Source organism: Lineus longissimus, chromosome 16 (genome assembly GCF_910592395.1).
Source record: "Lineus longissimus chromosome 16, tnLinLong1.2, whole genome shotgun sequence".
Classification (NCBI taxonomy): Eukaryota; Metazoa; Nemertea; class Pilidiophora; order Heteronemertea; family Lineidae; genus Lineus; species Lineus longissimus.
The window spans coordinates 10,634,743-11,608,123 of NC_088323.1; the positions used below are offsets into that span (position 1 = coordinate 10,634,743).

At 41.1% G+C, this 973,381-nt stretch overlaps 13 protein-coding genes, 1 long non-coding RNA gene and 2 pseudogenes across 23 annotated transcripts; 9 read left to right on the forward strand and 7 right to left on the reverse strand.

Moving 5' to 3' along the window:
• Nucleotides 1-803: 803 nt before the first annotated feature.
• Nucleotides 804-19,804, reverse strand: LOC135500327 (uncharacterized). 4 transcript variants are annotated; one of them, XR_010449417.1, is made up of 7 exons: nucleotides 19,718-19,804; nucleotides 17,461-17,529; nucleotides 15,888-16,567; nucleotides 15,166-15,326; nucleotides 14,360-14,485; nucleotides 9,915-10,262; nucleotides 6,468-8,209 (listed from the first exon to the last, which is right to left on the reverse strand). XR_010449417.1 is itself a non-coding variant. In XM_064791722.1 (5 exons), exons 2-5 carry the CDS (start codon nucleotides 17,465-17,467, stop codon nucleotides 1,277-1,279), a joined length of 264 nt encoding a protein of 87 aa, XP_064647792.1. In that variant the 5' UTR covers nucleotides 17,468-17,529; nucleotides 19,718-19,804; the 3' UTR covers nucleotides 804-1,276. The 4 variants fall into 4 exon arrangements, 2 of the variants coding, with proteins under 2 accessions (XP_064647792.1, XP_064647793.1); XR_010449418.1 differs by having other exon boundaries at nucleotides 19,682-19,775; XM_064791722.1 differs by lacking the exons at nucleotides 6,468-8,209; nucleotides 9,915-10,262; nucleotides 14,360-14,485; nucleotides 15,166-15,326; nucleotides 15,888-16,567 and adding exons at nucleotides 804-1,280; nucleotides 1,428-1,533; nucleotides 1,965-2,111.
• Nucleotides 19,805-22,307: 2,503 nt separating this feature from the next.
• On the forward strand, nucleotides 22,308-43,898 carry LOC135500900 (jerky protein homolog-like; annotated as a pseudogene).
• On the forward strand, nucleotides 39,184-155,967 carry LOC135500901 (ubiquitin-fold modifier-conjugating enzyme 1-like). The gene is made up of 4 exons (XM_064792620.1): nucleotides 39,184-39,319; nucleotides 53,212-53,343; nucleotides 118,486-118,653; nucleotides 145,940-155,967. The coding sequence occupies exons 1-4, from the start codon at nucleotides 39,197-39,199 to the stop codon at nucleotides 146,021-146,023; spliced, it is 507 nt and encodes a 168-aa protein (XP_064648690.1). The 5' UTR covers nucleotides 39,184-39,196; the 3' UTR covers nucleotides 146,024-155,967.
• LOC135500647 (uncharacterized) lies at nucleotides 116,236-117,308 on the reverse strand. The gene is made up of 3 exons (XR_010449498.1): nucleotides 117,219-117,308; nucleotides 116,581-116,692; nucleotides 116,236-116,327 (listed from the first exon to the last, which is right to left on the reverse strand). It is a non-coding gene; the product is annotated as an uncharacterized LOC135500647 (long non-coding RNA).
• A 5,090-nt stretch (nucleotides 155,968-161,057) lies between the features above and the next one.
• On the reverse strand, nucleotides 161,058-162,369 carry LOC135500147 (piggyBac transposable element-derived protein 4-like; annotated as a pseudogene).
• Nucleotides 162,370-166,675: 4,306 nt separating this feature from the next.
• LOC135500148 (uncharacterized) lies at nucleotides 166,676-175,942 on the reverse strand. The gene is made up of 2 exons (XM_064791394.1): nucleotides 171,107-175,942; nucleotides 166,676-166,846 (listed from the first exon to the last, which is right to left on the reverse strand). Exons 1-2 carry the CDS (start codon nucleotides 175,940-175,942, stop codon nucleotides 166,676-166,678), a joined length of 5,007 nt encoding a protein of 1,668 aa, XP_064647464.1.
• A 1,638-nt stretch (nucleotides 175,943-177,580) lies between these two features.
• LOC135500674 (uncharacterized) lies at nucleotides 177,581-179,008 on the forward strand. Its single transcript, XM_064792278.1, has 3 exons — nucleotides 177,581-178,213; nucleotides 178,556-178,641; nucleotides 178,852-179,008. Exons 1-3 carry the CDS (start codon nucleotides 177,781-177,783, stop codon nucleotides 178,927-178,929), a joined length of 597 nt encoding a protein of 198 aa, XP_064648348.1. The 5' UTR covers nucleotides 177,581-177,780; the 3' UTR covers nucleotides 178,930-179,008.
• A 5,461-nt stretch (nucleotides 179,009-184,469) lies between these two features.
• On the reverse strand, nucleotides 184,470-186,941 carry LOC135500149 (uncharacterized). Its single transcript, XM_064791395.1, has 3 exons — nucleotides 186,899-186,941; nucleotides 185,755-186,174; nucleotides 184,470-185,078 (listed from the first exon to the last, which is right to left on the reverse strand). Exons 2-3 carry the CDS (start codon nucleotides 186,172-186,174, stop codon nucleotides 184,470-184,472), a joined length of 1,029 nt encoding a protein of 342 aa, XP_064647465.1. The 5' UTR covers nucleotides 186,899-186,941.
• Nucleotides 186,942-204,482: 17,541 nt separating this feature from the next.
• Nucleotides 204,483-205,391, reverse strand: LOC135500150 (uncharacterized). Its single transcript, XM_064791396.1, has one exon. The coding sequence runs from the start codon at nucleotides 205,389-205,391 to the stop codon at nucleotides 204,483-204,485; it is 909 nt and encodes a 302-aa protein (XP_064647466.1).
• Nucleotides 205,392-210,583: 5,192 nt separating this feature from the next.
• Nucleotides 210,584-211,786, forward strand: LOC135500152 (uncharacterized). The gene has a single exon (XM_064791397.1). It carries the CDS (start codon nucleotides 210,584-210,586, stop codon nucleotides 211,784-211,786), a length of 1,203 nt encoding a protein of 400 aa, XP_064647467.1.
• A 45-nt stretch (nucleotides 211,787-211,831) lies between these two features.
• Nucleotides 211,832-212,503, forward strand: LOC135500153 (uncharacterized). Its single transcript, XM_064791398.1, has one exon. The coding sequence runs from the start codon at nucleotides 211,832-211,834 to the stop codon at nucleotides 212,501-212,503; it is 672 nt and encodes a 223-aa protein (XP_064647468.1).
• Nucleotides 212,504-212,741: 238 nt separating this feature from the next.
• On the forward strand, nucleotides 212,742-213,884 carry LOC135500154 (uncharacterized). The gene has a single exon (XM_064791399.1). The coding sequence runs from the start codon at nucleotides 212,742-212,744 to the stop codon at nucleotides 213,882-213,884; it is 1,143 nt and encodes a 380-aa protein (XP_064647469.1).
• A 9,878-nt stretch (nucleotides 213,885-223,762) lies between these two features.
• On the forward strand, nucleotides 223,763-226,309 carry LOC135500523 (putative nuclease HARBI1). Its single transcript, XM_064792044.1, has 3 exons — nucleotides 223,763-224,847; nucleotides 224,970-225,169; nucleotides 225,357-226,309. The coding sequence occupies exons 1-3, from the start codon at nucleotides 223,912-223,914 to the stop codon at nucleotides 225,358-225,360; spliced, it is 1,140 nt and encodes a 379-aa protein (XP_064648114.1). The 5' UTR covers nucleotides 223,763-223,911; the 3' UTR covers nucleotides 225,361-226,309.
• On the reverse strand, nucleotides 225,929-226,432 carry LOC135500155 (fibrinogen silencer-binding protein-like). Its single transcript, XM_064791401.1, has one exon. It carries the CDS (start codon nucleotides 226,430-226,432, stop codon nucleotides 225,929-225,931), a length of 504 nt encoding a protein of 167 aa, XP_064647471.1.
• A 32,676-nt stretch (nucleotides 226,433-259,108) lies between these two features.
• LOC135500896 (potassium voltage-gated channel subfamily H member 6-like) lies at nucleotides 259,109-859,278 on the forward strand. 7 transcript variants are annotated; one of them, XM_064792608.1, is made up of 21 exons: nucleotides 259,109-259,302; nucleotides 344,361-344,591; nucleotides 380,190-380,354; nucleotides 436,179-436,226; nucleotides 459,956-460,303; nucleotides 504,301-504,351; nucleotides 528,484-528,704; nucleotides 554,580-554,603; nucleotides 612,858-613,313; nucleotides 621,251-621,653; nucleotides 624,804-625,003; nucleotides 625,841-625,928; nucleotides 642,989-643,153; nucleotides 684,559-684,752; nucleotides 697,996-698,143; nucleotides 728,531-728,758; nucleotides 749,236-749,370; nucleotides 754,480-754,675; nucleotides 777,600-777,745; nucleotides 833,935-834,137; nucleotides 858,109-859,278. In XM_064792608.1, the coding sequence occupies exons 1-21, from the start codon at nucleotides 259,227-259,229 to the stop codon at nucleotides 858,373-858,375; spliced, it is 3,993 nt and encodes a 1,330-aa protein (XP_064648678.1). In that variant the 5' UTR covers nucleotides 259,109-259,226; the 3' UTR covers nucleotides 858,376-859,278. The 7 variants fall into 7 exon arrangements, with proteins under 7 accessions (XP_064648678.1, XP_064648679.1, XP_064648683.1 ...); XM_064792609.1 differs by having other exon boundaries at nucleotides 749,236-749,358; XM_064792613.1 differs by lacking the exon at nucleotides 858,109-859,278 and adding an exon at nucleotides 835,991-836,052.
• LOC135500897 (bromodomain-containing protein 7-like) lies at nucleotides 532,127-537,130 on the forward strand. The gene is made up of 5 exons (XM_064792615.1): nucleotides 532,127-532,240; nucleotides 532,636-532,715; nucleotides 533,115-533,285; nucleotides 533,719-533,889; nucleotides 534,293-537,130. Exons 1-4 carry the CDS (start codon nucleotides 532,135-532,137, stop codon nucleotides 533,863-533,865), a joined length of 504 nt encoding a protein of 167 aa, XP_064648685.1. The 5' UTR covers nucleotides 532,127-532,134; the 3' UTR covers nucleotides 533,866-533,889; nucleotides 534,293-537,130.
• Nucleotides 859,279-973,381: the final 114,103 nt, after the last annotated feature.

Below are 973,381 nucleotides of genomic sequence, written 5' to 3' on the forward strand. Positions count from 1 at the left end.
ATTAATCAAATTTAATTAAAGAATGATCTTTTATAAACATTGGAAGGAAGTAGGGATAAATTATACATTATTGTTATCAGTGATTCAAGAGGTATCACTGTTTTGTTCTGGTCTTAGTAAATCCGAAATCTAGTTTTAAACTTAAAGATAATCCTTCTCAAAGAACATATTTATGGAACAATAAATTAATCAAAATTAATCAAAGAATGAAAAGCAACCGAATGGTAGATAACATCACACATCTTTTTGGGACTGTCGGGGTATTCAGGAGTTTTGGGGAAATATTAAGGGCTGGCTTCAGCCATTATCAAACCAAATTAGAAAAATAAATATTTTTTTGGGGTGAGGGATGAACTATTGTGCACAGTCATTTTTTCGGCCAATATTCACAACAGAAGATTAGAAAATTCTCTTAAACATATAGAATTCACAATAGCATGTAAAAATAACAAAAGTAGATTTATTCAATGAGAAATGGGAACCAATTCAATACTTACTGTTAAATTTGGGGGGTGGGGTGGGGGGGGGGGAGTTGTTTTGTTTCAATACCAAAAATATCATCAAATGTTTGTGATGTATTAATATTATAGGCCAATTAATTGTAAAGGAACATGGTGGTGTAATTTGCCAGCATGTTCCTAGCGAAAGTTCTATGTAATGATGTTTGATTAAAAAAAAAAAAAAGAAGACTTTTGAACACCCACTTGTCTAGTGTTCCCGATAGGGCGCAACTGTCTAATCGCCAAAGTGGAATAAATGCAAGACTTGAAAATTTAATACAACATTTTGAAATATACAGGCAAGACTTGAAAATTTAATACAACATTTTGAAATATACAGGCAACACTTGAAAAAAACATGGCAACATTTTGAATAAAATCTCGCAACATTCACGTGACCGAACAATACCACGTGATCTTCCTTTTCCACTGAGAAACGTGATTTATTTTTTACACACCAGGCAACGCCATTTTGCTTCCCATATTTGGCACATGCGTCATAATTTATTCATACGAATTCTGTATCCATGGTAATCGAGATTGAAGAACTAGTTTTTCTGCCGACCTGATCACCACTGGCTTATCCGCGAATAGAGTAACAATAGGGAAACACTGAAATACGGGAGACACTGACCGATGACACACTGAAACACTGAAATACCGATCCACTGTCGTTGTGCGTATATCCATAAGGAGGAGACTTTAGGATTGACATTCACTGCTGGCTTTGGACATTGGCTGATGTCAGGGAGAGGATGGAACAGCAATAATCGTATTCATCTGAAAGAACAAGGAATTAAGATATGTTTACACCTATGACCTATTACACCTATTCTCTAAATCTACTATGAACCGTCCTTTCATGGCAGCCTGGATGACATGATTAGACCCCCGAATGGACACGCCATTTGGGCTCAAAGTACGAACCTTTCGTTCTGGCGAAGACGTGGCATGTTCAAAAGTTCTGTGGATTTAACTCTTGTGTTTTTTGCAGTCCACACAACATTTTGCCTTGCGTTCTCAAAGGCGTCTCCTGGTGAAAGGAGTAAAAAATGTGCAGAAAAACTAATTGTCTGATTGAATAATCCGGTTATATGCATGGGGCACAAAAAGACCCTGATCCCTACATAGCTTGGGTCTAACATGATCACACCCAAGCAAAATAGGGATCAAGGTCTGTTTCTGCCCGTTATGCATATAACAGGATTATTTAATGAGACAATTAGTTTTCCTGTACATATATATTATCATCCTAAGAAAATCAGGGGTTAATGTTAATGTTAATGTCCCCCCCCCCCCCCACGAGATATTCAATTTATATAAAAACGATATCCAAACTCGCATTCACTCTCCGACATGTATGATTAACAAATAATTGGCGGGCAAGAAATCTTTTGGAGGATGACATCAATAGACCTCGAATGGACAAGCTATTCTTCATGTTTATAAATTATCAAGACCTACCCTCACAAGCCCTTGTCTGACAACAAACTATCTTCTTGCAGAGAAGCCCATGTCCCAACACAGGTGCCTTCAGAAAGACTGCAATGAGACTGTCCTCCCATATTAGGTCTTCGCAACTCTTTGGCTGTAGACATTCTGTTGTCTTGGCTGATGGATGGATGGATGGATGGCATGAAAAAAAAAAAGAATATGTCTAAAAGTGTAAAACAGGCCACATTGTTAACCATGGCCATAGAAGCCCGGGCAGAAAAATTGGGGGCCCGAACACCTATGGCCACAATCAACAATCCTGGGCACTCAAGCAATACTCAAAACAAAACAACATATTCCTACCCCAATCCCATATCTTTGGTGTGTAATCAATCCATCAAGAAAGTTAAAGAATATCGAAACATGGCAGTGATGCTAGTCTCGGACAATGCTCGAATCTGCAACGCACTGATTGGGAGGTGTGGTTAGAGCAAGACTACCTATCTATTAATAGCTGGCAGCACAGTCATGCTGGTACTAGTATTACTGTAAAATCGGTAAGGAAACGTCGTGACTTTGGCATGTATCTACATGTAATAAGATTGACTGTTCTTCTTTCCATTGTTCAAGAGCAATAAACCCATTAAAGAAATTATCAAAATTATATATATTTGACTGTAAACCTATTCCCAGAGGCTTGATATAGGAGGCCTTCCTTGTACCCTTCAACGAAATATAGGCCTAGGTGCGGCAACTGATATTCAATTTTGATTAACAACCTCCAAGGCTATTGTTATTTAGCGGTCCATACTCAATTGCATTGCAAATTTGCTTGGGCGACGATGGGCCAAATGGTATTTGGCTAGCACTTGTAAATTAAAATTTGTGTCACGTGCTTTTGTTTACAAATAAGCCACCCATCGGTGACCTGAGACACCGATTGTCTTTGGTGGTGTGTAAACAAAGTGACATTTTCCGCAAATAATTTAGTTTTTCTGCGTAATTCAATCCGTCCAAGATGTCACAAGGAGATAGTTATCATCTTAAGTTTGACCTTGTTGAAAGGTTACTGTAAATCAGTCAGGAGCTATACTAGTCAGTTTCACTGAGACAAGTCATACTGTAAAACAGATCAAAATAATTTTTTTCTTTTTTTCTTTCGCTGACCCATTAAAAAGATTATAATGCATAATATACTGCAATTTCTTTTAAATATATTGAAAGACAAAGAAATGCCAGCCCACTAAACTTAGAGGGCCGCTGTCCACACTTTCGTCCAAAGTTTACACCTTCCCTTCAGTGGTGCCGCCATCTTGGATCAACGAAAGGGCCAACTATTTTTGCCTAAAAATGAATGATATTGTCATTGATTTCAAATAAAAGTAGTTTTTGTGAAAGAATATTATTTGGACTAGTTAGAAATATCCCAGTTTCAACAAATTCTTTGATAATTAGTCCACATTTGGACACTAGACCTCGCATTTCCCCGTCCACAAAGTCAAAGGCCACTTCGAAAATTTAAAAAAAGTGGCAAAGGACATTACCAGGCAGAAAATTACAAAGAAACACTTCAACACTAAGCAAAACCGAGGGGGTATTCCTACTGAATAAAATACTCAAAACAAAACAACATATTCCTACCCCAATCCCATATCTTTGGTGTGTAATCAATCCATCAAGAAACTTAAAGAATATCGAAACGTGGTAGTGATGCTAGTCTCGGACAATGCTCGAATCCGCAACGCACTGATTGGGAAGTGTGGTTAGAGCAAGACTACCTATCTATTAATAGCTGGCAGCACAGTCATGCTGGTACTATTACTGTAAAATCGGTAAGGAAACGTCGTGACTTTGGCATGTATCTACATGTAATAAGATTGACTGTTCTTCTTTCCATTGTTCAAGAGCAATAAACCCATTTAAGAAATTATCAAAATTATATATATCTGACTGTAAACCTATTCCCAGATGCTTGATATAGGAGGCCTTCCTTGTACCCTTTAACGAAATATAGGTGCTGCAACTGATATTCAATTTAGATTGACAACGTCCAAGGCTATTGTTATTTAGCGGTCCATACTCAATTGCATTGCAAATTTGCTTGGGCGACGGTGGGCCAAATGGTATTTGGCTAGCACATAATAAATTAAAATTTGTGTCACGTGCTTTTGTTTACAAATAAGCCACCCATCGGTGACCTGAGACACCGGTTGTCGGTGTATAAACAAAGTGACATTTTCCGCAAATAATTTAGTTTTTCTGCGTAATTCAATCCGTCCAAGATGAAGATGTCACAAGGAGATAGTTATCATCTTAAGTTTGGCCCAGTTGAGAGGTTACTGTAAATCAGTCAGGAGCTATACTAGTCAGTTTCACTGTCATACTGTAAAACAGATCAAAATATTTTTTTCTTTTTTCTTTCGCTGACCCATTAAAAAGATTATAATGCATAATATACTGCAATTTCTTTTAAATATATTGAAAGACAAAGAAATGTCAGCCCACCAAACTTAGAGGGCCGCTGTCCACACTTTCGTCCACAGTTTACACCTTCCCTACAGTGGTGCCGCCATCTTGGATCAGCGAAAGTTGGCCTGAGAGAGGGCCAACTATTTTTGCCTACAACTGAATGATATTGTCATTGTCATTCAAATAAAAGTAGTTTTTGTGAAAGAATATTATTTGGACTAGTTAGAAATATCCCAGTTTCAACAAATTCTTTGATAATTAGTCCACATTTGGACACTAGACCTCGCATTTCCCCGTCCACAAAGTCAAAGGTCACTTCGAAAACCTTCAAAAAAGTGGCAAAGGACATAACCAGGCAGAGAATTACAAAGAAACACTTCAACACTAAGCAAAACCGAGGGGGTATTCCTACTGAATAAAATACTCAAAACAAAACAACATATTCCTACCCCAATCCCATATCTTTGGTGTGTAATCAATCCATCAAGAAAGTTAAAGAATATCGAAACGTGGTAGTGATGCTAGTCTCAGACAATGCTCGAATCCGCAACGCACTGATTGCGAAGTGTGGTTAGAGCAAGACTACCTCTCTATTAATAGCTGGCAGCACAGTCATACTGGTACTATTGTTACTGTAAAATCGGTAAGGAAACGTCGTGACTTTGGCATGTATCTACATGTAATAAGATTGACTGTTCTTCTTTCCATTGTTCAAGAGCAATAAACCCATTTAAGAAATTATCAAAATTATATATATCTGACTGTAAACCTATTCCCAGATGCTTGATATAGGAGGCCTTCTTTGTACCCTTTAACGAAATATAGGTGCGGCAACTGATATTCAATTTTGCTTGGGCGACGGTGGGCCAAATGGTATTTGGCTAGCACGTCGTAAATTAAAATTTGTGTCACGTGCTTTTGTTTACAAATAAGCCACACATCGGTGACCTGAGACACCGGTTGTCTTTGGTGGTGTTTAAACAAAGTGACATTTTCCGCAAATAATTTAGTTTTTCTGCGAAAAAAAAGCCCGTCCACTCATTGATCAAAATCATCCAACAAAATAGTTATTTTCCTTTTTTTCTTTTGCTGACCCATTAAAACGATTTTAATGTATAATATACTGCAATTTCTTTTAAATATATTGAAAGACAAAGAAATGCCCACCAAACTTAGAGGGCCGCTGTCCACACTTTCGTCCACAGTTTACACCTACCCGATTTGTTACATACTCGATGTGCACATCGTGTCGAGGGATGTCGTAGTTTTATCTAGTAAATAACAGGTGGCGCCACAATTAGTACATAACGCGGGAAATACAAATGTAGGTGTGGCGAATGGCAGTCCTCGAGGTTTTTAAAAAGGATGCCCCTCCATAGGTTCTGTCACTTTTAAAGAAGGGGGGGGGGGTGTTGTTCCTAGCAGCCATGGGCTTCTGTTCAGGATTCTTACTTGTGATAAACCATTCAATAAGAACTCCAGTTAATGTGGTCATCTGAATGATTCATACTGGAGATAAACCATTAAATGTGATCGGGGGGGGGGGGGGGGGGGGTCCTAGCAGCCGCCCTTGGGCTTCAGTTGGCAAGGATTCATACTTGTGATCATCTGAGAGATATGGAATTATACAGGAACAGACGACGACGATGGATGACAGACACTGCATGCGCAGAATTCATACTGGAAATAAACCATTCAATGTGAACTCAAATGATTCCAACAATGAGCCAGCCACAATGAGCTAGCAAGCACCCTACATGCACTCATCATGCTACATGCTATTTGTTGCATTTGCATATCAGTCTACTCAATTACATGTTCCTCACAAAATTTTCATATCAAATTTCAAATTTCAAATTTTCAACAGACTGCGTAGGCCTTCGATTTGGTGTGATTAAGGCAACAATGTCAGCAGGCAATGCATTAGACAATACATGTACTGACCTGCTGTATAGAGAAATTATGACCAATATATAATTTCCCCGTTCAGGTCGCCAGGTTGTTGGTGTAAGTGAACCACTACACCACCAAACCCGGAGGGTAAAGAAAAATAAATTCAAATCATTATCTTTTGAAAATCTTTTTTATTGTTGTACATCCCAAGAATTATCGTAATGGCAATTTGGAATGTCGTGCAGGAGGAAACCCGTCCCCGGGAGAAAACCTACGCGATCGGAGGGAGCTGCCGACTCCATCACACAGGTGACAGGCTTCAAGGACTGAGTTTTTTAAATGACATCAGACGTGTACATTTAAGTACTGTGCCACTCCGAAAGCCCATAACAGGAGAAAACCAGAAGATAGTAATACTATCACACATCGTCTACTCCTTTACAAGATGTAATGTTCAAGAAAGACATTGCTAAATAGAGATCTTACACTAGTCAGACTCTACAACTTCAACTCTGCATGCTAATAATATGTTCATTTACTATTCATGCATGCATTAAACCTATTGTGTATGACTGCAGTTGAGCCATTTCAACCAACAGTCAAGGCTGTCATCACACCATGACTAAACAGCTTAAGGGCCCAATTTAAATAACAAAAGGACCACATTTCTCATGGCCACTCCACCTTGAGGCTGCCGCTTTGCATCACAAAAGGTTGAGAGGTGACATGTTATTTGCATGACAAAAGACGTAGCTTTCGACATGGCAAGACTAGACAGAAGTGGGTATGCCAGTTTTTTGGCAAGTTGGAGTCTAAGATCTCTTTATTTTACTAACAAGGTCTACATTTATTACATGCAGGACAAAATGAAACGTCTTACAAAGTTGACGTTTTAATTACACTTTTCTCAAACCATTCAGTACCATGTCTAATCCAATTCTCAGTGGGGCAAAAGACCGTCTTCATAATCTGCAGAGCATGATAAATATGCCCTGGCAAGATCTCGAAGCAGTCGATTCTGTCGTCAGGAAATCTTTTGATATTCTCACAAATATCAATAAAATAATGGGAGTGTTTTCAACTATATAAATTGAATGTGTCTTTTCATCAATACCTGGTTCCCAGGTATTTGGTAGAAGTGATTGAGGGAATGCAACTTCTTTAACTTCTTTGTGTAGTTGGTCAGTTGTCTCTGGTATTATATGATACCAAGCAACTGAGCCAGCCAATGTTAGAAGGTCTCAGCTTAACTGCTCAGACCAATGCCCGTGGATTCTATGGTGCTGGGGAGATCGAGAAACAGTAAAAAAGGCCTACGTTCCATCGCAGACACATATGTTCCTTTTTTGCTTGGGGTTTAAGCAAGAAAGAAATCATATGAACCCCATGTCTCAAGTGATGGAGATATAATAATGAAATATCTGATGAAGTTGGTGATTATTTCAGGAGAAAACCATTTCAAGCAGTAGGGTCCTGATGTGCCCTAGGCTATTAGCTTCTGCCTTCATAAGCTAAAAATCAATTTTGCTTAAGACTTATTTGTTTGGGTACTGACATGCCCTATTGGCTCTCCATAAACGCCCACTCCACATTTCGCTTTCTTTCAAAAGATTTTGCCAGAAAATTGTTGATCTCTTGGATCATGGTGCCCCTGGTAACAAAAGAAACCCTCCTCTAAAATGTTATTCCTTCTTTATACGTGCATTATTTTAAACCATGACAACATATTGTCATTGCCCTAAGAAGGTAAATATATGCCTTCTCCCATCATAAAATTTTAGGATTTTTATCAATAAAATCACCTTTCAATCAGATATTTCAATAAAAACAATAGGTCTACGGTGACAAAAATACATCGTTGGGATGTGCTGGTCAGCAACATCCATCTTCCTCCTGTCGGATGCTTCTCCATGCTGAAAAGAAACAAATTACATACAGTAAGGTTTATTGGTGCAAAATATCATCAGTGAAATATTCATTGTCCAGGAACATGTTCGTCTTGACCCGCAATGTTTTGAGATCGCTCCATCACTCACAAGCTCGATGTTGGTGATGCAAACACATGAGAGTCAAGATGGAACATGTTAAGTTCCTGCAATAATGAGGTTAAGATTTGATCAGAAACAAAAAACAACAACTGAACAGCTCTATCAATGTCAATATCATAACAGTTAGACATTTAACCTTACAAGAATGCCAACACAGAACTTATGCAGGGACTTGAGGATTGGGGAAGTTTATGCCATCTCAGCCGCCTGCGTGGTTTCATTAGTAAAGTTGTTGTTGCCATTAAATTAATTGATGTTGGTTGTAGTGTTGGTGAGGGGGGGGGGGTCCAATTGCGTATTTTGCATCACCAGTGAGGTCACCAAGTGCCACAAGGACCCTACTTTATAATACAGTGGAACCTCCCTTAGCATACACCTCTCTAAAAGGACCTTCTCTCTTTTAGGACACTAACTTTGATTGTCTCCATTCAATTTGAACTCTCTAATCAGTACACCTCTCTTGTAAGCACAGCACTTATCAGTCTTGAGGATGTCCTTAATAGAGTAGTTCTACTGTGATCACATCACCCCCCCCCCCCCCCCAAGTTGCTACCCAATAACTTTTTCCTTTGCTACTCTCTTCTCTTCTTGGCCCAATGTCATTGAAATGGCCTGTCCTGGAAAGCTGATACTCCATGCAAATGCACCAGCATTGACCAACAGAGTTATTTTACAGCTGTTAACAGTTGAGTTGAGCTCCCACATTAATCAACGTCAAACGCACTTAGGGCTTCGAGGAACAACGACGTGAATTAACGTCACATTTTTCAACTCGGGGTAATGGTTTTCCATTTGAATTTCATTCAATCGGGTGGGTGCTGACAGAAAGACTTTTGAGGAATCTTCTGTACCCAGGCGGCTGCAATCACATGTCAATAAAGTTGTTGTTTTTTGTAACCATTCAAAGCTCAACCTCACTGATATCTCAAACCTAAAACAATCATGCTGTACCACTTTCAACTACAACTTTTTCACAGTACTGTCTGAAATTCCGAAGGGGGAAAAGTTGGTTATCTTTCTAGATATTGATTTGAAACCTGCACCCTACGGTGTTTTGAGCATTTCCAGACCTCTGGTATCAGGGAACCCCCGAGGCTTGACACGTTAAAGGTTGTGTTAGGCCTCTGTATGTTTGGCCAGACTTCATGAAATCACAATACTGGCAATGGCCATGTTCAACTACTGCTCATTAAGCAGTTCGGGATTGTTTCTTAGTGTTACATAAAGCTCCAGTTGATAAAAATGCTTTGCTTTTGATATTCATGCAACCAGCATAACCAAGTTGTTTATGAGAGTGAGATATCAGTGGGTTACGAAGTGATTTTCTGTGATGGCATATTCAGAATCAATTAGTTCAATAGAGCATTTAAAGAGGCAAACGTGAGAGGTCATCATCACCGTGGGTTTGATGAAAATGGCACTGTAATTGGTGACGCTAAAACAACGTTGGAAAATTATTCCTCAACAGAGAGCTCACCATCTCTAGAGAGCTCACCATCTCTTAATCAGGCCAATGGCTAACACCTTATTAAGGTCATCTGAAAAACTGAAATTGATTTGTTTACATTACCGTGTGATGGCACCCTTCCGAAGGTATGAGATAGGCTGTCCTCATGGTGGCTGCAGGATATCATGTCTGGGCTCTATGTCCGTAGCTTTCCCTAAGTCCAGAGAGTCCCTTTGGAGTTGGATTGTCATTATAGTTTATTAGAATGACAGACATTTTGGTGTCCAATCCATCCCCACAGCAAACAAGTTCCCTTTCTGATCTCAGCGAATGTTCTCCTTGAATTGTTCTGTCAAGGAATCGTTTGCTGAGCTGTGGTTCGTCACTCCTGCACATGGCTATCCCTCTGCACAACCATTCGATCCACTGAATCCACTCGACTCTCGGTCGTCTGCCCGTATCTGTGAGCGACTGGAAAACAAAATTTAAGGTTACTCTCAGTGTCAATTTGTCCTTACGGTCATCTCGATTCTGTATAACTAAAATGAGCGCGATCGGTCGTAACGAGCGCCATCGCCGACGGACTATCATCGCCAGCCAGCAGGCTACATTGCATCACCATGATTAATGCACTTGTGCAATAGGGTCTTTCATTCAGTTTCATCAAATTCACCGAAGTAGTTTATGACAAAATCAGAACCCTTAAATTCTACACCGTTTAAAAACGAGATTTTTGTAATTGAATTTGAAATTCCCAATTGCACAAATATGTACTAAATATAGATTTCAGCACTGGCACTGCCGTTGCATAGAAATACAAATACCAGAAGCACCCAGTTTCAGCAAACACGTATGCATAATATCTGTTCTACAGCATTATGTATAACTGCAATTCTATTTTCCTGGACCACCAGTAATTATGAACAGCGTACCCCTTAAGTTCAAGCCCTCACTCGGCCCCTTATCTCATCACGTCTTGATATCTTGTCTGTTCCAAAAGTATAACTTGCAAGTTTCGGGTTTCTAGTCTTGACATCAACAACGGTTGAAATTGTCACCCTACTTTTAACTCTTACCCCAGTCTATGCTGAGAGCTTTCAGTGGAACTGGAATTCAGATTAGCTGCTCAATCAGTACCACAACCTGAGCATTTTCAACTGGTGAGCCTGGGAGCTCATGACCACTTGTCAGAGACCCAAACAACTGCACAACTGCGGCTCTTTCACTTTTATTTTTGACACAGTTTGTGTTTAGTAAGGAGCAATGCAGTGACAAAACCATCGATGGAAAATCTAATAGCCTGTCTATTTTCAGTCCAGCCACAGAACATATGGAATATTTATTGGCACACACTGTAAATACACTTTAGGGATGAGTTCATTCGGTTTCACGAGTATGGCATATGCAGGTCCAAGGTTTCCCAATCAACGTGCGAAATCTCCCTGAAGTTGCTGAAGTCTTCAAGCAATATATGGGGGTATCGTCAACATAGCGCATCTCTGCCCGAATAATCGGGTCGATCAAAACAAGGCGGCTGAAGTGGTTTTTCAACAAGAGGCCCAAGGGCCTGGCGCTCAGCTGAAATGGATAGGTGAAGGCAAGGGCCAAGTGTGTGTCGGTACCGTTATTATGAGGCAACGTGAAGCTATAACGTCTAGCACGCAGAAGTGCTGATGCGAAAGACCTTCTTGCTATATCAGTGCATGCTGAAGTACTGAGTTGACGTCACCCTGGTATTATGACGTAAAGTCATTTCTATTGCCGTTGCAGTAGTGGGGTGTGTGATGACGTCAAGGAGTTGTGTGGTGACGTCAAAGAGTGGAGTCCTTGTCTTCATGCAGCGTAGGTGGAACTAATAACATGCACATGGACACAAGGTACATAATTATTACAGTGTATTTTGTGAGGTGGGGCCTGGTGCTTTACGATGGTCAAATGAACCGACTGTTGTCTGGACATTGATGAAGTGAATGCAGCCAAATGTTTGGGACGGTCTTTTTTTTGTATGTGAAGAAAAGAAGATAAAGAGTTGGTTAATAAAATGAACTTTATTGGTGCGGCAGATATTTGATGCCTTTCGGCAGATATTTGAAGCGCCTTGCGGCAGTTATTTGTTGCCTTGCGGCAGATATTTGATAACGCTCTCCAGGAATGGAAAGCAGTAAAACGAGTAAGCACACCTTACTCTGAATGTGGGAACAGCAAGTGCTTTCCTGGACTTGAAATGTGCCAACGACTCCTCTTGCAATAACCAACAACAGTTAATCTGTAAAAAAAGAGAAGAGAAATTAACACTGACTGAATAAAAAAGGGTGACATAGACGGGGAAATGTACACCACCGGATACAGTCTGTGCTTGATCAGGCATCGGTCAGATGATATCCTGAACAAGGCATCTATGGAAGCAAATCCAGAAAGAGACTTAACCTTCGAAGGGCACACTTATCACTCAGTGAAAAGTCAGTCCTGGGGGTTGTTTTCCAATTCAAAATAAAAGTGTAACCTCTTTAAATTAGTCTCACAGACTGAACCATAACACTCAACAGCTAACCGTGCCCACATGATGTGAGCCAAGTTGGGCTTAAAGATGAGCGAGTGGTGTACTACATTTTGAAAATTGTCTATCGTCTACGACATGTGACAGAACAGGATCTAGTGGACTTAATGATGAGGTACTATCAAATAAGGTGTCCATCAAATGAATCATGAGGGCCTGTTGAGTTATACTCTAAGCCTGTCCTATATAGGCTATCGTTTTTGTCTTTTTGACAGCCTACAGTACAGCCATGCATGCACAGCGCAGTGTACAGACAGTACAGGACATGAGCATTGCTGCGTAACGAAACTGCAGTGGAATTCATACTACGATGTCATAATGTGACTTTCAAAATAATTGTAAACAAACGTAAATGGCGAGATTTGTTGCAAAATAAATTGCCAACCACAACAACTCAGGGACCGTCCCAAAATGGCCGACGGCGAATTCTCCGGTCGCTAGCGCAGTCCATAAACAAGCATCAATTTTACCAACTTTGGGTGCAAGCTTGGTCATCAAAGTTACAGAACTGTTAGAAATACATCTAAACAACATATATATACAGTTAAAAGTGCATAAAAATCCCGTTTCAACCTCCGGGCGCTACCTTTTTTTCTCCGCCACACGCCGGGCCCTACCGGTCGTTATTTAGTGCGACCACCACCAGAGTGTTTATCACGATCTTTCGCCGTTTTAATTGCGCGTTTTAGGCAGATTAATCAATTATTACATGCATGCATTATATATCACCGAAATGATAATTGCGTAGGCTATTTGAAACTAAGTTCAGATATCATTTTCGATCTTTGAATTGAATTTAGGTGAGTGATTTTGACACCCGGTCGACATATCAGGACTTGCAAAATTCACGCGAGATCGCTTGCATCATCGGCACGTTTGAAAACCGAATTTCACAAATTCCACAAATATTTATCACATACCATATGTATCACCACAAAGGTAACTCTCTAGACTATTTGAAACCAAGTTCAGATACTTATTTTCACAAAAATTCGAAGCTATGCAAGGGATTTTTCAGTGGTAGAGATCGACGGAAACAAATTTCTCGCTCTAAAATGACATGAGACGAGCACCAACTTTCGCTAATTTGTGCACAAAATTTCCTCAATATTATAAAAAACTATTGATAAATCTGAATTATATAGACTCTTTTCAGTACCTAAACAAATTTCAGGTACATGGTCATGTTGATTAAAAGAGTATCAACCGATTGAACATGAGAAAGTTCACTCATCTTCATTGAAGCAGCGACTACCGCCATTTTTAAATGGTGGCATCTCTTCTATCGATCGGCCAATCAGCGGCACTGCTTGCAAAAAAGTTAAGCCACCGCCAAATTTGAAATCGCCAAAATTCAGGCAATGTGCCTGCAGCGCCAACTGGCGGTGAAAACTATATTAATTCCATTAAAAGTAAAAAATGAAAAAATATTTAAAAATATTCAGCCACATTTGAAAACAATATTTGCTCTGTGGACCGAGGTAAAAAGGGAAAGAAATCTGAACGCGAAATGACCTCATTCTCTTAATACAGGTCGGATCGCGCTGATTTTTCGTTTTTTGAGTTCACCTTGGGCAACTCCTAATTTACCACCATCAACGAAGTGGCTAGGCCTTCCCGGTCAGAAATGTCCAATTTTGTCCACAGATGGGTCCCTAGATGGATGGATGGATGGATTGCAGGACGGACACCATTTGAACAGCTATACTACTAGCTCCGCTGACTTTGTCAGCTGAGCTAAAAATCATCGCTAGTTTCTGGAAGGGGTTGGATATTATTTAAGAAATGTGTTCTTGTCTTAATTTTCTAAAAGCCTTAATACCGACGACCACAACGCTTTACTAATTGACACTTGATCTGCAATTCAATTCCAAACTGAGGTTGCTTGTACAGTTTGAGGATAAAATCCACCATTTTGCGACTCTACTTTACTCCGGAAATGAAACGAACTCAGCCCATGGCGTGTTCACCCATTTCATGATATACTGTCTTGTCATCTGTTTATATTTACCATATATGTATTGGATTCCTTCGTCATCCAAAATCTTTTGAGAGTCACATCTAACATAGCACGAATTGTAGATCTTGGTTGAGTGGTTGGGTCTTCTCGACAGCAATCATCTCAATCTGCAGAGGGCTAGATAACAGGAAAAATACATTCAATGACCTATCTCAAAATGAATAGATTGAAACCAAAAGATTATTTGTTTTCATTTGAGTGAGATGGTTGTTTCTCGCTTTAAGAATTCGATTCCAAATGTGGCCACCAGGGGGCAAAGGTTAAAAAATGATCAATGAAGTCAAAAGCACCCATCATGTCCAAGTCCATTTTTTTCCCATGTTGACAGGCGAGCACAATGGCCCTGGCTGTTTCATTTTATAAAGTGGCACTGTTGGAAAGATGCTCACGGGCCATTTTCTGGATCAAGTGAAGTGAAGATGTCTTTGGTTGGCAGCATTTTCTTGTGGAAAAATGTTAATCGGCCACACTCTTTGCTCGATTCACTGCTTCAATCCCTGCCCAAGTGGCATTATTTTTATATCCATCCTTACGTCTGATATTACTAATAACCATATATAAAATGTAACTCATGATTTGTCCAACTAATCAAGATCATCGAGGTCATGTTGCCCATTTGGCTGTTAACTTGAGCACTCTCGGTCAGGTGGTCTCAATTGGGGATAAAAGTTCATAACTTGGCCACCAGGGTGCAGGTTCGGAGACATGAAATATGATTTTTTTCCCTCCTGGTTGGACAGTTATGAAGTTTGTTTCATGAGTAGATATAATATCAACCATGACTATGTGATGCTCACCCCGCAGATTGCAACATCGTCTTTTGTGTCCCTTGTCCTTGTGTCCCTTGTTCTTGTGTCCCTTGTCCTTGTGTCCCTTGTCCTTGTGTCCCTTGTCCTTGTGTCCCTTGTCCTTGAGGTCCTGGACCTTGTGGCCCTTGTACAATGTTGGCTCGGGCTGCCTAAAAATAATCAAACTTTTGGTTGAGGGTTTTTTTTTTCTGTGCGTTTCTGCAGCATGCTACTTTCACACTGGATCCAATTAAAAACTTTTCCAGAGAGCACTCTCCGGAATACGAATTGGCTACACCACACTTGGTCTAATCAGCATGCAATTTGATTTGAAAAGTGCAACTCTTGCTGCGTATTGTAGTAACGTGCCTTTCGCGTATGAATGTCTTGTCCCTGCCCTTTGTGGTAATTAGAAGATAATCAAGACAGGAACAAGCTAGTGACCTGGAAGCCCCCTGCCAATGAATAGACTGTTTTAATACGTATTAACGCCAACACTGCACGTTTCAATGAGAATCAGTTAATGCGAATTCAATAAAGCACATTCAATTGTATTCTGGAACCATATTGGTTGAAGCGGTTTCAAATCTGTATGATCAGAATTGAGTGTGGCACCCCAATATGTATAAAAATTGAAATCGCACGTCAGATTGATACTTTTTAACATCATTTTAACATCTTTGTAATGTTTCTTTTAATCCAGACGTAACTGACGACAAAGTGATGCTTACCCTGTATGGCTCCAACATTGGCAGCAACATATTCTTCAGGTCCATCCAGTGTCTTCTCGGCTCTCGAGCTGGAGGCCGGCTCTCCTTCTTCATCGCCATCTTGTCGATTTCAGCGGGTATATACGTTAGCTTTGAGAGGCACAAGGAGGTTGAGAACACTGTTGTTATTCAAAGGACCCAAGGTCTTCGTCATTAGTACTAAACTGGTTTAGCACAAGTCCCACACGGACACGCCTGACATTTCGTCCGACGAAATTCCGCAGGTTAACAACAGGCCTCTAACCCCAGTCATTCCATCCCCCTCGAGATCAGGTAGGGGATCGCTGGCCAGCTATTGCTTACTATTGTTAACAGTCGTAAGACTTATCCCGCCAACACTCTTCAACAGGGGATATTGTGAATGACTAGCGACACGCAATCGTTAATTTCCCCCATCAATCAACCACAATGACTCAAGGGGAACACGTACTTTGAACCTAAGTCCATGTCATCACCGTCGAAACTTAGATGAGGACCGCAGAACAAAGTGGCAAGCATGCCTGGGACCCAGCCACCGTGCTTTGGACGTGAGTTAGACTCAGTCGCCAGACACGATAACCGAATACACCAAGCGTATAGCTTGAATCGAACCCGATCTATCATCGTAATTGGTCACCTGGCCTGGCCTGGACAACTGAAAGCTGAATAGGTTAAATAGATGATAAGCAGGAACCAAAAGAATTAATTACAACTATTATAGCTAGATAACTCGGATAGCTAGATAACTACGATAACTACTCTAACAACTAGAATAACAACAAGATCTACAAAATGAGCAAGACAGTGATCAGACACACTTCCAACTCTCACAACGGTCACCATACTCCATAGGCCCCCCCCCCCCACATGACCTCCCGCACCCTTTTCCTATCCCGTCTCAAACACACACACACACACGCACACGCACAGACACCATATACTGTGGATACGACTTTTGAACATCCACTGGCATGAATTGCTGATGGAGGCGTCACTGTCAATCTATATAAAATGTTCAAACTTCATGTAAATTGTAGCAGTGGCTTTCTTTGTGCATTTTATAAAAATATAGTTTTGAATCCTTGTTCTCTCAGAAAAGTGCACATGAAAATGTCCTTGCAATTGGGATAAAAGTTGTATGTGATTTGCGATATTTTTTAAATTTCAGTATTAGTTCATATACTTCATTGACAAGGCTTGGTCTTTGACAAGTGTTTGACTTGCTTATTGGTTTGTTAAATCTTTCACTGGTCATACTTACAATATTCAACTGTCAGTGTATGGCTTCTATCAGTTTTCAACACGTGATATTGCTTTGAAACCAAAGCACTGAATGCAGGCAAATCTGCCATTAGCATTGTCATTTAATGCTTTAGCTTGCTGGCAGATTGCTGTAACTTAGAGTGACACATTTCGGGATTGACTTTTCACTTGAGGCCTTCAATAGCTTTGTTTTACTATTTCACTGTTGAATATTTTATTCTAATAACGGTTAAAGAAAATTGACAGTGGCAACCCAATCAACAATTTGGGCAAGTTGTTACTTGATGCATACCCTTCATCTGATCGTCTTGCGGTTCATCCAAAAATCTTCGTTTGCAATTGCGGTCAAGGTTTGTGGCATCTGTAATGATAAATTGGAACAAATGCATTATGCACGATTACTGCAATTCTAGTGTTTTCAGTCATGAAATTACTGCCTAAATATGATGTTGAAATACATCATTTTTTGTCATGAATTACGTTTCCTTCATGAAATTGATGGACTTTATTCCTTTTATTTCATACAAGTTTGCCATTCTTACGACTAGTTATAACAAGGATTTATGCAATTTTGGGAATTAGGGAGTTGAGACTGGTGTTGGGGAAGGGTTAGGGTTTGGGTTAGTGCTAGGAGGAAGGGTTAGAGTCTGGGTTTGGTTTAGTGAATATGACTGTCGTAAGAATAGCCAGTAGATTGAATGTAAAATACAATGAAACCATCATAACAAGTATCATAAGTATTTTCCCGCGAATATTCAAAACTGCTTGGCTCCTTGCCAGTTAAATAACATGTGTTTATACACAAAATAGAAAACTTTGATGGAAATTGTAAATCATTTTTTTATCTATCAGGGGAAACAAGCTGATGATGATCAAATAATAAATCATTCATGAGAAATCGTTTTGTTGCTGAAGCTTGCATGACGAAGTTAATGCTAAACCTTTTCTTGTGCTCTACTGCGCCACGGTAGTTTTCTATTAGACCAGCGATGACGTCATTTCTGGTGATTCCCTACGTTGTCCAACGAGCGCTTTTACCAAATGTGCCATTTGGTATTGTACAGTATGCAATGTATTTTTTCAGCGCTGCCAGTTGCCGAAGAGAATGCCGTAGCTCCCTCAATTTCCAATCAATTTTTATGGGAGTGACATTATTGTATTGCTTAGAATGTCTACTTTTTACTCATGAAAGAATCGTAGAACTAAAACATAATACTGGCGAACAGAATCATGCCGATTCACTGCACATACTGTGGGAATTCTCCACTTCAAAATACATCGGCGATGTCATCGCGAACAGAGCATGCACTTCCGATATCGTTTTCACAGAAATGTGGCCAAATTTTCAAGAACTAATTTCTGAATTTAGTCCCTAAAGACCTTATGACTACCACTGAAACGAACTAGTGATAATATCGCCTACCAGACTACTTTTTAAGCAGAAAATTGGGTACTTGAGTGTCATTGAGCTCCAAGATTATTGCACATGGCGTAAACAACATGCCGCCATTTTGTCTCCGCTTCGGTATTTCGTACGCCGCTTATAATGCACCTTCTCAATTAAAACCAACATAAATAAGGCCTTACATCGTTGATTGAATAGGAACACCACACAAAACACAATAAAGTGGGGGTACAATCGATTACGAAGCTGAAGTGAACAGTGATTTATTCCTGGAGCTACTGCTTTTGTTGTGTAGCTGCCATGTTTTGAGAACTGGCAATGATGGCTGACGTCATCGGGCGGGAATTTGAATCGGCAGAAATAATTAAAAGGCAGGTAGCGCCCTCTCCTGTTAAAATTTTGAACTTTTTCTCAATAAAATAGATTTTCAAGAATTTTATCTTAATATTAGAGCATATTTCGACTAATTCTGCTGCTCCTAGGCCGATATAGGCCAGTTTCCTTCATGCACTCTCGCTCGCAGGAAGTAGGTCGAATGGCGACAAGTTTTGTTTTGAAAGTAGAGTTTGACCAGAAGTATCCAGAAATGCAAAATTGAAGTCTCTAGGTCTTAGTCGTCGGTTACAAAATGTGCACCATGGGTTTAACGGACGGACTGATGGATGGATGGATGGACAGACGGACGCCACTGAACAACTTATTTGACAAGCTCGGCTGACTTAGTCAGCTGAGCTAAAAACCAAAAGGAAAAATGGTGCAAACATCCCCGAGATGATCACATTAACTTGAGATTTGACTGAAAATAATAAATCACATGTTGTCACTCATTTCGGTCTCATTTTTAAGAACCATTGATTTTATCCCTGACCGGGTATCATTTTGCATTGCCCCCCTTCCCCCCCTCCCGAATGTTCATAAATTTCTCATGGTCATAATTTTACCCCCAATCAAGAATGAAACTGTGTTGTAGTTCAACTTCCGAACAATAGACGGCAGCAGTGCATTGCCCATGTTTCTCGGCAAAACCCACCTACGTTAGAAACAGCCCACATTGAACTGACAAATAGTTCAGCTATAACACAATGCCTACTCATTTAACAACTATTACCAGTTTCTATACATTCTTCTTTATTCCTTAACGTACCAGTCTGCCCATATCATATGTTTAACATTGTTTTATCATTGATTTCTTTCCAAACACACCCGTCGTCCAACGGGCGTTTCCTTAGCAAATCGGAAAAAGCGCAAGTTACACATCTCACAGCGCGACACCGCTGACGTCATCTTGGGACGCGGGAAATTTAAACTAAAACAAGCCAGGGATAGCAACCACCACCGGAAGATCGCGGAGAAATCGTAAAGTAAATGGAGTTAATTCAGTGCCATTTTGAAAAACCAAAAAAAATTGTTTGTAGCCTATACAAGTTACTCTCGTTATTTCTCGTCATTATACTCCCGCACACGCGTGTATCTTAAGAGCCCCTCCTAAGAAGGGGGGCTTAATATGTAAAGTCAAGGACTTAGTGAGCCCCCCTTTAGGTCGGGGGAGCACCCCCGAACCCCCTACGATAGCGTAACGTTTTTACCCACACTCCAAAAATTAAATAGTAAATCATTTACCATTTGAAGTTGTTAACGATACGTTTACCAATAAGTAGTTATAACTATTTTCATAGTTAGAGTAACTACTTGAAATCCAAACAGCATGCATACTTTTTTACCATTTCAAGTAGTAAAATCAGCCAACCAATCAGAATCACTGATTTGGTGAATTAACCACTTGAAGTAGTAAGCTTCGACCAATTAGAATGCGCCCCCAGACAGCAGACGTCCAGCGTCGATCGCCGCCATTTTTAACCCGCTTCAAAAGCCAAACTTCGTTTTCGCTGATCTTTGAAATGGACGTCGAGGAAACGTTGGCCTCATGGGGGATGGGAGAACTGGTTAAAGTGTTCAAGGGTAAGATATAGCTTTTGTAGATATTCTTTTTTTCATGTTTCCGACAGCACAAAAGACATTTTTTTGACAATTTTGTAAAGTAACTGTAAAGGCCTAAGGCAAAAAAGAAAACGCGCACCATTCGAAACCTGTTTTTAGTTCTCTTTTTTCTTCAGTTCTCACGACGCATGCACAAAACATTTTTATCACCAGTTCGATAGGCCTGTAGGCTACTCTATTAATGAAGAATGCACTAAACTGGAAAAAGAAGAAGTTTGTAGGCGATGTGATAAGTAAAAGACAACTCAAAAAGGCCCGCGAAAGTGCGCCCCCGTCAGCGCTCTTGTGTCAATGCGATGCGCGCCATGAAGCAAAGTTTCGCACTCTCGATTTAAGAACAGTTTCAAACAGTTTTATTCGATTTTAGTGCTAAATTTTATATGAACATTATTGAAAATTTGTTCCGAAGTATTAGTAGAGCATTCGCGCATTACATGCATTTAATGAGATACTCGTTAGTTTGAATATTCCCGCCGAAAAAGTTGACGCAAGTGTGAAGTATTTCCGAGAGGGTGCACTCGGATCGAGCTCAAAATCGATGGCGGAAGTCGCCGGAACTGTTGACGTTTTATACTGATCTAAAATGCGATCGATTTCGACCCCATTCTGCCAAATGTTCCTTGCAAGTATTTGCGAGCAGAAATTGTTGTCTCATTATAGCAGAGTGTCAAATTCACGCATATTGCGTGAAATGTCTTGCTGAAAAATGCTTCGGACACGCGCTTCATTCAGAATAGATGATGATTCATTCATTCATGATGATTTGCATGCACTGACCCACCACCTAGACCTAGGCTACAGTGTATCTAGGCTACAATACATGTACATATGTACATGGGCCTAGCATGCTAGGCCCTACATGCAATGTACATTATAGCCCTGTGGGTGGTGAACTAGCCTGGCCACCATAGGCCTAAAGGCTTTGAAATGTCCACACTGAATTCAGTCGAAATCCACTGCCGAGACCAGAAGGCCTACTGGTGGTCTGACTGGTCACTCGTCGTGAGACTGTTCATTCAATCTGGACGTTTTGATCTGGCAGTCTGGATGGGTCAGTGTCTGAATTGTCTGCAGTCTTATTGATAGTTGTAAGTTTTGCAGTGCAGTTTGCCTGAGACATATGATCATCCAGGACCACCAGGTCCAGTCAGTGTTCAGTAGTGTAGCTTATTTAATTTTATGTATTTGGAAAGAGAAGTTCGTTCAGTGGATGCTTTCTTGGATCCTTCCTGTCCTCTACTAAATGTCTTTATGATTATCTACCAACTCTGTATTTTTAACTGGTTATTATCGAATGAAATGGCCGGGTCGAAATTGAGTACTCTTGTAGATTACAGTGAATAACAGTACCTGGTACATTATCGAATTATATCGGATCTCAGTAGGGTCTCCCAGTCCCGGCCATGATCCTTTCCTTTTGCAACACAATGCTTGCCTGCATTAACAAGAGTGGTAGGCCTAGATAGATGGAAATTCTATAATGCATAGGGTTAGGGTTAGGGTTAATTCTATAATTTGACGAAAGTAGGGGGAGTCATAATTGGTAGTATTGATAGTATTGAAAAGTCTCACAACAGGGTGTACCAAGATTAATGGCTAGCGATAGTGTGCAGCAGTGGTTGTTGAATGATTGTGGTTGATGAATCTATTTGTTCCAAAATTTGTTTTATTGATTCTAAATTGGCTGCTAGTGCTACAATTAAATTTGCACAGGATGTTGAAAATACTCCAAAAACTGCAAACCATTCCATTACATGTATGTCTGTGACACTGTGACAGACAAGCCGCTGAGAAGGGGTGGTGCTTTTAGACTACAACGTTTTTTGTGTCCATTTTGTGGGAGTTGATGGTGACCTAGGTTTTTTTCTTGTTTTTGTAGAATTGAATCCTGATCAAACCAAGAATTACTCTATGGAAGCATGTCAGTATTGACTGGCTGGCCTGTTGTCATTAATTACTAGTACTTAGTATACGTAATACCACCTGATTAAGCTTAAAGTATGGCAACCTTCATTTTTGCATGATTTTCATTTAGGACTACATCTATTTTCAGATGAAGGCATTGATGAGGAGGCATTTTGTATGTTGGACGATGAAATAATAAAGGAGCTGATTCCAAAAATTGGTACCAGAATGAAGTTTGCAAGGAAGTACTGCAATCTACTACTATGTAATAGTCATGATAGTAGTCTTGGGGTAAGGATCTGATTTGATTATAGAAAATCATACTCGGAAAGTGTGGATTTGCTTTGAAAAGTGATTCTTTGTGTTGTTGTAATCGTCAAGTATGGACCTACCTTTAACTTGTTTCGTTTGTTCACAGAATGTGACAGGAGGATTAAAAACATTATTTATCCACCTGCGGATGTCGCATACACTAACCTATGCTGGTAAGTATTTTTTGTGTGTGCAAAATGGATGCCAGAGAACATTTAGTGGTGTTTGGCCATATAAAAGACATATCGCGACGCACATTGTGAATGAGGACAGAGGTAATGGATCCCAAGATGACTGCACTGGTAATGCAAATGTTGACGCACTTGATGACATGGTCATGGATGATGTCATGGACGTAGATGATGAAGTGGGGACACATGAAACAGTTCCAAATGCAAATGAAACCATTCTAGAGCAACTTGACCTGTTTGCCATATCATCAAAATTTATAAGTAGACTGAGAGCAAAGCCTAATGTTCCAGCTGCAGCTCTCCAAACTGTTCTTGAGTGCACAACAGAGATGTTCTCTGAAATTTCTTATCATTGAGGTGAACGCTTTAGAATATCTGACATGAGTGTAACTGTGCAGCCTTAATGTTGGCTCTTGGTGATAGAGCCTCTCCAACTCAGGCATTTCTTATCATTGAGGTGAACGCTTTAGAATATCTGACACTGCTGAAGGCCATTGAGGCCTGTTTTAGGCTTTGTATGTTCTTGACATAGAATATCCTACTGACTGCCTTATTGTGTGATATTCTCATGAGTGTAACTGTGCAGCCTTAATGTTGGCTCTTGGTGATAGAACCTCTCCAACTCAGGCATTTCTTGCCCCGTTTTGAAAAGCCGTCCACTGCCAGTTGGTGCGTTTTTCGCTGATTTGTGCAAAATTCAACATATCTCAAAAGTTCAATGGTTGACCTGCGGTTTTTTTGATTGTTGTGTAGCATAAGCAACTGTCTTTCATGGGGGTATGGTCACTGTAAGAATTATTCAGGAAGATATGTATAATATTTGGGGTTTTTCGTGATTGTCCGGCCCAATTGGCAACATTGCCATTTGGGATGGTGAACAGAGCTAGGAGCAAATGCGACGCTTATGATTTATTTAAAGAAATAAAATGCCCGATTTAACATCCTGCAGAATCAGGGGAATCGGGCGTTTCCAGTGACATACGACACAAATGGGTTGTCCTCATGCAATCACTTTGGAAACGCATTTTAAAATAGATGTTACGTCCTGTTAATGGGGCACGTCATCATCGCGTACAATTGGGATAAACTCCCTAACGAGACTCCCTTAAGACGTAATGACGACATTTTCATGAGCTCGGAAACTATTAATTTCAATTTAACCACATAGCCATAAATAATTTGAATAATTTTCAACAGAAATCTATATGAAATATGCAATATTGGTGAACAGAGTGCCGTTTGAAACAACAGCGCGTCATCGTTTTCTTCAACGCATTTCCAGTAGGCACGAAGTGAAACGCTGCCCTTTTCATCAAATTTGGTATCTCATGACAACGGAGGTGTCCTCTTAGAGAATCCAGTCAGACCTTTTGCACATATTACAAAGAAATGCCTTGACTACCTGAAAATACAATCTGTTCGGCATTCCCAAGGTCAGTTTTGGTTGCAGCGCGAATGCAAAATGACCAGTTGAGCTTAAAGGGGTACCTGTTTTGAGTGCAGTTTCCGCCAAATGTGAACACTGCAGTGGCACAAGGCATGAATTGCCTTGCCCAAGGACTAAACAAATATGCTTCTATATGATATATATGTTGAATATATGAATAGCTTGATGCTTTCCGGATAAGAATATGCATGATTTGCAGTATGTGATTGACGCTGAACGTGATTATTTTGCACAATTGAGGCGTTCTATATATTTCGACGTATGGTATGCTAAGTATGACACAATTTGAGGTGATTGTCATAGTACCTATGATATTTCTAGATGGTCGTTCCAGCCTTTCCTTTTGAGGAAACCTGTTTTGTCGGGTATCAGGAGACTTGTAGGAGGCTGCAGTTTTATCATATGTTAAAAAAAGGCTGTCGGGGTAATGTCAACCTTACTTTAAGGTCTCATTAGGGAGGTTTTTTTTGTATTCATGCGCGGCCAAGCCCTAACCGTAGTTCCTAAAATCATTGATTTCTCGGTCCTCACAGTATGTCAGTGTTGATTCAGCAGTTGTTATGGCAAAGACATGTTTTTTTTGAGTTTCTGAAACCTAGAGCACTACTCAATAGGCGGCTAACAAGAAACTGCGCATTTACTATTGTTGCCGACGTATGTGTACACTTCACTTGGATGTGCGTCGGCCCCGTGTTGAAATGCCGTCCAGTGCCAGTTGGTGCGTTTTTTCGCTGATTTGTGCAAAATTCAACATATCTCAAAAGTTCAATGGTTGACCTGCGATTTTTTTTTATTTTTGTGTAGCGTAAGCAACTGTCTTTCATTGGGGAATGGTCACTGTAAGAATTATTCAGGAAGAAATGTATAGTATTTGGGGTTTTTCGTGATTGTTCGGCCCAATTGGCAACATTGCCATACATTGACTGCATGTATGTCAAAACGACGTTGAAACTTTGCCAGATGTATTCTACAAGAGACAAGCTATTCAGAAATGTATAGGTTTGTGTGAGAGTAAGGTACTGCCAAGTCTACAGCCACTCGAACAGGGGTATGCATGAAATGACGCCGCATCATTTTTGGCTCACCGTCAGGGGAGTCTATACCATAGCCCTGTGTCCGTCGTCCGTCGTCGTCCATATCATGTGTGGCATGTTTCTTAACCGCTTGTGCTATGAACTTGAAACTTTGTACACATTATGATCTAGGTCACATGACCTCTGGCAGCCAATTTCAGTCCGGTCTGATTCTTCACCTGGCCACCAGGGGGCTAAAACCAAAAACTTAAAAAGTGCGATAACTCGTTTATAACTGATTTGTTTTTGCTAAAATTTTTATGGTGGGTACCCCTAGCAAGGATACATCACATATCATACGGGTTTTTGATTTGACCTACTTGTCAAGGTCACAAAGTTCAAATTCTAAAATTTCACCGATAGTGGCACGTTTTTGGCTCACCTGTGAGCCTTTACCATCACGCAGCGTCCGTCGTCGTCCGTCGTTGTTAGACATGGGTGGCACGATTGTTACCGCTAAAGCCACTGAACTGAAACTTAGTACACATGTACCCCTTGGTGACCACTACTCAGAGACCAAAACGCGGTCTCATATGTTTCACGGTTTGGCCACCAGGGGGCCAAAGATAAAAAATGAAGAAATGCGTTTTCTCCCTTATTACTGCCATACTGGTCCGAAAAATTTGAAAAAAATATGGTAGGTTCTTCTACTAATGGGACATCACATATCCTCCGGGTTTTTGATTTGACCTAATTTTCAAGGTAAGATAGGCCAAAGTTCGCCGACGGCACCGCTGTTCGTCAATGGTGGCACGTTTTGTAACCGCTGAGGCTATTGAACTCAAACTTGGTACATATATACCCTTGGGTGACCTTTACTCAGAGACTGAATCGTGGCATCATACGATTTACGGTTTGGCCAATAGGGGGCCAAAGGTCAACAACTGATTACCACACCAAATTAGACCTTGTATTTACAAATGCACATCATGTGCACCATACAGGGATCATTGACAATTGCTGGTCTGACCATAAAATGATATATGCAGCTTTACCAATGTCAGAATCACTGACTCCATAGCCTCCCCTTCGACACAGGTGAGCACATGGTCCCTGGACCATTTCATGTCTTTATTCGTCCTATAGTCTTTAAATTTGGTATATAGACACCTGTTACGTAGCTCTACATGTTGACAAAAAATCAGGTCGATGTGGCGTACTTTTCAAGGTCACAGAGGTCAAATGGTGTGAATTGGCCGTTTGTGTGTAAATATGGACGGTTCTTAACCACTAAAGCTATGAACTTTAAACTTTGTACACATGACCTCCTAGGTCAGATGACCTGTGACACTGATTTTCGGTCCGGTCTGTTTCTTAACTTGGCCACCAGGGGTTGAATAGTGCCATATCTCGCTTATAATATTACTGATTAGCTTTTGGTAAAAATTTTATGGTAGATACTCCTAGCAAGGATACACCACATATGATACGAGACTTTGTACAAAGGACCCCCTAGGTCAGCTGACCTCTGACCCTGATTTCAGTCCGGTCTGATTCTCGACTTGGCCACCAGGTGGCCAAAAGTGAAAACCTGGAAAGTGTGATATCTCGCTTATTAGTGATTCGTTTTCAATAACATTTTTATGGTAGGTTCTCCTAGCAAGGATACATCATATATGTCATAGGAGTTCTTGATTTGACCTGCTTTTCAAGGTCACAGAGGTCAAATGTCGTAAATTGGTCGTTTGATTGTAACTATGGCCCGTTTCTTAACCACTAAAGCTATGAACTTGAAATTTGGTACACATGACTCCCTACGTCATGTTACCTCGGACAGCGAATTTCGATCTGATCTGGTCCTCAACTTGGCCACCAGGAGGCCAAACCTAAAATAGGCAAAAACTGCAATATCTCGTTTATAAGTGACTTGTTTTTGATGATAATCTTATGGTACTTACTTCAAGCAACGATACATCACATGTCATACCGACTTTGGTTTGACCTATATACTACACATGTACAATGTTTCTTAACCAACGCTCCAAATATCTATACGGTGAGCACAATGGCCCCTGGCCATTTCATTGGAGGCAGGTAGGCCTGGCCTCCGCACCGGCTAGTGAGACCTGAGGGTAGCGCGTGCGTTTGAGTTAGTGCGCATGCGCTTTCTACGGAAAATTTAAATGTTTTGTGTTGTGGAGCTTTCACGATAGGATTTTGTGATGGAAACGGGCAAATAAACATAGAGACCAATGTACTTTCAAGATTATTGCATTATGAATGGGACCAGACCGTCGATATCCTCCAACACAGCATGACATTGACGAAATCGTCATCGAAACGGGCAGCCCCGGGCCGATCGTGTTGGTGCGCATGCGTACTACGGAAAAGTCAGCAGACTCGAAATCTTTTGCGCACTTGCACGATTTCTTCGCGGAAAGAGAAACATATTCTCTGGCAGCGATGTAGTCCGGGGGGCTGAGGGGGATCCTGTGTGCAATCATATGTCCCCTAAATTTGACACTTGATCCTGGTAGGGGACCCCTTGGAGAGTAAAAAAACTTGGTTAGACATCGATTATTTTTGGGTATTACCTAGGTTTTAAGGGTCAAGGAATCCATTGAAACCATTTTTAACCCCGCGATATTATTACATAATAGCGAAATCCAATATGGCCGTCGCATCACTATTCTCTTGTAACTTTTTACATAATTCAGCTTAATTACTAATTTTGGTGTCCTTACCTATGTTTTTTGGTTCAAGGAATCCATTGAAACCACTATATGTCTCGAGAAGCGAAGAGATAACTGAGAAGTACAATATGTTTCTCTGGATGGATATGAAATGAATTCAGAATCAATCATCAAAGTACCGTAACTATAATGTCTTTTTACACATTATTTGCAATTATCTAGGTATATTAATTCAATGCAGTATTATTTGTTGGGATCGCCCTATTCGGGTTTTTACATTGATTCCTTTCATCCGATTGGCATTTGCAGAAAATACAACAGCGAAGTATTTCCTTCCTGCATGGGCAAGTCTGTAGCGCATTTCAAGCAATTGCACTTTATTGCCATGTTTTCTGGCAGCGAGCGGTGACATTTGGTAGGGACAAGGTTTCCATTAACCATTTCAAATCCTATAATCTAAGGGATCTAGCAAACAGTTATCTACAGCTGACTTTCACTCTTGTGGCGATACTTAATGATGGTAGATCAACAACAGTGGTGGATTGTCTGTGTTGGTACAATGTGCATCGAAGATGGTCCATTGTTTCTATATCATGATTCCCGTGGTACACCACTTGAACCAGATATTACTCCGCATTTTTAAGGCAGTCCTCTTGAATAGCTCCTCCATTCTTTCCAAAGTTCTCGAGATGGGCAGATGGTTTCGCCTTGAGACCTGCTGCTTTCGTTCCAAATTTGTTTGTTACATCACAGTAAGTGCATGTGTTCGGCGCTATCGACCGGTTTGCGCTATCGATTGATCGCGCAGCGCCATCTATGGCTCTGTCGTTTGTGCAAGCATCGGTCGATGCGATTTATTTTTTCACACCAGGTGACGCCATTTTGTTTCCTATATTTGGCATAATTTATGCCGCAGCGTCATTGCATGTAGAATGTACGTAGATCGTCATACCTGTGCTTGATGCAGCGGGTGGACAAGGTTACTTTCCTTATCTTCATTAAGCACCTTGTTCCCAGGTATTTTACGGGCGACGCCGGGTGTGAAAAAAAATAAATAAATAAATCGCTCGGTCGATGGCTCAGCGCGATCTATCGATGGTTGTATAATGGATACTGGGATTGGACAGGAGTGCGTGATGAGGGCCGTGCGTGGGTCTGCATGCGTGATGTGCTCGAGGGGTCGGGGTAGGGGGTTGGGCGGAGTGGGGGTGGGGTTAAAGGCTAGGGTAGGCCTAAGGGTTTAACAAGGATTAGGATTAGGGTTTGGTGAGCTAGGGATAGGGGTTAGGGTTTTGGCAAGGAGGTAAGGCCTAAATGCATGTTTTTTCCTTCCTAACCTCAGTTTTAAATAAAAAGGTATAAATAAGACACGCTTCAGCTGTAACCTTGTTTCGGCTTTCTTGCATTATGATTCTATGAATCTTTTATAATGGCCCACCCTTGAAGATTCTTGAAATTTTACTTTTTTTTAATTTTTAAAATGCAGCTATATATATTTATTTTAATCAATCAGAATCTAGACTGAAAAGGCCTCACATACAATGTAGAATAGGAAGCATGCCATGCAGTTCCGTCTTGTCTTTTTGCATCCGGAAGGTAGGCCAGATCAATACCTCCATCCATGGCCGTAGGGGGAGTTAAGTTGCCAAAATACTCATGCAATGTACTCGTCAGGAGGACCATTCGTCGTTCGCGCAGCGCCATCGATCGATGCTTGCGCTTCTATCGATGACTATGCTAATTACCGATCCGTAGAAAGCGCAGCGATATCACTCGATGGCGCAGATCCACTGATAGCGCATAACACATGCACTGCTGGTAAGACATCGCACAGGGATTGCCCGATCTGATTAGACAAGATTATGAATCGGAATGTATCTCGTCTACTCTTAGCCACAGTTCCACAAGTCCTTTTGAGGTAAACAGATGCATATGATACATCTGCCGATAGCACTTTTTGTAGCATGAAGGGCATGAGGAATGATACGAATGTCTGCTTCCTCAAGATCAGAATCTAAATTGGTATGTTCCTGCTGTAATCCATTGGAAACTGAGAGAGTGTTTAGGGAAATACCCTCTCCTGCAAGTTTACTCAACACAATTTGTACATCCATCAGCTTCAGTGGGACGTGTTCTTTCAGCCATCTCCTAGTTCTTCAAATTCCATTTTGTTACAAGCAGACGGTCAGAATGTGTCCATATCCTTGGGTAATTTGGTTTCGTTAGCAATATGGCTGAGCGGCATCGTAGTGCGTCTTTGTCTCTCACTGTCGTTCATTGATCCTTCAATATAGGAATAAAGTTCTCCAAACGTGCTGATAGACGTGGTTGGTACTTTCCTCACGCGCATCGTGGCCCTGACAATATCAAACTGTTTCTGAGAAATGCCGATTTCTTTTTTATATTGCATTCGCTTTTTTTTCTTCGGCAATGGCTTCTTTACATCAATGCTGGCGAATGTCTTCAATTTGGTCCTTGAGATTACATCACAAATGCGTTTAGTTTTCTCCACCAGACGCTCCTTTCGCAATGTACCATACAAGGTGGCACCCATCTCTTTTACTGACAATAGGCCCTTTCGAACCTCATCAGGCATTATTGCCCTGGTGAGGAAACTATGAAGTGTCAGTTCTGTTGAGCCACTGATCTCGAAGGGATTCTCTTACTTAAGAATGTAAGAGATAATCTTGTTTACTTTTGTGTCACCCTCCTTGGCCTCCTGTTAAATGCATGCTTGACAGTGAGCTCAGAGTTAGCAAATGGGACACCTGCTACTTTTCGAAATGTATGGTTTACAGCCATCAGTTCATGGCGGATGATGTTTTCATCGTGCCACAAATTTCTTGCGTTCAGTGTTGCCAATTATGCCCCCACTGGTCTTGGAAAATAGACACATGTCTGCTCCCACAGCACTGAATAGAATAGATGGACGTTTTACAACAAAACGTCCTACTTGAAAATTGTCATGGATCACAGGTGCGGTCTCGGTCAACTTTTTCAAGTGCTCTAGATACAGGGAGCACCATCGTAGGTAGTTGCTGGATTCAAAGGCAGCAGAACCTCTTCAACTGACCCAGATGAAGATTCAAGTGTCCTTCCCGGTCGGCTCTAACCAGATCCATTCTCAATAAACCTATCCCAATACAGGAATGTTTCACTTTCTGCCCTCCTCTCCGTTCTGAATTCCTCAAAACCCTTACTGTTTCTTCTATTCTAAGCTTTCGACTGCAGTCTCCATTGCCGCTGAAAGCAAGGTCATGCCTTCCAGAGCTCTCACGTAATGTGATCCTGCAAAATCTGCTTCCGTCGTATTAGAACCAAAAATATCAGATATTATCACCGACATCATTGTCATCAACTCTCTATACAAAATGCTCATTGCCTCCTCGCTCATTTCTGAGTTCATCTTTATAGAACAGTTGAGAGGTGCACATAAAAATCTTTAATGGTTCATCTGGGATATTGTTATTGCAATCCGAGCCATGATTGGCCATGATTTGCTCTTGCATCCATTTTCTGCTGTAAGACGATTTCAAAAGTGTACCTAACACTTTATACAATACAGAAAACCCAATGCAATTAGCTCCATCCATTTTGAAGATATAGCCATTTATGTGTTTGACAACTTGATTGCCTAATCAGGCTAGCAACTGGCTTGTTAGAGCCAGGCGGCGGGTTCAGCAAAAGTTGTGATGTAGATCAGGCTATTGCCCTACTTGGGAGGACAAATATCAATGAATGCTCTTAAAATTGATATATGAAGTCTGTTTTTCATTGACATTCGATATACCCTATAATAAGGTAAGGTAATACAGACAAATTTATACCATTATAGTAAGAAATCAAACATCAGTCTGATCTATGTCAGTAAACTTGCCGCCTGACTTCACTTATGCTGCGTTCACACTAGATGCGGATTTAAACCGTATTCCGTAGTCCGCACTTCGGAATGCGGATTAAGCCCTCATTCCGAACTAGCCGTGTTCAGACACGAATCTCACTAGTCCGTATTTACCACAGCGCCATCTACAAAAGACGAATCAAACTGCTCTAGTTAGCGGTCAAGGTCATTCATTCCAAGATAGCTGTGCCCATAAATGATAATCTGAGACAAGACCACAATTGATTTTTTAAGCCTTTTAGCAGTTAAATTGTCAATGTTTGACCGCGACGCATCAAAGAACGCGTGGTGTTGTGAATCTGAAATTTAGATTATGTTATTCCAGACAGTCGGGCAAGTAAATGGTGAAAAATAAACTGGTGATTGACCACGGAAATTTTTTGAAAATCGACAAATTAGACAGACTTTGATATTTCCACTCTTTTCAGCCAACTGGCAGAAAAAACTCAAAACACGCCCCCTATTACCCAATTAGCAAAATTCGAAATTATTTTTTTCATCAAATAATTTCTTTATATCTGTAGACTTGCCACAACAAATATTTTTTCAATACCTCTCCAAATATGTACTTGAGAGTTAAAAACATGCACTCGTCTAATCGATAGGCCTCGAACCTATGAATATTCATTAGTGGTCTTGTCTCAATGAAGGTACATTTCAGGGGTTAACATTTTGAGATTTTTTTCAAACTAATGTAGATGACATCCCACAACTCTCCAACAAAGGAAAGTCATATCTGGACATTTTTGGAGAAATGAGAGACATTTCAAAAAGTGGTACAACTGTGCCAAAGCGACGAAAGAGGACAAAATCGACAAAAAGTCATGATTTTGCAGCCAACAGCACCAAATTCAAAGACCTGCCCTGGCCAGAATAAGCAAGCTATGGAGCTGAAAATTTAGGATGTGATTTAGGAATATCTTTGCTGCTTAGGGCACAACTTTCAGAATCAAGGCCTAAGTAGTTTCATAGAAATTACAAAATGAATGGCAACACAACAAGACTTGTAAAAACGAAACCGAACTTAGACCGGGGTTAGGTTGACTCTTATTTGGGTCAAATTAAGTTTTTTCTCTCATTATTTTAGCTTGTTTTGACCTTAAATCATCAGCAATACAATATTCTAAATGAATTAGAGTGATTTGAGCACATTCAAATTTTTCACTATATTGACCCAAAATGTAGTGTAAATAGAGACAAGACCACAATTGATTTTTTAAGCCTTTTAGCAGTTAAATTGTCAATGTTTGACCGCGACGCATCAAAGAACGCGTGGTGTTGTGAATCTGAAATTTAGATTATGTTATTCCGGACAGTCGGGCAAGTAAATGGTGAAAAATAAACTGGTGATTGACCACGGAAATTTTTTGAAAATCGACAAATTAGACAGACTTTGATATTTCCACTCTTTTCAGCCAACTGGCAGAAAAAACTCAAAACCCGTCGAGGCCTATCAATTAGACGAGTGCATGTTTTTAACTCTCAAGTACATATTTGGAGAGGTATTGAAAAAATATTTGTTGTGGCAAGTCTACAGATATAAAGAAATTATTTGATGAAAAAAATAATTTCGAATTTTGCTAATTGGGTAATAGGGGGCGTGTTTTGAGTTTTTTCTGCCAGTTGGCTGAAAAGAGTGGAAATATCAAAGTCTGTCTAATTTGTCGATTATCAAAAAATTTCCGTGGTCAATCACCATTTTATTTTTCACCATTTACTTGCCCGACTGTCCGGAATAACATAATCTAAATTTCAGATTCACAACACCACGCGTTCTTTGATGCAAACATTGACAATTTAACTGCTAAAAGGCTTAAAAAATCAATTGTGGTCTTGTCTCTGCTGAATGAGTTAAACGCAAATAATCGTGAAAATGAAGGGTTCGCTATGGTTTTTGCGTCCATGATCACCTGTTATCACTCATCATGTAAATCGGGGCAGAAATTTTGGAATTGACTGATGAAACCTCGTGCTGATCTCCAGTGGAAAAAACGGAAGGAAGTGATCTAGTTAGCAATGCGCATGCCCGTACGCTGTACTACCCGGTAAATCACGTTAATGCGCACTACGGCGTTCATACCGCAAATGTTGATGCGGATTAAGCAAGTGCGAATTAATTAATACGCATTTAAAACCGTATTTGTTAATTCGCATATAATCCGCATTAAGGGGCCTCTAGTCTGAACGCTTAATCCGGATTAAGCAATAAATTCGGTTTAAATGCGAATTAAAACGCTAGTGTGAACGCGGCATTAGAAACCTAACCAACTTGCTTTATCTCTGGACTGGGTGCTTCAATTTTGATCAAACTTGATTTAATGCGGAGCTTTAAGTCTACTCTTTGAGGATCTGTACATGTCATGCAATCATAAAAGCATGAGTCGTGGCCTTTAATGTTCATTCTCTGCAACGGATATATGTCATAAAGCCAGGAAGGCAGTTTTCAAATTAAAGCATGATCTACCTGTATCACTCTCGCAAGATGTGCATTTATCCATGAAGCTATTTGATGCAATGGTTCTCCCAGTGTTATCTTATAGATGCGAGATATAAATCAAATAACAGTATTGATTCTCTGCAATTATAATTTTGCAAAGAGGTTTTAGTTGTCTCTAAATACGCTCCCAATGCTGCTGTATTGCGGAACTTGGGAGATATCCTTTGAAGGTTGTTATTCTTACTCGAATTTTACGTTTTTGTAAACATGTAACTGACGTTAGTAACAACAATAATCTTCTCCTAAAACTCGCCTTCAAATCTCAGTTAGATAATGTCAAATGGTATCCTAAAGCTTTGCGATTTTCTCGTTAATAATGTCTAAATATGACTTTATTTCTTAGTTGATTTCGGATTTGGTGCATATAAACACTGTACAGCTTCATAAAGAATACATTAATTTGGTAGATTCTGTATACATGTTCACTTTTTATAAAATTTGCACATAGTCGTAGCGTTTTTCCGGGGTCTTTGATATGCAAATGTACATTTCCACGTGCTTTCATCTACGCGGTATTTCTTATATCCTTGCATCGAGGTATATATGGCATAAATCCGATTGTCTCAGCCAATATACGTCTGTGGTTCATTCGACTACAATAATCCCAATTCAACTATTCTAAGCCGTTTGAACCTGGTTCACCATCTCAATGAGATTTGCAAAAAAACACGTTTCAGTTGTGGGAGTGAGACCCTGGTACAATGGGTGATTTCAAAGTCAGTTTTTAGATTTAGTTTTAAAACTAAATGGAACACAAAAACCCTTGATTAAGCCAGCATTGAAATGAAGCGGGTTTTAGTTTCATCCTATGTCAAAGTCGGTGTTTGTTGGTTTAGCATTATGTCCGGTTTTAGCTTAAAACTAAGGGATGGTTTTAGTGTCAAAAACTAACACCGGGACTAAAACTAAAACTCTCCACAACACCAGAAATGAAATCAGTTCTGGTGTTAGTTTTGACACTCAGATTTAGCATTATCCTATTTCAAATTAGGTTTTAGTTTCACACTGAAACCAATTGGAACACCAAGGTCTGATCTTAATCCCAGCTCAGTGTTATATTTGGAAGATTTGTAGTGCATTTTGTATTACCAATAAAACTAACACCTTAGGCATTAACACCAAGTGGATTTCAAAGTTGGTGTTGGTGTTAAGAAAAAAAAATCATGTTGTTCATACCATTTCAAGAACTAGTTGCTGGTATTTTGAACGCTGATGGGAATGATGATGGACGGGAAAGAAGACGACCAAATTTATATAGATCGGAAGCGGTTACAATACTGGGAAACAACAGTAACAACGACAACAACATGCATGTAATGTTTGGTTTTTCCAAGGTTTTATCTCTGTCCATCTTGGTGTTAGTTTTACCTGCAGAATAAAACTTCTTCTTAGTTTCAGCCCAGGTTTTAGGTGTTTAGATAAAACCAGTTACCAGGTGTTGGTGTTAAACTAAAACCTCGAATTGGTCTTATCCAGACATAGGTTTTTAGGAGTAGAAATTAAGAATAAAACGGACACTAACACCTGTGTCGTGTCTACTTGCTCAGCTATGTCACAACCGGTCCTCCTGGAATTGGTCCTGGAGGAGACAACTTTATGTAACAACGACAACAACAGACACACATTTATCGGAAAGCCAAGGGGTTTTCCTTTTTTCTGATGCTGTACAAGACAGCTTAATTTGAGGCTCCTGCATGAAAGGCATGCATTGTTTATTAGCGGGTTGAGGAGCAAAGTGATGTAAGTCATTTTGGCGGTATTGTTAAATGTATATTTACACCTCGGATGAGGTGTTTTTGCCTGCCAAAGGGGCAGCGGTTTCATGTAAAAATGGTGTTCGTCTGTGTTGTTCCCGGGTTTTAGTCACGTGCTTCGTGCGAACTGATTTGTCATCTATTCGGCCTTTTTTTGTCTAAATACCTCCGTTAGTACATTGATTAACATAAGTTAAACCATAGATCTTGTAATTGGAGGAAGTTCCTCTTGTTTTTAGGCTCAAGTTAGGGCACAACCCCTGTCCAATTTCTATCCTGTGTTGCATGTGCACAGTACAGTGTACATTGTTATAGTGCGTTGTGTTTCTCGCAGGTGGCAGCACCGTATGGTGTCTTCAAGACGTCCTGTCTTCAGGTTGTGACTTGATGAGATTTGTTTTTTAGTTGTAGTTCAGAGATGTATTGACACTGTCATGTTATTTGTCTTTACAGTTTCACCTCAGGCAATAGAGGTAAAATACAAGAGTTTACCAAATGAGAGTTATCTTCCTTTATAATCCTACGAGACTCGCAATGACGTCGTGAGCGGACGTTACAACACCCAACACTAAAACCAAAACCAACTTTGAAATCACCCATTGTATTTTATAAACAAAGAACCAAAATATCTCGCCTGAAAACTTGGGTTAGCCTTGTGTTTCAAATCAGAGAGGTATAGTGAAACTCCCTGATCAAATGCACTGAAAATATTAAGAAAAACAAAGTATAAAATAGATTTACACGATGTTCAAAGACAATCTGAAATGTTCACAAAAAAACCATAAGAAAGCAAGAAAATTCTCCGATGAATCACTCCAAAAAGACACCAAAAACACTCTTTTAAATGGAGAAATTCAAAACTGCTAAAGGGATTTAAAAAAGTTTAATGGGTATTCAGCATTTCGTACATTTAATTTCACCACTTCGCATGCTAACGCCAACTGCCACACTGCCCCAAGGCGCGTGTATCTCCGATTACCAACCAGATTGACCCGGTTAGCGTAGAGTCATGTGACCCAAGCTTTGTTAAAATCAACTTTTTATTGGCTGATCTGGCCGTCGAGAAAGTCAGCTATTGTCAGAGTAATTATTACCATAACGTTCAAGGAACAACATCACAAAGGAAGAATGGCCCATTCAATATATAGGGGATTAAACTCTGATGGGCAGGGTATGATCACTTTTCATTGGGACATTTATTAACATTTATTATTTTTTTACATTTATTTTGTACATTGTACATTCGCGAAGCAAACGCCGACTCCTATGTAGTCCATTCATGCCATTTGCTAGGTCACCCTTATCGCCCTTCCTCCGACGACAGGATGAGGCCCTTCCACTGCGTCAGGAGTGTTGGCAAGTGAGGAATTCGGGGGGGGGGGCATCTCAAAAGCCATAGGAGAGAGTATTTATGATATCAAGAATTCATTAAGACTACGAGTGCTTTATTGAAGTACAAGTTTAGTGTAGAAGTAGAAAATTTCCCTTGGAAAAAGTATCCGTCCCTAGTGTATTCTGACAGGTTTTTGATACTCCTACCTCTTATACAAAAAAGTTTGAAATATCGAGATGCGGAGTATATATTGAAAATCACTGGTTATGTCCGGAAGTATTATGGCAAGATTACAGCTACTAAGGCCGTTACCGTCAATAGCACAGGGAGAATTTTGTTCCCAGGAATTTTCAGCTACACAATGCCTCCGGAGTGTACTCCGGAGGCATTGAACCGACCTGGTCCTGTCGCTGCCCGGTGTAACATCTGTGGTTGTTTCCCATGTGTCAGTGTTTCAAAACAATAGGCAGCTAGAGAGACCATGACTTTTCAATAGGGGGAAACACAGAAAAACTTGTCAATCTATCTTTTAGCGTTCCCAAACAATGAGGGGAAACACTCAAAAATAGAAACACTCAAAAACATTACACCTGTACTACATAAGGAGATCCAATTAGGATGACGCAATGAACTGACCGGGAGGCGAATTTTTTCCTGACCCTTTCAGCAAAGCATTGTGTACATTCGGCCAATCAGAATTCGACAAGTCTGTGACGTCAGTTGAACTTTAGAAGATTTCCACTATTTCCATTAAGATTTGTTTTGAAATAATAGTGAAAGGGTTAAATGTTTTAAAATACTGAAGCTTGTCAAGTGCGTATGTGGTGTATACTAGTACATGGTCTATGTTTTGGTGATATTTTAAAACTAAATAACTTTCGACAAGCAATACTTGTACTTTCGACAAGCAATACCTCTGGTGAAGTATCAATTCCTTAAACAAAAACACTGCAAAATTGCAGTCAGAAATGTAAACAAAGGCACGTGTGAAAGATACCTATATAAGGACAGTGATGTCACTCGAAATCTGATTGGTTAAGAATGTACAGAATGCTTTTCTGAAAGGGTCGGGAAAAAAAATTCGCCTCCGGGCACAAGTACCTATCCTTCTCCTATTGTGTTTAGTTTCCTCCCCACATTCTCCCACCTATTTTCTATACTGCGCCAGCGTCTATTGGGTCAACTGTCATGATGGCATCATCCTAACTATATCCCCCCCCCCTCTCCTCATGCACCACCATTCACCAACATCATTGACATTTTGTGCTAGCCAACTGCTTCTTCGTCAACTGCCATGATCATGATGGCAGCATCCTAACTATTATACCCCCACCACCACCACCACCACCACCACCACCCGAGTCTTCTCGCTCGATAACCAGCCCAATTAACGAAGAGCTCCCTATCAAGATATGTGAAGATAAGTATATAAGCCCTGGCTTCGATGTATGTGGGATGGCTCAGTATTGATCGAAAACGTCACGCGAAATACGTCATGCATAGATTATTCAAATGAGTTAACCTCCCTCATGTATTTTCTTTCGCATTTCCCGTGAATGGCTCAAATTGCACCGCTAACATGGTTGACGAAGTCACGAAGAAGGCGCTTGCCAAAATACCTCTTTTGAGAACTAAGGCTGGGCCAAGAGATGACGATCTTTGGGTGGCTAGATTAAAGGAAGAACTCAATACACTGATCACGGTAAACGTGCATGATGAAGATTGGCTGAGTATTCACGAATATAGCCTATAGTGAAAAATATGGCCTCGTCTTTCGAATCGACTTTTTACCATACATCACACTTTTCTATGGCACGCCGTTGCTTCAAAAATTCAAAAAAATAAAAATAATCGAAAAGAAAAAAACACACGATAGCTTCAAATCACAATAATAGTACTACTTCGTTTTAAGAAATATTATCAGTCCAAAGAAAAATATAAAGAGAGTGAAAAAATGTCATCAAACTAAAAATGTAATCGAACATTTAGAAATGTCATCCCACAAAACGAGCCGGTTAGGCCTAGGGTAGCGTCGGCAGTATTCGTTCGGAGGCAGAGTTCGCCGACCATGTGATTAGAACCGATTTTGCATAAATTAGCAACCCAGAAATCCCGCAAAATTTCCACCAATCGTAGCCTACGACAAAAATTCTTTATTTGTCAATACGATTTGAAGGTAGCATTGGTAAATATCCCATAAAAAACACATTTTGACAGCATTGACGGTGACACTGCATGCAAAATCCGCCATCTTGGAACCTTGTGCAAGCCATCATCATCACAAACTGAACCCTATTACCTTAAAAGCAGTCAAAATATGATGATTGAAGCCGGTTTATTCCCCGCCATGACAGTTATTTGACAGTTCAGCGGTAGGCAATCTCATCCCTAGTGGTTGGGAAAAGACTGGGCAAGGCGTCGAATACTGCCTCCATGTACATAACCTCGTCGGCAGTATTCGACGCCTTGCCCAATCACAGCATTCGTATTAAAATGGATGGAATATTACGGCCAATATTGGCCATCGTTTCAAATCGAGTTGACCTTTGACCCTATATTAAATGTAGCAACGCTAATTTATTACTGAGGGGAGCATTAATTGTATGCAGTTTGGCAATTTTGCCTGGTTTTGACAGATTTTGTCATGCAGATGGGTACCTCGGCCTATGTAGGATTTAAATTTGTTTGTGTTACTTTTCGTTGTTTGTTTCTAAATAAACTCGGGTATTATGATAAACTATTTCCATTGTTAACTTGTTGCTTTATTTTAGTATAAATTTTGATAACTTATTCAGGCATTTAAGGGTAAGCATACTTTTGATACTTTGTTTCCAGTTATTTTATTATGTCCATGGAATAATAGTAATTGGTGTCCATGGGTGGTCTAATTTAAGCAATATGTACCTTTAAAGGAATCGAGTTCGTCCAAAGGCCTTCCCCTACTCTGCTTTTAAGCAGACTTAATGGAGGGGGGGGGGGGTTGTTATTGGAATACTTGTGTTGAGGGGTGGGGGGGGGTCTTAATATACCTTAACCCTTTCGCTGCGGATGTACGCATTTTTGCGACCAAAAAAAATTTCCGATCTGTGCGGATGTACGCAGAACTGCGACTTGGGAGAGACCTGAATCAGACGATGTTTTCAATAGCAAATTAGTACAGTAACTTGTCGCTAGGTGTCCTGCCATGTTGTTTACCGCTAGAACTTCCGATTTCTTGGTGAAAACTTCGGTGTTTTTATTCAAAGTTTAGGCGATATTTTGAGTCCAAAGTTTTGTAAACAAATTTAAATGCCTCAGTCACGTGTTCGACGAACTGCAGAATCAATAATTGATGAAATAGTGAATTCGAGGCGTTAGAAGACGAGTCTGATTAGTGATTATGATTCTGAACATAATGCCGATGTACACAGCGTGCATGGGGATTGAAAGTGTGCATGATTCAGGGTCCGAGGTGGATGATAGTGATAGCCTGGGTCAAGATGCAAAATGGTGTTTTTCTCCTCGTTGATTATTACTAATTAGCGTTATTTAGTTAATTAACATAATTTCAGGTGATTGACAAATGCATAATTTGAAAGTCAATGCTGTCCCCAACAACCTTTTCCAATAGTCCAAAGCTCTATCTCTTCTCCTTCAGGCTGTATATTGGCCTCAAAGTTACCTATGTTAAAATTGGCTTTTACAGTATTTTGGGGGCAGCAAGGAATCAATATTGAAATAATTTTGAGCGGCGCAGCGAAAGGGTTAATGATGAAAATAAATTATTGACACAAGGTTTGGAAGTTGATTTTCTTGATTTTCTTCTTTTCAGGAGCAAGTTTTACAATGCCTGGCAAAGACAAGGTTAAGAAGTACAAGACGTACACCCAGCTCTCCATCGACAATGCCTTGGCAGCCATCAGAGATGATGGAATTGCATTTGGTGCCGCTAGTCGACGCTTTGGAGTACCTGCCTCCACGTAAGGACAAGTTTTTCGGTACGTGCCTTGAGGAATGGACAGCTGTCATGCCTGTATTGAAAAGAAAAGAGAATAGGTTCAACTGTTGTTCTATCCTTACTGGAATTATACTTGGCAAGTAGATAGCTAAAGTAAAAATCTGTAACAATATGGTTTCCTATTTCATTTAAATCTTTCAGGTCGAACCCCAGTGAAGGCCAGACAAGGTCTAGCCACAATCCTCTCATATGATGAAGAAGAACTGGTTTCTTGGATCCTAAAGATGGCGAACATTGGCTATGGGCGTACAAGGGAAAATGTCATTGACATTGTGGCCAACATTGTCAACTCTGATGGAAGGAAGACACCTTTCACCAATGGTTGACCAGGGAAAGACTGGTGGTACGCCTTCAGGAAGAGGTGGCCTCAAATGAGCATCCGTGAAGCAGAAGGCTTAGGCAGGGAAAGGGCTGTCTTCACCGTGGAGAAGTTATACCACTGGTTCGATGAGGCGGATAACTATTTCACAAATGAAATTGAAAATGGACTTGACATCCTGAAGGACTCATCTAGGGTCTTTAATGCAGATGAATCTGGTTTCCCTCTTTGCAACACCTCTGGCCGTGTTTTGGCGGAGACAGGTAGTAGACATGTCTACTTGTTCACCCCGTCCAACAAGATTCAGATAACTGTGTTGGGAGCTTTCTCTGCTGGTGGTCTCCTTTTGCCCCCATTGATAGTATTTCCCGGTGTCCGTTTTCTCTACAACCCCATAGCGGGTGCCCCTGATAATTCTTTCTTGGGTAGAAGCAAATCAGGGTGGATGGACTCTAAGATATTTTATGAGTGGACTGCCAATCATTTCTATCCTAAGGTAAAAGAGGCTGGGGTGAAATTTCCGATAGTGCTTTTTGTAGATGGGCATACAAGCCACATCAACATTAATACAGCTAGATTCTGCGCAGCCAATGGCATCATCCTATACTGCCTACCTCCCCATGCCTCGCACATTATGCAGCCGTGTGATGTGACCTTCTACAAGCCGCTGAAAGGTGCCTGGAAGACTGCTGTGGCAGATTGGCAGGTAGAAAACCCTGGGGAGTACGTTCAGAAGGCGACGTTCTCATGAGTATTTTGCAAAGCCTGGACCAAAGTAGCCAGCAACATCAAGCCGCTAGCGACCAATGGCTTTAGGAAGTCTGGCCTGGTACCATTCAGCCGCCATGCAGTTGACCAGTTGAAGTTAGCGCCCTCGGACATCTTTAGGCAACAACCTCAGGCACAACCAGATGAGCCCATACAACCTGCTGATCCTGGCTCCCATTGCCCAGCCGACTGAGAAGCCAGTAACAGCAGCTCCCATGACAGCTGAAGCAGCACCCCCTGCCCAGCCCGATGAGCCAGCACCAACAGCCGCTGCAACTGCGCTCTAGTACTTGGAAGCTTCCCTAGATGAAGACACCCTGAAGCGATATGAGAGACGGAATGAAGAGGGAGTCAACTTGGAGAATGATGCTCTCTACAACACTTGGAAAAAGATGAAGACAGACAGCCAAAACTTACCCCTACCAGCTCCAACAACTAGACAACAACAACCTCAAACTAGGCCTACATCACCCCTCCCTTCAACTAGTTCCTCATATCAACCTGTCCCCTCCACCAGTCAAAGCAAATCAACACAATATCTCCCTACCATATCCCATGTTTTTAAAAATTTCCTCCGATTTCCAATAGCCGCACCAAACCCAAAGACGTCCATCCAACCTACTAAGAAGAAAGAAGTCCTCCCCAAAGCCATCTCAAGCACACAATACATTTCATACTTGGAGGAGAAGCACGAGAAGAAGAGGCAGGAAGAAGAAGCCAAGGCCAGAAGGAAGAGAGAGAGGCGAAGCGTAACGAAAAGAAAGAACAAGAACTAAAACGAAAGCATTCTGAGACAAAACATCAGGAAGAGCAAAGAAGAAGCCGACGAGGTATGTGGTGACAGAATTCGACTCAGATGATGAGGACCAGGAGGACCAGGAGTGCTGTGCTTCGTGTGACGGAGTCTATGACAAGTGCCCTAAGGACTGGATGGGGTGCGACTGTTATGGGAGGTGGGTTCACAGAAAGTGCCAAGACCGGTATGATGTAACCGCCATGGCTGCAATGTCATAAGCCGCGTTTGAGAATTTGGACTTCAAGTGTGAATACTGTTGAATAGTCATGAGATCAAGTAGTGGTGTTTTCAGTGGCTTGGAGGGACACATGTAAGTGGTGAGTTGTTGTACTTTGAAATGTTATGCAAATGAAAAGCTAACAAAGTTAGTTTCTAGATAAAAGCAGCAGTGTGTGCCTTGTCATAAATAATATGTGTCTCATTTACTCCTTAGTCCCCATTGCATGCAGTGTCAATAGCCACAAAGACAAATATCCTAGGCAAAAAGTAAGAAAGTTACCACTTTTGTAAGAAAAACGCTTGAACCCTGGCATTTTTAGCTCACCTCTTAGCAGAGGTGAGCTTATCCCATACCGTAGCGTCCGTCGTTCGTCGTCGTCGTCGTCGTCGTCGTCGTCGTCGTCGTCGTCGTCGTCCGTCGTCCGTTAGCAGGGCACGTTTCGTAACTGTTAGAGCTATTGAGTTGAAACTTGGTACACATGTACCCTTATGTAATGACACCTGGGAGACCAAGTTTCGGTCCGATTCATTTCATGGTTTGGCCACCAGGGGGCCAAACGTTAAAAGTGAAAATATGCAATATCTCCCTTAATAGTAGTCGGGAAATTTTGAAAAAAATATGGTAGGTACTTCTAGCAAAGGTGCATCATATGTCCTCCGGGTTTTTGATTTGACCTCCTTTTCAAGGTCACAGAGGTCAAATGGTGTAAATTAGCCGTTAGGATGTAACGATGGCACGTTTCTAAACTGCAATGACTATTGATACCAAATTTGGTACACATTTACCCCTTAGTCAGGTGATCTCAGGGACCAAAGTTTGGTCCAATATGATTCACCACTTGACCACCAGGGGGCAAAATCCAAAAACCTTAAAAATGTGATTATTCCTTAACTTCTTGCCCGATTGCCACCAATTTGATATCATGGGTACATCTAACCACCATACAGTATATGTCACACAGGTTTTTAATTTGACCTTCTTGTCAAGGTCACAGAGGTCAAATGGCGTAAATTCGCCGTCAGGCCGTAACTATGGCATGTTTCTTAACTGCAATGACTATTGATCACAAATTAAGTACACATGTACCCCTTGGTCAGGTGATCTCAGGTACCGAAGTTTGGTGCGATCTGATTTGCCGTTTGGCCTCCAGGGAGGGGGCCAAATCCTAAATTCTTCAAAATGCCATTATTCCTAGTAATGACTTGCACGATTGGCACCAATTTTATATCATAGGTACATCTAATTCTAACATCCATTCAATGTGTCACCCGGGTCTTCTTTGATTTGACCTACTTTTCAAGGTCACAGAGGTCGAATGTACTGTAAATTGGCCATTTTGGGGAAATTGTAATTGCTTGGACCTACATCAAACCTAACACTACATGACACAAGACCATGCTCTTTATCCATCTTTCCTCCACATGAGGTGAGCACAATGGCCCTGGCCATTTCATTTAAAGTTTACAACTCAGTAAATGTCATAATATGATGGTAAGTATTCCTAATATCGCGGTAAAACAAAAAGCCAAGGCCACGGATACTCCAGAATGCGCCATCGTGACAATGTATACCCTTACATACCTCCCGTCGAAAACTGCCGATCCCATTGACGAATACCACCGATGACCGCCGAATTTTGCCGATTGCGCCTGGGGGTCGAAAATAATGCATGGTCCTGATGCAATTCTCTGAAACGTTGTTTCTCTTACCAGGAAATTGAGAAAGATTGCATGTAGTCTCAGAATACGCGTAGGTAATTTACGGGGAGTGATTTATGGAGAAATAATCTGGGTCCAAATCTTAGGTCGGCAAAAACTGCCGACGCTACCCTATGACTTTTGAACACCCACTTGCCCAGTTTTCCCGATTTTAGAGGTGCCACTTCTGAGCGTGATAAACATGACAAGTCCAACAGTCGTTGTAGTATGCACCAAGCATTATCCATGAGTTAGATGAAAAAAATATTGAGATAAAAAGATATATTTTGGCATAAAGAATACAACAATACAATACATGCAAGATATGAATAAGTAAACATTAAAAAAAGCATTGCTCTATTGGAGAGCGTACATAATGAAATCCTTAATACAACAGGGATAAAAGTTGGATGTTTTGTGAATTGTATTCTTTATGCCAAAATACATCTTTTTTATTTGAAAACTTTTTTCATATAACTCACGGATAATGCTCGGTGCATACTACAGCGGCTGTTGGACTGGTCATGTTTTTCACGATTAGACAGTGGCACCACTATCGGTAAAAACCAGGCAAACGGGTGTTCAAAAGTTATAATCAAACAAGAAATCGAACAAAAAAAGTTAACGAACATCGAATAAATGTCATCCAACAAAAAGAGCAATCAAACAAAGATTTAAGCCAACATCAAAAATCAAACATTATGACATCATCAGTTCTTGTGCACTGTTTTCTCGTGGTATATGAGGTTAGTTAAATATAATGGCAGAGGAACACAATCGCGAGTCTGCAGCAGCAGTCAATATGATTAATTTGATCTAAAGCCATTCCACACAACTTCATTTCCAGGTTCAGTGTTGATACACAATGAACCCGGTGCATTTTTTGCCACCAGTTTCCTGGATTCGAGGTTGACAAGTTTATCCGCCAACAACGTTGTTGTCGTCGTCTCGGTAAAACTCGGGAGAAAAATTTCGGAGGGGCCACAAAGAAAAGTTTGAGTTAAACCGATCAAGAATTTTCAATATTTTGAGTGATTTGTACTTATCATTTGTAATAAAACATTTTTATCCCAAGAATTTTTTTATTCATCTCACCAATAAAGTAGGTACTAGCACAACACTTTCGGACTTGGCCAGAATACTCTAAGTTCAAACAGTAAATGAGTACACGTGCGTCGAATTTCTTAAGTGTCTGGCAGACTCCGGAGCCCAAGGCCAAGGTCTGGGATTGTATGCAAGAAATGATGTAGTCAAAATGTTCGATTTTTTTTCTTCGTATTCAATGATTTTTTCTTTTCGATGAGATTTAAAATTTTTTTTGATTTCTTTTTCTCTCCCGTAGGGGAATCTAAAAGTGCAGTATCCGTCGTCCGTCGTTCGTTGCCATTGCCGCCGCCGCTGCCCCCGGCGTCGTTTAAGTTGTGAATTTGAAGTTTCATACACATGACTCCCTATGTCATATAACCGCTGACACCTAATTTCGGTCTAATGCAATTCTCGACTTGGCCACCAGGGGGCCAAAACTAAGAAAGCGAAAAAGTGCAATATCTCGCTTATTAGTGACTTGTTTTTGATGATATTTTTTGGTAGGTAGCAAGGATACATCATGTATCCTTCATTTGACCTAATTATCAAGGTTGCAGAGGTCAAATGGTGTAAATTGGTCGTTTGAGTGTAACTGTGGCACGTTTCTTAACTGCTAAGACTGTGTGCTTGAAACTTTGTATGTATGACCAAAGGGTTCAAAGGTTACCTGACCTAGTGGTACAAGCATACTATGTTTCAGGCAAAAAGCCCAAGCGGTTAAGAAACGTCCCTTATACAGCCAAACTGCTGATTTATGCCATTTGACCTCTGTGACCTTAAAAAGTATGTCAAATTGAAAACCTGTACAATATGTGATGAATCCTTGCTAGCAGTACCTACCATAAAAATTGTATTGAAAATAAATCATTATTTAGAGAGATTATCACATATTGTAAATTGGCCATCGGGCCGTAACTATGGCACGTTTCTTGGCCGCAATGACTATTGATCTTAAATTAAGTACACATGTACCCCTTGGTCAGGTGATCTCAGGTACCGAAGTTTGGTCCGATCTGATTTGCCGTTTGGCCTCCAGGGAGGGGGCCAAATTCAAAATTTTTCAAAATGCTATTATTCCTTAATTACTTGCTCGATTGATACCAATTTTATATCATAGGTACATCTAATTCTAACAACCATTCAATGTGTCACCCGGGTCTTTTTTGATTTGACCTACTTTTCAAGGTCACAGAGGTCAAGTGTACTGTAAATTGGCCATTTTGGGGAAATTGTAATTTCTTGGACCTACATCAAACCTAACACTACATGACACAATACCATGCTCTTCATCCATCTTTCCTCCACATGAGGTGAGCACAATGGCCCTGGCCATTTCATTGGATTAAGGCTCTAAAGATTTTTGAATCAGACTTTTTTTTAAATGCCACAAAATTGGTCTACAAAAGCCCCATAAGTAAGTAGATAGACCAATCATTTATTGCTACTGTTAATTCAAGTCAATCGCGGACCGCGGCCATATCTTTGTTGAAGAACAGTTTTCATATTTCTACCTAGACTCCTTGGGCAGTCCCTTTCATCGGTCATATCGTCTCTCTTCATGGACTGCCGCACATTGTGGGGTTGTTGGTGGCTGGATGATTAGCCAAAGAGCATTGAGGATACCAAACTCTCGGTGTTTCTGTCACCGAATCAAAGGCGTCAAATGGTCGGTCATGACAGGTCACGACTAATTAGCATACAACGCACATGTTTTCGTCTTTGTGTTTTAAATCATGTTCCCGCAGAATGGTTTGGATGAATTTACAATGAAAATAGCACTCAATACTTCTCGAAATCCATACTGTTTGTGTCGTACCAGACGTAGATGCAGGTTATCTATCGATATAATTAAGGCACAGTTTGTAACCGCGAGCTCAAACGCGTTCATGTTCTGCCTCACCGTGCCAATTGGCAATCATTCCCGTATTCCAAAATTTAGGATACTCCATTAGTATTTTTTAGAAGCATCGCGTTGCCAAGTGTGCGACCATATGATTGGTTGGCATCCTGCCTAATTTGTTGTGGTTGTCGGTGTCATAATAGTGATGTGATGGTCACGAGATATAACATGTGATGGGGCAAACCTCTCGATAACTAAGAACTAATCGCAGTGGTAAGAACACATATGTAGGACAAGTTTGGTCCACTGCGTCCGGAGTGCAATTTTTACCCAGATGCACTAATAATGAATAAGGGTTTTGATTGTATTGGGTAAAAACAAAATGATATAAGGGTGACCGACTACTTGTGGATGGCCAACTGCTGTCTGGTTCTCCCTACATTTAATTGCAATACCCATTATATACATTCTCTACACGTAGGTTCATCAAGCAAGTACCGTACTAATGCTTTCCAGCGGAGCTTATGGTTTGTACTGGAGCTGGCCGAAAGTAGTTCAAGCAAAATAGTTGTATTTTCATCCGAATTTGCAGTAGCTTTGCCAGAAAATGTGCCAGGATACCAATATTTTGAACTCTTGTTTCGATAGGATCATAGCTATTCACAGCAGAAAGACTAAACGCCCCGTAATTGGCAGTAATTGGCAGATTTTAAGCTGGAAATTGTCGTCTGGTCAAAAGTGGCAAAACGGCCTCAATCCTACCTGTCTCTGTAATGTACTGAACGCGCTACACATAAGGCATTGCCCTAAGGCATTGCCCTAAGGCATTGCAGCCGAATGTATATTGAGTGTGTACGTTCACTTCAAAACATAGTTCCAATCTAAATTTTTCATAATGAGCAGTTAGAAAGTGGTATTTTCCTATATTTTGATTCTCAATTTCAACATGTCGTTTTGTGGGGTTATTTTGTCTAATTCTTATTAATATTGCCGATAAAAGACACGTAGTGAAACCCAGATTCATGCGCTCAGTTCATGTACGTACGGTAGACGTTTTGGCAGAAAACCAGGGTGAGTTTTCTCCGTATTTTCTCTTGATTTTCTAGGTACAATTGATCATGACAACTGTTATTTGAAAAGTCGTAGTATAGAATGACTCCCGTAGCTTGTTTACATAGGCAGTGTTACCGTTTTTGGCTTTCTGTCTCGTTTAATTTGCTCAGTCATTGAGTCGAAGTCAAAGATCAAAACACACATGAATGCCATAGTACATTTTATACACAAAACGGTGTTTGCAAAAAATTCTTCCCGATCATCAGAATGAAAATAATCGTAATACTTCACAATTATGTATTACACATGAATATAACAACTACAGGAGAATGACTTTGAAATCCAGACAAAACGTTGTTATAAGAATAGCCTCTTTGTATTTATAAACATCATGGACGTAATCAAAACAAACCCGAACGCTAGATGAACAAACATGGCGGACCGCTTCACAAGAAGTTGACGTTTTCTCATGTTTCTTGGCAAAATAACAATGATATCATAGACATTTGATAGTGACACTGGTCAGAGTACACAAATAATAGCGACGAAGTAGTCTGCTGGAATTGCGAGGTATTTTTAACGAACAATAAAACTGCCATTGATACGGAAACCGTGAGGAGCTGCATGAACTGGGCCTACATTATTTACCATACATTACAGTTAGCCTACATAGGCCTACCCGATACCGGTACATGAACAAATGCAATACATTGCAACATATGTGCAGGGAAGTATGCATTGCAAGCCATGTGTCCAAACTCTACCACGGTGAACGTTTGTAAATAAGGGTGAACTTTTTCAAATCTAACTTTATTTTATCCCCCCCCCACCAGTTCACTAGTTTTTCACAAAAGTTTTGATATTTTTTTGTACATTTATGTTTTACCTTACCACCAACATGAACAGCAAGCCATACATTGTTGTATATCCTCTCACGGTTTTCGCGTATCAGCACAGACTACTCATTGGTTTTGTAACATATTCGGGAATGATGATAATAAATATCTTATTTTGATGGTGTTTTTTTTACAAAGTGCTATTTTTTCTCATGTTTACAGGGTGATGCAGTCTATAATCTACGATACATTTCGGTGGTCTCCACTGGTAAAGTGGTGTTGCTGTGCATGCTGTGGAACTGGTGACACGAAACCAATCAACCAGTCAGCCATGAGATTGAAAGGATCGGGAAAGAAGACGCTGTATCTTAGCTGATTTGTCCTTCACGTTTTGGTCTTGTTTTATTAAAGAAGCCTTGAAATTGAATAGGCATCTCTGAATTTTTATCTATTATAATATCAAATAAAGCTTGCCTATTAAACCTAAACTCTTGAACATGCAACCTTTAACCCTTTTACTGCTCGACCATAGGTCGAGTTAAAATTCCTACCCCTTTACTGTCGCACTCGACTCTGGGTCGAGAGAGAGGGAAATGCCTCAGAAAATAAATTATCCACGGCGCAGTTGGAGTCCTTTATGTTTAGTTTATCTGCCAGTGTCAAAACGGCACTGCGTCTGATCATTTGATACCAGGAAACCAAATTGTTTCTACATGAAAATTTCCAGCAACTTGCAACTGAAAGTCGAGCACCTTTTTAGAAGAGGTCAGGCAAGGGTGATGTAAGAGACGTCATCATGCCTGATGTCACAATCAAGTAAGAGACCGCATTGTCGCCTGACTGATATGAAACAAGAGGGTGATGTCACAATCAAGAAAGTGACCACATTGTAGCCTGATCGATATAAGTGAAGAGCGTGATGTATGAGACGTTATCATGTTGGAGACGGCATCATGCCTCATGTCACAATCTAGAGACTGCATTGTAGCCTTATGGGAGAGAATAGGGCAGTGTCACAAGAACTAATCTAAATTCAAGGTAATGAAGGAAAGATTTGCACTGACCTACTTTTATGACCTTCTGCCCTACTTTAAGACTGTTATAGCTAAAGTAGTCGTGTTTAGTATCGAACTAAAGATAATGACCATTAGGTTTGTGCTAACCCATTTTCAATACCAACTGACCTACTTGGAGACGGTTACAGCGAAAGGTGTCATCCGTGTTTGATATCAAAGTTAAAGTGTTTAAGAGTAGATTTACCCTGATATACTTTTATGACTCACTAAACAACTTGAACACTGTTAGAGGAAGGCAGTCTCGTTAATGGTATCAAACTAAAGGTATTGAAAGAGCAGTTTTGCGCTGTCCTGCTTGAACACAGTTGCAGCAAATGCACTGAAGGTATTGAAGAGCGGATGTGACAAAAGAACCCCTCAACTACTTCATTCGCTGCAGTTCAAATAAAACCCTCACAACTGTCATCCACCCTAGGTGCGAAATTCATTAGACGTGTGTAACTTCTCCCTGATTAGTTATAGGGCCTATTCATATTCTGTGAAGATTTACATGAAGGACCTGAATCTGTCTATTCAGTAGTTAAACGCTGTTTTAAGCTGAACGCCCTTCATGAATTTGGCCCCATTTGTCTAAGCTTGATTCCATCTAGTCTGTCCACATCTCCCTATCTACCATAAACCTACATTCTGGTACTCGCATATAGTACTTGCTACATTTTCTTGTCATTCATCTCATCTCATTCTTTGCTATTAAATTCCGCCAGCTTAGCTATTCAGGCCGCCTGGCCTCTGGTCTCCATTTTTAGCTCACCGTGGAGGAGTCTAGACAACACCGCTGTGTCCGTCATCCGTCTTCGTTGTCTGTATCCTGTTTTAAAAACATTGGCACGTTTCTTAACCGCTAGAGCTATGGGCTTGAAACTTTCTACACAGGACCCCCAGGTCAGGTGACCTCTGACAATGAATTTCTGTCTGATATGATTCTTGACTTGGCCACCAGGGGCCAGAAGTGGAAACCTAAGAAGTGTGATATCTCTCTTATGAGTGACTCGTTAGGTTCTCCTAGCAAGGATACATCACATATGATACAGATTTTCGATTTGACCTAATTTTTAAGGTAACAGAGGTCAAATGGTGGAAATTGTCCGTTTGAGTGTAACTATAGCACGTTTCTTAACCAATAAAGGTATGAACTTGAAATTTGGTACTCATGACTCCCTACATCATATCACCTATGACCGTCATTATATCGTCCCTATACTAATGCAGTAGTATAGAACTCGCGGGACACGTGAGACACTATAGTACAGTGTATTCGTGTCCCTGGTGATCTGCAGAAGACTATATTTAGTGTCATTCTTAGTTTGCAGATGGCGCTGCAGTTTGATTGGCACTTATGCAGCATCACAGTACATGAACTGATTAGCATATAAATTAATATTATGTTGTATTGTTCGATCAATCAGTAATAGATAATGGCCAAAGGTTATCAATCAAGTTACGTTGATTAGGAATTACGTAATTACGTTGGTTACGAATTTCGATCTGATCTGATGCTCGACTTGGCCACCAGGATGCCAAAACTAAAAAAGGGAAAAATTGCAATATCTCCCTTATTAGTGACTTGTTTTCAATGATATTTTTATGGTAGGTACTCCAAGCAACGATGCATCACATGTCATACCGACTTTGGTTTGACCTATATACTATACATGGAGAAAGTTTTTTAACCAGGATGAATTCCTTACCACAGAATGTATATACGGTGAGCACAGTGGCTCCTGACCATTTCTTTTTGTTGGATCACATTTTTTTTCTTGATGATATTATTTTAAATAAAGTGTTTAGAGCGGGATAACTGCCTGGAAGAGGGGTTTTGGTCCACATAGATCTGCTCTGTTCCATCATTTAAGTACATGTATAATGTTCATGTGTGATGTCCTACAAGTGTCTGTATTTATTTCAGTATGTGAAGAACAACAAAGAAGCAGACAATGACTGGTTTCGTTTAGAGACGAATGAGAAGGGGACGAGATGGTTTGGGAAATGCTGGTACATCCATGAGTTGCTCAAATATGAATTTGATGTCGAGTTTGATGTAAGTCCAAATGTCTACATGTTTACAATGAGAGTAGCCCCTAACGAATGTCTCAAGGAATGCTGGGCTAAACAATGATAAAGAAAATAGTTCCTTTTTGGAGGGCGTTACAGATTTATATTCACAGCTGTGAACGAACATTTGATAGTCATTTTCATGCTCGTGTGAATCCAACAAGCTCAACCTGAACAAACGCAGCCTTTCGCAAAGCAATATTTAAGATTCAAGAGGCTACAATGAAGAAATCACAGAGGAAGGGAGAGCGTGCTTTTTGTAGGGTGATTCTACCGATAATGTGAGAGCAAAAGCTGACTCCTCTCTTTGTACCGTACCTGTTGGCCTATTTGACTGAAATCAAGATGCTGTTTAGCAAGTTGTTTTTAATGGGAAACTAAAGTGACTTGACCATTAGAATCGACTGGTGCTGCATTTCAAAAAGTGCATCATTTCTAAGCTAAATTCATGCAGCACAGCACAAAAATATTATTCAAAACTTTGTACTAAGATGCACCAGAACTCAAGTTGGCCATGCTTGATACATTCAAAAGTGGGTGCTTTAGGTAAACAACAGCATTATATGAAGATCCTCCCAGGCATAAAGGGGCCGAGTGCTTAAGGATTCATCCCTTGAATTGTGATTGCAGCAAAAACTACCAGGGTGATTTTTCTGAAACTCGCATGGATGACACCATGTCCAAAACATTAATTATGGTAAAACAATGAATTGAAATTGGCCTAATTAATTTTCTTTTGTCTTGCTTCAAATCGAAAAAAGGAGGGTAAATAGTGGGAGCTTTCCACTTTTAGACATTCCACAAGAATCACCATGATAATCTGCTGAAGATAGTGAAAAAAATATTTAACATTTTCTTTAGAAACAGTCTGAAAAAGCATCATTAAAACTCCATATTCTGCAATTTTTGGCCAAAAAGTCTGACCTATTCTTGAGTAAAATTACTCTTCTACAACAATTGATCTGCTGATGAGCAAGGTTTAGGGATCTATTTCATTATAAAGGTACCTGAGGACTTCTTTTGGACGGTACCGCTTTGGCAGTAGCAGAGAAGTTTCAAATTTGAAAACATTTTCAAAATTAAAAACCTATGTTAACATTTTTAAACTGTTGCCAGGGCCACCTATTGGTGCTAGTTTTGCCATTCTGAGAGTTGTCAAATTTGTAAACTACACAGTTGTCAAATTTGAATAGTCTTCAAAAATAATCAGATTCAAAAGGTGATTCTTCAAAAACAAGTAATTTTACACACACAGTAATATATTCTATTCTCATGGCTACTGACTAAATGGCATGATGGGCCATGTGGGAACACTGTGAATTCACCATCTGGATCAGGCACCCAGAGTAGAGAAAAATTGAAGATTGAACCCCAACCTTGTTCCACAAGTGAAAGCCATATTCTATACTATGGTCTCACTAGCCAGTGCAGAGGCCAGGCCTACCTGCCTCCAAGAATGATGCGACATCATTTCATGCATACCCCTGTTCCAGCGGCTGTAGACTTGGCAGTACCTTACTCTCACACATACCTATACATTTCTGAACAGCTTGTTACCACTAGAATACATCTGGCCAAGTTTCAACGTCGTCTAGACATGCAGTCAGGCATAGACTGATGCGCCACAATGCATGAGAAACTCTGTATGTTAACGCAAATTTGAAAAATTTCACCTTTATGCCTTAGAACTCCAAGATTAACAAGGATAGTGAAAAAAAATCTCATACACATCTACTCAACACCTATAGAAAGCCAACTGATAACTACTGCAATCTTTTATATAAAAATAGGGTGTCGTTGCGGCTTTTGTTTGAGTTTTTGCCCTCGAAATTTTACCTTGAGAACATTTGCAATGTCACAGGAACCAGTCTATGTCAACTTCCTGTTGAGCTATAAATAGCATGCAGGGCCTGCTCACCGCATAAGTGCACAGCACAGCCCTCAAATAATCGTCCAAGCTACCCCTTCACAAAATACCTTGGAGATTTACATTTGAACAAGTAGTAATAGGGATAGAGTAGGCCCATCTGTATGCATGGTAATCACTCGAGATTGAAGAACTAGTTTTTTGTGAGGGTACAATCCGGACCTGATCACCACTGGCTAGTGAGACCTTAATGCACATATGCTATCCTATATGTCCCCTTTTTACCTCAAAATCTAAAAATATGGATTCATACAAACAGTTTGGTGCGCTACATGACAGGTTGAACAAGGATAGCTTCCAGTTATGATTCAATAGAAATCATAGGCAAAAGCACCACTCCACCCACCCATTCTCAAATGTGTTCAGAAAGTGGATTTTGTGACACCAGCCAATCGACCTATGTGCCCATCCAGTAATGATCAGTGCTGAAAGTAATTCCAAAACAAAAATCAGTAGTTATAAGGTGGATTTGGGTTATGAGCTTCATCTTCATCTGTCCGCTGAAATAGCAAGCTGGAATCTATTATTTTCAGTCTAAAAACAGATATGTTGGCTGTTTGAGGGGCTTGGCTGCCCAGGGTGAACAGCAGACCTGAATACATCAACTGGTGCCTCTAACAGTTTGATTTAATGGTACCTTATAGTACAGACATATATCAAAATATATTATTGAAGTGTTTCAGACACCCTGGCAATGACGTCATCATGACTTCACATGGCATCATTCACAGGGTGTGATGATGACGTCATTGTGACATCATGATGACATCAATGCCAGTGAAAGCAACAGTAGTGTCAGCAGGACTGTTTGGGAGAGAAAGTAAATGAACCATGCACTATACAGAACACAACTCAAGAGAAACAAAGTAACTCAATGCAGCAACGAGGTAGAAAACGAAAAGTATGGGCGTTTATTTCTGTATAAATAGAGGTTGTCTCAAAAAGACATTTTATGTTGTGTTATGACTCGAATAGACGTTTGGTGGCGCTCGTTTTAACGGAGACGTACCTGAAATAAACATATTGTGTCGTATCTCAAATAGACATACACTCAAATAGACGTTTGGTGGCGCTCGTATCTCAAATAAACATATATTGTCGTGTTTTCAGCTTTTTGTGTATAACTCAAATAGACGTTTGGTGTCGCTTTTCCGCAAAAATGGAAGTTCCTCAAATAGACGTTGTGTATGTTGAGTGTATGTCTATTTGAGATACGACACAATATGTTTATTTCAGGTCCGTCTCCTTTAAAAAGAGCGCCACCAAACGTCTATTCGAGTCATAACACAACATAAAATGTCTATTTGAGAGAACCTCTATTTATGTGGAAATAACCGCCCATAGAAAAGGGCTGGGGATGGAAGATTTGGCCATTCGATCAAACACAAATTCAAGCTAAATTCTTTACCATGGAACAAAGACCTCAATCTTGCTGAACCAAGTACAAATTTAGAGCCGATCAGTCGAGTTGATGAGGAAACGCTACCGGCATCAAGGTGGTTTAATTTCAGTGTAAATCAGAGGCTGCGTCCTGCAAATGAAAGCAAAAGAATATCAGAATACAGGGAGAATGTCGTCATTTCAATGGAAAACAAGAGCTACGCAGAGCGAGCACATTCTACGCCCGCCATAAGAGTAAAGGGTGGTTGGTCAGGGTGAAAAGTGTGTTTGCAATTGTACCGGGGAAATGCACCGCAGTACATGCAAAAGAAAAGAAAATGAGTTATCACACTCGAAACTTAATGAAGAGGCTTTTTGGGCCCATATTAGTGACCTGCAAACGAGTTGGGTGGAAACAGTGACTATACATGATATAGAATTTCAGTAATCGCGCGGACAATGAAAGGTAAGCAGAAAATGGAAACAGGTCTTCGTGATCTTGACCTTTGACCTTTTGACCTCCAAATCAATAGGCTTCTTCGAGCCTATACTAGTGCCCTGCAAACCAGGTTTGGTGAATATACATGATGTAGAATTTCAGTAATCGTGTGGACAATGAAAAGTTAACGGACCGACGGACGGACAGACGGACACCGAGCGCCATACCATAATACGCTCCGGAGCGGGCGTATAAAGAAAAGACTGCTGCAAGTATTACATGAGCACACAAAGAATTGCAGCAGAAAGATGCCGTCAGAATTGACCATTGAGAGAAGGCGACGCCTACTGGATTACTTTTTACCCCTCAGCCCAAATGGGCTAGAGGGGTATTGTCGTCCCGTGCGCCGTCTGTCCAGGCTGGCGTCTGCTACTTGGTTTCCGTCGATTTCTAGAAGAACAGCTTTGACAATCAATTAAATTTTTGGTATGTACATTGGGGGTGACTAGAGGAAGGTTCCTTTCGAAAACGGGCTTGTTCCGATTATCAATATGGCCACCAGGGCAGCGTGTTTGAAATTGGTTTCCGTCAATTTCGAGGAGAACTGTTAGTCCGATCAAATTCATTTTTAGCTCACCTCTTAGCAGAGGTGAGCTTATCCCATACCGTGGCGTCCGTCGTCGTCGTCGTCCGTCGTCCGTTAGCAGGGCACGTTTTGTAACTGTTAGAGATATTGAGTTGAAACTTGGTACACATGTACCCTTATGTAATGACACCTTGGAGACCAAGTTTCGGTCCGATTCGTTTCATGGTTTGGCCACCAGGGGGCCAAACGTTAAAAGTGAAAATATGCAATATCTCCCTTAATAGTAGTCGGGAAATTTTGAAAAAAATATGGTAGGTACTTCTAGCAAAGGTTCATCATATATCCTCCGGGTTTTTGATTTGACCTCCTTTTCAAGGTCACAGAGGTCAAATGGTGTAAATTGGCCGTTAGGATGTAACGATGGCACGTTTCTAAACTACAATGACTATTGATACCAAATTTGGTACACATTTACCCCTTAGTCAGGTGATCTCAGGGACCGAAGTTTGGTCCAATATGATTCACCACTTGACCACCAGGGGGCAAAATCCAAAAACCTTAAAAATGTGATTATTCCTTAACTTCTTGCCCGATTGCCACCAATTTGATATCATGGGTACATCTAACCACCATACAGTATATGTCACACAGGTTTTTAATTTGACCTTCTTGTCAAGGTCACAGAGGTCAAATGGCGTAAATTCGCCGTCAGGCCTTAACTATGGCACGTTTCTTAACTGCAATGACTATTGATCACAAATTAAGTACACATGTACCCCTTGGTCAGGTGATCTCAGGTACCGAAGTTTGGTGCGATCTGATTTGCCGTTTGGCCTCCAGGAAGGGGGCCAAATCCTAAATTCTTCAAATTCCAAGTAATGACTTGCCCGATTGGCACCAATTTTATATCATAGGTACATCTAATTCTAACAACCATTCAATGTGTCACCCGGGTCTTCTTTGATTTGACCTACTTTTTAAGGTCACAGAGGTCGAATGTACTGTAAATTGGCCATTTTGGGGAAATTGTAATTGCTTGGACCTACATCAAACCTAACACTACATGACACAATACCATGCTCTTTATCCATCTTTCCTCCACATGAGGTGAGCACAATGGCCCTGGCCATTTCATTTGTATGTACGTTGGGGTGACAAGAGGAAGGTTCCTTTCGAAAACCAGCTCGTTCTGATTCTCAATATGGTTGCCAGGGCGGCGTGCTTGAAATCGGTTTCCGTCAATTTCGACGAGAACCGTTTGTCCGATTAAATTCATTTTTAGTATGTACGTTGAGGGTGACTAGAGCAAGATTCCTTTCGAAAACGGGCTTGTTCCGATTATCAATATGGCCAATAGGGCGGCGGGCTTGAAATCGGTTTCCGTCAATTTCGAGGAGAACCGTTCGTCCGATCAAATTCATTTTTGGTATGTACGTTTGGGGTGACTAGAGGAAAGTTCCTTTTGAAAACCGGCTCGTTCTGATTTTCAATATGGTCAACAGGGCAACGTGCTTGAAATCGGTTTCCGTCAATTTCGAGGAGAACGGCTTGAAGGCTGGAATCAATTTTTAGTGGGCGTAGGCCTAATGCAGTTATGTAAGGGGAAGGTTCCTTTCGAAAATCAGTGCGATTCGAAATTCAATATGGCCGCCACGCTCACATCCTCAAAATAGGTTTCCACAATTTTGATTTCCATATGCAAATTAGCCACTCCACTAAGTCAACTTCACCATTATCTCACCTTCAACCTTAATAGGCTGAGGGGTTATGCTCGCTTTGCGATGGTATTTTCTCTCAACTGTAAGAGGTGCCACGGAAAGCTGCCCAAGTCTATGGCGATGACTGATGAAATTGAGAGTTGCTCTGGACCTGCTGGGTTGCAATTAAATAAGCAGCTAACTCTTGCCTGCTTGAAAAGTAGTGCTGGCATTCAGGATCTTCGACTGGCAGTGTCTGCTCTGAACGTAACTCTCCCATGTGCGACTACACCTTTACAGAAAGCTGAATAAGAATTCTTAAAAGGTCATCGAAATCAATCAGGCGGCAATGAGGGGAAAACCTGTGCCGGTAGGATGTCCTGGACTTGGGCCAAATGCCAGTGGTTGAAGGTCACACTGACACTGCTTTCAATAACCGATCTGGCTACGAGGCCGCCACACAGTCCTTCTGTGGACTTATTGAAGAGCAACACGGTCTAGTCCTTGCAGTCTGCACAGCTAATAAATTTTGCCGAAAACGAAACTGCCAGCACGAAGGAGGGTGTCAGAAAACTTACGATTTCAGCAAGACAATATCCTCATCAGAGCGAGCCTTGGCAGCGGCAAACCTGTAAAAGATAACAGACAATGGAGTGGTGTCACTTGGATCCCTAACAAGCGATGCAAGTAGTCAACTTGACAAACTTGTCAACAGCGTAAATGCCAGCCAGAAGAATCCCCAAGCTCTAAAGTTGAAGCACTTTTATTGTCTTGTACATAGGATGCGCACTTTCCAAAAGGTAGTAAAAACGCAGGTCAAGTTCAAGTCCCTGACGGATATGAAGCAAAAAGGGAAATTCCTTGCTGCCCTGAGACGTCGCATCTTCTGGGAAATCAAATGGGGGACAGGAAAAAGACGGCCAACAGAAATGATATACAGGGCAGTTGCGAATGCTCTCCTGTGTTTCAGAGAAGACCACACACAATGCAGGAAACACTCCTTTGTTTGCAATGGGTGTCCACGAAAACCCCCATGCTATCTTCCACATGGGAAGTACTTCTGTCTTATAACTCAAGAAGCCCTGAACGTCTTGGCAATCATCAATAAGTACTTTGCCCCTGCAAAGTTGGAGACGCTTCACTGTAGCAAGACGATGAACCAGTGAGAATCTACATTCGTTGGTGTTTACGTATGCCCCCAAAGGAACAACATATTCAAGAAACTTTCAAGGACTGAGCCACTCAGCCGTCCATACGAAGATTTTTGGACCTGGACGTTCAACCAAGATCATCGCCAAACAACTCGACTTAGTTACTGACAAGAGAACGCTCTTCACTGTTCTACTGGCACAAAAGGACAAGAAGGCAAACTACAGTGCTTCGCGCCAGGTCAGCAAGCGGTACAAGCTGATGCGGTATGTAAACAAAAGAAGATAAGTCAACAGAGCAGAAGCAAGCGGTTCAGCATATGAGCATGGTGATATCAACATAAATACTGGCCACACATACGCTTTCAGTGGGTAGTAATATGTAAATTAGCAATGATAGCTCACAGTGTTTAAAAATAGAATCTACTTTGAGTAGTTTCCTTTTGTACTTCTCAACAACAAGGTTACAAGTAATACATGTGAAAACTTTGTAGTGTGTGCATGTAATATTCGGTGGATAAGACCCCTTTGATGCAGGGGTGTCAGTTTGTGAATGGTCATGACCGTGATCTATCTGTCATCCCGTAATCATTTCAGGCCAATAAACCATTGAAACGGGATGTTGGTTGGAACAGTGACAAAACATTCCTTTCTATTGTATTGTTAGAACTGTTCAAAGTCTATCGAAACCTGAAATATGAAATTAAAAAAAGAATGCTGTTTGCTAACTTATCAAAGATATATCTGGGGTCAGTAACAAATATTAAATAAATGAAACAGTCTTTCAGGTTGACAAAGCCTCCTAATTATGAGAAACAAAAGAATATTTTGGTGCAAGGAATAAGCAAACCTGTTGGCTTTTACTGCCCAAAACCTTAGGGTCATTGCTAGGACAAGCTGGCATTTTGCAGAAAAAATTCCCTACATGTAGATAGTAAATGAGTAAATGGTGATTTCTTTTTCAGCTTTTAAATTTTTTTCCGATGGACTTTATCATGAGGTTTTGAAAGGAACCAGTTCTGGACCCACCTTGCACTGAAGGCCAATGTACAGACATCGGCATAGGCCTACAAATTCTTATGTTAAAGCATATGACTAATCTGTGGCCTTTCCAGGAATCTTATTAGATAATCCTGAAGTATGGTGACTGAACAGCCAGCAGGGCCACGAACAGCGATGTAAGAGCTTGGTGAAATGACATGTTATTCATATTACATTACTTTTCCATTCATCGATAGTTTGCAAGGCTTTATGCAACTTGTATAGCTAATTAGGCGTGGCAATGTATGTGTAGAGTACATACTAGTCTAGGACATTGAGTCCCAACGGAGCTACAGTGTGCAATCTATGGATCCATCTGATTTCGATGGTGTTCCTAGGTAGAGCACTTTGGGGCGATTCTGGGTGGGCGTGGATGAAGGACAGGATTGATATGGACACATCATCAATACCTGCGTGGTTATGGCTGGTGAAGTGCCGGCCGATAGTGTCATCTATGTTGCCCTTGGAGATATTGTAAAAGTGTTTTACAAATCTGTCCATGAGGGGGAGCTTGGTTTGACCAACGTATTGTTGGTTGCATCTTTTGCATGTGATGCAGTAAATGAGGTTACTGCTTTTGCATGTGATGTGCTTCATGGCCGTGTATGAGCGCGTGGTAGTTGTGCTGCCGATCCTTCCCGTCAGGTTGAGTTTAGGGCAGTAACGACAAGAGGTATTGGCTCTTGGGCATGCGTTGCGGGTACCCTGAGGCAAACGGATTGCGCCGGCAGTGAGGATTGTAGGTCCCCCTGATTGTGTTGCGGTGTCGGTGAATTTGGCTCTGACCAGAAGATCCTGGAGATTAGGAGGTTTTCTGTGGCCAAATGTGATGCAAGAGTCATGTAGCTGACGCGTTGCAATGGATTTCAGGAGCACGGGCCAGTTGTGGCTAACAATGTGCTGTAGTGCTTGGAAGCCCGGGATAAAGGTCGATATGAGGAAGAAATTGTCCTCAGTCGTCCCTGGTTGATGTCTGGCGTCAGGCCCGCTCCTGTCTCTCCAATCCAAAGAAAGCATCCTTGAGATCAGTGCACTTCCATAAGCTCATAGACATGGACACCATACCCGAGTGGGCCTTCGGAATGGAGAAAACCCCTTCGTACCTACACCCAGTCCCACAGGATTTAGTCTCTCTCAAACGCAAACATGCAAAAGAGACTCTGGCTTTCAGCGCCAACTTTCTTTTGGCGAAATCGAACCGAGACCACCTCAAAGGCAATGCCCTGTTGGATACGGTAGGCTCGATCTACGGTTAAAACTCGGGTTTCGCCAAAGCCAAGGAACTACTACAGAACCATGTTGAGCGGGACCGTGCCACCCTTCATGCCTCTCTGCAGCGAAGGGAGGTAGACCAGCTTCACACAACGCACGACTCCGGTATCCGGACGCACATCACCACGGGGAAGGCGGCCGCTCCCACGGTCACCCCCTCAAGGCAAACTCCAACAGCGAGCACCTCCCGACAAGCCACCACAGCCACCACCTCCAGGTCCGCTGCTAGGGAGGCAAGTCAGGATTTTCCTCTCCAGCGACCAGGCCGTGGGCAATCCACCCAGTCTCGCCGCCGCCCATCCAGAAATTAGTCAGGACCGAGGCAAGCCACCCAAGGGAACCGCTCCAGGTCCCCAATACCAAGGAACAACAACACAGAGTGCTCCAGCTCCCAAATCCAAGGCCGCAGGCGCTCACCCAGGCCTCAGCAAAGTTGTCGGCAGAACCCAAACCAGCAACTCCAACTTTCACCAAGAGAGTTAGCAATTATCAAGGCACTGAGACAATCTTAATCAAGTCACCCAATAGCAACAACAGCGCCCTCACTCAGGAGGGCACTTTTCCCACTGGAAATAATGTAAATATTGTAAATAATAACACTATTACCAATGACACCAGTCTCTCTGTCGTCAATCTCTCAAAGCACAACCTGACCCCAGCACAGCTATCTTTGCTCTCCAAGGGCCTTAACTTCTGTCCCACTCCGTGTGAACCCGACATAGCGGAAGCCCGAGCTGACATGGACAAATTTCATGTCAGCCTCCGTCGGAAGTGTTTCTTCTCTGAATACCAACCGAACACAGACCCTACAAACCACACTATCACTGATGACACTGCCACTGCTACTTTCGGCCTTACACCAATCCAGCAGAGGACTTTTAAGAACAAATCCTCGTTCAACCCCCCTGGACCTAAAAATCTAGAGACATTCATCTCCATGAATGAGCTGGACTTGGCTACGTCACGCAGCTTTGCACCAAAATCCCAAAATCTCACCAGGGAAGAAAAACAGGCACTGACAGAACTCAAACGCCTACCGAACATTGTCATCAAACCTGCAGACAAGGGGTCAGCTGTGGTAGTCATGAACTCTTCAGATTACAAAAAGGAAGCCCTCCGTCAATTAGCTGAGATCCGTTTCTATTCGAAACAGGACACCAACCTCACTGAGCGCCACCAATCGGAGGTCTCACTGCTTGTTAATAACCTTCATATCTGGAAGGAAATTAGCGAGAAATGCGAGGACTATCTCATTCAGAGAAAACCACGCACACCACAATTCTACCTCTTGCCCAAGATACACAAGGGAGTCCTCCCACCTCCGGGACGACCCATCATGTCAGCAAATGGATGCCCCACAGAATGAATATCTTTGTTTGTAGACAGCTTCCTGCAACCACTGGTCAAAACAACGAGATCCTTCATCAAGGACACAACACACTTTTTACGTGTATTACGACATAGGCCAACTCCCTGACGACGCACTGCTGGTGACCCTGGACGTTACCTCTCTGTACACCAACATCCCACATTTAGAAGGGAAAATGGCTGTGGAACGCATTTTAGCACTCCACCGCGACACCAATACAATACCCACCAACTTCTCACTCGTCCTGCTCCTAGATGCAGTCCTCAATAAGAACAACTTCGAGTTCAATGGGGAAAACTACCTCCCGACCGAAGGTGTTGCCATGGGTACCAAAGTCGCCCCTAACCTAGCCAACATCTTCATGGCACATTTTGAGGAGACGCACGTCTACACATACCACCTACAACCCCTCACCTGGGTTAGGTTCATCGGTGATGTGTTCCAAATATGGACATACGGCCGCAGGGAATTGGATCTCTTCATCCAACATCTCAATGATTGCCACCTGACAATCAAATTCACGGCGGAAATCTCCAGCCAATCAGTGAATTTTCTAGACACAGTAGTCAGCATCAATGAAGACCGTAATATCATTACGTCCCTATACTGCAAACCTACTGACGCGCACAACTACCTGCTGTTCTCCTCAGCACACCCGATACATTGCCTCAAAAGCACACCCTACAGTCAATTTCTCAGGATCTGCCGGATCTGTAGCCTGGACACAGATTTTGAAGAAAATGCGGTCATGATCGGCCGCCACTTCATGCGACGTGGCTACCCTTCATCGCTTGTAGAGACAGCCCTTATCCGGGCCTACCGCACCTCAAGACCTGATCTCCTCAGAGATGAGGCCCCACTGGACACGGATGATCAACCATGGACGACTGAGGACAATTTCTTCCTCATATCGACCTTTATCCGGGGCTTCCAAGCACTACAGCGCATTGTTAGCCACAACTGGCCCGTGCACCTGAGGCTGAAATACATTGCAACACGTCAGCTACATGACTCTCGCATCACATTTGGCCACAGAAAACCTCCCAATCTCCGGGATCTTCTGGTCAGTGCCAAGTACAATACATGCACGTGGACAATCGAAACAGGCAAATACCTCCGAAAACCTCGCTATCATGATCTGTAAAAGCACACCAATTCACAGAAAGATTACTAACCTAAATTCCATCGTGGATTATCCGCTGAAAACTAGTGTAAATACAGAGAACTCCTACTATTCCTTTCTGAAAGCCTCCTCACCAGATTCCGTGCCGCCATGTTTTTCTTCCACGTAGGCCTACTCACGACCTTCTTTGATCAACATGACGTAAGCGTGGTTTGAGGTTGATCAAATGTTATTCGCAATCCCTCATCTAGTGGATTGTCAGATTGGCCTTGCGGCCTGGACGTCACGCTCAGAATCCAATGGCCGAGAGATCGAATATTATTGATACCATTTTCTGGTGGGGGCATTATGTACTTGGGTAGTTTCCGGCCGCCGCGGCCGCGTCCGCTGCTGCCGCCGCACTGAATTCCGGACTATAACTCAAGAACCCCTTGTTCGGCTGTCTTGAAATTTTTAGGGGGTGTAGGCCTAGTGTGTCAGAAGGGTCCCTTTTGATTTTGGGCGCGTTCCGAAATCCAATATGGCCACCAGCCGCCACCCTAGGTTTTTGCATTCCGCTCGTTAACTGATGAACTAGAGGTCCAACAGACTTCAAACTTTTGTGGTGTAATGGTCTTCAGTGGGGGAGGTTCCCTATTGATTTTGGGGGCGTTCAAAAATCCAATATGGCCACCAGCCGCCATCTTAGATTTTTGCATTCCGCTCGTAATAGTTTTTGAAAAGATGGAAATTTTTTGGCAAGATTTGCCCCTGAATACTGACATCTCGTCTGTGTTCCGTCATTCATTGCAGGTATTTCATAAGAATACACTCATCTTTGATAGCATTTTTTATTCAACAGTACGAAAATTCACTTGTTCATTTTGTTGTTGCCCAATACTGTCATCTCGCCTGTGTCCCGTCTTTTGCTGACGCCATTATGCCTATTATCGCAATTGCTTAGCCCATTTGTGCTAATCTTGGAAGATAACAAGAATAGGTCCTTGTCGGAGGTTGCAAACAGCAACCCGGCTCAGCAGTTTGTGTCCCCTCTAAGTCTATATGGCTCTCCGTGTGCTTATAAAGGCTAATATCCAAAGTCAGTGTTCTGTGCTAGAGGAAAGGTTGACTGCAATCTATGAGTGGTTCCACGACAATTTCCTTAAGGAAAACCCTGACAAGACAGAAGCATCATTGTTTGGTACGCGTCAGTTGCTTAACCCTTTCGCTGCGCCGCTCAGAATTATTTCAATATTGACTCCTTGCTGCCCCCAAAATACTGTAAAAGCCAATTTTAACATAGGTAAATTTGAGGCCAAAATACAGCCTGAAGAAGAAGAGATAGAGCTTTGGACTATTGGAAAAGGTTGTTGGGGACAGCATGGACTTTCCAATTATGCATTTGTTAATTACCTTAAATTATGTTAATTAACTAATTAACGCTAATTAATATTAATTAACGAGGAAAAAAACACGATTTTTCAAGATAATGATGTTTTTTTCCAATGAAATTGTGAAAAAATGAGTTGTTACTTACCAAAACCAGCTGGAGATATTTCTTTTCTATAAATCCAAGTTGATATCCATGTAAAAGTCACTTTTTAACCCTTTGTATGCCATTGTATCAAATAACGAATTATGTCAAAAATCATGTAAATCCGCTTGTACTAAAATATCAAGATATGTCACTGTCTCTGTACCTTGCAAAATTTGTATTTGTAATCCAAGTGTCTATGTCACTAAATAAGTGCAGTTCTGCTGCAAATAAGTTCATAACTTGGTTAGTTGTACTTTACTTTGTAGGAGAAAAGAGTGTGGAACCTTTTGAAACATCCAATTGCACACATTGGAAGTTCACATTGTTCACAATAATGGTATGTCTGATGGCGATGGCCAGGCCTGTGGCTGCATACAGCACATTCTGGTCTATGCTTCTTATCTGCATATTCAGCAGGGAAGTGGCGTTCTTGCAGTCTTTTGGCCCTTCTCTCCTCTACAGTATTTGCTACTGCCTGAGCCCTTTCCCTCACGGCTTCTGGAATGAGACTGTCCACAACTTTCTGTCGAAATTTCAACTGATCAATATTCTCCCCTGGGTGAGTGGACTTGTATGCAATGAAACCATTCACAAGGGCAGTCTCTCTAGCAAAGTTGAAGACCACTTGATACCATTTCTGTGCTTTGCTAATATTCTTAGGCAAACCTTTCCTGTTTGCCCTAACAGTCCCACATGCTCCAATGCCTTTGTCCTTCAGAACTGAGTAAAGATCAGGGGATGAAAAATAATTGTCCATGAAAATCTGATGACCACTATCATCCAGACCCCGAAGGAGGGACAAAACAACTTTTGACCCCAGCGCCATCTTCCGCCCGGCTGCTTCATCCTTTCCAGTGTAAATGTTCCATCGTAAATTGTATCCACTCACAGAATCACACAATGACCAGATTTTTATTCCCCATTTATTAGGTTTGTTTGGGATATACTGTTTGAAACTGAGTCGCCCTTTAAATTTTTTCATAATCTCATCAGCTGAAATCTGTTGATGTGGTTGATAAATGTTCATGTATGTGTCTTTCACCAAGTTGATCACTGGCCTGACTTTATACAATGGATCATAGTTGGGCTGCCCTTTTTCAGGTTGCATAGTATTGTCATTGAAATGCAAGAAAGTTCTCAATAGTAAATATCTATCTCTACCAATGATGCCTTTGAACGATGGCGTTCGGGTAAGCCAGTATGTGTCCCAATAGTCTTGGATCCTGTTCTTACTGCAGAAACCCATGGCAATTTCCAGAGCCACTAGGATTTTCATTTCATTCTCATCAGTTTCCTTCCAGTCCCTGAATCTACTATATTCAGGTAATTCTTCATCAAGTGCGGGATTATCAAAAAATTGCAAGGCGTAGCGGTTGGTTTCTTCAACCATGAGAGCAAAAATTCCCCTTGGGAAAAATGCATGAAAATAGTCACAGGGCTCTCAAGGGTTCAATGGCACTGGCACCCCTGGCTGGGTATTCCATGCTGGCACAAAAGGAGGATCCACCTGAGTATTAGGGCCTAATTTTGTCCATCTGTAGTTTAGCTGAGGGACACCAGGAAGTGGATCAGGCCTATCATCATCATCTGACATGTCATTGTCATCTTGACCCCTATCACTATCACCCACCTCAGACCCTGAATCATGCACACTATCATCTCCATGCATGCTGTTTACATCAGCATTATGTTCAGAATCATTATCATAATCATCTTCTAACACCTCAAATTCACTGTCACTGTCAGCAAATATTTCATCAATAATAGATTCTGCAGTTCGTCGAACACGTGACTGAGCCATTTAAATTTGTTTACAAAACTTTTGAATCAAAATATCACCTAAACTTTGAATAAAAACACCGAAGTTTTAACTCAGAAATCGGAAGTTCAAGCGGTAAAGTACATGGCAGGACATCTAGCGACAAGTTTCTGTACTAATTTTCTATTGAAAACATCGTCTGCTTCAGGTCTCTCCCAAGTCGCAGTTCTGCGTACATCCGCACAGATCGGAAATTTTTTTTGGTCGCAAAAATGCGTACATCCGCAGCGAAAGGGTTAAGAAATTGGACTTACAGTCCATTAATGTCGCTGGAAACGTCATTAAACTGTCAAAAGTGCCAATACGAAATCTTGGCGTTCTATTCGACTCTGCCTTGGCTATGGATGTCACATTAGGAGTGTTGTTAGTTCAGCCTCCTTCCACCTCCGCAACATTGGGATCGTGAGAAAGCAGCTCACAAAGGATGCAACAAAACTACTAACCCAAGCCCTGGTTCTAACCAGACTCGACTATTGCAATAGTACCCTTGCGGGAATTGCCGAATGGTCACTGGATAGATTGCAACTTATCCAGAACCGTGCTGTGCGTATGGTCACCATGACCAAACCATGGGAACATATTACCCCGATCCTGATGCAATTACACTGGTTGCCAGTTCGGAAACGGATTGAGTTTGATGGTGTTCACATTCAAGGCTGTGAACAGCCTGGCGCCTCTCTACATCAACAAACTTATTTGTCAGCACACTACCGCCCGATCACTCCGTTCTGAGGCACAGCATCTTCTTATCGAGCGTCCATTCGGGCTGGTAACATTCGGGGCAAGGGCATTCTCAGTGCATGCCCCTCGAATGTGGAACTCGCTAGGCCATGACCTGAGGAAAGAAACTGACTCCATCACCTTCCAAAAAAACTTGAAAACTTTCCTCTTCCGCAAGCATTTTGGAGTGTGAGCGCTTTTGAACATTGTTTTCAGTGGGAAAGGCGCTATACAAAAGATAATTTCATTCATTCATTCATAGGAATGGGACAGGGATAATAACTCCTTGCATTGTAGAAAAATATCCGGAATGAATCTATTGTATGGCCAACTGACAAGCAAATCTCTGTGCCACAAGGGTCATGAATTCGGGGGATTTGGGGGTACACCCTCGACCTAAATCTGAAGCCCTTCGTGAGATAACAAAAAATAGCTGAATGTTCCAATTGTTTTACCGTTGGCGTTTATTCCGGATCTTGGTCATTCTACTTGGAGGGATCATCCCTGTCTTGTTCCTAGAGGCAACACGAACTGCGGTCTTTTTTAAAACATGGACGTAGCAACTCCAAAGCAAATTATGAAATTCCACTATGTTGTATTTTGACAACAGATGTGAACAGGCCTAAGTGTACAGATCACAGTACTTTTTGAATTTTCAAATTTGGTCAAGCGGTTTTGATTTGATGGCATGGTCAATATAAGGAAAGTTGTCCATTTCGGGAAAGATTTAGTGAATATAACACAATCAAATGAAATGAAAATACCTGTTTCAGTAACTTTTTTTCAGTTCATGTCTTGGCTTATCGATTCTTGGGGTTGTAGGTCTTATCTTAGATACATAGGGGGCACTACCAGTCAGTACAAGTCAAATGGGGGGGGGGCGCCACCAGTCAAAATCAGGTAATAATACACTTTCAGCCTATCAGTGGTTGCAGTATTAAGTTCCGATCCTCAAATGTCAGGATTTTGCTTATTATTGTTTCCAGGACTCATTTCAGCCACATAGTGGAACAACCAGTCTATTCAAGTCATTTAAGTTGAAAAGGGGGCGCTGCCAGTGTAAATCCACATTCCACAAACACCAGGGGTTGATCGGGTACTGTGATTATATGGCTTGTCATATATCAAAACCCAGCAAATAGCATAAGGCTCCTTTCATTTCAAGGAGGGACTTCTGTAAGAAACCAGAGGGTTAAGATGTGTAACACTACAATGTATAAAAATAACACAATTGAATTACCATCATTCCAGGGGTTTTTGCATCTTATTCTGACATTAACCCAAGAAATTCCTGTCTGGAAGTTCGTTACCTGGCATGAAACTGATGTTATATCATATATGCGGCTCAAAAAGTTATCTAAAACCGCATAGAATTCATCTAAAATGATTTGTTTTGAAAAACTTCCTGGAAAAAACAAAAGTCAGCTGGGACAACCTGCTACCCCTCCATGGACGATCCAGTAATATATTAACCAATCAGATCGCGAGGTCGCGAACAAAAGAGCAACGCGCAGGGTTACTTCCGCTAACATCAATTATGAACTCGCCCAACGTCATCGATAATGTATTCACGCAGTTCAAAACAGAGTAGGAAAATGGGATAGGTGGTGTTCAAATGCTTCGTGTGAGTAAGTTTACGATCAAAATTTCTTACGGGGTCGATGATTTGAGGCAGAAAGACTTACTTTTCATGGTGATTCCGTCCAATCTGGAAAATATTGTGCGGTTTGATGATATTTTGCGGCCGATTTTGGCGAATTTCAGCGGCTTACAACTTTGTTGTTTTTCCTCGAAATGACTCCGTGTTTCGTCACACATATATTGTAACAAGCCTGCTGATTGGTCAGAAACTTGCATGGGATTCCCATGCCGCGATGACCCGCGGAATTTGAGTTGAAGAGGGGGGTTTCCCGGCGCTGTGCGGGCCCTATCGGGAAAAATTGCCTCGCACACGTTCTACGTTTTTGACGCGCTGTACATGCGGTGCTTTGGAGTTGCTAATGGACGCTTATGTTTTTGTTCATGCCATTCAGCTTTAAGTTACACAACATAAGGGTAGCCTACGAGCTTATGATTTGACCATGGCCCCTTAGAAATGTAGCTATTGCCTTCATGAGTTTGACCGACACTTGCATCTTCTGATGCACAAGTCGGTGTACAATGCAGAAGGTAGAGGATGGCCCATTTTGTGTCCAGGGCCAAGTCTCAGTTCTAGAACAGGCGACTAACTATAGACTTGCAGGAAGCAATGACAAAAGTTCTACCACCGGTGATGCATTTTTCACTGGTCAAACCGTAGTGGTATCTGTCATTGGCAAGCAATGTTATACGCGGTGGTGAGACATCAAGGAATACAAGGTTCCATGTTACTAGAAAAGCTAATGAATTATCACACTCTTCTGCGTGTTTCTTTCAATTTGGTTTCATATTTGTGATCGATATATTACAACTTATGTGATCAATGCGCGTTTCTTGCAATTTGGTGAGTTTTGCCTTTTCTGCTCACCGTAGGGGTCTATACAACACCGCAGTGTCCGGTAAAGGTAAAAAGTGCAATATTCGCTTAATAGTGACTTGTTTTCAATGTTATTTTTAATGGTAGGTACTCAGAGCAAGAATACATCACATATCCTACCGGTTTTTGATTTGACCTAATTGTCAAGGTCACAGAGGTCAAATGGTGTGAATTGGCAGTTTGTGTGTTACTATGATAGGTTTTTTAACCACTAAAGTTATGAACTTTAAACTTGGTACACATGACCCCCTAGGTCAGAACGCCTGTGACACTGATTTTCCATCCGGTCTGACTCTTAACTTGGGCACCAGGGGGCCAAAACCTAAAATTTGAATAGTGCCATATCTTGCTTATCACTGATTTGTTTTTGATAAAATTTTTATGGTTGGTTCTCCTAGCAGGGATACATCACATGTCGTACAGGTTTTGGATTTGACTTACTTTTCAAGGTGACTGAGGTCAAAATTCAAAATTTCACCGTTGAGTGGCACGGTTCTTCACTATTTGGTATAGACAGGGTAAAATCTTTTTTCCAGGTTCGGTCAAGCATGGGGGTATTATTAAGATATTATGATCTTAATAATACATCCATGCAGGAATTGGGTCAAGTATGGAATTTTGACCACTGCTATCAAAAGTCTTGGAAAGTTTTGAATTTTACATTTTCTGTACTAAAAATAATGAATACTCCAAAATAATATGATTATAACTTTAATAAAATTTGAAAAAATATGGTATGTACTCCAAGTCCAAGCAAGGGTACATCATTGAGCACATGGTATGTGCCATTTGAAGTGGGTCTCAAACCCCAGTTGGGCTTCAATATATGACATACCTTCCATCTGCCACGCGAGGTTGGGCTTAGTCGTGCGTGTGTCAAGGGTCAGCACTAGTAATTCAGACCCTATACATCCTACATGTGTAAGAAACTAGCTAAGCACAAGCCATAGTAGAGAGCTGGACTACTTCAATTCATAATTGACCACAAACGGTGGCTGTTCCAACAAGTGTTTTCCCCTGTTCACATAGCTGCTTTCTGGCCAAGTTAATTAATTTTCCCTAATTTTACATGCTTTTTGGCTCACCGTAAGGGGAGTCTATACGATAGCGCTGTGTCCGTCGGCAGCGGCGGCGTCGTCGTCGTCCGTCGTATCCTGTTTCAGAAACAGTGGCACGTTTCTTAACCGCTAGGGCTATGAACTTGAAACTTTGTACACAGCACCCCCTAGGTCATGTGACCTCTGACACTGAATTTCGGTCCGATTTGATTCTCAACTTGGTCACCAGGGGGCCAAATGTTGATATCTAAAGTGTGATATCTCGCTTATTAGTGACTTGTTTTCGATGAAACTTTCGTTGTAGGTACTCATAGCAAATATACATCTTATATCATACGGGTTTTTAATTTGACTTACTTTTGAAGGTCACAGAGGTCATATGGCGTAAATTGGCCGTTAGAGTGTAAACTATGGCACGTTTCTTAACCACTAAAGCTATGACCTTGAAACTTGGTACATATAACCCTCTATATCACATAGCCTCTGGTGCTGAATTTCAGTTTGATCTGATTCTCAACTTTGCCACCAAGGGGCCAAAAACGGAAATCTAAAAAGTGTGATATCTTGCTTACAAGTGACTTATTTTCGATAAAATTTTTATGGTAGGTACTCTCAGGAAGAATACATCACATATCTTACGGGTTTTCAATTTGACCTACTTTTCAAGGTCACAGAGGTCATATGGCGTAAATTGGCCGTTAGAGTGTAAACTATGGCACGTTTCTTAACCAGTAATGTATGAACTTGAAACTTGGTGCATATAACCCCCTACATCAGATAACCCCTGATGCCGAATTTTGCCCCGATCTGATTCTTTATTCGGCCACCAGGGGGCCATAATGTAAAAGGTAAGAAGTGCAATATCTTGCTTATTTTTAGTGATTCGTTTTCAATAACATTTTTATGGTAGGTTCTCCTAGCAAGAATACATCAGATATCATATGAGTTTTTGATCTGACCTGCTTTTCAAGGTCACAGAGGTCAAATGGCGTAAAATGGTCGTTTGATTGTAACTATGGCACGTTTCTTAACCACTAAAGCTTTGAACTTGAAATTTGATACACATGACTCCCTACGTCATTTTACCTCGGACACCGAATTTCGATCTGATCTGGTACTCAACTCGGCCACCAGGAGGCCAAAACTAAAATAGGTAAAAAGTGCAATATTTCGTTTATTAGTGACTTGTTTTTGATGAACAAATATAGTGACTCAAGCAAGATATGCCAGAGTACATCGACGATCTTTTCAATGAATTGTGGTGTGTTTAGGAGTTGTTAGACGGCGCTGCAATCAGTTACAATCGTATGCTGATTTGACATGTTTTGAGAGATGGCAAAAGACAAAATAAGTCAAAACACTCTTGTAAATAAGTTACTGTTTTATTAGGTGTTCACATTCAATTTACACACAGTTATGGGGTATCAGAATAACATTTGGACAGTATTTCCAAGTATTTTATTCAAGTTTGTGGATGTAAATACATTCCGCCAGTTCTTCGGAAAAAAATTGAGGACCGAAAACATGACATTTGTCAGTGTTTAGTGAAATTTTTGTATGGTGGATAGAAGGACTTTATACACACCATTTTGTTGCTGAAGGGAAGAGCTATCAGTGGTACCAAGTTTGTTGAGGTAGGGTAAGTAGTTTTTGTTTTAACAACTTTTTGAAAAACTCTAATTTTCAGAAATTTGCCTCGGTTTTCGGATTAAATGGCGCGAAACAGGTTACGGGCTGAAAGAGTTAACTATATAATTTTTGTACCAAATGGTATTTCCAACTGTGTAAAATGCAATTTAGTGATTTGCGGAGTTTGTGTGGGTATCATAGACGAGTTCATGACGAGGTTGCCAAGAGTTCATGCGGATATCATGAAAGTGTTCATGGTGATTTGCAGAGTTCGTGCGGATAGCATAGATGAGTTTATGACGAGGTTGCCAAGACTTCATGCGGATATCATGAAAGTGTTCATGGTGATTGGCAGAGTTCATGCGGATATCATAGATGAGTTCATGATGAGGTTGCCAAGAGTTCATGCGGATATCATGAACGTGTTCATGGTGATTTGCAAAATTCGTGTGGATATCATAGATGAGTTCATGACGAGGTTGCCAAGAGTTTTTATATATATATATCTATATATATACACATATGCGTATAATCTGTATAGCACAAAAGTGTTCATCATCCAGCCTCATCCAAAGGTTCAACATAACAAATGGAATTAATTAGAGCTCAAAGAGATGGGTGGATGAAACATGATGGCCGAGAATAGGAAACAGTAATTACGAGAAATTTGATCTGAATTTGAGCAACGTTTGATAAATTTTTCTGGCCATTTTGATTCCGTCTGTACACTCCCTTCGAGCATGCAAACCGTCATCGCAGCTCTGGCGTAGCTATTATCCGCAGTCTTCACTTTCACCGTTGGAATGATTACATAGTCGTCAGGGAATACATCCACCACTCTAGCAAGGGTCCAGGAACCTTGGGGTTGTTTCTAATTGACGAGTATGACAAGATCGCCCACAGTGACAGTTTTACCATTTCATCGCCATTTGGATCTTAACGTCAAGTTTGGTAGATACCTCTTTAACCATCTCTGATTGACTCGGTTGGCTACTACTAGGACACGTTTCCATTGCTGCCGGCTGTTGTTTTCATTAGGTGTTTTCTTCTCACAGAGGCAGGACATCGGCATGACCATGTAAGAAGTTATTTGGTGTAAGAGTGTTGAAATTGTTGACGTCTTCTCTGACATAGGTCAGAGGCCTATTATTTACGTTGGCCTCAACCTCCACCAGCGCCGGTCTCAGGACTGTCTCACTAACATGGACACTAGCGAGCACAGTAGTCAGCACTTCTTCACCGTCTAGACGAGGCTTTCCCAAGCGCCGCCGAAATGTGGGGCTGCTGGCGGGTTGAAAAACCATCTAATCCTCAGCGGAGTGACGAATCAGCTTATTTGTTCTTGGTCAAATTCTTCTAGACAACTTCTGAGATCTGCATCAGACATTTTCTATCAGCTTCGTATGCTCCTTCAGTGCACTGAGATCTTACCAAGGCAAAGACTGATTATCTGTATGACTCGTTTCAAGAGATTCTGAACTCCACAATCTCTCCACACTCTCCTGGAATTGATTGTTCTTTCTTTAAGGTGTAAAACATCCTCTGGATGATGCGATCCAAGTTTGATTTCCCCTCCATCCCAATGATGGACCATCCCAGTTGAGTCCTTATTCCATATGGTTGGTGTTTACCTCCTTTGACAACTTCCTTCCTGATATGAGCCTCGGGTACATCAACGCCAATGAGTAGTTCGAACTCGGAAGCATCGACATCGCACATCGGAAGTTTAGATAAGAAAGCGATTCGTGAAGTCGAGGTTTGATCTGACGTTAAGGTCCTCAAGGTGAGTGGAGCAGAACGCCAGTTTAGGCTAAGACGATCTGCCAGGGAGTACCGAATCACTGTGATTTCGCTAGCTGAGTCTAGTAAGGCCACTGTCTTGACCGTAATCCCCTTGTTCGGGACAAATACTGGTACTGATTGCATAGGGATTGTACTCTGTTGCAACACACTGTCCCAACCAATCCCTGAAACCTATAAGGTTTATATAGGTTGTCGCTGTTGAGATACTCTGCCAATATATTTATTCCAATGATTCACCCTGTCTCCGGGAATTCGGTTGGCCATTCTCATCAAAACATCAGTGCCTGTGATATATGAAAGGTATTCAAGCGACTCAACATGATTATACAGTCCCGCACACCAGTATATAAATTCCTTAATGATGACGCGTAAGTTTCTCCAGATAGGTTGAGGCGACTCTGTGTCTATGTCCAAAGTGTACATTGCGTTCCTTCAGGGCTTGGGCATATTATCTCCCTGAATGCCCAATTCCTCTGATGAGTCGCTTTGCATCTCCCTCGAAATGGCTGATGAGCAAACTTCTCCGATTATCTGTGATTCCGTGTTTACCATCTACCTGATCAAAGAAGAGCTCAATAAACTTATTGTGGCTTAAGTTTTGGCAGGAAATTCGTAGATGTATTCTCGGATACTGGCATTTTTAGGCTTATGTCACTCTTCCATAATGGATCAGCAGAAGCCACTTTGATATCTGTCTGTCCTCCTCTCAAATCAAATCAAATCTCAGTTCTGGCGTCACACCAACATGAGCTTTGGTGATATGACGTTTCATTCATCTCGCTGCAACATGTACTCCTGATTTATTTGTGTTGCTTGGTTGGACGGTATCGAGTCCGGAAGCTGGAATTGTTGCAGGGTTCTTCTGAATGTCAGTATTAACCATCGAACGTACATGGGCCTCGACCTAAACTTTAACTGACTGCCCTGTCACTTGATCCTTTCCATCATTCAATGGTTTATTCTCGGCAAGATCATCAGCTTCGTCTGATCCTGATCTCCTGATTGACGACGTCGCGATTCATTCCGTCCCTGTTTCCCTCCGGTTGATCCTCAATCTCCCAGTAACCAATGTCCGTGCCTTTATTTACTTCACCACCATGATGCATGTCACTGGTTGCCAAGTCCTCAGAGACACCAGCAGCCCCCCTGGGATATCCAGATCAGCTTCTTCTTTGGGAGGCTCATCGTCATCTTCACTACCACCCGGCTGAGAGCCACTTCCTTCGAGAGATTAGAAATCGGAAAAGTCATATGATGATTCAGTCACTGATGGGATTGCATTCCTCAGCTTGTATGTTTTGATGTCATTCAGAAACTGTGATGCTAACTCTGCTTGAGCTTTGAACCAATCATCTATGATCAGATTGATCCGGCAACTGCATAGTATAAAGTTCATTTGTCTGATGTAGTGCTTCCAAAGATGACAAAATACTTTCCTCTGTTTAAGCGAGATGAGATGACTTTTAGACCGGCTCTGTGACATCGCAGCTAGAGCAGCACCAATCCTCCTGGTAAGCCATCCTGCCTGGGAGGCCCTCATGCTCTTAACTTTCTCAGTTAAGCTAGGTCTATCCACTGTCTGCTCATTGGCGTAAGAAAGTTCAATAAATTCCAATGAAATTCAACAGCGCCCCAAGTACTTTCTGATGACTGGAAAACCAAAGGCCGACGGTTCTGTAGATCTGCTTGATGAGGTGTTGGCTGCTGAAGACGTCTTACGTAAGGCGATTCGTGAAATGAAGCTTTCCGCAATCCGCAAAAGGACTTGAAGAGTTGAAGAGTGCCTTGCCTCCGAAATTTCAGGGTGCGTCGGATGAAAAAGTTCAAGCCAGCTGGCTGACCTAGTCACTGGGTGCTCCATATAGGTGTATACCAAACAATAGGTTCAATGTTCCATCAACAGCGTCCCCTAGTAATGGAAAGATGAATATGCATGTACTTCCACTTTAAGCCTAAGAGTAATGTCCAAAGAAGTTGGTCTACAAAGTTCCTATAATTCCAAAGTTGAACACCTTCAAAGTTCAATGTCCCATGGATAATACAGAAAATGTGCAATCATTCAATGAAAGTATGTAGGCAGGGTCTCTACACAACAGTTTAGTTGTACTCACATGTATATACCAATCAGTAGATTCAATGTTCCATTCACAGCATGTAAATGATCCAACATGTTGACAGAAAACATCATTTTCACCACAGATCACTAATCTGAGAACTAAGAACTACTAATCCACATTAAATTCCAGTGCACGGCCTCAGCTGATAAAGCCACCGAATAATTGAGCAGAATGTTCCTCAGTGTGTTGAACTGTAGTGTGTATAACCCGCATAGATGCAATGTAGAAAACGTCAATTCAAAACGTCTCTAAAACAGCCGATTCCATTTGTGGCTTCGCACCAGGGATATGACAGAAGTACCAAGCATTTGATTATTCCGTGACACCAACTGGAGAGGTCAAAGTTCACAATAAGTTCATAGTAAAGATTGTCGATTCCTGATGTTCAATCCGAGATAATGTGTCAAAATACATGTATGTAAATGCTATAGGGTGTTCAGGTCAAAATAAACCATTGCATATATAATTATTATTGCAGGCTATAATTCAAGTATCAGCTATTATAAGCATTATGGCATTTTCAGAATGGAAAAATTCCTATCCAGTCCAAATTTATAGACATTTGAACTTCGCAAGTTTGGGACATTTTGACCAAGGGCTCCAAAGGGAAAATGCCTTTCAGGGTCAAAGGTCAAATGGTTTCCAACATGGCTGCCGTGATGAGAAAATGATCAGTATTTTAGCTGTAGGAATCTTATTTATGAATATTTGTCAGCAAAATTTATAGAATGGAGTCATATTATGATGTCCGTCCTAACAAAATCCAAAATGGCCACCAAAATCCAAGATGGCTACCAATAATCCAAGATGGCCACCAAAACTATGCAACTTGGCAACCTTTTCTGCAGCTCTGACTCAGATTGCCAACCAAAGGAGTAGTAAAACTTGATTATTATGGATCTCGGGTTGGAATTCAATATGGCGGCATTCCAAGATGGCCACCAATGACAAATATTGAAATATGGCCGCTAATAAGGACATTGGCAGAAATCATTTCAGTCTCTTTAAACTTAGAGACTGGTATAATATGCAGCTCGAGGTCCGTCTATCTTTATCCACTTTGATGCCACCGCCATCAGGCGGCCATGTTGAAACCAATATGGCCACCATAAGCGGCCAAACTCTGCCAACACCATTAATATTCGAACCAGACTTGTAATATATCAAAATGATCGGTTGAGAGTAAGGATGTCAGTCGACTGTTTGAAATGTGGCTATTAACAGACACAGAAAGACTAGAAGCGTTATAAATCAAGTTCATACATTATTATTCAACTCATTTGCATATTACAGATGAAATCAACAGATAATACGTCTCAAGTACCATCGAATGTATTCGCTGCTTGATGACCACAACCCCTCACTGCTGAATCTGCCTCAATTCTCTTCATAAAGCAAGATCTGAAGATAAAGAATAATTCCTCAAAATAAAGAATAATATCTCAGACGGTATTGGTACTTTCAATTATATCATTTATGTCAATGAGGCTTTTCCCCCCAAGGCTTTATTGGTTCAGTGTTACAGATAGTGCTATAGCACACACAGCTATAGCCAAACATGACCTGGTCACTCACAGAACACTGTCACACTGTCAGTAAAGCCATGCAATGCTGAATGCATGAACCAGGAAATGAAAAGAAAAACATTGATATTTTCACCAAACTACCCAACAAAACCTTTGCATACAGAGCATTCGAGTCTCAGGACTATCAAAAACAGCATTAGTCAGATGTCACGGGATAACAAAAATTAAAAAATATACAATAAACCTACCCAAACTGACTGAAATCAGCTGATATTCTAATACTAATTTAATTGGAAAAGTGCCCGGATGTTACGAAAATTGGACATGCGCCACCATCGGCCAAGTTGGAACTACAAAATAAATTATAAATTCTTGATTCCGCTGGAGATGTCATCTTATTTTCATCAAAACGGAGGTTTATACTTACAATTGCCACTAGATCCGTATAAATGACATATCTATAAGATTTCCGAAGGGATAGTTAGGTGTTGTTTACAGTGTCAAATCTTGAAAATGCCTAAAATCAGTAAATATTGACGGAATTTCATCCGGTTTTTCACGAACAGCAAGAGTTGCAGCAGTAGAGTTCACTTCCGGCTAGATAATTTACATAGGTCACATGCCCTTTTGTGGAAAAGGCGCCAAAGATTTGACGAGCAAGTGACAGCTGGCCACGCCTGCCGCCGTCATTAGCATAACGTTATGGTGGACGTGATGATCGCTGTGGCGGCCCAAGTTGTGCGTAATTTCTAATTTCTCCCCAAATACTCGATGAATTTCATTGAAATTTGAGAGAATAAAAGATTAGATACCTGTTTACCTTAGGTCTTCCTGGTTTCTTCATACATCATTGATAAGAAACCGAAACTAACCGATCTTCAAGAGGTGTGAAAAGTTTTTTTCGTCATTTTTTGTGTGTGACGCGAAAATGCGATGACGGAACGTCAAAAGTCACGTGATCTGAACACCCTATACTATATAGCAGCAGCCCTGTTCGTTAATGTTCTGCTTAGTATAATATGAGCTTCCCACATGGGTGACCGTGAGACTCCGGTCAAAAGTTAGTGAATGCTAACACAGTAACACAGCCATGGCCTCGCTCTGGATTCCGCTATCCCTTGACGTAATTCCTTGTTGGCACTTGCCCGCTTATTTAATTAGGTAAATTACAAGTGAACATAGCAATGTCCTAAAGTGAGATTGAGATCCCAGAAATCATCCAGCTTAAGGTCCAAGAAATCCTCGGTTTGTAACTTAGATAGAGCGGGCCATGGCCGGGGTGCGATGCGCAGGCCCAAACCAAACATGGTTATAAGTGACGAGGAAACATGGGTCAGCGAGCAAATTAAAGCAGACAAGCATCGAACCCAAACAACAGGCATGTAAATGCATAGAAATGCACTAGAGAAATTTAGGTGTTTTCAGGGTTTCCACCTGGACTACAGCAGACACACTACTAAGCATTATGATTGCAATGTTGCAATAGTCTGACATGATCACAATGGTCCCAATGAGCAAATGGTACCTAATATCAGGCACTCCAGCAGTACAAACTATAAAGCAGTGAAACAGCACAGGAAATGCTGCTGACAGAAAAAAATAGCGCGGTGGGACTCAAATTCAGCTCACCAGTGGGCAAAAGCGTAAATTACAAAACAAATAACTCAACTCTATAATAACTCAAATATTGTTGCTTTATTCCAGCAGATAGAACATTGAAATAAATTGAAGATGTCTGCATGATATAGAGGTTTTGATATGAAATATATTGGTTTCGATTTATATCACCAGTTGGCGGTACTGAGCAAAAATGTCATTTGACCTCACTTGACCCTAATTTGAATTTCCCTTCCTGAACTGACATACATTTGCATCCCTTCTAGAATTGGCCGCCATAATGGCCGAGCGCGTGCTGGATTGTTCCAACGAGACAAGACCACTAATGAATATTCATAGGTTGGAGGGGCGAGGCCTATCAATTAGACGAGGGCATGTTTTTAACTCTCAAGTACATATTTGGAGAGGTATTGAAAAAATATTTGTTGTGGCAAGTCTACAGATATAAAAAAATTATTTGATGAAAAAATTAATTTCGAATTTTGCTAATTGGGTAATAGGGAGCGTGTTTTGAGTTTTTTCTGCCAGTTGGCTGAAAAAAGTGGAAATATCAAAGTCTGTCTAATTTGTCGATTATCAAAAAATTTCCGTGGTCAACTACCAGTTTATTTTTCACCATTTACTTGCCCGACTGTCCGGAATAACATAATCTAAATTTCAGATTCACAACCGCACGCAGTATTTGATGCGTCGCGGTCAAACATTTACAATTTAACTGCTAAAAGGCTTAAAAAATCAGTTGTGGTCTTGTCTCCATTTACACTACATTTTGGGTCAATTTAGTGAAAAATTTTAATGTGCTCAAATCACTCTAATTCATTTAGAATATTGTATTGCTGATGATTTAAGGTCAAAACAAACTAAAATAATGAGAAAAAAACTTAATTTGACCCAAATATGAGTCAACCTAGCCCCGGTCCGAGTTCGGTTTCATTTTTACAAGTCTTGTGTTGCCATTCATTTTGTGTATTTTCTTTGAAACTACTTAGGCCTTGATTCTGAAAGTTGTGCCCTAAGTAGCGAAGATATTCCTAAATCACATCCTAAATTTTCAGCTCCATAGCTTGCTTATTCTGGTCAGGGCTGGTCTTTGAATTTGGTGCTGTTGGCTGCAAAATCATGACTTTTTGTCGATTTTGTCCTCTTTCGTCGCTTTTGACACAGTTTACCACACTTGGAAATGTCTCTCATTTCTCAAAAAATGTCCAGATATCACTTTCCTTTGTTGGAGAGTTGTGGGATGTCATCTACATTAGTTTGAAAAATTTCTCAAAATGTTAACCCCTGAAATGTACCTTCATTGAGACAAGACCACTGATGAATATTCATAGGTTGGAGGGTCGAGGCCTATCAATTAGATGAGTGCATGTTTTTAACTCTCAAGTACATATTTGGAGAGGTATTGAAAAAATATTTGTTGTGGCAAGTCTACAGATATAAAGAAATTATTTGATGAAAAAATTAATTTCGAATTTTGCTAATTGGGTAATAGGGGGCGTGTTTTGAGTTTTTTCTGCCAGTTGGCTGAAAAGAGTGGAAGTATCAAAGTGTGTCTAAATGTCGATTATCAAAAAATTTCTGTTGTGAACTACCAGTTTATTTTTCACCATTTACTTGCCCGACTATCCGGAATAACATAATCTAAATTTCAGATTCACAACCGCACGCGGTATTTGATGCGTCGCGGTCAAACTTTGACAATTTAACTGCTGAAAGGCTTAAAAAATCAATTGTGGTCTTGTCTCCAACACAATGTATGATGTACAGTGACTTTCGAACATGGAAGCTGATAGTGGCAGAAAGGATAAGGCTGGAGATGCACTGTGTGTGTGAGTTTGCTTGCCCGCTGATATCATGCGCTGAAAAAAATGGCAACCTTTTTATTTCGACCAGATTGATTATAGGTAAGTGAAAAACTTTATATTTTAAGCCATTTCTAAAATTAATTATGGTACGAAACTTCACACATTCTTAGAAAAGATTCGGCACAATTTGTTCATAAGCTCTGTTAACGACGGGTTCAGTGCAATTTGGTAAAAATAACCTTCAAATCGAGTCGACCTTCTTTCTTTTCGAAGTGACGATGCAGTGTCTCTTTAGAAATGTACAGTAAAAACAACATTATGAAAATGACAAATTTTGCCTCTTTTCACAGCTTGTTTTTCTAGTTCAAGCTCTTGCTGTCCATCATTGATGATTCGGCAGTCAATATATTTAATTTTTTTACATTTTCACCTACAAATTGGACGCAGAAAACACTAGTCGCGGCACATATCAACTTAAAATATGCGATCAAAACTCGCCAGAAAAGCTTAATAGAAGCACACTAGTTTAACCATCATCCAGGTGAAGGCGCGTCAGTTGATATATCGGCTGTTTACGAAGAGATGCCGACGTCGCAGAAAACACTGGTCTCGGCACATATCAACTTATAATATGCGATCAAAACTCGAGAGAAAAGCTTGCGATGTCAGTGTGTATTTGGCAGTATCGTATGAATGTCAAATTTGTCACACAAAACGACACACTTTTGGCTTATTATATAAATACTGCCTGCCACGGAGTATAACATGCCGAACTTCATCCCACCGGGAGACATGGCAAAATGTCGACCGGCTTGAGCGGACAACATTGCGAATACAACAAGGTCACGTGACGTGTATCAGCCAATCATATTCATGGAATCTCACTTGAGGTATGAGATAAGCACTTCCTCAGTAGTACCTTTACCTTCATCAATAATCATAGCGCCTTATCAGTTGTTGTTGGTCTGGTACTATAAAACTTGGCTAGCAAAATTCAAATTTGTTCTCATCATGTTTTACAGGGATGATCGACAGCTGCATTTCAAGATTTTTGGTGACCACATCACAGATCACCAGGAGAGAGGAGCTGAGCTACACTCATACCCACAGAACCAAATGAACACCTTGCACCTCCCATCCAACTTCAGTGCTCAGCCGTGCAGTCATCAGAAGAACCAGTCAATTCTGGTATTTCATTCTTTTTCACTGTAATACTTACCTAAAAATTGATTGAATAAAGAAAACCGTATGTGGCTGTTGAAAAAATGTGTGTCTGTTGATTTTTTGCTCGCTATCAATGCGGGCTATGAAAATCATACCCCTTGATCCTCGCCTTGCATGTTGAAACTATTGGTTGTCCCAGATGTAATGCCGATGGCAATTACTGCATGGCTATCCCGGCTTAGGCTGGACCATGTTTTTTTGGACTAGTTTGTCGCAATCAACCTACACTTCGAATGAATTATGTAAAGGTCCAAACTGTTTCTGGTTATGACCACGCATCGAATGGACTGCTTTTTCACAACCTGCACTTCGAAGGAATTGATACAAAGGTCCAGACCACACACTATTCCATGATGTAGTTGTCCTAGGTTGTGACCATGCATCTAATGGACTGGACTTCAATGAATTGATGTAAAGGTCAAGACTTTAGTTACTTGTTGTCTACTGGGTTGTGACTCTTGAAGGAACCATCGCAACTAGTAAGATTAATCTCTGTAACAAACTTCAACTGTTAATCATACTCATTATATGAAGCTGTGTGAACAGCAATCAGATGGATCGAGCAAAGCTCCTCGTGTTTTTAGCTACGCTGGCTTCCAGCGGAGCTCATGGTTTGTACTGGAGCTGGCCGAAAGTAGTTCCAGCAAAATAGTTGCATTTTCATCTGAATTTGCTGTAGCTGGGCTAGAAAATGTGTCAGGATATCAATACTTTGAACTCTTGTTTCGATAGAATTATAGCTATTCACAGCAGAAAGACTAAACGCCCCGTAATTGGCAGTAATTGGCAGATTTAAGCTGTTGTCTGGTCAAAAGTGGCGAAATGGCCTCGATCCTACCTGTCTCTGTAATGTACTGAACGCTCTACACATAAGGCATTGCCCTAAGGCATTGCAGCCGAGGCTGATAAAGTGATGGCCATTTTGCGAATGTATATTGAGTGTGTACGTTCACTTCAAAACATAGTTCTAATCTAAATTTTTCATACCGAGCAGTTAGAAAGTGGTGTTTCCCTATATTTTGATACTCAATGTTAACATGTCGTTTTGTGGGGTTATTTTGTCTAATTCTTATTAATATAGCCGATAAAAGACGCATAGAGAAACCCAGATTCATGCGCTCAGTTCATCTACGTACGGTAGACGTTTTGAGAGAAACCAGGGTGAGTTTTCTCTGTATTTTCTCTTGATTTGCTAGGTACAATTGGCCATGATAACTGTTATTTGAAAAGTCGTAGTATAGAATGACTCCCGTAGCTTGTTTACATAGGAAGTGTTACCATTTTTGGCTTTCTGTCTCGTTAAATTTGCTCAGTCATTGAGTCGAAGTCGAAGATCAAAACACACATGAACGCCATAGTACATTTTATACACAAAACGGTGTTGCAAAAAATTCTTTCCGATCATCAGAATGAAATAATCGTAATATAATACTTCACAATTATCTATTACACATAAATATAACAACTACAGGAGAATGACTTTGAAATCCAGACAAAACTTTGTTATAAGAATAGCCTCTTTGTATTTATAAACATCATCGACGTAATCAAAACAAACCTGAACGCTAGATGAACAAACATGGCGGACCGCTACACAGGAAGTTGACCTTTTCTCATCTTTCTTGTCAAAATAACAATGATATCGTATGCCTTTGATAGTGACACTGGTCAGAGTACACAAATAATAGCGACAAAGAAGTCTGCTAGAATTGTGAGGTATTTTTGACGAACAATAACACTGCCATTCTCAGTCTATGCTGATACGGAAAACCGTGAGGAGCTGCATGAAATTGGCCTACATTATTTACCATACAGTACAGTTACATACCCGATACCAGTACATGAACAAATGCAAAACACTGCAACATATGTGCAGGGAAGTAAAGTATCCATTGCAAGCCATGTGTCCAAACTCTACCAAGGTGAACGTTAGTAAATAAGGGTGGACTTTTTCAAATTTAACTTTATTTTACCCCCCCCCCCCCCACCAGTTCACTAGTTTTTCACAAAAGTTTTGATCTTTTTTTGTACATTTATGTTTTACCTTACCACCAACATGAACAGCAAGTCATACAGGGTTGTATATCCTCTCAAGGTTTTCACGTATCAGCACAGACTACTCATTGTTTTTCTAACATAATCGGGAATGTTAATAATAAATATCTTATTTTGATGGTGTTTTTTTACAAAGTGCTATTTTTTCTCATGTTTACAGGATGATGCAGTCTATAATCTACGAGTCATTCCGGTGCTCTCCACTGGCAAAGTGGTGTTGCTGTGCATGCTGTGGAACTGGTGACACGAAACCAAACAACCAGTCAGCCATGAGATTGATAGGATCGGGAAAGAAGACGCTGCATCTTAGCTGATTTGTCCTTCACGTTTTGGTCTTGTTTTACTGTATTATACAAGTTGATTGAATAAAGAAGCCTTGGAATTAAATAGGCATCTCTGAATTTTTTTAATTTTTAATTTATTATAATATTAGAAAATAAAGCTTGCCTATTAAACCTAAACTCTTGAACATGCAACCTTTAACCCTTATACTAGTGTCATGCTCGACGTTAGGTCGAGTAAAAATTCCTACCCCTTCACTGTCGCGCTCGGCCCTGGGTCGAGAGAGAGGGTAATGCCTCAGAAAATAAATCATCCACGGCGCAATTGGAGTCCTTTATGTTTAGTTTATCTGCCAGTGTAAAGACGGCACTGCGTCTGATCATTTGATACCAGGAAACCAAATTGTTTCTACATAAAAATTTCCTGCAACTTGCAACTGAAAGTCAAGCACCTTTTTGGAAGAGGTCAGGCAAGGGTATGGTGATGTAAGGGACGTCATCATGCCTCATGTCACTATCAAGTAAGAGACCGCATTGTCGCCTGAATGATATGAGACAAGAGGGTGATGTCACAATCAAGTAAGTGACTGCATTGTAGCCTGATCGATATAAGAGTAGAGCGTGATGTAAGAGACGTTATCGTGCATGAAGTCACAATCAAGGAGGACTTCGTTGTAGCCTGATTGATATAAGAGAAGTGGGTGATGAAAGAGACGGCATCATGCCTCATTTCACAATCAAGTAAGAGGCTGCATTGTAGCCTGATTGATATGAGAGTAGAGAGGGTGATGTTAGAGACGGCATCATGCCTCATATCACAATCTAGAGACTGTATTGTAGCCTTATGGGAGGGAATAGGGCAGTGTCACACGAACTAATCTAAACTCAAGGTAATGAAGGAGAGATTTGCACTGACCTATTTTTATGACCTTCTGCCCTACTTTAACTAGTTTAAGACTGTTATAGCTAAAGTAGTCATGTTTGGTATCGAACTAAAGATAATGAATAGTAGGTTTGTGCTAACCCATTTTCATTACCAACTGACCTGCTTGGAGACGGTTACAGCGAAAGGTGTCATCCGTGTTTGATATCAAACTAAAAGTGTTTAAGAGTAGATTTACCCTGATATACTTTTATGACTCACTAAACAACTTGAACACCGTTAGAGGAAGGCAGTCACTTTAATGGTATCATACTAAGTGATCACGTCCAAAGTCCGCACGCGAATATTCGCTGCGCAAATCCGGGCGAAAATTCGCCTAGTCGAATATCGCCACACTCATGTGCCTTGAAATCGCTCCCTGCTTCGGCGATTCTATTATGATGAGGTGAAAATTCAGACTGAATGAAAATCGCAGGCAAAAAAAATTATTGCATCTAATTCGCTCTCACCAACCATCGTAACGAGGCGAATATTACATGTGTTGTAGTATGCGAATTCCGACATCAGCTGATAGCAGACTGAACAAAAACACTAACTGGAATTCCCGGTCAACCTGACTCCAGTAATCAAATACATCACATCTATCCATGAGTAGCTACACAAATTTGGCACAGAGGTTTGAGGTTCTTAGTATTATGGTATGCATTCTGAAGGACTGTGGCAGAATGTACCGAATCATACAGCTAATCTCAGTTAGGCTTATGTTTCCGAGTCTCAGCCAACCAATCAAGATCGTTGTAGTATCCGGTCATCCTAAACAGCGTCCACCAGCGTCCACCAGCGTTCACCAGGTTTAAAGTCGGGTATAAAGTCATCAAAATAAAATTTAGTGGCCATAAACGTAATAAGTACACAATAAAAAAAACATTTCCTGAAAATTTCATGACTTTTGGGCGTAAGATAAGGGAGATGTTGTCTAAAATCACAGGGCTCCTGTTTTATTGGGAAGCCCTATCATTTCCTCCAAGTCAAACCCAACTTGGCTGCCGACTGAGTGGTGGACGCTGGTACATTTTAGACAACAACTCGCTATTTAATCTAGCACACAAATGTCACGAAACGATCAGGAAATGTCCTGCTTAATTCGTTTATGACTACTAGCATATACCCATGGAGCGGGCAAAGTTGAAATGTAATATACATTAGTTAAATGGGCACGATGATTGAACTACATTAAATTTCTAACGTTACTGAAGTTTTATTAAAGGTTAAACACGAAATGAACTGCATTTAGGGACATATTGCTGCTATCTACATGCAACCCCCAATAGATTGATTGGAGTACGCTATTTTGCACAATGCATTGAGACCAGTGACAGCAGGTCCTGTTCCAAATAAGGGCCTCACATATTAGGCATATCACCTTCCCACTCCCGTACCCAATGCCACTGTCGGACCAAAGCCAGGCGCATGGAGAGATGCAGAACGCAATTCAAACTGACAACATCAATCAGTAAAGAATAAATCAAAGAGCAAGCGCTGGCCACTGTACATATTTTGTCCATCCTGGCATAACTGTTTATTGATACCCTGACTGCATGTTCCGGTAGGCCACCCTGCAGAATTTGCCTTATCACTCCGGTCAGTGTTTCTCGAATAGAACTAAAATAGAATAGGCTATTCATTAATCTCCCTGCTAATACCCTGCACCATGGACCAGGTTGTATAGCACTACATACGTGCTGGAAGCTAATACTGATGTGGCAGGGAGAATATGCGTGAAGTTTGTGTATGCTTTTGAGAATGAGCGGAGCTCTCCAGTCGACGTGCTCTCTGAAAAGTTGTTATTTATTCCAAAACCACCAAGATATTCGACGTATGACACCCTCAGTGACACTCTTACTTATGATCCACACCTACGAAGCCAAAAGTTGCAAGAATTCGACGCATTTCCGAGGCCCAATTTTGAAACAAAAATCGCCTCCTATTTAGCGGCCACAACGCGCATTATAGTATAGACTAGCATATACCCATGGAGCGGGCAAAGTTGAAATGTAATATACATTAGTTAAATGGGCACGATGATTGAGCTGCATTAAATTTCTAACGTTACTGAAGTTTTATTAAAGGTTAAACATGAAATTAACTGCATTTAGGGACTTATTGCTGCTATCTACATGCAACCCCCAATAGATTGATTGGAGTACGCTATTTTTCACAATGCATTGAGACCAGTGACAGCAGGTCCTGTTCCAAATAAGGCCCTCACATATTAGGTACCTACCCACTCCCGTACCCAATGCCACTGTCGGACCAAAGCCAGGCGCATGGAGAGATACAGAACGCAATTCAAACTGACAACATCAGTCAGTAAAGAATAAAACAAAGAGCAAGCGCTGGCCACTGTACATATTTTGTCCATCCTGGCATAACTGTTTATTGATACCCTGACTGCATGTTCCGGTAGGCCACTCTGCAGAATTTGCCTTATCACTCAGGTCAGTGTTTCTCGAATAGAACTAAAATAGAAGAGGCTAATCATTAATCTCCCTGCTAATACCCTGCACCATGGACCAGGTTGTATAGCACTACATACGTGCTGGAAGCTAATACTGATGTGGCAGGGAGAATATGCGTGAAGTTTGTGTATGCTTTTGAGAATGAGCGGAGCTCTCCAGTCGACATGCTCTCTGAAAAGTTGTTATTTATTCTAAAACCACGAAGATATTCGACGTATGACACCCTCAGTGACACTCTTACTTATGATCCACACCTACGAAACCAAAAGTTGCAAGAATTCGACGCATTTTCGAGGCCCAATTTTGAAACAAAAATCGCCTCCTATTTAGCGGCCACAACGCGCATTATAGTATAGATTAGATTTTACCTTGATGGCTTTAAGTATGTGTTTAAAGTTGGTGGACGCTGGTGGACGCTGTTTAGTATGACCCGATTTGTTTACATCACGTGACTGCACTATTCCACCGATAAAACAAGGCGAAAGTCGTTATCAAATCGTTCCGAATATCGGACAAGCAAGCAAGAGCCACCAATTTCGTAAAATCGCTCCACTATCGCCTAGAGCGATTTTTGGGGTGAAATCGAAGAATAGGCGTGATTGTTGGCGAATTTCGCATATGACATATCGGCAATTTCATATTATTGCCTCACATTCACTGGTCGATTTTCGGACAGATTTCGCAGGCGAAATACTCTAGGTGAATTTCGCCGTCGAATATCGCGTGCGGACTTTGGACGTGATCCCTAAAGGTATTGAAAGAGCAGTTTTGCGCTGGCCTGCTTTATAAACACAGTTGGAGCAAAGGCACTGAAGGTATTGAAGAGTGGATGTGACAAAAGTACCCCTCAACTACTTCATTTACTGCAGTTCAAATAAAACCTTCACAACTGTCATCCACCCTAGGGGCCAAATTCATTAGACGTGTGTAACTTCTCACTGATTAGTTATAGGGCCTATTCATATTCTGTGAAGATTTACATGAAGGACCTGAATCTGTCTATTCAGTAGTTAAACGCTGTTTTAAGCTGAACGCCCTTCATGAATTTGGCCCCATTTGTCTAAGCTTGATTCCATCTAGTCTGTCCACATCGCCCTATCTACCATAAACCTACATTCTGGTTCTCGCATATACTACTTGCTACATTTTCTTGTCATTCATCTCATTCCTTGCTATTAAATTCTGCCAGCGTAGCTATTCAGGCCGTCAGGCCTCTAGTTTTAATTTGGCACGCGGCCATCTTGGAAACCATTTATAGCTCAGTTTTGTGACGGAATATTTATGTAAAGTGACCCAGGAAACAAAAGCGAGCATCTTTACATTCAGCTGAGCGCCAGGCTCATTGGCTTCTTGTTATGAAATATAGTTTTTATGATACTCGCATTACATTGCGCTGAAAATAGGAACAATAGATTTCAAAACACAGGCACAGGATGATGATTTTTTAAAGGAAAAGGAAGGAAATATAGCCCTTTTTGCAGAGGAGCAAAAACGGCGGCTTTTAAAGCGTTGAAAATGGTGGGGAAAAGCTGCGAGCCTCGTTCTCGAACAATGATGCAGTCAAAATAATCAGCCCGTTTGCAGTGGTGACAGTAAAAAGCAAATGGATGTGAAAGGAGCTAATTTAAAGCGAAAGTATTTTAAAAGATCTAAAGATAAGCCACCGCTGTAAGAGGGAAAAAAGCGCCGACATACTCCCCCTTAGGGAGAGCTCTGGGCTGCTCCATAAGAAAAGGGAAGGCGCTTAACATTGAGCACAAGGTCCGGAGAAAAACCATGGCGGGCAAAATTCCCACTGAGCAGTAAATAGCAAAATTTTAGAAATATTGATTTTTGGCTCACCATAGGGGAGTCTACGCAACACCGCAGTGTCCGTCGTCCATAGTTTTCGTCATCATTGTCTGTATCCTGTTTCGAAAAACAGTGGCACGTTTCTTAACCGCAGGGGCTAGGCTCTAGAAACTTTGTATACCTAACTCCCCAGATCAGGTGACCTCTAACTCTTTCTTTCGGTGCGACTTGGTCAAAAGGGGTCCAAAAGTTAAAACGTAAAAACAGTGATGTTAGCTTTGAGCAATATGCCTGGTAAAAATATTTTCCTTTTTCGAAGTATGACCTACTTTCTGGCCTGCAGGCGGCCATCTTTGAAATTGTTTTCTTGCCTTTTTGAAGCTAATGGCTCTACGTATAGTGACGAAATTATTATGGTGGGTGTGTCTATTAAGGTTAAATGACATATCACCCGGGTTTTTGATTTGACCTACTTTTCAAGGTCACCGAGGTCAAAGTTCACTAAATCAGTGATAGGTGGCACGTTTCATTTCTATTTGAGCTAGAAGGTTCTAAACTTGAGGACATGTATCTAGGGACCCTCTATTCTATCCCCAAAATTCGTCCCGGTCGGAATTGTAATATGGCGGCCAGGCGGGCATCTTGAAGAATTAAACAAACTTGGATTGCAACCATATTTCATGCGATTGTATATCTATGTACTCTCTACAACATCCCTGATTTTCAGTCAAATCCATCTACCAATATGGCCGCCAGGTGGCCATCTTGAAAATTAAACAAAATCCTATTACTCCGAAACTAATGATCGGATTGTAACCAAACTTCATGCTGTGATTATGTATCTATTTACTCTAATCATTATTCCTAATTTTCAGTCAAATCCCATGACAAATATGGCCGCCAGGCCGCCATCTTGAAAATCCAACAAAGTCCTCAACCGATTTCCATGTGACATGTACACTCTTCAATAACCCTGAAATTCAGTCAAGTTTATAACCAAAATGCTATACTGAGATGGTACCGGTAATTTTCTTTTGTGCCATTGAGCCGAGAAGAATAGTATTATTCAATGGAATCAGAACTGGGGAAACTAGCTAGAAACTGTTCTCCCGATATCCACTGCAAATGACATGAATTACATTACCCGAGATGAGAATACTCTTTCCAATGAAATATAGTAGGGGAATTAATTCCTTCCCACTAAGGAGATATTTATTTAAATATCAGGAATATTTGGTAACTTTTCCATATGACACCGACAATATCCCTGAGGAAATGTTCCACAATATGGTTATCCATAGGATTAATGACATTACCATGCAAGAAGACGTGGATCGGGCTTACGAAGCATTTGTTAAAAAATGTTATAGCGATGATATTTTACTGATCATGGACAGTAAAGTGTACTTTGGCAAAACAATTTGCAAGTGTCAGCAGACGCCATGGTGGAATAACGATTTGCAGGATAGGTGGGATGAGAGTAAGATAGCTGAAAAGAACTGTTTGTGAATCTGCTGCCTAAGTGACCTTTTGAAAAATGACATCACAATAAAACTGGGCCCTGCGGAAATATGTCCTTGGGTACGCTGCTTGTTCAAATGGCTAATCAGTGGTCACTGGCTGCACATTTCGTCAAGATGGCATCTGTGAAGCCAGTAAAAGATGTTTTTGAAGAAATAATGATGATTCTGTCGATGTTTTCTGTGAGTCTCTGATGTTGATATTTGGATATTTATGCCATGTATACAATATACATGTACAAGGTCTACCTGATCAGGTGAGGAGGAACAATGTTGGGGGTCTGAGACAAAATTCACCAAGTAACGAAATCTTGGTATTTTGAAAAACTTAAGGGAAAATGCTACAAAAATGCTTTTGACCAAGGGAATTGCATTGGTCATTCTCCTTCCAAAATGTGTTGGAAGTTTTGTGATTGCTATGTATTACGGTATCAAAAATACCTTTAGGTCCGAAAGGAGGTATCATAAAAAGACCTTCTGTGCCCAAAGGGTGAATGGTGGAATGGTGGGACAGGTCTCAGCATACTACCTCATGCTCTAGCTATCCGGAATGCTATCTGGTCTGCGGTCTGTTTGAAATCTAGGCTGACTGTCTCAAACGGACTGTAGTTGTCGGGAATGCGCGGATGATACGGTCGCAAGTTGTCAACTTTACCCTTTATCTGCTGACAACGGGAGCATGACTTGATATATTGTGCTATCCGCTCAAACATGTTGTCGAAGTGGAATGACCGACGAAGAGTCAGGTATGTTCTGACCACGCCTGAATGGGAACTGAGAAGACCGTCATGGTACTTGCTGATTATGGTATCGTTGTATTGCTCAGGAATTGCCAACTGAAACTGGAAATGCTCATCATTGCTATGAAAGAAGAGGCGAAACAATACGTCATTTACAAATATGAACTGTTCAGAACGTAGCATTACTGACCTCGCTGCACGCTTATCGCTAGGAAGAATAGTGTGAGCAATATAATCGTACACGCTTTTGAAAGAAGGTGATGCTTGTTGCGCCATGCGCAGAGCATTGACTTCAACTGGAAGATTATAATCCCTGATTACCTTCCGCTTGATTATCTCTAGCACGCGGTCAAGCTCATACTGTTGCGGGATGTGCTTAGCTACTATTGCGTCAATGTTAGAAATAATCGGCGCAGTTGGTCTAGTCTGGTCAGCTGATGGTTCCTGGTACACTTCTTCACTTTGATGCTGCGGGTTGTCTTGGGTGATTGGCGTCTTGGGTTGGCTGGGCGGAGCTTGGGGCTTATCCGCAAGCCTTGGTTCTTTCGAATTAGCATGAGTGGGTGTGCTCCTCCTAATCCTGGCGTTATGTTCTGCTGCAAGACCAATGCTGGTTGGCTGGACCGTCGGCATGGGTGGAGGAACCTGTGGTGCTGGCGCACGTGGTGCGTCATGCTGCTGGTCTGCTGCGATATTATCACGTGGTGCGGGCGCTTTCCTCGCTGGTCTCACCTGTGGTTTAAAGAGAGGGTCAGGCGTGAATCCTATCTTCTTTGCATAATTACGTGTTACTATGCGCTCTGACTGCTGGGCAGGGTGAACACCGTCCGTCTCGGCTATGTCAAAATCGGGAGTTAGTTGGGTTACTAAGGCAACTGATAAAATCTTATCGAAATCTTCGTCATCATCACGCGGATTTCCAGAAAGAAAGTCACTCAATTGCATGTCAATACCCTTGCGGTAACCTAGCTTAAAAGAGTAAGGCGACAACCTTTCTAACAACTTCTGAAGTCCAGGCGTGCTTGGTGCTGATTTTGATTTCACAATCTGAACCAATGCTGAGTGGTCGACGAATGCGTCGAAATCGTGACTTTTTATAACATGATCAAACGCTTTGATGTTAATGAACAGACCGAATAACTCAAGTTCAGAAACTGAGTATGACTTGGCTGCTTTGGGTAACCGTTTTGAGTGATACGCTATCAATCGTTCGACACCGTCGTCACCTACTTGCATGAGATGACTTCCTGTGGCCAAACGTGACGTATCAGAATACAACACAAAGCGACCGAGACGTCTCGGTGCATGCAGAAGGGCTGGGGACACCAACAGCTCCTTCACCTTATCATAAGCAACCTGATGCTTCTCTTCCCAATGAAAAGTGTAACTCTTTCGGGTTAGCTCGTGTAATGGTTTCAAATGTTCTTGCAGCCTCGGCAGATACATCGCAAGATAATTGACTGCCCCAATGAATCGCCGTACCTGACGACTTGAGTTAGGAATGGGCATCTTACGAATGGCTGTGCACTTATCACTCATGGCTTCTATTCTTACGTAACCATTCTCATCTATCCTAATGATATGGCCTAAGGACACTACACGCTTCCTAAACAGTTTCACCTTCCGTGGGCATATTCTTAACCCGTTATTAGCTAAGGTATCCAAAACCTGTTGGATGTGACGTTTATGTTCTGCCTTTGATTTTGAGAACAAGATTATGTCATCATGAATGTTGATCAAGAAATCATGCACATTAGGAATCTCTTCAAGTATTTCTGACAACGCCGCCTGGAATTTGCTTGGCGAAACAGTACAACCCATGGGAACCTTCTTGTAGAAATATGAAGACCCCCCACTGTAAGAACTGATGCCAGCAAACTTCTGTGCTCTCTCACTCAATGATAATGAATAAAAGGCACTCTTGATGTTGAGTACACTAAGAACCTTGCAACCAGATTTACCTATCCGTGATATACTCCCAAAGAGCAATGGGAATGGATGGTTAATCTTCCTAATCTTGGAGTTCAAGTGGCGTAGGTAGGCCACCAGACGCTTTTCAGATGTGTCCTTTTTGGCAATGAGGAACACTGGAGACGTATATGAGGTGTGACCTTTTTCCAATACTCCCAACTTAACCAAATTATTCAACTCAGCATCAATAACTCGCTTATTTTCTTCCGTAACCGGATACGGCCGAATGTACAACGGAGTTGGGTCAGTAAGCTCAAAATCTACCTCTATGTCTGGACAAGAACCTATTTCACCATACAAACTGAAAGCTTGGCGATTATCCTTAATGAGATTAATGATTTCCTGTTTCTCGGCTGGGTTCAAGACACTCTCAGAAAGATCAATATACTTGCGGATTACCTCAGCTTCAGTTAACCTAGAGATTGCATCATACTCTGTAAGATGCGGATAACGGTGGAGATTCTCACACTGTACGTTGTTTATCTGAGGTTGATTAGTCATGTCTGAGACTCCCGGGGCTGAAATCTCTGCTGGAGTTTGCAGACTTTCACTGGCCATCACCAGGTGGGCTGTATCTAGGGATGCAATTGGCCTATGTCTCTGCAAACGAATCGTTTCCGGTGTGTTATTTTTCACACGGATTGTTGTTCTCCCCTTTTTTAATCTAACACACAAGCGATTTGGACAAATCTTTGCCAGGTGTGGTCCGGACTCAAGAATCACTTCTGAATTACGTAATACCCCTGGCAAACGCTTTGATGTTAATGAAGAGACCGAATAACTCAAGTTCAGAAACTGAGTACGACTTGGCTGCTTTGGGTAACCGTTTCGAGTGATACGCTATCAATCGTTCGACACCGTTTTCACCTACTTGCATGAGATGACTTCCTGTGGCCAAACGTGATACCGATAAATTTGGTCTGGTTGGGCTTAATGTAAACCTGGTCGACCGGACCAAACCAAATCTTTTTAGGTCTTACCCGAAATCTGTTAGTTGTGCAATCCAAGATGCCCTCAAGTTCGCGAAGTGTCGATGCACCCAGTAACATGTCTGGACCAACCAAATTCTTGTATGTATCCGAAACTTTTTACCTTGAAACGATACGTCAATATTTAGAGCAGTGTTTGCTACAAGAAATTCCCCATTACCTATGCGTTATCTGATTGGTTCAATCTCTTCTGGTTTCAAAGATGCCAGATACTTGGACGCATTGACGCATGTCTGACTAATCAATGACTGCGTCGCACCGCTATCAACTAACGTTACCACTGGTTTACCATCCGGTAAATGACCCTTGATGAAATTCTTGCTGTTAAGTCTTAACCCTATTGTTTCAGCACCCAAATACCTTGATTTGTTAGGGAATGGATCTTCCAGGTCTAACAAATCATGACTACCACTTTCGTCGACTTCATGCGGGGTTAATGTCGTCTGGCCTCGTGACGCATCAACCCGTTGTGAAAAGACTGTGGCATTGCCATGCTTGCCTGTGCACCGTTCTCATCTAACTTCTGGCTCAGCGTACTCCCTGAGACAGCGGCGAACGTAACTTCTCTCGCACCAGCGGCCTTCTCCGGACCTAAGTCGAAATACCGTTGCGCATGTGCAGCTAACGCATCTGCGTTCGCGTCGTCGGGCGCGGCCATCAGAACGTATATAGACACATCATGTTAGTTAGCTGTGCAATCACTAGGTACTTGATTTGCGTCCCACTGAAGACAATATATGCTGAGACAGTTTGTGAAGCATTTCTACAGAAGGTCGTAACAATGTTCGGCACGCCCTCTGTAGTCGTCACAGATTCTGGCACGTCACTGACGGGTAAACTCTTCTCTCTGCTATGTTCGTCTCTTGGTATTGATAGACGTTGCATTAGTGTGCAGAATCATGGCTCAATGATGGTGGAACGACATATGCGAACAGTAGGTGACATGATCAAGTCTCACCTAAGCCCATACGGCAATGATTGGGTGCGCTACGTAACAGTTGCGCAATTCAGCTACAACTCGTTTGCTTCACCACAGTTGGGTGGATACTCGCCCCATTACCTCATGTTTCTACGCGACCCGCCTGACATCAGCGGAATTCGATTGATGGTGGATTTGGGGTTGTCTCGATCCTATAGGGAATATGTTGAAGATTTGAATCTCAGGTTACAGCACGTTGGGAAAAGCATGATTGAGTTGCAACGACACCAACAGACAGCGCAAAACGCGAAAATTAGCGACAAGCTAAAGAAATGTCCGTTATATGCAGTTGGTCAGCTGGTTTATCTACATAAACCCAGCAGTGCAAGTACCCAAGTAGCGTCGCGAAAGTTCAAAACAGTATGGTGTGGTCCATTTGCGATCCACCAGGTATTAGACAGAATGCACTACGTTCTGTGCACACTTGAAGGTAAAGTGTTGCAGGATGTTTTTGTATTCAATCGCCTAAAACCGGCATTCATACATTCAGACTCCGGTCAAATCGCCAGCCTACAGCAGCTCCGAAAGGCTATGGATGAGAGCGAAAATGTGACAGCGAACCTTCATTGTACTGGCCAAAATGGAATAGACAGAAGTGCAGTGGACAGCATTGACCAGTGGACAATGTTGGCATCTGAGTGTGAACCAGTTGACATGAACCGACATATGAAATTGGCCGAAACCAACGATGGGTTCGCATGCCAAGCGTGTTGTCTGATTTTCAGAAAGAGAATCTGATACAGGCACTTGAAGATGCTCCGGCATCAGGTTCCAATTGGGTATTGCACAAAGCAAGATACAAACGTGGTAACTTGCAAATTCTTGTGTCACCTGAAGGACAGCAGGATGACCATAGCGCAAAATTCTGGTGGAAATCAGAGTTTTACCCCGAATGCAAGGACGCAGTTGAAGACGTTCTCCTCCATGGTTTGCGATGCAAAGGGTCTGAAGCAAAATATGAACGAAGCCTCTCCAGCTAAATGTTGTGATTGAGTTGCTTGTTCATTAGCATATTCCAGTTCTGGATATTTAGTCTCGTGCAAGACCAGTGTACATTGACATTATTAATTTTTGATACTTCTCTGTGTAAATAAACGCATGTGTTGTAATTTGCTATTCACTTCGGTATATTTAGTTTGTTTGCCTGTTTTGATTTGCATTTCTGCATTCCATGTGGATAATCATCAGGTATCATAGTTCACCCGGTCTGCAGTAGAGGTTAATCCTAGCTCATCAGCGTTTATCCGTGGTTTGTGTTCCATATGGGAAATTTACATTCCATTTGAGTTGCTAATCTTGTTGTATTTTAGTCAAGCACACTTCCATTAGGATGGAACGTGGTATTATGTTTGAGGTTTGTGGATTGTTTTGTTATCACCTAAGATTGCAAGGTTTGATGCTGATTCAGAATTGGCATGTCCTTCTTACTCGTACGTTTGTACTTTGCGTTAGCGGTTTTATTATGACATTTTGGAAACGTGATTGTATTATGTGCATACGTTCTTCTTCTTGACTCAATACTTCAACTCAATTTGCTGATTTTGTTTTCGAGTAATTCCTATGCGTAGGTAACCGGTAGTTTCTGAATCAAATTCATGGTTTTCTTGTTCTTTGTCGACGGGACTCTTCGTATTCATGATATTTCAAGGCCTGTTCAGTTCTATTTGGTTTGCTCGATTGTAGTTTTTAACCAGGTTTTCGAAGAAATACCTGGTTATTAAATTACCGAAAGTGCCTGGCGGTCGGGCGGTCGCTGTTCTCTTGTGACACTGATTACTTTAAAATGACTGGAGATTTTCTGTTGAATCTTTTTTTGTATACTGCTGGTAAGTAGACGTTGGTTCCTTTCGAAATCCAACTCGATTTGATTCATGGTTTAGCCACCAGAGGGCGCTTTGTGAAAAAACAAAATCTACCATAAGTCCCTTTGTAAGGGTGGGTTTCTCACCAGATTTTTATGGTAGGCTTTACAGGTGATGGCACACGATATATCACACAATTTTTTTTATTTCATCAATTTTTTAGTCCTATAGGTGGTGTGTTATGAAAAACTCGTATTGATTCTCGTCACACTGATAACTTTGAAACGACTGGAGATTTTCTTTTGATTTTCCCTTTTAGCCATTGACACCCTTTAGAACTCCTGAACAGACCAAGTGTGGGTTCCGCAGGATGAACGGTTTGGCCACTAGGTGGCACAGAGCGAAATTTTCCAAAAACTGTTCCAGAAGCTGATTTCTCCCAATTCTTTAAGTTGGGGATCATGAAACAAATCTGATCATAGAGAGCAAAGCTTTCTCTTTCATTATCAAAGCGTAGTTCATGAATTTTGCACCAGGTTGTGTTACTAGCGCAATTTAGTGAGCACCCCATCGGGGGGCATTTTAAAGTTTGCGCGAGTTATCCCACGTGCAGTCCCACGTGAAGCCAACGTCACGTCTCGGAGTCTGCGCAGTTCAGAAGCAAGGAGACAGTGCCGGAGAACGCTTCGTGTCTAGCTATTATACGCAGATACAAGAGGTAAGTTCTCATCGAATTCACAACTTCATGGGCGATTTTGGCTGCCTGTGGTATTGCAGGTATTGATGAAACATTAGGGAAGGCTTGGATTGTTCAATTGATTGAGATTGATTTGAGAAATAGTTTGTCGACGATCGTTGAAAGATGATCCAAAATGCAGCTTGGTCTAACGACGTATGGTAACTCAATTGCGTAGTTGCATTCCGGCTTTTTAGGTGGTCAAACTTGGGTCCTGAGACTTGTGCAGATCTGCAATTTAAAATCTAGGGGGTGGGGGGAGGTGGGGGCGAGATGGGTCTTAAGTTCATCTCTTCTCAGTTCCCAGAAGTGTCAGATTTCATAGAAATCGCGGCTTAAATTGACGCCGCCGATCCAGAGTTGTAGAACGCTTTTCACGGGTCTCGATGAATAATTTATGCATCATACTTCTTTAAACCAATGAAATAAAAGCCCGCGTAAAAATGTTGTCAATGGGATTCCTTATTTGGTCACGCTACTCATTCATGTAGGAAGACAGTTGCCGGCTTGAACCGAGATCGAATGGTAGGCCTACCCGTTCTTTGTTTTTACTGTTCCGTTAGCACCTATTTTCACACGAATAAAAGTAAGATATGGATTAAATCTGGACATCATATAAAGGCCATACCAATGACTTTTTTCAATGTTTCTTGTCACAGTCAGTTACAAGGCCATACCAATGATATTTTTTAGCTCAGCTGACAAAGTCAGCGAAGCTGGTAATATTACTAAGGGAATGGTGTCCGTCCTTCCTGCCATCCTTCCATGTCAATTTTGGGCATTTTGTAACCGTAAGACCTAGGCACTTTGTTTGTATGCTAAATTAGGAGTAGCCCAAGGGGAACTCAGAAACCAAAAATCAGCGCGATCCGACCTACATTCGGCGAATGAGGTCATCGGGAAGTTTAAACTTCTTTCCTTTATACCTCGGGCCACAGAGGAAATATTGTTTTCAAATCTGGCCGAATATTTTTTAATAATTTTTCATTTTGACTTGTAATGGAATTAGTTTAGTTTTCACCGCCAGTTGGCGCAACAGGCACATTTGACAGATTTTTTGACGATTCAAAAGCCCGGGTTATGACGTATAGTTGCGCAGTTGTATTCTGCGCATTGAATTGGCCAGGGAACCAGGCTATATTTCAGCATAGCCACTGTGACCAGTGTAAAGATGGAAGATTGATTTTGCAACAAGTAACCAATTTTCTGCTAAAAAGTAGTCAAGTAGGCGATATTATCACTAGTTCCTTTCAGTGGGTAGTCATAAGGTCTTAAGGGAATACTTTCAGAAATTAGTTCTTGAAAATTTGGCCACAATTCTGTGAAAACGATATCGGAAGTGCACGCTCTGTTCGCGATGTATTTTGAAGTGGAGAATTCCCACAGTATGTGCAGTGAATCGGCATGATTCTGTTTGCATATTAGTTTTTAGTACTACGATTCTTACATGAGTAAAAAGTAGACGTTTTAAGCAACACAATAATGTTACTCCCATAAAAATTGATTGCAAATTGACGGAGCTACGGCATTCTGTTCGGCAATTGTCAGCGCTGATAAAATACATTGCATGCTAATGCATGCCAAATGGCACACTTTAAAAAGCGTTCATTGGACAACGTAGGGAATCACCAGAAATGACGTCATCGCTGGTCTAAATCTTCTATATAATAATATTAGAAGGGGGACGAATAAAGTCACACTTAGAGGCGTTGGATCGCCTTGAAATTTTGCATGAATGGTGGTGACACCTTACCCTGATGCAACGTCTTGGTTTTATTCAAAAATTTACTTCAGCGGAGCAGAAATGAGGGATTTTTAATCGGACACTGTCAATTCTCCTTACCACTCACAGAAGCCAAGCCATTGCTGTTAAGTTATGCAGGGGCTTAATCAATTACCTGCACTCCCTGTGGGGTGAATAACATTACCTTTTGAACAGCTCGCTGTAGGGGGATGATTGGAACAGCCGGTATACCTGCTGACCTGCTGAACCCAGATAAATGTTATTTTCAATCCATGATTGCAGGTCACCTTATTTTCGAGATTTCGCGGGAAATTGTAAACAAACACATGTGTGCAGTTCAAATGTAAACAAAAATGTATTTTTGGTACTTTTGGTTGCTGGACTTGGGTTTTCCCGCAGTTAGGAGCTGGGGTCAAATTGGTGGTCTATTGTTTATGGATGCTGTTTTAGTCAGAGGTAGCCCTTGATTATGAAGGGATTTTCAAATATGAAAACGACCCTTTGTATAATGTAAATTCCAATCACCTGCAGGACAGGTCAATTTCTCTCAATAAAATTAATTTTGTTGACTCCTGTAATCTCTACCTTATCAAAAAAAAGACAGTGGTGTTAGTCCCAAACTGGTCATTTCTATTTATTTTGACCTCTGTTAAATCAGGATACCTCTCAATTACAGACAGCATTTTGTATCCTTGTGCTGTACAACCAAGCCTGGACATACCACAGTTGTCCATGGAGAAGTCTCATCCTCTCTGACACTTCTTTTCTGTAAAGCTACCGATACAACATACTGAACTGGGGATATCTTCCGTTGCCTCCTGTAATATTTGCATACCATGGCTGATTAGTTTAATCATATTTCATCCAGCTGGCAGCTCTGCATTGGAAATCTTAGTAGTATAACGTGTTCTCTTGACCTTCAAACAGTAGTATAAAGCTGATATTTACTACTTTACACCCTCAGTCCTATGTTATTAGGTCATCCAGCTGAGCACCAGGCCCTTGGGCCTCTTGTTATTATTTCTTGTCCCAGTCATGTAAGAATCCATGGCCCTTGGGCACAGCAATAGATGTTGGTGTCTTGTTCTTACCATTGCACATAAGGCCATACCAATGAATGTGTTTTATTGTTTCTTGTCCCAGTCAGTTAGAATCCATTAGTCCTTTGGTCACATCAATGGATATTGGTTTCTTGTCCCTACCATAGCAGATAAGGCCATACCAATGATATTTTTTATTGTTTCTTGTCCCAGTCATGTTAGAATCCATGGCCCTTGGGCACAGCAATAGATATTGGTGTCTTGTCCTTACCATTGCACATAAGGCCATACCAATGAATGTTTTTTATTGTTTCTTATTCCAGTCAGTTAGAATCCATTAGTCCTTTGGTCACATCAATGGATATTGGTTTCTCGTCCCTACCATAGCAGATAAGGCCATACCAATGATATTTTTTATTGTTTCTTGTCCCAGTCATGTTAGAATCCATGGCCCTTGGGCACAGCAATAGATATTGGTGTCTTGTCCTTACCATTGCACATAAGGCCATACCAATGAATGTGTTTTATTGTTTCTTGTCCCAGTCAGTTAGAATCCATTAGTCCTTTGGTCACATAAATGGATATTGGTTTCTTGTCCCCACCATAGCAGATAAGGCCATGCCAATGATATTTTTTATTGTTTCTTGTCCCAGTCATATTAGAATCCATGGCCCTTGGGCACAGCAATGATCAGATGGATCTCAACTGAGTTCTAACATTGTGATTCAAAATCGCCTCTCAGACGTAGAGTACCTGAACTTACTAAGAGCACTAAATTCAGAACAAAAGGATTTCCTGCACCACATACTAAACTGTACAAAGGTTTCTCCACAACCTTTTTACATCTTCTTGTCAGGTGGAGCTGGAGTTGGTAAAAGCCACCTGTTGAAGGCAACCTACCAAGCACTCAGTCGCTACTTTGACACTCTTCCTGGTGAAAACCCTGATGAAAAGAAAGTTTTCATTGCAGCACCAACTGGGAAAGCAGCTTTCCAAGTTAATGGCTCAACACTTCATTCTCTACTACATATCCCTGCAAACCATGGACTTGAGTTATGCAACACCTTAGATCAGAGTACTCTCAACAGTCTACGGTGCTTATTCACTAAACTTCAGGTACTAATAATTGACGAAATTTCGATGGTCGGAAGAATGATGTTCAATCTGATCGACTGCCGCCTACGTCAAATCTTTGGAAGTCCACAACCATTTGCAGGAATAAGCCTTCTGTTAGTTGGTGATCTGTATCAACTACAGCCCATCCTAGATCAGTGGATATTTCTACAAACCAACAAACTCTATGGGCAGCTGCAAACAAATCACTGGCAAAACCTCATCCAGCTCTACGAACTTAAAACAATCATGCGACAAAAAGAAGATGCTGACTATGCACAAACTTTAAATCGTCTTCGAGAAAATCTCCATACAAAGAGTGATTTGTCACTTATCTCAAAAAGAATAGTCACCTCAGAACAAAAAGACATCCATGAGGTCATTCACCTTTACAGTTCTAATGCCCTTGTCGATCAACACAACAACTTGGCTCTTTCTCGTATCACTGAAACATTTTCAACAGAATCTCAAGCTGTGGACTACACGATCGGTGATGTGTCACAAAAGGTCAATGAGAAAATCATTGATATTGCCAAGGAATATCCACCACAAAAAACTCAGAATCTCCAGACAAATCTACTTCTCAAAGTTTCAGCAAAGTACATGATCATACAGAATGTTGATACTGAAGACGGTTTGACCAACGGTGCCACATGTACACTTGAGTACATAACCACAAATCAGGATAAACCTCAAATTGTGTGGCTCACTTTCCCTGACCCAAACATGGGTAAAGCTGCCAGGCAAGAAAATCAACATTTGTATGCTTCAGATACTAACATCAATCGAAGCTGGACTCCAATATTTCAAGTCACTCGACAGTTTCAAGTTGGAAAGTACAAAAATGTAAGAGTAATGCGCAGACAATTTCCAATCAAACCAGCCGCAGCAATTACCATTCACAAATCCGAAGGTATGTCTCTAGCAGAAGCTGCCATCTCATTTCAAGGTAGAATACAGAGACAGATGATATATGTTGCTCTCAGTAGGCTCACCTCACTCCAAGGCCTGCATCTTCTTGATTTTCCCCCATCGAAAATTCAAGTTGATGAAAGAGTACAAAAGGAAATGAAGCGCCTTCGAACAGACAAACAACTCACAATTGCCCACTTTCCTCCAAGAACAGATGACACAATGCTTATCGTGTGTCATAATGCACGATCACTGCATAAACATATTGGAGACTTAAACTCTGATCACAGAATCCACACTACAGATGTCCTCATCATTCAGGAAACGTGGGCACTTCACACTGATTCACTGCACTATTACACCATTCCATCATTCTTGCCCCTTCTCACACTTTACCACTCAACCCAAGTGGATCATCGGCCACACTGCGGAATCTTCATCTACCTCAAGCCACATGTGTCAGTCGCCTCATCTCACCAATATACTTCAACAGGTGTTGAAGCCATCAGCCTGACAGTCACTCGTCCACAACAGGACTTGGAACTTCGAACAATTTATTGCCACCCTCCTGGCAGTCTTACCAAAGTCAAGGAAACAATGGCAAACCTTCCACACTCAACACCCAATATGACACTATTAGGAGACTTAAACATAGACCACTTAAAAAATACTAATATAAAGCCTCTTCAACAGTACCTACATACAAACTTCAATGCAAAATCCACAGGCTTGCAAGAAACAACTGATCACCACTCTGGACTAGATCATATTTATACTTCAATAAAAGAATTTCAGTCAGGAGTCCTGGAAACATATTGGAGTGACCACAAAATGGTATGGCTACAAATCTAAACTGTTACTAATGCCAACCATGTACATGTACACTACATACTTGACTTAGAATAGCAAATGTTTATTCCTCATGTCCATGCAGTGACCAGATTATTACTCATCGGGCAAATAACGAAATGACTAATACAAGGACTAACAGTCGTTCATTCACGGGATGCCACCTCCAAGCACTAATCACCACTGTTTCCATAAACATGAAGATGTCCACCCCCTCGGATTTATACTGAAATCTTCACTGGCTGAAATCAGCATCACAGTACAACAATTCATCACTAGTTAGTTCAGGTATATACTAGTACTCTCAAGAGAGTCTTGCTACTTATACAGCCATACATATGCAATGAAGACTACAGCCATCTTCATCATGTACCATTTACTTACAGTAAGGTACTTGCTGTTACACTTCAGTTCAGTTCATTCTCAATGTTTTCAGACTCGATGAATAATTGAGAAATGACACACATTCTAATATACTAGTACACAAAATGCATCAATGATTAAATACAGATGCTTGTAGTCTTCATCACATATCTATGCCTGTATAACTTCAGTTATGCTAACTCCATGAAGGTACTGTAATTTCTAAATAAAAACTTCTCATATACAACTTTGAAATTATCTTCTTCTTCTTGACTGCATAAAAATCATTCCCACAACCATTTTCAACCTGAACACTTCTTACTTCACATTGCACATCTTTTCAACTCTCCCAACCCTTCATATTCCATATTGCAAACTAAACAAACATATAATTTTCGAAAACCTGGTTATTTGCCACGCCCAGCGTGCATCTTGTATAGGATTTGGCATACACACAATGAGTTTTTTGTTTGTTTGTGTAGTGATGTGAGAATGAATGATATTCTACTACGCCTACATTAGTAAGATTTATACATAAGAGTTTAAATGAGTACTTTGAAGGTTAAAATTACTTTATGATGATTACATGAACGTTTGTTTATTTTAACGAGGTTGCAGCCGCAGATTTTAAATGTCATGTTATAAGTTTTGGATTAAGTATAGAGTTAATTGGGGAAAACTTGATTGCATTTGGTTTTAATTGATAAAATTTTGATAAAATTTCCTTAAAACGGGGGGATGTTGTGTAATGATATGTAAATTAAAATGAGATGTCTAGAGCACCCATGCGCTGACCAATAAGTGATGAGCCTGGCTTGCCCATGCCAGTAGCTGTTACGTAATAGCCATGAGGTTGCTAGAGGTAGCCCGCACAGTTTCCCGTGAGGGAGTTGGATTGAGATACTGGCAGTGTGTGTATCGGATCTGGAGTACAATACATGATTTATAATTGATATATACAGTGAGTACTTAGTTAACTGGTGCTGGTCTAAAATTTTCTAAGTCCATAATAGGTCATTATAATATGCATTTTAGGCCCAGATGGGTTGTGCAGGGCCTACATTCCTTTTGAGAAGCATGAATGGGCTAATAATGACAACTTGAGCCTACTGCACATGTCGGCATTGATACCTATTGACTATGATCACTTTCATCAAGTACTCAGAAAGTTTTAATAGCTTGAAATCCGACATGCAGAAAGTCCATCCAAGACTACGATCACTGGCCAGTGCTTTTCATGGAAAATGAATGTCGTTACAAGCTTTTTACAGGGTAAACCCTAAAAAAAGTGGCATTTGAATCAGGGAGGGGATGTGAGATTTTTGCCCAAAAGTTTAACTTGGGGGGTAAAGTAACTAACACTTACATAACCGATGCCATTAACAACATTTACTTATTCACTACTTTGCACTACAACTGTTTTACAATTCCAAGTTGTCGTCAAAATTTAAGTTATCATCATCATTATCGGAGTCTGACAATTCGTTTTCACCAAGCAATAAATCATCTGCAACATCATCACGATAATGACCATCTGGTTGAGGTGTTTAGCCAGCCACTTGAAATGACTTAGCCGCAGACTCAGGAGCTACATCATTCCATGCTCTACTTATAATGCCGAGTACATCCTGTAATGTAATTTTGCGGCAATTTCCGTCAGCCTCAGTTGCATCACATTTCCATAACTTCCAATACTTTCGCATTATAGCTTTAAATCCCCTCATAATAGTGAGATCTAACGGCTGAGCCAGCGATGCACACCTAGCAGGAATATTGTCTAACAGTATGCCTGCTTCAACCATTGGGTAACAGAAATCCTCTGCTTGATGCGGTCGGAATCTGTCCAAAAGCAAAGGATGTCATTAAAGTCAAAATCGGCAATGTAAGGGAAAAGAACATTGTCCAACCAATGTTGCAGTGTCTCTCCATTCTCCCAACCAGACCTCGAGGATGTGACCCGTACGTTATCTGGAATGTTGTTCAAATCTCTAATCTGACGCACGAAGCCCGGCTGCCTGAAAACAACATGAGCAGGCGGTTTTTCTCCGTTGGAGCCAACTGTCAATCCAACGGTGCACCCGAGTTTGGCATTTCCTCGCGATGTTTTCACATTTACATCTACTGTACCTCTGGTCTCAGCTGTATACATCGGAGGGAAGTCCAACTGAGCAAACGTTTCGTTAAAGTTCAAGAGCGTGTGGACATGGTTGTCAGCTACAGTTTGCCTAACGCCAGTCTGAAATTCTCTCACTCTCTGTGGTGCATCAGCCGGTACAGTGGTGGAATCTTTCGTTTTACGGCGGAAAACAATCTTTTTCCGTTTCATAAAATTTGTAACCCAACCCACTGATGCAGAAAACTGGGACCTTTCGGGGCGACGTGCTGCAATGTCCTCAAGTTCATTGTGTGGGAGTTGGCCCCACCAGTTCTGAAATTCAATCGTTGCATCATTAACAATGTCCGACCGAGAAACGGGCAGGGCACTATTCCTCCGTTCTTGAAAATGCTGGTGCACGATATTCTCAACTTCCGGCCAACAACCATCATGGTCGGTTCTGACTCGCCGGCGTTCTGCATTTTCCTCCACTTGATCCGTCATTTCATCGATGTTCTGTATCCATCTCCTGAGCGTTGTTGGGGATAGTCGATAGCGCCTAGCATACTCATTGACATTTAGAATGCGGCCATGTTCAATTGCTGTTTGGCAATCCAAGGCATGTCGCAGCCTGGCTTCAACAGTGTAACTGTTACATCGTCGAGGGAGACCAACTGCTGCAGCACCATTCTGCTGATCGGCATCATCATCATCATCATCGTCATCATTGCCAGCATCCATCATTGACTGACACATGACAAAGAGCGAAAGCATCAGCAGTAACAACAACGTTGTGTTCCTCATGATTTGAACTTTCTACAGGAATGACCAATATGATTGTTAGGGTAAAGGGCCTAGGAAATTACACAACTGCAATTGCCTTTCATACCAACCATTGATTGATAAAATTGGCCACAGAAGACCAGATCAAGAAATGAACATGTAATCAAAACTCTGTCATTTTCTTCATTGAAATGTGATTAGTATAGGCCCTACATGGTCGTAAATCGACAATATCCCATTCTGGGCCTCTATTAGTGACTTAGAAAATTTTAGACCAAGCACCAGTTAACTAAGTAGTCACTGTATATTCGTTCCTTGAACTATGTTTTATGACTCGTTCGTGAGCACAAAGAGCCTAGAATAACCTTGGAGGAACAACCCAATATTACAATACATATGACACTCAAATAAACAAATAAATGTAACTTGAAACTTGTTATGACATATCACAGGAGGTTTTGACTTAACCTACTTTTCAAGGTCACATAAGTCAAATAGGTACATACTATGTTCCCCTGTGTAATCAACTTCGGTCCGGTTCGATTCCTGATTTTGCCACAAAGTGGCTGAAACCGAAAACACAAAAACTGCTATATCTCTGTAAGTGAGGTTTATTAAAGTCGTATATCAGACCAAAACCCGACTACCATCTATCTTCCACACACAGGAAAGTGATGATATTGCATTTTATCAGATGGTATTGTTCATTTATGATTCTAAGGCGATTTTTCGGAAATGGTTGATTTATCTGATGGAAATTCCTTCTCCCCGAGAAATCTCAATGCTGCCCTAGAAATAGCATGAATATAGGTCAATATGTAAATGAGAGCCGTGATGCGTTGCAGGGAATCAGGTTTTCAAAATGGCGTCGATGTTTAGTGAAATCAGTTGGAGCTCGGACGAATATAACGAATTTGACGAGTTAGACAGTGCAGAATTGGATGAGAACCAACAAGTTGCTGAGCTTGGGATATCTCCGTACCAGTATGAGCCAGAGACAGATGAAAGTGGAGAGGAATCTGCTGACAAGTCGGAAATGGATCAGGATGAGGATGACGAGCCCCCGTTAGAATTGGATAATTGGCAAGTAAAGTAGGCCCTAAACACTCTGCCTCTGTGGCTCTGGACAGCTCACGATCACACACTGATCCTTCAGATTCCCTCACATCGCGACATCCCATACATAGCTGCTGGCCAGCTATATTGTACCCTTTTGTGGAATCATTTATTTCCTTTGTTGTCGATATGACGGTGTAGGCCTAGCCTAATACTAAATGTACACCATGTACACATGCATTGCATCTGTGCATGCATGCCATTGCATGCACGCAACGAACAGCCAACACATCATGACATGTCATCTCATGATCGTGATGGTAGGCCCCATAAATCATGTTTAGGCTACACACTGGTTAAAGGACCCCTGCAAATGAATTCAATAAAGAAAGTTGATTGTTTTTAATCATGTCAGAACTTGTTTTTATTTACATTAATTACCAAAATTAAACCAGCTGCCTTCTTAGCCCAATAGGCTATGCATGCGCATAGAGATGACATGTTTGCTTACATCAGAAACATTGTCTATCATTCCAGGTGCTCCTGTGGCAAATGCCAGATTCTGCCTTCGAGGACAGAGTGTGTATGCTGTAGAGAGGCTATACGGGTAAAGGATATGGTTGACGTTGGTTGTGTCACAGATCATACAGACTTCGATGCTATTTGCCTGCACACTGGCGTGTTGAATGTTGCTCGGTTGGCATACAAACAACAGTATGGACGTAACGCCTATGAAGGACCTGAACACAAGAAGTTGCGACATATAGCATATCGGCAGTTTGTGCGATGGTCTCACGGATATCTCGGCAAGGACATTAGAGTTGTAGTGCCAGCATGTGTAGTGTGCAAGATACGTGCTTTCTATCCACCACCTGGTATCGAGGAGAACATGAACATCGAGGGTTTTCATCATGTTGATGAGTGATGTTAGTCCGATCGTCATCGCGGTGGAAGTAGTTACAGCACCTAACAAAAGGACATCACATGACCACTTGGCATTGTGCCCAAAAGTCTAACTCCTGGTATGATATGAACGCTAATTTGGCCCAGTGACATTATCTTTAGTAGCGTTTATGCGACTTCATCTGCTGTATTGCTTCTGCTTTTGTAGGGCGTTCAAATCTTGAGCACACTGGGGCTGGGTCCTCGGAGATGATGTTGTCCTTTCCGCTGATGACCAACCTTTTCACCTCCACAGAAAGTTTGTGTGCATAACCTACATACAGAAGTTGAAATTATGTATTGATGATAATGCAATAATTTAATCATACATGTACATTATACGAGTTGCTATTGCTTGTTTATTTATTTACATAGTAATTGAAGCCATCATGGCATAGTGTAAGGCCTTTGGTGGACACTATGCTGTATGGCAAGGATGAGATCAGGCCTCTCCACTGCACAGATACCTTTACACCCTTTCTTTTTGAAGCCTATTTTGGGCACCCCATTTCAGCATAATTTGGGCACATTTTGCTGCTTTTTAGCTCACCTCTTAGCAGAGGTGAGCTTATCCCATACCGTGGCGTCCGTCGTCCGTCGTCGTCGTCGTCGTCGTCGTCGTCGTCGTCGTCGTCGTCGTCGTCGTCGTCGTCGTCGTCGTCGTCGTCGTCGTCGTCGTCGTCGTCGTCGTCGTCGTCGTCGTCGTCGTCGTCGTCGTCGTCGTCCGTCGTCCGTTAGCAGGGCACGTTTCGTAACTGTTAGAGCTATTGAGTTGAAACTTGGTACACATGTACCCTTATGTAATGACACCTGGGAGACCAAGTTTCGGTCCGATTCGTTTCATGGTTTGGCCACTAGGGGGACAAACGTTAAAAGTGAAAATATGCAATATCTCCCTTAATAGTAGTCGGGAAATTTTGAAAAAAATATGGTAGGTACTTCTAGCAAAGGTGCATCATATATCCTCCGGGTTTTTGATTTGACCTCCTTTTCAAGGTCACAGAGGTCAAATGGTGTAAATTAGCCGTTAGGATGTAACGATGGCACGTTTCTAAACTGCAATGACTATTGATACCAAATTTGGTACACATTTACCCCTTAGTCAGGTGATCTCAGGGACCAAAGGTTGGTCCAATATGATTCACCACTTGACCACCAGGGGGCAAAATCCAAAAACCTTAAAAATGTGATTATTCCTTAACTTCTTGCCCGATTGCCACCAATTTGATATCATGGGTACATCTAACCACCATACAGTATATGTCACACAGGTTTTTAATTTGACCTTCTTGTCAAGGTCACAGAGGTCAAATGGCGTAAATTCGCCGTCAGGCCGTAACTATGGCACGTTTCTTAACTGCAATGACTATTGATCACAAATTAAGTACACATGTACCCCTTGGTCAGGTGATCTCAGGTACCGAAGTTTGGTGCGATCTGATTTGCCGTTTGGCCTCCAGGGAGGGGGCCAAATCCTAAATTCTTCAAAATGCCATTATTCCTAGTAATGACTTGCCCGATTGGCACCAATTTTATATCATAGGTACATCTAATTCTAACAACCATTCAATGTGTCACCCGGGTCTTCTTTGATTTGACCTACTTTTCAAGGTCACAGAGGTCGAATGTACTGTAAATTTTCCATTTTGGGGAAATTGTAATTGCTTGGACCTACATCAAACCTAACACTACATGACACAAGACCATGCTCTTTATCCATCTTTCCTCCACATGAGGTGAGCACAATGGCCCTGGCCATTTCATTGGCACAGTCATGCATAACCTGAAGGATAATGCCTCCATGGTCATAGCCCTTAAGCGCCGACCGCGCTTTGTCGGCGCAGTTTTTACAGCAGTTCCATGTATTGCTATCAGATGGCTGCTTGTTTATATGATGTTAATTGTTATAACCTTGGCAATGTCAAAGGGACTTACCAAATGTTGGAACCTTCTTCACAGGCACCACAATGGAACATCTCTCTCTACTCCTTGGATTCGTCATGTTGAAGTAAGGTTTTCCGTCTTTGGTGATGCGTTAGTCTCTGCCTGCGTTTTCGTTGAAGTGCAATGCGGCTATCTGTAACCTAAAAAAATGATTTGAATTGACATGCCAATTGGAATTGCAGAGGTTTTCTCAGTATTGACCCAGGTTGTCCTTTGTTATACCATAGACTTGTCATGATCTTCAGAACCTGAAATCAAATGGAGGAAGTTATCTTAACCTTGAAATTGAAATCAAGAATGCATAAAGTGATATCACATGTCAATCCCATTTACGGTAGAAACCTAGCACAATCCAAGTTGTCAACCCAATACTTAATGTGTACTCACTGATGCACAGGATGACAGGGTTGTATTATTATCATAATTGTACTTCTCTCACTTACCTGCTTCGAACCATTTCTTTTTTCTACCACGTTTGCACACACGGCGACTATGGAGGCATTTGGGGAATAGTTTGCTCTCGTGTTTATGGATGTTGGCTATGTGGTTAGCAACCGACTTCCACTTTTCAATCCTTTCATCAACATTGTCTCCACTTGTTTTCACGCACCAGTAGAGATGGTTGACAATGCTTCCCTGCCACTGATCCACCAAAGGACACTTCTTCAACTTTTTTAGCTTCTTCTTTATGCCTAAAAGGAATAATATATCAGCAATCAATGCCATCACTAAGCATACTATTAGTAGTAACGGCCTAGTGAGAATTCAGGAAATGTACCTTAAACACACTTCATCAAGAAAACTAAAGTATTTTGAGTACGTAGTTAGTACAACAATATATTTACCTTTAGCAACATGCCAAATGTCTAGGTAGTGAGTGATTGTTTCTGATTTATCCTCTCGAAGCCACTTGGCAATGGACTTGTGCCCGTCAGTTGTCAGCTTGATCTGGACATGGGGAAGTGCTTGCTCCACATATGTCAACGCCCTGTCAAGTCCCTCAAGCTCCATGTGGTAGCTATTTTTCACTTCCGAGACCTGAAAAATACAACATGCATAAAGTTTTGCTTTTTATTGCTTTAAATTGTAGCTTCTAAATGAGACAAACATTTGTTGTCACAGGAGCAAAGTCTTATGAAGAAAATCATGAACTCACCTGCACCAACTCCATTGCTACTATCTTGTTCAAGTCAGTGTCATGTAGAGAGTATGACCCATACTTTGCGCAATGGCCCATGCTGTCACATCGGGCGTCTCCTGAAAACTGGACTGAATCCTCCAATTTCGCAAGGCAGTCGATACTCTCGTCTTCCCACAGATTCCTCACTGCTTGATGTATAAATCGTCTCTGGTGATTAAAGTATGTCGACGGGTTGATGCCATACAATCCCCAAAAATCCAAAGTTCTGAGAAATCGTATGGGAATTGCCCCAGTGGATATCATGGCCGTTGATAACTGTATATTCCCCAAAGGAATTGAATTCGATGCAATCAGTTCCTGACTGTACCATCTCGTGGTTGTGGCGCAGTCAATACACAGCTGCTCCACTGTTATCATCGTTCCATTGCGGCTGCAAATGTCTGCTTCAGTAGCACCGCTTCCACAGGCCAGGCAGCGCCTAAAAAGTCGCATCAGGTTTGTTTCCTGCACAACAAAAAGTTTCACCGTTTCAAGGACTGATTGCTGCGGTGAATCCACGGATGCATTCCTGCAAAATAGTAATTTGTGGAATGGTCATTAAATCATCAGACAATAAAGCAGGTGCAAGGCTTGAGACTGAAACAGTGAAACCAGCTATAGCATATTTTTTTATGGACAGTTAAGATTCTCCAGGTCCATAGACAGAGAGTTATCAATCAAAATACTTACACATCATCATCCTCCATATCAATATTCCATGTCGGATCCTTCTTTTCGTTGTCGGCATAGGACATCGAAGCGTCAAACGGGACGGAGCTGTCGAGGTTTTCAACCAATGGCACGGGTGGCTCTGACTTCTTTTTCGGCGTCGAACTTATAATTGGCTGCGGCTCCTCAGTGATATTCATAGGACGAGGTGGGTCATGATCCATTTCATACTGCGTTGCCTTGGACCGTTTTGGAACACGGATTCTCACCTGGGTGCCTTTATTTGAGACAACTGCGGGTGGATATTCCACACAAACAACTGGAGTACTTGACAACGTGGGAGAAATCGGGAGAATATCTTCATGCCAAACTGCAATAGAAATAGAATTTAAAAAATTATCATACGATATACTACATTCACAATAATTGCCCAACCAACATAGAAAAAAAGGATGGATTATTCAGCCTATGCCCAAGGATGGTGTCAAGACAATTTGAATACTGTAGATCTACAATTGCAATACATGGTACTTACTGATACTTCTCGCCAAATGGCCCTCTTTTACAATTTTGGATGGGACTGGTGGAATGTCGAGTTCGGTTGGGATTGCATAGACTTGGCTGGGCATGTCAGCCACATGAGTGTACAAAGCATCATATTCTAACAATGCATCTGCAACCAGCTGTGAAAGAAAATGGAAGGATGTTTCATTTTTCTAATGGCAATGCTCCAACTCTAAGTACATGATAAAGTAAGCTTCATGTAAGAATTATGTATGTTACTGTCAGTTGCTCTGATGTAGTACGCTATATTTTCATGTAAAATTGCACTTTAGAAACTAGTCAAAAAGACGTCTTTCTGACATCTTTATTGCCACTTTGTGACCAGATGACGAGTGACCAGTTTCCAACGTGATTAATGGGTTGTGAACTTACACGCTTTCGCTCTCTCTTTTTGACAACATTGCTTGGTTCAGCCTCCAAATGACGTGGCTGGTTAGGAAAGAGGATCTTCGGAATAGCATCTTTCTTCTTGCGCCATGGACCACTGGAAATCGAGAGGGAAATGGAAATATATCAAAGACTGAGAGGTTTATATTTTCAAAATGCCCTCCTATACTGCATGGCCCCGCACGCAGCCAGCCCTGTCCCTGCACGCTGTACCTGCATGGCCTCGACTGACTGGCATTGAGTGAGCAGGGCCGGGGTAGGCCGAGGCATCAACATGATCAAATAGGCCTAGCCCTAGGGAAGGCTAGAGGCCTATACCATGCCTCATCATGCTCATGGTGTGCTCAGCATGAACAGTGACCCTACCCTGGTGACAGTGCAGGCCTCCTACATAGTCCTACAGTGCCAGCCTAGTCAGTAGACCGGTCACATCTACACTGTCAGTAGGCCTAGTCATCGTATGCATGTGCATACCACCATGTACATGTACACACATCATGCACATGCACTGACAATGCCAATGACCAGCATCAGTGATCAGATCCATAGATTGGGCCAAATTTATTCCACTCAAGGACAGACAATTATTGACAATTACTAAATTAGGATGCACCACAAATTACCTTTTCTTATCTCCGAATACCATAGGTGGAGGAATTAAATTACTGTCACAGAAATGCCTTGAGCAAATCACCGATGATCTGTTCCCAGCTGCAGGTTCGACGAATCCAAGGCGAGAACGCTGCACGAATTTCACCCACGCACGCCTGATTACTTGATCAGCAGGGAATGCAAACGTTGATATCCCGAGCTGTGCATCCGATACGTTCTTGCACCCCCCGACAACACAAAAGTTCGGCATTTTTCATTGAATAAATGTCATCAAATCGGGTCAATTGCTCACTCGATCAATGCATCTTGTACACAATGGCGTACAATAGCCCCTTTCTGGTTCGAAGGGATCTCCCTGCAATGACGTCACGGCCGAATACTTCCGAAGATTTCCGAGTGCTTCCTTGGGAATTTCTTTTTCTGCTAGACCGGAATTTTATGCGAATAAAGTTTCCGAAATATTGACAACGACGGAACAAAATGTATTATCAAATGTCATTAATTGATGTTTGATATACAAACTTCCCATTGACAAATTGCACTATTGGTATGTTATACGACTTTAATAGGTTCATGTAGTGACAATACATGACATATCACAGGTTTTGATTTGACTTACTTTTCAAGGTCACAGAAGTCAAATAGCTGGAGCTGTTGAGTTGAAACTTGTTACATATGTAGCCCTATGTTATGAAACCTTGTAGACAAAATTTTGGTCTGGTTCATTTCCTGGTTTTACCACCAGGTTGCTATAATCGAAAACTAAGGGCTTGCTTATTGGTAAACTCTTTTTATCATATGTAATAATTTGTCTGTGAGGAAGGTGATCCAATGGCATGGCCAGGTAGCCATTTCATTAACTTACGAAGTCATTATAGCACTGTCATTAGAGACTAGTGACCCCCAGGCTCTCTCACTTTCTTCAAGCCTATTGGGTGATGTCGTGTGCATGGGACTGCTTGGCAATGCCGACCTCATGATGTGTAGCCAAGCCACACCTGTGCTGCCCCCTTTGCTGACATGAGTGGAAAGAGCATTGCAAGGCAGGAACTTGGTTGGCAAAAATATGCTCTTTAATATTTCTGCTGTTTTGTGGAAAATACTTAATCTGAAAAATTATGATCTATTGTGGAGACATTATGTGTGATCTGTTAAAAAAAAAATAGATGGAATCAGTTAGCATTGCCATCCTTAGTGCAAATTTGGCAACAGGCTCATTACAATTTTTGTAGTTTCCCTTCCTGTATTCCTATGATAGTTGTCTCATTTTTGCTTCAGATCCCAGTGACATATCCCACGACAGCTCCAGAAATAGCCTTGCCAGAACTTGATGGGAAAACTGCTAAAATGTACAGAGGTGGAAAAATCTGTCTGACTGACCACTTTAAGCCACTTTGGGCAAGAAATGTGCCGAAGTTTGGTATAGCTCATGCAATGGCCTTAGGAGTGAGTATAAATCAAAGTTAAGCGTGAGATATAGTTTGCTTATTAACACCAGAGTCTAGCAAATAATGAGTCTGGTCACGGCAAGTTTCCTTTGATCCCACCGCTCTCAGGCAATTTGAAGCCAATTTTAATTCAGCTACCAACTGAGCTGAGGTGCAAAACAATAATAAAACCACCAAAATTTGAAGAAAAAATATACTCTGGAGTCTGCACATGCGGTAAACATGATTTATCAAGTAACAATTATTGATGTGAATGATCTAACAGTTTAGGCAGATGTGTTAGTAAATTTTGATCAGCTACTAATTGCCATACAAGGCAATGATCAAACCACAATTAAGCTGCATGTACTCACTGATCGGTTTGCAATTTGTTATGAAAAGTCCAGTATTAGATTGTAATCAATGGCAAAATTGTGACAGGCACATATACTGTTGTGAGATATTTGTGAAAATGATTGCTGCCCTACACGTCATTTATAGTTCTCCATAAAGTCATCTGCAAATACACAAAAAGTGTCAGGTTTTATTTACAAAGAAAACACTTTGTTAATTATTTTTGAAATAAACCATTTTATGAAAGAATCTGGCACTTAATAGGGCTGAATAAGTCCGAACTGGTGACGCAGTAGATGACGCAGGATTAATAAAAACCTGAATGTCAGGATGCTGACATCCAAGATGGTGGCAATTGATGTATTTTAAAGTGTCTCGAAGCGTAAATTAGAAATAAATAAAATAACTTCAAATCAACGGTATAAGTCGACCATCCGCTCAACACACCAGATAAGATGTCTAGATTGTTTTGAGGTGAGTATTTCTAGCTCAGCTGACAAAGTCAGCGGAACTAGTCCTATACTATAGCTATTTGATTGGTGCCTGTCCTTCCATCCATCCTTCCATCCATCTGTAGACAAAGTTGGGCATTTTGTAACCGTAGGATCTAGGCATTTTAAATTTTGCTGGGTGGTAAAACTAGACCACCTAATCAGTTTGCAAAAAAATCAGTGCGATTCGACTCAAATTCAGCCCACCAGGGAGGAAAAGGTGTAAAGTACAAAGCATTTTTTCGTCACTTTATTCAAGCAGATAAAAGCTTGAAAAAAAGTTGAAGAGGTCCGCATGATATAGAAGTTTTGATATAAATAGATTAGTTTCGATTTATATCACCAGTTGGCGGTAGTGAGCAAAATGTCGTTTGACCACGTTTTTTTCCCGATTTGAATTTCCCGCCCCAAAATAAACATACATTTACACCCCTGCTAGAATTGGCCGCCATTAGTGCAGAGTGTGCTCCAACGTAATGTATAATGTAGGGTGACTTTCTAACATCGGAGCTAGTGGCAGAGGATTTGACAGGAGATCTTGTGTTGGTGAGTGTGCTTGCCCGCTGACCCGTATGATCACATGATAGAAAAATGGCGACTGTTTTATTTCGACTGCATCTTCTATATTATAAGAGAGAAGACTGTTTCTTGCGCACACTCCTTTGAGACTCTGGGATCATGTACTGTACCAATGTCGGTACATATGTAATGGATTAGTATCAATCTGGGTTCTTAGCACAAAAAAGCTGAAATATGTGTAGTGAATGGATGTTTTTGGAGGCATTTCATATGTGTGGGTGCTCCAATCTATTTTTAGATGCAATGGGATTTCCTGCTGTAATGTCATCATCAAGGGATTTCCTGTGAGATTCCAAGGAGGCTCTTTCTTCTCTGATCTTGGAGGGCCTTTGGAATCTGGGGGAAATTCTGGTGTTTTATGGTAGCCTTACAGTCGTGATTGCCTTTTTTTGCCGTTTAGAAGATTATCACTATTAGTGTTAGAAGATTATGGTCGGTAGACACTGAAATAACTGGGGTGAGTTGGCTTTTTTAGGTACTAACCCGTTGTGTGCCCCAATCTTTTTGTGTGCCCCAATCTTTCTGGATTTGCTTCCATAGATGCCTTGTTCAGGATCCCCGTCTATGTCACCCTTTTCTATTCAGTTGGTGTTAATTTCTCATCTCTTTTTTTACAGATTAACTGTTGTTGGTTATTGCAGGAGGAGTCGTTGGCACATTTTAAGTCTAGGAAAGCACTTGCTGCTCCCACATCAGAGTAAGGTGTGCTTACTCGTTTTACTGCTTTCCATTCCCGGAGAGCGTTATCAAATATCTGCCGCAAGGCAACAAATATCTGCCGCAAGGCATCAAATATCTGCTGAAAGGCTTCAAATATCTTTGAAAGGCATCAAATATCCGCCGCACTAATAAAGTTCATTTTGTTAACCAACTCTTTATCTTCTTTTCTTCACATACAAAAAATACCATCCCAAACATTTGGCTGCATCCACTTCATCAATGTCCAGACAACAGTTGGTTCATTTGACCATTGTAAAGCACCAGGCCCCACCTCACAAAATACACTCTAATAATTATGTACCTTGTGTCCATGTGCATGTTATTAGTTCCACCTACGCTGCATGAAGACAAGGACTCCACTCTTTGACGTCACCACACAACTCCTTGACGTCATCACACACCCCACTACTGCAACGGCAAAAGAAATGACGTTAGGTCATAGTAGCAGGGTGACGTCAACTCAGTACTTCAGCATGCACTGATATAAGAAGGTCTTTCGCACCAGCACTTCTGTGTGCTAGACGTTACAGCTTCACGTTGCCTCATAACAACAGGGTACCAACACACACTTGGCCCTTGCCTTCACCTATCCATTTCAGCTGAGCGCCAGGCTCTTGGGCCTCTTGTTTTTCTCATTGCCGATAGTTTCACAAATTTTTGATATTTGATTTGAATGTAAAAAATTCAAAAGTCTCTCACTTCTCGGTCTCACTCCGAAAATCTGTCCAGTCTGTTTTGATTATACAAAACAGTAAATGCAAATGTTTTCTTTAGAAAAAAATAGAATGTTGAATGTTGATTGTGTCTTTTATGCCGTTTTTAGCTCACCTGTCGGGTGAGTTGATACGATACTGCGGCTTCTGGCGTCCATCGTCGTCCATCGTCATCGTCGTCGTCGTCCGTCGTTAACTTTTGACAAAATAGTGGCATGTTTCTTAACCGCTTGACCCAGAAAGTTCATACTTGGTGTGTGGGTACCCCTAGGCAATTGTAATTTTGAAGCTTATGGTTAAAGCTAGAGCGATGAAAATTTTATGTTGGGTGTATCTAATAAAGGTACATCACATATCATACGGGTTTTTGATTTGACCTTCATTTCAAGGTCACAGTGTTCGAACTCTAAAATTTCTTTGATGGTGGCACGTTTCTTTACTATTGGTCATAGACTCTTTAAATTCAATATTTAGACACCTATTATGCATCTCTACATGCTGACACAGATTTAGGTCAGTGTGACCTACAGTTCAGTTATAAGTAGGTCAAGGTTAAAAAAGCCCATTTGCTTTATTCCAGCAGATTGAAGTTTGAAATAAAGTTTTAGAGGTCTGCATGATATAGAGGTTTTGATATCAAATAGATTTTATAAGTTTGAAGCGAGACGAACAACAAATTAAATCACCTTCAATCATTGGTATAAGTTGATCATCCGCTCTTCAGACCAGGTGGTATGTGTTGATAACATTCTTGTGATTGTTTTAAAATTATTTGTTTGTTCTCATTGCCGATTTTTTCAGAAAATTTTGACTATGATTGGAAGGTAAAATGACAAACTTGTCGGATTGTCCTTCGGTTTGGAATGGGGAATATTGGTAAATGCAAAGCGCAGTTGTGTTCAAGCTGCCATGCCAATACGGGTGGCGTAATAATACTGCTGAAGAACAATAAAATGATGAATTGTAGCAGTGTGTGTCAGAAATTATGTGATGTCCATTCCAATTGACGATCCCGAAGTTTCGATAATACGTCAAAATGCCGGATGCCGTCATCGGAGATTAGCGTCAAGCCTGACCCTTTCGTTACACTATGCGCTTTTAACCCTTTAGCTACTACGGATCCTACAATTTTCTACCTGCTGCTCACTGAAGTTTTAAAGCCAAATCATGATTTTGACTAGGTAAAGAACTTTTGAAAAAAGAGATACAAAAAGTTGTATTTCATGCACTACAAGTGTTATTTATTTGGTAGAATACATTCATATTTACACGATTTTAGGCCATTTTAGTTGAATTAACCCTTTAACCGGTGAATTTATTTGGCTGATCACAGATTGAAATTATGACATGCAGTATATTGGCTGTAACTCAATAAATTGAAGTATTAACTGTGTATAACTTTACATTTTTATAAAGGTCTTTGTACAGGCTATCTGTTGCTAGAATTTTTTTTCAATTTCCTGAAGGTCAAAAATAGGTTGTGACCTTGACCGTGACCTATTTGACCATGCGCGAGATTTAGTAATTATCTCACTTCCGGTGAGAATGGGGCTGAGGATTCAAAAAAATTCAAACATGGTCCTCTTTCCTTTTTTTTGATAGTCTGAATTGGTAGTGAGATGATACAAAACAAAATTCCATTCAGGGAGCAAATTGGGGTTCCAGGTTAGGGGGTCTTTGATTCCAGGGGGGGAGAATCTGAAAAATCTGAAAATTTGGTACAGGTTCGGAAAAGTGGCTGTAACTCAATAAGTTTGAACTAATAACTCTACAAAAGTATACATTTTCATGAAGGTCTTTGTACAAGCTATCAGGTGTTACAACAACAAAAAATTCTGAAGGTCAAAAAAAGGTCATGACCTTGACTTTGACATTTTTGAACTGTGCGCGAGATTTAGCAGTTATCTCACATCCGGTCAGAATTGGTTTGAGGATTCAAAACGATTTTAAAACTTTTTTCAATATTCCTTCTTTGATACTCTGTGTTGGTAGTGAAGTGCTACAGATCCAATAACTACAATGAAATTCCATTCAGAGAGCAATACATGGAATAGGGAACAAGTGTCCAGACTGAAATCTTCATCTGTCAAGGGACGGCACCTTACACACACGTGTACATACCGGTACTGTAATCGCTCCTGTAAGCCAGCTATTCGGACAGCATGTCATTCCTGGCTACAATGACATTTTGCCCCACAACTGAATGGTCTCAAATAATGTGTTCCCTCAGTACCCAGGAATATATTGGAATAGGTCTGTGCTACGACCCAAATAAAAGCAGCGGCCTGGATCATAGGATTCTGACATGTCTGATGCCTATTCTATGTACAGTTTAAAAGAGTAATTACAGTATGTATGACATCATGAAGATGAGGTGAGTAAACATGCTGTTAGTCATAATCATATTTCCACTCGCCCAAAGTTCACACCAAGAAATCCACTAGTTCTAAACTAATGCCAGTACTGTCTCCGAGAGTGCCAATCATGGAAACAGTTTCTTTTATCAGTGATACAAAGGGGAATGCGATTGCATGTAACACAACATGTTACTGCTTTGTTTCTGTAATTACGATGCAAGCCTTGCCTTTTCACTTTCTCAGCACATACATGACAGTCTAACCTCTTCCCCAGGTGCCCAACCTCATGATACAGTCCATTCAGTCTCAGTTCCTCAACATCAGTCAGTGGCAAAGAGGGTGGGCGTCCTGCCTTCTTGCGAAAGGAGAGGTTGCGGATGAGACCATGAATGAGATCCATTTTGAATTCCATATAGTCTCTATCGTTACCATTATTTCTCCTGTGTGGCTGAAAGTGATCTTCCATGATGAAGGCATTGAACACAGCCATCTCTAGGCCATATGAGAATAGCTTTTTCCATACTTTTCGTGATTTACGGGCAGCATTGTACAGTTTGATCATTTGATCGCCATGGTCAACACCGTTCATGTTTTCCTGATACGCAAGCATGCCTGGTGGACAAGGGATGATGATCTCTGTGCCATCTGGTCTATGGCGCCTAACTTCCTGAACTGGTATAGGTGGGTGAATAGTAGAAAGCAGATAAACAGGTCTATTGTCATACCATGACAGAGCACAAAGATTGCCATTCACCCGCCATAAGAGGTCACCTCTCTGCTTTCTTCTTTCATCTGCCTTAGCAATTTTGATTGCATCAGGAAGACCATGCCGATTTGATCGTACAGTTCCACAAGAGTACACACCTCTCTCATAAAGAGTGACACACATCTGGGGATTGGTGTAGAAATTGTCCGTATAAAGATGGTGATATACACCACCAAGGTCCTCTGTCAGATCTGTCACCACTCGATCACCAAGACCAAGTTCAGGATTTCCATCCACCCTACCAAGATAAACCTGGAATTTATAAATGTAGCCAGTGTCAGATTCGGCTAACACCCATAGCTTTATCCCCCATTTAGTGGGTTTTGATTTGATGTACTGTTTATATGCAACTCTCCCTTTGAATGCTACCATCGATTCATCAATCACAATGTCACGACGAAGCCTGTACTTCTGTGCAAATGAATTTGACAAAGCATTCAGAAATGTACGGACACGAAAGATCTTGTCAAAGTTGGGTTCACCTCTTGCTGGCATCTGTGTATTGTCTGCTAGATGAAAGTACCTCCATATCTGCTCAAACCTTACAATGGGGAAAATGTCCGCTATTCCTTTATGATACAGAAATTTGTCAGTCTCAGCCCAATAGTTCTCCAATCGTGGCTCATGCACAATGCCCATCAGCAAAAGAACGCCTACGAATGCCTCCATTTCTTCCCTGGTGACAGGAGTCCATGGCCTTTTATGTTTATTTGGTTCAGCCTGGGCCCGTTGGTCATGATACCTGTTAGTTTCCACTACCATCATATCCCATACAGCGTCTGTGAAGAAAACGTCGAAGTATGATTTTGCTCTGTTATTGGCTGGGTCTGCAAATCGAACATTTGGCCCCGGATTGGGCACAGTAAAATCATGTCGAACCTAGTCCCTTGCATCAAAGTGATCATCCCATTGTTCATTACGGAATTGGTCATTATTTTGACGCCCACGTTGACCACCCCTGCCAGCCCTACCTCTACCTCTCACTGGTGCACGGCCTCTGTTCTGACCTCTGCCTCTACCACGCACTGGTGCATGTCCACGACCTCTGTCCTGACATCTGCCATGACCAGGCCTCTGACGTGGCCTGCCTCTATTTCTTCGATCACCTTCGGGGGAATTCGAACAGCCAGGCTGTGGGGACGCTGTCCTTGTCCTTAGGCCTTGATGATCTACTGGACTTGGACTACGGCTGGAATTTTGACTACCAGAGGCAGAGTAAACCGAGCCCTCATCGCCTGAAAAAAAGATAGGAGTGATGAAGGACAAAGGGATATGAAGTGTATGAATTACACAATTCATTTGCAATGTTTTCAATAAAAGCATACAATCATACTTTTTTTGCTGTTTCTTTTGATTATCATACTAAAATCACCCCCATAAACCTACAAAACATGAATCAAAGAAAGGTAAACAATGCCAGATGCACCTTGTACTTCTGTTTACAAAACAGTAGGCCCTATGCGCATACAATGTGTACTCATCAGCATATCGTATACAGTACACTACTATACACTAGCGCTCATGGAGTGTATAGAACTCGGAGCCGTTGAAAACTTATCATGAAATTCAATTGTTTGTCTGTTTACCTGATGGAATGAAATCATCATCCCCTTCTGCATTATCGGCCTCACTTTCTGAGGCCTCCTGGTCACTGTAAGGGTATACATTGTCTGCATTCCCATCATCACTCACATCGTCAGGCCAGCCATCATCATCTGAATCACCTGGAGCCCCAGCTTCATCCTCAGAATCTGACAAACCACCATCTCTATTGTTCATAACATCCACCAACACATCAACCAGACTTAGTCTGTTTCGATATCTTGAAGACATTGGCCGAAAATCACTGAAAACGACCAAACAATTCACCAAATTCCACACTTCCACAACTGAAGCAGGACGCCGCCATTTGCATTCTTAGATCATAGCAACGGCCTTAGCAACAGCATTGGCAGAGCACGACCACGCCATCTATGAATAGACAGTAGTACCTGGCCAGCAGACGATCTAATTGTATTCAATTAGCATGACTTGTGAGTGATTAGTAAAAGGGTTATGCAATTCGTACGAATTCGTACGATCACCGGTTAAAGGGTTAACCCTCCACGAACCAGAATTAACCCACCATCTTCAAATCTAAAATTTCAGCACAAACACCTCTTTTTATGGATAGAAATGAGCAAAAATGTCAATGTATCACCACAGAATGTCATATATTGATAGGTTACTGGCAAAACATATCGATCTTCCACTAATAACTTTCTATTTATGCACTTTTACTGACTTTTTTAGGTGATAAACACGCACAGTGTATAAGCATGTACATTTACATGTAAGACTACTGTAGTGACCAAGCGGTATCATGCATCGGCTTTCGGCCTATATTACTCCCTGTGTTCGTACTTCATGAATGTCCAAACCATCATATGCCAATTGTCCAGTCTCCTAACAATCTTTTGAAAGTAGTTAGATGAAAATCTGTCCAGTTTTGGTTCCACAATGACCCAATTTGTGTCACGAAATTTTCGATCATAATCCAACATGGCGGCATTTTCACCAAAGTTCAAGATGTTCATTCAAAGCTATTTTTCTCTATGAAAATACATTGTAGCACACCTAGAAACGAGTTTTAAATGAATTATAAGGTAGGCAACCATGTCCCCATGGTGTTATTAATGAATTATGTGCATTGGTACAGGCGCAGTGGTAGATTTAAACAGGGGCGGCTACGGGCGGATCAGTGAGGAGCCGGGCGGGCGGCTACGGGCGGATCAGTAGCTAAAGGGTTAAACTCATGTTGACGGCATATAATGACCCAGACGCTACTCATTGGGTAAACATCCACTACAAATAGTTGCTTTAACTTTTGTAAACATGTCACGAGTGCTCAAACAACCATTTTTGTGAGTGATGGTTTTTCCATGCTCCGTTCTGCGTTCACCGCTGTATAAATTAATGTAACAGGACTATACAGCAAATGCATGCAGGAGACGCATGCACTGAGCGTGCAGTGAACGAGTAAATCTTGGGAGTATCATACAGTATGTATACTCCAAGGGTAAATAAATTAACACATGATGTCAACTGGTCAACAATATGATATTGCTAACGGTCATCCAAGCTATTTGAATGTAATATTCATAGGTAATCTTGTGATTGTAAGCAGATCTTTTGTAATAAGTAATTAGGCCCCACAACCCAATTTTCACTTCGAGTACTGAGCTGAGTAGGCCTAGGCCTATGCCATGCCATGGATATTTTCGCTATCTGCTAGTGGGTAGGGCCGATGCTTGACCGGGAGTATGAGTTGACTAAATTGATGATCTTACTCTTCTTATAGTCTTATATTTATTACCATATTTAGTAGCCTTGGCCAGGGCAGGCTTTATTGTTGACGTGTCCATTGATTGTGCCTGCATGACTGCAGCTGAATGAAAAACATTCAGGGACTGTCTTGACAGCTGTGTTCAAGACAAACCACGCCATCTCACAACTATTGCATGATTAAACCCTAACAATGACAAGTTCTTCCTCAAACTCTCCCTTTCATATCGACAGGTGAGCACAATGGCCCTGGCCATTTCATTTATTGTGTCACCATCAAACAAGTTCTATCTGTGAAGTTATGAGAGGTGTACATTTTCAATAGAGCGCATGGGCAGTTGGTCTTAAAATTAGATAGTATTTGATCAGGGGAGCATCCATCATCCTGAGATCAGGCTTTACGTCGTTTGAATTATCAAGACAGAGGCGGCGTATATTGCAAACAACTGGTGTCAACTGGTGTCAACTACTCCTTCTCAAATGCCGGCGAGGCTGTGGGCAGTATGACTTTGAGATAACTCTTCTTGAGACTTGACTGGCCTATAGCCAGATAGATAGCCTATCTGAGGCATTCAGTAGCCTTAAATGTTGCTGTGCTTCCTCAGAATCCTGAAGAAAAAATGGCTGTGATTAGATGAGTGAGCAGCATACCATTATCAGGATAAAAAAAAAGGTAGGTGGGTTTATATATATATATATATGCATGATGAGTGTTCTATTCCCTCTGACGGCGCTGAATCTGCTGCGTCCAGAAATCAAAACCGTAATGTCATTTTGTAGGGGAGGTGCTGTCAAATTTTCGGACGAGTTTGCAATTGTGTCACAGTTGGTGGCATTGGGCAAGAATGTAAGTTGGCTCATTCTCAGCAGTGAATTTCGCGGTTCAAGACATTCCCTCGGAATTGTGAGCAATGTCATAGTTGCGCAGTTATGTTCTGTACGCCTGAAGCTACATGTAGACATCAGCCATTTTCGTTGGAGAGAAATGATGATAAATTTAAAAATAGGAAGGAATAAAATCACTTCAAGCCAATGGTATATAAGTCAATCATCCGCTCAACACACCAGGTGGGATGTCTAGATTGATTCTTGTGATTGGTTTTTCTCAATGCCAATACTAGTTTCACAACGAATCTCTGTGTGGGGTTCGATTATAGCTGAAGAATATTAAAATGATGATTTTTAACAGAGTTTGTCAGAAGTTATGCGATGTCCATTCCATTTGACGATCCAAAAGTTTCAAGGATCTTACAAAATGGCAAAATGTCATCAGATTAGCGATTTCAGGCAGGAATCTTTCATCCCAATGTGGATTCTTAATGCATGTTAATAGCTCAAAATCACCCAGACTCTTCTTATGGGGTAAACCTCCACTGAGAATAATTGCTTTAACCTCGGTAAACATAGGTAATGAGTGCTGAAATCAACCTTCGAATGTAAACAAACTGCTGCCATTAGGCATTATTGTCATCAGAGTTGTTGAATATTTTCTCCTCATCTTTTTCAGCTCATCAGGGGGATGCTTAGCCTGCATTTTGCAGTAACTGTGAATGTGGATTGAAGAATTGCAGACGTTTCAGCTTGTTTTTTACTCACTCGTTTATTTTCCCAAGGCGAGAGGTTCAAGCAACAATAGAAACAAGGACAGACATTAAGAACAATGAAGAAGACTTTGTAAACACATAAAAACAGAAGAAATGGTGTGACATGACAAATATTCACACTGATCTATTTTCGGACAAAAAGGAAAAATGGACAGCACCTGTCCTTACAGGATTTGCTTATACCGAATTATCGGATGCCCAGGTCAACCTTTCATGACAGGACCATCCACTTAAAATGCTGATTTATTACAATTACTCAATAAAGTTTCTTATCTATTTACACGATGCTGACTCCTTTGTCTACTGCCGCCCACAAACACAGATGGTGACGTGCGGCCACAGCAGCCAAAAATTGCCGATTTGTAAAATATGAACTGGAAAACGCAGTCTCCGCGACCATGCCGTGTTTGATGTCCTGCCCTAAACCTAGGCGGTGCCACCAATCAGAGAAGACGTTGTGACAATGTCAATAGGACAACTGAAAGGATGTCCACAACAGTAACCACATCACAAGAGACCCAGCATGCAGTATTGACAGAGAAGAGTGGTGGCACACTCGTAGAACTGGCTAATGACCTTGCACCATCCAATGGCTATTCAACATCAGTGCTCACTCAGCCACCAGAAAGAAGAATCAATAGAGTCCATCCAGTATTTCATTGATTCTCACTGTAATTATTACTAGTAGGACTAACCTCAAAATGGAGTGAATTATGAAAACAGCATGTCGCAGTTGATTTGAAAAGATATCATTGCTTTTGTAAATCTTTTACTCTCTTTTAGTGCTGAGTAGCAATCGTACCCCAGGGTTTCCGCCAGGATTAAATTTGAGGGGAGGAAAAAAAAAAAAATTTCTAAAAATATTTTTGTAAAATTTTTTTTTCTTAAAAGGTTGTATGACCCCTCCTGAGACATTTTTTTGCCCCAAAACCGCTACAATGGGCTCCCAAATGCTCTTATTTTACATATCAAAACATTAAAATTACTCATTTGACAGTTAAACAAACTTTAGTGCTCAAAATTAAGGGGGGGATATCCCCCTTGAAATATTTTAGGGGGGATGAATCCCCCCATCCCCCCTCTGGCGGGAACCCTCTACCCCTCGACTAAGTTCTGACATTGCATACTGGTTGTCTCTATGCTGTATGATGTGACTATGTGGGCTGCTTTGTCACAGCATATTGGAGGAATTGATGTAAACATCAAGACTGCAGTTACTGTATATACTCGAGTACAGGTCGATCTCATGTACAGATGACCCCCTAACTGGAACCATCTAATCTATTAATTTTTGGCTCACCGTAGGGGAGTCTACAACAATGCTGTGTCCGTCTTCTGTATCGCAAGCGTGTGATAGGTTAAAACGTAGCCCTCCATGGCGGTTGAGAGAGGGGGACTCCCGTCTCTCGTAGATAGCTTCCTTCACCCCTCTCTCGAACCAATGTTCCTTCTTGTCGAAATGACAACATTCTTGCACATTATTATTGCCTCAACTACCCCCTTACTTATTCACAATTCGACTAGTTAGAGGAAGTACAATCAACTCATCTTTTGGAAACTCATAAAGTGATACCTCTGCTATGTATTTCAATAATAAATTTGTCAAAAATAGGTTGAAAAAATATTTTTTAAGAGTGAACTTCTAAAAAACAACATATTCCATGGACAGTTCGGCTGAATAAAGCCATCATGTTGCAAAGATACTTATCAAAATACAAAATCTGAAGTAGGAATAGGTTCACTATTAAACCTAGGTCATGAACTATATGAAATATTGTTAAAATTTTTGAAGAATTACAGGATATACACCACTTTGAAATTTAGCCGAAATCAGTTAAAAAATTACCTATTGCTCAGTGTATTTTTAAAAATTCTCAAACGGTGGGGAAATTAGAAAATTGGCAACACTGGTCTCTCATTTCATGCTATTGGCTATAACTGAAAAGAGTTTCACAAAAAACATGTGCGAGGGAAAAGTCCTTTAGAATTGATGATTTTATTAGACAAATCATGTGAAAAAATAAAGTTTCTTAAAAAGGCAAGAAAAATGATGCCACAGCGAAACAAAAGGCAGTCAGTGATAGGATCAACCATATGATAACATTAACATGATAAAAAGCAGCGTTATTTACCAACATCAATGTGCTGTCCAAATTGGTTTCTTAGGCAAGTGCCGTATTAAATGCGTTCTCTTATAGTCTCTTCGTCTTGATGTTCTTAGTGGTATACGTCGTCTCATGCACGGGCGACCTCGTACGGATCCTTGAGAAACAATAATGTCATCAACGACTCAGTCTCTGTTAACGTCAGCATTTATTTCTCGACTTGATTACCTTGGTTACATCAGCTTGATTAGAATCGTGAACGTAGTGAACGATTATACGATACTTTTAGACCTAACCGTCCTTATACAACGTACTTAAGCTTAGTCTTCTTTACTGGTACCAGCAATTTTGGCAGTTTAAAATCGACAAGGTTACGGCCTACGCCTAATGTCTGCGCGTGGCAAAACCGGCATTCTTTCTTGAAGCGCCGACAAGTCTTTCTAACAATTACATGCGCATGCGCGCGAACATCCCCGCCCCCCAATTGCAGAGATAGTCCTTGAACGAAGTAATTACTCAACAAATTAATTAACACTAAAATGTCCTAATGATTGCAGACACAAATATCTACTTATCTCGATCCTCTAAGAATGCGCAAGCTCTGGTGTCTCCTGAAGTCTACTTAGCTACTGGCAACAGGTATGCCCTCAGAGTGTCCATCACTTATCAAAAACGTCTCAGCTGATTCTAGCAGAAGGCACAACTTCGCAATCGGGCATGTGAGAGAAGAGAACCTTGTCTTAACGTCAGCGGAACGTACCAGCCCTTTACCGTCCTCTCTTATGGATTCTACCTTGGCCATAAGCCACGAATTTCTTGGTGCTGAGTTATCTATTATCAACACAATGTCTCCTGGTTCCAAATTTCGCGATGGCCTGAGCCATTTACGGCGTTCCTGTAACGTCTGCAAGTACTCCGTGTACCATCTTCTCCAGAAGTTGTCAGCTAAGAATTGGATTCGTCTCCAACGTTTTCTCGAGTAACAATCCCGAGATTCGAAGATACCTGGGTGAAGCGGAGTTTCCAAGCGAAGTGTGAGCAGAGCATTTGGAGTTAGAGGAGTTAGATCCTGTGGGTCATCTGATGCCTGAGTAAGGGGACGATTATTTACGATACACTCTTCTTCACAGAAGAGCGTTCTGAGTCCCTCGTCGTCGAGCTTGATAGTTTGTTCGTGCAGAAGTGAGTACATGACCTTGCAAATAGTTCTGATCGGGCGTTCCCATAGTCCTCCGAAATGGGAAGCGGACGGATGTTTGAACTCCCATGTGATGTTCTTGTTCCGCATATAGTCTACTATTTGATCCTTATTCCAAGTCTTGATGGCCTCCCGAAGCTCGGCTTTAGCAACTACCAGGTTCGTCCCATTGTCCGAGTGCATTACCGTAGGGGCTCCTCTCCTGCACACGAATCTTCTAATGGCTTGTATGCAGGCGCTAGTATCTAGAGAGTGAGCAACTTCAATATGTATAGCTCTTATGGCATAGCATGTGAACACAACACCATAGTGTTTATGCTCGCTCCTCCCTATCTTGATGATGAATGGGCCTAAGTAGTCCATGCCAGTACGTGTAAAGGGTGGTTCACCTACCGTGACACGGTCCACATGCAGATCGGCCATCTTCTGCTGCATGGCTTTAGCCTGCTACCTCCGACAAATTACGCATCTATATACTATTTTCTTGATGAGGTTGATTGCTCCTGGTATCCAGTACATGTACTTGGCTCTGAGGTGAGACAGAACTACATTTCTGCCCAAGTGTCCCACCTTTCTATGGAGATCCTCCAAGATTCTAGTTGCCACCGGTGACTTCCTTGGTATCAGTATCTGGTGCTTCTGCTCCTTGGTCAAGGAGGCTGCCTTTCCTAATCTCTCGCCTACGCGCAGGAGTCCATCCTCTATGTATGGGTCAAGCCTTTGGATTGACTGGTTCCTTTGACTCCACTAGAGTTCAATGCCATTATTTCACTCCTATAGAACCTTTCCTGCTCATGCTTGATAATGCACTTCTCTGCATTTTCTAGATCCTCAACAGTGAGTGTTCCATCTTGAGCTTGTCTTGTTCTCCATTTTAACATACGGGCGACAGCTCCTTTCATGATTTGCCACCTTGAGATTCTCTCGAAAAGCCCTTCTAGCCCTGTAGGTTGATCCTCCAGTTCCACTGCTGCATTTACGACGTCTTCAGTCCCTTTTCGTACCTCAGGGTGTCGTCACCAATTCTCTTGGGAATATCTTGCTCTTGCCATTCGTCCTCCTCCTTGACGAGAAACTCCGGACCGTTTAGCCAGAAGGCTGTATCCACTGGATTCCTAAGTTTCAGACCTCTAGACACCAAATCGGCCGGATTTGTCTTGTTATTAACGTAGTGCCATTGGCTCGGCTTGCTCCCCTCTTGGATGCTGGTCAGACGATTGGCTACAAATGTATGGAATCTACTGATGGTATCATTGATGTACCTCAACACTGACATACTGTCAGTCCAATATTCGACTCGCTCAGATTCATAATCCAACTCCCTCAAGACAACAGCGGCACTCTTCACAGCAATGGTTGCAGCTGTGAGTTCCATTCTAGGTATGGTCACTTTCTTCAAAGGAGCCACCCTTGCCCTTCCAAATAGTAGACTACTATGAAGCTGAGAGCTATCTCTGTCTTTGATCCGCACGTAAGCTGCTACACCATAAGCCTTCTCGCTCACATCAGCAAGCACATGCAGCTGGTATGAAACGTCTGTGAATTCTGCAGGTGTAAGAGATCGAGGAATCTCTAAGTTCTCAAGTAGCATGATGTCCTTGAGCCATTGGTTCCATTGACTTAAATCCATCTCGTCTATGATATCATCCCAGCTGATTCCCTGCTTAGTCAGTTTCTGAAGTAGCATCTTGGCTGGTAGGACATACGGTGCAGCCAAACCTATTGGGTCGTAGACGGTACTAACAAGCGATAAGATTCCTCTCCTTGTCGGTGGTTTGTGGTTGAGTGAAAGCTGAAAACCCAGAGTGTCCTTTGCAGGATTCCACATCACTCCTAAAATCCTCTCCTCTGGGATTGTGTCACTGTTTTCAAAGTTTTTTTGTAACTCCTTAGAGCAGTCCTCTGTCGGTATTGATTCAATGATCTCTATGTCATTACTAGACCGACCCGTGAGGTTAAAACCTCCCTTTTCTAATATCCTTTTGGTGCCTTTGTCTTCTCTATTCCATCAGCTGGCTTCGTGACAGAGTCGAGGTAGTCATCCACATAGAAACTACGTAGTAGGTGATCAGCAGTGCCATACTCCAAGTTGGTACTGATGGTCTTCTGTAGCGCCACATTTGTGCACGCCCGTGAGGATGCCGCCCCGAATAGATGCACGGTCATTCGGTATTCCTTTGGCTTCAGCATCATGTCTCCTCCCGGCCACCATAGGAATCGTAGAAAGTCTCTCTGATTAGCAGGAACATTAACCTGGAAAAACATCTTCTCTATATCTGCCATTATTGCCACCGGTTGTTGTCGAAAACTCAATAACACTCCAAGGAGGTCGTTGGTCAGATTTGGCCCTTGCAAAAGTACATCGTTCAGTGACGATGTTTGCCGAGCAATCAAATACTATTCTAATCTTCTGGGGCTTTCTTGGCGGATAAACTCTGTGGTGCGGAATAAACCAAACTCTACCGTCACTTCTGCTAAGCACGTCTTGCGGGACCTCCTTCGCATACCCTTTGTCTATAATCTTGGTCATGAAGTCCTTGTAGTCACTGCTGAACTTCTCATTGCCCAGTAGCTTTGCTCTTAATGACTGTAGCCTTTTCTCAGCTTGTTTCCTGTTATCTGGAAGCATCGGGTTATCATCACGAAAAGGCAGTCCTATTTCATAGTGCCCATCTACAAGTTTGATTGACTTGTTGGCCTTTTCCATGAACACCTTGTCTTCAACAGACGGCTGCTTCTTCATGTCGATACCCTTCTCTGGGAAGTCAATCTCAATGCTTGCCCTTACAAGGTGCTCCAGTCTTTCATCACTTTCCAATCCTTCTAGTGTCACTAACTCTGCCCGATTTACTGAGTGTGGTTCTTCGCCTTCAGTTCCTTCGCGTACCATGTTCCAAACAACCTAACCCAACGTAGTCTTGGTGGCATGCGGACTCCCTCGTGGGCCAGTTAGAACTTTCATCGGGCTGTAGGCATCAGCTACTGCATTCCAAATCAGGAGGCCTACTTCACTGTCGATCGATGGAAGTGTCACAGATTGAAGATGTGGCCAACTTGCAATATCGTCCTGGGTCGGCACATGACATCCTCCTACAGGCATCTTGTCCTTCGTGTAGGTGCATGGTAGATCCACGGGTGCATTCTGTCCTTGGAGATCTTCTATCTCCAGGCAATCCTTAAGTATGGTAGTCATGAAGTTGTGGCGCTCTCCCATTGTGTCCAAGGTCAATCTTGCACTTTTCCCTGTAGCTTCTAGCTGTCTTGCCAGTTTCTCTGAACAGAATGTTACGCTGCTCCCGGGATCTAAAAATGCATAGGTCTCCACAGCTACTCCACTCATCTTGGATCTTACAACGACAGGAATAATCGCCAATGTACACTCCCGGGTCTTGTTTCCCATAAAGAACGAGCTGCCTACTTCAGGTGGTTCTTCTCTATGTAATGCTGTTGGGTGCCTTTTTTGACAGTTTCTGCAGGTCAACCGGGTTCTACAGCCCTTGCTTCTATGCCCAGTCTTAAAACAGCAAAAACAGGCTCCTTTGGCTCTTAAAATCTTCATCCTATCGTCCATTGGCTGAGTCATAAACTTGTCACAAAGAATTAAGATATGCTGGTCACTGTCACAGCATAGGCAAGGCCTGCGGGGAACTGTGCTTGCCGGCTGAGGTTTTGGAGTCATAACTGTAGTACTACCACTAGTCTTGGGTTTTGAGATATCGTTCTTCTCATTCTTCTTCGCTCCATCTACCGTTGCGAACGTCCCTTTAGCTCGGACCTGTCTCTGCCCAACTGATCTGTCATCCTTGTGACGGCCCTTGTTCCCAATCTCCTCTCGTTCAAGTGCTGCTCTACCGTACAATGGGTCCGTGATCTTCTTAGCTTCTTTCTTCACAAAGCTAGTCAGGTCACCGAACTTAACAGCTTTATCGTTGTCCTTAAGTCTATGATATACACCACGCCATCTATCATGTAGATGATACAGGAGCTTTTTTACCAACTTAGTCAGGTTGTCTTGATATTCAGGGATCTTCATCGCTTCTATGCCCTTCACCGTATTCTCTCACTCTACGAGGAAGATACTAAATTCATCCAAAGCCTTGGGGTTGTCTGCTTTGATGAGTGGCCAGTCGAGTGCCCTTCTTACATAGGCATTTGCAATTTTGTCTGAGTCCTCATATCTTTCTTTCAACTCATTCAAGGCAGCAGGGTAGCCAACATCGGCTTCCAGACAGCTAAACCCAGTCACAATTCGATGGACCTCCTCTGTGGTAAACTGTTCGAGGTAATTTAATCTTTCTTCTGAGGTACTTGTATATGCAACAATCCTGGAATTAAATTGACGCATGAACCTGGTGTATTGCAGCGGGGTCCCCACTAAATTTCTTAATTTCTGTGGCGGGCTTCTTCATTTGGTTAACCGTAGTGCGAACCATCTGTTCTTGTTGCTGTGGGCCTACCGAACTGGCATTCATCTCCTCGTTGGGAATGGTTCCTGGATCGAAAACCATTGCTTGGTTGGGCGTCATTGCTGGATAGGGCATTGGTGTTGGATAAGGCATCATGGCTGGATAGGGCATCATCGTTGGGCTATAGGTAGCTGTATGCCCGTTACCAATTGATGAGTTTTGATGTGAACCGATCTGGTGTGGAGTTCTTTCCTCAGGGCGATGTTGGTGGAATTCTGGTAAAGCGAAGTTGGTTCCTGGTTTTATTCTTGATAGCTGAGGGTTAAGTAAATCACCATGGGCCAGGGAAGCTGGTCCTTCCTTCTCCAGGCATGCAGTTTCCATCCGCGGAGCCTCATTTTCCTATTTTCCTCCTCCATGATAATGTCCTTTTCTTCTAGTGATTTCTCACCATTGTCTTTAACCCTTCCACATTCAACTGTCAAATGCGCAAGATCTTTAAAACTATCTGTTGCATTAGTCGGCCTGTGCTGTGAACTTGTATCTCCTTCCTTCCCAGACTCCTTATTACATGTAGATGTAGCTCCATTTACTATATCCCATGACTTGACCTTCTCCCTAGTACTTTCACGCCGAAGTACCCCAAGTGATCTTCGGCCTAGAGATGATGGTGCCCTGATACTATCTGACTCAAATTGTTCAAGTGCTTTAGCCTTAGCACCTGAAATAGCTAATTTAGTTTGAAGTTCTAACTCTTCTGCATCCATCTTAAGTTTGGCCTCCTGCATAGCAAGTCTTAGTTTAGCCTGATCTTAAGTGCAGATGCTTCAGCAGCCAACCCGGCCCATCGCGATTCCTCTTTAGCCCTGGCCATCGAAATTGAGCTAACCTTCGATGAACCCGAGCTAGCCTTTGAACTACGTGACCCTGATTGTGACACACTATCCACTGGCCTGATATCGTCTAAATCTGGGTCGGGAGCCGAGTCCTTAAACCATATGACCATTTCTGACTTAAAAGTATGCAGTGGTTTTGCAGCAAATGTCTCAAAGTCAGCCTTATCTGCATCTCTTTCTGCTTCTGTTGATAAGAGTTTATTGTAGGAGCTATGCGTTGTCATGCATTTTCCATAGACGTCCCCCCAAAGCTGGAACTCTTATTGAATGAGCTTTGGGGATGCCCCCTTATTCCTAAGTTCATGAATGCGATTAGCGAACTTGTCAGCCTTTGCTAACAGCCAATTTAGCTCAATTGTCAGCTTATTCTTCTCGTATTCTAAAGCACGCTCTGTAGGTTTTCTACTTTGCTTTGACTTACCCTTGTCGAAGTCTGCCATATTATTGTTTACAAAAGGCATCCTTTTACAATAAGCATCTGTGTACAATAAGTACCTGCTAGCTTAAAATAAGTACAAATGTATCTAATATCTGAATAAGTACAAATGTATCTGTTTACAATAAGTACCGGTATCTGCTTACAATAAGTATCGTATAATGAATGTGCTGTCCAAATTGGTTTCTTAGGCAAGTGCCGTATTAAATGCGTTCTCTTATAGTCTCTTCGTCTTGATGTTCTTAGTGGTATACGTCGTCTCATGCACGGGCCACCTCGTACGGATCCTTGGGAAACAATAATTCCATCAACGACTCAGTCTCTGTTAACGTCAGCGTTTATTTCTCGACTTGATTACCGTGGTTACATCAGCTTGATTAGAATCATGAACGTAGTGAACGATTATACGATACTTTTAGACCTAACCGTCCTTATACAACGTACTTCAGCTTAGTCTTCCTTACCGGTACTAGCAATTTTGGCAGTTTAAAATCGACAAGGTTACGGCCTACGCCTAATGTCTGCGCGTGGCAAAACCGGCATTCTTTCTTGAAGCGCCGACAAGTCTTTCTAACAGTTACATGCGCATGCGCGGGAACATCCAATGTAAAAATTAGGGAGAATTAATTAACTTGGACAGAAAGCAGCTATGTGAACAGGGGAAAACCCTTGTTGGAACAGCCACCGTTTGTGGTCAATTATGAATTGAAGTTGTCCAGCTCTCTATTATGACTCATGCTTGGCTAGTTTCTTAAAAATGTGGTTATGTCCATGTAGAATAAATAGGGTCTGAATAACTTTAGAATTGGTCACCTTCTTGATGTCTATGGTGCGCCTTTTTCCAAATATTGCATAAACTGAGATTATGAAGTTATAGGCTGATCGCGGATAAAAGTCCTTTTAAGGTTACATGGTTGAACTGAGCACAATTGATAATTATTGCTTCTCAAATGAATATCTATTTCATCTGAGGAAAGCTATTTGCCGGAGGTATCAAATTATGCAAATTATATCGTAAGGGAAGCCATTGTATGTGTGGTAGATGATGGGTCCAATTCAAATAAAAGTCAAAACTCACCAAATTGCAAGAAACACGCATTAATCACATGTCTCTCATAAGTTGTAATATATCGATCAAAAATATGAAACCAAATTGCAAGAAACACGCATAACTCTTATAAGTAGTAATATATCCATCACAAATATGAAATTTGTGTAATCCACAATAGTGCGATTATTCATTAGCTTCTCCATGTAACATGGTACCTTGTATTCCATGATGACTTACCACCGTGTATCACATCGCTGGCCAATGACAGATGACAACTACTACGGTTTGACTAGGAAAAAATTCATCACTGGGGGTAGAACTTTTGTCATTGCCATCTGCAAATATACAGTCAGTCGTCTGATCAAGAACTGAGACTTACCCCTGGACACAAAATTGGCTACCCTCTACCTTCTGCATGGTACACTGACTTGTACATCAAAATGCAATGACTTTTATGATCCAAATAAGTAACATAAACGTTGTACCATACACCTCGGTCTTTGTTTGGAATAATATAAGGTTCTTACTTAGGATTTCAGCACTTAAGAAATCATATCAAATTGCCTTTATAAAAGCGCTCAAATGAAAAAATTAATATTTTCAGATGCCCATATGATACTAGGAGCTATAATCCACCATACCAAGGGAATTTTTCTTTCAAAAGTAAATTCCAACTGTGTAAAATTTGACTTGGTAAAACATATGTAAACCAACTTGCTAAGTGACCATCCCCTTTGGGGCACGAGACTCGTTATGTCATGTTACCTCTGACAACGAATTTCGGGTTGATCTGATTCTTGACTTGGCCACCAGGGGGCTAGAAGTGGAAACATAAAAAGTGTGATATCTCTCTTTCGACTATGAGTGACTCGTTTTTTCGATAAAATAATTATGGTAGGTTCTCCTAGCAAGGATACATCACATATCATACAGGTTATTGATTTGGCCTAATTTTCAAGGTCACATAGGTCAAATGGCGTAAATTGGCCGTCTGAGTGTAACTATGGCAGATTTCTTAACTGCTAAACTTGAAATTTGGTACAAATGACTCCCAACGTCATGTAACCATGTAAACCGAATTTCGATCTGATCTGATTCTCGACTTGGCCAGAACTAAAAAAGGTAAAAAGTGCAATGATACATCACATGTCATACCGACTTTTGTTTGACCTATATACTATACATGTAGCATGTTTCTTAACCAGGATGAATTCCTAACCACCAAATATCTATACGGTGAGCATAATGGCCCTTGGCGGTCAGTCCTATTTCAATGGCTACTCAGACATCGGCAAATGCCCTGAACAATATCAGCTGTGAAGCGAATCGTGAAGTCATCTTGAGATTAGGGAACAATTGCCGGTCAATTAGCCATTCACCAAAGCCAAGCTTATTAAAACTGACGGCCATACCATTATGTTGTGGATGTTGTTGGTATCAATTCTGTGAAGTGTGAAACTTGTCTCAACTCGCTAAGACATTCGTGCTAGTAATGGTACAACCTTATTCGGCCTAAACACATTCAGTACATACATTACCTGTACATGTATTACGATATTGTAAGATGCAAATTATGCAGTAAAAGTTCAATAAAACTTACAAAATGTATTACTGACAAACTTTCATCATGAATGATCTAGAATTCGAAAAGAAATACCAGTTATGAGGATCATAATCACTGCAGCAATATAGCTTATACCAAGCATCAAAGTCGCAATACAACGGATTATGATTGATCTACAATGAAGAGATGTGATCAAATATGTTCTGGCGACCTGTAGGAGGCATCTCGCGCTCCGACACTGGTACTACTTTCTGCAATTCCGTGTACCTGGAACCTCCGTCAGATTTTTCTTGATGAAGAAGGACAAGTGTTTCAAGTAGAGTGGCGATCCTTGATGTATCCCGGGCCCGATTCCTGTCAAGCTCGAGTCGTTCTTTATCAATCTCAAGCCGTTCCTGCTCGACTTTGAGAAGTTGGTCTTGCACAGACAAGCTGGTGGAAGAAAGCAAGGGCGAGACTCTGCTAACGGGGTCGATCCAGGGGAAGTTGCAGTGGCCTGCAGTGATGACGATCTACTGTCATGACTGGTCGCGCATGTTGATGGGGATGGTGACAGCTTTCGCTTTCGAGGCGGTACCCTGGGTTGGTGAGAGGATAGGGATGCACTGGTATCCAACGAAGATCCAACATCGTCAAACCGGTTCCTTCATCATATAAAGAGAAAGTCTTCGTGTGATCGTCATCAATAGTGGAGTTCATGTATTCATCATCGATCGGATAGTCAACGTCGTTAGCAGTGGCAGATGCTTCTCTTGCGGTAGGTCTCGTGGTTGCCATTGTCTGCAAAGCATCATAGGAGTTTGATCATAATCACATACAGTCAAGTTCAACTTTAGTTTAAAGTTGAATATGCATCAACATTATAGCCACTGGTATAGGCGAAACAATATTTATTGTGATCTGGAGAGTCGCCCCACCAAGACATGCCACGGCTTTGCTTTCCCATTATAAGAATTCATTTTCCAAGTCAAAAGACCCCGGCTCATTTTGGTGAAACTCTTAGTGAAATCGATTAAAAAAACAACTCCACAAAATATGCTGCATAACGCTGTTGTACAATAGAAAAGGCCCGGGATTCTCAAAGCTGGTATATCGGCTTCTGGCCGGGGTTCAAAGGGTTAATATAACAGAGTAAAACATAACGCATGCGTAGGCCTACCTTCAGCTGGTTAGGTCTCGGTTGATCATGATATACAGCTGTGTCAGCCGTGTCTATCCCCCCTTCTATACCATGGATCCTGATATTGCCCAGGATGCCGATGATGGGGTTGTCGGCATCCGTCATCGCCGGTGTCTGGGTGGTTTCGGTTTCAAGCGGCACGTTTCCAGTTTTCTCGGCTTGTATCCGCTCTTGGCAAGCCTTTTTCTTTGTTCTTGTCTTGAGGTCTTCCCACTTTTTTTTAATTTCCTCGGTAGTGCGTTAACACGGCGAGATTGAATTGATCCGGAAAAAGATATTTTTCCAGATACCATTCTTCCTCTGCATGGTCACCAAATCATTGAACTTTGAGCTGAGGATGGTCCAATTTTGTTCAAATGATTCTACCAACTTCTCCACCTCTTTGGGAGTGAAATTTGGCTTTCGTGTCTTCTTCCGATCATCCATCATGCGTGTGTAATAGACAAATGCAGAATGATTACATGGAATGCATTCCTCCATACGAGATGCGCTACACAGGTGCAGGACGCAATTTGCGCTAGCGTTGTGACATGGTTGCGTTAGCTTTATGAATATCACGCAACGCAAACTAAAAGTTCCCGCAACCTCCACGCAAACGCAGATTGAGTTGACGCTTCTGCGCGGGCTTAGTGAATTGGCTCCCTGGCTCTGATTCTGAACACCAGCAAAATGGTGATTTTGATGGTGAAACTGCAGCTAAGCGTATGAAAGTTTGCGGGCCTACTGATTACCACTTTGTTTTGAATGACATGGTGGCTGTCGTTTGAGGACAATTGGTACCCTGGAATTGTTAATAAAGTGATAAGTGATAATATTGGTGAGGTAAAATACATGTGTCGTGCTGGGCAGTCGCAAGATGGATTCATTTGGCCATCCAAAACTGATATGGGGAAACAGAAAATCAGTTTGTCATTGCTTCCAGTTTGCAATTGTCAACTACATCGTCTGGAAGACAATGGAAGGTAGAAAATGTGGCTTCATTTAATAAAAAATACAGTCTCTATTACAATCAATATTTCAAGGTTTGAAATGGGGTTGCCGCAGAACTGTTGGATAAATTTGGAACTAAATTTCTGCGCCCAACCCATTGCAATGGTAGAGCAGGTTGGGGGTGTTACTGTTCTGATTTATTTCTTACATGTTGTATTGTTTTAAAATTTTATGATGATGTGAAGTGATCTATTTTCATGCTTACCTGTTAGTCATGCAATAACCGACTTTCGTCCATTTGTCAGATTTTGCTGTCCTACTGTGTTGAGAATAGGTTGAAATGAATTGAAAATAGGCTGTTTTGTGAATAAATTTTCCATTTATTGACTTTTTAATGCAGTATTTGTCATTAGCATGCCTGTTTGACTGTGATTTGATGTATCACACTTGGTATTTCTTTGAAAATGTACTTCCGCCAAATTTATATTGCCGCCGAAAATCCAATATGGCTGCCATGTAACCAATATGGCTGTCATATGACCAATATGGCCGTCAAATGACCAATATGCCCGCCACGTATGATTTTCATACTTTATCTATGTGTATTTGCCGTTGAATAATTGACAAGATTCATTTTTAAAGCAGTTTCAATGAAAACTAATCCAAATTCAAGATGGCCACCAGCATGCGCGCCATTTGACCTTTTCTAGAGGTCGAAGGTCAAATCTGATGTCGCGATGTTGTCGGGCACCCCTGAAACCTGTAAGGTGTGGCATTTCATTGATTTTGATGGTTATTAAAGGAATTATTCAGAATTTAAACTTTCTAGCCAGAGTAAATATTTGGACTTTGAAAATACTAGAACTAGAATACTAGACTAGAACAGCAATTAGCGATACCTAATTGACCTTAACCATTAGAAACAATTGCAAAAATCTCTCAATGACAAGCGTGGGTTTTGGTTATTTTCTCCATAACTGGTTGGTCGATTTTGAAAATCAAAAACTGCTGTGTTCCTTTCTTCAAGCTCAAGCCAATACACTCAAATTCAGATAGATATTGACATGTCTTAATTTTTCTGTGACCCCCTAGTACAATGTTCCGAGGACATATTTGGCTCACCGGTATGGTGAATCTATACAACACTGCAGTGTCTGTAGTCCGTCGTCGTCGTCTGTCGTATCCTATTTCAAAAGCAGTGGCACGTTTCTTAACTGCTGGGGCTATGGACTCAAAACTTTGTATGCTTGACCCCTTAGGTCAGATGACCTTTAGCACTGAATTTTTAGTCCGGTCTGATTATTGACTTGGCCACCAGGGGGCCATAAATTTGCCGTTTGAGTGTAACTGTGGGACGTTTCTTAACTGGTAGGGCTTTGAACTTGGAATTTTTTACGCATGACTCCCTAGGTCAGATGACCTCTGACAGCCAATTTTGGTCTAATCTGATGCTTGACTTGGCCACCAGGGGGCCAAAGCTGAAAACACAAAAAGTGTGATGTCTCACTTGTTAGTGATTTGTTTTTGATGATGGTAGGTACTCCCAGCAAGGTACATCACATATCGTAGAGGTTTTCGATTTGACCTATTTTTCAAGGACATAGAGGTCAAATGGCATAAATTGGCTGTTTGAGCGTAACTGTGGCACGTTTCGTAACTGCTAGGGCTATGGGCTTGAAACTTTGTACACAAGGCCCCCCCCCCCCCCCCCAGGTCAGTTTACCTTTGACACTGAATTTTGGTCTGATCTGTTTCTCGACTTGGACACCAGGTGGCAAAAAGTGAAAACCTAGAAAGTGTGATATCTCGCTCATTAGTGATTGGAATTCGATAAAGTTGTTGTGGTTGGTACTCCCAGCAAGGATACATTACATATTATACAGGTTTTTGATTTGACCTACTTTCCAAGGTCATAGAGGTCAAATGCCGTGAATTTGCTGTTTGGCGGCCTAACTATGGCATTGACAATTGGCAATGACTATTAAGTTCATATTTGTTGAACATTATCCCAAATATAAAGTTGGTCTACGTTCAGGATTTCCACATATCAAGTGCCCTATGATTAGGATACAGATACTAGAAGTACCTCAGAGTCTTCCTCTGTCATATCTACATACATACATACATACAAATAGCATATATATAGCGCAAAATCCAATTAGAAAAATTGCTCAGCTGCGCTTAACAAAAACACTGTTCAAATAGTTTGGTTTTTAATCTTCTTTTGAACTCGCTGACGGTGGAGCTGTTGCGGGTGTTAGTGTCCAGCGAGTTCCATAATTTGCTGGCATAAACTGTAAAGCTTCTGCCACCAAAAGTCTCAAGGCGATACCTGGGAGTCACCAACAACTCTTGGTTATCCGATCTCAGGGATCGCCCTGGGACATACGATGGCAGGATGTCCGAGATATATGATGGAGCCATGTTGTTTTTGGCTTTGAACACCATGAGTAAAACCTTGAAATCGATGCGATATGGTATCGGAAGCCAGTGGAGAGTTCATCTCAAGGAACATTCATTGTCAATAAAGTCGTTACCTAAATACCGGTGAGCGCAGTGGCCCCTGGCCTTTTCATTTTACTTTGCCAGCTATATTTCTTCATTTCTATTCAAGTTTCTTTTTTCTTTCAGTTGGGACCATGGTTAGCAGTAGAGATTCCAGATTTAATAAGTAAAGGAATAGTTCATCATAAAGAAACAGGAGCAAGTAATTAGGATGATTTCTGAAATGGTCTTTTGAGCTTCGTCACATCTGTATGGACTTCGGAGAAAGCACAGACCTTCCAGAGGGGGCACACGTCAGGTATTATGTTCACAAAGGGGATTGTGGATCTTTTTGAGGCAATGAACCACCAGTAACCAGACATCAAGTCTGCATCAACCAATTAGAAAGTAGCATTGAGAGGAGACTTTTGACATAGCTGTGTGACTGGAGTATCCAGATGCCATGTTCACAAAGTTTTGAAAAAACAGGATGTTAAAAAAATCAAACAGTATTGTCACAATTTTGTAAAAACATCTGATAGTGTGTAGTACGAAGTTTCACATCTATTTCTCGAGGATGAACACATCAGGGGGAAATAACTTAGGAGGAAGATTCTCAAAGACACCATTCAAATGCATCATTCAAATGCAGTTTTAGTAGTCTAATTGCTATTTGAGTGTTGTTCATTCTATCTATCCATCCATCTGTTGACACACTTGGCATTTTTTAACCATATGGCCCTGGCTTTTCAAGTCAGAATAGCAAGGAAATCATTGTTAGGATTCATACTGTGTCAACAAGGCATTGTTCACTGAAGTGGCCATAGCACTAGCAGACGACAAAAACAAGTTTAAAAAGGGTGTCAGATTCAACAGGGATTTTCTCCTGTTCTGTGGCCACTTGGCATGGATTGCTACTCTCTAAAAAGTATAGAGTGAAACTTCGCGGAGCGACTTGAATATCCCCACATTTACATACGGCAAATAGGCCGATCGGAACCTAATAACATTGATCGGGATTAATACGCAGTTCAACTAACAACGGAGTGTTAGCTCTGCTACCTCCACCCTCCATCTACCCTTCACCGACCCTTCACTGGCCGCCGACCCTTCACCGATCACTGGCCTTTCACCGACCGCTGTCTTTCACAGACCACCGGTGCTTCACCGACCACCGTCTTCCACAGACCACCGGCACTTCACCGACCACCGTCTTTCACAGACCACCGGCCCTGCACCGGCCACCGACCCTTTAACCGATCACCGGCCCTTCACTAACAATCGGCACTTACGACCATGGGTAATAAGTAGGGAGAATAGGTTGAAATGGATTTAATTATGTCATAATAAGAGTACCGGTACGTTAGAGTACGTTTTGATCAAACATTATTGCCAATCCAATGTAAAGATGTGTCGATGTTTTGGCGTGCTCCGCAACAATGGTTATTAGGGCTACCGCGGATGCAACTGTACGTTTGGTTTGGTTAACAAGCGTAGAAGGCGTAAGACAATTTAACACTTTTTTTTGTTGTAATTTGTGTGAGGTTATATATTTATAATAACATTTACATTGGTATTTTACACATAACTCGCATCGTAAAAAAATGCAATGTAAAAAAATGTTCATAGTTACAAGAATTTGCCAATGGCAATAATGAATAATGAATAATAGGCCTATAGCCTAATTTTAGACAATGTTCGATCATTGTGACGCACGTGTGCATGGCTGGGTGTGCTAGAGTATTGGATAACATTGTCTGCCGCGACGTCGACAATGTCCATTATGAGATCTTCTTGGGGGTGGTGTTCCGCGATCATCATGTCCATGGTGTTCCTCTCCCGCTCATCCTCTGGCATTTGACGAAATGATTCCTGGTACTTAAGCTCTGTGTGTCCACTTTCTCTGATGAGTTTTTTAGCTCAGCTGACTAAGTCAGCCGAGCTTGTCAAATAAGTTGTTCAGTGGCGTCCGTCTGTCCATCCATCCATCCATCCATCCATCCATCCATCCGTCCATCCGTTAAACCCATGGTGCACATTTTGTAACCGTAAGACCTAGAGACTTCAATTTTGCATTTCTGGATACTTCTGGTCAAACTCTACTTTCAAAACAAAATTTGTCGCCATTCGACCTACTTCCTGCGAGCGAGAGTGCATGAAGGAAACTGGCCTATATCGGCCTAGGAGCAGCAGAATTAGTCGAAATATGCTCTAATATTAAGATAAAATTCTTGAAAATCTATTTTATTGAGAAAAAGTTCAAAATTTTAACAGGAGAGGGCGCTACCTGCCTTTTAGTTATTTCTGCCGATTCAAATTCCCGCCCGATGACGTCAGCCATCAATGAAGTCTCCTATTTGCCAGTTCTCAAAACATGGCAGCTACACAACAAAAGCAGTAGGCCTAGCTCCAGGAACAAATCACTGTTCACTTCAGCTTCGTAATCGATTGTAACCCCACTTTATTGTGTTTTGTGTGGTGTTCCTATTCAATCAACGATGTAAGGCCTTATTATGTTGGTTTTAATTGAGAAGGTGCATTATAAGCGGCGTACGAAATACCGAAGCGGAGACAAAATGGCGGCATGTTGTTTACGCCTGGAGCTCAATGACACTCAAGTACCCAATTTTCTGCTTAAAAAGTAGTCTGGTAGGCGATATTATCACTACTTCGTTTCAGTGGTAGTCATAAGGTCTTTAGGGACTACTTTCAGAAATTAGTTCTTGAAAATTTGGCCACATTTCTGTGAAAACGATATCGGAAGTGCATGCTCTGTTCGCGATGACATCGCCGATGTATTTTGAAGTGGAGAATTCCCACAGTATGTGCAGTGAATCGGCATGATTCTGTTCGCCTATTAAGTTTTAGTTCTACGATTCTTTCATGAGTAAAAAGTAGACATTCTAAGCAATACAATAATGTCACTCCCATAAAAATTGATTGGAAATTGAGGGAGCTACGGCATTCTGTTCGGCAACTGGCAGCGCTGAAAAAATACATTGCATACTGTACAATACCAAATGGCACATTTTAAAAAGCGCTCATTGGACAACGTAGGGAATCACCAGAAATGACGTCATCGCTGGTATAAATAGAAAACTACGGTGGCGCAGTAGAGCACAAGAAAAGGTTTAGCATTAACTTCGTCATGCAAGCTTCAGCAACAAAACGATTTCTCATGAATGATTTATTTGATCATCATCAGCTTGTTTCCCCTGATAGATAAAAAAATGATTTACAATTTCCATCAAAGTTTTCTATTTTGTGTATAGTCACATGTTATTTAACTGACAGTTTTGAATATTCGCGGGAAAATACTTCGTACTTGTAAACGAGGCTATGACAATGAGTGTCCTCATTCATGGCATAAACTTAATGTTTCGGTATATATTTTCATACGATGATTTCACCCGAATTATGGTCAGAATTGAGGAATGAACAGTGGCATAATTATGTCAACCAAAAACATTGGTACCGTAGTGAACGCAAAAGGATATCAAATACCATGGAGCATGCCATTTTCATGCATAATGAACTGAACACCGGGAAGATATTAATGATATCAACTCAGCTGAGCGCCAGGCCCTTGGGCCTCTTGTTGGCATCTTCGTTGTCGTGAACAAATTTGATGAATATTGAGCGTTTCTTGCCATTGCGGCCGACAATCTCCTTCAGAGTACCCATTTTGTCCCTTGTAAGATCTTCAAGAATGCCCAAAAAAGAGAATGACGACGAACACATTATACATGGTACATTTTAAATTTTGAAAAAAAAGATATTGAACACTTCATTATTTTAGTTAGCCTTACTCATCAATGATAGTTTGCGTACCAATCTTGTTCAATTTCTTTCCAATTTGTTTAGGAGTAATTATTGGCCCCGAGCCGCTGACAACTGCCCTGCAGATTCGATGTCTTAGTGTTACTATATTTGGAATAGCAATTGTCGCTTCCCCAACAGAGGTCTGTGCAGCCTGAAAAAAACATGTTATTTTGTTTAAAATAGGAATATATATATATAGGGCCTATTTACGAACTAGCGTTTTAGTGCCCATGGAATATCCCCCGTTGCTAAGGGCGTTACGCTTACTTGTGACGTCAAACAGAAGCCGACCTATCTAAACAGAGGTTATGTTGCCATGCGACGTGCTAGCAATGAATGACGTCACAGGTGGAATGAGGAGATGACGTTGACACTATCCGAGGACATAGGTCATAGGTCAGCACATGGAGATTGCCCGCAATCCTGAGAACGGGCAATGCGTCCTTGGACCAACACAGATTTTCTGTGCAGGAAGCTGCATCACCCGCACCATCATGACTTGATGGAGGTTGTTCTATATGTTCTGAAGAAAAGATTATTTCAAATTATAAAATTTTTATTGCATAATGGAGTTGCCGCAATGCTTGTAGTTAGGCTAGTTAAGAAGCAGAAAAAGGAAGTGTCCAACCTACCCAATTTTCACCTTGGCTGCTGTTCCATCTTGCAATATAGTCGATGAATTCGTCAGCGTAGGCATGGTACATCTTTTTAGCGTCCTCGGACAGGATGTAGTTTGTGGTTGTGTTTCTGTGGGCCATTTCAATATCATTGAAAACCGGAGTGAAGTTCTTGAGGGTCTCATGTTCTAGGGCCTCCATATTGGCTAGTTGCATGACGGTCTTGTAGAGCTGTGGCTTGTTAATAAAGAAGAGTAGTTTGTCCAAGAAACTGTCCTCCATGTTTACCATGGAGCAGAGCTCATTTAGGAATGGTGCCGGTTGTTCGAAGCAGCACATGGACATACTGGTGTTTCCGAATGTCCGTTCTCCTGTGGCTAATATGGTTTTGTCCCCAACACCACCCCAAAGCTTGCACAACATAGCACGCTCGGCCTCTCCTTTGCTTTGTTTGAGGTTAATAGCTGATATGAGTCGCATGCCCTCGTCTGAGGTATGGATGCCGTAACCGTTGTTCTCTTGTATTCCTGTGCTTGTGTAGTTCTCGATGTGAATTGTCTGCCCTTGATTATGCTTCTGGTACTCATCCATCACTGGTGTGATGATGCGCCCATACACGTTAGATTTGCCACTCATCGGGCGCGCTGATGGACACCGAGAAGAGGTTTAAAGGGGAGCAGTACATACCGCTTGTAGTAGATGATACTCTTGTCGACGGTCCACAGAGGGTACTCGTTAAGGAAAGTACCGATGGCATAATAAGATCCAACGTGCAGTTGGTTGCCTTCGAAAAAGTTGTGATCCAGTTGTACGTTTTCTCTGGCAGAATCTCGCTCCATGGTATGGCAACTTCGCTTGCCTGGCAGTAAACTCTGTCAACATCGCTACTCTTTAGTCTTGACCTCTTATTCATTTTGGAAACAGGAAAAGTATGAAGGCCGAAGAAGATACTGATGCTGAGACTGTGCGCGCTGCGAGTGTGATTCAAAGTGACTGTCTTTTTGACGTCACTGTGAAACAGTTTGGGCTGCTGCGACAGTGATGATGTAACATTCGCGGTGACGTTAGCAGACGCGATACTGATTTGGCGGGCTCCGCAGTGTTACCAATGGTTACCGCGTATGCCACTCGGCGTTGAATTGTATTTGCAACGTTTGGCTGGTAAGATCTTATTTTTCCACAAAGTAGAAGACGGGGGACAAGTTAAGACGCGTATCAAATATATGTAAAGCGTTATATTTGTAATGAAATGCACATAGATATTTTACACTAAACTTGTAAAAACATGCAACATCAAAGAGCATTGACAGTTACAAGAGTTTTCCGAGGATATTTAACATATACGATAATTGTGAAGCACGTAGCATATAAGCGTGCCTAACAAGCAAATGTTTGTAAGCGATGAAGTCCAATGGATAACTTTACTGCGTGTCGTCGTGATTAGTACAGGACATCCCATTCGTCTGGACGATGGCTAGACTTGATGGCACCCAGCATTGCTACGAACAGATCCTGCTCTTGTCTTTACCATCCTCCGCCACAGGTACGTGCCAAGGTACCCCTCCATGAAGGCTTTCTTGGTTCCATATCGGGGGAGGCTGCGTTTGGCATACAACCATGCACCCTCGATTGTGTTGGCGTGTGCTCCTGTCTCCGGGTCTTTGAAGTTTACGCTGTGATTGACCTTTAGATGCTGGTAACCCTCGTCATCTAGGCAGTCGTATGCCTTCCAGTAATCACTAATGATGGTGGTACCAGGCAGAATCCATTCCTTGATAATCGGTATCAATGTTAAGATATCACGTTTTTCAACAGGAACCATGAAGATATTACCCGATTCTCTTTCTATTCCTCCAAAAACCCATTGTCCTTCCACGTGGTGACCGCGATGGTATTTTCTTTTTCCGAATTTCGATCGTTGATTTCGACAGTCTTCCCGGGGCCGCCAAGCATACCGCTGCTGTTGAGTGCAAAGTGAGTTGTTACCTCTCGACAGAAATTGCACCAGTCGACGATCGTCCTGTCGTAAAGGCCAGTCTCATTGCGCATCAGTTGTTCGTCCAGCCATGCGCAAAGCCGTTTGTTAAGTGCAGAACCTCCGCTAGGTTTAGGTTAGACCCGACAAACCAACTTCCTTTCTTTATGGACAGGCTCCTGTCATGTTTGGGAACTCCAGCCATTGTCCGACGACATCTCCACAGCAGCATGTGTGAAGACGATTTCTTGGCCCGGTCCAGCTGCAGCGTCATTCTCATGTTACAGGTTACATGTTACAGGTTACACCATTTTAGGGTTGTCTTCTTGTCCAGAATGATGGTTGAAAGGAGTTGTCCATGGGTAATGATATCGGTGGATGATCTAGATGACTGATAGCTGGGTTCCCATGGAATTACCGTGTCTGACGAAAGGATATTATCGATACTTTTTGAGAAATGTTCGGAGGCCATACTAATATGTTGTTGAGTTGTTGAATGATGGAGGTTTTGAATCAAAATGACGTAATTCCGTCGGTGACCAGAAGATGCTGGTGACGTAAAGCATATTTGATGTGAACGTGGATGTGATGGAACAATGTATCAATGATGTCAGTGACGGGAGGGAGGGCCGGTGGGCCGGTGGTGACATGAGCCATAAAAAAAAACCGCGTAAAAGCATCCTTGACGTGAACGTAGATGTGACGAAATAATGTGTCACTGACGGCATGGAGGGAGGGCCGGTGGGCCGGTGGGCTGGTGGTACAAGAGCAATAAAAAAAAGAAACCAAATACTTATTTTTGTTCATACACCTGGAACTATGTTTTCAATGTGGGGGATATTCAAGTCAGGCCAACTTCGCTCGAATTGTTTGAAAATTCACTCTTTTTCTGAGTGGGCCAGTAACCATTCCAAAAAGAGTGAAATTCACTCTTTAGAAGGAGTGAAACATAATCACTCTTTTAAGAGTGAACTTTTTCACTCAATAGGAGTAAAAAAAAACCACTCTTTTAGAGGAGTGAACATGACTCTTTTCAGAGTGAATATCACTCCATTAGACGACAATATCTTTGCACTCTCTTGGAGTGAGTTTTCACTCTACATCTAGTGAGTTTCCACTCTATAATATGACCACTTTTTTCACTCTCTTGGAGTGAGTTTTCACTCAATATCTAGTGTGTTACAACTCCATAAGATGTCCACTTTTTCACTCTCCTGGAGTGAGTTTTCACTCAATATCTAGTGCGTTTCCTCTCCATAAGATGTCCATTATTTTCACTCTCTTGTAGTGATTTTTCACTCCATATCTAGTGGGTTTCCACTCAAAAGGACAACCTCATTCCTAGCTCTGTTGGAGTTGCTTTTTACGCCATGTCTAGTCAGTTTGCACTCCATAATTCTATCCTGAATGGTCTTGTATTTAATCCACATGAAAACAATGTGACTCATACAATTCTTGAACTAAAAAAACACAAACACCAGGCAGAAGCAAACAACTCGGAAAACACAAGAACAATGAGCAGTTATGTACAAAATAAAGCAATTTTTCATTGGAGAATCATTTTGGCTGTCAAATCATTTGGAGATCTACATTAAGCATTGAGAAAGGTCCTCACATGCCAATCAATCCATGGAAAAGTACATGTCTTCAGATATAGGTAAACATGGTATTCACAAATTCACATCATATAGGAGGTTCTATTTAGTTAAAAAAGTTCAAAAATTTGACTGACTCACCATCTAATTTCATAACTGACTGACCATGCAAACGAAGTACAAATACCAAATAATACACATTTCATATAATTGAGTTCCCTTCAAAAAATTGAATTGCCTTCAAATACAGCTAGATTTTGCAAGAAATGCATATCATGCACAATTGCCTGGATATGTAATAATAATAATTCATCAAATACCCAAATGATACATATTCATCACGAACGAATCCTTCTAAAACAAATAAAAATATGGTACCTTCTTCCGGCATCTTACAAAGAAATTTCACGCAAATGTCAATGCAGAATTATCACAAAATTTTCACAGTGTTTGCCAAAAGAAATTTACAACTTGTTTCCACATGAAAAGTTATGCTGTATGACTGTACTCAGTGTTTAACAATGTACAAAGAAATAAATGGGATCATTCAAACGATAGCCTGTACAAACAATGCACAAAACGACCAATATTCTTTAACTCTTTGGCTACGTAATACTTTTTCATGATTAGGTCACGCCCAGACGGAATACTTTTTACGGAAATTACCGAAATATTAGGTATTAGAAAAAACCCTCTGTTATCGATAGAAATCTAGTAAAGTATATAAACCTATAAATGTTCTGAATCCTTGGAACCTATCCCATCTATTTATGCAATGATTTGGGTTCTAATATGCAGTAGGTAGATGTTCCAAGGCTTTGAACTTTGAAAACACTCTGAAAATTGAAAAACGCTATTTTGTAACATCTATTTATAACTTTTATAACTGCAAATATGACAAAAAGTTGAACTCACCATTCTCAACTGTGTGTTTCTGATCTGTTTTCCATATCATAAGTGAATAAAGTGCATATCCTAACTCAAGAAGTGTCATAGTCCTTATAGCTTGACCACTGTTCTTGTCTCAGTCCAAGGTTTTCGAATGACGGGTAATCCAAAAAGTGAAAACAGAACTAAACAACATCTTATTTACAAATACCAGTCAGAAAATCACATGTGTAATAATAATGATAATAATAATAATAATAATAATAATAATAATAATAATAATAATAATAATAATAATAATAATTTATTTACCTCCTTTGAAGAAGAAAACAACACAAGAAAACAATACAAACTATTGATACAAAGACCGGATAAGACATTATATACAGCTAAACTTACTAATAACATACAGCCGTTTCAAACACGTTTCATACGCCCAGCAGTAAACACGGCAATAGTATATATATGGATTAAAATGATTTCAATAAGAGATTTGCCAGTTGCTTTTCCCTGGAAGTGCAGTGATTAAAATTCTCTGAGTGTAGTAGGGCCCTCAAGCTATCTACAACACCGTCCGCAGGGACGCTCACTTTCTGTAGTTGTAGGGCAGTTTTATTAAAAGCCAGGGCTGTGTGTGTCGGGGAGAAACCCCCTCTAATAATACTGCTAATCAGCATGCTGGGGCTAAAACTGCTGGTTGTTATGTAACGATTAAGGAACACCATATTCAAATTCCTAATCAAATTTAAAAATGCGATCATATAAAAGGACCTTTTGCTTGTTGATAAAATCAGACACTTTGCCAATATTTAGGGCTGAAAGTAACTTAGAGTGTCGGCACCTCTTAGAAAAACCAAAAATATGTTTGATATTATCACTTTGGCACTTTTCTAGTAAACGGATATCTTTAGCACTAAGGTTTTGACAATTCATACCAAAGGTAAGTGTGGCGGCCACGCCAAATCGTATCGTAGATCGAAAGAATTCAATTAACTGCTTTGTTTGGCGTCGCCTCAAATCCTTTATTCATAATTGTCCACAGAGCTTGTAAAGACTGTAAAAAGAATACAGTGTCCTAAGTAAACCATCAAAATATCCATATTGGCTATTACAATTATCATATACCTCATTCTACAGTTACAGCAGATCAGGGCGCAGTGAAACTTTAGGGTAAATCGGTATAATACACAATGTTCCCGAATGCTAAGTTCAAAGGTTGTCCAAGTCAACCCAGTTTACGGAAATCAGCAATAAAGATAATCTCAATTCGTGGTCTTACAGAGTTGTTCATTACAGTTACTTTCTAGTCACGAAACTCCTCTATTTAGACGTAAACATCATTCTAAAACAGCGCTGCATTATCATTTCCTGGTTTACATCTGGGCAGCATGGACAGTGGCGCCGTCATGGCCGGACCGGCCATTTACAAACTAGCTGCAGAGTCCTGACTGCGTGTTGAATCACTTCGTTTTGAAACTAAATAAGGCAATATTCAGGCCTCGTTATTTATCAAATAAGCATTCTGCACGATCTATACATATTCTATCATAATTACCTCTGTTGCTACAGACCACTGCCTGTTAGACAGCCCGAAACACACGAAAAACAAAGAGGAGGCGAACCTCACGAAGTTCTCTCACAACTTAGAAAATGGCAAAAGCATGGACCAGCCTTGTTTTGAACCCACGCTAGCAAATTCGGACGGGAAAAACACAAGATTTGGCGGCAAATTTAAACACCACTAAAAATGAGATTTTAATTACTTACGGCTTTCACAGTAAGGTTAGGACGTACAGCAGACTTCCACAGGTAAGTTTTCACATCAGTATCGAGACCAGGGTAAGACAGCCCAGCATTCATAAGACCAAACGCCCTACGCCTCGCAGAGGAAATTTTATGTTCAACAAGACTCATTGACTTCAGATCGTTCCTCATTAACACCCCGAGAACATTGACTTCCACAGAATTTTCAATGACAACATTTCCTAGAGACCATTTAGGGCTTTTCGAAAAGGGGCAAGTGCCAAAGATAGTGCAGCGGGATTTACAAAAGCCAAAAACAAATCGCCACTTCTTAGCGTACTGCTCACATATATTAATTAAACCTTGAAGTCCAGGCACAGTGGCTGCTAAGAGGTTAACATCATCGGCATATGCAGTTATTGAACAAGAATTCACATATTCTGAGACCATAGCTAGACTGGGATAGAGAGCATAGTAAATCATCAATAAAAATAGTAAACATGACAGGAGAGAGGATGCTCCCCTGTCATATACCTCTCGTTATCATAAAGTGATCGCTAAGCGTACCTTTCCACTTGACGTGTGCCTTTAGGTGTGCGTACCACTCGTACAGTAAAAGCCACTTTTCGAACCCAATACGAGGTAAAAGCTTAAAAAAGAGCCCGTCGTGCCATACCCGGTCAAAACATTTGGACGCGTCTAGACTGCACAAATACACCGAACTACTCTTGGAGTTAAAATAAGAAATTGTATCATTGGCGAAGGAGCAGGCTTGGTCGATCCCAAGGCCTTCTCTAAAGTCAAATTGGGTGTTACCCTTTAAAGTACCCAGGGGCAGAAGCATTAGCTCGAGTAACTTAGAATACACAGTACAAAGCGTGATCGGTCGGTAATTAACAGGGTCATTATGATCTGCTGATGTTTTTTTCAAAACCGGTATAATGGTGCCAACTGCCATGTCATCCCTGACCACATGCCAACTCATCATGACAGTGAAGATATTACTCAAAACACGGCATAATTCATCACACAATCCATACCTAAGATGCTCCGCCATAATGTTATCTATGCCGGGCGCCTTGCTACACTTCAATTTTGGGATTTCACCCCAGATATCAGCGGGGGAGACGTCACATTTAGTAAAGTTGTTGCAATTTTCCCTAAATACTTTTTTCACAAAGTTGCCAATTTCATGCTGATCATCATCAAGGTTATTATCATCCTGCATAGTGTCACTAAAACATTTCTTGAAGCTTTCCTCTGACAGTTTAGAGTCGGAATCGGAGCCCTTTTTCTTCAGGGCCTTCCAAAACGCGGAGCTATTGTTCAGACGGAAAAGTTTATTCAGATTACTAACAGGTTGAGAAACAGTATAATGCACCAGCTTCCGGGTTTCCTGACGGAATCGCCTTTTGGTAAATTTCCAACATTCAAAGACAGCCCCTGACCGGGGTCTACCATTTTCAACCCACATATCACATATGCCACCAAAACTTCTTTACATCACTTAACCGACTCAATTCATTACACCAATACGACTTAGGCTCAAACACTTTCTTAAAGAAACTTCTTTTAGGCGCAAAAGAGTGAAGAACTGTATTAAGGTATGAGAACCGATCATTAACATATGCTTGGGCCTCAGCACGGTGTACGAAATTTTCGGCCTGCCTCAGCGTGAAGGTGTTAAGATTAGAACCAACATCCGCACAATATGCTGCACAGCGAACACGATTGGCCCATTCGTAGGAAGGAGACACGCGGGCATCTCTCACATCAGGGCTACTAGTACAAGGTGACAGCGATGACATACTTATCTTAAGGGTTGTTCTGATAGGAAGGTGGTCACTCAAATAAGTGTCATCGAGACTAATAATCCTGCAGTCTTAATATGTTACCTGCAGTCGCGCTGGACATCATAACATGATCAATCCAACAGTTACGCTTAATACAGAAAAACGTGTAGTCAACCGGCTGCTGAAACAGGAAGTCAGCAACAATTAGGTCATTTGAGGTTAAGAAGTCATACAGAGCCTTAGAGAGTGGCGAGTAACCTTTATCTTTATACCAGAATATCCCAATCTTCTCCTCCCTCGGTAGCTGTGCGTTAAAATCACCACAGAGCAGGACCGGGGTACCATGATGATCTATACAACTTTGCAGGTGATCTAGACATTCTATAAATTCTTCAAGACAGTTACTCTCAGCACTACTCGAATTGTATGGCATGTAAACATTCAAGATAACCTGGCGCACTGCACCACTATTGTCAGTCACAGTTACACCAATAAGCCAATCGCAATCCATTTCAATAGAATGAAAATTCAGTTCTGCGTGACGCTTGCAAATAATTGCGACTCCCCCAATGGGGCGGCCCGAATACTCTGGATCTAAGTCAGACATTGCAGACTTTGTGAAAAATTAGTATGTACCTATGTCGAGGTTTGGGTTTGCACCAGCAAGTATCATAGGAAGGCTTTGCAGTTCGTGTGGTCTTAGCCACGTTTCCGTGAGACATAAAACGTCACAGTCGCCTAACCTACGTGCGACATGAAAGGCATTCGATTTCAAGCTATGACAGTTATACGTATCACTAAGCAACATAATACTATTGCCAAGGTTCTTACCACTTTTGATTCGACCATTCGTAGCCGGGTTGGTTCCGGTCTGATTTTTGGTAGTACCAGACAGAGTCCCGGTGGTACCGGTCAGAGTCCCGATGGAACCGGTCAAAGTCCCGGTGGTACCGGTCAGAGTCTTGGTGGTACTGGTCAGAGTCCCGGTGGAACCGGTCAGAGTCCCGTTGGTCCCAGTACTGCTGTGTATTGTCCCAGTGTCTGCCGGGATTGGTGGCACTAGCGTTCCACCGCTTGTACGGACGCGAGTGTCCCTGTGCCGCGCGCCGACCTTGACCATACCTCGTCCTCTTGAATGATGGCTTAGTACTCTGCCCACTCGTGTGGTGCGTACTAAACTCGGACTGCACCTTCGCTGCACGGAGTTGTTTGCCCACACGAAAGGGCCGCACAATTACACTAGATGGCCACATATGGGAGTCCATGATTCAATCACACAATGACGTCGGAGTATCCAGGCGAAACGACTTATAGTGCGGTTTCGATGCCAACTGCACAACGGTAATTTCACTACTCCAGGGACCAAGAGAGTTGAGATACTCCCTGATATCATTAACAGAATAATTAGGATCAACACGACCGACATAAATGGGCTGGGTCTTCTGCACTGATGCAGAGCGGAGATCTAGAGGCCTTTTAACGATGTTCACAACACTCTGAAGCCTAGGTGCAGGTTGGGTGACAGCACCAGTGGCCTCACGTTTTGCGGACCTTGCTGCTTTCTTTTCACGCTTACGTAACTTCCGCACCTGGCTATGCGGTAGCTCAAAGACATCAGCATTATCCTCCCCCAGAATTTGGGCATCTCCGTTATCTGAGTCACTATCCGTAGAATTTGAGCTAGAGCTGGCAGCATCGTCAGCGACGGGGATGTACGTCGTGGCACCCCCATCGCTGGATGTTGGTGGGTCTGTGCGATCAGCCTGATTGGATAGAATAGCGTTGTCTATAGGCAGCGCACCAGTCTTACTTCTTGAATCCCGTAACTCAGCTTTCAGTTCCATGTTCTCAGATTTCAGCTTACTAACGTCATGTTCCAATGCGCATAACCTCTTCTGCAAATCGAGAACAGTTTGCAGAATTTCCCGCATCTCTGCCTCGTTCTCAATGTCACCTTGGGTTGTGGCAACTGAATTGTCCAGAGGGTCACCACTTTTTTTAAATATCTTTTCAAAATCTTTTGCTTCTATACCATTTATAACACTGGAACCAAGATGCAGAATGTCCAAAATAATCTTATGCTTTGCCTGCCTACTAATAAGTTTTCTGTCCCGTAGGGCTGGAAACAACTCATAACACCTTTCAGCCAGTTTTTTACGCACCTCTTGCAGGACAGGGCTATCGATATTCGCAAGAGTGACCTTAATATCACCCCACGCGTATTGGAAGATTCTGTCCGGTGAATCTATGAATAGCTGGCAGAAGTTTACATCTACAGCCGCGTTCGCAATGTCCACAAGAATATTCCCAGAGTCTTTGGTTTTGGCAGCTTCTTTAGTGCCCGTTGCATCCGGGAATCGCGCACAGTTACATTTTGTGCATAGAAATAGGTCCCCTTGCCTTAGCACAATCTCTGTGGGGGCCGGCGTGTGTGGACACGGCCCAGTGGGTAAGCCCGCACACTTCATAGTCTATAACACCTGACGGGTCGAGCGTGACGAGTCCTCGAGTCCTCGAGAGGTTACGTAAGATGTCTGACCTTTACTATAGCGGCGTCGATGTACAGCTCGATGTACGAACACGGGCCTATAGAATCCTGCACACTGAAACTTCTTTGGATTTGTGCCACAGGAATAAAACCTGTTCTATCACTACAGATATCGACAGAGTTTATAAAAGTTTATAAAAATTACTTTTCCTCCGGTTACTTGGTTGCAACGGTTCGCTGTGGGGAAAACGGGAATTTGAACGAATATTTCAGCAGAAATCTTTCCACCTTCTTTCCACCGGCATGCGCAGTATTACGATAGGTGTGACTCTCCATCAAAGCAATCACTGAGTTGTGTGATACCTCTGGAAGCAGTTCTTTGGGTGCAGGTGTGGATTTCCAGTACATCCTGAACAAACAAAGTTTGTACATTTGCGATTTCCCGGTATACTACAACTATACAGTTTCTGTCATCCTTCACATATTTCACAAGATGCTTGTTTCCTTGGTACCTTTCTGATACACTTGGTCTACCAGGACCTTGCCTTGCCAGAGCAAGGTCAGGAGGAGCAATAGATGCAGCATCATTTTTAAGTTGAATTAGTAATTGCTGTTTGAATTTCTTGAGGCTCAGCTTGGGACTGCCATCCGGACGTGTTAGAGAATGCAAAATGTATGCATTGATTTGACAGACTTCAAGCAACCAGAGAAAGATGCGTCTCCACCATTTAACAGTTTTCCTGAGGAACTGGCCATAGAATGAAACACACTGGTCCATACGGTCACACCCATTCATGCTTTTGTTGTAGTCAAATATAACAGTTAGCATCGGAAACACATCACCACGTTTTCTTGTCACCTGAGTTGTTCCCACTGTGGCCTTTGTTGACACCATCATGACAGGTTTCTTTTCTTTTTTGGCTTTGCCTTTCTTATCCTTCCAGGTTACACAAAGAACATTGTCATCGTCACGTCTAAACCACTTTGCTTCGCAGTGCTCTGGTCTCAAAGTTTTCAGCTGAGCAGGAAACCCTCTCCTGTTTGCCATCAGGGTGTCAGTGTAGTGGGTGCCTTTTCCACTCAGATACTCTTATCAGTTTGAGAGTTGTAATACCTATCAGCATACACATGGTGTCCTTTACCTAGAGGTCTTAGCAAATATTCAAATACTTTCTCGGACTGGCCACTGTCAGGATCTAGATCTGGGTGATATGAAGTCTCTCTCCCAAAGTACACAAGCAGATTGTACACATATACACTCAAACTGTCACATAACCCAAAGGTTTTTATATGATACTTCTTTGGTTTAGCTGCATTGTATTGTTTGTACTTCCATCGACCTTTGTAACGTATTACCATCTCAATTCTCATCGCTTGCGAGATCCTCGAACGGGTCGACGTTGCTTGGAATTTTTCAAGAACCCTGTTCAAGAATGGTTAAATTTTTTCTTTCGACTTGGCACCGACATCTGATGCATGCAGCATTGTATGGTAGATTACTTCGAACCTTTCTCTGCTCATGATCTTGTGATACCAAGGAGTATGCATCGATTGAAATTCTGTCCAGTAATCCTTTACTCTTGGCCGCTTATCGATACCCATCGCAATCAAAATGGACGAAAATTTCACAAGTTCATACCGATCGACTGGTTTCCATGAAGCGTACACAGATCTGCGCCTTGGAGGGTTATTCTTCTGCATTTTTTGTACAGCCTGGTCATTTATATGTTGAATCAAAAGTTACAAAATATCAGCTGATAAAAAAACAGTCCATTTCACGAGAGTTTTCGTCCAGGTCAGCGAGTACCCCTGGAGTTTTGGCTGGCTCAAATGGTAATGTCAAACCAGCAGTGTCATTCTGAGCCCCAGTAACATCATTCCAGTTGTTATTCACTACAGCAGGCTGAGCATTACGCCTACCTCCACGGCCACGTGCTCTAGCACCACGATTGTTTACATTCCTGACCCTAGCACGCCCCTGCCTCTTATAGGAGAATGTAGGCCATCACTGTCGTGACTGTCAGACTCGGAGTCCACGGCCTGTTCACCACCATAATCGCTTTCATCCCAACTATCACCACTTACACTGGCATCAGGATCATCATCCGAATCATCAAGTCATTATCATCATCAGAAAGCCAATTATCGACTCGCTGAGCGACCTGTTCCACCGTCAATCTGTGCGCCCTCGTTGTGCGTGTTGAGCCAGTCGCCATTTTTAATGCCAAGATGGTCATAGTTGGAAAAACCCGTCTCCTAGTGTCCTTTTCAAGTTTACATCTAATTATGATAAATAAATAAATACCCTCACCGAAACGCAGTGTGATATCAGTCAGGATTCAGTCAGGTTGCAGTGTTACCTCACATTTTTATGGCAGTGTTGAAATCAGTGGAAAGCAGTCATAGGGAGTGTTTTTCAGTCACGCAATACCAAAGCATACAGTTATACAGCAATCAAAAATAGAGGTTAGGGAGTCATAAGCAGTGGTAAGACAGTCAAAATCAGTGGTAAGGCAGTCAAAAGCAGTGCTCATTTAAATATTTAGGCTGACTGATTTCCACTGCTTTTGACACTGAAAATGACTCCCCACTGTGCATCATGCACAGGGCTGGCAGTGGGGTTCAGTGTTAATTTAAATATTTCGCAGCACACTGAATCCACACTGAAACATTACTGATTTTGACTGCCATTTCCAAAACCTCTTGGAGGGAGCAGTCATTTTCAGTGTTAATATGAATAATTTATTTAATGGCATGCAGGCATGGATGCCGAGAGAGGTTTGGGGGACGTGACCCCCCTGTGCTGATGACAACCAAAGAAATTGTTCGAAAAAGCAAAAACTTCTAGCGAACTGTTACTTTTGCTGTCCTATTTTAGACGGTGTGTTTGCGTCCAATATGGCAGTGATGACGTCATCTGCACAAATAGAGGACATCGCCATTGCATGATGTCGTGACACAGTAAAAAGATGACAAATTCACGTCCTTGACCTACGTCATTGCAAACTTTGTCATAATGACAGTGGTCAGATGGGTTACTAGACAATTGAAACGACACATGGCACATAGCTACTGTCAGTGATGTCAGGGATTGAAGCTAGATCAAATTGACGTCCAAATAAAGTAACTGCACGCGGCCTGTAGAATAATGATCTACTGATTGATGTGTATTGAGCTCCCATGCGGATAATTTGCAGTGTATGCATACATTACAATTAACACCTATAGGGCCTACAGTAGATGCATGAAGATACATGCAGATATCTTGCAGTGTATGCATGCATTACAACACCTATAGGGCCTACAGCCTTCTTGATTTGCTGAAAATACAACTTCAGTGTCTGTCTAGATTACCCTTTTTGCATTCATTTGGCTCCTTATGTGTTCCAATTCAAACTGACTAAAACTCCCCTCTTCTCATATTGAAATTCGGGTAAATATCGAGAAATATGAAGAGCTACCATGATTTCTTGAATGTTTGACTATCAAATTCAAACTTACTAGCTTCCTGTCTCAGGTTGCATTATGGGTGATATTTAACACTGAATTTGACTGCAATTACCACTGCTTTACACTGCCATCAAGTCTTAATCTCACCAGTCATAAAGCAGTGGTTTTCAGTCATGTTGAAAATGCCACGGGTTTCGATCAGAGTTGGAGAAGTGGAAATCAGTGGTCTTTCAGTCATAGGCAGTGTTTTTGAAATACGTCGTTCATAATGATATGCAGGTGGCAGTGCTTTGCAGTGGTCTTTCAGTCAAAATCAGTGGTTTTAAAACATTAAGAAAAAATGATATGCCTAAGACAGTCATATGCAGTGGGGGTTTCAGTCAAAAGCAGTGTGATGCAGTCATTTTCAGTGCACTGCCTTTCGGTGAGGGTATGGTCAGTATGATGTCATCATTGATTCTGATTGTTCGGATTCACGTGTTCACATAAATTATGGGGGTTCCCTTGGATATTCCTAGTGACGTCACGAAAGCCGCTGACACCGGCTTGCCGTAATGAATGGTAAAATATTGTGTTCCGCTGACAGCGGCTCGTCGTAGTGAAAGAGTTAAGATGTCATGATATGGGTTGCAAATAATTGGACATTCTATGGTATAATGATTTCAAAATATCATTCAAAGTACATATAAAATTATATAAACTTTAAAAAACCTTAGTTTTCCAATGATAAGATTACAAATGGCCAGGATATTTTATGGTGTGAAGGCTACTTGCCAGAGAGGGTTATGTGCTCTTTTGGTCAAAATCCCTTCTTATCATATAAAGAGTGTCATTACAAAATCTGAGATATTCTAAGATGATGTAGTAAACATGTAATTTATTATAATTGCTTGTGATTTCTTTTAGCAATAGGGGCATTCGTTTACATACTAAAACTAAGTGAATAGCTCGTTTTTGCTGCAAAATAAATAGCCCACTGCATGAAGAACTGGAGAACCAGCAGGGAGTAAATGTATTGAGTAAGGCCCACCTTTTATTCGAGTACCTGAAATGCAAATTTCATTTAAAAAAACTTCATACAATAAACGAGATGGACTTCTCTACAAGGGCACTCTTGGGACTGACAAATGCTGTCCATAATCCAGAGGTGTCCTCATTACAACGATCAAATTTAATGTGAAATACCAATTTTAGATCAAAAGTACTCTCTTTTCTTTGACAGTATTGTGAAGGTTCATGCCCATTTCGCCTTGTCTTTTTTCGCCTTTTCCCATTTTGCCTTTAAAAAATATACATTTCGCCTTCTCCTATTTCGCCTTTTCCAATTTTGCCTCTTCCCAATCCGCCTTATTCTATCTCGCCTTTGTCTTTTTTCGCCTTTTCATTTTTCGCCTTATGCTATTTTGCCTCTGTTTTATCTTGCCTTATCACAAGTTGCCTTATCCATTCTTGCCTTCGTCTCAGTTTGCCATTGTCTTAATCTGCCTTCTCCTATTTCACCTTGTCCTAATTTACCTTTGTCCTAATTCGCCTTCATCCTATCTCGCCTTTACCCGCCCCGCCTTTGTATTATTTCGCCTTCTTCCCATTTCGCCTTCTTCCTACTTTGCAACAAACCTGGTGTCTTTACCCATGTTTGTTGAGTCAATCTTTCATGTGAAAGTGTCTTCAACAGTGTTGAAGGGCTTGTAGGGTCCATTCGGGGGTACCCGCAACCAAAACCCGGTGGACATTGCCAAAATTACAAGTGTAGATAACTTCTCAGCCATTATAGTCATATTACATTACATACCATATTACAGAAGACTTTTGTCTCTTTTACCCATGTTTTACCCATGTTTGTGGGGCCAATCTTTCATATAAGAGTGTTTCCACGAATTATGTTTTGGTACCCTACCCAAGGCTGTTGCTTATTTACCAATATTTTCAAATCTTCATAACTTCTGAACCATCTACATGTAAGCTTACATGTATCTCCAAAACCAACTTTTGGATTGATAAAAGGCAAGGGGAGATATGGCGAAACGGGAGAAGGCAAAATGGGAAGAAGGCGAATTGACATAAAGGTCAATCAAGAAAAGGCAAGATGAGATAAGGCAGGATGGAACCAAGGCAGAATAGGACAAAGGCGAAATAAGAAAAGGCAAACTAGGATGAGGCAAGATGAGAGGAAGGCGAGTTAGGAAGAAGGCCAATTGGAACAAAGGCGAGATAAGACGATGGCGAAATCGTAGAAGGCGAATTGAGAAAAGGCAAGTTAGGAGAAGGCTAAATGGGAGAAGGCAAAATTGGATAAGGCGAATAAGGTTAAGGCGGAATGGGCAGATACCATTGTGAATGCTGGAGTCTCTGGTTTTCTCTTGAGTACATTGCCTGACAAATCACTAAAAACTAACAATGGCTAAAAATGACCTACATGTATAGCTTACGCTAAGTTCTCAACTAAATATTCTATAAATTTCCAGGCGAAAATTTTAGCAATATCGACATAAGTTTTAATACAATAGTTAGCTTAGTAACCTTGGGCATCTACTGTCTTTTCAAACCTGCTGATCAAAGAGTTGATTATATTGCTCTCCTTGGCCTTGGCAACTTTCATCAGCTTGAACTTGAAATCGGCAGTAAAATTTGAAAACAAGATCACACCTTTTTCAGAATGAAGCTCCTCAAAATCGGTGTTTATCTGGAATAAGAGAGAGGAATTTTTGATACCAAGCTGGTAGTTAGTTTTCTTATCTAGACAGACCGAAAATGCAGAACCCATATCTGAGGCTTCAATTCTAAAGTAACAAAGTAAGAGTTAACTACACATAATTCTACATGTATGAGATTTAGACACAAACTATGCGAATTGAAAGATATTTGGCGAATTTCAGGTTTGATGACATTCTCTTTGTTAGACCTAACAACACCCATGGTAAAATATTGCGTGCTATCGTCATCGTGAAGTACCTTGAATGTAATATTCAAATCATGATGTTATATTATCCTGTCCAGTTTCCATGACAATAATAAGGTCAGTGATCCTATATATGATATTTATTGATACACACAATCTGTTAAATGCTTATATCTTGGAGCCAGGTTGAAGAAGCGATAGCGTGGGGGAGTTGGCCTACAAATACTAATTATACAGTAGTGTTAGCTGATGATATTAGATGGCTGCACTGATCTCGAGTGTTACTAAGGTAAACTTATGAACTAGATCATACAACACATGAAGAAGAACAATTATGGACAGGAATGATATCGCATAACTGTTTAGTATGCCTGTGAGTTCACATCCTCCTAGCGTAATCAGGTGTTCATTTCTCCATGATGAATAAAAGAATCAAGTCATTGACACAAGATTATCATCCTGGCATGAAACAGTCTTCTACCAGGCAGCTGTCCATAGAGATATTGATAAGAGTGTGTGACATGGTGGAAAGTTCCGATGATGTGGGAAGAACTGCAAGCGATCACTGGATCTTCGTTGATGACTGAAGTTTATTCACATATGATAAAGAAATAAGGCCCATAAGGCTTAATACCAATACAAAGGCTAATACAAAGGCTAATACAAAGGGGCAATAGCTGCTCTATTGGTGGTTACCACAAACCATACTCTGAAATGATCAAATGGCTGGTATTACTATATATTGTGACAAGGGAAACGTCTGTTAAACTTCTAATTGTGGACCATCCACACGGATACATAACATATACCTGACATAGGTTCCAATATTCCATTTCCTAAATGGACAACATCAAAATCACAAAGTCGAAGTCACAAAGACAAAGTTACAAAGACAGAGTCACAGAGACAATCTATAAGCAGGTCTCAGCATCATTTAGTATCAATTGTTGTCAAGATGACATTGACAAATTCAACCTATAAATACTAGTTAATTATAGTCACAAAGACAATTTCAATTTCCCAATACTAACCATCACCATAAATAGTCACGATAGTGTGTTCCACGGTGTTTACCTTAGCCACTGGTAACGACCTTAAACCACCATTAACAACGAATCTGTTTGACTATCATGGCTGGTTATGCCAGACGCTCCTTACATGCCTGGCACTATTTACTGAAATATTACAAATTTACAAAGGTGTCACTGAGAGTGTGTCTAACATTTATTCTCATGAGGTTGCCCTCAATTCAAGCGATCTGTAATTCCACCAAATCACAAGAATTGTGACAACGGTGCATGACTAGGTCACGGCACCAAATTCTACCACTGGCCAAGAGTATCCTCACACTTGCGGTGTGAAAAAGACAAAATTTGTACAGCTACAAGGTTGTTTCCGGGTTTTTCCCGGTTTCCCTAATCTAACTACATGTAACCAGGGAAAGGACTCTAGTTTACACTATTAACAAAATTATTTTAACACTTCCATTGCTTTTTGGCTCACCGTTAGGGGAGTCTATACGATAGCCCTGTGTCCGTCGTTTTCGTCGTCGTCCGTACCCTGTGTGGCACGTTTCTTAACCGCTTGTGCAATGAACTTGAAACTTTGTACACATGACCTAGGTCAGAGGTACTCTGACACTGAATTTCGGTCCGGTCTGGTTCATGACTTGGCCAGCAGGGGGCCAAAACTGAAAACATTAAAAGTGTGATATGTCTCCTATTAATGATCCGTTTTCAATAAAACTTTTATGGTAGGTACTCCTAGCAAGTATACATCACATATCATACGGGTTTTTTATTTGACGTACTTTTCAAGGTCAGAGAGGTCAAATGGCGTAAATTGGCCGTTAAGATGTAACTATGGCACGTTTCTAAACTGCAATGACTATTGATCCCAAATTTGGTACTCATGTACCCCTTAGTCAGGTGATCTCAGGGACCGAAGTTTGGTCCAATATGATTCACCACTTGACCACCAGGGGGCAAAATCCAAAAACCTTAAAAATGTGATTATTCCTTAACTTCTTGCCCGATTGCCACCAATTTGATATCATGGGTACATCTAACGACCATACAGTATAGGTCACACAGGTTTTTAATTTGACCTACTTTTTAAGGTCACGGAGATCAAATGGCGTAAATTGGCCGTGAGGCCGTAACTATGGCACGTTTCTTAACCGCAATGACTATTGATCACAAATTAAGTACATATGTACCCATTAGTCAGGTGATCTCAGGTACCGAAGTTTGGTGCGATCTGATTTGCCGTTTGGCCTCCAGGGAGGGGGCCAAATCCAAAATTCTTCAAAATGCTATTATTCCTTAATTACTTGTCCGATTGGCACCCATTTTATATCATAGGTACATCTAATTCTAACAACCATTCAATGTGTCACCTGGGTCTTTTTTGATTTGACCTACTTTTCAAGGTCACAGAGGTCAAATGTACTGTAAATTGGCCATTTTGGGGAAATTGTAATTGCTTGGACCTACATCAAACCTAACACTACATGACACAATACCATGCTCTTCATCCTTCTTTCCTCTACATGAGGTGAGCACAATGGCCCTGGCCATTTCATTCTTATCCATGGCATAGGCACCAGGTGCAAGGAAAGTCAGTACATTTTACTCGGCCTCTTTCATCGTCGCCAGCACCATCAAGTCGTCATCGTTTTCTGAAATAAAATCACAAATGTGGATGTTGTGGATTTTAGATAAAATTGTTTAGCCCGCTTGGTGGTTGACAAATAGGGCTAACGCTGTGCTCGGGGTGGTTAGTGGTGGTCTGTTGAGCATCCGTTCGTCCGTCCGTCGGTCTTTCCGTCCGTTCATCCGTTAACTCTTTGCCTTGTCAGCGCTCTACTGTCTTTTTGACAGATCATTTTCGTCTTCCATGAGTGCATATATGGGCCCAAGATCTTGGCCAAGTTTGATTTTGAGCGCAATTCAATTCCTAATTTGGCAACCAGGGGGCATTTTGTAAAATATCTAAAAATGGCTGTTTGTTACTCATGCTTGAGCTAGGGGGCTCCATTTTTTATCACAGGTACTCTATTAAGGATAAATCATATATTCATATATAATACGGGTTTTCGATTTGGCCTCGTTTTAAGGGCAAACTAGGTCAAATGGACGAAAATGGCTGATTGCTTATTGATGCCCTTGTCAGCAGCGCTCTAGCGTCTTTAGTTTGTGACGGATCCTTTTCATTTTTCATATGTATGAATATACCCCTAAAAATCTAGGTCGAATTCGTTTTTGGGTGCGGTGTGATTCTTAGTTTGCTCGCTAGGTGGCTTTTTCTGAAAAACTTAAAACTGGTCTAGCTCCCATATCCTTTGAGCTAAGATGCTCATATTTCTAGTGTAGGTGCAGAGACCAAAGTTACATCATATATGATACAAGGTGAGGCTGGCCTTGAGGTTCTATGTATCAGGATCATTTCTTCAGATAGTGGGCGATTTGCAAGGATTTGATAAAGGACCGCAGGTCATATTGTCGTGAAGGAGTCAGATGCCTTGTTTGTAAACATCAATACTAAAACACCAGATTCCTGTTAGAGCCCACAGGGACAAACGCAAGAGGAACTACGTGCTTCTTGGGACTCCACATGCGAAGTGATCTTTATTACAACATTATTATAAGGGTGAACATATAAACCACGTGACTCCATAAATGCATGTCATATTTCACTACAGTGAATTTGTCTACGGTGGCCTGTAAACCTAGTTTACACATCCTCCACCCCGGCCAACTGTGCTGCAATTTTGCTTCTCGTCGCTGCCACCGAAGGGCGCTTGCTACATCTTAGCTCAGGTTCCCCGGACTTTAATTCACTTAACACAGTTTGTCTAACAGATTCTGATCTGACTTCTAACGGATATAACTTCGAAATTGCTCTGCTAGTAAAACAATTCCCACTTTTTACTTTGGCTGCTCTGACTCTACTGTCAGAGCCGAACAATAGCTCAGTTACAAGGCCTAGTTTCCAACGTGTACGGGGTATATTGTCCTCATGAACCTGTACTACGTCACCTACACTAATGATATCATCACTTGGACAATGTTTACGCACTTGGTAAGCGTGTCTCTCACGTAAGCAGCTTAGGTATTCATTCTTGAACCTTGTCACAAAATGAGTGTGTAATTGAGCGCGCCTACGTTCTGCCCTCGTAATGAAGTCAGCAGTCCCAACTTGTGACCAATCAGGGTCAGTTTCATCAAACAACTCGTGTGGCAACTCATCAGTCTCGTAGCCAAACAATAGCATTGACGGTGTCAGAGGTTTGGGATCTTCTATTGATCCACTTGCATACGTCAATGGCCTATTGTTTAGGACGGACTGAACCTCTTTGATCAATGTGTACATTTCTTCAAAACTAATCAATGCCCGGCCTAACACTTTCCTAAGTACTGACTTCATTACGCCTATGAGACGTTCCCAGGAACCTCCCCACCAGGGGGACTGTACCGGTATGAAATCAAATCTAATGCGCTTTGCAATAAAATGCTCTTGCACTTCTGAACTCGCCACACGCCTTAGTAACTTTTCGATTTCACTACTTCCCGACTTGAAATTGGTTGCGTTGTCGGAGAAACACCTATCTGGAACAACATAAGTGCCACAATGCCTTCTGAATGCTTTGATGAACGAATCGGCGCTCAAATCATTGACCAGTTCAAGGTTTACACCTCTAGTGCCTAAACATGTAAATAAACACACGTAAACTTTGAACACATGTCCATCGCGATCTTTCACTAGAAGATGTCCCGTGAAGTCCATACCAATGTTACTAAACGCTTTGGTCGCATCAATACGGTATTCGGGTAGATCAGGGCTCTGTGGTAACCGGTACGCAGTGCCGGTAACACGTTTACAGATTACACATGATTTCAACACTGACCTAACCTCTGCCCGCGTTGCAGTAATCCAATACCGTTTTCGCACAGCAACTACGGTTGAACCTAATCCAGCATGAAGAACGCGCGCATGCGCTCTTTTGATCACAAGTCTAGTAAAGTGGCATTTCCGAGGTAACAACACAGGTTTACGCGCATTACTGTCTAGTGACACAGCATTACCTAATCTCCCCGCGCCACGAAGAACACCTTTTGTGTCTAACACAACATTCAACTGTTGCACAATACACGGAATCCGTCCGCTTGGTTTGTCCTGATTTAAGTAATCCAAGGCCTCAGAAAAATATGAAGATTGAACTGCTTTCACCCAAAGAGTTTCGGCCTGTTCCATTTCTCCTACGGTTATGTGTTGTGTCTCCCGGCTAATGCGTGCGAATCTTAGAACGTAGACAGTAACATGTAGTAGTTGCTCGAGATTATTGAATCTACTGATGTCGATCACTTTACTTATATCCATTGTGATGTGAGGTGGGTCAGACGTGTCAATTTCAATAGCAGCGGCAAGCAATTTTTCTGAATTAAATCCAGACTTCCACAGGTCCCATTGTTCCTGGGTCGCAAGCCAATCTGGACCCGAGTTCCATAGACTAGAAGCTATCAAATGCTTAACGTCACAACCGCGTGATATCAAATCCGCAGGATTATCGCCACTTGCGACATGTCGCCAATCACTGACGTCACTCAACTTACGAATTGTATCAACTTTCATGGCAATCGTACGTTTCAATGTCTTATCAGAGTTTACCCAATGCAGCGCTATTTCTGAGTCTGACCAGAAATGCACCGCCACCTGCTGGTAACAAGGTTCCAACACCGCCATCAAATTACGAGTATACTTCGCACCAAGTACCATTGCGCTTAATTCCAACTGAGGAATGGTCATCTTCGACTTTGGGCCAACAATCTTGCCCTTGGAGCCAAGTAATGTGACAGTTGACCCCTGTTTTATGAAAGCTACAGTCCCAATAGCTGCAGGTGTCGCATCCGAAAAGCTATGTATTTGCACTGGTAGATATTTGTCCATGCCGTAATAACGAGGTTGTTCAATCTCATGAACCTGTTCTAAGTCTCTCAAGATCGGAAACCACACTTTAGTTTCCTCGATCGGTAAAGCAGTGTCCCAATCATACTTCTGACGCCAGAGCTGAGCTATGAACTGTCTGGCTCTAATTATCACCGGAGTTACAAGTCCCAACGGATCAAAATGTGAAGCAGCCACTGACAATACGCGACGTTTTGTGACGTCACGGCAAGTGTTTATCAGTCCCTTTTTGGGAAATCCCAGACGATCAGTCACTGAATTCCAAACGAGTCCCAAAACACTGACGGTTTTCTCCTTCATTTGTGTACCTTCAAGTTCAAGAATTCTATTCAGTTCTGGCAAATTGCTTAACCACTGGCGAAGATTGAAACCTCCCTGTTTCATTATTGCGCGTGCGTTGTAGTAGTAATTGACTGCCTCGTTATCTTGATCAACACTGGTCAATAGATTATCCATGTATAACTTCCTTGTCAGATCGATTGCAACATCACACTCATACTTCGCTAAATGTTTTTCTAATACAATGCCCAAAGAGAAAGGCGATGAAGTATGACCGAACACTACGGTGGTGTAGCGGTACGCAATAATGTCCTTGGTTGGATCGTTGTCGCGAAACCACAAGAATTTCACATAATTCCTGTCCTGTTCCAATAGACCAATGGATAAGAAGGCACGAGCAATGTCAGCCACCAGTGCAATGCGCGACACCCGAAACAACAACAGTAGATCGTGTAAGTTCTGAATCATACATGGACCGGTAATCAAACAGTCATTCAAGCTCACGCGCCCTGTATTCGCCGCGAATACAATGCGAACAGGCGTGGTTTCCGAGTTTTTGAGCACAAAAAAATGTGGCATGTAATGTGAATGTTCTTCGTCCCAGGGATTACCCTTGACTTCCTCTACGTAGCATTTATCCATGTGTTCTTTTATGACCTTGCAATAAGCGTTCATTAACCCTGTTTTCTGCAAACGTTCAACAATCTGATCCAAACGACGTCTGCACAATCGTAGATTGGATGGCAATTCCCCATGGTCCTCTTTCCACGGTAGAGGCACCGAGTATTTCCCATCCTGAAATTCGATCTTTTCACTATATGCTGCCTTAAAGTTCTCATCTACGCCACCTACGTCATCAGTGACGTCATTGACACCCACTTCACTACACCGAAAATATGTCAACAACCGATTGTCTAAATCCGTGTTGGACAACGCTCCACAAAGGTCCACATCTCCCGGTTGAGTTCCGCAGAAACACATTATGGGTCTGATATCAGCTGCCACAATCGGCCTATCCTTATGAACTGGTCCTAACAACAATGCACCGAGATTTGACTTATACACTGTTGGGCCATTGCCATCAATGGTCTCACCGTTCATAAACTGCCAAGAATTGTCAGCACCGATCAGCACATCCACAACAAATGGCTCTCCACGAAAGTCATCTGCTAACTCCAAACCTCGAATGTGTGGTAGTGACTTAGCCTCACACCAACCTCGTTGGCTGATGGGTGCAACTATCTCCCGTGAGATCAACAATGGAACACGTGTCATTCCATCAGACGTCATTATCCCTACTGTTGCCAAACCATAGCGATCCTTCGTATAACACTGAAATCCGTGAATTCCGAGATCAATATAACCCCTAGGCTGGATGCCAAGTAATAACGCGACATCCTGACGCATGTAACTTAACATTGAACCCTCGTCAATGAAGATTCGAACCTCTACCTGCGTACCATTGTAGTCCATTTTAGCCCTGGCCGTTTTCACCAACACTGGGTTATCAGCTATGATCGATGACGTAACAATATCCGCGTATGAATCACTTTCCACCAACGTATCCATACCGGCACTCGTAGATTTATTCTGAACCAAACTGCAGCACGACGTCGGTCCTGGCGTTTCCTGGGCCGATTGCGTAATCTCCGTGATCGAATTTCTATTCCCACGATTATACCGTTTTCTTGACTGAGCACGATACCGTGAACGATTTCCGAAATCGATTCCATGCAGTGACGTATGATGTAGTCCACAGCAAGATGAACACTGTAGTGAACTTGTACATTTCCTAGAAAAGTGTCCTGGCAACAAACACAATCGGCATAGACCTTTTGCAAACACCAAATCACGTTTCTGTTTTGCAGAAAGATTACATTTTTCTGGTTGGTGTTTCGGTGAACCACAAATTTCGCAGTTACTAGTGTGTGCCATAAATGCACCTACAGATGAATTTGATAGCTTTTGACAGATTTCAACAGTTCTCCTCTCTGTAATATCAATATCCTCAGTCTGTGTTTCATAACGTTCGACCTGGCGCTTTAACCCGTCTGTGAATGTCTTAAGATTGTACACATCTGTCCTGTCAAGATCAGCCATGTTTCCCCGAATAACAGCAGGTAGTTTTTCCTCGAGAATAGGTACAATTATTCCAGCTGCTCTATCAACGTCAATGTTTAGTGCTTCCAAACTCCGCAGGTCCGTCATTACTTGATTATAAAACGAACGAAGTGCAGCTCCGGACATGTTTGGGTTCCTCAAATGAAACAGTCGCAACACGTGCGCACGAATGATTTTTCGGTCTTTTCCGAAGGTTTCTAGCAATGTTTTCTTGAGAATCACGTAATTCGCTGCTGAGGGTATGAGTGATCGAACAGAGTCCAAAGCTTCACCTTCTAACAAACCGTATAGGTAATCAAAACGATTTATATCAGAAATGTTCGAATTTTTGTCGATTTCCGCTGTGTATCGTTCCCAGAATGGCAGCCAATCAGTGAGGTTACCATTGAAAGTCGGAAGCGTTAATTTTGGTAACTTTGAAGTAGTCACTGGACCTTTTGGCACTGGTACTACTGGGTTATCCCTTGTTGACTTGAATTTAGCTAAAAAGTTCTTGGCTTTAACGATATTCATCTGATTATCGACGGACTTTTCACAAGCGTCCTCGGCATCTCTAGCAGCATCACCGTGTGAAGTTGCGTCGTTTGTTCGTCCTCTGTTGTTTCATTGTCTGCACGAGTTCTTTTGGTTCGACTCCTGGTTCTCCCTTGGGTTTGCTCATGTTGAAAGGCTAACGAGAAATCCTGGTCACGGCACCATTTGTAAACATCAATACTAAAACACCAGATTCCTGTTAGAGCCCACAGGGACAAACGCAAGAGGAACTACGTGCTTCTTGTGACTCCACATGCGAAGTGATCTTTATTACAACATTATTATAAGGGTGAACATATAAACCACGTGACTCCATAAATGCATGTCATATTTCACTACAGTGAATTTGTCTACGGTGGCCTGTAAACCTAGTTTACACACCTTGGCTGCCTTGCAGGATACTTTCATTAAATGACCATTAATTGTTGAAGAGAGGAACCGAATCCACACTGGGTTTTACGAAATGGCAGGATTTCCAAATGTTATTGGCTGCGTTGACAGGTCACATGTGAAGATTCAGGGCCCCTCTGCTCCACAAAGGTACAGAGACTTGAATGAGGATGGACAGCAAAGGCCAACATATGAGTCTGCCTTCATCTGTAGAAAACAGTACCACAGCACCAATACTAGGTACAACCACTTAATTTCCAACTTCCCTGAAAATGTTGAAAACCATATTGAGGAGATAGAGCATGTAAAAACTAAGAATTTTGGTCAGTTAATGTTATCAAACTAAAGGTATTGAAAGAGCAGTTTTGCGCAGGCCTGCTTAAACACAGTTGAAGCAAAGGCACTGAAGGTATTGAAGAGCGGATGTGACAAAAGAACCCCTTAACTACTTCATTCGCTGCAGTTCAAATAAAACCTTCACAACTGTCATCCACCCTAGGGGCCAAATTCATTAGATGTCTGTAACTTCTCCCTGATTAGTTATAGGGCCTATTCATATATTCTGTGAAGATTTACATGAAGGACCTGAATCTGTCTATTCAGTAGTTAAGTGTCAGTCCATGATACCACCATGCAGGATCATGCAAATGGTGGCAAGGTGGGGGGTCAACAGATCTAGTTGTAATTTCTACCACAGACCTGTCCGAGGGTACTATGAAGGCTGGTGGATTGGTTTCGAAAATAACCCCACAGTTTTGGGGTACGGCTGTTAACCATTTCCTACTCATTTTCCTTTTAAAAAAACATGCATTATCCCTCAAAATAGGCTAAGTCTTTTGTCAATTTTCGTGCATCAAACAGAATTATCACTAAACACCGCCTATTGAAATTGAAAGTACATGATCTGAGCTACCTTTTTATGCCTTTTGTTTTGCCCCAGGTACATTTTAATGACAGGTACAGTTCGTCCCAAAAACAATGCAATCTCAAATTTCAGTAAAAAGGTAATGTTAACTCTCCTTTAGCTCCAACACTGCAGTTTTTTAGGTGATGCCACTTCCAGGTAAGGAAGTCAGAATGCTGTTTTTTAATTTGCAAAGGAAAAAAATCCGGCCGCCCTTACGGTTTTCCAGTGAGGGGGTCGAGTCGCGCCCTTCTCACTGGTGCCCATTTTTTGCCCATTCCCTCAGATAACTGACGAAATACACATGCTTTCGAAATAAAATTACATTTTTAGATGTTAGTGAACCCCCCTCTCCCTTGCCCCTCCCACACACTCCCTCAAACAACCTAGAGGCCTTTATTACCCCTGTGGAGGCTTAGCGGTCTAGGCGGAAACGAACACCAGCAACGACAACAACAACAGCAGTTACAGTTACAATGCATTGTGTACATGCACGTGTACATTGTGTGATAGTCTATTGAAAATGGAACCTGAAAAATCACAGTTGAAATGTGGATTTGCTGTCATATCCAAGGATATCGAGTGTGGTACTGACGCTTCATACCCCAATGACAAGAGTGTGATCCCCTTGAAACAATGTAAGAAGGACGTGCACTCCCATTTGATGCGTTGGATGTCCTCCAGGAAAGCCAGTCAAGTCCAAAGTGAATGGGAGCTCATAGCACTTCGTGCTGGCGTGTTTGATATGAGTTCTCCAGTTCTGGACACCACAATATGCCCGAACCACCGATACAAGTTGAGTTTATTATCATGGAATCAGCAAAGGAGATGCCAGCACCCACTTCATCAACCCTCTAAAACAAGTCGGAAGCCCAGAAAAGATGGTGGTTCAGTTCATCGAGTGATGTCTCGGGAAATATACATCAAGTGGGGAGTTTTTGTCCCAGTTGGCTCAGGTAAGGGATCAGTCTCAAAATCACTGAAGTAGAAAAGAAGCAGTAGGCCTGTAATGATACCCACTCTGACTAAACCTAACTTTGGTGCAAAACCAACTGAGTGATAACGATTTACCACTTCACTTGTGTTCTTCCTAGAAAGTTGATTGGAGCCTTGGCTTGATGATCAGGAAGTCCCAGTTATGACTCCCTGCCAGTGCCACTGGAGGTGATGCTTCACTGCCGTACAAAATCAGCATGGCCGGTCGCATTATCAAAACAAGTCTATCATCATCATCATGTCCTCACACTATTATATTGCACATCATATTATCATTACCCCATAATCTGGTGCCTTTTCAGCTCTGTGTAAAGGATGTGAGGCTAAACATCGAGTATCTGTGGTAAATGTAGAACCAGAAGTAGAACCAGCACCCATGGCTACAGAGGTGAGTTGAATGAAAAAAAGGGGAAAGATTCGGGGCAAGCCAAAGTGAATATCGGTTAATTCTGCCTGCAGCGACTGACTTACATGTAAGAAGGTCACTGATGAGAGAGGAGGGACTAAGCTGAAAACCTTGATGCCATTCTGGCTCCCATCTCCTTGGCAATGAGGGATTCTAAGCCAAACCTGATTCTCCATCAATATCTTTTTTCAGTCCGCTGTTGCCTCTTCCTCTGTTCAACCAGCCGACGCCTTAGAAAACCCAGCAGACGGGACAGAAGGGCAAATTTGATGGGTAATGTTGTTGCAACAGTATCATAAGGACTGCTGGTCAAGCACTCTTGAGCTGGGAGAGAGAAATGATAACAGGGTGGAGATTTTCTGAAATGTTGGTCTTTGAGTCATGACTGGGCAGAATTAGCCCAGTGAAAGTTGTCAGCTACACATCAAGAATTCTTGATTTAGAATGAAAGGGTACGACTTTATTGGATGTACATTCATCAGGCTTGACCTGAGATTTTCCACGCCATTGATTGCAAATGCATTGTTCGCATTCTACAATACATCTCTCTTTTTCTAAAATAAATACATGGTGAATTTCCTAAAACTGTTACATGCTGTGTTTTTGTCTCCCTTGACTAACATAACCTGCAATATGAAGGACATCCAGATTTGATGTTCTAGTATATCTAGCGGATGGTTCATCAGGTAAAATGCGGGGCTTGGTTAAAAAATGATTTTATAGCGATATCTTGGGATAAATTTGAACTTTGGCTTTCAGTAAACAATTGTAAATGCCAAGATAGATTTTTAATGTCAGTATACTTAGTAGCGCTAATGTCAGTTTTGAACAACCAAGCCTGCTACTGGAAAGTGGGACTCTCTCCTGATACTATCCTGCACTTGGGCCTGACATGTAGTACCGTAAATGAGGTGTTACTAGTATTGGTCCCTCCCTAGTAGTGGTTAGTAGTGGTTTGGCTATTGTCTGCAAAATAGCCTTTTTTCTATGTATCATTATATTAGATTGTAAATAAATCACCCATTTGTAAAAAAAAAGTGTCCCTGCTTCTTAGGTGGCAGCACTGTCCTCTGCAGACAGGTACAAGTGTAGCATGTGGAAAGTTGTGATCTCTCCTAAGGGACTGGACAGTACCGTAACTCAGTTCATGAAAAACTTCTCCATTCCAGTACATGTATATGTACAATTTAGCCAATGCTAGAGCAACTCCAGGAGAACATTTCACCGCCAACCAAGGAGCTAAAAACTTCCAATAGCAGTACTCTGACGGTGCAGCCAACTGCAGGGTTGTCCTCATCAAACAGTAATTACAGTAGGAACTGCACCTTTGGTCAATTGGCTCCTTAGCAATGGAAGGTGTTACTAGTATGTGAAATGAGCACTTCTGCAAGGTTCTTAGGAATAGGATGATCCCTGCATGGGTTGATAAAGATGTATTAGTAGGTCATACCACATGCCCTTCAGGTGCCTTAGCCATGGGGGGGGGTCCAACCCTTACAACATGCTCTGGCAGCATGACACAGGCTAATGAATGGGTCAACATTAGCATCCTCACCAACAGGGGGGTTTCTTTAGGTTTTCGAACTGTAAGAAGGCTACATGTATCTTATTCAATTACGTTGCCATCAGGTAGGCCAAGGCCGAAATGTTATTTGAAATTCAAATCAGCATTTCAGGACCTATGGGGCCCAATTCCCCAAAGGGCTTTCATCAAGGGCAAATTTGTAGTGATGAGCTTGTTCTTTTTTTGGGGGAAAAATGCAAGTGGAGTTATTTACCGGTAGGCCTACTTAAAGTAGGTTAGTAGGCCTAGGCATGGGGGGGGGGGGTGATCATGGTTGTTGACAGTAACGACTAATCCTCATGGCCAGCACCAAGCATGAATTATGTGTTCATTATGCATTTATTTTATAATTCATCAAGTGTACACAAGGTGGCAGCACTAGCCAATGAGTGTCATTTTGGTGGAAAATAGCACTTTTTCCTTGGTTTATCCTGGGAAAACAGTTAAAGCGGCCGGAAATTTTATTTCTGATTTTGAAAGTAGGTATCATTGCCTTTATCATGTGCAAGCCACAGCATTCAAAGACCTGCAGTGTTGGAGATACGAGCGTCGATAGAGAGATCTTCCTAAGCACTGCCCCTAGGTATGCATAATTACTAGGCCTAGCACGACCAAAGTATGAAGTGTTACTCAATGACCTGTTGCAGAATGGAAGATCTCATCAAATACTTCCATCATACAAAGGGGGAAAATCCAGCTACTTTTTTAGTCTCTGCAGGAGTGCCCAACATTGACCCAAAAATACACAAAAAATAGGGGGAAAAAAGCTAAAACAAGCCCCCTAACTAGGCCTGCCCCTAACTCGGTTGCTAGTGATATTTGAGAGTCATCAATTGCTGTGTAATGATGTCTTAGTGGAAGGATCTTGCATACCTAATCTCGTTAAAAACGGTTGACCCCCACCTTGCCACCCTCTGCATGGTGGTATCATGGACTGACACTTAAACGCTGTTTTAAGCTGAACGCCCTTCATGAATTTGGCCCCATTTGTCTAAGCTTGATTTCATCTAGTCTGTCCACATCTCCCTATCTACCATAAACCTTCATTCTGGTACTCGCATATACTACTTGCTACATTTTCTTGTCATTCATCTCATTCCTTGCTATTAAATTCTGCCAGCATAGCTATTCAGGCCGCCAGGCCTCTAGTATAAAGAAATCTAACACAACGGCAATGTCACAACCTTGAAGACAACCGCACAGTGCTGCCACCTGCAAATGCAAGCTATCACTAAATTCTTGGTCTAAACCTTCATTGACAGCTCCACCAACAGCACAAATCCTACCAAATTAGCTATTACTTGTTACATTTTATGCTTATACCTAAATGGGGTTCCTTTAGAGACATTACAAAGGCATAAACTCATTTTAAGAGATTCGGACAACCACGTGACCCACGTGGCGGGAAGAAAGGACAACGGGCTATGCCGAGCTTACTAAAAGTGCCTACTGTGAGCAAGCTATTGAAATATATAAGAATATAAGACATTCTCCAAGGGCACTAGACTTACATCTGTATCGACGTCCCTCCTGAGTAGACGGTACATATACAAGTAGCATTATATCTAGGCATTATTACAAAGATTCCGGGACAAATAAGTTTTACATGAGAGAAAAATGGCATAAGCGTTGTTACCAGCTCCGTCTTCGCCGGAGGTGCACAAGTAAACTGTCTTCGGCCTAGAAGTGGAAACTGGACACGACAAATATCACGTGCCATTTCACGGGTAGAGTAGTTTTCAGATGACCATGGAGCACTTGCCTTTTCTGTCAAGCGGTGCAGTTCATCTTCTGTAATGAAATTTATAATAATAATCAGTACTGGTATATAGCTAGTAATAGTATCACATATACTTCATAAGGATATCAAACATCATGTGTCAGCTTTTTTCAAAGTCTCTACTCTGCCCAAGGACACAAACATTTGCATATTAGGTTAATGATTTCACAGCATCACATACAATGGTACCCTGTATATGGCCTATGGGTTTCTCTACATCATGTACATAATGCATTGTGAAAGAAGAGATCATGATGATTGCAATCTCCAGAAAACTGCTTAAGTTCATGAAAAGATTCATTGAAACAATGTGAAAATGCATTTTAGCTATAATAGGCTATCAGCATCGATACAGTATTAGACCCCGGGCCTAATAGCCTACTGAAAGACCGAACCTGTATCTAATAGCATACCAAGAATTATTGTGGCTCCTCTATGTGTGTTTCGTGTGGTTGACGATCAAAGGTTGTCACAACCACTGCATCTGAGCAGTCGACATCAACATCTGCAGCTTGATTTACTGAAAAATTAAATAAAATCATCATAAAAAATAATTTTACTATTTCTAAATTAAAGACGCATGATGTCTAACCGGGTCACTACAGTCGCTTTCTGTGATATTTTTTGCTGGCTCAGTAGGCCTACTTGTATTTCTTCCATTGTATACCGGTACCAATGTAATGTATCATAGTCTCAGAAATACTCGGCTCTTAATTGACCTGGGCATATTTATCATCGAGCTTCCAGCACCTTTAAATTGAACTTACCAGGAGTCCAACCAGCCAGATCAGGTAATGTAGCAGGGAGGGAGACTGCTGCTGTAGCCTTTATAGGTGTGGTTACTGAAAATATTAACAAATGAAAGTTTTATAGTTAAAGGGAATGAATCACAGAAGTTGGCGGGAAAAATCAATAAATTCTAAATCCATTGAAAATCCAAATTTCTATGATATTCCATTAAAACAGGGTGATGTCAGCTTAACAATAGGCCTTATGTGTACAATTGCGATTTGTTATCATTTTGTTAATTCTTTGAGGTAATTCTCATGACTTATTGAATAAATAATAATAAAGTATTAACAAATATTTATATTGGAACTTATTTCTGATTCACCCTGTACAGTACTATTTGCAAACTTTGCGTTCCATACAATTACTGGGCATGCTCAGTGCGCTTAGAAATATGGAGTCGGGAAGTTTGGAAGCGCGTATTTGGAGCAGCGAATAACCACATTTTCTGTACTTTTGTGTAGTTGAACTGCCTTATCTGCTGATGAATTTGATTTACAGAGCTATGAAGTCAACTACTATGGTACTATTTCTAAGTGACGGTCATGAAAAGCTGTACTTTCGGCCCTTGAAAAATGCATGCATGCACTGTCATGTCAGCATGTACACATGGTCGCTATACACACAGGAAGTCCAACAGATATGGCTGGCAGAGTGCCAATATCGATGCAGGCACCAGACGACGTACTTTGAACTTAGCCAGGGTAGGGTCGAGTTGAGCCTAATTCAACCAATGTTTTTGAAGATTGACATCAGGCTATGAAATCTAGACCTATATGTAAGGCTTAGGCCTATGTTCAGAAATATATGCTGGTAGAAGTAGATAGCGTTTTAGGGCCTAATTAGGCTAAATCGGAGCCTGGTGTACCTACCTGCAGACTCAAATCCACCAGTGATGCCTCTGAATGCTGCATCTTTTTCAAATGTTTCTATTATTCTCTGCAGTGTAGGGTTGGCCTGTGGCATCTTTCCCCCTCCGCCAGTCCCTCTCTGATGTTTCTGCTGCAGGGAATGGATTGAACACATCCTAAGCGTCTTCCATTATCTCGCTGAAAGTATTGGGAGGAAAACCTGAATATCAACCTGATACTCAGGGGCGAGAAAATAAAAGACCGCAAAGGGGGGGTGGGGTGGGCAAAAGGATCCTCCGATCCCCACAGCCCAAAGTTCCAAAAGACAACGTAAGCTAATAAAATTGGGGCCGAGGCGACCAACATGGCACCCAACGGCCATACGCTCAATCCCCGTAGAATACGGGGCAAAAGCTTCTGCCCAGAGATCCTAGAAAGCGAAATACGAAGTGGTCTCTCCTTGGCCCGGGAGCTCAATTTATACTACGCTCGACAATAGAAGACGCTTATGGTGTGAACACATCCTAAGCGTCTTCCATTATCTCGCTGAAAGTATTGGGAGGAAAACCTGAATATCAACCTGATATGGATTCCCGAAAACATTCCATATCACCATTCCAGCTTTTTCCCCCAATACCCCATCACCCCATCACCCATCACCCCACAACACCCAAAACCATGAACAGCAAATGGATGTCCACAGGCAAAGCTCATGGTATCATGGGATGGCAGGAACGACAACTTACATAGACTGAAGAAGAAACTTTTATAATATCTGCTTTAATTACAGAAAATATAAACCTTCAACCCATTTGACAAGAGTTTATCAATTACAAACGCTACCTCGGTTGTCTATGCAAAGCCGTGGTTTTGTAGGCTCGACAGTAAGCGGCATGATGATGGATGGCAATTGACACTCGCCCACCCGACCAACTAATTCCATTGCCCCCGTTTTAACACGCTGCTGAAGCTCCGAGGCTATAAACTCCCCAAACTGCTGACAACTGTTGGAATTCGGGTAGTATCGAGAAGGCGGGGTATCCGAGTCAAACGATTCACCTTTAAAGTTGCCCTTAAATGGCCTGAAAAAATCATCCACATTAACACCGTCTGTTAGCCATGATAATACTTGGCTAGAAACAGGACAAGTATCAGAAACATGGCCAATGACTTCCCGCCATTGATCTAAATTTTGATGAACTTGACCTGCTACAAAATGATCAGGGTTTCGTAGTGGCAGCTCGTTCAAATCAAAACATACACCGTCATTTATAACGCTTTCAAAATCCGGGCATTGGTGGGTGGAAAGCCGAGGTTCACGCCCATCCAGAGTTGTCCACTGCGGCGACAGATGCTTGGATGCTACTGCTCTCTGCGGATCAAACGGAATCTGGAATTCCCAATCCTGGATTTCGTAACCCAAAATGTCCATACCCTAAAACAAAGAGAGCAGTAGCTTTAAAAGTCGCAGCAGACAAATCCGACGGACGCGAAGCCCGGCCCCCCACCCACGTGAAGATGTAAATCTCCACTAGAGCAGAATGCTCCGGGAGGGGACCTACTTCGTTTTTGCCATCTTCGATGCCTCTTTCATTTTATCGCAATCACGATAAAAATGATCTGGTGAGTTACAAAAATAACATTGATAATTATTTGGAGGAGAGGAATCCGTTCCCCTACCCCTGCCGCGCCGGGCACCTCTTGACGCCCCACCCCTATAGGAAATCAAAGAGCGGATTCATCATCTGCTGCAAAGATGCAACCGCAGCAACCTGGCTATACAAATCCGTTAAAGGTGACCTATGTTGAATGGACGGGCTTGGGTTTGGGCTCTCTTCAGGTTTCACGGTTTCAATCGGCTTCGGTTCGACTACCTTTTTTAGCGACTTACTAATGGCCTTGGTGATAAGCTCACCCGTACCACCACCCAACACCGTCAAGATAACATTAGCCATGTCCACCTTTCCTTGGTAACGCCTTGCCTGACGATATAAATCGTCGAACAACTCCATGTCCTTATGCGAAACAGAAGTAGCAGCCGCCGCTAAATCCTCCAGGTACAGCAACATCAACGACTCATTGGGCTCTTCATGTAATGCCAAGGACCTCACCTTCGCCTTTGCCTTCTGCACTGGATCAGCTACGGTCGCCTGGCACGCTATCCTCTGCACCTTCCTCGGTGGCTCACTTACATCATCCGAAACACCCGGTGGAGTGATGGGCGGGTCCCTAAGGGGCTGCCCTACTGGCTGGCCGATTTCGTTCGCTAGCACAATTGCATGGTGCAATAAAGCCACTCCAGCTCCACTTTGTTTGCCGAGGGCGGCAAGGACGTCTCCGATGTTTTCTCCGGTGAGTTTCTTGAAGGCTGTGGCGATACCATCGGAATCCAGATTCTCCAAAGGTTGATCCTTGTCCATCCTAGCCAACTCTCTGGGCTCATCAGGGCTACCATTGAACCGTGCGAACAGCGGCAGCAAACTTTTCCCCACCAGGGAATGCTTTTTCTTTAGGGTAGTCGGCTGAACCATCTGCAACACAAGAAATAATACATTACAAAACAAACCCCTGATATTTGAGCACTCAACAACCGCACTCTGCTATACTGGAGCCGCATATGGCTTGACACAAACTTTGACACGTTTATACCCCACGCGCCGATAGAGCATCCACGAACTATACTTCCATACATGGCACCCCCATGGGCAACAACTATGCAAGCCACACTGCACCCCCACGGGCCTGCCGATACCTACGGAACTACAATTTGAGCTTTACACAGCGTACCCCAACAGGCCCGTTGATACCAACGGACCAACAACTCAAGCTTACACATTGCACCCCTACGGGCTTGCTGGTACCCACGGACCAACAATTTAAGCTTTACACATTGCACCCCTACGGGCTTGTTGATACCCACGGACCAACAATTTAAGCTTTACACATTGCACCCCTACGGGCTTGTTGATACCCACGGACCAACAATTTAAGCTTTACACATTGCACCCCTACGGGCTTGTTGATACCCACGGACCAACAATTTAAGCAGAGACAAACAGAACATATAAAACATAGACATAAACGAGAAATACGGGAAAAGACGAACACCAAATCCAAGAGAAGCAAGATCCGAAAGCACAGAAGCATAGTAGAGGCCAGAGCACGTAGGCCACAAAGCGGAGACTACACAGTAGGCGTAGCCGAAATACGGACAAAGGAAATCGAGAGCACAAAAGCGGCAGAAATTCTACTTACACCGAAGAATACCAAAGGAATAAAGCCCGGTCCGAGTGCGACGAAAGCGAAATACGAAGTGGTCTCTCCTTGGCCCGGGAGCTCAATTTATACTACGCTCAACAATAGAAGACGCTTATGGTGCTCTTTCGCCTTTGAAAGCTGCTGGTTCCATTTTTCCCTGCAGTTATCCCCGGTCCTGGTGGCCACTCCCAAGGAACTAACCATTAGGGCAATTTCATCCCATTTGTTTTTTTTCGTTTTGTTTGTCACATCTGACGAAAACTTGGATCGCAAGATCCCAAGTTCATTTATAACAACATCGACTAAAACTTGGGCTTCTGAGTGTAAAAAATTTGGTTTTCTCTCCCTTTTTGTCTTTTGAGATGAATGATTCTCTTTGGAGGCAGCCATCTTGCATGTCTTGCTTTCAATATGAGGACCAAATGCACTATGGGAAATGTCCCTAGCAACTAACACTGATTTACTTAAAAGTAGCGTTAGTTAACATTGGGTCTAACATTGATTTGTGAAACTCAATTTTAGCGTTATGTTAGCTAACTTTAACATAAAAAGATAAACTAACATACTTTTATCACCATAACTTTTGTGCAACCGGCCCCAGGGGGCTAAAACTAAAATAGGTAAAAAGTGCATTATCTCGTTTATTAGTGACTTGTTTTTGATAATATTTTATGGTGTACTTTTCATCAAAAGTATAAATTAACCAGTTATCTTTTCTCATAATGTTTTAGGTGAATCTATAATATTTCAAACAGGTCAAAACACAAAACTGGTCAGCCATTTCTGAAAACAATGGTTACTGATGGTTTAACTCTTTCACTATAAGGTGTCATTGTTTTAATCAATGGCTGTTCATACAAGTTGGAGACGCTATGTCTGGAATGCCATTCATCATTTCTTGCGTTCTCTGGCTTATTTGATTTGTTCATTGTTGTAGTTAGGATAATCTAACTCAGCCTAGATTTAAATTAGTTCTTTATTGTTTTGCTGCTAGTAGGTAATATTTGATGTGGTTACCTCATGTATATTTGGTAAACAACAACGGCTTCCTGGGACACGACCTATCATGGTCAGATGATACGGCATTTCTGATTGGCTTGACCTATATCGCATAAGTTTCCAAGGTTGGTTAAGGCCCTTTCTTATTGGTCAGGATCCTCCATATAAGTTAAATGCTTTGGGTTTTGAAGCACTTTAACTTGGGAGTGCTGATCAATAATAAATGGAATTATCTAACTTGGATCTTTATTCACATATTTGCAGGTAAGCCAAACTTATTATATTTTCTACATGTATCTCATGTTTAGTAGGTTTTAACTTAGTTCTAATATTTGTGTATTTAGACAACTCAATTTGTTGGATAATTTGGGAACATTGCTTAATATCATTCACTGAACATTACTGTTTGATTTAAATGTTGATACAGCACATGCTGCTACAGAAATTACTTAGTTTCAGTCAGGTTGTCTGGTAACCTGACAGACTATGAGTAATCATGACTTGATATTGAATCTGAGATTTGTGATGCAATTGTAATTATTTGTGTTTCATAAACTTATACTTGTGTAACGCTTAGATGACTTTAACTTGGAGTGCTGATCAATAATAAATGGAATTATCTAACTTGGATCTTTATTCACATATTTGCAGATTTTGCTAGTCCCCTCCCTTATAAAAATTGGTGGAGACCCAAAGCGATTCCATGTATGAGCGGAAACAACCAGAAAACCGCTTAGTATGACGACAAGAGGTACCTGCAGAACCTGCAAAGCAACACATGCACCAAGAACCTTTGCCAGCACAACAACCCGAGAACCAAGGTCAGCCCAGGAAGAACGAGGCCAACCACCAGAAGACCTTATACCTGCAGCAGATCCAGAGTCAGAAGAATCAGAAGCAGAAGAACCAGACGCAGAAGTCGAAATGGCAACAATGATGGCGCCAGTATCGCTGACAAAATTCGATGGTCAGCAGAATGCAGAATTGTGGATATCGCTGTGGGAGCGCCTTAAAGCGGCGATGAAATGGGATGGCCCAGCAGCAGTGAACTGGTTTCCTCTCTACTTGGAGAAGTCGGCCGCAATGTGGTATGGCAGCTTGCCAGAGGCCACACGGACAGATTGTGCTCTACTCGAAGCAGCCTTCAAGGCTCGTTTCACGAAAAAGACCTTAAATATGTCCATACTTTCGAATACCCAAGGAGTTACGGAGGCTGTCGGCACCTACGTAGATCGGATGCGCGTTTCAATGGAGGGCCACAATATTCCAGAGACGGTGCTGCTGATGGTGGTGTTAAAGGGGATGAAACCAAACTTTTGAGGATCTCCTCAAGAAAGCCAGGATGGCTGAAGAGGTTTTGAAGGAGACTGAATGTGCAACAGTGGCAGCAATCAATATGCCTGACTTGAACTTAATAAACAATCGAATAGATCAGCTGACACAGGCTATTCTTGAGATTCGTGCTCCGAACCGACACAACGACAGTGATCAACACGGAAGAGATGGTGCTAGGATTGTGAGAGGGCGTGCGGCGGACCAGAACACGATGGACGATGGCCAACGAAAGTGTCAAGGATGTGGTAAGTCTTGCCCTTCTCGATCTGTTTGTCCTGCTCAGAACCGTCTATGTTATCACTGTGGTAAACCCAATCATTATTCCAGGGTATGTCAGACCAAACACAATTCTTCACAAAGCCAGTCAGGTAACCAGTCTAGACCATGGACTGACAACAGGTCTCACTCCAGACAGCATAATCGGTCAGGGTATAACAATAGTGCTCCCCAATACCATCAGTCTCAAAATGTGCCAAACAATCCTCCTCAACAATTCAATTCACATAAGAATGGTCAAAATTGGTCACATCCTCAATAGGGGTGCGCGCCTGTCCCAAGGAACCAGACACCTACGGTCAGGCAGGTTGCCCAGATACCATGTTTTAATGAAACATCCACAGCACTTAATGAAAACATCATCCTCACAACAGTATTTGGAAATAAAGCCAGGTGTCTTGTTGACACAGGGGCACAAATCAGCTGCATTTCAGAAACTTTCTTTCAAAAACTCAAAATGTCAAATGATAGCATTTTACCATCAAAGATAACAGCCATAGTTGGTGTAGGTGGGGCTGAGCACTTAATCAAAGGTAAAGTTCCAATACCACTCCGCTTTGGTCAAGGCACAGTCCCATATCCATTTCATATCTTACCAGCAATGAGTGTTCCAATAATCATGGGAGTCGATTTTCTTCAACAGCACAAAGCATCCATTGACTACGGCAGTAATAAGTTGTCACTTCTAGGTGGTGAAGTTAACGTTTGTTTCTCAGCTCCTCATACTGCATTAGTTAAGACAGTCAAAAGGATAACAATTCCTTCAAAGACTGAAACTATCTTTCAGGCTAAAGTCTCCAAAGTTCACTCAAACTCAATTATGCTAATTGAGCCCATTGCTTGTGTACAACAGATAGGCTTACTTGTAGCTAAAGCAGTGACAAATGTCAACAACCATCAAACTGTAGTAACTGTTATGAATCCAACAGACCATCCAATTACACTAAAAACAAATCAGGCTATTGCTAGTGTTTCATGTATTGACCTCAACAGCATTGAGAAAGTACAGGAACAAGGTGTGACAAACAAATCTGATCCTAATGTGTGTAGGCCTACAGTCAACCAAACACAAGCTACTAATCCCAATCCACAGGACAATGATGAGGAATTTGAGGCTCATTTGCCCCATCCAACTGATTACAACACTGGGACTTCTAAATTGGAGTTTGACTTGTCAAAATCTGAGATTAATGACTCTCAGAAGGAACAACTCCTTCAACTGCTTCACAAATATGATTCTGTCTTTGCAACTGATCTGTCAACTCTGGGAAAAGCAACAGGTTATCAACACACAATCCACACATATCCTGATGCAAAACCAACAAGTTTGCCATTCTACAGAAATGGTCCCATCGCAAAAGGTGAAATTGAGCGTCAGACTGGTGAATTACTTGATCATGGTTTGGTTTATCCATCTCTCTCCTCTTGGCATTCACCCATTGTTTTGTGCCGTAAGAAGAATGGAGAGTACAGATTTGCAATCGACTACCGAGATCTCAACCAAAAGACAATCCCGCAAAATTTTCCATTGCCGAGATTGAGTGATGTGAGTGATATGATTGGGCAAAATAAGGCCAAGATATTCTCTTCTCTAGATTTAGGTAACGCTTATTGGCAAATTCCGCTTGATCCAGAAACAGCTTATAAGAGTTCGTTCATTTCTCACCAGGGGGTGTTCACTTGGAAGGTTTTACCATTTGGTCTCATGAATTCGCCAGCGTCATTTCAGTCTATAATGTCAGATGTCTTCCGTCACTTGAATTGGAAGTGTTTACTCATCTATGTTGACGATTTGTTGGTAATGTCCAAAGATTTTGAGGAACATCTGGAACATTTGGAAGAGGTTTTCAAAACATTGCAGAAAGCAGGGTTGACAGCGAAGCCCAAGAAGTGTCATTTTGCATTGACATCTGTCAAGTATCTTGGTAACATATTCTCAGATGAAGGTGTAAAGGTTGATCCTGATAAAGTTGAGGTAGTCAGATCTTATCCACAGCCTAAAACGCAGTCTGAATTGAGGTCATTTCTAGGTTTGACTAACTATCTGCGAAAGTTTATCAAAGGTTATGTCCACATCATTGCTCCATTGAATGAGTTACTTCACCATGACGCACCATATGTTTGGACAGATCGGCATGAAACCGCTTTTTGTCGCATCAGACAAAAACTCATTGAGTCACCAGTCTTAGCATATCCAGATTTTGAGAAACCTTTCCGTCTCACAACTGATGCATCAGGCCAGGCAATAGGCTATGTATTGAGTCAATTGGATGACAAAGGTCAAGATCATCCAATAGCTTATTCAGGTAGAGCACTCAGAGGGGGTGAGAAGCGTTGGACAGTGTCAGAACAAGAATGTCTTGGGGTTCTGGAAGGTATCAGACATTTCAAGGAATATTTGTCTCATCGTCGTTTCGATATTTTTACGGATCATAAATCGCTCACCTGGTTGTTTAAATGTAAACACAAATCGCCTAGGTTACATAGGTGGGTCCTTGAAATTCAGCAGTATGACTGCTCCATAACTCATACTCCAGGTCGTTACAACCTAGTGGCTGATGCTTTGAGCCGTAGGCCTTATGATGTAACACCTGTCCATTCAGAAGTCGCATCATCTACAACTGTTAGTCAAACCCAAAGCTCAGTAGACTCAGAACAGCGATGCATCTCCCAGGAAACACTTTGTGATGTGGCTACTGTTGAAGTAACTTTTGAATACGAGTCCCAGCAACATCAGAAGGTTAACGTTGTGTCCACTGAATCTGAGTCCAGTTCTGTGCCAGAGGCACCTGATAGTTCTGACATTGGCAAATTTCAGAGGTTGTGTCCAGACTCCGCGCCTATCATTGAGTTTCTGGAAAGCGGTTTTCTTCCTGATGACCCACAAGCAGCAAAGCGCATTTCAGTTACATCTAATCAGTACGAGATGCTGAATGGTGTCTTATACCACTTCTATCAGCCACGTCGCAAGCATGCTAACCCAGATGAGCGGTTGTTGAAGCAATTGGTTATCCCCACTGATATGAGAACATCAGTACTTCGTTCTTTTCATGATTCAATAGCGGGCGGCGCCCATCTTGGCATACAACGCACATATGCAGCTATCAGACTCAGGTACTACTTTCCTCATATGTATCAGTTCATTCATGATTATATCGAGGCGTGTCTTGAATGTCAGCAGGCAAAGTCATCCCGCCACAAACATCCGGCACCACTCACGTCTATGCCAGTACAAGATGTTTTTCAAAGATGGCACATTGACTTCATTGGCCCTGTTCATGAAACACCAGAAGGTTACAAGCACCTCCTCTTAGTGGTGGATAGCTACTCTAAATGGCCAGAATGTTTTGCTCTCAAAACACAAGAAGCTACTGAGGTTGCTCATGTTTTGTTTCGGGAAATCTTTTCGCGTTATGGTGCTCCAAAGACTCTGATATCTGATAGAGGTAGGAATTTCATGTCACAAGTTGTCAATGCTTTGTGTGAATTGTTCAAAGTAAAGCATCACTACACCAGTGCCTACCATCCTCAGACAAATTCAGCGTGTGAACGCACTAACTCAACTATTGAACAGGCAGTTAGAGCGTACATTGATGATCAGCAAAACAATTGGCCTAGTCTCTTACCAGGTATCATGATGGCATTTCGCATGTCCCCATCAACTCAGTCCAGTCAGCTGTCTCCTTACTTCATGGTTTTTGGTCGGGAAATGTCATTGCCTTTCGATGCAGCAATGATTCCTCAAGATAACTTGCAGCCTAAAGTTAAACGCCACATGGAGGAAGTTCTCAAGAATCTGAAGATGTCAAAGGACATTGCAACAGACAACATAAAACGGGCACAATCACAAAGCAAAACTCGTCACGACAAAAAGGCAGTCGATCCGCAGTATGCAGTAGGTGACTTAGTGTGGTTATTCAGTCCAAAGGTACCAGTAGGTTTGTCTCCTAAATTCTACAATAAATGGAGAGGACCCTATAACATTACTCAACTTGGTCCAAACTTTACTTACAAGTTGAGGGAATGTGATAACAATAAACTCATGAAGTCACTTGTGCATGCCAATAGATTGAAACGCTTCTTTGATCCCAAAGATAGGCCTAGTATAACTCAAATGCCAAACACGCAACAGCCAACACAACCAATTGGCTCAGATGTAACAAATATCGTCAACGATCCAGAGGTTACGCCTGCCTCTTCAACTCAAAAGTGCGTAGAGGATAGTGCTCCTCAACTCGAACCAAGTCAACCTGACCACACCCTCCCACAGAACACACAAACTGATGGACGAGAGGTCGAACGCTTGATCAAAGTATCAAGAGTTCAAGGGAAGAAATGGTACAGAGTAAAATGGAAAGACAAATCTCCATCACAGTGGGTGGTTGAAGATAACATAAGCGACACCCTCAAACGGGAATTTCACATAAAACACACCTATTCAGGTAAAAGGCGCAAGCGGCCTCACAAATTCTTTAAGTAAACAAGTAAATGTACATTAAAACACGATTCACATTCATATGGGATTGTTACCATGGTTGGATATGCTCCCAGCTATGTCAGAAACTCTCATGACAGTTCGGAAAATCCTCTACACTTTCTTTGTGCTATAAGAGGAGACATCCTGTCAAGTAAATTTCTGACATACTGTGTTTTTTTTATCCTAGGTATCCGCTGGGAACCCATTTTGACCATGCTGATGCTCTTATTGATGTGTGGACCTGTGTCTTCAGACTCAACGCAGTCAACAATGATCGATGGAGAAGTAGTAAATAGACTGAACTACGGAGTACTGTTCAAAGAAATGAACTCGATTTTCATCACATCAGAGTACTGGTTACACACATTCGAGGTGCAACTTCCGAGTATTGATCGCATAAAGTTCCAACACTTTACATGTCCACTTAGCACCACATCATGCTCACGTTTGATGAACATGATAGATTACATTCGAAGCATGACTGAGGTTACAGCCACCAAAGTTTTAGCCCGCGTAAATCTAATCCATGCTTTGGTACCCCACACTTCTCAGCCAACATTCCAGATGGGCAGAACTAAACTCGCCATTCGCTCATTTGTCGGCGACATTTCGAAAAGTTTGTTTGGGACCGCAACAATGAGTGACCTGGAGGTCTTAGCAAAGCATATTACAGCCATTGAGGTCAGGAATAACAAAGCCCTAAATGCTATGAGTGAACATGAATCTGGACTTTCTTCTTTTATCTCACACTCAGACCATCGTTTTCACGATATTGTTACACAACTGGCCTCAAACAACCAGGCTATCTCTTATCTAGCTAGCAAATGGAAGAGTTCTGCTTCCGACACACAGGTCATGTCGACATCGTCAATCATGTATTTGGCTGAAGTCTTACGCACAGTACAAATCGTGTCGGATCAGACTAATTCCTTGCTACAAGCTATAATCCAATTGTCTCAAGGTAAATTATCACCAACTCTGTTACAACCCAATATATTGCTTTCAACATTGAATCACATCAATATCATTTTCCGTCGGAGTTTTCCACACTTCAAACTGACTAAAACGCACCCTTCAGATTACTTCAAGAAGGCAGACTTTCTCTTTGCACGCAAAGCCAACATGCTGTATATCACTATTAAGTTCCCTTTCTCAACTCAAAACAAAATGCGACTGTTCCGTATTATCTCTCTACCACTTCCAATCAATGCTACGTCAAACCAGGCTACTCAACTCATGAACTTACCAAATTACTTGGCCATAAATGGAGAAGAGGGTAGGTATTTACCTCTAAACTCAGATAAACTAGCCTCATGTAGCGAGGGCTACCCCATGTACTGCCGTGAAAACCTGGCACTCAATCCAATCACTAGTATGTCTTGTGCGTTGGCATTATATCAGGATAGTAAACCTGACATTGACACTACATGTGACTTCTGCTTTCGCAAAGACCTGCTCACACCCAAACTCATTGAGATGTCCCCAGGATCTGTATTAGTTTATAACACACCCTCGCTCACAGTCAGTTGTCCAAATGACACGTACACAACTAGTGGATGGTCGTTATGTATGATGAACGTCTCTTGTCAATGTTCCATTTCATCTAAATTTCACTATCTACCCCCTAGGATACAAAGTTGTTCTACAGAATTAGACAATGGATCTTCCATTCAATATCCAGTCAATTTAGCATTATTACAATCTTTCTTCTCAGACTCTATGACTGACAAAATCTTCGGAAACTCAACCTTCACACAACCAATTGACATCACAGTGCCTCCCTTTAAACTGTTTCAAACAAACTTCTCTGATTTATTGGCTCAAGACCAACAACGTCACCTGAGCTTTAAGAAAATGGCCGATCGTGCAAAAGGTTGCGAAGTCATATATCAAAGTCTGGCAGAACCAATGATGGAGGGTCAACTACCCATGGCAGATAGCTGGTTTAAGCCCAAGTCCATCATTACCATAGCTTCCTTAGCCATTGCATCCATAGCTTTCATTGGTTTCGTATGGATGTATCTCAAACTCAAAAGAATAGCTGCCATGCTACTCATTCTAAGCCAAGGCAATTCAGCTAAAGCTAATCCACTTTTAGTCCTCTATCATTTCATTATGACTCAATCAACAGTCCAACAGCGCCAAGTGAGCCTATATCATCACTCTTCACACTGGAGGTCATTTTGGCAACAGCAATTGTGTTTCTACAAGCTCTATTGTTCGTGTCATTTATCTGTCTTTTGGTCATACTTTACAAAAGATATAATAACTGCGCTACTTACTTAGCCATGGAAATAACCAACGGTTATCAAGCGATTATTCTCAAAATTGCTCAACTACCAGTATGTCCAGGTAGTTTAAACATAACATTTCCAACGGAAATTGCGGACATTCAAATCATAGGCTGTGTGGCTCCACAGCTTGGTTATCAGTTAATGAACTTAAAAGTAATGAACACATTAAATGAACAACAAATAACCATTCCTGCAACAATTCAACTCTGGCCTCACCAAGCAAAAACAATAAACACAATTACAAATAAACCATTCACAGTTCATCTCTTAATTCAACACTGTGGGATGTATCAGTACATCCCTTCCAGCACAAAGTCAGGACAAATTAAAAGTGTCTGGCCTAATCTCAGTGGTTTCTTCAAAGGACAGTAGTCCTCAATACTTCATACAAACTTTTCAGGCGAAAAGTACTTTATCAAGAGTATTAGCATTTAGCATTTAGCAAGAGTATTTTGGTGTATCAAAAGTACCACATTTGACCACATTGTGTCCATTTTTCCGTTCTTCAATTCAAATTTTCTCTTTCTCACGTGTCAGGTAGTGAGCAAGAATTTTCAAATGAGCAGCACATTCAGTTCTTGAGGCAAGACTAACCACATGTATCTTTTGTTACTAACAAATTTTGACATTGTTGTATTGAAATTGATCATATTGTATTTTGTAAACAAAGTCTATGAATGAAACCTTCTTGCTAGGGGCAAATAAGATCTCTCAGAAGAACTTGTAACCCAGCTTTTCAAGAGTACAGGAACGTCCATAGTCTTTGGTATTTTGTTTCTCTCAAATTTTTTTGAACATTTGAGATTTGTGTAAATAGTGTGTAGTGTGCATTGTATATCAATTTTATCATGCTTATGACTGATCGGAACACCAATCTGGTTAGCAACTTTTATGTCACTAGTATCATGTGTATATCCATGTGTAGGTAATTGTCCTTATGACTCGAGACTCCGATCAAGTGAAGTTATATTCACTGGCTCCAGCAGCAAGCAAACTTTATAAAATCTATCTTCATTTTAAAATTGGAAATCCAAGTTTAAATAAGCACTCATTATTCCTCTGTATTATCACTTGTGTACCTAGCGATGCGTATCAGTAATTCGCAGGAGCGAATTTGATTTTTAAAACAAGTGGAGTCTTTTATGGCGTACTTTTCATCAAAAGTATAAATTAACAAGTTATCTTTTCTCATAATGTTTTAGGTGAATCTATAATATTTCAAACAGGTCAAAACACAAAACTGGTCAGCCATTTCTGAAAACAATGGTTACTGAGGGTTTAACTCTTTCACTGTAAGGTGTCATTGTTTTAATCAATGGCTGTTCATACAAGTTGGAGACGCTATTTCTGGAAGACCATTCATCATTTCTTGTGTTCTCTGGCTTATTTGATTTGTTCATTGTTGTAGTTAGGATAATCTAACTCAGCCTAGATTTAAATTAGTTCTTTATTGTTTTGCTGCTAGTAGGTAATATTTGATGTGGTTACCTCATGCATATTTGGTAAACAACAACGGCTTCCTGGGACACGACCTATCATGGTCAGATGATACGGCATTTCTGATTGGCTTGACCTATATCGCATAAGTTTCCAAGGTTGGTTAAGGCCCTTTCTTATTGGTCAGGATCCTCCATATAAGTTAAATGCTTTGGGTTTTGAAGCACTTTAACTTGGAGTGCTGATCAATAATAAATGGAATTATCTAACTTGGATCTTTATTCACATATTTGCAGGTAAGCCAAACTTATTATATTTTCTACATGTATCTCATGTTTAGTAGGTTTTAACTTAGTTCTAATATTTGTGTATTTAGACAACTCAATTTGTTGGATAATTTGGGAACATCCCTCACCGAAAAGCAGTGTGATATCAGTCAGGATTCAGTCAGGTTGCAGTCTTACCTCACATTTTTATGGCAGTGTTGAAATCAGTGGAAAGCAGTCATAGGGAGTGTTTTTCAGTCACGCAATACCAAAGCATACAGTTATACAGCAATCAAAAATAGAGGTTAGGGAGTCATAAGCAGTGGTAAGACAGTCAAAATCAGTGGTAAGGCAGTCAAAAGCAGTGCTCATTTAAATATTTAGGCTGACTGATTTTCCACTGCTTTTGACACTGAAAATGACTCCCCACTATGCATCATGCACAGGGCTGGCAGTGGGGTTCAGTGTTGATTTAAATATTTCGCAGCACACTGAATCCACACTGAAACACCACTGATTTTGACTGCCATTTCCAAAACCTCTTGGAGGAAGCAGTCATTTTTAGTGTTAATATGAATAATTTATTTAATGGCATGCAGGCATGGATGCCGAGAGAGGTTTGGGGGACGTGACCCCCCTGTGCTGATGACAACCAAAGAAATTGTTCGAAAAAGCAAAAACTTCTAGCGAACTGTTACTTTTGCTGGCCTATTTTAGACGGTGTGTTTGCGTCCAATATGGCAGTGATCACAAATAGAGGACATCGCCATTGCATGATGACGTGACACAGTAAAAAGATGAAAAATTCACGTCCTTGACCTACGTCATTGCAAACTTTGTCATAATGACAGTGGTCACATGGGTTACTAGACAATTGAAATGACACATGGCACATAGCTACTGTCAGTGATGTCAGGGATTGAAGCTAGATCAAATTGACGTCCAAATAAAGTAACTGCACGCGGCCTGTAGAATAATGATCTACTGATTGATGTGTATTGAGCTCCCATGCAGATAATTTGCAGTGTATGCATACATTACAATTAACACCTATAGGGCCTACAGTAGATGCATGAAGATACATGCAGATATCTTGCAGTGTATGCATGCATTACAACACCTATAGGGCCTACAGCCGTCTTGATTTGCTGAAAATACAACTTCAGTGTCTGTCTAGATTACCCTTTTTGCATTCATTTGTCTCCTTATGTGTTCCAATTCAAACTGACTAAAACTCCCCTCTTCTCATATTGAAATTCGGGTAAATATCGAGAAATATGAAGAGCTACCATGATTTCTTGAATGTTTGACTATCAAATTCAAACTTACTAGCTTCCTGTCTCAGGTTGCATTATGGGTGATATTTAACACTGAATTTGACTGCAATTACCACTGCTTTACACTGCCATCAAGTCTTAATCTCACCAGTCATAAAGCAGTGGTTTTCAGTCATGTTGAAAATGCCACGGGTTTCGATCAGAGTTGGAGAAGTGGAAATCAGTGGTCTTTCAGTCATAGGCAGTGTTTTTGAAATACGTCGTTCATAATGATATGCAAGTGGCAGTGCTTTGCAGTGGTCTTTCAGTCAAAATCAGTGGTTTTAAAACATTAAGAAAAAATGATATGCCTAAGACAGTCATATGCAGTGGGGGTTTCAGTCAAAAGCAGTGTGATGCAGTCATTTTCAGTGCACTGCCTTTCGGTGAGGGATTGCTTAATATCATTCACTGAACATTACTGTTTAATTTAAATGTTGATACAGCACATGCTGCTACAGAAATTACTTAGTTTCAGTCAGGTTGTCTGGTAACCTGACAGACTATGAGTAATCATGACTTGATATTGAATCTGAGATTTGTGATGCAATTGTAATTATTTGTATTTCATAAACTTATACTTGTGTAACACTTAGATGACTTTAACTTGGAGTGCTGATCAATAATAAATGGAATTATCTAACTTGGATCTTTATTCACATATTTGCAGATTTTGCTAGTCCCCTCCCTTATAAAAATATTCTTATGGTAAATACTCGTAGCAATTATAACGGCAGACCAACGACAACGACAGCTCATCAAGTTGACCTCAGCTCTTCTTTATTGTCCCTCTGTCTCTTTAGGTCTCATTAGGGAGTTGTTTTTTTATTCATGCGCGGCCCCCCCCCCTCACCGTAGTTCCTAAAATCATTGATTTCTGGGGCCTCACAGTATGTCAGTGTTGAGTCAGCAGTTGTTTTGGCAAAGACATGTTTTTTTGGAGTTTCTGAAACCTAGAGCGCTACTCAATAGGCAGTTAACAAGAAACTATGCATTTACTGTTGTTGCCGACATATGTGTACACTGAACTTGGGATGTGCGTCGGCCCCGTGTTGAAATGCCGTCCAGTGCCAGTTGGTGCGTTTTTCGCTGATTTGTGCAAAATTCAACATATCTCAAAAGTTCAATGGTTGACCCTCGATTTTTTTTTGGATTTTTGTGTAGCGTAAGCAACTGTCTTTCATGGGAGAATGGTCACTGTAAGAATTATTCAGGAAGAAATGTATAATATTTGGGGTTTTTCGTGATTGTCCGGCCCAATTGGCAATATTGCCATTTGGGATGGTGAACAGAGCTCGGAGCAAATGCGACGCTCATGATTTATTTAAAGAAATAAAATGCCCAATTTAACAACCTGCAGAATCAGGGGAATCGGGTGTTTCCAGTGATATACGACACAAATGGGTTGTCCTCATGCATTCACTTTGGAAACGCATTTTAAAATAGATGTTATGTCCTGTTAATGGGGCACGTCATCATCGTGTACATTTGGGAAAAACTCCCTAACGAGACCTTAGTCATGTAAACTGAAAATACAAACGTTACAACGTGTACTACTAGGGCAATAGGGAAAGGTTATGAAAATAAATTGTCACATTCAAGTCACATCCACTGTCTTCAGATGTTTTCGTTTTGACCAGATGGTGCTGCCATCTACACCTAGCTGGGCGAGTTACAGGTATGACAGGTATTATTTCAAATTATAGGCCTCCAACACACTTACAAGTTAACCAACACATTCAGTACTGAGAATATGGTATAATGATACAAAATAGGCCTGTCTTACAAGGTTTAGGTATAAATAGAGGATGAAAATGATCAAAACTTCAACCCTTATAGAATGATTTAACTTAACTCTTACCTCCTATATATGGACCCTAAGTAGCAGTTAGCTGTCCAAAATTACAAGCTTTGTCCATACAAAAACTATTCTGTGTCAATTTCTCCAAGAAGCTAATGGTTGGTGACACCAAAACCAGTGACGTCATAAACAACCCCTAAAACAAAAGAGCACTCAAGGCGCGAAATATAAAAAACGACCGCTGGTCGTTACAACAGCCCCCTAATTACGCAAAATAATTATTTGTAGTAATTAGCATTAAACACTTAAAACCAATCTCTCTCTAAAATGAAACACACATGTAGTGTAAATTTACTACTCTCTTCGGACAAATTCTAGTCTAACTCCTCGGTTTCCATGTTAATTCTTCTCTTTAATTACTTCGTTCTTATCTTACAAGGTTCCCAAGGGTCAAAAACTGATTTTACATTTGCTTAATGATTGTGAAATTTGTGTGCGAGTGCTTGACTCGCCATGCTCGGAACAATTCTCAGCCTCCAGATTATGAAGAGCCAAGTTACTGAAGGCGCCAAATTTGAAATTGATGCAACATTAAAAGGTTGACGCGCAGCCTCCAAAAACTTACATGTAGAACTACATGAAAATACAAAGTACCTATTCTAGTAACTGCAAGAAATAGCATTGAAGTGCACAAACATGAATCAGAGTAAATTTCAACTGGTACCAGAACTAGACCTGAAGTAGTACTGAATAGTACTGAAGCAAATGTCAGATACAGAAAACCCTAACATGAATCAGAAATTCTAGAAAAAGGTGCCTAAATAATGCATTGTACATGATACAGTAAAGTCTTACTAGTTCCACTAGAACAATATTCATCTATCCATCAGCTTCTAGAAGCATGACCATTTTGGTCACTGGTCTCCGGTAGACACCAGTCTGAGTTTTAATCCTCGCTGTGCGAACAAGATCCTGGGTGTCAACTTCAACAACTCTACCCATAGGCCAGTGGTTTCTTGGTGCATCATTATCCACAAGCAACACAATGTCCCCGACAGCGACATTTCGTTCCGGGTTTAACCATTTTTAGCTCACCTCTTAGCAGAGGTGAGCTTATCCCATACCGTGGCGTCCGTCGTCCGTCGTCGTCGTCGTCGTCGTCGTCGTCGTCCGTCGTCCGTTAGCAGGGCACGTTTCGTAACTGTTAGAGCTATTGAGTTGAAACTTGGTACACATGTACCCTTATGTAATGACACCTGGGAGACTAAGTTTCGGTCCGATTCGTTTCATGGTTTGGCCACCAGGGGGCCAAACGTTAAAAGTGAAAATATGCAATATCTCCCTTAATGGTAGTCGGGAAATTTTGAAAAAAATATGGTAGGTACTTCTAGCAAAGGTGCATCATATATCCTCCGGGTTTTTGATTTGACCTCCTTTTCAAGGTCACAGAGGTCAAATGGTGTAAATTGGCCGTTAGGATGTAACGATGGCACGTTTCTAAACTGCAATGACTATTGATACCAAATTTGGTACACATTTACCCCTTAGTCAGGTGATCTCAGGGACCGAAGTTTGGTCCAATATGATTCACCACTTGACCACCAGGGGGCAAAATCCAAAAACCTTAAAAATGTGGTTATTCCTTAACTTCTTGCCCGATTGCCACCAATTTGATATCATGGGTACATCTAACCACCATACAGTATATGTCACACAGGTTTTTAATTTGACCTTCTTGTCAAGGTCACAGAGGTCAAATGGCGTAAATTCGCCGTCGGGCCGTAACTATGGCACGTTTCTTAACTGCAATGACTATTGATCACAAATTAAGAACACATGTACCCCTTGGTCAGGTGATCTCAGGTACCGAAGTTTGGTGCGATCTGATTTGCCGTTTGGCCTCCAAGGAGGGGGCCAAATCCTAAATTCTTCAAAATGCCATTATTCCTAGTAATGACTTGCCCGATTGGCACCAATTTTATATCATAGGTACATCTAATTCTAACAACCATTCAATGTGTCACCCGGGTCTTCTTTGATTTGACCTACTTTTCAAGGTCACAGAGGTCGAATGTACTGTAAATTGGCCATTTTGGGGAAATTGTAATTGCTTGGACCTACATCAAACCTAACACTACATGACACAAGACCATGCTCTTTATCCATCTTTCCTCCACATGAGGTGAGCACAATGGCCCTGGCCATTTCATTGACGCTGCTGGAGTGATGCCAAATATTCTTAATGCCATCTTTTCCAGAACAAGTTGGTCAAAAACTGAATTTGTCTCCATCGATTGCGCACATATAAGTCTTGTTTTACAAACTGACCAGGTGGTGGTTGCGGCTCAGTTTGCAGAATGAGTAGGTGGTTGGGGGTTAATGCCTCTGGCTCGTTTGGATCGTTAGAAGCCATGGTGATGGGTCTCCCATTTATAATGGCTTCAGCCTCACAAAATAAAGTTTGTAGACCCTCATCATCCATTCTGATCGTTTGCTCTTTCATAAGCCCATACAACACTTTCCTCACGTTTCGGATCATACGTTCCCAAACACCTGATGAATGAGAGGCCTTTGGACAAGCAAATTCCCATTCAATGCCCTCCTGTTGCAAAGCTGTCCTAATTTTGTCCTGATTCCATTCTGCAATAGATCTACCAAGTTCCAACTTACACCCAACCAGGTTAGACCCATTATCTGATCTAAGCACCCAAACAGCACCCCTGCGTGCCACGAACCTACGGATAGCATGCATGCATGAGTTCAAATCCATAGAATGAGCAACTTCTGAATGCACAGCCCGGATGGAGAAACAAGTGAAATGAACTCCGTAACTCTTGTACGTAGTGCGGCCTTGCCTTATTTCAAACGGGCCAAAATAGTCACAGCCAGTATTTTGAAAAGCCTTTTCTCCACCAAGAAGACGCGTGACTGGTAAGTCGGCCATCTTTTGCTCACAGGCCTTTGCTCTTTATCTACGGCAATTGACACACTTTGATATAACACTACCAGTAAGCTTAGTAGCCCTGATTACCCAATATCTTTTTCTCAGTCTGCTGAGCACAGCATTTCGACCTACATGACCCAACATTCTATGAATTTCATCTAACATCAATCTAGTGACAACAGCGTTGTTGGATGACAAGAGAGGGTGTCTTGTTTCAACTGGTAGAGAACTTCGGGCCAGACGGCTTCCAACCCTTATCATCCCATTTTCATTTCTGAATGGATCAAGCATGTGAATGCTGGCTTCCTTCGTATTCATGTCCTTGTTCAGATACTTGGCTTGCTCATATCGGACTATAGCAGTTTCTGCTCTCCTCAGTTCCATGAAGGTAAGACCTTTCAACTTTGTATCCCCTTGATCTACCGCTACCTTGCCCTTAAGACGTTGTCGCAGATTGTCCTTTGCCCTTGAGAATCCATGCAACAATTCTCTTCAATTTGCTCCAAGACGAGAAGCGCTTGAACAATGTATCCACTGTTGTCTCACTGGCCAGTCTGTCCTCAACTACCGCTGCGGCACTGGTCTTCTTGATCTCTGGGTCATCCTCTGTTATGTTGTTAGTGACATCTGTATGTGGCCAAGCAGACTCCTCCTTTTGTAGAAACTCTGGCCCTTTCAACCACATCTTGGTATCTCCTTGGTTCTTGAAAATAAGTCCCCTGGATGCCATGTCTGCTGGGTTGTGATTTGTACGGACATAACTCCACTGCTCTGGGATGCTAGCCTCATGAATTGTCGTCAATCTATTTGCCACAAACGTGTGAAATCTACTCGATGTATTCTGAATGTATCTTAAAACAGACATACTCTCGGTCCAGTACCGTATCTGGTCAAACTTGTAATCCATCTCTTGAATGATGATGTATCCGAATTTTACAGCAATGGTAGCTACCGTGAGCTCCATTCTTGGAATAGTAACCTTCTTCAAGGGTGCCACCCTTGCCTTCCCCATGAGAAGTTCCACATTGGCAACAGCATCAGTGTTCACTGATCTAACATATGCGGCTATCCCGTATCCCTGTGCGCAAGCATCGGAAAATACATGTAGCTGGCATGAAACTACGTCGACAAAGGTTATTGGCTTGAGACATCTGGGCACAGACAGTATATCCGGCAACTTTAAATCCTCCAACCACTGTTGCCATCTCGGAGTGTTCTCTTCACCAATCTGGTCGTCCCATCCTATTTCCTTCTTGCACAATGATTGTAGCAGTATTCTTGCTGGCAGGACAAATGGTGATGCTATACCCAAAGGATCAAACACGGAGCTGATGACAGATAGCATTCCTCTCCGGGTTGCTGGTTTCTCCCCACATCTAGTCTGAAAGCTCAGAGTATCATCTTTTACTGACCACACAACTTCTCAACTGTTGTGTCCCCACTATCAGTATCAATATCCAACTGCAAGATTTTCGCCCTCTCTGAGGTTGGAATATAGTTGTTGATTTCTGCATGGTTACTCAACCACTTTGTGAGCCTGAAACCCCCTTTGCCAAAGAGTTCTGTAATAACCTTGGCAGTGGATACTCCTTGTGTCACATTAACAACTGATTTAATGAAGTCATCAACATAAAATGACCACAGTAAGCCATCAACCACTTCGTCAGTTCTGTGTAGTGCTACGTTTGCACATGCGGGACTGGAAACAGCTCCAAAAGGCATTCTAACCATCTTGTAAATTTCAGGTTCCATTGAACAATCACCCCCTGGCCACCACAAGAACCACAAGAAATCAGTGCAACCCTCCGATACCCCAACGTGCTAGAACATACTTTCTATGTCTGCAGCAAGTGCAATGTTCTCTGTAGCAGCCACTGAGACAATTAGTATTTTCACGATCTGCTATATAGCAAGTACCTTTTTTGGGCCTTCTTTTTTACTCCTTTACAAAAGGTAGGTTAAAAGCTTTACCTATAATTCTCCTTTTCGTCAGTAAAATGTAGTTATTAGTATGTTTTAGATAATTGGAGGTTTATTTAGAGTTTATAGACTTTATGAACAGTCTTTCTAACATTTTATCATGTAAACATGAACCTTTTATATCCTTACGCCTAAGAAGCTCATACTCCAGACAAGAAAGATCATTTTATTTTCTCAATTTAAATCCGGTCAAATCCATAAGTTCACAGGATCTCTATCAAGTGAGACAATGGTATGTACAAGTATACTAGTCATAGCACCTACTGAATATGTTATTTTGATATGAGATACAAAAATGCAGACTTTATTAAGGGTTAAAACTTTGTACCCTCACACATGTGGGCCATTTCTTTGTTCAATCCAGTCATATGTTTAGTGTCAGATGAAACTGCTGTATATGTAAACTGTCTGTACTTTCTATAAAGGAGTTGTGCCTCCTGTACTTATATTTGATCCATAAAGACTGGTGTGTAGTTCATGTATGTTTTGTAGGAGTATTTCTGCCCAAGCTGCAGTATTAGACCATGCCATATACATGCATATAGAATGCATGTGTACATGTAATTTGTATAGCATACTTAAATATCCAGAAAGGATGTGATTAGTATTAATTACTGTGTTGTTATATGCGTGTGCACTGAACCTTAACAAAACATTGTTACTTAGAAATTGTATTTTTTGTATTTTACAGTCTTTTACGGTGTATAAACAGTAACTGCTGAAGAAAAAGAATAAAAGAGATGCACCCGTACAATTAAAGACATATTCGTTATTGATCCTTCCTGATGGACTTAACAGTAAAAGACATTCTCATATCGAATGAAAGTCCAGAGCCGAGATGCCGCTAGTGACAGTCTAACGATCCAGAATAAATGTACTTGTACTAAAAGTATGTGCCATGCAACATGTGGACATTGCCAAGTAAGATTTAAAATACACGTCGTACAACATATAAACATTTAATGCATTCCAATCAGTACCTCACGAGTAAAAGGCCTACGCCTGTGTGAACACGATGATAGAACTGCAAGTGAATATTCCAGATCATCCATCGACATGACCGTCCCTCATCAAGCCACAAGAGAGTGACAACACCACATCGAGTGAGACGAGAGGACTTCACGCAGAGACACGAAGAAGTGATTGCTACAGAGACACTCTATTGAAATTGTATTGATTATTGTATGCTAATCTCCATTACCTTTGAGGTCTTGTGTTTATAGATTGAAATATTTCATGGTTGAATTGGTCGCCTATATGTATTACAATCTACATGAATGCCTTTTGTATCAGCTCAGTTACGCAATAGGCCCGATGTTGTTCAAAACAGTGATACCTCGGATAAATGTTCAGGTTTAGTTAATGACCCACTGCTGACACTACTACCTTCCATGCTTTGATTTGACCACGTTATAGGACATTTCTTAGTGGCTGCATCACTTCCTTTCTCAAATTGCCCTGTGGTCATGCTTGTGAAATTGCAGATAAAATAGGTTTTTAGATGAACCGCAGAGAACCGACCTCTTAGCTTGGGTCACTAGAGATTACTGATTAGAGAATTTGATTAAACTACAGGTTCAGTCTAATTGCCAGGTTATCTTGCGTCTTGCACCGCCATGGATCAGCAGGAGCCAGAGCTCGCAGAAACCACGAGAGATGAAGATAAAGAGAGCAGGATGCAGTCAGAAGAACAAAGCCAGGTTGAGAAGAGAAATGAAGGTAAGGGTGAGAAGCCAGCTGAGGTCAATGAGCCTTCAGGAACACCCGAATCCGAGAAACCCCCTGAAACGATTGAGGTAGTGGAACCCTTCCGGAGATCTTCCAGAGAGAGGAAGCCCACCGAGAAGGCCAGAGAAAGTCAAAGACAAGAAGTACTGGAACGATTTTGGAAGTCAGCAAAGGACTGCAAGGCTTCTGCCAAGAACGTCAAGGAGACCACGGGTCAAGCTACTGCCCTGGAGCTGCAAAGAAGTCTTCTAGAAGAGCTGGAAAAGAGTAACGCAGGACTAAATGAAGCCTATGCTGAGGTAAGGAAATCTTACAGTCTTCCCCTCTCAGAAGTGCGTAGGATTGCAGATTCCATCAGTGCCCTCACTGCAGAGGCAGCTGGTTTACTCAGGGGTAGCCGGTCAGAGGATTCTCGATCCCATCGATCACCTCGATCTAGCCGAGCATCTAGCCGATCATCACTTAGGAGAGAAGCGGCTGCTCAGGCTGCAGCATTGCAGGCAGAGCTCAAGGCGAAGAAAAAAGAAGCAGAGAAAGAAGAAGAATTGGTGCAAATGGAGCTCGAAGAAGCCAGAAGACGTGCTCAGGATGAGGCTGAGCAAGCAGCAGAGGCCGCTAGAAAAGCTGCCCTCGAAAAAACAAGAAGAGCTGAGGCAGATGCTGTCCTAGCCAGGAAGAAGAAAGAGATAGAGAACCAAAGACTCGCCACGCGACTAATGGTGGAAGAAGCCAAATTGCGGGCTCTGGATGAAGAAGAAACATCTTCAGAACTGAGACGTTTCCCCATCCTTACAGAGCACGAGGAAATACTTAAAAAACCGAATCCGGAACCACGTCCCACAATGATCGTTCCATCTCCACAATCGGTCCAGCCTGCTAGACTTCAAGATGCCAAATCAGACCTGACGCCACTTCCAGAGAACAAAGCTACCACCACCCAGTCCTGTCTAAGACCAGAAGCCGCAGTGTGGCAACCACAACCTAGTCATCAAAGTGAGATGCCCACCCATTCCCAAGCCAGCTGTGTTCAGCGGAGATGCACTTCAGTACCCCGCCTGGACTGCGTCATTCACTGCCTTGATTGAAAACAAAGGAGTACCCCCAAGTGAAAGAATTCACTACTTAAAAAGATATCTAGGTGGTCCAGCAGGAGAAGCAGTCGGAGGCTGTTTCCTTCTCCGGAGTGATCAGGCATATGAGAAAGCCAAATCCATATTAGAAGAGAGATACGGGAGTGACTTTGCAATCCCTGAAGCTGCTTTCAGAAACAAGCTTGATTCATGGCCGAAAATCCAGCCAAGGGACAGCATCGGCCTTAGGAAACTGTCGGATTTCCTGCAGCAGTGCCTAACCGCGATGGATGCTATCCCTGACCTACAGATCCTTAATGACAGCAGAGAAAATCGGAAGATACTTTTCAAGCTTCCAGATTGGCTGGTAAACAGATGGAGCCGTATTGTTGCGAATACTAAGAAGAGGACAGGCCGCCACCCACAGTTTGCCGATTTTGCCAAGTTTCTGTATGATGAAGCAGATATTGCATGTGACCCTATCGCCTCTTTAGGGTCCCTAAAGATAGATGGAGACAAAAGAGAGAAACAAGGCACACCCCTGAAGCGTAGGAAGGGTGCAAATACTTTGGCCACTGGTGGCAAGAGTGAACCAAAGCCAAATACAAAGAAACCAGAAACAAAGACTTCATGCGACTTCTGTCAAAGGCCTGGCCACTCTGTTCAGGAGTGTAGAACACTTCAACATAAACCCAAGTCTGAACAACAAGACTTTATAAGAAAGAATGGGTACTGTTATGGTTGTCTGAAACGGGGTCACCTCTCAAAGGAATGTCCAGCAAAGGCTACGTGCACAAAGTGCCAGAAGCGTCATCCGACCTCCCTGCATGAAGACAGGCCGAAGACAGAAACTACACCAAGGAATGACCCGGCAACTACATGGCCCCATCAAGCAAAGGAAACTGAGGAAAAAAGCGCCACCGACACAGATAAAGCCAAGGAGGCAATCTGCAGAAATGCCGCCTCGGGAGCCAACTCGATGTCATCCATGGTGGTCCCAGTGTGGATTTCCAGCTTGGAGCAGCCAAGCCAGGAGCTCGTCGTATACGCTCTCATTGATACCCAGTCGGACACTACCTTTGTGGCAAGACAGACTGTGGAGTCGCTAGAGACTTGTGGCGAACCAACACAGCTGAAACTAACGACAATGACAGCCAAAGATAAGATGATCCACTGCAGCAAATTCAAAAATCTGCAAGTTAGAGGATTCAAGTCCAACTCCAGAATAAAATTGCCTTTAACATATTCAAGAGAATATATTCCTGTGGAAGAATCCCACATCGGAGACAGCCAACAGATGGCCCCATCTTGCCAAGATTGCTCATCACATGCAACCCCTCCTAAACTGTGAAATTGGCCTTCTTATAGGATACAACTGCCCCAGAGCCCTAGCACCTCGAAATTGTGTCAAGGGGAGGGTAATCAGCCATTCGCAATTGAAACAGACTTAGGATGGAGTATTGTTGGGGGCGGGGAACAAGAGGAAGATTCCGGAGATGCGATCGGCCTTACACATTCCATAGTCGCCAAGGCGGTTTCCGAGGATGTTTGTTCACCAGAGAACCAGATCAGTGAAGTAAGGTTCGTCTTGAAGACATCGATCAAAGAAGAACCCTTGACCCCACAAGATCTTGGCAACATCCTCGCCTCTGATTTCCACGAGTGAGAGCCAAAAGAGCAAACTTGGTCACAGGAAGACACAAGATTCATGAAAATATTAGGAAACCGGACCTACCAGCAGGAGGATGGGTTTGTCACCATGCCCTTGCCGTTTAGACAAGAGAAACCAGACCTTCCTAACAACAAAGCCACTGCACTAGTGCGACTAGGACACCTTCGGAGATGTTTCAAGAAAGACCCAATATACTTCTCTGACTATAAGGCCTTCATGCTCGACATTATAGAAAACGGAGAGGCAGAACGGGTATCTGAGGGTCACCATCAAAGCCAAGGACCAGTCTGGTACATTCCTCATCACGGAGTGTACCACCCAAAAAAACCCGGAAAAATCAGGGTGGTGTTCGACTGTGCAGCCAAGTTTAAAGGCACCTGCCTTAATGATCATCTCCTCCAAGGTCCCGATCAAATGAACACCCTCGTGGGAGTACTCTGCCGCTTCCGAATGGAAAGCATCGCACTGATGTGCGACATAGAGAGGATGTTCCACCGGTTTCTGGTGCACAAGGAAGACCGTGACTATCTTCGCTTCCTGTGGTGGAGTGATGGCAATATTGAAGAAGAACCGGTAGAATATCGGATGAAAGTTCACCTATTTGGGGCAGCGTCTTCTCCCGGATGTGCCATTTATGGCCTTCGGTATGTTGCTAACAAATACAAAGACTTAAGCCCTGATGCCGCCTCCTTTATCCTTGGTGGATTTTACATGGACGACGGTTTGATAAGTGAAGAAAGCGCAGAGAAGTCCTGCAGTCTTATTAAAGGCTCCACGGAAATATGCCGCAAAGGGAATATTCGAGTCCACAAGTTTGCCTCCAATAGTCGCGAGGTACTGGAATCTGTCCTTGCTTCAGAGCGTGCCAAGGATATTATGAACCTTAATCTTGCGTTAGACGACCTGCCTATCGAAAGGGCACTTGGGATTGAGTGGTGCGTGGAGTCGGATGAATTCTGCTTCAGGGTGATCCTGAAGGAACAACCCCTGACAAGGCGAGGTATTCTCTCCATGATTTCTTCAGTCTTTGATCCTCTAGGATTCTTGGCACCTTTCATCCTCAAGGGTAAACAGATCTTACAAGAACTTTGCACGAATGGCGCTGACTGGGACCAACCCCTACCTGAAGAACTGCACCCTAAATGGGAAAGCTGGAGACGCAACTTGCATGATTTAGCGAAGATCAAAATTCCTAGATGTTACAAGCCAGAGAACTTCGGTACAGCTGTACAGGCAGAGCTTCATCACTTCTCAGATGCGTCCCTCAGTGGATATGGCCAGTGCAGCTAAATTCGCTTGATAAATGCTGAAGACCACGTGCATAATACCCTCGTCATGGCAAAGGCAAGAGTTGTACCGCTAAAACCAGTGACCATCCCTCGGCTAGAGCTCCAAGCTGCCGTTGTGTCGATCAGAATCAGCGACCTTTTGAATAGAGAGCTTGACATCCCGAATATCACGAATGTATACTGGACAGACTCCAAGGTAGTTCTTGGTTATTTACAGGACGAAGCACGCAAATTTCACATTTACGTCGCTAACAGAGTGCAAAGGATCAAAGAATCATCAGACTCAAGCCAGTGGAACTACGTTCGAACAGAAGAGAATCCAGCCGATTTCACATCAAGAGGTCTTGCAGCACAAGAACTTCAGATCACCAACTGGTTCAGAGGTCCGACATTCCTCTTGGAAAAGGAGATCCCCAACACTGCAGATGTCACAGCACCAATAACTCTGTCACCTTCTGACCCCGAAGTCAAAAGGGTCAAGACTCTACAGACGAAGAGCCAAGCAGTGACCTCACTCCTAGACAGATTCGGCAAATTCTCCAGTTGGTCTAAACTGCTAGCAGCTATTGAGGCACTCCAAGCCAAGTGCATAAGGAAACTGGGTGAACCCTCATTATCACTGCAGGAGTCCAGGAGCAGGGCCGAAAGGCTGGTCGTTAGAAATATGCAATGCCAGTACTTTGAAGATGAGATTAAGGATCTGAAGGGGAAAAGGTAACTAAGAAAGGGGAGCAGCCTCTTCAACCTTGACCCATTCTTAGACGAATACGGGATCCTACGGGTGGGAGGAAGATTGAGGAGATCATCAGAGGTTTTCGAGGTGAAACACCCAGTGATCATGCCAAAAGGAACTCATCTAACATAATTATTCATCCGATACATTCATGAACTGGTTGCACACCAAGGACGCGCCATGACTCTCAAGAGACTAAGGTCCAGTTGATTTTGGATCTTGAATGCCAGAGCCCAAGTGGCATCTTACATATTCAAGTGTGGTGTGCCGCAAGTTACGTGGAGAAGCCGCATCCCAGAAGATGTGTGACTTGCCAGGTGATCGATTAGAACCAGCCCCGCCATTCACCTTTTGTGGTCTGGATTGCTTTGGGCCATTCCACACCCAAGACGGACGGAAGCAACACAAACGCTATGGACTGCTATTTACCTGCCCAGCCCTTAGAGCCGTCCATATCGAGCTACTGGATGACATGTCAACCGATGCCATGCTTAACGCCCTTCGCCGCTTCATAGCTATCAGAGGGAACGTCTCTAAGATTCGCTGTGATCATGGGACGAATTTCGTTGGAGCGCAGCGGGAGTTGGCTGATGCATTAAAGGAAATTGACAGCGAAGAAATTAGAAGACAACTAGCTGACCAGTGCGACTTTCAGATGAACACCCCACATTCGAGTCACATGGGTGGTGTCTGGGAGAGACAAATACGATCAATTCGTAGTGTTCTCACAGTAACAATCAACCAAGCTCAGGGAAGACTAGATATATCTTCAATGAGGACCCTTCTGTACGAAGCCATGGCAATTGTTAACAGCCGACCTCTTGCCACAGACACTATCAACGACCCTACCGAACCTGAGCCAATCACCCCCAACCACCTCTTGACAATGAAATCAAGTGTCCTTCTACCACCACCTGGTAACTTCGTCAAAGAGGATGTATACGCCAGAAAAAGATGGAAAAGAGTCCAGTATTTGGCCAATCAATTCTGGACTCGTTGGAAAGCTGAATATCTGTCAAATCTCCAATCGAGACAGAAATGGCAGAAGACCAAGCGAGAGATTGAAGTTGGTGATGTGGTCATTCTGCATGATCAAGAGCTTCCACGTGGAAACTGGGAAATGGCAATAGTAGAAGAAGCCTTCAAGAGCAGTGATGGGCTGATCCGCAAACTCAAGCTTAGGATGCCCTCAGAACTAACGAGACAAGGAAAGCGTGTTAGCGAGAACCCACGATTTTTGGAAAGACCCATACATAAGGTCACAGTTTTGATAGAAAGGCAGAATCAGCAGTTGGGCCCGGCCCAGCCTTGGTTGCTGAGCATCATCGGATGTCCGTGCTGGATGCGTGGTATTTTTGGCATTTAGACTGATTCCGCTTTGACCAAAAATGTTTTAGTTCGGCGATTTTCCTTCTCGTTATCCTTGTTCAAAAAAAAATCACAGGGATTTTGGGTGGGAGTGAAGCAGCCACTGAGACAATTAGTATTTTCAGGATCTGCTATATAGCAAGTACCTTTTTTGGGCCTTCTTTTTTACTCCCTTACAAAAGGTAGTTCCTTGCTAAGAGGTTAAAAGCTTTACCTATAATTCTCATCTTCGTCAGTAAAATGTAGTTATTAGTATGTTTTAGATAATTGGAGGTTTATTTAGAGTTTATAGACTTTATGAACAGTCTTTCTAACATTTTATCATGTAAACATGAACCTTTTATATCCTTACGCCTAAGAAGCTCATACTCCAGACAAGAAAGATCATTTTATTTTTAACCAGGTTTTCGAAGAAATACCTGGTTATTAAATTACCGAAAGTGCCGGGCGGTCGGGCGATCGGGCGGTCGGACGGTCGGGCGGTCGGGCGGTCGGGCGGTCGGGCGGTCGCTGTTCTCTTGTGACACTGATTACTTTAAAACGACTGAAGATTTTCTGTTGAATCTTTTTTTGTATACTGCTGGTAAGTAGACGTTGGTTCCTTTCGAAATCCAACTCGATTTGATTCATTGTTTAGCCACCAGAGGGCGCTTTGTGAAAAACAAAATCTACCATAAGTCCCTTTGTAAGGGTGGGTTTCTCACCAGATTTTTATGGTAGGCTTTACAGGTGATGGCACACGATATATCACACGATTTTTTTATTTCATCAATTTTTTAGTCCTATAGGTGGCGTGTTATGAAAAACTCGTATTGATTCTCGTCACACTGATAACTTTGAAACGACTGGAGATTTTTTTTTGATTTTCCCTTTTAGCCATTGACACCCTTTAGAACTCCTGAACAGACCAAGTGTGGGTTCCGCAGGATGAGCGGTTTGGCCACTAGGTGGCACAGAGCGAAATTTTCCAAAAACTGTTCCAGAAGCTGATTTCTCCCAATTCTTTAAGTTGGGGATCATGAAACAAATCTGATCATAGAGAGCAAAGCTTTCTCTTTCATTATCAATAAGCGTAGTTCATGAATTTTGCACCAGGTGGTGTTACTAGCGCAATTTAGTGAGCACCCCATCGGGGGGGCAATTTAAATTTTGCGCGAGTTATCCCACGTGCAGTCCCACGTGAAGCCAACGTCACGTCTCGGAGTCTGCGCAGTTCAGAAGCAAGGAGACAGTGCCGGAGAACGCTTCGTGTCTAGCTATTATACGCAGATACAAGAGGTAAGTTCTCATCGAATTCACAACTTCATGGGCGATTTTGGCTGCCTGTGTTATTGCAGGTATTGATGAAACATTAGGGAAGGCTTGGATTGTTCAATTGATTGAGATTGATTTGAGAAATAGTTTGTCGACGATCGTTGAAAGATGATCCAAAATGCAGCTTGGTCTAACAACGTACGGTAACTCAACTGCGTAGTTGCATTCTGGCTTTTTAGGTGGTCAAAACTTGGGTCCTGAGACTTGTGCAGATCTGCAATTTAAAATCTAGGGGGTGGGGGGAGGTGGGGGCGAGATGGGTCTTAAGTTCATGTCTTCTCAGTTCCCAGAAGTGTCAGATTTCATAGAAATCGCGGCTTAAATTGACGCCGCCGATCCAGAGTTGTAGAACGCTTTTCACGGGTCTCGATGAATAATTTATGCGTCATACTTCTTTAAACCAATGAAATAAAAGCCCGCGTAAAAATGTTGTCAATGGGATTCCTTATTTGGTCACGCTACTCATTCATGTAGGAAGACAGTTGCCGGCTTGAACCGAGATCGAATGGTAGGCCTACCCGTTCTTTGTTTTTACTGTTCCGTTAGCACCTATTTTCACACGAATAAAAGTAAGATATGGATTAAATCTGGACATCATATAAAGGCCATACCAATGACTTTTTTCAATGTTTCTTGTCACAGTCAGTTACAAGGCCATACCAATGATATTTTTTATTATGTCTTGTCCCAGTCATGTTAGAATCCATGGCCCTTGGGCACAGCAATAGATATTGGTGTCTTGTTCTTACCATTGCACAGAAGGCCATACCAATGAATGTGTTTTATTGTTTCTTGTCCCAGTCAGTTAGAATCCATTAGTCCTTTGGTCACATCAATGGATATTGGTTTCTTGTCCCTACCATATCAGATAAGGCCATACCAATGATATTTTTTTATTGTTTCTTGTCCCAGTCATGTTAGAATCCATGGCCCTTGGGCACAGCAATAGATATTGGTGTCTTGTCCTTACCATTGCACATAAGGCCATACCAATGAATGTGTTTTATTGTTTCTTGTTCCAGTCAGTTAGAATCCATTAGTCCTTTGGTCACATCAATGGATATTGGTTTCTCGTCCCTAGCATAGCAGATAAGGCCATACCAATGATATTTTTTATTGTTTCTTGTCACAGTCATGTTAGAATCCATGGCCCTTGGGCACAGCAATAGATATTGGTACACCCTAACTCCTTTCTTTAGATATATAATCATGCCAAAACTGAAGAAAACATCAAATACTATGAAAGCACACCGTCATGCCATTTATATAGCTGAAAAGAGACAGGTCAGTTCATTCATTTCAAATCATAACTATGACATGACTCATCCTTACAATATTTCATTCTCAACTTTATCTTTAAACACAAAAATGAGATGATGATATAAATGACAGCTTAAAGTCCTTTTTTTCCAACCATCCACTTCCTCAACTCCTCTTCCACCAATAGCACTGTCAACCATTTTTTCCAAGACAATTCACTATCATCCCTGACCTCGCACACACCTTCATCAAATCCATTGTACAATTTCTTTTTTCTTTCCAGAACTACTAGAAAGTTGAATATTTTGTAGGCAACACTGATATCACTGATGATGTCATCATGGCAGCCATGAACCTTATGCATCTTTATGCAAATCGCCTCAAATACGAAGGACATATCGGTTACTATTCTCCAGCAGAGTTGCACTTTCTATCTCAAAGTGAAGATTCAAACAAACGTCCACCACCAATACCAGCAGACAAGGACTCAATATTAATCCATCCTCTAAAAAACCATTGGAGTACATCATACTATCATTCTACGTCTAAAAGAATTTACATCTACGATTCTTTAATGTCCTCGGAACATTTGCAACAAACATTCCTCCAGTTATGCCTTGTCTACAACCAGATAAACAATGATAATGTGGAATATGTTGATGTGACGCAACAATCAAGTGACCCTATTTGTGGCATCATGGCCATAGCCTTTGCATTCTCATGTCTACTTGGATTGAACCCGAAAAAAATAACTTATGATATTGGAAATACTAACAGTCGTTCATTCACGGGATGCCACCTCCAAGCACTAATCACCACTGTTTCCATAAACATGAAGATGTCCACCCCCTCGGATTTATACTGAAATCTTCACTGGCTGAAATCAGCATCACGGTACAACAATTCATCACTAGTTAGTTCAGGTATATACTAGTACTCTCAAGAGAGTCTTGCTACTTATACAGCCATACATATGCAATGAAGACTACAGCCATCTTCATCATGCACCATTTACTTACAGTAAGGTACTTGCTGTTACACTTCAGTTCAGTTCATTCTCAATGTTTTCAGACTCGATGAATAATTGAGAAATGACACACATTCTAATATACTAGTACACAAAATGCATCAATGATTAAATACAGATGCTTGTAGTCTTCATCACATATCTATGCCTGTATAACTTCAGTTATGCTAACTCCATGAAGGTACTGTAACTTCTAAATAAAAACTTCTCATATACAACTTTGAAATTAACTTCTTCTTCTTGACTGCATAAAAATCATTCCCAGAACCATTTTCAACCTGAACACTTCTTACTTCATATTGCACATCTTTTCAACTCTCCCAACCCTTCCTATTCCATATTGCAATCTAAACAAACATATAATTTTCGAAAACCTGGTTATTTGCGACGCCCAGCGTGCATCTTGTCTCAATTTAAAATCCGGTCAAATCCATAAGTTCACAGGATCTCTATCAAGTGAGACAATGGTATGTACAAGTATACTAGTCATAGCACCTACTGAATATGTTATTTTGATATGAGATACAAAAATGCAGACTTTATTAAGGGTTAAAACGTTGTACCCTCACACATGTGGGCCATTTCTTTGTTAAATCCAGTCATATGTTTAGTGTCAGATGAAACTGCTGTATATGTAAACTGTCTGTACTTTCTATAAAGGAGTTGTGCCTCCTGTACTTATATTTGATCCTGAAAGACTGGTGTGCAGTTCATGTATGTTTTGTAGGAGTATTTCTCCCCAAGCTGCAGTATTAGACCATGCCATATACATGCATATAGAATGCATGTGTACATGTAATTTGTATAGCATACTTAAATATCCAGAAAGGATGTGATTAGTATTAATTACTGTGTTGTTATATGCGTGTGCACTGAACCTTAACAAAACAGTGTTACTTAGAAATTGTATTTTTTGTATTTTACAGTCTTTTACGGTGTATTAACAGTAACTGCTGAAGAAAAAGAATAAAAGAGATGCACCCGTACAATTAAAGACATATTCGTTATTGATCCTTCCTGATGGACTTAACATTCTCTTGTCGAAATCTTATCAAAATGTCGAAGATATTCCTGGTCAAGTTTGGTCCCTGTAACAATATCTCGTTTAGTGATGTCCCCTGAAACTTTGCCGAACAATCAGACACCACTCGTAGCTTCTGTTTCTGGGGTGGTACACCCCATGATGGGGAACGTACCATTGACGACCTGGTTCTGTTTCAGTTTCATCAGGCGGGACCTTAACAGCATGACCCCTACCGAACAAATTTGTCATGAACTCCATATATTCCCCCTTGTACCTGGGATCCCTGTCCATTCTCCTTCGAAGTGCCATCAATCTCTGGGTAGCTTGGACCTTGTTATTAGGCAACGTTGGTTCTTTATCCTTGAACATCAAGTCCATAGTGTAGCGCCCATTTACCAATTTCAAACTTTTACCCACCCTGTCATCAAAGACCTTGTCCTGTCATGACGGTTCCATCCTAGTGTCGATCAATCACTCCGGGAAGTCGAGATTGATTGCAGTCCTCACCAGTGTTTCTAAATTCTCTATCTCCTCAAAGTGGGTCACCGCTACAACATCCACTCGATTACTAGTATGTTCAATGCCCTTATCCTTCATCAAACTCCATACCACCCATCCTAACCAAGTCTTTGTAGCATGGGGACTGCCCCGTCGCCCCGTAATTGTCCTCAATGGTGAGTAGGCGTCGGGTATCCCATTCCCAATCAAAATACCCACATCAGCTGCTATGTTAGGAACATCAACTTCCTCCAGGTGTGGCCATTTTCTGATGTAATCATATGGGATATGAACAACCTCGTTCCCATTGAGCCCAGTAATTTCCAAGTCCTTGATTATGTTAGTGTACATGGTAAGGGGTTTACCCATTGTGTCCATTGTAATCTGAGCTCTCTTCCCACTGGCTTCTAGGGACGTCATCAATTTATCTGTACCAAAGTTTACACTTGACCCTGTATCAAGGAAAGCTTATGTTTCAACAGTTATCCCACTTTTGGGATTGAGGACGCGAACTGGTATGATGGCTAAGGTACAATCCCCTGTATCAGCCCCCATAGCAACTGGTACCCCTTCATCCTGGTTAACGGTACAGCACCAGCTGTGTTTTCCTTGACCTTTTTAACCTCGCTGACCTTTGCACTATCATGCAATACTGTAGGATGCTTACGATTACATGTGTCACAGGTCATTCTATTCTTACAAAACTTACTGATGTGAGCCCCACTAACCAAACACCCAAAACACAACCTTTTCTCCTTGACATATGTATATCTTTCACCAGCAGGCTTTTTCATAAACTCTTTGCATGAAACAAATGCATGTGAACATGTACAGGCTGACCACTGGACTTGTTTTCACACCTGCCCCCCTTGGATTCAGCCTCAACTTCTGCAGCATTAGTAGCGAATGCTTTCCTTGTTGGCCAGCTTGAATCTTGTCTCGTCTGCGTCTTACTGGCTGTGTTCTTAAATGCGTCACCCTTGCTAGAATGGCCTGTGTTCATGGCTGCTCGCCCATATACCTGATCCTTGCCTTCCTCGCTTCCTTTCGGCCAAATTCTACAAACAGTGAAAACCTCACCGTGTTACCCTGTTCCCTTGTTCTGTCTACAATGTTCCTAAACTTGTCATGCAAATAAAACGGTAGCTTGGCTAACAATTTCCTAACGTTGTCAGGGTACTCCAGCGCCTTGGCCGGCACACTCCACTGCAAACTGACATTCACTCAGAAAAATACCAAAGTTGTCCAGGGCCTTTACATTATCTGGCTTGATAATTTCCCAGTTCAACGCTCTTTCAACATAGGCATTGGCGACAACGTCAGCATCCCCATACCGCTCTTTTAGCTCTGCCATTGCTGCTTGATAACCCATATGAGCGGGTAAATGAGAGTAGCCCCTGACCACATCATGTGCATCGCCCTCCGTGAACTGAAGGAGGTAATTGAAATGCTCATCACTTGAAAGTGTGTTAGTACAAATACGCGACTCAAATTGACGCATAAAAGAAAGATAAGCAAGAGGTTTACCACTGAACTTTGCAACTTCAACTATTGGCTTTTTCATTTTGCGTGTAACAGCCCATAACCCATCATTGAACTGTGGACCCTGATAACCAGCACCATTTCCTGCTAAAGGGTCTCACCTATAGGCCTACCACTATCAGTGTCAACATCAATATCAATATTACATGCATTACTATTGGCACGATCAACAACAGTCTTGACACCAGTTGAATGTCCTTTGCTTGGCACATCCCGGATATTGCTTGCACTGTCCTTGACCTTTTCGACATGTCCCGTGACGTAGATGTTTGTGTAACTGCTCACTTCCTTTGCCGACTTCTTGTCGTCGCTGCCTTCATCCTGAAACATCTCATTCAGAACCCTTTCTCTTTCTTCTAAAACTCGGATCTCAGTCTTGATATTCAGCTGTTCCTCTTTCAGTCTCAACTCGAGCTTCTACTTTTCTAATTTCTCCTTCTGAGCCAATGCAGTAGCTCTAGTCAAAAGTTCAACTCGCTTTTGAGCCTCACGCGCTCTCGCCAGTGAAATGCTTGAGCTCACCCGTTAACTCACACTGCTGGATTTATGCGATAATGATTTCACACTTGCAGGGTGTGAAATCCAGCCCTTGTCCATTTCACCGTCTTCACTGTATTTCACCAGTTGTTCATACACACTAGTCATGTATGTTTCCAAATGTTCTTTGAACTGTCCTGCTATAACATTTCTTTCCGTAAAACAGTTCTGATCATCCTGCCTTTCTGCAGGATTTCTGCAATTTTGACATTGTCATTTGCGTTCAAAATGGCCTCGTACAGACCAAACCACTGGCTATGCTCATGTTTTATTTCATCAACAATACCATGATCAGGAGGACTCTGCATTAACTTTTCTAGTCTACTTTCACATACAGCTAAGTCGCTCCATCCTTCTTTTCTTTTGTTCTTTTCGATACCAAGCTGGTAATCTCGACTCTTTTCTGTTAACTTCATGGTACGTTTTGGCCGTTCCTCCGCTGCTGGCATTCTTGAATCCTTTGCTCGTAAGTGCTAGATCATTACCTTTCAGCAACCGCTGCCATATAGGAGTTTACTATAACGACAGACCAACGATAACGACAGCTCATCAAGTTGATCTCAGCTCTTGTTTATTGTCTCTCTCAGCTCTTGTTTATTGTCTCTCTCAGCTCTTGTTTATTGTCTCTCTGTCTCTTTAGTCATGTCCACTGAAAATACAAACGTTACAACGTGTACTACTAGTGCAATAGGGAAAGGTTATAAAAATAAATTGTCACATTCAAGTCTCATCCACTGTCTTCAGACGTTTTCGTTTTTGACCAGATGGTACTGCCATCTACACTAAGCTGGCCGAGTTACAGGTATAACAGGTATTTCTTCAAATTATAGGCCTCCAACACACTTACAAGTTAACCAACACATTCAGTACTGAGAATACGGTATAATGATACAAAATAGGCCTGTCTTACAAGGTTTAGGTATAAACAGAGGATGAAAACGATCAAGACCTCAACCCTGTACATCACGTGACCATGCCAAACTGAGACCTGGACCACGCCTTACTTTCAAAGTAATTATTTATAATACTACATGAATCAATAGGTTTTCTAAACCACACTTATAGAATGATTTAACTTAACTCTTACCTCCTTTATATGGACCCTAAGTAGCAGTTAGCTGTCCAAAATTACCAGCTTTGTCCATACAAAAATTATTCTGTGTCAATTTCTCTAAGAAGCTAATGGTTGGTGACCACTAAAACCAGTGACGTCATAAACAACCCCTAAAACAAAAGTTCACTCAAGGCGCCAAATATAAAAACGACCGCTGGTCGTTACAGCAATGATACATTACATGTGATACGGGTTTTTGAATTGACGTACTTGTTAAGGTCACAGAGGTCAAGTCGCGTAAATTGGCGATTTGAGCGTGACTGTGGCACGTTTCTTAACCCCTAAGACAATGAACTTGAGACTGTACAAAGGACCCCCTAGGTCAGGTGACCTCTAACCCATGATTCCTGTATCTACTTCGGCAATACTGGACCATCTTGAAAAGCTGTACCGGAGATACAGAAACGGAATGCTGCCCAATGCTGCGTTTATAGTTCTCCATGAAATCATTTTAAAACCCTACAAGTAAGTGTTACATTATATCTTTAAAGATCACCTTTTGTAATTAATTAATAAAATAAAACGTTTTATCAGAAAAAGTGGCACTAATTCGGCCTGAATAAGATTTACAGTCCGAACTGGTGACGCATAATGTGACGTAGGATTGCCGATATCCAGGATGGCGGCAATTGAATTCTTAGGCGGCACTACACTGTGCGGAGGGCACCGTCAAATAGGCCCCTGGCAATCGACACGAGGTAGTCTTTCAGTTCCTAATCATACATCACCATGCAGCATACAGGCACCATGATATCACACTTTAAAGGTTTCCACTTCTTGCCCCCTGGTGGCAAGGTCAAGGATCAACTTGGACCGAAATTCATTGTCAGAGGTCACCAGACCTGGGGGTCATGTATACAAAGTTTCAATGTCATAGCTTTAGCGGTTAGGAAAGGTGCCACTGTTTTTGAAACAGGATACATACGATGGGTGTAAAGTAATGAAGTTAAGTCTTGTGTAGCGTGGTCGGAAGTACTTTATTTGTGAACAGTGCGCATGATCAATATGCAGATGACATAGTAAAAGCAGTCATCACAAGGTGTGATTCACAAGTGACTCTAATAATCTAACATCCCCCTTTTGAGGTAGCTCTGTTGACTAATAATGACTTATGATACTTGACTTAGTTTTTTTTAAATACTCAAATGATTATGCAACAACTACAACAGGTATTCATACAAAACGGATTATGTTGATATTGATAAAGATTATAATTGAATATATTGTCGAATGTTAGTATACCCTTGTGTAGCGTGGTCGGAAGTACTTTATTTGTGAACAGTGCGCATGATCAATATGCAGATGACATAGTAAAAGCAGTCATCACAAGGTGTGATTCACAAGTGACTCTAATAATCTAACATCCCCCTTTTGAGGTAGCTCTGTTGACTAATAATGACTTATGATTGACTTAGTTTTTTTTAAATACTCAAATGATTATGCAACAACTACAACCCTTATTCACCGGATATGGTTTCTAGCGCGAGTTGTGAAAGGGTTGATTGTCCTTGGCGCATTTCAGACAAAGTCGTAGGGCCGTATTCAATATGGTGTTTTAGCGACTGTTTAAGGGTTACGCGCGTACAAATTTCTTGATCGCCCGATCATCGCCTGTCTAAAGTTATACGCCAATTCAGAATAAGCTATTATCCAACATGCGGTTAGCCGACGTCTAAGCAACAAAAGAAAATTTAATCGCCGGGCTGGGCATGTTTATGTCCGCGTTTAGGTGGAACGCAAGTACATGCAGCACAGGTTTAGACATCATGGAGGCGGTTTTACAAATTCTTGAGTTTGCACAAGAGGAGGAGGAGGAGGAGGTACTGTTGGGCCGTCCTCGTGTCGAAAGAGTATTTGAGGTCCGAGTGGATGCGCTCCGAAAGTATAGCGACAGTAAATTTATCCGCAGATTCCGGGTTTCCAAGGACACATTTCGTTGGCTAGTAGATTTCTTAGCCCCGGATTTGATGCCACTAAAGGAGAGTAATCATGCTCTGAACCCGGAGCAGCAGGTGCTGGTTGCCATGCGCTTTTATGCCAGGGCATCATTCCAAATGGACATTGGTGATATGTGTGGCGTATCCCAGGCAACTGTCTGCAGGGTGGTTCATCGCGTTTCCTCTGCTATTTGTGCCAGACGTCAGCAATTCATTCACTTTCCAACCACACCGGAAGAAAGGAGAACTATTGCCGAAGGCTTCTATGAGATTGCCCAATTCCCTGGGGTCGTTGGTGCTATAGACGGTTCCCATGTTGCTATAGTTAATCCTGGTGGGGAGCGTGCGGCCCATTTTATCAATCGTAAAGGTTGGTATAGTATCAACTGCCAGGGTGTTGTGGACCATCAACTTCTTTTCACTAACATTGTTGCCAGATGGTACGGTTCGGCACATGACTCGCGGATATTTCAAGAATCACAACTATTCCGTAAATTTCAAGCAGGGGAATACAGAGGCATTTTGCTAGGGGATCCGGCCTACACTTGCAGCACGTTCATGCTTACCCCGGTTCGCAACCCAACAACACCAGAGGAGAACCGTTACAACAATGCCCAACGACGTACCCGGGGAGTGGTTGAACGAGCATTCGGGATTTGGAAAAAGAGATTTCCCTGCGTCTCCAAGGGAATGCATCTGAGGTGTTCAGTGAGTATCATAAACGGTTCACTGGTGATGGAAACGGTTTACTCCCCCTTGTGTTGTACGCTTTGCCAAAAAAACACGTTAACACAGATAAACTGACTCTGATATTAAATTTCATTTTTCAGTTGGATCACAACATGGCAATAATAGTTGCGACCACCTGCTTACATAATCTCGCCACACGAATGAATGATCCTGTACCGGAGCCAGAAGCTGACCTTCCTCGACGTGAAATCGGTGAACCAGAACGACCCATCAACCCGGCTGAAGTAAATTTCAGAGGAAACTTATTCCGACAACGATTCATCATGCAGCATTTTAATCAGTAAGAGCAACATAAATGGATGAATTAATAAGTGGATTTGTCCCTTCAGAATTCAAAGGTCGATTCGCTTCTGTTTAAGTTTTTCTTTGTAATATTCAGTTTTTGCTTCATAGGCCTTTCGTTTACATATAGCTGCCTGTTTCTGAAGTTCCAATAATTCCATCTTCATGTCGTGTTCCTCTTTCAGATAAGACAAGGCTTCGGTCGTCTTCTGTAATGCTGAACTTGTCGGCTGTCTCGGAGCGACGGCTCTCTGCTGATGTGTGGCAACGAGTGTCTGCTGACGTGAACTGGTGTGGGTTGTCTGCTCACGGCAGACTGTCGAGGACGGCGACAGCCTTCCACGAGTTGAGGACTTGTTATTCCCGCTGAAAAAGGAGTGGCATTTTAACAAATCAGAAAGTACAGGACTATCGTGTTCAAAAGATGAAATGAAATTTTTCATTTTAATGACTGTTGAAAGGAAAATTAGGGCAACAATTTTCATCCACCATTTTCAACGATTCTCTTACCAAACTGACAATTGATCCTCGTTGCTTCTCACTTCTTCTAACTCGACATCTGGTTCGGTGTCATCATCGTATTCAGTGGGCAAATGATATGCACTGTAAAAGAACATTGGTTAATCAAGTGCTTGTAAATTTTCGTAACTTGCTTTGCAGTTCATTACATCACGAGAACCATCCCAGATATTTTTGTTTTATACTGATGCCACTCTGTATCTTGTAATGACAGTAAAATACACGCACTTCCTGCAACTCAGAAATGTGTATTTTTCATAATAATCATCAGAAGGCATACTTGCCTCTTATTTGTATTTCCGCTTGAACTGGTGCCTGCAGTAACATCCTCATCGCGAGTGTCGGTGACCGCTCCAGTGCAATCATCGTCGTAAGTGTTCTTAATCTGCTCCAAATCTTTTGCTATAATGGACAAAATTGCGACTGTTTCTTCGTCGAGGTCGTCAACTTCCGGTGCTCCACCGCCAGTCTTGGCCATATCTATTTTCTTATCCCGTGCGACCGTTTTGGTCTTCCCTTTCATCCTTCTCCATAATTCCTTGAGGTCCTTTGCAGAGGCCCTCGCCCTCTCGGGAAAATTCGCCGCCATTTGTTTCTCGATTTCGTCCCACGCCTTCTGTTTCTTTCTGTTGGAGGAGGTATCCGATCGTTTGTCTTCTATCACCTTCACCTGCAGTCTAATGAGCTGGATGAGGCCCATCCTTTGCTCGTGCGTAAAATTTTCCGCTCTTTTCGGTCCCATAGTTGCAACTACCATACAAAGTGTGCAAGGCCTGATCGAGCCCATTTAAATATCCCTACCCGTCTCGAATTACGTCAATTCATTAAACTTGGTCTGGTGTCGACAATGAAAGTTACGCGATGATCGGGGATTTGACCGCGTACAGCTAAATGTCCGATGATCGCGACTTTTGAAAGGCCGTTTAGGCCTCCGTTTATACGCCCGCGTACAACATCTATTTAAACGGCGCTTAAGAGGTAATCACCGTTTAACTAAACAGTCGCTAAAACAGCATATTGAATACGGCCCATTGTATTTGGGATTAGGCTTTACTACACGGCCTGATCTGGTGGTGACAACATTGTCAGTTGACTGATTGTTTTTGTTTGTCACTGTCCCTGCGGGTGGGGCAGCAATTGGTAGTGGTGCGTCGTTCACTATATTGTCCTCGTTTGAATAGTCTGGTTTTGGGAGTTCTTTCTCGCTATTATGCGGAATGTTTTGGATATGAGAGCGGTTTCGCCTGAGGATTTTTCCGTCCTCAGTGTGCACTTGGTAAGATCGGTGCGGTGTTGTGCTGAGGATTTCCCCTGGTATCCAGGATTTACTGTCATGCATCCTGACAGTCGTTCCTGTCGGGAGCTGCGGCAATGGATGTTTGCGAGCATGTCATGTCATGATGGTACTTGGCAATATTTTGTCGCGTTGTTAGCTTTGCAGCGACCCCATCAGGAATCTGTGGCTGCAATGTGGCAGAGGCGGCAGGCAATTGTGTACGCAATTTTCTGCCAAATAAGAGTTGTGCTGGCGACTCTAGTCCATCTCCCCGTGGTGAATCCCGATAAGCTAACAATGCAAGGTACGGGTCGGGTCCTTGCCGGATTCTTTGGCTTTTTTCAAGAGTTTTTTAGCTGTCTGTACCGTCCGTTCGGCTAATCCGTTTGAACGCGGATAGCGAGGACTCGATGTCTTATGGGTGAAACCCCATTTGTCCGCAAACTCCTTGAATTTGTGGCTTGAATATTGAGGTCCATTGTCACTGAGAAGATTTTCCGGTATCCCATGACGCGCAAATATTTTCTTTAGGTGAGCTATAACGGTGTCTGACGTAGTGTTCTCAAGGAGTTCGACCTCAAAGAATCCTGAGTATGCATCCACTACTGGGAGATAGTCTTTGCAGTGAAAGAAGAAAATATCACTCGCTGTGTTTTGCCATGGACGTGACGGAATAGCGTGAGGTTTTAGCGGCTCTTTCTGTAGTTTGCGTGCATGGCGCTGGCATGTGGCGCATCGTGATACTTTATTGGCTATTTGTCCCAGCATCCCTGGCCAGAACAAAGTTTCTTTGGCTCTGCGTTTGCAAAGTTCTGCTCCGAGGTGTCCTTCGTGGATCACTGTGAGCATGTCAGCCCTCATAGCCTTTGGGACAACTATGCGGCTTGCTTTGAGTATGACGCCTTCGGCTACGTGATACTCTTCTTTATCTTCCCAATACGGACCTAAGGCGTTGTTTAGGTCACGGCGATGGGTTGGCCATCCCGATTGTATGACATTGGCTAGAAGCTTAAGTTCATTGTCCTGGGCTGTCGCTGCTTGGAGCTCATCTAGCTTAGACTTTGACACGGCCAGTGATTGTACCAGAGAATGCACCTGTACCTCAACTTCTTTCTCCATGTCTGAGTGTGTCTGTCCGGGCAGGTTTGCGCGCGACAGTGCATCTGCGACTAACATCTGTTTCCCAGGTACATGAATGAGTGTGAAGGAGTATTTTTGCAATCTCAGCAAGAATCTCTGGATCCTAGGTGGCGCTTTATAGAGTGGTTTGTTGACGATTGCTTCCAGTGGCTTATGGTCCGACTCGATCGTGAATTCTCGGCCATAGACAAATTGATAAAACCGTTCACAAGCGTACGTTGCTGCTAGCGTTTCCTTCTGAATTTGAGCATAATTCTGCTCAGCGCTTGTTAGGGCGCGCGACGCGAAAGCTATTGGGTGTCCCTCTTGGATAATGGCGGCTCCAATACCATCTTTGGATGCGTCTGCGGTAACAGTTACTTCCTTCTTTGGGTCGTAGTAACCCAGCACAGGAGCTTCGGTGAGCCTGCGCTTTAGTGTTTCAGTGGCATTTCTTTGGGGTTCGTCCCAATGCCAGTGAGTGTCCTTTTGTAAGAGTTCACGCAGAGGCGCAGTGATTACGGACAGGTTCGGAATGAATTTTGCGAAATAGGTCACCATGCCTATGAATCTTTGGAGCGAGGTTTTGTCGTGTGGGTGAGGCATTTTGATAATGGCTTCGACCTTTGCTGGATTGGGTTTGACACCGTGTTGTGTCAGTAACAGTCCTACATATATTATTTGTCTCACGCCTACAATACACTTGCTGCGTTTGAGTCGTAAACCAGCCTCACGTAGTCGGTTCAGTACTTTCCGTAATCGTATATCATGCTCCTGTTTCGTGTCAGCGTATATAAGAATGTCATCTACTGAGTTGCATACGCCATCTTGTCCTTCTAGAATTTGTGCGAGTGTTTTCTGAAACACCTCGCTTGCACTGGAGATGCCAAACGGAAGCCTTTTGAATCTAAACCTACCAAAGCACGTGTTAAACGTTGTCAGTTTCGAGCTTTCTAGGTCCAGCTTTATCTGCCAGAAAGATGAAGATGCGTCAAGCACTGAGAAGTACTTGGCCCCAGCCAGTTTTGCTGCGATTTCATCTGCTGTTGGTAGCTCGTAGTGCTCCCTACGAATTGATCTGTTTAACTCCTTGGGATCGAGACATATCCTTATGCTTCCATCGGGTTTCTCGACACAAACTATGGGATTGACCCAGTCGGTGGGCTCATCCACCCCGGCTACAATGTCAATCTCCTGTAAGCGCTGGAGTTCAGTTTTTAGCTTCGGTTTGATTGACTCCGGCATTTTCCTTTGAGGGTACACTCTTGGGGTTGCGTCACTTTTCAAACTTATGTGGTGGTCCGGCACCTTTAGACAACCCACACCCTCGAACAGGTCCTCGAATTCGCCTAGCATAGCCTTAGATACGGCATCCTGTACGGTAGGATCCGTCTCACCTGACGTCTTAGTTAGGATGTGTTCAGAGTTCAAGCTGTATATGCGTTTTATCAGTCCTAACCTGATGCTTGCTCTGGAGCCTATGATTGGCTCGGAGTGTACGTCAGCAATCATGAATTCAATGTCATAGTCACGGTTCTTGTATGAACATGTTAGCACACATTTTCCCCGTAATCCTATCTGTGAGCCATCATACCCACTGAGTCTTTGCCTTCGATAGCTTAGGGACATGGCGTAGTTTCCTAAACAGCCGGTAGGGAATGACATTGGCTTGTGCCCCAGTGTCAATCTTGAATTTAAGTTTGTCCTGCTTGGGACCTAGCGGCAGCGTGATGTGCCACTGTGTGTCATCAGTGGTAGGCACTGCATCTACGGCACCAATGAAAAGTTCCTCAAATGAGTCAGTATATCCACAGGCATAGTCGTCGTTATTCTGTTGTTCCACTGCATACACAGAGCGACGACCTCCTGACGTGTTTGATCTGGGGCCATGATAATGTCTCTTGCTATTACTGCCACCACGGCTTCTGTTTTGCGACTTTCTGCATAGTTTCTCGAAGTGGTTCTTTACACCACAAGACCGACATGTTTTGCCGAATGCCGGGCACTGTTTTGGTGGGTGATTTCGCCCACAGTTCTGGCAGCTAGGGCCTGAACTTTCCGAAGCGGCAGAAGTGTAGAAGTTTGTTTGTTTACCTTGTCTATAATTGGCATTTCCGCCCAGCCTCGATTTCGATCCTGACGACACGGCGTGTACCTCCCTTGGAGGGGGTGTGCTTACTAGATCTGCCACTGCGTTTTCGATTGTTCAGTTGCCTGGCATATCTGCACTGCCTTCGTCAAAGTGAGGTCGGTAACTCTCAAGAGGCGTTCGTGTAACTTATTGTCCAATATTCCGTATACAATCCTGTCTTTTATCAGCGATTCGGCAAGGCCGCCGAACTCACATGACTTGGCTTTGTTTCGTAAATCCATGACGAAGGCATCAATGCCCTCGCCTGCCAACTGTATTCGAGAATTGAACCGGTGTCTCTCATACGTTAAGTTCTTTTTGGGGTGTGAAATATTCCGCGAATTTAGCTTTCAAAGGCACGATCTTGTCCTTTTCACCCTCCTCAAATGTAAACGTGCTATATACCTCCACGGCGTCCTCGCCGATGCAATGGAGTAGTGTAGCACATTGTAAAGCTTCGGCTTTCGTCGCCGTCCCTGTCGCCGTGGCGTACCATTCGTAATTTCGTATCCACCGTTTCCAGTTCTCTGACAGGTTACCCTCAAGGATCATCTCCTTAGGCTGCTTGAGACCTTCCATTTTCGCGATAATTTCAACAATTCTGACACCATGTAAAGTAATGAAGTTAAGTCTTGTGTAGCGTGGTCGGAAGTACTTTATTCGTGAACAGTGCGCATGATCAATATGCAGATGACATAGTAAAAGCAGTCATCACAAGGTGTGATTCACAGGTGACTCTAATAATCTAACAATGGGGACGGACGACGGACACAGCTGTGTTGTATACTGTGTTGTAGTTCATGTCGTAGGCCATGTGCTTTTCTATTCATAAGCCAACCTCCTTGAAACACTAAAAAGACTACCTCGTGTCATTTGCCAGGGGCCTATTTGACGGTGCCCTCCGCACTGTTTAGTGCCGCCTAAGAATGCATTTGGTGCCAGACAAACTCGCACTATTGCTATATTTGCAGCGAACTACGGGTGAGTCTAGATCATCAACGATCCAATTGATGTTATGGCGAAATTCTAGAAGCACTCCTACATTATTGGCGGGTAAAAGTAAACTTGACCGACATGGCGTGAGTTGTCGAAGTCAGAAAAGAATGGTGGGTTCTCCGTAATGGTAAGGCTAGATCTGGAGTGGTTCAAGGAGGTTGGCTTATAAATAGAAAAGCACATGGCCTACGTTTCGCAAGTGACAGTTATGTGACTGAAGCTGAAGGCGGCGCCAAATTCAGATTGGGAGAACTACTTTATTGAAAAGAAAAGTGACTTTTGTTACTTTATCCAGTCTTCTGGTGATGGATTTCCTATCAAGTCGTAAACATTTACTGGAAAATAATCTCCTTGAAACACTCCTAATCGTGAATGATTTATTGACTGTTGAGAATATGATAATAAAGAAGCTACGAGATAGATACCACCACAGAGTATGTTGAGTACGCAAAGTATATACAGTTGAGGTCAGAAGTTTACGTACACCTGGGTCGAAAACATTCAACTCAAATTTTCAGAAGGTTTCATGGTACTTACAAAAACGATTTTGATGTGATAATATACCTCAGAGGTTTTCTTACTGCATTAATTTATTTCAGTTTCTTTATTTCAGAATTATTTGACATAGTTCGATATCTCTATTAAAGCCAGTGGGTCAAAAGTTTACATACACCAAGTGAAACTCTAAAAACACAACCTTGAATCATCAAGAAATTGACATCTATGGCCTCATAGATGATTTCACAGGCCATTGGCCACTACAGAAATTATGTAATAACCCAAGCATTCTTTAGGGGCTATATAAAAAGGCGTTTCTATAGTGTATAGCCCATTCCAGTGTTCACAAGCATTGAGACAAGATGGGTAAATCCAAAGAGCACAGCCAAGACCTTAGAAGACGTGTGGTTGATCTTCACAAGGCAGGGTCCTCACTAGGCCACATTGCTAGGCAGTTGAATCTACCCAGGTCTTCCGTTCAGACCATCGTCAAGAAGTACAGGGACCTCGGGACCACATTAACCAAGCCAAGGAGCGGAAGAAAACGGAAACTGACCCTCAAAGATTAACAGACCGTGGTGCGCAAGGTGAAGATCAACCCCAGGTCAACAAAAAAGCAGATTTGCAAACATCTGCACGATGCAGGAGTGAGTGTCTCAGGATCCACAGTGAAGCGCATTCTTCATCGAGCTGGACTGAAGGGATATCGCCCCAGGAAGAAGCAACTGCTTAAAGATCGGCACGGAAAAGCAAGACAGGAGTTTGCAAAGAAACATCAATACAAACCGACAGCATTTTTAGCTCACCTCTTAGCAGAGGTGAGCTTATCCCATACCGTGGCGTCCGTCGTCCGTCGTCCGTCGTCGTCGTCGTCGTCGTCGTCCGTCGTCCGTTAGCAGGGCACGTTTCGTAACTGTTAGAGCTATTGAGTTTAAACTTGGTACACATGTACCCTTATGTAATGACACCTTGGAGACCAAGTTTCGGTCCGATTCGTTTCGTGGTTTGGCCACCAGGGGGCAAAACGTTAAAAGTGAAAATATGCAATATCTCCCTTAATAGTAGTCGGGAAATTTTGAAAAAAATATGGTAGGTACTTCTAGCAAAGGTGCATCATATATCCTCCGGGTTTTTGATTTGACCTCCTTTTCAAGGTCACAGAGGTCAAAGTTTGCTGATTCACTGAACAGTAGCATGTTTCCTATCTATTTTAGCTGGAAGGTTTTAAACCAGTGTGGACATGTATCTGGGGATTCTCTATTCCACCCCTAAAATTTCGGCTGTTCGGACATAAATATGGCCGCCAGGCAGCCATCTTGAAAAATAAACACAGTACTATCACTCCGAAACTAATGATCGGATTGCAACCAAATTTGATCTGGATGTATATCTATGTACTCTCTACTAAATCCTTGATTTTTTTAAAAATGTGATAGCCAATATGGGTGCCAGGCGGGCATCTTGAAAAATTCTTAGTTTGGCCACCCGGGGGCCAAATTTAATGTCCAAAGTTAAAATGTTTGATTGCTCGTTTAATAGTGGTCTGATTTTCATAATATTTTTATGGTAGGTACTCCTAGCAAGGATACATTTCATAAATGTGGGTTTTTGATTTGACCTACTTCTCAAGGTCACAGAGGTCAAAGTTTTCCTATGGCACCACCATTTTACAATGACGGCACGTTTACCAAACCACCAACTGCTGCGTAATGACCAAACAACTACAAAAGACCTCAGACCTCCACATGGACTGATGATGTACATTAGTACAAAATACAAAATAATGGAAGTAAAAAATCATAACCATGGAAATTCCTTTGAAGCGCTTTCAGTTTGCATTCATCCCCCAAATCATCACTCAGTCATCCATATCATTGCAATATATGCAGCGCCATCATCAACGTTCCAAAATCTTGTGTATGGTCTACAAGACTGCCTTTCATCTTATGAACCGAATGAACAATACATTGTTATGGGTGATTTTAACATGAAATCAATAGGTGAAGGTGAAAACTATAATGCAAAGTTAGAAACCTTTATGTTTCAAGCATATAACTTCAGACAAAACGTGTCCAAAAACACCACCAGCTATCAGTCCAAATTGGACCTTGTATGTACCAATCCTACTCCATCTGCCACTATTGACTTGGTCGATATAATAGACAATTACTGGTCAGATCACAAAATTGTCTACTCTGCTTTGTCATACCTGTAGTCACCTCAATTAAATTCAACTTACGCATTATTTTATCTCTCATGTAATTTCATTGTAAAACATTACTTCATTTCTTTCTTACATTTAAAACCATGCTAATGCTTCATCCATCTTCCCTTCACAAGAGGTGAGCACAATGGCCCTGGCCATTTCATTGAGGAATGTTATGTGGTCTGATGAGACGAAAATGGAGCTGTTTGGTCATAATGACCAGCGGTACATATGGCGTGAACAGGGTGAAGCCTTCAACCCTAAAAACACCGTCCCAACCGTAAAGCATGGTGGTGGCAGCATCATGCTTTGGGGTTGCTTTGCTGCATCAGGAATGGGAAGACTCCAGAAAATAGATGGTACCATGAAAAACGAACACTACATCCAGATTCTTGATGACAATGTCAAGGCCTCTGCCCAAATGTTGAAGCTTGGTCGGGGTTGGAGTTTTCAGCAAGACAATGATACCAAGCATACGGCGAAAGTAGTCACCAAATGGTTTAAGGACAACAAGGTGAAGGTTTTAGAGTGGCCTTCACAAAGCCCAGATTTAAATCCAATCGAAAATCTTTAGACTGAACTTAAGAAGCGGGTCAGAGCAAGGAAGCCAACAAATTTGACTGAATTACATAACTTCTGCCAGGAGGAATGGCCCAAAATTCCCCAAGAGTATTGTATGAAACTTGTAGATGGCTATCCCAAACGTCTGAGTCAGGTGATTGCTGTAAAAGGCAATGCTACCAAGTATTGAAGTATTACTGTATGTAAACTTTTGACCCACTGGTTTTAATAGAGATATCAAATTATGTCAAATAATTCTGAAATAAAGAAACTGAAATAAACGAATGCAGTAAGAAAATAAAGTAGACCTCTGAGGTATATTATCACATCAAAATCGTTTTTAGCTCAGCTGACATAGTCAGCGGAGCTAGTCAAATAGCTATTCGATTGGTGTCCGTCCTTCCACCCATCCTGCCATCCTTCCATCCATCCAGCCATCTGTAGGCAAAGTTGGGCATTTTGTAATCATACAACCGAGGCACTTCAAATCTAGTCTTGCTTATAAACACCGCAGAAAATGTTGCTTTCGGAAAAAAATTTGGGCGATTCGACTCAAATTCAGCTCCCCAGGGGGCAAAATGCGTAAATGAAAAAACAATTTTTTGACGCTCTATTCCAGCAGATAAAAGCTCGAAATAAAGTTGAAAAGGTCTTCATGATACAGAAGTTTTGATATAAAATAGATTAGTGTGGATTTATATCACCAGTTGGCGGTAGTGAGCAAAACTGTTGTTTGACCCCGGATGACCCCGCTTTAAATTTCCCGCCGGTTACCTGGAGTACTATCATCAAGAAAATGGCGGTGACCTTTTTATTTCTACCGGAGCGATGATTTTGTGAGTGACAAATTTTCTTTTTAAGCCTTTACGGAAACGTATTTTGGTACGAAACTTTACACCTTTTTTAGAAAAGATCAACGAGAATGTGTTCAAATGCCCTCACAACGATGAGTTCAACAGAATTTGGTCAAAACAACCTTCGAATGGAGTCAACTTTCTTTGCAAAATTGAAGTGACGACTTCATTATTTATCGTAATTTATGCAGATCTGAGTCCAGCTGATGGGCGATGTTTTGATTTGTGTTCAAACTATTGGAAACTTCGGAAATTAGTTCTATTAGTTCTACTATTCTGTAGGAGTATATTATAGCCATTGATGTTGACAGCTAAAAGTTTCTCGTCCAATCACGTGACCTCTCCAACACTCGATAATGCTCTCTTTTCGTCCACGTTTTAGGCCAATCTTCGGCCTGAACATGAAATCTAATAAGCGCAGTACTTAAATCAGATGTTTCTCTCGCCTTGAAAACATTCCTGGGTAAAATCCATTGAGATTAGCCGAGTTAATCCACTTTTTCCGTGCCTAAAACTCTGCCGCTGAATTCTATAAATAGAAACTATTAACATCGCGGCAGTGTGGTTCCCATTGTGCGCCCTCCCACTTCACACCATGTCAGGAACTTTTACGGAGAGAGAGGGCGTGCGGTAAGAAGAATGGCCAAAATGACGTCACGTTTTCCTGGCAATGCCTCTTGCCAGACCAGTCAAGCATTGGGAAAGCATCTTTAATTCAGACAACGTTAGAACTAGAAAAACGAATTTGTTAATTTGCAAAATTAAAAGCAGATTTCACCACTAACCAGCCAAATCGGAATACTACGGCGCAAAATGTTCTCGCTTTCCTCCTGCTAAAAAACCTTGTTCCCGCACTCCTATTTTAATTTATCCCAAGGAATATGATATGATCTGTTTTCACTTTTTGGCTCACCGTAGGGGAGTCTATGCAATACTGCAGTGTCCGTCGTCCGTCGTCGTCGTTGTCCGTCGTATCCTAGTTCAAAAACAGTGGCACGTTTTTTAACCGCTAGGCCTATGAACTTAAAACTTTGTACACATGACCCCCTAGGTCAGATGACCCGTGACACTAAATTTCTGTCCGATCTGATTCTCTACTTGGACACCAGGGGGCCAAATGTGGATATCTAAAGTGTGATATCTCGCTTATTAGTGACTTGTTTTCGATAAAACTTTTGTGGTAGGTACTCATAGCAAGGATACATCATATATCTTACGGGTTTTTAATTTGATCTACTTTTCAAGGTCGCAGAGGTCAAATGGCGTGAATTGGCCGTTTGAGTGTAACTATGGCACGTTTCTCAACCACCAAAGCTGTGAGCTTGAAACTTGGTACATATAACCCCCTATATCAGATAACCTCTGGTGCTGAATTTCAGCCTGATCTGATTCTTGACTTTGCCACCAGGGGGCCAAAACAGAAAAAGTAAGAAGTGCAATAGCCTGCTTATTAGCAAATTGTTTTTGATGAAATTTTTATGGCAGGGGCCCCTAGCAAGGTTACCTCAGATGTTGCACGATTTTTCGGATTTGACCTACTTTTTAAGGTCGCAGAGGTCAAATGGCGTAAATTTGCCGTTTGAGTGTAACTATGGCACGTTTCTCAACCGCAACAGTTATGAACTTGAAACTTTGAACAAATGACCCCCTAGGTCAGTTGACCTTTTACACTGAATTTTGGTTCGGTCTGATTATTGACTTGGCCACCAGGGGGCCCAAACTCAAAACTCAAAAAGTGTGATTTCTCGCTTATCACTGATTTGTTTTTGATAAAAGTTTCATGGTAGGTACTCCTAGCAAGGATACATCACATATCGTACGTGTTTTTGATTTGACCCACCGTTCAAGTTCACAGAGGTCAAAGTTGAAAACTTTACCGTTCTTGGTACGTTTTGTCGTTGTTCAATGTAAAGAGTTTTAATTTTGTGTAATGATGCATCTAAGAAGCTACTATTTGTATGCCAAGTTTCAGCCAGATCGGAATTCAAATATGGCCGAAATTGCATGTTTTGTGGGTTTTTCCTCGTATTGTGGCAATCCAAAGGTCGTGAGTTCAAACCCCGGTCAAGGACAGCCAAAAATATTTTTATTTTTCATCTTTTCCTTTTTTCTTTTCTGAGTTCTATCTTACATTTTCTTCATTTTTTGATTTATTTGGTGCCATAGTTTTAATTAGGCGGCCATCTTGGAAATCGTTTTTGCCGATTGCTGTAGTGTAACGAGTGATGGAATTGTTATGGTCGGGTGGATGTGTCTACATCACATATCACCCTGGTTTGTTATTTGACCTACCTGTCAGGGTCACTGAGGTCAAAGTTAAAAATATATTCACCATTGTCATGGAGTGGCACATTTCTTCACTATCATTTTAACCTAGACTCTACAAGCTTGGAACCACAAGTCTCGGATTCACCACTTGGCCAGGGCCGGCTCTTAACTGGTCACAGATGCATGTATAAATTATGAGAGGCCTACATACTGTAGCACTTTCTGTAACTGTCTACTAAAAATTCTTATGGTGAGCACAATGGCCCCTGGCCGTTTCATTTGTAATTAAATGGTATTCATATAATGAGATCAATAGTAGTGTCCGTGTCAGATCCCATCATGGAGGTATAAATAATTATTTATACCTCCATGATCACATCGTTCAACTAGTCTTCTCTCCCCAGGTGCCTCACACGGACCTTCACGTCCCCATACTCAAGACCAACTCTGACAATATCGCCCTCAAAACAACCCTGGAGACTGGAGTCATGAATTCACAGGTGCTCCTGTGAAATCTCAGTTCTAGTTTATTTATCAAACTTTATCGAGGTTTACCCGGTTATCGAATCTAATGGATGTGTCGATCGTCGGGGCGGATTGATATGTGGTTAGGTTGTGCGTCCAAGGCGATTACTAATAGGTCATTCAGTTAGTTTGAGAAAGATCATCATCATGAATATGCGTGTTGTGTTATCATAACTGGAAAATAAGTTGAAGTTATTATTAGTACTACGATTCTTACATGAGTAAAAAGTAGACGTTTTAAGCAAATTTTAGTGGTATAACGTGTTCTCTTGACCTTCAAAAAGTAGTATAAAGCCGATATTTACAACTTTATACCCTCAGTCCTATGTTATTAGGTCATCCAGCTAAGCGCCAGGCCCTTGGGCCTCTTGTTGTAAGTACAATGAAACCTTTTGAAAATTTGAGTTGAATGTTTTCGACCCAGGTGTATGTAAACTTCTGACCTCAACTGTACAAAGGATTTGAAGGAATGTGGCCGTAACAGGACTGACACAAAACCAGCTAGAAGTTGACAAGGATCAGCGAATGAGAGATAAATGGTGTTGCCGTTCTACCCTCTGCGGATGGGTTACCTCCAGACAGAAGTTAGGAAGAAAGTAAACCTTCAAGATATAGCCAAGACAAAATGTACTTTTTCGTGAGAATACAACTAGACTGGAACACTGGGAGTTCAGTGGGACTCACACCCCCCCTCAGGAATCCCCTACCGCCTTGACGTACCAATCAAGATTATGATATACTAGCACACATCATTTACTTGATCCTAATGTCATTTGATGAATGAAAATGATTAGACACTCCGTAATGAATGCATCTGCCAAGAAATAGCACGTGGTTATGTTTAATGCAGCTTAAATATAGAAAAAGACAATGACACGTGGTATTTCAACGCATGTGCAATCGATGGTAAACACTGACATTATATTAATTCAGCGCATGCTCAATACATAGACTCGGATCGTTGATGATCTAGCCTCTCCCGTGGAACTACACGTTCGCTATTCCGGCTGATTCCGGCTATTTCCGACTCACATTTTAGAATAAGCGATGCAGCCTTGAAGGGTGGCGTATCCCATGACGTAGTAGTTAAAGGGTAATGATGCTGTGAATTCCCTGCTATAGGTGACGCTTGACTAGGCTGAGGTGAGCCTAGTCAAGCGCCACCTATAGCAGGAACTTCACAGCTCCATTACCCTTTATCAGCAACTTTAAGCAAGATACCCCTTTAAATGATATTGCGCGAAGTCAGCCTAGTCAAGCGCCACCTATAGCAGAAAGTTCACACCACCATTGAACAGCAAGAGACCCCTTTTAATGATAAACTTTAGTTGGAGGTGACCACAGTCAAGCGTCACGTTGGAGGAAGTTCCCTCCAACGTAAGCACTCACACAGCACATTCAGTTCGCACACACCCCAGCCAGACTGACTTTTCTCCAATCCAGGTTTTATACCTAACTTAGTTACGTTTTACAAATTGAATAAAAAAAAAAAAAATTAATTGCACTATTTGCGCAAGGCTACACGATTCGCTTCAGGCGAAAAGAGTGAAGCGGCTATATGGAACTACTAGCATCGTACCCGTGGCGCAGGCAGGTTCAAATGGGCTATGCCTTGAATAGATTGAATTGCAATGAAAATCTAATGCAATATCAAAGGAGCCATATCGAAGAGACAAATTAAACCAACCATTTGTCCACAGACTCGGACCTAGCTGTGGCGTGCTGTATGCGTGCATATAAAAGTATATCAGTTGGTCCGATAGAGATGATGAGGCAATGCCTTTTTATACGGAGAAGAAGGAGTACCCAGATAGGCCTTCACATGTCGGCCTCCAAATGGCTCGAACCAATTGCACTATCACTACTATAACTTTAAAATGCGTGCTCCTCCTACATGTAGCCAGGTCTCGGGCAAGGCAGCTCCTTGATAAGGCCATTTCAGGTTCAGCGCGCCTCTTCAGATCAATTATTGAAAGCTGTGGTGAGCACATAAACAGACCATGGTAACCTTCATTTGAAAATCCCTTCATAAGGGCTAGCTCTGGCTAACACAGCACCCATAAACAATAGACCACCAATTTGAGCCCAGTTCCTTTCTGCGGGAAAACCCAAGTCCAGCAACCGAAAGTACCAAAAATACATTTTTGTTTACATTTGAACTGCACACATACGTTTGTTTACAATTTCTTTCCCCGCGAACTCTCGAACATCAGGTGACCTGTAATCGTGGATTGAAAATAACATTAACCTTAGTTCAGCAGGTCAACAGGTACAGGCTGTTCCAATCATCCCCCTACAGCCAGCTGTTCAACAGGTAATGTTAGCCACCCCATAGGAGTGCACGTAATTGATTAAGCCCCTGCATAACTAAACAGCTATGACTTGGCTTCTGGGAGTGGTAAGGAGAATTGACAGTGTCCGATTAAAAATCCCTCATTACTGCTCCGCTGAAGTAAATTTCCGAAAATAAACATAACGTTGCATCAGGATAACATATCACCTGCAAACGTGCAAAATTTCGAGCCGAAACACTACCCCCAAATGGCACTTTATCGAGCCGCCTTATGATATAGATACACAAAAGGTTATTTCATGACTCTTTTCCCGGGATTTCTTAGTTGGCCGCAGCCGTCGATTTGCACTTTGTAAATCTAGTGTGTATCAACTATTTGATCACATGTATGTCATGTGACGTCCTTCTTCTCGCGGGAATTTTGACGTTTATGCTCTTGCTTTAGACAAATTCGCGAAACTTATTATTTCATAGTCTGCTGATCAGCTGCAAGTACTATTGCGTACAAGAATAACCATGAGTGGTAATATTATCCTATTTATCACTGTCGACACTTCCATTGCAGAAGAGGCAAGCATTCATCATAATACAATGAAATTGAAAAGATTCTGCAAGGGGAGGAGCATGTGACTGACTCTGTCTTGAGGATAGGATTTTAAGACTCCTGAACAAGTAAAAATATATAGGAAAAATCTCATGTAAAGGAATGCAAAAAACTTTCTGCACCCCTGCTACAGCCCCCCCCCCTTAAAGTGTACCTATTGGCTTAGCCTTTAAATTTGCTTGCCTGCTACAGCCCCCCCCCCCCCCCGTTCACCTCGGGAAAAGTCAGAATTCGGACAGGTTTAGCAAACTGTCCAAATGTCGTGCCTATCTGTCCTGACGTCAATCAATGCTCGCATAAATTATAGGTTACGTCACGGAGACTGTCTTGGAGGATTCAAGTAATGAGGTCTGAACATGTATTTACTTTAATTCAATGGCGATGCCTTTTATATTCTTGCACTATTTTGTTTGAGTCCCAGAACTATTCAATTTAAGAGCTACTCGGCCACGTTCACCTGAGTTCGCATATCCTCAGATACCTCCCTGGCGAGCAGTCTATGGCTAAACAGGAGCTGCGGGGGAAGGGCGCACCGAAGGAGAAAGAGTCCTAAAAGGGACCAAGGATGATACTGCGGTGACGTCACATCACGTGATCCCGACCCATATTAGTGATCGCTATGGCCAATCAGATTCAGTCTACTGACAGCACCAGTACTGAACACATCTCCACGTCTCACTGTCTGGTGCGCTTTTGTACACAAAAACACCAATAGACATGAAATATTGCGATACCTAGTATGGATTCTTCCTGTGTAAAATAAAATTTACAGAGCAGATTAACTTCCACGAATAAAAAAGACGTTTGGCGTGGCCAAAGTGCGGAAATAATGTCTCCGCTAAAATACACTACGAAATACACTAGGCAATGCACTACGCAATATACAGTAGAGATGCAGTTGAGTTTGTTATTGTTTTGACTTAGAAGCCCGCCCATATCATAATATATTCATGTATTCATGAAGTATGAACTCATTTCTGTCCCATACAACTCTAAGAACAGTCAATTTCTCCTAAAAACATCACCGAAACCGCGATATCCGCAGGAAGATTTCGTTCTAGTGTCCGAAAATGCATGATCTTACAGGGGCGCTAACTCGACAAATAGAGGGGATCTATCGGGATCTATGCGAGTTTTAGGTATTACAGGTCTCGAACTTGTAAAATCTGTAAACATGCCTCCAAATCCCATTATGATAATGAAGAAATTGCCCCATATCTGGGAGACTGTTTTGAAACCATCGCTAATTTTGGAAGATCGGTGCCCGGCTATTTGGTTTAAAAAACCCTATTTTTCCCCATCAAAACAGCACTTTTCATTATTCTAATGATAGCTTATTGTCTGAAGACTTATTTCATAGCAGAAAAGAACTAATAACTCTGATTTGATGCGAAAAATCTAACTTTTTTGATGACTTGATTTTCCCTTGGCCGTGGATCGAGTTTGTTTACAATATGCAGCGCCATCTTGGAAAAGCCGTGACGTCACCGCGGTATCCTCCTTGAAAAGGGACTATACTTGGGGGACCAATAATATATTATAACTGTAAAGGGGTTAAATCAACGGGAAAGTTCCCTAATCTGATACACATATATTTACTGCCAAAGCAACGTACTAACTACTTGATGCAAGTATCCTCGGTGTGAAAGTGTGCCCAAAGTACTGTCATGAAAGTCTTGGACAAGTGTTCACCCTTAGGAAGTGTGCACCCTTATAATTAAATATATACCCTGGCATCTATATAGTTGCAAATTTAGTTTAGTATGGCATTCAAAAGGAGAGGAAAAGTAGCGAGACCGTTCACAGTGCTGTGTGAAACCCGTCTGCCGTCCCGCGCTCCCAACCGTCAACAACGGACGTCATGACGTCGGTTGTACCCCTCCCCCCCCCCGCTGCTGAGTGACAGATTTGTTCACAAGATAACATCAAACATTATTAATTCTAGTAACAATTAATCATAAAAATCGCCTTACGCGGCTCTAATTAACATAAGACATGTAGCACAATGGGTGATATGAATAAAGACTAGCAAATGCTTTTACTTCAATTTTGTACAGAAAGGCCTAGTGTAAATGTACATGGAGTTATCACCCAATATTAGCTTCTGTCTGGTAAGTCACACATTAAGTTTCAGTACATTCTTCGAGTATTTACAATGACCACTCAAGCGGTGACGGAAACAGCTAAACAACAGCCAGCCCGTCTGCTTTGATCAACATCACGTGACCATCTTGATGACGTCATCTCACGAGAGGCGATGAGGCGCATGGCGGCTTCGAAGAAAACGTGTACCAAAGAAACGTGAAACATCGGCAATTACGGACGGAATAATTATGTTAACTACCTCATATTTACAACGAACGAACCTAGCAATATGCTGGACGGACTGACATTAAACTTAACACATGGTAACAAGGTAAAACAAAGTTGGAAGCTATTTAAATGTCCAAAAATGGTCCAATCAATACTTGCCGCTTACATCAACAATAACACTAACATTGTAAAATCCTCACACAAATTTTGACACTTAAACTGTCCAAATGTTAGGTGTCCGAATTTGGAGTGCCAAAGGTAGTCCATATTTGGACAGGCAACTTTCGAAACGGGATCGGGATGTGAAGACTTGCGATCGGGAGTCTTTTTTTGCTACCGCTAGATGGCAGGACAATAGATAAAGATTTCCATCTCGGCTCAAGGAGGATACCGCGTTGACGTCACATCACGTGATCACATCCCATATTACTGATCGCTATGGCCAATGAGATTCAGTTTACTGACAGCACCAGCGCTGAAGACATCTCCACGTCTCACTGTCTGGTGCGCTCCTGTACACAAAAACACCAATAGACATGAAATATTGTAATACCTAGTATGGATTCTTCCTGTGTAAAATAAAATTTACAGAGCAGATTAATCTTGATCTCGGCTTTTTGGCTCACCATAAGGGGAGTCTATACGATAGCGCTGTGTCCGTCGTCGTCCGTCGTATCCTGTTTCAGAAACAGTGGCACGTTTCTTAACCGCTAGGGCTATGAACTTGAAACTTTGTACACGGCACCCCCTGACACTGAATTTCGGTCCGATCTGATTCTCAACTTGGCCACCAGGGGGCCAAATGTCGATATCTAAAAAGTGTGATATCGTGCTTATTAGTGACTTGTTTTCGATGAAACTTTTGTTGTACTCATAGCAAATATACATCTTATATCATACGGGTTTTTAATTTGACGTACTTTTCAAGGTCACAGAGGTCATATGGCGTAAATTGGCCGTTAGAGTGTAAACTATGGCACGTTTCCTAACCACTAAAGCTATGAACTTGGAACTTGGTACATATAACCCCCTTTATCACATAGCCTCTGGTGCTGAATTTCAGTTTGATCTGATTCTCAACTTTGCCACCAGGGGGCCAAAAGTGGAAATCTAAAAAGTGTGATATCTCGCTTGTTTTCGATAACATTTTTATGGTAGGTACTCTTAGGAAGAATACATCACATATCTTACGGGTTTTCAATTTGACCTACTTTTCAAGGTCACAGAGGTCATATGGCGTAAATTGGCCGTTAGAGTGTAAACTATGGCACGTTTCTTAACCAGTAAAGCTATGAACTTGAAACTTGGTGCATATAACCCCTACATCAGATAACCTGTGATGCCGAATTTTGGCCCGATCTGATTCTTTATTCGGCCACCAGGGGGCCATAATGGAAAAAGTAAGAAGTGCAATATCTTGCTTATTTTTAGTGATTCGTTTTCAATAACATTTTTATGGTAGGTTCTCCTTGCGAGGATACATCACATATTATATGAGTTTTTGATCTGACCTGCTTTTCAAGGTCACAGAGGTCAAATGGCGTAAATTGGTCGTTTGATTGTAACTATGGCACGTTTCTTAACCACTAAAGCTTTGAACTTGAAATTTGATACACATGACTCCCTACGTCATGTAACCTCGAACACCGAATTTCGATTTGATCTGGTACTCAACTCGGCCACCAGGAGGCCAAAACTAAAATAGGTAAAAAGTGCAATATCTCGTTTATTAGTGACTTGTTTTTGATGATATTCTTATGGTACTTACTCCAAGCAACGATACATCACATGTCATACCGACTTTGGTTTGACCTATATACTATACATGTACAATGACCTGCCTCGGCTTTTGTGAGTTACGATCGTTTTTCGCACATTTGGGCCAATAAATCGATGACTGCAGCGTATTATGATTTGAATAAAGACTTACCAGAGGTTACATATCGGTCAAGTCATACAATGGATCTCCAGAGTTGAATTTCAGATCGATTTTATGTCATAATTGTCAAGTGTAATCCCATTAATTTATTCTAAGGGGTCGTCTCAGCATTCATTATTTCATATTTTGGCGCCATTTTGGTGTAGTCACTTTTTTGAATAAGGTCATGATTTTCCGACCCAATAACGATATCACATTTTTACATCATGCTTTAACTATGTTTTAAGTCACAGGTCATGGTTTTCTTTCTAGATATTAATCATACAGTGCAAAAAGAAGATAGCCTGATTAAGCTGGAAGACCTACAAGTTATTAAAACACATATATTACAAGAACCTAGAAGAATCTGTGAACAAGGAAAAGGAGGATAACAAGTGGAGGACAGCCAAGAAGGATCTTGGTTACAAGGCCTCAGCAGCTGCTAGGCAGTCCATGTACTCGAAGAGGAGTTGATCAATCATTTAAGCCATTAGTGAATGGGTGGTTTCTACGGTGGCTCCTAAGTGCCAGAACAAATATTTAGCCACAAAATTAAAAAGAGATGCTGAAAATAAAATAACATAGGTCGAAAAATATTTTCATACAATCGAAATATTTTTATCGAAAAAAAATTACACAAAGTAGCAAAAGTAAACAAAATCCGCACGTAAAATATATCCTAGCCCACTGAAACAAAATTAGGGCACACACAAGTAATCTACGGCAAACAGATACATAAAGTAGAACACGAAACAAAATAAGAGCACGCACGCACGAAATTAACTCACAACGAAACAAAATAAAAGCATGCACGAACGAAATTAACTCACAACGGAAGTCAAGGCTACACGAAATTAACTCGCAACGAAACAAAATAAGAGCACGCGCGCACCAAATTAACTCACAACGAAACAGAATAAGAGCACGGACGCACGGAATTAACTCACAACAAAACAAAATAAGAGCATGCACGCACGAAATTAACTCACAACGGAAGTCAATGCTACACGAAATTAACTCACAACGAAACAAAATAAGAGCATGCACGCACGAAATTAACTCACAACGGAAGTCAATGCTACACGAAATTAACTCACAACGAAACACAATTTGAGCACGCACGCACGAAATTAACTCACAACGGAAGTCAAGGCAACACGAAATTAACTCACAACGGAAGTCAAACACAGAACGGAAGTATAACTCGAAAACGGATATGCGCGTGGGACATGCGCAGTTCGGTTGTAACGTCAGGGGCTGTATATGTGAGGGAACAATCTTGACACTAGAGGCGCTGATGTCGTACCCAACGCACTTTAATTCAATTTCAACGAGCAAGAAATTTTGTTTATACACATATTTTGACGAAAGTTCGTGGACATCTGAGACAAACCAACGCACGAGTACTCTATACTGTGCTTTTTTGCATCAATAAAGAAACTGTAGCCTACTATTCGTATCAACCAAATCAATCCATGACTCATCCTTATATAACATTACATGGACAGGAAGTATCAGGGTTGGGGTAGATTTAATTAAATATAAACAGCCGCAAGCAGTATGCGTGGGTTTGTTGATACAGATTAGTCACCCTCAAAAAAGGAACCCTCGAAGCCCTTTGTTGGCTGATCTTCAGCTCTGATTTCGACCCATTCCGACGGCCTGTATAAACTGTAATTAAAGTTTTGTTTCGCCAGACATAGGTCACTGGTCTTTGAGAGAAGAATTCTCTCGAGCATACATTGTGTGATGCTTGTAATCTTCGACTGACCTATTTTTTTCGCACATCTGCCAGATTGCGTAACTTGAGTCTGGCTATGCACATCACTATTCCACGATCATTTGTCATGTTGGTAGTGGCAGACAATAATGTACTGCAACTACTGTGCTTAAGCGTCTTTCAATGTCCGAAGCGACGTGTTAACATTATGGAATTTATTCAGGTACCCTACATCAAAATATAATCGTATTGAAAGCCCGCACTAAAATATGCCCGTAACGCACCATCAAAATCTCGAATATTCCGCAGTGGTGCTGACAAAGAAGCCATGATAGATCACATGACGAGAACCCAACTGCGCATATCCCATGCGCATATCCGTTTTTGGGTTCTACTTCCGTTCTGTGTTTGACTTCCGTTGTGAGTTAATTTCGTGCGTGCGTGCTCAAATTGTGTTTCGTTGGGAGTTAATTTCGTGTAGCATTGACTTCCGTTGTGAGTTAATTTCGTGCGTGCATGCTCTTATTTTGTTTCGTTGTGAGTTAATTTCGTGCGTGCGTGCTCAAATTGTGTTTCGTTGTGAGTTAATTTCGTGTAGCATTGACTTCCGTTGTGAGTTAATTTCGTGCGCGCATGCTCTTATTTTGTTTCGTTGTGAGTTAATTTCGTGCGTCCGTGCTCTTATTTTGTTTCGTGTTCTACTTTATGTATTTGTTTGCCGTAGATTACTTGTGTGTGCCCTAATTTTGTTTCAGTGGGCTAGGATATATTTTACGTGCGGATTTTGTTTACTTTTGCTACTTTGTGTAATTTTTTTTCGATAAAAATATTTCTCGATTGTATGAAAATATTTTTCGACCTAAGTTATTTTATTTTCAGCATCTCTTTTTAATTTTGTGGCTAAATATTTGTTCTGGCACTTAGGAGCCACCGTAGGTTTCTCCCATTCATGCATTGGAGTGGACCAGTTCATTCTTGTTATTTGTGTTATTTCAATTTCATTGTAGCATACTGGTTATATGTAAGTATATGTAAAATAAAATTGTTTGTTCTTTCATGATGCATTGTTCTTTTCGTTATGTTTATGGTTTTTTCTTGAAAACTGTTAAAATCTTGACAACACCATTACTGCAAGGTAAGTAATTATTGGTACTCGACATTTCTCAAAAGACCTTCTTAAATTGAAGTAAACATGAACATGAAGTAACGGTGTCAGGAACACCGTAATCTAAGGCTGATACAGCGAGCAATTGGGATTGACGGAAGCGGCAAGGCGTATCTTTTCTTAAAGATGATTTATTCTCGCACTGCACTCGGCTTCGTAAAATCTACAAAATATAACGGAATCGAATATTCAAACAGATTTCTAAACAACAAAATTAATAACATGATCAAAAACACACTTAGTTTTGACTTGAAGAAATAATCAGAATTCAGCCTAACATGAATACAGTTAGTACAGGTTTAACTAAAAAGGTGTCAGCAGTGTACGGCCAGCTAGGCAATGCATTGAGCTCACTCCTGCATGAAATTGTCTACAATCTAATAACAACACCCACAAAGGTGGTGGTGAATCACCGTAAGACAGGTTTATCAAGTATCTGCCTGTATTTTGGCAATGACTGAAAATGCTAAGATAATAGGCCTACATCAAGAAAGGCAGCTACAAACACGGTAAACCCCAGAAGAGGGGTAAATCCAATATGGAAGCCACAGTAGAAAACGGGCTTTGATTGACAAGTTTTTAAGAAGGAATTTCTCCTAACTAAGATCACTCAAAAGCATGGGAAATATACTCAAGGGGAACTATACAACAAGGTCTATAAATTACCTCTTTGATCCCACTGAATCAGCTATTTCTTACATCAAAAAAGGGTGAATTCGCAGAGGGCCCAACCAGGGCTGCTTTGGGAAAAAACAGTTTCTTGTCTCAGGACATGTGTTACTTCTTGACCTTAACCCTAGGTGGCAGCACATGATTTATGGAAATTATTAATTATAGTGACTGACTTTACAAACGGTTTCAATTTATTCAGAATATATTTTACCGAAATTCCCTTGGTGGTGGTCATGCAAGTCGCCCATAAAATACCGGTATTCTATTTGTGCTTCTGGGGAAAGAATTGGCGATAGGGACTCATTCCAGAGTTAACATCAAGATCAAACCTGCCATTGGCCTTCAATCCAATGCCAAAACCTGGCGCTATGAGTCGTCACCTCCAGACATGCCGACCGACGTCTCTGAACCTGCTGCTGCCCTTGAGTTGCCGGCCCCAACTGCCATGATGCCTGGTCCAATGATGCCTGGTCCCATGATGCCTGATCCCATGATGCCTGGTCCATCGGCTCCGAGTCCCAGCAAGAGGTACAGGACGGCTGTAGAGGAAGACTTGCCCTCGGATTCGAATACGGCTAAGTGCCGCGTTTGCCATAAAGATGAGAAGGACACCCCAGCAGAGATGTGGTTGGGTTGTGGGTATGTAAATCCAGGGACCAAGCGCCAAAATTGCTGTTACTGGATTCACCAGAAGTGTATTGGGCTGCACTATGAAACCAAGGAGGAACTCAATGTGGTACCTTTCTTTTGTATGAGGCACCCTCCTCCACCACCAAAACGAAGGTCAAGTGGTAAGGGGAACGGGAAGGGGTAAGAAGAGCAAGTCTGCGTAAGGGTGGGGGCACAATGTCAATGCGTGTACAAATCATGTTGTAATACATGTACATGTAAACTCATAAAATAAAATGAATTTGCATTTGTAAAATTTGAAATTCTCTTTTTTACATTTCTTTTGATATCATATTACTATTGGTGTCAACCAAGCATACTTAGTAATCTCAAGAATAGTTTTCACACTTCTTAAATCGTCTGAAATAATCATGTCTGATCCCCTAATTCCAAGATAGCACTGAAGACCACACGAAGATACGACTTGGCCTAACAGCGGAGAAACTACATAAAATGAAATGTGAGTTCTTATATAGCGCTTTATACTGTATAACAGTCTCAAAGCGCTTCACAATCATTCCCCGGTCTCTCCTGAAACTTTTCAGTAGAACTCAGAAAGACTGCCGTCAATTCAGCGCTCTAACTGCTCATTTCAACCGGTACCCATTTATACACCTGGGTGGGGAGAAGCAACTGCAGGGTTAAGTGTCTTGCCCAGAGACAGTGAATCAGTTTTGTGGTTCTACCCGGAGTCGAACCCACAACCTTTCGGTTCTGAGCCCGGCGCTCTAACCATAGTCATGATGTAGGAAGCCTACGATGGCACATCATTGCTGTCAAGTCTGAGGCTCAATCAAGTGCCTCGTCCAAGACATCGGCACTTGATTGAGCCTCTAGCTCTGCTTTAATTTCATTTCAATGTAAAATGAGATGTGATCCTTCTTCGTACGGCCCTTCAGCTCGGCAAACAAGTTCTTATAGGATTCTGCAGTGTCCCCGTCTGGGAAAGAACGAATCAGCTTCGAAGTCTCCTCATCAATCTTTTTAATGGACCAATTTTGGACATGTGTTACCCGAATATTTCCAAATTTGGAAACCTTTCAAAATTTGGAGATTCATTCAAATATGACCGTCTGTCATGTTGTCCAAACCTTTCCGATTTCTGACAGCTTTGAAGTTTAAATACCAGGATGTTTCCAAATTTGGAAAGATTTCCAATTATAGACAGATATTTTTGCGGCCTTTCCAAATTTGGACAGTTTCTCAATATCCAAATTTGGACACCTGTCCAAATTCTGACTTTTCCCGAGGTGAAGTGACATAAACAAAACTCGATCAATCATAAAACGTTCAAAAACGGGTGATTTCAAAAGAACACAAACCTTAATGACTAGGAATTTAATTTTGTCTTGTTTCTAAGCCTGAACATTCAACACGTTTTTAACGATTTAACTGGTTCTATTCAGTAGCGTTTCATAAGCAAAATCATAATCATAATCATTAACAAACATCGCTTGCGCGAGCAAATTGGCTAGAGTTCGATGAATGACCGAACTCCTGCAACCTAACGGACAACGGACAAACTATGCTCTTGATTTGAAATGCAACAACAAGGATTTGACTCCCTTAAATCACCTCAGTCTAAAATCCCAACCATGGCATAAGAGATCCATAGCGGTGAATTTCATTTCTAGGCCTGGTATTGGCTTGTAGCATCATTGAACCTATTTGCCATGATTGGAAACAAATATGAACTACTTTTAAGAACTGGAGGGAAGGAACGGTGTCCGAGGTGAACAATCTGCTTTGCCGCGAGGCCAAAATGGGGGGGGGGAGGGGGTTTCCCCGCCATTGTACTGGGTAAAAACGTTACGCTATTGTAGGGGGGTTCGGGTGCTCCTCCGACCTAAATGAGGGCGCACTAAGTCCTTGACTTTTCATATTACTTTTACTGGATTATTTCACAATAATCCAATAATTGCTTCAAAATTATCCAGTGCACTTTCATAAAAAGGTGGCCATGTCGAGAATCAAATCGGATCAAAATTCGGTGTCAACACTCAAATGGCTAAATCAAAAACCCATATGACATGTGATGTATCCTTGCTTGGAGTACCTACCATAAAAATATTATCGAAAACGAGTCACTAAGAAGAGAGATATTGCACTTTTTTACCTTATCAGTTTTGGCTCCCTGGAGGCCAAGTCGAGAATCAGTTTGGACAAGAATTTGGCGTCAGGATCTGACGTAGGGGATCATATGTACCAAGTTTCAAATTCATAGCTTTAGCGGTTAAGAAACGTGCCACAGTTACATTCTAACAGCCAATTTGCGCCATTTGACCTCTGTGACCTTGAAAAGCAGGTGAAATCAGTAACCCGTAGGATAGGTGATGTATCCCTGTTTGGAATATAATGGAAATTTTAACGAAAAATAGTCACTAATATGCGAGATATTGCTATTTTTATCTTTTCAGTTTTAGCCCTGCTACGGTTGGCCAATTCAAGAGTCAGATCGTACCGAAATTCGGCGTAAGAGGTAATATGACGTAGGGGTCATGTGTACAAATTTTCAAGTTCATAGCTTTGTGCCACAATTACACTCAAACGGCCAATTTACGCCGTTTGACCTCCCAAACCTTGAAAAAGTTGGCCAAATCAAAAACCGGTATCATATGTGACCCGTATGGTATGTGAAACGCTTGTGAGTGAGATATCGCACTTTTTTGGCCCCTGGTGGCCAAGTTGAGAATAAGATCGGACCGAAAGTCATTGTCTGAGGTCACCTGACCTTGGGGGTCCTGTGTACAGTGTTTCAAATTCATAGGCCTAGCGGTTAGGAAACGTGCCACTGTTTTTGTAACAGACGCCGGGCGACGACGGACCCCGGACACTGCGGTATCTAAACTAAAATGTCTAAAATGTCTTAGATAATTATCGTGGTATCTCTTTAAGCAGCATCATCGGAAAAATTATGGACAACATTTTCTTTAAAAAGTATGAGAAGGTTTTACAGACCACGGATGCTCAATTTGGTTTTAAGACTGGTATTTCTACGGCGCCGTGCAGTTCAATTGTAAATGAGGTCATTAATTATTATGAAAGCTGTAACACTGCAGTATATTGTGTCATGCTGGACGCTAGCCGGGCTTTTGATTGCGTGCATTTTGTCAAGTTATTCCGTCTTTTGACTAAAAAAGGGTTGTGCCCGTTTGCGGCAAGGTTTCTGGCATCTTTATACACCCAACAACGGGTGAGAGTTCAATGGGGGGGGGGGGGGGGGGGGGATGTGTCTCAGCAGAATTTGCTGTCTCTAATGGTGTGAAACAAGGTGGCGTATTGTCTCCTGTACTCTTTGGTATTTACATAGATGAGCTAGTGGCGAATTAAAAAAAGGCTGGTTTTGGGTGCCATGTTGGTAACCTCTTTTGTGGCGTCTTTGCCTACGCAGACGACCTAATCCTGCTTGCACCCTCATTACGTGGGTTGAAGAAAATGTTGAGTACAGCAAGTTGTTTTTCAATTGACTTTAATATTTCGTTCAATGCATCAAAAAGTAGATTTTTAGTTTTTGGGTTAGATGATCCACCAAGGGCATTGTTTTTTGAGGGCACACATATACTCATATCTATGGAGGAAGAACACCTCGGTATTGTTTTGGGTCCTCGTGTTGATCGGAGAAGAGTAGAGCTTTTAATAAACTAGCATATACCCGTGGCGCGGGCTGTTCGAGGTATAAAAATCGGATTGTGTGGGTGCTGGTATGTTGTGGGTTTGGTGTAAATGGGGTGCTGGTTTGTGAGTAAAATCTCCGGGCGCTATCTATATTTACGTCAATGGCGACAGTGGTATATTGATATTGATAGATGATATGTTACTCAGAGTCATAAAATTTCCACTGTTTTTCTGTGTAAAATATCTCCAGTGTTGTTGTTGTTGCTAACAGTAAACTATGATGCGGCCTTACTGGAATCCCCTACTTATTTATACTTCTAACAACAACAACAAACAACTACTGCAACTACCAATCACTGTACATGATGTGATCATGAAAACTGGACTACAAAATGCATGATATTGTCGCAATGACTTCATTCAAAGTACTCAAACATACCTATTAACCTCCCTTGTGTAAAACTACATCATGTCAGTTGATAATGGATGACAGTAGAGGTAAAACCAGGCTTATTAAGGTGTTCAACGCTAAGTGCAACTCGTCAATTATAATAGTGATGACTTGTACAAAAGAACTAACATGTTAATGGCACAGTTCAGATTTGCCCATGCGCATGTAAGGTACGCACTTTTCAAAAGTTTTTGTATGTCTTTATGGTTACGTATGTATAAAGTGTAAACAAAATTCATATATCCATCATGTCCATCGAATCTGAAAATATTTGTGCAGACCCATGACAATTCTGGTTCCGGTACAGTTTGTCGCATTCCATACGGGCCGCGCGCTGGCCGATCCTGCATTCACGACGCACCGCACCCACAGTTACCATGATTCCCATTGTTTCCTTCCTCGTGACGCAATTATTTCATGACGTCATGAGCAATTGACCATTCATACAAGTAGATTTATTCACACCGGCGCCACTGAAGTGCGGGTGTGGGACATCATGTATTTAAAAATCGTCTGCTAGAACATACAGGACAACGTCGACGGAGACAGTTGTGACATTTCATTGCAGACAAAGCAAACGTCCTCTTCTTCTCGATTTACGTACTTTACTTCAAAAAAGTCAGTTTTAACACTACTAAATCCAGATCCAGTCACGTGATTTCTAGTAACTGCCAAACTCGACCCAGTGCCGGAACTGTGAAGTAATGATGTAGGTCACGTGGTCAGAGTGCAGGAGTTCCCGTACCGCCTGGCTATCCGATTTAGCATCTACCGTTCCGGAACGACATCAGCGCCTCTAGTGTCAAGATCGTAAATTTGCCATTGTTGATTTTGGCGCCAAACGAATCCAAAAAAACGCGTTCAAACAATGTACTGACTAAAACCTGTCACTTTCAGAGAACGGGGGAGGGGGTTTGGGGGACTCATCCCCCAATGTACTGGATAAATATGTCAGAAGGACGGGGGTTTGGGGGGCTCCCCCATGTCAAACAGTTGTGTGAGTTCACTAGAGCTTGCTCTTTACATATTATGGTTCCCAGCTTCTGGACTTGTCTAAGCCTTATATGGAGGAATTGTTTGTTGCGTGGCGGAAGTGTCTGCGACGGGTTTTAAATCTACCATACAGGACTCATGATTTACTACCGTGCATTGTTCACGACTTTTGTTTTGAAATTGAATTAGAAAAACGGTTAATGAATTTTATGGGTAGTATGTCTTCATCTAAGAATGTATTTGTCAGCTTGTGTTTTAAACTTGTGTGTCAGGGGAGTGAATCTCACTGGGGAGAAGTGTCAACATGTTGTATGCAAAATATGGGTTAGATAGGAACAATGTGGACAGCTGGGGAGATATGTTGAGGGTTTTTTATATAGTGAATGATAAGAACGGGCAAAATAGGTTAGCGGAACAGATTAGCGAATTGATGGTCATGCGAGACGTAGGGGATGCGGCGTTTAATCATAGGGAATTAACAGAAATGATTGATTTTCTGTGCACTAGTTAAATTCGTTGAACCTTGATTTTTCACGGATATGTAAATAGATCGTTGTAAACAAGCACCTAGCACCCAGCACAACTCTGTAAATGCACCACATGTGTCAGAACTATTTCTCGACGCATAAACACACATATAAACTCCCCTTTGGTAAGCCAAAAGCACAATGGCGACACAATATCGTACGACGTTATACTTTAGAGTAGGCTCTGTTATGGCGATCCGAAGCGGTCATAATTGTCCTATTTATGTTCAACTCAAACTAGAACTGGCAAAGCCAGATGGACGGTTTTCGTTTGGGGAAACTGGTATTGGCACCTGGAGGTCACATGATGTAACATGTCAGAGGAGAATGGAGAGATTGATGTTCACACCAGAACCCAATGGGCTATTGCTCAATAAATTTGGCTTTCGGAGCTCAGTGCGACACAGACCAGTATGTTTTGTGCGCCTTCTTATTTCTGCATCCTCCATGATGAAACCAATCCCATTTCAATCGGATGTAGCATATAGGAGAAAAAGCGATCTACGTAGTGTTGTAAACACGTGCGTTTTGTCTGCATGTCAAAATATGAAATGTCATTTAAAGGGGCACTGTATTCAATCGCGAATCGGTTTCAGCACGACCACCGTAGAGGGAGGTGCCCATCGGTAAAACGATGGAACTACAGGAAACGTATCTAAAATACCCAGCAATGCAGTTTGTTCAGTGATGTATTGCCGTCAACGCTTCCACACAGCTTCTTCAAACATTCTAATGGGATATTATGCTTTCCTGAAGAAAGTTTAATAGACTTAATACAGGTAACAATGGCAATTTAGATAACGTGTTTCTTAGTTTCATTCCTAGCCGATAGGCGCCTCCCTCTATGGTGGTCGTGCTGAAACCGATTCGCGATTGAATGCAGTGCCCCTTTAAACCGTCATTTTGTTGTGCTTGAGGTCAATTAACAGGATTTCGAATGAGCAGAGTGAATTCTGACTGTGCTAAGAGTAAAAAGTTGGCGAAAGAACAGTTGGGATGATGCGTCTAATGTATTACGTCTAGGCAACTGTCACATACCCACAGTATTTATGTATAATTATCTCATGAATAAAACCATGAATCTCTTGATGCTTTCGATTTGACTTGTTGACTTTTTATTTTGAAGAAGATGTTCTTGGTGCATTCATCAATTCTGGTTTAATACAGTAGGTTTGACTGTATGATCCCGCACAGTGCAGTGCAATGCACGCAGCACGCCGCTACAACACACACACACACACGACCACGTGCACAAGTGACGAAGACGCTGTCCGACGCTGCCCGGCCACGCGACATCGTTGGAGAGCCTGCGGTTTACCTACCTAACCTAGGGTAACCGCTAAAAAAGCGACGAAGTTAACTTTGCTGGTCAATACTACAAAAGTAAAATCAGTAGCCTGTGCCTCTTTGCACTTTCACAATTGCTGATTTCTTTCGAGAAAAAACTTAATTACCTACCGACCCAGTCGAAATCGAATGTCGAATGCAAAATGGCGAATTGTTAATGACAGCCTACTAAATTGCGACAGTAACCGACAACATGGCTCTCGATTCAAATCACTATCTAAACTATCAATAAATGCCACAAAATGTATACAATTTATTAAAATCCAGTTTGTAGATTATTAAAAAATTAATAAGGATTACCCGTTGCAATAAAAAACTGTTGTGGAAAGTTGTCTTAGAGTGTCGAATAGGGTCGCAAATTAGTAAGACCCAATGTGATTCGCGTCATTAGTTTGGTTTCAGAACCCACCGCTAGGGCTAGAAGGGTAGGTATCTAGGCTTGCTCAGGATCTACCATTCGCCGAAACCAAACGCCACCTGGCGTTAAAGGAGTAAGCTCCACAAACGCTCGCAGTGCCGTTATTTTACCCTTTTGGCCTTTGTCGCTTTTTCAGTCAGCGCCATCTATCGTCAAAACTACTGACAAATTTTGCGTTGCCACTTAATATATATTGTTTCATGCTAAAATTGCATTTTCTCCCTTACGCCAACCCCGATTTGCATGAAACTTTCTTTATCCGAAGCGGAACTCTAATACGCACAAAACATCAGGAGACACGTCACCCCGATTTTGTCAACGGTTTCGACGATAGAGGGCGGTTAGTGAAAAAAAGTAAAAAAATGCATTAAATGCCACCTATTATCAAAACCTGTAACTATAACGTGACTTCGTCGGTAACATCTGGTGGGTAATGAGATTCTGCATCAGATGAAATTAATCTGATTCAATTCGGAGTTCGCATTCGGAAGTTATAGCTCTTGTAAGAAAAACAAGATGGCTGGTCTGGAGGCCATATTGAATATCCGATCGCAACCAAAACCTATATATTCCCTGGGCATCATAGGGAGGCATTGTTCTATGCCACTAGAATAAACTCAAAGGCTCGCAGTGCCGATATTTTACCATTTTGGTGTTTGCCCCCTTTTTTCAGTCGGCGCCATCTATCGTCAAAACTGTTGACAAATTTGGGGTCGCCACCATATATATTTTATGTGCAACAAGATTCTGCATCAGTTGAAAGTAGTTTCGTTCAAATCGGAGTGCGCATTATGGAGAAAAAGCCATTATTAGATTTTCACTTAGCGCCCCCTAGCGGCCGACCCCCTCAATGAATTTCGTAATTAGGGCAAGGAGGATCAACTTCAGACTTGGGCCTATCATATGAAATAAGTTCCACATCTACAGCTATCACCATCTCTGAGATTTGCTCTGCACAAAAATCCGTAGAAAAAGAAAGAAAGAAAGAAAGAAAAAACACAAGCAAAGCAATAGGTTTTCGTTTTTTGAGAAAAACGAAAACCTAATTAATATGCGTTTATCTTAATTAATATGCGTTTATGTCTTCCACCGTTGGAGAGCATGATTTCTATATATAGGCCTATACCGCAGTGCATGATTACTATTCTCACTATTATATTTGAGTGTTTTGCGGAGAAATCAGAACATAACAAGTACATGTATCGCTGACTTTTGGCGGGAAGTTTAGCAGTGCGCAGTTATACCCAAATTAATTTAGGTTTAGTCATATTAATTACAGTTGAACTAAAAACAATATCAGTTAAACTTAGATAGGACAATTATGATCGCATTGGATTAGACGAATACTTCGTCCCCAAAAGGGACGAAGTGCGAGGTGCCTATTGCGAAAATGATTGGTTAAGGAAACAATGGCCTGATTAGTTGGCTAGCCTTGTGACGTCAAACTATTTTTACCCTGTGTGGATTTCCTGTTTCATCATTGCTTAAGCTTAAATGCGTTTGGGCTGGAATTCCTGGCTTTTTTCGAGATAGCGCATAGGCTCGATGTATTGACGTAGCGGATCGAGGCTATATTTCTACCTTATACCTGCAAGTATAAACTTCTGTTATAGGGGAAGTCTTTCGACATTTCGACTAGTCTTTCCAACATAAGGTAGGCTACTCCTGTTAAAGGAGAATCTGTCGATAGTCGAATCCTAGAGAACGCCAACGTCGCTTTGTGCTGTTAAGGGAAATCCAAAATATTCCCATTTGGCAGAGTACCACATCCGGTGGAAATATCGACAAATTTCCCCTTTAACAATAGACTTCCCCTTTAACATAAGTTGCTGGCGGTGGCGACCTTTAAGTTCGAAAGCTCGACAGATTTTCCTTTAACAATAGTTGTGAAGAAAAAGCCTCAACCGTCATTGGATTTCCCCACCTGGAAAAAATTGACATGTGGGTATGGGGTATGTAGTATGTGGTTTTAGATACCGCCCATGGTGAAGTGCCAATACGACCAGTGGCCGTCTTATCTGGCCTTTGCTACACCTCGATCCCAGTGGACCAGCCTCGTTCTTCACATAAGCAGACCTTATTAGGATACGCAATGGGGTGCCCAGGGAGTCTGGCCTTTGCACATTGATACACGATGAGCACCACGCTAATCGAAAACTCCGTTTGCCATTCGCCATTCGCCTATTCGCCACGTTTTGTATTCACCAAACAAAATCGATAGTGCGAGTTGCGCAGTGGGGTTGTACTAGCATGATTAGAAGAGCCCGTTATCACTAGTTATGACATGTATGATACAGTAAAGTCATAGCATAATGATAGAGCGTTTTCACTGTAGATTGTGAAATCTTGTGGAATTATTGTATTTGTTGTGCCTGTTTCTATGTGATTATTGTCATCATGCCGGTAAGAAGGGGACATGTTGCGCCCCAGAACACGTTCATTGATACAATTATAAGGAAATTCGACGGACAAAGTGAGTACTGTTGGTATTTTTTTCTTTTAGTGGTGACGACGTAGCATCTCCGCTGATGAGGTGAAACTATAGATGCATGCACTTGATTGGGTTGGGAAAACGTTTACAAAGTGTTGGCCGCATGGCTGTCGTCACGTCACGATGCGTTGCACCTCTGTCGGTTTTATGTTACTTACATGTGACGTGACGATAAATATTCGAAAACAATGGTAAACGTTCCCCCAATCAAGTGCAATAATAGTAGGGTGTTCAGGTCAAAATAAACCATTGCACATATAATTATTATTGCAGGCTATAATTCAAGTATCAGCTATTATGAGCATTATGGCTTTTACAGAATGGAAAAATTCCTAAGTTATAGGCATTTGAACTTCGCAAGATTGGGACATTTTGACCAAGGGCTCCAAAGGGAAAATGCCTTACAGGGTCAAAGGTCAAATGGCTTCCAACATGGCTGCCAGGGTGAGAAAATGATCAGTATTTTAGCTGTAGGAATCTTATTTATGAATATTTTTCAGCAAAATTTATAGAACGGAGTCATATTATGATGTCCGTCCTAACAAATCCAAAATGGCCGCCAAAATCCAAGATGGCTACCAATAATCCAAGATGGCCACCAAAACTATGCAACTTGGCAACCTTTTCTGCAGCTCTGACTCCGATTGCAAGCCAAAGGAGTAGTAAAACTTGATGATTATGGATCTTCGGGTTGTAATTCAATATGGCGGCATTCCAAGATGGCCACCAAGGACAAATATTGAAATATGGCCGCTGGTAATAAGGATGTTGGCAGATATCATTTCAGTCTCTTAAACTAAGACACTGGTATGATATGCAGCTCGAGGTCAGTCTATCTTTATCCACTTTGATGCAACCGCCATCAGGCAGCCATGTTGAAACCAATATGGCCACCATATTGAAACCAAGATGGCTGTCAAATTCTGCCAACACCATTAATATTCTAACCATGCTTGTAATACATGTATATCAAAATGATCGGATGAGAGTAAGGACGCCAGTCGACTGTTTGAAATGTGGCTATTAACAGACATAGAAAGACTAGAAGCGTTATAAATCAAGTTCACACATTATTATTCAACTCATTTGCAAATTACAGATGAAAGTAACGGATAATACATCTCAAGTACCATCGAATGTATTCGCTGTTTGACGACCACAATCCCTCACTGTGCTGAATCTGCCTCAATTCTCTCTTTCCAGCCAGATCTGAAAATAAAGAATAATACCTCAAAATAAAGAATAATAATACCTTAAATCAGTCGGTATTGGTACTTTCGATTATATCATTTATGTCAATGAGACATCTCCCCAAGGCTTTATTGGTTCAGAGTTACAGATGGTACTATAGCACACACAGCTATAGCCAAACATGGCCTGGTCACTCACAGAACACTGTCACACTGTCACTAAAACCATGCAATGCTGAATGCATGAACCAGGAAATGAAAAGAAAAATATTGATATTTTCACCAAACTACCCAACAAAACCTTTACATTCAGAGCATTCGTGTCTCAGGACTGTCAAGAACAACATTAGTCAACTGTCACGAGATAACGAGAATGAAAACATTGTCAAAATATACAATAAACCTACCCAAACTGATTTTCTAACAATAATAATAATGAGTCTTTTATATAGCGCAATTCCGTGACACTATAGTTCTCGCTCAAAGCGCTTTGGGATATCATATTATTTTATTATATATATTATTCTAATGCTTATTTAATTGGAAAAGTGCCCGGATGTTACGAAAATTGGGCATGCGCCACCATCGGCCAAGTTGGAACTACAAAATAAATTATAAATTCTTGATTCCGCTGGAGATGTCATATTATTTTCATCAAAACAGAGGTTTATACTTACAATTACCACTAGATACGTATAAATGACATTTCTATAAGATTTCAGAAGTTAGGTGTTGTTTAGGAGTGTCAAATCTTGAAAATGCCTAAAATCGGTAAATATTGACGGAATTTCATCCGGTTTTTGACGAACAGCAAGAGTTTTAGCAGTAGGGTTCATTTCCGGCTAGATAATTTCCATAGGTCACATGCCCTTTTGCGGAAAAGGCGCCAAAGGTTTGACGAGCAAGTGACAGCTGGCCACGCCTCCCGCCGTCCTCATTAGCATAACGTTATGGCGGACGTGATGATCGCCACTGCAGCTCAAGTTGTGCGTAATTTCTAATTTCTCCCCAAATACTCGATGAATTTCATTGAAATTTGAGAGAATGAAAGATTAAGATACCTGTTTACCTTGGGTCTTCCTGGTTTCTTCATGCATCATCATTAAGACACCGAAATTAACCGATCTTCAAGAGGTGTGAAAAGTTTTTTTCGTCATTTTTTTGTGCGTGACGCGAAAATGCGCTTACGGAACCTCGAAAGTCACGTGACCTGAACACCCTAATAAAAGATGCTGGTCTAAACAAGATAAATCAGGACTCTTCGCCTGGGGCAATATATCCTGAAGGGGATGCGGTTTTTGCTGCCAGAGGAGAAGCAGCTGCAGCATCCAGATCGGGAAGTACTAAATCTTAAAATAGATTTGAGCATTGATTGGGGGATTTTCTCATGCTCAGTTGATCAAGAAACAAAGGGAAGAGTGTCAAGTTTCTATATAAATAAAACCCGCTTCTAACAAGAAAAATTAAATCATTTTTTTATACATAGCCAATCTTCAGTCATGGCACATGTAAAGCACATGATGTTTTCAAGTGTGTGGTTGTGTATAAAACTGATGTTGTCTTATTTATTTGATTTAGCAATAAATAATAGAAAAAATCTCATCACAAACATACAAGCCGGTCTTTCATTTTGTCTTTCATGAATGTTGTTCAGTCAAGCACGCATCACCATTGTGCTCAGATAAATCTATACTGTGTACATGTAGATGGCAGCACTGGTGCTCGTCTCGTGATGCACCGATTTCCTATCCCGATCAGGCGATTTGAAGGGCAGTACGCGCGATCAAGCTATCATCAGTTTTGTTAACTTCCCCTTTGGGCTGTAGGTACTCCCTATCGGGCGATTTGGGCTCCATTGGGCAAAAAGTCCTGACTGTACATAGGCTATACATGCTATAGGGGCCTAGACATAATCTAAACAATCGATGGTTGCAACCACCAACAATTATTATCTGTACATCTTTTGTTCATCACATGCACCGCGCCATGGCTACATACGATGTTCCAATTTGCATGGCCAGAAATAGCAGTTATTGGAAAACTATGGATTACAAAACACTGGACTGGACTGGGAATGTATGGACTGAGAGTCATCACTCTTCACCGCCTGGGCCCTGTCCCAGCTCATTTCCCAACACCCCATCTGTTCTCAAAGTCAGCATGTCTCCGTAACTATTGATTCTTGAATTTTCATCATGAGTTGGGATGCTCTATCAGCCAAATGGTACCTTTTTGGCTCACCGGTACGGTGAGTCTATACAACACCGCAGTGTCTGTCGTCTGTCGTCGTTGTTGTCGTCGTTGTCCGTCATTTCCGTCATCGTCCGTCATATCCTATTTAAAAAACAGTGGCACCTTTCTTAACCGCTAGGGCTATGGACTCAAAACTTTGTATGCATGATCCCCTAGGTCAGATCACCTTTGACACTGAATTTTGGTCGGTCTGATTCTTAACTTGGCCACCAGGGGGCCAAAACCAAAAATTTGAATAGTGCCATACATATCTCGCTTATTACTGATTCGTTTTTGGTAAAGATTTTATGGTAGATACTCTTAGCAAGGATACATCACACATGATGAGTGTAACTATGGTACGTTTCTTAACCGCTAAAGCTATGAAGTTGAAATTTGGTACACATGACTCCCTACGTCTTGTACTCAACTTGGCCACCAGGAGGCTAAAACTGAAATAGGTAAAAAGTGCATTATCTCGTTTATTAGTGACTTGTTTTTATTTTAGCTTCGCTAGCAATTTTTAATTGCCAGCGAAGCTTATCGCATACTGTCTTTCTATCGTTGAAACCATTAGGAAAGTAGTATGCCGAAAATCTGATCACCCCGAAGACGGAGTTTACATACAGCTGCATGTACATAGAATAGATGACGCGTAGTATCTTTTTCTCTATCAACGTACGAACCTGCAATAAAATTTGTTCATGCGCACGGATATATAGTGCTTGATCCTGCGTAAGTTAAAACTTAATGATTACAAAGTTAAATACTTCTCATATGCAGGTCTAAAGTCTCGAATCGATTATCCTAACCTGTCCAATTTGGTAATAAAATTCCTTCCGAGCGAAAAATGAAATCGAGAAAAAATGGCGGATGCCGGAAAAGTGCATTGGTGGTTCATCCGCTTATCACCGGAAAGCCCTCGATCTTTACTTTTAGGGCGCTAAATTACAAAATACATGACGTCATTCGAGGTATTCCCCAAAAAACATGCGGTGTTTGCGTGCATGAATGAAACTTCTGCCGCGTTCACCTCTGCTGCTGGCCTTTCCACTACACACTTTGCACTATATCGTTATATAGAAGGCGGACGTACAGAGAATAGAAGAGCTGTTGTAGTCACCGTTTATTCCGTTCCTTCCCACGTGTATACATTGTGAGTTGCACTAATGTTAGTCTCATGCGTTACGCACGAGACTAACACTGAACGCCCGGCTGGTTTGATTATAAATGACCTAAATAACCTGCAGGTGACATGGCTCATTCAAGACCATGCTGACCTGAGACAAGTGCACTTGTTGCTTATGGTATTATGTATCAAAGAACCACAACCTGATCATGAAGTCAAATCAGGACGTCAATTGAATAAGTTTGTATGTAGCAAGCAATCTGATTGACATGTCTGACACACTGTATCTGTCCACCAAGCGAAGCTATCATAGCCGCCAGGCTCTAGTTGATAATATTCTTATGGTACTTGCTCCAAGCAACGATACATCACATGTCATACTGACTTTGGTTTGACCTATATACTATACATGTACAATGTTTCTTAACCAGAATGAATTCCAAAGCACCAAATTTCTATACAGTGAGCACAATGGCCCCTGGCCGTTCCATTCAGAAACTACTTTCAGCTATCTCATGTGCGTTGTCCACTTAACGAACTTTACTATCATGTCACATTCAACATGTGTGTGCTGAGGGGTAATGCTCGCTTTGCGATGGTATTTTTGTGGGTTCCTTTTTAGCTCACCTCTTAGCAGAGGTGAGCTTATCCCATACCGTGGCGTCCGTCGTCCGTCGTCGTCGTCGTCGTCGTCGTCGTCCGTCGTCCGTTAGCAGGGCACGTTTCGTAACTGTTAGAGCTATTGAGTTGAAACTTGGTACACATGTACCCTTATGTAATGACACCTTGGAGACCAAGTTTCGGTCCCATTCGTTTCATGGTTTGGCCACCAGGGGGCCAAACGTTAAAAGTGAAAATATGCAATATCTCCTTTAATAGTAGTCGGGAAATTTTGAAAAAAATATGGAAGGTACTTCTAGCAAAGATGCATCATATATCCTCCGGGTTTTTGATTTGACCTCCTTTTCAAGGTCACAGAGGTCAAATGGTGTAAATTGGCCGTTAGGATGTAACGATGGCACGTTTCTAAACTGCAATGACTATTGATACCAAATTTGGTACACATTTACCCCTTAGTCAGGTGATCTCAGGGACCGAAGTTTGGTCCAGTATGATTCACCACTTGACCACCAGGGGGCAAAATCCAAAAACCTTAAAAATGTGATTATTCCTTAACTTCTTGCCCGATTGCCACCAATTTGATATCATGGGTACATCTAACCACCATACAGTATATGTCACACAGGTTTTTAATTTGACCTTCTTGTCAAGGTCACAGAGGTCAAATGGCGTAAATTCGCCGTCAGGCCGTAACTATGGCACGTTTCTTAACTGCAATGACTATTGATCACAAATTAAGTACACATGTACCCCTTGGTCAGGTGATCTCAGGTACCGAAGTTTGGTGCGATCTGATTTGCCGTTTGGCCTCCAGGGAGGGGGCCAAATCCTAAATTCTTCAAAATGCCATTATTCCTAGTAATGACTTGCCCGATTGGCACCAATTTTATATCATAGGTACATCTAATTCTAACAACCATTCAATGTGTCACCCGGGTCTTCTTTGATTTGACCTACTTTTCAAGGTCACAGAGGTCGAATGTACTGTAAATTAGCCATTTTGGGGAAATTGTAATTGCTTGGACCTACATCAAACCTAACACTACATGACACAATACCATGCTCTTTATCCATCTTTCCACCACATGAGGTGAGCACAATGGCCCTGGCCATTTTTTAAGGTGTTATCCCAATGTTCCCCGGGTACCAATCTGAATGGCAGGGTGCTGTATGGGTGAACTTGCCATGTGTTGGATGTGCATCATTTGAAGACATACTGAAAACTGAGTGACCGAGTGACTAGCTGGGCTCAACATTATACTTGCAGAACACTGGCCTTTCAATTGGGGGAACAAGAACTCTGTGAACAAAGATACGCACGCCCTTAATAGCACAATCCATTATGCCTGAGAAATAATTGATTACGTAATGCCAATTTGCCCCCTAGGCAAATGCCAATCCACGCCTTGGCACATTTCGTGACCTTTCTGCCAAATTCCTTGCCCAAAGACCTACACCTCACACTTTGTGACCATTCTGCATACCAAGTGCCTTACCCAACGACCAATTCCTCAACTACCAACATTAGCACATGTTCTCAGCTCCCAATTCCCACTTGGATATCATATATGTTGAGAGCACACCGGGGTGGATAGCGATGACGAGTCGGTTCAAAACCTGGCGCTGGCACTGGCGCCGAATCGGTAGATGTCGTCCTGGGTATACCTAAACATTACCCAGGACGAACCTGGGTAGTTACCTAGAATCGTCCTGGGTAACTTTTAGGACAGTTAACATTACCCAGTTTGAAATCCGTGCATTTTTCAACCTGCGGGCGAGGTTCTTGAAAACGGTACTTTAGCTTTTTGCAGTCGAAATGGCTGTCAAAGTTTCTGTTGATGGTTGAAAAGCGTATTAAGCATCAATCCCGTCGTTTAGATCGTAAAAAGGCAGAGAAATTAAAAAGAAATTGATTGAAGTCATGAATGGTGAAGTTAAACTCCGCGAGGGGGCAAAACAAGACTCTAGTCTAAGCTGCAGTGGTTGGCTAAGGATGAATTTATTTGCAATGGGGCGGGAAATTGCCGGTGGCATACTTTGAGATTGTAAGTTTGTTTTTCAAAAGTTCAACACCTGGCAAAGTCTTTGCGAGAAGTCCTTCTAGGCCACCTACAGCACACTGCTTTCGTATCTCAAGCAGGTCAGGGTGGCGTGGCTCTTCTTTATCGTCATCATCATAATGCCGTATTAAATCCATTTCATTCCGTTTGTGTGAGAAATGAATACGACATCAACAGATCAATGTCATGAATGTCGCCAGAGCACATGTTTAGTGTCCTAAACATTACCCAGGACCATCCATGGTAACTTTTAGGATTACCCAAGTTGGTCCTGGGTAATGTTTAAGTATACTCAGGACGACATCTACCGATTCGGCGGCACTGGCACTGGCCCCAAGGTGATTTCTGGTCTGCAGACTAGATTTTGCTAACAACACAGCAGCACCAATATACCCTTGTGGTCGGTAGTTGATAAAGCTTGGAATCGGTGAAACCTTGGAACCAGTGATAAACCTTGGAATTGTCAGTACTAAGCCGTGGTATCACTGTGCAAGTACCGCGTGAAATCGGGTGCGTTCCTTCCACGATTTATACCCTTCCAACTGCCAATCTCGTCCCAGCTGACTTTATTGATAGCAATTTGTCAGTAGTTCCAGAAACCACCTTTTTTGGCGGATGACATCATCATGGAATGCATTTGAAATGCGTTGTTGTCGTTAAAATATAAACTTATATTCATGACGGGCCGCAATTGCAAATATCTAATGATTTCTTTTCAATCAAAGCAAAAGAAAGGTTTTGTGATTGTTTTGTATTCCATATACTGAAATAAAACGTTTTATTAGAAGAATCATTTTGTATATATAATGCTCTGATTAAGCTTGGTAGATTGGACAAACATGCACACGGAAATCACTAAAAAATGTGTTTGCTTAGAACTGGTGACATCACGAAAAGATATCTACATCCCTCGATGTGTACATGAAGATGTACGAAATGGCTCACAGCGAAGGAATTTGTTCACATTTTTCATCTCCAAACCCGGCTAAAACCTTCGGTAATAAAACCTTCATCTACGATTCTTGTCATGTTTAAGATGATGTACGGATAAGTGCCAGCCGGTACTGCATGATGTAGTCAGTCTTCTCTGTATCACCCTGTATGATCACACCGCTCCGTAATTCAAATAGGCCCCCTGTGATGGGGTAGTAAGCGGAGCGCTGATTGGTCTATATTATGGTTGTGTGGTGGGCGTGTCGTGACGTGCATGCCCATATTTTGGGAGATCAGTAATGTACACTGGAGGCGAGGTATGACTGGGTTGTTCTGAAATATAGATTGTTGAATCGGATATGCGACTGATTTCTAAACTACTGTCAAATTCCGATCTGATCATGTAAAAATAATCTCCAAATAGTGATTCGTAACCACCTTAGGTTCCAATCGCATTATTTCATGTTTTTATGCATTTTTAGGACCTATTCCAAGGTTTATCACTGGTTCCAAGGTTTCACTGATTCCAAGCTTTATCAACTACCCTTGTGGTCAAGTGTTGTGAAGTACAGAAAACTTATACAGTAATCATTTTATTCTCAAAGGGTTGCAAGCAGGGACCCTGGGGCTGGGCCTGGCCGACACTGGTGTGTACTCGGTGTATGCCTCCGTGTAGGCCTATTATGATCGTGTACATCCATGTACAAATCATCATACGATTATCGGATGACGATGATTATATGTTTTCGGACATAAAAACACATTGATAGTAGGCATAAATCTGAATCATAGTGATCGTAATCCATGCCTGATCACAGTAGGCCTAGTTCTGACACAAATATTGGCCCAAGTATATACCGGTTGTCCTCTTCCAGTTGAAACAACATGATCTCCAGAGCTAGAGATCCATGCATGCACACTCCTTTGTAAAATGTCAGGCTATGCACATGGCATAAGGGATTGTCTGCAGCCGGCAGCCACTTTTGCATTGGGGGCTTGAGAAAGGAATTTGGTTAAGTTTTAAAAATCAATGGCTTTTACAGACACAATAAGCTGCAATCCTCATCAGTTTTCACCAATTGCACTTTATAGGACGTAAAACCTATATATTTTGTTGTATTTTCTTGCAAAAACGCTGCCAGTGCCAGTGCCAGTGCCAGTGCCAGTGCCAGAGTGCCAGTGCCTGGTTATGAACAGACCCAGTGATGACTGTGAGTCCAGACTTTCCCTGTTCAGTCCAGTCTTTTGTAATCAATAGTTTTCCAATACCAAGAAGTAGCATGAAGCTGAAGCAGGCTCTTACATTTGAAAAACCCAGGAGAGCAATTGTCAGCGCCCTTGAAATACGTGCCTTAGCAGCGGTGTTATGTGAATGTAGGTAAAAATCCCCGCCGGTAAAAATCCCCCAAGGTAAAGATCCCCCCGGTAAATATCCCCCCAGTAAAAATCCCCCTACAGTTAAAACATGTGTATTGTGCATTAGGCCTATAGCTTAGGCTCAGGCTTGTTTTCCATGATTACGTATATTCCCCCGATTCTAATGTTGGGTAAGCGTTTTCTTTGCCGCCTAAGTAATGCCGTGGTCACACTGGGGTTTTAACACGAATTGAATTCGAATTAAAACGTTGATACGTATTGGGGCGTCACACTCAATTCGGTTCATACCGATCTCAATCCGCTTTAACCAACACGGTTCTTAAACCGAATTGAATGCGAATCAGTTAATCCGAATCAACGAAACCGTATTGAGATTTCAAGTGTGACGCGCTTGATACGAATTAAGGTTTTCGATCGCACTGCGCATGCGCCCGGCGCATGGAAAGTGACCTTTGACCGCGGGAACTAGTGATCCGAACTAGTTAACTGATGTATTTAAATGATCTCATTAACTCAAATCGTTTTTCGTTATGCCATAGAATAGGGAAATATCAACTCCCTTGCACGTGACTTGCATTGCCATTTCCTGGCAAGGTATGTTGCCGCCGGTTCGTTGGTCAAAGGTACGCTGGTCAGCAACATTGTCGCGGCGGGGTTTTCCCCGGTTTTGGCCTCGTTTTCGAGGGCGAGGCCGGGATTCTCCGCATTTAGCGACGGTGGTGTTGACTCGCTGAGGACACTCCTCTTTGACCCGAACTTTGGCAATAGGCATGGCCAGGAGATGGAAATGGTCAAGCACCTTACGCGATTTTAACTTGTTAATAATGACTGTGTGTTACTGTGATATTATACTTATATGTTTTGTACTTGTAAATTTTATTCTCCCTTAAGGGAGGTTAATAAATAATAATAATAATGATAATAGATGGCGCGTCGTTAGTATGCATTGAGTGTGGCGCGTTTTAAACCGATTTGAATGCGTATTCGGGCCAGTGTGACGCGACCGTTCTGAAACTGGATTAACCAATTCGTATTCCGGAGAGCGCTCTACGGAATTCGGTTTCAATTCGCATCCAGTGTGAACACACCATATAAGAAGTGAACAAGTAAATTTGTATCTATACTATAATGCGCGTTGTGGCCGCTATTTAGGAGGTAATTTTTGGCTCACCGTAAGGGGAGTCTATATGATAGCGCTGTGTCCGTCGTCGTCGTCGTCGTTGTCGTCGTCGTCGTATCCTAACAGTGGCACGTTTTTTAACTGCTAGGGCTATGAACTTGAAACTTTGTACACAGAATGCCCTAGGTCAGCTGACCTCTGACACTGATTTTCGGTCCGATCTGATTCTCTGTTTGGCCACCAGGGGGCCAAATGTCGATATCTAAATAGTGTGATATCTCGCTTTAGTGACTTGTTTTCGATAAAACTTTTGTTGTAGGTACTCATAGCAAATATACATTTTATATTATACGGGTTTTTAATTTGACCTTGTTTTCAAGGTCACAGAGGTCATATGGCGTAAATTGGCCATTAGAGTGTAAACTATGGCACGTTTCTTAACCACTAAAGCTATGAACTTGAAACTTGGTACATATAACCCCCTATATCACATAGCCTCTGGTGCTGAATTTTGGTTCGATCTGATTCCTAGCTTTGCCACCAGGGGGCCAAAAGTGGAAATCTAAAAAGTGTGATATCTCGCTTATAAGTGATTTGTTTTCGATAAAACTTTTGTTGTAGGTACTCATAGCAAATATACATTTTATATTATACGGGTTTTTAATTTGACCTCGCTTTCAAGGTCACAGAGGTCATATGGCGTAAATTGGCCATTAGACTGTTAACTATGGCACGTTTCTTAACCACTAAAGCTATGAACTTGAAACTTGGTACATATAACCCCCTATATCACATAGCCTCTGGTGCTGAATTTCAGTTTGATCTGATTCTCAACTTTGCCACCAGGTGGCCAAAAGTGGACATCTAAAAAGTGTTATATCTTGCTTATAAGTGACTTGTTGTCGATAAAATTTTTATGGTAGGTACTTTTAGGAAGAATACATCACATATCTTAAGGGTTTTCAATTTGACCTACTTTTCCAGGTCACAGAGGTCATATGGCGTAAATTGGCCGTTAGAGGGTAAACTATGGCACGTTTCTTATAATCTTAACCAGTAAAGCTATGAACTTGAAACTTGGTGCATATAATCCCCTACATCAGATAACCTCTGATGCCAAATTTTGGCCCGATCTGATTCTTTATTCGGCCACCAGGGGGCCATAATGGAAAAAGTAAGAAGTGCAATATCTTGCTTATTTTTAGTGATTCGTTTTCAATAGCATTTTTATGGTAGGTTCTCCTAGCAAGGATACATCACATATCATATGAGTTTTTGATCTGACCTGCTTTTCAAGGTCACAGAGGTCAAATGGCATTAATTGGTCATTTGATTGTAACTATGGCACATTTCTTAACCACTAAAGCTTTGAAATTGAAATTTGATACACATGACTCCCTACGTCATGTAACACCGAATTTCGATCTGATCTGGTACTCAACTCGGCCACCAGGAGGCCAAAACTAAAATAGGTAAAAAGTGCAATATCTCGTTTATTAGAGACTTGTTTTTGATGATATTCTTATGGTACTTACTCCAAGCAACGATACATCACATGTGTCATATCGACTTTGGTTTGACCTATGTACTATACATGTACAATGTTTCTTAATCTGGATGAATTCCAAAGCACCAAATCTCTATACGGTGAGCACAATGGCCCCTGGCCGTTTCATTGTTTCAAAATTGGGCCTTGGAAATGCGTCGAATTCTTGCAACCTTTGGCTTCGTAGGTCTGGATCATACGTAAGAGTGTCACTGAGGGTGTCATATGTCGAATATCTTCGTGGTTTTAGAATAAATAACAACTTTTCAGAGAGCACGTCGACTGGAGAGCTCCGCTCATTCTCAAAAGCATACGCAAACTTCACGCATATTCTCCCTGCCACATCATTATTAGCTTACAGCACGTATGTAGTGCTACACAACCTGGTCCATGGTGCAGGGTATTAGCAGGGAGATTAATGATAAGCCTATTCTATTTTAGTTCTATTCGAGAAACACTGACCTGAGTGATTAGGCAAATTCTGCAGAGTGGCCTACCGGAACATGCAGTCAGGGTATCAATAAACAGTTATGCCAGGATGGACAAAATATGTACAGTGGCCAGCGCTTGCTCTTTGATTTATTCTTTACTGACTGATGTTGTCAGTTTGAATTGCGTTCTGCATCTCTCCATGCACCTGGCTTTGGTCCGACAGTGGCATTGGGTACGGGCGAGGGGGTGGGTGATATGCCTAATATGTGCGGGCCTTATTTGGAACAGGACCTGCTGTCACTGGTCTCAATGCATTGTGTAAAATAGCGTACTCCAATCAATCTATTGGGGGTTGCATGTAGATAGCAGCAATAAGTCCCTAAATGCAGTTCATTGCGTGTTTAACCTTTAATAAAACTTCAGTAACGTTAGAAATTTAATGTAGTTCAATCATCGTGCCCATTTAACTAATGTATATTACATTTCAACTTTGCCCGCCCCATGGGTATATGCTAGTAAAAAAAATGGTGTAATTTATTTCATAATGATTCTGCTATAGCCTACAACAGGCCTACTGTAGGGGATATTTACCAAGGAGATTTTTACCTGGGGGATTTTTACCAGGGGGATTTTTACCTGGGGGGGGGGATATTTACCGGGGGGATTTTTACCTGGTACCGTGTTATGTATCTACCATATGACAGTCACTCATCACCATCTATGATTCCTGGCCTGTAAATTGGACAATGGAGCGCCGTTTCAACCAAAATTTTGGAGTGCAATCTTTCCAATTTCACGCCCCTCAAAAGCGAGAGCCTGCTGAAGACTATTTTCCTACTGCCACATCAGACATGCTCAGACATGGCCTTTTGTTCAGCAGGCAGAATATACATGCTGATCTGATTTTCTCAAGAGTCCGTGCTTTAAAGGAATCCTTCAACTCTGCCGATTAAAACCGTGCATCGGCAGGAGAACAAGTAGGCCTAGCTCCCTATGCGTTTGAGTACACACCCGAAGTGCTGGCTGAACGTGATCTTGATGGTGGTGTGGCTGCTGTGGAGCTTGAAGATGATGTACCACTCGATGACGAAGGCCACGAGGATCGCACCCAGATGCCTGTGGAGGAATGGTGCATGTGCCATGGCTGCATGGTGATGCCCACAAACTTTGAATGTGACTGCTGCCAGGATATCAATGCCATCACCGCAAAAATGGAAGAGACTAATGGTGACCTTGATCATTGTGTTGATCTGGAGTGCATCCCCATTGCATGTGTGACGTCATCGGAGAGAGACATTTGAATCAAAATGGATGTCTTCATAGGCAGTAATAAAAGCATGATTTTTCGCTGTTTCTAACTCTGTATTAACTTAAATTTTCAGCAGGTCGTTTCTAATGCCCATGGATCACCGAAAGGTGGAAATGTTGTAGTTATTGCAATTGCGGAATTTAGATGACACCTATCATTTAAGGGTTGACCATTGGCACCACCATTTTGGCTAGAACATGAAATCCTTAAGCAATAAGAGCCTTTTCAAAACAAAGTGAATGTCAATTTAAAGGATGGGAGTCTGCTCTTCATTTTCCAGAGAACAGCCGCTGAGATTTTAAGATTTTGGAGGACTTGTTCTTATTGCTTTAGGATTTCACGTTCCAACCAAAATGGTAACCTCGGCATCAGGAATGATTTCTATCCCAGCTTACACTTTTGCTAGATTTGGTCTCACAAGCCAGTCTGGAGAATGCCTCCAGCTGAGGGTAGTATGTAAACACTGAAACGTTTCAAAAGAAACAGGTCAAACGAAACGAGTCAAATAAATGGTCAAAACGTGAAATTGAAAATGCACTGTGGATGTGTCGTTTTTCAAGGCTCTGTTTTGTAATTTTACCGCATAAAAGCCACAGCAATTCAAACAGAAAGCGATTAATCATAAATAGATTTCCACGGTCCATTCAGCTCTTTCACAATTTAGATAAATCGGTATTTCCCCATGTAACCTCGTACCCTCCCCAATATTTAGCGCTATCGTATACTTTAACGACAATAACAACGATTTATTGGAACACGTTGAATTGAACATGTCCAATTTTGCCTTGAACTCTTTGAACGTAGCACTCAGACACGGAGCATCAGCAGATCAGAGGTCATAGCATTATTCATGTTATTCCGCATTTCATTTGGCATTTCCCTGCCCTAATTGGCCGCCATTATTGCCGAATGTGCTGGATCCACTCATTTCAATATTACAAGATGTTCAAAGCATATATTGATGCGAAACTTAAAAGACATGATAAGGGTGGTTCATTCAAACATTTCAATTGTAATTGTTTAATTTTAAACGCCATAACCTTTTATTATTTCGTCCCCAAAGTGAGTACGAATCTGTGGCCGTGGCCATTTTCAGTTCAATTACACTGTGCGATCGCAATGCATAATGTACAGTAATTCGCCAACATGGAAGCCAATTCGGGCAGAGATAATATTTTAAATATTAACTCTGCTTTTGGAGATTGGCACGGGGACGAGGCTGATTTACTTATTGCACTGAAAATGTGGAATGCCAAGGCGGGTCGCCGTGTTGCAAACAATTTACCAAATTCATCGCCTAAAAATCGATCCAGACTATCAAAGTCAAAGTACGTAAACAGAATTATTGTAATCATTATAACAGATCATGAGTATAATTATTCAGTAATGTTCATTTTTATGCCATATTTTTATTTTTGACTCGTTTCGTTTGACCTGTTTCTTTTGAAATGTTTCAGTGTTTACATACTTCCCCAGCTGAGGGTCAACGAGGAGGCCCGGGTCTAGGATGCGAGGCATGTTCTGGAATCCATCTGAGGTCAATCCTTTGTCAATCCATAATCACTACAACCTATTCATTTTTAGATTTGCAGAGATCCAGGGGAGACGGTTAGAGCACTTTCAATGGATTTTTGATAGTTGCCTCTAAGTGGCCCCACAGTTTGTACCACATGGGTCCTAGAAAAAGGTGTGAGATTGGTTCAAAATAGACCTAATGTGTGTCAAGTTTGCCAAGTCATAGATTGGTGAAATGATATTTATATCTTCGTAAAGCAACAACCATATTGTTGCATATTGTGTGGGCGAGATATTGTTATAACAGCCACACCCTACACCTTTTTAAATTAGACTCAGCGACACATTTTAGAGCAATTTGGACGGATTTGATGTGATACGAAACCAATAGGTGGCGCCACCTTTGATACACCCAAATCCTACAAACGAAAGTTCCCGCTGTGATGCTGAAGTGTGTCCGGTCAAAGACATAACATGAAAAAATATTTATTTTCACCTGAAATACTTTTTCTAAATCCGATAAAAAAATGCTGGGTCGGTGCGGCTCTTCCTCATTCAAGTAGAGCTTGATTTAGTGAACAGCTGTATAAAAACAGCAAAATGATGAAATGGCGAAATGACAAAACGAAATGATCGATTAGTTGTGCTTGTATCCACAAAGGCCTAGGCACTTCGTTGACGCTGCTAAATTAGGCGTAACCCAAGATGAATTCAGAAACCAAAAATCGGCACGATCCGACCTACATTAAGCGAATGAGGTCATCGGGAAGTTTAGACTTCATTCCTTTATACCTTGGTCCACAGAAGAAATATTGTTTTCACAACTGGCCGAATATTTTTTGATAATTTTTCATTTTTAGCTCAGCTGACAAAGTCAGCGGAGCTAGTCAAATAGCTATTCGATTGGTGTCCGTCCTTCCATCCATCCTGCCATCCTTCCATCCATCCAGCCATCTGTAGACAAAGTTGGGCATTTTGTAATCATACAACCGAGGCACTTCAAATCTAGTCTTGCTTATAAACACCACAGAAAATGTTGCTTACGGAAAAAAATGTGGGCGATTCGACTCAAATTCAGCTCCCCAGGGGGCAAAATGCGTAAAAGAAAAAACAATTTTTTGACGCTCTATTCCAGCAGATAAAAGCTTGAAATAAAGTTGAAAAGGTCTTCATGATACAGAAGTTTTGATATAAAATAGATTAGTGTCGATTTATATCACCAGTTGGCGGTAGTGAGCAAAACTGTTGTTTGACCCCGGATGACCCCGCTTTAAATTTCCCGCTGAGGTTACCTGGAGAACTATCATCAAGAAAATGGCGGCGACCTTTTTATTTCTACCGGAGCGATGATTTGTAAGTGACAAATTTTCTTATTTAAGCCTTTACGGAAATGTATTTTGGTACGAAACTTCACACGTTTATAGAAAAGATCAACGAGAATGTGTTCAAATGCCCTCATAACGATGACTTCAACGGAATTTGGTCAAAACAACCTTCGAATGGAGTCAACTTTCTTTGCGAACTCATTATTTATCGTAATTTATGCAGATCTGAGTCCAGCTGATGGGTGATGTTCTGATTTGTGTTCAAACTATTGGAAACTTTGGAAATTAGTTCTATTAATTCTACTATTCTGCAGGAGTATATTATAGCCATTGATGTTGACAGCTAAAAGCACGAAAACTTTGTTGTTGATCGTCAGGGCGGATTGATATGTGGTTGTGCGTCCAAGGCGATTAGGTCATTCAGTTAGTTTGAGAAAGATCATGATCATAAAGATGCGTGTTGTGTTATCATAACCGGAAAATAAGTTGAAGTTATTATTAGTACTACGATTCTTACATGAGTAAAAAGTAGACGTTTTAAGCAACACAATAATGTTACTTCCGTAAAAAAACTGTCAATTCTCCTTACCACAGAACCCAAGCCATTGCTGTTATAGTGTTAAGTTATGCAGGGGCTTAATCAATTACCTGCACTCCCTGTGGGGTGAATAACATTATCTTTGAACAGCTGGCTGTAGGGGGATGATTGGAACAGCCGGTATACCTGCTGACCTGCTGAACCCAGGATAATGTTATTTTCAATCCACGATTGCAGGTCACCTGATTTTCGAGATTTCGCGGGAAATGAAATTGTAAACAAACGCATGTGTGCAGTTCAAATGTGAAAAAAATGTATTTTTGGTACTTTTGGTTGCTGGACTTGGGTTTTCCCGCAGTTAGGAGCTGGGGTCAAATTGGTGGTCAATTGTTTATGGGTGCTGTTTTAGTCAGAGGTAGCCCTTGATTATGAAGGGATTTTCAAATTAAGGTGACCATGGTCTTTTTATGTGCTCACCACAGCTTTCAATACTTGATGTATATGAAGAGGCGTGCGGAACCTGACATGGCCTTACCAAGGAGCTCCTCACGGTGCTGAACTTCTAGCTTGCCTGTCGACTAAGTGCCCTTTTGGCCGAGACATTGCTACATGTAGGAGGAGCACGCATTTTAAATTTATAATAAATAGTACAGTTGGTTCGAGCCATTTGAAAGCCGACATGTGAAGGCATATCTGGGTTCTCCTTCTTCTCCGTATAAAAAGGGGCATATTGCTGACTAAGGAACAAGGCATATTGACATTGCCTCATCATCTCTATCGGACCAATTGATATACTTTTATATGCACGCATACATCACGCCATTTCAGGGTCTGAGTCTGTGGACAATTGGTTTGATTAATTTGTCTCTTCGATATTGCTCCTTTATTGCATTAGATTTTCATCGCAATTCAATCCATTCAAGATGTAGCCAATTTGAACCTGTCTGCGCCAAGGATAGATCGACTCACTAGGGATACGCAGTAGAGCACAATGTCATGACCCTTTGTATTGTAAATTCCAACCACCTGCAGGACAGGTCAATTTCTCTCAATAAAATTAATTTTGTTGACTCCTGTAATCTTTACCTTATTAAAAAAAAGACAGTGGTGTTAGTCCCAAACTGGTCATTTCTATTTATTTTGACCTCTGTTAAATCAGGATACCTCTCAATTACAGACAGCATTTTGTATCCTTGTGCTGTACAACCCAGCCTGGACATACCACAGTTGTCCATGGAGAAGTCTCATCCCCTCTGACACTTCTTTTCTGTAAAGCTACCGATACAACATACTGAACTAGGGATATATTCCGTTGCCTCCTGTAATATTTACATACCATGGCTGATTAGTTCAATCATATTTCATCCAGCTGGCAGCTCTGCATTGGAAATTTTAGTGGTATAACGTGTTCTCTTGACCTTCAAACAGTAGTATAAAGCCGATATTTACTACTTTACACCCTCAGTCCTATGTTATGAGGTCATCCAGCTGAGCGCCAGGCCCTTGGGCCTCTTGTTACTTGTAAGTTGTAATGGAATTAGTTTAGTTTTCACCGCCAGTTGGCGCTACAGGCGCATTTAACTGAATTTTTGACGATTCAAAAGCCCGGGCTATGACGTATAGTTGCGCAGTTGTATTCTGCACATGGAATTGGCCGAGGAACCAGGCTATATTTCAGCATACCCACTGTGACCAGTCTAATTAAGATGGAAGATTGATTTTGCAACACGGTAACCAATTTTCTGCTAAAAAGAAGTCAAGTAGGCGATATTATCACTAGTTCCTTTCAGTTGGTAGTCATAAGGTCTTTAGGGACTACTTTCAGAAATTAGTTCTTGAAAATTTGGCCACAATTCTGTGAAAACGGTATTAGAAGTGCATGCTCTGTTCGGGAATTATTTTGAAGTGGAGAATTCCCACAGTATGTGCAGTGAATCGGCATGATTCTGTTGGCATTTTATGTTTTTAGTACTACGATTCTGACATGAGTAAAAAGTAGACATTCCAAGCAACACAATATTGTTACTCCCATAAAGATTGATTCAAAATTGACGGAGTTACGGCATTCTGTTTGGCAATTGGCAGCGCTGATGAAATACATTGCACACTTTGAAAAGCGCTCATTGGACAACGTAGGGAATCACCAGAAATGACGTCATCGCTGGTCTAAGTGAAAAATAGATGGGTTTCCGATCGACTCACTAGGGATACGCAGTAGAGCACAATGTCATGAAAAAACGACCCTTTGTTAATTCCAATCACCTGCAGGACAGGTCAATTTCTCTCAATAATGTTAATTTTGTTGACTCCTGTAATCTCTACTTTATTAAAAAAAAAGACAGTGGTGTTAGTCCCAAACTGGTCATTTCTATTTATTTTGACCTCTGTTATCAGGATACCTCTCAATTACAGACAGCATTTTGTATCCTTGTGCTGTACAACCTAGCCTGGACATACTACAGTTATCCATGGAGAAGTCACATCCTCTCTGACACTTCTTTTCTGTAAAGCTACCGATACAACATACTGAACTAGGGATATCTTGCGTTGCCTCCTGTAATATTTACATACCATGGATGATTAGTTCAGTCATATTTCATCCAGCTGGCATCTCTGCATTGGACATTTTAGTGGTATAACGTGTTCTCTTGACCTTCAAACAGTAGTATAAAGCCAATATTTACTACTTTACACCCACAGTCCAGTGCTATTAGGTCATCCAGCTGAGCACCAGGCCCTTGGGCCTCTTGTTCAGTTATGTAACTAATTTGCATAATAATGAGCTCCATAGTGTTTTACTAGATTTACCCAATGACGACGTCATTTTTCTAATGGGAAAACCCGTCATCGGCAGTCGGCCAAGCAGAGCCATTGAATATAATTGCTAAGTAAACATTTCCGTGTCCGTAAATGTTTTGAAAAAAAATGTATCTTATTGCCGCTGAAATAAACTTTTTATTGATGTGACTTATGAGTAACTTCTTTATTCATAAAAACCTGAAAAAGCGAGTTTAAAACAACATACGGCGCCAGTTTGACGCCTCTCGCAAAAAGCTGAAATAACGTTGCGAATGTGACGTTCTTCCACGAAGCGCGCTCAGAGTTGAAGGGTGACCTCTACTAGATTATTAATAGCAAGAAATCCCCGGGTCATACGTCATTAAGATTTTAGAACCAATCAGAGTGGACCACCCGCAAGCAGCCGCGACTTACCCGGTCAATCTAGGTCAAGTGTGGGCTATCCTACGATCATGTGAACTTTTGGTGACGACTTTTTTCCAAACTTCGTTCCGCGGATACAAATTTAGCACAGTGAGTACTTTTTTGAATATATATAGATCTGAGTTACATGGTTTGTTTGGAAAAAGAAAATTGTTTTGATAGCGCATTCAGCTGGCAAACTTGGGAGTGCCCGGTGACATTCGCGTCAATGGAGAAACTCAACACAGTGACGCGATAATTGGGCCGTTCCATTTTGCGATTGTCGTCTCCCTCTCCGTGACGTCATCCGTAGTTGGTCACGTGATGGTGATTCTCTATTCTGATTGAATGTATCGGTTCAGAGATTATTTTAATGGGGGTTGGAGCTTGCAATTTTGAAATATTGATTTTTTAGGGGGTTTTCCTCTGTCAAATCATGGCTGGGATTCCCAATTAGATTACAGCTAGCGATGTCCTTTTTGCAACAACTAATGACAGATTTCTGGGTCCAAACCAGATATGTCTTCTTTATTATTCTTAGTGTTTGTCACTTGTTTTAAAGAGCTGCAGAATGAAATTATTGTTGTTTGCTGCCTTGGCATGACATGACACACTAAAGGTCTAGTCCCTTATCAGTTAGTGAGTTACATCTGTTAGTGTTAGCCTGATGGGCCTACTCAGAATTTCTTTAGGTTGGTTTGTCCCAACATTGAGTAGTAGCCTAGGCCTATCACATATTATGCATAGTATCACATATTATGCATAGTATTCCTTTCTCCACTTGGGTTATGACTAAAGAATCTCAACATGCCTATGGTAATTAGTGGTTAAATCTCTAATGTTTTCTGTTAAGTGTACTCTTAGTCACCATAGGCATAGGCACAGGCATACAAAATTACCTTAGCCAGGAAGTTCATAATAATCATATTGATTCAATGATTGATGGAGGCGGAACAATAAAGAACTACTATAGTAAATTTAGATTGAGGAATTAACAAAATCTTGTTTTCCTTCAGGTACTGATGTCAGCATTAAGGAAGAAAAAGAAACAGCCTCCCAGCTGCTGAAATATAAGGATATAAAGCTGCCAATTAATACACGTGTGCAATGACACTTTATGGCTCTTTTCAATGACTAACATTGAATTCCTGAACTGTGAAATTGGAAGATTTGTAGATTTTCTCTCTGGAATGTAAACAAATGACTGAATTAATGCAATATTCTTAATCTACTCTGTCATACCTTTCCATAGATATGTTACACGGCATGGTTCGTGTATCAAAAATATTTCCTCTCTTAGGATGGGCGGCGGCCATCTTGAATTTCAAAATGGCTGCCAATCTGCTGAAAATAGCAACAGAAGTGTCAATTATTGTCCTTGAACCTATATAGAATAAGATTAAGATTATTTTTATTGATTATATCCGCAAAAATTAGTTGTATATAGGTTGTAAGAGGTTTTTATACAATTTTCAATGGGAATCCAAGATGGCCGCCATTTAATGGATACAAACGCGTCGGACGCCATTTTTGATGTTAAAAATGGTTTCAGCACACACGTTTTGTCTAGGGACTGACTTTTTAAGTAATTGCAGCCGCTGGTATTTCCCTAGTAAATTGGTAATGATATGATGCATTCTGACCTCAAAGGTCCCTTTATTGTGGCGTAAAATCCTTTCATTGTTTTCCAGTTGATTGATTAGAAAAGGGCGTCAAATTTCAGGCACAGAAATCGTAATATCTTCAAAAGTTGTTGACCGATTTTGAAAATTCAAACAGCTTTGTAATCCTTGTCGTACTGGTTTGCCTAAGAAACCATAAAAACAACATATTTCAATATTTCATTTTTTAAGTGGGTAAAGCTAGTTTTACCTCGTTAGCTCTAATTATTAATGCTATCGTCATGCAATTTTCAGGGAAGATGGATCTGATGATTTGCAACAATAAATATCAAATATTGTGGGGAAGCTTCCTTGTTTGCCCTGCAAACTCCAAACACCTCTACTTTATACTGATCCCTGAAAGCTTTCGCTGCAGAAAAGCCTCGCTTTTGTGTTGTACACAGGGAGAATGGGTATATTCATTAGAAGATCCAAATACATATCACAAACATTCCAGAGTGCTCTCCACATATCCAACGGTTTTTGATTTGACCTAGTTTTCAAGGTAACAGAGGTCAAATGATGTAAATTGGCCGTTTTATTATAACTATGGCACGTTTCTTAACCGCTCAAGCTATGAACTTGAAATGTGGTACACATGAATCTCTGTGTCATGTGGCCGATTGACACAGAATTTCTATCCGATCTTATTCTGAATAAACTAAATGAAATGGCCAAGGGCCATTATGCTCTTTATATAGATATCTGGTGATTAGGAATTCATCCTTGTCAAGAAACATAGGTCAAACTTAAGTCGGTATGACATATGATGTATCGTTGCTTGGAGTACCTGCCATAAAAATATCATTGAAAACAAGTCACTAATTCACAAATTTTGACAAAGTGTAAAAAATAACTATAATGCAATTTTCGTTTGCATCTAAGCTGTATTCTACGGCGGCCCGGAGGGGACATCGAGAAAAAAATAATAAACTCGCACTGCGACTTTTTAAACACGCACTGCGACTTTTTAAACTCGCAATGCTACTTTTTAAACTCGTACTGCGACTTTTTAAACACGCACTGCGACTTTTTAAACTCGCACTGCGACTTATTAACTCGCAGTGCGACTTTTTAAACACGCACTGCGACTTTTTTAACTCGCACTGCGACTTTTCCAACTGGCACTGCGACTTTTTAAACTCGCACTGCACGTTTCAAAACTCACCCTGCGACTTTTTCTAATCCAATCACAGCCGTGCTTACAACGATACCCGTGTTGTTGAACTCCAACAAGGCATACTAAACCACTTCCTTCGCCACGGCTTTGAAGCTATAGGAAGCTATGCAGGACCTTGTCCGTGGCTGTTCACATCGTTTTTTGATATAAAATTGCACTACACTGCGACGTAGCCTATTCGCATCTATAGGGCCTCCTTTTCACATTTTATCCCATGGATGACGTCACACAGTTATATTTCCATCTCGGCTGGAATTATGCTGAAATTCAAGGCCTACTTTGGTATCGATATAACACCAGGATAAGTCTCCGCCACCTAAAACGGATACTCAAAAAGTTGGACCTTGGCAGGCGGAAAGGGTATTCTGATATATTGGAAGTTGCTGAATACGTAGAAGCACAGATCCGGGGCTCTGGTAGACAGCATGGGTACCGATGGATGCATCTGAAGTGCATACAAAACGGACTTCGCACCAATAGAGAAACTGTTCGGTTGTTATTGCTATTGCTGGACCCTATGGGAGTCGCTTCGAGAAGATGTGGTAAACTCGTTCGAAGAAGTTACTTCAGCAAGGGTCCAAACTATATATGGCATTTAGACTCGTACGATAAACTGAAACCCTACGGGTTCTGTATAAATGGGTGTGTGGATGGTTTTTCCAGAAATATTATGTGGTTAAACGTTTATACTACTAACAATGACCCGAGAGTTATAGCTGGATACTTCCTTGAAACTGTTGACAAGGTAGGGGGATGCCCTTGCCGTATTCGTTCAGATCTAGGCACGGAAAACGGACACGTCGAAGCAATGCAGACATTCCTTCAACCAAACGACAACGAACTTCCCTTTGTGACTGGGACCAGCAAGCTAAACCAGCAGATCGAATCATGGTGGGGTGTCCTACGCAAAGAATGTGGTCAATTCTGGATGGACATCTTCCAACAGTTGTCATCTGACGGCTTATACGACGGAGACTTCATTGAAAAAAATATTCTCCAGTTCTGCTTTATGGATGTTATCCAGGTGAGTGCAGCGTTTTTAAGCGACAAGCGTAAAATAGAAACGATCCTATACTGCGGGGACCAAAGTTATATCAGGGAATGGGTGGTTCTTAACACGATTATCTAATGCTCTTGGAGAAGTCAAGTCATGTTTAGTACTCATCAGCTACCTTAACTGCAAATTTAGTATAGGCAGTGGTACATTGGCATTGTTGTAATACTTCAATCTGCTTCAATCTTTTCTAGACGGAGCTTGATGAAGTGGTAGATGTGTGGAACAACCACCTTATTCGACCAAGTCGGAACGCACACGTGCCGTCTGGACGTCCTCTTGTTATGTACAGTGTCCCAGAGATGTATGACGTGGATGATTACTTGCAGGAAGTCGGCCAAAATTAGTTAAACGTGTGCATTCCTGATTGCATCTTTAAGGACCACAATGCGCCTTGCGATAGTGACATCTCTGAAATATGTAGCATTTTGATGGAGGAGAACAACCTTAATATGGACGATACCGACGCATACGAGAGATTAAATCTGTACACATGTTTGCGACGGCTTCTTCGAAATGAATTGCGACTTTAGGGAAGTAGGACCCACACCATTATGTGTTCACAATGCGAACACCATTTTTCCCTTTATTGGACAATGTAATTTGAAAACTGTAACTGCAACTCGAAATCGGCGGCAATTTTCGTCCCTAGTTCGATGAGGAAATCAGTAATGAATAGGGAAGTTTAATAAATGTATAGTTACAATGTATACAATACATGTATTCGAATAAGTTCTGCTCAAATATGTTAGACTAAAGGACTCGACACCAATGTTTACACAATATATATTGTATTAAAGAAATTGAGAATTACTCCAGTAATTAATTTACTCTATATTTCCTATATACCATGTATACAGGCGCAGGAAAAATATGGACTGAATCAATCCTGTCCTTGTACATGTTCTATTGGTTTCAATTTTCAAGAACACAAACACGGCCATATTTGCTGAATAACAGCCACAAACAAATGGTGAATGTTGGCATGGGATAGCCCGTCGGATGTCGCCAGGAGATGACATTGGCAAATGAAAAGGGCTATATACCCGTTATCCTTTATTGTTGCCGAGGCGTCCTCTTCTGAGAATACCACAACGGCTACAATAGGAGTATAATGCTTTGAACTGTTTTCCCGAAAGCCGACGGTTTATCCCGTGCACACAAAATATCATCAACGCTTTACGGCCAACAACTTTTGACCCTGTTTACATCTTGGGTACACTCTAGTAAGTTAACGTATATTCTAAAAAAATCACTTAACGGCCACCAACTCTGCGACCATATAGTTCCTGGATTACAATCTCTGATTAAGTATAAAAAACGTTTAACGGCCACCAACTCTGCGACCATATAGTTCCTGGATTACAATCTCTGATTAAGTATAAAAAACGTTTAACGACCACCAACTTTGCGACCATCTGGTTCTGGATTATAGTAAAATATCAAAAAAACGCCGAAAGGCCACCAACATACTTTGCGACTCTATAGTTTGTTGGACTTCAAGACCACATTGAATTAGACAATGTCCATAACCCAAATCCCACTTTTAAATATGTTGGTAAAATCAGACCTGAAGTCTGGGAAGCTGTCGTAGTCTGTCTGCAATTTCAGAACACAGCCGCAGGTGTGGGCAACTGGGCAACGCGTATACCCCCCATTGCCGCTCATATCGACAATTACAGCGTCTGTAATTAGAAGGTCACATCCTGTGCAGAATCTGAGAAAATTCCCCATGTCCTGTGGGGATAACTCCCGAATGAACCGTTTGAGATGATTCCCAACAGCCGCTTTGTCGCGAGAATGGCCTTTGGCGTAGGCACCAGTTTCTTACAGATTTTCTTGTAGTTGATGTTACATATAAATGCCAGAACGGGCTTCCAGCATTCAATGATGAAGCAGGGCTGCTGTACAAGCTCCTTCAATGCTATTTCTCTTACGATTCGTTCAATGCTGGCGGCACATGGCATTCGGCGACACTCGTGTGCATCGAGTATGTCTATCAACTCCTCCTGGTCCACTGAATCAAAATTATCTAGCGCTTTGCGAAGTGTTTCACTCTCGCTGTCACCCACAAAATTCAGAAATACAGACACTACATCTGTTTCACTCTCGTTCCCGGATAGCGCAGCCTCCATGAATGTGGGAGCAATCGATGTTGGGAAGTAGCTGGCACTTCTATACCCCTTTACGAGGATTCTCGCTACTGCTCTCCATTCGTCCTCTTGGAAGTCATGCCTCAGAAAAGGCACTTTATACTTGGTTCCCAGCGTGCACTTGTCATAGAATTCCTTCCAGAACTCCGTTAAGGTGTCTCTTAGGACACCGACACCAACTGCAGACTCTTCTTCCCCATTCAGAAGAATTCTTTTGCATGTAATATCCTGCTCCATGATGCTACCATCTTTAAAGATGGTAATTAAGTCCGTCAAAACCAAGCCCTGGTGCACTTTGATTGTTGTCAGGCCATTAGAAGAGATCATCTTGCCTGAATTATGAACTCTTACAACTCAAGCGCAGCAACACATGTCGTTGTAAACACGGCTGTGATTGGATAAAAAAAAGTCGCAGTGCGAGTTTGCAAAGTCGCAGTGCGTGTTTGAAAAGTCGCAGTGCGAGTTTGAAAAGTCGCAGTGCGAGTTTGAAAAGTCGCAGTGCGTGTTTGAAAAATCGCAGTACGACTTTAAAAAGTAGCAATGCGAGTTTAAAAAGTCGCAGTACGAGTTTAAAAAGTAGTATTGCGAGTTTAAAAAGTCGCAGTGCGTGTTTAAAAAGTTGCAGTGCGAGTTTATTATTTTTTTCTCGATGTCCCCTCCGGGCCGCCGTAGTATTCTGATTGTATTTGAATGATAGAAAATGCAATCAGTTGCTAAAAAATTGGAAACATGAACAAAATGTTAATATTATCCCCAGGACACCCACCCCGTGCCCCAACACACCGCCTCCCGAATATGATTTTTAGCTCAGTTGACAAAGTCAGCGGAGCTAGTCAAATAGCTATTCGATTGGTGTCCGTCCTTCCTTCCATCCATCCTGCCATCCTTCCATCCAGCCATCTTTAGACAAAGTTGGGCATTTTGTAATCATACAACCGAGGCACTTCAAATCTAGTCTTGCTTATAAACACCGCCGAAAATGTTGCTTTCGGAAAAAAATTTGGGCGATTCGACTCAAATTCAGCTCCCCAGGGGGCAAAATGCGTAAATGAAAAAAACATTTTTTGACGCTCTATTCCAGCAGATAAAAGCTTGAAATAAAGTTGAAAAGGTCTTCATGATACAGAAGTTTTGATATAAAATAGATTAGTGTCGATTTATATCACCAGTTGGCGGTAGTGAGCAAAACTGTTGTTTGACCCCGGATGATTCCGCTTTAAATTTCCCGCCGAAGTTACCTGGAGTACTATCAAGAAAATGGCGGTGACCTTTTTACCCCTCAGCCCCAATTGGGCAGAGGGGTATTGTCGTCCCCTTGGCGGGTGGGTGGGCGGGCGGGCGGCTGCCAAGTTTGTCCGGGGCTGTTCTCAGTAACAGCTTGGGCTAGGAAGTTCATATTTCATATGTAGACTCCCCCTGGTGGGTAGGCGTGCCACGTCAAGGTTTCGTCCCATTTTGACTTACGGACTGGCCACTAGGGGGCGATATGTGAAGACACAAAAAATGCAATAACTCCGCAAATTTTGATCGCATCTTGCTGAAATTTTTATTGTAGATACCTATTGAGGGGGGACATAATATATTGTACGGGTTTTGACCTTGACCTTCTTTTCAAGGTCACAGAGGTCAAAGTTCGTGTAAAGTGACGAAATGTTCACATTTCGTAACCACTGAAGCTATTCATACCAGTCTTGGTATGTGTGTACCCCTAGGTGACAGTAACTTGTAAACCAAGTTGCAACCTTATATCATTAGTGGTTTGGCCACCAGGGGGCGTTATGTGAAAACATAAAAAGTGTGATATCTCAGTTAATATTGGTCGCAGCCTGCTGAAATTTTTATTGAAGATACCTCTTGAGAGGAGACATAATACGTCTTACAGGTTTTGACCTTGACTTTCTTTTCAAGGTTACAGAGGTCAAAGTTTGTGTAAAATGACGAAATGTTCACATTTCGTAACCATGGAAGCTATTGATACCAGTGTCTGTACGTGTGTACCCCTAGGGGACAGTAACTCATAAACCAACTTTCAACCTCATATCATTACTGGTTTGGCAACCAGGGGGCGTTAGGGAAAACACAAAAAGTGTGATATCTCGCATCTCGCTTAATATTGGTCACAGCTCACTGAAATTTTTTTGGTTGTATGAACAGGGGATTTGCAAATTTGAATTCAATATCTGGCGTTATCTCACTCATGGTTTGGCCACCAGGGGGCATTATGTGAAAACACAAAAATGCAATAATTCCAACAATTTTGATCGCAGCTTGCTGAAATTTTTACGGCACATACCTCTTGAGAGAGGAGATAATATGTTGTACGGGTTATGACCTTGACCTTCTCTTCCAGGTCACAGAGGTCAAAGTTCGTGTAAAATGACGAATTGTTCACATTCCGTAACCACTGAAGGTATTGATCCCAGTCTCTGTATGTGTGTACCCTAGGTGACAGTAACTCATGAACCGACATTCAGCCTTGTAACGTTACTGGTTTGGCCACCAGCGAAAACACAAAAAGTGCGATATCTCACTTATTATTTATTGGTCACAGCGTGCTGAATTTTTTTGGTAGTAAGAACAGATGACTGGTAATTTTGAATTCAAAATCTAGCATGTTCTCATTTACAGTTTGGCCACCAGGGGGCACTATGTGAAAACACAAAAAATGCAATAACTCCACCAATTTCGATTGCAGCTTCCTGAAATTTTTATGGCAGATACCTCTACCATAAAAATGCCAATGTTTCTTATGGGTTTTGACCTTGACCTTCTTTTTGTCACAGAGGTCAAGATGTAATGTTCACATTTTATTACCACTGAAGCTATTGATCCCATTCTCTGTATATGTGTACCCTAAGTGACAGTAACTCATAAACTGACATTCAACCTTGAAACGTTACTGGTTTGGCCACCAGAGGGCATCATGCGAAAACACAGAAAGTGTGATATCTCACTAATGCACCCGTCAAAAAGTATCTTGACCCCACTCCCCTCAGGCATCGACGTTGATTCGACGTCGAGTCGACGCCGAATCTTTGCCGAACAGGTCGGGGAAAAAAGTGAATCTCAAACGAAATAAGAACAGCTGATGGTGAATCCTGGACGAATAACTGCATTATGAGTGTGAATAAGCGTCGAATCTTTGACGAACAAAATAATGTGCGAGGTGAATAAGCGTCGAATCTTTTCAAGAAGAAAATCTAAGAATCTTAACGCGCCGCTGTCTTCGATATACGGGATCGTCATTCGTCTTTCACTTTTCAACTCTGCGCACCACACGAATCGCGCTATTAAAATTATACAGATTACAAAATTTTCCAATTTATTGTCATTATTCAGTAATAAATAGCACTTGCAAATTGAAATTTGTTTTGATGAAAAATAATTGGACTATCTGTGCTAAAAAATGTACTTTGTGCGTCGAATCGGTTATTGTCAGGAATCTGTACAAAATGGTGGTGTCTGTATTGCAGAGAGGTAAACGCCAACTCTCCTCACGCATGCGCAGCAACTATCTTAGAATCGACCTCGGCTCCCATCCCTGTTCCCTATTCATTTGTACACTTATACACACTATGGCTTTATCTTCGTCCCGAGAATGGATTGAGCACCATTACAAGTTTTTAAAACTTCGATTTGCGATTGTCGTTCGTCACGAAATAGGTAAATATTCGCACTTATCAAAGAGAAATGTCCATTGATAAATGACAGATTTGTAGATGATACAGTGTAGAACACAAAGAGAGCATTTTGGTGGGTATGTCAATTGTGACTGGGACTGTAGCATGAAATGAAATGATGTGGTTCGTTTGCACTTGTGCATACTGAGGTACACATGACAGCTTATCTGAATGTTGGGACGACTTCAGCTCAGACTTGGAGTCCTTTGCATCACAAACTCGACTTGGTTGTGCAAGCCCGGTACATGTATGGAGGACAGTTCACTTACAGGCCAGTATGTCATAGAAAATGAGCATCAGGCAAAGGTTGGCCATCACCATGAGATTACCCCTCCTGGCATAGCAGCAATACCAATGATGTGGCTTCGGATCATCCCAATAGGAGCTGGGTACCCAGCATTTACGGTACCATACTTTATGCTGTTGTCTGGACACTGGACAAGCGATAATTGGAGGGATGACTGTCTTTGACCAACAAGACCATCCTTGCTTTCATTTTGGTCATCAATTTCCCATACAAAGAAAGCAACCTGAAATATAAATAATTGGATAGGGTGGTGTTCCCTCTCCTTTTCCAGAGGCATGGGACTCTCTGACAATCCAATAGCTTGCACACACCACCCTTCCACACTGTGCCAGGCGGCACTTGGATAGCCTTCATGGCTGCCTTGATTGTGACTACATGTAATCTACTGACGAGACAGCTCCTCTGCTGAGTGTTCATCTGATTTTGTCTTCAAATATTCCCATTTGGATTGACTGTACCTACCATCCTGACAGCACCATCACGCCGATGCTGTCTTTCAATATTGTCTGATCACTGGGATTGATTGTGACAAAACATTACTAGTCCCAATACAGGGCAACAATAGCTCCATCTCTGTTGAATGCTCCTCTGATTTTGTCTTCAAATATTCCCATTCGGATTGACTGTACCTACTGTCCTGACGCCCTGACAGCACCACCACGATGCTGTCTTTCAATATTGTCTGAATCACTGGCCGGTGATTGTGATAAGACGCTACTAGTCCCAACAGGGCAACTATAGCTGATTACACCCAATTATTGGTTGCCCTTTTACCAGTTTTACTGTTTTGCTGGTGACAACAGATTTGCCTATAACAAAACTGATTCAGGTGTCTGTACAGTCTTAAGGTGTAACATTTCAACATGATATTGTGTACAATTGGGTTTTTGAGAATACTGCATGATTAGGTTGATACAATGTCATCCAATTTCACCACGACAGTGCAATAGAAACAGCGTACTATTGGGACATTGTGTGGAGGATTTCCACAGTACGTATATGTGAAAGACACAAAGATGATAAACAGGGATGGTACAACCTACTGGTCCCCATGACTTGCAACTTTCCTCGCTCAGTCCGGGGGGGGGGGGGGCAGTAGGTTATGCTTTTTGGAATGGGACGCGGACACCTGTCCAGTCCACCTTCCCCAGGAAGGCCTATCTGTTTACCAGCAATGTATGATGATCCTCCCCAACTCCAACGTGGGGCGCCGGTCTTGTGTACGCAAAAGTAGAAAATGTCCGCCTGGAAAAAGTGTCTGGTCCTATTGTGTTCTGACGTATTCGGTATGGCCGGATGGCAAATGGGTCAGTCTGGAGGCCATTACCGCCAACAATAGCTCAGAGATTTTAAAAGCACATGGTAGAGAATCATCCCTAGACATTCTATCCTAGGACACTTAAAACTTCTACACGGCCTATACCAGTTCTTTGGGTCGACTGCTCATGGCAAGACATTGGTTTTGAACATACCATCAGTGCTGTACAAAAACATAAGGCATGTACATTCTTCAGAAACAGGCTACAATGTATTTCATGCATCATATCACGGATTTTCCTTTAGAATGTATGATAGAAATTCAAGTCAATAAGACACTTTTTTATAGGAGAAATAATTTCAACTTGAAGGATTCGCATTAGCTGCCGAGGCAGAAGGGTTATTACAACAAGCTGTGAAATTTTCAAAGCCACAGCTTAAAATATGAAGTGGCTGGAGCCCTCGAGTTTTTGTAAAAAAAACCTCTTCAAAGTCAACATTTTGAGTTCTGATGCACACCACACTTCAAACTAAACCAAATTTATTACTGATCTCAGTATAAGAAGACAAGGAATTCAAGGCGCAAAGCACACACTAGCGCATGTAATAAGGTTTCAACCTGTGAATAGGCCTCTGTTATCACAACCAGTTATATAACTGGCTATGGAATAACTTCCTTACTACAAAACAGCTATTATAAACCAGCCCATTATAGTCAAAAGCGAGGCGGTGTTCTCTATACAAAAAGTTGTGCTTATAGCACCCAATTAGCTGTTGCCATGACTACACAGACCTCCTGGTTGCGCCCCCGCTTGACGAGGTTGTACCATAGTGCCGTGCCACCTAGCTGGCAATGGCTAAACTAGGCCTAATTGATGATTCAACTTGCTGTCTGCTTTATAAATAAATCCCAGGAAAATGCTACTGCTAGTGCTATAATAGAGAAGACAATGCGTACCATACTGACAACTGATTTGATGACGAATGCAAGTGGCTTGATAAGGGCACTATTGGCACTATTAGGTGAATCTTACATGATGAGGTGAATCTTCACACCAGGTGAATCTCGGTCCCTTATAAGTGAATAAAAACATTGGGTGAATCCCGACTAAAGATGTTTTTTAGATGAATGAATCCTGACCTAATCTAAAAAGAAATGGTGTGAATCAATGGTGAATCCTGACCTAATTTTACATGTTTTGTTGTGAATCAAAGGTGAATCTTGACCCAATTATTTTGCTGCAAAAGTGAATAGAGGGTGAACGCTTGAGGGGGGTGGGGTCAAGATACTTTTTGACGGGTGCATAAATATTGATCAAAGCTCACTGAGATTTTTAAGGTGGTTACTTCTTATGAGGGGACATAATATATCGTACAGGTTTTGGCCTTGACCTATTTTCAGTGTCACAGAGGTAAAAAGTTTGTGTTAGATTATGAAATTTGAACCTTTTTAGCTCACCTCTTAGCAGAGGTGAGCTTATCCCATACCGTGGCGTCCGTCGTCCGTCGTCGTCGTCGTCGTCCGTCGTCCGTTAGCAGGGCACGTTTCGTAACTGTTAGAGCTATTGAGTTGAAACTTGGTACACATGTACCCTTATGTAATGACACCTGGGAGACCAAGTTTCAGTCCGATTCATTTCATGGTTTGGCCACCAGGGGGCCAAACGTTAAAAGTGAAAATATGCAATATCTCCCTTAATAGTAGTCGGGAAATTTTGAAAAAAATATGGTAGGTACTTCTAGCAAAGGTGCATCATATATCCTCCGGGTTTTTGATTTGACCTCCTTTTCAAGGTCACAGAGGTCAAATGGTGTAAATTAGCCGTTAGGATGTAACGATGGCACGTTTCTAAACTGCAATGACTATTGATACCAAATTTGGTACACATTTACCCCTTAGTCAGGTGATCTCAGGGACCAAAGTTTGGTCCAATATGATTCACCACTTGACCACCAGGGGGCAAAATCCAAAAACCTTAAAAATGTGATTTTTCCTTAACTTCTTGCCCGATTGCCACCAATTTGATATCATGGGTACATCTAATTCTAACAACCATTCAATGTGTCACCCGGGTCTTCTTTGATTTGACCTACTTTTCAAGGTCACAGAGGTCGAATGTACTGTAAATTGGCCATTTTGGGGAAATTGTAATTGCTTGGACCTACATCAAACCTAACACTACATGACACAAGACCATGATCTTTATCCATCTTTCCTCCACATGAGGTGAGCACAATGGCCCTGGCCATTTCATTTTTTGTGTTGACATAAATTGGGAACATCCAAGCTGAAGCGCTCTTAAAAGTGGGCGTGGCAGGTGATTTTCAGATTTTGGGCATTTTTAGCTCAGCTGACAAAGTCAGCGGAGCTAGTAGAATAGCTGTTCAAATGGTGTCCGTCCTGCAATCCATCCATCCATCCATCCATCTAGGGACCCATCTGTGGACAAAATTGGACATTTCTGATTGGGAAGGCCTAGCCACTTCGTTGACGGTGCTAAATTAGGAGTTGCCCAAGGTGAACTCAAAACACGAAAAATCAGCGCGATCCGACCTGTATTAAGAGAATGAGGTCATTTCGCGTTTAGATTTCTTTCCCTTTTTACCTCGGTCCACAGAGCAAATATTGTTTTCAAATGTGGCTGAATATTTTTTAATATTTTTTCATTTTTTACTTTTAATGGAATTGATATAGTTTTCACCGCCAGTTGGCACTGCAGGCACATTGACTGAATTTTGGCGATTTCAAATTTGGCGGTGGCTCAACTTTTTGCAAGCAGTGCCGCTGATTGGCCGATCGATAGAAGAGATGCCACCATATAAAAATGGCGGTAGTCGCTGCTTCAATGAAGATGAGTGAACTTTCTCATGTTCAATCGGTTGATACTCTTTTAATCAACATGACCATGTACCTGAAATTTGTTTAGGTACTAAAAAGAGTCTATATAATTCAGATTTATCGATAGTTTTTTATAATATTGCGGAAATTTTGTGCACAAATTAGCGAAAGTTGGTGCTCGTCTCATGTCATTTTAGAGCGAGAAATTTGTTTCCGTCGATCTCTACCACTGAAAAATCGCTTGCATAGCTTCGAATTTTTGTGAAAATAAGTATCTGAACTTGGTTTGAAATAGTTTAGAGAGTTACCTTTGTGGTGATACATATGGTATGTGATAAATATTTGTAGAATTTGTGAAATTCGGTTTTCAAACGTGCCGATGAAGCAAGCGATCTCGCGTGAATTTTGCAAGTCCTGATATGTCGACCGGGTGTCAAAAATCACTCGCCTAAATTCAATTCAAAGATCAAAAATAATATCTGAACTTAGTTTCAAATAGCCTACGCAATTATCATTTCGGTGATATATAATGCATGCATGTAATAATTGATTAATCTGCCTAAAACGCGCAATTAAAACGGCGAAAGATCGTGATAAACACTCTGGTGGCGGTCGCACTAAATAACGACCGGTAGGGCCCGGCGTCTGGCGGAGAAAAAAAGGTAGCGCCCGGAGGTTGAAACGGGATTTTTATGCACTTTTAACTGTATATATATGTTGTTTGGATGTATTTCTATCAGTTCTGTAACTTTGATGACCAAGCTTGCGCCCAAAGTTGGTAAAATTGATGCTTGTTTATGGACTGCGCTAGCGACCGGAGAATTCGCCGTCGGCCATTTTGGCTACGGTCCCTGAGTTGTTGTGGATGGCAATTTTGCAACAAATTTCGCCATTTACGTTTGTTTACAATTATTTTGAAAGTCACATTATGACATCGTAGTATGAATCCCACTGCAGTTTCGTTACGCAGCAATGCTCATGTTTTTGTTTTGCAATCCTGTACTGTCTGTACACTGCGCTGTGCATGGCTGTACTGTAGCTGTAAAAAAGACAAAAACCATAGCCAAGCCCTATAGGACAGGCTTAGAGTATAACTCAACAGGCCCTCATGATTCATTTGATGGACACCTTATTTGATAGTACCTCATCATTAAGTCCACTAGATCCTGTTCTGTCACATGTCGTAGACGATAGACAATTTTCAAAATGTAGTACACCACTCGCTCATCTTTAAGCCCAGCTCTCGGCTCACATCATGTGGGCACGGTTGGCTGTTGAGTGTTATGGTTCAGTCTGTGAGACTAATTTAAAGAGGTTACACTTTTATTTTGAATTGGAAAACAGCCCACAGGACTGACTTTTCACTGAGTAATAAGTGTGCCCTTCGAAGGTTAAGTCTCTTTCTGGATTTGCTTCCATAGATGCCTTGTTCAGGATATCATCTGACCGATGCCTGATCAAGCACAGACTGTATCCGGTGGTGTACATTTCCCCGTCTCTGTCACCCTTTTTTATTCAGTCAGTGTTAATTTCTCTTCTCTTTTTTTACAGATCAACTGTTGTTGGTTATTGCAAGAGGAGTCGTTGGCACATTTCAAGTCCAGGAAAGCACTTGCTGTTCCCACATTCAGAGTAAGGTGTGCTTACTCGTTTTACTGCTTTCCATTCCCGGAGAGCGTTATCAAATATCGGCCGCAAGGCAACAAATATCTGCCGCAAGGCGCTTCAAATATCTGCCGAAAGGCATCAAATATCTGCCGCACCAATAAAGTTCATTTTGTTAACCAACTCTTTATCTTCTTTTGTTCACATACAAAAAAGACCGTCCCAAACATTTGGCTGCATCCACTTCATCAATGTCCAGACAACAGTCGGTTCATTTGACCATTGTAAAGCACCAGGCCCCACCTCACAAAATACACTGTAATAATTATGTACCTTGTGTCCATGTGCATGTTATTAGTTCCACCTACGCTGCATGAAGACAAGGACTCCACTCTTTGACGTCACCACACAACTCCTTGACGTCATCACACACCCCACTACTGCAACGGCAATAGAAATGACTTTACGTCATAATACCAGGGTGACGTCAACTCAGTACTTCAGCATGCACTGATATAGCAAGAAGGTCTTTCGCATCAGCACCTCTGCGTGCTAGACGTTATAGCTTCACGTTGCCTCATAATAACGGTACCGACACACACTTGGCCCTTGCCTTCACTTATCCATTTCAGCTGAGCGCCAGGCCCTTGGGCCTCTTGTTACATTAACAGCTGGATGGATTTGTCTCAAACTAAGTGCGTATGTACGTTGACCAGACGTTGGCGACGACCTCATTATTTATCGTAATTTATGCAGAGCTGAGTCCAGCTGATGGGTGATGTTCTGATTTGTGTTGAAACTATTGGAAACTTCGGAAATTAGGTTTCTCGTCCAATCACGTGACCTCTCCAACACTCGATAATGCACTCTTTTCGTCCACGTTTTAGGCCAATCTTCGGCATGAACATGAAATCTAATAAGCGCAGTACTTAAATCAGATGTTTCTCTCGCCTTGAAAACATTCCTGGGTAAAATCCATTGAGATTAGCCGAGTTAATCTACTTTTTCCGTGCTTAAAATCTCTGTCGCTGAATTCTATAAATAGAAACTATTAACATCGCGGCAGTGTGGTTCCCATTGTGCGCCCTCCCACTTCACACCAAGTCAGGAAGTTTTACGGAGAGGGAGGGCGTGCGGTAAGAAGAATGGCCAAAATGACGTCACGTTTTCCTGGCAATGCCTCTTGCCAGACCAGTCAAGCATTGGGAAGGCATCTTTAATTCAGACAACGTTAGAACTAGAAAACCAATATGTTAATTTGCAAAATTAAAAGCAGATTTCACCACTAACCAGTCAAATCGGCATACAACGGCGCAAAATGTTCTCGCTTTCCTCCTGCTAAAAAACCTTGTTCCCGCACTCCTATTTTAATTTATGCCAAGGAATATGATATGATCTGTTTTCACTTGTTTGTAATTAAATGGTATTCATATAATGAGATCAATAGTAGTGTCCGTGTAAGATCCCATCGTTCAACTAGTCTTCTCCCCAGGTGCCTCACACGGACCTTCAGGTCCCCATACTCAAGGCCAACTCTTACAATATCGCCCTCAAAACAACCCTGGAGTCATGAATTGCTGTTAAGTTATGCAGGGGCTTAATCAATTACCTGCACTCCCTGTGGGGTGAATAACATTACCTTTTGAACAGCTGGCTGTAGGGGGATGATTTGAACAGCCGGTATACCTGCTGACCTGCTGAATCTTTTTATGTGCTCAGCTCACCACAGTACTTGATGTATCTGAAGAGGCGCGCGGAACCTGACATGGCCTTACCAAGGAGCTGCTCACGGTGCTGAACTTCTAGCTTGCCTGTCGACTAAGTGCCTTTTTGGCCGAGACATTGCTATATGTAGGAGGAGGACGCATTTTAAATTTATAATAGTGATAGTACAGTTGGTTCGAGACATTTGGAAGCCGACATGTGAAGGCATATCTGGGTTCTCCTTCTTCTCCGTATAAAAAGGGGCATATTGCTGACTGAGGAACAAGGCATATTGACATTGCCTCATCATCTCTATGGGACCAATTGATATACATGTACTTTTATATGCACGCATACATCGTGACATTTCAGGGTCCGAGTCTGTGGACAATTGATTTGATTAATTTGTCTCTTCGATATTTCTCCTTTATTGCATTAGATTTTCATCGCAATTCAATCTATTCAAGATATAACCAATTTGAACCTGTCTGCGCCAAGGATAGATTGGTTCTAGATCGACTCACTATGACTAGGAATACGCAGTAGAGCACAATGTCATGAAAAACGACCCTTTCTATTGTGAATTCCAATCTCCTGCAGGACAGGTCAATTTCTCTCAATAAAATCAATTTTGTTGACTCCTGTAATCTCTACCTTATTAAAAAAAAGACAGTGGTGTTAGTCCCAAACTGGTCATTTCTATTTATTTTGACCTCTGTTAAATCAGGATACCTCTCAATTACAGACAGCATTTTGTATCCTTGTGCTGTACAACCCAGCCTGGACATACCACAGTTGTCCATGGAGAAGTCTCATCCTCTCTGACACTTCTTTTCTGTAAAGCTACCGATACAACATACTGAACTAGGGATATCTTCCGTTGCCTCCTGTAATATTTACATACCATGGCTGATTAGTTCAATCATATTTCATCCAGCTGGCAGCTCTGCATTGGAAATTTTAGTGGTATAACGTGTTCTCTTGACCTTCAAACAGTAGTATAAAGCCGATATTTACTACTTTATACCGTCAGTCCTATGTTATTAGGTCATCCAGCTGAGCGCCAGGCCCTTGGGCCTCTTGTTAGCAGAATAAAATTGTTCCTAGTAAACCAAAGGTATCCCACACAGGTTATTGTCTTGTGACATGCATCCGGGCTCATTATATAGCCTATATAGCTGATAAATTACTATAGACTACCCCCAAGAACACCCCACACTTGCGCAGTTTTGCCCTTTTTCAATCGAGCGGAAGACCCCTCAAAATTGGCCGAGCCCCTAAGGAAAGCTACGAAGCGATTTGTCATGATTTCGATTTCAGTTCCATATGGTATTCAAAGATGGCAGCACCGTATATTTTAAGAAATCAATGCTTTACTGCATCTACCCTCTGCTGCCTACCAGTACACCCTGTGGGGTGTCGATCAACTGCTCCCAATTGGCCAGTAACGAAAAGGTTAAAAGACCAGAGGTTGAAGATTAGAACCAGGTCAAAAGTTGTTGATGTTGTTACCTAGTCAGGGGCATTGTCTGCAAGCCATATATTCTGAACCCTGTTGATCAAAGGGTTGGGGCTGTAGACTACGTTGTTATGAACACCTTTGATCAGAAAAAGAAAAAATGGTTATGTCACATATACGTGTTGAAGCAATATCACCATACTTGTGCAGATGATAAACTGGATGTGAAACCTGTTTCTACTTCAACTGAATTTCTTAACCCAAACATCTCTGAGCAAGTTGAGACTGAAACAGATCTAATGATCAGTTTAGTCCAGAACTAGCATAAACTGTGATGTTTTTGAGGTTCATTCAGTGACAAAAACAAATCCAGTGGTTCAGGACATTAAAAAGAGCATGATATACCCTTCATGTGGTCAATAAAAGTATAGAAAATCATAACCCTTAGTTCTGCACAATCTTTCTGATGTTTGATGCAGGTCTCACAGTTTCTCACAAGATCGTTAACTTCGGTACTTAGTCCTGGCCACCAAATAGAGGTTTTTGCGCGTGCTCGACATTTGGATATGCCGAGGTGGCCCTCATGGATTCTCTATAACATTTCACCCTGCACTTCTCGAGGAATAACCAACCTGGCTCCTTTCAACAATAGCCCATCAAAAATGTTCAGTTTTCCTCTTTCACACCAGTACGGTTTTGTGATAGAAGCAACTTTTGCCCGCTCTAGCCATCCATTCTTGATGCAGTGGGTGATATGAATAAAGACTAGCAAATGCTTTTATCTAAATCTCCATGTACATTTACACTAGGCCTTCCTGTACAAAACCGGAGTAAAAGCATTTGCTGGTCTTTATTCATATCACCCATTGTCTAATAACCTGGCAGACTGGATCATTTGATTGACACCTTTGAATTTGTTGGAGTCGCGATGGGGAAGCTGGTATGCCCTGGTACACTGCATTTACGTATGCCGCAGTTTCATCCCGCAGTATGCATTCACTTGCCTGTGATTACGATTCCACAGGGGCACACGAGAGAGCATCCGCAGTTACTAAGTTTTTCCCAGGAACATGAGAAATGCTGTATGAATACCACATGAGTCGGAGTCGGGAACGCTGAACACTGGGGAGTGAATCCTCCAAGCCCTTGGTTCCAAGCCATGGTACCAAAGGTTTGTGATCAGTCTCGATATGGAACTGAAGTCCTAGGATACAATAATTGAATCTCTCACACGCCCACGTATTGGCCAGTGCTTCTTTTTCAATTTTCGCATATCTTTGTTCTGTTTCTGACATAGCACGCGATGCATAAGCAACGGGTCTCAAATGCCCATCAGGTTGCTTTTGCGCCTACGCCATATGATGATGCGTCTGATGATAGAACAGTTCTTGCATGCGGAGTGTACATAGCTAGCACAGGAGTAGAACTAAGAAGCGATTTCACTTTTGCAACTGCATTTTCTTGCACATCTGACCAATACCACACAGTTTTCTTTGCAAGAAGGTTTCTGAGAGGCTTAGTAGTCTCTGCTAAGTCTAGCATGAATTTACTCAGTTGGTTGACTATGCCCAAGAATCTACGCAGTTCTGTTATGTTAGTTGGTTTGTTCATATCAACAATTGCTTTCACCTTCGTTGGATCAGCACTGATGCCATTTTCACCGACAATATGGCCTACAAATTTTACAGAACGGACTGAGAACACACACTTCTCAGTGTTGAGGGTTACCCCAGCTTTTTCTAACCTTTGTAAAACGTCCATCAACCGTTTATCATGTTGCTTTTGATCCTCTCCAAAAACTAGAGTGTCATCCATCTCACAGACAACACCGTCTAGCCCTTCGAGTATTCTCTGCATGCGTTTCTGGAAATATTCAGGTCCGGACGAAATCCAAAATGGTAGCCTACAAAAACAGAATCAACCAAATGGAGTCATAAAAGTTGTGAGGAGCTGCGATTCCTCATCAAGTTCAATCTGCCAGAATCCTGAATTGGCATCGAGTTTAGAAAAAACTTAAGCTCTGCGCAGTTGTGCCAAATTTTGATCAACAGACGGTAGAGGGTGTTGCTCACGACGCACTGCCTCATTCAATCGTTGCATATCAACACATATGCCCATGCGTTCTGAGTTGGCTTTAGGTACGACCACCATACCTGCGCACCAATCAGTGGCTTGATCAACTGGTCTAGTTACACCAAGTTTTTGCATACGCATTAACTCATCCTTGACCTTTGCCAAGAGCGGTAGCGGAGCGTTTCTGTGAGTGTTAATTGCAAAAGGCTCCACACCTTCTTTCAGATCGATTTTGTAAGCTCCCTCAAGCAAACCCAATCCTGAGAAGGGCTTTGGGAACAGTTTTTTACCCCTCAGCCTAAACAGGCTAGAGGACAGATCAATGTCTCAGAGTCCATTTGTAGCTTTTCTGAGAGTTTATCATCTCGTAGACCTACGACAATCCGATTACGTATCATCTCCTCTTCGAGTGTACCGTATTTACAGTGCTCAGCAAGATTATACAAAGCCGTGATGAAAGCGTTAACCGTTTCTCCGGGTTGCTGTTTACGTGCATTAAACTTGGCGCATTCGTAAATGACGTTGTAACGCACAATGAAATGTGCCTGAAACTTGTCCTTGACTGGCTTCAGTTTCTTAGAATCAGCAGCAGATAGCCGAAAGGTACCCAATATCTCTTCAGTTTTCGGTCCCATACAGTATATTAGAGTGTTCACCTGCACATCCTCACCTTTGTCAGTAAGTCCAGAGGCTGAAGCAAACCTTTCATACCTCTGCAGCCATTTAGGCCAGTCAACAGGCTTCATGAAGTCGAAGTTTTCGGGTGGAGGGACATGGAAAGTCGCCATTTCGATACACTATGCACTGCCGTGTACATCGCTGTGCATCAAACGCACATACAGTTCTGTATTTACCACTTCCCGTATGCTTTCCCGCACTTCCAACTCGACTTTTCACCCTTATTTTCGTTTATGCTGCAACTTTAGCGTAGTGACAGCGTTCCTTGGTCTCTTATGCACACTCGCCGCTTCTTGACACCATGCTTTGTTAGGATGAGGACGAATAATGAGGGTAAACTAGAACTGGCAAAGCCAGATCGACGGTTTTGTTTGGGGAAACTGGTATTGGCACCTGGAGGTCACATGATGTAACATGTCAGAGGAGAATGGAGAGATTGATGTTCACACCAGAACCCAGTGGGCTATTGCTCAATAAATTTGGCTTTCGGAGCTCAGTGTGACACAGACCAGTATGTTTTGTGCGCCTTCTTATTTCTGCATCCTCCATGATGAAACCAATCCCATTTCAATCGGATGTAGCATATAGGAGAAAAAGCGATCTACGTAGTGTTGTAAACACGTGTGTTTTGTCTGCATGTCAAAATATGAAATGTCATTTAAAGGGGCACTGTATTCAATCGCGAATAGGTTTCAGCACGACCACCGTAGAGGGAGGTGCCCATCGGTAAAACGATGGAACTACATCGATTCGCGATTGAATGCAGTGCCCCTTTAAACCGTCATTTTGTTGTGCTTGAGGTCAATTAACAGGATTTCGAATGAGCAGAGTGAATTCTGACTGTGCTAAGAGTAAAAAGTTGGCGAAAGAACAGTTGGGATGATGCGTCTAATGTATTACGTCTAAAAAGGTAACTGTCACATACCCACAGTATTTATGTATAATTATCTCATGAATAAAACCATGAATCTCTTGATGCTTTCGATTTGACTTGTTGACTTTTTATTTTGAAGAAGATGTTCTTGGTGCATTCATCAATTCTGGTTTAATACAGTAGGTTTGACTGTATGATCCCGCACAGTGCAGTGCAATGCACGCAGCACGCCGCCACAACACACACACACACACGACCACGTGCACAAGTGACGAAGACGCTGTCCGACGCTGCCCGGCCACGCGACATCGTTGGAGAGCCTGCGGTTTACCTACCTAACCTAGGGTAACCGCTAAAAAAGCGACGAAGTTAACTTTGCTGGTCAATACTACAAAAGTAAAATCAGTAGCCTGTGCCTCTTTGCACTTCCACAATTGCTGATTTCTTTCGAGAAAAAACTTAATTACCTACCGACCCAGTCGAAATCGAATGTCGAATGCAAAATGGCGAATTGTTAATGACAGCCTACTAAATTGCGACAGTAACCGACAACATGGCTCTCGATTCAAATCACTATCTAAACTATCAATAAATGCCACAAAATGTATACAATTTATTAAAATCCAGTTTGAAGATTATTAAAAAATTAATAAGGATTACCTGTTGCAATAAAAAACTGTTGTGGAAAGTTGTCTTAGAGTGTCGAATAGGGTCGCAAATTAGTAAGACCCAATGTGATTCGCGTCATTAGTTTGGTTTCAGAACCCACCGCTAGGGCTAGAAGGGTAGGTATCTAGGCTTGCTCAGGATCTACCATTCGCCGAAACCAAACGCCACCTGGCGTTAAAGGAGTAAGCTCCACAAACGCTCGCAGTGCCGTTATTTTACCCTTTTGGCGTTTGTCGCTTTTTCAGTCAGCGCCATCTATCGTCAAAACTACTGACAAATTTTGCGTTGCCACTTAATATATATTGTTTCATGCTAAAATTGCATTTTCTCCCTTACGCCAACCCCGATTTGCATGAAACTTTCTTTATCCGAAGCGGAACTCTAATACGCACAAAACATCAGGAGACACGTCACCCCGATTTTGTCAACGGTTTCGACGATAGAGGGCGGTTAGCGAAAAAAAGTAAAAAAATGCATTAAATGCCACCTATTATCAAAACCTGTAACTATAACGTGACTTCGTCGGTAACATCTGGTGGGTAATGAGATTCTGCATCAGATGAAATTAATCTGATTCAATTCGGAGTTCGCATTCGGAAGTTATAGCTCTTGTAAGAAAAACAAGATGGCTGGTCTGGAGGCCATATTGAATATCCGATCGCAACCAAAACCTATATATTCCCTGGGCATCATAGGGAGGCATTGTTCTATGCCACTAGAATAAACTCAAAGGCTCGCAGTGCCGATATTTTACCATTTTGGTGTTTGCCCCCTTTTTTCAGTCAGCGCCATCTATCGTCAATTGGGTCGCCACCATATATATTTTATGCGCAACAAGATTCTGCATCAGTTGAAAGTAGTTTCGTTCAAATCGGAGTGCGCATTATGGAGAAAAAGCCATTATTAGATTTTCACTTAGCGCCCCCTAGCGGCCGACCCCCTCAATGAATTTCGTAATTAGGGCAAGGAGGATCAACTTCAGACTTGGGCCTATCATATGAAATAAGTTCCACATCTACAGCTATCACCATCTCTGAGATTTGCTCTGCACAAAAATCCATAGAAAAAAGAAAGTAAGAAAGAAAGAAAAAACACAAGCAAAGCAATAGGTTTTCGTTTTTTGAGAAAAACGAAAACCTAATGAGTGTGTAACATAAGAACATCAAATCGAGTTTATTCAGCCATTTGTACAGTGACGAACCTGTCTCGTTCTACAAGCTTATGATAGATGGCGACACTGGCGATATTACTACAACCAGGTGGCGTCACTTTTATAAAAAATACTTCATTTCGAAGATAATTTCATTCTAAGACCTATGAAGGAAACTTGTAATCATTATGTTTAACAATTTTCACTTCAGATAATATTTTACATCCAAATTTATGCCCATTTCCAGACCATGAATAGATCGGAAAGCTAGGTTTTTGTTTCCACCATTACAATAAAAGTATATATCACATCTAGATGATTGTGGTAGCATTTTGAAGCTAAAGGCTTGCGCTGTCAGATAAATACAAACAATCTATATGTCATCACTGACTTTCACTGTGAAAAAATGGTTTGAATCTTCAAGGCGCAGGTTACTTTCACCAAATTCCAACTTAATCCTCACCGTACGCATCACCAGGTGGCGCCACCTATATGAACAAAATATCATTTCTGAGATAATTTAATTCTAAGACATATAAATAAAACTTTGTGGTACATTATTTCCAATGGTTTTCGCTTTAGATCATTTTTACTGAAACTCATTAATTTCTGGGCTAAAACAATGGTAATAAGGTAAAATGCCGGGATTTCAATACAGGCTATGGAAATACTGGTTGGGTGATAAAGGGTTGAGCAGCTCAAAATACAACTGATAAAACAGCGAAAAAATTCTTTGATGTAGCAGAAGAAAAGACATGTACAATGCAGATGATACATGTCCAATGAAGATGATATCCACATGCTAGTCATTGTTGATTTTAATGATAAGCTGGGGAATCTGGAAACCCCTGTTGCTACAAGTCTGTCACAGCCAACATTACATGATTACTCAATGTCATGAAAAGTTAGGATGAATCTGGAAGACAGGGAAATCCATGGTAACTAGAGAAGGAGGGAGCTGTCGCCATGGTAACAACAAATGGACCTATAACCTGTCTGTGGTAGAATCTGCCTGTACAAAATTATAACTGGTTAGATCATGTCCACAGTACCTCTGCTGGCAATGCCTTGCGGTCTTGATGGTTAGATTATGTTAACCATTTCGGTGCTGAGGCCAAAATTGAGGGCATTTCCCAAAGTGGCTAAGCTTAAAATGATCGTGAACCAGATAATATCATATTCAACATCATTGTCAATTTACAACCACAAAGAGCGAGACTTGGAGCTAATTGAAAACTTTGTGGGATATTACTTATTATTGGCTCACTGTCCCATAGTGACCATTATTTTTATGTCAGATTTTCAACCTCATTTTGCGTTTACACCATTTGTCTATATGCGTTGACCGATGTGGGCGCAATTGGTATCAGTGTCTGCGTTCAGCTTCGTAGTTGTGTCTCATGAAGTGATTTTGGACCATAAACCACCGAATATATCCGTTTTTGTCGATTTGCCATGTAATTTAGGAACGCCCCTTGTCCAGGGGTGAGTTATATGGATTTATTATGGTCTTATGTACGTAAGCTCGTGCATGGGGACGAGCGTTCTATGTTTCAACGAATCCATTACCTTCGCAATTTCGAATATTTTTTGAAAGACCTGAGCAGTGCAAATCCACGAGTGTTGGCGTCATCGCCACAAACTAGCTATTTCATATTTATACAAACGGCTGACAAACATATGCAGAGAAAGGAATGAATTTCGTGCCAGTTTATGCATGGCACGAGCAAAGCGGTCAAATCGTCCTTGGTACAATCCGACCCCTTGACAGTTCGTCTCCTCGGCCATGCTTTAAATTGATGTAATGTTTATGTGCTCAAAATTGGCTGTTTCAATGCGGTTTTATTTGGGTTTATGGTGTTTAGAACATATATAATACGTCTTATTTCTACAGAAATGTACGATATTGCAAATCAAATGTAGAGAAATTAAATTGGAACGTCATGATGTGGGGACGATTTATCTGATCAACCTGGGATCGATGAAGTATTGCACATGTATGACTGTATGAAAAGAAGGTTGTTGTGAGCATTCCGAACGAGGTAACTACGCTTTCGGCATCTCATGATATTGCCTCCGCACCACTAATTCCACCACCCAGAGCGAATCGCACACGAAAGAAGTACTTAAAACATCTAGTACGTCATTTCAACAAAGACATAAAACCTGTTGCATATTTCTATTCTATAATTGTTCTCATAAACATTCAAAGAAAAATGGCAATTTCAGGTTTCTTCAATTGTCGTCTGTGGGGTAAAGCGCGCGGGAAATCAGACAAGATAGTGCCGTTCTTTGGCGCGAATGACGTCACATAGAATTCCGTGTCCGTATCTTTTTAAAGATCATAAGCACGTGTTGTTGTTTACGTTTTGGACTTAGAACTTTTTTCGTTCATGAGAAGGCTTGGGCTTGTCAATTAAAAATTTGTATCAATTCCCGTTACTTTTACAGATGCTCATGTTTCAGCATATATGTTAAAAGATGATGCAGGATGCATCTGATCACAGGAACTTCATGCAAAAAAATAGTAATTATAAGAGAATATCTTATATGATTACATATTTCTTTTTTTTCTTCTTTTGCGTCAAGTTCCTGTGCATCTGATGCCTTCACAATGTCTTGTAATTGGGTGGGCCTTATCATCTTGACCTACAGATTATCGATTGCTCGGCCGTTTATGGCAAGCCGTTGTTCATCAGTTTCAAATAAACCAGGTTTCTTTTAAATTAACTTGGTTTCTTTTCAACGAAACTTCGTTTCTTTGATCATGTTTATAAAAAACAAGTTTATTTGTAAAGAAACCTGGTTTTTGAAACGAAACTAAGTTTTTGAAAAGTTTTTTAAAAAGAAACCTTTTTGAAAAGACACTTGGACCTTATAAACTAAAGTTTAGTTCATAGGTCCATGAAGACACTACGTTTCTTTGAAAAGAAACCATTAAAAGAACCTGCTTTATTTGAGATATGAAGAAACGGGCTTGCCATAGACATTTATCTCCGACTTCTTCACTCACTAGAATGAACAGGAGGTTATTTGGACAATTTCCGTTCTTGCATAAACATGCCCCCCCCCCCCCAACCTTCACTAATTACCCCTGTGACGGTTTATAAAAAGTCAGTGAAGTTACTTGCCCTATAAATTGGTACCAGTGATGGTTACTCTAAGTCCTAATGAAGTAATAATTACTGGTACCTAATAAAGATGTAATATAACTGTAATTGACAGTGATTGCCCCCCCCCCCCCCGGCATGGCACTTTATAACCTGGCAGTTAACTTTGTCAATAGGGCCTTAGGCTTGAGTGGGGTACCTTACAATAGCAGTTTCGAGTTCCCCTCGCCCACAACCAAACTGCACATTTCTCATATTGGCCCTCACACCTCCTAATGCTGACAGGCCCCTGTCCCTACCACACCCCAACAATTGAACTCCCTCACCTCAAATGAATTCCACGCATCGAAAACAAGCGCACATCCAGAAAGTGATCAGTGCACCACCTAAACCATCATTAAACCAGTGAGCCTATGTCGCCGAAGGGCTTGTTATTACTTATTACTTATTATTACTAGAATAATACCCATGGCGCGGGTCGTTTTAGGGTGTTGGCTTACTGTGGGGTTGGGGCAATTTGGGTGAAATGAAATGATATGTCTGGAGGTTGTGATGTTGTCTTGATTTTGATGATTGGGACAATCTGGGTGCTCCACCTCTCTTCAAAGTGGTCTCGAGTTATTTTGATCAACTATTTCGCGAATGGTGAAGTTACGAAGTTAGTACAACAAATGCCGTGAGCATAGTGGGTGGCAGCACCAGACGGAGGAAGTAGTTCGCCTAGGGTTTTTTCGACACCCTCCGCACGGACTTCACTCGTTCCGGAACACTCACTTACTTGTTAATCTGCAGTGGTTAGCCTGTTTTTATTGCAAGTAAAGAAATGTTAATTGGGATTTTATATTATATTTCCCCCGGGTATTCATATAGGGAGCTGTGCGCTACTTTGCACCCAGTGCTTGGGTCGGGTGAGGCGGTTTTGTTATTATGTGACGTGTATCATGTGATTAATTCCCATACGGTACTTTGAAAATTTAAGAGCGATTAACAACGTAAGGTGAAAGAGTACGACCAAAATAAAGGGGGAAAATTGCGGAGATGGATGAATGTTTTAAACATATAGTGGCCCCAATACTTTCCCGGCTTATTTTCGTGTAATCCCACACTTTTGATTTAATAGATGGCCCCATATGCAAATTCAGACCTGCTGAAATGGCCTCTTATGTTAATGAGAATGCCCATATATAGAAAAAACTAAAATTGCTATTTCTTCGAGATCGCTGCAAAGTTTACCCATTTAACCCGGTGAGGACCATCTCCATATCAACCACGACTTTCACTTTCAGGAAAAGTTTCGAGGTCATCCGATCTGAACTGACAAACTATTTCAGCTCTACTATTATTATAGTAGTGATTATGTTTTCCAATTTTTGGCTCACCTGTGAGCCTTTACCATCACGCAGCGTCCGTCGTCGTCCGTCGTCGTTAGACATGGGTGGCACGTTTTGTTACCGCTAAACCACTGAACTGAAACTTAGTACACATGTACCCCTTGGTGACCACTACTCAGAGACCAAAACGCGGTCTCATATGTTTCACGGTTTGGCCACCAGGGGGCCAAAGGTAAAAAATGAAGAAATGCGTTTTCTCCCTTATTACTGGTCCGAAAAATTGGAAAAAAATATGGTAGGTACTTCTACTAATAAGACATCACATATCCTCCGGGTTTTTGATTTGACCTAATTTTCAAGGTAAGATAGGTCAAAGTTCGCCGACGGCACCGCTGTTAGTCAATGGTGGCACGTTTTGTAACCGCTGAGGCTATTGAACTCAAACTTGATACATATATACCATTGGGTGACCTTTACTCAGAGACTGAATCGTGGTGTCATACGATTTACGGTTTGGCCAATAGGGGGCCAAAGGTCAACAACTGATTACCACACCAAATTAGACCTTGTATTTACAAATGCACATCATGTGCACCGTACAGGGATCATTGACAATTGCTGGTCTGACCATAAAATGATATATACAGCTTTACCAATGTCAGAATCACTGACTCCATAGCCTCCCCTTCGACACAGGTGAGCACATGGTCCCTGGACCATTTCATTTTCCAATTATGCCAATTTATGCTAATGAGCTAATAAGCATAGTTATAGTTAAAAATCAGTCTCATTTTCTTTTCAAAAACGGAAAATACCTGAATAAAACATTTCTTGCTGATCTTTAACTCACCTCTGCGATTATACAATACCATGGCATCTGTCGTCCTTCGTCTTCGTTAGCTATGCAGTTTTCGACACTGCTAGGGCTAGATGGCTAAAAACTTGGTGTGATGGTAGCTTTAAGCAAAATATGCCCTGACTTACTTTTCTTTTTTGCGATATGACCTACTTTCTGGCCTCCAGGCGGCCATCTTGAAAATTGGTTTTTTGCCTTTTTGAAGCTTATGGTTGTACGTGGAGTGACAAAATTTTTATGGTGGGTGTATCTAATAAGGTTATATGACATATCACCCAGGTTTTTTATTTAACCTACTTTTCAAGGTCACAAAGGTTGAAGTTTAAATCTTGCCAGGCGGCCATCTGTGAAATTGGTCTTTTGCCTTTTTGAAGCTAATGGTTGGTTGTACATAAAGGGACGAAATTTTTATGTTGGTTGTATCTAATAAGGTTAAATGACATATCACCCGGGTTTTTGATTTGACCTACTTTTCAAGGTCACAAAGGTCAAAGTAAAAAATTTTGCCGTCGGTCGATACATGTTGTTGTTGATTGATGTTGAGATTTGGTGTGTTTGGTGAATCTTGATGCCCACTTTGTGTACACGAAATTTCGGCATGATCGAACTTTTAATATGGCTGTAATGGCCCTTAAATTGAGATGATCCCTTGGTAATGGCAATTATAAAGACACTCTTTAGGTTTGTATCACATTTACAATGATGTAAGGTGAATGGTAAAAACATTTATGAGAATAAAGGGTTAGGCTAGACATGAGCGATACAGAAAATCCGTAAATGCAGTGCCCCGTAAAAAATTCCTTCATTTCTTTGTTTTGTAAAATCCGGTCAGCCCATGAAATCGTTGCCCACACTGCCAATGCCAATGAAACCAAAAACTTTAAGTTGACCCTTCTCAGGATACCACCATTTTGTGAATCTGCTTGAAAAGGGAAGCGTTATAATCTTCACGAAAATACTATTTCTAGCATTATTAAAGGTAGTTTACCTCGAATTCATGAAAAGTTTGTAAGTACATTGGGTTCTTTATTGTTCTTGGTAGATTGTTTATTTAAAAATCATGTAGCTAGCCACATATCAGGCAGTTTGCACTGCTACTGTACATCGACGTGCATAACACTGAAGAAGAGATACTTTGAGTTCCGAGCCATGCTAGTTGTCTTATCTCTGCTGTGAAGACTGCAATATAAAATGCGAACCACCTGTGTGTCTTGTCAGAACTACATATGTATGAGATATTATGCAAAACGTTGACAGGCACAGTTAAACCTTCATACGCTCTTCCATCATACCAACCCAGAAGTATTAAGATAGCAGGAAGGGGTGGGCATTTGTGGTTTCTGAGTGTGAGGGGGTATAGTGGTGTCTGTTGACTGTGCTTTAAGAAAGACTAGGCATGATGCCAGTCTCTCTTAAAGCACAGTCAACAGACATGTGGTTTCAGTATTAGGTCTTTCATTGTAGCAATGCGAAAATGTAAGCAATTTTGGTTAGGGCCGTCATAACATAGAGTGACTCAACCACTACGCGGGGCCTATGATATTAGGCTAAGTAGCTTCGCGCGATATGCACCATTCTGGGAAAACTCAATGGGGAAGTATGCTCATTAGCATAATCTATTCTTAGCTCCAGCTCGAGGTAATCTTGCGCAGTGTTTCTTCGGCCCATAAATACATTGTGGACGAAAACGTCTAGGTCTAGTGCAATGAACGCCTGGCTTGCGCCAGACCGTAAATGAAGAAGTCTGGCTGTGCGAGACTACTGAGATAAAAATGACCATTGCAGAGACTCTGTGACATTGGCATATACTTTTTATGCCCCCGCCAATGCATAAAGCTTTGCGGAGGCATTATGTTTTACCGATGTCCGTCGGGCATCAGGCGTCAGGCGTCTGAAAACTTTTTGTTTCCGCTCATTTTAAGGAGAACGCTTTCAGCAATAACCACGAAACGTTTTTTGTCGTTTGACCTTACTAAAGAAAGGTTCCTCGGGCTCGTTCTGATTCTCATTATGGCCTCCAGGGTTGCGTGCTTGAAATCAGTTTTGGTCATTTTCGAGGAGAACCGTTTGTCCGATCAAATTTATTTTTGGTATGTACGTTGGGGGTGACTAGAGGAAGGTTCCTTTTGAGAACAGAAAACAGGCTCGTTCCGATTGTCAATATGGCCACCAGGGCGGTGTGCTTGAAATCAGTTTCCATCAATATCGAGGAGAACCGTTCGTCCGATCAAATTTATTTTTGGTAGTTGCATTGGGGGTGACTGGAAGAAGTTTCCTTTCGAAAACTGCCTTGTTCCGATTGTCAGTATGGCCACCAGGGCGGCGTGCTTGAAATCGGTTTCCGTCAATTGTGAGGAGAACCATTTCTCTGATCAAATTCATTTTTATGCCCCCGCCAATTCGTATTGCATTGCGGAAGCATTATGTTTTACCGATGTCCGTTCGTCCCGTTCGTGCGTCTGTGCATCCATTAGCCATCTGTGAAGTTTTCGTTTCCGCTCATTTTAACGAGAACGCTTTGAGTAAAAACAATGTAACTTTTTATGTTGGTAGAAAAAGATAAAGTGTACAGCAGGCAGACCAATAACTCTTTCATGATATCAACTAAACCCAGTCAGCTATGACACCAGCTGCCCGGGGTTGTCTGAAAAACACTTCACTTTCCTAATACAACACCTCAGTGTGCCAAAGGGGGCATATGCCATGCCTTGCGTTGCTCTTGTTGCAATGGAAAATGCTCTCAAAAGACGATAAGGAATGATTATTAATTAACAATTCCTGAACTATATACCTTTTAATTAGCACGTTACATAAATTGGTTGGCGTTTGGTCGCGTGCTTTTCTTTCCTCATGACAATAAACAGCAAAATAGTTACATCCCAATAATTGTGCTATAAGTCCATGATGAGATCACGGTGACCTGTTATAAATGTTTCACCAGCTTCGCTATTTTGCCGCTACGTGGCGCGTTGGGTCCTTGCGTCAAGCTGGTGTGAATCGTGGACCCGATTTTTACCCACAAACACTCGTCTCACACAATTTCAAACACCCATTCAAAGCTGTCTGCTTCATTTTCTATGATATTTTTATGATAGGTTCTCCTAGCAAGGAACCATCACATATCCGACGGGTCCGATCCAGAGATTAGGATACTAATATTGAGCGTAGTACTGATACGAGGTTGCTGTTTGGCTGCCATGATGACAGATTCTACCGCTCATATAAATAGTTCGTAGCACTTACATTAACTATTATTTGTGACCATGCAACTAATGGACTGCTTTGTCTCATGCTGAACTTCAAAGGATTTCATGTGAAGCTCCAGACTGCAGTTGCTGGTTGTCCATGGGTTCTGTGGCTGGCCTGTCCAGCACACGTAGTTTAGGGGAATAAAGTTGCTTGGCGATTCCAATAAAATGAGAACTGCGACAATGTCAACAACAAATTATAGCTCTATTTCGTCTCATAAAATTTTGTCAAAACACCAGTTCCTTACAACCTTACAACGATTAAGCTCCTCAGTTGACTATCGCGTCACATATTTGTTCGGAATTAACTTCCCCTTTCCTTTAAAGTCCTATAAAATTCGCCAAATCGTCGCCAAAACTAAATATTGTCCTCGTCGTTTTCATCAAAAAATATCCTCGTGCCAATTGAGAGTTCATCGAAAAGTCCAGACTCCGCCACATAGCGGATGGCGCCAAATTTAAACGCATGCAGTTACACCCCGGCCCCTTAAATTCTTCCAAAGAATTTACCAAACCCAACACAATAAACTCTTATGATTCACCTCCAAAACTGAAACAGTCCTTTCTGCACATTTGCGCAATATCCTTAACTCGCGAAAACTTACAAGGTGAAACTGCCACGTGAACTTCTAAAGGAAACGTATATATATACTGATGCTTCAACTATATTGCGGTATGGTTGATTCTAACCAATAACAGTCCAAACTCTAAAGATAACGAGTTGTGATGTGAACTTCAACAAACTAACGATTAGAAACTCAATAACTAAATCTTCACGAATGTTCGCGCGCTTCGGAAAGATTGTCCTTAAAACTTAAAGATAGTGTTTATGCTCGATCAAACCACTGGTTCTCTTAACGGAATGTCCTGAAAATCAAACTCATGTCCTTAGACAGAACTGATCAAAGTTCGAATGTCCTTGCATTCTATAAACTGAACTCGGTAACGTATATTGACCCATCTCTGTCAATGGTTTATGCAAACTAGTCGCTCTCAACTAACATCACAAGTTTTTGTATCGGCCTCTGATATGTACCCTTTGCAGTGCGAATCCTTACGTTGCGGACCATGTTATCTGCCCCTTGGTTAACATCCGTGACGACTGCGAGCGGCCAATCTCCTGTATAAGTATTGACGTCCTTAGCAAGTACAATATCTCCAACCTTGATGTTGCGCTTTGCGTTTCGCCATTTACTGCGATTTAACAGCTGCACTAGATATTCTGACTTTAACCTATTCCAGAACATGTTAGAAATGTTTGCGATTTGCTTCCATCGTCTATTTCCGTAGTCCTTTCCATCAACTTGTAACAGCGTGTTGTCTCCCGTTTTAGATGTAAGGAGTACATTAGGACTTATAGGTAGTAGATCCTCTGGTGAGCCTTGAACTATATTGAGCGGGCAACTGTTTATGATGTATTCGGCTTCTGCAAATGCTGTCTGTAAACCTTCATCGGTTGTGACTTGACCCTTTAGAATTCCATAGAGAGATTTCCGCACCGACCTTATCATCCGCTCCCACATCCCACGTTGGTGACTGGCAGTGGGTGTATTGAACCTCCAGTCGATACCTAATTTTGCCATACTGTTTTCGATTATCTCCGCATTCAGCTCCTTGATGCTGTTTCTAATATCTGCCTCTGCACCAACAATGTTACTGCCATTGTCTGAAATTATCCCTTTTACATGTCCTCGCCTAGCTAGAAATCTCTGAATGGCCATCACACATGTCACACAAGCATCGGTTGTGAGACTGTGTACTATCTCGAGGTGGACGGCCCGACTAGTTGGACAACTGAAAATGACGCCATAACGTTTCTCCTTGACACACTTGTTTCTTCTTTTGATCTTTACCCACGGGTCCAAAGTAATCCATCCCTGCTTTAGGAAACGGCGGCTGATCGGTCTCAACTCTATCTGCTGGCAACTCTGCCATCTCCTGTTCAATATTCTGACCTCGATATCTCCTGCAGACTGTACATTTACTGTTAATCCTCCTAACTGCCCATGAAGCTCTGATTATCCAGTATTCTTTCTGTAGCTCAGCCATGACCTGATTCCTGCCTGCATGTCCCAATAGGTTGTGAGTGTTGCTGATAAGACTCTGTACCATAGGTGATTGTCCAGGAAGTACTATAGGTTCCTTGGTGCTCTGAGATAGCGATGATCGTCCAAGTCGACCTTGAACTCTGAGCAGCCCATCCTCTGACATGACAAGCTTCAAATCCCTAAGAGGACTGTTCCTAGCAAGTGCCTGGTGATTGCTAAGCCTCTGTATTTCATCCTTGTAGTAGGCTTTCTGGATGGCTCTAAAGATTGCCAACTTAGATTCCTGAACCTGTTTGACTCTAGACTCCTTCTGCTCAGCAGCCTTAGCTCTTGTTCCACCTGATGGTCCTTTATCACTCTTAAGCTTAACGTTCCTCACTGTAACAGCGAACCTGATGATGGACCACCAGTCTGACATTCTTTCAAGCACTTCGATGGTTGAAGATTCGTTTGTCGCGATGCTTGACACTATGATCTCTGGATCTCCTTCCAAATTCTTCTGCATTTGGTGCAAATCAAAGGTCGGCCATGTTTCCTCCTCCTCCTGTAGAAATCCTGGCCCATGAAGCCAAAGACTGGATTTGAGACCTCGAATGTTCGTACCGCGCGAAGCTATATCTGCTGGGTTGCTTGTTCCTGGTACAAAACCCCATTGACTAGTTTCTGTCAATCTCTGTATGGTAGCTATTCTGTTGGCAACAAACACCTTGAAGTTCTTCATCTCATTGTTGAGGTAATTGTCCACAGCCTAACTTTATCGATCTCTCCCTTGAGTTCTCCAATTATGAGTCTCACAACCTTCGCTGCCGTGACGGCTGCTTGAATCTCCATTCTTGGAATACTGTAAGCCTTGATGGGTGTCACCCTACTGCGCCCGTAAATCAAGTTAACACCAACTTGACCCTCTTCATCCTGCTCTCGTAAGTATGCGGCCACGCCATATCCTAATCCACTGGCGTCGCTGAAGACGTGCAACTGGCGGCTCTTCACTGTTCCTAAGAGTCGATTTGTACATCGGTCTATTTCCCAGCTACTGACATTATCCACTTCTTGCTTCCATTCCTTCCAACGCTTTAGCAGACTCTGTGGAAGTTGGGTGTCCCATTCAAGTTTCTCCTTCACCATTTCTTGTATCAGCATCTTGCCTCTTAGAACTATCGGTGAGATAAGTCCGAGGGGATTGACGATTGAGCAAACTACAGCCAACGCTCCCCTTCTTGTGTTCAGTTTGTTCAGATCTGGGTTTCTGTAACTGATTGTATCCTCTTTGTGATTCCAAACCATCCCGAGAGTTGACTCTGTGTCTCTAACTGCTGTGCCTTGACTCAAATTCACCGTGGACTTTACTTCAGCTGATTCTGGCAGAGACTTCAAAATTTCTGGTTCTGAGCTGTGCCATCCTACAAGTTGGAATCCTCCTCGTTCTGTCAGCTCCATCAGACCAACTGCAACCTCCTTCGCCTTCTCTAAAGTATCTTGGGAGTCAATATTGTCGTCCACATATGACGAGTTCTTGGCTGCCTCAATCACTAAAGTCACCAGCATTATCCTCTGCATTCCTTAGCAGTGCATAGTTGTTAATAGCAGGGCTTGACGTGGATCCAAATACATGTATGGTCAACCGGTAATCCCTGATCTTGCCATCTCGGTACCAAAGAAATCTGTAGAGATCTCGACAGTTCTCCGTGACCTGGATCTGATAAAAACATTTCCTGATGTCTGATTTTATCCCTATTTTGCCTTGACGAAATCGTAAGAGAACTCCATCCAACCTGTTGGTCAGGTCAGGGCCCTTCAGCAAGCACTTGTTGAGGGACTGTCCTTGGTAAGTCGCTGATCCATCAAACACGATTCGAATCTTTCCGGGTTTGTGTTTACTGTAAACTCCGTGGTGGGGGAGATACCAAATTCTGCCCTCTTCTCCACTGGTTTCCTCTACTTCTTCCACGTAGCGTTTTCTATGCATTTCATTCATAAAAGCTTGATAATCCTCCGCGAACTGCGCATTTCTTTGCATTTTGCGTTCCACAGACTTAAGCCTTTGCACGGCTTGTTCCCTTTTGTTTGGAAGTCCTGCTTCTGGAGATGTCTTGAGGGGTAACCCAACTTGGTATCGCTCTCCGTTATACTCCATGTTTTCCTAATCATAAGACATAATCCATGAACTTCTGTTCCTCCCTTGACATAGCTTCATCCTCCTGATTGATAGTTTCTGCAAAGTCCATATTGATGTACTGCTGAAGCAGTCCATGTAAAGATGGGACTACTCCAGTAGCGTTTACCGACTTGCGATCTTGACCTCCAACTCCAAGCGGTCCACTAACTGACCAACCAAGCCTAGTCCTCACTGCATACGATGCATTTCCTTCTCCGGCAATAACGGTTATGGGCTGTATGGCTTGTGGTAGATCATTTCCGATAAGCAGTCCAACTTGTAAGTCTGTATTTGGGACTGGAATATCTTTAAGATGCTCCCACTCGTTGACTTCATGTTGTGTGACTATATCCTCCTTACAAATGGGCACCTCCGGGTATACATACAAGCTTCGGATATGAATCTGGCTTTGACGCTCCAATCCACTGATTTCCAGGTTTCTCACCAATTTCAGCTGGACTAACTGGTCCTTAGATGCCATGGTTGAAAGATTTACTCTAGCTAGTTTTTTTCTGTTAAGCCAAGTGAACTACAAATATCATCTGTACAGAAAGAAGCTCCTGATCCGTTGTCTAAAAATGCCAAGGTTTTGACTTCCTTTCCAGTTTCCTGAGATTTTATTCTAACTGGTACAACTGACATGCTGATTTTACTGCCGGCCCCTATACGTCCATTTCTGACAGACTTTGCCTCCTTTCCTTCCTCATCGTTCCTATACTTAACACTAGTCTCTCGCTCCTTTCGATCATCAGTCTTCTTCATACTGCCTGTCTGCGCCGTGGCTCGCCTTGATGAGTCCTGATTTGCTCCAGACCCTTTGTCCTGCCTTTTGTCGAAATCAGTTTTGTTCCTACGCAGGATGGTAGGATGTTTACCACTGCATTCTCGACATGTTGCCTTATCTAGACAATTTTCGCTCCTATGGTTTTTACGAATACACGAGAAGCAATAACGGTTTGTCTTCAACCATGCGAGTTTGTCTTGATGTGGTTTGCTGCCTAAAGTTCTACAAGCCCTTGTGTCATGATTTCCACGATTGCAAAATCCACACACTCTGTTTGACGTCTGGTTATCAGCTCCTTCAGAATTCTTCACATTAGTAGCGAATGTAGGCCTTCTCGGCTTTGGGAGTTCTTTGCCTTGATTGCCTGTGTTGTCATCTGGCCTCTCTGCTTTGTACCTCGGATTATTCAGAACTCTGGCCTGCCTCTCAATGAAGTTTACAAGAGCCTCAAATGTCGCTGGGACACCATGTTTTCGCTGTGTCTCCGTATCCTCCAAGATCCAATTTCTCTGCAGGTGCAATGGTAGTCTTTGCACAATCTGTTTCATGCTGCTATAGTGTTCTAATTCCGACAACCTGCCTAAACCTAGCATGGCGTTTGCACATTTACGAAGGTAAATGGCATATTGCTCCAATTCGCTGGATTGATGCGCCTTCATTGGTTTCCAAGTTAAGGCTTTGTTTAGATAAGCCTGTCCTATCTCATACTTGTCTCCAAACTTTTCCCCTAACAGCGTTCTAGCCCGTAGATATCCTGCTGCTGGTCCTAGGTGGGCACATCCTCTGACTATTCCTTTGGCCTTGTCTGTTGTCAGTTGCATTAAATAATTGAGCTTCTCCCTGTCATCTGGGGCCCTACTCGCCACTCTTGTCTCAAACAGCTCAATAAACTCGCGGTATCTCGTGAAGTCTCCATCAAATGTCGGGATGTCGGTCGGAGGTAACAGAATTAGCTGTGCCATTCTCTCCAGGACGTGCTGGCTGCCTGACTGAGAGTAACTGCTATAATCTGATAGGGTGTAACTGCCGTTAGTTGCTCCATGTGGGTGGGAAGAGACCTGGTTGTTCTCTGGGTGTGAGGTCATATCATGTGTGCCTTGCCTGGCATGTGACGAGATTGGTGTACTATATGCGGGACTGCAAGTAGTATGAGGCGACAAGGACATAGCTGCTCCCATGGGTGGCCCTTGTCTCTCAGTTGTCCTAGCTTGTGATGAAGGAGTCCCTACATTACTAGCTGTCGGCTGCTTCATCTGTCTCTGCTGCAATTGTGCAGGCGAATGTCCTGGTGTCGACCCAGTTGACGTGGTCGTAGTGAACTCCTGCCCCTGTTATATCCTGCCAGGCCTGGATTCTTCTTCCTCCTCTTCTTTCATGGCCTCAAGCCAACCTGAAACTTCGGATGTCAGGTCCTCATACTCTGATATCTTTGGCTGATACCATTCAGAATCATCCTTGCGTCTCTCCTGGAGAGGTAGCAGATCTTGGTACTTCTTGTGTGCCCTTTCCAGCTTCTCTCCTGACTCTGCAGTCTCCTCCATTAGCTTCTCCACTAATGCTGTATCGCAATTACCCATTGCGTCCTTAAGCCTTTTACAATATGCACTGACTTTACCCTGGTAAACTGACCTAGACCTTTTGGCATGCAGTCTCTCACGCTGCACAATCCAATTCTCCTGCTCCTCTTCCTCTTCCTGATCTTGAAGGTTAGCTGCTGCATTTCCTTCTGCTTCCTCATTTGTGTCCTCAGACTCCTCGGGCCTTTGCTCGCCCATGTTTTCCTGTAACGGCTCCTCTTCCGACATGACTATTTCAAAGACTCTCTTCTGGTTCCTATCTTTCGGTTTATTTGAGAGTGTCCAGAGTTATTTTTGACACTTCAAGTCTTTATTTCCTGTATTCACCCTTTTTAGACCTTTATTTTTTTTATACACAAAGCATATGTTGAATGACGCACTGGTACAGTTCCTAGAACTAGCTCCTGTGATTTCCTATTTGCCTGTGGACGAGGTTGACTACAGGTCCAAGCGTAGCGTAGAGAGAGTCCAACAATAGTGCGACGGAGGCCTGTGTTTTTTCTAGCTTCCGGGGACAAGGTTTGATACAAACGGCGAACAAACTACATGTATGCCTTTAAATGCTTCCAAATGTTCCAAATATGTGACTGTGTGGCTGGCCTGTCCAGCACACGTAGGTTAGGGGAATAAAGTTGCTTGGCGATTCCAATAAAATGAGAACTGTGACAATGTCAACAACAAATTATAGCTCTATTTCGTCTCATAAAATTTTGTCAAAACACCAGTTCCTTACAACCTTACAACGATTAAGCTCCTCAGTTGACTATCGCGTCACATATTTGTTCGGAATTAACTTCCCCTTTCCTTTAAAGTCCTATAAAATTCGCCAAATCGTCGCCAAAACTAAATATTGTCCTCGTCGTTTTCATCAAAAAATATCCTCGTGCCAATTGAGAGTTCATCGAAAAGTCCAGACTCCGCCACATAGCGGATGGCGCCAAATTTAAACGCATGCAGTAACAGGTTCTGACCATGTATCTACTGGGTTGTGATAGTCCAAGGAACGCCATCCCAAAATATCCTAACCTTGTCCATCATTTCCAAATCGCATCTAAAAATTGTCCATCTGTCAGTTCCCTGGAGACGAATCTATGCCATCACCTGATGGCTCTAGTTTTATGGTAGGTACTCCTAGCAAGGATACATCACTTGTCATATCGACTTTGGTTTGACCTATATACTTTTCATGTAGCATGTTTCTTGACCAGGATGAATTCCTAACCACCAAATATCTATACGGTGAGCACAATGGCCCCTGGCCATTTCATTTTACACTAATGCTCTTGGGGACAGAGAAGGCATCGTATAAAGCAATGCAAACAGCAGTATTTATGAGTAGGCTAATTGGACCATGTAATTAGTCCTGGGGCTTTCACCCCAAAATTCAGCAATATCATAAATTCCTCCCGATCTCGGAGCCAAAGTCCATTCGTCGCTATAGAAAGAAGCAAGTTGCGATCTTGCTTCACAATAACATAAGGCCCGCATTTCGGGGATTCCCCATGGTGATTTCTCTCTGTGATTCCCCGAAATCAAGATTGGAAACCCGCATATTTTGTTATTAAGTTATTGATTGGATATTTAGAAAATTAATTGAATGGTTGATGAGAAAGAATTGTGAGAAGAAAATGCTTGTAACTCCTAAACCGTTGGACTTATGGAAAAGCTTGTAGGTTTGATTATAATGTATGATTTAATCTATTGATGCTTGAACAAGGTATGTATGGTAACCGGAAAAACGCCGATCGGCGACCCATGCAGTGAGTGCTCTCACATGGGACAAACAGACCGGTCGAAATGGAAGGATTTCATTCGCCAACCCGAAAGTAAACAAAATTTATTCTTGACACTTGACGTCACACATCATAATTCGCGTTTTGATTGAACATGTGCTCTTCACTAAAAATAGCACCCGGATTCCATGTGTATGCTCCGACTAGCTATCCTTAGATAAAGCTCCACTCACCGGCAATGAATGTAGGTAAAAATCCTCCCGGTAAATATCCCCCTACAGTTCAAGAATGTGTATTGTGCATTAGGCCTATAGCTTAGGCTCAGGCTTGTTTTCCATGATTACGTATATTACCCGATTCTAATCGGCAGTTATAAAACGCGGATTTCCGCGGAAATCCTCGGAAAAATCACAAAGCCGCCAGTAAATACGCGCATGATATTTATTGATAATTATATTATACAAATAACAACATAAATCATATATCGGAGGCAAGAACTACCAGTTATCTGCACATTTCATCGGTCAGATTTGAATCCTGTGGAGCGCCATTCATGCCATTCTGATTGATTCTTCCCTGGTGATTTTTTTCTTGGTGTTGATAAACTTTGCATGTTATCTTCGACACTACCGTGGTTCCTTCCCTAACGGAACATTACGAGGCTGCTTTCAAGTGTGATTGATGCCCGGATTGATGTACGAACTACGGTATGCCTCCTTCCAATAAAAATCGATGACGAACAGAACTCTGGTTCTACGAAACATTTTTTAGGACAATCTCATTGCAGCTCGAACCTAACCATATATATATATATATATATATATATAACCATATGCGACTGCACATTAGAGTCTATTTTTAGCAATCACAAAAACTTACTTTGCGGCCTGTCTGGAGTATAAGTTTATTTCTAACTACGAGGTGCTTGTGATTTACGGCGCATACAGCATACCATATAACGGAGATTCTCAAAGACCTTGTCACCAGGAGTACTTCATGCGCACAACAATGCACACTACTAATATAAAAAACTCTCACATGTGGTTCAGGTAGCCACCCTGTAGCCAAGTTAGATTTTTCCGCGGAAATCCACGTTTTATAACAGCCGGATTCTAATGTTGGGTAAACGTTTTCTTTGCCGCCTAAGTAAAAGAAGTGAACTAGTAAATTTGTATAAAAACAATGGGATAATTTATTTCATAATGATTCTGCTATAGCCTACAACAGACCTACTGTAGGGGATATTTACCAAGGAGATTTTTACCTTGGGGATTGTTACCAGGGGGATTATTACGTGGGGAAATATTTACCTGGTACCACCGGCAATACCCTGGATAATACATTACAGAGCCTTGTCTTCGGCTCGCGCAGTAGGCTAGATTGTGATTACTGTGGGACTCTCCCCCGGATTCTCCTCAGTTTTCGGAGGCCGCACATAGGCGTAATATTTGGAGGACTTCAGCTATTTCAATGGGCAATATGTAGTTAATACAGTTAATAATTTCTGTGAATGGTGTCACGTGACATGCATCTGAGCCAGGTGACGTTGCCTAGTGGTGTTATATGGATTGGGTTAGTTCATAACCTGGCATTGGCATTGGCATTGGCAAAGAGCAAAGTGGCAATTCGGTATGCTGCAGCCAAAGGCATGGTTTGGGTTTGGGAACACTACCGGATGTCCCAAAAGCATGTCAGAGGGTGATTTGTCAGTGTAGATCTTACTCGTAGGATGACTCAAAGTGGAGAAGATATCAATTCAATCTAACGTTATTCAAGTGCCATGACATGAGAGCAAGCCTCGATTTGGAGCACAATCATATGCATATTAGTGTACACCAGATGTTTTAGATGGAGACACTGTACGGTCTAAGTAGCACCTAGCCTGCATTAAAGCCCCAGTCGCAACACATAGCTGTTTCAGCTAGAATTGATGTGCAAGTTTTACAAGATTACGCTCTACAGGGAGGTGCGACACCAAAGTTTTAATTGCCATCCCAATAAACAGCCCAGTTCCTCACCCCAGACAGCTTTCAGAACGTGCGAAGATTACATAATAGGCCTGAATTCACCCATGTATGCCCTCAGTTTTGCTGTAGTAATTAGGATTATATGTATTGATTAGAATCAACTTGGCGTGAACCAAGTTTTGTGTATTATATTTCGTCTGCCATCTTGATTGAACAGTAGGCCTTGGCCAGCATTTCAAAGTTAGCTAAAGGATGACTTTGATGGCATTTTTCTGTGCAAACGTTGATGATTGTTTACACTCCACTAAATCTTCAGAAAATGACAATTATATCCATGACATCTGACTTAGCTATGTATTTTTAGCTCAGCTGACTAAGTCAGCCGAGCTTGTCAAATAAGTTGTTCAGTGGCGTCCGTCTGTCCATCCATCCATCCGTCCGTTAAACCCATGGTGCACATTTTGTAACCGTAAGACCTGGAGACTTCAATTTTGCATTTCTGGATACTTCTGGTCAAACTCTACTTTCAAAACAAAATTTGTCGCCATTCGACCTACTTCCTGCGAGCGAGAGTGCATGAAGGAACCTGGCCTATATCAGCCTAGGAGCAGCAGAATTAGTCGAAATATGCTCTAATATTAAGATAAAATTCTTGAAAATCTATTTTATTGAGAAAAAGTTCAAAATTTTAACAGGAGAGGGCGCTACCTGCCTTTTAATTATTTCTGCCAATTCGAATTCACGCCCGATGACGTCAGCCATCAATGAAGTCTCCTATTTGCCAGTTCTCAAAACATGGCAGCTACACAACAAAAGCAGCAGCTCCAGGAATAAATCACTGTTCACTTCAGCTTTGTAATCGATTGTACCCCCACTTTATTGTGCTTTGTGTGGTGTTCCTATTCAATCAACGATGTAAGGCCTTATTATGTTGGTTTTAATTGAGAAGGTGCATTATAAGCGGCGTACGAAATACCGAAGCGGAGACAAAATGGCGGCATGTTGTTTACGCTATGTGCAATAATCTTGGAGCTCAATGACACTCAAGTACCCAATTTTCTGCTTAAAAAGTAGTCTGGTAGGCGATATTATCACTAGTTCGTTTCAGTGGTAGTCATAAGGTCTTTAGGGACTAAATTCAGAAATTAGTTCTTGAAAATTTGGCCACATTTCTGTGAAAACGATATCGGAAGTGCATGCTCTGTTTGCGATGACATCGCCGATGTATTTTGAAGTGGGGAATTCCCACAGTATGTGCAGTGAATCGGCATGATTCTGTTCGCCTATTATGTTTTAGTTCTACGATTCTTTCATGAGTAAAAAGTAGACATTCTAAGCAATACAATAATGTCACTCCCATAAAAATTGATTGGAAATTGAGGGAGCTACGGCATTCTGTTCGGCAACTGGCAGCGCTGAAAAAATACATTGCATACTGTACAATACCAAATGGCACATCTTAAAAAGCGCTCATTGGACAACGTAGGGAATCACCAGAAATGACGTCATCGCTGGTCTATCTAAATAGAAAACTACGGTGGCGCAGTAGAGCACAAGAAAAGGTTTAGCATTAACTTCGTCATGCAAGCTTCAGCAACAAAACGATTTCTCATGAATGATTTATTTGATCATCATCAGCTTGTTTCCCCTGATAGATAAAAAAATGATTTACAATTTCCATCAAAGTTTTCTATTTTGTGTATAGTCACATGTTATTTAACTGGCAAGGAGCCAAGCAGTTTTGAATATTCGCGGGAAAATACTTCATACTTGTAAACGAGGCTATGACAATGAGTATCCTCATTCATGGCATAAACTTCATGTTTCGGTAAATATTTTCATACGATGATTTCACCCGAATTATGGTCAGGATTGAGGAATGAACAGTGGCATAATTATGTCAACCAAAAACATTGGTACCGTAGTGAACGCAAAAGGATATCAAATACCATGGAGCATGCCATTTTCAGGCATAATGAACTAAACACTGGGAAGATATTAATGATATTAACTCAGCTGAGCGTCAGGCCCTTGGGCCTCTTGTTATAATAAAATTGAGTTTTCCTTGAAAAAAAGTAAATTCACTGGTCCTTTTTAGCTCACCTCTTAGCAGAGGTGAGCTTATCCCATACCGTGGCGTCCGTCGTCCGTCGTCGTCGTCGTCGTCGTCGTCCGTCGTCCGTTAGCAGGGCACGTTTCGTAACTGTTAGAGCTATTGAGTTGAAACTTGGTACACATGTACCCTTATGTAATGACACCTTGGAGACCAAGTTTCGGTCCGATTCGTTTCATGGTTTGGCCACCAGGGGGCCAAACGTTAAAAGTGAAAATATGCAATATCTCCCTTAATAGTAGTCGGGAAATTTTGAAAAAAATATGGTAGGTACTTCTGGCAAAGGTGCATCATATATCCTCCGGGTTTTTGATTTGACCTCCTTTTCAAGGTCACAGAGGTCAAATGGTGTAAATTGGCCGTTAGGATGTAACGATGGCACGTTTCTAAACTGCAATGACTATTGATACCAAATTTGGTACACATTTACCCCTTAGTCAGGTGATCTCAGGGACCGAAGTTTGGTCCAATATGATTCACCACTTGACCACCAGGGGGCAAAATCCAAAAACCTTAAAAATGTGATTATTCCTTAACTTCTTGCCCGATTGCCACCAATTTGATATCATGGGTACATCTAACCACCATACAGTATATGTCACACAGGTTTTTAATTTGACCTTCTTGTCAAGGTCACAGAGGTCAAATGGCGTAAATTCGCCGTCAGGCCGTAACTATGGCACGTTTCTTAACTGCAATGACTATCGATCAAAAATTAAGTACACATGTACCCCTTGGTCAGGTGATCTCAGGTACCGAAGTTTGGTGCGATCTGATTTGCCGTTTGGCCTCCAGGGAGGGGGCCAAATCCTAAATTCTTCAAAATGCCATTATTCCTAGTAATGACTTGCCCGATTGGCACCAATTTTATATCATAGGTACATCTAATTCTAACAACCATTCAATGTGTCACCCGGGTCTTCTTTGATTTGACCTACTTTTCAAGGTCACAGAGGTCGAATGTTATGTAAATTTGCCATTTTGGGGAAATTGTAATTGCTTGGACCTACATCAAATCTAACACTACATGACACAATACCATGCTCTTTATCCATCTTTCCTCCACATGAGGTGAGCACAATGGCCCTGGCCATTTCATTTTAGCTCAGCTGACAAAGTCAGCGGAGCTAGTCAAATAGCTATTCGATTGGTGTCCGTCCTTCCACCCATCCTGCCATCCTTCCATCATGCCATCTGTAGACAAAGTTGGGCATTTTGTAATCATACAACCGAGGCACTTCAAATCTAGTCTTGCTTATAAACACCGCAGAAAATGTTGCTTACAGAAAAAAATTTGGGCGATTCGACTCAAATTCAGCTCCCCAGGGGGCAAAATGCGTAAATGAAAAAACAATTTTTTGACGCTCTATTCCAGCAGATAAAAGCTTAAAATAAAGTTGAAAAGGTCTTCATGATACAGAAGTTTTGATATAAAATAGATTAGTGTCGATTTATATCACCAGTTGGCGGTAGTGAGCAAAACTGTTGTTTGACCCCGGATGACCCCGCTTTAAATTTCCGCCGAGGTTACCTGGAGTACTATCGTCAAAAAATGGCGGTGACATTTTTATTTCCACCGGAGCGATGATTTTGTAAGTGACGAATTTTCTTTTTTAAGCCTTTACGGAAACGTATTTTGGTACGAAACTTCACACGTTTATAGAAAAGATCAACGAGAATGTGTTCAAATGCCCTCATAACGATGAGTTCAACAAAATTTGGTCAAAACAACCTTCGAATGGAGTCAACTTTCTTTGCGAAATTGAAGCGACGACCTCATTATTTATCGTAATTTATGCAGATCCGAGTCCAGCTGATGGGTGATGTTCTGATTTGTGTTCAAACTATTGGAAACTTCGGAAATTAGTTCTATTAGTTCTCCTATTCTGCAGGAGTATATTATAGCCATTGATGTTGACAGCTAAAAGCACGAAAACTTTGTTCAGGTTGCTCGTCCAATCACGTGACCTCTCCAACACTCGATAATGCACTCTTTTCGTCCACGTTTTAGGCCAATCTTCGGCCTGAACATGAAATCTAATAAGCGCAGTACTTAAATCAGATGTTTCTCTCGCCTTGAAAACATTCCTGGGTAAAATCCATTGAGATTAGCCGAGTTAATCCACTTTTTCCGTGCCTAAAATCTCTGCCGCTGAATTCTATAAATAGAAACTATTAACATCGCGGCAGTGTGGTTCCCATTGTGCGCCCTCCCACTTCACACCATGTCAGGAACTTTTACGGAGAGAGAGGGCGTGCGGTAAGAAGAATGGCCAAAATGACGTCACGTTTTCCTGGCAATGTCTCTTGCCAGCATCTTTACAGACAACGTTAGAACTAGAAAACGAATATGTTAATTTGCAAAATTAAAAGCAGATTTCACCACTAACCAGCCAAATCGGAATACGACGGCGCAAAATGTTCTCGCTTTCCTCCTGCTAAAAAACCTTGTTCCCGCACTCCTATTTTACTTTATGCCAAGGAATATGCTATGATCTGTTTTCACTTTTTTGTAATTAAATGGTATTCATATAATGAGATCAATAGTAGTGTCCGTGTCAGATCCCATCATGATCACATCGTTCAACTAGTCTTCTCTCCCCAGCCCAGGTGCCTCACACGGACCTTCACGTCCCCATACTCTAGACCAACTCTTACAATATCGCCCTCAAAACAACCCTGGAGTCATGAATTCACAGGTGCTCCTGTGAAATCTCAGTTCTAGTTTATTTATCAAACTTTATCGAGGGTTATCGAATCGAATGGATGTGTCGATCGTCGGGGCGGATTGATATGTGGTTAGGTTGTGCGTCCAAGGCGATTAGGTCATTCAGTTAGTTTGAGAAAGATCATGATCATGAAGATGCGTGTTGTGTTATCATAACTGGAAAATAAGTTGAAGTTACTATTAGTACTACGATTCTTACATGAGTAAAAAGTAGACGTTTTAAGCAACACAATAATGTTACTCCCATAAAAAAACTGTCAATTCTCCTTACCACTCACAGAAGCCAAGCGATTGCTGTTAAGTTATGCAGGGGCTTAATCAATTACTTGCACTCCACGTGGGGTGAATAACATTACCTTTTGAACAGCTGGCTGTAGGGGGATGATTGGAACAGCCGGTATACCTGCTGACCTGCTGAACCGAGGTTAATGTTATTTTCAATCCACGATTGCAGGTCACCTGATTTTCGAGATTTCGCGGGAAATGAAATTGTAAACAAACGCATGTGTGCAGTTCAAATGTAAACAAAAATGTATTTTTGGTACCTTTGGTTGCTTTGGGTTTTCCCGCAGTTAGGAGCTGGATCAAATTGGTGGTCTATTGTGCTGTTTTAGTCAGAGGTAGCCCTTGATTATGAAGGGATTTTCAAATTAAGGTGACCATAGTCTTTTATGTGCTCAGCTCACCACAGCTTTCAATACTTGGTGTATCTGAAGAGGCGCGCGGAACCTGACATGGCCTTACCAAGGAGCTGCTAACTTTGCCTTTTTGGCTGAGACATTGCTTCATGTAGGACTAGGAGGAGCACGCATTTTAAAGTTCTAGTAGTGATAGTTGGTTCGAGCCATTTGGAAGCCGACATGTGAAGGCCTATCTAGGTTCTCCTTCTTCTCCGTATAAAAAGGGGCATATTGCTGACTAAGGAACAAGGCATATTGACATTGCCTCATCATCTCTATGGGACCAATTGATATACTTTTATATGCACGCATACATCGTGCCATTTCAGGGTCCGAGTCTGTGGACAATTGGTTTGATTAATTTGTCTCTTCGATATTGCTCCTTTATTGCATTAGATTTTCATCGCAATTCGATCTATTCAAGATATAGCCAATTTGAACCTGTCTGCGCCAAGGATAGATTGGTTCCAGATCGACTCACTATGACTAGGAATACGCAGTAGAGCACAATGTCATGAAAAACGACCCTTTGTATTGTAAATTCCAATCACCTGCAGGACAGGTCAATTTCTCTCAATAAAATTAATTTTGTTGACTCCTGTAATCTCTACCTTATTAAAAAAAAAAGAAAGTGGTGCTAGTCCCAAACTGGTAATTTCTATTTATTTTGACCTCTGTTAAATCATGATACCTCTCAATTACAGACAGCATTTTGTATCCTTGTGCTGTACAACCCAGCCTGGACATACCACAGTTGTCCATGGAGAAGTCTCATCCTCTCTGACACTTTTTTTCTGTAAAGCTACTGATACAACATGCTGAACTAGGGATATCTTCCGTTGCCTCCTGTAATATTTACATACCATGGCTGATTAGTTCAATCATATTTCATCCACCTGGCAGCTCTGCATTGGAAATTTTAGTGGTATAACGTGTTCTCTTGACCTTCAAACAGTAGTATAAAGCCGATATTTACTACTTTATACCCTCAGTCCTATGTTATTAGGTCATCCAGCTGAGCGCCAGGCCCTTGGGCCTCTTGTTACTGATTCCTCATGACACTTTTTTCATGTGCTTTTGAAAGATATATTATTCTCTCATAAGATATGGTACCTGTAAAGTGTTATAAATCTGATGCAATTCTTTAGCCAAAAAAGGTTTAACCTGATATTGATATATGTGTGGGGGTTAAAATGATGATTGGCTATACCTGCTGTTCAAAATCACAACTAAACCTGCCTTCTTTATACTACACTGAAGACCAGATCCATATGGAAGTTATGATGCAGACTGTACTGGAATGTCAGATTAGTATAGAAGTTATGATGCAAACTGAAGACATAGTCACACATGCAAATAGTCACCTTATGATGCAAATAGTCCTGTTGAACCGATGCGAAAAGTAGTATAGGACATGTCATAACCAACATATAGGCGAGGGATGTGACCGTCACACACCCAGCTTGGTCTCCCTGAACCAAGATGAGACATGCAGTATAGGACTCTGTATGTCATAACCTATATCATGGGCAAGGGATGTGACCATCTCGCTCGTCTTGGTGTCCTGAACCTCGATGGGACAAGCATAGGACACCCAATAACCTATATCATGGGCAAGGGATATAACTTGCTTCCCGGCTTGGTGTCCCTGAACCAAGATGGGACTATAGGACACCTCATAACCAATATCGTGGGCAAGAAATGTGACTGTCTCACCCGGCTTGGTGTCCCCGAACCACGATGGGACTGTAGGACACCTCATAACCAATATCATGGGCAAGAGATGTGACTGTCTTTACCCGGCTTGGTGTCCCTGAACCACGATGGGACTGTAGGACACCTCATAACTAAGATCATGGGCAAGAGATGTGACTGTCTTACCCGGCTTGGTGTCCCTGAACCACGATGGGACTATTGGACACCTCATAACCAAGATCATGGGCAAGAGATGTGATTGTCTTACCCGGCTTGGTGTCCCTGAACCACGACGGGACTATAGGACACCTCATAACCAATATCATGGGCAAGGGATGTGACTGTCTTACCCGGCTTGGTGTCCCTGAACCACGATGGGACTGAAGGACACCTCATAACCAATATCATGGGCAAGAGATGTCCCTGAACCAAGATGGGACTATAGGACACCTCATAACCAATATCATGGGCAAGAGATGTGACTATCTTACCCGGTTTGGTGTCACTGAACCACGATGGGACTATAGGACACCTCATAACCGATATCGTGGGCAAGGGATGTGACTGTCTCATCCAGCTTGGTTATAGTGTCCCTGAACCAAGATGGGACTATGGGACACCTCATAACCAATATCATGGGCAAGGGATGTGATCGTCTCATCCAGCTTGGTTATAGTGTCCCTGAAACAAGATGGGACTAGTATAGGACATGTCATGAATGTAACATCATCAATTATCATGGGCAAGGGATGTGACCCTCTCATCTGGCTTGGTGTCCCTTATGTAAGCAGTCCTGTTTAAGCAAGATGGGACAAGTGGTTCCAGATCCCTCACCAGGTCTCCTTCACAACCAGGTTAGTTGTGTTGAGTGCCAATGCTTGACAAGAAGATAGTATTCCATATGTTACCGACGTGGCAGTTCACAATGAAATGGCCAGGGCCATTGTGCTCACCTCATGTGGAGGAAAGATGGATAAAGAGCATGGTATTGTGTCATGTAGTGTTAGGTTTGATGTAGGTCCAAGCAATTACAATTTCCCCAAAATGGCCAATTTACAGTACATTCGACCTCTGTGACCTTGAAAAGTAGGTCAAATCAAAGAAGACCCGGGTGACACATTGAATGGTTGTTAGAATTAGATGTACCTATGATATAAAATTGGTGCCAATCGGGCAAGTCATTACTAGGAATAATGGCATTTTGAAGAATTTAGGATTTGGCCCCTCCCTGGAGGCCAAATGGCAAATCAGATCGCACCAAACATCGGTACCTGAGATCACCTGACCAAGGGGTACATGTGTGGTTAATTCGTGATCAATAGTCATTGCAGTTAAGAAACGTGCCATAGTTACGGCCTGACGGCCAATTTACGCCATTTGACCTCTGTGACCTTGACAAGAAGGTCAAATTAAAAACCTGTGTGACATATACTGTATGGCGGTTAGATGTACCCATGATATCAAATTGGTGGCAATCAGGCAAGAAGTTAAGGAATAATCACATTTTTAAGGTTTTTGGATTTTGCCCCCTGGTGGTCAAGTGGTGAATCATATTGGACCAAACTTCGGTCCCTGAGATCACCTGACTAAGGGGTAAATGTGTACCAAATTTGGTATCAATAGTCATTGCAGTTTAGAAACGTGCCATCGTTGCATCCTAACGGCCAATTTACACCATTTGACCTCTGTGACCTTGAAAAGGAGGTCAAATCAAAAACCCGGAGGATATATGATGCACCTTTGCTAGAAGTTCCTACCATATTTTTTTCAAAATTTCCCGACTACTATTAAGGGAGATATTGCATATTTTCACTTTTAAGGTTTGGCCCCCTGGTGGCCAAACCAGGAAACGAATCGGACCGAAACTTGGTCTCCAAGGTGTCATTACATAAGGGTACATGTGTACCAAGTTTCAACTCAATAGCTTTAACAGTTACGAAACGTGCCCTGCTAACGGACGACGGACGACGACGGACGACGACGACGACGACGACGATGGACGACGAATGCCACGGTATGGGATAAGCTCACCTCTGCTAAGAGGTGAGCTAAAAATGAAAAAGTCAAGATATCAATTGAATGCTGATATTCACAATTTATAATAACCCTTAAAGTATATACAATCTTAGTTCACAAGTCCATCAATGCTCTAAAACATGTGAAGTTTCAACTTTGATTTACAGTGGATGCCAAGGATAGATAGAAGCAAGGCACCATAAGACTGACACAGACAGAACTAAATCAGGCTATTAAAGAAATGCAGCAAAGTGTTAAATTTGGAGCAAAAATACAGGTGTACTGTCCGCCCCATGGAAGAAAGAACCTGTACTTTTGACCCTTTATTGACAACTTGCTAGTATCGGAAACAACCTTCAGTGCCTTGCAAAAAAAACGATATGTACATTCACTTCACTAGAACTACAGGCCAAGTCACAAATGTCACCCCTCTCGCGTCGCGTCAGGGACGCAGGACATTCAGGCGAGTTTTGCGCCGAATGACGCGCGACCTACGCACTTTGTAGCGTGTCATTTGTGCAACAGTGACGCGATTTTAGCAATGACATTTGTGACTTGGACTGTATCAATGGCATATTGTTTTCAAACTTTGGAACTCTTGACAACGTAATCTTTGTAACTAAGAGGGACACTGACAGAACTATGCAGATTATTACTGAAATGGAGCCAAGTGCCATATTTAGAGAAAAAAACCCAGGTGTACTATCCACCCCATGGAAGACATAACCTGTGATTTAACCCTTTCTTGACAACTTAGTATCGTAAACAACCTGGCTTCAGTGACTTGAAAAAAAACATTCTGTACAATCCTAATACTATACTACCGGTCGGTCATGCCGGTACATTTTTAGCTCAGCTGACTAAGTCAGCCGAGCTTGTCAAATAAGTTGTTCAGTGGCGTCCGTCTGTCCATCCATCCATCCATCCATCCATCCATCCATCCATCCATCCATCCGTCCGTTAAACCCATGGTGCACATTTTGTAACCGTAAGACCTAGAGACTTCAATTTTGCATTTCTGGATACTTCTGGTCAAACTCTACTTTCAAAACAAAATTTGTCGCCATTCGACCTACTTCCTGCGAGCGAGAGTGCATGAAGGAAACTGGCCTATATCGGCCTAGGAGCAGCAGAATTAGTCGAAATATGCTCTAATATTAAGATAAAATTCTTGAAAATCTATTTTATTGAGAAAAAGTTCAAAATTTTAACAGGAGAGGGCGCTACCTGCCTTTTAATTATTTCTGCCGATTCAAATTCCCGCCCGATGACGTCAGCCATCAATGAAGTCTCCTTTTTGCCAGTTCTCAAAACATGGCAGCTACACAACAAAAGCAGTAGCTCCAGGAATAAATCACTGTTCACTTCAGCTTCGTAATCGATTGTACCCCCACTTTATTGTGTTTTGTGTGGTGTTCCTATTCAATCAACGATGTAAGGCCTTATTATGTTGGTTTTAATTGAGAAGGTGCATTATAAGCGGCGTACGAAATACCGAAGCGGAGACAAAATGGCGGCATGTTGTTTACGCTATGTGCAATAATCTTGGAGCTCAATGACACTCAAGTACCCAATTTTCTGCTTAAAAAGTAGTCTGGTAGGCGATATTATCACTAGTTCGTTTCAGTGGTAGTCATAATGTCTTTAGGGACTAAATTCAGAAATTAGTTCTTGAATATTTGGCGACATTTCTGTGAAAACGATATCGGAAGTGCATGCTCTGTTCGCGATGACATCGCCGATGTATTTTGAAGTGGAGAATTCCCACAGTATGTGCAGTGAATCGGCATGATTCTGTTCGCCTATCTATGTTTTAGTTCTACGATTCTTTCATGAGTAAAAAGTAGACATTCTAAGCAATACAATAATGTCACTCCCATAAAAATTGATTGGAAATTGAGGGAGCTACGGCATTCTCTTCGGCAACTGGCAGCGCTGAAAAAATACATTGCATACTGTACAATACCAAATGGCACATTTTAAAAAGCGCTCATTGGACAACGTAGGGAATCACCAGAAATGACGTCATCGCTGGTCTAAATAGAAAACTACGGTGGCGCAGTAGAGCACAAGAAAAGGTTGAGCATTAACTTCGTCATGCAAGCTTCAGCAACAAAACGATTTCTCATGAATGATTTATTTGATCATCATCAGCTTGTTTCCCCTGATAGATAAAAAAATGATTTTTCCATCAAAGTTTTCTATTTTGTGTATAGTCACATGTTATTTAACTGGCAAGGAGCCAAGCAGTTTTGAATATTCGCGGGAAAATACTTCGTACTTGTAAACGAGGCTATGACAATGAGTATCCTCATTCATGGCATAAACTTCATGTTTCGGTAAATATTTTCATACGATGATTTCACCCGAATTATGGTCAGGATTGAGGAATGAACAGTGGCATAATTATGTCAACCAAAAACATTGGTACCGTAGTGAACGCAAAAGGATATCAAATACCATGGAGCATGCCATTTTCATGCATAGTGAACTAAACACCGGGAAGATATTAATGATATTAACTCAGCTGAGCGCCAGGCCCTTGGGCCTCTTGTTACAGTGAATAATCACAGATTAACTCTTTCCATGCGGAATATTTTTCTTCCAGAACATCCCTATCTTGCGGAATTATTTTGGGGTATTTAGCCATATCTTGTTTATCATGCAGTAAAATATTTATTTTTTTGTAGATATTATCAAAAATGCACCTAGGTATAGAGGATGGTCTACTGATTCTAAAAATAATGAGTTTCAAATTTGTTGGGTGGTCAAGGTCACCATAGGGGTCAAATCAACCCTTTTTGTCCGATTTTTGCCTGAAAAATGTGTGTAAATTTATAAATCAACTTGTCAGAAAAAATAGAAGCAACCACTATACATGGTTGCAATGTACAAAGGGGTTGAAGTATAGATGATTATCTATCTGTAGGAGGTAGTTTGAAACAAATCTGACAAGGGGTCAAATTTTGGGGCCTAAATGAAAAAACGGGCCCTTTTTCGGTTTTTGGGGGTCGCGAGTGTTTTTTAGTTTTTGACTCATTTTGCTTGTCAAATGGGTATCTTCCAATGGATTTTTTTGTTTCGATTCATATTGTATAGACCTCCTAAGTCATTATGAAACTCATTACCTTTAGACAATCGGATGTACATTTAGACCCTTTTACATGTAGGTCCTTTTTGGACCATTCAGAGCTAATTTTCAAGGTCACAGAGGTCAAATGGTGTAAATTGGCCATTTGAGTCGAACTATGGCACGTTTCTTTACCGCTAAAGCTAAGAATTACGGTCTGATCTGATTCTTGACTTGGCTTCCAGGAGGCCAGGAGTGGAAACCTATAAAGTGTGATATCTCTCTCATTAGCAACTCCTTTTCGATGAAATTTTTTATGGTAGGGTCTCCTAAACAAGGATACATCACACATTCTACAGTTTTTTGATTTGACCTACTTTTCAAGGTTGCATAGGTCAAATGGCTTAAATTGGTCATTTGAATGTAACTATGGCACGTTTCTTAACGGCTAAGGCTATGATCTTGATTTTTGGTAAACATGACTCCCTAGGTCATGTTACCTTGGCCACCGAATTTCGATCTGATCTGATTCTCGACTATGCCACCCGGAGGCCAAAACTTAAAAAGGTAAAATGTGCAATATCTCGCTTATAAGTGACTTGTTTTTTCGATGATATTTTTATGGTAGGTACTCCAAACAACGATACACCACATGACAAACTGACTTTGGTTTCACCTATATACTATACATGTAGAATGTTTCTTAACCAGGATGAATTCCTAACCACTAAATATGTATACGGTGAGCACAATTGCTCCTGGCCATTTCATTTTGTATTACTTTAATGGAAGGCTTGCATGATGTTTTGGCGAGCTTGAAGGCCTATTAAATATGTGTTTTTGCAAGTGATCTCGTCATGCGTAAATTAGGTTCCGTCAAGACCAGTGCATTCCTGCAGCCGGTGTGGCTCGCTTCGCTCTTCTGCACATGATATGTGTATCATTGCTCTGGTGCCATGGGTGGTAATCAAGGAGCGCATTTGGTCGGTTTATACGATGCTATATACCGCATAAATACAACGCTATTTTCGACATTATATTTGCTCAAATACACTTATATTTCATCAAGATTTTGATTTTTGTCGACTGCGAAAAATGGCGGGAAAATAATTGCGACTGGAAAAGTGAAATGCGACCACGTTTTCGAGATGTGATCGCACGGTGTGCCTTGGTAAAAAAGTTAACTTTGATCCCTGTTGCATATCGTGCCATATCTAGGCCTTTACTTTCTCATTGGTTACCTATAGCTAATCTAGGCCATTACTTTCGCATTTGTTACCCATAAAATTCAACTGTCACATTCTTCTTCTTCTTCTCGTTTGCTCTAGACAGTCAAGTCTGATCTTCTGATGTATTCTATGGTGTTTCGCAGCTGTTGGAGGTCTCCATAGAGCTGGTCTTGTAGGCTGGTACCTTCTGGCCAGATGTCTTTTCTCAGAGCTGCCAATCTCGCACATCTTGTCAGGATGTGTGCCACGGTCATCGGTTCCGTGGCACATGGGCACAAGTCGTTGTCTCCGATCCGTAACTTTGTAAACAGGTGATGGCGTAACCTGCTGTGGCCGGTTCACAGTCGGAATATGATGACTTGGCCCCTTCTGGTGAGTTTGTTGTAATTGTCATTAGCATCATATCCCTCGTGCTCTTCCTTCCACTTGGTCCAGTAGGCAGCTTTGATATTGGTTTTTGCCTCCTTATATGTTAGGGACAGGTCGCTCTGGTGTAGTTGGCTTCCTTCCTTGGCCAGATGGTCGGCCTTCTCGTTCCCCTTGATGTTGCAGTGGGCTGGTATCCACTGGAGAACGACTTTCTTCCTGCATGAACATAGGGCTTTTAGAGATGTGGTGAGGTTCTGCATTTCCTCCTTCTTCGGATCTTGCATGGCTTTCAGGACAGAAAGGGCATCAGTGAATATGACTATTCGATGTCTGGTCTTGTTCCTCTTCTGCTTCAGCCTCTTGGTTGCCTCTTCAATTGCGACGGCTTCAGCTCTGTAGTTGCTGTAGTATCTATCTGTAGATATCGCGATTGTCTCTTCCTCGTCTTTATACTTGATAAGGATGCCTCCTCCTCCATCTCTGGTTGCGTCGGTTGCTGACCCATCAGTATACACATGGGTCCACTTCTGGTCTGGGTACTGCATTTGGATATGCTCCATTGTCAGAGCTTTCCGTGCCTCATCAGTTTGGAGGTGTTTGCTGAGGATACCAGGGACTGTCTCCTTGATCTCCGGTGACATTCGGGGGTCGAGTGTTGGCTTGGGTCTGCTAGATGGTATATCCCTTGGAGTGCTGACTTTCAGTTCAGGGTGATTCCTTTCCAGTGCCTTGCTTTGACTGATGAAGCTGCCTCGCTTCAGTCTTTTCCGAGCTCCTTTTTGGACTCTCTGGTGCATTGGGTGGGTTTTCATCCTTTTGAACTTCTCTGCCAGTGTGATCACCTTCACTTCCCTCCGGTCTTCTTGTGGTTGGAGCTTGGTTATGGTCTCCATTGCAGTGATTGGCGTAGATTTCATGGCCCCGGTGATGATGCGCTTGGCTTGGTTCTGCACACGGTTGAGTTTTGTAGTGTTGGACTTGGCTGCATTGGCCATTGCAGTTGTCCCGTACTCCATCACTGGCCTTATTCTTCCGACATAGAGTTTCTTCAGTACACTGGTGTCTGCCCCCCACTGGCTGCATGTCAGCTTTTTCATGAGTGAGAGTCGCCGTTTTGCCCGGAGAGTGGTTAGCTCTATGTGGTTCCTCCATGTCATTCGACGGTCAAAGGTCACTCCGAGGTATTTGGGGGTCTGTTCTTGTTGAAGAGGTTTCCCGTTTAGAGTGAGGCGGGTTTTCTGTTGCTTGGTTGAGAGTGAGAAGATCGTGTAGGCTGTCTTGGCGGAGTTCACAGTAACAAGCCAGGTTTCGGCCCACTTCTGCAGTGTGTTCAGAGCTGCCTGGATGCGTGATATTGCCACATCTAGTTTCTCTTCAGAGCACCACAGAACTAGGTCATCAGCGTAGATAGCTCCCTTGACTTTCTTGGGCATTCCGGCTAGTATGTCATTGATGAATACCAGGAAGAGTGTGGGGGACAGTACTCCTCCCTGGGGTACACCTTGTCTCAGCAGCTTCTTCCTGCTGTGTTGTCCCTGCACCTTGACTCTAGCCTTTCTGTTGTGTAGATACTGTGAGATCCATGCGTACATGTTCCCTCTGATCCCACACTGGTGTAGTTTGAGTTTGAGTCCGGCCTTCCAGACTTTGTCGAATGCTTTCTCCATGTCGACAAAGACAGCTAGCGTGACCTCTTTGTCCTGGAAGGCGTCTTCGATCTCCTGGGCTATGTAGGTTACTTGGTCCTCTGTAGATCGGTTGCTTCGGAAGCCTGCTTGCTCTGGACGGAGGACTTGTTTCTCTTCTAGGTGCCATGTCAGCCGGTTTGTTAATCAGCCGTTCCATAACCTTTCCGACATTACTCGTGAGGCTGATTGGTCTGTAGCTCTGGACTTTAGCTTTGTCCTTGCCGGGCTTGTGTAATGGGATCATAACCGCTTCCCTCCATATTTGTGGAACCTTTCCTGTTTTCCAGCTGGTATTGTAGATGTGTAGCAACCTATCTTCTGCTACCGTTCCTAGATGTAGAAGCATCTCGTTCGTGATGTCGTCTGGTCCAGGCGATTTCTTCAATATCAGCGTGGATAGGGCTTCTTTCAGTTCCTTCTTGGTGAAGTTCTTGGTCATCTTCTCATCCTCACTCTTCTGTTGGTTACGAAACGACTTCTGGGCTCCCAGAACTTCTCTGTTCCTCTCTGGTGGTATTTTGATGTCACTGATTTGTTGGTATTCGTTGATCACTACCTCCTAGTTGTTTCAGAACTGATCTTGTTGTTCTTCCATACAGGTCATTGGTTGCATAGGCGAGGTCCGGGTTCGATGTTGTGTGCCACCTTCTTGAGTAGAAGGTTGGTGGATCCTCGGCATCGTTTAGGAGGAGCAGGTTGTTGTCGATCTGCCAGTCCTCCACTTCATCCCCTCTCTCGTCTGAATCTGTGTATCCCCAGCTTTCAGAGTGGCTGTTGAAATCTCCGAGTACCAGGCAGTTGGATTCCGGCACTTCAAGCTTCTCTAGGGATAGTTCTTTGTCATTGGGACAGTAGATGTTATAGATATTGATGTCCTCCTCTTGGATATTTGTCCTGATTCCATTGATCTCTGCTTCTCTGTTGGTGTTCACCTCAAAGTCTTGAACTGGGATGGAGTTGTGTACTAAGACTAGAACACCGCCCTTTGATCTTTCAATGCGATCCTTCCTGATGGTTTGGTACCCCCTCACCGTGAATCTTCGATTCTCAGTAAGATGAGTCTCTTGGATGCATGCGATGTCTATTTTCTCTGTATGCAGGCGCTCTGTGAGAGCGACTTTCTTGTTGTACACGCCTTCTGCATTCCATTGGAGGATGTTGAGGGCTCTGATCTCTACATTGGTCTGGCCAGTAGCTTTCCCTGCCCGTCTCCTGGCTCCTCGAGACGGGGTCACGGGACCACCAGTCGCGTTGGGTGGACCCCTTCGAGGCCTGGGGCCCGGTGCTCTTCCAGCCTGGCGGGTCTCCACAGGTCGAGCACCATCTCGTATCATTGATTGGTTGTCTGTCATAGCGTTTTGGATGCGTTGCACTGTGGTTAGGCGCCAGCACCGCTGGTTAGGCGCCAGGGCGCTGGCCCAGTGCATCCGACTTCAGCATGCTATTTAACCCATAGCTGGGGATTGGATTAGTGAGTGCCAGGGCGTGTCCACATGCCAGTGGGCCTGCACACTGCACTTCTGGGGCTCCAATCTGCTCCGAGATCCCCAGCAGATTCTACCTGGAGCCGCAAGGTGTCCAGTTACCGCAGGCCACCACGAGGAGGTACTGCTGGAGTCTTGATAGAGGAGAGGCTGTGTACTGGCAGGAGGAGACTTACGTACATCTGCTCCTCTTTTCACCCGAGGGCTAGCCAGCGGCTGTAGCTGAAAGCGAGAAACGTATCTACACTACGCTAAAGCACTAGACGCGTCACTCCACCCTGTGGTTAAACCACATGGCCCACGACTGTCACATGCAATATTGAAATAAAATGGGATTGATATGCTTTTCTCCCTTCCTGTGGAATTGGGTGTCCAAGTTAAAAATTTTTAGATGAAGTTTTTTGATCAGCTCTACTTTTGCCATTAGTCTGGAGTCAATATCCTCATTATCTAGCTATGTTTGGATATCTACAAAATCAAATTTAAAATGATAGAATGTAAGTGGTGAATGTGACCCACTCTGACAAAAGGAGGCTGTTGAGTAAAATTCTTGAAAATGAGTTATTGGTACTGGCTTATTCTGCATAAAGTTGTTTTTAAAATGATGTCTGATACATGATGATCTCTTGATGATGGGCTGAGATATGAACTTCAGAATATGTGGCCTCTTAACTAAAAAGTTGAGAAAGTCTTGTCTGAAAATAGGTTATTTATGGATAAGCATTTGAAGGAACAACTTATTTTGCTGTATTTCATGGCTTAATTGGCTATAGGTCGGTCCATAGATCCAAGAAATTTGTCACTGCTCTCTTATTGAAGCCCTGGACCCTCCCGATACTTACTTGTAGCCTCAGGAGTCCTCGGCGAAATATTCGGAAGCCACTTCATAAAACCATACGCCCAGTCTACCCAAAGGCATTATGTCTCCCGCTACAGGGATGTTTTTCTCTCTCTTTGTGGCAAATTCGAATTCAAGTTGTCTGACTTGGTTGTATCCTAATCCATGAAATATGAGTGAACAGGTCAGTACATACTCTTCTAAGGCATCTTCCTCCTCATCTGTGAAGACCTGAAAGAGTAAGATAAAGATTTTCAGTTAAACTGTGTGTACGAACCAAATGTTAATTTCAGAAAAAAAGGGGGTTGTATCAACAGGTGTTTGGGCGTTTATGAGATATGAGAACGTCCAGGCCAAATGAATGACAAAGATAAAGGCTGTTAGCTCTCGCCATAGTACATCTTGTTCTTCGTAATGCATCCTGATGCACATTCAAATCGATTCCGAACTGGTTCCTAAAGCAGTTAGCAATGTGCCAGACCACTTGCAATGAGATCACTCAATACGGATTATGCTATTGATATGGCTTCAATACCTATTGAAAGGCTATGAACACGCCTGAGGACAAGTATGGAAACTGCTGCACATATTTACCTGTCTCGTCTTAACTCTTTCAGGCCCTGGTGCCTTTTTTCCAGCGCAGTCAGTTATTCCCGGGCGAGTTTCTGAAAAAGTGCTGATATTCAACAAAACATTAAAAACATTCTGCTCTCCTTATCCAATAAAACTTTACACCATTGTAATCAGCAATCCAAGCTCTTTCTGTTGATGTATGATAATTATATATATCCTTCATTGTCACCATGTATGTTTTGTCCAAATTTCCTGTGAAATTGTGTAATTTGAATGTTTGCGAAAGTTATCAAAAACTGTTTTTAGCCAATAAAGTTACCAGATTGTGAAAATAGTTGCATTTTGTAACTCATAACACAACTCGAAGGGAAGAGAAACAATGTTCAAACATATATACAAAGTTTATTGTGGTTCTGGCCCCCAAATTGTCCTCCAACATCAAATGGTAGTGTTCGACTGTATGATACACAGGATTTTGATATGTGTCATGGAGGCCCTTACGGCCGCCACAGAACTAAATGTCGTCTGCTACGGCTGGCAACTTATTGGAAGTCATCGTTAGTTTCATCAGTAATGTACAGGAGGCGATACTGAAAGCCAGGAGATTGTCAGGACAGATTGAAAATAGGCTAATATGCTATCACGAGTATGTCCGTGACTGGGCATTTAGCCATGTTTGGCCATCACGGACAAGTCCGTACCTGGGCTTCAAAGTGTTTAAGTTCAGAACAAGTAGACCATCTGTCCCATTCTCTCCCAACTAGCATTTCTTGACATATCTTAATAAGGTGATTCTTTCAATCTTTAAATCACGTGCAACTTGACAAACTGACTTCCCTGCTTCAACCTCATTCACAGCTCTTCTTATGACATCACCATTGGTCTTTACCCTGTTCGTCTGTGGTTTGTAGTTATGGACCATTTTCTGCAAAGGAAGAGTGTACATTGTAGTTCCTTTTGAGCTTTTGCAAAAACAGGGGCAGTTGATCCTTGCCGGGGCACTTTGAACCATGGTTCAACCTACCCAAGTGCATCCCTAGTGAAAAAAATGTTGACATACATTCTGTGACATTCCGTATTGGTCTATTAGTTTTGAACCAAAGAATCAATTGCAGGCCCGGCCAATGTATCCTAATTCCTACCGAAGCTACCCCACATTAGGCCAAATTGAACATTGAAGAATTACGGTGTGCGTAACAGTCACCGTTCACTGGTCCAAGGTGCCCCAATGGTTTATTTACATTGAAAGTGCATGCACAGCATCTTGTATGCTACAACAATGAAGAATTGTTTATATCATATGCAGCAAAACTCAGCTGACAAGATCGAGGTTTACTGGTCTAGGAATGTCTATACTTATAGAAGAATAAGAAATATACCTTACCTCCGAAAATTAACTTTTGTGGTCCTATATCGAAGAAATTGATAGAACTTTTTAAAAACCACACGGACATGCCCAATAATTTGTGGGCTATTTAACCTCCACCAGGTGATCATACAGTAGAGACATCAATGTGGAAGGATTCGTACTAAATGAGAAAGGCCCATGGTCCAAGGTGCCCCTATGTTCAAGTTGCCCCACTCTCCTCTACTAGGTCTGGTGGAAACACCTGGTTGGAATCAAGGCGATGGTTCAGATTCAATACAGTTTAAACTCCAGTAGAGCACAACATAATACGCATAGAATGAAAACAAAGAGAGTTCAGATAGAACTGCCCATTCCTTGAACATACAACCTTCAAATCGCAAGTACTCTAGACTCAGCTCTAAACCACCATGTCAGCAAAAACAAGTAAACCTACCCACATTATATTTATTCATGGAGACATATATTGTAATTCCTTTGTTAGGTTTCATCGTAGGCCTCGATTGGCTTGAATTCACGAGTGTTCATGGGGATTCTCTGAATGACTGGCCATGTTGTTGAACATTATGAAATCTCGTGCCTTGTCGATGGTGGTTATAAACTGTTACGCACACCGTAATTCTTCAATGTTCAATTTGGCCTAATTTGGGGTAGCTTCGGTAGGAATTAGGATACAGTGACCGGGCCTGCAATTGATTCTTTGGTTCAAAACTAATAGACCAATACAGAATGTCACAGAATGTATGTCTCCATTTTCTTCACTGGGGATGCTCTTCAGTACTGCCTCAGCTCACTGCCAAATCAACACTGCAAATAGTGCCAAAAGGAAACATTTTAAAGCCTGTCTACGACATAACTCTTGTCTTGTCTCGTCCTATCAGAACGAATAAATTTCAATGACCAATGTTTAAAAAGGGCCTATGTGGTATTCATCCCTTACTGTCATGCAATATATGTTACTATCTACAATTCTGATTAAAAAAACTGGTTATCATTTTTCGTGGATCTGGGCTTTGCTACTAATCAATGTAAGAGACATGGCTTCCCAGACCATGGCACATTAACCCGACCATTGCTCCCCTGCCATTTCACAGATTGTTGCCTTCCATTGGTTCCTATGGCACAAAAGAGGTTATGAATAATTATATTATGGGCAGGTTTAGGGGCCTGCTAGTTTTTGCTGGCATGGTGGTTTAGAGCCGCGTCCAGAGTAAGACACTCAGACCAATTTTCATGATATAACAACTGGTTGAATTGAGGCAAGTTTTAGGTCATTGCGGCCATGACTAATTGCAACTTCTTCGAAGATTTGCTTTTTCGTTTTTGTTTCAGAATCTGTTGGACTGAGATCAAGGGCAAGTTCTCTATAAAGTGCTGCTCAAAACTTATGTTCAACTGAAAATGTGTTGTTGTTGTTGTTTAAATGACACACCTGATATCGATCACTAATGATGCCTATGGTGTTTATCAATTGATTACTAACAATGCTTATCTTTCCTTCTGTGTTTCAGACCGAAAGTTTGTGATAGCAAATGCTCAGGTGGACCACAGACCAATTATATTCTGTAACGATGGATTTTGTGAACTTGGCGGATACTCACGTGCAGAAGTCATGCAGAAGCCATGTGCCTGTGACTTTTTACATGGACCCCTCACATCTGCATCGTCGATACGGCAGATTAAAGAAGCTTTATGTGGAATTGAGGAAAAGCAGGTGGAAATTTTATATTATAAGAAAGATGGTGAGTAGCTTATTATTCCTCTCATCACCATCATTATTACCGGTGTTGTAACCCTTTGGGATTGTGGCTTGAGGTATGGAGTCGACTACAGGCTACTGTCCCCTGTACATGTATGTGATTTTTTACTTGCTATGGGAAAGATACTCAGAAACAAGGGACCACCATTTTTATTTCCATTTGGCAGACCCTCAAATATTAATATGTAGTGTTGCAAAGAACCAGGAATTCTAGTACTTTGCAAGCTAGTTCATGCAGACATACAATCCAGGGTTCTCCCTGGGATGAAGGAGGGCCCATTGGTCTTATATTACTTTAAAATCAAGGCACTAAATTTCAGTCTGATCAGATTCTCGACTTTGACACCAGGAGCCAAAGGTGAAACCTAAAAACTGTAATATCTCGCTTATGATTAACTCGTTTTTGATAAAAGGGGCTGTTTTGTTAACCCTTTGGAGCCCCCTTAAGGTTTGATGCCAAAGTCCTTTGGTATTCTCCGCTTAGTTCATTTCCTTACGGATAGCTGGCCCTGCAAATGATGGATTGAAGTAATTTCATAGGGTTGTCTCAGTTAATATTGGCACAATTTTGAGTTGTAGTTTACAGATCAAATCACTGATGTTGAAAATTTCCGAAAAATGGTTTTTTAACCCAAAACACTATTAATTTGACCAAAATCATTATGTTTCTTCTGCAATGTTTCTGTGTTACAATTAATACTGTAGAATAGAAAAACTTTTCATGCAGGATATTTTCGAGTAGGTCTTGCTCGCAAAAATATTCTGCTGCAAGCATCTCTTGTTTTTCAGCAAGAATATCATGTCACTGTTACGTTGTTTCTACAGGGGCATTGCATCCAGCTGGGCCCAAGTATGTTAATCTCAGATTAGTAGACCATATACTGTTAAGAGGTGATAAAAGAGACCATGTATACACTGGGAAATTATCACATATCATATTTACACCAAACAGACACTAATTTCACACCTGTTCATAAACTTCTCTAATTAATGCTCATCTTTGTGTGCTATATAGGCTTACTGTAGTAGAGAAAAATTTTGCGTGCAGGATATTTTTGCAAATTTCATGAGTAGGTCATGCTTGTGAAAAATGTTATGCCGGGAAAATTGTCATGTTGGCATTGCATCCAGCTACATGTATAGGCCCTATTTCGTCCAATTTGACCTACATTCAGCATGCAACAGGGCTTTGTTTATAAAAGCTTATCTCACTGACTGGAGGAAGAATAGCGTTCAATTTAGGTCTATGGCATAGCTAAAATGATAATTATAATTTACTACAAAACCAGGCTGATGGGTCAAAATTTGAAAGCTGAGGTTATGAGCTAATGTGAATGTATATTAAATAAGCTTTCCAACAATGTATATATTATGAAAATCGGACTTTGTTTGACGAAGTTATAGACGTTTGAAGCTTTAAGCTTTAAGATGACTGGCCTCTAAACTGTAGTAAAAGAGGAGAAACTTGCCTTTAAACATGGTCAAATAAAATCCTTAGCAATAAACATTGTTTTCCACCTTTTGAACTGTAAATTTCAGCATAACAACAAGATATACTTTGTGTACACCAACTTTTATTTGAAAACTCCAATACATGTAGTTAGAAGGGACTACGGCTTCTATCCCTTGTGCTTCCCCTGCGCGGTGCCCACACCCACACCCGCGCCCGCGCCGTCTGCGTTCATCGCCGAAACCGAAACAAGGACTCATCCTCAACCGAAACAAGGACTATGCCTTCACCATTGTCCTGAATGGGGATGTGCTGAGCATTGAGGTCTCCGCCCCCGCCCACGCCCATGCCCTCGATAATGCCCGTGTCCATTTTCACCAGCAACTTCCTCTCCGATTACATTTTGAACACCTTCATCATCTGAATCCTCAACAGGCATTACCTCTGGCCTCGGGCATACAATGTCTTTGAATGGGTCGTTAACAAACTCTCGAATACTCTTGTAAAGGTACTGTTGCCTTTGAAGTGGCAGGCCAGGTGGAGTGATCACAGTTGGTTCACCCTGTGGGAATGCAGCACCAGGCAGAAGAACTTGGAATTCCACTTCATCACTTTCGGAGGTTTTCTTTGCGTAAACTGTCCCAGGACGCTCTGCATCAAACCAAAAAATGAAATTTTTGACACTTTAACTACTGGGATGACATTGTGAGAACAGGAATTGTAACCATTCTAAGACTTAAGTAAGTTTTTAAAAAAAGAATGTTTGTATACTAGTACTGTTTCAATGCCTGTTCCATCTATAAATTGGACGTGAAGTCAGACGTAGAATAATCGGCATGTTTATTAGAACTCAATCTTTACAGTAACCACGCCACCTGGCGTTACAGTACAGGACTACAATGAGACACTTAAAGTGATAGTACACACAATATTGTAACATCCCTTTCCTTTAGTTTGGAACAAACTATAATTAAGTTTCATATTAGAGTAACACACTATTCAGACTCTAAGCAAATTATCCCAAATATCTTTACCTAGTATGAACTGTAGTAGTGTAGGTTTTAACTACTGACCAAAACTCAATACAGGTCTCCTTTCAATTTAACCAAGTGAGGGGAAGCAACAATTTAAATTCTGCTGGTATTTTGGACATTAACTACCCAGAAACAAGTTACACATACAGTATACACCTACACATGAAATTGAAATACAGAATAAGTAACACCAAATTATTTTGGAACAGATAATGAATCACGAAAAATGCCAAATTTTAACTCATGCAAAATATTGTCTCATTTACACAATAAACTTCTTCTGTCTTTCAGTCACTTTCCAAAACATACATCAAATCAAAATACCCTTTAGAGCTTTGTCTTCACAGTCTTACACACAATCTAGGTCACATATTCACTCATCTTATTAACAATCGAGTCAGTCAAGAAATCCTTGAACCTTTCTGGCATTTTACCCTTGGTTGTACGACTGGATCGTCTCAACTCAGTTTGGTGATTGTTAACCCTTTGTGATCTAGGGCCAGGGCTTGATACAGGTTCAGGTACAGGAGAGCTGGGCAAACCAACATCTCCAGGATCAACATTTTCAACGTTGCAAAGGAGCCAGGGTCTTATCTGGTAGACCATAGAGTATGGCATTGTTAGTGTCTAGTCGGGAGACAACCAATGCGTGCACCAGACTTACTACTGAGTGACGATCTAGGTATTTCCTTATCCTCCCAATTTTGTAGAGGCTGGCATAGGCAGCTTTGCATGTCATTTTCACTTGAGTCTGCATAGTCATTCCCTCATCGAGCCACACTCCCAGGTCCTTAACGCATTCAGATTTTGGAATCTGAACTCCGCTGATACTGATACTGGGAATGGATCCCTGTCGACGCGTTGACACAAAATTGACCATGTCCGTTTTTGGGGCATTAAGACAGAGCCAATTTGTTGACAGCCAAGACTGGATATGGCCTATTCCACCCTCCGTGGAGGCAACCATGGCGCTACACTGGGCGTTGTCACCACATCGAGCAGAAGTCAACAACTGATTATCATCAGCCTACAATTGATATGGAATGCATGCTCTATTCATGACGTCGCCCAATGGAATTGTATATATCGTGAAAAGTACTGGACACAACACAGACCCTTGCGGCACTCCATACTCCAGTGACACAGCAGCTGATGTAAAACCCTGTATACACACAGAAAGTTGTCTGTCCTCGAGATATGAGCTGAACCAGTGCAGGGCAGTGTCCGAGAGTCCTATCCTCTCCTGGAGTCTGCCAAGCAGAATGGTGTGGTCAACCGTATCAAAGGCCGCAGAAAGATCGAGTAACACCAAGAGACCCTCATGTCCTACATCCAAGGATGTGAGTATGTCATTGGTAACTTTAAGAAGTGTAGTCTCGGTGCTGTGGCCTTTTCGATCGGCCGACAGATTCGGGTCATACAACTCGTTCACTGTCATATGCTCTCGTAGACGAACAGCTACAACCCTTTCGATTAGCTTGGATAAATAGGTCAGGTTTGAAACTGGCCTATAGTTGGCAAGTTCATCACAGTCCAAGGTTGGCTTTTTCAACAAAGGCTTCACTAAGGCAAATTTGAGGTCTTTAGATACATGCCCTTGCTGCATTGATTTGTTGATTATAGATGTGAGCACTGGCACAAGGGGGGTGACACATTTTTTCAGTAGGACAGTCGAGATCGGATCCAGAGTGCAACTCTTGGCGGGTATTGACAACACCAGCTTCCTTATTTCATCCTCAGTTGCATGGGTGAAACTTGACAGGCCTGGAACACAGCCTTCAACAGAGTCCTCTGAAATTGGTGTCGACACAGCATTGCTCGAAACGAGTTTTTCCCGAATCTTACTGATCTTACTTGTGAAAAAACTGCAGAACTTCTCAGCCAACTCCTTTGGGTCATCGTGGTCTCATAAGGGAGATGTTTTCCTCTTACCCAGGAGCTCATTTACTGCGGAAAATAGGTCTTTACAGTTGCTAGATTCAATCCTCGACTTATGGTACTGTAACTTGGCATTGTCAATGAGATCAGTCACAAGTTGACTCTGTGCACGAAAAAGCTGTCGACTGATTTCCGTGCGCTCCTTTCGCCACTTGCGCTCCAGCTTTCGCCTGTCTGAACGGGCTTCACGAATCTCTGCACTGAACCATGGTGCCTTTGGCTTCACAATAACCGATCTTGTGATCACAGGCGTATGTTTATCAAGAGTATCCCGGAGATCGTTGTTATACTGGTCCACAAGTGCATCAAGATCATGCGAAGGATTCAAGACCAAACTTGATTGTTCAATGTCTCTGCAGAAGGCTTCGATGTCGATGTCCTTGATCCGCCTGAAAGTAGACGACTTTTTCAGCTGGGGTGGTTTTGCCATCTGAAGTCCACCATGCACGGCAAAGTGGTCTGGTGGGGTCCACAATGAGGGGTCTACGATGAGGTACCTGACCAAAGCATCGTCCTTTCGAGTGATAACGAGGTCGAGCCAATGACCTTTTATGTGCGTTGGTTCCCGCACATGCTGAATCAAGCCGAAGGAATCCAGCAGTTCATTGAAATTGCGCACATGAGTATCAGACTCTTTGTCCATGTGAACATTGAAATCCCCCATTATCATGATATGTTTGGTTTCTGGCGTGACACGTTCCAGAAGTGAGGCAAACTCCTGAGTGAACTCCTGCACCAATCGTGGGTAAGGGTCGGGCCTATAGACAGCGATAACCCGGAACGAGTCCGAACCTGACGTCACAGAGATGTCCAAACCTTCAAAATGTCGAGCTGGAGGGAGTTTATTTCGTTTAAAACTCAGGCCACCTTTGAGAAAAATCCCAACTCCGCCACCAGTTTTTGACAAACGGGGTTGGTGCACAAAGTTGTATCCGATCAGCTGATCTGTAACACTGGATATGGTAATGTTATCTGAATCGTCACCTTTCAACCAAGTTTCAGTCAAAACCACAAAATCAGTTCTGTTTCTGAGGACTGATTCAGACAGGGCTGTCGTTTTTCCAGGAATTGATCGCGCATTCCAGAGACTGAATTTCATGAATGCCTGGCCCATAGAGATATGTTTGCCAGCCCTTTTTCCACGTCTGGTTAAACACTGTCTATATATACCATGTTCTTTTAAAGTAACCACAAGATTAGGTGAAACTGATTCCTTCCTTGCACTTGATCTGAGATCACAAAGGACAGCCTTGGTGTACATACTGTGTACAATACCTTTGTTCCCTATACATCCACTGTACATGAGATTAAAATGGCCAGTCCTCAAATGTGTGTCCAGAAGAAGTAAAAAAGTCAATGCCAGAAAAGACATGAAAAATGTCTTTTTTCTCCAAACGAAATGCAACAACATGGTCACACAGCACTCATAGTCACAACTGGTGATACTAAGCCTGAATGAAGAATGTATCCATGGAAAATTTGTAGACTTTGTGGAGAGGCCCAAGGAGCGGCTGCAAAGCGCTCACTTGGCAAAATTAAAAGCATTACGATTGTAAAAGGATCTGCAGTGTTTTAAGATTCTTACTTGCCATGATTCTGTCAGTAATTTTGATGTAAGTCAGCCTAATGAAAATTATGTTAAATTGATATCATGTATTTATTTGAAGAAGACTGTCAGGCCAGTTTTCTACAAACTACGGTGAGTGTGAGTTTCCGTGATAGTAATTGCCCTCAAATCATGTTAAAACACTGCATCAGACAAAATCAACTCATCAGAGGCCAGGAAAAAGGGTCTAAAGAATACATTTTGGGTATCAGTTTGGGTGATTATGGGGAGAACGTGCACTTGTTGCGGTGTCGCAGGTTTTGTGTTTCTAGATTTGCCGAATCCTCAGTTTAAAATATTCATGCAAAGTGTGGTTGTGTCAAAACCACCCAACGAATCTCTGACTGGAGTTAATTACAGTTGAACAACATAATAATGATAATCTTTAGCAGAGTTTGTCCGAATTTATGCGATATCCATCCCAAATGATGATCCGAAAATTCCGAAAAATCGGCAATGGCGGATTGCCATTCAACAGAATAGCGAATTCAGGCCAGAAACTTTCATCACAATGTGCGTTCAAAACACCTATGAATGACTCAGAATCACCCAGACTCCACTCATGGGATATACCTCCACTGAAAATAATTGCTGAAACCTCTGTTAACATGTCATGAGTGCTGAAATCAACTCTTTTAAAGATCGTTTTCGTCTCCCTCAATCACCCCTGTAGTGTAGCTGTAGAAATGTACTGTATAGCATCAGAAGTGTATGACTGGTAAATGTACCCACAAATGTATACAAATCTGCGCAATTATTATTAAAGGTATTGAATCTATATTCTCAATCATATCAATGTACTTTCTTGATCATTGGCTGTCACTGATGTAAAGGTTAAGACTGCATTTACTGGTCGCCCCTGCCTAGGCTGGACCATGTTCACTGGACTAGTTTCTCACAACGTACTCTTCAAAGGAATTGGTGTGAAGGCCCAGACTATCAATGGTTATCCTATGTTGTGACCATGCATCTACTGAGCTGCTTTGTCTCAACCTGCACTTTATAAGGGATTGGATGTAAAGTTCAGAGGATTTGATGTAAATGTCCAGACTGCCTTTACTGCTTGCCTGGAGGTGGTGACCATGCATTGACTGGACTTGTTTTTCACAACCTCAATTTCAAAGGAATTGATATAAAGGTCCAGACTGTATTTACTGGCTTTCCCTAGGTTGTGACTATACTGGTTTGTCTCCGGCTGGACTTCAACGGATTTGGTGTAATAATTGTCCAGACTGCAGTGAATAGTTGTGACCATGTATCTACTGGGTTGTGACAGTCCAAGGATCACCATTGCTACTAGTAAGATTTACCTGCTGTTACAACCTTCAAATCGTAATCGTGCTCATTTGATGCATTCATATGTATTCATATGTACAACCAATTGGACTGAGTGCAAGTGAAGCTCTCTGGCCGATAGGCCTCTAGTATACTTATGGTACCTCAGCGGATTCTTTCTCCTTCTTCTTCGGTAACACTTCATGGACATTTTACAGTCTTTTAAACCCATACAGACCCTTGATTCAGTGGCCTGTGGTTGGAACCTACATCAAGGTGTAGCAGTTGATGTTGATTTGGTCCGCTGTGTGACGTCATGCCTTGGATACGGGCATGACTTCATGCTCTGACGGAGCACTGGGGCAAAGTTGCGTGGAACGGTGGGAAAGTGCACCATGAGCGTTTTGCCAGGGGTGGTATGAACGGTTCAGCAGGATTTGCTAATAAGACACTCGGATACATTATTGATCAAGACGGGTGGCCCTGATAGGTGGGCCGGGGACTGTCAATAGGGAAAATGTTCACATCCTAGAAGTGCGGCTGTGGGGAGTGAAAGGCCTTGCATCTAGTTGACCTGCAAGTGTTATGCACGTCAGACAGTGTGGGGCCGAATTGGTTGCCTCCATGTGGGTTAAATGATGTGGCAATGTATATGTACATTACACTAATCAAGGATGTCGAGTCCCAAAGAAGCTGTAGTGCGCAATCTGTTGATCAATTTTATTTCAATGGTATCTCTGAGTTTGGCACCTTGTGGCGATTCTGGTTGGGCATTGATGAAAGACAGAATTGATATGGACACATAATCAATGCCTGCGTGGTTTTAGCGGGTGAAATGTTGGCCAAAAGTGTTATCTTTGTTGCCCTTGTAAAAATGTTTTAAAAATTTGTCCACGAAACTGAGCTTGGTTTGACCAACGTATTGTTTGCTGCATCTTGTACATGTAATGCAGTATGTGTACTTGTTGCATTTTCATGTGATGTGTTTCATGGCCGTGTATGTGCCCGTTGTTGTTATACTGTACTGCCAATCTTCCCTGTGAGGTTGAGTTTAGGGCAGTAGCGACAAGAGGTGTTGGCTCTGGCGTACACATTGCAGTGGCAAACAGGTTTTTCCAGCAGTTGAGGTTAGAGGTCCCCCTGACTGTTGTGCGGTGTCAGTAAATTTGGCTCTGGCCAGAATGTCCTGTAGGTCATCGGATCTAGTCTAATAGCTATTCAAATGGCATGTGTATGTCAGTCAGTCAGTCGGTCAGACGGTCCATCTGTGCAACTTTTTGGTTTTATGCCCAACGTTTTGTCATGAAACTTGGTGATCGAGTGACTCTGGTCGACCTCTGATCAGAAACCGGAAATCATTGTGATAAGACCTACATTTAGCTCATCAGGTGGCGTCGACCAAATCTCGATGAATCTCTGTATGTCTGTGACCTGCGGTCAAATCAGTTTGAAATCAGTTTCTACGTGTTCAGTGATTAATGAAAAAAATGTTTTGTACAAAATAGTTCAAATTTTTATTACGAGATGGCGCTAAAAGCATAAAATAAAAGCTATAACTGCGACCAATCATTTAGCCAAGTTCAGCCCTTCTTCAAAATGGTGATCATGTTTTGCTAATCATTAGAGGTGAATGGCAACCTACTTTCAATCCGCCCAAATCCCACCTTATTGATGCCATTGGTATTATTTTATCCCCTCAGGGTGAAGAAAACATTTTTGAAAAGAGGTAATATTTGTTATCCTTGAGAAAAGATTCATGCATGTATGTCAAAAAGATGTTTTTCTGAAGCCATCTACGGTATCATTTTCGAATCGATGAAACAGCAGGCGTAATAAATTTCTATTCAAGGCTTCTACAATAAAAAAATTGCCACGAAATGAATGGATTCCTCTAAAAAATTGGCAAAATTTGAAGGAAAGGATTTAGAATTTCCTATTACTTTATTTGTGCATTTCATACTTCAAACGCTGTTTTAAATTCATTATTATCTCGCGTCTTTTGTTGACATATCGTAATACACAGGGGATACTCAGTGACATAGCATTAACGATTAAGCACTGCTTAAAAATCGGTCTCAATTAATCCTAGCATTGTTTCAACCCCAAAATCAGCCTTAACCAACGAGGGTAGTAATGGAATAATCCTCACTGAGTAAAATGTAAAATGTATATTTCTCATTTTTCGAGATATTGGGTTTGATTGAAGCCTCTTGAATGGTGTATCGCCATTTCGCCTACAATCATTTCGCCTACAGCCATTTCGTCTACAATCATTTCGCCTATAACCATTTCGCCCACAGCCATTTCGCCTATAACTATTTCGCCTATTACCCATTTCGCCTACTAGCCATTTCGCCTACTTTTACTGCTATTTTTAGCTCAGCTGACAAAGTCAGCGGAGCTAGTAGTATAGCTGTTCAAATGGTGTCCGTCCTGCAATCCATCCATCTAGGGACCCATCTGTGGACAAAATTGGACATTTCTGACCAGGAAGGCCTAGCCACTTCGTTGACGGTGCTAAATTAGGAGTTGCCCAAGGTGAACTCAAAAAACGAAAAATCGGCGCGATCCGACCTGTATTAAGAGAATGAGGTCATTTCGCGTTTACTAGGTTTAGATTTCTTTCCCTTTTTACCTCGGTCCACAGAGCAAATTATATTGTTTTCAAATGTGGCTGAATATTTTTAAATATTTTTTCATTTTTTACTTTTAATGGAATTAATATAGTTTTCACCGCCAGTTGGCGCTGCAGGCACATTGCCTGAATTTTGGCGATTTCAAATTTGGCGGTGGCTTAACTTTTTTGCAAGCAGTGCCGCTGATTGGCCGATCGATAGAAGAGATGCCACCATTTAAAAATGGCGGTAGTCGCTGCTTCAATGAAGGTGAGTGAACTTTCTCATGTTCAATCGGTTGATACTCTTTTAATCAACATGACCATGTACCTGAAATTTGTTTAGGTACTGAAAAGAGTCTATATAATTCAGATTTATCAATAGTTTTTTAGCTCAGCTGACAAGCTGAGCTATTCATATGAGTAAATGGTAGAATGAATGTCCGTCTGTCTGTCTGTCTGTCTGTCTGTCTGTCTGTCCGTTAAACAGGCACGTTTCAAAACTATGGCGGATAGGCGATAGATTTTCCCTATAAGCCATTTAGACCCTTCAGGACTCCTGAATAGACCAAGTGTGGGTCCGGCAGGATTAACAGTTTGGCCACCAGGGGGCAAAAAGCCTAAATCACAAAACAATTTTTTGGCGCTTTATTCAAGCAGATAGAAGCTTGAAACAAAGTTGAAAAGGACCGCATGCATGTAGGTCTTGAAACTACTAAGAGTAGTTTTGATTGATACTACCAGTTGGCGTTACTGAGGCAAAATCTGTGTTGACCTAGTTTAAGCTTGATTTGAATTTCCCGCTCTTGTATGACTCTGAAGGTTGTGGGTTCCAATCCCACTTCGGGTCAATTTTTTTTTTTTTTAATTTTTACTTTTTTCACTTGTAAATACATTTTCTTTACTTTTTTGAATAATTTGGTGGGCGGCCATCTTGGTTTTTTTTTCTATTTTAAAGCCTTTGCTGTATCCAGAGTGACATGAATTTTATGGTTGGTGTACAATAAGTCTCCTTTACATGATATCACATGGGCTTTCTATTTGACCTACTTTTCAAGGTCAGCCTGGCTCAGGCACTTAGATTTGACTAATAAGTGGCATATTTGTCACCATTTAAAAGTCTTTTTACTTTGGTATGTTTGCCTGATATATTGACAAAACTGAGGTTGAAAGAGATCTATCGGGTACTTTCCATGTTCATATATTTCAGCTGAGCGCCAGGCCCTTGGGCCTCTTGTTATAATATTCCGGAAATTTTGTGCACAAATCAGCGGAAGTTGGTGCTCGTCTCATGTCATTTTAGAGCGAGAAATTTGTTTCCGTCGATCTCTACCACTGAAAAATCGCTTGCATAGCTTAGAATTTTTGTGAAAATAAGTATCTGAACTTGGTTTCAAATAGTCTAGAGAGTTACCTTTGTGGTGATACATATGGTATGTGATAAATATTTGTGGAATTTGTGAAATTCGGTTTTCAAACGTGCCGATGATGCAAGCGATCTCGCGTGAATTTTGCAAGTCCTGATATGTCGACCGGGTGTCAAAAATCACTCGCCTAAATTCAATTCAAAGATCGAAAATGACATCTGAACTTAGTTTAAAATAGCCTACGCAATCATCATTTCGGTGATATATAATGCATGCATGTAATAATTGATTAATCTACCTAAAACGCGCAATTAAAACGGCGAAAGATCGTGATAAACACTCTGGTGGCGGTCGCACTAAATAACGACCGGTAGGGCCCGGCGTGTGGCGGAGAAAAAAAGGTAGCGCCCGGAGGTTGAAACGGGATTTTTATGCACTTTTAACTGTATATATATGTTGTTTAGATGTATTTCTAACAGTTCTGTAACTTTTATGACCAAGCTTGCACCCAAAGTTGGTAAAATTGATGCTTGTTTATGGACTGCGCTAGCGACCGGAGAATTCGCCGTCGGCCATTTTGGGACGGTCAACAAATCTCGCCATTTACGTTTGTTTACAATTATTTTGAAAGTCACATTAGGCCTATGACATCGTAGTATGAATTCCACTGCAGTTTCCTTACGCAGCAATGCTCATGTTTTTGGTTGGCAATCCTGTACTGTCTGTACACTGCGCTGTGCAGGCTTAGAGTATAACTCAACAGGCCCTCATGATTCATTTGATGGACACCTTATTTGATAGTACCTCATCATTAAGTCCACTAGATCCTGTTCTGTTACATGATAGACAATTTTCAAAATGTAGTACACCACTCGCTCACGGCTCACATCATGTGGGCACGGTTGGCTGTTGAGTGTTATGGTTCAGTCTGTGAGACTAATTTAAAGAGGTTACACTTTTATTTTGAATTGGAAAACAACCCCCAGGACTGACTTTTCACTGAGTGATAAGTGTGCCCTTCGAAGGTTAAGTCTCTTTCTGGATTTGCTTCCATAGATGCCTTGTTCAGGATATCATCTGACCGATGCCTGATCAAGCACAGACTGTATCCGGTGGTGTACATTTCCCCGTCTATGTCACCCTTTTTTATTCAGTCAGTGTTAATTTCTCTTCTCTTTTTTTACAGATTAACTGTTGTTGGTTTTTGCAAGAGGAGTCGTTGGCACATTTCAAGTCCAGGAAAGCACTTGCTGTTCCCACATTTAGAGTAAGGTGTGCTTACTCGTTTTACTGCTTTCCATTCCTGGAGAGCGTTATCAAATATCTGCCGCAAGGCAACAAATATCTGCCGCAAGGCGCTTCAATATCTGCCGAAAGGCATCAAATATCTGCCGCACCAATAAAGTTCATTTTGTTAACCAACTCTTTATCTTCTTCGTTGCCTCATAATAACGGTACCGACACACAGTTGACCCTTGCCTTCACCTATCCATTTCAGCTGAGCGCCAGGCCCTTGGGCCTCTTGTTGTTTTTATGCCCCCCCCCCCGCTAAAGTGGGGGCATTATGTTCTTAGGTGGTTTCCGGCCGCGTCCGCCGCACTGAATTCCGGACTATAACTCAAGAACCTCTTGCTCGGCTGACTTGAAATTTTTAGGGGGTGTAGGCCTAGTGTGTCAAAGGGTCCCTATTGTTTTTTGTCGCGTTCCAAAATCCAATATGGCCGCCAGCCACCATCTTAGATTTTCGCATTCCGCTCGTTTACTAGAGAACCAGAGGTCCAACAGTCTTCAAACTTTTGTTGTGTGATGGTCAATGGTAGGGGAGGTTCCCTATCGATTTTGGGCCCGAACCGAAATCAAAGATGGCCGCCAGCCACCATCTTAGATTTTCGCATTCCGCTCGTTAACTAGAGAACCGGAGGTCCAACAGTCTTCAAACTTTTGTGGCGTAATGGTCTATGGTAGAGGAGGTTCCCTATCGATTTTGGGCCCGACCCGAAGTTAAAGATGGCCGCCAGCCACCATCTTAGATTTTGGCATTCCACTCTTTAACTGGAGAACCGGAGGTCCAACAGTCTTCAAACTTTTGTGGCGTAATGGTCTATGGTAGGGGAGGTTCCCTATCGATTTTGGGCCCGACCCGAAATCAAAGATGGCCGCCAGCCACCATCTTAGATTTTGGCATTCCGCTCGTTAAGTGGAGAACCGGAGGTCCAACAGTCTTCAAACTTTTGTGGTGTAATGGTCTATGGTAGGGGAGGTTCCCTATCCATTTTGGGCCAGACCCGAAATCAAAGATGGCCACCAGGTCCCCGACTTGGTGATTTGTATTCCGCCCCGTAAATTAAAAACCGAGTGAGTGACAGACCTGAAAATTATGTGGTGTTATTACCTAGTGTAGGAGAGGTTCCCTATCGATTTTGGGCCCGATCTGAAATCCAAGATGGCTGCCAGGCCCGACTTGGTTTTTCGCATTCCGACCTGTAACTCAAGAACCAAGTGAGTGACAGACCTGAAACTTATGTGGTGTGATGAGGTTGTGTAGGGGAGGTTCCCTGTCGATTTTGGGCCTGACCCAAAATTCAATATGGCTGCCAGCAGCCAACTTAGATTTTGGTATTCCGATTGTTAATTGAAGAACTAGAGGTTTGACACACTTCAAACTTTTGTGGTGCAATGGTCATTCAGGGGATGCTCTCTATCAATTTTGGGCGTGTTCCAAAATCCAATATGGCTGCCAGCAGCCAACTTAGATTTTGGTATTTCGATTGTTAACTGAAGAACTAGAGGTTTGACACACTTCAAACTTTTGTGGTGTAATGGTCTTCAGTAGGGGAGTTTCTCTATCGATTTTGGGCGCATTCCAGAATCCAAAATGGCCTCCAGCCGCCATCTTAGATTTTTGCTGAGATGAGATAAGATAAGAGATGAGATAAATAGCCACGCATGTCTACACGCAATTCCTATTCATTGATATCCGAGCATTGGATATTCTTTGACTGACACCAGGAGAAGGGATAAATAGCCTGACAGTTGTTATTCATTAGCATGTAAGCAATGGATATTCTGTGACTGATTCTAGCAGATTGCACTAGCTACCCGGCAGTGACTAGTCTTTAACTTCCTGAGTACCAGATATTCTGTCACTGATTCCAGGCGATCGCATAATTGATGCTGTTCCAGTAACAGCGTCAACACCTTGCCCACTGATCTTCTGTGTAAATTGCTAGCAGGCAATCGCCTTGGAAACGGCAAAAACTTAAAAGATCAAGGAGATGACAACGGCGAAAATAGTATAGACCACGCTTCACCTCTGTAGTGAGTAAATGGGAAAACCAACCTCTGCTGTTCACGTGCATGTCTATTGTCAGACCAACTAGCCCAGTCAACAGCCATATTATTGTGGATGTTATTTGAGAGCCTCCGCAAAATTTCATAAACAGCCACAGAGAAGATATTATCGTATTTATGCGCTTATAATCGCACTGCGCTTATATTCGAGGTGCGCTTATAGCCACAATTTCATATTTATAGGCTAAATAACGCGCGCAATGAACATATTAACACACCGAACACACCAGAGCGGGGGCATACATTCGCAATTTGCCCCAATTGCGTTATATATTTCTAGTTTTATGAATTGGAAGGAAAGTAGGACTTTCTGGATATTTGTATTGAACAGAGGTGGTTTGAGGCGAATTTTTAGCTGGCAGATAGGAGTACGGTCACTATACATTAGCAGAAAATTAGTTAGTTTGCTTATATTGTGTGACACTCTTTATAGTGATCCAATTAATCCAGTAATTAATCCAGTAACCAAATTAGAGCTTCAACAACAACAGATTAGTGTATGATGATTGGGACTCTAAAAGGGAAATGGGATACAATCCTCTGCTACAGTAGGCCTACATAGGGCCAAACATATATTTTTGACAGATACCAAATAAATGTGGTGGATTTGCAAATCCTCTGCAACAGTAGGTATTTTTTACTGATACTGATATCAATATGTAGGATTTAAAACAAATATATTCAGAATTATGTGAAATGGCATTTTCTGTATGTAGGCGAAATGGCGAGTAGGCGAAATGGCTGGTAGGCGAAATGGCAGGTAGGCGAAATGGCAAGTAGGTGAAATGAGAAATAGGCAAAATGGCAGGTAGGCAAAATGGCTGTAGGCAAAATGGCTGTAGGCAAAATGACTGTAGGCAAAATGGCATTTTTTGGTAGGCGAAATGGCTGTAGGCGAAATGATTGTAGGCGAAATGGCGATAAACCGAATGTCTCTCAGATCAATTCCAGACAGTGCTGAGCACAGCTAAACCGTGTGTAGAAAGTAATGTATGCAAACGGCATAGGTCGTTCAACGTTACTGGTGCCTGATTTACCCAAACGACCTATGCAGTTCAACAGTCTCAAAGAATTAAGAATCAGATCGGACCGAAATTCATTGTCAGAGGTCACCTGTCCTGGGGGTCCTGTGTGCAAAGTTTCAAATTCATAGCTATAGCAGTTAAGAAATGTGCCACTGTTTTTGAAATAGGATACAGATAACGATGACGATGACAGACACAGAAGTGAGCCAAAAAACTGGAATAGGTAGCTCCAAAGTGAACTGTACTGTATTCATCCATCCTCCTCCTTTTAGATAGAATAAAGCTTGATTAGTTAATATCATGGCATTTATTTTTTCCATAGGATCTTTTTCAGCACCCACAGGTACCCCTGCAGGGCACCTACCCCCGCAGGGCACCTTTTTTGAAACAAATAAAAAATATAACTACCTATAGGGCAGAGACATGTATTCATCGACGACCGGAAGTGTGGCACAGTCACATAGAGCTCATTGGCAACATTCAAACGCCAGTCTTATCTCATTCCGAATAGTAGAGTAGTAACTTCTATTTGACATCTTGCCTCCCCTTATAGTTTTTGTAAGTGTATGACAAAAACTCATTCCCGAATTATCGTCCAAGCGCTTCACTTCCTGAGTGGGAATGGATGAGAGATCTGATGCCCTATCACCAGCAAAAAACTGGATTTTTAGGAATGCCTGATCTCTCATCAACACAAATCTTTGTCTAGGAGAGAGATCTGGCCTGCTCAACTGATTATCAATGTATTTGAATATACGTCGGAGTTTCTCAACAAATACTGGTTTCGCCTGTTTTGGAATTACATGAGATTTAGCCTGTTCATAGGAAACCGGCTTACTATAGTTTTTTATAATTGGGGAACATGCTGGATTACCACTATTCCTTTTGACATCCCATACTCGCCCTCTTCCTGCTTGGTTAAAATATCCACTAATTTCTGAATCATGTTATTTACTGTAGTAGCAGCTAATCGCATTGGACATGAACATTCTAGAGCTAACTTATCACCTAAATATGGACAGGAAATCTTATGCACTTTCGTTTTCCCAAACGAGTCTTTCCAAACCAAATATCGAAGAAGATCTCCAGGATCACATGATGATATTTGACGGACGATGAAGTAACTGACAGTAAAATCCTTCCAAACTGTTTTGTATATTATCCTGCCACTTCTTCTTATCCGAATTATTCCACACATCATTGAGATACGATATTCTGGAGTCAATAGCATCTATGTCTACCCTGGGATCCTTTCCATTCCTGGTCTGCTGGAAAACAGAAAAATACCCTTTACTTAAAACACAACCTATGAGCAATCCATGGCACACAAAGGCCTCCTTTATCAAGGACAAAACCCTTCTTTGATGGTATCTTAACAATATCACGCTGATTGCGTCTTCCTAAACACACAGACTGTCTCGAGTATAACGACAACGTTGGCTGCCATACTGAATTTGCTGCCATCATTGGTACAACCATAGTACAATACTTGACATCACTCTGAACTAAAAAGTTCAATACTGGAAAAACCATGGTCCGTGGCGGGAACACATACGGGTTCTGTTCATCTGCAATACTCTGGGCAAATACGTTCACACCTGAACTTTTCGGGCTAGGTGCAGGAGTAGAGTGCCTACTCGTCATAGTATTACTGTCTAGCGCCATTAGATCCACCGTATGGGGGCCAAAGTGTGCTTCAACCACAGACCACGACTCCTCGGACAACATCATATCTGACCTACTCAATGACCGTGACGGGCTATCTGCCGGATTCTGCTTGGATGGGATATGAAAAAGGGCCAGATCAACATTCAACGAAAAAACCACTGTGAAAATCTGCTTTATCAAATCATTCAACGCCTGATCCTTGCCACCTTGATTTTTCCAGGTATCAACCAATATCATGCTGTCAGTTAATACATCCACCCTACTATTCTCAATCTGAGATGTGACGGACTGTAATGAACGTAAAAGTGCCTCAGTTTCCTTCAAATGTATTGCCCTCTGATCATTGGTATCCCAGAAATCAGAGAACTGATGGCCAGTTTGTTCCCCCGACAATACCACGGCGCCATACTTGTACACTGAAGCATCAGTGGCAAGGATAAGCTGTTTGTGAGACTCTTTCCTCCACGACATGTAGCCATCCCATTCATCTAGTAATTCCCAGTGTTTGATTTCTGCGATTAGCTTGGGGTACATTGTAATTTTGTTATTCCTACTTGTACACAATGAAATAGCTCTCGCTACTTCCCTAGCTTATAGTTTCGCAGCAGGCACTGCCAATGCCATGAAAACACACTTCCCCAGAAACCGTTGAAGAGTTTTCAAATGGATTTCGTGCAACTGGAGAATAGTTACCCTCAACTCTTTAAATTTGTCTCTTTTCTCATTTGGGAGAATGAAAGCCTGTTTACTCGAGTCAACAATGAATCCTAAATACCTCAAGGATGTGACACCACTGAAGGTACTCTTATGCAAAGCAAAGAAATAACCCAATCTAGTGAGGAGTTCAAGGAGAGCATAACTGGTCATATCACTATCACACACAATTTGGCCAGTGATCTGATTGATGTTTTCAGCACCAAACCTGTCGTCAATGTACTGTGTTGTACAAATCCCATTCTGCCTTAGGTACACTGTCGGCACCATTCCAATCGTCTGGTACACATAGGGAGATGCGCGCCAACCAAACGGTAGGGTATTGTACTGCATGACATAACCCCCAAACTGAATGCCAAAATAGGGCCTACAATCATTGGACAGCCTCACATGGTTGTAACCCGATTTCTCATCAAGCACAATCATCTTGGCATCCTTATACCCACAATTCTATGCACATCCCGCAATGTTTCCATTTTAAAGGGGCTGTCTTTTATCCATAAATTGAGGTATCTCTCATCATGGCAAAGACGCAGCTTCGTTGGCTCTACTGTCAAGGGCATTATAATATGGGGCATGGTACATTCCCCTACTTTTCCCACCAAACTAATGGCACCATTTCTAATATTTTCTTCAAGCTTTTCTGCAATAAATTCCTCAAAACCCACACAAGTGGAAGCATTCGGAAAGAATTGTTTTGGCGGCTCAGGAGAATCATATTTCTCCCCTCTGAACTTACCCTTAAAGGACTTGAAGAATTCCTTGGCATTCACTCCATCTTATAACAATTTTCTTATGTCATCGGTTGGAAGATCCGAATCTTCTATCTGATTTGATACAGCATCCCATTCTTCATAATGGCGATGTAACTCACCAGCAACAAATTTATCAGGATCACGTACTGGCAGGGTTTCAACACTATCACGTCTCAGCATCTTATCTCCCAACACTCGTTCAAATGGGACTGCGCGGGTTGGCGATTGAAGGCTACTTCCCTGACTTAGCGTCGTCTACTGTACTTCTTGGCTCACCTCTGACATAGCCATTACCGGGTCAAAAGAGCACCTTAATTCCCAATCGGGTATTTCAAAACCTAACACATTTTTACTCTGAAAAGTAAATTCAGAGTAAGAAGGAAGTACAGGGAAGAAACCTTCAATCCCAACCCACGTGAGATAAATCTCACCAGGGACATAGTATCCCTGGGTTTGGATTGACAAATCAATCTTGAACATAACTACCCCCTTATACTAATCGTTGCAAACATGATTCAAATCCATATACATTTCAATTACTACTGTTGTTTCTGTTTGGCTTCTCTCATTTTATCACAATCGACGACGAAGTGATCCGGTGCATTGCAAAAATAACATCCAGATGTTGCCTGGGCTCCTGCTCTACCTCTTCCTCTTCCTCTATAGTAAGGCCTCGAATATCCCCTATTATACCCCCGGCCGCCATAAGGGTTATACGGAGGGTAAGGATACGGTTGAAAATTCCGAGGAGGATACAAATCTTGTAAAGACGATTTCGCTTTCTTCCTGGGTGGACTTGCCTCAGAGTCCGAATCATTTTTCACCTTTGAAACTTTGAGTGACTTGGACAAAGCCTTCGCAACTATATCCTGACCCCCGCCTAAAACATTCAATACAAATTTCGGGAGATCTATTTTCTCTTGATTATAACGCGCCTGTCGCGACAACTCCTGATACGTTTGTGCGTCCTTTACACCACTCGACAACGATACATTTTCAAGACCATGTAGTAGCAATAACAGCAATGATTCATTCGGGTCAATCTGCGTAGCTAGAGATCTAGCCTTCTGTTTTATCTCCTCAACATCGTTCAGCTTTGGAGCATCAGGTGTCGGTACCGGCTTTTCTTTCGGCACTGCTACTGCATCTCCTCTCGGTCTTTTAGCGGGAGGCTCATCCAATCACCAATGGATCCTTAAACATAAAATAACCAAATTAGCCAGCAGATCAAAACCAATACTACTGATCCATCATTTACCACTCTAATACAATACTGAGTCCATAACATAGCACCATGAAATAAATAAAACACGCGCCACTACTTACTTTCAACTGTTGTCCTTTTGGGTGTCCAATCTCATTCGCATATATGACTGCCAAATGTACGAGTAGTCTGTAATTCGAGATATTCGGCTCTACGTCTGCCAATTCAAACACATCTTCTGGCGGCGACTCCATTATACCATTGAGAAATTCTTCCATCTCTTCTACTGTGCGCTTTTCTGTGGGAACGTCTAGATCCCACCTGGCAAACTGCCTGACATCATCCACTTTAACCTCCTTCAACTTCTTTACTAGAGGCACCAAGTTTTCCCCTTTCAAGGTGTGTCGCCTTCTCAACACTGTTGGGAGAACCATTTCTGAAAACACGAAAACATATTCATGATACCCACACATAATGAAAAAACTGACCCAAGGAACACATTCCCGGCTTTCCTAACAAACCACCAACGTACACAAAATGTACTCGAGCTGCAACTGCCTACGCTAGACGTCCACTTTAACCAAAAACATACGGGAAGAGAAAATTCCACAAGTTCCTTCACTAACAACATACAAGGCCCCTTCGGAAAACGTATTCCAACAAACAAACCGCTTGCATGTTACCCTACACTACAGATAACCTCACTATAGGGGAAAACAAATCTACCACTATACAACCTATCGCCCTAAACAATGCACCTACATGTGTACGTGCCTGAAACAAAAACCAACATGGCGTACCCACGTTGCACACTACCGCCTTGTCCAAAATCTCCATTCTCGGAGTTTTGGCATTATCGCCACTCATTTTCAATCCTCGGCTTTGCCCCCCGGGCATTTTTCTCATTGCCATCCTCGGCTTTGCCCCCTGGGCATATCTTATTGCCATCCTCGGCTTTGCCCCCTGGGCCTATCTCATTGCCATCCTCGGCTTGACCCCCGGGCATTTATTTCATTGCCATACTCGGCTTGCCCCCCGGGCATTCATCTCATTGCCATCCTCGGCATTGCCCCCCGGGCTTTTACCATACTCGGTATATAAATCGAGAAATTTCAGAAATCCACAGAGCTACTCTACTTACCGTCCGATCCGGTGGACGTCTAACACACAAGTGACTGAGCAATGGTTTCCGCGCATGCGTCACTTGTGATGTGGATGCCTTAGACAATGTTTTATTATGCAGTTTGTTGATGGGGAGGTCTAGGAATATTTTCTGTGTTGTTTGTATGACTTTTTGTGGCTTTTAGAAGAATCATATTGAAATGTCTACTTCTGCCAAAATACTGTAAGTCAGGGGTTGTACATCAATTGGAATGTTATGAAACAAAGAAAAGTACTCAGAAAGACCTTTCAGGAGATATATAATGCAAGTAGCTTTGATGATTGGTTTAATTTTTTTATTAGCTACACTGGTTTTGCTGCGTAGCTTATGGTTCGTAATTGAGCTGGCTGAAAGTAGTTCCAGCAAAATAGTTGCAATTTCATCAGAATTGGCTGTAGCTGGTCCAGGAAATGTGCCAGGATACCAATATTTTAAACTCTTGTTTCGATAGGATTATAGCTATTCACAGCAGAAAGACTAAACGCCCCGTAATTGGCAGTAATTGGCAGATTTTAAGCTGGAAATTATCATCTGTTAAAAACTGGCAAAACGGCCTCGATCCTACCTGTCTCTGTAATGTACTGAATGCGGTACACATAAGGCATTGCCCTAAGTCATTGCAGTCGAGGCTGATAATGTGATGGCCATTTTGCGAATGTATATAGAGTGTATACGTTCATTTCAAAACATAGTTCCAATCTAAATTTTTCATAACGAGCAGTTAGAAAGTGGTATTTCCCTATATTTTGATTCTCAATGTCAACATGTCGTTTTGTTGGGTTATTTTGTCTAATTCTTATTAATATTGCCGATAAAAGACACGTAGAGAAACCCAGATTCATGCGCTCAGTTCATCTACATACGGTAGACGTTTTGACAGAAGACCAGGGTGAGTTTTTAGCTCAGCTGACATAAGTCAGCTAAGCTTTACACATAACTAAGAAATGTCTGTCCGTCTGTCTGTCTGTCTGTCTGTCACACTATTGTTTTGGTGGCACGTTTTTTTATTTTGAGAGGCAGCACTTTTTTAACGAGCTATGCTGAAAGGCCTATTGGTGTACTACAAAAAACACCGAAAGTTTCCGCCATTTGACCTATATTCAAATTACGAGATCCTTTTTTTAAAAATGGCTATTTCTTTTTACAGCAAACCTTGGCTAAATTTAATGAGTAAATTTTTCTTATTGAAATTTTGTGAATAATAGTTCTAAAATCTGTCACTAGAGGGAGCTCTTGGCCAAAAATGGTTTTAAATTATTTGAATTTCCCGCTGTATGACGTCATCATTAACTCTGTTGGTTCTTCAAGTGGCTTCAGATTTCATCCTCCAAAAACCACATTCTGCAGCTTATTTTTCAAATGTAGCAATGTGATTCAATAGAAACGCAATGAAAACCTGTAAATATCAGGTTGTGGTGATTATGGTTATAAAATAATCGTTTGGTAGGCTCTCAAAGTTCCGAAGTGGACCAAATTCTTTGCGTCATGACATTAAATCAATATGTGCTAGTGGGGTCATGCAATTGCAGTTCGCGGAATCAACTGGTTTCAAGCTCCCCACTAGCGTGGTTGTAGTGGTGCCCATGAAACTCGATTGTATATCAAAAATTTAAGTGTTGAAGATCATTAATTTTCGTGGTTTAATCGATGATGTATGGAAAAACCAAGAAGACCCAAGGTAAGTAGTAACCTCATCTGTCATTCTCGGAAATTTGAAAGAAATCCATCGAGTATTTGACGAGAAATTAGAAATTACGCACACTTTTGACGCGGTTACGTTGATCGCGTCGGTGCCATTCTAAACATAGAGGGCGATATCGTAGGGACGAATAGTATGCAAATGAGGTTGCCAGAAAAGCCTCTGCGCATGACTGATTGCTGTAATATTATGGGATGGCAAACAGCATGGTGCGCGTGTCACTGGAGAGAAGCACGATTTCAGTTACGGTGAGTGCTTACATGTAGATCGTCAATATTTGCAAAAAATACTGTGGCTTTTTCACAGAGAATCGGTCTAATAAAACCAGTAGTGTCTGGTGCTTGGCACTGGTAGGCCTAGATAAGTTTTGAGTGGTGTGTTAGCCAATATTAGTTGAGCCTCGGCTAGGCCTATCCGGATCCCTCTGTCATGTCGATGATAGATTGCTTCCACTTCCCGATGATCTGATCGTCCGACCTGCCGAATATTTATGTTTGCAAACATAACACGGTCTGTCAATGATTGCTAACACGATCTATGCTAACATGGTCGTAGGACAATGGTCGTAGGACTACCTCCATTGAGCCATCCACCATTGACAAATGTAAACCAACGTCTTCAATGAGCAAGGTACCTTCTTCCAAAACAAAAGTCAAAGGTAATTGAAACACAACTAGGCCTACATAACTTTCATTTCTACTAGTAAAAAAGATTCAGCTAAATATAATATTTTCATTCAAAACTTTCATGTGTCTCTTCTGTATATTAATTTCATAAATTTAAAATTTGCTTTCTACTAATTGTCATTTTCAAATTTGTACTTCTATATTCTCAAACACCATTTAACAATTCTGTTTTAGGGGCAGGCACAGAAACATGACATTAAATCAATATGTGCTGGTGGGGTCATGCAATTGCAATTCGCGGAATCAACTGGTTTCAAGCTCCCCACTAGCGTGGTTGTAGTGGTGCCCGTGAAACTCGATTGTATATCAAAAATTTAAGTGTTGAAGATCATTAATTTTCGTGGTTTAATCGATGATGTATGGAAAAACCAAGAAGACCCAAGGTAAGTAGTAACCTCATCTGTCATTCTCGGAAATTTGAAAGAAATCCATTGAGTATTTGACGAGAAATTAGAAATTACGCACACTTTTGACGCGGTTACGTTGATCGCGTCGGTGCCATTCTAAACATAGAGGGCGATATCGTAGGGACGAATAGTATGCAAATGAGGTTGCCAGAAAAGCCTCAGCGCATGACTGATTGCTGTAATATTATGGGATGGCAAACAGAATGGCGCGCGTGTCACTGGAGAGAAGCACGATTTCAGTTACGGTGAGTGCTTACATGTAGATCGTCAATATTTGCAAAAAATACTGTGGCTTTTTCACAGAGAATCGGTCTATTAAAACCAGTAGTGTCTGGTGCTTGGCACTGGTAGGCCTAGATAAGTTTTGAGTGGTGTGTTAGCCAATATTAGTTGGGCCTCGGCTAGGCCTATCCGGATCCCTCTGTCATGTCGATGATAGATTGCTTCCACTTCCCGATGATCTGATCATCCGACCTGCCGAATATTTATGTTTGCAAACATAACACGGTCTGTCAATGATTGCTAACACGATCTATGCTAACATGGTCGTAGGACAATGGTCGTAGGACTACCTCCATTGAGCCATCCACCATTGACAAATGTAAACCAACGTCTTCAATGAGCAAGGTACCTTCTTCCAATACAAAAGTCAAAGGTAATTCAAACACAACTAGGCCTACATAACTTTCATTTCTACTAGTAAAAAAAGATTCAGCTAAATAGAATATTTCCATTCAAAACTTTCATGTGTCTCTTCTGTATATTAATTTCATGAATTTAAAATTTGCTTTCTACTAATTGTCATTTTCAAATTTGTACTTCTATATTCTCAAACACCATTTAACAATTCTGTTTTAGGGGCAGGCACAGAAACATGACATTAAATCAATATGTGCTGGTAGGGTCATGCAATTGCAATTCACGGAATCAACTGGTTTCAAGCTCCCCACTAGCGTGGTTGTAGTGGTGCCTGTGAAACTCGATTGTATATCAAAAATTTAAGTGTTGAAGATCATTAATTTTCGTGGTTTAATCGATGATGTATGGAAAAACCAAGAAGACCCAAGGTAAGTAGTAACCTCATCTGTCATTCTCGGAAATTTAAAAGAAATCCATTGAGTATTTGACGAGAAATTAGAAATTAGGCACACTTTTGACGCGGTTACTTTGATCGCGTCGGTGCCATTCTAAACATAGAGGGCGATATCGTAGGGACAAATAGTATGCAAATGAGGTTGCCAGAAAAGCCTCTGCGCATGACTGATTGCTGTAATATTATGGGATGGCAAACAGCATGGCGCGCGTGTCACTGGAGAGAAGCACGATTTCAGTTACGGTGAGTGCTTACATGTAGATCGTCAATATTTGCAAAAAATACTGTGGCTTTTTCACAGAGAATCGGTCTATTAAAACCAGTAGTGTCTGGTGCTTGGCACTGGTAGGCCTAGATAAGTTTTGAGTGGTGTGTTAGCCAATAGTAGTTGGGCCTCGGCTAGGCCTATCCGGATCCCTCTGTCATGTCGATGATAGATTGCTTCCACTTCCCGATGATCTGATCGTCCGACCTGCCGAATATTTATGTTTGCAAACATAACACGGTCTGTCAATGATTGCTAACACGATCTATGCTAACATGGTCGTAGGACAATGGTCGTAGGACTACCTCCATTGAGCCATCCACCATTGACAAATGTAAACCAACGTCTTCAATGAGCAAGGTACCTTCTTCCAAAACAAAAGTCAAAGGTAATTCAAACACAACTAGGCCTACATAACTTTCATTTCTACTAGTAAAAAAGATTCAGCTAAATAGAATATTTCCATTCAAAACTTTCATGTGTCTCTTCTGTATATTAATTTCATAAATTTAAAATTTGCTTTCTACTAATTGTCATTTTCAAATTTGTACTTCTATATTCTCAATTCTGTTTTAGGGGCAGGCGCAGAAACATCCATTCCATCCACCTCCATTCCATGCATTCCATCCAAACCCACCATTCTATCTAAACCAACTGTCTCTGATGCAAAGAGGAAAATTGTCTTCACTCCAGAAAAAATGAAGAAAAGATTAGGTAATATACAGTACATTCTATCAGTTGTTTTCTACAACCTAGTGTTTCAGCCAAAATGTAAATCCTTCAAAAACGACTGAGGGAGGGCTCAAACAGTGTGCACTGTGCACTGCTAAATAAAACAGGGTCATATTTCCTGTATGCCATATGACATGAATTGCACAAAGATTCATATTTTTACAAAACTTCTTTTTCCTTTCAGCTACGCCAACGAAGACATGTTCAACATTGGATGCTACCACAGCATCACCTTCAACATCAACCATCACACTAACTGGTTATGTGCATGATGTAGTGACCCAGTCCAAACACCTCACATTCAAATTACAAACTGCTGAAAATACATACCAGCATGTCATCACATTCGTACCTGAACAATTCAAAGCCACATTGATCAATAACATGGAAAACACATTTCCTATTGAAATCCAAAACCATGGATTCATTCAGTCCAAAAACTCAAAACAAATGGATGTGAAACTAACATCTAAAACAAAAATCACTTCACTTCCTAAGCAACTCACATTCTGCCACAAACCGCCATCAACTGTAATTACTGCAGTCAACAGCATTCACCACTTGCCAGCGTTTCAAAAGATAAACATAGAGGTCATTGTTCTTGCCCAAGAGGATAATACTGAAACAAAGAACACAACATCAGGGCCCATGACACTAATGAACAAGTATGTTTCTGATGCTAGCGGACTGATCAAATTGACATCATGGGGTGACCACATTCATTCTCTTGAGGTTGGAAACAGCTTCAAACTCACCAATGTTTCTGTCAAAGAATTCAATGAGGAAAAAAGTTTGTCAACAACTGCACAAACAATCATCACTCCAGTTACACAATTAACCAAGTACATAAAAATGGAGACTGCTACTATCAATGCAGAACTTGTGGGAGTTGACATTTCAAAGCATTACAGATGCAACATGTGCTCCACCCTCAACAATCATGTCGATTCACCATATGACCGTTGTCAAAACTGTAACTGCCAACAAAAACTGACCAAAGTCGAAAACCTTTACAAAGGTAAAGGGACATTCCTACAAGGAAAACAATGCTTCAAATTGAACTTCAGTGAGAATTGTGTCTCGGAGATAGTAGATGCTATCAAAGCAGCTCAACAGGCAAATAACCAACTATCAGCACAGGACGTTGAATCCTTCTTACTGGATTACAACTGCAATTTTGAGGTTGTTTTCTACAAAACCACTGCAACGATTATCTCTTGTACTCCCTGTGAGTAAGCCCTATCCACACAAAAATGTTCAAAGTGTCATATCCACAATATTTGAGATTTGGTATTTGCTTAATGCCCAACATGTATTCAACCTACTGGAGAGTAAGATTCCTCTTTCTGTAATTATGTTATGCTGTTAAGTTTAGGTTTCTCTGATTTTAGATATGAATCAAACAAATTATTGTGTTCTCTGTATTTTGATTTACCAATCATGTTATTATTTTGTAGTCATTCTTTGTTATTGACATGTAAACCTCATGTATCTATGCAGAACTATCAATGCAAAACTTATAGCAGTTGACATTTCAAAGCATTAGGCCGGGTTCGCATCAAGCTACACCGTATATAGACACGCCAAAAAACAATGGCTGAACACAGTGACGTGTTCACCACCATCAAGCCATTGTTTGTCAGCTTGTCTATATACCATGTAGCTTGATATGAACCCAGCCTTACCTATGCAACACCTGCTCCACTCGCAACAATCATGTTGATTCACCATATGACTGTTGTCAAAACTGTAACTGACAAAAGTCAAAAACCTTTACAAAGGTAAAGGTACATTCCTACAAGGAAAACAATGCTTCAAATTGAACTTCAGTGAGAATTGTGTCTCGGAAATAGTAGATGCTATCAAAGCAGCTCAACAGGCAAATAACCAACTATCAGCACAGGACATTGAATCCTTCTTACTGGATTACAACAGCAATTTTGAGGTTGTTTTCTACAAAACCACTGCAACGATTATTTCTTGTACTCCCTGTGAGTAAGCCCTATCCTCACAGATATGTTCAAAGTGTCATATCCACAAGATTTGAGATTTGCTATTTGCTTAATGCCCAACATGTATTCAACTTACTGGAGAGTAAGATTCCTCTTTCTGTAATTATGTTATGCTGTTAAGTTAAGGTTTCTTCGATTTTAGATACGACTCAAACAAATTATTGTGTTCTGTATATTTTGATTTACCAATCATGTTATTATTTTGTAGTCATTCTTTGTTATTGATGTTATACCTCATGTATGTACAGCAGGGTGTTTCAGAAAACATCTCACCTACAAAATATTCCCCAACACTAAAACTAGGAAATATTTTGGTCTACAAATTGTACACTAGTAGATGTGAAAGACTACTCTTCAAATGTTTACTCTAATGGCTTATTGCATGATTGCACAAAACGCCTTTACCTGAATAGATTCTAAACAATGCAACAACCAACCTCACACTGTGGACAAATGGTACAATGCCCAATACCTTGCCTATTACATAATACTAGTAGTTATTAAACTATCAATGCAGAACTTGTGGCAGTTGACATTTCAAACATTACAGATATGTATTGCTTTAACGTAATACATGTATATATCTTAACCATTATGAAATTGCTAAGACATTGTCCATTCTACCTTTTATTCCAGTGCTAAGTTAATATTCAAGCCATTTTCAACCCATTCACATAAAGGCCTATTGTGCTTAATGCATTTTGCAATCAGAACAAACATTTCAAAAATAAGATCATTTATAACTCACTTTATTTCATGAAACATTTATACCCCAAAATCATTAGATTTAAGTAACATTTTTAGATGATACATTTTTTCTGAACCACCTTGTAGTCTAACGTGTGTTTCATTGCTTTGTAAACAAGTCAGCATTTTGAACTTAAGCAACGTTTTTTTTATTTCTTGAATTACAATATCTCGTCACTGCAAAACATTCAAATTCTGCTAAATGTCACAATACCCCTTTCCTCCTTTTTTTCCTGTATATCACATGCATTCCAAGCTTTAAAAAAATCCATAATCCAATTAATAAAAAGAGCATTAATCACTAGCTGGATGACAATAATCATTGTAAACATTCCAGCATCTTCACTTCACTCAATATCTAGAATATAATTCATCTCTGTGATTTTCAATGAATCTATATGATTTTCAATTACTTGCTCGACAAGATAATCATTACAAACCTATTACATATATGTATAGCATTACTTACATACATATATATTTTTCCATTTCATTTTGTAATAAAATTCCATTCAGCATTATGTCTTCTTCAGTGTCTTTTCTTGCCATTTCTAGAGATTAATCCATCCCTCTTATATTTTTCAACATCCATCCACATATGTATTAAATATCTACATATGAAGATATACAACCCCATCCACAAACTCTTCAAATACAGTTTCAATAATAACTGCCAAAATCATTGTTCCCACTTTTTCAATCATCCTATGATTATAAGTCAGCTGAGCATCCAGGCCCATGGGCCTCTTGTTCTCTGTATTTTCTCTTGATTTGCTAGGTGCAATTGGCCATGACAACTGTTATTTGAAAAGTCATAGTATAGAATGACTCCCGTAGCTTGTTTACATAGGAAGTGTTACCATTTTTGGCTTTCTGTCTCGTTAAATTTCCTTAGTCATTGAGTCGAAGTCGAAGATCAAAACACACATGAACGCCATAGTACATTTTATACACAAAACAGTGTTTCAAAAAATTCTTCCCGATCATCAGAATGAAATGATCGCAATACTTCACAATTATCTATTACACATTAAAGGCCACGACTCCTGCTTTTATGATTGCATGACATGTATAGATCCTCAAAGAGTAGACTTAAAGCTCCGCATTAAATCAAATTTGATCAAAATTGAAGCACCCAGTCCAGAGATAAAGCAAGATTAACTGTTTTGTTTACATGTTATGTAACAGCCTTGGTTTGGTTTCTAAGTGAAGTCAGGCGGCAAGTTTACTGACATAGATCAGACTGATGTTTGATTTCTTACTATAATGGTATAAATTTGTCTGTATTACCTTACCTTATTATAGGGTATATCGAATGTCAATGAAAAACAGACTTCATATATCAATTTTAAGAGCATTCATTGATATTTGTCCTCCCAAGTAGGGCAATAGCCTGATCTACGTCACAACTTTTGCTGAACCCGCCGCCTGGCTCTAACGAGCCAGTTGCTAGCCTGATTAGGTAATCAAGTTGTCAAACACATAAATGGCTATATCTTCAAAATGGATGGAGCTAATTGTATTGGGTTTTCTGTATTGTATAAAGTGTTAGGTACACTTTTGAAATCGTCTTACAGCAGAAAATGGCAAAATACCTGGAGTTATGGCCTTTAATATAACAACTACAGGAGAATGACTTTGAAATCCAGACAAAACTTTGTTATAAGAATAGCCTCTTTGTATTCATAAACATCATTGACATAATCAAAACAAACCCGAACGCTAGATGAACAAACATGGCGGACCGCTTCACAAGAAGTTGACGTTTTCTCATGTTTCTTGTCAAAATATTAATGATATCGTAGACCTTTGATAGTGACACTGGTCAGAGTACACAAAGAATAGCAACGAAGTAGTCTGCTGGAATTGCGAGGTATTTTCAACGAACAATAAGACTGCCATTCTCAGTCTATGCTGATGAACAGTGAGGAGCTGCATGAACTGGGCCTACATTAATTACCATACATTATACACCCGATACCAGTACATGAACAAAAGCAATGCACTGCAACATATGTGCATGGAAGTAAAGTATGCATTGCAAGCCATGTGTCCAAACTCTACCAAGGTGAACTTTAGTAAATAAGGATGAACTTTTTCAAATTTAACGTTTATAAGTTCTTTGATAATTTAGGGCTAGGCCAATTTTATTTGAACCCCCCCCCCTCACCAGTTCACTATTTTTTCACACAAGTTTTGATCTTTTTTGGTACATTTATGTTTTACCATACCACCAACATGAACAGCGAGCCATACAGGGTTGTATATCCTCTCACGGTTTCGCGTATCAGCACAGACTACTCATTGTTTTTGTAACACAATCGGGAATGTTAATAATGAATATCTTATTTTGATGGTGTTTTTTTTTTACAAAGTGCTATTTTTTCTCATGTTTACAGGATGATGCAGTCTATTATCTACGAGTCATTCCGTTGGTCTCCACAGGCAAAGTGGTGTTGCTCTGCATGCTGTGGAACTGGTGACACGAAACCAATTAACCAGTCAGCCATGTGATTGAAAGGGTCGGGGAAGAAGACGCTGTATCTTAGCTGATTTGTCCTTCACGTTTTGGTCTTGTTTTACTGTATTATACAAGTCGATTGAATAAAGAAGCCTTGAAATTGAAAAGGCATCTCTGAATTTTTAGCTCAGCTGACAAAGTCAGCAAAGCTGGTAATATTACTAAGGGAATGGTGTCTGTCCTTCCTTCCGTGTCACTTTTGGGCATTTTGTAACCGCAACGCCTAGGCACTTCGTTGACGGTGCTAAATTAGGCGTAACCCAAGATGAACTCAGAAACCAAAAAATCAGCGCGATCCGACCTACATTAAGCGAATGCGGTGATCGGGAAGTTTAAACTTCATTCCTTTATACCTCGGTCCACAGAGGAAATATTGTTTTCACATCTGGACGAATGTTTTTGATAATTTTTCATTTTTACTTGTAATGGAATTAGTTTAGTTTTCACTGCCAGTTGGCGCTACAGGCACAGTTATCTGAATTTTTGACGATTCAAAAGCCCGGGCTATGGCGTATAGTTGCGCAGTTGTATTCTGCGCATGGAATTGGCCAAGGAACCAGGCTAAATTTCAGCATACCCACTGTGACCAGTCTAAAGATGGAAGGTTGATTTTGCAACACGGTGACCAATTTTCTGCTAAAAAGAAGTCAAGTAGACGATATTATCACTAGTTCCTTACAGTGGGTAGTCACAAGGTCTTTAGGGACTACTTTCAGAAATTAGTTCTTGAAAATTTGGCCACAATTCTGTGAAAACGATATTAGAAGTGCACGTTCTGTTCGCGAATTATTTTGAAGTGGAGAATTCCCACGGTATGTGCAGTGAATCGGCATGATTCTGTTGGCATTTTAGTTTTTAGTACTACGATTCTTACATGAGTAAAAAGTAGACATTCCAAGCAACACAATAATGTTACTTCCATAAAAATTTATTCAAAATTGACGGAGCTGCGGCATTCTGTTCGGCAATTGGCAGCGCTGATAAAATACATTGCATGCTAATGCATGCCAAATGGCACACTTTAAAAAGCGCTCATTGGACAAGGTAGGGAATCACCAGAAATGACGTCATCGCTGGTCTGAATAAAAAATAGATGGGTTCCCGATCGACTTACTAGGGATATGCAATAAAGCACAATGTCATGAAAAACGACCCTTTGTAAATTCCGATCACCTGCAGACAGCCGAATCGGTACCCAGGACGACATCTACCCCTAAAAGGTACCCAGGACCAACCTGGGCACTAAAAGTTACCCAGTTTGAAATTTGCACACCTTTGAAACATGCCGACGAGGTTCTTGAAAACGGTACTTTAGCATTTTGCAGTGCACGAAATCAGCTCAGTTTATCAAGAAGGATCATCTGTTTATCTGTTGAAATCGTATTTTTTGCACAGAAATGGATTGAAATGGATTTAATACGGCAATATGATGATAACCATTTCATCTTTTGATCTTGCTTGGATCCCTCGCAGATTTTGTATTTGCCGTCCACGACCTCAATTATCTTCTACTTAATCTCTCTTCCCTTTGAAACAAATTTTGCATCTCTAAACGACGGTATTGATTGTGAATAGCCATCTAAATCATCGGCAGAAACTCGCATTTTGACCACGTGTGTTTTGACAGGTGTAAAAAATTCCAATGAATTCGTGCACTGCAAAACGCTAAAGTACCGTTTTCAAGAACCTCGTCGGCAGGTTTCAAAAGTGCGCGAATTTCAAACTGTGTTCTAAAAGGTACCCAGGATCGCCCTGGGTAACTTTTAGGGGTACCCAGGACAACATCTACCGATTCGGCTGCAGGACAGGTAAATTTCTCTCAATAAAGTTAATTTTGTTGACTCCTGTAATCTCTACCTTATTAAAAAAAAGACAGTGGTGTTAGTCCCAAACTGGTCATTTCTGTTTGTTTTGACCTCTGTTATCAGGATACCTCTCAATTACAGACAGCATTTTGTATCCTTGTGCTGTACAACCCAGCCTGGACATACTACAGTTGTCCATGGAGAAGTCACATCCTCTCTGACACTTCTTGTCTGTAAAGCTACCGATACAACATACTGAACTAGGGATATCTTCCTTTGCCTCCTGTAATATTTACATACCATAGATGATTAGTTCAGTCATATTTCATCCAGCTGGCAGCTCTGCATTGGAAATTTTAGTGGTATAATGTGTTCTCTTGACCTTCAAATACTAGTATAAAGCCGATATTTACTACTTTACACCCTCAGTCCTGTGTTATTAGGTCATCCAGCTGAGCGCCAGGCCCTTGGGCCTCTTGTTATTTATTATAATGTTAAAAAAAAGCTTGTCTATTAAACCTAAACTCTTGTACATGTAACCTTTAACCCTTTAGGGTCAGGTCGAGTTAAAATTCCTACCCCTTTACTGCCTTGCTCGACCCTGGGTCGAGAGAGGGTAATGCCTCAGAAAATAAATTATCCATGGCGCAATTGGAGTCGTTATGTTTAGTTTATATGCCATTGTAAAGGCGGCACAGCGTCTGATCATTTGATACCAGGAAACCAAATTGTTTCTGCATGAAAATTTCCCGCAACTTGCTACTGAAAGTCAAGCACTTTTTCAGAAGATGTCAGGCAAAGGGTATGGTGATGTAAGAGACGTCATCATGCCTCATGTCACAATCAAGTAAGAGACGGCATTGTAGCCTGAATGATATGAGACAAGAGGGTGATGTCAGAATCAAGTAAGTGACCACATTGTAGCCTGATTGATATAAGAGAAGAGGGTGATGTAAGAGACGGTATCATGCCTGATGTCACAATCAAGTAAGGCTTTGTTGTAGCCTTATTAATATAAGAGAAGAGTGTGATGTATGAGACGTTGTCATGCCTGATGTCACAATCAAGTAAGACTTTGTTGTAGCCTTATTGATATAAGAGAAGCGGCTGATGCAAGAGACGGCATCATGCCTCATGTCACAATCAAGTAAGAGACTGCATTGTTGCCTGATTGATATGAGAGTAGAGGGTGATGTAAAAATTGCATCATGCCTCATGTCACACTCTAGAGACTGCATTTTATGGGAGGGAATAGGGCAGTGTCACAAGATCTTATCTAAACTCAAGGTGATGAAGGAGTGATTTGCAATGACCTACTTTTATAACCTTCTGCCCTTTTTTAAAGACTGTTATAGCTAAAGAAGTCGTGTTTGGTGATGAACTAAAGATAATGAACGGTAGGTTCGTGCTGACCTATTTTCATTACAAACTGATCTACTTGGAGACGTTTACTATAAAACGACATTCTGGTACTCGTATATACAACTTGCTACATTTTCTTGTCATTCATCTCATTCCTTGCTATTCAATTCCGCCAGCGTAGCTATTCAGGCCGCCAGGCCTCTAGTTTTTGTTGAAAATAGTGTTTTTCAAGAATAATCGCACATACCTGGTATTGCGACAGAAAAAATGATGCGATCTCAAATAGTTAACCTGGCCACCAGGGGCAAGAAGAGGAAACCTAAAAGTGCGATATATCTCTAATGATTGACTCGTTTTCGGTAAAATTTTTATTTTAGGTTTTATGGCAAGGATACATCACATCACAGGGGTTTTTGATTTGACCTACTTTTCAAGGTCACATGCGTGAAATGGTGTTAATTGGCCGTTTGAGTGTATCTATGGCACATTTCTTAACTGCTCAAGCTATGAATTAGAAATTTGGTACACATGACTCCATATGTCATGTAACCTTGGACACTGCATTTCAGTCCGATGTGATTCTTGTCTTGGCAACCACGTGGCCAAAATAAAAAAAATAAAAAGTGCACTATCTCGCTTATTAGTAACTTGTTTTCGATGATATTTCTATGGTAGGTACTCCTAGCAAGGATACATCACATGCCGTACCGATTTTGATTTGACCTATATACTGTACATGAGGCATGTTTCTTAACCAGCATGAATCCTAACCACCAAATATCTATGCCGTGAGCACAATGGCCCCTGGCCTTTTCATATATGCAAACTATATCTATATGTGTTTAAAATCGCTTCTTGGTGATTAAGCCGGTTTCACACAAAGTAATTGTCCGAAATTTCCATAATGCACATGTGCTGTCAAAACTAGCATAAAAGTAGTCATCAGGAAAAATAACAATAGCCACACTGATACTATTTTAAAGACCACTTTTATCCATTTGTTAAGACTCATTTTGCCTTTTTCATGTTATAATCCTAGAATATTGTGCAGTGTCAATCTGATGTTGTTCTCTTCTTATATCGTTTCAGGAATCAAGTTTCTCAGCAGTGTCCTTATTGCACCAGTAAAAAATGAAAATGGGGAAGTTATTATGTTCATTCTTAATTTTGAAGATGTGACTGATGCACCTTCTATTAAACCAGGAGAAATCATCTCGAATCGGTTGCAGGTTGGTGAACGGAACTTCAGAAACAGTAAGTAGTTAGCACAGTATGACCATTGGCTTGGCAATTAGTCTCTTGGGCCTCTGAAAATCTGCAAAGGGGGAGATTTGCGCGGAATATGTGTTTTCAAACATCGAATAGCCAATTTTTAGATTCGTCTCCTCCTTGATTCACATGCGCAACGGGAGACGAATCTCATGTATCGTCTTGAGGGGACAGATCGCAGCATGCTCAACACCAGGTTTAGAAGTGTACAACTGTGCTCTGCATCGGCATAGACTGAATACCTAGGTAATATCACTAAGGAAACCTTCTGCAACAATCGTATATATTTCGCTGAAATGCGTGTTTTCGTGTTGGCTAAGTTTAAACTTGGTCTTTATTAATGAGTAGCAAAAGAGATGTAAGCTTTGCGGAATGTAAATAATTGGCCGATCCAGAGATTAAGATACTAATATTGAGCGTAGTACGGATTGGAGGTTGCTGCTGCTTAACTGCCATGATGACTGATTCTACCGCTCATATAAATATTTCGTAGCACTGACATGAACTATTTAATTCTATTGAATTTTTGTGTTTTCTTGCATTGCTATCGTAATGTTTGTTGTAAGCAATAAATATAATGTTGAGTACAATGGTAGTTTGTGTTAGTTTGTATTTGAGGAAGAACGCGCGATATGATGAGTGAGGTGGTCCGTGGCGTGCTGACTTTGCAGGCAGCTGCTGACTAAATTTAGGCTGAACACTGGGGTGTGTTGTAGGTGAGTGAATTGTTCTATTTCCGTCGGGTGAATAAAGCAGAGTTGAACAACAATGATGATTTTTAACAGTATCCGTCAGAATTTATGCGATATCCATCACATATGATGATACGAAAGTTCCGAGAAATTGGCAATGGTGGATGGTCATAAACGAATTCAGGCCTGAAACTTTCATCAGAATCATGATAATTGTGCATTCGAAACACCTATGAATGACTCAAAATCACCCAGGCTCCACTCATGAGATATTAACAAATTACCCTTGGTGCAGGCATTTTGAGATGGGGTAGTTCAAGAACAACGAATTATTCGCCTACACTACTATGATTATAATAGATCAAGCGGTTACCGCTCCCTTGGACATATCAGAGGAGAGTTTGCCTTGAGGAGTGTTGAATAATGAGTGGTGTTGATTGAATGGTGTGATGGTCAGCACCCCCCCCCCCCCCCTCCACAGGCACACGCACGCACACGCAGAATCTCAACCACAACTCAGTTAACCTATATGGGGGCACCTGCGGAAAATGCCGTACCCTTTTAAAAAGGTGAAAATGCGGACCTACGGCTAATTCCTTATGTTATTTGAATCACCCGCCACATAACGTCATCACTTTTTTTCACCGTGCAGCTGCGAAGAATGACCAATACGCATGTTTTTCTCGCCATTTTGTGTTTGATTTCGTCTATTCGATGTATTTTTTTTTGGTAAGGTTTCTGAGGGAGGGACCAGGTGGAGGATGCTACGGAAACATGAATGAATTATAAAATCCAGTATAGGGAATAGGGGTTAGTTTATGACTTTATTTGATAGTATGTCATCTCTAGTTTTAATCCAGATACTACAGTGCGTATTGGTTAATGTCTGTTGACGTAGAAGGGTGGTTTGGCTGGCCGATCCCCCTTGGGCCCTTTTTGGGTGAATAAGTCCCTTTTTAGTGGTTAAACTCGGTTTCTTTCTCAATATCAAATTAGGAATATTTAGATAACATTATGAGCTTTCGGAAAATGTATACTTTATTGGGTCTACCTTGGTTTGTTGTGTTGTTATCATTGTTTTTAGCTCACCTCTTAGCAGAGGTGAGCTTATCCCATACCGTGGCGTCCGTCGTCCGTCGTCGTCGTCGTCGTCGTCGTCGTCGTCGTCGTCGTCGTCGTCGTCCGTCGTCCGTTAGCAGGGCACGTTTCGTAACTGTTAGAGCTATTGAGTTGAAACTTGGTACACATGTACCCTTATGTAATGACACCTTGGAGACCAAGTTTCGGTCCGATTCGTTTCATGGTTTCGCCACCAGGGGGCCAAACGTTAAAAGTGAAAATATGCAATATCTCCCTTAATAGTAGTCGGGAAATTTTGAAAAAAATATGGTAGGTACTTCTAGCAAAGGTGCATCATATATCCTCCGGGTTTTTGATTTGACCTCCTTTTCAAGGTCACAGAGGTCAAATGGTGTAAATTGGCCGTTAGGATGTAACGATGGCACGTTTCTAAACTGCAATGACTATTGATACCAAATTTGGTACACATTTACCCCTTAGTCAGGTGATCTCAGGGACCGAAGTTTGGTCCAATATGATTCACCACTTGACCACCAGGGGGCAAAATCCAAAAACCTTAAAAATGTGATTATTCCTTAACTTCTTGCCCGATTGCCACCAATTTGATATCATGGGTACATCTAACCACCATACAGTATATGTCACACAGGTTTTTAATTTGACCTTCTTGTCAAGGTCACAGAGGTCAAATGGCGTAAATTCGCCGTCAGGCCGTAACTAGGGCACGTTTCTTAACTGCAATGACTATTGATCACAAATTAAGTACACATGTACCCCTTGGTCAGGTGATCTTAGGTACCGAAGTTTGGTGCGATCTGATTTGCCGTTTGGCCTCCAGGGAGGGGGCCAAATCCTAAATTCTTCAAAATGCCATTATTCCTAGTAATGACTTGCCCGATTGGCACCAATTTTATATCATAGGTACATCTAATTCTAACAACCATTCAATGTGTCACCCGGGTCTTCTTTGATTTGACCTACTTTTCAAGGTCACAGAGGTCGAATGTACTGTAAATTTGCCATTTTGGGGAACTTGTAATTGCTTGGACCTACATCAAACCTAACACTACTTGACACAATACCATGCTCTTTATACATCTTTCCTCCACATGAGGTGAGCACAATGGCCCTGGCCATTTCATTCTGAATTGGTTGCCACTATCTGAAATGCCTTGCCCCGTTCAGGGTTTAGAAATATTAAGTGCTTGCCTCCATATGGGTTAATGTCAGCAAAACAGTGACGTGTGAAAAGTTTGCCCTCTTGTCATTATCACCCCCCCCCCCCCCCCCCCCAATGTCAACTACAAGAAACAGGAGAGCCCTTTTGACCCCCATCCCCAGACTTGTAAAGAACCCTTTTGATGCCCCTTACAGCCCAAGACTGGTGGAATGCCCCTTTGACCCCCCTCTTCCCCAGACTGGTGAAGAACCTGTTTGACACCATCCCCTTCTGGCCACAGACTGCTGGAATAACCCTTTGACCCCCCTCCCCCCCCAGACTGGTGAAGAACCCATTTAACACCATCCCCTTCCAGCCCCAGACTCGTGGAGAGCCCTTTTGTCACCACCCAACCCCCTCGAGACTGGTGGAGAGCCCTTTTAACATGATCCCTCTGCCCCCAACCTAGACAGGTGGAGAGCCCGACACCATCCCCGTGGACAGCTATGCATTGTATAGGCTATATATTATACTGCATAGCTATAACGTAGCGTAGTCGAATACAGCAGAGCTGAGGTCTATGCATGCGAGGGTGCACAATTATAGGCTATATTATACTGCATAGCTATACCGTAGCGTAGTCGAATAAAGCAGAGCTGTGGTCTATGCATGCCAGGGTGCACAATTATTTCAATGGTGTCTTAATCCTGCCATTTTCATATAACTGATGCTTTTAGGCTCACCGGTACTGTGAGTCTATACAACGCCGAAGTGTCTGTCGTCCTTCGTCGTCATCGTTGTCGTCGTTCGGCGTATCTTATTTCAAAAACAGTGGCACATTTCTTAACAGCTAGGGCTATGAACTCAAATCTATGTATGCATGACCCCCTAGGTCAAATGACCTTTGACACTGATTTTCAGTCTGGTCTGATTCTTGACTTGGCTACCAGGGGGCCAAAACTGAAAAGTGTGATATTTCACTTATCAGTGATTTTTTTTGATGAAATTTTTATGGTAGGTACTCCTAGCAAAGATATATCACGTATCATACGTGTTTTTGATTTGACCTACTTTTCAAGGTCATAGAGGGCAAATGGCGTAAATTTGCCGTTAGAGCTTAACTGTGGCATGTTTCGTAACTGGTTTGGCAAGATCTTCTAGGTAAGGTTACCTCTGACACTGAATTTTGGTCTGATCTGTTTCTCGACTTGGACACCAGGGGGCAAAAAGTGAAAACCTAGAAAGTGTGATATCTCGCTCATTAGTGATTCGTATTCGATGAAGTTGTTATGGTTGGTACTCCCAACAAGGATACATTACATATTATACAGGCTTTTGATTTGAACTACTTTTCAAGGTCATAGAGGTCAAATGCCGTGAATTTGCTGTTTGGGGGCCTAACTATGGCATGTTTCTTAACTGCAATGACAATTAAGTTAACATTTGTTGCACCTTATCCCAAAGGTAAGGTTGGCCTAAGTTCAGGACTTCCACATGGACATATGAAGTGCCCTATGATTACAGATACTAGTAGTACATCAGAGTCTTCCTTGGTCATATCTCAAGGAACATTCATTGTCAACTAAGTCGTTACCTAAATACCAATGAGCACAATGGTCCCTGGCCTTTTCATTATTGATGTAGACATCCGCCTATGACACTGACGTAAAACAAAAACACCTGGTTTCTTATAAATTACCACAAACTATGTCCTTTGGGTGATGATGTCATAGGAATTAAAAATAGATTGGGGCACTCAGAGTTCTAGTATCTAAAATAAAACCAACTCAATCAAATTATTTCAGTGCCTCCCCACCGTATAATCTTCTAACACTAATATTGATAATCTTCTGAACCAAAAACCACAAGCAGTCACAACTGTAAGGCTACCATAAGACACCAGGATTCCAAGAAAGAACCCCATTGGAATCTCACAGGAATTCCCTTCATGATATCATTCCAACAGGAAATCCCATTGCATCTAAAAATAGTTTGTAGCATTCACACGGATAAAATGCCTCAAAAAACATCCATTCACTACAGTTATATTCGATTATTGACTTGGCCACCAGGGGGCCCAAACTCAAAACTCAAAAAGTGTGATTTCTCGCTTATTACTGATTTGTTTTTGATAAAAGTTTCATGGTAGGTACTCCCAGCAAGGATACATCACATATCTTACGGGTTTTTGATTTGACTCACCTTTCAAGTTCACAGAGGTCAAAGTTGAAAACTTTACCGTTCTTGGTACGTTTTGTCGTTGTTCAATGTAAAGAGTTTTAATTTTGTGTAATGATGCATCTAAGAAGCCACTATTTGTATGCCAAGTTTCAGCCAGATCGGAATTCAAATATGGCCGAAATTGCATGTTTTGTGGGTTTTTCCTCGTATTGTGGCAATCCAAAGGTCGTGAGTTCAAACCCCGGTCAAGGACAGCCAAAAATATTTTTATTTTTCATCTTTTCCTTTTTTCTTTTCTGAGTTCTATCTTACATTTTCTTCATTTTTTTATTTATTTGGTGCCATAGATTTAATTAGGCGGCCATCTTGGAAATCTTTTTTTGCCGATTGCTGTAGTGTAACGAGTGATGAAATTGTTATGGTCAGGTGAATGTGTCTACATCACATATCACCCTGGTTTGTTATTTGACCTACCTGTCAGGGTCACTGAGGTCAAAGTTAAAAATATATTCACCATTGTCATGGAGTGGCACGTTTCTTCACTATCATTTTAACCTAGACTCTACAAGCTTGGAACCACAAGTCTCGGATTCACCACTTGGCCAGGGCCGGCTCTGAACTGGTCACAGATGCATGTATAAATTATGAGAGGCCTACATACTGTAGCACTTTCTGTAACTGTCTACTAAAAATACTTACGGTGAGCACAATGGCCCCTGGCCGTTTCATTTTGCGCAACGTCCCCAGATTAATACTCAACCAATATATATTCACCCACAGTGGTACAGTACATGAGCCCATACTCTCAAAAGAATGTGCGCAAGAAATGGTGTTTCTCGCTTATAATATAGAAGATACTGCTACTGAAAATAATTGCTGAAACCTCGGTTAACATGTCTTGAGTGCTGAATTTTATCATTTTAAAGAACTTTTTCCTCTCTCTCGATCACCCTTGTAGAAATGTACGGCTTATTATAAACCGCGAGATGAGAAATCGTGAAATCACGAGATGAGTAATCATTATTTTCTGCAGCAAGATTTTCTACTTTCCTGGACAATGAGAATCACCTTCTGATGCTACTGTCCACTTCTCCATTCAATGATAGAAGGGCCAAAGACAATACAAAGGCTACATGCAAATGCATCTTGACCACAAAGGTTTTTACCCTCAGCCGAAATCGGCCAGAGGGGTATTGTCGTCACGTGCGCTGTCCGTCTGGGCGGCGGGCGTCTGCTACTTCGTTTCCGTCGATTTCTAGGAGAACGGCTTTGACAATCAATTCAATTTTTGGTATGTACATTTGGGGTGACCAGAGGAAAGTTCCTTTCGAAAACTGGCTTGTTCTGATTATCAACATGGCCACCAGGGTGGCGTGTTTGAAATCGGTTTCCGTCAATTTCGAGGAGAACCGTTCGTCCGATCAAAATCATTTTTAACTCTCTGCGTATAGCAGAGAGTTTATATGGTGGTACAGAATGACGTCTGTTAGTCTGTGAAGTCGTAAACATTGTGCCGGACCGAACAGCGCACCTCCATCATGTAGTTCCCCAGAGTGTTCACTTCACAAGTTCCACTGGCGTATTTATTAACTGTATTGCATGCTGAATATTAATAACTCTGAATCGGCGTCCATCTGTGTTACCCAGAATTTACGGACTTTCGAAAAATAAAAATCTGAATATAAATCTTTGTACTGCGTAGTAATTAAAAAATGCCATTTTTAGTTTCGCACGTGTACATGCTTCACGATGGTTTCGGCCTCATGCCGTTGTAGCGTGGTCGTTTCGCCCTCAGCGATTTAGTTTCGCTCTAATGCCGTTGCAGCGTGGTTGTTTCGCCCTCAGTAGATTTATTGTTTAGCAATGCAGGTTTGGTTGAATATGCCCAAGGAATATGCCGTAAAGTTGGTAAAATGAAGATGAATTGATGTAACGACCAATGGTGTACGAATGTTACCAAAATAGGGCAAAAAAGCATGGGTGAAACAAACCAGTTATCTTGTGTAGCGCCAGTTCGTAGGAGAGAGGTTGCGGACCGTCCCCACTCCCACTCCCACTCCGAGGTGATTCCGTTTTGGCGTATTACGTCATCACTTCACGAGGGATTTCCCCGTCTTGCTCCATGAACTCGGACGATTTACGAGTTGGAGACCGCAAACTCGTAAGTGTTCTCCCACTTGCATTATCTTAGCTTTTAGACATCTAAATCAAGTGACAATGAAGAAGCAATATCCCTTACACACTGTTCTAGCACGTCACCTAAGTTGTAACAAGATTTTTTGTGTAAAAGACGTAGAAAACTTGTTGTTTTTGAAGTGTTCAAAATTGTGTAGAACGGCCGTGTACTGACTGTGCGTGTACTTGTACACATGTACATTACGTGTTGGTTTGTTTGAAACTCTGTTCCCCTCTGTACTTTTTGGATCTAGTTATCTTAGGACTGAAGTAATTCGTAGTTTTACGATAGAAATACGCACATGCTACAGAGGAAACAGCTTTTTACTAGCTGTAAATCACCAAAATTGTAGAATATTTCGTCTGCTTTATTTACTTTTTTTCTCATACGTCGTTGATTTGTTTGATTTCCAGTTTGGCCGTGTGACTCGCAGGCTGGCTGAATGACGTCTCCCAACTCGGTTCCCGTTGGTGCGCGCAACCTACTTTTCGACGTCACGAGTTCCGAGAACGACTCGAGTTGAACTCGGAGTGTGAGTGGGAGTGGGGACGGTTCGCAACCTCTCTAATGTCCGCGATACTCGGAACATTTTGCATGAAAATAGTCTGTACAAAATATTCTTTATGCCTAGACTGTGCTTTTAAAAAAATAGCCTTTATATGTTGTGTTTTGTTCGGATATTGTACTTTCGCCCGCCCAGAAAACTAGATTTTTGTGACCTGCTAAATCGTTGCAGCACTGAGTGCCAGCCGGACTATTTTTGATAGACATTTTCGATAAACATCTTCATCTTAGACTCATTTTGTGGTCATCACCTATCCCAAATGTACATAAGTGCACGTACCTCCCTCAAAACCATGCCCCAAAAACTTCCTGTCAACATAGCAGGTACCCCCAGATATTAATTCGGCAGAGAGTTCGCTGGCAGTAGCCAGCTCTAGTTGGTATGTATGTTGGGGGTGACTAGAGGAAGGTTCCTTTTGAAAACCGGCTTGTTCTATTTCTGGATATGGTCACCAGGGCAGCGTACTTGAAATCGGTTTCCGTCAATTTCGAGGATACCGGTTTGTCCGATCAAATTCATTTGTGGTATGTACGTTGGGGGTGACTAGAGGAAGGTTCCTTTTGAAAACTGGCTCGTTCTGATTCTCGATATGGTCACCAGGGCGGCGTACTTGAAATCGGTTTCCATCAATTTCGAGGAGAACCGTTCGTCCGAACAAATTCATTTTTGGTATGCACGTTGGGGGGACTAGAGGAAGGTTCCTTTTGAAAACGGGCTTGTTCTGATTATCAATATGGCCACCAGTGCGGCGTGTTTGAAATCAGTTTCTGTCAATTTCTAGGAGAACCGTTCGTCCAATCAAATTCATTTTTGGTTTGTACGTTGGGGGTGACTAGAGGAAGGTTCCTTTCGAAAACCGGCTTGTTCTGATTCTCAATATGGTCACCAAGGCGGCGTGCTTGAAATCGGTTTCCGTCAATTTTGAGGAGAACCGTTTGTCCGATTAAATTCATTTTTAGCTCACCTCTTAGCAGAGGTGAGCTTATCCCATACCGTGGCGTCCGTCGTCGTCGTCGTCGTCGTCCGTCGTCCGTTAGCAGGGCACGTTTCGTAACTGTTAGAGCTATACAGTTGAAACTTGGTACACATGTACCCTTATGTAATGACACCTTGGAGACCAGGTTTCGGTCCGATTCGTTTCATGGTTTGGCCACCAGGGGGCCAAACATTAAAAGTGAAAATATGCAATATCTCCCTTAATAGTAGTCGGGAAATTTTGAAAAAAATATGGTAGGTACTTCTAGCAAAGGTGCATCATATATCCTCCGGGTTTTTGATTTGACCTCCTTTTCAAGGTCACAGAGGTCAAAGTTTGCTGATTCACTGAACAGTAGCATGTTTCCTATCTATTTTAGCTAGAAGGTTTTAAACCAGTGTGGACATGTATCTGGGGATTCTCTATTCCACCCCTAAAATTTCGGCCGTTTGGACATCAAATATGGCCGCCAGGCAGCCATCTTGAAATATAAACACAGTACTATTACTCCGAAACTAATGATCGGATTGCAACCAAATTTGATCTGGATGTATATCTATGTACTCTCTACTAAATCCTTGATTTTTTAAAAAATGTGATAGCCAATATGGGTGCCAGGGGGGCATCTTGAAAAATTCTTAGTTTGGCCACCCGGGGGCCAAATTTAATGTCCAAAGTTAAAATGTTTGATTGCTGGTTTAATAGTGGTCTGATTTTCATAACATTTTTATGGTAGGTACTCCTAGCAAGGATACATTTCATAAATGTGGGTTTTTGATTTGACCTACTTCTCAAGGTCACAAAGGTCAACGTTTTCCTATGGCACCGCCATTTTACAATGACGGCACGTTTTGTCACTGCTTTAGCTACAGATCCCTAACTTGGTACGAATGTACCCCTATACTCTTAGACTAAACTGCAGTCTTTTTCTGATTCTCAGTTTGGCCAGCAGGGCCCCAAATGTTAATAGTGGACTCTCCCCTAAGGGTGCCTTGAAATGCTGCTAAGTGGGATGTCATAGTCTAAGCCTAGGCAAATGCAGGATTAATTAACCTCTACAGAGCCCTAGGAATTTCAGATGATGGTTGTTTCTTGTACTAGACACAAGCAAACAACATAATTATCCTATTCCTAAGCATTTCCATAATGGGTCATCTGTAAACCAAATGACTTTTTTTAAAAAGGTGTGTTAATGCTGATGACTTGTTGCATGGAATTGCTTATTTGTTCTTTTGGTAGGCATGCCTTGCATGTTTTGCTACTTCAAGCTTTTGTTCTGCTGCTGTTTTAACGATTACTGGTCAGATCACAAAATTGTCTACTCTGCTTTGTCATACCTGTAGTCACCTCAATTAAATTCAACTTACGCATTATTTTATCTCTCATGTAATTTCATATTAAAACATTACTTCATTTCTTTCTTACATTTAAAACCATGCTAATGCTTCATCCATCTTCCCTTCACAAGAGGTGAGCACAATGGCCCTGGCCATTTCATTGGTATGTACGTTGGGGTGGACTAGAGGAAGGTTTCTTTCGAAAACTGGCTCGTTCTGATTCTCAATATGGTCACCAGGGCAACGTGCTTGAAATCGGTTTCTGTCAATTTCAAAGAAAAACGGCTTGGAGGATGGAATAAATTTTTAGTGGGTGTAGACCTAATGCAGTTTTGTAAGGGGAAGGTTTCTTTCGAAAATCAGCGCGATTCGAAATTCAATATAACCGCCACACTCGCATCCTCAAAATAGGTTTCCACAATTTTGATTTCCATATGCAAACTAGCCACTCCACTAAGCCAACTTCAACATTATCTCACCTTCAAACTTAATAGGCTGAGGGGTTATGCTCGCTTTGCGATGCTATTTTTTCAACTTATCAAGATATACTGTGAGTATAATACTACGAGGTTCAGGATGCTGCATGTATCAAGATTATTTTCCCATTATGCATGGCGTCACATAATTGACCGATAACACAGGGCATGCACTTGGTGAATGTCTGGTCATCCCTAAAAATAGCGCGGGATAGTCTTAACATTGAAACTAGGCCATAAATTAGGTTAAATTTCACACATCCCACATTGGAGTCTATTTCAATGGGCCAATCAAAAGAAGGATAGCTCCCTTCTACAGCCTCGGTCTCATTAATGTTCGTCTTTTCAGGTTCTATATTTGCAGTACATCCTGTGGCGAATGGTACTCTCACCGAGGTTGGCATCTCGCGATTTCGCATTCCGCATCTCGCGGTTTAGAATAAGCCGAAATGTACTGTTCAGCAAGTATAGATACAAGCGCAGTGTAAACGTACATACAAATGCATACAAAGTTACAAACCGGCTAAATTATCATCAAAGGTATTAAGTCTATATTCTCAATCATATCAATGAATTTCCTTGATCATTAGCACTGTATCACTGTCTGTTGGTCTTGTATAACTTACTAAGCAAAATTAAAATGTTTTTTCATTATGTTTTACAGGGATGATGGACAGCTGCATTTCAGCCTTTTCGGGGATGACATCACAGACGACCGAGGACCGAGAGAGAGAGGAGCTGAGCAACACTTATCAACACTTGCTTTTTCACTTTAATACTTAACTCAAATAGATTAAATAAAGAAAACATGATTTGGCAGTTGGTTTACAAAATGTTATGTTTTCACTTATTATTTATCCATCATACCCCTTGGACTTAGTCCTGACCTTGCATTTACTGATTGGTTGTCCCTGATGTGAGGTCAATACTTCACTTGTTGGGCTTGGCTGGACCATGTTCGCTGGACTAGTTTGTCACAACCTACACCTCAAAGGAATGGATTTATAGGTCCAGACTGTTACTGGTTGTTCCAAGTTCGTGCCATGTATCTACTGGGCTGGTTTGTCTCAACCTGCACTTCAAAGGAATTGATACAAAGGTCCAGACTGCATTCACTAGTTGTCCTAGGTTGTGACCATGCACCTGATGGACTGGTTTGTCTCATGCTGAACTTCAAAGGATTTGATGTAAAGGTTCAGACTGCTGTTACTGGTTGTCTACTGGGTTGAGACAGTCCAAGGAACCATACCTAAATATCTTGACCTTGTCCATCATTCCCTTATCACATCTAAATATGTGAATGTTTTTATGCATGCGCTAAACTTTTGAAGGCAACAATGAAAATTGATGTTTACTATTTTATCTTTGGCTCAGCGTAGGGGAGTCTAAACACTACCGATGTGTCCGTCGTAGTTGGTCCGTTGTCCATCGTCGTCGTCGTCGTCGTCGTCTGGATCCTGTTTCAAAAACAGTGTCACAGTTCTTAACCGCTAACGCTATGAATTTGAAATTCAGTACACATGACTCCCTACGTCATGTAACCTCTGACACCCAATTTCGATCCGATCTGACACTCGACTTGGCCACCAGGAGACCAAAACTAATCTCGCTTATTAGTGACTTGTTTTCGATTATATTTTTATGGTAGGTACTCCAAGCAAGGATACTTCACCTGTCATACTGACTTTGCTTTGAACTATATTCTATACATGTACCACGATGAATTCCTAACAAACAAATATCAGTACGGTGAGCACGATGGACCCTGGCTGTTTCATTTATTTCATTGGTTGATCACATAATGTAGTCAAGGAATGAAATATATTAAATTTTTGCACAAAAAATGCTTCAAAATAGAACAAATATTTTGCAATCTTCATGGACCAATATATCAATGGGTTCGTCTCAGTGTCAGCTATGCAACAGAAGAGAAAAAATATCATTCCTAAGGTATGTTTTGAGCTCCAAGGTTCCGAGAGCAGAAGGAATGCCTTCATCTAATTAACTTTCAGAGCCCTTTTCTGTGCCTAAGGTAGATTAAATGCGAAATGGACACTTTAACATACAAATTGGGCATATTTGTTTAGATGATTATTATATATTGAGATCATGACTCCCACTGGCCACATTTTCCCTCTCCTTCGTGATGTCGAAGTGCTAATACACGATAATAGTTCATGATGCACGATGCACTGGAAATGACGTGCTAGTGGCCCAGGTCGCTGGTTTCAGTGATTGTGTAATACCTTGGGCCACTGCGAAACCAAGACCGTGCGGCATGACAATTTTGTTGATGTCTCACTGATGTCAGATCTGCCTTGACCCAATTGTCATTCAATGCAATCAATGCAGTGTATGCATTCATGGTTGACTTGATGTGACAACCCAAATCAGACAAAGCCTGAGAAAGTGCAGCCTTTTTCAGCTCAGCTGACGAAAGTCTGCCAGTCCGCAAGTCTGTCCTACTGTCCACAGGGGCACATTTTATAACCGCAAAAGCTGTTGGACTGAAATTTGGTTGTCATAATTTGACCTACTTTCTGGTCTCCAGGCAGCCATTGTGAAAATATGTTTACTGCCATTTGAAAGCCTATCGTTGCAGTTATCATAACGAAATTTTGATGATGGCTTTGATCAGATCTGTCAAAAGGCACAATGGCACTTGTTTGTTTGCACCTGAATAGTGGCATTACATGTGTTGAACCTGAAAGGGTAAAGACGTAGGCCAATCTGGCTTGGACTATTTTGTACTTGTTTGAATGAAATGGATGTGTTTGGAGTAACCCTTTTGCGCATTGTGAATGTGTTATAGTCTTGAACCTTATATTCAGTGTTCCAACCGTGCCATGGTTAAGATGTATGATTTTAGCAATCAATTAAATATATAGGGCCAAATTCATCAAGCAGTTTAATGCTCCGTACAGTTAAACAGCGTTTACCCGGTAAACAATATTTAAAACAGACTTTAGACGCGTGCGTGTTAAACACTGTTTAAACAGCTGTTCATAATCTACCATGAGCGGCGTTTTATCCACCCGCGTACAAGTCATGATTAATTTCGTACCGATTCATTTTTTGTGCCATGGCATTCCAAAATCACACAAATCACAGTGTACAAAACTAGGCCTATGTTCAGGAATCTCTTACTGCTGCAAAATGTCTAAGGTGAAGAGAGCCAAAAATTTCTCCCTCGAGCAGATGATGGGCCTTATCGAGGCCATAAGTTTGCGTGAAAAATAATTGAAAGCTGGGTTGTGAATTGAAATTAGCATGAATGTGCGGCACATGTAAGCAGGATCACCAAGCAAAATGCCTTGATATTCGCCTGCCAGGAATTTTCTGAATATTTGCGATTACTCAACGATACGAGAGTCATGCGCTGAACCATACCTTCTCGCAACAACGTTGGTGAAGAGGGATTCGTTGTCAATCACAAACTGACAGTTGATACTGTAATATCCTTTCTTGCATATGAAGCAAAGTGCGCGGTTTCCACCAGGATGGACAATAGCAATGTGAGAACCATCTGTACAACCTACTACTCCAGGAATTTGCGCAATATCGTAATAGCCTTCAGCAGTGGAAAGTTAATGAATAGCCTCTTCCATACACAAATTGCAGCAGAAACACAATGAATGACATGGCATGCCGTCGCTTGGGAAACGCTACACATGTCACCAATGTCAAGTTGTATTGACGCTTTTGATAAAATCGCAACATTACCGACACTTGCTCCAACGGAGTGAGAGCCTGATTTCTGTCTGTAGGAGACAACTAGTCAGGTGTTAAAAGATCCACAAGCCATCGAAACATATCCTTCGAAACATGATATCGACGACTGAATTTCTATCACTGTATTTTGTCAAGGGATTAATTCAAATGTCAAATACCCTCGCCTCACGGGGGCACACCTCTTCGTCTTCTTCAGCCTGCTCATCCTGAACAAGCTCCAAAATAGCTAATGCTTACATGCCAACACAAATTTCCTCACTGATAGTATTGGATGTCTGATCTTAACGCTTAATCAGCAACTTAAACATTCCCTCGTGAGCAGTTAAATTTCTTTTGTAATTTAGACGCTTCTTTGTTTGCTCGATAGATAATCACTTCTTGTGAATTGGCCATTAGGTAAACACCTGAATTCGGTCCATTCTGTCTTGGACCGAATTCAGGTGTTTACCTAATTAGACGTGCATTGTGAGAAAAAGAGCCCTGAACCCGAACATGGTCTCTCCGACCGGATGGACTGAATAGTGCTGTGAGTGCCTACTTTTGATTTCGTGGATAGTGCGAACGAAAGAACTTTTGAATAGCTTTGACTTTGTCAACAAAATGACTCGACCCTTGGTGGATCTTGTGGAAAATGATATGGTTAATTCATTTTGGTGAATTCAGTGTTGAGCGAAACAAAACAATTCGAGCCTTGAAAAGGTACTAGTGGTATTTCAATTTGGCGAAATAAATGATTTATGGTGAATTTAAGTGGTGACTCAACAAACTGACTCGAGCCTTTTGATAGGTATTAGTGATAGAACCAAAATAGCTGATAGTTGTTGAACATGAACAAAACCGAATGTCAAAATAGATAAATTAGTGAAACGATAAGTGGCAATCGAACAGCAAGTGATCTTAATAAAAGAGCAAGTGAAAGGGCATTTTTGCGGCTGTAGCAGATGGAAAGGAAAAAAAAGCGTGTTCTCTGGAAAAGCAAAAAGAGTACAGTGACGTTGTCAATGAGCATTTTCAAATGAATTATGCCAAAAAAGTACCTGAAAATGAAATTCAGAACCAATCGTATCATTTGCCTCACCATTGTGTAATCAAAGACTCTAGCGCCACAACAAAGTTATGAGTTGTGTTTGAAGCGTCTACAAAGACGTCAACTGGTGTATCACTTAATGATCGCTTGATGGTCAGCCCAAAAGTTCAGGATGACTGTATTTGTACAGGCGAGTTCGGTTTGCAGGTACTGATAAAGACTATAGTCGTTTCGTGTTGCGTAACCCTGACGTCATCGACTATCGGATGACCATCGTCTCCACATTAAGCGCAGTGGGTGCTAAAGCAATTGGCACATGATGAAAAGAACAATTTTCCCCTTGCAGCACATTTGCTTCAGGATGATTTCTATATGGGTGATCTGGTTTCTGGGGCAAATGATACTGCTAGGGTGGTCCGTTTAAAATCGGAACTTCATGGACTTACTGAGAGTGGTGGCTTTGAGGTCAGGAAATGGATTTGTAATGATTCTGCTGTGCTACAGACAGTACAAAATTCTGATCAAGGTGTCTTGGATATGGACCTTCATACACTGGACAATCTAGTGAGAAAAACACTGGGAGTTGTATGGGACTCTTCATCTGATTCATTTCTGTACAGTGTAGATTTCGGTGATAGTGAAAACAAGAACCCTGATATTGTGATAAAGCACCAGTTACTTTCAGAACCATCTAGAGTGTTTGATCCATTGGGATTATTGACACCTACACTGATGTGCGTGAAGACTATGGTTACTAGGCCTCAACTGGGATTATAAACGGGCATGGTTATGTCAGAAATCAGACAAGAAAAGAATTCAGGCCTTTTTTATTAGTTGGTTTACGGGATAATTCTTGATAAAACCAATGTCGGAAGGGGGAAAAAAACCCTTTTTTAAGGGAATGTTATAAATGTGTAGATCGGACATGGCGGAGGAAGAAATTTAAAAATAATTTTAATATCAAAACACTTGTTTATTTCTAACCTGGACTGGACTAGCTAGGTTTTACATACATACTGCAACAGTCCTTATAGGACTTTCTTCTGATCACCAAATTTAAGTATTGTACATTTGATAATAAAAGCTATCTGAATAGTGACCATCAACGATTTAAATGAAATCGTCAAATTTTATGCCCGTCTTTTCTTGATCTGCTTTGCATTACTTGTCATAGGTTCCTTGCCTGCTGCCAAGCAGTTCAAGCAGATAGGCCTGACAATGAAGAAATTCTCGCGCTTCTCCACCATGGTGACTTCATCAAAGTTTCCCAAACTCCTGCAGTAGAAGCACGCAGGATCGAACACTTGCAACTCCTGAAAAGAAAGGTGTTGAGTGCTTTGAAATAAAAATCAAGGACATTGGGAGTACAGATGCTTTTATATTATTCACTTAACCAGTACTGCTCTACTTGTACCAGTGAATCTCAGGGGGGAACCTATTCTTTAAAGAAAGTATGTAGTCTCCATCGGAACTTCACATGAAAGTCCTTCTCTGACCACCAACTTCTCGCAGTACTGTGAATCCTGTGGAAGGAATGGACCACAACATGAATAATCTGTTGATTCTGGTGCTTGCCTGAGAATAATTTTCTCTTGCTGTGGCAGCCGAATACACCACTCTTAGTTTGTCATATTGGGAACATACCACATAGCACCTTGCTTTTGCTGAAATATCAAATAGAATATGATCTTAATTGTAGTGTACTGAAGAGGGAACTTTAATTGTAAGAAAGTATGCATTCACAGATATTAAATGCTGACTGGGGATCACTGAGAAGAAAAAATACAATGCCTACCTGCTACAATCATTTTTAGCTCAGCTGACAAAGTCAGCGAAGCTGGTAATATTACTAAGGGAATGGTGTCTGTCCTTCCTTCCGTGACGCTTTTGGGCATTTTGTAACCGCAAGGCCTAGGCACTTCGTTGACAGTGCTAAATTAGGCGTAACCCAAGATGAACTCAGAAACCAAAAATCAGCGCGATCCGACCTACATTAAGCAAATGAGGTCATCGGGAAGTTTAAACTTCATTCCTTTATACCTCGGTCCTCAGAGGAAATATTGTTTTCACATCTGGCCGAATATTTTTTGATAATTTTTCATTTTTACTTGTAATGGAATTAGTTTAGTTTTCACCACCAGTTGGTGCTACAGGCACATTTAACTGAATTTTTGATGATTCAAAAGCCCGGGCTATGACGTATAGTTGCGCAGTTGTATTCTGCGCATGGAATTGGCCAAGGAACCAGGCTAAATTTCAGCATACCCACTGTGACCAGTCTAAAGACGGAAGATTGATTTTGCAACACGGTAACCAATTTTCTGCTAAAAAGAAGTCAAGTAGACGATGTTATCACTAGTTCCTTTCAGTGGGTAGTCATAAGGTCTTTAGGGACTACTTTCAAAAATCAGTTCTTGAAAATTTGGCCACAATTCTGTGAAAACGATATTAGAAGTGCACGCTCTGTTCGCGAATTATTTTGAAGTGGAGAATTCCCACAGTATGTGCAGTGAAACAGCATGATTCTGTTTGCATTTTAGTTTTTAGCACTATGATTCTTACATGAGTAAGAAGTAGACATTCCAAGCAACACAATAATGTTACTCCCATAAAAATTGATTCAAAATTAACGGAGCTACGGCATTCTGTTTGGCAATTGGCAGCGCTGATAAAATACATTGCATGCTAATGCATGCCAAATGGCACACTTTAAAAAGCGCTCATTGGACAAGGTAGGGAATCACCAGAAATGACGTCATCGCTGGTCTAAATAAAAAATAGATGGGTTCCCGATCGACTCACTAGGGATACGCAGTAGAGCACAATGTCATGAAAAACGACCCTCTGTAAATTCCAATCACCTGCAGGACAGGTCAATTTCTCTCAATAAAGTTAATTTTGTTGACTCCTGTAATCTCTACCTTATTAACTCTTTCAGCCTGGAGACCGTATATATACGGTTTGCCATGTTTGATTTCACTGCCGAAAACCATATATACACGGTTTTTTATAATTCGAATTTCCCGCACTGTCATGTGACATGTAAACCGCATAAACAAATATAGTGACTCAAGCAAGATATGCCAGAGTACATCGACGATCTTTTCAATGAATTGTGGTGTGTTTGGGAGTTGTTAGACGGCGCTGGAATCAGTTACAATCGTATGCTGATTTACTACTACAGGGGATGATAAGACAAAATAAGTCAAAACACTCTTGTAAATAAGTTACTGTTTTATTAGGTGTTCACATTCAATTTACACACAGTTACGGAGTATCAGAATAACATTTGGGCAGTATTTCCAAGTATTTTATTCAAGTTTGTGGATGTAAATATGTTCCGTCAATTCTTCGGAAAGAAATTGAGGACCGAAAACATGACATTTGTCAGTGATTAGTGAAATTTTTGTATTGTGGATAAAAGGACTTTATACACACCATTTTATTGCTGAAGGGAAGAGCTATCAGTGGCACCAAGTTTGTTGAGGTAAGGTGAGTAGTTTTTGTTTGACAACTTTTTGAAAAACTCTAATTTTCAGAAATTTGCCTCGGTTTTCGGATTAAATGGCGCGAAACAGGTTACGGGCTGAAAGAGTTAAAAAAAAGACAGTGGTGTTAGTCCCAAACTGGTCATTTCTATTTATTTTGACCTCTGTTATCAGGATACCTCTCAATTACAGACAGCATTTTGTATCCTTGTGCTGTACAACCCAGCCTGGACATACTACAGTTATCCATGGAGAAGTCACATCCTCTCTGACACTTCTTGTCTGTAAAGCTACCGATACAACATACTAAACTAGGGATATCTTCTGTTGCTGCCTGTAATATTTACATACCATGGATGATTATTTCAGTCATATTTCATCCAGCTGGCAGCTCTGCATTGGAAAATTTAGTGGTATAACGTGTTCTCTTGACCTTCAAAAAGAAGTATAATTATTATTATTATTATTGATTTATTTCTCGTACTCTCGTACATTTTAGGAAATTGTGCATTGTGCGCTTACATGATTAGGTGCATTGAACAAGACAAATGAGAGATGTAACACTGTTGTATAATAACAAACTACATATATATATAGCATAGTGGGGCGGCCACTCATGCGCATGCCAGATGCGTAATTCATCCGACAGCTCATCTCTATCAAAGAAGTGATAATCACCCCTGTCCCTCATCAACAGAAGATCCCTGAGCACGCTACCTATGTCATTCATTTCGATTTCGCCAACTTGGTTACACCTTTTAATCAGGTTGTCCCTATCCTCTCACAAAGTACATTGATGTTTCCCCCGACAGAGGAAGTACTCCCGTAAAAAGCTAATTTTGCAGACATTTCAACCAATTCGTTATTGCTTCTCAGAGCAGTCTTAAGGAATTTTAAGAACTAGCTGTACAACTGAAACTCCGGTTTGTTATCCCGGCATATAGTAGACAACAAATTTGGGTGAGTCCTATATGGTATAGGCTTAGGCAACCCTATGCATTAACACCCTACATGCGTGTGACCATGTGAACCGTAACGAAATCATAGTCACACAAATACGCCAAATTCACCATATAAACCTTGCTAACATCCCTAATTATTGTTACCATGTTGTTCCTCATACCTTTATTAAATAAATACATCGTTTTGATGGAATGTCTTTGCGTTTTTATTCCACAATCGCGACTTGAAACCATGCCAAAACCACAGAAATCAGCGCCGCGTAAGCCATTTCAAGCCGTGTTTACGTTTTGACGTCATCGATGTTTTCACCTAATTATGCAGGAAAAATATGCATATTCAAACTTCCCGCGCCGTGTTATTTATCGTCTGATCCAATCAAAATTTGGAATCCCCTTTATTCGTCACTAAATTTACACATATATCACGTGGTTAGCCGCCAAAACGATGGGAAATAAACACGGGCGAATGGCCGCCGTCAGTGCAACGGAACGGCCGCTCTTTTAGGATAAATTACAGCCAAACGGTGAGTAATCATTACAGCTAACCCCCCCAGAATGACAAAGCAATCAATGGAGAGGACGAATATGAAATTCCATTGAAATAGACCCAATAATAAGCCGCCGCCGAGGGAAATTCCATGACACCCCGCGTAATTTTTCTATGACTCAATTGCAGTGTTGTGGCGATCTCGTCTCCAGCCATTCACAGTCGCTACGCAACACATTTTGTGATGGCATAACGCGATTAACGTCCTGCGGGCGAGATTGGCACTGGGCTGTTCTTCCCCAAATTGATAAATCGTAGTTCTTCCGTATATCGACGTATTTATGAGGAATATTCTTGACAAAAACAAAGTGTAGATTAATGGAAGTAGACCAGATGAAAAATATTATTAATATCAATCCCAGTTAGGGCGTAAGTGCCGTTTTATATTTTTTGGTGCGGTGGGAGGGCAAACAATTGATGCGAGCAGCCGTTCCTACGTAAAATACATAAGAAAAGCTGGTCCCATTTATTGTTTGAACCCCCTCCAATTTATTTTATTGACAGTAGATTTGAATTGTGAAGTCATATTCAGTTCTTTATTGGCATTTACTGGCAATATTTTAGTTTCAAATGAATTTGTTTTTTTCTTTTCAGCATAAACAATAAAGTCTGGCAGTTCCTGCAGGTGGAGGAAGAAACTGGGCTGTCTAACAGAGACTCTCTCTCACTTTATTTACGGCAAAAACTGTACTTTTTGGTGGAAAAACACATATTTTTCACCCAAAATGGTGGTTGAGTCACCTTCTTATCTGACAAAAATGGTATCATATGTACATAAAGTTTAATTCTATCCTGGTTAATCTGGTTATTTGGACATATTTATGAAGTTTCAAAAATTTCGGCAGAAATCGTGTTTTTTGGTTGAAAAATGCTTCTTTTCACCCAAAACAACAACCCAGTCACATCCTGATACAACAAAGTTGCATAAGATTGCCTTATATGCATATAAAGATCAATTCTATGTGGGTTTGTATTGCTATTTTGGCAAATTTATCAAGTTCTGTGCATTTCGGCAAAAATCATGCATTATTGAAGAAAAATGCATTTTTTCACCCAAAACACATGTTCAGGCACTGGCAGGGCCTAAATATTGTAAATAGTAGTAGTAAACACCTTATTCATGAATTTTCTGCTGTTAATCTGCATCAAATTGGTGAAATTTGAATATAATCCAATTTTTGTCAGAATTCTTCACTTTTTGAGAGAAAACATAAAAAAACTCATTTTCCCCCCAAAATTCACAAATATTGAAACGAAAATTCTGCCTATTTTTCCAAATTCACCATTTTGGTCAATTTCTTAGCCTTGTTTTGTCAGAAATTGCAATGATTGAAAAAATCACATGGTCACACCTTTAATTTTTATGGTGAAATTGCTTGATTTGGCCAAGTTCAAGGTCATGTGACCTTGAAATGAAACATTGTATACGCTTATTGAGTATAAAAATAAAATCTCCTTAGTACCCTTCTTATACCTGAAAAATATCAAAAAGATGTTTGCTTTACTTTTTTCTCTACATTGATTTCAATTTCCCATTAAATCCAAAAGTTAATGCATTAGCTTTGCCTAAGCCTATATGGTAATTTAAATAGTTTCCTTATACATTTCCTCAAGGTCGTAAGCAATCTACCCATATGCGTAGAAGAAAACTCCCAGAGCACGCTGCCGTATAAACACATAACATATGTTTTGAACAGGCGATATTTTACATCAATGTCGCCATGACCAAATGCGGAGACCAATGCGTTAGTTTGGGCAATCATGTTTCTAATAGCTTCGTCAATAAGTGTCTGCTCGGCGTGGGGGCCTATGATATGACCCAGGTGATTTGCTCTATCTTCTGCCAGAAGTCGGTTGTTTTGCCATCTTATAAATGCATTGGCTGCTTCTGTTCCATAAAATAGGATGTGTGTTTTAATGACATTGAACAATAGTCTATACACCTCGGAAAATCTATCGCAAATCTTAAGCATTTGCTGCATGCCATGTCTGGTGGGGCACAATAGAACTACATCATCAGCGTACGCCAATGCCCCTACAAAAAATTGGCCGATATAACATCCAACACCCAACTTTTTCAAGTCCAGAAGCATTTCATCCGAATAAATGCAAAATAAAATAGGGGACATCACTCCGCCCTGCTTTATACCATTTTTTACATTGATTATCCTACTGAGAGTGTCCTTCCATTTCACTTGAACATACTGACACATGTACAGCGTTGCCAAGAATTTCGCAATCAATGGACAACATTTCTATTTTACTAACAAAGTGAACAGCCTGGTATATTCAATTCTGTCGAACGCACGACTGGCATCTTATAGCGTCACATAAACATTACTTCCATGAGATAGATAGTAGTTGTTCCGCAGTGAACATAAGAAAACTCATATAATAAGGAAAATCGGGTGTTATTCAATATAATATACAGAAATGGTAGAGGAGTTCAAAGACTTGTCGTCCGATCCGAATGGTTACTGAAGTCGTTCTGTCCTTAAGTTCCGTAACGTCCTTTCTATTGACGCTGAAGTATGACGCAAAAGTCGATGACGCGCGGATGGCCGTGACGTCATAATTCCTTCGGAACATAACCCCTTCCCATGATAAGACATAGTTCTTCATCATTTTAGTGTTCAAAATTCTTGAAACAAAACGTATTTACACGATAATAGTTCGATTTTTTCATGTTGTCGTTTCTATACGGTTCACATTGTCCGGTTTGAAAAGTCCAAAAATGTTCTGAATTTGATTTACGTTGTCACTAAACCTCAAGTTTACACAGTTTCGTAATTGGGCGTATCTGGCTCAAGTTTCCGTTCTGCACTCTTGCCACTAGTGTATGGCCATCTTTTCCCTTGAAGACTTCGGTGATTCGTCCCATTTTCCAGTTTCCGCGCGTTGTGCTACTATCCACGACCAGTACAACGTCTCCTACGTCCATATCTGGTTCTTCCTTTCTCCATTTCTTCCGCCGATTTAATTCTGGGATGAATTCTTTCATCCACCGTTCCCAAACTTGCTTGATCAATTGTTGTACTACTCTCCACCGATTCGTTGGATTGTACTGCACAACGTCTACCGCCTCTGGTGCGAATTGCCCTCCTAACTGTCCATGGAGGAAGTGATTTGGCGTCAACGGAATGTTGTCTGTCGGATCTGCTGACTGGCACGTCAGAGGTCTTGAGTTCAATAGAGCCTCGACACCAGTGAAAGCTGTCATCAGTTTTTCGTCTGTTATGTCGGCCTTCCCAAGAACTGTTTGAATTGCCCTTTTGGCAGATTTGATTAGGCTCTCGTGTACTCCTCCGTGGTGTTGTCCTAATGGGGGGTTGAAATGCCATCTCACTCCAAGCGTAGAGGTTTCTTTCTTGATCGAACTGCTCAACGATTTCACGCAACTCACGGTTCCCCTTTACAAAGTTTCCTGCATTGTCTGATGTCATCTCCTTTACGATGCCACGTCTATTGATCATGCGATTGAATGCATTGAGGAATGAATCCGTAGCCAGGCTGTATGCCATCTCCAGGTGAACAGCTCGGGTTGTTTGACACGTGAATAGACATAAGTACCGGCGCATCTGCGCATTTCCGCGTCCTTGCTTTGTATAATACGGACCTCCGAAATCTGTGGAAGACATTATTAAGGCTCGTAATTGATATTGTAGTCTACTTCTCGGAAGAGGTGCCATCATTTGTGTACCTGGTTTGCTCTTCCGTCTTTTACACATCGGACATTGTCTCTCGCATTCTCTGATTTCCTCCCGCCCGCAAATTATCCAATAGCGACTAGATAATTCAGCTAGCGTGTGGTTTACTCCTTGTACGTGTCGTCCCTTCTCGTGATAGTATCTCACTATCAATCTTGTGACGTGATGTCCTCTAGGTAGTATCACTGGGTATTTCGTCTCAAACGGTAGGAATTCCGCTTGGGTCAGTCGTCCGTCACTTCGAAGGACACCATTTTCATCGATCCTTGGGTTCAGGTCTGATAGCTTGCTTGTCTTGTGAATTTTACCTCCTCAACGTAATGCTTTGCATTCTTCAGCAAACGTATCTTGTTGTGCCTTGGAGATGATCACGTCTCCTGACCTTTCTATTTCCTCTGGGCTCAATTCTCCGATCTGACGATCTTCATTCGATTTTCTGCAGTTGTCGATGAATCTCCGAACCCAGGCTTGTCTCCTGCATAACTGCATCCAGCTAGAGAAATGTGATGGTTCCAGTCTCAAAACGTTATTTTCCTCGATGGGCTGCTCAGATGTGTCTTCATTTGTGGTCACGTGCGTTCTCTCTGTCTTCTTCACTTCTAGTTCTACTATCGCTATATTGCGGTCGTCCACCTTATTCTCAGGCCATTCACTTGTTCCTTGTTGTAGAAAGGCAGGTCCCGACCACCATATCTTGGATGCTAGTAGATCTTTTATTCCCATTCCTCGAGAGACTAGATCGGCAGGGTTGACATCTGTCGGCACGTGTCTCCATTGTTCTGGCGATGTTATACCCTGTATTTCTCCGACTCGATTTGCGACGAATGGCTTGAACTTGCGGCTCCTTCCTCTGATCCACCACAGGACGTTCATGCTGTCAGACCAGAATACGACTTCTTTGATGGATATCTCTAGTGTTGATGATACGGTGACCGTTAGCCGTAGTCCCTCTATGGCTGCCATCAACTCGAGTCTAGGGATGCTGAGTGCTATCAGTGGGGCTACTTTTCCCCTTGATGCTACCAGTCGTACTGCCACTGTTCGGTCTTCATATTCTGTCCTCAGGAAAATACAACACCCGTATGCGTCTTGGGATGCGTCCACAAACGTATGCAGCTGTGCGTTGATCATTTTCTTAGCTGATTCGAGTCTCAGGCATCTGGGTACTTTGACGTTCTCTACTTGTAGTAGCCCCTCAAACCAGTTGTTGACATCGTCAGCAGCTTCTCCAAGAATGGCGTCATCCCAGTTGTATCCTGCGACCCAGACCTTCTGTAGTACGATGCGTCCTTGCATAACGTATGGTGCGATAAAACCTAGTGGATCGAATACTGCAGCAATTTTGCGGAGAAAATTGCGTTTCGTCAACTTGAAGTCATCCTCCACTGGTTTTGGCTCGAACGTGAAGATGTCTTCCTCTGCTTTCCACATCACTCCCAGAGTTTTAACAGATGGTAACTCTCCTCCATCAAGACTGATCTGCGATGCTCTGTCTTCTATAGGTATCTCCGCTAAGACCTTGGGTGAATTTGACAGGTACTTCCGTGCGTCCATTCCGGCTATACCCCACAACTTGTTCAGTTGTTTGTAGAGTTCAATGCCGCTTTTGTCATCTTGTACTGAATCCATAGAGTCATCCATGTACTTAGATTTCAGAACCGTCTCTGATGCCAGTGGGTACTGCGACTTGTACTTTCGTGCGTGTTCTTGACTGACAAACTGAGCCAAAAATGGTGACGCGTTAACACCGAAGACGACTCGAATAAATTCGTATTCGTTGGGCTCTTCTTTATCTTCTCCTCTCCAAAGAAAACGATGGTAAGGCCTATCCTCCGGCGCTAATCCGATCTGTAAATACATCTGCGAGATGTCGCAAACTAATGCCACGGGGTTCCTCCTGAGACGTAGCAAAACATCCACCAGGTTTCTCTGTAGCTTTGGTCCTTGGCAAATATTGTCATTCAATGATGTTCCGTTTGTCTTAGCTGATGCGTCGAATACAATCCTAACTTTCGTTGTCGCTCTATTCATCCGAACTACAGGGAAGTGTGGCAAATACCATTGACATCCCGGCTTTCATTCTGTCTTCGTTACTTTACGTATGTATCCTTTTCCCAGGTACTGATCAATCGTATCGCTGTATGTCTGTTTGACCTCCGGTTTCTTTTCCAGTCTTTTCTCCGTCGACCGAAGATGATCAAGCGCTGTCTCTCTGTTATCTGGTAGTCGTGTCTTCTTATCTTTCCATGGGATGGCGATTTCATATCGTTCCTCGTCATGTGTCAATGAATTCTTCACTGTCTCCATTGCCGCTTGTTCTTCTGGCTTCAAAACCTGAAAGTCTTTTTCGCTCATTCTGTAGTCCTGAACCTCCCAAAACCGTCGTGGGTTTTGATTTATCTCATCCATCACTATCTGGCGTGACTGTGTGAAGTACGTTCGTGTGAAGTTGGTAGACTGTCTGCCGCTCCCCTGTCCGGCTATTGCACCAATGCACGTCCATCCTAATTTTGTCAGTCTGGCCATCGGCGCATCTGCTGTCTTGCCGCGAATATCCCGAAGTGAGAGATGTAGTTCTTGATAATCTTGTCCTATCAGCAAATCCACTGTGTCTCTTCTCCCGAATTTAGGAAATTCGATGTCTCTCAGATGCTCATATCTGTCTGCGTATTGATTCCAATCGATTGCCTTCAAATCGCCTGTCACGTTATTCGTTGTCTTTGCAATGATGTTCATGTCGATACGATGATTCAAACTCTCAAGACCTATCTGAACTGGCATGGAATCAAATGTTTCTGTTTTGCCGTTTAAGACCTGTACTGTTGTCTTCTGAATTTCTCCTTGTAGTCCTAGCTCTGCCGCGACGTCCGCGTTTATGTACGTCGTTGTGCTGCAAATCGTCTAACATCGCATTCACTTTTATCCTTCGTTTTCCGTTTTTTACGATTACTGGTACAGTCCGCATAGAAATGAACTTCTCTTCGTTCGTTTGATCAGTAGTTTTCAACGTGACTGTGCTGTGGTTGCGATCTCTTTCTCTTTTCTCCTCAGTGTCTTTCCTTGCTGGCATAACCGATGTCCTTTTTCCGTGGAGCAATCGGTGATGTGTTTCCTTACACTCATCAATGCCGCATTCTCTTGTCCGCTCGCATTTTGATCCTAAATGGTTTCGTCCAAGGCATCGGTAACAAAGAGCCAAATGTTTAGCCTTTTCCCAACGTTTGTTGATCTCCAATCGTTTGAAAACATCGCATGCCCATATGCCGTGGGTTTGGTCGCATAACTCGCAGTTATTGTTATTATTGCGTGTTGTACCGGTGAAGTGTGCTCTATTTGTTGACTCCCTGTATCTGTTCGATTGTCGGTTTCTGTTCTTTGAATCTGACTTTGTTTCTTGATTCTCTGCGCCTACACCATGAATGGCCTCATATGCGACGGTACGGTACTCGGCTTCCCTCAACACAAACTTCCTCAGGGCGTAGATCGATTCATCAAAATTTTTCTCGTGCACCCAGCGCTGGTAACTTGTTAACATTCCTTCTGTCATCTTTCTCATCATAACAGAATAGAGCAGTTTGCTATCTAAATCGCCGAACAATCCTGACTCCTTCAGGTTGATCATCGTTAGATCTAAAATGTCTGAAAATCGCTCGATATCCCCAGGCTTTCCTGGTCGTGAGGGCGGGAAGTTTGTCAGCTCCTCCAACTGCAAATTGATCTGTCTTCGATCACCTCCGTATTTTCTCTCAAGCCTCTCCTTTGCGGCTTCGTACGCAGCTGGTGAGTGTCCCAGGCTTTCAATCAACTTCAGCGCATCACCTGAAAGATGCTCTCTAAGCTGCAGTAACTTGTACTCAGGTGTTGCTGGGGCGTGATCTCCGTCTGCGTTGACTCACCTCCTCCTTCTCCCGCTTCGCTTCCCAATTCCGGCATTTTCCCGACGAATTCCATTAACTACGCTCTGCTACCAATCTATGTTCCGCAGTGAACATAAGAAAACTCATATAATAAGGAAAATCGGGTGTTATTCAATATAATATACAGAAATGGTAGAGGAGTTCAAAGACTTGTCGTCCGATCCGAATGGTTACTGAAGTCGTTCTGTCCTTGCGTTCCGTAATGTCCTTTCTATTGACCCTGAAGTATGACGCAAAAGTTGATGACACGCGGATGGCCGTGACGTCATAATTCCTTCGGAACAGTAGTCAACAACTTCTTTGAGCACAAATGTACACTGGGTGGTGGAGCTCTTTTTCTGAAACCCGAACTCACATGAGCAAAAAACCTGAGGGCATTTTTCCAATACACTACTTAATGCAATCCCTCTATAGTTTTCGGAGTCGTTAAAAGACTTTCTCATGTTCTTGGGAATAGGAATTATAATCGACCTTTTGAAAGCCTCTGGTATGTAAGAATGAGACAACATAAGTGTGAAAAGCTCCACTAGCCTCTTGTCAAGTGCCTCTGTGCCATGAATCAAATGGTCACTAAATAGAGTCTTCTCACCATCATGTTTTCCTTTATTCAGTTTGAGAATTGCAGATCGTACTTCAACTGCTGAAACAGTGTGGCTAATGCAGCCACATCCGTTAGTTTCACATTGAGAGACTATATCATTGTCCTAACCTCTGATTATATCACTCATCTGTTCCTCGTCATAACCAACTGTTGAGTACAAAGCTTCATATTTATCAGCAAATCTATCCGCGATGGATCTGTCATCCATAGCATCATCGATTCTCACCGCATAAGTCTGTTTCTTTCTTTTTTCCCCTATTGATCAGCTTCCAGAAGTCACTGTCATTCTTTTCCAAAAATGCACTTGCTATTCTATTACTCTCAGCTACCTTATTCTCCCTTTTGGAGAGTTTGATGGCATGGTGGTATCTCGCACTAGTTGTTTTACGGATCTCGAATACGACCCCTTGCCTTTGCGCCCCCCCCCCCCCGGCCTTCCAAATGTTATGCCAAAGCAAAGCCCTTTCTCTAAGCGCTCTAATATTTTCGTTCCACCGTAAGGGTTTCGGACCTTTGGCCTGAGTATTAGCCTGACTAGGGAAACATTCTTCCCCTGCTGTTAAACATGCGCCAATAATATCTTTGTGCAGAGTCTCGATCACTTCCTTGTGGTCATTACATTTGAATGTATTACAGTAGTCACGTGCCATTCTTTCAATGGCGTTCACTTCCCGATCTAGATTCAACTTATATTGCACAATGTGTTCTGCGGTTAGTGAGTCCCATTTAGGCACATTTCGTTGGGCACCGGATGACTGCTCTTCATTATAAACATGTTCAATCTGCATGTTAAACTCGACGGAGAGTGGCGAGTGATCAGAAAAGTTATCGATATCGTGAGTTACTCCATGGTCAGATATGTCCCCCAAAAGGTTCTCTGTCACAAAGAAATGGTCTAACACTGTCCTGCTGTTATTTATTTTACTCTCGAAGGTAAAATCAATCTCACCAAAATCGCTGATAGTCTTAAGAGTCTCTGACGGCAGGAATATCTCAAGTTTTCGAGTCGTGTTCAGATGCGTTCTGACCCAATCTACAATAAAATCGCCTCCCAGAATTATTCGGTCAATGTCTTGTTGTGCAAACAGAGCATTCAGTTCTTGCAAAGTGTCTTCGTACTCGGCGGGAATATCGTTGCCTGGCATATATACATTGCACATAAGTATCTTTACAGAATCAGCTAATTCTACAACAATGGCACAGAAACGGTTAGTTTTAAAAGTAACTGGCGAAATTACATGCCTGATACTTGTTTTCCAGAGGATGGCAGTGCCACCATAAGGCCTGCCCCTCGTTAAAACGCCTGGCTCCGTACCAGATACCGCATGGGCATTGCATTTGGAAATCTACTGGACAACACATCCAAAATATCGCACTCATGTAGCCAGTGTTCTTGCACAAATATGTAATCGTATTTGTCCGAAAGGAGTGTCAAGTATTCAACTCTCCCAGTACCCAGACCCTGTGAATTGTAGCTGGTAATGGAATGTGGAAGTCTATTGCCAAATGACTGTGCCACGATCAGGAAAAGGAAACCAAGAAGGATGAGGAAGTACGCTAGTGGGCTCTTATTCATTCAACGGGTTCTTTCCTGGCGCGATCCAGAGACGGGACGATATGTTTTCTTACCATCATCACTTCTTCCAGGCACGTGTCCTCATTCATTAGTTTTGGAAAGTCTGACTTCCCAACCGTCACTCGGAACGAGCAAAAGGCTGCATCACCGTGCGAAAGCTTTTTGACCGCATGTATTCCTCTATGTCTGCTTCGAGAATTACCTTGTTTATCCTATAGACAAAAGCGTCCCGTGCTGGTTCCGGTCCAGCCTTTAATTTGTCATGGAATTTTCCACTGCCAGTAATGGCCTTGCGCCTTTTGCCCTCTCGTTTCTTTCTTTTCAGTAGTTCATGTCTGCCTGGTTCGAAACCGTCACTGTCACAGCCCGCAGAGTCTGACGCGAGCGATTGCATGCTCTCAGCACCCTTAAGGTGTGACACGCTTCTATGGATAGACATGAGGGGGCCCGCCGGAGGCCTCCTTCCTCTTGATGAGTAGTTTTGCTTAGAGAAGAAAGAGTTGTATTTCTCGGGTTCCTTGGTAACTTCTGCGTACGTGGATACAACTAGAACCTCTCGGGTTCCTTGGTAACTTCTGCGTACGTGGATACAACTAGAACCTCCCTCCCTCCGATCCGTTGAACATGGTACTCCTGGACATTCCACGAGCACCTCCCCGCCGACCGCTATGCCCCCTAGTTACAGGGGAGGCATTGCGCAACGTAGACGCGTATATTGACTGGAATGAAGTTGAAGGCCTACTCGATCCTGTGGCCACACTCTGCGTATCCATTGCACTATCCATTACAATCTCCTTGCTTTCATTGTCTCCCCGTGTCGCCAGCTTTAATATATCAAGCGAGTTCTTCTTTGCAACACACTGAATTTCAGTAATTCTCTGCTCAAGCTTCGCCAGTCTGTCGACCAACGAAATGTTATTTAGTTCCTCAGGGTGGGATCTGGGTATCTTTCCTAAGTCACTCGCTGCTATCATGAAGTTCGGTAATTTGTCAGCGGCGTCTAGCTTACGAATCCCCAACACAATATCGGCCGCATTCGCTGCCTCTTCTGTCCTTTTTACTGAGGCCTTTCGATTTTCTTTCTTACCCATTGTATTTGAGTCACCAATCTCCCACAGCTTGTTGTTGGCGTGTAGAATGACATTTCCGGGGAAAAAAGAGGATACCACCTTTTTTACCGCATCATAAGTCCCTGAGTTGATCGCGAATGCCACATATGACAGCAGAGGATCACACGCCGTCTGCTGTCGGGTTCACTGAATTCACCCGTATTACACTCGTTAAATCCCCCACCGGGTTAGTCCTTATCAACGATTTCCTCATCCTCATCAACATCACCCTCAACCCTCGTAATCTTATGGTCTGGGCTGCTCTTGCCCTCTGGCATTAGTTTAGCGAATGGTCTTTTCGACGCCGCTTCACTACTAGTCCCTATAAGCACCGGAGAACCGCAGTTGTCCAACGTTTGCTGATTCATTGTCCCACCTTTGGCATGCGATCATGCGTGACGAATCAGAGCTGCGTGCACATGTATGTGTGACCCTGTCGAACGTGTAACATGTACACTGCACATAGAGTCCAACCGCTCTTTTTAAGAGAATTAAGTCTCTCGATAACTCGACGAAGGAATGAAACCTCCTTTACAAAGGTACACCACTTGAATCTACTGCTGTGACTTATTCGTATCAGATGACTCTCAGCATACTACTATTTGTAGTTCGGCAGAAAAAAAGAGTATTTTGCAGAGCAAAAACAGAACTGCCGCCATCTAATTCACATCCGGGAACCATTCTGCTGATATTTACTACTTTACACCCGAAGTCCTGTGTAATTAGGTCATCCAGCTGAGCGCCAGGCCCTTGGGCCTCTTGTTAAATTCGTCTCCGTCTTACTGCACATTTGCAACGGGAGGCAAATCGCATGTACTGACTTGAGGGGACAGATTGATGCGGTCTTGATCCAGGTTTAGAAGCGTACAACTGTGCTCTGCATAGAATCTCTTATATTTCGCCAAAATGCATGTTTTAGCATAGGCTAAGCTTAAACTTGGTCTTTATTAATGAATAGCGGAAGAAATATAAGCCTTGCCGAATGTAAATAATTAGCTGATCCAGATATTAAGATACTGATATTGAGCATAGTACCAATACGTGGTTGCGGCTGTTTAGCCGCCATGATGACAGATTCTACCGCTCATATAAATAGTTCATAGCACTGACATTAACTATTAGTTCTACTAGCAAAATACCCGTGGCGCGGGTTGTTTTAGGGTGTTGGCTTATTGTGGGGTTGTGGCAATTTGGGTGAATGAAATGATAAGTCTTGTGATGTTGTCTTGATTTTGATACCCTAAAATAGATCGATGTGGGATGTGGAGCACTCAGCGCCGACCCAAGTGTTTATAAACCGAACATGATGATTTGGGGGGATGATTTTCTTCCAAATTACTTACACTATACACGATTTTGGCCAAAACTACCGGAAAAATCAAACTCCACCACTCTTCAAAGTGGTCTCGAGTTATTTTGACGAACTATTTTGCGAATGGTGAAGAGGCAATGGCGCGAAGTTACGAACTTAGTACAACAAATGCCATGAGCATAGTGGGTGGGAGCACCAGACAGAGGAAGTAGTTCGCCTAGGGTTTTTTCGACACCCTCCGCACGGACTCCACTTGTTCCGGAACACTCACTTACTTGTTAATTTGCAGTGGTTAGCCTTTTTTTTTATTGCAGTAAAGAGATGTTAATCGGGATTTTATATCATATTTTATATTTGCCCAGGTATTCATATAGGGCGCTCCGCTAGTTTGCGCCCAGTGCTTGAGTCGGGTGAGGCGGTTTTGTTATTATGTGACATGTATCACGTAATGAATTCCTATACGGTACTTCGAAAAATTAAGAGCGATTTACAACGTAAGGTGAAAGAGTACGACCAAAATAAAGGGGGAAAATTGCGGAGATGGATGAATGTTTTAAACATATAGTTGCCCCAATACTTTCCCAGCTTATTTTCGTATATAATCCCACACTTTTGATTTAATAGATGGCCCCATATGCAAATTCAGACATGTTGCTTATGTTAATGAGTATGCCCATATATAGAAAGAACAAAAATGCTGTTTTTCCAAGATCGCTGCAAAGTTTACCTATTTAACCCGGCGAGGACCATCTCCATATCAACCAAGACTTTCAGGAAATGTTTCGAGGTCATCCGATCTGAACTGACGGAGGAGATGTGTGACAATCTATTTCAGCTCTACGTCCATTATAGTAGTGATTTGATTTTTGGCTCACCGTAGGGGATTCTATACAACACAGCAGTGTCTGTCGTCCATCGTCCTTCGTTGGCGTCGTATCCTATTCCTAAAACAGTGGTACGTTTCATAACCGCTAGGGATATTGACTCAAAACTTTGTATGCATGACCCCTAGGTCAGGTGACTTTTGACACTGAATTTCGGTCCGGTCTGATTCTTGACTTAGCCACTAGGGAGCCAAAACTGAAAACATAAATAGTGTGATATCTCACTTATGGCCAGAGACCTCTATTAGCCAGCGTGTACATTCTGTGTACATTTTAATGAATATAGGTTGGTAAAAAAAGTACAACAAGGGTGCTTTAATTCCCACCAAATTTAAATTTATATGTGTTTTGAAGAGGCTTTTATCGAAATAATAGTAAAAATTCAAAACATTCCAATACGGATTGCCTGAGAAAAATTGATTTGTGTACAGCATTGCCATCAAATCGTCACTCGTGGACTAATATGGGCCTATTATAATACAAGTTCTAAACTGGCCAGTGAGACAATGGGTGATATGAATAAAGACTAGCAAATGCTTTTATCTAAATCTCCATGTACATTTACACTAGGCCTTCCTGTACAAAACCGGAGTAAAAGCATTTGCTAGTCTTTATTCATATCACCCAATATTTCCTTCAATTAATTATCAAAAAGTATATCCCCATTATGGCCTGGCTGTGTAGATTAAGAATCCACCAAAGATTGAAGAATAAATCCACTTTCACCCATCCCAGTCATGTATTTATCACAGCTTCACAGTTCAGTGCGGACTATGTGTCAGTGCCACTCTTCCGCCTGTGGATGAATACATATCTCTGCCCTTATTAGTGATTTGTTTTTGGTGAAATTTTTATGGTAGGTTCTCCTAGCAAGGATATATCACATATCATACGAGTTTTTGATTTGACCTACTTTTCAAGGTCACAGAGTTCGAATGACATAAATTCGCCGTTAGAGTGTAACTATGGCACATTTCTTAACCAATAAAGCTATGAACTTGAAATTTGGTACACATGACTCCCTACATCATATAACCTCTGACAACAAATTTCGGTCTAATCTGATTCTCGACTTGGCCACCAGGGGGCCAAAACTAAACAAAGTAAAAAGTGCAATATCTCGCTTAATAGTGACTTGTTTTCAATTTTATTTTTATGGTAGGTACTCAGAGCAAGGATACATCACGTATCCTTCGGGTTTTTGATTTGACCTTATTTTCAAGGTCACAGAGGTCAAATGGTGTGAATTGGCGGTTTGTGTGTAACTATGGCACGTTTCTTAACCACTAAAGCTATGAACTTTAAACCTAGTACACATGACCCCCTAGGTCAGATGACTTGTTACACTGATTTTCGGTCCGGTCTGAATCTTAACTTGACCACCAGGGGGCCAAAACCAAAAATTTGAATAGTGCCATATCTCTGTTATTATGCCCCCGCTAAAGTGGGGGCATTATGTACTTGGGTGGTTTCCGGCCGCCGCCGCCGCGTCCGCGTCCGCGTTCGCCGCACTAAATTCCAGACTATAACTCAAGAAATCTTGCTCGGCTGACTTGAAATTTTTAAGGGATGTAGGCCTAGTGTGTCAAAGGGTCCCTATTGTTTTTTGGCGCGTTCCAAAATCAAATATGGCCGCCAGCCGCCATCTTAGATTTTCGCATTCCGCTCGTTTACTAGAGAACCAGAGGTCCAACAGTCTTCAAACTTGTGACTGTAAGTTTCCTGGAGAGGAATCTATGCCATCACCTGATGGCTCTAGTCTTGTTTTTTTATCCTTCTCGCTCTCCAGTGTCCTCTTGTCTGCATAGGATAGATGATCACCATCGGTTGTTTCAGTTCCATAGACAGCATCAAATGATTTGTAGTGGTCACCATAAGCAACAGGATCAGGTAGTTAGGCTAGGCCAGAGAAGACATCTTCAGGTAATCGAGGTGGTTGCATCACACTGCAGAGGGTACATGCATCCCCACCATGGCTACACTTCTTCACCTGGATAAGATTTGATACAAAACACTGTTGAATAGGCACTGAAGTGTTTAAGTTTATATAGTCTCGTGCCTTAACATAAAATGTTGACATTAATGTCTACAAGCAAGGAATGTTGAAGTATAGCTCTGCTCTGCTGTGAAGTTCTAAACACGGATAATCTGGCATCGACACCTGGTTACTCAGCAGATAATGGGTTCCCAGTGTATTTGAGTCATCCGAAATGCTCAGCTAGAGTCCTGATTACCCCCTCGGTGGATGCCACGATGGAATATTTGAGGTATTGGCTTCTCGATGCTGCATTTGCTGCATTTCTGATCTATTTCATTGTTGACGTGGACTCCAATATTGCCTCCAGCTTGGGGTTTTTCCAGTTTGTCTCTGCAGTGGGCAACATGCTGCAATGCCAAGGTTCGAGTTGAAATTACCCTCTCAGCAAGATTGTGGTAGCTTTGTGAAGTGGCAGTACATGCAGCAACATTTCCAGGTTAAGTGCAATAAAGATCACCAATGCAGCAATCTCAACGGAAATATATGTTGTCCTGTGATCTGGGCCTCCACCACTACTGGAAGAGAACAGGGTTGTCAGCATTCATACCGTCATCGGAAAAATTTGCTCCCAAATATTGGATCAGTTCTGTTGCATGGCGGAAGGCATTGAAAGGGGCAAACACCTCTTTCACTACAACATTTACTTGTCCCTTAAAGAACGACTCTCCAACATTCTCAGGAATGTGGAGTGTCACTGATGGAACGACACCAAACACATGGAAGTCATGGCCAAGGGCACCTAATTCCACATCTCCAACAGCAAGACTGCGATGATGCCTGCAAACTCCAGGTGATACAGGCTAATTTGGATCACCAGTCGGCACAATGGCCTTATCATCAAAACAGAAGAAACTGGAAAATTCCCTCAGGTTGACAGCTATTTTTTTCATTGTGTTAGAAAGGACAGCACAGTCTTTGGCATCTGAATGCTTGGCCCTTATCAATCTCTGTTCTTCTTTATATTTGACGTTGATGCGACCAACGTGGCAAGCAGCAGTACGCCGGTAGGGGTGGCTAGGCCAAAAGTTCACGTAATTCCACGAAACTGTCGGGGGCAGTGTACCATCAGGAAGGCAGGACAGGACCGTTTCCCTCAGCTCTTTAACAGATGTGGCAAATGGCATGCACCTGATGTTACCGTGGCAGAGTTCATTGACTGTTGACACCTCATCAAGGTACCTTTCCAACTCGTTCCAGAAGAGATCAAACTGTTCATTGGCCGGTTACCCATTCAACTTTTGCAAATCCCAAAAAAGATTTGGATCTTCAGCTTCTGACAAAAATTCAACTACATGTTTGTCGACATCACTCTGCTCACCAGTTCCTGCAGCTGTATCACCTTGTGTGAGAAAGCTATAAATGTCTCTCATTATAGCTGGCGCAATGTTCAGTTTGGAATACAGGGAAGAAAACTCGTTTCTCAAAGCCCTGGTGGAAAAATGTGATAACTGTTTTCTACACTCATTCACTATTTTACGGTTTGTTCTTGAGTTGCAGTGGAATGCTCAGGAATCTTCCACAGGAAAGTGGAACTGCCATAGAAGTTCCCCTGATAGAATGTATAAACACCAACACTGTATGACAAAGCAAGTTTCTTGTATCAATCTCGATGTGCCTCCTTAACAGCAGGGTGAAAATCTTGAGTGCAGATGGGCTGGAAATCTGCCATCTTTTCAAGTGAATCCGACAGCTTGTGATACGTCACACGGATTGGAAGGTTTGCAGCACTGATTTGCCGATGGTTTTGGCTTGTATGTTGCCGTTGCTGCTCAAGGAATTCAGAAAGTGCCACAAGTGCTTCTGTCGAGAGGAAGGAAGACACCTCACACCCTTTGGGGACATTTACCATTGCAGCCATATTTGAATATCACTGTCCAAATATTGGAATTCATCTGTTCAGGGGGGAGAATGAAATGCATGAAGTCTGCATTTGGGGTGAAATTATTAATTGAAAAGCTTTCAAAGTCCTCTCTGTAGTTTTCATACCTTTGGCTTTGCTTTATGACTTTTGACAAAGACATTGTATCCTTGAAATTTGTCAAGTGGAGACACAATTTGTATTCCCCGTGCATGGAACTTTGAATGGTGTGCGTCAAGATACCACAATGCGGCAGACAGTTTCGTACACACACTCATGGCAAATATCTTCCGTGCAAGGAGGAAAGCAACATTCATTGCTTCCATTGTATCAATGAGTTTGTTGAAGACATGGTGACGGTTGCTGGCTTTTGCATCAGGCTTTATAAACAGAAAATGAAATGAAAAAAAATCTCGGCAAATGGCATGATGTCAATTTTAATGGCATTATTCATGACAACACACTGTGATGCACATGCACTGAGTGTACAACGAAATTGGCCTAACACAAGTGAAACAGTTCAGTAGTCATGGTAGTAGGCCTCGGCCCTACTGCATGCACAAGTACATAGTAGTGAGTAGGCTTAATATGCCTCTGGCATTTCTAGTAAGTATGATAAGGATGGCCTACCTCTTCGGTGGCAGATGTGTGAAATTCTTCGAACTGTTCATCAAATTATCTCCTGGACCTGTGTCTTATCAGTGACGTCTGAAACGACTATGAAATCGCACAAACCCTGTCCAAGGCAGATCAACAGGGCAATCCATGCCAGAGCCAGAGGTAGCAGAAGAGGAATTCTCCAACCCGTTTTTCTTGGCTACTATTTTGACAAGGCGGCACTTGGACGACAGGTTCAAGTCAGCATACTGTCGGCTTACAATATTGCCTACAGTTTCACTTCCACAATAAACCCCTCGAAATTGACTGTAGTTGTCCCTCGAAATGGACAAACTTGTCCAATGTTCATCTGGGGACGCCATCTGTCACGTGCTTGTGGATGTTTCTGAGGCGATGTAACACTTCTGTCAGATTTCGTTTAAAAGAAAGTCATGATAGCCTATTGGTGTTTTACAATATAGGCCTACTTTGTTTAATATTAAATGTTTGGATCAACATATTATCTTGATATATTGGCCTCAACTTTGTTGAAGTGAGTCAATTCCATCCACGTGACCAGGTGGAGATGGACAAGTTGAAATATTACATCCACATACGCGTGCATAATTAAACAGTTGCAGTGCCACTACCCACAATGAAAACAACAACAAACAGTGCGATTCAAAATATATATTGGCAATTTTCTATTGCGATGTTGAGAATAAACAATGTCATCCTGAAGTAAATGATCGGCGGAATAAAAAGAACACGTTTTTTCATCTGATTTTGAAAGTAAACAAGCTTTTTTGCAGCATACGATCAACGGAAAAAAAACAATGGGGAATTCCCGAATTTTTTTGCTTCTAAAATTGGTTATTTAACCACCGGCCGTCCCATACACCAACTAATATGTAAAGTCAAGGACTTGGTGAGCCCCCTTTTAGGTCGGGGAGCACCCCCGAACCCCCCTACGATAGCGTAACGTTTTTACCCAGTACAATGGAGGGGAAACCCCCCAAATCCCCCCCCCAACCCCCCATGTTGGGACAATCCATAGTTCCTTCCGACACATTTTTGTTTTGGTAATGTAATACATTGTGATTGTCCTTATTCACGGGAATCAGGCGTTTCCAGTGATATACGACACAAATGGGTTGTCCTCATGCATTCACTTTGGAAACACATTTTAAAATAGATGTTACGTCCTGTTAATGGGGCACGTCATCATCGCGTACATTTGGGAAAAACTCCCTAACGAGACCGGAGCAGACGGCTGAAAGTAGTTATTGGCCGCTAGGGTGCAGTATGTCGCTCACCCGAATTTTTCACGCAACTTTTGCTAAATAGAGCTAGTTCTAGTTTGTGGTTCATTTTGATACTTCAGATTTGGGCAGTAAACCAAAATAACTTAGTCGTCAGTGTGGTTTTAAGCTGGAAAAACGTATTTGTTTTTCTTAAAGTGCCTTTTTTGGATGGGTGTGTGCTATTGTTTTGTTAATGTCACGTGACCTCGACTATGTCGACACAAAATTGATATAAAACCACCCTTTTCTGTCATTATTTAGGACGGATATTTCCCTAATAAAAATATAAATATAATTGGCCAATTTCATAGGCATATGTAGCGAATTCCCATGAAGATTTAAATTAGATGTTCTTTAACCTGTTACAACTGGTCTGATTTATTAATTGAGCGCCATTTTGAAAAACCAAAAAAATTTGTTTGTAGGATATACAATAGTTACTCTCTTTATTTCTCATCATTCATTATATACTCCCGCACACAGGTGTATCTTAAGAGCCCCTCCTAAGAAGGGGGGGGGGGCTTAATAAAAAAGGCCGTAGATACTTTGAAATTTGATCAATGCATTGTGCCAAAGGCCGGTATCAAGATTCTGGACTATTAGTTGCATGGTTTTGGCGATGCCTCAGAATGAGGCTATGCGGGTGTTGTGTACTTGCGTACTGGCCAAATGGGTGACTCTGGTCCGTTCAAAAATGAAAGTAGCACCAACGAAATAGATCTTGTTGCCGAGGTTGGAGCTATGTGCAGCATTGTTGATAGCTAGATTGTTTCATATGGTACATGAAGCATTGAAATTGATTCAAGTGACACTCAATGCCTGGTCAGACTCTACTGTAACTTACAATTGGATTCATGGGAATCCTAGCAGATGGAAAACATTCGTAGCCAAAAGGGTTAGCGAAATTCCGAGTCTGATGAATCAGTCTCAATGGAGGTTCTGTCCTGGCTATGAGAACCCCAGCCATTGTGCATCACATGGTATTCTCGCATCTGTACTGGTCACCCACGAGCTGTGGTGACGAGGTCCAGCTTGGTTGGTTGAATCTTCAGAAAATTGGACGGCGTTGCACCGTGTAAGTGACAGTATTGAAACTTAGCTTGAAATGAAATGGACAAGGCTTGACATAGCTCCGGTGCATGTAGTGGAACGAAGCATCATGGCAACCTTTGACTTGTTTCCGTACTCTGTCCTGTACAAACTTGTCCGCATTAGCATGTGGTGCTGTGCTCACGATGGCTACAGATTGTGCAGCGTCGCTTTTGGGAATGGGACAGTGTCAGTTAATATATCTCTCTCACAAATAGCTCTTTTAAATTTTGAAATTGACTGAAGAATAACGATTTTGGAGCTTTTTTGTGGAACTCGCCTGGTTCTCATCGTTTGATGACGCGCTGCGGCTTTGCCTATCAGTTAGCGTACCCCCGCCTAGAGCAAGTCGCAAGTCGAAGGCTGATCACTCAAACACGTTCAGTTGCTGTGCGCAGTTGTTACTGTAGAATGGAAAATATCCGTGGTATAAAATTTCCGCGAATGCCGCACGATGGACATATTCACGGCAGAATATTTTCGCGAGTGAAGATTTTTTTTCCAAGAAAACTGAAACTGTATTTTGACTCTAAGCTCTAAGTGTATGGGGACTGTAGTGTAAAATGTCGCCTACTTCGCATAATCTGAGCAATAATTAAGTAAAAGGTGTTTAAGTTAGGTGTAATTATGACAAGTGCTAATTGCGCGGGGTCTTCGTTAGGCCAAGCTGTATGCAGTGCCTCTGCGGAAAGATGGCAATATTGACATGGGTTTCAAGCTGAAGGCAAGAGATTTTCGCAGCGGAATATTTTCGCGAGTCTGACCTACTCACGAAATTCATGAAAATATTCTGCACGTGAGATATTTCCGTTCTACAGTATATAGTGCACAATATTTTTGAAATTTGCTTTAAATGGATTTTCAAATGTTTTGGAATAGTGGATTTTACTGTGAAGGCTTATCCTCATGAATCTAGTCCAAATTTAAATGTCATAGATTTTTGAAAAAAGGGTCACATGTCAACTGTGTGCTGCTATGTTGACTATATCACAAAGTCCGTTGGTTGCGCTTTATTGTAGAATAGGTTTGAGAAGTTTTGTCAGGACTCCATGAGGGGAATGTCTGTGAAAGAGGAATGGCCTCTTTGCTTTTCTAGCTCTCCATTTGTAGATTATTCAAAGAAGAGTGTTCACGAATCCTCTTTTTTTGTGAAATGAGACATTTCACTACTATAATTGCTCATATATTGATGTTCACACAAACCCAATCATCAGTCAGTCAAAGTTTGAACAAAATTGGCCCAAAGACAAAGCATCCTCAGAATAACGTTTGTGACATTTCACTAGTTTTTGAGGTTTCTTTATGTAAGTGGGGCTTATAAAACCATTTTCTACAAAGATAAATGATCTTTAGGCAAAATAGCATATATATTCTCAAAATTTAGGCAAGACTTCGCCCAATATTGAAACACTATATTTTGTAGATTAATACAAAGAGAGTGCTTACAAATCCTCTTTTTTGCAAGATGCGACATTTCACTGCAAAAACTGCTCATATATTCATGTTGTTACAGACCGAATAATCAGTCTGTCAAAGTTATAACAATGTTGGCTCAAACATAAAGCGTCCTAAGAACAAAATAACGGTATTTTTTAGCTCACCTCTTAGCAGAGGTGAGCTTATCCCATACCGTGGCGTCCGTCGTCCGTCGTCCGTCGTCGTCGTCGTCCGTCGTCCGTCGTCCGTTAGCAGGGCACGTTTCGTAACTGTTAGAGCTATTGAGTTGAAACTTGGTACACATGTACCCTTATGTAATGACACCTTGGAGACCAAGTTTCGGTCCGATTCGTTTCATGGTTTGGCCACCAGGGGGCCAAACGTTAAAAGTGAAAATATGCAATATCTCCCTTAATAGTAGTCGGGAAATTTTGAAAAAAATATGGTAGGTACTTCTAGCAAAGGTGCATCATATATCCTCCGGGTTTTTGATTTGACCTCCTTTTCAAGGTCACAGAGGTCAAATGGTGTAAATTGGCCGTTAGGATGTAACGATGGCACGTTTCTAAACTGCAATGACTATTCATACCAAATTTGGTACACATTTACCTCTTAGTCAGGTGATCTCAGGGACTGAAGTTTGGTCCAATATGATTCACCACTTGACCACCAGGGGGCAAAATCCAAAAACCTTAAAAATGTGATTATTCCTTAACTTCTTGCCCGATTGCCACCAATTTGATATCATGGGTACATCTAACCACCATACAGTATATGTCACACAGGTTTTTAATTTGACCTTCTTGTCAAGGTCACAGAGGTCAAATGGCGTAAATTCGCCGTCAGGCCATACTATGGCACGTTTCTTAACTGCAATGACTATTGATCACAAATTAAGTACACATGTACCCCTTGGTCAGGTGATCTCAGGTATCGAAGTTTGGTGCGATCTGATTTGCCGTTTGGCCTCCAGGGAGGGGGACAAATCCTAAATTCTTCAAAATGCCATTATTCCTAGTAATGACTTGCCCGATTGGCACCAATTTTATATCATAGGTACATCTAATTCTAACAACCATTCGATGTGTCACCAGGGTCTTCTTTGATTTGACCTACTTTGCAAGGTCACAGAGGTCGAATGTACTGTAAATTGGCCATTTTGGGGAAATTGTAATTGCTTGGACCTACATCAAACCTAACACTACATGACACAATACAATGCTCTTTATCCATCTTTCCTCCACATGAGGTGAGCACAATGGCCCTGGCCATTTCATTAATGTTGAAAGCGGCCATCTTGGAAACCATTTTTAGCTCAGTTTGTGATGGAATATTGATATAAACTGCCCCAGAAAAGAAAGCTGCACTAACACACCACTTCCTCTAAGATCGCAAAATTTACATCAATGACCAAAACTGTTCTCCCCATAGCCACTGCAAATGACATGCATTAACATTACCCGAGGTGAGCAAATGGTCCCTGGACCATTTCATTTTAAATACAAAATACCCCCCATACGGTATTAATTTATGGTAAATACAATGTATAATTTTTCTAGATAAATTATTTTTTCAGGGTTTTATGGCTTAAAACCTTTAAGGTTATGGTAAAAGAAGATAAAAGAAAGTGGTTTGGTAATTTTTTGTGCACTATTACCTGATTTTGGGGTCAAAAACCACAATTTTTCACAAAAAAGAACATTTTTTGCCGAAAACTGTCACATTTTTTTCCTGAAATATATATCATAAATTTTGGACTGTACATCACCAATTTATGAATGTATGTATCACATGAAAAGAAACATATAGCAAAAAAATACCTTTTTTAGTCTTCTTGCATTTCATTTTTGTTCATTTAGTTGGAGTTACGTTTGTTCGATTTTACATGGTATTCCTTGAAGCACGGAACAACACAAAGTGGAACTCCACAGATGTCACACTCAATCCTTGTCTCTCTCCTGATCTTGTTGTCTGCACAAGCAATGCAGCGCCTGTAGGGCTTCTCCTTATTCCCAGTAGGGGTAAGGTGGATGGGGAAATGCCTGCCAGTGTAATGAAGTGGACTTGCCAAGGTTGCGGGTCGTCCCCTGGTTGGGTAGCTTGGCATATCACTGTCATCAATGAGTCCTTCAATCAGAGCTTCCCTGAAGAACTTGAAGTCAAAGGTGCCCCCAGCTTCCTTGTAAATATAGTAAGAGTTCAGCACAACCATATCCAACAGATAAAAGAACAGTTTCTTGTACCACTTGACCGATTTTCTGACCGAGCGGTAGGTTGCGGACATGTAATGTAATGTAATGTAAATACCATATTTCTATAGCGCCCGTTTCAAGCAAAATGCTCGTTCACGGGCGCTTTACAGATAAAAAGATCACACCTGACTAAACAGCTCTGTCTTCAACAATCCGCGAAATTCCTTAAGGGTCGCGGCTGCCCGGATGTTGGTCGGCAGCCGGTTCCAGAGCGTGGGGGCCGAGTGGCCAAATGCCCGCTCGCCGTATGTTCTTTTTACACGCGGAACTACAAGTGATAGGTCGTGTGCTGACCGCAGGTGCCTTTCTGGCTCATAGACATTGATCATCTCAGTGAGGTACTGAGGGGCCCGACCGTGCAGGCACTTCCAGACGAGCACCAATGTTTTAAATCTAATTCGCTGCTCCACAGGCAGCCAATGTAACTGTCTCAGGACAGGTGTGATGTGTTCCCGCCTGGATGTGCGTGTGACAATCGGGCCGCAGCATTCTGAGCCCGCTGCAGTCTCCAGATGACAGTCCCTGGCAGCCTGTTGAGGAGCGAATTACAATAGTCCAGCCTGGATGACACTAGACCGTTGGTGAGAGATATAGCCGCACGATCGGTAAGGTACCTCCTAACATGGCCAATGTTTCTCAGCTGGGCGAAAGCCGACTGACAGACGCTTGTAACCTTCAACAGGGCCGTTTCAGTTGAGTGCAACTTTCTATAGGCCGATTGGTGAACCTCATGCAGATCATTGGCCAGGAGGTGACGCTCGAGGCGCCTGTCCACAACCTTCTCCAATACCTTTGATACAAATGGTAAGTTTGAGACAGGTCTATAGTTCTTCATCTGGTCAGACAAATCGCCCATTCCCTCATTGTAAGTGAGAATACATGCTGGCTTCATCCTGGGGGATCCATCCTTTTCTTTTTTACCAGTATCACTCATCTCTGCATTGTGCATAGTAGAGAGCATTCTAACATATTTCCTATCCCTCCATATGAGGGCAATCAAACCCTCGGCACATGTCCTGGATATCACGTCCCCCTTCTTCATTTTCATACGTTTCAAAGGCTCCTTGCCAAATTCTTGGGGCATGTTCTTTCTATTTTTTAGCTCAGCTGACTAAGTCAGCCGAGCTTGTCAAATAAGTTGTTCAGTGGCGTCCGTCTGTCCATCCATCCATCCATCCGTCCGTCCATCCGTTAAACCCATGGTGCACATTTTGTAACCGTAAGACCTAGAGACTTCAATTTTGCATTTCTGGATACTTCTGGTCAAACTCTACTTTCAAAACAAAATTTGTCGCCATTCGACCTACTTCCTGCGAGCGAGAGTGCATGAAGGAAACTGGCCTATATCGGCCTAGGAGCAGCAGAATTAGTCGAAATATGCTCTAATATTAAGATAAAATTCTTGAAAATCTATTTTATTGAGAAAAAGTTCAAAATTTTAACAGGAGAGGGCGCTACCTGCCTTTTAATTATTTCTGCCGATTCAAATTCCCGCCGATGACGTCAGCCATCAATGAAGTCTCCTATTTGCCAGTTCTCAAAACATGGCAGCTACACAACAAAAGCAGTAGCTCCAGGAATAAATCACTGTTCACTTCAGCTTCGTAATCGATTGTACCCCCACTTTATTGTGTTTTGTGTGGTGTTCCTATTCAATCAACGATGTAAGGCCTTATAATGTTGGTTTTAATTGAGAAAGTGCATTATAAGCGGCGTACGAAATACCGAAGCGGAGACAAAATGGCGGCATGTTGTTTACGCCATGTGCAATAATCTTGGAGCTCAATGACACTCAAGTACCCAATTTTCTGCTTAAAAAGTAGTCTGGTAGGCGATATTATCACTAGTTCGTTTCAGTGGTATTCATAAGGTCTTTAGGGACTACTTTCAGAAATTAGTTCTTGAAAATTTGGCCACATTTCTGTGAAAACGATATCGGAAGTGCATGCTCTGTTCGCGATGACATCGCCGATGTATTTTGAAGTGGAGAATTCCCACAGTATGTGCAGTGAATCGGCATGATTCTGTTCGCCTATTAAGTTTTAGTTCTACGATTCTTTCATGAGTAAAAAGTAAACATTCTAAGCAATACAATAACGTCACTCCCATAAAAATTGTTGGAAATTGAGGGAGCTGCGGCATTCTGTTCGGCAACTGGCAGCGCTGAAAAAATACATTGCATACTGTACAATACCAAATGGCACATTTTAAAAAGCGCTCATTGGACAACGTAGGGAATCACCAGAAATGACGTCATCGCTGGTCTAAATAGAAAACTACGGTGGCGCAGTGGTTTAGCATTAACTTCGTCATGCAAGCTTCAGCAACAAAACGATTTCTCATGAATGATTTGTTTGATCATCATCAGCTTGTTTCCCCTGAAAGATAAAAAAATGATTTACAATTTCCATCAAAGTTTTCTATTTTGTGTATAGTCACATGTTATTTAACTGGCAAGGAGCCAAGCAGTTTTGAATATTCGCGGGAAAATACTTCGTACTTGTAAACGAGGCTATGACAATGAGTATCCTCATTCATGGCATAAACTTCATGTTTCGGTAAATATTTTCATACAATGATTTCACCCGAATTATGGTCAGGATTTAGGAATGAACAGTGGCATAATTATGTCAACCAAAAACATTGGTACCGTAGTGAACTCAAAAGGATATCAAATACCATGGAGCATGCCATTTTCATGCATAATGAACTAAACACCGGGAAGATATTAATGATATTAACTCAGCTGAGCGCCAAGCCCTTGGGCCTCTTGTTCTGACAGTCCCAACAACATTTGTCTTTTGTTGGAACAGTTTCACATGCAAGAGTGGACTAGAGTACCAATTATCAATGTAAATAGTATAGCCCTTCCCAAGCAAGTCAGCATTCAGATCAAGAACAACCTTGGCACTGGCTGGAACGGTTTTGTCCTTGTCCTCTCCCGTGTAGACTTTCAGGTTCCAGATGTAACCAGCTGCTTTACCTTTGCTCTGGCACACCTTGTATACTTTTATACCAAACCTTGCCCTCTTTTGAGGGTTATGTTGCCTGAATTTCAGACGTCCCTTGAATTTGAGAAGTGATTCATCCGTTGAAATGTGCTCTGTTGGTGTGTAATTTGTCTTGAACCTGTCAGTCACAAGATCAATGATAGGCCTAACCTTTGCAAGCCTTTCACTTGGATCACTGTCCTCATTGTTCACAAAGTGGAGATTACTCAGAATCTTACGAAACCTATCCCTGGGCATGCATCTGTTGAAAAAGGGAGTCTCATATATAGGCTTCTTACTCCAGTAGTCGCTGATTTCTGGCTTCTTCACCAGACCCATGGCAATGCACAGTGCAAGCAATGTTTTTATTTCACTTGGGCTGCTGTCATACCACTCAATATCATGACCCTTCTTGACATGATCAGGTGTCCTCTTTTTGTTGAAAGCATATCTGTTAGTCTCATTAGATATAGTTTCTATCATCCACTCGGGAAAGAAGTGATAGAAAATTTTCAATGGTGAAGTCTTATCATCAATGTCCCCCAGTTGAATGCCAGGTGTGCCAGTAAAAGGGTGAATAGTTGGGGTATGGTCTTGATTGAGCCAATCAATGGGGTCCATTACAATGGCAGGGTCAGCTGGTTGTCTGGCCACGGGCATGAGTACGGCAACCACGTGGATGTCCTTGTCCTTGTCCCCTGCCACGAGGACGTCCCCGACCCCGTCCAGGTCTACCTGGCCTACTCAGACCTCTACCACGCACTGGAGGGGGGCTAGGACTTCCGTCCCTGTAACTATCATGGCTCTGCCCACTCAAATGGTCTGAATCATCATGTTCACTACCATACACGCTGCCTGTATCACTCAAATTGTCATAATCTGTCAAAGTTTCTTGATCACTATCTTCTTCCGACTCAGAATCTGTCAACACCTTACCCCTTCTGCGAGATTTAGGAAGTTCATACGTTTCTATATTGGAATCCGATTCATCAGCGGTCATATTGAGGTCCTCCGAACCGCTAGATGCCATCAAATCATCAATAACTTCCCCGCAGTGAAAAAATTCAAAGCCATTTTTTCATCAAAATCGACTACACGTGGCCACACTTTGACCGCGCAAACCACACACTTTAGATGATCAGAATCGCTAGTGCTGCCATCTCCTAACAGTTGATGTAACCAGACTTCGATTCAAAGGGTTAGATCGCGCTTGAGAACTACGGGAGTCGCATAGATCGTCAATGAAGTTGGGTCCTATGCTTGACGTGATATCACGGGCCCCGTAGGGAATGGTTTTGCGTAGGTCGCGTGATATCACGTCACCCGTAGGCAAAGGGTTAATCAAAATAACTTAAGGTAATTACTCAATACCTTTTTATGCTACTGACTTCACAGACTAGAATTACAATAGTCATCCTTGGCTATAGAATATTGGATCATGATGCACACTGACACTACTAGGCTCGAAATCTGCTCATGAAGTAGGGCATACTTCAACATGAGCAAAGGTTCTGGCAAATGGAACAGAGATGCCATAAAACAAATCAACACAATGAATTAACACCATATGCCACTCAGTCCATTAACCAACCCAGGCTGGGTTGGTTACACATATCATTGTTTCCGGCCATGACCTGTACATAAATGGGCGCCTTGACCTCTCCCCTGCATCAAACAACTTTCTCACAATTGGTTTGGGGTCAAAGTCAGCGAGGGAGCAACCCTCAGAACTAATCCGGATCAGGTCCGAGGTGGTGGAAACGTGGAGACTGGCCCTCGTGTCGGACTTAATCCTCTGTTGGGCAGAGAAGCCCCTCTCACACTGGGCGCTTGACACAGGGACAACCAACATGATCTTGAGAAGGTGCTGGATATTCTGGAAAAAGCAGTATTAATACCAACATCTGTCTCATTCAAGGCTGCTATGGATGAACATGGTCATGTATGGACCAAGTAGAAATGACTAGGAGACAATCCCATTTCATTCCTTACAAATTATTTCATTGATTGCAAACAAAGAAGTCTCATTCTATCAATGCATGTGAGACAAGTTTAAGTTGCCGATGATGATATGAATGCTGTAAAGTAACCTACCACAGAGACTACCTCTGTTGACTAATTACTTGATGCTGTTCCCTTTGTTTTTGACTTACCTTGTAGTCAGTAGTGTAGGGTTCCTTTGTCAGAAACATCTGCCACAGATCATTGGAGTCTTCTTTGCTTGGAATTGTCTATTGGTCAAAGTTTTAATGAGTAAAAACTCCTCCTGGATATTTGCCACCTCACAACCATTCCTGAAAAAAAGACTTGCAAAAGTGAACCTAGGGCCTACATCATGTACAAAATTAATACAACTTATACATTTACTTACTACATCAGCCTGCCCTCACCCCACAACATATCTCCTTTTTCAACGTTATCACAATATTAAACCTTTGGCAAATTGAACCATGGGATACTAGTAACTTTTGTACAGGTACATTTTTACCTTCTCAGGAAGTCACCGAAGTACATCTTGAGGTATTCAACCTCCTCCTCCCCATAGCTTTCAAGATCCTGGGATCTGCTTGGCCAGTCATCATGGTTGAACACCATATTCAGGCACTTGCATGCTGTACTCGCAGAATCAGCTTTGGTCAAATCTGGAATGGGATCGCCAAGGAGGGATTTAAACCTATCCGTTATCTCTTTAACTGTGAGGGAGACAACCTTCTTGATGACACCAACTAGTTTGGGGTCCTTGATACCATTGATCTTCAGGGAATCAGCATATTCATCATCAGCTGACAGGTCAATACCCTGAAAACAAGAACAGTTGCAGCTTTAAGGGCTGATCCCATTTCATATAAAAGCAAAACAATTTGAATGAGATAGATGTACATGTACATGAATGCACAATTATTGTATGATTGATTTGAGTATTTGCTTTATGAATTGATCATTTTTCTTAGAACAAAGCGTCGCCACCATACTCTTTTGTTCTACAATACCTGGAATTTGGCATGTTCACCCTCCGCCGACCTGGCAAGTATTGCTCTAGTTTTCCACCTCTCTTTGGTCTTTCTTCAAGGCTCAGAAGCTGACGTACAGTAGTTTCAACTGCAGTGATAGCTTGCTGCAGACTAAGATCATTCTTTTGAATTTGTAGGCTCAGCGCTGAGACAATCACAAATACATCTGCCAAGAAGTGTCCACAGACAACGAAGTGTAGTTTTTTCATGGTTTTGACAAGCTTAAATAAAAGAAGGGGTCAGATAGTATTCAAGTTAGTAGGTTTGTAGCCACCTAAAATGTTATGCCTGTATTAATATACATGTACTGGTCAGGCCCGTGCATAGCCATAGAGTGATCATGATGTCATCATGACATGACCATGAGGTTCTGGAGAACCTACCTTCTTGGCCCGACCCGAGATGTCAGCCTTTGGATGTGTTGCAGCAAGATGCTCCATGTGGCAATATGTGGCATTGTTTTGCCCAGATGCTGGCGATTCATGCATCATGAATATGTCTGATGCCCGCTTGACATGGGGCATCCACCTGGTACCTTTCACATTGGAAACCTACAACATAGACGAAGGAATAGCTCTGATGATGCCTTGACTGCAAATCAAATAATGTGGACATGTTGGGGGGGGGGTACCAAAATCAAAATGAACTAGCAAAATGTTTCAGCTGACTCGTAAGCAGACTCGACCCATTTCTGAACAGCTGCTCACCTTCAGTATATTGACTCCCAGCTCTCCTCCAAGGCTCTTCAGTTCCCTGATGGATTTATTGCTGCAGTGGTAAGTTTTCCACACCAGAAATAGAGTATCATACAGCTCTTCTACAATGTGTACTTTCTTTTGCAGTACGAGGACTGCCAGCTCTAACCTGAAATTAAATTTTTTTTTATGACATGATTAATAGCCTCTCAGTAATTATACCAGTAGTCTGAGTAGTGACATTATTACTCACCTATGGACCATGCAATGAATGGGTATAACATGTGACCCCGCCTTATCTTGCAATTTTTTGATCACGCCACCCCTGTGGCCAACATTGACCGAGGCCCCATCTGAGCCCATAGAAACCAGCTTATCGCTCCATCCGACTGGGCCATCATCTGTATATTTTCCAAGAATGTCGAAGCCCTTAGAAATGGCTTCAGTTACTCCTGAAATGAAAGGAGGTTGGGTATTCTAAATTTCAAAACTCTTAATGTAATCATTCTTGTAGTGTGTGAATGGAGAATTACTTTATACAGGTTGATATGTATAATGTAATCCTAGCCAATGGCAATAGTTCCTTCCCCATCAATATCGGATTCAAAGTCATGGCTTCATCTGTCCTGGCACAAGACCCTTTAATATTAAAAAAATTAAATAATGAAAGCAGAAAGGGTGACTGACTTCAAGTTGTAGCAGGCATACCTTCTGCATGGGTGTGTTCCACCTCAACCTGACCAACAAGGCGATTCACTGCCCTTCCATCTCCTAACACTCTGGCGTAGATGATCTCACATTCTTGGTTTGGTGGTGTCAGTATCACCATCTATTATCATGGACAGGTAGCGAGCCTTGCCCAATTTAGAGTTCAGTTCATCTCTCATGTTGTCAGCTATTGCACCAACAAACTCCGCACACTTCACATCATTGTCGTAGGTCGGGTTGATGCTTAAGCCACATTTTTTTGTGGTAGAGCATGACTGGGTGATATTTAGTGAACGGCATCTCCTCTTTCGCAATTAGGTACGCTATGTTGAACTTCACCTCCAGTTGCTTCACGGCCGCCAGCTGTTGAGAGGAATATTGCCTCTTGAAGTGACTCGAGCTCTGAAAAAGGTATTTCTTAGCCTTTTTCTTGGGGGGCGGGACTGGCACTAGCTGGCTTCCTGTGGGACTGTCATCTATACGCACTACATCAGGCCCTTCATCGTGGCTGGCTCCACTGGCTTGAACTTGGCTCAGTGACGCCCTGTTCTGCATTATCATCATCGCCACCCTAACGATCCCTGCACCATCTTCATTACTGGGGCCCGAGACCAATTCAGCACTTCGCTGGCGCTTGTGTCCTCTGAAAAGGAATAATATACACCAGTACTAAAGGAACATCGGCTGCTGTGAAGTTTCAAAAGAATCAGACCACAACTGTAGGAGGAGATGCAATTCAAGTGCAAATTTGAAAGGTTCATAACTACACCGCCACCTATAGGCCAAATATGAGAACAAATCATGAAATTCTATTATGAGTGTCACTCTGTGTACGATGTCAAAAAAAAATTTCGTGGCAGGTTTCAAAAGAACATGCACACCCACTTTGACGTGACATTTATTTGCCTAAAGTATATACAAATTGTGTAGCCTGATTTGCGGGGTTTACAGTATGGGTTTGGGAACAAGGAACCGGTCATCATTGTAATATTATAGGCCTTTACAATGAAGCTGAATAAATCATCCATACCGACATCGTCAGGGTGTGGGCTGGCTTTAGGCTATCCTTTCGGCCTGGCGATTGTAGCTCTGACGATCTCGGGAAGCATAAATTATATACTAACGAAAGTCTTATGTTTTCATTTAGATCGATGAAATGTTTATGTGAATTCCATCAGGGCCTAACGATGAATGAATCTTATTCTAATCTTGCAGTAGGCAATGGTAGGCCAGATGTGCAGACCCCATGGAGATGTAGGCTAGGCCTGCATAGCACTGTCGCCGCTAGCCACCATCATTCCACGTGCATGCATCAGTTTAGGGCGTGGTCCGACGTCTGTCATTATGTGCATGCGGACTTATCATTGAAAGATACTACTGCCGCCGCGAAGGATTTTTATGCGCCAAATGAGAAATCGACACTTCTACCAATGATTTATAGGCCCTATCTCATATAAACAAACCCTACCCTGCTAAAAAAAATACTGATAACGTTGTCTGCGCCATTGCTTGTCAAGCACGTGCTGAGCAGCAAGCAACGAACCCACCCCTACTAAACGATATGCATTCAGCAGCGCCATCTTTAAAATTCCCGCTGGCCAATTGAGGAACTAACCTGTTATTGTTATCTCGTCCACCGGGTTATATTCGCGCTGCTTTATACACTTGTGCAGTGGGCGTAAGAAATTCCAGGGAATGTGATTGGATTTATTGATCGAGAATCGCGGCCCGGCTTGTGTATGAGCTACGGGGCCGACGAAAGACATTGACAGGAGTTCTGGCATGAGGAAAAACTATGCGTACTCACCGGGAACGGAAGATTTGAACTCTGATCGCACGTGGGGTTTATTCGCAGAAATTTGGTAGCATTGTGTTCAACAAATTAGACAGTCGCATAACGATAATACGGTCGCATGAGGGCAGCATTTTAGTATCGCACGGTTGCGAATGGACTCCCAGTTATGATCGCATTTTGGAAATTAAGATCGCAAAATGCGACCAACTGGTCACAACTTTGAGCCCTGCATGCTTCAAGTCAGAGTAGTCCTAGCTACTATTATGGGGGGAAAGACTAGCTGTAGCAATTTAAGTTGAATAATAGAAGTTCCGATTCTATTGCCAGCTAAGAAAAGCTGACAATGTTTATCATGGATGCTGAACATAAGCGCAATTTGCATGCTGGACAGCAGTTGTTGTTTGCTTCCTCGCACCAAAGATATTGGATAATTGATGTGCGGAACTTTGTGCGTCAGTGTGTAGTATGTTGCAGACAACGCGCAAATGCAATTCAACAGAAAATAGGACAACTTCCCACTGAAAGTCTGAGTCCTGTGAGAGCATTTTCCGTGTGTGGTGTACACTAAGCTGGCCCCCTCTGGCATCGAGTGCATTGTTTGTGTGCTTAGCAGTGAAAGCAGTCTGTCTTGAACTAGTCTGTGGTCTCACGCCAGAAGCGTTTCTGGCAGCCTTCTGTTGGTTCATTTCCTGCCGCCGAAAACCTAGGACCCTTTTTAGTGACAGTGGCAGTAATTTTTGCAGTGGATACCGTGAAATACACGAGTTGAAGTAACTGTATGACTCTAGAACTCACAACAAGACTGTGGCGAAAGCTTTGGTTGAAGACAATATTGGTTGGCAATTCTCTCCTCGACTTGGTTGTCACTTCGGTGGGCTCTGGGAGGCTGGCATTAAGAGCCTCAAGTATCATTTGTCATTGGAAATGATTGTTTGACCTACAAGGAGATGAGTAAGGTTCTGTGTCAGATCGAGGCTTGTTTGAACTCACAACCTCTATGTCAACTGAGCACATATCCATCTGATCTCCAGGCCCTCACTCCGGGACATTTCCTCATCTCTACTGAGTTCCATACCTTGCCGGAACTAGGTCTCACTGATGTGCCAGTAAATAGACTAAGTAGGTGGCGGCACTTGATAGTTGTTGCATCCACACTTCTGGAATAGTTGGTCTCTAGAATATTTCAATACTCTGCAGCAACGGAACAAATGGCCCCAGCCTCAGAATAATTTGTCTATTTGAGATCTAGTCACCTTGCGTGAGCCAAGCTTGCCACCGATGAAATGGCTTGTGGGTAGAGTTGTCCAGGTTCATCCTGGCAATGATGGACTGGTTAGTGTTGTCACCGTTGTCACCGTTTTGATATGCGTCAAATAGGTCGATGTGTGATGTGGAGCACTCCGCGCCGACCCAAGTGTTTACAAATCGAACATAATGATTTGGGGGGATGATTTTCCTCCAAATTACTTACACTAAACACGTTTTTGGCCAAAACGACCAGAAAAATCTAACTCCACCACTCTTCAAAGTGGTCTCGACTTATTTTGACGAACTATTTCGCGAATGGTGAAGAGTTGGCGAGTTACGAACTATGTACAACAAATGCCGCGAGCATAGTGGGTGGCAGCACCAGAGGGAGGAAGTAGTTCGCCTAGGGTTTTTTCGACACCCTCCGCACGGACTCCACTCGTTCCGGAACATCGCAGTAAAGAAATATTAATCGGGATTTTATATCGTATTTTATATTTGCCTCGGGTATTCAAATAGGGAGCTGTGCGCTACTTAGCGCCCAGTGCTTGGGTCGGGTGAGGCGGTTTTGTTATGATGAGATGTGTATCACGTGATGAATTCCCATGCGGTACTTTAACAACGTAAGGTGAAAGAGTACGACCAAAATAAACGGGGGAAAATTGCGGAAATGGATGGAGGCTTTAAACATATAGTGGCCCCAATACTTTCCCGGCTAATTTTTGTATAATCCCACACTTTTGATTTAACAGATGGCCTCATATGCAAATCAGACCTGCTGAAAAGGCCCCTTATGTTCATGAGTATGCCCATATATAGAAAGAACAAAAAATGCTATTTCTCCAAGATTGCTGCAAATTTTACCAATTTAACCTGGCGAGGTGCATCTCCATATCAACCACGACTTTCAGGAAAAGTTTCGAGGTCATCCGATCTGAACTGACGGAGGAGATGTGTGACAAACTATTTCAGCTCTACGTCCATTATAGTAGTGATTTGACATGCAGTGATAAAAAATAGGTCAAATAAAAAAAAGGCTATAATGTGATGTAACCTCATGAGCTGTGTCCACCGTCGTGTGTTTAAGTGGTTTTTGCTAGGGTAGTTTGAAAATTCTGCTCAATTGTCTGCTAGATTTGTGAGATTTGAATGTGTTGTAGTGTCATACTATCGGAGGATATGGATCTCGACGTACATGTAATTTAATAAAACTGAGATAAAATATTATGATTGAAAATTTTGAAACAGGCATATGGTGTGTAATGAGACCATTTTATCTTCAGACAAGAACTACAAGGACGTCCCAACAGAGGAGAAGCAATCAAAAAGTTGTAAGTTGGTCATTGACTATAAGATGTGCAAACTTGCCTTTTTCCCAAAAAAAACTTTTATAGTTATTTTCATAACCCTTTATTCTTATTCTTATTCTTGCTATTATTCTTGTTACCACTGCATCAGTGTGAAAGGTCTATGACAGTAATAAACCTGAATCAATTGTTACAATACGCTATTTAAGTCGTATTATACCTGTCTCTCTAAACACATTGTTTGTGTCGCTGCTGGTTCTCAGCAGTCCTAACTCAGGACCTTCCAAACCAAGAGATAGAACTGAAGGTCCACTCCAAAACGAGGTTTCCAGGATTTTCTCTTGGAATTTTTGGATAATAAAACCCGAAATCCTCAGATGATGGTATTTTTAATGGCTCATGCACTAACAGAAGAAACCTACCCTTTGTTATCTGCCTTCACATCAATAACATCAATATTGATTAAGTAAAGACCCCTAAATACCTGGGACGTCCAGATCCAAACCATTGTGTCACATCATCATTATTACTGTTTAGATCACTACTTGTATTAAGTTTTCCATCTTTGTTTCTTTACTTATTGGCTCACTGTAGGGGAGTCTATGCTATATATATATAAACACATGTTTATTTTGTAAATGAATAGAAATACATTTACAATAATGTGTGTGTGTGAATGTGCTAGCGTGCAGTGTGTTTATACATGTGATAACGAGGTGAAACATTCAATTTATTGATTTGGTACATTAATACTAATACACTGAGAGGGGGGGGGGGGTCCCTATAATAACCTTCAGATATTGGGGGTTTTACAAGTTCAGATCAATGTACGCACAGAAGCTCAATGATCTCACTGGTTTCTGCACGGATTAGGAAGTCATGACCATAGTCTCTCAGATTCAAAAGTTCGACCCTAATCTGTGTCCCAACCTGTTTCACTCATTCCTTGGTTTGGGAACAAAAGTGAAGTATTAAATCTGCAGAAAGATTTTGTTTGTTTGTTGATGTTGTACTTACTACGCAATTGATTGATACTATTGCTAATTGGTGATCTGCTCCCTCCAAGGACTAGCCACCAACCCAATTTAAAGTACAGATTCGATGATGCTGCCAGATAGTTGAAAAAATTCGTAACACTCTTTTCAAGGGTAATTTGTATATCACAATCGTCAATTATAACCGGAATCAGGTTGCAGCGAGTCCTTGGAGGTACACACATAACCTGTTACACATTTTCTCCATGCTTTATACACTGATTGAATATGTGGTTTGGATAGATCCCACATTTGACATCCATTCAATTACATTCAATGACTTCTAAACAGATTGTGCCTTACTTCAGCCGCGGCGCTCTTGAATTGTGCCAAGATATTATTCATCTATGTATATAAATCATGACACCCTTTTCTATTCAGCCTCTTTCTGCATTCGGACCTATATAGGAATTCCATCTCAGTTACCTGAGCAGAGGGTTTCATAGCAATACCATTAAAAAACACCGTGATTTCCTCAACCCTTTGAATCCCAAATACAAGCAATTTATTCTTCGTGGCATTGAATTTTATACTATACTTGATGGAGAATTTGTCATGTGATATAAGGGGACAAATGCAGTTGAGCGAAGGGTCTCTGACCGTGACCGTCCCTGCCCGAGGATTAGACCATTGTGAGTGTGACGTCAATACTGTTTCTTTACCGTTGCATTATTCTGACGTGTTGCAACGTCACCAATGGATTTGGTGATGTACGGTTAATCCATGACCTCACCCGCGGTGGAGGGATGCTCCCTTCAGTGATGTAATTTGGCATCTGGATAGGTGGGAAAGTGGGCTGCGCATGTGCTACCAGAAATGGCTGCTGAGTTGTATACAGGTTTGGCTCGTTGGGTGACTTTTGCCATGATAATGGTTTCGAAAGGGGGCTTTCTCATCAGTAAACAGAGCGGAAGATAACGGAGTATGGTGAAAGTACCAAAGAGAACACTGTATGGTCTTAAGCCCACTACACAACAGGGATTTCTCACCAACTTAGTTGGTTTTAAAATTAAGAACAGGTGCACAGGTGACTGGAAGTTGAGAATCGTTCACTCACTCACACGAAAGACATAATCGCAGCAATATTTAGGTCCTGCACTATTTTTAGGCCAAAACCTTGGTCCAGGCTGAGTGCAAATATCTGTTATTTCTGGCAGGGAAATCTTAGATCTAGAAACATGGCTGCCAATGATTTTGTTGTGTACAATGAGAGGAAGAAAAAGAAGATTTTATCTATTATTATTGTAAAAAGTATCAGTGAAAAGAGGAAAAGGAGAAATCGATGGGATAATAGGAGGTTTTGGGCAAAACCGTGGATTATGAGAAGGTACAGCTTTGGCGTCTATGGGACTCTATAAAGATAAAGAGTCAAAATATGGCCCAACTATGTTGATGACTGAATCACACGAGGAAATTTCTACCTCACACTCCTTATATAAACAAAAAATTCCTTATATAAACAAAAGATGCCATCGAGAAATAGAACAAATCCGTAGTGCAGCCAGCAACTCCAACCAATCAGGCAAAGTATCAGTTACTTGGTCTGCGTTGCAAACACACGAAAGATTTGAGTTGGCCGATTCCTGTTATGAATTAATATTCCAACTAAGTTGGTGAGAAATCCCTCGTGTGTAGCGGGCTTTATATGTGACCCTCCAGTACAAAAACAGTCTAAAGTTGCTGGGTAAACATTTGAGCCAGAGCCCGTTATGCAAAGCATAGCATAATCTGGGTCAATTTATGAAAAATATTTGATTTTCGAGCCAAACGATCTAGAAACCATTCCATTTTTCAAATGTAGCATGCTTTTTACCCCTCAGCCCAAATATTGACCATGCTGAGTGGGAAAAGACCATCAAATTTAGGTGCGAACATGCTGTTTATATAATCTAACATGGTGTTTTAAGCAAGAGTTACATTAGTACCTTAGCCTCAGGTCCTGCAGGCCCTATAGGGCCTAGTTACTTAGCCTAAGCTATCTCTACAAAGACATTCGAGAATTCGTTGAATATCCCTATAAAGATGTGATGTGTGATCGCCCTGATGGGATGGAGCCTGATCCTTCTGATGATGAAGTGGAGCTGCCAGCAGATGATTTTGACAATGGTTCTGGATCCACACGTGGTCGTGGACATGCACGTGGTCGTGGACGCGCACGTGGTCGTGGCAGCCGGGGTCGGGGGTAGGACGTGGCCGTGGTGGCCAGGGGGATGGTAGAGTTGACTAAAAATGACATGCTTGATAGACTCTTCCTTTTACACTGCATTTAAAAATATATTCAGTGGTCCAGAGACACTTAACTGTACTATAGAACTGCCCATAGGGTGCCTGCGCATAGAAGGTCACCCCTGTACAACAGACTCAAAAGGTGACGTTGATTAGAGAATTTCACCTATTTGGAACACAGTTCACAGAATAAGTTCTGGTCAAGAGAATGTGATGAAATTTGGTAGTAAGAAAGGTTCATAAGTGTTAAATATTTGTTCAAAGTTTCATTGGAATTTACCTATTGTAAATACGTGTTGCTAAGGACTTCATTTTGGGTATACTTTTATATTTCATATCTTTTTAGCTCAGCTGACAAAGTCAGCGGAGCTAGTCAAATAGCTATTCGATTGGTGTCCGTCCTTCCACCCATCCTGCCATCCTTCCATCATGCCATCTGTAGACAAAGTTGGGCATTTTGTAATCATACAACCGAGGCACTTCAAATCTAGTCTTGCTTATAAACACCGCAGAAAATGTTGCTTACGGAAAAAAATTTGGGCGATTCGACTCAAATTCAGCTCCCCAGGGGGCAAAATGCGTAAATGAAAAAAAAATTTTTTGACGCTCTATTCCAGCAGATAAAAGCTTAAAATAAAGTTGAAAAGGTCTTCATGATACAGAAGTTTTGATATAAAATAGATTAGTGTCGATTTATATCACCAGTTGGCGGTAGTGAGCAAAACTGTTGTTTGACCCCGGATGACCCCGCTTTAAATTTCCCGCCGAGGTTACCTGGAGCGCTATCGTCAAAAAAATGGCGGTGACATTTTTATTTCTACCGGAGCGATGATTTTGTAAGTGACAAATTTTCTTTTTTAAGCCTTTACGGAAACGTATTTTGGTACGAAACTCCACACGTTTATAGAAAAGATCAACGAGAATGTGTTCAAATGCCCTCATAACGATGAGTTTAACAGAATTTGGTCAAAACAACCTTCGAATGGAGTCAACTTTCTTTGCGAAATTGAAGCGACGACCTCATTATTTATCGTAATTTATGCAGATCTGAGTCCAGCTGATGGGTGATGTTCTGATTTGTGTTCAAACTATTGGAAACTTCGGAAGTTAGTTCTATTAGTTCTCCTATTCTGCAGGAGTATATTAGCCTATAGCCATTGATGTTGACAGCTAAAAGCACGAAAACTTTGTTCAGGTTTCTCGTCCAATCACGTGACCTCTCCAACACTCGATAATGCACTCTTTTCGTCCACGTTTTAGGCCAATCTTCGGCCTGAACATGAAATCTAATAAGCGCAGTACTTAAATCAGATGTTTCTCTCGCCTTGAAAACATTCCTGGGTAAAATCCATTGAGATTAGCCGAGTTAATCCACTTTTTCCGTGCCTAAAATCTCTGCCGCTGAATTCTATAAATAGAAACTATTAACATCGCGGCAGTGTGGTTCCCATTGTGCGCCCTCCCACTTCACACCATGTCAGGAACTTTTACGGAGAGAGAGGGCGTGCGGGAAGAAGAATGGCCAAAATGACGTCACGTTTTCCTGGCAATGTCTCTTGCCAGCATCTTTACAGACAACGTTAGAACTAGAAAACGAATATGTTAATTTGCAAAATTAAAAGCAGATTTCACCACTAACCAGCCAAATCGGAATACGACGGCGCAAAATGTTCTCGCTTTCCTCCTGCTAAAAAACCTTGTTCCCGCACTCCTATTTTAATTTATGCCAAGGAATATGATATGATCTGTTTTCACTTTTTTGTTATTAAATGGTATTCATATAATGAGATCAATAGTAGTGTCCGTGTCAGATCCCATCATGGAGGTATAAATAATCATTTATACCTCCATGATCACATCGTTCAACTAGTCTTCTCTCCCCAGCCCAGGTGCCTCACACGGACCTTCACGTCCCCATACTCAAGACCAACTCCTACAATATCGCCCTCAAAACAACCCTGGAGTCATGAATTCACAGGTGCTCCTGTGAAATCTCAGTTCTAGTTTATTTATCAAACTTTATCGAGGGTTATCGAATCGAATGGATGTGTCGATCGTCGGGGCGGATTGATATGTGGTTAGGTTGTGCGCCCAAGGCGATTAGGTCATTCAGTTAGTTTGAGAAAGATCATGATCATGAAGATGCGTGTTGTGTTATCATAACTGGAAAATAAGTTGAAGTTACTATTAGTACTAACATTCTTACATGAGTAAAAAGTAGACGTTTTAAGCAACACAATAATGTTACTCCGATAAAAAAACTGTCAATCCTCCTTACCACTCACAGAAGCCAAGCGATTGCTGTTAGGTTATGCAGGGGCTTAATCAATTACTTGCACTCCATGTGGGGTGAATAACATTACCTTTTGAACGGCTGGCTGTAGGGGGATGATTGGAACAGCCGGTATACCTGCTGACCTGCTGAACCGAGGTTAATGTTATTTTCAATCCACGATTGCAGGTCACCTGATTTTCGAGATTTCGCGGGAAATGAAATTGTAAACAAACGCATGTGTGCAGTTCAAATGTAAACAAAAATGTATTTTTGGTACTTTTGGTTGCTGGACTTGGGTTTTCCCGCAGTTAGGAGCTGGATCAAATTGGTGGTCTATTGTGCTGTTTTAGTCAGAGGTAGCCCTTGATTATGAAGGGATTTTCAAATTAAGGTGACCATAGTCTTTTATGTGCTCAGCTCACCACAGCTTTCAATACTTGATGTATCTGAAGAGGCGCGCGGAACCTGACATGGCCTTACCAAGGAGCTGCTAACTTTGCCTTTTTGGCTGAGACATTGCTTCATGTAGGACTAGGAGAAGCACGCATTTTAAAGTTCTAGTAGTGATAGTTGGTTCGAGCCATTTGGAAGCCCACATGTGAAGGCCTGTCTGGGTTCTCCTTCTTCTCCGTATAAAAAGGGGCATATTGCTGACTAAGGAACAAGGCATATTGACATTGCCTCATCATCTCTATGGGACCAATTGATATACTTTTATATGCACGCATACATCGTGCCATTTCAGGGTCCGAGTCTGTGGACAATTGGTTTGATTAATTTGTCTCTTCGATATTGCTCCTTTATTGCATTAGATTTTCATCGCAATTCGATCTATTCAAGATATAGCCAATTTGAACCTGTCTGCGCCAAGGATAGATTGGTTCCAGATCGACTCACTATGACTAGGAATATGCAGTAGAGCACAATGTCATGAAAAACGACCCTTTGTATTGTAAATTCCAATCACCTGCAGGACAGGTCAATTTCTCTCAATGAAATTAATTTTGTTGACTACTGTAATCTCTACCTTATTAAAAAAAAAAGAAAGTGGTGCTAGTCCCAAACTGGTAATTTCTATTTATTTTGACCTCTGTTAAATCATGATACCTCTCAATTACAGACAGCATTTTGTATCCTTGTGCTGTACAACCCAGCCTGGACATACCACAGTTGTCCATGGAGAAGTCTCATCCTCTCTGACACTTTTTTTCTGTAAAGCTACTGATACAACATGCTGAACTAGGGATATCTTCCGTTGCCTCCTGTAATATTTACATACCATGGCTGATTAGTTCAATCATATTTCATCCACCTGGCAGCTCTGCATTGGAAATTTTAGTGGTATAACGTGTTCTCTTGACCTTCAAACAGTAGTATAAAGCCGATATTTACTACTTTATACCCTCAGTCCTATGTTATTAGGTCATCCAGCTGAGCGCCAGGCCCTTGGGCCTCTTGTTATAAGATGTGTTGTCTTTGATGTTGAGACTAAGTGACGACATGGTGCGCAAGTGTTGGATCCAGTACAACTCTCTGCTGAGTCTGGTGGATTTGGAAAGTGGCGCCTCAGGTGGGGCATGAATGAATTCCAGTACTGTGATAGTAAGGTCTGGAAGGCCCATGTGTGTGTGGAGGTTAAAGTGATGGCCTATAACATCTGTGTTGATGTTTTTGTTAATGCTGTAAAAGTGGCCCTTGACCTGTCCAAGATGGAGCATTTGGTTTCTCCCACATACTGTTTGTGTCACCTGGAACATTGTATGCAATAAATGAGATTATTGCTCTTGCGGCAAACGTTAGTCTTCATTTTGTATGTTGTGTCCGTGACAGCACTGCTGATGTGTCCCGTTGTGAGGGGCAGTGGCGATATGGCTGGTGGCAAGTGGCTGGTTGCCTGCTCATGACAAAGATGATGCTACGGATGGAAGCTGGGGTCAGGTAAGAGGGGGTCTTTCTAGGCCTAGGGCCCAAACTTGCAGATTGTTGGATTCCACTAGGTGCTGTAGGAATTGTGCACGTGCAGTGGTTTTGGTCAGTGCATTGTGTGCCTGGCGCCATATGGGTGTCGGCTCATGGGGACGAATACCTCTACCATGCAGAATCTTAAAGAGCTTGATGTAATTCACACAACCAAACCCTTTGGATGCATCAAGCATGACACAAAATACAGGGGTGTCATGATTGTTGTAATATCTACATTGCACATGTAATAACTTCTTCAACAATAAAGCTGTAGCTTTTAGTAGACAAATGCTTTTTGAAACCAAATTGGCCGTCTCTCTATATTTATCAAGAATGATATAATCTAAAATCTTACCCTTAGCTGGATTGATCAGAAACTTTATCAATACTATAACACACACTGTACTTAACAATGTTTGTAAACAGATTCACCGACACAATAAAATGGTCAAGAGTTGACCGCGATGCATTTATCTTGCTTTCATACCTGAAATTGACATCAACAAACGCATGTGTTAAACCGCATATTAACGATTCTCTTTGAATGAGTCTAAAAGTGCTTAGGTATGGCCTGATCGGGTCCTACCGAAATCTGTGTGAATCTGTGCGATCCTCATAAGGACTGGCATAAATCTGAAATTTCAAGAAGAACCTCAATCGTTTCTTGAATATGATCTCCGAAATCAGTTGGCATGTACACATTAACAAAAATATATCCCTGAAAGACCCCGATATCTAATGTTGTCGCACAGAGGAGTTCTGAATTACATTCAATGAGCGCTTACCGTAGCATTCATATTGCGCTCCATATGAAAGCACATGCGGCAGTGTCTGTCGTTCGTCGTCTGAATCCCGTTTCAAAAACAGTGGCACGTTCCTTAACCGCAAGGGCTATGAGCTTGAAACTAATTACACAGGGTCCCCTAGGTCAGGTAACCTTTGACACTGACTTTCGGTCCGATCTGGTTCTTGACTTGGCCGCCAGGAGGCAAAAAGTGGAAACCTAAAAATTGTGATATCTGTCTTGTAAGTTACACATTTTTGATAACATTTTTATGGTAGGTTCTCCTTGCAAATATACATCACATATCATATGGGTTTTTGATTTGACCTAATTTTCAGGGTCACAGAGGTCAAACGACGTAAATTGGCCGCTCGAGTGTAGCTTGACCACTATGAACTTGAAATTTGATACTTGATATTTGACTCCCTATGTCATATAACGTTGGAATTTCGGTCCCATTTGATTCTCGACTTGGCCACCAGGGGGCGAAAAGTAAAAAAGGTAAAAAGCTTTTTGTCTTATCAACTCTCTACTGTCTTCATTTTTTGACGGATCATTTTCAACTTCCATATGTGCATATATCTAGTCACATTTCGATTTCGAGCGCAGTGTAATTCCTAATTTGGCCACCGAGGGCTTTAAAAAAATTAAAAATGGCTGTTACTCATTCTTTGAGCTAGAATGCATAGTTTTTGGCTCACCGTAGTGGAGTCTATACAACAACGAAGTGGCTGTTGTTTGTTGCGGTCGTCGTCTTTGTCATCGTTGTCTTCGTCGTCCGTATCCAGTTTCAAAAACAGTGGCACATTTCATAACCCTTATGGAGGCAGGCACTTGATATTTCTAAACCCTGAACGGGGCAACGCATTTCAGGTAGTGGTAACCAATTCAGAAAAACAATAATAACAACACAATAAACTAAGGTAGACCAAATAAAATATACATTTTCCGAAAGCTCATAATGTTGTCTAATTATTCCTGATTTGATATTGAGAAAGAAACTGAGTTTACCCACTAAAAAGGGACTTATTCACCAAAAAGGGCCCAGGAGGGGGTCGGCCAGCCAAACCATCCCTCTCAACCACAAACATTGACCAATATGCACTGTAGTATTCTGGATTGAAACTAGAGATGATATACTATCAAATAAAGCCGTAGGTGCCCGTTTTCAGCCAAGGTTGCAGCGTACTCCGTAGTGCCCCCATATTGGTTGACCGCCAGGGCAATGATGAACTTTGTACACAGGACCTCCCCCACAGGACCCCCCCCCAGGTTAGGTGACCTCTGACGGTGAATTTCGGTCTGACTTGATTCTTGACTTGGCCAACAGGGGGCTAGAAGTGGACACCTTAAAAGTGTGATATCTCTCTTATGAGTCACTCATTATCGTTAAATATTTTTTGTTAACCCTTGTAGCGCCGCATATAAATTGTGTACTCTCGGTACGCCATGCCGACGACATCAAAGCACTGCAAGAATACACTGCCGGTCAGTACATGTGTAACGCCACACGTGTATGCCGGGGAATTCCCCAAAAATTGCGTCAGTATGGGTAAGGTAGAGATAATCGCATTTTTAGCAAAAATGCGAACGTTTACGCCAGAAAAACCTATGATATTCAGAGAGACAAGTATCTTCCCGTTAGTTCTGTACCAATATTTTATTGATATGAGTAAACAACAACGAAAAACCGGCATTTGCAACCGCAGGATTGACAATTTTCGTCTAAGAAAAAATCACACCGGCCCACTTCAACGATCAATTTACGGCGAATTTCGCACATTCTGAAAATTCTAATGGCATCTCAATCAAATACGATCTATTCCCAAACTTCAGAACAAATATCATTGCGCATTTCCAACACCCTTCTCTGCCGTGACGTCACGGCGCGTCATAGTGTAGGACTGCTGCGATTGGCTGGGCAAGGCTTTGATCGATCTATTCAGTTTGTTTATGTTTGTGAGGGGTGACAGGTAAAATCAGCTGTTTTTCAAGGATGGTTTTGAAAATATTATATTGGGTTCTGTTTGGGGGATATTGAGATTAAAAGCCAAGCTCAAAATGGAAAGTTATTGCCATGAATATCAGTCAAAAGAAAAAAACAGTAACATTAACTATAATTGAATCAACTGTGAACAATACAGCCAATTCATCTCACTCACTCTTAGGCCTGCTACTGTAGCTTGGTCTGTTCCCTGGATCTCATCCTCATCATCTGTAAATCCCCCAAATTCATCGTGTGAATCATTAGCAAGAAATATCTCACGATAAATAGCCTGATTTTCAGGCAAAACGCGCCTCAATTCATCAACTTCAGCGATGGGCGCCGCCATTTATTAAATTCGCGCCGTTCGAATCGTAACTATGGCAAACAAACTCATTTTCAGCGGTCGTTAGGTGTCACGGGTCGCAAATGGTGTGGACCGGGGCGTGTCCTCCTGTCCTCTGTAAGATGTTGTCCGGGACTGCAGCAAATGATAGGGACACTCGAATGGCTAATCAAGAGGTCGGGAATCAGATACGCCGAGACGAGAGGAAGTCGTTGAATGCAAGTTAATAACACCACAAACAAGAAACGAATTGTTAGATCATGCTAGTTACTGATGTCCACACAAGAATAGTCAGTTTCGCAGATTTTGTAACAGATGATATCACAATACTGGCGTGAGCTTACTTCCACGACAAATTGATGGAATGTTTAGGTTTGAAGCTAGAATATAGTCACTGCTCTGAAGCTGACCGATCGTTACGCTCGGAAGCGGAGTTGAAACTATTGCCCTGAGGCTAGATGATAAGCTCTGCTCGGAAGCTGACTGTTACGCTCGGGAGCGGAGTTAAGACTATTGCCCTGAGGCTAGATGATGAGCTCTGCTCGGAAGCTGACTGTTACGCTCGGGAGCGGAGTTAAGACTATTGCCCTGAGGCTAGATGATGAGCTCTGCTCGGAAGCTGACTGTTACGCCCGGGAGCGGAGTTAAAACTATTGCTGCTACTTCGTTGAGAGCTGTTCGTTCTAAAAACGTACCCTTATTTAGGTATCAAAATCAATAAATACTGAACGAACGGATCTTCAAACCCGTAGAGTGTGCGTCATTGCACTTTTCTGTAATTCTAAATAGTTAGGGTTTCCCAAGGTTATCATGGTCTGGAAGTTCAAGCTCGAGATGTTATCTACCTTGTACCATCAGTTTACACAGGTGCTTACGATGTTTTAGAGAGAGCGTGGGCTATGTCAGCTCCAACAATTGCACTACCAACTATCTGACTATGGCAAGATGACCAGGTTTTGACATTGGCTTTTGGCTAAAATTAGAAATGGTTTGGAGACAGGAGTTGTTTGGCCATAACGCTTACAGGTTTTACAAGTTTGTCCGATAGTGATTTCTTAAAGGGTAATTTGGTTGTGTACATGAAGTACCTGAGGCTGATGTAGTAGATAACAGTTTAATTTGTTATTTATACAAAGAAATTATATTACATAAGTGGAGTCCTAGCATAGAGGATGGGATTGTTTTACAAATTGGGATGACCCCGTAACATTAGGGAACAAAAACAAAATGTACAACAAAAAGTACTTCCTGTCAAATAAATGCGGGCTAATGATCATTCTATTCTCTAATTGGTTGAAATAAATTATAATGATGTACCGCACGTGTCTGAAACGGATCTAGACGGGACCAGCAGTGTATTGCGCACATTAGACCAACGGTTGTACGTGGGACCGGCACATGGCGATGTGCATATGCGTGTGCGTATTGATACGGGACCGGCAGTGGATTTAGACTTAATAGGTACCGTATGCAGACGGGACCGGCGCTACCAAGGTTAAGTTTTCCTAGCAAGGAATAACCACATATCATCCGGGTTTTTGATTTGACCTAATTTTCAAGGTCACATATGTGAAATGGCATAAATTAGCCGTTTGAGTGTAAGTATGGCGCGTTTCCTAACCGCTAAAGTTATGAACTTGAAATTTGGTACACATGACTCCCTACATTATATAACTGCTGACACCGAATTTCGGTGTGATCCGTTTCTCGTCTTACCCACCAGGGGCCAAAGATTAAAAAAGGTGAAAAGTGCAATATATTGCTTAATGAATTTTTAGCTCAGCTGACAAAGTCAGCGGAGCTAGTAGAATAGCTGTTCAAATGGTGACCGTCCTGCAATCCATCCATCCATCCATCTAGGGACCCATCTGTGGACAAAATTGGACATTCATGACTGGGAAGGCCTAGCCACTTCGTTGACGGTGCTTAAAAAGGAAGGGTTTCCCAAGGTGAACTCAGAAACAAACAATCAGCGCGATCCGACCTGTATTAAGAGAATGAGGTCATTTCGCGTTTAGATTTCTTTCCCTTTTTACCTCTGTCCACAGAGCAAATATTGTTTTTGAATGTGGCTGAATATTTTTAAATATTTTTTCATTTTTACTTTTAATCGAATTAATAATAGTTTTCACCGCCAGTTGGTGCTGCAGGCACATTGACTGAATTTTGGCGATTTCAAATTTGGCGGTGGCTCAACTTTTTTGCAAGCAGTGCCGCTGATTGGCCGATCGATAAAAGAGATGCCACCATTTAAAAATGGCGGTAGTCGCTGCTTCAATGAAGGTGAGTGAAATTTCTCATGTTCAATCGGTTGATACTCTTTCAATCAACATGACCATGTACCTGAAATTTGTTTAGGTACTGAAAAGAGTCTATATAATTCAGATTTATCAATAGTTCTTAATAATATTGCAGAAATTTTGTGCACAAATTAGCGAAAGTTGGTGTTCGTCTCATGTCATTTTAGAGCGAGAAATTTGTTTCCGTCGATCTCTACCAGTGAAAAATCGCTTGCATAGCTTCGAATTTTTGTGAAAATAAGTATCTGAACTTGGTTTCAAATAGTCTGGAGAGTTACCTTTGTGTTGATACATATGGTATGTGATAAATATTTGTGGAATTTGTGAAATTCGGTTTTAAACTATGCCGATGATGCAAGCGATCTCACGTGAATTTTACAAGTCCTGATATGTTGACCGGGTGTCAAAAATCACTCGCCTAAATTCAATTCAAAGATCGAAAATAATATCTGAACTTAGTTTCAAATAGCCTACGCAATTATCATTTCGGTGATATATAATGTATGCATGTAATAATTGATTAATCTGCCTAAAATGCGCAATTAAAACGGCGAAAGATCTTGATAAACACTCTGGTGGCGGTCGCACTAAATAACGACTGGTAGGGCCAGGAGTCTGGGAAAGAAAAAAAGGTAGCGCCCGGAGGTTGAATCGGGATTTTTATGCACTTTTAACTGTGTATATATGTTGTTTAGATGTATTTCTAACAGTTCTGTAACTTTGATGACCAAGCTTGCACCCAAAGTTGGTAAAATTGATGCTTGTTTATGGACTGCGCTATCGACCGGAGAATTCGCCGTCTGCCATTTTGGCTACGGTCCCTGAGTTGTTGTGGTTGGCAATTTTGCAACAAATCTCGCCATTTACGTTTGTTTTCTCCCTGTCTGGTCATTGGCCGTGATGACAATTATTTTGAAAGTTACATTATGACATCGTAGTATGAATTCCACTACAGTTTCGTTACGCAGCAATGCTCATGTTTTTGGTTTGCAATCCTGTACTGTCTATACACTGCGCTGTGCATGGCTGTGCTGTAGGCTGTAAAAAGGGTACCCCTGTAAAAAAGACAAAAAAAATAGCCTAACCCTATAGGATAGGCTTCGAGTATAACTCAACAGGCCCTCATGATTCATTTGATGGACACCTTATTTGATAGCCATCATTAAGTCCACTAGATCCTGTTCTGTCACATGTCGTAGACGATAGACAATTTTCAAAATGTAGTACACCACTCGCTCATCTTTAAGCCCAGCTCTCGGCTCACATTATGTGTGCAGGGTTGGCTGTTGAGTGTTATGGTTCAGTTCGTGAGACTAATTTAAAGAGGTTACACTTTTACGTGTATTTTGAATTGGAAAACAGCCTACAGGACTGACTTTTCACTGAGTAATAAGTGTGCCCTTCGAAAGTTAAGTCTCTTTCTGGATTTGTTTCCACAGATGCCTTGTTCAGGATATCATCTGACAAATGCCTGATCAAGCACAGACTGTATCCGGTGGTGTACATTTCTCCGTCTATGTCACCGTTTTTTATTCAGTCAGTGTTAATTTCTCTTCTCCTTTTTTATGGATTAACTGTTGTTGGTTATTGCAAGTGGAGTCGTTGGCATATTTCAATCCAGGAAAGCACTTGCTGTTCCCACATTCAAAGTAAGGTGTGCTTACTCGTTTTACTGCTTTCCATTCCCGGAGAGCGTTATCAAATATCTGCCGCAAGGCGCTTCAAATATCTGCCGAAAGGCATCAAATATCTGCCGCACCAATAAAGTTAATTTTGTTAACCAACTCTTTATCTTCTTTTCTTCACATACAAAAAAGACCATCCCAAACATTTGGCTGGATCCACTTCATCAATGTCCAGACAACAGTCTGTTCATTTGACCATTGTAAAGCACCAGGCCCCACCTCACAAAATACACTGTAATAATTATGTAGCTTGTGTCTATGTGCATGTTACTAGTTCCACCTACGCTGCATGAAGACAAGGACTCCACCCTTTGACGTCACCACAGAACTCCTTGACGTCACCACCCCCCCCTACTGCAACGGCAATAGAAATGACTTTACATCATAATAGCAGGGTGACGTCAACTCAGAACTTCAGCATGCACTGATATATCAAGAAGGTCTTTCGCATCAGCACTTCTGCGTGCTAGACGTTACAGCTTCATGTTGCCTCATAAATACAGGGTACCAACACACGCTTGGCCCTTGCCTTCACCTATCCATTTCAGCTGAGCACCAGGCCCTTGGGCCTCTTGTTTATGGTAGGTACACCTAGCAAGGATACATCACATATCCTACAGGTTTTTGATTTGACCTACTTTCAAGGTCACAGAGGTCAAATGGTGTAAATTGGCCGTTAGGATGTAACGATGGCACGTTTCTAAACTGCAATGACTATTGATCCCAAATTTGGTACACATTTACCCCTTAGTCAGGTGATTTTAGGGACCGAAGTTTGGTCCAATATGATTCACCACTTGACCACCAGGGGGCAAAATCCAAAAACCTTAAAAATGTGATTATTCCTTAACTTCTTGCCCGATTGCCACCAATTTGATATCATGGGTACATCTAACCGCCATACAGTATATGTCACACAGGTTTTTAATTTGACCTTCTTGTCAAGGTCACAGAGGTCAAATGGCGTAAATTGGCCGTCAGGCCGTAACTATTGCACGTTTCTTAACTGCAATGACTATTGATCACAAATTAAGTACACATGTACCCCTTGGTCAGGTGATCTCAGGTATCGAAGTTTGGTGCGATCTGATTTGCCGTTTGGCCTCCAGGGAGGGGGCCAAATCCTAAATTCTTCAAAATGCCATTATTCTTAGTAATTACTTGCCCGATTGGCACCAATTTTATATCATAGGTACATCTAATTCTAACAACCATTCAATGTGTCACCCGGGTCTTCTTTGATTTGACCTACTTTTCAAGGTCACAGAGGTCGAATGTACTGTAAATTGGCCATTTTGGGGAAATTGTAATTGCTTGGACCTACATCAAACCTAACACTACATTACACAATACCATGATCTTTATCCATCTTTCCTCCACGTGAGGTGAGCACAATGGCCCTGGCCATTTCATTTTTCACAAAAGTTTTGATCTTTTTTTGTACATTTATGTTTTACCTTTCCACCAACATAAACAGCAAGCCATACAGGGTTGTATATCCTCTCACGGTTTTTTGCGTAAGATTACACAGATTACTCATTGTTTTGTAACATAGATTACTCATTGTTTTGTAACATAATCGGGAATGTTGATAATAAATATTGTACTTTGATGGTGTTTTTTTACAAAGTGCTATTTTTTCTCATGTTTACAGGATGGTGCAGTCTATAATCTACGAGTCATTCCGGTGGTCTCCACTGGCAAAGTGGTGTTGCTGTGCATGCTGTGGAACTGGTGACACGAAACCAATCATCCAGTCAGCCATAAGATTGACAGGATCGGGAAAGAAGACGCTGTATCTAAGCTGATTTGTCCTTCACGTTTTGGTCTTGTTTTACTGTATTATACAAGTTGATTGAATAAAGAAGTCTTGAAATTGAATAGGCATATCTGAATTTTTATTTATTATAATATTAAAAAACAAAGCTTGCCTATTAAACCTAAACTCTTGAACATGCAACCTTTAACCCTTATACTAGTGTCATGCTCGACCTTAGGTCGAGTTAAAATTCCTCCCCCTTTACCTTTGTGCTCGACCCTGGGTCGAGAGAGAGGGTAATGCCTCAGAAAATAAATTATTCACGGCGCAATTGGAGTCCTTTATGTTTAGTTTATCTGCCAGTGTAAAGACGGCACTGCGTCTGATCATTTGATACCAGGAAACCAAATTGTTTCTCCATAAAAATTTCTCGTAACTTACAACTGAAAGTCAAGCTCCTTTTCAGAAGAGGTCAGTCAAGGGGTATGGTGATGTAAGAGATGTCATCATGCCTCATGTCACTATCGAGTAAGAGACCGCATTGTCGCCTGAATGATATAAGAAGAGCATGATGTATGAGACGTTATCATGCCTGATGTCACAATCAAGTAAGACTTCGTTGTAGCCTGATTGATATAAGAGAAGCGGGTGATGAAAGAGACGGCATCATGCCTGATGTCACAATCAAGTAAGAGACCGCATTGTAGCCTGATTGATATGAGAGTCGAGAGGTTGATGTTAGAGACGGTATCATGCCTCATGTCACAATCAAGAGACTGCATTGTAGCGTTATTTGATATCAAATTAAAAGTGTTTAAAGGGAAGCTTTGGGAATAAATTGATGCAGCAAAATCAAATATTTTTTTAAACAAATACATACCAAGTTACATGACAAACAAATACTCTACACCAAGGATATGATGAATATTCCTAGATAGTGCAGAAAATTGCATTGAATAAGTAGTTTGTGGGGGTAGCCATGTTTGTTCAAATCTCCCGGGCGAATGACGTCATGGATGCAGTGGGGTTTTTTCATCAAGGCGAGTACTACTCGTTTCCACTAAGTTTCCAGACCTTTTTCTGCCCTGGTACCTTGGCTCAAACGCATAGGGAACTAGACCTTCTCGTTCTTCTGCTGATGCACGGTTGTAATCGAAGGATTCATCGTCAAATGTCGACGAAGAAACCGAAGAAATCGAAGAACTGTCATCTGTCATTCCAAACATGCGCCATTGTTCGAACAGCTGATTGTCACAATGGCTGCATCCATGACGTTATTGGCTCTCCGTTTGGAGGAGAGAGCAGATTAAAATCCACCAAGATGGCGGCATACTTGATTCAAAAATAAGCAATTAAAATCATCCATTTCACTCATTAATGTTTGTTTATTTATAAAACCAAGAGCCACAGTTGTTTTTAAGAATACGCAGTTGACGTAGATGTTATGGTTGTAACTGTTGGTCGAATGGGGAATCATTCCCATAGCTTCCCTTTAAGAGTAGGTGTACCCTGATATACTTACTTATATGACTCATTAAACAACTTGAACACCGTTAGAGGAAGGCAGTCGCGTTAATCGTATCAAAATAAAGGTATTGAAAGAGCAATTTTGCACTGGCCTGCTTAAACACAGTTGGAGCAAAGGCACTGAAGGTATTAAAGAGCGGATGTGACAAAGGAACCCCTCAACTACTTCATTCACTGCAGTTCAAATAAAACCTTCACAACTGTCATCCACCCTAGGGGCCAAATTCATTAGACGTGTGTAACTTCTCCCTGATTAGTTATAGGGCCTATTCATATTCTGTGAAAATTTACATGAAGGACCTGAATCTGTCTATTCAGTAGTTAAATGCTGTTATAAGCCTAACGCCCTTCATGAATTTGGCCCCATTTGTCTAAGCTTGATTCCATCAAGTCGGTCCACATCTCCCTATCTACAATAAAACCTACATTCTGGTACTCGCATATACTACTTGCTACATTTTCTTGTCATTCATCTCATTCCTTGCTATTAAATTCCGCCAGCGTAGCTATTCAGGCCGCCAGGCCTCTAGTTTTAGAAGTTCGCAGGTTGGCCCATGTCCAATTTCGCAACATCCTGGTATTTTTAGCTATGCTGGCTTTGCAGCGTAGCTTATGGTTTGTACTGTAGCTGGCCGAAAGTAGTTCCAGTAAAATAGTTGCATTTTCATCAGAATTTGCTGCAGCTGGACCAGGAAATGTGCCAGGATACCGATATTTTGAACTCTTGTTTCGATAGGATTATAGCTATTTAGAGCAGAAAGACTAAACATTGGCAGTTATTGGCAGATTTTAAGCTGGTAATTGTCGTCTGCTCAAAACTGGCACAACAGCCTCGATCCTACCTGGCTCTGTAATATACTGAACCGGCTACACATAAGGCATTGCCCTAAGGCATTGCAGCCGAGGTTGATAATGTGATGGCCATTTTGCAATGTATATAGTGTGTGCGTTTATTTGAAAACATAGTTCTAATCTTAGTTCGAGTTCTAGTGGTATTTCCCTATATTTTGATTCTCAATGTCAATATGCCTTTGAAACTGGTCATTTTGTGGGGTTATTTGGTCCAATTCGAATTGATATTGCCGATAAAAGACACATGCGATCAGTAAGTTCATCTATACATATACGTTTGACAGAAAACCAAGGTGAGTTTTCTCTATATTTTCTCTTGATTTGCTAGGTACAATTGGCCATGACAACTGTTATTTGAAAAGTCATAGTATAGAATGAGTCCCGTAGGTTGTTTACATTGGAAATGTTACCGTTTTTGGCTTTCTGTCTCGTTTAATTTTTGCTCAGTCATTGAGTCGAAGTGGAAGATCAAAACACACATGTGTACATTATATACACAAAACGGTGTTGCAAAAAATTCTTCCAAATCATCAGAATGAAATAATCGTAATACTTCACAATTATCTATTACACATTAATAAAACAATTACTGGAGAATAACTTTGAAATCCAGACAAAATATTTTATAAGATTAGCCTCTTTGTAATTATAAACATCATCGACGTAATCAATACAAACCTAAGTGATGACTCGAACACTAGATGAACATAGCGGGGGGGGACCGCTTCACAAGTAGTTGACGTTTTCTCAAGTTTCTTGTCAAAATAACAATGATGTCATAGGACTTTCATAGTGACACTGGTCAGAGTACACAAAGAGTAGCGACTAATGTAGTCTGCCGGAATTGTGAGGTATTTTCAACGAACAATAACACTGCCATTCTCAGTCTATTCTGATATGCAAAACCGCATAGGAGCTGCATGAAGTGGGCTTACATTATTTACCATACATTACACACCCGAAACCGGTACATGAACAAATGCAATGCTCTGCTGCATATATGCAGGTAAGTAAAGTATGCATTGCAAGCCATGTGTCCAAACTCTACCAAGGTGAACTTTGTCTTTTGTAAATAAGGGTGAACATTTTGAAATTTAACTTTTATAAGTTCTTTTATGATTTAGGCCTAGGCCAATTTTCTTTTATTCTCTCCCCACCTCCAGTTCACTAACTTTTCACACAAGTTTTGGTCTTTTTTGTACATTTATGTTTCACTGTACCACCAACATGAACAGCAAGCCATACAGGGTTGTATATCCTCTCACGGTTTCGCGTATCAGCACAGACTATACTCATTGTTTTTTTTTACACAATCTGGAATGTCAATAATAAATGTCGACATCGTTATCTGTGAGTGGACCTTTTTTTGATGGTGTTTTTTTACAAAGTGCTATTTTTTCATTTTTATAGGATGATGCAGTCTATTATGCACGAGTCATTTCTGTGGTCTCCACTGGCAAAGTGGTGTTGCTGTACATGCTGTGGAACTGGTAACATGAAACCAGTCAACCAGTCAACCAGTCAACCATGAGATTGTCAGGATCGTAAAAGAAGACACTGTATCTTAGCTGATTTGTCCTTTATGTGTTGGTCTTGTTTTACTGTATAATAAAAGTTGATTGAATAAAGCCTTGAAATTGAAAAGGCATATCTGAATATTTATTCATCATAATAATAAAAAATAAAGCTCACCTCCTGCCTGCAATGTAGATGAGAGTGCATTAGGATGTAACGCCATGAAACATTAGCGGTGAGTCCTAGCAGGCACTGAACTTTCACATGAAGACTATTGTGTGTTTTTAACAAGTGTATGGGTTTGGGTTTGTTCGGCATGATCTTATAACATATTTATGCCATATTTATATTGTCGCCACATCAGTGCCTTCCGTAAGCGTATGTTGGACTGGCCACTTCATAAACTGGATTTTTGCTTACATGTTTAATAGACTGGTCTCCCCTGAAAAACCGTGCACCAAAACAGTTGGTATTGTGTAGAATTGAGTTTGTATTCGTTGCTGGACCAGTTGATTCCTATATAGAGTGCTTTCACGACTAGCCATATTGGAGGGTAGGACAATGATTCATCATTGTCATATGCTGACTTGACTGTATCAAATGCTGTCATGGTCATATGGGCTTGCATTCTTTTGTCTGTTCCTCCAGCATGGCAGGTGATGACATCACATGAAGGCGCTCTACATGTATGAACGATTTTATCCAGAAGTATTAAGGTAGCAGGAAGGGTTGGGCGTTTGTGGTTTCTGAGTCTGAGGGAGTTGGTGTCTGTTGACTGTGCTTTAAGAGAGACTAGGCATGGCGCCAGTATAGACGATTTCGAAGAAGTTTGTTTTGGTGCTGACTAGTCATGCATTTCCCCTTGAACAAAGGATCACCGTGTCTCTAGGCATTGTATGAAGTCAGCCTTTTGACGTTTTCTGAGTGTGCGCATTTGATTTGTTTTGGCGTTCTTCGAATTCGTCTATGGTTTTATCGACCGACCCTTGACAGGCCGAATTAGGTAACGCCTACCGGTAGACAGATGCAAAAAATATCATTGTTTATTGGCTTACCGTAGGGGAGTCTATACAACAATGCTGTGGCCATTTTCCGTCGTCGTCGTTCGTATCCTGTTTCAAAAACAGTGGCACGTTTCTTAACTGCCAACGTTATGAACTTGAAACTTTGTGTACAGGACCCCCCCCCCCCCCCAATTGGCCGTTTGTAACCATGGCACGTTTCTTAACCGCTAAAGCTATGAACTCTAAATTTGGTACACATGACCCCTATGTCATGTAACCTCCGACACCGAATTTTGATCCGATCTGATGCTCGACTTGGGCACCAGAAGGCCAAAAGATAAAAAGTGCAATATCTTGCTTATTAGTGACTTGTTTTTTTATGGTAGGTACTCCAAGCAAGGACACATCACATGTCATACCGACTTTGGTTTGACCTACATACGAAACATACAGCATGTTTCCTAACCAGGATGAATTCCTAACCACCAAATATCTATACGGTGAGCACAATGGCCCCTGGCTGTTTCATTTTCAGATCAGGCTGGACGAAGAGAACTGTTGCAGATACAGCATAGTAAGGTTGTCAAGTTGGGAAAACAAGTGATCCCATGGTAACTGGAGACGTATCAACCACTATATTCATCATCTGTAATTTCAAATGAATTGAAAAATTAATTTATGAACAAGATTTATAATGCTTCTAGTCTTTCTGTGTTATCTAATAGGCACATTTCATTCACTTCAAATGTCAATGTCGGCTGAACTCCTGACTCTCATCTGATCATTTTGATATATTGCAAGCCTATATATGGCCACCAGATGGCGGTTGAATCCAAGTGCATTAAGATAGATGAACATCGAGCTGCACATCATACCAGTGTCTGAGATTTATAGAGAATGAAATGATTCCGCAAATGTCCTCATCAGCGGCCGTATTTGTCATTGGCGGCCATCTTTGACAGACGGCCATTTTGAATTCCACCCTGAGATCCTACATCATCCAAGGACCATGGTGATATGGCTTGACTTTACTTTCTGTAACTTGACAAAAGTCGTCTGTCAATTGACTGCTCAGAACATGCAGAGTATCTATCTGGCACACTTACATGGTCAGATTTAACCCTACAGTAATTTACTTTTTGTCGGAATATACCCCTTTAAAAGTCATCTTCGAGAGGTCGATCATCAAATTATAAAATAATTAAGGCCTTACTTATAAACCATTGCCTTGACTCCATCACACTCACTCCAACAGATAATAACCAAGGAGGTCTTCAAATTGACCGACACTAGCTCTAGCTTCCTAATTTTGACAATAGGGGGCTTTTGCAAGATAATTCGTCTTCTCTTCAATGGCTATTACTACTTTTGGCTGGCTGTTGCTTGATTTTTGTCACAAAGTACATGCCTGAAATAGTGTAACCCGTTTGGTAACAATTATTAGGCTGATAAGGAAATTATATTTTAACGCATTTCTAAAACTCCTCTAAGACAAAGAATGCCCACCATCAACGCCATAGCACGGGAAATTAACTAATCAATTCTGGTCGCTTAGACAAAGTGCTCTGTATTTCATTTATCATTAGGCACTCAGAGCTGTATAAGGTATCATTGTGATCATCTTGGTAATATCTTTAAAATGAATCAATAACATTTGTTTTTCCTTTTTCACTTGTATATTACATTTTCCTTATTATTTTTTTAATTTAGCTGACAGCCATCTTGGATATCATATTGGCCATTTTAAAGCCTTTTAGTGTATAGTAGCTAGAGTAACTAAATAGTTGGTGTATCTCATAAGTCTCCATTACATATCTCACCTAGATTCGACCTACTCTTCAAGTCTCTTTAATTTCTAATAAGTGGCACGTTTTGTCATTATTTGTCCAAGGGTCTTTTTACTTTGGTGTATATGCATGATAATGATGATACTGATATTGAGTTCTTATATGGCGCTTTTCTATGTTTGCCTGATCAAAGCGCTTTCATAGAGGCATATCAATATGTTTACAAAATTGAGGTTGAGTGAGACCTACCAGGAATGTTTTGTATATTGTACCCATGTATTTCAGCTGAGCGCCAGGCCCTTTGGCCTCTTGTTACAGTATTTCATAACTACTTGCACCACAAGACTGCAATCAGCAGTATTTGTTTAAAGCCATGATGCTTATGCCTTACTATGGTTTCTAATGATGATGTTATCTAAAAGCTTACCGAAAGTCATAAGTCAGTGAAATACCCCGGTAGATATCTGAGATGTTCAGCGTTTTTCTGCTGTCTTTAGGATTTTTGGTATAACCACCGATTTTACCAACTCGCTCTGACAATTTTTCACTGCATTCATAACAAGATGTTTTCCTGATGTAATGAATAGCATTAAGGAATCCTTAAGATTGTCTATAGCACATCTGCGTTGGAGATGATGCAAAAAATGTGTTGAAAATCCTGAATAAAAATAATTCCAAATTTCTGATATCCACTCATGTGTTCTCTTCTGCAGACCGTCACAAGAGCTTTCGCCTGCGCCTTCCATCAATCAGACGTGACTTTAAGCGTCAACAGAACCGGATACATGACCCGGAGAACCCACCTGACAATGAGGAATCTGTGCCGCTTCAACGTTTGACGCCACCTGATGAGTACATCCCATCTGATACATCACCTGTTGATCGAGGTTACTTTGAGCATGAACTTTCTGACCTCAGCACCTGGTCAAATGATGAACTTATAATAAAGAAACATGGCAGTGAGGGAGATAGTTTGCGGCGGACATCTTCTTTGGAGGTCCTGCATGACGGAATGCATAAAAGCCCATCAAGGCGGGGAAAGAATGTTATTGCTGCTTCAGGTAATTATCGTAGTTTGAAATCTTTCTGATTATGATATTTTGTACAAATCATTGACTCTGTGGCAAATCAGTGAATGTGATATTTTCAATATTTCTTTCGATTGCCAATTCAGTAGTTGGCCTGCACTTGGCTCACCTGTGAGCCTTTACAATGGCGCCGTGTCCGCCGTCCGTCGTCTGTCATTTGGCACGTTTCCTTACCGCTGAAGCTATAGAAGTCCAACTTGGTACACATGTACCCCTTGCGACCGCTACTCAGAGACCGAATCGCGACCTCGTATGATTCACGGTTTGGCCACCATGCATTTTCTCCCTTAATACTCGTCTGAAAATTGTTTAAAATAAATATGGTAGGAACTTCTAGCAATGCTACATCACAGTGTCCTCCGGGCTTTTGATTTGACTTACATTTCAAGTTCACAGAGGTCATAATTTGTCGGCGGCACTGCCATTAGACAATGGCGGCACGCTTTGTAACCACTTCAGCCAGATATCTCAAATTTGGTACAATGTACAATAGTACAAATCTGGTAGGTACTTCTAGTAATGATACATCATATACCGTCTGCAGTTTTTACCCCTCAGCCCAAATGGGCTAGAGGGGTATTGTCGTCACGTGCGCCGTCCCTCTGGCGGGCATCTGCTACTTGGTTTCCGTCGATTTTAAGAAGAACGGCTTTGACAATCAATTCAATTTTTTGTATGTACATTGGAGGTGACTAGAGGAAGGTCCCTTTTTAAAACGGGCTTGTTCTGATTATCAATATGGCCACCAGGGCAGCGTGTTTGAAATTGGTTTCCGTCAATTTCAAGGAGAACCGTTCGTCCGATCAAATTAATTTTTACTATGTACGTTGGGGGTGATTAGAGGAAGGTGCCTTTCGAAAACCGGCTCGTTCTGATTCTCAATATGGTCACCAGGGCGGCGTGCTTGAAATCGATTTCCGTCAATTTTGAGGAGAACCGTTCGTCCGATTAAATTCATTTTTGGTATGTACGTTGAGGGTGACTAGAGCAAGGTACCTTTCAAAAACTGGCTTGTTCCGGTTACCAATATAGCCACTAGGGGGGCGTGCTTGAAATTGGTTTCCGCCAATTTCGAGGAGAACGGCTTTGACAATCAATTTAATTTTTGGTATATACATTGGGGGTGACTAGCGGAAGGTTCTTTTCGAAAACGGGCATGTTCCGATTATCAATATGGCCTCCAGGGCGGCGTGCTTGAAATTGGTTTCCATCAATTTCGAGGAGAACCATTCGTCCGATCAAATTCATTTTTAGCTCAGCTGACAAAGTCAGCGGAGCTAGTCAAATAGCTATTCGATTGGTGTCCGTCCTTCCATCCCCCAGCCATCTGTAGACAAAGTTGGGTATTTTGTAATCATACAACCGAGGCACTTCAAATCTAGTCTTGCTTATAAACACCGCAGAAAATGTTGCTTACGGAAAAAATTTTGGGCGATTCGACTCAAATTCAGCTCCCCAGGGGGCAAAATGTGTAAATGAAAAAACAATTTTTTGACGCTCTATTCCAGTAGATAAAAGCTTGAAATAAAGTTGAAAAGGTCTTCATGATACAGAAGTTTTGATATAAAATAGATTAGTGTCGATTTATATCACCAGTTGGCGGTAGTGAGCAAAACTGTTGTTTGACCCCGGATGACCCCGCTTTAAATTTCCCGCCGGTTACCTGGAGTACTATCATCAAGAAAATGGCGGTGACCTTTTTATTTCTACGGGAGCGATGATTTTGTAAGTGACAAATTTTCTTTTTTAAGCCTTTACGGAAAGGTATTTTGGTACGAAACTTCACACGTTTATAGAAAAGGTCAACGAGAATGTGTTCAAATGCCCTCATAACGATGAGTTCAACAGAATTTGGTCAAAACAACCTTCGAATGGAGTCAACTTTCTTTGCGAAATTGAAGCGACGACCTCATTATTTATCATAATTTATGCAGATCCGAGTCCAGCTGATGGGTGATGTTCTGATTTGTGTTCAAACTATTGGAAACTTCGGAAATAAGTTCTATTAATTCTACTATTCTGCAGGAGTATATTATAGCCATTGATGTTGACAGCTAAAAGTAAAAGCACGAAAACTTTGTTCAGGTTTCTCGTCCAATCACGTGACCTCTCCAACACTCGATAATGCACTCTTTTCGTCCACGTTTTAGGCCAATCTTCGGCCTGAACATGAAATCTAATAAGCGCAGTACTTAAATCAGATGTTTCTCTCGCCTTGAAAACATTCCTGGGTAAAATCCATTGAGATTAGCCAAGTTAATCCACTTTTTCCGTGCCTAAAATCTCTGCCGCTGAATTCTATAAATAGAAACTATTAACATCGCGGCAGTGTTGTTCCCATTGTGCGCCCTCCCACTTCACACCGTGTCAGGAACTTTTACGGAGAGAGAGGGCGTGCGGTAAGAAGAATGGCCAAAATGACGTCACGTTTTCCTGGCAATGTCGCCATTGGGAAAGCATCTTTAATTCAGACAACGTTAGAACTAGAAAAACGAATATGTTAATTTGCAAAATTAAAAGCAGATTTCACCACTAACCAGCCAAATCGGAATACGACGGCGCAAAATGTTCTCGCTTTCCTCCTGCTAAAAAACCTTGTTCCCGCACTCCTATTTTAATTTATGCCAAGGAATATGATATGATCTGTTTTCACTTTTTTGTAATTAAATGGTATTCATATAATGAGATCAATAGTAGTGTCCGTGTCAGATCCCATCATGGAGGTATAAACAACTAGTCTTCTCTCCCCAGGTGCCTCACACGGACCTTCACGTCCCCATACTCAAGACCAACTCTTACAATATCGCCCTCAAAACAACCCTGGAGTCATGAATTCACAGGTGCTCCTGTGAAATCTCAGTTCTAGTTTATTTATCAAACTTTATCGAGGGTTATCGAATCGAATGGATGTGTCGATCGTCGGGGCGGATTGATATGTGGTTAGGTTGTGTGTCCAAGGCGATTAGGTCATTCAGTTAGTTTGAGAAAGATCATGATCATGAAGATGCGTGTTGTGTTATCATAACTGGAAAATAAGTTGAAAGTTATTATTAGTACTACGATTCTTACATGAGTAAAAAGTAGACGTTTTAAGCAACACAATAATGTTACTCCCATAAAAAAACTGTCAGTTCTCCTTACCACTCACAGAAGCCAAGCCATTGCTGTTAAGTTATGCAGGGGCTTAATCAATTACTTGCACTCCCTGTGGGGTGAATAACATTACCTTTTGAACAGCTGACTGTAGGGGGATGATTGGAACAGTCGGTATACCTGCTGACCTGCTGAACCGAGGTTAATGTTATTTTCAATCCACGATTGCAGGTCACCTGATTTTCGAGATTTCGCTGGAAATGAAATTGTAAACAAACGCATGTGTGCAGTTCAAATGTAAACAAAAATGTATTTTTGGTACTATTGGTTGCTGGACTTGGGTTTTCCCGCAGTTAGGAGCTGGATCAAATTGGTGGTCTATTGTGCTGTTTTAGTCAGAGGTAGCACTTGATTATGAAGGGATTTTCAAATTAAGGTGACCATGGTCTTTTATGTGCTCAGCTCACCACAGCTTTCAATACTTGATGTATCTGAAGAGGCGCGCGGAACCTGACATGGCCTTACCAAGGAGCTGCTCACTTTGCCTTTTTGGCTGAGACATTGCTACATGTAGGACTAGGAGGAGCACGCATTTTAAAGTTATAGTAGTGATAGTACAGTTGGTTCAAGCCATTTGGAAGCCGACATGTGAAGGCCTATCAGGGTTCTCCTTCTTCTCCGTATAAAAAGGGGCATGTTGCTGACTAAGGAACAAGGCATATTGACATTGCCTCATCATCTCTATGGGACCAATTGATATACTTTTATATGCACGCATACATCGTGCCATTTCAGGGTCCGAGTCTGTGGACAATTGGTTTGATTAATTTGTCTCTTCGATATTGCTCCTTTATTGCATTAGATTTTCATCGCAATTCGATCTATTCAAGATATAGCCAATTTGAACCTGTCTGCGCCAAGGATAGATTGGTTCCAGATCGACTCACTATGACTAGGAATACGCAGTAGAGCACAATGTCATGAAAAACGACCCTTTGTATTGTAAATTCCAATCACCTGCAGAACAGGTCAATTTCTCTCAATAAAATTAATTTTGTTGACTCCTGTAATCTCTACCTTATTAAAAAAAAGAGAAAGTGGTGCTAGTCCCAAACTGGTAATTTCTATTTATTTTGACCTCTGTTAAATCAGGATACCTCTCAATTACACTTACAGACAGCATTTTGTATCCTTGTGCTGTACAACCCAGCCTGTACATACCACAGTTGTCCATGGAGAAGTCTCATCCTCTCTGACACTTTTTTTCTGTAAAGCTACTGATACAACATACTGAACTAGGGATATCTTCCGTTGCCTCCTGTAATATTTACATACCATGGTTGATTAGTTCAATCATATTTCATCCAGCTGGCAGCTCTGCATTGGAAATTTTAGTGGTATAACGTGTTCTCTTGACCTTCAAACAGTAGTACAAAGCCGATATTTACTACTTTATAGTATACCCTCAGTCCTATGTTATTAGGTCATCCAGCTGAGTGCCAGGCCCTTTGGCCTCTTGTTGGTGTGTACGTTGGGGGTGACTAGAGGAACGTTCCTTTCGAAAACCGGCTCGTTCTGATTCTCAATAAGGGCAATCAGGGCAATGTGCTTGAAATCGGTTTCCGTTAATTTCGAGGAGAACGGCTTGGAGGATGGAATCAATTTTTAGTGAGTGTAGGCCTTATGCAGTTTTGTAAGGGGAAGGTTCCTTTCGAAAATCAGCGCGATTCGAAATTCAATATGGCTCACATCCTCAAAATAGGTTTCCACAATTTTAATTTCCATATGCAAACTAGCCACTCCACTATGCCAACTTCAACATTATCTCACCTTCAACCTTAATAGGCTGAGGGGTTATGCTCGCTTTGCGATGCTATTTTTTTACCTACTTTTCAAGGTCCTTTGACACAGGTGAGCACATGGTCCCTGGACCATTTCATTATTAGCTATGCTGGCTTTGCAGCAGCCTAGCTTATGGTTTGTACTGGAGCTGGCTGAAAGTAGTTCCAGCAGAATTGGGTTTTTTTCATCAGAATTTGCTGCAGCTGGGCCAGGAAATGTGCCAGGATATGAATATTTTGAACTCTTGTTTCAATAGGCTTATAGCTATTTACTGCAAAAAGACTAAAAGCCCTGTAATTGGAAGTAATGTGCAGATTTTAAGGTGAAAATTATCGTCTACACAAAACTGCAAAACGGCCTCGAACTTACCTTAATGACCCTGTCTCTGTGATGTACTGAACATGCTACACATAACGCATTGCAGATGAGGCTAAACATCTGTTGTGGTGATTTCCCTTTTACGCATGTGTATAGAGTGTGTACGTACATTTAAAAACATAGTTCTAATATAAATTTGTCATAATGAGCAGTTAGAAAGTGGTATTTCCCTTTATTTCGATTCTCAATGTCAATATGCCTTTGTAACTTGTCGTTTTGTGGGGTTATTTTGTCGAATTCTGATATATATCGTCGATAAATGACACGTAGAGAAACCAGATTCACATGCTTAGTTCACGTAAGTTTTGGAAGAAAATCAAGGTGAGTTTATTTTCTCCTAATTTGCTAGGTACAATTGGCCATGACAACTGTTATTTGAAAAGTCATAGTATCAAATGACTACCGTAGGTTGCTTACATAGGAAGTGTTACCGTTTTTGGCATTCTGTCTCGTTTAATTTGCTCAGTCATTGAATCCAGCGGAAATTAGAATCGTGCAGATCAAAACACACATGAAGTTTATATACATTTGATACACAAAACGGTGCTGCAAAAATTCTTCCCAATCATCAGAATGAAATAATCGTAATGCTTCACAATTATCTATTACACATTCTTAAAACAATTACTGGAGAATAACTTTGAAATCCAGACGAAAATTTGTTATAAGAATAGCCTCTCTGTATTTATACATCATCGACGTAATCAAAACAAACTCGAGTAGACTCGAACGCAAGATAAACATTGTGGACCGCCTCATAAGAAGTTGACGTTTTCTCATGTTTCTTGTCAAAATAACAATGATGTCGTAGGGCTTTGATAGTGACACTTATCAGAATACACAAAGAATAGCGATGATGCAGTCTGCTGGAATTACGAGGTATTTTCAACGAATAATAACACTACCATTCCAAGTCTATGCTGATAGGCAAAACCGCGAGGGATGCAATGTGCTGCAGCATATGTCCAGGAAAGTATGCATTGCAAACCATGTGTCTAAACTCTACCAAGGTGAACTTTAGTAAATGAGGGTGAACTTTTTCAAATTCAATTTTTAGTTCAGCTAACAAAGTCAGCAAAGCTGGTAATATTACTAAGGGAATGTTGTCTGTCCTTCCCTCCGTGTCACTTTTGGGCATTTTGTAACCGCAAGGCCTAGGCACTTCGTTGACGCTGCTAAATTTGGCGTAACCCAAGATGAACTCAGAAACCAAAAATCAGTGCGATCCGACCTACATTAAGCGAATGAGGTCATCGGGAAGTTTAAACTTCATTCCTTTATACCTCGGTCCACAGAGGAAATATTGTTTTCACATCTGGACGAATATTTTTTGATAATTTTTCATTTTTACTTGTAATGGAATTAGTTTAGTTTTCACTGCCAGTTGGCGCTACAGGCACAGTTATCTGATTTTTTGACGATTCAAAAGCCCGGGCTATGACGTATAGTTGCGCAGTTGTATTCTGCGCATGGAATTGGCCAAGGAACCAGGCTATATTTCCGCATACCCACTGTGACCAGTCTAAAGATGGAAGATTGATTTTGCAACACGGTAAGTAACAATTGTTCTGCTAAAAAGAAGTCAAGTGGGCGATATTATCACTAGTTCCTTTCAGTTGGTAGTCATAAGGTCTTTAGGGACTACTTGCATATGGTCGGTTAGTAGTTTATGAAATTAGGCGTAAGAATGTATGATATTATGATATTCAATTTATTGTCTTCTGGCCGTTCGTTCTGCACAATGCATGTCATGTGTATACATTGTACACGTGCGTCCGAATTGCAAAGCATGCTGTTTTTGACGACGATGTACCAAAAATAAACCATTTCCTAGTTTTGTACCACAGTTACCGATTGAGTTTAACAGTTATTATGAAAACTGTCTTGTAAGATGTATAAAAATAACAATTAAATGTTGCGTACAATGATTTTTCCAAAAGCTGCTCTCGATTTGTAGTTTAGCAATCGGCGGTATGGTGCGCCCTGTGCATAAATGTCATTCATTTGGAATTCTTTTAATTGCACCAAATTAAATTGGTTTGAAGTCGATTTCTTCATAAATAAGTGAGATATTTTAAATTGAAAATTCTGAATAAATGGTCTTTATGAGGAAATTACTTCACAAAAAGGTCAATAACTACCTGTATATGTTGTCAAGAAATTAGGTGGATGTGGCATACTTTTCAAGGTCGCATGTTCCTGTCTACTGTGCAGTGAGCACAAATCTTCTGACCATCCTACCATAAAATTTATTTTGAAGGTGACCCGAAACACATTACTTTTTTCAGGCCTTATTTGTTAATTCAATTTCACCCATCAATGCCAGCCTTCTATTCCAGTATCATTTTTAATTTCTTATCATTTTCTTCTTTACAGATTTACAAGTGCTTGCTATCTTTAGAGAATTCAGTAGCACATTTCGAAGTCCAGTAAAGCACTCACGTGTCTTTACTGTTACTGCTCTCCGCTCCTAGAAAGCATCCAATTGTGAGACGTACTACGCTCACAATCAAATACTTGCCGAAAGGCACAAAATATCTGCCGAAAGGCACAAAATATGCACAAAATATCTGCCGCTAGGCACATAAAATCTGCCGCAAGGCACACAAAATCCGCCGCAAGGCACACAAAATCAGCCGCAAGTCACACAAAATCCGCCGCAAGGCACAAAATATACGCCGCAAGGCACATAAGATCAGCCACAAGGCACATACAATCTGCTGCAAGGCAAAAAAGATCTGCCAGTGAGCATTCGATTGACTACCTGCTGCAAAGCAAAGAATATCATCTCAAGTTATGGGTGTTGATGTTGCACAATATCGGTCAGCTATTGGCCAGTATGTTTCAGGTCCTACAGGTCTCGAAATTCCATTATGATGATGAAGAGATTGCCCCATACTTGGGAGACTGTTTTGAAACCTTCGCTAATTTTGGAACATCTGTGCCCGGCTATTTGGTTTTAAAAACCCTATTTTTCCCCATCAAAACAGCACTTTCCATTATTCAAATGATAACTTATTGTCTGAAGGCATATTTCATAGCAGAAAAGTACTAATAACTCTGATTTGATGCGAAAAATCTAACTTTATTTGATGACTTGATTTTCCCTTGGCCGTGGATCGAGTTTGTTTGCAATCTGCAGCGCCATCTTGGAAAAGCCGTTACGTCACCGCGGAATCCTCCTTGCCAATTGACCTTTCCATGGAGAATAATGGCATAATGCGATTGTGGTATTATAGACATTTAGCCTTTAAATTGTCATTATTAGTATTCTCCGTTTTGACCATGGGATATGAAGTGTACACTTCCAAGGTTCTGAAATTGAGTAATGATATTGAAACAAATCCTGGCCCAGTTGATCACTTTCTTGGCTCTCTTATCATAAGAAAAATTGTCCAAGGTTCATATCACCAAGGCAATGAACGATACTCTGACACGTCCATTGGCAGACAATGAGTGTCAGGAATTACGCATTCCTGAACCAAGTCATTTCCGGAATCCAGAAGTATTAAGGTAGCAGGAAGGGTTGGGCGTTTGTGGTTTCTGAGTCTGAGGGGGTTGGTGTCTGTTGACTGTGCTTTAAGAGAGACTAGGCATGGCGCCAGTCTCTCTTAAAGCACAGTCAACAGGCATTTGGTCTCAGTATTTGGGTTTTGATTGCCATGACTGTACCCCTGTAAAAGTCAGAGGAGGAGAAGTTTGGAATGATGAAAGCATTGAAGAAGAAGAAATAATATTATTGAGGAAAGCAAAATTTATTATGAGACTAGAAGGCAGTGTCCTGACTTGATTATTTTGAAAATGGCGGTCTGAACACATTAAAAGGTGGAACATGGCATTTTATCGACTTTGAAGTGTTCCGCAGTTAAAGGGAGACTATAGGCAGCAGCTAGGTAGGCAAGATAAAGTCATACAAATTTGCCAATAGGGGTCAGTCATATCTCTAGGCATGGCGCCAGTCTCTCTTAAAGCACAGTCAACAGGCATTTGGTCTTAGTATTTGGGTAAGTACAGAATCAAGGCAGCTCAGAGAGCAATGATTGAACGATGCTGTGGACAAGTCCAAGGATACTGCATCAGTCACGACCAACTTCTCATCAGAAAGCGTCACCACCAGCATATTCAATGTTCAGTTCCAACCTGTACCAGTCCAATGCACGCCTGTCATGGTCAGCAGTGGTCAGCTTAGCGCGATATGGAACATTCTTCCGAAACTCAAGCGAGGGAAGTCTGCTCATTAGCCTATCTCGCGCACTGCTCCTTCTTGTCAAACATCGTAGTGAAATCGTGGTACAGTGGGGCGTCCTCGAGGATTGCAGCTGGTCGGACAGACGTGAGGTGGAATGTGGGCGGCTGCACTTCTTCGTTGATGTGCGATGGCAGATAGCACAGTTGTTGCGTTGCATGACAGCTGAAAGTGAATGTGATCATCATATCATCATATCAAATCATTACCGGCGTCGTAACCCTATTGGATTTTTGCCGGAGGTATGGAGTCCACTATAGGCTACTGTCCACCTATGTAGGATCTTTTACTTGCCCTGGCATAGACACTCGGGTACAAGGGACCACAGCTTTTAGTCTCATCCGACAGACCCTCGAGTATTTCATACGTTAGTGTACGTGTTGTGAAGAGCCAGGAATTTTAGTTCCTTGAAAGCCACGCCGGTTCATCCAGAAATACAATCTTGGGTTCTCCCCGGGATCGAACCCGGGCCCTATTGCGTGGTAGCCAGCAGTGTTTACCAGAACTGAGGCGTTTGCAATGAGACTATAGGTGAAGTAGAAGCAAGGAGTGAAATGGGCCATCTTCCAGTGACTAATATACAGAGTAAGGGCACTGGGTGTTGTTAGATTCAGCATTGAATGTATTCCTCGTACAAATGTGAATAGTGTGGACATACAGTGAGAGGTGAGAGACCCCTATTGACTACTTCTTGTAACTTTATCTTGGATATTATATTAGTATTGAACTTCTAGCCATGGAATATGAAGAAATTGAAGTTGTAGGCATGGAATATGAAAAATTATTCAACGGTGAAAGACATTATTCCATGAGGCTTTGCCGTGATCGCAAAGGACGCGACGCGATTGGTTCACATGCTAATGATGTATGATAATGATAATTACCTCTATAATGCGACTTGGATAGCGACTGTGTCGTTGATTGCAACAGTGGTCTATGTCAATGTGTGCCTGTAATGTCAATGAAGTATGATGAGGTGATGACGATAGTGCAATTATTAAATATTGGCAAGAGATCATACTACAACATAGGTCTTGTTTTTGACAGATGACTGTGCTACATTCCCATTTGGTCTTGTTAGAGTCAGCGCTGCATGTATTCCTTGTACAAGCTTGAATAGTTGTGACGGACTTTGAGGGGTGAGAGACCCCAATCGGCTACTTCGGCTAACTTTATCTTGCCTACCTAGCTGCTAGCAATAGTGCCCCTTTATCAAGACTGAAACCCACTGTGCGGGGCTAAGAAATTACCTTTATAATCCTAGTTGGATAACCACTGTGTAGATGATTTGAAGAGTGCTCTGTGGATGTGTGCCTGTAATGTCAATGAAAGTATGATGAGGTGATGACGATAGTGGAATGACGAAATATTGGAAAGAGATCTAGTATTCCTAGAAGAACATATGTCCTGTTTTGACTAGGTGGCGCATTTTAGAATCAGCAGTGAGCACTGTGTGTAACATGGTGGAGGCAGCGGAGATAATAACTGTGTCGAAAGTATTGTTATAGGGCCTTCCCTAGGGCCATGGGGTTAAATTTACAATCCACGATTGAAAAGACGTAGTTTGATCGCATTCAACTATAAATCCATTGAACAGTTGTGTTCCTTTAGTCAACCGATGACCTTTTGTTGGGCCATGATCGGGGATTGTAAACTGTAAATGTATTATGGACTGGGAGACGGGGGAAACACAAGTGAAATAGACCAAAACAAGTGATTTTGGGGCTTTGGTTTAGACGCATGCCCCACATGCGCCATGCGGGATTATACGGTTCATGTGAACTTGTTGACATCTACATGATCTAGTGCTGTTATTGGTCATGGTACATGGTAGGCCTAATCATCATGGCTATATGTTTCAGGAAAAGCTCGGAGTAAATGAACTGTCGATGAATAATGATGTTGTTCATGTTTACCATGTTTACTAGTACATAGCCATAGGGTATGCACTGGCCAGTGCACTTTCTGCACGTCGTCATGGTCATGTACGTGATACCTTGCATATTTTGTTTTTTGAATGCGCATGCTTTTTGGGCAAAATCACTTGTATCAACACTAATGAATAATGTCTTCTTATCCCTATGACTCCATACACAGTGAGGGCATTGTCCCATTCCCATCATGGTAACTTATTGTACCGTATTAGGGTGGAAGTTGGGGAGCAGATACCTACCGCTGCACGCCTGTCATAATCAGCAGTGATGAGCTTAGCGCGATATGGAACATTCTTCAGAAACTCAAGCGAGGGAAGTCTGCTCATTAGCATATCTCGCGCACTGCTCCTTCTTGTCAAACATCGTAGTGAAATTGTAATGGAAAACGTCTGGCTTTGCGCCAGACGTTGAGACTAATGAGTGAAGAACTAATAGGTAAAGAACTTCTACTTGCGCGAGACTGCTCTGATAAAATTATCATTGCAGAGACTACGGTGACGTACACATATATTTTTTACAATCAAAAATGCCCTCAAAAGACGACATGGAATGATTATTTTATTGATATTTCCTACTATATACCTTCCAATTATCACTTTATACAAATAGATCGGCGTTAGGTCGCATGCTTTTCTTTCCTGGTGACACTATAAAGCAAAATAGTTGCAACCCCGTAAATGCGCTATAAGTCCAATAATAAGTGACGGTGACCCGTTATAAATGTTTCGCCAGCTTCGCTTTTTTGCCGCTCCGCGGCGCGTTGGGCCCTTGCGTCAAGTTATTAGTTCGACAAGTCGCTGCAGCTGCATGGAGCCAGGAAGTCTGAGGAAATCCTTGCGGATTAAGCTAAGCTTAATCGTCTAAGCACCTTCTTTCATCTCTTAACATCTGTTAATTCGTAATCTTGTTTACTTAGTCAATAGTTTGTAGAAATAAAGTCAGTTGTAAAAAAGATACGATAGAGTCAAGTTCACCATCAATTTGTAGTCAGCAACTCCCCAGTAGAAAACCCGAAGTGCGGAGTTTTCGACATGGTGCCGTGACCAGGATCTGGGAAATTCACCGAGTAAATACACAACGCAATATACTAACGTAAAGGTAAAAATGGATAAAATCGATCAACTCAAGAAAAACAGAGACTTGTTACAAGAAGCCTTGGACACCGGTTTCGAACAGGCAAATGCCGTGATTGAAAAGGAGTCACCAACGAAATTCGAACTGTCAAAAGTTGAAGCATGTTCAACAGAAATCGACGAAACGTTCGTCAAGTTACAAAGTCTAAACGGCTTGGAGGATGGAATCAATTTTTAGTGAGTGTAGGCCTTATGCAGTTTTGTAAGGGGAAGGTTCCTTTCGAAAATCAGCGCGATTCGAAATTCAATATGGCTCACATCCTCAAAATAGGTTTCCACAATTTTAATTTCCATATGCAAACTAGCCACTCCACTATGCCAACTTCAACATTATCTCACCTTCAACCTTAATAGGCTGAGGGGTTATGCTCGCTTTGCGATGCTATTTTTTTACCTACTTTTCAAGGTCCTTTGACACAGGTGAGCACATGGTCCCTGGACCATTTCATTATTAGCTATGCTGGCTTTGCAGCAGCCTAGCTTATGGTTTGTACTGGAGCTGGCTGAAAGTAGTTCCAGCAGAATTGGGTTTTTTTCATCAGAATTTGCTGCAGCTGGGCCAGGAAATGTGCCAGGATATGAATATTTTGAACTCTTGTTTCAATAGGCTTATAGCTATTTACTGCAAAAAGACTAAAAGCCCTGTAATTGGAAGTAATGTGCAGATTTTAAGGTGAAAATTATCGTCTACACAAAACTGCAAAACGGCCTCGAACTTACCTTAATGACCCTGTCTCTGTGATGTACTGAACATGCTACACATAACGCATTGCAGATGAGGCTAAACATCTGTTGTGGTGATTTCCCTTTTACGCATGTGTATAGAGTGTGTACGTACATTTAAAAACATAGTTCTAATATAAATTTGTCATAATGAGCAGTTAGAAAGTGGTATTTCCCTTTATTTCGATTCTCAATGTCAATATGCCTTTGTAACTTGTCGTTTTGTGGGGTTATTTTGTCGAATTCTGATATATATCGTCGATAAATGACACGTAGAGAAACCAGATTCACATGCTTAGTTCACGTAAGTTTTGGAAGAAAATCAAGGTGAGTTTATTTTCTCCTAATTTGCTAGGTACAATTGGCCATGACAACTGTTATTTGAAAAGTCATAGTATCAAATGACTACCGTAGGTTGCTTACATAGGAAGTGTTACCGTTTTTGGCATTCTGTCTCGTTTAATTTGCTCAGTCATTGAATCCAGCGGAAATTAGAATCGTGCAGATCAAAACACACATGAAGTTTATATACATTTGATACACAAAACGGTGCTGCAAAAATTCTTCCCAATCATCAGAATGAAATAATCGTAATGCTTCACAATTATCTATTACACATTCTTAAAACAATTACTGGAGAATAACTTTGAAATCCAGACGAAAATTTGTTATAAGAATAGCCTCTCTGTATTTATACATCATCGACGTAATCAAAACAAACTCGAGTAGACTCGAACGCAAGATAAACATTGTGGACCGCCTCATAAGAAGTTGACGTTTTCTCATGTTTCTTGTCAAAATAACAATGATGTCGTAGGGCTTTGATAGTGACACTTATCAGAATACACAAAGAATAGCGATGATGCAGTCTGCTGGAATTACGAGGTATTTTCAACGAATAATAACACTACCATTCCAAGTCTATGCTGATAGGCAAAACCGCGAGGGATGCAATGTGCTGCAGCATATGTCCAGGAAAGTATGCATTGCAAACCATGTGTCTAAACTCTACCAAGGTGAACTTTAGTAAATGAGGGTGAACTTTTTCAAATTCAATTTTTAGTTCAGCTAACAAAGTCAGCAAAGCTGGTAATATTACTAAGGGAATGTTGTCTGTCCTTCCCTCCGTGTCACTTTTGGGCATTTTGTAACCGCAAGGCCTAGGCACTTCGTTGACGCTGCTAAATTTGGCGTAACCCAAGATGAACTCAGAAACCAAAAATCAGTGCGATCCGACCTACATTAAGCGAATGAGGTCATCGGGAAGTTTAAACTTCATTCCTTTATACCTCGGTCCACAGAGGAAATATTGTTTTCACATCTGGACGAATATTTTTTGATAATTTTTCATTTTTACTTGTAATGGAATTAGTTTAGTTTTCACTGCCAGTTGGCGCTACAGGCACAGTTATCTGATTTTTTGACGATTCAAAAGCCCGGGCTATGACGTATAGTTGCGCAGTTGTATTCTGCGCATGGAATTGGCCAAGGAACCAGGCTATATTTCCGCATACCCACTGTGACCAGTCTAAAGATGGAAGATTGATTTTGCAACACGGTAAGTAACAATTGTTCTGCTAAAAAGAAGTCAAGTGGGCGATATTATCACTAGTTCCTTTCAGTTGGTAGTCATAAGGTCTTTAGGGACTACTTGCATATGGTCGGTTAGTAGTTTATGAAATTAGGCGTAAGAATGTATGATATTATGATATTCAATTTATTGTCTTCTGGCCGTTCGTTCTGCACAATGCATGTCATGTGTATACATTGTACACGTGCGTCCGAATTGCAAAGCATGCTGTTTTTGACGACGATGTACCAAAAATAAACCATTTCCTAGTTTTGTACCACAGTTACCGATTGAGTTTAACAGTTATTATGAAAACTGTCTTGTAAGATGTATAAAAATAACAATTAAATGTTGCGTACAATGATTTTTCCAAAAGCTGCTCTCGATTTGTAGTTTAGCAATCGGCGGTATGGTGCGCCCTGTGCATAAATGTCATTCATTTGGAATTCTTTTAATTGCACCAAATTAAATTGGTTTGAAGTCGATTTCTTCATAAATAAGTGAGATATTTTAAATTGAAAATTCTGAATAAATGGTCTTTATGAGGAAATTACTTCACAAAAAGGTCAATAACTACCTGTATATGTTGTCAAGAAATTAGGTGGATGTGGCATACTTTTCAAGGTCGCATGTTCCTGTCTACTGTGCAGTGAGCACAAATCTTCTGACCATCCTACCATAAAATTTATTTTGAAGGTGACCCGAAACACATTACTTTTTTCAGGCCTTATTTGTTAATTCAATTTCCCCCATCAATGCCAGCCTTCTATTCCAGTATCATTTTTAATTTCTTATCATTTTCTTCTTTACAGATTTACAAGTGCTTGCTATCTTTAGAGAATTCAGTAGCACATTTCGAAGTCCAGTAAAGCACTCACGTGTCTTTACTGTTACTGCTCTCCGCTCCCAGAAAGCATCCAATTGTGAGACGTACTACGCTCACAATCAAATACTTGCCGAAAGGCACAAAATATCTGCCGAAAGGCACAAAATATGCACAAAATATCTGCCGCTAGGCACATAAAATCTGCCGCAAGGCACACAAAATCCGCCGCAAGGCACACAAAATCAGCCGCAAGTCACACAAAATCCGCCGCAAGGCACAAAATATACGCCGCAAGGCACATAAGATCAGCCACAAGGCACATACAATCTGCTGCAAGGCAAAAAAGATCTGCCAGTGAGCATTCGATTGACTACCTGCTGCAAAGCAAAGAATATCATCTCAAGTTATGGGTGTTGATGTTGCACAATATCGGTCAGCTATTGGCCAGTATGTTTCAGGTCCTACAGGTCTCGAAATTCCATTATGATGATGAAGAGATTGCCCCATACTTGGGAGACTGTTTTGAAACCTTCGCTAATTTTGGAACATCTGTGCCCGGCTATTTGGTTTTAAAAACCCTATTTTTCCCCATCAAAACAGCACTTTCCATTATTCAAATGATAACTTATTGTCTGAAGGCATATTTCATAGCAGAAAAGTACTAATAACTCTGATTTGATGCGAAAAATCTAACTTTATTTGATGACTTGATTTTCCCTTGGCCGTGGATCGAGTTTGTTTGCAATCTGCAGCGCCATCTTGGAAAAGCCGTTACGTCACCGCGGAATCCTCCTTGCCAATTGACCTTTCCATGGAGAATAATGGCATAATGCGATTGTGGTATTATAGACATTTAGCCTTTAAATTGTCATTATTAGTATTCTCCGTTTTGACCATGGGATATGAAGTGTACACTTCCAAGGTTCTGAAATTGAGTAATGATATTGAAACAAATCCTGGCCCAGTTGATCACTTTCTTGGCTCTCTTATCATAAGAAAAATTGTCCAAGGTTCATATCACCAAGGCAATGAACGATACTCTGACACGTCCATTGGCAGACAATGAGTGTCAGGAATTACGCATTCCTGAACCAAGTCATTTCCGGAATCCAGAAGTATTAAGGTAGCAGGAAGGGTTGGGCGTTTGTGGTTTCTGAGTCTGAGGGGGTTGGTGTCTGTTGACTGTGCTTTAAGAGAGACTAGGCATGGCGCCAGTCTCTCTTAAAGCACAGTCAACAGGCATTTGGTCTCAGTATTTGGGTTTTGATTGCCATGACTGTACCCCTGTAAAAGTCAGAGGAGGAGAAGTTTGGAATGATGAAAGCATTGAAGAAGAAGAAATAATATTATTGAGGAAAGCAAAATTTATTATGAGACTAGAAGGCAGTGTCCTGACTTGATTATTTTGAAAATGGCGGTCTGAACACATTAAAAGGTGGAACATGGCATTTTATCGACTTTGAAGTGTTCCGCAGTTAAAGGGAGACTATAGGCAGCAGCTAGGTAGGCAAGATAAAGTCATACAAATTTGCCAATAGGGGTCAGTCATATCTCTAGGCATGGCGCCAGTCTCTCTTAAAGCACAGTCAACAGGCATTTGGTCTTAGTATTTGGGTAAGTACAGAATCAAGGCAGCTCAGAGAGCAATGATTGAACGATGCTGTGGACAAGTCCAAGGATACTGCATCAGTCACGACCAACTTCTCATCAGAAAGCGTCACCACCAGCATATTCAATGTTCAGTTCCAACCTGTACCAGTCCAATGCACGCCTGTCATGGTCAGCAGTGGTCAGCTTAGCGCGATATGGAACATTCTTCCGAAACTCAAGCGAGGGAAGTCTGCTCATTAGCCTATCTCGCGCACTGCTCCTTCTTGTCAAACATCGTAGTGAAATCGTGGTACAGTGGGGCGTCCTCGAGGATTGCAGCTGGTCGGACAGACGTGAGGTGGAATGTGGGCGGCTGCACTTCTTCGTTGATGTGCGATGGCAGATAGCACAGTTGTTGCGTTGCATGACAGCTGAAAGTGAATGTGATCATCATATCATCATATCAAATCATTACCGGCGTCGTAACCCTATTGGATTTTTGCCGGAGGTATGGAGTCCACTATAGGCTACTGTCCACCTATGTAGGATCTTTTACTTGCCCTGGCATAGACACTCGGGTACAAGGGACCACAGCTTTTAGTCTCATCCGACAGACCCTCGAGTATTTCATACGTTAGTGTACGTGTTGTGAAGAGCCAGGAATTTTAGTTCCTTGAAAGCCACGCCGGTTCATCCAGAAATACAATCTTGGGTTCTCCCCGGGATCGAACCCGGGCCCTATTGCGTGGTAGCCAGCAGTGTTTACCAGAACTGAGGCGTTTGCAATGAGACTATAGGTGAAGTAGAAGCAAGGAGTGAAATGGGCCATCTTCCAGTGACTAATATACAGAGTAAGGGCACTGGGTGTTGTTAGATTCAGCATTGAATGTATTCCTCGTACAAATGTGAATAGTGTGGACATACAGTGAGAGGTGAGAGACCCCTATTGACTACTTCTTGTAACTTTATCTTGGATATTATATTAGTATTGAACTTCTAGCCATGGAATATGAAGAAATTGAAGTTGTAGGCATGGAATATGAAAAATTATTCAACGGTGAAAGACATTATTCCATGAGGCTTTGCCGTGATCGCAAAGGACGCGACGCGATTGGTTCACATGCTAATGATGTATGATAATGATAATTACCTCTATAATGCGACTTGGATAGCGACTGTGTCGTTGATTGCAACAGTGGTCTATGTCAATGTGTGCCTGTAATGTCAATGAAGTATGATGAGGTGATGACGATAGTGCAATTATTAAATATTGGCAAGAGATCATACTACAACATAGGTCTTGTTTTTGACAGATGACTGTGCTACATTCCCATTTGGTCTTGTTAGAGTCAGCGCTGCATGTATTCCTTGTACAAGCTTGAATAGTTGTGACGGACTTTGAGGGGTGAGAGACCCCAATCGGCTACTTCGGCTAACTTTATCTTGCCTACCTAGCTGCTAGCAATAGTGCCCCTTTATCAAGACTGAAACCCACTGTGCGGGGCTAAGAAATTACCTTTATAATCCTAGTTGGATAACCACTGTGTAGATGATTTGAAGAGTGCTCTGTGGATGTGTGCCTGTAATGTCAATGAAAGTATGATGAGGTGATGACGATAGTGGAATGACGAAATATTGGAAAGAGATCTAGTATTCCTAGAAGAACATATGTCCTGTTTTGACTAGGTGGCGCATTTTAGAATCAGCAGTGAGCACTGTGTGTAACATGGTGGAGGCAGCGGAGATAATAACTGTGTCGAAAGTATTGTTATAGGGCCTTCCCTAGGGCCATGGGGTTAAATTTACAATCCACGATTGAAAAGACGTAGTTTGATCGCATTCAACTATAAATCCATTGAACAGTTGTGTTCCTTTAGTCAACCGATGACCTTTTGTTGGGCCATGATCGGGGATTGTAAACTGTAAATGTATTATGGACTGGGAGACGGGGGAAACACAAGTGAAATAGACCAAAACAAGTGATTTTGGGGCTTTGGTTTAGACGCATGCCCCACATGCGCCATGCGGGATTATACGGTTCATGTGAACTTGTTGACATCTACATGATCTAGTGCTGTTATTGGTCATGGTACATGGTAGGCCTAATCATCATGGCTATATGTTTCAGGAAAAGCTCGGAGTAAATGAACTGTCGATGAATAATGATGTTGTTCATGTTTACCATGTTTACTAGTACATAGCCATAGGGTATGCACTGGCCAGTGCACTTTCTGCACGTCGTCATGGTCATGTACGTGATACCTTGCATATTTTGTTTTTTGAATGCGCATGCTTTTTGGGCAAAATCACTTGTATCAACACTAATGAATAATGTCTTCTTATCCCTATGACTCCATACACAGTGAGGGCATTGTCCCATTCCCATCATGGTAACTTATTGTACCGTATTAGGGTGGAAGTTGGGGAGCAGATACCTACCGCTGCACGCCTGTCATAATCAGCAGTGATGAGCTTAGCGCGATATGGAACATTCTTCAGAAACTCAAGCGAGGGAAGTCTGCTCATTAGCATATCTCGCGCACTGCTCCTTCTTGTCAAACATCGTAGTGAAATCGTAATGGAAAACGTCTGGCTTTGCGCCAGACGTTGAGACTAATGAGTGAAGAACTAATAGGTAAAGAACTTCTACTTGCGCGAGACTGCTCTGATAAAATTATCATTGCAGAGACTACGGTGACGTACACATATATTTTTTACAATCAAAAATGCCCTCAAAAGACGACATGGAATGATTATTTTATTGATATTTCCTACTATATACCTTCCAATTATCACTTTATACAAATAGATCGGCGTTAGGTCGCATGCTTTTCTTTCCTGGTGACACTATAAAGCAAAATAGTTGCAACCCCGTAAATGCGCTATAAGTCCAATAATAAGTGACGGTGACCCGTTATAAATGTTTCGCCAGCTTCGCTTTTTTGCCGCTCCGCGGCGCGTTGGGCCCTTGCGTCAAGTTATTAGTTCGACAAGTCGCTGCAGCTGCATGGAGCCAGGAAGTCTGAGGAAATCCTTGCGGATTAAGCTAAGCTTAATCGTCTAAGCACCTTCTTTCATCTCTTAACATCTGTTAATTCGTAATCTTGTTTACTTAGTCAATAGTTTGTAGAAATAAAGTCAGTTGTAAAAAAGATACGATAGAGTCAAGTTCACCATCAATTTGTAGTCAGCAACTCCCCAGTAGAAAACCCGAAGTGCGGAGTTTTCGACATGGTGCCGTGACCAGGATCTGGGAAATTCACCGAGTAAATACACAACGCAATATACTAACGTAAAGGTAAAAATGGATAAAATCGATCAACTCAAGAAAAACAGAGACTTGTTACAAGAAGCCTTGGACACCGGTTTCGAACAGGCAAATGCCGTGATTGAAAAGGAGTCACCAACGAAATTCGAACTGTCAAAAGTTGAAGCATGTTCAACAGAAATCGACGAAACGTTCGTCAAGTTACAAAGTCTAAACGTGGAAATAGCGAAACTAGTTACAAAACAGAAGGAAGATGACCTAACCAAAGAGGAAATCTTACAAACGAAACAGAGGAATATAGACAATCGAACTAAACTAGTGCACGTGAGTAAGTTTGTAGAATTACAGTCCAAGAAAACGGTCGCAAAGCCAGCAACAGTCGACGCGCCAGCCGCGTCAGTACCCAAAACAGCGCAACTGCCAAAGTTGAAATTACCGACATTCGACGGGTCTTACACATCATGGAAATCTTTTTGGGACACAATTGAAGCAGATGTTCTCAGTGCTAACTATGCGGATATCACGAAATACAATTATATCAAGGGACAGTTAACGGGCTCAGCGACAGACGCTGTTGCTGGTCTTCAAGCTTCAGGGGAAAACCTGAAAGTACTGGTAGAAATCTTGAAAGAACGTTTCGGACAACCCCGAAAAATCATTCGATCACATGTGAATAACCTCTTAGAAATGCCAGGGCCTGCAGGACATTATAATGCTCTCCGGGAATTCCACAACCGAGTAATGGGGGACATACGGTCCCTAGAAAACCTCAACGTCGATATCTACAAATGCGCTCCGTTTATTGTACCAATCATCGAAAAGAAGTTACCGAAATTCTTCCGGGAAAAAATGGGAACCTCAGGGCAACAGGATGCTTTTGACTTAAAGCGATTCATGCAGTCTTTCTCGGAACAGCTTGAAAACGTTGGAGAACGCGCAGATGCTCCTCCACAGTCGGATATTAGTCATAGGAAAAGTACGCAGAATCAGAATCGAAACCTGAACGGGAGTAAAGTTTCATTGGATTCGTTTGTAAGTGTGCCCGCAGCCAAACCCAAAATGTGTCAATTCTGCAACTCCGGTCACAGTTGTTTTGAATGCACTCTATCGCCAACAAACCGATACAATGCCGTTTTCAACAAACGCCTGTGCAGCAACTGTCTTCGAACATCTCATATCGCCAAGGAATGTAACAACCGCAGCAAATGCCACACGTGTGGTAAAAAGCACCACACCAGTCTTCATGAATACTTTGAACAGAAATACAGAAATTCAAGTAACACAGGAATGTGTGCCGTAACCCCCAAGTACTCCGATGTACGAAAAATCGATATCAATGATCACGTGGGATTTAAAACAACAAACGTGAACTCCAAAAAACGCGCAACCAATAGGCCGTCCACAGTTCTACTAGAAACAGGGTATGTTACCTTACAGAATAAAGGGAAGGAAGCCACAGCAGGAGTGCTGATTGATAGAGGAAGCATGTCCTCTTACATTCGCAAAGATACAGCACAAAAGCTTCAACTCAAACCGGTGCGTTCCCAATCCATAAGTGTTAATGTTTTCGGAGGCCACTCTTCAAAACGGCAATACGACATTGCAAATGTTGAAATTGCAACCACTGACGGTATCAAAATAATTGAAGTTCTCATCACCGATGAAATAGTCAACCCCATCAATCAACGAGAATGGAATACATGTAAGGAGTACCCATACATAGCGAACATTGAAAACAAGTTAGCAAATAACTTTAGTGCCGATGAATTCACCGTGGATATCATGATTGGATGTGATCATGCCTTCCAGTTCCTTGAAAATCGTCTAGTGAAAGGGGACGGGCCGACAGTACAGTATTCAAATTTGGGATGTTTTGTGTCAGGACCACTGTTTCCCGTTAAAATCGAACACTCCGTGATTACATCAGCAGATCGAATCAACACAACCGCAAACGAACATATCATCGAGGACAATGATCCCGAAATACAATCACTTGAGGAATTCATCAACAGCAGCACTCTTCAGCCAACGGATGAAAATGACACTGATTTCGATGAACAGTTTAAATCGGACTTCATGCAAAAAATCGAGTTCAAGGATGGGAACTATTCGGTTCCGTTACCATGGAGACCAGACCACGCGGAACTACTCACTAACAGAAGGGAATGCGAAGCCAGGCTACGTCAAGTCATGGCAAGATTACGTAAGTTAAACCTTCTCAACAACTACACCCAAGTAATGCAGGAAAACCTGGACAAGGGTTTCATCTCAGAGGGCAGCCCAGATGACCGTGACACCGGCCACTATTTGCCTCATTTTCCCGTACTCCGTGACAGTGAAACAACCCCCCTGAGAATCGTTTTTGACGCCAGTAGTGGTAGCCCATCGCTCAACTCATGCCTTTATGAAGGACCTAATATGCTTCAAGACCTAACTGAACTGATCATGCTCTTTCGGACCAAACGGATTGGTCTGTCCGCAGATATCGCTCGTGCCTTTTTAGCTGTGCATTTGTTAGAATCGGAGAGGAAGTGGGTTAGATTCCTCTGGTATAAAGACAATGATGTCTCGAAAGAACTGATTCCTTATCACTGTAACACTGTCATATTCGGAAATGTTTCCAGCCCATTCGCCCTCGCTATCACTCTGCACAAGCATCTGTCTAGTTACGATACCCCAGTTGCCAAGGATATGAAAACAAAATTCTACGTTGACAATCTGTTAACCGGAGTCGATTCAAATCAGGAAGCATTGGATTACTTCCAGGAGTCTCGTGAGATCATGAACCACGCGTCTTTCAATTTGCGCCAATGGAGTTCAAACTCGGAAACACTCGATGAAAGAATCAGATCGGAAGGAGTACAAACAAAATCTGACATTGTAGGGGTACTTGGACTGAAATGGGATACAAAATCTGATCAGATTTCAGTCGCGAAAAAGGATCTCAAATCATCAGGAGAACTTTCAAAACGTAAAGTAACATCTCAGACCGCATCAATCTTCGACCCGCTCGGAATTGTAGCACCGCTGAGTCCTGCTAAGTCTTACGTCCTGCTAAGTCTTACAGACAAGTCGCTGCAGCTGCATGGAGCCAGGAAGTCTGAGGAAATCCTTGCGGATTAAGCTAAGCTTAATCGTCTAAGCACCTTCTTTCATCTCTTAACATCTGTTAATTCGTAATCTTGTTTACTTAGTCAATAGTTTGTAGAAATAAAGTCAGTTGTAAAAAAGATACGATAGAGTCAAGTTCACCATCAATTTGTAGTCAGCAACTCCCCAGTAGAAAACCCGAAGTGCGGAGTTTTCGACAATGAGTGACTTATGCCACAACTTCTCTGTTATATTCTATCATTATTTTACCAGCACACTGGCAATCACAAGATCTTGATGACATTTTGAATGAAGGAGATTTATGGTACAGGGAAATCAAGTTGAGCAAACCATCCTTAAGTTACTTAGCTATTGATGAACTACCACCTTGCCGCTCGTGTTTCAATGAAAATTTTAGAATAGAATCAGTTGGTGCATCTTATAATTATGCCTTTAATTATGATGAGAATTCCCTAGTTTTATCAGCCGAACAATTTCTTGCAAACATGGCTTTAGAATATGGTGCTGTTGTGATAATGGCATCCCAGGCCTTTTCTGTTATTTGTGTTGATGAGAGATATTATTTATTTGATTCACACAGTAGAGATACATCAGGTAATCCATCACCAAATGGTTTTTCAATTCTGCTCTCATTTTCAAATTTAGAACAATTAGGTGCCTATTTAAAACAACACATTGCAAATCTTCATGAAAGCATATTCGAAGCAACATTTTTCAAAGTACAAATTGTTTCCAAAAGAACTTTAAAACGTGATCTTGAAAAGTTAGTAACAACACAACCGAAGAAATTAATTGATAATTACTTAACTGATCAGGCTAAAAAACAACAACAAATGCATAATGAAAAATTTTTGATGCGGGCCAAACGAGAAAAAGAAGTATTTCGTAAAAATGAGCAAGAAATTGAAAAGAAATCAAAACGTAAAGCCAGACTAGACGATTCTAAGAGAACAAATCTTCTAGAAATTGAAAAGAAATTAAAGCACAAGGCCAGATTAAACGAACGTAAAAGAGTGCATATTCAAGAACTTGAAAAGATATTGAAGCAAAAGGTACGTCTCAATCAATCTAAAAAAGTTCTTGAAAATGAGAGAGAGATGATTCGGAAAAAAAGAAAGCGTGACGATGATTCTTACACAGAAATTGCCCATTTCCTTACAAGAAATGGCCATTTTGTTAGTTCATACTTACCTATGGAACACTTTTGCATGTTACTCCATTTGGGCTCAAACACAAGAGTATCCCTTTAATTTTATAAAGGGAGAACTGAGTTAACAGCTCGGCTGCCAGGCGGCGCCTTGACCAATCCCGCGAGATCGCGCCGATTTTATGCCGCCATATTCAGTCTTACTCTTGAGCGTTAACAAAGAGTATGTTCCGTTTGTGGGGACGGCGGGAGGGCCGTGTTCCATAGGTAAGTGTGAACTAACAAAATGGCCATTTCTAGTAAGGAAATGGGCATTTTGTGTCATTCAAACTTACCTATGGAACACTTTTGCATCGAATCCCAGCAACCTATTGGAGGTGGGAAACGAGGACTTACCTAAGGCTGAGCTGCTGTTCCATCAAGGAGGCACCACCGGCATAGTAGCTAAGGAGGACCACCAGGGGAAAGAAATGGGGAGAACCGGGGACCGGTATTTTGATCTCGGTATTACAATCGTATTTATAGAGAGTAATAGACCCATTCTCCGGAAAGCGCTAGAATTGCATAATAAACACCATCTTCATTCCGGCAACAGAGCTTAGAGCAAGTAAGGCATGTTCAAGGGTGTAGAGTGAGTTATTGCTAAACAACAATAAGAATTGCGTTCTTTCAAGTCCACTAAGGGTTGCCTGGATTGTTGAAGATAGGGCATATCAGAAATGGCGCAAGATGCGCATTTGACTCTTCAATCGGGCTCCCCCTCTTTCGATCTATCCAGGATCAAACAACATGCCCCGCTGACACAATCGGGCCGATTGCGTGCATGCCATCTACAAGGGAAGAAACGTCTCGTAGGTAGAAACGAGAGAATGTGGAGTGATTACTCCAACATGCAGCGGAAACGACTTCTTGAAGAGCAACTCCTCGGTAGTTAGCCCAGGAGGTGGCTAGTGCTCTAACTTCGTGCGCCGAGATGTTAGCTAGCGCACGAAGATCGGAGGAAGTCCTCAAGGTGTTGTAGGAAAGACGAATAGTCTCCACAATCCACCTTGAAATAGTGGCGGCCGCTATCTCTCGTTTATTTCCCTCCTTATAGGACAAAAATAAACGCTCTCTCCCCTGGCGGATACCGGGAGGGTTTTGTCATATTTATGTAGAACTTTAGGGCCCTGACGGGACATAAAGTTCTGTCAGGAAGATCATAAGAGATCGTTCTTGACAGAGAGGGAATAGTAACCGGGGGCCGAGAGGCAGCCGGTCCCTGACTCTTCGCCAGAAAGCCTGGTATGAAAGCCAGGATAACCTCCCCTCCCTCTCTAAAAGCCAGCTTCTTAAAAGAAAGTGCATGGAGCTCTGATCTCCGTTGGGGGGTAGCCAAGGCTACTAAAAAGACCATTTTGGGTGTCAGATATTTCATGGATGAAATAAACATGGGTTCAAAAGGATGCCTCATAAGCACCTTAAGGACAACAGAAAGATCCCATTTAGGGGTGTTGTGAACCGGTCTAGGACGCTCTAATAACATTCCTCTGAAAAGAGGGGTTATTTGGTCCTCCCAACGAAGATCCCAGGTGCTTAAAACACGGAGGGTAGAAGCGATGGTGGACTTGTACCCTTTTATAGCCGTGACAGATAGTTGTCTTTCCGTGAATAATTCAATAAAGAAATCAACTAATCTGTATATAGAGGGAGAGATCGGATTAACTCCGTTCTCCCTGCACCAGGAAGTGAAGGTAGACCACTTTCCTTGATACAAATCAAGGGTTGACCCCCTTTGAGGTGCGGACATGCGTTTGACAGCGATGTCCGAAAAGCCTCTCTGGTGGAGATGCAACTGGATAAGTTCCAGGCGTGAAACTTGAAAAATCCAGGGTTCTGGTGGTAGCATCTCCCCAGGGGGTGCCACAGGAGGTGCTTCCAAGTCGGAAGACTCCTGGGGTGGTCTATCAGGAGCTCCAGCAAAGCTGGGAACCTGACCTGATTTTGCCAGCAAGGTGCGATGAGAGTTATTCTCACCGGGTGGCTGGTCAAGATCTTGTTCAGGACTGGTTGGATGAGAGGGAGGGGTGGAAACGCATATGCGTTCAGCCCGACCCAAGATGCTGTAAGGCTGTCGACTTCCAGGGCCTCTTCGTCCGGAAGTGGAGAGTAATAGATGGGAAGGCGATTGTTCAGCCTGGTGGCGAACAGATCTACCTTCGGAGATTGCCAAAGGCGACAAAGGTCGTCTACAATCTCCTGATGGAGTGTCCACTCTGTCTGGACTAGTTTGTCCTGACGGGACAGGGCGTCGGTAAGGATGTTGCGTTTGCCTGGTATGTGTCTGGCACATATCGATACTCCAAGGTCGGCAAAAAGATGGTCAAGCTCCCATGTTAGCTGGCAAAGAATGCCGGACTTTGTGCCTCCCTGTCTCCTGACATATGCTACAACTGTAGAATTGTCGGAGAACAGGGTTACTCTCCGATTCTTCAGGTGAAGGGAAAGAGCCCTCACGGCAAGAAGGACAGCCTTCATTTCCAATATATTTATTGGAAGATTGGTCTCCTCCCTTGTCCATAGACCCCTTATGGACCTGTCCCCGTTGTTCAGATGTGCTCCCCACCCTAGTAGAGAAGCATCTGTGAACATGGACACTTCTGGGGGCGGTGGAGAAAGATCTACACCGCTTTGGAGACGAGTCTCCGACTCCCAGAAGTTCCAGACGTTCTTGAGTAGGTATTGAAGTATCAATACCAACTTGTCTAATGGATCCCTGTGGGGTTTCCATAGAGACATCAGAAACATCTGGATGGGACGCATATATAGACGGCCGAGAGGGATTTGGTCTGCTGCCAAATTCAGAAGGCCCAAAAGGCTTAAGCATTGCCTTGCGGGAGCTTGAGTCCTTCCTCTGAATTCTGCGACGAGGTGACGAATTTTCTTTATCCTGTCTAGGGGGGGGCAGCATTTTCCCTACGGCCGTAAGGAACCGAACTCCAACGTAAACGAAGTATTGGGATGGCGTGAATTCTGACTTTGTTTCGTTGATAATCCATCCTGCGGAGACTACTTTTTGCTTTAGAACATGAAGTTGTTGCAGTAGTAGTTTCCGCGATTTGCAACGGAGTAGCCAATCGTCTGGGTAGTGATGGAGCTTGAACCCCATCACATAAAAGGGAGCGACGAAGGCTGTGACTATCATTGTAAAAATGAGGGGTGCCGATGCCAGACCGAACGGCAGGGCCCTGAATTGATACGTCTTTCCTTCGTAGTGGAAACGAAGGAAGTGTTGATAGTCTGGATGGATCGGTACATGTAAGTACGCATCCGCTAGATCCATCAATACCGCCCAATCGTTGGGCTGTATCACCGTTGCGATAGACCTGGTGGTTTCCATCTTGAAATGAGGAACATTCAAGAAGGTGTTTAACCTGGAAAGGTCTATGATCAGCCTCCCTGTCCCTGCTTGCTTGGGAACCAAGAAAATGTGGCTGTAAAAGCCGGGAACATGGATTTTGAAGGACCTGGATAGCTTGCTTCTCCAGTAATGTCGCGACCTCTGCTTGGAGGGCAGAGGCCTTGACTGGGTCCTTCGGTGGCTGAACTGGGGTTGGATATATGGTAGTCAGGGGGGGGGGTATGGTTGAAATCTAGTTTCACTCCGTACCTCAACATGTTTGGGACTGGGGACCCCTTGGGGCACCAATCGTCCCAAACGTCTGCAAATTTTTGCAGACGGCCCCCGACTACCGGAGTCGGCTCCTTTTTGCGTTCGGGAGGAGAAAGGAGGGGGGAGTCACTTCTTCCGGCCTGCACCCCTTGGACGAAAGGAGTGCCTGGTCGGACCGGATCCACCCTGGTTAGAGGAAGTATTTTTCCTCTTCCCAGTCCAGCGACCCTCCGCTTCCCGTCCGAAGGATCAAGCAGGAGCAGGCTGACCAGGCGGGGTAGGCCTAGGCAGGACTTGCCTGGCGTACGGGATTGAACCCGATGCCTGCTGGGGCCTCTCTATCTTTCTAGCGTTAGGTAGAGAGGTCTTGGCCCTCTGTGTTGCAGTGGGGGCATATAATTTGTCCCAATCTTTCTGTACTTGAGCCGCCTCTTGTACAGAATCTGCGAACAGGAAAGAACCATCCATAGGAGCGGTTCTTGAGGCCCCTTCCAGCTGGAGGGATCTGATTACATTGAGAGAGCCCAGGGCGGCGTCTCTACGGAGTAGGACGCTATTTGCTGCGGTCTTGGCGGACAGAGCAATAGTGTGCCTAATCGAATGTGACAAGGATGTCACAAGTGATTTTGTGTCATCAGATAGTGACTCATTATCCTTTAGGGATCTGGCTAGGGCTAGGTTAGTGTGCTCTGCGTAGGAGAGCACTGCTAACGTGTCTTTGGCCAGACCCTCTTGTGCTCTAAGTTCTCGGTAAGCCGAGGAGGAGGTCACCTTAGGCACAAGTTGGTCCAGCTGTACATCGTCCTTTAACGTGGAAGTCGATGCTGCAGCTGGACAGCCGGCCGAGATGACTCGGTAATAGTCAGCGCGGTACTTCCTAACGGGAGGAAGTTGTGCCGTGAACAACTTCCCCCGTTTACACCAACCTTCCGGTCTGGCTGCCGGAAGGACAGGGACGGAAGTACGTTGGTGGGCATCTTGGGAGTCTCTGATTGTACGCTCCAATAGTTCAGAGACTGCTACCACCGACGGGGAGGGAGGAAGGAATTCAAGGGCCCGAGTGGAGCCCTGAGAGACCTGTGGATTGGGATCCACTTCCTGTCCCCAAAGTGAAAAGGTCGGTGCCGATAAGGCTGGCAGTTCGGGCAGGGTAGGGCACAGATCCTGCGGGAGGTATGCTCTGATCAAGGATCGGAATGTCCTCATATCTGACAGGATACTGGCCTCCTCTGGTGACAGCTCCTCCTGATTGGGGGAGCGGTAGCCTGGCTGAGAACTCTCGTTCTCAGAAAATTCCTCTAAAATAGAGGAGTCGGATGGTGGGTATCCGATGGGACCAGGCGCAGCAGAGGAACCGGAACCTTGCTCCAGATGGCCGAGTCTATCAGAAAGACCCGCTACCATCTGGATGAGCTGGGACAGTTGCTGTCCCGACTCGGGTTCCGGACCCGACGTGCGGCTTCTCTCAACGACGGGCAGTTGAGGAGAGGGTGGGCGCATAGGCGACCCCTCGAAGCAGTATGTACGGGCGAATGGGTCTTCCGGAAGCGGAAGTTGCCCATATCCTGAACAAGAGTTCAGATGTCCCCTCTGCGTAGCTCGTTGCATGGGAACGACGCCTCTGCTACGAGGAGGGGGTGGCACTTCCGGTTGGCTCCACCTAAGAGGTTGGCCAACGTAGGGAGGTCCCTACATTTCCGGCAAGAAGAAGTCCGAAACCGGAAATGCCCGTAACTCCTTCGCCGGTATTGAGCTACCGGATGCCCTTTTAGGAGGAGGTACGGGGGGCGAAATTCGACTGATATAAAAATGGGGAATATAATATCACGATACTGTACCCGACCAAAGGAACTTGAAAATTGGTGTTCAGCAGATTATGCTTCACGAATCAATATCACCTATGCCAAAAAAAATATTCCTGATCCGTTTGATGACAATTTAGACGATGTAGTAACTGATGAAGAGTTTGAAGAAGAAACTGAAAATGATACAAATCATAGTGACCAACTTGACTTCACCACAAAAAATGGAGTAGTCTGTAAAATTAGAAAATCTCCCAGAGTAATAAGATATGTTCGATACAATAAAGTTACTGACCCAGAAAACTGTTACAGGGAAAGATTACTTTTATTCTTACCTTGGAGGAATGAAAGCACCGACCTGTTGGGTGGCCATACATCACATTATGCACATTACAATTCCAACAAGGCACTTATTGAAGCCAAAAGACAACAATATGAACATATGGCTGATATTGTTGATGAAGCTGCGAAAAGAGCAGAAGCCGATTCTCATGGTAATGTTGAACCAAATAATATGCACACTGAAGCTGAAGATGCCGATGAAAACATTCAAGATTGTCACGACCTTGCTTTCTTTAATCCTGTTAACAGTGAACAAATGAGAACTTATGACATTAGTGTTGATATTGGACTTTCACCTCAAAAAGAAGTATTCCAGTTCGATAAATTACCTGATAAACTGCCAGATGAAGAATATCACCAACTAATTAGAAGTTTAAATGAACGACAGCGTGATATTTTTAAACACATTTTGAAACATGTCAAAACGAAGTCCAACAAACTACGCTTATTTGTGACTGGTGGTGCAGGAGTTGGTAAAAGTGTCACGATTAAAGCTGTATACCAGGGATTAATTCGCTGTTTATCAACAAGTGCTGGTGATGATCCTGAAGATTGTCGGATACTTATGCTTGCTCCAACTGGCACTGCTGCATTCAACATAAACAATACTACTGTTCACACTGGTCTCCATATCTTGCCCAACCAAAGATTGAAACACACAAACTTGCCAGATCAATTAAAAGAAAAATTCATTCAGCATTACAGTCATTTATCTGTTGTGATAATAGATGAAATTAGCATGGTTGGCATGGAAATTAGCATGGTTGGCAGAAAAATGTTCCAATGCATATCTAAAAGATTAGAAGAAATAACGGGTGTTAAAGAACCTTTCGGTAGTATTCATATCATTGCATTTGGTGACCACTATCAACTTCAACCAGTCATGGATAAATGGATTTTTTCAGATTCTACTGACCCCAAAAAAGACACGCCACCAAATTCTCAAAATGAACAAACTCCTGGCAGCCGTAAAAAAAAGTCTAATTCGCACAATCATGATTATACGGATTTGGCTGTCAATCTTTGGACCGGAGATGTAATTAATTTCACAGATCCAGAAAATGTGCCAAATGTAGAAAACATTGCACTGATTAATTATAGAGCAAATAAACAGGAACATTTTCAGATGTTCGAATTAACTCAAATAATGCGTCAGCAAGATGATATGAACTTTGCATTATTGCTCAATCGCTTGTGCATAGGCAACCATACTGATGATGACATAACCACACTAAACACAAGATTAGTTTCAAAATCTGATCCAAATTACCCGAAAGGTGCACTACATCTATATTGCACAAAAGAAAAAGTGAAAAACCACAATCAAGTCGTATTTGATTCTGCTCTAACTGAAAAAAAATCAGTCTGTGCTGTTGACACCGTGCTGTCAGACTTGACTGATGCTGTGAAAAAAAAATCATTGAAAGAATACCTGATGATCCTACCAAAACTTCTGGTCTTTTTACGAAACTTCTTCTTGCAATCAACTTGCCTTACATGGTGACATGTAATGACGACATCAATGATGGATTAACTAACGGTGTAATGTGTCAGATGAAAAATATTGAACACATTGATCCATTGCAAAACCCTGCAATTCTCTGGGTGTTATTTGATAACACTGATGTGGGGAAAAAAACAAGGTCTAAGTACAAGTGTTTTTATTCACCCAATATCCCAAAAGAATGGACTCCAATATTCGCAATAAAATGAACATTCTACCTGGGCAAAAGTTACATCCCAATCACAAGAACTCAATATCCATTAACAATTGGTGCCGCAAAAACAATATGGAAAGCCCAAGGACTTCCCTGAAACGAGTAGTGGTTGACATGACCAGCAACAGAAAAATAAACCATATACACTATGCGGCATTCAGTCGAGTTACTTGTATTGATGGACTGACTGTTCATCTTAAACTTAGAAGAGAAGAAAATATCAGCAGATTCAGTTGTAGCTGATGAAATGGAAAGATTACAATCAAAATGTCTCCAAAAATTAAATTACACCCTACCTTCAATGAAATCGGAAGATTATTTAGAAATAATGTTTCACAATACAATATCTTTAAATTGTCATTTAAATGATGTCAGTACTGATCATCACTTAATGGCTACATAATCCTACTAGCAGCGTCACGCCTTGTAACAACAGACACCAATGATGCATTTCATTTGAGAAATTTTCACCTTTTTAGAAATGATCAACTACCAACAACAGACAAAAGACCCCCACATGGTTTAGCAGTTTATATTTCAAATAATGTCTTCTGATTTTCCACTGTCACCGTGCAGCATGTTTCAAGCAGTCAATTTGAAGCCTCTTTGATTTTACTTTCCAATTCTTCAATAAACGTCCAAATCATTGGTCTGTATAAATCACCTTCTTGTAACTTCTCGGAACTATATTCCAAGCTCAAAACAATTGTTACTGAAATTGACCTCAAAAAACCTCTTCTTGTTGTTGGCGATTTCAACTTCGATATTTGGAATGGCAAAAATGCTTCTCATTTGCAAACTGTTTCTAACATATTAGGATGTGAACAATTCATAAAGGAAATAACAACTGATTAGGATTCACTGATAGATATGGTATTTTCCAATCGAACCAATCTTGTCACAATAACAATAGAATCAACATGGTCAGATCATAAAATAGTACTAATAGCTCATCCAAATAGTGTTTAGTGATATATTATAATGATCAGAAGAATGAAAACAATTCAGAAGGGGAGGTGGAGGGGAGGATGGAGAGAAGGTGGAGCAAATTGGGATAGTCAGGACCGCTCATGTTCCAACAGGGCAGGGTCTAGTATTGTAGCTGTAATTCTCGCAACCTAAATATTGAGCCTCTCTATCAATAACCTACAAATGTATAAATACTATAGATTAATAATAAATGGGGAAAATGGGAAATGTTAAAGAATGAACAACATGAAGTTATTGAAACCATATTCCTTATCCTCCATCCACCAAGTGTAGAAAGTTCATTTCAATACAATATACAGACTCCAACCTTTCATGATAAACATTTCAAATGCAAAATTATCCAGTACCAAATGCAAAATTATCCAGTACCAAAACTTTCCACCGCCTGCAGCTAAAACAAGATTACTACTGGAGCTGCAACTGAGACGAGAGGACAAAATAAAAGGGGGGGGGGTAAGGTGTGTCAAAATTCAATTAAACGCTTGAACATAAAATTCTTATGAGTACAAGAATATTCAATAATGGACATCAATTCACAACATGGCTATATCAGGATTCTAAAGGATCAACTACGAAAAGATTAATATTAAATTGTTATGAGTAATGGACTTCAATTCGAAACATATGATATCAGGATTCAAAAGGATGTACTACACAAACATTAACATTTTCAATCTCCTGGATTTCTTGGATGCAACCAGTACGGAATGCAGTGGAAAATTTCAATGTTGTCATCTTGTAACTGTCCGACACAAATACATCATACAAGCTGCCAGCAATCAAAACAGCATGAGGAAACCAGCCCTGTAAAAATTATCTCCTAATCATCCCCCACCAACTAATGGAAAATGCCTTAGATGCCGGGGATGGATATTTGATGAGGGGAGAGTTTCTGAGGAATAGTTTATTGACTTTAGCTCTCAGCTTATCTGAGCCAGGTAACCTCCTGCTGAGTTGCCGGACCAAAGGCTGAGGTCAACATATGTTGTTACATAACCAATTTTGCTATCACATCCCGGTTGCCTTGTAGTCGACCAAATTACTTCTAATTTTGCCTCATCACAGTAAATTAGTCATGCGAGTGTTATCACTGGTTACGCTGACCATTAGGTAGATAAGGTAAATATGCCGATCATCACTGTATGAAGTATCAGCGGGGTGCTTAAAGTTGGAGGGCGACTAAATATTTCACAGGGCTGGTTTCCTCATGGTAATAAAGCACCAAGAGAACTTCAATTGCATTTGCAATATCAAAATGTCCTTTTCACTAATAATATAATATCAATTAGGAATATGTGCTTCACTCAGGTTGAAAATTGTGATTCTTCCACCTCCAATTCAGTTCAGTGTCAATTCCTTTTGTTATTTCATATATATTTGTTGCTGCCATGCCTAAACATAAAATAATTCTTTACATATTCTCTCTCTTTTACAGAAAAATAATTCTTTACATATTCTATATCTTTTACTGATAAATGTACATGAATGCTTTATATCTTCCCATGTTAATTTCAGAACGTCATGGCACCCCTGTGTCATGGGTTTTATTAAGTTCTGAGCTCCACATTGATCACCTTTATTACTGCGTGAGAGCTTTTATCTATGCAGTTTACTTTTTAACACATTCCAGCTAATTTCACAGTCAATTTTAAATCTGCATCATCTAAATGACACTTCCCACTTTCATTCCAGGTCAGCATCAGTGCCAAAGTGATCAAGTTTTTATCTCCTACAAGTCAGAAAGAAGTATACAATAACACAATAAGTAGTAGAGATATCCTCATCGGCGATAATACCGGCTTCGTAAAACTCATCGTCTGGGGGGACCTTACAGAAAGTCTTACTCTTGAATCTGTATACAACTTTAATGAACTAGGAGTGCGCACAGCAAAAAGTAGTCAAACCAAACATTTGACCGCTACCCCGAACACAGCAGCTGTCAAAGCTGACATTGAGATATACATTGATACTGATCAAATACCCGAGGAAGAACACCAAGACATTCAAAATGGATTGATTTCCCAACTTAGCATATCTGTCAGAAAAGCCTGTTGCAACTGCAAAACAACTGTTGAATCCACTATCGATGCTTCTGAATTTTCGTACAAGTGTGGTTCCGGCATAATGAGACGGCAGGTTTCTTCCATCTTAATTCTCATCCGGGCAAACATTGATGTAACTAAGGATGGGAAACTCTACAAACTCACTGCCTTTGAAGCAATGCTTTTAACATATCTGCAAGAAAATGGCTTCATCAATGCAACCTGACACAACATCAGATGACATGGAGAACTACCTCCTCAGCATTGATACCATCCAACCCCTTTCATTTAACAGTGATAATGTAATTGTAAAAATGGCTTAAAATGTGTTGATCACTATACTGCAGCACTTGAGGTAGTACTATGACAAGACTACATTATACATCTTTTTAGGTTGCCCATTATTTATTAGTGTGACAAAATATGTCCAATATTTTAGATCTACTTGATCAGCTGCTCTTTTTGTAACACATGTAATTTAAGCGTGATGTATATTCAAAAAGCCTTTTTACAGTGAGTTACTACTGGTACTATTCATTTTACTTTGTACTTGAGCAACTTGTATTGCTCTACGTAAAACGTTTACATGGAGCAATACAAGTTGCTCAAGTACAGTGTAAAATGAATAAGTTTGATAGCAATCATTACAATCAATCGTGTACATGAGGAAACCAGCCCTGTAAAAATTATCTCCTAACCATCCTCCACCAACTAATGGAAAATGCCTTAAGGCCGATACACACGCAGCAAAGTTGTACAGGCGATCTCTAGCAACCAGCAATCTGTGGCAACCTACCTGTGACGTTCAGACGTGGCAAACTTCAGCAACCTCTCAGGTAAAAGGTTGAAGAAGGTTGCCATTTTTTTTTTTTGAGGGAAAAGCTAATTTTGGGGGGAAATGCTAAGTAAAATGGTGGATATGGAAGCAGAGAGTGCTGCTGCTGCAGCACTTGTCATTATTTTAGTGAATAAAAGACGACGACAGGCCAGACAGAAGAAGAAGAGGTTGTGGAGGAAGGACTGGGTTGGTAGGAGGCATGAACTTGGAGCATACCATACCCTCTTGAAAGAATTAGCAATGGAGGATATATCAGCGTACAAGAACTTTCAGTAGTCCAAGATGCCACCCCTTTGCCCTTTGCTTTGTTCATTTCCTCTCCAGCTATTTCACCTTCAGCCATTTTTACAGTCAAGTCATGTGATGGCATAGAGAGCATTCTGGCATATGATTGGTCAGATGCTAAAAATGTAACTGATACTCTGTTCGACCTGGTTGCCTAGAACCAACACGTCGGTTCCAGATTGCTGTTTGCTACAGGTTGCTAAAGGTTGCCAGATGGAGGTTGCTATAGTTTGATTGACCTATTCACACGCAGCAACCTCAGGTTGCCAGTATCAAATTCAGGGTCTTTCAACCAGGTTGCTAGAGATCGCCTGTAAAAGTTTGCTGCGTGTGTATCGGCCTTTAGATGCCGGGGGGGGGGGGGGGAATGGATATTTGATGAGGGGAGAGTTTCTGAGGAATAGTTTATTGACTTTAGCTCTCAGCTTATCTGAGCCAGGTAACCTCCTGCTGAGTTGCCCGACCAAAGGCTTAGGTCAACATATTTTGTTACATAACCGATCTTGCTATCACATCCTGGTTGCCTTGTAGTCGACCAAATTACTTCTAATTTTGCCTCATCACAGTAAGGGCCAGGTTCATCATCATGTGATCATGACTGAATGTTATCACAGGTTACGCTGGCCATTAGGTAGATATGGTAAATATGCTGATCATCACTGTGTGTAGTATCAGCGGGGTGCTTGAAGTTGGAGGGCGACTAAATATTTTACAGGGCTGGTTTCCTCATGAGGCTAAGTATTATATAAATTAGACATTTAATGTATAATTCATATAATATATAAGCTAAGTATCAAATTAGACATCCCATAATCATCTTTGTTAAATTTGTGATTCATGTGTGATTTTTATTTTCAACTTTTATCCTTTAATCATCTTTGTTAAATTTGTGATTCATGTGTGATTTTTACATGATTACTATATATATATATATATATATATATATATATGCGTATATATATACGCATATGTTTATTCGTACTACTTTCCGTTGTACAGATAACAAAAAATTAGGTGCAATAAGACAATACAGAGTTGGGTGCAAATACAAGTTTACGACAAGGCAAACAAAGTAAAAGGTAAGTCTGAGAGTCGAACCCGAAAACCTCTCATTCTTGGAGGTGATCCTTAATAAGTTACATTAGTATCTTGAACTATCACAATAAAACTAACACCAAAAACAATACTCCATCAAATCAACCTGTACACAAAAAGTTAATTATCATGTCTATTTCCTCTTTTGTGAGAATTTGATTCCCTGCCCCCCGCATTTCAAGCAATTCCCTAACTTGGATGGCAACCCTATTATGCCCCAATCCCTAAATTTCCCTGTTGATGTCCCTTAGCATTATACATTCATCAGGCAGCTGATCCCTATTCCAGTTGTACTTTTGTAACACCATAGTTATACTTTTCCCCACTGATGAGACGCTCCTGGCAAATAATAATCCAACTGTAACCTTTACAAGTGTATTTCCTGATTTCCGCAGTCTGTTGATGAATTTTACGAACCTTTTCTCCAATTGAGTTTGAACGCTACAGTCCTTTATAATGGCTGGTAACAGGTCATTATGAGTGCGATAAGGCAAACACAAAATCTGACGAATACATTTACGCCATGTAATATACAATTCTTCCATGTATGGTTTTGAACAATCTAGCAACTGGTAACAATACAGCGGCATACAAAAACTTTTGAATAACTTATATCTGATTTCAAAGTTGGCGTACCTAAACTGAGCCATAAGCATGTTGGTCCGTTTGTACAGATCATTAACTAAAACCTAAACCCTCCTTCGACGAACATCAGGACCAAGAAGAATACCCAATTCATTCATTAGAAATTTGAACCCTTGTACCCTCAAATACAATCTCCCCTGGCAGGTCATGTGACCCGAAGACTAAATATCTACTCTCAGATGCGTTGAAGGATATTCTGAATTCAATAGAAAATTGAGGAGCCGTGTTTAGCATCTTATTTAACCCATAGAACGATGGTGCTAAGAGAATAACATCATTGGCATATGCAAATACATCGCAAAAAATGTGGCCAACATGGCAGCCGAAACCGTCAGTTTTTATACTTGTAATAAGCTCATCCAGGTAAATTCCAAAAAGAATGGGGGAGAGCACCCCACCCTGCTTAACTCCATTGGATACAGTAAACTCACCAGACATATGCTCCCCCACTGAACCTGTACACGTTGTTGTGTGTAGATGTTGGCTAATAGCCTAGCCGCTAATGGACATAGCCCTTTTTTGATCAAAATTCGAAGTAGCTTCACAAAATGAACACAATCAAATGCTTTGCTTGCATCAAGCATTACGCAATACACTGCGGTGTTGCAACCGTTATAACAATTAATTACTTCATTTATAGTCGTGCTACACGTAGCTGTGGAGAGACCTGCCTTGAACCCAAACAGGGCATCATCTGTACTTAGCTCATTCTCGTACTTTTTTAGGAATATATTATCCATTATTTTGCCAATAACGCTACTTAGCGAAATACAGCTATAATTATCGGACGTATTCAAAGACTGTCTACTGTTTTTTAGAATTGGAACTACTTTAGTTCGAACAAACCCCATCGGGCAATATCCGTGACTCATCATGGAGCTCACTAAAAAAGACACGTAAACATGTAATAAATGATCCCCATTTATAAAGTGATCTGACATAATTTTGGGGTTACTGTCTTTTTTACCCGCTTCAGACACTGTACTCCCTTCATAACTTCGTGCACACTCAATACATGATCATGACTATGTAAATAGCTTTGTAAATTCCAATCACCTGCAGGACAGGTCAATTTCTCTCAATAAAGTTAATTTTGTTGACTCCTGTAATCTTCACCTTATTTTTTAAAAAAGACAGTGGTGTTAGTCCCAAACTGGTCATTTCTATTTATTATGCCCCCGCTAAAGTGGGGGCATTATGTACTTGCGTGGTTTCCGACCGCCGCGTCCGCGTCCGCGTCCGCCGCACTGAATTCCAGACTATAACTCAAGAACCCCTTGCTCGGCTGACTTGAAATTTTTAGGGGGTGTAGGCCTAGTGTGTCAAAGGGTCCCTATTGTTTTTTGGCGCGTTCCAAAATCCAATATGGCCGCCAGCCGCCATCTTAGATTTTCGCATTCTGCTCGTTTACTAGAGAACCAGAGGTCCAACAGTCTTCAAACTTTTGTGGTGTGATGGTCTATGGTAGGGGAGGTTCCCTATTGATTTTGGGCCCGACCCGAAATCAAAGATGGCCGCCAGCCACCATCTTAGATTTTCGCATTCCGCTCGTTAACTGGAGAACCAGAGGTCCAACAGTCTTCAAACTTTTGTGGCGTAATGGTCTATGGTAGGGGAGGTTCCCTATCGATTTTAGGCCCGACCAAAAATCAAAGATGGCCGCCAGCCACCATCTTAGATTTTGGCATTCCGCTCGTTAACTGGAGAACCAGAGGTCAAACAGTCTTCAAACTTTTGTGGTGTAATGGTCTATGGTAGGGGAGGTTTCCTATCGATTTTGGGCCAGACCCGAAATCAAAGATGGCCACCAGGTCCCCGACTTTGTGATTTGTATTCCGCCCCGTAAATTAAGAACGGAGTGAGTGACAGACCTGAAACTTAAGTGGTGTTATTACCTAGTGTAGGGGAGGTTCCCTATCCATTTTGGGGCCGATCTGAAATCCAAGATGGCTGCCAGGCCCGACCTGGTTTTTCGCATTCCAACCTGTAGCTCAAGAACCAAGTGAGTGACAGACCTGAAACTTTTGTGGTGTGATGAGGTTGTGTAGGGGAGGTTCCCTGTCGATTTTGGGCCTGACCCTCTAGGTGCGCTAATAGCCACAATTTCATATTTATAGGCTAAATAACACGCGCAATGAACATATTAACACACCGAACACACCAGAGCGGGGCATACATTCGCAATTTGCCCCAATTGCGTTATATATTTCTAGTGTTGACCTCTGTTATCAGGATACCTTTCGATTACAGACAGCATTATGTATCCTTGGTTGTGCTGTACAACTCGGCCTGGACATACTACAGTTGTCCATGGAGAAGTCACATCCTCTCTGACACTTCTTGTCTGTAAAGTTACCGATACAACATACTGAACTAGGGATATCTTCCGTTGCCTCCTGTGACATTTACATACCATGGATGATTAGTTCAGTCATATTTTATCCAACTGGCAGCTGTGTATTGGACATTTTAGTGGTATAGTGTGTTTACTTGACCTTCAAACAGTAGTATAAAGCCGATATTTACTACTTTACACCCTCAGTCCTATGTTTTTAGGTCATCCAGCTGAGCACCAGGCCCTTGGGCCTCTTGTTATAAGTTATTTTATGATATAGGCCTATTTATGGTGTTATATCCTCTTACTGTGCGCGTATCAGCACAGACTACTCACTGCTTTTGTAACATATTAATCGGGAATGTCAATAATAAAATGTCAACAGGGTTGTCTGTGAGTGGACAGTGTGATCTCATTTTGATGGTGGTGTAAGGGAGGTCTATACAACACCACTGTGTCCGTCGTCCGTCGTCGTCCTCTATCAAAAACAGTGCCACGTTTCTTAACCACTAGAGCTATGAACTTGAAACTTTGTACACATAATCCCTTAGGTTAGTTGACCTCTTATATGAATTTCGGTCCGATCTGAATCTTGACTTGGCCAGCAGATGGCCAGAAGTGGTAACTCAGAAAATGTCATATCTCTCTAATGAGTGACAAGTTTTCGACAACATTTTTATGGTAGGTTCTCCTAGCAAGGATACATCACATGTCATACGGGTTTTTGATTTGACCTAATTTTTAAGGTCACAGAGGTCAAATAGCGTAAACTGGCTGTTTAAGTATAACTATGACACGTTTCTAAACCCCTAAAGCTATGACATTGAAACTTACTTCACAGGATCCCCCATGTTAGTTGACCTTTGACAATGAATTTCGGTCCGATCTGATTGTTGACTTGGCCAGCAGAGGGCCAGAAGTGGTAACTTAGAAAATGTCATATCTCTCTTATGAGTGACAAGTTTTCGACAACATTTTTATGGTAGGTTCTCCTAGCAAGGATGCATCACATGTCATACGGGTTTTTGATTTGACCTAATTTTTAAGGTCATAGAGGTCAAATGGCATTAACTGGCTGTTTGAGTACAACTATGACACGTTTCTAAACCGCTAAATCTATGAACTTGAAATTCGATACACAACTCCCTACGTCATATAACCTTTGACGCCAAATTTTGGTGTGATCTGATAATAGAATTGGCCACAAGGGGGCCCAAACCAAAAAAGGTAAAAAGGGCAATATCTAGCTTATTAGTGTGTTTTTTTAATGATATTTTAATGGTAGGTACTCCAAGCAAGGATACATCACATATCCTATGGGTTTTTGATATGACCCAATTTTCAGGGTCACACAGGTCAAATGGCATAAATTGGCTGTTTGTGTATAATGATGGCACATTTCCTAACCGCAAAAGCTATAAATTTGCAATTTGGCACACTATCCCTTTTTCATGTGACCTTTGACACCAAATTTCGGGCTGATCTGATTCTCGACTTGGCAACCAGGGAGCCAGAAGTGGAAACCTAAAAAGTGTGATATCACTCTGAGTGACTCGATTTCAATAACATTTTTATGGTATGTTCTCCTAGCAAGGAAACATCACAGATCATATGGGTTTTTGATTTGACGGAAATTTAATGTCACAGAGGTGAAATGGCGTGAATTGGCCATTTGGGTGTAACTATGGCATGTCTCTTTACTGCTGAAGCTATGAACTTAAAATTTTGGTGAATATGACTCCCTAAGTTATGTGACCTCTGACACCGAATTTCAGTCTGATCTGATTCTCGACTTGGCCACCAGGAGGCCAAAACCAAAAGGTGAAAAGTCCAATATTGCGCTTATTAGTGACTTGTTTTCGATGATAGTTTTATAGTAGGTACTCCAATCAAGGATATATCACATGTCATAACGACTTTGTTTTGACCTATGTACTATACATGTAGCATGTTTTTTAACCTGGATGAATTCTTAACCACTAAATATCTTTACGGTGAGCACAATGGCCCCTGGCCGTTTCATATTTACAAAGTGTTATTTTTTTTCATTTTTACAGGATGACGTATTCTGTTATCTATGGACATTCCGGCTGTCCCCTCAGGCAAAGTGGTGTTGCTCTGCATGCTGTGGAACTGTGGTAACAGAGGACCAATCAACCAGTCAACCATGAGATTGACAGGTTCGGGGTAGAACACATTGTACCTTATGCTCATTTATCCTTTACGTTTTGGTCTTTTGTTTTACTGTATTATTTAAGTTGACTTAATAAAGAAGCCTTGAAATTGAAAATGCATTTCTGAATTTTTATTTATTATAATAATAAAAAATAAGGCTTACCTATTAAACCTAATCCCTTGAACATGCAACCTTTAGTTGAAAGTTCAATGAATTGAAACTCTACAGTGGTGGCATTATAGAATCCCACTTGTCTTGCCCACTGTGGAAGAGCTAGTTTCCCTCTGGAGTTCTTGAGTCCCTAATTCAAGTGAGTCTTGCCTCACTATACCTATGATGTTCCAGGTGTAGCGCTTCAGCTCGTGTTCCAGTTGCTCAATTTTACTGTCAGCATTAAGAGTTCCTACATTCCACATGCCTATTGTGATTGTTCTTTTTTTTGGTTTTTGGCCCGTGGTTTTGTCAGTATCACAATTATCGTCAGGTTCGCTGTACTAGTTTTTCACAACCAACCTAAACTTCAAAGGAATTGATGTAAAGGTCCAGGCTGTTTCTGGTTGTGACCATGCATCTACTGCGCTGGTTTGTCTCAACCTGCACTTCACAGGATTTGATGTAAAGGTCCAGACTTCCTTTAACTGATTGCCCAAAGGTTGTGACCTAGCATCGACTGGACTGGTTTTTCACAGCCTGCACTTTAAAGGATTAGATGTAAAGGTCCAGACTGCAGTTACTGGTGGTCTACTGGGTTGTGACCATGCATCTACAGGGTTGTGACTGTCGAAGGAACCATCGCATTCAGTAAGATTTACCCTCTGTTACAACCTTCAACTTGTAATCACACTCATTATATGAATAATATGTTCAATCAGATGGACCAAGCAAAGCTCCTCTTCGTTTTTTTTTAAATTTGGCACGCAGTCATCTTGGAAACCATTTTTAGCTCAGTTTTGTGACGGAATATTTATATTAACTGCCCCTGGAAAGAAAATGAGCATCTCTACATTCAGATGAGTGCCAGGCCCACTGGCCTCTTGTTGTATGTAAATTGTAACTAGTCTTGTAAAGAGTGGTGTCACCTCGCTTAATCTGTTGTAATCATTGTAATAGGGAGTGCATTAGATGGTGATCATGTCTCTTGTTGCGTGCTGTAGATTAGCTGTTGATGTTTTATGTTTGAATGTTTCAGACCAGTATAGACTTCCAAATGGACGGCCCCGTGCCAACTCCTTCAACCCAAGTAAGTCCCTTCATTGTGTTTTGCACTGCCCTTTTTCTCTCCTCTTTTCTCTTGACTAAGCATTTTATCTTGATTATCATATTTCTTGCTTAGGGGCGATTTGAAAATTGCACGTTGTCAGAGCAGAGAAATGAGATCATTTTGACACAGTGTTGAAGATGGCCTCATGCGGCGGCTGCATGGCAATCTGTTAGCCTCAAGAATCAGTTTCCAACTTTTTCAGGAGATCTCTCTTTGGTTCACTGTAGGTGAGTCTATACAGTACCGCAGTGTCCTTTGTCTGTATCCTGTTTCAAAAACAGTGGCACGTTCCTTAACCACTGAGGCTATGAAGCTTTGTACACATGAACCCCAAGGTCGGACACTGTCTATTTATTTGATCTGATTCACGACTTGGCAAGAAGGGGGTGAAAAGTTGAAACATAAAAAGTGTGACATCTTGCTTATAAGCGACTAGTTTTTGCTAACGTTTTTAAGGTAGGTATAAGGATACATCGCATATTAAATGGGTTGACCTACCCTATTTCATGACCTACCCTATCCAATTTGACCTACTTTTAAAGGTTGCAGATGTTAAATGGCGTAAATTGGCCGTTTAAGTGTAATTGTGGCATGTTTCTTAACCACTAAAGCTATGAACATGTAACTTGGTACACATGAGCTGCTACGTCTGAAAACCTTTGACGCTGAGTTTCGGTCCAATCTGATTCTTGAATTGGCCAGCAGGGCGCCAAAACTGAAAAAAAAGAAGCAATATCTTGCTTTTGCTTGAGTGGCGTTTTCAGAGGGGTTTTCAAACTGGTTAAATTTATTTTGGTTCTCCTTCTCGCTTATTAGTCCCACTTATTGGTGATTTGTTTTCGATAATATTTCTATGGTAGATACTCTATGCAAGAACACATCACATGTCATATGGGTTTTTGATTTGTCCTACTTTTCAAGGTCGCAGAGGTTAAATGACGCAAATTAGCTGTTTTAGTGTACCTGTGGCACATTTCTTAACTCTTTCAGTGCCAAGATCGTACATGTACGACCTACATTTTTAAGGTATTTAAGTGTCCCCAGACACATATGGTTTCTCTGGCCTGGGGCGTCCCTATTGAATAATTTTTTCGACTGAGAGGTAGGGTTGGGGTCTGCCACCTCTCATTTCAGGTGAAAAATTGTGAAAATCGGCGAAAAATACCACTCCCTTGAAAAATTTAGAAAATAATCCAAAAGCTGCTGTTTTATTGAAACTAGGGGTAAAGTCAAAGGTTTTAAAGAATTTTGATGAGCATATTACAATTATTTTGATGAGATTTTGGATGGTGAAAATGCCCAAATCCTGGGCACTGAAAGAGTTAACTGCTAAGGATATGAATCTGAAACTCGATACACATGACCCCCTACGTTAGATAATGTCTGACGCTGAATTTTGGTCCAAAATCACTATCGACTTGGCCATCAGGGGGCTAATACTGACAATGTAAAATGGGCAAAATCACACGTCCAAGCAACTCTCACGTCAAAGGTACTCCAAGAAAGGATATATCACATGTTGTTTGGTCAAATGTAACTATGGAACGTTCTTTACCGCTGAAGCATTTAACTTGAAAATGACCCTGTTGCTCAGAAAAACCTCTGACACTGAATTTTGGTCCAATCTGATTCTTGACTTGGCCACCAGGTGGCAAAACCGAAACAAAAAAAGTACTCCAAGAAAGGATACATCACATGTTATACCATTTTGATTCGACTACACTTTTCAATGTCACAGAGGTCAAATTGCATTAACTGGTCGTTAGGCCTGTGACACCTTTCTTAACTGCAGTGACCATTGATCTCGCATTTAGTACACATGTACCATACCCTAGAGTCAGGGACTGATTCACCCCTAGGCCACCAGGGAGCAAAATCTGAAAACCTTAAAAATGCTATTATTGCTTAACTACTTGTCCGATTGCCACCAATCTGATATCTTGGGTACATCCAACCACAATACGGTATTATATGTCACATCTGCTTTTCAGGTCGCAGATATAAAATTTTCATTTAGCTTTATACTATAGCATGTTTCTAAACCAGCATGAACTGTGACTTGTCCACTAAATATCTATACGGTGAGCACAATGGCCCCTGGCCTTTTCATTTCTATTAATGCTATTGTCCATTGGGCATATTCTGAGTTGGTTTCTTTTGCCATATCGGGACCTTGTGTAATAGATTAAGCAGTTTAGAATCTTTGAATTTTAAATCCTGATCGTCATGATACACATTTAAATGATTTATCAATGATATTATACAATAATTATTGATTGTCCCAAGAGTTTCATAAGGGGACTTGAAATTACTGGACATCCATTCACCGCTTGTAGACTACGTCACCGTCTCCGTCCATTTTGACCTTGCTGACACTCCATGCAGACTCTTTAACTCATAAGAAATTTCCAACGAAACTTCAGGGGTGTGTTAAGTAGGTGAATATTTCAGATACCTTATATATTCGGCATCATGAGATTCCCACGTTGGCCAACTGGGTTTTGGACTTTACCTACTTTTGGCTCACCGTAGGGGAGTCTATACGATACCGTTGTCGTCTATATCCTGTTTCGAAAACTGGCACGTTTCTAAACCGCTAGGGCTATGAACTTGAAACGTTGTTTTCAGGTCCCCCCAGGTCAGGTGACCTCTGACACCGAATTTTCCTTCGTTCTGAGTCTTGACTTTGCCACCAGGTAACAAGTGAAAATCTAAAGAGTGTGATATCTTTCTTATTATTGACTTGTTTTCACTAAACATTTTATGGTAGTCTCTCCTGGCAAGGATACATCACATATCATAAGGGTTTTTGATTTAACGTACTTTTCAAGGTAACAGATGTCAAGTGGCGGTTTGAGTGTAACTATGGCACGTTTCTTAACCTAAGGATATGAACTTGAAATATGGTACACTTGACTTCCTACAATATATAACCTCTCACACCCAATTATATACAAGGGGGCTAAGACTGAAAAAGTAAAAAGTACAATACCTCGCTTATAAGTGACTTGTTTTTGATAATATTTTTATGGCATCCAAAGTTTGTACGTACAAATCATGAAATAAAATATTGTAGTGCCCATATGTAATTGATAGGTTCAAATTTAACCATCAAAATGTGTGAAACGTCATCAAAAAGTGCATTTTGTTTTCTTCGTTGGTTATGGGTGATTTCATCATAACTTGTGCTTTGCCAGATTATGAGGTGACCGAAACTGGTAAGGGAAATAGTAGTTGATGAAAGTAGGAGATGAAAATCTTGATTTTGTTTGAAATAAAGAGAAAGATAATCCCAATGCACTTCTTAGGTTATTGTATTGATACATGAGATTTATCTGTTATATTTTATGACGTATTAGTCGAAATTAAGAATTTAGAAGTCTCTGCGCGAAAGTACATATCCCACCGCCCTTCCGTTTCCCAAACATGTGAAACTTGAGCTGTGTTCTCACTGGGCCTTTAAAATGTTTCAAGTCTTTAAAACGGTTTAGGGTGCCACACTAGAGGGTCCTTAAAACGTTTTGAAACTGTTTTAACGAGAACGGTTCATGATGCGCTTTCAAGTCGTCTTGAAACCGTTTCAGCTAAAAGGGTTCTGTGGCGTTTTGAATGTGGTGCTATCAATGCATTGTACGCATGCGCATTAGTGATTTTTACTTTACTTCTGTTCTGAAGCCTGGATGCTGCGTGTGTCTGATATTTCATTTATTTTGTGCTAGCTTCACTTAAAATGGCTGGGAGAGGTAATGTGTGGGCCAGGATTGAAGTTCTTGCCCTCCTGGGCCTGTGGAGGGACAAGAACGTAGAGGGCAGATGCATAACGTTCATAGAAATACTCCTATTTACGCCAGGCTGGCTGAGCTCATGTCTGATCAGGGGTGGGAGCGCACTCCTGAACAGTATCGCCGCAAGGCCCTAAAGCATGATTACAACAAAACGAAAGCAAATTTGCAACGTTCTGGGACAGGTTCATATTTTGGCGAATGGCCAGTCAACTAACAACCAAAACGACTTCAGTGTGACCCGCTCAAAACGTTTTGAAGACGCTTTGAGAATGCTTTTAAAATCTAGTGTGGCCTGTGCGTTTTTGCTAAAATGTTTTCCGTAGGACGTTTTACGAAGAACGACTTCAGATCGTTGCGAAACACCCCTGAGAACAATCTGCTCTTCAAAGGGGATAGTCACTGAGCAAGTCGGTTTTCATACATTTTACCAAGTCAAATTTTACACAGTTGGAATTAATTTTTAGCTCAGCTGACAAAGTCAGCGGAGCTAGTAGTATAGCTGTTCAAATGGTGTCCGTCCTGCAATCCATCCATCTAGGGACCCATCTGTGGACAAAATTGGACATTTCTGACCGGGAAGGCCTAGCCACTTCGTTGACGGTGCTAAATTAGGAGTTGCCCAAGGTGAACTCAAAAAACGAAAAATCGGCGCGATCCGACCTGTATTAAGAGAATGAGGTCATTTCGCGTTTAGATTTCTTTCCCTTTTTACCTCGGTATACAGAGCAAATATTGTTTTCAAATGTGGCTGAATATTTTTAAATATTTTACTTTTAATGGAATTAATATAGTTTTCACCGCCAGTTGGCGCTGCAGGCACATTGCCTGAATTTTGGCGATTTCAAATTTGGCGGTGGCTTAACTTTTTTGCAAGCAGTGCCGCTGATTGGCCGATCGATAGAAGAGATGCCACCATTTAAAAATGGCGGTAGTCGCTGCTTCAATGAAAGTGAGTGAACTTTCTCATGTTCAATCGGTTGATACTCTTTTAATCAACATGTCCATGTACCTGAAATTTGTTTAGGTACTGAAAAGAGTCTATATAATTCAGATTTATCAATAGTTTTTTATAATATTTCGGAAATTTTGTGCACAAATCAGCGGAAGTTGGTGCTCGTCTCATGTCATTTTAGAGCGAGAAATTTGTTTCCGTTGATCTCTACCACTGAAAAATCGCTTGCATAGCTTCGAATTTTTGTGAAAATAAGTATCTGAACTTGGTTTCAAATAGTCTAGAGAGTTACCTTTGTGGTGATACATATGGTATGTGATAAATATTTTTGGAATTTGTGAAATTCGGTTTTCAAACGTGCCGATGATGCAAGCGATCTCGCGTGAATTTTGCAAGTCCTGATATGTCGACCGGGTGTCAAAAATCACTCGCCTAAATTCAATTCAAAGATCGAAAATGATATCTGAACTTAGTTTCAAATAGCCTACGCAATTATCATTTCGGTGATATATAATGCATGCATGTAATAATTGATTAATCTACCTAAAACGCGCAATTAAAACGGCGAAAGATCGTGATAAACACTCTGGTGGCGGTCGCACTAAATAACGACCGGTAGGGCCCGGCGTGTGGCGGAGAAAAAAGGGTAGCGCCCGGAGGTTGAAACGGGATTTTTATGGACTTTTAACTGTATATATATGTTGTTTAGATGTATTTCTAACAGTTCTGTAACTTTTTTGACCAAGCTTGCACCCAAAGTTGGTAAATTTGATGCTTGTTTATGGACTGCGCTAGCGACCGGAGAATTCGCCGTCGGCCATTTTGGGACGGTCAACAAATCTCGCCATTTACGTTTGTTTACAATTATTTTGAAAGTCACATTATAACATCGTAGTATGAATTCCACTGCAGTTTCGTTACGCAGCAATGCTCATGTTTTTGGTTGGCAATCCTGTACTGTCTGTACACTGCGCTGTGCAGGCTTAGAGTATAACTCAACAGGCCCTCATGATTCATTTGATGGACACCTTATTTGATAGTACCTCATCATTAAGTCCACTAGATCCTGTTCTGTCACATGTCGTAGACGATAGACAATTTTCAAAATGTAGTACACCACTCGCTCACGGCTCACATCATGTGGGCACGGTTGGCTGTTGAGTGTTATGGTTCAGTCTGTGAGACTAATTTAAAGAGGTTACACTTTTATTTTGAATTGGAAAACAACCCCCAGGACTGACTTTTCACTGAGTGATAAGTGTGCCCTTCGAAGGTTAAGTCTCTTTCTGGATTTGCTTCCATAGATGCCTTGTTCAGGATATCATCTGACCGATGCCTGATCAAGCACAGACTGTATCCGGTGGTGTACATTTCCCCGTCTATGTCACCCTTTTTTATTCAGTCAGTGTTAATTTCTCTTCTCTTTTTTTACAGATCAACTGTTGTTGGTTATTGCAAGAGGAGTCGTTGGCACATTTCAAGTCCAGGAAAGCACTTGCTGTTCCCACATTCAGAGTAAGGTGTGCTTACTCGTTTTACTGCTTTCCATTCCCGGAGAGCGTTATCAAATATCTGCCGCAAGGCAACAAATATCTGCCGCAAGGCGCTTCAAATATCTGCCGAAAGGCATCAAATATCTGCCGCACCAATAAAGTTCATTTTGTTAACCAACTCTTTATCTTCTTTTCTTCACATACAAAAAAGACCGTCCCAAACATTTGGCTGCATCCACTTCATCAATGTCCAGACAACAGTCGGTTCATTTGACCATTGTAAAGCACCAGACCCCACCTCACAAAATACACTGTAATAATTATGTACCTTGTGTCCATGTGCATGTTATTAGTTCCACCTACGCTGCATGAAGACAAGGACTCCACTCTTTGACGTCACCACACAACTCCTTGACGTCATCACACACCCCCTCTACTGCAACGGCAATAGAAATGACTTTACGTCATAATACCAGGGTGACGTCAACTCAGTACTTCAGCATGCACTGATATAGCAAGAAGGTCTTTCGCATCAGCACTTCTGCGTGCTAGACGTTATAGCTTCACGTTGCCTCATAATAACGGTACCGACACACACTTGGCCCTTGCCTTCACCTATCCATTTCAGCTGAGCGCCAGGCCCTTGGGCCTCTTGTTGGTATGTACCTTGAGGTTGACTAGGGCAAGGTTCCTTTCGAAAACGGGCTTGTTCCGATTATCAATTTGGTTTCGGTTTCCGTCAATTTCGAGTACAACCGTTTGTCCGATCAAATTCATTTTCGGTATGTGAAGGAAGGATCCTTACGAAAACCGGCTCGTTCTGATTCTCAGTATGGTCAACAGGGCAACGTACTTGAAATCGGTTTCCGTCAATTTCCGTCAACGGCTTGGAGGATTGAATAAATATTTAGTGGGTGTAGGCCTAATGCAGTTTTGTAAGGGGAAGGTTCCTTTCGAAAATCAGCGCGATTCAAAATTCAATATGGCCGCCACACTCACATCCTCAAAATAGGTTTCCACAATTTTAATTTCCATATGCAAACTAGCCACTCCACTAAGCCAAATTCACCATTATCTCACCTTCAACCTTAATAGGCTGAGCGGTTATGCTCGCTTTGTGATGCTATTTTTTCTTAGCTGTGTGTGATTATGTATGCGGAGTCTACATTTTCTCTTAGCAATGTTCACCTTTGTCTTGGTATCTTCTTCTATTACATGTACTTAAAATTTCTGGTTCGTCACTCAAAAATAAAGCATAATCGCCATTCATATAAGATATATTTGCTGGCAGAAGTTCACAAGAAAGCCCCCCTAGCTCAGACAGTTAGAGCGTTCGTATTCTGAGCCCGAGTGCACGGGTTCGAATTCCTGAAGAAGATGTTGCTTTTTAGCTCACCTCAGAGGTGAGCTTATCCCATACCGTGGCGTCCGTCGTCCGTCGTCGTCGTCGTCGTCCGTCGTCCGTTAGCAGGGCACGTTTCGTAACTGTTCGAGCTATTGAGTTGAAACTTAGTACACATGTACCCTTATGTGATGACACCTTGGAGACCAAGTTTCGGTCTGATTCGTTTCATGGTTTGGCCACCAGGGGGCCAAACGTTAAAAGTGAAAATATGCAATATCTCCCTTAACAGTAGTCGGGAAATTTTGAAAAAAATATGGTAGGTACTTCTAGAAAAGGTGCATCATATATCCTCCGGGTTTTTGATTTGACCTCCTTTTCAAGGTCACAGAGGTCAAATGGTGTAAATTGGCCGTTAGGATGTAACGATGGCACGTTTCTAAACTGCAATGACTATTGATACCAAATTTGGTACACATTTACCCCTTAGTCAGGTGATCTCAGGGACCGAATTTGGTCCAATATGATTCACCACTTGACCACCAGGGGGCAAAATCCAAAAACCTTAAAAATGTGATTATTCCTTAACTTCTTGCCCGATTGCCACCAATTTGATATCATGGGTACATCTAACCACCATACAGTATATGTCACACAGGTTTTTAATTTGACCTTCTTGTCAAGGTCACAGAGGTCAAATGGCATAAATTCGCCGTCAGGCCGTAACTATGGCACGTTTCTTAACTGCAATGACTATTGATCACAAATTAAGTACACATGTACCCCTTGGTCAGGTGATCTCAGGTACCGAAGATCAAGTTTGGTGCGATCTGATTTGCCGTTTGGCCTCCAGGGAGGGGGCCAAATCCTAAATTCTTCAAAATGCCGTTATTCCTAGTAATGACTTGCCCGATTGGCACCAATTTTATATCATAGGTACATCTAATTCTAACAACCATTCAATGTGTCACCCGGGTCTTCTTTGATTTGACCTACTTTTCAAGGTCACAGAGGTCGAATGTACTGTAAATTGGCCATTTTGGGGAAATTGTAATTGCTTGGACCTACATCAAACCTAACACTACATGACACAATACCATGCTCTTTATCCATCTTTCCTCCACATGAGGTGAGCACAATGGCCCTGGCCATTTTTTTTCTCTTCCATGATGATCCCAGACTGTCCGCATCGTTCTGTGACTTGCTGGTTTGTGAAATCAAGCGCATCGAAGCATTGGAGGTCTATCATGTTTCAGGCCGTATTCAGAAGGACCTTTTGATCGTTTGAATTTCTTACTATTGCCGCATGGGATGCTCTGGTTTTGTGCATACAGTTCAGCTTTAAGTTACACACCATAAGGGTAGCCCTCGAGCATATGATTTGATCATGACCACTTAGAAATGTAGCTATTGCCTTCATGCAGAAGGTAGAGGGTGGCCCATTTTGTATCCAGGGGCAAGTCTCAGTTCTTGAACAGACGACTGACAAAAGTTCTACCACCCAGTTATGCATTTTTCCCAAGTCGCCGTAGTGGTTGTCATTTGTCATTTGTGATTGGCCAGCCATGTGATACACGGTGGTAGGATTACAAGGTACTATGTTACAAATAATCGCACTGATGTGGATTACACAATTTCATGTTTGTGATGGATATATTACAGCTTATAAGAGGTATGTGATCACTGCGTGTTTCTTGCAATTTGGTGAGTTTTGACTTTTATTTGAATGGGACCAATCAGCTACCACACATAGAATGGCTTCCTTTTGTGATATGATTTGCATAACATGATACCCCTGGCAAATAGCTTTCCTCAGATGAAATAGATATTCATTTGAGAAGCATTAATTATCAATTGTCCTCAGTTCAGTTCATCCATGTAACCCAAAAAGGACTTTATCCGTGATCAGCCTATAACTTATAATCTCAGTTCATGCAATATTTGGAAAAAGGCACACCTTAGACGTCTTGGAGGTGACCAATTCTAAACTTCGTCAACCCCCACAGTATGATTCAATAGCAAAGTGACTGATTTTCTTAATTTTGGCATTTGGATGTTATGGAGCATAAGAGAGAAATGCCACCTTCTTCACATCTCGCTCGATGGATAGTACTTGATTCGTGTGGAAACCAGTCCACTGAGGGTCAATACTAGTAATTCAGACCCTATTCATTCTACATGTACATAACCACATTTTTAAGAAATTAACCAATAAATTAACCAAGTATGAGCCATAATAGAGAGCTGGACTACTTCAATCTATAATTGACCACAAATGGTGGCTGTTCCAACAAGTGTTTTCTCCTGTTCACATAGCTGCTTTCTGGCCAAGTTAATTTATTTTCCCTAATTATGACTCCAGCTCCTCCCTCTGGGAGCTGGAGTCAGTATTGTTTTCGCTCAGGTTTCTCGTCCAATCACGTGACCTCTCTAACACTCGATAATGCACTCTTTTCGTCCACTGTTTTAGGCCAATCTTCGGCATGAACATGAAATCTAATAAGCGCAGTACTTAAATCAGATGTTTCTTTCGCCTTGAAAACATTCCTGGGTAAAATCCATTGAGATTAGCCGAGTTAATCTACTTTTTCCGTGCTTAAAATCTCTGCCGCTGAATTCTATAAATAGAAACTATTAACATCGCGGCAGTGTGGTTCCCATTGTGCGCCCTCCCACTTCACACCATGTCAGGAAGTTTTACGGAGAGGGAGGGCGTGCGGTAAGAAGAATGGCCAAAATGACGTCACGTTTTCCTGGCAATGCCTCTTGCCAGACCAGTCAAACATTGGGAAAGCATCTTTAATTCAGACAACGTTAGAACTGGAAAAACGAATATGTTAATTTGCAAAAGTAAAAGCAGATTTCACCACTAACCAGTCAAATCAGAATACGACGGCGCAAAATGTTCTCGCCTTCCTCCTGCTAAAAAAACCTTGTTCCCGCACTCCTATTTTAATTTATGCCCATCGTTCAACTAGTCTTCTCTCCCCAGGTGCCTCACGGACCTTCAGGTTCCCATACTCAAGACCAACTCTTACGATATCGCCCTCAAAACTACCCTGGAGTCAAGAATTCACAGGTGCTGCCTGTGAAATCTCAGTTCTAGTTTTACATTGATGTTGATAAATAACAATGCTTTTTATCATGTCAATGTTATTATATGGTTGATCCTGTCACTGACTGCCTTTTGTCTGGCTGCGGCATAATTTTTCTTGCCTTTTTAAGAACCTTTACTTTTTCACATGATTTGTCTAATAAAATCATCGATTCCAATGACATTTTCTCTCGCACCTACCTATATTGTACTAGGACCTACAATCTAACTTAACTATATAAGTTTCGTTTCAAAAGTTATTTCCAACTGTGTAAAATTTGACTTGGTCAAACGTACGTAAGCCAACTTGGTAAGTGACCATCCCCTTTATCGCAGATATTGACATTGTATAGTTATATTTCTTGATTGAGTGCATTGTAAAACTATTCTTAATGATTAGTCATACACTGTGCCTATTTCATGGTGCATTTGAGAATAATAAAGTAATTTTTCAAGTATGAAAAACATGATTGGAAATCGGACTGCATGGCTTGTGCATATTGTCGTGGGAAGATAAGATGCCGTCAATTTCTGAGCACATGAGGTCGAGCCAGAAACCCACAATATACTCTAGTTACTTCTCTCTAAGCCCGGTCCGACAGGTTCATTAACTCTTGGCATAACCGGCCCCAATACACAATGGACTGAGCAGGGCCTTTGTGGATTGGCTGGCATTTGTCGGTTGTCGCTGGTGGTGGCAAGTTGATTGACAGTGGTGGATAATTTTTATTTTAATACGATGACTTGAAACTGATCATGGTGACCTATCCACGAGACACTATCCTGTATTGTGTGGTGGATCCATTTCTAATCAGTCCATGTGGTATTGGGCTACGGGGTGGTTCAGAAAAAATGCCCAAAGCAAATTGCCAAACTCTTATGCTTGTGAGAAAATCTTCGAAACCACCATGTACATGTACATGTAGCCGTATGGAAATACGGTTCAATGCTTCTGTCCGTATTGATTTTACAGGAAGACTAAAAAAACAATCGTTTTCATTTCAACGCTCAATGTATTATAACCACTAACACAATGCGTTTTAATTCAGAATTTAATCACAACACTGACAATAGGGAGGTTTCGCAAATTCGCCGGACTACGAAGTACGAACTACGAATTTCTACTTCGAATTTGCGAAACCTCCCTAATAGCTTAGGCCTAAAAAAAAATGCTGCGTTTCGGATCACCTCAATAATAAATTTTAGGGTAGGACGGTCGGAAGATTATTTTATTTTATTTTTTTCCTCAATAGTACTTTATGATTGAAATTCACACTCAAAAGTACTGTTTGTTGCTCGACGCATTTGCCGTCGTGAATTTCGAAGCCTACGCATATCCTACCTGCTTATAATCAGGCCTTTCAATTACATCTTTTGGGATACACCTTCTAATTTTTTACCCTAATTTGGGCTCACCCTGTAAGTCTTAATTTGGGCTTAAAATGACGCGTAACGCCAATTTTTGAGAAAGAGATTAAGAGAAAATACTTTAAATATAGCAGTTTAGTAGTATTTCATGCAATTATGGCAAATACTACTACACAATAACTATTTTATGGCAGTATAAAATACAACCTAAAATTCCATTATTTTTTTATTTTTTTTTTAAATCTAGGGTCGGGGCTTTTCGGTAGGGTCGGTCGTGCGACCCGAAACAGAGCATTTTTTTTGTTTAGGCCTTACAGATTCCCTCGTGATACGGACACATTTCATGTTCTTAGGCTTAGTCAATCACTCAATGTCAATTTCGTGTTCAGCAATGTCCACCAATTCAAGTCCTGGCTCCTGTTCGTCCTCGTCCAAAGCATTCAGGGGTCCAGCGTCGATGGGTGCAGGGCGGAATGCAGCCTCAAATCCGTTTACGATAACCTGCTGATCTACAGCTTCCCAGGCTTGGCTTACAATGTTTACAACGTCTCTTAGTCCTATCCTATCGCACTGGCCGGCTTCATTCGTGTTGTCCCTTTTCCAGTTCTTCCACTGGGTTCGTGCGTGGCACTTAAAAGACTTCATGACAGCGACGTCAAGGGGCTGCACAAGAGACGTGCATCCTGCCAGAATGAATTGAAGAATGCCAGCCATCTCGGTCACTCTCATGCCAAAGCCTTCCGTTTGATGGACACGGTATCGGTCTACAAGGAGAAGAAACTCGTCGGGCTGCTGCTCAGTGACGTGCGGTTCGAAAACTTCATCGAGCCAGTGATGAACAGTTTCCTCCTTCATCCATCCCGTCGCAGAGGAGGTCACCTTGACGTTGGCAGGCAAGTCTTCTTGCAGTAAGGCATTCAGCTGATGGACAAAGCCTCTTCTTGGGAACGTAACGTGGGCATCTAATTTTCCGCCAGTTGCTGTGATGCAAAGCGTGACTGTACACCCCAGTTTGGTGTTGGACCTTGATGTTCGGACGTCGAAGGACTAGGCTCCCTTGGTATTTGCAGTGTACATCGGTCGGATCTCAAAAAGGAGAAATGTCTGGTCCATATTGAACACGACTCTCATCTGGATGTTGAAACGGTCGATGGTACCAGTTGCATCATTTCGGAAGACTTCAACTCGGGCTGCAGCATCAGCAGGCAACGTCGTGGTGTTGTTATTAGTTTTTGGCAAGGTGATCCTCTTCCGCTTCATAAAACCTTCCACCCAGCCAACGGATGCATGGAACTCATGGTACTCGGGTCTTGCTTGGACTATGGCCTGTCTCCGGTTCTCTGGTGTCTCATTCCACCATTCATCAAATATCGTCATGGCTTTCTCCTTTATGTCCTGGATAGCAAGAGGAACCTTTCATGGATACGATCTTCAACCAATGGCCAGAGACCAACCAGTCGCTCTTTCACAGTTCTGTCGCTGCCTCTGCCGTCTGCTTCTTGATCTTGTAGGTGTTGTAGATGCCACTTTCGGAGAGTTTGGACTGGAATGTTGTAGTTTGCCGCAAACTCTGTCATGGTGTTGACGGTGCCATTCAGCAGGGCTGCCTCTAGGTCTCTCAGATAGGCGATTTTCTCGTGGACGGAATAGCTCCTCCGACGTTTTGGCAATGGTTCTTGAGGTTCCATGTCGATTATTGAAGTCTGTCTGAGGATAGGGTAGTTGGCATCGGTTTATATAGGGCCAAAACCCCCAATATAGTGATAAAGTAAAAGAAATAGACAACATTTTTTGTGCCTTAATTGAACGCCATACATCACTCATGTCACTTCTTTATTTCACTGATGACTACACTGTTTCATCACTCATGTCACCTTTTACATCGTTTCCAGAAATAAAGCACCCAGCGTTTTCTTATAAGGTACATTACACTGACAATGACTGATGTCTAGGATTAGGCCTGGCAAAGAATCACACATGTGAGAATGATCCTTTATTTAAGCATAGAAACACCGAGTGTAAACAGTACAGCCTAAACATCGTTTTAGAGTAAAACAGAAAGTTAGCATGCACTTTTTTGAAATACCCTGTATAGGCATGCGTTTTGAATCATCCAGTCAATCAAAGTGCAGATTTTATGAACCCATGGGCCTAATTGTTTGAATTCTTCCTTTGAAATAGACACGGTCTAGACCACTAAGCCATGACCATGCATGGCCATCAGTGGGCGACGTGGTGCCATTCACACATTGGTCAATCGTGTTGAATAGAGTCGAGAACCACGTTATTGTGTAGGCTATGCCTTGCATATTCGAAAACCGGGCTTAGAGAGAAGTAACTAGAGTATAATATGTATCCTTGTTATGAGTACCTATCATAAAAATATTATCGAAAAACAAGTCAATAATAAGCGAGATATTGCACTTTTCACTTCAGAATCAGATCCGACCGAAATTCGGCGTCGGAGGTTATCAGATGAAGGGAGTCTCATGAACCAAATTACAAGTTCATAATTTAAGTGATTAAGAAACGTGCCATGGTTACACTCAAACGGCTTATTTACGCTACTTGACCTCTGTGACCTTGAAAAGTAGGTCAAATCAAAAATCAGCAAAATGTGTGATGTGTCCTTGTTAGGAGAACCTATCATATCAAGAAAAGTTGGGGTTTTTTAACATAGTTTTTTTTAAACATTTGCCTCCGTTTTGGTACTTTTCAGTCAAGTATTCAAGGTACCAAAGATTCCCCATCAGCTATCACAACGCACTGATATTCTTGAGTACCGAGTCTAGTAGGCTCAAATATTTTTAGTAAATCGCCACATTTTTGGCACTGCATACATTTGTGTACACAAGACTACAATAGGGGCAATAGGGGTCAATATAGGCAGGGAGAATATGATTCAATATCATGTCTGCATTGCAGAATGACATGACGTATGTGCACATCATGGCAATACAACATGCATGCATCAGTCTGTGACAGTGTGACACTGTGACACGCATGCATCAGTCATTGACACCATGATTGTAGCTAATAAGGCCCTTTGCCAGATATGCATGTGTTGGGCAAACAAACCATCTTTCAATAGCTCTTCATGGTCAGATTGATCGAGACACCAGACATTGGTAAATAATTTTTTTAACAAACTTTCCTGCGGAATTATGTTGGACAAATGATACAATAAAAACTGGGAAAGTAATAAGGATGATTGGTAAACTTTAAGTATGATATGATATGATATTACACGAGCCGCTGATCGTGCACAATGGTGGAGGTGATTAAATTTTTTGGTCAGGAACCGGCAGACAACAGGATCCGAGGTAAATTAGGGTACGGTCCGAAATTAAACACGAACTGAAAAAATATCAAGTACGACCCAAGAATTATGACGATACGAGCCATGGGATTTAGGTGACGATCGGGAGTTTGGACTGCGATTCATCGGGCCGACCTTGGCCAGTACAGTGCTAGGACACGACCATTGTTCAATTCGATGACAGTACGACACAATACTTAATTCTGGTACTATCTGTACTACAGCACGTTTCCTAACCGGCATTAATTCTTAGCCATCAAATATCATTAGACTCTTAACCGTTTACTCTTTATCAGTTGGAAGAGAACACTGTTGCCCGAGAGAAAGTCGAGTGAGATGCTCTGACGCGACTGATGTGTAGTTTCAGTTGGAAGAGAACAACATTGCCTGATAGAAAGTCTAGTGAGATGCTCCAACACGACAGATTTGCAGTATCAGTTGGAAGAGAACAATGTTGCCTCAAAGAAAGTCCAGTGAGATGCTCTGACATGACTGATGTGCAGTATCAGTTGGAAGAGCACAATGTTGCCTCAGAGAAAGTCCAGTGAGATGCTCTGACATGACTGATGTGCAGTATCAGTAGGAAGAGAACAACGTTGACGAAGAGCAAGTCCAGTGAGATGCTCCCACACGACTGATGTGCAGTATCATTTTATGTCGTTCATACTCTACCCAGGTCATATTTTGCATGTGTAATCTTATCGGACACAGCCGAGGAAAAATTAATCAATTTATAATAGAAAAATGATTAGCTAGTTCACGTAGCTACACCTAGGCGGCGCCCCAATACAGCCTCTGCCTCGTGAAAGCCGCCATTACTCATATTTTTTCCTTGGCGCTTTGTTGCACAATTCGCCGAGTTTCTCCCGTAAATACAGCTAGATTAGAGCCGTTTCGGGTTGAAGAAGGACCTTCCGGGGACACCTTTCAGTTGAAGGTATTCTCTGGACGCGTGTGAGATCGTTCCTTTTCCATTTTCTCCCCGTTTTTTATCTTTGTGAGTGGTTTTTATCCACTTGAATTATATAAAGTTCCAGTATCTTCACGTGACCCAAAAAAGAAAAAGTTCACCCTGCTGCGTAGCTGTGGTGTATATATATAAAATTGTTTTATATTATCAGAATATATTAGGATGGTTTTATTCCAGTCCTTATTATCTTCGTTTCCTTTTTCTCTGGGGTTTCCGCAGTGCCTCCGAATTGGTGATCGCCGGGTGTCCGGTGTGTCGGGAATTCATAGCCCCCACCCCGTTCCTTCCCTGGGTCAGGGTACTGACAAGTCGGTCCCTGTTGGGTTGAGCAGTTCTGCCCCCGGGGTGACTTCTCCTTCTCCCGGTACTTCTGGGAAGAAGTTGAAGAGGTCTGTGCGGAGAGGGCCTAGAAAGCCTGGTCGGGGGAAGTCTTCGTCTCCCCCCTCCCTTTCCTCCGCCGGGACCCCCGCTCTTCAGCGGCGAGGTCCCCGGGTCTCTGGAGAGGTTTTGCCCTCACCCGACCCCGTCCCCCAGGCTGGGAACCCCGCCTTCGGGGCTGTACCCCCTGGGGAGGTCTCGTCGTGGAGCATCGGATCAGGGTTTGGGGTTTGACCAGTTCCTCCAGCTCTCCAACGTTGAGAACCCTGGATCCGCTCCCAGCCTTTTCAGGCCGGTGAGCAGCGCCTCCACGGGTATAAGAGCCGTCTGTCCTTACAGATGTGCTCCCCTGTCCCCCTCCGGGGCTTTCGATGGGGTTGCGACCGCTCACATCCTTGGGCGTAACTGGGACTGCCAGTCCCCTCTCGTCGTCTGCGGTTGCCCCGGGGGACCACCATCCCTTCGCCATTGGACGGGCGGCACGCCCGACATCTTGTCCCTCCCTAGGGACGATGGTTCCTCCTTTGGCATCCCCTGGTGGTGCAGGGCCTCAGTTCACCGCCCCATCCCTGCCGCCCTTTTCCTTGCCGGGAGGTGTCTTGCCTGGTGTAGGGGCTTGGCGAGGGCGCATTGTGCGCGGGTGAGGGATCCACGTGTCCGCCCGCCTTGGGTGCGGTTAGGCTGACCATTTTGTCGGTACGCCCCCACCCTGTCCCGTCTGGTCATGCTGGGGTTGAGGACGGGTCGGTTTCACTGACTCGCTCCCCCTCCCCCCTCCCATGCCTGCCCCATGGGAGACCTTTCGGGACCCTCGTCCAAAATTATCCGCTGGCCTTACGGCTGAGGCAGATGATTCAGCGCCTCACGGATCACCTGGGCAAGCGGCCTGTGGCTTTTGACCTAGGTCATCAGCCTATGGAATGCGAATTATCCGACTCACATTCCCCTTCTGGCCCGGCCTCGCAGGCCGATTTCCCCTCGGGGAGTGAGGACCCCACCATGGTGGCGGGCATGTGCGATCTTCGCGCTCTAGTTTGGCAGTATGTGCCGCTAGTCTTGTCCTCTCCCGACGCTTTACCCCGCGCTCGGTCGAGTCCTCTTCGATCTCTTCCGGGATTCCTCCGAGCAGGAACCGGACGCGGTCCAGGACAGGGCATTCCAAGAATTGCCCCCGTCCCGGCCCTGATTCGAGCCTCCACTTGGTTGGACTCGGCTCTCACGGACACAGCTCCGTCCTGCGGGGGTCACCAGCGCGCCTTGGTCTCGACTTTACCGTCGACCGGACCGGGCGCCTGGACACAGGCTGGGAAGTGCTTCACCACCTCTTCCCCCCGAGCCTTGCGTATCGTCCCGAATACTATCGGGTCTCTCCGTCGGGATCTGATCCGGTGTCTTTGCCACGTGACTAAAGCGTCATCAATATCTTATGCAAATGACCTTGTGAGCTATAAATAGTAACTTCGCGGGATGCTATTGAGCATTCAGAAATATAAAATTGCCATGCACTACCAGAAGCCTACAGAGGCCTTAAGACCTCAGGGAGCCAGATATGTGCACATTCGTTTCATTATTCTAAATCTACCTAAGGCCAAACAAAAATATACATTTTGTTCCCATGACCGGACCAACTCAATTTTTAGGTGCCGACTCGACCCAATTCATTGGATTAGGAGTAAAACTAAATCCTAAGATCTACCGACCGCTGACCGTATATCCGAAAAACGCCAACCCAAAAGAATTTTATTCTAAACATAATAATGATATTTTGGATGAATATTTACTGTGTTGTGAACTTGATTTCAATTGGGCCTTATGGTTTGGCCGACTTCAACATTTCATCACACAAATAGATCGTTAAACATGCAGCCCATATTTCAAAAACCTGCAGCTATAATATTCAACATCATTTTTATTTCTTTGTGTCCAGCACAGAATACTCTTTCCAATGCAATATAGTAGGAAAAGTAATTCCTTCCCACTATGGAGATATTTACTTAAATATCTTACAGCGACTATGATTTGGTAACTCTTCCAGACCACATGGTGTATCAACGATCTTTTCCTGCTACATTGTTGCAATGGGTGGCTTTTCATAGCCCTGTTAATATAGGCAGGTCAGTTATGTCTAAAAGTAGCACTGTGGACTGCAGCGGCTGCTTTGAAGTTTTAATCGAGCAGTGTGTGTTGAGGGTGCATAAATTATTGCCATGGCAACGCTTATCAATCACTCGAGGTGGCAGCTTTGAGGTTTTAATGTCTACGGCCGCCGTGCTGACAATGTTTTTTGGCAGCATGGTACGGCAGGATCATTCAAAGGGCAGGGCCAAGTATACCGGTATAGGGCATATGGTGCACAAAAGCCATGCGCGGCGTAGTGCCCTTTGGGCAAGACTACAGTTACACAATGGCGAATCTTATAATAGGGAGGGATGATTCGGCCTACAAAAATGTCTGGGCCGACCGACAGAAACTACCGTTAGCGGTGATGGGGCCTGCCCGAGACCATCACATTATTCTCTGGTAGGCCGCGTTAATAGCGTATTGGAGATTCTATGCGGTCGGCCCATATAAAAGCCCTAGGCCTATAGGCCGAGGCCTACAAAAAATGGTACGGTAGCATTCAAGCATTTGAAATACTAGCATATACCCGTGGCGCGGGCTGTTCGAGGTATAAAAATTGGATTGTGTGGGTGTTTGTATGTTGTGGGTTTGGTGTAAATGGGGTGCTGGTTTGTGGGTAACACTTTTTTGATGAGTCGAGTGTAATACTTCTTGAAAACGGAACTATGTAACCATGTACATGATGTACAGGCGTCCACAATGCTAAACCAATTCTCCGAAAACCAAGATGGTGCAGACTGGTGATGTACTCGATATCAACCAGCGATTAGCGCCAGAATGGTTCAAGTTACCGGTGTGTGCGTAAATCTTGTCTCCCATTGGGAACATTCCACTGTTTTTCTGTGTAAAATGTCTCCAGTGTTGTTGTTGTTGCTAACAGTAAACTATGATGCGGCCTCACTGGAATCCCCTACTTACTTATACTTCTAACAACAACAACAAACAACTACTGCAACTACCAACTACTGTACATGATGTGATCATGAAAACTGGACTACAAAATGCATGATATTGTCGCAATGACTTTATTCAAAGTACTCAAACATACCTATTAACCTCCCTTGTGTAAAACTACATCATGTCAGTTGATAATGGATGACAGTAGAGGTGAAACCAGGCTTATTGGCTCACCGTTAGGGGAGTCTATTCGATAGCCCTGTGTCCGTCGTCGTCGTCGTCGTCCGTATCCTGTGTGGCACGTTTCTTAACCGCTTGTGCTATGAACTTGAAACTTTGTACACATGACCCCCTAGGTCAGAGGTACTCTGACACTGAATTTCGGTCCAGTCTAGTTCATGACTTGGCCACCAGGGGGCTAAATCTTAAAACATAAGAAGTGTAATATGTCTCTTATTAATGATCCGTTTTCAATAAAAAAATTATGGTAGGTACTCCTAGCAAGGATACATCACATATCATATGGGTTTTTGATTTGACTTACTTTTCAAGGTCACAGAGGTCAAATGGTGTAAATTGGCCGTTAGGATGTAACGATGGCACGTTTCTAAACTGCAATGACTATTGATCCCAAATTTGGTACACATTTACCTCTTAGTCAGGTGATCTTAGGGACCGAAATTTGGTCCAATATGATTCACCACTTGACCACCAGGGGGCAAAATCCAAAAACCTTAAAAATGTGATTATTCCTTAACTTCTTGCCCGATTGCCACCAATTTGATATCATGGGTACATCTAACCACCATACAGTATATGTCACACAGGTTTTTAATTTGACCTTCTTGTCAAGGTCACAGAGGTCAAATGGCGTAAATTGGCCGTCAGGCCGTAACTATGGCACGTTTCTTAACTGCAATGACTATTGATCACAAATTAAGTACACATGTACCCCTTGGTCAGGTGATCTCAGGTACCGAAGTTTGGTGTGATCTGATTTGCCGTTTGGCCTCCAGGGAGGGGGCCAAATCCTAAATTCTTCAAAATGCTATTATTCCTAGTAATTACTTGCCCGATTCGCACCAATTTTATATCATAGGTACATCTAATTCTAACAACCATTCAGTGTGTCACCCGGGTCTTCTTTGATTTGACCTACTTTTCAAGGTCACAGAGGTCGAATGTACTGTAAATTGGCCATTTTGGGGAAATTGTAATTGCTTGGACCTACATCAAACCTAACATTACATGACACAATACCATGCTCTTTATCCATCTTTCCTCCACATGAGGTGAGCACAATGGCCCTGGCCATTTCATTAAGGTGTTCAACGCTAAGTGCAACTCGTCAATTATAATAGTGATATACGGCCTAATTAGGAGAAACTGTCTAGATGTATATGTGGACTGTTCAATCTCATTTGGACTTGCAGATAGTAACCGAAAATCACCACAAAATATGGGCGAAAAACACGTCCGTCTTCTACGAAAATAAATAAAAGAGTGAAACAAAAGTATCGCTTGCGCATTTCGTGTGCATTTTGTTTGAAACGAAGTACGTTTCCAGTTTGTTTGATAATCCATTTTCGTTTGCATTTCAAACAAAGTGCATTTTCTGTTTGTTTGAAACTCATTTCGTTCGCATTTCGTTTCAAAAGAAGTGGTTTGATGCCCATTTACTGCGAGCATTTGACAATCGTTTGACAAACATTTTAAAGTCCTAATAGATCCAAAAAATGAAAATTCCCTCATGTGTTGATTGTATCCCACTTATCAATAAATGTCTATTTATATTACATGTTTCGCCTCGGATTTCGTTTTTTGTTGACATTATTCGCAAGAACCCAGCCGCGCGCCGAAGACAGCCGCCTAACTTTGGCATTCTGCCAATCTGGCCGATGACGTCACCAGAGGGGACTACCTCCGCCATTGTTTGTGCACAATGGATGCAATGTACAAGAGGAGTGATTGAAAATGCCGAATTACTGTGTTGTTGGGGGATGTAAAAGCATTCCGAACAGGGAATTACAAATTACAGTTTTTCGATTCCCAAGTAATCCAGCTGTTTGCCGTCAGTGAGTCCGGTTTGTCAAGCGGTCCAGAGTGGATTTCACCGAGCCAAGTCAGTTGAGTGTCGTGTGTTCGCTGCATTTCGCTGAAGACCTATGACACACCTATGACAAGTCCCCTAATTATAAATACCGTACCCATAAACATAAACCTTTCATTCAATCCACTTTCATCAAAATCTGTTGAAGATTCTGTGACTGCCAGAGCTTCAGATCTTTACTTCAAAACTCAAACACCAAGGTCAGGAAACGAGGACATGACAACGCATCTTCTACATAACATATGGCTCTTATTATTTCTTTTTAATTCTCACGGATACAAATGCAGATGCTACGCGTAAAATCTGGAAAGATACAATGAACAAACAGACATAAGATCACTTACTTTTGAATAGTATACCATATAGTGGCGCCATCTATCGTTTTGAGACAACAACGCAAATGCATGCAGGCTACTGCACAACCACATGGCCGCAAATGACAGCTCGGGACAACCGCACTAAAAACGACTTTTTACTTCGTTATGGGCAAGTTATGTCATATTAAGACAATCTGAGATAGGGAGGGAGTTCTTATACATCGTTTTATCCTTGTTTTAGGATATTTACCTCTTTGGTTTCCCTTAATTTTGCTTTTGTAAACATTTGAAATATGACATTTGTCTTGTTACGCAAAGAAACTCTTAACAGTCCTGAGCATGCGCAGATGACTTTCTATTTCCGTATCCGGAATAAAGGCGCGAAAATTGATAACAATTATTATAAACGAATTTAAACTGAACTTCATGCGCATTTACAGATTCTGAGTAGAAACTGGATGAATCGCTCGAAAGATCGTCGTATCCCATTCATAAATTAACACGATGACCTAGTTTTTTGCCGATCTCGGAGGAGGGCTTTTTGCCGATTAAAAGACGGTATTTTCGCTTTTGGGTGAATAATTTTGAAAAATTACGGCTACGATATGAATTGTTTCTATAATACCTTTCTCACTACGGCAAAAGTTAAGCTTCGACGGTCGTTGGATCTATTAGGACTTTAAGGTCGGTCGTGTTTGTTTGGGTGCGTTTTCAAATTTTCATTTGGTTGTAAGCATTTGTTTTCAAACGCTTTCAAAACAGCTGTATAAACGTTTTTTGGCTCACCGTAGGGGAGTCTATACAACACCGCTGCATCCGTCATCCGTTGTTGTCGTCTGTATCCTGTTTCAAAAACAGTGACACGTTTCTTACCTGCTTAAACTATGAACTTGAAACTTTGTACACAGGACCCCACAGCTCAGGTGACCTCTGACAATGAATTTCAGTCCGATCTGACTCTTGACTTGGCAACCAGGGAGCCAGAAGTGGAAACTTAAAAAGTGTGATATCTCTCTTATGAGTGACTCGTTGTCGATAAAATTTTAATTGAAAATTTTCCTAGCAAGGATACATCACATATCATCCAGGTTTTTAGCTACACTGGCTTTGCAGCTTATGGTTTGTACTGGAGCTGGCCGAAAGTAGTTCCAGCAAAATAGTTGCATTTTCATCTGAATTTCCTGTAGCTGGGCCAGGAAATGTGCCAGGATACCAATATGTTTAACTCTTGTTTCGATAGGATTGTAGCTATTCACAGCAGAAAGACTAAACGCCCCGTAATTGGCAGAAATTGTCGTCTGGTCAAAACTTGCAAAACGGCCCCAATCCTGCCTGTCTCTGTAATGTACTGAATGCGCTACACATAAGGTATTGCCCTAAGGCATTGGAGCTGAGGCTGATAATGTGATGGCCATTTTGCGAAAGATAGATTTTGGGCCCAAATAGACTTATCAAATATGGCTTCCCGTGGCGATCATGGCACATGCATTCCGGACTATAACTGCTGAATAAGACAACCAATGGCGTTCAATTCTCTGTGGCGTGATTGGGTAGGTTTGGGGAGGTGCCTTATCAATTTTGGGTCTGATCTCAAATCTGAAATGGCCACCTGGCTGCCCTTGTGGTGGTCTTCCATTACAGAAATACATTATACCACCAAGTCGTATCAATGCAGCTTCATAATGTATAATATGTACAAGCCACATTCTCAGGTAGAAATGCTTGACAACTGCACCATGCAACCATTGATAACTTGTCGATTTACCATACCTTGTTGTTATTTGTGGAGTGTGGAGTGACGGGCGTGTATTGCTACCGCTTTGCAGTACACTTGTTTTAAAAAACGTTCTGGTGCATGTTATGTATCAAATTAGGACATTGTGCTTTCTCAACTGAAGTCAGCCTTTCAGTAAGTGACTTTCGCCAGATGTCCTTGGTTATACATGTCCTTCTGTTTTCTTTCAGCGACGGGTAACCACATGAAGTCCAGTCTGTTGAACCAAGCATCAAGTGACTCCGAATTGACCAAATACAAGACAAATGTATTGTCCAATAGTTTATCGAATGTGGGCAATGATCTCATACGTCGGAATCAGGAGAGAGAATTTTCTGGCTCAACGAAAGGTTTTCTGTTCCCGCAGGTGGCATCATCTATGAAACATAATGTTTCGGAAAAAGTTGCCCAGGTAGGTAGCTGTAGCTGTTTTACATCAGCTCTTTTTCTCATCTCATCATACAGCGACCGTCTCTGTTGTGTGTCAACAATGGTAGCACATTTGCCCAACATTGAATCCAGAAAGTTGAAACTCTTGTGTTTTTTACATCATGACTTCTCATGTAGTACAAGTAGTTTGGAGTCGACCTACTTTCTGGAGTCAAGGTAGTAATCTTCAAACGCCTTATTTTGTCAATATCTCATAAACACCGATGGCCGGAATAATTTTTCCTGTGCGTGCTGCTAATGAAACTACATGAAGTAATATCTAGATTTTTGATTGGCTTCTTTTCAAGGAAAAACTCAAAAATATTGTTAAAGGTGTCATGTTTCATCATTACTTATTTATTTATCTATTGCAACCACCGCAAGGGAGAATTGTCATATAAATTTAGATCAACAGATTTGCACACGATACACTAAATAAAATGCACGTACTGAACAAAAATATTGACAATACACAATAAATCAGTACAAAAAAAATAGTGCATCATATATTGAAAGGCTCGTGACAGAAGTTTCACCATGGAGTGCTCAGCTGGGCCAGCCATGTTTTACCCGCTACTGAGGAGGAGTTGACGATCCCATTCTCTGCAGTAGTGGCAAGTGGCAGACACGAAGAGTTCCTTCACTCTGAAAGGACCAGTTTAGTTAGCGCAACGCCAATCGAAATTATAGAATCGAGCAGGATACCCCCCTAGTGATCCATTTAGATAGAAAAGCACAATTAAGGGATGGGAAGTATTAAAACGTAATTAATATGGTTACACTGATTTTGTCTGCACATTGGACTTCCGCATATCCGGACTCTTTATTTTTGATGTGCAGACACTGTTTAAGGTCTCGTTAGGGAGTTTTTCCCAAATGTACGCGATGATGACGTGCCCCATTAACAGGACGTAACATCTATTTTAAACTGTGTTTCCAAAGTATATGCATGAGGACAACCCATTTGTGTCGTATATCACTGGAAACGCCCGATTCCACTGATTCTGCAGGATGTTAAATCGGGCATTTTATTTCTTTAAGTAAATCATAAGCGTCGCATTTGCTCCTAGCTCTGTTCACCATCCCAAATGGCAATATTGCCAATTGGGCCGGACAATCACGAAAAACCCCAAATATTATACATTTCTTCCTGAATATTTCTTACAGAGACCATTCTCCCATGAAAGACAGTTGCTTACGCTACACAAAAATCAAAAAAAAATCGAGGGTCAACCATTGAACTTTTGAGATATGTTGAATTTTGCACAAATCAGCAAAAAACACACCAACTGGCACTGGACGGCATTGCAACACGGGGCCGACGCACATCCCAAGTTCAGTGTACACAAACGTCGGCAACAACAATATAAATGCGTAGTTTCTTGTTAGTCGCCTATTGAGTAGCGCTCAAGGTTTCAGAAACTCCAAAAAAACATGTCTTTGCCAAAACAACTGCTGAATCAACGCTGACATACTGTAAGGACCGAGAAATCAATGATTTTAGGAACTACGGTTAGGGGTTGGCCGCGCATGAATAACAAAAAAAACTCCCTAATGAGACCTAAATTTGATGCGTAGACACATATTATATAAGCATCTCTTGATGTTGACAAAGATTTAGGTGTACTTTTCAGTTGATGTTTATTACTGTCATAAAATTATTCTTTTCTCAAATAACCTTCACATATTTCACTATGTGTCCAAAATTTGGTATAAGGACCCCTGTTACGATATTTAGATGTCTCCAAAAAAATAGGTCAGTTTGAAATACTTCTCAATGTCTCTGAAGTCAAACTTCACTGACAATCAAAATTTCACTGACAGTGGCAAGCTTATAAATCATTAAGATTATGAGTGAGAGGATTATCACTATCCCGCGTGGAGCGCCACTGGACGGAGGTCAATTTTTGAAGCCGGTTAAAAATCCATTGATTTTAGTCTTTTTCTGCCTGGCCCTAACCGGGAGCAGCTGCCACCCAGCGGCCTTCGACCTCAACAAGATCAGAATGGCGGATAGAGAAATGAAAAACGATTTTCTCTGAATTTTCTCTCGAATTTCATCAAATTTTAGGCATGGGAGGAGAACCTTTTTGGCTCAACGGAAGTGATAAATGTCAACGTCTATGAGCAGCTAGTTAGATTATTCTAACATCAATCCGAAAAGTAAAAAAAAGGTGTTGTGTTTGGTGTATTCAATTTACACTGTGCGGAATTTCGTTGAGCAGTGCATTGAGATCTTTAAAATAGAAATAGGAAGAACATTTGATACCTATAATTTCGGCTTTGGTGGGTCATGGCGCATGGGCCCAACGCTCATAATGGCGGATTTAGGCCCTTGGGCTCCAGTTGACCTTGGCTATTTGCAAAAATGTATGTCTGTACAAAATTGCAGCTCTTCCTACCCTGTGTTTGTGTTCCTCATAGGCTGCATCATATATCTAGTCTACCAAGGGCCAAATCATTAGTGTGGGCACATGTTATTTTAATAGACAACAGAAACTATCATGACCTTGAAATGCACAGAGGCCTGAGTGCACTGGGCCTGTGCATTTGCTGTACATCTCAATGGCTACTGTACTGTTGCGGCTAGAGCCTAGGGTTATGGCAGTCTATATCGGAGGGTTAGGGAGGTGGTAGGGGGTAAGATTGGGGGTAGGGGCAAGGTTAGGCTGGATGGCCATTCTGGGTGCAGGAATGAGGGGTAGGGGTAGGGGTAGACCCACATGGGCGACGCCGCCAGGAGGCAGGATTGCCGAAGGGTGGGTCATTTTCCAAAGAAATCGAGGGCACAATCGGCATGATTTAGAAATATCTTTTTACCCAGGGTATTCATGGGCAAAATTAAGGGGGATCCCAGAGTAAGATAACTATTTTATGATCCCTTTTCTCTCCTGAAAAGATTGGTCTAGTTTAACAGGGGGTATGATTTCTCCGGTAGTTAAGTCCATTGTGTCAAGAATTTTAAAGGCATTCACACTTGTACCGTTACCACAACTGGATCATGATTTTTATTCATTTCAGAGTACTTACAAATCCAAATGGGAGTCATTCTCCCTTTGGAACTGCTGTCCACAGTTGGTTTTTCCCTGTTGTAGATTTCAACAGCTTTCAGTCTGAGTAAGTATAAAGAAATGAAACAATAGGCAGCATATGCTTGTTCTCTTTAGAGTTGGGATCAAATGGTCCTGTTTCAGAATTACTATTTCTATTAATCAGACATCCATGACATATATATTTTTGATGGCATTTTGATTTTGTTTTCTCAAAACACCCACTTTCAGTTCAAGGAACACTTTTCTAAATTGGTTTTAATTTTAGTAGAGGTCTGCAATTGAAAAGAGTTTATGTTGTGTCAATATCTGTGCATGCCGTATTAACAATCTTTGGTGTTTATTTCAGTGGCAACAGCTTCCATGATGGAGTCCGAGTGTCTGGAATTGCTCCAGAGGGTTGCCCACTACAGAGGAGGAAGAATGAATAGAATTAAGATTGACCCATCAGTTTGGTTTAGATTACCAGGTAAATATCACAAATCAGGCCGGAGAAATCGGGCATGATATTATGAATCTTATTCAATCTTAGGTTTTTGACTCAGTTGCCTACAGGTGTTCGAAGATATTATGTGATTGCCTACCCAGAAACATCATGTATGTATTGTGGATAAACACTTGACAGTCTGTACTCAGATGTCCACAAAAGACAACTGGTATTTTCTGACACTTTGATAGCCACTGCACACTGCTTTGAAGAAATGAGATGATCAGAGCTCACTTCTAATACACACACTGAAGACGGCAAGTTAATGTTGCACTTCCACCACCACCCAGCTTTGCAATTTTGTGAGATGCCCTGGCACCTCCTGTAGTGTAGCTTATAATGTCCATTATTTCTTTATTGCTATCATCCTGTTTCAGTGAATAAAGATGATGCGCAAGGTTACTTCAATTTGATTCAGCACCCAATGGATTTTTCAACCATCCAAGGGAAAATAAAGGTGGGTAGCATTTGGATAATACTGTGGTAGCTCAAACAATGTTTGGGAAATTCAACCCATGAAGAAGTGAATGCTAAGACCCCCCCCCAGAGACACCAAATTGTAGACTGGTCGAAAATGCTAGTCAAATCATTGTTCACTGGTCCCAATTGGTGTGGTTGATTCCTCTAGGCCTCATAAGGGTGGCTGTGGTTGACTGGCATCTGCCTCTCACGATGTTCTGCTGCTGAATGACGTCACAGCTTCAATCTGGTTGCTCCATGATGTAATGATGTTGTGTCCTCTGGCATTCTCTGTTGGCCTCGAACAGTAGTGTTTTTAAGCTGGGTGGGCTGCATCATATTGGAAACTCACAACTTCTCACTTGCAGATCACTAAATCCTATCACTTCCATTTCAGAGTGGTCAGTATAAAGACATTGAGGACTTTCATACAGACATGCTCCTCGTCAGAGATAATTGTGTGAAGTACAACAGAGATCCAGCAAGTCAGATTCGGGTTGACTGTGACACTGTCTTTGGCTTCTACACTGTGGAGTATGATAAACTGAGGAGCAGGAAACCAGCAAAGGTATTATAGAAATGATGTACATGTACTGTTTCCCCCAAGAAATATTCTTCTCCTGTCCAAGGCTAATTATACCAGACCTGTGTAGCTGATGTCGCACAAACTGCTTTCAATGCCCTCTGAAGTCACTTCTTAAAATCACAGTCTGACCATTCTTTCTTTTATTTAGCCTCTTATAGCAAGAGTACCAGTACGCTGAATATTCCCCTGTCATCATTAATTTAGCTTGATTTGATTGTACCTGTAATATCTTCAATTTTAAAGGGATAAAGTGATCACTGCATTTTTAGTTCACATGTGGTCACAGATGTCAAAGTCATATGACACAGCAACTTGGGCTGTCTAAAGTGATTCATTTCATTACATTGTTCATTTCATCCACCGGCTGAACACAATTTATTACCGTATCCTGACCTTTCATCACTTTCGGTTCCAGATAAAAGCTACCGGAACTGGCTGGGATATCGGAATGTATAGGTGTGCACAGAAAGAGGCAAAACTTGACATGGCCCATGCCAGTGCCATGAAAGTGGTGCAAAGCCAGTTTGAGAAGCTGGATGATGACATCAGGGAAAAGGAATAGTGTATTCGTGATTTGACTGCTGAGGTATGTTATCTTAACAGTAATTCTACAACAAAAGACAGCAGTACTCTACGGGTATCTCAGTCTGAGATATATTATGTTACACTGAAATTTGTTACCTTGTCACATATAATTTTGTTGCAAAGCCAGCCTTGAGGAGCAGTGTAGGCCTATACAATCTTTCTGATACGTACAGGCAACCATTACCAGTTTTGAGCCTCAATCAAGAACTGGTATCCTGAACAAACGTTTATATTGCCCTCTTAGCAACATTTTTCATCCCTTGGGACCCCCAATGGGTTGTTGCGGAAAAATGGAAACAACCGGTAATCAGCATCGAATACATTAGGCCTTCAGTTCTTTGGCACTCAGTTCTTGAAAGATGCATTTATCTGTATGTGCTAATTTTGTTTGGTTTCACTTTAAGATCGAATGGAAGGAAAGACTGAGAGCTGAATTTGTACCCCCGGTTAAACTAGACCAATATGTTCAGGTAGAGATGAAATCGAAACTACGGTGTGTGACGAACCTGACCCGTGTTCTGCCAAACGACTCTGCGAGATGCTACCTGAGCAAAACAACCATGACTAAACGAGTTGACGAAACATACAAGGCATTGGAACCAATTCATGGAGCTGATTCCAAAAGTGTGCAGGATAGACTGTGGCTGACGTTGGTTAAAAAAGCAGGGAAGGGAGCCATTCAAAAGTACTATTCAAATTTATCGAGACCCAAGGAAGTCAGAGTAACAAAGCATAAGGAATGGGTAACGGAAGCAAATGTGTTCCGGTGTGTCAAATACATGTATCGTAATGGTTCAATATCCAGTCGAAAATACACTTCATTGCGGCAGGCAGATCTCAGTTTCGAATGTAGTGGTGATGAGCTGATGACATATCAGGAACTTTGTTCATATGTTGAAAAGTATTTGTAAAGAGCTTCAGGTTCATGAAGTTGCAGGTGTTTCCTTCGAAGACACCCTCCTGAAGATAGCATCAGTCTATTTAGAGATAGATGAGAAGTTACAGGTCAATAGGCAATCTTTGAATTGGCTGAAGAAGGAAAGAGTCTATTTTTCGATATCTGTTGGGGCAGATGGTGCTCCTGCCTCGAAGTTGAAAACGCACAAGTCTGTTCTATTGTCTTTTCTGAATTTGCCTGAGAAGGTTAATAGCTGCATGTACCAGTTTTTGTTGTTCGGGGCTGATATTCCTGAGGACCATGCTTCTATTCTCAACTATGTTGCCGAAATAGCTTCAAACATGGAGTCCATTGAGAAGAAAGAGTTCATGATTGGATCCACTGTGGTCAGGTTTACTATTGAACTTGTTCCGGGTGACTGCAAGTGGATAGCCACTGCTTGTGGCGAGCTCAGCAATGCAGCTACCTATCCATCCAGTTATGGCAATGTGCGAAAAGATGACCTGTCAAAGCTTGACGGAAGTTTAGGTGGCAGTGAATCCACCTGGAAACCTTGGTCATATCTTGATCGACTAGCCGTGGTAAAAAAAGTGGCCTTGAAAAAACAGGAGGCCAGCAGGGGTGATGTAGTGACTAGATACATTGCATCCTTGCATTCTAGGCAAGAACATGTACCTACACTTGGCATTTACTCGGAGCACTGTTATATCGATTCTCTTCATCTTAAAAATAACATCTGTGCTCAGCTTCACCAGGCTATTTTGACTGAAGCCCTAATACTAACTGATGATAAGGTCATCAGGGGTGGCATTGATTTTAAGAATAATGCTTTCATAGAATCTCCCTTTGGCAGATACCTGGTTTGTCTTCGGGATGAAGTTCACGCTGGTCGTATTTTCATACAGGTCAGAAGGTGGTTTACAGAGAATTGTGCCGCTCTGTCAAAAGGTTCCTGTGGCACAAGGCTTCTTGGTGTAAGGTTTACAGGAGAAGACTCCTTCAAATTTTGCCAGGGTTACCCCTGCTTGATCAAGGCTGTGGGACAAAATGGGACTCCTGATAGACAATGCAGACTCCTGGTATTTCACTTTGCCTACACGGTTGTGCGCGAAGCTATTGGTCTTGCTTCAAAGATCAAATTCAGTCAGTTTGAACTGCAACGATTGCAGACTGTTTGTCGACAGTACCATGCATGTCACGTTCTTTTGATGACTGGAGCAAACTTGACAACTTGGCATCTTGGATATGTTGTTCGATTTCATGCGGAGGTTCTTTATTACCGCTTAGGAGTTGGTCTAGGTACCAATAATATGCAAGGACGGGAGGCCAAGAACAAACAATTGAAGGAGTATGCGAGATTCAGTACCCCCCAGAACAAGTGGGGTATGATATTCCGGCATGAATATTTTGATCTGTATTGGCTCAAAGAGCATGATATGGATGTTGTTGTGAAAGATTTGGTGAAGAGTAGGTCCAGAGATAGATATCACATCAATCCAAATGTGAAAGCTGACATGTGTAAGTGTGGTTTAGCCACTGAGGGTGCATGTCTATTCTGCAATCATCCCACAATGAAGCTGATTGAAGAAACCTGTGAGAAAAGACGAATCTCACCAGAAATGAGGAAGGCACAGCGTGATGTTGTCTGGTAGAAAGGCCTTTGCATTCCTGTTAACCGTTAACACAAAAAGTGCTATATCTCCTTAATGCATGGATCAGTGCCAAATTTTTATCATAGGTACATCTAATAAAGCCACATAACATAGCATACAGGTTTTTGATTTGACCTATTTTTCAAGGTCGCAGAAGTCAAATCGTGTAAATTGGCCGATATTGGCACATTTTGCAAATAATGAAGCTTTTGACTTAAAACTTGGTACAATTGTACCTCCTAAAGATTCATGCACTTGATTGGGAACAACATTTACATAGTGTTGGCTGTCGTCATGTCACGATGCATTGTAACTCTGACGGTTTTACATTAGTGTAACTACATGTAATGGCAAAAAGCTGTGAGCAGTTAAAGGTGGATTGGAATATCCTGTAATGGCCAAATTTCTATGGAATGTGCATTGATAGCCCTGCATCAGGTTTTAATGGCACTGCCTTGGTCAATAGCCACTGGTGTATAATACAGGAAAATGATATTTGTTGTATTGTTGTACAAGGATTCATATTTGCCAGATTTACATAGATTATCAAAAGGAAATGAGTTCAGTTGTAAATTGGTTGATTGAAAAACGTGTCCCAAATGTCAAGTTTTGAATGCTCAATTTTATTGTCCACAACTTCTTAATGTGTTGAGGGTTAAAAAAACAAGATCCCAGACATTAAAAAAATTCTAATAATAAAGTCATTATTTAGTTATTTCAATTTTCAATTTTAAACTATTTGAATTTCCCACCACACACAACTTTAGATTAGTTCCACATGTGGCCGCTAGGGATTTTTTGATGACGTAGATCAGGTCAGTCAGAACAAAGCAAGATGGCATACAGTTCAGAGAGTGAGAGCAGTGAATTGGAGGATGTTTTGGTCGATACAGAAGGATATTTAAACGTTTAGCCGTACATGTTCGAGCCATTAATATCACTAGATCATAATGAGAGTGATCATTCGGACGAAAGTGATTAGAATTTGTGGTTAATCAATTTGCATGGCAGACATGCCGATATAGCAAAGAAGACATTGATAGACGGTTGCAGATGCATAACATGTATGATTTTTGAACAGACTAATGTTGCACAATATTGTTTCGCCTCGTCTGTGTTGTATCGCCAGTTATGTCATGACGCTGAACTACTATTGAAATGTGACGGTATTATGCACAATCATCTTGACGTGACGATATAATGCCGTGCAACGTTAGATAGGCCTAGATGTCAGATGACAATAATCTGTCATTGACAGTGGCTGTCACTGACAATGACCTGTGTCGCTGTCACCTTGCTATGGCTGGAACGCAAAAAGACACTATGCAGTATCACAGGCCCCAATAGGGCCTACACATTATGTATAACAACCGACCTCAGCAGCCTCGGGCATTAAATGCAATTGACATGGTTGGAAAAGCTGTTTTTAACAAGTGGCATTTAATATTCAGTTGGATGCATATATCCGGCTTCATGTGATAATCCGTATCGATAAAGTGATCACTGCAAAGTTTGGCCGAAGGCCCAGGCTTCCAACACTCCAAACGTTTGCACTTCCGAATCCACAGCTTCCTCCTCTCTCGTTCAACTGGCTTTGGAAATTCATGAAAATGGGTCCCATCCGTCATTCGATTGTTCTTTGTGCTATCCTTGACACAATTCGGAGCCACACAATACACCATAGTGAATGAAACACATTACTTCCAGGTGTGCATAATTAATTAAGGCCCTCCTGCTTTTATGATTGGATGACATGTACAGATAACCTGATCTACATCACAACTTTTGCTGAACCCGCCGCCTGGCTCTAACAAGCCTGTTGCTAGCCTGATTAGGTAATCAAGTTGTCAAACACATAATTGGCTATATCTTCAAAATGGATGGAGCTAATTAGTCTCCGCCATCGGCTGAGACTTTTGTATTAGGGTATTATTCTCTTCAAGTTATTCTCCTCAAGAAATTATTCCAGCAAACTCTCGTCTCCAGGTGAAAGCTTCATATGTACATGAACACGGCAATGCATTGCAAAACATCGATAAAACGAGGGTGTCCATGAACTAAGAAGTCAATCTGGGTTACAGCCGCGAAAGTGCTATGGGCATGCATAGCGCAATACATGTAAATTTTTAACCAATAAACCTCGCCGATGACTGGTGCCCCGCGTTATGTGTATTACATATTTGCTGCACATATGGAGGAACATAATGGATAAAGACCAGGGACTAGTCTACACCATCGAAGCATTTTCTATAATACCGGTATAAAATATAATATAATATTTGGAGTTTATGGGCTATGAAATAAGAAAAAACGGCAGTGAATTAAAGCGGCTGAGTTTCAAGAATGTGTTCTTCCCTTCTGGACACTTTATGTTGCCTTGATCAGTCGTATTTCGCACATAAACCATCGCTCCGCTGAAGTGAAAGTGCGATGTTTTTGTTTTGTTTTGTTTTGTTTTGCATGGCTGTGTGCATTCACGGCTGATCAAACCTCGCCATACCGGCACGATGACTGGTGCCCCGCGTTATGTGTATTACATATTGGCTGCACATATGGAGGAACATAATGGATAAAGACCAGGGACTAGTCTACACCATCGAAGCATTTTTCTATAATACCGGTATGAAATATAATATAATATTTGGAGTTTATGGGCTATGAAATAAGAAAAAACGGCAGTGAATTAAAGCGGCTGAGTTTCAAGAATGTGTTCTTCCCTTCTGGACACTTTATGTTGCCTTGATCAGTCGTATTTCGCACATAAACCATCGCTCCGCTGAAGTGAAAGTGCGATGTTTTTGTTTTGTTTTTGTCAACATGCATGGCTGTGTGCATTCACGGCTGATCATCCATGCACTGGATTTTGGTCGGAGAGCATTTTTAGTTCCTGGACGTATAGTTAGTCCACGTTATTCGGTGAAAATGTGCTGTAGGCCTACCGACGTGGATCTATAGCACTTTCCACAGTATGTGGCGAATTTAAGTCGGCCTGTGGCTCATATCTTTATTTACCTCTTGCAGTAACCATGTCATCGCCGCCATCGTCATCATCATCATCAGCTTCACCCTTGAAGATAACGTACTCCACAACCACAAATTACACCACCCCTTCAAAGTAAACTTCATCACCAACTTCAATGACATCATCCCCATCACCCTTGAAGAGATCGTCCACAAGCTCAAATCACACTACCCCTTCGAAGAAAACATCGTCGTCGTCATCGTCACCAGCCACGCCAAGCAAACAGGATGTTGTCGTTGGAACGCAGCATAACAACAAACGGGCCATTTCAACCAAATGGCAATAAAAACAATAAAAGTCACCCAAACATTTTCGGGATGAGTATAGGCCTACTGCAAACCTAATCGCAATCATAACTATTGTCAATGATATATATTGCTTGAAATACACCAGCAATCAATAAACCAAATTAATATTATTCATTTATATTTATTCATTCATTCCTTCCATTCATACGAAGCGCACATTCAACTGCGGCTTCACATCCCTTCCTCAAGGGCTCATCTCAAAATGTCCTTATGAAAAAGACGACATAATTCGGTCTCCCCCTTCACCCCTCCCCGCTCTTGCAACAAAACTAAACAAATGTCCCATAATTCTTCAGAACATAAATTTATATCACTCTCAACCCCCTCCCTACCACTAAGACCACATTATTTCGTCTTTTTCCCCTCCAATCAACCGAATCGATCGTCTTATCCCAACATCCACTCTCACCCAGACAATTTCTCAATCCCCCTTCCATTCACAATGCGAACAATACCCCTACAATGAGGCGGAGACTCCAGAGTCTGCTAAGACTCAACTGACAATTCTAGTTGCATTTGGTTTTCTGTATTGTATAAAGTGTTAGGTACACTTTTGAAATCGTCTTACAGCAGAAAATGGCAAAAAACCTTGAGTTATGGCCTTTAAAATTTGGTGTTGTTTTGAATAGTCTTTCTTGTACATGTACATGCCTGACACTAGTGAGATGTGGCAATGAACACCAGGAGAGGTTTCAACTTCACAGATGTCAAGACTGCCATGTTCAAGGGACATTTCTTTCCAGATGACATCAGCACAATCCATATGATCACCCTGCATCCATGTCAGCATTGCTGGAACTTTGGAAATGCCTCCTATAATTTGCATTTCTAGGACATTTGCCCCCTGAACATCTGCCCACTGGATGTTTGCCCCCTGACACCCCAAAGGATATCACTGTGTCTGATATAGATCCTTCAGGGCGGGGGGGGGGGGCAAATGAACTAGGGGGAGATGCATTTCCCCGCCTCCTCCAGATACAGTAGCAGATTCTTATCTTGAATCTGATTCTTCCGCAGTCTGTTGATTTTCGGACATTTGCTCCCCTGATGAAAACTGACTGATATTGGTTTATCTGAAGTCCTTCAAGGGGGGAGATGTCCCAGGGGGTCAACTAATGTCCAGGAGGGGGGGCAGATGTCCAGGGAGAATGTCCAGGAGGGGGGAGGGGGAGGATGTCCTGATACCCAGTTTGTTAATTTGGTCAATCCTTGCTTTTCTGGTAGCATCCAGGAAATTGGAGGAACAAGACACTTGCTGGAGATCCATTCATTCAAAGAAAGGAAATAGCAACAAAAACGTTTTTACTGGGCAATACCATATTTATTCAACACCTCATATCCAGATGTGAGGGAGAGTCTCTTGGTGTTGCTATGGTACTTCAGGGTGAAGGGGTGGCTCTCATTCACGAGGATGCTCAACTTATTTCCCTGAAATGAAAAGGAACAATCAATCAGTATCATGAGATTGAAGTCAAATGCACTTACATCATGATATTAGAGTGTCTCACATTACATTTAAGTTCATACTCTATCAATTAAAGCCTGCTAGCAGGATCTTTACTACACCAATTGGCCATCATGGGAATGTAGGGAGTTATTCGTGCATTCCAACCCTTGTCACCTTTATTCACACATCGGGATAAATTTTAGTCCGGAGGAGCCTGGGATGCAATTTACCTGTCGGTCTGTCTTCCTCAGCAGGCTATTCCTTTCTAAACCCTCTACCCTGCCCCAGAAGTTAAAAAGGATCACCACCTTCTCTGCGCTGGTGATGGTGTGTCGAGGTGGTTCTTGTCTCTCTAACTGTGGTCCGGAATGAGTTTGTCGTCATCAGGCCCCGGATCTGGTCGAAGACGCAACTTGGTACATCTCTGTAATGAAACAAGAATTGCAATACATACAGCTAACATTCTAAGTGGTGGTGTCCAGGGAAACAGCTACCATATTGGTTCGGGGCGGACAAAGACACCATTTTTCCTGTTGCCTGCCCCCCCCCCCCAAAAAAACGTTTTTCTCTATTTCCGTTGAGAATAAAGAACTCATGAAGCTCATGAACCTACTGAGCAATTCGCAGACTCTTCCGTGGACCATCGGACCTCATCATGCGGAGGATCTGCTTGTGAATGAGCCTGATCTCATCCACAACCATAGGATAACTCTGGAATGACAAAAACATATGGAAAATATGGAAAGAAAAAAAAAATATGCGCGGCAATTTCTTCACAGGGAGGGGGTTAACAATTTGGGCAATAACTTTCTATAGTAACATTTCTTTCTAATCCAAGTAGGCCGCACAGAGGGCCTGCACCATCTAAAGGTCAAGGGTACAATCTCAGTTATTTCGTTCGCACCTCCACCCCCTGGACGTTAGGCCCCCTGTGAGTACTAAACCCGCAGTTATATCAAACCAATTTTTGCGCACTCTGGCGGGCTGCTTCCCGCTTCCCGCTTCCCGCCACGTCAATTATGTCAATCAATCAAATTTCAGGCGGTATAGGTGGTGATGTCATTATTGCAATTTGGTACCATGCCAGGACACGGCTAATCAAAGTTAGTAACTGTTTATACAGCTGATTAGAAAGCAATGCGTAAGTGGCTTATGACAACATGTTATTTTCAATTTTTGATTGATTAGACTTTGCTCTTTCATAAACACAATGTAGAAGCTGACGTCAGTGTTCGCCACCTCTTGCAAATTACCATTCGGAAGGCTTCGGTAACTGTCGGCTTGGGATCAATATTTCCCTTTCTAAGCTCGGGAATGACACAAATAACCTAATTGACGTAGGCCTACTATGCTTTTGACGTCTCTGTATAAATTGGAAATTAGAAATACAACTGTCAGTTCATTAACTCCTTAATTTTTATGAAGTGGTGAAACCAACCGCTTGATGCACAAAAGTGATGAAGAATTGGCATAGATTGTCCAATTTCCTCAGGCCGATCTTCCGTAAGTGCATCCCACCGAATTTGAAACAACCCGTCGCCTTTTCTTGGACGTCGCGAACGGTTACAGACAGACGCTTTTCTCTTTGGTGCAGCAACCATCGATGAAGGTCATCTTCCACATTTGGCCACAGCTCAACCAGTTTAGGTTTCACTTTACGTGCATCACCATTATTTGCCTGTTCCAGGTGGGCCCTATTCCATCGTCTAATCATTTCGACGGGTATCCTGTAGTGGTCAGCAAACTGATGGAGGCTGTTGACTGTCCCATTTGCTAGGGCCGTTTCTAGATCTCTGAAATATTGCAGTTTTTCTGTGATACTAAAACTTCTTTTTTAGGTTTTCGTTTTTCTAAAAAACGAAAACCTATTGCTTTGCTTGTGTTTTTTCTTTCTTTTTTCTACGGATTTTTGTGCAGAGCAAATCTCAGAGATGGTGATAGCTGTAGATGTGGAACTTATTTCATATGATAGGCCCAAGTCTGAAGTTGATCCTCCTTGCCCTAATTACGAAATTCATTGAGGGGGTCGGCCGCTAGGGGGCGCTAAGTGAAAATCTAATAATGGCTTTTTCTCCATAATGCGCACTCCGATTTGAACGAAACTACTTTCAACTGATGCAGAATCTTGTTGCGCATAAAATATTTAGGGTGGCGACCCAAAATTTGTCAACAGTTTTGACGATAGATGGCGCTGACTGAAAAAAGGGGGCAAACACCAAAATGGTAAAATATCGGCACTGCGAGCCTTTGAGTTTATTCTAGTGGCATAGAACAATGCCTCCCTATGATGCCCAGGGAATATATAGGTTTTGGTTGCGATCGGATATTCAATATGGCCTCCAGACCAGCCATCTTGTTTTTCTTACAAGAGCTATAACTTCCGATATGCGAACTCCGAATTGAATCAGATTAATTTCATCTGATGCAGAATCTCATTACCCACCAGATGTTACCGACGAAGTCACGTTATAGTTACAGGTTTTGATAATAGGTGGCATTTAATGCATTTTTTTACTTTTTTTCACTAACCGCCCTCTATCGTCGAAACCGTTGACAAAATCGGGGTGACGTGTCTCCTGATGTTTTGTGCGTATTAGAGTTCCGCTTCGGATAAAGAAAGTTTCATGCAAATCGGGGTTGGCGTAAGGGAGAAAATGCAATTTTAGCATGAAACAATATATATTAAGTGGCAACGCAAAATTTGTCAGTAGTTTTGACGATAGATGGCGCTAACTGAAAAAGCGACAAACACCAAAAGGGTAAAATAACGGCACTGCGAGCGTTTGTGGAGCTTACTCCTTTTAACGCCAGGTGGTGTTTGGTTTTGGCGAATGGTAGATCCTGAGCAAGCCTAGATACCTACCCTTCTAACCCTAGCGGTGGGTTCTGAAACCAAACTAATGACGCGAATCACATTGGGTCTTACTAATTTGCGACCCTATTCAACACTCTAAGACAACTTTCCACAACAGTTTTTTTATTGCAACGGGTAATCCTTATCAATTTTTTAATAATCTACAAACTGGATTTTAATAAATTGTATACATTTTGTGGCATTTATTGATAGTTTAGATAGTGATTTGAATCGAGAGCCATGTTGTCGGTTACTGTCGCAATTTAGTAGGCTGTCATTAACAATTCGCCATTTTGCATTCGACATTCGATTTCGACTGGGTCGGTAGGTAATTAAGTTTTTTCTCGAAAGAAATCAGCAATTGTGGAAGTGCAAAGAGGCACAGGCTACTGATTTTACTTTTGTAGTATTGACCAGCAAAGTTAACTTCGTCGCTTTTTTAGCGGTTACCCTAGGTTAGGTAGGTAAACCGCAGGCTGTCCAACGATGTCGCGTGGCCGGGCAGCGTCGGACAGCGTCTTCGTCACTCGTGCACGTGGTCGTGTGTGTGTGTGTGTGTTGTGGCGGCGTGCTGCGTGCATTGCACTGCACTGTGCGGGATCATACAGTCAAACCTACTGTATTAAACCAGAATTGATGAATGCACCAAGAACATCTTCTTCAAAATAAAAAGTCAACAAGTCAAATCGAAAGCATCAAGAGATTCATGGTTTTATTCATGAGATAATTATACATAAATACTGTTGGTATGTGACAGTTGCCTTTTTAGACGTAATACATTAGACGCATCATCCCAACTGTTCTTTGGCCAACTTTTTACTCTTAGCACAGTCAGAATTCGCTCTGCTCATTCGAAATCCTGTTAATTGACCTCAAGCACAACAAAATGACGGTTTAAAGGGGCACTGCATTCAATCGCGAATCGGTTTCAGCACGAGCACCATAGAGGGAGGCGCCTATCGGCTAGGAATGAAACTAAGAAACACGTTATCTAAATTGCCATTGTTACCTGTATTAAGTCTATTAAACTTTCTTCAGGAAAGCATAATATCCCATTAGAATGTTTGAAGAAGCTGTGTGGAAGCTTTGACGGCAATACATCACTGAACAAACTGCATTGCTGGGTATTTTAGATACGTTTCCTGTAGTTCCATCGTTTTACCGATGGGCACCTCCCTCTACGGTGGTCGTGCTGAAACCGATTCGCGATTGAATACAGTGCCCCTTTAAATGACATTTCATATTTTGACATGCAGACAAAACGCACGTGTTTACAACACTACGTAGATCGCTTTTTCTCCTATATGCTATATTCGATTGAAATGGGATTGGTTTCATCATGGAGGATGCAGAAATAAGAAGGCGCACAAAACATACTGGTCTGTGTCGGACTGAGCTCCGAAAGCCAAATTTATTGAGCAATAGCCCACTGGGTTCTGGTGTCACATCAATCTCTCCATTCTCCTCTGACATGTTACATCATGTGACCTCCAGGTGCCAATACCAGTTTCCCCAAACGAAAACCGTCGATCTGGCTTTGCCAGTTCTAGTCTCTAATTCAATTGCTTGGGGGCTTCTCTACTGCCACAGCTCACCACCGCCAGATCAACATTGTTAATAGTGCCAAAAGAGGACACTTTTATAAGCCTGTGTACATGTATCTCTTGTCTTGTCTCGTCCTTTCAGAACGAATACATTTCAGTAATCAAGTGAATGTTTAAAAAGGGCCTTTTGTGTTCATCCCTTACCTGTCCTGCAATACGTTACTACCTACAATTCTGATCAATAAAACCAGTTGTAATTTTTCATGAAATAGATAAGGCCTTAGTACTAATGTAAGTGAGATGGCTTCCCAGACCAAGGCACAATAGCCCTGCAAGTGCACAGATTGTTGCCTTCTATTGGTTCCTATGACACAAAAGAGGTCATGAAAAAATATGATATGGGCAGGTTTATAATATTTGCTGGCATGGTGGTTCAGAGCCGAGCCTGGAGTATGTTCATGGTAGGTACTTGAAGCAAGGATACATCACATGTCATACCAACTTTGATTCAACCTATACACTATACATGTAACATGTTTCTTAACCAGGATGAATTCCTAACCACCAAATATCTATATGGTGAGCACATTGGCCCCTGGCCTTTTCATTAGTGACTTGTTTTCTATATTTTTATAGTAGGGACTCCAAGCAACGATACGTCACATGTCATGTTGGTTTTTAATTTACCGACTTTTCGAGGTTAAATGGCCTAAATCGGTTGTTAGGTTTTAACTGCAGCAGATTTCTTTACTGCAGTGACTATTTATCTCACATTTGGTACAGATGTACAGTACCGTATAGTCAGGTGATCGCGGGGACCAAAGTTTGATTTGATAGGATTTGCTTGGCTACAAGGGGGCCAAATCTGAATACTTAAAAATGTGATTATTGCCAAAACTGCACGATTGCTACCAATCTGATATCATGGGTACATCTAACAACCATATGGCATTATATGTCACATAGGTTTTTGATTTGACCTACTTTCAATGTCACAGAGGGTAAATGGTATAAAATTTCTATTTGGCTATATTACACTGAAGCACGTTTCTTAATCAGCATGAATTGTGTACTAAATATCTATACGGTGAGCACGATGGCCCCTGGCCTTTGCATTTTTCGCTACGGTAGGAGACTGATATGGAACTGTGCCGTTTCTCAGGCGTTGGTGTATAAATTTTAATATAACTTATTGGCTTTTCAATTGCAACTAACAACAAAGCCAGTGAAAAAGTTGCAGAACCTCACCAGTTTCCAAATGTAGTATTATTCAACTCTTCAAGTGGTTTCTTGTAAAAAAATTCATTCTGTCTCCCAAATATTTACAGAAAGTCAGTCCATGTGAAGCTTTGAAAGTGAGTAAATAGTTTCATGTCTGCTCCACTGATTTAGTTGTCATTTTACTGTCAACAGCTTTCTGTAAATATATTTTCAAAATTTAAGGTTAGAGTTCATATTTATTCCCAATATTATTTGAGTTTTCTTGTCTATTCTTGTATTGTTAACCCTTTTGGTACAGAGGACTTCTTGAAAATGGCCCTCTTTTTTGCTAGGCCTGATATTGGCCTGGTCAAATATCGATTTCTCTTAGATGCTGTAAGTGTGAGGAGTGTCATTTGGACAACTTTTGAACAGGACAACCAGTTTCTTTTTGCTTGCTGTCACATTTCCACATGTACCTAAGGGGTTAAACATCAGATTCTTAATCAAATTGTGTGATACTGGTTTCTTAGGTTATGACCCATGTTGGAGTCATAACCATGCATGATGGCCATGTATTTGCCGTAGTGTCTTTCCTTTCATTAATTGTAATTTGGCACTTAGGTTTTGATTGCAGTTTGTGTCTTGCTTGGTATCAGCGGGTATAATCAGCCGTGTCATCGTGAAATGTGGTTGAATTGACTGACTTATGCTTTTCCTGGAAAATTATGGAAAAGCTTCATATTTTGACAGCTGCTGGATTAAAGTGTGTTTAATAAAAAGCAGTTTTTGTTGATAAAAATAAAAGTTTTGCTTAGCTCAGAAGCTTATTTTGGAAATTTCGTGCTATTGTCACTATGAACCCCAGATCTCATATTATTCTCATATTTCAATCGTATTCTGTATCGGCATTGCAATCTCTCATAAATCAGTAGGGGCGCCTAATTGCCTAGACTCTCTGCAGCTAGAGTTTCTCGTTATTTCTCAAGTTCCGCAGTACGACCATAAAACGACACTTAACGAGAAAAATCTATCGCATTTGGTAGGATTAAAAATTTACCTTGCAATCTCTAGGGCGCGTTATGATAAAACAAAGAACTGTTTTCTTGCAAACTTTCAGTTCAAAAGTGGACCAAAAGGAAAGCTGACATTGAAATATGTGAATGCTGTGGGAAATTCATGCAACCTGTTTATTTCCCTCGATAATCTATCATGATGTATAGACAAGATAGATGCTGATTTATTTGTGGATGTTTTAACTTATAAAGTTTTGCGGAGAAGCATACATCTAAAAACATATTAGCACAGTGTCAGTTATTTTCAAATTCTGTGCCAACAATATGAAAAGCTCTTATTGCTACGACATGCCATAAATATTAAACATGCATGGCATTGTCGCATATCACTCTGACATGATCTATTGCAAACAAGCAATATCCAGAAGCTGTGATAAAAAAAAGTCTTTGCGGAGAGCTTTACGTAAATAGAAACTATAATATCAACAAATGAAATCTAAATGTGAACTTCTGCAGTTGGAATGCCAAGGTCGGCATACTACTTTTAGAATGGGAACTGCACCAAAAAAGGATTAGCGTTTCGTTGGTGCTACTATGAATCTGCCAGTAAGCTATAATGTTGATGTAAAAGTATTTGAAAACAGTGATGTAGAAAATGTTGTTCCTTGTTTGAAAGTTTGAAAGAGATTTTGTGACGCTTTGAAGCCCGGTAGCAGTCGAGTGGTTACAGTGCCAAGCATCAGACCCATTCGAACCATCAGTTTAAATCCCTTCTAACCCACTTTTCATGATGGAAGACATTGTAAGTTATATGCTGTCGGATAGATGGAGCACTGGGGTGGTGGCTGTAGCCTTCTTTCCACTCAAAATGTGTCCTTTGTCTAGTTGTCGGTGTTTTTTGCTATAAGTGGTATTGCAATGGGGCTCTATTCCCTTTGAACTATTAATGTTACCAGATAAGCATTGTGTAAAATGATTATTTGTCCTCAGGACACTTTATCCTAGGTCATTTGAAACAATTACACCGGCACTTTGCATGTTTGTAATGCAACGATTACAAAATTTCAACCATCAATAAGATCCTATGTTTAAAACAGCATTTGTAATATATACAGTTGGAAAGTAGTAAGAGTTTAAATTGGAACTAATAAAGTTTGAACACACATATATTTGACCTTTAAGCCACATGATGTGAGAAGCTAAATTTATTGTATCACCCCAGAGCTTTAATCGGCTGGATAAGCATAAATTTCCTGTAGTAACAGCAGATTAGTATCTATACCTTGCATCAAGGAATGTATACACAGTAGGTATATGCAGTGTATGTAGCCATACCCATCTACCTTACCCTGACATCTTCGATAGTGTTATACATACACTTCCTTACTCTAAAAAAGGGATGGACATTGAGATTTATCCTGTATCTTGGAAACAGGCGAGATGATAGGGTATCAGTCGTTGTCATTGTTTATCAAGCAAATGCGTACTTTCCGGATTTTATGTCATTCATACTCTACCCAGGTCAGACTTTTGTATGTGTACTCTTATCGGACACACCCGAGGAAAAATTAATCTATTTATAATAGAAAAATAATTAGCTAGTTCACATAGCTACACCTAGGCGGCGCCCCAATACAGCCTCTGCCTCGTGAAGCCGCCATTACTCAGTACTTTTTCCTCGGCGCTATGTTAAACATCTCGCCGAGTTTCTTCCTGAAATTCTACTAATTTAGAGCCATTCAGGTTAAAGAAGGACCTCCCCAGGACACCTCTTACTGGAAGATATTATCTGGACGCGGGTGATATCTTTCCTTTTTCTTTTTCTCCCCGTTTTTTGCCTTTGTGAGTGGTTTTTACCCACTCAAAATTTACATCAAGTTCCAGTATCTTCCCGGGCTTCTGGTCACGTGACCCAAAGAGAAAAAATAAGTTCACTGCGGCGTAGCTGTATATATTATTACTTTATCAAGAATATATTAGGATGGTTCTATTCTAATCCTTCTTATCTTCTTTGCTTTTTTCTCTGGGGTTTCCGCCGTGCCTCCTGGCCCTCCTTCCCTTCCAGATTGGTGATGGCTGGGTGTCAGGTGTGTCGGGGATTCATAGTCCCAACCCCGTTCCTTCCCCGGGTCAGGGTACTGACAAGTCAGTCCCTGTTGGGTCGGGCAGTTCCGCCCCGGGGTGACTTCTCCTTCTCCCGGCACTTCCGGGAAGAGGTTGAAGAAGTCTGTGCGGAGAGGGCCTAGAAAGCCTGGTCTGGGGAAGACTTCGTACCCCCTCCCTTTCCTCCGCCGGGACCCCCGCTCTTTAGCGGCGAGGTCCCCGGGACTCTGGAGAGGTTTTGCCCTCACCCGACCCCGTCACCCAGGCTGGGCACCCTCCCTTCGGGGGTGTGCCCCCTGGGGAGGTCTCGTCGAGGAGCATCGGTGCCCCTGTCTTAGGGATGCTCTGCGAGACTTCGTCCGCCCCCCTTTCTTCAGCTGGCAGGACTCCCGTGGGGACTCTGGACGTTTTACATCCCGATCCCTCGGGCGGCACGGATCAGGTGGAGTTTCAGACTCACGAATACTTCACAGAGGATATCTTGTCTGTACTGGGCCTCAGCTACTAATATTTACAAGCATTTATACCGTATCTCTGTAGCTTATTGGTAGCTCACTGTGGGATGAAACAATATGTCAAGAAACCTTCACTGTTTGATCTTTAAATGTATGCCATCGATTAATCTGAACAGCCAAACAGTGCTAAAATTTGACCTTGACCTGGATGTGTCAATTCGGGGGTGACGCTGCCCCAGGCCTTGTAACACAGTGCAAAAAACGGTTTGGAAAGTAGAAACGCCGAGAAAATATCATACAGTCAACCGTGTGTTATTGCAATTCCTTACACACAAAATACACTACAAAGATGTTTCAGAAACTATGGACAGGCAGAAGCACCATGCTGCCAGGAGAAGAGGGACCATCTCAAAGGTACAATACACTAATATTCAAGGTCACAGAGGTCAGACTCAAATTCCACCTATAGTGGCATGTTTTGCCATTTTCCTAGGCTCTTCAATTTTATTATGTCGACACCCAAAGGCATATCTTCATGTTGACATAAACTTATGTCAGTTTAACCTACTTTTCTGGTGTAAATAGGTGCAACGTGAAAAACACTAAAAAAAGCACTTTTAAACCAATATATTTAACACTTAATATTGCACTGAACTACTTATAACATATACATGTATCAACTTGAAGCTCTTGGTGTCTTCTTTCATTTACTGCATAGCCATCCAAGATATATAAAGCATCAACAAGTTCCCATCCCAGGAAAAATTGAATAATTCCCACCTTGCCCAAAGCAGAAATAATAGGCGGAAACACACATGTAAATTGAATTTCAGAAGTTTATCTCATTTGCAGAGTTAGCAATCATGGGACAAAGCCTGGGCAATGATTTGAACTCATTTTTGGCTCTGTTTTTAGTCTATGATTGTTTTTACCCTTCAGCCCAAATGGGCTAGAGGGGTATTGTCGTCACTTGCGCTGTCCGTCCAGGCGGGCGGGCGTCTGCTACTTGGTTTTGGTCGATTTCTAGGAAAACAACTTTGACAATCAATTCAATTTTTGGTATGTACATTGGGGGTGACTAGAGGAAGGTTCCTTTCGAAAACCGGCGCGTTCTGATTCTCAATATGGTCACCAGGGCAGCGTGCTTGAAATCGGTTTCCGTCAATTTCGAGGAGAACCATTCGTCTGATTAAATTCATTTTTTGTATGTATGTTGAGGGTGACTATAGGGAGGTTCCTTTCAAAAACGGGCTTGTTCTGATTATCAATATGGCCACTAGGGCGGCGTGCTTGAAATCGGTTTCCGTCAATTTAAGGAGAACCGTACGTCCGATCAAATTCACTTTTGGTATGTTCGTTGGGGGTGACTAGAGGAAGGTTCCTTTCGAAAACCAGCTCGTTCTGATTCTCAATATGGTCACCACGGCAACGTGCTTGAAATCGGTTTCCGTCAATTTCGAGGAGAATGGCTTGGAGGATGGAATCAATTTTTAGTGGGTGTAGGCCTAATGCACTAAGCCAACTTCACCATTGTCTCACCTTCAACCTTAATAGGCTGAGGGGTTATGCTCGCTTTGCGATGATGTTTTTAGTCCATGTACAACCACTTCAGCCACTGAAAATCTGTTAAAAGAATGCTCCCGCAATTTTGGCGTGTTGTCTTGTGGACGCGCCTATCATGCGCAAAATGAATGATTAATGTTCTTTGATGATATCAGATGGTGCCTAAATCGATTTCAAAGAGATCGTTGTCTGGAGATCGCTAGTGTTGTAATGGAATAGGGGAACCCGGTGTGTGTCACAGGGGACTGAATGGGCAACTGGGTACACTCGGTCTGCGGCTTCAAAGAGGTAAACATAGTCGTTGAAAAATGTTGACCTTGACCTAATTTTCCAAAGTCACTGAGGTCAATTTCTCTGTAACCATGATGGTAACCATACTCCTGTTATTGACCACAGGCGAGCTCAAGGCCCCTGGCAGTTTCATTCAAAATAATCATCTGTAAATTTGTTCGGGGTAAGAAAAGGTAAGATAACATCATCTGGCAGTTCTTCGGAAGGTCCATAGTTTTATTAGTAGCTTGGCCCCTGGGGTCCAAATTTACCCCTTTTCAAAAAAAATACCATTGTTAAACACTCAAGTTTATACAGGGACTATAGGCAGGAGCAACTGGGTTAAATTGGCCATCTACGGTTGACTGAAATGCGCAGTAAGGGGACTGGGACATGTTAGATTCAACACTACATATATTCATTGTACAAGCGTGAATATTTTTGACGTACTGTGAGATGGGAGAGACCCCTATTGGCGTCATTGTGTAACTTTATAATGCCTACCCAGCTGTTGCCTATAGTTTTCCTTTGATAACATTTTTGTAGGTTTTAACAAGTTTAGATTTTTTAGGGAGTTCAGATTAACCCCTTTTCAGAAAATTACCATTACTGTGTAGTTTGATAGTTTGTTAGTAGGTTGGATTGACAAGTGACCATCAAAATGAACATTTGATGTCCTCCAACAGATTTAAAGCTGAACTCCATAGAAGGTGCCACTGCCAGGTTTAAATATGCACAATGGTCGGCCACCATCTTTTAATCCACGGCGCTCTTCATGTTAGGCTTGACATGTGAGAAGTCGAGTCTAAATGTTACTCTTTTAATCAGTTCAAGTATGAGAAGTGTTTTTACATTTTTTTCAGTCGAATTATAGAATGATATTACAATGTGTATATCTAATCAATCAATTTATCAACATAAATCATTGAACATCATGTTCATGAAACTGCAAGCTTAATAACAAACTTCCCGCCATATTAAAAAAGAACACGCTAAATGCATCAGGAGTGTGAGTGGGAATATGCATAACTAAATTTCTTGCTATCTGGCAGCATTCGTCTTTTCAGACCTCATCATTCCACATTTAAGGAAGCTCCAATGTGTCAGTTTATAACTGCCGCCTGCAGTTGTCAGGTCTATTATTGTGTGAGGTTGCTTAAAATTGAGTGGGTTTAGCAGTGCTTGGCTTTCATAAATATGAAATTTTGCTTTGCAATGCTCTGCGCGCCGGCAAAGTTTGTGAGCCTTGTTCTTTACTGACTGAGGTGGAATTAGATCAAATTTGAATATTCTTTATGCTTGAGATATCAGCAGATATTATGTACCGAATTAATACGCCTTCTCCTACACCATGACTGATTATCCTCCTTCTCTTGAACACTGATTTTGAGGATAGAAACCTGTCGAAATGCCTGAAGCAACGGGCTTGAAACCATGTTGACAACATATTTAGCTTATACCATTTTTCTGACAGGCAACAAACATGCACTGCACAGACTGAATATTGTTGTTATCTCAGCCAAATATGAGCAGGTTAGCGAGATAAATCTATGATATGGTGTATTACCGGTCTGCAGTACAGATAGGCCTACTGGCTGTCATGATGGGTGTTATAATGTTTGGTGCTGCCACCTCGCCAAATAGTATGGCATTGCACTGACATTATCAATTGCTGCCCTCTAGCGAGAGTCTCCTACAGCAGCTTATGAAAAAAGGTTAAACGGCCTTTTAAAAAAGAAATACCTGTGCATTCCGGAGGTGCCCCACCTAAGGAGTGTGCCTGGCGACTTTCTTGTCAGTCAGACAAAACACAAAGTCTTGATTCTTGTATTGACACAAACTGAATCCCGTTGCTCCAACCAAAGAACATTTATCAATTGCACCACAATCATAGAGGGGAGCACTAAAAGCAACAAATGTACAACATATTAATTTCAACACCTATGACTTGTGATGTCTCCTAAAATACCTGACTGATTGTGGTTTGCACAGTTTTGTTGCAAGTCTTGATGATGAAGATTCTGATTACAGTGAAATGCGTTATTGTCTTCATTATGTAATCCACCATTTAAAAAAGGTCCAGAAAAATGCTTATTTATTTTTTCGGTCTTGTTAAGTCAATATGTCTGTTAAATGCAGTTTGTGGTGTCTTTGCACCGTTATACACACTGTTATCTAACATGTCACAATCAGGATGTGGCCAGTGGTCCTCGTGGTACATTTTCACATCTGGTGAAGTCTTGCTTTCATGGCCCACCAAAGCTCGGCCAAAGTTTGACCAGTGAGCCAGATAGGCTGTTTCCTTTTTATCTTTGTATGATATGACTTTGTTTAACAGTGCACCTGATTAATTTTGCAGGCTAACATGAGTTCTCCAGAAAAGGTAACTTTCATTCCTAAATTCTGACAGTTGAAATTCTTTTTAAAGAACCCATATTTAAATTTACTTTTGAAAATCATTTTCTATAAAGCTTTTAAAAATCAAGGACAGCCTCATCCATGTGCCACCATTCCGCATGCTCTGGTTCCACATTCCAAGTTTAGTTTTTTTCCTTGCAAAGATCCATCAGATGTTACATTCCAAACTTCTGGTTCCACAGTCCATGCCAAGTTCCATTTTCAGGACTTGTTACTGATTGTCGTGGGATTTTCAATCATCCAGTATGTTAAGTAGACAGGCAAAATATTCTTATATAAAATTCATGTATGCGTAAATCTAATTCTATATAAATTGTATATAAAATTTGGCGATAAAAAATTGATATAAAAAATGGGTATTTAAATTTTATATGAATTTTATATAAAATGATATAAAAATGGGGGTATTTGTAACCCGGTCTAATTGTAGCCCTGGGCAATGTTTTTGATGCATATTCCGGTAACAAGGGAATTATGCAGCTAACGCAAGCATGTATATGAAAGTGGTGAATCTTGGGTATCACAACATAAATAGTTTTGGATAATGCAACATGTAATATAAGAGCTTTGGCTCATTACCAGAAATAATGGGAATCCCAGTGCACGTGCACTAATTACCCTACAGTGGAATTGTAATGGAGCGACAAACTAAATCTGTGGTATGCATGTACTGATTAATTATATTCAAATTGCCTTTAGTACAGCTGTAGTACAGTTTACAAGCTACCTTCTCTAGAAATTTCAGTAACTTTGGAGAACATTTTCTGGTGTCACCTTTGGGTTGAAAATTTGGCTGGTTTGACAATAGATACTATGGTTTTATAGTAGAAACAGCAAGGAAAGTAGCCGAGAAGGCAATGTTTGACCTGTGTGTGACAAAAGGTGGGCATATACTCTAGACTCGGCTCTAAGACACCATGCCAGCAAAAACTAGTGAACCTGCCCACATTATATTTATTCATAGACTCATTTATAGTTATTCCTTTGTTAGGATTCATCATAGGCCTTGATTGGTGCGGGGATTCTCTGAATGACAAGTCACCGGGCAAGCCACGCTGTTGGTCATTATGAAATCACAGGCCATGTCGATGGTTGTCATAAACTGTTACGCACACTGTTATTCTTCAAGGTTCAATTAGGCCTATTAAAGGTATAGAATTAGGATACAATGACCGGGCCTGAATGGATTATTTGGTTCAAGACTAATGAACCAATACAGAATGTCACAAAATGAATGTCACCATTTTCTTTTTCGGGGATGCGCCTCTCCGGAGTCTTCTGAATCACTTCCTTGACATAAAATTCTTATAATGATTTCTTGGCCAATTGGCAATAAATAGCCTGGGGCGAATTAAAGAAAAATACACATTTTCACTTATGCACTCTCTGTATTCTAACTTAGAATAACACTGAATTCAGACATTGACTGGAAACTAGAGTTGTCTTCTACAATTTCAACAACATTCAGTCCCGCGTTTTCGTCATCCAGGTTAACGAAGTTTTGTGGTCCATCCTCAATGTCGTCATCATTCCTGAACACCGCCGCCTCGAATCCATTCTCGATAACTTCAGGAGTCACAGCATCCCAGGCATTGCTGATAATGTTTGTAACGTCTAGTGGTGAGACAGGCGGACACCGACCCTCCTCATCTGTATTCTCGACTTTCCAATTTTTCCAAGCCTTCTTGGCGTGATTTTTGAATGATTTCATTACACTGACATCCAGTGACTCTGCAAGTGAAGTACATCCCGCTGGAATAAAGTCAAGGATCCCTCCCATCTCGGTGATGTCACCTCCAAATTCCTCGGTCCTGTGAACTCTGTAGCGGTCTACAAGCAGGAGAAACAGTTCGCAGTGGTCGGCCTCGACATGGGGTTGAAACACGTGTTCAATCCAGTGGCGAATGGTTTCCTGCTTCATCCATCGAGTACCAGAAGAAGTGAAACGTACATTGTCTGCACATAGTACATAAATCTGCCAGATCAACATTGCGAAAAGTGCCAACACGAAACATCATAAAAGCCTGTCTACACGTAACTCTTGTCTTGTCTCGTCCTATTTGGACTCCTCAATTTCAATGACCAATGATTAAAAGGGCCTATGTGGTATTCATCCCTCATCTGTCATACAATGCATTATTACGGGCCCACCCTAGGCTAGCTATCAGTCGTTCTTCATGGAACAAGGCCTTGGTACTAGTCGATGAAATAGACACGGCTTCCCAGACCATGGCACAATAACCCGACCATTGCTATTGGTCCTATGACACAAAAGAGTAATGAATAAATATCATGTGGGCAGGTTCACTAGTTTTTGCTGGCATGGTGTCTTAGAGCCGAGTCTAGAGTATTTCTAATTTGCCTATAGCAGGTGAGGTTAATTTCATCATAAGGAAATATATTCTGGAGTTTGGGGGTATTTGAATGAAATTTTCTCGTGTCACCTCTGCCCTTTTTGACCATCAAAATGCACAAAACTTCTGTGTCATACTTAAAAGCTTTAATTTATGTTGACAAAATCGTTAACAATATTAAAGATACTCATTTTACTTGGCCAGCAATGACTTTATCTCATATTTTCTTCATAAACATGTTTTTATAAGCCAATTTTAGCTCAGCTGAAAAGCTGAGCTATTCATATGAGTAAATGGTAGAATGAGTGTCCGTCTGTCTGTCTGTCTGTCTGTCTGTCTGTCTGTCCGTTAAACAGGCACGTTTCAAAACTATGGCGGATAGGCGATAGATTTTCCCTCTGAGGCGTTGAGACCCTTCAGGACTCCTGAATAGACCAAATGTGGGTCCGGCAGGATGAGCGGTTTGGCCACTAGGTGGCACCGAGCGAAATTTTCCAAAAACTTTTCCAGCAGCTGATTTCTCAGTTGGGGATCATGAATCAAATCTAATTTTATAGAGCAACGCTTTCTCTTTCATTATCAATAGGCGTAGTTCATGAATTTCTCACCAGGTGGTGTTACTGGCGCAATTCAGTGAGCACCCCCCAGGAAGAGCATTTTAAATTTCGCGCGAGTTATCCCACGTCCAATCACACGTGCAGCGAACGTCACGTCTCGAGTCTGCGCAGTTCAGACGTAAGGAGACCATGCTATGGAATAGATCGCGTTCTGTCAATTCAGAGGTAAGTTCTCATTAAATTCACAATTTCATAGGCGATAATATTTGGCTGCTTGTGTTATTGCATGTTGATGGCATTAGGGAAGGCTTGGATTGTTTAATTGGATGTGATTAATTTGAAATAGTTCGTCGACGATCGTTGAAAAACGATCTGCGAAATGCAGCTTGGTTGGTCTGAGAAACGATGTCAAAGTCCGGCTTTAAATCATGGATTTCTCAACAAATAACTCTTGTCACATAGCAGAACTAATGTGAATAAACAAGACAATAATAAACATCGTTCTGATATCATCGGGTAAGGTTGCCAATGTACATAAACAGTGTAATTGAGGATCGACTCCGGCGATTTGAAATGTCAACAAACAATAAATGCGATAGCTGATACACACTGACACATGCACACTGTACATAGCACAATGCTTCAAACGGGGCCGATTCATCACTCTTATCACAATGTATTCCCAATCATATCAATGAACTTCCTTGATCATTCGGCCCTAGCGCCTTATCAGCTGTTGTTGGCCTTGTATTTGATATAAAACTTGGCTAGCTTACCTATTCTATCAAAATTAAAATGTTATCTCCTCATCATGTTTTGCAGGACAGGAATGATCTGCAGCTGCATTTGAACATATTTGGTGACCACAGATCAAAGATGACCAAGAGAGAGGATCGAGCTATGACTTTGCACATCCCATCGACTTCGGTGTTCACCAGTGCAATCATCAGAAGAGCCAGGCAATTCTAGTATTCAAGTATTTCATTCTGTAATACTTAACTCAAAATTTACTAAATAAAGAAAACAGCATGTGGCAGTTGGTTAAAAAAATCAAGTCTATCTGTTTAAAGTTTTTACTTGCTATCATATATCAACATTTCAGTGGTGGCATTCTGCTAAGATTTGTTAAGAGTTTCACTTGACTTAAGCAGGGTGTACACTAGTAAAATATTAGCAACATTTTACCAACATTTTACCAACATTTTTACAACAATTTTGCAACAAGCCCTTCAAGGCCCTGTGTTCACTAGCAACAAAATTACAACAAATTAGCTACATTTTTACAACATGTTGGTAAATTGTTGCAAACTTTTTAGTGGGAACAAAGGGAAATAGGTATTTTGGAGGGAAAATGGATGATTCCAAGGAGAGAAGATGTGTTTTGAGTGCTTCTGCAGCAATTTTAGCTGTCATTGTTGAGAGACGGAAGAGGCGGCGAAATAACCAAAGAGAATATGGACCAGGCCCTGGATCAAAATGAGGGTGGATGATGGGGCATACCACTGCCTGTTAAGGCCGCGTATCCATAGGGTATGCCCTTGTGTAGTGTGGCGTTATGGCGTAACAGCCTTGTGACCTGGCACTGTGCCCTGCGTCTCCATTGGATAGCAGCGGTCAATCGCGTTTATCCGCACGCTGTCATTATTTCAGAAGACAATTTTTTATGAATATTGAAAATGAAAATACAAGTAACTTGTATTTTCACTTGCAACATCAAATTGACATGTACATGTATATAAAACCTGACTTTTAAGCAACAAATTACAGGTTCGTGCTTGTTATGATAATCATCAGTTTCGGGGTCCCAGAGTAGTTCCCGTTGATGAACCTCTTGAATTAATTTCGCCTCAGACATTGCTTCCGTGTTGTTCACTCGCAAAAGAATGGACATGTTCAATCCCAATATGGGCCTATATTCCCAATCCACAGTGCATATATGCCCGCAATGTGACACGGCATAACCTATGGGAACGATCAATAACACCAACAAAGGTTCATTGTCCGTGTGGCGCGCCAGGCGGTAAAAAGGGAATGTTGTGCAGGGCACGGAACAGCCTATGGATACGCAGCCTAAAGGAGTTGCGGCTGACTGACAAGCCGTCATACAAAAACTTCCAGAAAAGGTTTCATCACCCTCCGAAGCAAGACACTCACTTGAGAGTTGCTATACCTGCTTCTTGTTCAAGTCACATGAACTCCGGTAGATCACATGACGCAAATCCTATTTCTGATTGGCTGAAGAGTTTGCAACATTTTTACAACATGCAACAAAGAATTGCATTGCATTTAATTTGCAACAATTTTACAACATGTTGTAAGACGCGTTTTGCTCTGTACACACTACGCAACATTTTTGCAACATTTGTTGCAACTGGAAATGTAAAAATGTTGCTAATATTTTACTAGTGTACACAGGCCTTTAGGCAATAATAGAGTTGGGTAGAGCATTTTGTTAATGTTACCCTTTTAGTTAGGGAAACTGGTGCCTTCTGCATTAGGTGGACCCCACTTACTCATCTGTCAGACCGGCCTCACACGTCGGCAGTAGAGTTTAAGGTCCAGTCTGCGAGATTTACCCATTTCTACCCAGCCAAAAGCGGGTGATTGGGCTAGTCTCTCCATGTGATTCAATTCGCATGGATTCTTGTGTCCCAGTGCTGAAAGGATCCCTCCCCAAGGGCAGACTACATCCGGTGGCACTGAAGTATGGAAGAAAGACAGAAGACGACCAATTTGCGAAAAGGATCATCATCATCATCATCATGGTAACAGCTGAGGATGAATCATGTTGCTGTGTGTAGAATTGATGGTCCAATATAGGTTAGGTTATCTGTTTGCGCACACATTGCAAGGGTGGAGCTTGCTTGAAGTAGATTGCACCAGTCTACCGTAATTCACTGTTACACATCCAGAAGCTAATATCCTTAGGCTTTGAGTCCTTAGTTTAGTAGAGTTTGACGAGTAATGTAATATATACGAACAACGCAGCAACAACTCAGCTGAGCGCCAGGCCCTTGGGCCTCTTGTTTACCTTTTGCTGTGTATTTCTGAGCAATCATGCATGTGGGCTTTATAGGGGCCTATATCCACGCTTGAGTGATTCCGCAGAATAGGAACAGTTGCGCCCCAATGGAGGGCCTATTTCTGGTATTTCCAGCAATGTATAAGAAGTATCAGACATACGCCCAACTTTTTGCAGGTATGAATTTTCCATACTTAGAGCATTGATATATTTGAAACTTGGTTCAGGTGATCAGTATTGAGTGTAGAGAATGTTGTATGCAGCATTTGATGTAATTATGAAAATTTTTCAGAGACACTTTTCTGACTGAGGTACCCTCAGGGTATTTGTAGCCCCTATCAAAAGCTCATTATATCCTGTCATAAATCATGATAATGCGGGTTTCTTTATTCATATACCTGAAATACATTATTTGATCATAAATCTATCCTATTTAGATACAATGTTAACCTTTTATGTACCGACAATGATACATTTGAGGTTTCGTACTGGTTTATCGAACATTATTCGAAATAATGTTAATATTTTCAAAGTTACTGGTGTCTCTGGTTAAAGCCACACCTTTGACTAGAAAGCAGCATTTCTTATGGTAAATTGCATTACCATTAAGTGGTGCCAGCTATAGTTGGTGTTGATACATGACATGCATATACCTCAAATTACTGTTTTTAATGGAGCACGACAAGACCGTCAGTCAGTTTAGAATATCACAAGCTATTGTCTGACACAAAGTGTAATGTACAACAACAGAGGTGATATTAATAGAACGTTGTGTTTTTCACCAGTTTAAAATCAGTCTGATTTGTGACGATATTGTTGGGTCGTCGCTAACGCAGTGCAGACCCTTTTTGTCAGTTTTTCCATGGATATGTGTGTGGCAGCATATGCCTACATACCATGCCTAGCAATGGCCATTTTTACTTAGAAAAAACATTTTAATCATTTTTTTCGAAATTCGCTTCCTACGCATTGTGCGAAATACATCAAGCCTCTTTGTCACCAATTTTCAGCAAAATTGGAGTAAAAGTGTAGGCGGTGAATCGGTTTGTTTCAGGTCAATGGCTTTGGCCAATCGGGAATGCTATGCAAAACACCATTCTGTATACGTGACCACGCACACGAAAACATGCCCCAATAAAATCGCTTATTGCACCCAACAAAACCACAGACAATCAAATATCTCACGCGTATCACGTAACTAAGACTCTTATTAGATACGTACTTCTGTATCTCTCCGTGTCGTTGTGTTATTATTTCATAATCACCGATGGAAGTTGGGAATTTTCGCTAAATGTCAGCGTGCGATCGCCATTTCCTGACGTGTTTACAACTTGTCAGAGGCGGAGCGTAACTCAAAAATTAGCATCAGGAGTATGTATATTCAAGCTGACGGCGCTGCCTTATTCTTTCTACAATTGCATGTTAATGATTGTAAATCAGCAGGCGTGACCTATACATGTTCCAGACTCCATGTCACGTGGTTAGCCCATCTGCTGTGTCCAATTTGCACGCCAAAGAAATCACAACAAATTCAAATCTCAGGCTGCATGTTGATTGGCTGCAGACTGAGTGAACAGGCAATATCCAATTCGCCTGCCGTGAAGTGTGTAGCCCTTCGCAAAATAGTGCAGACAAACATTATCAAAAAAGGGAATTAATTGACCGAATATGACGTATCTTTTTAACGGAATCTCAATTTCTAAACATTTTGAAATTTTCTCTAGAGAGAAAATGCAATATTTTTGCTGGATAAAGTATTACAATTTTCTTGTAATAGTGATTAAACATTTGGGGCCAGGGTAATCATTGGAGCATAGTAAAATGTGGAATGATTAGCCTGCATGTCAGATCAGTTCAGTGGTCTCCGTTTTTCGATATCTTGCACCATTTAGGAGCTAGAGGCCTTCAAATTTGGCACTTCCCAGCAAACGTGGTTCTAACAATAAAATATTCAAGTCTCTCATCCCCCTGTCGCCACTGCGCAATACTTTCAACCGCTGCAACTACAAGCAAACAAGAAGCAGCTATCCAAGCGGCCACTATTGCCCAAAGACACAGTCCATTATAATTCACAGATCACAACACTACTGTTGTAAAATGTTTGCGTCCACTACTCACAGCGATCCGACATATTCCTTCCCATGTTGTGGTATCTTAGAGTCCTAGCCAAGACAACGACCCATATTCGCCTAACGGCTTGTTTAAATTGTTGGTAAGTGATTACATCGAACATCCCTTAATGTGTTCAATAAATGCCGTTTGATACCAGCAAAATCTTGTCGTCCACCTAGATTGGAATAATATGCAAAGTTTTATTACCAGCAAAGACCATAAACCTGTGAAAAAAGTTTTCTCATACTTAAAAAAAAATTATATTTTTTAAATTTTAGTCAGAGGCTACAATTACCCCGAGGCCATGGGGTATTTGTTGCCCCTGACCAGGAGTCTTGTATTGTCTCTCAGAGGCATTGTTTTAGATTAAGTGTCCTAAATTGTAGGCTGTAAAATGTCTGAACGTCACAACAATATATACGCAACGTGTACTTTTGCATCTTGCCGTTCTGACTGTATTGCCTGAACGTGAACATGAATGTCAGTCGTGGCAACCTTTGGTTGACTTTGCTCTGGTTGAGAATGCGATAAAGTAGCTGACATTTCAAATGAAACGTCGGTTACTTTATCACTTGTGCGAAAATTAACGTGGCGTATCTCACTCTCAACATGGTGAGGAATGGGATATGCCATCGGCTTTCTCAGTTCTGCTGACTTATTTGACAACTGGGAAATCTTCTTTTTCCTTCATTTCTTAGGTTAGGAAATCTTCTCTTTCCTTCATTTCTTAGGTTACGACTTTTTAGGTTACGACTTTATTTTTGGCTCACCGGTACGGTAAGTCTATACAACACCGTAGTATTTGTCGTCCGTCATTGTCGTCGTCCGTTGTATCCTATTTCAAAAACAGTGGCACGTTTCTTATCCAATAGGGCTATGTACTCAAAACTTTGCAGGCATGACCCTCCTAGGTCAGATGACCTTTGACACTGAATTGCGATCTGGTCTGATTCTTAACTGGGCCACCAGGGGGCCAAAACTGAAAAACATAAATAGTGTGATATCTCACTTATTAGTAATTTGTTTTTGATGACATTTTTATGCTTGGTGCTTCTAGCAAGGATGTATATCACATATCAGACGTGTTTTTGATTTGACCCACTTTTCAAGGTCAAATAGGTCAATTTGCCGTTTGAGTGTGACTGTGGCACGTTTCTTAACTGGTAGGGCTATGAGCTTGGAAGTTTTTATGCATGACCCTCTAGTTCAGACTACCTCTGACAGCAAATTTTGGTCTGATGTGATTCTTGACTTGGCCACAAGGGAGCCAAAACACAAAAAGTGTGATATCTCACTTATTAGTGATTTGTTTTAGATGAAATTTTTATGGTAGGTACTCCCAGCTTAGATACATCACATGTTGGGTCGTTGCTAACGCAGTGCAGACCCTTATTGTCAGTTTTTCCGTGGATATGTCTGTGGCAGCATATGCCTAGATACCATGCCTAGCAACGGCCATTTTTACTAAGAAAAAAATATTTTTAATAATTTTTTTCGAAATTCGCTTCCTTCGAATTGTGCAGAATACATCAAGCCTCTTTGTCACCAATTTTCAGCAAAATTGGAGTAAAAGTGTAGACGATGAATCGATTTGTTTCAGGTCAATGGCTTCGGCCGATCGGGAATGCTATGCAAAACACCATTCTGTATACGTGACCACGCACACGAAAACATGCCCCAATAAATTCGCTTATTGCACCCAACAAAACCAGAGACAATCAAATATCTCACGCGTATCATGTAACTAAGACTCTTATTAGATAAATACTTCTGTATCTCTCCGTGTCGTTGTGTTATTATTTCATAATCACCGATGGAAGTTGGGAATTTTCGCTAAATGTCAGCGTGCGATCGCCATTTCCTGACGTGTTTACAACTTGTCAGAGGCGGAGCGTAACTCAAAAATAAGCATCCGGAATATGTATATTCAAGCTGACAGCGCCGCCTCATTCTTTCTACTATTGAATGTTAATGATTGTAAATCAGCAGGCGTGACCTATACATGTTCCAGACTCCATGTCACGTGGTTAGCCCGTCTGCTGTGTCCAATTTGCACGCCAAAGAAATCACAACAAGTTCAAATATCAGGCTGTTTGTTGATTGGCTGCAGTGTACAGGCAATATCCAATTCGCCTGCCTCGAAGTGTGTAGCCCTTCGCAAAATAGTGCAGACAAACATTATCAAAAAAGGGAATTAATTGACCGAATATGACGTATCTTTTTAATGGAATCTCAATTTCTAAACATTTTGAAATTTTCTATCGAGAGAAAATGTGATATTTTTGCTGGATAAAGTATTACAATTTTCTTGTAATAGTGATTAAACATTTGGGGCCAGGGTAATCATTGGAGCATAGTAAAATGTGGAATGATTAGCCTGGCACGGCGAGGGTGTGCTGTGTCCAGGAAATGGCGGTAAATGGGTTGTTCTCGGGCCGGGTTTCTCTAGCGGACTGATATCCGAGTTCGTCACAATAAGCGATGATATAGGTCTGTGTTCACTGGAAAAAGATGCGTGTCAAAGTGTCGAAATATGTAATGAATTATTTCATGATGGTTTATTTTGTTTTTTTAGTGACATTCGTGCATCCTTCCCATGTTGTGGTATCTTAGAGTCCTAGCCAAGACGACAACCCATATTAGCCTATGGCTTGTCATAGAGGTTTTCGATTTGACCTATTTTTCAAGTTCGATGAGGTCAAATGGCGTAAAATGGCGGTTTGAGCGTAAATGTGGTACGTTGCGTAACTGTTAGGGCTATGGGCTTGAAACTTTGTACACAAGACCCCTTAGTACTGAATTTTGGTCTGATCTGTTTCTCGACTTGGACACCAGGGGGCAAAAAGTGAAAACCTAGAAAGTGTGATATCTCGCTCATTAGTGATTCGTATTCGATGAAGTTGTTATGGTTGGTGCTCCCAGCAAGGATACATTACATATTATAAAGGTTTTTGATTTGACCTACTTTTCAAGGTCCATTGTCAATTAAGTCGTTACCTAAATACCGGTGAGCGCAATGGCCCCCGGCATTTTCATTTCCTTCTGCGAAAATTGGAAAAAGACTTTCTCTTGGCTCAATTTCTTTTGCAATGAAAATAATAGCAGAAATGAGGAATGAGGAGCACCTGCAGTCCCTGAGACATACAACCGAAGCTCTATACTCCTAATTGAGAACATCATAACGAATGGAATGAGGAGCACCAACAGTATATACCACTATAGAAAAATTATAGAAAAATTTCTATATGAATTTCATATAAGGATTTTTATATAAAATTCCTGTATAAAATTTATATAAATATATTTTACTCACAAATTTTGCCCATGTAATGTTTATATAGCATTTTGGACTTTGTTGGGCTGGTTTTTCAAATTGCTGTAGGTTTTTCTAGAAAGTTACCTGTTTCTAGAAGGCAATGCAGCCTTCAGTGTGCATATCTGACCTTGACAACTATCAAAGTCTTGCTTTTTGTTTTTACATACCATATACAGCAAGTTTTGATGCTTTCTTTGGAATATGTGTGCAGAATGCATTTCATAGGTTTCCAACCCTAATATACAGTTCGTTGATTTGTAAGAGCATTGACAAGTTGTCTTATCACTTGAACTCATTGAAATGATGTTGAGAAAGTAAGTGATGTTTTAGCTTGGAGCCTTTCATCACTTCAGCTGCAATTATCAGAGATAATAATATTTTATTTCATCTTTGTTTCTTCACTTAAATGATCATCAGCACTATCAAGGCCATAATAATCAAGCCTCTACAGCCCAGTTACCTTCCACTGTCCAGTAAAATTGCCCATCATTGAATTGCTAAAAAATGGAAAAGTTCAAAGGCTGACTGATTAATCATGCTATTCTGATTTCAATTGCTACTGGACAATGTGAATCTCCAGTGCAGCAATTATCTTTGTGCAAGTTGATGACGATCTGTGCAAAGGCTATATTCTACACCGGTATAGTAAGAAATAAAAAAAACGTGTGCTTAGCATCGGCATCAGAGATGACATATATGTGACCTGCCTTGCAAAAAGGTACCTCGGCGCGGTAATGCAATATTTGAGAAATATGAATTCAAACTTAACGCACCAGACACATGGGTGGGCAAAAATTTGTTCTACAAGGGGTGCTATTTTTAGTGCTGTATACAATTTGGGGAATCCCCAATTACTGTGTTTTTGGTGGAGCATCGTGAATTCTTTCCGATTTGACTCTTTGACTTTTGAAAAGTGCATCAAATTCCACCAGATTTTGGATGAGTAACGAATTGATACAATTGGGACCTTCATTCTCAAACTTTATGAATATTTTGGAAAGATTTATGGAGGATTCTGTCCAGTAAGTAACCATAATCTCGCATCGAATTAAAACCTGCGTGTATAGAAAGTATTATGGGGGGAATAAATTGGGAGACTAGCGGTAGAAATAAGTTGGAGTCCAGAGTTCTACTCACTTCATATAATTGACAAAACTTGCATAGATATAATACATTCACAATAACAGATGGGAAAACCAACTATATGTGTTCTGCCCAGTCTGGAGTCCAAAACCTGAATGACCATATACAATCTTTGATTTACCATGAAAACTATAACAACACAAAATCACCAAGGAGACATGATACAAACTTTGACAAATCAAACATGTTTCTGATTGAAAGACTTATACTAATTACACTTGCCAATCAAGTGTCTCCAATTCGTCTGAACATACTTGATTAATAAAACAATGACCTTATAGTGAAAGAGTTAAACCCTCAGTAACCATTGTTTTCAGAATTAGCTAACTAGTTTTGTGTTTTGACATGTTCGATATGTCAAATATTCATGACGGGCCGCAATTGCAAATATCAAAAAAAAATTCTATTCAATGAAAGCAAAAGTAATTTTTTGTGATTGTTTTGTATTCCATATACTAAAATAAAACATTTTTATGAGAAGAATCATTTTGTATAATGCTCTGATAAAGCTCGGTAGATAAGCAAACATGCACACAGGAATCACTAAAAAATGTGTGCGCTTGAACACCCGTTCTCACTCTGCATTCAAATGAATGGATAACCACTATAATTGCTCCTGTTAAGTTTTTACTCTGGCACTGTAGCACTCTATCAATAAGGTCCTATCAAAGCTTGCTAACAAGGAAGATCTATTTTCTTGAGACACTTGGCCTGTTTGGTATCAAATTGAAACTTTATGAAATTATGAAGAGTCTGTGGTGTCTCTCTTAGTCCTGACCTTGCATTTACTTGTTGTCCCTATCTTTTGACTCTGTATCTTCTGAACTGGTTTGTCACAACATATGAAAAAAATGATGTACGCATAGATCTAGGTTAGTAAGTATAGGTTTGTCACCACCAACACTTCAAAAAAAGTCCCAACTGCATATTTGTTTCCTTAGGTCGTGACCATGCATTTACTTGACTTGTCTGTCAGCATTTACACTGCAAAAGAATTGAAGTGAACGTCCGGACTTACTAAGACTTACCGATTGTCCCTAGGTTGTCACCATGCATCAACTGTACTAGTTTAACCCTCGCTGCATGACCCCCGAAAATTGGTGGTTTCAGACCCCCCAAATTTTGCGTGACCGCCGGTTACGAATCGTCCTGTTTTTATATAGCTTTAACAGTAGACTGCCATCTACATTTATGCTACGACATTAATCTGCTTGAACAGAGCTGACAGAAAGAATAGATTGCACCAGTTGGATTCCCCAACTGGTGGAAGACGTCACAGCAGACGATAGAACCATGGCGGCTGGTGGTTTCACGCTAAGCACAGGCGGTGTAATTATGCCCAGCAGCGAAAGGGTTAAAGTGTAAAGGTTCTGACTGCATTTCCTGGTTGTCTACTTGGTTATGATGTGACAGTCCAAGGAGGAGTGAACTCGTTATCTCTCCCATTATATCCAGTTATATCAAGTAAATACTTGTGCGTATATGTACATATACTACCAGTTGGATTAAGTAAAGCGCTCTTGTGGACAATACTCTAGTTTTACTGGCATTTTCCATATTTCGAAGACAACAGTTAGAGCAAAGATTTTGATTCGAGTAAATAGATGTCACTTTGATAACAAGATGGTGGTATAATATCTCTATTTCGCTAAGGTGTTGCTTACCGGCAGGCATTTTCTCGTCAACTGACAAATGTGCTATGTCTCTGTGGACCTAAGACAGAGCGGTCTGATTTTTTGGGGGCTTATTAGAAGTCACGAGGGGAAGGCTAAATTTAAAAATCAGTGCCATACAAGAGTCAGTATGGCAGCTATCTTGAATTCCGTTTTATTGTGGTTCCTTGGGAGATATTAGGGGAAGATTCCTCTCAAAAATTGGTACATATCGTACGGGTTTTGATTTGGCCTGCTTTTCAAGGTCACATAGGTCAATTGGCATAAATTGGCCGTTTGAGTGTGACTATGGGACGTTTCTTAAGCACTTAAGCTCTGAACTTGAAACTTTGTACGCATGTTCCCCTATGTCAGATAACCTCTGACGCTGAAATTCGGCTTGATCTTATTCTTGACTTGGCCAGCAGGGGGCCAAAACCGAAAAGGTAAAAGGTGTAATATCTCGTTTATTAGTGACTTGTTTTCAATGATATATTTATGGTAGGGACTCCTAGAAAGGATACATCACATGTCATACTGACTTTGACCTATATACTATACATGTAGCATGTTTCTTAACCAGGATGAATTCCTTACCACCAGATAGCTCTATACAGTGAGCACAATGGCCCCTGGCCTTTTCATTTTGTGGTTTGAGACAAGACCACAATTGATTTTTTAAGCCTTTTAGCAGTTAAATTGTCAATGTTTGACCGCGACGCATCAAATAATGCGTGGTGCTGTGAATCTGAAATTTAGATTATGTTATTCCGGACAGTCGGGCAAGTAAATGGTGAAAAATAAACTGGTGATTGACCACGGAAATTTTTTGATAATCGACAAATTAGACAGACTTTGATATTTCCACTCTTTTCAGCCAACTGGCAGAAAAAACTCAAAACACGCCCCCTATTACCCAATTAGCAAAATTCGAAATTAATTTTTTCATCAAATAATTTCTTTATATCTGTAGACTTGCCACAACAAATATTTTTTCAATACCTCTCCAAATATGTACTTGAGAGTTAAAAACATGCACTCGTCTAATTGATAGGCCTCGACCCTCCAACCTATGAATATTCATTAGTGGTCTTGTCTCGTTTACTAGAGGTCATTAGAAGGTTCCTTTCGAAAAGCATAGCCACCATGGCAGCCATCTTTAATTGTGTTTCTGCTCGATAACTGACAGACGCCTAGGGCAAATTACCCCAATTTTTCTTAAACATTTGTGTAAACAGTTTTTTTTCTCAAACATTTGTGTAGTCTCTTTTCAAAAATGGCCACCATGGGATCCATCTTGAATTATGTTTCTTCTCTATAACTGGCAAACGCCTTTGCCATTCAATTCCAACTTTTTATGGTCACTGGAGGATGCTTCATTTCCATAATCAGCACCGCCATTTTACTGAGGGGGCCACAAAGATGGCTATCTTGAATTTTTCTTTACCCTCAATAACTGGCAAACACCCTAACCCTTCAATTCCTACTTTCTCCCGTTCATTGACAGTCCCTAAGGATGCTTCCTTTCCATATTCGGCACCTCCATTTTTCCGATGCGGCCGGTGTGGCAGCCATCTTCAATTTCATTTCTGCTCGTCTTGGCCGTTTTATTACAACTTTTTTTGATACAGTGGAAGTCACTAGAGAAGGACTCAAAACATTTCCATCGAGACTACTACTCCTTTCCTGTACAGCAAGCACAAACCCACAGTTTCCTCTTCATCACACACATACGGAGAACACACAGTCGGGGGCATATGCCACGCTTTACGTTGCACTTGTTACTTGTTGCAATCATGCTGGTCACTCTTTGGAATTGGCCAGGATCAGCTGGCTGAAATCTTCTGTCTTTGATCATTTGTAGGTCAGTAGATATCCTGCTCCCTCAGTTAATCCAAAACAGGTTCTTCCAAGTCTATTGTGGCCCTGTAAAGTAATACACTAAATAGTGGCAGGTGTCTTATTTAGAGCAATTTGCGGATAATGTGGAAATTTGTTCCGACTGGAAAAATTGCATGGGATTTTTTAAATCATGTAAATTTACGTTCTTTAGATTTTTGAGAAATTTTGTGAGAAATTGGTTGAAAAATTCAACCACTTAACTGTGGTGGAGCGATATTTCGGTCTAATGACGTCATGTGGCAATATGCCATGTGCAACGATGCATGATGCAATGCATGGCGTCTGGAGCATCTCGTAGTGAAGTGGTTAGCGGTAAGTGATGATTTTGGAGGGGTTGAAGAGCATGGTGATGCCCCCCCTTTCAATGTCTCACACAATCTCATTCCTCTTTCCAGAAACATTATAATGTAAGTGATTCCTTTAACACCCTTTGCATCATTTCTTCTCTCTTTATACATTCCAAGGAGATCACCCAAATTTGCTGTCACTCAAGTCACTAAAAACCAACATTTTAAAAGCATCTCATTGCCTCAGGTAGGCTGTCTCTTATATCGAGCAATACCATATTGTACTTTATGGATACTATTCCAGGTCTCTGTCCATTAATCCCCTTATTCGGCCTTCCAGTGATATACTGTTGTGGAAAAAAATATCATCAGTTCATCTGTTTAAAATATTGCAAATGTTTTGAATGAAAATTTATATCCGAGTACATGGTGTAAAAGTATTAGAAATCATTCAAGAGACTAGATGCATTGGAACTTTAGGGCAGTTCTCCCCAGAGGACAACTTTAAGAACTTCTGAACATGCTCTTTACTCGTTACAAAGATACTAGATCTCTATTACTTTTTAGTATGTGGCAATCATTGCAATTTTGTCTGCACTCATTAAAGCAGAATTCGATAGTTTGCTCCAAGATGATGAGGAATATTGCATATCGCTCTCCTTTTTCAGAATTTCTCTTCGATTTTCATCGAGCCTACATCAGATGAATCTTTACATCATGTCCCGTCGCTTTAATCCATTCAAAACTTCACTCTATCAATGAATGCTCCAGAAAATGATGACTTTGCGCAGGGTTTGTTCCCCATACTAGGTGTGTGAGTCTGCCATCAAAGAGTGGGAGGTTGAAGGATAGTGACGCACATAGATGCTTCAGTATGGCGAGAAGCCAGGAAGCGAGGCTGAACAGTCAACTTGGTCACAAAATTTTTTTCTTATTTTCAGAATGCCTTATTTTTATGCATTGAATTGAAAAACTATTCTAGAAGTCATCTGGAACTATTCATCCATGGCATTGCTTTGCTTTATTCTTTGCCAGGAGCGCCATATAGTCTGAACAGCTGGCGACAGCTCGCCCAAACATGTTTTGAGTTGCCATGATGAATGAGACAAACTACCTTGTCTTTAGAAGATCCGTTAATTTTAGCATTTTATCGATGATGTATGAAGAGATGACAAAGACCCAAGGTAAACAGGTATCTAATCTTCCATTCTCTCAAATTTCAACAATTTCATTGAGTATTAGCAGAGACAATTGTAATTTCATGCAATTTTTGGTATCGCTATGAGAGATATGCTAAATTCTAAAAAGCCTCTAGATATGAGATTTTATACAGGTTTGGTGAGGAATATATTTAAGTGGTGAATCAAACATGACCCTGGACAACTGAATATGGCAATTTAAATCACCAGTTCCTGCCTATAGTCCCCCTTTGACCCTTTCGCTGGGATGCGAACATTTTGTTCTCTTTCCTTTATATGCTCAGCTTAAAGTGACAATATAGGGAGCAGCTAGGCAGGCAAGATAAAATTACACAAAGTCGCCAATAGTGGTCTCTCACATATCACAGTACATCGAAATGATTAGTGCTTGTAAGATGAATATATTTAGTGCTGAATCTGACATGACCCAGGGCCCTTACTTTGTATATTAGTCACCTGAAGATGGCCAAATTAGCCCCTCGGCTCCTATCTTTAACTTCAGTTCTTTCCGCAATTTGTGCATGTTACTTTTAAAGCAAGGATTGAGCTTCATAGAGTTGTCCTAGGACTTTGAAGTAATTAAAATATTTGTTTCCATGTGGCTAGGAGAATCAGAATCTGTGGTTAATTTTTTTGCCAAAATTCTGCTAATTCATTTCAGAAACATAGACTCGGACCCTTCAATCTGAGCGCCATCTGATTCACTATCATGGCCATTCATCATCGGAATCATCGCCAAAGTTTTCACGTTCTGAGTCACTGTCCACATAAATTTCATCAATCACAGCATCTAATGTCATTCTAGCAAGTGGTCGCGGCATTTTGACGTTTGACACTAACTTTTCAGCCTCAAAATCACAGATTTCTTGAGAAGAATGACCCTTTTTGTAGCGGGAAATCGGTAGTCATATGTATTGACGATCTGCTGTTGCCATCTACCAGATGCTTATGGAACTGCATATTATTTCAAAATGCATAAAAAATAGTATTGACCAGGTCCCACAACTGCGTATGGCCACACAACGGGCATTTTAATTTTGGGGGCCGATCATCGTACATCAACATTGAAAGGGTTATTATTGCATGGCCAAGTCCGCAAGAAGGCTTACAGTCCTGTCGCAATGTTTACCCGTATTGTTGAGGATTTTTTGCTCACCGTTCTGGTTCTGGTTAACAAATTTCCACAAGGGAATATAACGTCACTTGGTCGTTGCTTCTTATGCTTAAATTTAGGGTTCCGATTCAATATTTACATATCCATATTTACAAAAGTCTGATGTTATAAATACTATTTCCTCAAGTAACCCCGCAGCTTGGTCTTGAAGCATATGAGGTTCTTGGCAGCAACTACATCTTGTGGTAGATCGTTCCATTCGTTTGATGTTCTGGGTACGAACGCGAATTGAAATATATCTACCGATGCCTGGGTTTTCTTGAATTGCTGGTCGTGGTGTTGTCTGGCACTGGGTCTTGCCTTTGGTGGGGCAGGTATGTTTTAGGGATGGCAATCTCTTCATGATGATTTTAAAGAGCATTGCCAACTGGGCCTCTTTCCTTTCGATGGCTAGTGGGGTCAAATTCAGTTCCTGGATAATCTTTGTTGGTGAGTCATTCTTTACTGTTTTGGTTTTGCAGTGTCTGTTATTAAAGACAAATCTCGCTTCACGGCGCTGCGCCTTTTAGATCATCCTTGTGAACGTTGCCTGATGCCAGACAGCTTGGGCATACGAGAGTTTGGACTTCACGATTGAGTTGAACGCCTTGGCTCGCTACCGTAGGGGGGTTTATTCCACACCGCTGTGTCCGCAACCGTCGTTGTCATCGTTGTCTGTATCCTGTTTTTAAAACAGTGGCACGTTTCTTAACTGCTAGAGCTATGAACTTAAAACTTGACTTGGCCAGAAGTGGAAACCTAAAAAGTGTGTTATCTCTCTAAAGAGTTACTCATTTTCCATAAAATGTTCATGTTAGGTGCTCCTAGCAAGGATACATCACATATCATACGGGTTATTGATTTGATCTAATTTTCAAGGTCACAGAGGTCAAATACCATAAATTGGCCGTTTAAATGTAACTATGGCAGGTTTTGAACCGCTAAAGCTATGAACTTGAAATTCGGTACGCATGACTCCCTAGTCATGTTACCTCTGACACTGAATTACGGTCTGATCTGATTCTCGACTTGGTCACCAGGGGGCCAAAAGTAACTGAAAAGAGCAGGGGCCATTGTTCTCACTGTATCGATATTTAATGGTTAGGAATTTATCCTGGTTAAGAAACATGTTACAAGTATAGTATAAAAGTTAAATCAAAGTCGGTATGACCTGTGATGTATCATTGCTTGGAGTACCTACTATAAAAATATTATTGAAAATAAGTCACTAATAAACTTCTCAGTTTTGGCTCCCTGGTGGCCTAGTTGAGAATCATATTGGACCGCAATTTTGTGTCATAAGTTATCTGACTTCGGGGGTGATGGGTATCAAGTTTCAAGGTGTTAGCTTTAGCGGTTAAGAAATGGCCATTGTTACACTCAAACAGCAAATTTTAGCCATTTGACCTGATTGACCTTGAAAATCAAAAATTCATACGACATGTATTGTATCCGGGCTTTGAGTACCTACCATAAAAATATCATTGAAAAAAAGTCTGAGACTGAATTGTGGCATCATATGATGCACTGTTTGGCCACCAGGGCTCCCTCATTTCTGGTCAGAAAAATTTGAAAAAAATATGGTTAAATATATATATGGCAATGGTGCATCATATATCCATCGCGTTATTTTTCTGACCTATTTTTCAAGGCCACAGGATCACGGTCGTCCGGCTGCACCGCCGTTAAGAGAACAGTGGCATGTTTTTTAACAGCTTTAGCCAGAGATCTCAAATTTGGTACAAATGTACCTCTTGATGACCCCTACTCAGATACCAAATTATGGCGTCATATGATTCACAATTTGGCCACCAGGGGGCCAAACGTCAAAAGTGAAAATATGCGATTGCTCCCTCATTTCTGCTCTGCTTCTGATACATCATATAACGTCTGCAGTTTTTTACCTACTTTTCAAGATCCTTTGACGCAGGTGAGCACATGGTCCCTGGACCATTTAATCTAGTTTTGGCCCCCTGGTGGCCAAGTCGAGAATCAGATCAAACTGAATTTAAGGGTCGGAGGTTATCACAGTGGACAACAGTACATCATTAACGCGACCGTATTTAACATAAACAACATTGCCGCGTTGGGTAGGCGAAGCAGGGGTAGGTGAAGCGGAGGGTAGGCAAAGCAGAGGGTAGGCAAAGCAGAGGGTAGGCAAACCGGGGGTAGGCAAAAGGGGGATACACCGGATTGTATATCAGTGAACAGATTCAGCATGCCTGGGATTGCAAAGAAGTTGCAATGATCTGATAAATATTGATAATTTGGCATTTTTGATACCCCTTTGAAAAGCATGAATGCTACAGTGTCCAGAGTACGCTAATGACCTCTTTGATAATCGTAGGGAATCGTCAGGCCTTGGGCTCCTCTTATGTTAGTAGTTGTCAAACATCCCTTCAATTTGTGAGATAATTAGGTACAAATCTCGATACATGCAAATAGTACGGTCATTAACAACGGCTCGGTGTTCTCCATTAACAACCGACCACAATTAAAGTGTACTCCTACTTGAAATTGAAAACAAGAATAGCAAATCCGTTTGAAGGGTTTATTCTTTGGAAAAATAATGTTATTTCTACCTGAAATGTCCACTAAATGATCGTTTCTGGAATCAGGTTGTACTCTGAAAAATGAGATCTAATCTGTGGTTGGAATGGTTTTATGGTTCAGTGTCGGTCGATTTCTGTTCTAGCCACCTGTAAATTTTCATGAATATACTGTATTGTGCCTACTCTAAGCCAGGTAATGCTCTGGCGAACTGTTTGGCCATGCACTATCAAGCATGGGTTCCGCCCCATAATTAATCAAACAGGCCTGAACTCTTTCAGCCCGGAGACCGTATATATACGGTTTGCCATGTTTGATTTCACTGCCGAAAACCGTATATACACGGTTTTTCATAATTCGAATTTCCCGCACTGTCACATGACATGTAAACCGCATAAACAAATATAGTGACTCAAGCAAGATATGCCAGAGTACATCGACGATCTTTTCAATGAATTGTGGTGAGTTTGGGAGTTGTTAGACGGCGCTGCAGTCAGTTAAAATGGTACGCTGTTTTGAACTGTTTCACACGGAAAAATTCTACTACAGGGGATAATAAGACAAAATAAGTCAAAACACTCTTGTAAATAAGTTACTGTTTTATTAGGTGTTCACATTCAATTTACACACAGTTATGGAGTATCAGAATAACATTTGGACAGTATTTCCAAGTATTTTATTCAAGTTTGTTGATGTAAATACGTTCCGCCAATTCTTCGGAAATAAATTGAGGACCGAAAACATGACATTTGTCAGTGATTAGTGAAATTTTTGTATTATGGATAAAATGACTTTATACACACCATTTTGTTGCTGAAGGAAAGATCTATCAGTGGTACCAAGTTTGTTGAGGTTGGGTGAGCAGTTTTTGTTTGACAACTTTTTGAAAAACTCTAATTTTTAGAAATTCGCCTCGGTTTTCGGATTAAATGGCGCGAAACAGGTTATGGGCTGAAAGAGTTAACATAACTCATCAAAACAACCACCCCTCATCTCGCAGGCAGTCTTACGCATTACAAAGAGAGGCTGGTAACCCCCAGATGTTGAATGAGACTCCCACACCTTCAAAATGAATAATACATGTTCCATTAACTGAATAAAAGTATACCAGGGTTGATTTGATGAAAAACCAATAATGTTGTGAGTAAAGTTTGGTCTTTGATAAGGCATGCGAATATGTTAATTAAAAATATAGTTAAAGGGTAACTCGTGTCAAATTTCACCATATAATGTTTTAGCTGTTTTTGACAAATGACTATGTTACTTTCTCATAAATCGATAAGTTTTTCGAATCGAAATGCACATTTTCTAGAAATTGATGGTTTTAATCCCGCCCGGTCCTCCCTTCGATGCCGTTGAAATCGCACTACGCCGACGACGTTTTGTTGATGACGTCACAACATGAACATTTTTGCGGTCGCGGTGGTTTACATTCCCGCAAAAAAAACCCCCACCTCATTCGTTTATTTACAACTGCCATTGACCATTGACATTCCATTCTGTCCTTACGCAATATATACATGATAAGAACTGAAGATTATGGAGAAAAAGAAGAAAAGGGTTGTCGGGTGGTGTTGTGCTGCGATGTTTTGCGGCAACACCAGCAAAACTGAAGGTGTTGGGGTTTTCAGCTGGCCTGACCCTATCAAAGAACAAGGCCGTCACCATGAAGTTCGAGTCAAGAGGTCACCAGCCGGTGGTTCATCTTCTCCTCCTGATGCTCCGCCGGAACACAACTTCGAGAACCAACTCCAACTTTGTCTGCCGTTGGGGTCGTCCAGCACATTTGGAAAAAATCTCGAAGTAACGAAGTAAGAGAAGGGACGGCCTCTCCCCCAAGTCCACAGTCCTAGTCATTTCATCATAAATTTCCTAAGTCCAACCAGGAAATTCCATCGCTGACGTCATGATAATGGTATTCCTAAAACTATTTTTAGACCTCATTTGATATTCATTAGATTTTCCTGAGCGTACGCGAACTACTGCGGATATAGCTTCTTCCTAGAGCGAATAGGAAAATATTCGATGGTCTGACTTTTTCATGTTGTGACGTCATGAGGTCACGTGACTTAGTGCGGGTTTTTCAAAACTTCTTCGGCAGTTGGCCAGTCTGATGCGATTAAAACAGCAATTTTGTAATAAATCTAATCAAGAATGGAAAATTTGGGCTTTACATTTGTGATCAACAATTAAAAAACGGACATACTTCCGCAAAGTTGTAAATCACATCATAGTATCACTTTAACGCTAGGTTTACCTATCCCACTTTCCTCACAGTTAAGGTGTATTCCCAAATATTGTTTATGCGTAACTACGACGTTGTTAATTAGAATACGGCTTGACGAGACGGTCAGTTTGACACATACATGCTCTGCTACAGGAAATGTTGTTTGTGGTAAATACGGTCACGTTAATGGTGTCCACTGTGATTATCTGACATATGGGATCATACGTACCAAGTTTCAAGTTCTTAACTTAAGTGGTTAAGTAACGTGCCATAGTTACACTCAAACGGCCAATTATCGCCAATTGACCTCTTTGACCTTGAAAAGTAGGTCAAATCAAAAATCCTTGCTTGGAGTACCTTCCATAAAAATATTATTATGAGGGATAGAGGGAAGACTAGCAAATAACTTGGCGTCCAGTTCTTATAATTCAATTAAATTTTGTAAATCCTAATAGTTACAGCTATAATCACAGATGGGAAAACCAAATATGTGTTCCAAGTCTGGAGTCAGAATACAATCAATGCCAAACATGAACATGTTTTGGAGTGGCTAATCAAACATCAATAACATGCTTCGTTGTTATCGGCGTATGTTGGCGTGGCATGTTTCGTAACCGCCTGAGGTCTGGATTTGGTACACATGTATCCTTGGGCCCTGGGGCAATATACACCAAATTTCATTCCAAATTTGTTCTCGGTTTCACCTCCCATGGGCATAACCCTTTGCCGGTACTATTTCAGTGCATTATGTACATGCAGGCTGGTCTTATTGTTTTTGCTTCATTACAAGAAAATGACATATATGATTTCAAATTGAGCTGGGCCCTTTTCTCATCACAGGTCCACCAAACTTGGTAGGCATGTGGGGGATATATGAAGGGTCACTTTTTGGGGGTTGCCATGGTTACCAGTTGTTTCCATTTTTAGAAACGTGACCTAGTTTTCTCGAAAGTTACCGTTTCTGGGGAAATTCGCTGAATTTCACTCAATATGAAATATAAAATCAGCTTTTACAGCATGTAGAGTGTCTCTTGATGTTCTCTATGAAATCTGAAAAGGAAATCAAGACTATTTGCTGCAACTAAAGCCAGTAAACATGGTAATGAAACTTATGGTTACAGTTTAGTAATAAAGCATTCCCTACCTATTGACAACTTGTCTTGTTTTCTTTCATTTGTTCAGTTCAACACACCAAGTCACATTTACACGTTAGTCTGTATTTTCTCTCTGTGTGATAAATCCTGAAGCACTTGGGAATACACAGGCTTGGCTTATCAGGTCAGTCTGGGCAGTAAGCCCTTGTCTGATGACAAGCACATTTCTTAGTGTCAGCACGTGTGCCTTTACAGATTTATGGATGCAGACTGCACACCCTGCAATCTGGACGATATGTTTTATTGTTCTTACACAGAGTGCAGTTTTCAACACATTCAGGTCCATGTTCCAAAGCATAGTGTCCAAGTCCATTCAAACGAACCTCAAGGCTATCCAACCTGGGACGCCCACGTGTCTCAAGCGGAGGAGGAATGTATCCTTCCAGGAGGGTATCAATGACAGACTGCCTGAATTGGATTTGACTGAACTTTTTGGCTCACCGTCTGTACAATACCGCAGTGTCCGTCGTCCGTCGTCGTCGTCGTCGTCGTCGTCGTCCGTCGTATCCTAGTTCAAAAACAGTGGCACGTTTTTTAACCACTAGGCCTATGAACTTAAAACTTTGTACACATGACCCTCTAGGTCAGATGACCCGTGACACTAAATTTCTGTCTGATCTGATTCTCTACTTGGCCACCAGGGGGCCAAATGTGGATATCTAAAAAGTGTGATATCTCGCTTATTAGTGACTTGTTTTCGATAAAACTTTTGTGGTAGGTACTCATAGCAAGGATACATCATATATCTTACGGGTTTTTAATTTGATCTACTTTTCAAGGTCGCAGAGGTCAAATGGCGTGAATTGGCTGTTTGAGTGTAACTATGGCACGTTTCTCAACCGCCAAAGCTATGAGCTTGAAACTTGGTACATATAACCCCCTATATCAGATAACCTCTGGTGCTGAAATTCAGCCTGATCTGATTCTTGACTTTGCCACCAGGGGGCCAAAACAGAAAAAGTAAGAAGTGCAATAGCCTGCTTATTAGCAAATTGTTTTTGATGAAATTTTTATGGCAGGGACCCCTAGCAAGGTTACCTCAGATGTTTCACAATTTTTCGGATTTGACCTACTTTTTAAGGTCGCAGAGGTCAAATGGCGTAAATTTGCCGTTTGAGTGTAACTATGGCACGTTTCTCAACCGCAACAGTTATGAACTTGAAACTTTGAACAAATGACCCCCTAGGTCAGTTGACCTTTTACACTGAATTTTGGTTCGGTCTGATTATTGACTTGGCCACCAGGGGGCCCAAACTCAAAACTCAAAAAGTGTGATTTCTCGCTTATTACTGATTTGTTTTTGATAAAAGTTTCATGGTAGGTACTCCTAGCAAGGATACATCACATATCTTACAGGTTTTTGATTTGACCCACCTTTCAAGTTCACAGAGGTCAAAGTTGAAAACTTTACCGTTCTTGGTACGTTTTGTCGTTGTTCAATGTAAAGAGTTTTAATTTTGTGTAATGATGCATCTAAGAAGCCACTATTTGTATGCCAAGTTTCAGCCAGATCGGAATTCAAATATGGCCGAAATTGCATGTTTTGTGGGTTTTTCCTCGTATTGTGGCAATCCAAAGGTCGTGAGTTCAAACCCCGGTTAAGGACAGCCAAAAATATTTTTATTTTTCATCTTTTCCTTTTTTCTTTTCTGAGTTCTATCTTACAGACAACTTCAGTATACACCTTGTAATTGAACTACAGCACTGTGCAAAAACTTTGAGAATGTCACATTCTGCCTTCTCTTCTCCTAATAATTCATTCCTACATATTGCAGTCAAGATGCACACCTTGAGCGAGGAAAGAATCATGAAGAATTGTTAACAAATGTCAAAAATTTCTGCATAATCCCAAATTTTTTTCATCACTGCTGTAAACATCATTTGATTATACTGTGATTTATCAATCATTCATTGTCACTGCACCTCTATTTTCAAATCACTTGCTGGTCAAGACCTAATAAATCAAAATCATCTGTTTTGCAAATATGACTTGTTCATCCATTCTCACCAAATCATTTACCTTGACAACCAACCTACTGGCGGGGATTGCCCATCAGTATCCAATGCAATGAAGACAACAATTTTTGGCTACATACTGTAGCACTTTCTGTAACTGTCCACTAAAAATACTTACGGTGAGCACAATGGCCCCTGGCCGTTCATCCATTCTCACCAAATCATTTACCTTGACAACCAACCTACTGGCGGGGATTGCCCATCAGTATCCAATGCACTGAAGACAACAATTTTTGGCTACATACTGTAGCACTTTCTGTAACTGTCTACTAAAAATACTTACGGTGAGCACAATGGCCCCTGGCCGTTTCATTTCTTGTCTGTCCTGTTGCAATCAGGTATGCAATGTGGCCATTTACCAATGCAGTTTCACGACAGAAATGAAAGAGCACATAGTACCACTTTGTGCACCTGAAGTTGTATCTGTAATACGTACACATTTGATCGAGCTGGTCAACCCCACCCATTGACTTGTTGTAGTGAATAGCCAACATTGGTTTGAAGACTCTCCTGAAACCAGTAGCATCCTGCTTTGATCGAATTTGAAGTTCCCTGTTTTCAGAATCATGGATTGATGAAACCATTGTCACTTTTCCTCTTTCCTGCCATGAGCATGCAATGAGGTGAGAGTTCTCACTTTTCCAGTAAGTAGGGGCTTCACCGTTCTTTTTGTTTACTGTCCTAATGTCAGCTGGCAGATTCTTTCTATTTGCTTTGACTGTGCCACATGCACCAACTCCCTTATCCCTAAGGGAATTGAAGAGGTCAGGTGAACTATAAAAGTTATCTGTATACAGACGGTGACCTTTGTCGTCAAAGTCATCAGCAAGTAAATCCAGAACAACTTGAGAGGTCAAGCCTACCATTGCCACATTGCCTTCCTTACCTACATATGGAATCCAGCGCAACAGGAATCCTGTTTCTGAATCACACAAAGCCCAGAGTTTCAATCCCCACTTGGTGGGTTTCTTTGGCATATACTGCCTGAATGTGACCCGGCCCTTGAACCGTTGCATTGATTCGTCGATGGAAAGATCATGCCCTGCGTCAAAGAGGTTCATATAGGTATCCTTGACAGCGTTGATAACAGGTCTAATTTTGAACAGTTTATCATAGCCATCCTGTCCACGTTTAATCCTCTCTGTGTTATCAGCCACATGAAAAAATGAACGTAACAGACCAAAGCATTTGTTACGAATAACTTTGTTGAAATCAGGGGTAGACGTCAGCCACCACTTATTCCAGTATTCACGAATATTGTTTTTTTCCAACAGCCCCATGGCAATTTCTAGTGCAAGGTATGCTTACATTTCAGCCTTATATGTCTCTTTCCAATCTAAAAATCGAGATTCAGCTGGCAAATCAGTTGGAGAGTCAAAAAACTGCAGGGCATACAGGTTAGTTTGCTCGGCCATTGTCTGGAAAATAGTGTTTGGGAAGAATTTGTAGAAGTCAATTGGCTTTTTTCCAGTGATGTGTTCCTTCAGTTTGGCATCACCCCCTGCAAAATCTGGACACCAGTCAAGTCCAAAATACTCATCATCATCCAGTTTCTGCCAGTCTAGTGCAGCTGCATCTGCAGCCCTACCCCTGCCTCTGCCTCTCCCCCTGTTAGCATTGCCACCCCTCCCTCTCCTCCTGTGGGGTGGAGCTGGGTCACCGTCATCACTTTCACTATCAGAAGTCATAGGGATAGCATCTGGAAGCTGTACATTATGTACATAGGCATTGTCACTACCGCTATTTGAATCGTCATCTCCATCATCCTCAACTTCTGGCTCAGAAAACGAGTCAGAATCAGCCATTAGATTCACTTCATCCACCACATCATCTAGCCCAAACCTCCTCAATCTCCTATCTGCCATCCTATTTCAAAACACCATCAAAATCAACTTTTTTTCGATCAAAATTGAAAATTTCTTCGCAAATATGAAGTGCAGTTTACTTATCTAACGCTAGATGGAACTGGCACATCAATACAGCCAGTTACTATAAAATGCGGACCGGAGCAATGAGAGAGGGTGGCTTGGCGTACGCGTACGCCGAGGACCAGCCTGCATTTGTGAATGCTCGGCGCACAGGTGCGCCGAGGACAAGCTAAGGGTTAATACAAAAATAGAAAATATGACCAGTGATTTTGGTCGGATTTTCCTGAATTTTTTTTTTTGGTAGGTACTCCTAGCAAGGATACATCACATATAATGTGGGTTTTTGATTTGACATACTTTTCAAGTTCAGAGAGGCCAAAGTTCGCTTAATCACGGATAGGTAGCACGTTTCATTTTTATTTGAGCTAGAAGGTTCTAAACTTGTGTGGACATGTATCTGGATACCCTTTTTTACCCAAAAAATTTGGCTCGCTGAGCCATCAAATATGGCAGCAGGGCGGCCGGCCATCTTGAAAATTAAAGAAAGTGCTATTACTCTGAAACTAATGATCAGATTGCCACCAAATATCCTGTGATTATATATCAATGTACTCCCTACAACAGTAATGATTTTCAGTCAAATCTTGAAAATGAAACAATGTCCTATTACTACAAAACTATTGATCAGATTGCAACCAAATTTCAGGTGATTATGTACCTAGGTACTCGTACTCATAACAATATCCTAAATTTTCAGTAAAATCTAATGAAAAAATTGGCCGCCATCTTGAAAATTCAACGAAGTCCTGTTACTCCTAAACTGTTCAACAGATGTCAACCAATTTCCAATTGACATGTAAACTCGACAATTACCTTGAATCCCATAAACAATATGGCCGCCATGTTATACTTGATGGTACCAGTAATTTTCTTTTGTGCCATTGAGCCTAGAAGAAATATATCATTCAATGGAATCAATACTGGTGATACTAGCCAAGGTATTGAAGCTTAGGCCTTGGTTATTATATTTTATGGTTTACGGGCACCCTGAAAGTTACCCGAGGTACAGAGGTTGAAATAAATATTTTAGAAAACTCCCTCCCCGTAACTTTTTTTCAAATTTTGAGCCTTAGGTTGACACGTCGGACCATCAAAAATGAATTGACCGTCATATTTTACATCTATCAAATCATAAAATTGTTGTTTAGTACTGGACAAAGTATCTTTCAGGCCAAACACGACTGTACTTTGCTCTTTTTGGCTCACCGGTACAGTGAGTCTATACAACAACGCAGTGTCTGTCGTATCCTAATTCAAAAACAGTGGCACATTTCTTAACTGCTATGGCTATCGACTCAAAACTTTGTTTGCTTGACCCACTAGGTCAGATGACCTTTGACACTGAATTTCGGTCCTGTCTGATTCTTCACTTAACCACCAGGGGGCCAAAACTGAAAACCATAAATAGTGTGATATATCACTTATTTGTTTTTGATAACATTTTTATGGTAGGTACTCCGAGCATAGATATATCACATATCGTACATGTTTTTGATTTGACCTACTTTTCAAGGTCACAGAGGTCAAATGGCATAAATTTGCCGTTTGAGTGTAACTGTGGCACGTTTCTCAACTGAAAGGGCTATGAGCTTGAAAGTTTGTATGCATGATCCCCTAGGTCAGATGACCTCTGAAAGCCAATTTTCTTCTGATCTAATTCTAGCCACCAGGGGGCCAAAACTGAAAGCACAGTGTGATATCTCACTTATTAGTGATTTGTTTTTGATGACATTTTTATGGTAGGTTATTCCCAGCCAGGATACATCGCATATCATAGAGGTTTTCGATTTTACCTATTTTTCAAGGTCATAGAGGAGGTCAAATGGCGTTAATTGGCACGTTTCGTAACTGCTAGGGCTATGGGCTTGAAACTTTGTACACAAGACTCCCTAGGTCAGGTTACTGACACTGAATTTCGCTCTGATCTGTTTCTCGACTTGGACACCAGGGGGCAAAAAGTGATACTAGTAGTACCTCAGAGTCTTCCTCGGTCATATCTCAAGAAACATTTATTGTCAATTAAGTCATTACCTAAATACCCGTGAACACATTGGCCCCTGGCCTTTTCATTTTTCTTCTGAATGGCCTTAATGGCGCATCGAAGGAGGCTTAAGTACAAATAAAAACTTTTTTTTTTTCCTAATTTTATTTGTTTTCGGTTTTGCATTTTCCAATGTTGGCAGGCCTGTAAACCAAAAAATAAAAAAAACTGGCATTAATGCTGACTGTTCTTTGTGCATGGAATTGCATTTTTGTTCCTTTGATAGGCATGCCCTGCATGTTTTGCTGCTTCGAGCTTTTGTTCTGCTGCTGCTGTATTTAACCAGTGCATTAACCTGCACATTCTCCTCTAACTTGTCTAATTTGTTCATTTGTTGGTTCTGCATTGTCTTTCCCTGCTCAGGCTGATATGAATTCTCGATAGAAGCAGCACTACATGTACCACACCACTTCCTCTAAGATTGCAAAATTTCCATCAGTGACAAAAACTGTCCCATATCCACTACAAATGACATGTTTTAACATTACCCGAGGTTTTGGGCCCGTGGTGGCCAAGCAAGCCGAGAATCAGATCAGACGAAACTTCGGTGTCAGAGGTTACATGACGTTGGGAGTCATGTGTACCAAATTTAAAGTTCATAGCTTTAGTGGTTAAGAAACATGCCATAGTTACACTCAAACGGCCAATTTACGCCATTTGACCTCGGTGACCGTGAAAATTTGGTCAAATCAAAAACCTTTTTTCCACTTTGGCACCCTGGTCCCCAAGTCAAGAATAAAGTCTGACCAAAATTCAGTGTAAGAGGTCACCTGACCTGGTGGGTCCTTTGTACAAAGTTTCAAATTCATAGCTCTGGCGGTTAAGAAACGTGCAACTGCTTTTGAAACAGGATTCAGACGAGGAAGACGGACACTACGCACAGCTGTTTCAGCTAGAATAGAAATGCAAGTTTAATTAGACGGCACCAGACGCCGCTTTTTAGGGAGGTGCTGGCATGAACGTGTTAATTGCTATCCCAATAAACAACCCAGTTCCTCACCCCACCCGCTTAAGGATTACATAAAAGGCCTGAATCTACCCATGTATGCCCCTTAATTGTGTTAGTAGTAATTAAGATTGCATGCGCTTATTAGAACCAACTTGACCTGAACTAAGCTTTGTGTATTATATTCCGGCTGCCATCTTGGATAGGCTTGGGCCTGCACTGTGTAGTGTATAAAAGATGACTTTGATGGGGTTTTTCTGTAAAAATATTGATGATTGTTTGCACCTCTATTATGTTTCAGCCCAGATACCAATTCTTCTGTAAAAAGCATTTTAATATTCTGCATATAACATAGCTTTTTATGGCTGTGATTAGATTAGGTTTACACTCAGGCAAAGACAAATAAAAGGCATTTTAAAAGGGCCTACTTCGTTATTCATTGTGAAGAATGGTCGTCATTTGAAAATGCCATGCCTATTACTTATGTTGTGGTTTGAAAGATTGGTGCCCTGTTGTACACAAATGAGACAAATAGTCGCAAAGAACAGGTCTTAACCTATAGTATATATAGGCAGGACAAATGTGTCCTATTGTAGGCCTACCAAGATGAGACAGTTAGTTGCAAAAATCGACAGGTCACAACCTATGATATCATAGGCAGGACAACGGGTGTCTCATCCAGCTTGGGGTCTTGTAATTCCGGGAGTGAAGTTGAGACAACAGTCACCAAGGACATGTCACAACCTTTATTATCATATGCAAGGGATGTAGTTGTCTCATCCAGCTTAAGGCCTTGTTATTCCGAGAGATGAGACAACAGTCACAGAGGACATTATATGTTACAACCTTTATTATCATAGGCAAGGGATGTAGTTGTCTCATCCCGCTTGAGGCCTTGTTATTAAGAGAGATGAGACAACAGTCACAGAGGACATTATGTCACAACCTATCTTTTATATGCAGGGGATGTAGGTGTCTCATCCAGCTTGGGGTCTTGTTATTCCGAGAGATGAGACAACAGTCACAGAGGACAACATATCAAGGCAGTACCAGTACACAAAAATGAAAAAGTCATGATTTCAATGTACACAATATTATTATTATTAATTATTCACAATATACATTTAATTTACATTCAATAGACTCATACATTCAAAAAATAATAATACAAAGTTCACATCTTCATATTCCTTGCTATAGAAGTTTCAACTTTAACTTTCTTTTAATAAAAGTGACAGACAAATGAACAATTCTTTTTACTAAAAGTATACACGAATTTTGTTGTCAAATTGTGGAACTGTAAGCTCAATTTATTAAAATCACAGTTCAAGATTAGACTAGAAACTAAATCTACAGTAAATAATCAAACAAAAGGGAAATGAACAATACACAAAGTATGTATGTGCCAGCCAGAGTCAGTCAGAGTCGAAAATCATGCGCAGTACTCCTAATTAAAGCAAGGGGAGTTTACTTGGTGACCAAATGCTTGAAGCAGCTCTGACACATCCTTTCATTGTTTGTTAGCAGGACACTTTTTTAGACGACCAGGACATTCCTTGCCAGTTTCCAAGACTTTCTTGCAAGTTCTCTCGCTCTTCTTCAAATTGCCTAGATTCGCAGTAGTGCGAAGGGCATGATTGGAATACAACAACTTCATCTGAAGTTCAGAATCCCTGACACAGGCATATGTCCTCTTGTATGCATTTCTGGTGACACATCTTGGAGGCTGAACCTGAAATAAAGAGTAATTTATTAGAATAGAATACATGCATACAAAGCCTACGGGAATACAGTATAATGATTTCAATCATCTGTTTGTGAATACATAGATGAAGGGAAACATCGCTTAACTTACCACTTATCCTGTTCACTGCCGGATCAATGATGTCGACGTACTGGGCCTATATGCATGTAGCCTCTCGAATCAACTAAAGCATCACATCAGCCAGATTAAGTCGAGAAGTTATCTGCAGTACACACCATGCAACCAGCTGAAATTAAAGAAAAAGGCATTTTAGTAACTGAAGGAATGTTTACCAGTCAACAAAAGGCACTGTTTTGGCATCACCCTGTACAAAAATACCACAACAAACTGGAATGTGGGTCAATGGGCGAGTTCGTTTTGCTAACAGGTGGATAATATACCAAGAACTTTTCTATATTTGGCGAATTCTTAAGACTATATTTATCAATTACATCTGTAAAGATATTTTCAACATAAACTATGGTATATGCTAACTCATGGCTTGTTCATAAGCACGATCATGACTTATTATTGTACTATTACCCATGCTGTACCCCTTTCACCAAAATAGACCCGACCATCGAACTTCAAAACTCAACTATTTTTAGGCATTTGTTTTTCAAATGCATTTTCTGCATGAATATACAGCAAACTAGCATAAAATAGATATATATTTTAAAAGTAAGATTTAAATGAATACTGGAAGTAACTCGTTTTGCTAAATAACGATCAAGGGAATTCGATGTTGTACGATGAACTTGGCACCCCATCTCAATCTCCGTCTGCAAGTCGGCCATTTTGAATTTGAGCAGATCAAAGTTTGAGAAATTTCAGAATAAACGCACGATTCTGTACAAAACTGAAATGAGTTATGCAAAACAGCCGGGGTATTTATGATATATGATATTATGCCTACCTGGCTATCTAGTCTTGAAGAATTCCGAAATCTGTAACTTGTCGAAAAATCAATAAAAAGCATGGAAATCGCCACTGTTTCGTTAATTTTGGTCCAAATTTCATGAAATTTTCAAGCCGGGTGAATGGTCAGGTGACACAACTTATGACCCAATGAAAACCGTCATATCTAATTCGAGCACGTGTACAGAAGCGCGCCTATGTTTGAACGATGCCAATGCATTAACCCTTTGGCTGAATGGGTATTGCGATAATGTGTAAGATGTGTATTGGCGACAATGTTTACATAGCGGTTAACAGGCTTTTCGCATGGACCAATCGTTGGGCAGCAGGCTAGTAGGCAGAATGGTTTATTTTGATGTCATGTTCAGGCTTAGCTGAAAAAGCTGTGTATGAAAAAGGGAAAAATTGCAATATATCACTGATTAGTTACTTGATTTCGATGGTGTTTTCATAATAGGTACTCCAAGCAAGAATACATCACATGTTGTATGAGTTTTTAATTTGGGTCTCACCTTCGGGCGTGATGTCCCCTGCTGTGGGGTGCATGGCATGTTCTGGATTGACCAAGAGACCAATTGTTGAATTCAGTACAAGAACCTACACTTTTTTGGGTAGGTAGCGACCTAGGAAAGGTCTCTATGGAAAATTCGAGGCAACTAATTGGTTTTGTGACCAAAAGGGGTGCCACCTTCGACACCACCCAGCTCAGACAAATGGTCAAAAATTACACCAAATTCGCCTGAGTGGGGACCAATGAGCAGGCTCATATACAATTTTCGGGCACCTGAGCGGACCTCCATTTGATAGCCAGATACATAGGCTTATACTTTGGAGGTTCATTGCAAATAGTTTACCCCATCATAGCTGTTTTTCTCGCTATATGGCCAAGAACACGAACCAAGGAAATTCGCCCCCGGTGAACTTGGACAAACCTCGCCTCGCGGCTTGGATGTATCATTGCGTATGAGGCCCAAGAGAGGACGGTGATTTGGTTCCAAACTCATAGAAAATGGCCTCATAAAATCACCAAAGCATCCTCTCTACATGGAAACTAAGATCATGATGTTAAAGTAAATAGTATTTGGCGTACCCACTGACTAGTAAGACCTTGACCTACTTTTCAAGGTCAAAGAGGTCAATGCAAAAATTGGCCATTTGAGTGTAATAATGGCATGTTTCTTAACCGCTATAGCTAACAACTTAGAACTTGGTACACATGACCCTTTTGGTTAGATAGCCTCTGACACCATATTTTGGTCCAATATGATTGTCAACTTGGCCACCAGGGAGCCAAGACTGAAAAAATAAAAAGTCCAATATCTCATTTATTAGTGACTTGTTTTTAATAATATTTTTATGGTAGGTACTCCAAGCAAGGATACATCACATGTCCAACCGATATTGATTTGACCTATATACTATACATGTAGCATTCTTAACTTGAGCACCAAGCTTCTAGTTAGAATGGCTCCCAACAAAACGGTGAGTGAACAAAGGGTTTAACCTGACGAAATGGCCTTCGAAACATACAGAAAACATACCTGCCTTGTATGTTATACTTCTGTGGCTACAATATCTGATCTGTGAAATAAAATGTAATTTTTTCATGTATATGTTAGATTAGGCACTTATCACGACTTGATACAATCTCGCTCATTCACCAGGTTTCCCACTGCACATGAACATGTAGTAGTTTTGTAGGGTTTGCCGAGCTTCCGGTTTGCTACAAGTGGAGTGATCTGGCTTTTTGGCTCACTGTAGGGGAGTCTATACAATACCGCTGTGTCCGTCGACCATCGTCGTTGTCGTTGTCTGTATCTTGCTTGAAAAACAGTGGCACGTTTCTTAACCGCTAGAGCTCTGGATTTGAAACTTTGTTCACAGAACCCCCCAGTTCAGGTGAAATCTGACAATGAATTTCGCTCCGATCTGGTTCTTGACTTGGCCACCAGGGGGCCAGAAGTGAAAACCTAAAATGTGTAATATATCTCTCTTATGAGTGACTTATTTTCGATAAAATTTTCAGGGTAGGTTCTCCCAGTTGAATACATCATGTATCATACTGGTTTTGATTTGACTCACTTTTCAAGGTCACGGGGGTCAAATGGCTTGAATTGATTGTTTGATTGTAATTATGGCGCGTTTCTTAAACGCTAAAGCTCTGAACTTGAAATTTGGTACACATAACTTCCTACGTCATGTATCCTCGGACAACGAATTTCGATCTGATCTGATTCTCGACTTGGCCACCTAATTTCCTGTTCTCCTGGTATGGATACATCACATATCATACGGTTTTTCATTTGACCTCATTTTCACGGCCACAGAGGTCAAATGGCGTAAATTGTCCGTTTGAGTAATAGTATGGCACGTTTCTTAACTGATAAAGCTATGAACTTGAAATTTGGTACACATGACTCCCTATGTAATGTTACCTGTGACACTTAATTTCGTTCCGATCTGATTCTTGACTTGGCCACAAGAGCGCCAGAAGTTTCAACCTAAAAAGTGTGATATCACTTTTAGTAGGGTCAATATATGGTTTGACCCCCAACAAATTGCAACAAAACGTTTTTTAATGGTTTTGGGTACTATTGATAGTCCAAAACAACATACTAAAAGTCTAGAGAAATCTGGGCCCCGGAAAGCTGTTTTTTTCAAGATGGCGTCCAAGATGGCCGCCGTAACCCTTAAGTGACCATATCTCCTTTATTATTCATGCTAGAGTCATGATTTTGATGTCTATACCCAGGTTTGAGGGGTCAAGGAACACATTAAGACCATCAGAAATAACATGAAATGATTGGTTCAGCAAGAAATCCAAAATGGCGTCCAAGATGGCCGCCGCAATGAGAAAATGTCTGTATCTCCCTTAATATTCACCCAATAGTCTTGATTTTGGTGTCTTTCCATAGGTTTAAGGGGTCAAGGAAACCAATAAGAGTATCAAAAATTATATTATAGTTCACATTGAAATGGCTGCCAAGATGGCCATCTCAGCAATTGAGTGTTCATGATATATTCACGCAAATGGAGGCATGTTTGTGGTGTCAATCTCTCCAGGTTTTAGGGATGAAAAAGATGTTAGAGCCATATAGAAATTACATGCTATGGTTTGGTCATTTAGAAATGTAAGCATGGATCTAAAAGACACATTTTATCATGGGTCAATTGGTTTATTTATCGTCCTCTTCCTCGTTTTCCTCCGTTAATGTCTGGTTATATGGATTGTTGCACATGTCTAGCTGGCACGGTCCACAAGCTGGCGTACATGGTAGATTGTATCCTCTACAGCTGCATCTTTGACTGCTGCAGGCTGTAGTGCAGTTGCAGTGAACCATCTTGAGAAGGTTATCAGGAGCTGCATTCATGTCACTTTCGACTGGAACAAACTGACCACCTTCAAGTTTCCAGCCCCACTCACAAGCGTCCATATCCTTGTCTTGTCCCATCCAAACCATTGTTTGATAGTACACTCTCATGCTATGAAATTTTGTTGCAGCTGCAGTTGGAGGTAGGCGCTCAGGCGTGACAAACGATTGGGAAGATACCACTTTCTTACTGAACATTCTGTACCTTAATGATGCAAGGGAGTCAGTTGCCTTGCCTCCACAGATTACCGCCATTGCTTGACAGCCCTTGCCCTCGATCAGAGCTGCAGTCTGTTTTGGTTGAACAAATGTATTTGCACAGGCCTTGAGTGTGGTGTCGCCTTTAACAACCTTCTGAAAAACGGCCTTTTTACCAACGCCGAAGATTCTTGATGTTGAGTCACATCCACTGTACGCATGTATGAAGAGTAATTGAGAACACAACTCGTCCCCCAGAATTGTCTTTAGCTGGTTGATATGGTATGGCGCACTCGCATTTGCTTTGTCTGATCGGAAATACAGGTCCTTGTCGGTAGCTTTTGCGTAAAAGAGAAGCAGAACCAGAAGATCAGTATCTTCTCCAATCAGTGTTGTAGAACGAGTTACAGAGGACTGAACAGCAGCTTTAACAATTTCAACATCGGCATCTCCTGGTGCATTGATCACGTCACAGCCTTTCTCACGAATTTTCTGACTTATCAGATCAATCATTTTCTGCTTGTTGCAGTCCCTAGAAAGAAAGTCCTCTTTCTTTCCAGAAAAGACAGTATCCTGGGTGAAGCTAACAACTGGATGCACGTTCTTGCCTCGCCTTTGATGCGTGTTGTCCTTGATAGCCGGACCATCCAAATACCCATCAAATACAACCGTTGCAATGGAATAACGACGAACAGTGAAGTCAGCATAAGATTGAGCGATTGAGCCATATGTTTCTCCTCGATTCCATGGCAAGCGCTGCAGTAAGGACCCTCCATCCAGGACGTAATGTTCTGTTTCAGGTGGAGGTTTCTCAGAGGATGCGGATGTTTCCTGGGGTTGAACTTTGGCATGGTCTGCAATAGCATGGGCAAGCTGGGGCTTGTCAGGTTTGCGAAGTACTTTTCTTGCGTCAAAAAGAGCTGGAGGAAAGGGACTGAGTTCATATTGCATAACGTCTTCCAGTGACAGAGAACCTGTCTTTGAAACAACCAGGCTCAATGGCTCTATCAGTAGATACCTTCACTGACGTAATGGTACCAAGTGTCCTTGCTTTATCCTTTCGCTTAAAACCTATTGAGAACACTGGCTGGCCTATCATTGTTTCTATAATTTTCTCTCCGACTGATCTAAACTCATGAACATTCACATCTGCGTCTGCCACAACTCCGTTGATGATGTTTCTCAATGTTGGATCTTGGGCAAAGGGGGAGCAACTGGATAACTTTGTGTTCAACTTGAGTAAATCAGATGCATCTCTTTTCATTCTTGATTGTGTAGCTTCCTTGTGTTGTTCACTTGTGGTGTAGGATAGCTCAGTGAATTCCTGCATGGCATAGTTGTACTCCGATGTGATTGGGGTTGACATTGTCCATAATGCGCGCTGTTCCTCTGTCATGCCACTTCCACGTGTAAGACCTCCAGGAGTCTTTAGCGATCTCATCAAGCTTTGCTCTATCACAAGGTCAGCACTGAGACCCGCCCAGAACTGATTGGTGCGACGGATGACATGGCAGCCATGTTCAAACTGCAAAAATAAATCTTGGTGCCGAGACTGGAGTTGGTTCATTTCTTGGACATAGTAGTATGCTGTTTTCAGATAGTTGAAATGTCCTGCGGCAGCAAATATAGGCAAGCAGTCCGAAACTGCCCGAAGGTGCATCTGCCAAGAGCCCGTTCGATCTGCTTTGATCAGAGACCTTGCAACCTGAATTATTGTTTGATAGTTCAACCACAGTTGACTGGTCTTTGACCTCGAAGAAAGCTGGGCTTTCTTCCTTTCAATTGCTTCTGCCATACTAGAAAGAGCGTCAGATATCGCAGCACCATCCAATGTGGTCTCACCATTTACCAATGATGAGTACATTTCTTCAGCTTCATCCACGAGGAGACTTAGTTCTGGCTGTTCCTCAAGCACTTCAGAGATTATCATTTCGTTGAGACACTTGTTTACTAGTAGATGACCGCGGAAAGCCCGTTGGACAGATTTGCCAGTCATCATATGCACCACTGCATTTTCCCCATAAACCTCCTCCAGAATCGTTTTCAGGCCCGTTCCTGCCATGAGGGTACCAATTGCTCCAAGTACGTTCATGAAGGTGTGGAAGCACCCAAGCATAAGTACAGTTGATTTCAGATGACTAGTCTCTGGTGCATTTGCAATAATCTCAGCAGCTTTCCAGTACAACGGCTGATCGAATGTGATCACTGGTGGGACATGATGCTTGAAGGCGATGTTGTGGACAAATTCCAATGTTGACAGGAGGCATGTTTTGTCCCCAGAGTACATGTCGATCATGGGCAGATACACAATCGATGACTTACCGGGATGTTCTTTACCTCTGTAAAGGATATGCATCATACCTTGCCAATTCGGCAGATTCTCTTTGAAACTACATGAAAGTTCCCACAAGATGTCAATCCTTTTGTCACAATCAGGCAATGGGGGGAGTTCTTGAAATACAATATCACGGCGGGTTTTGTTAGCAAAGCGGTAATCTATGATGGGAATCCTTGTCTTCTCAGTGACGTTGATTTGCGATATCTTTTTCCTCGAGATCACCCGAGTGGCTTTCCGTCCTGGCGTCAATGCAGCGATTATACCCATTCCGTGAAAGGTCCCTTTTCCATCCAATGTCAAAAGATTGTGATCTACGTTATCAGCTGCAAATAGCAATGTCATACCAAGTAGGTCTATCTCCTCCGAAATAATGGTGTCGGGAGCGACAGAATCAGCAGCATTAAGTTCAAATCTTTGGACTTCCCCATATGAAGAACAAAACCCCATTTCATGAAGACTGTCAATCAGAAATCTTGACCGATACATATGATGTCCCTGTACAGCAAGACCTAACTGCACTGGTGCGATTACAGCTCGAGGCCGTATTGCCTGAACGATAGCTTGACCAATGCTGGCCACTTTGCGATTCGTATCTTTTCCGACAAACAAGGCAGATAACAACGAGCGCAGGGTTTCTGGCAAGAAATTAAGAGCAGCAGCTAGTTTAAGACTATCTGCACTTGGGTACTGATCAGTCACAGATTCAACATTGGTTTTGACATCACTTTTAATTAGCCGCGCTGCCGTGTCTATAATGTGTCTTTTCTGTGATTCTTCGTCTTCCCCTTGCCTATTGATGTTAAAGTATGACCTCAAAATTTGAGATGTTCTCTCCTTCATTGTAACAATGTCATGAAGGCCTTCGCCTTCAGCAATATAGATAGAGTCACCATATCGTTTCTGTAATTGTCCCTTCAGATAGAAAGAACTGTAAGGTTCACTATCAGAATTGGCTAAAAACTCCTTCATTTTAGCCCTGAGATCTGACACGGTTAATTGTTCCTCATCGTTCTGTTCAAGATAATGACACATCTGTATAAACGCCTGGCCCATGTCCTCATCCTTCGGTCTTCCAGATTTTCTACGCTTTGGATGACTCGGACCGCTTTCAGTAGCAGCAGCATACTGCAAGGGTTTGTTCAGTCCTGTTCTGAAGTTGTTACAACACGAACGATGGTAAATACAGTCTGCAGCATGCAGGTCACCACCGTAATATTCAATCCGACCTTTCACAATGAACGACCAATCGTCTCGGCGACTCTCACAACTTTCAGATATAGTCTTTGTAAAAATGTCTGTTTTAACGTGACTGTAGTTGGACGTATCAGTTGCCACTCGAATTCCACAAAAAAGACAATCATTTTTACTGTCAAAAATACCTTCAGATGCACGAGCACTTCGTTTCCTTTTTACATGAGATTTGCCTCTTTCTTTCTTCTTTTGTAGCCTAATGTCTTCTGGGTTGACAAAGCGTTTACGACAATCAATGTGTACTTGTTGCCCTTCTTCTGCATTGATGTTACTGCCTCTACTGGTACTAGCAGCATTTATGCTAGCAGCTCCCTTTTCACCAAGTTTGGCACATTTTTTGCGGTCTGTCGCTTCTTGGTTACAAATAGGGCAGAGGTCTAGGTCTGCACAATCAATACCTGCAAGAAAAGCAGGAGACTTACTGAAGTGCAAATCATCAGGCCTGCTAACATACTTAATTTCCTAGTAAAACATTTCATTGCCAGGTGTCAGTATCTTATCAGTTACTAGTACTAATTATGACTCATCCAGCATGATGACCTCCTGCTCATTTTAGTACACCTATGCTATGTAGGCCATGTACACCATGTAGGCTTTGTTTAGTGTATGGCTTCCCATTGCATCTTGAAATACATCCTTGGCTTAATAATGGTAGTCTACAAACCATTAATCTTGATAAAAAGAAGTATGATTTATTCACACTTACCTGACATGTTAAGTCTTATGCTTGACTTATTTGGGATGCAGAACAAGTTAACTTTTTAAGTTGAAGATGTTCATTTTGAGAAAACCAGCATGGTCAAGAAAGATGGAAGATCTTTTGTTTTAAAAACAGGAATAGATGGCAGCACCGCTCGAGGGTATGGAGTGCTTTAACAGTTTCTTTTGGCATGTTAAGCTGCTGGTAGGCAGTGATTAAAATGATTGGGTACAAGATTTGATGACTTTCATTTGGGTTAGGTTTGGGCGAACCCCAATGCCATTTTCAGAATTATACCGTGCATGAAACAATCACATTCTTTTCAGAATTAGGTATGAAACAATTAGGCATACATTCTCTTATTTTAGATAGTTCCATTGGTTTCCTTAACCTCCAAAACCTAGGGACAGACACAAAAATCATGACTCTATCATAGATAATAAGGGAGATACAGACATTTTCTCGTTGCGGCGGCCATCTTGGACGCCATTTTGGATTTCTTGCTGAACCAATCATTTCATGTTATTTCTGATGGTCTTAATGTGTTCCTTGACCCCTCAAACCTGGGTATAGACATCAAAATCATGACTCTAGCATGAATAATAAAGGAGATATGGTCACTTAAGGGTTACGGCGGCCATCTTGGACGCCATCTTGAAAAAAACAGCTTTCCGGGGCCCAGATTTCTCTAGACTTTTAGTATGTTGTTTTGGACTATCAATAGTACCCAAAACCATTAAAAAACGTTTTGTTGCAATTTGTTGTGGGTTAAGCTGTTTTTTTCATAAATTGACCCTACTATTTTATAAGTGACTCATTTTCGATATAATTTTCTTTGTAGGTTCTCCCAGTTGAATACATAATGTATTATATGGGTTTTGATTTGACTTACTTTTCTAGGTCACGGAGGTCAAATGGCTTGAATTGGTTGTTTGAGTATAACTATGGCACGTTTCATAACCGCTAAAGCTATGAACTTGAAATTTGGTATACATGACTTCTTATGTCATGTATCCTCGGATTGCGAATTTCGATCTGATCTGATTCTCGACTTGGCCACCTAATCCTGTTCATCACAACTGTAAAGTTAAACTTTTATGCTCAAGTCTAAGGCATAAACATTATGAAACATCACAAGGTAAAACGCACAAATTCTAAATGGCTCTTTGGACCAAAAAACTTGCCCATGAGATCTACATGAAACCCAGGTCTTGTGCTGATCTTCTAATGTATATGAATTGATATGGAAATATCCCTTTGCAACAGACAATAGCACTTCACTCACTTCACCCGCACAGAAGGGCCTCATCAACCCAGTCAGCAAGATGACACAAACTGCACACGATGTGGAGTAGTATACACAACCACTGCCTTGTGGTGAGTTAACTGCCACGGTTCGTGTTTTTTTTCCTTTCCATTTTGTGGTTCATGGTTCAACTGTTGTCACGCAGTGTACATGTGCTGTAGATCATGTAAATAGTGCATGGGTGGTGGTGTAAACGGAACAACAGTCCCTCGAATCATAGTCCTTCACATTCACCTGTGGGTGATGCTGCCTCATCAGTGACAGCAATCCTCAGGTTAATGCTGTTGTAAGTGATTTTATTACGGTAGGCCCCTTTAACAATCATGTACCATATGAATAAAAGTTCATAAATGACCTTCTTCTTAATTTTCAGATAAAGTTCGATAAAGAGAGAGGTAGACAGGGTCCTTTAGCAAAGTGAGGTCACCAAACTGAATACATCCAAGGCTTGCCAAGAGCAACATGAGATGCAATATTCATTATTTTATCCTTGGTTTGAAAATGAGCTGAATAATGATCTAAGAACCGAATATATCAACCCTTCTAGTCTTTCCGTTAGTGCTCAGTTTTAGATGTGTTCTAGGCCACAATGCTCATTGACTTCGCCATAGAGCGATGTCAGCTCTAATTTGATTTCTTTTTTTACGAGTTGCTCTCTTCATTTATTCTCAATTTGCAACAGTAGGCTGATGCAATTATCAACTCGTATCTTGTACCCTCCCTCCTCAAGCCTTCAACACCTTTACGACATTCACCTGTAAATTTTCAGCTAAGCTACGACAAGGGTTCATCACACACTGATGGAAATTTGCCATAAGTATCACTGCATGTACTGGTCATATGGAAAGACTTTCGACATCTCATCACCTCTGGGCCTGGGCATGTCAAAAAGTAAAGACGTCTCTTCACCAGTGACGGCCGAAATACCATAAGCACTATGACCACACTGTTACCCTTACTATGTTACGTAGGCCTGTCCTTTGTGCTTTTTTTTCCTTTGGTGGTTATCCATTTTAGTGTAAAATTGGCTCTTCCCGTCCCAATAAACCGAGCAGAAACACAAGTATAAAAATCAAGCAGGAAAATGGAGGCAGCGCAGGCGGGGAAATCCCTGTTGGATTTCCAGACAACAAAATTTTGACGCAACATCACTTTATCGCCATCAGTAGTTCGACAAGACTTGGCGATCAACAGCCCAGTTTATCGGCAAGATTCGACACCGGATCACTGGAGGCTTACAAATCAACCTCAAAGATATGCACAGATAATGGGTAAGATTTGCAAAAATTCGACACCGTATCTTGTCGAAGCTTGAGGGGGGGGGGGTGAAAGATACGAGTTGATAATTGCATTACTGTGAACCCAAACTCCCATTCAGCAAATGCAGCTGTCACCCATTTGTCAATAAAGCATACCAACTAGGCAAGTCTACAGTATCTCCGATTCCTCTAGTTAAATGGATAAAAATGGTGAGGCAGGATGTACAGCTTCATTTTAGGTGTTTATGAAAATCCGAGAGCATTGTGAAAATGAGAGCGATATGCTACATTTCTCAACATTGTGGAGCAAACTATGATAGCGGGAAAAAAAGCAAAAATATCTGCTCATAAGGCAAATCAGGATTTTCCCTTGTAACCCTAGTTCCTAGTTTTTCTTTCCTGAAAATGTTAGTAAAAAAGTTAATCTCAGAGGAAAATCATACTTGCTATTAAACAAAAAAATACTTAATATAGCGCCCTTTCCACTGAAAATTGACAAATGTGACCCGCTGCATGAAAAGGTACCTCCATGCGGTAACGTTATTATCGAGAAAAACATAATTTAAATGTCCCGCTCGCTATAGCCACGTGTGTATGTTTACTTCCGGGTTCGGCGAATCTGTTGTTCTTTTGTTTGCTCGCTGGCGTCATGGGGAATCCCCGGATTTCGTCAAGATTTGGCTTGTAGGATAGTGCAGAAAACACTCTTTTTTTCTCTCGTCTAAACAGCTTTAATATCTTAAAAACTTATGGAATGGCGAGTGTAGAAACTTTAAAAGATGAACTGCTTTAGGTGGACGAATAATTTCATTTTTTAGTGGATGTTTTTGACGATGATGGTGAGGAAAAAGTTCGTGATTTCATATGTCTATGAAAAATTCTTCAGATTCTTGGAGGGGAAGGCCCACTCTATAAGAAACAATGAAAAACTCAATTTTGAAAGTTTGACCCCTACCGGCCTTTTCATGGGGCTGGTCACAAATGTTCAAGAGCGCTTGCTCAAAAAGTCACATCACCACTCAAAATATAGTCAAACATTGAAGTGTTGTTTGAAGAGGAATGTCTTGAGTAAGGTCTTGAAACAGTCGATAATGCTGGCAGTTCTTATGATTATCGGCAGAGTGTTCCACATTCAAAATGAGTGACAGTAGAAATGGGCATTATCTCCAACAAGTTTAAACATTTCTCAATTAAGTAGGTGTTGACAGTTATTTTGGTTGTGTTTACTTGTGTATTAGAAATGCACAGAAAATAAAAGGTTAATGTGAAAAATGGTTCAAACATTTTTGAACACGTTTCTTATAAGAAGTGAGTTTTACTGCTTCACATCAGTCTATGGTCTTAAAGCGTTTAGCATGATATGTACATGGTCAGGTATTATATAAGCATTTTAATTTTTTTTACAATATTAAGCTTTTTTCCATCTGCCAAAGTATCAGATATGTTGTTTGTGATATCTTTCTCTGCCATTCTATAGCATTGGCTTTTTATGGTTTTGACCTTTCATTCACATTACCTGGATATTTCATATTATTCCTGGCTCCCTTTAAGTCTTACACTTGTTATCATCTGCACTCCTTCATTTTAAGCTCACCTGTAAGAAGCTTATACAATACTGTGTCGTTATTCGTAAGTCTGAGTACATTTCATAGACACTTGAACAGTTTGACTGTAATCCTTTTTTTGGACAATCCTCAGAGAGGTATTTCTTATTTTCAGTGTTTGACCTACTTTCTTTCCATGAGGCAGCTATTTTTTAAATCAGTGTTCTTGTCATTATGCCCCCGCTAAAGTGGGGGCATTATGTACTTGGGTGGTTTCCGGCCACCGCCGCGTCCGCGTCCGCCACACTGAATTCAAGAATATAACTCAAGAACCCCTTGCTCGGCTGACTTGAAATTTTTAGGGGGTGTAGGCCTAGTGTGTCAAAGGGTCCCTATTGTTTTTTGGCGCGTTCCAAAATCCAATATGGCCGCCAGCCGCCATCTTAGATTTTCGCATTCTGCTCGTTTACTAGAGAACCAGAGGTCCAACAGTCTCAAACTTTTGTGGTGTGATGGTCTATGGTAGGGGAGGTTCCCTATCGATTTTGGGCCCGACCCGAAATCAAAGATGGCCACCAGCCACCATCTTAGATTTTGGCATTCCGCTCGTTAACTGGAGAACCGGAGGTCCAACAGTCTTCAAACTTTTGTGGCGTAATGGTCTATGGTAGGGGAGGTTCCCTATCGATTTTGGGCCCGACCCGAAATCAAAGATGGCCGCCAGCCACCATCTTAGATTTTGGCATTCCGCTCGTTAACTGGAGAACCGGAGGTCCAACAGTCTTCAAACTTTTGTGGTGTAATGGTCTATGTAGAGGAGGTTCCCTATCGATTTTGGGCCAGACCCGAAATCAAAGATGGCCACCAGGTCCCCGACTTGGTGATTTGTATTCCGCCCCGTAAATTAAGAACCGAGTGAGTGACAGACCTGAAACTTATGTGGTGATATTACCTAGTGTAGCGGAGGTTCCCTATCCATTTTGGGCCCGATCTGAAATCCAAGATGGCTGCCAGGCCCGACTTGGTTTTTCGCATTCTGACTTGTAACTCAAGAACCAAGTGAGTGACAGACCTAAAACTTATGTGGTGTGATGAGGTTGTGTAGGGGAGGTTCCCTGTCGATTTTGGGCCTGACCCAAAATTCAATATGGCTGCCAGCAGCCAACTTAGATTTTGGTATTCCGATTGTTAACTGAAGAACTAGAGGTTTGACACACTTCAAACTTTTGTGGTGCAATGGTCATTCAGGGGATGCTCTCTATCAATTTTGGAAACGGCAAAAACTTAAAAGATCAAGTAGATGACAACGGCGAAAATAGTATAGACCACGCTTCACCTCTGTAGTGAGTAAATGGGAAAACCAACCTCTGCTGTTCACATGCATGTCTATTGTCAGACCAACTAGCCCAGTCAACAGCCATATTATTGTGGATGTTATTTGAGAGCCTCCACAAAATTTCATAAACAGCCACAGAGAAGATATTATCATATTTATGCGCTTATAAGCGCACTGCGCTTATATTCGAGGTGCGCTTATAGCCACAATTTCATATTTATAGGCTAAATAATGCGCGCAATGAACATATTAACACACCGAACACACCAGAGCGGGGGGGGGGCATACATTCGCAATTTGCCCCAATTGCGTTATATATTTCTAGTTTTGAAGTAATAATGGGTAGACTGAGAGAAGTTTTAGAGTGGGTTTATCTGATAAGACTATGACACACATTTCTCTGCTTTTTGGCTCAGTTTTTTGGAGTCTATACAATACCGCTGTGTCTCTCGTACGTCGTCGTCATCGTCTGTATCCTGTTTCAAAAACAGTGGCACGTTTCTTAACCGCTAAGACTATGAACTTGAAACTTTGACTTGTCCACCAGGGGGCCAGAAGTGGAAACTTAAAACGTTTGATATCTTTCTTATGAATGACTCGATTTCAATAAAGTTTTTATATTAGGTTCTCCTAGCAAGGATACATCACATCTTATATAGGTTTTTGATTTGACCTACTTTTCAAGGTCATAGAGGTCGAAATGCGTAAATTCTGATTCTGGACTTGGCCACGAGGAGGCAAAAACTAAAAGTGGTAAAAACTGCAATTTCTCGCTTATTAGTGACTTGTTTTCGATGATATTTCTATGGTAGGTACTCCTAGCAACGATACATCACATGTCATACTGACTTTGGTTTGACCTATATACTGTAAAAGTAGCATGTTTCTTAACCAGGATGTAGACCTGGTTAAGTGTTGAAAAAAGCGCTCCAGAATACCGACTCGCTGAATAATATGAGTGCTTTACAAATGCCAATATTGATTGATTGATTGATTGTTGAATTCCTAACCACCAAATATCTGTACGGTGAGCACAATGGCCCTTGGCTGTTTCGGCCTCCTGGAGGTCAATTCGAGAATCTGATTGGACAGAAATTTTGTGTCGGAGGTAAAATGACGTAGCGAGTCATGTGTACCAGGTCTCAAGTTCATATATTTAGCTGTTAAGAAACGTGCCATATTTTCTCTCAAACAGCCAATTTACACCATTTGACCTCTTTGACCTTAAAAAGTAGCTGAAATCGAAAACCCTTAGGGTATGTGATGTATTTTTGCTTGGAGTACCTACCATGAAAATATCATCGAAAACAAGTCACTAATACGCGAGCATGTTTAACAATATTGGAACGGTATACCTCACACCACTCTATGTGTGCCAAAACCAGCTCATCGATGGGAAATTAAACGTTTTCTAATTTAAATATACTAGAAACTGGGCTTCAAAATCACAAAACTATCAAATATCCCATTAAATAACAGTTACATTAAATTTTAATAGACATGAAATGGGATTTCTAAACATGTGAACATCTAACTACAAAAAACGAGACGTTTTGCATTTGTTCATGTTTTTTGTTTTTTACCGCGAATGTGTAATGAAACGTGCTATAAAACTAGTTGTAGGCAGTCGAAATTGATAAGATATGAATATCCCATTATTAGACAACAAATGAAACCATGTGATACCCTTAGTCCATTAAGCAGCTACAACATATTTAACTGCTAACCACAAAATATGTGATGATGTGGAGTAGAAAAACGCTTTTCTAATACTATTCTCTACCAGTGCCATCACTTTTCTTCAAAACTGTTGAAAAGCAAAATGCGAAACGTATCGCTTTTCATGTAAATGTTATCTTTGATATTATATCTAAATAGTTTTATAGAGATCAGTAACTTTGAAGCAGTCGTTTGCTTTAAAACGGGGTGTTTCAAAGTCCTTTTGTGCGGAATTGGCTTGGGTGTACCACGTGAACCGAGAGAGCTCTGTCCAAATGCGCTTCTTTCGGAATGGTCATTGGCTTTGATGTTTAAACTATATGTTCCCTAGTCGCCTGACTCTTTATTTGAAAGACTCTAGTACACATGAGCCTCGTGGTCAGATAGCCTCTGACACCGAATTTTGTTCTGATCTGACTCACAATTTGGCCACCAGGGTGCCAAAACCGAAAAGGTAAAGAATGCAATATCTCGCTTATTAGTGACTTGTTTTCAGTAATATTGTTATGGTAGGTACTTCAAGCACAGATTCATCACATGTCATACCGTTTTTGATGTTACATACTGTAGAAGAGAAAATTTTCGGTGCATAAAATTCACTGTGTACAAGGTGTAAAGACATATGTGCAATTGTACGAGACATACTACGGTTCTGGTTTAGCAGAAAAGTTGGTAAGATCGACTAAATCAAAGACTCCCGTTAATCCGCTCTTCATCATCCGACCATTCCTTCCCAACCTCCTAAGGGTATATATTCAAGATCACATGTACACACAATTTCGTCACACAAACTTGTCAGTATCGACTGCTATCTGGTCGCAAATATTGTTTGTTAATTTTGGTACGCAGCAATATATGAATGCTATGTTTAAGCTATGTGTAAGGGGTGCTGTTTTTGTGCGCGGCTATATAAGTTGTATAAGTCATGTATTTGTTCATGCTGTCAGGAAATAAAATGCTTCTGGTGCAAAATATATTATTCTTGATACTTTTCTTTTTTTCATATAAATACTTTTGTGAACACTTGATCTAATAACTTGAATTTCTACCTTCAAGTTTTGAACGCCAGATAATAAAATTATTCAGTCTTCAAACTACTTATCCTAGTGAATTACAAAAGGTACACTTCTGGCACTTGTAGGGCCCCTCAAAAGTAACAGTATCAGTGATTTACCACTTTATTTGAAAATGTGCCACTATATATTTTCGAGTAAAAGCCTCAGGACCAAGAAAACAAAACAAAACAACATCGACTGTTCACTAATTCAAGAATATCATTCCATATCTATTTGATTGCTTTGTAGCAGATTTTGCTACTATAATGTGGTCAGATACATAATTGGCAGCCATTGATGTGACGTCGTCATCACTATGTCTGAGCGCTTAGGTTTCTTCGCACTGACTGGAACCACTTTTCAGTAGTAAATACCGCTATTTGTGGATATTTAGGAGTGGTGACATCATCAGAGCAATAACCAATCATATGTTAGCAATAATTTAGGTCATAAACGCCTGGTAGTTCATCAATAAGATCTCATTGAGCGATTAACACAGAAAATGAGTCAAAGTACACTGTGATGATCGAGTTATTGATATTGCATGCCTGCATGAATTTTGATACAAATATTTTTTACCGATCTTGCAAGATTCATGCAGTCATGTAAAACATATATTACATGTAGATAACATGTAGAAATTTTATACAATATATTTATATCAGTTGATCCTTGATGTGCACGAATTTTAGATACTTTCTATAGGTCCATGTCTCAGGTATGCAACTTTAAGAGGCTGGTACTTCGCTTCCAATTTTTAATTGCCAGCGAAGCTCATTGTATGCTGTTGTTTCTACGTTAAAGCCTTTAGTACCAGACTGCTTCTGAAAATGGTGTGAAATTATCTCAACAAGCTGTTCAACGAAGGAGTTGTTGGTTGTATTACTGCGCATGCGCACTAGTGGCAAAAGTACACGAGCCACTTTTGTCATAATCGACAGATGTCGACATGAGCGGGCAAAATAGTGCTCAGTTAATTCAGTAATATTTACAGTTTTTGATGTCGCATTACGATTTTAAGCGATCTGCAGTGTTTTGTGATATTTCTTTGCCTGATTCTGTCAGTAATTTTGATGTAAGTCAGCTTAACAAAATAATATTAAATTGGTCTCGGGTATTTATTCGAAGATGACTGTCAGGCCAGTTTTCTGCAAACAACGGTGTGTGTGAATTTTCGTGTTAGTAATCACCCTCGAAATCATGTTAAAACACTCTATCAGACAAAATTAACTCATTAGCATCAAATGAAATCATCTTAAAAATATATTTGCGGTATTAGTTTGGGGGATTATTTGGGAGAACTTACATCTTTTGAAGCAAACTTGTCACAGTGTTGCAGGTTTTGTGTTTCAAGATTTAGCGAATCCTCGACTTGGAATATTCGTCGGTGCAAAGTGTGGTTGTGTCAAAACCACCCAACCTATCTCTGGCTTGGGTTAGTTATATTGACTAACATAACAATGATAATTCTTAGCGTAGTTTGTCAGAATTTATGCAATATCCATCCCGTATGGTGATCCGAAAGTTCTGAGAAATCGGCAATGGCGGATTGCCATTTAACAGAAGAGCGAATCCAGGCCAGAATCTTTCATCACAATGTGCGTTCAAAACACCTATGAATGACTCAGAATCACCCAGGCTCCACTCATGGGTTATACCTCCAATGAAAATAATTGCTGAAACCGCTGCAAACATGTGAGGGGTTCAGGCGCAAAACCCCGTAAACGCCATTCCTATGAAAAATGAAATGGCCAGGGCCATTGTGCTCACCTCATGTGGAGGAAAGATGGATAAAGAGCATGGTATTGTGTCATGTAGTGTTAGGTTTGATGTAGGTCCAAGCAATTACAATTTCCCCAAAATGGCCAATTTACATAACATTCGACCTCTGTGACCTTGAAAAGTAGGTCAAATCAAAGAAGACCCGGGTGACACATTGAATGGTTGTTAGAATTAGATGTACCTATGATATAAAATTGGTGCCAATCAGGCAAGTCATTACTAATGGAATAATGGCATTTTGAAGAATTTAGGATTTGGCCCCCTCCCTGGAGGCCAAACGGTAAATCAGATCGCACCAAACTTCGGTACCTGAGATCACCTGACCAAGGGGTACATGTGTACTTAATTTTTGATCAATAGTCATTGCAGTTAAGAAACGTGCCATAGTTACGGCCTGACGGCCAATTTACGCCATTTGACCTCTGTGACCTTGACAAGAAGGTCAAATTAAAAACCTGTGTGACATATACTGTATGGCGGTTAGATGTACCCATGATATCAAATTGGTGGCAATCGGGCAAGAAGTTAAGGAATAATCACATTTTTAAGGTTTTTGGATTTTGCCCCCTGGTGGTCAAATGGTGAATCATATTGGACCAAACTTCGGTCCCTGAGATCACCTGACTAAGGGGTAAATGTGTACCAAATTTGGTATCAATAGTCATTGCAGTTTAGAAACGTGCCATCGTTACATCCTAACAGCCAATTTACACCATTTGACATCTGTGACCTTGAAAAGGAGGTCAAATCAAAAACCCGGACGATATATGATGCACCTTTGCTAGGAGTACCTACCATATTTTTTTCAAAATTTCCCGACTACTATTAAGGGAGATATTGCACCATGAGACGAATCGGACCGAAACTTGGTCTCCAAGGTGTCATTACATAAGGGTACATGTGTACCAAGTTTCAACTCAATAGCTCTAACAGTTACGAAACGTGCCCTGCTTAACGGACGACGGACGCCGCCGACGATGACGACGACGACGGACGACGGACGCCACGGTATGGGATAAGCTCACCTCTGCTAAGAGGTGAGCTAATGAGATAGCTGTACCAATGTACAGCTTTTGGCATGTAGATGACGTTAGTCAAATCATATTGTTGCAAAATCCCGTAAGTCCCATCGTAAATGCCTACCTTAAACCCTGTTTGTTTGCAAAACCCAGTAAACGCCACCACCATATTGGTGCAGAAACACGTAAGTCCCTGAAAGCCAATCACTGATGAACTGCATGTCACATGACGCACAAAATGGCGGCGCCCACGTTCGCAAGGCTTTCGCTGTAGAATAGCGTTTTTTTTTGTCAATTTCTGCTGAATTTACGCAAAATTAAGATGAATAAATTGGATTTTAAAAGTTTGGCTTTATGAGAGGCATTGAATTAAATTGTGGTACCCAGTACTGATTTCATTCACTTATCACAGCAGGATGGCTTGGCCTCCCAAGTGACGGACAGTCGGTAGTTTCTGGTCTATAGACTCCTGGCAAAAAACACTAACATTCAAAACTATTCACAGACAGGAATTTGTTCTTTTATTAATCCAATTTGAGTACATTGCTAACTGTGTTGTGTTCTGTTACATTTTCATGCATATTTTTCCAGTGATAGGTTTTGCAAACACAGATTTTTTGGACTTACTGAATTTTGCAAAAATAACGCATTTGGACTTACAGAGTTTTGCCGCCAATATCAATCAAAATTGCTTGATAACTAGTTTCATAATAAAGGTTAATTTTTGAAATTCTGGCCTTTTGTTTACCAACCAAAAAACTATTTGATTAGAGTAAACCAGTAACCAATGAACCTACTCCCAAACAAAAATTCTTGTTTTAAAACAATAGGGGTATTGTGGACTTACTGGGTTTTGCGCCTGAACCCCTCATGTCATGAATGCTGAAATCAACCATTTTAAAGATCATTTTCATCTCCCTCAATCACCCCTGTAGAAATGTAGTGTATTGCATGTATCAGCAGTGTGGATGACTGGTAACAAATGTATACATGGTATACAAACCTGCTAAATTATCATCAAAGGTACTGAATCTATATTCTCAATCATATCAATGACCTTCCTTGATCATTAGCACCAGTGTCTGTTGGTCTTCTACAACATGATCAGCAAAATTAAAGTGTTTTCTCAATGTTTTACAGGGATGTTTTACAGGGATGTTTTACAGGGATTAACCACAGCTGCATTCCAACGTTTTCGGTGACCACATCACAGACACAGGAGGCTGAGCATCACTCATAGAACCAAACACCTTGCACCTCAAATAGCTTTTCGACATCAGTGCTCACTCGGTCATCAGAAGAACCAGTAGATTCTTATATTTCATTCTATTTCTGTCACTGTATATTGCTTATAACTCAATAAAGAAAACATTCTGTGGCAGTTGAGATACAAAAATATCAGTGTTGTATCTCGTTTGAAACTTGTTTGATCAACAAATGATCAACAAGATTACACGTTACTGGATGTGACCATGCATCTCCTGGATTGTGACAGTCTGAGGATCACCATCGCAACTAGTAAGATTACCTTCAAATCGTAATCGCGCTCTTATAACCAGATGGAGCAAGCAAAACTCTCTGGCCATAGGCCTCTAGTTTGAATAACCCAATATAAACATAATCAAATACTTTCATTGTATCTCGTTTGAAACTTGTTTTATCAACAAATGATCAACAAGATTACACGTAAAAAATGAGTGATAATTTTGCTCCCTCTCAAGCAAATACTCCACGGCGTTGAAATGAAAGATTGTGCGATTGTGATTTTAATTAAAGATAAAAAAGAATATAAATGACACTGCAATTTTTATTGTAGATATCATTTTCATGACTTACGCAAATATATAGCTCCTGTGAATTCACATATATGATCGTACAATATGACTCTTGCTCTGATCATGTCTTTGTACACCTTTAAAGTCACATTTATATTTCAGCACATATCGCAGAGGCAAACATTGCATAACGCAACTGTGATGCATAATCTTTCATTCGATGGTAAACCTTGCCAGTTAGCAAGCTCTGCATGGCTAAGAAATCAATTTTTGATTTTGTTAATTTCTTTTTCTGTCGTCTGCAAGCCTTCTAAACTGGAACCATAGTATGTCTCGTATATGCGCACATATGTCTTTGTACTTTGTACATAGTGAACTTTTCGCAAATGCCAAACAATGGACTTATTCGTGGCAGAATATTTTCGCGAGTCAAGAATTATTTTTTTCCAAAAAATTAAAGTTGCCTATTTTGACCTCGAGCTCTCGATAGTTGTTGACACTATATCATAGATGTCTACTGTATACTCAAACCCACTGTCAACACGTCTCAATGTTTTCACACAAATATGAGCAGTAATTAGACAAAAGTCATTGAAGAGGTGTGGAATTTGTGTTTGTTAGGTGTAATTATGATGTGTGCTAATTGCACCTCGTGTACGTGATCACTTTAATTGCCTATGGTTTACTATCTCGGATCGACATAGGGGCTATGGATGCAATGCCTCTGTGGAAACATGGCAATAATGATATAGAATTCTTGCAGACAAGCAAGATATTTTTGCGGTAGGATATTTTCAGGAGCAAGACCTACTTGTGAAATTCGCGAAAACATCCTGCTGGTGAAATCTTTCTGTTCTACAGTAGGTGAAACTCGAGTGGGTTATTAAGGCAGTGAATTGTTGATTGAGGACTTGAATTGTTGTGGGAATAAAGATGTTATACAAATAAATGGTTCCATTTGAACATAAATATTTTGTGATTAGAAGTTAGACAAAGTTCTTCAGTATTATTAGGCAAATATATATAAGTATACCATCATATACAGTATCATATGTCACATGGGTTTTTAATTTAACCTACTTTTCTAGTTCAAAGAAGTCAAATGGCATAAAATTACCATTTGGCTCTATACTATAGCACATTCCTTAACCAGCATAATTTGTCTGCGAAATATCTCTACGGTGAGCACAATGGCCCCTGGGCGTTTCATTATCATATGACTTGAAACTTGGTACACTTGTTTCAAGTTCCCTCTGTAATGACACCTGGGAAACCTATGCACCCGTGAATAAGAACCTTGAACAGTTCCCCCTCACGCACTCGGCCTGATTTACCTTTAGTAGAAAATTATTTGTTCAAGATTTACCAGTGATGTCAAAATATTTGTTCAAGATTTGCATATCATTAATTTTTGCATTGAACCGGTTCGATTGGGCTTCACCAGGTGTTATATTCACGCCGGTTAAGATTCACTCATAACGCAAAATGAACATTAGGCCTACGAGGTTGCTGTTAAACTGAATAAAACTGCGGTTGAAATTGATACCAGCCCAGGATGCTCCCAGGTTCAATAGAATGAAAAATATTCAAAACAGTGCTTTACACTGATAACGCCCATACCTTTGACAAAACTTAGTTAATCATGATCAGGTTTACGCCATAACAATTGATGACAGCATGAATGCAAACCAATGTCCTTATTTCCGTCTTTTGCGTAACTACCCTGTCTGATAAGTTAGGTTGGAATCTCACTATTTTTTTTTGTAAAATTAAAAGCATTTATTGCTAAACTGATCACATGCCAGTACGTTGTGTGTACATGATTTTGTTATAGAGAGTCTAAACATACTAGTCGAGCGTTGGCAATTGTGACTGGGGTATACCTCACCAGCGACTTAATGTGTTTGAAATTGCTGCTCTAATCTGTTGTAAATATTCAAAAACTCCACAGTGTTAAAGCAATTACCACATTCAAGATCTTGTTAATTAGTTAACTTTTCTATGATAATCAACAGTACAGTTTGCTTCGATCCTTTCACACTACTATACAAGCATGTGTTTTTAGGAATCACAAAACAAATAGGGCATAAATTGTGTATCAATGGGGAAAAAAACTCTTTAAAAATGTGTGTTACTGTGTTCTCTTAAGTTTTGGTGAGAAAATGACACATCAGTTTTGAAATTACTATTGCCTGGCTGGCGCTTTTCCCGGTGGACCCGTTTTGTCGACTGATTGTCAGATTAGGAGTTCGACACCAATTCGACGGACATTCACATTCGGGCAGAATTTGTTCGTTCAGGATTCACAATGCATACACCGTTTTCGTTCAAGATTCATTTTGAGACAAGAAACGTTTGATGTTGATTCGACGCTGAATCTGCGTTGATGCTTGAGGGGGAGTTCAAGCTTCCGACTGACTGGTGCATAAGTTTGGTCCGCTATGATTCCTGTTTTTGCCACCAGGTGTCTGAAATATGCTATATCTCCCTAACCCACCATATATTTATGAGAGGTACATGTAATGATGATACATGACGTATCACATGGGTTTTTGATTTGGCCTACTTTTCAAGATCACATATCGTTAGCCTCATAGCATAATTGCCTAACTCATATTAATTTTGAAGGTTTTGAGAAAAATTAAAGAACCATTTTTTTAGACAACGCTCAGGAAATTTTTTATTCGAACTTTAACAAAAACTTATAACAGATGTATCAACATTTTTAAAACCATTAAATAAGTAAACAATACTTGAATAACACAGAAAAGTGACATATACATAAAATTTTCACATTTTGGCCAAAATGTGACTTGGGCAATTATGCTATGAGGCTAACGATATGACAAAAAGCATAAATTGGCTGATGGTGGCATGTTTTGTATTCTACCGGAGCTATTGACTTGGAATTTGGTAGATAGCCCTGTTGCAGACTAAATTTTGGTCCCTTTTGATTCCTGGTTTGGCCACCCGGTGGCTAGAATCGAAAATTAAGGGCTTGATCACTGGTAAACTTTTTTATCCTCTGTAATAAATTGACTCTGAGAGAGACGAGCCCAATGGCCCCGGCCATTTTATTAAAGAAAGTGGAAAGTCACTGATACTGTGGTTTTGAGGTGTCATTCTGAGGCGGAGTTCAAATAGCCACTGTTCTGAAATTTAAAGGGGATATATATAACATGACATCAGTGATGGTTACAAAATTTGGACACATTTTGTCATTCTACCTCCAAGAGAAAAAACTTTAAAGACAGACTGACAATTTTTTCGGTATAACCCTGTATAGGTTTCTGTGTTGAGATTTTTACGATTTTTCGCTCATGATGCTCGTCATTTTTTCTGCAGGTTCTCTCCCTTGGTGCCGATGTCCTACCAGAGTATAAGCTACAGACCCCTAAGGTTCACCGCTTCACGATATTACACTATTCACCTTTCAAGGCAGTGTGGGATTGGCTCATATTAATCCTGGTCATATATACGGCCATATTTACGCCATATGCAGCAGCGTTTCTTCTCAACGAGGAGGACCCAAAAATGGAACAAACCCACGATCCGGATACAAAAATTGAAGACCACTACAGTCGATATGGAGAACCGCTAACAATTATCGACCTTATTGTGGATGTAATGTTTATTATCGATATTTTGATAAATTTCCGAACTACTTATGTGAATAAGAACGATGAGGTTGTAAGTCATCCTGGCAAAATTGCAGTCCATTATTTCAAAGGATGGTTTCTGATTGATGTTGTTGCAGCTATTCCGTTTGATATGCTTCTATTTGGATCAGAGACAGATGAGGTAAGTGATGATATAGGGGGGCAAATTTTACTTAAAACAATCGCTAAGCTGAAAAAATATATATACTAAAATTATTATGTGCTTAAAAAATTAATTTGAGTTCCCCACCTATTTGGCATCATACCATGGCATTTTCCATATTCTGTGCCAAATTCCAAAGCAGTTGGACTTACTATATTTTGTTGAGTGTCCAGTGTCCATCAGCATCCATCTTTGTCATCTTTGTCATCTGTATCATGTTTTAAAAAAAGTGACACATTACTTAACCCTTAGGACTATGAACTTGAAACTCTTTGCACATGTGCATGTATTGCTTTTTTGGTCCGATGACCTCTGGCGCTGAATTTCGGTCTGATCTGATTCTCGACTTGGCCCCCAGGGAGCCAAAAGTAAAAACCTAAAAACTGTGATCAAACTTTATGGTAGATTCTCCTAGGAAGCAGCATGACCCTCTATATCAGATAACCTCTGATGCCAAATTTCGGTCCGATCGGAGTCCGGGGTTGGGGAGGTAAAAAGTGAAAAGGTAAAAAGTGCAATATCTCTCTTATAAGAGACCTGTTTTTAGCTCACCTCTTAGCAGAGGTGAGCTTATCCCATACCGTGGCGTCCGTCGTCCGTCGTCGTCGTCGTCGTCGTCGTCGTCGTCGTCGTCGTCGTCGTCGTCGTCGTCGTCGTCGTCGTCGTCGTCGTCGTCGTCGTCGTCGTCCGTCGTCCGTTAGCAGGGCACGTTTCGTAACTGTTAGAGCTATTGAGTTGAAACTTGGTACACATGTACCCTTATGTAATGACACCTGGGAGACCAAGTTTCGGTCCGATTCGTTTCATGGTTTGGCCACCAGGGGGCCAAACGTTAAAAGTGAAAATATGCAATATCTCCCTCAATAGTAGTCGGGAAATTTTGAAAAAAATATGGTAGGTACTTCTAGCAAAGGTGCATCATATATCCTCCGGGTTTTTGATTTGACCTCCTTTTCAAGGTCACAGAGGTCAAATGGTGTAAATTGGCCGTTAGGATGTAACGATGGCACGTTTCTAAACTGCAATGACTATTGATACCAAATTTGGTACACATTTACCCCTTAGTCAGGTGATCTCAGGGACCGAAGTTTGGTCCAATATGATTCACCACTTGACCACCAGGGGGCAAAATCCAAAAACCTTAAAAATGTGATTATTCCTTAACTTCTTGCCCGATTGCCACCAATTTGATATCATGGGTACATCTAACCACCATACAGTATATGTCACACAGGTTTTTAATTTAACCTTCTTGTCAAGGTCACAGAGGTCAAATGGCGTAAATTCGCCGTCAGGCCGTAACAATGGCACGTTTCTTAACTGCAATGACTATTGATCACAAATTAAGTACACATGTACCCCTTGGTCAGGTGATCTCAGGTACCGAAGTTTGGTGCGATCTGATTTGCCGTTTGGCCTCCAGGGAGGGGGCCAAATCCTAAATTCTTCAAAATGCCATTATTCCTAGTAATGACTTGCCCGATTTGCACCCATTTTATATCATAGGTACATCTAATTCTAACAACCATTCAATGTGTCACCCGGGTCTTCTTTGATTTGACCTACTTTTCAAGGTCACAGAGGTCGAATGTACTGTAAATTGGCCATTTTGGGGAAATTGTAATTGCTTGGACCTACATCAAACCTAACACTACATGACACAAGACCATGCTCTTTATCCATCTTTCCTCCACATGAGGTGAGCACAATGGCCCTGGCCATTTCATTAATAAAATGCTTATGGTAGGTTGGTTCTCCAAGCAAGGAATTATCACGTGTCATACAGGTTTTTGATCTGACCTACTTTTCAAGGTCACAGAGGTCAAATGGCGTAAATTGGCCGTCAGATTGTAGCTATGGTACGTTGCTTTGAACTTGAAATCATGACCATCCAGGTCAGATAACCTCTGACACTGAATTTTGGGTCACACTGATTCTTGGGTCACACTGATTCTCCTCCACGGGGCCAAAACTGAAAAGGTAAAAAGTGCGTGTATTGCTTTTTGGCTCACCATAGGGGAGTCTATACAATACCGCAGTGTCTGGCGTCTGTCGTCTGTCTCCTGTTTCAAAATCAGTGGCACATTACGTACCGGTTAGGGCTATGAACTTAAAACCTAAAACTTAATACCTTAAAACATAAAAAGTGTGATATCTTGCTCATAAGCGACTCGTTTTTGCTAAAAAAATTATGGTAGGTAGGCCTACTCCTAGCAAGGATACATCACATATTATTACATGAGTTTTTGATTTGACCTACTTTTCAAGGTCGCTTAGGTCAAATGGCATAAATTGGGCGTTTTGAGTGTAATTGTGGCAGGTAATTTCGTAACAACTAAAGCTATGAACTTAGTGCACATGACCCCCTATGTCAGATAACCTCTGACACCGAATTTTGGTCTGATCTAATTCTTAATTTGGCCACCAGGGCGCCCAAACTGAAAAAAGATAAAAATAGCATTATCTCGCTTATTTGTGACTTCTGTTTGATAATATTTCTGCGGTGGATACTCCAAGCAAGGATATATTAAATATCATGCAGGTTTTTGATTTGACCTACATTTCAAGGTCACATAGGTCAGAGTGCAAATTGAAATTGTCTGTTTGAGTGTAACTGTGACACGTTTCTTAAACGCTAAAGCTATGAACTTGGAACTTAGTACCCATGACCCCCTTCATCAAATAACCTTTGGCGCCAAATATCTGTCTAAACTGATTATCGACTTTACCACCAGGGGGCTGAAACTGACAATGTAAAAAGAGCAATATATCTCGCTTCTTCGTGAGTTGATCACATCTTTATGGTAGGTACTCCAAGCAAAGATACATCACATGTCCTACAGGTTTTTGATTTGACCTTCTTTTCAAGGTCACTAAGGTCAAATGGCATATATTGGCCATTATAGAGTGTAACTATGGTGTGTTTCTTTACCACGAACGCTACTAACTTGAAACTTGGTCAGATAACCTCTGACATCGAATTTCGCCGTTCAGTCCATCTGATTCTTGACTTGGCCAACAGGCGAAACTGAGACAGTAAAAAGTGCAATATTGGCGTCGCTGTGGCACTGCCCTTGTTTTCAGTCGGGCCCTTTTTGTCATGTCTGTGTGTTACGGCCAGTATTCAGGCATTTCTAAACAGATGTTGATGAAATTCGGGTGGTTGTTTCACTATGTGATTAGGGTGTGCGGGTTTGAAAATCATTGTCGGGGGTTCTTTTGTTTGTCAACAGTGGCCATTTTAACTGATGAAAACAGCTAAAAACGAATGTAAAAAATTAATGAAAATCAAAAATCTGTTCCCAGGAAATCATGGGGAAAGGTCATCTTTATTGGGATCAATTTGCAGGCCAATCGAAGCAAAACTGAAGGAGGAGATAGGTTTTTTGTGGCCCGACTTGCAAATTTTTCATGGCTGAGTTTGCACGGTTTCAGTTCATCATTGCTGAAAACTGTTGAGAACCAATCAGAGATCAGTACAACGGCACACCACTACTTCAGAGGGCATTCCAGCGAGAAACATAACCCTGGCCCGAATAGACTAGTTGAGATGTTCACGTGATTGTAGGGATGTTATATCCAATCCGTGATAGCAGGTCACGTGATGTAAATATACACACGTTGTCCACACTTTGCATTTCAGTACCAAATATGGATATGGATTTTCCAGGGAATTGACAGGTTGTGCTCAGTGTATGCTCTGTTACTACTGTATGATATATCTGATACATCCATACAATCATGCATCAGACTGTACAGAAAAGTCTAGTACACTGTGTACATGCAATGAGATGTAGGGTAGGTACTTTGGCCCTAGTTCCCTAGGCCATATAGGCCATGCATGAAATAAAAGTTGGTTTTTCGATCATCTCTGCTCGGGGTATTTATTTATAATTATAAATATCGCCATGTTATTGTTGATTGGAGGTCCCTATGCAATCAATTATAAAATGTTCTCAAAATTGTCCCCCCTCTATGTTATTCTCAGATGTATGCATATGTGGCCCCTAAACACACGGTCAACACAGTCCCCATTCCCTAAGGCTAAAGCTCCTAGCTGCACATAATAGTAAAATGAATGCCACGAATTTCAACCCTAGTTCCTATCTATAGCCCCCCTTTAAGAAACCCTTTTCAAAACACCGGGGAAACCCAAGTCCGCAATCACCAACATGCATTTATTGACATTTTAACTGCACGCGTGTGTTTGTTTAAAATTTCCCGTGAAATCTCAAAGATCATATGACCTGCTCTCGCGGATAGGGTATAACAGTGACTTTGTGGTAGTAGACTTCCGTAGTAGGTGCTGACTGAATTTAGACTGAAAACTGCAGGTGTGTCGAAGGTGAGTGAATTATTCTATTTTCGTGGGGTGAATTAAGCACAGGTGAACAACATAATGATGATTTTTAGCAGAGTCCAGAATTTATGCAATATCAATCCCATATGTGACCCGTCACGGCAAAACCAGTCACATGTCGCTCTGAGCTTGGCAGGTTGAGACGGACTGGACTGTTTGTTGATTTCTCTGTTGTCTTCCTTTTGAGAAATATCAGCACATCAATTCTTCCATTATATTCAGTGTTCTGAAAGTTCTGAGAAATCAGCAATGGCGGATTGCCATTAGCAAATTCTGGCCAGAAATGTTCATCACATTCGTGACAATTGTGCATTCAAAACACCTATGAATTACCAAAAATCACCCAGACTCCACTCATAAGATATATATCCACTGAAAATAATTGCTGAAACCTCGGTAGACATGTCATGAGTGCTGAAATTCAAAGATCATCTTCCTCTCCCTCAATCACCCCTGTAGAAATGTACTGTACAGCACATATAGATACACACGCAGTGTCAATGTACACACGTGCTAAATCATCATCAAAGGTCTCAATCATATCAATGCATTTCCTTGATCATTAGCACCTTATTAGTGTCTGTGGGTCTTATATAACTTTTCTCGTTATGTTTTACAGTGATGATGGACAGCTGCATTGCATTTTCAACGTTTCTGGTGACCACATCACAGTTACAGATGATTGAGGACCGAGAGAAAGACAAGCTGAGCAACACTTCTTCAACACTTACTTTTTCACTGTAATACTTAACTCAAATATATTAGATAAATAAAACATCATGTGGCAGTTGATTTACAAAAAGTTAAGTTTGACCTTGCATTCAAGACTTTACTGGTTAGCCTAGGCTGGACCATGTTCACTGGACTAGTTTGTCACAACGTACACCTCAGAGGAATGGATGTTAAGGTCCAGACTGTTACTGGTTGTCCCAAGGTTGTGCCATGTATCTACTGGGCTGGTTTATCTCAACCTGCACTTAAAATGAATGCAGACTGCGTTTACTGGTTGTCCTAGGTTTTGACCATGCATCTAATGGACTTGTTTGTCTCATTGCTGAACTTCAAAGGATTCGATGTAAAGGTCCAGACTGCAGTTACTGATTGTCTTCTGGGTTGAGACAATGCGTATACTGGTTCCTGACAGTCCAAGGAACCATCCCAAAATATCCTCATCAGTGACTTGTTTTGATAATTTGTTATGGTAGGTACTCCAAGCAAGGTTATTTCACATGTTATACCGATTTTGATTTGACCTACCTTTCAAGGTCACAGAGGTCAAATAGCAAAATTGGTCGTTAGGCTGCAATCTTTTGAGCGCAGTAGTCGCCGTACGGCGATGAGAGACCAATGCCCCTTTAAATTGCCCCACCACCTCTCACGCATCGTTAATTTAGTTCCACTCGGTATTCATAGACGGGGCTCATGTATGTTAACAGGTTAAATGGCTTTTTCACTGCTTTTTTGCCCAAGTCGGAGTTTTTTTTGGGGGGGGGGGGGTAAATATGCTGAATATTTTACCCCAATTTGGGAGCTACTGATTAGCCTCTAGTTAGTGCTGATTGGATCGTAATTTGATGCAAAAAAACGGTGAAAAACAATACGAATACTTCATGTACATTATAAATTTGGCAAACACAAGTAAAAGCTTGTGTATTGTGGTAATTGGCTTACTTTCATTTTCATACCCCTCTGTTCATGTTGGGGTGTGAGTGTGGAGGGGGTTCACAGAAAGGGGTATTGGGGTCAGGATCTGATCAGAATTTCTTTTTTCTACTTATATCATGGTCTGGGGGGTCATACTGAACATAAAAGTCTATGACTATTGACATAGCACTAATATTTGTTTTGTTATAGCCCTGTGAAGTGTGGGTATAACATTTTCTGATTTTCTAAAAAAAATTCTGCGCCAGAAGGGTTAACTAGGGTACGTTTCTTAACTGCAGTGACAGTTGAACTCACATTTGCGAAGCATGTACATTATCATATAGTTAGATGATGCCATAAACTAAACTAACCCCTATTCTCTTTACTGGCTCTTATTATTCATGTTTCCATAGCATCCTCCATAGCTGGTCTGGTCCCTCCCTAGAAACCCCCCCCCCCCCAAAAAAAAATACATCGAAAAGACGAAATCAAACACACAAAGGCGAGAAAACATGGGTATTGGTTGCACAGCTGCCCGGTGATAACTGATGACGTTATGGGGATTCCCCATTGTATGGGGTGATTCATAACATATGAAATTAGCCGTAGGTGCCCGTCTTCCCAGCTGTGGCATAACAAGGTGAAATGGGAGTATGTAATACTTCCCCTGCGATTTACATTGACACCCCTACGCCTTGTAATTTTTTAACATATTTTTGGGACATGTTTTTTTCACTTTTAAGTCTAATTTTGGGGCATTTTGTCGTGGCAAGCCATCGAAGTTAGTCAAAATTTCTCTACATGAATATGACACATTCGGGTGCTTCAGACATTAATTTACGGCATTTTGGAGCAGAATTGAGCATTTTGAGGTGCAGAAATGGTTTCAAGGGGGTCAATTCCCCCAAAATTGAATTTTTTTTAACCTTCAAAACCTGAATATTTTTTGGGTTTTACTAGTTTTTTGACATGGTTTTTCTGTCAACAAAATCATGCATGTCACGAGCATTGTACATTGGGACACTATATTCAGTGTCAGACTCGCAAATAGAGTCCCATCTGAGTGGCCCGCAATGCCTCCTGAGCATTCAAGAATTGTGGCCTGGTAGCCATGACAAAATCACCTTATATCCCTCTCCAGTATACAATCACCAAAAATCGGCTCAAAAATGAAAGCAGATACACCAAACTGGCGCGAAATGATCGTCTGTGATCACAAGCGCCACCCAATAATAGCCAGATGAACTAAACGTCCATAGATCGTCCGTGAGACCAGTTGATACATGGGACTTTGTTTACCATCCTGAACCATCCAGGTCAGGGTTTAAAGGGTTAAGAAAAATTTAAATTTAAATTTAAACGGTGTGAAATTTAAAGCCTTTATAAGCTATGCTTCTAATGCCCTTGTACAGTACTTTTGCAACCCTCATGTTTGTCTTGCCATTAGCGGAGCATATGTTTCAACATGGAGCTATTGAGCAGAAACTTTATGTCATGATACCTTTTGGATATATGCCCAGATGATTGTTTTCACAATTTATACCATCTGCCCTAAAATAGTCTTTGTGCATTGCTAAATTTAAAATGATGGATCAAAATAATGATTGCACATTTTGTAGACAAAATAATTAGTTTGGGTGTAATCTTGTTTTCAGAAGAAGTAGATCAATGTCATTGAACCCTATATTGGTCACATCTCCAGAGGCTCTCAGTATATGATCACCAAATGTATATTGAGGTTTATCTATCACTTGAAGCGACTTTTATACTTAGAAGTGAGCTCATCAACAGAATATCCATCCAGTTAGTACATTGTCCTCTGCCTGTTCCATTCACCATCTATTTAACAATTTGGATTTTGGTTTTTCATGACTTATCAAAACATTCCTGTCATCTTTACATTATATTACAGACTGCCACTCTTATAGGATTGTTGAAAACTGCTCGTCTCTTACGACTGGTAAGAGTTGCCAGAAAACTTGATCGCTACTCGGAATATGGTGCTGCAGTCTTATTGTTACTCATGGCCACGTTCGCCCTAATTGCTCACTGGTTGGCATGCATCTGGTATGCCATTGGGAAAGTGGAACGACCGCTGCTGAAGGAACCAAAAATTGGCTGGCTGGACGAATTAGCCCGACAGACTCACCAAAATTATAATGTGAATGAGACTGAAAGTGGCCCATCATTAAAATCAAAATATATCACTGCATTATATTTCACGTTCAGTAGTTTGACGAGTGTGGGCTTTGGGAATGTTTCACCGAACACGAATTCAGAGAAAGTGTTCTCTATCTGTGTCATGCTTATAGGATGTAAGTATTCATTTTCATCTGTTCTAGACTTTTCATTGTTATGTCTGTACATCTTCAGAAGAAATTTTTGAACCGTTATGATAACAAAAAATACTGTGCTTAGTTGCACCTTATACCCATTTGCCCTAGCCAAAGTTGAGGTGGGTGAAAACTTTGAGAATCTGCTGATAGAAAGAAAAAGTGGTGTCCATTAACCCCTTGAATCGTGCCGGCCAGTGAACCGGCCTTTAACTATAGTGACGTATACCCCACGGGTTGGTAAACCGGCCTGGGGAATCTCCTTTAAGATTTATTAACCCAATAGAGCCACCTATTTTTTGCATTTTCCATCTGTAATCGCCTTTTTTTTGAGGATTTCACAAATTCAGATATTAATTTTTCAATGGTCTTTATGCATTGTTAAAATTTTAAATCATGCATTACAAGTTATATTATCTTGCTGCTCAAATACATAATGATCATAATCTGGGGATCCCCATCCTGATTTCCCCCTGTGATTCCCCGAAGTCAAGAATAGAAACCCGCATATTTTATTCCACATTCGGAGAGTCATGTGCATTCGCTTAATGATATGAATACGATGACGTAGCCGGGGATTCCCAAGTGGGGTGCTCCAGCCGTTTTAAAGGACATTGTTGATAGGGTGGTTCAGGGCGGTCGTGACGGCTCGTAGAAAGGCGGTTCAGGGCGGAAATGGCTCTGTTGGGTTAATGAACCCAACAAACTACAGCGCTGCTGATCTGGCAATTTGATGAGTATCTCATGGAAAATTATTGCTGTGTAGTTCAGTCAGTTTTGCTCCAAATCTAATGCCACTTGAAGTAAAATGACCAGGAGGAACTTGACTTTTGAATCTGGTGAAAATTGTGATTCGATCTGTGATATTAGGGTCAAAATCCTTTTTAAAACTAGTCTGACAGCAGTATGCTTAGTTAGTTGCAATGAGAAATAACAATAGCAGGTGATTTCTCAGTTCATTCAGCTACTGGAAGAGGTCGTGGGTGAGGCTTAAGTGACAAGTTGACCCATTAAGAATATGGCCCAAAAAGTTGAAAAGGTAAGGGGTGGCTCTGCAAATAACAGGGCAAGACAACACCAAAAGCGGAAGTCTCACATGGCTGAACAGCAACTAGAGAATAGTGCTGGTCATAACCTATCATTTCATACCAAAACCATTTGTATATGTCACAGAATAGATGTTATTCACAATTTTACCATTCTGATGATATACAACCAGGACTGCACTGTGGGGAGTAGACTCGTGTCAGGGACTGCGAGGTTCAATGGGTTAAGTCTGAATTATGCGAACCTGCCAACCCTCAAGGATGACTATCTGGAACTGTTTCCAAAAGGTTTCTTTTGTACTATGGTTGCTTTCAGTACTATTCTAAAATCTCTTACAAAATTTCAGGACTAAGTACTAAAAGTACAGATGGCTTGACAGCCCTGATTATGGAGTGATGTCGTTAGTGAATGAACATGAAAATCTGCTGGCGGTGTATTTGAGCAATTGCATTCTTTTTGGTTTTAGTGAAGCCCACCAGTGGTGAATTGCATCAAGGCGATATTTAATACTTTATTTCATTAAGTGCATATGAAAAATAAATCTTGAAGCGGTGTGATGGCATTTGTGTCACTAGTGAATAAGGTCACAGAGATCAAGTTCATAAGATCATCATCGGTCCTTTTCCTAATGTCATAAATCATCTTACTTGACATTGCTTCAAGATTTTGTATAGCATATCATTAAATACTGAAACAACATCTTTCGATGCAACTTAGGTGATCATGAGGTGTCAGCTTATGCCACGAGGGTGCCCAATGTGAAAATCTTAATCAATGAAATATAAACTATCGCTTTAATTTTTACCACATTTTTATCACAGGTAGATCTAACAAAGATAAACGGCATAACACATGGTTTTGGGATTTGACCCTTTTCAAGGCCACAGTGGTCAAGGTATCAAAATGTTATGTTGACCTTGTGGGTGCTATGGCCTTCTAATTAAAACCTGTGAGATTTTTCCATGAACAATTAGGGATGTGTTATGTAGGTTACTCAAAAATTAAGTACTATAATTTGCATCATGAGATTCAAAATTTGGCTAATAGGCAGCCAAATTTGAAAAAATCTAAAAAATGTAATTACGTCTTAACTAATGCTTGCGATCTTTACCAATTTTTTAGCACAGGTAGCCCCACCCAGATATATCACATAACACCAAGGTTTTGGATTTGACCTTCTTTCAAGGTTACAGAGGTCAAGGCCACAAAATGTTGCATAGACCTGGCGGACACATTAAAATCCTAACCACAGAGAATTTATTGATGAAACTTTATGGATGTGTAGTTAAGTAGGTGAATATCTCAGATAAATTCTATGATATGTGTCATGACATTCCAGCTTTGGTCACCAGGGTGTCAAATATTAAAAACTGCATTACACTTTGCATTGATTTCATCCTTACCAAATTTAAAAATAAGCTTAGCACCTGAGTTTTTGGTTTGACCTCTTCTTCAAGGTCATAGAGGTCACATTGTGTAAATTGGCAGTTAATGTCTACTGCACCATGATCTCTGAAACTTTTGATAATTGCAGAGTAACACATACATTGAACTTTATTAGTTCCCATGACCAGTTGATAACCTCTGTATGTATGTCCCTTATAATATCCTCCCAAATCAGAAATTCAAACAAGAAAGTAGGAATTATTTACCTGTTCCCATGAGCCCAAAGAATCGTGCCATGCACCCGAGTCACTGCGAAAAGACAAGTGATGTAAAGATCATCATGAGACCACTCTAAGAATGAATCAATATCCACCAGACTGGTATGTCATCACTCCATAATTCACAAATGGACACAACTTCACCTGCTCTTCTACAGCATGTATCCACAAAATGCATTCTGTATCAACATAACCCATTTTCAAACTTTTCACCCACCTTAACTTTTTATTGGGCCAGGGGTATATATGGTGGGACAAAACACAGTATTTTTTCAATGGTTGTATAGACCCTTATTTATTTGAATATTTGTTTGTTTATTTTTTCTCATCACATGTAAAGTGTAAAACGTGAGAAGATATACCCATACAATGACCGTGTGTTTATACGCAATAATTACTCATTTCACCGCCCCTTTTTCAGCTCTAATGTATGCAAGTATCTTTGGTAACGTGAGTGCCATTATCCAGAGGTTATACTCAGGAACTGCACGTTATCATACACAGATGATGCGAGTGAAAGAATTCATTCGATTTCATCAGATTCCTAACCCCTTACGGCAGAGATTGGAGGAGTATTTCCAGCACGCTTGGTCATACACCAATGGTATTGACATGAATATGGTAGGTTATATTTCCTCTGCTTTGTTACAAGCACCAAAAGCATTTGTCCAACTTATTCTGTTAATAATTCATTTCTGACACTCCACACAAGATTGGTGGAAATCAGTCTAATTGGTTTGGTGGCAATTGGTCCATATGGCGGCGTTTGTTTCATTACCAGTGTGCATGTGAAGTAGTGATTTAACCTTCTTTCTGGTCTCTAGGTGGCCATCTGTTTCACCACTCCCAGGCTTTTGCCAAAAACAGAAAAATTGCAATAGCACAGTTGTATGCTTCTAAACCTGGACCGAGACTGTGTGTCGATCTGTCCCCTTAGGTCAATACATGACATTTGAATCTAAAAAACGAGTCACTCATAGGAGATAGCACACTTTTTAAGTTTCCACTTTAGGCCCCTTGGTGGCCAAGTCAAGAATCAGATCGGACTAAAACATCTCAAATTAAATACTGAATAATGCGGTTTTAAATGCTTTTTAACTGCTTCCATATTTTGCACCAACTCATGCGATTGCCTAACCATATCCGCTAAATTTCAGATAAAGCTTTGTTGGCGCATAGAACATTTACAATGTAAAGTACAGTTCATTCCAAAATCTAGGTTGTTTAGAATGTCTCGCCTAACATGCCAAACATCGCTCTGCAAAAACTTTAAAAGCCGGCCTGCATTTTAGTTCCCCCCTCCCAGTGTTTCTTGAGACAACCAGTACGTCCTGTTTAATATCAATTCCTTAACCAACTGACAGGCATTGCTCGAATTATAGTAATGATAATGATTCCATCTTTGAGTCTTGAACCTGGCTTGTAGATAATTACTATTGCCATGTTTGTTTTTTTCAGGTCCTCAAAGGTTTCCCTGAATGTCTTCAGGCAGATATATGCCTTCATCTTAACCGCAATCTACTCAACAACTGCCCTGCATTTAAGGGTAAGTAGACACATGTCTTCATCTAGACCAAACATACATATAAGTGCAATATCTGGGTTATTGCTTATTCTTTGATGATGGTATGTAATCCCAGCAAAGATTCTACATATATCGTATACAGGTTTTTGATTTGCCCTTCTTTTCAAGGTCACAGCGGGCAAGTGGGGTAAATTGGCTTTTCGGAGTATGTTTTTTTACCATTGCAGGTCTTTGGTCAGAATTCGTGCATGCATTTTTGGACTGAAATTATTCTTGACTAGCCATCAGGATTAAAATCTTACAACACAGCAAATGCGATCTCTCGCTAATCAGTGATTTATTTTGGGTATGTATAAGGAGCCGCTGTGGTGTAGTGGCTGGGACTCACGACAAGTGGTCAAGTGATCACGGATTCGATTTGTCAAATGTGAGAATGAAGGCAGGTGTCTTTGTCTTATATCCATGCCACTGTAACATGCTTAGCGAATGAAAAAACGGGTAAAAGAGGCTGCTAGAAGTTGTAATTTTCAAATCTCGAGTTTCCTCATCCATCAAACCCATTTCTAACACTAAAACGGTTGATTTGGGCACCCCAAAATACCTTTACTTCGTCGGTCACTGGCTGCGTATGTTAGCACGGCTTGTTTTGTGACTGCTTGAGGTCTGGACTTTAAACTTTTATTAATTATTCTTGGTTGTGTTAAGCGTATGGTGTTGGCTTCATGAATTTAGGAAAAATTGAACATATATTTTAAGATCGACTTTGAATGTAGGATATTTGACTTTATCAAAGTGTAATTATATTAATATGAATGTAGACTTTAATGTAGTTTTCACAAAATTTGATTCAAGGCATACAATGCAGGCTTTGGTTTTAGTATCACCACAGAAACTATAAAATAATTCTTTATTTATTCCTCTTAAAGCCTAGAATATAACCACGGCCGATATGGCTCCCCCTAAATCGTGCCACAAATGTACCTGGGGGTGAAATGCAAAAACATAAAACATTCAATAGAACCTGTGATGTTGGTCGGATTTTGATGAAATTTTTTTTGTAGGTACTCCTAGCAAGGATACATCATATATCCTACGTTTTTGATTTGACTTATTTTTCAAGGTCACAGAGGTCAAAGTTTGCTTAATCACCGAAAGGTGGTACGTATTGTTTCTATTTGAGCTAGAAGGTTCTTAACCAGTGTGGACATGTATCTAGGGACTCTCTATTCTACCCCAAAAAATTGTTCCGCTCGGACATCATTTCTCCGGAGATATACACAGTTTTTCTGTGATCTCAGCCCCGACACTTCAAATGAGTCCAATCTGCCAACTTTCTAAAAATAATCTGGTGTCAAGATGAAGAAAAAAATTAAGTCAGCACTGATTTGTGCCACACGGTGGCACTAGTGGCCACTGAGTGATTGTGTAACTTGAATTTGAAATCCTGCTACCGCCAGATGACATCACTTCCTGCACGTATGTCATGAATATAATCCCTTGCGCAAATATATCGTGGCCCATTAAGAATATTATTCCTGGCGAGGACAGCTTTATAAAATCCACAAAAATCTTCAAGATCCGATAAAAATATCATAAACTGATTTCATTCAGCATCAGTGGGGAGTCAATAAAGCTTTCTGGGTGATTATTTTTGTTTGATTTCATTGTATTTGCTCGAGAAATATGTTAGAAATCAGCGAATTCTCGAGCGAATTTTAAACTGAGGATATCAGCGCTTTGACAGCAGCTGGCAGGAAACAAAAAACTAACAGGGACAAAGATTGTTTGATTCACCAGGTATGTTTGTTTTCTTTTATATTTAGATCATTCCTTGGCCTGATTGGATAAGTACACATAGGTTTTTAGAGAAGTTTGTTAACTGTTAGTTCACGACCCGGGTTCACCATGCATTACACATTGTTACATGAGATGGCATGAGTTGGCGACTTGGATTCGAGGTTGATGTATTTATTTTCATATATTCTCCCTCATCAATCAACTCCACTTTTTGGCTGCAGGTGTAGCTGTGAAGCGAAAGGATTTCGGGAACTGATTTCATCATGAGCACATTAGGTTTAAAGGCCACGACTCCTGCTTTTATGATTGCATGACATGTACAGATCCTCAAAGAGTAGACTTAAAGCTCCGCATTAAATCAAGTTGAAGCACCCAGTCCAGAGATAAAGCAAGATTAACTGTTTTGTTTACATGTTATATAACAGCCTTGGTTAGGTTTCTAAGTGAAGTCAGGCGGCAAGTTTACTGACATAGATCAGACTGATGTTTGATTTCTTACTATAATGGTATAAATTTGTCTGTATTACCTTACCTTATTATAGGGTATATCAAATGTCAATGAAAAACATACTTCATATATCAATTTTAAGAGCATTCATTGATATTTGTCCTCCCAAGTAGGGCAATAGCCTGATCTACATCACAACGTTTGCTGAACCCGCCGCCTGGCTCTAACAAGCCAGTTGCTAGCCTGATTAGGTAATCAAGTTGTCAAACACATAAATGGCTATATCTTCAAAATGGATGGAGCTAATTGCATTGGGTTTTCTGTATTGTATAAAGTATTAGGTACACTTTTGAAATCGTCTTACAGCAGAAAATGGCAAAATACCTTGAGTTATGGCCTTTAATGTTTTATTGATGGTTATGACATATTTTGTATCAAAGATAGATATATGCACTTCCCCCCCACTGCACTTTTTCTATTTTCAGTGATCAATAACCACTTCGAACTACTTTTTCGTTGATATTGGCCTGGACTTCTGCACAAGTACTCAGAAAATATTGAATATCTTATCTATATCCTACCACTTGGCGACCTGATTGACAGTTTCTCTACCCCACGTCATGGCTTCGCTGACGACACTCAAGTCTATGTTGCATTGCCAATAGGGCAAGCACAGCAGAAAATTGTTCAGTTAGAGGATTGCCTGCTCAAGATTCAGGACTGGTTAGCCAAGAACATGCTCAAGGGAACCCAACGAAAACTGATCTCAAGTTGTTTGGCTCTCAACAAGCTTTGAACCGTCTCAATATAGAGTCCCTCTCAGTAGCGGAGATTGACGTCCAAGTGACAACAGGACCAGTGAGAAACCTGGGAGTTCTTTTCGATCAAACAATGTCAATGGAAAATCATGGGAATAGTGTTGTAAAATCTGCAACGTACCATCTTCGGAACATTGGCCGGATACGCAATTGTCTTACCGAAAGTGCAGCTAAACTCCTGATCCAATCCCTTGTGTTAACAAGACTGGATTATTGCAACAGCCTCCTTGCCGGCATTACCAAGAACCTAATGCACAAACTCCAACTTACACAAAATCATGCAGCCAGGATAATAACTCGAACTCGTCGTGACCAGCACATTACACCCGTGCTCAGGAGGCTACACTGGCTTCCTATTCCTCAAATAATTGACTTCAAGGTGTCACTCCTTTTGTTTAAGTGCAAAGCTGACTTTGCCCCATGCTATCTATCAGATATTGTGCCACTGTATGAACCCAGCCGATCCCTGAGGTCCCAGAACCTAGGTTTGCTCCAAGTATCCAGGTACCGCCTGGCATCATATGGTGTTAGAAGTTTTGTGGTGTATGCTACACAACTCTGGAACAGACTAGACATGAATGTGCGAAATGCTCCAACTGTGAGCACATTCAAAAAGGTGCTGAAGTCGAGATTATGGTGACTTTGTTTTCAAAGCGCAGCCGAGCAATCATACGTTATTGGATAATTGCGCTATATAAGTCTTATTTGAATTGAATTGAATTGAATTGAATGAAGTCAGTGAAAGGCAGCTCAGAATCATTGTCCGAGTTGGGGTTAGAACTCTAAATTTTGATGTTGACTCTGTCTGAAAATTGTTCATCGTACTTTTAAATTTACATGCATCATTGATGTTTACAAATGTACGTACCTAGGATTGTCAATGTGTTGAAAAAAGGGTTCTACGACTTACCAAAACCATTCCTTTTGCCCTTTATTGATCAGTTATAGAGGCCCTTACACACCAGGTGGAGGAAGCCACTGCTGGCCGCAACAAACCGGCAGCATACAAAAGTTGAAAATTCTGCATGGTCGCACATCACATGTTCTTTTGTTCATTGTGCCTATATTGAGGTTGGTTTGGGCCAGCAGTGACTTCCTCCGCTTGGTGGAAAGGGGTCATTTCAGAGCCAGAGTATCAACTGATGTCGAAATCCCCCCTTTCCAAAAATATTTTCAAAATTTTTGGTTGCCTGACATTAAATAGCAAAACTGACCAAGGAAGCAGTAGGCTAATTGCATTCAATTCTATGCTTTGCCCGAGCTTTAGTACTAAATGGCGGATTGTCGTCTGTCAGATTAGCGTATTGAGACCTGAACCATTCGTCACAATGTGCGATTTAGACACATGTTATCATGTTTTAGAGGGATGATCGACAGCTGCTGCATTTCAACGTTTCTGTGACCACATAACAAATGACCAAGGAAGAGGAGCAGAGCTACTTTCATAGCACCAAATGAACACCTGGCTCCTCCATCCCATATGGTGATCCTAAAGTTCCGAGAAATGGCAATGGTGGATTTCGATTCAACAGAATAGCGAAATTGGGCCGGAACCTTTCATCGCAATGTGCATTCAAAACACGTATGAATGACTCAAAATCACACGACTGATAATGGTTGTTGAAACCAATGCAAACATGTAATGAGTACTGAAATGAACCATTTTAAAGATCGCTTTAATCTCCCTCAATCACCCATGTAGAAATGTACTGTAAGTGTATAGCAATTCCCCTGTGAAATTCGACTGGAAATTGTCGGCAAAAGCCAGGATTTTCCAGCTAATTCCAAACGATTTTTTCTTGCCAGAAGGTTGGAAATAGCTGGAAATTCCAGAAAATGTCAGGCCTGGAGTTAGGCGGTATTTTGGTAAATGGCAGAGCAAGAAAATGCCATAAAGCTGGAAAAATCTGGCATAACCTGGCATTAAGCTGGAATCTAAATTCCAGAGCTGGAATAAGGTGGAAAAATCTGGACCCAAACCTTCGAGCTGATTTACCAATGTCAGGGTTGTCATTTGTTGAAAATAGCTGACATTTGTTGACATTAGCTGGAAATTAAATATTTGGCACGGGACTGTTTCTTGTGAAATGAATTTTACCTTAGGTGGATTTTGTTGGAAATAGCTGGAATTTCCAGCTCTTGGCTGGAATAAGCTGACACTTTGAATTTAGAAGGTTTCATTGAAAAGTTATGGCTGGCAAAAGCTGACAAAAAACTGGAACTTGATCCATGGGGTGGAAATTCTTGGCATTTTCTGGAACTTTATTTTTCATAAAAGTTCCAACGCTGGAAATCTCTGTCACTTAACTATAAGATTGTCAAAAGCTGGAATTAGCTGGAAATTTCAAATTCAGTGTTTCTGACAGTTGTTGGAGAAAGCTGGCATTTGCTGGCAACGCAAATTGCTATTATATTATGCAATTCCATCATGTGGTCTTATCACCTGACCTCTCCCATGATGCATTACACATCAGACAGGAGCCAGTAGGTTTGAATTTTCAAGTCAAACAAAAAAATCATGAGAGCTCTTCTTATTTCTTAAATTTTTACCCCGGATTCAATATCAGGATAACCAAAGTTTATACAAATTGAATTGGAACACATGGGTATTCAAATGAATGCCAAAAGGGTAATCTGGACAGACCTTGAGGTTGTTTTTTTAGCAAATGAAGAAGCCTGAATCAGTGCATGTGCTGTAAGCCTGTATTATTGTATGCATGATCGTGGACCCGGACGGTATCATAACTGTAAGATTTTGCATGGGAGATGTCCACAGCTAATGACTCATGTAGTCAACAGTCAGCTTGCTCCATCGTTCTTTTCAAGGCCGTGCAGTGATGTTATTTGGACATCCATTTTGGACGTCAGTCCACGTCTTTAACCCTGCATGACCTCCTGACATCAGAGTGTGCCATGTGTGGTTAATGTCACGGAATCGGGTTGGTGTCACAGAATCCGGTTGAAACGCCCTTAATTGGCTAACCTCGCGAGCCTATGCGATTATGTGGTGTCCGCATTGTCAGTGGCGGCCGTATGTTAGCGCGGCACGTTTTGTAAAGTCTGGACTTAAAATTGGTACACATGTTTCCTTGTGCCCTGGGGCAATACACACCAATCTGGTCATTCCGTGATCCTCAAACTTACGAGTCTGATATTACAATGTGAATACTTTGCACTATCTATATTATTAAACGAGAGGCAACATTTTCCTATCACTGATCGTCAATAATGTCATCATATCAACTGATCACAATTAGCTGTGATGTAAATGACGTGCTGCTTCCAGGACTGGCGTTGAGCCCTGACGACGCCAGTCAGCATTGGCGAGCACTCCAACCCAGGTCATGTGGCAACTAACCATCCACAATGGGGAAGTGTCCGCCTGGCAGAGGTGTCTGCAAGGAGCCTCAGTGAAGCAATAATCTTATGTTTTATATGATGAGCCTCTAAATGCTCGTGTAAGTCCATGGTCAACGCACACCAAGAACGATAGATTTACATTATAACAGTGTGACAAGATAATGTCAGAAAGCTAAGGGATTAGGTCAGTGGCATATGCTCAACACTTGATAATGCTACAGCGATCATGTTTGCAAGTGACATAAATCACTTGTTTGCCTAGATAATTTCAGGTACCTGCAATAAGAACTGGTCATCCTAGCAACCTGTGTTGGAAGCAAAATCAACCTGCAACCTTTAATCATATTGCTGTGTGTCAAAAATTGCTTGTTTGCGGTTGTAATTGCAGATGCCATCAAAATTGAATTAGAATTGAAAATCACACAGCCAGGGATCAAGTAAAATCAAGCTGCAATCATGAAAAAATTGCCTGTCTGCGGTGATAATCGCAGGTGCATGTGACAAGATTGCAATCAGCAAAGTCAAAACCCACCGATTATCGGTTTTACTCCAAGACAAGAGCTCTTCTTGTTGCATTTCACAACGATTATAATCATAGTCACTGTTGAATGACAAAAAGCGCCTGTTCATTAGTGTGCAGCGCTCTGATCGATTCAAACATAGTGGCAGAGAACTAACCAGCTCACATACTGAATTTTAAATTTCCAGCTAATGTCAACAAATGCCAGCTATTTCCAGTTGTTGTTGCGGGCAGGTACCTGAAATTATCTATGCAAACACGTGATTTATGTCACTTGCAAACATGATCGCAGGTTGCAGCAACTACCAGATGCTGTAGCAATATCAAGTTTTGAGCATATATATATATTTGTTTATTGTCACCTATGTAATAATTTACATAGCCGGCCACACAGGCCTATGAGACTATTGTGGGGCCATGGCCCGACGCCACGTGTATTCACGTTCATCGGGCCCTGACCTTGTTCCGATCCGTTCCAAATACGGGCGACTCGTTCAGAAGCCGCGACGATTTGTCCATGATCAATACACCGCGCGGCGGTATGTCCGAAACTAAGTACGCATGCGCACTCGCTATGAGTATTATGATGTCATCTACGGACATTATATGTGACGTCATCCGTGACGTGAAGTTTGTGTTTATTGTTGGCCGCGGATTGCGCGTTTCTTTATTGTTCAGAAGTTACAACGTTTTGACGTCGCAACAAAAAAACTCACTTGAACAACATGGCGAATATTTAACGCAAGAACATCCTGCGCCGCGTAACCGCATTATACCGCATTTTCCGCTTAATTATAAAGCTAGCACGCGAGGCCTTTACGTGAGTAATGTGTAATGTGTAATGTGTAATGTGTAATGTGTATATAATGTCAATTAATGATTTGTGAATTGTATTCTTTTTTTTTCTATATCCGCCACGTATAATTGTTTTTTTGTCCTCCGCCGGCTAAGGGCTGCGACTTACAATCAAAATAATACAAAGGTACAGACTACTTGTGCTGGCACCGGCTCTATTAAAGTGACGCAGAACCAGTGCCATCACAAACCACTGAATACATGCAGTAGATAACGAATATTCTAGTGATTCGCAGACCACCAGCACTTAAATTTCATTTCTAATGCGATATATTGTATCTACGTAATTGGCAACACTTCTGGCAATATTAGAGTCTGATAAAACGTGTTTCATTATGTCGCCTGGCAAAGCATTTTCAAAGTTCATATTTGGTTTGTCCTTGATTACTCGGAAAAGTCCAACGCGTTGGGTTTCATATGCAGGGCATCGACATAGAAAATGTTCTTCGTTTTCTACCGTATTGGAGTCACATTTATGACATATTCTATTCACTAGAGGGATACCTCTGTAGCGTCCCATCTCAATGTTTATCGGAAAAGATCCATTCCTCAGTCGGGCTTATATTGATCGCTGTGATCTATTCAATGGAGTTTTCACATAATCCTCAAAGCCAAAAAAGGTTTTCAATGTTTTGTATGTTCTCAGTTTGGGCATCTCATTAATTTGTATGCGCCATTGGTCTACGTGCGCCGATGTCAGGTGATCGTTAACACATGTTATCAAGATTCGCGATTCTGCCTTTGTACGACCGTGTAGTGATTTAAACAAAGTGGCCATATCACACTTCACAAGAATATTTCTGATACTCCTGGCCCAGTTATCCAGTCCCTTACGGGCGAGTTCATAATCCAAGAGAAAGATCCTTTTTGTAAGCCTGTCTCTCGGCAAGTTACATAACCGTATCCATAGGCCGATCATTTTTGTCTGAAATCTGACTGTAACGGGAGCCCAGCCCATATCCCCCTTTATAGAGGGTAGGGCTGCAAATTTGCCCACGCCAAGGAAATATCTCATTGCTCTGTATTTCTCTATCTCCTTGTATGGTTTAAAACCCCACACACTACAAGCATAATCTAAGATCGGGGCCACCTTGGCCTCGTATAGCTTACTGTATGTATCATAGCTTAGTCCTCTTGTCTTGAAGTGCTTGGTTAGAATACCAGCAAGTGCCTTGGATGTGGACTTAGAAAGATTGTTTGCCGTAATCGTGTAATCAAGCGTGTCCTGGATTTGTACTCCTAAGTATCTGTATTGCTCGGTTAGCTTAATTTGCGCGTGATTGAACAAGAAATTGAAAGCAGTTTTTGGATCGTTTTTTCTACGACAGTGCATCACCTGTGTTTTGTCAATGTTTATTTGCATTCTCCATTTTGCACACCATCTTTCTAAGATTCGAATCATTTGCTGCAGGGACTCCTCTGAATCACTTAAGAAGACAATGTCATCTGCATACAGTAAGATAGAGACCTTCTCTCCGTCTACTCTCACCCCTTGTCCACTGGATTTAATTTCGCGTGCCAAATCGTTTATATATAGAGAGAACAGGGTGGGAGATAGACAGTCTCCCTGATGGACGCCAGATGTCGTTTGGAAATAGTCTGTAAAGTGGCCATTGACCTTCACACAAGCCTTAGTACTCGTGTACATAGCATTTACTGCTCTGAGAAACTTTCCTCGGATACCCATCTTGTGCAGTTTGGTGAAAAGACAAGTTCTGTTTATAGCATCAAAGGCCTTAGAGAAATCAATGAAACATAGAAATGTTGACTGTTTTTGTAACTTCCTGTTGCGTAGAATTGTGGTTAGTCCATATATTTGATCAATACAGTTCCTATCTGCACGAAACCCATTCTGCTCATCAACGATCAGGTCATTTTCCTCACAGTATTTCATAAGTCTGTTGTTCAGGACCACACTATACACCTTACTTATGGTAGAATTTAAGCTTATCCCCCGATAACTGAGCGGGTCTTTACTGTCTTTCCCTGGTTTCAGAATAGGGTGAACAATACTGTTATTCCAAATTCCTGGTATCCTTCCACTCTGAAAAACCCGGTTGAAAAGGCGAAATAAGATATCGGTCATTTTTGGTGATTTTAGTATCTCGTTCGGAATTTTGTCTGGGCCGCACGCTTTACCTAGTTTAAGCTTACATATAGCTCTGACCGCTTCAATTCGTGAGATATCAATGTTTAGAGTATGAGCGTTGAAATGTACTGTACAGCAAGTATATATACACGTGCAGTGTACACACGATTGCATACAAACCTGCTAAATTATCATCAAAGGTATTGAATCTTTATTCTCAATCAATTCAATGAATTTCCTTGATCATTGGCACCTCATGCCTGAGTCCAGAATACACCCCCATGATAATAATAATAAATAAAATTGTCATTTATATGGCGCAAACTTTCCAGAAAAGAGTCTTGCTCAAGGGCGCCCTCCCATCTAGTAGTAGTACTGTCTGTAACGTTCTGCTTTTATCTGTCTCCTGAATGCATCATTACTATTGTTTCTGATGTTACTGTTTAGGCTATTCCATAGCCTAGGGGCACTCTTGGAGAAACCTCGGCCTCCAAACTTAATAGTGCTGAACTGTGGTTCAATGAGGACAGCCTGTGCTACTGATCTCAGGGGCCTGGCTGGTGAGTACTGTTCTAGCAGTTCTGTCAAGTATGCTGGCGCACTGCCATTGATACATTTGTGGATGAGTGTTAGAATTTTAAACTCTATTCGTGCTCGGATAGGTAGCCAGTGAAGCTCCTTTAGTATTGGCGTAATGTGATTGCGTCATCGTACTCGCATTACCAGTTGCAAGGCACTGTTGTGGACCACTTGTAGCTTGTGAAAGAGTTCCTCATTGATGTTGAACAGCATAGCGTTGCAATAGTCTAGCCTTGATAAGACTAACGCTTGGGCGAGTGTTCTGGTGGTATCCTACGTTGGGCAGTTTCGGAGATGATCGGAGACACACATGAGAATGGATGCAGTCATGCAATGTTTTTTCTGTGCAAATTTTTATTTCTTTTAGTAAGCTTATTTGGCGGTATCCAATCGACTTGCACAGACGCAAAAATAGCACAGATTTAGAAAGAATGAAAATTAGCTGCCGTGACTTATTGAAATGCTCGCGTGCCGTGTCCCTACTCACACTCGTAGCGGTGTGTGGCCAAACAGTGTTGAATGATGTATACAAATCAATGCACGCAGAGGTAAATTGCAATGATGAGTCATGTGTATCATTGGGTAGTTCAAATAAACACCACGTGGCGCTCAGGTACAGAATATCATCTGCTGGCTGATGGTGTATCTAATAAGTCTACATTGCATATCATCCAGGTTTTCCAATTTGGCTTACTCTTTAAGGTAGTAATTGGCATGTTTTGTCATTATTTGTCAAATAGTCTTTTTACTTTGGTATATATATGTGATATAGGCATAGCAGTTTGTAAACAAAATTGAGGTTGAAAAAGGACTACCAGGTACTTTCCATGTTTTGTACATTGTACCCATGTATTTTAGCTGAGCGCCTGGCCCTTGGGCCTCTTGTTCTGTATTAATTCCAGTAAGAGAGGTGTTTTGTCCGCAGTTTGACTCTGCACAAGAACTTGCGTTATCTGAAAACTAAGTAATGACAAAAACTTGAGGATCAAGATAAAAGCCCATGATGAGTTCAGAATAATCTTCCTAGGCTATCACCAGCAGCTACATGTAGCTACATTGTCAAATATAGAATTCTGTCAGAAGTGGGGAACTGGCATACTTCCAGCGGTCGATATTGGTGTTAACTTCTGATAGATCCTGTTAATATCTATTAGGCCGACTGGGACCAATTCTTGCTTTTGTAATGTCTAAAGCAATGACATTATTTTGCTCATATAATGTGTGTCCAATCTGCCGCTTATTTTTTAACATGTTTAAGTGATTTTGCAACAGTAGGCATAATATTCAGACATTGAAACAACAGTTATCTTACTATAAACATGATAAAGGCAACTTTCATTTTTCCACGGACCTTAATACTCATGTTTCAGACTCCAAGTCCGTATTTTTTACAATTGTTTGAGATTGAAGCAAGGGTTGCGAACGATATAAATATGTTTTTTAGCTCACCTGGGTGAGCCGATGCTCACACATATATACCAAAGTAAAAAGACTCTCTCAAATAATGACAAAACGTGCCAATTATTAGTGAATTTAAGAGCTTTCTCACTATTGAGTCCTTAATGTTGAAACTTGGTTTGTGGATATCTTATGACAACATGACTTGACACACACCAAAATCATCGCATTTGACCTACTTTCTGGGTTCCAGGATGCCATCTTTGAAAACCTTGTTTTGTCAGTATCTTATTGACACTGATTATTATTATTATTATTATCATTATCATTATTATTATTATTATTATACAGAATTTATATAGCGCCCTAATCAGAAAATCCGCTCTAGGGGGCTTTACAGAGATAAAACATTCATTGCACACAAATATTGAAAAAGATAAGATATTGATAATACATGTAAAAACTTGTAAAAGTGTAAACATTGTAATAGCTTTTAATAAATAAGGTCTTCACTGACTTCTTATATACATCGAGACTGGAAGACTGTCTTACGACCAGGGGCCGTGCATTCCACAGGCCAGGTGCCACCTGTTTGAAAGATCGATTTCCATGTCGTACCGTCCTGGTTCTCGGTAATGACAGAAGGCACTGGTCTGTGGAACGCAACGCTCGAGTTGGCGCGTGTCTCTTTACTAAATCCTCGTTGTATATTGGCGCTGTACCATTCAGTGCCTTGTAGGCATACAGCAGAATCATATACTGTACCCTACAATGCACCGGAAGCCAGTGAAGCTGAAAGAGAACCGGAGTTATATGGTCTCGCCGTTTTGTCCCTGTTATTATTCGAGCTGCGGTGTTCTGCACTTTCTGAAGTTTCGACATCAGTTGGTCAGTTATTCCATACAGAAGGCCATTGGCATAATTGAGTCTGGAAACTAGGGTGGCTTGTACAAGATATTTACATGCATGTACATTTAGATAGGGTTTGATTCTGCTGATGTTTCTCAAGTGAAAGTGACAAATGCGCGATACATTATTAACATGTTTTTCCATTGTTAAAGAGGAGTCCATGAAAGCCCCAAGATTTTTTACACAGTCAACAGGCTTGATCGAACAACCACCAATTCTAAGACATAACTCCTTGCAGAAATGCTCCAGGTGTTCAGGATAAAATGCAATAAACTCTGTCTTATCGTCATTTTGCTTCAGTCCATTTGTCCTCAACCAGGGTTTTAAGTCCTGGACACAGCGATCTCGAATACAGAGCAGTGCATTGCCAGCATAGAAAAGTGGCTGGTTGTGAACAAACTTTCCTTGAATGCCCCAAAGACAGACATGCTGAACTTTGTTTCGTCGCGCAGGACTGGTTCTGTGGAAGGTATCAATGTGGGACAGCAATGGGTTGCAAAGTCAAACAGTGTTCGGGATCTCGGGGTGTGGCTGGATGAGGGCATGACAATGCAGGAGCAAATCAAGGCGATTTGCAGGAATGTAAATGCTGCCTTGTATAAGATAAGCCGAATTAAAAAATTTCTCGACACAAGTAGCATCGAGAGGCTTATCCATGCCTTTGTCATGTCACGCCTTGACTCCAATAATGGGATTCTCTACGGTCTCCCTGACAAGGCGCTGGCTCCCCTCCAGAGACTCCAGAACCGGGCAGCCAGGATCTTGACCGGGACGAGAAAGTATGACCACATCTCACCGGTTCTTAGGTCTCTTCACTGGCTCCTGGTGAAGCAGCGTGTCATTTTCAAGGTCCTCCCGATGTGTTTCAAGGTGGTCCGGGGTTATGCACCTGCATACCTGAGCCTCAAACATGTTGAGAGGCAGCGTGTCACCAGGTCATCTAATGACACGTCATTGGCGTGTATGCGGATAAAGACAGGATTCGGTGACCGCTTCTTCTCATCATGTGGTCCCCGGTTGTGGAATGCCCTACCGGAGCACATCAGGGGGGCGGACGCGCTGCTTGCTTTTAAACGACTCCTAAAATCCTGGCTGTTCGAGGATGCATTTCTTGGTGGGGAGGTAGCGCCTTGAGCAGGTTTACCTGGAGTTTGGCGCTCTATAAGACATTGTTGATTGATTGATTGATTCTATTGAAGCAATAGCACATTTTATGTTATCTAGAGATGGTTTAATAGCCAAATAGTCCTGTGCATCATCGGCGTAAAGATGGTATGGCAGACAATGTTTTTTCAGAAGGTTGCCAATTGGCTTGGTGTACATACAACAGAATTTGGGGCCAAGCACTGAACCTTGTGGGACACCATATTTAAGATACCTGTCATCCGATACATGATCCCTAACTGCAACAGACTGCACCCTTTCTGAAAGATATGACTCAATCCAAGACAAAGCCTTTTCATTTATACCAAAGGAATGCTTAAGGCGTTTCAACAGTATTGCATGATCAATTGTGTCAAACACTAAAGACATATCTAACATTGATAGCAGTACAATCTCACCATTATCAAGGGCATCTGCAATGTCTTATTATACCTTAATCAAGGCAGTTTCAGTGGAATGACAAGCTTTATAGGCGGACTGAAATGGGTCATGAAGATTGTTTACTTGCAGGTGCTCATCAAGCTGTGTCGCAACCACTTCCTCCAAAACCTTTGATACAAATGGAAGGTTGGATACCGGCCTATAGTTCTTCAGCTCCTCCTTGTCAGGACCTACTTTCTTCAAGAGTGGACGAATGCGAGCCCTTTTTGAAGTAGACAGGACTTGACAATCCTGCAACGATGCATTAACTACTGCCGTGATCACGGGTGCTAGTTCATCAATACATTCCTTTAACAACCATGTCGGAATTGGATCGAGTTCACATGATTTTGTAGCAGATTTAAGGATGATCTTTTTTACATCTGACTCCGACACCTCAGAAAATGAATTTGAATTGGTACCAATGAAGGCACTGTCCTTGTCTAAAGGGTAAAATACAGAGTCAGAAGAGTTGGAACATTCCAACCCTTCCCTGATAAGTTCAATTTTTTTCAAATAGAACTCATTAAAGTCATCAGCCAATGACTTTCCACACTCATGTGAAGGCAGCACAACTTCCTTGGATTTGCCTATCAGTTGCCCTGCGAGCTTGAAAATGGCTTTTTTGTCTCTACCACAATCCTCCACCTTACTCGAGAAATACTCTTTCTTTGTAGTTGTTAAAAGTCTGTTCATCACAGCACACTGTTCTCTGTACGCATGATGATTGCTAGATCCATCCATCAATACTTCTGATGAGACTACATGACATATTACCCAGGGTTTTGATTTGACCTGCTTTTGAAGGTCACATTAGTCAAACTCGTTATTTGTCCTAGACTCTTCAAATTTGATATGTAGACACATATTGGGCGTCTGTACATATTAACTCTTTGACGCTGCTGCATAAATCTTAAAAATAGCCTTTTTTCAGGATTTTTTTAAAAATAACTAATTATCCAATGTATTTTACTTTTCAGTCATATAGAGATACTGATTTACTCTTTAATTTGCAATTTAGTTTTTCAAAATCGCTCTGTTCATCTTTGAGTTGTGAAATTCTAAAAATCAATATTTTCCGCCCCCTTGAAAATCACCTGTGGATTGGCTGAGACCTCTTTTCAGCAAAAAAAGGCTCATTCATTTACACAGATGGATGGAAAGTCGTCCAACTTGACTCAAATCTCTCTACGAACATGTTACAATTACAAAACAACTGGTAAAAGTCCCATGACTTATCTATTTCCTCATTCTCTTTTTTCACAGCGACCCCTATTTTTGCACTCGATTCAACCACTTGCTCCTCCAAAAGTAAGCCAGTTTAGTTAGTTGGTTATTAGTTACAACCAATTGTTTGTCCTACCTCCACTGGTTATGGAGCACCAAGGATGAGGAAAAAAGCTCCTAAAATCCCTTACTTTTGCTCATAGTGCTTATAACATATTGACCTTGACCTAGTTACCAAGGTCAGAAAGGTCAAACTGTAAAATTTCACCGAAAGGAGGCACGTTTCACTTCTGTTTATTACACATTCTCCAAATTTTATATGAAGAGACCTATTGGGCATCTGTACATGTTGACCAAATTTGGAAGTTTTCAAGAGTCATTGACAGTACCATGTTTTGTTATCTAAAAGTCAATTGACACACATTAGGCCTATTTTGGACCAATTTCACACCATTTCATGGACCTGAGTGATACGAAAGGTGGCGCAGCCTAGTGCACTGTATGCATCGAATAAAATCCATCGAAATTATTCTAAACGTCTCCCCCGGGTCTCCACAAATCTATAAATGTATAGGTAGTAGTTGTTATGGGCAAATGATTGACCTCAGAAAAATTTCCATAACAGGCCTCGCATTCTGGACCCGGGCCTACTCATTTGTTCAGCTGGAGACATTCTCAGCACTGGCGTGTGAGACCTTAAACCATATGGGGACACCTTCGGAGTACGCCGTAGCCTTTTAAAAAGCTGAGAACGGGCACCTACGGCTAATTCCTTACTAACTCTTCATTATGTTATTTGAATCATCCGCTACAATGAGGAATCCCCATAACGTCATCAGTTATCACCGTGCAGTTAGATGAATGACCAATACGCATGTTTTCTCGCCTTTGTTTGTTTGATTTTGTCTTTTCGATGTATTTTTGGGGCGTTTTGTGAGGTTTCTGAGGAAGGGACCAGACCAGCTATGGAGGATGAATTGGAAAAATGAATTAAAAAATCCAGTATAGAGAAAGGGGTTAGTTTATGACTATATTTGATAGTATATCATCTCTTGTTTCAATCCAGGGTACAACAGTGCGTATTGGTCAATGTTTGTGGTCGTGAGGGGTGGTTTGGCTGGCCGAACTCCCTGGGCCCTTTTTGGTGAATAAGTCCCTTTTTAGTGGTTAAACTATGTTTCTTTCTCAATATCATATCGGGAATATTTAGATTATGAGCTTCAGAAAATGTATACTTGATTGGGTCTACCTTGGTTCATTGTGTTGCTATTATCGTTTTTCTGAATTGGTTGCCATTACCTGAAATGCCTTGCCCCGTTCAGGGTTTAGAAATATTAAGTGCTTGCCTCCATATGGGTTAATAACTTACAAAAATTAATTCCCCTGGGATGTTGGGACACGTAAGCAATCTCCAGCAAAATCAACCTTGCTCTTAGCTTCAATATTCTAAGACATATTGGAATGATGTTTCCCTTAATGATTGATGTTCTATTTCAGGTGCAAGTCCAGGTTGTCTGAGAGCCTTATCTATCAAGTTTAAAACAACTCATGTTCCCCCGGGGGATACTTTGGTGCATCGTGGCGATGTCTTAACTGCTCTCTACTTTGTGTCGAGAGGTTCCATTGAAATTCTCAAAGATGATGTAGTCATGGCTATATTAGGTAGGATATTTCTTGTCAGTTAGCTTTTGAACTCACCTGTTGGGAGCTTATGCGATACCGTAGTGTCTGTTGTACGTTGTTGTTGCCCCTTAGCGAAGCAGGTTCATAAAGGCCCACGATAGCCCACAAGGTTTGTGCCATCTCAGCATCCTGGGCTGAGAATAAAGGTTGTAAAATTACAAAAAAACAAGGGAGCACCAATAATTTGGCATACTAATTAGTGTAAATAGAGCTAATTGGCATAATTTTTAAAATATCTTTTTGGTCTCAAACGATAATTGTTGATGACCCCTTAACTTTGTCAATGTATTATAGTCCTCTATCTATGGTAATTAGCCAGTAAAAGCTCTTCAAACAGTGTAGCCTAATAAAATTAGGCCCCACGTGGTGGTGCTAAAGTGGCCACTTCCGGGGCCTAATTGATCACAATTTCATTTTTGTTTTCCGAGAATTTGGTTGTGGGAGAATCCTCGGCTAGGACTAAGTTTTAGTGTTTTAACGATGCAAAAAAAATTGCTATCTGATAGTTTTTGGCTCAACGTAGGGGAGTCTGTACACCGCTGTGTCCATCGTCGTCCGAATCCTGTTTCAAAAACAGTGGCACGTTTCTTGACCACTGGAGCTCTGAATTTGAAACTTTGTACACAGGACCCCCGAGGTCAGTTGACCTCTGACAATGAATTTCGTTCGATCTGATTTTTTGACTTGGTCACCATTGGGCCAGAAGTGGGAGCCTAAAAAGTGTGATATCTCTCTTATGAGTGACTCATTTTTCGACAAACTTTTTATGGTAGACTCTCCTAGTAAGGAAACATCACATATCATACGGGTTTTTGATTTAACCTAATTTTCAAGGTCACAGAAGTCAAATGGCATAAATTGGCCGTTTGAGTGTAACTATGGCGCGTTTCTTAACCGCTAAAGCTATGAACTTGAAATTTGCTACACATGACTCCCTACGTCATATAACCGCTGACACCGAATTTCAGTCTGATCAGATTCTCGAATTGTTTACCAGGTGGCCAGAGGTGGAAACCTAAAAGGTGTGACTAAGTGGCTCGTTTTCAATAAAATATTTCTTGTAGGTTCTCCAAGCAAGGATACATCACATATCATACGGGTTTTCGATTTCAACTACTTTTCAATGTCACAAAGGTCAAATGGCGTAAATTGGTCGTTCGAGTGTAACTATGGCACGTTTCTTAACCACTGAAGCTATGAACTTGAACTTTGGTACACATGACTTCCTACGTCATGTTACTTCAGACACTGAATTTCGATCTGATCTGATTCTCATCTTGGCTACCAGGAGGCCAAAAGTAAAAAAAGGTAAAAAGTGCAACATCTCGCTTATTAGTGACTTGTTTTTGATGAAATTTTTATGGCAGGTACTCCAAACAATGATAAATCGTATGTCATACCGACTTTGGTTTGACATATATACTATACATGTAGAATTTGTTTTAACTAGGATGAATGCCTAACCACCAAATATCTATACGGTGAGCACAATGGCCCCTGGCCGTATCATTTTATTCCAAAAATTCAAGAAAGGTTGTTATGTAGCATTTCAAGTCTTTGCCCCCCAAAAATCCTCCTTAAAGGGGTACGCTGTCTGTTCGTAATTACTTGTGGGGTAGTTAAGGAGAAATCCACTAACACACAATGCCCTGGTGCAGTTATTGTGAATACAAATTTGTTTATACTTGGTATTCATAGTATTTGTATATCGGTTTACACAACGGCAATGTTGAAATTTGTGTTTAGTATGTTTTTTCGCAATTGGACATTTCAATATTCAATTACAAACTAGAAATTTGAAGTTGCTTGGCAGCAAATTCGATAGCCCCCACGGGCCCACACAGTACACGTATGGAGGAGTGAAGTCTATTCCGTTTTGCGGATGATCTATTTCCGGACAAACACGCTCGCGCTTTCTAAAAATCACATGCTCAATAACATTTAAACAGCACCCTAACCTTTTAAGATGGGCAGGATGGATCATCGATAAGCATTTAAGGATATTCCTTTATTTTATTCCTACATTCAACCGTCGTTCTTTGCTCAAAATACTCGACAGATCGCCACTTCAGCAAAGATATACCGCTGCCATGATGCATGAGGATATGACGTCACCATTACGGGGCGGAGCTTATGCTAATGTTCGTGTGATTGACAGAATCGTGCCGGAGATTTTAAAGCAAATCTGAATATCGGCGCTTAAAAACACTTCAAAGTCATCAAAATTATCCGAATTTGGAAAAAATATTTGCCAGGTGCACTGGATCGAGTTTAGTTTGATGGGACAGGGGTGACAGTTTTTCAGTTGAAATAGCAGTTTTGCTGGACTACCTCCATAACTAAACTTGGGAAGAATGCAGAAGCCTAGTACTTACTCCTAGTAATCTCAATATAGACCCCACATTTGTTGTATGTGGGGTCTATAATTAATGAACGGCATAGGCCTTTAAAGGGACAATAAAAGCAGCACTTAGGCAGGCAAGATATAGTTACACGATGTCGCCAACAGGGGTCTCTCACATCTCACAGTATGTCGAAATGATTCACGCTTGTATGAGGAATATATTAGTGCTGAATCTGACATGTCCTAGGGCCCTTACTGTGTACATATTAGTCACCTGAAGATGGCCAAATTAGCCCATCTGTGTCCTGCCTATAGTCCCCATTTAAACAAAGTGATTTTTAGGGGTATTATGCACTATTTTGGTAGCGTATGGAAAATTAATACTAAACGGGGTTACATTATTTTTTTACAAATGGGTGATTTTTTCAGTTAATAGAATGATACATACATAGAAAATGGCTATTTTGTAGACAGAAGCCAAAGGCTTAAACCACTATAAAATGTGGAAACTTGGCAGAATCAAATTTTACAGTAATATAGTAGATGACTTTAAAAAAACAACAAAAAAACCCAACAAATACAGAAGTATCTTGATTGACTAATAGAATGCAATATCGGGTGCATATGTGCATTCAGAGGGGTACATGCTGATTTTGGGATTTGTTTGTCATTGAGGCATTAAGTTTGGTAAGCGGTTAGTTGCTGCTATGAAATTTAGGGTTGATTTTATCAGAATTGAATTTGCGCTGTCAGAAAGGGTAAGGTGTCCATTGAGGAGGATGTTTGAACTCGATGTTATATTGTGACGTTGTGTTATTTGGAGGGTGTTGTCTATTAGAGAGTGTTTCGAGTGGTAGAAGACCCCTTTCTCTATAAATATTACAGTGGTGAGAGCTGACGGTTAGTCCTGTTATGCAACGCAATGCATATAGTTGAGTTTTCTTGATTTTGAGTGCTAAATGCTGTGGTAGACCGTCCCAGACTACATCCTCGAGTTTGCTTCTGACGAAAGTCTTGTAGAGTGTTAACAATGTTTGTTGATTTGCTTTGTATTCGATGTTTTGGAGTACACCAAGTCTGCGGTTTGCAGTCAACTGATCGATTGGATATGGTCATCCCAGGTGGCTTTGTCATTAATTGTCAATCCGAGGTGTTTATGGCTATGAACATGTTCAATTTCGACGTTGTTGAGGTGACAGTGAATTTCCGTGGGTGTGATTCGTTGCATTGCATGTTATAGCCCATTTGGTAGCCGATGCAGATAGATTGTTAATGTCCTGTTGAATTTCTTGTGTGCATGCTGGGAGGTCTTGTGATGATACTATGTGTGATGTGTCGTCGGTAAAAAGTCTCGTACTGCCATCGAATTCTTCCGTAACATCATTCATGTAGATCAGGAACAAGAAGGGGCTGAGAATTGATCCCGGGGGGGATGCTGGCGTTTACCTTAAGCCATTCCGAAGTTTTTCAATAGATTACTACCCTTTGCTGTCTGTTTCGGAGGTAGCCTGTGAACCAGGATAGGATTTTCCCCAAATGCCAAATTGGTGAAGTTTTGATACGATTCCCCTGTGGGAAGTTTTGTCAAATGCATTGGCTATAATATCGCAAAAAGAGGGAATACTTATTTTCTATCATCAAGGTCCTTGAGAATATGGTGGTTGATTTCAAGGAGCTGGGTGATTGCTGAGTGATTTGTCAGGAACCCTGACTGGTTCTTCGATATGAGAGAGCGGGTATGATTGTAGACATGTTTGTGGACTAATTTTTCAAAACATTTGCTGATGATGCTGAAAAGAGATATTGGTCTATAGTTGCAGTTGATATTGGGATCTGGGAAGGTGTTTTCATCTAGGTATCAGTTGAATAGAATATGGAATGGTTTAGTCAATTGCCGTTTCAGTGCGTGAACAATACGTGTGCTGATGCTGTCGGGGCTGGTGGCTTTGTTCGTGTCCATCAAGGTTATTTGATCAACGATGTCCTGTTCAGAGATGATGATATGGTTTAGCTCTTCATCGGTAAGGTTAGGGAGGTCTTTTGTATTGTTATATTCGGTTCTTCGACATTAAAGATTTCGGCGAAGTGTGAGTTTAGGATGTTGGCTTTGGCTGTAGGGTCGTCAATGGAAGCACAGGGTTTCTGTAGCCCACACCAATGATTAAATGGTCAAGCTGGTGCATAACTTTAACCCAGAGAAGTTCAAGGTCTGGTTGTTCCAGATGATGGAAACTTTTGCCGATGAGGTTGTCGGACAGTTGAACACAGCCACCTCTGCTTGCAATGGTGAAGTCGTTTCTGAACACTTCTTGCAAGTTAGGTACAGCGATGTCATGGTCTTTTATGGTATTGTCAATTTTGGTTTCTGTTATACACTGTTTTCAATGTCAAGAGGTAGGTCCGCTGTCACGAACAGCCTGCAACTTGTCTTAGATTAAGCTCCGCCTACTTACTACAGGTTAACCAATCATCTGCATGCATTATTATCCACCGGTCCTTCGACCCATGTAACCTTGTTATAATAAACAGTTAGACTTTAGCGTTCATAGTGAAAACATAAGTGTTGTTCATTATCTCTCAACCACGTGCTCTTGGGGTTTATGCCTGTTTCGCCTACAAAATTCCTGTTTCGCCTATTCCTGTTTCGCCTATTCCTGTTCCGCCTATTCCTGTTTCGCCTATTCCTGTTTGGCCTATTTCCTGTTTGGCCTATTCCTGTTTCGCCTACTTTCCAGTACCCCTACAATAAATAGACACTCCCACGGGGAACCTTAGGGATGCATGTCCATTTCATGGGGAAAATGTGAGGGGACAATTGGATGATGTTAACGATGTTATGACAATTTGACTAATCAAATGCCATCAACTTTGTTAACAAACCATGCAATGACCGTTTTGAAAGAGTCACCTTGAAAGCGAGGACAGTCCGGGACTTATTTGACCATAGGACCATGCTGACACACAGTAAAAACTAATAGATTAAGTAGAGTAAAGGAGTCGTTTATTTTATAAAAACAGGAATTCATGAGTTTTTGATAAAAATACATGATACTGTACATTCTCATAATTATTTGATCAAAATCAGCTGTAAAACCCATGTCATAATATACATGAAGGTACAGCTCATATCAAGTCAAACAAGGTTGAAAATACATATCATGATATATGATTTCAGGTGCAGCTTATGACGATATCGTCATTCATCAGACCAATTATTGTCGCACCAAAGGGCATAGTACAATGACAAATAGAACAAAACTTAAAGATTATCATTCGAATTAGTGAATTCTTTAGGACAGTACATATCCACGTACTATCAATATGAACCACATATAAATCTTGCTCTTCGGCTACTGGAAACCTTTGATGCAAAGTTTCAACAGTACCTTTCTCAAATCCAATAATGAAAGGGTAAAAATTTCTTACTATTTTATTTCTTGCCTTTTAAAATAAGCTAAAACATTAGCCTATGTAAGCTATGTATAATTTTCCAAAGTTATTCAGAATAATACAGAAATAATTGACATGTCGCTAAATCCATTATTTCAGACTTTATTCTTAATGATAGCCTTTAACACTATAGTAAGGGACGGTTCATATTCCTACGTCTGTGGGGAGGTTAGCAATACATTTGAGTAGGCGAAACAGGAATAGGCGAAACAGGAATTAGGCGAAACAGAAAGTAGGCGAATCAGGAATAGGCGAATAAGGAATTAGGTGAAACAGGAATAGGCGGAACAGGAATAGGCGAAACAGGAATACACCGCTCTTGGACATTGGTGCCGATTGACCAGGATTAAACTCATTCTTAACGGAGCATATAGGATTAAATGGATCGTCTAAAGCTTTCTCAGATGACCCGACTCTTAACACAAGCAGAGACAATAACCAAAAAGGACGGCGAACCACATCACATCAAAATTGGAAGTCTTAACAAACTTGGATAAAGAAATCATGGACGGAACTGACACTGAAGAACATGAAAACGAAATAATTGAGTCGGACGACTTCATGTCAGGAGTGACCGAAAGGTTAGTTCTGGCGCAAGCCTTTTACGAATTCGCTACTCAGGCCGCCCACCTCAGCCCCATAGTTCATACCACCTCGTCGAGCCGGTCACCAAGAAACGTAAGCTTACCAAAGCTGACAATCGAGAAGTTTGTTGGAGACTTTGATGGCACTCTTTCAAAGATAGTTTCCATGCCGCTGTTCACAACAACACGTCCCTGGACGATGTCCAGCGTTTCCAATATCTCAGAGCTCAATTGTTTGGTGAAGCAGCGAAGACAATCGAAGGATTATCGCTTTCGAACGAGAATTATGCCCATGCTAGGGAACTTTTAGAAGAACGGTTTGGCCAACCGCACAAGGTCATTAACGCATACATGAAAGCCCTGTGGGATCTACCCCAGCCTACCGCAAGCGTGCAAGATCTTAGATCATTCTATGACAAACTCGAGTCATACATACGAGGACTCGCTTCCCTAGGCAAGTCTGAAGATGGATACGGGGAACTTCTAGTCCCACTGGTACTGGAAAAACTACCTCAATAACACGTCACCAAATGACTAGAGCACACAGCTCTAACGAATGGACACTAGCTAATTTCCGCAAGGCCTAACGCGTCGAAATCGAAGTTCTTCAATCAACATGTAGTGGAAATCAATTCGAGGATAATATCCAGCATCCAACGGAATTCTCATCACCCCAAGCTACGGCCGTCTTTTTCACTCGTTCCAATAACCCGCGTCAATCTACCCCACGTCAAACTACCCTACGTCAATGTGCCTACTGTAAAGATACCACCCACAGTTCTGCTAATTGTCCGAAAGTCAAAACCATCGAAAAAAGAAAGGAAATAGCAAAACGTGATAGACTTTGTTTCAATTGTCTTGGCAATCACGGAGTTAAAGAATGTTGATCGAAATTCAAATGCCGCAATTGTCAGAGGAAGCACCACAGTTCGTTGTGCCCGACACTCGAATTGCCACCCAGCGCACAAGCTCAAACGGAGGAAGTACACGATATGCCCACTTGTGCTCCCGTTCTGCTCAAAACAGCGCTTGGTAACGTAACCACCGGATCTACAACCGCAAGGGTTAACATTCTGCTCGACGAAGGAGCACAGAGATCGTTCATCACAAATAGCTTGGCGAATCAATTAGGAATATCTCTCGACACATGTGATACTGAAACCCTATCGCTTGGAGCATTTGGCTCACAGACCACCGCTGTGCGTTCCTTGAAATCAGTTGATCTTGGACTAATGACCAAAGCCGGTACTGTGCAAATGCGTACCCTGAATGTTCCAACCATCTCAACCCCGGTAAGGAATTACGTCAAATCCTCAGTTCTTCATCATAAGTATCTCCAGGATCTATCCCTCGTACCCCAGGTGAACACTAATACCTTTGAGATAGACTTGCTCATTGGAGCAGACTACTATTGGTCGATAGTACAAGATAAGATTGTGCGTGGCAACGGAAATGGCCCAACCGCCATGGCCTCCAAGCTAGGATACCTACTGTCAGGACCATCTGGTTTAGATCAAGTCGCAGTAATGAACACTACCATCTTAAGCAGTTATCCAAACAACAGACGATCAACTCAAAATTGCTAGATTCTGGGATCTCGAAAACATTGGTGTATCCGATGACCCAGTTCACACCAAAGAAAAGGGATACTTCGAACATTACCGTGATACAAAGATAAAACGCGATGGAAACAAATACGTCGCCAGCTTGCCATGGAAAGAAGACCACGCCCCTCTACCTGCCAACTACTTGCTAGCAAAGGCTAGTACTCGCTCTATGATAAACCGATTATCTCCAGACATCAGATCAGTATACGATAGAATTATACAAGAACAATTATCTCTAGGTTTCATAGAGAAGTTCACAGACGACGACACAACTAGTGGACACTACATCCCCCACCATGCAGTAAGCAAAGATTCCACTACCACACCGATTCAAATTGTTTACAACTGCAGTGCGAAACAAAGAGACCAACCCAGCCTCAACGATTGCCTCGAGTCCGGACCTCCCTTACTCAATGATTTGGTAGCCATGTTGATTCGGTTCAGACTCAACAATGTTGCCATTTCCAGCGACATCGAAAAGGCCTTCTTAAATGTTGGCTTAGCCCATGAAGATCAAGAATACGTCACATTCCTCTGGTTATCTGATCCATCTGACCCAGACAGCGACCTAGTAACCTACTGCTTCAAAGTCGTGCTGTTTGGTGCAACCTGCTCTCCATTCATATTGAATGCCATTATCAAAGCTCACCTTGAGAACACACCATGTGATATCACGGAGGATATGCTACACAACATCTACGTTGATAACATTCTGACAGGTGTGGATGATTCTGACTCCGCATTAGGATACTATAAAACGGCAAGAAACATTATGCACTCCGCAGGTTTCAACCTCAGGTCATGGGCAACAAATGACCACACCCTACAAAAAGTACTCGAGCTGGATGGTACAGGCGATAATGCAGCAGTCAACGTCCTCGGTCTAAACTGAAGCGAGGAAGCAAAACGATCAAATTAACTTGGATATGTCAAATAATACAAACACGCAGTCGCCACGACTGGTCCGCAAAGCCGCTGAAAAAGCGAGGAATAAGCAAAAAGACTGGGCAAGAACTTTGCTCAAGGAGTAGAACAATGATAACTCAACATGTTATGTGAGCATTGGATTTACTTAATGACAATAACCAAGTGATGGTTTAAGATTGACATTAATTGCTTTTTAAAGAGACTATATAAGCATCTCTTTAAATACGTCTGTATATTCTTTATCTGGTATTGATATTCTACATTTTATGCAAATTGTGACATTATTATAATTTTTCGCTTCTATTCGTTTAAATGCAACTAATTACTGTAGACTGTGTCATGATTACTTTAATTGCGATTTGTGAATTAATAAGTTTGATTTGGTTGACAATAAGTTAGCCCTTTGAGTATTGCCATGTTTGGTGAGGTATTGACTTTAAGTATAGATTCTAGTTCTCAGACTATTTGCTTTGACCTCCAGCCTCAAGACGTATCTTATGATATTACAGCCATCTGTTCTTGTGATTAACTTCTTATCACTTGCACTTCAAGCGTAAAGCATATGGTTTTAATAGTTCCAAATAAACACAACGCAATAGCCCTAATGAATATAGGTCACATCATCTCGGCGGGGGAGAATGTCTCGAACAGCCTGCAACTTGTCTTAGATTAAGCTCTGCCTACTTACTACAGGTTAACCAATCATCTGCATGCACAATTATCCACCGGTCCTTCGACCCATGTTACTTTGTTATAATAAACAGTTAGACTTTAGCGTTCATAGTGAAAACATAAGTGTTGTTCATTATCTCTCAACCACGTGCTCTTGGACATCCGCCGATAGGTTATCAATTGTGTTGCGTAGGCTGTTTATGTTGATAGAGAAGAGCTTAGGGCCGGGTTTTAGTTCGATGCCGCCCGATAGGAGTACAAGCTTGGCAAGGTCGATAAGAAGCGTCAGTGCAGTTGTTGTGTCTTGGCCTGTGGATAGGTTCGTGGGAAGTTCCGTGTGCAAGTAGTCTGATTGTGTGGCGATTGCGTAGGCTAGTACTATGCAATGGACATAGTGGGAAAGTGATCCAAGGAGGAATAGGAAAAAAGTATGCGTGCGCAGAGGGCCCACTGTTGAGTGACAGCTGGAGTATGTGGTTAACTTGATATTTAGTTTTAAGGAATGGAGCCTGCATGGTTTCGTGGAAGAGGTCAAATTGTGAAAGATTTCAGTGGGAAGGGAAGGAATACATTAGTCGCTTGTGGTGAACATGGCACATTTTTACACAATAGGAGTACCGTCATTGGAATAGGAGCTGTCCAGTGTAGCAAGATAGTAACAAAAAAGGCATAGACAATTAGGGCATAGACATGTCCTTCAATGATTGCTTAGTTACAATATGAGTGTCCAGTAAGAGAAAGGTGAAATGTTATATACTGTGTTCTCTCAAAAAAGTTTCTCCCTGGTTGGGTAGGCAATTTCATGTGTAAGAAGCTTGAAGGAAGTATATAATGCTATAAGGCCTGAAGGTGTTAGTATTTTGGTAATAGAGAGGTTGCGAACGGTCCCGACTCCCACTCCCACTCCGAGTTCAACTCGAGTTGTTCTCGGAACTCGTGACGTCGAAAAGTAGGTTGCGCGCACCAACGGGAACCGAGTTGAGAGACGTCATTCGGCCAGCCTGCGAGTCACACGGCCAAACTGGAAATCAACCAAATTAACGACGTACGAGAAAAAAAGTAAATAAAGCAGACGAAATATTCTACAATTTTGGTGATTTACAGCTAGTAAAAAGCCGTTTCCTCTGTAACATGTGCGTATTTCTATTGTAAAACTACGAATTACTTCAGTCCTAAGATAACTAGATCCAAAAAGTACAGAGGGGAACAGAGTTTCATTCATGAAACTATATTTTGGGGCGACAGGCCTACGACGTGCGAGTCTTCCTGTCCTCCAATATCGTAGTTAGTGATGCCTATGCCCACCTGGCATCGCCATCAGATCATGCCTAGGCCTAGATGATCTTGACTGGAGGTAGCCAAGTTTTCTCTTTGGACCAGTGCAATGGTTAATTGAAAACGTGCAGCCTATCACAGCTATCTGGCCATGGTTTTAAGCCCTTAGGCTAAGGCTAGCTCCTCCCAAGGCAAAAATGTCAGAGACTAAAGTGGAGTAGGACAGGTAGCCTTTGCCATCTCCATCCATCCACCCCTTAGTCTTGGACAATTTGCATTCCAGCAGGCCTATAGATTGGAACATCTCGGGACACCCTTGGGACTATTAAATAGTTAAATAGTTATCCTTTAGAGAGGTGTCCTGTTAACAGAGTTCAAACTGAATGGAAATATTTGGGAGGAAAAGAGTGTCCAGAGAGGGTGTCATGCTAATAGAGGTGTCCGCTGTTAGAGGGATGTTCCACTGTACAATGTATAGGTAATTGGAGTGTCTTATGTTGTAGGTGAAGATAAGGAGACCATCTTCATGATCATCATCATGAATGCTGGAGAATTCGCTCTACTTCTTGAAGAATCCAGCCGCAAAGACGAAGAAGACTTGCTGATTGCAGCGGCTGAAATGGGTCTGCTGGATGACTTTTTAACCAGGTTTTCGAAGAAATACCTGGTTATTAAATTACCGAAAGTGCCGGGCGGTCGAGCGGTCGGGCGATCGCTGTTCTCTTGTGACACTGATTACTTTAAAACGACTGGAGATTTTCTGTTGAATCTTTTTTTGTATACTGCTGGTAAGTAGACGTTGGTTCCTTTCGAAATCCAACTCGATTTGATTCATAGTTTAGCCACCAGAGGGCGCTTTGTGAAAAAACAAAATATGCCATAAGTCCCTTTGTAAGGGTGGGTTTCTCACCATATTTTTATGGTAGGCTTTACGGGTGATGGCACACGATATATCACACAATTTTTTTATTTCATCAATTTTTTAGTCCTATAGGTGGCGTGTTATGAAAAACTCGTATTGATTCTCGTCACACTGATAACTTTGAAACGACTGGAGATTTTCTTTTGATTTTCCCTTTTAGCCATTGACACCCTTTAGAACTCCTGAACAGACTAAGTGTGGGTTCCGCAGGATGAGCGGTTTGGCCACTAGGTGGCACAGAGCGAAATTTTCCAAAAACTGTTCCAGAAGCTGATTTCTCCCAATTCTTTAAGTTGGGGATCATGAAACAAATCTGATCATAGAGAGCAAAGCTTTCTCTTTCATTATCAATAAGCGTAGTTCATGAATTTTGCACCAGGTGGTGTTACTACCGTCGGGGGTCATTTTAAATTTTGCGCGAGTTATCCCACGTGCAGTCCCACGTGAAGCCAACGTCACGTCTCGGAGTCTGCGCAGTTCAGAAGCAAGGAGACAGTGCCGGAGAACGCTTCGTGTCTAGCTATTATACGCAGATACAAGAGATAAGTTCTCATCGAATTCACAACTTCATGGGCGATTTTGGCTGCCTGTGTTATTGCAGGTATTGATGAAACATTAGGGAAAGCTTGGATTGTTTAATTGATTGAGATTGATTTGAGAAATAGTTTGTCGACGATCGTTGAAAGATGATCCAAAATGCAGCTTGGTCTAACGACGTACGGTAACTCAACTGCGTAGTTGCATTCCGGCTTTTTAGGTGGTCAAAACTTGGGTCCTGAGACTTGTGCAGATCTGCAATTTAAAATCTAGGGGGTGGGGGGAGGTGGGGGCGAGATGGGTCTTAAGTTCATGTCTTCTCAGTTCCTAGAAGTGTCAGATTTCATAGAAATCGCGGCTTAAATTGACGCCGCCGATCCAGAGTTGTAGAACGCTTTTCACGGGTCTCGATAAATAATTTATGCGTCATACTTCTTTAAACCAATGAAATAAAAGCCCGCGTAAAAATGTTGTCAATGGGATTCCTTATTTGGTCACGCTACTCATTCATGTAGGAAGACAGTTGCCGGCTTGAACCGAGATCGTATGGTAGGCCTACCCGTTCTTTGTTTTTACTGTTCCGTTAGCACCTATTTTCACACGAATAAAAGTAAGATATGGATTAAATCTGGACATCATATAAAGGCCATACCAATGACTTTTTTATTATTTCTTGTCCCAGTCATGTTAGAATCCATGGCCCTTGGGCACAGTCTTAATCTTACCATTGCACATAAGGCCATACCAATGAATGTGTTTTATTGTTTCTTGTCCCAGTCAGTTAGAATCCATTAGTCCTTTGGTCACATCAATGGATATTGGTTTCTTGTCCCTACCATAGCAGATAAGGCCATACCAATGATATTTTTTTATTGTTTCTTGTCCCAGTCATGTTAGAATCCATGGCCCTTGGGCACAGCAATAGATATTGGTGTCTTGTCCCAAGGAGGATACCGCGGTGACGTCACGGCTTTTCCAAGATGGCGCTGCATTTTGTAAACAAACTCGATCCACGGCCAAGGGAAAATCAAGTCATCAAATAAAGTTAGATGTTTCGCATCAAATCAGAGTTATTAGTACTTTTCTGCTATGAAATAAGTCTTCAGACAATAAGTTATCATTTGAATAATGAAAAGTGCTGTTTTGATGGGGGAAAATAGGGTTTTTAGAACCAAATAGCCGGGCACCGATCTTCCAAAATTAGCGATGGTTTCAAAACAGTCTCCCAGATATGGGGCAATCTCTTCATTATCATAATGGGATTTGGAGGCATGTTTACAGATTTTACAAGTTCGAGACCTGTAGGACCTAAAACTCGCATAGATCCCCTCTATTTGTCGAGTTAGCGCCCCTGTAAGATCATGCATTTTCGGACACAAGACGAAATCTTCCTGCGGATATCGCCGTTTCGGTGATGATTTAAGGAGAAATTGACTGTTCTTAGAGTTGTATGGGACAGAAATGAGTTCATACTTCATGAATACATGAATATATCATGATATGGGCGGGCTTCTAAGTCAAAACAATAACAAACTCAACTGCATCTCTACCATGTATCGCGTAGTGCATTGCCTAGTGTATTTCGTAGTGTATTTTAGCGGAGACATTATTTCCGCACTTTGGCCACGCCAAACGTCTTTTTTATTTGTGGAAGTTAATCTGCCCTGTAAATTTATTTTACACCGGAAGAATCCATACTAGGTATTGCAATATTTCATGTCTATTGGTGTTTTTGTGTACAGGAGCGCACCAGACAGTGAGACGTGGAGATGTGTTCAGCGCTGGTGCTGTCAGTAGACTGATTCTGATTGGCCATAGCGATCAGTAATATGGGTCGTGATCACGTGATATGACGTCACCGCGGTATCCTCCTTGGTCTTGTCCTTACCATTGCACATAAGGCCATACCAATGAATGTTTTTTATTGTTTCTTGTTCCAGTCAGTTAGAATCCATTAGTCCTTTGGTCACATCAATGGATATTGGTTTCTCGTCCCTAGCATAGCAGATAAGGCCATACCAATGATATTTTTTATTGTTTCTTGTCCCAGTCATGTTAGAATCCATGGCCCTTGGGCACAGCAATAGATATTGGTGTCTTGTCCTTACCATTGCACATAAGGCCATACCAATGAATGTTTTTTATTGTTAGCTCAGCTGACAAAGTCAGCGGAGCTAGTAGAATAGCTGTTCAAATGGTGTCCGTCCATCCATCCATCCATCTAGGGACCCATCTGTGGACAAAATTGGACATTTCTGACGGGGAAGGCCTAGCCACTTCGTTGATGGTGCTAAATTAGGAGTTGCCCAAGGTGAACTCAGAAACGAAAAATTAGCGCGATCCGACCTATATTAAGAGAATGAGGTCATTTCGCGTTTAGATTTCTTTCCCTTTTTACCTCGGTCCACAGAGCAAATATTGTTTTCAAATGTGGCTGAATATTTTTTGATATTTTTTCATTTTTTACTTTTTAGCTCACCTCTTAGCAGAGGTGAGCTTATCCCATACCGTGGCGTCCGTCGTCCGTCGTCGTCGTCGTCGTCGTCGTCGTCGTCGTCGTCGTCGTCGTCGTCGTCGTCGTCGTCGTCGTCGTCGTCGTCGTCGTCGTCGTCGTCGTCGTCGTCGTCGTCGTCGTCGTCGTCGTCGTCGTCGTCCGTCGTCCGTTAGCAGGGCACGTTTCGTAACTGTTAGAGCTATTGAGTTGAAACTTGGTACACATGTACCCTTATGTAATGACACCTGGGAGACCAAGTTTCGGTCCGATTCGTTTCATGGTTTGGCCACCAGGGGGCCAAACGTTAAAAGTGAAAATATGCAATATCTCCCTTAATTGTAGTCGGGAAATTTTGAAAAAAATATGGTTGGTACTTCTAGCAAAGATGCATCATATATCCTCCGGGTTTTTGATTTGACCTCCTTTTCAAGGTCACAGAGGTCAAATGGTGTAAATTGGCCGTTAGGATGTAACGATGGCACGTTTCTAAACTGCAATGACTATTGATACCAAATTTGGTACACATTTACCCCTTAGTCAGGTGATCTCAGGGACCGAAGTTTGGTCCAATATGATTCACCACTTGACCACCAGGGGGCAAAATCCAAAAACCTTAAAAATGTGATTATTCCTTAACTTCTTGCCCGATTGCCACCAATTTGATATCATGGGTACATCTAACCACCATACAGTATATGTCACACAGGTTTTTAATTTGACCTTCTTGTCAAGGTCACAGAGGTCAAATGGCCTAAATTCGCCGTCAGGCCGTAACTATGGCACGTTTCTTAACTGCAATGACTATTGATCACAAATTCTGATTTGCCGTTTGGCCTCCAGGGAAGGGGCCAAATCCTAAATTCTTCAAAATGCCATTATTCCTAGTAATGACTTGCCCGATTGGCACCAATTTTATATCATAGGTACATCTAATTCTAACAACCATTCAATGTGTCACCCGGGTCTTCTTTGATTTGACCTACTTTTCAAGGTCACAGAGGTCGAATGTACTGTAAATTGGCCATTTTGGGGAAATTGTAATTGCTCGGACCTACATCAAACCTAACACTACATGACACAAGACCATGCTCTTTATCCATCTTTCCTCCACATGAGGTGAGCACAATGGCCCTGGCCATTTCATAATGGAATTAATATAGTTTTCACCGCCAGTTGGCGCTGCAGGCACATTGACTGAATTTTGGCGATTTCAAATTTGGCGGTGGCTCAACTTTTTTGCAAGCAGTGCCGCTGATTGGCCGATCGATAGAAGAGATGCCACCATTTAAAAATGGCGGAAGTCACTGCTTCAATGAAGGTGAGTGAAATTTCTCAGGTTCAATCGGTTGATACTCTTTTAATCAACATGACCATGTACCTGAATTTTTTTTAGGTACTGAAAAGAGTCTATATAATTCAGATTTATCAATAGTTTTTTATAATATTGCGGAAATTTTGTGCACAAATTAGCGAAAGTTGGTGCTCGTCTCATGTCATTTTAGAGCGAGAAATTTTTTTCCGTCGATCTCTACCAGTGAAAAATCGTTGCATAGCTTCGAATTTTAGTGAAAATAAGTATCTGAACCTGGTTTCAAATAGTCTAGAGAGTTACCTTTGTGGTGATACATATGATATGTGATAAATATTTGTGGAATTTGTGAAATTCGGTTTTCAAACGTGCCGATGATGCAAGCGATCTCGTGTGAATTTTGCAAGTCCTGATATGTCGACCGGGTGTCAAAAATCACTCGCCTTAATTCAATTCAAAGATCGAAAATAATATCTGAACTTTGTTTCAAATAGCCTACGCAATTATCATTTCGGTGATATATAATGCATGCATGTAATAATTGATTAATCTGCCTAAAACGCGCAATTAAAACGGCGAAAGATCTTGATAAACACTCTGGTGGCGGTCGCACTAAATAACGACCGGTAGGGCCCGGAGTCTGGCGGAGAAAAAAGGTAGCACCCGGAGGTTGAATCGAGATTTTTATGCACTTTTAACTGTATATATATGTTGTTCAGATGTTTCTAACAGTTCTGTAACTTTGATGACCAAGCTTGCACCCAAAGTTGGTAAAATTGATGCTTGTTTACATGGACTGCGCTAGCGACCGGATAATTCGCCGTCGGTCATTTTGGCTACGGTCCCCGAGTTGTTGTGGTTGGCAATTTTGCAACAAATCTCGCCATTTACGTTTGTTTTCTCCCTGTCTGGTCATTGGCCGTGACAACAGTTATTTTGAAAATCTCATTATGACATCGTAGTTTGAATTCCACTGCAGTTTTGTTACGCAGCAATGCTGATGTTTTTGGTTTGCAATCCTGTACTGTCTGTACACTGCGCTGTGCATGGCTGTGCTGTAGGCTGTAAAAAAGACAAAAACGATAGCCTAGCCCTATAGGATAGGCTTAGAGTATAACTCAACAGGCCCTCATGATTCATTTGATGGACACCTTATTTGATAGTACCTCATCATTAAGTCCACTAGATCCTGTTCTGTCACATGTAGTAGACGATAGACAAATTTCAAAATGTAGTACACCACTCGATCATCTTTAAGCCCAGCTTTCGGCTCACATCATGTGGGCACAGTTGGCTGTTGAGTGTTATGGTTCAGTCTGTGAGACTAATTTAAAGAGGTTACACTTTTATTTTCAATTGGAAAACAGCCCACAGGACTGACTTTTCACTGAGTAATAAGTGTGCCCTTTGAAGGTTAAGTCTCTTTCTGGATTTGCTTCCATAGATGCCTTGTTCAGGATATCATCTGACAAATGCCTGATCAAGCACAGACTGTATCCGGTGGTGTACATTTCCCCGTCTATGTCACCCTTTTTTATTCAGTCAGTGTTAATTTCTCTTCTCTTTTTTTACAGATTAACTGTTGTTGGTTATTGCAAGATGAGTCGTTGGCACATTTCAAGTCCAGGAAAGCACTTGCTGTTCCCACATTCAGAGTAAGGTGTGCTTACTCGTTTTACTGCTTTCCATTCCCGGAGAGCGTTATCAAATATCTGCCGCAAGGCGCTTCAAATATCTGCCGAAAGGCATCAAATATCTGCCGCACCAATAAAGTTCATTTTGTTAACCAACTCTTTATCTTCTTTTCTTCACATACAAAAAAGACCATCCCAAACATTTGGCTGCATCCACTTCATCAATGTCCAGACAACAGTCGGTTCATTTGACCATTGTAAAGCACCAGGCCCCACCTCACAAAATACACTGTAATAATTATGTACCTTGTGTCCATGTGCATGTTATTAGTTCCACCTACGCTGCATGAAGACAAGGACTCCACTATTTGACGTCACCACACAACTCCTTGACATCATCACACACCCCATTACTGCAACGGCAATAGAAATTACTTTACGTCATAATAGCAGGGTGACGTCAACTCAGTACTTCAGCATGCACTGATATAGCAAGGAGGTCGTTCGCACCAGCACTTCTGCGTGCTAGACATTACAGCTTCACGTTGCCTCATAATAACGGTACCAACACACACTTGGCCCTTGCCTTCACCTATCCATTTCAGCTGAGCGCCAGGCCCTTGGGCCTCTTGTTTCTTGTTCCAGTCAGTTAGAATCCATTAGTCCTTTGGTCACATCAATGGATATTGGTTTCTCGTCCCTAGCATAGCAGATAAGGCCATACCAATGATATTTTTTATTGTTTTTTGTCCCAGTCATGTTAGAATCCATGGCCCTTGGGCACAGCAATAGATATTGGTGTCTTGTCCTTACCATTGCACATAAGGCCATACCAATGAATGTTTTTTATTGTTTCTTGTTCCAGTCAGTTAGAATCCATTAGTCCTTTGGTCACATCAATGGATATTGGTTTCTTGTCCCTACCATAGCAGATAAGGCCATACCAATGATATTTTTTATTGTTTCTTGTCCCAGTCATGTTAGAATCCATGGCCCTTGGGCACAGCAATAGATATTGGTACACTTTAACTCCTTTCTTCAGATATATAATCATGCCAAAACTGAAGAAAACATCAAATACTATGAAAGCACACCGTCATGCCATTTATATAGCTGAAAAGAGACAGGTCAGTTCATTCATTTCAAATCATAACTATGACATGACTCATCCTTACAATATTTCATTCTCAACTTCATCTTTAAACACAAAAACGAGATGATGATATAGATGACAGCTTAAAGTCCTTTTTTTCCAACCATCCACTTCCTCAACTCCTCTTCCACCAATAGCACTGTCAACCATTTTTTCCAAGACAATTCACTATCATCCCTGACCTCGCACACACCTTCATCAAATCCATTGTACAATTTCTTTTTTCTTTCCAGAACTACAAGAAAGTTGAATATTTTGTAGGCAACACTGATATCACTGATGATGTCATCATGGCAGCCATGAACCTTATGCATCTTTATGCAAATCGCATCAAATACGAAGGACATATCGGTTACTATTCTCCAGCAGAGTTGCACTTTCTATCTCAAAGTGAAGATTCAAACAAACGTCCACCACCAATACCAGCAGACAAGGACTCAATATTAATCCATCCTCTAAAAAACCATTGGAGTACATCATACTATCATTCTACGTCTAAAAGAATTTACATCTACGATTCTTTAATGTCCTCGGAACATTTGCAACAAACATTCCTCCAGTTATGCCTTGTCTACAACCAGATAAACAATGATAATGTGGAATATGTTGATGTGACGCAACAATCAAGTGACCCTATTTGTGGCATCATGGCCATAGCCTTTGCATTCTCATGTCTACTTGGATTGAACCCGAAAAAAATAACTTATGATATTGGAAATACTAACAGTCGTTCATTCACGGGATGCCACCTCCAAGCACTAATCACCACTGTTTCCATAAACATGAAGATGTCCACCCCCTAGGATTTATACTGAAATCTTCACTGGCTGAAATCAGCATCACGGTACAACAATTCATCACTAGTTAGTTCAGGTATTTACTAGTACTCTCAAGAGAGTCTTGCTACTTATACAGCCATACATATGCAATGAAGACTACAGCCATCTTCATCATGCACCATTTACTTACAGTAAGGTACTTGCTGTTACACTTCAGTTCAGTTCATTCTCAATGTTTTCAGACTCGATGAATAATTGAGAAATGACACACATTTTAATATACAAGTACACAAAATGCATCAATGATTAAATACAGATGCTTGTAGTCTTCATCACATATCTATGCCTGTATAACTTCAGTTATGCTAACTCCATGAAGGTACTGTAATTTCTAAATAAAAACTTCTCATATACAACTTTGAAATTAACTTCTTCTTCTTGACTGCATAAAAATCATTCCCACAACCATTTTCAACCTGAACACTTCTTACTTCATATTGCACATCTTTTCAACTCTCCCAACCCTTCCTATTCCATATTGCAAACTAAACAAACATATAATTTTCGAAAACCTGGTTATTTGCCACGCCTAGCGTGCATCTTGTTTCAGATGGATGAGGATGATGAGAACATACCTGATCCAATAATATTTAGCCTTGACAATTATACAGCTGAAGAGTGTCAACTGAAATTTTGGTTCACTAAAGAGGACATAATGCAATTGGTTGATGTCCTGTCGCTTCCTGAATTTATCATCTGTGATAACGGGCTGAAGGCCACACGGCTAGAGGCCATAGCCTTAGTCCTACGAAGATTCAGTTATCCAAACCGATATTCAGATTTGCTAAAGGACTTTGGACGCAACAAATCTGAATTGTCAAGGATTTTCAATACTACAGTGGAAAAAATTCACGAACTTCATTCACACAGGCTTGATACCTTCAACCAACCATCGCTGTCTGCTGCAAATATAGAATCGTTCCGGGATGCCATTATTGCCAAGGGCTGCCCAATGCCAAATATTTTTGGTTTTATTGACGGAACAGTCCGTCCCTGTTGCCGCCCCATGCGTGACCAAAGGATTGTGTACAACGGGCACAAGCGAGTCCATGCTATAAAATTTCAGGTGAGCCATACATACACAAGTTCTCTCTTAAAACAAACCACACAAATTGACTCAATTATTACAATGTGAAAAAAACAAAAAATGAATGACAACCTGTTTTATAACATCAAGTGTTTTTAATTCACCAATTAACAAAATAACAATTTTACCATTTTTGGTAATTTTAACAATATTCATATTACAGAGTGTCATTGTGCCTAATGGGCTTATCGACAAACTGACTCAATTATTTCAATGTGAAAAAAACAAATAATAAATATTGACAACCTGCTTATAACATCAGGTGTTTTTAATTCACCAATTAACAAAATAACAATTGTACCATTTTTGGTAATTTTAACAATATTCATATTGCAGAGTGTCATTGTGCCTAATGGGCTTATCGCCAATATGTATGGGCCCATGGAGGAGCGACGTCATGATTGCGCCCTGCTGAGAGAAAGTCAACTCCTTGAAAAAATGGCACAAGCACCAAACTTACAACGAAATGATGGAATTCCAATGGCATTGTATGGTGACCCAGCCTATCCACTCCGGCTCCAACTATTTAGTCCATTTGGCGGAGGCTACTTAACTCCAGAACAGCAAGAGTTCAACAAAAGGATGTCAGGTGTTCGTACCAGTGTTGAATGGGGTTTCGGAAAAGTTGTACAATATTTTGCATTTGTTGACTTCAAGAAAAATCTGAAATTTCTGCTTCAACCAATTGGGAAGTATTATTTAGTGAGTGTCCTACTAACAAACGCACACACATGTCTCTATGGCAGTGTCAAATCTTCCTACTTTGAGATTGACCCTCCATCTTTGGACGAGTATTTTACTGGTTAAGAATGCTTGGATAATAGGTCGGATGAATTTTCGTCAGCTTTTAGACTGTTCAAATGATCCATGAGTCACAAACAAACATTACATTCTTATCATTTTACATGTCATCACTTGAGTGCAACATTCTAGTCATTTTAAAAATCTACAATATCCTTCTTCTTCACTGCTTCCATCTTGATATTCAGTTCTTTTTCTCGCAGGAGTAATTCCTTTTCTCGCAACTTTAATTCCATCAAGGCCCGTTCATGCCCAAGTTGCAGCTCTCGTTCACGTAGTTTTACATCTTTATCGTTTTTTCCCTTAGATATTCCAGCAGCACGTTTGTAGCCCTTTTCTTTTTGCCAGCTGGCTTGCCCTCATCTGCAGATTGGTCTGAAAAGAATAAAACTGTTTATAATACAATGTATACTAGTAATCACAGCACAATAAAGTACTTACATGACTTTATAAGGCCCCATAAAAAAAATGTCAGTTTATCATCCCCGCCCGCATCACTTTTTTGACCCGCATCAAAAAAAATTTTATTTTTTAATTTTCAATTTCAATCACTAAATTAGGCTTTCAGCAGGTAAGAATTGATTCACTATCTATTCAGTTGCATTTCTGATGAAATTCTCTTTCCAATGATACCAGACATTGTCTACTTTGGTTCATTTTAATCAACTGTTATTCACTTTTATATGAGGAAACTCGCCCCAGCGTAGATGACGGCCGGCGGCATGCCGAATGGACGACGATTGATTTGGCGCGAAAAACGCTACGCTCATCAAATATGCCAAACACCATTGACACATCAGAGTTTTCAGTGTAACAAACAATATCACAGTGATTTTAGATAGTCAATGCTGTTTTACAATACTTTTCAAGGAGGTTCAGAGGAATTTGTTCAAAGATTTTGTCTTCAATTGCCAAATTCACGCCTTTTTCAGAACATGTGCTCTCCCGGCGCTAAATGTATAGCGCGCCTCTCATGGCGCCTCGTTGAACTAAATCTTCCACTTTTTGATACTAGCTGCCAGAATGCCGTTTGTCGTGTTACAGATTGTGCATAAAGCACGTATTTTGAAGGCGTGGTACGGAACATCTGTCCCGCCTCAAGCCACAATGAGTGACATTTATTCTGAGTTTTCAAGTATCACAATCGGCCATGGTCATGGACTCGATGAAGAGTACAATGGATGCAAGGTAAGGCATTGTATGGTCATCACGCATGCTCCATCGTCTGCTATCGCTACACGCTGCATACGGGGCTTGCTTTGTATGACGTCAGTTGGGTTTTCGCGGGAACGTGGATGTCCCCACGTGCACGGATGTCAAATGTGCACTGAAAGGTGCAGGGGTACTGGAAAAACCTTCCAGAAAAGGCGAACAAAGGCCTTCGCACCTCGGGGGGCGGGGGGAGACTAACTTTTCACTTGTGAGAATGACGTCAGGCCTGTAGGACAATGAACAGATGAAAGAGGCACCAGGGTGTAGTTAAGCATAAATTTTTAGCATCAATTTCATGTTCAATTGTTTATGTTGCTTTCATTTAAATACCCGTTTCTGTTCTGAAAAAATAAAAAATAAAAAATAAAAACCGCCCTCCCGCATCACTTTCTTCAGAAAAAAGGATGATAAACTAACATTTTTTTTTATGGGGCCTAATGCATAGTTTTTGGTATCGTTATTGTTTAGAAGTTAAATAAATCTCATTTGTTTCAAACATGTGTTGTCAATTCCTTAGGTTGCAAAGACATTTGACATGTTTGCAGAGTCCTACTACTATAGGGGATGACATCCTGGATGGCAATTTGGGTGTCTTGAGTGGATAGAAAAGAGGTCAAAGAATACAGGCAGCCACAGTATTGTAAATAACTAAAAATCTGTGTTTTCTGAAAATAGACTGGACTGGAATACATGTACATTAGGGACAGGGGAGTCATGGATTTCAATAACATTTTCTATTTACATGACTTAGTACGAGCTTCAAATTCATCAAGCTGGTCGGTGGGGAGGATTACTTAAAGGATAACATCATATTCATATATTTAACTATAAGATCATACCATGATTGATCATACCTTCATTTCTAACTTGTGGGCCTAGACCCTCCATCGCACGTTTCCTCACTTCTTTCGCTCTGGCTTCATCCTCCTTTTCTTTGGTTTTCTTCTTCTCTTTATCTTTCTGTGCCTGGATCTGTGTATCTTCTCTTAGCAGTTTGGCTTCCCTAATTAGCTCGTTCCGTTCCCTGACTTCCTCATCGGAGCCTGAGCTGGAGAATGGAGTAAAAGATGCTAAATCTTACATTATAAATACGGACCATCATCACTGGATGCCAAAAAAACCTGTAGAGTTTTTTCAGACCAGGCCCTGCCCCCAATGGAAAGTTAAAACCCAGAACCATTTCCCCACTCATGTCCATGGGGATTATCAAGATACTGTATCTTATTCATGAAATGTGTTCTGCAAGAGTGTTTTAAATGGGAGGGACATCTTGACAACCAAGGCTTTTGATAGAACATTGTAAACATAACCGAAATCAAAGACTGATATACTTACGCTGTAATAGAAGCAAGTTCATCTCTATTGAATTTCACTATTAGATGTCCAATCCCGTCTGTCAAGCTTCTCTCCGATGGCCTTCCTCCACCAGAGTTGAGGCGAAGTATGTCTAACGCGGAAATGAAATTTTCCAGCACCTCTCTCCATTTAGTTGGGTCTGAATATGGATTTACAGAACACACTTCTCGTAGAAGAACAATATCTTTTTTGAGGTTGTATGTAAATAGCTTCCTGACAAGAGGTTGTGCCATGTTCTGAAAGAAAACATGTAAAAGTTGGTCCAATCAAATAAAGACATGAAAGATGGTGATGCCAAATGACGTTTTGTTTCGTTTTTTTAGAGGGGGGAGGGGGTCTACAGAGAAACAATTTCGTTTTTTGGCATCAATGTATTTTGAGATGGTCCCTTACATGTAGCAACAAACAAGACGACAACCGGTCTGAGAATCATGTAGGGGCCTATAGGCCTAGGCCAAGTCTCATGCTCCCTCCCTCCCTCCCCCATGACATGCGGATCATCATCCAGCTCCGGGGTGGGGGCTTATAGTTATGCCGGGGGGGATGTGGTGGTTCCACCTCCCCCTCCTCATGACCTCAATCAGCCCGGTAAAAGCTGTCGGAGAGGGAGTTATGGAGGGTCCATGATAAGGGGGTCCCCTCCATCGATCGCACTGGTAAAACGTCTCACAAGGAGGGGGGGGGGGGGGGGTCACTAGACTAGTCAGAGTTTGCACTTACATACATATTTATGATTATACCATTTTGTGTGTAAAAACTACGACAGGTGTGTAGAAAATTGGCCAGCCATGGCCACGCGACTAACACTGGGCTTGGAGGTACCTCGATCCATGCACTGGGTTGGCTTACCACCAGCATGGACCTTCAGCTTACCAACAAACCAACACGTAATGTACATGTGTACATGTACACGCACAGTCAGTACACGGCCGTTCTACACAATTTTGAACACTTCAAAAACAACAAGTTTTCTACGTCTTTTACACAAAAAATCTTGTTACAACTTAGGTGACGTGCTAGAACAGTGTGTAAGGGATATTGCTACTTCACTGTCACTTGATTTAAATGTCTAAAAGCTAAGATAATGCAAGTGGGAGAACACTTACGAGTTCGCGGCCTCCAACTCGTAAAATCGTCCGAGTTCATGGAGCAAGACGGGGAAATCCCTCGTGAAGTGATGACGTAATACGCCAAAACGGAATCACCTCGGAGTGGGAGTGGGAGTGGGGACGGTCCGCAACCTCTCTAATGTCGTTGAACGGTGTTGGCTCATCTAATTGTGCATACACAGCATACCAGCATAATCAATCATGTGGAACATGCATTGGTTCTGTCAGCACAGCCGAGTATTTACTGATTGGAGTGTCGATTTCTTAGAATTGGAACAGAATATTCTCTGTATCTGATCAATTTGTTTGTTCATGGAATAGAATGCATTGTTTTATCAGCACGACCATATGTTTAACCGTGGGAATGTCACTTTAGCAGATTAGCTGTTAGGGTTTTGAATTATTCAGAGAAGGGACAGAACGATAAGAATGCGCGACCACGATAATGTACATGCAGTTTTGTTGTTAATTTGTGAGTCCAACTTGAGGTCAGCTTGGGTTCAGTAACAACACAGCTGGAGGGTCGAAAAGTGGAAAGGACCCTTGACATGAAGGAATGCCAGATGCACATTGCTTGGATGTTACAAATTAGCAATAAGTTATGCTAGTCACTGCTAGTATGTTTTATTGGCTACGCTGGCTTCCAGCGGAGCTTATGGTTTGTACTGGAGCTGGCTGAAAGTAGTTCCAGCAAAATAGTTGCATTTTCATCCGAATTTGCTGTAGCTGGGCCAGAAAATGTGCCAGGATACCAATATTTTGAACTCTTGTTTCGATAGGATTATATCTTTTCACAGCAGAAAGACTAAACGCCCTGTAATTGGCAGATTTTAAGCTGGAAATTGTTGTCTGGTCAAAAGTGGCAAAACAGCCTCGATCCTACCTGTCTCTGTAATGTACTGAACATGCTACACAAAAGGCATTGCCCTAAGGCATTGCAGCTGAGGCTGATAAAGTGATTGGCTTTCTGTCTCGTTAAATTTGCTCAGTCATTGAGTTGAAGTCGAAGATCAAAACACACATGAACACCCTAGTACATTTTATACACAAAATGGTGTTGCAAAAAATTCTTCCCAAGCATCAGAATGAAATTATTGTAATACTTCACAATTATCTATTACACATAGATATAACAACTACAGGAGAATGACTTTGAAATCCAGACAAAACTTTGTTATAAGAATAGCCTCTTTGTATTTATAAACATCATGGACGTAATCAAAACAAACCCGAACGCTAGATGAACAAACATGGCGGACCGCTTCACAAGAAGTTGACGTTTTCTCATGTTTCTTGTCAAAATAACAATGATATCGTACACCTTTGATAGTTACAGTGGTCAGAGTACACAATTAATAGCGACGAAGTAGTCTGCTGGAATTGCGAGGTATTTTTAACGAACAATAAAACTGCCATTCTCAGTCTATGCTGATACGGAAAACCGTGAGGAGCTGCATTACCATACATTACAGTAACATACCCGATACCGGTACTTTAACAGAATTACTGTCGTTTCGCTACATTGCCAGTTCGCTACAAGTCGTTTTGCTACATGTGGCGGTCGTTTCGCTACATGGTAGGTCGTTTCGCTACATGGGTGGAGTCGTTTCGCTACATGATGGGTATGGTGGTTTCGCTTCATGGAGGATGTTTCGCTACATGGGAGCCAACGCGAAGGCCTTGCAAAGGCCTCCAAATCTGCGTTGGAGTGCGTTTGAATGACCCCTGTCAATCAATAATAAGTACGTATACACGGATACAGACGGTTGAGCGAGCCAACGCGAAGGCCTTGCAAAGACCTCCAAATATGCGTTGAAGTGCGGTTGAATGACCCCTGTCAATCAATAATAAGTACGTAATTGAGCGAGCCAACGCAAATGGATGTCTATGAGGTTACTGGTCCATTCAAGTGCATCCTGAGCTTCAGGTTTTTGATACTCCTACGTCCCATACAAGTTTGTAATAGCGAGAGCTGGAGCATATGGAAAACCACTGGGTGCCGAGGATGATTCAAGTGCGAACAAACTCTCAACAACTGTTCTGTCGTTATCTCCCCGTCGCTGTAATCGTCCCATGCCTTAAAGATACGTCTTTGAAGCGCAACCATGATTCCAACCATGCAATTCTGACCCTATAGCAGAGAACATTATACCAACTTTTTTAGGATTTTAACAAAAAAGGGGGCCGGGCGTTTTTCGTAGGGGCGGGCGGGGACGATCACCAACTCTTTTTTTTATGTGGCCTAACCCAGGCCAGGACGACAAGAACCCCTTGCGCGCCATCAAACCGTATAAGTTTTTTTACCGGCAAACTGTGCTATAATAAATTTGTAGTCACCACCGGGAATTATAGTAGGGTAAAATAGAGTAAAAATAATGACTACATCCATGTAGCGAAACGACTCCACCCATGTAGCGAAACGTCCTCCATGTAGCGAAACGACCATACCCATCATGTAGCGAAACGACTCCACCCATGTAGCGAAACGACCTACCATGTAGCGAAACGACTGCCACATGTAGCGAAACGACTTGTAGCGAACTGGCAATGTAGCGAAACAGCCTGATACCCTTTAACAAATGCAATACACTGCAACATGCAGGGAAGTAAAGTATGCATTGCAAGCCATGTGTCCAAACTCTACCAAGGTGAACGTTAGTAAAATGGGTGAACTTTTTCAAATTTATTAACTATGTATATATATCCCCCCCCCCCCCCAACTGGTTCACTAGTTTTTCACAAAAGTTTTGATCTTTTTTGGTACATTTATGTTTTACCTTGATATTATCAGTGCAGTGCCCTAGTAACCGTGCAGCGCCTTTAGGTTGGGGGGGGGGACCCCCCCCCCAACCCCCTGGTTGGGAACCTGCCATAGTTCCTTCCCCAATTTTTTATTTTGATAGACAGTTTTCTCCGTGTATCTCTTTAGCAGTAACTCAACACCATCATCTTAATAGCGGGCAAAGAAATGGAAAATGTCCCCCCCCCCCCGAAAGGTGTCCGGACTATCGTAGTCTGGCACTCTGGCAGATTCTAATGTAAAGTGCATTGAACTCACGCAACTGTCGACATCGAGAGCCCCCCTTCAACCCCCGTCCTTCTGACATGTTTTAGCCAGTGCATTGGGGGGAAGACCCCTCAAACCCCCTATTGGCCTCTCAATAAGTCTTTCCGAGCTGCTTACCCTGTGGCGCTCGAGTGGAACCCCCAAACCTTCATGATGGTACAGTCCTTTGACACGTTTAACCCAGAGCGAGGAAGAGGTACTCCTTTGATGGTACCCAACTCCAACCCTCAACCATCATTACCCTTCCTTTTCACGGGCATGATATTGGCAAGACTGCCAATAGGTCGTACTGGTGGCTTCCTTGAGACAATTGCTTGTGGTCGTACCTGGGCAACCAATTCAAGGGGTCAGGGATCAGGTTTTTCCCCCACCAACATGTTGCCGAATGGTTAATGCATAAAAAATTGGTTGGAAAGGGTTTTGCCGCCAAGAGATTGGAAGACACTTGACTCTTGAGGAACACCAGACTGATGAACAAAGAACCTGAGGAACATAGAACCCTCTTCATACCTTGGAGCATAAAAAGCCTGCTAGCAAATATTGATTATTCTTTAGAAAAAAACAGAAGATCTGCAAAACCAATGGTACCCCATAAAAACATACAATCCTCTTTAAGGTGTCTTCGGATCCCACCATGGCCCATGCATAATTCGTTGAAAAGGTTTATTGAAATCTCAAAATAAAATTTTTTTTCTCGAAACGCCTGCCCGTCTTTTGCTTCATTAATTCGGGATTATATCCATTTTAAGCATCTTTTGGATATTAGGCCATTCAACATAAATTACTTGTTTATCATCACCGCCCGCCCCGACATTTAGGTCCCGTGCCGATTATTTTGATATTCGATATATCAAATATCAAGGTACCGTCCGCTCCAAGTTGTGCCCTCAACTTCCAACTCAGATTCAAACAACCTACCGCCCTAATTTTACCTGACCCGGTGGCCTGTTGATAATTGATATCCATTTCCCCGTTCTGGCCATCACACATGTGGTAACTGGTATTAGTTACGACTAAACAAAATGCAGCCAGCCGATGCTGAAAAAATGTCTCAATACCTCAGTACAGGGTGACACCAGTCTCGCTCAACGGCAATGAATTATTTTCATTCAAAGTGAATTGTCAGCACACAAAAGAATTATTGACTCAGTGAGACTACACTCGGGGAGATTTTGGAACCAATACTTTCTCAACCTCATACCTGCGTGGGCAAATGCGTATAGGCCTACCAGTTATTTTTATATTGCCGATGAGCCTGGAATCGAGATGAATAAACGCATGTGTTTTTATTTCTTGCTCAACGCATGAATGTTTGACCAAAGCTTACACACTATGTGGTGTATGAGGAGAATGTTTTCAATGGGCGAGACTTGGGGCCATGCTGCTTGCTGTCACTTTGCATGCTTGTGTCAGATATACATGGATTTGTACGGTACATGTAAAATGTCAGGGGAATAAATCATCAGCAGATCATGGTGCTCCTCAAACTGTTGATTTATTTTTGATAGCAGGGATGATACTCTGTGCCTAGGCTGGTTGAGAGGACCTACATAATATACTCAGACTCTTTTCAATTGATGTTTAATTTTTTAAAGTTTTTTGTGTATTGTTTTCATGTAGTCATGGATACATTTGTAGAAAGACTCAAGTATGAAGTAGACCAGGATATAAAAAAGAAACAGCTGTTGATGTCCATACAAGTTTTGTAATTAAACTTTAGTTTGTATTCTCCTGTCCTTATTTTATCTATCCATTTTGGAATTTGATCACTGTATACATTTTTAGGCCTCCCTGACACATCTGTACTGATTATAACTTGACATGGCTTATACATACATTTGTAATATGTCAGTCCAAAAATTATCAAATATCGAATATCAAAGCCCCTCCCAATGGAATACATTGCCAAGTTCATGACCGAAAAATATCAAATACCAAATATCAAAGGCCCTCCCCATCAAACATTGGCGCCAAACAAAATATCAAATATCAATATCAAAGGGCCTCCCCTCCAAATATCGTGAGGTGGAGTGATGATAAACAAGTAATTTATTTTGAATGGCCTTATCACTAAAGTCTCAAAGATCGAAACACATATGTCGGGGGGGGGGGGGGTAAACCCCCCGAACCCCCCTGAAATTGAAGTTTGATTAAAAAACAGCGTGAATATTCATGTGGTTCTCTCTCGGAGCTCAGAATAGTCGAGTTGCTTCATTCGCGCGTTTATCTCTTTTGGCAGCCATTTCAAGTCAAATTTAAGCCATTTGAATCGAATCCATGGACTTGAGAAACATTGTTTACATTGGATACGTATGCACGTTAACCATGGTAGCGCTTCGCAGAAAGCCTTCAGCTTTTCTGCTGCGCGCTTATCACCAACATGAACAGCGAGCCATAAAGGGTTGTATATCCTCTCACGGTTTTCGCGTATCGGCACAGACTACTCATTGTTTTTGTAACATAATTGGGAATGTTCATATGTTGATAAGGAATATCTTATTTTGATGGTGTTTTTTTACAAAGTGATATTTTTTCTCATGTTTACAGGATGATGCAGTCTATAATCTACGAGTCATTCCGGTGGTCTCCACTAGTGATGTTGCTGTGCATGCTGTGGAAATGGCGAATATTTTTTTCACATCTAAAAAATCCGCCATCTTGGATTGGTAATAAGCATGGAGGGGAATCTCCAGATGATGTCATTTCATTAGGAATACCCTCGGAATTGCCTCCACGGCGTGTTGTTATGATATTACCTATTACTCGGTATACTAACCATACTAACTGTATACCTTATATAGCTTGCTAATCATCACGTGACCTGTATCTTTATATATCTTAGTTACTTTAATAAACTGGCTTATACCTGTCGACCGTTGTGCGTGTTGCATCTATGCCTGAGCAAGAAACAGAACATGGTGACAGAAGAGGTCACTCTTCGACGATCATAACGTTCTTAGGGTGGACTATCAGTATTAATGGACTATGTCATCCGATGACGAGACAGAGGAGGAAAACACGGGCCCACAAATAGTCATGGCAGAACGTCCGAATCTCAAGCCGCCGGCACCTCTTGCTCTAACGGGGAATATTTCGGCGAATTGGAGGCGATGGAAGCAGAAATTTACGATATTTCTAACGGCATCACGGATAACGGAGGAACCTATCAAGGTCGCTCTTCTTCTCCACTCAATCGGAGATGAAGGACTGGAAGTTTTCAATTCATTTGGATTACCTGATGATGTCGAATACGCCCCGATTATTCAAAAATTCGAGGAATATTGCACGCCTCAGAAGAATGTAACATTTGAACGCCATAGATTCAATTCAAGGATACAGCAGGAAGGCGAGTCCTTTGACTGTTTCCTCACGGATATAAAAATAAAAGCCAAGGACTGTGAATTTGACACTCTAAGAGACTCCTTAATAAAGGATCGCATTGTATTTGGCATACGAATGGATCGCACGAGGGAACGTCTGCTTAGGGAGAAGGAACTCACCCTCACCAAGGCGATAGATATATGCCGGGCAGCTGAGTTAACCAAGGAACAGATGAGTTCACTGTCTAACGGACAGCGGCGTGATGAACAGACTGACAAAACAGTAAATGCAGTAGGCCGACAAGGATACAACAAAGCCGCCTCGGGTTATCATAACCAATCAACGTATAAAGGCAGCGGCCCCAAGTGCGGGAATTGCGGGACTTTTCATCAACCACGGCAATGTCCTGCCTATGGCAAACAATGCAAGGGTTGCAAAAGGCTAAATCAGTTCATCCGCTGCTGCAGGTCAACCAATAAACAAGTCCACAGCGTAGAGGAGGAGGACGATGACGGTACGTACGAGTCTTTGTTCATTGGCAGCATCAATCAGTTAAAGGGAACAGACGAGTCTGATCAACAATGGCTAACGAAACTGAAGATGGGTCAGCGGCAGGTTTTCGTGAATTTGAAGATAGATACGGGAGCACAGGCCAACGTGCTGCCGTATAACCTATTCAAGTGGATCTGTAACAAACGAGATCTCATAAAAACGAAAATACGGTTAACCACTTACGACGGAACACAGCTACCGGTGGCAGGGAGTTGCAGGATTCGATGCATATACAAGGATAACACGTTTTACGAGGATTTCGTAGTAGTGGACAAACGCAGCGATCCGGTCCTAGGGCTTCGCACGTCTGTCAAGATGAATTTGCTTCAACGTATCGATGCGCTTAATAGGCCTACGTCCGATAGTGAATGCATACTCGACGAATATAAGGATATATTCGAAGGTCTTGGTTGTCTAGATGTGCCAGAGCATCATATTGAAATTGATCCATCAGTGAAACCAGTGATTCATGCACCGAGGAAATTTCCCATTGCAATGCGGGATAGATTCAAAACTCAACTTGATCGATTGGTTGGTATGAATGTGCTCAAAAAAGTGGATGAGCCCACTGATTGGGTAAACTCAATTGTGTTAGTTGAAAAATCAGATAAATCGCTACGTATTTGTTTAGATCCGAAAGATTTAAACACTGCTGTGAAACGAGAGCATTTTCCATTGATCACATTGGATGAAATTAGCGCTAAACTCGCTGGGGCGAAGTACTTTACTGTTCTTGACGCGTCCAATGGATTCTGGCAACAAAAGTTGGAATGGAAAGTTCTATGCTCACAACATTCAACACATGTTTTGGGAGATATCGCTTTCTCCGTCTTCCGTTCGGAATCTCCTCGAGTGCTGAAGTGTTTAATAAAGCAGTGACGCAAATTCTGGAAAATTTGGAGGGAGTCATCAGCTACATCGACGATTTGTTAGTCTGGGGACGCACGAAAGAGGAACACGACGAGCGACTTAGGAAAGTATTGGATCGCCTACGGGAGAAGGGGTTAAAGCTCAATAGACGCAAATGCAGAGTTGGACTCTCAGAGGTTGTTTACGTAAGAGGATTACTAAGCGCAGATGGGGTCAAACCGGACCCGCAGAAAGTACAAGCAATCGTGGATATGCCTCAACCAGATTGCAAGGCCGCATTACGCAGATTTCTAGGATTAGTAACATACTTTGGAAAGTATTTGCCGAACTTGTCAGACATTACGTCACCGCTCAGGCAGCTTCTTCCAGAAGATGCTGAGTGGGCTTGGCTGAAACAGCAGTCCGATGCTGTAGCGCAATTAAAAACAATGTTGACAACAGCACCAACGCTGAAATTCTATGATGTAACAAAACAAGTGACATTGACAGTTGATGCATCTCAGAAAGGACTTGGTGGCGCCATTTTGCAAGATGGGGCACCGATAGCTTATGCGTCAAGGGCATTAACGCCAACCGAACAGCGTTATGCCCAGATTGAAAAAGAAACATTAGCAGTTGTGTTTGGGTGCGAGCGTTTCCACCAATTCTTATATGCGCGGAATTTTGACGTCGAATCAGATCACAAACCACTTGAGTCAATTCTTAAGAAACAACTTGGGCAGGCACCGCCCAGAATTCAGTGATTTCTACTGAGGTTGCAAAAGTACACTTTCAACTTGCGTTTTGTGCCTGGTAAGGCAATGTATGTAGCTGACGCGTTAAGTCGAGCATAGACTCAGATCGTGATAATGAACTCTCACAGGAAGCCCAATTACAAGTTCATGCGCTAGTGTCTAGCTTACCAATAACCGCAGGAAAAGCTGATGAGCTAAAACGTGAAATACAAACTGACTCTGAATTGCAGACATTGTATAAAACTATAGAATCAGGTTGGCCGGAAAATTGTTCTGAAGTTCCAGATGTCGTGAAACCATACTGGAACTGTCGCGATGAACTATACATTACTGAAGGATACATATTCAAAGGACACAAAATTGTGATTCCGCCATCAATGCGCAAAGACATGCTGCAAAAAGTGCATGAGGGACATCTAGGAATAGAAATGTGTCGAAGACGTGCGCGGGAGGTCATATATTGGCCAGGACTAAATAGTCAAATCGCTGAAATGGTCTCAAAATGCACAACATGTCAGAAACATTGCAATAAACAGCAAAAGGAACCGCTCATGTCACATCCCATACCGCAAAGGCCGTGGCAAAACATATCTAGTGATCTATGTGTGGTCTATGGGAAGGACTACTTAGTGATAGTTGATGCGTACTCAGGCTATTTCGAGATAGCACTGCTTGAGGACACTACAAGTCAAACCATAATCAAGCATTGTAAATCTATATTTGCGCGCCATGGAATACCTGACGAATTCTTCACGGACAATGGTTCTAATCTAGTTAGCCGAAACTTTCAAGCTTTCGCAAAAGCATGGGAATTTAAGCTGGTGACATCATCACCAAGATTCCCACAATCAAATGGACTAGTTGAAAAAGCTGTGCAGACCGTCAAGAAAATTCTCAAGAGAAGCTTCTCAACAGGAGAAGACCCGTATCTAGGACTTTTAGCATACAGGAGTACACCACGTGAAGCAGACATGGCATCGCCTGCCAAGTTGCTTATGGGTAGAAACCTGCGCACGAGGTTGCCAACAGCAACTTCACAACTCCTACCAGCGGATGCAGTCAAAGTTCAGCAGCAGATACCAACGCGACGGGATACGGCAAAGGCATTCTTTGATGGGAAGTCTAGAGCACTCAAACCCCTAAACCCCGGCGATAATGTTATCATAACCTCTCCGGATAAACAGGGATCCCCAGGAATTGTGGAAAAGCAGACATCTGATCCGAGATCATATCTGGTCAGAACAAGGAATAACACTTTGCGACGTAACCAGGGGCAGTATCCAGGAAAATGACCTGGAACAGGAAATTGAAGATGTAGACTCTGACGCAACAATCTCTAATGAAAGACTAGAATCTCGTGAGAATGAACTCCTCATAAACACTACGCCTGACACCCCGCAGTTAGTTACAACAAGGTCAGGTCGTCTAGTCAGACCACCGGATAGATATGGTCATTAGTTCAACTTATGCTAAAGTTACTCAACTCAACAGATGTGAATAGACTGATTAATTAGAGCAGACCAGCCTCTCTAATCTCTTGTGTTTAGGTTTCGGAAAATGCGTGTGGTTCTTATATAACTTTTAAATGTTTATGTTTTATTATTAGCGTGACCTTAGTTCAGTTCATAGTTATGTTCATTCAGACATAACATGGTGATTTACTTGCAGACTATTTGGATTAATCTTTATTCAGCGTCTCGTGCGATATGAGTTTTTGATGTTTGTAATTGACTCTTGGATTTGCAGTTAACTATTTTGTGTTGCTTTGCTTCCTCTCCGTAAGGGGGATGTTATGATATTACCTATTACTCGGTATACTAACCATACTAACCGTATACCTTATATAGCTTGCTAATCATCACGTGACCTGTATCTTTATATATCTTAGTTACTTTAATAAACTGGCTTATACCTGTCGACCGTTGTGCGTGTTGCATCTATGCCTGAGCAAGAAACAGAACACGTGTGTATGCATTTATGGCGTATTTATGCATACACTTTCATGATTCTGCCGGTATTTGAGATCCTCAAAAACCTTGCATGTACCAAGGCACTAAATACGCCCCTTTCCGGCCATAATACTATCCCTTTAATAAAGTGTTGTGTATTGGTTATGTTTACCATACATGTATAAGCATCATAAACTTTTTGTATGAAGATTATATTAAATGATATTTAGCAAAAGCATCATCAAGATTAATAGAGTGTTGTTTTTAGCAATTAACTGCCTTGGGTTTAAGGAATTGAACCCGAGGCGGAGGACCTTGGTTGAGTTACCAAGACACTCGAGGGTGGAGGTAAAATACAGTCCAAATTTTAGCTCCACCCGAGAGTGTCTTGGTAACTCAACCAAGGTCCGAAGCCGAGGGTTCAATTTCTATTCTAAAATACCTCAAACTTAAAAAGATAGGCCACGAAAATAACTTGAATATGTGCGAATTTGGCAAATTCCATCCATCGCCGGCCCGGAGCGCCAGTAGCGCCGTTGTTTACATTATGTTACGACAACGTTACAGAAAATGAGACATGTACATTTTGTACAGCGCGCATAGGAAGTCGGCATCGGCTCGCTCAAGTGATGCTAAAATCCGCGCAAATGGGCTATTTGGAGCGTTTTTCTCGGCAAATATGTGTAGTGCTCATTAAAAAACTTAGAGTGGTTGATGCTTCCTTGGCTGATTTGTGTTTGAAGCAGTGTTTTGAGAGCCTCAAACTTCTGAAGTGAGCTGAAATTCCATATTTTAGTGCAACCCGAGGGAACTTTGGTAGAGCATCTTGGTTGCGTGTCCAAAACACTCCACTCTCAGAACGAGGCTTATGCATTTTCCATTTAAAAGTTGACTTTACGGTACCAAGGTATTTTAGAATATTCATTTATAAGGGATTTGTGAGCCAAAAATGTGTGAATGTGAAAGTAGAAGTGAATGAGGAAATTGCAGCCTAAATTCCCTGAAAGACTAAAAAGGAGCTCCAAAATTGAAGCAAACTCTTCAATTTGCCTTTGTCTTTTTCATCTTAACATTTCAAGGAAAGTTTACTAAACCCTCTCCTATCCTCTAAAAGAGTAGGAATGAATGCATTTCTACTGGTGCCAAGCCTTTGTTTTGCTTAAGTTACCATGATACTACAGTAAAATTTAATGCAACTTGCTAAGAGAAGCATCTAAGGTAATGTCAACAAACGCACGTGGAGTGCATGGCTTAAAATAGAACAAAATCGACTAATGACGTCACATGGAGATTCCTCCATGCTTATTACCAATCCAAGATAGTGGATATTTTAGATGTGAAAAAAATATTCGCGTGGAACTGGTGGCACGAAACCAATCAACCAGTCAGCCATGAGATTGACAGGATCGGGAAAGAAGACGCTGTATCTTAGCTGATTTGTCCTTCACGTTTTGGTCTTGTTTTACTGTATTATACAAGTTGATTGAATAAAAAAGCCTTGAAATTTAATAGGCATCTCTGAATTTTTATTTATTATAATATCAAAAAATAAAGCTTGCCTATTAAACCTAAACTCTTGAACATGCAACTTTTAACCCTTATACTAGTGTCATGCTCGACCTTAGGTTGAGTTAAAATTCCAACCCCTTTACGGTCGCGCTCGACCCTGGGTCGAGAGAGAGGGAAATGCCTCAGAAAATAAATTATCCATGGCGCAATTGGAGTCATTTATGTTTAGTTTATCTGCCAGTGTAAAGACGGCACTGCGTCTGATCATTTGATACCTGGAAACCAAATTATTTCTACATGAAAATTTCCCACAACTTGCACCTTTTCAGAAGAGGTCAGGCAAGGGGTATGGTAATGTAAGAGACGTCATCATGCCTAATGTCACAATCAAGTAAGAGACCGCATTGTCGCCTGAATGATATGAGACAAGAGGGCAATGTCACAATCAAGTAAGTGACCACATTGTAGCCTGATCGATATAAGAGAAGAGCGTGATGTATGAGACGTTATCATGCCTGATGTCACAGTCAAGTAAGACTTCGTTGTAGTCTGATTGATATAAGAGAAGCGGGTGATGAAAGAGACGGCATTATGCCCCATGTCACAATCAAGTAAGAGACCGCATTGTAGCCTGATTGATATGAGAGTAGAGAGGGTGATGTTAGAGATGGCATCATGCCTCATGTCACAATCTAGAGACTGCATTGTAGCCTTATGGGAGGGAATAGGGCAGTGTCACAAGAAGTAATCTAAACTCAAGGTAATGAAGGAGAGATTTGCACTGACATACTTTTATGACCTTCTGCCATACTTTAAGACTGTTAAAGCTAAAGTAGTCGTGTTTGGTATCGAACTAAAGATAATGAACAGTAGGTTTGTGCTCACCCATTTTCATTACTAACTGGAGGACATGAAGGACCTGAATCTGTCTATTCAGTAGTTAAACGCTGTTTTAAGCTGAACGCCCTTCATGAATTTGGCCCCATTTGTCTAAGCTTGATTCCATCTAGTCCGTCCAAATCTCCCTATCTACCATAAACCTACATTCTGGTACTCGCATATACTACGTGCTACATTTTCTTGTCATTCATCTCATTCCTTGCTATTAAATTCTGCCAGCGTAGCTATTCAGGCCGCCAGGCCTCTAGTTGATATATGTGACCAAGGCTAGCATTCCTCTCTCTTCAAGTTTCTAAAGACGTATTCTTGCGTGCTAGGACGCATACTCGCATGATTTTGAGATGGAACTTATAGGAGGTCCTCGTCGAATAAAAAACCAAGTAATCCATTGAATACTTCATGAATTTTGCACATATATTACTTTAAAAAAAGTACATGGTCCGTTTTGAAACTGAATTGCTCAGCATTTTGTATGTCACTAGCTTGAGCACTTGGTAAAAAAAGTTTGGTTGAATGTTAGAGGGAGCTGGACTGATGTAAGGCTGGGTCAGCACGTTTTCTAATTGCCCTCGAGGGACCGGTGGTTCATTGGCTCAGAATCCTCATTAATGTCATCCATTTGCGGTTCCTCTTCGGTTTGGGTGGTTTGGAAGGACAGCGGTTGTGAGATTGATATCTCTGGCTGAAAGAGGGTCTTCGATTTTAGTTTGGTACCCGGACAGGTGCTTGGGTCTTTTGCTATACAACCCAAGGACTACGTTAACTCAAGCATGCAGGACCGAAGGTGTCCATTTAGCTATTTTTCCTATAGTTATTTTGATTAAAAAATCGTGACGATAAGGCAACATCTTGACAATAGCGAAATAACATATAAACCAGCTTCAACACTGCCGACATCTAATATGGTTTTGTCTGACTTTGAACCATGTACAATATCTGAATTAGAAAAAATAATAAGGTCAACATCAGTCAAAACATGTATACTGGATCCCATTCCCTGCCATCTCTTAAAGGATGTATTACCGAATATATTACCGTCCTTGGTCGAGCTCATCAATTGTTCTTTGTTCCCTGAGAGTATGTAGCTAGCAATCGTAACCCCTGTTCTGAAAAAGCAGGGAGCGGTTGACTCTGAGCTGAAGAACAATCGACCCATCTCCAATTTTCATAGTTTCTCGAATGTGTGGAAGCAGCGAGGCTCCATAGCCATCTTGTGGCTAGCATATGTACAACCAAAATCAATCTGCTTAGCGTCCTAGTCATGGTGTGGAGACTGCATCCATCACCAACAGCATTTTCGAGAGTTCCGACAATAGAGACAGTGTCGCAATGGTTCTCTTAGACTTATCCGCTGCCTTTTTGATACCATTGATCACAAGATTATGATCTCGCATTTGCAAACTCTTTACCTTATCCAAGGTAGTGCACTTTCATGGTTTGAATCATACTTGTCTGGTTGTAAAGTTCGGGTCAAGGTCGGCGATAGTTTGTCCGACACCTATAATCTGCTGTTTGGGGTGCCTCAAGGAAGTGTCTTGGGACCACTGCTTTTTTCTTCTTATACCTACCCATTGGCTAAAATCATTGCAGACCATGACATCAGTGGTCACTTTTACGCCGAGGACACACAGAACTGACACGCCTTTAGCTTTTATGACCCCACATCGTTGGCCCAAGAGATCACTAAGATTGAAAACTGCCTTAGGGATGTGCGCCTGTAGATGACGGAGAATAAACTCCAGGTCAATTATTTAAAAACAGAGTTCGTATTGCTACGTTTTCCTTATCAAAATGATAAACTAGGGTTTAGTGGTGTCAGTCTTAGAATCGCTGACATTCAAATTCGTTCAAGTGAGTCGGCACGCAATCTTTGCGTGCTTTTTGACAGTCAGTTAACTTTTCACAAACATATATCTCAGGTTGTATCCGCCTTTTTCATTTATCTGTGCAAGATAGTATCTGTCAAGAAATATCTGCCTGCAGATATTTTGGCAATCGTGTGCACGCTTTTATCACATCAAGACTTGATATCGGTAATTCGATTACTCGATTATGCTAATTAAACTTGAATTTGGGTATACTTTGAGTTGCCCCACCCAGGATTGGTACAGGAGATGGAACTTAAGAATGGCTATTCGAGGGTCCCACAACCTCTTCCATCATATACCCAGCCTCAAACCTTTTGTACTTGCAATGCTTAACAAATCGTCATGGGCTCCTGGTTATGAGCCTGGATGCGTTTCACAAGACAATAACGTGTCTGGTTTACTAGGATTTTTTTTTCAGAAAAAAATCACTTTCAGGGGAAGGAGGTTGGGGTCCTCGGGGGTAATATTGTTCATCTTTCCAGTTTTTAGCTCGCCTCTGGGGAGCTTATACGATACTGTAGCGTCCGTCGTCATTGTCCGCTAGGGCTAGATGGCTAAAACTTAGTGTGATGGTAGCTTTGGGCAATATGCCCAGACATATTTTTCTTTTTCGCGATATGACCTACTTTCTGGCCACCAGGTGACCATCTTGAAAATTAAAGAATGTGAGATTGCAACCAAATTCCATGTAAAAGTATATCTTTGTACTTTCTACAACATCCCTGATTTTCAGTCAAATCCGTCTGCCAATATAGCTGCCAGGTGGCCATTTTGAAAATTAAACAAAATCCTATTGCTCCGAAACTAATGATCGGATAGCAACCATGTACTCTTATCAATATCCCTAGTTTTCAGTCAAATTCCATGACAAATACTGCCACCAGGCCGCCATCTTGAAAATCGAACAAAGTCCTATTACTCCTGTTGTAACAGATGTCGAATGATTTCCATGTGAAATGTACACTCTTCAATATCCCTGAAATTCAGTCAACTTTATAACCAAAGTGATGTACTTAGATGGTACCGGTAATTTTCTTTTGTGCCATTGAGCCGAGAAGAATAATATTATTCAATGGAATCAAAACTGGTGAAACTAGCCAGAAACTGTTCTCCCCATATCCACTGCAAATAACGTGCATTACGTTACCCGAATAAGCACATAGTCCATGGACCATTTCATTTATTACCTTAGGTTGTCAATATCTCAGAAACGCTCATAGCCAGAACCCTTAAATGTTTACTGCGGATACTTCTCTTGAAACTGCATTTTACATAACTGACTCTTTTATTTCATTCTTTCAGGGAAAGATGATGTCTTCGGGGAGAATATATGTAAACACGAGACAGTTGGCAAATCAAGCTGTAATGTTCGAGCCTTAACTTATTGTGACTTACATAAAATCATTCGTGATGATCTGTTGGATGTTTTAGAAATGTATCCAGAATTTGCAGAAGAATTTGCCAAAAATCTTGAGGTTACCTTTGACTTACGAGATGTAAGTATGCTTACATCCCATTGATTTTCATCTACCCTTTTGGTATTCGATACTTTCCTCAAGCATCAATTTGGGAGTTCCTGACAGGGATTGACCAATTGGAATTGTGGTGCAGTCCAAAATCACCTTGGACATACTCCAGGTGTCAGGATGGATATATGTGCTGAGGACCTTTCTTCTGAATGTGCTGTGTCATTTGAGTGTCGACTTTTGGTCAAATGAATTCAAAAGTTGCTTGAGTCACAGTGTTTGTTCCAGACACACCAAAATAAGCTCGTTATGTTTAGAATTTAATTATTTTTCGAATGCACTTGGTCTTGAGTCAACAGGATATTAAGCGAGTTATGGGGAAAAGTAGACAAAAGGGTAAGCTCATGAACTTGTGGTACGCTAGGCATGCCACAGGTACCCAAGGGATTAATAATTTTTGTTTCTACATAGGGGAGTCAATACAATACCGCAGTGTCCGTCATTTCCTGTTTCAAAAACAGTGGCACTTTTCTTAACTGATTGAACTATGAACTTGAAACTTTGTACACAGGATCCTCTTGGTCAGGTGACCTCTGACACTGAGTTTTGGTCTGAACTGATTCTTGACTTGGCAACAAGGGGGGGGCCAAAAGTGGAAACCTAAAAAGTGTGATATCTCTCTTATACGTGACTCATTCTCGATAACAATTTTATAGTAGGTTCTCCTAGTAAGAATGCATCACATATCATAAGGATTTTGATTTGACCTAATTTTCAAGGTCACAGAGGTCAATTGGGGTAAATTGGCCGTTTGAGTGTAACTATGGCACGTTTCTAAAGCCTCTGGCACCGAATTTCGGTCCATTCTCAACTTGACCACCAGGGGCTAAAACTTGACCTATATAGTATACATGTATCATGTTTCTTAACCCATATGGAGGCAAGCACTTAATATTTCTAAACCCTGAACGGGCAAGGCATTTCAGGTAATGGCATTGGCAACCAATTCAGAAAAACAATAATAACAACACAATGAACCAAGGAAGACCCAATCAAGTATATAGATTTGCCGAAAGCTCATAATGTTATCTTAATATTCCCGATTTGATATTGAGAAAGCAACAGAGTTTAACCACTAAAAAGGGACTAGTTCACCAAAAAGGGCCCAGAGGGGTCGGCCAGCCAAACCACCCCTCACGACCACAAACATTGACAAATATGCACTGCAGTACTCTGGATTGAAATAGGAGATGATATACTGTCAAATAAAGTCATAAACTAACCCCTATTCTCTATACTGGATTTTATAATTCATGTTTCCGTCGCATCCTCCATAGCTGGTCTGGACTCTCCCTCAGAAACCCCACAAAACCCCAAAAAATACATTGAAAAGACGAAATCAAACACACAAAGGCGAGAAAACGTGCGTAATGGTCGTTCTTCTCGGCTGCACGGTGATAATTGATGACATTATGGGGATTCCCCATTGTAGCGGGTGATTCAAATAGCACTCAGAATTAGCTGTAGGTGCCCGTTTTCAGTTTTTTAAAAGGCTACGACGTACTCCGTAGGTGCCCCCATATGGGTTAACCAGCATGAAATCCTAACCACCAAATAAGTATACAGTGAGCACAATGGCTCCTACATGGCCTTTTTATTGATCTTTGTAAAGAACGAATGCCCGTCACAAGAGCAGCACACAAGAGAGAAATACTTCCTTCCTGTCTGGCCTAACTGACCATCACTTGTTGTCACTTATTTGGCTTAGATGATTTATCTTCTTTGTCATACATCATGCCACATATTCACTGCTCTCTTTTGTTGCCCCTTCTGGGCCCAGGTTCTCAAAGATTTTGGTGACCAGATCAGGTGACCTCTGATTCTGACTTTCGGTTTGATTTGATTCTGGACTTGGTCACCAGGGGGCTAAAAGTCAAAACCTCAAAAGTGCGATATCTTGCTTATAAGCAATTTGTTTTCGCTAATTTTTAATGGCAGGTACTCCTAGCAAGGATACATCATATATCATAGGAGTCATTTAATTTTTGTTCAAGGTCGCAGAGGTCAAATGGCGTAAATTGGCCGTTTGAGGTTAAACTATGGCACGGTTCTTAACCATTGAAGCTATGAACTTGAAATTTGGTACACAGTCCTTCCTTAATCAGATAACCCCTGACATCGAATTTCAGGCCATCCCGATCCGATTCTCGTCTTGGCCATCAGGGGGCCAAAAGTTAAAACCTAAAAAGTGCAATATTTCGCTTATAAGCGACTTGTTTTTGCTGAAGGTTTTATGGTAGGTACTCCTAGCAAATATATATCTTATATCATACGGATTTTGGTGTGGCCTAATTTTCAAGGTCGCAGAGGTCAAATGGCGTAAATTGGCCTTTTCACATTTCCTTACCGCTTAAGCTACTGAACTCAAACTTCAGTACGCATGTACCCCTTGGTGACGGAATCACAGCCCTATATGATTCATGCTTTGTTTGCTCACCTCCAGAGAGTGGAGCTTTTCTTATGATGACAGGGATCAACTGATTTCAAAAGCAACCAGAATTGAAATACCTCTCCCTTTTTGCTACATCTATTTTGAATGTGGGACCGCCCACTACTGTGCGATCAATATCACAAAACGCGGGACGTGTGAGTCCTACGTGGTGTAACAATATTACAATATTCTCCCCGCTGTCCCAACCAACGCAGAACATGTCCCGGTGCGCCCCGCCCACCAATCAACCAATATCTCGGTTATCATGATTCCGTGAAACGTAATTAACATAATCGGCACCCGATCGATACTGTGTAGAGCATAATTTTTATACCACTGCGCAGCTCCACCTGCCTGCGGCGTATGTTTTGGCAAGTGATCTCGTCAGGCGTAAATTTGGTTCCGTCAAGACCAGGATAGCGTTCATTCCTGGCAACCAGCGTGGCTCGCGCTGCTCTACATATGATATGTTTATGTGTATCATTGATCTAGTGCCGTAGACCATTATTTAGGTACACATTTGGTTCAGTTTATTGGGTGCTATATTCCACCAAAATGCAACACTATTTTTCAAGATTTTATTTGCTCAAATACACTTATATTTCATCAATGGGAAAATAATTGCGACTGAAAATTGCGGAATGCGACCAAGTTTTCGAGATTGTAAAAAAAGTTTGAACCCAGGTGTAGCGTCGCGCGTCTGGCCTTGTCGTCATCAATTAGCAAGGCATCGTTTGTAACTACTTAAGCTATCTACTTGAAACTTGGTACGTATACATGTATTTCCCTATGTGATGACACTTTGGAGGCTAAATTTCGGTCTGGTTCGATATCTAATTTTGCCACTAGGTGGTTAAAACCCAAAACACATAAAGTGCTTTATATATGTTTATTATCATACTAACAAGTACTAAGAACAGTGCAGATTGCTGGCGCGCATATGGTACATTTGAAGTGCGACCAATACATGGTCCAACATGCACCATACAGATTTAAAATACCGAAAATACAGAAAATACAAATTCAAACATACATGCAGGCTGTCCTACTTAAACCAAATCACTCAGTACACAGCACTTCAATGATTTTGGATATTTCTTCCCGCGTTAAAATATTGGTATGCACATTCTCTGTCTTTTCGATGAGTTCCTTTAAGTCATGTGCAGGATCTTGTTACCGACAGTCCAGTTTTCAATATACTGGGATGTTTCTCTGATATTGTGCCTATTAAACCTATGTTTTCTGGCTAACCTTGTGAGGTTTCTGCTGACAATAGACAAACTACCCTCAAATATCAGATGAGAACACATCTTTAAATTAAATTTCCCCAAGCAAAGTTGTGATGTAAATAATCCGTTTTTAGCTCACCTCTTAGCAGAGGTGAGCTTATCCCATACCGTGGCGTCCGTCGTCCGTCGTCGTTGTCGTCGTATGTCGTCCGTTAGCAGGGCAAGTTTTGTAACTGTTAGAGCTATTGAGTTGAAACTTGGAACACATGTACCCTTATGTAATGACACCTTGGAGACCAAGTTTCGGTCCGATTCGTTTCATGGTTTGGCCACCAGGGGGCCAAACGTTAAAAGTGAAAATATGCAATATCTCCCTTAAAGGCCATATATCAAGGTTTGAAAACATGCTTGATACTCATGAAATATGTTGAGGGTTAAAAAAACAAGATCCCAGACATTAAAAAAATTATAATAATAAAGTCATTATTTAGTTATTTCAATTTTCAATTTTAAACTATTTGAATTTCCCACCACACACAACTTTAGATTAGTTCCACATGTGGCCGCTAGGGATTTTTTGATGACGTAGATCAGGTCAGTCAGAACAAAGCAAGATGGCTTCCGCATACAGTTCAGAGAGTAAGAGCAGTGAATTTGAGGATGTTTTGGTCGATACAGAAGGATATTTAAACGTTGAGCCGTACATGTTCGAGCCATTAATATCACTAGATCATAATGAGAGTGATCATTCGGACGAAAGTGATTAGAATTTGTGGTTAATCAATTTGCATGGCAGACCTGCCGATATAGCAAAGAAGACATTGATAGACGGTTGCAGATGCTTAACATGTATGATTTTTGAACAGACTAATGTTGCACAATATATGAATATTGTTTCGCCTCGTCAGTGTTGTATCGCCAGTTATGTCATGACGCTGAACTACTATTGAAAAGTGACGGTATTATGCACAATCATCTTGACGTGACGATATAATGCCGTGCAACGTTAGATAGGCCTAGATGTCAAATGACAATAATCTGTCATTGACAGTGGCTGTAACTGACACTGACCTGTGTCGCTGTCACCTTGCTATGGCTGGAATACAAGAAGACACTATGCGGTATCACAGGCCCGAATAGGACCTACACATTATGTATAACAACCGACCTCAGCAGCCTCGGGCATTAAATGCAATTGACATGGTTGGAACAGCTGTTTTTAACAAAGTGGCATTTAATATTCAGTTGGATGCAGATATCCGGCTTCATGTGATAATCCGTATCGATAAAGTGATCACTGCAAAGTTTGGCCGAAGGCCCAGGCTTCCAACACTCCAAACGTTTGCACTTCCGAATTCACAGCTTCCTCCTCTCTCGTTCAACTGGCTTTGGAAATTCATGAAAATGGGTCCCATTCGTCATTCGATTGTTCTTTGTGCTATCCTTGACACAATTCGGAGCCACACAATACACCATAGTGAATGAAACACATTACTTCCAGGTGTGCATAATTAATTAAGGCCCTCCTGCTTTTATGATTGCATGACATGTACAGATGACCTGATCTACATCACAACTTTTGCTGAACCCGCCGCCTGGCTCTAACAAGCCAGTTGCTAGCCTGATTAGGTAATCAAGTTGTCAAACACATAATTGGCTATATCTTCAAAATGGATGGAGCTAATTGCATTTGGTTTTCTGTATTGTATAAAGTGTTAGGTACACTTTTGAAATCGTCTTACAGCAGAAAATGGCAAAAAACCTTGATATATGGCCTTTAATAGTAGTCGGGAAATTTTGATAAAAATATGGTAGGTACTTCTAGCAAAGGTGCATCATATATCCTCCGGGTTTTTGATTTGACCTCCTTTTCAAGGTCACAGAGGTCAAAGTTTGCTGATTCACTGAACAGTAGCATGTTTCCTATCTATTTTAGCTAGAAGGTTTTAAACCATTGTGGACATGTATCTGGGGATTCTCTATTTCACCCCTAAAATTTCGGCCGTTCGGACATCAAATATGGCCGCCAGGCAGCCATCTTGAAAAATAAACACAGAACTATTACTCCGAAACTAATGATCGGATTGCAACCAAATTTGATCTGGATGTATATCTATGTACTCTCTACTAAATCCTTGATTTTTTATCAAATGTGATAGCCAATATGGGTGCCAGGCGGGCATCTTGAAAAATTCTTAGTTTGGCCACCCGGGGGCCAAATTTAATGTCCAAAGTTAAAATGTTTGATTGCTCGTTTAATAGTGGTCTCATTTTCATAACATTTTTATGGTAGGTACTCCTAGCAAGGATACATTTCATAAATGTGGGTTTTTGATTTGACCTACTTTTCAAGGTCACAGAGGTCAAATGGTGTAAATTGGCCGTTAGGATGTAACGATGGCACGTTTCTAAACTGCAATGACTATTGATCCCAAATTTGGTACACATTTACCCCTTAGTCAGGTGATCTCAGGGACCGAAGTTTGGTCCAATATGATTTACCACTTGACCACCAGGGGGCAAAATCCAAAAACCTTAAAAATGTGATTATTCCTTAACTTCTTGCCCGATTGCCACCAATTTGATATCATGGGTACATCTAACCGCCATACAGTATATGTCACACAGGTTTTTAATTTGACCTTCTTGTCAAGGTCACAGAGGTCAAATGGCGTAAATTGGCTGTCAGGCCGTTACTATGGCACGTTTCTTAACTGCAATGACTATTGATCACAAATTAAGTACACATGTACCCCTTGGTCAGGTGATCTCAGGTACTGAAGTTTGGTGCGATCTGATTTGCCGTTTGGCCTCCAGGGAGGGGGCCAAATCCTAAATTCTTCAAAATGCCATTATTCTTAGTAATTACTTGCCCGATTGGCACCAATTTTATATCATAGGTACATCTAATTCTAACAACCATTCAATGTGTCACCCGGGTCTTCTTTGATTTGACCTACTTTTCAAGGTCACAGATGTCGAATGTACTGTAAATTGGCCATTTTGGGGAAATTGTAATTGCTTGGACCTAAATCAAACCTAACACTACATTACACAATACCATGATCTTTATCCATCTTTCCTCCACATGAGGTGAGCACAATGGCCCTGGCCATTTCATTTCAACTGCCTTCGGTAGTAATACTAGGCAGTGGATCTCTATGGCTTCGAAATGGTCTTTCTTATGCATTTTCGTAATGCCATGTGAAGGTTCTCAATGTAATTATCAGACCTATCCCAGAATTGGCACATGTATAGGCTCATGGCGAAACTCTCAAGCAGGGAATAATGGTCAAGGGCATCTGCATGTCCAAAATATGCCATAATCATGTTCGTCCTTTTATACAACTCATTATATTTTGGTGGTTAATTTCTAGTGACATATCTCAGAATCTGGCGAAACTTGAAGAAAAATTATAAAAATTCATAAAAATCCACCAAAACCTGAACTTTCATTGTTGAAAATGAAGGAAAGTTCAAGGGACATGTTCGTGAATACATTTGTCATGTGTAATGTTCAAGAAATTACAATAAGAGAGATAAACCTTTTTTTCATACATTTGTCAAAATTTGCATGTTTTTGATAAAAAATGGCCAGGGCCATTGTGCTAACCTCTTGTGAAGGGAAGATGGATGAAGCATTAACATGGTTTTAAATGTAAGAAAGAAATGAAGTAATGTTTTACAATGAAATTACATGAGAGATAAAATAATGCGTAAGTTGAATTTAATTGAGGTGACTACAGGTATGACAAAGCAGAGTAGACAATTTTGTGATCTGACCAGTAATCGTTAAAACAGCAGCAGAACAAAAGCTTGAAGCAGCAAAACATGCAAGGCATGCCTACCAAAAGAACAAATAAGCAATTCCATGCAACAAGTCATCAGCATTAACACACCTTTTTAAAAAAAGTCCTTTGGTTTACAGATGACCCATTATGGAAATGCTTAGGAATAGGATAATTATGTTGTTTGCTTGTGTCTAGTACAAGAAACAACCATCATCTGAAGTTCCTAGGGCTCTGTAGAGGTTAATTAATCCTGCATTTGCCTAGGCTTAGACTATGACATCCCACTTAGCAGCATTTCAAGGCACCCTTAGGGGAGAGTCCACTATTAACATTTGGGGCCCTGCTGGCCAAACTGAGAATCAGAAAAAGACTGCAGTTTAGTCTAAGAGTATAGGGGTGCATTCGTACCAAGTTAGGGATCTGTAGCTAAAGCTGTGACAAAACCTGCCGTCATTGTAAAATGGCGGTGCCATAGGAAAACTTTGACCTCTGTGACCTTGAGAAGTAGGTCAAATCAAAAACCCACATTTATGAAATGTATCCTTGCTAGGAGTACCTACCATAAAAATTTTATGAAAATCAGACCACTATTAAACGAGCAATCAAACATTTTAACTTTGGACATTAAATTTGGCCCCCGGGTGGCCAAACTAAAAAATTTTCAAGATGCCCGCCTGGCACCCATATTGGCTATCACATTTGATAAAAAATCAAGGATTTAGTAGAGAGTACATAGATATACATCAAGATCAAATTTGGTTGCAATCCGATCATTAGTTTCGGAGTAATAGTACTGTGTTTATTTTTCAAGATGGCTGTCTGGCGGCCATATTTGATGTCCGAACGGCCGAAATTTTAGGGGTTAAATAGAGAATCCCCAGATACATGTCCACACTGGTTTAAAACCTTCTAGCTAAAATAGATAGGAAACATGCTACTGTTCAGTGAATCAGCAAACTTTGACCTCTGTGACCTTGAAAAGGAGGTCAAATCAAAAACCCGGAGGATATATGATGCACCTTTGCTAGAAGTACCTACCATATTTTTTTCAAAATTTCCAAACTACTATTAAGGGAGATATTGCATATTTTCACTTTTAACGTTTGGCCCCTCATGAAACAAATGACATTTATGTGATTAAGTATTAATGCCATGGATATTTCACTGCATGTGAGCACATAACACCCGTTTTGAGAACTCTCCACTGGCTTCCGATACCATATCGTATCGATTTCAAGGTTTTACTCATGGTGTTCAAAGCCAAAAACAACATGGCTCCATCATATATCTCGGACATCCTGCCATCGTATGTCCCAGGGCGATCCCTGAGATCGGATAACCAAGAGTTGTTGGTGACTGCCAGGTATCGCCTTGAGACATTTGGTGGCAGAAGCTTTACAGTTTATGCCAGCAAATTATGGAACTCGCTGGACACTAACACCCGCAACAGCTCCACCGTCAGCGAGTTCAAAAGAAGATTAAAAACCAAACTATTTGAACAGTGTTTTTGTTAAGCGCAGCTGAGCAATTTTTCTAATTGGATTTTGCGCTATATAAATGCTATTTGTATGTACACTGGAACCTCCCTTAGCGGACACCTCCCTACTAAGGACAACCTCTCTATTAAGGACACTAGTTTTGGTCCCAAATAAGTCGTTTCCATTCAATTTGACCTCTCTAATTAGGACACCTCTATATTAAGGACAGCAACTGTCAGTCCAGAGGGTGTCCTTAATAGAGAGGTTCTACTGTATATGTATGCATGTATGATAAAGTAGGAGATAGGCCCTTTCCATTGATGTCTTCATATCACCCATGCGCTCACGGATGACTGCACACCATTCTCTTGAAAACTAAGTTTTCCAAGTCGCCTAGGTTTAAGATATGAACTTACAAACAAATGACACCTCTCAATGCTTGATTGGTCAGCCACAATGATTTTGGGCCCTCAATCACATAATGCCATATATGTTGAATCTTATTGGCCAATGTGATGAGCATTGCCTAGGGACATACAGAAATCAGATTTCATACGTACACAATGGATCAGTTGACAATTGAGCAGCGCGTATTCGTGGTGGGAACGTTACTTCAAATCCAAAGTTTGGAGGCAACACGACCTGCCTTCAGAGAACATTTTCTGTATGGAGAGCCACCCTCAAAAAAGACTATTTTGGCAAACGTCAAAAAGTATCAAGAACCTAGTATGAGCAAAAACCGCAATAAGGGTAATTTCTGTAGACCAAGGACAGGGAGATCAGCAGAAAACATTGAAGCTATTCGCTAGCAACTTCTCGTTCATCCTTCAACAAGCAAGAGAAGAAATGGTTAAGGACTACCTGGTGCAACCTTCAATCACATTACGAGTCTTGACCTTCAACTGCATCAATATCGAATTCATGTGAGACATCAGCTACAGCCTCAGAATTTGGAGAGACGGCATCATTTTTGCCATGTGGCTTATCGAACGATGTGGAAGGGATGAAAATTGTCTTCAGTTTTTGACCATTGGTGATGAGTCAGCATTTGGAATGAATGGGAGTGTTAACACACATAACATTCTGCAGTATGCACCGACCATAAATCCTCCAAAGTTCAATTTCGAGACCAACATGGAGTCTGGAAAAGTTGACAGTTTGGATAGGACTATGCAGAAATGGTGTAATCATTGGACATGTGTTCTTTGAAAGGAATGTGAATGGGCAAATGTACCTTGAGATGATCAATCAGGATGCTCTGCCTCAGCTTGAGGAGCATTTCGAACGCCAGTGGATGGGGTATTCAGATGCTTATGGTGGACACATGTGCCCCGGCACATCAACTCATTGCCGACTGAAATCACCTGACTGAATTGTTTGCAGACCGAGTTATCACACTGCTCCATGACATCGAATGGCCTCTGAGATCACCCGATCTAACACCATGCAATTTCTTCCTCCTATTTAAGGAACAAAGTTTTTGCGACTCCACCACAGGATATTGCCGAGTTACATGGCAGATTTCAGCAGGAGGTGGACATTCTTCGTGAGGACCTGGCCATTGTTAGAAGAGTAATGCAAGACATGCGACGTCGTTGTGAACTCTGTTTTGAAAGTGGTCGAGGTCATGTTGAAGGTGTTGGCACTTAACAAACTGATAATCTTGCACGACACTCTTCTTTCACACTTAATTCATGTACATAATCAAAATGCACCATGGGTACGCCGCCATAACACAACATGAAAAGAATGGAACAGGTGACTTGGAAAACTTAGATTTCTGCATGTATTTTTCAAGACAATGGTGTGCAGTCATCCGTGAGCACATGGGTGAAATGAAGACATCAATGGAAAGGGCCTATCTCCTACTTTATCATACATGCAGTGAAATATCCATGATATTAATAGTTATCACACAAAAACCGTTTGTTTCAGGACTACCTTTTTAGCTCACCTCTTAGCAGAGGTGAGCTTATCCCATACCGTGGCGTCCATCGTCCGTCGTCGTCGTCGTCGTCGTCGTCCGTCTTCCGTTAGCAGGGCACGTTTCGTAACTGTTAGAGCTATTGAGTTGAAACTTGGTACACATGTACCCTTATGCAATGACACCTTGGAGACCAAGTTTCGGTCCGATTCGTTTCATGGTTTGGCCACCAGGGGGCCAAACGTTAAAAGTGAAAATATGCAATATCTCCCTTAATAGTAGTCGGAAAAATATGGTAGGCACTTCTAGCAAAGGTGCATCATATATCCTCCGGGTTTTTGATTTGACCTCCTTTTCAAGGTCACATAGGTCAAATGGTGTAAATTGGCCGAAGTTTGGTCCAATATGATTCACCACTTGACCACCAGGGGGCAAAATCCAAAAACCTTAACTCTTTACATACGCTAGACCCGCGTGCGTCATAGCGTCAAAGTCCTGAATACACAGCGTCATTATTCTGATATAGTTTCCCGGGAGCGCGTCACTGACGCGGCCGTATTTCAGGTAGTGTTTACATAAGTGATATTATCTCCGTTGCTGTTCATAGTACAGGACTAAAATTTTGGGGAGTAACTAAGAATTAAATTCCGCATAAACTCATGTAATTTATTTCGAATTCTAACGAAAAGTAACCGAGAACAAGGCCTGCAAACTTGGAGAGAAAAAAATTTCTACAAATCGCCGTAAACACAAAATGTTTATAATAAAAATCTAAGTCCCAGTCACTATCATCACTTCCTACCGAAACATTGATATCTGAATCTGCAAAACCTTCAAATTCTGATCCGGAGCTCGAATCAAATAAATCTATCATAAATAAACCCAGCTGGTCCCGAACAATGCGGCACGTCAATCAAAAAAAAGATTAAAGAAACGTTTAAAAATGGCCGACGAGGTCAACTTCCTGGGGAATCCCGCCAATACATCGTTATTATTCATGCCTCATGAATACTAAATTAGAACGGAGTGACCTGAATAGAAAATAGAAGCTTATCTCTTATTGGCCATTCAAATAGGGTCACCATGGAGCCAGCCAATAAGAAATTACGATACATTAAAGTTGGAGTAGCTTGTAGTCGGCTTGCCGGAGTTTCGCACTGTTTGAATGGAGCCGAGTAATGGCGGCTCCTGGGAGAACAGCGTAAGTTCTTTGCGCCGACCAGCGGCGGCTAGCGCATGTAAAGAGTTAAAAATGTGATTATTCCTTAACTTCTTGCCCGATTGCCACCAATTTGATATCATGGGTACATCTAACCACCATACAGTATATGTCACACAGGTTTTTAATTTGACCTTCTTGTCAAGGTCACAGAGGTCAAATGGCGTAAATTCGCCATCAGGCCGTAACTATGGCACGTTTCTTAACTGCAATGACTGTTGATCACAAATTAAGTACACATGTACCCCTTGGTCAGGTGATCTCAGGTATCGAAGTTTGGTGCGATCTGATTTGCCGTTTGGCCTCCAGGGAGGGGGCCAAATCCTAAATTCTTCAAAATGCCATTATTCCTAGTAATGACTTGCCCGATTGGCACCAATTTTATATCATAGGTACATCTAATTCTAACAACCATTCAATGTGTCACCCGGGTCTTCTTTGATTTGACCTACTTTTCAAGGTCACAGAGGTCGAATGTACTGTAAATTGGCCATTTTGGGGAAATTGTAATTGCTTGGACCTACATCAAACCTAACACTACATGACACAATACCATGCTCTTTATCCATCTTTCCTTCACATGAGGTGAGCACAATGGCCCTGGCCATTTTTTTTATTATTGATCCACCCTGTATAATTTATTTGTAAATGTTATGTCCATGTCATTCTGGAGTTCGGAGCAGGAACTACTTGTTCACTTTCTTTGAAGTTTGCTTCTTATCTATCTTGGGTTCAAAACCAAACAAGATGTTTTGAGGTAAGTAACCCTGGAAGCAAAAAACATATTATTTTGTGTACAGTGATGTCGAGCAGTGGATTTAGACATTTCCCTCTCTGTACAGTTTATTTCTCTACCAATCAAGATAAAATCTCATGTTATTATTTGTTTGTGTACATGTACTATTTTGCCACATGTGAATAAGAAGTTTTTTGAAACAAAGTATAGCTTATCCAGTCTGACCCTCCAAATGACCCTTGGACTTCACTGAAGAATTTTTTCATCTGAAAATCCTGTGCCCAAAATTTCTTGTTCAAAATATTTGCCGCGAATATGTCCATCGGCCGGCATTCGTGAAAATGTTCTGTTCTACAGTATTCTTCCAATTTGTTTAATAGTGCCCAATAACAACTTATTTTTCAGGAAGACTTAGTTCTGCGTCCCCCGGCACCCCCAAAGGAGGAGACACCAGCTCACCAGGAGGAGGCTGAAGGTCCTCGTTATACATTCCTCAGAAATCGCAAATCAAAGTCTTCCATATATAGGAAACCACCGTCTCAAAAATCTCAGGGTACGTAGTGTGGTTTTGACTGCTGTGAATCTGTTCCATCAATAGGCGAGATGTTAACCCTTTCACTGCCAGTAGCTTCTAATTTTTAGCTACCTCACCTGCCGGTAGGTTTCTTTGTTTTAACATGATTTTGAGTATGGATATTTCTCCACCCTGTAGAGAGAAAGCCTCTGGAGATAGAGCAAAACAATGTATATAAAAGTTGTTCAGTGTTGCCTAATCTTCAAAATGGGACCATAATTTGCCCTAATTTGCATACCGCCATCTTGAATTTATAATGAGGACGACAATTTTTTTGAAAAAACTATGTAATTGGCAAAACACAATATACACACTCTCATTATTGCTAATTTGTTCATCATTTACATCAAAGTCAGGATCTAAATCATCATCATCGACGAACTCCTCACCAGAGTCCGAATCGTTCACTTTATCCAGCTCATCAAGGACCTCAGACACAGTCAGTTTCTTCTTGGTCATTTTGGCTTCAAATTACTCGATAAACTTCCAAACATCGAAATATAAAACCATCCACCATGTTTTGCTGAACCATCTATACTACCGCCCCATCTATCAAACTTCACGCTAACCACGCTCAATAACGAAATTTCAATGGTTTTATAGTGTATGGATAATTGTCGCAGAAGTGCGCCTCCGGCAGTAAAGGGAATAATATTGATTGTCGCAGAAGTGCGCCTCCGGCAGTGAAAGGGTTAAGGTTCCTTTGTGATAACACAAAAATATATAAGGCAAGCTTATATTTCTGGCTCACTGTATTAGGAGAGTTTGTACACCAATGCAGTGTCCGGCATCTGGCGGCATCTTCAATCCGTATCCTCTTTGAGTTGCATGTTTCTTTACAACTAGGGCTATGAACCTGAAATTATGTACTCTTGACTCCTTGGGCACTGAATTTTGGTTGTCTTGATTCTCCGCTTAGAGGTCAAAGTTAAAATCATAAAAAGTGTGATATTTCCCTTGTTATCAATAAAACATTGATGGTAGGTACTCCTACCAAGGATATATCGCATATGGTACAGGCTCTTGATTTGACCTATTTCAAGGTCACAGGGATCAAATGGCATTGAATGGCTGTAGGGCTGTAACGTTGGCACGTTCTCTAACATCAGCTACCATTAGTGTCAACTTTGGTACACATGTATTAAACCCATCATCAGGTGATTTCAGGGACCGAAGATCATTCTGCTCTGATTCATCACCACGGGGGCAAATCCAAAAAAATATACCAAATATCAATTCAGTGAGCACAATGGCCTTTTCAAAGATGATCTCCATATTCTGACTGGCAGTCGTGAATATCTGGCCCAAATTTTCATACTGCACATTCAGAAACTGGTAGAAAGGTTTAGCCCTCAAGGTCATACTTAGTATCAATGGATTTCAGCAGAGTTCGGTGAATATTTTAGCTTAAATGGCCAACATTACAGCCAGATCCCGTTAGCGAAGGTCAAAAAGCGAACCTCAGGTTGCAAAGGCAAATGCATTGAGGCCGTGAGGTTGGAGTTTCTCTTTGAATTGCCCGGTGATGTTGTTATTAGGGTAATCAGGCGTGATCAGAGATTAGCGCAATCTAGCCTATGGCATGTCTGGCTGACCTACCACAGCGGGCATGGCGATTTAGCGGATCCTGCGGATTCTGCGGATTCTGCGGAATCTGGTCTGCAGCGGATTGGTATCCGGTCGTTTCGCTCCCTGACTTTTCGCCCCCAGCATTTTCGCCCCCAAACTTAGCCTAATACCATTAGGCCCCACGGTGGCCGCTGCCGTGATGTAATGTAATCAAGCTAAAATCAAGAGAGTGTCTGAGAGTCACTCTACCCAAAAATTAGTCGTTTCGCCTCGTGGGACTTTGGTGTTTTAAGGATCGTTGCCAGGATCTCGGGCTTGTCACCTGTCATCGCATGATCTTGCTGGCTGTTTGGTCATCAAGAGTGGGATGATTGACTCCGGTGGACGTTTTAGAAAAATCTTTTATTTATTATCATGAGAGTGGGAAATTCTCTGTTTAAACTGATTTGTCATCTGAGAGTCCTGGACATCATCAGTCATCATGTGACTTGAATATCTTAATGATGGATCATCAAGGCAATCGTATGTTGCTCGTGCACGATTTTGCGATGTTGTAAAATAAAGAGAGACGTGTCAACCAGGCCAGTGTAGAAGTTTAAAATGTCCCCTGGAAAAAGTGTCCATCATCCCTATTGTATTCTGCACGATATTAACAAATTAACGAATGAGCGAAAATGACGTGTGACTCGGCCTATTATTTTATTACCAACTCGGCCTGGGTTATAGATCAGGTCAATGTTCTCATTAGGGAGTTTTTTTTTTATTCATGCGCGCCCCGTAGTTCCTAAAATCATTGATTTCTCGGTCCTTACAGAATGTCAGTGTTGATTCAGCAGTTGTTTTGGCAAAGATATGTTTTTTTGGAGTTTCTGAAACCTAGAGCGCTACTCAACAGGCGGCTAACAAGAAACTACGCATTTATACTGTTGTTGCCGACGTATGTGTACACTGAACTTGGGATGTGCGTCGGCCCCGTCTTGAAATGCCGTCCAGTGCCAGTTGGTGCGTTTTTCGCTGATTTATGCAAAATTCAACATATCTCAAAAGTTCAATGGTTGACCCTCGATTTTTTTTGATTTTTGTGTAGCGTAAGCAACTGTCTTTCATGGGAGAATGGTCACTGTAAGAATTATTCAGGAAAAAATGTATAATATTTGGGGGTTTTCGTGATTGTCCGGCCCAATTGGCAATATTGCCATTTGGGATGGTGAACAGAGCTAGGAGCAAATGTGACGCTTATGATTTATTTAAAGAAATAAAATACCCGATTTAACATCCTGCAGAATCAGGGGCATCGGGCCTTTCCAGTGATATACGACACAAATGGGTTGTCCTCATGCATTCACTTTGGAAACGCATTTTAAAATAGATGTTACGTCCTGTTAATGGGGCACGTCATCATCGCGTACAAAACTCCCTAACGAGACCAATGTGGAAATCGTCCGATAATAGAATGCAGACATATTTTTCATGCATGTTGGGGTTTTTCCGAAATGCTTGATAATCTTAGCGGTTTAGACAATTTAACAGTTATGGAATATTACAAATATTTATTATAAGGATAATTTATCATAATATCGATATTCTCAAGCTGTTTTTATGCTGATTCCGCCCAGATTCCGCAGGATCCGCTAAATCGCCATGCCCACCACAGCAGGTGTTACGGAATTTGTTATCGTTACTCCTGCCTGTAAGTGGCACATCATCTGACAAAATCAGAGTGTACTCAATGTAGGCCTAATGGCAATGCTTCAGATGAAGACCTGATTGGTCCTGTCGGATGCTTGTTTCTATATTGCAATATTGTAGTTGATCAGGTGCAGGATGTAACTGCTTTTTCGGACTGTTTGTTTATAGTAGGCCTATGTGAAAACAGCATTTCTTTTTTTTTCATAGTTTTTAATCAGACTGGTTAAAACATGTACCTTGCTTTTTAAGTCAGGCCTGTAAACAATAATGACGTAGGGGCCTTGAAGGCTTTAAACAATATATTGTTCTGCCCTGCGAAGAGCGATCGTGTGCAAAGCGGTGGGACAGAATGGGGTACAACTAGATTACCCTGGGCTCACTGTCATCCATCCGAATTTGACCACCCCCACTCTTACTCTTATGGTGTGTTCACACTGGATTCGAATTGAAACCGAATTCCATAGAGCCCTCTCCGGAATACGAATTGGTTAATCCAGTTTCAGAACGGTCGCGTCACACTGACCCGAATACGCATTCAAATCGGTTTAAAACGCGCTACACTCAACGCGTATACTAACATCAAGCATTCAATTTCAATCTGCAGATCCTGCAAGAAGCAAATTCTAGTACATGTACATACATACATAAAAAAATACAAGAACAGTTTCATTCAGCATACATTCCTAGGCCGTTCACCATTCAATCTTTGGTCTCTGTGGCGTAACAAACAATCAAACCTCTGATAAGATCAACTTTACTCCGTACAAAAATAAATCTATTCAAAATTGCATGAAAAAATTATTCCAAAAACATCTTCATATTGTGTTTAGCAGATCATAAGTCTACCATTTACCAGGCATTCACTTCAGCACATCCCACAAGACTAGCACAATCAATTGAATTGATAGAAGTTTGGCGCGGAGAATTAACGGAAGAGGAAGTGCGCCGGGCGCATGCACAGTGCGATCGAAATTATTAATTCGTATCAAGCGCGTCACACTTGAAATCTCAATACGGTTTCGTTGATTCGGATTAGCTGATTCGCATTCAATTCGGTTTAAGAACCGTGTTGGTTAAAGCGGATTGAGATCGGTATGAACCGAATTGAGTGTGACGCCCCAATACGTATCAACGTTTTAATTCGAATTCAATTCGTGTTAAAACCCCAGTGTGACCACGGCATATGGAGAGGAGCCTTGCCTCTATCTCGACCTAACTTGAAAATAGTACACATCCCTGCAGCCTATATAATGTATGCTATTGCGTGGCCTACTTACTGACACAGACTCCCTGTAGCCAGGTCAGAACTATCCGTCCAATTTCAACTTAAGCTAAAAAAATTGCAATGCATCAGGTGTGGATATACTGCCTATCATGCAATGTCCAGTTTAGCATGAAGCATGCTGTTTCATCTTTACCTGTTCTGTTAACACACAGACCATGCAGACCTTGGCCTCGAAATTTTATGGTCAGTCTGGGGTGAAATCCCAAGGTGTATTGTAACAGTGACAAACAGGAACAAGCCTATCGGCGTCTGATTCACAATGTGGTTTGTGAGGAGTGTCATAGTCGTCAACAGTGTAGCTTACGTATTTCGAAGACCAGTGGAATTGGCGGCGTCAAATTATTAGTGAAATTTATAATTTACAAATTACAAATTACAAATCGTTTATTGAAACCGTGTAAAAAGTTACATTTTACATAAGATGAAAGTACAATGACCATAAGTGCAGTGTGGACACATTCGGTAAGAAGAAAGAGTGGGAGAAGATTGGTGATCATAAATAGGTATGTAGTATTCAGCAGTTTTGACCTACAAGGTTCTAATATATATAGTAATCAGCTATACAGTCTTTCTTATCTGTTAAGCAAAAGGAAGTAAAATTGTCGTGGGGCCGGGGGCTGGCGATTGTATTGGCTATGGCAGTTTACGGCACACGATTTGATGGGGAGTTTCATGCATTCATGTAAGTGTAGGACTGCAGCGTTATGCCAGCTATGAAAAGTTCGAAATGTGGCAACTATTTGAAACAATCGGCATCTATCACAGGTAGACTATGATGTTTGTGAATTTATGAACATAACAATTTATTGCAATTAATGACTAAAATCCTTGTGGATGATGTTTAGGATGACCCATTTTCAACTAGCAGAGAATGAAGCAGCCAGGAAAAGAATGAATACCCTAATGGCTGCAGATGACTGGAGACCAGGACCATTTATTCAGCCATAAGGTTGTTTCCTGTCAAGAATTGACAAGTTGTCAAGAATTGACAAGTTGAGAATGTGTCAACCATTCAAAACACCAAGACGAAATTTACTAGCAAACTCTACCATGAGGCTTGGCCAACCTATTCCAACATATGAATGAACAGCCTGAGGACAACGTCACAACCTGGGTTTGAGACCAAATGCAGGGACACTTATCTTCTATATTCATCAACATGCCTGACAGTTGGTGCCATCTAGCGCAAAGCATCATGAACTAAATAACTAGTGTGACATTGTTGTGGATTTGGTGGTGTGCGGCTGGAGGAGTGGACAATGTCACAACCAGGGTTCCTACATTATATACAGTGGAACCTCCGTTAGTAGACACCTCTCTATTAAAGACAACCTTTCCAATAAGGACACTAGTTTTGGTCCCAAATTGGTTGTTTCCATTCAATTTTGACTTCTCTAATCAGTCTTTGTGGGTGTTCCGAATGCTTGACACATTTCGAACATGTTTTGGTTGGAAACAACCCTACAGTCTTACAATTATGGCTGAATGAATGACAGTGCATTTTCGTGTAAGCTCGGTGACGAAATGCTGCGACACTATTCGTCACCAACATGCTTGATGGGTGGTGCCATCTGCACAAAGGACGATGAATTAAATAACTGATGTGACATTGGGTGATATGAATAAAGACTAGCAAATGCTTTTACTTCAATTTTGTACAGAAAGGCCTAGTGTAAATGTACATGGAGTTTTAGATAAAAGCATTTGCTAGTCTTTATTCATATCACCCATTGTCGCTGCATTTGCAGGTGTCCACATCGAGGAGTAGATGATGTCACTACATGTACCAGGGTTTGTACTTTCATATACAGTGGACCTACTTTTTGTGGACACCTTTCTATTGAGGACAACCTCTTTAATAAGGACAGTAGTTTTTGGTTCCAAATTGGTTGTTTCCATTCAACTCGACTTCTCAGATTAGGACACCTCTCTGTTAAAACAGCACTTTTCAGTCCCTGGGGCATTTCTGGAAATTTCATGCTATAGAGCAATTGGTTCAGCTAAGTGACAAGAACAGTACTATATGACGGTTTTAAAAAATTGAAAATTATTTATTTAAATGACATATGAATGGTTCAGCAGTAATTGGCAGTGTGCATTATGTAATGAAATATGATTTACATAATATAACATTTTTGTGACAAATAGTACAGATGATGGATAAATCGATACAGTGGATAGCTGTTAGAATATGCAATACATTCAATAGCATTTGTTTTTATTGAGATTTTGCGAGAACCAAGTGGTATTTTGACAAGATAATTGAAAGCCAATAACACTACAAGAACATGACTTCAATACATTGACATTGTAGTACCGGTACTTGGTATACTAAAAATATTCAAAGATGGGTATCTTGAGTTAAAGTACAAGATGTATGAATGAAGGAGGCACTCGGGTAAGAAATGGTGTCGCTAATGAAAGATTAGAATTAAGACATATCTCTGTATTTCATGTGGTGTACTGACAAATGGTGCAGTTTGTTAGCAATTTTGTAAATAGTTGGTGTGTCATGTTTATTCATACATCTTGCTATATAAAAGCGAGTGAGAGAGGCATTGTGACATTAGAGTGTTGTATATATCTATAGAATATGTGACCCGTCACAGCAAAACCAGGTACATGTCGCACAGAAGATGAGCCTAAATGACACCAGGAGATAATGGAAGAAATTGATGTGCTCATTTTACAAAAGGCAGACAATAGATAAATGAACAAACAGTCCGTCTCAACCTGCCAAGCTCAGAGCGACATGTGCCTGGTTTTGCTGTAACGGGTCACATATACAAAGTTTACATAAAACAAGATTTGTATGTTTATTTAGGAGGAGTACAAAGTTGTATATAAAATGCCGACTTCATAATGATTTATAGGACACAAAATTTGACATGACAGCATTTTATAAAATATGAATAATCTATAATGAGAATAGTTTTGTAGCACCAATGATTGAAAATACTGAATTTATTTATTGCATGAATAGAACACAAAAAACAGGATGATTACATGATTGTCACATGCGTGAAATATATTGTCATGGATGGGCATTGGGAACAAAAAGAATTGCTGTTATCAGCTGCATTGGTAGCGATTGCTTTAGCTGATTTTCAGAAACTGACAGGAATGAGAATGTTGATATAGTGTTGAAAAAATATTTTTATAACATACATTGCATTCAAATAACACTAAGAAGTAGACGAGTACTAATTTCGCACACTTGAAAATATATGGACATTGACTGTCACTGGTAGTGGTAGTAGAGTAATTACATGCCATCAGCAGCACTAATTCAGACAGTTTTCGCTGTGCTTCAGTAACTGACTGGAATGACTAAGTTTGATTGTGCTGAAATGATACATAATAACGTGCATTGCATAAACAAAATGATTACAAGATTTGTACTGTCTTGAAATATATGGACAGGGACAGTCACTGGAAGTTTGACATGCCATCAGTTGCACTGCTCCCGACAGTTTTCACTGTACTTCAGTAACTGACTGGAATGACTAAGTTTGATTGTTCTGTATTTGCCTCCATTTGGATTTTGTGAACAAAAGTTACTAACCTTGTGTAATTGAAGTGTCGAATTCGCCTTGGTCGAAATGATAATACAGTAAATAAATCTATTGAATGTTGCTGAAAAGAAAACATTCACTACGTTAGAAGCCATGTACATGATAACACCACCACCACCATTATCAATATCATCACAAGTCAACTGGGGAATATGTGTGATATTTGTTCAAAACTTGCGTATATGGTATTTGCAGGTCTATTGTATTGTAACATATTTTTCACTTTCAAAATTAACTTTTTTACTAGAAATTATGAATCAATACTAACCGTAAAAAGCGTATGAAATTACAGAAGGCCTTCGTCGAAAAATGTAATGTACTTGTACTCATTCGTGTCATTAAACCTGAAAGCAGCACAGCATAACAGTGAAATTACCGTGACATCAATGGATGTCAAACTAACGTAGTGACGTGAATTTGAATTTGAAGTGCACAATTTCACAATTAAGGTTTTGAACACATTGAGAACTGAAAAACTTCATACAAATGCTTTCACACCAATGATATGATTGTGGCGCTCCTGATGAGGTATCGCCCTCTGCTAAGCAGCTTTGGTCGTAACTAGGGTAAATGTTTTTTTCAAGTGATATGAACGATGCAATACCTTAGTTACCACCAGCGCCACGTAGCAGTCAATGAAGTTGTGCTGGTACCCCATTAACGTCATGCTTCAAATTTGAAGAAATTAATATTACCTTCATCAAGTACGTAATATTACACCAGGCCTTTGTCGAAAATGTAGATCTCGGAAGTCTTACTGTAATGAAAGAAAACATCAATGTGACAATATGGTCTACTATGTATGAGGGGGAGAACGGGTATTTTCGGGACACTGGGATGGGCCGAAAATAACTGTCGGAAAGAATTAAACCCATAATATAATCGCCGCGACATACTCCCCGCCGCGAAATGGTGATGAGCAAATTCTTTTTGTCTTTTGTTTTTTCATAGTAAAAGTAGAACAGTAGAACATAGTAAAAAGTTATCATGACATTGTCTCTAAGTTGTGACTTGACTAGACTAATACATTAGCAAGTTAGTCTGACATGTTTCTGATTCGGTCCCTAGCAACGATTGCTGCTTGTCTCCTAGGTCGCGCAGATGAATTGTCCTCGACATCTGTGTCTGGTGTGTCCTCTGACTGACAATCACTAGATTCCAGATGAATCAACTTCACAATGGGCCTATTGGTATGACCTCTGGCGGTTTTCAAACTGACAGATCTCACCAGACCATCATTCCCATAATGCAACTCGGTGACCTTTCCCATGTGCCATTTGACTCTGTTCTGATTTTCATCCTGAATGAGGACCACATCATTAATCCTTATCTGATTTCGAAGCGTACCTTTCCCCATCCCTCGGTCCCTCTCACGCAGGGCGGACAAATACTCACTTGACCATCTGTTCCAGAACTCTTTCTGGAGCTTTGCCATGAGCACTATCCGCCGTTGCATTAGTGATGTGGAGAAACCGAAGGATGGGTCATCAACCTCCTCCAAATCAAACAAGGGTAGGCCTAATGTGCCTTTGGTCAGCACACGACCATTAAGGAAGTGAGATGGTGTCAACGGTTCTAGGTCTCCAACTTCAGTAGACTGGAATGTTATAGGCCTATCGTTGAGAACTGCTGCTATCTCAGCAACGACAGTTTGCAACTCTTCCAATGTCAAAAGACGGCGGCCTAATGCCTTCTTCAAGACAGACTTTGTCAATCCAATCAAACGTTCATAAAAACCACCGTACCATGCTGCGCGTTTCTTGATGAAAGTCCACTTGACTCTGTGATTTGCTAGGTACGTTGATAGAATGTCAGAAGATGATAGGAAAGTCATAGCATTGTCGGAAATCATCTCTTGCGGCAGAGATCTCCTGGAGGCGAAACGTCTGAACGCGCGTAGGAATGATGCAACCGATAGGTCATTTACTATTTCCAAGTCGATAGCCCTTGTGACTGCGCAAGTGAAGAGGCATATGTAGGCCTTGGAATCACCCTCACCACCTCGTACGAAAAGAGCACCGGTGAAATCAACTCCACAGACTGTGAAGGCAGGAGCCGACAATAGACGGCTTGCTTGAAGAGGGGGTGGTATAGGTGATCGGAATGGCTTACCCATGACTCTCTTGCAAATGACACAGTCGCGTAATAAACTCTTCACGCGTTGACGTATGTTGGTAATCCAGAATTTCTGTCTAATGTGAACAATGGTAGACTGCGCACCAGAATGCAGAACTCCAGCATGTGCCTGAAGAATGATCAGCTTAGCATATCTGTGCTTGGATGGGATGAGAATAGGAAACTTGGCATCATGTGAGATTTCTGCATTGTGGAGTCTCCCACCGACACGAAGTAGACCATTTTCTCCAATGAACAAGCGCAATTGCTTCACAAGTGGGCCTTTCACACTTTTCTCCTTTATGCCCTGAATTTCAGCTTGGTAGCTGCGATTCTGAATTGCTTTAATCCACACTAATTCGGCAGAATGAATCTCATCAGACGTGAGAGGGCCAACTTTGCGGAGTTGGCGCTCTTTGCGCAGGTTTGACACAAAGCGTAACACTAGGGCACTAACGCGAAGTAGAGCGGTGTACGAGTTGAATTTGTCCAAGTCGATAATGTTGCTGATGTCAGTAGGTTCGGTAACCTCGCTGACCGTCGTGACGAGTTCCGTTTCCGGCTGAGTACGTAGCGATTCCGATGAACGATCCGCTGCGTCCGAATTGACGCTCTGAGCATGAGAATCAAGATACTCGACATTCTCCGGCCATGTTTCTGTGCATAGCCAGTGCGGTCCTTTCCACCACAAGGTGGCATGACGAAGGTTATCGGCAGTTAATCCACGTGTGATGACGTCTGCAGGGTTATCCTGCGTCGGACAGTAACGAATCTCGTTGATCATATCGTATGAACGAATCTCCTTGACTCTGTTAGCGACAAACGTAGGTAGTTGTTTCTCGCTGTGTAACCAGCCGATGACAATCTGACTATCAGACCACAAGACAGAGTGTCCGATATCGATGTATGGTCTCAAACTCTTGTGTACGTATGCTAGCAAGCGTGAGCCAACTAGAGCTGCAGTAAGCTCTAATCTAGGCATAGTCATTGACTTCATTGGTACGACACGTGACTTTGCCATTACGAGCGAGACTTCCGATCCTCGTACCAAGTAGGCACAGGCACCGTATGATTTGATGCTAGAGTCCGCGAAGACATGCAACTCGTATGATCCTCCTTCTTTATCAACAGTCTCGAACAGCTTCCGTGGTATATCGCTCGTTTGGTAGGCCTCAGCTAATTCCTGAGAAATGGTCACCCAGGATTTCGCTAAATCCTCGGGAAGAGGCTCATCCCACGACAGTTTACGTTTCCAGAGTTCTTGTAGGAATACCTTCCCCTTGACATGAACGGGCGTGAGGTATCCTAGAGGATCAAATATCGAACTAATGACCTTGGTGACGTCACGTTTGGTCACCAAAGCTTCAATGTCTGGTGGTTTGTGATTCCACTTGGAGTTATGCAATGTATCCTCTTCTGTGTCCCAATACATGCCTAACACTTTGACATTAGTGTCAGAACTCAGGACATTGTCACGTTTTGCACAGTTCACGACCTCTGGGCAGTTAGAGGCCCATGCACGAATGTTCCAGCCACCGACGTGTATCTCGTTCCTCGAGTCCTTGTAATAACTAACAGCTTGTGGCACCGTGTCAGTCCCACTAGCTAAATTGTCCACATAGATGTTGTTACGTATGTCCCAAGATGTAGTGCTATCTTGTGCCTCGAGATGAGATCGCACTGCAGCGTTCAAGATAAATGGCGATGAGATAGCTCCGAACAGTACTACTTTAAACTGGAATACGCGAAGAGCACTGTCCGGGTTGCTGACGTCACTCAACCACAAGAACTTTGTGAACTTTCTGTCCTCTTCGGCAAGTCCAACATTGAGAAATGCCTTCTCGATGTCTGCTGTGAAAGCATGTTGATGTAAACGAAACCTCAGCAGAATGGCGGCTAAGTCATTCTGTAAGGGAGGACCGGTCTCTAAACAGTCATTCAGCGACGGTGCATCGCTGACCTTACAGCTGCAATCATACACGATTCTGATTGGCGTTGTTGTTGAATCAGATCTCATAACCGCGTGGTGTGGTAAGTAGTGACCACTAGTTAGATCATCGCCTATGACTTCTTCAATAAATCCACGTGCGACTTGATCCTGAATAATGCTATCGTAAGTGCGAGGTAATTCAGAACTAAGTCTTTGAATCGTGTTTCGTGTGCGTTTCACACAAACGTCATAGTTGGTTGGTAGCGGATTGTGATTTTCCTTCCAAGGAAGACTAGCCACATAGCGTGTGCCATCGTGGCGCAAGTGAGTCTTGCAGAATGACTTGTAACGATCAGTGTCATCCGCCATGGCCCGACAGGGATCATCTTTGATTCCTATCGTTTCAAGATCCCAGTACTGCTGATAATCACTCACATCTTGGCTCGTATCTGTTGAAATCACATGCGATAAGGCTTGAGAGTCTTTAGTTTGCGAATGTAGATGTCCCGAGAGAAGATAGCCAAGTTTAGAGCGAACAGCAATAGGTCCTGGGCCCCGAATTACGTGATCCTCTACGAAGTCCCAGAAGAAATCAGCTCCAATCAAAAGTGTGATTTGTAATGAATCGACGTTTGAGATCGGATGGGCGAGAGTTAATCCTTGTAGGTGAGGTAACGAAAGTAGCGATGAGTTGATGCGATTGTTCATTTGCGATATGCGAGGTACAACCAATGCTGACATCTGCATCTTCTCACCGGAAATCGTATGTACGGAGAAAGTTACTTCGTCGAACTTTCTAGCTGAGCCTGGCTTACCCCCAAATGTGGTAAGGGAAAGCGTGTGAGAACCATTCGACGTTGCACTCAGCTTCTCTGCTAATTCCGTGGTGATGAAAGAGCGTGTCGATCCCTCGTCGAATAGGATGGTCGCCTTGCATGACGCTGTTGAGGACGAGACGTCCGTCACAGCTGTTTTCAATAAAACAGACCCGGATTTCCCTACGTGGGTGACAGTCATTTCGTCTGTACAGCCTGTTGTGACTGACTGAACAGTTTCTTCAGACTCGGTCGTTTCTCGTTCTGATTGTTGCGTTGTGTTTTGGTTATTAGAGTTTGTTTCCTTCTCATCAGGTCTTGACCCCGAACAAATGGCAGTGTGATGTCTCTTCTTACATTTGCGACACGTAAACTTTGACTTGCAGTCCTTGATTTTATGACGACCAAGGCAGTTGAAGCAAAGTTGAAGTTTCCGCGTCTGAGTCAAGCGATCAGCAGGTTTAGCATACACCGTGCACTCTCCTGAGTAATGCGTCCCTTTACAGAATGCACAGTACGGTTTCCGTTGCGATTTGACGTTGGTATGAAAAGCTGCTGTGCTTTGCAGTTCCGAGCTGTATCCTGAACAGGCAGACGAACTATCTGCTGATACGTCACCTGCCTCAAGAGCTTCGATTTCTGCTCCCAAAGCTACGCGTAGGTCGGATAATGACCATTCACAGGAACCATGATCCCGAGCAAGCTGTTGCTTGGTGGACGTGGGTAGTTTATCCAACACAATGGACACAAGAAAGTCCCCGTATGATGATTGATCTTTCCCAAGCGTGTCCAAGGTGCGAACATGACTTTCGAGCGTGTCGTAGAAATGACGTAATCCTTTGGCGTCAGCGGACGTCGTCACTGGTAACTCCATTAGCGCTTTCATCGTGGCGGCAACGATCTTATGTCTTTGACCGTAGCGTTTTCTTAATATTTCCATTGCATGGGCGTAGTTCAAATTTGTCAATGCTAAGCCATGAATAATCCGAGCAGCTTCACCTTTGAGTTGTCTCTTGAGGTACTGAAACTTTTCTATGTCCTCAAGCTTAGAGTTATTATGAACAGATGCTATGAATCCGTCGATGAACGTTTGCCAAAGCAAAATGTCTCCACTAAAAGTTTCTAAATCTAGTTTCGGCAAGCGACAATTCGACTTGTCCTTTGTCGTTGGGTCGGATGTGGTCTTGCGTGTACATCTACCACGTGAGCGTTTTAGGCGCATCTGAAGAACGTCGTAATTTTCCTGAACATCGAGAAGATAATCGTCGAATGTGACCACTGCTTCCTCTAGGTCCTTAGTTGGTATCAGCTCCAGTAATTCCTCATCGAGTTGCTTGAGAAAGTTGATTTTCGATCTGATGCTGTCCATGGTTGATTCGAGCTTGTCTAGTTCGTCGTCCGAGAGTTCGTCAAAGTTTTCGATAAACTCGTCAGCTTTCTTCGTTAGTTTCGTTAGTTGTCCTCTATGACTTCCTCGCGAAAACGCAAGACGTTCTGCAGCTTTTTCTTTGTCTGTCATGATGAGTGTTTTCCAAGGTCACGGCACCATAAATGTAGGGGTGGTTCGTAAGCAAGAACGCCAGACGACTAGCTTCCATAAAATCTATGACTCGAATCCTTTATTCTATACACAGTAAAAGCATGGTGAAGACGATTACATGATTAGGTTAGATGAACGACTAAACATTATGACACAACACGTATTACAATTCAATATGAACATGAATGAAAGAATTAAACCCATAATATAATCGCCGCGACAAACGGGATAAGCCTTTTTTCCTAACGGGACGTCGAGACAGTTACCCCCCCCCCTTCCCCGTTCCCACCCTCATGACATGTAGCATTGATTGTAGGCCTATTGTTACTCACAATCTATTTTTTTGTAATTGATACTGGTAGTATCAATGTGAAATATGCCACACGTTGGGAGCATGCAAGGCCTATAGTACAATACACCATCATCACAATCAAATATTTCAATAATACACTGTCAACTAGAGTGAATGTTCAACCATCAATCACGTGCATTGTAGTGTACATCACATTCGAATTTCAAAACTACTACTTATTTTTGCCGTGAAACTGACCTGAGTTATCGAAACACCGTCACCCCTTCGAACGGATTACGAAAAGAGGAAGAAGCAGGTCCGCATTTATCGAAATATTGCTAAATATAATTGTCAAAATGTCGACCAAATTACCAATTAAATCACAATAAACTTATCAAATGTTCACTCATGCCTTTAGGTGAAAAAATACTGATTTTTCAATCATTCTCAATTTTACTAATCACCAATCACAAAAAGAAATAATGATGCAATTACCCAAAATAGATGAGATTTGACCACTGGTATAATTCCGCCATCTTGGATATCGGCATCGTCACCACCACTTCAAATTCTAAAGTCTTATTCAGGCCTAATATGTGTCACCTGCTGTGGTAAAATGGCTTGTTTTATCAATAAATAACAAAATATGATCTTTGTAAATAAAATCGGAGATCTTCTGGTGTGTTTTTATGTGAATTTATTACGAACTATCAATGCAGCGCAGGGCAGCCATCGTGTTCTCATGCGTAGTGGCGATGCGATAGCCATCCGCGGCACTGCTTTTCAAGATGGTGGCAATTGCCCAGTGCTAGAGGCGTTGTAAGGAAAATTGAGAGCAGGCCCCTGATGAATGAACTCTCAACGATATCGATATATTTTCGTAATTCCAGCACAACTGTTCAACAATGAACGTCCACCGACAATCCCACTTAACGAATATTAATATCAATTCATATCATGTATCTTAAAACGCTTTTATTTCATTTTAAAAAGAGTTATCGAGTGAACGATGACCTCCTACCGTACCCTCGAAATAAACAGCCAAAATGACCACAAAAACACCTTTTTAGAAAAAAACAGCAATTTTTACGTAATAAATGTCATCAGAGACGAAACTAGACACTAATTTAGCTAGGTATGCACAGTAATAGTACCTGAAGTGATCGATTTCAAGGAGAAAATACACTGAAAACAACTTTTCAGGAACAGAAATAAGATCACATTGTGAATAATATTGCTTCAAATCTGCCAAGGGTTTGTAGAGTGACTTTGAACGAAATTTCATGGACATCAGATAGAAACCAATGCAGAAGCATACACTCCTTCTCTGCATCACAATCATTGAAGCAACTGTTCCTTGACCAATCCATGATTCATCATTATATTACATTATATAACAATTCATGGCACGAATTCAGCAACACATTGAGTGCATTCGATCTAATCCACTAATCCACATACCCATATTGCACCAAGTGTAATGAACCCAGTAAGACAGGTAAACCTAACACAGCAGGTGGTGTCTGTAGTGCAATAGCAGATGTCTAGGAGGAAGGCCATGGAGTGCAATCAATCAGCTTATCTGACCTATTATAAACATCCAGCTGAGAGGCATTCCACCTATTTTGCTCATCTTTCGCTAACGGGGTCTGGCGGTCATGAAGGCGACAGGTAACAGCCTTTTGTTCTTTTGTTACGATAGTGATTATAGTCTTTGAAAAATACTGTCTTTAAAAATCCATTGGTGAAACAATAAAAAACCTTGTACTCTCAGTACATACACTCTTCATATAAATGTCACCAAATTTGAATAGGAGCCATTGCTTTTTTGCCCCTAGGCCACTGGCATGGCTGAGGAGGTATTCCCATTCTCTTCGGCATTTTTTGACCCCACCTGTTCGTCCATTTCTTTGATATGCTGTAGATGTATAACATATTCGTAGGAGCTGTTCGCTCATGATCGGCTCAATCAGATTCTTGATTTCATCACAAGGAGGTGTTGGCTGAAAACAGAATGAATTGCCATCACTCCAATACAATGTAACAGAAATCAATGAATTTATATAGTAAGTCTATCTCCTGAGATTCCATTATATGTCACACAAGTTTTTGGTTTGACCTAATATTCAAGGTCACACAGGTCGAACTTGATTGGTCCATTGATTAATAATGTAAATGCTCAAACTTGAGACTGCGTCAAGATATTCTTTTGATATGCAGTAAATGTGTAGCATATCCATTGACGATGCTCAATATTGAAAAATGGCTCGATTGACTCACTGATTCACTGTTTTACCACTAGGGGGTGTTTGCTCGAAGCAAAAACAATGCAATTGCTCCTATACAACTCAAATTTTTTTTTACAGAAGTTATGATGAATTTATGGTGACTGTATATGTATACAAGTAACATGATACATTGCACAGGTTTTTTCTGGGCCAAATTTTTAAAGAGCAAAGTTCAAAAGTTCATGATTGGTCCATTCACTACTTTAGACTGCTTCAGTAGTTACTTTTAATATGCAAATAATGTATGGCATGTCATATTTTGTGCCTTAACCGCTAATAAAAATCTTCAAGCATTGTCAAGTTCAAGGGTTTAAGTCATTATTCAATGTGCAGACCAATCACGAACTTTAGACCCGTCCATCATAACATTAAGTATCGTGAATAGAAACACTCGGTTATAAATTAAATAAATTTTGATAAAAATTTTACACTTCATGAGGAATTTTCAATAGCAACTAGAAGTGTCTAGAGTTCACAGGTAAACTTGGAGGCAGTGATTTATTATGTCAATTAGTTACGTTATTAAAAAAAAAACACACATGCACAACTTCAATATATCAGTTATCATCCCTGAAAGTTGCAGTGCTCTCCACTGATCAAGTTAGAGAGGAGTTGTCTGGAGACGATATTTTTTTGGTCAAAATTTCCCGCAAGACAACAGATTTCATGCAAGTTATGTGATCGATGACAAAAAGGACAATGCTATTTTGCTCATATTTTTCCGAACTGTTATTAGTGTCAGATTTCATGAACCCTATATGGAGGCAAGCACTTAATATTTCGAAACCCTGAACGGGGTAAAGCATTTCAGGTAGTGGCAAACAATTCGGAAAGACAATAATAACAACACAATAAACCAAGGTAGACCCAATAAAGTATCCCTTTTCAGAAATCTTATAATGTTATCTAAATATTCCTGATTTGATATTGAGAAAGAAACAGAGTTTACACACTAAAAAGGGACTCATTCACCAGAAAAGGGCCCAGGGAGGTCAGCCAGCCAAACCACTGCACACGACCACAAACATTGGCCAATATGCACTGTTGTACTCTGGATTGAATGATGAAAAACAAAATAGATGAGAGAAGGAGCAAGCACGTCTGCTCTCGACAAGGTATGACCGTGAACTGATGGAGTCGTCAGGGCAGGATCTGTTGACTGCATAGGTTTGTTGTAGAGGTGGCGTCGGTCTGTTCGGACGAGACGGTTCTATTGAGTGGGTGTCATAATCGTCCACATTGCAGAGGATAACCATCGGACCTAATTGAAGGTGCTTTGGTGAAGGCTAGAAGGAAAGACAGACACAGTCTACTCTACCCGACAGCCCCTGTAGCAAGCGTCAATGGAGGCGAACCACCATTCTACCTCATCACAACCTTTGCTCCAGGCTTTGCTGGTCCCAGCAACATTATCTAAGAGAACTAGGACTGCCTTGCCAGATCCAAAACCACACAAAGGGTTAACCAAGTCCCCAATATTTTTGGCCATAGGAGACCAAAAAATCTGAGGGACTTGTTAGTCAGGGCGAAACTGTCTCCACCACAGGGGACACGCCTAGGGATCATTGGTCCCATCCCTCTTACCCAGATTGACCAAGGGCTCAACACCTCTCATCCTGGTAGGGGGTAATTACCTCCTCCTCCCCCCAGAGACCTGGGTGCACTAGAACGTTGTGTAGATACTGTATCTATCTCGACACCTCCGCCCGGGGGCTCCGGCTCTATTCGCAGCCATGTCACGTCTAGGACATACACAACCAGAGCAAACATAGATTGCAAAAGCAACAATTTAATATACTGTCTATCATGTATTACATGTGGATTACAATATGTGGGTCAAAAGAAAAACAATTTACTGTGCACGACTTTGCGATTACTTCAGAAACATCACAAAAAACAATAAAGATGACACTGTGGGTAGACACTGCAACACCCCGGGACACAAGGGTCTGGATGATATCAAAGCGCATGTGCTGGCCTTCATCCATCTTCCACCGAACTCTCAGGAAGCCCTGCAAAAGAGATTGATCACAGAACTTGACTGGATCCATCGCTTATGCACACCAGCTGCAGCTCCTTTTGGTCTAAATTTACTGGACTAATTAGTCACCTGGTCCGTGATACCTTACCTCGTCCCAATGTACTCTGGATTGAAACTATAGATGATGTACTATCAAATAAAGTCATAAACTTAGCCCTATTCCCTATACTATATTTTATAATTCATGTTTCCATAATCCATCAGAATATAATTTTCCTAATTGAAAATATTATCCACTAGTAGCGTACTTACCTGTCAGAATTACATTTGAGCATTATCTCCGGCATCCCGGAACACGCCGATTCCATTTTTTACTCCCACCACCTGTGGTCCCCCGCGCATGCGCACCACCTCTTTATCTGAGGCATTACAGCCTATACCCCTTAACGAAATTAAATCCTAAAAGGGGAGGAGGGCGGGAACCATTCTAACAGGTAAGTACGCTACTAGTGGATAATATTTTCAATTAGGAAAATTATAATCCACTGCGTAGCTCCCTTACCTGTTAGAATTACATTTGAGCAGCAATAACGAAGCCTAAACTGGCTGGTGGGTAGGATATAATAAAATATAATCTTAATTAGAGATGAGCCGGACAAGAAGTCGACAGTACTGCCCTAGCAAACTGTGACCTCTTTCCAGACACATCCCTCATGTAGAAGGCGGAAAAAGTCGATTCAGACTTCCAGTTGGCAGCTTGTATAATGGTTTCCAGGGGAATCCCATTAGCAAGTGCCCATGAAGAGGATAACCCTCTTACATCATGAGCCTTACATTTCGTCCTCTCTTGGAGGGTAGCATTGCTGTCACAATGTTTTATAGTGTCGGTCACCCACCGACTCACAGTATCCCAAGAACAGGGATGACTCTTCCCTTTTGCATACGTGATGAATAGCTGCATGTGCTCTCCCCTTAACTCCTTGTTTTTTTGTAAGTATAACCGGAGAGCCCTGCATGGGCACAACCAAGTGTCTTCATGGACACTGGACCCTATCTCCATCTTGGGAAGGAAAATGGCTTTACTCATGTAAGAAATGGATTCATTTTTAGCAATGAAACCAGTAGCAGGAATCAGATTCACTCCTTCCCCTGACCAGACTATATGGCCTGGTGCGACTGACAGGGAATGCAGAGTACTTCTCCTCCTGGCTGACGCTGCTGCAATGAGGAAAACTGTATTTAAGGTTAGCGATTTCAGATCCACCTTATCTAAGGGCTCAAACGGCGGTAAAGACAGCTTCATTAGTAGTAAAGGTAAATTCCAACTAGGACAGATCGGCCTAGCTGGAGGTCTTTCGTTTGTAAAGGCTTTAATCATCTATACTATATTGCGCGTTGTGGCCGCTAAATAGGAGGCGATTTTTGTTTCAAAATTGGGCCTCGGAAATGCGTCGAATTCATGCAACTTTTGGCTTCGTAGGTGTGGATCATAAGTAAGAGTGTCACTGAGGGTGTCATACGTCGAATATCTTGGTGGTTTTGGAATAAATAACAACTTTGTGGAGATGACGTCAACTGGAGAGCTCCAAGTAATCTCTTCGACGAGAAGTCTATCAGTAATCTCTCTGCATTATTACCGTCACGAAAATTGCCGAGCCACTTCCCACCTCCGCTATCAACCAATCAGATGTCCTGTTCAAATGGTCCCTTCCATGCGCGCATCATCCACCAATCAAAATCGACGTGACTGACGCCAGCATGCAAGATGGCGGTGCCCATATCTGAAGGAAAAATGCTGCTTTCCACCTCGAGACAGCCATTTATTCACAAATAGCTCATCTTAGGACACAATGTACCCAACGGGAGACAAGATTTACGCACACACCGGTCACTTAAACCATTCTGGCGCTAATCGCTGGCTGATATCGAGTACATCACCAATCTGCACCATCTTGGTTTCCGAGAATTGGTTTAGCATTGTGGACGCCTGTACATCATGTACATCGTTACATAGTTCCGTTTTCAAGAAGTAATATGTAAAGTCACAGACTTAGTGCACCCCCCTTTATGTCAGGGGAGCTCCCCCGAACCCCCTACGAGCATATGTTAAGTGCAAGCTCTAACAACTACAGCTGTTACAATGGGCCCCCCCCCCAACCCCCCCCAACCCCCCCCCCCCTGTTGGACAGTCAACTAGCCCTTCTGTGTCATACTGCTGGGGGGGGGGGGGGGGGGGCGATGGATGTCATCTGTACTTGTGATAGTTGTGCAAATAAAGAATTTGAATTTGAATTTGATATTATCCAGTGCAATGGGGGAAGCCCCCTAAACCCCCCATTGCCATTGGACAGTCAATTAACCCTTCTGTGTACCCACTCACTGGGTTATTTTGAGCCTATAGGCCTGCCATTATGACATCAAAATAAATTGGTTTAAATTGTCTTTGGACTTGGTTGTGACTGCCAAGTCAAGTGCCAGTGCCACAAAATGCCAAAAATAATTATTGCGAAAGGTCGTGTTATGGAAAAAGTCTCTATGTATGTTCTGAATGGTAATAATGATCAATTGAATTGGTTTACTGCTGTTAAAATTACTAAATATTGCAAGAAATTTGGGAAATTTGAAAGGAAGAATCGAAATCGTGTCTTCATTCGTGTGCGGACGCCACTGAAGCAGACGGTAGTTTGTTCTCTGTCCGCTAGGGTGCAGAATCTAGATGGTGTATATTGAGAGTTCGGCCAATTTGCCAACTGAGACTGGGATATTATCCCACCCTGAATGTATGGCAGAAATGGCTGCCCTGTACCCAGCGATAGTGCAAACTCCTAGGTTCTTTTCTTTAAACAAATATGTCAGAAAGGAGGCCATCTGGCCTAAAGAGGCCTGCAATGGTCGCACACGGTGAAATTTGCACGAGTCACTGTAAATTCTAATTCTTGCATCATAGGTATTTCTGGTCGAAGACCTTCTTGCCTGGGCTACTCTCTCAGCAGCCACTTCGGGTACGCCCTTCTCAATCCAGGCACTCTTGACAATTTCCATGCAATTAATATTAGGACTGACGGGTCCCTGTGAAGCTGAAAATTGTGTGGTTGAAACAGAAGGTCCTGCCTGTCTGGTAGTTCGATCGGAGATTCGATCAGGAGATCCAATATTCCTGAGAACCACGCTTGTTGTGGCCACCACGGGGCAATCAGAATGACCACACAGTCGTCCTCTAGGATCTTGTTTAGTACTCTCTGAATCAGTGCAATTGGGGGAAATGCATAACCTAGAAGGTCTTTCCATGAGATGCTCAGAGCATCTACTGTCCATGCCTGACTGTCTCGTACTGGCGATATATATATTGGTAACTGATGATTCCGACTTGTCGCAAACAGGTCCACATGGGGCCTGTCCAGGCGAAAATCATGCTCAGAATTGGACGATGTAGAGTCCATTCTGTTGGGAACGTCTTGTCCTTCCGGGACAAAGCATCCGGCACTATATTCTTTACCCCCGCTATGTGTCGGGCTTGTACTTGGGTTTTGTTCTCTATGCACCAAAGGAGGATCTCTCGGGTAAGCCGACAGAGCTCCTGAGAGTGTGTACCCCCCTCCTTGTTGAGGTTGGCTGCTACTGTTGTATTGTCTGTTCGAATCAGTACAGACAACCCCCGAATGTTGTCCTGGAAACCTTCTAGGGCTAATTGGACGGCTTTCAACTCCAGCTGATGTGTTTGGTCGCTTGATATTCCGACCAAATCCCCGCCAGACTCTGCGATTGCATCAGGGCTCCCCATCCCTCCAATGATGCATCGGTCGCCATAGTCACATGTGGCTTCTGACGTGTTAGAGATACCCCCTTCAGAACATTCTGATCGGATATCCACCAGGTCAGTTGAGTCCTGAGTTCGTTTGTTACAGACAGGATCTTCTGCAGACTGTGGTACTGAGAGTTCCAAGATTGGATTAGATGCATTTGTAATGGGCGCATCTGAAGTCGTGCCCATGGTACTACGTCTATGCAAGACGCCATCATCCCCAGAACACTGAGAATCTCTCTTGCCGCTGCTGTTTGTTTGTTGATCAGTGCTTTCACTGACTGCTTTAGGGTAATGACCCTGTCTTTGGACGGGAATACTAGACCTCGGACTAAGTCCAGGGTAGCTCCCAGGAAATCTAATATCTGTGTTGGCGTCAGCTCGGATTTTTCCCAGTTGATCAGAAAACCGAGTGACGTCACTAATTGAGTCAGCTCGGATTTTTCCCAGTTGATCAGAAAACCGAGTGACGTCACTAATTGAGTCACCATGTTTATGACCTGTAGGAGACGTCTGCGATTGCCCGCTCGAAGAAGCCAATCGTCTAGATACGCATGAATGCGAATTTCCTTTCTCCTTAGGTGCGCTAGCAGGGTAGACACTACTTTCGTAAAAATGCGAGGAGCTGATTTTAGGCCAAACACTAAGGCGCGGAACTGGTAATGTTTGCCGTTGAATTCGAATCGCAGGTATTCTCTGGACCCCTCATTCACTGGTATGTGGAAATATGCGTCTGATAAATCTATCGACGCCACCCACTCTTGAGGTTTTACTGACCTCATTACTGATCTGAAGGTCTCCATGCGAAATGGACGATCTACTATGAACGTGTTCAACCTTTTTAGCTCACCTCTTAGCAGAGGTGAGCTTATCCCATACCGTGGCGTCCGTCGTCCGTCGTCGTCGTCGTCGTCGTCGTCGTCGTCGTCGTCGTCGTCGTCGTCGTCGTCGTCGGCGTCGTCGTCGTCGTCGTCGTCGTCGTCCGTCGTCCGTTAGCAGGGCACGTTTCGTAACTGTTAGAGCTATTGAGTTGAAACTTGGTACACATGTACCCTTATGTAATGACACCTGGGAGACCAAGTTTTGGTCCGATTCGTTTCATGGTTTGGCCACCAGGGGGCCAAACGTTAAAAGTGAAAATATGCAATATCTCCCTCAATAGTAGTCGGGAAATTTTGAAAAAAATATGGTAGGTACTTCTAGCAAAGGTGCATCATATATCCTCCGGGTTTTTGATTTGACCTCCTTTTCAAGGTCACAGAGGTCAAATGGTGTAAATTGGCCGTTAGGATGTAACGATGGCACGTTTCTAAACTGCAATGACTATTGATACCAAATTTGGTACACATTTACCCCTTAGTCAGCTGATCTCAGGGACCGAAGTTTGGTCCAATATGATTCACCACTTGACCACCAGGGGGCAAAATCCAAAAACCTTAAAAATGTGATTATTCCTTAACTTCTTGCCCGATTGCCACCAATTTGATATCATGGGTACATCTAACCACCATACAGTATATATCACACAGGTTTTTAATTTGACCTTCTTGTCAAGGTCACAGAGGTCAAATGGTGTAAATTGGCCGTTAGGATGTAACAATGGCACGTTTCTTAACTGCAATGACTATTGATCACAAATTAAGTACACATGTACCCCTTGGTCAGGTGATCTCAGGTACTGAAGTTTGGTGCGATCTGATTTGCCGTTTGGCCTCCAGGGAGGGGGCCAAATCCTAAATTCTTCAAAATGCCATTATTCCTAGTAATGACTTGCCCGATTGGCACCAATTTTATATCATAGGTACATCTAATTCTAACAACCATTCAATGTGTCACCCGGGTCTTCTTTGATTTGACCTACTTTTCAAGGTCACAGAGGTCGAATGTACTGTAAATTGGCCATTTTGGGGAAATTGTAATTGCTTGGACCTACATCAAACCTAACACTACATGACACAAGACCATGCTCTTTATCCATCTTTCCTCCACATGAGGTGAGCACAATGGCCCTGGCCATTTCATTAAGTTGAGCACTGGTCGGAACCCTCCCGACTTTTTGGGGACAAGAAATAGGTTGGAGTAACATCCCTTTCCTTGTTGATCTAACGGTACTTCCTCGACAGCCTGCTTCTGTAGCAATTTGTCGATCTCTGTACTCATGGCCTTCTTGTTTCTTTGTGACCCCGTAGGGATGAAACCTGTCTCTGGAGGTGGCTCCTTGAACTCAATTGAGTAGCCATTCTCCAGAATGTCCAATACATACTTGTCCTTTGTTATCTTGCGCCATTTCTTGGCGAATAAGGACAGTCTCCCTCCCACTGGAGGCCTGGAGGTGAGAGGGATGACTTCGTGGTTGCTATTGGTTTTTGTTGCCCCGAAAGGGCCTCTTCTGGCCTCTCGGAGCTCTTCCTCCTCTATGGGAGTTACTGTACCCTTGGTTCGGCTGGAATGGTTGTGTCCCAGTCTTCTGCTTCTGCTGATATTGGTCCTTCTTGTCTGAGGCATCATGACCTGGAACCCACCTTTTATCCCCAGGAGGGGGAACACAACGCTCCTCGTGGGGTGGTAACGTCTTGAACCGTTTGAATTGTCCACCAGAAGGCTGTGTGGCTTCTTTTCTCTTCATACCTGAGGAAAAACCTCCTGCAGTGGAGGCCAGGGTGTTGGCCATCTCCCTGGCATTGCGCCTCAGCTGAGAGGCTTCCTTAGCTACTTCATTAAACTTACCTCCGAAGAGCTCTGGGCCCTCCACTGGCACTTTAAGAAGGGTATCCCTGTCCGACTTATCAGGTAAGTTGAGAGCATCTAGGTAAATGAGTCTGCGCTTGTGAGTGCATTTTGCCAAGGCTGTGGTAGACAGACTAGCCATGTCGCAGGTGGCAGTGGCCAGGGCGCCAAGAATAGAAGCAACTTCCTTCTCGGACGTGTCAGAGTCAGGAGACAAGGCCCTCCGTAGAGCCGCCAAAATGAGTGTGACACCACTCGCTGTTGGCATCTAATGACCCTATCCACAGACTCCAAAGCCTTCTCTGACTTACTCTTCGAGGGATCGAGAGTCCTCGGCTTATACTTGGTAGCGCCACCCAAGCGGGTGTTTAGGTAAGTAGAGACGGATTTATCCAGGCTTGGACATTTACCTCTACGATCAAAGTCCGCATCCGGCCAGCGGTACTGCTTTCTCATCCTATTCTCTCCCGAGAATGAGATCCGAGGGAGTGACTTGTTGATATTGTCCCATTTATTGTCCAACAGGCCATCTGCAGGAAGTGCTGGGGTCTGAAGCTCTGGTTGGGTGGGGTGCCAGGCCTGAGAAGGCCCCTGTCAGTATGGATGAATTGGTGTTATCCATCGGTTTCTCGACTTCAATGTCCAGGGTTTTGGCTACAATTTCAATTGTGGCTGGCCAAGAGTGTGGAACTAATTCACCTTCCTCTGTGGAATATTTCTCCCCCATATATAAGAAAGATCTAGTATCTTCCTCAGCCGGCGGGGCCCCTGCTGCTGCAGAAGGCTGCTTACTTAGCCGATGAATACCGGAAGGGGGTCTGAATGGAGATCTTACCTGATCCTGCTGGGCAAAACCTCTCTGAGGTCTCCTAGGTGAGGGCGAGCTACCCCCGAGGCTGAAGTCATCCCCAGCCATGAAGGAGATAGAGTCCGTATCTCCTATCTGCATCTGAGCCGACCTACTTACCTCTTGTCGGCCTAGGTCCAATACCAGAGCCGGCTTAATGGCCGCTGTCAGCTTTTCTAAAAGGGCCGTTTGCAAGCCCTCTAGCTTACTCTCCAGTTTTTTATCAAGCAAAGCCACCATTTTCTTCTCCAGAGCACTGGACTGGTTCGTGCTACTGCTAGATCTTTCCCGCCTCCGATGTTTATCCTTGTCTCGTACTCTCCCAGAACTCTTGTCTCGACCAGAGGAAGGTCCTGGTTTAATAGTACTAGACTTGTCAGGGCCTGGTCCTCGGCCAGAGGGACCCTGAGCAGGCGTCGTCACGAGGCTTGATCCCCGGCCAGAGGAGCCCGCATGACGGACCGCAGCGGAATTTGGAGAAACGGAGCCCGACAGTGCGACTGGGTCTAGAGTAAACAACGGTAAATCTTGATTAGACATCCTACAAGTATGGTAGAATTCCAAAAAGAATAAAATCCTTCGAAAAACACACTAAAAATCGGTAAGAAAACACCAAAATTCGGAAATGTGTCCGGGGTAATGGCGCGCCTCAGATAAAGAGGAGGTGCGCATGCGCGGGGGACCACAGGTGGTGGGAGTAAAAAATGGAATCGGCGTGTTCCGGGATGCCGGAGATAATGCTCAAATGTAATTCTAACAGGTAAGGGAGCTACGCAGTGGATAGACGAATTTAAACTCACAATGGCGAGAAAGCATGCCCATTGGTCATTCTTCATGGTTGCACGTTGATAACTGATGACGTTATTGGAACTTCCCATTGTGACGGGTGATTCAAATAACATACGGAATTAGCTGTAGGTGCCCGTTTTCAGCTTTTTAAAAGGGGTATATATGGGTTAACTCTTTCAGTGCCAAGATCGTACGTGTATGACCTGAATTTTTTAGGTATTTTAAGTCCCCAGCTTCTCAAATGTTTTTTTATATGGTTTCTCTGGCCTCGGGGATCCAAATTGAATGATTTTTCTGTCTGAGAGGTTCGGGTGGGGTCTGCCATCCCTCATTTTAGGTGAAAAATGGTGAAAATCGTCCAAAAATACCACTCCCTTAAAAAGTTCTTAGAAAATAATCCCAATATGCCCCTACTTATTACTGCTGTTTTATTGAAACGAAGACAAATGTTTTGAAGAGTGTCTCAATTTTTTTTTGAGATTTCAGGTGGTGAAATTCCCAAATCCTGGGCTCTAGAGGTGATAATACGAAGAAGAAGTGGAAGAAAGATTTTTTTTCGCTCAGCTGACGAAGTCAGCAGAGCCAGTAGAATAACTGTTTCAACTCTGTGTGCCCATCCATCCATCTACATAGGCCTTGCAAATAGCATAAATTGACCGTAATTGGTTTCCGGGGCATATCTCTGTAACTATTGAGGCTAGGCATTACATCTTTGGGTTATTTGAAGGTGTTATGGTGTTATTGTGCCTCTTGACACTTGTGATAATATTTTTAACAACGCTTGGTCCCAGGAAGCACTTCATGTGAAATATTTTTGGCTATATCTCATGAATGCTGCTAGTTCCACACATATGTGCACAAAACTCATGATCTACGAAAGGGCTATACAGGTCTGTGAAATGTATAGCTAGAACCATGCAGAACATCATCTCCTCTCAAATATCTCAGAGAAATCAGCAGCGTCCACACAAAGTTAGAATATCTCTTTGGATATATATACTCAAACGTTCTTTCCCATAATTTCGGAATGAAATCGCAATCGCCTTCTCGTCTTCCAATCCACAGCTGTATTACGGATCGCGAGATATTGGATGTTGGTTATAAATACAGTAGAATAAAACCATCAGTGGATACCCAGTTTAACGTAAGTTTCCCTACCCAGAGGTGAGATCTTGACTCACAGTTTCGATGCAATAGGGACTGCGGTCGCTTAGCAGAGAGATACCGAAAGAACCAACTAAAATACTCGATATATGTTTCATGGTTAAGTTGGGATAATTTTACAGAGAGGGGTATTAACTTGATAGAATATAGAACAACCCAATAGGCCTAATTCGTGGATAGAAGCGCAGGCGGGATATGACCTACCCGTTGGCTATGAGGCCATATCAGGAACGGGGGAACATGATTTTCATGCCTGGCTATAGACAATTTAGCCTTCAGCCTCACATACATGTAGCTGAGGAATAATCGGAAATAATGGATTGCCGTAGAAATTACCCGCGTCCATTGCCTAGGATGGTCAAAGAGAAAAAGCCACATTTCCTAGTTTGTGGCCCATATGTTACCCTTCGGGAGTCAAACGTGTCATCAGATCATCGGAAAGGACGAATCACAAAAATGCTAGCATGGGATGATACACTCGTGATCGACACAATATGTTGTCGTTTAATGCAGTAATCGCAGGTTTGCTAACCTTAACTGACACCAGCTTGGCTCACGTAAATATTAACCACATGTCTGATCCAAAAATGTATGTTCTAAGGCCTAGAATGGTAAAGTCCAAAAATATAACAAACAGTGTTTCTGGACACTGTTACAGCTGTGTATACGAATGGGGCCGAGTTAAAGCCAGTTTGTGTGTTGTGAACCGGAGGTTATGTAACAGTTGGGACCTAATCAATGGATAGACCTACATGTAAAACAGCGTGTATTGTAAACGCGTCTCCCGAGCACCCGAAAGAGGCCAGCAGCAACAGTGTGTAACAAAATAACCGGACTGGACTACCCAAAAAGTTATAGCCCAAAACCGAACAGTTGTCAGGACAAATTGATAAGTAGAACAGCCTGCTCCATTATTGTAGCTCATTGCCAAGTCCACCTTGATATAGCAGACACTCTAAAACATGTAATGTATCCTGTGAAACCTCATTGTCAAGTCCACCTGGCAACATGTATTTAGGACACCTTACTCGATCATACGTCATTGTCAAGTCCACCTATATGTCTAGGACACCCTGTTCTGTCCATCCAAATATTTAGGACACCTGATTGTGTTTTAGACATCATTGTCAATTCTACTCTCTGCAACCTTGCTATTTTTTAAGTGAGTTTGATGCATTGTTTTGCCTTATATTAGCTTGTTCAAGTAATGCATAGACTGTAGCAGGTGGTGTTGTATTTAACAAAGGGAGGTGATTGTACATGCTATAGAATTTGGCCCTTTTTCACCATCATCTTGGATTTTTTTTGGCATGATGATGACTACAAGAGGTGAAGTCTGAAAATTTCACAAACAATGACTCACCAGTAATCCAATTAGCCGTATTGACTTTTTTTAACAGGTGCATCTTTCTGACAACTTAATGTCTCTTGATCATGACATTCCATCAATGACCATTGAGCAACTCGGAGTGTCTGGCTGTTTGAGATCTTGGCTTTTAAGATGAATAGATACTGCAGGTGTTTTAGCAACTTTAAAGCAATGTTTCAGCTACATGTAGTGCAATAAACCTTAAGATCATGTTACTTTCACATCCAAATGCCTCCGATGCGGTTGCTTTTTTGCAATCGTAGTTTGGCCGCTATCTTGTCCATTTAACTGGTACCGTATCTGGTATGGACAAAATGTTAGCTGAACGCTAAGCCCTTGGGCCTCTTGTTGTGTAAAATCAGTAGTCTTCCACTACTTGTTGGTAGGGGAAGCCTAATTATTTTCAATAGCAAACAGTGTCAACTGATATGCATTACCAACATATTAAAATCTTCAACAGACAGACACCAAAGAGGACAGCAATACCCCTCAACCACAGGCATGGCTGAGGGATACCTAGTGTAGTAATTAAATCAACGTCATAATTCATAAATTGTTATCATTTGTTGAATGTGTTCCTCTGTTTCAGATGACCAGAAAAGCTTCAAGTCTGCTGCAGGGGGTGAGAGGAATGAGCTCCACCGAGATGATCCAATGATGTCACTTTCTAGTGATGATGACTATCGTGAAAGTGGAGTGGGAATATTGGAATTTTCGCCTGAAAAAGCAGGATTAGATGTGACCCCAGCAAACTTCCATTTCTCAAATAAAAATTTTGAAAAAAAAAGACATTCCGGCACATTTACGCAGTTAACAGGTAAGTACAGGATACAAGAAAGGACTCCCCTTTTTATGGCTCACCTTAGGGGAGTCTATACAACACCGCTGTGTCCGTCGTCATTGTCTGTATTCTGTTTTAAAAACAGTGGCACATTTCTTAACCGCTAGAGGTCCGAACTTGAAACTTTGTAATACCACATGTCATACCAACTTTGGTTTGACCTATACATTGTAGACTATATATGTAGAATGTTTATTAGCCAGGATGAATTCCTAACCACCAAATACATGCCGAAATGTTAATATATATACGAGACAAGACCACAATTGATTTTTTAAGCCTTTTAGCAGTTAAATTGTCAATGTTTGACCGCGACGCATCAAATACTGCGTTCGGTTGTGAATCTGAAATTTAGATTATGTTATTCCGGACAGTCGGGCAAGTAAATGGTGAAAAATAAACTGGTGATTGACCACGGAAATTTGTTGATAATCGACAAATTAGACAGACTTTGATATTTCCACTCTTTTCAGCCAACTGGCAGAAAAAACTCAAAACACGCCCCCTATTACCCAATTAGCAACATTCGAAATTAATTTTTTCATCAAATAATTGCTTTATATCTGTAGACTTGCCACAACAAATATTTTTTCAATACCTCTCCAAATATGTACTTGAGAGTTAAAAACATGCACTCGTCTAATTGATTTGACTTTGCGATACACTGAGCGCCATCTGTCGCATCTTGGAATAAGCAAGAATTTGCCGTTTTGATCATCAAATTCGGTCAACATTTGCCGATTTTACGAAGTTGGAAACATTTTCTTCTGGATCAATGGTTGAATTAGGTAGGTAGAAGACCCCAGAGTCTGTGCGACTTGTGTTTTATCCTGTTTGCGACAGCAAAACATGGTTAAATGTGCTGGAAAGGGGAGACTCTGCCCTCCAGTGACTGGCGGTATGCTGTGCTTCCTCAGCAAATAAAAATGCTGTCGGGTGTTTTTCTACGCTTGTTACCATCTTCAGAGGACATGATTTGGTCAGTAATGAAGGGCCATGGGGGTAGGAAGGCTGTCTATCGTGGTCTATTTGTTTCTGTGTACATTTTGAATGATCTTGACCTTACTGGGTATTTCTAGGAAGCATCTGTCGGGAAATTCGGCTTTGTTCTTCCGTTTTGGTAAATCAGCTGATCAGCTGTCAGTTTCAGAGAGTTGTCTTCTTTGGGTGTCCTAAGCATGTATGTCTAAAATAATTGGGTATTTTGGTTGAGATTGGTCAGCTTGGGAAGTGCAAATGAATCATTTATTGTGTTTAGAATCTCTCAGGAGGAATAATGGATATGACTACATTCAGCTGAGGAGAGTGAATACAAACTTCAAGTGAAAGTTGGTTGGCATGAGCAATGACACTTTTCCTTCTTTCTTACAGAATATGGACCAGTATCACAAGCAAGTCCTCCAGCAGATGTGTCGTCTCTGTTCTGGTGATCTCAGGAAAATCAAAAGACAGAACACTTTCTTTGATGTTTCAAAAGCAGCAGATGTCCTCCAGTTACACTACAGTATCTCTGTCGGCAACGAGTCGGAAGCTGTCTTCCCGCGCTGTATATGCAACAAGTGTCGTAACAAGGTTGATCGCCTAAAACAGACTGCGGTTTCTAAGAATCTGACCGCCCCTAACTTTTTGCCACACCAGGATTGTGATTGCTTTTGCATAGGAAGATGCTTAGTCCTTAAGTTAGTTACCTTCACCCTGTAAGCCATTGCAAATTAAACCCTCAGAGGTGGTCATTTCTAGTGATCATTCCTATTTCGGATCTGGCCCAAATGCATGTGGTACATCTAATGGTGGTACCACTACTAACACTGTTCTGTCTCCTCAGCAGCAAAAAAAATGTCCACTGAAGCAGGTTTCGTATCATCACATAAAACAGCGACGTCTCAAAGACTTGATATCATCAGTTGATTCATTTTGTGATGACAGGAAGGAAGATTCGATTGATGCAATGTATGCTGTTCTCATCCAAAAACTTCTTGATGATGGGAGAAAAAAGGACGCAGACAAAATTTTGTCGACATGGAACAACCAAGGGGAGGAGCTGGAAATGTCTGCCCTGGTATGTCTTGCAATGCGTGTTCGGACATTGCTATCAAAGACGCTTTAAAGGCAACAATATAGTTTACAGCGTGACAATACCACCTCAGCATCTTTGAAACCGCCCTATCAGCTAGATGCTGTTGAACCTACATTTATGCCAGGGCACTGTGCGTTCAGGTTAATTAAAGGCTCTGAGGTCATCGCGGAACAATATATATCTACCAATTGCCAGTATGAGCTACAGGACATCATGGCTCAATTCAAAAACTTTCCATCTGACTTTCCACTGCCCAATCCTGGCTGGGGTGGAATTTAGTTTCATTTCTGCTATCGCAAAAACTTTATGGGAATGGGACAATTCAATCGAGATGCGCCTCAGAGAACTAGGATTACCACTTTCAACACCAATAGAGACATTATTCAAGGATGGTGGTGATGGACTTGGTGATGTAGCCATAACACAGAAGGCAGAAGTTGCTAGAACTGACAAGGTTTTTAGGTACTCCTTCTGTTGTGTTTCATGTAGTGCTGTTGTTTGGGAGGAGAAGCATCTTCTGTTTCGAGAAGAATTTGCGAACTCAGTTACTAGGCCTGTCATTCTCTGTCATTGTGATGAGAGTGACAGGCCCAGTATTTCAACTTTGCTGGGCAATGTATCTAGTGAAAGAGAGATGATGCAAGATGGCACCTTGGTGCTGGTGGATCCTGATACAGGTGATGATGTAAGACAGCATCACCTGCATTTCCTATATACCAAGGAGGATACCGCGGTGACGTCACATCACGTGATCCCGACCCATATTACTGATCGCTATGGCCAATCAGATTCAGTCTACTGACAGCAGCAGCACTGAACACGTCTCCACGTCTCACTGTCTGGTGCGCTCCTGTACACAAAAACACCAATAGACATGAAATATTGCAATACCTAGTATGGATTCTTCCTGTGTAAAATAAAATTTACAGAGCAGATTAACTTCCACGAATAAAAAAGACGTTTGGCGTGGCCAAAGTGCAGAAATAATGTCTCCGCTAAAATACACTACGAAATACACTAGGCAATGCACTACGCAATATACAGTAGAGATGCAGTTGAGTTTGTTATTGTTTTGACTTAGAAGCCCGCCCATATCATAATATATTCATGTATTCATGAAGTATGAACTCATTTCTGTCCCATACAACTCTAAGAACAGTCAATTTCTCCTTAAATCATCACCGAAACCGCGATATCCGCAGGAAGATTTCGTTCTAGTGTCCGAAAATGCATGATCTTACAGGGGCGCTAACTCGACAAATAGAGGGGATCTATGGGGATCTATGCGAGTTTTATGTCCCACAGGTCTCGAACTTGTAAAATCTGTAAACATGCCTCCAAATCCCATTATGATAATGAAGAGATTGCCCCATATCTGGGAGACTGTTTTAAACCATCGCTAATTTTGGAAGATCGGTGCCCGGCTATTTGGTTTAAAAAACCCTATTTTTCCCCATCAAAACGGCACTTTTCATTATTCAAATGATATCTTATTGTCTGAAGACTTATTTCATAGCAGAAAAGTACTAATAACTCTGATTTGATGCGAAAAATCTAACTTTTTTGATGACTTGATTTTCCCTTGGCCGTGGATCGAGTTTGTTTACAATATGCAGCGCCATCTTGGAAAAGCCGTGACGTCACCGCGGTATCCTCCTTGCCTATATACCATGGTTGATGAAAAATACGAGCGTACATCATCAGGGCTTCAGGGCAGTGGTTCAAGATATCTTTGCACTCTTTGTTATGCTGCAACTAACACTTGTCAAACTGATGTTGGTTCCTTCTCCAGATCTAGAACTCATGATGAGACAGTTTCCCTGTACAAGTATCGCCTTGAAAACCCTGAGAAACTAAATGAAGATGATCTGGCTGAGAGATGCAAGGGAGTCAATAGCATACCTCTGATAAATCAGATGCCACAGACAGATCACTTGATCCAATATCAATATTGGCAGGGTTTTCAAGAAGATATTTGTCAGGGAAGTAGCAGAGATCTATCACTGGGCTGAGAATGATGAAAACAAAAAAATGCCTGCAACATGCTGAAAAAACCTTAGACCAATATTTGATGAAAGAACTGGGCTTGCAGTCGAACATGATCATGCCAGGCAATTATGCCCGCATTCTGTTCTTAGAAAGGAACGCCGAGACAGTGAGTGGGTTGATAAAAGACCCCGAGAGAAAGCAACATTTCAAAACCATTCTAGGTTTATTCAGCAAGTTGAAGGCAGTATATTCTAGCAATAATCCCTCTGTCACAGTGCCAGAAGAAACTGACTCGTACAAGGAGAATGCACTGCAATTTGCATTTCATTAGGAGGAGCATTTCAACTATGTGCCATGGTCAAATTATCTTCATAAGTTGATTGAACATGTGGATGAAATAGTCCAAGAACCCAAGAGGTTTCCATAGTAGGGATGATCTCTAGTGAAGGTGGCGAATGTGGGAATAAGTTGTACAGGTACACTCGCAAGTGCCTCAGTAGACAGGACACTGCTGGTGACTGTGATTTGAGAGATGCCCTGGTTTTCCATTGGATTTATACCAGTAAATCAATTCAGAAACTAGCAAGTTCTGAAAAGAATCCTTATTACAGTGGGAAATGTGGACAGGTTGGTCACAACAGTTGTACTTGTGATGAAAATGGGCAAACTAGTACTCTTGACCAGAGCATGGACACTATGGTTGACTTGGAGATGGACATGGACATGGACACTTTGTCTGAGTAATAGAATTACTACATGCAGAATCTTAACTTCTGTGTGGTCCACAAAACAAACTTCAAATGATATATGATTTACCTTTGATTGATTTATTCATCCATGTTTTACCACCAATGCAATGTCTTAAATATTAGTTTTACTAATTTTTGTTTATTACTTATTTTACTACCATTGATTATTTAAAGTTTAAAAAAATAGGGGCCAGTGCCATCCATGTATGATGAATTAACTAGTATTGATTGATACCCTGGCTCTGTGTTGCACAGTGGTGCAGCCCTGCAAACAATGCAGCAAATTCTTATACAGACTGAAAGCCCATTTTTCATTTTCAATAGGCCTACTGCATTGCACAAATTACATGAATTATTTACCACTCAGTTTTAGGCTTTGTTCTTTCCTTGTCTTTTACCTTTTGGTTTGCATTTAGGACATGTAAATCTGATGTCCTCCTGGCCCTGAGATTCACCATTTCCTCTGAGATCAGTACAGCAAGAGTAAAAATGCATCACACAAGACACACTGAAGCTTTGTGACAATTTCTAGAGAGAAATTGTCAATTACGATGCATTTTTTCGCTTCACAAACAACAAGCTCCATTCGTTTGGTTGTCATTGTGAACAAATGTTCATTGGCTCCACCATGGAAAAACAGAGAGGATTGGTCTAGTCTCACACAAGTGTGACTAGCCATAGCAAACCCGGTGGGAGCTTCCTTGGCTTGAATGCTGAGGGTAGTAATGTCCACAAGATAGTAAGAGTTGCTTGGAGTCTTTGTGTTCATATCAGAGGTATACTGTTGGTACCCCCCCAAAAATCAATAGCTGATTTGGAGAGCAGATGTTTGCACTGTGCCCAGAGAGAAATACATTATCCAGTGTAGGGTCAATGAAGGACGAGCTGAGATTTTGCACAGTAACTTGGTCAACTGTTGGATTCAGTTCCACAGTGATTATCTTCTGGATGGACATACGCTGTGTAGAAGTCACCCCATTTTCACATAGCTGAGACAGTCCCCCGATGAAGACAATAGTAAGGTCCTTGATTTCACAGCCTGTATGATATGCAACTGGTACAAGTTCAGTCAACAGTTTCTTCCACTGATAATTTAAGTCAATAAAGTCGAGAGAGCCATCCTGCGTTGAATGTTCTTTGCCCTGGACAGTGTTCTTCACAGTGACTCCTCCATACAGAACAGCTCCAATAAGATTGCCATTGTAATGGAGACCAGTTAGTGTATGCCCATAACGTGCTTCAGGTACAGCCCCAGTTTGCACATTCTTAGTCCCTTCCTGGCAAACTAATGTAGCAGTGAATTGATCCCTTCCAAAGTTCTCAAGAATTGTTGGGTCATTATGTGATGACATACGATGTGGATCCAGACCACCCCAAATTGAGCAAACTGATCTCATGGCACTCCTCACTCCCCCAGAACCAGCACCAGTTCGTCTGGAGGAAACTTCACGTGTTGCCTTAGTTTCAACAATGCATGCAGAGTGCACAAATGGCCTCAGAGCTATCTGTGCACCTGAACACTTGCACTCTGCCACAGACAATATCTCAATGTCATCGTTGGTCACTTTAAAAGCATAATTGTAAATAGTCGCGGATAAATTTGTGCGTGGTTTCAATGAATGCATTCCACCGAGCACGGCAACTGAGATTTTTTGTTCTTCTTTCTGCTGCTGGGGATAGTTGCTCATGCTATTCAGCCAAGATAAATGTCTACGCCCTGAAAAAAGGGCTCCCTTGTTTGCCTCCTCAACGATCGCCTTCTTCATCACCTTTCTACGATTTAGAACTGCCTTTAGAACGGAATAAAAATGTGCATTGTTGAATAATTCATCGCCAGACTCTCGATTCATTACATGCAATACGCCCACATCCACCATGTTGTTTATCAGTTACCAGGCGCAACGATCGTACTGCGCATGCGGGCATACTGAGAGAACCTGGCGGTGGCGGAAAAAATAATCTGAAACGATGTGCACATGCGTAGCGTAATACACAGGTGAGCTGTAGAGAACATTTCGGTGTGAAATATCTATACGGTGAGCAGAATGGGCCCTGGCCTTTTCATTCAATATTAACTTAAATACCTCGGTTTTGAAAAAAAGGGTTTCACTTCTTTCAATGAATACTTTGATGCATCATATGATGTGTTATAGTGAATGTTCTTTTCTTACATTTTAAGCAGTGAAGTCTTATGATCCGATTACATCATTTTATAAGGATCCCACTCGTGTGAAATAAACTTGACCTCTGGGTCTTGTTAGGAAACGGTTAAAGGCTCTTATTTTGCATACTGAACTTCCAGCGGTGCGCCTCGTCTAGATTTGAGCTGATTCTGCTGTATGCAGTGTACACCAATGGTCAGCGGAGCTAGTCTAATAGCTGTTCAAAAGTATGCATTTGTCAGTCAGACGGTTCATAAGTCCAACTTTTTGGCTTTATGCCCAATGTTTTATAATTGAAAACCTAGATACTTCAACTCGATATCAAATTTTAGGGAATTTTTTTCTCTCAACAGAAACCAAAAATCAGTGCAATTTGACCTACTTGCTTGCGAGACATCTTGATTTAAAAAGGCTATCTCGCTTCCTGGAGGAAGAATAGAGTACAATTTAGGTCTATTGCATAGCCAAAATTAGTTCACGAGGAAAGAAAAGCACGCGACCTAACACCAACCTATTTTTGTAAAGTGATACTTAGAAGGTATATAGTTCAGGAAATGCTAATAAGTAATCATTCCTTATCGTTAACACGGGGATGTGATTGTACATGCTGTGGAATTTGGCACTTTCTCACCATAATCTTGGATGTTTTGGGTATGATGATGACTACAAGAGGTGAAGTCGGAAAATTTCACAAACAAGGACTTACCGGTAATCTAATTAGTTGTTTTGAATTTCTTATTACAGTTGCATCATTCTGCCAACTTGATGACTCTTGTTCATGACATTCCATTCAATGACCAATGAGCACATTGGACTGTTCAGCTGTTTGATATATTGGCTTTTATGATGAATAGATACGGCAGGTGTTTTAGCAACTTTAAAGCAATGTTTCAGCTACATGTAGTGCAATAAGTCTTATGATCATGTTACTTTCATGAACGAGGGACAGCGAAGGTCAGTGCCAACACGCTAACTTGTTACCATTGTATGTACAGCAATGCCGTTTATGAGTGAGTAACAGCCGATCAACTTCAGTATGAAATAGATTGCATATAAATGCATGCTGTATTCTTCGTCAAGATATTGACACATGTTGTCTGACCAATGTCAATACATTGAGGGTCAAGATGTGATTTCAGGCATATGATGACTTTGAAAGCAAATGTTATCATGATAATGATAACATAACTATAATGACCAAACATAGGCAGACGACCAACATATTCATTGGGTTAAAATGTAGACTGCAGCTATAATTTGTTTGCGAGTCCAATTATACATTTCCTTTACTACATTGCAGAGAACCAGAGTTTGGTCACATTTGTTAGAAAATCACTCACTAAATGCAAAGAATATCAGTGAGAATTTGTTGTGGTATATTGTTGCAAACAGCTCTTCAGACTTTGCCTCAATATTTTAGCTGTTCAGCAGTATAACCCCAGGCATGTTATAACCAGTTGATTTTAGATATGATGCTGAGACACAAAGTTCACTTATTGTTAGAGCAGTTGTGATTGCCCATGATCGAACCTAACTATGCTTACAGTCTTTTATCACAACAGTTAGGTTGGCTAAAATCGCCCTGAGGATTTCGATTGGCTGCCTCATAACAGTGACTGCATCTCAATGAATTATAATAAATATTGAAGACGTATGCATGTAGGTTCTGATATAAAAGTAGAATAGTTTTGATTGATACTACTAATTGGCGATACTGAGCAATAATCTGGGTTAACAAATCACCTCATGGGCTTGAATTTTCAATGGCATAGTTTGGCTGGGTCAGCGATTTGCCCTATTGATTTTTGGCCTGAACAGATAACCAATATGGCTACCAAGTGGCCATTCTGGATTTTGCATTCCACACTGTAACTGCAGGTTGGGTCATCTGGTGGGCTTGAATTTTCCTAGGCCTAGTCCGGGGTGGCGGAGAGTTGTTGATCGAATAACCACGGCCATTAGCTCGGCGATTTCTACTGTCGGGGAAACCCCTTTTCACTGTAACTACAAGTATCTTGCCGATCACCGTGCTAACAACGGGTTGAATAACCAAACTGTAGGGTAATATATGTGGAATACAAACTACCAGGAGAGCCGGACTCGCGATTTTTCATTTCAAAACATTCTATTTACGTAACTAAAAATTTGTATTTTTGGTTCACAAGAGTCCCTCAATATTGGTTCTCCATAACAATGTGAGAATTATTTGCAAACGAACCGATCTTATGTACTTTAAAAATGAAATTCTGCTGAAATATCAAAGAAATCTCTTCAGAAATTGCACCGATTTGGCACGTCACCCCGAATTTCTCTGTCAGGGGACAAAGTATCGATAAATTGACGACGTTGTTAGCTATGCTGGCTTCCAGCGGAGCTAATGGTTTCTACTGGAGCTGGCCGAAAGTAGTTCCAGCAAAATAGTTGCATTTTCATCCGAATTTGCTGTAGCTGGGCCAGAAAATGTGCCAGGATACCAATATTTTGAACTCTTGTTTCGATATAGAATTATAGCTATTCACTCTTGTTTCGAATTATAGCTATTCACAGCAGAAAGACTGAACGCCCCGTAATTGGCAGTAATTTGCAGATTTTAAGCTGGAAATTGTCGTCTGGTCAAAAGTTGCAAAACGGCCTCGATCCTACCTGTCTCTGTAATGTACTGAACGCGCTACACATAAGGCATTGCCCTAAGGCATTGCAGCTGAGGATGATAAAGTGTGTATGTTCACTTCAAAACATAGTTCCAATCTTAATTTTTCATAACGAGCAGTTAGAAAGTGGTATTTCACTATATTTTGATTCTCAATGTCAACATGTCGTTGTTGTCTAATTCTGATTAATATTGCCGATAAAAGACACGGAGAAGACCCAGATTCATGCGCTCAGTTCATCTACGTACGGTAGACGTTTTGGGTGAGTTTTCTCTTTATTTTCTCTTGATTTGCTAGTTACAATTGGCCATGACAACTGTTATTTGGAAAGTCATAGTATAGAATGACTCCCGTAGGTTGTTTACATGGGAAGTGTTACCGTTTTTGGCTTTCTGTCTCGTTAAATTTACTCAGTCATTGAGTAGAAGTCGAAGATCAGAACACACATGAACACAATAGTAGATTTTATATACAAAACGGTGTTGCAAAATATTCTTCCCAATCATCAGAATGAAATAATCATAATAATACTTCACAATTATCTATTACACATGAATCTAACAACTACAGGAGAATGACTTTGAAATCCAGAAAAAACTTTGTTATAAGAATAGTCTCTTTGTATTTATAAACATCATCGAAGTTGACGTTTTCTCATTTTTGGCTCACCGTAAGGGGAGTCTATACGATAGCGCTGTGTCCGTCGTCGTCGTCGTCGTCGTCGTCGTCGTCGTCGTCGTCGTCGTCGTCGTCGTATCCTAACAGTGGCACGTTTCTTAACTGCTAGGGCTATGAACTTGAAACTTTGTACACAGAATGCCCTAGGTCAGCTGACCTCTGACACTGATTTTCGGTCCGATCTGATTCTCTGTTTGGCCCCCAGGGGGCCAAATGTCGATATCTAAAAAGTGTGATATCTCGCTTATTAGTGACTTGTTTTCGATAAAACTTTTGTTGTAGGTACTCATAGCAAATATACATTTTATATAATACGGGTTTTTAATTTGACCTTGTTTTCAAGGTCGCAGAGGTCATATGGCGTAAATTGGCCATTAGAGTGTAAACTATGGCACGTTTCTTAACCACTAAAGCTATGAACTTGAAACTTGGTACATATAACCCCCCATATCACATAGCCTCTGGTGCTGAATTTTGGTTCGATCTGATTCCTAACTTTGCCACCAGGGGGCCAAAAGTGGAAATCTAAAAAGTGTGATATCTCGCTTATAAGGGACTTGTTTTCGATAAAACTTTTGTTGTAGGTACTCATAGCAAATATACATTTTATATTATACGGGTTTTCAATTTGACCTACTTTTCAAGGTCACAGAGGTCATATGGCGTAAATTGGCCATTAGAGTGTAAACTATGGCACGTTTCTTAACCACTAAAGCTATGAACTTGAAACTTGGTACATATAACCCCCTATATCACATAGCCTCTGGCGCTGAATTTTGGTTCGATCTGATTCCTAATTTTTGCCACCAGGGGGCCAAAAGTGGAAATCTAAAAAGTGTGATATCTCGCTTATAAGTGACTTGTTTTCGATAAAATTCTTATGGTAGGTACTGTTTGGAAGAATACATCACATATTTTACGGGTTTTCAATTTGACCTACTTTTCAAGGTCACAGAAGTCATATGGCGTAAATTGGCTGTTAGAGTGTAAACTATGGCACGTTTCTTAACCAGTAAAGCTATGAACTTGAAACTTGGTGCATATAACCCCCTACATCAGATAACGTCTGATGTCGAATTTTGGCCTGATCTGATTCTTTATTAGGCCACCAGGGGGCCATAACGGAAAAAGGAAGAAGTGCAATATCTTGCCTATTTGAGTGAATTGTTTTCGATAAAATTTTATGGCAGGGACTCCTAGCAAGGATACATCACATTTCCTATGATTTTTGGATTTGACCTCCTTTTCTAGGTCACAGAGGTCAAATGGCGTAAATTGACCGTTCGAGTGTAACTATGGCACGTTTCTTAACTGCTAAAGCTATGAACTTGAAAGTTGGTACATGTAACCCCCTACATCAGATAATCTCTGACACCGAATTTTGGCCTGATCTGATTCTTGATTTGGCCACTAGGGGGTCAAAACTGAAAAAGTAGGACGTGCAATATCTCGCTTATTAATGACTTTTTTTCGATGAATTTTTTATTGCAGGGACTCTTAGCAATCACACGATATTGATCTTGTTGATGTCATAGACAATTATTGGTTGGATCATAAACTTATATATACTGCCCTGTCTTATTACTTGACATCAATACACATCTAAAAAAAGTCTTCATGCCTGATTGTGTTCACCATATTCACCTCTAAACTAAGCATGATCCTGCCTAATAAAAGATGTATACGGTGAGCACAATGGCCCCTGGCCGTTTCATTCTTGTCAAAATAACAATGATATCGTACACCTTTGATAGTGACACTGGTCAGAGTGCACACATGATAGCGACGAAGTAGTCTGCTGGAATTGTGAGGTATTTTTAACGAACAATAAAACTGCCATTCTCAGTCTATGCTGATATGGAAAACCGTGAGGAGCTGCATGAACTGGGCCTACATTATTTACCATACATTACAGTTACATACCCGATACCGGTACATGAACAAATGCAATACACTGCAACATATGTGCAGGGAAGTAAAGTATGCATTGCAAGCCATGTGTCCAATCTCTACCAAGGTGAACGTTAGTAAATAAGTGTGAACTTCTTCAAATTTAACTTTATTTTATCCCCCCCCCCCCAGTTCACTAGTTTTTCACAAAAGTTTTGATCTTTTTTTAGCTCGGCTGACAAAGTCAGCAATGCTGGTAATATTACTAAGGGAATGGTGTCTGTCCTTCCTTCCGTGTCACTTTTGGGCATTTTGTAACCGCGAGGCCTAGGCACTTCGTTGACACTGCTAAATTAGGCGTAACCCAAGATGAACTCAGAAAACCAAAAATCTGCGCGATACGACCTTCATTAAGCGAATGAGGTCATCGGGAAGTTTAAACTTCTTTCCTTTATACCTCGGTCCACAGAGGAAATACTGTTTTCACATCTGGCTGAATATTTTTTGATAATTTTTCATTTTTACTTGTAATCGAATTAGTTTAGTTTTAACCGCCAGTTGGCGCTACAGGCACATTTAACTGAATTTTTGACGATTCAAAAGCCTGGGCTATGACGTATAGTTGCGCAGTTGTATTCTGCGCATGGAATTGGCCAAGGAACCAGGCTATATTTCAGCAAACCCACTGTGACCAGTCTAAAGATGGAAGATTGATTTAGCAACACGGTAACCAATTTTCTGCTAAAAAGAAGTCAAGTAGGCGATATTATCACTAGTTTCTTTCAGTGGGTAGTCATAAGGTCTTTAGGGACTTTCAGAAATTAGTTCTTGAAAATTTGGCCACAATTCTGTGAAAACGATATTAGAAGTGCACACAGTATGTGCAGTGAATCAGCATGATTCTGTTTGCATTTTAGTTTTTAGTACTACGATTCTTACATGAGTACAAATTAAACATTCCAAGCAACACAATAATGTTACTCCCATAAAAATTGATTCAAAATTGACGGAGCTACGGCATTATGTTCGGCAGTTGGCAGCGCTGATAAAATATATTGCATGCTAATGTATGCCAAATGGCACACTTTAAAAAGCGCTCATTGGACAATGTAGGGAATCACCAGAAATGACGTCATCGCTGGTCTAAATAAAAATAGATTAGTTCCCGATCGACTCACTAGGGATACGAAGTAGAGCGCAATGTCATGAAAAATGACCCTTTGTAAATTCCAATCACCTGCAGGACAGGTCAATTTCTCTCAATAAAATCAATTTTGTTTACTCCTGTAATCTCTACATTATTAAAAAAGAGACAGTGGTGTTAGTCCCAAACTGGTCATTTCTATTTATTTTGACCTCTGTTAAATCAGGATAGCTCTCAATTACACTTACAGACAGCATTTTGTATCCTTGTGCTGTACAACCCAGCCTGGACATACTACAGTTGTCCATGGAGAAGTCACATCCTCTCTGACACTTCTTGTCTGTAAAGCTACCGATACAACATACTGAACTAGGGATATCTTCCATTGCCTCCTGTAATATTTACATACCATGGATGATTAGTTCAATCATATTTTATCCAGCTGGCAGCTCTGCATTGGAAATTTTAATGGTATAACATGTTTTCTGGACCTTCAAACAGTAGTGTAAAGCCGATATTTACTACTTTACACCCTCAGTCCTGTGTTATTAGGTCATCGAGCTGAGCGCCAGGCCCTTGGGCCTCTTGTTGTACATTTATGTTTTACCTTACCACCAACATGAACAGCAAGCCATACAGGGTTGTATATCCTCTCATGGTTTTCGCGTATCAGCACAGACTACTCATTATTTTTGTAACATAATCTGTAATGTTAATAATAAATATCTTATTTTGATGGTGTTTTTTTACAAAGTGCTATTTTTTCTCATGTTTACAGGATGATGCAGTCTATTATCTACGAGTCATTCCGGTGGTCTCCACTGGCAAAGTGGTGTTGCTGTGCATGCTGTAGAACTGGTGACACGAAACCAATCAACCAGTCAGCCATGTGATTGACAGGATCGGGAAAGAAGACACTGTATCTTAGTTGATTTGTCCTTCAAGTTTTGGTCTTGTTTTACTGTATTATACAAGTCGATTGAATAAAGAAGCCTTGAAATTAAATAGGCATCTCTGAATTTTTATTTATTATAACATTAAAAAATAAAGCTTGCCTATTGAACCTAAACTCTAGAACATGCAACCTTTAACCCTTATACTAGTGTCATGCTCGACCCCGGGTCGAGAGAGAGGGTAATGTTTAAGAAAATAAATTATCCATGGCGCAGTTGGAGTCCTTTATGTTTAGTTTATCTGCCAGTGTAAAAACGGCACTGCGTCTGATCATTTGATACCAGGAAACCAAATTGTTTCTACATGAAAATTATCGCAACTTGCAACTGAAAGTCAAGCACCTTTTCAGAAGAGGTCAGGCAAGGTGTATGGTGATGGAAGAGATGTCATCATGCCTCATGTCACAATCAAGTAAGAGACCGCATTGTCGCCTGAATGATAGGAGACAAGAGGGTGATGTCACAATCAAGTAGGTGACCACATTGTAGCCTTATCGATATAAGAGAAGAGTGTGATGTATGAGACGTTCTCATGCCTGATGTCACAATCAGCCTTATTGATGTAAGAGAAGTGGGTGATGCAAGAGACGGCATCATGTCTGATGTCACAATCAAGTAAATGATCGCATTGTAGCCTGATTGATATGAGAGTAGAGAGGGTGATGTTAGAGACGGCATCATGCCTCATGTCACAATCTAGAGACTGCATTGTAGCCTTATGGGAGGGGATAGGGCAGTGTCTCAAGAAGTAATCTAAACTCAAGGTAATGAAGGAGAGATTTGCACTGACGTACTTTTATGACCATCTGCCCTACTTTAAGACTGTTATAGCTAAAGTAGTCGTGTTTGGTATCGAACTAAAGATAATGAACAGTAGGTTTGTGCTCACCCATTTTCATTACCAACTGACCTACTTGGAGACGGTTACAGCGAAAGGTGTCATCCGTGTTTGATATCAAACAAAACGTGTTCAAGAGTAGGTTTACCCTGATATACTTTTATGACTCACTAAACAACTTGAACACCGTTGGAGGAAGGCAGTTGCGTTAATGGATATCAACTGAAGGTATTGAAAGAGCAGTTACAAAGTTGGGCGAACTGGTAAGAAGTGGTGGAAATATCTGTTCTGGGCATTACTGAATGTGGCCATTGTCAATGCCTACATTCTGTGAGTACAAAGTAACCTGCCACTGCCCAGGGTCAAGAGGAAGTATTCTTTGAAAAAGTTCAAGTTGAATTTGATACACCAGCTTGTGAATGGTTTTACTTCCAGGAGAAGAGTATCGGCTGTTGCAGGGGTTCAAAGGGATGTTCTTGAAACCATCCAGCAGAATGTCATGCTAGGACACTCCAAGGTACGCTTTGTTGGACGCAGAAGGGCCTGTGTACAGTGCCTCAAGCAAAAGCGCCGTGCACCAAGTGGCCGCTGCGTTGAGACATTCTTTGGGTGTGATGCATGCCAGGTAAATCTTTGCCAAACTGCTGGATGTTTTCAAGAATTTCATAACATGTTCTAAGTGGACAATATTGTTTGTCCTTTTCTCAAACTCTGGTTCTAGTACATTGTATGTTTGAAAGATAGATGTGGAACTTCATTTCACCGCACAATTTATTCAGACTTATCAGTTCCTGATTCCGCTGATCAGTCAGAAGGGGTTAATAATTCTCTGTAGGTCAGCAGGGGTTAATTACCAGTATACTGTGTGATTCCAACTTGTTATGTGTCAAATATATCATGCTGAGCACTTACCAAAATTATTCCAAGCAGATTTTGCTATGTAATTTCTTCTGGAATTATACCACTTTTTTACCGTTTTACGAGTTGCGGAACAGGGGGTTAAAAATGCCAAATATGTGCTCATGATCTTGGGAAAGGTGTTCCTGTGTGAAAAGAACAAAAAACTGAGCTGATAAAATAAAATAAAACCCTGAAAACCCTTTATTTCATTTTTCCATGTAATACTGTATTTGGTGGTTAGAGGGTTAATTTCCGAGAACACAAGGGGTTAATTTGGACTACTAGTGTCTCTAACATGTAGCCATGAATGTAAGCTTTCAAATAAATATAACTTGTAATACATGATATTATATTTTTTGTATCTCTTTATTCCAAAAACTAATAGGCTGTTGAAAACTGAAAATGTACTAGAAATCCCAGTGAAACTATGGAATAAAATATTGGGATCTCTGGTAGCTAAAGGGTTAATATATGTCAAATGTTTACCAAATTTTTACGGTAGGCTAAGCCAAGAAGGGTTTATAATATGTCATCAGAGTTTTCAATTTCAGCTATTTCTCTCCCCCGTCATGAAAATTGCCTTCCGCTCTGTAACTTCATAATGACAAAATCTTTTGGCATGAAATTGAGTGTGCTGATAGAGGGTCATCCTCGGCACCCAGTGGTTTTCCATATGCTCCAGCTCTCGCTATTACAAACCCCTGGGGAAATCCATGCCCTTCAGACGGATTGTAGCGGTAGAAAAAAAAGCGCCCAATCAGAGCGTCGGTTGTATTTGAGTCTCGGAAAATTCGTAAACCACGGACCCAGGAATTAATGCTCTCAGATGCACTATCAATTGTATAGTCTTTTGCGCCATAGGGCTCGGGTCCGAGGTAGGTTAGTTAAATTTCCATGAAACGCGTATTTTCATTAGCTGCTATTTTTAGAACATCCAGGTATTTATGAAAATTCTGAATTTTTCAGTGCTGTTCCTTCGTATTGCGCGCACCCCGCTGCAAATTTATTTCATTACTTAATTAAAACACAATTACACGTCTACACAATGTTTAACAGCATAGAATCGATGAAGTATAAAACGATTTAACGATAGGATTATCTTAAACTTTATTCATATACATTTTATTGTCATATAAAACACTATATATACATACATTACGCACAGTGTATCAGGTTATCAGAACAGCCGACCTTCGCTGTCGATTCTAATGGATTTTCTCAGGGTTTTGTATGGGACGTAGGAGTATCAAAAACCTGAAGCTCAGGATGATAGAGGGTGGGCCAAAGGCGTGTCGCATCAAAGAATCGGCCAAGTTTGATTCTCAACTTGGCCACCAGGGGCGTAAACAAAAAACACAAAAAGTCTTAGAACTCATTTAATATTTGTCCGATTTTTACCAAATTTTAATGATAGGCTAAGCTGACACAGTTTCACAATATGTCACGTGAGTTTTCGATTTCAGCAATTTTTCTTGCCCATAGATGGCGCTTCTTGAAAACCATGAAAATTCCTTTTCGCCCTTAACCCTATTGCAACCTAACGAGTTGATCCACTTAGGTTTTTCTGGAGGGGGGAAGTTTGTCGCTTTCCCGGTCAAATAAAAAAATGGCCTTAACTGAAGGCTCATTGATTATAAAAAAGAGCCCGCTAGGAGCATGCAAAATTCAAATGACTCCCAAGGTACTCCCATGAATCGTAATCGAGGAGTTAAAGCTGGGCCATCCCTCAGCTTCTAGGAAGGATCATTGATCGCACTCGATCTCAATGATAAGGATTATTCCTAAGAACTCCTCCACAGAATTTTGTAGCTGGCTGAGAACTTCCATTGGGTAGGCCTAATCTCATCAGGGTCACATGAATTGTTACTGAATTGAAGACCCAACTCATTGAAATCCCAGTCGTGTCCACATTGAACCATAATTTTCAGTCAGGTCTGAAATAAACTTTTATCGATTCCACTCTTAAAATTTCTTTCATTTTATATTTTACCAATATTTCAGTAAGACCTAAATATACACAGATACCACCAAGGATTTTTAAACTAAATATTTTTCGAGATTGCCCCCACCACAAGGGAACATTCAATGCTGTGCTTGTTTTAACTTGATTTGAAATACCTGCACATGTATAACTCCAAAGTTTGTGAGTTTGATCCCACTTGAAAAGCTGACATGCATGCATAAATTTTAATGGTAGGCTAAGCTGACACGGGCTCATAATATGTCACCCAAGCGGCCAAGTTAGAAAACACAAACGCCTGACCACCAAACGACAAACTGCACTTGAATCATGATAGACAGCCAGCGACTGGTCTCCCTAGACTGCATGAACAACAAGTTCATTGACGAGACTGGTCACAGAGGGGCTTTCTACAAAAGAAAAAACAATAAACTCCTCGAGCGAGTTCTTACTCGGGACCTTCGGCACTTGATTCATACCATCTTACCCACTGTGCCATGAAGCTTGTGTGTGATCATATTTTTGACTCACCGTAGGGGAGTCTATACAATACCGCTGTGTCCGCCATCCATCGTCGTCGTGTGTATTCTAGTTCAAAAAGAGTGGCACGTTTCTTAACCACTAGTGTTTATAAACGTGACTTCGTACACAGGACCACCTAGGTCAGGTGAAATAATATTTTTATTGTAGGTACTTTAGGTATTTTACGTACTTCAAGCAAGGATACATCACATGTCCTATGAGTTTTTGATTTGACCTACTTTTCAAGGTCAAAGAGGTCAAATGGCTAAAATTGGCCACTTGATTGTAACAGTGGCACGTTTCTTAACCTTGAAACTTGGTACACTTGACCCTCTTGCTCAGATAACCTCTGACACCCAATTTAGATCCATTAGTCATAGTACTTATTAATGTCGATCTATACCCTTGCTTGGTGCAAAACTGCCAAACTTCAACTCGTTATAATTCAGGTATAACATTGATTCAACAAAAATTATGGTATGGTATGTTCTGTATGAAGCATCTCAGTGAACTTTCACCCTAAATAACTGGATCGTATTTCTGGATTGCCCCAAAAAATGTCTTTTTGGGAAGGTAAATTGATCACCTTGAACAATATTATATCAACATGCTCTGTCGCATACTGTTGGAAAGGACGCAGCCATTTCTAGCGTCCGTATAACCGCCGATTGTCAAAAAGAAATTATAATTGTGCATATTATTAACAAAGTGTAGGATTTACTCTACATAATTTCTCTATTTCGGAAATTTTGCGAAAATCTACTAGAAAACCCAAAATCCGCGGTTATACGGACAAGCTCCAGTTGGTTAATTGCACATTTCCATTTTCAAAATTTGAATAATGTTTTATAAAAGTGGAGAAAAACTGCTTGACATTTTGAAACTCTATCATTCACGTCGGTCTGTTTGCTATTTACAACACGTGCCCACTAGAGTGTGTTTCGAAATTTTATGGGTGCAAATCAGCGGACCATTGAAAACCAAGGCCTATAATTGCTGGCATATTTCAGGGTTGCAGTTAGAAATCAATAAAAGTTCCTCGAGCACTGACTGTGCCTAAAATCGGCGAACAGGGTCGAGGCAATACTTTGCAAGGTCATAGGGCTCAAGCTATTAATTTTCACTAATAAAGTGGCATGTTTTGCCATTATTTGTCCAGTCGTTTTTTTCCTTTGTTATGTATGCATGACGTATGCATCTGAATATGTTAACAACTGAGGTCAAAAGAGACCTACTATACTTTCCATGTTGTCTATATTGATTGACGTATGTTAGCTGTATGCAGGCCTTTGGGCCTCCTGTTTGTTGATCAACATAGCTGAATTTGTTGAGACTATATTTCGACCCTACAGTGTCTTCTTCAAGGTCCTTGAAGAAGACATTATTTCTGCTGTGACATCTTTTTATGTACTGTTTATTATCATGACATCCAGGCACAAGACCTTAAAAATTTCAGTTTTTGGCTCGCCGTAGGGGAAATTAGACAACACTGCATTGTTTGAATGTAACTATGGCATGTTTCTTAACATCAAAAGCTGTGAACTTGAAATTTAATACACATGACTCCCTACGTCATGTAACCTCGGACATCGAATTGCGATCCGATCTGATTCTCGACTTGGCCACCAGGAGGCCAAAACTCAAAAATGTGGAAAGTGCAATATCTCACATGTGAGTGACTTGTTTTGGAGGATATTTTTATGGTAACTAATCCCAGCAGTGATACATCACATGTCATACCGACTTTGGTTTGACCTATATACTATATATGTGGCATGTTTCTTATCCAGGATGAATTCCTAACCAGAATATGTATACGGTGAGCACAATGGCCCTTGGCCATTTATTAAACCCTTTATGCAACCCTTTCGCACATTATTCTCCTTTGATGATTTGAGACTTATTTCGAAGAAAAGTAAAACATATCACTCTCCTTACAGGAGCCTTGTCAAGTGTGAATGCTGTGGTGAGTGCTGTGACTGGGCAGAGACGCAAGAGTCAGCAGGAGACTGCACCCCTACTCGAGCAGGAACAGAGCCCAACCCAACAGAGGAAAGCCACTGGTATATACATAAGTACAGACATATTTTAAACATTTTAAATGTGCTGTTAACCCCTTAGATGCCCAACCAATTAGTACCCCCAGACACCGATGTCCTATATGGCCATGGTGACATGGCATATAAAAACTTAAATAATTGACATTGCACAGCTATGAATAGAAGATATGTTGCAGGACACGTAGTTGCTGTTAAAAAAAGAGCATTAAACAATATACATGTATTAAGTACAATTTTTCACAGCTTTTTGCTGGCAATGATTTTTTTGTTTTTTTTTGTCAATCCTCATCACCCCTCACATCGTCACTTTAATTAGAAAAAAGAACATTAAACAAAATATTAAGTACAATTTTTCTTTTTTCACCGCTTTTTGGTGGCAATACCATTTTTGTTTTTTGGTCAATCCTCATCACCCCTCACCGCGTCACTTTAATTAACTGAGGCAACTACTCTGTCAGTAGTTCATTGGTTTGAATGAATTCTCTCTTTCTGTCTCCAACTACCTGATGACTACTGATACCCAACTTTAAGAGAAAACTCACGAAAGACAAAAGCTAAAGCTTTCAAAATGTCAGTATTGGCAGAAAAATACCCCGGCAAGAACCCTATTGTTTTCTGGCTATATCAGATTCGTTGAAATTGTTATTTTGACAAGTTTGTTACTCGTCTCAAAAGGTATTCTCCATTGAGAAAAATAGCACCTGTGTAGGAATTCCCTGCCACTTGCCGCCTATTGCTCGACCTCCCGCATATAGAGTAACTTGTGTTAACCTTGGAAGAGCCCACCACTCAGAAGAGAGAGTGTGCCCATTGACTGGAAGAGCCGTAAGCACTGTAATTGTTTGGAAACTATAATATAATATTATAGGATGTACCGCATTTTTGACGGACTCGTTTTTTGAGCTTTTGATTGATCCCCTGAAGATTGTACAGTCAAGTTTGTATTTTATGTACCGATTGATAGGTGAGTCTTTATGTGAATATGATTGCTAGATATTCACTGACCATATTCATGAAGGTATTGGAAATATTCGAAACTTGGCAGGCTGTCAAGGTTGAGCATGTCTTCGCCTCGCCGACAGCCGGCCTTCTTGTTGTCACCGGGCTGGGCATGCCAGGTCTCTTGGCCGGGGGCGTACAGTTAGCTAGCTATGCATGTTTCGTGTGGGCCTACATTTCTTTCGTGTACAATATGCTGACACGCAATAAATGAATACATTGCCAGTCAAATGTGAGTATATCATCCTGCAGTTATAAATAAATGTGAATTTAGATTTATCCAGATATCGATTGTGTATGTATTATTTCTAGGCATGCCCTCAGCGCGATTCACTAAACTCTTCGCCTATTTTCGGACGATATTTTTTCTGAAATAAACTATTTCATCACTCTTTATCAACTCATAAACATTCAATGACATGATTCATTCCTCGCTAGTCTACGGTACTTTATACTGGAAACTATATAGTAAAAAGCAAATTATTTTATTTCTGTCCGTACCTCCAACGCTTACAAAGCGAATCAAAAGCACATTTCAAGTTGTTGAAAAGTACAAGTCTCAAGCTACGAAATCATAGCTTTGACAAATATTTTGGATGAATATTTACTGAGTTATGAACTTGTAGCCGACATGGCTTTTCCCATGAACACCTACTTGCTGCGCAGTTATACTACTGCGCCACCTTTAGAATGTTTTTGGCAAGAAGGAACTAGCAGTAGCATCACCTGCTTTGACATCCACCCACTGCAAAGGAAATGCATTTATTATTGCATGTCCATCATGGTGTTTAGAAAGGTATTTTGCTTGATAGTTTATACTATGTGACTGTTGAACAAGAATTTTAGATAAGAGTTCAAAATGTGAAACGTATCCCTGGGACTCGGAGTGGGACTTTTTTGCCGAATTCAATATTTCATCAAACCAGGAGATTGTTAAATATGCCGCTCATGTTTCTAAAACTTGCAGCTTGTTTTACATCATTTTTATTTGTTTGTGTCCCAGACAGAATACTCTTTCCAATGAAATAAAGTAGGATAATTAATTCCTTTCCACTAAGGAGATATTTACTTAAATATCGGCGACTATTTGGTATCTTTTCCAGACTGCATGGTCTATCGACGATCTTTCCCACCACTTATTTTCGCACTAAGTGGCTATTTATAGCCCTGTGAGGCTGGTCAATTATGTCTAAAAATTACACAGTTTGGCTCTTCCCATTGTTTAGTTTAACCCACTGCGTTGGAGCAGTCACACATGCATGAAACAGTTGTAACGTAGACACATTGTACAAGGTTGGTGACCATGATCCTGGGACCATTCACGGAGAGCTATTGACACTCCGAGGTGGGAGAGTGATTAGCTCTGCTAGCATGCTGTTTGAGAGTGATCAATAGCTCTCCTGTAAATTTCAAAAGGCAAGGCCTGAGGACGCCAGACGAAGTAAGTGGAGTCCTATCAACTACAAGGGATACACCAGCTGTTAGCTACCCTACACCAGAGGACAACACCACGGCATCACAGTCCTTATAAAGTCGGCCATTCCCAGTCACCAAATTGGACAACTACCAACAAACTACCCAACCGAAGCCATAACCATCCAGATAAAGCCACCCAAAACCCCTCCCATGGGACTACTATCCTTATGCCTTAGAGAAAATCAGCTCCCAAAAGATTTCCTATGAATCGAGCTGACCAATCACAAGCGCATCTTAACTATTGGATTTCTCAACTCATGACACCCCAATTTCAATCCAGATTTCCTCGGGCTCAAGGACAACAGCTATCATCCATCAACTACATACTTTGCACACACAGAGGCATTCCCACTCCTATCCAACTTCGCAATACACGATCCTATGTAAAGTGATCGCCAACCCATGTCAGCTGATATCGAAATCACCACCGCCATTCTGGAATCCACTTACAAGCCCAAGCCAGTATTTGACAAAGCAAGATGGGATGAATACAAAGCTTTCATCAGAGAGAACATCGACACCCTGCCACCAGTCCAAGCCAACCGCCAGTCCATCGATCAAGCCATCACAACCATCACCAACATCATCCAAGCTGCCGACCAGAGAACGGTTCCCAAGACTACCAATCATGTTCACCAACCATACCCACTCAGATCATCAATGAAATCAAGTAAAACTGTAAACTTCGCAGGAACTACATCACCCGCCGAGACCCAATCACTTAGGCCTCGATCAACAGACTTCAGAAGGAAATCAAGACGGACATCAAACCAGGACAAACAAGATCAAACCACCCACATCTAGAGCCCCAGAGCCTTCTGGTACACTGTCCACAAGAAAAATTAAACTGCTATCTCTACCCACCACTCAACCCCTGACCTTCGCAGCATCCTTGCATCACACCCTAGAAGAGCAAGTCATGGTCTTCCAGAAGATGTATAAAGACATTCACAGCGTCCCACCCTCTAGACCAGGATCTGAAACTATCAATGCTCACGTCAAAAAATGTGTCCAATGCCACCTGAGACCCGACAACCCTTGTCCCAGCCACATAACAGAATTCTACACCAGCGTATCCCCTGCCATTGTTTTTGAAACGGCATTCATGCGTAACAATTGTGCATGTGTCCGATTTGTTTACTTCTTATAGCCCAAGCATCTTACATAATGTGTTGCATAATGGAAAACTATTTTTGTTGTCATACTCAAGAGTCATCTCTTTCATATCCATGCTTGGGTTGTGTTTTTACGATGACGAAAGGTGAGATAATTAGGTTTTACTCACCGAACCGGAAGTCGATCTGCTGCTCTTGGACCTCGCCAGACGGCACCAGTTTCCAATCCCAGTAGTCAAGTAGTGACTATCGAACACGGAAGTCCCCTCGGCAAGACGGCTTCAACGTACACAAGTCACGACCTCAGGCGTGGAGCGGCACTATATCCTCTGATTGGTAACACTCTGGATTATACGCCCAGAGGGCAAGATTATTTAAATCATGGTCGAGTTCGGTAAATTGTGGCGTTAAGCCAATATAAGCAGCACGTAGTGCTTCACACACATAATTGATATATATATATAACGGGTTGTTGCATAATTACAGAGGGTTAGCCTATCACTAGACCAAACGAAACGATGACGAAGTCAATGCTGGCCTAGTGATACTATTAGTGTCAAAGAGTAGTTCTGGAACTATATTCTGCAACAACGGAACGGGACGTCAAAAAGGGCGAGACTATTCTCATCTATAATCAGCGAGTGGACGTCCTAAAGGCGAGACTCTTAACAGTACTCATCTATATACTCGCAGCGATCCAGACATCACGGGCACCATCTATCGACTATATGTTGCAGCAAACCTCGATAAAGCCAGGGTGATACTACTCTCACGAATAGACACAGTGTCGGTATCCTAGACAGCACGTTCCAATCAATTCTTGGCCCATGACTCTAACCCCCTCCTCTATGTCAACAACAATCTAACACAGCCCTCTACTAACGGAGGGTAATACATCACACAAATGAAACTATATCACGTTTCTAAATATAATTCTATTCTCTATGTAACTATTTTTTGGTTTTATAAATACTTAACGTCAACGATGTGCTTGAAGTTCTGAATTAAATCAACCAAAAAACTACTTACAAAGGTGAGGCCTATTGGACAGAATAGGCCTATCGCGGTCCTTCAAGAAGACTACAGTGCCGCAAGGCACTTGTAGCGACCCATTAAAAATCCTATAGAATAAAACTCCACATCACGCTCACAAAACAGGACTGCACAAAAACAGGACAACACTGAACGAACACGGCAGTGCAGTAAAAACGTCTTCTCAACTCCACGAAATATGGTCGACTAGGATTACGCCCAAAAACTCACTCAACCAGAACAAAATAATAATATTAATTTCAAAGTCCCGGCCCGCCTACCCGACAGGCAGTGCGCGCTCCGGAACTGCTTACCGCAAGTGAAACAAAACATGGCGGGGCGGCGTCCGTAGAAACAGGTTGGCTGAATAAGTCCATAGTTATCGGAATATGAATCAAAAACTTTGCAAGGGGCTACACTAAGACCGGGGCTACAAATACCCCATTTTACCTAAATCAATATCGGGTTTGTTTTGACGGCGATTCCTGTTGATATGTTTCAGGTACAAGTAGTTCAAGTGTTCCCAAATCCACCTCAAGCATGACATTACCTGTGTCAAGCCCTTCCAGTCACTCCCAATTTGATGAAAGCACTGCCATGCAGGTGGCAACACCAGTGGTTGTTGTTGATGATCAGGTGACGCGACCATCTTCGGCCAGTCCACAAGATGTAGAAAAACGTTTAGATGATCTCACCAGGTAAGGCATCATCTGCTACTACACTGGACTGAAAAAGACCTAGTGATTTCACTTTTGTGGGAGAACATCCCTTACAAAAAAGGATATCAAATTCACCATGGTGAATTCTAAATTCCTTACTATGATGAATTCAGTGTCTACCATGGTTAGAATTTACCACAGTGGTGAATAAAGAATTAACCATGCTTGCCATAGTGAAATATTTTTCCATCCCAATTAACCATAGTGAATTGCAGTTTGTTTACCATGGTTAATTGTAGATTTACTATGGTGATAGTTTTCCCTAAGGGATATTTGGAGGGACATGTTGGCAATGTCTGCATTTTAATCTCTTTGGGTTTCTTGGGCTTCAAATTGAAACCAAAATACCACCCTTGTTTCTTATTTCTGGGGAGAGACAAAAATGTTTTGTTTTTTTATGCTTCAATATTTTGAGATGATTCCTGAATTGGCATTCATCTAAAAAAATTACATGACAACATATCAACAATACCACCTACAAACAGTTCCAATTGAGGGCAATCTACTCAACTACCAAACTGATTGGGGTTTATTCGGCTGTACAAGTTCTTCATTATTATTCTTATTAATTGTGTTCATTAACGTTGGCACAGCATACTAATGGTACAGCGTGGTTGCCCACAAACAGAAATTTATAAACACACATTCAGAGGCAAGAGTGGGTGCAATGAATATTCAGTGCAGTTGTTGTTGAGCTAGCGAAGTTGTTCACCGATGATTACACCCGAGCTTAAAAAAACAGCCAGTGCGCATGCCAAGAGTGGCTAATTGACAGCGTTCCTAGAGCTCATGTATAGATGTGTGAATTCAACATTATTCAAGGAGTTGTTAAAACCCCACCGTACCAGTTGAAAATATTCCTTTTGGGCTCACCGTAGGGGAGTCTATACAACACCGTTGTCCGTTGTTGTCGTCGTTGTTGTCTGTATCATGTTTCAAAAACAGTGGCCCGTTTCATGACCACTTGAAACTTTGTACACGGTACCCCTCAAGTCAGGTGACCTCTGACACTGAATTTCGGTCAGATCTGATTCTTCCCTTGGCCACTATGCAGGGGGCAAAAAGTGGAAATCTAAAAAGTGCGATATCTCTCTTGTAAGAGACTCGTTTTCGATAACATTTTTATGGAAGGTTTTCCTAGCAAGGATAAATCACGTAAGGTTTTTGATTTGACCAATTTTCAAGGTAACAGAGGCCAAATGGCATAAATTGGCCGTTTGAGTGTAACTCTGGCATGTTTCTTGACCACTAAAGCTATTAACTTAAAATTTGGTACACATGACTCCCTACGTCATGTGACCTCCGACAATGAATTTCGGAATGATCTGATTCTCGACTTGGACACCAGTAGGCCAAAACTAAAAAATGTAAAAAGTGCAATATCGCACTTATTAGTGACTTGTTTTCGATGATATTTTTTATGGTAGGTACTCAAGAGAAAGGATGCATCACATATTTTACGGGTTTTTGATTTGACCTAATTTTCAAGGTCACATATGTCAAATGGCATAAATTGGCCGTTTGAGTGTAATAATGGCACGTTTCTTTAGCACTAAAGCTAACAACTTGAAACTTCGTCTACATGACCCTTTAGGTCAGATTACCTGCCACACCGAAATTTTTAAAAATATGATCTCGACTTGGCCACCAGGGGGCCAAAACTGAAAATGTAAAAGATACAATATCTTGTTTATTAGTGACGTGTTTTCAATAATATTTTTGCCGAAAGGTACTCAAAGCAAGGATGCATCACATGTCATACGGACTTTGATTGAACCTAGTGCATGTGTATATACTATACATGTAAAATGTTTCTTAACCAATTTCTATCCACGAAATATCCATGGCCTTTTTAGATACGCTGGCTTCCAGCGGAGCTTATGGTTTGTACTGGAGCTGGCAAAAAGTAGTTCCAGCAAAATAGTTGCCTTTTCATCCGAATTTGCTGTAGCTGAGCCAGAAAATGTGCCAGGATACCAATATTTTGAACGCTTGTTTCGATAGGATTATAGGTATTCACAGCAGAAAGACTAAACGCCCCGTAATTGGCAGTAATTGGCAGATTTGACCAGACGACAATTTCCAGCTTAAAAAGTGGCAAAACGGCCTCATCATACCTGTCTCTGTAATGTACTGAAAGGCCCTACACATAAGGCATTGCAGCCGAGGCTGATAAAATGAAGCCATTTTGCGAATGTATATAGAGTGAGTACGTTCGCTTCAAAACATATTTCCAATCTAAATTTTTCATAACGAGCAGTTAGAAAGTAGTACATGTATTTCCCTATATTTTGATTCTCAATGTCAAAATGTCGTTTTGTGGGGTTATGTTGTCTAATTCTGATTAATATTGCCGATAAAAGACACGTAGAGAAACCCAGATTCATGCGCTCAGTTCACCTATGTACGGTGGAAGTTTTGACAGAAAACCAGGGTGATTTTTCTCTGTATTTTCTCTTCATTTGCTGTACAATTGGCCATGACAACTGATATTTGAAAAGTCATAGTATAGAATCCCTCACCGAAAGGCAGTGTGATATCAGTCAGGATTCAGTCAGGTTGCAGTGTTACCTCACATTTTTATGGCAGTGTTGAAATCAGTGGAAAGCAGTCATAGGGAGTGTTTTTCAGTCACGCAATACCAAAGCATACAGTTATACAGCAATCAAAAATAGAGGTTAGGGAGTCATAAGCAGTGGTAAGACAGTCAAAATCAGTGGTAAGGCAGTCAAAAGCAGTGCTCATTTAAATATTTAGGCTGACTGATTTCCACTGCTTTTGACACTGAAAATGACTCCCCACTATGCATCATGCACAGGGCTGGCAGTGGGGTTCAGTGTTAATTTAAATATTTCGCAGCACACTGAATCCACACTGAAACACCACTGATTTTGACTGCCATTTCCAAAACCTCTTGGAGGGAGCAGTCATTTTCAGTGTTAATATGAATAATTTATTTAATGGCATGCAGGCACGGATGCCGAGAGAGGTTTGGGGGACGTGACCCCCTGTGCTGATGACAACCAAAGAAATTGTTCGAAAAAGCAAAAACTTCTAGCGAACTGTTACTTTTGCTGTCCTATTTTAGATGGTGTGTTTGCGTCCAATATGGCAGTGATGACGTCATCTGCACAAATAGAGGACATCGCCATTGCATGATGACGTGACACAGTAAAAAGATGACAAATTCACGTCCTTGACCTACGTCATTGCAAACTTTGTCATAATGACAGTGGTCAGATGGGTTACTAGACAATTGAAACGACACATGGCACGTAGCTACTGTCAGTGATGTCAGGGATTAAAGCTAGATCAAATTGACGTCCAAATAAAGTAACTGCACGGGGCCTGTAGAATAATGATCTAACTGATTGATGTGTATTGAGCTCCCATGCAGATAATTTGCAGTGTATGCATACATTACAATTAACACCTATAGGGCCTACAGCCTTCTTGATTTGCTGAAAATACAACTTCAGTGTCTGTCTAGATTACCCTTTTTGCATTCATTTGGCTCATTATGTGTTCCAATTCAAACTGACTAAAACTCCCCTCTTCTCATATTGAAATTCGGGTAAATATCAAGAAATATGAAGAGCTACCATGATTTCTTGAATGTTTGACTATCAAATTCAAACTTACTAGCTTCCTGTCTCAGGTTGCATTATGGGTGATATTTAACACTGAATTTGACTGCAATTACCACTGCTTTACACTGCCATCAAGTCTTAATCTCAACAGTCATAAAGCAGTGGTTTTCAGTCATGTTGAAAATGCCACGGGATTTGATCAGAGATGGAGAAGTGGAAATCAGTGGTCTTTCAGTCATAGGCAGTGTTTTTGAAATACGTCGTTCATAATGATATGCAAGTGGCAGTGCTTTGCAGTGGTCTTTCAGTCAAAATCAGTGGTTTTAAAACATTAAGAAAAAATGATATGCCTAAGACAGTCATATGCAGTGGGGGTTTCAGTCGAAAGCAGTGTGATGCAGTCATTTTCAGTGCACTGCCTTTCGGTGAGGGATGACTCCCGTAACTTTCTACATAGGAAGTGTTACCGTTTTTGGCTTTCTGTCTCGTTAAATTTGTTCAGTCATTGAATCGAAGTTGAAGATCAAAACACACATGAACGCCATAGGCCTAGTACATTTTATACACAAAAAACGGTGTTGCAAAAAATTCTTCCCAATCATCAGAATGAAATAATCGTAATAGGCCTACTTCACAATTATCTATTACACATAAATATAACAACTACAGGAGAATGACTTTGAAATCCAAACAAAACTTTGTTATAATAATAGCCTCTTTGTATTTATAAATATCATCGGCATAATCAAAATAAACCCGAACGCTAGATGAAGAAACATGGCGGACCGCTTCACAAGAAGTTGATGTTTTCTCATGTTTCTTGTCAAAATAACAATGATATCGTACACCTTTACACTGGTCAGAGTACACAAATGATAGCGACGAAGTAGTCTGCTGGAATTGCGAGGTATTTTTAATGAACAATAAAACTGTCATTCTCAGTCTTTACGGAAAACGTGAGGAGCTGCATGAACTGGGCCTACATTATTTACCATACATTACAGTTACATAATAATAAATAATAATAAATTTACATTTATACCCGCAAAATCCAATTTAGAATTGCTCTAATGCGGTCCAAAACAAGTTCGAAAAAGGTGCGTTTTAAGACCCCGTCTGAAGATTTGCTCACTAACTGCATTATGCAGATCAGGACTGAGGCTATTCCACAGCCTGCATGCTTGGACTGTGAAGCTCCTGCCACCATATGTCCGAAGGCGAAACCTGCGGATCCTGAGAAGACATTGTCGTCAGACCTCAACGATCGTCCAGGCACATACAATGGCAGGAGTTCTGAGATGTAAGTGGGTGAAAGTCCCTTCAGAGATTTAAAGACTAGTAGAAGAACCTTGAATTGGAATCTCTGGTGAACAGGTAGCCAGTGGAGAGACCTAAGGACTGGGGTCATGTAGTCAGATTTACGTGACCTTGTAACTATGCGTGCAGCAAGATTTTGCACTTTTTGGAACTTATTCAACACCTTATCTTCAATGCCAACAAGCAGACTATTGCAGTAGTCCAACCTGGATATTACTGTTGAGTGAACAAGAAGTTTAGTGGCAGCCTCTGTCAGAAACCTTCGCATGCGTCCAATATTTCTGAGTTGAAATGTTGCACACTGAACCACCCGGTTCACGTGAACACATAGACAGTGTCTGATCGAACATGACCCCAAGGTTTCTGACAGGGTCTGCTGTAACAATAACCTCCGTGCCAGCAACTGACAGGGTATGAATGTTAAGTGAGTTCAGAGAATTTTGTGACCCAAAGAGCTTGACTTCAGTCTTGGCAGGATTGCCCTTAAGTTTGTTCTCGGTCGGCCATTTCTGGACAGAGTGAAGACAGTCCTCAAGATGGAGTATCCGCTGGTCCGCCGAGCGAATCGGTAGGGCGATATATAGCTGGGTGTCATCAGCATAACCATGGCGGAGAGTGAATCCTTGGTCAATAAGATGTCCTAGCGGTAAGATATAAATGAGAAACAGAATAGGGCCAAGCACAGATCCCTGAGGCACACTATAAGACAGTTCCCGGGCCGTTGGACGAGTGTCACTGATCTGGACGCATTGGGTTCTGTTTGTCAAATAAGATCTAAACCACTCTAGCGCAGGACCACGTATGCCTATTAGCCGTTCAAGTCGATCAAGGAGACACCGGTACATGAACAAATGCAATAGGGCCTACACTGCAACATATGTGCAGGGAAGTAGAGCATGCATTGCAAGCCATGTGTCCAAACTCTACAAAGGTGAATGTTAGTAAATAAGGGTGAACTTTTTCAAATTTAACTTTATTTTATCCCCCCCCCTCCACCAGTTCACTAGTTTTTCACAAAAGTTTTGATCTTTCTTTGTACATATATTGTACATTTATTTTACCTTACCACCAACATGAACAGCAAGCCATACAGGGTTGTATATCCTCTCACGGTTTTCGCGTATCAGCACAGACTACTCATTGTTTTTGTAACATAATCGGGAATGTTAATAATAAATATTGGTCGTCGCGAGAGCAGACCCTTATTGTCAGGTTCTGTCATTATGTTTGTGGCAGCATGTGCCTAGCAACCATGCCTAGCAACGGGCATTTTACACTAAAAAATATCTTTAAAATCATTTTTTTTAAAATTTGGTTCCGAGGAATTGTTTGCAGTACATTCAGCCTCTTTGTCACCAATTTTGAGACAAATCGGAGTAAAAGTGTAGACGCTGAATCGATTTGTTTCAGGTCCGTTTAGCTAAATGGCGAGATTGACTATGAATGAAGATAGTTTTAGCCCTAGGATGCTCGGCAGTTGTTGAATTGAAATGCAAATTGCGTTGCCAGTATTTGTCCTATTGTAATAAAACTTAAGTTTTCATTAAAGTTCGTTATCTTGTTCATTAAGTCCTTCGTCTCATGTAAAATGCGAAATGAATAAAATTATTAACTGGGAGCTCAAAATTGATGAGCGTGTATACGTAGCATGCAGGAATGTTGTGCTGGCCAGCGAGCAGTATGGTGAGTTTCTTCACAAAGCTACGTGTCTTTATCGATGATGTATGAAGAAACTACGAAGACCCAATGTAAGCAGTAGTAATCTAATCTGTAATACTCTCAAATTTCAACGAAATCAATCAAGTATTTGCCGAGAAATTAGAAATTACGCACAACTTTACAGGATCGCTTCAGCCATAATAATGACATTAATGTCCATGCAAATGAGGACTGTCACTTGCTCGTCAATACCGAGCAGCTAATCACGTGGGCATAATTATGATAATAAGGTACAGCGGTGGAAAAATTCAAATTCAAATTCAAATTCTTTATTACTCTAAAACGCTAAATAGTCTGGTTCTCTGACCTCGATCTCCGGGCTTTTGGTAGGGTTTAGGAACGGGTCAGGTAAGAACAACTGTCTACAAATAACACGGAAGAAAAGAGGAGTGTTATTTTTAGATTCAGCCATTGTTGTAATTTCCCGAGCCAATTATCGTTTTACGGTCGAATTGAGCGCTGTATCTGTCCTAGGGTTATGCACTATTATTGAACACATCATTCTACACTGTAGAAATACCGGAATTACTCTTAAAATGCGCGATTACGGTTATTTTATGTTTCAGACAAAGGGGTTTCCCCATATAATGACGTCACTTTTAGCGATATTGTCATTTTCGCAAAAGTACGATTTGGGACGCTAAACCTTGACCGATTGCGTTGGTTTTTGCAGGATAGGTTGTTTATAATATTAAAAAAAATTAGGCATAAGAATTTTTGTGGAAATGGTGGTTTAAGCTATTGTTCTATTTATAGATTTTTGTTATTGCCTGACCTACGACAGCGAGAGTGAGGTCAGGAGCCCAGACTATAAAACGCCCACTAGGGGCCAACGGTTACATAAAATAATTACAAAATATACAATATAAAGTTACAGGGTATACAAAATAAGATCACAAATATTTGAAGACAAAAACATAATAATGGAAATCAGGACAATATAGAGTTACGCAGTTTAAAGAACTCGTTGATAATCGCAGCAGAGGGAGGTGAAGGATTTTTCAGAAAAATTGTAGTCAGATCCGACAGAGACAGAAAATGGAGATCACTTCTATTACAACTGCAATGAGTTTTGCTGTTTTGACGCATATTTAGGGCACACCGCAAGGAAGTGAAAATCATCCTCAACCTCCCCTGACTTGCAAACCTCACACTTTCTTAGACTACAGTGTCTCCCAGTTTTGATTCTTAGACAATGGGCTTCCAGCATTAATTTTGTGATACAAGCCCTGTGTTTCACTGATTTAATATCATTTAAATATGTTTGAAGTTCAAATGAAAACATAAGATTACTATACATCGAGTTTTTTATTTGTTGCGCTTTCACCAAAAATTTCATGTTGACAAATATCTCTAATCGTTTACTGGGCATTAGAGTAGAATATTTTCCAGTTATCCACATTAATATTCATTTGATCAAGCCATAGGTACCCCAACCCGGAGGAATTAAGAACAACATTTCCAAACTTTGGGGACGTTCTGGCATCAACGCGACGACCCATATTCGCCTATAGGCTTGTCTTATTTTGATGGTGTTTTTTACAAAGTGCTATTTTTTCTCATGTTTACAGGATGATGCAGTCTATTATCTACGAGTCATTCCGGTGGTCTCAACTGGCAAAGTGGTGTTGCTGTGCATGCTGTGGAACTGGTGACATGAAACCAATCAACCAGTCAGCCATGAGATTGACAGGATCGGGAAAGAAGACGCTGTATCTTAGCTGATTTGTCCTTCAAGTTTCGGTCTTGTTTTACTGTATTATACAAGTTGATTTAATAAAGAAGCCTTGAAATTGAATAGGCATCTCTGAATTTTTATTTGTTATAATATTAAAAAATAAAGCTTGCCTATTAACACCTTGGGTGCTGAGCGTTTTTCCTAATTTTCGCCCGTTTGCTAAGGTTACGCCACTTTTTACCGTTTTTCAAAGAATTAATAAAAATAAAAATAATAAAGATATCTACCTGAAACTTTCTGTGTTGTTTCTTCTGTCCTTAGTCCTAATCATAGTATTATCTGTTTGAGTGGTAGGCCTCAAAGCATTTTCCCTTGTGTAGTGGAACTTGGCACTTTTTGCAAAAATATCGAGTTTCTTTGCGTTCCCCATTGTATTCAATTCTATAGATCACATGGATCGTCTGCGGGGCTAAAAATAACTCCAGCCTATTGTGTGATCTCGGTGGAACCGTAGCAGATGACATATTGGAGGGGAGATTGCTTTCGTCATCACTGGGCGGGAGATTTGAATCTTGGCGGAGATCTCCGTCATATAGCGCCCAAGCGTATACGTGATGGGGTCGCGGAGATCTCCGTCATATAGCACCGAAGGTGTTAAACCTAAACTCTTGAAAATGCAACCTTTAACCCTTATACTAGTGTCATGCTTGACCTTAGGTCGAGTTAAAATTCCTACCCCTTTACTGTTGCGCTCGACCCTGGGTCGAGAGAGAGGGTAATGCCTCAGAAAATAAATTATCCATGGCGCAATTGGAGTACTTTATGTTTAGTTTATCTGCCAGTGTAAAGACAGCATTGCGTCTGATCATTTCATACCCGGAAACCAAATTGTTTCTACATGAAAATTTCCTGCAACTTGCAACTGAAAGTTAAGCACCTTTTCGGAAGAGGTCAGGCAATGCCTCATGTCACAATCAAGTAAGAGACCGCATTGTCGCCTGAATGATATGAGAAAGGAGGGTGATGTCACAATCAAGTAAGTGACCACATTGTAGCCTTATCGATATAAGAGAAGAGCGTGATGTATGAGACGATATCAAGCCTGATGTCACAATCAAGTAAGACTTTGTTGTAGCCTGTTTGATATAAGAGAAGCGGGTGATGCAAGAGACGGCAACATGCCTCATGTCACAATCAAGTAAGAGATCGCATTGTAGCCTGATTGATATGAGAGTAGAGAGGGTGATGTTAGAGACGGCATCATCCCTCATGTCACAATCTAGAGACTGTATTGTAGCCTTATGGGAGGGAATAAGGCAGTGTCAAAAGGAACTAATCTAGACTCAAGGTAATGAAGGAGAGATTTGCACTGACCAACTTTTATGACCTTCTGCCCTACTTTAAGACTGTTATAGCTAAAGTAGTCGTGTTTGGTATCGAACTAAAGATAATGTACAGTAGGTTTGTGCTAATCCATTTTCATTACCAACTGACCTACTTGGAGATGGTAACAGCGAAAGGTGTCATCCGTGTTTGATATCAAACTAAAAGTGTTTACGAGTAGGTTTACTCTGATATACTTTTATGACTCACTAAACAACTTTAACACCGTTAGAGGAAGGCAGTCATATTAATGGTATCAAACTAAAAATATTGAAAGAGCAGTTTTGTGCTGGCCTGCTTAAACACAGTTGGAGCAAAGGCACTGAAGGTATTAAAGAGCGGATGTGACAAAAGAACCCCTCAACTACTTCATTCACTGCAGTTCAAATAAAACCTTCACAACTGTCATCCATCCTAGGGGCCAAATTCATTATACGTGTGTAACTTCTCCCTGATTAGTTATAGGGCCTATTCATATTCTGTGAAGATTTACACGAAGGACCTGAATCTGTCTATTCAGTAGTTAAACACTGTTTTAAGCTGAACGCCCTTCATGAATTTGGCCCCATTTGTCTCAGCTTGATTCCATCAAGTCTGTCCACACCTCCCTATCTACCATTAACCTACATTCTGGTACTCGCATACTTGTTCCATTTTCTTGTCATTCATCTCATCCCTTGCTATTTAATTCTGCCAGGCCGCCAGGCCTCTAGTCATTGTAATTTGTTTTGAATGAACAGATGTCAACCAATTTCCATGTGACTTGTTTACTCTTCAATAACCCTGAAATTCAGTCAACTTTATACCAAAATGCTACACTTAAGATGGTACCGGTAATTTTTCTTTCGTGCCATTGAGCCGAGAAGAATAATATTATTCAATGGAATCAAAACTGGTGAAACTAGCCAGAAATGGTTCTTCCCATAGCCATTGCAAATGATATGCATTAACATTTCCCGAGGTGAGCACATCGTCCCTGGACCATTTCATTAGTTGATTCAGTTCCCGATAGGCTTTGCTGAGGATGCTGGTAATGTGAAGGTTCCAATCATGATTTTGGCTGAAGGTCATATGGATGTGAGAGGTGCTTTCAACAGAAGAAAAATGGTGGAATGCTAGAGGGTACAGTACTGTTGAAGAAAATCATAAAAACCAGTCTTGGTATGTTAAAAGTGACTAACCATGTTCTTCATTCCATGATTTTCATGACCCCAGTAATGTCACTTTCGAAACTTTTTCAATAAATCAACAACTCTTTGTATTTTTTATTATTCATCTTTAAAAAAAACCACCTCAGATTCTTCTGGGGTTCGTAATACAGATATTTCTTGACTTTGAAGGTGGTGATGTTCAGATACGATATACATATTGAGATTTTCCTGGCAAATGTACGGTGTTGTGGTTGTTGTTTTGCTTGTCCAGTTCAGCCGTGCTGTCTTCAAGAGATGGACAGGAGCTGTATAAAGGTGTAATGACCAAGACTTACTGTTACACATGTGATGACCCATTTTTAGCCTGCCTCTTGAGAGGTGAGCTTATTTTATGGTGCATCGTCGTTGTGGTCGTCGTCTTGATTATTGGTATATTCCTTATGTAATAAATTGTGGGAGGTGAGCACAATGACCCTGGATATTTCATTAGTATGGCCACTGCGTCAGCCATTTTTAAAACTTTCTCAAAATGTCATTATGATATGTGGTAAATGTGTAGCACATCAGTAGACACTGTTTGTAATTGAAGATTGTCTCAATTCAATTCACTGTTTTACCACCAGGGGGCATTTGCTGAAAACGGAAACATTGCAGTTGCTTCTATACAACTCCACTGAACATGCTGAATTCGAATTCGATGAAATTCATATGGCAGGTGTATCTGCTGAAAGTACATCACATATCACACAAGTTTTTTGTTTGACTCAATTTTCAAGGTTACAGAGGTCAAAGTACAAAAAAACATCATCGGTCCCTTAAGTAACAACGTAAATGTTCTATCTTGAAACCACTTAAATTTTTTTTTTTCATATGTCGTAAATGTGTAGCATATCAGTAGGCAATGCTTACTATTGAAAATCACGTTGATCCGATTCACCATTTCATCACCAAGGGATGTTTGCTTGAGACTGTTTGAAGATGTTCTGTTCATATGAGATAAATGTATAGCATATCAGCACATGCTGTTCGCTATTGAAAATTGGCCCATTCAGTAGTTTGACCACAAGAGGGCTTTTCCTTAAAACTGAAAAATTGCAATTTTATGCAACATATCTGGCGAGTGTAAGGATACATCATATGGCAGACTGGTCTCTGGTATGTAAGTATGCAGATTAGTGCCGATGTTATTTGAGCATTTGCTGAAAGCATGGTGAGTATATTTTCATTACACTTCTCAGATAAGCATAACTTGCTCCTCAACTTACCACCTACCTGGACTTAGTATTGGGCCGAGGGGTGTCACGTGCGACTGAGCACATGACACCTAGGCTTGCCAGCAAATTCTATGATCGAGGGGACAAATGGCATTCTCCGACAGCAGATACTCTTACAAAGCGAAACAAGAAGAGCCTAGGTAAACCGTGCCGTAAAAGAGTGGAAGAATGAGGGAGATTGACACACTCACCCATAGATGACGGTTCTTCAGTATAGCGAAATATATATATATATATATATATATATACTCAGTATAGCGATAATGCGAACACCTGGCAAGAGCTCACTCAAATTTGTCATGTGCCACCATGTCAATGAGACAAACTACATCATCTGTAGAAGATCGGTTAATTTTGGCATTTTATCAATGATGTATGAAGAGACACAAGGTAAACATGTATCTAACCTTCCATTTTCTCAAATTTCAACAAAATAATTGAGTATCAGCAGAGAAATAAGTATTTGCACAATGTTCGCTGTCGCCATGGGATATATGCTAATGAGGAGGACGGCTGGGCAGCATCTCCACCAGTCCCAGTTGTCAATAAAATGTTTGACGCGTTGAAATATTTACAGAGTTTCACCTCGGAATCCAATTTCTATCCCTTCTAAAAAACCTCCAGATATGATATCTATACAGATTTAGTGGTAATTGTAGGTATAAACCCCTTTTTTGAGAAAATAAACTTGTGGGTAATCAAGAATTTATTCATGGTCATAATTTTATTTCGTAGTTCCAAATTGACTGTGGCTTGTACATTTCCTATTTTCAATTAGGTTTTACCTACACAGAGGCCTTATTATAAACTGCGAGATGCAGAAAGTGAAATCGCGAGATGCCAACCTCGGTGAGAGTACCATGTGTCACAGAAAGTACCGCAAATATGGAAGCTGAAAAGGCGAACATTCATGAGACCGAGGCTGTAGTAGGGAGATATCCTTATTCTGAGTCCCCGATCGATAAGAATGCTTCTTGTCGATTCAGGTAAACAGTCACAAAAACCATTTCCGTTGTGGCTGATTTTTCCCTGTTGAATTTTCAGATTCCATAGCTGCCGTGAATCTGAAGCTACTCTACTCTCCTATTGAAGGAACGAAAGCCGTAACCTCTTGTTCTACAACAACGTACTCAAATTCGCATAAAATATTCCAAATGTTGAAGTGTACAAGGCCTGCCACAAACCGGACAGATGCCTTTGTACTGTCTTCGGCCCCAATAAAGATGTTCACGGCAGTGTCGTAAATGGTGCTTGTCATACACCAGCGAGACAGAAAATTTTGAGGCAATAAATAATGATAACTCATATCGCGATTTCGCGATTTATAATAAGCCAACACAGAGTAGTCGGTTTGAGTTTGTTACAGTAGGCTAGGTGTATTGTAGATTTTGATGTTGTTTTCATTTTTTTTATGGCCTGACAGTTGACTAGTTTGATATAGTTTGAACCTTGTTGTGTTATTTTGGTGGAAAACTTATGTTTGTTTTTTTCCCATTCCACTCGTGGTTCATGATTTAATTTAATTTAATTTAATATAAGTTTATTGAGCACCAATACACAAGAGTACAGAACATAAACAATAAAAATACAAACAAACGAAGGAAGGAACACAATGATGGCACTCAATAGGGACACCCAGAGGGATCATAGACCCATAATAGGGGCCCCTAAAAATTAATACATATAATGATAAAAATCAATCAATATTGGACTTAAAAAAAAAAAAAAAACAGCCACAGAGAGATTTTAAATGGTTTCATGGTTCCACAGGAGCCCTCGGGGTGTGTAATCACTGTACATCTTGTAGGTAGTGCATCTGGTGTGTACATTTGCTGTACATCATGTACGTAGTACATGAGTGGTGGTGTAAACGGAATGATAGTCCCTCCAATCATAGCCCTTCAGAATGATTTTATTACAGTAGGCCCCTCTGGACAATCGAGCACCATATAAATGAAATAAAACACCCTTTTTTCAGATTTGGCTAGATGAAGAAGGAGGTAGCTGGGTGCTTCAACATTGTGAGGTCACCAAGCTGCGAATACATCCAAGGTCAGCCGAGAGCTACAGGAGACGCAATATTTATTGTTTTATCTTTAATATCAAACATGTCAAAATGGGCTGAATAATAATTCAAGAACTAAACATATATCAAACCTTCTGATCTTCCTGTGAGTGCCATGTTTTAGACACCTTCTGAGTCCCGATGCTCATCGAGTTTGCCATAAAGCAAATTAACAGCTTGACTTTGATATTTTGTTACAAGTTGGTGTCTTTATTTCTTCTCAATTTGCAACGATAGACTTATAGTTTGGTGCAAGATGTTCAGAAATGTTGCAAACCGCTCTCATTTTAAAAGTATCACCTCAAATTTTATCAACCTTACCTCACATTGATTGTTGCATCATGTCCCAGTATTTCAATCCATTCTAAAGTTCATTCCAACCACAACCGCTCCAGAAAATGATGTGTTTGTGCAGGATATGAGCCCCTATGCTAATGGCATGTGTCAAACATGGTTGGTCATGATGATGCTACTTGCAACAGAGCGTCTGGAGCTTGTGCACAGCATTTATCACGACATTTCTTCAATGGCGCGAAACACCTGTTCAAATGATGTGTAGTAAAATTTCCTGTGCTGTAACATCAGGCCTTTTTCTGGAATGGTTGTGGGCGGAATTAACTTTTGAATGTATTGAAAAGCTGGGACAAGATGTAACAATTAATTTGAGGTTGGTTAGATTAAAATCTGTGAGCAGTTTTGAAAATGAGAGTAAAATGCAACATCTTTAAACATCTTGAACCAAACTATAATATAAACCCCAACTTCCATTTGGCAAATGCAGCTGTCAACCATTTGTCAATAAGGCATACCGACCAGGCAAGCCTACGTAATTTCTGATTCCTCTAGTCACAATTGCTCTTGGATTTTTATTAAACTTACCACAAATATGTTCACATACAGTGTTGCTTAGAGATAACAATCACCGTGGATGAACCTCACTTAGCCACTAAGAAATCCTCATTTAATTCAGCGAGTGTGAGATCAGCGTAAATAAAGAATATGCATGAAAGCGCACAGTCAATTAGGCCAAACAATGTTAAAAAGAAATGCCGACAAGAGCAATTTACAGTCTTAGGCCTACCTGTGTGATCGTCAATGGTTAATAATCTGTAAGCTGATAATGTTCATAAGTTCAAGAGGCAATACCAGCCAAAACAACTCAAAACCTTGTCATTTATCAACTCCAAATGGTGTAGTTTCTGTGCAAATAAACTTCCTAAAACAAACAAACATAGATAGCAGACAGGAAAGCCAAGCATCCTCGCATTCAGTTTATAGGGAGGACAATAAAGCTACTAACGCATAAGCCAAAATGACGTCGTCACACTTGCAACCTGCGTCAGAGCATGTCTTGGTACCCTCAGCATTTTTGGCGATGCTCAAACTGGCTGTAAAATACGGCTGCTATTTTGGTCCAATCAGAAGCTGGATACAAGCTCTAAAGCCTCTCTTTCAATTCATATCCGTTTGTATTTTGGTTTTCGAGTTACGTCCAATTTTTTCCAAGACTGTTGTAAAACTCAAAAAAACACTGTATGGAAGACCCAACCGATGGTAAGTTTTTTGGTACTTTAAACTATAACCTAAGAAAAACATACCTATTGAACTTCATCATTTTCAAAAATCAAGGAGATAGAGTCCCAAGAAGTAACTTGTTGAGTGCCGCCATAATGGATTTTGATGCTTCAAGTGTAGGAAATCAGCATAGAAAAATGATTAAATTTCATATAAAATATCGCTGATATTGACAAGTATGTACCCCCCTATAGTAAAATAAGATATCCTATTTTAATCTTGTGCAGGCATTTTATTCGTTAGCAGTGGTAGGCCAGCAGATGTTAGCAGCCAATTTTGTACCAAACCTTGGTAAAATGATGGGGCTGCTACATCTAGGGTCACGTGATTGGAATTGGCACCTCTGATTGGCTAGCGTCATCAAAGTTTGTAAACAATCTACACATGCTTTTATATTCTAATTGACTTTGATTGATTTATCCATGATCTTTGACTGATTTCTCCATGATCTGTGATTGAGTTTCAATTGAATAGTTGGTGAATGATAATAATTATATATAGGTTATTTAATTGAGCTTCAGCATCAAGCCAACATGAATCTTCACCATCAAATACAGTGCTTGCTGTGCCGCAATCGTCAACCATACGGCTGTCCACTTCATCAGCTGCGTCTCCATTACTTGCCATCTCCCGTTAAAACAAGGCGTTCATGCAGAAATGGCAAAATACTTAGGAAGAGTCTTAGGAAGTGTAGTGCTGAAAGACTAGCATTGACTAGCAATAAGTGTAGGACTATTGTGAGAGGAACTGAACCACTACCAACTGCTGACATAGGGCGAAGTAGAAACGGATTAGTTACTGGGATCTACCCCCAAAAAAGACTCAGATAATACCTTCAATGATGAGATGAGACAATCCAAAGGCTTAAAAAGAAGAGAAAGGTTGTTATTTTGCCTGATAAAAATGAAGTCAAGTTGACATCAAATGACATTCCTCTGAAGAGTTCAGTGGAAAACATGGTTGTGGACTTAGGATTACTTAGTGACCTGCAGGTGGTGGAAATCATGTACACGACTGAAATCACCACTATCGGCATGGATGCTACAACCCAAGAAGGATGTCGCGTGAACGAGATCCACACGACCACAGAAGATCAATGTTTGGTAGTCGCGCTCGATGAACTTGCTGGGGGGGGGGACAGCCAAAGACTATGCGCACCACGTGATCAAGTTGGTAGAGCATCTAGTCATTCTAGCATTAAACAAAATGAGGTTTAAAGATTCCAAGGGAGATCCCCATGGATTCCGAGTATTTCTCAATGATTACAATCTGCCACACAATCCCTCAGTGTCAGATACAGAGGGAACAGACTCCACGTTCTTTTCAAGTTGGCTGCCACAAACATTACTCACTGCACTGATATGAAGACATATCTCACCACAAGGTGTCTGCATAATTCGGAATTGAAGACGTCTCTAATCAAACACTAAACAGATGATTCTACCACGAACTCCAACTCAGAGTTTTGGCAATCGTTGGGAAGATCCTCTCTGCACCATGGTTCAAATGCTTTGATCGCAGTCAAGACAAACAAGTTCATCACCTGGATGCCTTCACATCAATCAAGGAATGTTATTCCCGCATGGAGGAAATGGCATGAAAGGACTAGATCCTTCTGGAGAACATCACTCGTGACTTCTTTGGAGACCCCCTTGATCTCAGTGATAAGATCCTTTGGACATTGGGCGATGACTCCGTGGATGAATTCGCAAATATGCTGATAGCTATCCTCACTGCTATCATGACCGTTGTTCAAAGACAATACAAGAACTATTATTCGATGGAGATAACAAATGACCTCTGTTCCAAGCTTGTTAGTGCCCGTACCAACAACATGGATTCAGAGGAAGTGATGGGCATGGTCAGTGCGTCACAAGCCCGAGCTCCCCGTGCAACACTTCTCTTCATATCTTCAAAGATTAGGGCTAAGAAAAACAAGACTCTTGACTATGTTCTATCACACCCTGATGCGGAAAGGATAGTTAAGACTAGTGTGGCAGCTGCAGCAAAGTTGAAGCACAGGGCACAGGTATCGGCTACTGAACTAAAAAATGAACTCTCAAAAAGGATCGCAGACAAAATGCAAAAGAAGACAGATGCAAAAAGAAGAAAAATGGAAACAAAGATTAAGGAACTTATAAGAAAAGGTGACACTGACTACCCTCACCGAAAAGCAGTGTGATATCAGTCAGGATTCAGTCAGGTTGCTGTGTTACCTCACATTTTTATGGCAGTGTTGAAATCAGTGGAAAGCAGTCATAGGGAGTGTTTTTCAGTCACGCGTTACCAAAGCATACAGTTATACAGCAATCAAAAATAGAGGTTAGGGAGTCATAAGCAGTGGTAAGACAGTCAAAATCAGTGTTAAGGCAGTCAAAAGCAGTGCTCATTTAAATATTTAGGCTGACTGATTTCCACTGCTTTTGACACTGAAAATGACTCCCCACTATGCATCATGCACAGGGCTGGCAGTGGGGTTCAGTGTTAATTTAAATATTTCGCAGCACATTGAATCCACACTGAAACACCACTGATTTTGACTGCCATTTCCAAAACCTCCTGGAGGGAGCAGTCATTTTCAGTGTTAATATGAATAATTTATTCAATGGCATGCAGGCACGGATGCCGAGAGAGGTTTGGGGGACGTGACCCCCCTGTGCTGATGACAACCAAAGAAATTGTTCGAAAAAGCAAAAACTTCTAGTGAACTGTTACTTTTGCTGTCCTATTTTAGACGGTGTGTTTGCGTTCAATATGGCAGTGATGACGTCATCTGCACAAATAGAGGACATCGCCATTGCATGATGACGTGACACAGTAAAAAGATGACAAATTCACGTCCTTGACCTACGTCATTGCAAACTTTGTCATAATGACAGTAGTCAGATGGGGTTACTATAGACAATTGAAACAACACATGGCATATAGCTACTGTCAGTGATGTCAGGGATTGAAGCTAGATCAAATTGACGTCCAAATAAAGTAACTGCACGCGGCCTGTAGAATAATGATCTAACCGACTGATTGATGTGTATTGAGCTCCCATGCAGATATCTTGCAGTGTATGCATACATTACAATTAACACCTATAGGGCCTACAGTAGATGCATGAAGATACATGCAGATATCTTGCAGTGTATGCATACATTACAATTAACACCTATAGGGCCTACAGTAGATGCATGAAGATACATGCAGATATCTTGCAGTGTATGCATACATTACAACACCTATAGGGCCTACAGCCTTCTTGATTTGCTGAAAATACAACTTCAGTGTCTGTCTAGATTACCCTTTTTGCATTCATTTGGCTCCTTATGTGTTCCAATTCAAACTGACTAAAACTCCCCTCTTCTCATATTGAAATGCGAGTAAATATCGAGAAATATGAAGAGCTACCATGATTTCTTGAATGTTTGACTATCAAATTCAAACTTACTAGCTTCCTGTCATAGGTTGCATTATGGGTGATATTTAACACTGAATTCGACTGCAATTACCACTGCTTTACTTTACACTGCCATCAAGTCTTAATCTCAACAGTCATAAAGCAGTGGTTTTCAGTCATGTAGAAAATGCCACGGGTTTCGATCAGAGTTGGAGAAGTGGAAATCAGTGGTCTTTCAGTCATAGGCAGTGTTTTTGAAATACGTCGTTCATAATGATTTACAAGTGGCAGTGCTTTGCAGTGGTCTTTCATTCAAAATCAGTGGTTTTAAAACATTAAGAAAAAATGATATGCCGAAGACAGTCATATGCAGTGGGGGTTTCTGTCAAAAGCAGTGTGATGCAATCATTTTCAGTGCACTGCCTTTCGGTGAGGGTATGCACCAGCATTTCCATCACTGGAAGGTTCAGCATTTGATGTTCTCTCCGACATTATAAAGCAGGACTGTAGCTAAACGTAACATCCTACACAACTGGGCTGAGGAGGGATCATTCGAAGACAGCACCTACAATGGCTAGATCGAAAAACTCAAAGGAACAACCAACACTATCTGCTACTTGGGACCGGACGAAGACTATGAACAGGATGGAGAAGACTTTAAGGTGCAGCTCCATGAACTGGCTGTGGATTTCATCTGTGGAGATGTTGTCTTTTTCTAGTCTAATAAACTTTCATCATGACACTGCGGTACGGTCATCAATATTCTTTAAATTCTACTATGTCCCTTTTTCGTCCGATTTCAAGGTTAGTTGCATAATGACCCCTAGGTAAAAAGGGTGCCTGACTTGCTTTTGGCTGAAAGTAAAAGTGTTTTTAAAGCACTTTAACATACTCTTCAAGTCCTGAAAATATGGTGATAGCATGAAAAATAAGTAAGTTATGGCAGTTCATGTCACGATTTTCATGAAACTGCCTAAAACCGGTCTCTTCTTTTAGCCATTGTCATAGCTGAAGTCAATTAACATAACGCTGCTTAATTAGGTCGGTTAATTTGCCATAGCTCCCTTATTAATTGTCCTATGTTAATGATCTAGGTGACATTGGAAAGGTATTGGAGTCCTCTTTCAAATGTTATATAAATCGTCAGCATCGAAAGAGTTAAAAAATTTCATTGTCCTCCCTACTGTTTATTCATCTACACTGACTACACTTGTTGCTGCTATCCACCGTCTTGATTGTTTTAACGTGGAATCGTGGTTGCCCAGCTGCATGCAATTATAGGACTTTCTCAGTTTTCGATAACCAGTGTCAGGTGTATAGGCAATACTTATTGACGAAGCATGTATAATTGTGTCCAACTCATGTTGAAACCAAGATCGTAAAGTTGTCCACTAAAGACTCAATCCACAATGCTATAAATCATGATGTCAAAATTGTCTCTGATCTTCACACAATATTGACAAGATGGGATCTGAGTAGACAACACACTGTTTGAATGGGTTGACTTATGATTTGATTGAAACTAAAGTGATACAGGGCCTGATTTGTGCATGGTGCAGAAAGTATTACTGAAAACAAAACAATTTTATGTTGGAGCTTGACGTCCGTCATGTGATCTGCAACGTAGTGACGTAGATCTTTGGCGCTTTGACTTCAGGCGGCAACTGCAGTGTAGCTCCCATTGTTACTGTCAAAGTAACAATTCATCGGAAACCAAGACCATGTGCCATTTTGAGTGTTATTCTGATAAAAAACAGGATGTCGATAATACCCTCATTAAACATATGTTAACGAAGTAAGTATAGGCTATGCTCTTGGCTAGAAACATTGAAGCAACATATTTCTCTATCAATTTTGACTTATTGGCCTACTATTGCTGACATTCAATGATTCAAACCAAATTGCCTCTTCACCACAACCTTCCCCCTCATTTTTGGTCATGCCTTGTCCCGATTCTGGCAAAGCAAGTATTCTAAGATACTGGCACTTTTGAAATTCTAAAAAAATGTACAGTCTTCAAAATAAATCGAACTATTTCTATATTTCAGCGTGCATTTTACCACAAGGTATTGAAGGTGATTGGTGAAGAAGCTGTTTCAGAATAAGCATTTCAGGCGAAAATACGTTGAATTCAGACGTAACTTTACAACATGTCCAGAGGGAATTCATGCGACATGAGAAAGACGTATAAAAAAATAAAATTATGATACTATAAGCTGCATTTTATCTTTGAAATCAATTATTTGTGTCTTAGCTTTTCTGCTTGTTGCATGGCACATGATCAAAATGTTTCATCCAATATTCAGAATATGATGATTTATAAAAGCCATGAAATTACGTACAATATAAACTTTTTTATTTAGAAAATTAGATGACAGTTTGATGGGGGTCTGGCTATTACACCATAAGCAAGGTGTTCACTATTGAGTTTCTTACTATTTCTCTGTAAATGATTATAGAATACGGCTAAGAACTGTCTATAAACAGTGCACACGACAAATCAGTTCATCTGTGAACGCAGTTACCATAATGTGATAATTGTGATGATGTTTCAGCTACATGTAGTGCAATGAACCTTATTAAAATACTGACTACTCAGTCAGTAGTTTATTGGTTTTTCTTTCTCCGACTACCGGACGACTACCGATCTAACCAACGTTATCAGATACCGCACGAAAGACAATAGCTAAAGCTTTTAAAATGTCAGGATTGGTAGAAAAGTACCTCGGCCATAACCCTATTGTTTTTGGGCTTCATCAGATTTGTGGAAATTGTTATTTTGACGAGTTTGTCGCTCGTCTCAAAAGGTATTCCCCATTGACTAAAATAGCGCCAGAGTCGGAATTCTCTGCCACGTGCCACCTATTGCCCTACCTCCCGCGTAGAATCCGATCATGTAACTGATGTTAACCTTGGATGAGCCCAATATTCGGAAGACGGAGTACTCCCATTGACAGGAAGAGCTGTCAATACCGTCATTGTGTGAAAATTATAATATGATATTTTGGGATGTACCACATTTTGACAGACTCGTTTAGTTGCGCTGTGCCCCTGAATGGCCAAGTTCGTATTTTATGTACCGATCGATAGGCGAGTCTTCAGTGACCATATTTATGAGGGCGTTGGAAACGTTAGAAACTTGAGCAAGTCTTCAGCTGGGTTATTTGTTGTTCACTGCACCAGGCCGGGCATGCCGGGCCGCTCGACCAGAGTTGTGCAATTAGCTAGCTATGCATGTTTTGTGTAGGCCTTCATTTTTTTCGCTATGCTGACACGCAATACATCATTACAAATGTATCCTTACTCGTTTAGCAACAAGGGGTGTAATGCGAAAAGTGAACAAAAGTACCCATTGCTGCTGAACCTCTTAGTCTTACTTTCCACTATCTTGGTGCCAGAGTGCAGTCTTCAAGTTGACTTGTCATGGTAATTCTGCCGGTATCCTCTTACGTGCTGGTTGGTAGTTTTGAAATTGACTGATAAGTAAACTCTGGTGATCATGTAACGCACATCCAAATACCTCAGATGGAGTTTCTTTTTGGCAGGTTGCACTGTCTTGTAGTTTCTCCACCATCTTTTCCATTGGTTAATGGTTCCATGTCTGGTACTGACACAATTTCAGCTGAACGCCAGACCCTTGGGCCTCTTATTATGTTTTAGTTTTGTATTGTTCATGTGTAGACCTTGCCCTCTTTAGCTTCACATTGTCCCACAGAGCGGTTGGTCAGTGCATTGCTGTGTCTCGACTTGTTTTTCTTTACAGGCAACTGAGTCGACTTGAAGAGAAGATGAGTTCTGATGTAGCTGTTATTCTTGAACTCCTGCGCAGCCGACATGGGACTTGCCAAGATGAACAGGCACCAGAAGATCCTTCATCAGCCCCTAAGATGCCTAAATCAGATTCATCTGGTAGGTGTTGTTATGTGCCTTCAATGTCTTGCCACCCTGCATAAGATCATATTGTGGACCTTTTATGATCTAAGATGTTATGAGAATTTTTTACTGCTTTTTAGCTCACCTGTTGGGAGACAAAACGATATCATGGCGTCGGCCGCCTGCCGTCTGTTAGCGAAACATGTTTCGTAACCGCTGGGCTAGATCGTTGGAACTTGACATGCTGGTACCTTTGGGCAATATGCTGTGACACATTTTTCGTTTATGAGATTTGACCTTTTTTTCAGGTCTTCAGGCCATCTTGAAAATATGCTTTTAGCTCAGCTGACAAAGTCAGTGGAGCTAGTCAAATAGCTATTCGAATGGTGGCCATCCTTCCATCCATCCATTCATCCATCTGTAGACAAATTGGGCATTTTGTAACCGTAAGACCTAGGCACTTCAAATCTGGCCATTGGGAAGAAAAACCCAAGATGTCCCGCTGAGAGAAAATTCAGCTCACGTGGGGAAAAAAGCGTAAATGACAAAAAAAATGTTGTCGCTTTATTCCAGCCGATAGAAGTTTGAGAAGGTCTGCATAATATCGAGGTTTTGATATAAAATAGATCAGTTTCGATTTATGTCACCAGTTGGTGGCAGTTGGCAAAAATGTTGGTTTGGCACATGGCAAGTCGTATTTGAATTTGGCGGTTGCGAGGCAATACTTCGGCATCCTGAGCAACGTCAAAGTTGTGCAGTAATGTTCTGCACGCCTAAAGCTACATGTAGACATCAGCCATTTTAGTTGGAGTGCATGAAGCGATGATAGAGGGAATAAATCACTTCAAATCAATCGAATCCAGTCGATCATCAGCTCCACAGACCAGGTGAGATGTCTTGATTACATTCTTGTGGATGATTTAAGGTTATCAGTTTGTTCTCATTGCTGATAGTTTCACTAAATTTTGACCATGATTGGAAGGTGAAAAAGACAAACTTGTCAGTACTCCTTCGGCTTGGAATATTTGTTGGTACTAAGTGCTGTTAGTTGTGTTAAAACTACCCGACAAATCACTGTCGGGTTCGATTATAGCTGAAGACCAATAAAATGATTATTTTCAGCAGAATTTGTCAGAAATTATGTGATATCCATTCCATTTGGCGATCCCAATGTTTCGAGAATCCAGAAAAAAATGGCTGATTGCCTGAGATTAGCGTATTCACTTCAGGCCGGAACATTTCGTCACAATGTGCACTCCAAACACATTTTAATGGCTCAAAATCACCCAGACTCTACTCGAGGAGTATTGAATCTGTAGTTCTTGTAATTGTTATGCAAATCCTTTCTAATTACGACAAATTTTTAAGTGTAAGTTAGAAAACCTTATTGTCCCCCGGTGTGAAAACAGCATTGGGACCTACAAACTGATTTTGGGACCTGGCAAAATAAGGTTCTTATTGTAAATGTTCAGTGGTGTGTGGTGACGATCAGCAGGGGAACCAAGCATCCAGTCCCGTGATGCCTTGTTACTATTATCATATTCTCAATCATATCAATTAACTTCCTTGATCAATAGTACTTCCTGCCTTTACCTTGATCAGTAATCATCAGTGCAAAATCAGTTGTTGTTGTTGGTCCTTATTATAAAACTTGGCAAGCAAAATTAAGATGTTTTTTCATAATGTTTTACAGGGATGATGGACAGCTGCATTTCAGCGTTTTTGGTAACACATCGAGATGACGGAAAGAGAGGAGCTCAATGAACACCTTGCAACTCCCATCCAACATCAGTGCTCACCTGCGCTGTCGTCGGAAAAACCAGTCGGTTCTGTTATTTCCTTCCTTTTCCCTGTGAAACTTAACTCAAAATAGATAAAATAAAGAAAACAGCATGTTGCAGTTGGACCATGTTCACAGGACTAGTTTGGCACAACCAACCTACACTTCAAAGGAGTTGATGTGAAGGTCCAGACTGTTTCTGGTTGTGACCATGCATCTACTCTGCTGGTTTGTCTCAACCTACACATCAAACGATTTGATTTGATTTGATTTAAAGTCCCAGACTGCCTTAACTGCTTGCCCCAAGGCGGTGACCCATGCCTCTACTGTACTGGGCTGGTTTGTCTCAACCTGCACTTCAAAGGATTTGATGTAAAGGTCCAGACTGCCTTAACCTAATGCTCCAAGGTTGTGACCATGCATCGACTGGACTGGTTTTTCACAACCTGCACTTCAAAGGATACAACGGTCCAGATTGCAATCACTAAGTTGTCCTAGGTTGGTTTGTCTCCTGTTGAACTCCAACGGAATCGATGTAAAGGTCCAGAGTTACTTACATGCATCTACTGGGTTGTGACACACGAAGGAACCATCGCAACAAGAAAGATTTACCCTTTGTAACGGTACTCATTATATGAAGTTATTGTACAATCAGATGGCTCTTCATGTTTTTAGCTCACCTCTGGGGAGCTTTTACGACACCGTGGCGTCCATCGTCGTCCTTTCGTTTCGTCACAGGCGGCCATCTTTGAAATAGTTTTTTGCCTTTTTGCAGCTTATGGTTGTACGTCAAGTTACGACATTTTTATGGTGGGTGTATCTAATAAGGTTAAATCACAAATCCACCGGGTTTTTGATTTGACCTATTTTTCTAGGTCACAGAAAATTAAACCAAATCCTATTTCCCCAAAACTAATGATCGGATTGCAACCAAATTCATGTGATTATGTATCTATGTACTCTTATCAATATCCCTAATTTTCAGTCAAATCCCATGACAACTTTGGCCGCCAGGTCGCCATCTTGAAAATCCAACAAAGTCCTATTACTCCAAAACTGTTGAACAGATGTCAACCAATTTCCATGTGACATGTACACTCTTCAATAACCCTGAAATTCAGTCAACTTTATAACCAAAATGCAATACATAGATGGTACCGGTAATTTTCTTTTGCGCCATTGAGCCAAGAAGAATGATATTATTCAATGCAATCAAAGCTGGTGAAACTAGCCAGAAACTGTTCTCCCCATATCCAGTGCAAATGACATGCATTACATTACCTGAGGTGAGCACATTGTCCCTGGACCATTTCATTTAAATTTGGCATGTAGCCATCTTTGACACCATTTTTAGCTCAGTTTTGTGACAGAATATTCATATAAACTGCCCCAGGAAAAACGAACTGATCATCTCTACATTCAGCTGAGCGCCAGGCCCATCAGCCTCTTGTTTTGTTATTTTGAAGCTTATGGTTATAGCTAGATGAAAAGTTCTCATTCCTTTTCCGCAAAGATTACTACTGCCTTCTTCCAGGCTACGTGGGGTTACCACGATTTTATGACAAGGACGGAGTCAAAACCGAAACATTTCCAAAATCTTTTTCAAAACTGTTTATTCAAGCAAGGCATCAGTATATAAATACAAATTTTCTAACTGCATGCAATTACAATATTATAAATCTATTCGCATGCTATGAATTAGCAATTTGCCATGATTAGACAATTTGGACAGCAAATATCTTCCCTAACCCCATTAAAATGATAGTTAACAACGGAACAAACAAAACGTTTAAATCGACTGCTTCACAATAGACAGTCTTTAGGCACGAAATCGCGCATCCCCGACAAAAGTATTTCCGCTGAATGATACTAAATCATTCAATTCACCACGTTAACAATATAATAACTAATTCAGTTATTATCCAATTACAAAGATTGCTGTCCAATAGTCCAATATCGCAGCATGCAGAAATAAGATTAACTCGAAGAAATTAAAGGGCCAATGTTTTCTATATCCCGGGGGTATACTTTACATAGAGCAACACTTTTTTTTTGGTGAGTGCATGTAATCATGATACTTCGCATATCACACAGCTTTTTTTATTTAATCAAATTTTTTAAGGTCACAGTCATCAAACTCTAAAATTTCACTGAAAGGTGGCACATTTCTTTTCTATTCGTCACATACTTTTCCAATTTGATAAAGGGGTGTTTTTAGGATAGGAAGTGGAAAAAGTTCTGTTGTGCAATCGTGACTTTATTGTTTCTTTGATATCAAAGCACAGCGTTATTACAAGAACAAATGACAATTAAACTGCAAAGACAAAACATGTAAGAAATTCGTTGACGTATCAGGAAGGAGAAAATACTTGAATAGAGAAATGCCTATAAGAAAGAGAGAAAGTTGGCAAATGTGAACCAGTCTGGTAAGACCCAGTCAAAGTCAAAAATTGTACATTACCAATATTTTGCATTTGCAAGAAGCATATGGTCGAAGGAATCTGTCTTACAAATTAGAGATAGTTTTATCAAATATTTTCAGAGATATTGGTGATTTAATTCTCAAAACTTCAGGGCTCGAAAAACTGTTATATTGAGCAATATTGGAATATTGAGAAATTTCATCACAAACGTTGACAACTTTTCAATCGGCATAATTCCTATCTTCTAGAATTGTCCTGACAATGTTTAATACATCATTTTTAGTCTCTTCTAGACTTAAAGCATGACCACCAAAATGAATTGTGGTCAGGTGCTTGTAGAAATGCCAATGCTTCCCCCTTGCAGGCTTGCACTGCATGAATGAACACTTTGGGGCTTTACCCTTTCACGGCTGAAGCCTCTGAGGGCACAAATATTTGTTTTTTCTCGCAAAAAAGATCATCCAATTGCAATGCATGATGGATATGAATGTTCTGTATTGAAAATGATGATAATTTCTTCACATTTTGCATTCTCAGTCTTTTACAATTTTTTTGTTTGACGTCACTCTTGGAGTCTTTGGTGGCATCTTGATGGAGGTGTGAGTATCACACTTGGTTATCCACTAAGTCCACTAAGTCTTCTCTTATTCCAAACCAGTTGAAGCTTCGGATAATCTTTTCTCTAAGTTTTTTGCTATCCAAGATGTCCTTACAGAAAACTGTCATGCACGCTTGTCGGAGAACTGTTTCTCTCATCACCTTCAGAGCCACAAACTTCAGGTCATTGTGCGTCCCATCTCGCTTCTTGAATCTCCTGTACAGTATGCCATCTTTCATTGTCAGATAACTCCAGTAGTTCCAGTAATGGTGCAGTGCTGGGGCCTGTCCGCAGACTTCCGGACCGTAGGTGTGTTTCTCCTCCTTTAGCCAGTCTCTGATCATTCAGATGTCTGGATCGTTTTCCTGGCTACTGATGAGCTGCTGCTTATTGTATGGCTACTCCCAGTTACATTGCTCGTCCATCTCCTCTACTGTCTACTCATGAGACTCTGGCTCCCTTTCAGCTACTGACTCATTGGTCTTAGACATGGTCACCATCCTAGCGGTATCCTTCATCTTGCTTTATACCCCTTCTGCCTGGTCCCCACTTGAGGCTACGAAGAACAAAGCATGGTAACTGCTATCTTCTGACATTTCTTGCAGGGTCCGCAAGGTAATGACCTGTCCTCAGCGCTTTTCCTTTGGCAACTCCTCGGATTTATGCAGCGGGACATTGCCTCTGCATTGTGTTTCACACCTTGTCTGTACTCCCGGGTGAAGTCGTACTTAGATAGTATATCCAGCTATCATGACACTCTGTCTTTGGGTTCTTCGAGATTACACAGGTACTTAAGGGCCTGATGATCACTTCGGCAAATACGATGCCTTCCCAGCAGGTACGTCTTATAGTACTCAATGAAATGCTTCACAGCCAACAATTCTCTCAAAGTGACGCAGTAATTTCTTTCTGCTTTAAATAGAGTTTTACTCCAATATGCACTGACCTTCTCCTGTCCGTTCTGCACTTGGCTCAGCACTGTTCCCATGCAAAAGGTGCTAGCAACAGTGTCGAAGATGCACTGATTTTTAGCGTTAGGATATGCCATGATCCTTGGGCTTGTCAGAATCCTCTTAAATTTTTCGAATGCATCAGTGCACTCTTGTGTCCAGATAAACTCATTTTCACTAGTTCTGAGAAACCTGGCATGTGTCATCAGTAGTAGCTTTCTTTGCCTAGATACAATCTCACTTCTGCCTTGGACTTTGGAATACGCCTGTGGACTAACTTGGCGACATTTTCTGGGTTGGGCAGTACTTCTTCTACAACTACAATGTGACCAAGAAATTGACACTGTCTTTCAGCAGTAGGCATTTTCTTGGTTTGAGCTTCAGTCCAGCTTAATGCAGCCTCTCAAACACTTCTGCTAGGCGGTCCGAATGTTCCTAGAAATCAATGGAATGCACAATTACATCATCCAGGTAGATAAGACAAATCGACCATTGCAGCCCTGCCAATGCCATATGCATCAATCGAGAGAAGATTCCTGCAGAGTTCTTCAACCCCAATGGCATCTTAGTGTACTCAAAGTGCCCATACATAGTACAAAATGCAGTCTTTGGGATGTCAGATTCATGAATTGGCACATTATTGTGTGCACTCTGCATGTCTAAGGTTGAGAAGAGCTTGGCTCCTGAAAAGGCATCTAGGCAGTCTTGTACTTTTGTGATAGGGAATGCATCTGTATTACTGATGGAGTTCACTCTTCTATTGTCCACACTTGGCCTCACTGTTCCATCCATCTTCCGAACTAGTACAATGGGGCTGACCCGTGGACTAGCTGATGGTCGAGCTATGTCTTGTCTCAGTATCTGGTCAATGCCTTTCTTCTCCTCATCCTTAAAGGCTAGTACCATCCTTCGCGGCTGTGGTTTTATAGGTCTTGTATTCCTCTTTCTATCGTATGTTCTACTGAGGTGGCCTCCCAAACATCATCGTCATCCTTAGCAAACACATCTTCATAATGGCTCAGGAGGTCAGCAACGGCTTCTTTCTGAACATCACTTGTTATATTTTAGACTGTATCATTGTAGACTCTTTCTCTTTCCATGACGAGCTTTTCTCCAACCTCGCTGACTCCCAACTGATCATGCTAAGTCGCCCCCCTTGGCTTCTTTAGTTTTATAGGCCTGATGTCATCAAAGTTACCATCTAGCTCTGGGTCGTCCTTCTCACATAAAACTTTGACTGGCGTCTGTGAGTTCTCTGCAAATCCCAGGACTTCATCTTGTTTTACCATTTGATCAACATTAAATGGATTGATGATCCTAGTTTAACTGTTGTGTTATTCTGGCCATCTACAAGACATGTTGCGAGCATCAGCTTATAGTCATCTGTTAGTTTCGGTGAAGATTTCCACTGTCATGCATGCATCCTAAGTGCTCTCCTGCTGGGGACATATTCAAGACAGGTCTCCTCCTCTCTTGTTTATTCATGAGTATTGTGTGCGATAGTAGGCATTGGCTTCCTCCAGTATCCAGATTCATATTAATTTCCTCATCTTGAAATCGTCCTTCAATGTAAATTCCATTGTATCTTGCTCTCTTGCATCTTGTGACCTCCAAGCTATCTTTCATTTCAACCAAAAATTCATAGTAGGGGTCATTTTCTACGGTTTCATTGGTCAATGTTATCGGGGGGACCCTTTTAACGAGTGACTGTTGCTTGCCTCAGTAGATGCTTTCTACTCCATCCTCCCGGTTAGTGGCGCTTGGTATGGTGGCCTGCTGTGCGTCTACAATACTTGTAAGCTTGCTAAGCTCAATGGTGGGCCCCCATTGCAGCTTCACCTGGTATCTGGTAACTAGACAGCATGGCATGGAAGGAGTCACAGTTTTTGACAAAATGACTGAGAGCTCCACACTTATAACATGTACTTGTGTGACGATTTATTCTAGCTCGTCCCAGTAATCTCTGGTCAGTGGGCTGATTTCCACCATTGTTCCAACTCTGGTTATTGCCTTCCCGGTTCCCCGGCTGCTTTTAGGGCTTCCACTGTCTCCTTTATAGTTTTCAGCTTTTTCTTGGAGTTCCTTCATAACTGGAGGTAGACTTGTTACTGGACTTCTCGTATGGCTTGCTACCTTCTTTCTTTTTCTGGAAAGGCTTACTCTGACGCGGCCTTTGGTTCCTCTGCTGACCAGCAAACCTGACAGCTTCTTGTTCCATTTCCTCCACCTCGGATCCTACTCCTGGTGATTCTCCTCTGACAGCTCTTTGTTTTTCATCTCTTAGTCCTCTGCTTGATTCGGCCGTCTTGTCTTGATCAGGTTCACCATCTGGTTAATAGCATTATCGATGTCCTCTGCTTGACCCACAAATTCAATATGTTTGCCTTCTTTTGTGTCATATACCCCACGAAAGAACCTCTGCCAAAGATCTTCTTTTCTGGTCTGGTAATCCCTTTTAGGCGCGGCCTTGTTATAGAGGCGTTTTAAATCGGAGCTTCTCCTGCTTTCTGGCATCTGTTATTGAACTGTGTTTGAAAGGTATTTACTGACTCCACCATTTCTGAATCTGTTTCCTAACTCTCCTACCAGTTAAGCATAATTATTCCTAGTTTCTTCTGGAAGCTGCTCATACACGAACGTTCCTGCTTTGCCCTGAAGTCTGAGAAGGAGTTCATCAAGTTTCTGCTTTTCTGACCAGTTCATGCAATCTGCAATGTTCCTGATCCTGTTAAACCAAACTTTCCATGAGTCCTTCCCTCTGAAGTTTGGCAACTTGGGACCAGGACTACAGCAGATCTTCTGGTTGTACGGGCTTCTTTGTCCTCTGAGTTTTCTCTTGAGCAACAGCTATTTTCAGAACTTGACGAGTCACATCTTGCCCGCCTTCGGCTCTGTCTTTGAGTGTCTTCCTTCCTGGCACCCTCTAGTGTCAGTTTCTTCTCACTGCTCTGCTTTTGGCTCACCGAAGGGGAGTTTATACAATACCGCAGTGTCGTCCGTCTTCCGTATCCTGTTTCATAAACTGTAGCACCAATAATCAATAAGACTATGAACTTTTAACTTTGTACAAAGGACTCCCTAGGTCAGGTGACCTCTGACACTGAATTTCAGTCCGATCTGATTCTTGATTTGGCCACCAGGGAGCCAAAGGTGGAAACCTAAAATGTGTGACATCTCCCTTATAAGTGACTCATTTCGATATAATGTTATAGTAGGTTCTCTCCTAGTACCACATATCATATGGATTTTTCATTTGACCTAATTTTCAAGGTCAAAGGGGTCAAATAGCATTAATTGGCCATTTGAGTGTAACTATGGCACGTTTCTGAACCGCTAAAGCTATGAACTTGAAATTTAGTACTACTGACTCACTACGTCATATAACCTCTGACACCGAATTTCGATGTGATTTGATCCTCGACATGCCCACCAAGAGGCCAAAACTAAAATAGGTAAAAAGTGCAATATCTGGCGTATTGGTGACTTGTTTTCGATGCTATTTTTATGTTAGGTACTCTGAGCTTTGATACATCACATATCCTGCGAGTTTTTGATTTGATCAAATTTTCAAGGTCACAGAGGTCAAATGGTGACAATTGGCTGTTTGAATGTAACTGTGGCATGTTTTTTAACCACTAAAGCTATGAACTTGAAATTTGGTACACCTGACTCCCTGTGCCATGTTACCTCTGACACTGAATTTGATTCTTGACTTGGCCCAATTTGATTCTTGACTTGGCCACCAGGAAGCCAGAAGTGGAAACCTAAAAAGTGTGATATCTCTCAGTCACTAGTTTTCGATAAAATTCCTATGGTAGGTTCTCCCAGCAGGATACATCACAAATCATACCGGTGTTTGATTTGACCTATTCAAGGTCACAGAGGTCAAATGGCATAAATTGGCCATATGAGTGTGACTATGACACGTTTCTTAACTGCTGAAGCTATGAACTTGAAATTTGGTACACTTGACTCCCTATGTCATGCAAACACAAAGTGCTCTGATCTGATTCTCGACTTGGCCACCAGGAGATAAAAACTAAAAAAGTAAAAAGTACAATATCTCGCTCATTAGTGACTTTTTTTCGATGATATTTTTGTGGTAGGTATTCCAAGCAAGGATACATCACATGTCATACCGACTTTGGTTTGACCTATATGTAGCATGTTTCTTAATAGTAATAATAAAATTGTCATATATGACAATTTTATTATTACTATACATACATGTGGCTCAAACTTTCCAGAAAAAGAGTCCTGTTCAAGTGCGCCCTCCCATCTAGTAGTAGTACTGTCTGTAAAGTTATGTTTTTATCCGTCTGTTTTTTCTGATGTTACTATTTAGGCTATTCCATAGCCTGGGGGCAAGCTTGGCCTCCGAAATTAACAGTGTTGAACCGTGATTCAATGAGAGAGCCCAGGGGCCTGGCAGGTGAGTACAGTTCTAGCAGTTCTAGCAGTATGCTGGCCCGCTGCTGTTGATACATTTGTGGACGAGTGTTAGAATTTTAAACTCGATTCACGCTCGGATAGGTAGCCAGTGAAGCTCCTTTAGTATTGGCGTAATGTGATCGCGTCATCGTACTCGCATTACCAGTCGTGCGTTGTGGACCATTTGTAGCTTGTGCAAGAGTTCCTCATTGATGTTAAACAGCATAGTGTTGCAATAGTCTAGCCTTGATAAGACTAACGGTTAGGCGAGTGTTCTGGTGGTATCCTACTTGAGGCAGTTTGCGTGCATTGGCAGTGTTGCATAAATGGAAGTTTCCTGACCTAACTACTGAGTTGACATGAGCCATCATTGAGAGTGACGGGTTGAAAATAACTCCCAGGTTTCGCACTGGACCACTGGCAACACTAACTGTCACCCAAGCTACAGAGATTGATTCTATACACAATGTCAATAGACGCTGCAAGAAGTTTTCAGTGAGCCAGTCCTATATGAACCACAGACATGTTTCAACTTGTGTGCAAACAGTCCGCACTTCCTCTTCCTGAGCATCTCGAATGCGAGCAATAGCTGTGTATGCTTGATTATCATCAGCGAAGCCATGTCTTCCCATGGGATGTGCTCTGATAAGATGCCCAAGTGGTGGCATATATATCAGAAAGAGGAGCGGCCCGAGAACTGAGCCCTGCGGAACTCGGTACACAAGTGGACTAGCAGTAGATATTATTCCCTGTATAGTTACGTATTGGTATCGTCCCGACAGATATGATCTGAACCATTCAAGTGCAGTGCCATTTATCCCAAGTAGATCCATAATTCTGGTGAGCAGTGCGTTGTGATCCGCAGTATCAAAAGTGGCAGAGAGGTTTAAAAGAACATGGATGTCCCCTTTATCTAGCATACACTGGATATGATTTTGCACACACAAGAGTGCCGTCTCTGTACTATGTCCGGCCCTGTACGTAGAGTGGAACACATCATGCAGATTATGCGGGTTCATATTCTTGTTCAGTCTTGATGCCACCACTCGTTCTAAAACTTTAGATAGAAACGGCAGGTTACTGACCGAGCAATAGTTCTGTAGGATTTCAGGGTCTAACGATGTCTTCTTTATGATCAGAGTGACTAGACTACTTTCATTGAACTTTCCACTGTTCCATTCTCCATGGACTGCTTGACAATAGACATCAGCAATGGTAGCAGATCATCCAAGACATCCTTCAGCATCCAAGTTGGTAGTGGATCGAGCTGACAACATTTCGTGGGGGACTGTTGCACAATCTTTCGGAGTTCAGCCTCATATTCAGCCAGGATGAATTCCTAACCACCAAATATCTATACAGTGTGCACAATGGCCCTGTTCATTTCAATTAGCATCAAATAACGATCCAATCGGCACTAATAAGAGGCTTATTAGTAGCCCCCAAATTGGGATAAAAGATTCCCCAAATTTGGCAAAAAAGCCATGTCACCTGTTGACATACATGAGCGCTGTCAATGAATACCAAGCGGAACTAAATTAACGATGTCTGAGAGGTGCTGGGGCAGTTTAAAAGAGCATTGGTATTTTGTTGCCATACGGCGACTCGCGCTCAGTGGGTTAATCTTTTAAGCTATGAACTTGAAACTTGGTACACATGATTCCCTATGTCAGATAACCTCTGACACTGAAAATCGGTTTGATCTGATTCTCGACTTGGCCACCAGGGGGGCAAAACTGAAAAGGTAAATAGTGCAATATCTTACTTATTAGTGACTTGTTTTCGATGATATTTTTATGGTACAGCCTGGTCCACAAGTATGTATCGCATCGTACTGTATTGTACTCAGTTCCTGGTCAGTTCGAACGCTATTTTTTTGGAGTTCGTCACGACAACGATCCGACAAATCACAGACTGAACCGCGGTCTGTGTCCTAATAATCGTCAGTTCGTAGTTTAGATTTTCCATTCATGTATTGATTTTCATCGGTCCGTGTATCGCCAGTTTGATTCAGTTCGGTTACGAATCAATACTCTTGCCAGTAATATATTAATGAGGTGATAGGAATGTAGGTATTTTGAAGCTATTTTGACAAAATCCCTTACAGGCCTTTTTGCCTCAAATTAGCTTAGAAACCCCTAAGAACCAGACACCTCATTAATATATTACTTAGGGAATACACTGGTAGTCAATGGGTTAATGTAATCATGACTTACTGTATTCCAACAGAAAGTACAGGTCAAGAGCTTTCCAAGGATACCTCATTTGCAAATATCCATTGAGAAATGGCAGAGAAATTGACCCTATTCCCATGCATGTGCCACACTGAATGAGAGATCACATGACAGCTGTGACGCGCATAATCAATAGGCGCTCTTATTACCTTAAACAGATGTTACTTTAAATAGGCATAAATGTTATTGATCGAATAGAAAGTTTAATAGCCTAGTGGGATAACACGCAGATAATATGCTTACCATGCAGAATACCCGGGTTCGAGTCTGGCCTATGTCAAGCTTGTTTACTGCGTTGGTTGTTTAGTTACATGTTACAATGAAAGATGTCGCTGACAATCGGTTGCCAAGGATGACAACTTCCTGTTGTGATTGTTGTCATTGTACAACGAGCAAACACTGGTTTGCCGGTTGCTATCAAAACATTGTCCGTTGCTAAGATGACAGGAATTATGGGTAATGAACATGACAGGAATTATGGGTAATGAACATGACAACGAGCTGTTGTCATTGTACAACGAGCAAACAAGTGTTTGCCGGTGGCCAAGGAAGTTGAGATTGTTGTCATTGTACAACGAGCAAACACTGGTTAGCCCATTGCTATCAAAACAAACTGTGATGGTTTGCGCATGTCCGTTGCTAAGATGACAGGAATTATGGGTAATGACGTGTATGTATGTTCAGTACACAGAAGAATGCATGTGCTGCATTTAAGGGATCAGTTGTGTGTGTGATTTACCAGTGTAGTAAGTGGAATGATGTACCAGTTTGACACCATGTGGCGCCACAGTAAAGAGCAATACTACAGTGGCGCCAAGTGTTTTTTAGAGGCCTGCTCTTGGAACTATTATTAATTTTACGAGTAAATAAATACAAGATGGCCACTGGTTATTTATTAAATACAGATAGAGCACATAGAATTCCACTCGGTTTGAAAGCTGAGAGGCAGCATCACATCATTACTCATAATCCCTCTTCTGCTAATCCCAAAGAAACTTTGTATGTTAGAATACCGGCACTGAGAGAGAATACATTTTTTGTACCCAGGTCTCTTTATTTGTCTGCTGATGTAACCATTTCTGGTGATTCTAAAAATAGTGTTGTAAATAATCTTGGTAGAAATCTAATCTCAAAGATGGTGGTTAAGTGGGGAACAGAGCAGATATTTGACCTTGACGAATACAGCCATTTTTCGACATTTAAAGATCTGTGGCTAACTGGAGAAGAAAGAAATGACAGGGTTTTTCAAGGTATTCAATCAGAAAATCTTAGAGAATTAAGATCGGGAGTAGCTGAAGCTGATGTCACTGGTGAAACAGCTAATTTTTTTTTTTTTTTTACAAAGAGTTTATTCGGTTTATATTGCACATTTTTTTTACAGTTAAAAGCCGAAGGCTTAAACTACTGCAAAATAAAAATATATGCAAATAGTTACATAAGTTTATGAAGATACGAATAGTGACATAAGTTTTTTAAAGATAATTTGAAGAGATATACAGAATATATAATTGAGAAACATGTGAAGTTGACATGTAGTGAATTTCGCAAAAAAGAGAAAAAAAAAAGGATAGATAGTTTGGAAAGTGCAGGGTGGCGGGGGTGCAAGAGTTAGGAATGATCATACGAGTTTGGGGTTGGCGGAAACGGAAAAGAGGGGGGGGGTCAGATATTTTTCTTTGAGTTAGATTGGAAAACGATTTGTGGATGAAATGAATTTTAGGGTTGATTTGATACGGAGAGCATTTTCGAGGTTGGAGAAAGATGGATGGCCGTTGAGAAGGATGTTTGAGTTTAGAGTTGCATTATGGATGTGTGTTATTTGGAGGGTATTGGCGATTAGGGAGTTGCGTTGGTTTTCGTACTTAGGACAGTCGAGAAAAAAGTGTGAAGAGGTTTCTGGAACATGCATTGGGCACATGAGGCAAGTGGGGGTTTCCGAAACATGGTTTAGGTATAGGTCAGATGTTAGTCCGCTGCAGTTGTTTCGCATACGTGTGAGAATGATGTTAAGTGGGCGAGGGCCGATGTCTAGCCAGGAGGGGATTGGTTTGATAGAGAATTCTGGCAGTTTGGTTAGGGAATATTTGTAAGAGTTAAGAGTTGGTTTCGCACGTATAGAAAGGTCGAGAGCATTCCAGTCACGGATTGTAGAAGGGAAGAAGCTTGAGTAGAGGCTATTTGTGCGGCAAAGGAAAGGTGTTATATTGTTGTTTGTAGCTAAACGTGTGTTATGGTAGTGACTATCGACGGTTAGTTCTGGGATGAGGTCTTTGAGGTAGGTTGGTGCAAGTCCGTTTAAAATTTTGTAGAACATTACGAGGCGATGGAATTTCCTGCGCTTTTCGAGTGGTAGAAGGCCAGATTCTCTGTAAAGGTCGCGGTGGTGAGAGCTGATTGTTAATCCTGTTATACATCGCATTGCATTGATTTGAGTTTTTTCCAGTTTTGCTGCTAAGTTCTGGGGGAGTCCGTCCCATACTACGTCTGCGTATTCGAGCTTGCTTCTGACAAATGTCTTGTAGAGCGTTAGTAAAGTTTGTTTATCCGTTTTGTATTTGATGTTTTGTAGTATGCCAAGTCTGCGGTTTGCGGTCGTAACGATTGACTGGATATGGTCTTCCCAGGTTCCTTTGTCGTTGAAAGTTAATCCGAGGTGCTTGTGTGACTTGGCTTGATCAATTGCGACGTTGTTGAGATGACAGTGGATAACAGAGGGTTGTCTCCGCCTGCTCGTAATCAGATACAGCGTTTTTGTTGCGTTGTAGGTGATGGCCCATTTCAATGCCCATGCGTAAAGTTTGTTTATATCCTGCTGGATTTCGGGCGTGCATGCTATGAGGTTTCGTGATGCGAATGCGTTTGAAGTGTCGTCGGCAAACAGTCTCGTTCTGCCGTTGGTTTCCTCCGTTTATGTAGACCAGGAACATCAGTGGGCCTAGGATAGATCCTTGGGGGACGCCAGCGTTGACTCGAAGCCACTCTGAGGATTTTCCGTTGATTACAACCCGTTGTTGCCTGTCTTGGAGGTAGCTCTTGAACCATGATAGCAGGTTTCCTCTGATGCCAAACTGGTAAAGTTTCGATGCGATGCCTTTATGAGAAGTCTTGTCAAAGGCTTTGGAAATGTCACAGAATAGTGAGAAAACTTCCTTCTGTTCGTCGAGGTCCATTAGTAATTGATGGTTTATTTCAAGGAGTTGGGTAACTGCAGAGTGGTTAGCCAGGAATCCAGATTGGTTCTTCGAGATGAGCAAACGGAGATGAAGCTGATGTCACTGGTGAAACAGCTAATGAAAAGACACTAAAGGAAGTGTTTGATAAGAAGTACAAAATACCATTAGATTTTGAATTATTTCACCATCATGCTCCATTTTACAAGTTTCCAATTCAAGAAGATGTGATTATTGAAATAACTTTAGCACCAAAGGAGGAAATCATAGTCACCACAACCACAGCTAGCATGGGCTACAAACTTGAAAATATCAGTTTTGAATACGACACGGTTACTAATAAGATGATTGCAAATCAACTGAGCAATAAGTACAACTCTGGTTTCTCGATATTTTATGATTGGGTAGACCATTTTAAAACAGTCAATGTTACTGCTAATGAAACACTGATTAATGAGAACATCAACTTTCCAAGAATGTCAATTAAAGGATTATTGTTATTATTTGTGTCTGACTATGTAGATGGAGCTAGAGATTCAGAGAAGTTTGAAAACCCTAACATAAGTAAAGTACAAATCACAATTGAGGGTGTTGCCAATCAGGTGTTCCCAGAAGGAATGAGAATGATGGATCAATGGGAGGAGATCAAGAAACACTTCATGTCTGAAGATTTGAAGAAAACTCATGACTGTAACATGACAATGGAGAAATACTATGGTGATTCTAATCACTATGGTTTGTGGTTGGACCTGAGAACTTCTGAAGACAATCGTCTACACGGATCAGGAAAGAAGCTCCAGAACACAAAAGATGGTATTCAATTATCTATTACAAAGAAATCTGGAAAGGGACCATACAAAATGCACATATTCGTGGTTTCTGATGCCCAGGTAAACATCCAGAATTCTCAGATTGCTTCACTCCAACACTAAGGTGTTGCAAGAACAAAGTTCGCTCCAGCACTAAGGTGCTGCAAGAACAAAGTTCGCTACAACATTAGATTTTCATCCTAATTAAATGGATACACCTGGAAAGAAAGATATCATAAATACACTGTATCAAAGTTTACTGTTGGCATCAACAACAATTGGTTACTCTATGTTACTGAAAAGGTTCTTGAAAATCAATATCGGTCCCCCAAGTCAGGCTGACCTAGAGGAAATTATTAAACTGGGTGGAACTGTAGCTATTAGTAATGGAACATTAGAGTACCTTTACGATCAAGGAATCCTACCCAAAAATATTATGAAGTAAGAATAATTTACTTATTTGATAAAAGGTAAATTTGAAAACGAAAATTTACTTAACTAAATGGTAACTGTAATGAACATCGATTCCAGCGACTACCCGGATCAGAGTTCAAGTGATTTAACAGTCAATCTCAAGGCTGAAATTCAAGATGCATGTAGCATCACTTTAACTTTTGCAGTAATACCTTGTACATTTTACAACATCAGTGCGGCCAGGGAGAATAACCGAATCAAAGTTAAGGGGTTTGATGTGGCAGAGATTACGCTACCAGATGGTCTCTATGACCTACAGAGCTTTTCAAAAGTATTTGCGGATAAGTTGAAAGAAAATAGTATGAGTCGAGGTGCTGTCAGATTTGACCTTGAAGAACCAACAGGTAAGGCCATCTTACACTTCCTAAAGAGAAAAAATGAGGCGCATTATCAGATCTATTTTATTGGTAAAAGCAATGAGTTATTTGGCATGAAAACAGAATGGCCTTACCCTTCAGACAATAAAAGTAAGGATGATGTTGTAAGCGAGAAACCCATCAATTTTAGACCAATTAACCATTTTGTTTTTCACTGTGACATAATCGAATCTACTAGTGTATTAAGTAATGGTGAAACATCTGATGTGCTAACAACAAGACCAATAAAAGAAGCTAATTTTGGGGATTTAATAGCATACACCTTTGAGAAACCAATAGCAATTCCCTGTAAACCAAGATTCAATAAGCTGAATATTCGCTTAACAGATGAAAAAGGTGACAACATCGATCTTAATGGTCATGATGTACAGTACCAATTGGTATTAACACATCATTGAAATTAAATTCGTTGAAATTAAATGGCTGGCATTGGCATGTTATTTGGATCTGCAATAATCAATGGATTAGCATTTACTGGATCTGGTTACCTTTTCAAGTCACTAGATAAAAACGGTTATGAAGATGAAGTGAAAAGACATGATTTGGCTCAGGAGCAATTACAAAAAGCTTCAACCGAATGGGAGGAGCATAGAAAGAGTACTATTGACTTTGTTAATCTTGAATTAAAGAGAGAAAGAGACGCTTCTATTGATTTTAACAATACTGATTCAGCACTTACTGTTTACAATCATTTACATCCCGATAGAACTATAGTACTAACTCAGAGACCACAATTAAGTGATTATTACCAACCTAGTGATGAAATGAAGAAATACGAGTACCTATGGATTATCCTAGGACTTAGTGGTTTAGGATTAATAATTTATTATTTTACTAGGGTTAGAAAGACTAAGACCATTGATGAGAAGCGGGACTAAGATTTTTGATGTGAAAGAGTAAATCCAAATGGATGTTGTAGTCTAATGATCAGTTTTGATCCTTTTTTCATCTTAAGTTCTTCTATGTAGTACTGTCTTTTCTCCTTAGGAATAACACTGTTTTCTTCTAAGGCATCTTTCATGGCTGATTCATCCTTATTAAAAAATAATACTAAAATTCTTATGTTCTCTCTGTAGTCCTTAACAACAGAGTTGTACTTCTGAACTAGTAACCAAACAGTAAGATTGTAGTGCCTGCCAGAAAAAGCAAGATTACATAACTCGGACACCTTCTTTTTTGTGTCTCTCAAATTAGCACAGTCATCAATTAGGAATAATGTGTTAGAACCAGCAAAGGTCAGAGTAGCAAATTGAAGCACAAGGTCCAAATTACTGGCCACCGCTTCGGGATTAACTATGTAGACGCTCTTGTCTTGGTAAATCCATTTCCTGTCATATGTCTTATTGTTGAAATATGTTGGACAGAAAATGACTATGTTTTGGAATTTGTGTCGATACTCCTTTTCTAAGAGGTCAAGGGCAAAATATGTCTTACCACAATTGGTGACACCAGAAATTAGCATGTTATGTGGCTCGTAAATAAATACTTCACCCATTTAAATGGATGTAAAGGATGACACACAGCAGTATCTAAGGGATTTGTACTACAACCCCGATAGTCCCGTGGCTTACAGTTCTTTGAGTAAGATGTGGAAACAGGTCAAGGAAGATGGTAAACTTATTAAACAAAAAGAAGTTAAAGAATTTCTAGAAACACTACCAACTCACCAACTACACAAACCGGCTATTAAGAAATTCACCTTCAGGAAAACAATGTTATCGTACATCGATCAACAGTGGCAAGCCGACCTGGTTGACATGCAGAAATTCGAGAGTAAGAATAAAGGTTTCAGATTCATTTTAACAGTAATTGACCTATTCAGTCGCTATGCTTGGGCTCTAGCAGTTAAGAGTAAGAGGGGAGAAGAAATCAGAGATGCATTTAAAGTGATTTTCAGGGCTTCGTCCAAGGAGCAAAGCTCTAGAGAAGCAAAACCAGTTGTGGCGATACCAGAAAAGATCCAGTTTGATGACGGTACAGAATTCTACAACAAACACTTCAAGGAACTCTTAACAGAAAATGACATAGAATGGTTCTCTACAAAATCTGATAAGAAGGCAGCGGTAGTAGAAAGATTCAACAGGACTCTTAAAGAAAAAATGTGGCGTTATTTCACTGCTAAGGGGACAGACAAGTGGATCGACGTACTGGATGACTTGGTCAGTGGCTACAACAACACATTTCACTCATCAATAGGTATGAAACCTGTAGACGCCAGAAAGATGGAAAACGAAGGAGCTGTGTGGTACAATCTTTACGGTCTTCACCTCAAAAAAAGCATTTGGTGATCCAAAGTACAAAGTAGGTGACAGTGTAAGAATTTCAAAGTACAAGTCCATTTTTGGTAAAGGTTACATGTCCAACTTCACTGAGGAAGTATTCCAAATCAAGCATGACTTCGTCACGAGAACAGAGTTCAGATCATCTTCACTCACCCTATCGTCTACAAACTTGAAGATTATCATAAAGAGGAAATTCAAGGATATTTCTATGAAGAGGAATTGAGTTATTTTCCTAATCCTGACCAGCTAGAGTACAAGATCAAGAAAATCTTGAGGTACAAGACCAGTAAAGGCAAGAAATATGGATTAGTGAAGTGGAAGGGATACAGTGATAAATTCAATGAATGGTTACCAATTTCAGGCATAAAAAGCCTAAAACCTTAATTTAAAATCTTTTTATCCTTTAAATCAAGCTAGAAATGGAAGGACAGATATTTAACGTTAACTATGGTACTGTCAATGTTTATCAGTATCCTGTTAATCAGTATCCTGTTTATCAGTATCAACCAGTAGTTTCAGGGCCTACATTTAAATGTGTTAAGTGCGATGTAACAAAACCTGAAAGTGAATTTGGAAAGAACAGACGTAATAAACTACTTGATTACTGTAAAGAATGTGGTTCCACGTTAACCAAGGAATGTAATAAATGTTATGAAAATAAATTACTAAGTGATGGTGAATTCGGTAAAGATGGAAATAGAGGTAACTGTAGATCATGTTTTAATTCATATTACAAAAAGGATTACCTTGACCAAAATGGTAATAGAGACAGACACAAAATTAGGGTTGGTCTTAACCGCATTTCTAAGGGAGAGTGTACTCGAGCTCTGCTCTCAGGACGAAGTCCGACTGGTAATTCATCATTCAATCTAGGATGTACAGACAGTTTCTTCTCACAGTGGTTAGAGTACCAGAGGAGTCTATCTTTAATAGGACAAAGTCCCGAGAACAGAGTTCGAATAGTAGAAGAAGAGTTGGATCATGTCTTACCAATCAAGGAATTCAAAGATAAACCTGAACTGTGCTTTGCTTGGTTTAACATTCGAACAATGTCTAAAACACAAAACAGGCAGAAGAGTGCTACAGTAGACTTGAGTATTTTCAAAGAGCAATTGGACCGCTCATTTAACTTTATGGTCAATAAGCGTAATGAAAACTGGTTTGACTATCGAGACCAAAACGTGATAAACGAGTGGAGAAGGATAACAAACAAGTATTTTTGGGTTAACCCATAATTTAACGATATCCTTCTACTTAATTAATTTTCATCTTTATCTTCATCTGAATAAATAATATTAATTTAATTTCTTCTGAATAAATGAATAGAACTTGGGGTTACACAAAACGACCACGTAATTGGAAAGAAAGATTAGAACGTTTTCATAGAGAATTAGAGGCAGAAGTAGAGTCAAAGTTGGAGTCTGAGCCCGAAAAACCTTTAAAACCTCTTGGGCCTGCTATGGTCGAAAAACCTGCTATGGTCGAAAAACCTTTAAAATTTAATGTACTTAAAAAACCTGTAGTGTCTGCACGATCAACACTAAACACTAGAAATGACAGAACAACTGATTCTAGTTATTCCCACTAATTAAATGGATGGAGACAACAAGGTTTATCCAGATTTAAGTAATTTAAACTCTGAAAGTCAATTAAACTATGAAAGGTCTGAAAAGCACACAGAAAGTAACCCTCAGGCTTTCAGACTACAACAAATATGTGATGTTAAGAGTTTCTTAGAAAGCGAGATTGAATTTAGAAGAAAGATATTTTCAAAGTACAAAAAAGCATTTAGCGTAATTACTGGCATTAGTCATAGTCTTAATTTTGTAAGCGTTGCGGCTGGCTCAGTTGGTGTGTCTGCACTGGCTGGTGTAATCACCGCACCAATAGGTTTTGCACTTGGTGGAGTGACCATTGGGAGCGCCATTATCTCCCCAGCATTAGCTGGTGTCATCACCGCACCGATAGGTTTAGCTTTGGGTGGTGTGACCATTGGTAGCGCCCTCTTTTCCTCATTTCTAAGTTGGCAGAAGAAAAGCATACTTAAGAAAATTGAAAAACATGAGAATATCAGAATGTTGGCAATTTCAAAACTGAACACAATCAATGATTTGGTCAGTAAAGCCTTAACCGATTCTCACATATCTACAGATGAGTTTACTTTGATTCTCAAGGAGAAGGAGAAATACATTTCGATGAAAAATGCCATTAGGAAAAAACAAAGGGAGGCAAGTTCAGCTGTTGATGTGGAATCTTTAAAGAAGACTTTTTTAGAAGAAGGAAAAAAGATAGCTCAGACAGAGATGCTAGAAAAACTAAAAGTTCAGTAAATCAAACAGGACTCGAGCTATGCTCTCAGGACGAAGTCTGACTAGGACAAAGTCCCGAGAACAAAGTTCGACTAAATAGTCATAATCCTAATGTGGTGTATCACTATCACTATCACCATGACTTCGGTGTTAGGGGTGAATTTCCGCCAGTGCCACTACCATCAGCGCCACCATATTCATTAGTTTAATCGAGCTATGCTCTCAGGACGAAGTCCGACTCAAGCGAAGTTTGAATCGCTGTAATCTATGTAGCCTTCATAATACATTCCAAATGGTAACGTTCTTATTCCATCTTCAAGTATGAACCTCTTATCATCAAAAGGACTGAGGCTTTTTTTGTCAACTTCTTCCAAATAGATTTGGTGTTTATCTGATCTTAAGTGTCTCATCTTGTGGTAAAATGACATACTCTTTTTAAGACAATCAACATAGTCATCAAATGAGATATCTCTCTTTACTACATTCTTGGCAATACCCTTTAATTTCTTAGAATCGTAATCTTTTGTCCTGTAAGCATACATCTTACTTCTCAGGGCAATGAATTCAGTCATCTCGACTCCTCCTAACTCATCCTTGAAATAACCTGGCACCTTCTTCTTACTGGTGTCATAGAGTGGATGATCTTTTGGATAATTACTGAAGTCAAAATAGTGTTTCAACTCCTTTAAGTCTTTAGTTAAGTCATCAGTATTAATGTTAAGTACAAAGGAATCTGTATAAAGTACTGAAGCTCCTATGTAGATTGGTTTGTTGAATTTCATTGATGTTTTCCTCATGCTAATAGCAGCATTCTGTTCGTCAAATACGCATATCGATGAAAACCTGGGATTGGCCATTACACTCCTGGCTCTCTCCCCGTCCGTTACCAATTCTATTTCCACACTGTTCCTTACATTCTCACAAGTCTTTCCATAGAAAGCATTATTCATGAGCTTGAAATAGTCTTTCTCAAAATCAGTCTTAGAATCCATACGTCTTTTAGTATTAAAATCAATGTATGGTGCTAACCACTTTGATTGTTTAAAACATATCACTGAATGAACCCTCTTAAGTACCATTCCGTGCTTGAGGTAAAATTGTAGCATTCTGTAATGCACTATGTAATTAGTTTTATCCTTTTGTGTTAGTATTAGTTTTTCTACATTTGATCTTTTTTCATCGCCCAGTAACTCTCTCTGGTAAGGACTTAATTCATCATCTTCAATAAAGAGAGATTCGGGACAGAATGGAAAGTTCCTTGACTTAAATTTAATATTTTCTGGATACTCCAAATCCACCTCTAAGAAGTAGCCTACTTCACTATCACTTGGAATTGCCATAATCTGCTCTTTACTGATAACATTCATGTTAAGTCGGACTTCGTCCTGAGAGCATAGCTCGAGTGGATCAATATCTATCATTTCAAAACTACCATAGGGTTGAGGTTCCATCATGGACCAGCCATAGAGATTGTTTGCGTCTATGTAGAGTAGTTTGTGGTGTTCATCTGCCTTGTTATGTCTTGTTCCCATAACACCCGAAATTCCACCTCGTATTGCTTTCTCAAAAGTAAGTAAGATGTTGGTATCAGTCAGTAGTTCTAGGTTTATTCCTGTGTACTTCAAACCAGCTTGCCAGGTTAGGCCTGGTGCCGAGTAACAGTGACATGGATCTATCTGAAAATAGTTCAAATTGACATCCCTGAATTTCTCAAATAAATCAGCTAAAAGGATCACATCAGTTTTGAGGTAGAGGTCAATGAACTCACCGTGATTCCTGATCTTGAAATGATCCCATATTACCTTAGCCTCATCATAGGCAGAATCAAGTGCCATTTCATTTTTCAATTCGTCAAAAAACATAGTCTTTTCTAGGTAAGTGACATTGTAGCTTTCATGTGATTTGTAAAAAGAGTAAGGTACTGAACCCTTCTTCCTCAATAGTTTAAAATCAATGGTATTTGGGAAATTCTGTCTCGTAATTTTAAAGTCATCATCCAGCATTGATTTGGTTATGTTGTCTAAACTGGACTGCATGAATCTGTACGAGTCCAAAAACCTGAAACAACCGAACTGAAATGAGATGTATTCATCTGCTGTTTTGGCAAGTAATTTCAGTTTCTTGTACTTCGGTAGTTTAGTCATTAAGTCTTTGATAAACAGGTGTGAATCATAATTACTAAGATTGTGAAAAAATACTGGAACGAACATGGCTTTATTTTCATTCAAATTGAATGAGCTGTGAGCAGCACCTCGATATCTACCACTGTAGTGATCGTGATCCTTGACCTTGTCATACCCTAAAGGTTGATTACAGTAATAACATTGTGTTTCTAATTGATATTTCTGCCAGTCGGACTTCGTCATTGTTAGAGGAAAGTTACAGTTCAATAAATTAGAGAATTGTTCTTCCAGCCTGATTAACCAGTTACAGAACACATCTACAACATCAGCACCCCTGTGAGACACATACTGGCTACTGTAAAGTTGTGGGTAGTCTGAGTGAACATAAACACCAACAGCTGATGCATGTTGTTTGAATAGTTTTTTAGTGGTAACAGTGGTATCTGTCTGAGGACGAAGTCCGGCTCGAGCTCTGCTCTGAGTTGTGTTATCATTGACTGTTGTGCTTATCGCTTCGAAATCAGCATAGATTACAAAGGGAACTCTATTTTTAAATGAGTGTTTTTCAAATTTAAGCTGTGACCATTTACTGTTAGGTGGAGGCAGACTAATCTTACAGTAATCGTGTTCTCCACATTTCTTTTTATGATTGTCTAGTGTAGACTTCCTGTAAAAGTAATTCATGCATCTCCTGCAAAGATACACTGTATGAGCGAGTGACCTGAAGAAAAGATTGATGTCTCTTATGTACATGAAATGGTCCTTGAAATAGAGCAGATCAATGACATCATCATCGTCATAATTCTTGGACAGGTAGAGAGGTTCTAGTTTTGCGGCATAAATGCTTTTAGCCCATTCGTTCTCTAACTTGAACACATTAATTTTGAGATTATTATCACTCTCTATCTTAGGGATATCCTTTTGAATACATACAGGAAATGAGTCTATTTGTACTCCGTACTGAGAGCAGAGCTCGATTTTGATATCAGTAGTTTTCGAACTCTGTTCTCGTGACGAAGTCATTTCTAGCATATCAGTAGTGATATTGAATGTACTCTCGAGCTCTGCTCTCAGGACGAAGTCCGTCTCAGGATTTTCTTTTAGATATTTAGCGGCCAATAAAGACCAGAGAAAACATTTATTGTCATTCGACTCCACATTGATTACAGCTTTTGTTTTAAATGGTAATTTAGTGTAATGACCACCTTTACACCTCTTGTAAGAACAGATGGTCATGTTACAAGACTCTATTTTGTTCAGTGTAAGTCCAGACCCTTGAAAGTACCTTTCCTCAATCTGTGTCTTAATGTAGTTTAACTGGTTGGTTATGGCATAAATTGCCTGGTTCCTTGAAATTATGCTTTCCATTGGAGACTGTATGGGGTGTGTCGAACTTTGTTCTCGGGACTTTGTCCCAGTCGAGCTATGCTCTCTGGACGTAGTCCGGGTTACACTTTCACCTTGATGATAAAACTGAGCAAATACTGATATGCTTATTTCGTGATGGTAATCATTGAGTTGAAATAATACCTCCTCTAATTTCTCTCTGTATTCATACACTTGTTTAGCTTCTCTGTCAATCTTCAAACTAATGGTGACTACAGGCTTGCCAAATTGTTTTACTATTTCTACTCCACTCACTTTCTTTATGCCATCTAGCTCATTTTCCTCAAATGCAAGTTTCTTATCCATACTTTTAGTGATCAGTGATTGGGCTCGGGGTTGAGCAATAGGGACATAATCCGGATTTAATTTGGTCAGGTGACCTTTGGTTCTCCTATTGTATGATATGTACTTGTCACATGTAGTGCAAAGTATTTTCTGATTCGTATCAGTCATTTCTATTTTGTTAGATTAAAATTTATTAAATTCAATAAATCTCTTGAATTAAATAGAAATGGACTTCATAATCAGTGAACAAGAATGTAATGAAGCCAAATTTGAGTACTACTTAACAGACCAATTAGACATAAAATCCATTACTTTGAAATCGATAACCTTTTACAATTCATGGTGGACAGGTGATTTTCTACCAGAGTGAGTAAGGATTTTCTCATTTCTAGTCGAAATAACCAGAATTACAACAAATGAGCCCTTAGATAAACAATTATGGTGTATGGATGAATTTAGGACATTATTTGCTCCTGGACTTGAAACAGATACACTTGAAAAGGAAGTCATGAACATTTGCGAACGGCATTTGGAAAATGAATCTACCACAACTAAAGACACCATTACTAAATACACATTTCCATACTCTCGACATTTTAGTTTAAGTGAGTTTTGTGAGGTATGGCAAAAATACATAAAAGAAATTGGAATTAACCATGTGAAAATTTACTGTGATAACAATAATTACATAACCCTTGAACTTACAGAGGACAAATACTTTTACTTTAATAACAGATTTTATGCTATTGTAAATGATACACCAGCTGGCAAAACATTATCCACGCACATTGCCTTTGTGGTAAATGAATGGTTCGGCTTTAAACAAACTGAATTCACCAAGAAAGGAAAATACTACTCCATAAGACCACTCAACTTTTACAGGAAATATCTATTCCTGCAAGCTAATTTGGTTGACAAAGCTAAGACCCTCTACAACAATAAACCATCTAACATTTTCTGCATCATACCTGTAGAAGATGGTGACCAAATAAAAATGCAGCGATACGAACCGAATTGTAAGAAAACGATAAATAAGTGTACTAATCACATAAAATTTGAAATCACTGATGAGAATGGTAAGCTAGTTAATTTCAGAGGAACAGAGGTTTCTTTAGAGTTAAGAATCGAGCTATGCTCTCAGGACGAAGTCCGAATAGAGTTAAACTCTTGTGGTGAAGACAAGCACCTCGGATTCGAGCTCTGCTCTCAGGACGAAGTCCGACCACCTGATGAGATCATTCCATTAAAGGAATAGTACATTTCTTCTCTTTAACTACAGGTTTAACAAGAGGGCTAATTGACCCCTTCCTGAGTGATCCCTTCATGACTGCTTCATTCGGACTTTGTCCTGAGAGCATAGCTCGATTCAAGCCTGATCGCTGCTCTTTACTTACTTTTTTAGGAAGTTTCTTAAACATGATAAATGCTGCTAAAATAATTGCACCTAAACCTACATAGACATAGGTATTACTGGTAGATTCACGCAGTGATACATCAGTATTTTGAGATTGTGGTTCTTCTTCCTCTACTTCTTCTTCCTCCTTTTCCACAACTCTGTTGTTTGGGGAGGAGTACTGTACTTTAAATGTCGTCTTATCCTTTTTAGCTCACCTCTTAGCAGAGGTGAGCTTATCCTATACCGTGGCGTCCGTCGTCCGTCGTCGTCGTCGTCGTCGTCGTCGTCGTCGTCGTCGTCGTCGTCGTCGTCGTCGTCGTCGTCGTCCGTCGTCCGTTAGCAGGGCACGTTTCGTAACTGTTAGAGCTATTGAGTTGAAACTTGGTACACATGTACCCTTATGTAATGACACCTTGGAGACCAAGTTTCGGTCCGATTCGTTTCATGGTTTGGCCACCAGGGGGCCAAACGTTAAAAGTGAAAATATGCAATATCTCCCTTAATAGTAGTCGGGAAATTTTGAAAAAAATATGGTAGGTACTTCTAGCAAAGGTGCATCATATATCCTCCGGGTTTTTGATTTGACCTCCTTTTCAAGGTCACAGAGGTCAAATGGTGTAAATTGGCCATTAGGATGTAACGATGGCACATTTCTAAACTGCAATGACTATTGATACCAAATTTGGTACACATTTACCCATTAGTCAGGTGATCTCAGGGACCAAAGTTTGGTCCAATATGATTCACCACTTGACCACCAGGGGGCAAAAATCCAAAAACCTTAAAGATGTGATTATTCCTTAACATCTTGCCCGATTGCCACCAATTTGATATCATGGGCACATCTAACCACCATACAGTTTATGTCACACAGGTTTTTAATTTGACCTTCTTGTCAAGGTCACAGAGGTCAAATGGCGTAAATTCGCCGTCAGGCCGTAACTATGGCACGTTTCTAAACTGCAATGACTATTGATCACAAATTAAGTACACATGTACCCCTTGGTCAGGTGATCTCAGGTACCGAAGTTTGGTGCGATCTGATTTGCCGTTTGGCCTCCAGGGAGGGGGCCAAATCCTAAATTCTTCAAAATGCCATTATTCCTAGTAATGACTTGCCCGATTGGCACCAATTTTATATCATAGGTACATCTAATTCTAACAACCATTCAATGTGTCACCCGGGTCTTCTTTGATTTGACCTACTTTTCAAGGTCACAGAGGTCGAATGTACTGTAAATTGGCCATTTTGGGGAAATTGTAATTGCTTGGACCTACATCAAACCTAACACTACATGACACAATATCATGCTCTTTATCCATCTTTCCTCCACATGAGGTGAGCGCAATGGCCCTGGCCATTTCATTTATCCTCTTAAATTCCTGAGATCTTCTACCCAGTTCTCTAGACCATGCTAATTGTTTCTCTGATCGAGGTTTCTTAGACACTGAAACTTTAGTAGTATCAGTTACAGTTTCAAGTTCCATTTATCTTGGCCGAATAAATTCGAACTATGATCTCATGACCAGGTTAATTTAGTCTTCTTTATCATCACTATCTGTGATATCTAGACTTTCATCTATTGGTCATATTTGGTGTATTCATTGATGATTCCGCATGACAATGGCCTAAAGTAATAAGTGTTGTTGAAGCAAGTGCAGTTAGTGCACTCATTTTGATACTAACCCATCCAAGCCATTTGTCAAGTTCATTGGTAACGATGTAATCATTTCTGAGGTCATGGTAAAGATTATCCTCGTCATCTATTGGTAATAACCACCTTGATAATTTAGTGTAAGCTTTAAGTACTGTCTTACCCAAAGAATCATTAAGTCTGGCAGCCATCTTTGTCTGGTAGATTATGTGGTGTTTTAAGAGTTCCTTTTCTGTCATATTATCTAAGTCATTTAAAGTTAGTTGTTTATTAAGTAAATACTTGCTTTTCCCAGTTGCAACAAAAATTTCTAAGTCTTGTTTGGCTTTAAGGCCACTATCAGTCAAATAGTTCAAATTTTGTTGATTGCTACTTGAACCTTGTTGATTGCTAGTTGATCCTAGTTGGCAACTAGAATTGACTATTCCTTGACTAGGAGTAACTAAATTTGAACTATTCAACTGCTTGTTTAAAACTTGTTGATTTGTAGTGCAGTTCTGTTGAAAGTTAGTACTGTTCTGTTGGTAACTACCAGTGTTCTGTTGGTTAGAAGCCCCGACTCGAGCTATGCTCTCAGGACAAAGTCCTACTGGGTTTTGATTGATAACACCAATATGTTTCATTTGTTGTTCAATTACAGATGATGTCTGACTATTCATTTGCTGACTGTTCATTTAAAATAATAGAAACATGAGTGTTAAGTGCAAAATGCTGTTTTCACAAGTTTATTGCACTTAACACTAGCTCAAGCTATGCTCTCAGGACAAAGTCCGGCTCGAGCGAAGCTCTCATGACAAAGTCAGGCTGGTGCTAACTTAATACTACTGATGCAGTTAATGTCTCGACCTGCACTAGCACTCAATAAAACGTCAAACTGCTTGTCAGTATCCTGGTCATATTCCTTCTCAACCTTGTAATTCTGGAAGAAAATACTTTGAGTGAAATCATACCATAATCTCTCCAAATCATTACCTCGCTCCTTGTTGGTTAAAAAAGGTCTAAATATTACATAATCAATTTTCATCGTTTTAAAGGCTTGGTGTAAAAATACCTTGTAGTTAATTGTGACCTTCACACCACAGTAATGCAGAAATCTAAGGAAAGCATAGTACACTAGTCTAAGGTCAGTGATATTCTCATCTGTTAATTGGGGTTTACCAATAGCCCTGTTGATAAATTCAATGGCAAGAAACCAGTCATATTCCCCACAGTGAAATGCAACAAGTATGGCCTCGCCATGTAACCCCTTTTCCCGTAACTTAGAGTGTTAATACCCATTTTTAAAGCTAAGTGGACTGTACTTTCATATCTCTGCTTACTAAGACATTTTCTGGGACTTGAAAAGTAGCACTGTAAATACACTTCCACAAAGTCCTTTAAATATTTGAGAACCGATTCAGACAAACGTCTCCATCCAAGCCTTCTAAGAATAATGTCAAAATAACGAATCTTGTTGTCAATATTGATCTCAAGAGTCTTAAAGTCATCATCATAACTGGTTGCATTACAAACAATGCAGAATTGATACTTCACAATTTTAGCGGCGTTCCTGGCTAAATATAAATTCTTTTGATACTCAAAAAGTGTCCAACGTTTGCAATTACGGCAGAATTGGGCATTAGTGTTGGTACTGACGTCATATTCTTTCATTCTTGGCAGGACTACTTTGTGTGTCTCAGTCAGACTTCGTCTTGAGAGCATAGCTCGAGTAGGCTTATCAAATTTCCCACTGTCATAATTCTTGCTGTCATTTTCTTCACTAAAATTTCTATCCATGACCCTAGGACGAATGTATCCTTTAAGATTCTCATTGTTCCACTCACTAGAATAATAATCTTTTAATGAGATGTATTTATTCATATTTACATGATAATTATTTTTTTAAACATTGTTTTTTGATAGAAGGTCACCTAAGACCTTTACGTGATTTTAACCTTTTATGTGATTTTAAGGCTTTAACACCCCCAATTAAACCATAGATTATGGAGCATACAATAGCAATAACTGCTATGATCAGATGTTCAGCTAGAAAGCCAACAACTACACCAATTGTTTTCAGGAGAAATGATACGATAGAACCGATGATTCCCGGTAAAGCCGCAGCTGATTTCTTGGCCAGTTCTTTTAGCCATTCAGCAAACTTCTTGAGACCTTCTTTTACTTTATCTGGTATTGATGGTTTTGGTCCTGGCCCAGGTTCTGGTGTAGGTCCTGGAGTTGGGTCTGGTCCTGGAGTTGGGTCTGGTCCTGGAGTTGGTTTTACAGATTTAGTGGCACCACTTAAAGCACTACTGATACTGAGACCTAGAGTTGTAAATGTCATTACAACAGCTGTTATTATGGCGCTAATGGTTACACCATACGTCTTAAAAAGTAACTTTATTCTGTCCTTTAGAGGAATAGTTGAATCTGGTTTCTTTAGAACATCAACAATTAAACGTTTAATTCTTCTAGTTTGTGACTCCCTGTCATTGTCTAACCTCCATACCTTTGACATTTCCTCATACAATTTGTCATTTAGTTCATCTATTTGCTTTTTCAACTCCCCCGTATCTTTAGAACCTTCTTCTACATACTTTACATAGTCTCTTGTTAAATTATGAAGTTTTTTTTCTAATTCCTCTATTTGCATGTCCTTATCCCTCTTTACTGCAGCTAGATCATCACCAGCCTGTTTTAACCCTCTAAGTTCTCTCAAAGCGTTTTCTGTAAAACCAAATGCCCTTAATTCTTCATCATTAGCATCTATCAGTTGATCTATTGGTTGGTTTGAACTGTTTACCTCATTAATTAGTGACTGTGTTTCAACAGCTTGAGTTGATACCTGTTGTGGTTGACTTACTGGTTCCGAGCCTTCCATAGGTGCCATTCTATGTCCTTCCATAGGTGCTGGTTCATCAGGTGCAATCATACCTCTAATCATGTCAGCAAATCTAGTACCAAACTTATACTTTAATGTGCTTTCAGCAAAGAATTTACTATCGCCCTTAGTTAAAGGAATGATCAAGCTAGTAGTCTGTTTATTAAAAGGATTAGTGATTGGTTTCATATTTTCCTTTTGTGGTTCTGTAAAGTTTGCGAGTTCTTCATCTGTTGGCCAGAAGTAAGGATCTTCGTTGTACAAATAAATATGTGATGCTAGATTACTCAATTTGTTCTTGTCATATTTCCATTTTGTATCTTCCAATGCTTTTGCAAGTTTATCCTCTTTAAATAGTAGCAAGTACTTCTCTTGCTCTAGTTGCGGATCAATACCTCTTGCTCTATCTGGAGTAGTGAATGAAGTTTCAGTAGTAAGATTTGTATTACCTGTGTTGTATGTTGTGCCGTCATCTTGAAAATTTCTATTGATTTCACCTGTATTAGGATCATCCACATCAGGATCGTAATAAGTATCGTAATCATCCATTTCATAATCTTCATCTCCTTCAGCCATAATTACTTATTTATCTAACCATAAAAACAATCAATGTACCAACAACTGAGTAAAGCATGAATTTAATTGTTTCGTGAGTATCATCCTCCCTCTCAACTTTGGTGTCCCGTTTAGTAGTAGGAGTATTCTTTGATGTTTCAGTTGTTTTTGGTGAATCAACATTACTCTTTGGTGTATGACTGGTCTCGAGCTCTGCTCTCAGGACGAAGTCCGTCTTGACAGTATCAACACTACTCTTAACTCTTATTTTCTTAGAACTATTTCCTTCCATCAGTGGTGGTGGTAAGGTCTTTTTGTGGTTAATGTCATTCTTACCAGGTTTAGCATTTTTTGGTGCTATTAAAATGTTATTATTGTAGTTATCCAGCTTACCAATAACGAGTACCATATTTGACCCTATGACATACAATCCTGGTGCTATTACATAATCTAGTCTTGTATGAGTGTCACTCACTGCTTTTTGGTATCTTTGAATTGAAGTGGGAATATCAGGATGTTGATTAATCGAGTCCTTTAATAGTTTGTTAAATTCCTTCTGAGCATCCAATTCTGTACCCGGTACTCCAATTATTGGTGTTCTGGTCAACGCCTGAGCACCCAGAATACAGTAAACATATGTTCTTATTGTGTCATTCAACCTCTCTATTCCAGGATTAGAGAAACCATTTGATTTAAATATCATGAATTGTTGATAGGTTTGACATTCATTTTGTGTAATTACATCAAATACATTCTTGTGTTGTTTCACATGATACTTAATGAAGGTATCTGGATATTTGAAATTAGCCATTCCAGCATCCCAATCAGATTTAAACATCGGTGGCATTCTATTCTCGTGAACTTGCATGAGGATGAAATTGATTTTAGAATCATTGATGTAATATCCGGGATCAGTTATGTTCGGGTTGTAATCCGATACACTCCAGGAAGTCCACCCCTCATTACTTTCAAACACTGAGAAATCATATTCGTCTTTTAAACCAAATTCACTCAATAACCCTCCTAGTTTCCTACGGTTAATGTTATTGTTTGTCTCATTGAAATCACTTTCACCTGGAATTGGTATCTCTAGATTCTTCATGATCTTCAATATTTGATAGTAAACATGAAATCTGTAAATTGACCTTATCAATGGGTCACTGTGATTCAAGTGATCATCTATTGAAATACCACAACCGGTAGTAGCAAACCAAACAGCCATGTTAAATTGGTTCTGGTAAAACGATAATGGATTATTTTCCAGTCGCAGACAGTCTTTCTTATTTTTCAGGCTCAAAAACCCAGGTGTTATCTTAGTTTCTTGTAGGCGGAAGAAGTTATTAGTATTAACAGTTACTTCTAAATTAAAGAAGTCATAGGTAAAGTTACTTTTATGTTGATTTGCTATTGGATAATACATTTAATTTACTTGAATTTTTCCTTCAGTTTTGGATAATGAAGACAGTAAAAAGGCCATTTATTTTAAGGAATTAACCCATTGAGCTGTAGTATTCCCTAAGTAATATATTAATGAGGTGTCTGGTTCTTAGGGGTTTCTAAGCTATTTTGAGGCAAAAGGCCTGTAAGGGATTTTGTCAAAATAGCTTCAAAATACCTACATTCCTATCACCTCATTAATATATTACTCTTGCCTGTTTCTATCGTGTAGTGACTGCGATGACCGGTATTAACCGGGTCCGGTACAACATCGCGCAACAGAATGACATATGACGTTCGTGGGAAAACTACTGCTGAAAAGGACAGGTGGCTGATTAAAAAAGGCCCTTTCTAATCCCCCGCCAGTATATATCCAAAACAGCCCATCCAAAATGATTGTAAAAAATAATCCTCAGTCTAACCAACCCGGTCGTCCCGGTCGCGCCACCCATCCAAACAAAATGCGAGGATTCATCACAAAGGAATACATGCGTACTTTTGTTTCCAGCAAAATATTGGTGAACTTAGAAAAGACAAACTACCGTACTGCAACATATTTACAATAATGCATTCCACGGAACACACAGGTACACTTCACTCCAATACAAATTGCCCAAAAGATGTGCAGTGTATGCACTTAGCGCAACCAAACTAAAGGCTGACTACTCCGATGTACACATCATAATGATAAGAAACAGGTGTTTATTTGCATATTGATTAGTTGCACTGTAGAGAATGTACTAGAGTGACCAGCGGAGTCTTTGCGCCTGGCGGTTTTCGCTTCTTTTTTGGTAACAATATCATTTTATCTGAGATATTTGTTTTGAGAGAGTCCGCAAATAAAATTTGGGTGAAATGTTTACTATTCAGCTACTTCTTTGAAAAGTTGAATTTCATGCAGCCTGTCATTAATTGACAGCTGTCTCCGGATTTCATGATCACCAGTGTAAGCAGATTGGTCAATGCAGCAGCCACTGTTCAATCGCCCTCCAAGCAGTTTCAGCAACGAGAAAGTTTTGACATAGATAAGAAGTCCCTACATGATTTATAGTGGCGAGTTCATTGATGTGTTTTCAAGATGTTGAAATTTGATACAACTGACTCCTAAAACCGACCGATTCTAATTGAAATGGGACAGAGGTGGTCAACCCTGATTCTAGGTCAAATCAAAAGATAGCATGGTGAATAACGTAGGGAACAGCAGATAGAGATTCCAGATTCTGTGATTTTTGCTTAGGCCACCATTGGTGGGTATTTGCGGGTTAAGTTTGCAAGTTTGCCAGCACAGAATGCGCATTGGATTTTAATATTGTTGGGAGCTTTGGATTATTATCTTCCGGGTTGTTAACTGCTGCTAATCGCGTAGGTACAATGTAGGCTAAAAAAGCCTGTGTTCTGAATGAAATAAATGTGTGCCCCGCCCGGCATCACGGCATTGGTGGGGATGCGGCCTGTCATCTTTTTCCCAGTTCGTGTTGGTTCGTGTCATCATCGGTTCATAAGTCGCATTGGATGATTGGTCAAGGATCGTCGGTCAGTACTCTAAATGACATAGGTCTATAACATAATTTATTTCAGTTTGAGTGCTGCCAACCCTAGGTCATCGAGGCTATAGATTTTAGGTACGAACTGCGCCTAACTGGCAGCGAATATTGGTTTCTGGCCGGTTCCTCTCGGTTCGTAAGGTGCCAAAACCTATACATACTTCTGGACTTGGCTGTAGGTACTACATGCAAGGATACATCACATGTCATACCAATTTTGATTTGACCTATACACTATACATGTAGCATGTTTTTTTACCAGGATGAATTCCTGACCGCCAATTCTACACGGTGAGCACAATGGCCCCTGGCCTTTTCATTCTCACTAACCTCTGGTTCTTTCAGGGTATCCCTGGCAGTCCGAGCAGACTTGACTTCAAACATTTCCATCATTTTTCTCTCCTGTTCTGCAAGCCACTCTTTGAGGTCCTCATCACTTCTCTTGACTTCTGCTTGCAGTTTTTTCAGTGGTAGTTCTTTTCACGGTGTTGCAACTCAGTTTCAAGTCTCTCTCTGTCTCCTTGCCCTTTCCTCTGATACTCTTATTCTGTTTACACTCCAACATAACCTTCTCTTGGGACTCGGCCTCTATTTTCTCTAGATGTGCCTTTATTTTCTCTTTGTATATCAGCTCCATTTATCTTGAAGCTCATTTTCCCTTATCTACTGTTCCTCCTCTCTGGCAATCATCTTCCCGATGTCGCGCCTCTTTCTTTCTCTGAACCTCGGCCGCTCAATCCATGGTCATTCTGTCTTGTTCAAGGGCGTTTCCCATCTTAGGCGTACGGTGTGAAAAGTTCTCGTGAGCATGCTCTTTTTCTTCTGACTGATTTCTAACATCAATTTTTTCATCTTAAATTTGCTGTCATCAGTACAACATGCTGTAAATTCAAGGGTCCCTGCCTCAGTGGTTACTGAGGCCTTTCCGTTTAGCGAGGTCTGCACCCGGTGAAGGCTCACTGTAGCCGATGCATTTTAATCTGTGGTGGAGTTTTCTCCATCTGCTAGCATTGGATTCTCTGCTGTATTAGCTGATTGACCCTCATTAGTTCCACTGGACATTTTTGTTTCCAAGGCTGATTTATTTTGTCGTTGTATTTTACTGCTGTTCTGTAGACTAGTTTTATCTTCTGAGTGGCATCTTCTCATGAGGTGGGCTCAAGTTTGATCACAATATTCCTGATATTGGTAACAGGGATCCCACAGCTGTCACCAGTTATGTCATGCCTATCTGCCCTGATGTGCTCAATCACTCGTTTAACAATTTTTACCAGTCTAGGGGATGATAGTATGTTAACTCGGAACCTGGGTTCCCTTTATTTATATAGATAGGATTAACTTCTCATATGAAGGATTAGCTTCTCATATATTGGATTAACTTCTAATAAATAGGATTAAATTCTCATATGTATGATTAACTTCTCATATATAGGATTAACTTCTCTCCTGCACACACTGCAGGGTTAAACAGGAATCAGCTGAGGCTGCCAGTATATGGTGGATTCAACGGTTCCCAAAATCCTCAGACTATCATTGTTTTGCACCTCGGCTCAGTTCGTAGCTTATTTAATATCGGCTTCATCATGGCTTCTAGTAATTTGCCCGAGAGCTGTGGGATCAAAGGAATTTTGTTGTTATTTGAATGCTGAATGTAAGGTTTTATTTATTTACTTGCCAAGAGAAAATTGCACCTTGCCCTGGCCCTGAGCTGGGGTGAGGCAGGATGGATTACAGTCCTCCAATAGTTAGTTTTGTGACAGAAATTTAGACTACATTTAAACAAGAAGCAGAGCACAAACTTATGGTTTCCAATGATTGGCACAGGGATATGATATTGAAAACCATTTGGCGGTTGTCGGAAAAGGCTGCTGATTATTAATTTTATATTGACAAAAAAAAAATTTTTCCCCGGCCAAAAGCTATATCTAGAAATGCACCTGAATTACAAAAATGGAGAAAAATAAAGTCTTATCTTTTTTCTTATTCACCCTCAGTAATAGGGAAACGCATGTACGACTATCTACGACTTTTCTTGGGAATTTGGAAAAAACTTCGTAATCATGCAAAAACCTACCAAAAACGTAACATGGATAAAACTGACAAGTTTCCCTATTACTGACTTATGCCACTGGGATAAAAACTTATCCGACGTGATAAGTTTAAGCCCGCTCCATTATCCACAAATAAAACCATTCCACATGTGTTTTCTTCACCGGGATTAGAACCCACGCCAACACCTAACCTCAGGTGTGGAAGCTCCATGCTTTACCCACTCAGCCATTGAACACAGTCCTTGGATCAATGACAGTTAGGCCTAGTCAAGCTCATGTCATGAGGCCTATTTAGCAGTAATTGCGACAGTGCTGCCATCTGCTAACATTTGACCTAACCAAAATTCAAAGAAAATTCAAGTAAAATAAATGTATTACCCATTGGCAACGAAGCATAAGGATAACATTACATTTGACTTCTATCACTTTGATGCCTATGTTACAGCTAACAGCTTTTTCAAAGCACAAGAAAGTGATATCACGCCAGGGTTTTTAAAATTGAAAAACAGAGATGATTGTCTTAGACTTGAAAAAAACCCACTGATGTTCTACCAGAATCAGTTTAACATGGCCGTCTGGTTCGCGACAACTGGATGTGGCATTTCACTCGAGCACCTGAACAGCAGTAATCAAATGATCAGATCATTTTACAGGTTCCACACTTACTATCAAATCAGAAAAATTATGAAGAACCTTGATATCCCCATTTTGGGAGAAAGCAATTTCAACGAAACAAACAATAACATTAATCATAGGAAACTAGGCGAGTTACTAAGTGAGTTTGGCTTAAAAGACGAATTTGATTTTTCAGTGTTTGAAAGTAACGAGGGGTGGACTTCCTGGAGTGTACCGGATTACAATCCAAACATAACTGATCCGGGCTACTACATCAATAATTCGAAAATCAATTTCTTCTTAATGCAAGTTCACGAGAATAGAATGCCACCAATGTTTAAATCTGATTGGGACGCTGGGATGTCTAATTTCAAATATCCAGATACTTTCATCAAGTGGCACGTCAAACAACACAAGAATGTATTTGATGTGATAAAACAGAAACCAGACCATAGAGAGATCAAAACATACCAACAATTCATGACTCTTAAGTCCTCAGGTTTCTCGAATCCAGGGATAGAAAGATTGAATGATTCCATCATAACATATGTTTACTGTATACTGGGATCACAGGCCCTAACTAGAACCCCGATTACTGGGCAGCCAGGAACAGAGTTAGACGCACATAAGGAATTCATCAGCTGCTAAGTGATTCAATTGAACAGCATGTGGATATCCCTACCTCAATTGCTAGATACCAGAAAGCATTGTTGGACACTCACACACGATTAGACTATGTAATTGCCCCAGGCCTGTACATCATAGGGTCTGACATGATACTCAAGGTCGGTAAGATCGAGAATTACAATAACAATATTCTGGTAGCAACTAAACACTTAAAGCCTGGTAAGAATGACATTAACAATGAAAAGACTATCCCTCCTCCATTGATGCAAGGTCAAACTGCTAAGAAGATAAGGGTTAAGACTAATATTACCACACCCAAAGATGTGAAGACTTCTGTGTCCAGTAAAACTGCTGTAACAAGTAACACTGACGCAACCGGTAGGCCTGATGTGTCCAGTAATACTGATGTGCCCAGTAAGACTGATGAAACCAGTAAATCTGATGATACCCATGAAACAATCAAGTTTTTACTCTATGCTGTTGTTGGCAGTTTAATTCTTATTACTGTAAAGTAAATGGCTGAAGGAGGAGATGTTCCAATGGATGAGATGCAGGGTTCTCCATTTCCAGCAGCAAACAGTAGAACTGCTGAAACATCATTCAATAACTTATTACTTGATGAAGTAGCAAATTACAACACAAATAGTATTAACTTAACTGAATATACTACATTCAATACACCAGAAAGAGTAAGAAGTTTTGACCTTGAATTAGAAAGCGATAAGTTAATATACGCAGATATTATGGATAAACTTGATTATTCATTGAGTAAAGCAGGATGGAAATATGACAAGAAAAAACTGATTAATCAAGAATTAAGTGCATTAGGTCTCACAGATCACGCTTTGGGAGAAATTAGAGGGTTAAAACAAGCTGGGGATAAATATGCAGCAGTTAAGATGAAGTTAGGTATGAAAGAAGAAGAACATAGCAATCTAACAATAAAATATGATAACATAGAAGAAGAACTTAACAGTAAAAAAGAGACTATGCTAACCTAGAAGAAACACATAACAATCTAATAAGAGACTCTACTAATACTGTAGAAGAAGATGCTAACGAAAAGGAAGAGCTAAGAAGAGAAAAGGAAGAGCTAAGAATAAAAATTGAGAGAGTGAAAGAGGAACTGAATAGAGAACGTGTCAAGGTACTTGAATTAGACAGAGAAGCTGAAAGCAATGCAAAAAGACTGAAACGTTTGATCATTGATGTCTTGATGTCCAGATTCAAATATTTTACTCAAGGACAGAATCAAGTTACTTTTTAAGGTTGAAGGCCTTGCAATTGCTGCAATAGTAACTGCAGTGACTATGATACTGACAACTTTAAGTCTTAGTATCAGTAATGCTTTGAAACCTGTGGCTAAACCAGTACCTCCAACTCCTACGCCTCCAAGTCCTATGCCACCAAGTCCTACTCCACCATCAATTCCAGATAAAGTGAAAGAAGGCCTCAATAAGTTAGCTGAATGGCTAAAAGAACTGGTTAAGAAATCAGCTGCGGCTTTACCGGGAATCATCGGTTCTATTGTCTCATTTCTTCAGAAATCAGTTGGTGCAGTTGTTGGATTCATGGCTGAAAATCTAGTCATTCTAGTGATTGTTGTCGTTAGCTCAATAATTTATGGTTTAATAGAAGGTGTTAAAGCTGTTCAGTCAGAGATGAAATGATCAAATTAATGATTGATTTTTCAAGTAAATTAATGATTGATTTTTCAAGTAAATTAAATAGAATGACAACTGGAGTACTGCTCAACACTGAAAGGAGTCATAAGATTCCACTCGGATTAAAGGCCGAGAGAAATCATCACATTATCACACACAATCTGTCTTCTGCTAATCCAAAAGAAACATTGTACAGTCCTTCAAAAAAGTAAATGGACACACAAAAATCAAATTTTCTTGAAAACGGCTGGTGATAAATCGATTCGGTTTGCTGCATTTGATAGGACATTTAGTTGTGCATCATGGTATCTACCACATAAAAATTAGCCATTTTATCTAATACCGACTTTTATTGATTTACAAAAGGCCCCAAAATCAACTTTTTTGTTTCCGATTTTTTTCGTACTTTTTCTTGATAGGATGAATCACCATGATGAAAAACCCACGTCCCCATCAAGGTGATGAAAATATCTTGTGTTAATTGGTGGGAAACAGCATTTGATGTCAAAATTTTGCACCTTGTTTATTGACTTTGGAATTACTTTGGAGAAGTCGACCATAGCCATCTATTACGACTGGGTAGATCACTTCAAAACTGTCAACGTAACGGCCAATGAAACGCTGATCAACGAGAACATAAATTTTCCTCGAATGTCCATAAAAGGACTATTACTTCTCTTCATCTCTAATTACACTGATGGTTCAAGAGATTCTGAAAAGTTTGAAAATCCTAACATCACAAAAGTTCAAATAACAATCGAAGGAGTTGCTAATCAGGTGTTTCCAGAAGGAATGAGAATGCTAGATCAATGGGCGGAGATCAAGAAACACTTCATGACCGAAGACTTAAAGAAAACTTACGACTGAAACATGTCTATGAAAAAGTACTATGGAGACTCGAATAACTACGGGCTTTGGTTGGACCTGAGAACTACAGAAGACAACAGATTACACGAATCGGGCAAAAAGCTTCAAAACACTAAAGATGGTATTCAATTGTCGATAACAAAAGAATCTGGAAAGGGGCCATACAAAATCCACATATTTGTGGTTTCTGACGCTCAAGTTAACATTCAAAATTCACAGATTGTTTCCTTGCAACATTAAGATTGTTTCCTTGCAACATTAATATTATTCGACTGCAACATTAAGATTATTTGACTGCAACATTAAGATTATTTTACAGTCAAGAGGAATCAATAGATTTCATTCTAAATAAATGGAAACACCAGGAAAGAAGGAAATCATCAATACACTGTACCAAAGTGTGTTATTGTCAACGGCAAAAATTGGTTACTCGTATTTACTTAAGAGATTCTTGAGAATTACCATTGGCCCGCCAAGTCAGGCAAACTTAGAAGAGATTCTGAAACTTGGCGGAATTGTAGCAGTCAGTAGTGTAACATTGGAATACTTTTACGATCAAGGTATTTTACCCAGAAACATAATCAAGTAGAATTTAAGTGCAATAAATAAAAATTTAAGTGCAATAAATGGAAACCGTGGTGTACATTAATTCCAGTGACTACCCAGAACAGAAATCACATGATTTAACCATACATCTGAACACTGAAATTCAGAATGTCATTAGCGTCAGTTTGACATTTGCAGGTATACCTTGTACATTCTACAACATAAGTAAAGCAAAACAAAATAACGAAATGAAGTTGCGTGGATTTTCGTTGACAGTTATCACAATACCCGATGGTCTCTATGACCTAGACAGCTTTTCAAAGGTTTTTGCAAATATTGAAAGAAAATAGTTTAAGCAGAAATACTGTTAAGTTTTATGTTGATGAACCCACTGGTAGGGCAGTAATGAAGATGCTTAAGAGAAAAAATGCGGAGTATTTCCAGATTATGTTTTCTGGTAAAAGCAATGAATTATTTGGCTTTAAATCGGAATGGCCTTATCCCTTAGATGCTGATACCTTAGATGTAGATAAATCAACAAAGGGTGAGTTTGTAAGCGAGAGGCCCATAAATTTTAGACCAATGGACTATTTTGTTTTCCACTGTGACATCATCAACAATGTAATGAGCAATGGCGTGCCATCAGATGTCTTAGCCACTAGACCAATAAAAGAAGCTAACTTTGGAGACATGATAGCATATTCCTTTGGAGATAACATGGAAATTCCGTGCAAATCAAGTGTTGGCAAGTTGAATATTCGCCTAATAGATGAAAACAATGACATTATCGACCTTAATGGTTTTGATGTACAGTACCAATTGACCTTTACTCACTGCGCCTGATTTTTTACTAAACTAAATGGCAGGCATAGCTATGATGATTGGTTCTGCGCTGGTGAATGGTTTAGCCTTCACCGGTTCTGGCTACCTTTTTAAATCACTAGACAAGAATGGCTACGAGGCTGAAATGAAGAGACATAATTTAGCACAAGAGCAATTGCAAAGAGCAACCACAGAATGGGATGAGCATAGGAAAAGTGCCATTGACTTCGTTAACCTTGAATTAAAGAGAGAACATGAAGCGGCAATTGACTTCAAAAATGCCGACGCCGCACTTTCATTGTACAACAGTTTAAACCCACATAATGGAATTACCATTCCTAGACAACCGCAATTGAGCGACTACTACAAGCCCAGCGATGAAATGAAGAATTACGAATACCTTTGGATCATTTTAGGATTGAGTGGCTTGGGTTTGGGGATTTACTATTTTGTTGGAAGGAAGAAGAAAGACTAAGGAAGAAGAAAGACTAGGAAGAAGAAAGACTAAACGTGAATAATACCATACGGGTGTTCTAGTCTTATGATTAATTTAGATCCTTTCGTCTTTTTAAGGGCATCTATGTATTTTTGCCTCTGGTCTTTAGGAATAACACTATTTTCTTCTAAGGCGTCTTTCATTGCCGATTCATCCTTGTTGAAAAACAGGACTAAAACCCTTATGTTCTCTCTGAAGTCCTTAACAACAGAGTTGTACTTCTGAACGAGTAACCAAACAGTCAGATTGTAGTGTCTTCCGGAAAAGGCAAGATTACATAACTCAGACACCTTCTTCTTTGTGTCTCTCAAATTAGCACAGTCGTCAATGATGAATAATGTCTTTGATCCTTCGAAGGCCATGGTGGCAAATTGAAGCACGGGGTCTAAATTATTGGCTAAAGCAATTGGATTGACAATGAAAACATTCTTGTCTTCGTAAATCCATCTCCTATTGTACGTCTTGTTTCTGAAGTAAGTGGGACAGAAAATGACTATGTTCTGGAACTTATGACGATATTCCTTCTCTAAGAGGTCAAGAGCAAAACGGGTCTTACCGCAATTGGTGACTCCTGAAATTAACATGTTGTGTGCCCCGAAAACTAGTATGTATTTTGCCTTCATTTAAATGAGTAAAACAGAACTAAAAGACCCAGACAAAGTCCAGTCGAACCCAGACAACATCGAACAGTCGAACCCAGACAACATCGAACAGTATCTGAGAGATTTGTACTACAATCCTGAAAGTCCTGTGGCTTACAGTTCATTAAGTAAGATATGGAAACAAGTAAGGGAAGATTGTGTTACTAGTAAAACTAGTAACAAAATCAGGTACAATGAAGTAAAATAATTTCTAGACACACTACCAACTCACCAACTACACAAACCGGCCATTAAGAAATTTACGTTCCGAAAGACAATGGTATCTTACATCGATCAACAATGGCAAGCAGATCTTGTGGACATGCAAAAATTTGAGAAACAAAATAAAGGCAACAGATTCATTTTGACAGTAATTGACCTATTCAGTCGATATGCTTGGGCTATGGGCGTTAAGAGCAAGAGAGGAGAAGAAATCAGAGATGCATTTAAAGTGATCTTTGAGGAGGCTAAACCAGAGACAATCCAATTTGACGAACCCTCACCGAAAAGCAGTGTGATATCAGTCAGGATTCAGTCAGGTTGCAGTGTTACCTCACATTTTTATGGCAGTGTTGAAATCAGTGGAAAGCAGTCACAGGGAGTGTTTTTCAGTCACGCAATACCAAAGCATACAGTTATACAGCAATCAAAAATAGAGGTTAGGGAGTCATAAGCAGTGGTAAGACAGTCAAAATCAGTGGTAAGGCAGTCAAAAGCAGTGCTCATTTAAATATTTAGGCTGACTGATTTCCACTGCTTTTGACACTGAAAATGACTCCCCACTATGCATCATGCACAGGGCTGGCAGTGGGGTTCAGTGTTAATTTAAATATTTCGCAGCACACTGAATCCACACTGAAACACCACTGATTTTGACTGCCATTTCCAAAACCTCTTGGAGGGAGCAGTCATTTTCAGTGTTAATATGAATAATTTATTTAATGGCATGCAGGCACGGATGCCGAGAGAGGTTTGGGGGACGTGACCCCCCTGTGCTGATGACAACCAAAGAAATTGTTCGAAAAAGCAAAAACTTCTAGCGAACTGTTACTTTTGCTCTCCTATTTTAGACGGTGTGTTTGCGTCCAATATGGCAGTGATGACGTCATCTGCACAAATAGAGGACATCGCCATTGCATGATGACGTGACACAGTAAAAAGATGACAAATTCACGTCCTTGACCTACGTCATTGCAAACTTTGTCATAATGACAGTGATCAGATGGGGTTACTAGACAATTGAAACGACACATTGCACATAGCTACTGTCAGTGATGTCAGGGATTGAAGCTAGATCAAATTGACGTCCAAATAAAGTAACTGCACGCAGCCTGTAGAATAATGATCTACTGATTGATGTGTATTGAGCTCCCATGCAGATAATTTGCAGTGTATGCATACATTACAATTAACACCTTTAGGGCCTACAGTAGATGCATGAAGATACATGCAGATATCTTGCAGTGTATGCATGCATTACAACACCTATAGGGCCTACAGCCTTCTTGATTTGCTGAAAATACAACTTCAGTGTCTGTCTAGATTACCCTTTTTGCATTCATTTGGCTCCTTATGTGTTCCAATTCAAACTGACTAAAACTCCCCTCTTCTCATATTGAAATTCGGGTAAATATCGAGAAATATGAAGAGCTACCATGATTTCTTGAATGTTTGACTATCAAATTCAAACTTACTAGCTTCCTGTCTCAGGTTGCATTATGGGTGATATTTAACACTGAATTTGACTGCAATTACCACTGCTTTACACTGCCATCAAGTCTTAATCTCACCAGTCATAAAGCAGTGGTTTTCAGTCATGTTGAAAATGCCACGGGTTTCGATCAGAGTTGGAGAAGTGGAAATCAGTGGTCTTTCAGTCATAGGCAGTGTTTTTGAAATACGTCGTTCATAATGATATGCAAGTGGCAGTGCTTTGCAGTGGTCTTTCAGTCAAAATCAGTGGTATTAAAACATTAAGAAAAAATGATATGCCTAAGACAGTCATATGCAGTGGGGGTTTCAGTCAAAAGCAGTGTGATGCAGTCATTTTCAGTGCACTGCCTTTCGGTGAGGGAAGGCAATGAGTTCTACAACCAACACTTCAAAAAACTCTTGACAGAAAACAACATAGAGTGGTTCTCTACATTTTCAGGTAAGAAGGCAGCAGTTGTGGAAAGATTAAACATAACTTTAAAGGATAAAATGTGGAAATACTTCACCGCAAAGGAAACTGACAAGTGGGTCGATGTCTTAGATGACTTGGTGAGCGGCTACAACAACTCATTTCACTCCTCAATAGGGATGAAAATAATTGACGCCAGAAAGAGGGAGAATGAAGGAACTGTCTGGTACAACCTCTACGGCATACATCTTAAAGAAACATTTGGAGATCCGAAGTACAAGGTGGGCGACAGCGTCAGAATTTCAAAGTACAAGACTTTTTTCGACAAAGGCTACTTGCCCAATTTTACTGAAGAAGTCTTTCAAATAAGACAGATAGTATTCACTCATCCAATCGTCTACAAACTTGAAGATTATCAAAAGGAAGAAATTCAAGGATATTTTTGCGAACAAGAATTAAGTTATGTTACCAATCCTGACCAACTAGAGTACAAAATAGAGAAGATAATGAGGTACAAGACCACTAAAGGTAAAAAATACGAATTAGTGAAATGGAAAGGCTACAGTGACAAATTCAATGAATGGTTGCCAATTTCAGACATAAAAAGCCTAAAAACATAAAGGATAAAATCTTTTTATCCTTTAAATGGAGAGTCAAATAATAGTGAACAACTATGGTACATTAAATGTTAATTTAGGTACAGTAAATGTTAATTTTGGGACATTAGTGACAGGTAAGGAATGTGTTAAGTGCGATGCATCTAAATTTGAAAGTCATTTTGAAAAGAACAGAAGAGGCAATTTACTGGACTACTGTAAATCATGTGGTACCAAAACAAAGACATGCGGTAAATGTGAAGAAGTGAAATTACTAAGCGATGGTGAATTCGGTAAAGAAGGAAAAAGAGGGAAATGTAGAGCTTGTTTTAATTCATACTACAAAGGTTATCTTAATAAGAGTGGTAATAGAGACAGTCAAAACGTGAGAGTTAGTCTTAACCGTATTTCTAAAGGAGAGTGTACTGGTAACTCGGAATTTCGTCTAGGTTTTTCCAATGATTTCTTCAGGGATTGGTTAAACTACCAAAGGAGTCTATCACAAATAGTAGATGAGGAGTTGGATCATGTTCTACCAATCAAGGAATTCAAAGATCACCCAGAACTGTGTTACTCTTGGTTTAACATGCGGCCAATGTCTAAAACACAAAACAGACAGAAGAGTGCCACAGTTGACTGGAGTATTTTCAAAGAGCAATTGGACCGCTCAATTAGCTTTATGATCAATAAGCATAATGAAAACTGATTTGTCTATCGAGACGGTGTCTATTGAGACGAAAACATGATAAAAGAGTGGAGAAGGATAACAAACAAGTATTTTGGGTTTTATCCCGAGTTTTACAATAAGTTTCTACTTAATGATATTGCGTTATTGAACAACGTCATCTTTCAAAATGAATTAAACCAACAAGAAGCAGACAGTTTTACTAAGGAGTTGAATGTGAAAGTTTCAAGTCTAAAACATAATTTAATGACAGTAAAATTACCTACGCCAGAGGATTTAAGGCATAAATTTCAACTGGCGACTTATTCACCATATTTTTAAACTGAAAACTTTATTGTAGAAAATTACAGTAAATGTTAATTTATGTGTACGTCATTAGATTTTTTCATCTGAATAAATGAATAGAACTTGGGGTTACACAAAACGACCACGTAATTGGAAAGAAAGATTAGAACAATTTCACAGAAAATTAGAGGCAGAAGAGGCAAAGTTGGAGACTGAGCCCGAAAAACCTTTAAAATTTGCTGTACTCCAAAAACCTGTAGTGTCTGTAAGATCAACACCAAACACTAGAAATGTCAGAGAAACTGATTCTAGTTATTCCCACTAATTAAATGGACGGAGACAACAAGGTTTATCCAGATTTAAGTCATTTAAACTCTGAAAGTCATTTAAACTCTGAAAGGGCTGAAAAGCACGCAGAAAGTAACCCTCAGGCTTTCAGACTAAAACAAATATGTGAGGTTAAGAGTTTCTTAGAAAGCGAGATTGAATTTAGAAGAAAGATATTTTCAAAGTACAAAAAAGCATTTAGCGTAATTACGAGCATAAGTCATAGTCTTAATTTTGTAAGCGTTGCGGCTGGCTCAGTTGGTGTGTCTGCACTGGCTGGTGTAATCACCGCACCAATAGGTTTTGCACTTGGTGGAGTGACCATTGGGAGCGCCATTATCTCCCCAGCCCTAAGTTGGAAGAAAAAAAGATATCATGAAGAAAATTGAAAAACATGAGAAGATTGGAATGTTGGCAATGTCAAAACTTAACTCCATCAATGATCTGGTAAGTAAGGCCATGAGTGATTCACACATTTCAACAGATGAGTTTACTTTGATTCTCAAAGAAAAGGAAAAACACATTGCCATGAAAAATTCCATCAGAAAAAAACAGAGGGAGGCAAGTTCAGCTGTTGATGTGGAATCTTTAAAGAAGACTTTTTAGAAGAAGGAAAAAAACTGGCACAAACAGAGATGATAGAGAAACTAAAGTCACAGTAATGGTGGCACCATTATTGGTGGCACCAGTAATGAACCACCACCATTTCTAGCACCGCTCTCCGGACTCTGTCCATTACCACTACTACTATCCGCCACCAATCATGAGGGACAACAGTCTTACTGCATACCCACCACCATTATTGCCATCAGCACCCCCGATGTATGTTGAAAATTTAATTTAATAATTTTGTTTACTCTAAATAGAAATGGTTGATAGAAATGAGAAAATACACTGTTAAACATGTAACAAGGAGATATCCTACAGCAATCTTTCAGCACATAGGAAAACCAAAGTTCATCAAAGAATGGAGTTAACAAGCCAGTCAGACTCGCGTTCACTGCGTTTACCTAACCCTATTCTACTACAAGATACTAAGAAACTTGAATTCGAGGCTAAGGAATTGGAGAGCATAAAGAATGTGAAGGATATTGAAGTGGTAAAAGAATTTGGTAAGCCAGTTGTTACCATTCTTCTGAAAATTAGCAAACCGGCAAAACACGTTTACGAGTACAGAGATAAACTGGAAGAAATTCTCTTCAAGCTCACTGATTACCATCATAAATAAGTATTTCAGTTAAAGCTGAATTTGACAGATCTGGCGAAAAGGCTATCTATCCTATTCAATCTCCCATGGAAAGCATAATTTCAAGAAATCAGACAATTAATGCCATAACCAGTAAATTGAACTACATAAAGGCCGCGATTGAGGAACGATACTTCGAAGGAAGCGGCCTGAGTTTAAATGAAATCAAGTCGTGCGATCTCACAATATGTTCCTACAAGAAATGTAAAGGCGGTCACTACACTAGTTTACCATTCCGAACTAAAGCTGTCATTAATGTGAAATCAAATGATGAGAAATGTTTTCTGTGGAGTATTTTGGCTGCCAAACACAAAAACGACATAAACGTCACTGAAATCTATCCCAATCAAAACGAGGAAAGCTCAATAAAGATCAAATCCTTTCCTGTTTGCGTTCAAAAGGATATCCCTAAGATCGAACAAGACAACAATCTCAAGATTAATGTGTTCAAGTTAGAGAACGAATGGGCTAAAAGCATTTATGCCGCAAAGCTGGAACCACTCTACCTCTCTAAGAACCATGATGATGATGGTGTTATCGATCTGTTGTATTTCAAGGGTCATTTCATGCACATAAGAGACATAAATCTATTCTTCAAGACTGACAGGAATAGTGTATTCATTTGAAGGAGATGCATGAATTACTTTTACAAGAAATCTACACTAGAACGACATAAATTGAAATGTGGACAACACGATTACTGTAAGATCAGTCTGCCTCAACCGAATAGTAAATGGTCACAACCTAAGTTTGAAAAGCACTCATTCAAGAACAGAGTTCCCTTTGTAATCTATGCTGATTTCGAAGCGAGAAGCACAACAGTCAATGTCAATGATAATGCAACTCGGACAGAGTTTAGAGAGCAGTGCTCAAATGATACTGATACTACTAAAAAACTATTCAAACAGATTGCATCAGCAGTTGGAGTTTACGTTCACTCTAACTATCCACAAATCTACGCCAGTGAGTATCTCCGTCACAGGGGTGCTGATGTAGTTGACGTTTTCTGTAACTGGTTACTCAGAATGGAAGAGACGTTCTCAACTCTACTGAACTGCAACATTCCTCTCATCATGACAGACGAAGATTTGGTGAGATATTCCCAAGAAACAAACTGTTACTACTGCAATAAATTTTTAGGTGAGGACAGAGTTCAAGATCACAATCACTACAATGGAAAATACAGAGGTGCTGTTCACAACGCTTGCAACTTGAACGAGAAGAAAGCCATGTTTGTCCCAGTGTTTTTTCACAATCTCAGTAATTACGATGCTCACCTCTTCATCAGAGATTTGATGTCTAGATCACAGAAGAAACTGAAGCTTGTTGCTAAAAACGCAGAAGAGTACATATCATTTGAGTTAGGTTGTTTTAAATTTTTAGACTCTTACAGATTCTTACAGTCTGGCTTGGACAACATCACCAAATCGATGGAAAATGGTGACTTTAAGATAACAAGACAGTCTTACCCCAATCCTGACGATTTTAAACTATTGAGGAAGAAAGGATCGATGCCTTATTCATTTTACACGTCACATGAAAGTTACAGTGTTACTCACTTAGAGAAGTCTATGTTCTCTGATGAATTGAAGAATGAAATGGCGGATGATTCAGTTTACCTAAAAGCCAAAGACATATGGGATCATTTCAAGATCAGAAATCATGGAGAGTTCATCGACCTGTACCTCAAAACAGACGTTCTTTTGTTAGCTGATTTATTCGAGAAATTCAGGGATGTTAATTTAAACAATTTTCAGATCGATCCTTGTCACTGCTATTCAGCACCTGGCTTGACCTGGTTGGCCGGATTGAAACACACAGACATAAATCTCGAACTTCTTACCGATACCAATATTCTACTTACTTTTGAAAAGGCAATAAGACGTGGAATTTCAGGTGCGATGGGAACAAGACATGTCAAGGCAGATGAACACCACAAACTACTCTACATAGACGCAAACAATCTCTATGGCTGGGCTATGATGGAAAGTCAGCCTTACAGCAGTTTTCAAATGTTTGACGGTAATGATACCATGAACAAAGCACACATAACTTATCAGAAGGTCATGTCAATTCCTAAAGACAGTAAAGTAGGATATCTTTTCGAAGTAGATTTGGCTTATTCAGAGGAAATCAAGTTCAAGTCAAAGAACTTTCCATTCTGTCCAGAATCGCTTTTCATAGACGACGACGAATTAAGCCCTTACCAGAAAGGGTTACTTGGTGACGAGAAGAGGTCAAGGGTAGAAAAATTGATCCTCACACAGAAGGACAAGACCAACTACATTGTGCATTACAGACTTTTACAGTTTTACTTAAAGCAAGGAATGACACTAAAAAAGGTCCATTCTGTCATCAGTTTCAAACAATCAAAGTGGTTGAAATCATACATCGACTTCAACACTAAAAAGAGGATGGCTTCTACTACTGATTTCGAGAAAGATTACTTCAAATTAATGAACAATGCTTTCTACGGAAAGACATGTGAAAACGTAAGGAACAGGGTAGAAAATTGAACTGGTGACAGATGGAGAAAGTGCCAAGAACTTCATGGCAAGTCCCAGGTTTTCATCGATTAACATCTTTGATGAAAGTAGCGCGGCAATTTGCATGAGGAAAACATCAATGAAGTTCAACAAGCCAATCTACATAGGAGCTGCAGTACTGGAGTTGTCCAAGCTGCTGATGTATGAATTCTACTACAACATACTTCAACCTTACTTTTGTGACAAAAACCTAGAACTTCTTTATTTGGACACAGATTCTTTCGTTTTGAAGATCAAAACCGACGATTTAACAGCAGACCTCAAAGGGTTAAAGGATCACTTCGACTTCAGTAATTACCAAAAGGATCATCCTCTTTACGACACTAGCAAGAAGAAAGTGCCAGGCCACTTTAAGGATGAGCTAGGAGGAGACGAAATGCTAGAATTTATTGCACTTAGGAGTAAGATGTATACGTACAGAACTAAAAATTCTGAATCAAAGAAATTGAAGGGAATTGCTAGTAATGTAGTGAAGAAGTCTATTACATTTGATGACTACCTTGATTGTCTTTTAAACACTAAGACTTTTAATCACAAAATGCGTCATCTGAGGTCAGAAAAGCATCAAATGTATCTGGAAGAGATTGACAAGAAAAGCTTAAGCCCTTTCGATGACAAGCGTTTCATCTTAGAGGATGGCATCTCTACATTGCCTTTCGGCATGTACTATGAAAAATACATTGATTACAGTGATGTAATGAATGTTTAACCTTAATGAATGTTTAACCTTAATTAAATAGAAAATGGACTTCATAATTTTTGAGGGTGAATGCGATGAAGCCATATTTGAGCTTAACTTAACAGACCCATTGAACATAAAATCGATCACTTTGAAAATGGTAGCGTTTTACAATTCATGGTGGACAAGCGATATGCTACCAGCGCGTGCCCAAGTATTCATGTTTCTTTACGAAGAGTTTAAGCTTAATAAATCACTGAATGTAACCATAATAGAACAGTGCATTGAAGACATTAACCATACACCAGATGCGACGCCAGATGAATTTTGTTTGAATTTTTTAGATAACCCCTCTATTAAAACGATAACAAAAAACAGACAATCTACATTTCCATACTCTCGACATTTTAGTTTAAGTTCGTTTTGTGAGGAATGGCAAACATACATAAAAGAAAACGGAATAAGTAATGTGAAAATTTACTGTGACAAAAATTGCCTAGTCCTTGAACTTACAGAGGACAAATACTTTGACCTTAATACCATATTTCATGATGTTATAAATGATACAACAGCTGGCAAAACATTCTCCTCACACATTGGCCATGTGGTAAATGAATAGTTCGGCTTTAAACAAGATGTGTTCAACAGGAAAGGAAAATACTACTCCGCCAAGCCACTTAACTTTTACAGAAAAGAATTATTCATCAGATCAAATTTGGGTGACAAAACTAAGACCCTCTACAACAATAAACATTCTGACATTTTATGTAATTTTCCTGTTGAAGATGGTGATCAGGTACAATACCAGAGATATGAACTCAGTTGTAAGAAAATAGTGAACAAAAAATGTACAAATCTTATCAAATTTGAAATCACTGATGTGAGTGGTAAAATAATTAATTTTAGAGGAAGCACAGTTACTTTAAATTTTTCACTTGAAACTAAGAATAGTGTGTTTGAGTAATTCTTGTTTGAATAAATTCTTGTTTGAGTAATTCTACTCCATTAAACTAAGATTACATGTTTTAGGAGTTGTGCTTCTGAACGAGTAACCAAACTCACAGTTATGTTTGCCTTCTGGTTTACTTCCTTCTGGTTTACTACCTTTTAATTTGCTTACTTCTGGTTTACTACCTACTTGAAGCCTGTCTCGTACTTTCTTGTAAGTTTTGATCTTAGGATAGTAGTAAATGATGACTGCAAAACCAAATGCAGCTAAAATGACACGCAGTGTTGTACTCCCGGAACTGCCAGTATTTTCAGGCTGATCGAGCTCTGCTTTTTGGACTTTGTCCGAATTGATATCAGTACTTTCAGTATTTTCAGGCTCTGGTCCGGGTTCATAGTCTTTCATAGTAAACCTCTCCTTTTTTGACTTCTTGAATTCCTGAGATCTTTTACCTAATTCTCGAGACCATGCAATTTGTTTTTCTGATCTTGCTCTCTTAAGGGGCTTTTCACTATCCGTCACTCGAGCTATGCTCTCGAGATCTGCTCTCTGGACTTTGTCCGTCTCCACTTCCATTTAATCTTCTGAAGTTTTCATTTTCACAAGCAGATTTTGTTTCTTGACAATGCCCTAAAGTTATCAGTGTTGATGAGGCAAGAGCAGTTAGTGCACCCATTCTCAAACTAAACTATCCTAACCATCCGTCCAATTCATTGGTAACAATGTAATCATTTCTTAGGTCTTCGTACAGCTGGTCTTCGTTATCAACAGGCAAGAAAAACTTTGTTAATTTAGTGTAAGTTTTTAAGACTGTCTTAGCCAATGAATCGTTAAGTCTGGCAGCCATCTTTGTCATGTAAATTCTCTGGTATTTCAATACTTCCTTCTCATTCATTGCGTCTAAGTCATTAAATGTAAGCTGTTTATTTAGGAAATCCTTGCTTTTACCTGTTGCAACAAGCACCTCAAGGTCTTGTTTGGCTTTAAGGTCATTTTCAGTTAAATTAGCTTTAAGGCCATTTTCAGTTAAATTTTGTTGACACTTAGTCGGACTTTGTTGACTGCTATTTGAGGCTACTTGGACTTTGTCCTGAGAGCGTAGCTCTAGTTGGCAACTAGGGTTAACTAAACCTTGACTAGTGTTAACTAGACCTTGACTAGAACTGACTAAATTTGAACTATTTAACGCCTTGTTAGAAGCTTGTTGTTTTGTAGTGTAATTATGTTGGTAATTAGCAGTGTTCTGTTGAAAGTTAACTGCATTCTGTTGGTAATTAGTTGCAATGGGATTAGCTGGATTTGAACTAGCACTAACTGGATTAATTACTCCGATTTGTTTCATTTGCTGCTCAATTACCGTTGATGTCTGATTATTCATTTATTTGAAAGGAAAATCCTTTCCAGACAAAGTCCTACTTACCAGAAAGAGGATATCTTGATCTGGCAAGTTCTAGACTACATGGTAAAGGGCAACATTTACTGATATCTTGCACCTCTAATGCCTTCAATAGAATTTTACTTTGATTATCGATTGCTTGTTCATTTTCATATTCAAGCCTGTAATTTTTGAAGAAAATACTTCCTAAGAAACCAGACCATAGAGAGTTCAAATCATCCAGTCGAGCCTTATCAGTTGGATTCGGTTTCAATACTACATAATCAATTTTCAATGCTTTAAATGCTTGGTGTAAAAACAGCTTGTAATTTATGGTAATTTTAACTCCACTGTAATGAAGATACTTGAGGAACGCCAAGAAAACCATTCTGAGTTCTGTGAAATTGTCTTTGGTCAACTGAGGTTTACCAATTGCTCTGTTAATGAATTCAATTTCTAAATAAGTGTCACACTCTAGACTAGGTAAGACATCATTGGGTTTGAGTTTAACAATACCAAGTCACAAGGCATTCAGGACTATTTTTTCATAACTGGCCACACAGAGCCATTTTCTTGGACTTGAGACCTTAATCCTACTTTCAACAAAATGTTTCAAATCATTTACGAATAAATCTGACAGACGTGTCTGGCCAAGTTCTCTGATGATGTAGTCAAAGTAACGTGTTTTGTTCTCAATCGTTATTTCTGGATTCTTAAATTCATCACTGTAAGTGGTCGAATTGCAATTCATGCAGTACATGTAAAGTTGCTTGGCCGGTCTGTCAAAACTCAGTTTTTTCTGGCATTCAAAAAGTGTCCATCGTTTGCAGTTACGGCACAATTGAGCATCACTTCCTGTGAATGTATTATACTGTTTCATAGGTGTTACCTGGTTCATAGGTGTTACCTGGTTCATAGGTGTTACTGTAAGATCGAGCTCTTTGTCCGGATCTTCTTCAGAGATTGTCAATAATGGTTCAACCATTGGTCTGATGTAACCATTTTGTTTCATAGGTGTTACCTGTTTCATAGGTGTTACCTGTTTCATTGGATTGAAATACTGCATTTTGCTAAAATACTTCTCTAAAGAGACATAACTGTGCATCCTTTCACTCATGATTTAGAATAAAGAAAATCATTAAGTAGTAAACTTGCTTTTATCTTTGTAACATTTCGCGCACTTGACCAGTAGATATCTGTGTCCATTTGAAGTGATGTGATGAGTTAACTTACCCAAATTACCTGTAATTTCCTTACATCTAAGGCAATAAATCTTTTTCATATTTAATTAGCAGAGGATATTTTTAACCAACTTAAGTCAGTAATAGGGAAACTTGTCAGTTTTATCCATGTTACGTTTTTGGTAGGTTTTTGCATGATTACGAAGTTTTTTTCCAAATTCCCAAGAAAAGTTGTAGATAGTCGTACATGCGTTTCCCTATTACTACCCTCCCCCTGAAAAAAATATTTAAAAAATATGTTAGACAATAAAAAATCCTCGCCTTACCATATTATTTTTAATGAAAGCCAAACCGATATGATTGAAACGAGTTCACACTCTTTCGTCCAAATATTTTGTATAGTAATCTCTGGACGCACTCACTCGAAGTGCAACCTACGGTGTCCGCAGAGAATGTCTCGTTTTCTATTTTTGCACTCGGGGTAATGGGTATATTTGGTAGAAGATCCAAATGCACATCACGAACATACCCGAGAGCTCTGCTTAGGCCTTACTTGGAAATGCATATTTGACGCGTCCGCTTTAAGTCAACACCCGAGATTTAACTGTTGTCCTCAGTTTCAGTACTTCTGATGATTTTTATGATTGGAAATGATACTCAGAAATCCTAGAACCAAGGTTATTTACTATGAGATGCAGTGCGGATTTGCATGTAGCCCTTGTGTGTTCTGAACAAAATTGGATTCAGAAGGTTGTGTTCACTTAGTTATGCTTGCATTTCTTTACATTTTCATTTGTTATTTTATTTTCATCTTTTCCTACTAATAGCTTGGCATGTGTCCACCTCAGTTGGAAGGTCAGAAAGTTCTGGTCAAGGTGGGCCGGACATCAATACCGACAGACTGATCGACTTTGAGTCAAGTTTGGATGGTTTACCCCCAATGCCTGAGCCATCAGAGATGCGGTCTACAACAAGTTCACCATCACCACCACTGCCCCCACCCCCGCCATATGCTGATTACCAACAAGAGGTACGTTACAGAATTAACCTGCTGTTTTTTTTGGCAAGTCCTGTCTCAATCAAACATCTAATTGACCGTCGCAATGTCTTCATATCATAACGAAGAACTATTATTAGCTTCGCTGACTTGTCAGCAGAGCTGGTAAAATATCTATTCAGAATTGCGTCTGTCTGTCAATCCATCAACATGGGCTCACATTTTGTAACAATAAGACCTAGACTGGAGATTTAAACTTTATATATAATTTAGCGTCATATTTTTCTCTAATCAGAAACCAAAAATCAGTGCAATTTGGCCTAAATTCAGTATTTGTGACAGCTTTGTTTGAAAAGGCTTATCTCGCTTACTGGCAAGGGAATAGGGTATAAATTTTGGTCTATGGCGTAGTTAAACTTATACAATGCTACGAAAAAAATGCATATGTACGATTTAAGCCGCCAGGGGGTGTTATTTGCCCTAGAAAGTTTAAAATTTCAGCGAGGAGGATACCGCGGTGACGTCACATCACGTGATCACGACCCATATTACTGATCGCTATGGCCAATCAGATTCAGTCTACTGACAGCACCAGCACTGAACACATCTCAACGTCTCACTGTCTGGTGCGCTCCTGTACAGAAAAACACCAATAGACATGAAATATTGCAATACCTAGTATGGATTCTTCCTGTGTAAAATAAAATTTACAGAGCAGATTAACTTCCACGAATAAAAAAGGTCCTACAGGTCTCGAACTTGTAAAATCTGTAAACATGCCTCCAAATCCCATTATGATAATGAAGAGATTGCCCCATATCTGGGAGACTGTTTTGAAACCATCGCTAATTTTGTAAGATCGGTGCCTCGCTATTTGGTTTTAAAAACCCTATTTTTCCCCATCAAAACAGCACTTTCATTATTCAAATGATAACTTATTGTCTGAAGACTTATTTCATAGCAGAAAAGTACTAATAACTCTGATTTGATGCGAAAAATCTAACTTTATTTGATGACTTGATTTTCCCTTGGCCGTGGATCAGAGACAAGACCACAATTGATTTTTTAAGCCTTTTAGCAGTGAAATTGTCAATGTTTGACCGCGACGCATCAAATACTGCGTTTGGTTGTGAATCTGAAATTTAGATTATGTTATTCCGGACAGTCGGGCAAGTAAATGGTGAAAAATAAACTGGTGATTGACCACGGAAATTTGTTGATAATCGACAAATTAGACAGACTTTGATATTTCCACTCTTTTCAGCCAACTGGCAGAAAAAACTCAAAACACGCCCCCTATTACCCAATTAGCATAATTCGAAATTAATTTTTTCATCAAATAATTTCTTTATATCTGTAGACTTGCCACAACAAATATTTTTTCAATACTTCTCCAAATATGTACTTGAGAGTTAAAAACATGCACTCGTCTAATTGATAGGCCTCGACCCTCCAACCTATGAATATTCATTAGTGGTCTTGTCTCATCGAGTTTGTTTACAATATGCAGCGCCATCTTGGAAAAGCCGTGACGTCACCGCGGTATCCTCCTTGAAATTTCAGTTGTATTCTGCTCACGCATCAGCTACATGCAAACAGCGGCCATTTTTTCCACGTGAAGCGATGATAGCATTCGTTAGTATTAAAATAACCTCAAAATCAAAGGTATAAGTCGACCATCCCATCCGCTCAACACACCGGGTGAGATGTCTAGATTACACTGGGCGTAAAAAGGGGTATTGGTAAACAGAGAACTCAACAAATGAAGAACTAGATAACTCAAATGATCGATTAGTTTTGCCTATAGTTCCACTATCGGCTGTAAGGCGGCGCTGTACTTAAGAACAACTCGTAAATTTTTAACTTGTTGTCCTTTCCTTTTGTAGTCCATGCAATGATGCAGAGTCCCTTCACCATCATGATTGGTGTGTAAGGAGATGTAGTCCCAGTGAAGCAGAGTCCCTTCACTATCATAATTGGTGTGTAAAGAGATGTAGTCCCAGTGAAGCCGAGTCCCTTCACTATCATGATCCGTGTGTAAGGAGATGTAGTCCCAGTGAAGCAGAGTCCCTTCACTATCATGATTGGTGTGTAGGCTAAATAGCATTGTAGTTTCAAAATAGTAGAATAAATATTGTAACTTCAGTAAAATTATTTATTTGGAAGTAAAGGTATGAATATAGAAAAATACAAAATATCAGTATGCACCATTTCAATCAAATTCACATACATGTAATAACAAAACGTTAATTACAGTGTCAGATCAAAGTCATTGAGCAATCATATTTATTCAAACAGAACAAAACTTTATGATTAAATGTTACCCGGTATAAAAATTAACAACAGCTGACAATATGCAACACTGTCTTTTGACTTCGATGATTAATCTTGTCCAGCAAGTATTTGACAAATTTAGATTCGTGTACAGTGATTAAAATCATTGGGCAATCATACTCTTCCATTCAAACAGAACAAAACTTCATGATTAAATGTTAAAAAACCTAACAACAGCTGACAATATGCAACACTTTTAACTTCAATGATTAATCTTGTCCAGCAAGTAATTGACAAATTTAGATTTATGTACAGTGATTAAAATCATTGGGCAATCATACTCTTTCATTCAAACAGAACAAAACTTTATGAACTAATCGATCATTTGAGTTCTCTAGTTCTTCATTTGTTGAGTTCTCTGTTTACCAATACCCCATAAAAAGTCCTACCCAATGCGAAGGGTTCCACAAATACAGTGCGGGTCCGTCTCCGCAAAGTATGAGGTCGGTGATCTGTTGCGGTAAGTGCGGCTTTCCGCCGCATTTCCGAGGCGACACGATACCGGCTTGAAGGCCATGACTCCAGCTTTTATGATTGGATAACATGTACAAATCCTCAAAGACTGGACTTAAAGCTCCATATTAAATCAAGTTTGATCAAAATTGAAGCACCCAATCTAGAGATATAGCAAATTAACTGTTTTGTTTACATGTTATGTAACAGCCTTGGTAAGGTTTCTAAGGAGCGTTCTCCAACCCCATTTATCGCCATGGCGGGCCGCCATCCCGAAAATTTCGAGTGACTCGCCCGCCAAGTTGCCATCCTTTGCCGCCTTGCCGGATTTTTCACCCACCAAGCCAAATAAAATTGAAATCATGTATCACGTATCTTCTCGTTTGATCCAGTTGTACCCCGTATATTAATTGAAAGAGACTGCTGATTTTACGCCGACAGCTATTATCATCCACCTGCGGCACACCTGCAATCACACTTGTTTAGTCTACGATCTTTTTTTATCATGATTAAAAACAACCGTCCCCGCTCTACCGCTAGCCGATCGTACAGGTGCGCTTTTGTCCACTCCCTTGACCTCGTTGCCAAGGCTACGGGTGATTGTTATTGGCTGACCGTCGTCTGCCGGAACACGTGGATAGTAATGGTAGTACTTCGGGCAGTGCAGTTGAGTTGGGCGCGCGAAGTGGATATCGCTACTGACTGGGTAGGTCTGCATATTTTTATTCTATTGGTTGGAATTGTGACTGCTCGCTCAAAATTTCTTAATGAGAGTAGGCGAACGCTTACGTAGCGGCTAGTAGCCTACTGCCAGCCCGGCGGTTTTGCGACTTTCTGTCTGTTCTTTCCACGTCTGGCGCTAAAAGCTTCCGTCGCACACAGAAATGCCCCGTGTCGAGGCTACCATAAAAGCTTCAAAATCAACTCCTCAGGTGTCAGGAAATTACGTCTAAGCCTCCCAAATTTTGAAATTTTTCCGGGACCCCATTAGCGGAATGGCTCACGCCTACGGCGATCGCTGGCCGGCTTCGCGGCGAGGCGGATTCCTGAAATTTGGAGAACGCTGCTAAGTGAGGTCAGACGACAGGTTTACTGACATAGATCAGGCTGATGTTGGATTTCTTACTATAAATACTATAAATTTGTCTGTATCACCTTACCTTATTATAAAGTATATCAAAGCTTTGAATTAGAAATACGTTATGATTGTTCAAGTATTGTATAAATTGATGCAATTTTCTGTAAGCAGAATCGAATTTAAAAAAATTAATTAAGTCCTATGAATTTGCCTAAATTGTCTATAAAACCTAAATTAGACCATATGTGTGGGGGTCTATGTTGTTTTTGTCATTGATTATGTTTTCCCACTTCATGAATTAGCTCAAATAGCACTTTCTAGATGTGAGATTCGGCTTCTAAGTAAATATGACTGGTTTTCAAAAAAAATCAAAAAATTAGATTAATTTATTTTTTGGAATACAATAAACTCATTTATAATGCGCAAAAGGATGCTTTAATACTTGAACATCGAAAGTGTCAATGAAAAATCGATTTCATAAATCAATTTTTAGAGTATTAATTGATACTTGTCCTCCCAAGTAGGACAATAGCCTGGACTACATTACAACTTTTGGTAAACCCGCCGCCTGGCTCTAACAAGCCAGTTGCTAGCCTGATTAGGTAATCTAGTTGTCAAATACGTAAATGGCTATAACTTCAAAATGGATGGAGCAAATTGCATGGGGTTTTCTGTATTGTATAAATTGTTAGGTGCACTTTTAAAATCGCCCGACAGCAGGAAATGGCAAAATACCTGGAGTCATGGCACGCGCAGCTTTCGGTCGAAACTAATCTCTTCCTGATTGTTGTGTTGCGACCTTGTTTCTTCTGTGTACGTGCATTGTAGGGAAATTGTACTCACATGGATATGGATAGAGATAATGTTTCTTTTTTTTTAATGATAGATGCATTGCTTTAAATTTTGTCAATCTATCAGTAGGCCTAGGTTTTATTAAATCCATACAAGAGAAAATAAGACAATGCAACAATTGACAATTCTGTTACCAAAGCCTCCAACGGCATCTGGGGCAAGTGCATGATACATTGTTAATATATAAAGAAGACGAAAAATCACCGAGGAATTAAATTTCTCCCGGAAAAAGGGGCTTTCTCATTTTGTACTGACAGATACCATGATGGTCGACTAATAGAGCAGAATATAATTATTTGTTTCTCGTGGACACTCAGTCTTTGGACATTTGAACTTTTGCATTGTGTAACTTCCCTCGGGTTTTCCCAATATTAAAGTTTATGGCTCACCGGTACGGTGAGTCTATACAACACCGCAGTGTCTGTCTTCCGTCGTCCGTTGTATCCTGTTTCAAAAACAGTGGCACGTTTCTTAACCACTAGGGCTATGGACTCAAAACTTTGTATGCATGACCCCCCAGCTAAGGTGACCTCTGACACTGAATTGCGGTCCGGTTTGATTCTTGACTTGGCCACCAGGGGGCCAAAACTGAAAACATAAATAGTGTGATATCTCACCTATTAGTGATTTGTTTTTGCAAGGATATATCACATGTCGTGCGTGTTTTTGATTTGACCTACTTTTCAAGGTGACACAGGGCAAATGGTGTTAATTTGCCGTTTGAGTAACTATGGCACGTTTCTTAACCAGTTAATCTATGAACTTTTGGTGCACATGACTCCCTACATCATATAACCTCCGACACCGAATTTCGGTCTGACCTGATTCTCGACTTGGCCTCCAGGGGCCCAAAACGAAAACAGATAAAAAGTGCAATATCTTGCTTAATAGTGACTTGTTTTCAATTTTGTTTTTATGGTAGGTACTCAGAGCAAGGAAACATCACGTACTGATGGATTTTTGATTTGACCTAATTGTCAAGGTCACAGAGGTCCAATGGTGTGAATTGGCCGTTTGTGTGTAACTATGGCACGTTTCTTAACCACTAAAGCTATAAAGTTGAAATTTGGTACACAGGACTCCCTATGTCATGTAACCTCGGACACCGAATTTCAATCTGATCTGGTACTCAACTTGGTCATCAGGAGGCCAAAACTAAAATAGGTAAAAAGTGCATTATCTCGTTTATTAGTGCTTGTTTTTGATGATATTCTCATGGTACTTACTCCAAGCAACGATACATCACATGTCATACCGACTTTGGTTTGACCTATATACTATACATGTACAATGTTTCTTAACCAGGATGTATTCCAAAGCACCAAATATCTATACGGTGAGCAAAATGGCCCCTGGCCGTTTCATTTCATACATTGACAGCTAGAGCTACCATGTCAGCAATATTGTGAGTGTATAAGGTACATTTCGATTTTCCTCTGCCTCTAGTAAATACGAGCAGTGTACCCGGCAGCGCAACTGCCATGGTGGTGTCCTGATTACAGAGGTCCGATTGTATGGAAATGATCCATTTGGGCCCAAAGTCCCTGCCCCCAATAGAGAGAGTCGGGCGTCAACAGTACAAAGGTGTCTACTAAGAGATGTTCAACTGTATAATCCAATAAACTTGCCGAAGTTCAAAAGGGAGGATAAGGCAAGTTGGCCTAAGCATGGGATGATGGCACAGAATTTTGTTTAATTTTCGCATAACTCATTGGGGGAGTGTATAACAATTTTATCTTGTAACGAATACTCAGATAAGCAAATCAGCAGTGTGATCGTCTTTTAACCAAAGAAAAAAGGGTTAACACATTTTGCTCTGATGCTTTTGAAACTAGGCAGTTTGCTGGCAAAATGTATTTTTCAATATTAATAGGAAGGTTTTGCAACCACAACGAACGACGACAGTTTGTCGGGTCATCAAGCCATGTGCTAATTCATTTACACTCGTAAATCAACTTCTATACTAATTTGTACGGGGAATCGGGGAAACTTTTGAATAAAGTCGTCAAGAAAGTTCATTTACATACATGTACTTCGTACTCTGTACTTCTGCTTAATATTTATAACTATACCATTGTTTAGTAGAGCTACATGTAGGTCTACTTTGACCTTGAACTGAAAATAAAGAACATGGTTGTGTTTAGAATTGTGACTTTGATGAACAGTAATTTTACAAAAAATATAAAAGTTATTTTGTTCTAAGGACACTTTGTGGGACAATTTCGTTCTTAACTTGACAGACTGATGATGAGGTCAGGCTGAACATGACAAATCCTTTGTAGTGAAATGTCTCATCTGACAACAAAAAAGAAGATTTGTAAGTTCTCTCTCTCTTTGCATAAATCTACAAAATGAAGTGTTTCATAATTGGACAAAATCATGCATCAATTTTGTTAAAGCACTGTCAGATTGATATATATGCTTTTCGCTTGGAGATCATTCATCTTTGGGGAGAAAAAGAGGTTTTTGAAACCCCACTTTCTCAAAGAAACTTCAAAAACTAGTACAATATATATGTATATATAATAATATGGCATTTATTCGTAACAAGTAGTTACAGACAGTGTAGTATTCGTGTGCTTATATATACATGTGCGTGTGCATGTGCAGAAACACCCAAAATACATTTCTCCCCTAGAAAGGAACAATTCGTCAACATTTACTTCTACATGTATATGATACGAAGCAACTTGAAGGTCCAGTGATATATCTAAGATTACAGAAATTATTTGTTATACATCATCTATTGAACTGCACCAGATTGAAAATTGACTAGGTATAACATATCAGTTGTATGCTTGGCTTCTCCTGGGTTTTCTTCCCTAAAGTACATGAAATCACAGATTACCGAAGCCAGTTGAGCTGTTTCAATGTCCACGTGAGGAGTCTTAATGTTGTTTGCGATTATGTGCTGTACCGAGTGTCAGGGAATTTGAAGATAGTCTGCAATGTTACTGATGTTCTTTAATGTTGACCACATACTTCCACCCAGGGAGAGTCGGCTTGCAAAGAAAATTGGTACAATGTCATGATTTAAAGACCAATTTAAGAAATTTAGGAAATGTCTTTTTAATATTACAGTACAACCTCTCTATTGCGGACACCCATGGGGCTGGGCCCAGGTGTCCGCAATGGAGAGGTGTCCGCAATAGAGATAGGTGGAGTTGAAGTTCCCACCTTGCAGGTTTGGTTTTCTCTGTGTCGACATCTCGCGTAGAAACTTTGAACCTGTTAACTGATTGGTCTTTGCTTGTGATGTTGCGTGGAATGACGTGAGCTACTTTGGAACTCAGGGAGTGAATAATCTCTCTAGTAAAAGGTGCCCTTTTTATTGACATGTCTCCACGTCCTGTCATAATCCTACTATATAATTTGACTAACACACCGCAATGTTTGTGTGCTGAATCTGGTGTCATGTGGTCCTGTGCTCGCCTAGAAAGTTGCCAATATCCTTTGTTTGTATGTTAACTGTGTCCTCATCCATGTTTTAGAATTTATAATAAAGCGAATTTAACAACAAATTTGCGACTTTTACTGTGTTATTTCACATGCACTTCATTTTATGCGAATGATGGAATCTTCAAAACAACAACAGAGATGAGGAGCTAACGAAACAACGAAAACTACCTGTGACTACTGACTACCTATCAACCCTCCAGTGTTTCGAATAACATTCACCTATTCGCCATTGTTTTCATCAGTGCTATATTCATCCACGTTTTGCCACAAAATAAAGCAGGTAAGTGATCAGCTGGACCTCCTATTACACAGAAAATACTCAACAAATGAACAATAATGTGACTCATAGCATATTAGATGCACCAAACAACTGCAAAACGATACATGTGTGTAAGAAGCATGCCATCCGACAATTGGAAGTGCATACCATCCGACAATTGGAAGTGCATATTTTTCGTCCTACCCAAAGACATCAGGTGCTTATTTCTTCCCTCTTTCTTAGCCTATGCTTGCCTAGAACACCTCCCTCAATGCAACCAACGATGACTCAGATTGCCTGCCTGCCTCTGTCCGACTTCTGTAACAAAAAGTGTCCGACAATAGATTTTTCATCCCTCCACTTCCACACAAATACATGTCCGACAATTGATTTCCCTGTGTGTGCCATTCCCTAACCAAGAGGAAGGTGCTCATCCAGTGCACATTACTTTCAATATCTAATCATCTTATGATATATATTTCCATCCTCCTTTCAGAATCCAGGATCAAGTGATCAAGTGGTGCACAGTCACAGTCACCAAAACTTTCGTCATTGTTCAATCAAAGGTGCTGACATTGCAACCCTGAGGAAGGAGGCAAACGTCTCCTTCGAAAGAATCATTACCAAAGCAGAGACCTTGCAAAAAGAAATGTGCTTTAGGTTCAAAGCTGCTAAGAAATTCAGTTCATCCACCACTCCCTCACCGAAAGGCAGTGCACTGAAAATGACTGCATCACACTGCTTTTGACTGAAACCCCCACTGCATATGACTGTCTTAGGCATATCATTTTTTCTTAATGTTTTAATACCACTGATTTTGACTGAAAGACCACTGCAAAGCACTGCCACTTGCATATCAGTATGAACGACGTATTTCAAAAACACTGCCTATGACTGAAAGACCACTGATTTCCACTTCTCCAACTCTGATCGAAACCCGTGGCATTTTCAACATGACTGAAAACCACTGCTTTATGACTGGTGAGATTAAGACTTGATGGCAGTGTAAAGCAGTGGTAATTGCAGTCAAATTCAGTGTTAAATATCACCCATAATGCAACCTGAGACAGGAAGCTAGTAAGTTTGAATTTGATAGTCAAACATTCAATAAATCATGGTAGCTCTTCATATTTCTCGATATTTACCCGAATTTCAATATGAGAAGAGGGGAGTTTTAGTCAGTTTGAATTGGAACACATAAGGAGCCAAATGAATGCAAAAAGGGTAATCTAGACGGACACTGAAGTTGTATTTTCAGCAAATCAAGAAGGCTGTAGGCCCTATAGGTGTTGTAATGCATGCATACACTGCAAGATATCTGCATGTATCTTCATGCATCTACTGTAGGCCCTAGGTGTTAATTGTAATGTATGCATACACTGCAAATTATCTGCATGGGAGCTCAATACACATCAATCAGTAGATCATTATTCTACAGGCCGCGTGCAGTTACTTTATTTGGACGTCAACTTGATCTAGCTTCAATCCCTGACATCACTGACAGTAGCTATGTGCCATGTGTCGTTTCAATTGTCTAGTGGCCCCATCTGATCACTGTCATTATGACAAAGTTTGCAATGACGTAGGTCAAGAACGTGAATTTGTCATCTTTTTACTGTGTCACGTCATCATGCAATGGCGATGTCCTCTATTTGTGCAGATGACGTCATCACTGCCATATTGGACGCAAACACACCATCTAAAATAGGACAGCAAAAGTAACAGTTCGCTAGAAGTTTTTGCTTTTTCGAACAATTTCTTTGGTTGTCATCAGCACAGGGGGGTCACGTCCCCCAAACCTCTCTCGGCATCCGTGCCTGCATGCCATTAAATAAATTATTCATATTAACACTGAAAATGACTGCTCCCTCCAAGAGGTTTTGGAAATGGCAGTCAAAATCAGTGGTGTTTCAGTGTGGATTCAGTGTGCTGCGAAATATTTAAATTAACACTGAACCCCACTGCCAGCCCTGTGCATGATGCATAGTGGGGAGTCATTTTCAGTGTCAAAAGCAGTGGAAATCAGTCAGCCTAAATATTTAAATGAGCACTGCTTTTGACTGCCTTACCACTGATTTTGACTGTTTTACCACTGCTTATGACTCCCTAACCTCTATTTTTAATTGCTGTATAACTGTATGCTTTGGTATTGCGTGACTGAAAAACACTCCCTATGTCTGCTTTCCACTGATTTCAACACTGCCATAAAAATGTGAGGTAACACTGCAACCTGACTGAATCCTGACTGATATCACACTGCTTTTCGGTGAGGGCTCCCACCAATGCTACCAGCAGCAGCACACCAACAAAGCCACGCTTCACAGCAAATAACTCCTTCCAGACACCGCCAAAGTCACCGTTCCCATCCACCATGGCCTCACCTACTCCATCCACCAGTGCTTGCACCCTTAAAAATTCAAAGAGACCGCCAACCTCATGTAACTCGACAGCCAGCACACCAACTAAAGTCCCCAAGACAGACTTCTTTGAAGATGCTGATGACGACCTTGATGAAATATTCAGCCAGCCTCAACCATCTCTGGAGGCCTCATACAAAACGAGCCCAAAGTCACCATCTTCATCATCAACAACTGCTGATGTCAAGGATACCAGCAACATCAGCAAGCCACTATCCACACCTAACAACCCTACGAAGGACAAAGAAACAGTCCCCTCCACTACCGCACCCTCTACCCCTGATGAAGATAACCAATTCACAATGGAGGAGGCACTGACCATCATCGATAAGGACTAATATATCTCAAAGTCAAAATACTCAACACTCCTCACAATGAACCCATTTTCCTTCAACTAAAATCATTCTCCATGACAATCATTATTCATCTTGCCCTTACTGCTGATAACTTGCTGCAATAATTATTACTGCTGATGAACACCAATAATAACACTTCCTGCTTCTTCACTGCTGTAATTAGAGTCACTGCTTAAAACGTCCTGCCCACCTTCACTTTACAAGTTACTGCACCGGTATTATCACCTCAGGGACAGCTCCAACAACATAGAATTATATACATGCCACAGTTGACGCTTTTATTACAATGTAAAACACATGTCAGTCATATTAGATTGAATAAACAGAGATTTTATCGAAGTAACACTTATTACTTTTTTCCATTCTCCAGGCTTGATACAGACTTCCCTCCCCATACACTATGGCCAGGTCCAAAAGGCGCCTCCTGTCACGTTCAACACAAAATACCTATGCCACGGGGTAAAATTTGCTATGTGTGAAAAAACACCATAATTTCTGTCCATCGGCCACCTTTGATTAATAATTATCTTTTTCTAATTTCTCTACTCACGCATATTCGCCGCAACACTGACAAAACCGCGTGGATTTCTGAGTGTCCGTTCACACAATAGGCCTAAGTAATTAGTTAATAAGATGAGTAAACAAATGCAACGGACTAATTAGGATACAAAAACGCAATGCCATGGGGTAATCATGTTGATTAATTACGCAAATATCTCACCTGTCGGGCCTACTCGACTCTCCAAGCGCACGCGGGAAACCATTGTTTTTGCCTACTGTCCGTAATTGGGAGGGAATTGGACCAAAAATTGGCCATCGCCCTGTCCGCGATTCTGAGTAGAGAGGTGTCCGCCGCGCAGAGGTTTTTGTTATTGGAAATGACTTAGAAAAAAATCAGGACTAGCCGGACGCGTCCGTAATTTAGAGGTGTCCGCCTGGCAGAGGTGTCCGCTGAGGGAGGTTCTACTGTACTTCTTTGGTGGGACACATCATGATATTGGCTAAGAAACGGATATGCGTCATAGGATGTAAACCTACAAACTGCCTTCCGCCAGGCAGTATAAAAAGTTTCAATTGTCCTATCATTCAAGTCCCAAATGACACAACCATACAAAGACATGCATTAAGTGTTAAACAATCTCAATTTTGTTTCGAATTTACAAAAATGGAATTTTGACTCTGCGATTAAAGTCGGACATAGTCCTGGTTACCTCGGAATTCCTTGCATCAGTTCCAATAAGGTGGCCTAAATGGTCGGCCGACCCCTCTACAACCATGCGTGCACCTTGGAAAGCTATTGGAGGCGGACCATCAGCAAAGTTTATACAATTAGGCCTGAAGTATAAGAAGTGACACTTAGTGGCATTAAAAAGAACTAGATATTCCTCGGAATATAAATGGAGGCGACGTTTAGCTGGGTTCCAAGTGAGAATTTGGTTGGACACAATATTATTAAAATTGTCCCAACAAAGCACCCCTGACCAGAGTCCTTGAGGCACTCTAGAAGTAAGTTAGCTACTCAGACTATACACTACTCTCCATGACATACATGTAGACTGCCTTATTAATCCGTGATTTCATGTACTTTAAGCTCTGTACACACTGACAACATTTTGGGAAACATGTTGGCCAACATGTTGTCCAGGTGTGATGTTATCGAAAATGTTGGCAGTGTGTACAGTTCGGAAACATTCGGTAACATGTTGGCCAAATGTTGCTCAAATGTTGTCGAAATAATACAAAATCAATTTTGTTGCCGAGTGTTGTCGAGTTTTATCCAATCAGAAATAGGCCACAAATCACATGATCTACCTGAAGCCATGTGATGTAGTCAAAATAGCAGCCTCCAGCAAGGAATGGTTATTGAGTGAAGTGGAACAACTTATCGCAGTATGGGAAAGTTGTGCCTGTTTATGGGATGAAAGTAGACAGGAGACAGTGGTAGGCCCATGCTGGTCTCTCATACATATCCATGGTCTTGTCCACACTCTTTTCTCATCTTTACGTCTTCTTTGCCGTCTTTAAATCAGGATACGTAAAATTATGGCAGAGCCCACGACAATACATCTTCTTCTCTTGGAATCTTCCATTGTTTATGAATTTCCGTCCAAAATCCTCATTTTCTCAGAAACATTCGATAACAAGTTGCCCAACATGTTGTCGAATGTTGTCATGTGTATACAGGGCCAATTTTTTGTTGCCCAGGTGTGTTGCCGAGATCTTTCCGAAAATGATACCGAAAATGTTGTCACTGACAACATTTTGGGAAACATGTTGGCCAACATGTTGTCCAGGTGCGATGTTATCGAAAATTTGACCCTGTATACACATGACAACATTCGACAACATGTTGGGCAACTTGTTGTCGAATGTTTCCGAGAAATGAGGATTTTGGAGGGAATATTTTGGAGGGAAATTCATAAACAATGGAAGATTCCAAGAGAAGAAGATGTATTGTCGGTGGCTCTGCCATAATTTTACATATCCTGATTGAAAGACGGCGAAGAAGACGTAAAGATGAGAAAAGAGTGTCGACAAGACCATGGATTAATATGAGACACCAGCATGGGGCAAATTTTGTAGCTATTTCTAGAATAGCAGCTTTCTTTTTGTTCTTGTCTTTATATTCCCGGGTGTATACAAAACCAAGACCTAAGACATAAGACCTAAGACCTAAGATCCCCCGAAGTACAAAACTAAGACCCAGGTACAAAACTAAGATCCCCGAGGTACAAAACTAAGACCCGGGGAGGCCAATTCCAAACTAAAATTTTGAAGAAAAATATCAGAGTCTTAGTTTTGTACATCAGGGGATCTTAGTTTTGTACGTACAAAACTAAGACCCCTCGAGGTACAAAACTAAGACCCATGATTTATTTCCAAATTCTGCCCCTAACCCTAACCCTAACCCTAACCCTAACCCATAATTGATATTATTTGGAAGAAAATTAATTTTTGTAGTATATTGTAAAACGGAAAATTTTGGCGGCTGGTTACGGTATTTTCACGGATTTGTTTGAATAAACTTTATTTAGAATTCCTGTTTTGCAGTTTTTATTTTTGCGGATTACAGACATTCGCAAAACACGCAAAATTGAAAATACCACAAAAATTTCCCATTTTACAAGTCATAAATGAAATAGCTTAGTAGTGTGTTGAGTTAAGAAGGGAGTCTCTGTTGTGTATAATGTATTGTTCTATGCAACATGTACATACGCATGGATGTTTGATACAACCCATGTTCATTTCGTTGTAAAAGCTGTGTTTGACGACTCTCTACACTTAAATGCCAAAGGAACATTTTCATTTTGCTTCTTGGTATATTTTCAGTTAAGTCTCCCACAAATATTTTGTACACAATTCTCAAAATATTCTGATCGATTTATGTAAATTCATTAAATAATGGCCTATATTGCAATAACGTTGTTTGACTCGGTTAGTATGTAATTGATGGATAAGAAAACGTTAATATTTTACTCGTTCCAACTCTTCCGATGGCGGCGCTCCTCCGAATGACTCAAAGGAGTATTCCACCGGTTTCGCCACTTTTTGTGGAGCTTGATGGAGGCCATATATGCTAGAGTATATGCTAGAGTGATGACCGGTCGTGCCTGCATAGTGCATATGGAGGTATTATTGAGATGAAGCAACTGCATGCATCTCAAAGGTGATATTACTACATCAAAATGAATTCGAAAGAGGGGCAGAATTTGGAAATAAATCATGGGTCTTAGTTTTGTACCTCGAGGGGTCTTAGTTTTGTACGTACAAAACTAAGATCCCCTGATGTACAAAACTAAGACTCTGATATTTTTCTTCAAAATTTTAGTTTGGAATTGGCCTCCCCGGGTCTTAGTTTTGTACCTCGGGATCTTAGTTTTGTACCTGGGTCTTAGTTTTGTACTTCGGGGATCTTAGGTCTTAGGTCTTATGTCTTAGGTCTTGGTTTTGTATACACCCTATATTCCCTGGATGTTACATCCCATAAACAGGCACAACTTTCCCATACTGCAATAAATTGTTCAACTTCACTCAGTAACCATTCCTTGCTTGAGGCTGCCATTTTGACTACATCACATGGCTTAAGGTAGATCATGTGATTTGTGTCCTATTTCTGATTGGATAAAACTCGACAACATCATTAGCATCTCGGCAACAAAATTGATTTTGTATTATTTCGACAACATTTGAGCAACATTTGGCCAACATGTTACCAAATGTTTCCGAATGTTTCCGAACTGTACACACTGCCAACATTTTCGATAACATCACACCTGGACAACATGTTGGCCAACATGTTTCCCAACATGTTGTCAGTGTACCCAGGAGAAGCCAGGCAGACGACTGATATTTTAAACCTATTATGCATGACTTAGTCAATGTTTAATCTGGTGTAGTTCAATATGTGATGTATAACAATTAATTTCTATATCACTGGACCTTCAAGTTGCTTCGTATTATATACATGTAGATGTAACTGTTGACTAATTGTTCCTCTCGAGATAAGAAATGTATTTTGGGTGTTTCTGCTCATGCTTTCAAATATTAGAAATTCAGTGGGATATTGACACAATTAAAAGAACTATCAGACACATCAATCTATATATTTTGACTACCAATTAGCCATCCTTAAAAAAACATCAATATAAATACTATCAACAAAATATCATTTTTAAGGCCAAATATAAGCGTTTGGATTTAAATTTGACCGCATCTTTTTGGTGTAAAATAAGTAATGGACTTTGACTAAATGCCGGTATCAAGCATTGTTAGTAGGCCTACAATTTGGATTTCTTTATCTTGTGATGCACGCATTCACTTGCGAGAAGAAACTCAACGTGAACACAGTCTTACTCAAATATGTCCAGCCCAGACTAGCTGGATGAAGCAGGGTCCTTCAACATTGACAGGTTGCCAAGCTGTGAATACATCCAAGGCTTGCTGGGAGCTACTACAGGGGACGCAATATTCATTTTGGCTCACCGTAGGGGAGTCTATACAATACAGCAGTGTCCGTCCTTATCGTCCGTCCTCCGTATCCTGTTTTTAAAACAGTGGAGGTTGGAATAGCATTTTTTTTAATTTCAACTGCAGTCTCCGATCATAAAAGGGGGAAAAAAAGAATAAGAAATTGTGTTATGTTAAATAAAAACACTCGTATTTCCCGCGTTGGAAACTAATGAACATTATGGTGGCGTCACTTGTTTTAATGAGACTCATTTTCAATAAAATTTGTATTGTAGGTTCTCCTACCAAGGATACATCACATATCATACGGGTTTTTGATTTGACCTACTTTTCAAGGTCACAGAGGTAAAATGGTGTAAATTGGTCGTTTAAGTGTTACTATGGCACGTTTCTTAACCGCTACAGCTGTGTACTTGAAATTTGGTACTAATAACTTCCTATGTCATGTTACCTAGGACACTGAATTTTGGTCTGATCTTATTCTCAACTTGGCCACCAGGAGGCCAAAACTAAAAAAGGTAAAAAGTGCAATATCTCCCTTATTAGTGACTTGTTTTCGATGATATTTTATGGTAGGTACTCCAAGCAACAAAACATTACACGTCATCCCGACTTTGGTTTGATCTATATACTATACATGTAGAATATATTTTAACCAGGATGAATTCCTAACAACCAAATATCTATATGGTGAGCACAATGGCCCCTGGCCGTTTCATTGATAGTTCCTTTTCCTTTTTGGCTCACCTTATGAGCCTATGCAATGATGCAATGATGCAATGACGTTTCTTAGCGCGGCATGTTTCGTAACTGCTTGAGATCGGGACTTAAAACTTAGTACACATGTTCCCTTCGATCCAGTGGCGAATCGTACCAAATGTTTTTCCAAAATTATTCTTGGTTTGGCCACCGGGGGGGGGGGGGCATAATGCAAAAAGATAAAATATGCAATAGGACCCGCAATTTTGGTCAGATTTTCATGAAATTTTTTTGGTAGGTACTCCAGCAAGCATACATTATATGAAATACGGGTTTTTCGATTTGACCTACTTTTGAAGGTCACAGAGTTCTAAATCACTGATAGGTGGCAAGTTTTGTTTCTATTTGAGCTAGAAGGTCTTAGACAAGTGTGGACTAGTGTCTAGGACCTTTTATTCTACCCCAAAGATTTGGCCCCCTCAAAATCGATAATTTCTCGGAGAAAGTGGTTTTTCAATTTCTGTGATCTCGGCCCCGAGACTTCAAATGACTTGAAAAGGATTGTATATCAAGATGAAGAGAAAAATTTAATTATTACCGATTTGTGCCACACGGTGGCGATAGTGGCTACTGAATGATTTCCTGTGCGCATCGCTGGGATCCCTGCGCAAACGTGCCTGCCCAATTAGGACATTTTTCCTTGAGAGGAAAGCTTTACAAAATCCTCGAAAATGTTCAAGATGCCGATAAAATATCATAAGCTTATTTTATTCAACTTTGGGAGTCAATAAAGCTTTCCGGGTGTTTTTATTGTTTTATTCCATTGTATTTCCTCGAGAAAAATGCTGGAAATCGGTGAATTTTCTAGCAAATTTTGAACTGTAGATATTAGTATTTTGACAGCAGCTGGCAGGAAAATGACAAACTAACAGGCACAAAGATCGTTTGATTCACCAGGTAAGTTTGCTTTCTTTAATATTTAGGTCAGTGCTTGAACTCTTGTTCATTTCTGGCCTAATCAGATAAGTACATAGAGGTTTTTAGACAAGTTTGTTAACTGGTAGTTCACGACCCGGGTTTACAATGCATTACACATTGTTACATGAGATGGCATGAGTTGGCCACTTGGATTCGAGGTTGATGTATTTATTTTCTTACATTCCACCTCGTCAATCCACTCCACTTTTCTGCAGGTGTAGCTGTAAAGCGAAAGGATTTCGGGTACTGATTTCATCATGAGCACATTAGGTTCACTGTTTTATCAATAGTTATGAGATATTTTGTATCAATGGTAGATATATGTACTTCTCCCACTGCACATTTTCTCTTTTCAGTGATGAATAATCAATTCGAGCTACTTTTTCCTTGATTTTTGGGAATTATTGTTTCATTTCCCAATACCCTGTAGAGCCTTGTGTGGTGATCAACATGGCTCCCCTGTCATGCCTGTGCAAAATGAGACAAGACCACAATTGAATATTCATAGGTTGGAGGTTCCAGACCTATCAATTAGACGCGAGTATGTTTTCAACTGTCAAGTGCATATTTGGAGAGGTATTGAAAATATATTTGGTGTGGAAAGTCTACAGAAATTAAGAAATTATTTGATGAAAAAATTAATTTTGCTAATTCGGTTATGGATCACGTCCAAAGTCTGCACGCGATATTCGCCTGCGAAATCTGTCCGAAAATCGAACGGCAAATGTGTGGCGATAATATGAAATCGTCGGTATGTCTGATGCGAAATTCGCCCACAATCGCACCTATTCTTCGATTTCGCCCCAAAAATCGCTCCTGGCGATAATCAAGCGATTTTACGAAATTGGTGGCTCTTGCATGCTTGTCCGATATTCGGAACGATTTTGCAACGACTTTCGCCTTGTTTTATCGGCAGAAAAGTGCAGTCATGTGATGTAAACAAATCGGGTCATACTAAACAGCGTCAATCAGGTTTAAACACATACTTAAAGCCATCAAAGTAAAATCGAATGGTCATAAATGAAATAAGCAGGACACTTCCTGATCGTTTCGTGACATTTGTGTGCTAGATTTAATAGCGAGGGGTCGTCTAAAATGTACCAGCGTGCACCACTCAGTCGGCGGCCATGTTGGATTTGACTTTGGGGAAATGATAGGGCTTCCCAATACAACAGGCCTGTGATTTTAGACACCATCTCCCTTATCTTACACCCAAAAGTCATGAAATTCTCAGGAAATGTGTTTTTTATGGTGTACTTATTACGTTTATGGCCACTAAATTTTATTTTGATGACTTCATACCCGACTTTAAACCAGGTGAACGCTGTTGGGCGCTGGTGGACGCTGTTTAGGATGACCGGATACTACAACGATCTTGATTGGTTGGCTGAGACTCGGACACATAAGCCTAACTATGATTAACTGTATGATTCGGTACATTCCGCCACAATCCTTCAGAATGCATACCATAATACTACCTAACAACCTCAAACCTCTGTGCCAAATTTGTGTAGCTCCTCGTGGATAGATGCGATGTATTTGATTACTGGAGTCAGGTTGACCGGGAATTCCAGTTTGTGTTTTTGTTTGACCAGTCTGCTATCAGCTGATGTCGGAATTTGCATAATTACAACACATGTAATATTCGCTCCGTTCCGATGGTTGGTGAGAGCAAATAAGGCGCGATTATTGTTTTCGCCTGCGATTTTCATTCAGTCTGAATTTGCGCCTGATCATAATAGAGTCGCCAAGAAGGGAGCGATTTGGAGGCGAATGAGTGTGGCAATATTCGACCAGGTGAATTTTTCGCCCCGATTCGCACAGCGAATATTCACGTGCAGACTTTGGACGTGATCCCTTATAGGGGGCGTGTTTTGAGATTTTTCTGCCAGTTGGCTGAAAAGAGACGAAATCTCAACGTCTGTCCAATTTGCCGATTATCAACAAATTTCTGTGGTCAACTACCAGTTTACTTTTCATCATTTACTTGCCCACCTGTTCGGAATATCATATGAAAATATCAGATTCACAACCCCACGCATTATTTGATGCGACGCGGTCAAACATTGACAATTTAACTGCTAAAAGGCTTAAAAAATCAATGGTGGTCATGTCTCTTATAAATGTCTGAGTCTGGATTCAGGGTAGGCCTAACTATGTATTGCTCCCAAAGTCTCACCAGCCCACGGTAAGTGCTTTGGCCTTGGCGATGTTGGATAGTTCATCTTAGGTCTACCCATACACAAATAGAACAGGGTTTTTTTAATGTTTGGCATGATGATTGAGCAAAATTTGCTCTTGTCTTCCAAATCTGACATGTCAAAATGACAGCTGATCACTCAGATGGTACAGGCCTGGAATTCTGCTCAAATGCTCAGATATAAATATTGAATGAATTCATCGGAAGGCAGCTCAGAATATTTTCAGGTTTCTTATTCATTGATCTGAAGCAAAAGAATGGTCAGGGTTGGGGTGAGAACTCTAAAATTTGAGGTTGACTCTGTTCGAAAATAGGTCATCATATTTTCGAAATGTGTATGCCTAGGATTGTCAATGTGTTGAAGAAAAGGGTTCTACCCATAAACCCAAACCATTCCTTTTGCCCTAGATTGGTCAGTGATAGAGCCCCTTACACCAGGTGGAGGAAACCACTGCTCCTTGCCACAACAAACCAGTAGCAAACTAAGTTGAAAATACTGCATGGTCGCACATCACATGTTCTTTTGTTCATTGTGCCTATATTGAGGTTTGTTGGGGCCAGCAGTGGCTTCCTCCACCTGGTGTTAATTTAGTATCAACTGATCCCCCCTCCTTCCCAAAAACATTTTCAATTTTTTTTAAAATATGTCCAAGGAAGCAGTAGGCTAATTGCATTCAATTCTATGCTTTGCCCCAGCTTTAGTACTGTCCAGCAAAATGGCGGATTGCCGTCATTCAGATTAGCGTATTCAGACCTGTACCTTTCGTCACAATGTGCGCCTTAAACACACGTTATCATGTTTTACAGGGATGATCGACAGCCGTTGCATTTCAACATTTCTTTGAGCACAAAACGACCGAGAGAGAGGAACAGAGCTACTTCCATAGAACCAAACTAACACACTTGCACCTCCCACCTCCCATCCAACATCAGTGCTAACCTGCGCAGTCATCAGAAGAACCAGTCGATTCTAGTATTCATTCTTTTTCACTGTAATAATTAGGCTAAAAAAAGTTAATGTTATGTTTCTGGTTTCATGGTCAACTTCCAAAGGATGCGGTCATGCGTGGTTTTTTTTCTGTGATATAATTAGTCTCCGGCTTTGAGCTGGATACTTTTATATTAGTAGGTATTCTTCTCCCCAGAAAATTATTCCAGCACACTCTTGTATCAGGTGGACGTGGCGTGTGCACGTACATAGTGGAATGCACTGCAAATGGTAGCTAGATTCAACCTTGTCCGCCATCTGAACATACAGTCTGGGTTCCAGGGTGATGTCCCTTATTGAAATACACAGAGGTATGCATGTGAAACGGCATAGAACAAACCTCACAGAACTCGCTGCTTACAGCAATACCAATAAAGGAAATTATTCTGAAAGTGTTCTTTCCCTTGCTTCCGATTGTTTGGTATTGTAATATTTCTGCGCATAGGATTGAAATTTGATCAGCCCTTATTTTGATACCGCTATTTGATCAGTTGTTTCGCCACAAATCATAGCTGAAAATCATAGCCTGGTACCGCTGGCCACCGTCAGATGGCAGGGAGTTGATACCCCAGGGAATTCCTTGATCAACATAGCGTATGGAAATACACTGAGCAATACCTGTAAAGAAGTGAACGGTACAAGGATACTGCTCAGTCAGCACTTAAGTTTTATTTAGGGGTTTTTTTGTGCCACACCCTGTGTACCAAATATTTTAGTAACTCAGCATCAGTACAGAGGGCAGTATTAGTGTAAAAAACCATGTGGTAGAGAGGCCATGTTTTCTCAACTATGCTCCTTGATTTTGTGCAATAAATTAGATTATTAGTCATGACTGAGATGTACATTTTATTTCCTGAACCATGTGAATGAAGAAGAAATCGGAACCTTTGTTTTGAAGAGACTGTTTCGTGAGTTCATTCATTTCATCAGACTACAATACAACTTGGAACAGGCACACGGTTGTCAGTATGTCGAGATGAGCATGATGAGGAGGAGCTACTGAGACAGTAGTACACTGTACAGCTTGAGTATTTCTTTTGCTTCTTTTGTGTGAAGAAGTGACATATACCGCATGTGTTTCATACATGGCATTCACGTCGTTCATGTAATTCTTCTTCACTGTCTTCCAAGTGTCATGCAAATTTCTCGCATTCCTAATAATGGCACCGGCCCCCCCCCCCCTCCCCCCTCAAAGCCGGAGACTCCAGAGTCTGGCAAGACTCAGCTGACAATTCTAGTTTTTATTACTTTTAGTAAGCTCATTTTGCGATATCCAATCTACTTTCACAGAGGTAAAAACAGCACAGATTCAGAAATAATGGAAATAAAATGAATATCTGCAACATCTGTCTGCAATGTATGTTTGTGGACTAACAATGCTGAACAATGTATACAAATCAATGCACGCCTAGAGGGAAATTCAAATGAGGAGTCATGCGTATAATAGGTAGTTCAAATAAATGCCACATGGCGCTCAGGTGTAGGATATGGTCTACTTGGCTACTGAATGTGAAAATAAAAAGATATTGACGTGCGGGGGTTTGAATTGACGCGGTCGGAAACAAGAAACATAACATTAACTTTTTTGGCCTCAACTCAAAATAAAAATAAATAAACAGTATGTGGCAGTTGGTTTGCAAAAAATTAGTGTATCTGTTAAGTTTTTACTCTCTGTCATCAATGTGGGCTAAGAAAATCATACCCCTTGGACTTGTTCCTCGCCTTGTACTTTGAAACTAGTGGTTGTCCCTGATGTGAAGCTGATGGCAATTATTGCATGGCTGTCCCGGCTTAGGCTGGACCATGTTAACTGGACTAGTTGGTCACAACCAACCTATGCTTCAAAGGAATTGATGTTAAGGTCCAGACTGCAGTAACTGGTTGTCTACTGGGTTGTGGCTGTTGAAGAAACCATGGCAACTAGTTAGATTTACTCTCTGTAACAACCTTTATCTTGTAATCACACTCATTACATGGACATGAAGCTGTATGTGCAGTGAGATGGACCGAGCAAAGCTCCTCTTTTTCTTCTATAATTTGGCAAGCGGCCATCTTGGAAACCATTTTAAGGTCAGTTTTGTGATGGAATATTGATATTAACTGCCTCAGGAAAGAAAGCTGCACTACCACACTACTTCCTCTAAGATCGCAAAATTGACATCAATGACCAAAACTGTTCTCCCCATGTCCATTGCAAATGACATGCATTAACATTACCCGAGGTGAGCACATGGGCCTTGGACCTTTTTTATTCATGTGTATGTAGTTCGATTTTGGGTGCAGTGTGATTCTTAGTTTTCCCTCTAGGTGGCTTTTTCTAAAAAACTTAAAAGTGGTCTAGCAGCCATCCTTTGAGCTAAGATGCTGATATTTCTACTGTAGGTGCAGCTACTAAAGGTACCTGATATATAATACAAGTTTTTTACTGACCAAGCTGGCGCAGTGCCCTTGGCACTAATTTTCTGGGCTACCCGATATATATAAAAAAGCATCTCAAACAAACAATAAAACTTAAAATTGATATTGAAAAATGCCATGAAAAAGGAGCAGAATTTGCAGAGTATCTGGAGGAAGACAAAAATTTTTTCGCACCTTTTTTTGCACCTCAGCACTTTCCAGATTGCACTTCACAGAAGGAAAAGATCGTAAACAAAAATAAATTGTTATTGAAACTTATATGTGTACAAAACATTTTTGTGAGTTAACAGTAAAAACTGCAAATTACAAAAAAAAGGTGTGGCAAATTGGCAGTTAAGAGTGGTCAAGTTTGAGTCAACTTAACTAGCTCGGCATAATAACAGGATTAAGACTTCAAGGTAACAATTGTCTATCAAACTTTGATCTGGTGAGCAAGGTATCAACTATTTAATGTTCGGGACCAGTAAGTTTGTATTGATGTGCGGTTAGTGGAGTTGGAGTGGCTGCATTGCACATGTGTATATTGAGTTGTTTTTCATTTGCAGGAAGAGTATGAAGCACCAAGTTCACCAGTAGCACGATCACCACTGGAGCCACCATTACAGTTTGAATCTCCTTGGGAATTGCGTAGTCCTGAAACTCCGCCAGCCTTTAGTCAACCTCAGCCACAGAGTCGGCGGCTATCACCAGAGCGCCAGCACCATAGTCGACAGTCACTACATGATCAGCATCAAAGTAGGCGTCTGTCACCAGATCGTCAACGACAGTTGGGACTTCCAGAAGGACAAGACTGGAGAAATACAGAAGTGTAGAATAAACACAAGCTCTCTTCTTCCAGGGCTTAAGTTCAGTTTGGTTTTGAAGAGATCAGCAAAACACTTCATGAGGAGAAGATGAGCGCCACCTACATCCAACTGGTTTTAGGAATTGATGCCTCACTGTCGCTAATGGTAATCAATACCAACAGTGAGGTATCAAATTCTATTCTAAAATATTTCAAATCAAATATCGAATAATGTGGTTTTAACTCTTTGATGCTGCAGAGCAAGTGTACTCGGTTGCATATTCAGCCCCCTGTGATGCACACTGGGTTCCCTCGGTTGAAGCATTCCCTTACAACACTGGCAATCTCCGTCCGACGATCTTTTTGAAAACGATCAGGGTGCCAACTGATATGATCTGGTGACACTACTTATTCCTTTTGCGCATGAAAGATGGTAAAGCAATTGTGTTCAGCGGAAGATAAACCAAAATGGCGGGATAATTCAAGCAACCAATTTTCAGTGGCTGAAGTGCTTCTACATTGAATTAAACAATCATTGACTAAAAACAAAGCCATGAATGTGTTCAAATCATTGCTCAGGCTTTGTCTCATGATTGCCAACCCTCAAAATGAGATAATCTTCTGAAATTCAATTACTTTGTTGTACAATCTCGGTCAGAAGTTATTAACCACCTGATATTTGTAAATTACTCCGTTATTCCCCAATATTTTTTCACCAATTTCTGATGCATGGTAGTTAGGTCATTTGTCCATCATTTGGCAAAATGATTTTTCTGATCAATGGGCGGACTTCGGTTTTGTCGTTGTTCAAAGATTACCGGTCCAATTGAGATTTTCTTAAACTCTGCAATTCCTGAAAATTTTCACCTGTAACATCTTCTTGTTACTGCATAGATGGATATTACCATCAAACATTTTCAAAATATTTGATTTTTTAACGTGAAAATGGCAACTTTGTTGGGATTTTGGCACTCTGTTTCTGTGTCCAGTGAACAGCACTCCGGGATGACCCCCTTTCTATAGTTTGGTTTAGTGGTTTTCCTAGACTTCATCAGTTTCATAATTGACATCCTGATTGAATGGTTGAAACTGACCTGCATTCATCCTTTAGGAAGAACATGGCATGGGGTTGTAAGATCGCCTATTATATTAGGCCTTGGCCATTGAAAATACTCTCAGTATCTCCTGAATAGCCAGGATGAACCTGGAAAGCACCCAAGTTTTGATCTGTTCAGTCTGCTGTCAACACATGTTTTGATATGCCGAGGACACATGGCTCAAGAGAACTTTCTGAGTATCAGAAAGGTCAGTTGATGTCATTGAAAGCTGCAGGGAGGAGTAATCGAAATGTGGCAAGGGAAATTGGTTGTTCTCATGCAACAGTGCAATTTTGGTGGACCCGCTTCCACAATGAAGGAAATCTTCATCGCCGAGAAAGACCAGGTGCCCCAAAATGCACCACTGAACGAGAGGATAGACAGCTTGTTAGGCAATCGAGGATGCATCCGTTCAAAAATGTGAAATCCTTAAGAAATGATGTGGGTTTGAGGGCCAGCCTTTCAACTGTTAAGCGGTGCCTCAGAGTGGCAGGACTAAACGGTTGCATTGCAGCACAGAAGGACAAACTAACTGATGCCCACAAGTTGAGCAGATACAACTTTGCAGTGGCTCATCAAGACTGGACTATTGAACATTGGCGTCAAGTTGCATTCACTGATGAGAAGACTTTTGTCGTTGGAGATAATGGTCAAGTTTTCGTTCGCAGGCCAAAAGGCCAACGCTTTCATTCAGAATACATCAAAATTGTTCAAAGAAGTGGTAGATTCAGCGTGCCTGTCTGGGCATGGATGAATTCACGTGGAGACGGACAGATAGTGCGTATAAATGGGAGGTTAAACCAGAATCAGTATCTGCAAATTCTTGCAGATCAGATGGACAACATTCATCATGCTTTTCCTGACAGACTTATTTATCAACAGGATAAAAGTCCAATACACACAGCTAGGCGTGTTGGACAGTGGCTTCGTGACCGGGAAATTGAAGTTTTGGACTGGCTTTCTAAAGGGGCTGACATGTCGCCAATTGAAAATGTTTGGTCAAAGGTTCAGAGAGATGTGGACTTTACAAATGTTACTAATCAGGATGAACTGTGGCTTGCTGTCGAGGAAAGTTGGAATCGTCTTCGTGAGGACCACGAGTATTGGGAGGGATTGGTTGTGTCACTTCCTGATAGAATGAGGGCTGTTATAGAATCTAGGGGTGACTGGACTAGGTTTTGAATAAACTGTTGTTGTATGGTGATAGTAAAGGTGGGGTAGAGACTAAGCACAGTAAAAAAACCCACTATAGTCTGGTTCAATCTAGAGGTGAACCATTGGAATGCCAGTGTGGAACAGTCAATTTTGACCACAAGATTTTATTTGCGTGTTACCCTTATGAAATGAACTTCTGGCTGAGAATAGTCCATGGGCCAATGTTTATTATTGAGCAAGGTCATCCGATTCATTATGCCATAACATGTAACCTTAATTATGTCATTATTGCCACACTCTAACCACAAACTACATTTCCAATGGTCCACCTCTAGGTTGAACCAAACTATAAACATCTTTAAAAAAGCCCGTGTAGATTTCCCAAGTTTAGGCCATGAATTACACTGAAAATAAATGCCAAGTTACAAAATAATTTCTCTCCATTTTCCTTTGACAATAGCAGTTGTTATTCAATAAGACCATAATCTGATCAGCTTCTATTCAAGATGATCAATGAATGCAAAATAACCCATAAAAGGCCTCATTGGACCTTTGTTAATAGGGAAGTGGTGAAGCTTGAGGGGTCATCTCGGAGTGCTGTTCACTGGACACAGAAACAGAGTGCCAAAATCCCAACAAAGTTGCCATTTTCACGTTAAAAAATCAAATATTTTGAAAATGTTTGATGGTAATATCCATCTATGCAGTAACAAGAAGATGTTACAGGTGAAAATTTTCAGGAATTGCAGAGTTTAAGAAAATCTCAATTGGACCGGTAATCTTTGAACAACGACAAAACCGAAGTCCGCCCATTGATCAGAAAAATCATTTTGCCAAATGATGGACAAATGACCTAACTACCATGCATCAGAAATTGGTGAAAAAATATTGGGGAATAACGGAGTAATTTACAAATATCAGGTGGTTAATAACTTCTGACCGAGATTGTACATAATGAGCTCCTGCTAATTATTTCTGTTTTGGATAAGGTGGCAAAAATTCAGTTTTTCATTGGAATGGCAACTTTTCATACTTTATGTATCTTGGATTGCTATGCATATAATAAAAGAAGACGCCAAGAGCTTCAAGATGATGTATGATATAAGTACTTCAGAGCAATATTATTTGTTAAATATTTCGATTGAAAATTGCTCTTTTTCAATTTTTTCAGTCACCGACAAAAATCATGCCATGGCATCAAAGAGGTCAATGCTTTTGAAATTCTTCCACATTTTGCACCAAACAAAGTGGTTATGGTTGCCTAGCCATAACCGCTTAATTCAAAGAGAGGCTTCATTCTAAATCCAGTTATTTTAGAATTACCACTTCGCTTCATATCAGGATGCACAATCACACTTTGTCAATGGTTTTGATAATTCGTGTAATTAACCTCTCGAAAGAAGATTTTCACAAACATTTCAACCTGCAACATAAATGTATCTATAGTACAACTTTGATATGAGGAACTGGCGAATTTCGAACTGTGGAATGCAATGTTGCAAGTTTTGTTGTGTGTTAACTCCAAAATTACTTGAGCAGAACCTAAATACTGTCAGATGGATTCAATGGCACAGTTTGATATAAACCAGGCATGCCTTACTATTCCTTGAGTTCTCAGGCTTCTGCATTTTATGAGCATTTTGCGGCCCTGATAGCGCTCCACGTTTATCAGCCAAAACCGAACCTGCTTGTGTATATGCAACTTATGCCACCTGGCTAACACTGCTTGATTGCTGCTGCAAATGGCTTGTTTATAGAGAATACTATATGCTGCAATTGCTAGCCTGCTATGTGGCAATGATATTACAGGCAGTTACAACAATAAAAGCCCTGAGTTGATAATAATTGAAAAAATGTCCGAGTGTCTCAGTTGGAACCATAGACTGAAATTCACAAAAGTAATTATTTCAGATCAACTTGTTTTCAAGTTTTTCTCTCATAAAACTGTTACAATTATGTGTCGTCCATCCGTCTATAATCACATTTTTATATCTACCCAGGTTATCCATCTGAAACTTTGTACAGGAGTACCCCCAGATGACCTCAAAGACCAAATTTTGTTCGGTTCGATTTTGGCTTTAACCGAACGCGAAACTGGAATGTTTGTGATGTGCATGTGGACCTTCTACATAATATACTCATTACCCCCGGTGCACGAATTGAAATCGAGGCATTCTCTGTAGACACCAGAGGGTGCACTTTGAAAAATATATACGCTATAATGTATTTCGATGGTTTATGCCTGTTTCGCCTATTCCTGTTTCGCCTATTCCTGTTCCGCCTATTCCTGTTTCCTGTTATAGCCTTTAACACTATAGTAAGGGACGGTTCATATTCCTACGTCTGTGGGGAGGTTAGCAATACATTTGAATAGGCGAAACATGAATTAGGCGAAACAGGAAGTAGGCGAATCAGGAATAGGCGAATAAGGAATTAGGCAAAACAGGAATAGGCGGAACAGGAATAGGCGAAACAGGAATACACCATTTCGATACCAACTTTATGATAAACAAAAGCAATTAGAGTGATAAGGTCAATTTATCTTTGCATTATCATGTTTTCAGTAAAAGTCAAACTGATACAGTACCGAGGTCTGTGATTGAATTGAGTTCAGACTTTTTAGTCGAAATATTTTATATAGTGATCTCTGGACGCTCTCACACAAAGTGCACCCTCCGGTCTCTGCAGAGAATGCATGCACTCGATTCGTGCACTGGGATAAAGGGGATATTCAGTACAAGATCCAAATGCACATCACAAACATTCCCAAGAGCTCAGCTTGGGCATTATTCAGGAATGTATATCAGACCCATCAGCTTTAATGCACCTGCAGATAAAACACTCATTATTGACCCATTTGCAATTAAAACTTAATCTAGCAAGGATACTCCACATATAATCCTGGTTCATAAGTCATTTATGGCTTGTCTCTAAAGATATTCACTGCATTATTATCAATATCACAGGGTTCTTATCTGAACAGGCTTTTAAACTGTCGCCCTTAATAGATACATAATAGTTTTGAACTACTTCTTATGGCCACTGAAACTACAAAAAGCTCACTCGTATTTTGGTTCATCTGCAGGTATTACCAGGAATGTTTAAATGTTTAATCACTATTCCAAGAAACTTGTAAAACTTTATTCAGCCAAAATAAGACATTTTGCCCTGGTAAAAATTTCAAAATGTTAAAAAAGTAATATTCCAACTTCAAGAATTTACAAATTTGAGCAATATTACGTCTTTTTAGAACAATTTTGATTGCACTATTTGTGCAAGGCTACATGATTCGCAGCAGGGAACAAGAGTGAAGCGGCTAAAATGGAACTACGCGTTCGCGATTCCGGCTATTTCCGACTTACATTTTAGAATAACCGGTCAAACCATCTCAAACGACCTGCCAACCTACCGTCATATGCAGTATCCCTTTCCCTTCTCTATAGCACATGTATCTGTGTAGTGCCCAGCGCAATGGACGTGATGGAGTCTGACGCACTGCATATGTAGTTGCACTGCACTGTAGTTTTTCTACTGGAGTTTCGTAGTTGAGTCACAGGCTCCATAAGTCAATGTGATATATCCAATCCACGATAGCAGGTCATGTGAAATGAAATTGTAAACAAGCGCATGTGCGCTGGTCAAATGACAACAAATGCATGTTGCGCGTTGCAGTTCATGCATTGCATCGGTCGAGACACTCGAGTAGAAAAACTACAGTGCATAAATTAGGCCCAAATCATGTTTTTATATCCACCGACCATGTAGACAAAGTATATCTTTAGAGTATCGTTATCAGTTCCTTACCGCGTGGGCTCGTTTTCCCGGTATAATTGACTGGAGATGCTGCTGTCAGACACGTCGGACTCCATCACGTCCATTGTGCTGGGCACTACACAGATACATGTGCTATATAGAAGCGAAAGGGATACTGCATATGACGGTAGGTTGGCAGGTCAGTCGGTCGGTCGGTCGGTCGGCGTTTTTCCGGTTACCAGATTAATGTGAACCATTTGTAGGCCAATAGGTTATTAGGGCCTGAGACAAGACCACCATTGAATATACATAGGTTGGAGGTTCCAGGCCTATCAATTAGATGCGAGTATGTTTTTAACTGTCTAGTGAAAATTTGGAGAGGTATTGAAAAGATATTTGGTTTGGCAAGTCTACAGATGTAAAGAAATTATTTGATGAAAAACTTTGAATTTTGCTAATTTGGTTTTGAGATTTTTCTGCCAGTTGGCTAAAAAGAGTGGAAATATCAACGTTTGTCCAAATTGTCATTTATCAAAACATTTCCGTGGTCAACTACCAGTTTACTTTTCACCATTTACTTGCCCGACTATCCAGAATATCATATCAAAATTTCAGATTCACAACCCCATGTAGTATTTGATGCGATGCGGTCAAACATTGACAATTTACTGCTAAAAGGCTTTAAAAATCAATGGTGGTCATGTCTCGCCTTGGTTTGTCATAACAGGTGTATCTGATGTCTGTCTCTCTACCATTAGGTGGCCTTGCATGCAAAGAGCTGCATTTATTGACCAGCTATAACGATTTAGAGTGAGCCTTTGTTGTATGTTTTTGAGCTGATTTTTGAGGAGTTGTTTCAAATAAATACTGATAATTAAGATACGGGTTTGAATTGGATGCACTAATAAGTTTACCTGGATGTTTAGGTGCGTGGGAAATATACTTCTAGATTTAGATACATTTAGTAGAAATCACATGTTTTCAGATATTGCTTACATTTTTGCTTTCTTTATTACAAATTGTCATGTGGACTATCTTTTCAGCACTAAGTTATAATGAGAACAGGCTTTATCACAAGATGACGATTCGGTGGGTTATGATTCAAAATATAGCTGTTTGTCAAAGTTTATGACTAAAATGATCTCCTATCAAATCAAGTTGGTTTCCATTGCCACCGCGATGAACCTGGAAGCGTTGGTATTGACCGCCATATTGTTAAGCCATGTTATGTAATACTCCCAGTATTCTTCAAAGCCCCCTGCGGTGATGTGTTATCATTAAATGGAAACCCCTATGCGAAGAGTTCTGTTGAGAACAGAAACCCTTCAACTACATGGGTGATGTCAATACAAAATGCTTGATCGCCTATTCTCCCCATGGGTATCTATTAGGCGAAGGGAAGGATATTCCTTTTAATGATTGTTGCAATGATAAGTTCTAAAGTAACACCAATAAATTGACTTGAGTGACTGTGTTAATGTCATCTGCTGTGACTGCAATAGTACCTGCATCAGCTATTGGTCAGGAGTTTATGATGGTTCATTGCCCTATGATGTGCATATTAATATCAACACCTTCTTCATTCAATATCTCCCAAACTAGTGCACCAATTCCGATGCGGTTTTCAGGATATTATCAGAAATCGTGTTTTCTATTTATACATTATGGCAGGAATGCGAATACATGAGTCTTTCATTATGTTATCAGCCAATTAAAAAACCCTTAAAAAAAATTTCAAACTTGTTTTTAAATATTTTTCGCAAGAACAATAAAACACAAAATTCTAAGAATACTGACAAAAATCAATCAAAATCAATTAAAAATTAAGATAGAGCAATTTGACTATTTGTTAAATTAAGGGTTTCACTACCAAAAGCATGTTTTTCTCGGAAAAACATGCCACTTGACAGTGAAAACGCTGTTGAAAAATAGCTCTATCTCCGTTATTACTCGTTCGATTTTGATGATTTTTTGTCAGTATTCTTAGAATTTTGTGTTTTATCATTGTTGTGACAAATGTCTCAAAAAAGTTTGGACTGAAGAAGTTTTTTTGTAAGAGTTTTTTAAATGGCCGATTACATAATGAAGCACTCATTCATTCACATTCTTGCCATAATGTGTAATTAGAAAACAAAATTGCACACAATATTCTGAAAAACCGTATCGAAATTGGTGTACTAGTTTGGGAGATATTGAATGAAGTAGGTGTTGATTTTAATATGATCAGGACTGTACATGATCGCCTGTATGAATATAGCAAGCCAAAGCTGGAAAAAATTCAGGACCCAAATATTTACTGATGATATCCATAGTGTCATCTGCCTCGTGTATGATATCTGTTTTGATGCTTGTTTGACGATATAAAGATGGGCATATTGAGTAATAAACTTTATTGAATAGTCGGCATGAATTCGCAGATGGCACCACAAGAGGGTACATCAATATGGGAAAAGCACTGTATATTGTATCATCCCTGTTCTTTTTTTAAGTGAAGTGTCCAAACATTAAAGCAAAATTACCAATTTTTCTAAACTAGAAAAATTAATTAAGTCATTACTCTTAAAAACAAACAATGATTTGACTAATTCTGCAACACAGTCTCTGAGAAAGAGTTAAGAATATTCATCTCCAAACAGTCCTAATACTTAAACTAACCACTAATGCACTACACAGGCATAAATGTCTATGAAAAATCAATAGATTCTATGAAAAAACTATGTAGAATATTTACTATATAGATCTTTAAACAGAAATATTTGCCTGTGTACATGTAAATGATTGTGAAAAAAAAATTCACACTGTTCTTCACAAACAAGATAGAGAGGAAACTGAAAAGTAGGATGAGGTAGAGATTACGAGCAAACAGCAACCCCAGGCAGGGGTAGAGGAAGAAAAGGATGAAAAAGGTAGTTAATATTCTTTAGAGAAATGTATTTACCTTTGTCCTTTTAGTGCTCCTATTATAAAACACAGAATCAGCACATAGCGGAGACAATTATGTTATAAACTTATTTCAGGGACAGATTTTCACCATGATGAATAACATGAGACACACAAATCATATACACAGGTGGATGAATATAAGACTAATTTCTCAAACTGAACTGCGCTTGAGGAGAGGTTACTAGCACTTCACACCTAGGTTGTGTCATAGTCAGCAAACTAAGCGGGATTGCTGACTACACAACCAGATCTTGTCTGAACAATTGGCTCTATGGCAGGCGCAACACTAGAATCGTTGGAGACAAAGTTTTCTAGCAAGAACAGGCGGTGTGCTCGGAAAACGCGGATCACTGTCCATTTCATCCTCGGTTGTGACGGTCTCGCTTTTCAAAGGTTGTTTCTTGGTCTTCCTAAGGTTAACCTCGGTTACGTTTATAAGTTCGTACTCGATCGATCTCTTAGCTTCCTTGTAACTGTAGCCTTTTTCCACAAATTCTCACTATGTCTCCTGGCTAGAGTTGCGGGAGGTCCTCAGCATTCCGATTATAGTAGTGTCTTTGCTTGTCCTGATTGGCTTTAAAACTGTTTCCTGTTTTGTCCCAATTCACAGTATTCGGTTTCAGAAGATTTTCTCTCATTGGCAAAAGAGTGCATATTCCTCTACCTTTAAGTGTCTTTACTGGGCTGCTTTCTAGTCCTTGAGGGGGCATATATAATGCGGTGATCTAAAATAGTCAAATACGGATAATTTCCTGACTTTAACGCTTTTCTCAACAGTTTCTTTGCCGCTTTAACTGCTGATTCAAACTTGCCATTGCTTTGACAAGGGCATGGACTGATCAATTGATGTTGAAAATCCCAGTCTTTTGCAAATTTACGGAATGCACAAGAATCATATCGGGGACCATTATCACTAACTACTTTCTCCGGACAGCCATATCTAGCAAAATGCTTCTTGATCTTCAAAATTATTGCTTCAGAACAGGTGTCTTTCATGCGATCACTTTCCCAGAAATTACTTCAGCCGTGTTCTAACATAAATCACTTCTAGACCGCTTTCCCCAAATCGCCCTGCGGAAAACGATTTACCTTGAATCCTTTTAGAAGTAACCATTCACACAGCACTTCTGAATCAATTTGAATGCGTTTTGGGCTATTCTCGCTCAATGCGATTCAAATCCAAGTGCTACCTGTTGTTGAATCGCAAAACTACGTCAAAGTTCAAGGTCAGCAGATCCAAGATGGATGCGCCCAAAATGATACCGAGGTGGAGACAAGACCACTAATGAATATTCATAGGTTGGAGGGTCGAGGCCTATCAATTAGACGAGTGCATGTTTTTAACTCTCAAGTACATATTTGGAGAGGTATTGAAAAAATATTTGCTGTAGCAAGTCTAAAGATATAAAGAAATTATTTGATGAAAAAATTAATTTCGAATTTTGCTAATTTGGTAATAGGGGACGTGTTTTGAGATTTTTCTGCTAGTTGGCTGAAAAGAGTCGAAATATCAATGTCTGTCGAATTTGTCGATTATCAAAAAATTTCCGTGGTCAACTACCAGTTTATTTTTCACCATTTACTTGCCCGACTGTCCGGAATATCATATCAAAATTTCAGATTCACAACCCCACGCAGTATTTGATGCGTCGCGGTCAAACATTGACAACTTAACTGCTAAAAGGCTTAAAAAGTCAATGGTGGTCTTGTCTCGGAGAATAATAATGAGAATGGGCCTAATAAGCAACATGCAAGGCTGCGGATGTTCATGGCAATGTTCGTCCTGATGGATGGTATGTTTGTCTGCCGCAGACAACACCAGTTTGATGCATTTTTGCGTCGGAGACATGCTAGGAGGGCCACAAATGATGCGAACTTTCATCATGCGACAAAGGGCATTCGCATTCATGTTAGTGTTCATTGCTGGGATGCAGGAGGTGAACAGGCCACGGCTCCATATGGAACGGCGTATGTGGTGTTAATCTCGGCTTCGAATATATTGGGACAGTGTGATGGACGGATTTCTATGGCGAGAAGATTCACACTGGCTTGAAAATATTCGTATGTCTCGGGAACTGTTTATGTATTTGTGCTACAGGCTGCGGCATTGTATTGAGAGACAGGACACGAGAATGAGAAGGGCAATTCGTGTGGATGAGAGATCATGAAATGACAGATACTCCCACGTGTTTTCTCCAGTGCTAAAACAGGAAGTAGATAATGCGCATGCGTATAGGTGATGCGATCTGGATAAATCGTTTCGAGTATTCACACACAAATACAAAGCGATTCAGCCAATGCGATCTAGCTGAATCGACTTCGAAAACGGTTTAGGAAGTGTTTTGAATACGGCGATTCAGAAGCGTTTTAAGTGTGAATGGGTAAAGCGATTTAGCGTGATAAAACGATTTGGAACTGGTCCAGAGCGATTTAAACGTCTAGTGAGAACGCCGCTATAAATAGTCCACAGTTATCAAATAGGACTTATTTTCTAATTCAAGTAAGTCTGAACCGATAATTTGCAACGGACGCGAAGGGATTTCATGACATTTTAATTTTACATTTTTGCTTTTGTCCCACTACAAATTCTGGGAAATATCGCATCTTACAATCTCTTGTTTCAGTTCTTTACAAAGTCCTGGCCAATCAATATGTGAGGAGTGTGAGAGTTTGCCTATGTTTCAAGCATTGACTTTGGCACAATCATTCGTTGTCCTCTGAATAGTAAACCATATTCGGTTCTAATTTCATCTCTTATTGGAAAATAATCTCAGATTTTCGCTGCTACTATACTATACTGCCACTGGTTTCTTTGGCCAACACTTTAGTACAGTCTCCTTAAACGTTTGTAACTGATTCTTGGCGTAACTGAGTCGGTCTTTCCACGTATGGGGAGCACTTGAGTCGCATTGACTCGGTCAAATTCAGTCTCGGTCAAATTCAGTGGGCTCTTTGTCCATGTTTAGTAAAAATGTACAGGACAACATGTTTGCCACATACAAACATTCTCCTCTGAATTATACAATGTCAACTGCAGTTTGCTGTATGCGCATGATTATTTGCTGCAATCTCCTAACCGTGGTACACACACAAGTGGCTTCTTTATGATCGACTCTAGTGATTTGGAATCACTCAGAACTGTGGTATGCCTCGTATAAGTATAAAGGTGAAAATATTCAAGTGAATACTGCATAGCGAGTTTTTGTTGGAGTTAGAGCACGGCTTGCATAACACAACGGTCAACCCTTATGTAGCAATGTACTACCTAGTCCCTTCACTTGCATTGCACTGTTTTGTAAGCGGACACTTTGGGTCACAGTAGGCCAAGACTGGACTCTCAGTTGCTAACCGCTTTGCTTCTTCGCACAAATTCTGATGGATCTCTGTCCATTCAAAGTCTCCCTCCGAGTTCATGAGCTTTCTCTGAGGCTCTGACACATCAGAGCATTTAGGCCGAAACTTTGGCAAATAGTTTATGAACCCAATGAACCGTTGGATTCCTGCACGATCTGTCGGACTGTAAAGCTTTTTTACAGCTTTCATTGGCCGTAAATACGGTACATCAATATTAGTATGGGAAAAACACTGGATTTTGTAACAACCTCCATCGTTCTCGGGCATCAGCGAAAAGACACACAAACCGCAAACACAATTTCCTTGTAGATCAATGCGGGCTAAGAAAACCTTACCCCTTAGACTTGGTCCTCGCCTTGTACTTTGAAACTATTGGTTGTCCCTGATGTGAAGCCGATGGCAATTACCGCATGGCTGTCCCGGCTTTGGCTGGACCATGTTCACTGGACTAGTTTGTCACAACCAGCCTACACTTCAAAGGAATTGATGTAAAGGCCAAGAATGTTTCTGGTTGTGGCCATGCATCTACTGGGCTGGCTTGTCTCATCATGCACTTCAAAGGATTTGATGTTAAGGTGACCCATACTACCTTAACTGTTTGCCCCAAGGTTGTGACCACGCATCGACTGCATTGGTTTTTCACGCCCTGCACTTGGAAGGAATAGATACCAAGGTCCAGACTACATTTACGACATGATTAAGTTGTCCTAAGTTGTGACCATGCATCTAATGGACTGGTTTGTCTCAAGTTTAACTTCAACATATTGATGACAAGGTCCAGACTGCAGTTACTGGTTGTTTTAATACTGGGTTGTGACTCTCCAAGGAACTATCGCAACAAGTAAGATTTAATCTCTGTAACAACCGCACTCATGATATGAGGTTATATGAACAATCAGATGGATCGAGCAAAGCTCCTCCTTTTTTTGTTTGGCACATGGCCATCTGTGAAACCATTTAAGCTCAGTTTTGTGACTGAATATTTATATAAACTGACCCAAGAAATTTACATTCAGCTGTGCGCACATTGGCCTCTTGTTCAATATAGCACCAGAAAATATTTCAATGTCAAGAAATCGCCTAACCATGAAAGATATCGATTCATATTGCATACTTTTAATAATTCATTACAGATTTTAAATACATTTATCGTGCTCAAACCATCACATTTGAAAATAACCTTGACAATTATGACAAAAACACTTTTTTCTCCAAAACTTGAAATTGAGAGCAAACAAAACTTTCACAGACACAACAAAAAATATTTACAGCTACCCATCAAAAATAAGAAGGCGGATGATCATCGAAATCAAGGATAATTCAATGAACAACGCAACTTCAGTGACAGAAATAAGGATCACAATGTCAACCAATAATATAATGCCTAACTTGAATTTGCATCAGAACATTTTGTGGCAGTATCAAGTTATAATTGTATGCAGAACGTAACTCGTTAGTTTAGTTTTTATGATGTCCTGCCCGGATTTATGTGCATCCTGCAAGTGCAAATAATTATGAAGGAAAATATTTGTAACGTGATATCATCCTGAGATGATTCTTGCAAATATGATTTGATGCTGTCTCAAACTAAGCTATGATGTACATTCAAGTAACGGTGTGTAAGATATTTTCTGTAGCGCACTTAATCTGTTCAGCATGAACTATTTTAAATTGTTGGAGTTAATATTTGGTCCTGCATTTTTTGGTATGCCATAACTTGACTACCGAATCTACGAGCTGTCTCCCGACATCAGATACGGTAATCTCTCAGCTAATCTAATGACAACACATATGTTAATGGTAAACATGCCGGTTAAAACCAACGCGACCCGGTTTATGGCGGTGGCCTCTGGAACCAATTTGCTATCAAATATACACTTCCAGACGTCAATTATAGGGAAGTGTTTCTTTCACCTTGCAAAACCTTTTCATGTGCTTACAGGAGGTAGTTTTGGAAGCATTATACAGAGAAAACAGTTCACTTAACCAGCTACAGGGATTTGTTTTTACCCCTCGGCAACCGGCATGGCCAATGAGTAATGTCATCATCTGCAGCGTCTGTCTGTTCATCAAGAGGATGGAAACGGAGACTGCTTCAAGATTTTCTTTTCATAAGAGGTAATTATATAGCATAATCAGTAGCCCAGTTTGTTATAAAAAAATCGACTTGATTCGATTTATGGTTTCACCACTAGAGGGCGTAAGCTGACTCAACAAGATTGTAGTTATTCCTATAGAGCTCAAAGGAAATTGGTGAAGTTCATATGGTTGGTGTATCTACTGAGATACATCATAAGTCGCAAAGGTTTTTGGTTTGACCTATTTTTCAAGATCACCGAGGTCAATGTTCAAAAGCTAATGCATTGTCTCCGGACTCGCGACCTTATCACCCTAACTTTAGGCTGCTTCAAGATTTTATTTTCATATGTTGACAATAGCATATCAGAAGGCTCAGTTCTCCATTGAAAATCAGTCCAATTCGATTAACTTTTTCATCACCAGAAAAACAGAAAACTTGTTGTAACTCTTTTACCACTCAATGGAATTTGATGAAATTCAAAACTTAATAAATCATCCCTTGAACAGCAACAAATGATCTTAATGAAAACTGCCTTAGGATTTCGTTATCCTATGCATAACGGTAGGCACAGTTCACTCTCGAAAATCGACCTGATCAGATTCACGGTTTCACCACTGGGAGTGTTAGCTGAAAACCGAAAAATGGCACTACCTCATACAACACAACAAAATTTGATGAAATTCACGAGGTATGCATATCTGCTCAGGGTGCATCATATGCCACACAAAATATTCGATTTCACCTAATTTTCAAGGTCACAGAGGTCAGAAGAGGATGAATCATCCCTTGACCAGTGACGTAAACTATCCTACTAGACACTGCTTCAAGATTTTCATCTAGCCGTAAATGTAGTGCATATCAGCGCTCACTGTTTGCCATTGAAAGTTGCCCTGATGCAATAAACAGTTTACCTGGACAAATTGCAAGTGCCCCTATACAACCCAATGGAATTTGATTAATTCTTATGGTGAATAATTCTCTGAAGATACATCGTATATCATACGAATTCATGGGTTGATCTAATTTTCATGGTCACAGAGGTCAAATTTGAAAAGTTTATGATTGGTCCATTGACTAATGACTTAAACACTCTTGCTTCTTTTCACATGCAGTAAATGTAGTAGGCAATATTCGCTAATGAAAATCAATTCTATCCGATTCACATTTTCACCATTTGGGGATATTTGCTGAATGTTAAGGCCAAGTGCAATTGTGCTCACCGCGTATAGATATTTGGTGGTTAGAAATTCACCCTTGTTAAGAAACATGCTACGTGTATGATATATAGGTCAAATCAAAATCGATATGACATATGATTTGGCCTTGCTTGGAGTACCTACCATAAAAATATTATTGAAAACAAGTCACTATATCTTGCACTTTGTAGCTTTTCAGTTTTGGTTCCCTGTTGGATCACATTGGACAAAATATTTAGTGTCAGAGGTTACATGTAACTGACCTAGAGAGTCATGTGTAGTTTCAAGTTGTTAGCTTTAGCGGTTACGAAACGTGCCATTGTTACACTTAAATGGCCAATGTTAGCCATTTGACACCTGACCTTGAAAAGTTTGTCAAATCAAAAACTCGTACTGCATGTGATGTATTTGTGGCCTTACTTGGAGTACCTACCATGAAAATACTATCGAAAACAAGTTACTAATAAGCGAGATATCGTTTAAGAAACGTGCCACTTTTTTTTAAACAGAATACGGACGAATGACATTGCGACACTGTATAGACTCCCCCTTTGGTCAGCCAAAAATGCAAAATTCGTGACAGACTTTGATATTCAATTACTTACCAGTAGACTAGTATTTCATTATTGGCTCACCGTAGGGGATTCTATACAATACCGCAGTGTCCGACGTCCGTCGTAGTCGTCGTCCGTCGTCGTATCCTATTTCAAAAATGGCTTCCTGAAGCGAGCAATACCCCTCAGCCTATGTGAGGTGAATAATGATTTTGGTAAGAGAAGGGAAGTATAGGAGAGCATAGTGTTTTATATTATATTATATTAATTGGTGGAGTTATTGCATTTTTTGGTGTTTTCACATAGTGCCCCCTGGTGGCCAAACTGTAAATGAGAACATGCTAGATTTTGAATTCAAAATTACCAGTCATCTGTTCTTACTACCAAAAAATTCAGCACGCTGTGACCAATAATAAGTGAGATATCGCACTTTTTGTGTTTTCGCATGACGCCCCCTGGTGGCCAAACCAGTAACGTTACAAGGCTGAATGTCGGTTCATGAGTTACTGTCACCTAGGATACACACGTACAGAGACTGGGATCAATACCTTCAGTGGTTACGGAATGTGAACATTTCGTCATTTTACGCAAACTTTGACCTCTGTAACCTTGAAAAGAAGGTCAAGGTCAAAACCTGTACAATATATAATGTCCCCTCTCAACAGGTATCTAAAATAAAAATTTCAGCAAGATGCGATCAAAATTTGCGGAGTTATTGCATTTTTTGTGTCTTCACATATCGCCCCCTAGTGGCCAGTCCGTAAGTCAAAATGGGACGAAACCTTGACGAGGCACGCCTACCCACCAGGGGGAGTCTACATATGAAATATGAACTTCCTAGCCCAAGCCGTTACTGAGAACAGCTCCGGACAAACTTGGCAGCCGCCCGACCGCCCGCCCGCCCGCCCGCCAAGGGGACGACAATACCCCTCTGCCCAATTTGGGCTGAGGGCTAAAAACAGTGGCACGTTTCTTAACCGCCAAACCTATGCACTTTAAACTTGGTACACATGACCGACCCCCTAGGTCATGAATTCGGACACTTAATTTCGGTCCGGTCTGATGCTTGACTTGGTCACCAGGTTGCCAAAGACAAAAACTTGAAAAGTGTGATATCTCGCTTATTTATTACTGATTCGTTGTTGGTGAAAATTTTATGGTAGGTATTCTTAGCAAGGATACATCACATATGATACGGGTTTTTGATTTGACGTACTGGTCAAGGTCACAGAGGTCAAATGGCGTAAATTGGCCATTTGAGCGTAACTGTGGCACGTTTCTTAACCCCTAAGGCTATGAACTTAAAATTTGGTACACATGACTCCCTACGTCATGTTACCTCGGACACCAAATTTTGATCTGATCTGGTACTATACTTGGCCACCAGGAGGCCAAAACTAAAATAGGTAAAAAGTGCAATATCTCGTTTATTAGTGACTTGTTTTTGGTAACCGGAAAAACGCCGACCGACCGACCGACCGACCGACCGACTGACCTGCCAACCTACCGTCATATGCAGTATCCCTTTCGCTTCTCTATAGCACATGTATCTGTGTAGTGCAATGGACATGATGGAGTCCGACGTGTCGGACAGCAGCAGGTCATGTGAAATGAAATTGTAAACAAGCGCACGTGCGCTGTTCAAATGACAACAAATGCATATTGCGCGTTGCAGTTCATGCATTGCATCGGTCGAGACACTCGAGTAGAAAAACTACAGTGCATAGATTAGGCCCAAATCATGTTTTTATATCCACCGACCATATAGACAAAGCATATCTTTTGAGTATCGTTATCAGTTCCTTACCGCGTGGGCTCGTTTTCCCGGTATAATTGACTGGAGATGCTGCTGTCAGACACGTCGGACTCCATCACGTCAATTGCGCTGGGCACTACACAGATACATGTGCTATAGAAAGCGAAAGGGATACTGTATATGACGGTAGGTTCGCAGGTCAGTCGGTCAGTCGGTCGGTCGGTCGGTCGGCGTTTTTCCGGTTACCCTTGTTTTTGATGATATTCTTATGGTTACCATAATGGTACTTACTCCAAGCAACGATACATCACATGTCATACCGACTTTGGTTTGACCTATATACTATACATGTACAACGTTTTTAACCAGGATGAATTCCAAAGCATCAAAGATCTATACGGTGAGCACAATGGCCCTTGGCCGTTTCATTCCATATTCGAACTGAATTCACAATAATTAAAAGTATTTTGTCTTCACCTTGCATCCACAAAATGCATTCTATCTCCAACCTATTATTCAAGGTCTCAGAGGTCAAATGGTGTAAATTGGCTGTTTGGGTGTAACTATGGCAGTTACTTAACCGCTAAAGCTATGAACTTGAAATTCGGTACACATGACTACCTAAGTCATATAACCTCTGACAATGAAATTCGGTTTGATCTGATTCCCGACCTGGCCGCCGGAAGGCCAAAACTGAAAAGGTAAAAACTGCAATATCTTGCTTTTTAATGACTTGTTTTCGGTATCATTTTTATGGTAGGTACTCCAAGCATGAATACATCAGATGTCGTATGAGTTTTTGGCTCACCGTAAGGGGAGTCTATATGATAGCGCTGTGTCCGTCGTCGTCGTTGTCGTCGTCGTCGTATCCTAACAGTGGCACGTTTCTTAACTGCTAGGGCTATGAACTTGAAACTTTGTACACAGAATGCCCTAGGTCAGCTGACCTCTGACACTGATTTTCAGTCTGATCTGATTCTCTGTTTGGCCACCAGGGGGCCAAATGTCGATATCTAAAAAGTGTGATATCTCGCTTATTAGTGACTTGTTTTCGATAAAACTTTTGTTGTAGGTACTCATAGCAAATATACATTTTATATTATACGGGTTTTTAATTTGACCTTGTTTTCAAGGTCACAGAGGTCATATGGCGTAAATGGGCCATTAGAGTGTAAACTATGGCACGTTTCTTAACCACTAAAGCTATGAACTTGAAACTTAGTACATATAACCCCCTATATCACATAGTCTCTGGTGCTGAATTTTGGTTCGATCTGATTCCCAACTTTGCCACCAGGGGGCCAAAAGTGGAAATCTAAAAAGTGTGATATCTCGCTTATTAGTGATTTGTTTTTGATGAAATTTTTATGGTAGGTTTTCCTAGCAGGGTATATCACATATCATACGTGTTTTTGATTTGACCTACTTTTCAAGGTCACAGAGGTCAAATGGCGTAAATTTGCCGTTTGAGTGTAACTGGGGCACGTTTCTTAACCAATAAAGCTATGAACTTGAAATTTGGTGCACCTGATTCCCTACATCATTTAACCTCTGACGCCGAATTTCAGTCTGATCTGATTCTCGACTTGGCCACCAGGGGGCCAACACTAAAAAAAGTAAAAAGTGCAATATCTCGCTTAATAGTGACTTGTTTTCAATTCTATTTTTATGGTAGGTACTCAGAGCAAGGATACATCACATATCCTACGGTTTTTGATTTGACCTTATTTTCAAGGTCACAGAGGTCAAATGGTGTGAATTGGCCGTTTGAGTGTAACTATGGCACGTTTCTTAACCACTAAAGCTATGAACTTTAAACCTGGTACACATGACTCCCTAGGTCAGATGACCTGTGACACTGATTTTCGGTCTGGTCTAATTCTTAACTGGGCCACCAGGGGGCCAAAACAAAAAATTTGAATAGTGCCATATCTCGCTTATTACTGATTAGTTTTTGGTAAGAATGTTATGGTAGATACTCTTAGCAAGGATACATCACATATGATACGGGTTTTTGATTTGACGTTCTTGTCAAGGTCGCAGAGGTCAAACGGCTTAAATTGGCCATTTTAGCGTAACTGTGGCACGTTTGTTAACCCCTAAGGCTATGAACTTGAGACTTTGTACAAAGGACCCTCTAGGTCAGCTGACCTCTGACCCTGAATTTCAGTCCGGTTTGATTCTCGACTTGGCCACCAGGGGGCCAAAAGTGAAAACCTAGAAAGTGTGATATCTCGCTTATTAGTGATTCGTTTTCAATAACATTTTTATGGTAGGTTCTCCTAGCAGGGATACATCACATATCATATGGGTTGGTCGTTTGAGTGTAACTATGGCACGTTTCTTAACCACTATAGCTATGAACTTGAAATTTGGTGCACATGACTCCCTGCGTCATGTCACCTTGGACACCGAATTTCGATCTGATCTGGTACTCAACTTGGCCACCAAGAGGCCAAAACTAAAATTGGTAAAAAGTGCAATATCTCGTTTATTAGTGACTTGTTTTTGATGATATTCTTATGGTTACCATAATGGTACTTACTCCAAGCAACGATACATCACATGTCATACCGACTTTGGTTTGACCTATATACTATACATTTACAATGTTTCTTAACCTGGATGATTTCCAAAGCACCAAATATCTATACGGTGAGCACAATGGCCCCTGGCCATTTCATTAATTTCACCTACTTTTCAAGGTCAAAGAGGTCAAATGGGTCAAATTGGCCGTTTGAGTGTAACAGTGGCACGTTTCGTAACCGCCAAAGCTAACAATTTGACATTTGGTACAAATGACCCTCTAGGTCAGGTAACCTTCGACATAGAATTTTAGTCCAATATGATTCTCGACTTGGCGACCAGGGGGCCAAAACTGAAAAGGTAAAAAGTGCAATATCTCGTTTATTATAGTGATTGTTTTCCATAATATTTTTATGGTAAGCCCTCTAAACAAGGATACATCACGTGTCAAACCGATTCAGATTTGAACTATATCCTAAACATGTAGTACAATTCTTTACCTGTATGAACTCCTGACAACCAAATATCTATATACGGGAGCACAATGGCCCTTGGCCTTCGGTTATCGCGATCGCAGTGCAGACACAACACACTGTGCTTTCTACTCCTTCGGCAGTCGGGTATAACAACCAATGAAGAGGCCTGCTTGGATAACGATGCTGGAACGTTTGTTTGCGGCGCTCTGATTGTGGGCTTTTTTTAGCTACCGCTGCAATCCATCTGAAGGGTATGGATTCCACCTGCGTTTGTACTATCGACAGGCAGAGTATATTGAAAAGCCATGGTTATGCCAGGGTACCTAAGAGCTCGATCATCACCACCTTTTTATCAAAGGAACATGTAATATGTAATGACGATACATGACATATCACACAGGTTTTTTATTTTTGAAGGTCACAGAGGTCAAAATGTAAATTAGTCGATGGTGGCATGTTTTGTAACTACTAGAGCTACTGACCTGAAACTCGCTAAATATGTAGCCCTATGTTATGAAACCTTGCAGACTAAATTTCTGTTCGGTTCAATCCTGGTGGTGGCCAAAATCGAGAAAACACTGAAACGGCTTGATCATTAGTAAATTCTTGTCATAGGACTTGAAACTTGGTACATATGTTCACCTATGCAATGACACCTGGGTGACCGAAATTCAGTATGATTCAATTCCTGATGTTGCCACCAGCTGGCAAAAACAGAAAACAATAACATGTCTGTGAGGGAGGTGAGTACGATGGCCCTGGCCATTTAATTTTTCTCCTGACGGGTGTAATTTAAAAAATAAACCTTTCATTATCACACTACAAATGGAAAATATTATTGTCTGAATGCCTGTAAAGTAACATTATTGTAGTTGTTGTAGGTTAATTGAATGCCCAAAAGTTGGGTGAACTTTTATTGGGCCACTCAAAATATCCTATTGCGCTCTGTTTTGAAAAACAACAATATGTATGAAAGTTGGAACATGACTCAATGATAAATATAGAGATATAGATCATCAAAACTACTGTAAGTATTAATGCTTGTAGATAAATATACACTGTAAGAAATGTACACTGACTATTGCTCGATAGAAACACTGTAATTTTAAGTAGTTTATAGGGCAAATGAAACCCATTTATGTAATGTATAGTCCTACTGGTATTATGTTCAAACCCATTGAACCCTGAGCTCTGTGGGGTACCTCAGAATGTATGCAAAAAGTGTTAGAGGTAGTATAAGAGGTAGCATTATAATGTACGCTTTATTGTCTTCCTCTGTTTCCTTCTCACACTTAAAGAGAGAACATAGCTTTTCTTACCGAGTACAACAGCATGTCTTGTTTTTCTTCCTCAGGGACATTTTTCGACCACTGAATTTTTAATCCTTTGACCGCCGAAGCCGTGGACGCCTTTCATCTGTGGATACTGGATCCATGGGACAAAAATCCCCCCCAAAAAAATTTATATTTTTACTTTGTTTTTTGCCTATGAATCTTTGCCCTGTGTACCTGGAAGTAAGTAAGTAAGTAAGTAAGTAAGTAAGTAAGTAAGTATTAAGTAAGGCCAAAAGGGTTATTGTCGTCCTAGGTGATGCACAATATCACCCAGCCTCTATCTGGGTGATGCATAACATCACCCTGGGTGATATTGTGTATGCACAACATCACCCTGGGTGATCTTGTGCATTCGTTTCGATATTGGTGACGGGGTTGTCAAATCGGCGGACGTGGAAATGTTCACGGCCAAAAAAATAAAATGGGGGCCGTTCATCTGGTTCACCAGCGCGACTTGAAACATCATTTGGCAGCTATTCCCGAAGTCGAAAGGGCATATTTAGTTGCCAATAGAACCCCAGCAATCAACTGCTGCTGAAATTATTCGTGGAACATCAAAATAATCGATGAAAAAGAAGGAAAAGTGCAGTGAACTGCACAAAAAACGCACAATGCACAATATCACCCAGGGTGATGTTATGCATCGCCACATAGAGCCTGGGTGATATTGTGCATCACCCAGGACGACAATAACCCCTTCGGCCTAAGTAAGTGCTAAAAAAATTCTCTCTTGTTATTTTATTTATCTATCGCCAGTATTCCACCTTGTAATGCCACTCGAACCAGCAGTTCGAACAGTTACAACAGGTGATGCATTTATTGAGACGCCTAGTACATCTTCATCTGAACCACTGCTGCTGTGAATGCTTTCATCATCGTCACTCGGTTCATAGTCCTTTAGACTGTTATTTTCAATCTCAAAATAACTTTCATTACCGTAATTATCACACTATTCACTCTTATTATCTTAGTCAAGTATCTGGGCTAATGCACGATCAGCTGACAATTCCCTTCTTGCCATTTTATATTGGTTATGGTACCTTACCATGTCTAAATGCTTTATAAAATAAATACATTTAACATGGATATTTTGGGGCACCTTACTCCATTACATCTCAAGTCCATCTAAATAATATTGACACCCTCCTCGGTGATATCTTGATGTAAGTCCATCCTGAATTTGGGACACTCTTCTCCAGACCTGTCTGTGCTGTTAGGTCTTTTGGGTGATTTTCACAACAACCTGCTGAATGTTACATTCAATGTTAATAGCAAGTACACCTGGTTATATCGGACACCCTGTTGAATGGTACCTCTTTGGCTCACCGTAGGGGGGTCTATACGATAGCTCTGTGTCCGTTGTCGTCGTCGTCGTCGTCGATTCTTGACTTTGCCACCAGGGGGCTAAAACAGAAAAGTTAAAATGTGCAATATATCATTAGACCATATCCACAACTCCGTGGATATTGTCTATTGTTTTTACTGAGCCGATCGCCAGGACCCGAGGGATGTGGTTTTCGACACGTATCTCCGAAACTGCCGCACGGAACGACCTGAAATTTGGTTAGGGTACGTTTCATAACCTGCTAACGAACAACGTGTACTTTATTTTTGCAGCCGTTGCTTACTTTTTTAGTTTTCGGGTGATTTTTGATGAAAATCGCCGGTTCTGAACCGTTCCGGTAATAGCACTGCCTCCCGCGTTTTTACCGATTAGGCAAGTTGCTCAACGTTGATCTGTCCCGACCTGAACAGGTGGGAGGATACCCCCTACATGGAAGAGCCAACAGACATTTCGTCTACGCATTCTAGACTGGGTGAGTGTGAATTTTTCGTGATTGTAATCGCCCTCAAATTTGTGTTGAAACACTGCATCAGACAAAATTAACTCATCAGAGGTCAAGAAAAGGATCTTAAGAATATATATTCGCTGTTAGTTTGGGTGATTATAGGGAGCACGTCCATCTTTTGAGGCAAACTTGTCATCCAAAAGTTTCCAGATCCCCGCAATGGCGGATATACATTCATCAAAAAAATTACGAATTCGGGCAAGTTTCATCAAACTGTGCGCCTTAAACACCTAAGAATGTCTCAAAATCACCCAGACTCTACACATGAGATATACCTTCACTGAAAATAATTGCTGAAACCTCGCTTAACGTGTCGCGAGTGCTGAAAGCAACAGTTTTGGAGATCGTTTTTCTGTACATCCTGCTCACTCCTGTAGAAATGTACAGTAAAGCACGTATACACGTGCAGTGTAAATGGACACACGAATGTATACACACCTTCTGAAAATATTGTCAGCAAAGGTGATAAGTGTTTGTTCTGAATTATGACAATGAAATTCATAGACTATTAGCAGGTAACAGTGTCTGTTGGTCTGAATAATGAATGATAAAACTTCTGGTGAAGTTAAAATATTTCCTCGCTCTGTTTTACAGCCTGACGGGGATGATCAGCATCTGTTCTGTTCTGCGACCGCATCAGTCACGGATATAGGAGCCTTGACCACGAGGAGCTGATGAGGCAAAGTCGTATAACCGTCTTAACCTTGACATCGGTGCAGTGCTGAATTTGCCGTCCGAAGACAAACCAGTATAATATTGAAGCCGTATTTCGTTCTTTTTCACTGTAATACTTTTACTTCAAAAAGACTGAATAAATAAACCTACTGTGGCAGTTAGTTTAAAAAGATATTATTGCATGTTACGTTTTTACTCTTAGTGCTGATCGGTCATACCTCTTGGGCCTGGCCGTAACCTTGCATACTGGTTGTCTCGATGCCGTATGCTATGACCATGTTTATATCTACTGGACTGGTTTGTTGCACCATAAAGTCCATACCAAAGGAATTAATTGAAAGATCAAGACTATTCCTTCACAATCTACACTAAAAAAGGATTGTTGCAACTAGTTACCCCTGATGTTGTAATCATGCACAAACTGGCCTGACTCGTCACAACCTACACTTCAAAGGAATTCAATGTTCAACTCTCATTTATTGGTCGTCCCAACATTGGGAGCTTTCATCCCCACCAGCCATATCAGATGGCCAACTGGTTTCCCTCACTCGACCAGAAAACTCGTCAAAAGATACCAAATATGTTGAGATTCAGATTACATTTGCTTCTGGTCTGCTGGATTCTGACCATCCATATGCTGAGTTGTTGCAGTCCCAGAACCATCGCTATTTCTAGTATTTGTGATGCACCTACTGTCACAACCTAATTCAGCTGGTTATTCAGGGTTATTTGCCTCTGATTTATCTGGTTATATCCTGGTGCAAACCTAATTTCTCAACATGACAAAATACTTTCACCAGGGATATGGTCTGCAATTTGCTGTTAGGCGAATTGCCCAATACTAGTTTATTACTGATTTGTTTTTGACAAATATTTTATGGTGGGTACCCCTGCAAGGATACATCACATATCGTACGGGTTTTTGATTTGACCTACTTTTCAAGGTCACAGAGGTCAAACTCTAAAATTTCACCGATAGTGGCACGTTTTGTTTTTATTCGTCCTATAGTCTTTAAATTTGGTATGTAGACACCTGTTACGTAGCTCTACATGTTGACAAAAAATCAAGTCGAAGTGGCGTACTTTTCAAGGTCACAGAGGTCAAATGGTGTGAATTGGCCGTTTGTGTGTAAATATGGCACGTTTCTTAACCACTAAAGCTATGAATTTTAAACTTGGTACACATGACCCCCTAGGTCAGATGACCTGTGACACTGATTTTCGGTCCGGTCTGATTCTTAACTTTGCCACCAGGGGGCCAAAACCAAAAATTTAAATAGTGCCATATCTCGCTTATTACTGATTAGTTTTTGGTAAAAATTTTATGGTAGATACTCTTAGCAAGGATACATCACATATGACACGGGTTCTTGATTTGACATACTCGTCAAGGTAACAGAGGTCAAATGTTGTAAATTGGCCATTTGAGCGTAACTGTGGAACGTTTGTTTACCCCTAAGGCTGAACTTGAGACTTTGTACAAAGGACCCCCTAGGTCAGGTGAACTCTGACCCTGAATTTCAGTCCGGTCTGATTCTCGACTTGGCCACCAGGGGGCCAAAAGTGAAAACCTAGAAAGTGTGATATCTCGCTTATTAGTGATTCGTTTTCAATAACATATTTATGGTAGGTTCTCTTAGCAAGGATACATAACATATCATATGAGTTTTTGATCTGGCCTGCTTTTCAAGGTCACATATGTCACAGAGGTCAAATGGCGTAAATTGGTCGCTTGATTGTAACTATGGGACGTTTTTTAACCACTAAAGATATGAACTTGAAATTTGGTACACATGACTCCCTACGTCATGTAACCTCGGACACCGAATTTCGATCTGATCTGGTACTATACTTGGCCACCAGGAGGCCAAAACTAAAATAGGTGAAAAGTGCAATATCTCGTTTATTAGTGACTTGTTTTTGATGATATTCTTATGGTATTTACTCCAAGCAACGATACATCACATGTCATACCGACTTTGGTTTGACCTATATACTATACATGTACGTTTCTTAACCTGGATGAACTCCAAAGCATCAAATATCTATACGGTTTTGCACAATGGCCCCTGGCCGTTTCATTATATTAATATCAAGTACACGTGGGTATCTAGGACAGCCTGATTCATGTTGCCTTGAGGTCAACTTGTTAAGTAGAATGCCCTGATTGCCGGTTACTGATAGTCTAGTCCACCTAGATATCTAATCTTGGACGCTCTAATATTCTGTCAAACCTTGTTGTTACATGTAAGTTCACGTTGCTCTCCCTCAAGAACCTACAGCGCACTATTTTGGTGTTTTCGGGTTGGCATGCCTGTGTTCTTCACCATTCTGGAGCTGAGCCAATCAAAATGCAGGAAAGTGACAATTACACCCCCGCCAGGCAAACCTCGAGGCAGTGTTACTAGTTTAGTACTGTAAGTGAAAACTGATGTGGTGTTTAGCTCACCTCTTAGCAGAGGTGAGCTTATCCCATACCGTGGTGTCCGTCGTCCGTCGTCGTCGTCGTCGTCGTCGTCCGTCGTCCGTTAGCAGGGCACGTTTCGTAACTGTTAGAGCTATTGAGTTGAAACTTGGTACACATGTACCCTTATGTAATGACACCTTGGAGACCAAGTTTCGGTCCGATTCGTTTCATGGTTTGGCCACCAGGGGGCCAAACGTTAAAAGTGAAAATATGCAATATCTCCCTTAATAGTATTTGGGAAATTTTGAAAAAAATATGGTAGGTACTTCTAGCAAAGGTGCATCATATATCCTCCGGGTTTTTGATTTGACCTCCTTTTCAAGGTCACAGAGGTCAAATGGTGTAAATTGGCCGTTAGGATGTAACGATGGCACGTTTCTAAACTGCAATGGCTATTGATACCAAATTTGGTACACATTTACCCCTTAGTCAGGTGATCTTAGGGACCGAAGTTTGGTCCAATATGATTCACCACTTGACCACCAGGGGGCAAAATCCAAAAACCTTAAAAATGTGATTATTCCTTAACTTCTTGCCCGATTGCCACCAATTTGATATCATGGGTACATCTAACCACCATACAGTATATGTCACACAGGTTTTTAATTTGACCTTCTTGTCAAGGTCACAGAGGTCAAATGGCGTAAATTCGCGTCAGCCCGTAACTATGGCACGTTTCTTAACTGCAATGACTATTGATCACAAATTAAGTACACATGTACCCCCTGGTCAGGTGATCTCAGGTACCGAAGTTTGGTGCGATCTGATTTGCCGTTTGGCCTCCAGGGAGGGGGCCAAATCCTAAATTCTTCAAAATGCCATTATTCCTAGTAATGACTTGCCCGATTGGCACCAATTTTATATCATAGGTACATCTAATTCTAACAACCATTCAATGTGTCACCCGGGTCTTCTTTGATTTGACCTACTTTTCAAGGTCACAGAGGTCGAATGTATTGTAAATTGGCCATTTTGGGGAAATTGTAATTGCTTGGACCTACGTCAAACCTAACACTACATGACACAATACCATGCTCTTTATCCATCTTTCCTCCACATGAGGTGAGCACAATGGCCCTGGCCATTTCATTTGGGATTAATAAGTGTGCACCGGGCAACATACAATTCACTAAATTCAGAGTGAGACTCAACACTTTCCAGATAGATGCCAGCACTTTTCAACAACAAGGAAGGAGGGTTTAGTAATTGCACTAGTTAGTGGTATGAAAAGCTGTATCTCCCACTCTTGATGCTGAGGGGACACCAGAGTTAAAAAGAATCCTTTAGCCGTACATTATCACTATATCAGTTCACAAAACTTGAAAAGAAAATGCCTTCATATGCAACCAATTAGATATCTAGACACAACATGGAAGGTATCTGAAAGTTTGAGTCCTGGACAACATGCAACATTTTCAGCTTGTATGACATGAACATAGTACTTATGTATACTGGTCCAAATTTTTGGCTCACCTGTGGGAAGTTGGCCTAGAATTTGGACGAGCATAATTGATACTCGCAAAACTACGCCCAACCTCTCGTGGCAGATGGAAGGTATTTTACATATTGAGACCAAACTTGGGATTGAGACCCGCTTCAAATCGCACAGATGCTAGGGTCATAAATCGCCAAATATGCCTCGGCGCATGGAAAGTAAGACTAGCGCGTCAAAGTAAATTGTATGTGGAACAGGATGGACCCATTCATGAACATGAAAACGGCCTGCGTCTTAAGAACTACATTTCTCGGGGGGGGGGGACAAAACGGACCCCGTCCCCACTGTGTAGTGCCACCTTAATGGGTTTGTGATGTTCAATAATGCCCCTTTAGACGACATATACAGAAACTAGAGGTGATTACAAACACAATGGTGTGTCACATCATGGGTTAATGTGAAAAGGCTTGGTTCTAGTGGCATGTTTCTTAACCGCGAGAACTATGAACTTGAAACGTAGTACAAAGGACCCCCTAGGTCATGTAACCTCTGACACCGAATTTCGGTCCAATCTGATTCTTGACTTGGCCACCAGGGGGCCAAAAGTTGAAATCTAAAAAGTATTTTTGATTTGATCTAATTTTCATGGTCGCATAGGTAAAATGGCGTTAATTGGCCATTTGAGTGTAACTATGGCACGTTTCTTAACCGCTAAAGCTATGAACTTGAGGCAAATCATGACTTCCTACGACATATGATGTCTCAGACCAAATATCGGTCCGATCTGAATCTCTCGTTTATAAGTGACTTGTTTTCAATGATATTTTTATGGTAGCCAAGCAAGGATAGATCACATGTCATACTGACTTTGATTTGACCTGTGTACCATACATGTAGCATGTTTCTTAACCAGCATGGTTTCCTAACAACCAAATATCAATACGATGAGCACAATGGCACCAGGGGTTTGAAATACCGAGAGGCGGGGTATATTGAAAACAACTAGATTAAAAAAATAACATAAAAATCCTAAGCAAGAATGTACATTTGTCATGACTATCGAATACACTCTATGGAATTGCAAGTGCCGCACAAATGATGGTCATAAAGCACAGTTCATGGGCTCATTTGAATTTTTGAAAAGGCACATGAATCATAAAAAGGATTTTTGGACATTTAAAAAAATGTTTGTTGCATAATGAAGGGATGGAATGAGATGCATCCAGATACAACAGATATATGACCAACTAAATATACCATTCTCTGCTGAAAACCGCATTCAAATATCTTATTTCATCTTTGTGATATTTTTAAACAAGAGGCCCAAGGGCCTGGCGCTCAGCTGGATGACCTAATAACATAGGACTGAGGGTATAAAGTAGTAAATATCGGCTTTATACTACTGTTTGAAGGTCAAGAGAACACGTTATACCACTAAAATTTCCAATGCAGAGCTGCCAGCTGGATGAAATATGATTGAACTAATCAGCCATGGTACGTAAATATTACAGGAGGCAACGGAAGATATCCCTAGTTCAGCATGTTGTATCAGTAGCTTTACAGAAAAAAAGTGTCAAGAGAGGATGAGACTTCTCCATGGACAACTGTGGTATGTCCAGGCTGGGTTGTACAGCACAAGGATACAAAATGCTGTCTGTAATTGAGAGGTATCATGATTTAACAGAGGTCAAAATAAATAGAAATTACCAGTTTGGGACTAGCACCACTTTCTTTTTTTTTAATAAGGTAGAGATTACAGGAGTCAACAAAATTAATCTTATTGAGAGAAATTGACCTGTCCTGCAGGTGATTGGAATTTACAATACAAAGGGTCGTTTTTCATGACATTGTGTTCTACTGCGTATTCCTAGTCATAGTGAGTCGATCTGGAACCAATCTATCCTTGGCGGAGACAGGTTCAAATTGGCTATATCTTGAATAGATCGAATTGCGATGAAAATCTAATGCAATAAAGGAGCAATATCGAAGAGACAAATTAATCAAACCAATTGTCCACAGACTCGGACCCTGAAATGGCACGATGTATGCGTGCTCCTCCTAGTCCTACATGAAGCAATGTCTCAGCCAAAAAGGCAAAGTTAGCAGCTCCTTGGTAAGGCCATGTCAGGTTCCGCGCGCCTCTTCAGATACATCAAGTATTGAAAGCTGTGGTGAGCTGAGCACATAAAAGACTATGGTCACCTTAATTTGAAAATCCCTTCGTAATCAAGGGCTACCTCTGACTAAAACAGCACAATAGACCACCAATTTGATCCAGCTCCTGACTGCGGGAAAACCCAAGTCCAGCAACCAAAAGTACCAAAAATACATTTTTGTTTACATTTGAACTGCACACATGCGTTTGTTTACAATTTCATTTCCCGCGAAATCTCGAAAATCAGGTGACCTGCAATCGTGGATTGAAAATAACATTAACCTCGGTTCAGCAGGTCAGCAGGTATACCGGCTGTTCCAATCATCCCCCTACAGCCAGCCGTTCAAAAGGTAATGTTATTCACCCCACATGGAGTGCAAGTAATTGATTAAGTCCCTGCATAACTTAACAGCAATGGCTTGGCTTCTGTGAGTGGTAAGGAGAATTGACAGTTTTTTATGGGAGTAACATCATTGTGTTGCTTAAAACGTCTACTTTTTACTCATGTAAGAATCGTAGTACTAATAATAACTTCAACTTATTTTCCAGTTATGATAACACAACACACATCTTCATGATCATGATCTTTCTCAAACGAACTGAATGACCTAATCGCCTTGGACGCACAACCTAACCACATATCAATCCGCCCCGACGATCGACACATCCATTCGATTCGATAACCCTCGATAAAGTTTGATAAATAAACTAGAACTGATATTTCACAGGAGCACCTGTGAATTCATGACTCCAGGGTTGTTTTGAGGGCAATATTGTAAGAGTTGGTCTTGAGTATGGGGACGTGAAGGTCCGTGTGAGGCACCTGGGGAGAGAAGACTAGTTGAACGATGTGATCATGGAGGTATAAATAATTATTTATACCTCCATGATGGGATCTGACACGGACACTACTATTGATCTCATTATATGAATACCATTTAATTACAAAAAAGTGAAAACAGATCATATCATATTCCTTGGCATAAATTAAAATAGGAGTGTGGGAACAAGGTTTTTTAGCAGGAGGAAAGCGAGAACATTTTGCGCCGTCGTATTCCGATTTGGCTGGTTAGTGGTGAAATCTGCTTTTAATTTTGCAAATTAACATATTCGTTTTCTAGTTCTAACGTTGTCTGTAAAGATGCTTTCCCAATGCTTGACTGGTCTGGCAAGAGACATTGCCAGGAAAACGTGACGTCATTTTGGCCATTCTTCTTACCGCACGCCCTCTCTCTCCGTAAAAGTTCCTGACATGGTGTGAAGTGGGAGGGCGCACAATGGGAACCACACTGCCGCGATGTCAATAGTTTCTATTTATAGAATTCAGCGGCAGAGATTTTAGGCACGGAAAAAGTGGATTAACTCGGCTAATCTCAATGGATTTTACCCAAGAATGTTTTCAAGGCGAGAGAAACATCTGATTTAAGTACTGCGCTTATTAGATTTCATGTTCAGGCCGAAGATTTGCCTAAAACGTGGACGAAGAGTGCATTATCGAGTGTTGGAGAGAGGTCACGTGATTGGACGACAAACCTGAACAAAGTTTTCGTGCTTTTAGCTGTCAACATCAATGGCTATAATATACTCCTGCAGAATAGTAGAACTAATAGAACTAATTTCCGAAGTTTCCAATAGTTTGAACACAAATCAGAACATCACCCATCAGCTGGACTCAGATCTGCATAAATTACGATAAATAATGAGGTCGTCGCTTCAAGTTCGCAAAGAAAGTTGACTCCATTCGAAGGTTGTTTTGACCAAATTCTGTTGAACTCATCGTTATGAGGGCATTTGAACACATTCTCGTTGATCTTTTCTATAAACGTGTGAAGTTTCGTACCAAAATACGTTTCCGTAAAGGCTTAAAAAAGAAAATTCCTCACTTACAAAATCATCGCTCCGGTAGAAATAAAAATGTCACCGCCATTTTCTTGACGATAGTACTCCAGGTAACCTCGGCGGGAAATTTAAAGCGGGGTCATCCGGGGTCAAACAACAGTTTTGCTCACTACCGCCAACTGGTGATATAAATCGACACTAATCTATTTTATATCAAAACTTCTGTATCATGAAGACCTTTTCAACTTTATTTCAAGCTTTTATCTGCTGGAATAGAGCGTCAAAAAATTGTTTTTTCATTTACGCATTTTGCCCCCTGGGGAGCTGAATTTGAGTCGAATCGCCCAAAATTTTTTCCGTAAGCAACATTTTCTGCGGTGTTTATAAGCAAGACTAGATTTGAAGTGCCTCGGTTGTATGATTACAAAATGCCCAACTTTGTCTACAGATGGCATGATGGAAGGATGGCAGGAAGGACGGACACCAATCGAATAGCTATTTGACTAGCTCCGCTGACTTTGTCAGCTGAGTTTAAAACCGTGGACATTTACTTTCTGAAAGAACTGTACATAGGTAATAGATGTTCAGCACGATATATGTTCAGAAAAATATCTTGATATTCGACTTGTCATAGATAGGCGATGTTTAGCAATGGCAGTTGGCGCAACCGATTGCGCTGTTTTGGGGTATATCTTTAGTTTCTGCTACGATAATTTGATATTCAACGAGTGATGTTTAGGCAACTGATGGTCAGCAATGACAGTTGAGGTTGGCGATCACACTATTTTTCGGTAGACAGGGTTGTGAAGACTGTTCGGACGGATTGAGCATGAAATTTTGAGATTCCGCGATGAAAATTTGATGTACGACAAGCGATATAATATAGGCAATAGATGGTCACCAATGACAGTTGACGTGACCGATCACGCTCTTTTTGGGTGTACGAAATTTTGAGATTCAGCGACGATAAGTTGATATTCGAAAAGCGATATATAGGTAATGACTGTTGACGCAACCGATCGTGCGGTTTTTTTGTATGTAGAGTATATATAACACCGAGAGTCGCAACAGATACCACATTTTCTAAAATCGAACTACCTAAAGACCACCGCGGCTCAGTTTGAAAAATATAAGGGCCAATGGTCATACACTGTATGCGATAACCTTCGCTGGCAATTAAAAATTGCCAGCGAAGCTAAAAAAAACTTTCTATCGTTGAAACCATTAGGAAAGTAGTACACCGAAAATCATGTAGGATAACCTGATCACCCCGAAGACGGAGTTTACATACAGCTCCATGTACATAGATGACGCGTAGTATCTTTTTCTCTACCAACGTACGAACCTGCAATAAAATGTGTTCATGCGCACGGATATATAGTGCTTGATCCCGTGTAAGCTAAAACGTAATGATTACAAAGTTAAATACTTTTAATATGCAGGTCTAAAGTCTCGAATCGATTATCCTAACCTGTCCAATTTGGTAATAAAATCCCGAGCGAAAAATGAAATCGAGAAAAAATGGCGGATGCCGGAAAAGTGCATTGGTGGTTCATCCGCTTATCACCGGAAAGCCCTCGATCATTACTTTTAGGGCGCTAAATTTAAAAATACATGACGTCATTCGAGGTATTCCCCAAAAAACATGCAGTGTTTGCGTGCATGAATGATTAATTTATGCATGTTCGGCGAACACGTGAGCAGATGTGGTTTGAAGATGCGTGCTCATTGGCTAATAGCGTAATACGTCACATTTGCGCATGCGTACGATGGCTTATTCCAGACCATGCTGACCTGAGACAAGTGCACTTGTTGCGTATGGTATTATGTGTCAAAGAACCGCAACGTGATCATGAAGTCAAATCAGGACGTCAATTAAATACGTTTGTAGCAAGCAATCAGACATTCTGATTGACATGTCTGACACACTGTAACTGTTCACCAAGCGAAGCTATCATAGCCGCCAGGCTCTAGTTTATGCCAAAACTAAACCTCCATACCCTTGCAAAATCATCACAGATATCAATAAGTTTCTGTAGATGGTAAGCAATGACAGTTGATGCGACCGATCGTGCTTTTTGGGTAGACAGTATCAAGATGACCGTTCGGACGGAATGAGCACGAAATTTAAAAATTCTCCAACGATAATTAGATATTCGAGAAGTGATATATGGGCAATAAGACGCAACCGATTGACTGTTTTTGGATATACAGAGTCGTGATGATTGTTCGGCTGGATATTCGACCAGCTCTCATGTACATATCGATATAGGTGATCGATATTCAGCTCGATAGTTGTTCAGCACAATATTTTGTGATGTATATGCAACGGATGGTCAGCAGTGACAGTTCACATGGCCGATCACGCTCTTTTTAGCTCAGCTGACAAAGTCAGCAAAGCTGGTAATATATCTAAGGGAATGGTGAATGTCCTTCCATTTGTGTCACTTTCGGGCATTTTGTAACCGCAAAGCCTAGACACTTCGTTGACGCTGCTAAATTAGGCGTAACCCAAGATGAACTCAGAAACCAACTAGAGCTGGCTACTGCCAGCGAACTCTCTGCCGAATTAATATCTGGGGGTACCTGCTATGTTGACAGGAAGTTTTTGGGGCATGGTTTTGAGGGAGGTACGTGCACTCATGTACATTTGGGATAGGTGATGACCACAAAATGAGTCTAAGATGAAGATGTTTATCGAAAATGTCTATCGAAAATAGTCCGGCTGGCACTCAGTGCTGCAACGATTTAGCAGGTCACAAAAATCTAGTTTTCTGGGCGGGCGAAAGTACAATATCCGAACAAAACACAACATATAAAGGCTATTTTATTAAAAGCACAGTCTAGGCATAAAGAATATTTTGTACAGACTATTTTCATGCAAAATGTTCCGAGTATCGCGGACATTGACTAAATGGACCTACGAACTGGCACTACACAAGATAACTGGGTTGTTTCACCCATGCTTTTTTGCCCTATTTTGGTAACAGTTTGTCCCTTAAATTCGTTAACCATTGGTCGTTACATCAATTCATCTTCATTTTACCAACTTTACGGCATATTCCTTGGGCATATTCAACCAAACCTGCATGGCTAAACAATAAATCTACTGAGGGCGAAACAACCACGCTGCAACGGCATTAGAGCGAAACTAAATCGCTGACGGCGAAACGACCACGCTACAAGTACAACGGCATGAGGCCGAAACGATCGTGAAGCATGTACATGTGCGAAACTAAAAATAGCAGTTTTAGCTCACCTGTCAGGTGAGCTAATACGATACCGCGGCGTCTGGCGTCGTCGTCGTCGTTGTTGTCGTTGTCGTCGTCCGTCGTTAACTTTTGACAAAATCGTGGCACGTTTCTTAACCGCTTGACCCAGAAAGTTCATACTTGGTGTGTGGGTACCCCTAGGCAAGACCTTCCTTCAGAATGAAAATCAGCGCAATTTGACTGCTGGTCTGCCATATAGGGGGTGCTCTTTGAAAACCTATTTTTGTCATTTTGAAGCTTATGGTTAAAGCTAGAGCGATGGAAATTTTATGGTGGGTGTATCTAATAAAGGTTCATCACATATCACACGGGTTTTTGATTTTACCTTCATTTCAAGGTCACAGAGGTCGAACTCTAAAATGTCTTTGATCATGGCACGTTTTTTTGCTATTGGTCATAGACTCTCTAAATTTGATATGTAGACACCTATTGGGCATCTCTACATGTTGACACAGATTTAGGTCAGTGTGACCTACTATTCAGGTATAAGTAGGTCAAGGTTAAAAAAGCCCATTTTCTTTATTCCAGCAGATTGAAGTTTGAAATGAAGTTTTAGAGGTTGGCCTGATATAGAGGTTTCGATATTCAATAGATTAATTTCATTTCATATCACTAGGTGGCGGTATTGTGCAAAAATGTCAGTTGGCACATTGCCATCAGTTTTGCGGTTCGAGGCAATCCGTCGGGGTATCCCAGATTCGCAGTGTTGTACTGCGCCACTAGATCTGCATACTACAAGTATGGAAGACAGCCATTTTATGAATTTGAAGCGAGACGATGAAGGAATTAAATCACCTTGAATCAATGCTTAAACTTAATCATCCGCTCTTCGGATGTGGTCGTATGTGTTGATTACATTCTTGTGATTGGTTTGAGATTATTAGTTTGTCCTCATTGCCGGTTGTTTTAGAAAATTTTGACTGTGATTGGAAGGTAAAATGAGAAACTTGTCACACTGTTCTTCGGCTTGGAATGGGGATAGTCAATGCAGAGCCAGTTGGTACAAGCTGCCTTGCGAATCGGGGTGGCGTAAATAATACTGTGAAAGAACAATAAAATGATGAATTGTAGCAGTGTGTGTCAGAAATTATGTGATTTCCATTGCATTTGACGATCCCAAAGTTTCGAGAGTATGGCAAAATGGCGGCTGGCGTCATTGGAGATTAGCGTCAAGCCGGAACCTTTCGTTACAATGTGGGCTTTTAAACACAAGTTAATGGTTTATAATCACCCAGACGCTACTCATTAGGTAAACCTCTACTAAAAACACTTGCTTTAATTTTTGTAAACATGTCATGAGTGCTTGAAAAGAACCATTTTTGTGATCGTTTTTCGTCGCTGTAGAAATGTACACAGTCGGAGTCAGTCAGTGTGTCAAAACAACGGTGTTAGTATACACATGAATCCATGATACACGGAGACACGAATGTAAACATTTGCCTGTTGGGTCGGAAGGAGTTCACCGTTACCGATCACTGCCCCAAGAAAGGTCATCTGAGCTGGTTGACTAAAGTAGATGATGATAATGATGAAAGTGTAGCGCAGCTGTCATCAGTGCTTTTATAGTTAGGCCTAGGCTATAGTCGGATTCATAAGTAAATGTCACTGACTGCCCTTTTGGGTCGCTGTGCAAAAACTATTGGGCCGATTTCTTCAAAGTTTGGTTTTTCTTGAATCTAATTTCGGGACCCAACACAATTTCCAGGTTAGAGATTTGCAAATTATAAAGAAAAAAAAATTGTCAACTTTACTACGTCAATGTACACAAATACATACAAAAAAATTATTTCGTAATCATGGTTACTGAAATATGAAAATCCTCTTGGGACCCGAAATTAGATTCAAGAAAAACCAAACTTTGAAGAAATCAGCCCAGTAGTTTTTGCGCAGCGGCCCAAAAGGGCAGTGACATTTACTTATGAATCCGACTATAGGGCTGTATTGTAACTGTGTTATTGTCTCAAAAATGAATACAAACTGCTACCTAGTTACTCAGTACATCATATTCTATACTGTGCATTTCTTACTTCAATTGTTCTTGTATCATATTTTTCAACATTTCTCTCTAATCGCAAGCCTAGTATAAATACTCCTTTTAAGATAGCGTATTCACACGCAATTCCACAGGTACATCCCATTCATTTGAAATTTCGGCCAATGACAGCAGGTTTTACAAAATGTAAATGCGCTGTTAATTTTCAATAGTCACTGAATAGCTAAGACACATGTAAACCCGTCTTAATTGGCCAGAAAACATCTCTCAGCTTCTCCCACAAATAACGATTCACTTATTCCAACGTCAGTAACATGTGCACGCGGAAAACAATACGACTAACTCCACTTTTTCTAGACAAACCACACCATCCCACAACTATTGCTTGATTAACCCCAAACAATGACAAGTTCTTCCTCATACTCTCCCTTTCATATCGACAGGTGAGCACAATGGCCCTGGCCATTTCATTTAATTACTACGCGGTACAAAGATTTATATTCAGATTTTTATATTTCGAAAGTCCGTAAATTCTGGGTAACACAGATGGACGCCGATTCAGAGTTATTGATATTCAGCATGCAATACAGTTAATAAATACGCCAGTGGAACTTGTGAAGTGAACACTCTGGGGAACTACATGATGGAGGTGCGCTGTTCGGTCCGGCACAATGTTTACGACTTCACAGACTAACAGACGTCATTCCATACCACCATATAAACTCTCTGCTATAGGCAGAGAGTTAAAAATCAGCGCGATCCGACCTACATTAAGCGAATGAGGTCATCGGGAAGTTTAAACTTCATTCCTTTATACCTCGGTCCACAGAGGAAATATTGTTTTCACATCTGGCCGAATATTTTTTGATAATTTTTCATTTTTACTTGCAATGTAATTAGTTTAGTTTTCACCCCCAGTTAGCGCTACAGTCACATTTAACTGATTTTTGACGATTCAAAAGCCCGGGCTATGACGTATAGTTGCGCAGTTGTATTCTGCGCATGGAATTGACCAAGGAACCAGGCTATATTTGTGACCAGTCTAAAGATGGAAGATTGATTTTGCAACACGGTAACCAATTTTGTGCTAAAAAGAAGTCAAGTAGGTGATATCACTAGTTCCTTTCAGTGGGTAGTCATAAGGTCTTTAGGGACTACTTTCAGAAATTAGTTCTTGAAAATTTGGCCACAATTCTGTGAAAACGATATTAGAAGTGCACGCTCTGTTCGCGATGTATTTTGAAGTGGAGAATTCCCACAGTAAAGTTTGTTTATTATAGTGTCACCCCTAATGAAAGGGCCAGCCAGCTCTGGCTTATGAGACACTCTTTACTTCAAAACTCCTTTATCTAATGTCAGTATGTGCAGTGAATCGGCATGATTCTGTTTGCATTTTAGTTTTTAGTACTACAATTCTTACATGAGTAAAAAGTAGACATTCCAAGTAACACAATAATGTTTATACTCCGATAAAAATTGATTCAAAATTGACGGAGCTACGGCATTCTGTTCGGCAATTGGCAGCGCTGATAAAATACATTGCATGTTAATGCATGCCAAATGGCACACTTTAAAAAGCGCTCATTGGACAACGTAGGGAATCACCAGAAATGACCTCATCGCTGGTCTAAATAAAAAATATATTGGTTCCCGATCGACTCACTAGGGATACGCAGTAGAGCACAATGTCATGAAAAACGACCCTTCGTAAATTCCAGTCACCTGCAGGACGGGTCAATTTCTCTCAATAAAGTTAATTTTGTTGACTCCTGTTATCTCTACCTTATTTTTAAAAAAAGACAGTGGTGTTAGTCCCAAACTGGTCATTTCTATTTATGTTGACCTCTGTTATCAGGATACCTCTCGATTACAGACACTATTTTGTATCCTTGGTTGTGCTGTACAACCCAGCCTGGACATACTACAGTTGCCCATGGAGAAGTCACATCCTCTCTGACACTTCTTGCCTGTCAAGCTACCGATACAACATACTGAATTAGGGATATCTTCCGTTGCCTCCTGTAACATTTACATACCATGGATGATTACTTCAGTCACATTTCATCCAGCTGGCAGCTCTGCATTGGAAATTTGTTCTCTTGACCTTCAAACAGTAGTAATATGTAAAGAGCAAGCTCTAGTGAACTCACACAACTGTTTGACATGGGGAGCCCCCCCCCCCCCCCCAAAAAAAAAACGCCCGTCCTTCTGACATATTTAGCCAGTACATTGGGGGATGAGTTCCCCAAACCCCCTCCCCCGTTCTCGAAAAGTGACAGGTTTTAGCCAGTACATTGGGGAAGCCCCCCCCCCCAATAATTGCGTCACGAGGAAGGAAACAATGGGATTCACGTCCGACGTCGTAACTGTGGGTGCGGTGCGTCATGAATGCAGGATCGGCCAACGCGCGGCCCATATGGAATGCGACAAACTGTACCGGAACCAGAATTGTCATGGGTCTGCACAATTTTTTTCAGATGAACATGATGGACATATGAATTTTGTTTACACTTTACATACAGTGTATACATAACCATTACACTCACTACGTTGTGTGAGTTAATATGAAAGAGCAAGCTCTAGTGAACTCACACAACTATGTCCTAGCAGACGATTTTTAAATACATGATGTCCCACACCCGCACTTAAGTGGCGCCGGTGTGAATAAATCTACTTGTGTGAATAGTCAATGGCTCATGACGTCATCAAATAATTGCGTCACGAGGAAGGAAACAATGGGATTCACGTCCGACGTGGGTGCCGTGTGTCATGAGTGCAGGATCGGCCAACGCGCGGTCCATATGAAATGCGACAAAACTGTGCCGGAACCAGAATTGTCATGGGTCTGCACAATTTTTTTCAGATTCGATGGACATGATGGATATATGCATTTTGTTTACACTTTACATACAGTGTATACGTAACCATTAGACTCACTACGTTGTGTGAGTTATAAAGCCGATATTTACTACTTTACACCCTCAGTCCTATTAGGTCATCCAGCTGAGCGCCAGGCTCTTGGGCCTCTTGTTGGGTATGCAGAGTCGAGATGACCGTTCGGACGGATGAGCGCGAAATTTGAGATTCCGCGATGATATCTTGATATTCGACGAGTGATGTTCAGAACTTACAGTTGATGCAACTGTAAGGTTGTGTTCCAGGCAGTCAACCCTTTAAGTATAATCCCTATTACCTTCTTTAAGCCAATGGCTAGGTTATTGTGCCGACTGCCTGGTTGAACACTGTTGTGCTCCATTGTATTATTATGTACTAGCATTATACCCGTGGCGCAGGCAGGTTCAAATGGGCTATATCTTGATTAGATTGAATTGCAATGAAAATCTAATGCAATATCAAAGGAGCAATATTGAAGAGGCAAATTAAACCAACCATTTGTCCACAGACTCGGACCTAGCTGTGGCGTGCTGTATGTGTGCATAAAAAGTGTATCAATTGGTCCGATAGAGATGATGAGGCAATGTCAATATGCCTCGTTCCTCAGTCAGCAATATGCCCCTTTTTATACGGAGAAGAAGGAGAACTCAGATAGGCCTTCACATGTCGGCTTCCAAATGTCTCGGGCAAGGCACTTAGTCGAAAGGCAAGCTAGAAGTTCAGCATCGTGAGCAGCTCCTTGATAAGGCCATGCCAAGTTCAGAGTGCCTCTTCAGATACATCAAGTATTGAAAGCTGTGGTGAGCACATAAACAGACCATGGTCACCTTCATTTGAAAATTCCTTCATAATCAAGGGCTAGCTCTAACTAAAACAGCACCCATAAACAATAGACCAGCACCCATAAACAATAGACCATCAATTTGACCCCAGCTCCTAACTGCGGGAAAACCCAAGTCCAGCAACCAAAGTACCAAAAATACATTTTTGTTTACATTTGAACTGCACACATGCGTTTGTTTACAATTTCATTTCCCGCGAAATCGTGGATTGAAAATAACATTAACCTGGGTTCAGCAGGTCAGCAGGTATACCGGCTGTTCCAATCATCCCCCTACAGCCAGCTGTTCAAAAGGTAATGTTATTCACCCCAGAGGGAGTGCAGCAGGTCAGCAGGTATACCGGCTGTTCCAATCATCCCCCTACAGCCAGCTGTTCAAAAGGTAATGTTATTCACCCCAGAGGGAGTGCAGATAATTGATTAAGCCCCTGCATAATTTAACAGCAATGGCTTGGCTTCTGTAAGTGGTAAGGAGAATTGACAGTGCCCGATTAAAAGTCCCTCATAACTGCTCCGCTGAAGTATATTTTTGAACAAAACCAAAACGTTGCATCAGGGTAAGGTGTCACCACAATTCATGCAAAATTTCAAGGCAATCCAACGCCTCTAAGTGTGACTTTATTCGTTCCCCTTCCAGTATTATTATATAGATTTATAGTATTATAGAATAGTATATGTTAGTATTATGTAAGGCACACCGAATGTCTTTTGGTGTGGCCCCTTCTTGTGGAGAAGGCCTTGATAGTCCAGAGAGGACTGACGTACATGTACTTACAGAGAGAGACATTAAAGACTAAGTTAGTTAGACAGAGAACGTGTTGATGTTGTGAGATATGCTCAGGGATCCGCGGTAGGTGAGGACCAGCGACGGTTACACAACCGTTCGGCTCTTTTTGGATATACAGAGTCATGATGACTGTTGGGACGGATTGAGTGTGATATCCTGAGATTTTACGCCGACAATTTGATATTCGACTAGCGATGTATAGGTGATAGATGTTCAGCAGAATATTTTGATATTTGTCTCGTAATAGATAGGCGATGTTCGGCTTTGGCAGTAGGCGCAGCCGATTCTGCCGTTTTTTGAGTAAACAGACGAGATGACTCCTCGGACGGATTGAGCGAGAAATTTTGAGTTTCTGCGCTGATAATTTGATATTCAACTAGCGATATATACGCAATAGATTGTCATCAACGACAGTTCACAAGGCCGATCACGCTCTTTTTAGTTATACAGAGCCGAGATGAACGTACGGACGGATGAGCGCGAAAGTTTGAGATTCCGCGACGATAGTTTGATATTCGACTCGTGATATATAGGCGACAGATGTTTAGCAATGACAGTGGACGCAACCCATCGGCTGTTTTTGGATATGCAGAGTCTTGACGCAAGGGCCCAAAGCGCCGCGTAGCGGCAAAAAAGCGAAGCTGGCGAAACATTTATAACGGGTCACCGTCACTTATTATTGGACTTATAGCGCATTTACGGGGTTGCAACTATTTTGCTTTATAGTGTCACCAGGAAAGAAAAGCATGCGACCTAACGCCGATCTATTTGAATAAAGTGATAATTTGAAGGTATATAGTAGGAAATATCAATAAAATAATCATTCCATGTCGTCTTTTGAGGGCATTTTTGATTGTAAAAAATATATGTGTACGTCACCGGAGTCTCTGCAATGATAATTTTATCACAGCAGTCCCGCGCAAGTAGAAGTTCTTTACCTATTAGTTCTTCACTTATTAGTCTGAATGTCTGGCGCAAAGCCATACGTTTTCCATTACGATTTCACTACGATGTTTGACAAGAAGGAGGAGTGCGCGAGATATGCTAATGAGGATACTTCCCTCGCTTGAGTTTCGGAAGAATGTTCCATATCGCGCTAAGCTGACCACTGCTGACCATGACAGGCGTGCATTGGACTGGTACAGGTTGGAACTGAACATTGAATATGCTGGTGGTGACGCTTTCTGATGAGAAGTTGGTCATGACTGATGCAGTATCCTTGGACTTGTCCACAGCATCGTTCAATCATTGCTGTCTGAGCTGGCTTGATTCTGTACAGTCAACAGACACCAACCCCCTCAGACTCAGAAACCACAAACGCCCAACCCTTCCTGCTACCTTAATACTTCTGGATGACCGTTCGGACGGATTGAGTGCGATATTCTGAGATTGTAGGACAATGCTTTGATATTCGACTAGCGATGTATCTAGGTGATAGATGTTCAGCATGATAGATGTTCAGCACAATATTTTGATATTCGACTCGTGATAGATAGGCGATGTTCGGCTTTGGCAGTAGGCGAAGCGGATTGCACCGTTTTTGGGTTAACAGGGGCGCAATGACTGCTCGGACGGATTCAGCGTGAAAGTTTGAATTTCCGCGACGATAATCTGATATTCCACTAGCGATATATAGGCAATAGATGGTCAGCAATGACAGTTCACACGATCGATCACGCTCTTAAGACATGACCACCATTGAATATTCATAGGTTGGAGTTTCCAGACCTAACAATTAGATGCGAGTATGTTTTTAACTGTCAAGTGCATGTTTGGAGAGGTATTGAAAATATTTTTGGTGTGGCAAGTCTACAGATATAAAGAATTGATTAAAAAAAATTATATTTGAATTTTTCTAATTTGGCAATAGTGTTTTGAGATTTTTCTGCCAGTTGGCTGAAAAGAGTGGAAATATCAATGTCCAATTCGTCTATTATCATCCGTGGTCAACTACCAGTTTACTTTTCACCATTTACTTGCCCGACTGTCCGGAATATCATATCAAAATTTCAGATTCACAACCCCACGCAGTATTTGATGCGTCGCGGTCAAACATTGACAATTTAACTGCTAAAAGGCTTAACAAATCAATTGTGGTCTAGTCTCTATTTTTGGATATGCAGAGCCGTGATGACCGTTAGGACCGATCAGCACGAAATTGTGAGATTCCGCGACGATATTTTTATATTTGACTAGCGATATGTAGGAGATAGATGTTCAGCAACGACTGTTGACGCAACCGATTGGCTGTTTTTGGATATACATGCAAATGAGATATTTAAAAGGCTGCGATCTGCTATCATGATCGCAGCACCTGTCGCAACGTCACCGCAAATAAGCGATTGGCTTCCATCAATGAGTGACATTTTAACTGCGACCCATGTACCGTGTGAATTAATCTCAGCCTTTAATTCTTTCTCATCTAATTTACATTAGATTATTTCTGTTTGAAAATTGTCAATTGTTCTTAAAAACTGTTCAAATTCTTTCATGTCCTCATTTAATCTGCATAGGTTTACAGGTACTTCACCCAAAGTTCGGTCAATCGCCATCTTTGATCGGGTGCACCAGCCTTTTTATGCAGTTGCAGATTTTTGTCAACCTCTTTATGCTGTTCTCATTGGCCATCTTCAGTGGAAAAATGTCTCTCAAATGGTTTACAATATACTTGTTAAAAAGTCCTTTATGTTCAATTAAAATGTCTGCACCAATATGAGGACTGCAGCATGATTTGTTGAAGGTAAATTTAGGACACAAACAATATGGTTCCTTTTTGCCGAGTCACTTTGTTCTCGAAACTTTAGTTACAATTCCACCGTACAGGTGGCAGCATCAATCAGGACAGGCCTCATATTTTACCGTTGGTTCAAATATACTAGTATAGGCCCTATTTTTATCTGCAACATTTTGCAGTAGGGTGAATTGAATTGAATCAAATTGAATTGGGCCTACATTTTAAGTCAACCTTACTTCGCAAGTTCCTGCGATTTAAATCACTGAGTGGCAACCATTCTATGAGAAATTTGTAACGATTGTTTCATGACAACAAGGATACCTGTTATCACCAAGTTTTCGTATTTAACCTCCTTCCTTGAGGGGGAGGCAAAGGCAGTGGTTGCAGGTTTGAGCACAACAAGAGAAAACTACATGTACATTGCAGCCGTCAACCTTTAAAATGAACGATTCGGAAATAAAGATCAATTGATCTTTTCACACATACAGACGTTACTGAAGGCCTTTTTACACGGTGCGCGTTCAATCCAGATCAGAACTAGTCCAGGTCCGGATCCACCAGGCCACTTTGATTCATGACAGAAAGCTCGCATTCACACGGTGCGCGTTCATGGAACTGGCTTCGAAGATGATGGGGGCGACTCGTCCGTTATGTGAAAAGGGCACTGAGAAAAACAGTATGGAACCGCTGTATCACGAGGACAGAGCTAGAAACCAGTTATGTGAGATTGAGGCATATATCAATGACAGACCTCCGACATTTGTGGGTGATCAAATATATGTTATCAGCCCCTCTCATTTTCTGTTGGGCAAACACACCAGTTACCAAACTGCTGTGTCTGAGGATAAGAAGGTCATCTCTCAGGAAATTTTCGCTGAAAGTCAGCTGATACGTCAGAGACAAATTGATCTGTTTTGGTCAGTTTGGACCAAATACTGCATGCACAATGTCCCACCGACTGTCAACAAACATCGGGCCAAAGGTGATTTAGACAGAGGTCAAATAGTTCTGATTCGAGAAGACAACACCCCTAGGATGCAGTGGCCTCTTGGAGTGGTCACTAAACTCTTTCTGGGAAGAGATGGTTTGGTCAGAAGCGTTGAGTTGAAAACCAAAGGTGGTACTGTTTTGAGGTCGGTTCAAAGACTGCAGGAAGTACAAGCTTAACAAGATGGAGACACTACCCCATCAGCAGTAGTTCAAAACAAGACTGCTCCATCAGTTCAACAAAATCAAGGTCAGGATCAGACAGGGAAAACTGACACCACAACATTTAAACAGAGTACTCAGAATGCCAGTAGCAAACCAAAAGACAAGGTAGTGAAAACACGCTTTGGATGAGTGATAAAACCCTAAAAGAAATTCGATTTGCAGACATGGGACATTCACTCTAAATATGTGTTTTGAGACACTCCCACATTCACAGTGATTTTACAATCTGTGATAAAGACTTGTTCATGACTGTAGAATTAGGAGTCGGAAGATGAAATTTGTTTAATTCAGTGCGATTGGTGCAATAGATACAAAAATACAGTTTAAATATTGTTCAAAGTGGTTTGTAAACTGTGTTTGTGAAATTTAATGGTTTGTAGGTATGTTATGGTAATGATGCCTAATGTAAGGAATCTGGGAAAAGTTGTAAACAGTAGATAAATGGATGTCCTGGGGACATTATGCTCACCTGGGAATCATTTAGTTGCAGACGAAATGACACATGGTGGTTAAATTGACTTTTAGATGTGACAAAATGTGGCACTGTCAATGACAATTTTAGAGTTTGACCTCTGTGAACTTGATAAAATAGGTCACAGTTGACCTAAATTGGGTCAACTTGTACAGATGCCAAATAGGTATATCCATACAAATTTGAAGAATCTCGTACAAAAAGTTGTGAAACGTATCGACTTCAGTGGAATTTTAGAATTTGACCTTTCCGACCTTAGAAACTAGGTCAAGGCCAAAATGTTATACGCTCTATGTCAATCTTGATCATATCGATCAATGATGCACCTTTGAGGATCATACAGTGAAGGTTTCTTGATATAACTAACATTGAGTTTTGTGACCTGACCTACTTACACCTGAAAAGTAGTTTATTAATATGTACAGATGCCCAATAGGTGTCTACATATCAAATTTGAAGAGTCTAGGACAATTAATGACAAAACGTTCTACCTTCGCTGAAATTTTAGAGTCTGACCTCTGTGACCTTTAAAAGTAGGTCAAAACAAAAATCCGTAAAATATGTCATGAAGTTTCATCAGAAGAATTGACAGTAAAAATGTCATTGTTCTAGCTATCGGCGTTCATGAGATAGTGATAAAATAAGGTTTTTAAATATGGCCACCTGGAGCCCAGAAAGTAGGTCAAATTGCGATGATTTTTGTGTGTCAAGTCATGTTTTCATAAGACATCCTCACACCAAGTTTCAACTTTCTAGACTCAATAGTGAGCAAACGTGCCCCTATTGTTAACGGACGACAGACGGACCGACAGACGACGGACAAGACTTGACGACATAAGCTCATATGAGCTAAAAATTAGTACACTACAGTGCTTTAAGAAATATTTAGTCCCATTGTAGTATAAGATATAGAAAGTTTGTCTTAGACGACTACAGAAACATTGTGCATAACATAAAAAAAATCTACACTATCTTTGATTTGATGAACAGAGAAACTATGTAGACTTCATCGATTATGTTAAAAGATGTGATAAAGGAGTAAAATGAAGACATGTGTAATAGGATAGTAAGAAGTGTAAGTGAAGTAAAAATCGCTCTCCCAACAATAGTCAAAGTAAAGTTGTATAGATGAGAGTAAAGAAAGAATACGTTCGGTAAATATATTTTGGATAAGTCCGGATGACTTTGGAATAGACAATGATACTGTGAAGTCATTTAAGTTAAGTTGAGGTAAGGGTTAGTTTAGTTAAGTCCAGCAATTCAGATGTTTATATTATGCTTTTAAGAAGTGCCATAAATGTAGGGCCTATACTAGTAGATTTGAACCAACTGTTAAGAATGAGGCCTGTCCTGATTGGTAATGCCACCTGTACGGTAGAATTGTAACTAAAGTTTAGAGAATAAAGTGACTCGGCAAAAAGGAACCATAACAAATAGTACGAAGCGAACTTCATGACTCCCGTATATGAAGTGACTTTATTGACTAAGACGATATGTGAGCATGCGCATTACAACAAATACATAAATGGATAATGTATGAACAAGATACTATGACATCTCCCTTTCCTAGCCTCAACTAACAGCGTTGCTTTAGTATCAAAATAAATCAATTAATGAAGTTCAGTTAACTAAGATAAGATAGAACAGGGGTTAAAACACTAAACACAAATTAGCACATCAGAATGCTAATGTCTGGTTAGGGAGTTTTTCCCAAATGTACGCGATGATGACGTGCCCAATTAACAGGACGTAACATATATTTTAAAATGCGTTTCCAAAGTGAATGCATGAGGACAACCCATTTGTGTCGTATATCACTGGAAACGCCCGATTCTGCAGGATGTTAAATCGGGCGTTTTATTTCTTTAAATAAATCATAAGCGTTGCATTTGCTCCTTGCTCTGTTCACCATCCCAAATGGTAATATTGCCAATTGGGCCGGACAATCACGAAAAACCCCAAATATTATACATTTCTTCCTGAATAATTCTTACAGTGACCATTTTCCCATGAAAGACAGTTGCTTACGCTACACAAAAATCAAAAAAAATCGAGGGTCAACTATTGAACTTTTGAGATATGTTGAATTCTGCACAAATCAGCGAAAAACGCACCAACTGGCACTGGACTGCATTTCAACACGGGGCCGACGCACATCCCAAGTTCAGTGTAAACATACGTCGGCAACAACAGTAAAATGCGTAGTTTCTTGTTAGCCGCCTATTGAGTAGCGCTCCAGGTTTCAGAAACTCCAAAAAAACATGTCTTTGCCAAAACAACTGCTGAATCAACACTGACATACTGTGAGGACCGAGAAATCAATGATTTTAGGAACTACTGGGGGGGGGGGGCGCATGAATAAAAAAAACAACTCCCTAATGAGACCTAAGATGTAAATAAGTAAAGTTACCAATGGTTACCAGTTATACGTAATCACTCATTACAAATTCTGCTACCTATGCTACCTAATAAGTCTCAGCTAATCAGAATCCTGAGATGAGTAGCCCTGAATGAGTATAGTAATATTAGTGCAGGTAACCAGCTGACCAATGTTGTGTCTGGAGCTCCTGTGACATGTTCATGAGGCAAAATTAGATGAGTAATGGTTTACATTGGTATACATTGCTATGCTGCTCTAGTAAAATCCTGGACGCAAGGAACCAAAAATAGCTAAGCTGGTGAAACAATTATAACGGGTCACCGTGGCCTTATTATGGACTTTTAGCGCTATTGTGGGGTTGTAACTATTTTGCTGTATTTTGCCACGAGGAAAGAAAGCGCGCGACATAACACCAACTTACCTACGTCACAGAGTCTCTGCAATGGTCAGTCTCGCGCAGCCAGTCCTTTTTCACTTATTAGTCTGGCGCAAGCCAGGCGTTCATTGTACTAGACCTAGACCCTTTCCACCACAATGTATCTGGGCCGAAGAAACACTGCGCAAGATACCTCGAGCTGGAGCCAAGAATAGATTATGCTAATGAGCATACTTCCACATTGAGTTTTCCTAGAATGGTGCATATCGCGCGAAGCTACTTAGCCTGATACCATTAGGCCCCGTGTAGTGGCGCTGAGGTGGCCGCTGTTATCAAGAGAGTGGTTGAGTCACTCTATTTTATGACGGACCTTACCAAATGTGCTTACATTTTCGCATTGCTACAATGAAAATACCTAATACTGGAACCACATGTCTGTTGACTGTGCTCTTAGAGAGACTGGCATCATGCCTAGTCTCTCTTAAAGCACAGTCTGCAGTCACCACTATACCCCCTCACACTCAGAAACCACAAACGCCCACCCCTTTCTGCTACCTTAATACTTCTGGATACACATGGTTATGTATTAGTTCTGTTAGTGCCAGATTCCTTGACCTCGATTATATCAATATTATGAGTAAAATTGTCTAGCACTGTATCTGAAAACTACACAAAGTCATTGTACTTTGGGTTAGGTCTAGAGATCCGACCAGACCTGGTGGTCGCTACCGAGTCTTTTAACTGCGCTGTTTGAGTCATTATAGCGTGATCATTCGATTGTTCAGCGAGTTGTTCAGGAGAGTCCTCTAGGTTGTGATTAGGCATGGACGCATCTCTTTCACTATCCTGCGGAACTTTAATCAGCTGCGATCGGTTCCTCCCCAATATTGTTCCATTCGGTGTACGAACACTGTACGAACGTGGATATTGAGTTGTGGAGACTACTTCTCTGGGTAACCAGTCCTTCCTTTGATGGTTTTGAATACGGATGTAATCCCTAGGTGTTAGCGTGGTGAATTCGGATTTGTTGGCGTGCGCGTCTTGACAGCGTTTTGCCGTGTCCTTGCGTTCAAATAGTTTCTTTCGAGTTTCACGAGCGTTCGGGATGTTGGGAGTTAAAGCTCCTACAGTGATGGGCGGCTGTGTCCTGAGTTTCCTCCCGAACAGCAATTGAGCTGGTGATGGCAATTAAGTCATCACGTGGCGAGTCGCGGTATGCAAGAAGAGCCATGTATGTTTTGGCGAAGTGCCATTTCCTCATGTGCTATAAAAATTGTAAACAAACGGACGCCATTTTAATAGAGGCTCATGGGAGTCACATAAAAAATAAATATTATAAAATTAATAAAACTACGCGAGATCACGGCCTCGCACTGGGTTTTCGCTCTCATTCTGCTAGGGCCCTACAGGGAGCACACGGCCTTTTCGTTCTTCCCGGGTTTCCTGTGTTTTATTTGTATCATTCGTCCTGGTTGGAATCCTGTGCCATGTTATACTGTTTGGAGGCGGTTCGTTGAAGGAAGTTGAAGTTTGAAGGTCCTGGTAGGATTATTCCGATAATTTCTCCTTTTAATTCCAAAATTTGACTGGGAGTCAGTAGGGCGCAGTCTTCGTCACTCCCCTTCGTAATGTCGTAATGACATGCACTTAAATTGAGCCGCCATTTTGTTTGTGAGCTCATGTTTTGATTACGTTTCCAAACCTGTGTATTGACATAATCGCTTTGTATGGGATTTCTCCCTTGTGTATGTGCAAAATTGTGCTACACGCTAGCTCATGCATTCGTATAGTATTATACCTATTCTGGCCGGTTTCGTAGGCCTGTAGGTTTTGTCTTCGCATTTGTTGTGGACAGATTTTATATCGTTGACGTTTCATGCACTGTTCTGGTTTTCCAGTTTGTTGGGTAATCTTACTATTTAGGTCATATGTGCTTAGGCCTGGACTAATAATTATAGTCCTTCGTGATGGTGTGTTAGAATGTCCTGTGGTTACATATGTCATCGTTGGATGGTCTTGATGCTCGGTTCTAGTCTTGTTTCCGGGTTGAACGGAAGGGCCACCATTCTTTAAGCACCTAAATTGTAGGCGTGTTATATAAATTCGGTTGTTTTCTAGTTTACAGAAATAGGCGTTAATCGGTGACGTCATGTTCTAAAAAGTGCATTCAAGCACTTCTAGCATTCTTCGTAGTAGACATTCGGTTCGGCCATTGTGGTTGAATTTGTAGTTGAATTTATTCGACTACTAGCAAATAGCATTCGTGTCTACATTGCTCGATAGCCGGAATTATAATTGGCATTCCGCTGTCGTACATCTCCTTCGTTTACACGCCGCCAGTTTAGGTTTACGTCCGTGATAGTATTTTAATAAACTGACATTGGGTCAAAATGGGTTCGCCCATCCACATCATCTAACATTTAGTAAGAACCAAAGTTCTAGTTGTATCACCTTGTTACTTATATTGCCTATGACCAAAACCAAAAAAGATTTAATTGATTCCTTGTTTAACATTCGACTTATTAGTCAGAACAGTATAGCTCATCCATGTATTGTTAATATTCAACATTATATATCAAACCATCATGTATTGTTAATATTCAACATTATATATCAAACTATAGTCGACATACGTATATGTGCATTATTGTACAAAACTATAAACATATATATTATCAAGATATATACTTAGCCCGCTTGTTGGTCAAGTGACGGGTTTGAGAGGAACCCAGAACCTCTTCTAGATATTGCGCCGCCCAGGGCTAGCAACAGGGTGTGAAGCCAAGGGCGTGATAACATAGTCTCCAGGGCAGCTGATTGGTACTGGTGTCAACAACCGTGAAGGGTGCTGCCATTGGAATTAGAAACAACAACAGCCATAACCAGGTGGGTCCAGTGTTTGTTCGAATTCTACCGTCCCTGTTGTTTATTGGTATCCGAACCTTCGTCAAAACAATGTAGGGGTCTTCACCGTTTGCCTTCGCTTTCTTCAGCAGGTTTTTTACTGTTGGAACAGTACGTTCGGCTAATCCGTTTGACCTTGGATACCTCGGACTGGATGTTTTGTGCGTGAAGTTCCACTTGTCAGATAATTCCTTAAATTGCCTGTTACTGTACTGCGGGCCATTGTCAGTGAGATAGAGTGTTTCTGGAATGCCATGTCTCGCAAATATTTTCTTGATGTGTCCGATTACGGTGTTTGCGGAAGTTTTTTCAAGCATTTCCACCTCGGAATATCCTGAGAATGCATCAACGACGAGGAAGTGATCTTTGAAATGAAAGAAGAATAAATCGGATGAAACATTTTGCCATGGACGTGTTGGCGTTTCATGTGGCATCAGCGGCTCCTTGCGGGTTTTTTCGCGCGTGTTTCTGACATACAGCACATTTTGCTACTTTTGTGCGATCATTCCAGGCCAAAAGAGAACTTCTTTAGCCCTTCGGCTACATAGTTCACGCCCTAGATGGCTGTCATGGACCAGTTCAGTCATTTAACTTTGCATAGATTTAGGCAATGTTATACGCGAACCTTTCAGTACAATGTCATCTAGAATGTGAAATTCCTCTCTGTCGTGCAAATACTACCGTAGATCGGAATCAAGATCACGACGATACTTAGGCCAGCCATTTTTTATATTGTTCATCAGTTTGACCAACACAGCGTCATTTAGGGTGGCTGCCTGAAATTGCTTGCGCTTTTCCGGAGAGATTGCAAGGTTGTCACCGACAAGATGAACCTGTAGTTCAACCTCCTTTTCCATGTCACTGTTCGTTTGCCCCGGTAGGTTGGCACGAGATAATGCATCTGATACATACATTTCTTTGCCTGGAACGTGTACCTGAAAGGACCGGGGTTTTGGTCAGGTATTTGAAATATATGTTTATACACTTTTTCGATCTTTTCTGGGACACAACGATCGTAAACTCAGCGTTTTATTACTAACTCTTTTGTTGAAACTTTTCATGCGTACTTTCCCGGGCGCCAGCCGTTTATAAGTCATGTGATCGGTCTGGTGGCCATTGCGTATTTACATCTTTATGCGATCCGACTGGTTCTCCCGTCTGAGTCACGTGACTGACGCAGTTCGCGGCCTCTTCAGATTTGCATCTCAAACCTTAAAATCAATATCGGATTAACCCTTTTATAACTCGTAAATTTCGGAATATATATATATATATATATCTATATCATAATACTAGAAGGCGGCTCGATAAAGTGCCATTTGGGGGTAGTGTTTCGTCTCGAAATTTTGCACGTTTGCAGGTGATATGTTATCCTGATGCAACGTTATGTTTATTTTCGGAAATTTACTTCAGCGGAGCAGTAATGAGGGATTTTTAATCGGACACTGTCAATTCTCCTTACCACTCACAGAAGCCAAGTCATAGCTGTTTAGTTATGCAGGGGCTTAATCAATTACCTGCACTCCCTGTGGGGTGGGTAACATCACCAGTTGAACAGATGGCGGCTGTAGGGGGATGATTGGAACAGCCTGTACCTGTTGACCATGTTGACCAGCTGAACTAAGGTTAATGTTATTTTCAATCCACGATTGCAGGTCACCTGATGTTCGAGATTTCGCGGGGAAAGAAATTGTAAACAAACGTATGTGTGCAGTTCAAATGTAAACAAAAATGTATTTTTGGTACTTTCGGTTGCTGGACTTGGGTTTTCCCGCAGTAAGGAGCTGGGGTCAAATAATTGGTGGTCTATTGTTTATGGGTGCTGTGTTAGCCAGAGCTAGCCCTTGACGCAATGGTCCCGGAACCGCCGACAGGCGGCACCACCTCACGACGAAGGCTTTTGCGGACCGCTTCAAATGGTTTCATAAGTCATATTCCTGGTTGTGGATTTCGACCTCCAGTTATCTATGATAGAACCCGCTCCAATCGGTTTAACCGCATGGAATAGTTAGCAAAATAATTTTCAAGGTAGTTTACGGTGAAAAGGAGCGTGGACGAAATTTGACTTAGAAGAAAAAAAGGATTTTATCGGTGAATATCAAAACTGATGACGCGTCTGAAATTGTGAACTGATAATTTTTAGCAAGATCCGATGACGACGCAGACATTGCACAATTTTGTGACGTTCCACCACACACGATTTTATGACGTTGTACACCTCGTGTATGCACGTGTATGCTCATGTCATCGTGCGGTAAAATATGACAGCCACGGCTGCCGGTACTTTCGGTGTTTGCGCCTTGTAACTGGTAAGTTTGTGGAAAGAGCCATGTTTCAAGTGACATAAGCCATTTGGAATGCGTGTGTATTCTTTGGGCGGCTTGTAGTAATTAATGACACCGAGCTTGAAGTCAAGTAAGTAGTACAAGTGTGGGCCTAGGCCCGACCGGCATCCACTCTCCTCATTTCATGATTTGGTCAACGATTTGAAGCAGCCGTATCATATCCAAAAACATTCACAAGTGCAATGTTTCATGCCAGAAAGTTCCACAACATGACATGCACCAAACTTCTTGCAATTATGACGTCAGTGCATACAGCACATTCCAGTGCCCAAATGCAGCATGGACAAAATCACATCAATGCATCCTTCTTCTCGTCAACCACAACTGTCCGATATTCCACATTTCTATCTGAATGTGAGTACAAACAGAACCAATCAACGGGTCTGTGAAGTTGGCTCCCAGTTCCCAGTTCTCAGTTCCCAGTTCGCAGTTCCTTATTCGTACCCAAACATGGGTACGAATAAGGAACTAGGAAATGGGCTAAGCATTTCCCAGTTCCAAATTCAAATTGCTTTCAAATATTAACACTCCAAAGTCCGATAACTCAACTTGGTGGTTTTAACCCTTTCCTACCAAGTTCTCGATTCAACTATCAGTGACTTTAACCCTTTCTGACCCATTTCCCGGTTCAAAATACCAGCTCCTTATTCGCTTAACTCATTTTAACCCTCTACATCTCCATTTCCCTATTCAAATGCTGGCTCCCGATTCAGCTACAAGTCACTTTAACCCTTTCTGACTCCATTTCATTCATTTGCAAGTCTCTTTAAGCCATTCTGACTCCATTTCCCAGTTCAAAATGCCAGTTCCTTATTCGTCTTAACTCATTTCAACCCTCTATAAGTCCATTTCCCTATTCAAATGCTGGCTCCCGATTCAGCTACAAGTCACGTTAACCCTTTCTGACTCCATTTCATTCATTTGCAAGTCACTTTAACCCTTTCTGACTCCATTTCCCAGTTCAAAATACCAGCTCCTTATTCGTCTTAACTCGTTTTAACCCTTGATAACTCCATTTCCCGATTCATTTACAGTCACTTTAACCCTTTCTGACTCCATTTCATTCATTTGCAAGTCACTTTAACCCTTTCTGACTCCATTTCCCAGTTCAAAATGCCAGTTCCTTATTCGTCTTAACTCATTTTAACCCCCTATAAGTCCATTTCCCTATTCAAATGCTGGCTCCCGATTCAGCTACAAGTCACTTTAACCCTTTCTGACTCCATTTCATTCATTTGCAAGTCTCTTTAACCCTTTCTGACTCCATTTCCCAGTTCAAAATGCCAGTTCCTTATTCGTCTTAACTCATTTTAACCCTCTATAAGTCCATTTCCCTATTCAAATGCTGGCTCCCGATTCAGCTACAAGTCACTTTAACCCTTTCTGACTCCATTTCATTCATTTGCAAGTCACTTTAACCCTTCCTGACTCCATTTCCCAGTTCAAAATGCCAGTTCCTTATTCGTCTTAACTCATTTTAACCCTCTATAAGTCCATTTCCCCATTCAAATGCTGGCTTCCGATTCAGCTGCAAGTCACGTTAACCCTTTCTGACTCCATTTCATTCATTTGCAAGTCACTTTAACCCTTTCTGACTCCGTTTCCCAGTTCAAAATGCCGTGGATCGAGTTTGTTTACAATATGCAGTGCCATCTTGGAAAAGCCGTGACGTCACCGCGGTATCGTCCTTGATTTGCAAGTCACTTTAACCCTTTTTGACTCCATTTCCCGGTTCAAAATGCCAGCTCCTTATTCGTCTTAACTCATTTTAACCCTGCTCAGCTAAGTCTGAAGTTTCTCGGACAATCAGGTGATAGGCGGATGACCACAGTTGCTATATTTAGTATGGCCACTACGAAGGTGGCACTATTTTGAGACGGGTATCCCTGGTTTATCTTGTATTATTGTGTACTGGCTGTCGCCGCCAGCTAATTATGTATGTAACCATGCTTGTTTATACCACTTGCAGCTTGCCGCTAAGCTCTTCCCTCTTGCAGTCAATGAGACGACTTAATTACCATTCCTGATTTTAATCCCTTTCTCTGAACCAATCAGAGTAATTGCATTGATCATGTACGTATTTGTAACCCGTATATGATATGTTTGTGGATAATAAAGCTGAGTCGGGAGCCAGCATTTGAATAGGGAAATGGACTGATAGAGGGTTAAAATGAGTTAAGACGAATAAGGAACTGGCATTTTGAACTGGGAAATGGAGTCAGAAAGGGTTAAAGAGACTTGAAAACGAATGAAATGGAGTCAGAAAGGGTTAAAGTGACTTGTAGCTGAATCGGGAGCCAGCATTTGAATAGGGAAATGGACTTATAGAGGGTTAAAATGAGTTAAGACGAATAAGGAGCTGGCATTTTGAACCGGGAAATGGAGTCAGAAAGGGTTAAAGTGACTTGTAGCTGAATCGGGAGCCAGCATTTGAATAGGGAAATGGACTTATAGAGGGTTGAAATGAGTTAAGACGAATAAGGAACTGGCATTTTGAACTGGGAAATGGAGTCAGAAAGGGTTAAAGTGACTTGCAAATGAATGAAATGGACTCAGAAAGGGTTAAAGTGACTTGTAGCTGAATCGGGAGCCAGCATTTGAATAGGGAAATGGACTTATAGAGGGTTAAAATGAGTTAAGACGAATAAGGAACTGGCATTTCGAACTGGGAAATGGAGTCAGAAAGGGTTAAAGAGACTTGCAAATGAATGAAATGGAGTCAGAAAGGGTTAAAGTGACTGTAAATGAATCGGGAAATGGAGTTATAAAGGGTTAAAACGAGTTAAGCGAATAAGGAGCTGGTATTTTGAACCGGGAAATGGGTCAGAAAGGGTTAAAGTCACTGATAGTTGAATCGCGAGCTTGGTAGGAAAGGGTTAAAACCACCAAGTTGAGTTATCGGACTGTGGAGGGTTAATATTTGAAAGAAATTTGAATTGGGAACTGGGAAATGCTTAGCCCATTTCGTACCCAAACACACCATGTTTCAAAATGGGTACGAATAACGAACTGGGAACTGGGAACTGGGAACTAGGAGCCAACTTCACAGACCCCCAATCAACTTGTATCCGCTTCATCCATTTAACATCTGCAGCACAATGTGAGAGGACGCATTGCCTTCATGAGCAATGCATCCTCTTACCTCTCACCTCCAAACCTCAAGCTGTCCAAATAAAACTTTCCCTTTTTACAAACTCTACAACAAAACTGAATGTCAGTATAAACAGCTCCTAATCAACTCATATAACCTTAAATCACTTTACATATGCAGTATAGTGTGAGAGCTTCCACATCATTAAAGCCCTGTGATCACCACAGGAGAAAAACCATCCACCATTGCCACCCCAAACCCACAAATACAACCCTACAAGTCGAGAACACCCTCCATATGGCCAAACTCACTGCTCCTTACTAAATAAGCTGAAATAACCAAACCCAGCTTGTTCCGAAAACTCTGGATTATGAAGGCATTTTCAAATTAAGGTTACCATGGTCTGTTTATGTGCTCACCACAGCTTTCAATAATTGATCTGAAGAGGCCCGCTGAACCTGAAATGGCCTTATCAAGGAGCTGCTCACGGTGCTGAACGTCTAGCTTGCCTGTCGAGTAAGTGCCTTGCCCGAAACCTGGCTACATGTAGGAGGAGCACGCATTTTAAAGTTATAGTAGTGATAGTGCAATTGGTTCGAGCCATTTGGAGGCCGACATGTGAAGGCCTATCTGGGTACTCCTTCTTCTCCGTATAAAAAGGCACATATTGCTGACTAAGGAACGAGGCATTGCCTCATCATCTCTATCGGACCAACTGATATACTTTTATATGCACGCATACAGCACGCCACAGCTAGGTCCCAGTCTGTGGACAATCGTTGGTTTAATTTGTCTCTTCGATATGGCTCCTTTGATATTGCATTTGATTTTCATTGCAATTCAATATATTCAAGGTATAGCCCATTTGAACCTGCCTGCGCCACGGGTACAATGCTTATATATATATATTGCATCATGATGAATGCAAGTACAACTGGGGTGTAAAACTATTGTGCCTCGGAATAGCGTATTTTTTGGTAGTTTAATAGCAATTTGCGTCTGTAGTTGGACTTTGATTAACCATCGGTTTCGACCTTTCTTAATTGGTTTTCTCCCCTTATTACGGCGTGTGTTGCGTCACTGGGGCGCTTTGCATTATGGGTCGGAATGTTGATGGTTATTTGCATATGACCTTGACCCTTTGTGTATATATATCGGGGTAAGCGCGGTTTATCTCTCCACTAGATGATCAGATATGATGCCAACTTTTTCGGTTGCGGACGAGCAACTTGCAGCTAGAACTCCTGCGTATTTTTCCAGATAACTAACTTAGTGGATAACCGGGGAGCCAGGATTGCACAGGTATTAAGAAACCGGTATAGAGTATCTCTCCTAACGTGGATCCACTCACGAGCTTTCTATAACCGGGTAAACCTTTCCTCACTGGTGGATGCTCACAGAAGTAGTCTGAAAAAGGGCACAGTTAGTATCAAATGTGCTTTCAAACCCATATAGCGGTATATTGGGTCGACGCTAACGAAGTGCAGGCCCAGTTTTTCCGTGGATATGTCTGTGGCAGCATATGCCTAGTAACCATGCCTAGCAACGGCCATTTTTACTTAGAAAAAACATTTTTAATCATTTTTTTTTCGAAATTCGCTTTCTACGAATAGTGCGGAATACATCAAGCCTCTTTGTCACCAATTTTCAGCAAAATCGGAGTAAAAGTGTAGGCGGTGAATCGATTTGTTTCGGCTCAACGGCTTCGGCCAATCGGGAATGCTATGCAAAACACCATTCTGTATACGTGACCATGCACGCACACGAAAACATGCCCCAATAAAATCGCTAATTGCACCCAACAAAACCACAGACAATCAAATATCTCACGCGTATCACGTAACTAAGAATCTTAATAGATACATCCTTCTGTATCTCTCCGTGCCGTTGTGTTATTATTTCATAATCACCGATGGAAGTTGGAAATTTTCGCTAAATGTCAGCGTGCGATCGCCATTTCCTGACGGAGACAAGACCACTAATGAATATTCATAGGTTGGAGGGTCGAGGCCTATCAATTAGACGAGTGCATGTTTTTTACTCTCAAGTACATATTTGGAGAGGTATTGAAAAAATATTTGCTGTGGCAAGTCTACAGATATAAAGAAATTATTTGATGAAAAAATTAATTTCGAATTTTGCTAATTGGGTAATAGGGGGCGTGTTTTGAGTTTTTTCTGCCAGTTGGCTGAAAAGAGTGGAAATATCAAAGTCTGTCTAATTTGTCGATTAAAAAAAAAATTCCGTGGTCAATCACCAATTTCCATCGCACCAGTTACTCGCAAGACTAACCCGTATATCATATCCGAATTTCAGTTTCACTACTTGACGCATTCTTTGATGCGTCGCGGTCAAACATTGACAATTTAACTGCTAAAAGGCTTAAAAAATCAATTGTGGTCTTGTCTCGACGTGTTTACAACTTGTCAGAGGCGGAGCATAACTCAAAAATTAGCATCCGGAGTATGTATATTCAAGCTGACGGCGCCGCTTTATTCTTTCTACAGTTGAATGTTAATGATTGTGTAGGAGTGGCACCTTTCTGGTGCCCCTTTAAGGGTTATCCTCTTATGAGCCCGATTGAATTAGTTATAGTAATTACATAACCTAGGCCTTGCAGTTGCATAATTTGGGCTGGAAACTTGGTTCACGCTCCAGGCATGTAATATATGAGTTTACACTCAAAACTGCTGCCTGTATGACACACATGCTTTACAATACTGGCTAGATTTCCTTCTCGGGCCCAGCTGATTCTGATATTAGAGAGATACACTAAAAAGGATAGGAGACAACTCCACCAAGAAAAGACCAAGACCTAAGGAAGAAGACTCGAAGAAGTGGTTCACAAGTTAAGGTAGGACCACTAGTACAATTGTAAATCAGCAGGCGTGACCTATACATGTTCCAGACTCCATGTCACGTGGTTAGCCCGTCTGCTGTGTCCAATGTGGCGGGCCGGTTTTAGGCCGGCATCATTCTGCCGCACCCTGTAGCGGCGCACTCTCTGGGAAATCCCCGTACAAGCTGGTGCGACTGAGCATGCGCAGAAGGAAGGAGCTAGCAAAGAACGGAGAAATACCGACCTGTGTTGTGTATCATTGTTATAAGAATTACAGAGTAATAAACGAGGATTTATCTAAGGGAGCATATGTGTTGAATTACTCAAGGGGCTAGTTTAGTCCCGCCAAAGTGGTGACAGCTGTTTAGATCGAACCTGCCCGAAAGAAGCGTTTTTGTTGGCGAGTCCGACTCGAGACAAGACCACAATTGATTTTTTAAGCCTTTTAGCAGTTAAATTGTCAATGTTTGACCGCGACGCATCAAAGAACGCGTCAAGTAGTGAAACTGAAATTCGGATATGATATACGGGTTAGTCTTGCGAGTAACTGGTGCGATGGAAATTGGTGATTGACCACGGAAATTTTTTTATAATCGACAAATTAGACAGACTTTGATATTTCCACTGTTTTCAGCCAACTGGCAGAAAAAACTCAAAACACGCCCCCTATTACCCAATTAGCAAAATTCGAAATTAATTTTTTCATCAAATAATTTCTTTATATCTGTAGACTTGCCACAGCAAATATTTTTTCAATACCTCTCCAAATATGTACTTGAGAGTAAAAAACATGCACTCGTCTAATTGATAGGCCTCGACCCTCCAACCTATGAATATTCATTAGTGGTCTTGTCTCAATGAAGGTACATTTCAGGGGTTAACATTTTGAGATTTTTTTCAAACTAATGTACATGACATCCCACAACTCTCCAACAAAGGAAAGTCATATCTGGACATTTTTGGAGAAATGAGAGACATTTCAAAGAGTGGTACAACTGTGCCAAAGCGACGAAAGAGGACAAAATCGACAAAAAGTCATGATTTTGCAGCCAACAGCACCAAATTCAAAGACCTGCCCTGGCCAGAATAAGCAAGCTATGGAGCTGAACATTTAGGATGTGATTTAGGAATATCTTTGCTGCTTAGGGCACAACTTTCAGAATCAAGGCCTAAGTAGTTTCAAAGAAATTACAAAATGAATGGCAACACAACAAGACTTGTAAAAATGAAACCGAACTTAGACCGGGGTTAGGTTGACTCTTATTTGGGTCAAATTAAGTTTTTTTCTCATTATTTTAGCTTGTTTTGACCTTAAATCATCAGCAATACAATATTCTAAATGAATTAGAGTGATTTGAGCACATTCAAATTTTTCACTATATTGACCCAAAATGTAGTGTAAATAGAGACAAGACCACAATTGATTTTTAAGCCTTTTAGCAGTTAAATTGTCAATGTTTGACCGCGACGCATCAAAGAACGCGTCAAGTAGTGAAACTGAAATTCGGATATGATATACGGGTTAGTCTTGCGAGTAACTGGTGCGATGGAAATTGGTGATTGACCACGGAAATTTTTTTATAATCGACAAATTAGACAGACTTTGATATTTCCACTGTTTTCAGCCAACTGGCGGAAAAAACTCAAAACACGCCCCCTATTACCCAATTAGCAAAATTCGAAATTAATTTTTTCATCAAATAATTTCTTTATATCTGTAGACTTGCCACAGCAAATATTTTTTCAATACCTCTCCAAATATGTACTTGAGAGTAAAAAACATGCACTCGTCTAATTGATAGGCCTCGACCCTCCAACCTATGAATATTCATTAGTGGTCTTGTCTCAATGAAGGTACATTTCAGGGGTTAACATTTTGAGATTTTTTTCAAACTAATGTACATGACATCCCACAACTCTCCAACAAAGGAAAGTCATATCTGGACATTTTTGGAGAAATGAGAGACATTTCAAAGAGTGGTACAACTGTGCCAAAGCGACGAAAGAGGACAAAATCGACAAAAAGTCATGATTTTGCAGCCAACAGCACCAAATTCAAAGACCTGCCCTGGCCAGAATAAGCAAGCTATGGAGCTGAACATTTAGGATGTGATTTAGGAATATCTTTGCTGCTTAGGGCACAACTTTCAGAATCAAGGCCTAAGTAGTTTCAAAGAAATTACAAAATGAATGGCAACACAACAAGACTTGTAAAAATGAAACCGAACTTAGACCGGGGTTAGGTTGACTCTTATTTGGGTCAAATTAAGTTTTTTTCTCATTATTTTAGCTTGTTTTGACCTTAAATCATCAGCAATACAATATTCTAAATGAATTAGAGTGATTTGAGCACATTCAAATTTTTCACTATATTGACCCAAAATGTAGTGTAAATAGAGACAAGACCACAATTGATTTTTAAGCCTTTTAGCAGTTAAATTGTCAATGTTTGACCGCGACGCATCAAAGAACGCGTCAAGTAGTGAAACTGAAATTCGGATATGATATACGGGTTAGTCTTGCGAGTAACTGGTGCGATGGAAATTGGTGATTGACCACGGAAATTTTTTTATAATCGACAAATTAGACAGACTTTGATATTTCCACTGTTTTCAGCCAACTGGCGGAAAAAACTCAAAACACGCCCCCTATTACCCAATTAGCAAAATTCGAAATTAATTTTTTCATCAAATAATTTCTTTATATCTGTAGACTTGCCACAGCAAATATTTTTTCAATACCTCTCCAAATATGTACTTGAGAGTAAAAAACATGCACTCGTCTAATTGATAGGCCTCGACCCTCCAACCTATGAATATTCATTAGTGGTCTTGTCTCAATGAAGGTACATTTCAGGGGTTAACATTTTGAGATTTTTTTCAAACTAATGTACATGACATCCCACAACTCTCCAACAAAGGAAAGTCATATCTGGACATTTTTGGGAAATGAGAGACATTTCAAAGAGTGGTACAACTGTGCCAAAGCGACGAAAGAGGACAAAATCGACAAAAAGTCATGATTTTGCAGCCAACAGCACCAAATTCAAAGACCTGCCCTGGCCAGAATAAGCAAGCTATGGAGCTGAACATTTAGGATGTGATTTAGGAATATCTTTGCTGCTTAGGGCACAACTTTCAGAATCAAGGCCTAAGTAGTTTCAAAGAAATTACAAAATGAATGGCAACACAACAAGACTTGTAAAAATGAAACCGAACTTAGACCGGGGTTAGGTTGACTCTTATTTGGGTCAAATTAAGTTTTTTTCTCATTATTTTAGCTTGTTTTGACCTTAAATCATCAGCAATACAATATTCTAAATGAATTAGAGTGATTTGAGCACATTCAAATTTTTCACTATATTGACCCAAAATGTAGTGTAAATAGAGACAAGACCACAATTGATTTTTTAAGCCTTTTAGCAGTTAAATTGTCAATGTTTGACCGCGACGCATCAAAGAACGCGTCAAGTAGTGAAACTGAAATTCGGATATGATATACGGGTTAGTCTTGCGAGTAACTGGTGCGATGGAAATTGGTGATTGACCACGGAAATTTTTTTATAATCGACAAATTAGACAGACTTTGATATTTCCACTGTTTTCAGCCAACTGGCAGAAAAAACTCAAAACACGCCCCCTATTACCCAATTAGCAAAATTCGAAATTAATTTTTTCATCAAATAATTTCTTTATATCTGTAGACTTGCCACAGCAAATATTTTTTCAATACCTCTCCAAATATGTACTTGAGAGTAAAAAACATGCACTCGTCTAATTGATAGGCCTCGACCCTCCAACCTATGAATATTCATTAGTGGTCTTGTCTCACTCGGCATGGTCAGAATGGATGCGGCCATGTTGGTTTTCCTTTGTTGATGGAGCCAATCCTCGACAAAAACCACCCGGCCGAGGGCGATATCGGGCCAACATCGCATGATTACTGAGGCCAGTACCTGCCTCACGATACATGAAATCAAACTAGGCCAGTAATGGGGCCTGTCATACAGTATCTGATGCATACAGGGCGCATTTAGCGACCGGCTTGTGGAGTTTCCCAAGTCACGTGACCTGTACATTTTATGCCGTAGGGAGCGTGCATTAGTTTTGTGCCTCCAGATGGAAGCAGAAACGCTCACTAGCCCTGTCACGGTATCAAGTTACCCGAGAATAGTTATCTCACTACGTTATTTGGACGATACACTGTATGTGCCATCCCCTCCACCACGCAGGATGCATAAATAAGCCGTAGCACTGGAGACAACAGTTATGCTCCCCGTGTTCTCATCTGTGTGCTATTTTGATTTTTGCTCTTCTCTTGCAGATGCCGAGAGTGAAGTGGCTGCTTCCCGAGGTAGAGGTTAGTGACACTGAATCGGAACAATCCTTCCACTCCTGTGTTAGTGAATTGGACGTTCGGAACGTTGTCGCGAAACGTGTCATCATAATAACGGACAGCCAGTTTGTCCACCAGAGGGCCTCTCTTCAGGAGGTACATCAGCGAGCGGAAGTTATCGCCATCAGTGGAGCGAAACTTCGTCACGTCCCGGCATTGGTAACAGATGCCATCGACTCATGTTACCACACTCTAATTATTATTGCGGTGGGAGGGAATGACGTTTTTGAGCATAAGGATAGGACGTTGCCGGCACAACTTTTATCAACTCACCAGGCGCTTATCCATGCTAACGCCGTCCAGGCACTGTTATGGCCTGTTATTGCCTCAATTGAGCATGTTGTGGAGTCATCCCAACATTGCCAGTTGATGTGGTGCCGAGTACCCCCTCGACTGAACATCCATAGAGGAGAATTTGCAATTTGGAATCGAATAAACGATTACTTTTCTACACTCAATACAGCCCGAGGGGCCCCAATGCCGAAATTGGACAAGTTCGTGCTTCGGATTCGTTCCGGAACTGTTGTTGTTCGCCCAAACAAACTGAGAGTGGACGGGGTCCACGCTACGTCAGTCACTGTCACGAAGTGGATCCTTGAGATCGCGGAGGCAGTCAACCTTGTCCTAGAGTGGTAATATATGGTTGGTGAGTTTTCACCTTTGAATTTTGTATAACACTGCCTTAGTTTCTTTTGTTTTTTTCTTTAAATCTTCGAGCTGACCTGAGTAAAGTATGGCAGCTGCAAATTTACCGCGACTGTCCGAATTTGCAGGGGAACCAAAGGATGATTTCGACCTTTGGTTCAGGAAGTTTGAACTCTTTGTTCCGGCCCCAGCCAATGCGGCCGCACCCAACCAAAGACACGATGTGCTGCCCTTTTATTTGGCTGGCAGGGCGTTCCAAATGTATGATGCCCTACCTAATGCCACAAAGAACGATTAGAACCTGATCAAAGAGGCCCTCAGGAATCGTTTAGTACCAGGCGAGCATAATCTCCTGCGCCGGCAGGAGTTTATGAATATGCAGCGGGGCCCGGGAGAACAAATGACATCATTTGAACTCTGCATTATGCAAGCGGTTCAGCGGGCCTACGCGGAGTTTCCCGTAGCGGCCCATGAAGCGCTTGCAAAAGAACAGTTTATGCGGGGCATAGGCTATAGTGAGCTGCAGTTGCATTTGCTCACGCAGCAGCCTGCTAATTTACGGGCGGCGGTACAAGTTGCCGAACAATTTGAGAAGGTCCGGCGGGTTGCTTTCCAAAACAACCCAGCGGTCGTTCGCCAAGTTGTTGCGGAGGCTGCGGATGGCAACTCTAAAACAGACGCCCGACTCCAGACTCTCCAGGAACAGATGGCTAAACTGACGGAGCAGGTCCAAAACCTCGCCCTGTTAGGAGCCCAGGGAGGAGATTATCCCCGTGGGCGCCAGCAGGAGCGTGGAAATCGTGATGACCGCCAGAACGGCCACCACGGCCAGCGGAAGGTGAGGTTCCGCTCATCATCCAGGAAGCAGCGGGGTGTCTGCTTCAATTGTGAGCAGCCTGGTCACTGGGTGGCAGAATGCCCTGAGCCACCAAGACAGGGCAACAGAAATGCCCAACAGGATGACAGGGGAAACCCGGGCAACCGTAAAAGTGGCAAGTTTTATTGCTATTATTGTGGTCGCCCTGGCCATTACTCAAAAGATTGTGAAATCAAACTGCGCAACGGACATGACCAACACCAGGGAAACTAGACACTGCTGTCAACGTGGGTCAGTTGACAGCACCCCAGGATAGGACCCGTAACAAAAATGCTATTCCCCGTGTACAGGTCAAGATAGGCAACCAACTCTTGCTGGCCTTACTTGACACCGGTGCAGATGTTTCCGCCATCCGGGAGGGGGTGTGGAGTTCGATCCCGCCCCAGCCCAGTGAGCTACGGCCGACAAACACCACACGATCAGTTTCGGGGGAAAGGCTCAAGGTAAAGGGGTGTCAGGATATCACGTTTTCTCTTGGGGCGGCGACTTTCAACCATCCCTTTAGAGTAGTGTCCGACATCGATAGCCCCCTAATCCTGGGGTGGGACCTGATGATGGCCAACAACATTTCGATCTCACCAGATCTGTCCTCTCTTGAGGTGGGCAACGAAACGATCCCTTTTTTAACCCGGGATAACTTACCTCCAGCAGTGTGCGGTGCGCGTCTTCTCTGCACCACGACCGTACCTGCGATGAGCGAAATTATTGCCCAGGCGTGTTTGGTCCCCGACAAAGGCCAGCCCATCCAAGAGTATGACGGAGTCTTAGAACCAGCCAACAACACTGAGGTTGCAGTAGCGAGAATTGTAGCAACTGCACATGCTGCTGTCATCCCAGTTCGGATTATGAACCAGGCGGAGGATCCCATGACGCTGCAACAAGGTCAGCTGGTCGGAGATTTCTACTGTTTGGCCGATCAATTCCCAGGAGACTCAATTTGTGGGACTTACGAGTTATTTGAAAACTATGATGAAAATGAGGAGGACATGGGGTTAGACAACCGAGATAGACGGGGCGGAGCCTATCCCTCTGTTGATCTCTCGAAATCATCTGTCACCCCCGACCAACGTACGGTTTTGCAAGACTTGGTCGATGAGTTTTCTGACATTTTCAGCAAACACAAGAACGATCGAGGTTTTACGACACTAGTACAACACACGATTGATACGGGGGACGCTAAGCCGATCAAACAGCCACCTAGACGAGTACCATTTGCGATACGTGATGAGTTGGTCGATCAAGTCGGAGATATGTACCATGACGATGTAATTGAAGACTGCAGCGGCCCATGGTCATCCCCCGTTGTCATGGTGAAGAAGAAAAATGGTTCCTACAGGTTCTGTGTTGATTACCGGAAATTGAACGCGGTCACAGTTAAAGATGCACATAGCCTGCCCAGGATTGATGACACCATTTCAGCAATGTCAGGTGCTGCCCTCTTCAGTACCCTCGATCTCACCAGCGGCTACTGGCAGGTGCCTGTACACCCCGATTCTCGGGACCACACAGGATTTTCGGTAGGGACCAAGCTTTACCGATTTAAGAGGTTGCCGTTCGGGCTATGTAATGCCCCGCCTCTTTTTCAGCGCCTGATGGATCTGGTGTTTGCTGACATGGATTGGCGACAGATGCTGACTTACCTCGATGACATTTTCATTTTCACAAAGACGTTTGAGGAACATATGACAGTCTTGAGGGAGGTCTTCCAACGCCTCCGGAAGGCAAACCTCAAACTCCAACCCGAAAAGTGTGATCTGGTTAGAGACCAGGTTGTCTGTGTGGGACACTTAGTGTCTCAAGATGGCCTCAGGCCTGACCCCAGCAACATCGAGAAGGTCGAAAGCTGGCCACAACCACGTAATGTGAATGAGGTTCGCTCATTCCTAGGGCTGGCATCCTACTACCGGAAGTTTTTGAAGGGATTTCCTCTGATTGCGACACCTCTGAATGCACTTCTCCAGAAAGATGCACCATTTAATTTTGACGTGAAATGCTTGCAAAGTTTTCACACCCTTAAGGAACGATTGACGTCAGAACCCATCTTAGCATTCCCCCGATGGAATGGCGAACCATTCAAGGTATATACTGATGCATCTGATTATGCTATCGGCGCCGTCTTGGAGCAATGCCAAGACGGCCATGATAGAGTGATTGGATACGTCAGTAAGAGTCTCAACAGAACTGAAAAGAACTGGGCCACGTATGACAAGGAGCTCTGGGCGATAGTGTGGGCACTCCGACAGTTCCATATATACATTTGTGCAGCCCCATTCACGGTGGTTACTGATCATCGCCCCCTCATCCATCAGCAGCGGTTAAAGGTGGACAATGATGCTACAGGCAGACGTTGTCGTTGGGCCATAGAGCTAAGCGCACATAGCGAGATGGAGATAGTCTACCGCCCGGGGGAGAAGAATGGAAATGCTGATGCACTTAGCCGAAGGAAAGAACCATCACTGGTGTCCCAGCAAAACACAATTCTGTCGGAGTCAACTGTGGAGGATATCCCAGCTGACTCCACAGATGGGGACGTTAAGCTTGCGGTGCTATCATTGACGCCACAACCCGACAACGAAGCAGAAACGCTAGTGAACAAACAACAGTCAGATCCACTGGTTAGTGATGTTTTTCAGTGGGTAGCTAACAACAAGAAACCTTGTTCGGCCGCAGTTAGGCACTCGGGACGGGAAGTCAAGGCATACTTCCGGCTGTTCGACGAACTGCTCATTCACGAAGGTTTACTATGTCGTTAACTCAGAGTAGAGAAGTCCCGCGACCTCATACAGAAAGTGCTGCCTGCAGAACTTCGACAGTCGGTGTTGGAGGAACTCCACGCCGGCGTAACTTCGATGCATCTCGGCAGGAACAAAACAGTGACCAAGGTCAGGTCAAGATTCTTTTGGCCGGGTATGATTGCGGACATCAAAACGTTTTGCCGTACCTGCCCGAAATGTGTGGCACGGATCACGCCAAATCCAGCTTTGAAGGCACCATTACAGAGTATCCAGTCAACCCGTCCAATGGAATTGGTCTGTACAGATATAACAGAGTGCCCACTTACCCCACGTGGGAACCGATACGTGCTAGTGGTGGAAGATCATTTTTCCAAATTCGTTAACATCTATCCGATGGTTAACCAGACAGCAGAGACAGTTGCCTTAATCCTGTTTAAAGAGTACGTATGGGAGCACGGACGTCGTATATGGGCCGCCAACGCCGATGTATTGGCACTCAGCTGGCACTTTCGCAACGGGAATCAACCGAAGTCTGACAGCAGCGTTTGACTCTGTGAGGGACCAGACGAAGCTGGCCCAAGCCCGCCAGAAAAAGGTTTACAATAAGTGGCAGCGCCATCACCCATACAGAGAAGGCGATAGGGTTTGGCTCCACAACCCTGTTTCAAAAGATCGGCATCGGAAGCTCGCACTCCCCTGGGAGGGACCGTTCCTCGTAATGAAATGTATGCCCGGCAGTGGTGATAATCAAGGAGTTACATACAGGATACAGGACGAGAATGGCGGCAGAACACTTTGTGTACACCATAATCGCCTGAAGCCCTTTGAGGCCCCTCCGATCCCCACTCCCCTTGACACTATTCATCCGGCAATCCAGGTTGGAGGAGGCTATCCCCAACATGGTGCGCCTGCGTGGAGAGTAGTCCCAGGCGTTTACCCCCAGCTAGGCGAGCCCGATGTTAGACCCCCTCCCGAGCCACTACAGCCCTTACCACAACAACGACCACAGCCAGTGAGGAGGCGACGGGGTGCTGGTCCCCAGCCAGCACGACCTCCTCTGTTTGGCCCAGCAGCAGCAGGAGTGAACTTGCAACCAGCCCCAGTTGGACTGCAACCCCCGGCCATATACAATATAGCCGGAGGGTTGGTCCCAGCGGAACTTTTAAATTTTGGTGCGGCTGTGATACACGATGCTCCGGCACAACTCCTACCCCCTGCTGCGCAAGTCTGACAGAGTTGGAGGTGAGGAGTTGATGGTTGATGATGTTGCCCCTGCTGAGGTGCAACCACCATTAGAGATCTTGCAACCGGAGATCGAGATGGACGTGATTGCACCGGCTCCAGCCGGGCACGAACCGCCCCAGCTTGCACAAGCCCCAGAGGGGCCAGTCTTCGCGGATGACATCCAAGAGACAAGAGGAGGACGGCAAGTGCGCAGGCCAGCAAAGTTCCACGACTATGTAAGGAGGATCTTCACCGGATCGTGGACGTAGGACAATTTAATCACGGAAAAATTCGTGGCAATAGGAGCAGGTGCAGTTCAAATATGACGTTATTATTGTGTTGAACCGCAGATTCTTAATAGTGCGGATATATATATCTTACATGTCAATTGTGTTCCGATTTAGGACGATGATTTTGTGTGTCATAGCGCAGTAGGTCACGGACGTTATGTGTTACAGTGCTCCGCTTTAGGACGATGGTTTTGTGCGTTTTAGCGTGGTATTTCACGGACGTTAAGTGTATCTACTGCACTCCGCTTAAGGACGATGGGTTATGTTTTGTGTTCCGCCTAGGAATTGTGACTGAGCAATAACATACAGACGTTTAGTATGCGTTGCACACCGCCATATATGTAGGGCGATGACCCAATTCTGCGCAGGAAGTGTAAGTGTCCACATATATGATAACTATATTTTTGAAAACGTTTGAATCGAATAGATTTCTGCTGAATCTCAAAGTATTTTATATACATATACTAGTATACCTCATTTGACACTGCTGTAGTGACACTGCTGTGTTTCGAAGCATCGAAAGTATTTTTGATAGAAGTATAGTTCTTGTATTGTTTTAGATGATTTTAAGTAGCATTGATGCATTTATTAGTGAGCGTTTTAGCAGAATGTGTTCTGATGAGTACTGGTAGTTCAAATAGTTAGTCTTAACACAGTGCTCCCGTCTAAGCCATGCCCAGTTAGAGGGAACTCAGTCGTGCGTCAGTGCCAATAGTGGTTGTAGATTGCTGGAATTGCGCGGCAGCTGTGAAGTGTTGTTGCCAGGGTAGTACACAGTGGTACACCCTGATGCCGGAGTGGTAATGTGCTCTGATGGGAAAACTTTTTGCCAGGGGCCAGGCAGTGGTATGCCCTGATGCCAGAGTTGTAAGGGGCTCTGAAGTCAAAGTTGTGGTAGGCGGCGTGAAGAGACTACCCTAAGACGCGAGGACGCGTCTTCTGTTAAGGGAGGACGTATGTGGCGGGCCGGTTTTAGGCCGGCATCATTCTGCCGCACCCTGTAGCTGCGCACTCTCTGGGAAATCCCCGTACAAGCTGGTGCGACTGAGCATGCGCAGAAGGAAGGAGCTAGCAAAGAACGGAGAAATACCGACCTGTGTTGTGTTTCATTGTTATAAGAATTACAGAGTAATAAACGAGGATTTATCTAAGGTAGTATATGTGTTGAATTACTCAAGGGGCTAGTTTAGTCCCGCCAAATCCAATTTGCACGCCAAAGAAATCAAAACAAATTCAAATCTCAGGCTGCTTGTTGATTGGCTGCAGACTGAGTGAACAGGCAATATCCAAATCGCCTGCCTCGAAGTGTGTAGCCCTTCGCAAAATAGTGCAGACAAACATTATCAAATGAAATGGTTCATGGACCATGTGCTCACCTGTGGTGTTGTTAGGTGCTTAATACTCCTCAGGGAGGTTATTTTCACTTTAAAAAAAAAAAAAATTTTTTGTCCCCCCTCCCCCAGGAGGTCGGCCCCCCGCCTGAACGGGGCGGCCCGCCCCGTTATAATGGCCTGTTGAGAAGGCTGAAACATTAGGCCTACACACAATCATGCTTGATACAGACTCAGTCAGTCACTGAGTCAGTCAGTGCATCCATCTCCAATCTGCATACACTTTCAAACCCCGAGGATAGGATGCCATAGTCAAAATAATAAGCCACCAACAAAGACACAACTTACTCTGTACTGTTCTCTTTGGCTAGATGTGTTGAGATTAAGATTTTTAACTAGGAATAGCAAGTCAGCAGTCTCAGACCATGTGACTGTTGCAGCCAGCTGCAGCTCTATTTTCATGAAGTGCTAAACCACACAAGTACCAATTAGTTTACAGATATTATGCTATGATGTAACAATTCTAAGTAATCAGATGTAACACTTTTAGTTTTACATCTGATGTTTTATGGGTTTTTTAAAAACAGTCCAGGTCTTTTTATTTGTAGACAGAGGCCTACAATACTCAAAGCAAAAGTGAATATCAAATTTAATTAAATAAGTTTCATTTTTTTAATGTTTCTTGACAAGGTATCATTATAAGGTGAGATTAACATTTTGGCCCCTGGAGGCCAAACTGGGAATCATAAAAAGCCAGGGTTTGGTGTGGAAGTAGGGGCCACCCAAGGATATACCTGTGCCAAGTTACAGTTCAGTAGCTTCAGCGGTATCTGAACATGCCACTTTTGTCTAACAGTGGTGCCATCGGGACACTTTGTCCTCCTTGACCTTGAAAAGTATATCGAAAAATAAATACGGTGGATATATCATGTACTCTTGGTTAAAGTACCTACCATATTTTTTTCAACTTTTTCAGACCAGTATTAAGCAAGCAATCGCATATTTTCACTTTTGATATTTAGCCACCTATTGGCCAAACTATGAATTGTATAACGCCATGATTCGGATTCTCAGTAGGGGTCACCCAGGGGTACATTTGTACCAAGTTTGAGATCTCTGGCTAAAGCGGTTACAAAACGTGCCACCATTGACTAACGGCGGTGCCGCGATCAAACTTTGACCTCTCTGACCTTCAAAAGTAGGTCAAATCCAAAACCCGGAGGATATATGATGTGTTCTTGGTAGAAGTACCTACCATATTTTTTTCAAAATTTTTGAACCAGTATTAAGCAAGTTATTGCAGATTTTCAATTTTGACCTTTGGCCCCTGGTGGCCAAACCGTGAGTTACATGAGGTCAGAATTTGGTCTCTGAGTAGCAGTCACCAAGGGGTACATGTGTACCAAGTTTGAGTTCAGTAGCTTTAGCGGTTACGAAACGTGCCACTAGTGTCTAACGACGACGACGGACGACGACGACGACGCTGCATCATTGTAAAGGCTCACAGGTGAGCCAAAAAGGGTATTATTTACCGAATATGACTGATCTTTTTAATAGTATCATTCACGAACAATTCAACATACATTCAACTTTATTCCAAACTCCGGGTCAATCTCCCTGTGCTTTGCACTTGTATCTATTTTATACATTTTGAAGACTACTCATGATGTCACGATGATGAGGATGCCCTCGGCAGCATTTTCTGTAAAATTAAATTGTATTATTCCATATACATGTATAACGGTGTTGTAACGGATTGGAGATGAAACAGGTATTTGTATATCAATTTTTGTGAACTTTATTTGCTTCGTTTGGTTTCTTATTGGAGTTAGGCATCGGTGGACAGCTGGGTATGTTCCAGTGGATCCTCTCAACTCCCCTTTCCTGGCAGTATTTTATTTCTGGCCCTCAAATATATCGGTAAAGATTGTGAGACGAGATATATTTCACATTTGGCCCCTTAATGGTCAAAGTTAGAATCTCACGATGCTAATCAAATAATACATCCGAGATATTGACCAACTCAACACATCCCTGAAGTTTCATCAGAAAATGCTGACCAGTTAAGAGTATATAGCCTCCGCAAGAGGCCCCTGTGCCCTTGACCTCTGACCTTGAAAAGTAGGTCAAATCCAAACCAAGGTGTTGTATGGTGAAACTATGTACACATGAACCCCTTTAGAAAGCGGGTCATGCGTACAAAGTTCAACTTGTTTATAAATAGAGCAGATAATTTTCAAAAATACCAGGCGATGGACAGACTATTTTCATGAATGGAAGAGTTTTTTCTACAAAAATGAAAATCGTCTATTTTGACCAAGAGCTATTACTAGTAAATAGGTGCTGAAGTGTCTATACAGTTTACTCAAATCCACTGTCAACAGGTCTCAATGTATGAAGTAATTAAGCCGATAGCACACAAAGATGAGCATTAATTATGTTAAAGTCATTGAAGAGATATGGAATTAGTGTTTGTTAGATGTAATAATGACCCATGCTAATTGCTAAATAATCACCTCTTTATGGTAAGCTGAGATCCACATAGGGCCAAATTGGATGCAATGCCTTTGGACACTTGGCAACAATGACATGATTTTCACGGTACAATATTTTCGCGAGCATGACCTACTCGTGAAATTCACGAAAATATCATGCACGCGAAATTTTCCTATTTTACAGTACCCTTAGGCATCCCCAAAACCTGTTCAACATTGAACAAGTTTACAGGTTTGATATATGAAGAAAACAACAATTTTGCTGGTGTGATATATAAAATGACAATTTTACTGGTGTGATAAAGTACAGAGAATACATTAATGTAGACATGGTAAATACAATTACATCCCAAAATGATAAAAGCACCTTGTAAATCAATAAATTACATGGGAAAACACTCATTACGTGGATATAATAAATCGTCATGCACAAGGATTGTACCAAATATGGAGGGAGACCTGGTTCAAATATTACACTTAACGAGCAATTAGTGAGCGACTATCATTTTTCAATTTTATTTCCTTTTTCAGATTTTCGACTTGTAGAAAAATCACACAGCATCTCTTCATCTTAACCACTGAAAAGCCTGTGAAAAGTTTTGCCATCGAATGATTTACCAAACCAAAATCACCCAAGAGAATGGGTTACCTGAACTGTAGCTGATGACTTCAAAGTAATAAGTTTTTGACTCAAGGCATGTAAAAGCTTCTTAGCTCAGCTCTCAAGTATTTGGCAAGTTCTGAGTCCCTCGATCGCATCCCTTGTTTGAAGGACACAATTAATTTCTCAATCACTTGCAAAATTAGATCATGGAGAACAAGATAGTTATAATTTATAATTTTAATCTAATATGCTGCAGTAAGTAAAATGAAAGAGCCTGGGCCCTTTGTGCTCACCAGATTGATTGTTTGGTAGATAATCGCTTTATTATTGTACCGTGGAATGGATAATTTTTGCCAATTGGACCCATGTGACCTTGAAGAGCAGGTCAAAGACATATACTGCATTATGGTTAGATATACACAAAGATATAAATGTGATGAAAATTTGGCAATAATACAGCCATTTGATCCGCTCTTTATGTTTTCAGTGTTGCCCCTCTGGCTAAGTCAGAATTATATCGTCCATGCGATTTCAATCGAGGCATTCATGAGTCCAAGCTAATTTGGTTAAGAAATGTAACAAACCTTATAGACGACAACGACAAACACTGCACTATTGCATTGACTTACCATACCGATGAGCTAAAATGTGTTCTTAAATAGTCCGTGGGCTGAGTGGGCTAACCTTGCACCCCCCCCCAAATTGACATAATTGTTCCTAAGTTGTAGTATTTTACCTAAAGTTTCAATTTTTGGATGTAACAGTGAAATTATAGGGAATCAATACCCTTGCTGGGGTGTTGAACTTGGTTGCAGTGGTCAATTTCGGTGACACCGTTTTTGGGGTAGGGGAAACTAAAATAGTCATAACTATGGACAAAATTGTCACAGGAAAGGGAATCACATATCAAAATGTGTGTCCGGTGCCACTCTACAAGACCACAAGGTCAACAGAGGTCTAAAGGTCATCACTTTTAGTGCGTGTTTAAAATCTGATACCCGACGAAAAAAAGCCGCCTGTGGGCCATTAAAATTACAAAATATTGATGATAAAGGCTTGAAATAGGCTTCCAATATATCTCATTGCACACTTAACTGACCAATGTTCAACTACTTTCCATTTGGAGGATGCAGTGGCAAGCGACATGTGACCTAGTTTCAAAAATGCAAAAAAATCGGATATTTTGGCATGTTTGGGGTAGGGAAAACCTAAATGGCCATAATTATTGATAGAATGATCACAGAAAGGTGAATTATCCATCAAAATGTTTTTCTGGATCCACTCTACAAGTCCATGAGGTAATATGCAAATGAGGTCAACAGAGGTCAAAAGGTCATCATTTTAATGGTTGCTTAAAATCTGATACCCAGCGGAAAAAGTGGCCTGTGGGGCATTAAAATTCGAAATAATTTTAAAGGCCCAAAATAGGCTTCCAAGATATTCCATTGCACACTTAACTGACCATTATTCACCTGTTTTCTCAATGGAGGACACAGCAGCAAACGGAAAAAAGGTCAAGTTTCAAAAAGCCGAAAATCAGTGATTCTCGGATAGGGATGGTAGAAATGACCATGTTATACACTATAAACATGTGATAGTATAATATAAACTAAAATCAAAACTGACTACTTCATCTATTGTTGTTATTGTCATTCATATAATTTTGTCTCATAATATGCAGATTTATGTCCATAATATATTCATCAAGCCCATTTATTTAGCACCACAAGTTCAACATACCATGTGATGTGACACACCCTTTTATTGTTTATTAACAATTAGCAGGTGGTGACATCTGGTGCCAATATACTTAAAACAATGCATGAACAACATTATTTTTCTCTGATGGTTTGCTGATGAAAGTTAAGAGACAAGAGATGATATCCGCTAGGTAGGTACTAGTTAAAATCTTCTTTTGGATTAATGCTATCATAGCCTATGATTATCTTGCCCATGGATTGACAGTCCATGAAATGACTGCGAAAGTGAAAGTGAACGTATACATTCATAGACGTGAACATACAATGAATACATGTAGGCTAGGCCTACACGTACATGTACAGTACTGCTGATATACAGATCAATATGCAAGTAGGTCTACATGCCTACATTCCAGTAGGGCTGGTCTTGGGTCTGTTAATGTATTATTGCACAAGTAAAGGGTACACAATCTGACCTATGGTAGGCCAACTAGGTTTTCATTAACGTTGGCCAGTGATTGGTGCAGTATGCTCTATTGGCCTTTGCGCTGTCGTGTGCTGAGATATGGGGCCAGTTATTCTCAAAATAGCAAATTAAAATTTTTGGGCTTACAGTTTAACCTTTTCCTTTCAGCCTAGCCTACATTTGAAACCAAGAAAATGTTGAAAAGAAAGGCTAGCACAAAAAGGTCAGCAGCTGACAGAAACTGTTATCATACATAGCAGTGGTGTGGAAACAATGAACTTTATTCATTTAGCTGACCTTCCAAATCCACAAAAACGATATTTAAAGGCCATATATCAAGGTTTGAAAACATGCTTGATACTCATGAAAAATGTTGAGGGTTAAAAAAACAAGATCCCAGGTCTACATTAAAAAAATTCTAATAATAAAGTCATTATTTAGTTATTTCAATTTTCAATTTTAAACTATTTGAATTTCCCACCACATACAACTTTAGATTAGTTCCACATGTGGCCGCAAGGGATTTTTTGATGACGTAGATCAGGTCAGTCAGAACAAAGCAAGATGGCTTCTGCATACAGTTCAGAGAGTGAGAGCAGTGAATTTGAGGATGTTTTGGTCGATACAGAAGGATATTTAAACGTTGAGCCGTACATGTTCGAGCCATTAATATCACTAGATCATAATGAGAGTGATCATTCGGACAAAAGTGATTAGAATTTGTGGTTAATCAAATTGCATGGCAGACCTGCCGATATAGCAAAGAAGACATTGATAGACGGTTGCAGATGCATAACATGTATGATTTTTGAACAGACTAATGTTGCACAATATTGTTTCGCCTCTTCTGTGTTGTATCGCCAGTTATGTCATGACGCTGAACTACTATTGAAAAGTGACGGTATTATGCACAATCATCTTGACGTGACGATATAATGCCGTGCAACGTTAGATAGGCCTAGATGTCAGATGACAATAATCTGTCATTGACAGTGGCTGTCACTGACACTGACCTGTGTCGCTGTCACCTTGCTATGGCTGGAACACAAGAAGACACTATGCGGTATCACAGGCCCCAATAGGGCCTACACATTATGTATAACAACCGACCTCAGCAGCCTCGGGCATTAAATGCAATTGACATGGTTGGAACAGCTGTTTTTAACAAGTGGCATTTAATATTCAGTTGGATGCAGATATCCGGCTTCATGTGATAATCCGTATCGATAAAGTGATCACTGCAAAGTTTGGCCGAAGGCCCAGGCTTCCAACACTCCAAACGTTTGCACTTCCGAATCCACAGCTTCCTCCTCTCTCGTTCAACGGGCTTTGGAAATTCATGAAAATGGGTCACATCCGTCATTCGATTGTTCTTTGTGCTATCCTTGACACAATTCGGAGCCACACAATACACCATAGTGAATGAAACACATTACTTCCAGGTGTGCATAATTAATTAAGGCCCTCCTGCTTTTATGATTGCATGACATGTACAGATAACCTGATCTACATCACAACTTTTGCTGAACCCGCCGCCTGGCTCTAACAAGCCAGTTGCTAGCCTGATTAGGTAATCAAGTTGTCAAACACATAATTGGCTATATCTTCAAAATGGATGGAGCTAATTGCATTTGGTTTTCTGTATTGTATAAAGTGTTAGGTACACTTTTGAAATCGTCTTACAGCAGAAAATGGCAAAAAACCTTGATATATGGCCTTTAAGTATTTGTGAAGTTCGTGATAGGAGACAATCACAGCCACTGGGGTCAACACATCGCCAGGATGACATTTGTGGACATATCCCGTATCAGTGTGATGAGAACAATGGTTACCATCGTGAATGCTACCGACGCTTCATAAGTAATTAAAACCGCATCAAACCTGTCAGTGTCACTGCCGGTGCCAGTGATTCTGCAGATGCCGGTAAGGTAAGACAAGCTAATCACCGTGGTTCATCAGACAAGATTCTGTTCGAACAAAACTGCATCTTTTGTAAAGGCAATGAGCGAATGAAAGTTTTAGTTTGAGGATCGTGGACCACAGAAGGTCTGTCATACTTTCCACATGGAGGCGGGGGTGTCATACTCTCAATAGCAGAGCAGAGAACTCGCTAGGCGTATTCGAGGATATAACCTATTCTCTTGTGAAGCACGCTACCATAAGCATTGTCCTATGAAACACCGTGACACAACAACATGGCTAAGTAAAAACGATGAGGCCAAACAAGAGATAAAGGATCGTGGAAAGGTGCATGACGATTGTTTTTTGAAGGTTAGTGAGGTGATTGACCAGAGGATAATCATTGGCAAACACGTTATGAAGATGACTGATCTCGGATATTTGCATATAGCACATCTATCAACGACACAGTTTGCCAACCAAAATTGCAAAACAAAAACACTTAAACTGAGATTGACAAAGCATGAAACACATTCACAGAAGCTTGTATTTTTTCTCTCGATAGAAGGGGCGGGGAGTTGCAATCTGCCATTGTATTTAGCAATGATCTTGATCTTACCACTTGCAGTGAAGAACAGTTACTCATTAGGTAGGCCTAGTAGCTCAGATCAATGGGTGATTTAGCCATTCCATTATGTCAGATAATTAAAGATGTCTTTTTGAAAGCTAGCAAAATGACATGGCCACCCACTGCTTCCTATCTACAAACCACCGAAAACCCAGTGCCCGAAAGTCTGCAGAATTTCCTCAGAATCTTGATTAGTGGTAATACGAATACTACATTTCCTACATCAGAGAAGACAGAATGACTGGTTTCTTCTCTTGGTCAGGACATTTTTCGTGCAGCAACAAGAGGCGAGTGGAAATTGCCCAAACATATTTTTGTCTGCAAGACATTGCGCCACCTCTTCTGCAGTGCTCAGCTGAACTCACTCATGAACAGACTTGGGCATGCAGAGAGTTATTCGTTTTCTCTAGAGCTAGAAACTGCTCTTGCAATTGTAAAAGAAGAGGCATCCAGTGTTCTGACCCCACAGATTGTACGTAACCTTTCTGGTCCTGCTCTCTTCCATAGTGATTTTAAAATTTTTTACCAATATGTCAATGATCTGTCCGAAAGCGGGTCAGTAAATACATCACACGGTATTATGATGCAGAATATTTAAATTGACCAGTAGATATCAGACCTGTTCATCCCCTCAGTACCAAAGACAGGAAAGAGGTCCTTAGTTGCCGTTGAGGGTGAGAGTCTCCCTACATGTTATATAAATCAAAGGAACAGCCCAACGATGACCATTAGGCTGCGTATCCATAGGCTGTTCCGTGCCCTGCACAACATTCCCTTTTTACCGCCTGGCGCGCCACACGGACAATGAACCTTCGTTGGTGTTATTGATCGTTCCCATAGGTTATGCCGTGTCACATTGCGGGCATATATGCACTGTGGATTGGGAATATAGGCCCATATTGGAATTGAACATGTCCATTCTTTTGCGAGTGAACAACACAGAAGCAATGTCTGAGGCGAAATTAATTCAAGAGGTTCATCAACGGGAACTACTCTGGGACCCCGAAACTGATGATTATCATAACAAGCACGACCCTGTAATTTGTTGCTTAAAAGTCAAGTTTTATATACGTGTACATGTCAATTTGATGTTGCAAGTGAAAATACAAGTTACTTGTATTTTCATTTTCAATATTCATAAGAAATTGTCTTCTGAAAAAATGACAGCGTGCGGATAAACGCGATTGACCGCTGCGAAATGAGGACGACAAAGGCCTACATGACCAAAAAGGAATATCCAATGGAGACGCAGGGCATAGTGCCAGGTCACAAGGCTGTTACGCCATAACGCCACACTACACAAGGGCATACCCTATGGATACAAGGCCTTACACAGCTATCCATTCAAGGCAGTGAAGGAGCAATGTCAAAATCAGAGGAGGTAAACCTTTCCTGGTGTATTTTCAGGATAATGAGCAGCATGAATGGTCAGTATACCCCAGGATGGGGTGGTTTCATTTCAGAAACGGGTGTCCAACCTGCCAAGCTAACAACGATTGACTATTACCCAGTGACAAACCATCCTATGACAGATTACAGTTCAGTTCAGGAGTGCCTTAGGATGTCGCAACAGTGTTCTGATGAAGTTGGCCAGAGGTATATATACACAATCACATCTTTTGACTTGGGTGTGTGCATTTACTATGGAAAAGCCCATACACCTACAGAGATCACATAGTTAAGACAGGGTCATTTCATGCAGTATGTGCCTGCTTGAAAATGGTCGGCAAAAATATGGCTGGGTCAGGATTCTCAGAGATATTGCTTGAATCCGGTTTGATGACAAATGGGTCTCTGGAAGGAGTAATCTCAGGAAAAAGTTACATTCAGGCAATGCACTGCCATAAAGCAATGGCTGAGGGTCTCGAGAGGTTGTTACTCAAGAAGTTTCAAGGGTATAAAGGTGAAGAGGGACCTTTACTTCAGAACCTCCCGGATTCATGGTTGTCAAAGGTAGTCAATCTACTTGTAAAGAGAAACAAGGATAATCTGGATACATTTTGGCTGATGCTGCATTTCAGACATACCTAGCTGAGTACATTGAATTTCATCTTCAGGTCAGGAATGGTGCCCTGGGTAAGACTGCTGCATTTTGGTTGTCCTATGTAGATCATATCTGGCTGGTGCTCTCTCTCCTGAATTCTGTGATGGCATGCCTCAGTGATGGTCAACTTGTTCTTCAGTTTCGATGGCCAGTTTTCCTCTGAGGAAAACTGCACTTAATGAAGCTTTATTGGCGAAAAACTGCAGTGGTTTTTCCGGTTTCAATGGAAAACCGCTCTAGTGTGCTATACGAATATTATGTCATTCACATTGCAAAGACCCCTGAAAGACCATAAAAAAGACCCCTGTGTTCTGTATTGAAACAATAGTAAACATGACATTTGGTATATTTTCATCCAGTGTCCCTAGTTCTTGACCATTATTGACATCTGATGACCTATAATGGACATAAATTTGCATATTATAAGACAACATCATATGAATGACAATAACAGCGATGTAGATGAAATGTTCAGTTTTGATTTTAGTTGATTTAGCGTAACATGGTGATTTCTACCGTCCCAAACCGAGAGTCACTGATTTTCAGCTTTTTTCCGATTGCTGCTGTACCCTCCAGCGAAATAACAGTGGTCAGTTAAATATGCAATGGGATATCTTAGAAGCCGATTTCAAGCCTTTAACATAAATATTTTCAAATTTGCATGCTCCACAGGCCCCTTTTTCCGTCGGATATCAGATTTTAGGTAAACACTAAAAATGATGACCTTTTGACCTCTGTTGACCTCATCTTTGACCTCATTCGCATATTACCCCATGGACTTGTAGAGTAGCCCCGGCCAAACATTTTGATTGATAATTCACTTTTCTGTGATCATTCTATCAATAATCATGGCCATTTAGGTTTCCCCTACCCAAAACATGCCAAAATAGCTGTTTTTTTGCATTTTTGAAACTAGAGTCGTAGTTCCACCTATCATAAAACCCCGTGTTTTTTCAAGACCCGTGTCTTGGCCGTGTGTCAAAAAACCCAGGGCGCACTCACACCTATCAGTGGTGTTAGATAATGGTTAATAGCCCCGGCAACAGGTGTGCTGTAGGTGGGGAGCTCTCCTGTGTTTCTTTCCCGTTGGAGGGGAATTTCGCATGCGCAATACTGAGGCAACTACACCGCGCCATCTGTCGCCGGATCTTGGAATTTGCAATTGCCGCGTCTATTCAGATTCCACCTATCAAAAAACCTGTGTTGAACACGGGTCTAAATTAGCCCCCGATTAGCCCCATCGTGCTCGATGGGGCTAATAGACACGGGGATTTGACAAACGGGTCTATTTAGACACAGCAATTCATAGGTGTAAGCGCAAAAGACACGGGGATTTGATAGGGTGGAAGTACGACTTATGTCATGTGTTGTTTGCCACTGCATCCCCAAATTGGAAAATAGTTGAATATTGGTCAGTTAAATGTGCAATGGGATATCTGTGAAGCCTATTTTAAGCCTTTAACATAAATATTTTCAAATTTTAATGTTCCACAGGAACCATAGTTATGACCATAGTTATGACTATTTTAGTTTCCCCTACCCAAAAACGGTGTCACCAAAATTGACCACTGCAACCAAGTTCAACACCCCAGCAAGGGTATTGAGTCCCTATATTTTCACTGTCAACATCCAAAAATTGAAAATTTAGGTAAAGTACTACAACTTAAGTACAATTTTGTCAATTTTGTTTGGGGGGTTAGCCCACTCAGCCCACGGACTATAATGTTTACATGTACATGTTTACATTTACAGGTATCACGTCACATAGAGAGTTATGGAGCTTGAAACCATCATGAAAGGCCCAGTATCTCTCATATCAGCGAAACATTACCAAACATACTCTAGCCTCACCGATCTAACACCGGTTCATTATCTCTGGGAATGACTGCCACCCCACAATGCACATTGAACAGGCCAAGGCTCCAACATACCCGACTGGCTGACAACCTTTGATGCGAAATCAACACAAAAAACGCCAAGGCGATCAGCAATGTTAGACAATTTGGTGTTGCCCCCCTATTGCTTGGCTATCTCAATTGAACAATGATGAATGGCATCGAACGACAAAATGCATTATACTCTAAAACCTCGAATACAACCTCGCCCCCATTCACTGCAATGGACGAGGGATTCTAAAACCAATATAAACTAAAATATAAATTCTAAAGAAACGGCACAATGGGCCCTTTTATTAGAAGAAATGGGCCTACTATAACCAGTGATGTTAATATCATTTCACTGTTAATGTCAGCCAAGATCAGAGAGTGATAATAACACATGCGACTCCATTGGCCCCTTCTATTGATACAATAATAATACCTGACCTATTGGCCTGTCCCCATTCAAAACCATTGTAATGATTGGGGGTGGAGCCTCATTCCTTGTATTCGAGGTTTTAGAGTATCTATGGGGGCTTGGCTCGCATATTAGTGTTAGATCGGTGAGTCTAGAGTGGTATATATGGCATGCCAGAAGCTGTTTTGCGGATAAAAGATCGAATTCTCAAGACCAACAGATGTTTCTAACCTGTTGCGGGTTCAGGATACCCATCCTTTGAGTTGAAAATCAACCATTATATCATCAGAAAGTGGTCCTTGAGATCTGGCACAACAATTTCTATGCTAAACTTTTGAGACAATTTCTCATTACGGCACCTGGTAACAATAAACATCAATAAACATTTTTGTCCAAAAAGTTTTATACTACACCTTATACAATCTACAACACAATATATGAATAAAACAAAACCTGTGTCTCAACAAAGGACGAGTAGTACATTTTAAACGAAAAGAAACGAAGTTGAGTAATAATAAATTGTTAACATCTTGATATGAAAGAACGGATAGAGCCTGGAGAATAAGATTTCCGAACAACCAAACGTTCTACAATATTTGGACTCATTCACCTAAAGGCCTACGCCGTTAGTTAAACATTTTGAATTAAAAAAATGTCCAATTGTGGAAATATATGAACCGGTACATACTAAGTATAAATATCAACATTGCCGTTGTGGAGACTGATATACAAAAAGATGAAATGGCCAGGGCCATTGTGCTCACCTCATGTGGAGGAAAGATGGATGAAGAGTATGGTATTGTGTCATGTAGTGTTAGGTTTGATGTAGGTCCAACCAATTACAATTTCCCCAAAATGGCCAATTTACAGTACATTTGACCTCTGTGACCTTGAAAAGGAGGCCTAACGGCAAATCAGATCGAACCAAACTTCGGTACCTGAGATCACCTGACCAATGGGTACATATGTACTTAATTTGTGATCAATAGTCATTGCGGTTAAGAAACGTGCCATAGTTACGGCCTGATGGCCAATTTACGCCATTTGACCTCTGTGACCTTGAAAAGTAGGTCAAATTGAAAACCTGTGTGACATATACTGTACGGTGCTTATGCAAGTATCAATTCGTGTCTTGTACCCCCCCCCCTCCTCAAGGGTACGACACCTTATCACCCTATAACGACATCTTAAGGCTCAAGCATCACCCTTTTTTCACCAAGGCTACTTTTTCTTTCGTCAAGACATCACCATCAACAATATATCAGTTATCACCATCATATAAAGTAACCGAACTAATTTTACTGGGTAAGGCTGTATGTTCGACAAGACATAGACACATTAGCATCCTTATTCTTTCCAGCTTCGCCAAATTTTCACTGAAGGAAATATAAACACTACTCAAGCATCGGCAAAGATTAGTGGTGATAGCTCAACTACCCTTGAGGAGGTGGGTACAAGAAACGAATTGATACTTGCATTAGATGTACCCATGATATCAAATTGGTGGCAATCGGGCAAGAAGTTAAAGAGTAATCACATTTTTTGAGGTTTTTGGATTTTGCCCCCTGGTGGTCAAGTGGTGAATCATATTGGACCGAACTTCGGTCCCTGAGATCACCTGACTAAGGGGTACATGTGTACCAAATTTAGGATAAATCGTCATTGCAGTTTAGAAACGTGCCATAGTTACATCCCAACGGCCAATTTACGCCATTTGACCTCTGTGACCTTGAAAAGTACGTCAAATCAAAAACCCGTATGATATGTGATGTATCCTTGCTAGGAGTACCTACCATAACAGTTTTATTGAAAACGGATCATTAATAGGAGACATATCACACTTTTTATGTTTTCAGTTTTGGCCCCTGGTGGCCAAGTCATGAACCAGACCGGACCGAAATTCAGTGTCAGAGTACCTCTGACCTAGGAGGTCATGTGTACAAAGTTTCAAGTTCATAGCACAAGCGGTTAAGAAACGTGCCACACAGGATACGGACGACGACGACGACGGACACAGGGCTATCATATAGACTCCCCTAACGGTGAGCCAACTATGAATACCAAGTTTTAAAAAATGTGTACACATAATAACTGCACTACGGCATTGTGTATTGGTGGATTTCTATTTAACTGGACCACAAGTAATTACGAGCGGCGTATCCCTTTAACATCAGATTTACAATAAAACTTTATGACTTCATACAGAAAGTAGCCATTGTCGGAATGACTTGGCATACACTGTAAACTGCTAAATTTCGAAGGGCTTATTAATTTCGCAGATTTGCAAAGAACAGGACTTGCATTAATAAAAACCTCAACAAAATATTTTCTTATTAGAAATTTCATATTCCGTCAAAATGAAAGAATGACAGATGCGAAAGTTTTGGTTATTTTCTACGAAATTTTAGCAAATTGCAAAAATAAAACAGCTTGAAAATTCGACAGTTTACAGCACACGGTGCCATGATGGAAACATCAACGATACCAACATCAGTCCAAGGAACCATGTAAATTCCTTGCAATAAACTCTTCAAAAACCTGAATTTAAATTTCAAAATGCCATGGGTTGGCACTAGCAGTAATCGAGATAGCTCATTATCTGGACCTGAATCGTGTACATTAAATCTTAGAAGTACACAACCATCTTAAAGTTTTATTCATTCAATTCTGTGGAGGAAACATTTATCGCAGCTACTGCTAGTAAGGCCCAAGTCATTTAAAATGTATGCACAATCACATATATTCTGACTTTTCAGTACTACCTTCCTCTTGAGGGCATGTGCCCAGACCTCCGCTAGGGTACGTACGTACACATGGCCAAAATATCATTAGTCGACGCCAGTCTGTCAAAGTTGACGCTGTCATGCTGTGATACATTTAAACAATTTCAAACCTGTCTTTGTACAAATGTCATTTGATAACGTTCAAAAATGACAAAATCAATGAACTGTCAAAAACTCAAACTGATAATCTTATCTGTTTCATACTTATTCACAATTTACAGTATATAAAATCTTTCAAATCCTATTTTCAATCCTCTCCACTCCTGTAAGCAAAATGGAGCTGACATATGCCCCCTTTATTGTGTACGTTCTTAGGAGTATTGCAGATTTCCAATTCCCGTTCGAAACATGTACCCTGATTGAATTTATGTATGACTGCATTCTCTATGAAGCCGCAGACGGAGTGTACTCGGTTGCCCATTCAGTCCCCTGTGACGCAAACTGGGTTCCCTCGGTTGAACCCTAGAAATCTCTGGCCGACGATCTTTTTAAATCGATCAAGGCGCCATCTAATATCATCTGAGAACACTAATTATTCATGATGCGAATGAAAGATGGCAAAGCGAGCGTTTGCCCATTATATAGCCTCGACTCGCTACTCTGTACATCGAGCCTATCACTAGTGCCCAGTGCCAAATCATCGGAGCCATTCAGATTGCTGGGTTAGGGGTTAGGGTTAGGGTTAAGGTTAGGATTAGGTTTAGGGCAAGGGTTAGGGTTAGGCATACATTAGTGTATATCATACATGCAATACCCATCGGACGATTTGGCATGCGACAGACCTCCTATGTGCAACTAAAAAAAACCAGGAATTCCACCCAAACACATTTAAGCTGAAACCATGATGAATGAAATGGCCAGGGGCCATTGTGCTCACCGTATAGATAGTTGGTGCTATAGATAGTTGGTGAATTCATCCAGGTTAAGAAACATTGTACATGTATAGTATATAGGTCAAACCAAAGTCGGTATGACATGTGATGTATCGTTGCTTGAAGTAAGTACCATAAGAATATCATCAAAAACTAGTCACTAATAAACGAGATATTGCACTTTTTACCTATTTTAGTTTTGGCCTCCTGGTGGCTAAGTTGAGTACCAGATCAGATCGAAATTCGCTGTCCGAGGTAACATGACGTAGGGAGTCATGTGTACCAAATTTCAAGCTCATAGCTTTAGTGGTTAAGAAACGTGCCATAGTTACACTCAAACGACCAATTTACACCATTTGACCTCTGTGACCTTGAAAAGCAGGTCAGATCAAAAACTCATATGAAATGTGATGTATCCTTGCTAGGAGAACCTACCATAAAAATGCTATTGAAAACAAATCACTAATAAGCGAGATATCACACTTTCTAGGTTTTCACTTTTGGCCCCCTGGTGGCCAAGTTGAGAATCAGACCGGACTGAAATTCAGGGTCAGAGGTCAGCTGACCTAGGGGGTCCTTTACACAAAGTCTCAAGTTCATGGCCTTAGGGGTTAACAAACGTTGCACAGTTATGCTCAAATGGCCCATTTACGCCATTTGACCTCTGTGACCTTGAGAAGTACGTCTGTGCCGTGATATTAGAGAATTCAACGCGTTCCGGAATGTCACGTTAACTCATTACAGAAGTTGCTAGTTTTATCAGCCTCCATCAGATGGTGTGAGCATCTGACTATCGACTATTGATGCGACGTAACCCGAAATTACGTGCGTGTAGTTGCCAACATTGAGCATCATGTGGATCTCCGCTTTAGTATTCTTAGCCGCCTTGGCGGTTGCACCAGTGTCTTGTGATGATGATGATGATGATGATGTGACGGTAGGTCTGAAAATCGGCAGGTTAAATAGAGCCAATGCTTTTGCCCCCCCCTCCGAAAATAAACGCTGCAAGTTATTTGAATTTTTAAAAGTTAAAGTTAGGCATACATCTCTGCCCTATTAATACTGTTCGGGCTCCCCGGGTCGTGCACCATCTCTGGTACATGTCTTGTGAAGCACATCATTCAGTGTCCTGCAGACACTGTTGAAAGTATAGGCCCACTATGCCGACCGGGAGCAATCCGATCATCCCGTGTGGTTTTATCAGATGCTGCCATAACTACATGTAGGATGATACCTGAGCTTTTGACCATATACCGGACATGTGTAGCGGCACTCTCTGTACAATGTTTTAGGTCATGGGGCCGGATCGAGTAGCCAGCTTCGTGGAAGGCGCCGTGTGGGTGGATTTGATGGTGCATATTTCCTAAGGGACCATCTCAAAATTAATTGATGCCAAAAAAGACTAACAGTGTTTGTCGGGGGGGGGGGGGGGGGGGCTCTGTTCGTCTTATACATCATGTCAAGCCAATTGGGACGAATAGGGGTGGGTGATAATTCAAAGCCTTTTCCCCCTCAAAATTTGGAGACACCTTCCTGAGCGTGGAGATGTCTGTTTTAGGCTGATTGAAAGGGGGTAACACCCAGTACTACATGTACATACCCTCTGAAGATACCATGATCAAAAAGGTCAATTGGGGTGGGATATCAGCTAGAAAATGTATCACTTATAGCTGCTTCATTGTACTGAGATCTGTTGTTTTAATGACCGTTGTTCTCCTTTTAATATGCAGGAATGCAGGGAGACTTCATACCAGCCGAAATCATGCCCGAAAACGCTGGACGACCAGTTGTATCCAATTTTGGAAGAATTTCTGCAAGGGGGAGAACTGACCTGGTCAGAATCAGTAAAACGTGGATCGCTGTATTTGCAAGCCTACAGAAGATACATGACCGGTGCTTTCTCCGTAGGTGTACGGTTCAATGTCATCATGGAAAGAGATGAAGAGCGCATCCTGGATCGTTCAACCGGAAAAATAATTCCGAAGACATCCGAGGTGTCATTGATCGTAAACCATTATTACAAGCTGTATAAGGGAGTTGCGTCTCGGCGGTTATCAAAAATAATATCCAAGGATTTTGCTGGAATGGGGGAGAGGATTGTCCGGCGGCACATGGATTCTTGTGAAGCCCATCACGTACGGAAGCCTATTTTCCTAAACAAAGCACCCTTGCGCCCGATACAAAGTAACATGGTGATGGAACGTATCCAAAGAGACCTAGTTGAACTCAGTAACATCCCAGCTGAGATTAATGAGCGCAAGTACATCTACGTACTCTCAGCTTTGGATGTCTTTTCCCGTTATGTTTGCTTGCGGCCTTTAACGAGTAAGACATCCACGCCGGTTGCAAAGGAACTTTTCAACATCTTTCTTGAATTCGGAACACCACGTCTACTTCAATGTGACAGAGGCAATGAATTCAAAGGACTTGTGAAAAAGATAACTGATGTTCTTGATGTGAAAATTATTCGAAGCCGTGCTCACCATACCCAATCACAAGGCAAGGTAAGTTTTTGCATGCTTGAGGTTCATAACGGTGTTATACTGAATGATTCGTGAAGTATCAACGAATTTGAATATATATTTACCAAATCCAGCTAGGCCTTTGCGTAACCATCGTAATTCTTGCTCTCGTCATTTAATTTCATTGTTCGGATAGACTGCAATCACAGTAAAAACATGAATATAAAGTGTTCAGCATATACCTTTTAATAGTGTCAGCATCTCAAGTATCCATTTGATCTAACTTATTAGGAAAGGTATGAGTTGCTCTGAAAACGTAGGTTGATCACGCAGTGAAAATAATCTCTGTGGCAAGGCCCATGGATTATTTGTTGCACACATAGACAATATGAACGGTAAATAAAGCATAAGTCCTAAGCATTTCTTGTTTCAATAATTTCAGATTGAGAGGTCGCACTCATCATGGAAGGACAAACTGCGGTACAACCTGACAAATCTGTCAACGGGCGAAGTATAAAACTGGGTGGACAGACTGGCGGACTACTCAAGAATTTACAATTCATCCCCACATGACGCATTCAGAGGTAAATAATGCTCTATCCTCGGCTCTAAACCGCCATACAGTTTTAACGAGCAGTCCAAGCCACCAGATAATCATGTAATGAGTTTTCATATTGCTGAACCAATCCCAAAAACGCGGGGTAACCCAATCCGCACACAAAGGTTGAAGTGTGTTTCTTAGCAATTGCTTACCACACACAGAATGTCGAATAAAAATACCATCCACGCATGGAATATATTGGGGGGAGTTTTTAAAGTCCTAGTTGATCCAAAATTTGATTTTTTTGTGTGGAAATCCTGCGCAAAGATGAGTACTGCAGTGATTTTTGTTTCGTGAAAAAATGTTAACTAATAAGTGAGATATGGCCCTTTGAAGTTTCAAATTTAAGCCCCATGTGCTATGAGTTTTGTTTTGTTATTATATGCTAATTTATGCAAATTGGGTCATTATGACGCCATCGAAGGGAGACAGAAATTTCGGAAAAGTAGTCACTTTCCTAAGCAACCTTTTTCTTCACCCAAATGGATTTATTTTTTCACAGGTTATACCTTGCAGTATATATGTCAGGAAAACATATGGAAAATACCATATTAGGGATTAATAAAGTTACCATGGAAACAAACAGATAAATCTATATTTGGCTATTATAATTTCTCTTAAGTTCTTATACATTTAGACATTTAAGTGGGTTAATTATCACCAGTTGCACCTACAGATCCAATATCCATGAAAATATTTTCGAAAATCAGCCCAACTTCTGAGATATGACTTAGCGACTTTTATATAGAGCACAGGAAAATTTAAGGGCTCCAAATTCTATTGTAATGACATCCTTCACATTCCCTAAAAAATTCATTCAAATACAACCATTACTTTAAAGCTTATACAATATCTAAATATCTAATTGACAAGGCTTCCCTTCGATGACATCATCACATCTCATTTACATCTCATTAACATAACTAACTTGAGCCTTTTTTTGTTTTGCTCAGTACTCCAAATTGCCGACTTCAATCGCCCATAACTCCCTCATTTCTTGATATTTGTTCCAAATATTTGGATCAACTAGGACTTTAAACAATATAGAATACATCATTCAGTGTGTTATTTTAATTTCTAGATGAACTGTCCCCTTTCGAAGTGTTCTTTGCCAGAAAACCGTTGGTACCGAGTAAGCTTGCTGCCATGGGTGCAGATAGTGAACAGACTCAGACAGACAGATGAAGTGAAGATGATGACTTGGCAGCTGAAGATCATATCTTTGATGAAGGGTATGTATAGAGGTACGAGGAACTGCGTAATCCATTTTTAGAGAGCCCATTGTAGCGTGTGGGATGCGATAAAATTTATTTAAAATTTATTTACGGACAGTTCAACTGTTTTGACTCTCTCAATATTGAAGTTGACAATTATTATTGATAACCCCATAAAGTGAAGAACATTTGAAAATTAGTGTCGTTCAAATTGAGATGGTTATATGCTATGTCATTGTGACTTTAGCTGCCGTGGAATGTACAGGACACTGAAAAAAGGCGATGCATTTTTTTATAACTCCAAGATCTTATCCGATGGCAAATGAAGTTGTCTCCAGCCAAAAGAATCGTGTGGATATGATTCGTCTATCAGAATGTGGGCTCGTTTCCGTCACAGTGTTGAGGGAAAAGGGAGCAGGACAATAACCAGAAATAGACGAGTTCTAATAAATTGAGTCTTTATATATCCATATGCTTGCATCATGCTTCTTCATATTTAGGGAGGAACAAAACGAAAAAAGCAGAGACATCGACTGTGGCAGCAAGTGAAAGGATGATCAAGAGACGATTGAAGAAATATCCGCCCAGCACCTACGAAAAGGACGAGACCGTTTTGATAAAAGTACATGGGAAAGACACTCGGCTAAAACGTGGAGGACGAAGCGTCACAGGACCCAAAGCTATAAAAGCACGAATTATTGAGACAAAGAAAGAAAAATACAAGTACAAAGTATCGTATGAACACGATGATGATGTTATTGAAAAATGGGTAAAAGTGGACAACATAACTTCATTAACCCGACAAGAAGAGAAGACGCGACAGCAGATTGCAAAAAGTGCCCGTTTTGGAAAGGTAAAGGATGCTTCAAAACACCCGGAACCTTTCGAAAAGTACCTAAGCCAAAGTAGTGCTTTAAAATCTGCAGAATCAATGATGGAATTCGTCGAAATGCAACAAGCAATCCAAGAGTCAATGAAGGAGAAAAAAAGCGCAGGATCAAGCGTTTAGACATTTAGGAGAGAACTCCAGGGTGCAGGGTTTACGAATCAGGAACAGAATAGAGGGCGACGGGAATTGTATGTTTTCAGCAATTGTCGATCAGTTAGAGATGCACAATAATGAAAACGAGTTTACCGCTATAACACTTCGTGCAGCAGTTGTTGAATTCATGCGTAGGAACCCTACATTAGACGATGGAACCCCACTTGTGTCTTTTGTGGACGATAGATCATGGGAAAGGTACCTGACCCGAATGGCCAGAATTGGAACGTGGGGGGACCATCTGGCATTGCAGGCGGTGGCCGAAATTTTGCATAGTAACATCTTTATAATATCTGGGAGTGCTGATGACAGCGACCCCATATCCATTTCAACATCAAATCCAGGGGACACAGGACCTTTATATCTTGGTCACGTGCCTGAACTTCATTATGTGAGCCTTGAACCCGTTAATGCCATCACCTCGCCCGAACAGAATCTGGATATCAGCGATGAACATGACACTATGCAAGCTGATCCTGAGACACCCACAGTTTCGATAAGAAAACCTCACCCAGGAGAGGAGGATCTTTCTGATACACTGCCAATGGACATTGATATAGATCTGTCTGACATACCGCAAGAAATAATTCTAGCTGCCAAGGAAAACCTTACTGAATTTAAGTCCACTGTTGAGATACCTGGGCTAGGCGAAGACGAGTTTTTGCTTGGGAGTGATCCGACTAGCTGTCTTTGGGTGCATGCTGCTGCACATCAGGGAATTGGTATCCGAGAGGTCCCTGGCCACTTTGTAGTCAATAATGAATTGATGGACAATTTCGACCAGTTTAGGGAGAAAATGACTCAAAGGGACCATTGTAAATTGTTAAAGGACTCTCTTCTATCTGCATGGTTGGGCATCTACCGCCCAAATGCTAACTTTCCTGTTGATGGCAAATTTGTCATCCTTGACGAACAATCAGTCCAAAAGTTTCAAGATTGGAAAAGTATTCTTGCACAAGCGTGACTTTGGTCATTCATTTCAACTTTGTTGGTTGACCCTACATTGGACCACATATCATAATATAAGTTTCATATTTCAAATCATAGATTAGGGCATTTATTTCTGGATCAGTACTATTATTTGATTTTGCGGGACATTATATCACTTGTGCACAGGAAACTGCACTCGTATGTGCCCTTTTATACTCACTAGCCATGATCACTCGAGATGCATTGACCAGTCCCATACACAAGTGAACATTTATTTTGGATAAAAACATCATCAGTCGGTGAGAAACAGAAAGTGAGCATGGATTGTTTACCACAGATGTCAATTCAGCTGGTGTTCCAACCAATATAATTGTCTATATCTCATTTCGAAGATGGCAGGTCTCTGAAGCATAAATTGCATACCGTAGCTATCAAGAGAGGAACTGTTAACGATTCGTATCCAACGAAATGTCCTGGCTGCCAGCTTTTTTTCCCCAAACTATATATCCATGGTGTTATGTACAAAATATGCATATAACTTATCCAAAATGCTTTGCACCATAACAAGAGCATTTTGTATGAAAAGAAACTTTGAACTATTGAAAAAAATTCAGTTTTGAAAATGTCATAAAATATAAAAAATACTTATTAAAGTGGTAATACATGTAATATGGCAGGTTATTCTGGCAGAAAGGGATAATATTTCATCAATCAGTGAATCCCAGTCATAAAGCAATCTCATCTCTGTCAAAAAATAGTCGAGTCCGAAATTCTTGCAATGGATATGCAGTTTGGGGAAAAAAATTGCATCCCAGCCTCCCTCTTCCATCAATTTAAAAAGGCTGGAATTTCACCAAACTTTAATGTTTTATACTTAGCTATATAATCTTTTTTCTGTAAAATAGTGTAATGTTAATATTATAACCGATTTTCAAGAATAAAATCATATTAAAACAATTCAAATAACTTGTGACAACACTGACCAGCTAGACAAGAAACTCTACCCAATAGTTTAATCCATGACCAGGCCACAACCATGGTTGCCAGCAAGTACAAGAAAAAAAGCTGACAATAAAAGTAGTCTACAACCAGGCGCCTTTTCCCGAAGTCAGGTGGACGCAGTATTCGAACACAAACCCAATGGCAAAACTCGACGCCATAAAACTGAAACTGCTGAGTGGTTATGAGTGCTTTCCCACCCCCTCCCCCATGTCATTGCAAATGAAACCCCCTGAAATCTCTCTAAGATACTTGATCCGTAAATGTGATGACTACATTAATATCAGATGCTCACGCCATCTAATGGAGGCTGACGAAACTAGCAACTTCTGTAATGAGTTAACGTGACATACCGGAACGCGTTGAATTCTCTAATGTCACGGCACATACGTCAAATCAAAAACCCGAATCATATGTGATGTATCCTTGCTAAGAGTATTTACCATGAAAGTTTTACCAAAAACTAATCAGTAATAAGTGAGATATGGCACTATTCGAATTTTTGGTTTTGGCCCCCTGGTGGCCAAGTTAGGAAATCAGACCGGACCGAAAATCAGTGTCACAGGTCATCTGACCTAGGGGGTCATGTGTACCAAGTTTAAAATTCATAGCTTTAGTGGTTAAGAAACGTGCCATATTTACACACAAACGGCCAATTCACACCATTTGACCTATGTGACCTTGAAAAGTACACCACATCGACCTGATTTTTTGTCAACATGTAGAGCTGCGTAACAGGTGTCTACATACCAAATGTAAAGACTATACGACGAATAAAGACAAACCGTGCCACTATTGGTGAAATTTTAGAGTTTGACCTCTGTAACCTTGAAAAGTAGGTCAAATCTAAAACCTGTACGATATGTGATGTGTCCTTCCTAGGGGTACCCACCATAAAATTTTTAGCAAAAACAAATCAGTAATAAACGAGTTATTGCATTTTTTAAGTTTTTGGTTTTAGCCCCCTGGTGGCCAGGTGAAGAATCAGGCCGGACCGAAATTGGCTGTCAAAGGTCCTGTGACCTAGGTCATAATGTGTACAAAGTTTCAAGTTCATAGCACAAGCGGTTAAGAAACGTGCCACACAGGATACGGACGACGACGACGACGACGGACACAGGGCTATCGTATAGACTCCCCTATTGGTGAGCCAAAAACTAGAAACCCCTCGGCGTAAAAAGAGCCTGACATCACAAGGCTAGCCAACCAATCAGGCCATAGTTTCGTGAACCAATCATTTTTGCAATAGGCACCATGCACTTCATCCCTTTTGGGGACAAAGTATTAGTCTAAGCGAGCATGTTCAACAGAAGATAAACCAAAATGGCGGGAGAATTCAGTCAACCAAATCACTGACTAAAAACAAAGCCATGAATGAGTTCAAATCATTGCTCAGGCTTTGTCTCATGATTACCAACCCTCAAAATGAGATAATCTTCTGGAATTCAGTTAATTCGTTGCCAATTTTGGTTTCGGAAAAGGAGGCCAAAATTCCATTTTTCATTGGAATGGAAATTTTTTAATACTTTATATATCTTGGTTTGCTTTGCAGTCAATGAAAGAAGACACCAAGAGCTTCAAGATGCAATATTATTTGTTAAATATTTTGATTGAAAATTGTTTTGTTCATGCGCTGCAAGTGACCGCGACAAAAATCATGCCACGGCGTCAAAGAATTAAATTTTTGATAGGACAAAACTTGGTACTGGTATTCTTGTTTTAAGCATAATATTGGGATACCTTATTCTACAGGGTTTAGATAAGAAGACGAACTGCCCATTGACCATTGTGCTCACCAGATAGAATTCTGGTTCAGAATTAGAAATGAACTACTGACAATAACATCAAAATGGTAAATTTACGTCTTTTGACCTCTGTGCCCTTGAAAGATAAGAAAAGTCGAATCCTCATTCAAATTATGGTCATTAGATGTACCAATGATCTAATAAAATTGGTGGTACTTGCACAACTAGTTTTAAGAAAATGGTACTTAAGATTTTTGAACTTCGTCATCAGACAACTAAACTATGCATTTTTTTAACCTGATATCACTTGACCTAGGGGTGCATAATTTGAGATCAATAGACATAGTTGGCAAGTGTGTCATAATGTAACATCAACTTCGTGATTTTAAAAAGTAGGCTAAATTAAAAACACTTAGTATGTCTTGAACCATCTATTTTTGTGTTTCAGTTTCACATGTTTCAGCCCACTGGTCCAAATGTCGGAGATCATCTGGGGGGGGGGGGGGATCTCTTGTGTACCAAGTTTCAGGCCCATAGCCCCCGCCCATTTAAAATTTGTCACAGTTTTCCAAAACATTCAGGGATGACGTACACTGCGCTAATGTAAATATTTACTGTATCACTGAGTGAAAAAGATTATGTGAGCAAATATATCATGCTTGAAGCAAAGGAATGTTAGATGAATTAGAAGAATGGAAACAAATTAGACAAAATGAAAAGGGTCATTGTGCTCACCATATAGATATTTGGTGGTTAGGAAATCATCCTGGTTAATAAACATGCCACATGTATAGTTTTTTTATATCAAACCAAAGTTGGTATGACATGTGATGTAGCCTTGCAAATTTCAAGTTCACTTCAAATTTCAAAACTCGTCTGATATGTGATGTATCCTTGACAGGAGAACTTACCAGAAAAATTTTAATCGAAAACGAATCACTCCTAAGGCCGGAATGAAAGCAAAAGGGGAAAATGAGTCCTGGGAAATGAACGAATGAGGTCTATGTAACTTCGGCATAAGAGAGATATAACTTTTTCGGTTCTCACTTCTGGCCCCCTGGTGGCCAAGTCAAGAATCAGACCGGACCGAAATTTAGTCTCTGTGGTCATTTGACCTAGGGGTACATATGAATATGTACAAGATTTCAAGTCAGTAACACCAGCGGTGACGAAATATGCCGCTATAACCTAACGGTGATGCCGATAGCGAACTTTGATCTCTGTGACCATGAAAAGTAGGTCAAATCAGAAACCCGGGTTATATTTGAGGCACCCTAATGAGGTGCATCTACAGTAAAAATTTCATGATTCTAGCTAGCAGCGTTCATGATATTGCCAAAAATAGGTTTTCAAAGAGCGCTACCTATATGGCAGACAAGCAGTCAAATTGCGCTGATTTTCATTTTGAAAGAAGGGTACCCTAGGGCCTAGGGTACCCACACACCAAGCATGAACCTTCTAGGTCAAGTGGTTAAGAAACGTGCCACTCTTTTGTCAAAAGTTAACGACAGACGATGACGGACGCCATTGTATCGTATATAAGCTCCCCTGAACGCCCTTGCAGAGCTCACACCTAAAAATGTTTAATACTAAGTAGTGGACATTTCAAACACCATTTGTGACTCAAAGTTGAAAACAGGAGATAAATATTATAATTGCAGTACGAAATAACTCATAACTAAGAGAACTGATTCTTATACTTACGACTAGCAATTCTTTTTTTTTACAAAGAGTTTATTCGGTTTATATTGCACATTTTTTTTACAGTTAAAAGCCGAAGGCTTAAACTACTGCAAAATAAAAATATATGCAAATAGTTACATAAGTTTATGAAGATACGAATAGTGACATAAGTTTTTTAAATTTTAAAGATAATTTGAAGAGATATACAGAATATATAATTGAGAAACATGTGAAGTTGATATGTAGTGAATTTCGCAAAAAAGAGAAAAAAAAAAAGGATAGATAGTTTGGAAAGTGCAGGGGGGCGGGGGTGCAAGAGTTAGGAATGATCATACGAGTTTGGGGTTGGCGGAAACGGAAAAGAGGGGGGGGGTCAGATATTTTTCTTTGAGTTAGACTGGAAAACGATTTGTGGATGAAATGAATTTTAGGGTTGATTTGATAAGGAGAGCATTTTCGAGGTTGGAGAAAGATGGATGGCCGTTGAGCAATTCAGCTGGTGCCCAACTGTGCCCCAAAGACTATTTGAGGCTTAGGACTCCCTACCATTTCAGATTCCCAAGGAACCATATCAAAATGCTAAGATGCTAAAAACAATTCAACTAGTTTCAGTTTCTTAGAAAACCCCCCTTTATGAAGAGAAAACCCAACAAGAAAGAGACCATTGCTTGGTGTCAATTATCTAACTGAGGGTTAGATTGACCAACACTCCCCAAAAACAAACTCAATTCAGTACTTTATTGCATCATTTCCGCAAGAAAGGTTATTGAAACATCTCTAGATCATAATCTCAATCCTGGACAAAAATGTCATGTCATATTCCTAAGACTAGAGAGAAAATCTAAATATATGAGCAATCAGTATTAGGAAACAAGTAAATACTATAGGTTTTCAGCAAATGAGCTTTGCAATTGTCAAAACACCTGACTTGGCACAATTATTTAATTGGCATGCAATTCAACAAAATGATATGAATTGGCAAAAATTGAAAATTGCATGCAATTCAACAAAACAATACGACTTGGCAAAAAATTAAAGTGGCATGCCATTCAACAAAACAATTGGTCTATAACTGCATCTTGGACTGGGATGTGCAATGAAACTGATATAACAGCCTCATATCTAGCTAGACAAAAAAATATTATAATCCAAAATTTGGCAACAAAAATTAAATAGCCAGGGCCATTGTGCTCATGCCCCTAACAGTGAGGTTGTTTTTGATTTTAGCCTCCTGGCAGCCATAAAAGGAATTGAACAGGACCAAAACTTAGTCTGAAATGTTTCATTACATAGGGCTACATATGTACTAATTTTCAGTCCATAGCTCCAGCAGTTACGAAATGTCACAATTGGCAAATTTATGCCATTTTACCTCAGTGACCTGGAGATGTAGGACAAAACAAAAACCTGTGTCATGTGTCATGTATAATCATTACATGTACCTATAAGAAAACAAGAAATGTTATAGTCCTCTCCAAAATTTGATCGTGCATCCGATCGTGCACTGGTGATTTCTTCACGTTGTTGAAGAGGGGAATGTTCGCTACCTTTTGTCCGATCAGCATTGAAAAATATGGAGACATGACCTCAAAATTGCATAGTTCATTATGAAAATGCATTCAATCATGTGACGCGTAGGGTTTGCTACGTTTGCTGTGACGTTGCACCGGAATTCCGACCTCCTGATCAGGCCTGATTTATTTTCGGTCTCGGAGAATACCTTCTCGAGAGTGCAACAAAGCCATCAAAATAACAGTTTATATATTTTCTGATGAAGCCAGAAATAGATAGGCTTCTTGCTAAACTAATATCCCACCAATCCTGAAGATTTGATGGTGATACTCATCATAGTTTTTCAGTTATTCTGCGGACAAGCCCATTCCAATGCTTAAGCTCAATAAAAAAATAGAAAGTCAGTGAAAACAAGGAAGACTACCCACTTGCGTTGTCGGCACTCTTAATCAGGACTCACTGGAGCGAAAGTAATGGAAATGTTTTAGCATTGGTCTTAACTTAACCTGGGTACCAGGTGCATGCTGTTTAAAAGCCATTAAAAGCTCACAAACGGGGCTTAAATGGGCATATAACAGACGTGGCAGTTTATGGTCCAAAAAATTCCCCCGCAAGTATGCAACTGGTTAGTAAGGGAGATGCTGCACTTTTGTGTTTTTCTATTTTAGTCAGCTGGTGGCAAAAACAGGAATCGTACCAGACTGAAAATTGGTCTCCCAGGTGTCATCACATAGGGTAACATATGTACTAAGCCTCAAAATGATAGCTCCAGCAGTGAAACAAGCCTTGCCAATGGACGACAACAGACAACAGACTCTGCACCAAAGAAAAGCTAACCTCTATGGAGGTGAGCTAAAAATGTACAGTTGTGAACTACATATAATAATTCCATACAGAAAAGAGCTACACCCGATTGTTTGTCCACACCTCTACTTTTGGATACCAATCTGCCTGGACGCTAATCAAAGTTTGCAAGAGTGGCAGTTGGGTTTGAAGGGACAGGCTCAATTCTGTGGATATATTCTGCCACCCTCACAGCATTCAGCAATAACGATATGAAGGAAATGTCTTCAAATGTTATCAGGATCTTTTCAATGCAATTGTCAACTTTCAGTTTTTAGCCCAGAAAGCATGCTATACAGAATTTGATGTGGACAAACTTAAAATGGTTTAATAAATACAGTATAAATACAGCAATGGCAACTTATTGAGAGGTGAGGGTGAGGATTGTGGCATTAAAAAGGTGTCAAAAAAACTATGGGACACCTGAGGACTATATAAAATATATCCTGAGATTCAGTGGATAAAAAGATGTTTGGCAGGCTACCTAGGTAAAGTAGGCAAAAAAGATTACACTGTTAAAAATGCAGTGCCCAGTTGCTTAAAACATGTTATGTCACTAACGAAGCTTCAACTTTAACTTGTATTGGGTGCCCAATCACCTTCCACTCAACAGAAGTATATTCCACCATCAAATTGTAAGTAAAATGAATAATTTCAGACTCTTTCTGAATTCTCGCACTATTCTGATTTTAATCCTGAATGGACCAGAGTGATAGACCGGCAGCTCAGGGCCCTCGGGTTAGTTGAACTAGGTAACAATATCTGAGTGTGGGAGTGGGTAAAGGGTCATCTGAGATGAATAGATGTGGCAGTCTGCCGGGTACCACCCGTTGCATGTGGGTCTGGGGACCCCCCCAAAAGGACCTAAAAATGGTCCCAAGATAGTTGACTGAGATACCACTTGTAACCAATAACACTCTGTGCTTACTACTAAACATACATCAAAAGTCCTAAAGACAGACATTTTTCGCGTCGCTAAGGGTCCGCCAGACCCCCCAAAAAGGGCCAAAAAAATGGGCTAGCATAAATGAGCGAGATACCAAGTAAAATTATAATGCCAAATGATTAAGCACTGTCCACTGTGTGTAAAACAGGTTACTCCAGATAAATTGTCCGTTGCACAAGCAGTACCAGACACCCCCAAAAATTGACCCCTCGCCCCCAGAGTCCAACTAGGCTAGCTTAGATATTGTAGGTACCAGCTGAAACCAGGTTTAAATGATCAATCACACCATTGGGAATACAGAATTATCAATGGCAGAAAAAAAGTCCATTGCTATGACCCTGCCAGACCCCCCAAATAGGCCCTGGGGTACAACTAGGCTAGCCCGGATATTGCAGGTACCAGCTGAAACCAAGTTTAAATGATCAAGCACACCATAGGGAATGCAAAATTATCAACGGCAGGCAAAATGTCCATTGCTATGACCCTGCCAGACCCCCCCCCCCCCATAGGCCCTGGGGTACATCTTGGCTAGCCCAGATATTGTAGGTCGGATGTGGTCGTTAGATGTATACAAAACTACAAATATCTGAGACAAACTAAAACATATATTTATTTCAAACATCTAGCTACATGATGGCAATGATGCAGGCAAGGTGATAAAAAAAAGACATATTGAGAAGTATGATCTCATAAAGAGTTGTTCTTATGTCTCACTTTCTTTCAGCGATTGACTTAACACTGGAGCAAACCGTTAACAGTGATGCTGCTTCCCCGATGAAGGGAATTGTTGGATTCCAGAATTCGACCAGTGCAATCTGTCGTTGGTGCATTACCTCCACCCAACGAGGAATGTCTGTAACCGAGCTGAGGCGACTGACAGGACTCCTACCAGAAGAGCAACCGAGAACACAGCTTCGTCCAAGTCGAATCAAGAAGGATAACCGTCAGGCTCAAGTTCTTCTAGATGCAGTGACTGAATCCTGTGACCCATTCTCTGGACCTGCCTCCACGTCTGCAATCCTGCTGAACATTGCCACAGGAAAGGGAGCCTTTGCTACAACCCAAGAGTACCTCACAAAATCTTTGCCAACTGGTCATGAACTGCAGAAGAAGTTTAGGGAGGAGTGTGTTGAGGATAGCTCCAGATTATTGAAGCCAATAAAGCGGAGAAAAGTGAATAACTTTGCGAGTGAGAACACGAAGACCAAACGATCAGCTAGTTCTAAAGCCATTCCAGTAGTCAACAGTCAACGGGACAAGTTTATCCGGATGCTGGTCGTTATTTCTCAAGAGACCAACTTCGACCTGGAACATGTTGTTAGCTACCCCATCACCGATTTTCCACTAGCCATTGCTCAACCTGATGGTTCACTGCTCAAGACCAGGAAAAGCAAGCTCTTGGACAAGCTGGAGTCGATGCAAGACGGAATGACAACACTGCCTCACATTGATGCCACATTGATTGATGGTGGACTGCTGCTTCACTCATATCTTTCAGCTGTTGGAAACATATCCTCATACGGGAATCTTGCAAGAGGTCTGTTGGGCCATGTTTGCTCAAGCATTGCGCATGGACAAGAAATTCATGTCTTGTTTGACAAGTATCTGCCTTCTTCCCTTGAAGAAAGTGAAAGAAAATTACGTGGGGCTGAAGATCAACCTTTCATCATAAGTGGTAGCGAGCAAGCTCCCAAACAGAGTTGCCAGAAGTTGCTGCAGAATGGCATTTTCAAGGATCAACTGGCCAAATTCTTGATGATTGAGTGGCAGAAGGACCAGTACGGGGCCATCCTTGGAACGAAGACACGTCTCGTCTCGTATGGGGGTAACTGTCTTCGCATAGTATTCAGTCAAACCAGCTGCAAGATGACTGTCAACTCTCCAGACTCACTGCAAGGAAACCATGAGGAAGCAGATACCCTTATAGCATTCCATGCTGCCTCGGTCACTGGTAGTCTCCTCATTCGAGCCTCGGACACTGATGTCATCGTGATAATCTTGGGGATGCTTGGGCAGAATATAATATGAGTGGGATACCACTGAAGTCGATCATCATGGACTGCGGTTCAGGCAACAGCCGCAGGTAAATTGACATAACAAGCATTGCCAATGCCTTAGAGTTGAAACAAGCCGGACTTTCAGCTGCACTGCCTGGCCTACACGCCTTCACAGGCTGTGATTTCACATCGTCGTTTTACAGCCATACAAGCTGCTTGAGAACAACAACGATGGGAATTTGATCAAGTTGTTTAGCAGTATGTCATCCAGAGAAGAACCAAGCCAAAAGAAAGCGGAGGAGTATGTGTGTTCCCTGTATGGAATGAAGGACGTGGAGGAAGTGAATCGAGCAAGGCACAACAAACTGGTTCAAATGACAGGAAAAATTAATCAGGTGAGATGTTCTTCAGAAAATAATTGGAGAATACAATAGTAAGTTTACAGATCTATAAACCTTAAAGCCCCACCGACGAATGGCGAATGTCGGACGCCGCGTTATGCGGCTGGAACCATTTCGAATCTCCTTTTATATGAGGCCTTTCCCCTTCAAGACTATGTCAGTACCGGTATAACCGGGTACCAAGGATATCCGTATCCTTCTCAATCGAAAAAATGTAATGTTCATCTACCAAAATCTATCATTGTCAATTCTGATATTTCAGGAAAACCCAATGGCCAATGTAAAAAGGTTGACTGTGCGCTACTACCACCGTGTGGAAAAGCTCTGTCAAATAAGACTCGCCGTGCACATTATGTGTCTATTGTCTGGGATAATGCGGACTCTCCACAACCAAATCATGATTTGGACCCACTGTAGTACGGATGGAAGGATGAACATGGATATTACACACCTGATTGGTATCCTGGGCCTGCAGAACCTGACAACCTTTTTGGAGGTGATCGTAGGAGTGAGGGAGTTGAGAATACTGATGAAGACGCTGGCGGGCAAACTGAAGACTTGTATGATGATGATACTGACATTGACACGGATTCTGGACCAGAATGGAGTGATGACTCAGACAGCGAAAGTGAGATATAAGAACAACTCTTAATGAGATCATACTTCTCAATATGTCTTTTTTTATCACCTTGCCTGCATCAGTGCCATCATGTAGCTAGATGTTTGAAATAAATATATGTTTTAGTTTGTCTCAGATACTTGTAGTTTTGTATACATCTAACGACCACATCCGACCTACAATATCTGGGCTAGCCAAGATGTACCCCAGGGCCTATGGGGGGGGGGGTCTGGCAGGGTCATAGCAATGGACATTTTGTCTGCCGTTGATAATTTTGCATTCCCTATGGTGTGCTTGATCATTTAAACTTGGTTTCAGCTGGTACCTGCAATATCCGGGCTAGCCTAGTTCTACCCCAGGGCCTATTTGGGGGGTCTGGCAGGGTCATAGCAATGAACATTTTGTCTGCCATTGAAAATTCTGTATTCCTAATGGTGTGATTGATCATTTAAACCTGGTTTTAGCTGGTACCTACAATATCTAAGCTAGCCTAGCTGTACCCCAGGGCCTATTTGGGGGGGGGGGGTCTGGCAGGGTCACAGCAATGGACATTTTGTCTGCCATTGATAATTTTGTATTCCCTATGGTGTGCTTGATCATTTAAACTTGGTTTCAGCTGGTACCTGCAATATCCAGGCTAGCCTAGCTGTACCCCAGGGCCTATTTGGGGGGGGGGGGGGTCTGGCAGGGTCACAGCAATGGACATTTTGTCTGCCATTGATAATTCTGTATTCCCAATGGTGTGATTGATCATTTAAACCTGGTTTCAGTTGGTACCTACAATATCTAAGCTAGCCTAGTTGGACTCTGGGGGCGAGGGGTCAATTTTTGGGGGTGTCTGGTACTGCTTGTGCAACGGACAATTTATCTGGAGTAACCTGTTTTACACACAGTGGACAGTGCTTAATCATTTGGCATTATAATTTTACTTGGTATCTCGCTCATCTATGCTAGCCCATTTTTTTGGCCCTTTTTGGGGGGTCTGGCGGACCCTTAGCGACGCGAAAAATGTCTGTCTTTAGGACTTTTGATGTATGTTTAGTAGTAAGCACAGAGTGTTATTGGTTACAAGTGGTATCTCAGTCAACTATCTTGGGACCATTTTTAGGTCCTTTTGGGGGGTCCCCAGACCCACATGCAACGGGTGGTACCCGGCAGACTGCCACTTCTATTCATCTCAGATGACCCTTTACCCACTCCCACACTCAGATATTGGTACCTAGTTCAACTAACCCGAGGGCCCTGGGCTGCCGGTCTATGAGCCCATCTTGCAAATACCATCTTAGTGCTTATTGATGAAGTGGCAACTTGTGGTGTGGAACAGCAGCATGATGTCAATAGGTCGATACCAAAATAATGATAATAACAATTTCCTGCAAGAGGAGTAGTGAAGCGATGGTCATTGGGCCGATTGCTGCATTGGCATTGGTGATGCTCTGCCTAAAGGCGGGCACAGTGACGTCATTGTGTAGTTCCCTAATCATAACACAACAATTCAGGCAATGATGTTAGTATTGTGCTATGGGGGGTGACCTTAAGTCCATCCACAAGTGGTGTGAACAGGTTCCCATGCCAGAAGTAGTAGGACCTAGGAGTTGAGAAAAAATTGAGAAACTCTTTCCCAAAAAATAGTTTACCAATAAAACAGGAGTATAAACATAGCGAAGTAAGAATCCACCCACACCTTTAACCTTTAGCTGCTGCTGGGCTTTTAAAGTGTAACGTACCCCTGGACAGCACCCGGTAGAGACTGGCTGGCCTGGATACAACAATAAAACATGGGGACATTTAGCAGTACTGATTATTGCAGGCCAGTAGTACGCAGTGTACGATCTGGTATATACTGGCTGCGGCTGCAAAAGAGTTAAGCCCATTAGAGTTAATACCAAGTTATAGTTCACGCAAACTTGATACAACAATAAAACATGGGGACATTTAGCAGTACTGATTATTGCAGGCCAGTAGTACGCAGTGTACGACCTGGTATATACTGGCTGCGGCTGCAAAAGAGTTAAGCCCATTAGAGTTAATACCAAGTTATAGTTCACGCAAACTTAGTGACTAACTTGTTTTAAACAACTGGGTTTTGGTGTACAGCTTCATGATATTGACTAGTTATTTACAAAATCCTAGTACAGCTGGCGCGTGCAAGTGACCCACAAATCTAGTTGGTCGTTCAAACCCACATAGTTCTAGCACTGACTCTCAAGACAACATCTGAGGTCAAAAGTTTTTCATTTCATTGTTTTACGGGAAGGAATGACCAAAAGTTATGATCGGGTGGTGACAATAAACAAGAGGCCCAAGGGCCTCGCGCTCAGCTGAAATACTTGGCTACAATACACAAAACATGAAAAGTATCTGGTAGGTCTCTTTCAACCTCAATTTTGTTTACATACATGTATTGATATGCCTAAATCATGCATATATACCAAAGTAAAAAGACTCCTGCACGAATAATGACAAAATGTGCCACTTGTTAGTGAAATTTAAGAGCTTGAGCCCTATGACATTGAAGAGTAGCTTAGATCGAAAACCTGGATTATATGTAATGGTAACTTATGATTTAGTCACTCTACATGTAGCTACAGCCAAAGGCTTTTTAAAGTTACTACATGTAAAATGGCAAAATATGATTTCAAAGAAGGCCAACTGCCAAATTTCCAAAAATGAAGAAAATGTGACAGCGGGCAGAAAATGCATGCTAAGTTCGGTCTGCAGTCATAAGAATTGAAGGTATAATCCTAAGGGGCAATCTCAGTAATTGTTGTGGTTAGACATAATGCATTTTAGTGACATAGCACGAGACACTATAGTGAAGTGAATGCATGTTTCAGATGCTTAAAGCAGGAGTTAGGCAGAGGTTCGAGGTGGCATCAATGACCACCACCATTGATTCATCATCAGGTCAAGAGGTTGACATTGAAAAATTAAGTGAGTGACAAACTAGAAACCAATTCTTCGCTGAATATTAACTGTAGGTTTGGGCCTAATTGCCTCATCCTGGTTATCTCCATCTTTCAAACACATGTTCAGAAAGTCATAGAATTGAAAGAATGGATGCTGTGCCTTCAATTAACCTCAAAGAGACCAGTGACATATACAATATGGCCCGAATTCGAAATGGTATTTTAACATGCGTTTAGTTTATCTGCTAAATGGAGGATAAAACACTGTTGTCCCTTGACAGATTAATGGCTGTCAAAGCAAATCACATGCCTCGATGATTATTGCTCAATCAGAGCATGCAGATTCATAGTTTGTGCAACAATGTTGTTTGAAAGATGTAAACTACAGCAAATCGGTGTAAAACTCAACCTTTATACAGTTGGTAACCCTGCCAACAATGGCATATATACAAATAGGAGAGCCGAAATTTTTTCTTCCGCGCAGCGGATAGGGCTAATGGAGGTAGCCAGAATGTATGAAAAAGTGGTAAAAGATAAACAATCTGATTTGAAGAAATTGGAGGCATTGGAAGACATTGTAAAACAATGGGAAAAAATTTCCTGAGAGACCAAAACCGTGTGCCAAAGGTACTACGAGAAGTTTGGAGGAGGATGAAGGGAAAAATGAAATGGCTAAGGGCCATTGTGCTCACCGTATAGATATTTGGTGGTTAGCAATTCATCCTGGTTAAGAAACATGCTATAACATTTTACCTTTTTTAGTTTTGGCCTCCTGGTGGCCAAGTCGAGAATCAGATCGGATGGAAATTCAGTGTCCAAGGTTACATAACATAGGGAGTCATGTGCAACAAATTTCGGTTCTGAATCATGCCATAGTTACACTCAAATGGCCAATTTACACCATATGACCTATGTGACCTTGAAAATTAGGTCAAATCAAAAACCTGTATGAATGTGATCCATCCTTGCTAGGAGAACCTACCATAAACATTTTATCGAAAATGAGTCTCTCATAAGAGATATCACACTTTCTGGGTTTCCACTTCTGGCCTACTGGTGGCTGAGTCAAGACTCAGATCAGACCGAAATTCATTGTCAGAGGTCATTTGACCTTAGGGGTCCTGTGTACAAAGTTTGAAGTTCATAGCCCCAGCAGTTAGGAAACGTGCCACTGTTTTTGAAACAGTATACAGACGACGACGACGGACGCTGCGGTGTTGTATAGACTCCCCTACAGTGAGTCAACAAAGGTGGTTGCTCACTTGAAGAAAAATCTTTGGCGCTTACAAAGCCAGGGAATTATGCAATCTCTTAGATGGCTTCGGCAGCAGCTCTCCTTCCTTCTTGGGTTCTATGGAAGTGAATAAATTTTTATCCAGGCAAAAGTGGCAGCAGTTTAACAATGTTCCAAATAGTTGGCTGGAAAACTCCGCACATGTCCCCAACATCCATTTGAATGGATGGTCTAGCATTAAAGTGTAAGGCAACTAAGAAATGATGCTGAGCGAGGCCTTACTTTTTCTCAATTCATGGAAAAAGGAACAGGTGCTACAAAAAGGTCAGTGAGCAGGAGGATGTATCCATCGATATCCTGGATCTTCGGACAAATTTCTGAATAATGTTCTTTGTGAGACGATCTAATAGTAATAAGAAAACTGCATGAGTGGCTGATCCGAGTCACCAGATCGCACGAGATGATTTTCTTTGGCCTGAAAGCTGAGACTACCATTTTTTGTATTTATCATATACCACACGACGTGATGGTGTCAAGTCAGATATAACTTTTGAGCCAACGACGGCCTGACAATGTCGCGCCTCACAAAATCATTGACTGGGCGAATTTCAATGTTATCACATAACAAAGACTACAATGTAAATGTTGCAAAGTGGAAAACATCTTTTAACAGTCAAAGTGTGGACCACACGAAAATACACGGGATTATTTCTCGTGTGATCCAGATATTTTTATCGCATGGGCGGATCATCCTCCACAGTCATGCGATATTTGTTTCAGGCATTTTCAAACATTTTGCTTTAAAATATACACTTGAATGTTAAGAAGGGTTTCGATCTCTTTCTTATCGTAAAAGACTGTCCCTGGTTCACCTTCCGTAATTTTGGAAGAATTTGAATGGACCTTTAGGGGTGAAATTTTGCTTTTTTGTGGTTTTGTTTACCGGATCAATGCACTAATGAAAGATGATAAATTCTCATCCCAATAACTCTTTTGCTCCTTGTTCGCACGTTAGATAAAAACTTCATATGAATTGGCATCTAACATAAAACAAGAGATGATCACGCGAGTATCTAATTCATATGCGTACAACACTTACAATACTATATGAAATTTCAGGGCCTATGTTTCTTGTTTGGATTGGATACTGTTATCTTTTGTTTAGAGTTAAACTTGCATTCACCATTTGTGATTACATAATGATACACTTTACTTTAACATATTCTTCGTTCTGGAGTATCTAATAGTTAAGCTGTTCTTATACCGATGGTTATCAAAAGCATTGATAAGGGGATCTTTCCAATCTAAACAGTGAGAACAATTAACTGCATCTTATGTAGTGGACACAAAAGCTATGTAATGGACACAAAAGCAACTGTTACGATGGTCCCTTGAGATTATAACCTAAATTCTTTAGACTCTTGAGGAAATCCCAAGTCTGCAGACCGATCTGAGCATGCATTTTCTGACTGCCAAAAATGTAATATACAAGTAAAAAAGGGAGTGGGGAATTCAAATCAAGTTAAAACTAGGTCAACGCAGATTTTTGCTCGATAATGCCAACTGGTAGTATCAATCAAAACTATTCCAATTTTATATCAAAACCTACTTGCACGCAGACTTCCTCAATTTTATTTTAAGCCTCTATCTATTGAAATAAAGCGCAAAAGCATTTCTTTGTAATTTACGCCTATAGCCCCCTGCTGAGAAGAATGTAAGTCCAAACGAGCCAAAAGTTATGTTCTTCTTGTGGCCAGATTTGAACTGCCTAGGTATTACGGTTACACAATGTGCACCATGTTGACAGATGGAAGGCCAGACGCCATTTTGATTAGTTATTTTACCAGCTCTGATGACTTTCATTAGCTGAGCTAAAAATAAAGTTGAAACAAATGTGAAAATGGGTGTCATTACAAAGTTCTTTTCTTTCAGAATTTTTCCCAAAGGAACACAAATTTATTGTAGGTGTTTTTACTATGTACATGTATGTATTCATCTCTGAAGTATTCTTCAAGCCCCTAATTAAGTCCCAAAATTTGCTCTCCCATAGACCAAGAAGTAAAAGACATGTTGCCTTAGGTTTCATAGTCATTTTTCATTCACAAGGGGGATTATTATCAAACTCGCTTGTTTGGGCCTTATGAAATCTGGGTAGCCTGGGGTCACTCCAAAAGAAGGGGTTCAATCTACACTCCTCACAGCAAAGTGATAACTGGAATTTCAAAGGTATTTACATGTGACTATTATTAACACCTCAACAAAAGTAAGTTCCCCCTAAATGGTTATATTTTCTAAAGTACCAGAGCAATGCTATGAAAATTTTAGTATATTACCACTATGGTATTTAGCCTATTTTGTAGAAGGACAGAGTCATACCTGTTGTTAGGCCTGAATAAACCTCAATCAAATGAAAAAGGGACTGGTTTCAAAAACAAGAGGCCCAAGGGCCTGGCGCTCAGCTGGATGACCTAATAACATAGGACTGAGGGTATAAAATAGTAAATATCGGCTTTATACTACTGTTTGAAGGTCAAGAGAACACGTTATACCACTAAAATTTCCAATGCAGAGCTGCCAGCTGGATGAAATATGATTGAACTAATCAGCCATGGTATGTAAATATAACAGGAGGCAATGGAAGATATCCCTAGTTCAGTATGTTGTATCGGTAGCTTTACAGAAAAGAAGTGTCAGAGAGGATGAGACTTCTCTATGGACAACTGTGGTATGTCCAGGCTGGGTTGTACAGCACAAGGATACAAAATGCTGTCTGTAATTGAGAGGTATCCTGATTTAACAGAGGTCAAAATAAATAGAAATTACCAATTTGGGACTAACACCACTGTCTTTTTTTTTAAATAAGGTAGAGATTACAGGAGTCAACAAAATCAATTTAATTGAGAGAAATTGACCTGTCCTGCAGGTGATTGGAATTTACAAAGGGTCGTTTTTCATGACATTGTGCTCTACTGCGTATCCCTAGTGAGTCGATCTGGAACCAATCTATCCTTAGTGCAGACAGGTTCAAATTGGCTATATCTTGAATAGATTGAATTGCAATGAAAATCTAATGCAATAAAGGAGCAATATCGAAGAGACAAATTAATGAAACCAATTGTCCACAGACTCGGACCCTGAAATGGCATGATATATGCGTGCATATAAAAGTATATCAATTGGTCCCATAGAGATGATGAGGCAATGTCAATATGCCTTGTTCCTTAGTCAGCAATATGCCCCTTTTTATACGGAGAAGAAGGAGAACCCAGATAGGCCTTCACATGTCGGCTTCCAAATGGCTCGAACCAACTGTACTATCACTACTATAAATTTAAAATGCGTGCTCCTCCTACATGTAGCAATGTCTCGGCCAAAAAGGCACTTAGTCGACAGGCAAGCTAGAAGTTCAGCACCGTGAGCAGCTCCTTGGTAAGGCCATGTCAGGTTCCGCGCGCCTCTTCAGATACATCAAGTACTGAAAGCTGTGGAGTGTGGTGAGCTGAGCACATAAAAAGACCATGGTCACCTTAATTTGAAAATCCCTTCATAATCAAGGGCTACCTCTGACTAAAACAGCACAATAGACCACCAATTTGACCCCAGCTCCTAACTGCGGGAAAACCCAAGTCCAGCAACCAAAAGTACCAAAAATACATTTTTGTTTACATTTGAACTGCACACATGCGTTTGTTTACAATTTCATTTCCCGCGAAATCTCGAAAATCAGGTGAGTGAGTGGTAAGGAGAATTGACAGTTTTTTTATGGGAGTAACATTATTGTGTTGCTTAAAACATCTACTTTTTACTCATGTAAGAATCGTAGTACTAATAATAACTTCAACTTATTTTCCGGTTATGATAACACAACACGCATCTTCATGATCATGATCTTTCTCAAACTAACTGAATCATGACCTAATCGCCTTGGACGCACAACCTAACCACATATCAATCCGCCCTGACGATCGACACATCCATTCGATTCGATAACACTCGATAAAGTTTGATAAATAAACTAGAACTGAGATTTCACAGGAGCACCTGTGAATTCATGACTCCAGGGTTGTTTTGAGGGCGATATCGTAAGAGTTGGTCTTGAGTATGGAGACCTGAAGGTCCGTGTGAGGCACCTAGGGAGAGAAAGACTAGTTGAACGATGGGATCTGACACGGACACTACTATTGATCTAATTATATCAATACCATTTAATTACAATCAAGTGAAAACAGATCATATCATATTCCTTGGCATAAATTAAAATAGGAGTGCGGGAACAAGGTTTTTTAGCAGGAGGAAAGCGAGAACTTGTTGCGCCGTCGTATTCCGATTTGACTGGTTAGTGGTGAAATCTGCTTTTAATTTTGCAAATTAACATATTCGTTTTTCTAGTTCTACGTTCTAACGTTGTCTGAATTAAAGATGCTTTCCCAATGCTTGACTGGTCTGGCAAGAGGCATTGCCAGGAAAACGTGACGTCATTTTGGCCATTCTTCTTACCGCACGCCCTCCCTCTCTGTAAAACTTCCTGACTAGTGCGAAGTGGGAGGGCGCACAATGGGAACCACACTGCCGCAATGTTAATAGTTTCTATTTAAAGAATTCAGCGGCAGAGATTTTAAGCACGGAAAAAGTAGATTAACTCGGCTAATCTCAATGGATTTTACCCAGGAATGGTTTCAAGGCGAGAGAAACATCTGATTTAAGTACTGCGCTTATTAGATTTCATGTTCATGCCGAAGATTGGCCTAAAACGTGGACGAAAAGAGTGCATTATCGAGTGTTGGAGAGGTCACGTGATTGGACGAGAAACCTGAACAATGTTTTCGTGCTTTTTTTTAGCTGTCAACATCAATGGCTATAATATACTCCTGCAGAATAGTAGAACTATTAAAACTAATTTCCGAAGTTTCCAATAGTTTGAACACAAATCAGAACATCACCCATCAGCTGGACTCAGATCTGCATAAATTACGATAAATGATGAGGTCGTCGCTTCAATTTCGCAAAGAAAGTTGACTCCATTCGAAGGTTGTTTTGACCAAATTCCGTTGAACTCATCGTTATGAGGGCATTTGAACACATTCTCGTTGATCTTTTCTATAAACGTGTGAAGTTTCGTACCAAAATACGTTTCTGTAAAGGCTTAAAAAAGAAAATTTGTCACTTACAAAATCATCGCTCCGGTAGCAATAAAAAGGTCACCGCCATTTTCTTGATGATAGTACTCCAGGTAACCTCGGCGGGAAATTTAAAGCGAATCATCCGGGGTCAAACAACAGTTTTGCTCACTAACGCCAACTGGTGATATAAATCGACACTAATCTATTTTATATCAAAACTTCTGTATCATGAAGACCTTTTCAACTTTATTTCAAGCTTTTTTCTGCTGGAATAGAGCGTCAAAAAATTGTTTTTTCATTTACGCATTTTGCCCCCTGGGGAGCTGAATTTGAGTCGAATCGCCCAATTTTTTTTCCGTAAGCAACATTTTCTGCGGTGTTTATAAGCAAGACTAGAAGTGCCTCGACTTGAGGTGCCTCGGTTGTATGATTACAAAATGCCCAACTTTGTCTACAGATGGCTAGATGGAAGGATGGAAGGATGGAAGGACGGACACCAATCGAATAGCTATTTGACTAGCTCCGCTGACTTTGTCAGCTGAGCTAATAACAAAAGCTTGTCCTATTGATAAACTTTTCTCCCGGCAATTACCAATTTTGACAAATTTTGACTTAATAATGCAGTATATCATGGTGTAACTGACATGACATATCTGGAACATTTGACCTTTTTTTCCCAGCTGTATTGGCATGCCACCATCCAGCTAT

Bases quoted from the DNA above. Each gene is read 5' to 3' on its own strand.
- LOC135500327 (XM_064791722.1), bottom strand. The intron at 1,534-1,964 runs GTAGGTCTTGAT...TCCTTTCACCAG, and splicing joins TCAGACAAGGGCTTGTGAGG to GAGACGCCTTTGAGAACGCA.
- LOC135500901 (XM_064792620.1), top strand. From the start codon at position 39,197: ATGGTTGACGAAGTCACGAAGAAGGCGCTTGCCAAAATACCTCTTTTG. The intron at 53,344-118,485 runs GTAAGTCCAAAT...TTTTTGCTTCAG, and splicing joins AATTTGATGTCGAGTTTGAT to ATCCCAGTGACATATCCCAC. The intron at 118,654-145,939 runs GTGAGTATAAAT...TTTTTCTTTCAG, and splicing joins CTCATGCAATGGCCTTAGGA to TTGGGACCATGGTTAGCAGT.
- LOC135500148 (XM_064791394.1), bottom strand. From the start codon at position 175,942: ATGAATATCGTTAAAGCCAAGAACTTTTTAGCTAAATTCAAGTCAACA. The intron at 166,847-171,106 runs GTAGGTGACGTA...CTCTTATTCCAG, and splicing joins CAAGTGATGATATCATTAGT to ATAAACACCGATTTTGAGGA.
- LOC135500674 (XM_064792278.1), top strand. From the start codon at position 177,781: ATGGAACCTGAAAAATCACAGTTGAAATGTGGATTTGCTGTCATATCC. The intron at 178,214-178,555 runs GTAAGGGATCAG...GTGCCTTTTCAG, and splicing joins TTTTGTCCCAGTTGGCTCAG to CTCTGTGTAAAGGATGTGAG. The intron at 178,642-178,851 runs GTGAGTTGAATG...ATCTTTTTTCAG, and splicing joins CAGCACCCATGGCTACAGAG to TCCGCTGTTGCCTCTTCCTC.
- LOC135500149 (XM_064791395.1), bottom strand. From the start codon at position 186,174: ATGGTTCAGCCGACTACCCTAAAGAAAAAGCATTCCCTGGTGGGGAAA. The intron at 185,079-185,754 runs GTGAGGTCCTTG...TCTTTGTTTTAG, and splicing joins TGCAGAAGGCAAAGGCGAAG to GGTATGGACATTTTGGGTTA.
- LOC135500150 (XM_064791396.1), bottom strand. From the start codon at position 205,391: ATGCTATCTGTCATCAGCTCCGTGTTTGATCCTTTGGGTATAGCATCA.
- LOC135500152 (XM_064791397.1), top strand. From the start codon at position 210,584: ATGCCCTTGCCGTTTAGACAAGAGAAACCAGACCTTCCTAACAACAAA.
- LOC135500153 (XM_064791398.1), top strand. From the start codon at position 211,832: ATGGCAAAGGCAAGAGTTGTACCGCTAAAACCAGTGACCATCCCTCGG.
- LOC135500154 (XM_064791399.1), top strand. From the start codon at position 212,742: ATGCCAGAGCCCAAGTGGCATCTTACATATTCAAGTGTGGTGTGCCGC.
- LOC135500523 (XM_064792044.1), top strand. From the start codon at position 223,912: ATGTTTATGTCCGCGTTTAGGTGGAACGCAAGTACATGCAGCACAGGT. The intron at 224,848-224,969 runs GTGAGTATCATA...TTCATTTTTCAG, and splicing joins GAATGCATCTGAGGTGTTCA to TTGGATCACAACATGGCAAT.
- LOC135500155 (XM_064791401.1), bottom strand. From the start codon at position 226,432: ATGGGACCGAAAAGAGCGGAAAATTTTACGCACGAGCAAAGGATGGGC.
- LOC135500896 (XM_064792608.1), top strand. From the start codon at position 259,227: ATGCCGGTAAGAAGGGGACATGTTGCGCCCCAGAACACGTTCATTGAT. The intron at 698,144-728,530 runs GTACGTAGTGTG...CCTCTGTTTCAG, and splicing joins ACCGTCTCAAAAATCTCAGG to ATGACCAGAAAAGCTTCAAG. The intron at 834,138-858,108 runs GTACGTTACAGA...TTTCATTTGCAG, and splicing joins ATGCTGATTACCAACAAGAG to GAAGAGTATGAAGCACCAAG.
- LOC135500897 (XM_064792615.1), top strand. From the start codon at position 532,135: ATGATGGAGTCCGAGTGTCTGGAATTGCTCCAGAGGGTTGCCCACTAC. The intron at 532,716-533,114 runs GTGGGTAGCATT...CTTCCATTTCAG, and splicing joins CCATCCAAGGGAAAATAAAG to AGTGGTCAGTATAAAGACAT. The intron at 533,286-533,718 runs GTATTATAGAAA...TTTCGGTTCCAG, and splicing joins GGAGCAGGAAACCAGCAAAG to ATAAAAGCTACCGGAACTGG.